General features: G+C 42.4%; 6 protein-coding genes and 1 non-coding gene across 20 annotated transcripts in view; 1 reads left to right on the top strand and 6 right to left on the bottom strand.

The window, feature by feature from the left end:
- Positions 1 to 559, bottom strand: part of cdca7a (cell division cycle associated 7a) — a 52,347-nt gene extending 51,788 nt beyond the window's left edge. Inside the window, exon 1 of one of the 2 annotated variants that reach the window (XM_041201377.1) lies at positions 456 to 559. In XM_041201377.1, the coding sequence (XP_041057311.1) occupies positions 456 to 476 (21 nt within the window). In that variant the 5' untranslated portion in view covers positions 477 to 559. The remainder of the gene's footprint in view (positions 1 to 455) is intronic. The other variant, XM_041201378.1, reaches the window with a different exon arrangement.
- A 40,393-nt stretch (positions 560 to 40,952) lies between these two features.
- On the bottom strand, positions 40,953 to 171,240 carry LOC121284838 (mitogen-activated protein kinase kinase kinase 20-like). 3 transcript variants are annotated; one of them, XM_041200622.1, is made up of 20 exons: positions 171,112 to 171,240; positions 169,972 to 170,152; positions 164,997 to 165,084; positions 147,225 to 147,326; positions 137,184 to 137,249; positions 135,006 to 135,034; positions 134,775 to 134,912; positions 130,692 to 130,778; positions 120,007 to 120,081; positions 116,437 to 116,543; positions 109,644 to 109,779; positions 99,470 to 99,514; positions 96,805 to 96,835; positions 96,574 to 96,713; positions 95,732 to 95,794; positions 79,499 to 79,591; positions 57,324 to 57,440; positions 51,523 to 51,597; positions 46,816 to 46,960; positions 40,953 to 41,973 (listed from the first exon to the last, which is right to left on the bottom strand). In XM_041200622.1, the coding sequence occupies exons 2-20, from the start codon at positions 170,128 to 170,130 to the stop codon at positions 41,117 to 41,119; spliced, it is 2,553 nt and encodes an 850-aa protein (XP_041056556.1). In that variant the 5' UTR covers positions 170,131 to 170,152; positions 171,112 to 171,240; the 3' UTR covers positions 40,953 to 41,116. The 3 variants fall into 3 exon arrangements, with proteins under 3 accessions (XP_041056556.1, XP_041056559.1, XP_041056560.1); XM_041200625.1 differs by lacking the exon at positions 171,112 to 171,240 and adding an exon at positions 170,365 to 170,679; XM_041200626.1 differs by lacking the exons at positions 40,953 to 41,973; positions 46,816 to 46,960; positions 51,523 to 51,597; ... (4 more) ...; positions 96,805 to 96,835; positions 99,470 to 99,514 and adding an exon at positions 107,742 to 108,530.
- A 39,096-nt stretch (positions 171,241 to 210,336) lies between these two features.
- On the bottom strand, positions 210,337 to 547,281 carry rapgef4a (Rap guanine nucleotide exchange factor 4a). Of its 2 annotated transcripts, XM_041201514.1 has the most exons (32): positions 547,170 to 547,281; positions 497,170 to 497,312; positions 485,817 to 485,905; positions 464,669 to 464,815; positions 374,632 to 374,704; positions 370,455 to 370,513; positions 341,309 to 341,362; positions 339,379 to 339,485; positions 331,657 to 331,778; positions 329,706 to 329,889; positions 328,898 to 328,982; positions 315,119 to 315,179; positions 314,467 to 314,543; positions 313,904 to 314,050; positions 312,102 to 312,217; positions 311,402 to 311,490; positions 307,515 to 307,556; positions 305,144 to 305,234; positions 304,277 to 304,427; positions 301,424 to 301,512; positions 279,077 to 279,113; positions 278,689 to 278,767; positions 266,642 to 266,788; positions 255,313 to 255,410; positions 244,626 to 244,751; positions 237,797 to 237,975; positions 229,726 to 229,816; positions 219,453 to 219,503; positions 217,747 to 217,834; positions 217,420 to 217,484; positions 213,639 to 213,693; positions 210,337 to 211,881 (listed from the first exon to the last, which is right to left on the bottom strand). In XM_041201514.1, exons 1-32 carry the CDS (start codon positions 547,250 to 547,252, stop codon positions 211,754 to 211,756), a joined length of 3,153 nt encoding a protein of 1,050 aa, XP_041057448.1. In that variant the 5' UTR covers positions 547,253 to 547,281; the 3' UTR covers positions 210,337 to 211,753. The 2 variants fall into 2 exon arrangements, with proteins under 2 accessions (XP_041057448.1, XP_041057449.1); XM_041201515.1 differs by lacking the exons at positions 464,669 to 464,815; positions 485,817 to 485,905; positions 497,170 to 497,312; positions 547,170 to 547,281 and adding an exon at positions 433,800 to 433,869.
- Positions 547,282 to 580,440: 33,159 nt separating this feature from the next.
- Positions 580,441 to 688,222, bottom strand: LOC121285103 (solute carrier family 40 member 1-like). Of its 6 annotated transcripts, XM_041201249.1 has the most exons (11): positions 688,189 to 688,207; positions 658,906 to 659,000; positions 657,552 to 657,755; positions 635,785 to 635,886; positions 635,635 to 635,702; positions 634,540 to 634,699; positions 634,290 to 634,405; positions 607,561 to 607,684; positions 604,447 to 604,674; positions 595,512 to 596,189; positions 580,441 to 581,603 (listed from the first exon to the last, which is right to left on the bottom strand). In XM_041201249.1, the coding sequence occupies exons 4-11, from the start codon at positions 635,867 to 635,869 to the stop codon at positions 581,278 to 581,280; spliced, it is 1,785 nt and encodes a 594-aa protein (XP_041057183.1). In that variant the 5' UTR covers positions 635,870 to 635,886; positions 657,552 to 657,755; positions 658,906 to 659,000; positions 688,189 to 688,207; the 3' UTR covers positions 580,441 to 581,277. The 6 variants fall into 6 exon arrangements, with proteins under 6 accessions (XP_041057183.1, XP_041057179.1, XP_041057181.1 ...); XM_041201245.1 differs by lacking the exon at positions 657,552 to 657,755 and having other exon boundaries at positions 688,189 to 688,222; XM_041201247.1 differs by lacking the exon at positions 688,189 to 688,207 and having other exon boundaries at positions 657,552 to 658,813; positions 658,906 to 659,005.
- An 81,675-nt stretch (positions 688,223 to 769,897) lies between these two features.
- On the top strand, positions 769,898 to 881,459 carry LOC121284984 (neurabin-1-like). 4 transcript variants are annotated; one of them, XM_041201029.1, is made up of 19 exons: positions 769,898 to 770,038; positions 771,124 to 772,924; positions 814,538 to 814,670; positions 818,578 to 818,698; positions 819,670 to 819,774; positions 826,647 to 826,785; positions 827,057 to 827,200; positions 832,632 to 832,685; positions 832,791 to 833,020; positions 834,219 to 834,315; positions 834,413 to 834,560; positions 843,482 to 843,532; positions 845,248 to 845,399; positions 851,051 to 851,402; positions 854,044 to 854,125; positions 855,550 to 855,621; positions 855,882 to 856,080; positions 869,245 to 869,430; positions 879,495 to 881,459. In XM_041201029.1, the coding sequence occupies exons 2-19, from the start codon at positions 771,323 to 771,325 to the stop codon at positions 879,663 to 879,665; spliced, it is 4,038 nt and encodes a 1,345-aa protein (XP_041056963.1). In that variant the 5' UTR covers positions 769,898 to 770,038; positions 771,124 to 771,322; the 3' UTR covers positions 879,666 to 881,459. The 4 variants fall into 4 exon arrangements, with proteins under 4 accessions (XP_041056963.1, XP_041056966.1, XP_041056964.1 ...); XM_041201030.1 differs by lacking the exon at positions 769,898 to 770,038 and adding an exon at positions 770,637 to 770,747; XM_041201031.1 differs by lacking the exon at positions 769,898 to 770,038 and adding an exon at positions 770,647 to 770,747 and having other exon boundaries at positions 771,107 to 772,924.
- A 46,984-nt stretch (positions 881,460 to 928,443) lies between these two features.
- Positions 928,444 to 1,057,675, bottom strand: LOC121284803 (integrin alpha-6-like). 2 transcript variants are annotated; one of them, XM_041200498.1, is made up of 26 exons: positions 1,057,381 to 1,057,674; positions 1,018,541 to 1,018,668; positions 1,009,390 to 1,009,469; positions 1,007,835 to 1,008,090; positions 1,006,572 to 1,006,694; positions 991,475 to 991,685; positions 978,022 to 978,215; positions 975,539 to 975,627; positions 970,574 to 970,701; positions 968,665 to 968,760; positions 966,770 to 966,831; positions 966,520 to 966,686; positions 958,759 to 958,899; positions 958,105 to 958,223; positions 953,983 to 954,172; positions 952,744 to 952,824; positions 952,484 to 952,563; positions 951,178 to 951,252; positions 950,969 to 951,071; positions 950,600 to 950,773; positions 948,492 to 948,602; positions 948,294 to 948,410; positions 948,089 to 948,187; positions 944,071 to 944,196; positions 937,108 to 937,245; positions 934,229 to 934,362 (listed from the first exon to the last, which is right to left on the bottom strand). In XM_041200498.1, the coding sequence occupies exons 1-25, from the start codon at positions 1,057,554 to 1,057,556 to the stop codon at positions 937,135 to 937,137; spliced, it is 3,237 nt and encodes a 1,078-aa protein (XP_041056432.1). In that variant the 5' UTR covers positions 1,057,557 to 1,057,674; the 3' UTR covers positions 934,229 to 934,362; positions 937,108 to 937,134. The 2 variants fall into 2 exon arrangements, with proteins under 2 accessions (XP_041056431.1, XP_041056432.1); XM_041200497.1 differs by lacking the exon at positions 937,108 to 937,245 and having other exon boundaries at positions 928,444 to 934,362; positions 1,057,381 to 1,057,675.
- A 46,917-nt stretch (positions 1,057,676 to 1,104,592) lies between these two features.
- trnak-uuu lies at positions 1,104,593 to 1,104,665 on the bottom strand. Its single transcript has one exon. It is a non-coding gene; the product is annotated as a tRNA-Lys (tRNA).
- Positions 1,104,666 to 1,153,433: the final 48,768 nt, after the last annotated feature.

Below are 1,153,433 nucleotides of genomic sequence, written 5' to 3'. Positions count from 1 at the left end.
GCTCCCGCACACCAGATCCATGCGCGCGCCCACACCAGCGCCGTGCGCGCGACCGCCAATCATCCTAGCTTTTCCCGCGTCGAGTCGGATCATGTGACCAGGCGCTGAGTTTAAACCCCGAGCCCAAAGCCAAAAGCAGAGATTTCAAACTAAAACGCAATTTTTTATAAAACAAAAATATATATTTAATAGTTACGGCTCCGACCTTCATAATGGGCAACAAAGCATAACTAAGAAAAATAAGTTAAGTTTTTTTTGACACTTAAAAGTCCGGGAAAGTAAACAAATCACAGTACTTAAAAAGTTTAATCACTGAAACAGGAATGACCGAGCGAAACAGCTTAAAGCACCAAAGACACTTAAAAAAACAGTGCGAGTGCAGCAAGAGCACTCCCACAGCAAAAGTCCTCTTTCCTCTTAACTGGAAACGGGTGAATGCAACACAAGGCGCTTACCCTGCCGCGTAATTTCTTCATTCTAGTTAATTTCCAGCCACAGCGAGTTGTTTGCTTGCGGGGCTGCTGCGGAATGCGGACTGTCTCTGGCTGCCGGTCTGGAGGCGGAGCTGCCTCTGAGTTTCGCGCGCTGCCGGATCCTGGCAGGTGCAAAGCGCGCGGGGAGCCCGCGCTGCAATGAATGGCCCGGCCGGCAGCACCGCCTCGGAGAGTAGGCATCTCACAGGGTGCAAACCAAATCAGAAACAAGGGCTTTTTTTTTATTCATTTAAGTATATCCCTCAATTACAGCATCGTTATAATGCACTAGTAAGAGTAGAGGCCGAGATGAATATTCATAACAAGAGGATGGTGGAAATCATTTTTAAAAACTTCCCACATCTGGATTCAATTCAAAGACCCAACCCACCATCCAAATACTCAACTTCATTCGGCTGCAATTTTTTTTTAAATTTACACCAACCGACTCTTGCCCTCTGCTCACTATTAATAAATATCCGCTTTTTAGTACATAGTGACTGAAACTAACATTTAAGCAGCACATTAGTAAAACGTCATTTTTTAGCGCTTTAGTAGCGTCCCAAGGAGTGTTATCAGGCAAATCTTCACAGTAAGCCACAGAAAAAGACATTTGGGTAAGTGACATAAAACTTGATCAAAAAAGATAGGTTTTAAGCATTGGCAAGAAGTAGAGAAGCGAAGAAGTTTAGGAAAGGAATTTCAGAGTTTAGAGCACAGGCATGAAACACCTTAAAGCATAGCTGCCAGTAACAAAGGAAATCGGGGATAAATCTGGATAGGGTTGCCAACTCTGACTAGACGAATTCCGGGAGACGTTGATGGAAGTGATGTCACGGAAAGTCAGTGGCATGGTCTGGGAACGCAATTTTTGTCATTTTAGCAAAGGAGGCTCCAACCCAAACCTCTTTTTACTAAAATAAAATCTACTGCTTTGAAATTCCAGCACTGGTTTTAGACTTGAAGTCGAAGTTGGATCACTAGTCAGTTGGAAGCTTAAACTCACCTTGTGTACAAGTGCTTTGAATCTCCAGTCACCACCTACAGTACCTGAAATCTCCCTGCCTGAAGAAGATAACACAAGAAGTGTACATCATTCTGATGGTAACCCCCACCCCTGGTTTTGCACTGTCCTTGGTAAAGGAGGATCCTACCTGTAAACTCCCAACTCCAGCTGCCCTGGATCATTTAAAAATCCCAGCCAGAGCTGCTGTAACCAGAGCTGCGGCATTACAATGGGCGGGTAAGATGGGCAGAGCAGTGACAAATGGAATTTAATCCTGAGAAGTGTGAGGTGATGCATTTTGGGAGGACTAACACAGCAAGGGAATACACAATGAATGGTAGGACCCTAGGAAATACAGAGGATCAGAGGGACCTTGGTGTACATGTCCATAGATCCCTGAAGACAGCAGCACAGGTAGATAAGGTGGCTAAGAAGGCATATGGAATACCTGCCTTTATTAGGTGAGGCATAGAATATAAGAGCAGGGAGGTTATGTTGAAGCTGTATAAAACACTAGTTGGGCCACAGCTGGAGTGGTGTGCACAGTTCTGGTCGCCACACGATAGGAAGAATGTGCACTGGAGAGGATGCAGAGGAGATTCACCAGGATGTTGCCTGGGCTGGAACATTTCAGCTACAAAGAGAAACTGGATAAGCTGGGGTTGTTTTCCTTAGACCAGAAAAGGCTGAGGGGGGTCTTGACAGAGGTATACAAAATTGAGGGGCATAGATAGGGTAGATAGGAAGAAACTTTTCCCCTTAGTGGAGGTGTCAATAACCAGTAGGCATAGATTTAAGGTAAAGAGCAGGAGGTTAAGAGGGGATTTGAGGAAAAATGTTTTCACCCAGAGAGTGGTTGGAATCTGAAACACACTGCCTGAAAGGATGGTAGAGGCAGGAACCCTCAGAACATTTAAGGAGTATTTAGATGAGCATTTGAAACACCATAGCATACAGGGCTGCAGGCAAAGTGCTGGAAAATGGGATTCGAATAGATAGGTGCTTGATGGCCAGCACAGACACGATGGGCTGAAGGGCCTGTTTCTGTGCTGTATTACCGTATAACTCTAATACTCCACTTTCCACTCAGAAGCAAAGCGCCTGTGCCCAGTCAGCGGTGAGCTGGAGTGTTTGAACATTCCATTGGGCTGAGATTGTTAACACTTAAGTACTGAGGGCACAGCTGCAGGCCCCGCACATGTGCACCTGCACTGTCAGCTACCTGAAGTAAAGATGGTGCATATCAAACAAATACAGATGAGAGAAAAAAAAACTCTGCTTTGGCAAAGTCCGGTCTGCGTGCCTGCTCCCTTTGCTACTGTTGTTGCAGTTTAAAATCGCCCGGAATGTTTTCTTCGGGAGATTAATGCCGGTTCCAGGAGAATTTGCAACTCTAGGCCAGGATTGGATGAGCACAAAGACCTCGGAGGATTGTAGTGTTGGAGAAGGGATAATGCAGAGTTGGAGGACTACAGCATAATTTTCAACTGGTAAAAACCCATAAGCCACAAACACAAATAATAAAAAAAACAAAGTTAACCAAGCAATAATATTTTAACGGCCAGATCCAAAACATCCCAGTCCTACTCAGGCCCTCTTCCTCAACTGTTTTTCCAGTACATTGGTGTCACTTCCTGCTCTTGCCCAGAACTAGAAAAATATCAATTTTGCTTCCAAATTCCACCCTTCTCTTATCTTCACATGGTCCATCTCCAACACTTTCCTTCCCTTCCTCAACTTCTCTGTCTCCATTTCTGTCTACTAATATTCATTATATGCCCACTGACTCCCACAGCTACTTTGACTACACTTCCTCACACCCTGCATCCTGCAAGGATGACGTTCCGTTCTCCCAGTTTCTCCATCTCTGTCACATATGCTCTGATGCTGCTACCTTCCACAACAGCACTTATGATGTTTCTTCCTTTTATCCACACTGTGGTTGACAGGGCTTTCAACTGTGTCTGACCAATTTCCCATACTACTGCTCTCAACCCTTTCCCTCCCTCCAAGAAATGCAATAGGGTTTTCCTTGTCCTCACTTTCCACCCCACCAGCTTCCACATTCAAAGGATCATCCCCCACCATTTCCGCCACCTCCAGTGCAATACCACCACCAAACACGTCTTCGGCCCTCCCCGTCAGTATTCCAAGAGGACCGTTCTCTCCATGACACCCTGGTCTACTCCTCTACCGCTCCCAACACCTCACCCCCTTGCCATGCAATTCAGGAAGTGTAACACCTGCCTTTTTACCTCCCCTCTCCTTACTGTCCAAGGCCCCAAATACTTCTCCCAGGAGAAGCAGTGATTTATTTCTTTCAATTTAGTATTCGCTGCTCACAATGCAGTCTCCTCTTCATTGGAGAGGCCAAACACAGACTGAGTGACCACTTCACTGAATATCGCCACTCGGTCCACAAGCATGCCACCAAACTTCCAGTTGCTTGCCATTTTAAATTACCATCTTCCTGCCATGTTCATATTTCTGTGTTTGGCCTGCTGCAATGTTCCAGTGAAGCTAGCACAAGCTTAATGAACAGCACCTCATCTTCCGATTACAACCTTCTGGATTCAACATTGAGTTCAACAACTTCAGACCATGAACTCTGTCCTCCATTTTGATTTTTTTTTAACTAAGTGCCAGTCTGCATCTTGTTTTCTTTTTTTTTTGCAATCAGACAGAACTGTTCATTATTCCACCATTAACACTTACTCTGGACCAGTGCTTTGTTTCTTTACTGCAGCCATTACCACTCCTTTTGCCTTTTGTTCCATGACCTCTTTGTTATTTAATCACTCCTGCCCTCTACCCTTTCCCAGATCTTCCCTTTTGTTTGACCACTCCTTCCCCCATTTCAACAATAAAGAACCCATCATGTTTCTACCTCCCTTCAGTTCCAAAGAGTCATATCCAACTCGAAACATTAACTCTGTTTCTCTCTCCACAGATGCTGCCAGGCATGCTCAGTTCTTCCAGCACTTGCTGTTTTTATTCCAAAACATTAAGTAAGATTTTTATTTAGATATTTTTGACTGGGTTTTCATTTGTAGCATTTTCTGGGTTTTTTTCAGATCTCAAATATCAATTATTTTTGTTATTACCTCTACTAGCTGTTAATGACATCTAGAAAAATTAAAAGTTAAATATTAATTTTAAAACTAACTAGTTATTTGCACTATAACCTAATAATATTGTAACACAATAAAGTAAATGTAACAGAATTAGAATGTTCAACAAGCCTAATACAGCAATGTTCACCATAATAAACCAATGTGCAACAAGAAAAGAATATCTCCGGGGGCAACAATAACAAACAACGTAATCAAACAACTGTGTATGATCTTGTCAGTTCTTGATAGACACATGCACACAAAACACACAAAATTAATTTAGATTATAGCTTGTTTTGGAGAAGTACACATTTAATCATTGTATTTGGCTTAATACTTAAGGCTTAGTAGTGACCATGGGGAATAATGGGATAGTGATAATATAAGACGTAGGAACAGAAGTAGACCATTTGGCCCATCGAGTCTGCTGTGCCATTCAATGAGATCATGACTGATCTGATAATTCTCAACTCTACTTCCCTGCCTTTTCCCCCATAACCATTGATTCCCTTATTGATTAAAAATCTGTCTATCTCAGCCTCGAATATAATTAACCACCCAATCTCTACAGCCCTCTGCAGTAAAGAATCCCACAGATTGACTACCTCTGAGAGAAGAAATTCTTCCTCATCTCTGTTTTAAATGGATATCCCCTTACTCTGAGATTATACCCTCTGGTCCTAGACTCTCCCACAAGGGGAAACAACCTCTCAGCATCTACCCCGTCAACCCCCTTAAGAATCTTATATGTTTTAATAAAAGTCGCCTTTCATTCTTCTAAATTCCAATGAGTACAGGCCCAACCTATTCAACCTCGCCTCATAAGAAAATCTCTCCATATCCGGGATCAACCTAGTGAACATTCTCTGGACTGGCTCCAACGCCAGTATATCTTTCCTTAGATAAGGGAACCAAAATTGTTCATAGAATTCTAGGTGTGGTCTAACTAGTGCCTTGTATAGTTTGAGCAAGACTTCCCTATTTTTATTCTCCATTCCCTTTGAAATAAAGGCCAGCATTCCATTTGCCTTCCATATTACCTGTTGAATTTGTATGTTAGCTTTTTGGGCTTCATGCACAAGGACTCCCAAATCCTTCTGTGCTGCAACCTTCTGCAGTATCTCTCCATTTAAATAATATTCAGCTCTTCTATTCTTTCTACCAAAGTGAATAACCTCACATTTTCCCACATTATATTCCATCTGCCAAGTTTTTACCAACTCACTTAAGCTGTCAATATCCCTCTGTAGACTCCTTGTGTCATCCTCACCACTTGTCTTCCCACCTATTTTTGTTTCATCCGCAAACTTGGCGATAATACATTCGTTTTCCTCATCTAATTCATCAATATATATTGTAAATAATTGAGGCCCCAGCACTGATCCCTGTGGCACTCCACTAGTTGCAGGTTTCCATCCTGAAAATGCCCCCTTATTTCAATTCTCTGTCTTCTGTTAGTTAGCTAATCCTCTATCCATGCTAATATACCAATCCCAATACCATGGGCTCTCATCTTATTAAGTAGCCTTATGTGCATTACCTTATCAAACACCTTTTGGAAATCTAAATATATTACATCTACTGGTTCCCCTTTATCAATTCTGCTTGTTACCTCCTCAAAGAATTCTAATAAATTTGTTAGGCATGATTTCCCATTCATGAAGCCATGCTGACTCTGCTTGATTAGATTACATATTTCTAAATGCTTTGCTATTACATCCTTTCTAATAGACTCCAACATTTTCCTAATGACAGATGTTAAGCTAACTGGCCTATAATTACCTGTTTTTTGTATCCCTCCCTTTTTGAATAAGGGTATTACATTGGCCTTCTCCAATCATCTGGGACTTTTCCAGAATCTAAGGATTCTTGGAAGGTTACTACCAGTGACTCTGCTTGATTAGATTACGTATTTCCAAATGCTCTGCTTTTACATCCTTTAAAATAGACTCCAACACTTTCAAAATGACAGACGTTAAGCTAACTGGCCTATAGTTACCTGTTTTTTTTTTGTCTCCCTCCCTTTTTGAATAAGGGTGTTAACATTGGCCATTCTCAATCATCTGGGACTTTTCCAGAATCTAAGGATTCTTGGAAGATTACTACCAATGCACACACTCTTACTGTAGCTACTTCCTTTAATATCCTAAGATGCAGCCCATCAGGTTCAGGGGATTTATTGGCCTTTAGTCCCATTAGTTTCCCTGGTACTTTTTCACTAGTGAGTTATTGTATTTATTTCCTCCTCCCACTTTCCCCCCTTGATTATTTGGTATTTTTGGAATGCTATTAGTATCTTCTACCGAATATTACCTAACAGAGACCTGGGCTAATGTTCTGGGGACAGTAGCTGCTGAAATTTAAATTCAATTAAATAATAACTCTTGAATAAAAAAAGCTAATCACCATCCAATAATGGTGACCACAAAACTATTAGATTGCCATAAAAACCCAACTGGTTCACTGATGTCCTTCAGGGAAGGAGATCTACCATTCTTAGCCGAACTGGCTTACATATGACTCCAGACCCATGGTAATGTGATTGACTCTTAACTACCCTCTGAAGTGAGACTCAGTTGTAGCAAAGCGCTAGGGAAAAGTCAAAAAGGAATAAAAGCAGATATCAACCTAGACACCAGAGACAACCAAGTCACACACTACCTAGTCGATCCTGCAAAGTCCTCTTTACTAACATCTGGGGGCTTGTACTAAAATTTGGAGAGCTGTACCTAAGACTATTAAAGCAACAACCTGACATATACATTCTCACCAAATCATGCTTTACAGCGAATGTCCCACACTCCTCCATCACCATACCTAGAAATGTCGTTTCTCGCCAGGACAGACCACCAAAGGGGGCAGTACAGTGGTATACAGTTGGGAGGGAGTTGGCCTGGGAGTGCTCAACATGGAATCTGGGTCCAATGAAGTCTCATGGAATCTAATCAAACATAGACAATTTCCTACCATGCAGATTAAAGCCTACAGCCTACCCTCAACTGATGAATCAATCCTCCTCAATGTTGAATGCCACAAATAAACATGGAGGACGACAAGGGCACAGAATGTATTTTGTGTGGAGGATTTCAATGTCCATCACCAAAAGAGACCCGGCAGCATGATTACTGATTGAGCCCTGAAATGTGTATCCGCTAGACTGGCCCTACAGCAGGTGGTGAGGAAATCAACAAGAGGGAAAAAACTACTTTACCTTGCCCTCACAAATCTACCTGTCGCAGATGCATCTGTCCATCTCAGCATTGATAGGAGTGGCCACAGCACAGTGCTTGTGAAGACGAAGTGACACTGAGGATACCATCCGTCATGTTGTGTGGCACTACCACTGTGATAAATAGGATAGATTCAGAAGATTTAGCAGCTGAAAACTGGGTATCCATGAGGTGCTGTGGGTCTCCAATGGCAGAATTATATTCAACCATAAACCATAGCCTGATAGCCCAGCATATCCCACACTTCACCATTATCGTCAAGCCATGGGATCAACCATGGTTCAATGGGGAGGTGCAACATCAGGCGTACCTAAAAATGAGGTGCCAACCTGCAGAAGAGACAACACAGGACTATGTGCATGCTAAACACCAGAAGCAGCATGCAATAGACAGAGCTAAGTGATCCCACAACCAATGGATCTGGACAAAGCTCTGCAGTCCTGTCACATCCTGTCATGAATAGTAGTGGATAATTAAATGGAGGAGAAGACTTCACAAATATTCCCACCCTTAATGATGGGAGAGCTCAGCATATCAGCAAAAAAGTCATTTGCAACCATTTGCAGCCAGAAGTGCAGAGTCGATAGTTCATCCTCCTGAGGTCCACAGAATCACAGGTGCCAGTCTTCAGCCAATTTGATTCACTCTATGTGATGTCAAGAAATGGCTGAAAGCACTAGAAACTCCGAAGGCTGTGGGCCCTTACAACATCCAGGCAGTATTACTGAAGACTTGTGCTCCAGAACTATTTGAGCCTCTAGGTAGGCTGTTACTTTCAGCTACAACACTGGCATCTACTCAGCAATGTGGAAAATTACCCAGGTATATCCTGTCCACAAAAAAAAGGACAAATCCAATCCAGTCAACTACCACACCTAGTCTACTCTCGATCATGAGCAAAGTCTTGGAAAGGGTTACCGAAAATGCTATCAAGCAATACTTGCTTAGCAATAACCTGCTCACTGATGCTCATTTCAAGTTCTGTCATGGCCACTTGACTCCTGACCTCATTACAGCCTTGATACAAACAAGGGCAAAAGAGCTGAACGCAAGAAGCGAGTGGAGAGTGATTACCCTTGATATCAAGGCAGCATTTGACCAGGTGTGGTATCGAGGAGTCCGAGTAAAATTCAAGTCAATGGGAATCGGGGAAAACTTTCCACTGGTAGGAGTCTTACCCAGCACACAGGAAGATGGTTGTGGCTGTTTGAGATCAGTCATCTCAGTTCCAGGACAGCACTGCAGGAGTTCTTCAGGGTAGTGTCCTAGGCCCAACCATCTTCAGTTGCTTCATCAATGACCTTCCCTCCAACCTAAGGACAATAGTGGGATGTTCACTAATGATTGCACAATGTTCAGTACCATTCATGACTCCTCAGGTAGTGAAGCAGTCCATATCCATGTGCAGCAAGACCTGGACAATATCCAGGCTTGGGCTGACAAGTGGCAAGTAACATTCACATAAATGCCAAGCAATGACCATCTCCAACAAGAGGGAATCCCCCTTTGACATTCAATGGCATTATCATCGCTGAATCCCCCACAAAAGCCTGGGGGTTACCATTGCCTAGAAACTAAACTGGACTGCCTGCAGGAGCAGGTCAGAGGCTAGGAATTCTGTGGCGAGTAACTCACCTCAGACATGCCCTTTAAGTTTATCTTCAGTTTATTGATTTGCATTTGACTTGACTTAAATGGAAATGTCAACCCTCAACAAACACAGCATCCTCTCCCCTCTCAACAATGTTCATACTCCTCCCTCAGCCTGACAGTGTTCATCCCCCCAACCCCAATAATCTCACCTTGCTCCCTCCCTCACCTTGACAGTGTTCACCCCTTCCTCACTCCCCCAAAAATGCTCATCTCCCTCCCTCATCCCCAACAGCATGTGTTCACTCACTCTGAACCCCCCAACAACACTCATCCACCTCCTTCACCACCGACAGCATGTGCTCACCCCCTCTACCCCCCAACAATGCTCACTCACCTCGCGCTCACATCAAACAATGCTCACCATTTCCCTCCCCTCTTTCTTCCAGCTCACCTTCCTATCCATTCATCCTGAACAATGCTTATTCATCCCTCCCTCTCACACTTGACATTGGCTGGATAGGATCCAAGGATTCTGGAAGATGAGTCAGGAGTGGGTGCAGGAGTGGGGTGAAATTGTCAGGAAACGGGGGGGGGGGGGGGGGTGGAGTTGAACGTTGCTGGGATGCGGTGGCGGTGAGCATGGTTAGAAAGCTGGGACGGTGAGCGCGGCCGGGAGGCGGGGGCCGTAAGCGCGGCCGGGAGGCGGGGGCGGTGAGCGCAGCCGGGAGGCAGGAGCGGTGAGCATTGCCAGGAAGCAATGTTGGTGAACATTGCCGGGAAGCAGGGATGGTGAACATTGCCGGGAAGCAGGGATGGTGAACATTGCCGGGAAGCGACGGGGGTGAACATTGCCGGGAAGCGACAGGGGTGAACATTGCCGGGAAGCGACGGGGGTGAACATTGCCGGGAAGCGACGGGGGTGAACATTGCCGGAAAGCGACGGGGGTGAACATTGCCGGAAAGCGACGGGGGTGAACATTGCCGGGAAGTGACGGGGGTGAACATTGCCGGGAAGTGATGGGGGTGAGGTGAACATTGCTGGGAAACGGCGGCCGGGGCGAAAGCACTGCCAGGAATCTGAGGCAATGCACCTTGGTGGAAAATGGGGGTGGTGAACTTTGGCGGGAAACTGGGGTGGTGAACATTGCCGGGAAGCGGGTTGGTCAACATTGCCGGGAAGCGGGTCGGTAAACATTGCCGGTAAGCAGGGTGGTCGACGTTGTCGGGAAGCGCGGATGGTCAACGTTGTCGGGAAGCGGGGATGGTCAACGTTGTCGGGAAGCAGGGATGGTCAACGTTGTCGGGAAGCAGTGTGGTCAACATGGCTGGGAAGTGGGTGTGGTCAACATTGGCAGAATAGGGTGCTCAAAATGATCAGAAGGGGGTGCACATTGTCAGGCATGCCATTGTGCTGAGGCTTTGACCCTGCAGCTGATTTACTGTGAGCTGTGCTCCTCAGCAAACTTTTAACCTGCTAGGAAAAGCTCTAAGTAAATCTGTGTAAAAACCAGGGCAAGCAGCCCAAGTCTTAATGGTTCTAGCCATCTGACCCCACTGTCATAGGGAATCATGCAGCAATGCAGGTGGGGTAAAACCAGCAGTCAGGAGTTTAAACTTCCTGCGCAAGTACTGTGCATGTATGCATTTTGAGACTTCCACAGAGTTCTAAGGCACATCAGCTGAGTCATTCGCCTAAGCCCAAAGATTCAGGACTTTGAATTCACTTTGTATTGTTTAATTAATCTATTGAAGGCTGTGTTTCTTTAATCTGATCATACTTGTCCTTGGTATATACTCATACTCCATGCTGAGCAGAATGTTCTTAAACTGTTTCAATTTAACCTCAACCCAAGAACTGAAGTGACCTTCTTCAATCACAAAGTTGACCCTTTTCAAGTTACAATCCTGAATATTGACTTTGTAGTACTGATTTATCCCAGATTACATCAAAATTAATTCTATTATGGTCATAATCACACAGCGATACCACAACTACTATGCTGCCTATGCAATCCATATTACTTGCCATTACCACTAATCTTTTTGTTTTACATTTTCTCTATTTTTTCACGGAATAAGCTTCCTTCTGTTTATTTTATTCAGTGATCCACACAGGGGCAGACCAGCTCTCCCTAAAAGTAGAGTGACCAGATTTTTAAAAGTGGAAACCAGGACTCCCTGAGGTAATGCGCCCTCACAACACAAACAGTTTCCCCTTTACAGCTCTTCAGGTGCAGCAACTTCTCCAGTTTTATCATTGTATGACCAGAAACAAGCAAAGTGGCCATAAATTGGTACCTATTCTTCTTTTCAAAGTCTATTCCCCGCCAAGTCCTGAGGAAGCTATGCTCTGTGGATGTAAATGACTTGGAAAAACATATTTCCTGATGCACATTTTCTTTCCACCTAACCTGGAAGTGCTTTCCACGTGTTATCTGGAAACGTAATGCCACTCTGCGGGGCAAAGCAGCACATTGCTCTGACTGTAGGGAAACATGACAGGTCTAGGACACATGCAGTAACTAAATTCAATTCAAAGTTGTTCTGCTCCTGCAGAATAAATGAGAAAACTGAAAGCAGGGATATTTGAAACGAATTGAGAAAATGGTCAGGACACCAGACATTTAATGAAAAACCGAGACTGTCCCGGTAAACCAGGATGTTTGGTTATCCTACCTAAAAGGCATGGGATTTGCTTTTTGATTCACATCTAAAACTGGTGCACTGAATATACAATGTTATGGAAATATTCACAGGCACTCAGGAAATCTCCCAATTTCCATTATGGTCAGTCTACCAACGGGCCTTTATCAAATTTCTACAATTATCTTTTCCCTTTTGCACTGCATACTTTTAAACCTTTGGCCTGAAAGCAGTACCCCAAGGAAAATTTATAATTTCCTGAAAATGTGAGAGAAATCTATAATTGTTTTAAGAATGTTTGAAAAGGACTTTTAAAAGTATGCATCGATTGTAAAGGAATTTTCTTGAATAATAAGTAGGACTGCTCCACGTGACCTGGTGACCCTTGACCCTGAAGCAGTACAGATAAGAAGGAATTTAATATTCAGAAACCGTGTGGACAGAGACAAAGAAGATCTGGGAAAGAACATTTACAAGGAGGTGTGTGTGGGAAATACAGTTAAAAAGGCCAGGGAACTGAAGACAAGGTTAGAGCAGAGATTGTGAATTGGACAATTCTACAGCAATGCTTCAGTTTTACCAAACACAACCAGGCCGTTTAACGAGGCTGTTTAACGAGGCTTATTAAAAGAATCAGATAAAGGAGTCTCTGGGGCATCTGTGCCATCAAGACTGTTGTAATCTTAGCTAAAGAGGTTCTGGAGTGTGCAGTTTGGGTGATGACTGTCTCTGGAGGACTTGGATGAAAGTGACTCGAGGATCAAATCCCTCAAGTGTGAAAAGTGAGAGGTCCTACATTCCAGAGTCCAAGTTGGAAAGACTGTGAGATTGCATGTGAAAACGTATTTTTGTGGGGAGTGATCCAAATGCTAGTAATCACATGTGATAGTCCTTGTTGTATCTACAATTCCACATGCAATTTGTAGTTCATACAGACCCTAATTTGCCTGTTGATTCATGTTTAATTTACGTAGATTCTGATTTGTGTTAAAGTAAAAGCTACAAAAACTGAAATCTTATTGGTATTTCCTTCATTTGGAGGTCAGATGGTAAAATGCACTGCAGAAATTCACCAAGGCTCCTTAGGCAGCACCTTCCAAACCCACAACCACAACCATTTAGGAGGACAAGGGAAGCAGATAGATGGGAGCATCACCACCTGGAAGTTCTCCTCCAAGTCACTCACCATCCTGACTTGGAAATATATTGCCGTTCCTTCATTGTCACTGGGTCAAAATCCTGGAACTCCCTTCCCAATGGCACTGTAGGTGTACCTACACCACATAGGCTGCAGTGGTTCAAGAAGGCAGCTCACCACCAACTTCTCAAGGGCAACTAGGCTTGGGCAATAAATGCTGGCCCAGCCAGCAAAGCCCACATCCCATGAATGAATAATTTTTTAAAAATTTGTTTTTTTATTTCTCCACGGGGATCGCAACAACATAATATTTTGTCAGAAAGTAAGTTAATACAATACTCTATGTATAAATCTACTTGCTTCATATCTTAGGTGATCCTGGCTTGTAGAACTACATCACCCCTTTTTATTTCTAGTCTGTCCTTCCTAAATACATGTATGTTGTATTGTTTCTTTTATGGAAGGCTGAACCTGTTTCTGAGCTCATCATTGTTCTCAAGTGCAACAATAAACTTGAGTTCATAAACACACACACACACACACACACAGACACACAGCCCCACCTTAATAAGCTAAGTCTAGACTCTAAAACATTCATATTCTGTTTGATCTCTGAGTTATTACTTCACTGTCTTTTTGCTTGGTTTCATACATCGCTCTCCATTCCTCCACTCCCACCCTGACAACTTTGCTAAATCCTTCCCCACAGGGCTAATAATCCTGTCCGCAATAATTTGTACCAATCTGGTTTAGATCCAGCCCACCCCATCTTAGCTGCTTCTCTCCAGTCCAAAAGTGTTATATCCACTTCTGTTGAAACAACAGCATAAAAACAAGCCATTTGTTCCAATTGGTCAATACGACATTTGTGCTCCAAGTTAGCCGCCTCCTCTCAGCCCTCTTCATCTAATCCTATCAACACATCCTTCTATTTCTTTCTCCCTCATGTGCTTATCTAGCATCCCCTTAAATGCATCTATTGCTATTTGCCTCAATTATTTATTGTGGTACTGTCTTCCATATTCTAACCACTCTAAGTAAAGAAGTTTCTCTTGAATTCCCTATTGGATTTAGTGATTATCTTATATTCTATTTTTGGACTCCCCACAAATGGAAACATTTCTTCAGAATACTCTGTCAAATCCTTTCATTATCTTTAAGGTCTCTATCAGGTCATGCCTCAGCCTCCTCTTTTCTAGAGAAAAGAACTCTTGTCTGTTCAGTCTTTCCTGATGAATATATTCTTTCAGCTCTGCTATCATCCTTGTAAATCTTTTTTTCCATCTTTGTCAAAGCATCTATATCCTAATTAAGATTAGACAGTATTCAGAATTACAAAATGATTCCCTCCATATCATTTAATTAATTGGCTGAATTGTGAGTTTTAGTTGTTCTAAATTCAAAACCATTCTTCTATGTTATTTCCCTAAACACATGCTAACATGTAAAATCTGCCTGTCTAGCCTAGGGCATGGTATCAGGAGTAATTCTGAGCTTATTGATCTCATGGCTTTGCACTTCAATCTCAAACCTAGCTGCTCAAATTTCCTTTGCAGGACTAAATCCTTCCTTCTGGCTAGTTTACCTTCCAGTCTGTACATTTTGCCAAATAATGGTGGTAGTTGTTTTCATATCTTTAAACTTTAAACCCTTGGAGAATATCTTTCCTTCTTCATCCTTTAGATATTCAGGCTAATTAAAACCCTGGCAGACCATCTGTGAATGCTCCTTATGTAACCATCTTTATATCAGCTATTGGGGTGTCTAGTGCTGGACAGCAGGAGGAATTTATGGGATCCTTAGACAGCACTTTCCAAACCCATAACCATTACCATCTAGAAGGACAAGGACAGCAGATAGATGGGAACACCACCACCTGGAAGATCCCCTTCAAGCCAATCACCATCCTGACTTGGAAATATTTTGCGATTCCTTCAGTGTCACTGGGTCAAAATCCTGGAACTCCCTAACAGCACTGTGGGTTTACCTACAATGCATGGACTGCAGCGGTTCAGGAAGGATGCTCACCACCACCTCCTCAAGGGCAATTAGGTATGGGCAATAAATGCTGGCTTAGCCAGCGATGTCCACATTGCATGAATGAATAAAAAAAACTTGCAGGAGAAGATGTTACCATGCATCTGCTGCTCTTGTCCTTCTAAGTGGTAGATGTCATGGATTTGGAAGGTGCTGTCGAACAAGCCTTGGTGAGTTGCTGCAGCGCAGTTTGTAGATAATACACACGCTGTCACTGTGCATCAGTGGTGGATATAGTCAATGTTTAAGGCGGTGGATGGGGTGCCAAACAAGCAGGCTGCTTTGTCCTGGATGATGTCAAGCTTCTTGAGTGTTGTTGGAGCTGCACCCATCCAAGCAAGTGGGGAGTATTCCATCACATTTCTGACTTGAGCCTTGTAGATGGTGGACAGGCTTTGGGGAGTCAGGAGGTGAGCTACTCTCCACAGAATTCCTAGCCTCTGACCTGCTGTTGTAGCTACGGGATTTACATGGCTAGTTGAGTTCAGTTTCTGGTCAATGGTAACCCCCAGGATGTTGCTAGAGGGGGATTTTGCGATGGTAATGTAATTGAATGTCAGTGAGTGTTGGTTAGATTCTCTCTTGTTGGAGATGGTCATTACCTGGCATTTGTGTGGCATGAATGTTTCTTGCCATTTATCAGCCCAAGCCTGAATGTTGTCCAGGTATTGCTGCATATGGACATGGACTGCTTCAGTATCTGAGGAGCCACGAATGGTACTGAATATTGTGCAATCATCAGCGAACAATCCCACTTCTGACCTTATGATGGAAGGATGAAGGAATGAAGCAGCTGTAAATGGTTGGGCCCAGGACACGACTGAGGAACTCCTGCGGCGATGTCCTGGGACGGAGATGAGTGACATCCAACAACCACAAGCACCCTCCTTCGTGTTTGATATGACTCTAACCAGTGGAGAGTTTCCCCCCCTGATGCCCATTGACTCCAGTTTTGCTAGGGCTCCTTGATGCTACACTCGGTCAACTGCTGCCTTGATGTCAAGGGCAGTCACTCTCACCTCATCTTGAGTTCAGCTTTTTTTTTTCAACGCTTGGACCAAGGCCAGAATGAGATCAAGAGCTGAACTATCCTAGCGAAACCCAAACTGAGAGTCAGACAGCAGGGTATTGTGGGAAAGTAAGCAGTTAAAATATGCTAGTTTTTGCTTTGTAAATGAAAACAGATTTATGGTATTGTACCTCTAATCATAATGTATTATTTCAGCATGAGGAAGAATTTCTATGAACAAGCTGTGAATTTATTTTCTGTGCTGAAACAATATACTATGATTACAGGTCAATCTGATCTATATAACCAAACCCCACTTATCATTATAAACAAATGTAACTATACAGATACTTATGGATTGTAGTTTTGGCAGGACAGATTGATCATTATCACTAAATAATCACAAAACTGAATGCTAATCAGAATACGTTCATGCATTTTGCTCCTATGGACAAATGTTGGCCTGTAGTAAAAATGCATCTCAACCATGCTAGCATTTTCATTATTTGTAATTCTAATTTGGCAGATCAATTTTAGTCCTGTCCCTCAATCCCAACTTCAGAAAGGCATTTCAAATTTTATAATATCACTCCTATATCTTCCATTGTGTTCTTTACTAGAAATAGAGTAGCTGGCAGATAACATGCTAAAGTGTTTTTTTTAATATTAGGATTGTTCAAACAGCAGTGAATACTGAAATGGGAAGTTTGGGTTGAGCTATGGTTGGTCAGATGATCATTTCTCAGTGTAGATTTCTTACTTCAGACTTCTAAAAAAAATGTTCTTCTAGAACATGCTACAAACAGAAGCCCTAACTGATCATTCCAACTCCTAGCCACTCAGGAATTGAAGCCGGAATCTTCCGAGTTTGTATGATTTAGTATTGCAACACATGATAATTTTATACACTAATGTTTTGTGAGCTTTCCAAAATGTCCCTTTTTTAAGGTACAATTCTTTTTTGTGAAACTCCTATGCCACATCTCATCCCTATTCCAGGCAATGAGTACCTGGGCCTGTCCTAGTGTCCTGCTATACTGCTCATGAGGAGCTGCATGGGAGTAGCCTATAGCTCTCTGTGACACTTGCCTGCAGGACACGCATGCTCTTTTCTTGCCACTTTCCATGATAACATGACTAAAATCATTAATTTAAAGGAGATTTAAATGGCATTCCACATTGTATACTATCACACAAAGCAGCAGCCCGAATATTCAGCATTTCTGTGCCAAAATACTGTCCCCTATTTCCCATTGTATATTTCTGAAACAACTGCTTGTAATCAGGAGCAGAGCAACTTCCATATTAGATATTATCCAAAGGAACCTTTCTTATCTCCAACAATTTGATAGCAAGCAATACAATAGGTCAATTTGATCTTCCTTTGAATTTTGAAGAGATTCTCAGAGATATTGTTCCCTTCATGGAGATTATCTGACAATGGCTGAGAGTAATTTGTGCCATTTTAGAGTTTAGATGAGGAATCTCCAGTCTTTGCATGACAACAAACTTGAAATTAACATCAGCAGGTGTGCATCAAAAATGTCAATTAAAATATGTTACCGCACGTGCTCCTATTGACAAATGACAGCGTGAGAAGGCAGTAAAATTGCATTTTTCTGGATCTCTTTATATGCTGGTATGCTAGCATTCCTGTTATGTCCAGTGATCTAAGAAAACACAAATGCAAAAACCAGGCTGTTCATTTAAGAAAATTGGCTCTATTTTTTAATGATGTGGTTTCTTCAGCGTATTTAAATAGCACAACTCAGTTTTTTAAATGATACAATATATTACTGTACTATAGTTTTCTACAATTTGGTTCACATACAGACTAAGCTTATTTCAAATCTAAATGATTCTACATTACTTGAGAAAAATAACAACTTGCATTTATGTTGTACCTTTAATGCAGTAACCTTCTCAACATACTTCACAGAGGAGCAAGAGATGTGAAAGTACTAGAAAAGTTGATTAAAATCATAGGGCAGAATCGCATCAGTTTTACACTAAGAACGGTAATGGGCGGGAAGAACAATGCTTTTCCCATGGGGCACATTGGCAGGTTTTTGCACCGTATCCTCCCAATCCCACCTCATTAATAATGCATTCCCAGAAAACACACCATTTCGATGGTGGGTGGGTTCTCATTTGCCCACCACACCGTCACCTCGCCGCTTCATCACACCAGGCGCCATATATAAAGTGCAGTCGTGCGCACACCTCTTAGTGCTTCCAGCCCAGGACTGCTGCACAGGAGACGTGGCCCCGAAAGCCAAGAAGACTGCAGCCCTCAATTCAGTGACGCGTCCTTTGTGCGCCTTTTGGACGCCATGGAGGCCCGCTGTGATGTGATGTCCTCCACCTCTGATCTGGCTGCAGGAAGGGCAGTAAAATCACCAATCCGGCTTGGGTGGCAGTGGCAGCGGTGGTCAGCGCCAATGGCCTACATAGAGCCACCCAGTGCCGAAAAAAAATAAATGATTTCCTCCATTCAGCCAACGTAAGTCACTTCTCATCACTCTCAACTCACATACTCATAAACCCATCACACATCCACCGGGATCACACACACTGCCAGTTCAAGGGACATCACCATTCACTCTCACACACAGCTCCATGGGACCACCCGCCACTCTCACATGCCTGGCATGCATCCTGCTTACACTCTCTCCATCTCTATTCATGGAAGACAAGCTGGCACACAAGAGGGAGAGGTCAAAGACTGGTGGAAGAATGCCTGAAATCAAGGTTCTCAAAGACTTTGAAAATAGAGGCATCCAGTTGGCCGATGAGGATCTGGGCTGTCCCTGTTGCTGACAGCGAGTTCAGTGGTGCTGTACCAAGTGAGGATCTAGCAGCACAATATCCTCAGACAACCATGCTGTTAGTCACTTCCCCTGTTCTGCTGTCCCCTGCCATGCACTAATTATCTCTCCTTCCTATCGCAGGCACACCTGGGGGAGAGCTGATGGAGTCCACAACCCAGGACCTCCAATCAAGCCCCAAAGAAACTTCTGAAGGGGAATCTGAAGAGGAATAGGAAGGCACCTTCATTGAGGACCCATCACAGCCTCACCCTCACCCTCCACCAGCGCAGAGACACACACCTTGGTGGGACCTAGCAATAGAATAGCCTCGGGACCACATCACACTATCTGATCCAGAGTAAACAGGGACAGGGCCTTCCCAGGTCGCTGGCACTCGGAGGACTGCTGGAGACCAGAAATCTGCTGATGCCATAGTTGGCCTCCAACAATGTGTATGCAAGAGGGTTGAGGGACAGCTCAATCTCACTCCAGCTTCCCCTTCTCCTCAAGGAGTCAGCCAGGGGCCCTCAGGCATCCAAAGGGAGGAGGACCAGCAGCTTGACACCCTGGGGCCATCCACCGAGATGACTCTGGGAATGCCCAGCCCATCTGAATCCCCTCTTCCTGTCACCCCAGCAGCTCCAGCTCCACAAGCCGAAGAGAGCGCCACTGTCACACAACAGGACCCTGAAAACAGGCTGGGGCCCTCCAGCTCTCGGCCCTCCAGAGGACGTCTGTCAAGGTCATCACTGAAAAAGCATAGCAGTCAGCAGGCTTCCTCCATCTCCACTATGGATGCCTGGGGAGCACCATGATGTAGCGGCAGGGTTAGAAACGTTAAGGAGAATTTGTTGCACAGCCTGGGCACAGTTGTTAATCACTTGTGCATACTGTTCACTATTGTCAATAAACTCACAAGTGTGTCTCCCTCACCATGGCTCCTTGTTCTGATGAACAGTGTTTGTGTCACTCAGATGTGAAACCTTGGTTCCTGCATGAGGTGAAGGCGGGTGTCTCAGACCAGGGCCTCTGCCCTATGCTTTGGGCAGCCTTCGGACCAAAGTGATGGTCCAGCTTCACACTCACTGGACACATTACTGATGCCTGCACCTCGATGGTGCTTGTCATTGCTGCCAGAATGTCGTGGGCAGGCATCACAGAGTTCCATCGTTCTCTGTGTGTGCTCTCAGCACCTTTAAGGTGGGGCTGGCCCCCATCTCTTCAGCACATGACCAGTGATGCTGTGCTCCTTAAGGGGTCAGGTGCTGAAGACAGACAAAGAATCAGGTGCATTTAAAATTTCATGGTTGTGTGTCCATGATATGACACTGATCACAAAGCACAAATGAGCTGCCATTGGCCAGACATTCTCAGAGGCAATGTGAATGTCTATGGAGTGTATTCACTGCATGTCATTATCATTCCCCTGGGATTGAGCGACTATTAGGGGACTCCGTTGCGTCTCCATGACAGGAGCCTTATTCGCAGAAGGCATGTGCACTGCCACCAGCCAGACAGGAGTCAAACATTCACAGATGACAAACTGAAGATCTATGGTGTCTCCTTACTACATGTTGTCATCATCCTCCACAAATCTAGCAGCTATCAGTGCCTCCCGAGCGTGCCTGCCTCTTCTAGCCAGTGCAATGGCCTCATTGCCTTCATCGTCGCCTTCCAGAACCTCGTCACCCTCATCCCCATCGACGTCCTCCTCATTGGAGGAGACGTGCAGCTCCTCTCCCCATTGCAGCGCCAGGTTGTAAAGGGTGCAGCAGGCGAAGATGATGCATGACACTCTCTGTGGACTATATTGCAGGGCTCCACCAGACTGGTCTAGACACTGGAACCTCATTTACTCCACCAAGTTGAGAGTTGCTGCCTGAGCCTCATTATACCTTCACTCTGCTGCAGTCTGAGGCTGCCGAACAGGTGTCATCAGCCACGGCCTCTGCGAGTAGCTCTTGTCCCCAAGGAGCCAACCCTGCAACTTCTGTGGGCCCTGGAAGACACCAGGGATCTGAAATCTGCTGAGAATATAGGAGATGTGGACACTCCCTGGAAACCATGCGCAGACCTGCCGGATGTGTTTGTGTTAGTTGCACACCAGCTGCACATTCAGCGAATGGAAACCCTTGTGGTTGATGTAGTTGACCACTTGTTGCCATGGGGATCTAAGCGTCATGTGAGTGCAGTTGATGGCACCCTGCACCTGTAGGAAACCCAAGATATGGGCAAATCCCAGTGGTCCTGCATCCTGGCTGTCCTGGTCCCAGGTGAAATGCACAAAGTTGTGTGCCCTCGCTAAGATGGCATCCATGACCTCATGAATACACTTGTGGGTGGAGGCTTGTGAGATCCCACAGAGGTCACCTGTGGAGCCCTGAAAGGAGCCACTGGCATAAAAATTGAGCACCATGGTCACTTTCACGGCCATGGGCAGTGGATGCCCTCCATGTCCCCGTGGTGACAAATCCTGCAGCAGCTGGCAGATGCAATCGACCATTTCCTGAGACATGTGCAGTCTTCGGCGACACAGGTACTTGGTCATCTGCAGGAATGAAAGGTGGCGTCAATAGACCCTGGGACTAGCTAGGTGCCAACCAGCGATGGCTCTCTGTGCCTCGTCAGCAGTAAGTGTGGGAGACACAGCCGCTGATTCTTCCTGAGTGTGCTCCTCCTCTGCCCAACCAGGTGCCTCTGTCACTCTCTTCTCCTTCATATCCGCTCTCTGTAAGCCACAAGGCATACAACTAGTTCACCAGGCTCCATCCTCCTGATGCACTCCTGCAGGATGAAAGAGGGAGCCAAATGGGTTAGCATGGATATACCAAGAACCTCTCTTGGTTAAGTCTGAAGGCCCCTTAATGCATGCCGGAGAGTGCTGGCCAGCACTTGGATGGCCAGAGTTTAGTGCACTGCATGGTTGCCCGAAACCACACCCATCTCTGCCCGACCGATTGGCCACAGCTTCACCCACTGGACCGCACACTGTGCTGTCAGCTCAGGTGCAGGCATTCTCCTAACCTGCACTGCAAGGCTGCACTGTTAGCTTGAACCATGGGGGAGACGGGTCCAAACCGGAATGATGACATTGCAAGGGGCTGTGAGCACCTCCACCAGTGACTGCTCCGTGGCCAGCTTTAGCGAGGAGGTTGTACAATGTGCCCAGTCGTCCAACTGTTCTGCAGTCCACTAAAATGCTCATTAGTTTGCAGTCTGCCCAAGGGCTGAGAAGTTCAGGGGCATTTGGTGGCAATTTCATGCCACTGTGCTGCTTGAGAGGGCAAATAGAGGCCCAACCTCAAGCATGTCAATGTGGCTGTTTCTGAACTGTCTCACCTGTGGAGGAATGGTCACTTTATACAAAGGTTCCCTAATGCGTGGCCGCTTCCCTCTCGCCCACCCAGCACATGCTTGTGCACTACCATCAATTGCAGTGCAGCTGTTACCCCCTCTCTCCAAGTCGCCTCGACTGCAGTGCAGTCCTTGCCCCCCCCAAGTTGCCTCAACCATTGTGCAGTACTTACCCCCCCCACCCCCCCAAGTCACCTCAACCTTGAAGTCCTATAGATGAGTGCTGTGGAACCTTACCTAGCACTAACCTCCGAGTTCCCCCCAAAGTGTTGCTCATAAGTGCACATCTCATAAATGCTGTTGTGAAACACATTAGTGTGCAATCACCTCTGATGTGCTCCAATGATCCAGTGTCGGGGGGATGATTCCAGCCAGCTGAGCTTATAATAATGTCGATGTATTAAAACGAGATTCCCGCCGTCTGATGGCATGAAAACATGGCCCGCTGTTGATTGGCAGATTGGACGATTGTAAACTAGTTTCATGATACTGTGAAACCAAATTTGGGCCTTCTCGTCATAGTGTCTGCTCATGCCGCTGAACACACCCGACGCCAGTAGTCAAGGAAAACTCCACACATAGTTAAAAAGATGGGTTTTGAGCAAGTCTTTAAATGTGGGGATAGCAGTAACGAAGTAGGGTTTAAGAAGCAATTCCTAAGGATAGAATTGGGATCGCTAAAAGCTCTGCCATCACTGGTGGGGTGATAATAGAGAACACACAGAAAGTGAGAGAAAGAGAAACAAAGGCGAAGACTAAACCATTGGGACAAGGAAGTTGCAAAAGAAGGTGGGATGAGACTGGAGATCACAGAATTTGAATTCAGTTAATGGGAGCCCATGGGAATCAGCAAGGACAAAGAAGATGGGGGAGTGAAACTTACTGCAGAACAGGTTTTGGGCACTGGAGTTTATGCAAGAGTATAGTCGGAAAGCAAGCGTTAGGGAAGATTCTGTCGACAGCAACAGCATGGATTAGAATAAAAGCAAAATACTGCGGATGTTGGAAATCTAGAACAAAAAAATACCTGGAAAAACTCAGCAGGTCTGACAGCATCTGTGGAGAGGGATACAGTTGACGCTTGGAGTCTGTATGACCCTTGATCAGAGCTGAAAAATATAGAAATGAGATGAAATATAAGCTGGTAGAGGGGGGTGGGACAGGAGGGGCTTGATTAGAGGGCCAGTGACAGGTGGAGGCCAGGAAGAGACTGCCAAAGATGTCATAGATAAAAAGACAAAGGGGTGTGAATTTCAGTAGTGGGGGGATCAGGAAATAGCAGAAGTGGGATATCTTGTGGACTTGGAAATAAGCAGTCTTGGTGATGAATAGGATATAAGGAATAATAATAATATTTGCACATTGTCCCCATTTTTGTTGTTACACCACCCAGGATCATATAAAAGAAACAAAGAGGTTGCATTTATATAGGATTTTTCACAACCTCAGAATATCCTAAAGCACTTCCCAGCCAATAAAGTAGAAATATTTTAGAGTTTTTAATCTGATCAGCCAATTCCTTTTCTTCCACTATTGCTTAGTAAATCTCATTTACATAATTTAGACGTGGCAAAGTCTATTATTATTACAATTTCCTTTATTTCTTGGTTTGGTTTGTGCTTCCTTCTCCAAGCTGCTGGACATTGGATTTCCACATTACTTCTCCACCTTGAATTCATTAGCAAATATGTAGAAAGTCGTTCCCACCCCGACCTGATGGCTCAGTCGATAAATATGCACATGTTGCAGTATTGAGTCATACAAGAAAAATGCCTGATTTAATCTTGATTTGTGATGACTAAGTAACTTTAGGCAATACAGAACTGGGGTCGAATAATTGGGCAGGGTGGGGTGCAGTGCAGGGGAGACTGTTATCACACCTGATCACAGTCCAGCAGTTCTTGCTGGAACTGGATGAGTGGAGGTCCATGCATGTGTTAGCTTGTAAAATCAGTTAGCTTGCTAACATTTTCCGTGGAGGCTCATACAAGAGGATTTACTTCTCGGATGCGTTACCAGAAGACCATTGCACTTTTCTGAATCTATAGTGCAACATTAGGTTAGCTCCCTTAAGCACTTTCAATGCCAAAGTCTCCGGCTGTAGTTTTGGGACAAATGGATGAAGCAAGTGCCATGCAAGCTTCACCCATGCGTATCATGTGCTGAATGACCTAACCAGTGATCTTTAAACAGACTTCACAAAAGGACTGCCTTTCTTCAATGTACTAGCTGAGAAACCTGCTAATGGGTCTTCTACTACAGTCTTTTTTTTCCTTTATTCTTTCATGGGATGTGGGCATACCTGGCAAGGCCAGCATTTGTTGCCCATCCCCAATTGCCTTTGAACTGAACATTTCAGAAGGCAGTTAAGAGTCAACTACATTGCTGTGGGTCTGGAGTCACATGTAGGTCAGACCAGGTAAGGACAGCAGATTTCCTTCCCGAAAGGACATTAGTGAACCAGATGGGTTTTTACAACAATCGATGGTAGTCTCATGGTTTCCTTCACTGAGACTAGCTTTCAATTCCAGATTTTATTAATTGAATTTAAATTCCACCAACTACCTTAGCAGGATTTGAACCTGTGTCCCCAGACCATTAGCCTGGGTCTCTGGAATACTAGTTCAGTGACACTACTACCATGCCACTACACCACCTTCTTTCTCTACCGCAATCCTATCTTCACTGGTCAATATACATGTTGGGATTCCTACAGCTCCATGTTCTATAAGATTGGTCTGATCAGTAACCTCATAAAATAGGGCCCGACCATTTACTCACTGTGCAAGCTTGATGCTGAAATAGGGCGTATCAAAGCTATTCAGTAGGATAATGGCTACCCCGATCAGATCAGTGCTTGCTGTGTATTGTGCAAACTCATGAATGGGGATAAGGCCACCTTTTTCGGTCCTGAAAAATGTTTGGTCTACCTCAGAATACTCTGGAAAGGTAAGGTGTCTCAAAAATCTGAGCAATTGGTGAAGTTAGCCATGGCACATTGCTACTAGGCAGCAACAATTCAAGTGATATTCTCCATTAACAGGATGCTGCCATCAAGCCAGAAAGATATTCTACCTAGCACATAGGTAATATAAATAGGCAATGTAGTATATCAATGTGGTGTGATGCCAGGTACGTAGGCCATACATCCCAACACCTGGTGGATTGTATTAAACAGCACATCCCTTCAGTTGCTCACAACAGGCAGTGTACTGACCATACTCAACCAGCCTGTGCCTGCAAAACTCAGAACATAATGCTCAACATTAGATGTGATTCTGTGATTGGACAACATTTACTAAACAATCCCAACTGTGCTAAGAATTACACTAACAACCAACCAATTTTAGAATTTAAGATTTTCAGTCAAGCTTGCAGTGTGGCTTACTTACGTGTGCCAGAAGATCCATGTATTCATACACAGGACTCCGTCCTTTGTAAGCAAAAAGAATATATACAAGCATTGCTACCTTTTCAACTGGACAATGGCTTTGGGGGAACAACTGTTTGCTGGCGCATTCCTCATGACAACATCTTGACCAGGGTGGACATGCCTAGTTTGAATTTAAACAAAAGCTTCGGGGATAACTGTTCCCTAGTGCATTCTCCATGGTAATGCCTCTACCAATCAGAGTCCACTTGCCAACCAATCAGCACCCTTTTCTCATGCAGCATAAATTGTTGTTCCCTTTAAAATCTGGTGTTCTTGCAATTCTGTCCTGATAAATGCAAGATGAAAAGCTACAACAGTACGTCTCTCTTTTTTAGCAAATGTTTTACTGGATTTGTTTATGGCATCTGGAGGACCAGAAGCACAGTGCTACTATTTATTAGGATCAGATTCCCCGCCATCCCTCAACTCAGCATACAGTCTAGTTGATTTCCTGGCTTCCCACAACCAGCAAGCTGCAGAGAAGCACATATTTAATAAAAAAATAAATAAAAGAAGCATAGGCACATTGATAGAGAAAAGCAGAGAAAGAAAGTAGTAGTAGTGGAGAGACTGTGCCATCGTGATAAATGCTTCACAGATGTTATTTACACTTATAAAGCACTCTCGCACCTACTAAAGAGCTTCACAGTGAAATAATTACTTGTGAAGCGTACTGATTACTGCTGCGCATGTGAATGAGGCAGCCAATTTTCATGCAGCAGTGCCCCACAAATAGCAATGAAATGGGACAACTTAACTGGGTTCTAATGAAACATCATTGACCTGAAACATTAACTATATATCTCGCCACAGAGGCTGCCAGATCTGCTGATTATTTCCAGCATTTTCTCTTATTTAAGTGACCGCATAATCTGTTTTCCTGGTGTTGATTGAGATAACTGTTGGCCAGGACAACCAAAGAGCACTCTGCCTTTGTGAATAGTTCCAGAAGCTTTACTCCACCTGAACAGGCAGGCAGGCAGGGTCTTGTTTCAAATACAGCATCTGTACCAAAGTGGCATCCTTTAGTACTAAATGTTTGCCAATAATATGTACTAGTCCAAACACATAAGCTTCACTAACATTTAGTCTTGACGTGGCGTGAATTTACCACTGGCTCATAGGCAAGAGCGTTACCAAAGGAGTCAAGTTTACAATTGAGCTATATCATATATATAAAAACAGTGTGTACATTTGTGTAGAGTAAAGGCTCATAGTGCAATAGTTAGAAAAGGAAAATACTGCAAATGCTGGAAACCTGAAATAAGAACAATAAATGCTGGAAGTACTCAGCAGGTCTGGCAGCATCTGTGGAGAGAGAAACAGCTAATATCTCAGATCAAGGCCTTTCTTCAGAAGGTCTCTGATTGGCCAGCAGCTCTAATGTTGGCAGGCGGAGGGAGGTGGGGAGGGGGGGGGGGATTTCTGCCCCGGTCCTAAATCTCAGGAAAAGCCTAATGTTGGCCAGTATAGTGCCTGACGGGCATTTAATTTCGTCAGGCTTGCCCCACAGAGGCGACACCAGGTTCCGACCAGTTCTCCAACATTCAGAATTAACATGAGGTAAATATGAATTAATAGGCAAACTGTGGTTGAATATACCTCACTGCAGATTCAATGGCAGATGTGACCAAGACAGATCCCACAGATTTCTCAGTCACCCAGTTGTCAGTGACCACTGAGAGTCATAAAATCATGTTAAAACTCTGTTGCCCTCACAAGGGTCTTCAACTCTTCCCTTTTAAAGATCTAGCATCTGAATTCCTTCAAAATCCACTCTGACTTGGACTGCCTCAACTGCTCACCTCCTGATGATTCAATCTCTTCTCCTGAGACTGTGTTCCATGGGTTTCACAAAGCTGCATTCCCGCCTCTAATTACCAGCACACTTCCAACTCTTTTGCAGACTGCTAGCTTCACTAAGCTGGCATTGCCCCAGCTTTCTTCAAACTCCAGTCTCCTGGCTGCACCAAGCTATAAATGGCTCCCAAGGCTTCTTTGAGTCCTAACTGTCTCAGCACAGAACCAGTGACCTTCTGGCAACTTCCTAGGTGAGCTCTAACTGCACCAAACAGCTCCCATGGATCTCTGAGCCCTAACTCCTTGGAGCCTAACAGCAGTACATTTTCAGTCGGGATTCTCTTCCCCTTCTGCAGAAAAACCAGATAAATTGAAACCAGAGAAGCTTTGCCCATCTCCATGATGATGTAGCCTGCTCTGCTCTATCCTCAAACTGACCTCCAAACCAATTATCCCTCCTTGACAATTTCTCCAGCCCACCTGCTGTTTGATGCCTCCATCTCTTCTATTCTGACTCTATTAAACAAACATGGGCCACCTTCTGAACCACCATTTTCTTTTAGGTGTTCTGGTAATCTCTAAAGCCCAGCATTTTAGTTACCATACCCTTTACAACATTAATCGTCCCAGAACTAATTATTACCTCTGAATTATTAACAGAAGCTCTTAACTAGATATTCGCAACAGAAATTTAAAAAGTAAAAGGAAATAGTTACCTCCAAAAATGTTCTCAAATTCAGGATCTAACTTGTTTTCAAATTATTTGGAAAAACAACACAAATAGCATGAGTTTCAGATACATTGAATCAAACTGATACAGACCAGGAGAATGTCCACACTGCAAATGTTCAAACTGCAGTGGGCTGGAACTTACAGGCACAGGTGGTTTAGGGAACTCTTTTTGCTGATGGCGTAATAGCTCTGGGTAGAATGATAACTTAAACACTAGCTTCTGAATGGGGCCAAGGCCTCAGTAAAAACATTAACAAAGGCTCTCAAAGATACATTTTTAGGCAATGTGAGAGGACTAAGACCCACTCCCTGGCTATTTCTAAAAAGTTAAAAAAACAGACCTTTAAAAAAATGGCTAAAGCTATGTCTTTCTGTGAATAAAAGGAGCTACCACGGCAGTGTCAAAGAAACATGCACCTCATTATCTCTGAAGAGACACTAACGACCTACTGTGGATTGCAGAGACCAAATTTAGAGAAAGCTGTACAAAGGCCATCTGCATTTCATAACCCAGGGTGGGCCAACTGGAGTCTACCCATCTGCTAAGACAAAGGGCCCTGCAACCTTCCTTTCAATCTTAATGGTTGGGACATTTAACCATCTCGAGGACTGAGATGATAAATACAGATCCCTTGTCAAAGACAATGGGTGGAATCGTCCCAGATTTGCACTAAGTACAGTAGTGGGCGGGAAAAGGAATGTTTTCCCGCCGGCCGCAATGGTGGCTTTTCACGCTGTATTACCCCAATCGTGCCTCATTGATCATGCATTCCTGGGAAACATGCTGTTTCGCTGGCGGGTGGCCTCCAATTTGCCCGCCACGTCGTCACCTCGCCACTTCCTCATGCTGGGCACCATACTTAAAGTGCACGCCTCTCAGTGCTTCAAGCCCAAGACTGCTGCGCAGAAGACACAGCCCTGAAAGGTAAGACGACTGCAGCGCCCCCCCCAATTTAGTGACATGTCCCTGGAATGCCTTTTGGACGCTGTGGAGGCCCACTGTGATGCCCTCTACCTCCACTCTGGCCGGAGGGGCAGCAATGTCACCAATCCAGCTTGGGAGGTGGTGGCAGTGGTGGTCAGTGCCAATGCTGCCCATAAGAGGTCAGCCATCCTGTGCAGAAAGAGGATGAACGATCTCATGCGTGCCACCAGGGTAAGACAGCCAACTCATCACTCTAAACTCTCACACTCACAATCCCATCACACACTCACTGGCATCTCACTCCGCCATCTCAAGGGAAATCAACGTGCACTCTTTCTCACACACCCTCACATCTCTATCCAGCCTCATCTCCTCAGGAGACCACCTCCTCACCCCGCTTATGGCTATATTCAGCACACACACACGGCATCCTTCTCATTTGGTCTGGCTTGCACCTTACTCACTCTTACTACTCACTTACTCTCTCCATCTCTGTCTTTATGCAGAACAAGATCATTCATAATAAAAGGGAGAGGTCCCAGACCAGGGTGGAGTGCTGGACATCAAGGTTCTCACTCTGTTCGAGAGTGGCCTGTTGGAGCTGGCTGGAGAGGATGTGGACCATTCCTGTGGCAGTGGCGAGGTAGGTGCCAAGCATCCAAGTGAGGATCATGCACCAGATCATCCATCTGGCAACTCAACCATGAGCCCACCATTCTGTGTATCACAGCGGCCAACAACTAATAATCTCAACTTTCTCTCATAGGTACATCTGCCACGTAGCCCTCAGGCAACCTTGGCCCCGACTCCAGCGCAGATATCACCTCGGCTGAGGATCCTGAGGACAACACACTTGAAGAACTGTAACAGTGCTCACCACACCGTCCAACAGCGAGTGACACACACCTCGGGGGGACCTACACGTACAGCAGGCCCGAGTTCACTATCTGGTGAGCACAGCACACAGTCTGTCCCACAGCAGGCAGAGGCAGGGACATCCGAGGCCACTGGCACTTGGCGGACTGCTGGAGGCAAGGGATCTGCTGAGTCCGAGTCAGATGATGAGCCTCTGGACTCGGTCCTCAATCAGTTGTTGGAGCTGCAGCGACAATCACGGGAACGTCAGGAAGGGATGTCTGCTGTACTCCACAGATTGCAAGGCACGATGAAGGAGTCCATCTGCCTTCAGTCTGAGGTTATCGCACCATCATATCAATGCACCAAGGTCAACATTGGCAGGATGACCAAGGCCACCATGAAGACCTTGGTCCAGGATTTCACTCCTGCACTGCTGTGCAGGCTGAACTCCATTGCTGATGCCACAGAGCCAACACGAGAAGGGGGTGGGGCACCTCGATCTCACTCCAGCCATCCCTTCACCTCAAGGAGTCAGCCAGGGGCCCTCAGGCACCCATAGGGAGAAGGATCAGCAGGTGCACATCCCGGTGTCAGCCACCCAAGTGACCATAGGAGTGTCCGGCCCATCCAAATCCCTTCTCGCTGTGACTCCAGCAGCTCCAGCTCCACGGGCCAAAGAGGGTGCCACTGCCACAATGCAGGACCCTGAAAGCAGGCTGGGGCCCACCAGCTCTCGGCCCTCCAAAGGACACCCACCAAGGTCATCACAGACAGGGTGCAGCTGTCAGGAGGCTGCCTCCAGCTCCACTGTAGATGTTGGGGGAAGCACCAAAATGTAGCGGCAGTGTTAGGACAGTTAAGAAGATGTAGTTGCACCCTGAGCACGGGGGTTAATCACTTGTACGTAACATTCACTTTGTTAATAAACTCCCAAGAATATCTCCTTGTCCTAAGGAGCAGTGTTCCTGTTGCTCACATGTGAAACCTTGGTCCCTGCACAAGAAAAAAGCTGGTGTTTCAGTCCAAGGCCTCTTCCCTGTGCTTTGTGCAACCTTCCCAGCACACTGATGGTGCGCCTTCACTGTCCCAGTTCACATCAGTCATGCCTGTACTTCAATGGGACTTATTGTTGCCAGAATGTCCTGGCCGGCAGCAGAGAGTTCCATCATTCTCTCTGTGTGCTCTCTGCACCTTTGAGGTGTGGCTTGCCCACCATCTCATCAGCATGTGTGTCCTGTGACAGTGTGCTCCTGAAGAGTTCAGGATTTCATAGGATCAAGAAAAGTTAAATTTTCCCTGCTGCAGCTCCATGACATGACCCTGTTCACAGAGTGCTAGCGATCTGCCATCAACCAGACAGGAATCAGACATTCACAGAGGCAATGTGAGGATCTATGGAGTGCCCTCACTGCATGTCGTCATCGTCCCCCAGGAATGTAGGGACTATGGCCATTCGCTGCTTCTCCAAGACAGGAGCCTTATCACGGAGGGTATGTGCACTGTCACCAGCCAGACAGGAGTCAAACATTCACAGATGCAATGCAAAGATCTGTACGGTCTCCTTTCTGCATGTCATCATCTTCCTCTGCAAATCTAGCAGCTATGGGGGCCTCCCAATTGCGCCTGCCTCATCTGGCCTGTGCAAGGGCCTCATCGCCATCATCCTTGCCTTCAAGGACCCCCTCACCTTCATCTTATGGACGTCGTTTTCATTGGAGGAGAGTACAGTTCCTCCATATCCACCTTAGCCAGCTTCTCCCCCTATTACAACGCAAGGTTGTAAAGGGCGCAGCAGGTGACAATGGTGCATGATGCCCTCTGTGGACTGTATTGTAGGGCTCCAATAGTCCGGGTACCGGAACCTCATTTTCAACATTCCGATGGTTTGCTCCACCAAAGTGCGAGTTGCAGCACAAGTCACAGCACAAGTCTCATTGTAACTTCTCTCTGCTGGAGTCTGAGGCTGCCAAAAGGGCGCCATCAGCCATGTCCCTCTGCAGGTAGCCTTTGTCCCCGAGAAGACAACCCGCAGCCTCTGTGGACCCTGGAAGATGTCAGGGATCTGAGCCCTACTGAGAAGGTAGGGAGCCCTTGTGGTTGACATAGTTGACTGTTTCTTGTCGCTGAGATCCGAGCGCAAACTTATTTCACAACATCGTGAAACCAATTTTTGGCCTTCCCGCTATATTGTCCACTCACGTCCACAATGACGCCCGATGCCAATAGGCTTGGAAAATTCCACCCAATGTGGAGAGGTGGAAGTCATGTGACATGGACCTCTAGCTTGTGTAACCAGTAACATTGCCTTGCTGTACTGAAAACTCAGTCTGCCATTTTACTATCTAATTAGCAGCATCACAAAGGGACTCTGCCTCGATTGAACACCAGGCCTCATCTACACTGTTTCGACTGGAACATCGCCTACAAGACTGAGTCATCTCTGTATGCTTATCTCATCGTGTGAATTCAACTTCACTGGAAAAGTGAATTATACAGCATTGGTTTTCAGCTTGCCAATCTTCCTGAAGGAATACCTCATTGGACTCTGGAATCCATATGAAACACCATTTCTTTCCCCTGAGCTCTCTGCACTGTAAATCTTTTTTTTCCTCTATCCCTCTTTTACTATATGAATGCAAAGGGGGTAACATTGCGACTCCCTCCCCCCACGTTTGAATGTATGAAAATAAACTAACCCTTTGAGTTCATCCTATCTTGAATTTGCTGTGGGGTTATTACTAGAAATTAGGTCACACCAAAACTGAGGGGTTGGGAAATACGCCACCACTTATAACAGGGGAAGCAAGTCAAAATACACCTGTTTATGGATGGTGGTGGTGCTGTTTAAATTAACCCCCCCCCCCCTCCTGTCCATAACAGTAAGTTCAATTCTATACAATTCATATTTGAAATCTTATTTTGATCACTGAATATTTAAAGCTGTGTGGAAGAAAAATGGAGATAAGGTTATTTTTGAGCAACTTATTGAGAGATTTAACTGATACAGTTTTTTTGGGTATCTTATCCTCATGCGAATAGTTAAGAGTTTGGACTTGTGGTTTAAATTTTGTATTTATAAATCTGGTGAAGATGTGACACCAATATAGACAGCAATACAGACGTATTGAAAAGCACAACTTCATATGTATCTTTCCAGTTTATTGACTAAACAGAGAAAAATATTTAACTGAAGTAAAGTGAATAACGTTGTATGTTGACACTGTAATATGGTGTGCCATGGACATAAAATATAGCAATGTGGAGATTCCCCATTTGGTGTTTCTCAATTTGACCTGAATTTGAATAATACATGATATTGAGCCATAGGTATATGAAAGAAAATTGCATGTTTGCCCTAAGGTTGAACAAGTTGGACAACTGTACCTGTTGTTATGATCCCTATTGAGACTAATAACTTTTAAAAGATTTTTAAAATTCCCAGTTACCTACAGGAAAAATGTGAATTTTGTTGCGATTCTAAGACATTTACTGTAACAAAGTCAACATAGACTAAAAATTACTTAGTAGGCAACTAATACACGAAGCTATAGAAAAACTATTTCCTAATCAACTAATTAACAAAGCCAAAAATTTTACATGCCACATTTATGTTACACCGCTCTCTCAGCAGATATGTAGCCTATTAGATAAAGCTCCAAGCTCCTCCTGGCTATTCAACAGGCTTTATTCTCTCTGCCACACCAGGGCAAGTCTTTCAGTGTACTTTGAAAATCCCTTCACTCAATTTCCTGAGTATCATCAAACCGACTTCCTGCAGCAAGGCACCCTCTAGCGACTCCTTACTCTTTAAATCTCTACAAATCCCATCTCTTCAAACAGGAAATCCATTCACAGCAGCATTCTGCCTGGTAGTTAACACAAAAACAGTCTTTCCCTCTGTTTGGCACAGCAACATCCATTTTCAACTTTACTCCCCAGATCTCTCTGTCTGTCTGAATTTGAGAGTTTGTGTCCAGCATGACTAGCTGCCCCTCTTGTGTGTCAAGGTGTGAAACTGGCACTGGAGTTTCTATGGCTTTCAACTTGGGCCTCTGTCCCCATGACAACCAAACCAAATGGACTTTGTCTCCAGGCAGAGTTCAGTAGGCTTTCACCCTCCCCATTCCAGGACATTCTGTTTTACCTTAATTTAAAGGAGACAGGTTAAAACATAAACACCTTATAAAGTCTTACATTCATTACAATGTATACAAAGGTAAATGACCTGTGTTAATTGTACAAGTCACATTGTTTTTATTACATAAATTTTGAGAATATTACTAGTGCTTTGGAGATCAAAGTCCACAATGTTTTTTAATTTTGCATGCATTTAGTAAATCATTACCCTTGCTTGGAAATAAGCCTTATTGTACCACAAACTTGGAAGCATTATGAACTGTGAGGTTAGTGTAGAACTTCAAAAGGACAGAGGCAGGTTGGTGGATTGGGCAAACAAAGTTGCAGATGAAATTTAATGCAGCAAAGTGTGAAGTGATTAATTTTGGTAGGAAGAATGCAAAGAGACAATATAAAATAAAGGGTACAATTCTATAGGGGGTGCAGGAGCAAAGTGACCTATGTGCGTAAATCAGTTAAGGTGCCAGGACAGGTTCAGAGAGTAGTTAATAAAGCAAACATCATCCTAGGCTTTACTAATAGGGGCATAGGGTACATAAGCAAGGAAGTTATATTAAACTTGTATGGGCCTAAGCTGGAGCATTGTGTTCAGTTCCGGGCACTGCACTTTAGGAAGTAGGTGAAGGAATTGGAGACTGCAGAAAACATTCATGAGAATAGTTTCAGGGATGAGAAATTTCAGTTATGAAGATAGATTGGAGAAGTTGGGTCTGTTTTCCTTGGAGAAGGGGAGGTTGAGAGGAGACTTAATAGAGGTTTTCAAAATTGTGTAAGGGCTGAACAAAGTAGATAGGGAGAAACTGTTCCTATTGATAGACAGATCAAGAACAAGGTGGCTCAGATTTAAGGTAATTGGCAAATTAAGCAATGGCAACATGAGGAAAAACTTTATCAGGCAGTGAGTGGTTAGGATCCGGAATGCACTGTCAGGGAGTGTAGTGGAGGCAGGCTCAATCGAGATATTCGGGAGGGAATTGGATTGTTATTTGAAAAGGAAGATTGTGCAGGGCTACAGGGAAAAGGCGAGAGAGTAGCACTAGCTGATTACTCCTTTGGAAAGCCAGCACAAGCACAAAGGGCTGAATGGCCTCCTTCTGTGCTGTAACCATATTGTTGTAACATTTATTTTCATAGTACAATTTAGGGTAAGCAATGAATCAGAAAAGACGATTTGGCACATTAAACTTGCTTCTTCTACATATCATATAAAATTCTCTTCAACAAGGAAAAATCATCCAATGTCTGGACAAAGGAACAGCACTTTTGTTACTTGATTCTATATACGGAAGTATAGTACTTGTAGCTGAATTTACAAGATACAATGTAATAACATGCCAAGGCCTCTTCGACTGCATTTCCCAAACCCCCAACCTCTACATAAAGAAATGCAGGAATGTAGGAAGATCACCACCTCCAAGTCACAAACCAGCCTGACTTGGAAATATATTGCTGTTTCCTCATTTTCACTGGGACAAAATCCTGGAATTTCCTGCTTAAAAACACTGTGAGAGTGTTCACCACATGGACTGTAACAGTTCAAGAAGGTGACTTACCACCACTTTCTCAAAGGCAATTAGAAATGGGCAACAAATTCTAGCCTTGTCAACAATGCCCATACCCTGTGAATAAATAAAATATATTTGATTAACCAGATTAATGCAAGAGCTGTTTAAGTGACCGTAACGGTCTGCGTTTTAAGCAGGCAGTCAGATACACAGTCTGTGTGTGGATGGAAGTTAGCAGACATTCAAACATTTTGAACAGAGATTGCAGCATGAGCCACTTTGGCTCAGTGTATTGTTCCCACTGCACTTCTGACTCTGCACCCACCACCATTTCAAGTTCCTATCGTTATGCTTCTGCTGTGTTGCTCAGGAACCAAAGATGGTGACTGGAAATATCTAGAGTAGACCGAAAATTTCTCATTATATGGATAGGTAGGTAACACTGTGGAGTTTGTGGGAATTTTTTTTTTGGGGGGGGGATCAATGGGGTTATCATGTCAGTTATATAGGCTTTTCAGCTGAGGGATTACTGTGCTATAATCACTGCTAATTTACAGTATGTTGTAATTCAGTAATTTATTGAGGATTACTATTGTTCATGGGTATGATTTAAATGCATTGTGACAATTTTTATATTATTATTTCAGTGTCTGACGCTAGTAAGAATGCAAACATTAGCTGAGTCTGATATTGACATTAACTATGTATGTGTTTAAATTTAGGACAAGTCTTTTAGTGCTAGTGCTAACACAATTGAAACTTGTGGTCCTTTATTTATTTATTTATTCATTTATTTGAAGGGCTGGTCTCCAGTGCTGTTTGTAATGGAATAAGTAAAGAACATAAGTTATAAAAAGAACAAAGGAGGCAAGAACTAACTATAATAAATACAGTTCACACTTATAAGAAATGTCATAAAGACAAATAAAGTAAAGGAAAGAAGCAAACTGAAAACTTCAGAAAACAAACTAGAACATAGAATTTGTTAGAAGCTAAAACTTCCAGCTGTTGTAGAAATGTTGCCACGTGGAGGGACAAAAGAACCCCTATTGTATTATTTTTATATTATAAAATAATCAAATTAGGGTTGGGATAATTCATTAATAATGGAGGCAATTAATATCCAGTGAAATGCAGAAAGACTTTCATCAGTGCTATAAAGAAAACCATTTGCTCTATCAAAACTCAGTTCTCTATCACATTAACACTGTCACCATAGAATGCCACCACATTCTAAACAAACCTATGATATGTCATCTAATTATCTTTTCCATGTCAGTTTGGTTGAGTGGTAGTACTCGCCTCTGAGTCAGTAGATTGTGTGTAAAAGCCCCATTCCAGAACTTGACTATATAGTGTAAGCTGACAGGTCTAAAAAATCAGTTAGGACTGTGCAACCAGTGCAAATGCATGGAGTTCCGAGTTGATCCAATAAAAGGACATCTACGCAATGCCTACACTAATCTAATCATTTTGTTAACTATTTTTATATACCACGACATTTTCACAATCAGACCTATGTAGATTTGACATCAGGTTAAGTAAGTAGTATTTTGTATCATTATTTAGTGTCATTAGTAGAGTAAAATGTAAATTGAACTTCTGCATAGAGTCCCTACAAGGCAAATACCACTGCTGTAGGGATACTGCATTGTCAGAGTTTCCATTTTTCGATGAAATCGTAAAGATTCCATGATGCTATTTGAGGTCGAATTCTAGGAAAAAGAGTTCTACCAGCTTGTTGGCTAAAGCAGCAACAGTTATATCCCTTAAGAGTTAAATTAAGCCTGTGGAATCCATTTTAACTGAAGTGAAATTCAAATAAAAGTGTATACGTACTATTGCTTATCAAACTAAATTAACCTTTTAAAACTTTGACCTTTATGGATCAATGTATAGATATATTTCCAACAGCTGCAGAACCTATAGGAATTATACTTATCTCTCTTGTACATTTCTGCATGTTGTGCCAAAGCATTAGTGTTGAGAATTTATTCAAAAACACATACTCAGCAGTACAGGAAATGCCTGCTAATTACTGTAACTGAGATATCTCCTACTCTTTGTAGGGAAGCATGGAATAGGCCAGGCCTTAATACACAATTGCCATCAATGCCAATCCATTTGAATAGTAGTGGCATGATCCAAGAGATGTAAATTATATAATGTCAGTTCTTCCTTTCCTTCACACAGAGATGGAACATTTAACAAATAGCAGCCCAATCAGAGCTTTCAAGATTCATCTAGCTAATGTTGGTAGATTCAAGGGCATAGGTGAAAATGCAACATCTAACACTGGGCCACCTATTTAAGGTATTATAAGAAGGAAAGATTGAAAAAGAACTTGCATTTATATAGTGCCTTTCATGTTTTCAAAACCTCCCAAAGTGTTTTGCAGCCAATAAATTACTTTTGTTGTGCTGTTATTGTTGTCATGTAGGCAAATATGGCAGTCAAATTGTTTACGGCATGGTTCCACAAGCACCAAATGGGCTAAGTGACCAGTTAGTCTTTTTAGTGGCATTAGTTGAGGGACAAATGCTGGCCAGAACACATGGGTCTCCCTGGTCTGCCCTGTATAACACCTTGTGGTCACTTACATCCATCTGCAGAAGCAGCTAAGATCTCAATTTAAACTAATGTCTTATGTGATGGACATTAAACAAAGGATTATGCTGTGGCATCAAGCACATAAACATTTAAATTTCTTTCACAACAAAAATTTGAAACTCTACCTGAAAAACAGTGGATAACCCAATGAGTATCAATGGTAAAAGCAACAACTGTGTAACCTTTGAGCTATATCCAAACTATATTTAATTGAAAATCAGTATTTCTGATTTGTAGGCATTCCGCTGGCATGTCTTATATTTCCTGCGATCTGCAGAAGATTGGAAGAGTTGTAAAACTGCTCGTGTGCAACACTACCTCAATTTCATATCTGTATCCTTCAGTATTACTTCCTCACTTTCAACTAGTTCTTAATAAATGCTACCACAAACAGGTAATTAACTGCTCAAAAACAGTTTCCAAGAGAAACAAGAGAATGAAGATATATAAGCAAAGAGGGAAAGGCAAATGCAGGATGGAGAGATCTAAAAAATATCACTGAAAGCAGGGGTGCTTATAAAAGTCTTCTGAGGAGCAATTAGAGCATATGTCCTCCAATTTGTTGCACTGAATCCATAAGGTAGAAACCCCCTTAGTGTTGCAGCAAATCAAGCATTAGGATGTAGATTGGCAACCACATTTTCCAACATAATTTAGTTCTTGTCTTGATTGTGAGAATGTAGGTTAACGGCTCCTTGATAGTTTTCAGTTAGGTCATGGGACTAGGAATCCTCTGCCTGTCCTGAAGGCTGCAACAGGTCAGGGGCCTAGTTTAATGCTAAGGATATATTTATTCATCTTAACTTCTTGGGGGTCTAATGTGTAACGCACATTTCTAAGAATATCCAGGATCTAAACTGAGTAAGTTTATGTGTCAAATAAAACATCATTATTTGGCCTGAAGTTTATTGCCAAATCATGATTTTAAAAAAATCAAAGGAATCAGCATGCAATGCATTTAGTATATAAACAGAATCCTATATCCATAAGATATGGACCCTCTGAATGCTACAGAAAATCTAGCAACCAAAAGTACATCGTCAAACAGATTTAAAAAATCAAATGGGATCAAACTTTCAAACATGATAAATAAGATATATGAACAGGAGTAGGCCATTTAGTCCCTTGAGCCTGTTCTGCCATTCAATAAGATCATGATTGACCTGTGACCTAACTCCATACACCTGCCTCTGCTACATATCCCTTAATATCTTTGGTTAATAAAAATCTATCAATTTCAGATTTAAAATCAATAATTGATCTAGCATCAACTGCTGTTTGCTGAAGAAAGTTCCAAACTTCTACCATCCTTTACATGAAGAAGTGATCCCTAATTTCACTCTTGAAATTCTACCTCAGGCTATAATTTTTAGACTATGCCTCCTAGTTCTAGACTCCACAACCAGTGGGAATTGTTTTTCTTTATCTACCTTTTCTGTTCCCCTTAATCCTGAAAACTTCAGTCAAATCATCCTTTAACATTCCAAATTCCAGGGAATACAAGCCTGGTTTGTGTAATCTCTCCCCATAATTTGATCCTTGAAGTCCAGATATAATTCTGGTAAACCTCCATTGGTTCTCTCCAATGTCCAAAGATCCTACCTAAGATGTGATGCCTAGAACTGCTCACAGTATTCCAGGTTTGGTCTAACCAGGTCTTTGTTTCGCTGAAGTGTAACTTCTACACACTTGTATTCTAGTCCTCTAGCTATAAAGGCCTGCATTCCATCAGCCTTTTACCATTATTTTCTGTATCTGTTCATGGCATTTCAATGATCTGTGCACATGGACCCACAAGTCTCTTTGGAGCAGCAGTTTTTTTTTTAATCACTCTGCCCTTTTTAGGAACACTTCATATTTACTTACATAGAAATCAGTTTGCCCAGAGTTTTGCCCATTCAATGTTTCTGTAATTTTCTGCTACATCTAAAATACCCACCATCTTCGCATCATCAGCAACCTTGGGTATGTGGCTTTCTATACCATCATCTGTGTCATTAATAAAATGGTGAATAATTGAGATCCCAATACAGATCCTTGCAGGTTACCACTGGTCACATCCTCCCCATTTTCCCTACTCTCTGTCTCATACCACTCAGGCAATTTTCTAACCAAGTCAATAATTTGACTTCAATTCCATGAGTTTCAAATAATTTGCCTTCAATTCTGTGGTTTGTGATTCCCCATACGTTGATTTAATCCATGGAAGGGGAAAGAAGAACAGTCAAGTTTGAGATGTTTATGTTTATAATCATACACTGTCAAAGCAGTGTGTGTATTCATGTGTATGGGAGTGTCCCATACCCATCCCTCTCACTGCACAACATTCAACTCACGTATACCCACCACACTTTACCTTACACACAGATTGCCCCTTCACACACTTTCTCTAATATACTCATATTGGTAAATTACCAGAGAATTGCAGTTATCCATTGAGACCTGTGCCAGCATAGAGATAAAGTTATGTGGGGTACAGTGTCCTACAAATTTACCCTGATTCCATTTGCTTAATACTGAGTTTAGACACAATAATATAAACTGGCTCAGTGAAAGGCTTATATTCTTTCAAACACTCCCAATTCTAATCTGTTGTGCTCTCCTTTAGCAGATTATATCCATCTGCTCGAAGTATTACAGATTAAAAAGATGTGCAAATAGAAATGGCATTTTCAGTTAACTCAAACAGAAATGATCTTGTGATGCTTTATCAGAATTGTCGGCCACGTCCTGCTCCTCGTCCTCTTCCCCTACCTCTAGATACCTTAAGAGAGTCATTTTTCGGAGATTTTCTGTGCCGTTCAACTTTAATCCAATCTCCCCCATTCTGTTTGCTTTGCCTCTCCTCACCTGTGTCTTCTGTACTGAAAGCACTAGCAGCTGACGCCTCTGATACTGCACTATTAGCTGTATCTAAATGTTGCTGAAATAGTTTTTGTGGGTTTCTGTCAAGGCCCCATGACTTAGCATGGTGAGAACGGTTGGACTGGGTAAATCTCTTTTCTGATGACTGACACCCAGAGTAACGTCTGAGAGGTGTGCTTTTGCTTCTCTCCCTGCCATAGTCCTTCTCCTTGTCCCCAATTCTACTACCACGCATGGATATTGGGTTAACTCCTTTTCTCCTAATGTGGCTTAATCCCTCAGAATGGGTTGTTTTATTAAACAAGACACCATTGGAATCATTACTCTGATAGCCACTGCTTTGTCTACTGGTAATATGGTCTCTTTCCAAAAAGCTGTTTGAGGTTGTGCTTGATAAGCTGCTTCCCTCAGAACTCAGATGTACAGTAGAAAGGCGGCTGCTTAACCCCGGTATTGTAGGTAATGGGCTGGAGCTTCGTCTGGATTGAGCCGTAGCAGTAGTTATGTGATATCTGTTAGGGCTCTGCACTCGTCTTACAACTGCAGCATAAGTATCTTGATTAGCAAATAATGTTAAAAACTGAGGTAGTGTCATGGAACTGGAAGTGCTATGGTTAGGAGGTAAAATTGTAGAATATTGTGGAGAGTCACTTGTAGATATTTTGCGCAACTTCAAAGCATTCAACCATTGTTGACGAATATCTGGAATACAAAAACATACAAAAGGTATTGTTAATTGTTAAGGGGATGTGAGGAAGAATTTTTTCACCCAGAGGGTGGTGGGAATCTGGAACTCACTGCCTGAAAGGGTGGTAGAGACAGGAACCCTAATAACATTTAAGAAATATTTGGATGTGCACTTGAGGTGCCATGGCATACAAGGCTATGGGCCTAGTGCTGGAAAATGGGATTATAATATAACAAATTAGGTATTTGTTTGACTGGTGCAGACTTGGTGGGCCGAAGGGCCTTCTTCTGTGCAGTAGATTTCTATGACTCTTAATTCAGCATGAGACATCAATAATTTTGAAGATAACATCTTTGCAAAGGAAAATATTTGCATTTATAATAATTTCCCTAGTTTTTCAAGCTTACTTGCTCAGAAAAGCAAACTTGCCTTCTAAAAGTCATGGTAAGATGATCAAGAAACAGCTAAACATGTATTTGGCTATATATTCACTTCTTATCCTTTTAATCCCTATCGTTGTCATTGTCATCTGCTCATTCAAAAACTCCTGATCATAGTAACCTGAACAAATGATCAATGGATGAACTAAGAAATATTGCTTATAAGCATGTTTAACATTACTTCATTAAAATATCACTGCTGAGGAGAATCTGTTTTGAATAGTATTATATAAATTGCCACTTTGTTTTTTTTGAAACAAAGATTAAACCATGGTTACTTCTGCCAATTTCTTCTCGCCTTTTTTATCAAGTTTAAAAAAAAATTCTAAATTTTGGACAACTGTATAAAATATACTAAACATCCTGAAACAATAATTTTTCATCACTAAACACAAGAATTAAAAAAACTGATTTGTACAAACATCATACTGTCGTAAGAGCATTAACAGGCTAGGTCTAAGAAAATTCATATAAATTCTGTAGAGATGGCATTACGTTAAAGACATTTGTCACTTTGGTAATGTTGTTTTGATTTCTGCCATAATATGTCAACATTATAATGAGCTGGCAAATAATTTTCACAACACCTTACTTAATATGATCATAAACCTATAATGTGCACTGAAGTCTAATCTCCAGGAATGATTCTTCATGAGAAAAAAAACTGAGTCATTTCATGTGAATATAAAAACTTCTGTAACTGATATAATAACTAGGATGCTGCATAAAGAATTGAAGTTAGGATAGCTGCACTACTGTCACATAGTGCTTAGTGGCAAATGGAAGTTAAAAAATTGTGACAAAACAATAAATATTTTAAATTATTCACAATAAAAGCTCATCCTTTAACTGGTTTTCTTTATTTCAAAATTCAATTGGCAGTTGACACCAGTTTAGATGCCAACATGCATTGATATTTGTGAATTACTGCGATCACCATTAGTCCAACAACTTCTGTTCAGGCTGTGCCAGAAACAATCAGCTACAGCAGCTTTTATATACACACAAACTTCATGCACTTTTCAAAATCAATTACCTCAATTTCCTTATCCTTCCTATCGTGAAGTTGACAACCAAGGCTGAGATGCTGTTCCATTGGTAGTAGCAGCCTTACCCCAGTGACTATTCTTTATGGCAGAGAATGGAACTGGCACAATTGAGCCCAATTGTAGTTTCACTTTCCATCCACACACACGCACAAGATTATGCAAAGTCATTGGATAGCTGTTACATGTTGAGGTCAATTAGTATCCTCAAACTAGGATTCAATGTGAAATCTTAAAGGACTGTATATTTTACTAGTTTTGTCAATTTACCAACTAAGCCTACACAATGCTATGCCATTGAGGAGCTCTCCTTTCCTGAAGGCACAGCCTGGGGTACAATTCCACAGCCTGTGGTGGCATTCCAGTAACTTACTCAAACAGCCAGTATCTTTGCATCATAGTGATTGCAGACAGGATTTTGGGAGGGTCTGTGATCAGGAGCAGAAATCCTGGTCATTCTTACTGCTACCATCCCCATGTCTCCAACCAATCCCTGAAACTTAAAGATTTTACAGCCCTTGGAAGGGTCCCACTACTTTGACAGAAATCAGCAAGCTCACGGTCTGGCAATCAAATCTGGGACCTTGCTAGTCTATATGGCTCTTGGTGGAGATTTTACCGGCAGGTCATCAGTTTACCTGTGCAAAGAACAAAGCTTTATTCTGTGCTGCTGATAGTACTAACTTAATTATCTTTAACATGTGTGAGGTAATTTTTATGAGCATATATAAATTACATACATGATAACTTAATTTTTGCTCCTCTTAAGCGCATTGGCTCTTTGTTGAGATATAGATCTCATGGGAATCAATAGCAGTGCCTCAACTAAACAACAATTCCTCTTATGGAAAACAAGAGAGTGGCTCAGGGAATTTCCTCAGGAATTTGGACAATCATTCAACACAACTTTTGCTTATTTAAGGAAGGTATACTTGCATTGGAGACAGTTCAGAGAAGGTTCACTAGGTTTTTTAAAAATTAATCCATTGGACATAAACTTTACTGGAGAGGTCAGCATTTATCACCCATTGCTAATTGCATTTGAGAAGGTGGTAAGCCTCTTTCTTGAACAAATGCAGTCCATCTGGTGTAAGTACATCCACAGGGTGGTACATGGCTTGGACAGGAACTTGCAGATGGTGGTGTTCCCATGTATTTACTTCTAGATGGCAGAAGTTTTGGGTTTGGAAGGTTCTACTGAAGGAAGCTTGGCATGTTGCTACAGTGCTCCTGCTTCTATATCTTACGTTCTTATGTAACTTCAGCAGATTGGCAGAAATTCATTTACAACAAAGGGTTCTGAGAGCCATGGAGAAGAATCAGGAGAATTCTTGAAGAACTTCCTAGCACGAGTGCCAGCATCAACTGTGGGAGCATCATAACTCAATGCATCCCTGACGTTCATGCAGGAACACTTTCCAGCATTGTTTAATTTATAAGACCATAAGACATAGGAGCAGAAATTAGGCCATTCGACCCATTGAGTCTGCTCCACCATTCAATCATGCCTGATAAGTTTCTCAACCCCATTCTCCTGCCTTCTCCCTATAACCTTTGATCCCCTTACCAATCAAGAACCTATCTATCTCGGTCTTAAATACACTCAATGACCTGGCCTCCACAGCCTTCTGTGGCAATGAATTCCATAGATTCACCACCTTCTGGCTAAAGAAGTTTCTCCTCATCTCTGTTCTAAAAGGTCTTCCCTTTACTCTGAGGCTGTGCCCTCAGGTCGTAGTCTCTCCTACTAATGGAAACATCTTCCCCACGTTCACTCTATCCAGGCCTTTCAGTATTCTGTAAGTTTCAATCAGATCTCCCCTCAAGCTTCTAAACTCCATCGAGTACACCAGAGTCCTCAAACGTTCCTCAAATGTTAAGCCTTTCATTGCTGGGATCATTCTCGTGAACCTTCTCTGGACCCTCTCCAGGGCCAGCACATCCTTCCTGAGATACGGGGCCCAAAATTGCTCACAATGTTCTAAATGTGGTCTGACCAGAACCTTATAAAGCCTCAGCAGCATATCCCTGCTTTTATATTCTAGCCCTCTCGAAATAAATGCCAACATTGCATTTGCCTTCATAACTACCGCATCAACCTGCAAGTTAACCTTAAGAGAATCCTGGACTAGGACTCCCAAGTCCCTTTGCACTCCAGATTTCTGAATTGTCTCCCCATTTAGAAAATAGTCTATGCCTCTATTCTTCCTACCAAAGTGCATGACCTCTGACTTCCCCACGTTGTATTCCATCTGCCACTTCTTTGCCCATTCTCCTAACCTGTCCAAATCCTTCTGCAGCCTCCCCGCCTCCTCAATACTACCTGTCCCTCCACCTATTTTGTATCATCTGCAAACTTAGCCAGGATGCCCTCAGTTCCTTCATCTAGATCATTAATGTATAAAGTGAAAAGTTGTGGTCCCAACACTGACCCCTGCGGAACTCCACTAGTCACCGGCCGCCATCCTGAGAAGGACCCCCTTATCCCCATTCTCTGTCTCCTGCCAGACAGCCAATCTTCTATCCATGCTAGTACCTTGCCTCTAACACCATGGGCTCTTAGCTTACTGAGCAGCCTCCTGTGCAGCACCTTGTCAAAGGCCTTCTGGAAGTCCAAGTAGATAACATCCATTGGCTCTCCTTTGTCTAACCTACTCATTACCTCCTCAAAGAATTCTAACAGATTTGTCAGGCATGACCTCCTCTTGATGAAGCCATGCTGACTTTGCCCTATTTTACCATGCACTTCCAAGTATTCTGAAATCTCATCCTTAATAATGGACTCTAAAATCTTACCAACGACCGAGGTCAGGCTAATCAGCCTGTAATTTCCCATCTTTTGCATCACTCCCTTCTTAAACAGGGGGGTTACATTAGTGATTTTCCAGTCCTCTGGGACCCTCCCTGACTCCAGTGATTCCTGAAAGATCACCACTAACACCTCCACTATCTCTTCAGCTATCTCCTTCAGAACTCTGGGGTGTAATCTACATCTGGTCCAGGTGATTTATCCACCTTCAGACCTTTCAGTTTTCCTAGCACCTTCTCCTTGGTAATGGCCACCATACTCACCTCTGCCTCCCGACTCTCTTGAACTTTGGGGATGTTACTCGTGTCTTCCACCATGAAGACTGACACAAAGTACCTATTCAGTTCCTCCACCATTTCTTTGTTCCGCACTACTACTTCTCCAGCGTCATTTTCCAGCAGCCCAATGTCTACTTTTGCCTCTCTCTTACCCTTTATATATCTAAAAAAACTCTTGCAATTTGATTTGGATTAGAATCAGCAAAAAGAATTGCATATAATATTGTTAGATTTCCTCCAATTATTAAAAAGTACAGTTTAATGGTTTCAATAAAGGACTTACTTGACTGGCATTTGCTCTGAAACTTGATTTCTGTGTTTGTTGACATGGTTTGGATGACTAGCACCACCTCCTTCACTTCAGTATTCAAAGTATTCAGTGTAACAGTATGGTGGTGCTTGGTTGTTTTCGGAGCTTTGACATCATTCTGTCGAATAATTTTCAATAGAAAGCTTTTTAGAGACATTTTTGGCACTCTATTTTAAAATTTGACATCTTTTCTAGGAGCTTAAGCCCAATGGGAAGCATTTCCTCTTCTCCCCTGAAGAAAATGCCTCATACTGAGGTACAGTTCCCACTGGTGCCAGTTATCTTCTAACACCTTGTCCAAGGAGATCGTCTTCATGCATAGAAATTGAAACTGGACTGGTTATCCAACTATGGGATCCTATCTTTGTCCAGTATTTGCATATGTGCATTTTCTAAATGCAGTAACTTGGCTGAAATAAACTACCGAGGTGAAATTTAGGAATCAAATTTAAGATCTTCCTGATTGTTGGCTCAGAACAGGATTACATACATGATGCACTGACCCTCTGCGCCGTTAGGGAACATTAATTTCTTCTGCTAAGTGATTATGTCTTCCTTTAGATTCACCAGGCTCAAATTAGATTTGTATATCCAGAAGGCAAAGTGACCCGACCAAAAGTTATTTGAAATCAAGTATTCAAGGAACTTCTGATGACATCATGACCTAGCCAATGTTAATCCAGGATTTTGAGACCTCATTGTTGATTTTTGCAAATTTATTTCCTTGCAGAACTGGGCAAAAAACAAGAAGAAAACAAACCACAAGTATTTCATACAATATCACAAGAAATGAGAAATATGACTTGAAAAAGAAAAGTAACTGCCCAGAAGACCCTCTCTCCTCCCCCTGTAAAGTGGAGCACCCACAAAATAAGTCTAGGTAACACGAGCCTCGCTATCTAAAATGCCAGCCCAATAACTACTTACATTTTTATGGTAGCTTTAGCATAGAATTTTGTTAACATTGGCATGTTCAGATAGATAAGGGCTGAGCCAAAGAAGGAGACATTAAGAAGTCAGAGAGATGAGTTTTACAAGTGTCTTAAAGGAGAAGAGGGCATTGAAGAGGCAGGAGTGTTTCGTGTGGGACCTCAATAGCAGAAGGTATGGCTGCCAATGGTGAGGGGAAAGGAGGGAGAATGTATAAAAGGCCAGAATCAGAAGAATGGAGAATTTGGGGGTTGGTGGTTGTGATTTGCAGTGGTGGAGAAGGATACAAAGATGAGGAGGAATGAGGCCATGAGGATTGATTTCAACATGAAAATCAGAGGGGAACTGAGAACCAATGGAAGTTAGTAAGCAAAGGAATGATAGGTGAGTAGTGCCTGGGCAACAGAATTTTGGATGATCTGAAGTTGATGGAGTTGTGCTGGATAGGAGGCCAACCAGAAAGGCATTGAAATAGCCAAATCTGAAGATGACAAAGGCATATCTGAGGGTTTCAGCGGATGTGTTGAGGTTATCAAAGCTGCAGAGGTGGAAATATATGGGACTGAGCTCAGCTGGGGGTTCAATAAGACATAGGAATTCACCAAGGCTCCTTTGACAGCACTTTCCAAACCCACGACCATTACCATCTAGGAGGACAAGGGCAACAGATAGATGGGAACACCACCACCTGGAAGATCCCCTCCAAGTCATTTGCCACCCTGACTTGGAAATATATCGCCATTTCTTCACTGTCGCTGGGTCAAAATCCTGGAACTCCCTTCCTAACAGCACTGTGGATGTACCTACACTACATGGACTGCAGCGGTTCAAGAAGGCAGCTCACCACCACTTTTTCAAGGGCAGCTAGGGATGGGCAATAAATGCTGGCCTAGGCAGCAAAGCCCACATCCCGTATATAAATAAAAAATTATGAACAGTAAAAGAAAAAGGTGAATATTACATCACTGCAGCACTAACACTTAGTGTAGCAGTTGTCAGAATTAGTTCAGCTTCTGACCTCAATACAGCATTAGTTCAAACCTGGATAAAAGAGCTGAACTCCAGAGGTGAGGTGAGAGTGACTACCCTTAACATCAAGGCCACATTTGACCGAATGTGGCATCAAGGAGCCTTAGCAAAACTGGAGTCAATGGGAATCAGGAGTAAAACTCTCCGCTAGCTCAAAGGAAGATGGTTGAGGTTTCTGGAGGTCAATCATCTCAGTTCCAGGACATCACTGCAGGGGTTCCTCAGGGTAGTGTCCTAACCATCACCCGCGGCATTCAATGGTATTACCATTGCTGAATCCCCAACAATCAACACCCTGGGAATTACCATTGACCAGGAACTGAACTGGACTAGTCATATAAGTACTGTGGCTACAAAAGCAGGCCAGAGTCTAGGAATCCTGCAGTGAGTAACCCACCTCCTGACTCCCCAGAGTCTGTGCTTCATCTATAAGGTAAAAGTCAGGAGCGTGATGGAATACTTTCCATTTTCCCAGATGAGTGCAGTTCCAACAACACTCAAGACGCTAGACATCAGCTAGGACAAAGCAGCCAGCTTGATTGGCACCACATCCACAAACATTCACTCTTTTCACCACTGGTGAACACTGGCAGCAATGTGTACCATCTACAAGATGCTCTGCAGAAACTCGCCAAAGTACCTAAGGCAGTACCTTCCAAACCCACGACCACTACTGTCGTGGACAAGGGCAGCAGATAGATGGGAATACCACCACCTGGAAGTTCCCCTCCAAGCCACTCACCATCCTGACTTGGAAGTATATTGCCATTCTTTAATTGTCACTGGGTCAAAATCCTGGAACTGCCTCCCTAACAGTATTGTGGGTGTACTTACACCTAATGATCTGCAGCGGTTCAAGTAGGTAGCTCAACATCAGCTTCTCAAGGGCAATTAAGGATGGGTGATAAATGCTGGCCTAGCCAGCAACGCCTACACCCCATAAATGAAAAAAAGTTGCTAAATTAGCTGATCGGCCAATTTGAGAGTACGCCCCTGACTCACACACAACCACCACCCCGCCCTCCACCCCCAACCACCCTGGCTGCTGTTCTTGTATGGGTTAAATGAAGGCATTCAGCAAAATGGCCTCCCAAAGTGCATTTAGTCTCCCTCTTGTAGGCAAAATATAGTATATTAAGTTCGAGGGCGCAATTAGAAATTGATGGCTTGCCCATAATACTGTATGGAGCTCTAAACACTCGTGTAGGAAGAGTTAATTGGCAGCTTGCATTGGAAGGTGCCATGGAATGAGATAGGGTGGTAGGGGTATTAGAAGAATGAACCAGGGTGTCACAGGAAGAGTCATACAGACTCAAAACGTTAACTCTGTTTCTCTCTCCACAGATGCTGTCAGGCTTGCTGAGTTTTTCCAGCATTTTCTATTTTTATTTCAGATTTTCAGCATCTGCAGTGTTTTGCTTTTGTCACAGGAAAGAATGGTTTCTCCAGAATGCAGAGTTGAGGGTAGGGAAGTATGTTCGATGAAAACATCATATTGCAAATGGTGAAAGATGTTATATTCATTGTGGAGATTGGTTGGATACTAGGTAAGTACATTTACAACTAAGGCAGGGAAGCGATTAGGACATAAGGATGGGAAATAGGACAGATCTGGTTGAAGGTTCTGTCTACCATGGTGCACAGGGTCCATGGATGGAAAAGGAAGGACATTTTATAAGCTCTGGTGTGGAGGTAGCAACCTTGGAGCTGATGCTGCATGACGTACTGAGTATTTCCAGTGTTCATGAGGGATAATAGTATTGGGGACTGGAACACATTTCATTGCAGGAATCCTGTATCAATATTGCAGGTCAGATATAGCAAGGGTTAGATGAAGATTGGAGATGCCAGTTAGCTAGACGATCAGCATGTGGATCAGATTAATGCCCACAGCATGGGATTCGATCCTCATTCCGGCAGAGTTGGGCCTGTAAGGCCTCCTTGCTCCACCTGCAGTAAAAATTCACGGTACTTTGCTAAGGTTCAGTGAATAATAGCCAAGGACCTGCCTTTGGGCAGAGAACTCAGGAGGAAGAAGAGATCCAGAGTAAAACTCTATCTAATCTGACCCAAAGACCATTCATAATTTAAAAGTGATCAGATTTGAATCAGAGAAAAGGAATAAGACACTGCTGAAATCTGACCGCAACAATTGGTGAGGACCTGAATTTGTATGAATAATGGCACAGGATTATTGTGGGATTAGAACGAAAGTGTAGCACATTGCACGTTATTCAGATGGAGGCAAATTTGGTTTTATGATTAAATAAACTATACATTTTAGTTACTGTTACTTTCACTCTAATATGGCCCTGCTATATATCTCATTTTTTTGTGTCTACTTGATATAAAAGTGAGGGCTTGCCTATGGGAGGGAGAGAAAATTGGAGAGCTCAACTTGAACTAGTTACATGCACCTCCCAGCAGTTAGTTTCAGAATTGCACTGGTAAATGCTTGGAATTGGTTTGTCAGCCACTTTGGCTGCAGAAAACTAATAACATGGGATAGGTGGGAGGGCTGGAATGGCCCAGGAGTCATTTTAAAGAATGGTGGCAGGGAGAATGAAATTATTTAAAGGTTGCCAAAGCCACATCAAAATTAATCTCTTCAGGCTTCTCAAACTACTCTCAAAGCACCATGTTTCAGTCTAAAACTTCACATGCAGTATATGTGGATCTTATAAGCACTTAAAATAAAAGTTGCTTGTTTTCAAGTCTCACCTCGTAAGTAACAATACATTCGACAATCTGGTTCTCACTAATTCCCATAATCCACTTCTCCATTAGATAGGGAGGCTGTGAAAATAGAATGTTTAGGCAAGACTAGAATTTTAAACATGTGAACTATTTTAAAACATGAAATTTCATTAAATATAAAATTTGCACATTTTAAGAAGTGGAAAGTTGTGGACTATTTATTGCATTAAAATGACGTCTACTTCTTCCACCTGTTTGCCTGAATATGATGGCTTAATGTTTGCACAGGTTTTCAATGCAGTGAGTGGTAAAATGGGCCATGATGTCCATTTCTGAACAATAACTACTAAAACAAAAGTTATTGTTTGACTTAGGATCTGTACATAATTCAAGTTTTCTAGAACATTTGCAACATTACTTTTATATTTTAAGAACAAGTAATAACACTGTCAGAAATGTGCTCAGAAATCAAGTGAATGCTTCTTGTGTGGCTCTATTTAACCTTAAAAATATATTTTGGGGAAAAAAATTTATTTTCACCACAAAATAATATATTATGCTGAATGTTTCATGGCATAAATGTATCTTATGTTAAATTCAGCTTCATTTTTAGATAATTTGTGATGCACTAAGCATGGAGGCAACATTAATGAAACTTAACAAAAGCAAATAAGAAATAGTCGAACATTTGGCTCATCGAGCCTGCTCCAGCAGTCAAAAAGACTACAGGTGATCTTCCATCAATTACATCAACACGTACTGAATTCCTAAGCATCCAAAAATCTGCCGATCTCTGACTTGATTATGCTCAACAACTGAGCATCCACAGCTCTCTGCAATGGAGAATTCCAAAGTCAACCTATTGATTGAAAACATTTTTCAACTCACTTTGAAATGGATGACCCCTTGAAATGTTACTAAACTTTAAGATAAATACTCATTTTTTTTTCTCTCAATAACTGAGCTGTATGGGCCACAAAAGTCTCAGCTGAGTTCACTATCTGAGCTAGCAGAGGGACTCTGCAAAAGCAAAATCCTGCAGATGCTAGAAATCTGAAATAAAAACAGAAAATGCTGGAAATACTCAGCAGGGCTGGCAGCTTCTGTGGTGAGAGAGAGTTAACATTTAAGTTCATGACCTTTCATCAGAACTGTTACTATAGGATTCTGCAAATGACCTCAGCACCCATGAGTTAGAGAGGGGAAATTTAGATGGGGGGGTTTAACACCTCTCTGTTGGCAGGTTTGAAGGCCAGTGGGGTTGGGGGAGGGGGTGTTTGGTCAAGGTGCACAATAAATCTGGCAGGCTCCTACCCACCTGCCCCTGCTCCCACCACAATTATAGCAGTGATGGGGTTGGCACCAGACAGCCTGTCCAGTCCTTAATGGGCAAAGTATGTCCACTTAAGGGCCCCATCCAACCGCCACTGGCATTTAGCTGGTTGACTGGTGGTGGGGTGGCGGGGGGTGGTGTCCTTCCTTAACTGGCCGCCTGAGCCCATTGGGGAGCTCCCCCAAGGTGTAATCCCCAGGTTGCCCTCGCCATGACTTCTCAAACCCCAGGCCCCCCCGCGCCAATCCTCAAGCACTTCTGATCCATCGCAGCTCACTTCTCCATTGCCTGAGTACTGTACCGGGAACTACTCCCACTGATGCTACCAGTACATAGGGAGCTGCCAACCTCTGACTGGCCAGCAGCTCTCTGAGCCAGGACTTCATGTCCCTGAGGCCTTTTGGTCATTAAGTAACTGCGGGACAGCCGTTCTTCTCCGGGTAACTTTTTAATTGGGGAGGGTGGAATCTGCCTGGGGATCACGGTATCCAGTAAAATTCAGCGCCCAGGGTCTCTGTTCTTGATCATTATCTAGAAACTACTGTTTGTAAGTACGTATGTGGATATTGGCTGAGGACAGAATCCACTTGCTTATGATGCCCCACCTGGCCCCATCCCACCCCCTACAATGGCTTATTGCCATTCACAGTCAAGGTGTAGACAAAGGCCACTTAAGCAAGATACTGGAGACAAATTGGCTGCCAAGCAAAGAATGAACTTTTTCAGTAGGTAAGTGATCAAAACCTGACAGAAATTGTTTTAAAAATAAACTTCAGATCATAATTTTTAAAAAGAAATTAAATTGAATCTTCTCAGTCTTGCGTTTCTTCATTTCTAGACTGGATGGAATTATTTGCAACCAAACTATTCCTCAAATTCCAGCTCCTCTGATCCTTTGTGCATCTGAATACTGTATGAGAATCTTGGATAGTTTTATGACAATTACATCCCCGCCAGACAGGCTAATTAACATTCCCATGGGTTCAATGTGAACTCGTACCTACATGGTCTAAAGCTATCATGTGTGATTTTCCATTTTCATGCTAAAGACAGAAAATCTCCAGTGTATGTACCTCAAGCCTCCTTCGGAAAGTGGATAGCTGATGATTATATTTTCTTGATACTAGTCATTATCACTATCTTCTCTACCCTTGGTCTTTTCATAATCTGTAACAATCACCACACCTTGGAACTCTTTTCCCTGTCAAAGTTAGTCATCTTCACCACTTCTCAACCCTCCTTGTTGAAATCTCTTTAATGAAGTTTTAGTTTTACCCTGGTCAGTCATGAATGATACCCTCTGTGATTAAGAATGCAGTGCATTGCTCTTCCTTGTCCTCTTCAACCTATCTGTAGTGTCCAGTGTGGTTAACCAGACCATCTTGGCACCATCATCTCTTGTCTGTTGTCCAGCTCCATGGAACAGCATTCATTTGATTTCACTCCCAGCTGCTAGATAGCTGTCTATCCCCAGCAATGACTTCATTTCCCATCGTTGTAGTCACCTACTGAGTCTCCCAGTGACTTATCCTTAGTCATCTCTTATAGCTGTCCCTCAGTGACATCATCAACAGGTATAGGATTATTGTCCATTTGTACTCTGATGATACCTTCCACCATTTCCCTCAACCCCAAGACAATGGGTGGAACTGTCCCAGAAATTAGCAAAGTCTGATATCGGGTGGGGAAATCGGTGTGTGATTTCAATGATGACAATGCTGAATTTTTCTGTTGTATTGAATGATCTCCTCCATACTGCCAGGGTAAGTTACTCTTCTCATCACTCAACACACACACACACACACATTCAAGGGATCTCACTCATTCTTAGCTCAAGGGACATTACCACCATTCACTTTCACACACACCTTCATCTGCCCTGTGGACCGTGACCTCAATCCATTCATGGCACCACTCAGCACTCACACATGCCAGGCATTCTTCTCATCTGGCCTGGCGGGCATCCTGCTTACACCTAAATTTCTATTTAATAACCACATCAAATACATCTACTCCATTAATAGCCTCTAAAATATCAATCAAAATGTGAACTCAGCCCCCCAATGAGATAAGTGCTTTTGTAGCTTTTGAAACTCAACCAAGCATTCATAATGACCCTCAGTTGTCATGACAGCCCTTGGGAAATGGAACGCTATTGAAATTGCAGGAACAGAGGGTAAATTTTTTTTAACCTACACCAAATGCCATCAATCAAAGCAGCCCAACAGCTGGTATTTTTTTTAAACTCTAACTGATAGCTTCAGCCTTTAATTTTTTGTGTTTAAAGGGGTGTAACTTAAAAAAAAACAGATCATGATGCTTGATCAGACCTTAACTACCATTCAAGATCGTTTATGTCTACTCTATAAATTTGCAACTCCCACATTGCAGATTAAGAAACAGTGAAAGTGGGATCTGTTTGAACTCAGCATCATTTTCAAATAGCCCTTCTAAGTTTTGGTTTCTCACCTGCGAGATTTACACCACTCCCCCTTCCTCCATCAACAAAAATGGGATCTGCTGGAAATGGTGGAGGGGCTTCTGATTCCAGGTCTTGCCTTCCATTTTTAAAGGTCTCCAGAGTCGGCCAGACTCAGCAAAAAATCCAGCCCAAGGAGTTGTATCAATTTTACCCAGTAATAACAACAATGAGCCAATGTGTTCACACCAAATATAATTTCAATAGTGGAAGCGTTTCTCAGATTACAACTCTTGCATATCTCAGTGATCCCGATTTTCTCAAAATGTTTAAAATTATGATCGGATGAGACACTGTAGATCAAAATATACCATTTTCCACAGTTGAGGTATCAAGGATAGTTGTATTTGTATATAGGGTTAAATATAAGGTATTTAGGAGGGAGATCACAAGAGACTAAAGTGTGGGAATCAGAAATTTATAGAGTAAATGTAAGTGTTTGTGGAATGCAGAGTTAATGATTGAATTAAAAACTGTGTGCTGGATTTTACACTACCCTGCCTGTGGGCTTGATGGTGGGAGTGAATTTAAAATCCAGCAGGTGGCCTTCCATCACGTATCCGCCCGCCCCCAACCTGTCTGAAATTTTGCATGGATGGGGAAGACACAAGGGCCTTGTCCCGCTGCTGCCGCTATTTTACCCATAGCAGGGTTGGCCTACGTCATGTGGGAAACCTGCTAGCTTTAGTTGGTGTCAGGCAAGGGGGTGTGGGACCTCTTTTTAGGCTCCCTGGGCCCACCCCACCTCCAAAGGTCATCCCACTCCAAAGGTTAACCCCCTCCCCTTGAATCCTCCCCCATGGCCTCTTCAACCTGGCCCCCTACCTGCCTGCACCCCACCACCACCCTTCCCAACCCCCCCCATTGCTGCGACCCTGGATTTACCTGGGCTTTTCGGTGCGGTGGGATTGCCTGTAGTCCCAGCAGCTACCAAAGCTCCTGATAGCGCTGGTGGGACCATAGAGCTGCCGGCCAATCTGATTGGCTGGCAGCTATTTAACAAGGGACTTCCTCCAGAAATAGGCACGGAAGACTCGTCTTCAGGCACTTAACGCTGCTCCCAGTGTTAAATCGCTGCAGGGCATCTGCAGGCATCGCAGGCTTGCTCCCACCCCTGACCTTTTAGCCAGGGGACAGTGTCCAGGACAGCCTGTAAAATCTAGCCCCATCTCAAATATTAAGAATCAGTTAAATAGTTAGTTGAAGGAAAGTGAAATAAAGGGATTTGGAAACAAGACAGCAACATGAAATTAAGACTGCCGCTGTCATGGAGATAATTACCAACATAAACACGTAGGGCCAATGTTGTAATTCTATGCAATTTCCACCATGATGCACAAGCGGAATAATGCTGCAATATTACAGTAAGAAAGTCTCGATTTACATCTCAGGATACCTCACTGCCAATTAATTATCCCCAGGTCACTGTTGTTTTGTAGGCAGTTAAGACAAATAAATTAGATGAATTTTATCTGTTCTTTGTGTTGCTTATTGAGGGCTAAATGTTGACCAGGACCCCAGGGGAGCTTGCCTGCGCTCCTTCGTATAAATCCATGGGATCTTCTACATTCCCTGGAACAGGCATAGGAGGTCTCAGATTACGTGCTGGAATGGGGCTTTCACCCACACTTCTCCAACTCAGACACTGGATTGCTACCCACTGAGACAATTAGATGCATGATAATGTAAAATAATATTTTGTGCAGCACAGTTAAGCAGATGAATCATTGCTCTGATAACACTAACACCTGGGAGCTGACATAACAAAAAGGAATAATGCAAACCGTATATTATTCCAATTTTTTTCTCCAGTAATAAGTTACAATTCTACCATCAAGCCGTACACATAATACAGAGAATATGGGTTGAAATAAATTGCAGGAAACTCTAATTCTTGCAAACGCAACTCTACTTTGTTGACAACATGACACCCATCTTAATGCACAAAAATGTTAAAACACATTTGCTTAAATGTTCAACATTAAATGAATTTACCAAAACGTGTGTACTTACCTTGGTTATTTTAATTACATCTGTACCTTGCCGATTAGCATTGAAAGTTACATCCTTGATGTAGGTCAATGCAACATCGTCACCATCCACTTCCACATACATTTTCCATTTAGAATCCTGACAAGAACAGAAACAAGTTTTAACAGGGTGTACATGAGTATGTCATCCTATCAAAGAGAAGCTTTACATCTATTTTACTGTCAGATTTTGACATATATAAATGCCAACTGTATTTTCTTTAAAAAGCCTGAAGACAAGCAACATTAGAACTGAAGCCAGGTAACAGATCTTGGTCAGAGGGAGTTAGCCTGGCATTCAATTCAAAAACATCACTTGTCATATTTGAATGTGCAAACATTTCCAAATTCAAACAATTATTTTTGCTTACCATTAAGTTAACCTCCCAAGTATTTCTAGATTTCAAAGTTCTTTTTGATCCAACCAAATTTATGTTGCTATATTTTACAAACAGAAATTTAGTTAGGAATTTTTTCTAGTTAATAAAATTGTGGTGCAATGGCTACACAGAAGTGCATGCATTAGTTTTTACATGTCTCTTACCTATAGGCATGGGCAAATATAATTTCACAATACCCTAAATTTCGAATTAATTTTTTAAGATATGGTTAAGGATGCATAAGGAGCAATACTTGAAATTATTCAAAATTTTTTAATTTACTGTAATTAATTTTGTACCAATGGAAATCGACAAAATGTTATTCAACATGGGAAAGGTGATTCAACAGCACAACCTAGAGGCTGCTATAGACAGGCAAGTATGTCATGATTAAAAAGACGACAACTCCAGGGATTAGCTCTTTACAGAGTGATATATAAATTGAGTTATTACATTGTCTAAATAAACATTCTAATAATTTCAAACATATTCCTCATATTAAATTGTCAAACAAGCATTACATCTTCTTCAAATACGTGAAGAAACTGTTTAGTACCTAAATCCGTCAATGTTAACAATATTGTTATACATTCTATCTGAACAGTAGAGCAGCTCAACAATTATTGCTGTACTTTTTAATAGATTGGTGATTTGTTTTCCCCACAGAAGCAAGAAAAGAGAAACAGTGTTTCAGAAACAGCCATCAGTTAAATCTATTGCAGAAATTGGCCTTTTTCTAAATGTTACAAAATTGAAATAAATATATTTTAGTGCCATTCAAAAACATATTTCAATATTTGGCTTGATTGTAGTAGCTGGTACATTTACTTAAAATGTTTTCCTTTCTCTGCAGACTGTAGTGGCTAGTGCTGAGATTTGGCTCTACTGATGCCATTAATCTTCTACCACAATCTCACCAAATTACTGTTTTTCACAAATGAACCCAGATACTGAATCTTGGTGGGTTATTTGGCTATGAGGGTGTTGTATCCTGGTTCAATCCTAATGGTCACAGATACACACCTTCCAGTAGGGAACAGTGGAAATGATCAGGAGTGGAAAGCCTGGCTAATTTTCTTTCCTCCAGAAATCAGCGGGCACTAAGGGCATATGTGAGACCCTGATGCCACTCTGAGTAGCAAATCTGCTCAGGCCAGGGATCAAAACTTGACTCTTCCTGATCTCTAAGGTTGAGCACCATAGCAGTTACTCATTAAGATGACCCTCTAACATGTTTTTGATAAACACTTTAGTTTCCTTACAAATGGTTATGTAACTAGCCAGTAATATGTATTATTTCATAGAGCTGACACAAACATGACTGGAAAAAGGGTTTCACCTGTGCTATAAGATTCCATGATTTGTATCTTTTGCAATTATTTCAATGACGAGTATTAACCAGCAACTGGGAAAATCTTCTCCATATCTATATTAGTTTTGTTAAAAACTATGCAAATTTATTTATTTTCTTGCACAAACATGAAATAAAAAAAAGTTGCTCTTTCCTACAAATCTAAGATGGCGTTCTAATGTTTTTGTTAGAAATAAGCCAGAAATAATTTTCATCCATGTGCCTTGACACATTCACAACATGAGCCCATACGAAGATATTTTCACTGTGTTTGCATGCTTAAGTTACAAATGCATTTGTGGACAGAAGGGGCACAAATCTTTCCTTTTCAATGCTTATTCATGATGTACAGAGGAATTGCATTATTTGTAAGAGAGGCATGACTAGGTGACAAGCTCTTTGTTAGCCCAGATGATTTCTGTTTGTTCACTGTTGGTAGTAGTGTGTGCACTGTGTAAGTGGAACTCTTGATTCTCCTCCCCCCTCCCCAGAAAAGTTGTTTAAATGTGTCTGACGACTTTCATCCTTGGTGGGAATAGACATTCCCCACAGGAGCAAGCTGAAGTGGAGTAGATTTTACACAGAATAAAATTTAATAACAATTATATGAAAGGTACGCCAACTCAAAAGAGAATATTTTTGTGCATCCATTTCTCTCAGTCAACCGTTTAAAACTCATTATATCAAAATGCACACACTTCACTAACTATAAAATTTGATACATAAATCACATCTTTGTGTATGTTTTTTGGTGGCATGTAAACCGTGCTTGCAATTTTTTAGTGCAAACAATGTTTCCCGGTTAACTACACTCCCAAAATTGCAACAATACACTGGATTTTATGCCACACAAGTAATGCCTTTCATGAATCCATCTTTTATTCTCTTCTTTTCATCTTCCAGTGCCTGATACGATTTTCTGCATTGATTTACATCAGTCTAATTTGCGAAAACTTTACTTCCAACTACATGCATATGCCTGCAGCCATAGAACATGGTCTTTTGTAGATTTGTGATATTGTTACTTTGTGCACAACGAAATGACACTAGGCTGCTAAAGAACAGTGAAGCGAGGGTCTGCCTTTACTTGCATGACACCCTACATAGTGAATTCCTGATGTCAATCAAAAAAAGAAAAGACTTGCATTCACATAGCTCTTTTCAAGGCCATGGGACGTCTCAAAATAGTTTACAGCCAATGAAGTACTTTTGAAATGTGGTCACTTTTGTAATGTAGGAAATGCAACCGCTAATTTGTGCACAGCACTCCCACAAGCAGCAATGTGATAGTAATCTTTTCTGATGTTGATTGAGGGACAGATTATTGACCTGGACACCGGAAATTACAACCCCCTGTTCTCTGAAATAGTGCCATGGGATCTTTTACATCCACCTGGCAGATGGGGCCTTGATTTAATGCCTGACCTGAAAAATGGCACCTCCAACTGTGCAGCAGTCGCTCAGTACTGCACTGGGCTTTCAGCATGGATTTGTTTTGTGCTCAAGACCTGGAGAGGGACTTGAACCCAGGACCTTATGATTTAGAGGTGAGAGTTGCTACCAACTGAGCCAGGGCTGACATGAGGCACAACCTGTCAATATCAGAAAGCACAAAAACAGGACCTTCAAGACACCAGCTGATGAACAACTCACTAACTCCATTGTTGTTCAAAATCTGCTATGTGGTTAAATTCTGCCCTACCTCACAAAGAACAATCGAAGCAACCAGTGACCTCTTTTGCCACTGAACTCACAGCCAAATCCTTCCACAGAAATATGGAAATACAGGAATAGGAGTAAGATATCCAGACTCTTGAGCTTGTCCCATCATTAAATTAGCTTACTGTTGATCTGTACCTCAATTCTATTTACCTGCTCTTCTTCTATGTCCTTTGATAACCTTACCTAACAAAAATACATCAATCTCAGTCTTGAAAATTTCAGCTAACAACACAGCCATTTTGGGGGAAGAGTCCCATTTTCCATCACCCTTTGTGTGAAAAAGAGCTTGCTGATTTTACTTTAAATGGTTTTGCTGTAATGTTTAAGATTTTCCCCCTTATTCTGGACTTCCCCACAAGATGAAACAAGTTTCTTTTGGATCTACCCTACAAATTTCTTAATCATTTTAAATACCTTGATTGGATCATCCGTCAACTTTCTAAAGTTACATTTATCCAATCTCTCCTCAGAATTGAGTGTCATTCTAGTGAATCTGTGCTGTACCTCCTCCAAAGCATTATATTTTTCCTGAGATTATCCACAGTGACTCTTATTTACTTCATGTCAATCAACATGAAACAGAAGCCCAGGAACAGGTATCTCTTGCCCAGTTCCTAATGAGAGAACAATGCTTGATATAGGGAAGGAAAAGATGTGTAGGGTAAAAAAGTTCAGCTGTTTCCACTTTATCTGTAACTTATCTGCCAGATACCAAATGTTACTCACATCACTATTCATATCTAAAGTTTATTGTTCGAAAATACTGCCATTATAAAAATATACTGTGATGCTTTTAATGTAGCAAATGTTTGTGCATGTATCTAAACCAAGGGATGCTTGAAACTGTTCACAATTACCAATTAAACTTTTTAATAAAGATTTTCATTTAGCATGCTAAAGGGCTGATGAAAGTTCTGAAATAAAACTTTAGAAACTGTCAGCATTAACTGACAATATACGACAAACATCTAAGACCAGCAACATTTCTACTCTGCATCATTATCTTGGTCTGCAGATCAGCAAATGTCATTGTGCTTGGTCTTAAGTGGAAATGAGGCCTGAGATCAGATAAGTATCTGTTAATCTGTGTTACTCCATTCTGTTTACAATGTCATTGCCTACTGTTCCAACATCCCTTGGGCCAATTGTAAATATAAAAAAGAATCTACAGGAAGCTGCTCACATAGAACTACACAAGTGGACCTCACTAGCATGTAGGGGTTACTACTAGGTCTTGAACAGAGGATTTTTTTTTAATCGCCTCAGGAGAAACAATGTCCCATAATGATGTACAGAACTATTACTGCACTAATGAAGAATCATACATAATTCAGCACCTTTCACTTGGCACCACTGTGATATACTCATTAGCACAGACACACAGTGGAAGTCAGATGGTGTCCATGCAATTGCAGGCATTATTTGCAGTGCAGCTGCTTTCATGACATTGCCAGTATATAAAAACATGACGCCAGTTTGTTTTATTTAGTGCTAAACCTTCTAGTTTGTAAAAACAAGCCTGACACCAACCTGACATGAGCAAGTGAAAATAATTAGCTCTCATTTTCTCAGCCTCCTATTTCCTCCTCCCTGCTGCGTTCTCTTCCCACTAAACCACCACATGTCATTGGAAATAGGAGGCAATTAGTGGGCTCATTTCAGCCCCACAACTGCAGCAAAAAGAAAGTATTTATGATGGCACAATGAACAGCTGAAAGATTAAATAACATTTGCCTTTTGAAAAGAAAATGACTTCTGACTAAATGGGGCATTTTTGATTATATTCAACCATCCTCAGCGCAGCAGTTTTAAATGGGGCCTGCCTATGTGATATAGGATCCTTAAAGAACACAAAATGAGTCATTTACAGCTAAAAGCATGAAAATAAAATGCAACTTGAGGTCGTAATTTGGAGTTTCACTGTATATCGAAGTGTAGAAATGCACAGAAAAATGTGTTTTAAAATTTAAACTAACATTTATAAAGCTGAAGAAATATTGTAAAAGCAAAAAACTGCAGATGCTGGAAATCCGAAACAAAAACAAAAATACCTGGAAAAACTCAGCAGGTCTGACAGCATCTGCAGAGGGGAACATGGTTAATGTTTCAAGTCCGTATGACTCTTCAACAGAACCAAGGAAAAATAGAAAAGAGGTGAAAAATAAGCTGGTTTAAGGGGATGGGGGGTGTGGTGGGGCAGGTAGAGCTGGATAGAGGGCCAGTGGAGATAGCCAAAAGATGTCATAGACAAAAGGACAAAGAGGCGTTGAAGGTGGTGATTTTAGCTAAGAACTGTGCTAAAGGTGACATTAAGGGTAGAAAGCAGGACAAGCAAGGGACAGATAGCCCTAGTGGAGGTGGAGTGGGGGAAAGGGATCGCAATAGGCTAAAAGATAGAGATAAAACAATGGATGGAAATACATTTAAAAATAATGGAAATAGGTGAGAAAAGAAAAATATATACCAATTATTGGAAAAGGGGGGATCGGAAAAGGGGTGGGGATGGTGGAGAGAGTTCATGATCTAAAGTTGTTGAACTCAATATTCAGTCCAGTAGGCTGTAAAGTGCCTAGTCGGAAGATGATGTGCTGTTCCTCCAGTTTGCGTTGAGCTTCACTGGAACATTGCAGCAGGCCAAGGATGGACATGTGGGCATGAGAGCAGGGTGGTGTGTTGAAATGGCAAGTGACAGGGAGGTCAGGGTCATGCTTGTGGACAGACCGAAGGTGTTCACAAAGCGGTCACCCAGTCTGCATTTGGTCTCTCCAATGTAGAGGAGACCGCGTTGGGAGCAGCGAATGCAGTAGACTATATTGAGGGAAGTGCATGTGAAATGCTGCTTCACCTGAAAGGAATGTTTGGGCCCTTGGACGGTGAGGAGAGGGGAAGTAAAGGGGCAGGTGTTGCACCTTCTGCGGTTGCATGGGAAGGTGCTGTAGGAGGGGGTTGAGGTGTAGGGGGTGATGGAGGAGTGGACCAGGGTGTCCCGGAGGGAACGATCCCTGCAGAATGCCGCCAGGCTGGGTGAGGGGAAGATGTGTTTGGTGGTGGCATCATGCTGGAGTTGGCGGAAATGGCGGAGGATGATCCTTTGAATGTGGAGGCTGGTGGGGTGATAAGTGAAGACAAGCGGGACCCTATCATGGTTCTGGGAGGGAGAGGAAGGTGTGAGGGCGGATGCGCGGGAGATGGGCCGGACACGGTTGAGGGTCCTGTCAACCACTGTGGGTGAAAAACCTGGGTTAAGGAAGAAGGAAGACATGTCAGAGGAACTGTTTTTGAAAGTGGCATCATCAGAACAGATGTGACGAAGGCGAAGGAACTGAGAGAATGGGATGGAGTCCTTACAGGAAGCGGGGTGTGAGGAGCTGTAGTCAAGGTAGCTGTGGGAGTCGGTAGTCTTGTAATGAATATTGGTGGACAATCTATCACCAGAAATTGAGACAGAGAGGTCAAGGAAGGGAAGTGTCAGAGATGGACCATGTGAAACTGATGGAGGGGTGGAAATTGGAAGCAAAGTTAATAAATTTCTCCAGGTCCAGACGAGAGCATGAAGCAGCACCGAAGCAGTTATCGATGTACCAGAGAAAGAGTTGTGGAAGGGGGCCGGAGTAGGACTGGAACAAGGAATGTTCCACATACCCCATAAAGAGACAGGCATAACTGGGGTCCATGTGGGTACCCATAGCCACACCTTTTACTTGGAGGAAGTGAGAGGAGTTTAAGGAGAAATTGTTCATTGAAAGAACAAGTTCAGCCAGACAGAGGAGGGTAGTGGTGGATGGGGATTGTTCGGGCCTTTGTTCGAGGAAGAAGCGGAGAGCCCTCAGACCATCCCGGTGGGGGATGGAGGTGTAGAGTGATTGGACGTGAAGAGGAGGCGGTTGGGGCCAGGGAACTGGAAATTGTCGATATGATGTAGGGTGTCAGAGGAATCACGGATGAAAGTGGGAAGAGACTGGACAAGGGGAGAGAGAATGGAGTCAAGATAGCAAGAAATGAGTTCCATGGGGCAAGAACAGGCTGACATGATCGGTCTGCTGGGACAATCCTGTTTGTGGATTTTGGGTAAGAGGTAGAAGCGGGCCATCCGAGGTTGGGAGACTATGAGGCTAGAAGCTGTGGAGGGAAGATCTCCAGAGGAGGTGAGGTCAGTGACAGTCTAGAAACAATGGCTTGATGTTCAGTGGTGGGGTGATGGTCCAGAGGGAGGTAGGGGGAACTGTCTGTGAGTTGACGCTCAGCCTCTGCGAGGTAGAGGTCAGTGCGCCAGACAACAACAGCACCACCCTTGTCAGTAGGTTTGATGACAATGTCAGGGTTGGACCTCAGAGAACGGAGTGCAGCAAGTTCAGAAAGAGATAGGTTAGAGTGGGTGAGAGGAGCAGAGAAATTGAGATGACTGATGTCACGCCAATGATGTCAGACATATTGTAACTTCCAAGATTACAATGTAATCTAAAGTCAAGATTTTTCCCACGCACAAAGGGCCATGTACTGCCCTTTAACTTTTAGCAACAGCAATGCAGGCGTAACAGAAGGAAGAGACAGAAAAATGGATTACTTATTGAAAATGTACTTAACGGTTTACAATCATAAATAGTGCTTGTTAATTCAGAAAATCAGACTCTACTGAACATAAAGTCACTGACCTCAAAGTAGTATGAAAGATCAGCCGTTAAACAAACCAAAAATCTTAGGATCTTCACAACATTGCACCTGTCTTAAAGTTTGTGATAATATTTTCTTTGATGGTGGATGACAATTTCAAGAGCAGTTTGAATTTATTTCCAAGTTACCAGGAATTGACAAAACAAAATACTTCTCAAACCGGCACAATTTAAGCAATGCCACTCAAATAGGCCACAAGAACAGAAGGTATGATTAAATTAAAATGCCATATTGGTGAAAGGTGGTACTTTGAGACCAGATCTGGAATACTTTTGGAAGATGTAGAGGGAGCTCTACACTGCATCAAATCTGGAGTAGATTTTAATCTAGTTGTGTAATAATATATGAAAAATGCTTAATTGTCCAATGCTAACTATCTTCATTTCAATATGTACAAAATACACAAATACTAGTAAAACAATATTCATAAAACTGAGTACATCTTAAAGTTGAGCTCTATCAAGTAGCATAAATGAGACTGAAAACACATGTAACAAATCTTCTTCATAATATCACCTCCGTGAAGCATGAAATACATCCTACATCAGATGTAAAGCCTCCAACAGCTTCCACAAAACCACAGACTGTGAACACTTAACAAACCACAGACTAGCAGTCACTACCAAACCACAGAATGCTTGGTAGCCTCCTCCAAATCACAGAACTAACATACTTCCTCCAAAGCACAGATCTAACAACCTCTACCAAACCACAGAAATAGCAGCATCCTTCTCCAAACTTAATGATCATTCAACCTCTGAAATATAGATCATGCAACGTCCAACATCAAATTACACAAGTTATCACCTCCATGAAAATATAGAACTCACAAACCCTTCTATTAAACTACTAAACACAGAGCATGCTTCACTAAATCATAGAATAACAAACTAATTTACCAAACTATAGAAAGTGCAGCCTCCATCAAAGGTAATCCATGTCCTTATTTTTGAAATAAGAGGGGAGATTTCCTGCCTTGGGTAGGAGGGGGAGGGAAATTTGATGCTGAGACAGAGCATTAGTAATGCACCAGTGGTATACTGCTTGCCATTTGGCAATGATGGAGGAGTGAGAAGCTTGCAATGCTGGCAAGTACGAGCACCATGAGATTATCAATATATGTGCAGCATTAAAGCTATGTGCTTATTGGTTTTACGATTGATTGAGAACATGCGTTCATGGTCTCCTTTGAGCACAATTATTTGATACAGAGTGCGCAATGTAGAAATGGGCCATTCAACCCAATTGGTTTTTGCCAGTGTTCATGTTTCATACAAGCCTCCTCCCACCCATCATCATCTAATTCTATTAGTATAATCTTTTATTTCTTTCTCCTTCATGTGCTTAACTATTCCTTGTGGTAGTGAGTTCCATATTCTAACAACACTCTGGGCAAAGAAGTTTTTCATGAATTCCCTGTTGAATTTATTTGTGACTATCTTATATTTATGACACTTACTTTTGGTATCCCCCACAAACGGAAATATCTTCTCTACATGTACTCTATCAACCCCTTTCTTGATCTTAGAGCTCTCTATCCGGTCACCTCCTGAGCCTTCTCTTTCTAGAGAAAAAAGCCCCAGGTTGTTCAGCCTCAACTGATAAGTAATTATCCCCCTCAGTTCTGGTATCATCCTAATAAATCCTCTTTTAAATCTTTTCCAGTGCCTCTATATCCCTTCTACAATGTAGAGACTGGAAGTGTTCACAGTACTCCAAATGTGGTCTAACCAAAGTTACATACAAATTTAATACCGCTCCCTTGCTTTTCAGTTCTATCCCTCTATGAATGAACCCCAGCACTTTGTTTGCTCTTTTATGATCTTATTACTCAGCACTTCAGCATTTAATGATTTGTGTATCTGTTCCCGTAAATCTGTCTGCTTTCCTTCTCTATACACTTATTTTCCAAGGAGTACATGGCATTTTTATTCTTCTGACCAAAATGTACTCCCACATTTTAATCTTTTTTTATTCATTTATGGGATGTGGGTGTCGCTGGCTAGGCCAGCATTTAATGTCCATCCCTAATTGCCCTTGAGAAGGTGGTGGTGAGCTGCCTCCTTGAACTGCTGCAGTCCATGTGGTGTAGGTACACACACAGTGCTATTAGGGAGGGACTTCCAGAATTTCGACCAAGCGACAGTGAAGGAACGGCGATATATTTCCAAGTCAGGATGGTGTGTGGCTTGGAGGGGAATTTCCAGGTGGTGGCATTCCCATGCGTTTGCTGCCCTTGTCCTTCTAGATGGTAGCGGTCGTGGATTTGGAAGGTGCTGCCTAGGGAGCTTTGGGGAGTTTCTGCAGTGCTTCTTGTAGATGATACATACTGCTGCCAATGTTTATCAGTAATGGAGGGAGCGAATGTTGTGGAAGGGGTGTCAGTCAAGCAGACTGCCTTGTCCTAGATGCTGTCAAGCTTCTTGAGTGTTGTGGGGGCTGCAGTCATCCAGGCAAGTGGAGAATATTCCATCACACTCATGGCTTGTGCCATGTAGATGGTGGATAGACTTTGGGGAGTCAGGAGGTAAGTTACTTGTCGCAGGATTCCAAGCCTCTGACCTGGTCTTGTAGCCACAGTATTTATATGGCTAGTCCAGTTCAGTTTCTTGTCAATAGTAAGCCGCAGAATGTTGATAGTGGAGGATTCAGTGATGTTAATGCCATTGAATGTCAAGGAGCAACGATTTGATTTTCTCTTGTTGGAGATAGTCATTGCCCGACACTTGTGTGGCACAAATGTTAATTGCCACTTGCCAGCCCAAGCCTGGATTCGTCCAGGTCTTGCCGCATTTGGACATGGACTGCCTCAGTATGCGAGGAGTTGTGAATGGTGCTGAATATTGTGCAATCACCAACGAACATCCCCATTTCTGATCTTATGATAGAAGGAAGGTCATTGATGAAGCAGCTGAAAATGGTTGGGCCAAGAACACTACCCTGAGGAACTCCTGCAGTGATATCCTGGAGCTGAGATGATTGGCCTTCAACAACCATAGCTATCTTTCTTTGCACTAGGTATGATTCTAACCAGTGGAGAGTTTTCTCCTAATTGCTATTGAGTCCAGTTTTGCTAGGGCTCCTTGATGCCATACTCAGTCAAATGTTGCCTTGATGTCAAGGGCAGTCACTCTCAACTCACCTCTGAAGATCAGCTCTTTTGTCCATGTTTGAACCAAGGCTGCAATGAGGTCAGAAGCTGAGTAACCCTGGCAGAACCCATACTGAGGTCAGTGAGGAGGTTATTGCTAAGCAAGTGCTGCTTGATAGCACTGTTGATGACCCCTTCCATCACTTTACTGAAGATTGAGGGTAGACTGATGGGGCGGTAATTGGCCGGGTTTGATTTATCCTACTCTTTGTGGACAGGAGATGCCTGGGAAATTTTCCACATTGCTGGGTAATTGCCAGTGTTGTAGCTGTACTGGAACAGCTTGGCTAGGAGTACAGCAAGTTCTGGAGCACAAGACTTCAGTACTATTGCCGGAATATTGTCAGGGCCCATAACCTTTGCAGTATCGAATGTCTTCAGCCATTTCTCGATATCACGTGGAGTGAATCGAATTGGCTGAAGACTGGCATCTGCGATGCTGGGCATCTCTGGAGGAAGCTGAGACGGATCATCCTTCTGGCTGAAGATTGTTGCAAATGCTTCAGCCTTATCTTTTGCACTGATGTGCTATGCTCCTCCATCTTTGAGAATGGGGATATTTGTGAAGCCTCCTTCTCCAGTGAGTTAATTGTCCACCACCATTCACAACTGGATGTGGCAGGACTGCAGAGCTCAGATCTGATCCATTGGTTGTGGAATCACTTATCTCTGTCTATCACGCAAGTAGTCCTGTGTTGTAGCTTCACCAGATTGACACCTCATTTTTAGGTATGCCAAGTGCTGCTCCTGGCATGCCCTCCTGCACTCTTCATTGAACCAGTGTTGATCCCCTAGCTTCATGGTAATGTTAGAGTGGGTGGTATGCTGGGCATGAGGTTACAGATTGTGGTTGAGTACAATTCTGCTGCTGCTGATGGCCCACAGTGCCTCATGGATACCCAGTCCTGGACAGCTAGAACTGTTCGAAATCTATCCCATTTAGCACAGTGGTAGTGTCACACAATACGATGGAGGGTATCCTCAATGTGAAGATGGGACTTCGTCCATATTGATGATCATTTGTCAACTGCATTCCTATTCTGCAAGCTCATTAATATCCTCCTGCATTTTGTCGCAGTATTTCTCTGCATTAACACCTCCCAATTTGGTGTTGTCCATAAATATTGAAACTGATGAGTAACTACCTTTAATAACTAATCTACGATTTCTGCTTGTAGCCAGGTTATCCATTGCTATCCATTCTGCTACTTGTCCCCTGACTCCATACATTCTGACAATAGTCATGAGTCTACTATACAGTGCTTTATTGAAGGTCATTTGGAAATTTAAATGTATCAGGTCCACTGCATTACCTTTATCCACCCATGTTACTCTTCAAAGAAGTTAATAAGGGTGGTCAACCATGATCTCTCCTTTTGAAATCCAAACCGACTACTCTTATGTTTGTAGTTTCTCAGTGTTTTTCTATTGCATCTTTGAGTAAGGAATCCATTATTTTTCCTACCACCAATGTTAAGCTAAGTGGTCTAAAGTTCCCTGGACTTGGTCTTTCTCCCTTTTTAACTATTGGAACTACATCAGCAATCCCCTAGTCTTCAAATGCTCTTCCCATTTCTAATGAGTTTACATATATATGTAATTCTGTCCCTGATATCTTTTCCCTAACTGTTTTTAATATGCATAGATGCAATCCATCTAGACCAGGGATTTTGTCCTCACTAAGTTTAATTAGTTTATCAATTATCTCCTCATTTAATCTTAAATGTTCTGATGTCTCTTTTTGACCTATTCTTCTAATGTCATGTCTACCATGTTGGTCTCTGTAAATACTAAGACAAAATAATTATTTACTATTTCTACCATTTTACAGAAATTACCTGTGACTTCATCATGAGTATCCTTTCATACTCCAAACCCCACTCTGATTTTTCTTTTGTTATTTATGCGCCTGTAGCTTATTATTTCTTTTAAAATTGGCTTGATAATTTAACTCTGCAGTTTCTCTTTGCCTTCCTAATTGTGATTTTTGACTTCTCTTGTAACCTTTTTGAATTCCTTTTTGTCAACCTCTCCTTTGTTGTCTTATGACAGAAGCTACTCTTAGCGTATGCCTTTTTCTTCATTCATCCATGATGTATCATTACTCGATAAATTGTTCTTGCTTTTTAGTGTGATATATTTCTCCTGGACTCAATCAATCACTGTTTTAAAATGTTTCTCATTGTTATTCCATTTCTTTCTTTGCCAGTAAATTTTCCGGTTTATTTTCTCAGTGTATTTTTTCATATTTAGTTTAATCTTGTTTTTTCTTTTTACTTCTTATCACCCACCATTTAGGGAGCTTTTACTGTGATTTGCGACAGGCTCTGCTGTTAGGATGGATATTTCTTTTGGAATTGACCTGAGACAGAGTCATAAAGTTATCAAGATACAGAAGGAGGGAGATCGGCCCATCAAGTAGATAAATCTCCAGGCCTGGATGAATGTATCCCAGGCTGTTGAGTGAGACAAGGGAATGGATAGCAGGGCCACTGGCAACAATTTTCAGTACCTCTCTGGCCACAGGAGAGGTGCCAGAGGACTGGAGGACAGCCAATGTGGTATCATTATTCAAGAAGGGAGGAAGGGATAAACCAGGGAACTACAGGCCAGTTCAGTCTAACCTCAGTGGTGGGGAAACTATTGGAAGCAATTCTGAGGGACAGAGTTAATCTACACTTGGAGAGGCAGAGATTAATCAAGGACAGTCAGCATGGTTTTGTTAAGGGGAGGTCATGTCTGACCAATTTAATTGAATTTTTCGAAGAGGTGACCAGGTGTGTAGATGAAGGCAATGCATTTGACATAGTTTACTTGGACTTCAGCAAGATTTTTGATCAGGTCCCGCATGGGAGACTGACAACGAAGATAAGAGCCCATGGGATCTAAGGTAATTTGGCAAATTAGATCCAGGATTGGCTGTGTGGCAGGAAGCAGAGGGTGATGATCGAGGGGTGTTTTTGTGACTGGATGCCTGCGTCCAGTGGGGTTCCACAGGGATCGGTGTTGGGTCCCTTGCTGTTTGTGGTATATATAAACGATTTGGGCTTGAATGTGGGAGGGTTGACCAGTAAGTTCGCAGATGACACAAAAATTGGTGCGGTGGTAAATAGTAAGGAGGATAACCTTAGATTACAGGAGGATATAGACGGGATGGTCAGATGGGCTGATCAGTGGCAAATGGAATTTAATCCGGATAAGTGTGAGGTGATGCACTGGGGCAGGACAAACAATGCTTGGGAATACATGATGAATGGTAGGACCCTGGGGAGTACCAAGGATCAGAGGGAACTTGGTGTGCATGTCCACCGGTCCCTGAAGGAGGCGGGACAGGTAGATAAGTTGGTTAAGAAGCCATATGGGATACTTGCCTTTGTTAGCCAAGGCATAGAATATAAGAGCAGGGAGGTTATGCTGGAACTGTATAAAACGCTGGTTAGGCCACAGCTAGAGTATTGCTTGCAGTTCTGGAATCCACATTATAGGAAGGATGTAATTGCACTAGAGAGAGTGCAGAGGAGATTTACCAGGATGCTGCCTGGGTTGGAGAGTTTTAGTTATGAGGAGAGATTGGATAGACTGGTGTTATTTTCCCTGGAGCAGAGGAGATTGAGGGGGGACATGATTGAGGTGTATAAAATGATGAGGGGCATAGATAAGGTAGACAAGAAGGAACTTATCCCCTTGGCGGAGGGATCAATAACCAGGGAGCATAGATTTAAGGTAAGGGGCAGGCGGTTTAGAGGGGACGTGAGGAAGAATTGTTTCACCCAAAAGGGTGGTGGGAATCTGGAACTCACTGCCTGCAAGGGTGGTAGAGACAGAAACCCTCATAACATTTAAGTATTTAGATGTGCACTTGCGATGCCATGGCATACAAGGCTATGGGCCTAGTGCTGGAAAATGGGGTTAGAATAGTTAGGTACTTATTTGACCAATGCAAACTTGATGGGCCGAAGGGCCTTTTTCTGCGTTGTAGACCTCTAAGTCCATGACAGCTTTCTGCACAGCAATTCAGTAAATCCCATTTCCTTGCTCTATCTCTGTGGCCCAATGGATTTATTTTGCTCAAGTGCTATCCAGTTTCCTTTTGAAAGCATTCATTGTCTCCACTTCCACTACCTTTATGAGCAGTGTTCCAGGTTATTATCCCTTACTACATGACTTAAGTTCTTCCTCTCTTCCCCAAAACCTTAAATCTGTGTTGCCTACTCCTTGTACCATCAGCTAATGGGAACAGCGCTTCTTTGTCTATCTTACCTAAACCTGCATTCTTATACAGCTCCAGCAAATTCCCCTCAATCTCCTTTGTTCTAAGAACAACTCCAGCTTCTCCAACCCAGCCTTGTAGCAAAAATCACTCATCCCTGGAACCATTCTGGAAAATCTCCTCTTCACTGTCTCAAAGACAACTAAAGGACAAGAAAGAATGCTAGAGAAATAATCAGCTGAAGGTTTGCCTGTACTTGAGACAGGTTGCACAGACTGGCTGTTACTTACCAGCACCAGAATACTTTGGGCATCATCAGAGGAGGCGTGCCTTAGTACCTTTCTCTAGGTTGTAACTCTGCCTTTGAGATGCAGCACATTGTTACATAAGCAGAAAGATAGGCCATAATTTTCTGGCCCCGTTGGCATCAGGTATCATGGTGGGTGGTGGTGTGTGGGGTGGGGGTGGGGGGGGTGGGTGTGTGTGTGTGAAAAATACGGCAGGAAGGCCAAAAATCGGTTTTATGCCATTGTGAAACCAGTTTGCGAACGTCCACTCCACCTGTCAACGGTGGGCCGCGTTTCCCATCGCTGCACAGGGGAACCTAATTCCAATACTTTAGCATCTCATTATCAGCCCTGATCACTGGAATCATCTCCCCATGTCAATTTACCACCCACATTGGTGTGACTTCAAAAAGGCATGCTTTACAACTGCCTTTGAAAGGCATGCACGTGGCGGCCTGAACTTTGAGGGGAACTGGGAGGTGAATGCACACAACCTGGCACAGCGCTCGTAAGCATCGCCTGTAGGACATCAAGGAAGAGGCGCTGTGCATTCGTGAGGGGCACAGGCAAGTCGCTTTCTCCAGGCTGGCTCTCAGTGTGGTGCCAAGGCAAGGACTCCAGTGCGGGTCAGACCGGGTGGGATTGGGGGTGGGGGCGATGGGGTGGGAGACAAGGCAGCACAGACCGAAGGAAGTACTCAAGCACATGCTGGGGGAAGGGAGGGGACGGGATAGCAGGGGTGAGGGAAGCGGCCAAGTGCTTGGAAAAGCTCGTCAAAAGTGAGCATTTTTCCACAGCTGAGATTGTTCAGCTGCAGTTCCATTGATGTGGAGTAGAGCCTCTGAAGCTTTTCTGCCCTTTCAAGCAACATAAAAGCATGAATGTTCCACCAAATGCTCCAGAACTTTTCATCCCTTGGGCACAGGCTGCAAGTTAATCTGTGTTTTAGGAGGCAGCAGAGCAATTGGATGACTGGGCAAGTTGAACAATCCCTTTGTGAAAGGTGGCCACGGCACAGTCAGTGGTGGAGGTGCTCAGAGCCCCTCGCAATGTCTTTATTAAGGTTTGGACCAGTATCCCTCATGGTTTAAGCTAACAATGCAACCTTGCAGTGTGGGTTAGGAGAATGCCTGCGCCTGAGCTGAGAGCACAGCATGCAGTTCAATGGGCCAAGCTGCTGTCAATCAGTCAGATGGAAAGGGCGGAGGTGGGTGGGGTTTTGGGCAGCCAATGAGTGCATTACACGCTGGCCGTCCAAGTGGTGGCCAGGACTCTCCTGCATGCATGAAGGGGCCTTCAGATTTAACCAAGAGAGGCTCTTAGGTCACCTATGCTAACCCACATTTCTCTCTCTTTGATCCTGCAGGAGGAGGACATTAGGATCATGGAGCCTGGTTACCTAGCGGTATTCCTCATTGTTCACAGGGAGCAGGGAAGAAGAAAAAGAGTGAGGCGGAGGCGCCTGGCTCCACAAAGGGAGGACCACTTTCCTCAAGGTGAAGGGGTGGCAGGGCATGCAGCTGAAGATCCACAGGAAGCAATCACTCGTAGACACCTCACCAGACCCAGGGTCTATAGAAGGCGCCTGTTGTTACAGCAGATGATTGAGAACAAGTGTTGCCCAAGACTGCGCATATCTAGAGAACTGGTCGGTCACATATGCCACCTGCTGCAGGATTTGGCACCATGGGGACATGGAGGGCATCCACTGCCAGTGGCCATGAAAGTGACTGCAGTGTTCAATTTTTACGCCAGTGGCTCCTTCCAGGGCTCCACAGGTGACCTGTGTGAGATCTTGCAAGCCTCCACACCCAAGTGTATCCATGAGGTCACGGATGCCATCTTTGCGAAGGCACACAACTTTGTGCATTCCGCCCAGGATCAGGAAAGCCAGGAAGCAAGGGCACTGGAATTTGTGCAGATCTCTGGTTTTCCACAGGTGCAGGGTGTTATCGACTGCACTCGCATGGCGCTTAGATCTCCATGGCAACAAGCAGTCAACTACGCCAACCTCAGGGGCTTCCACTTGCTGAATATTCAGCTGGTCTGCGACCACCACAAACACAGCTTATAGGTCTGTGCACGATTCCCAAGGAGCATACACGACTCCTACATCTTTAGCAGGTCTCAGATCCCTGACATCTTCCAGGGTCCACAGAGGCTGCAGGGTTGGTTCCTTGGGAACAAGTGTTACCCATAGAGGACGTGATGTGCCCATGTGATGGCCTCAGACGGCAGCAGACTGATGGTACAATGAGGCTCATGCCACAACCCAGACTTTGGTGGAGCAAACGATAGACATTTTGAAAATGAGGTTCGGTGTCTCGACAGGTCTGGTGGAGCACTGCAATACAGTCTGCAGAGGGTGTTGCAAATCATCATAGCTTGCTGTGTGCTGCACAATCTGGTGCTGCAATGGGGTCGGGGGGGTGGGACCTGGCTGAGAAGCAGATGGAAGAGGCTCCACGTCTCCTCTGATGAGGAGGACGTTGAAGAGTATTGCGATGATGAGGTCCTCAAGTACTGGCCAGATGAGGCAGATGTCCTTGGAAGGTCCTCATAGCCCCAGGTTTCATGGAGAATGATGACGAGATGCAGTGAGTGAATGCCTCTGTGAATGTTTGATTCCTAAGTGGCTGATGGCAGCGCACATACCCTCAGTGCTCAGGCTTATGTCATGGAGACGCAGCAGAGGCCCTAATAGTTGCTCGATTCCAGGAGGATGATGGTGACATGCAGTGAGGACACTCCTTAGATCTTCACAAACCCTCTGTGAATGCCTGACTCCTGTCTGGCTGAGGGCAGCTTATTTGTCCTCTGTAATCAGGGTCATATCATGGAGATGCAGCCATGAAACTTTAAATACATCTGATCCTTTGTCAGCCTTCATCATTTGAGCCTTTCAGGACTACACCATCACTGGACACAAGTGCTGAAGAGATGGGGGCCAGCCTCACCTTAAAGGTGCTGAGAGCACACAGAGAGAATGATGGAACTCTGAGACACCTGCCCACAACAGTCTAGCAGCAATGACAAGCACCATCAAGATGCAGGCATCAGTAATGTGTCCAGTGAACGTGAAGCCAGACCATTACTTTGCTCTGAAGGTTATATACTGCACAGGGAAGAGGCCCTGGATTGAGACACTTGGCTTTATCTTATGCCGGAAGCAAGGTTTCACATCTGAGAGACACGAGCACTGCTCATCAGAACAAGGAGCCATAGGCAAGGAGACATTCTTGGGAGTTTATTTACAACAGTGAACAGTATGTACAAATGATTAACACCCGTAACCTCCCTAACACTGCCTTTACATTTTGGTACTCCCCGGACATCCACAGTGAAGGTGGAGGCAGCCTGGTGACTGCTACGCCTGTCTGTGATGACTGTGATGGGCTTCTTCTGGAGGGCCAAGACTTGGAGAGCCCCAGCTTGCTTTCAGGGTGCTGCTGTGGCACCCTCCTCAGCCTGAGGAGTTGGAGCTGCTGGGCTGACAGGAAGAGGGGATTCAAATGGGCCAAATACTCACAAAGTCACCTGGGTGGATGACCCCAGGCTGTGCACCTGCTGATTCTCCTCCCTATGGGTACCCAAAGGCCCCAGGCTGACACCTTGAGGAGAAGGGGTAGCTGGAGTGAGATTGAGCTGCCCCACACCCTCTCATGTTGACACTGCTGGAGGCCAAATATTGCATCAGTGATGGAGTTTAGCCCACACAGCAGTGCAGGGGTGACGTCCTGGACCAAGGTCTCCATGGTGGCCACCATCCTACCAGTGTTGATCTCGGTGCATTGGAATGCCGGCGCTACTACCTCAGACTGAAGGCGGATGTACTCCTCCATTGTGTCTTGCAATCTGAGGAGTGCAGCAGACATCCCTTCCTGATGTTCCTAAGCTTGCCTTTGCAGTTCCAGCAACTGAGATATGATCGAGTCCAGAGCTCCTCATCGGACTTGGATTCAGCAGATTTCTGGCCCCCAGCTGAGTGCTGGAAACTTGGGAAGCCCCTGCTGTGGATCAGACAGTGCTATGTGCTCACCAGATTGTGACCCCGAGGCTACTCTAGAACTAACTCCCATTGAGGTGTGCCTCTCTGCGCTGGTGGAGGGTGTGGGTGAGCGCTGTAATGGGACTTCAGTGAGGGTGTCATCAGATTCTTCTTCCGTGATGTCTTCGGGGCTTGAGCCAAGGACCTGGTTCTTGGACCCTCTCGGCTGTTTCCTGGATGTGCCTGCAAAAGCAAGGAGAGATAATTAGTGCATGGCAGTGGCCTGTGAAACAGGACACATCACTCACAGCATGGTTATCTTATGGATGTTGCACTGCTGGACCCTCACTTGATACAGCACCACCGAACTCATTGTCAGCACAGGAATGGTACAGATTGTTGCCAGCCAGCTGGATGACTCTATTCTCAAAGTCTGTGATGACCTTGATTTCAGGCATTCCTCCACCAGTCTGTGATCTCTCCCTTTTGTTGTGTGCCAGCTTGTCCTGCATGAATACAGCTGGAGAGAGTGTAAGCAGGATTCTTGCCAGGCCAGATAATAAGGATGCCTGGCATGTGTGGGTGGTGTGTGGTCCCATGGATGGGATGAGGACACGATCCACAGGGTAGGTGAAAGTGTGTGTGAGAGAGAGTGAATGGTGATGTCCCTTGAACTGGCAGTGAGTGAGATGCCAGCGGATGTGTGATGGGTTTGTGAGTGTGAAAGTTGTGAGTGATGAGAAGAGTGACTTACCCTGGTGGAATGGAGGAGGCCATTCATCCTCTTTCAGCACTGGGTGGCTGTTCTTTTTTGCAGGGTGTTGGCGCTGACCACCACATCCACCACCTCCTATACTAGATTGCTGACCTTGCTTGCTGGTCTTCGCAAAGATCAGGAGTAGAGAACTACACGGCAGGCCTCCACTGCGTCCAGTAGGCACTTGAGGGAGGCATTGCTAAATTTGGAGGTAGCATGTTTCCTCCCTTTGGCAGCCATGACTTTGTAGTAGCTTCCAATCCCTAAGAGGGCACAAACTCTGTGCAGGGGCACCCTTTAAATATGGCACCCAAATTACTGAAGCCCTGAGGGAGGAGGGGCCGGCAAATCAGAGGCCACCCCGCCAGCAATCCAGAGTATTAATGCAGTGGGACGCACCAGGAACGGGACGATACGGCACAAAAAACCGTCATTGCGGCTGACAGGTAACTTTGTGCAAATCTGGGACCGATTCTGCCCATAGTCTCAAATAGCTGGAAATTAAAGAGGCACAAGCACAATAACAGATCTGTTAACAACCTAAGTATCAGTACATAGTTGCACATCATAAAGCTAGGTTCTTTTAGATGTTGTGAGTGAGACAATGTTTTCAGTTATACATAGCATCTCGTAGGCATGTGGCACTAAGATATCAATATATATGCAATGCAGTCTAAGAGCTTTAAAGTTAGCTGAGGGCTAGGCATGGATAAGTAACCAAGGAAAAGCCAAACAGGCTGGAAGATAATACTTTGTAGTATGGAATCCTGTTTTGGCTATGACATACATTGATAATTCTTCTGAGCCAGTTTCCTTTAAGTTTGCTGCTGTCCTGCGCATCTGTTTTCAGATGTTGTAGGTAGCATACACAGCATTAAGTCTGGTTACCATCTTCTGCAAGCAATGGTGCACTGCTGGCTGAGTTTTCAAATGGGGAAACGCTCCTTGTTCCCACTTCATGCAGCTGCAAGTATACTTAGTCAGCAAAACAGTGGTCGGCTGCTGCAAAAGTCCATTATTTGACCAAAGAATCTGCTCTGTGCTTTCACATTGGGTTCCCTTTCACATTATTTACGTCTTACGCTTCTCGCCTGTTCTATTCTTAGCCAAAGCTGCTAAACATCTAAAGTCAATTTTGAAGAAATACCGGTGGAGGTGATATTCATCCCCATATGCAGCTGCTTACTTTTAAATGCAGATGTTCTTTTAATTTGGATTTGCTAACCAAATTTTCCACTTCCCACATTAGGCTTGTTTACAAGGCCAAAAGTGCAAAAGCAACTATGAATAATTGTTCAAATCAACTGACAGCGGAAAACTAGGGGTGAGACAGTTTGCTGCACTGGTGGATAGATTTTCTGAAGCAATGCACCACAGATGCTTCAATTGCAACAGCAGGAAATCTCCCCCAACAAGGCTGTTAGGGTTTTTAAAAAAAATCTTGGACATCCAACAACTACTAAACTTTTGCCAGGAGTAAATCCTCTGCAGTATATTTCTCAATGAGTGTACTTCATATATTTCAGGAAAAAGATAGTAGGGTTGAAATCCCATCAAATGTTTCTAGACCTCATGCATAATGCAGAGCTAATACATGTACCAATGTACAGCAGCAGCAATGGCATTCCAAAACCAATTTACCTGAGATCCTCTCCCTGGTTTTAAATGATAGCCGAAAAGCAGATCCAGATTCACTATTTTTTCTCTGGCATCTTCTTCCTCAGAATCATCACCCTTCAAAAAAAAAGAGTAACAATTTATATTTGGCTTTCGTAACCAAGTCTTTTTAATTATAGCTGAGCAGGAGGGTTGCTACTCATGTAGAGCAGCACTGGTGAAGAAATTTACAAAGCAGAGCACCTGAAGTGTTTAAACTATTACAGAAAGTGAGGTAAAAATCTTGTTCTTGTTTTTTAAAAAAAAGCAAGGCTCAAAAGCAACTCCCTCAAGGGCTGAAAAAAAAGAGGGGAGTTAAGTCAGAAAGTAGTGAGCGGGTGACGCAAATGATTAATTTTCAAATTTTGGAGCAGTTAGGGGGAAAAAAGGAAAGAGAGAGGATAGGAATCGACAGGCTCTTTGGGAGCAGACGGAGGGTTAAAATTGGAGAAATCAACAGTGCGTTCAGAAGCTGTGTCTAATCCATTGACTTCTGCAATCAACTGCAGCGCATAAGGCTGTGAACACACAACTCCTTCTGGAGAGGCGGGTTGTCAATTTCAATATGTTAATCACCTAATTATAATATGAACATGGTTTTGAGGATCTGTGTGTTCCCATGCATTTCTGGAACTTGCCATTGAAAGCAAGGTGAGAACTCATGCAGCAGCAGTTGAGCAGGCTAAAGACATGATAGGGAAAAACAGCAGTAAGTGCTGAAAGCTAAAAGCTTTCAATCCACCTCTTTTCTCACCTGTCCCATTTCTCTCTCTTCACATACCCCATTCTTCCCAACACAAAATAATTTCACAAACAAACTCAAGCCATTGGGATGAGATAGGGTATTGGTGGGCAATTGGTGAAAAGTGGAAATATTTTGACCAGAGTCCCCACTTCCATGTCCCTTTTACCATCATCCCTCTTATGGCCCACTTGCACTTCCCTACTAGCAATGAGCTGGAGAACACTTTGCTGCAGATCAGTGGGGCAATGAGTGACTAAAGCTAGAGTATCATGTGTCCTATTCAAGGCTGCATTCTTTTTTTTGAATATATTTGTTCATGGTATGTGGCATCAGAAGCAAGGCCAGCTTTTGTTGCACATCTCTAATTGGCATTGAGAAACTGGTTGTGAGCCACTTTCTTGAACTGCTGTAGCCCATGTGATGTAGGAACTGCGACGTTAGCTCGGGAATTCCAGGTTTCGGAAAAACACTGATCAAGGCCTGGGCTGATGCCAAATGGCCTGTCCACTTGCATTCTTATACTTTTCTGCCATGGTTTAATACAACTCAGTGACTTGCTAGGCCATTTCAGCCACAGTGCTGTTGGTCCAGAGTCACTTGTAGGTCAGACCGGATAAGGATGGCAGATTTCCTTCCCTGAGGAATGATAGTGAACTAGATGAGTTTTTATAACAATTTGGTAGTTTCACGGTCACCATTACTGATATTAGTTTTTCACACTATTTTGTTTTACCCAAGGGTCTATGTTGGCACCCTTGTTTTTCCTGATATATGTTAGTGACCTAAGCCTTAGTGTACAGGACAATTTTAAAATTTGCGAATGATATGAAACTTGGAAGCATCGTGAACTATAAGGAGGATAGTGTAGAACTTCAAAAGAACAAGTTGATGGAACAGGCAGGCAAATCGCAGATGAAATTCAATGCAGAGAGGTATGAAGTGATTTATTTTGGTAGGAAAACAACATAAAATAAAGGGATTAATTCTAAAGGGTGTGCAAGAGCAGAAGGACCTGGGTGTATATGTGCATAAGTTATTGAAGGTTGCTGAACAGGTCGTGAATGTGGTTAATAAAGCATATATTATCCTAGGATTTATTAATAAGGGCATAGAGTACAAGAGTGTAGAGGTGTACTACCGAGAGGCTTCTTTAATTGAACAACAAACTTTATTTACAGAGCCGCTGGATTAACTGCAGGCCTCTAGCAAGGGTACAATAGACCCTCCACCCCCACCCCCACCCCCACCACCACCACAAGGCTAGGAAAACTCCACCCATTATAAGCTTCCCAATGCTCAGTGTTGATTGGCTGTTCTGACCGCATGATCCTTACTCAGTAAGGCTGGCCTTAAAGCAACAATCACCACATTCCTCCCCCTTTAATTCTTTGTTTTACATTCTTTATTTAGACAAATTACTTCATACAGCTGAATAAAAAACAATATCAAAAATCTTATAAGTAATAACACCGGCACTTTGTCATGAATTCAGGTTATACATTTATATACATAGGTCCACTAATTACAAATCCAGCTGTTCAGGGGATTTTCAGTTTCAGGTAGAGCGGCGTAATTCTATAGCCTGAAGCTCTCCCACAGGCTCAACACCATCAGGAACTGCGATAACGGGTACCTCTTTTGGCACAGGCAGTTCATCACTATTTGATTCAATGGAGACATCAGTTATGTCTGTAACAGGTTGATCAGGTGCTTTGGTGTTTACAGGTTTAATAATATTCCTTGGTGGCAACACTGACTGTGGAAGGGTCTCCAGGTGATCCACGTGTTTCCGACCTTCCATGTCTACTTGGTATGAAAGGGGTCCAGTCTCACAGACAATAATTCCTGGGATCCAACTTGGACTGCTACTGAAGTTTCTTATATATACAACTCCATCTACCACAAATTTCCAGGCTCTAAGATGCAAATCATGGCTTGTTTTCTGATTATCTTGGTTCTTCTCTACCCTCCCTGGCAAATTTGGAAATATGAGGCTCAGTCCCATTCTGAGATGACACTTCATAAGCAGTTCTGCTGGTGGAATTCCTGTTGTTGCATGCAGAGACGTGCGGTAGCTAAGAAGAAAGCGTAAGATTTTGGTTTCCAACATTCCTTCTGACAATTTTTTTAGTCTTGACTTGAAAGTTTGGACAGCCCTCTTGGTTAGTCTGTTTGATGCTGGGTAATAAGGTACAGCTCAGATGTGTTTAATGCCATTTAGACTGGTGAAGTTCTGAAATTCAACACTTGTAAATATGGCTCCATTGTCTAATACAATGACTTTGGGCAATCCGTGAGTGGAAAGACATTGGCGTAACCTTTTGATGGTAGCATGTGAAGTAGGTGATTTCACCTCAACAATCTCCATCTATTTTGAGTATACAATGATTATGAGCAAAAACATTGTGCATAGGAATAGACCCATGTAGCCTATATGGATTCGCACCATGGCCAGCCAGGCCATTGCCAAAGATGTAATGGGGCTGCAGCTGGCAACTTTTGTTGCAGTTGGCACTGTTGAAAGTGCTTGACTAACTTCTTGATATCTGCATCTATACCAGGCCACCACACATAACTCCTGGCAAGCATTTTCATTTTAGAAATGCTAAGATGAGTGCTGTGTAATTCAGTTAGGAGCAGCTCCCTGTCTGGTACAGGAATCACTACTTTTGCTCCCCCATAATATGATGCTGTCCTGACAACTCAATTCATATTTGTGGGTAAAAAATGGCTTCATTTCCTTGGAGATGGGCTCATTTAACCATCCTGTAAGTATCTGGTGTCTCACTTTGGACAGAAGCAGATCTCAGTTGGTCCAGTTCCTGATCTGCTTCACGCAGACAGGTGATTTGTCTAAAAACTTCAATTAAAGGACGATTTCTTGGGGTACAGAGTAAAGGAGATGCTTTCTTCAAGAGTAAGTGACTAAGGACATCCGTTTCCGCTATGTATCCAAAGGTCCGTGCTTGAAAGTGTATTCATCGCTGAATTCTTGCCGAGATTATCGGCGAGACAGCCTTGTCTTCTTCGAAAAGGCCCAAAAGCGGTTAATGATTGGAGACAATAGTAAAGTGCCTGCCATGTAAGTATTGGTGGAAATTTTTTTTAACTCCGAAGACTATTGACAGTCCTTCCTTCCCAAATTGCAAATAACCTTCTCCGGCCACTGAGAGGGTTCTTGGTAGAGAACCTATTAGCCTCTCAGAGCCATCGTCCATTTCATGGGACAATACTGCACCAATGCCAAATGGAGAGGGGTTGCAGGTCAATATCAATTCTTTAGATGGGTCGAAGTGCACTAACAAGGTTGAGGAGTGCAGCAGTTGTTTTACTCTGTTGAAGGCTTCCAACTCTGCAGCCTTCCAGGACCAACGATGGTGTTTTTTCAGCAGTATGTGCAAGGGGGTCAGTACTGTTGATAAGTTGGGTAAAATACTCCCATAGTAGTTTACCATCCTTAAAAATGATTTTAGTTTGGTGATATTTGTGGCAGAAGATGCCTCCTTTATCGCCTTAACCTTTCCTTCCACAGGGTGTAATCCTAGTGTCTCTACATGGTGCCCCAAATATGTAATCTTGGTGGCTTGCTAAGTGCATTTCTCCATTTTTAGGCAAGCTCCAGGTTCCAGAAATCTTTTTAATACCTCCTCTAAATTTGCTAAATGCTTAGCATCTGTCGATCCAGCTGAGGACTTCAAGGTATACTACAACCCATGTAATCGCTGTAGCAAACTCTCTATCATCCTTTGAAGTATTGCACATGCCGAGGACACACGAAAAGGTAGGCGTGTATACTGGAATAGGCCTTTGTGTGTACTTATTGTGACATACCAATGGGATGTGTTATCTAACTCGAGTTGCTGGTACATGTGGCTCCTATCCAACTTAGTGTAGGATTGACCTCCTACCAGCTTTGCGTGCAAGTCTTCAATTCTTGGAATTGGATATTTATCCAACTTGATGGCCTGATTAACTGTTAGCTTATAATCGCCGCAAACGTGGACAGTCTTATCCCAGTCTCAGTATGGGGATGATAGGTGCTGCCCGTTCTGAAAATTGAACCGTCTGTATGATGCCTAGCTCCTCCAACCTGTTTATCTCGGCATCCACTTTTTCTCTTAAAGCATATGGTACCAGCCTTGCCTTAAAAAATCACGGAGTTGCCTCTGTATCAACATAAATCTTGGTTTGCAAGCCTTTGATTTTTCCTAATTCACTGCAAAAGAGACTGTCGTTTTTTTTTGGACAATTCTAGCAGTCCTCCTGCCTGCACTTGAAAAATCTCAGATCAATTTAACTTGATTTTTTTTTTTAGCCAATCACAGCCCAGAAGGTTTGGTCCTTCCCCAGTCACTATTATTCCTGGGAGCTAGGCTGACAGCTGCCCATAGCTCACAGGTACCATGGTGGTGCCTTTTACTTTTATTGCTTCTCCCGTGTAGGTCTTCAACTGGGTAGAAGTTCTCTCCAGGCTTAAGTGTTGAGTACTTTCTTTCAGGTACTGTAATGTGCACTCACACATCATTGTGGCTGATGCCCCTGTATGTGCCTCCATAACTGGAGGCTTTCTGTTTACATGGAGAGTGACAGTAATAGGGTCAGCCTTGACTGCGTTAAGGTTAAAAAGAGAGTGAATGTCAGAATCAGTTATTTCAGTCTGTGTACTTCTAACATCTTTGCTGGCTGGTTACTTGGCAGCCAGGACTTAACTCTGTACTGCTTTATCAAATGTCCACTTTTGCAACAGTAATAGCACTCAGCCCTCTTAAATCTACATGTTTCAAGAATGTGGTTACCCCCACATCGATAACATTTCAACTTCAGGATCACGGTCTGATTGCCTCTGGTATGTTTTTTTGATTTCTGGGTGATTGGGAATGATTCTCGCCTTCTAGCTGCTTCTGTAATTTTAGTATTGCGTCTGGCTGCAGGTTCCTACCCTAACTGGTAAACGGTGCCATTTTGCAAGCTCTGTAGCTCCTGCAAATCTTTTTCAGCATTTTTCATGGCCAGTCCTATCTCCATTGCTCATTTAAAATTTATATCGACTTCTGCCAGCAATCGATGCTGAATGGTGTCATTGTGCACGCCACAAACTAACCAATCCCGCAGCATGTTGTCCAAGGTCATTCCGAAATCACAATTCTTTGACAATTGCTTCAACTTAGCAACATAAGACGCAATAGATTCGCATGGGGCATTCACCCTCATGTTAAATTTGAACCTTTGCATAATGACTGATGGTTTGGGCTGAAAATGGCTCTTCACTAAACCCCTGAACTCTGAACGATTTGGATTTGGGTGCTCTTGGGGCTGTGAGACTGCAAATAAGCTTGTAGGTTTGACTCCCACAGATGCTCAAAAGAATTGCTTTGGGCTTTGCCTCCTCTCCTATTTTGTTGGCCTGGAAAGAAAACCTGAGGCGCTCGATGTATCGAGTCCAGTCCTCCATGGAGGTGTCAAATGGGCTGATCACCCCAAAGAGAGGCATCCTGGTGAGCATATATTTTTTTCTTCCTTAAAATGAGATACTCAAAATTGTAGGGTGAGATGCAGCGCCAGGATCATTTATCCTTGTCACCAGATGTAGAGATGTACTACTGAGAGGCTTCTTTAGTTGAACAACGAAATTTATTTACAGAGCTGCTGGATTAGCTGCAGGCCTCTAACAAGGGTACAATGCACCCCACCGCCTCATGACCCTCAGAGAAAATATTTCTCCTCATTTCTGTCTTAAATGAGTGACTCCTTATTTTTAATCAGTAACCTCTAGTTCAAGATTCTCCCAAAAAAGGAAACATTCTACATTCTCTCCACATCCACCCTGTCAAGGCCCCTCAGGATCTTAAAGGTTTCAATCAAGTCACCCCTTCCTCTTCTAAACTCCAGTAGATACCAGCCTAGCCTGTCCAACCCTTCCTCACAAGACAACCTTCCCATTCCTGGTAATAGTCTTGTAAACCATCTCTGAGCTGCTTCTAATGCATTTACATTCTTCCTTAAATAAAGAGACCAACACTCTACGCAGGTGTGGTCTCACCAGTGTCCTGTACAAATGAAGCATAACCTCCCTACTTTTGTATTCAATTCCCCCTCACAATAAATGAGAACATTCTATTAGCTTTCCTAATTACTTGCTGTTCCTGCATACTAGCCTTTTGCGATTCATGCACTAGGACACCCAGATCCCTCTGAATCTCAAAGCTCTGCAATCTCTCACTATTTAGATAAAATGCTTTTTTATTAATCTTCCCGCCAAAATGGACAATTTCACATTTTCCCACATTATGCTCCATTTGCCAGATCTTTGTCCACTCACTTATACTATTTATGTCCCTTTGTAGCCTCCTTGTGAACTCTTCACATCTAACTATCCTACCCATCTTTGTGTCATCAGCAAATTTAGCAACCATACCTTTGGTCCCTTCATCCAAGTCATTTATATAAATTGTAGAAAGTTGAGGCTCCAGCTCTGATCCCTGTGGCACACCACTCGTTACAAATGAGCTTTTATTTTCGGCAATAGCCTTTGATGTGGCACCTTATCAAATGCCTTCTGGAAATCTAAGTACAGTACATCCACTGCTTCCCCTTTATTGACCACACATGTGACTCCTTCAAAGAACTCCAATAAATTGGTTAAACATGATTTCCCTTCCATAAAACTATGTTGACTCTGCCTGGTTACCTTGAATTTTTCTAAGTGCCCTGCTATAACATGTTTAATAATAGCTTCTAACATTTTCCCTAGGACAGTTATTAAACTAACTGGCCTGTAGTTTCCTGCTTTCTGACTCTCTCTCTCTTTTTGAATAAAGGAGTTCAATTTGCTATTTTCCAATCTAAGAAGTACCCTTTGTGTCAATGGTCCCTGAGGGACAGCACCTGCATTTCAGAGCTAGGAGCATCCTGTAGTCTCTGACTACTGTCCCTGTCTCCATCATTTGATCTTGTTCATTTGTGACCTGTGAGACCCAAGGTGAAAACCCAACTAAATGCCTTATTGATCCCACCAAAATGAGTATCTCAGCTGTGCATGACCTGCATGAGTCCTGTTATGGTGCACCCTCCGAGTGAGCGAGCTCCTCTGAGGAGCTCTCATGCCCTCCTACACCATCTCTTGTGGAATGTCAAGGTAAGAATGTCTCAAGTGATCATCGCGTAGATGATCTTATTTCACTTGCTGTTGTTTTAGTCAACATGAGTGAATGCTGTATGCCATGTCTGAGATTAAACTCTGTCAACAGGTAGCTGGCAGGCTGCATCTCTGGTAGTCAGTCATATCCAGTGCCTTCTCCTCAACAGTTGTCAGTTGAGAGGTGGCTGGCGGACCACATCTGGTCACTATAACCACTGAACCTTGCTAAATATTTTAATTTTGAAACTGAATGGGTGGAATCTTATCAACAGCACGGAGGTGACTTCGCAGACACAGAGAAGAAATTTGGAAAGCTGCATGCCGGGTCGGTTCCTTGACATGTTCCCGCCTCCACTGGGGGCCACCTGGAGGATCTGCACTGAGGCGCAGTGCTGGAACAGCAAAACATGTTAAAGTCAAGGTGCTGACATGCTGGGAGGGGAGCTTCCAGGTGGCTGCGGTTGGTGGGGGGGGGGTTGCGGAAACAGGCCTGGCATCTTTGTGTGAGTGTGTGGCAGCTGCGGGGTGAGGAGGCACTGGAGTCCTACAATGCCCCACTATGGTTGGGGTGGGATGGCAGCAAAGAAATTCCAGGTACAAGTGTCACTAATCAATGCTCTTCTCTCCTTTTCAGGAGAAGAATGCACATAATACAGCCGAGTGGGTGAGGACCAGCTCAGTTGGCAATCATTAGCAGGTTCAAGCAGGAGGCCCTCGATCTGGAAGGGTGCCATGCGCCAAGGTCCACTGGTGTTGGTGAGGCTGAGGTGCCACGGGCAGGTATGTTTGCCCAGCACTGAGGTCACCATTAGTGTCCCAGCAGCCATGGTAGTGCTGAATGTTCAGTGATTGAAGTTTGCAACATGGCTTGACCATTGCTTATGGAAGGATGAGTGCATAATGATCCGGGGGACAGGGATGCAGATTGACATCGTTGCCATGTTAACTAATCAAATGTCCTTGTTCTTCCTTTCAGCATCATCGGAGTAGGGCTGGGAGGATGCGGCACAAGAATCCCCTCTCACACCTGAGGGCCCTGAAGTCTCTGACCCACCAGCATCACACCATCAGGCACCAGCGCAGATACTAGCATCTCAGTGGGAATTAGATCATCAATTAGTGTCTCGGGGCACAGTGGTGAGGGCACTTCACAGTCACCGGAGGAGCTGGCAGAGACAGAGAGTACCCATGGTGCCAGCAGTCAGAAGACTGCTGGGGGCCAGGCACATGCTCGGTCGGAGGCTGATGATGTGCCTCTGGAGTCACCCATTGGGCAGCAAATGCTGGAAGCCCAGCAGGGTTTGCAGGAGCATCTGGTAGAGATACATGAGGCTATGCTTGGCTTTGTCTCTATTGTGGAGGAGTCCACGTGGACCATCGCTGATGCAATGAGCCTCATGGCCATACTTCCTCCATGGAGAGAGTGGCGACTCGCATGGAGAGGCTCCTCCAGGAGAACAATCAGGGCTTCCTGGGGATGCGCTCAGACCAGCAAGTGCTCACATAACACTGACCAGCTGAGGTCAGTGCCAGTGTGGGAGACGGTCTGGGCACCAGGTTTCCCAGCTCGGTGCCCATCCATCTACATTGTACAGGGAGGTCCAAACCAACCTCATATTGGCGCAGCAGCTGCCTGTCATCTCTGCGGGCTCCTCTAAGGGCGCTCCAGATGAGGGCAGCAACTCCTTCGCCCCTCTGCCAGTGATCATTGCATCCAATGAGGCTGCAGCAACTGGGGAGATGCCAGCTATGGAACTGGCCAGTCACTCCCATGCGGAGCCAGCACACAGACTCCACAGGCCAGAGGACGGCCACCAAGGTGATCAAGGCCAACAGGACAGCATAGTGAGCAGGCTATCTCAGATGCCAGTGCCAGCGAGGGGGGAGCACCTAGATGTAACCCCCGAAAGCCTAATTTTAAGGCACCTTAGGCACACCATGGATTTCTCACTGGTGCTTTTGTGTTGCCCACAGTGAGGTAATGATTAGTTGGTTTGATGTTGAAGACCGTTGTCATTTTGTTTCCTTAAGTTCATTTTGTTATATCATTAAATTTAGACATGTGACCATGGCTGAGGGTGACTCTTTTCCTCTGTAGGTGGATGGTTACCCATGATGTTATGAGTGAGTTGTGTCACACTGAGCTTTATTGACTAGGCCCTTAGTTAATGTTCCTATCCAGGCAGATTTAACACTCAGGCATCAAGTATGGAGCCTGCAGCACAGGCTTGTTGGAGGCCCATCTGTGGTGTGCTAGCTGAAGGTTCGTTGGATTAAAACCTCCTGGGTGTCCCTGCCTCCCTGGATTATGCACGGGTCAGGGTCTAACCCCCTCAGCATTTCCCTGTGCATGCTCATCCTCGGACTCACTGCTGGACTCATCATGTGCAACCACAGCAACTGTGTCCACAGCGTCCCCCCTCTTTCCAGCACAAGGTTGTGGAGAGAGCAGTATGCAACCACTATTGTCGAGACACGATCTGGGGGGTACTGGAGTGCATCCCCTGAACAGTCCAGGCATTGGAAGCGCATCTTGAGAAGACCGATGGTTCTCTCCATCACAGCCCTTGTGGGGGCGTGGCTCCTACTGCACCGCTGCTCAGCTTCTGTTCTTCGGTGGCGAAGAGGCGTCATGAGGGGATAGCCCTTGTCAGCCATCCATCCAGCCACACTGGAGCACTGAAGAGCCCCAGCACCTGGGAGTGTCTGAGGATGTAGGCGTCGTGGGAGCTGCCTGGGTACCTTGCACAGACTTGTAGAATCAGCATCCTGTGGTCACACACTATCTGCACGTTCATGGAGTGGAAGCCCTTCCTATTGACGAAAGCACTGGGCTCACCTGCTGGTGCCTTGATGGCCACATGTGTGCAGTCTATTGCACCCTGGACGCAGGGGAAGCCAGAAATGGCCGCGAAGCCTCTGGCTCACTGTGCCTGACTTGCCTGGTTGCAGCGGAAGTGGATGAAGGTCAATGCCCGTCTGAACAGAGCATCTGTAACCTGCTTGACACAAATGTGGACAGCTGATTGGGAGACACCGCAAAGATCACCCACCGAGCCCTGGAAGGAGCCAGAGGCATAGAAGTGGAGGGCAGCTGTGACCTTTAGAGCCACTGGCATGGGGTGTCCACCCATACAGTTCGGGGAGATCTCAGGGCCACTCATCTGACAGATATAGTTGACTGTCTCCCTTGAGACACGGAGTCTCCTTCGGCACAGCACCTCAGACATATTGAGGTAGCTGCTTCACTGGCAGCAGGATAGTGGCGTCTTCTGCGGTCCCTTCCACCTTGGACTTCATCTTATGCCTGCGCCTCTCATCCCAAAGATGGCTCCCCTGGAGGCTGAATGTGCACTTTTGGCCTTCCCCCCCCTTCTGGCCCTACCTTCCTCCTCAACAGAGGTGCCTCCAGTGGAGAGCACAACTCCTATTCCCAGGCTAAGGGAAGGCTTCATGAAACTTGCAGGCCCCAAAAAGGATCTTCACTGCAGAGTGCTGAACCGGAGGTTGAGAGTCCTGTCCAAGCAGCTGGTATGAGTTTTGAAGTATTTCTGCTCACACAGGCAAGTATCAACAACTTTCCAAATTAAATATCTGACTGAGCACATTCCCGATGCCACTGACCTCACTTATCCCGCCCGTGGATTAGGTTTATACAAACGTGCCCTACCCCGCTGTCCGTTGTGCCCATGTGATGGCCCGAAGATTGCACGGGTCCCGATAGATCACTGACAATTGCTGCCTCCAGGGCCTTAAGTGGCCTGTTAGTTAACAGCGGGTGCGCATCAGGGATCATCGCGCACCCACAGACCGAAATATCACGATGGCGCGCGGTGACGTCGGGACGCTTGCTCGACATCACCGCGCATCATTTTACACATCAGTGTACGGGGCCCGCCCCTGCTCGCCAACAAGAAAATTCTGCCCATTGTCTCAGATTGAAAAATTGCACGTCACTGCTTTTTTAAATTCATTCATGGGATGTGGTTGTCACTGGCTAGGCCAGCGTTTATTGCCCATCCCTAATTGGCCTTGAGAAAGTGGTGATGAGCTGCCTTCTTGAACCACCGCAGTCCATGTGGTGTGGGTACACCCAAAGTGCTGAGGGAGTTCTAGGATTTTGTCTCAGCTACAGTGAAGGAGCGGTGATATATTTCCAAGTCAGGGTGGTGTGTGCCTTGGATGGGAACTTCCAGATGGTGGTGTTCCCATTTACCTGCTACAGTGAAAGGACTATTCACCCAGAGGAGGCAGATAGCCTTTGGGCCAATTAAGGCCCAATAGGCTCTCCGCCCTTTGGGCCTTAATTGGCCCACTTTCATTTTAGGAAGGAGAGAGCAGGAAATCAGGGGGTTATTGACCAGTTAGCCTAACATCTGTTGTTGAGAAATTGCAAGAATCTGTAATAAAGGATAGGATGACTGAACACCCTTAAAACTTCAGCTAGTCATAGAAAGCCAGCAAGGATTTTATAAGGGCAGGTCGTGCCTACTAAACTGCTTGAATAGGTGACTAAATTAGCGAACAGGGGGATGTCTATGGATGTTATTCCTATGAACTTCCAAAAGGCATTCAATAAATTCCTTTATTTGAGACTGGTAGCCTTTGTTGAAGCTCATGGAATTGAATGCAAATCATTAACCTGGTAAGGAAATAAGGCAGAGTGGAAGGAGACAAGAGAGTCGGGATGATGCAAAGGTACTCGATATGGCAGGATGTGACTAGCAGTGTTCCATAAGCATCTGTGTTTGGCCTCAACTGTCTAAGATGGTGGGATAGAAAGCCACATATCCAAATGTCAATGACACAAAGATAGGCAGCACTGTAAAAGGTGTAGATGGAAGTGTAACATTACAAAGAGGTAGTGATGGATTAACTGAATGGGAAAAACGGTGACGAATGGATTTTAATATGGGCAAATGAGGTTATTCACTTTGGGCCTAAAAGGAATAGAACAGAATACTTTCTGGATGGTGAAAAGTTACAAACATTGCAAGTCCAAAGAAACTTGGAGGTCCAAGGGCATAGATCAGTAAAACGTCATGAACTGGTACAGAAAATTATCAAAAAGGCGAATGAAATGCTGGCCTTTATGTCTAGATGAATAGAATATATAGTGGGGGGAAGTTAGAAGTCATGCTTCAAAAGAATAAAGCCGTGTTTAGATCACATCTGGAGTGTCTGAGCAGTTCTGCGCCCCACACCCGAGGAAGGATATATTGACCTTGTAGGGAGTGCTCTGCAGATTTACCAGAATGAACCATGCTCTCCAAGGGTTAAATTACAAGGAGCAATTATTCAAGCTAGAAGCTTTGAAGAGTCATACGGACTCGAAACATTAACTCTGTTTTTCTCTCCACAGATGCTGTTAGACCTGCTGAGTTTTTCCAGCATTTTTTGTTTTTGTTTCAGATTTCCAGCACCCGCAGTATTTTGCTTTTATACTCAAACTAGAGTCTGTCTTCTCTGAAATTTAGACAGTTAAGGGTGATTTGATCAAAGTTTTCAAGATATTAAGGGGAACAGATGTTGATTTGTATCTCACAACTTCTTTGTTCTAATTTGTACCTAAGGTCTTAATACCATTTCTTTGATTATAATAGTTTAGTTTCTGTCAATTTATTCTCAAAGGAGTATTTTTTGACTTAATGCCCCCACCTCGTGCCTACAAGGATTGGCAATGGCTATTGCCAACAAAAGAGAATCTAACCACCTCCTCCTGACATTCAATAGCATTGTATTACCATTAGTAAATCCCCCACCATCAAAACCATGGGGGTCACCATTGGCCAGAAACTGAACTGCACTAGCCATATAAATATTGCAGCTACAAGAGCAGGTCAGAGGCTGGGAATTCAGCAGAGAGTAACTCACCTCCTGACTCCCCAAAGATGCTGCAGTATTTAAAAGCAAAAGTCAGGAGTACTTTCCACTTGTCTGCCTGAGTGAAGCTCCAACAACACTCAAGAAACTCAACACCATCCAGGGCAAAGCAGCCCTCTTGATCAGCACCATATCCATCACCTTAAACATTCACTCCCTCCATCACCACCATCAGAGGCAGTAGCGTATATCATCTAGAAGATACACGGCAGCAACTCATCAAGGCTCCTTCAACAGCACCTTCCAAATCCGTGACCTCTAGCACCTTGAAGGTCAAGGGCTACAATGCATGGGAACACCACCTGTTCCCCTCCAAATTACAACTGTCCTGACTTAGAACTGTAAATGTAACTCTGTTGTTGAGTCAAAATCCTGGAACTCCCTTCCTATTCCACAAGGGCTGTAGCAATTCAAGAAAGTGGCTCACCACCACCATCTCAGGGGCAATTAGGGATGGGTAATAAATGCTGGCCTAGCCAGTGTTGTCCATATCCAAAAAATGGATAAGTAAAAAATATGCTGGTCTTTTACATCAGAAATTTGATCAACATACTGCCCACGACTTTCTGACCATTGAAAATGATTTCTCCCCCAGTGCATCGAGGCCAAGCATAACAAATCTATTGCCATTCCACCTAACTCAGTTTTGAATGGGAATCAAATCTGAACCATGTCTGGTCTCTCCAGTCCAGTTACTGACAAGATAAACTTACTGAGTCATAGGCAGCTGACAAAACATAATATCAAACATTGAAATCGTTGTCTCAATGAGTGAAGCGCATTGCAGCAGGAGTGCAATGCATCATCATGAGACAATTTAAAGCCATTGTATCTGTTCCTTTCAGAATATGAACTCTAACACCGTAGTAATGGGGTCTGCCGATTTAATCTCCATTCCACCATGATTCCAATCTGATCTGAGCTGTTGTGGAGAGGTACTGAGCAGAAACCAGGTGGGTCCTCACAGAAAAGAAAGCAAATCTGAGGGCACAATATATCCAAACTTCACTATCGCCATTTGGTATCTGAGACAGCGCAGCACTGGCAACCCAGTCTCTGTCACGGCCATTTCAAAGCCCAGAAGACCAGAAGGATTTCACACCAAAGCTAAAACATCCAAAAAATAAGTATTTTTTTCTAGAAAGCTATTAGCTTAAATTTGATTTCCCTCTGATAAGCGGACTAATGTTACAAATGTCACGTACCCCGGCCAGAATTTTACATCCCGTTGGGAGGTGGGGGGGGCGGGGGGGAGAAACGTGCGGCCGACCGAAACGGACATGAAATTTTGCGAGATGACGTCGATCAAGTATCCCAACGTCATTGCACTCAGTGGAAGTGCACCCGCCGACAACTAAACGGGCAATTAAGTCCTTTAACGATGCAATCAAGGGCAATTTTATGGTTGCCCGTCCACAGTTATGATTGGTGGACAGGCCATTCTCCCACGTGCCATTCACATTTTAGCTCAAACCTCAACCCAGGGTGGGATGAAATCTCCGTGGGGAAATAAAATAAAGAGAGATATCTGGGGACTGGGTTTTTATGAGGTCTGCTTTCAGGCGCTTGATTGTGCTGCAGGGACATGTTTTGCAGCATTTTTGTCCTTTCCTTTATTCTGTGGAGGTCCGCAGCACCTTGGGCAGCCGTCTGCCTTCAGGGAGCTCTCTAGAAGCGCTCAACCGCATCCTCAGTTACATTGGCACCCGCCCTCTTCCTGCCCCCACCCCGGCAGCACTGAGCATTTCTCAGCACACGTTTCATGCCGGCTGGCCGTTAATTGGACAGCCAGCGTGAAATCGCGGTCGGGGGCCAATCGTGGCCTGAGGTCAATTTCCCGTCCGCTCCCGGGCCTGCTGATCATACGCACCCATAAACAAAAAAATTCAGGCCCATGACTGGGTCAGGGTACAGCTGATACAGGGAAAAATTGAACCACAGTAAAAAGACATTGCACAGCTGCCAGTTGTAGTCTATAATTTTATACCACAGAGCAGTATAATGAGCTTATTTCACTGCTTGCTGGTTTTGTGGTCAGGTTCATTGGGTGCTATACAAATCTTAAACTGTAGACAGTAGCTCTGTACTCTCTTATAGATCTGACCCACATGATCAAGTAATCAACATGACTCAGTACAAAATATAAAAATCTTCGCAGTTTGGAACTAATAATTCAAAATATATTTATAGGTTATCAGCAGGTGCTTAATAGATCTATGGTATGCATGTTGTGATAAGGTTTCTACAAATCTTCTGCATCTGACATTTGCTCATTAATATTTAAAAAGCTGGTCTGTATTATTTTCAAAGTAGATAAACAGGAGGGAAAGAATCACAAATGATCCAGGATGTATCAAGACGAACAAGGCTCCAAACCAGAAATTAATAAGGCCTCCACAAAAATACAGTGCATGTGTTGTGGTTGAAAATAACATTACTCTTTTTTGCCTACCTTGATTAAGGGAGGAAAGTGAAATAGATTCAAGTAGTCAAGGGTCAGTTTTTCAATTTCAGTCTGAAAAAGAGCACAGATGGGTCTGTTAACAGGAGGTAATCACTTCCATATTTTCAACAACTTCCACCTATATGTTAACAGTCAACACATCAATTTGCTAGAAAATATTTTAGATGTAGCTTAAACAGTTCAATTTTTTTTACTACTGTGTCTTATCCTTCAGGAATTGATATTCCTTTTGAAAATGTTTTTATAATTTTACTTTTGTGTAAAGATACATATGAACGAGATTAGGCCATTCAGCCATTTGAGCCTATCCTGTCATTCTGTCAGATAATGCATATATACCTGTCGCAAATCATTTAATTCACTATGCATCTTGATAAAGATACATTTCCTCTGAATCTCAAATCACAATGGATTGTCTCCTAACACATAGTTGGAAACCTATGAAGTCCTTGTTGAGAACAAGGAAGTTTTTTGCAGAGTGCAAACAAGGGTAAAACCAGAAGCTGAAACACCAATGTCCACTGTATTCAGGGAACAGTTCAAAATTCCTCACAGGAATGGAATATTTGCAGAATAATTAAATAAATTGAATTGATCAGAAAATTAAAAGACAAAGAAGTGTGAAATAAAAATGGAAAATACTGGAGTACTTGCTGTTGACATTAGATATCAAAAGGGGAAAGTTTTCCCTTTCTCAGCCTCCCTTCACCTTAGTGAGTGTAAATCCTCAATAACTTAAAACGTCTACAGTTGAAGTTTCTGAGCTGTCACCTTTACAGTTTTGTTTGCTATACTTATCATATAATCTCTGACATTTCTTATTTTCATACCTTTAAATGAATAATATGTCCTTTGGATTGTATTCCCATGTCGTTCATATCTTGTTCTGTTAGCAAAAGTAACCTTCGTCCAGTGATGTGATGATTTTTAAACAGTTCAGCATAACCTTTCATGCCACAACATATGTCACCTATGATCATAAAATTACAAAAATACATACTATTAGCAAAAAGTAACTGAAACTCCAATAAGCAATGCAAAGAACTAGAGGTCTTTATTACCTTTGTCTAATAGTTGGTCCATCCAAAAACACTGCACAAAAAGGGAACAGGATTAGAATATAGGACTTCAAATGTTAATGACTTCTATCCTGTATTTCCAAAGTACTGGTGATCCTAAATAAATTTTCAATTGCTGATGTCAATGAAAAAGATTAGTGATGGAAAAATATATTTATTGTAAGGTTGAGAAACATATAAATAAATATTAATTCACACCATTACTGATAAATGTAATCTTTCTGTGCAACTGTATCTAAAAAAAACAATAGTTTGGTTAAAGTGAATTAAATGTAGCCATTGCCTTTTACAAATGTTAGTCTACATTAGTGCACTGAATCATTATTAATCATGTGTAATTGACAAATACTGTGATTCTTTATCCAATTCTCTCCTCTTTCCAAGGTTATATATTGTGCTGCTGTACTGTCCATTAGCTGCAGCAACCCTCTAGCATTTGATTCACTTTAACCAAACTGTTGTTTTTTTTAGGTGCACCTGCACAGTAAGATTACATTTATCAGTAATGGTGTGAATTAACATTTATATATATGTTTCTCAGCCTTACAATGAATATTTCCTTCCATACAACCATAGAAAAGTTACAGCACAGAAGGATTCCATTCTGCCCATCTTGTCCATGCCAGCCCGAGTACATCCAGGTGCCCTTTCTAATCTCACCTTCCTGCACCCGGCCCATAGCCCTGCAGCTTACAGCACTTTACGTGCAGATCCAGGTACTTTTTAAAAGAGTTTAAAGTTTCTGCCTCTACCGCCAACTTGGGCAGCGAGTTCCAGACACCCACTACCCACTGCGTAAAAAAAATTCCTCATGTCTTCCTTACATCTTCTGCCATTTATCTTGAATCTATATCCCCTGGTTCTAGAATTCTCCATCAAGGGAAACAATTTTATCCTGTCCATTCTATCTATTCCCCTCATAATTTTGTCTACCTCAATCAAGTCACCTCTTAGCCTTCTTTGTTCTGAGGAAAATAACCCCAACCTATCCAATCTCTCCTCATAGCTATACTTTTCTAACCCTGACAACATTCTTGTAAACCTCCTCTGCACTCTCTCCAGGGCTATTACGTCCTTCCTGTAATGTGGTGACCAGAACTGCACGCAATACTCCAGTTGTGGCCTCACCAGTGTTTTATACAATTCCAACACTATATCTTTATTTTCATATTCTCTACCTCTGTAAGTGAAGGAGAGCATTCCATATGCCTTCTTTACAACCTTGTCTACTTTCCATCGCTATTCCAGCACCTTTTTTTAAAGGTTTGTGCCTTGCCAAAATGAATACTTTGGTCTGGATTTTCGGCATGATGGAGAGCCTTGCCATCGTGGCAAAAATAGTGGATGTGCCCAAAAATTGTACCAAACACGGCATTTCCCATTTTCGCGGAGGCGGGATTGGGGCAGTTCACATTTTGTGCATCTGCAGTTTACGGAGGCAGCTGACCATTAAATCATGAGTTGCCTCCATTGAAGTCCAATTTTGGTAGCCCAGGAGTGTGAAACCCAAAGTGCAGAGTAGACATGGTAGGAGCAGGTCTAAACTTTGTGCATATCTTTGGATAACCAGGGTACTCCTTTGGATCTGGTCCTGGGATACATTCAGGGGAATTCAGGTGCCCTGTGTAATTGTTAAAAGTAGGGATGAATGTGCACAAAAATGCATAAACTAACTAATTGTGAAGCTTATTGGAACAGTCAACAAACTGTCAAAATCAACTGTCCAAAGTGTCAAGAGGATCTGTAAAAAGTCTCAAGAGGACCTGTTTAAAACAGTTGTCAAGGCATTTAAAAGTCTTGCCCTTTAAATCTTTGAAAAAAATGTCTGGAGTATTGAAAAAATCATTGTTTGCTATTTTACCAGGTCTGTTGACCTAAGCCTGAGGGCTTCAATCACTGAATTACTGCTGCATGACTGATTTCACAAACATCCATTATCACAGCAGGTTGCCTGCCATTTCACGGTCTGATTGGCAGCTACAAGTGATTATGGACTCTTTGAAGTGGGACTATGAATTCCAATGCTTCTTGTTAGAAGTGATCGTGCACTTGAATGAAATGTTTGTTGTTATAAGGCTTTATGTAGTTAAAGGAATGTAAATTTAGTGAATGGGTTTTGATGAAGGAGTGTTTTTTTTCAATTTAGTGAAGTCTGCAATAGACACTTAGACCTTTTATTTTATCTCATCTCTGCATAGGTCCCAAGATCTGCCCATGGTGGATACTGGGTGAGTTGGCATGGTAGGTGAAATGACAAAGGATGAGGGGCTATGGAGCTGGAACAGGGCATGCGGAGTGTGTGAGGATGAGGGCTGTTTCATATTTTTTCTCCAAAAAAATTTTGGACACCGTGCTGTTCCCCAAGGTAGGCCTTCCGCCCAGCCTGCCTCCGCACCCAGCATCCTTCTACTTTGGGATTGCCCACCCTGGCTTCTAATAGTCCACACTGTCCCCACCCCTCCCCAACCACACACCCCACCCCAACCCCCCCAACCACCCCAGACCAGGTTCGCGGAACCAGGAATTCTCCCGACTCTTCCAAGCCTTTATCTCTTTTGAGATAAATTACATTCACATTTAATCATATTATTTAACTATTATTTCCAAGTTCAGAGCTTTAATTTTGAAGAGAGAATCATACACTTACCACGTCCTCCTCTGTCCAGGAATATATATCTAAGGATGGCAGCAACTGTACAACAAAAGTAAAATATAAATATTACAATGTAATCATGTAGGAACAGATAAAATGACTACAAATGAGGACTCATAGGTTAAACAAAAGCAGGGACATGATTTTTAAATAGCACCCTATAGAACATTAAACACCTTCTATCTAATATCTTTGTTAAAGATGTTGTGTCCTCTACATATTATTCTAAATGTGATCTTGGATTATTACTTGCCATAATAACCTTGTTGAAAACAATTCTATGGAGGCAGAGGAAAGAATTTGTGCAGAGATCTCAAACAAAACTTGCTGTTGTACCCTCATGTACCTTCCCCATCACCGTCATGTGTTTATCTTGTTAGTCAGCTTCCGGCATTCTAATTGAGAGGCATGTTAAGTTTTCTACATACATTCAGTAAAATCACTACAGCAGTTTGGAATTTTAATTTAGCCAGAGATGGAATTTTATGGCATATATGTTTATTTCACAGTTGGTAACCACTTTGTAAAGCATTCTAATGAAGATCACTTCTGTTTTTTGTCATCTTTGTACTTTTTCCCTTTTTTAGCTCTCTCCATTCCATACTATGCTCTTAACTGGCTGGCACTGTTTAGGTTTGAAATTCCACACAGCTGGTTTCAACATTGCTTTCTATTTGCCAATACAAGAGATGCATTGTAGACCATGACAGGCCAACATGATTCTTTTAAGAGTCTGAAGTGGAATGGACTGGCACAGAGAGACACTCACCAGAGTTGAGCTGAGAACTGGGTAACTGCACACATTAGGTAGCTAGGTGTGAATGTCAGTCAGTATTGGAATTCTAACTTGGATCCCAGGCACAGATCTAATGCTACATTAGAAGAGCTACCATGACACTTCAGAGAGTTACACTTTAACAATATTTTCCAAATGACAAATTTGCTCAATACTTATGAATAGAAATAGAAAATGCTAACTGGATTTTCATTTTACAGTACTTTTACCTCTGTAGAGGCCTGATCATATTAGTTAGCAATGACAGATAGCCATTCAAATTTCTGTTAATAGCTGAATAAAAGGTTTCACTTAAAATACGCACTGAAGCTTTTTGATTAGATAACTTCAATAAAACATCTGGAGCAGCGGTCTATCTTTCATAGTAACACTAGCATAAAATACATTATTTTGTTGCAGTGCATAGAGCCACATTTTGTTATTAGTTCTTATGTATTATTCAATGATTATAGTCTTCATATACTGCACTAACTTTAAAAAGTCACAATTTTTCTATTTTAACCCCATGGTATCCAATTGTCATTTACTGTTCTTCCCAGCATGGTGACATTATTTAGTGTTTAACTATATTTGTTGTTTTAGATTAAAGAAAATATGACAAAATAATTTCAAATTTTAATGAAACATAATAGCGTAGGTATAGTGTCTCAAAACCGGTAACCTCGAGATGGAGTCTGCGCTGGATTTCAATCTTGCCAGTTTTCAGAAAAAAAAATTGGAATCTTAATTCAATAGGAGACACAAGATCAACGGAATAAGTTTCTTTTTATTAAAGTTTGAGAAAAGAATACATAATAGTGAAGAAATGACATTTTTGAAAAATTAACTAATAAGTAAGGCTGACTCACAGGCTGTGCTGGATTCACGTGCCCGTGAAGCTATCAGAAAACCACAGCTTCCTGTATGTGTGCAAAGGCCACTTATCAGCTATTTCAAATAATTTCAGGCACAATGCACGGAGTAGATCTCACCAGCTAATAGTCTAGCTGAAAACCCTTGGCCTGGTTTATCTTCATTGTGTGTCAACTAAAACATCAATTAGGAAAAGTCTTTGGAATGCTCTTGGGAAGTCATTGTTTGGGGTGTAAACCATTTATTTTCTTTCTCTCCCATGGTACTTTAGGCCAATAACACTGAGGGCACGCAGTGTGAGAAACTGTACTATGAACCCAGTCCAGAGGATACTTCCTATACATTGGGGTCGGGATGGGCAGTTTTATGAGGGTTGGATGGTTCAGGCTGGGTCGGGCCAAGTCGAGTTGCGTGGGGTCAAGGGTTGCTCGGAGCGTGGGAAAAGACTGGCATGCAAAGGCGATAATTAGTTCGGCACGCCACTGCAGCACCTAGTCAAATTGTCTGGGGTAAGTTACTCATTTAATATCAATTAAAATTGATGCATGGCAGCTGATTAAAAATGTCCAGTTTTCAGACTAGTCTGATTCTTGGATAGCTGGATTTGAAACACTGTACTTGTAATTCTGTACAACAAATGCACATAATTGTACCACCAAAAAAATGCTGGCACTACAGTTAAATTCATAATTTAGCAATGCCTAGTACAATTTTTCTCCACATTAGAAGAATTACTTTTTAGAATGGATTACGATGTTGAAAAAGGTCATGCAGAAAAGGTCATATTCAGTGCTAACATTTAGAAACTTGCCTGAGCTAGTTTCATCAACTAGTTACTCTATTAGTATTTGAAAGTATATCTGCTTTCAATGCGCAGAACCTTTGAAGTGATTCATTACCATAGTCAAGGTCTTAAAAAAACATTAACAGCAGATAGTTAACAAATATAATCAGTATGGCACTTTGGTAATTTAACTTAATCCTCAATTAATCAACAGTTACATTGTCCATGAGAGAGAGCCATGAAAAATACCCACCTTAATAAACAATGGAGACTGGCCTGCTAACTCATGAGTGGCGAAACTGGGAAGTGACTTACATAGACCTTAAGACCATAAGACATAGGAGCAGAAATTAGGCCATTCGACCCATCGAGTCTGCTCCGCCACTCAATCATGCCTGATAAGTTTCTCAATCTCATTCTCCCACCTTCTCCCCGTAACCTTTGATCCCCTTATCAATCAAGAACCTATCTATCTCGATCTTAAATACACTCAATGACCTGGCCTCCACAGGCTTCTGTGGCAGTGAATTCCATAGATTCGCCACCTTCTGGCTAAAGAAGTTTCTCCTCATCTCTGTTCTAAAAGGTCTTCCCTTTACTCTGAGGCTGTGGCCTCGGGTCCTAGTCTCTCCTACTAAAGGAAACATCTTCCCCATGTCCACTCTATCCAGGCCTTTCAGTATTCTGTAAGTTTCAATCAGATCCCCCTCATCCTTCTAAACTCCATCCAGTATAGACCAAGAGTCCTCAGACATTTCTCATATGTTAAGCCTTTCATTCCTGGGATCATTCTCGTGAACCTCCTCTGGACCCTTTCCAGGGCCAGCACATCCTTCCTGAGATATGGGGCCCAAAATTGCTCACAATATTCTAAATGTGCTCTGACCAGAGCCTTATAAAGCCTTAGCAGCACATCCCTGCTTTTATATTCTAGCCCTCTCGAAATAAATGCCAACATTGCATTTGCCTTCATAACTACCGCATCAACCTGCAAGCTAACCTTAAGAGAATCCTGGACTAGGACTCCCAAGTCCCTTTGCACTCCAGATTTCTGAATTCTCTCCCCATTTAGAAAATAGTCTATGCCTCTATTCTTTCTACCAAAGTGCATGACCTCTGACTTCCCCACGTTGTATTCCATCTGCCACTTCTTTGCCCATTCTCCTAACCTGTCCAAATCCTTCTGCAGCCTCCCCAATACTACCTGTCCCTCCACCTTTGTATCATCTGCAAACTTAGCCAGGATGCCCTCAGTTCCTTCATCTAGATCATTAATGTATAAAGTGAAAAGTTGTGGTCCCAACATTGACCCCTGCGGAACTCCACTAGTCACCGGCCGCCATCCTTAGGCCAGCCTCACTTTTATGCCAGTGTCAAAAACCACCTTGCCACCAAGAAGGCTTGTACAATTTTCTTTATTCCTATGCAAATATTTTAGATATTTTGGAGAGAATTATTTTGTACTTGTGGAATGTTTTGAGATGAGAGATCTGCAGTAGGTGGTTTTAGTTTCCATGCTGAAAGCAGGGCAGGGAAATCAGAAAAATTACATGATCTAGTCTTGCTGAACCAAATATTTGAGGTAATAATTTCCTTCTTGTTAGGGTATTATAAATTTAATAGCAAGGCAGTTGAGGTTTTGTTGTTTGTATTCTTTTTTTAAAAAGGGACTTACAGAACATCTTTTTAGGCATTGATGTCCCACTCACTCAAGCAGGTGATGAAGACAAGTTAATGGTGTGAGGTTCAATCACAAAGCACAGGAGAATGCATAATGGTCACATTGCACTCATGGATACCATAAAGTGCAGAAGTCTTGCACTATAATAATATAGTGAATGTTTTCAATAAAGGACAAAACTGTTTAAGTCACAATACTTCACATGGTAAGCTAACTTTCATCTCACCACGAAGAATAACATTTTATCCTCATCTAAAATACCTAAACATCAGATATGTAAGTGCGTGCAGCATTTTTTCTTTAACCTATCACTTGTTACTTCACCAAAATATTTGCTTGTCTCAAGTATGCTATTTATCTTATTACAGATCCAGAAATGCTGAAAGTTACAGACGTGAACTAAAATCCACAGAAACATGTACAGGGAATGAAATGCTTTGTATTCTTGGGAAATTAGAACATTAAAAGATTAGAAATACGTGCTGTACTAACAATATCCATACAGCACATAAGGTGTAACATTTTCCCAAGAAATGACAATGATTTACCAGCTGCTCTGCCTGAATATGTCTTACAAAATCCAAATTTGGTTGAATAAGGAAATTAAGATCTGCCGAGCAGACTTTGTGCATTGCAGTGATCATTCGATTTGACAGTTTCTGTGAAAACTTCAGCAGGCAGCAGTCAGGTCAGCGTAAAAGTGTTCTTCCTCCTCCCCAATAATAAAATTCAAATGATCTTTCTTTGTAATCCATAGCTGAAACACTATACTCATCAGGGTGGAATTTAGTATGTAAACAAAAAACTGCAGCAACTCAGGCAGCACAGCTTATCATGAGAAATTAGGTTAATTTTTATATGGTTTCATCATATTTAGCAGTGCAGGAATAAAGGTAAGATTAGCTAATCGTGATAACAATCTTCTCCTGCTGGTGACACTACTGTCCCTAAGTCTTCACCCAGGTGATAGCTGCCTGGAAATAGGGAAGGGAATCTGGAAACAAGTGGTAATAGCAATAACGGGCAGTACAAGATAAAACTAGACTGAATGTGAAAAATGCACTTGGCCTCATTGTTCAAAATATTCCAAAAATTGAAAGGTAAAATATTTTGGACATGACTGCATAAGCCATAATTACCCATCCACTCTCTTAAAAAAATTTCATTTAGTGGGAACAAACAAGTTAGTGAAGGGTAAAATTCAATTATCAGTTTTCCCCAAGCCTTCACATTGTGGTATAGGTCCATGGGTTGACAGCAGTCATCCAGTTCTTTGCATAAGTGACTATTTTCAGGTGTCAACTTAGATGGACTGTGCTCCCTGCCTCTGTAACCTCCTTCAGCTTTACAACCTTCATTGATTGTGTTCCTCCAACTCTGGCCTCTTGTGCATCCCTCACCATTGATGGCCATGCCTTCAGCCATTTAGGCCTTAACCCCTGGCACTCCATTGCCAATTGTCATAAAAATCCAACTGGTTCACTAATGTCCTTTAGGGAAGGAAATCTGCTGTCCTTACCTGGTCTGGTCTACATGTGACTCCAGAGCCACAGCAATGTGGTTGACTCTTAAATGCCCTCTGAACAAGGGCAATTAAGGATGGGCAATAAATGCTGGCCAATGCAGCGATGCCCACATCCCATGAACGAATAAAAAAAATTCCCTCCTTCTCTCACTCTGCCTTTACGAGCCTCCTTAAAACCTACCCCTTTGACCAAATATTTAGATATCTCCTTCTTTGACTTAGTTCCAATTTTTGCTTGGTTGCTCTTCTGTGAAATGTCTAGAGATAATGTACAAAATTAAAGGTGCTGTATAGATACAAGTTGTTTTTGTTTTGCCACTGACTAGCAGTTAGGAGCTGGAACCCTTGTTGATTTTCCCTGTCTCACACCAGAGCACAGAGGCCAATTGGACTGTCAACTGGTAAAACGAATTCGGCAAAGGCCAGAAGGTGAATGTGGGGTGTTCTGCTCTGAATAGTTCAGTGTTACATTAGGTAATGCTCTTAACTAATGGGGGAGATAACATAAATTTAGATGAAATATGGAGAAATTGCATGTTTTCATACACTTGAGATAGATGTGTTAAATCCAGTAGGTGGCACTCACATCTATCAAGTATTCCACACTGACCACACATACAGGGGTCCAGATTTACTTAATTTCATTAATAGTAAGGTAACAAAACCAGCATATTCTTTTACATTTTACTTTGTTCATCAAACATGGAGTAATGTAGCAAAAAAAGTTGCAGCTAAAAATATTCTGTCAATATTATCTCAATTCCAGATAGAAACATCAAGGGATGTTTTAACAGATTAAAGGCACTATATAATTAAAGATGCTGATTGTTTTTTTTCTTGCTGCAATGTTTAATCCAAGCCCCATTATTTTAATGTAAGTATTTGATGACCAACAGAGACAACACCAATTACAGCCATTCAGCAAAACATATTCACTTGTTGGCTATGATGTGAGGATTTGTTTTGATACTATTTGGAACAGAGAAAGCAATTAATTAAATTCAATATTCTCTCATGAGGAGAAACTTTATAACAGTTCTATTGTTAGAATGGTTAACCGCTGTAAGACAAGGTTATGCGTGTAATGCTGTAAATAATCTATAGCAGACCTGAATATAAGACGACTTGTTTTTTTAAAAAGAAAAAAATGCCCTAAAATGAAGCCAGATTGTCTACTAATCAGTTGTTTGCTAAATTATTTGGAACTTAATTAATAAAACAATTGCATTAGTAGTTTATGAATCAGGGGATTCATGTCTATACACATCTGTTATAGATACCCTAATTTCTATTTCACTGGATTTATATTGGACCACAAATAATCAGTATCTTTAAAAACATTTCTACAGTTTTGCACTTGTAACAAGACATAGTAGAAGAGAGATTTGCACCCAGTGTTACTGAATCACCTGGAATTAGCAGATATCAGAAATTTGGGCAGGTTTCAGTACATAACGAAAATGAAACCGACCCCATTTTTCTTTGGTTAATTTAAATGAAAGATCTGTTCTAATATTCTAAGAAGTAAATTTAAGATATTAAAAGGTTAGTTCTGATTTTGACAATGGTTTTGATGAACCACATGTGCAGAAATCAATGAATGATCCTTAAATGACAAAGTAGAGAAGTCAGTGTTCACATTACTCATTTTTATTCCCTTATGATACTTTGTAGCTTCGTATTATGAACACTAATTGCTTAGTTAAAGCTCCAAGGTCATCCTGGCTTAACTTTCTCTTAAAATCACAAGTAGTACGGTAGCACAGAGGGCTTTTAGTTGCAGAATAAAGCTTGGCTTCAATGATATTTCCACTTGCTCTAGGGTCAACATCAGTAATTATAAAGTGCTCTGACCACAAGAATAAGTAACACCAGAGAAACCAAAGGAAGTGAAATAGTAAATGGAGTGAAATATATAATTAACTATTTGGGCCTTGTTCCCTTTAAGTTCAAGTTTAATTTGATTCAGTTAAAATTAGGTTTGTGGGTTACTGTTTTTCTCTAACTTGAGCCATTGATTGAGAGCAATATTCATTTCTTGGTTAATTGCTGTAAATGTAAGGTAAGCTCTAAGTCTCAGTACCCAGACCAGGATAGTAGCTTTCAACAAATATACATTAAAACATGGTGATCAAAACAGCAGTTATAAGACTGCTGAACATTTGACATTCAATTGCCAGGAATATGTGGGCAATGAACAATGTCCCAACTAAGTATATTGGCAAAATTTTCTATTCAATTAGCGGTCAGACACACAATTAAATGTAAAAGAATCACCAAGAGCATTTGAGATGTTTGCTTTACATCATTGTGCAGGGGACAGGTTTCAAAAATGTCTGAAACTCCAGCCTATTAACAATTTGGAGCCTTAGATACTGATTTACTCAGGAGTGGCAAAATGCAGAGATATCTCTCACCAACTGAGCTAGAAAGGTGACCAAATTCCTGTTAGAGCAGTATCTGTAACTAGGCATCCACTGTAAAAGTAGGGTTGATTAAAAGCATGGGTTTAATAGCTGAGTACTAAATAGCAGGGAAAATAGCACAAACAGTATTGCAAGGTAGGCAGACACCATAAGTTTTTCAAAATTACTACCCAGAAGGAAAGAGAACCCAGACAACAGTAAATAAGCTACTAAATTAAATTTATTGAAAAAAGGAAATAGAAAATAGGTAACACACAACACAGAAAAGAAGTCCACATCAAAACAGCCTTTGATAATGTTAATACTCTCAAATGTTGTATAAATAGGTTTCAGGTCTTATAAAAATTATTTTCAGTAATGAAAACTCAATGTTGAAATACTTTACTTACAATTATCTTTCCACTTTTGAAGTTTTAAATTTTAGAACATTTCTTTTCATAAATGGTTACGACACTTCAGTGTTTAGATTGATATTCTAACAAAGTAACAACGCTTCAATTTTTACCATGCATACAAATTCTGCCTAAAAAAGTACTGTAAGCTCACAGCATAAATAAGGCACTAGCCTTGAAATTTTAATATTTGTACTGCTTAGAATTGTTGTGGAAAACAAACAAACAATTCACTAGTTTAATACAATTTGTTGCTTTAATAATGTTCAAAAGCTCTATATGCTTAATCACCATCACCAGTGACCAAAATCCATCGTCATATTGATTTTTTTCCCCTTTCTCACAGAGGTGGATTTGGAAGTATTCTGTTTGGCTTGCATATCTATCTGAATCCCAGACCGCATGACAGGTCCTGCTAGGTTCATAGGCAGGATATTGCCAAAACCTCTCATCATTTCCTGCAGACTTTCATTCATGCCATCTACCTCCCCGTTACTGGTAGCTGTGATCTGACATGACATCTCTGTACTGTTTGACTCCTCTGTCTTAGACTCATAGAAAGACTCTTCAGAAAACTTTGCAGTAACAGGTAAGAAAGGCTAAGTAAAAAGAGGAGAGAGACCACAGATGAACACAAGAGCAAAAATGATTAAATATCAGCATTGGAGAATATTTAGGAAAATCATAACAATGATATGTTTTTCTATTTTGTGGTTACTCACCATATATGCACCAATTCTTAATCTTCCAATAAAGTTCTACTCCATGTATTATGGGTAATACTACCAGCCAGCCAATTTTATTGGGAGATTTTTTCATGACCACTGGCCCTGTAATAGCACATTGCTTTCTATTTAGGTGCCCTAGGCAATTCTTTCAGTTGTTTACTTCCAACAAAAGCTAACTTAGTAAATTTGCATTCAATCAGTTCTCCTATTTTCTTTTGGGTGTTTTTGATGAACACATTAATTTTATTAATTACATAACAGAACAGATTATATAAACAGACTTGGGCCATTTGTTTCCATCACTTGCATATGTGGGTAATACGTTTGGTCTCATCATTTCCTAATATAATAGTTTTAAGAGGTAATTCCATAAGTTACGATGGTAGTTAAAGTAGTATCCCTTGCATTTACTATGATCGTCCTTGGAAAATGTTGAAGAGCCAATATACATTATGACAACATTCTCTTTATTTATGACAGTCTGTGTTAAGGAAGGCCCTCCAGGAATATATATATATATATATATAAATGTTGAAACTAAGGTTTTGCACAGAAGGGCTTTTTCAATTGCCTAAACTTCTATAAAGCTAAAAATATTTTTGTCAAATGCTGTAGCCAGTGGGTGAATACAGACACAAATTAATTTTCTCTCTCTTGCAGGAATACCACATCACAAATGATAAAGAAAGAATAAAATTTGAGGAATTTGAAGTGGAAGCAATGTAAAGCACAGGAAGCAGAAGGCTTTCAGAGCTCAGGTGTCAATATGTTCTCTAAAAAGGCAGAGGACCTCAAACTTTGTTCCATATTTGCTGGTGAAGTAGATTATCCATCTTACATGCAGGAGAACAAAGGAAGCTATAATTTTATATTTTAGCTGTGTATTATGTGATTTTTTTTAATCACAGTAAAATAGTTCTAGCATTAAAAAATCATAGGTTGCAAAATCTGAACAATAAGGCGTACATATCTATGAACACTTACAGGAGCACTTGACTGTTCCACCAACTTTTGCTCCCACATTTTCAAACGCCTTTCTCGTTCCTTCAACTCCTGTTCTTTTGTGCTCAGATCTCGTTCAAGTTTCTTTAGTCTTTCCAAAGTGGCCTCTATTTCACATCTGTAGGAAACAATCACAGCGTTCATTAATGAGAACAAATTGTTTTAGATTCACCCTTGAATTCTAATTAAATTTCACTGACTTCCTAGGTAATCACATCCAGTACTGGATTAGTGCCACAACATTTTGAATTTACCACAATGTACTAAATATTTTATAAATTGTAAATATATAAACAAGAATGACTTTAAGGGTACCATGATTTTTATACTACTATGATTTATATTTAAAACACGTTAGGAACAGAATTTTTGCAGAGAACTTTTCCCAGAGTGGCATTGTAAGTGATTACCATAACTAGGACCAGTAGTCTATATGGGCCACAATCCCCATTCATGGCATGGGAGTAATATTATCATGAGAGCTCCACAAAAAATAATCTCGGGCTGTTTCTAAACAACAACTTTAAAGCAGAAAACTGTCAACAAGGCTAAAAAAGTCAACATACATTAAGAATAAATGGTAATTCATCAGAATACATATTCCTCTGTATAAACTAAAGTTATGCCCTCCAAAAACACATTTGTTTTTATAAATTTGGTGGGAAATTCATATTTTGCATCTAATTTCTTGATTTTGGTATCTCATCTCACCTGTTAATAAAATTCCTTTTTGCAAACACATTTTCTATGGTTGCACTTTATAAATACAGAAGGTTTTTTTTAACATAAGATGCCAAACAGCACATTTAGCAACACGCTCCCCAATACCTTCACGCTCCACCACTGCTATTCCCACTACTGCACTTCAAGTAAACGATCCCACCTCTACGACATCTCGCATAACCTCCCAGTGCTTTAGTCTAATACCTCTCTCGCGTTCTTTGAGTATGTACAACTTGTTTGAATAGCTGAGCAGTTGCGTAGCAGTAGAAAATTAAGGCTATAGAGGAAAGGATAATAAAACAAATTTTTAATTAAAATTTTGAAATTTTATAAAAATTTAACTAAAGTTCCCTAATGTCACTGCTCACTGCCAGAATACAGCAACTGGTTTTGACCTGCTGAGGCCATTTGGGAGCAATGCATGTGACGTTCATGTTGAGAAATAGATTGCCATCTCTCATAGCAGGCAGATGCTTCTGATTGGTTAGTATTGATGTAAAAATCTATAAATATTGGTGATGTCTTTTCATGTGGCCTTCCATGACTGTAATTTGAAACTATCTGCAATTGAACCGGTTTAATTCAGCTACTCAAATTTTAAGTTTTACAGTTTTCTATTGTTGGATTTGTTTTAATATTGCAGAGAGTTATATAGCATTTCCTCTTTTATGACAGCTGTATACCTTGAGTGTTAAATTTTAACGATCCCTTAACTAGAAATTAAAGTTGGCCCATTTCAAATACTGACTGTGTGGGCTGATTGTGGCTAATTGTAGCACCCCTGTAAGTTGTGCCAGCTGAGATCAGCTATCTCCACACAGATCAAGAATTGAAGTTGGGGGTTTCTTTATCTGCATGGTTCAGTACCATTCCAGGTAATATGTTACTTACTGAGTCATTGGGAGAACAGAGGCCTGCATGTTTTAAAGGTGAGTGAATTGTATATTTCCCAAGAATCTAAAGCGGAATTATTTATCTATATGTTGCTGGTGCCAAATCTGTTATTTGAAGTGGTGAAAGTCATCATAAAAGAAATGAATTAAAAATATATGCTGCTGGTATGCCAGTGATCACACTAGAATTAAATAATTGCTTTTCAGAACACACACATGATATGAGGTAACCGCAATTTGTCATCTAACCATTATGTTCTGCAGGCTACCACATTAATATCCAAATATCCCAAATTTCTTACAATTTGTCCTTTAATGATTAAAAAAGAATGATGTCAGACTTAAACAGCCTACAATTTTCACAGCTAAATGTCAAATTATCTCCTACAAACTTATGCCATACATGGGGATTACTGCAATGGTTTATCTTGCAGCCAGGGCTATTCTGTGCACTTCTCTCAGCCTGTAAAGAATTTCTCCCAATACCCAGCTAAAATAGTTAGTTTCTCGCTAGCCCATCACAAATTCTCACATTTGCTATTTGATGATCTCCCATACCTGTCATAGTCTCTAACTCTATTGCTCATCATTTCCATTATCAAGTTTAATCTATGCCCCCATCTATATTCTATAACTTGTTTTTCTCTAAAGAACTATTTTTCTTTATACTAGTTTCTCTTGACATAAATCTACCATAACATCTTAAGCCCACTGACCTCTAACTTCAATTTTCCACATTCACCATGCTCTCTATCCCTTCCTGTTTAGGAATCATACAGAAATGGAACCATGCTGTCCAGACTACTGCTTCACCGAATGTTATCAAGAGTAACTGTGCCTAGCTTATCTCTGCAAGGTTAAGCCTATGAAAACCACTCTGCCAAACAGGTAAAATGTAGATTGCCACCTGCCACAAGCAGGGGTTCCCTTCCTCAAGGATGTGATTGAGATAAAGTGTTGTGCAAGAAGGAAACAGCCTTGCTTTGTGCATCTTTTAATGATTCTGGGCTATTCTTGCACTAACACCCATCAGGGCAGGCAGGGTCTCAACATCCCTACTGGGGAGGGATAGAAAATGTTACATGGAAGACTGAGATGACAATGAATTAACTTGATAAGCAATTATTTGTGGGATAAATAGGTTAACACTTAACAATAAGACTTGATATAATATATATTGTACTTCCAGGTTTACTTTGATGGAATAAGTCAAATACTATTTTTATTACATATGATTTTCATCATTGTTTTTGGGATCATATTCCCTAGTTAGGAGCATTTTTCTGTGAAACCCATATGCCTGGTCAATAAGCCATTTACCAAACACTTTTTATTTAAAGAGGATTACATTTTACTAGTTATGACACCCATTTCATCCACCATCTTTGGACTCAACTGTTTCTGTTCCTGAAGAAATTTAGTTTAATATTTTAATCTTATTAAAGCTATGAATGGTTGGCCCAATCTAAAAAATATTTTCTGCATCTCAATACTGACCCAATCTTTAAAACAAATTAATATATATTAATCACAATAACAAATGGGACACTTTAGAAGGCATGACACAGATGTTATACAGTACACTGCTGCAATATGCAAACCTTGCAAAGCTCATTAGTCTCCGCTGAGTCACTGCCACTATGCTTTCAGCAGTGAGCAATGCTATTTATATGGTCTCATGTGACATATAAAAATAACTCTCCACCTCATGCTCATACTCAATTTTTCCATTCAGACTGTAAATGTTTGCTATAATTGATTTTCTTGATGTGACAATTTGCTTGCAAAACTTTCATGGAATGTATTACAACCCATTTGCGTTGTCCTACTTATAATTAAACATTTTCTTCTGCCAGGACTTTCTTTCTACTTTGACCATAGCTGCTGTCAGAACATAGTCCAGAATTAACCACTGCCTAGAATAATGCCAGTAACAACTTAATACAGACCTAGGCGAGAACCTTTAAGACCATAAGACCATAAGACATAGGGGCAGAAATTAGGCCATTCGGTCCATCAAGTCTGCTCTGCCATTCAATCATGGCTGATAAGTTTCTCAACCTCATTCTCCTCCCTTCTCCCCGTAACCTTTGATCCTCTTACCAATCAAGAATCTATCTATCTCGGTCTTAAATACACTCAATGACCTGGCCTCCACAGCCTTCTGTGGCAATGAATTCCATAGATTCACCACTCTCTGGCTAAAGAAGTTTCTCCTCATCTCTGTAACTCTGTGAACAACAATATGTATTTATTATAGAGCATATAACACACAGCTAGTTTCCCAGTCATCCACTTATATATGAAGCTGTCACATCAATGGATCCCAACAATATAATCTGAATTTTCATTAAACTTCCTGTCAATTAGACATTCCAAAAAATGTTAACATCCCACTTTGCCTGCATCTCATACATCTGTAAATCTTTTGCTGTAATTTTCCTTTACTATATTTTTTTCCCTCCTGATAATTTTCTACCCTCCTTTTCTGAAGACACTGGCTCTGGTTCCTTAAGTCACAATCACCCTCCAATATCTCAACCAAGTCACCACTTTTCAGCCATAAGCCCAAACAGTAAGTGCTGGCAAAATTTTCAACTTTATGGATACTTGGAAATTCATGTTAGTGCATAAATAATGGAAACATATAATGACCAACAGTATCAGCTAATGCCATATTGACATAGTTTTTACTGTGTTCATGATCAAAGACTTTCCAACATATACAATCCCTCAAAGGGGCCAAGAATGTGGTAATTAATTTTACCAGGCATCACTCAATTCTTTGGACTGGCTTAATCAATATTTTGTCTCAGTTTTCACAGTGGAGGACACTAGTACCATCCCAATAGTAACAGGTAGTGCAGAGGATATAGAGAAGGAGGAAATTCACTAGAGAAAAAGTACTGAGCAAACTATTGGGATTAAAGAGTGACAAGTTCCCAGGGCCTGATGGCCTATATCCCAAGATCATAAAGGAAGTGGCAGCAGAGATAGTGGATGCATGGCTATAATATTCCAAAATTCCCTGGATTCTGGAAAGGTTCCAGTGGATTGGAAAAATGCTAATATAACGCTCTTATTCAAAAAGGGGGGTGGAGGCAGAAAGTAGTGAACTATAGACCAGTTGGTTTAACGTCTGTCGTTGGGAAATTGTTGGAATCCATTATTAAGGAAGTAGTAATGGGGCATTTGGAAAGTCAAAATGCAATCCATCAGAGTCAGCATGGTTTTATGAAGAATAAATCCTGTTTGACTAATTTGCTAGAGTTCTTTGAAGATGTGACAAGCAAAGTGGATAATGGGGATCCTGTAGATGTAGTATATCTGGACTTCCAGAAGGCCTTTGAAAAGATGCCGCACAGAAGATTAATACACAAGATAAGATCACATGGAGTTAGGGGCAATATATTAGCTTGGATAGAGGATTGGCTAACCAACAGAATGCAGAGAGTTGGGATAAATGGGTCTTTTTCTGGATGGCAAACTGTAACTAGTGGGGTGCCACAGGGTTCGGTCCTTGGGCCCAACTATTTACAATTTATACTAATGACTTGGATTCAGGGATAGAAGGTACTATAGCTAAATTTGCAGATGACACCAAAATAGGTGGAAAAGTAAGTTGCAAGGAAGAAATAAGAAATTTACAAATGGGTATGGACAGGTTAGGTAAATGGGCCAAAATTTGGCAGATGGATAAGCGTGAGGTTATCCATTTTGGTCGGAAGAATAAAAAGGTGACTTATTATTTAAACGGAGAGAAACTTCAGAATGCTTCATTGCAGAGGGATCTGGGTGTCCTCGTGCATGAATCACTGAAAGCTAGTATGCAGGTACAGCAGGTAATAAGGAAGGTAAATGGAATTTTGGCATTTATTGCTAAAGGAATAGAGTGTAAAAATAGGGAAGTGTTGTTGCAACTGTATAAGGCATTGGTGAGACCGCACCTGGAGCACTGTTCACAGTTTTGGTCCCCTTACTTGAGGAAGGATGTAGTTGCATTGGAGGCGGCTCAGAGGAGGTTCACGACATTGATTCCAGGGATGCGAGGTTTGTCTTATGAGGAGAGATTGAGCAGTTTAGGCCTATATTCGCTAGAGCTCAGAAGGATGAGAGGAGATCTAATTGACATATATAAGATGCTAAAGGGGATAGACAAAGTAAACATGGGGCAGATGTTTCCCCTTGTGGGGCATTCTAGAACAAGAGGTCATAGTTTTAGGCTAAGGGGTGGTAGGTTTAAATCAGAGATGAGGAGGAATTACTTTTCTCAAAGGGTCTTGAATCTGTGGAATTCACTACCTCAGAGTGCAGTGGATGCTGAGACGCTGAATAAATTTAAGGAGGAGAGGGGCAGATTTTTAATTAGTAACGGGTTGAAAGGTTATGAGGAGAGGGCAGGAAATTGGAGTTGAGGCCAAAATGTGATCAGCCATGATCGTATTGAATGACGGGGCAGGCTCGAGGGGCTGAATGGCCTACTCCTGCTCCTAGTTCTTATGTTCTTATAGCTGAGTTAAAATCTGTAGCAGATTAAAAAAAATCAAAATCCATGACTCCTCCCACAGTCACAACAATGGTTTCACAATTCCAGTCAACCATCTTTTGTGTTTTTTATTTCATTTCAGTATTAAGATTGTCAAATATAATGACAAAGCTGAGAGATAATGAAGAATTGTGGGATGTTAAAAATAACATTGTGGGATTAAAGAATCAAGTTAATTTCAAAGCGATAATCTCCATTTAAGATGCCAAAAAGTCTCTAAACACAGGTTAAAGCTATCAGTGCTTAACCTATTTACAGACTTTTGATTTTGGAATTGCAGAATAAAGTTCCTGTATGGACAATGTGCTGTTGACAGTAGGTGTGCAGCACTCCAGCTGCAAATAGCACAACCTATCCAAAAGGAAGGCAAATTCACCTTTTATGGTGCATAAGAGACAGCATAAAATACAGGCTCTTATAGACCCTCAAGACACACAGTAAGATAGCTGCACTCACACGTCGCAGGTGTGTGTGTGTGTCACTTTTCTAGTACCATACCAATGATATAGAAACAATAGCCAAGTTTTGGTATATATTCCAATATATTCCAAAGCTTAAAGGCTTAATAGGTTAAACTAATCATCCTATAGGTTAAAAGGGGATACAAGCCTACCTCCACTGAGCCTTGTTGTGCAAGAAGGAATTGCACTGGTCCGGAAGTTTGCTGTCATGTGACATAATCTCAAGAATCCCTAAGATCTGCTTAAAATTTGGCCTTCTCTGTAGGAACCAACAACAAGAAAACATAAATGCAGCACTCAAATAATTTATGCCATACAGTGTCTCATATAAATTTAATGTAAATGGAAGATAAGGATGTTGATAGTTAGCAAAAACATATACATTGTACTAAAGCTGAGAAGTCCCATTACTGATTGACCATAGATTTGATGGCACAAAGATTGGTGCCGCAGTAAGTAGTATAATACGAGCATAAAATTACAAAGAGTCATTGACAGATTAAGACAGGATTTTTGTAGATGCCGTTAGGTATTAGTTCATCCCTATTGAACCAAAAAATGTTAGATCAAACTATCAATTAATAGTGAAGATCCAAAGAGATTTAGGGGTCCACATACATAGATCACTAAAATGTAATAAACACAAACAAATGTTAGCCTTCATAATTAGAGGGCAAGAATATAAAGGGGAGAAAGTTTCACCATAGCTATACAAAGTCCTGGCTGGATCACGTCTTGAGTATGGTGGATAATTAAGGGCACTGCAGCTCAGTAAGGAGATACTGGCCTTGGAAGCAAAGCAGTGCAGATTCATCAGAATGTGACTCAGGCTCCAAGGATTAGATTGTGAGGAGGGATGTAAACTAGGCTTTGTTACAAATATGATATTTAGAAGATTGCTGTGTTTCAAAACTGTATCTTTACTTTAGGATAAATGAAGGGGGTCATGTGACCTGTTCTGAAGTTTACCTAACAATAGGCCTGGGTGATGTGGCCATTAAGGATTAAAGGGAAACCCAGATTGTTTTGCTGGAAAGAAGGTGTTGACACTTGGAGACAATGGCAGCAGCATCTGTGTTTACAATGGTTAGTTCTGGGAAGGTGTTGAGACTGTGGGATTGTAAACAGTTATGCTTTAAGCTGTCCATTTACTACCAAGATAAAAGAGAATTGGGGTCTCAAGGATAGTTAATCAGCATTTCTACATGGATACAAGGCCCATATGATTCATGCTGCCACGGAGATGGGCTTTGAGATGGCAAGGTCTTCTAAGACATCCCTGTAAATTCACGAAAGCAGTTTCCCAGGATCCGGGAGAGAGGGAGCAGTTAGAGGCTGAAAGTCTGCAAGATTCACAATGCAGGAATGCAGATAGGAGCACATACTCAAACTGAAAAGATCAAGCTCGTGAGGATTTGAAATGAGGCTGGAAGATTTGCCTAGCTTGTGGTAAGGGGGGGAATCATCAGGAAAATCCCTCACTTTGAAAGACAGTTTTGGGGTTAAAAGTTATCAGGCTGAGAGAGGAGAAAAACAAAAGTAAATCATTGGCAGCCAGGAATCACTGTGGACCGGATATAGGAAAATAGAATGACCATTTAAGGGACAGTGTAAAGTATACCTGTGAAGTGGGTTGTTTGGTTGCGTTAAGGGTAAAAGGGGAAAAGTTTTGTTCTGTAGTTTATTGTATAAGTTGTTTACAAAAATAGTGTTTAGTCATTATGCTTTTAATCTGTTCGTTACAGTAAAAATCTTGAAATGTGAAATCTTGCTTCAGCCTTTCAGCTATCAGTTGGAAGTTTGAATTTCTCTTTTTATATAGTTATCGGTCTTTACGGTGCTCGTAACAGCTTGTATTGGAATGAAGAGGGTTAAAGGGGGTTTTGAAAGATAATGACAGGATACATGGAAAGTTTTAGCAGGTGAGGGAGTCTAGGGCAAGGAGAGACAACCATAAAATCAGAGCCAGGACCTTCGGGGAGAACCTAGAAAATAACCCTTCATGCAAAGGATGGTAGAAGTGTGGTAACCACTCCCACAAGCAGCAGTAGATATTATCTCAATTAAAACTTTTAAATCAGAGATTGATAGAATTTTGCTAGCCAAGGTTATTAAAAAGAATTTGGAACCAAGACAAGTGGATTTAAGATATAGATCAGCCATGATCTATCTCACTGAATGACGGAACAAGCTCATGGACTGATGGTCTATTCTTATGTTCTTTTTAAATCAAACAGTTGATTATTTACGGATAGTCATATCACTGAAATCTTTGACTTTCTTAACGCTGTTTACATCTTTTATGACTGAAATGATGTGTCAGAGCTAAAGCATCAACAGTGACCAATAGTGCAATGTCATTTAATCCTAAATAATTGCAAAACAAGCACAACAATGTGGTTACTGTGATTGACAGTACTACTATTTCTTTCCAAGGAAAGTGGGCATGTAAAGCACTGACTTCTAACAGCAACACAAACTTTAAAAGGAAATGCCAGAGGTACATTTTGCTTTAAATAGGCACATTCTGGATATGAAAGCTGCAAATGCAAAATATCAGAGTTTAAAATGATTTTGGTAAAGTCCACCAGATTCAAAAATTCTATCAGTCCTTTTATGTTAAGAGCACAGCTGATAGTGAACGTGCAGTTCTCCTGTTGGCAACTGCTCTCATAAATATGACCTCCATTACTGTGACAGCAGTAGACCACTGTTGTGTCCATCTTGAAAGCTACTTCCAGATTCACTGGCTCCACCTCTGGCCTATTAAATGTGAGTCATTACATCAATGTCAGCAGCTAGAATAGTGCATCCACGCGAAGTGGTGAAGATCTTGTCAGTAATTTTCTGTAAGAATAGTACTAGATTTTTCAGATAATTGATGCTGATTGTATTTATATGGGAGGGAAATGTGCAGTTTTAGTAATATTAGCTTCGAGAAGGCTTGTGGCAGTCCCAAGATGTGGCATACTGCTGATCATGGCAAACTGATCGTGGCAAGCTGCCCAATTAGAAACTGATGGAAAGAAAGAGCTAGAGTGATATCATTCTGCTGCAAGCATGCACAGGGAAGCAAGTCAGTATTCTCAAATCGACTTCCTTATGGAGTGCCACATTAAGCAAGTAACATAAATGGGAGTTGGGAGCCCATGGAGTTTAGTATAATGTAATACGATTACAAAATAAAAGCATCATTTCTGGGTCTTGCTGAGAACTACAGCTGTTTTATTCTTTACACTTTAAACATAGTACGTTGCTCTACCTCACAATCAGTACATTTTCAGAACATTGCATCAGGTGCTTCAGGCTGTGAGAAGGAACTATGATTACAAATGGTTACATTTGTCAAACCCATCAACATTTTTGTAGGTCGAAAACAAAAATACAGAGGTTTCAGTGTGTGCATTGTCAGGTACATTTGGAACATTGATAAACTTAGCATACTTTTACACAGGACATGAGGTCCCAAAAGATGGCTCACAAATGAGAGATCCTTCACCACCGAGACGTGGTCTCTACTATTTATCTCATTTAGAGAAAGTTACTTGGTGGCTGATGGCAGCTGTGGGGACCCATGAAAGTGCGGGTCTCCAAAGGCAGCAAATTTTGAACTAGATAATTCTGTAAGTAGCAGCGGGACCTCCCTAACAGTTCCCTCCCTGCACCAACTCTGTCATCAATAGCATTCCCTCAATGTAAAAAAAAAGTTTCTCAGTACTTACTTTGGGATCCATTTCCCAGCACTGGTGCAGTAGTTCTGCAAAACTGGCAGGGCAGCCCTTCGGAATGGTCAATCTCTATAATAAAAATAGCACAAGTTTACACAAAAGTAAACAAAAAAAGACACAAATAATTGAACCAACTAAGCTGGGGCTTCTTCAATTTCCTTCCCACCAAGAGACAGCAACATCCTACTGGAGCATAGTTTCAAGGGTATTCTGGTTATTTCATTCAAGTTTTTTAAAAAATTTGTTCAAAGGATGTGAGCATCACTGGCAAGGTCAGCATTTGTTTCCCAACCTTTATTGCCTGTGAGAAAGTGCAGGTGATTCTTGAACCACTGCAGTCCATGTAGTGTAGCATACACCCACAGTGCAATTAGGAAGGAAGTTTCAGATTTTTGACCCTGTGACAGTGAAAGAATAGCGATACAGTTCCAAGTCAGGATGGTGTGCGGCTTCGCAGGGAACTTCCAGGTGGTGGCGTTCCCATGCATCTTTTAGCTGGTACAGGTCGTGGGTTTGGAAGGTGCTGTCAAAGGACCCCTGGTGAGTTGCTGCAGTGCATCTTGTAGATGGTACACATCGTTGCTGCTGTGCTTTGGCAGTGGAGGGAGTAAAAGCTTAAGGTGATGGATTGGTGCTAATCAAGTGGGCTGCTTTGTCCTGGATGGTGTCGAACTTCTCCAGTGATGTGGGAGCTGCATTCATCCAGGCAAGTGGAGAGTATTCCATCACACTCCTGACTTGTGCCTTGTAGATATGATGCACAGGCTTTGGGGAGTCAGGAGATGAGTTACTCACCACAGAATTCAAAGCTTCTGACCTGCTCTTTTGGTCCCAGTATTTATGAGGCTGGTCTGGTTAAGTTTATGGTCAATGTTAAACCTCCCCAGGATGTAGATGGTGGGGGATTCAGCGATGATAATGCCACTGAATGGCATGGGAAGATGGTTAGATTCTCTCCTGTTGGAGATAATCATTACCTGGCACATCTGTGGAGCAAATGTAACTTGCCACTTATCAACCTGGGCAACATTCAGGCTTGGGCTTTGCTGCATTTGGACATGGACTGCTTCAGCATCTGAGGAGTCGCAAATGGTTCTGAACATGGTGCAATCATCAGCGGACATCCCCACTTCTGACCTTAAGAAGAAGGAAGATCATTGATGAAGCAGCTGAAGATGGTTGAGCCTAGGACACTAATAATCCTGAGGAACTCCTGCAGTGATATCCTGGGAGCTAAGATGATTGACCTCCAACAACCATAACTCTCTTCCTTTGGGCTAGGTATGATTCTAATCAGTGGAGAGTTTACTCGCTGATTCCCATTTTACTAAGGGTCCTTGATGCCACAATGAGTCAAATGCTACCTTGACGTCAAGGGCAGTCACTTTCAACTCACCTCTGGAGTTTAACTCTTTTGTCCATGTTTGGGCTGAGATTGTAATGAGGTTTATCTTCAGCGGTGAGCTTTCACTGAGTGGGTTGGTGAACTGTTTAACTTTGCAAAGCATTACCATTAAGTCCATGCTCTCACTTAACATCATGTGCAACTTACAGTGAGAATCGCAGATACCAATTAAAATATAGAGTGCTGGCAAAATTTCCCCATACTACCAAGAAACACTTCATCATCTCCACCATAAGTCACTAAAACCAATTTCATCACCTCCACATGTCAGTTAGCTCAGTACGGACTTGGATCATAGTTATGGTGTTACCACCCTATGTGGCTTATTAACGCACCCCATGATACATTTATGCAATAAGTTACTGGGTGAGCTGTCGAGCTAGACCTTCTAAAAATAAATGCGCCAGAAGCTTGGGAATGCAACCGTGTGTAGCTAGGAACATAAATTTATGACGCCAAGACACTTATACAACGAGTATTGACTCTCCACAATATCATTGTCTCAACGTTCAGGCTTTACAGTCGATATTTTCCTGGATTCTGTGTCACTAATTACTCCTATAAATGAACCTATTGTTCCCTACAATCAAAAATGCATTTTAACTACCAGATGAATGATAGTGTGATCTGGGGATCACAATGGAAAAGTCTATTCCACATAACAGCCACTGAGATGTCACATGTGCACTCTCCCATCTCTGGGAGAAAATAGGCTGAAAGAATTATATTGAGGCAAGCCACAACTACAAATCAAGAGACTGGCTTATTATATGTAACATACCTAAGTGAACAGTATACACTTTTCATCATGAAATGAATTACCTATGGTCTTCAGTTAATGAAAAAACAACAAAGGTGCAACTTAACTGATGCCCTGGGCACAAGCTCACTTCAAAGTTGTTGCAGAGTTAGCCACTTGTGAATTTATATTAAAGGCTGCCTGGACTCGGCCAAGCTTTGAGAGGGGGAGGAAGAGGCAGTAAGGGAGAGGGTAAGGGGAGAGAGGGAGGATGAGAGATTGAAATTAAGAATTGTAACAAATAATACAATCACTGTTTAAGTACATGATGTCTGGTTGCAATGTTTTATCAAATGGAACATGTTCGACTTGCGATCACTCCATGCACACCAAAAACTATTCCAACAGTTGATAAAGAACAAACATTTTTTATTGCACTATTTAGTATTTTGGAAGTAGTACCTAAATTATAAAATAATCCACTCAATTTTACTTCACTGCAAAATTTCAAGAGTTAGGTATGAATCTGTGAGACACTGGGCAAGGCATTAGTCAGAAGAAGAAAAATAATTAATCACAAATAATGAACACTTGAAATTAAAAAATGCTGGATATATACAGGTCAGTCATCAGTTGAAAAATATCAGTCAATATTTCAACAGGGATCCTTCCTCAAAATTGAGTTTGAACAAAGGGCCTTAATCCAAATGTGTATTTCTACTTTTATACAGATGATTAGTTCTTCTTTGGTATCTTCATGTAAGTAGCATTACTGTACATTTACATTTTGCTAATGGATCTCCTGCAAGACGGTTTATGGAGTTTAAGGATGGACAATAAAGCAGTATTGCAGGTTCTGAGCACTGGAGAACCTATAAGTAACATTGACCCAGGAACAAAATGCAGTGAAGCCAGGTCCACTGCTGGCAGTGCAACCGAACAGCAAAAATGTATAGGTAGCAGAGTTGCCACAGCAAACATTCAAATAGAGATACCAATGTAGAAATAAGATCTATTTATTGTGTTCACTTTATTCATTTAAATATAACAACAAAATATTATTAAATAAGACTTGCATTTACATAGCATTTATCACAACCTCAGGGCATTTCAGATTGCTTTATAATCAGTAAAACACTTTGAAATGAAATCACAGATACTCTGTTTCTGTTTAGCAGAAGCTGAGATGCAGGAAACTCTAAGGGCCAAATATGGAGAAACTGCAGAGGAGCTGCTACATCATCGCATTGGGAGACTTACGTATCCCAAACTGGAAGGGGAGAAAAGCACTGGAGCTTGGAACAGAACAAACAGCTGGACCCTCACTATGCAAGGAAACAGATTTTAAAAAAATTCATGGAATGTGGACTTTGCTAGCTGGGCCAGCATTTATTGCCCATCCCTCGTTACCCTTGATAAGGTGGTAGTGAGCTGCCTTCTTGAATTGCTGGAGTCCATGTGGTGTAGGTACATCCAGTGCTGTTAGAGGGAGTTCCAGGGCTTTAACCCAGCGACAATGAAGGATGATTTCCAAGTCAGGATGGTAAGTGGCTTGGAGGGAAACTTCCAGGTAGTGGTGTTCCCACCTATCTGCTGCCCTTGTCCTTCTAGATAGTAGTAGTCATGGGTTTAGAAGGGAATGGCACTGGGCAAAAGTAGAATGGGAGGAGTATATGGCATATAATTGAAATAAAATCCAAATGCATGGTTAGTACTTTATTTTGTAGTTATTTAATGGGATTTATAAAATGCAATACATTCTATTGGTGACAATTTATTTTTCTGTATCATTACAATTTATCAATGCTCTGTAATTCTTTAATTTAATAGGCTGTATTTTTTTTATAATAGCTCAGCTGTTGCAATTTATTTTTCATTTCCTACATCTACCCTGGTTCATACAAGAGCCCACTGTGGTCACAGTACCTGCTGCAATTGCAGCTACCTGCCTGTAAGGAGCTCTAGGCATCATGACTGAAGGCAGCAGTTCCTTTGCTCTTATTTTCTCGGTCACGCATTGGACTTAAGAGTTCCTATTTTCCACTGAGTCTGGAAGAACTGGGGATGGAGGCTGGTCACATGGATAAGAATTCAGATGTCATTCAAAGTACATGCTTAATTCCCCCTCTAAAATAAGGTGAATAACTGAAAGTTGAATTGACTGTGTCATTAGAACTCCAAAACTATTTCATCATCTAGGGCCAGACTGGCTACTGCATGTGCCACAGCCTCCTAAACATCAGCTCTGCCAGAGAGTGGCAGCTATAAAGTCTATTCTGGGAACTGTAATCCAGCAGCTGCTTGTGCCTCCACTCTTTTAAAACTTACAGCATAAAGCACTTTATTTATATCATCTAAGGTAAACAAACAAATCTGCTCATCCAATTTTTGCATGAAGTTCACCCATTTTAAATACCAATCTAGCCCTACAAGCTAACCATTGGCAAATAGCTCAGCAGAGCATTTTGTAAAATCCAGAAATTTTGAAATAAGATCATCCTTGATTTGTGCTTAGACGCAATAAAGCAAAAGTAATGTGTACATTTACATAATTGCATTATTTGGCACTATAGTCTGAAGTGACCATTGACCCTATATCTGTCTATGACTTGGGATCATGTGGTATTACTTCAGGAACCCAATAGTATATCCTGGAGAATGTCTTTTGTGGCTGATTTCTTCTCTGTACGCTGTAGGGTCTATTAACATCTTCAAGCTCAATCATTACAGTGCTTTTAGATTGCTCTGACTTCCCTATGCTTGCTGAAATTCTTTCCCATTGTGGGTAGAGGACACAGTTAATATCACACTCACAATCACTGTGCCTTTCAAACATAGGCCTGGATTTTACAGCCCTGCCACGATGTGTCTCCCCCCAGCGGATGCGGAGAGCCATTTAAATCCCCATTCAGTTCAGCGGGGCGGTAATATCCCATAAAGGGGCCGTAAAATCGTGGCCATAACCTGAGGAATAGTGATGTGGTGAACAGGGGGCTGAGGGCATCAATATGGATAATCCTGCTATTCAACATTGTATTAACATTGGAAATTTGAGGGTATTTGCCTCCAGAGCGAAGGCGTTTGTTGATTAGTCTAACCACTCTCCTCTTGGATGAGTAGGAAGCAATCAGCGTTTCTCCAATTTCTCAAAGATACTGAACAGCTGCTGGATTAAGTGTTGGCAAAAGTGCTTTCTTCCACACTGCAGAGAATCCTCTTCCCAACATAGTGAGATCTCTCTTAGTTTCAGTTGTGGAAGGTGTGATTATTTTGTTTATTTTATTTTAAACAGGATAATTTAAATAATAAAATATTTTACTTGTATTTGGTGGGTTGGGTGTTTTGGCTGCCAAATATAATTTGAAATTTCTTTTGAGTGAGCGAATAGTTGATTTTGCGAGGGTTGCTGGATATTCATTGGTAATTTTTGTCAGGTATTCATCAAATCAGAAATTGAAACATTTAGTAATTTTGGTTTGACAAGAATAAACTGAGCATGGCTCTTAGCATTGCCCAAGCCTTATGGACATTTCCTGTACGTCTCCCAATATCTTTGAATAACTCTACATGCCTCCTATTATTGATATACTAAATCACTACTTTGCACTTTTGGAGGGGTGCAGGCTGTGTAGAAGCTAATGCAATATGTGCAGAAAAGAGAATTTTTTAAAAATTAATTCACGGGATATGGCTGTTGGTATTTATTGTTCAATCCTCATTGCCCTTGAGAAGATGGTGGTGAGTTACCTTCTTGAATATAACTGAGTGGCTTGCTAGGCCATTTCAGAGGGCAGTCAAGAGTCAAACACATTGCTGAGTTGAGAGATGAAAGACTGGACGAGGATGGCAGATTTCCTTCTTTAAAAAGGACATTAGTGAACCAGATGGGATTTATGATAATCCGGTAGTTTCATGGTCACTATTATTGATCATGGCTTTCTATTCCATATTTTCTTTAATTGAATTTAAATTCCCCAGCTTCTGTGGTGGGATTTAAAGTTATGTCAGCATTATTAGACAGGGCCTCCAACTTATTAACCCAGTAACATAACCACCGTAACCAGTAAAAACAACAGTGTACAGGGACTTGACCTTAAGATTAAAAGATACTTTACTATAATAAAACCACACAGTACTGGAAAAAAAAACTCAACAGGTCTGCCAGCATCTGTGGAGAAACACAGTTAACATTTTGAGTCCAATATGACTCTTCTTCGATACTCTACTGCCTGAGTTATGTGGGCTCCAGGTTACTAGGCTGTTCACAGTGGCCCATGGGATGGAGTGAGAAAAGGCAGTAGAGGTTTGACACGTGTTTAGATTAAGGCTTAGGCAAGGATTTAAAATTTTTTTAAAAATAAGTGGCTTGGGCCTTGGCAGCACTTGATGTGTGGGGAACAAGATGGGATATACCACTAATAGTGGGAGGGAGTGAAAAACTGGGATCCGACATCACTTGGGGAAGGCGTGTTGACTTCTGCAAACATTGAGGAAGGCTGAGGAAAGATGGGACCTAACAGAGCAATGAAGTTTAGTACTACTTTGAGAGGATGCAACAGCCTGGTAAGATGTATGGGAGGGACACTGGAGCCTAGCCTCTCTTGGGTACTCATTAGGGCCTAGCAATGTTGCCAAGTAGAGAGGGGAATCTACCAGCATGTGGAATTGGGCAGCCATGCTTGAAACTGACAGCCATCTACCTGGGCAGGGGTTCTTTATACAACAGCTTAATCAGGGTCTGCACTTGTGACTTCAATTTTTTGTTGTATCATTTTTTACAAACCTGAATAAATTCCTTCCACAATTTCAGTGAGTTTCAGGTCATACCCTGAATTATAAGTCTTCAAACTAGGCTCCTTGGATACAGAAAGGCCATAAGGAGATTTTGCAAGGTTCTGTTGACTTATAAGCACAGCATTTCAATTGCTATACACTAACATTGAAATGATTGTACTATTTTTCCTTTGGGTGGCTGACAGACTGAATCTTGGAATTACATCAATATCTACTTGAATCCCTAAGATTGCATCAATATTTGCAGATGGCCTAGTAGGCTGAAGATTTAATTAACTTTATCTTACATGATGACCAAATGATTCCTCCCTGTTGAAACTTAAAAAAAAATCTTCATTGCTAAAGAGTTCCACTTTATGAAATAAACACTGCAGTTAGTTACTCTTAAATTGTATTTGTGCAATCCTACCTCTGATAGATATACAGCAAGTACATAAAACTGAAAACATGTTATTCATGTGTATAGGGAGATTTAATTCAATTAAAGAAACTTAGAAGTTAGCAAAACACACAAGACCAACATCAAACAGTCCAAATACATCCCAGTTCCACATTTCCAATGTAGTTTCAAATAGTGGGGACAATTACAATATATAGTTGGAGGTTCCTGAAGTATTACCTCAACTTCCTAATGTCAACGAAACTTGAATAGACAAATCAGTACTGCCTTCAGGGAAAGTTTCACAACAGTAATACTACTAGGAAAAATTGGCACCAAAGCAGTAAACATTTAAAAGAAAAATGAGAAAACCACATGGGAAAGTTGCATACAGAGAGTAGAGGCCTGAAAAATTATCTGGGCACATTTTACAGTTTCTTTTTTAAGCGAGATTTTCAAAATTCATGTCAAATGGGGGCTAAAACCTGATGTTGCTAGGATAACCTCTCTCCACAGAGAGATACTGTACACAAACAAAAACAGCTCCTTTATTATAATAAGTGTGGTGCCACCTTTGGGGTTTATGAACATCAGCAGGGAACATGTGAAATTTATCAGAGAACCCCTCTGAAATAGTACATCCAATTCAGAAGCAATCTTTCTGCTCATCATTAGTACTCAATTAATCCTTTGAATCCCAAAAGATCTCTTCATTTTTTAAAACATGCACACATCTACCATTGTGATTTTCCTTTAATGTTGTAATACTAACTAAAAAGCAGATTCAGGCACTTACAAATGCAATGCTCTATACAAAATAAAAGCCTTATTGCATTTTTAATGAAAAACAGAAAATGCTGGAAATCTTCAGCAGGTGTCAGCTATAAATATCAAGTAGAGGTGGTTAGACTCTCTTTTGTTGGAGATGGCACTTGTTCAGCAGAATTGTTACATGCCACTTGTCAGCCCAAGCCTGGATGTTGCTCTAAATCGGCATGTACTATTTAGTTATCTTAAGAGTTGTGAATGGAGCTGAACACTGTGTAATCATCAACCGAGAGCCTTATCTCTGACATTACGATGGACAGAAGGCATTGATGAAGCAACTAAAAATAGTTGAATGTAGCTATCATCAGGAACTCCGGCAATGATGTCCCAGGCTGAGGTGATTGGCCTATAATAACCATTACCATCTTTCTTTGAACCAAGTATGACTCCAGCCACTGGAGACTTTGCCTCTGATCTCAGTGGCTTCAGTTTTACTAGCTGTCTCTGGTGCCATACATGGTCAAAAGATGACTTGATGTCAAGGGAAATCACTTTCACCTCATCTCCACAATTCAGTTTTTGCGCTGAACCAAAGCTATAATGGGATACTAGTCCTGGCAGAATTCAAAACGCGCTTTGGCGACCAGGTTCTTGCTGAGTAAGTGCCACTGTTAATGGCTGATAGCACTGTTGATGACTCCTTCCATTCCTTTGCTGATGATCGACTGAGAGTAGGCTAATGGGATGGTAGTTGGCCAGAATGCATCTGTCCTGCTTATTGGCTTATAGTCTACTGAACACTTGGCTAGGAGCGCAGCTCCTTTGCTGAGCCAGTGGACCTTGCTGTGTTTCTTGATGTGAAGGGAATTGAATGACTGGAATAATATTTCTGATGGTGGGGACTTCAGGAGGGGATCCAGAAGGATCATCCATTTGGCTTTTATGACTGCAGATGGTTTAAAACACCCTGAACTCATGTGCTGGGCTCTTCCATTGTTGTGGATGGGTATGTTCATGGAGGCTCCTGATCCCATTAGTTGCGTAATATCCGCCACCATTCACAACTGATATGGCAGGACTGTAGAGCTTTGACCTGATTCATTGGTTGTGGGATTAATTATCTCTCTTTAATAACATGCTGTTTCTATTGTTTAGCATGCGTTTGTTGCAGCATCGACAGGCTGCCATCTCATTTTTAGGTCCAGCTGCATTGCATGTTAATCAAGGGTCAGTTCATCTGACATGACAATTTGATGGATATGCTAGGCTCAAGATTACAAATTGTGATGGAATACAATTCAACTGTTACTAATAGTCCAGCGTTCTGTGGATGCCTAGCTTTAAGTTGCTGGATGTCCTTAATCTCTTTCACTTAGCAAGATGGCAGTGATGCATGTCACAATGGGAGGGTGTCCTCAGTCTGAAGACAGGACTTCATCTCCACAAGGACTATTCAGTAGTGGCTCTTACCAATATTGTCACATGCACAACATATCCATTTTTCAGGACAAGGTGAAGTTGATTATTCCCCCACGTTGATCCTCTCTCTTTTTGCTGCAAATTCTTTCTAGCAGCTAAGTTCTTCACGACTCAGCCAACTTGATATCTGATGGTACTACTGAGCCACTCTTGCTGATAGACATGGAAGTCACTCACCCTGAGTACATTTTGTGTCCGTACATCCATCAATGCTTTTTTCAAGTGGTATTCAACATGGAGGAGTACAATTCATCCAGTGAGGGAGAGCAGTAGTTGATGATCAGCAAGTGGTATTCTTACTCATATTTGACCTGAAGCTACGAGGCTTCAGGGGATCATGAGGCAATATTGAGGACTCCCAGAGCCTCCCCTCCTATTTGCTGACTGTACACAGCTGTGCCACCACCTCTGTTGGGACTGTCTTGCAGTGGGAAAGGGGTGGTGGTGGAGAGTCTGGGACATTGTCAATAGGTATGATTCCGTGAGTATGCCTGTGCCAAGCTATTACTTAAACAATTGATGGGACAGTTCCCCCAGCATTGGCACCAGCCTCCAGATGTTAATGATGACGACTTTGTAGAATTATAAGGGCTGAGCGTGGCTTTGCCATGTTCAAATTCAATGCCTAGGTTGCATTCATGTAATCAGTCCAGTTTATTCTCATTACGCTTTGTAGCTGTTTGTTACCACTGAGTGGCTGATAGGCCACCTCATGATAGTTAACTGCTTTGGTGTGAAATTAAAGTGACAAACAAGCCAGACCTGACAAGGACCTAGGGTTTGTTCTCTACAGAACATCACTGAACCGGTTGGATTTTTACAGCAATCCAACAGTTTCATGGTCACTTTCATTGATAAAAGCTTTGTATTTCAATATTTTTAAAAAAACTGAATTCAAGTTCTAAAACTGCCATGTTCTTTTGATTATTAGTCCAGTAAATAATCACTATGGCATGATGTGGATGTCTGTGTGTGTGTAATGGAGTTTGAGACACGTTATCACGAAATTTTAAATCTACATATTGTTTCAATAGAAATGTCAAACACAAACATATAAAAACATACCTATAAAAATGAGCTTTTTCATACAGTATTAATTAAAATATACCAAGTACCTCATTTTTCTCCACTACTAGCCAGGCCACTTGTAAGCCTTCAAGGCCTTTAAATGGGACCTCTCTAGTCAGCATTTCCCAAAGAACCTGGAAAACAGAAGGTACCTTTCAACATTTATCCAATCCCACTGGCAAATTCTATAAAAAGCAGAACATTTCTACAGCTTTTTCAGATATCTACTAAGGAAGTCATTACTAATGAATGGCACAGAGATAGTGTGTCCAAGAAAGGTCAGCCTTAGCTGTCACCCACATACCCGCCGGAACCCTACTAAACACACCAGATGAAGAACATTGGTCATTTTTGCTTCAAAGGATAAACATGATGATCATCATTGGTACATTCAGAGAAAAACAGCTGACTTCCCCGGACATACAGACACTTACTTTACAAGGGACCACTACCATAACACATCACAGAAGTGAAATTCCCCATATATACCAGAAGACTGTATCAGTGTTTTGAGCTTACTGCACTCGGAATGGAACGCACTGCCTGTTAGGGTGGTGGAAACTAATTCAGTCATGGCTTTCAAAAGAGAATTGAATAATTACTTCAAGAATAAAAAAAAAACTGCATTTTTATGGGGAAAGAATAGGGGAAGTGAGACTAACTGGAATGCTTTTCAAAAGGCACAGACTCGATGGGACAAATGGCCATTTCCTGAGGGATTCTATAACTAGGAAGATGTTCAACACAGCCAGGTCAACATGGGGGTGTGGTAGGTGAAAAATCTCTCTTTACAGCTCAATAAGGTCATGGAATTCAATTCCAGGCTCAATGGTTAAGATAGAAATTAAACATCAACAAACTAAATTTCTTCACTGCCTCCATGAATACTTGAAGACAAAGATAGCAATTTACACAAATTTTAAAGGTCAAAATTTCAAAAATACTATCCTACAATGAAAGGACTGCATAGGAGTCAAACTAACTTGACCAATAAAATGTGTTTTCAACAATGCCAAGGATGATATCACAGAGCCATAGAAGTTACAATACAGTAATAGGTCATTTGACCCAACGAGTCTGATCAACATTTACCCTCCATATGAGCTAACAGTCGTATTCACATTTTCCCACCAGGCTATCTTTTCCCTTCACGCGCTATCCAACCAATCCTGAATGTTGACTTAGTTTCTAGCTTAACCACTGATCCTGGAATTAAATTCCATAGCTTCATGACTCTGTGTAAGGGGAGAATCTTCACCCATTCCCATCCACAGATACGACGTTAAAATGGCCTGATAATACTTTGAAACACATGAGCAAGTGTAGGTTATTTACACCTAGAACCTACTTTGCCATCTGATTAGATCATTGCATATCTGTAGCTCACCTCTATTTACCCACTTTGTTCCATATTCTGCTAAACTTACCGAACAAAAATCGATCAATCTATGTCTTGAAAGCTTCCACCATCCTGGAACCCACAGCACTTTAGGAGAAGAAAATTCCCAATTCCCACTACCCTTAGTGTGAAAACGTATTATTGTATTTCACTCCTAAGTCAACGAAGTCTAATTTTACAAATATGCTCTCTTGTTCTGGATTCTTCCACCAAAGGAATATTTCTCTGTATCTACCTTCTCGAATTGATTTATCACTTTAATGAGCTTGATTAGATCACCCCTCAAACTTTAAAAAAATCAGACAGATATAAGCCAAGTTTATACAATCTGTTCTCATAATTTAAACCTTTAAGCGCTGATACAATTCTTTGAATTCGTTTATTTACTTCAAAACCAATACACCCTGCTTGAGGTCCAGTGCCTAAAACTAAATGCAGTTCTCAAGATGCGGTCTGACCAAAGTTCTGCACAAATAAAATTTCCTCACTTTAAAATTCCAACCCTCAAGATAAAGGCAAACATTCTATCAACCTTCTTGATTACCTTTTACACTTGTGTACTAGATTTTAGTGATTTGAGAACAAGGAGACGTAAATCCCTTTGCTGCTCCATAATCCGGAGCTTCACGTTTATTCCGATTTGCATTCCTCAGATTCAGATCTGATGCTTCCATCTGTCTGAAGTTTGTCTTCACTTTGGGCTGCATTTTTTCAGCCTCCTGGGTGACAGAGCTGGAGGCTGGAGTTGGCCGGTTGAGGTGGGGGGGGGGGTCTTGCTGGAAAATGGGGGGATCCAAGTTGGGACATCTTCCCAATGCATTCCTGCACCCCCCCAACCCCCAGGAACATTCCTGGAGCCCATGGGAATCAGGATTGGCTGCATGCTCCATAAAGGCAGACAATTAAGGTGATGAAGACCCTGATTCGGGGTGATTTTGTGGTCCCATTGGCACTTTCCTGCTAGCAGAGTGAGCCCTCCTCCAAGTGCAGAGGTTGCCAGCTCAATGGGGGCAGAAGCCTCCCGATAGGAGATTAGGAGGTGGTGGTGGTGGTTGAGGGCGTCAGCCGAGCCAGAGCTTTATGCCCCATCAGCCGGGCTAGAGCTTGAAAGGATGTAATCACGGCTGAGCCCAATGCATGAGGGGTTTCCCCTTTACCCCATTAGACCTACCGGACTAGATCCTGTTTATTTACTCGTGCTTTGCAGGTCAAAGGCCTCATTTCCCAGTGGGGCTGCTGAGGCTCCGGAGCTGTGGGCCTTCTGATTGGGGTGGCACCATCAAGAACCCACCCGCCTTCTTGAGTGGAGGAAGCCAATTAGGAAACTGCCTCACCGAAGATTGTGCCACTGGGTGCGCTGCCAAAAGTGTAGGTTGATTACCCCCATTTTGTACTGACATCGGGTCTTAAAGGTGTTGGGAAAACCCAGTCCTTTATCTGCAATTAGCGACTCATGACAAGGAGACTGTTATGAAAGGCTATAGGATCATTGGCTTTATCAATAGAAGAATTGAATACAAAAGCAAGGAAGTTATGCTAAGGCATTACAAATCACTGGTTAGGCCTCAGCTGCAGTAGTGTGCTCAAATCTGAGCATTACAATTTAGGAAGGACTTCAAGGTCTTGGAAAGAGTACAGCAAAGATCTACAAGAATGGTACCAGGGATGAGGAACTTCAGTTACGTGGAGTGACTGGAGGACATGGAAGTGTTCTCCTTAGAGGAGGGAAAGTTAAGTGGAGACATGTCAGAGGTCATCAAAATCATGAATGGTTTTGACAGGTTAAAAAAGGAGAGACTGTTTCCAGTTACAGAAGGGTCAGTAGTGAGAGAGAATAATAAGTTTCTGTGACCTTTGGTGCTAGTTTAAAAAAATTCATTAGGAGTCAGCTCCGCACATAAAACTGGCCATACCCAGACTAAATTAATCACTGTTGCGAGTTTCTGCTAATTGCGCTTGTTTCTGGGTCTTCAAGAAAACTCTTAAAATTAGTCTTTTTTTTAAAGAAGAGGTACACTAAAAATCATATTTTAAAAGGTTTGAATATTTGCCTGCTAGACACCAACATAACTTGGTTCTTCATAAATGGTTCTTCATGTCTTTTTAAAATCATGCTCAGTGATTTAAAATAGGTGGTGGACTGGGCATTAATTAAAATGCTGATTTTGTTATAAACCCATTTTCAATCATATTATTAAAACTGCGTCAAGTGGCCACTCTTAAATATATCAAGGATTTTAATTTTTTTAAATTACATTCTGTAATGCTGCCAGATTGCACTGGTCATGACATATTTCACATTCAGCAACACTTCTTAAAATGTTGCTCAATTTTGAGTGTAATTTGTGACTGGATTGCCAATTGTGCGCAAAGTGAGAACTCCAGGCATTTAGTGATTCAGCTTTTCAACTTATACCCACATTCCCTTCTTTCCCAATTGGGGAAATGCGGTTTTTCCTCCTAAGTGTCAAAACGTATTTGAACACGTTAAAAACGCACAGTGAAACTGAGATATCATTGGCACGTCAAAAGTTTTTTTGTTACTAGTAACTAAATTGATGGCTGGGATTTTATAAGTTAAAAATTATAAATACAAAAGATTAATTTTTCTCTCTCAAAATTTTACTTATTCCAAAGGATAGCACAGATATGAAGCAATGTAATACTTTGAAGTGGAAACAGCTTTGATGGTTAAAATGTTGACTGAATTTTCTGTGCACGACATACTTACCACACCATAGGAGAATGTGTCACAGGTTTCAGACACTGGCAGGCTCTGTATGACTTCTGGTGCCATCCATGGGAAGGTTCCCACCAGGCTCATGTGTGTTGTATGGGAGTGAAACCTTGAGGCTCCAAAATCACAAATCTAGGGTAAAGCATACAACTTCTTTGTAAAGAATTCATGCTTTTAACCATAGTACTACAAAACAAGCTCAGATAGAAAATGGTGATAACTCACCTTTAATGCTCTGTCTGCAGCAATCACCACTAAATTAAATGGTAAAATAAAATGAGACAGATCAGATATTATTTCAGCTAGGGAGTTTCTCTCCTATGTCCAGAATAGAATCAAAACACAGCAAATATCTTTGAGTGGATTAATCTTACAGTCTTCAAGGTATGACTTCTGAGGGATGAAACACTTTGGCCCAGATTTTCAGCCCAGCATTGGGTTGACCAAGTTGGGTGATTTCCCGGCTCAGCAAAACCGACCCTTTAAAGTTGGCCATCCACAGGTGGGATTTTTGCTCGGGGGTGGGGTGGGTGGGCGGGGTGCACTAATAAACGAGTCGGGCGGGCAACCCCAGAACAAATCTGCAGGCTGCTGGGCGCAAGGTCTACCTCTTGTGCTCTGCCACTGTGTTTAAATAAATAAGAAATAATAAAATACAATCAATCCTCCAGCCCTCACTCCCACACACTCACTCTCCCTATGCCCTATCCATGCCAACTTATGACCTCCACCGACCCCACCATGGCCCTTCACACCCTTATGCCAATTTAGTGCCCCTCTACCCACCCCCATTGCCCCCATACTGCCTAAGTCAACTTAGTGCCAACTCATGCTAACCCATTCATGCCTACCACCCTTTGCCCTTACACCCCCCCACCATGCCAACTCACCTAATATCCTTAGACAGTTTCTAGCAACCTCATATAGTTCTGACACTGCCTAGATAGCTTTGACAGGTTTGACAGCTGGGCAACAACTTAACACTTCCTTGACAGCTGCAATGAGTTTGTGCGTAAAAAGTACATAATCATGTTCATTTTTATAACAATCCCAAAGAGTGCCTTACCTCTCCCAAAGGTGTCCCAAGACCCTGTTCAAAGGGCTATCCACAAGAATCCACCAAGTTCAGACCCCCTCTTACCTGTTCTAATCTGCACACCCTGGATTCCACACTCCTATTTTTACAAAATCCCACTGCAGTGGAGGCAGCTGGATTTAAATGGCCAGCTGCCTTTGCAAATCACACATGTGTGAACACCAGCCTGACTCCAGTCCCGCCGCAGTGAAGATGGGAGCGGGACTTAACACTTTCAGCGATTTCGGAGATTATCGCCATGATGGAGAGACTCTCCATCGTGGCAAAAATCCTGGCCTTTATCTTTACCAGCAAAACCATCTTAATCGAACAAATATTCAGTTTTTAGAGAATTATTCTTGACATTGCAGAATTTATTGTAGGATAAAGCTACATTATCAAAAGGAATAAATTAGAAATATGCCCAGCTTTGTAATTCTAAAATGCAATTACTTAAAGCTGATATGATTAACTTCATCTTTTCCTCATCTGTTTATCAACCTGCTCCAAACAAGCTACTGATTGGTGCAGAAGTTTGTCCTGTGAACAACTTTCATTGATTTTTCCCTCACTCGAAAAAGAACCAGGTTTCCACTCTGTGGCTTTACACAGTGCAGCCAAGTCTGGAAAACAGTAATGCGAGTGGCTTTCAGTTCATACATAAACTCCTTCAGATCCTATCAGTTAAACAAACCCTTCATAGCACTGCCCATGATTAAAAAACGGAAACTTTTAAAAATGTAATAATTAGTATAGTGATAGATCAATGCTTCTTTCTATTTGAATGCACAGGCCACTGATGAGAAGTACAGCTTAGTGGATTGAGCACAGAAACCATATGTTTCTGAAACTGAGATCTATCATAAAAATACCAAACTATTCCACAGTGTTTGTGATAGGAAGTCATTTTGAAACATATAGGCTTCTTCATCTTCTCCCTTATGTTCTACATAATTGTGAAACTTTTCTTATACCTGAAGGATGTCATTCTCTTTAAAGAATACACCAGGGAAAAGACTGATGATATTGTTCAGTTTGAATTCAAAACACACTAAAAATGCCTTAAAAGCTTAATTACAAATTTATAATTTTAAATTTTCAATTATGGGCATTGCAATTTTCAAGGTTGTGTGACAGGACATAACCTCCCCTGTACCTCAGCTGAAAAACAGCCCAAAGACACTTCTGGAAGCATGGTTTTTAACATGGCTTTTGCTGTTTAAACACAGTCCTCCCTGCAGAACTCTATTTATATACTAATGCATTTTTTGAACAAAAAAAATACAGAAAGGATGTAAAATTTTTAATTTAGTGCATAAATAGCTTACCATTTCGAGATTTGAGATCCCTGTGAATTACTTTCACCGGAGCATCCATATGTAAATAATGCATACCTGAGGAGAAAATTAAACAGACTTTCGGAAGATGCCATAACAAAATGAATTAAACTAAGTGCCACAAGCAAAATGCAAAGGCAAGTTGTTAGGACAGAGGAAGGCGAGGCAGCAGAAACCACAGGTGTTGAAATTTTAACAGTTTAACCTGTAGGCAAAGGTTGACTGTGGAAAGCATCCAAGAGGGGAGCGTGAAAAAATCATCAAGGTATGAAAATACAGAACAGCTAAACATAACTCATCAGATGTGAGTCTTGGTTTAAAAATTTCTGTCACCGTCACTCTTAACAAATATAGCTCCAAATGTTCAAATCAATGTGATTTCTCACTCCAGCTAATTGCAAGTATATTTCTAGGTACAACTTTTGAATTCTGCTAGGATAACTTGAGAGGGCAACTCTACTAAATTAGAAAACTCTATACATTCATATGAATATTTATATTCATACAAATGATTCAAAACTTTTTTCACCGGGAAAAAGATATTAATACATTTTTCCACTTGGTGCATGCGCAGGTGGGATCTACTGATGAGACAAAGATGTGAATAAGTTTCACTACCAACAGTCTGAGGAAGTGACTGAGATAGTGATGTTAATACATCAAAAACGAATGGCCTTGGCAATGGGCAGGGTGTGGAGTCTGAAGTTCAGTTCAGGGTCAAATTGGACAACTGGAGTCAAAGAATGCACAGTGTTAGGTTCAATCTGATTAAATTGATTGACCTGGATGGGTACAGCACTGGGAAAATGGTAAAGGGCAATGTGTTTTTGGCATGACAAGCAGGAGGTCAACAGCGAGAGGGCAGTGCCATGAAAGAAAGGCACTGGAGGTGAGTGAAGTAGTTGACCAGACTGATAACTGAAGAATTCGGTAGCTGGAGGGATTAAAGTGCTGTGATTTCAGTCAAAAATGGTGTTAGCAACTTTCACTAAAGTGGTTTCAGTGCTGTCTGCTTACATTTTCCAACAGAACTTCTGGATAGCAATCAGAGTAGAATATCACCAATTGTGAGCGGATTAACTGAAATAAGTTAACCTAACTGAGTTTAGGGTCAAATGCAAGATTTTCCTGGCCAATACTGTACCATGCAATGTATTTACTCAAAGCTTTTAGAAGAGCAGGTCATGTCCCTGCTAAAGCTAAGGTTGATTGGAAAACTATAGGAAAAGATATGACAGTAGACAACCACTTGGTAGCATTTAAAGAATTAAAACATAATTGGCAACAAACATTCATTCCTTTAACACACAAAAAACCCAACAGAAAAAGTGGTCCGACTGTGGCAAAGAGGAGTTAAAGATAGATTTCGATCAAAGGGAGAGGTTTATGATGCTGCCTAAAAGCCTGAGGTTTGGGAGGATTTAAGAATGCAGCAAAGGGGGACCTAGAAATTAATAGGGAAAGACAGAAAAGAATGGGATTAGACTAGCAAGAAGCATTAAAACAAACTGTAAATATTTCTATAGGTACCAAAATAGGAAGAGAGGAAAAGGGGACCCTAAGGTCAGTAGAAGGCAAAGTGTTAAAATTTTATTATTAAGGACATGGCAACAGAGCACTTAGAAAACTATAATATAATTAATCAGAGTCAACATAGATTTATGAAATGGAAATTGTTTGATAATTCTGTTATTGCAGGATTTTACCTTCGTTGGGCAGGTGTGCACCCGACAGGATCGGGTACAAAATCACGCATGATGACATTGGGCGAGCATCCCGAGGTCATTGCGCATTCTCGCTATCTTTCAGTCAGCTGGCATGTGCGAGAGTCAGCAGCGTGCCTGCCAATAATTAGGAAGCCTATGAAGGCCCTTAAGCAGGTAATTAATTTGCATTTCTCGCTGCCCGCTCAACCATTCGGTTGGTGAGTGGGCGAATAGGCCAGGTGGCCTTTGCATTTTTTACGACATCTCATCCACGGGCGGCTGAGGTTTCCAATGGCAAATAAAAAAGTGGAAAAATGTTTTCAACTTCATTCAAACATGTCTCTCTTCATGTGACTGAGTCACATGTGGGAACATGTTTATGACATCTTTAAAATTTTTATTTTTGTTTCTCTTATTCTTCAGCTCCCTGAGGCTCCGTGCCCTCTGGATGCTTTCAGCACATGCTCCCGCGCGCATACACAGATCCGCACTCGCTCTCCTCCTGCCCCTACCCCAGTAGCGTGAGCGTTGTAACGTGCGCTTCACGCTGGCTGTTAACTGGCCAGCCAGCGCGAATTCACGGTCAGAGGCCAATCGCGGGCAGCGGACCTTTTCCCGGTTGCTCCCAGGCCTACCCGCTGCGCCCACCCGACAAAAGTAAAATCCTATCCCTAAAGCTTTTTGAGGCTGCAACTAGGAGAATGGATAAGGGGAAACCAATGATGAAGTGTATTTAGACTTTCAAAAAGCATTCAATAAGATGCTACATAAGAGGTTATTACACAACATTAGGACTCAAGGGATTGATATTAATATATTAGCATGAATTGAGGATTGGTTAATAGACAGAAAACAGAGATCAGGAATAAACAAAGTATTTGCAGGTTTGCCAGGCTGTATGTAGCCGCAGTAAGGTGAAGATCAGTACTTCTGTCTCAGCTATTTATAACCTATATTAATGACTTAGACAAGAAAACTGAGTGTAGCATATCCAAGTTTACTGACGATACAAAGTTAGGTGAGAAAGTAAGCCATGAGGATGATGCAGAGACTGCAGAGATACACAGACAGATTGAGAGGGTGGATAAGAACATGGCAGACAGAATACGATGTGGTGAAGTGTGAAGTTATTCTGGTAGGAAAAATGAAAAAGCAGAATATTTTAAATGGTGAGAGACTGGGAAATGTTGGTATTCAAAGGAACCTGGGTGCCCTTGTACATGAATCACAGAAAGTTAACTTGCAGGTACAGCAAGCAATTAGGAAGGCAAATGGCATGTTAGCATTTATCACAAAAGGATTGCAGTACAAAAGGTGTCTTACTACAATTGTACAGGGTACTGGTGAGGCCGCACCTGGAGCAGTGTGTGCAGTTTTGGTCTCCTTATCCAATAAAGGACATACTTCAAGAATGGATACAGCACAGGAGGAGGCCATTTGACCTGTCATGCTCTCTGAACAGCAAATCAGCTGTTGCCACTTCTGCCCTTTCCCTGTGCCCTGCAATTTTTCTCTCTTCAGGTTTTTATCCAACTCCCTTTTGAAAGTTACAATTGTACTACCTCCACCACACTCTCAGGCAGTGCATTCCAGGTCCTACCTGCTTGCTTGTGAAATTTAAACCTTTAAAGCACCAGTAAAAATCCCAGAACATAATCTAACAAAAATGGACTGCAACTTATTCAATCATTGTACATTTTTGGTTTGGATGCCACGTTATGTATTAGATCACTGCCTCAGAATAAAGAGTTGGCCATTTAGGGCTGAGGTGACAAATTTCTATGCTCAAAGGGTTGTGAATCCCTGAAATTCTCCACCCAGAGAGCTGTGGATGTGTGATTGTCGAGTACATTCAAGACAGAAATGGACAGGTTTTAAGGTACTACGAGAATTAAGGGATATGGGGATAGTGCCTCCAACACAATCTCAGGCAGTGTATTCCAGATCGTAACCTCTCGTTGCATAAAGAAGTCTTTCCTCATGCTGCCGTTGATTCTTGCCCTCAATGGAGTGCAAAAAAGGTTCACTAGACTGGTTCCTGGGATGAGTGCTGATCCTATGAGGGGACAGAAGAAAAAACTAGGCCTACATACCCTGAAGCTTAGAAGAGAGAGAGGTGATCTAATTGAAACATACAAAATTCTGAAGGGGCTTGACAAGGTGGATGCTGTGAGGGTGTTTCCCCTGGCTGTGGAACCTAGAACATGAGCTCACAGTATCAGAATAAGGGACTTGCCATTTAGGACTGAGATGTGGAGAAATTTCTTTAAATGGTTGTGAATCTTTGGAACTCTCCACCATGAAAGCTGTGAATACTCATTTGTTGAGTATATTCAGAAGAGGTTGCAAGACTTTTGGGTACTTTATGAATTGAGGAATATGGGGATTGTGCAATAAAATGGAGTTGAGATGGAATATCAGCCATGATCTTGTTGAATGGTGGAGCAGGCTCAAAGGACCTGATTCCCTACTCCCACTCCCATTTCCTATGTTCTTATGTCCCTGAAAGGAAGAGCTGAACTTTTCCATTGTCAAGTCCAGATAGCTCCATGTGCCCACAAAATAACTTTCAACATCATCACTTAACATAAAAATCAGAGCTGATCAATTCCTTCTGGAAATAGAGAGATACCATAATACATACAGCCCACTAATAGGATTGCTATGAAATGCTGGAACAACAGTATATGATGGTTTAGAAACCTGGTTGCTACAGTATAAGCTGAATTTGTACTGTTCTTAGCCACTGACAGTTACATGACAAGCTGTGCACAGCTCAGCAAAGGTAAAATGAAACATTAAAATCAAATAAATAAATATGAACATAAATATGAACAAAAGGAAGTGTTCACAATAACCAAAAGAAATTCAAATAAATGGATGAAAAGTAATAGAATTGGCCATGACCTGGAAGCAATTACCACCCTCAGAGCCAGAAAATAATACATTGCGCACTGCAACGAGAGAGAAAAAAAGATCCTTACAAAATAGAGGATTGCAAAATCAAGCAAATGCCATAATACATGAGACCACGAATAGGATTTGCTATGAAATGCTGGAATAATAGTTTATGATGATTTATAAACCTGGCTGCTGCATACATACATCCTCTTGTTCTACATTATATCTAAGAAGATTAGAGTGAAGATTTTACCAGAAGAAACACAATACAGGAAATCACATCATGAAACAGAAATGTCAACATAAGGAGAAATAATTGGAATATAAAGTACTTTGGTAACAGTTTGTACATACAATGCTTTTCAGTATTCCCATCTCTCTCAGTGTCCCAGTTTCAAAGCAAACAGCTGTTCTACAGTCCCCAGATAACTCGAAATTAAGGTGATGATGTTAAGTAAAAGGATTGGCATAGAGGATATCTGCCGGGAAACAATAAGTTACAATGCCCTCCATGTTGTTGTTTCCAAGCAGCGCCAGCTGACTTTGTACTGTTCTTAACCACTGACAGTGCTACCTGGCAAGTTGTGCCCGGCCCCACAATATGAAAGACTGAAATCAGATAAATAGATATGAATAAACAGAAGTGTACATCATAACAAAAGCAAAATGATTCAACCAAACGAAAAGATAAAAGACTCTGTAGGGAGATTAAAAAGTGGGGCACAGCGGGATTAAAAAATGCAATCTCCTTGCCTCCTGTTGAAGGAACTGGATATAGTTTATAGGGATCAAGCACCCTTCTGTAACTTACCCAATTAGTCATTCTACATTTATGATCCCCGTAATAAGAAGTTACATCATGTATAATTCTAGTGTACATATCAGTGCAATTGCACTGGCATCTAAACTGTAAGTGAAATATAATCATTGCTCAAAATGGCTGGGATTCTCAAAGAATCTCAGTGGTAACTCTTGAAATCAAACACAGCTGTGTGATTGCAAACTAAAAGGTTTTTGCCAACTTCCGGCTTATATCTGCTTTTGTTTGGACTTACAGTTAAAAATAGGAATCTGTGCTGATATGGAAGACATACAGTCTGTAGCAATTCTGTACACTTTCTACCCATGACATCAGCACTGTTAAGAATTTCTTCCCCCACAATTCTGCTTTCCTCTCTCTCTCTCTGAGCACCATGAAACACCTTAGGAATGGTTGCCAACTGCCTTCTTGTATCTCAGCAACCTGGGCAGGCCATTTGTCCATGAGGCAGCAATGCTGCTGAGTCTGATTCAACCCTCACTTAATGCCGACATGTGCGTTAACTTTCTAACACGGACACTGGATCAGGAGATTTTTAAAAAATATACATTTTTATTCCCTGTCCTTAGCCAGGATCAAAGTTGGTGGTGGTGACTGAACTGTTGCCTTAGCTGAGATCAGCTAGCTCAACACAAACCAGTAATATCTGTAACCTTAGATAAAAACAAAAAAACTGCGGATGCTGGAAATCCAAAACAAAAACAGAATTACCTGGAAAAACTCAGCAGGTCTGGCAGCATCGGCGGAGAAGAAAAGAGTTGACGTTTCGAGTCCTCATGACCCTTCGACAGAACTTGAGTTCGAGTCCAGGAAAGAGCTGAAATATAAGCTGGTTTAAGGTGTGTGTGTGGGGGGCGGAGAGATAGAGAGACAGAGAGGTGGAGGGGGTTGGTGTGGTTGTAGCGACAAACAAGCAGTGATAGAAGCAGATCATCAAAAGATGTCAACAACAATAGTACAATAGAACACATAGGTGTTAAAGATAAAGTTGGTGATATTATCTAAACGAATGTGCTAATTAAGAATGGATGGTAGGGCACTCAAGGTATAGCTCTAGTGGGTTTTTTTTTTTTATTTTATATAATGGAAATAGGTGGGAAAAGGAAAATCTTTATAATTTATTGGGAAAAAAAAAAAAGAGAAGGGGGAAACAGAAAGGGGGTGGGGAGGGGGGAGGGGACTCACGACCTAAAGTTGTTGAATTCAATATTCAGTCCGGAAGGCTGTAAAGTCCCTAGTCGGAAGATGAGGTGTTGTTCCTCCAGTTTGCGTTGGGCTTCACTGGAACAATGCAGCAAGCCAAGGACAGACATGTGGGCAAGAGAGCAGGGTGGAGTGTTAAAATGGCAAGCGACAGGGAGGTTTGGGTCATTCTTGCGGACAGACCGCAGGTGTTCTGCAAAGCGGTCGCCCAGTTTACGTTTGGTCTCTCCAATGTAGAGGAGACCACATTGGGAGCAACGAATGCAGTAGACTAAGTTGGGGGAAATGCAAGTGAAATGCTGCTTCACTTGAAAGGAGTGTTTGGGTCCTTGGACGGTGAGGAGAGAGGAAGTGAAGGGGCAGGTGTTGCATCTTTTGCGTGGGCAAGGGGTTGTGCCATAGGAGGGGGTTGAGGAGTAGGGGGTGATGGAGGAGTGGACCAGGGTGTCCCGGAGGGAGCGATCCCTACGGAATGCCGATAAGGGGGGTGAAGGGAAGATGTGTTTGGTAGTGGCATCATGCTGGAGTTGCACTCCATTCTCTCAGGTCCAACCCTGACATTGTCATCAAACCAGCTGACAAGGGTGGTGCTGTTGTTGTCTGGCGCACTGACCTCTACCACGCGGAGGCTGAGCGTCAACTCGCAGACACTTCCTCCTACCTCTCCCTGGACCATGACCCCACCACTGAACATCAAGCCATTGTTTCCAGGACTGTCACTGACCTCATCTCCTCTGGGGATCTCCCTCCCACAGCTTCCAACCTGATAGTTGCCCAACCTCGGACGGCCCGCTTCTATCTCCTACCCAAAATCCACAAACAGAACTGCCCCGGTAGACCGATCGTCTCAGCTTGCTCCTGCCCCACAGAACTCATTTCTCGTTATCTTGACTCCCTTCTCTCTCCCCTTGTCCAGTCCCTTCCCACCTACATCCGTGATTCCTCTGACACCTTACGTCACATCAACAATTTCCAGTTCCCTGGCCCCTACCGCTTCCTCTTCACCATGGACGTCCAATCCCTCTACACCTCCATCCCCCACCAGGATGGTCTGAGGGCCCTTAGCTTCTTCCTCGAACAGAGGCCCGAACAATCCCCATCCACCACTACTCTCCTCCGTCTGGCTGAACTTGTTCTCACGCTGAACAATTTCTCCTTCAACTCCTCTCACTTCCTCCAAATAAAAGGTGTGGCTATGGGTACCCGCATGGGCCCCAGCTATGCCTGTCTCTTTATGGGGTATGTGGAACATTCCTTGTTGCAGTCCTACTCCGGCCCCCTTCCACAACTCTTTCTCCGGTACATCGATGATTATTTCGGTGCTGCTTCATGCTCTCGTCAGGACTTGGAAAAATTTATTAATTTTGCTTCCAATCTCCACCCCTCCATCATTTTCACGTGGTCCATCTCTGACACTTCCCTTCCCTTCCTTGACCTCTCTGTCTCAATCTCTGGTGATAGACTGTCCACCAATATCCATTACAAACCCACCGACACCCACAGCTATCTCGACTACAGCTCCTCACACCCCACTTCCTGTAAGGACTCCATCCCATTCTCTCAGTTCCTTCGCCTCCGTCGCATCTGTTCCGATGATGCTACATTCAAAAACAGTTCCTCTGACATGTCCTCCTTCTTCCTTAACCGAGGTTTTCCACCCACGGTCGTTGACAGGGCCCTCAACCGTGTCCGGCCCATCTCCCGCGCATCCGCCCTCACTCCTTCTCCTCCCTCCCAGAAACATGATAGGGTCCCCCTTGTCCTCACTTATCACCCCACCAGCCTCCGCATTCAAAGGATCATCCTCCGCCATTTCCGCCAACTCCAGCATGATGCCACTACCAAACACATCTTCCCTTCACCCCCCTTATCGGCATTCCGTAGGGATCGCTCCCTCCGGGACACCCTGGTCCACTCCTCCATCACCCCCTACTCCTCAACCCCCTCCTATGGCACAACCCCTTGCCCACGCAAAAGATGCAACACCTGCCCCTTCACTTCCTCTCTCCTCACCGTCCAAGGACCCAAACACTCCTTTCAAGTGAAGCAGCATTTCACTTGCATTTCCCCCAACTTAGTCTACTGCATTCGTTGCTCCCAATGTGGTCTCCTCTACATTGGAGAGACCAAACGTAAACTGGGCGACCGCTTTGCAGAACACCTGCGGTCTGTCCGCAAGAATGACCCAAACCTCCCTGTCGCTTGCCATTTTAACACTCCACCCTGCTCTCTTGCCCACATGTCTGTCCTTGGCTTGCTGCATTGTTCCAGTGAAGCCCAACGCAAACTGGAGGAACAACACCTCATCTTCCGACTAGGGACTTTACAGCCTTCCGGACTGAATATTGAATTCAACAACTTTAGGTCGTGAGTCCCCTCCCCCATCCCCACCCCCTTTCTGTTTCCCCCTTCTCTTTTTTTTTTTTCCCAATAAATTATAAAGATTTTCCTTTTCCCACCTATTTCCATTATATAAAATAAAAAAAAACCCACTAGAGCTATACCTTGAGTGCCCTACCATCCATTCTTAATTAGCACATTCGTTTAGATAATATCACCAACTTTATCTTTAACACCTATGTGTTCTATTGTACTATTGTTGTTGACATCTTTTGATGATCTGCTTCTATCACTGCTTGTTTGTCGCTACAACCACACCAACCCCCTCCACCTCTCTGTCTCTCTATCTCTCCGCCCCCCACACACACACCTTAAACCAGCTTATATTTCAGCTCTTTCCTGGACTCGAACTCAAGTTCTGTCGAAGGGTCATGAGGACTCGAAACGTCAACTCTTTTCTTCTCCGCCGATGCTGCCAGACCTGCTGAGTTTTTCCAGGTAATTCTATATCTGTAACCTTCCTGGTCTCCACAGCCACTGAGATCAGCTACTTCGTCACAAACCAGCAACACATCTATAACTTTCCTGATTTCCACAGTCACTGAGATCAACTACTTGGTCACAAACCAGCAATATATCTGTAACCTTCCTGATCTCCACAGTCACTGAACCACCAGATTCATTGTTTTCTACAGTATTAAACAATGACTACTCTTGAAAAATGCTCCATTGATTGTGAAGAACTTTGGGGCATCCTGAGGTCATGAAAGGCGCTACAAGTCTTCTTTCAATTCTCAGGATTAGGTAACTTTCAATATGCACATTCTACTATACATAGACATGTTTAAAAAATCAGAATGAGAGAAGGTGGGTCACCCATGAACAATGAATTTTTAAATTTTTATTAAATTATAAATAATCTGTATTTGAAGTATTCCAAAATGGTGGGTCTGCACAGAAAAGCAACGTCATACTGCAGAGAAGCTTAGCTCTCCATGTTTCTGAACACATGAATATATGCATGTATTTTTAAAAAGTTTGATCATTATGAAGTTTCATTACCTTTAGCAATATCTGTTGCCCAAGTCATAATTTGATCCATGTCCATTTCTTCGCCTTTAGCACTGGACAGATAATCGTACAGTGACCCTCCGGGAGCATATTCTATAAAGAATAAGGTAAAGAAAATCCATCAACATTACTTTTACAAATCACAATTAAAAATAATGCAACTACTCTAGCTTTTAAGTACAACATAGAATCTGTAACAAATGTTTCCCTATTGCAGAAAAAAGTAATAACAGTTCACAGACACTAATGAAAAAATTACTACTGTTGTAACACATTTTGCTTCTGTTTTTGAGTTACATATTTCATGAAAGTGACAATAAAAGTAGCAAAGTAGGTTAACAGTTGTAATACTAGCATCTCAAACAGATTATTGGACTTTGAATCCCAGAGCTGCAGTACATTCACAATATATCTGGAATGACTTCTTCTTTCACAACCTAATGACATTAAATTTCTGGGTTCAGACTTATGCAAAAATTATACCATCCAATCAGCTAACCTTACGACTTCCCTCCCTTCCTTCAGCCCACCTGACCAAACTTCTTCTAAGGTTCTCCCCTGCGCTACATAAACCTATATTTCGCCTGTATCTGTTCTATCTGCACTCATGCTCTCTCCGAGCTCATCTTATCAATGAGACCCGCCTCCTGTTCATTCAATTCTAATGCCACTAAACTGTTGGTCAGCCAACTTCTCTTCCCGGTTCCCATGTCAGCTCCCTCTCCTCAGGTACTGCCCCCTTCGGAGATCCCTGCCATCTTTCCTGGAACTTCCATGTTTTAATTCCTTGAATCAGGTTTATATGCCTATCACCGTATTAAAACGCCTCTTTATCAAAGTCACAAATGGCATCCTATACAATTGTCACAAAAGTAAATTGTTCTTATTTGACCTTCTCCACCTACCTGCAGCCTTTGACACAGCTGATCAACAACATTCTCCTCCCAACCCCTCTCTGCTGTCACTTAACTGAGTGGGACACACCTGGTTCCATCCTTTCTTAATCGCAGCCAGAGAATCAGCTGCAATGGCGCTCCTTCCTATTCCCATACTGTTACCTTTGATGTCCCCCAAAGACCTATCCATGCCCTCCCTTCTCACCTTATTGCTGCTTCTCAATGAAATCAACAAGAAAAAAAACAATCACTTTCCACATGTATGCCGCTGACACCAAGCTCTAACTCACTACCACCTCTAACCCTACACCACCACCACCCACCTTCCCACCCCGCCAACTAAATACTGGGAAGACTAAAGCCACTGTCTTCAGTTTCTGCTACAAACTCTGTTCGCTAACCGCTGACTCTAACCCTCTCCCCGGTATTTTTCGGAGGGTGAACCAAACAATTCACAACTTTCTCAACATCATATTCGATCCAGAGATGAGGCTCTGATCACATATCCACAATATCACAAAGACAACCTATTTGTACCTCTGTGACATCACCTGCCTCAGCTCACTGCTTTTTGTTACCTCCAGACTTAACTAACTATTCCATGTTTTCCTGGCCAGCCTCCCACGTTCTACCCTCTGTAAACATGAAACCATCCAGAATCTCAGATTCGTTACAGAACAGGAGGCGGTCATTTGGCCCATCATGTCTGCACTGACTCTCTGTAGGACACTAAGTGTCATTCTCGCAGTAAGCCTGCACATGTTTCCTTTCACGTAACAGTCCAATTCGTTTTTGAACGCCTCAACTGAACCCACCTCCATCACACACTCAGGGAGTGCATTCCAAATCATAATCATTCGCTGCGTGAAAAGGTTTTTTTCTCATATCACTCTTGCTTCTTTTGCTAGTTACTTTAAACCTGTGTCCTCTCATTCCTGAAACTTTAATAAGTTGGAAGTTTCTCCCTATCTACTCTGTCCAGACACCTCATGATCTTGAATTACTCTACCAAGCGTCCTCTCAGCTTTTTTTTTCCCCCCCAAGGAAAACAGCCCCAACTTCTCCAATCTATCTTCATAACTGAAGTTCCTCATCCCCAAAATTTCTCATAAACTTTTTCTGCACCCACTCCAATGCCTTTACATCCTGAAGGGCAGCACCCAGAACTGGATACAATACTCCAGCTGAGGCCAAACCAGTGCAAGTTCAACATAACCTCCTTGCTCTTATACTCCATGCTCCTGTTAATAAAGCCTGGGATACTGTATGCTTTATTAATCACTTCCTCAACTTTTCCTGCCACCTTCAATGACTTATGCACATATACACCCAGGACCCTCTGCTCCTGCACCACCTTTAGAGCTGTATACTTTATTTTATATTGTCTCTTAATGTTTTCCCCACCAAAATGAATTGTTTCACATTTTTCTGCACTGAACTTCAGGCCTGCTCTTCACCTCTTCAGCCAATTCACCAAGTTGTCTATGTCCTTTTGCACTTCTACGCTATCCTCCTCACAGTTTGCAATGCTTTCAAGTTTCGTATCATCTGCAAATTTTGAAATTGTGCCCTGTACACCAAGGGCTAGATCATTAACATATATCAGGAAAAGTAAGGGTCCCAACACTGATCCCTCAGGAAATCCACTACAAACCTTCCTCCAGCCTGAAAAATATCCATTAACCATACTCTGTTTCCTGTCACTCAGCCAATTTTGATTCCATGTTGCTAATGTCCCTCCTATTCCATGACCTATAACTTTGCTCACAAGTTGTTGTGTGGCACTGTATCAAATGCCTTTTGCAAATCCATTTGCACATCAACAGAACTACTCTCATCAACCCTCTCTGTTACCTCTTCAAAAACCTCCAGCAACTCAGTTGAACACAATTTTCCCTTAAGTAGCCAATATTTGTCCATGTGACTACTGATTTTGTCCTGAATTATTGGTTCTTGAGTTTCCCCACCGCTGGAGTTAAACTGACTGGCTTTCAGTTGTTAGGCTTATATTTACACCCTCTTTTGAACAAGGGTGTAATGACTGCAATTCTCCAGTCCTCTGGCACCACCCCTGAGTCTAAGGAAGACTGGAAAATTATGGCCAGTGCCTCTGCAATTTCCACTCTGACTTCCCTCAGTATAGCATCCAATCCTAGTGCCATACCTGTCTAATAAATATAGACAACCTATCTAATACCTCCTCATCAATTTTAAGCCTTTCTAGTGTCTGAATCACCTCCTCTTTCACCATGGCCTGGGTAACATCTCCTAACTTGAAGACATATGCAAAGTATTCATTTAATACCTCAGCTATACCTTCTGCCTCCATGGGTAAATTGCCTTCTTGGTTTCTAGTCAGCCCTATTGCTCCTTTTATCACCCTTTTACTATTTATATGCCACAGAAGACTTTGGAGTTCCCAATTACGTTGCCTGCCAGTATCTTTTCATACTCCCTCTTTACTTCTCTTTTTTGCTTTTTCACCTTTCCTCTGAACCTTCTATATTCAGCCTGGTTCTCAATTGTGTTTTCTATCTGATATCCGTCATAAGCATACTTCTTCTTCATCTTAATTTCTATCTCTTTTGGCATCCAGGGAGCTCTGACTTTGTTTACCCTAGCTTTCCCTTTTGACTGTGCCCAAACTCTCTCTTCTTTGAAGGTAGCCCATTGTTCAGCTATCACTTTTCTTGCCAACCTTTGACTCTAATTTATTTTGCCCAGATCTGTTCTTACCCTATTGAAGTTGGCTTTCCACCAGCTAAAATTATTCTTACACTGGATTGTTCTTTGTCCTTTTCCATAGTCAGCCTAAACCTTGTGACACAATGATCACTATCCCCTAAATGTTCCACTGACACTTGATCTAAAACTCTGCTGCCCATTCTAACTCTCACTATCATCTCCATGCCTGCTGACCCATGCTAGCCTCCAATTAAGCAACACCTCGACTGTAAAATTCACTTTCTTACTTTCAAATCCCTCCATTGCCTACCCCCACTATTGCTGTAATCTCCTCATGCCCCCAACTCTTTCAGATATCCACACTCCTCTAATTCTGGCATCTTGAGCACACCTGATTTTAATTACTCCACCATTGGTGTCCGTGCCTTTAGCTGCTTGGGCACTAAGCCCTGGAATTCCGTCCCTAAACCTCTCTGCCTCGCTTTACTCTTAAAGAGGGTCCTTAAAATCTACCTCTTCGACCAAGCTTTTGGTCATCTGCACTAATATGTGATTTGCAGAATTATTTTTGCTTTAAAATGCTCTTGTGAAGAAGCTTGGGGTGTTTTATTACATTAAAAGTATTATATAAATACATATCGTTGGTGCCGGTTTGCATGGCAGCCCTGCCAATGGGTATTTTTTGCAGAGCTTACAAAAGCAAAATACTGCAGATGCTGGAGATCTGAAATTGTTCAAAATGAGGTTTGGGAGTGGAAGGCAGGTGGCAGAATTCTCTCTCCCGAATTCATTTTAAAAATGCCTTTATTTAGACTGTTTCCAATGTTTTAACAACATTTTCATTTTCAGAGAGCTATGAGCCTTCAGGCTATCTAGTTTGGATGGACCTACATCCCTCCTGGGGGAAATAAAGGCGAAGGAGAACCAGCAGCTGGGTTTCAGGAAGTCAACGGAGGAAGATGCAGGGAAGTGAGAGAGGCATGGAGCGTCACCTATATAACTCCAGCTGATCAGTGCCAGGGAACAAAAAAAAAGTGATTTGACCAGGGCTGGAAAGGTAATACACTCAATCATGCTCCCTTTTCTTCTTTTCCCACACAGGATACCACACACTCCAAACTCTTGAAGCAGGACCATCACATCTGTCACTGCAAGCTTGCCCAACATCACTGCCATCACACAATCGTACAATACATGTGCCTATATAGCTCCCTAATCTCATATCAATTAATTAGCCTAACTCCCAAACATGCTACGCCAAAGTGGCACCTTCATACCTACACCTGTAGCATGCCACCTTTGCAACAACACTTTTAACACACTGATAAACTAGAACCCTGACTGTAATCTTTCATTGTTCATTCTCTTTTGTCTTTGCAAAGCAAATTGGCAGATAACGCCAAGCAAAGGAGCAGTGCTGGGGAGTTTGAGCCTAGTGCCGAAAAATTTGATTGCCCCACCAGAAATTGATAGCCTGCCATGCCACTCTGGCTTCAAAGTCAGTGGCATAATTCATAGAAAGCAGAGTGCCTAAGCCAGTTATCTCGCATGCTCTCAACAACAACTTATATTAATGTAGTGCCTTTAATATGATAAATACTGCAGTCTTTCATACCCAGTTCTGCCCTCCTTTGAGCCAGGTCTCTGTCATCACAACATCATATTTTCACATGGCTATCTGCGCCTGCAGCTCACTACCCTTATTTATCACTCTGTGCATTCACATACATCATTGTAAACCTAATTTAGCCCTCTTACTCTGATCCCAGCTAATAACTTACTCTTTCCTACTCTAGTGCTATCTGTCCGTCCTAATTCTCTGTGCACCCTGGTTTTCCCATCTAATGTGTGTCCTGGTTCTCACACTCATGCCAAGTTAGTTTGAAACCTTCCCAAAAGCACCAGCAAATTGTCCAAAAGGAAATTGTTCCCGGCTCTGCTCAGGTGCAACCCATCTGACCTGTACAGGTCCTATCTCTCCAGAACCGGCCACAATGTCCCAGGAATCTAAAACCCTCCCCGTCCTGCACCATCTCCCCAGCCACGCATTCATCTGCTCTATCTTCCTATTTCTATATTTCCTTGTGTGTGGTGCAGGGAGCAATCTGCAGATTACTACCTTTGTTAGTTTCATTCCTAGCTCCCTAAGCTCTGCTTGCAAGACCACATCTCCCTTTCTACTTATTTTGTTGGTATTGATATGGACCACCATTCTGGCTGCTTACACTCCCACCTCAAGTGTCCTGCAACCGCTCAGGCCCTGGAGCTAGTGAGGCAACACACCATCCTGGAGTCACATTGGTAGCTGCAGAAACACCTGTCTGTTCCCCCAATTATTGAATCCCCTATTGCTTTTCCAATCTTCCTCCTGCCCCCCGTGGTGCCATGGACTTGGCTCTGAATGGACTCACTAGGAACCATCACTCTCATCAGTACTTAGAACTGAATACCAGTTGGAGAATAAGATGCAACTGGGGTCTCCTGTACTATCTGCCTTGTGCTTCTTGATGGTGGGGGCATTCAGCCACTTTCTCTTTGCCTGTATATCCTTAAGATGTGGGGTGACCACATCTATAAACATACACTCCACAAAATTCACAACCTTGTGAATATTCCAGTAATGCCAGCTGCTGCTCAAGTTCAGAAACCCAGAGTTCAAGCTGCTGTAACTAACCATGCTTCCTGCACAAATGGTTATCTGCAACATGAGAAGCATCCTCAAGTTCCAACATGGAACAGGATGCATACTTCACAGGTCCGGGCTGCCCTGGCATCCCTCTAATGATTAAACTATTAAATTCGCTGCTTAAATAAATAAGCAATCACCAGCAGCTCACCAATAAGATGCTTCTGCTGTGCTGAGGTCACTATTATACAGGGAGGCTAATTGAAGTGTTTTTGATTTAACTCATTATCTAAAACCCTGGGATTATAATTTACTGAAAAATTCTGACTAGTTTTACTATCCCTTGTATTTTAATTTTAACTTTATTCCCTACATCTGCTTAACTAAGCACAGATTTTAATTATATGATAAATGATCAAATGAGCTTTAAGTGTTTAGTTTTTATACTAATTAATTGATCAAGTCTTATTGTATAGTTGATTAATTTGGATTAAATTAGAAGCTCACCAGTATACTTAGCCTGGCTGCTTTCTATTTCTCTGCACTCTCTGTTGATTGTGATGTAATTCTGACATCTCCCTTTTCCTGTGCTTGATTTGGCTCCCATTCCCTTCTATTCGGCCTCTGATCTCTTGACACGCACTGAATCTCTGTTCCTGCTCCCTTATATCCGGCCTCCCATCTCCTGGCATTCTTTGAATCTTTGCATTCCTCTTGTTTCTTTATATCCAGCCTCCTCTCTAATCACCTGGTGCCCTTTTTATTGTTTACAGTTAGAATTAGAGGCCAATTGTTTTTAATGATACCTTGAGGCCATTTAATATCAAAAGAAAACAACAGGAATGGACTGACTTTAGATATACGTATGTGATAAGTTTTTAAGAATGACATTTCAATCAGTTCAGTTGTCATGAGTGCATAGTCTAGTGCGCTCCACACTGTGAAATGAAAGAATTTCTACGATGATCAGAAAGATCGGAAGTTAATAGTTTGATTATAAGAAAATGATGGCTAACGGGCAGAAACTAGGGTGGGCAATCAGTATATACAGTTGATATAAGCAGGTTTTGCCCCACTGACTGATGCAAAGTCCTTGCTATTTGAAATTTGCAGAGGAGTCTGCAGCAGCAACAATGTAGTATCTGTGGCGAAAACAAAAATACCTGGAAAAACTCAGCAGGTCTGACAGCATAAAGCAGCACCGAAGCAGTCATCGATGTATCGGAGAAAGAGTTGTGGGAAAGGGCCTGAGTAGAACTGGAACAAGAATGTTCTACCTCGCAGAGGCCGAGCATCAACTCGCAGACACTTCCTCCTACCTCCCCCTGGACCATAACCCCACCACTGAACATCAAGCCATTGTTTCCAGGACTGTCACTGACCTCATCTCCTCTGGAGATCTTCCCTCCACAGCTTCCAACCTCAGTCTCCAAACCTCAGACGGCCCGCTTCTACCTCCTATCCAAAATCCACAAACAGGACTGTCCCGGCAGACCGATCGTGTCAGCCTGTTCCTGCCCCACGGAACTCATTTCTTGCTATCTTGACTCCATTCTCTCTCGCCTTGTCCAGCTCTTTCCACCTACATCCACGATTCCTCTCACGCCCTACATCATATCAACAATTTCCAGTTCCCTGGCCCCAACCACCGCCTCTTCACCATGGATGTCCAATCCCTCTAAACCTCCATCCCCCACCGGGATGGTCGAGGGCTTTCCACTTCTTCCTCGAACTGAGGCCCGAACAATCCCCATCCACCACTACTCTCCTCCATCTGGGTGAACTTGTTCTCTCACTGAACAATTTCTCTTTAAACTCCTCTCACTTCCTCCAAATAAAACGTGTGGCTATGGGTACCCACATGGGCCCCAGCTATGCCTGTCTCTTTATGGGGTATGTGGAACATTCCTTGTTCCAGTCCTACTCAGGCCCCTCCCACAACTCTTTCTCCGGTACATCGATGACTGCTTTGGTGCCGCTTCATGCTCTCGCCTGGATCTGGAAAAATTTATTAATTTTGCTTCCAATTTCCACCCCTCCATTATTTTCACGTGGTCCATCTCTGACACTTCCGTTCCCTTCCTTGGCCGCTCTGTCTCAATTTCTGGTGATAGACTGTCCACCAATATTCATTACAAGCCCACCGACTCCCACAGCTACCTTGACTACAGCTCTTCACACCCCGCTTCCTGTAAGGACTCCACCCCATTCTCTCAGTTCCTTCGCCTCCGTCACATCTGTTCTAATGATGCCACTTATGAGGGGTATAGACAGAGTAAATGCGAGTAGGCTCTTTCCACTTAGATTAGGAGAAATAAACACGAGAGGACATGGCTTTAGGGTGAAAGGGGAAAGGTTTAGGGGTAACATTGGAGGGAACTTCTTCACTCAGAGAGTGGTGAGAGTGTGGAACGAGCTACCATCTGACGTGGTAAATGCGGGCTCACTCTTAAGTTTTAAGAATAAATTAGATAGATACATGGATGGGAGAGGTCCGGAGGGTTATGGACTAGGTGCAGGTCAACGGGACCAGTGGAATATTATTTCGGCACAGACTAGAAGGGCCGAATGGCCTATTTTCTGTGCTGTAGTGTTCTATGGTTCTATAGTTCTTTGGTTCACTTTCAAAAACAGTTCCTCTGACATGTATTCCTTCTTCCTTAACTGAGGTTTTCCACCCACGGTGGTTGACAGGGCCCTCAACCGTGTCTGGCCCATCTCCCGTGCATCCGCCCTCACACCTTCCTCTCCCTCCCAGAATCATGATAAGGTCCCCCTTGTCTTCACTTATCAACCCACCAGCCTCCACATTCAAAGGATCATCCTTCGCCATTTCCGCCAACTCCAGCATGATGCCACCACCAAACACATCTTCCCTTCACCACCCCTGGTGGCATTTCACAGGAATCATTCCCTCCAGGACACCCTGAGCCACTCCTCCATTACCTCCTGCACCTCAACCTCCTCCCATGGCACCTTGCCATGTAACCACGGAAGGTGCAACACCTGTCCCTTTACTTCCCCTCTCCTCACTGTCCAAGGGCCCAAACACTCCTTTCAAGTGAAGCAGCATTTCACTTGCACTTCCCTCAATTTAGTCTACTGCATTTGTTGCTCCCAATGTAGTTTCCTCTACATTGGGGAGACCAAACGCAGACTGGGTGACTGCTTTGCGGAATACCTTCTGCCTATCCGCAAGTATTACCCAGACCTCCCTGTCACTTGCCATTTCAACACTGCACCCTGCTCTCATGCCCATTGTCCATCCTTGGTCTGCTGCAATGTTTCAGTGAAGCTCAACGCAAACTGGAGGAACAGCCCCTCATCTTCTGACTAGGCACTTTACAGCCTTCCGGACTGAACGTTGAGTTCAACAATTTACACCATGAACTCTCCCCTCCTTCCCCACCCCCTTTCCGATTCCCCGTTTCCCAATAATTTATATATATTTTTCTTTTCTCACCTATTTCCATCATTTTTAAATGTATTTCCATCCATTGTTTTATCTCTACCTTTTAGCCTATTTCGCTTTCCCCCCCACCCCACCACCACTAGGGCTATCTGTCCCTTGCTCGTCCTGCTTTCTACCCTTAATGTCCCCGTTAGCACATTTCTTATCTAATATCACCACCGTCAATACATCTTTGTCCTTTTGTCTATGACACCTTTTGGCAATCTCCACCTATCACCGGCCCTCTATCCAGCTCTACCTGTCCCAGCACCCCCTTAAACCAGCTTATATTCCACTTCTTTTCTATTTTCCATTAGTTCTGATGAAGAGTCATTCGGACTCGAAACGTTAACTGTGTTCCTCTCTGTCAGACCTGCTGAGTTTTTCCAGGTATTTTTGTTTTTGTTCTAGATTTTTAGCATCCACAGTATTTTGCTTTTATCTTAGCATCTGTGGTATTGGCACTGTACAAAATAAGACAGATACCTGTGAACTTAATCTGTGAATTGTCACCAACTGTTTACACATCTCCTCGAAAGACAATCTTTGCTCTTCTGGTGTATCAATTTGAAAGTTGGCCACAGTAATATCTATAGCTGTCAGACCATATTTGTAGGACTGTTCTCTGCATTACATCAGATATAAGTACATATGTGGATGTAACAATTTTAAAAACATTACATGGAGAATTCTACGCTGGTTTAGTAAGTGTGCCACTTGATATGCTAATTATTCCCATGCCCAGCTGACCCTCCCTCCTGTATCTTTTGAGCTCTGCCTCCCAGCTCTCCCTCCACCCCCAAGCTTCAACTCTCAATTTATCTCTAACTTAAGTGAAACAGCAACTACTGCACGAAATCCTCCTTTCATATTTAGTCTAGAAATAGTTCCAGTTTCCAACAAAACATTGGGTGCCCTGTTTCTGCATGCCCTGGGCATTACAAAAGGTAAAATATTACAAGGGAGTTAATTAGTAAAGCAGCAGTGAGCGTGAAACAGAAACTTGACAACGGTGGCAGGAAGACTGACAAGAATTCAGATATATGATGACAGCAATAAATTGAGAGAGGGATTATAAATGTCAATATGCAAGTTAAATTACTGAGAAATGCTATGTTGTTAGGTCTGCCTGAAAATTCAATACTGATAAAGGCTGATGTATATACAGTATTGCAAACAACTAAGGCAAGTACAAACTGTTTCAATTATTGTGAAAGAATGAGAGAGTTGGGACACAAGTGTGAGATATATACAGCTAGAGGAAGACTTAAAATCTGTTTGCAACCTGACAGATCAACTATCAAATTAAAATACTTAGCCAAGTGTAATACAGCCAAGTTACTGCATGTCCTTGCTCTCTCTCTCACACACACACAAGATAGCACATTACGCAAACAGTGCTATTATAAGCATTTACTTGCTTGATGGAAGAAGAAACATGGCTTTTACATATTGTGAAGTTAAACAAAAAATGATTGTGCCTTTCAACAATGAGTAGAAAAAAACATTTGATTTGCACGTCACTGTAACCATTAATTGTTTGAATTCAATTTTGGCAGCCAATCAAACCTGAAGTACCATGTGTGCACAACTAAAACAGCTTATACATGGCTTACAATTGTTATTTGCAAAACATTCATCAGCCTTTATCAGTATTGAGTTTTCAGGCAGATTCCTAGCAACATAACATTTCTCAGTAATTTAATTTTGATAGTGCAGGAAATAAGAGCAACTTAAGCTAACAAAGTATATTTCCCACTAGACAGAATTATGTATTTCAAATATGGTTACAGACATTCTTTTGAGGAAGGAACTTTATGAGCTATAACCAGCTCATCCTGGATACGCATTCTGATCAGCACTTGAAGCAATGTTCTAATGACAGGTCACCATATGAAGTAGAACTCTCTCTAATGAAGATTGTTGGTAACTCTGCTGCTGCCAGTATTACCCTCTGTTAAAAATTCTCAACTGGCAGGTCACTATGCTATTATATCCGGAACACTCTGCAGAGCTCAGCAAGAAGAAAACATAAATGTGTTGCTCAGAGGGTTACTCTATCATTCAAGCTCCCAACACAAAGATTCACATGCTTGGATTGCACAGCGGGAATTTAGATGCCGTCAGTGCACCCAGTAGTATCCCTGATAGTCATCTGAAGGAAGTAACCAGAGCCAGTATTTACTTGGAATAGATTTATTCAAAGTGAAACATTATAGGTATATATCTCCCAACTCCACACCACCCCATGTCAGTAAGTGTCTCTTTGTGTGTGTTCAAGTAACTATCCAGTCAATGTCCTCCACCTGTATATTCTTAACCTCAATTGATACAATAACACACCTCACAGGCCTCAGTGTCATTATCATTCATAAACACTGATCATCTGAATGGGACATTAGAGGAGTACAACTTCCTGTATATATTCATTGATCAGCTGTTTGGCGAGGAGATCCTATTCTTGGTTCTGCTGTTTAAGCTTGATTCATCAAATTTTGAGGTAGTCTTTATCTGATAAAATATTTGAAGAGAGACTGCATGCAGGTAAAATGTGTGTAACATAGATCTGGTATGCATTGGCAACAGTTGAGTGATTGCTATCATAGGAGGACCGAGTTCGAGTTGCAGTTAGAATAACAAATTAAGTACCAGTGGTAGCCAGAAAAAGAGAACGAAACACCAAGACAGCGTAACCAACAGTCACATTTCAGCTAAGTGGTGTTTTGTTCATAATGTCTCACTCCAGCCACAATTCCCTCAAGTGCCACTTCTGCCACTCTTAGAGACACAGAATTCTAGCAGTAGCTAATTTTTTTAAAAAAAGTTATGAAAAATGCAGTCAAAACTCAAAACGAATCATAGTACAGAAATTCTCAGCGAGTTACAAGGTATCTGTAATGATTTAATAACTCCACATAAAGTATTTTTTCTATTCCATCTTTTACATTTACCTAAATAAGAAACAATAATTATATTTTCAAAGTAATTCGCTGGCTCTGAAGCTTTTTGGAACATCCTGTATAAATCCAAACTCTTGGATATTTACTTTCTTCCTGCCTTCTCATTTTCACCATTATCATGTCTCTGTTGATGTAGGAAACATGTGTTGAAATACAATGACACAGACCTTCAGCTCATTGTTTTTAGGGAGTTCTTTTAAATGAAAAGTTATGTAAGTTTGTAAATGACACCAAGTTAGGAGACATAAGTTGTGTCGATGGAAGCGACATTGTGAATAAGCAAATCTAAGGCAAATGGATTTCAATGTGAGGAAATATGAGGTCTCAGGAAGACATGAGTTTTTTCTTAATGGTGAAAGACTGGAAGCTGTGGAGGAGCGAATAGGTTTAGGTGTTCATGTATACAAATCACTAAATGTTAGTCCACAGGTACAAAAAGTATATTTCAGAGAGTTTGAAATTCAAAGTGAGGAAGTGATGCTCCAATTGTTCAGGTCCCATTTGGAATATTGTGTTCAATTCTGGACACCGAAGCTCAGGAAAAATAAATTCAGCAGAATGCAGCTGCAGCTTAAAGCGTTAAATTACAATGAAAAGGAACACTGACGGAGTTGGCCGAGGCCTAAAGGACATAATTGCCAGACTAAGCATGTGGCAGGTGGTGAGGGAACCAATAAGGAAAAATGCAATTGACCTCATCCTCACCAATCCACCTGTTGCAAGTATATCTATCCATGACAGTACTGGTAGGAGTGACCACCCACAATCCTTGTAGAGATGAAGTCCCATCTTCACAATGAGGATGCCTTTGTGTTGTGTGGCACTACCACTGTGCTCAATGGAATGGATTCAGAACAGATCTAGCCACTCAAAACTAGGTATCCAAAAGTCATTGTGTTCCACCACAATCTGTAATCTCAAGACCTGACATATCCCTCAAGTCTACCATCAAGTCAGGGAACCAACAATGGTTCATGTAGGGGAGCAGGTGCAGCAGCAGACATAACTAAAATGAAGTGCTCAATCTGGTGAAACTACAACACTGGACTACAAGCATGCTAAACACCAGAAGCAACATACCATAGAAAGAACTAAGTGATCCCACAACCAACAGATCAGGTCAAAGGTCTGCAGCCCTGCTACAACCAGTCATGAATGGTGGTGGATAATAAAGAGGCTACACAAACAATTCCAACCTCTATGATGCCAGAGCCCAGCACGTAAGAGCAAAAGACAAGGCTGAAGTGTTTGCAGCCACCTTCAACCAGAAGTGCCAAGTTGATGACCCATCATGGCCTCCTCCCAAGGGCTCCAGCATCACAGATGTGATGCACTCTGCATGATATAAAGAACCAGAGTGTAATTAATACAGCAAAGATTATGGGTATCAACAACATCAGCAAATGGTGGAATTTGAATTCAATCAAACATTAACAACATCGCAGCTGTGCTCCAGAACTAGCCACACCCCTAAACAAGCTAGTCCAGTACAGCTCCAACACCGGCAACTTCTCAACAAAGTGGAAAATTGCCCAGGTACGTCATATCCACAAAAAGCAGGACAAATCCAATCTGGTCAATTACTGCCCCAGTTATCAGCAAAATTCTGGACAGTGTCGTCAACAGCGATCAAGCAACACTTCCTCAATGACGTGCAACTTGGTTTCAGCCAGGAACACTCAGCCCCAGACCTTAATGCAGCCTTGGTCCAAATATGAACAAAATAGCTGAATTCCAAAGGTGAAGTGAAAGTTACTATCCTTCACATCAAGAAAGCATTTGACTGAGCGTGACATCAAGGAGCCCTCATAAAACTAAAATAATTGGGAAAAGCTCACCACTGGCTGGAATCATGTAAAGCACAAAGGAAGACGGTTGTGGCTCCTGGAAGGTCAATCATCTCAGCCAAACAATGTCATTGCAGGATTTCCTCAGGATAGTGCTCTAAGCCAAGGCACCTTTAGTTGTTTCCTTAATGACCTTCCCTCCATCATATGGGCAGAAATGGGGATGTTTGCTGATAAATTATAGCATCTTGTTCCATGGCTTTCAAAACAGAATTGGATAAGCACTTGAAGAGAAAAAAATTGCAGGGCCACAGGGGAAGTGCTGGGGAGTGAGACAGACTGATTTGCTCTTCTAGAGAATGATGTGGACACAATGGGCTGATATCTCATTCTGTGCTGTAACCATTGTATGGATTCAACAATTCCAAACTCCTCAGATACTGAAGCAGTCCATGCCCACATGTAGCAAGACTTAGGCTTAGGCTGATCAATGGCAAGCAACATTCATTTCACACAAATGCCAAGCAACAACCATATCCAACAAGAGAGAACCTAATCACCACCCCTTTGAAATTCAACAGCATTATTGCTGAATCACCTACCACCACCATCATGAGGGTTACCATTAACCAGAGACTGAACTGGACCAGCCATATAAATAATATGGCTACAAGAACAGGTCAGAGGCTGGGAATTCTGTGGCAAGCCATTCACCTCCAGACTCCCCAAAGCCTGTCCACCATTACAAAACACCTGCCAGGGATGTGGTGGAATACTTGTCTGGATGAGTGAAGCTCCAACAACATTCAAAAAGCATGACACCATTCAGGACAAAGCAGCCCGCTTGTTTGGCACCCCATCCACCACTTAAAACATTCAGTCCCTCCACCACTAGTTCACAGCAGCAGCAGTGTGTATTACATACAATATGCATCGCAGCACCTTCCAAACACGTGACCTCTACTGCCTAGAAGTGCAAGGGCAGCAGATGCATGGGAACACCGCCACCTGCAAGCTCCCCACCCCCCTCCCCCCAGGCTACACACCATCCTGACTTGGGACGATATCGCCATTCCTTCACTGTCACTAGGTCAGCATCTTGGAATGTCCTCCGTAATGCACTGTGGGTGTACCGGCACCACATGGGCTGCAGCAGTTCAAGAAGGCAGCTCTCAATCGCCTTCTCAAAGGCAATTAGGGATGGACAATAAATGCTGGTCTAGTCAGTGATGCCCACGTCCCATGAATGAATCATGAAGGTAAATAAACTTGGCTTGTTTTCCCTCACGTTTACAAGGTTGTTGGGTAAACTCACTGAAGTCTTCAAAATGATAGTAGGATTTGATAGGATAGAGAAAAATTATTTGTTGGACTGGATGAATCCAGAACATGGGATCATAATCTTCAAATTAGAGCTAGGCTATTTAGGAGTGAAATCAGAAAAAAAATTAACACCAAGGGTAGCGGAAAACTGAAATACTCTCCCACAAAAGGCTGCATCACTTGAAAATTCCAAGACCAGAAACGTTAAGATTTTTATTCGGTTTCAAGGGATATGGAGCAAAGTCAAGGTTCAGGTCAACTATGAGTCAACTGAATGGTGGAACAGACTCAAGAGGGTGAATGACCTATTTCTTTCTTATTTCCATAAAACAAAATTCATATTTGTAGAGATAACACCACACTAACATTCTAATTACTGTGTTATTCTTCTTTTGAACGTGTGTGTTTGAAGGGAAATTCAAAGCCACTCTTGCACAGCTGAAAAATTAACCCTCACTTTGCTCCCAAATACACTGGAATCACAGCAGAAAAGAACATTAAACCATCTTTTTATCTAATTCATTTTTAATGCATGTATAAACAAGATACACTATGAAGAATTGCAAATCCTTTTTATATCCACCAGTGTCTCTAACCATAGTGCACAATTTCATCAATTATCAGCAAGCCGAGCACTTGGGAATTCTAAAATGAATCCCAGGACTCTTCTAATTAATCATCCAAAAAATCCCACTTAGAATTCCTGATGCAATTGAAAAATATACCATAAAATAACAAAAGTAAGATTTTACTTCATAATAGCCAGTATTTTAAACAAAAACTACTTTTAAGATAATGTAACACCTCCAACTTCTCTCATAAGCCTATTTGTAAATATGTATAATGCAACTGTATACAATAATGCTTTTACTTGAATGCATAAAATGTTAGAATGTCCTAAGCATACTGCCCTACTGCAAACTGTCCTGGGTTGTGAGAAAGAAACCACATGTAAGTTCATTAGATAAAGAGGCAGGAGTAGGCCATTCAGCCCAATGAATCTGCTCCACTATTCAATAAGATCATGGCTTATCTGATTGTGGCCTTAACTCCACTTTCCAACTGGGCCCTCATAACCCTTAATTTCCTTGTAGATCAAAAATCCGTCTATCTCAACCTTGAATATAGTCAATGACCCAGCCTCCACTGCTCTCTGGTGAAGAGGATTCCAAGGACTAATGACCCTGAGAGAAAAATTCCTTCTCATTTCCGTCTTAAATGCTCCCCCTCCCTGGTTGTATATTCCCCCACAAGAGAGAATACCATCCCAGCATCTAGCCCTGTTAAGCTTTAATTTTGTTTTATGTTTTCAGAGTGCAAACGTAAGCACTTGCACTTGAAATACTTAGAGGTTATTTAAATGTAAGTTTATAAAGTATTCATGGGCCCAAAGGGATCATGTGAATACTTTGTAAAGCCAGATGTTATACTTATACTTCATGCAATGTTAACGGTGAGAAATTGCCTCCTGCAGTTAAACAAATCTAACATTCATTGGCATAAATGCATACATACATGGAGAAAATGTGAACATGTAGAAAAATGGTACATATTATGTAAGCAGGAAAATGGAGTTAAGATCACAATCAGATCAACCATGATCTCATTGAATGGTGGAGCAGGCTCAAGAGGCTGGATGGTCTACTCCTACTTCATATGATTACTTAATTTTAGAAACCAATTCTAATGAGATTGTGAGGTAAAGTGGACCATGACTAGGTAGACCTGTTAAATACATACATTGACAAAAATGGAGATGAGTTAGGCCATCATTTATCGAAAGCAAGATGTGCATTCAATTTGTACAAAAGGAATTTCATCTAGTATATATTTAGACCATGTTTGCAATCACAAATGCATGCAAAAATAAAATCTACTATTTTGTTTTTTTCCAAATTGGAAAAGAAGTTGACAAGCAAACAAATACAAATGTGAATTTCTGGTTTATGACATGCAAGACGACTTAAGAATGCCATTGCACTAAACCACTGATCATTTTAAGTTCAATTGTGTGGAATATTATAAAAACACTTACCAGTTACTATGCCATAGTTGGGTGACTCTAGGACAGCTCCGTAGAACTGAATGATGTTTCTGTGGCTGAGAACACTCAAAATTTCAGCCTAAATCCGAAATCAGAATATACATAATTCAAACAAAAAATAACATGATATTTTAACACAAACAGCTGAAATACAGTAAGATGATATTATAATTTCACTACAGTACATTTGGCTGTCCAAAAGCTCCATATTTTAAAATCCTAAAATATTAGAGTTAAATGCATTATAATTGCTTCAAAAGCCCCACACTAATGGAAGAAATTTTAAAAAAGTTAAGAAAATCTGTGCATAAGAAACAGGAGCTGGCCATTCGGCCCTTCAAGCCTGCTCAGTCAGTCAGACAGATCAAGGCTGATCTTCCACCTCAAATCCACCTTTCCACATTATCCCCATACTTTTTAATTCCCTTAGTACCTAAAAATCTATGGATCTATTTTCTTGAATATATTCAATGACTGGGCTTCTACAACTCTCTGCAAAGGGAGTTTCAAAGTGAAGACATTTCTCCTCACCTCAATCTGAAATGGTTGATCCCTTATGCTGAGACTGTGACCCTGAGTTCCAGATTCCCTGCTCAGTGGAAACATCTTTTCTTAATTCATTCATGAGATGTGGGCGTCGCCAGCTAGGCTAGCATTTATTGCCCATCCCTAATTGTCATCGAGGTGGTGGTGAACTGCTGTCTTGAACTGCTGCAGTCCATGTGGTCCATTCACTAATAATCAGTGCTGTCAGGGAGAGAATTTCAGGATTTTGACCGAGTGACAGTGAAGGAATGGAGATATATTTCCAAGTCAGGATGGTGAGTGGCTTGGAGAGGAACTTTCAGGTGGTGGTGCTCTCTTGCGTCTGCTGCCCTTGTCCTTATAGGTGATAGTGGTTGTGGGTTTGGAAGGTGCTAAGGAGCCTTGGTGAATTCCAAGGGTGCATCTTGTTTGGTACACAACAATGGTGGAGGGAGTGAATGTTTGTGGATGGGGTGCCAATTAAGCAGGCTGCATTGTCCTGGATGGTGTCAAGCTTGAGGTTGCACCCATCCAAGCAAGTGGACAGTGCACTCCTAACTGTGCCTTGTAGATGGTGGACAGGCTTTGGGGAGTCAGGCAGTGAGTTACTCGCCACAGGATTCCTAGCATCTGATCTGCTCTTGTAGCCACAGTATTTACATGGCAAGTCCAGTCCAGTTCTGGTCCCAGCATCCACCCTGTCAAACCCCTTAAGAATCTTATATATTTCAAATAGACCATCTCTCATTCTTCTAGATTCCATGAAGGTGATCTACTTAATCGCCCCTCATAGAAAATCCTCTCATCCCATGAAATAGTCTTGTGAAGCTCCATTGTACTCCCTGTAAGGAAAGTTTATTATGGTTTCAGCAGGGCCTATATAATTGTGGTAGGACTTCTTTATTCTTTTACTCCAATTTCTTTACACTAAAGGCTAACATTCCATTTGTTTTCCCAATTCCCTGCCATACCTGCACACTAACTTTCTGTGATTCATGTAAAACACCCAGGTCTCCCAGTATACTAAGATTCCCCGGTCTCTCGTAATTAAAAAAAAATTGCTTTTCTATTATTTCAACCAATGTGGATAACTTCACTCTTTCCCACTCACTTAGCATTCCTTTGTAGCTTCTTTGCATCCTCCTATCAACTTACTTTCCCAACTTTTAGCTCCATTAACTTCTCCAGTGCTACTTCTTTATTAATATTAATTTCTTTAAGCCCCTCATTCAGCTAAACCCTTGGTTTCTCCACTAATTCCAAATTTCTTTTGTGTATTCTACCATGATTACAGATACGAAGTATTATCTCTGCCATTTCCTCATACCGCAAAACAAGTTTTCCTGTCTCTGTCTTCTAGGGACTCACATTTACATTCGCTAATAATCATTAGGCTTCCTACCCTTTTTGGAAACATCCAAAGGCTCTGCATTTAATCGAGTACTATCTTTAACTTCTCTAGTGTTACCCACAGTTGGACTACTTTTCTCGTGGGGGTTTTTAATTATTTTAGGGAATGTATATTTCCTTTTCATATGGCTGCTTCTTGTTTTTTGTTTATCAGCTTCTTTACTTTATTTGATCCTTATAAAATTCAGAACCCTTTAATGTGAGTCACCATTTAGTTAATTTGAATTTTATCCACTCGGTCTGCTTAATTATGTAAACATTAAACCTAACAATGATAAATTATACACGACTTTGTGTCCTTAATTTCAAAAGTTTTAAGTCATTTCCATAATAAATTGTACGAATAAAGTTATCACAACCTCAAACAGAAAGTAACCATCATTTAAGCTGAGTAAAATTGCAGTTTGCTCTATAAACTATCACTTATTTCAAGAATAAATTGTTTGTTCTGAATATTTAATTTGAAGAAAACATGAGTCATTCTAAATTTTTGGATATTTTGTCACCAGATTTTGTTGGACCATAAGAAACTTGACAGCAAATCTGCAGAAACGTGTGGCAAGATTATCTGTGGGCTTCACCAAGAACTAGTTTCCCTCTGATTCCCATCCTTTATTTATAAGAGCAAAGGAAAAGAGCAAGGACTATTTTTGTTTAGATCAAGGAAAGGACATTACTGAATTCTGTCCTAATCTCATACAAAATGTCTCAATTCAACAGTAATAGAAACAAAAACTGCAAGTGCTGGAAATCTCCTGCAAAACAAAAAACTAAAACTGCTGCTGATACAATCAGGCCATGTTAGCGTCCTGGCAACAGGCCAAAGTTTGGGGGGCAGCAGGTAGATGAGGTAGGAGATTTGTTGTCATAGAAAAAAGGCACTATTATGCCCTTGCAAGGAGTTGTGACTCAGCAATCCCAATGATTTGCAGGAGAGCAGAGTACAGGTGATCTATAGTGTAATTGAAGTTTCTAACAACACATTCCCCAAGCCTATAGAAGGTGCAGGAGTCCAGGACCAAATGGCACCAGTTTCACTATCCATCAAGGCCAAAAGAGCTCATGAAATGGACTTCTGTTATGTGCACTTGATTGCAGCATCCACAGAGCTGAGCACACTCTCCATGCTAGATTGCAGAGTTGACGCACCATGCCCAGCATTACACAAACTAGAAGCTGTCAGACATTGTGCAATAGCTCTGAGGCAGACTGTTCTTGAACAATATTTGGTGCAAGAGAAAGTAACTTTCTTCTGATTGCTGAGTCCCTAAAGTCAGCATCTCTTTAGCAGAGCTGGGAGCCAGGCTCGTCATTCAGTGAGCCTTCTCCTGGGCTGCTCTCCTCATCAGTGCAGAGCATTTCATGCCGGGGAGGACCCTCTAAAACACCATCTATCCCATCTGGGCTGCCTATTCCCTGCTGGTTTTAGGGATGGATATTGTGATTAATGACTACACACTGCTCGATCATTGTATTTTTTCAAGCAATTACCACATCAAAATCATATACATCACAATATCCTTAGTACATGAGCAATGGAGCTCCTTCGTGGTACTCAGCATCTACATTGCTCCAAAGGAATAATGTCAATACTAATTGTACTAAGCCACAAGTTCCAAGTCTTGTGTTAGGGCTGATTCAAATGCAGTTATCCCCAGGGTATAAACTAGAACACTCATCTCTCTCTCTAGATTAGCAGCTACATTAACCTTTCACTTTTTTAATTAATACAAGGATGACAAAGGCATTTCACCTCAGGATACAAACTGTACATTGCATTCCCATTTCAGCATCCAGCTATTTCTTAAGAGTCTGAACCATTCTTCCTAGAAGCTACTCAGCAGATTACCTTTATGTAAAGAATACTTCCGATTTAAGTTTGATAACCCTGACCCTGTAGCCTCCTGGTCCAGCATGCCAAAAGTATTTACTTCTTCTATCCCATTAAGTACAGTATCAGATTATTTATGTTGCCCATTGCTACCCACTATCTTGAAGCATATTACAAACAAATTTAATTTAGAAATGAATTTCTCTGCAGATTGTGAAAATATATCATCTATCAATGCATCTTTTATCACAGTCAAGTTTCATCTGTATAATCAAAACAGCTTCATCAAATCTATCTAACTGATTCTAGCAGCAACACTTAATACACTGATAGCATTGAAAGAGGCTGTAAGGATCAGGAGAGCTGGTAAATGTATTCTTTCATAACTTATGAGCTTGGCCCATCTATTTATGCTGTCATACGATGATTGTCAGGTGTTTGTCAATATAGACAGACAGCTGCTTAGATCCCCACATAAAAAGTTTCAATCTGCGGTTCAACATGTCTCTCTCCACAGCATTCCTTATCATCATGAGAAAACCAAAGTAGTCATGTATGCCAATCCAACTATATCAAGCCAGCACGGAAAACACATTCACTTCTCTTACTCCCCCAGGAATTACAGTGACTTGAGTCAAGCCCAGCAATGCTCAAAAGGAGACCAAGAAACTGGACACTAATATCATAAAAGCATCAAGCTTTCTTGCAGTAGAAAAAGTGGTCAAGTTAAATATGTCAAATAAACACAATCAGTTGTAGCAATTTCTATACGTGTTAATTATTGGAATAGCCTAGAAGTGAGGTAAATGTCCTGATTTTAACTAATCTTCAGAAACACTGAAACTACAAATCAAACACGTTTACATCATTGCTAATCAGAATTACCTTCAACTGTGATTAGTTTGTTTACAGGACTGTGAAAATGTGTGGTTGGGAAATTCAACAGTGTATGCCTTTAGTAGATGAACATCTAGATTAAAAAGTAATATTAGTCCTGTGGTCATGTTTGATGCACCCTTCAAGCTGAAGGGAGGTTGGGTATTAGAACAGCCACAAACCACAACCGAATTAGTGCAATGAAAGGGTTATGGTGTTCAAGAAATTAATCTGTACTTATTTATGTATTTTCCTTTGTTTAATAAAATGTGAAAATAGGATAATGGGAAGGGAAGCTATGAAATACAAATGACTAAACCTTACCTCTTTTTCTATTTTTAACAATTTCTTGACAGCCACCTCTTTGTCCTGAGACAACCATGTTGCTCGATAGACACTGCCGAAACTCCCTCCACCACAATTTTCATGGAATTGCAAATCATCAAACTTGATTTGCAAAAACGATGGACTGAAGGACAACATTGCATACTGACAATTTCAAAATCTGAAAAACATTAGAATAAGTGATCAGTTAAATAAAATGCCATTGAAATCAATATGCCTCTCACTGATCAGTGCCACATCTGAAAATTAAAACGCCAGCCGCAAAGAAACAGTAACTTGTGTAACTTTGTGAGGGGGCTGGGTAACAAAAAAACGTTTTTAAAGTATGATCAGGATGACAACCATAGATGGCTGTTAATATCCCATACTTTCCTTTATAAAGTTGTAGCCTTCCTATACTGCAACAGTGACGACTTCAAAAGTGCCTCATTGACTGCAAAGCGCTTTGGGACGTCCCGAAGCTGTGGAAGGCGCTATGTAAATACAAGTTCTTGCTTTTCCAATCGACCCCGCGTCTGTTGTACCGCCCCAGACACAAATCCTGATGGGTAAAGACCGTCAGCTTGGAGACTGGATCATGACTCTGGAATGTGAGGCACGCAAACTCTCGGCTCTGTGATCACTTCACACAGAATATCCGCAGACCCCCAGCCGAGTAACTGAGGACACAAGAGTGGGCACAGGATTGCCACAACCCTCTGCCCTTAAGATGGAGACAGTAATATCTTTTAAAAATATCACATGACAGCATAGACTTCCTAAAACGAATGACCCACTTGAGTGAAACTTTAGGCTATTCCCTGAAGTGTAAAAAAAAATTTCTGGGAAGTGGGAGGCGGTTTTGCCGAAAACCATCACGTGAGAGTCCTGTGTAATGTTGGGGATCCCAGTGAATGTGAAAAACCCCAACCCAGCAAAGCTCACAGGGCACATGGGCTCTCCATATGACACAAGTCATACGATTGCATAAGGCTGTGAAAAGAACAACCAGCAGCAACTTCAGACATATTTGCAGACACTAATCTTCCTTATTTATATTCCGTTTTTTAAAACATGATCATAACTGGGAGGGAAGGGAATTGACGAAACATCGACTTTCGGTTCGGGAACATTTCTTACCTCTGCTGCACTTATTCCGGCCTCCGACTGGGAATGAGGTAGAAGCGGAGCAGGGAGCGAAAATTGCAGCAAACAAGCTGACCAGGAGCCTCCCTACACCGAGAACCCGCCCCTTGCACCGGCAGCAGTGAGAGAGACAGCACCTCCTGCAGGCAAGCGGCAGCATCAGTCACTCCCACCCGGCTCAACTTCACGGGTGCTTGAAGCTGTTCTTTGGCTATTAATTTTCTGAGGTTAGCACATCTGATTATAAACTATTATATAGTCAAGGAGCTTTTGACGGCCACCAGATACGCTGGGAGATGGTACTATTTCCCCAAGGTTTGCAATATTTCCATCCACCGTGCAAAGAATGAGAAAAGGCTATGTATCTATTAAATAAAGTTCACTCTCCAATTCTCCCACCATGTAATGTATTTGCTTCTAACGCTTTCTTCCATAGATTGTTCATTTATTAAAATTTGAGTACAAGGTTTCCTGATATCTTTCTAAATTACCTTTCACTAATTTCAATTTATGTCCATGGCACACTTTGAAGTAATTGGGTCTACCTTGCCTAAGACTATAATTTCTACATTGGTAAAATACCCTTTACATTATCTATAACCACAAGAAAGAGCTCTGACAATTAGTACAAAACAAGCAATTTATTTAAATAGACAAATATTTTCCAGGAGGTGTATGCAATGGATACAGGGTCAATTGAAGAAAGATCAGACTATAGAAGTTATTTCTTGGCTTTGAATTTTTATATTTCTCAGCTTAATGCAACAACGTTCTCTATTGTGTGGCATTCCGAGCAACTCATTAAAGAAGACATTAGACTCATGTAATGAATAAAGTGAAAATTTGCTGGGATGATATTTAAGAAGAGAGGCATGAAATTGGAGCTTTTTCTTTCATTGTAACAGAACAGACTAAAGGGGAATCAAATAGTTGGTATTTGTGAGGATAAATAGTGAAAACTTATTTCCAAATCAGTAACAAGGGCTTACTCAGGATTATTCTACTAACTTTACTGATTTATTTGATGAAGTATTCAAGAGGGTTGATGTTACGTATATGGACTTGCTAAATAATAGCCTTGTTAAAATGGCATTAAGAAAGGACAAAGCTGTGTGGATATACAGAAAGCAGAAGGTAGTGGTGAGGGTTTGTTTTTCAGACTGTGCAGTGGTGTCCCCCAGGGACTGGAGTCAGGACCAGTACTCTTTTTGCTTTATGTAGTGACTTTAACTTGAGTATACTGTGAATAATTTCAAAGTTTGCAGATAATATACATCTTAGAAGTGCAGTAAACAGTGAAGAGGATAGTAACAGTCTTTAGGAGGACATAAACATGCTGGAGAATTAGGCAGACATGTGACAGATGAAATTTAAGGCAGAGAAGTGTGAAGTGATTCATTTTGGTAGAAAGTTGAGGGAAGGCAATATAAACTAAATGATGCTATTTTAGAGAGGGTATAGGAATTGAGATACTTGGGGACATATGTACATAAATCTTTGAAGGTGGCAGGACAAATTTAGGAGCCTGTTAAAAGGCTTATTCAATTCTTGACTTTATAAAGAGAGGCACAAAATTCAAAAACAAGTAAATTATCCTGAACCTTTATAAAAATACAGGTTAGGTCCTAGCTGGAATATTGTGGTCAATTCTGGGCACCACACTACAGGATGGATGTCAAGGCCTTAAGAGAGGATGTGGACAAGATTTACTAGGATGTTAAACAGGGATGAAAGACTTTAATTATGCGGAAAGACTAGAGAAACTGAGATTATTCTCCTTGGAGCAGTGAAGGTTAAGGGCAGAAATGATAGAGATGTTCAAGATCATGAAGGGGTTTTGAGAGAGAAATAAAGAGAAACTGTTCCCAGTGAGAAAGGTGTGAGAACCAGAGAACACAAAGATAATTTGCAAAGGAACCAGATGTGACATGAGGGAAAAAGATGCAGCGAGTTATGATGATCTGGAGTGCACTGCCTGAAAAGGCAGTGGAAGCAGAATCCATTACAAAAGTAAATTGGGTAAATACTTGAATGTGGGAAATTTACAAGGATATGGGGAAATAGTGCTATTGGACTAATTGGATAGTTGTTTCAAGGAGCCAGTATAGGCACAATGGGTTGAATGTTCTTCTGTGGTGTATCATTTGCTGATTCTGTGATTTAGCACAAGGACAAAGGAGCTAGGAAAATAATTACATAGAGAATGAAAATTATTTACATTATTTAAAAGGGAATTAAGTAAGGATTTGAAAAGAATATCAAAGGATACAGTAAAAGGATAAGTAAATGGGATTTGAGTAGATAACTCCAGTTGAAGAAAAAAAACTAGTAGTTGAAATTGACAATAGTCAACATATGATTGTACTTTCACAAATTTGTCTGGGCTTTGCTTTGGTTTGAGTAAAATGCAATCCTTACTCTCAGCTGATTCTATGACTTAATGGGTTTCCTTTTAAGCAATTGTATTCATTTTGCCTCAGCCACTATCAGTGGTAAATTTTGGAGATTCATTTGTAAACCATCCTCATCCCTGCTTTAAAATTTTCAGGTAAATTATTTATGTTACTTCCAAAATTTGAATCACTTCAGCAAATAAAATTGACAAGAATGAGAGGTTCAAATACCGTTTTAAATTATTCCATGGTCTGAATTTTACCTTCAGGGTGCACCAGGAGTCGGCCAATTAATGGCCAGCCAGCATGAAACGTGCCCGGAGAAAGGCTCAACATTGCCGGTGGGGGTGGGCAGGGGACGGGAAGAGGTCGGGCGCTGACGTCACCACAGGTGCTGGTGAGCGCTTCCACTGAGCTCCCTGAAGGCCTTAGGGAGCTGCAGACCTCCACAGAATAAAAGAAAGCACAAAAATGCTGCAAAAAAGGTCCATGTAGCACAAGCTAGCACCTGAAAGCACCCCTCATTAAAAAAAAGTCCCCAAATATTTATTTTAAATCCTAATGGAGATTTCATCCGGCCCTTGGATGAGATTTCATCAAAAATGTAAAGCCCGCCTGGCAGACTGGCCCATCCGCCAACCGTAAGGTTGGACGGGCCATGGAAAATCGCTTATAATTGGGCCTTTAGTGAGCTTAATTACCCGCTTAATTGTCAGCGGGCACTCTACAGACTTTTGTGTGCGCCCGCCAAGCAAAATATCGCGCAAGTGCATGATAACATTGGGATGCTCGCCCGACATCATCTCGCATGATTTTATGCCCACTCAGGTCGGGTGTGTGCCTGACCGTGGGATGTAAAATTGTGGCCCATGTCCTCCAGTCCAGGCTTATTGTTCCTTTATTTTTCTAAAAGAAAAACAATTATTTACAGACTGTGAGGAGAAAATATATCAAAACATCGGTTTTCTAATTTTGAACATTTCCTCTGCTTCAAATTGCTCAAAATTGTAATTAGAACATTTCATATCTAGATGATTAAAATTGAGGTAAATCAATGAAAATTTTGCTGGGGCCAGTGTCTTGGTAAATCGAACAACTAGGGCTGTAGAGAGGGCTTTAGATGAAATAGGGGGGAGACGGGTTCTGGAAAGGGGATACATAGGCTAACAAAGCAAAAGGATATGGCAGCATTGCAGGGCAGCTATTTAGATATTGATACCCAGTGTATGACAGGAAGGGACAGAGTGTACAAATGTTAAAAAAAGCAGCAAATAGGGTCATCGGGGGAAAAATGGTAAAAAGGCAAAATTAATGGCTCTTTACTTAAATGCACCTAGTAATTTGAACAAAATAAATGAATTAACAGCACAAATAGAGGTTAAAGGGTATGATCTTATAGTCATTATGGAAATGTAGTTACAAGGAGATCAAAGCTGGGAACAAAATATTCAGGAGTACGTGACTTTTCGAAAGGACAGGCAGGAAGGAAAGGGTGGTGGGGTAGCTTTGTTAGTAGGGGATGGAATAAGTATGATAGCAAGAAATGATCTTAGATGTAGAATCTATATGGGCGGAGGTAAGAAATAACAAGGGGAAGAAGACACTGGTGGAAGTAGCCTACAGATCCCCCAGTAGTAGCTATACAGTAGGACAGAGAATAAATCAAGGGATAATGAGGGCATGTAAAAAAGGCAGTACATTAATCATGGGTGACTTTAATCTTCATGTAGATTGGGAAAATCAAATTGGCAGAGGTAGCCACAAGCAAGAATTCATGGAGTGCATTCTGGACAGTTTCCTAGAACAAAATGTAATGGATCCAACCAGGGATCAGGCTATTTTGGATCTGGTAATGTGTATTGAGGCAGGTTTAATAAATGATTTTGGAGTAAAAGATCCCATAGGAAACAGTGACAATAACATGGTAGAACTTAGCATTCAGTTTGAGAGTGAGAAACTTGGGTTGGAAACAACTGTGCTAAACTTAAATAGGGGTAATTACAAAAGAATGAGGGCAGCATTGGCTAGAGTGGACTGGGAAAGGAGTTTAGCAGAGAAGACAGTTGATGAACAATGGCAGACATTTAAGAAAATTGTTCATGACTCACAACAAAGAAAAATCCCAGTGAGGAAGAAGGATTCTAGGAAGGGGATATATCAACCATGGTTAACCAAGGAAATTAAGGATAGTATCAAATTGAAAGAAAAAACATACAATATGACTAAGATTAGTGGTAAGACAGAGGATTGGGAAAGTTTTAAAAACCAACAAAAGATGACCAAAAATAATAAAGGGGGAGAAAATAAACTTTGAGGGTAAACTGGCAAGTAATATAAAAACACACAGTAAGAGCTTCTTTAAATATATAAAATTGATGAGAGAGGCCAAAGTGAACATAGGCCCCTTAGAGAATGAGGCCGGGGAAATAATAATGGGGAACCAGGAAATGGCAGGGGAATTGAATAAATACCTTGCATCAGCCTTCATGGTAGAAGACACTAATAGTATTCCAAAAATACTAAATAATCAAGGGGCAAAAGTGGGGCTGGAAATAAATACAATAGCTATCACTAGAGAAAAAAGTACAAGGGAAACTAATGGGGCTAAAAGCTGATAATTCCCCTGCACCTGATGGGTTGCTTCCTAGGATATTAAAGGAAATAGCGACACAAAAAGTGGATGCACTGGCAGTAATCTTCTAAGAATCCTTAGATTTTGGAAAAGTCCCAGAAGATTAGAAAAACTGCCAATGCAATGTCCTGATTCAAAAAGGGAGGGAGACAAAAAAAACAGGTACCTATTGGGCAGTTAATTTAACATCAGTCATTGGGAAAATGTTAGCATCTGTTATAGCAAAGCATTTAGAAATATATAATATAATCAAGCAGCGTTGGCATGGTTCCATGAAGGGGAAATCTTGCCTGCCAAATTTACTGGAATTTTTTGAGGAGATAACTAGTAGGATAGATAAAGGGGAACCAGTAGATAAGACCATAAGACATAGGAGCAGAAATTAGGCCATTCAGCCCATCGAGTCTGTTCCGCCACTCAATCATGGCTGATAAGTTTCTCAACCCCATTCTCCCACCTTCTCCCCGTAACCTTTGATCTCCTTACAAATCAAGCACCTATCTCGGTCTTAAATACCCTCAATGACCTGGCCTCCACAGCCCTCTGTGGCAATGAATTCCATAGATTCACCACTCTCTGGCTAAAGAAGTTTCTCCTCATCTCTGTTCTAAAAGTTCTTCCCTTTACTCTGAGGCTGTGCACCTCGGGTTCTAGTCTCTCCTACTAACAGAAACATCTTCCCCATGTCCATTCTATCCAGGCCTTTCAGTATTCTGTAAGCTTCAATCAGATCCCCCCTCATCCTTCTAAACTCCATCAGGTATAGACCAAGAGTCCTCAAACGTTCCTCATACGTTACGCCTTTCATTCCTGGGATCGTTCTCGTGAACCTCCTCTGGACCCTCTTCAGGGCCAGAACATCCTTCCTGAGATACGGGGCCCAAAATTGCTCACAATATTCTAAATGTGGTCTGACCAGAGCCTTATAAAGCCTCAGCAGCACATCCCTGCTTTTATATTCTAGTCCTCTCGAAATAAATGCCAACATTGCATTTGCCTTCCTAACTACCGACTCAACCAGCAAGTTAACCTGAAGAGGATCCTGGACTAGGACTCCCAAGTCCCTCTGCACTCCAGATTTCTGAATTCTCTCCCCATTTAGAAAATAGTCTATGCCTCTATTCTTCCTATCAAAGTGCATGACCTCTGACTTCCCCACGTTGTATTCTATCTGCCACTTCTTTGCCCATTCTCCTAACCTGTCCAAATCCTTCTGCAGCCTCCCCGCCTCCTCAATACTACCTGTCCCTCCACCTATCTTTGTACCATCTGCAAACTTAGCCAGGATGCCCTCAGTTCCTTCATCTAGATCATTAATGTATAAAGTGAAACGTTGTGGTCCCAACACTGACCCCTGCAGAACTCCACTAGTCACAGGCTGCCATCCTGAGATGGACCCCCTTATCCCCATTCTCTGCCTCCTGCCAGACAGCCAATCTTCTATCCATGCTAGTACCTTGCCTCTAACACCATGGGCTCTTATCTTACTGAGCAGCATCCTGTGCGGCACCTTGTCAAAGGCCTTCTGGAAGTCCAAGTAGATAACATCCATTGGCTCTCCTTTGTCTAACCTACTCATTACCTCCTCAAAGAATTCTAACAGATTTGTTAGGCATGACCTCCCCTTGATGAAACCATGCTGACTTTGCCCTACTTTGCCATGCACTTCCAAGTATTCTGAAATCTCATCCTTAATAATGGACTCTAAAATCTTACCAACGACCGAGGTCAGGCTAATTGGCCTGTAATTTCCTGTCTTTTACCTCACTCCCTTCTTAAACGGGGGGGTTACATTAGTGATTTTCCAGTCCTCTGGGACCCTCACTGACTCGAGTGATTCTTGAAAGATCATCACTAACGCCTCCATTATCTCTTCAGCTATCTCCTTCAGAACTCTGGGGTGTAATCCATCTGGTCCAGTTGATTTATCCACCATCAGACCTTTCAGTTTTCCTAGCACCTTCTCCTTGGTAATGGCCACCATACTCACCTCTGCCCCCTGACTCTCTTGAACTTTGGGGATGTCACTCGTGTCTTCCACTGTGAAGACTGACACAAAGTACCTATTCAGTTCCTCCACCATTTCTTTGTTCCGCACTACTACTCCTCCAGCATCATTTTGCAGCAGCCCAATGTCCACTTTTGCCTTTCTCTTACCCTTTATATATCTAAAAAACTCTTGCAATCTTCTTTTATATTACTGGCTAGTTTACCCTCATATTTAATCTTATCCCTCCTTATTTCTTTTTTTAGTTGTCCTCTGTTAGTCTTTGTAGGCTTCCCAATCCCCTGGTTTCCCACTGCTCTTTGCTGCATTGTATGCTTTCTCTTTAGCTTTTATGCTGTCCCTGACTTCCCTTGTCAGCCATGGTATGCTTCTTCTTCCTAGGGATGAATTTTTGCTGTGTCTCCCAAATTACTTCCAGAAATTCCTGCCATTGCTGTTCCACTTTCCTTCCTGTTAGGCTCATCTCCCAGTCAATTCTGGCCAGCTCCTCCCTCATGCCTCTGTAGTTGCCTTTATTCAATTGTAATACCGTTACATCTGATTCCAGCTTTTTCCTCTCAAATTGCAGGGTAAATTCTATCATATTATGGTCACTTCTACCTAAGGGTTCTTTCACCTTAAGTTCCCTTATCAAATCTGCCTCATTACACATCACTAAATCTAGAATTGCCTGTTCCCTAGTGGGATCCACCACAAGCTGCTCCAAAAAGCCATCTCGTAGACATTCCACAAATTCCTTTTCTTGGGATCCACTACCAACCTGATTTTCCCAGTCTACCTGCATATTGAAATCCCCCATGATCACTGTAACCTTGCCTTTCTTATACACCAGGAGATAGAAAAGGCGTAGCTTGTGCCCCACATCCTGACTACTGTTCGGAGGCCTGTACATAACTCCCATTATGGTTTTTTTACCTTTGCGGTTCCTCAACTCTACCCACACACGTTCTACATCATCTGACCCTACGTCATTTCTTGCTATCGATTTAATTTAATTTCTTACTAACAAAGCAACCCCACCCCCTCTGCCAACCTGCCTATCTTTTTGATAGGATGTATATCCTTGGATATTTAACTCCCAGTCCTGATCCCCTTGCAGCCATGTCTCCGTGATGCCCACCACATCATACCTGCCAATTTCAATCTGCGCCACAATCTCTTTTACCTTATTTCGTATACTGCATGCATTCAGATACAACGCCTTTAATCCTGTATTTCCTTTCCCCTTTCTCATTTTCATCCCTTTATCTGATGTGCTTGAAGTTAGATTCCTAGCCTTTTCCAAATACTCTGTCCTATTTTGTGTCCTGGGGACTTTAATAGCCTCTCCTGGGCTCTCCTTTCTTTTCAGTTTTTTCATAAGGTGAATCCACCACCCCCCGCCCCCCCCCCCCACCACCACACGCTAACCTGCTGCTTTGTTTCCCATTAGTCATACTTCTTGGAGTTTTACCCTTCCCTCCCAACCCCACTTTCTAGTTTAAAGTCCTGTTGACCACCCTATTTACCCTTTTCACTAGAACATTGGTCCCAGATCGGTTCAGATAGAGACCATCCCAACAGTACAGATGTAATATATTTGGATTTCCAAAAGGCATTTGTTAAGGTACCGCATAAAGCTACTTAATAAGATAAGAGCCCACGGTGTTGGGGGTAGAATATTAGCATGAATAGAGGATTGGCTAACTAATAGAAGACAGAGAGTTGGAATAAGGGGGGCATTTTTGGGATGGCAGCCTGTAACCAGTGGAATGCCACAGGGATTAGTGCTGGGGCCACAATTATTTACAATATATATTAATGACTTAGATGGGGGAAGTGAATGTACTATCGCCAAGTTTGTGGATGACATAAAAATGGAAGGGAAGGCAAGTGGTGAGGATGACACAAGGAGTCTACAGAGTGATATAGACAGGTTAAGTGTGTGGGCAAAAACTTGGCAGATGGAATATAGAGTGGGAAAATGTGAGGTTATGCATTTTGCAGGAAGAATAGAGAAGCTGAATATTATTTACATGGGGAAAGACTGCAGAAAGCTACAGCACAGAAGGATTTGGGAGTCCTCGTGCATGTATCCCAAAAAAGTTAACAAGCAAGTTCAGCAGGTAATAGGGAAGGCAAGTGGAATGTTGGCCATTATCTCAAAGGGAATGGAGTATAAAAATAGGGAAGTCTTGCTAAAACTATACAAGGCACTAGTTAGACCACATCTCGAATACTGTGAACGGTTTTGGTCCCCTTATCTAAGGGGAGATATACTGGCATTGGAAGCAGTCCGGACAAGGTTCACTAGGTTGATCCCAGGTATGGGGGGATTTTCTTATGAGGAGAGGTTGAGTAGGTTTGGCCTGTACTCATTGGAATTTAGAAGAATGAGTGAGGGGCGACCTTATTGAAACATATAAGATTCTTAGGTAACTTGACAGGCTAGATGCTGAGAGGTTGTTTCCCCTTGTGGGAGAGTCTAGGACCAGAGGGCATAATCTCAGAGTAAGGAATCACCCATTTAAGACAGGCGGAGGAATTTCTTCTCTCAGAGGATAGTGAAGCTATGGAATTTTCTACCCTAGAGGACAGTAGAGGCTGGGTCATTAAGTATATTCAAGGCTGAGATAAACAGATTTTTAATCAGTAAGGGAATCGAGGGTTATGAGGAAAAGGCAGGAAAGTGGAGTTGAGGATTATCAGATCAGCTATGATCTCAATGAACAGTAGAACAGACTCGATGGGCTGAATGGTCTACTTCTGCTCCTATGTCTTATGGTCTCATTCAGAGTAAAACTTTTTCAAAAAAATAGGGAAGTCTTGCTAAAACTGAGATATAGGCTGAGATATGCTCTCTCTTCATGGGGAAAGGAAGGGAAAAACAGGAAACTTGCACCTCAGTTCCAATCCAGCTTGTGTTAGGTTTTTATTTTAAATACATTCCTGTTGGATATCTGCAATGAATTTATTGTGGGTGGTTGCAGAGTTATAGTGGAGTGGGTTTGTGAAAGGTATGATGCTGGAGTAAACAGAGGTGAAAGGTGACCATGTGAGAGAAAGAGGAAGAACGAGCAAAGTAGGAACTTGGTGAGTAGAAAAGAAAATGAGAATAGGTGTACTTTGGGTCGAGAATGGCAACAAGTTCACACACAAATAAGGCGGGATTTTAAGGAGTGCAGTGGCTCCCCCCCATCCCCACACTGGCTAAATAGTTGGAGTGGGAGCTCATCCACGTTCCAGGCAGCTGCCCCACAGTGATTTAATGCTAGAAGCAGTGTTAATCACTTTATGGTGAGACTTCCACTCCTACCTCAGGAGGTAGTCCCTCCTTCGAGAAATGCCAGCCAACCAGATGGCTGGCAGCTCTGTAGGCTCAAAAGCGTCAGCTGGGAACAGTGGCCACTGCTGGGACTACAGGCAGTTGCACTCAGAAAGGTAATCAAACTTCTGGAAGTAAGAGAACCCTCATACATATTGACATGTGCTGATACAGGAACCTAGATTGGCGTATATGTACCTTATTATTAAGTGTGATGGGGTGTTTAACTGTGAAACACTATTATGTAGTTGTGCTCAGATCACATGCAGGAAAACAGTTCAAGTGAAATTTTCATTCTATAACGTAATGTATTGGGGCAATGTTGCACATATTGTTTCTTTTGTGAAAATTCATAACTATGCAAAACTGAAGCAAGTTAGCTTTTAAATTCCTATAACTGGGTTAATCATGCTGTGTGACTAAAGAAAACATATGTTAGCGCACCAATCTTTATGGAGGACAGAATGCAGAATCAACTTCTCCACACCAAAGAGTTCTAATCCTGGCTAGTTTGCAAAGTGATCTGTCAAGCAAAATAATTGGTGCATCTACATTCTATGCCATTAAAAGGAAAATACTTACGAAAACTCATACAGCGAGGTCCTGATCTTGAGCGTGCTATGGTTGAAGAAAAGGAAAGCCAAACAGATACTCAGTGTTTTTTGGAAGATAAGAAGTTAAAATTAATGGGCAAATCAACTCAGACATCCCTTGCATGTTGGCTGAAGAAAAACATTTGCAGAGGCCTGGAAAAACTCCTGATTACTTTGACCCCTCTCCAGGGACAATCATTTGCCACAGCACACAAGTTGTAAGGAGAAAAGAATAAAGGATTTTGAATTCGCACAATGTGAAGGGCAAAAACAGGAAACCACCTTTTGTAATCTGATATGTAATATGCCTTTAAGACAAGTATAGTAATGTAAGGCCACATGATCTTAATATCCAATAGCAGAGTAGCACAGGCTATTTCTATGTGCAGAGTCTTGAGTTAGTCACTGTTGAGTGAAGACAGAGTTTTATGTTGTGAGCACACAAATGTAGTTGCAGGGTTTAGTTTATAAATAAACAGAATGTGGTTATTCTAACTACGATCTCCGGATGTTCTCTGCCTCTGTACCAACCCAATACCCTGAAACAAGTGTGCAACCCAGATCCTTTAGCCCCTGCAAACCAAGGGCACTGGATTCAACAAACTGGCAACGAGAGTAAAAGCATGAAAAATCACGGAAAAAACGAAATAAAAAGTGATTAACAAACAAAGGAATCTAGAAGAACTGAAATCAGACTGTACCTCGCATGGTAACTGTAAGTAAAAAAAATTTCCTTCTAAGTGTCGAAGTGATCTCCTCAGAGCATGCTGCATGGAAGAGTGGTGCCTTTCGACCCAACCTTGGATGACTGGGTCTCACTATGTCGAACGGCTCACGTTCTTCTTCTAGGCGGACAACATTGCAGGGGAGAGAAGAGGCTTCTGACCACATGTGGGAGTAAAACGTATGGACTAATTTGGAATCTGCTGGCACCCAGTGCCCCAGACTCCAAAAGCTTTGCTGATTTAGTAAACCGCATAAAAAATCATTATCAGCCCAAGCTGTCGGTGTCGATGCAACCGTTTAAGTTTAGCTCAAGAAATAGAGCTGTGGGCGAGACAGGCAGTTGCTTGTTACGTGGCAAGTCTGAAGCAATTAACTGAATATTGCAAGTTTGGTACTTCTATTAATGGCATGCTTAGAGATCATTTGGTGTGCAGTATAAACGAAAACATGATTCAGAAGAGATTGTTTGTTGAATCAAATCTAGATTTTCAGAAGGCACTGGAAATTGCTCTTGCAATGGAATGTGCAGTGTGAGACTTAGAAGCCATTCGAGGAGCACAAAATGGCGCCGTCCTCCATGTTGGGCGGGGAGCTTCAACCAAAAGGAGCGCAAAGGTGGAGAGTTTTGTTCCAAATTTGGAAGCAGCCATTGCTAGCAGACAAATTAAAAGGGAAAACTTAGCAGAAACTGGCATAATAGTGACAGAGGTGGAAGCAGACAGTGCTATAATGAAACACCGTTTGAAAAGATTGAATGTTTCTCCTGTCATCGAAATGAACACCTCATGAGACATCGTAAAGATAAAATCAGGCAGGCTTTCAGACAAAAGCAAAAACTCAATGAGATTAGCAGTATTGAAAAGTCTGAAATAATAGATGCCAATATCTATTCACTGTATAATTTAAAGGTAGGAAGAACGGAGCCTATCAATGTAACCATGAGAGCGAATGAGAAGCCTCTCCGAATGGAAGTGGATACCAGAGCAGCCACTATGGTGATTGGTGAGCACACTTTCAAATACCTAAATCATGGAGAATGTAAGTTGAATTTAGGAGAAACTGATGAAAAATTAAAAACTTCCACAGGAGAAGACATACAGGTCAAGGGTGTAGGTAAAGCCAGAGTAAACTATGAAGGTCAAACAATGAGATTACCCTTGATGGTAGTAGCAGGCAAGGGACCTAGTCTCCTCGGATGAAACTGGCTGAAAGAAATTAAATTGGAGTAGACTGAAATCTTCCAACTGAGAATTAATAAGTTATCACAACTGCTACAAAAATATGCTTCAGTTTTCAGGAAGAACTTGGAAAATTTGAAGGGCTACAAGCAAAAATTCATGTAGATCCAGAGGCAACACCAAGATTCATGAAGGCAAGACCTTATGCAATGCAGGATAAGGTGGAAGCCGAACTGGACAGATTCAGAGTGGGCAGCTCCAATTGTACCTGTTCTCAAACCTGACCGAAGTATTAGAATATGTGGGGACTATAAATTAACAGTTTATAAAGTAGCAAAATTGGATAGACACCCCATACCTAAAATGGAAGATTTATACAGGAAACTGGCAGGTGGAAAGGTCTACACCAAGTTAGATATGAGTCATGCCTATCAGCAATTAGAATTAGAGAAGGCATCCTAGAAGTTTGTCACCATAAATACACATAAGGGATTGTACCAATACACCCATTTACCACTTGGCATATCTTCTGCTTGCACCATATTCCAATGAACTATGGAAAGTTTACTACAGGGATTGCCCCATGTTGTAGGTTATTTGGATCATATTCTCGTGACCGGACTCATTGAAAAGAAACATTTGATGAACTTGGAAGAAGTTCTAACATATTTTTCGAAGGTTGGAATGAGTTTGAAAAAGGAAAAGTGCGCATTCCAGGCAAAAGAGGTAACTTACCTAGGTCACAAGATAGAGTCACAAGACCTACATCCAGTTGAAGAAAAAGTGAAAGCCATTAAAGAAGCCCCAGCACCAAGGAATACATCTGAACTGAAATCCTTCTTGGGACAATCAATTACTATGGATGTTTCTTACCTAATTTGTCGACAGAACTGGCACCACTGTATTACTTGCTCAAGAGAAATGAGAGATGGTCATGACAAATACCACAAGAAGAAGCTTCCACAAAAATGAAACGGTTGCGAGTGTCTTCTACATGGCTAGTACATTTTGACTCAAAGAAAGAGTTGACATTAACGTGTGATGCATCACCTTATGGAGTGGGAGAAGTGCTTTCCCATCGAATGGATGATGGATCAGAATGGCCTATAGGATATGTGTTGAGAACACTTAGTACTGCTGAGAAAAAGTACCCACAAATTGAAAAAGAAGGCCTGGCAATCATTTGCGGCGTTAAGAAGTTTCATCAATATGTGCAAGGCCATCATTTTACTATCATAACGGACCACAAGCCATTATTAGGATTATTCAGTGAAGACAAGGCTATACCTCCTAAAGCCTCAGCAAGAGTACAAAGATGGGTGTTAATCTTAACAGTATATGGGTATACTTTTATTCACAGACCCGGAATTCAAATTGCAAATGCAGATGCATTCAGTCATTTACCCTTTCAAGTAACAGATGAAGATGTTCCAATTCCTCAGGAATACGTCTTGTTATTGAACTCCCTGGTCTCGTCACTGATATGTGCAAAACAAATTAAAAATTGGACAAACCGAGACCCAGTCTTATCCAAAGTGAGAAATCAAGTTCTTTATGGGTGGTCACAAACACAAGAGTCAGATGAAACAAAATCGTATTTCCAGGGAACATACCAGATAATCAGCCAACAAGGTATTTTATTGTGTGGAGCTCGAGTGATTGTTCCCCCAAAAGGACGAAAGCCATTGTTATCTGAACTTCACGGTGCACATCCTGGAATTTCCAAAATGAAGGCAGTAACACGTAGCTATATGCGGTGGCTGGGGATGGATAGAGAAATACTTAGTGAGAAGTTGTGTGCAAAGTCAACAAGTGCAAAAATTACCTGCAACAGCTCCATTATATCCGTGGGAGTGGCCAGGAAGGCCATGGGTAGGAGTACACATCGACTATGGGAACAATGTTTCTCTTTATAATAGACTTTCATTCAAAATGGATGGATATATATGAAATGAGGTCACCCACATCTTCAGTGATAATGCACAGGCTATAACAAAGCTTTGCTATAAGTGGATTACCTGAACAGCTAATATCAGATAATGGAACAGTATTCATAAGTGCTGAATTTAATCGATTTACAAGTCTCAATGGTATTGTTCATGTGAAAACATCTCCATAACCCATCTTCACACTGACTCACGGAGAGAGCAGTTCAGACATTCAAATCTGTTACGAAGAAATTATCTGGAGATTCGATAACGACTAAATTAGCATGATTTCTTTTCCATTATAGAACCACCCCTCATTCGACAACAAGTGTCACATCTGCATAATTGTTGAAGAAGCGCCATCTCTGGTCAAGACTGAGCCTAACCATGCCGAACTTTGGAGGGGGAAGGTATAAAGAAAGAAGGAAAGCCAGAAAATGGGACATGATTGTCACAGTCAGGACAGAACAGTTAACATAGGAGAGAAGGTATTTGTGAAAAATTTTAGAGAAGGACCAGCATGCTTGTTTGGTGAAATAAGTGCTGTAATGGGACCTCTTTCCTATCAAGTGAAAGTCAGAAATCGAATAGTAAGGAGACATGTTGATCACATACAAAGTGGAGAAACCAAATATCCAAAGTGATTTCACCAGTGCTTGAGACTGAATCAACATCTTCTGTTGAAAGAGCTCGACCGAGTACAAATGTAGGTCCGACTGTACCTGAAAGAGTCAAAGAAGCAAATTTACAGGTACCTGCTGTAGAACCAGATGCTCAGCCGACTTCAGTAAGGGAGATTTCCAAAGCAAACTTCAGAAGCTGTAGAGCTGAGACATTCTACACGCACAAGGAAACCCCCAGAGAGACTGACTTTGTAAATAATTGATCTGTGTAAATAACTTGATATATTTTTCAGTAAAGGGGAAGGGATGTAATAATTTGATATGTAATATGCCTTTAAGACAAGTATTGTATGGTAAGGTCACATGATCTTAATATCCAATAGCAGAGTAGCACAGGCTACCTCTATGTGAGAGAGTCTTGAGTTAGTCACTGATGAGTGAAGACAGAGTTTAAGCTGTGAGCACACAAATGTAGTTGCAGAGTTTATTTTGTAAATGAACAGCGTGTGGTTATTCTAACAATGATCTCCAGATGTTTCCTGTCTCTGTACCAACTTGGTCACCATAGCATGCAACCCAGATCCTTTAGCCTCTACAAACCAAGGGCACTGGATCCAACACCACCAAAAAACAGGATAACTTCAAAATAAGAAACTGAGACAGCTCAAAAAAGAGTGGGATGCACTTGCAGAGGCTGGCAAGCATGCAAATGTTGCTATTTCATAGAATCATAGAATACTTGTGTAAAGGAGGCCATTCAGCCTATTGAGTCTGCACTGGTCCTTTCAAGGAGCAATCGTATTTGTTCCACTCCCCTGTCTTTCCCCATTAAACCTGCAGTCTGTTCTCCTTCAAGTTTTACCCAATTCTTTTTTGAAGGTTACTATTGCAGTTGCATCCACACCCTGGCCCGAATCTTCAGGGGGACAGAAGGGGTCTGCACCTTAGCCAAAATGGTGCCAGAGCCCCAAATCCAGAAGGCACTTCCCCAAATCCGCACCCACCATTTTCAGCAGGGCCGGGGGGAGCAGGTCGTACTTTGGCCATGTGCAATTCACGGAGACAGCTGAACATTTAAAAGTGCAACTGTCTTCAGTTGGCTGCAATTTTCATCACCCAGGTTTCTGAAACATGACTCATGGGCTTTACACTAGTTCTTTGGAGATGCAGGGTACCTTTTTGCTTAGCTCAGGTACCCTTTTGGGCAGCTTCAAAAAGTTTAAGCAAGTGTCACAGAACTTGCACCAATTAAATCACAGATATGTGGCTGACACCTAAGGGAACTGGAGGGTGGGCCTGTGGCCTTGGCAGGACAGATATTTTTGCCCCTCAGACTCAGGCACACAGTGGCAGGTAGGACAGTGTGCGAGAGATTGGAGCAGTGCACTTTGTTGCAAAGGGGCTGCAAAATGGGGATGGCACTTCAAGCATTTGTGTTGTAGAGGAACATGGGTGTGACCAACCTGAGGCCAGAGGAAGGGGAGCACACCAGCTGTTAGAGGTGGCACAGTACTCACAAGGGAGGAGGATGAGGAGGAGGTAGACAGCCAGGTTTTACCCTAAGGTAAGTGTCCACCGACGACAGAGATCATATCTTGATATGACAGAGCCAATGCAGAAGCTCAGGTTAACCTGAGAATTTGTTGCCTATATATGTGCCACATTCCAGCAGCATCTCTAACCACAGTCAGTCAATCCTCATACTCTGCCAGTGGCTCTCAATGTCACCGTGGCTCTGAATATTTATGTGGTCAGCTCTTTGCAGGGCTCACCAGGAGATCTCTGCGGCAGATCAGTTAGCTGCACATAGCTGCATCAAAGGTGCCCTTTAAGGAGGTGGCTGATCACCTCCTTTCGGCGGTCACAAATGGAGCTTGAACGGAACTGTAGGAACAGCCATGTGTTGACCCACAGTACAATCAAGCAGGCTATTGGCATTCTCAATGCTCTACAGTATTCCCCTGCAAGGGTCTCCTGAATAGTAGTGGTGTGCTGCATGCTACATAAGTGGAAGGGCTTACGAATAGAGGGGGCAGAAGCTGGGCCCACAGCTACATGATCTGAGAAGGAGGATGATGAAGAGTAGGAGGAGGCAACCCCTGTTCAGGGTCATGGATCTGACTCAGAAGAGGGTAGCAATGGCTGATCAGCTGATGGGGCAGGCCCATGAAGCCACAGTGATTCTTTGCAAGAGAGGGTCATTGCCAGAAGCCTGTTAATCCAGAGTAGGTTCACTTAGGTCCTGAAAGCTCACAAATAACATTAGCTAGTCACTGGTGAGCAGCTTCCTCATAATGAACCTTTCACATGGAAGCCACACATCTTCAGGGAAATGCCCATTTCTAACAAGAGAGAAAATCAACAGCACATAGTAAAAGTCAATGCCATAAACATGGCTGAAACCATGACCTTGATAAACCTTGACCTCCACGTAATGCACAGACAGACCTTGAGAAGCCCTTCACAACCTAGACTCCTCACATACATATTAGTGGCTGCAAATGAGCCGGCAAAGTAGGCCCTACTCAAACCATGCTCACCATGCTGAGAGTGTCAGTGGGAAGCAGGACCTTACACCCAACATCTACAGCTAGGATTGCATGTGTTAACAATGCTGCAGCTAATGCACATTGTTCAGGGTGAGGCCACAACAGTGTTAGAACAACTCCTCTAATAACCTTCCACATTATCCTTCCGCCACCAGCATCCAGTTTCAGGATTGTGCGACATCTGCAACATGCACTGCTGCCAGAAACCTCTGCTCCCTTCGAAACCATAGCCTCTACCACATGGTAGAAGAAGGCTTCCAATGTTGTGGGGAGACCATACAAATATGCTTCCCTGGAGCATACATGTCACCTTGACATGCAAAGCATCCATTTAGGTGATTGTGTAATACTCAGGTGAGGATGACTGTCTTTGGCACAGCACTCATGCTGAAAGTGCACCTGACATGATCTGATCTTTCAGTATGAACATTAATCCTCCCTTAAAGTCAATAATTAGACAATAAATGCTGCAAGGAGCCTCTCAATCTGCAACCTTTGGTGCACTTCTACCTTATCTGAAGATCTGGAGAAGGAAACAGCCTTCCACTGCCATTCATGTATGGACACACCCTTGCTCTGATGCTCTCAATTTGACATGGACTTTGTGCAGTCATCAGTGCTACTGGTAGGGACCGCCTTCATTCTGTTCACATTCTCATTGAGAGTTTTATTGTACAAAGCAGAAACATTTTTCAGTGTAGTGATATGTATTTTAAAAAGTGCATAATTTTGACATGTGCAAAGTGATAGTGTCACCACAGTGAACCCATTCGTGATTGAGACAAGACAGAGCCCTGCACTTGCAAACACTCCCATGAAGTGGTCCCCCTCCCCACAAAACTCTGTGTTGCCTTGGAGTGGGTAGAGGAAAGCTGCTCACAATGTAACACCCTTATTCAAAAAGGGAGGAAGAGAAAAACAGATCACTATAGGCTAGTTAGCTTAATATGTTGTAGTGGAGCATGTTGTAGTCTATTATAAAGAATGTAATAGCAAAGCATTTTGAAATACATAACCTAAGTAAGCAGAGTCAGCATGGCTTCATGAAGGGAAAATCATGCCTAACAAATTTATTAGAATTCTTTGAGGAGCTAACAAGCAGGATGGATAAAGGGGAACCAGCAGACGTAATATATTTGGATTTCCAAAAGGCATTCAATAAGGTACCGCACATAAGGCTACTTAATAAGATAAGAGCCCATGGTGTTGGGGGTAGTATATTAGCATGGATAGAGGATTGGTTAACTAATAGAAGATAGAGAGTTAGGATAAGGGGGGCATTTTCGGGATGGCAGCCTGTAACTAGTGGAATGCCACAGGGATCAGTGCTGGAGCCACAATTATTTACAATATATATTAATGACTTAGATGAGGGAAGTGAATGTACTATCGCCAAGTGTGTGGATGACACAGAAACAGGTGAGAAGGTGACTGGTGAGGATGAGACAAGAAGTCTACAAAGGGATATAGACAGATTAAGTGAGTGGGCAAAAACTTGGCTTGGCAGATGGAATATAATATGGGAAAATGTGAGGTTATATGCTTTGGCAGGAAGAACAGAGGTGTAGAATATTATTTAAATGGAGAAAGACTGCAGAAAGCTGCAGTGCAGAGGGATTTGGGAGTCCTCATGCGTGAATCCCAAAATGTTAACATACAAGTTCAGCAGGTAATATGGAAGGCAAATGGAATGTTGGCCATCATTTCAAAGGGAATGGAGTATAAAAATAGGGAAGTCTTGCTAAAATTATACAAGGCACTAGTTAGACCACACCTGGAATACTGTCAACAGTTTTGGTCCCCTTATTTAAGGAAAGATATACTGGCAACGGAAGCAGTCCAGAGAAGGTTCACTAGGTTGATCCCAGGTATGGAGGGATTTTCTTATGAGGAGAGGTCGAATAGATTAGGCCTGTACTCATTGGAATTTAGAAGAATGAGGGGCAACCTTATTGAAACATATATTAGGGGGCTTGACAGGGTAGATGCTGAGAGGTTGTTTCCCCTTTGGGAGATTATAGGACCAGAGGGCACAATCTCAGAGTAAGCGGGCATCCATTTAAAACAGAGATGAGGAGGAATTTCTTCTCTCAAAGGGTAGTCAATCATCACTGTGGAATTCTTTACCACAGAGGACAGTAGAGGCTGGGACATTAAGTATATTCAAGGCTGAGATAGACAGATTTTTAATCAGTAAGGGAATCAAGGGTTATGGGGAAAAGGCAGGAAAGTGGAGTTGAGGATTGAGGAGTGGCGGGGGTAGTTAGCGAGTGGCACTGGGACCTGTGTGTGGGACAAAAGGAGCTAATGAGATCAAGCTCTTTACATTGTGGGAGCACACTCTGATCCGAGCCATTGCCTTTAACTATAATCATGCAATCCCACCTTCACACTCCCTCTCATGCCAACAACCCCTTATGCTCCATGAGCTGACAGCATCACCTCCACCATTATTACCATGTTACAAAGGACCTCTGCAACCACCTTTACTCTCTGCTACAGATGATTCTCCATCCCTGACAATCAACCAGACAGGCACCCTGGCTGCCACCATTGTTGTCTCCTCCACATTCCTATTCACCTGTAGTCTTGCAGCCCCACCCTCCCCGGTCCAGGCCAGATGGCCTGGCATTATGGGCCCTCTTGTCCCGTAAGTACAACATAAAGAATAATGTCAGCCTAATTTGTAGTGTTGCCAGGGAGAAATTTCTTGAATGTGTCACTGCATCATAGTGGATATTCACATATGTGTGCACCTACAGGAATGGCTTGGACATGTAAGCTTCCATGCTATAGGAGGACTATGTGCCAGGTCTCCCACCATAGGTGCAGCGTTCAGATATAAACCATCACCTGAACCTAGTGTGCTTGTGCCAAACAACTCACCTTGCTAGAGCGTAGCAGTTTATGGGACCTCCTCCTATACTGGATTCATATTCGTTGGTTCCCTGTTATGCTCATGGCAGGAGCAATCTTTTGCCATGCCCTCCTGGTTGCTGTGGGCAGGTTCTGGCAGCCACATGGATATGATAATGCATGCCGTGTCTGGGCTTCCTCCTCTAGAATCTGGAGGTCCTGGTTATCGTAGCATGACGATGGCCCTCCCACTCCCTCCCCACTCTATTTGAGCGAGACGTGCTGGCAGAGAGAAAGAAAAGGCATGTAAGACAAAAGCAAAATACTGCGGATGCTGGAAACCTGAAACAAAACAGAAAATGCTAGAAAAACTCAGCAGGCCTGGCAGCATTTGTGGAGAGAAAAATAGAGTTAATGTATTGAGTCCACATGCCCCTTCTTCAGAGCTCTGACGAAGGGTCATACTGATTCGAAACATTAACTCTGTTTCTCTCTCCACAGATGCTGCCAGGCATGTAAGGCATCCAGCTTTGAAGTGTCTCGCACACATCTGTGTGCTCATGTTCACGAATCATGTTGTCTGTCTCAACAATGACTAACATTGGGTATGGGGAATGGTTCGGGATAAATGCAGTGTAGCCTTGTATTTGTTCGTGTGATTCCCAGATGGCATGCTATGCTGCCAACCACTAACTACCCTGCTGGCTTGTTCCCTGAGTCACACTGTTGTACCACAAGATTGTGCAGATATGAGGGTCCTGGTCAAGGGTCAATCAAACAGCTGTATCCTGAGGATGGGTGGAAAGAGGGTAGGTGGAAGGGCAAATGTGGTAGGTATCAATCACCCCCTGAGACATTATAGTAACTTGAGTCAGTACAGAATATTGTGAACAGCTGATGGTGCCAAGGTGCTGCCATCTCCATGGCTGTGTCTTCTCATGCTTTTTCAGCCTTAAATTGGTTGAGTGACCTCTTTCATTATAATGTGAAGGGGCAGTAGCAATGATTATATTTTCCTATGGCAAGTCCATGATGAGCCATCTGTTCCAGTGTTAATAACCAGTTGGACAACTATTACACTTTGCATTCACCTGACTGCTCAATGACGTCTCCTCCAAGGGAAAACAGTACTTCCATCGACTTCCTACCTGACAGCAGGACCTTGTTAGCGGCCTGCCTTTTAAATGCAACCAAGTCACCCAACCCATGCTGAGTCTGCCTCCACTTCTACACTACTTCTGGGGGTGGGCAACCCGAGTCCCATTAGGCCCCACCCGCCACATCACCCCCACCCCATCCCGCCCCCGTCTCCCAGAGCAAAAATCACAATACTCAGGGAACTTTCTCCCAGGTTCAGTTTGCAAATTTGGGAATTTTCCCAACTCTGTGCTCCCGACTTGGGAGTTAATGCGACCCCTTTTCAGGCTTTTCATTACAAATTTTAACCATTCATTGTGTAAAAAAGATTTGCTTCACTTGCCAATCAGCTTAAACTTGTGTTCCCTTATTATCAACCCTTCAGTCATTGGATAAAAACAAAAAAACTGCGGATGCTGGAAATCCAAAACAAAAACAGAATTACCTGGAAAAACTCAGCAGGTCTGGCAGCATCGGCGGAGAAGAAAAGAGTTGACGTTTCGAGTCCTCATGACCCTTCGACAGAACTTGAGTTCGAGTCCAAGAAAGAGTTGAAATATAAGCTGATTTAAGGTGTGTGTGTGGGGGGCGGAGAGATAGAGAGAGAGAGAGAGGTGGGGGGGGGGGTGTGGTTGTAGGGACAAACAATCAGTGATAGAAGCAGATCATCAAAAGATGACAACAACAATAGTACAATAGAACACATAGGTGTTAAAGTTAAAGTTGGTGATATTATCTAAACGAATGTGCTAATTAAGAATGGATGGTAGGGCACTCAAGGTATAGCTCTAGTGGGGGTTTGTTTTTTTTTAATTTTTTTTATAATGGAAATAGGTGGGAAAAGGAAAATCTTTATAATTTATTGGAAAAAAAAGGAAGGGGGAAACAGAAAGGGGGTGGGGATGGGGGAGGGAGCTCACGACCTAAAGTTGTTGAATTCAATATTCAGTCCGGAAGGCTGTAAGGTCCCTAGTCGGAAGATGAGGTGTTGTTCCTCCAGTTTGCGTTGGGCTTCACTGGAACAATGCAGCAAGCCAAGGACAGACATGTGGGCAAGGGAGCAGGGTGGAGTGTTAAAATGGCAAGCGACAGGGAGGTTTGGGTCATTCTTGCGGACAGACCGCAGGTGTTCTGCAAAGCGGTCGCCCAGTTTACGTTTGGTCTCTCCAATGTAGAGGAGACCACATTGGGAACAATGAATGCAATAGACTAAGTTGGGGGAAATGTAAGTGAAATGCTGCTTCACTTGAAAGGAGTGTTTGGGTCCTTGGACGGTGAGGAGAGAGGAAGTGAAGGGGCAGGTGTTGCATCTTTTACGTGGGCATGGGGTGGTGCCATAGGAGGGGGTTGAGGAGTAGGGGGTGATGGAGGAGTGGACCAGGGTGTCCCAGAGGGAGCGATCCCTACGGAAAGCCGATAAGGGGGGTGAAGGGAAGATGTGTTTGGTGGTGGCATCATGCTGGAGTTGGCGGAAATGGCGGAGGATGATCCTTTGAATGCGGAGGCTGGTGGGATGATAAGTGAGGACAAGGGGGACCCTATCATGTTTCTGGGAGGGAGGAGAAGGCGTGAGGGCGGATGCGCGGGAGATGGGCCGGACATGGTTGAGGGCCCTGTCAACGACCGTGGGTGGAAAACCTCGGTTAAGGAAGAAGGAGGACATGTCAGAGGAACTGTTTTTGAATGTAGCATCATCGGAACAGATGCGACGGAGGCGAAGGAACTGAGAGAATGGGATGGCGTCCTTACAGGAAGCGGGGTGTGAGGAGCTGTAGTCGAGATAGCTGTGGGAGTCGGTGGGTTTGTAATGGATATTGGTGGACAGTCTATCACCAGAGATTGAGACAGAGAGGTCAAGGAAGAGAAGGGAAGTGTCAGAGATGGACCACGTGAAAATGATGGAGGGGTGGAGATTGGAAGCAAAATTAATAAATTTTTCCAAGTCCCGACGAGAGCATGAAGCGGCACCGAAGTAATCATCGATGTACCGGAGAAAGAGTTGTGGAAGGGGGCCAGAGTAGGACTGCAACAAGGAATGTTCCACATACCCCATAAAGAGACAGGCATAGCTGGGGCCCATGCGGGTACCCATAGCTACACCTTTTATTTGGAGGAAGTGAGAGGAGTTGAAGGAGAAATTGTTCAGCGTGAGAACAAGTTCAGCCAGACGATGCCACCACCAAACACATCTTCCCTTCACCCCCCTTATCGGCTTTCCGTAGGGATCGCTCCCTCCGGGACACCCTGGTCCACTCCTCCATCACCCCCTACTCCTCAACCCCCTCCTATGGCACCACCCCATGCCCACGCAAAAGATGCAACACCTGCCCCTTCACTTCCTCTAAGGACCCAAACACTCCTTTCAAGAGAAGCAGCATTTCACTTACATTTCCCCCAACTTAGTCTACTGCATTCGTTGCTCCCAATGTGGTCTCCTCTAGATTGGAGAGACCAAACGTAAACTGGGCGACCGCTTTGCAGAACACCTGCGGTCTGTCCGCAAGAATGACCCAAACCTCCCTGTCGCTTGCCATTTTAACACTCCACCCTGCTCTCTTGCCCACATGTCTGTCCTTGGCTTGCTGCATTGTTCCAGTGAAGCCCAACGCAAACTGGAGGAACAACACCTCATCTTCCGATTAGGGACTTTACAGCCTTCCGGACTGAACATTGAATTCAACAACTTTAGGTCGTGAGCTCCCTCCCCCATCCCCACCCCCTTTCTGTTTCCCCCTTCCTTTTTTTTCCAATAAATTATAAAGATTTTCCTTTTCCCACCTATTTCCATTATAAAAAAAAAACAAACCCCCACTAGAGCTATATCTTGAGTGCCCTACCATCCATTCTTAATTAGCACATTCGTTTAGATAATATCACCAACTTTAACTTTAACACCTATGTGTTCTATTGTACTATTGTCGTTGACATCTTTTGATGATCTGCTTCTATCACTGCTTGTTTGTCCCTACAACCACACCCCCCCCTCCTCCACCTCTCTCTCTCTCTCTCTATCTCTCCGCCCCCCACACACACACCTTAAACCAGCTTATATTTCAACTCTTTCTTGGACTCGAACTCAAGTTCTGTCGAAGGGTCATGAGGACTCGAAACGTCAACTCTTTTCTTCTCCGCCGATGCTGCCAGACCTGCTGAGTTTTTCCAGGTAATTCTGTTTTTGCTTCAGTCATTGGAAACAGTTTCTCTTTGTTTATTCTATTAAAACCTTTCCTAATTTCAAAACACCACTATCAAATCTCCCCTTAGCCTAAAACAAAAATGAAATACTGCAGATGTTGGAGATTTAAAATAAAAACAGGGGAACAAACCCCAGTTTCTCCAGTCTATCTATAGAACTGATTCCAGGAATGAGGGATTACGTTCTATTAAATCTTTTCTGTACCCTCTCCAAAGCCTTCATCTTCCTTAAGTATGGTGTCTAGAATTGGAGACAATACTCCAGCTGAGGCTGACCCAGTGTTTTATATAGGTTCAACATAACTTCCTGGCGTTTTTACTCTATGCCTTTATTGATAAAGCCCAGGATCCCACATTGCATTATTGGCTGCTTTGCTAACCTGTCCTGCCACCTTGAGATATTTGAGCACAAACACCGAGGTCTCTCTCTTCTTGCATCCTCTTTACAATTGTGCCATTTAACTTGCATCTTTCCTCATTCGTTCCACCAAAATGCATTAGCTCCCACGTTTCTACATTGGATTCATTCTTCCATGTGTCTGCCCATTTCACCAGCCTGCCTATGTCCTCTTGAAGCCTATTACTATCTTCCTCATGCTTATTACATTCATCCAAGTTTTGTGTCATCTATATATTTAAACTTGTGCCTTGTAATCTCAAGTCCACATCATTAATGTTCATCAAAAACAGCAGTGGTCTGAGCACTGAATCTTGAGGAACTCCAATATATACCCCACTCCAGTCAGAAAACAGACATTCACCACAACACTTTGGGCCTGAAATGGGTTACCCCATTCTAGAATGTGTTTCTTGAGTGTAGGTATTACAATTCTCAATTTTCCTGTGCTTGTTCAGATCAAGGTGTGAATAGTGCAAACTTCAAATATCCAGCTCATCTAAATGATTGTGGCATTGGCCCAAGCACTTCATGTTCTGCTGTTTTCCCCAAGTACTGTCAACGATGTGCACAGCAGAAGGGTCCAGCAGCGTTGTTTGCAGATCGTGTGATTCAACCGCCCTCCTCTTCTTAAAGCCAGGCTGTATCTTAAAGGGAAAAAGATGCACTCAGCAACATTGCTGCAATATAAACGCAAAATGCAATGCAAACTGAACATGAGGGCAGAGAGGATCACTTGAGCCCTATGGAAAAGATGGTTCGCTGGTCATGGGGCATATCTATCTCTTGAGAACAGTGAGGATAATGCAATATTCCCGTCTTCTGCCCCTTCTCAACATAGATAGAAAAAGGGATGAAATCCTACAGTCAGATTTTAGTGAGCTAGGAAAGAGACTAAGAGGCAAGATCTCAAAAGTAGTAACCTTTGGATTACTCCAGGTTCCATGTGCTAATGATCATAGAAATTAAGTGGATAGTGTAGATGAATGTACGAATAAAGAGATGGTGTAGGAGGGAGGTCTTTAAATTCCTGGAATATTGGCACCAGTTCTGGGGGAAGGTAGGACCTGAATAGACCAGATATGTTGCACCAACAGAGCTGGGACAAATGTACTTGTGGGACGGTTGCTAGTGTGATGGAGAGGGTTTGTACTAATTTGGCAAGGGAATAGGAATGAGGATTAGAAAGGAGAAACAAGGTACATAGAAGATTTGGAGAGACAGACAGCACAGGACTAAGAAACAGTAAGGTATTGTTACTAAGAGGGAATATGGTAAAATCAAAATTCTGGTTTATAATGTATGTATATAAACACATGAAATGTGGTAAATTTGGTTGGTGTGCTGCAGGTAGGAACATAAGAATATGATGTAGTGACAATAATGGACACTTGGCTCAAAAAAAAAGGCAGGACTGTTTATTAAATAATCCAAAATGCAAGACATTCCGGAAAGATAGGGAAGGAAGGAAATGAGTAGGGGTAACAGTATTGATTGAGGAGAATATTACAGTGCTAGAGAGAGGGGGGTGGGGTGGTCAAATTATAGAACTTATCTGATAGGCCACCTATTGGTGGAAAGGATATAGAGGAGCAAATTTGCAATGAATTTACAAAAGTGCAAGAATTATAGAGTAGTGATAATGGTGGGGAGGGTATCTAATTATCCTAATCTAGTCTGAAATAGTAAAGGTGTAACAAGCAGAGAGTGGGAAGAGTTTCTGAAATGTACTCAGGAGAATTTTCTTGACCAGTACATTTCCAGGCTAACAAGGAAGGAGGCAGTGCTGGATCTGTTTCAGGAATAAGTGTCAGTAGGGAAACATTTAAGGTTGAGTGATCATAGTATCATAAAGTTTAGATGAGCTATGTAAAAGAACATGGAACTATCCAGAATAAAATACTTAATTGAAGGAGGGCCAATTTCATTGGGTTGAGAACAGACCTGTCCCAAGTAAATTGGGATCAAAGATTGACAGGTAAAACTGTAAAGGAACAAAGGGCTGCTTTTAAAGAGGATATGGTTTGGGTACAATCAATGGGCATTTCCACGAGGGGGGAAGGCAGGGCATACAAAGGCAGAGCTTGCGTGTTAATGAAAGAACTAGAGAATAAGATGAAGCAGAACAAGATTGTGTATGACAGATGTCAGGTTGATAAAACAGGCTGGATTTTACCAGCTATTTAGGGATGAGTTGGAAGATGGGGGGGTGGGGGCTGTAAAATGGTGAGGGAAGGCAGGGGAGGGAGGGGGGTGGGTGTAGAGGCAGTGTTGGACTACCAATCATCTCCCACCACCATACAATTTTACCAGTGATGGATGGTGGAGGATGGCCCTCCTACCCAGAGGCCAACTGAACCATTTAAGTAGCCAATTAAGAGTCTTTCTTGCTGTTGCTGACATTTTACCATTTGCAGATGAATCCCCGCCACGTGGGAAGACCAGCTGGTAAAAGTGGGTTGCCTCCTCTCGTTGGGAGGATGGTCTGCTTCTATAGCGCCCTCTTCCAGGTGAAATGCCAGCAGTAGCCACAGCTTCCAGTGGTGCTGCTGAGCTGCCAGCCCTCTTGATCTGTTGGCAGCTCTTGGGCGCAGGCGTCTGTCCTTTAAAGAGATGGCAGCACCGATGGTAACTAACTAGTTGCCTGACCACCAAAAAATGTGGCCAGGGGGCCTGAAAAGTGCCGACGTGGGGTCACCCATGCCTCTCCCGCTCATCATCGGGAACTGTGCCACGATGACAAAATTCAGCCCCACAAGTGAGAACCGGGCTGAATGTAGAAAGTTCAGGGGGGAAGTGAAAAAGGAAATATGTGAGGCAAAGAGTTTAAGAAGAGACTGGCAGCTAATGAAAAGGAATTCAAAAGTCCTCTATAGGTATGTAAATAGTAAAAAGGTAGTGAGAGGAGAAGATGGGGCCAATTAGGGATCAAAAAAAGGGGTCCATGCATGGAGGCAGAAGGCACCGCTGAGGTGCGAAATGAGTACTTTTTATCTGTCTTTACCAAAGAAGATGTTACTGGAGTCCTAATGAAAGAGATAGCTGAGATGCTGGATGAGCTAACAATAAGGTGGGGGTATTGGAAAGGCTGACTGTACTCAAAGCTGATCAGTCACCAGGATCAGATGGGATGTAACCGAGGAAAGTGAGGAGGGGAGATTGCAAAGGTACTGACCATAACTTTCCATGCCTTCTTAGGGATGGGTACCAGAGGACTTGAGAATTGCAAATGTTACATTCTTACTCAAAGAAGGGGCCAAAGATAACCCAGCAACTATAGGTCAGTTAGTTTAACCTTTGTGGTAGGAAAGCTTCTAGAGAAATGATGATCCAGGATAAAGTTAAAAGTCACTTGGGTAAATGTAAATTAATTAAGGAAAGTCAGAATGGATTTGTTAATGGTAAATTGTGTTTAACCATCTTGAATGAGATTTTTGATGAGGTACCAGAGGGTTGATGGGGGAATGCATTGATGCAGTCTATATGTCTTCCAAAAGATGTTTGATAAAGTGCCACATAACAGGATTGTCAGCAAAATTGAGCTCATGGAATAAAAGGGACAATGCATGGATACAAAGTTGGTTGAGTGACAAGAAACAGAGAATAGAGGTGAACGGTTGTTTTGCCAGAAAGTATACAGTGGAGTTCCCAGTACAAGGACTATAGATTAGTGACTTAGATATGGACATAATTTCAAAATTTGCAGGCGACACACAACTTCACAACTATAGTGGATTATGAGGAGGATAATAAAAGACTTTACAAGGACATATGACACGTTGGCGGAACAGATGGACATGTAGCACATGAAATTTAATGCACAGAAGTGTGAAGTGATCCATTTTGGGGAAAAAAACAAAGAGACACAATATAAAATAAAGAGGATGCAGGAACAGAGTGACATGGGATAAGTGAACAAATCGTAGAAGTTGGCAGGGCAGGTTCAGAAAGTGATTAAATTGGCATATTAGATCCTGAGCTTTAGAAATAGAGACATAGGCCCAGATTTTTGCCACAATGGAGATCCTCTCCATCATGGTGGAAATTCCAGAAATAGCTGAAAATTCTAAGTCCCACCCCCAAATCCGGCATTTCCCATCTTCATGGGGCGGGACTGGAGTCAGGCCAGAGTTCGTGCATATACGATTCATAGAGGCAGCTGGCCATTTAAATCACCAACTGTCTCCAGTGCAGTGGGGTTTTGGAAGGACAGGAATATGGAATCTAGATTGTGCAGAATAGAACAGGTAAGAGGAGGTCTGAACTTGGTGGATGCTCCTGGATAGCCAGGAGTGGTATTGTACCCCTTTGGATAGAGTTCCGGGGCGCATTAGGGAGAGGTAAAGCCCACTTTGGGAGTGTGGGGGGATGAAGGGTGAGAACTGGAGGGGTGTTTTTATATTATTATTTTATTTAAACAGAATGCTGGGGCACAGAGGCAGGCCTTGCACCCAGCCCACCCCTGCAGCCAGCAGCCTGCACATTTGTTCCAAGATCGTCTGTCATTCTTCTGTTTCAGCCTGTAACCACCACTCTCCCCGCCTCACCACAACTGAAAATCTGACCTGCAGGCAGGCATTTTTAAAGGTTGGGTTCAGCGAGCTGGGAGATCTCCCAACTCAGCGAACCTGACCCTGGGACAAAAATCTGGGCTATGCTATAGTGTACAAAATCAAGGAAGTTGTGATGAACTTTTTTAGAACACTGGTTTGGCCTCAACTGGAGCATTGTATCTAATTCTGGACGCTGCAGTTTAGATGGGATCTGAAAGCTATGAGCGGGTGAAGGAAAGATTTATGAAGGGTCCAAGTGACGAGGGAATTCAGTCATGTGGAGAAGTTAGGGTTGTACTCCTTAAAGAAATGAATGTTGTGAAGAGATTTGATCGGTGGGTTCAAAATAATGAGGGGTCTGGACAGAATAGAGAGAGAGAGAGAAATTGTTCCCATTGGCAGAAGCGTTAAGATCCAGGGCTCACTGATAGAAGGAATGAACAAAAGAACCAACGACAACATGAGGAAAATCTTTTCTTTTTTACACAGTGAGTGGTGAGGATCTGCAGTGCACTGCCTGAGTTTGGTGGAGACAGATACAATCATTGCTTTTCACAAAGGAGTTGGATAGCAACTGAAGAGAAAGAATTTGTAGGGTCATGGGGAGTGGCGGGGGTGGGGGTGGCGGGGTGGTCAGGGGGATAGAACTAGCTGAGTGGATTGCAAAGAGCTGGCATGAACCTGAAGGGGCTAAATTGGATTGGGGGGACAATTCAGGGGCTTGAATTGGTCTCCTTCAGTGCTGTAATGATTCTATGTCTGTTACCCCAGCACCAGGGAGGCAACATACCTTATGGATCTCACATTGACAGTAGCAGAACTGTGTCTAACCTCCAACCATCAATTCCCCAATTAGTACTGCATTCCTACATTTTGTTCTAACCCCCATGTAGTCTTTTGCCTCCCAGTGCTAGGCTTGAGACAGTACTTCTTTGAGGTGGTGTCCCCCTCACCTATATCCAATGCTGAATTTGGTTTGAGAGTGCCACACTCCTGCAGTGCCTGCCTCCTCCAGCCTTCAGTGTGGCCTACCATCTGTTGTTTCAAACTCCATCTGTCTGTGGAGTGAATACCTTTTGGAACTTACAAGGAAACATTCAACCACCTGTGTGCACAGTAGCGAATGCGGCTGCTCCTTAAGCTAAGAAACCCTCAATGAATCTGAGCAGCTGGAGGCACTTCATGCAAACATGAGTCTTCAGGACACATGAAGCATCCTTAAGTTTCCATTTGGCACAGGGATTGCAAGCTACAGGTTGTTGATGTCACATTGAGCTAATTTGAAACTAAAATAAACTCCTTAGATACAATGTGAATATTTATATATTTGCTGTTAGCTGGATCTGAACCAAACTGCCATTTTTCAATTTGCTCCTCAAAGCAAACTAACTAAAGAGTAAATGTTTTACCTAGGCTTAACACAAACCACTAAGATACATAAGAATATAACATATGTAATAGGAACAGGAGTGGGCCATTCAGCCCTTCAAACCTGCTCCATCATTCAGTGAAATCATGGCTGATCATCTACTTTAACACTTTATCTGCACTATCCCCATAACCATTGATGTTTTTAATATGTAAAAATCTATCAATCTCAGTCTTGAACATACTCAATGACTGAGCCTCCACAGCCGTCTGGGGCAGAGATTTCCAAAGATTCACCCTATGAGTGAAGAAATTCCTCCTCATCTCAGTCCTCTACAGCCTGTCCCTTATTCTGAGACTGTGTCCCATGGTTCTAGAAACCCAAGACAGGGGAAACATCCTTCCAGCATCTACCCCCAGTCGAGCCCTGTATGAACTTTGTGTGTTTGAATAAGATCACTTCTCATTCTCTTAAACTCCAGAGAATAAAGGCGCAGTCTATTTAATCTTTCCTCATAGGACAATCCCTCCATCCTAGGAATTAGTTTGGTGAACCTTTGCTGCACTCCCTCAATGGCAAGTTTATCCCTCCTAAGGTAAGGAGGCTAAAACTGCACACAATATTCTAGGTGCAAAAACTGCACAGAATATTCTAGGCGCAGTCTCACCAAGTCTCTATATAATTGCACCAAGATATCGTTACTTGTACACTCAAATCTTCCTGTAATAAAGGCCAACATACCATTTGTCTTCCTAATTGCTTGCTGTACCTACATGTTAGCTTTCGGTGACTCGAACAATGATACCCAAGTCCCTTTGAATTTCAACACTTCCCAGTCTCACCATTTAAGAAACATTCTGTAGCTGTTTCTCCTACCAAATTGGATAACCTCACATTTCTCCATTGTATCCCACCTGCCAAATTTTTGCCCACTCCCTTAGCCTCTCCAAATCCTCTTTGCATCCTCCCCACAACTCACACTTACACCTAGTTTTGTGTCATCTGCAAACTTGTAAATATTACCTTTAATCCCCATATCCAAATCATTGATATAGATTGTGAATAGCTGGGGCCCAAGCACTGGTCCTGAAAATGACCCATTTATTCCTACTCTCTGTTCACTGTCCGTTAATCAGTTCTCAATCCATACCAGCATATTCCCCCCAAATTCTGTGTGTTCTTTGTTTTCTAACCTCTTGTGTTGGATCTTATCAAAAGCTTTCTGAAAATCTAAATATACCACATCCACCAGTTCCCCTTTATCTATTCTGATAGTTACATCCTCAAAAAACTCCAACGGGTTTGTTAAACATGATTTTCCTTTTATAAATCCACATTGACTCTGCCCAATCCTACCATTATTTTCTAAGTGTTCTGTTATCACATCCTTAATGAGAGAAGTAGAGAGGGCTTTAAACTAAATAAAGGAAGGGAGGGATCATGTAGGGGAAGATTGGGTAAATTAAAGGGAAATGACACAGCAATAAATCAAGGTCGAAATAAAGGTGATGATAATCAGAGTATGGCAGGAAGGGACAGTGATTGCAAACTTAAGAGTGTGCTAGCAGGCCTGTAGTTCCCCCGTTTTCTCTCTCTCCCTCCTTTCTTAAAGAGTGGGATTAAAATTGCCACCTTCCAATCTGCAGGAACCATTCCAAAGTGTATAAAATTTTGAAAGATGACCACCAATGCATCTATCTGTACAGCAACCCCTTTCAACATTCTGGGGTGTAGATCATCATGTTCAGGGGATTTATATACTTTTAAGTGCCATTAATTACTCTTGTACATTTTTAAAATTAATATTAATATCTTACAGTTCCTCATTTACACTAGTCCCTTGATTCTCCATTATTTCTGGGATGTTTTTTAGTATTCTCCTCCATGAAGACAGACACAAAGTATTTGTTTAGTTTCTCGGCCATTTCCTTATTTCCCATTATAAATTCTCTTGACTGTTTGTAATGGACCTGTATCCTTGATTTGTTTCATTAGCCACGAATGGGACTCTTTCCTTGCTGGGTTTTTGTGCATTAAAGGAATGTATATTTGTTGTAAACTATGGATTAGCTCTTTAAATGTTAGCCATTATCTGTCTATTGTCATGTCTTTTAACGTAGTTTCCCAAGCAACCATAGCCAATTTGCCCCACATACCCTCAGTTTCCTTTGTTTAGATTTAAGACCCCAGTTTCTGATCTAACTACATCACTTACAAACTTCATATAAAATTCTATCATTTTATGGTTACTCTTTCCTAAAGGCTCCAGTACTACAAAATTATTAATTAGCTCTTTCTCATTGTGTAATACAAGATCCAAAATAACCCATTCCCTAGTCGGTTCCTCAACATATTGCTCCAGAAAATCATGTTGCATATATTCCAAGAATTTGTCCTCTACAACATCAGTACTAATTATGTTTACCCAGTCTATGTGTAGATTGAAATCCCCCATGATAATTTTATTACCCTTGTTATACGCACTTCTAATTTCCTGATTTATACTGTGATTTACATTACCACTGGTGTTTGGTGGCCTATAAACAACTCCCATCTATGTTTTCTGCCCCTTGCTGTTTCTTAGTTCCACCCAAACTGATTCTATGTCCTGATCTTTAGATTAAAGTCATCTCTCACTATGTACAAATGTCCACTTTAATTAACAGAGCAACCACCACATTTTCCCAGCTTCTTGTCCTTCCTTAATATCGCATACCCTTGCATATTCAGGTCTCAGCTTTGGTTTCCTTGTAGCCAGGTCTCTGTAATGGCTATCAGGTCATACATATGAATTTTTATTTCAGCTGACAATTCATCCGTTTTATTGTGGATGCTGCCGGCATTCAAATACAGAGCCCTTAATTCCATTTTTTTTTACTGTTTTTGTAAACTCTGGCCCTATCTGCCAGCACACTTTTAAGCTTGCAGTCACTGTCTCTTCCTGCCATGCTCTGATTATCATCACCTTTATTGCTACCTTGATTTATTGCCTTGTCATTTCCCTTTAATTTACTCAATCTTCTCCTACGTGATCCCTCTCTCACTTTATTTAGTTTAAAGGCCTCTCTACTTCCCTCATTATACAACTTGCTAGAACACTGGCCCCATCATGGTTCAGGTGAAGTCCATCTCAATGGTACGGTGCCCACTTTCCCCAGTATTGGTGCCTGTGCCCCGCAAACTAGAACCTATTTCTCCCACACGAGTCTTTGAGCCATGCATTTATCTTTCTAATTCTATTTACCCAATACCAATTTGCACTTGGCTCAGGTAATAATCCAGAGCTGAGGTTCTGTTTTTTAAACTTAGTGCCTTGCTCCTCATTACTCTATACAGAACCACTTTCTTAGCTCTACCTATGTTGTTAGTGTCTACATGAACCACAACAACTGCATTCTCCCCCTCCCGCTAAGTTCCTCTCCAGCCCTGAGCAGACATCCTGAACCCTGGCACTGGGCAGACAATACAGCTTCTGGATTCTTGCTGTTAGCTGCAGAGAGCAGTGTCTATCCTCTTGACTATACTGTCCCCTACTACCACTGCATTTCTTTTAAATGGCTTCCAGTACCATAGTGCCATGGTCAGTCTGCTCATCCATACTGCAGGCCTCGCTTTTGTCCATACAAGCTGCAAGAACCTCAAACATTTTGCTCAATTGCATGGGCTCAGGTTCTGCCACTCTTATCTTCTTGATCCCTTACTTGCCTGTCTCACGCACATCTTCCTGTCCCTGACCACTGACCAAATCAGATGACACTACTTAGGGGGGTATGAATGCCTTCTGGAACAAAACGTCCAGGTAACTTTCTCCCTCCCCAATGCATCGCAAGGTCTGCAGCTCAGTCTCCAGCTCATTAATTCTGATCCAAAGCTCCTCAAGCCACAGATACTTACTTCAGATGTGGTTGCCATGAATTGCATTGGCATCCAGGAAATCCCACATGCTGCACCAATGACACATCACCCTTTCTGCCATATTTGTTGTGTTAATTAAGTTTATTTTTCTTAATTAACTTATAATTCCCCATTGCACCTAACTCCCTCATTCACCAAACTCCCAGCTTGACACTGTGCACAGAAGCAGCACTGATAAACCCCTCTATTTAGGCTTTCTGAAAAACAAATAAGTCAAGCTCTATCGAAGCTCAGAAACCCAATTAACTAGCTACAGCTGCTCGCAGAGAGCTTGTACATCCCTGTTTATGACTGGAATAAACTTAACTTACCTCTTAACTTAAACAGTAATTTTTAGTTAATTGCTAAATTAAAAAAAAAGCTAGACTTGAGAGAAATTAACTTGAAACTCCCTCACTCACCAAACTACTGATTTCACACACTGCAGACAAACAGCAGTACTGAGAAACCCCTCTGAAAAACAAATGAGCTAGGCTCTACTGAAGCTCTGAAACCAGCTTAAGCTAGCTACCTAATTAACTAGCTACAGCTGCTCTCAGCATACTAAACACAAAGGATGGAATCACTATAGAGAAGTGGAGTCAGGTTTAGGTGGTAATGGGGAGTTGCATCCCCTATAAGTGGTATTGCATCAGAATCCTGACACCATGGGTTTCACCTAGATGGCTTCAAAGGTGAGTGAAGAAACATTGTGCAGCTGTCAGGTTAGGAATTCAAATAGGTCATTAAGTTGTGTTTTACCAAGGATTCTTACTTGAACTGCCAGGCTTGGCCTAAATAGTCAAGTGGTTATGGTACTGGGTTTGTAACCCCAAGATCAAGAGTTCAAATCTCACAATGGTAAACTATGAAACAATGTAACCTCATCTGAATAGGAACAGATGGAAACAGGTTTGTACTCAAAAGAGTTACTTGAGCTGCCAGTGGTCCAATTTCCTGAGCTTGTCGGATTCTCATCATAATTACTGAGATGAGTGCACAGCAGGGAATGATTCTGCAGTGAAACTGACAGGCTGGGAAGCCTTTGATCAGTGACACTGAAGAGCTGCAGCCACAGTCAGGAAAAAGGCTGCTCCTCACAACACTCCTTCTCACAGGGTGCTTTCAGTACTTCTAGGAAATTGTTTCACCTGTCTTGCACATGACTCACTTTTAGCTGCATTTCCCTGTTGTTAGCTTTCACCATTGTATGGGAGCAGCTTGTGCAGCTACACTTTTCACTTCTGATGAAGAATAAGAGGAGCAGCAACATCAATATTAACAGCAGCAGCAACACTAGCACCAGCTGCTTTCTGTTCAGTCACATGCTGAAGGAATGGATACGTAGGGAAGAATTTAATGTAGCTGGTTGGGGGGGGGTCTCACCTGCCAGATGGAGAGCCAGTGAAAACCCCACATTGCCTCTTTTCAGAAGGCCTGCCACATTAAGTGCCAATCACCCAGAAGGAAAACCAGTAAAACTTGGAAATGACTGGTACTGGTCTGAATTGGTTTTGTACCTAATGGTACTCCAGTTCAGACCAGTACCAGTCATTTCCAAGTTTTCCTGGTTTCTCCTCTCAGGGTGTCTGCTTCTCTCTGAGGTTGTGCTCTTTCCTCTGTAAGGAGACAAATCAGAGTTATGAGTATTAGTATTGCTTGTTTGGAGGGGACTGGAGAACAACATTTGTAGAGGATGGCTGTGAGGAGGAAATAGGATGAGGTTGGTTGTTCCAATTGGGATGAGAGGAATGAGTGGAGCTGTTAGGTGTGTTGTTCTGAGGAGTGCTGTGCAGGAGAATGCTGGGGAAGTCTGTGCGGGGCTTGACACCTCAGTGTTGTGTGACTCACATGCCCTGCCCTCCTGATGTCCTGGGTCCACTTGGTGCACTGTCTCCAGGTCAGAAAAGCCACACTTGTTGACTTTCTCAATCACTTCCATGCATGCTTAGCTGTCCTCTTTCGTTCTTGGGACAGCTCACCTCAGCGCAGCCCCTCAGATCCCACAGCAAGACATCCAGGTAAGAGTGACAGACCCAGCGAGCAGCCTTCCCAGGTCTCCTCTCCAGTTTTGTGGTTGCTGCAGCCTCCAAAATCAGTGTGCAGGTGAGTCATTGTACCCATGTTTGCCCCCTTTAAATCAAAATCCTTCCTTTGACAGATCCAGCATGTGATGCTGCCCATCCTCTGACTGGTCAGGGAACTCAAAAGCGGGATGCTAATACCTTCAGTTAAGGAGTCATTGAAAAGCCCACTGGAGATTCCAACCGGGTTCCTGACCCACTAATGGTCCTGCCATTTGGCAGGGACTAAGCTGAGAAAATAATGCCAAAGCACCTAAATTGGGTATCTGGATACGTAACCTAGAATTCGGAGACTCCACCATTCTGTTCTCGGGTTCTGCACTCTTTTTGAGTTGGGCATGAGGATCTGCATTCTTTCTCTCCACATAAAACCTAGCCTCACCACATTAGCAGCTTCCACTCTGTTCATGATTCTCCAAGCTCTGTGCCAAACTATTTATTAGATTTAAATAAACAGTACAACTAACCTGAACACCAGGAATTTGCTGGTGAATGGCAGTTTTCAGCCCACATTCTAGAATAAGCAGGGCAGAGTTGAGTTTGGGAAAATCATTTCTTCTTGCAATTAGTTAAAAATTTAGATGATATGAAGCAGTCTAAATTGGTGGTTTTTTAGAAACCAGGGTCTGTTTTCATTCACTGATATAAATCATACCTAAACGGGTAAGAACTGGTACAATTTCCTGATACATTTTTAATTTTTAAATTAAATTTTAAATATGAGTCTATTTGCATAATTATTCACAAATCCAGGCAGGAGCACTTTTCAGCAGGAATGGGGGATTCTGTGTTAGTGAAATTTCGGGCAACAGTGACAATTAAAGTGATAAGGTGGGGGAATGGAGAACGAAAGAGAAAATATTCAGAAATGTCAAAAGGTGTTTTAGATCATTAGCACGTTTTGTCCTGAAGAGACTAGGATTAAGATGGCACAGGCCAAAGAGGAATATGAAACCCCATGAGCAGCCTTGAATCTGTGCACAAGTGATGGGACCCTGTTTGATGGCTAATGAACTAGTAATGATGTTGCAAGAAGTGGTTGTGAGGAGCATCTGCTCTATACCACTCTGCACTACCCCCATTACACTCTTTTAGCATGTCTGGATGGAAGTGGAGACAGGCTGAGGCCAGAGCTAACCAGTACTCAACGCTGCCAGGAGAAAGAAAAGGTTAGATAGGACCTTTAATAGTTTCAAAACAGTTGAAACAATCTTCTTTTTGGTACTTTAAACTTACTTCTGGTTACTACTCAAGACCAAGGATTTCAGGATGCTCATTTATATCAGCGCCCTTTGGAAATCAAATAGATCATTAAATCATAACATTGTCATTTTCATATCATAATGAAGCTTCCACTTCTTTCAGAGGTGGTAAATCTTTGGAATTCTCTACCCCAGAGGGCTGTGGAAGCTCAGTCATTGATGATGTTCAAAGCAGAGGTCGATAGATTAAGGGATACTGGGGTAGTGTGGGAAGATGGCGTTGAGGTAAAAGATCAACTTGATTTAGTTAAATGGTGGAGCAGGCTCGAGGGGCCGAATGGCCTACTCCTGTTCCTATGTTTCTGGTATGTTTGCCCTGCCAAAAATATGCAAAAGGGACAAAGACCCCACATTACAAGTCTTTGCCCCATTTTCCTCTGAAATAATGAAATAAAGTGAATTCAGGACAGGCAAATCAGTCCTATTGTCTACTAGATAATAGTATTTAATTGGACTAACATTTTAATCAATGTTGATAAATGGCAGAGCAACTGCTTATTACCAGTTTACAAGAAAACCAGACATAGCAGCTACATTTTGTAGAAACAGCTTAATTTTTATTTGATTTGGGCCAACATACCATACTGTGTACAATGCAACATTTGTTTTATTCGTGCTAACATTAGAGACATTTACTGTACATTTTATAACGTTATTTATAGACAATGAATACAAGGCAGTGAAAAATTGAACTCTATACCAAAAATGTAATTTAATGTAATAGTTTTGTAGACCAAACTTTAAACAGACATAAATTAAAATGTAATAAATAAAATAAGCAATACTTTTGGCACCGTATCAGTTATAGAACTGTCACTGACAAATGCATTAAGCAAGCTTTTTTTTTTACTATTTACACTTGCTTAATAGTGCTAAAACAAATAATCGGCATTCAGGGTTTCCCACAGATTTCCGAAAGTGTGTGCTGTCACAATAACGTAATGTTTAATAAAATTTTCAGCTGTCCGAGGACATGGTTCCGGGGGTGGTGGAGGTATTGGGATTGGGGAGAGTGATTGAAATTTCAGAAATTAAGTCTGGCGCATTCTGGACATATATCTTGCAACTTCTAAATTCAATTTTATGTATTTGAAATTCATTTTTAAGCAAAAGTTGAATAATAAAACTCTGGTGTCAATGGGGTGCCCAAGGTTTGTTAGTTGGGTGAAAGTTGGGTAGCGCTTAATTAAAATAATGTAATACTGATAAGAGCAGCAGGCTCCTGCACCATGCTGTTGAGGGTGCATGGAGCAACTAACATTCTGAAGAAAGCACCTTCCAAGCAAACATGAAATGCCTATGTTAGGTCACAATTAAACAATATATGGATGAAATGTCTAAAGCTTGCTGATAATTGAAAACAATGAAGTTACAAGAAATATTGGAATACTTCATCAATTTTATGTTGTGCAGATTGTGCTATTTTCCCAGTTTAAATATAATGTGGAAAGTTTAGAAACACCTTTTAAAAAGAAGCATCAATTGGTAAAAATATCAAATATTTTGTGCCATCATCTTAAAACAAAACAACCTGCTTAGAGGATCTGAATAAATGTAAACTGTTTAATAGATTGAAGGACCATCTCATCAGTGTGCTTAAATACATATAGGGCAATTCTTGGCACAAATTCTTCTGCATTGTAGATAAAAGAATCTGCAAAAAAGAAAACCCTACTTTCTCCTTTTAACTATCAATACATAATAAGACGTCGAGGATATTTTGGTCTTTGTGAAACACAGTATGTATTCCAAATCTTGGAAGAGGCAGGCATAATTGTTGTAACACGGGGCTAAAGTCAATTCCAATTCAGAAAGGTCTTCCTCTGAGTTGAAGGCAGTTACAATACTGCCCTTTTTCAATAATAATTATTCTTAACACTGCAAACCACCAAATGCCCATTGTGCTGAAATACAATAAATATTTTCTTTTATGGCAGTGCAATAGTGAAAAATTATTAGGATCGGCGTGGCTCCAACCTGTGAGACAACTGTGATAAAGTCCTCTGATTGTCGATTACATTAAGCTGTCGAACATATGCACGGACATCTTGATGGTTCTTGTTTGTAAGTGATGAATCTGGATCTGATGAAAGAAAAATATTGCTGGCTGAACAAGTTACAAAGCAAATTTAAATTTAGGCAGATAGTGTCAAGGAAGTCAATCAGAAGCAGTAAAGCTATTTGATGAAAGAAGTGATCGAGGGGTATAGGAGTACAATGATGATTTTAATCTTTGGGACTGGTTGGCTGGAGAACAAAAGACTTTGCCAGTCCTGTATATTCCTGTGCTCCTAAAGATTGAACTAAGAGTTTTGATCCATTTTAGTAAGCACTGAATAATACATATACTATTTGAAGCAAACAAACAGTATATTTGCTTCTCTCTGACTGACTGCTGCAGTGCCTCCATGCCATAATGAAGGAGATGAATACAGCAGAATACCAATGCTCAAATGAGGGAGATTTCAGCTGCCTCATGTCCCATTCAGAGTGAAAAACACAGCAGAAGGCAGAACATTTCTTAAAAAAAGGAACTACTCACTAGCTGCCTGAGGCCACACAACTCCATTTTGAAAGACCTTAAAACAGTCTGCCTAGCGCTCCCAATCGAAATAGGCTTATTATAGTATTTAAATTGGGGTCTTATACCTTTTCTTCCAATGCAGTTTTGTTTTTTCTACCTGTTACTGGTTGCTTTTACTGGTTCTCCCTCCCTTAAATGCTTACATTTGGCTTGGCTCAATGGAGGAGCGGGATCTCCCCCAACCTCCGATCAGCGGTGAGCTGCCCATCAGTACTTGTTGAACAAAAGCAGTTTGCTGAAAGCATCTAAATGAGATGCAGCCGCAAAAATGGTTTGGGATACTCACATAATTGGGCGACCGCTCTGAACGCTGTTCCCACCACTTGCCCGATGTGGATGTAAAATTAAAAATCGCCTCTTGAGTATTAGGGGTAACATTTTTGACAAGGCATTCAGAACCCCCTCAGAGACAAAACAGTGGAAGCAGAATGTTGCCATTCTTTAATTCCTCCACCAAAGGAAAAAGTCAATGGGCAGAAATTCAAAATGCTGTTGTGCGGGATTTTGTTTGTTTCTAAATTTTGTTCTGAATTATTGTACTGGTAGAAGCTCAGGAGAAACCAAAGTTATCCCATAAAATTTAATAGTGCATGAGGCCCATTCTCCAGTGCATCCTTGTCCACAGGAATACATCGAGCTGCATAAAAGAATATCAAAAAGCTTATAAATAAGCTGAAACTAACATTCATAAATGGGCCAAAGTGCATTTTATTTGGGATACTTAGAAAATTGGAGAAATACAGGCATCCCAACTTGGTAGAAATCATACTAGTCATTAGGTCATACTAAGAATATAGTGAAGGGGATAAAGCATTCATTTGCCCAATCATACATGAGAAATCATGACAGATAGCAAAATCAAGACATCCTTCATCAACAAGAAAATGATTTTTATGTATAGACTGGATTTTCGAGTTAACCCTTAGATCCAAGTAGAAAATATCCAAAGTTTGTTATGCTGATCCAGTTGGGTTCATTTGTTTTTTGCTCCCCATGTAAAGTCCTTCAGGAACAGAGCACCAGTAGCCTGTTCTCAAACTGCAGGATACTTTAATACAACTGGTGAGTTAAGTTTGTTGCTTGAGTGTAAAAAGTTTTCATAATATTTTATATATCATTAATATGTTTGTTACCAATTTGTGTCTATCAACATCTAGACTGCTGAGGGAATCCTCACATAGAAGTTTAAGTAGGAGTTCTAAGGGTAACCTCCGAATATCTGGCACTCAGTTCATATTCACATACTACTGACTTACTAAAAGGCTGACTTCTGCAGTGTCTGGCTGTCCGCACTGTGTTGCCAATCATATGCTGAAACAAAAATAAAAACATTAAATGTCAACCAAACTGAAGCATAAAAATCTTGTTAAAGCATCAATTTTACAAAGTCAATGGGCTTATTGATCCTCATCCCTTAGAATAAATGAAAATAAACTTGTTTTGGAATGGGGGAAAGTTTGACAGAACCAAAAACAAGCAAGGGATTGCGATGTGCAATTAACCTGCACACATTCTTTCCGACTTTTTCCGCTTCTGCTTTGTGCTACCTGCTGAAATGATAGTAGAGTGCATTCCAGAGCTAAATGCACAGTTCTCACTCCTCAACAGAAGGCCCAAGTTCATGCAAGGCAAACAACGCTAAAGCGAGCTTACACTACTTAAAACCTCTTAATGGGAAGGTGCATTCTGGCTGGAATAAGTGCTGGAAGTGACTGGGGAAAATATTTTGAGGAGGAACTCTGACTGCGGCACAACATTACACAAAGTGTACTCCCAGGTTTTCAGATGCAGTGCTGGAGGCCTTGGGGTGGACAGGAGGAGAGAGGTCCTCTATTTACATTGAGCCAGGAGGCTCTCTGGACAAATTCCCAGAAGGCAGTCACAGCAAATGGTTATCGGGGTCAATGTAAGCAGGGCAGCGCCAAGGACCTTGATGCAGTACCACAAATTTTATGACCTCACACAAGTGGTCAAGGTCCATGAATTCATTTTTCAAATTCCTATTCCTTACGGCTGAGCCACAAAGCTCTGACACTGCTCAACAGACCACCCCACCCCCATCAATTATCAACAATCTTTATCAAGCAGGACCATAGCTTTACCTAATCTCTCAAACTCTTACCACTGCTGCAAGCCTCATACCCACACCTCACAGCATGCACACACTGTAAGCTATTCAACCATGACAGGCACATCACCCAAACACGTTGCGCCACACTCACTGATACACCTCCCTCTCTCTTGTAGGATGAGGTGGTGTACGACTGGAGGGAGCAGCACCTAATTGATGGGAGAGAGGCACAACGACAATGTCCTTAGCCATGGAGGAGACAGCAGCCATCATCACTGGGGCAGCCACGACTGAGGGTGTGGCAATGGTGAGGATGAAATAATAAAAGATGACAGTATCCTCATACCTAATCTTCCTTCTCACATCCCACTTTCCCCTCATCACGTAACCTCTTCTGATTCTCACCATAACCCTAACCTTGTGCCCTTCCCCTTTCAGATACCCAAAAGCTGCAACCTGGCAAGGCAGTGCAGGAAGGGCAAGAGATGGAAGAGCAGGGAGCCAGTGATGTAGAAAAAGGAACATCATTTGCTCTCACACACACAGCCACCAGCTGATACTGACACCGTGCGTACTTTTGAAACATCAGTGTCATGAAGATGTGCTTTATGTCAAATAATGATTTTTAATCTGCTATCTGGAAACCTGAAATAAACTTTTAAAAAAACAGGTTTTTCAATAGCAATACAAGGCACTAAAAAAAAGAGGCAGGTGGGATCCCACTTAGGTCTTCTCCATGTGACAAGCCAACCCCATATTTTGCTGAGGAAACCAGTGTTTAGAACAAATACAGGGTTGGCTTGTCATATGGAGAAGACCTAAATGGGATTCCACCTGCCTCTTTTTTTCTCTAACCCAACGGGTAACCTTCGAGCCCTGTTTTCTGACTGCAATCATCCAGGGACACCCCACCGCTGACAGAGATTTCTTAAAAGAATCTAACCCAGCATTACTGTCTCCCGAAGAACAACAAAAATCAGCCATTTACTTCTTTAAATCAGAAGCATCGAGACCATCAAATTCAGCCTGAAGCCAGCCGAGTCACCAAACTATAGAGTATATACTCTCACTTTTTGTATGGGCTCTAATTTGGCAAATCTATCCTTCCCCATTCTGGTGTCACACTCGAGGGAGCGTGCGCGCTTGTGCAAGGCAGTGTGCGTGCCACGTGCGAGGTGTTGGGGGGAAGGAGTGTATGAGAGCGAGCGCACGTACTTCAAGTGCACGTATCTCATGCGTGTGTGTGTGTGCATGTACGTACTCTGAGCACGTGTGCACGGACGGTGCATATTTTACTTAGATTGGTTTAAGTATAATATCTTTCTTTGTTAAACTCAAGAAAACCTGTCCTATTGGTTCTTTTATGATCACAGTGCGAAAACAGTTAGGTTTTCGCTGCATTGGCAACTATACCTTTTCAAAAAAAAAAACCTGCTGAGGTCAAATAAGGAAAGGACAAAGAGGGGAGCCATTCGACCCCTCCTCACCTGGTCGTAACACTGGGCATGTGTGGCCTTCAACCAGGCCAGGGGGAAAGGGTAGCACAGGTGCCAGCTTGTCAGAGGATGAGGCTGCTCATGGGTTCTACTGCAGAGGACATAGATGAGGACATTGACAGGGCAGCCTCAGCAAAAGTCTGATGGGTATGCACAAAGTGATGCTTGATGCATTGGTAGGCCTGCCAGAAAGCCTGCTGTCACGCACCAGCATTGCATAGAGCTTTGCACAGGGCTTGGAGCCTATTTATTCCTGCGTAGGACAGGCGGTCAACTCCATGAGAACACTTGTGGACTCAATCATGGTGCAGCATCTGATGGCCATTGTCTCAGCTTCCATTAGAGCATAAGCAGAAACCATGCAAGATCTGGTGCTACAGTGGAAGCTCAGGTTGAAGCCATGCAAGCTCAGACTGCTGTCATCAGAGCTGTGGACAGCAGTGTGTTAAGGGGCTTCAGGTCTCACAACAGTTCACAATCTGTTCTCAGATGTATTGCTATTTTACTGTGGTGCTGCCCTGTGGAAGTGGCAGTGGCACTTGTACCATGCAGCATTCACCTGTGGTCCTCCCTCAGGATGCAACTGTTAGTACTCCATGAAGTTGCCTGTCAGCCAGCCAGTCCAGACTGTTAGCGCCCATGCTGATGTGCTGCAGTCCAAAGCCAGGCCTTTTTTTTAATCAAAACACAATCTTTCATCACACAGTTTAAGTCATGTAAAATGGATTGGTCTCAACTTTTAGATACTGCATCAATGAAACACCACAATTTCTCTCAGTTTCCCAGGGCTTTGGGCTGGGGTTGAGGTCAAAATTAGACAGAGCTCTTGTTTCTGATCACATAGTACTGCTGGTATCTTTGGAGCTGAAGTAAAAATGAGTCACTTGCCTTGAGAAGAATGTTGAGGGAGGAGGAAAAATCAACAGTTTTAAATAATGAATTTTATTTGCATTGTAAAATATGAACAATTCTCTGAAAATTGTTTGTGGGGTGCATAACAGTGAATTCAAAATAGATTTGTTTCTAATAGGCATTGCATATGTATATCTAACTTGATCAAATCTGGGAACTGAATTCTCACATAACTCGTTACGTAGAAACATCGATAATGGCCTGTTTCTGTGTTGTATATTTTGCCCAAGTAACCTATGCTGATATTTATGCCATACATGTCCACACAGGCCTCTGCCCATCCCTCTTCATCTAACCCGATGAGCATAACCTACTTTCAGCTGTCACAGGTGCTTGTAAAATTAAACAAATCTAGCAATTATTATAGCAGGTGCTATATTAGAAACTTTACAGTTTTGATGTTACCACTATGTTGTATAAATAATGTTAAAGCTGAAACACTGGAAACTGCAAAAAAATTAAATTTTAAAAAGGCTGAAAATAGATCAATAGCTTAAGTGAAAGTGCAAATTCCTATCTGTGCTTCCCCCGCTAAAAAACACACATTTTGAAGCTTACCATTTTTTCAAAATTGACAAGCTGATCACTGAATGTTTTGTTGCCTTCATGGGTAAATGTCATGTCTGTAAAGAAAGAGGCAATCAGCAAACAATTTCTTCCAATTGCAAAAGACCTCAAGCTGGCATTACATTCTTCACACATTCCTGAACTGATTAATTTAATTAGGTAACATGACTTAACCAGCTTTAGCTAAGTATTATAATTATTGCTTGTTCTTATTTAACTGTTTTGGATGAAGTTATTAAAGGAATAAAAACAATCCACGGTTAGCAGCTTGATAAATGACATTTGCAATGCAAAAGGAAGAAAGTATGATTGAATTACCTTTTATAAGTAAAGGCATGAAGGGAATGATTGGTGGCTCCAGTTTAGCTACTGTAAGTCTGTATGCCCTATGGTTCCTGGAAGGATCCTACAGGAAATTGTTTAGTATTTAATATTCATTGAATGATTAACTCACTGCAGCAGATATGCGAAGCAGGTTTGCGCTAAGCGGAATACACTGCGTGCATAACTATAAAGCAAACACTATAACTTTAAACAAAGGAAATTCCTTCAAAAATACCTTTACTTATGGAACAAATTAAATATGTACACTTATTTTTACTGTACAGATTTTTATGTGCCTGACTTAAAAGACCATTTGTGATAAAGTTACATGCACACTTAAGGATCATTAAGATAGGCTCAAAACCACCTCAAGCTCCCGAGGACATAATCTAGACTGCCATCTAATTGCAGGGCTGGTTCTTACATTATTATTCATAGAATTTTTGGAATAAGACAATAAACTAAGTCTCCATTGGCCTGTTCAGACGAATGCGAAAGATCCTAAAATACTATTTGAAAACGAACAGAAAGTACTGAGCCCCGCAAACATTCAGCTTTCAACTAACGCCACCAACGCAGATTATCTGGCCATTTGTCATGTGTTTGTGGTAAAGTGCTGCACCCAAGATTAGCTGCTGCATTTGCCTAAGAACACTTTAGGATTTCCAGCATCTGCAGTTTTTTGTTTTTAAAAATAACCCATTCATTGTGAAACACTGAGGTGTGCTGAGGATGTGAGAAGTGAAATACAGATATATGTTCTTTACTTCTTTCTTTCTTATTATTGGTTTAAGAACCTGGGTTTCTTTAAGAACCTAGGATGAATTCAATTCCATTTTTAGCTTCAGAAAGCAGGAAACGGACAAAAGAAAAAAATGGATTGCAAAACTAATAATAAATCAAGAAAATACTTGGATCTATTTTGGAACTTGACACACGGTACACCTGATAAAACAGCATGACCCAAAAAAGTTATATATACACTGATCAAACACTCACATGATAACACAATGCTGCAAGGTTTGGTTTAGATTGTGGGTTTCCTGAGATTCAGGAAACTCAGCAGACTAGTGTTAAATTTCAAATGCTGAATAAAAAGGAGGCATACAGCCTCATAATACTGAAAACACCAATCCACCCAAGTTGGTCACCCAGCCCCCATCTTGCCTCTGTTAAAACTGGAAAGAGGTGGGTTGAGGTCAGTATTCAGACCTTTAACAGTTTTATCACTCTACAACCAATCGCAACCACCCCCACCCCAACCCAGCCCCCCATTTCTTTGGGGTTAAAACTCCCTCCAATAAATACAGCAGATGCAACATGCATGATGATGTCATAATTATGATGTACACACCGCTTGGGATCAGATTTGTAAACAAAAATCAGTGTAAATTTGGGGTGACATTGGTCAGCATGGGGGCAAGGAGGATACGGCATGTGGGGGGAGGGGATGGCATGGGGGGCAGTATGGGAGGGATGGAATGGCAAGGAGAATGTCATAGAGATTATATGATAAGGATGAAAGGAATGAGATGGATATGGTATCAGAATAATGGCATAGGTTGGGGTTCAGTGAAGTACTTTTGCAATAAAGATACTAATTTCACGGCACATATTTGTCTCTGCTGGTACCTGAATATAATATTAGGTATCTTTATCAATGCTTTTAAAGTAACTGTAAAAGTTAAAAGCATACGCACCATCAAGCTTTCAAATTCTGAATAGATTTTCTTGAATTTACTAGGAAGTTTCTGTAAAGATAGGGAGGAGAATTTACTTTTTGTATTAAACATGCAGTTGTGTGAACATCAAGGATAAGTCATGGGCAACATAACTGGATAATTCCCAAATGCTTGCTTCACGAGTTAGGTTATTTATCTCAATCCATGAATAATTATGAAACATTTAATTACTGCAATTGAAGTTCATTATTACTTTAGCCTGACTATACAAATTTCCGAACCTGCCATCCATTCCTTGTGATAACCAATCCTACATGCCATGGAGCTGCCATGGTGCTTGGAGCTTCTCTCTTTACCATACCTGCTAATGAGCATGTTTCTTTGTTGGACATTTTCCTCAAGTTCAGCAACATGGTCATTCTGATCTGAGAATTCACTTTCTACAACTTGTAGAGCATTTTAACCTACCTCAGGGATTGAACAGAAACTCTCGTCACTGTACTTAGCTTATTGAATATGACATGACTTTGACCCAGCAATAATTAAGGAACACCGTACCATTGAGGATGAATGGAAAGTACTAGACTCAGTACCAACTTGCATTTATATGGGGACCGTAACATAGGAAATTGTTTCAAGCCACTTCACAGAAGCGTATCAAACAGAAAACTGTCACTAAGTTAAAGAAAAATTAGAAGGGACGATTAAAAGCTCAGTCCAAGGGGTAAGTTTTAACGGCAGCCCTAAATGATGAAACAAAGGCGGTACATGGAGAGGGTTAGGAGGGAATTCCAGAATTTGGGACATAGACAGCTGAATGCATGCCTGACAATGAGTGATGAGTTGAAGGCTGCAGGGGTTGGACAAGTGACTGGAATTGAAGGGATGCAGAGTTTTTTGGCGGGTTGCAGGAGCTGCCTAAAATCTTTGATCATGCATATGGTCATCTGTCTTAATGTTGCCTCCTTTGGCTCCATGTCAATTTGTCATGCAGCCCATTATAGCTCATTGCTGCAGAAAGATTATACAACACCCCACCCCTCAGAATCCAACTTTTTGAATAATTTAATGGCCCTACCCTAAAATCCATTCCATGTGTTGACCATTGTATGAAAAGGATTCTACAATCAGTCCTAATTTTACTGCCTCTGACTTGATGACCCCTTTTCCCTCCTGTCACAGTTTAGTCTGCGAGGTCTCAGATTTATCTCTTCCATGCAATCTTTCTCATAACTGTAATTCATTTGCCTTCTTCAAAGCCTCTCTGTCGCTCATTTCTCCTTTAAGATGCTCCTTAAAACATAAGGTTGGACTAAAATTGTATACAGTTTGCGAATGACTACCTCAGAATCGCACTCTCCTGTTCTGCTATATAGTTCAGCATTACATTTCCACTGTATTAGTTCAACTACCACAGTGATTGACATGTTGAGCATCAATTCTTCCAAATTCATGTCTGCAATTGTGAAAGAGTGCCAAATCAGTCTTAATCCTCTTGCTTCAGTTCTCATTTTCTGCTATTAACAAAGTATTATAGAGGCTGAAAAGGAAATCAGGAGCAGGGAGGAGGATAACCACACAACACAGAGAAGGGTGCATTAAAAGCACAATGAAGGTGACACTCCATTCTTGATGACTTTTGCAAACAAAACGTATGTGCATGGGAAGACTGTCATGCCTATTCAATTGCATTTGAAAGCAAAGTACCTCATTTGCAACATCTTGTGTATTTCAAACTGAATACTATCTCTGGCAGGAACCAACAACTGAAGTGACTGCTGGACAGCTGTATATATATAATATTTATTATACCCATAAATTTCATAGCCATATGATATTTAATTTGCTATGATTGTTTCATGCAAGATATACATGTACAGCAGCTCCTGTTGTGGACACATTTAATTTTTTTTTGACTTTTTAAAATGATTTTAGTTGAAAAGATACACTTGAATGTACCAACTGAATAAAATATGCATCATTAGGTAGATTTGACCAAAACATTCACAAGCAATATTGACTTTTTGATACATTTATTGTCGCATCTTTACAGAAAGAAAGCTTTTGCTAGTTTACTTTCACGAGCTTTTACCATCCACTATTACTATTCAGAGTCATTATGGTCTAGGACCAAACTGATTGAATTCCCCATAGTTTATGCAGTGGGTCTTCCCACTAACCATTAATATGTGCACAGTGATCACAGCATGATCAGCGATTGAAACAGCAAAGACCAATCTAGTGTAAAAATACTTAACTGGAGGAGGGCCAATTTTATTGGGTTGAGAAGGGACTTGTCCCAGGTGAATTGGATTGAAAGATTGGCAGGCAAAGCTGTAACAAAGCATGGAGATCTTCAAAGAGGAGATGGTTTGGGTGGAATCAAGGTTAATTATACAAGTGAGAACTCCAGGCCAAATATACAAAGTTCAGAGGGGAAGTGAAAAGGGAAATGAGAGAGGGAAAGCGAGATGAAAGTGACAGCTAAAATAAAAAGGAAATCCAAGGGTCTTCCGTTGGCATTTAAATAGTATAAAAATACTAAGAGGAGGGATAGAGCTAATTAGGGACCAAAAATGTGGATCTATGCATGAAGGCAGAGGGCATAGCTGAGGGAGTAAATTGATAGTTTGAATCTATCTTTACCAAAGAAGATGACTCTGTTGGTATTATACTGAAAGAGGAGGTGGTTGAGATACTGGATGGGCTAAAAATTGATAAAGAGGTATTAGAAACGTTGGCTATACTTAAAGTTGATAAGTTAACAGGACCAGATGGGACACATCCAAGGATGCTGACAGAAATAAGGGTGGAAATTGTTAAGGTACTGACCATAATCATCCAAACTTCCTTAGATGCAGGAGGGGAGGAGGGGTGGAGGGTGGTGGGGGGAGGGCGGTGGTGTTGCCAGAGAACTGGAGAATTGCAAATGTTACACTTTTGTTCAAAAAAATCAGTGTAGGGATAAACCCAAAAACTACAGGCCAGTCAGTTTAACATCAGTGAAAGGAAAGCTTTTATAAACAATAATCTGGGACAAAAGTGAAAGCCACTTGGAGAAGTGTGGATTAATTAAAGAAAGCCAACACCTATTTATTAAATGCAAACAGTGTTCAAAATAACTTGATTTCGTTTTTGGTGAAGAAACAATGGGATTGATTAAAGAAATGAGGTTTTTCTGTGATCAATGTGGACTTCTAAAAAGCATTTGATAAAGTGTCAAATAATAGGCTTGATTGAAGCCATGGTAATGAAAAAAGGTCAATGGCAGTTTGGATATGAAGTTGGCTGACTGATAGGAAACAAAGAGTAATGGTGAATGCTGGGCTCCCCAGAGATTGCTATTGGGACTACAGCTTTTATTAATATATATTAATTAATGACTTAGGATTTGGGTGTATAGGAAACAATTTCAAAATTTGCAGAAGTCACAAAGCTTGGACATTTTGTGAACTGTGAAGTGGATAGTGATAAACGTCAAGAGGACGTAGATAGGCTGGTGGAATGGGTGGCACGTGGCAGATGAAATTTAATGCAGAGATGTACCAAATGATACACTTTGGTAGGAAGAGCAAAAAGAGGCAACATAAAATAAAGGATATAATTCTAATGGGAGTGCAGAGCAGAGGGACATGGGGCTACATGTGCACAAATCATTGAAGGTGGTAGGGCAGGTTGAGAAAATTATTAACAAGTATACAGGATCTTTTAAAGCAAGAAAATTAAAGCGAACATTTATAAAATACTGGTTCAGCCTCAACTGGAGTATTGTCCAATTCTATCGTTAGGAAGGCTATGAAGGTTTTGAAGAAGATGCAGAAAAAATTTACAAGATTGGTTCCAGAGATGAGAGACTTCAATTATAGACTGGAGAAGCTGGGGTTGTTGTTCTTAGAAAAGAGAAGGTTAAAAGGAGGTTTGATAGAGGTGTTCTAAGTCACAAGGTCTAGAGAGAGTAGATAGGGAGAAATTGTTCCCAATGGCAAAAAGGTAAAGAATCAGAGGGCACAGATTTAAGGTGAATTTTAAGTGAGCCAAAGGTGACATGAGGTAAAATACAGATAGTGGAGGTAAATTCAATCATGGCTTTCAAAAAGGAATTGGATAAGCAACTGAAGAGAAAAAATTGCATGGCTATGAGGGCAGTGCAGCAGGCTAGCTAAACTGGCCCTTCAGAGAACAGCACAGGTTCGAATGGTGGAGTGGCATAATCTGTGCTGTAAACGTTCAACAATTTTCAGTCTGAAATCTAATCGTAAGTCCATATATTTCATTATTCACGTGTGAGTAAAAAGCATTAACAATATAGCCTGGTCATACACCAGTGCAGGCCTAGCCCCCAGCTGTGACTTCTTGAGAACTGGTTGGGGAAGGGTGGGTGGGGGGTGGTGGGGAGAAGGAGGGGAGCGGGGGAAGAAAATACTAGAGGCCTGCAGGACTAGTTACCAAGTGCAATTATTAAAGGACACACTTGCAAGAAAAAGGTGGCTGCTCACCTTTGGCCATTTCTCATCTTGCTGCCTGACCTCCCGCACACACACTGACTTGAAGGTGCCCAAATGCACGCTTCATCACCAATGGCTGCTCAGTAGGCCTTTCAGAAGAATGAGGCAGAGAGCCACTAATACCCTCTCCTGTTCATTTCTATAGCAGCACTTCACTTGCATCTAATGCAGGTGCAAATTTTCGTCTGTCCTTCACAAGAAGCCTGGAAATCGGGTGGCAACTTTCAAGGTGTGATGGCTTGATTTCCTTCTGATACAACTTTGCAGTTACTAATGATATAACCGTATTGTTCTAGATTAGTGACATTTTCCAAACAACATTATATTTGAATTGGGAGTCAACCATGGCTCAAGTAGTAGCAATCTCCCATCTGTCCCATAAGGTTACAGGCTCAAAGCCCACTCCAGAGACTTAAAACACTTAAGCTAGGCTGTCAGTTCAGTGCAGTATTAAGGGTGTGCTGCAATGTCAGAAGCCGTACTTTTCAGATGAGATGCTAAATTGAGAAAACATTTGTCCTGCCAGGTAGACGTAGAAGATACAACGCTCCTTGCTGTTCTCATCGCCTCCTGAGATCCACACTCAGTGCCATGCGCCGCCATATGAACACACTTGACCTCTCCCTCCAGCAGCACCGCAGCACCCTATCTCTAAGCTGCCCGTGCCCCCAGTTTCATTTTACTCTTCATCTGATCCGACGCCTCAACAAGAAACTTTGTCTCTTTCTTTCAGGTGCAAAGGAACGCAAGCTCCAACAGCCCATCGACACCAACACCCATCCAGGACCCCTGCCTGTCCCTCTGACCCCATCCCATCTTCCAATCCCAGCCCCGGCCGTGTATTCACCATACCCCCTGACCTTCCCCTCTCCGACGCTGAACATTCAGTGCTCAGCAAAGGATTTAGTTTCATACCCTTACGCCCTCATCTCAATGAATTTCGGGCTTGGCACGATGCTGAACTCTTCTTCCGCCGCCTTCATCTCCGTGCTCACTTCTTTGGGCAGGAGTCCTCTCCCCGTTCAACGGATCCTTTTACCCGCCTCCAATATTCTCCCTCCACCTGGACCCCTCCCTCTGGATTCTTACCTTCTCTTGATCTTTTCATTGAGAACTGTCGGCGTGACATCAGTCATCTCAATTTCTCTGCTCCTCTCACCCACTCTAACCTGTCTCTCTCTGAACTTGCTGCACTCCGTTCTCTCAGGTCCAACCCTGACAAGGGTGATGCTGTTGTTGTCTGGCGCACTGACCTCTACTTTGCAGAGGCTGAGCGTCAACTTGCAGACACTTCCTCCTACCTCCCCTTGGACCATGACCCACCACTGAACATCAAGCCATTGTTTCCAGGACTGTTACTGACCTCATCTCCTCTGGAGATCTTCCTTCCACAGCTTCCAACCTGATGGTCTCCCAACCGTGGATGGCCCGCTTCTACCTCCTACCCAAAATCCACAAACAGGACTGACCCGGCAGACCGATTGTGCCAGCCTGTTCCTGCCCCACGGAACTCATTTCTTGCTATCTTGACTCCATTCTCTTTCCCCTTGTCCAGTCTCTTCCCACGTACATCCGTGATTCCTCTGACACCCTACATCATATCAACAATTTCCAGTTCCCTGGCCCCAACCGCCTCCTCTTCACCATGGACGTCCAATCCCTCTACACCTCCATCCCCCACTGGGATGGTCTGATGGCCCTTAGCTTCTTCCTCAAACAGAGGCCCAAAGGAGCCCAAAGAAGCCCAGAGGATTCCCCTCCACCACTACTCTCCTCCGTCTGACTGAACTTGTTCTTTCACTGAACAATTTCTCCTTAAACTCCTCTCACTTCCCCCAAATAAAAAGTGTGGCTATGGGTACTCGCATGGGCCCCAGCTATGCCTATCTCTTTATGGGGTATGTGGAACATTCCTTGTTCCAGTCCTACTCCGGCCCCCTCCCACAACTCTTTCTCCAGTACATCGATGATTGCTTCGGTGCTGCTTCATGCTCTCGCCTGGACCTGGAAAAATTTATTAATTTTGCTTCCAATTTCCACCCATCCATCCTTTTCACATGGTCCATCTCTGACACTTCCCTTCCCTTCACTGACCTCTCTGTCTCAATTTCTGGTGATAGACTGTCCACCAATATTCATTACAAACCTACCGACTCCCACAGCTACCTCAACTGCAGCTCCTCACACCCCGCTTCCTATAAGGATTCCATTCCATTCTCTCAGTTCCTTTGCCTCTGTCGCATCTGTTCTGATGAGGCCACTTTCAAAAAGAGTTCCTCTGACATGTCTTCCTTCTTCCTTAACCCAGGTTTTCCACCCACGGTGGTTGACAGGGCCCTCAATCGTGTCCGGCCCATCTCCCATGCATCCACCCTCACACCTTCCTCTCCCTCCCAGAACGACGATAGGTTCCCCTTTGTCCTCACTTGTCACCCCATCAGCCACCGCATTCAAAGGATCATCCTCCGCCATTTCCACCAACTCCAGCATGATGCCACCACCAAACACATCTTCCCTTCACCCCCCGGTGGCATTCCAAAGGGATCGTTCCCTCCGGTACACCCTGGTCCACTCCTCCATCACTCCCTACACCTCAACCCCCTCCCGCGGCACCTTCCTATGCAAATGCAGAAGGTGCAACATCTGCCCTGTTACTTCCCCTTTCCTCACCGTCCAAGGGCCGAAACATTCCTTTCAAGTGAAGCAGCATTTGGCTTGCACTTCCCTCAATTTAGTCTACGCATTTGTTGCTCCCAATGTGGTTTCCTCTACGTTGAAGAGACCAAACGCAGACTGGGTGATAGTTTTGAGAATCACCTTCGGTCTGTCTGCAAACTTGACCCAGATCTCCCTGTCACTTGCCATTTCAACACACCACCCTGTTCTCATGCCCACATGTCCATCCTTGACCTGCTGCATTGTTCCAGTGAAGCTCAACGCAAACTGGAGGAACAGCACCTCATCTTCCGACTAGGCACTTTACAGCCTTCCGGGCTGAATATTGAGTTCAACAATTTTAGAACATGAACTCTCTCCTCCATCCCCACCACCATTCCGATCCCCCCTTTTTTCCAATAATTTATATTGATTTTTCTTTTCCCACCTATTTTCATTAATTTTAAATGTATTTCCATCCATTGTTTTATCTCTACCTTTTAGCCTATTTCGATCCCTTCCCCCCACCCCACCTCCACTAGGGCTATCTGTACCTTGCTCGTCCTGCTTTCTACTCTTAATGTCACCCATTAGCACATTCCTTAGATAATATCACCACCTTCAACATCTTTTTGTCCTTTTGTCTATGACATTTTTTGGCTATCTCTACCTATCACTGGCCCTCTATCCAGCGCTACCTGTCCCACCCCCCCTTAAACTAGCTTATATTTCACCTCTTTTCTATTTTTCCTTAGTTCTGTTGAAGAGTCATACAGAATCGGAATGTTAACTGTGTTCCTCTCCGCAGATGCTGTCAGACCTGCTGAATTTTTCCAGATAATTTTATTTTTGTTATATATAAAAGATCCCATGGTGCTTTCAAAGATAACGGGAAATTTCCTGGTGTCTGGCAAATATTTATGCCTCAATTAATGCCACTAAAAGCAGATTAATTGATTGCTTATTTCAGTACTATTGGTTGGATCTTGGGTATATGCAAATTGGTTGCTACAATCCCTAATTTACAACAGTGACTGTGTTTTGGAAGTACTTCCTTGGCTGCGAAGTGCTTTGGGGCACCCTGAGGTCACAAAAGGTGCTATATAAGTTCTTGCTTTCCTCGCCTTATCCCCATGTTCCAGTTTCGCTCTCTACTTGGCTTTTCTGCAAATGCAATCAAAAGTATCAACATTTAAAACTGCAATTAGCTTTTAGGAACAGCACCATCAGCAGTATCCATCATCCACCTCCTGAGTTCAGTTTCTATTTACTTTGAATAGGTGTAACTGTAAACATTTAACTATGCACACACGCATGCACACGCACCTGCAATCATGAAATAAACTAGCTGCGGATCATATTTCTGTGGATAGGAGACTCAGAATCCTATAGTACAGAAGGAGCCCATCCAGCCCTCCATGCCCATGCTGGCCTTTTGAAAGAACAATACAATTCCTGCTCCAAGGCTTGTTCTCCACAGAGAGTAAATCTTCCTCTTCAATATCCAATTCCCTTTTGAACGTGAGAATGGAATCTATTTCTATCACTCCTTCAAACAGCTCATTCTAGGTCTTAACAACATACCCCATGAAAACATTCTCATCTCCCAGAGGTTCATTTCTTTAAAAAGCTCCTTGATATAACTATCCCTCATTTAGTGCTCCTAATGTACTCCCAAGAAATGGCATGCTGAACAAAAATGTGCTAAGTCAAAATAATTTTTCCATAAGAAAACAGGTAATAAGGATGGGTTACCTTCCTGAACTGCAATTTTTACATTAAGCTGTGAGCTGGCTGACTCCGGGGTGCAGGCTGGTGACCCTGGCTGCTCCTCCTGTCTGACACGTGAATTTCTGTCTGTTTACTTGGTGGTGGAATGGGAAATGGCAAAGAAGTCTCAGCCTCTACCTCAGCTCCAGCAACTTACTGCTGTTGGGCGGAAACATGGAAACAGAAAAGGTGAGGAGTGAATGGCGGGCCTGTCCTGGCACATTTATTGGCTGTTAGCAGGTAGGTCCCTGGGAGGGTCACAAACCTAGCTCTAGCTGGAGTTACCGATGGGAGAGCCCGGAGTAGCCGCAGGCAAACAGCCTGTGCAGGGGACAGGTAGACAAGGTGGTCAAGAAAGCATATGGAATGATTTCCTTTGTTGGATGAGGTATTAAATACAAAAGCAGGGATATAATGATGGGACTGTATAAAATGCTGGTTAGGCCCCAGCTGGAATTTTGTATACAGTTCTGGTCACCACATCACAAGAAGGACATAATAGTTCTGGAGAGAGTACAGAGGAGATTTACAAGAATGTTGCCAGGGCTTGAAAATTGTAACTATGAGAGATTGGATAGGCTAGGGTTGTTTTTCTCAGAACAGAGGAGGCTAAGGGGTGACCTAATTGAGGTGTACAAAATTATGAGGGGCCTAGATTAGGTAGACAGGAAATACTTGTTTCCCCTAGATGAGGGGTCAATTTCCAGGGGGCATAGATTTAAGGTGATCGATAGAAGGGTTGGAGGGGACATGAGGAAAAACTTTTTCACCCAGAGAGAGGTGGGTGCCTGGAATTCACTGCCTAAATTAGTGGCTGAGGCTGAAATGCTCAACTCATTTAAAAAAGTACCTGGATCTGCATTTGAAGTGCTTTAACCTGCAAGGCCATGGACCAGGTGCTGGAAAGTGGCATTAAAAATGAGCAGCTAGTTTCTTTTTTCTCTCTTTTGGCCAGCGCATACACGATGGGTTGAATGGCCCCTTTCTGCAAAATAACTTTTCTACGTTTCTGTGGGAACAGGAACAGAAAGATCCTGTTCCACCGGGACAGGGTGGGTACCTGTCCCGCCAGGAGAGGCCAGGAATTGGCCCCTGTCCCATCAAGAGAGCTGCCTATTCAGTCCCTTGAAGCTTATCAACCACGCTAAACCCAAAATTGACGTTGTGGCTGGCAGCGCTATTTGAAAAAGTTCCCGAATATGAAAACCGCACTGAAATGAAAACGCACTATTATAAAGCGTTCTAAAACAGGGAATTCCGATATATGGAATTTTAAAAATTGTGTTAGTACTCAAATTGCTGTTTTCCTGATTATAACTGACATTATTGGATCAGAAAAATAGTTGACAAGAATGGCTTACCTCCCAGGTCTGAGAGAGGCGGCTCACAGCTACATTGCTCAGTCCCATTACCAGAGCAAAAAATGAGTTCAAATTTCTATATTCTTTGCAACTGGAAAGAAATAAAAAGATTCATTAGAATTATTATACAAATTAAGATTTTTCAATCTTTTGTGTGTGTTTGACACACTCAGACTAAAAGCAAATAGGTCAAATTGAGCTATTTACCATTATCACCAATTTGTCTCAAACCCAATGTATTTTACTGATTAGCAGCATTTTACAATCCAATGCTGTGAAAATTGCTTCAATAAAGGTCAACACTGGCCATCTCAACAATAAGCATGCTAAAGACACAATTATCGATTATATTATTTGCTTATGAATGCTTACTTTTAATGGCCTAATGTCCAGTTTAAAATAGCATAACATGCACAGATCTAAACTTGGGTGACAATGCTTTTTTGGATCCCTCCCCTCATGATCAACAAGAGCTTCCCACTCCCCGCTAACCCCCAACAATAAGGATTTAGGAAGAGATTGCTTGTAAAATTAGGGTGACTTTTCTAGTCAAATGAACTGCAGGATGGATCAGTATAGCTTAATAATATTGGCAGATGTGAGAGCAAGAGCTACTTACTGTTGGCCTGAGCGATGTGTACACAATCACACAACACAAATGAGATTTTGTTTGTGCAACAGCAATAATATCTAACAGTTATAATCTCACTATGGGAATTACAAGGACCGGGGACATGTGTTGAGTAACGTTATGGAATTCTCAAAATTAACCTAACTAGAGATTTGGGTGTCCTTAGCTCAGTGGTAGCACTATCACCCGAGTAAGAAGATTGTGGGTTCATGCCCCACTCCAGGACTTGAAAACATAATCTCAGCTGACATTTCAGTGCAGTACAGAGGGAACATGGACTGTTGGAAGTGTTGTTTTTGGCTGAGAAGTTGCATTGACATCCAGTCTTCCCTATGAAATGGGTGTAAAAGATCACATGGAAATATTCAGCCTCAGTGTAATTCTTCTGGCTTTGTCCCTAACTTCCCTTAATAAACACCACTAAACCAGTTTAATTGGCTACGTATCTGGTTGCTTTTGTGGAGCTTTGCTGTGAACAAATTGGTTGCCACATTTCCCCAAATTACAATTGGGACTGCAATTCAGAAGGTAATGCATTAGCTGTGAAGCACTTTGGAACATTGAGGCTGTGAAAAATGCTGTATAAATGCACGCTTTTTTTCCTATCTTATTCTTGATGCCCACCTGTAATCTTTCCCATGGACCCATGAGAATCTGCTTACGTAAAATATTGCCTAATGGGCAGAATCAATGTATCACACAGACCAAGCAAGGAAAATAACCAGTTCTAGCCTCTAAGGGTGTCAAATCCTTTTCTTCATATGCTGCACTGTCCTGGTATTAAAAAGCAGTGGAGGTTGAAATCATTCCATGGCTATCGATTAGTCTTTGGTAGTATTTTTCCTTTTTAATCTAATTTCCCTGCATAAAGACCAGTTTTCAGCTAATTTCTTACTCTGGGCATTTCTTCAAAGCAAAACAATAGACAAAATGGCACATTTTCTCCAATTAGCATTCTAAAAATGGTTATAAGTGCACAATATTTAGTGCTAATAAAGTGTAAGTTAAATTAGATAGTAAATTAGTTATTTGCTAGCAGCACTATGTGAAGTTATCCAAATTACACATACTAAAGTCAATTAATTTAATTAACAGATATGAATGCTAATCATAAATCAAAGGTGAGCTCGATAGTCAGGATGGAAGAGACCAAACAAGGTACCAGTTTTTTGATAACCAACAAAGGAAGAATCCCAGTTTAGAGAGGGAAACAGGGATGTTTGTGAAAATCTAGGCTCAGGTTTAATCCTTGCTTTCCAGATTATAACCGAGTTGTGGAGACTCTGTAGCTTATCCAAAATGCCACTGGGAACCCAGATCTGGAAGTCCCACCCCATTTCTGACACATGCTATATTTGCTGGTACGGAAACGTGACTCAAATGGAGCAAACCCGAACTCAGCAGGGCCACTTGAGCTCAGTGCTGAGTTCAAACAGTCCCCAATTTTGCTGGACCAAGAGCCTTATCCCACAGTGAGTGTGTTATAAATTTTTTTAGAGTAGATGTAAGTGCTTGTAAAGGGCAGATAAAGTCTGTTAAACTGTCAAGTTATTCAAACTGCCTGCTCTTTAAAAATTGAAGAAACTGCCTGCCTGTGCCCCATTTGAAAAAAATGTGCTTGCAGTTTCAATAGCTGTTTGTTGATATAATCCTAAGTGCTGTCATTATAGCATTATTACTACTTGACTGCTTCCACAGTCTGTCATTATCACAGTGGGGGGGGGGCGGGGGCGCTAAGTTCATAGCTTGATTGACAGCTCCAAGATGTTATTAAAGGATTTTTTATGTGGGGTTAGGAATACAAATGTTTGTTTTTAATAAAGAATTAAGTACTTGATGGGGACTAACATGAATTGAATGGGCTTTCATGAATGAGAGTGATTTTATTTAGTGAAGTCTGTAATAGATTTTGAATTTTATTCTATTTCATCTCAGTATTGGCAGAGGTTTTGGTGGAGCAATTAGGGAGTAACTGGTTCCCCTGTCAAGTAGGTCAGTCAATGTTATAGATTTAAAATAATTGGCAAAATTACTAAAGGGGAAATAAGGAGAAATAATTTCACATACAGGGTTGTTGTGATCTGGAAAGCACTACCTGAAAGGTTGGTGCAATCAGATTCCTGAGGTCCGCCCATGGTGGATACTGGGTGAGTTGGCAAGAATGATGTAATGGCAAAGGGTGGTGAGTGGGATGCATGGGCTGGTATGGGTTGGCACGAAGTTGGGATAAGAGCTAAAAGGGACCATGGGGTGGTTGGTATTCATAAGTTGGCACTAAGGCAGCATAGGGACTATAAGTTGACATGCGTTGGCACTAGGTTTGCATAGGGACTATAACAGGTCATGGGGATGGGTGGGGATCATAAGCTGGCATGAGTTGGCTTGGCATGGGGCAGTTGGGGGCATGTATTGGCATGGGGAGTGGGTGGGGGGGTTGTGGGAGGTAAGGGGCAAGGCCTAGAGGACCTAATATTTACCTCAGCAACTGGCAGCACCTGTGGCACCTCCAATTTGTGTCTGGGGTTGGCAGGCCCAAGCCTTTCTTGCACCCGTCCCCTGGAATGAAGGTCCTGCCATTTGGGCACTTTTTCCTGAAGTAGGTGTGGTTAGCCAGGAGATTTCCTGACTCTGCGCACCTGCCTCGAGAGCAAAATTCAGGCCCTGGTAATTATAGGCCAGTCAGTCTTATGTCAGTAGTGCAAAAACTACTAGAGACCATTGTCAAGGACAAAGTTTACTATGAATTGCGAAAGCATGGGTTATAAAGGCACAGCCAGCCTGTTTTTGGTGAAGGTAAATAACCTCTGCTTAACCCGATTCTGTTACTTCAATAAAGAACTCAGAGGGAAAAAGCGTTTGATAAAGTACTTCAAAACAGACATATTCAGAAAATAGAAACACATGGGCCAGGATTTTGCCCTCGTCGGGTGGGCTCGGTGGGGGTGGGCGGGAAGCCGACTGCTCCCTGCGATTGAGCCAATTAAAGCCTGCCCAGCGTGAAACACATGCTGCAGCGCTTATCACTGCCTGTGTGTGTGGGGGAGGGGGGCAAGCGGGGAACTTTGCGCATGTGCGCGGGTGCACACAGGAGAAGCTCCCCGAGGCACAGAGCTGCCTCAGAGGGATGAAGTGTTCTGATACTTAAAAATAAACTATTGTAAAATGTTAAGAAACATGTCCCATGAGCAGGGATATGTTAGACATTAGTATGAAAATTAAAAAATTTTTTTAATGACAGATCAAATCCTCATCCCGCTTGTGACAGGAAGGGGAATTAGGCAGATCCGTAAATGGTTGCGGCTTTGGCTTCAGGAATCAATTCCTCAAACAGTGGAACATCTAGAAACATAGAATAACAAAGCTTTTGGGTCATTCGGCCCATCCCGTTCGTGGATGAGGTTTCGCAAAAAATGCCAAGGCCTCTTGGCCTTTTTGCTTCCCCGCCAACCACAGCGAAAAATTTAATTCAGTTGAAGTGTTAATGGCCTTAATAGCCCTGTTAATTGTCAGCAGATGCACTGCCAACTCCCAAGTGCACCCGCCGACTGAAATATCACGTGAGTGCGCGATGATGTCAAGACGTTCGCCCCATGTCATCACACGTAATTTTACACTCATTTGGGTCAGGTGCACGCCCTCCCGATGAGCAGAAAATTCTGCCCACGGTATTAAAGCAACAGTAATTAGCTAAGGGTTAGGAGGCAGAGAGCAGTGGTTAATGAATGTTTTTCTGACTGAAGTGAAGTAAGCAATGGGGCCCCCGCTGATCAACAATGGGTGCATTATTTTTCTTATTAATTATAAACAACTCAGACCTGGGTACAGGGAGTACAATTTTCAAATTTGTGTATGAATAAAACTTGCAAATATAGTAAATAGAGAGCAGCATAGTAGCAGACTTCAGGAAGACATAGATTGGTGAATCAAACAAACACATTGCGAAACAGTATAAGGAGGACCCATTGGTAAGGCAGTTAAGAAAGAGTATGGAATTCAGCTTTGCAAATAAGGACATTGGTCAAATCAAGGAAGTCATGCTAAAGTTTTGGAAATCTTGGTTAGGTCTCAGCTGGAGTGTTGTGTACAATTCTGGGCACTATAGGAAATTTTAGGAAAAATGTCATGGTCTTGGAAACAAGGTCTACCAGGATGATATGAGAGACAAGGAACTTCAACTATTTGGAGAAGCTAGGATTGTTCTCCTCATAAGGGAGGAGGTTCAAGAGAAACCTGATAGAGGTATTCAAAATTATGAGAGGTTTAGATGGAGCAATTAGGGAGAAACTGTTTCCCCTGTCAAGTAGGAATGTAGATGTCAGATTTTAAATAATTGGCAAAAATACTAAACGGGAAATAAGGAGAAATTATTTCACACACAGGGTTGTTCTGATCTGGAAAGCACTACCTGAAAGGTTGGTGCAATCAGATTCCTAAGGAACTTTCAAAAAGTTGCAACTTGACATATATGTGAAAAGAACCAATTTGCAGAATTATTAGGGAAAAAACTGAGGTGTGAGGCTAAATTGGCCAGCTCTGTCAGAAAGCCAGCATAGATATGACAGGACAAATGGCCTCCTTCTGTGCCATAAGATCCTATGGAAGCAAAGCTTAACCAATGACCAACTTTCAACAAGTCCAAAAATAAGACAGAAGGTGCCACACTGGACCGGTAACTAGTTTAAGGAAAAGAACTAATACAACTGAATAAAAGAAATATCAGGATTGATTTGGTGATCTCCTATATCCACTAATGGATATAAAATGTACATAAACCACTCAAGGACAAAATGAACTGAGATCAGTTATGCCAGATTCCCACTCATTTAACAACCAATCCAATTTTTTGAAGTACTGCCAGAAACATTCATTAGTTTGCAGTTAATTACATTAATGGTAGCCCCTATTAGACTTGCATGCAAATTCCCATTTATACTGACAAAGCACTGAAATGATCTGTGTGTCTCTATAAGATGGGTAACGATGGCTGGTGGTTGTGCTGTTAGTGGAAGTTTATTTAAAACAGCTTTTTCAAGCAATTTATGAACCTTTATTTCAGCTAATTTTGTACTTTTCCTTCCCCCCCCCACCCCCAAACTCAGTCCAGGCTGGTAGCATTATTTGAAATGTTTTGTTCTTGAAATTATTTCTATGATATTGAGAGATTAAGTTTTCCAATGGGAATTCCTCTAACTTATATTTTTGAAGGAAAGGCAAAGGTGTTGATGGAAGCGTAGGAAACAGATTAGACGGAGCCCATTTTTATTCTCTCCCACTCTGCCCCTGCACAAGGTGAAGCAGGAGGCAGGGGGGCCAGAAAATTACGTGGGTTGGCATCGGGACTGATACCCAACATCTTCCCAACTCCACTGGAAGCAAGTTCTGGGCGGGAAGGTCCATGGTTGACTTTCCCATCCTGCCTCCACTTGAGAGCCCTAAGTGGCCAATTAACAACCACTTAAGGCCCTCTTCCCACCTCCGCTGCAATTTTCTCAGCTCCAGATGGGCCTGTGAACAAATATGTGGGCTATGTCAGCTGGAGGGTTGGTTGGTGGGGGGGGGGAAGAGAGGTGGTGGTGGGGTGGGGGGAAAGAGGGAGTCTTGATCTGCGTTAATCTGTTATGATCTGAGACCAGACCCACAAGTTTTGGTGAGATTTGGTTAGGGATCAATAACGTTGGTAAGTCACAAGATTCTAGAGGCTTTGAACAAATAAAAATAAAAACTTTACTATACAAGGTCAGAAAGATAAAACAATTTACAATATCCAACTTATAGTTAACTTTCAGGATAAATATGAGGCACATGTGAATTAACAGGCAAACTGTGATCAAACACACCACCCTGCACAATAAATGGCAGATGTGCCCAAATCAGGGACCATGGATTTCTCAACAACTCACCCAGATGTCAGTAACATTGTGAATCAACTAATTTCACTGAAACTCTTGTCTCTCAAGGGATTCCAGTCTTCACCTTCGAAGATCTAACCTGGAAATTCTCTCCAAAAGTCACTCCAACTCAGATGGCATCAATGTCAGCCTGCCCCACAATGTTTCAAGCTTCGTCTCCTGATATTCCATTCCCTTGGATCCCCAAGTATGCACTCAATTGCCATCTCAAGCACAACTTCATTCTGCTCCTGGTCTACACATGCGCGGAAACTCCAAGGTCTGTCAGGATTTGAAGTTCCCAACCTCTGCTCTCAATGAGAAGGCAAGTAGACTTTTGTAACACTGTGCATGATCAAGGCCAGGGACATGGACCGCTGACAGCCACAGGGCCTGCCCTTGCTGCCAGCCCCCATGGCCTCCCTCTCCCCACAGCCCCAACCCTGCGAGATCCCTCCCCAGTAGGTTATGGGGAAGGGGGGAGTTGTTCCAGCAACAGTCATAGTCTCCTCTGTGGTGCTGTCGTGTGCAAGAGCTGCTGACCCGGTTGGCTGGAAGTTTAGTCTCGTTGCTTTTTCAGGGGGCCTGCCAAAAATGGAAGATTCTTCCCATGATTACAAGTCGAGATGCAGCACTATGACAATGACCATGCAAAATGATGTACACAGATTCCACATAATAGACAGCAAGCTTTGCCATCTGCTGTAATAACAGCTAAAGTCAATTTGCACCATTAGACTAGTTTTGTCAGTGGAGTAACTGACAACTACAGCCTGAAGCACTCTTCGTTTGCCTCCTTCAGACATACTAATCTATGAGGAGAATGCCATCAAATGTCAAGCAGGGCCTCCCTCCTTGCTATGGATTCATTCTGTATCATTTCCACTGTGCAGCCACTAAACAGGGACTTGAAAAATTGTATTATTCAATCATTTGATCGCTTATATTTTGCCAAGTAGAAATATGCATTACAGACATTAAAAACAGTTGTAAAGGCTACCAACAACTTTATTCCCATGTGTGTCCACTTAAAAGTCAGATTTACCCATCTGCACAAAATAAAGGTGATCCTGTAAAATCAGGCAGGATAGCAGACTAGGGGCTAATAACACATTATTGATCGACCCAGTTTTTGTATTAGTTTCCACGTATATTTAAAGACATTTCCCTGGATCACAAAGGTTTTTAAATTATGCTTTTTCCCCCCTCTCTCCCTGCTGACATTTCTTAATTGTTTTTACAGCCTGTCCTGGCACTTTGCTTTTGAAGCTTTGTCAACTGTTGGAATGAGTTGAATCAGCCTGTGCTTGATATTTTACTGTACAATACTGAAGAAACAAAAATATCTGCCAAAAGAAAAAGAAGCAAAACTAGACAAGACGACACAAATCCAGACTTTTTCTGCCTGGAAAGAAAAATATTTTGCTTAATCCAGACAGGCAGCAACTACAACTGAAAATTTAATTAATTTATACCTTTCTTAGGACAGGTTAATGGAGTAGTAAATGATTAAATAACAATTGTATTCTACATAAATATTTTCTGCACTTACTGAGCTGCAATCTTGATAAACTTCTTCAAAAGCTGCACTCTCTTACTGAGCTGAGAACATAGGCAGATTTCTGTTACCACCCAGAACTGAATTTCATTGAATCGTCGCAGAAACAGGTCCAAGTTGGCAGTGGTTTTCTTGAAATTATGCCTTCCAAACGTGTGATAAATTAATTCCAGCTTGGGGAGAAAGATAATTAGGGAAATATGTTATTAACAATATTCAAAGGTAGCTATCGTATCTTTAATCTGAAGTCTACTTGCTGTACCTTTGCGACATTTTTGAAAATTCGATGTCGCAACAGCATAATTTGCCTGATGGCACAGTTATCAGAGCACAAGTGCACAGCATACGCCAAAGTCTTTCCCTCACAGTGAATGTGCATAAATCAAATAAATCAAGTTACCTTGTGCTGTTCTCATCCACCTCCTAATGGCTGGTACAGCACAAGATCTGCAGAGGCAATAAACCTTGCAGGTTGTTTTGTCCGACATCTTGATACAGAGGACCAAAACAACTTGAGAAAAAGCATGCTAAGGCTTTGAAACGACTTTGGAAGGTGGCTCTCAACTGTCCAGTGAACTTATTCAGTGGGTACTTGGATAACCTTTGGATGTTGTTGGTCGGGATATCACAGTGAGGCCCAAAAAGGTCTCAAACTCAATGCCCAGATTTACTGGATTAGTTAATCAAAATTGGCTTTAGGAAGAGAAAGTCAGCTCAAGCTGCCTTGAGTTCAACCTCTTGATCACTATCCAATATTCCCTGCTGGAAGTGCATGTATGGATATTTGCTGAGGCAAGTAATGGCAATTGACTATGATGCTGAGTACAAAGTGGTAGATGACACAAAGTGAAGGCTCACTCATGAATAATGTAATAGGCTTTTATGCACAGTAGCAGGAGTGAACTCCACAAGGAGATAGTGTGGAATACTGAAAGAGAAGAGAGACAAAGAGAAAACACAAAGAAAAACAAAAATATACTTTTCATCCTTTAAAAGCTATTACCCTAACCAGCCCATATAAATGCATTTAATAAACAAAGCAAGTTGGGCGGAGCAGCTGCATTAAACTCCAAAATTTCAGATACAGCTGTGATTAATAAGGAGTTATCAAATTTTGAGTCACAGGAATATTTTTCTCCCCAGGAATCTGGGAGAAGTGGTCAGTCACTTTAAATTTGTCATACTGCAACTGCCAGTTTGGCCAAATATAAAAACATCACTAGGATATTCGGAAGCTGGAATTCTTGTTAGGAAAACTTAAAAAGGTTGGCTGTAATTCAAATTAACCACCAAACAACATAATTGTTTACTTTGTTCAGAAATAATCAAAGCCATTGTTTAATAGCGGAGGTAAAAGCTCCATATCTTCCCAATGTGTTTCAAATAGGTTAATTTGATTGCAAAAGAGACAGGCCAGTCAACCTAATCAGCAAGCGTGCGGCCAAGGCCAGCAAATGTCTCTTGTGTAGAAAATCCTGTGGAAGCTGAACCACTTATGTAAGTGTGAAAGATATATATTGATACCCTTAGGCCTGGCTTTTAACCCAGTTACCGTGGAAGATTCTATAAATTGACCTCAGTGAAGGGGGATTAACAGCTCCATGCTCAAATCGATACAGATCTTGGGCCATCTCACTCAGATTATCAGATATCACTGCAGTCAGTGTGGAAGTGGTTTCTCGGAGCTATGCGGGTCAGTACAAATCCATAAGTAAAAGAGTTACAGTAGGAGTAATCCAGGGTTAACATCACCATTTGAGTTAGAAATCTATTGTTTTTTTTGTCTTTTTTAAATTAGGAGTAAGAGTTAAAAAGTTCAATAAATATGTTGTCTCTATCCAATGTTTTCTCATATCTGTTACCTGTAATAAACTTCTCCTGTAGTTTATAGTCTATAGTCTAGTAAGAGTGGTATTCTGCTATCTGAAATCCAGCAGATGAAATACATTGTTACTATCTTTAACTGGCTGGAATGACGCAATGACCCCAAAGGAGTAAAAATACTTTTTTATACAAAGAAGAGTTACAATATGAAAAAAGTGGAAGATTTAAGTAAAGCTGAGGAACCTTGACACTGTCATATGATTCCTGTGTGTTTGATGCATGGTTGTATGCACTTTAAAGGAAACTTTCTCCATTTTAATAGGAAAGAACATCTAAAAATAGAAACAGAAAGCAGTTGCATTCGTGGTCCTGGCAACAGACCAAGAATTTCTGTTTGAAACATACACCCATTTTGACGTGAAACACTACTCCTTTGTATTGTATAACAACATTTCTTAGCTGTTTAAGGTCATCTGTTTTGCTACACAGCCAAATTATTTTCTAGCTTTGTATGGCTTAGTTGCTTTCCGTAATTTAGCATTAAGTAAGTGGTTGAATTTTTGTTTCTCTGCAAGTTCCAAGAAAAGTTCAGAAAGATATCATCTTACATCTATGCTTCGATGTCTACAGGATTAAACACTGCACGATTCTGCAGCAGTGAGTTGAAGGCAGCAAGAATAAAATGTTACCAACTGTCACACTACACTGATTTCACATTGCAGAAGCATTTAAACAGTGACAATTCTAGTTTAATATAGAAAGAATAAATCAAACTACAACTGGAATATCATTTATTTGATCCCAGTTACGTTGAAATTTCTGTTGGTTTCTGTGCTGATGGTAACTTATGCCAACATCTCATTAGAACACGTAAACTAGCATAAAACAAGCAGATAAGACCATTAACACAGAATGTAAATTAATATTCGTTTAGAAGCATTTGATCAGGTGCCGCATAGGAGGTTTGGTGATCAAAGTTGTGGGACTATTGCAACATGGTTAGGAAGCTGGCTAATGGATGGAAAGCAGTGAGTTGTGGCAACTGGATATTTTGTTAACTGGAGGGATGTAAGCAATTATGTCTGAAATTTAATGCAGAGAAATGTGAGGTGATATCTTTTCAGAGGAAGCAGGAAAAATAAAATATATACAAAATGGTGAAAAATTGAAAGGAGCTGGTGAACAGGGAGGCTTGGCTCAAAGATGCAAATCTTTCAAAATGTGGAGTTCAGGTTGATAAAACTGTAAAAGTAGGATCTGGAATCTCAGGGTTTAACATTCTGGCAAAAAGTGCAAAAGTGTCAATTGGTAGAACCCTAGCCTCAGTAAGAAGATTATGGGTTCAAGTCCCATTCCAGGGATTTGAGCACTTAATCTAGACTGTGACTCCAGTGCAATACTGAGGGAGTGCTGCTTATTGAAGGTGCATCTTTTGGATGAAATGTTAAACTGAGACACCTTCTGCCCTCTCATGTGGTGTAAAAGATCTCCTAACATTACTTCAAAAGGGGGTTCTTGTGCCCTGACGAATATAAACCCTGAAATCAATGCATAAAAATAGATCACTTGGTTGTTATCATATTGCTGTGGGAGCTTGCTGTACACTAATTGGATCCATGTTTTCTACCTTACAACAGCGACAGCACTTCAAAAGTACATCATTGGTTGTAAAGCATTTTGAGATGTTCTGAGGTTGTGAAAGGCGATATATAAATGCAAGTTCCTTCATTCAAAAGGCAAAGACATAATGCTAAATCCATTGCAAAGAACTGCTTTGGCCCAGTTAGAACATCTGTGCCCAATCTAGATCTTCTATTTCAGGAAGGAAGTCAAGGCAATGTGGAGGATATAGAAGAGGGTAACTAAGATCATATGAGGAATGAGATACTTTATTTGGAGGACATACTAAAAAAACTGGGGCTCTTTTTACTGAAACAGAAAAGATTAAAATTTATGAGGGATTTTAATAAGTACATAGGGGGAAACTTTCCACTGGCTGCTGAGCTGGCAACAATGGGATATAAATTGAAGATTTCATGTCTCGCTTCGTATTAAAGAATGAAGTGAGAGGTCAAGAGAACATTTTTGATACAGGAGATCAGCATAGAAAGTTATAGCACATATGCTGATAGAAGCAGAATCCATAAGAGTTCTTAGAAAGGAAACAGATAAATATTTATTTTTTAAAAATTTGAAAGGGCACAGGGAAAAGACAGGGAAATGGGACAAAGTGGGTAGATGTTTCAAAGGTCTAGGTCATTTAATCGAATGAAAATAAATTTAAGCTTCTTTAAATTGAACAGGATGAATAAAATTTGGTAAAAACAAAAAACTGCGGATGCTGGAAATCCAAAACAAAAACAGAATTACCTGGAAAAACTCTGGCAGCATCGATGGAGAAGAAAAGAGTTGATGTTTTGAGTCTTCATGACCCTTCAACAGAACTGGGTGAATCCAAGGAGAGGGGTGAAATATAAGCTGGTTTAAGGTGGTGGTGGTGGTGGGCGGGGGGGGGGGGGGGGGGGGGGGGGGGCGTTGTTGGGTGGGGGAAGAGAAGTGGAGGGGGGTGGTGTGGTTGTAGGGACAAGCAAGCAGTGATAGGACAGATAATCAAAAGATATCACAGACAAAAGAACAAAAGAACACAGAGGTGTTGAAGTTGGTGATGTTATCTAAATGAATGTGCTAATTAAGAATGGATGGTAGGGCACTCAAGGTAAGCTCTAGTGGGGGTGGGGGGCATAAAAGATTTAAAAATAATGGAAATAGGTGGGAAAAGAAAAATCTATATAAATTATTGGAAAAAACAAAAGGAAGATGGAAGAAACAGAAAGAGGGTGGGGATGGAGGAGGGAGTTCAAGATCTAAAGTTGTTGAATTCAATATTCAGTCCAGAAGGCTGTAAAGAGCCTAGTCGGAAGATGAGGTGCTATTCCTCCAGTTTGCATTGGGCTTCACTGGAACAATGCAGCAAGCCAAGGACAGACATGTGGGCAAGAGAGCAGGGTGGAGTGTTAAAATGGCAAGCGACAGGGAGGTTTGGGTCATTCTTGCGGACAGACCGCAGGTGTTCTGTAAAGCGGTCGCCCAGTTTACGTCTGGTCTCTCCAATGTAGAGGAGACCACATTGGGAGCAACGAATAAGTAGACTAAGTTGGGGGAAATGCAAGTGAAATGCTGCTTCACTTGAGAGGAGTATTTGGGCCCTTGGACGGTGAGGAGAGAGGAAGTGAAGTGGCAGGTGTTGCATTTTTTGCGTGGGCATGGGGAGGTGCCATAGGTGGGGGTTGAGGAGTAGGGGCTAATGGAGGAGTGGACCAGGGTGTCCCGGAGGAAACGATCCCTATGGAATGCCGCTGGTGGGGGTGAAGGGAAGATGTGTTTGGTGGTGGCATCATGCTGGAGTTGGCGGAAATGGTGGAGGATGATCCTTTGAATGCGGAGGCTGGTGGGGTGATAAGTAAGGACAAGGGAGACCCTATCATGTTTCTGGGAGGGAGGAGAAGGCGTGAGGGCGGATGCGCGCGAGATGGGCTGGACACGGTTGAGGGCCCTGTCAACGACTGTGGGTGGAAAACCTCGGTTAAGGAAGAAGGAGGACATGTCAGAGCAACTGTTTTTGAAGGTAGCATCATCAGAACAGATGTGACGGAGGCGAAGGACCTGAGAGAATGGGATGGAGTCCTTACAGGAAGTGGGGTGCGAGGAGCTGTAGTTGAGGTAGCATGGGGAGTCGGTAGGCTTGTAATGGATATTGGTGGACAGTTTATCACCAGAGATTGAGACAGAGAGGTCAAGGAAGGGAAGTGTCAGAGATGGACCAGGTGAAAATGATGGAGGGGTGGAGACTGGAAGCAAAATTAATAAATTTTTCCAAGTCCTGACGAGAGCATGAAGCAGCACCGAAGTAATCATCGATGTACCGGAGAAAGAGTTGTGGAAGGGAGCCAGGGTAGGACTGGAACAAGGAATGTTCCACGTACCCCATAAAGAGACAGGCATAGCTGGGGCCCATGCGGGTACCCATAGCCACACCTTTTATTTGGAGGAAGTGAGAGGAGTTGAAGGAGAAATTGTTCAGTGTGAGTATAAGTTCAGCCAGACGGAGGAGAGTAGTGGTGGATGGGGATTGTTCGGGCCTCTGTTCGAGGAAGAAGCTAAGGACCCTCAGACCATCCTGCTGGGGGCTGGAGGTGTAGAGGGATTGGACGCCCATAGTGAAGAGGAAGAGGTTGAGGCCAGGGAACTGGAAATTGTTGATGTGACGTAAGATGTCAGAGGAATCATGGACGTAGGTGGGAAGGGACTGGACAAGGGGAGAGCGAAGGGAGTCAAGATAACGAGAAATGAGGTCCATGGGGCAGGAGCAAGTTGACACAATCGGTCTACCGGGACAGTTCTGTTTGTGGATTTTGGGTAGGAGGTAGAGGCGGGCCGTCCAAGGTTGGGCGACTATCAGGTTTGAAGCTGTGGGAGGAAGATCTCCAGAGGAGATGAGGTCAGTGACAGTCCTGGAAACAATGGCTTGATGTTCAGTGGTGGGGTCATGGTCCAGGGAGAGGTAGGAGGAAGTGTCTGCGAGTTGACGCTCAGCCTTCGCGAGGTAGTGGCCAGTCTACCAACTTCAACATCTCTGTGTTCTTTTGTTCTTTTGTCTGTGACACCCTTTGATTATCTGCTCCTATCACTGCTTGCTTGTCCCTACAACCACCCCCCCACCCCCAACCTTACACCAGCTTATATTTCACCCCTCTCCTTGGATTCACCCAGTTCTGTTGAAGGGTCATGAGGACTCAAAACGTCAACTCTTTTCTTCTCCACCGATGCTGCCTGACTTGCCGAGTTTTTCCAGGTAATTCTGTTTTTGTTTTGAATAAAATTTGGTATTGGTTCAGATTTTAAAATTGATCAATGACAGAGTAATGAATGTGTAAAATTGAAATTGTAGTTTTTAAAAATTGAATTAGTATGGAAAGTGACACTAAAGCTCGTACTGCACCTCATATACACAATTGAATAATTCCCAGTCATAAATCGTCATCTGGTAGGCTAAATCTTTGGAACTCATCAATTCAAAAGTTGCCATAGTTCCAGTAGATGGACCTTCCTGATCTGGCAGCGGCGTCTGAAAAGATCAAATGAAAACAGAAGTTAAATAGAAGATATTTTTTAGGTGCAATGTGGAATTTATGGCCCAGATCTTCTGGTCACTGGAGGAGTGGGATCGCATGCTGCTGACCCTATTTAAAACTGCACCTTTACTTTTTAACACTAGAGCCTTTAGACCTTCCTGTATTGGCTCCAGCACCGAGGTGAGTCAGGAGGCTTAGGGATGAAGTGTAATTCCAGCAAAGCCTTGCCCTCCTTTTCATCATGAACTGAAGGTCTGTCTTCAGTTCCCTGAATTTCACTGTCCTTAAATAGACCTGCCCCTGTTAGGCTCCCACATCCCTAACTCAGATCTCCCGACACTGCCAACTACTCCACCGCGCCCCCCGCCTCCCCCACAACCTCCATTGCTTCCCCCGACAATGCTCATCCCCCAACACCCTGGGCAACATGCTCACCCTCTCCTGCACACCCCGACAATGCTTACCACCACCACCACCACTGCTCCCCGCTCACCCCAACAGTGCTCACCACCTCTCTGTACCCCCGGCAATGCTCATCACCTCCAAACCGCCTGGCAATGCTCACCACCCCGCCCTGCGCACTCAAACAGCGCTCATATCTGACAATGCTCACCAAGCCTGCACTGCCCCTGACAATGCCACCTCCCACTTGCACTCTTTGGCAATGTTCACGTCTCTCCAACAACGCTAGAATGCTCCCATCCCACCCTCCAACAATGCTCATCAATCCCACCCACCCCAAAACAGAGCTGGGGCGATGGTGGGGTGGGGAGGGAAAGAGAAATTGTTGTTGGTGCGGAGGGGTCGATGGGTGCGAGCAGTGTCAAGGGTGCATGAGGGTGATTAATGTTGGGAGGGTGAGTGCGTGATGAGCATTATCAGGGAGAAGGGGGATTGTGAGCAGTGTCAGGGTTGCTATGGGTTCTGGAGCGCTTCGACATCCAATCTGGTTTACTTAAAGAGTTATGCTCCTGAGCAGGCTTTATGCCTGCCAGGAACAGTTCTAAGGTAAATCAGTATTAAAAAAACAGCATCAGTACTGGGCAAAGAACCCATGTTCACGTGTTGACATGTTCTGATGGGACCATCAGCAAGGGCTCCCACACAAGCATTTCTGGCATACCACTGATGCACAGTAGCAGCAGTGTGTACCATCTACAAGATGCACTGCAGGAATTCACCAAGGCTCCTTGACAGCACCTTCCAAACCTACGACCATTACCATCTAGAAGGACGAGGGCAGCAGATAGATGGGAACACCACCACCTAGAGGTTCCCCTCCAAGCCACTCACCATCCTGACTTGGAAATATATCGCTGTTCTTCCACTGTCGCTGGGTCAAAATCCTGGAACTCCCTTCCTAACAGCACGGTGAGTGTACCTACACCACATGAACTGCAGTGGTTCAAGGCGGCAGCTCACCACCAATATATATTTATATATTTACAATATAATTATATATATTATATATATATATATACACACACACACACACACACACACACACACAGCAAAAGATACTCCTTCCATCAATAAAACCTATGATGTACAAGGTATAATGCAGCATAAAAAGTTTGTAATCTAAAATTATGGTCAGAGAACTGGAACAGAAAATACCATTTATCTGACAAAAGTTTGTCTGAGATCATAATAACTCAAATCGTTAAGTGGGTTGTGGAAAATGTTTGATGTGGCCATGTGTCTACACCTAAAAGTAATTCCTCATTTCTACATGTCATGTCAGCACAGGCATGGAGATATTACAAATTGTCAAAAACTATATTCCTTTTAAAACAGACCCTGTCCAGCTGTTAACATGACTACCAAGAGAGTCAGGTGACCTTCTGCAAATTCAACAGACTAACAAGCTTCCAGAAAGTTCTGAATTGAATTATAATGAGCAAGGGTATCCTCCTTGAATGGTGGTGCCTAGACAGCACTCCTCTGTAGAATTTCACATTTGCTATTGTCAAAACATACGCAAACCTTAGAGACAACAGATTCCTAGACTCTATGACTCCAGGTTTGTGATGTTCTAAAGAAGTGTTATCAAGACCAATTATCCACAAGTGAAGTGCGAAAAACCACCATTTACCTTCTTTGGAATATTAATGCTTTTTGACCATGCGACTGAAACTAATTCATTACCACTGAAAGACCACCATTTGCCTTCTATTGTGTATCAATGGCCGTTAAACACGTGATTGAACCTGTTCTCTGATGCAGAAGATCTTCTATTCCTAAACCCAGAAGAGACTTGGGCAGTCTGCAGACTAAATCAACAGTACCACAGCAGCAGAAAAGACTGTGCCATCTTGCTTTTCAAGAACTGCAAGGCTTAAAAGTCTTTTAAAAAGCCTCCTCCAATCTGTTTCTGAAAAGTTCAGAGTTCACCTGTAAAGAAATCAGACCTCTGGTTACAATAGCCACCAAAGCCTATCTACATGACCTGCTGAACAGTCTTCCCTTCAAAGGAAGCCTCTATTTAAACCTAAACTTGGCCCCAACTGAACTACAATTCCGGAGTGGAAAAGCTTCCTCCTTCACTGGACTCTCAGACATGTGAACTAACTATTCTGTTTGGTTTTAATATTTGTAGAAGAGCACTACCTTCTTTAATTGCATCTTTCTTGGGGGTGTAATGGATGACTGACACAGCATTAGACTTTCCGGGGAGAATGAGGAATAAACAATCCTCCTTGTTTAAATCCATGAAAGTGTGCTGCTGGTGACTTTTAAATTGACTGCACACCAACAGGTTTTGGGAATACACACATTGGCCAGGATTTTTCCTATGGCGGGCAGGCTGGGCAGGAGTGGGCGCAGAGCCGATTGTAGGGCTGGAGGAAGCTAAAGGGATAGGGAGGGGTGAGGTTATTTAGGATTTAAACATGAAGGATGGGAATTTTAAATTCAAGTCTGGGGGAAATTGTCAGGGGGTGGGGACAGGACATGAGTGAGAAGGGCTTATAGCAGCAGAGTTCTGGATGTGCTGAAGTTTATGCAGAGAATGTGAAGGATGGGCGATTGGCCAGGAAAGAATTAGAACAGTCGGCCGGAAATGAGAAAGACATAGGTGAGAAATTCAGCAGCTGATGGACAGAAGTAGGGGTGGAGGCAAGCAATACTACAGAGATGGAAGTATGGAAGTATATATTCTTGTGATGAAGAGCACATGAAGTCTGAAGTTCAAATATTGCACAGTCTGACTCATCTTGTGACAGTCTCTGGGGAGGAAGATGGGAGCATGAGTACAACGTTTGAGGAGAATGCAGAATGCAGGATTCCTTCTTCCTAACTGGAGCAAATTGCAATTGCCCTGTTAGGGGGCTAGTTTTAACCATCCCCACCCAATGGGAAAGGAGCAACAGTGGTGTCACCCATTTCACTTTCCCTTGATTGTTCTTTCTATTGACTTCAATAGCAGGGTAGCTGATCGCTGATGAACCACCGTCCAGCCAGACAGGAGCAGTTAAAATTAATTCATGCATCTTGGTGAGGCACTCTTGACACCACTGAGACAGTGGAGAATAAATGCTCTGCATTAGTGTGCATGTGGAGGCTGACCTTGAAGAAGGGAGGTCAATGATAGATCCTTGTGTCACTCCCAATGTAATGGTATGGGTGAAGAAACATCATTGCTGGAGATGCTCTGGCTATAATTAGGTAAGCGTTGACAATCTGAGAGAAATCTCACTTAGTTCATCAACAGAGGAAAGGCATTAGACAAAGTTGGTGTGGTCCACTGAGCCAAAGGTTGCAGAGAGGTCGAGGAGGAGAACAGGGATCATGCTCCACAATCATAGATGATGTCTTTGATAAACGGCATTTACAATACATACTAATGAAGATAATCGTACAAGACACACTCTTGAAACGATGCTGATCCTTGCTGTAATATGTAAATTGCCTGTTTAAGGGACTACGTGCCCCCAGAGATTTGTCAATTAATACAGAACCAATGAGCATAGGTGATTTCAGTATTAAAGATACATTTAATTGCTTTTATGTAAAGGAATTGAACTTCCTCTTTTCCTGCATATGTTAAATCGCATTTATACTTCCGTTCTATGCAGCGTATAATACAATTTGTGGAGGATCTTCAGGTGAATCAACCTCATCCATATGTTATCAGATATTAAGCATGAACTGTTGACCTGTTAAAAATGTACAAATTGAAGTCATAGCTTGTTCTCCCAGAGCTTACAGATTCTCTAAGTAATGCAGCCTCACCCCTTACTGAATATCTTATCGACAAGGGCAATTGCCTGCATGGTTTCTTGCTGGACATGTGTGTAAGCAGCAAGTGTTTTGAAGGTTGTACATGCTGCCAGAAGTATCCCTTTAATAGCCCTCAAAGGCTCATTAAATTGGTTCTGGCCAATTTTGAATTGAAGGAACAATAAAGGAACTCTGGTTTATATTAAAATTTCTATGCAGCTGGTCCCTCAGTTGTGGAACAATATTGGCCTACAATATATAATAAAATGAGGATTTTCCATTAAGAGATAAGGATGCAGGAAGACCACTTTAAACCAGCAATCATAGGCAAGTCAATATTTACAAGATAAGCATATTATTTCATTTTCAGACTTCATGCCTATTGTAGGAATGCAAAAGGCTAGTTCGGGTGCTGTGCCCTTACAGTTTCAGCTATTCCACATCCTTTATCATGCAGCAAAGCCAATGTACAATGCATCAAAGTTTCATTGCCCAATCATTTAATTTGGATCCAGCATACCCTATCTGCCCTTCCGGATTTTGGCTAAACTTAACCTAGGGTTGATGGGGGGTTGTGGGGGTGGGGGGGGTGGTTTTAACTTGAAAAAACATTTAGGAACATCAGTGTAATCGTTAACAAGTGTACCTGCATCTCAAGGGGAATCACATTAAAAAAAAAATAAATCCAGGCCTTACATTCACCTTCCTTAGTAATATGAAGTAATCTTTTCACCTCTCAAAAGACTTTCCTTGTACTAGCCAAAAAGTTGGATGTGTTAACTTGCAGTGATGAATAAGTTTGGGACAATGAGAAAATCCAGCAGCTTTTGTGACCATTGTAGCTCACTAATTAAACTGTAGTAAATATGGTACCTTTAAGAATAATACTTAATGAAGATTACATGAACTGTAGTAACCAATAGGAGAGTAGCAGAGGCTACCTCAGCAGTGCAGAGATGGAGCTGCAGTTGAAAGCACACATATAGTTGCTGCTAAGTATATTGCAAATAACCTTAATGTTTCCACCCAAGAAGTGTCTGAAGATCAACTCTATCATTAATAAGAAAACTCAGACACTCTACAACAAACTGGTGACGAGGATAAAACAGGAATGAACGGAATAAATCAAATTAGGATGAAATCGGCACTGTACCTCATCCAGTGATTGTAAGCAGCAAGCTCTGTTAGAATTAAAGAAGTTATCTCCTCTCAAAATGCCACGATTTGGAAGAATTGATCCTTTTGAGCCAGCCACAGATGATTGCTCTCAATACATAGAGTGCCTCACATTCTTTTTTCAAGTGAACAAGATTACAGGGGAAGAGAAGAGGTGAGCGATCCTCAAATACTTGTGGGAGCAAAACCGATAGCTTGACTCGAAGTTTGACAGCATCCAGTGCTCAAGATTTGAAGAATTTCGATGAATTGGTGGAACTCGTGAAGGGTCACTTTCAACCCAAGCCCTCAGTCATGAAGCAGAGGTTCAGGTTTAATTCGCAAAAATGAGCCCTGGGTGAGACAATTGCATGCTACGTGGCAACTTTGAAGCACCTAATGGGACATTGTGAGTTCGGTACAACTCTGAATGACATATGGTGTGAAAGATGACACTATTCAGAAAAGATTATTATCTGAAGGAAATCTGGATTTCGAGAAGGCTCTGGAGATAGCGCTGGCCATGGAAAGCTCAGTAAGAGATTCACAAACAATACAGGGTATGCAAAATGACACCATCCTCCATACCGGGTGGGAAAACTCAACCAAAAGTGATGCAAAAAAGCTAGACTCCACCGGGAAGCGGGAAGCTAGCCAAAGACTAAAGAAAAATAACTTAGCAGCGACATTGAAAAATAATTTTAATAGAGGTGGAAACAATCAGTCTTTTAGCGATTGGCAATTTAAAAAAATTGAATGCTACTATTGTCATAAAAATGGACATATGAGGAGGCAATGCAAGGAAAGATTCAGGATTAATCAAGGACAGTCAGCATGGTTTTGTTAAGAGGAGGTCATGTCTGACCAATTTGATTGAATTTTTCGAAGAGGTGACCAGGTGTGTAGATGAGGGCAATGCATTTGACATTGTCTACTTGGACTTTAGCAAGGCTTTTGATAAGGTCGTGCATGGGAGACTGATAACAAAGGTAAGGACCCATGGGATCCAAGGCAATTTGGCAAATCGGATCCAGAATTGGCTGAGTGTCAGGAATCAGAGGGTGATGGTCGAGGGGTGTTTTTGTGACTGGATGCCTGTGTCCAGTGGGGTTCCACAGGGATTGATGTTGGGTCCCTTGCTGTTTGTGGTATATATAAACGATTTAGACTTGAATGTAGGAGGGTTGATCAGTAAGTTCACGGATGACACGAAAATTGGTAGAGTGGTAAATAGTGAGGAGGATAGCCTTAGATTACAGGAGGATATCGACTGGCTGGTCAGATGGGCTGATCAGTGGCAAATGGAATTTAATCTGATTAAGTGTGAGGTGATGCACTTGGACATGTCAAACAAGTTATGGGAATACACGATGAATGGTAGGCCCCTGGGAAGTACCGAGGATCAGAGGGACCTTGGTGTGCATGTCCACCGGCCCTTTAAGGTAGTGGGATAGGTAGATGAGATGTTTAAGAAGGCATATGGGATACTTGCCTTTATTAGCCGAGGCATAGAACACAAGAGCAGGGAGGTTATGCTGGAACTATATAAAACACTGGTTAGGCCACAGCTAGTGTATTGTGTGCAGTTCTGGAATCCGCATTATAGGAAGGATGTGAATGCACTAGAGAGAGGGCAGAGGAGATTTACCAGGGTATTGCCTGGGCTGGAGAGTTTTAGTTATGAGGAGAGGTTGGATGGACAGGGGTTATTTTCCAAGGAGCAGAGGAGATTGAGGGGGGACATGATTGAGGTGTATAAAATTATGAGGGGTATAGATAGGATAGACAGGAAGGAACTTTTCCCCTTGGTGGAAGGATCAATAACCAGGGGGCATAGATTTAAAGTAAGGGGCAGGAGGTTTAGCAGGGATATGAGGGAGAATTTTTTCACCCAGAGGGTGGTGGGAATCTGGAACTCATTGCTTGAAAGGGTGGTAGAGACAGAAACCCTCATAACATTTAAAAAGTATTTGGATGTGCTCTTGCAATGCCATGGCATACAAGGCTATGGGCCTAGAGCTGGAAAATGGGATTAGAATAGTTAGGTACTTGTTTGACTGGCGCAGACTCGATGGGCTGAAGGGCCTTTTTCTGTGCTGTAGACCTCTATGACTCTATTCAAGCAGGCTTGTAAACAAAAGAAGAAGCCCAATGAAATCTACAATGTAGAAGAGCCTGAAACAACAAATTCAGACATTTACTCATTGTTTAATCTTAAAGTTGTGAAGACAGCATCAATATTTGTCACAGTGAAAGTAAATGGCAAACCTGTTAGAATGGAAGTGGACATGGGAGCTTCCACTACAGTAATTGGGGAACATCCCTTCTGATATTTGAATAATGGTGAACATCAATTAAGTTTAGAAGAAATAGCTGCCAAATTAAAAACATATACGGGTGAAGACATTCAAGGCATAAGCAGAGTAACTATCCATTATGGAAGCCAATCGGCAAAGCTACCTTGATGGTGGGAGCAGGTTAAGGGCCAAGCCTCCTGGGGCAAAACTGGTTAAAGGAGATTAAGTTAGAATGAGCTGAAATTTTCCAGTTGAGAGCAAGTGGCTACCAGAGCTACTTAGAAAGCAAGCCACCATCTTCAAGGATCAACTGGGGAAAATCCAGGGCCTGCAGGCCAAGATTTATGTGGATCCGGAAGCATCCCCTCGCTTCATGAGGGTGAGACCAGTGCCATATGCCCTGCGAGAAAAAGTCGACATTGAACGAAACAAACTAGAGAAACTGGGTGTTATACAACCTGTTCAGTTCTCAGAATGGGCAGCACTCATAGTCCCCGTCCTTAAACCTGCCCAAAATGTCTAAATTTGTGGAGGCTACAAACTAACGGTTAATGAAGTAGCTAAGTTAGACTGGATAAGTCAGGACCCAGTCCTATCTCAAGTACGAGAACAAGTGCTACGTGGTTGGTCACAGCAGCCTGTATCTGATGAAATGAAACTGTACTTCAACAGGAGACACAAAATAACCAGTCAGGATGGTATCTTATTTTGGAGAGCATGAGTGATAGTTTCTCCAAAGGGAAGAGAGCCATTTTTAATTGAACTACACAGTGCCCATCCAGGAATTTCCCGAATGAAGACCACAGCACGCAGCTACCTATGGTGGCCTGGGATGGATGGCGAAATAGAAAGTTTAGAAAAGCACTGTGTGCAATGTCAGTAACTGCAAAAGTTGCCAGTGACAGCTCCATTACACCCAGAGTGGCCAGGTAGACCCTGGGTGCAGTTACACATTGTTCCCAGGAAAGGTCCAACATAGTCAATGTTTCTGCTCATTGTAGATGCCCATTCAAAAATGGTTGGGCATATATCAGGTGAAGTCACCAATGTCGGCCGCTGCAATTGCGAAGCTATGTCAGAGTTTTGCCTTTCACAGACTACCAGAAGTAATCATTTCCGATAACGGCATAGCATTTATGAGTGATGAGTTTCAACAGTTTATCAGCCTCAATGGTATCACTTGTGAAAACTGCACCGTATCACTCTTCCTCAAACGGACTGGCTGAAAAGGTGGTTCAAATGTTCAAGGCAGGCATGAAAAGGCTAACTGGCGATTCCTTGGCAACAAAGCTAGCATGCTTTCTTTTTTCATTACAGGACTACCCTTCATACAAGTACAAGTGTCACACCTGCGGAGTTATTGTTGAAACAGCGTCTCAGGACGAGGCTGAGCTTAATAATGCCAAATTTAGAGGGGAAGGTGGAAAGAAGTCAGGGAAGCCAGAAAACTAGAAATGACTGGCACAGTCGAGAGAGGAAATTTACAGTGGGAGAGCCGGTATAGGTGGAAAACTTCGGGAAAGGACCAAAGTGGTTACCAGGTGAAACAAATGCAATGACTGGACCTCTATCTTACCGCATGGAGGGGGGAAGGCTGGATCATCAGTAAACATGTGGACCATTTAAGGAAGAGAGTAGACTGATGGGGCCATAATTGGCTGGGTTGGATTTGTCCTGCTTTTTGTTTACAGGACATACCTGGACAATTTTCCATATTGCCAGGTAGATGCCAATGTTATAGCTGTACTGGAGCAGTTTGGCTAGGGGTGTGCCATATTCTGGAGCACATGCCTTCAGGACTTTTGTTGGAATATTGCCAAGGCCATAGCCTTTGCAGTATCCAGTGCCTTCAGCCATTTCTTGATATCATGCGGAGTGAATCAAATTGGCTGAAAACTGGCACCTGTGATACTGGGAACCTCTGGAGGAGGCCGAGATGGATCATCCACACAACATTTATGGCTGAAGATTGTTGTGAATGTTTCAGCCTTGTCTTTTGCACAGATGTGCTGGGCTCCTCCACCATTGAGCATGGGGATATTTGTGGAGCCTTCTCCTCCAGTGAGTTGTTTAATTGTCCACCACTATTTACGACTGGATGTGGCAGGACTGCAGAGGTTAGATCTGATCCATTGGTTGTGGAATCACTTAGCTCTATCACTTGCTGCTTACGCTGCTTGACATGCAAGTAATCCTGTGTTATAGCTTCACCAGGTTGACACCTCAATTTTAGGAATGCCAGGTGTTTTTCCTGGAATGCCCTCCTGTACCCTTCACTGAACCAGGAATGATTCCCCTGGCTTGGTGGTAATAGTAGAATGGGGATATGCCGGGCTATGAGCTTACAGATTGTGACTGAGTACAATTCTGCTGCTGCTGATGGCCCACAGTGCCTCAAGGTTGCCCAGTTGAGTAGCTAAATCTGTTCAAAATCTATCCCATTTAGCACGATGGTAGTGCCACAAAACATGATGGAGAGTATCCTCAATGTGAAGACGGGATTTTGTCTCCATCAGGACTGTACGGTGGTCACTCCTACCAATACTGTCATGGACAGATGCATCTGCGGCAGGCAGGTTGGTGAAGATGTGGTCAGGTACATTTTTCTCTCTTGTTGGTTCCCTCACCACCTGCCACAGACCCAGTCCAGCTGCTATGTTCTTTAGGACTCAGCCAGCTTGGTCAGTAGTGGAAGCCACTCTTGGTGATTGACACTGAAGTTCCTCACCAGAGCACACTCTGCAACCTTGTCACCCTCAGTGCTTCCTCCAAGTGGTATTCAACATGGAGGAATACTGATGTGCAAATACATTAAATAAAAATGTCAACCACATGCACCAAAATATGAAATAGCAGAAATATATAGGGAGGATTTACATACCAGAGAATCAAATTGTTCCCTTGGACAGACAAACAAGCGTCCATTTACATTTGGTATTGTAAAAACTGAAACTTCATTTGGCTTCAGCACCACTTTTTCTGAAATAAATGGGAAAAAATAAAAGTGAAATTCAGTGAATTCATTCCTAACTGCGTATTACAATCCTGCTTTGATTTAGAAATAGCCAGGTGCCACAGATATTGATGTTCTAACACATTTGCCGCAGACCTTTAGAATAAGGATCGATTGTTCTCAACTGCCTTATAGTATGTTGCTGCACTTTGTTACTCCCAACCTAGTGCAAGGTGGTAACAGAGAAAACAACTCCTCCATAAATTAGGTGAATGGGAAAGACAGACTAAAATTGATTGGATAAATTATCCAATCGGTATCATGCACTTCCTTGCAATCTGCTTGACAGCAGAATTGGCAGAGCCCTGACAAAAAGCTGCCTACCTGTCCTTTTGACTAAGTTGTATACCAATGAGGGGCCTAAGAGAGAGGCAAAAATAAATCCTTAAGGTGTGACAATATTGACAACTATTGAAAGGTGATTTGTATGAAGATTGCATCCCTATTAGCAACAGTATTATGTAATGCAAGGTTTTATATTAAGATTGTCACTTCTTTATAATACTCTGCCTAAAAGAATCACATCATTATTTAGTAGACTAGCTGAAAGTTTAATTACTGGACCATTCCCACCCCCAGTAACCCTTTAAGCACATGAGCAGCAATTGTGCATTAGATATATGGCAAAAGTAAACTGTTCCTTTTATTCAATAAATAAATAAGAACACATAAGAACACAAAAATTAGGAAGAGTAGGCCATTCGGCCTCTCGAGCCTGCTCCACCATTCTATAAAATCATGGTTAATCCGATTGTGGCCTCAACTCTACTTCCCTGTCAGCCCCTCATAACCCTTGACTCCTTTGTTGATCAAAAATATATCAAACTCAGCCTTGAACATATTCAATGACCCAACCTCCACTGCTTGCTGGAGAAGAGACTAACGAGCCTCAGAAAAAAATAACTCCCTTTATCTCAGTCTTAAATGGGAGACGCACAATTTTTAAACTGCCCCTTATTCTAGACTCCCCCACAAGGGGAAACATCGTCCCAGCATCCACCCTGTCAAGTCCCCTCAGGATCTTATATGTTTCAATAAGACCACCTCTCATTCTAACTACCAATGGGTATAAGCCCAACTAGTTCAACCTTTCCTCATAACATAACCCCTTCATCACAGGAATTAATCGCGTGAACCTTCTCCGAACTGCTTCTAATGCCGTTATATCCTAAGTAAGGAGGCCAACATTGTACACAGTACTCCAGATGTAGTCTCACTAAGGACTGTACAACTGCAGCAACACTTACCTACTTTTACATTCCATCCCCTTTGCAATAAACATCAACATTTAATTTGCCTTCCTAATCACTTGCTGTACCTGCATAGCAATACGTACGAGGACACCCAGATCCCTCTGTGCCTCAGGGTTCTGCAACCGTTCACTACTTAAATAATATACTGCTTTTCTATTCTTGCTGCCAAAGTGGACAAGTTTACATTTTCCCACGCTGCCAAATTTTTGCCCACTCACTTAACCTATCTAAATCTCTCAGTAGACTCTATGTCCCCTGTCCTCTCAGCAATTTATTTTCCTACTTATCTTTGTATCATTTGCAAATTTAGCAACCATACTTTCAGTCCCTCGGTCCCTTCATCCAAGTCATTGATATCGATTCTAAATTGTTGAGGCCCCAGCACTGACTCCTGTGACACTCCACTAGTAATAGCTTGCCAACTAGATGACCCATTTATCCCTACTCTCTGCTTCCTGTTCGTGAATCAATCATCTATCCATGCTAATATTTAATCTCTCTACACCATGAGCTTCATCATTACAAAATTTAACAGAACTGCCCTCAGATCAATTCAAATAAACATTATGACCTAGATGCCACCAGTCCAGAAAAGACAGTAAAACTTGAATTATACTCAAGAATTTTTATGGGAGTCAGTTTTACTTTTGCAACCAAAATACGATTAAGCGTAAGTTAATTTTTCAAAGAATCTGGGTCCTTAATCCAGTAGGATAACTGTTATTTAGTAGCTATTTGGATTTATCATCCAAGTAGCTCACATTTTCAGAGAACATCTAATTCATTAAAATGGAAAATATGCGTTTTACCTGCATGTGCTAGGAACTTAAACTGCATAGATGAAAAGTTTAAAAACTAACTAGGTCATACACGGTTTAGTTAAGTTAATTCCTATTATTCAATGAGAGTTCATCTCCATTAAGGCAACTGATCAATGTTTCCTTACTGTACGAAGCTAATGCTAACAGCAGAGACTTATCATCATTTTCAATTTTTGTGTCATTCACACTACAAGATTTTTTTTGTTGGGGAAAATGAAAAATTTATCAACCTGAAACATAATTCCCCTTACTAACCATGAAGGTCACCCAGTACTGATTTTGCTAAAGCAGCACTATTGGCCAGCTAAGAAACCAGATACAGAAAGAAAGAAAAATCAATTAAATGAGAAAAGCTCACTATTAGGTTCGGCAGAGACATCTGGAAATATAAAGATCAGATCATATTGAACAGAGTAAAAGAACTGTTTGGAGAAATGTCTTTGTGCACTGTGGCTTGCCATAGTACGTGACCTCTAATGTCACCTTTTGTAGTTAAGGGTTTACGGCAGTAGCCATTTTACCCTTCACATGGAACATGGTGTCAGGAGTCTGAAATTGAGTAGAGCTTCATAGCTGGAAGTGAGCCAGCTGCTGTAAGAAACAGCACAGAATAATTAAAACTTCAGTTTGCAACTTTGTACGGGACATTTATGGATGAGTGAATCAGTATGGCTTTGAATATTCCAGTAACTGCTTCTGTAGATTTGAAAGGGGATTCAAGACTGAATTAGAAATTCTTCCAGTCTCAGTGGCAGAATCATGAGATGGCCATAGAGTTAAACAAGAAACCTGAACAATAAGAGTAGCAATTCTAATATCAGTGCTGGGGAAACAGTGTTACAAGTTGTATTGCACCCAAGACCTCACTAAGGAGCAGAAAAAACAATCTTGTGAAATTTGAGGCTTTGAAGACTTATTTTGAGCCCCCTACTAATGTTATTTATGAACACTGCATGTTTAAAACGAGAACTCAAGAACAGGGAGAATATTGATCGGTATGTGACTGTATTGAAATGTCCAGCTGAATTTTGAGTTTGAGCAACTGAAGGATGATCTCAGAGATAGCTTGATTAGGGATCAGAAATCCCACCATGAGAGCATGTTTGCTGAGAGAAGAGAACCTTACTCTCAAGAAATCTTTTGACATGTGCTCGCAGGTGGTTAATTCATCAGATGAAGAGTATTGATGGGAGAACTGATGAGACCTTGCACTATGCCGAAAGGAAGTCCAGGTTTACCAAGCACAAGACAATGGAGAAAAGGAAGAACTATTTACAGAAGGGTCAGCAGAAAGATGAAAGCCCGAGTACCGGATGTCAATACTGCCGGAGGCATCACACAATAAAAAAAGGATGCCCAGCACGAGGAAAGTGGTGCTCTAACTGCAGGAAGCTGAGTCGCTTTGCACCCAAGTGTTATGCTGGAAAGAAGAAAAGCAATTCTTTAAAGATGGTTACTGGAGGGGTGTTAGAAGATGATTCTGATGAATCACTGTACACCCTAGAACAGATTTACACTGTCAAGTCTTGAGGCAAAAAATAGTTTGTGACTATTGGAATGATGCTGCGGAAGGAGAGCATTACGTTACTGTGAAGCGTCAGATAGACACAGGTGCAACGTGCAGCATCATGAGCTTTGCAGATCTTTGTGAATTTGCTCAAGATGGTGACCCAAAAATGAAGCCGAAGGTAAAGTTGAGGCCATTTGAAGGCATAATGCCTCCCCCAAGAGGACAAACTAAGCTGATTTCCAAAAACAACGGAAAGAAATAAGATCTTCAGTTCTAGATGGGAGGCACTAAGCAAAATCCCCTCATCTCAGCTGAAACAAGTCAAAAGCTAGGATTGGTAACCCTCCATGTACTAGATGAGATTTGCACTGTTTCGCATGGCACCAAGACATTGACTGCTGAACAGATCCTTACAAATTACAAAGACATTTTCACAAATCGTGGATGACTTCCTGGCGAGTATCATCTTGAAGTAGATGAGTGTGTGAGACCAGCTCAGCATCTTATGAAGAGATTTCTAGCTGCTCTCAAGTCCAGCCTAAAAAAGACAAGATAGAAGAGCTTGAAAATATGGGAATAATCAAAAAAGTGACAACTCCAACAGACTGGATTAGCAGCATGTTGGCAGTCAAAACAACTGGAAAGTTGAGCGTGTGCATAGATCCAGAGGGCCTCAATAAAGCTTTGAAGGGATCTCACAATCCCATTGAAGAAATTTTGCCACAACTTGCTAAGGCTTTACCATCCTCGATGTGAAAGATGGATACTGCTGAGTGAAGCTGAATGAAAGCAGCAGTTTCCTGGCTATGTTCTGGATGCCATCTGGGAGATACAGATGTTTGTGCATGCTATTTGGCATTTCCTCTGCTCTGGAAGAGTATCAAGTCAGACAGCATGAGATCGTCAATGATTTTCCAGGAGTGGAAGCAATTGTGGATGATCTGCTAGTCAATGGATGTGGCGATATGATGGAAGAAGCCATCGCAGGCCATGATCAGAATCTAGTGGGACTGCTAGAGAGAGCTCGTCAGATGAACCTGAAGCTGAACAAGTAAAAACAGCAACTGAAGATGACTAGAGTCAAGTTCATAGGTCATGTACTAACAGCAAAAGGACTTCGCCCTGATCCTGATAAGAGGCGGGCTATAGAAGAGAAGCAGCAACCAACTGATTCAATGATATGTAGGATTTGTGAACTACCTCGCCAAGTTCTTACCCAAGTTATCATTAGTGTGTGAATCTCTGTGCAAGTTCACTGCAAAGATGTTCAATGGTATTGGGGCACAGAACAAGAAGCAGTTCTCACTCATATCAAAAAACTAGTGACAACGTCAGTGCTGAGGTACGATGATGTCAATGATGAAGTCACTCTGCAGTGTGATGCCAGTGAAACATGACTTGGAGCAACCCTCATGCAGCAAGGACAACCAGTTGCATTTGCATCCATTAACACAAACTGAACAATGCACAGATTGATTGTATGTGTCTGGCTATTGTCTTTGCTTGTGAACATTTTAATCAGTATTTGGACTGGAGAGAGAAGGTGATTGTAGAGTCTGACCTCAACTACTTCAAAGCATCTTTCTCAAACCGCTTCTCTCTGCTCTGAAGCGTCTGCAAAAGGATGTTACTTTGTTTACAGAGATATTACTTGGAAGTGAAGTATAAGCAAAAGAAGCAAATGTAGATCCTGGACATGCTGTTGAGAGTCGCACTCCTTTTGAAGAAAGCTGCTGATGCTAGTACGGAGTGTGAAATCTTCCAGGTTCAACGCGAAACAACAGCACAACGTGCTCTGGAAGTCACCAACCCCGCAAAGACATTGAATCTAACAGCCAAGCATCTTGCTCAGATAAAGCAAGTTACCTAACAAGATGCAACTCTCCTGGTGGTGCAGGAAACAGTGATGAAAGGATGGCCTGAAACCATCAAGGACACACCTGTTGCAATAAGAGAGTATTGGGCAGACAGAGATGAAGTGATTGCCCAAGATGGCATCTTGTACAAAGGAACTAGAGTCATCATTCCTAAGGAGATGATAAAAGAGATGCTGAAGCACATCCATGCAAGCCATCAAGGAATCATTTAGCTGAAGACATGTGACTTTTCAGAAAAGGCAGTTTGCTCACAGCCCAAAGTGAATTTACAGCCATTTGAAAAAAACAGGTCACTCCCAAGAAAGTCTTCAAATATAATTCAATGTCCTTCCATTTTAAAAAAAAAAGTGCTTGGGGAAATGCAGCAGGATTTTCCCTTCGTCGGGTGGGATCAGTGGGTGGGTCCGGGAGCGTCCATGAAACGAACCGCTGCTGCCTGCGATCAGGCCTGACCACGATTTCAAGCTGGTGGCCCATTTAAGGCCTGCCCAGTGTGAAACGCGGCTCCGCACTGACCAGGAAGGACCAAGAGGGGACCTATTGGCTACCGGGTCTAATGGCGACCTGGCAGCTGGTTTAAAAGCAGCCCAGGCAGCCCCTGGAAGGCTGCCACGGAGGACTTCCCTTGAGCTGACACTATGGACCCGAATGCAGCTGGATACTGCATGCGGGAGGTCAGGTCGGGAGGATGCTCAGCCCCCTGCTTCTCTGATGAGTGCCTCGTCTTCCTCCTGGAGGAGGTGGCTGCCAGGAGGGACACCCTTGTTCCCAGGGATGGGAAGAGGAGGCCACCGCACCTCACTAAGAGGGCATGGGAGGAGGTGGCAGCGCTGGTTAGTAGCTGTGACGTGGTCTGGCGCTCCTGGTGCAGTGCCGGAAGCGATTCAATGACCCTGCTGCACTCAGGAAAGGTGAATACCATATTGGCATGGGACAGTGTGCAGATGTGCTAAGGTTTGGCTGTCCCCCCATGGATCTCAGGGGTGCCAGAGTCTGACCGTCAACTGTCAGTCACACCGGAGCTGGCAAAGGGGTTGAGCCCTGGATGCTTGGACTGGATGCCCAGCAGTTTGAGGGTCACGACTCAGATGTACCCTCCAGGTGCTCCTCAGCTAGGGTTGGCCAGGCTGCAGGTACAGAGTGGACTAATCAATGCTCCCCTGTTGTTTCAGGTGAAGATGGCCCACAACAATATAAAAAGGTCACAGGCCAGGGGAGGCCCCACTGGCTTTCTAATCCTCTCAAGATACAAGCAAAATAGCCTGGAGCTTGAGAGCCAGCACACCCCACGTGCAACTGGGAGTAGAGAGGTGGAGGTGCCAGGTGAAGGTAAGAGAAATGAGACTTTTGGCTTCTGCGACCATTCTAATGTAGTGTCTTCATTGATATAAGCCTCAAACCTAGAGTCCCCATTGATCATTGGAAGATGAGGGCACTGTGATGCAGATCTCTGTTGTCTCAATAGGGTGCCTGTCTTGCACAGTGACAGCGTGATGACTTTAACTAATGACATGTCCTTCTTCTCCCTTTTAGGTTCACCAGCAGTCATTCAACCTCCTGACTTCGAAGGGCCACCCCTGACACTGGAGAGCCATCGGGCATCATTTGCACCTGCATCACACCTGCTCTCTGAAGCAGGCACCAGCACTTCAGTGGGCATTAGATCGAAGGCTAGTATCTCCGTGCATATTGATGTGGGCACTTCACACTCACTTGAGGTACAGGCGGAGGCTGAGGGTGCCCAGGGAGCCGGCAGTTGGAGGGCTGCTGGGGAGAAGGATGATGCTCAGTCGAAGGCAGATGATGAGCCTCTGGAGCCATCCATTAGGCAGCAGATGCTGGATGTCCAGCAGGATGTGTGGGAGGCTCTGATGGAGATCCATGAGTGTATATGTGCCATGGTCTCTGTGATGGAGGAGTCCATGCAGAGCATAAACACTGTGTTGACCATCATGGCCAAGCACATTGCCTCCTCCATTGAGAGAGTGGCGACTCTCATGGAGAAGCAGCCAAAAGGAACAGAATGTGGGGTTGCAATCAGACCTGCAAGCCCTCACACATGCACTGACCTCAGGTGGTCAGTGTCAATGTGGGAGATGGGTGAGGCACCCAGTATCCCAGCTAGGTGCCTGTCCATCAATGGTGTGCAGGGAGGTCTACAGCAACCTCACGTTGGCGCACAAGCTGCCTGTCGTCTCTGCGGGCTCCTCTCAGGGCGCTCTGGATGATGGCAGCAGCACCTCTGCCCCTCTCCCAGTGACCGTGGCATCTGATGAGGCTGCGGCGACTTGGGAGATGCCAGCTGTGGCACTGGCTGCTCCCTCCCAGATGGGGCCAGCACAGGCTCCACTGGTCAAAGGACGACCGCCAAGGTCATCGAAGCCAATAAGACAACAGAGTCAGCAGACTGTCTCCAATGCCGGTGCCAGCGAGGGGGAGCACCTAGGTATAGCATCGCAAACGTAAGTTAAAGGCATCATGAGTACAAGAGGGACATGTCACAGGTGATTTTATGCTCATTTTTATTTATGTTATGTATGCGAGTCTGATGTTGAATGCCAGAAACGTTTCTGTTACTGAACTGTCAGAATGATATAAATTGTGTTTTTGTCGTCATGGCCCGAGTATGCTTCACCTTTTTATTTCATTGGTGTGGCGTATGCCAGTATGTAATGCTGGACACAGGTGGCTCTGAACTTTATTGCACAGGCACCGAATGCTCTTTGGATTCAAATGAAGGGGTCCTTTCAGACATCTGGGTTGGAGGAGGCAACCCCGGCATACGTTTGAAGCTGATCTTTGGTAGCCTAGCTGAAGGAGCGTTGGATCAAGGTGTCCCTGCCTCCCTGCAGCTGAGGTCTGGCTCCATGCCCTCAACATTCTCCTCACTGTGCTCCTCTTCTGACTCAATGCTGGACTCATCATCTGTGGCCTGTGGAGCTGTGTCAAGATCCTCTTCCTCTAGTGCGCCCCCAACCCCCCCCACCCTTCCCAATGCCAGATCATGGAGAACACAGCATCCAACCACCATCAGTGACACCCACGCTGGGGGAGGATTGTAGTGCTCTCCCTGAATGGTCCAGGCATCAAAAGCACACCTTGAGAAGACCAATAGTCCTCTCTACCACCTCAAGGGCGGCAGTAGAGTATTGAAACGCTTCTCTGCCTCTGTTCTTGGGTGACTGAGAGGCGTCATGAGCCACCCCTGCACTGGATAGCCCTGGTCACCCAGCAGCCATCCATCCAGTCAAGCCGGAGCACTGAAGAGCCTCGGCACCTGGGACTGTCCCAGGATGTACGCATCATGGGAGCTGCCTGGGTGCCGTGCAGAGACTTGCAGAATCTGCTCCTATTGTCACACACTATCTGCACGTTCATAGGGTGGAAGCCCTGCCTGTTGATGAAGGCACCCGGCTGACCAGCTGGCACCCTGATGGCCACATGTGTGCAGTCAATTGCACCCTGGACGCGGGGAGCCCAGCAATCGCTGCAAAGCCTCTGGCTCGCTCAGCCTGGCTGGCCTCGTCCATACAGTAAAGAATAAAGGTCAATACCTGCCTGAACAGAGCTTTTGTCACCAGCTTGATGCAACTGTGGACAGCTGATTGGGAGACTCCACACAGATGCCCTCACTGACCCCTGGAAAGAGCCAGAAGCATAGAAGTTGAGGGCCACTGTGACCTTCAGAACCACTGGCATGGGGTGTCCACCCACACAGTTGGAGCTGATCTCAGGCCCAATTATTTGACAAATGAAGGTCATGCTATCCCTTGAGAGGTGCAGCCTCCTTTGGCATTGCACCTCAGATTTGTTGATGTAGCTGCATCACTGCCTGTAAACCCTGGCAGCAGGATAGTGGCTTCTTCTGCGGCCCCTTCCGCCTTGGACTTCCTGCTGGCCCTGCGACCCTTGTGCCTGCACCTCTCCTCCCACAGGTCCCTCCCCTGGAAGCTGCATTGGGACACCTGGCCTCCTCTCTCTTCTGCCCTCTCTTCCTCAGAGGAGGAGGTGCCTCTAGTGGATACCACAATTCCCATTACTAGGGTAAGGGAAGGCTGTCTGATACCTGGAAGGGTCCACACGATCTGAATCTTCTGGGGGTCTGGCAGACAGCAATGAGTCCTGAAATGAGGCCTGGAAATGCTAAGAATGAAGCCCCAAACCGAGACGAAGCTGCCAAATACCGATAAGCAACCGGCTGCAAACTATCTCCAAAACTGCTCATTGCTTACACCGGCAATGCTGCTGACCATTTTTATCCCACCCTTGGATGGATGAGGTTTGTGAAAATGAGGGCTGGCTGTTTGCCCGTTTTGCCAGTGTGACAAGCAGAAAATCGTATGGTCAAGGAAAAATCAGTCAATTGAACTATTAAGGGCCTTAAGTTGCCGTTTAATTAATGGCGGGTGCTGCTCTGGCACCCACGCACGCCCACCGAGCGGAAGATCGCGCGAGTGTGCAATGACATCGGGACGCTCAGCTAACATCATCACACAATATTTTACTCCTGATTGAGTCGGGTGCACACCTGCCCGCAGTATGATAAGTTCTGCCCGTGTATTCATAACGGTACACGGTAAAGTGAACGACCAGATGTACTGTTGCAACGCAGAGACATATGTGCAACCAGAGAAGCTGCTCCTTCACCACAGACAACTGATGAGGAAGATTCGATTTCCCCCAACTAATCAAAGAATGGAACGACCATCAGTCCCAGAGGTCAACTGTTTGCCAACAAACACAACAGATCAGCAGCAACAATTACCACAGCAGCAATACTCACCACAGCAATGACATTCCCTGGAGAGGCAATGTCAACCGAGGAAGCAGCAGACACCCAACAAAACAGCCAACAACAATCCACACGTGTACCATTAGAAGACCTGAATGCTTTAAAGATTGTGTGTGCAATGCGTGTGAGGAGACAGATGAAAATGGGAGATTAGAATGGACAGCTTTCTGTTCAAGCATGATGACTTTCTTTATAAACCGTGTATATGGGTAACTTACAACTACAAATAATAGTACATGCAATTTTTTTTAATGGAAAAGGGGATATTTGCAGAAATGTTTGTACACTGGCTTGCGATAGTCATGTGACCTCTGATGTCATCTTTTGTAGATAAGGGTTTAAGGCTGTAGCCATTTTAACCATCATGTGGAACAAGACAACGTCTGCAAATCAGCAAATCCTTGAAACTAAAGCTAAAGAGAAATAGATCAACAAATATATACTGTAGGGAGGAAAACGTACACAAAAGTAAGAAACATGCAACAGTACAAAATACAAAAGACCTGCAGAGGAAAAAGAAAGTTTCCCCTGTGGTAGACTTTCAACTTACCAACCAGGTGTAAAACTGAATTAATAGAATTGGTTTCTATAGAGTGCATCCAATTAGTAACATCAGTTTTACACTCAGGCTGCAGTTGACAATCCAGCTCCATCCTTGTAGAACCGTACATGGCATGCATGTGTGGTGGGGAGGGGTGGTGGATGTGCATGTGCGTGAGAGTGAGAATGTTTCTGCTAGGCTGAAGGGAACACAAAAAAAAGAATGTGATCATTAAAAGTTAACATTTTTTTAGGTAAAGCTAAACCAGAATTTTATTGAAGTAAATGTTAAATTCCTTGCTTGATACAACAGAATGTAGAATGATCAGCATTTCATTTATATTTTTATATCATCAAAACAAATACAATTAGAAAGCTTTTAAAAGTGAGATAACAATGTGTACCTCCAGCTGAGCTCATTCTCACAAGAACTAGGTCTTCCGTTGATCCAAGCTTGTCTTTTACAGCACTGATGACCTCCTTTACTGAAGCTGCCACAAGGACTCGGATTGTGGTGTAAGTATGATCAATGCAGTAAACCTTAAAGAGAACTAGAAAGAAAATGTACAAAAGCTTTGTGTGATTGTGAAGAACATGTCAACCTAACAGCTCAAAACCCAATTTTCTTTTGTCTAGAAAGATCTGCGTTTTTGATGCAGATTATTCAAAGGATCAACATGGCAATCACTGTAGTTCATTAAATTTGAAAAAAAATTACTTCACCACTTTATTTGCTCTTTGTACCCTTCCGCTTTTGCAGCAGTGACTATGCTGGGGTATGTTTTCTCTGATACTTCGCATATTTTCTGCGCAAGTCCCAACAAAAGTACCACAGGCTATTTGACCATCCATTGAATCACCGCCAAACATGTTCACATTCTCTCTGTGGCACATTTCCAGCACAGAGCCCTGGATATCTGGATTGGGAAGTTTAGCAAAATTCTTCCCTCTCCAGGCAGGGGACATTGAAGCTATCATTCTAACATTGAGCTGGTTGAGAAACAATCCAAAACAATTCTGAGATCTTATTGGCCTCTAAGGTTCATCGTATTTTGACCCATTGAGCCATTTGAGAGCGAGTATAACAAAAAAAATTATGTAAAAGCCAAAAAATGCAAATAAAAACTAATCTCCAAGCATAAGGAAATTGAAACAAGTACAGAGCTTTTGCTTTGATACTATTTTAATGTAGTGATTGAACTAAATGTTAAAGTGACCAACGCAGCATGAAAAGCAATCTAGATCACATCACAACAAGCAACACATCTTTGTTTTCTCATTCACAATTTCTTTCAGTGAGATTGTGCTTTGTGATGACAGTTCAATGCGCAGTACCAAGAAACTGTTGGAATTAAAGTTCCCCACCAGTGGAGTCAGTGTCAATCATGGATTTTTAACTGATGTCAATTCCTCAAATTTTGACATTAAATATTTAATGTACAATTAGTAGGCTCACCACAGATACAAAAAGAGAGAGCAGCCTTTTGTTATTTTTACTGGAATAGAAAAATAATTTATACTTTCTAAGAAAAAGAGATTTACACCCAACTCAACAAGGAATGTTGAGTTAATTCCCTGAGGCTGATTCTACTTTGCCTGACATCCTATGGAGCTTAAGGCAAAGGAAATAGGACCAGAGTCTGTTGTTTGCTGTTGACTTTGCATCAAGTATCTTTTGAAAGACAATAAGGAGTTGTCTCTCACTGTGACCCCTGGAATTCTGTTCTACAGGCTAATCATTCTGTGAAAAAAATAAACCAACCTCACTTCCTGCTTTTTCAATTTAAAATGTTTTGTCTGGCCCCATGGATACCAACACCTGGTCCTTGGCACTCTCCCAGTTCTCACCTGTGGTGCCACATGATTGCATGTGCACAGCAACAGGCACACCCCAGTAACTGCTCAGTTTGCAGGCCAAACCAGGTGAGGATAGCATGTGGGCTGGTGTCCACATGTGAGGGAGGAAGCGTATCTCCAACCAACCCTTTACAAGTGCATAAAATAAAAGCTGCCTTGTCAGATTTAATAGAGGAAATGATATTCCCTTACTCCTACTGAAAGCATTGCAGCACAGTTGTGTGGATAGCTGTAAAGGTCATTGTTAAGGGCGCACAAAGTGTTGCAGATCATCCACTACTGTCAATCATATCTCCAGCAATCTTGATTTGTCAAGCCAGCAGGAACAAGATATACAAGACCGAGAGAGTGGGCCTGGCCAAGTGCAATTGTTTCTCATGTTCACATCTTACTGACTTCTTTGCACACCCTGTTGTGTCCCAAAATGCACTATTCATCCACACACTACAGTATATTGCAGGTGAGACAGAAAGAAATAGGAACTCTACTTAGCTTCTTGGAATGTATGAACTGTACTTGGATAAAGGCAACAGCTCTCAACCCCAGCACAGAACTGCTCTAGTTGGCAGAGAGCTTTAAATGAAACCTGCCTAGCAGAGGAGGGCCAGCTAACAGAGCTATCAGCAGGCTAGGATACACATTGTCCTGGATAAACAAACCAAAGAGTGAGAGGCAAGAGGCAGGCGTCACCTTTGCCATCAAGTCTGATATCACAAAAAGTTTAGATATTTCTGCTGAAGAGGAAAACAATTGTCCCATGACTCTATGCCTACCTCTTGTGAACAATTATGCGACAATAAACAGTACATAAGCTCCAACAATGACTAGTCCTGACGATGTCAAGGACAAAGTCATGAGGACCTGAACAGAGCGATTGCATTTACTCCCTGGAGGAGAAGCTCATTGTGATGGTGTCCTGGGGAATCAAGGAGCAGAATCTAGTGAAGCTCCTGGCAGCAGGAAACAAGTTGGGCGGAGTTCTTAATTGTAAAGGAGGGAGATGTCAGCTTCCTAACCGGATGGAAGTTGGGAAGTAAGTTGACAGTGGATTAGGGTGGATCATGATTCACAATGGCAAGCGGTGGGGGGGGGGTGTTAAATCTATTTTTAATGCATTAACATATCATGCATATTCATTAGAATGCATTTGCTAGATTAAATTATATCTTTACAATTAAGTCAGCAGCAAATGAGAAACACATGCCTTCAGGTTCATGAATGGTTCAAAGTGGCGTGCAGCAGGTGAGATAGTCTTCCTGATGGATTTAGAGTGAGGAGTTGCTGCTTTTCTTGTATGGGGAACTTTGCTGGACAAAGTGAGAGGAGATTGAGTCATTAGATTTACTTGTGTAGCGACTCTCAAGGGAGGTCAGGACACAGCTGTCCGATGGAGGGAGGTTGGGTGGTGGTGGCCATAAGAAGGGTGGAGCATATCTCTCAGAGGGAGGGAGGTCAGGTCAGATCATGGCAGCCCTAAGAAGGGTCTTGGGGGACAAAGGGAGGAAGCTGGACAACAGAGGGAAGGTCAAGCTCTGCTGAAGGCAGGATAAGCATGATGGAGAGGAGAACAAGAGTGATTGAGGGCAGGTCAATGGTGAGGCTAGGAGAGTCAAGGGTAACCGAAGGCAGGTCAAGGGTGAAGAGGAAGGGTCAAGGATGATTGTTGGCAGGTCCAGAATGCCGGGGAGCTCTAGGTTGCCAGGCAGTTGATTAAGGGTGATGGTGGGTAGCTTGAAGGTCATAGAATTCAGTTAAGATGATAGAGGGAAGGTCAAGGGTGATGGAGGGAAGGTCAAAGGTCATGAAGGGTGCAGGGTGATGGCTTGCAGCTCCAGGATCCAAGTGTGGCAGTTAGAGATGGGGTGGCAGGAGTTCCAAGTTCAAAACCGCTCTCTCAGACAGGCAGAATGCTGCTGTTGGATGCCTGGCCAGGTGCCATTTAATTATGGCGTCCAGTTTTTCAACCACCTTGAGGTAAAGGTGGGATTGGTAACTTCTTGCTCTCCACAAATTGGCTGGTCCCCTCAGCTGTGCATAGCTAACTGGCTAGCCACCACATGACTGCTTGTGGCCAGTTGTCCTGCTCTCTGAGTGGAAGTCCCACTCACTCCTGGTTCCACCGTTGGAATGCTCACCGCTGCCACAAGATTCCGTCCAAAGTGTGGGGAAATGCAACACCAATAGCATGCCTCTCCCGTGTCTTTGACATATTCAGCAGGTGCAATCACCAACACCATTTTTAGACAGAAGGCAAAGTACAAAAACACTTGGATGCACCCAAGATCTAAACCCCTTTCTGTTTCCCCCTTCCTTTTTTTTCCAATAAATTATATAGATTTTTCTTTTCCCACCTATTTCCATTATTTTTAAATATTTTAAAATCTTCTATGCTCTCCCCACCCCCACTAGAGCTATACCTTGAGTGCCCTACCATCCATTCTTAATTAGCACATTCGTTTAGATAATATCACCAACTTTAACACCTATGTGTTCTTTTGTTCTACTGTTGTTGACATCTTTTGATGATCTGCTTCTATCACTGCTTGTTTGTCCCTACAACCACACCTCCCCCTCCACTTCTCTCTGTCTCTCCGCGCCTCCCCCTCCCCCCCCAACACACGCCTTAAACTAGCTTATATTTCAACTCTTTCTTGGACTCGAACTCAAGTTCTGTCGAAGGGTCATGAGGACTCGAAACGTCAACTCTTTTCTTCTCCGCCGATGCTGCCAGACCTGCTGAGTTTTTCCAGGTAATTCTGTTTTTGTTTTGGATTTCCAGCATCCGCAGTTTTTTTGTTTTTGTCTAAACACTGGTATCAGATTGACTTTATCATCCAGAAGAGGAACACATAAAGTGTTATGATCGCCAGGGTATAAATAAAAGCAAATGGTGTAGGGGGTAACATATTGGTATGGATTAGAAATTGACTAGCTAACAGGAAGCAGGGAGTTGGCATAAATGAGTCTTTTTCTGGTTGGCAGGATGTAACGATCAGTGTGCCACAGGGATCAGTGCTCGGGCTTCTACTTTTTACAATTTATATAAATGACTTGGATGAAGGGACCGAAGGAATAATAGTTGCTAAGTTTGCTGACGACACAAAGATAGGTTGGAAAGTAAATTGTGAGGAGGACGTAAGGCTACAAAGGGCCATAGATAGGTTAAATAAGTGGCAAAGATCTGGCAGATGAAGTATAATGTGGGCAAATGTGAAATTGTTCATTGTGGCAGGAAGAATTAGAAAGCTTATTTTCTAAATGGTGAGAGATTTCAGAGTTCGGAGATTCAAAGGGATCTGGGTTCCTAGTGCATGAATCACAAAGGGTTAGTATACAGTTACAGCAGGTAATTAGGAAAGCTAATAGAATGTTATCATTTATCGTGAGGGGAATTGATTACAAAAGAAGGGAGGCTATACTTCAGTTGTTCAGGACACTGGTGAGACCACATCTGTAGCATTGTGTACAGTGTTGGTCTCCATATTTAAAGAAAGATGTAAATGCATTAAAAGCAGTTCAGAGAAGGTTTACTAGACTAATACCAGGAATGGGTGGGTTGTCTTATGATGAAAGATTGGACAGGTTAGGCTTGTATCCACTGGAATTTAGAAGAGTAAGGGGCAACTTGATTGAGACCTTTAAATACCTGAGGGTTCTTGACAGGGTGGATGTGGAGAGGATGTTTCCTATTGTGGGAGAATCTAGAACTAGGGTCACTTGTTTAAAAATAAGGGCATTTAAAACAAAGATGAGGAGAAATGTTTTCTCTTGGAGGGTTGAGTGTCTTTGGAACTCTCTTCCTCAAAAAGCAGTGGAAGCAGAGTCTTTGAATATTTTTAAGGCAGAGCTGGATAGATTCTTTATTAACAAGGGGGTGAAAGGTTATCGAGGATAGGCAGGAATGTGAGATTGAGGTTACATTCAGATCAGCCATGATCTTATTGAATGGCGGAGCAGGTTTGAGGGGCCGAGCAGCCTACCCCTGTTACTAATTCAAATGTTCGTATGCACAGCCCAAGGGTGTTAACCTCAGACTTTGGATTACTAGTCCAGTGACATTATCACTATGTCACCATCTCCCCTACTGGTTCGATGAAAATGATGATCAAATTAAGGAACGGCTACAGGAGAAGCAGTACTGCTGGGAAACAAAGATAAATCTGCTGCTAAGAAATCACTCCAGGAGAGAAAAAAGAACCTGCACTTTATGGACATGCTTAGCCAGCCATCCACCCTAAATGGGGTAGCTATAAACAAGCTTCCAGACTGGCCCAAGTGTGAAAACCTGGAGAGCGAACGCTCTGTTGTGGAGATTGACAAAGCCATCAGCTCCCTACCCTCAAGGAGAGCTCCCAGATCGGACAGGATTACCAATCTGGGGGACCCCAGCTACCAAATCACAGAATGTGGGATCAACAAACCATTGCTCAGGAGTTCAAGGATGCCATGATTGCTCACTTATACAAAGGAAAAGGACAAAAATCTGTGTGACAACCACCGAAGGATCTCACTGCCTGTGACAGCTGGTAAGATTCTAGCAAAAGTTCTGCTCAACAGACTGGTAAGCTACAGAGCAAAATGTGGACAGCCAAAAAGTCAAAGCAGATTCATGAAAGGTGGAGGCACTTGTGACATATTCGCAACATTTCTCTTGTATTTGCTGAAGGGTGAAGATCAACACGTGGGACTCTACTGTGCCTTTGTTGACCTGACAAAGCCCTTTGACACAGTAAAGAGAGAGAGGCCTTGTGGAAAATCTTAGCTAAATTTGGATGTCCCGATAGAGTTGTAAATCTGGGCAGAATTTTGCCGTTGGCATATGGGGGCGGGCCCTGCACGCTCACGTATAAAATGACGCCTGATGTCACCGCACGCCATTGCAATATTTGGGAAGGCCGGCACTATAAGTTTGGATGTGTGCCCGCCATCAATTAATGGGCCAGTTAAGGCCCTTGAGGCACAACTGATCTCAATTTTTCGCAGCCCGTGTGATCTTCATGACGTTGCACGGGCGCAATGGGCAGGCGGGTAGGATACATTTGTAAAAACCTCATCCGCGGGCAAGATAAGAGGGGTGAGTGGGGTCATGAATGTGATGTTTGAGGTATTTAAGTATGAAAGTTACTTATACTTGCCTGTGTGAGCAGGAAGACTTCAAAACTCATACCAGCTGCTAGCACAGGAGTAAAAACCTTGGTCAGGACTCTACAGTAAGATCATTTCTGAGGCCTGAGCAATCAGGAAGCCTTCACTTAGCCTGGGAATGGGAGTTGTGCTCTCCACTGGAAGCACCTCCTCTGGGGAGGAAGGGAGGGCCAGAAGGGGGAGGAGGCCAGGAGTCCACATTCAGCCTCCAGGGGAGCCACCTTTGGGAGGAGAGATGCAGGCACAAGGGGCACAGGGCTAAGAGGAAGTGCAAAGCGGAAGCGGCCGCAGAAGATGCCAGGGTTTACAGTCGGCGAAGCAGCTACCTCAATATGTCTGAGGTCCAGTGCCGAAGGAGGCTCCATCTCTCAAGAGAGACAGTCACCTCCATCTGTCAGATGATAGGCCCTGAGATCTGCGCCAACTGTGTGGGTGGGCACCCCATGCCAGTGGCTCTAAATGCCATAGCCGCCCTCAACTTCTATGCCTCTGGCTCCTTCCAGAGCTCGGTGGGTGATCTCTGCGGAGTCTCCCAATCAGCTGTCCACACTTGTGTCAAGCAGGTTACAGACGCCACATTCAGGCGTGCCTTAACTTTCATCCACCATGCTGGGATGAGGCCAGCCAGACGGAGCGAGCCAGAGGCTTCGCGGCCATTGCTGGCTTCCCCTGCGTCCAGGGTCCTATAGACTGTACACATGTGGGCATCAAGGCACCAGCAGGTGAACCCAGTGCCTTCGTCAACAGGAAGGGCTTCCACTCCATGAACGTGCAGATAGTGTGTGACCACAGGATGCTGATTCTACAAGTCTGTGCAAGGTACCCAGGCAGCTCCCACGACGCCTACATCCTCAGACACTCCGAGGTGCCGAGGCTCTTCAGTGCTCCAGCCCGGCTGGATGGATGGCTGCTGGGTGACAAGAGCTATCCCCTCAGAAGGTGGCTCATGACGCCTCTCCGCCATCCAAGAAAAGAAGCTGAGCAGCAGTACAATAGGAGCCAGAGCACCACAAGGGCCGTGAAGGATAGAACCATCGGTCTTCTCAAGATGCGCTTCCGATGCCTGGACTGCTCAGGGGGCGCATCCAGTAGCCCCCAGATTGTGTGTCGCTGATAGTGGTTGCATGCTGCACTCTCCACAATCTTGCGCTGGAAAGGAAGACGTGGACACAGTTGCTCCGGATGCACACGATGAGTCCAGCAGTGAGTCCGAGCATGAGCACGTGCAGGAGAATGCTGAGGGGGTAGACGTTGACCTGGGCATACTCCAGGGAGGCAGGGACACCTGGGAGGCTTTAATCCAAAGCACCTTCAGCTAGCACAACACAGATGAACCTTCAAATCACGCCAGGGCTGCAGGATCAATACTCGATACCTGAGTGCTAAATCAGCCTAGATGCTAACATTAACTAAGGCCCTAGTCAATAAAGCTTAATGTCAAAAAACTCACTCATAACATCATGGCTTTCTGTCCACTTGCAGAAGTAAGGAATCACCCTGAGGCTTGTCAACATATCAAAATTTATTGAATGAACAAATGTAACTTCACAAAGCGGAAAAAAGGTGTTGGACATCACACCAAGTCTTCCAGAAAATATTATGGGCCAACATAAAAGCACCAGCGAGAAACTCGTGGTGTGCCTAATGTGCCTTAAATCTATGCTTACGGGTGCTACGTCTAGGTACTGTCCCCTCGCTGGCACTGGCACCTGAGACAGCCTGCTCACTGTGCTGTCCTGTTGGCCTTGATGACCTTGGCGGATGTCCTCTGGAGCATTTGATGGCCCCGCCTGGAAGGGAGCGGACAGTTCCACAGTCGCCGCAGCCTCATCGGATGCCACGGTCACTGACAGAGGGGGGCAGAGGAGCTGCTGCCTTCAGCCGGAGCACCCTGAGAGGAGCCCGCAGAGATGACAGGCAGTTGCCGCGCTGACGTGAGCTTGCTTCAGACCTCCATGCTCACTATGGATGGATGGGCACCTAGCTGGAATACTTGGTGCCCAAACCGTCTCCCACACTGACATTGACCAGCTGAGGTCAATGCGGCTGTGAGGGCTTGCAGGTCCGAGCACAACCCCAGGAAGCCCTGATTGTTCCCCTGGAGGAGCCTCTCCAAGAGAGTCGCCACGGTCTCCATGGAGGAAGCATGGCGCTCGGCCATGAGGCTCATTGCATCGGTGATGCTCCAGGTGAACTCCTCCAGCAAGTGCACCATGCCACGCATTGCCTCATGTATCTCCGCCAGATCCTCCTGCACACCCTGCTGCACTTCCAGCGTTCACTGCCTCACAGTGCCTCCAAAGGCCCATTATCAGCCACCAACCGAGCATGTGCCTGGTCCCCAGCAGTCCTCCGACTTCCGGCGCCATAGGCACTCTCTGTCTCCAGCTGCACCTCAAGCGAGTGTGGAGTGCCCTCACGGCTGTGGCCCGGGCCACTAGCCGAATATCTAATTCCCACTGAGGTGCTAGTATCTGTGCTGGTGCCTGCCTGTCTGAGATGATGTGACACTGGTGAGTGTATTTGCTCTGGGGCTTCAGGGGTGAGAGGTGGTCCCTCTTCCTCCTCATCCCGGCCCTGCTCCGGTGACGCTGAAAGGAAGAAAAAGGATATTTGATTAGTTACAGTGCAGACAATTTCAACTTGCCTGATGCTCCCCCAGATCATTATGTGCTGCTCCTTCCATAATCAGTGTTGCAAACTTCAATCACTGAGCATTCAGCAGTGCTGTGGCTGCTGGGATACACATGGTGACCTGAGTGCCCACCAAACATACCTCCCCATGGCTCCCCAGCCTCACCGCCACTGGTGGACCTGGGGGCATGGTGCCTCTCCAGGTCCATGGCCTGCTGTTCAAAAGCCATTAGGATGGCCAACTGGTACTGCCCTCCGCCAGTCCACATTTATTCCGACGCATTGTGCGCAGTCTTTTCCTGAAAAGGAGGGGAGCATTGATTAGTCCAGCCTGCACCCTGGATTCCCATCACATCCCTGCCAACCCAGCCAGAGTGGGACATTGCAGGACTCCAGTTCTTCGTCACCTCACAGCTGCCATACACTCACCCAAACAAGCCAGGGCTGACCCCCCACCCCCCCCATTGCCCAAATGCTGCCTGCTTCACGTGTGGCATCACAAGGTGTCACTTTGCTGAGCAAGGAGGCACAAGCACATGGAGTATAAAGACCAGCAGATGGACAGGTGCCCTGCCAACTGGAAGCTCCCCTCCCAGCATCTTAGCATCCTGACTTTGACATGCTTCACAATTCCAGCACTCTGCCTAGGTGCTGATCCTTGACTTTCAACCCCATTCTATACTCTGGGTGTCAGTGTCACACATGCTGCGGAAGCAGAACACATCCTAGCTCAACCTTTTCAGGGTGAACTGGGCATGGGCAATATCTGCTGCCGCACCCATCGAGGGATAAATGCCGTGAAGGATTCAGTGCTGTTAGTGTACTCAGAGTTGCCAGGGGGGTGGGGGTGGGGGTGGGGGCTGGGGGGAAAGAGTGACAGCTGCATTAAGTGACTTGAGGCAACATGGTACTCACCCTCCCCGAGCGCAGGAGATTGTTGAATCTTTCTGCGGCACTGGACCCATGTGCGCTGCACCACATCATGGGAGCTGACACTCCCGGCCACCTCCTCCCACGCATGTTTGGTCAGGTGGGACGGCCTCCACCTCCTGTCCCTCAGAGGAAGGACCTCCCGCCGTGCTGCCACCTCCTTCAGGAGGGCAGCTAGGCACTCACCAGAAAATGAGGAGCACACTGCCCTGCTGCCCTACCCTCCAGACTTGCGTCACGCACATGCCCCTCTGCTAAGCCCTTCTCCTAGCCATTGTGAGTAGTCTTTCCAAGGCTGCCAGGCCTTCATTTATACAGGCCGCTGGGTCGCCATTGAACCCAGCGGTCTGAGCATGCCCGCCGCTGCCCGCCCACTCCCGCTATGCACGGGAGTCGTGAACATCACTGGGCGGTCCTTAATTGGCCCGCCTGCACAAAATGGCGGTGCAGACCTGATCGTGGGTGCCGATCGGGTTCGTGCCCACCCACGTACGACCCGCCCGACATGGGGAAAATTCTCCCCTCTGATTTAGCAACTTCATGACAGAATGATAGCCAGAGTCACTGACTGTGGTGAATGCACTGACCTCTTTGACATAACAAATGGTGTGAAGCAGGGGTGTATCATGGAACGTGTGCTCTTCAGTTCCTTTATTGCCATGCTTTCTGGGGCATTTGATGTAAATGTTGATGGAATATATATCCAATTCAGAACAGCTGGCAATCTCTTTAACCTGAAATCCACAACTAAAATATCAAAGATATTATACAGGAATTGCCATTTGTTGATGACTGTTCCCTCGTGTCATATTATGAGCATGGGCTTCAAAGGATCATGGGATGTTTTGCAAAAGGAACTGATGACTAAGGAAGCCAGAGATAATCCAACCACTATCAAATTCGGACTATACCCCAACAACTATAACTGTCAATGACACAAACTTGAAGGTTGTAGACAACTTCACCTATCTCTGAAATGTCTGCATTGACAGCAAGGTGGAAAATAGAATTCGCGGAGTAAGCTCAGCATTTGCACATTTAAGCGAGAGACTGGAGGAAATGAGGTATCAAACTTGCAACAAAACTTGCTGTGTCCAAAGCAATGGTAATACATACCCTCCCAGATGCCTGTGAGACATCAACTACCTACTGAAGACATATTAAGCAGTTGGATAGGTTCCACATAAGATGTGTTTGGAACATCATGGGCATCAAACGGGAGGGCAAAGTGCCCAACATTGAGGCACTTCAAAGAGCAGAAACGTCTGGAATTGAAGTACTCATCAGAACCCAGCTCAGATGGAGTAGACGTGTAGTACTTATGACTGACAATAAAATCCCTAAGACTGCCATGTTTTCATAACTTAAACTTGGACACAGCCTGTGAGATAGGCTGAGATTAAGTTTCAAGGATTCCTTGAAGGTGAACTTCAGGAAATGTGGCATGTGCAACACAGACTGGGAGAAAAATACACATGAAAAAATGACCTGCAGAGCAATCTCACGGAGTGTTGTCATTTACTTCAAACAGCAAAGAATGCAGGTAGCTAAGGACAAAAGGCAAGTTAGGAAGTCCAAGCAGTCCAAACAAGATTGGGCAACTCATTCTTGCTCACACTATGGAAAGCCATGTAGGGCTCAGCCACATTAGAATGCATGTTTCTACATGTGCAAGAAGTGACCATCTTCGATAACAAAGGGAAACCAATGACGTGAATGGCTTTAAGAGTAGAAGTATTCTTTTCCAATAAATCCAAAGACAAAGCACACAAGCCCCTATTTTAATCACACGCACCCCGTGTTTTGGTGAGGTCAGCTGTGCGGAGAGAAGGATGATTCAGCATCTTCATCAGTGCTATTGGAAACACTGATGCTTTAAACTTACTTTCATCCATACTTCTTATTGGTTGTCGCTTTTGGAGTCTATCCTCACCAACGCTAAACTGGCGCAAAATAACTTTGTGCTGTAGATTAAAAGAAAAAAATTGGCTTTATTTTTATTTGGTTTACATTTCAAATATCTACCAGTCTAACAATACACAATATTACTGACTGATATTCTGTTAATTTAGTCGCAGCTACACGTGTGAGGCATGTGCTAAGATACGTATACATTTAGTTAAGTTTTACAATTATAGTTAAGCCTTCAGAATAACTACCTTAATGTTAACAAATAAGCTACAATGGATCTTCAGTACATTGTAGAAACAATTTAATCAAATATTTTACACAGTAAAATAACTTCCAAATTTTGGACATTATATTGTTGGTACCTTTTTTTGTGAAGTCTTGCCATTTCCTTCTTCTGAGCTACACAATAAAAACAATGTTAATTGTTTCAACACAAAGGCGACAAAGAGGGAGATGGTTATTAATATTTGGGAGAAAACGTATATAAAATTTGATATTAATGTCACCATGTGTTTGTTACCAACACTTCATGCCTACTCCAGAAACACAGAGAGCAGGCCAAGTACTGCCCCCAAGAAGGGATGAGAAGTCAGTCACTCAAGCCAGCTCCAACACATCTCCCAGCAGTTGGTTACAAAGTAGCATCAGCCAACATTTGGAAACATATCATCCAGCCACAGACATTCAAAGATGGGAGAAAATAGTAGAGGCACCAGTATCTAGATATAAAAATTCAACAGGGAGGGGCTGAACTTTCAAAGGGCTGAGGAAGCAATTTCATGTTTTGACCAGTGAGCTTGTCTGCAGTCACATTCCTACCTCCAGCCTATTTTCAGCAAAGCTGCTTCTGGGACGGGGCGGGGTGGTGTTGATAGCTACCTGCCCACCGGTGCACATTTGGTAGCACTCTAGCCTCTCAGTCACAAGATTTCGGGTTCAATTCCCACTCCAGGGCTTCAGCACAAAAAAAATCAAGGCTGACTCTCCAGTGCAGTATTGCAGGAGTGCTGCATTGTTGGAGATACTGTCTTTAGGATGATTTGTTAAATTGAAGGCCCATCTGCCTGCTTAGGTGGATGCAAAAGATCCCATGGCACTATTTCAAAGAAGAGCAGGGGAGTTATCCCCAGTGCCTTGGCCAATATTTATCCCTCAATCAATCAGTATGACAAAAACAAATATCTGGCCATTATCACAAAGCTGTTTACAGGAGTTTGCTATTTGCAAACTGGCTGCTGCATTTCCTATATTACAACAGTTACTGCACTTCAAAATGCTTCATTGACTGTAAGGCACTTTGAAAATGTCTGGTAGTCATGAAGAGAACTACACAAATGCAAATCTTTCATTTTTCCTTTTCTTTCTATTGACAGGAATCATCAAGCACAGTCTAGAACTTTTCAGAGGGCATACAGGATCTCTGCTGAGGCTGAAGCCGAGTCAACGGATGGAGGTGGCCAGGGAGTTCATGATGCCTTATTTAATTCCCTCCTTCCCCCATCTCCTCCAGTAACAATTGCCAGAGGTGCCCTCTCATTCTCCCATTTAAATCGACAGTGGACAAGGCTCTCAGGGGCAGCCTCTTAATTGGCCACCTCCTCAAAAAAAGCTTCCTCGGTGTTGCACCAACGGCATTTCCAGGTTACTGACCCACATTTTCATCCTAACAGCAGGACCTGGGAATGTAATTGCAACCCCCAGAGACGAAGGATTATAATAAAAGTCAATCAGCATGAATTTCTAAAAGGTCAAGTTTAACCAAACGTATTGAATTCTTCAGCAGACAAGTGCAATGCAGGGGGTTGGCATGCATGGATGTTCAGAAAGTCCATGATAAGGTGCCACCTTACTGTAAGAGCATGTAGAATCAGAGGCCAGGTAAAAATGGATTAAAAGGGTAAGTACTGCACGATGTCCTCTTCAAACTTGGAGCTGAACTCCTTCATGCTGCTTGACAGTGACAGGTCAACTGTAGTATGTTGTAAGAGCTGAGCACTTTGTTATATACTGCCCTCTTGGTTGGGAAGGTGTAACAAAGTGTGTTGCAAAAGGGCTGATTGCATTGTGTTCACATAGTGATTCTTTTCTCAGTTTAGTACACAACAGAAAGATGGCAACAAGGTTAGAATGGATTTTTTTTTAAATTAGAGAAATTAAGATCTGAAGAACATTGCAACACATTTTTTGGAGTTGATTTTGAAGAAATGTAGTATTTTGAAAGATTACTCTGCGCATACGTTGTGTTCAGGAACAACTGCATGGTACGTAATTGAATGAAAAATATGGCACAAAAAAGGCATATTTGGGCCAATAGGGGAACTCAACCCCAACAAACAGGAGTGGTGTTATTATGAATGAAGGTTCCACATTTGGCTGAAAGTGAATAAAATAGGTGATGAGGATAAAGGAAATATCTTCCTCACTATGATGGGGCCAGGAGATTTTGGTGTAGTGACTAACCTGGTTTTTCCAAGACACACCAGCTAGTACTATGGAATATGCTGAAATTAATGAAATTCTGGACTCCCATTTTGGCAGAACTAAGAATGTAATTGCAATGAGTGTTGCATTCTGTCAAAGGAAATAGTTGCCTAGAGGGACTGGAGCAGACTACATCCTTGAATTTAAAAAAAAAACTCGCCACTGTGGGTATGGCATGAAATTAGAAATCAACCTTAGAAGGCCTGAAGGACAATAAAATCCTGGCCAAGCTTTTGTGTAAAGGAAATAAGCTGATGTGGAAGGAGGTCTGTGTTGAGGCCACAGCCCTGGAAATGGCAGAAAGAGATAGTTGCAAATTGCAAGGGAGTCCTTTTCCCAAGCTGGCAGGAAAGCTCTACCAGATTTCAGCAGGATCCAGCCATGTTCACAGCCTCGGAGTCAGAAGCTTAGATGTTACTCTTGCCACTGGGAGCTACCAACCACCTAAATGACTCCCATTTCCAGTGGAAGTGCTATGCCGTGAGAAAGTTGGTTATATCCAGATGGCATGCAGGCATGGTGGAAACAGAAATGGTCCAGGTTGCGGCTAAGCTCCAGGTCACAGCAATGCCCCAGGTCAAGGTTGTGAAAGATCTAAAGCTAGTTTATGAGTCTGAGAACCCTCAGATGCAAATATGATAACATCAACTACTGTTTCCACGTCTATCAAACAGCTGTACTAAGTCAGAGAGCAAGAAAAACAGCATATGGAAGATGAATGTAATAGGACGGAAGGTATAATTCAAATGCTCACAGTAGAAACCAAAGTCAGAGATTCACAATCATTGTTGATACAGCAGTGCCCATTATCTTGGAAGGAGTGGACAAGAAGTCCATAAGTCACATTCTGTTTCTCAAAATTGGTGTGAAACTGACTAGTTATTCAAATAACGGTATTCCAGTTAGTGTTAGGTGGAATATGATGATGCATTCTATTACTTGCTATTAGTTAGAGGAAAAAATGTCTCCCTGATGGGAAAGAATTGGCTTTAAGAAGATATGGTTAGCTGGGCCGAGCTGTTGAACCTGTTATTTACAGAAGGGATCAGTTGGAGTACATCTGACACTGAGGAAGTGCCAACAGAGCAAAGATGACCAAATGATCAAATTTGGCACCACAAGGCCAAAGTCAAGAAAAAGGATAATAGTTGGCCAATATTTTGCAAGGCTAGGCCAGTGCCTTATGCCCAATTAGGAGCAATAAGTGAAGAGCTGGATAGATTAGAAAGAACAGGAGCAATTAAGGTGAATGAGCTGCACCGACTGTGGTAGTTCAAAAAGTAGATGGGTCCATGCAGAATTGTGTGGATTAAAAGCAAACAATAAATAAGGTAATCGAGAATAAAACTTACCCACTTCCTATCAGTGAAGATTTATTTTCTAATTTAGCAAATGGAGAGGTGTTCAGTGAGATAGATTTGTCAAATGCATATTTGCAATTGGAATTAAATAACAAAAGCAAAGAATTGCTTACATGGGGTTGTACCAGTATGAAAGGTTAGTATTTGGAGTGTCTAGTGCTCTCACAGTGTTCTAGAGGACTAACTGGGATGAAGAGAGTGTTCTGCTTCTTAGATGACATTCTAATCAGCAGAAAGACAGAGAAAAAACACATTGAAAGGTTGAACAAAGTCCCAGAACAAAGAGCATGACACTAAAAGCTAAAAAGCACAAGTGTTGCTTCATGGTGTCAGGTGTAATAGACCTGGATCACCAAATGGATGGTGAAGGTGTCCCCACATTGCAGGAGATTGAGGGGATTTTGAAAGCAAAGGGACCAGAGAACAAAGAAGAACTTGGAATATGCATAGAAATTGTTGTGTATTGTTCTAAATTCATCCTGACTTAGCTAACACATTCACATCACTGTATCAATTGTTCAAAGGTGGAATATCTTGGGAATGGTCTGTGGAGCGTCAGAAAGCATTTGAGGAAGTGGAGGAACTGAAGAAAGTACTGGCTAGTGATGCTATTTTGACCTATTATGACTCCAAGAAACAACTGGTTTTAGCATGTGATGTCTCACCATAAGATGTAGGAGCAGAAGTAGGCCATTTGGCCCATCGATTCTGCTCTGCCATTCAATGAGATCATGGCTGATCCGAAAATCCTCAACTCCACTTTCCTGCCTTTTCCCCACAACCTTCGATTCCCTAACAGATTACCACAAGGGTTAGTTGTGTGTTACCTCACATAATGGAAGATGGTGTGGAGAAGCCTGTAGTGTATACTTCATGTGCTTCAAATACTTTAACATAGGGCAAAATCACTCAAGTTGAGAAAGGGACATTAGCAATCACATATAGTATTACAAAGCTTCACAAATACCTGTATGGCATGAAATTCAATTTATTAACTGACCACCAAATCCTTATGAATATATTTGGTTCAGAGGGAGTATCATTTCTAGTGGCAGCATGGCTTCAGAGATGGATGCTGATTTTGATGGCCCATCAGGATGATATTAAATATCGGTAGTCGGCAGACCATGCACATAGATAATCTTTCAAGATTTCCTGTGAAGATTGATTCATTCTTAGCCACTGAGTTATTTGTGAATTACCTTACATGCACATATGACATGTCTGCCAGAGAAGTTAATGAAGAAACTCACCAGGATGTGGTGCTCAGTGAAGTGCTTAACTGGCTGGCCTAAACAGTGTGATGATGAGCAACTACAGGAGTCTTTTATACATAGATTTACACTGAGTAAAGATCAAGGATGACTCCTCTGGGTTAAGAGTCATTATTCTGCCAAGGTTTAGTGGGAGATTGTTACAGGAACTACATCAAAAGCACACACAGATAGTCTATGAAAGCTGTAGCAAAAAGCTATTTTTCATATCTTAAAGTAGACAGAGATACTGAAGAATAGGTGCAAAGCTGTGAAGTGTGTTTCAGGATGAAAAATGATTCACCCAAAGTTCCTTTTATTCCATGGTCAAACACAAGAAAACCATGGGAAGGAGTGCAAGTTGATTTATTTAAAGTGGGAGAGAAAGAGTACCTGGTTTTGGTCAATATCTATAGCGAGTGGATAAATGTCGAGTTTATGCCCAATACCACAAGTGCCAAAACTATTGAGGTTTTGAGAAGTTGGTTTGCAATTTATGGGTTGCCAGAGGTGTTGGTGTCAGATAATGGTCCATAGTTTGTGCCAGAAGAGTTTGTAATATTTCTAAGAAGGAATGGAGTCAAACACAGTAATACCACCATATCACCCAGCATCGAATGGTGCTGCAGAAAGAAGTGTACAGATTGTGAAGAAGTCTTTGCAGAAGAAATTGCTAGGTGACAAGTAGGCAGTAATTCCCATGTTTGTTTTTGACACAGGCTAGACAATTTTCTGTTCTCTCACAGGATAACCCCTGTCACAACAGACTATTCAACTTACAGGTTAGTGTTTAAGCATGCTTCTTGGACAAGATTTAGTTTTCTTAAGCCTAACATAAATAGCAAAGTAAGAAAAACAAGGCAAAGAGACGATGAGTCATGACGCACAAGGCATGAAACTAAGAGTTCAATGCTGGCCAAAAGGTCATGATGAAAAACCTGTGAGGTGATAAGGAGATGTCTGTTACTGAAGTTGCAGTAAAGACAATAGGTGTATCCATGTATTTAGTGAAGATTGGAGAGAGACTTGGTCAATGTAATGTAGATCATTTGCTTGAAAGAGGAAATCTAATAAAGGGGCGGCATGAGACACCTCCCATAGTTCAAATTCCCCCTACAGTCCAAAGTGAAAGTCAGAAAGAAACCAAGTTTGCAAGCATCATAGAATCCATTGGTAGAGTAAAGTGAGTCAGGATCTTTGATCAAGACAAATAAATCAATGTCACAGCCCCAACCATTAAGTGAAGTTGGTAATCAAAGTTCAGATTTAACATGGTCAGTAATGTTGAGAGAGCAGAGTCAAACAAATGGAAAGGGAAGAGGTACGTGGATAGAAAAAGAAGAAAGTCAGATAGGTTAATTAAAACTATGTAGGGAAGAAGAAGAAAAAAGTTGTTCTTTTCATTATTTCTTGCCAAATGATGATTTTGTTTGTTAAGCACATGTTGGAGTTAAGGAAAATTTTTTTTTGTAACATGTAAATTATCCTGTTAATATCATACAGCAAGTCCTTGCTTTAAGTTGCACTGTTTTAAGTCATTTGCATTTAATATTGTGTCTTTAATGGGGCCATTATTCACATTTGGCATTATAGCTTTGCATTAGAAGAGTGTGGCTAGAGGATCTGGGAGCCAGGTGGGAAGAGATAGTGTAGGTGGGAGCAGGCTTGTGTGGAATATAAGCATCGACTTGGACCAGGTGGAATGAAGGACCTGTTTCTGAATGTAGATTCTATGCATATAATTATGTAGCTATCCTTTAAGAATGGAATTTGGAATGAGGAATGATACGGAAAGCTCGTAATCTTGAGGATGTGTAAACACACAATTGCAGAATGAATTCAACATTTTCAATGACTCTTCACTTTAACACGTCAGACCCAATGCTAGTCTTGGTTATGTGGTTAGTGAGAGGATAATTATTCTTTAGATGAGTCTGCAATACCTCGTATTAAAGACGAGCAAGTAAGTTTATATATCTACTTGTAATTATGCATTTAATCAATATCAGAAATATTGATAATGCTCACATATGGAAAGTAAACTGCACATATCAAGTTTCAGAACTTAGTTTGAAACTTTTGAACGTTTGGGAGAAACAAAGTTTAATAATGGAACTAATGAAAAGCCTTCAGTATGAAGGAACCACCTTCAACTAATCCTAATTTTTTCTGGAAATGGTAATGGATCTTAGATTATCTCTTAGTCAAATGGAATTGTGAACCTGACCCACAAATATAAAATTGACAAGTGCTTGGTTTCTAAGATCAGTATGAGGGAGACGTTGCTGCAACGGGAAACTTTTTCCAACATTTCTGTGTTGCTTCTCCAAAAAAAAGTAATAAATTAGCATCAGGGCAGCAGCTTTGTTCTCTGACACTCATTCTGGCTCCCAGCAGACATGAATTCAGAGAAAGGAGCCTGATTTTAAAAAAGGATCCAATGGTTAGAAGTCAGATCTTTAAGGAACAGTGCCATCTGGTGCCCTAAACATGTATTGATGGAGAAACAGCTCTATTAATACTCCCAAGCCCATTACAGAAATCCCTTGTTGACTTTACTCAAGACAGATAAATCTGCAGATATCTGCAATATTAAATCTTATGACATTTTAAAAATAAATTGGTAACTCGGAAACCTATTTGAAGGTGTTCTAGAATCACCGCTCTTCTACTTTCTCACCAATGTTTCCAGCATTTTGAACTGAAGGTGATGTGATTCACTATCCAGTATTTCAAATTAAATTCTTGGGGTCTAAATGCTATTACACATAGTCTGTGCATATGTAATACCTTGACTATATATCAATTAAATGTTGAAGACCAAAATTACGGAGCTCAACTTTTCCCAGTTGTTACAATCAATGAGAAGGAATGAACTGGCTCCCTCCCTGCTATTCAACCTCCACAGTTATAGAATCATAAACAAGTTAAGGCACAGAAAGATGCCATTCAGCCCATCACATCTGCATCAGCCATAAAAAGAAAAAAGCTAGCCACTCATTTTTAATCCCATTTTCCAGCACCTGGTCCGTAGCCTTGCAGGTTACAGCACTTCAGGTGCAGGTCTAGGTAACTTTTAAATAAGTTGAGCGCTTCAGCCTCAACCACCAATTTAGGCAGTGAATTCCAGATGCTCACCACCCTCTGGATGCTAAAGTTTTTCCTCATGTCCCTTCTAATCCTTCTACCAATCACCTTAAATCTGGTAACTGATGCCCAGATAGGGGAAACAAGTCTTTACTGTCTACCCTATCTAGGCCCCTCATAATTCTGTACACCTCAATTAGGTCACCCCTCAGCTTCCTCTGTTCAAAGGAAAACAGCCCTAGCCAATCCAATCTTTCTTCATTGCTGCAATTTTCAAGCCTTGGCAACATTCTTGTAAATCTCCTCTGTACTCTCTTCAGAGCAATTACGTCCTTCCTGTAATGTAGTGACCAGAACTGTGCACAAAATTCCAGCTGGGGCCTAACCAGTGTTTTATACCATTCCTGCATTACATCCCTGCTTTTGTACTCAATAACTAATCCAATAAATGCATTCCATTTGCTATCTTTACCACCTTATCTAACTGTCCTGCCAACTTCAGGGACCTGTGGACATGCATCCAGGGTCTCTCACTTCCTCAAACCTCTCAATATCCTCCCATTTATTGAGTATTCCCTTGCTTTGTTTGCCCTCTCCAAATGCATTACCTCACACTTCTCTGAATTGAATTCCATTTCCCACTTTTCTGCCCACTCACTCAAACCATTGATATAATTCTGGAGACAACAGCTATCCTCTTCACTATCAACTACACGGCCAATTTTTGTGTCATCTGCAAATTTCCCAATCATGCCTCCCATATTTAAGTCCAAATCATAAATATATACGACAGATGGCAAGGATCCCAACACTGAACCCTGTGGAAAGCCACTGGAAACTGCTTTCCACTCAAAAACATTGCTGTCACTGAGCTAATTTTGGATCCAACTCACCACCTTCCTCTGTATCCCATGGGATCTCACTTTACTGACCAGTCTGCCATCTGGGACCTTGTCAAATGTATTACTAAAATCCAGGTAGACAACATCCACTGCACTACCCTCATCAATCCTCCTTGCTACTCCCTCAAACAATTCTATTAAGTTAGTAAGACACAATCTTCCCCTAACAAAACCATGCTGACTATCCCTGATCAATCTGTGCCTTTCTAAGTGACAGTATATCCTGTCTCTAAGAATTGTTTCCAACGATTTGCTCACCACAGAAGTCAGACTGACCAGCCTATAATTTTCTGGCCTACCCCTTGCACCCTTTTTAAATATTGGTACAATATTTGCATACCTCCAATCCTCTGGTACCTCACCTGTATCTAGTGAGGATTGGAAAATAGTCCTCAGAACATCTGCTTTTTCCTCTCTGGTTTTCTTTAACAATCTGGGATACAATCCATCCGACCCTGGTGAATTATCTATCTTCAAGGGTGCCAGTCCCTCCAGTACTTGCTCTCTCATTATGCTTATTGTATCTAATATTTCACACTCTTCCCCTTTAATTAGAATGTCTGCATCATCCCTCTCCTTAGTGAAGAAAGAGACAAAGTGCTCATTGACAACCCTGCTCACATCTTCAGCATCAACACACAAGGTATCATGTACATTTCTGATTGGCCCTACCCTTTCCTTAGTTATCCTCTTAATGTACTAGTAAAACATCTTTGGGTTTTCTTTGATTTTTCCTGCCAAATTCTTTTCGTACCCTAGCTTTGCTTTCCTAATTGGTTGCAGAAGCATTTGTCCCTCATGCAGTCATTAGGACACACGCTCACTATCAGAAATAAGGGGAGTTAGACTCCAATAACAAAAGGTAAAATAATATAAAGTTAAGTGTCCTTTGATTGTCCTTGCAGTGTAGATTTTAAACATTGCGGCCGATTTAGGTTAGCTGGCTTCTTGGATGCGGTCAGTTGTAGAAGATGTTGCAATTATTACCTTGGCCACAGAAAAACAGAATTAACATTTCGAGTCAGTATGACTCTTCTTCAGCTCTGAAGAAGAGTCATACAAACTCGAAACATTAACTGTTTTTCTCTCCACAGATGCTGTTGGACTTGCTTAGTTTTGCCAGCATTTTCTGTTTTTGTTACAAAGGCTACATGTTGTGTGTACAGTCCTGCAAGTCCAAACCTTGACTGCATTCTCCATATCTTGATATAAAAGCATAACATAATTTTTAGCCTTATTTTCAGCAATCAGAACTGTACAATTTCCAACAGTGTTGTACTTTAATAACTCATTAACAGTCTGCATGAGAAGGTTGCATAATACCGATGAAGATTTTAATGAACCTCATTACCATTAAATTGTAATATACCAGGAAAATATGAGACTAGAAATGCAGTCTTACTGTTTAAACAAATAGATTTCAATCATTTTGCACAAATCAGTTAACCTCCAGGTTGCCTATTGACAACTTGCCCAGAACTGCTTCAGGAAGTGGTTTTGCTTCATTCAAATCAGATGATGGTTTCTATGGCATTAAGTCAGATCCACATTTAAATAATTAAACTGCACACTTTTTCGTACAAATACACGCTATATAGTCACTCTTAATGGCTTTTTCCTGGGGCTGCCAACCAGTGGCCAAGGGCAGTAGGGATCAAAACAATGCTATTGGCCCATAAAGGAGTGTTTGAACACTTAAGCCATTTAAATCACTCTGGCATAAAGCATGGCTGGCAATGGCAAATGTTTAGTGTCAAGAAATGTGAGTCAGCATAGTTTCTTTAGATGGAATGCACTTCTACTGACAAGGTACATCCGTGCATAAAGTAGGCATATGAATTTTCAGTAAAATTCATATTACATATTAGCCTAGGAAGTTACTGTTGCCAATATTAGATCAAAACTTAAATGTGGTGACTTGATATTCCTTGATCTGCTATTTGTTTATTTATTGGGTCTTGCTAAAGTGTTATTTCTAGATGTGGTATATATTATAAGGAGGGCAAATCTCAGATCTCCAATGCTGTAAATACTAATATTAACAAAGGAATGATAACCCAAAAAACGCCTGTGATAGTTGCGATGAATAAAATAAGCTCCCTCTGCATTTTGTAATTCAATATTCCAGTTGTATTGTAACTTTTTTCTGACAGTCAGGAACTACAATGAACCTGCTTTTCTTAAAAAAATGTATCAAGATATTGCTATCTACCCCAATTATGGTTTCAAACTGATCAAATTACACATAAGAAGTGCAAGTGCTCCAACCCAATGTCTTAATTGAGTTTAAAATGCTGTCATTATAATGATGACTGAAGGCCCAACTGACACAAAAAGTATTGATGCTCACTCTGCAGCTCTATGGTTCACACTTATTGGGTTTACGATAATTTTCAACAGTTGCTGAGCCAAAGCCTTTACAACAGATACCTTAATGATAAATGTCTCCATATGTCAAGAAAGCAAAACTGCTTCAGCCTGTAGAAAATATTCTTTTGGATGTTTAGCTCAGCATATGATTGGAACCACTATTTTCAGTTCACTCATGGCTTTCCTATTAAAGCTTTTGCAGTAAAAATAATGATGAGACTAACAGTGCTTGCTATTATTTTCGTGTAAATTGATCAACAATTTCCAGTGACTGTACAGATGCAATTAAATCTGGAAGTTGCTGAGATGCAACTTTCTTCCATGAGCTTCCTGACGCCTGATTCTTGGTTCAAATATATTGACCAGTGTGGAGCTCCTGTACTTGCCTTAAATACAGACAAAATTTACCTGACAAGTTTAGAGCTCATCTGTTCAAGCGTTAAGTACCCTTTCAACAACTTAATTATTGCCAAACAATCTCTCTGACACTGAAAATTAGCTTAAACAAGTGTGGTATCTTATTCTTTCAGCTTTTAATAACTGTTGGAGATTTTTAACAAAAATTGCTCTTCCTTAATACATATTTCTCTCCTCTCGACTATAATGGAGAAACTAATGGCATGAAAGACTGACAAATAACCAGGGCCAGATGGTTTCCATCTCTGGGTTTTAAAGGAAGTAGGTGAGAACATTATGGATACCCTAAATATAATCTTTCAAAGTTCTCTTGATTTAAGAATGGTTTCTTATTTTTTTATTTATGTTTATTAAGTTTTAACAACAATCATAATGAGTAACAGTACACAAAATAGCTTACAGTACAGCATAACTTAATACCCTAACACTTGGAAGAGAAAGAAAAGGAAAGGAAAAGATAAGTAGGAAGAAGAAGGAAAAAAGAAAAAATACACCCTCCCCAGCCCCCCCCAAAAATAAATAATAAGAAAATCAACAACAATCATAGGTCAGATATAGTTTCACATGATATAATTCATACAACCTAATTAGGGTCAGTTATATGAAAGTAGAGAGCTGTAGTTCCTCAAAGTAATCTAAGCAAGATTGCCAAGCTACATAAAATCCATCAGTGGAACCTTTTATAGTATACTTTATTTTCTCAAGTTTAAGATTCTGCATAAGATCACATATCCATTTAATAAAAGAAGGTGGGCTTGACTGTTTCCAATTTAATAGAATAATGCGTCTAGCCAATAATATTGAAAAGGCGAGTGCATCAGTCTGAATTTTTGTAAGAGGGATGCCATTTCATTGCACTCCAAAAAGTGTTGTAATAGGAGAAGGTTCAATGTTTCTACTAAAATTATGTGAGAATGATGTAAAAGTTTTTGTCCAAAACAAATCCCATTTAGGACACAACCAGTACATATGAATTAAAGGGGCTGGGGCAATGTGACATTTATCACAGGTTGGATCAAAATTTGAATAAGTCTTAGACAATTTAACTTTGGATAGATTGACACAATGTAAGATTTTAAATTGTAGCAACCTACGTCTTTGCACATTCAGATGAGGAATGTACATGAGAGAGAATAGACTTCCAGCTATCTTCTGATAAGTCTGAATCAAAATCTTGCTCCCAAAAAGTTTTTAATGTAGAAAGCAAAGGGCAGTGTGGTGAAAAAATTAGAGAACACAATTTGGAAATGAACTGCCTAACAAAAGGATTTAGTTGTAATATAATATCTATCAGTGACAGTTGGTGATTTGGGGGCACATAAAGGAAACTGAGCAATTTGTTTGCACACAAAATCTCTGATTTGTAAGTAGCGAGAGAAGTGTGTGTAGGGCAGATCATATTTCTGAGAGAGAGTCAAAAGAAGCAAAAATATTATCAATGTATAAGTTAGTAAGGGTTTTGATGCCTCTCGCGTGCCAGACTTGAAAGGCAGAATTTCCTAATGAAGGCAGAAATAAATGGTTTGCATCAACAGGGCTGCATAAAGCGAGAGATTGTAGCCCAGAGTGCGTTCTGAACTGGGTCAAAACCTTAAGTGACCGTCTAACAATAGGGTTTGAAGAAAAGTGACTCATTGAGAAAGGAATGGAGGAGCACAACAGAGCAGGCAGAGGTGTGGAATGACAGGAGGCTGCCTCCAATTACACCCACGCTAAACTAGCCAAGACCGAATGAAGCCAAAAAGAAATATTACAAATGTTAGCAGACCAATAATAAAAATGAGAGCTTGGCACTGCCAAACCACCTAAATGCTTTGGTCTTTGTAGAAAAATCTTATGAATTCTGGGTGTTTTCTTATTCCAAATAAAGGGTGAAATTAATTGGTCTATTATAACAAAAAAAAGCTTGGGTCTAAACAATGGAATGCACTGAAATAAGTATAGAAATTTTGGCAAAATTTTAATCTTTACAGAATTTATACAACCAATTAAAGAAAGGGGGAAGCTAGACCATCATGCTAAGTCCTGCTTCATACATTGCAACAAAGGGTCAAAGTTGAGCTTAAGATGGTCTCCAAGGGATCGAATAATTAAAATTCCTAAATATTTAAAACTGTTTACTGAGACCTTGAAGGGGAGGGAAGGGAGAAAATAACTTTTTGCAATAATAATATGAAAAATTGCGCTCCTTTGCAAATTAATTTTAAAACCTGAAATAAGGCCAAATTGCTCAAGAATAGGGAAAATGTGTGAGAGAGATGAGGCCGGATCAGAGATGTAAGGAAGCAGGTTATCAGAATATAGGGTGAGGTTCTGCACTACTTCACCCCATACAACACCCTGTATATCTTCACAGGTAAAATTGCCAGGGGCTCAATAGCAATCATTAAAAGTAGGGGGAAAGGGGCAGCCCCGCCTGGTACTTTGATGGGGGTTAAAGAGTTTAGCATGGATATTACTTGTATGCACTGAAGTAACTGGTGAGGAATACAATAGTTTTATCCATTTTATAAGAATGGGTCTGAATCCAAATTTTTGAAGAGTGAAGTCCCATTCCACTCTATCAAAAGCCTTTTCTGCATCCATAGTTTTAAGAACCTTGCAGAGAGGAGTAGTTGAATGCATATAAATAATATCGAAAAGGCGCCTTAAATTAGAGAAATATTGCATTCTGTCTAAAACCTGTCTGGTCAGGAGAGAAAATAGATGGAAGGTCAGGTTCAAGGTGGTGGGCTCAGGCTTTAGCTAGTATTTTGACATCTGCATTTAAAAGGGAAATTGGCTGATATGAACTGCAATGCAAAGGATTCTTATCCCGCTTTATCTATTTTTTTTTTTAGAGATGCCTTGCGCATCTTTAAAAGGAGGGAGCGTTTTAGAGAAAAAGAAAACAGAGACAATAGTAATGGGGAAAGTTGTGATGAGAAATTTTAAAATAAAATTCTGCTGTAAATCCATTCTGGTGCCTTATTACTTTGTATGGATTTAATTGCCTTTAGTGTTTCATTTTGGGAAAGAGGTACTTTTAACACATTCATTGAGTCAGATGTTAGAGATGGGATGCCAATATAATCAAAAAAATTGTGAAATAAACCAGGATCTAAAATGGAGTCTGAGGTATAGAGAATGGGATAAAAAGATTTGAATTGATCATTGGTCTCCTGATGATCGGTGGTGGTTGACCCTGTTGGAGCGGTGATTTCAGTAATAAGTTGAGAGGGAGCAGACTGGCGAAGCTGGTGAGCCAGGAGTCTACCAGTTCTTTCACCATGTTCATAAAATGTACCACCTGATCTAAGTATAAGCTTTTCTGTTTGTTTAATAGAAAGAAGATCAAATTCAGTCTGTAGAGCCGATGCTGTTTGTATAATATTGGGGTAGGTGCAATAGCATTCTGCTGGTCCACTAAGAGAATCTGGTCAATCAATTTAGGCAATTTTGAGGTATTGCGTTTGTTAATTTGAGCAGTACATGAAATTATTTGTCCACGTAGGTAAACCTTCATACTCTTCCAGATGGTAGCAAAGGAGATATCAGGAGCAATATTAAGTTCTATACAAGTAACTATTTGTGAGGGTATAAATTTAGTAAAACCCGGATCTGCCATAAGAAGAGAATCGAGATGCCGTGGTGGACGAGAAACAGGTTGGTCATGGAATTGTTTTGCTGAAACTAAGGGGGCATGATCAGCGATCACAAAACTATTGCACGTGAAAGACTGAATAAATGGGAATGGCCTCTTGTCAGGGAAAAAAGTCAATATGTGAGTAGGTGTGGTGAACAGGAGAGAAAAGGGAGTAATACCACCATGGGCAGGATTTTCGCTCAGTGTGCGGGCACGCGCCCGACATGCCTGAGTGTGAAATAAAACGCTTTGACATCAGCCAAGCATGCCGACGTCAACGCGCGCCCACTGACAATTAAAAGGCCTATTAAGGCCATTAAGTTAACGATTGTGCTGAATTTTTCACTGCCCGTTCAACCTAACAGTTGACGGTCAAGCGAAAAGGCCAAGCGGCTTTTGCATTTTTTGAAACCTCATCCACGAGCGGAATGAGGTTTCCAAAATCAAATACAAATAAATCAATAACTTTAATTTTTAATTTAAAACATGTCCCTGATCACATGAGTGGACATGTTTCATTAATTTTTTCTGCTGTTTATAACTTTTTCAATATATTGTTAATCTCCCTGAGGCATGGAGCTACCTCAGAGAGATTATTCAGCACTCTTTCATGCGCATGCACAGATTGTGGGCTTGCCCTGCTCCCCCCACTGGCACAGGCAGTGCTCAGCACTGCCGCTTGCGTAACACGCTGGGTAGGCCTTAATTGGCCACCCGCGTAAAATTGCGGTGCGCTGCTGATCGTGGGCTGCGATCGGCTTCCACACCGCCCCTGCCAGTCCCGCATGCCAAGGACAAAATTCTGCCCCATGAGTCTACCAATCCATGTGTATCCAGAAAAGACCTGATGGCTGAGGCTGATTTTGATATTGGAACATATTTTGTGGCTGAGTGATTTAAAGTTGGGTTAAGAACACAGTTAGAGTCTCCTCCAAGAACTAAGCAATATGAGCCTAAATCAGGTATGGAAAATAAGAAATTTGAAATGAAACAGTGATCATCCCAGATACATTAGCTAGCATCAATGGACAGTTAAAAAGTATGTCTTGTACTATAACTATAACAGTGCCCATTAGGGTCAGGCCTAACCTGAGAGTGAACAAAGGGAATGCCTTTATGGATTGGAATTGCCGCACCTCTAACTTTACTATGGAGAGAATTTTCTCCCTGTCGGGCAGGCTGTTTGGGAGTGGGAGCATAGCTGATCATTGCCATGATTGGCTGTGCGCCGTCATTTTGCGTGGGTGGGCCGATTAAGGCCCGGTCAGTGTGATGCGCACCCGGAAGCGCTCAGCGCTACCTGTGTGGGTGGGGGGGAGGAGGGAGAACCGGGCCCTGCGCTCTTTCACTCATGCACGCGATAGTGCACAGAAATCTCCCTGAGGCACAGAGTTGCCTCATGGAGATTACTTTGATTATGAAAAGTTGAATAAAAGAATAAAAAAAAATTCAGACACGTCTCCTCATGTGACAGTGTCACAAGAGCTGGGACATATCAATGAATTTTAATAAAAACTTTTATTAAACTTATAAACCCTTCATGAAACCGCATTCCGCCCGTGGATGAGGTTCCATGAAAAACATGAAGGCCGCCTGAGCTCTTCATCTGCCCCCAACCTTAAGGTTGGACGGCAGGCCAGACAAGTACCTCAATTAGTTTAATAATGGCCTTAATAGGCCTTTGACAGTTTGGTGGTCGTGCAGCCGACACTGCTGCGCGCCCACCGAACTGAGGATCGGAATGACATGCGGTGATGCCGGGACGCATGCCCGACGTCACCGTGCATCATTTTACATGTCAGTAAGCAGGGCCCACCCCCACTCGCCGACCAGAAGATTCAGGCCTATGACAATTAGAATGAAACATCTGCCCAACTAACCCTTCAGCATTCGAAAATGGTCAAATGTACGTGAGTGAGTTCCCTGCAGGAAGGCAATGTCCACTTTCAAATGATGTCAATGAGCGAGAACTTTATTTCTTTTAACTGGGTGATTTAGAACTTTCACATTCCAGGTGATAAAATGGATTGGTCAACTACCCTGTGAGGCCTTAATATTAGTGGACATTATGATAATAAAAGTGCATCAAAATATTTGGCCCCCATAGGTTAACCATTACAAATAAAAGATTAAATATTTTTGAACCAGAGCTATCCACCTGAAGAATGTTAAAAAATAACCAGGAGGAAAGTATATATGTATATTTGGAAAAGAACTAGAAAAAGACTTTAAAAAGGAGGAGGGAAGGGAGAAAAAATAGAGTGGGGGGGGGGGGGTAAGGGGTAAGAAGGAAAGAAAAGTTTACATCACTTCCCCACACAAGGCAAATGCTACCCCTCACAGCTAGTATACTATTCATACCTATCTTACCAACGTGTCTTGAAAAGACAGCCTACATTGAAGCAATATACAATCAAATATCCCAAACAAAAGAATTGCTAAACAAGCTGCAGAATCTGTCCAGAAGGAACAGTTTTGTAATGCAGTACTCAACAAGAGAGGGGGCTGAATTCTCCCATTGGCGAGTGGGAGTGGGGCCCGCTCACCCACGTGTAAAATGACATGCAGTGATGTCAGGTGTACGTCCCAATGTCACTGTGCATCATTTAGATTATCAGTTCGGCGGGCACGCATCCGCATCGGCCACGCGTCCACCAAACTGTCAAAGGCCTATTAAGGCCATTATTAAATGAATTAAAGTTGTTAAGAAAGCTGCCCGTCCAATCTTAAGGTTGGTGGGCAGGCAAAGAGCCCAGGCGGCCTTCGCATTTTTCATGAAACCTCATCCATGCGCAGGATGAGGTTTCATGAAGGGTTTGTTAATTAAATAAAAATTTTTGAAAAAATTAATGGACATGTCCCAGCTCATGTGACTGTTTCACATGAGGGGACATGTCCTTAAAATTTTTTTCTACCTTTATTAAACTTTCCACAGCTTAAACTAATCTCCCTGAGGCACCTCTGTGCCTCAGGGAGATTTCTGTGCTCTTTCATGCGCATGCTCAAAAGAGTGCAGGCCCCAACTCAGGGAATCCCCCTCACCACCCGCACAGGGAGTGCACAGCGCTTCCGGGCGCACGTCACACTGTGTGGGCATTAATTGGCTCACCCAAGTACAACGGCGGCGTCGATCAGTTTTGTGCTCGCTCCTGCCCACCCCTGCACAACACCCCCCCACCCCCCCCATTCTTCCCAGGGAGAATATAAAAAGATTCAATTCTCAAAGAACTCAATTGCACGTATTGTAAAAGGTAAAAAAAAAACACCCATAGAGTTTATGTAAAACTTCCCGCGATTAATGCAGTTTGGACATAAGATACAAAGAGACTGATATAACCAACAAAACTTATCATGTAACAAAACCATTGTGCATAGTTAAGCATTGAGTACCATTTTGTCCTGGGTGAAGTCACACTGACTTATTAAAGGAAGGTACAATTGTGCCCTTGAGAAAGGTTGAAGCTTCTTGCGGCATGTTGAAAATTTTATTCACGCCATTGAATGTTACACACAGGTGAGCAGAGTGGAGAAGCCCATATTTAAATCCAGCTTCACAGAGTTGGGCTTTAACAGACTTGTATTCTCCATGACACTGAGCTAGATCCACTCTGAGGTCAGGGTAGATGAATATTTTGCTTCTACAGAAGTATAGTTGACCCTTTTCTCTAGGCAGATGCATAATTTGTCCTTCACTTGATAGTGATGCAGTTTTAGTATTATTGGCCTTGGGGTGTCGCCATGCTGCGGTCACAACCCCAGACAGCAATGGGCTTGATCCACTGCCGGCAGAGAATCAAAACTCTCCTTGCCGAAAGCCTCCAAAAGAAGTGCCTCAGTAAAAGTTGTAGGGATTCCCTGTTCCGCACCCTCAGGCACCGACAGGATCCTTGAATTTAGTCTCCTGCTGCGATTCTCCAGGTCATCCACCTTCGTCAACAATTCAGTATTTTGGGCTTCCAGCTGGGTGAAGCGGGTCTCCAAAGCCGCAATTTTGTCACTCGAGTCAGGCGCTGATTGTTCAACATCCCACAGCCTTTGATTGAAGGAGGGGACGGAGGCTTGTACTGTAGCAACAGAGGAACGCAGTTCCGAGCGGAGTCCAGCAAATTCAGCGAGAATGGTGCTGTGTAAGTCAGCAAGTGTGCTGACAGAGTTGAATTCAGTGCGGGAAACCACCATGTTGTTACCAGCTGTAGTATCGGACAACACAGTTGACAAAGCCCCAGGCCCGGTTTCATTCTGATTGCGTTTGTATGTTGAGCATCAGAATAAACCCCAAAGCACTGATAGTTAAAAAGCTGAACCTTTTAACTAAATATCAGTCATTTTTATGGGGATAAATTACAGAAATCGTGGACGTTGTCTTCAACCACATCGCACTCCATTCCTGTAGAAACTGTTTCTTTAGACTGGAAAGCCGTGCATATAGCTCCACTATTTAAGAATGGTGACAGAGGGAAGTCGGGAATTATAGACCAGTTAGCCAAACATCTGTTTTCAGGAAGAGTGTATAAATAAAGATAGCACGAATGAACATCTTTAAAATTTTCAGCTGTTCAGGGAGAGCCAGCATGGATTTTTAAAGGCTAAGGCCTGGTGAATCTGATAGAATTTTTTGACTTGACTAGAGGACAGAGGAGTGTCAATCCATGTTATTTATGTGGAATTCCAGAAGGCATTTGATAAAGTCCATCATAAGAGGCTGTTAACCAAAGTTGAAACCCATGGAGTTGAAGGCAAATTATTGACTTGGTTGGGGAATCATCTGAGCAGAAAGAGAATAAGCAGAATAATGGACAGGTACTCTAATTGGTAGGATGTGACCTGTAACACCCTGCAAAGATTTGTATTGGGGCCTCAACTATTCACTGCATTCATTAAAAACTTAGTTGATGGGATAGAAAACCAATGTCCAAATTTGCTGATGACACAAAGATAGGCTGCATTGTAAACAATGTGGATGGAAGTGTAACATTACGAAGCAGTATTGATAGATCAAGTCAGTCAATGGACAGAACTGTGCCAAATGTAGGCAAATGCAAGGCCATCCACTTTGGATCTAAAAAGTATAGAGCAGAGTACTTTCAGATGGTGTAAAGCTAGAAACAGTGAAGGTTCAAAGAAACTTGGGGATGCAGGTACACAGATCATTAAAATGTTATGAACAGGTACAGAAAATAATCAAAAGAGCTAACTGAATGCTGATTTTCAGATAAGTTAAACCAAAGCCCCATCTGCCTTCTCAGCTGGATCTACGAGATTCCTTGGCAACAGCAGAATAGTTATCCCTGGTGTCCTAATCAATATTTATCCCTCTATCAACATCAGAAAAGCAGATTATCTGGTCATTACCACATTGCTGTTTGAGAGAGTTTGCTCTGCACAAACTGGCTGCTGTGTCCCCTACATTACAACAGTGACGACACTTCAAAGAAATAATAATTCATTTGCTGTAAAGTGCTTTGAGACATCCAGTGGTCATGAAAGGTTCTATATAAATAGAAGTCTTTCTTTTTTCATCTTTAAATCTAGAAGAATAAAGCGCAAGGGGGTCAAGGCCATGCTTCAGCAATACAAAATCGTGGCTACACCACATCTGCAGTACTGCAAACAGTTCTGGGCACCAGGTCTTAGGAAGGATATACTTGCAGCATAGATTTAATAGAATGATACTTAGACTCCAATGGTTAATCTATGGGGAGAGATTAAATAAACTAAGGTTGTATTTCTTGTAATTTAGAAGGTTACGTGATGATTTGATCAAGGTTTTCAAGATATTAAGTGGAAATTATAGTTTCTTGCAATTTACCATATTTCCCCTAGTTAGGAGTCTGGAACTAGGGGAAATAGACTAAAATTCAGGGCCATACCTTTCAGGAGTGAAATTAGGAAACATTTCTTCACACAAAAGGGCGGTAAAAGTTTGGAAGTTGCTCCCGCAATGGCAATTGATGCTAGATCAATTGTAAATTTTACAACGGAGGTTGATTGACTCTTATTGGAGTTGGGCTGAAAAATAGCTTTGGTCTCATTGAATGATTCATGGGAGGAAAAGCTCATGGGACTAAATGGTTTATCCCTGTTTCCAAATTGCCTTCTATACCTGATTTAACATTGTTCTAATTGACAGCTCCTGGTTTAGGCTCTGCATAGCTCATTAATGATTGTGTAATCCAATTCTTTGGTTTGTTCTCCCAGCTCAATACATTGGTTAGCTGACAAGAATTTGCTGTGCAAAAACCCAAAGGGCAGAATTCTCTCTTTTGGCGTGTGTCCCGAAGTCACCGCGTGTCATTCCGATCTTTCATTCGGCGGGTGCACACCAGAGTCGGCTGCGTGCCTGCTGAACTGGCAAAGGCCTGTTAAGGTCATTAATAAACCATTTGAAGTAATTGTCAGGGCTGCCCATCCAACCTTAAGGTTGGCAGGCAGGCGAAGAGTCCAGACGGCCTTTGCATTTTTCATGAAACCTCATCCACAGGCAGATGATGGACTTATTAAACTAATAAATATGTTTTAAACATTTGATAAGCATGTCCCAGCTCACGTGGTGCTGTCACATGAGGGGACATGTGTAAATGATTTTTAACTTTCTTTATTTTGAAGTTTCAAATTCAACTTAATTTCCCTGAGACAGCTTCGTGCCTCAGGGAAATTTCTGCGCTCATTCGCATGCATGCGTGAAAGAGCGCAGGCCCCGACTTGCCCTCCTCCCACCGCCTGCACAGGTAGTGCTAAGTGCTACCAGGTGCGCATCACACTGGGCGGGCCTTAATTGGCCCACCAATGTAAAATGGCGGCGCGCAGCCGCTCACGGGCAGCAATCAGCTCCACGCCCGCTCCCAACCAGCCCGCCCAACAGGGAGAAAATTCTCCCCATAGAAAATCTATGGACAAGAGCAAGCTGGTGCCATCCCTTCACATCTTAGAGCAAAATTCCACAGAATGTGTAAGAAAGAGAATGGCCAAGGTGGTTGGGGCAGAAAATCTGATGGAAAAATGCAGGCCTGGCAATGTTAATTTTGAAGTAAGTTAGTTGTTTTTTTCACAATTGCTTTTGGAAACCATAATCATTCTGTCAAAACTCAAATAAATAAAAAAGCTTCTATAAATATTTGTGTTTTTGAAGTTTAAAGTTCAAAAGTTTGAATTATTTCAAGTATATAAAACACAAGCTTTGCTAATTATGAATAATTGGAAAAAAAGTACTTACTTCTGTTTTACCAGTTTCTCTAATTCTGGGATCTGTTCCTTCAGAGCAGGAATCATTCTTGAGTCATCTGACACGGACACATAGAACTCCTGCAAAATCAGAGAATTGCTGTTAAAGTGTTAAACCTATAACTTTGTGTTTGTAATTTTCAGTAAGCATCATTGGAAAGTGAAGAGAAAGTAGATCTTATTCCATTCTTTTGGCAATAAGCACCATTTAGGTTATTGCAATGTCATTGTTCCACAATTTGACGGCAATATTATTTATTGAAATGCTCCAGCCACTAACCATGTTGTCTAATAGCTTAATTCAATATTCTGGAAGAAAGGATTGATTACTGTCCAAAATTATATTAATATAGTGCAGTGATTTTTTTATGTTGCTTATGGGAAGGTGGCTTCATTTTCTTCTAAATAGCATAAAATCATGAAATTAATGCAAAGATTATTCTAAAAAATGTTTCATTTTAACTATCTACTTTTATTTCAAGCAGATGAAAGAATATCTGACTTCAAAAATGTTCCTTTCACTACTTATTGCTCTCCAAAGTAAAGCATCGTACAAAAATGATGACTGTGTTCTATGAAAATGCACTGTGCTATTGTGAGGTGAGAATTTTACTTATGTCCAAGCTTTTATGTACCCTGTTTTACAAAAAGAAAGTAAATCATTGTTCATCAAATCACAAGAGAACATCACCCCTCATAAAATAACGTGTTTGGCATCTGCCATTTGTTGCCATCTGTCACAACATTACTTGCTGACAAAGAATAAATATTGTTACATATCATTCAGAACATATATTGGACTGTGCTCCAAAGTGGTAACTCTGATATGTTACTGACTTGTACAAATATGGAGTCTGCAGTGTAATTCAACGGGTACGTCTTTGTCTGCACCCTTGCTTTTAAAGAAGTCAAAGTTACAGATTGTAACTGGAGTAAGGTTTGTCCCACAGCTGACACACGTGCACCATCTAGTGTTAAACTGGTTAGTTTTCCTTGAACAGTATTTTCATTCCTTCAGATTGTTTTTAAAGGCAATGGCTAACCAGATTCTTTACAATTCAGTTAGCTATATTTTTACCCCCCTCCTCACTAAACATTGACACACACACAGTATCTGGGATTAATCTGGAAAACAAATCCAAATCCAACATATCACAGTTTATCTTGTAGGTACTATGACTAATTCACATACACTTCTACCATTACAGAATTCCAAGTTTATAGATAGAGAGAGAGAAAGAGAAAAGAAAGAATTTAAAACTCTGAAATAAAGATATTTATAGAATGTGCGGTTGGGTGTAAGGTCAGGAGGGTAGCTTATGGCTACCTTTGTGCCTCTGTTGATGTCAGCTGTTAGGGAGCATGAAAGTTGTCTAATAAAGACAAGAAAGTAGCCAAAAGATTCTTTAAAAACATGTATGTCTATGTAGAGACTTTCTGGGCTTTCCTTTAATAAACAACTTTAACTGCACACTTCTGCAATTATACTCTGAATTTTCACTCCCGAGTCAGGAGCGCAGAATCGGGAAAATTCCCAGCACTGCAAACCTGCCTTGGGAGAAAGCGCCCCAGGTGGTCCAATTTTATTCCAGGGACAGGGGTCAGATCCATTGCCCCTGGAACCAGCGCGGAGGTGAGCTGCCTAAATGGCCAGCCTTGGTGCTCCAGCACTTTGACCCAGCTGTGAATAAAGCACTAAAACAAAAAAAACTGCCTTCACCCCTCACACTCCCTCACATTTCCTGTGCCCACGTATACCAGCTCATGCCCCCCACCCACCCCCCCATGGCTTCTCACACCCATGCCACATTATGCCCCTCTATCCACCCCCATGGGCCTTCATAGCCCCAATGCCTTCTCATGCCAACCAAAGCCCCCCATCCATCATTCTTTGCCCATACACCCTCCATGCCAACTCACTCAGTATCTACCACCGGCAGACCTCTGGACCCATGCAGAGATGAAAAAAAATTCTAAGTGTCTATTGATGACTTCACTATATTAAAAAAAAGCTCTGATTAAAATCCCACTCACTACATTTATATTCCGTCAACAATTTAATCTCTTCCAAAAACAAGCATTTTTATTCATAGCCCCGACATCAAAGACTTTATAACCATTTGGAGCTGTCAAACTTCGATATGACAGGCACCCCGCTGTGATAATGATAGATTGTGAAATCAGTTATGCAGCATACAATAATGATAGCCCTCAGGCTTATGTCAATAGACAGAGTGAAACAGCAAGCACTGATTAATTTTTTTTAAAAGTCTGCATTTTAAAAACAAAGGCCAGGAGATTTAAATGCCTTGACAGTTCCAATGAGTTTATCCACTTTTTACACACATTCATATTTACTTTCAACAACTCCAAAGGGTACTTGACGTCTCTCAAAGGTGTTCCTGGACCTCTCCAAGAAGTACCCTACCTCTCTAAATAACTCCAGCAGCTTTCAACTTTCTCCTGAAAAGTGTAAACCCACAAATCACGTTTTAGACACATCACTAGGGAAAATTGGACCTGTTTGAAGGCATTTACACTTTTCAATGTGCAGCTACCTCAGTGTACCACAGATGTGTAAATTATAACCTTCCCTATCCCCCCTCCCCCCCCCCCCCAACCCTGGTGTAAATGATTGGTGCTGGATTTGTATGTAGAATTTAATATTGTTTCCCCAATTAATCAAAATACTGGAGACAAAATTATGAATGTTGTTAGCTATTGTGAAAGTCCTAATAAATAAAATTTTGCATCCAAGTTTATTCACTTTTCAATCAGAAATGGAATCTGGTACAATTATAATATGAATTTTGTGGCTGTATTTGTCTCAGGTTACAGCACTCACTTCAAGAAATGCTATTGCAATGTCTTCCTCTTGTAAGAGATCTGCATATACATTTGCCCAGTGTAAGACAAGGCGGATGACCCGTCTCTTGTTATTGAGAGCATAGTCCATTTTTTCCTGTTCTGTGCCTTGCATTGCTTCTGCATGGTAAGTACACATGTGTTAAGGAAAGTCACATAATCTGTAAAGAATGTTTGGAAAACCATCAACTTAGATCCAATAACATCTGACTGGGGCCAAAATCTCTGGTGAATTATCATTGTCATCATTGAACAGATTTTTAAAAAAGCATAAGAGATAACATTTGAATTCTGAGTATTATAAACATAAATGCATCTTACTTATTTGCCTTTCTTCCTAGAAGACAAAATAAAACAAAAAATAATCAGTCTTATGTTAAGAAAACTAGAATACATGGTGAGAAATAAGGAAAAATAATGACAATGCTCACCTGGTAGGAACTATATGTTCTTGATTGGTCACCAATCAGCAGGAAGAAACCTGCTCTTGGATTTCAAATAGATAACATAGAAAACAGATTCTCGAGACCTGAGTTGCTAAATAACTCTGGTGTGGAACTGGTTAACACTAACACTGAGGTCTATTTTTGGTGCTGCAATTATGTTGAGAGCTTGTACATAATTGTCAGAATCAAAGGCTCATACAGATATTTTGTGCACCTGTAATTCTTATTCTTTTCTGAAAATTTAATGTCTCAATCAACCATCTGAGTAATAACTATGACTGTTATCAATATTTTTTTTAAAATCCTGCAAAGTACTCTATTTTGAACAATTAGTGTTATAACTGTGGGAAGGGTACCTGAAGAATGAGGATGCATTTTGAAGGAACACAAGAAAAGGATATTGAGCCATTACAGCTGGGAAAAGCTGGCTGTGTGGCATAAAAATGCAGTGCATCAGAACAAAGTCATCAAGGCAAGGATCTGTCAAAAAAACTGAAAACAAGAAAGTGAAAAAAAAATCAGTATTAACATCCTTTTGAAAATTAAAGAAATTATGGGATCCTAACTGGAAAGCAACTCCACTGATTTTGAAAATGTAATTCATTAAAACAATTCAGCAACTCTTTGATTCTACAGTCTGTTGTGAAACCTTCTATACCTCGGTTTTAAATAATTTATCATCTCTTGCCCTCTAAAATCTGGCCATATCATAGTTGTCACATAAGGAGTCAAACTGATCAGTGAAGAATTATGCAACAGAACTGGATGTATTCAATTAACACTTTAGAATTGTGTCAAGCCTTTGTACTCCAAAAAAAAAATCAATTTTGTGCAGGTCTCAACAAACTGGAATCAGGTCCTTGGATTTTAAGAGGCTAGAAACAAAATTGAGCTGATTTATATGAATAATTTCAACACTTATTAAATCAGCTTGTGTGACACAGAAACCCAGGTAGTGTTGGAATGCTGTGGTATAACACCTTTGAAAGGTCCTCTGGTGAAAAATACAGACTAGGAAGAATATTAACTCTAATTGGCAGGAAAAGAGCAGGAGAATATTTAAAATAGAGCAACACCATTTCCCACTGCATTCCCACTAATTCCCCTATTTAGTACCATTAGTATTAGTGGCAAACTCTCATGGGAGCCTCATTAATGAATACAAATTGGAGTGCTATGACATATATGGTACCCTGAACTTGCATTTATATAGCACCCTAAAGTGACACAAAGCCAAAGGGGGAGACATTGGGCCAAATTTTGTTGTAATGGGGTAACTAAGGGCCTTTGCCATTAGTTAGATTTGCCCTTGCATATTTAACTTCATTTGCTTGGGTGTCAAGTTACTGTGGTTGCAATGATGAAAACCTTGTATCTGGGACCCAAGTAAACAGGGCAAGGGAACTATGTATATCTTAAAGATTGAAGGATTGTGAAACTAACAGTGCAAATGCTGAGAAGGAAGTATAAATTAGAGTGGGTGATTTCAATACTATATCAGGCACAGAAAGAGATTTAAAAAAGGGAAAATAGATTGGATTAAGAGGAAAAAAGAGACAGAAAGGAATTTTTTTTAAAAATTAAAAGTTTGACAATTGTTAAATTTCCAACAACAATTAAACCCTGAAGAAATGGGACTCCACACTTACAACAGTTAATTTTCAGAGCCAGAGAGGTTGTTTAACAATAATTAAGAATTAGCAAGTTGTTAAGAGTACTTAGATGGGAATAGTCAAGACTTAAATTTCTGTGACAATTTTAATTTGTACCTACCATGCAAATACAGCAATCTGATGCATTTCAACATTGAGCCCCTGTTGTTATTAAAATTTACCTGTTTGACTAAGCTATCCTGATATTTCCTTTTGTGGCTCTGTGTCAAATTTTGGTTAATAACGCTGCTGTGAAATGCCTTAGGGTGCATTACTATGTTAAAGACTCTGTAGTTAAAGTTGATAAGGTGGTTAATTTTAAAGGGACAGGTCCTTCAAGATGTGCGATTTACAGGATCATGGACAAAAAGCAGAATGTGGGACTAAGCACACTTGTGCTTTCAAAAGCTAACACAAGCACAATGGGCTATGTAATCATCTTCTGTGCTCTATGTTTTTATAATTTTACATACATGCAAATTGTTGTTGGAAAATTGTGACATTGTGGTTGAGATTTTAACTCACTAAAACCCATTCACTTGCACAGAGCTAAAATTGGGCCCAATGCTAGCCTGAAGAGTTAATAATCTGCAAGTGTAATTTCAAGACTATTGTTTTATGATATTTAATTTGATCCTTGACAATACAGAAGCAGTGTAATAAGTAGTAATTGGTTGCACAACAACACTGTCATTGTTTAATCTGAGGGATAAAGAAAGAACTGAATGGATTGAACCAGTAGTATGCTTGGTTACTGCTGATGATCAAACAGCGACTGAATTGATACATATAGATTGACTCGAGCCAATTTAAGCATCATTAAGGAATAAAAATGATTAAAAAGGTAAAAGAGCAATGGGTTTTAAGATGTGTTTTTACATGGGAAATAGTAATGCTTCAACATGCTCTATTACGAGTGAAAGGAAATAGATTCATGTTCACAATTTCCCTTGTCAGAATTCCCAGTAATAGCTGTGAAATTAGGAAACATCTCACACAGGAGAGGAAGTCCACATTAGAATAATGGAAACAAGCATGTCTTGCTGGGTAGCTCTAGAGCGCCTACTATTGGTTGGAATAATTTTGCATTGGCAGAAACTGGGAACAGATGTATGCTCACCCTCACCCTTCCTCTCAGTCAGTGACCATGGTGGAGGAACACCTGAAGGAAGGAAAAATATATAAACACTTCAAAAAAATGGCAGAAAATTAAAATACATTATCCATTCAAACCTCAATGATGAACAATTACATTTCATAGTTTTTGAAACATTTTATTTCTTTATATATCATATTTTGAAGACAAAATGCAATTGCATTTGTAACTGATTTTTATTTTCCCCTCTTCTATCAAATTTTCCCCATTAAGACTGAAGTGCAGTTCCTTGAATGCTGCTCTAAGTTCAGATATCCTTTGATTGAAATTACATAAGAATATAAGGACATAAGAACTAGGAGCAGGAGTAGGCAATTCAGCCCCTCGAGCCTGCCCCAACATTCAATATGATCATGGCTGATCTCATTTTGGCCTCAACTCCAATTTCCCGCCCTCTCCCCATAACCTTTCAACCCATTACTAATTAAAAATCTGTCTATCTCCTCCTTAAATTTATTCAGTGTCCTGGCATCCACTGCACTCTGAGGTAGTGAATTCCACAGATTCACAACCCTTTGAGAAAAGTAATTCCTCCTCATCTCTGATTTAAATCGACCATCCCTTAGCCTAAAACTATGGCCTCTCATTCTAGAATGCCCCACAAGGGGAAACATCTGCTCCATGTCTACTTTGTCTATCCCCTTTAGCTCTTTATATACCTCAATTAGATCTCCTCTAATTCCTCTAAACTCTAGTGAGTATTGGACTAAATTGCTTAATCTCTCCTCATATGACAAGCCCCGCATCTCTGGAATCAATCTAGTGAACCTCCCCTGAACCGCCTCCAATGCAACTACATCCTTCCTCAAGTAAGGGGACCAAAATTGTGCACAGTACTCCAGGTGCGGTCTCACCAATGCCTTGTACAGTTGCAACAACACTTCCCTATTTTTGTATTCTATTCCTTTAGCAATAAATGCCAAAATTCCATTTGCCTTCCTTATTACCTGCTGTATCTGCATACTAGCTTTCAGTGATTCATGCACAAGGACACCCAGATCCCTCTGCACTGAAGCATTCTGAAGTTTCTCTCCATTTGAATAATAAGTCACCATTTTATTCTTCCGACCAAAATGGATAACCTCACACTTATCCACATTAAACTTCATCCGCCAAATTTTCGCCCATTCACCTAACCAGTCCATATCCATTTGTAAATTTCTTATTTCTTCCTTGCAACTTACTTTCCCACCTATTTTGGTGTCATCTGCAAATTTAGCTATAGTACCTTCTGTCCCTGAATCCAAGTCATTAATATAGATTTTAAACAGTTGGGGCCCAAGGACCGAACCCTGTGGCAGCCCACTAGTTACAGCTTGCCATCCAGGAAAAAAAAACAATTTATCCCGATTCTCTGCTTTCTGTTAGTTAGCCAATCCTCTATCCAAAATAATATATTACCCCTAACTCCATGTGATGTTATGTATGAATTAAGTGGCCTTAATTCATGTGATTCCAGACAGAGGGACCTAGAAATTGGATTGTTCAACATATTAAAAGTAGCACTGAAAGGTAAAAATGGTATGTAGTGTGTGCGTGCTCATTGGCACTGGGAGAATGTCACTTGTCAAATAGGTTAGGGTATCCTGGAATCATGCAATGTGCATGCTTGAAACCAGCATTAGGCCCACTTCTTACATAGTTTGAATTATACAAAATTAATACATTATTTTTACAACAGAAAAGCACATCTTCTCATGTAACATTGAAGTAGACTGTCAAATACATATCTCATTATCTCTGAAGAAATGCTGACGGCCCCTGTGGCTGTAGAGATCAAATTCAAAGGGAATTATATGAAGGCCAGCTACATTTCCTAAGCTACCAGAATCTGCCAGTCTGCTGGGCCAAAGGACTCTCCAACCTCCTTTGAAATTCTTAATGGTTGGAACATTAACAATCTCAAGTATCCAGATAAAGGAATATACATCCTTTGTTAAAGCCAAAATGGAGAGGTAGGAGGCTTGTGACCTGACCCCCTAGTTGGAGGAACCTGTAATACTGCCTTGCTGTACTGCCAGTCAGTTCTGCCATCTTCCATCCAGCATGCAGCAGCTCAGGAAAAGGGCTCTGTCAGGTTTGAATAGCTGCCACCACCCGCGGCCCCCCCCCCCCCCCCCCCCCCCCCCCCCCCCCCCCCAACCACCCCACCACCCCATCTGCAGTGTTTCTACTTGAGCTTCTGTACCAGCGCCTATAAAACTAATTCATCTCAACATGCCTATCTCATAATGGAAGTTATCTTGACTGGAAAAGTGAATTATCCAGCATCTGTCTTCAGTCTGCTGACCTCTGTGAAGGAATACACCATTGGGCTTTGACTCTGGACTCACTTGAAACAATATTTTTTTATTCTGTGGTCTTTGCCATGTAAAATCTTTCTTTCTCTATCCCTCCTCTTTTATTGTACGAGTGAAAAGGAGGCTATGTTGCAACTCTCCTCTTGTGCAGAGTGTGTGCAAATAAACTAACCCCTCTTGGGTTTACCCTACCTTGATTTTGCTGTGGGGTTATTAATAGAAATTGGATCACACCAAAACTGAGGCGTTGTGAAATATCCCCTCACTTATAAAGGGGGAAATCAAAATCAAAACAGATTTCTGTTTATGGATTGGTGGTGAGAGGAGAAAACAGAGCTGTTTAAATTAATCCCCTTCCTGTCCTTAACAGACAAATAATACAGGGAAATGATTCCTCTATACATTAAAACAATCTGCCACATTGAATCAATTTTAAACTGCATAATTCAAGAATTATATGTAGCATTAGTCTTAGGAGTAGAAAAAAAAACTTCCTTTGTTTCCATTTTATGTCCAATTTCTGTTTGAGGCTAGGGTAGGTGATTTATTTCAATTGAGCCTTTTCTGCCTTTCAGTTAGATCAAGACTAATCTGTACCCCAACTCTCTTTACCTGCCTAGAGTGGGAGTTAGAGCCAAAACCTCATGACTCAGTTGAGGGAATTAACAATCAAGCCAAGCTTAAACTATTCTCAGATGATGTCGCTGAAAATTGCCATGCCAACTGTCTCATTCACAAAAAGTGGAAAGCAATATTCATTATAAATAGTCAAAAACAGTGCTCTCAGTACAGAACCAAAGTACAAGATAAATACACATTTTATGAATGATTTGCATTTAAACAGCACCTTATTACGTCAGTGCTTGACATTACTTTCAAATGTAATGATATCTCTGTCGGCATATGCAGCAGCCATTTTATACACAGTGATCACAAGAACCTCGATGAGACAAACAACTAATTGGCTTTCAGTGTTCTTGCTTAAGGAAGGAACACTGGCCTTGCTCCTCTTCTTTAGTGTTCATGCAAACATCCGCACAAGCAAATTAGACATTGATTTATTATCTCATCCAAAGGACAGATCACCGCACAATGCTGTGCAAATCTAATTTATGTCCCCAAGTCCTCAAGTAGGGCTCGAATCTTCAAACTTCTGCCTTAGAAGCAAGGGTATAACTAACTGAGCCAAGTTAATGTTGATACACAGAGCATCCATGGTACTTAATTTAGATTTGTAGAACATATCACTTAAGTAAAAGAGTCTATTACCTAGATGAAAGATCTGTTATAATAAATGAAAATAATTTGAGAATTCAGATAGGAAGAAAAAAAAAATCAGGAGATGATAGTTTTAGTGGCTTTTCAAAATAGACCAGAAAATTTCGATATAACAATGAACTTTAATTTATTTAATCATAAAACGTACCTCCCTGAAATTAGAGTACTAAGACAATCAGAAGACCTAATCATATTCTTACATTAAGGTGAGATTGAAAAGCAGCAACATGAAATCAGTTAAATTTATGTCTTTGTTGAGTTAAAAAATCAAACCTGTTGTTTCATTTGCAGGCAAATCAGGGCGTATAGTTTCCAGAAAGTGTTCTAATATTTTTTCAGGAGTTCCTGCCATCACAGTGTATCTGGAGAGATGAAAGAATGACTTGATTAATCACAGAAAATGTAGTTTAAATTACTGTGGACTTTCTAATTAACCTTCCGTTAAAAAGGACTAAACAGATTATCAAGATAATTAAAGAAAGGAATCATTAAAATCAAGATGTTGACTTAGACAGTAATTAACTGAATTTAATTTGTTCATACAGTATAAAACATGCTACTCCCATAAATGACTTCAAAAAAGGAGCTAATTCAAAATAATGATTAGGAAATCCTAGACTAGATTAAAAAAAGCAAGATGTCAAATTCTACACTAATTGATCATATCTTAATCACTTTTCATGGAATTAAATCCCCCTATTACACACTGACTGGGTATCCCACTAAAAAGGCCATAATCATTGTTATTTTAAGCTGTACAGCAAGTGCTTTGGAGGGACACAATAAGAAAATAGTCTCCTTTTATTCTACCTTCACTTCACCCTCACTGCACTGTTCCCCCTCCTTTCCCATGATGATGAAACTGAGACAGTGATGAATTGAAATAATCTCTCAGACCTTCACAGCAGCACACATTGATGCTTGGACAACTCCTCCCATATCAGATCCCAAGTGATACATATGGAATACCTACTTGTATTGTATCTGTGTGCTTCCCTGATTGGAGGTTTTGTTACCCATTGGGATCTTCTCCAAAACCAACACGTCTTTTCCATGCTCTTTAAGTCTTACTTTGTTAGCCTCAACATCCTAAAGTACATGGAGGGTGAAGCAGGGTGGGGGTGGGGGTTTGGTAGATGGGTGATGGAGGGAGAGGTGGTGGCGAACGGAGAAGGAAAAAAAACTGTTAAAATGAATCCTTTTTTTCCTCAGCTGAAAAATATCTGCTTACCTTATTGACCGATTTAAATGGTCATTTTCAGCCTTTTACTATTGATCACTTACTAGTAACTTGCTACTCTATTACAAGGCAAGCAAGAATAGAGGCAAAATTCTGCATTTACGAAGTAGTTTTAACTGATGCTTTCAATACAGTGCATTGATTTGTGTTTAAACTTAATGAAAAAGGTGATGCTACAGGTTAGCTGCTAAATGGTTAAATATGTTCTAAACTCATTCAAAGATTTTTACCAGTGGAAATTTTCAAGGTTTTTAATTTAGCTCACTTCATACTTTGAAAAAAATTGCTTTGGATTTATAACAGATAAAGAAAATTTATGAAGCAGACAATAATCCTGCTGCAGATAATGATCAGCATGAATCACTCTTCAGAGAGCTGCGGACTTGCCATTTATTTAATGTCAAATTAGAACATTTTAAAGCATCTCAAAACTGCAGCATAAAATGTGACTAATCCATTAATTTAATCCATGGTATTCACTGGTATAAACATAGGTGGAAAAGATTCCTAAATCCCTAAAGCCCCATACACAGCAAGTGCTCACACTCTTGGGAAGCACAGAGAGTAACGGAATAGCTGAGTCTATGTATGTTAGATTTGACAAGCCAAAGAGCACTAGAAAAATAAATGAGTGTTTATACACTTCAGAAACATTGTTTGCCACAATGCCAGTAAAATTTGTAATAGGCAAGGCCAAAGATAGAAACTTATGTTTGCTTAAATTGTAAGTTGTATATTTTAGGTTTGCAAGATAATAGAGTGGCCAATTCTGAGCTCTAAATACAATGGTAATAATTTACACCTTACTGCTGGAGTCTAAAGCTGGCAATGTGGCTTGAGTGCCCATTATTGGAAACCATCTAAATTTTCTTTGCCATTGAAATCATAAATGCCATCAATTTTTTTCTGCTTTTTGTTTAAGAATATTTGCACTAACTTAAAATTAATTATGGTGCAAGCTTCTCCACTGACAAATTCCTTTTTTCTTGTATACACTAAATATTTGAAAAACACATTACAGGTGCTTGATGCTGTAAAGTACATCCAGTCCTGCCTGAACATTTTGTTCATTTTTCAAAGGGTTAGTGAAAGTACTTTAAAAACAATGGATCAGTCTCTCCCCAATGTTGTCAGGATTCCAAACAGTTGTGCTATTATCCCATTATGTCTTCGAAACACAATAAACCTACAATTTTATTTTGAAATTTGTAAGATTTTTTTTGAGCAAAACATGAACCTTGTTGCTGTAAAATGCTCAGGGTAAACATCACAAAAATTTCTTCTGTTAGAAACTGTAAGCCAAAATTAAAACGCATGGCCCCTTGAAACCAGAAGTACAACATTCAGCAAAAAATCTTTTAATTAAAGTGAGGCAATCTATCCACAATTGTTTCAGCACTGAAACAATGGTTCTGAATCTTTCAGAACAGGTGATAGTATTTACCAAATACCACGAGACACTTGTTAATGGCATTACAAAAACAAATAAATTTTTAGTGATTCTGAATGCATGCTTATATCTGAATGCCTCTTACTCGAAGGATTCTGTTAAAATCTTCTTTATCGACCCGTAGAAAATGACAATTATCTTCACGAAGCACTATGGAGGCTGCTCTTGGAGCATTGTTCACCAGAGCCAACTTCCCAAAATCATCTCCTTCATGTAATGTACAGACTACTCCCTGCAATATTAGGTCAGATTAAAGTCATTTAAGCCAAGCAACTTAGAAACCTTTATAGTTATTGCCTACAATAAGAAATATATACTTCCTTCCTTTTATACTTAATGAAAAGGATAACTTAAATACCCAGTAAATCATGATGTTAAGTATGAGATTCATTTACATTTTAATTGCTGTAGGGAATTAAAATGATTATAAATCTACTACAGTTAATTACACACAAGATGGGCATGAACAAAACTGTATGCATTTTCTGTTTTAATAGATATAACATTCAAAATATAACATCCCAGAAACAATTTGTATGACCTTGATGCGTGTTCATTTAATCTTGTTTCAATATTCCTAGAATCATAATTGTGTAGGTCTGTGATTCCTCATAACCGCTATAAAAGTTGATGAATTGAAAGTTGTACCTTGCCATAGATAACAACATTCACTGTGCCCTTGAGGATAATATACCATGAAGTGCCCTCTTCTCCTTGATTAAACACTGTAAATATGAAAGCAACAATCATCCTATTTCAGCTGCACAAAACTGTCAAGGCAGTTGACTTTTAACATACTATACTGAAAATGCTAAGAATTGTATACTCATTCAGTCTGCTGATGAATCAGTATATGTCAATGCTTAATCACTTACGCATTTATCACCTCTATATGAATCTATTAATTAAATTTTGAAACATATGCAATATTAATGTTAGATTGATGTCATTTTTCAAACCTGTAAGGATTAAATGACAAAAGGTGATCAACCTTAAACATTAACTCTGTTTCTCACTCCATATATGCTGCCATATCTGCTATGCATTTCCAATTTTTTTTTTGTTTTTACTTACAATTAACTGACCATACATTTACATCACATCTTGCAGACTGGTATTCTCATGAACTCCTTCAAACAATGCATTTGGTTATTTTGGTCACCTTGGTTATTTTGCTTGCAAAACATTTTAAACTTAGCTAAGGTCAAGTAAAATGTCTTTTTTACTTTCCTTTCAGATACAGGTCTAACATTTACTCCCTTAAAGCTCTTTGAATTATTCGGACTAGTTCTATACTTACAAACTGTTCCCGCTTTGGCATGAGATTCAAATATCAAAACACCAGCAAGCTCTCGCTTTACCTAGAAATGAACCAAGTTAAAAAAAAACATAATTGAAAGACACAAACTCCAAACAGGTGCTAGTTTTATGAAGCTGATTTTTATAATAACATTCAACACTTCAATTTTAAAAATCTACAGTGAACGTTGTGTTATCCGCCAGTCTAACAACCGGAATTCTCTACTAACTGGAATTTCTGGTGTTCCCCTAATAAGATTCACCACTCTACCAGCTGTAAGTTATCTGGAACCCATACACTGTATTACCTGATAATTTAATTTATATTTAATGTACTGTTTAACATTAGAAGTAAAAAGAATACTGTTCTTTACTTCCTGAGTACTTGCATTTTAGTTCTTGCTACAAGTATTGCGCTGTATTCCATTGATAAATGGAACTCACTGTTAACTGGCATTTTTGATTATCCAGCACCTCCCATTCCCTGCACATGCTGGATATTAATAATATTTTACCATATTATGACACTTCAAAATTAAGTTGCGCAAACCTACACAACTTTGAAAGTGTTTTATTCATGGATACTCTTAACAGGCTTAAATTAGAGACATAAAAAATGTGATGATGATATTACTTGGACCTTGCTAAATTACAACGAACGGATGCCTTTGGCTTATATTTTAGTGGGTCGAAGGTTATGATATTGTTATGGGTGGAATACTTTGGTAGGCAGGGAAGTGATTAAAATTTGGAAGAGGGCTGGCAAGTGGGTGGGAGGACGACAGTGGGAGAACTGTGAGGAATTCAGGTGGACTGGGGTTCCGGGTACTATAGCTTCATTGGTATTATAAAATTGTTTTCATTTTCTTCTTGACTACCACTGCATAACTAAATTAGATTTTTTTTTACGGCAGGGACAGGTAGAGGCCTGCAAAAGACAAATTTCCAGTAAATGCAATATTTCAAGCCTTGATCCACTAGTTGAATTTGGACCATTTCACAACCTCAAAACGAAGTTTGAGGCATTCCCGATTTAAACATAATTATTTGGAAAAAACAGCTCACAGAAATCAGTAGGGAATGAAAGAGATAATCGAGTTGCTGACTGCCATGTAGAAATGTAGTGGGGTAACATGCACTTGGCATTTTGAGAAGAACTGCTCTTTATTTCATTCAGATAATACAGGGTCATCAGTTTCTGATGTAGGTCCTGACTGGTAGGGAAAAACAACATTGCTGGGAGCTGGTGGGAAAGCTGGGCCCTCTTCTGTTAGTAGTGCTCATCTCACTGAATATGTTGGTCTAGGAATCAGGAGATTCAAGGTGTGCTACCAGGCCTTGGTCTATTTAAAGGAACTGAAAACAGACCTTTAAAGGTTCACACCGAGCAGTTAAAGGACAACTATGCCAGTAGCTTTCCACAACAGATTATGGAGGAGAAGGAACAGGAGGGAATAGAAGATGAGAAAGAAAAAGAAAGCAGTTGGCAAAGGATAGAACTGGAACCAATCTTTACACCTTTATATTTAAAGAGGTACACATTACAAATGTACGCCTCCTAACACAACAACCTGTGTCTGTCGTCAGTCTGTGTCAATTTATAGGGGCTCAAGTGAATCACTAGTTAATGTCCACCACCAGCTTACAACTAAACATAATTAATTACAATTAACATTCTCTTCTCTCTCTTTAAAGTTAATACATACAACCAAAATTTCAATACAAATCAAATCAAAAACCGCCATACTCTGTGCAAGGCATTACATTGCAAGCGGCCTTCTTCCAGGGCCTCTAACAATTTTTGTACGTGTTTATATTTGTAAAACAATTGACAGCTGATGACTTGCATCCACCCATTTAATTATAGAGATTTCCTTTCTTTCCTGCATTTGTTTCAAGTCAGCAACGTCAATTAGTAACCTTTTCTCACTCACACTTCAAGTGTACATTATCCCACAATGAACGATTATCTACTAACATTCAATGGGTATATTATCTTCAATATGCCACTGTGCAGAATCTCACTGAAAATATTTGACACAGAATCCCATATGAGCTGCCTCCATAAGAGCCAATGTTTCACCAGCCCAAATACTTTTAACAATCTTTCTTTTTTTCTTTGCTTCCTAAGCTAAAAGAAAACATTTCCCATATTTGCCATAAGAAATATTATGGGATGGATTTTCACCAAGTCAGGATGACTCAGAGCTCTTTGAAAAATAGCAGGTGGGTCCTGATTCTGAAATTCCTGACCCCAATCCTGGGCAATTGGCTTTTCGTTCAAGATTCTTGTTTGTGATTGGAGCATGTCACTTTCAAAGTTAACATGGAATTCAATTGTATTATGATGACTATTTCTCAATGGATCTTTTACTATGAGATTACTAATTAGCCCTGCCTCATTGCACAATACTAGATCTAAAATAGCTTTATCCCTCGTTGGTTCCATAGCATACTGCTCCAGGAATCTCTCATGAAAGCATTCCACAAACTCATCTTCCAGACCGCATTTGTCGAGTTGATTGGTCCAGGCTATATGAAGATTAACATCCCCCACAATTATTGTCTTTGTTACAAGCTAATAATTTCTTGTTGAATTCTCTGTTCAATGGTATAACTACTGTCAGGGTGTGTGTCCAACAGGTCACTGTGATGCATCTAGTGTGTGGGTAGAGAATGAGCATGCTTTCTGCTTGTGTGCATGAGTTTGCTTATCATTTTCAGCCCAACCGCTGGCTAGCAGCAATGTAAAGAGAGCCAAATGTGTAAGTCTCTCCCTGTCAGCACACAACCTCTCCATTGGCAAGTCTTTAGCTGTGCCTCCTCGTGGTGACACATGGATACTGCATCCCTCACGGCCTCAGGATAAAGCTTCGTAAGTACTGAGGAGGCTTGACCCGAGACATGCAGTGTGCAGGCCCACTGGCATGTGAACACGCCCCGGCACTTATGAACCAAACTCCTAGCTACGGGTGAATAGCTCCATTACCTTGTAGACACATTGGGAGAGTTGAAGGCTATAAGACTAAACCCTGAAAATATCTGGTGTGGAGACCAAAGGCAGACTATTGTCTAAATACATCATCTTTTAAGCAGCTCTTACAACCAAGCGGTGCCAAATATAGTGCTTTGCCTTCCTTTGCATTCAACTAAGGAGGTAGAGAGGGGGATATTGATGTTTGGGTAGCTGAAGGCCCAAAGCTTAGCCCAGGCTTGTGCCCTGGAGGGGACCATCCAATTTCACTGCTGAGCATTAACACAACATGGGAGACAGCAATTACAAACAATAAGTCCAACTCGTTTGACATATGGAACGGGTGCTATGAGCCATCTCCGACAGTGTGAGGGACCATCATGTCCCACTGGTCAGCCACCACCTACTTCAAGTCAGGCAGCCCCCAGCTAGCAAGCTGTTGACCCACCACAGTACATATGCTTCAATGAGTGCTTGGAGCTTAGTGTCTGCTCAACAAGTGGACGGAATTCATCGCAATGAACAAAATAAACAAAAGGAAAGATGCTGCCAACTTTTTGATTGGCAAGCTGGAGCGTCATGTGCATAGGACTTACAGATGACTTGCAGCTGGTCATTAACACATGTAAGATAGCTGCAATCGACATGGAACTTGATAGGCTGAATATCGACATAGCATCCCAAAGAGAGAGCAGACTTGCCAAGAGCACATCACTGAAAAAAATACATTAGGCATTCATCCAGCAGGGGAAGAGTTCAGAGGAAATGCTTGCATAAGGTGTAGGCTTCATGGTAAGGAACTAGCTACTCTTGATGATAGACACCCCCAGCCCCCCAGCAAATGGTTCAGAACATGTTCTCTCCATCTGCCTCAACTCAAACAGAGCCAGTTAACCTCATAAATACCCAGGCTCCAATGTTCTGTACCATTACAGAGGCAAAAGACCAGCCCTGCTACCTGCAGAATCCCAGAGTTAGAACATCTTTAGCTACTGGGGGATTTCAACATAAAAGTGGACGTGGACCACGAGGCATGGCCTTCCTGCCTTGGACAACATGGCCTGGGAAAGATAAATGAGAACGGACAGGGATTGCTTGAGTTTTGCTGCTACCATGAGTTGTGTGTAACTAACAGCTTCTTTCAGAAGAAACCATGCCATATGCGGTCCTGGAGACATCCAAGATCAGGGCATTGGTACCAGCTGGATCTGACCATCACCAGATGTGACTCTCTGAACAGTATTCTCAATACACACAGCTATTGCGTGTCTATCAACACTGGTGTGCACCAGGGTGAGGATGCAACTCTTTAAGCTTTTTCATTCAAAGCAGAAATGCAGTCCTCTTATCAAGATCAGCTGTACTGCTTACCCAGACAAAAACCAACAGTTCCACAACTCAATGGAATAGGTGTCCTCTGGCATTCCCACACAGAGTACAAAAGCAAAACAGAACATACTTTGAGACACCATCTACAATACTGTACTGCACTCTCAACATATGGGAAGCAAGAACTGAAAAATGCTTGCTGGTTTGAGGCTGATGGAATCGGTCATAAATTAAAGCAGGCTGCTTGACTTCAATTACAAGAGATATCTGAACGAGAAAGCTCTGAATGCACTAAGAGCCACTAGAAGTAAAGCCAAACAGTTGTTAGGTGGTACGCCACTGATTACTGGTTACAACTTTTCCTGAGTATGCAGATGTCCTTCGGCACAGGGAATGTCAGGACCATGTATGAAGAGATCAGAAAGGCAACAAGCCCATCAGCAAAGAAAATGGTTCCACCGAACTGTAGTGAAGGTACAAGGTTACGGGGATAAGGCAGGGGAGTGGGACTAGGTGGAATGCTCTTTCAGAAAGCCAATGCAGACTTGATGGGCCAAATGTCCTTCTTCTGCACTATAAAGATACTGTGATACTGTGAATTGTGTATCTTCAAGTTCTGAAATCATCCTGGGATTCGGGGTAGTTGTGTTCAGCCAATTTCTGCAGTCTATCCTCAGCATTTCTTGGCAGAACGAGGTTTTGGCACATGCCATTTTATCAGGATACACTCATTGCAAAGCCAATGATGTCTACGTTGGCTTAGCCACATTCATTGGATGGATGGCGGTCATATATGAATTGGTTACTGGGTCAAGATTTCCTGGGTGATCATAACTCTGCTACAATCCTTCTATTATTTTATGCCTTATTTTTATTATTGTCTCTATCTATCTTATGAATTATGATCACTTGTTTTACTTGTATTGTCATCAAAATTTGGCACATGCCACCATGACGATTTTGAATAACCAGTCATCTATAAGGACACCTGCAAGCGAGATATGAATATAGGCATCGACACTGACAAAAGGCTGATGGCTGTAACCTCCCGAGACCGACTGTTTGGAAGCACATTGGAAGAGGTGAGCAGAAAAGAAAAACTCAGCTTGCTGAGAAGAGGAGCCATAAAAAATAAACACCTTGAAGCATCATAGATGCATTTGTTTAGTTTCCACATTTTGGCAGGGATTTTCTGGCCCTGTCACAGGCCGGACCTGCCGTGGGCAAGGTGGCGCCCCAGCCAGAAGTCCAATGACTTCCGGCAGGACCAGAGGATCCCGGAAGCGGGTGGGTGCAGAAAATCCCGCCATTTATGTTTTAGTTTCCGTCTGTATCTTTTCCAGAGACGGTTTCAGATATACCTCTCTCTGAAAAGGAGCTCCTGCAGAAACGTGGCTTTTATGTCGATTAATCTACAATCCCATGAATGTGTGGCAAACTCTAACACCTGTCTCACCCAGTCATTCTTGAGAACTCCTAGCAACTAGCCTCACTCTAGCCTTATAAATCCCATCTGCAAGGACTTTCTCAATACAAAGTCACCTATGCTACAAAGCTGCTTGTCGCTTATCTGGTGCCCATGAATAACTCCAAACTCTTTCCAACTTTCCAATTCCCTCGGTTTTGACTCTCTTACTTATTTGTCAAATTAATTGGCAGCCAAAATTTCGTAATCATGAGGACTTCTGCTTCTAATTCTATTTCAACATTGTTCTGTGGCCTTTGTTTCTTTGTGCAATCTACTCAAACTGTGGCCTCTACTTCCACTTTTATAGTCTGTTAGGACTACCACTGCGAGAACTGCCTCTTGTACCATCGGGGAATTTTTCCCTAGTGCGTGTTTACTTTCTGATGCAGGAGTCACTTCCAGACTTACTAACAATATTTGCACTGCGTTTTCTTACTTTCCACTCTTTCACCCCATTCTGCCAGTCTATGAATCTTGCTTCTTGGCCATACTGACAATTCAACCAATATTTAAACTTGTAACTATTCCTACATGTTCCACAAATGGTGCATCCCTCAGTTCACTAGATCCTTCTGGAATATATGTCATCCAAGTAGCCACTGTGGGCAAGTGGCCTTTGGAAATGATAGCTCTGTCCTGATAGACAGCAGGAGAGGCTATAACTTAAGTTACTACATTCCCTCCCCCTTTAGTTTTTGACAGTTTCTACTTAGAGAACACTTGAATTTCAGGTTCCCCCACAGGATCGACACAAATCAGGAACTGCAACTTGTGGCACATCATTAAAAAGTAGCAGTTCTGGGTTAGGCAACTCTACAGAGATATCAGGCATGTCGATTCTAAGTCAACCAGCCACCTCAGGGATTGATGGCTCGACATTAATCACAGGAATAGTTGATTGTTGAAATATCTCTCTATCACGAATATGGTCCACATGTTTTCGAATGGTTTGGTCTTCCACTTCCACCTGGATGGGTGAGGGACCAGTCTCTGAGACAATGGTTCCAGGAACCCAACAAGGTCCATTTCCAAAATTCTGCACAAATACTGTATCTCCTACAATTAACGTGCGAGTTGTCAAGATGGAATTTTGTTGTGGAGATCATGAGTTGTCATCCCTTCGCAACTGAGAGAACCACTCTTGACAGAGCTTCACAGTGCTCATCCAGGCATATCAAAGATGAAAGCACTTGCGTAAAGCTATGTTTGGTGGCCAGGCATATTGTGATTCAATTTTTGATTACACTGATTCCTCTCTCCACCTTCCCCTCCAAGTTTGGAAATACCAGATGTAACCTTGTATGTGGGCGGCATTTCAGCAAAATTCAGATGCTGTTGGAACCGTAGTCGAATGTGGGGTTGTACGATAATTGAAAAGAAAGCAGGAAAGTTGAGTTTCTAGAATACCTTCTGATAACATCTTCACTCCAGATTTGAAAGTTTGCACAGCTCTCTGAGCTAAACCATTTGATGAGGGATGGTATGGGGCTGCTTTAATATGCCTGATTCCATTTAAATTCATGAAGCTCTGAAACTCTGTACTGGTAAAGACTTTACCGTTATCAGAAACAACAATTTGCGACAAAATTGGATCTCTGTTTGTCCAATTTCTAATTTGCTTTACACACAGGGGGAGAATCTGAGAAATTCAGGTAATAGCACAACCTCTTGTGGCACTGGAGCGTGTACAATGCTATCTGGTAATGGGAGATGACGGAGTGCACCCGCATTTGCGATATTTAAGCCAGGACAGTACATAAAGGTATACTCATATGCAGATAATATCAAAGCCCAATGTTGTATTCTTGATGATGGTATTGGTGGGAATGGCCTTATCCTCACTGAATAAACCCATTAATGGTTTATGGTTTACTTGCGCCATCCAATACTCTTCATTCTAGCTCCTTGAGCTCTAGCGTCAGATTAGTCTTTGCTAATCTAATTTCTGTCTTTTTTTTTCTGTTTGCTGCAGAGTTTTGCCTTGTCCTTTATTTTGATTCACAGTCGCGCAAGTTTCTCTCTGGTGAACTCTTGACTTGATTCAGTTCGGTAGTTGAGTTACCCATGGCTTCATTATCCACTTGCATATTGGAAAGTTCTATGACTTTTCCTTTCAATGCCTTTTTGTTTCATTCAGCTGATTCTTTAGCTCTTCAGTCTCTTTCTTGTATCTTTTGGCTTCCTCCTGGAATATTGAACATTGTTGAGTCTTCTCTGCCAACTGTTTCTTCAGTTTATTCAGAGTGGCACTAAATTCATTTTGTTTCTCTTCATGATTTTCCAGTGGAACCAACTCTGACCTGAGGAATCCTTGCATCGCGTGAAGGTCCTTCAATTCTCTGAACTCATCTGGAAATACTCTGCCGTATTTCCTTGGCAGTTCAGGAACTCCTCCCGTTTTCAGAGCAGTCAAGCTCGATTTTCTGTTACTAGTCTCGGCCCAGAAGACTAGGTCCTTCTCCTGTCACTATTATCACTGGAAGCTGAGATGTCTGTTGCCTAAAAGACACTGGTACTGTGGCGATGCCCTTTACCCGAATAGATTCTCCAGTGTATGTCTTCAATTTAGCAGTTGTCTGCTCCAAATTCAGTGGCTGGGTACCTTCATTTAGGTATTTAAATGTGTGCTCTGCCACCACTGTGGTTGAGGCTCCCATATCCACCTCCATTATTAGTGGCTTCCCATTAACTTGGAGTGTGACAGTGATAGGTTCGGTTTTTACAGTGGTGATGTTATACAGGGAATAGATGTCGGTGTCGGCAGCTTCAGGCTCTGCTGTATTTTTTGATTCAATTATATTGGTTTGCTGCTTTACGGGCTGTTTAGACTTCGCCTTGCATTGCCGTACTTCGTAATCTTTCTTATGGCAGTTATGGCATTCTGCCTCCTTGAATCTGCAGGGGTCCGGTCCGTGGTCACCCCCAGATCCATAACAAATTAACCTTGGAATCGCTGCTGAATTATTTCTATGAGGCCTTTTCGTGTTTCTAACAGCGGACATTGATACTATGATGCTGTGTCTCTGGGTTTCGTGGCACACGGTTCCCGCCCCATATGAAGGACAACGCCATATTGTATGTGTTGTAAAGCCTGCGAGAGTCTCTCGCAGCACTTTCCATGGTGAGGCATATTTGCAGTGCGCACTTCAAATCGACGTCGACCTCTGCGAGTAAGCGGCACTGAACGGCATCATCATGAACTCTGCAAACTAATCAGTTCCACAGCATATCACTTAGCATGTCCTGAAGTCACAGTGTTCTATCAACAGGTTCGCTACATAGGTTGCGATGGACTCTCCCAGGGTCCTAACTAAACTTAAATTACTGCATTATTATGGAGGACTTCGATTGGAAATGTGGTTTCATGAGGTCCACTAATTCATTAAAGGACTTAGAATTGGACATGTTCGGGGCCATCAGGCTGTGAATGAGATTGTATGTCTTGCTACCACATACACTCAAAAGGATTCCTTTCTGCTTTTCCTCCGTGGTAATTTCGTTCACTAAGAAATAAAAACCAAAGCACTCTACACACTGGCTCCAGTCTTTCATAGTTATGTCAAAAGGATCAATTCTTCTGAAGAATGGCATGACTGGTGAGTATTCCTTTCTTTTTTCTTAAGACTCAACCTTATAAGGCGAGCTGCAATGTCGCATCCATTTTACCCTCTTCACCAAATGTAATGACTTGACAGACTGGACAGACTTCAACAAGAAACAGAGCTTTTCAGATTCTACATGCTTGATCAAGACTCTCATCAGGAAGCCCAGCGCTTAGGGCTCATTGGCTGGGACCTCCAAGAACATCACGTGACCCCTGATAGACAGCAGGAGAGGCTATACCTTCAGTTAATATAATATAAAATCTCCTGAATTAACTTTGGTATCAGATAATAATTTTTAATGATATCTCAGTGGTCTCTGAAATTTCTCAGAGACCTCAGTCTTGATGAAAGCCCTTTTCCCTGCATGTAAAACATGCAAATGTGCAGAAGGAATTGAAATAATTGTAGAAGCTTGTAGAGCAGGAAGATTATTGCATGGCATAGAAACCAATTTAGGATTTTGCACATAGGTTAATTGATAGGGACTATAACCCTCAAATCATCTGATGTGAATTATTTGTATGAACTGCCATGCCAGGAGTGAACTTGCAGTCTGGTTGATCAACTAAAGTTTTATGCAACATTTCGATCATGGAATGATTACTTTTACAGAGTAAATTGCTGAAAGGACTTTTAGCTGTGGTATTCACGACCATCATGTTCATGTTTTCACACATGTCTCTGAACTTGTCACCGACAAATTCCCTCTATTATTGGTCGGAAACTTCACTGGTGTTCAAGTCCAGTCCCTCTCCATTTCTCCATGTTTTTATCTATAATCATTTTGTCCTTACTACATATTATTGTAAAAGACTAAATCTGGTCACCAGATCTACAAGTGTAGAATGAAAATATTTCTTTGTCCCACACCTTTGGATCCATGGCAACTATCTTGTTAAAGTCACGTGTGAACGAAAGACTTACAATCAGATTTGGCAGCATCCTTCAACACTTTTTTACTGATTTCTCACTAATCTCTTCTATTAGCTTTGTATACTCTTCATCAACCACATCTGTATCTTTTAGCAGGATTTTTAACCTTTGACAGCTAAGTTGAGCAAATTGTCTGTGCAGCTTTAACAGTTTGCTAATTTCTTTGATTTTTATTACCTAATGCCATTAATATTTTTTTAAACTCTCTGATGGGAAACATCAGGTTTTGTTAAGAGGATACAACAATGTTCTGACTGGATAAATGACAGGTCCATAATTTTTCAAAAAAAATTGCCTTGTCATGCTCCATCTGAAGTTTCATTTATGCTTTTTTCATAGAAAGTTTATTCAAAAGCATAGGTATCATGATGTACAAAATGACTTTGCCTAGCTATCTTTCAAGGAAGTATAACTTTCTTTAGTGACCTCAATAGTAAGCGAATATAAATAATACTTTTAGATTCCTTAACCTTGCACTGATTTTCACTACTTAATGAATCAAGGTAACATTTTAACTACTCTAGACCACATACTGTCAAAGTGCAAGCACTGCACAGCTGAAGGAGTCCACGAGAACCGTATTCCTCACCGGACTAAACTTCCTTGTTATCGGTTTAGATTCATCATTATCTTCCTTCATCTCGTCATGTGCATTTCGAAAACCCTACCTCTCTGCTTGGGCATTTCACTGCATAACGATACTTTGAGTCACTCCTGAATAAACTATTAGCTGTTCCTTGGGTATTCCTGGAACACCCTAATATTGCTGTTCCAATTCTGTTTTCTGCTGTAATATCCGTTCTGTCTGGTTTGAATCCTTTCACTGTATTGGACCCTGTGCCCAAGATCTGAGCTGTTTCTAAATCTGGCAATTATTGGGTCCTATTCTTTGTGTCATTGTGCAGAGTTCTAATTGTTCCATGAAGTTTGAAGGAAATGACTGTCGTCCCAGGATTTCTTTCAAGGCCACAGAGATCTGATCCAACAGGTATCCCTGTCCGAGAACCAAACCAAGAGCCTACGAAACACCTTAACTTAATCCAGCTATTTAAATGCTAGTACAGATCTCAGGATTCCCAAATTAAATGGTCAATCTTTTATAAAATCAGTTGAAGTCCATGATATATTGTTCAGTTGAATTACCATCTGTTTTCCAAAATCTATCAAAGTACGGCCATGCCTCCGATTACGTTGCTTGTAGATTTTATTCAAGAGCCCTAATAGAAGGTACAAACCTTCCTCATTATACAACTGATAGGCACTCAGTTAACACAATACTTCTGATTTTACATCTAGCAGTAAGCGACAACACCAAGGTCATACCTTGGTAGGAATATAATTCATACTCACATACGGACTTCAATCTTTCACTGATCGTATGGTTCAGATTCCAAGAACATTGGAGAGTAATCATAACTTGACAATCTACACTTACCTTCTGTCATTTTCCACAATAGCTTCTAGAATTGTATATTTCGAGGGGCCAAGTGGCCAACCCCTGCTCCTAATTTGTATGTTTGTATGTAAATTTAGGCAACCATTCTCTGCTATGTGTTGTTATCCAGACAGCCAGTTAATGAAGGACAAAACTGGAGCCAATCTTTTCGTACTTTTATATTTATTTACAGAGCTACACATTACAAACATATACCTCCTAAACCAGCCACCCCAGTTTTAGTTGGTGCCTATTTATAGGAGCTCAGCGAATCCATATTTGATAATTAAACACAGTGAATATATAATTAATAGCAAGAAGGAAAGAGAAAGCAAGAATGGGGGAAAATTAGGAAAGTAGAAGGACAGAAAGGACACACAGGAAAGAGTGCAGTAAAATGATAATTTTTCAGGTGAGAGTGGATTTTGTAATGATCTCTCATGTACCCTCTCTCTGAGACACAGACACACACATAATTGCTAGTTGAAGCTGGTGTTTAATAATGATTCTGATGACCCAATGCCAGTTTCATGACTACTTGCAAGCTGTAACGCAAATCCAACCATGTAACACTTACAGAGTCATAGGAAGTTTTATATTTAAACTCACTATTTATTGTAAAGTCAGTATTGTTATAAATATTTAGTTCATTGTAATGTTTGAGGGGTAATTTTTAGTTCTGGGAAGATTAAAATTAACTGTAGAAAATGGGATAAATGCAACTCTAGCAGCTTGAAGACTAGTACACTTAAAACGTTGGGGCCATGTTGACTTAAGAGGTTAACAGCTAGAAAGGTAAGATCATAAAACAGCAGGTGGGCTTACTTAGTTGGAGAATTGGAGCCAAGGACTGGAATCTTCTAGACACTCCACAGTGGGGCCAGTGAGCCACTGAAATCTCCGTCCACATCAGTGGGATCGAAAGATCCTGCCAGTGTGAGGGGCTAGAACATTCCGGCCGTGGTGCCTCCTCTGCTTGCAAAGAAATCCAGCCCACAGTTGTTTTGTTTTGGAGGGTTAGAGCTACAATTAATTTAAAAGCATTCAGTGAGCCCTGGAAGGCTACATTATCATGGAGATGGCCGGAGCATAAGAATGTTGTAGGGTTTCAATGTATCTGTGTGTTTGCTTGGGGAGTGAATGCAGCAAGGGAAAAGGCCATGCTGGTAAAGATGCTATGGTTAGCAGGCTCCAGGCAGCAAAAGTGTTGATGTTAGTCAAATCTGTGTAGTTGGGGCTCAGGAGAGGTCCTGTAGCCGTTTGAAAGCTTTGTGCAGTTCTGGCTCAGAAGTCCAGGAGAGCTGAGAGGGTGTTAGGAGGTCACTGGCTCTGCACTGGAAAGGTTAGTGCTTAGAGAAGGCTGGAAGTTCTTATACCTTGGTGTAGCTGGGGAGATTGGATTTTGGTGAAACCCAGGGGCAGTGCCGGCTCTGTGAAGCTACCAATTATTAAAGAGCTGAAATTGAACCAGTAAGTAGAGGTTTGAGCACAGACTCGGTATTCTGAGGGATCGGAGTCTCGAGAGACGAGATTGGAACACTAGGATGTGTGTAGTCATTGAGGCAGTCTAATTTGGAGAGACTTTGAAAGAATTTAGAAGCTTGATCTTTGAAAGTGGAAAGTTTGGAGGGAGACAGAGTTTCAACGAGATTGGTGGACTCCGTGTTAACTGATGTCTAGATGGGTTGCTGAGAAATCTGTGGGATCTGTCTTGGTCACATTTGCTATTTATTGTACAGTGTGTTCTGTTCGACCACAAGTTGCCTGTTAATTCACATTTCATATTAACCCTGAATGTTAGAGTATAAGACAGATATTGTAAATTGTTTTATCTTTTTGACCTTGTATAGTGAAGTTGATTTTTGTTCATTCAAAGTCCATGGAATCTTGCAGCTTTATTCCCTTGGTAAATGCCTTGAATCTCAAACTTTATCTGCTTTAAACAAAACATTATTGGCCCCTTGCTGGATCTTACTAAAATCTTGGGTGTCTGGTCTAGGATCATAATAATGTGGAATCAGAGGAAAGAGGCTTACTGTGGTAGAAAGCCGAGACAAGGCATTAATATGTAACAACTCTTCATATATGATTTCTAAATCATCAACTGTCCTCTGGCCTGGCCTGTGAATTAGACAAAAAGAATACAAGTAATAGTAAATTTATTCAATAAACCATTCTTAGACCACGTGACAATGGAAACAATTTCCTACTGCTTTTGCCTCAAGAAAATTAAAAAGCCATTTGAAGCATCATGTGATTTCCATTACATCTCAATCTCAAAGCTTAATTTGGTTTAATTTATTAGCATGCATAAATTACTTTTTAAAAAAAATACAAACAGATCGACATGTATTTAACCATCAGGTTTAGTACTACTTGCAATGTATATTTTGAACATACCCTGCTTCTAAATTATTAAGACATTATTTAATTTATGTAACTGCAAAAAGTGGAAAGCTGAGAAGGGGAAATGGATGTAACATTTGTTAAATTGTGAACCTGGTAAAATTAGAAACTTTGTCCATCCATCTATGAGGGTCTAACATGGATAAAGTTGTAGAACAGTGGCTCCAGCAAAGCTTCCAAAGTAAACACATTTGATCTGTACTTAATTATTAAGTACTGTTATAACAAATGCAAGATTTTTCTGATGGAGAAATGGCTAAACTCAGTGAATTAGGAAATGAGATGATCATAAGAGAGTTGAATTACCATCTACAAACGAAATAACACTAAGATTGCAGTCAAACATCCACACACTGATGATATATTAAACAGTATATTCTCATTTTAAAATCTAACCTATCTATTAAGTGTTGGCATAATTTATTTCATTTTACTCACGGTTTTCGTAAAACCATTCTCATATGGGCATCTGGCCCAATCTGAGAAAGCAGAAGCATGGTTTCCTGTAGTTCCTCCTCATACTCTTTTTTCTCCTCATCTGTGGGTGCAAGGACTTCCTCCTGTTCATCATCCAGGAAACGATAAAACAGATACTTGTCCTGGAAATTGTGCTCATGGTCCACTAGAATAGCAATGGTTTAAAAAGTTAGTACATAAAATCTGTCTTCTAGCATCCATTATCTCTTCTTAAAAACTGAACATCTCAACAGAGTAAAAAAATGACTATTTGTTTTAAACAACCAGATTTTTGGTACCATCACAATGATCACCCAAGATAAATACAGATGAGCAACATCCTTCAGCACATCCAATTCATCCTTCAACAGAAAATTACAAACTCATCACAGTCACTAAGGCTCTCTTGAAAGACTAGAGATTATTCTGCCTCCACTGATTTACCCTGAAAATTGTTCCGGGTATTAATCACTCTTCACGTGAAGTCCTCCATATTAGTCCTGAAATGCCTGTTACCTGTTTGTATCCAGCTCCTTGATTTGCAGTCATTTTAAACGAAGTAAAGCTCTAATTTTGTATTTTGTATTCCATTTAGTATTGTATGTATCTCCATAAGATACCTTCTTCTCATTAGTTTTCTACTCTTTCTGCATAACTCAGCTCTTTGACACTGGAATGTCTCACTGACATTCTCTGATTGCCTCAAAGGTTTCTATGGCCAGAATCTTCGGGTGAGTAAGTGGGGGTGGGCCCCCCTTGTCGATGCGTAAAATGATGCATGGTGACGTCGGGCGTGTGTCCTGGCGTCACTCAGATTTTCAGTCTGGCGGGCGTGCACCAGTGTCGGTTGCGCGCCTGCCAAACTGTCAAAGGCCTATTAAGTTCATTTAAAAATTAATTAAAACAATCGATGGAGCTCAGGCAAAGAACCCAGGCCGCCTTCTCATTTATCATGAAACCTCACCCACGGGCGGGATGAGGTTTCATGAAGGATTTATAAATCCAATAAATTTTTTCATTAAAATTCATTGATATGTCCCAGCTCATGTGACTTGTCTGAAATTTTTTTTTTCTTTATTTAAATTTTGAAAAATGAAATTAAACTCTGAGCCTCAGGGAGATTTCTGTGCTCTTTTGCGCGCATGTACGAAAGAGCGCAGGCCTCGACTCAGCCTACTCCCCCCACCCGCACAGGGAGCGCTCAGTGTTTCCGAGGGAGCATCACGCTGGGCGGGCCTTAATTGGAAGTTTATGTACATCATAACTGACAGGAGTACCTGTGCCAATTATTGCAATGCTCTGCTGATTTGATCTTCAAGGCCAAAGTGATTCTGCTAGCTAATATTTACTACTTCCTTTCTTTTACTCACTCCTTATCCACCTTCATAATTCTTCCTCGTACATAAATGCCTCTTTTCACATTCACATGCTCCAATGAAATGAAAAAATAGATTTTGGGATCACCTGCGCCAGTTATCCAAGTGCAGGATGGGTACAAGGGAATCAGAAATTTTGAAGAGCAGGTCCTCAAGGCCCATTTTGCACCAGGTTTCCTCTGTCCACCATTTTCTGGTTGGCTGTACTTTGTGCTAGACTATTTGTACATGTCAAAGCTTCATTAACAAAGCACAAACATGTACCTAATTATCTGTCATTATTTTCCTGGTTTTGCACTAGGATTTCACTTATTCCTCTACAAGATCTATTTTGAATGAGTGCAATTAAAGTTTGTAAACATTTTTGTAATGTTTATTAATGAATTAATGGAATTATTTTGGGGCACAAATATTATTTACACATTAGAGTACATTTGATTTTAAACCTCCTCACAAAAGCCGATAAATCAACCAAGCGGAGTAACCAAATTAAATATGCTTATTCATTGACTGTACATTAATTATATAGTATTAATTAAAACAGATAATGGTGTTACCATGGTTCATGACTCCTTCCTCAAGCAGCACCTGCCACATGCCTACAGCCTGTGTGCGGGAATGGACACAAGGTGTCTGCTGTATCATCCAGTCCACTAATTCTGTGCCAACACAACATTGTCTAGATAAAGGAGAACATATTTTAAGAAATTATCCAAGATAAGACATTAATTAAAACTATATAAATTAAAATAGCCCTTAAACTTAAAATCAACACAGTCATTATGAGGACGTCTTTCTGGAGTATAGTTTCAGACAAACTAAGTCTAAAATATTGCCATGAGTGGAAACTACAAACAACATAACCTTTCATTTGCAATTATCCCATTTTTAAATTGGCATATTTCCAGTTTTTCCCTTTACCTTGGTGCTCTTGGCAATATAAACTGAGCTGGTTACTGAGGTTGATGGGCATGATGTCTGAGCACCTCCAGGTTGCCATTCTAATGCAATATCAATGGTTGCACAGATGAAGGCCAGGCAAATGCTGCCAGTAAGTGAGATTCCTCTCCAAGTCACTCCAGTGACCGATTATGACCTAAGGTTTTCTACAGCACAGAGCTCCAACTGTGCTTGAGTGACAAACTTTATTTTTCTGGCGCACTGTGCCAGATTCTGATGGAATGACAAAAATATGCAAATAAATTTAAATTTATTTCAAAATGGTAAGTTAGCATAGTTAACCTGCACTTAACAGCAAATAAAATAATTACTGCCGAGACAAAAACCATTAGTGAGATTCAGGTACTCTGCTGTTAATGGTGCTTAATGATAATGGCCACCTCAGCTAGGATGTATTCAATTCAGCAAAAGTACCAAAGGAGATTTCTTTAAAACCAAGTCAAATCCGTCAAATTAAATATTAGAAATGCTGATAGGAAGGCAGCTACGTTATACCACAAGAATATTTCTGTTAATAATCCAGAATTAAGAGAGAAGTTTACTGTTTCTGCTGATTTCTATCTTCTCCTCAATGTCCAGTTAGCTAAGAATCAACATCCAGGCCCAGCATTTAAATTAGTATTTTCGGAATAGATGGTGAACTAATATTCTTTGCAAGCAAAAATATTTTTATACAGGGATTCTTAAATCATATTTCTTTATTTTATTTTTTCTTTATTTTCTCCAACTGATTTCTACTTTTGTGTCAGTCTGTCCCTCTTCTGTATATCTTTGTCCTTCAAATTCCTTTCTCACTTCTTCCTTCATCTTGGTTCGTCATTTATATTTTCATTGTAATTTCTTGCTCTTTTCACCTCATATATGTTGTTAGATCTCTTTACTACTTGTTCTCCTGCTTTTTATCCTTTCTCTGAAGCACAGAAGGTATCTAGCAGGAACTAATTGATTGGTACTTTATTGGTACCAAAGAGAAATCCCAGCTCTGAATGAGTTTTAGTTAGCTTAGCTCTACCCACCAATTTAATATGATAGGAGTGTAGTAAGATTATCAATAGCCATAAAATTTGCAAGCAAGGTTTCAAGTTAAATTAAATCTTTGTAAGTCAGAAAACTTTTTATAAATGGAAATCTGTAAAGATCTTGGAGCTGGATTTTCCCAACCCAACGTGGACCAAACCCACGTCAAGCAGGCGGAACCCTCATGTGGAAGTCCCTCCCCATTCCCATCACTGGTAACTTTTAGTGGAACGGGAAAGGGACAGATCATGTGCCTGCACACAACAGTCCTGATGCTTCCAGCTCTATTGCAGGAGTCAGCATTTTAGACTCTTGCAAATTTTTATGGAGTCGGGCCAGCTTCTTAAGACAATGTGGTTCACATCAGCTCAGGAGGTGTTGTAAACCATGGGGAAACTCTAGTCTGGAGTCAAGAGCCTTTTGACAAGTAAGTTGAAAAGGTGTCAATAATTTCACATGTCATAATGAGATGCTGTATGATAAGTTTTTAATGCAATGATGGATGATAGGGCTTTGTTCTTAAAAGGTAAGTAACTGTTAAATTGACCAGCATTGTGAAAGTGGAAAAGTCTTCAAATGAATTAGAGTACATTATTGAATGGATGAAGTACTCTTCTGCATTGAACAATAGTGATAATCAGATTTTATTGTGTCAATTTTCCGCCCTGATTTAATCTTTACATTGAATGACAGCTCAGACATCCATTACCTTGCTTTGAAGCTTGAAAGATGGCTGAACTCTTTCAATGATATCAAAGGTTTCAATCAGCTCTGGAGATTTTGTTTATACAGCTATGCAATGGAATCCCATTATGTATGCCTGGCTGAGCTCTAAACCCCACTAATAGCTTCAGCTCAGTAGGGGTTGTTGATTCAGTCATTCATTAGAATCTCATTATACATGCTTGGTTGAGTCCCAAATTTTACTAATCGTTTCAGCTCAGTAGGTGTTATTGACACAGCTGTCAAGGGGACTGAGAGTTTGTTTATCTTGACAGTTTTATGAGTACCTCAAAGACTTTTCAATGTTATTCTGACTCAAGAGTTTTGTATATAGTGGATACTGGGTGAGTGGACAAGATTGGGTGCAGGGGGTGGCAGTGATGAGGGTGCATGGTGAGTGCTTGAGTGGGCACAGTGTGCGAGGATTAGAGGGCCTCCCATTTTTCCATAGGACTGAGTTGATAACCTGCCCACCTCAGTTTCTGCCTTGAAAAGCAGCAGCCCTGACTCCAGCCTGCCCCTGACTCTGCAGGATGGAAATATGGTGGGCAGGTATGACCACACAAGGGGTGGGGTTGTGACGTCATGAAATAGCCTGGCTCCAGACTCCCACCTCAAAGTGGAAAACCCGTCCCTTGATGTTGTACTTCAATACGTCTTGTTACAGGAATGTTTATTTCCTAATAATGAACTAAATGAAATGTTTAGCCTTTTTTATAAAAACAATAAATGACTTTTTTTAAAAATCCATATAAGTTTTTATTTGTTGGTGTGTCTGCTAAATGGCTTTGCAATGCTGACCACATGACACAGGCTAGTCAGATCATTGGAGATGAAAAAAGTCAACCTGTTCTTAGCCACTATGATAGCTTTTCCCCATATCCCTGTATTAACCCGCCACTCTGGCTGCTTTACCTACTCTACCAATCCTCAAATCCTTCCCAGACCAACTCCAAGAGTGGGACTTTGGTTCAGGACCCCCGAGGTCGGATGAAATGGGGTCCCAACCCTGCACTATGTGGGAAACAGTCACCCAGATGTGATTTTCCTCAAGTTAGCCAATTCGTAGCCACAGTGCATGCTCGCCATCCAATTAAGGATGGCAGGCAGGCTTTCGAAGCGGAAGAGCCAATCGCATGCTTTTCTTCAGCAACTTCAAAAAAAATAGAATTAAAATAAATGTATGCAGCTGCCAGGCCACCATTGTGGGTGGGGAACCCTTCTATAGGTTGGCCTGAACTTTACAGTTAATAAATAACTTTTTTAAGTGTAGTTAACTGTTATAATGTAGGAAAAGCAGCAGTCAATTTGTGCACAGTAAGCTCCTACAAACAAAAAAAGTGATAATAACCAGGTAATCAGTTTCAATGATGTTGGTGGAGGGATAAGTATTGGCTCAGACCATCAGGGAGAACTCCATGCTCTTCTTCAAAACAGTGCCTTGGGATCAATTACATCAGTTATGGCCTCAGTCTAATGTATCATCCAAAAGATAGCACCTCCAACAGTGTAGCAGTTCCTCACTGGAGCATCAGCATAGATTTTGTGCTAATGTCTCTGAAGAGGGACTTGAACCCACAACTTTCTGACTCAAGTGAGTGTACTACCAACTGAGCCACAGCAGACACTCATTGTCAGCTGTGCATGGATTCGAAGATGTCGTCTATTCAGGGTTGTGAGTTTCTACCATTGTTTTTCATGTGGCTGAACAGGTTGATTCTTGGGGCAGGATGTCCCATAAGGTACTGGGATGCAGAGTGCAGGATTTACTTCCTTTTGTTTTCTTCTCTGCCACCACTCTGCTCCACTACGACAGCATGATGAAGATTGAAGGACAAGTTGTTGCCATTCTGGATGATTGGCAGCAAACCCATCCCAGTCATTAACATCAACAGTGCCACACTTCAAGAGTGTCCGAAGTGTTTTCTTTGTCCTCTCCTGGAATGTTGGCTAATTGAGAGTTAAGAAAACAGGACCTGGCAGGAGACACGCTTTATGGAATCCAGGCAGTGTATAGTTGATTTTGCAGAATTTTTGCCTGAATGCTTGTGAACCTGACTTCAAGAAAGACATTAGCATTTGTTCGACAGTCCTCCCTTTGAATCCGGACTATGTGGCAGAAGCGTCACTGATGGAATTTCTCTAGTGCTCCTCTGTGTCGCTGATACACAGTCCAGGTCTCACTGCAGTACAGGAGTGTGGTGGTGATAACTGCTCTGTACATGTTGACTTGCTAAGGTATTTGCTGTCAAACACTCACTATCATTTATAGAAAGCTGAGCTAGTGAAGCTGATCTGGGCGGAGATGGAGCTCCTCATCAATGGTGGCCTTTTGAGAGAGATTACTGCCAAGGTATGGCAAGTGCTCAACATATTCCAGAGGCTCTCCTTCAACAGGGAGGACGACAGTGGCACCGTGGTAATATCACTAGACTAGTAATCCAGTGGCCTGGGCTCATGATCTAGGACATGGCTTAAAATCCCACCATGGCAGCAGATGGAATTTGAATTCAATCAATAAATCTAGAATATAAAGCTGGTCTCAGTAACGGTGACCATGGCAACCATCATCAATTGTTGTAAAAACCCATCTGGTTCACTATTGTCCATTAGGGAAGGAAATCTGTTGTTCTTACGTGTCTGGCCTACATGTTATTCCAGACGCACAGCCCTCTGCAATTAGGGATGGGCAAAAATGCTGCCCTTGCCAGTAATGCCCACATCTCATGGAAGAATAAAGAAAACAATATATATGGGAGGTGGAATATTTGTTTGACTGGTGTAGGGTGATGTACAAACTTTGTTTTAGCAACATTCAAGGATAGGCAGAGTTTCTTGTATGCAGAATTGAAGAGATTGAGTGTGGCTTGCGAGTCTGGTGCAGAGGAGGCAACAACATTATAGTCATCTGCAAACTATAGATTGTGTACGTCTATGGTGGCTAGTTTAGTTTTGGCACGGAGACGACTGGGGTTAAAGAGTTTTCTATCGAGGCAGTATTTAATACTGATGTCAGAGGGCAGTTATCTTTGATGAGGTGAATAGCCACTGTCAGGTATATTGTAAATGGTATGGGGGCTATCATACAGCACTGTTTAACCCGGGTTCGGATTTTGAAGGTGTCTGCTTCAGATCTCTCACGTGAGATAGTTGCAGTCATGTCATCATGAAGTAATTGTAGGATTGTGATGAAGTGTCTTGGACAATTCACAGAGCCTCGTAATTTACTGAGTCCAATACTTTGGTCAGATCAATGAATGCAATGAAGAATTCCTGCTGTTCTTGAAACTTTTCTTATATTTGTCCAGCAACAAAGGCCACACAGGAGGTTCCTCTGGAAGGTCTAAAGCCACACTGCATCTCTGGGAGGATTCCCTCAGCGACAGGAAGTAGGCGATTCAGGAGAGTGGGTGTCAGGATTTTCCCTGCTATGGACAAGAGGGAAATACCTTGACACTTTCCACAGCATAACTTATCTACCTACTTGAAGACAGTTACAATTACCATATTCCTGAAGTTGGGGAGAGTTCTTTTTCTTCCCAAATTCACAGGATGGGTCCACGGAGGCTTGATGCGCGCAAAAGCCCATCAGCTTTGAAGACTTCAGTTGGGATACAATCGTGGCCAATGCTTTGTTGTCTTTTAACCGTTTGGCTGCTTATTGCAGTTTTCCCATCAATGGTGGTTCACCCATGGATTCTATCACAGGGTGCTGGGGGATAGCCTGGAGAGTAGTCAGCTGCCACCATAGTCTCAGTTGAGGCGTAGTTGAAAATGTTCTTTCCAGTGTTCAAGGATGGCATTGTCATCCTTAAGAGAAACCCCACTCTGTGAATGAAGGAGATTTTGTCCATTTGACTTTGGTATATAGATGGCCCTTCAAAAGAAAAGCAAGCTTTGCATGTGATGGTGGTCAGCATATTGTTGGATTTCTCGGGGTCTTATCCCACCACATGTCCTTCATCTTCCATATTTGTCTTTGTATCATCTTTGCTCCCTAAGATGGGAGTACAGCAGAATGCTGTTGCAGATTAGCAGCCAAATTTTAAACCGTGGACAGGATTCCCTCACTAGCTGATCAACTAATTTGCCAAGGGAAAAAAATGGAGAAGCAGGAGGATCAGTGCTCAGGAATTCAACTGATCTATCATTCCTGATGATAACTTAGGCTGTTTATCCTCCTGAAATTGAAATCTTACTCTAGAATTACACCCTACGGTGCTCCTAATTCAGAGTACTCCACCAGTTGCTATGAAAGCTTACCATTAAGTCCTGCTCAACCTTTTCTGTAATTCAGCTTTGGCTGCAAGGACCCACTACAGTTCATTCCTACTGCTTTATGGCTCAAGCTCTATTACACTTCCTCCCTATTCCAATTTCAGACACAGGCCATGTACTCAGTTCTCTCTATGCTCTGCCACATCCTCAGACACTGCAGCTTTCCCAATCAGGGCCCCCCCCCACCCTCCCCAACTTCCTTACTCAGCTCATTCATTACAACAGTTCATAGAAATGCCAGGCTTCATCAAAGCCTCAATTTCACATCCACCGGGATATCAACAGGTACACCATATATAATTTTTAAAAATTCTTAGGATCTTTAAAAAAAAAACACGCCATAACCCTGCAAGCATGCTGGCCTTAAGACAAGTTACTTGAACTGGTGACATTAGGAGGGTGTGAGTGTGACCTCACCACTTATTCTCCTCACCAGTTTCTTCGCTCTGGGACAGGAAGTCCTGGCTGCAACCATGAAAAAAGATAAGGGCACACTTAACTGCAGTCAGTGATGACTGCATGCTGTAGCATTGCCACTGACTGGAAGATCTGAGCTATTAATTTAGATAATTTGCATGTTTTATTAAATTATGAAGTTCAAGATTATGGCTTTGGACGCACTGTTTAACATCAAGCCCAGTTAGCAGTCCCCACCATCTCCCTTCTCCCTTTCAGCCAGAGAGTCAAAGCCCAATATTTTGTACACCTCTACATGAGGATACCTAATAGGCTGAATAGCCCCCAAATGTGCATATTTGGTCATATAACTTTACTGCCACAGGAGATCAACTAGTATTGTATTAAAAGTATGAAAACTGAGTTCTCAAAAGGATAATGTGCAATTTGTTTTTCCTTTAATGTGTGATGTTCTTCCATTCCCTACTTCTTCCAACCAATTTGGCTGCCCATCCACCTTTCACAGCCAAGGCAACAGGTTGGCAGGTTGCCACTTCCAAATTTCAGCAATGCCACTTTTCAAACAGCAGGTCACAAACAAGGTTCCCATTAGATTTTCTCACCTCCTAGGGAGCTCCAGCCAGAGATCAGGTGCTCCCTGCGGCAATGTGACTGGAGGGAACAAAGAAGAGCATGGGGTGGGAAGGAGAAAAAATGAGATCAGGACTTGTATCCTTCTATTCTGACTGTTCTAACTGTTGTTGCTCCAGTACACCCCTACTCTGACACACATTTTGACATTAATTTAAATCAACTATTTCTATTGCTATTGCTTTAAGCTTTAAGCAGAAAGGCTTCAAAAATGAATGAAGATTTATTTCAAAAATCAGCAGCACGATACTCACTTATAGGTTTTCAAATGGTATTTCCGATCTCTTATCATGTGAGGTGCTTGAGACAGTATTGCATTGCGTAGAATCTTTCCAGCTCTAGGGATTATTTCAGATGGAACCTGGCACGGAACAAAATATAAAAGTCTCAAGGAAAGTGTCACTTCTAATATATGTTCGAATATTGCACATTTAATAGCTTGTAGATTTTAAAAATCAATTTTTTTTTTTACTCGTTCACAGGATGTGAACATTGCTGTCAAGGCCAATATTTATTGCCCATCCTAATTTCCCAAGGTGATAATGAGCTGCCTTCTTAAACCGCTGCAGTCCATGTGGTGTAGGTGAACCCAGAGTGCTGTTCGGGAGGGAGTTCTAGGGTTTTGACACATGACAGTGGAGGAATGGTGATATATTTCCAAGCCAAGATGTTGTGTGACTTGAAGAGAAACTTGCCGGTGGTGGCGTTCCCAGGCACCTATTGCTCTTGTGCTTCTAGGTGCTAGAGGTCACGGGTTTGGAAGTCGTTGTTGAAGGAGCCTTGAAAAATTGCTGCAATACATCCTCTAGATAGTACACACTTCTGTCACTGTGCGCTAGTGCTGCAATGGGGTGCCAATCAAGCAGGCTGCTTTGTCCTGGATGGGATTGAGGTTTGAGTGTTGTTGCAGCAGCACTCACCCAGGAATGTGGAGAGTATCCATTACATGCCTGACTTGTGCAGAGATGGACAGGCTTTGGGGAGTCAGGTGGTGAGTTACTCATTGCTGAATTCATAGTCTCTGGACCTGCTCTTGTAGCCACTGACTGTGTATGGCTTGTCCAGTGAAGTTTCTGGTCAATGGTAAACCCCAGGATGTTGATGATGGGGGATTCAGTGATGATAATGCCGTTGAATGGCAAGGGGAGATGGTCAGGTTATTGCTTATTGGAGATGGTCAATGCTTGGCATGCATGCAATGAAAGTTACTTGCCACCCAGCAGCCCAAGCCTGAATGTTATCCAATTCTTGCTGCACAGGGGCATGGGTTGCTTTATTATCTGAGGAGTTACGAATGGGACCGAACACTGTAATCATCACTGAACATCCCTCAAGGGGAAAGTAATTGATGTAGCAGCTGGAGGTGTTTGGGCCTAGGTCACTGCCCTGAGGAATTCCTGCTACGTTGTCTTGGGGCTAAGAGATTTTACTCCAACAACCACACCCATCTTCATTTGTGCTAGGCAGGACTCCACTCAGTGGAGAGCTTTCTCTCCAATTCCCATCGACTTCAATTTTGCTAGGACTCCTTGATGCCACACTTACTAGAACGCTGCCTTGCTGTCAAGGACAAATATAACTGATGTGACTAACAGCAAGAAGTTCATGTTCAGTGTCTTTAACTCCTGTGCTTTTGTAAGCCATAAGAATTCAGTTTTTAAGTTGCATCTTAACATGTCATCTTAAAGCAGATGTTAAATATGCTGACTCAAATCTTACGGTGCTTCCAGTGGGCGAGATTTTCCTTTCCCGCCGAAGTCGGTGGGCTTTTGAACGGCTCACCACATTTACGGCCCTGCCCTTGCTGCAAGGGGGCCACAAAATTCCACCCACTGTTTCTAAAACATCGAGATTGGATTATTTTTAGATAAATAAAATATCTGAAATTAAATTCAGAAAATTAAAATGTAAAAACCATGCGGTAACTTAATAATTGCACTTTTTGAAGTTAGAAACTTTGGTGACAGGAGGATTGCTCTACAGTTGGTTCCTTATGCGCCACAGTGAGATCCTATTTTAACACGTTAAACATTTGACTGCTCTTAGTGATTGTTGGGATTCTATTTTACTTTAGGAGTATGTTATACTCAGACATTTAAAAAAAGACCATGAGAAAAATTATAAGTCTACATAATTTCTATATAATCTTCCTCGTAAAGCAGTTCAGTTGTAAATTCCCATTACCTGGGTAATGGTTTTAACAGGATGCAGAGGGACACGATTTTCAATGACTGGTGTCTGAAAGATAAACATGGGAAAACTAAAAAAAAATGAAAACATCAATACAGTTGTGCATAAAAAAATCCATTAATAAAACAAAGAGTAATGCAGAAAAATTAATGAATAATGTAATTAAGCTAGAAACAGAAACAGGGTAGAGAGAAAAATGGTTGACGTTGAATATGGCTTCTTCAGAACTGCTGTATTTCCAGCACTTTGTTTTTATTTCAGCATCCGTAGTATTCTGCTTTTATAGAAACAGTAAGTGTTTATTTTATAATATTCCTATGAAATAGGAGTTACTTTTTTGGGTGTGGGGGGTGGGGGGGAGCAGATAGCTAGTCATATGCAGACTCATAGTAGACAAAGCAGAGGAAATAATCTAAATGCTTTAGAGCATACATCAGACATCAAAGAATATTGGCTTTAAACAAGTAAAACAATCAAGCAGAGGAATCCCAAAAATAGCATCTCATTACCAAAACTAAATTTATGAATTAAGATTTATTCAAACAAAATAATCAAGGCTCTAGTAATTTAAATACGAATGTAAGTGTCCTCATTTAGACGACTTGTCTTTCAGAGCTGTACATTAGTACCACCCACTCAACAGTATAAAAAGGGACGTATTTTGATTCAGTAGGCAGTGCTCCAGACCTGAGCCAGAGGCTCCAGCTTCAACTTCCATTCCAGGAGCATTCATAACACATTTCAACAGGCTGATCATCAGCTTGCTAATCCTTCCAGTAATTCCCAGCAATTCCACGAAAAGGAAAGGAAACTGATGATATGAAACAAACACTATAAAAGGACATAATCAGTAACTATCTAAAATGTGATGTCAAACTGTGTAAACAGTTATAGTTGACCTTACAAGAAACCAATAGATCCTATTTCTCATGGCTACAGGGGTAGTAAACATTCTGTGCAGTGACAGCATACACAGGGTTCCAAAATAGCAATGTTTCCAGAGAATCTATTTCAAGCATCTTAAAACTTTGAGTAGTTCTGTATTGTGTACTCATACATTTTGCTTTTACTCTGCCTAGTCATAAAACCAGGGTAAAAAGAAATCTAACACAAACAAATGCTACACAATGCTGAATTTTCTCTCTCTGGAACAAAACTTTAGGATTGAATGTCACAAGCAACAGTTTTCTCAAGTAATTCTGACCTGTCTGAGCAAGCAAACTTTAAAATCACATTAGATACAATGAATAGACAGGTCTAGTTCAACATAACACATCTCAACAATAATTTGAATTGATCTTCTTCAACAGCAAGATATTGAAGGTGGGCTCTGGATTCTGCCATTTTAATCTGAAGCTCCAATTTTAACGTAACCCATCCAGCATGAATGGAGCAGGTTGAGGGTAAACTCCACACTTACACCGTGCCTGGTTTTATGCTTCATTGAAGTTGTTACTAAAAATGGTTAGATGATGTGAATTGACAGGAGCAGAGTTCAAACATTGTAGTTGCATAATTGGGGTTTCAAGACCTTCAATGAGCCTAGTACATTCCAAATGCACAGGCCCTCAGCGACCCTCGCAACAGGTGGGTGCTATGGTATTTCAGGCCAATAATGTTCAATGTTCACTTTTTTTTCTTTCATGGGATGTGGGCATCGCTGGCTAGGCCAGCATTTATTGCCCATCCCTAATTGCCCTTGAAAAAGTGGTGATGAGCTGCCACCTTGAACCGCTGCAATCCATGTGGTGTAGATACACCCACAGTGCTGCTAGGGAGGGAGTTCCAGGATTTTGACCCAGCGACAGTGAAGGAACGGTGATATATTTCCCAAGTGAAAATGGTGCGTGGCTTGGAGGGGATTATAAGTGGTGTAGTTCCCATGTATCTGCTGCCCTTGTCCTTCTAGGTGGGAGAGGTTGTGGATTTGGAAGGTGCTATCGTCATCAACCATCATGTGAATGGCTTCAAAACGTGGAATAAAAGAATAGACTTTATCAATTTTGAGAGATTTATAAAAGATGCTGCTGACAACTAAGGAAACACTTTAGTTATGGACATTATGACTGAGAGATTTCTTAAGAAGGCCAAATCTGAATGGGCTGGGCATATAAAAGTGAAAAGCTTCAGCCTTTGTCAAGTTTAGGTTGGTAAAACAGGGAAGATTTCAAGAGTATACACAAAATATTATCTAAGGATGGATTAAATTGCCTTAGAGGGAGTGCAATCTGACTAGACTGATTCCGAGGAGGAGTGCATTGTCATAGTTGAAGAGGCCAAGCAGACTAGGCCTATATTAAAACAAAAGCAATGGTGACATGAGGAAACGGTTTTTTTTATGCAGAGGATGTTTAGAATTTGGATTGCACTGCTCGAGTGTGTGGTTGATTCAAAAAAGAACTGGATCATTATCTTAAGACAACAGATTTGCAGGGCTATAGGGATAAGGCAGGCCAAATGGCTTCCTTCTGTGTTGTAACCATTCTATTATTATATGATTCGATCTGCTTAGAATTTAGAAAAATGAGAGGCGAGCTTATTGAAATAAATAAAATTCTTAATAAGCTTGTGCAGGATGTTTGACCTTCTAGAACCAGTGCCAGAATAAAGGGATGGGTCACTTAGGACTATGATGAGGAGAAATTTCTTCATTCAAAGGGTTGTGAATCTTTGGAAGTCTCTATCCTACAAGCTGTGGATGCTCAGTCTTCGAGCATATTCAAGAGAGATCAACTGATTTTTAGATAGTCGGGGAATTAAGGGATATGGGGCAGTGGAGGACAGTGAATTTGAGATAGAAGATCAACCATGACCTTACTGAATGTCAGAGCAGGTTCAAGGGTTGAATAGTCTTATCCCAGTTCCTATGTTCCTATGGTCAAGATGAACTTTGCACTCCAGTAGGCTTTGCTCTGCCTTCTGCACGATGGTGGAGTTACAAATATTTGTGGATGTTTGACCCATACCCTTTTGGACATATGTAAACACAGATTTTCACAATCATTTCCCTGAAGAATTCCTCTCCTGCTGAAGAAACGGCAGCAGAAACATTAACTAGAAGGATGATAGGGGAGGGAGAGATGGGAAAAAAAAATCAGGTCTGGGAGAGGCGCCCGAGGTACAGTTGATTTTCATTTTAAAATTCCTTGTCAGTATAGAAGTCTCAAGGGACCAAAAGCAAGAACACAAGTTCTAAGTATTTACTAAGAAACCCATAACAGTGAGGTACAGTTGCATACTTTCTACATTGAGTTAAATGCACAATCTTCATATATCGTGAGTAACTCCAAATTATTTTAGTTTTGACATTCCTTACAAGGATAGCTACAATTAGTTGGTGGAAGGTAATTTGCTTTCATGTGTGTAATTAAAAAGGTATTTAAAATGTTATTACTGGTTATTTGAATATGTCTTTCAAATAAGAGATTTATTATTTATTTTGCTAACAGTTTAGTAACTGGAGATTTTAAATCGTGTGTCTACAATATTATAAAACTAGAATATCCAGTATATCTTTCTTGCATGTTATATTTCTCTGTATATTTTCAAGAGTCATACACAAATTTGCATGTCAGATTTTTAAAGAATCAAAGAAACTCTCCTGGAACATCAGTATTTCCCATGAAAATGACTTCTGCTTTTTGGCAGCTCTGAACTGTAAAATTAAGTAAAATAAACTTAAAGTAAAATTATCACCACAATTCTGTCCAATAAATGATCACCAATGTTTTCACTGACAAGATTTTGGAACACAGGAACATAATTAGGCATCTCGCCCCTTTGAACCTGTTCCATCAATCAATGAAATTTTGGCTGGTCTACCACCCAATTCCCAATTCCTCTAATATTGTTAGTTAATAACTGTAAAACTGAGGTTGATTCATTTTAAAAAATTGATCAAGAACCATTTAAGTGGCAAAGTGAGCGGCACAGCAATGTTCCTCAGGTGGACGTATCATTGAAGAGTCTGTTTTGGATTTTCTGCCTGATACTTTGCAGGAATATTTCCTGCACAGTGATTTTAGTTTGTTCTTGCACTGAAGCTCTCTTGCAGGTTTCGTGAGATAGTTAAATTCCAGACTGGAACTCTCCCGATACTCCAGTGCTTTGGAGAACTACAATAAGGAAAAGGCTAGATCATATGCTTTTATAGTGAGACAAAAGGTATTTGTTTCCTATTCACCAATGTCCACTTCATAGGGCTGTATCTTCTGGTCAGTGAGCGGGGGTGGGGCCTGCTCACCGACATGTAAAATGACACGGGGTGACATCAGGCAGGCGTCCAGACGTTACCCTGTGTCATTCAAATTTTCAGGTTAACGGGCACGCAGCCAACTTGGCTACACGCCCGCAGACCTGTCAATGGCCTATTAAGGCCATTAAAAAAGTAATTGAAGTAATTAATGGACCTGCCCGTCCAACCTTAAGGTAGGCAGGCAGGCCGAGAGCCCTGGCGGGCTTCTGAAAGAGCATGAAACCTGATCCATGGGCGGGATGAGGTTTCATGAGGGATTTTAAAATCTCAGAATATTTCAAAATAAAAGTTATGGACATGTCCCAATTCTTGTGACAGTATCACACGAGGGGACATGGCAGCGAAATTTTTTTCTCAGCTTTATTTAAAGTTTAAAATCTGAGCTGATCTCCCTGAGGCAGCACTTTGCCGTGGGGAGATCTGTGTGCCCTTTCGCGATCATGCGCAAAATAGCATATTCCCGGCTGAGGGAATCCGCCCCCCCCTGCTCTCGCACAGGGAGTGCATAGCGCTTCCTGGCAGACATCACGTGGGGTGGGCCTTAATTGGCCCGCTCATGTAAAAGCATGCCCTCAATTGGGGGCACCAATTGGGAACCCTCCCGCCTGTGCCCGCGCCTACACAACCCCCCGACAGCGCGGGGGAAAAAGGTTGCCCATGGCGTTTACAGGTCTAGAAGGGATTTAATCCATCTGTGAAAAGCTGAGGTGTAATATACCTTTAAGAGAATGTGAGCAGGTTGACCACGTGACTGTAAGACCCAATAACAGTGTAGCGCGGGCTACCATGTTAATGTTAGTCTAGAGTAGGGTCTGGTTGGGGAAGCACACATCGTATTAGCACTCTGTTGTCTATGTAAATAAACAGCATGTGCTTCATTTCCTATTGGTCTCTGCATCTGCAGTATATTGTAATTGATTCACCTGCTGGCAGATAAACGTGCAACCAGTTCACAAGCAAAACAATCCCGCAGTAGGACATAACAGCTGGTGACGAGGCAAAACATGACCAGTCAACGACACCAAGGAAAGTCATGAAAACTCAACTGTACTGAATCAGCCGTGCCTTGCACAGCCATCACCATAGTCATTGAAGTTATCTTCCTCCAGTATGCCGCAATTTGGCCGCATCAAACAGTTTGATCAGACCACCGATGACTGGTCACATTATATTGAATGCTTTGCATTTTTCATTTTGGCCAACAATATATCAGGGAGAAGAGGTGAGTGATCCTCTTATCGACATGTGGCAGTAAAACAAACGGCCTAATTCCTATCTAATGGCACCAAACACCCCAGATTCCAAGAGCTTTGATGGGTTGATGAATCTTGTGAAAAGCCACTTTCAGCCGAAACCCTCAGTAACAATGCAGTGTTTTAAATTCAGTTCAAGGTGTTGTGCCCCTGGAGAGACAGTCGCTTGCTACGTAACAGCCTTAAAACAACTAATAGAGCACAATGAGTTCGGGATGTTGATTAATGACTTAAGAAACTGATTAGTGTGTGGGATTAACAAAGATGCCATTCAAAAAAAGGTTGCTGTTAGAAACAAATTTAGACTTCAGCAAGGCGGGGTTGGCACTCGCAATGGAAAGCGCAGTCAGGGATTCCGAAGAAATCAAGGGAGCACAAAATGGCACCATTCGTCATGTCAGGAGGAGGAACCGGCTAGAAACGGCGCAGGGCTCCGTGGAAAGGCAGGAAACAGCCGCCATTAACAGACCAGCAAAAAGCAATGGTTTAATGGATAAAAACCACATTAATAATAGCAGAAATGGACAGCCTACAAATGAACGACAATTTAAAATAAGTGTTTCTACTGCCATCACAATGGGCACATTATGCGATATTGTAAAGAAAGGTTGAGGCAAAATTCCGAACAAAAAGGCAGAAGTCATGAAATTTATATAATGGAGGAACCAGAAGAAAAAGTCAGATATTTACTCGCTACACAACTTAAAAATGGGTAAAATAGCACCAATCTACAATCTAGAAGTGGGGAGGCAATGGCATAGTGGTATCGTCACTGGACTAGTATTCCAGAGACCCAGGTTCAAATCCCCGCAGATGGTGAAATTTGAATTCAATAAAAAATCTGGAATTAAAAAGTCTAATGATGACCATGAAACCATTGCCGATTGTTGTAAAAACCCAGGGAAAGAATCTACTGTCCTTACCTGTCTGGCCTACATGTGACTCTAGACCCACAGTAATGTGGTTGACTCTGGTTGAATCTTAAAAGCCCTCTGAACAAAGGCAGCTCGGGATGGGTAATAAATGCTGGCCTAGCCAGTGATGCCTACGTCCCATGAATGAATGAAAAGAACAGAAAACCCATTCAAATGGAGACTAATATTCCATCTCCAAACATCCACAACAGTAATGGGGGAACACATGTTTAAGCAGGCCACTCACTAAAGTTGGAAAACTCAGATGACATAAAGACTTGCAAATATACTGGCGAAAAGATTTGAAAAAAGGCATATGCAAGGTTCCAGTACAATACAAAAGAGGCTAAGGGTTATACCTGGGGGTTCTCCACTGTTGATCTCCCAGGAGCAGCCACACACTCAAGTGTGGACAATAATGCATTATTATATCTATCATTCCAATGTAGATATGGCATTCTGTTTAGTGCCTGTCAGGCAATCCAGATTGATGGTCATCAACAGAAGGTAGATTACAATTGTTCAGAACAGATTCTACAAGAGGAAGCTCACCTAACTACCAGCTCATCAGCTTTGAAAGTGTCTTCCATTTTAAAACCAGCCCAGTGAGATCTGTATTTTTTTTAAATTATTCGTTCATGGGATATGGACTTCAATGGCTAGGCCAGCATTTATTGCCCAAGCTCTGGTTCCTCATCTGAGGGGCAATTCAGGTTGCTCCGTTGAACAGTAGGTTTTTCCTCTGTCACCACCACTGCTCTCCTACTCCTGCTACTCACCTGTTTTATGCATCGCCCTCAACTATTGTTAAACAAATTGCCCCAAGGTAGTTACCTAACCTCAATAGCCAGAAAAGCACCTCTTCAAAACAACTGATTAGGAGGTTGGATAGGAGAATGGTCACACACGACCAAAGTCTGTTTTCAGCAGTTAAATACAACTTTCTGCTGCAAGGGAAGGCTCATAAGTAAACTCCTCATTGTTAAAGCAATACTTGCAAATAAGTAAGAAGTACTTTGCAGATAATAGTAGAGGTGAGGATGTGGACATGCATAATGTAGTTACATTGGTAAAGAAGCACTTCTGCGAGACCTCTGTCCTTCTGTTCACAGCAGTAAAGCCTTCCTAAGCTGCATCTCTGCAAGCAACACTTCCTAGCTAACCTTAGTTCCCTTGCCTGCCGCTCAGCTACTTAATGTCTAGTTGTAAGGTTAAACAAAGTTCACCTTCAAGGACAACATGACACACACACACACACACACACACACATACATGCACATGCAAATCACCATACATGACACACATTCTTAATCAGGCAGTATAAAAGTTTGAATGTGACCAGCCTCCAACCACACCAAGTGTGAAGATTGCAATGCTTTCTTCTGCCCATTCTATTCCTCAACTGGAAAACCTACATTATGAAAGATAGGTAACAATTCATTTGTGCTCTCCTTCCATTATTGAGAATTGTCTATCTGAAATCTAAAGTAAAAGTGCAATAGATTTTAGAAAATTACCACTTCAGAAAGTCAGTGCAAGATTGAATTGATATTCATGTACTCTACTCCTTGCATGTTACTATTAGACAAAATAACAAAAATGGGTGAACTCAGACAATGTAGGTATTAAAGAATGTAAAAGAAAGGTTTCCTGTTTGGTTATAATATTGTACAAATCCATTCAGGAGAACACATGGTCAATTTTAATTCTGACTGTTTCAGGAGGGAAATCCCTGTGCAAATGTCAGCCTGTTCCCCCTGGCCCACAAGCATTCCCTCAATAAAGTTACATTTTTACACTGATTCTGCCCCTGCTGCTGTCTTCCAATCAGGTCTTGCAATTGGATTTGGCCAAATGTGGGCTTCCCAAGATCTTTAGTTAAATGGCATTGTGCAACAATGACATCAGCTTGTGGCTACTCTATATAAAGTAGGACCCTGCGGTGGGTGATCCTTCCATGCCGGTTTTGAGTTAAGTAATTTTAAGATGGTTGGCAGTCAGGAATGTGATGCAACCCATCCCACTGCACTGTTCCCTGGGTGGCAGGTTTAAATTTGACCTTTAAGATTCTGATGCTCATGGATAAAGTATCCATCCATGCTCCATTCAAGGTTTCCAATAAACCAACCCCTAAAGTGCAACACATTGTACCCAATGCAGAACTAGAATAATAGAATAATACAGAATTCGCCAAATCAGGCAATGTTGCCCACCATCTCCCCTCTTATTCAATGTATTTCAAAAGTGATGTGTTGGAGGGCACCCTGAGTGATAGCCTCAGTATATGTGTCCTTCCTCAGTCCAATACTGAAAACCTAGATTATGTGCATAAATCCCTGGAGTGGGATTCCAACCCATGACCTTCTGACCCAAAAGTGAGAATCTTACCACACAACCAAGGCTGACAATTAGAGCAGGAGAATCAAAGAAAAGACTTGGAGCAGTACTCAGGAGGCTGGTAACAAAAGTAAGGGCATATGAAACTTGGAAGGAAAGTTGACAGTTGGTTTCAAAAGGTTATTGGCAACGAGCGACTAATGGTTTCAACAGGAACAAGATTTTTTTTAAAGCAGTACTGTTTACAATCTGAATAAATGTGACAGTCTACGTACGTGCCATTATTTTAAGCTAATGTGTTTACCTGGAAATTCCATAAATGAAAAAAGACAACATGGACTACATATTCCATTCTATCATAGTTAATACAGTGCCAAGTGTATCTGTTAAAAGCGACACAGATGTGATTTCAGAAATGCACAGAATGGGTGCATGGGGAGTCACTTAGGATGTCATCTAACACCACTGATGATTTTAGGGGAATTTAGCATAGACCTTCAACTCTTGCATTTTTTATTAAATCACATGAATAATAACCAACATTTTCTCTAATTCTAATAATTATTTTAGGCAATATGCTATGTCAAGCCCTGGCCTATTAATCCTGGAATAGTAGATCTTACTTCTTTTAAAAAATGTGTTATGATCCCAGACCAGAGCACCACCCCCACCCCCAAATTTTATTACAGTAACTTTCATTGTAAAGTAGACAAAAGTTGAATTCCCCAATAAGAGAATAAAGCCATTAGATTCCATGGTTTTTAAACAAAAAAAAAATTACTATACAAAAGTCAGCAACAGTCAACACTGTTTATCTTATACTCTAACATGCAGAATTAACATGAGGAAAACATGAGTTATCAAGCAAACTGGGCTCAAACGCACTGCAAATGCACCTTAAACAGCAGGCAAGACAGATGCCATGAATTTCTCAGTGACGCACCCAAACATCAGCAATCACTAAATGACAAAATCCTTTAAAACTCAGCCTTTCGCTTGAGGGAATTCAGCTCCTCCCTTTCGAGGATATAGGTTCTGATTTTCCTCAGCAACTGCCACAACTCAGACTGCGCCAACAACTGCTCGCCTCCCAGTTGTTCAATTAACCAAGACTGCATCCCACTGGATTCACAAGACTACTATCCCAGCGTCAAATCACCGGGATGATCCAAGCTTCCTAGCTGCTCTGAGAAGACCACTACTGCTCCTGGGCTTTCCTTTGGCACTGCCCCCAGGTCTCTGAGCTCCAGTCTCTCCAATTGCACCAAGTAAATATTTCTCCTGGGCTTCCCTGAGCCCCAAACTCTTAGCAGCACAGAACTAACAAAAAATTTGACTTCTGAGACCCAGCTGTTAGTATCTAATAGATTCTATTTGATGGATGTTAAATACCCAGTAGTTTAAAGGCAATATGGTAAACAAGTGTTGAGTATTGATTAGTTAATTATACTCAAATGTGTGTAAAGAAGAGTCATCTAGCACTGAATGCCTGGTGTTAAAGTAGGGAAGTAAGCACTGTGATGAGCAATAAACACAGTCTCTACCAAAGCATCCTAGTCTCAGTGTCTTCTTTACAACCAGGCTTGGGATATCTGACACCAGCCTTCTCAGCCAATGGAAGCACTTCGCTGTACGGAGCTGATCCACCTCTCTCTCTGCTCCCAACTCTAACGTGGGCTAACATTTCGCACCACACACGGTCCCGTGGTTGTTGTTTTCCACGCCACCTTTTGCACCTGTCAGCCTTGTGCTTCTGCTGCTCTCATGACCGTCAGATGAAAACTGGAAACCGCATGCCTGTCTCCCCACGCCACTCCATACTGCGGCCCAGGGCACACCAGGAAGCTGCAGTCCTCAACCCCGAAAACACAGCACAAACCCAAACAATACAGATTCCCTTCCTAACAGCACTGTGGGTGTTCCTACAACACATGGACTGCAGCAGTTCAAGAAGCGAACTCACCACCACCTTCTTAAGGGCAATTAGGGATGGGCAATAAATGCTGGCTGAGCCAGCGATGCCACATCCTATGAATGAATATAAAAAAATTGGGACTGCCATTATTGGCCAGTTCTCTAATCAGACCTCTGTCCATTATTGCACTATCAGCTTCCCATCAATCTTTTTTGATAACATCATTAAGTGTCAAGTAGATTGTTTGTTTTACTGTTTAGATATCTTAGATTTTGCCAAGTCATGAATCCGTACAAATAATTATTTTAGTACTTAGTAGTTAATGACAGAATTCACTGCACATAAAACAAAAAGGGATTAACCAAAATGCACCTGTTGCTTTTCAGTGACGCCAATGCTAGTAAACAGAGAATGTGATAACAGAACTTGCAGCAATTAAAAAAAAAATAGATTGTCAGTGCATTATAAAAAGGCATAATCTCAGCAGGTTAGCAACACTAAAAATTGTCTTTAAATTCTGCAACTAATAATTATGTAGAGTCAATTAGTGCTTCAATGTACAGTAGTTTCTCAGTCCGTCAGGAAAGCAGACAAAGCAGCACAGAGTAAATAATTTCCAGTACAGTAATGTTAGCAGGTGAGGATTAAAATAATATTTTTAGAAATTACATATTCATGTTTTCTACTACAGTATTATGTTGCTTACAAAGTTCTCTCTTTGAATTATAGATTGGTTACAGTTCAGAATGCACCCATTCAGCCCATCTTGTCTTTGCTGGCTCTCTGAAGGAACAATTCACCTAGAGCCACTCCCCTACCCGCACATTTTTCCTTTTGAGGTAATAATCCAATTTTCCCTCTTGAATGCCTCGATTGAGCCTGCCTCCATCACACTCAGGCAGTGCATTCCAGGTGCTAACCATTTGCTGCACAAAGAAGTTTTTCCTCAAGTCGCCATTGCTTCTTTTGCCAGTTATCTTAAATCTGTGCCCTCTTGTTCTTGATCCACCAAGAGGAATTGTTTCACTCTATCTACTCTGTCCAGGCCCACATGATTTTGAATACCTCTATCAAATCTCCTCCCAGCCTTATTTTCTCCAAGGAGAACAGTCGCAACCTCTCCAGTCTATCTTGGTAATGGAAGTATCTTCAAAGCTGTATACTTTGGCTACTGATTTCATTTAAAATGTGGAAAGTTTTCCATATTTTAAAAAAAAGTGATTAGAAAATGTAAGTGAAGTACTTTCACACACCCTGTAAGTTTGTTTACTTTCATATAATCCTCTGAACTGACGGAAAAGAACCACATCATTTGCCTATTTGTTTGATAAACCTAGCTTCTCTCTCTTAATAGCCAAAGCACTTCCATTCACGGTTTTACAGTAATAGCTAAACCAATGCAAACAAACATTGCAGTATTAAATCTTGCCTAACCCTAGATTCAAGTTCTTTAAAAACATCTATGACAAACAGCACTCAGTCTGCACTGAAAATGTAATCTATGTAAAGACCCCAGTGTAAGACCTTGGAACTTGACCTGTGAAAATCATACTATCGAACAATGTACTTAGTGGATTTCAGATACTGTTTCCCAGAGAGAGAGAGAGTGGGAGAGAGAGAGAGAGAGAAAAAGTCTAATGATATACATTTCTTAGTTGTTTGTTCATCTGCAAGTAACCGGCTACAAAGCATCACTTACAAAGGACACTTGCCTTCTCTCGCAGTAGGGGTGGTAGGAGTAAAAGGAGAGCCGGGGGTCGGGTGGGGGGGGCATCTTGATAAGCATAGTTGGGGTGCAGACTTACAGATGGACAGAAGTAACTTATTCATGGTCAACTTGCTTTTTTTGCCTTATATCTTGATGATATCTTTATATTAGTAGAACTTGTAAAATTTCTCCATTTTCTTCTCAGAAGATTTTTGTGACAAAATGTTTTTCCAATTTGAAAACACCTCATTGCCATTCATTTGTGTAGAAACAACATTTTGTAGACAATTTCCAGTTATTAACACATGAACAACATTGTGAAGGACAAAGACTCACTAAAAATGATTTACAGGAGAAGACAGCTGGTGACCAAGGTTATGGCTATTTCATGTAGACTACCCAAAATGAGTCTCCTACATAATGCATGTGGCCTAGAAATTTAAAAATCTGGATAAAGATCTGTTTCCATCCCTAAATCAAGCTGTTCTATCTATTTACTGCATTTTAATATCTGTAGAAATGTCAATTTTCATTGATACTTATAAATATAGTCCAAAACAGTGCTTCAGTTTTATAAATAAGGTAAATTCAATGGATCCTGGTTGAAGGGGATGAGAGTTGGAGATTAAAGTCGCAGCACTGTAACCCTATACCTGACCTATGACTCTGAGCTCAATTCCGGGACCATGAAAGCACCTGTATATGTTCTGTCATTAATTACTTGACAAAGCAAACAGTTCAAAAATAAAATAATCTATAATAAGCAACGGTATGGTAGTTACAATTCCATGACTCTAGCGTTGGAGTTTCAAAGTTATCCCCATAATTAAAGGAAATAGAGTCATTCACTAATAATAGCTCTTCTAGAGAGTGACACATTAGTAATGCTACAAGCTAAAATTAATGCCATATCTTTTGGTGTTATAAGGATTAATTTAGACACAAAAGTGAATCACAAACATATACGTCTCCATTGGAGTTTAATGTGAATTTACACTCCACAAATTATCAGCTTTTCTACATTTCACAATGACAGAATGCCAGGACAAAGTCATTCATTTCAAAAACAGGTACCTGCTCACCTCAGGGGGTCATCATCTTTGCCTAAAGGGAAACAGCAATACTTCTGTTGCAACTTTGTGATCATCTGTGCTGGGGCAGGGAACATTAACACTTTCCATTTGGACACCCAGGCCTAGGAATTCAACCACGATTGAAAACAGGCACCAAGAACTATGTGAAATTGGTGCTGGCAGCTTATAATAAGTCAGGCAGGCAGTCAACACTACCCATACTATTCGTTGGCTGCACACTTGTTTGTGAGGTAGGGAGAGGGATGCACTCTGGCAGCAGATAACAGGGAAACTTTCCAGATTGAAGAGAATGACTGGAAGAGATGCAGAGAGGATTTCTAGGCTCTCTGAAATTGTATTGATCCCTAATCGTGGGACAGGAGGTTCTGTTCCCAAAGGTAGAAAGCCCTCCAGACACTTCCACCTCCAGGGGGAAGAGTTGCAGATGAGGCTAATGCAAGGAACTTAACTCCGAGGGCACAGCTGCAAAGCCAAAAGAAGTTCAATGGCTTCAGTTGTCAAGGTGAGAAAATTGCTTTCTTAGGCTATGCACACAATTCCAGCCACAACACAGGTAATACACCCTTCACTTGCTTCCCTTTACTTCCTACAAACACTGCACCATACCACACTGCACTTCTCTCTCATATACACACACACACACACACACACACACAGACACACACACACCATTATTGCAACTGTCACTTTCCCACACTTCATACCTTACTGCATATGAACTATTTGACAATGGGTTTGCACATTCTCTAAATACCTCAAGGATATCACTAACTTACTCCCTTCAGGTCACACATAACTTGTATTTGGAGGCTGCCACCAGCGGAGGCCATGTCTGCCTGCACACCTCCACATCCATATTAGCAAACATGGGCAGGGGCTGTGACCAGTGACTATACTGACAGACATAATGCAAAGTTCCTTCATACTCTTATCATGTTTTCCTTTCTTATTTCTAGCTCTCCTTCCAAACAGTGCATCATAAACTCCAGCAGCTTCCACCAGCAACTTTTTGCTCTGTTTTCCCTTCACACTATAAGGAATGCCTTGTCAATCTCTATCATTTCAGATGCTGGAAAATCTCACTTTTCTGTCACTTTAGAAACAAAAAATCAAATTTTCTGAAGATGCATCATTTCTCAATCGGACTCCAGTTCTTCAGCAGCTCAGCAACTGGCAGCTCATGTACTTCAGAGGGTAGAATAGAAGAGAGATCTTTACGTGCTGCATTCAAGACAACAAGTGTGTAGGAGCTAGGTTAGGGGGAAAGAATGCTACAGGTACCAGCTCACCAGATTGATAAATTCACCTAGTGACACCGTTGTAGACTTTTGCGGAGCCATACTAAAGAAAGCTGATGGTATAAACTAGAAAGGGCTAAGTGCACTATGCAGCCCAACAGCTAGGCAATGCACAATAGTTGAGAGCACACAGCTAATTTTTTCCAGGCTGCATGCAGAGCATGGAGACAATAGCCAGCTTGGTGAACAGAAGGGTGGCCTCCTCTGATCAGCAATTGTCAGAGCTTCTTACAGAAGTTCTAACAGCTCACCCAGTTGCAATGGAAGAAGTTCTGTGGTTGCCATCTAAGTTCTGGGGCCAAGCGTTGATAAAAGTGATGTTTTAGAATGTCACATCACTCCTGTGCTCTGTTCTGGAGGGGAATCATTCATTACCTTTCATCAGAACTAATCCATTCTGTGAATTCTATCGTCAACCTGAAATGTTAACTCTGCTCTTTCCTCCACAGATGCTGCCTGACCTGCTAAGTATTTCCAACACTTTTTGATTCCATTTCAGATTTCCAGCATCCACAGTATTTTGCTTTCATGCCCTGCATCCGAGCTGGTGGTGAAACACACTATCCGCTGTCCCTGTGAGGCTGCATCTGCAGCGAAACAGAGGCTCTGCCCAGCTGTGGCAAAGAGGAAATCAGTGACCAACAAAGTGTGACGTGCAGCTGTTTGCAAGATGCCACCAAGATCCTGTAGTTGATCCTTGAAAAGCACCCGAATTGAAGAAGTTCAAGGTCAGTAATTTTGATGGCAGGGCATGGTGAGCAATGCTGCAAAGTGTGAGGGCCTTGGCGATGAGGAGTGACGACTCAGCCTTGGTCAACTCAAGGTAGCTCAGTATTCGACTGTAGATGTGTATGGGCTCAGTTGCTTTCCTGCTCCACATTCTTCTCCCATGCCCTCCTGCTATTCAAGGTTCCACTTTTCCTGCAGATGGAGTTGCCCCACCCCCTCACCCCCCACATCACATTAATCCCAAAGCTGACATTCATGCCTCCACTGCCAACTGCAGACTTTCTTCTGGGCATATGGCCATCCAATTGTCCTGGGTATCTCTCCCCTCTGCTCTTCTGTTCCTATGATGCCAGGGGTGTCAACCCCATTCATTGTCAGGCTGCTGAGTGCCCACGCTCCCAGCCAAGGACACCCCTTACCAAATGTCAAGTCCCTCTTTAGCCCATTGACCCTGATAGGGCAAGGGTGTTGCATTGGGGCAGCCACAACTGGCTGCCCACTCTTTACCCACCTCCGTTCAGCAGATTTGTTTCTGAAGGTGAGGGTGACCCATGTGCCCCTTTAAACATTCCAAGTTACATCCTTGGCAAGATCTTAATGAGTTTTTAAACCAGTTTTAATTGGTCTCAGTTGCAAGGAGAGCAGTTTTCAGGACCCCTCACCTCTGCTCCTGTCCAAGGAGGGAAGCCGAAACATCAGTCCAATGACTCTCGTGTCAGTTCCAGTGTTGTTAGACATATGAATATTGCTGGTCTCCATTGTGAATCAGCTGCATGAGTGTCCCATCGGTGTTTGCACAGATGGGCTACAGCAATTTGACCAGTGTACACATGAGATGCATGATATAAATGGGTGGGGGAAGGGTATGGTCTGGTAAACCAGAACAGCATGTTCACTGAGCACAAAACAGACCAGCAGCAGCTGGAAATAGAGTTGAAAAAGAGAGTCTTCCTGGCTCCAGATCATTTAAAGAAAAATCTGATGAGTCTGTGTTGCTACCAGCTGCATGGGATCCACCCACCGGTAGCCAATGGCACAACATTAACACAGCTTCCAGCCCCCTCCACCCCTTTCCAACACAATTTTCCAGATCCAACCTCAGAAGAGTACCCAGCACCGCATAACATTTTTAACAATTAGTGTCCCTATTAAGGCAGCTTTCAGCTGGCGACTGTCCAAACTCACTTTGCATAAAAATCTTTACAGTTAGCAGACAGACAGGAAAGGCTTTCATCCTCTCAGCCCAACCCAGATATCAGAAGTGAAAGGCAAGTGTCTCATTCACCCACCCCCTTTGTTCTTGCTTTCCATTCCATTTATGTAAACATTCAGAATTATTTGCACCTATTATCTTTAAAGCATTTGACCAAGCATGATGCAATTCCAAGGAGTTTATTTATATCCTATTCAACACAGCCACTTAAATATTTCTATCTGCCATCATACACAACAAATTACTTTTGAAGTATAATCATTATTAACCGTGAAATGTTTCAGGAAGTTTTGAGGATGTAAAAAGGTGATACATAAATTGAGAAGATCAACTTTGGAAGGTAATAATGACCAAGTTTTAATTTTCCATGATAATGCTCTGGATGGCATGACAAGGTAAGAGACTTCTCTCTCAATGTTTCTATAGTTACATATATTAATGAATTTATTCTTCTAATAGTCTTAGGGCAGAATTTTCTGCCTGTCGGGCAGGCTGGCTGGGAGCGGGCACGGGGTCGATCGCTGCCCACAATCGACTCTACACTGTCATTTTAGGTGGGTGGCCAATTAAGGCCCACTAAGTGTGATGCACGGCCGGTAGCACTCGCTACCTGTGCAGGCGGGGGAGAAGAGGGAGAGTCAGAGCCTGCGCTTTTCACGCATGTGTGCGAAAGAGCGCAGAAATCTCCCTGAAGCACGGAGCTGCCTCAGGGAGATTAAGTACATATTGAGATTTTTTAAATAAAAGAAACATAAAAATTATTTACACATGTCCCTGTCACATAAGCTGGGACATGTTTATGAAATGTGCAAAATTTATTTATTTATTTAATAAAATTTTCAGGAAACCTCATCCCGCCCATGGATGAGGTTTCCTGAAAAACGCGAAGGGGTTTTTTGCCTGCCCGCCAACCCTAAGGTTGGGAAGGCAGCGTTTTTAAGTGATTTAATTGGTTTTTTAATGGCCTTAACAGACCTTTGACAGGTTGGCCGGCGTGCGCCCGCCAAACGATAGATCTAAATGATGCGTGGTGACGTCAGGACACACGCCCGACATCACCGCGCATCATTTTATGTGTTGGCATGTCGGGCCCACCCCCACACGCCGACGTCAAAATTCTGGCCTTAGTTACTGCAGAATTTGTGTCGAGGGGGATTTTGCTTGCTAGTTTACATACAGGGTTTCCTGGTACAAAATAGCCCCTTACTAAATTTGGAAATCCACAGCAACAGTTGAATTTGTGTTTAGTTTAAAATGAACCTATAAAATTTTGTGGCTATGCACAGCATAATTTTTTAAAAAACAGAGCAAGGTAAAATTGAAAGATTAAACTTCTTGCAATAAGTCACTGGATAAACTGCAAATTTTAGTGGGAACACCAATTACATTTTTGAAAATCAAAGCTAAGAGGGAACAACAATGGACAATTAAGTTAAAATCTTCAACCTAACTCTTGGATACATTTTTAATCTTCCAAACAAAAATTGTCTATGTGGAGATTTCTTTAAAGCAGCAAGTGTCATTATTTGCAGAAAATTACACTGGTGTTAAATTATTTACCACTTTAGGATGAAATGGATGGAAATCACTTTATTGATTCGTGAATTGAACTGCAGTATTTGATCTAAGATATCAGGTTGCACTTAGTGCACAGCAATCAATCAAGAAAAAAATACAAATGATTCTCAGAATCACAAGTGGCAATTATGAACTCAAATGCTGAAAATAATACTCAAGCCTGGAGCTCAATATTCCGAGAAACCAGCATAGTCCAGCTCAGAATACAAAGCAAAATACTGCGGATGCTGGATATCTGAAATAGAAACAGAAAATGCTGGAAATACTCAGCAGGTCAGGCTGTATCTATGGAGAACGAAAAACAGAATTAATGGGCAGGGTCTTCCTACAGGCTTCAAGCCCTCAACATTGGTTTCAAAAGGAAGCCCTGAGCCTGCACTTGCCGGGACCCAGGCCGGTGGACCCATTTTCCTGGAGGTGGTCTCCAAATTGGCTACCTCCCTGTCTGATGTCCAATAAGGGTAGTGAGTAGGCTCGCAAGTCTGGAGGGCCATTAAGTGGCCATCCAACGCTGAAAAAAAAAGCTTGGCAGCCCAATCAGAGGTGGGTGCAATGAAGTATGTAGGGAGGTGACGGGATCCACTTCTAGTCAGCAGCCACAAATGGGGGATATAAGAGGAACCCAAAACATTAGGGCCGTCTGAGCCATTAGACAGGAGGGGGAGAGCCCAGGATCTGCTACAGTTGGGTCTGTTTATCAGCATGGTGCCTTCCCATTTGAATGGAGTCTCCATTTCTGATGGTAGCTCAGTCTGCCATGGGAGGCTCATCTCCCTTAAGCTGGTAGTCTCCACATGTGACGACGCACCACTCCACCACTGACCAAATGCCATTTACAAATGCATTGACTTCCTGACGGTATAGTGAAGGCAAAAAAATGCTGGATTTATTGAAAGAACAGGTAGATGTTGTGCCTTCCACACAGAGGACACTTTCATGTTAACGTGATTTGCCTGCTGGCATACATTTGCAAAACTCCCCCCCTAACTGGCGACTTAATGAAATTTGGACGCCTGCCTCCATAAAGCACAAACCACCATCACACCCCCCCCCCAACCCAAACCCCCACGCCCTGCCCCTGCAGGTTTGCTTGTGGCCGTGGATGCAGCCCTCCAATTCATGTTGCTCTAGGATGGGGGGAGATTTCAGAGGCATCGATGGTTCCCTGGCTGCCTCCAGATAACTGCCAGGCTTTGGCCTCAGCAGAGTGAGGCGGGGGGTAGAGGGGAGGCATCCAACAATGGAAGATACTGGTGGCATCTTGCACTCAATTAGACACCCAAGTGCTTTAAATAGCAACCTGCCACTAGATCCTTTGGAGTTGGGAACATGTCAGCGCTCAGGACCGATGCATGACTTTGGGAATTTGCTCCGGGTCCACCTTCAATCCCATCTCTGCAAAGCTGGGAAGATGCTGCGCATGGAATTCAAATTAGTAAAATGTTACTTGCAAAATAATAGACAAGTTCAGCTTTACATCAAGTGTGATTGACTTCCAGACGGTATAGTGAAGGCAAAAAAATGCTGGATTTATTGAAAGAACAGGTAGATGTTGTGCCTTCCACACAGAGGACACTTTCATGTTAACGTGATTTGCCTGCTGGCAGTAGTGGACCGAAAATCTCTGGTAACGTCCTCTAAGAGGGAAAAGCCCCAAATGGGAAAGATCAAAATCTCGTCCTATTGCATCTCCACGCCAGATAGTATTTAAACAGCACAAACGGTACGATCTTAATTCCGCTCAGCTAGTGGAACCACTTTAAATAAGAAAAATAAATCGGACAAGGGCAGAGTAGTTTCAAAGTTTCTGAACTGAAGTTGCTGCCTAGTGAAATGTTTTTCAGAAACTAACATACTAAGTGGGTGATTCAGAGGCATCAGGGGGAATCCTATCAGGCCCTTAGAGAACAGGCGTGGAGCAAAATTACGAAAAATTCTGGTTTGTTGGCATATTCCCGCCTCCAGCCACTTTTCCCAGGGCTGGGCTGAGCCCAATGTCAGCAGCCCTACCCAGCAGCAGCAGTAGCCAATGAGGTGGATAGTTGGGCAATTTCCACCAACATTGCAATTTCTCCAGTGTCGCACTAGCCACACGGTCTCAACACCTTAGCAACTCAGAAGAGGCAGCACAATGGGAGGTCGAAGTGGTTGAGAGCTCAAGGCTTTCTAATCTTTAACGGTAAAACCTGGCAAGGCTGATGCCTTTCAGTGGCTGAGATTTGCCATTGCATGAGGTGTTGGAGACTGTTATCTCCAATAGTGCTGGGGTGATGCAGTGGCAGCTGCATCCATTAGGCTGATCACGTCTCCGCTGCATCCCTCTCACCCCTGCAGGATTCCCCTCGCAGCACTCTCACTGCAGCCACCCTTGCTGAATTGACCTCTGCCTCCTCAAGCTGCCCACGTTCTCTAACTGGATGGTCACGCTGGATGCAGCTTCCAAATTGGCTGCTTTCCAGAAGCCTGAACCCGAAGACACATTGCTACTGCAAATGAGGTTGGGACCCAAAAATTTCTAGCTACTGGGATATTTAAGTCCAGAAGATTCTGCCCCTTAAACAACGCAGGAGGACAAATGGCAATGGATGGGGGCTAACAGAAGGTGACCCCCAGACAACTGCCAGAAATGCCCAATATAGCCAGTCTTTGTAACTAGCTGTGGTATTGCAAATGACTTGCACCATTTGGCCGATATACCATCCTGCTTATCTCAATCAGTGGGTATATGTGGCAGAGACTGTAACTGCTCTCTCTCTACTTCATTCCTGCAGCCAAGTTCCTACTTATGCTGTCATTTTTCTGTTACTATCAACTCAATTTAACTTCACAACAACATTCCTAAGCAAGATCTTAAAAATGCTTTTTTGAAAATCCATGTGCTCAGCATCCACTGAATTTGGTCTTTTAAAAACACACTCTAATATTAGAGTATTATTTCCTCAGTTATGAAATCTGTCAGATGCAAGTTTCCTTTTGCAAGTTCATTAATTGCCTTAATGAATTCATGTCTTTCTTAGTGAGTATTCATTTCATCTCCTATCATATTATAGGGGGAAATTCATTTGCATAGTGCTGCTTCAAGCAGCACTACACAGGCTGCATTAATTCCCTGTGCGGCATTCCTCAATGATATCAATATTACATTAATTTAAAGTCTGATCTGATACATCTGATGAGTACAGTGCTGAGGGAGTGTTGCACTAAGTGTCAGCTTAGATTTTTGTACTCAAGTCTCTGGAGTGGACCTTGAACCTACAACCCTCTGACTCAGAGGAGTGCTACTAATTGAGTATTAAGGTCAGAGGTAATGAGCAGTCTGAATGATGCACTTATTCCACATTAGATGCAGATGGTCTACAATATTTGCTGGTACCCTCAGAGAGTCAGGGTTTTCAAAATAACTGAGGCTATTTTAAGAAAAAAAATGTTGTCTGTAGTATAAAGAGTTAACAGATGGGGTATGTTAATGTATGATGTGGATGATGATTTATGACTGATATCATCAAGTAGTACTAATAAACAAGTGTTAAGCAGATAGAGTATGTCTATAGTCTGTCTACTAACCAAGTCCCATGTCTAGAGTCCAAAATAGAAGAATCATCCATAACATGGTGGCAGGGGTGGAGTTATTGAAGGAACCACACAGTAAATAAAACTTTGCTAGCACCTCTAAAAAATATCAGCAGGAGGAAGTGGCATGAGGAGAGAGGCAATGATGACCATACCTCGTGAGCAGTCCCTGCCCTTGCCCCACCCATTTCACTGCTTAGGGGGCAGAGAGGCCAGCAGTGAGGATTATGGAAATGCCATTTTCTCCAGTATCGAGCAGCATCAGGCCTTCATGAAATGGAGCAAAAGCTTCAAGTCAGTTCCTTTCTTTATGCGGTTGTTCCAGTAACAAGTTCGCTTAAGGCAAAGGGTGCAGGAGTCCACGAGTCCATCACAGACTTTGAGTTCAATCTTAAAACATTGTTTTAGCCTGAAGCAAAACTTAATAATTCAACAAGCACATTTTAACCAGTGGTCACAACAACTCGGGGTGAGGGTTGGGGGGTGGGGGGTGTCAGGCATGTGGTGGGAAAGAGGAAAAATAGACTGATTGAATTGTTTCTAACTGATGTATATCACCTATCTAATTCCCGCAGATACAGGGTGCTGAAGGATGAACTAATCTATGATCACAGTCATGGGTGTTTGGGATGAAAAAAACACTTTTCTACTTACTGCAGACGAAAGATGATCTTACTTTGAATCAAGTGGTCCAGTAGGTGAGACAGACCAGGCTTACAGTTTAAATAGGGCTATAATTTGGCACAACTCCACATGACCCCGTAGACTGGCTAGCTCATGGGCAGTGGCTCCTCCCATAAGAAAGCCCGCCAAGCCAGGCGAAAGGGTAGAAATATTCAACCGGCAGCCATTTTGAGATGCTTGAGTTGTGGTACAAAAACCCAGCATAGACACCAGAACTGCCAGCAGGAGGCGTGGAGTGCTTCCAGTGCAGTAAAACTGGACATTTCAAGTGTTTCTGCAAATCCAACAATTTTAATCGAAGTCGAAGACCAGAAAATATTTATGAAACACATTCCATCCAAGAAATGGAAAGTCCAGAAAAGTCCAAAATTACAGAGTAGCAAGGAGAAATTGATAGTCTTAGTCCAGTCTATTGGTCAGTTACAGTCCAAGTTCAAGGCTTTAATGCTACTTTACAAATTGATACTGGAGCTGCTGTAAACATATTAGCAGATTACCTCAACTGGCTTCAGCCAATGACCCTTCATCCAGACATCAAATTACAAGGTCCAGGCAGCATAGATCTTCCAATCAAAGGCAGGCCTATTGCTCCTCTTTGCTGCAATGGGCAACATTTGTCCATTGATTGGTGAAGAACAGAGCAAATTAACATCACTATTAAAGGGCATTCTCGGCATACTTCTAGGAATCCTAGACAAAACAGATGATGCCCATCAGTTGAATGACTCTCAGTTGTTCATGCAATTATCTTCAAGCTTTTATTTAGATGCAACAATCTTCAAGCTTTTATTCAGAAGCAGTGGAATTTCAGCCTTCAGAAGCTGAGTAAGCTCATACAGTCTGCAGGAAGTTCCTTTCTTTCAGAAGCACCATCCACTAGACCCCAGGTGGTGAAAAAGTTATGAATCTTTCAGTTCTTCGTGAAGTAAGGCTAGAGGTGGTGGAGTCAGAAGGCACTGCAGCAAACAGTGACTATCTGCATGAAGGCCTGCTGGACTTGAGTTGGCTCTTCCTAGGGAGTGAGGAGGAAGAATCCCTCACAGCACTGAGGTGATCTCTTGGAAATTGAGGTCCTAGAGGATGATTTGCCTTTCCAGTTGAAGGGCACACCATGTGAAGTCTCTACTGTCTTTTTAGAGGATTCAGCTGTGTTTTTAGTGGCTGACCAGCATTCAGATCTTAGTTCAACTGAACCTACCAATGTATTGCCTAGTTGATTTCCTGTTGTCCATGAAGAGTCTTCCACAGAGAATGCTTTGCCTGACTCCATGTCAGAGTCCATAGCGAATCACACTGCTAATGAGCTGGTACCTTCCAGGTGTGAAAGTCAATCGGCACCCATACTTCAGTCCCAGCTGAAAATCCTCTTCCCTCCAGAGCTGAAGGTCAGCACAGAAGCTGCAGCAGAATCTTTAACACTCCTGGAGCTGCAGAATCTGGTACAGCAATCTTGTCCAAGTGAATTGTCCACAGCAAATTCATCTCATTATAGCAGATGAGGCTGCCTTGTCTCCATATCCTCAGCAATTCTTCCCATTGTCCATAGTGAAGCAACTTCAGAGAGAAAAGTGGCTCTCTTATCATTGCCTAAAGAAAGTAGACAGTCCTCCTGAAGTATCATTGGAAAAATTATTTTTTCTTTTCCTGACAGCCTTACAGGAATTTGGTCATTTTTCACTTTGTCATCCAAATCCATTGAAATCCTGGATCTTCAATGCCTCTTCAGTCCTAGATACAGCAGTGGATGATACAGCTGTGACAGTCTTCCCTGGAGTTGAAGATTATTTCTCTTCTGAAGCTCTTTCCCAGTATGCTTCAAGGGAGCAACAAGTTCTTCAGTATGTCCAGAGTTCTCTCCAATCCCAGAGGCTCCAATGGTTGATGCTCTTCAGCCTTCTCTCTTGGATTAGTCTTGCATTGAAAACTCTTCGTTGTCCTTGCAGTTCAGTCATCCTGTAACCTACACTCTACTTCCCAGCAATGCTGACAGCAATGCTGCTAAATTGTTCTATTCTGCAGATGTTTATTCACACGTTCAAACCCAGGTAATTGGTGCAACGTCATACACACACAGGAGCACACAATAAGAAGATAGGAAAGATGAGTTTTACAACTATGAATAACTTAAAAAGCAAAAACACCACAGATATGGATATCAGTTCATGTCTTAAGTCAGGCTCCAGTGAGGGTTCCTTCACAGAGGTGCTACAGTTCAGCTAGCTGAAGCAGGATTTTGCATAATCCCTTTAAAGTTGATAGTGTTGCAGCGAGATGAGGTTAGTATACAGAGACAAAAACAGAAAATGCTGGAAAAACTCAGCAGGTCCAACAGCAGCTGTGGAGAGAAAAACAGAGTTAACATTTCGAGTCCGTCTGATTTCTTCAGAGCTGCTCTTCAGCACTCCTAGAGTCATAAGGACTCAAAAGTTAACTCTATCTTTCTTCCCACAGATGCTGTTAGATCTGCTGAGTTTTCCCAGCATTTTCTGTTTTTGTTTCAGATTTCCAGCATCCGCAGTATTTTGCTTTTATCTTAGTGAACAGAGACTTGGTCTGCTCGGCAGGCAATGGCAGGAATTTTCCAGCAAAACTTGGTTCATACGAACATACGAAATAGGAGCAGAAGATCATTTGGCCCCTCGAGCCTGCTATGCCATTCAGTAAGATCATGGTTGATCTGCTTGTGTTGAGTTCCACATTCCCATCTACCCCCGATAACGTTTGATTTCCTTGCCTAACAAGAATCTATCACTGCCTTAAAACTATTGAGTGGTCTCGGCTCCATCGCCTTCTGAGGCAGAGTGTTCCAAAGTTGCACAACCCTCAGAAAAATTCTCTCTTCACCTCTGTCCCAAAAGGGCAACCCCTAATTTTAAAATTGTGCCCCCTAGTTCTGGACTCACCCACAAGAGGAAATATCATTTCCACATCCACCTTGTCAAGACCATTCAGGATCTTATATACTTCAATCAAGTCACCCCTCACTCTAAACAAGCCCAGCTTGTCCAACCTATCTTCATAAGATAGCCTGCTCATTCCATGTATCAATCTAGTAAACCTCCTCTGAACCGCCTCCATTGCAATTACATCCTTCCTTAAATAAGGAGACCAAAACTGCACACAGCATTCGAGATGTGGCCTCACCAATGCCTTGTATGAATGAAGAATAACATCCTTACATTTATGTTCAATTCCTCTTGTAATAAAGGATAGCATTCCATTAATCTTCTTGATTACATGCTGTACCTGCATACTAACTTTTGTGACTCATGCACTAGAACACCTAAATCCCTTTGTACCTTGGAATTCTGCAGCCATTATCAATTTAAGTAATACTCTGCTTTTTCATTCTTCCTGCCAAAGTGAACAAATTTACATTTTCCCACATTATACTTTATCTGCCAGACTTTTGCGCACTCACTCAACCTATCCATATCTGTCTACGAAATCCTTATGTCTTCTTGACAACATACTTTCCTACCTATTTAAATTTAGCTACCATGTCTTCACTCCTCTCATCTAAGTCATTGATGTAAATTGTAAAATGTTGAGGCCCTGGCACAGACCCCTGCAGGACTCCACTCATATCCTGCCAATCATTATGCATAGTCTGCATTCCGCCAGCCAGCCAATCTTCTATCCAGGCTAATATGTTACCCCCTAAACTATGAGTTTTTATTTTCTGCAATAACCTTTGATGTGGCACCTTTTCAACAAAGCACGTGACTCCTTCAAAGAACTTCAATAAATTGATTAAACATGATTTCCCTTTCACAAAATCATGTTAACTCTTCCCGATTACCTTGTATTTTTCTAAGTACCCGGTTATAACCTCTTTAATAATTGACTCTAAAGTCTTCTCCACGACAGACGTCAAGCTAACTGGCCTATAGTTTCCTGTTTTCTGCCTCCCTCCCTTCTTGAATAGAGGGGTTATATTTGCTACTTTCCAGTGTAATGGAATCTTTCCAGAATCTTGGGAATATTGGAAAATTAACACAAACTCATCTACTACCTCATTAGCCACCTCCTTTAGGAACCTAGGATGAAGTCCACCTGGACCTACAGACTTGACAGCCCGCAGCTCCATCAGTTTGCTCAGTACTGCTTCCCTAGTGATTGTAATTGTACCAAGCTCCTCTCTCCCCTCCACCTTCCAACTTAAAGCTATTACTAGAATGTTTCTGTATCATCTATAGTAAAGCCAGAAACAAAAATATTTATTCATTTCATCAGCAATTTCCTTATTATCTACTATTAACTCCCCATTCTCACTCTCCAGAGGACCAACACTCACTTTACTTACTCTTTTCCTGTTTAAATACCTGTATGACTCTTGCTATTCATTTTTACATTTCTAGCTAGCTTCCTCTCGCACTCTAATTTCTTTCACCTGATTAACCTTTTAGTCATTCTCTGCCATTCTTTATATTCTGACCAATCATCTGACCTGCCACTCATCTTTATGCAGTTATATGCTTTTTCTCTTAAGTTTGATGCTTTCCCTATTTTCTTTAGTTAACCACAGATGGTGGGTCCTTGCTTTAGAATTTTTCTTTATAGTAGGAATATACTTATTCTGAATACTCTGAAATATCCCCTTAAATGTCTCCCACAGCTTCTCAATTGACCTAACTTCTGGCCTAGTATCCCAGTTCACTTCAGCTAGTTCAGCTTTCATGCCCAAATATTTGCCCTTATTTAAGTTTAAAATACTAGTCTTGGACCCACTCTTTTCCCTTTCAAACTGGATATAAAATTCAATCAATTGTGGCCACTGCTACCTATGGGTGCTTTCACCCTGAGGTCATTAATCAGTCCTGTCACATTACACAATACCAAGTCTAATATAACCTGCTCTCTGGTTTGTTCCAGAACATGGTGCTCTGAGAAACTAACTCCTCATCCAGGTTACTGCTGCCAATCTGATTTTTCCAGTTTATACGTAGATTAAAGTTACCCATGATTATTGCCTTCCCTTCATCACAAGCACCCAATATTTCTTCTTGTAAACTTTGTCCTACATTGCAGTTACTGTTAGAGGGCTCATAGACCACTCCCACTAGTGACTTATTTCCCCTACTATTCCTCATCTCCACTCAAGTTGATTCTACATCCTGATCTCCTGAACCAAGGTCATCTCTAACTATTGCACTAATACCATCCTTGATTAAAAGTGCTACCCCTCCACCTTTACCTAACTTCCTATTCTTCATCAATGTCATACACCCCTCAATATTCAGGACCCAATCCCCGTCATCCTGCAGCCGCAGCTCCGTACTGACTATCACATCATATTTCTTTACTTTAGTGTTCACTTTCATTTACCTTGTTATGAATGCTATGCGCAGATACAGAGCCTTTAGTTTAGTCTTTTTGTTATATTTGTAACATCTAGTCTTGATTCTTGGTGCATTCTTAGGTTGTGTGATCTTGCCCATTAAATGAGTGAGTTGCAGGCTAACAAGCAGTTTGTATGCCTATGGCCAAAATCCATTGCTCACCTTAAAAAATAGATGGTAGCTTTTAGTGCCTCTGCAGGTATAACAGGTTCAATGGCTTCCCTTTATTATAGCACCAGGCTAGAGAGGCAAGTAGTCTACTGGTCCATGATTTCATTGATTGTAATGTGTGCTCACAATCAGAGGTGTGAGATTCCACAAGGATAAGGGTTAAACTTTCATCCTGTAACTACTGTTGGAAATTTCCAGAAACTGTAGCCAACTTGTGAACCTTGTGACCTGTAGCAGCCATCTTTCAGTACTGCAAAGTCCACTTTTTAAATAAGCAAAAAGGTAAGGTTTGATTTAATAGTTTATGATCTTTTTCATATCTTTGGGACATGACAATAGTTAAAGATATAGTTTCATGTTGTTGTACAAAATAGGATAGTACACTTAGGAGGTACAGTATAAAGGGTTATCAGGTGGGAAATGCTCACGTATAACGTGGATATACCACTAACAGTCAGTCAGTCAGTCATGTGTTAGTCTCTCAAAAGAGTGCCTGCACGAGCACGAGAGGGAGCGCGAGAAAGAATGAGAGAAAGCAAGTGAAATAGTAAGATAAAGAGATAAAGACAGAGAGAGCAAGAGAACTAACAAACCAGTGTCAAGCAGATATCAGAATATATCTATAGTTTGTCTGGTAATCAAGTCCCATGCCTGGAGTCCAAGATAGAAGGACCAGTCCAGAAATGTCAAATAAATCACCAATTACATTATAAGTACTCTGTGAAATCATAGGTACAACTGTCAAGTAGTGCAGATCATTAACCTTTTGTGTCATTGTCTATGCTGTTATTTTCCATTATTCTGCTTGTTCCTTAAAGAAGATTGAAAACTTAAGCAGCCAGAGGCTTTGAATTTTAAAAATACTATAAGTCTTCCCATTATGTGCATGGGATCATATCCTTTACCCTGCATCTCCCTACAACCTATGTTTCTTTCACAAACTCTCTCTATATTCACTTACTAAATTGTGCAAATATTTCAAAAACATATTTAATCAAGAATTTTAAATCCTGATGTTGGCTTGTATATCAAGGGGCTAATGAGGATTCAATTCAGTCAGTAAACAAGTAATCACATACCTTGCTTTTTGACCCAGAACATAGTGCATTGTTGCTCATATTCTCCTTTTCAGGAATTCCTAGAAAAACACGAACAGTAAATTTTCAATATGAAGCATTTCACTTCAATGTTATCAAAAACTGCTTAACACAGCATAGTTATTTGTAGCTATTTTCATATGAAATACACCTCTTGTTTTAGGTCATCATGTATTCTATCGTTTAATGCTCTTCCAACAGACATGGCAGTCAGAACAATTGCATACACTGGATGTTTGCACTGCGGGTATGGGCTATGCGCAGGAATAGAAAGTTCCCAGTGAAGAATGTTACAGGGGACTTGCCAAACTGTTGTGAAGTGGAGTAGCCATCCTTTCTATAGAGCAGGAGGATAGTTGTGAAGTTCTGAACATGTATAGGAGGGAGGGGTGAATAGCTAGTGGGGCTAAAAAGTAGAGATGGAAAAACCTTGCATGCAGAGAGTGAAAATGAGCAACATAAAAAAGACCAGAGTTAGCAGTGTAATAAAGGAGAAGAATAATTCCTAGGCATTGTAGCAGAAGGCTGAGAAAGTGGACCCTGTGGAAACAAAATTTGCCAAAGGTACGGAAAGTATTTTCCAGCATTTCTTGCTTTTAATTTGGATTTCCAGCATCCACCATGCTTTGCTTTAGCTTGTATGGTAAAGTATAATGGGTGACAAATAATGGCAAAATATGGTGACTCCTGGAAGTCTGAAATATAAACAGAAAATGCTGAAAACACTCAGCAGGCCAGGCAGCATCTGTGGAGAGGAAAACACCCTTACACCTAACTAGAAAATGTTACATATATAAGACTTGATGCAAATACAAAAGAAGGGAATGGGCAGGGCCAAAGGGGAGGGTGAATGGGAAGAAAGGACAAAAAGGATGGTCTACATTAAAAGGTGGAGGACAGGAGTAATTTATGTTCAAAAGGAATGATGGTGCAAGGCAAAAGTGAGTGGTAACAGGTATAGAAATGAAGAGCTGCAAATGGCAACAGAAGAACCCTCACCAGCACTTGGTGTTTGAAAAAAAAATGTGCGAACAGAGCTTACAATCTGAAATTGTTGAGCCCAGAAGGTCGTGGTGAAGTACCCAATTGAAAGATGGGGTGCTAGACCTTGTGCTTCTATTTGGCATCGTTGGCACAGTGTAGCAGGGTAAGAACAGAGATGTCAGAGTTTGAGAGGGATGGTGAATTAAAATTGAACGTGATAGGAGCTCAGGGTCATGCTTGTGAACTGAATGGAAGTGTTCAAAATATTCACCCAATCTGCATTTGGGCTTCTCAATTTAGAGATCATATTGTGAGCAGCAAAAACAGTATAATAAGTTAATACTGTATAATAAAACAGTATAATAGTAATAATAAGTAGTAGAAATAAATGGCCATTTCACCATGAACAAATATATGGAACCCTGGGATGGCGCTGTGCTAAAGGGAGTGCAGCAAGGTGTGCCATGGATTCAACAATGGCATCGGAATACTAAAAGGAGAAGATATGTTTGGTGATGGCAGTGTGATGAAAACGAAGGGTGGGGGGGCGGGGTGGTGGAAGGTGAGGATAAAGGGAACCCTTTGCATGCTTTGTATTTTTAAGAATGATTGGATTTTCTATATGTTCAATATTCTATATGTGTTCTTTTCAAGCGCATATGTTGGGTTGGGTCGGGGAATGATACAGCTATTTATAGATAATTAGATGGTTATTGCGCCAAGTAGAAAGGCTTTTTATGCCACAGGCACAGTTAACATGTTACGTTCTTCACATGGCTTTTAAATATAACAAAGGTAGATAAGTGAGCTCTACTTCAGCACTGCCAGCCTGCAATTTTTCGATTTATTAAGATGAATGGATGGAAAATCATGGGTTGGAAAACTCAATAGTGAGAAATCTCGGTCAGGATCTTGTACAAAAAATAAATAAATGATCTTAGCAGTTAATTTTCATTTGGAAAAAAGAGTGAAAATCAGTATTCACGCATTTGGCTCTATGGTTTTGAATTTTTCATGAGCTAACATGGTGAACATAATGGCGATAATATACAACTCAGCATAAAAGAGTTGATTGCTCACCTGTTGTGGAACTACTAAGTTTTCATTTAAGGGATAAAAGCTAATGAGGGCTAAATTTTCTACCCAACTTCCTCCCTCCTGCATCAAAAACAGCCAGCAGCCACTGATGGCTCCTTGTCTCACCAAATCATTTACCCAAAAAAGTAAGCAAAGTAAAAGAGAAGCCAGAATGAAAGATAAAAGCCAACGCCAGAGAGTGCAACAGGGAAAACCAGAGATAGAGAAAGAGAGAAGCAGCAACAGAGTCAGCAGAAACAGGTATATTCTCTGACCCAACATGTTACAACCATGAGAGAGCAACAAGTTGTCAAAAATTATACTTCTGCCTGTAATTCCTGTCCACAAACTTTAGCATAAGTTTTTTTTAAATAAGAATTTACAGTAAAATGCTGTGGTCCACATTTCCAATTCAATTTTCTGACGTCAAATGACCCTGGTCACTATGTAGTTACAGGTTTTTTTGCCACTAAGCGGCATACTTTGAGAAAAATTTCAGCTCTCATTATTTACTCAGCAACTGTTAGTTTAGATTACCTTGTTAGTTTTGTATTTTTATTCTCAGAGTACAGGATAAGAACTAAATATGTGCAAAGATATTTAATAGATGGTATATTTCCTGGGGCGTGCTATAAAATGAAGAATGTAGTGGGAAAACCTCAGTATCATCTGACTTAACATGGTCTTAATTCAGTTGCCCTTATAATTTGTGTCCAGAGTGTGTTAACTCCAACATAGCTCTATAGCTGATGCTGTCTGCATCAGGATAGATTACTTTTGATTGCTACGAGAGGACAGAGCTGATTTACTAACTAACTGAAAGAGAGAGGAAAGGTGGAAGAGAGCGCATTAGAATGAAGAATGTTGAAAGAAAAATCTAGTCGAGGTGAAGACCGCAATATCAAAATGACAAAGTGATTTTGAGAATGTGGGCTTTAAGAATGATAAAAATTAAATTTAAGGAACTAGGCTTTTTTATTATTAACTACACAACAGTCAAAGAAGTGGAACTTTTGAGAATGAGGATTGCAAGAAACAGTGCTCTGCAAAGAATAGAACCACAGGAGGGCACTAGAAACAACTGATCGAGCTGTTTGTTCACTGGGAATTGGAGGGAACATTCATCTTCAAAATGTTCAATCTGTCTAATCTGTTGCACAACAGGTACAACATTAAGTCTGCACCTTTAATACCTAAAATGGAGAGTCTCAATATTTCTGCAGATTCACATGAATTATGTTCACTTGAGTTACACAAGTTCAGCTGTTTGCTGTGCAGCATGAGCTTCTCATTGGTGATCTCAAATCGATCAATCCGGGAAGTGTCATGGGCCTTTGACCTTGCTTCGCATCCCCTATAAAGCGAGTTGCAATTTTGGCGTGAAGTCAGCAAATTTAGTTCTTCTGAGCTTGTTATGGATTTGTAGCATAGAAACATTAATCATTTCTACAGTGTTATAGAATGTTTAAATGAAACTTGATCACACTTAATTCACGTGTGAACAGTTTTGGATTTCATAACAATTTTATCAAGTCATAAAATACAAAGATCTGGATTTTTCAGTTGAAACCCTGACTGTTACAAATATAACACATCATGGCCAGAAGAGAATAGATATCCTCTTGCATGGGCTGACTAACCTATTTCCAAACACCATGCCCATTATCCAGTCAAATACAGCACCACTGCTCGTGGTGACTCCCCTTTGATCTATCACAGAAAAGGGGACAATTAATTATTTCTACCTTAAAACTATGCAATTTTTAAATTCAGTAAAATGACACACCTCATTTCCATGTAGATCCCGAGAAACACTACTGGGAAGACAAGTCCAGAAACAGGATAAATAGCTCACAAATTAACTGATGCCTAAAAGGCCAGTTTGGAGTTCTGAAGGGTCCAAGCTGCAATTTTACACTAGACTTTCAGGTGCAGTTCATCCCTTCCTGGCAGAAGATAGTTTGTAATTTATGGACAAGATTAAGAAGTTAAATCAGTTGAGATGTTACAATGATTAAATTTAAAAATAAATTCTTATTATTCAGAAAAACTATTTCTGCCTCAGATTTTCTATGTATTGAAAAAGGCCTGTACTCACTGTCATTACTGGATGCGGTTTCCATAACACCATAGGGAGGGACCAAGTGCTCTGCCATATACTGTCGATGTTTCTGAAATAGAAACGTAGTATTAGAACAATACACATTTAGTGTATTAACTCAATAAATAGAAGACTCCTATTCAAGTAGATTTAAACCTGTTTGGATAGAAGGCTTATTTTTAAAAATGGACAAGGCTTAAATTAGCATAAATGAATTGCAGCACAGTGTAAAATAGCCCAATAAATTAAAATTAGAAAATTGGCCAGTGTAATAGAGTGAACAGAACTCAAAAATTAAAGTTTTGGAGGTTCCTGCAATGTCACTGACATCCCTAAAGTGGAGAATATCACAATTGTATACAACAGGACTATTTCACTTAATGAATACTGTTGATCAGTAATGTACAGAAGGCAGATTTGGTTTGTGTCCAGTTTTTTTTTGTATGTACCATTACTGCTCAAATCTCTGTTGCAGAACTCTACTTTAAATAATTATGCAGCTGATTCTCACAGCTGTTCCTGCTTTATCACTGCACCACTCGAGAACAATAAAAAGCAACTACACTATTAGTAAATTGACACAAAAGTGATCTCTGCACATTTAAATATTGATAGATGCAGAGATATTAAATGTACAATTTTTCAGGTTTTCCTCTTTACATGCCATCATTTAAATGTTTTCTAGTGTACAATATAGTTTTATTAGCTACTATATCCCAGGTCACTCTGACATCACTATCTCTTGTCTCCGTTCACAATGAGCTGGATTTTACAGACCGCCATGAGTGTCTGTGAAGGCGTTCCCACCCACCTCCAAACTGTCTCCCATGTTACTGTGAACAGGCAGCCCGCCCACCCTTATGCTTAGTGATGCCCTTAAGTGGCCAATTAATGGACAGTTAAGGGCCTCATTCTACCTCCACCGCTATTTTACACATGGCAAGAGAAGGTGGAGGCAAAGTGGGTAACCAAGCAGCTTTCACTGCATAGGCTGCTTTTCGACAGGAAGGGGACTCTTTTTGGGAGGGTGGGGAGGGGGACAAAGTTAATCTCTTTGGTGGGGGGGCAGGTTTGTTCCTATGCCCAGAGGTACCCACCCCACCAAGATCGTACCCTACTGCTGCTTTAATCCACACTACTGGCCTCTCAAACTCAGCTGCTCATACTCCCCTTTTCCTCGTTGGGGTCTGCCAGCCAGTCTCGTTCAAAACCCCTGACTTACCATTAAGCCGAGGCTTCATCAGTCTTCTTCCTCAGCAACTGCCTGTAGTCCCAGCACTGGTTGCCACTCAATCCTGGTGCTACTGGGACTATTGAGCTGCTGGCAAATCAGATTGGCCATCAACTCTCTAGGATGGGACTTCCTCAAAAATTGGGGTGGAAGTCCCATACTGTAATAATAAAGGCTGCTCCCCATGTGATACTGCTGCAGAGCAGGCAGGTTTCAGGTGGCTGGGCTGACAGTTGGGGCGGATGGGGGTGGAGTGGGGGGGGGGGGGTGGTGTGGTGAGGAGGTTTGGGGGTTGTGGTGCAGAACGCAGCACTTTTAAAATCCAGCCCAAAGTCTAAAACACCAGCAAGGCTGTCTCTGGTCACTTCCTTGTCATCTTCATCACGCACCTCTCCTATCTTCCTGCCCTAATCCCACTACCCTTACCCTCTGCCTATGGAAAAATCTCCCCATTCTCCCTCTCAATTTCACTTAGAGTGGTCAGCTGGTCTTCCATCCATCATGGCTGTGAATCTGCTGAACCGTTCCTTTACCTCAGTCGCTGCTGCCGTTGTTTCCTTAAAATCAATCACCATCATCCACTTCTGCCATTATTCTCCTCTTCTCCTCCAACTTCTTTCTCTTATCTCCTCCAGCCTCTTCTCCGATACCATGTTTAAAGAGCTCTTTGGCTTTGTCTTCCAACCACTCTTTGTTCTGATTCTCTGACATTCTGAATTTTCCACCCCATCTCCACCGGTGTCCACTTTTAGCCAACTGCTTCACAAGACTCTCCTCCTATTACCTTAATCCCTTCCCACTCAACTTATTAACATCGCCTCCCTAGCTCCCCAGCCAACTCAACTAGCGATAATTAGCAATGGCAGCACTTTCCTCGGGCTTTGTCCCTTCTCCTTTCAAAATCCCAACATGCCATCTGCCTTCTCCAACTCCAATTTCTAGCATCATTTTGCTCTTCATGGCTCTCAAAATGCTGTCTCCTCCCATCCCAGTATCAATTATACTCAAAAGTTCACTGCACCCAGCTGCAGCCTATTCAGAATAATTTTAATTTTTGGAAGATGTCATTCATCTTGTAATGCTCAAAAAAGCTTTCATTTAATTTATTTACTGGTAGCTTCTTCAATATAAAGATATGAATATAGTTGCCCTATTCTTCCTTGCAGAAGAATGCTGATTCAGTTTTCTTACACGTTCCTTAAACCAGAATGAGTTGTAGCTTCAACACCAAATCTTCTCAATATCAGAGCATTACTACTGGTTTTCAAAAAAGGTGCCGTTAAAAGTACTAAAATACAAATTGGGGTTGCCCTAAAAAGATTGTAGCTTGATAATGAGAAAAAAATTAAAGAAAAATAACAACTTAATATTAAAAAAAGATAAGCCACCAGACAATAAGTATTGGACAGAAGTTTCAAAGATTCCCTAATTCACTTTCTTCTGATCGGAGGTATGTTTACCTTGCTGCAGTAAAATGAAGGTCATCTAAGCTGATGATTTAACTGATTACTCAGGTCAGTGGTGTTTAAGTTAACATCAGTGAAAGACAATTGAAGTATGTGCTTTGGCAATAGACTGCTTTGCAATGACAGCATTAATGCCCCATTCATCAGGATTTCATTAGTGTCTCTAAATCTACAGTTTCTAAAAACAGCACAAGGCATTGGATTAACTAAGATTACGAATTGTTATCCTGATTCAGACATTATAAATCTGATGGATTTATACTGCTGATGGTAGAGTATTTTATTTTAGTTTAAAATGGTTAAGATTTAGATTGAACACCCCAAGTAATTTGGCATTTTAAACAGAGGCTCTATTTAGGAATGAATGAATTGACATGAAGTATTATGGAAAGCAAATCTGTTTCCACTGAAAAGTCACAATTACTTAGCACATAAAAAATGGCTTTAGCACTGTGGAATTTCTTCCATGCATGCTACTGGCATTTTCATGACATTAATTTGAGACAGTACAGGCTCAGTGCCTCGGAACATGGTACAGTTACACATCTTCCAGGCAGGCTCTAATTAAGTCTGAAACTTTGATCACTGCCCTCTAATTATACTGTGAAAAAGAAATAACCTCAAATTTGTCATCAGATGCCAAATCTTATTGAAGGCCACAACAAAATAAAACCACACCTGCCACATTTCATAATATATTTATATAGACCCCACCCCTCAGTTATTAATTTAAACTTTTTCCTTTTGGTCACACTCCACATGATTACTTTCCTCACCAAACTCCCGGCCATCAACAGGAGTGGCTCCCCCACTGTCACTTGTCTCCAAATCACTGTAAAGATAAAAAATTGTGACTTGGCTGCACAACTATTCTCCATCATATGCCCAATGACCTGAAAAAGCACTCTGAACAGCACCATGAGGATTCACCAGTATATAGAGGCCTAGATCTTTGGCTCAGTGGCTTTTACTGACCCAATGCTACTGCCCATTTCTTCCAGCGTTTCCCAATCCTGGCTGACATAGAAACGAACATCACAGAAACTCCCAGGTATGTCTAATGATTATGGTAGAATTGGTGGTGGGTGGGGAGTGGGGGGAGGGGGCATGGAGAAGGAGAGGACATGCCCCCTTTTTACAGCACTAGCTGCCTTCAGGTATGTTTTTAAAGGTCCAAGCTTTTTAAATAGGCCGGTGAGTGGGCGACCGGGTGAGAAGTCGGTTCAGGTCGAGGGGGTGGCATCAGGTGTGGAGTTACCAAGCTGTCAGACCAGGTTTACCCAGGAAATGTTAGACAGTTTAAGTACATAGCTAAGTCTCATGTATCTAGCCCAAGATAGCTCAGGGTCAGAGACATCCACGGGTCCCAGGCAGCAGGGAACCTGCCCATTTGAAGTTTCAACTTCCCAGGCAATTTCCGGGTATGTCCGCATGTCTGGACTTCCACAGGGTCCTGACACGCATTCCCAACATATGTCCCATCTCCAATGATCCAGAGGTGAAGATTTGGGTCAATAATTACAGTGCCTGAGGTCCCAAGTTATTATATCCAGTGAAATGTCATTTAGTCTCTGCTGTATAATTTTTCTGGGATCTAGATGGTCTCATGCTTCATTGATAATTTCATTGCATCAAACCACATGAGATAGTCACACAGCCCCAACCAATGGACATCATAAATAAGCCTGCTACCAAAACTGTTTTTAGCTGTCTAATATTAAGAGTCCTTCAGAAAAAACAAAAACTTCAACTCTGCCCTCTACTTCATGTCTCCATCCCAAGATTTAATGAAATAATTTCTCAGAAGATCATTCACCTGTGATCTTAAGCCTTAGAAAGATCTCTCTCCCCAGTTTTAATTTCATTCAAACCCCATTCACCCCATACCATAGACCTAGCGTTACTAGACCTAGTCCGACCCCAGTCTATTTTGCTCCCAATTACCAGTGCTAAGAACTTACGCCTGTTGCAATTCACCATACTCAACTCCTCAGTCCTGTAAAAAGATTGATCCTATATAAATGTATTCATGACCACTGGGCATCCTAAAGCTCCTTACAGCTAATGAAGTACTTTTGAAATGTCGTCACTGTTGCATTATAGGAAACACAGCAGCTATTTTGTCCAATGCAAACTCCCACAAATAGCACTGTGATGATGACTAGATAAGTTTTTTTATGAGGTTGGAGGGATAAATATTGACCAGGACAGGTGATACCATTGGAACCAGCACAGATTGACATCGCAGTATATGTGCTGATGCTAAGTAACCATATGTTACTTCACCACTTAGCTGCTATAGGACCCAGTCCAATATTTCCTTCTTCTCAGCTTGAATGCCAGGTAATCAAATAGCCTGTATCCTGACCAAGGAAGAAAGTGGCTCCATGGATGATCCCAATCCCATAAATAATTTGGAGAGTGGTTCCCTGCAGATAGAGAGAGGCTCAAAATGGTGATGAAATAGAACTGAAAAACTCTTTTATTAAAAAAGTAATTTAACATTGGGAGGAAGAAGTACTTTATGCAGAGTATTTTACTGCACACTTTTCTTCTCCATTTAGCAATTCAAATGACCAGTACTTCAAGTATCAGATCCAGCTAGTCCTTCATCTAGGCATCAAACCAAATGGTGGTTTGGGCAAGATTATGGGTCTGCATTTATTAGTGCAAAGTGGACTAAATAGCTTGGTCAAATTTAGTTCTTTTTTTTCCTCTTCAGAGAGGAAGAAGAGTTTAGATATTTAAATAGACGTCATTATCTTTCTACAAGGAAAAAAAAACTTACTATTCCCTACAACAGTAAATGCACTGACTAGGGTAGTACAAAGTCATGCACCAGAAGTTCCCAGGTTAACATCTGGTTTGTATTAAGTTAAATGACCTCTGATAATTTAGAGAGGTATTACAGTGTCCTGGACTGGGGCCAAAAAAGATGGTCTTCAATTCTCACTCCTTATCCAGTAATACTACTGGAAAGGATCAGACTCTCATGGGAATATCTCACTGCTTTTCCTACCTTCCTTCTTCCCCAGTAGTCAGATACTCTGATGATAAGAAATATGGGGACTTTGATCATATAGAGAGATCAGAGAAGCTAGCATTGTTCTCCAAAGCATTAAGAAGATTAAGAGGAGATTTGATAGCGCGAGGAAATTATGAATTTTTGATAGTTTATCCTTATTTATTCTATTTCCAGGCTCAGTAACCAGAGATTTGAGACAATAGAGAAAAGCAATAACATGAGGACTTTTTTTGTTTTAAATGCAGCGAGTTGTTGTGATCTGGAATATATTGCCTGAGAGGGTGCTGGAAGCAAGTTCGATTGTAACTTTCAGAAGGAAATTGTTTAAATACTTGAAGGGGGAAAAAATGACAGGGCTATGGAGATGGAGCCAGGGAGTGGAACCGATTGGATAGCCTTTTCAAAGGGCTGGTGCAGGTCCAATGGGCCGAATGACCTCCTTTAAAGCTGAATAGAGCTACCGTTCCATGATTCTAAATAGCTCATTGGGAGAGATGAGTTCTATTGCCTATGGAATACAGCCCACCATAAACTGTCATTTTCAGGAGAACAAATGAGCAAAAAGAGTGTGCAGTTACATTTTATTTTAGCGGTATGGGTATTTAATCATTCATAAAGAAAGTCTTGTTTGATATTTTATCCATGCATCCAAAGTTCAGACACCACTTCCTTCCACGCAACAAGGAACAGTCGGTGAAAAATCAGATTTTTTTCTTTTTTCTTTTAGTACTTAGAGCATCACAGTAATTTTTTGGAGCTTCTCTCTACCTGCACCCCACTATCTTCCTAGCTACATCGATCTTTCCCATCGATTTTGCCTCCACTCTGTTCCTACCCCAGGCAGCATACTTAAGACCACATGTTATCATGTGGAGAATGACTGGTCAGCAACTCCATGGGCATTACAGCACCAAGAGATTCTTGCAGTTTTATTTCAATAGCGCAGACTCTTTAAATACTTAAGGTGTCATGGCTTTAATTGAAATTAATATTTTAAATAATTTAGTCATTAATACTCAAAGAATCTTTTTTCCCCCCCCACCAAGTGTCATAATATGAAAACTCTGGAGGTTGGCAGGATTACTTCATCTCTATAGAAACAATCTTACCCTACTTACAAGCCATATTATATTCACCATTGATTCAGTCCTAGAAATAAATATGAACATTATATCAGAAGGACAAAACTGGATATAAATAAATCAGTCAGAATCATCTCTTGGGCAGGCCTGTGAAGGTGGATCTGGGGTCAGGAGTAGAGGGGTGGGGAGGGAAATCTCATTGGGCCGGCTCCAGGAAACATCCCCACGGTGACAAAATTCTGCAGGAGGCGTGATGCCTTGGTTTTTAGGGAAGTTGGCATTAATATTCCCATCATCAATAGCTGCTTCAGATGCAGCATCTGCATTTTCAGTCCAAAGATTTTGTTGTATTTATTTAAATACAACACAAAAACTTCCCAGTTCACTAAACTACTTGCAGAAATGATCCATACAATGTATTAGAATTACCTCTTAGTGCGTATTGATGTGACCAGTAAAAAAATAAATTTAACGAAACATACAAAAGTCTAATGTCTAGTGCCAGCATTGGAGTCGTTACAAGATAAAGTAGCTCCATTCAGTTGTGGAAGCAATTCTGCTGTTGACAAGAGCTGTGAAAGGGCTTTGACAAGGACCCGAGCAGTTTTATGTAGCACTTGGAAGCAGGTGATTAGATTATAGTGATGACATATGATTGCATAGTATTGTTGTGTCCCTTTAGGGAATCATCTGTCAGACACTTGTTCTGATATCTTTCAGGGCATGTTACAAGATATTTGAAATTGTTCATTCAAAACTATTTAATCTGACAACTTGCGAGCTGTGAGAGCCCATTAGAAAGAGTGGAATGAAAGCCAGGAATCAAAAGAAAATGCATGCAAATTACAGATTTCTATTTCCTCAAGAAAGGGCTGTTAGCATCAGCAAGTGTCAGAAGAGAAGTTTATGATTAAACAGACTGACACAACCACACATCCATGAAAAAAGCTAATGGTATGTTGGCCGTTATGTTAAGGGGGTTGGAATACAAAGAAAAGGGAATCATGTTATATAGAAAAGAAAACAGGATGCTGGAAAAACTCAGCAGGTCTGGCAGCATCTGTGGAGAGAGAAACAGATTTAACGTTTCGAGTACGAATGACTCTTCTTCAGAATGAAGAGTCATATGGACTCGAAACGTTAACTCTATTTCTCCCTCCACAGATGCTCCCAGACCTGCTGAGTGTTTCCAGCATTGTTTTTATTTCAGATTTCCAGTATCTGCAGTATTTTGCATCTATCGTCATGTTGTACAGGGCCTTGGTTAGACCCCATCTGGAGTGCTGCATTCAGTTTAGGCACTGAATCTCAAAAAATATATTGGTTTTGGAGGGGGACAAGAGATATTCCTTGAAGGGATGGCTATTCACTTCTTTATGAGACCTTAGGACAGAGCCAGCACAACAATCAAAGCCATTTGTTCTTAAAGACCACCATCAAGCAGGCCATCAGGCTCCTGAAGATGCAGTTCCCATTCCTGGACTCATTGGGTGTATGCCCTGTAGTACACACCTGGAAGAGTCCTTCAATGGTGTTGGTTTGTTATGCTTTCCATAACATGGCCTACCGAGACGTGTGGACTTTGAACATGGTGATGTGCGAGATCAACACAGCTCAGCAGAGGAATAGGAGTTGGAGAAGGAGAAGGAAGGGGAAGATGCAGAGCAGAAAGATGCTCTGGGTTATGAGGGGAGATAAAAATGACCAGGATTCCAATTCCTAGCTGCCAGTAACCAGGAACCGCAACTTGCTCAAATGAAGAAAACCAACTAACTTGTTCTAGGTTCTTCCCTCAGCTCTCTGTAGATTTCAGTACAAGTTTTTGATTTTCTTCTCTCCTTTTCACTCTATGCCACAGACACTTCTAACCTTTATAATCAAAATAGCAAGCTGAGCTAAACACAGCTTTTCCACATTGATCAAAACACCTCCACATTTCAAGATAGCTTCTTTCATTCCTTTTTCACATTTAAGTATTTTCTAATAAAGGTGTCTCTCACAGGAAACAATTTGCACAAATTTGGTCTTTGAGGCATGAATAAAATAGAGCAGGTGTCCACAATTAGTGGTAATGGCTTTGGCTACATTTCGGTGTGAAACAGTAGGAAACCAGAATAATGGTGGTATAATATTCCAGTTAGGGAACACTATCAGATGTAATACTTTCTTTGATTGAATAGCACGCTGGCACTGAATGTCTGGGCCCACATGAACAATAAGCGTTTGTGTAAGGTACTGAGCAATAACTGATGGTCACAAATATCCAGCAAATAATCAACATTTGCAGAAGAGAACAAACTAAATCTTGGATCTCAAGAGGTTAAGGATAAGCAGAAACCATAAACAGTTCTGTCATCAATCAGGCTGATGGAGTAGAGTGAGTATCAAAAATAACTTTAAATCAAAAAATACTTAATACCACAAAAAGGGAACAGAGCTATCAGAAAACAAATGGAATTGTGCTGGTGTTAAGCTTGTCATGGAAGAAGCAGGTTTGTGGGCTGTAAAAATCAGAAGAACCTATTGGTGCAATTATTGGGGAACATTTTAAAACAAACGTACTGAAATCTTAGCAGAAACCCAAGAGAAGAGAGCTGAGCATCAAATACCCCTCTGGATTTTATATTTCAGGTGAAGAAGATGGGGGTTCTGGTGAAAGTCAGCTCTTTACAATGGAAAAATGTTACTTCCTTTGCTTTCTCCCATCTGCTAATTACCAAAGTTGATATTCAGCTGAAGCCAAAAAGAAATATCTGATCTTGTCAGCTATGTTTACTGCTGCAGCTTCTTTTAAAAACAATTCTATTAATGCAGGACTCATACCTCACTCATATGCTTTATCTCACGCCTCCACTTAGCACTGCTTCAAGCCTCACACCAACACTGGAGCTTTCACATACTGCCAGCTAGTCAACCATGACAGCCCCATCACCCAAAGCCATTGCATGCCACTTCTCTCTCTCTTGCAGGATGGGGTGGGGCACAACAGGAGGAAGCAGCAGCTAACCAGAGGGGAGCTGGCTTACTGGGCATATCCTAAGTGGAGGAAATAGTGTTGGCTATTATTGGGACAGTGGTAGGGTTCATGGTATCCTAGTACCTAATTCTGATCCTCCTGGCCCATTGCACAGTCTTCAGATTCACAAGCTGATGGTGCAAGCATCCTGGTCAGTGCCTTTGCATGTTGGCCAGTCAATCCACATTGTTGTTGCCCATGTTGAGACAACGCAGTCTAAAGCCAGAACATTTAGACCCAGAGCTGCTCAAGGTTGTCCTCCAAGACTGGATTTCATTTATAAATTTGGTTTGGAATGTTTTGTTTTGTTGTGGCTTTGACTTTGGCATTGTGGCTAAGCGAACACTGATGGTCAATAACTGAGGGAAAGCAAGATGTGAGACTGTTGGAGAATGGGGAATTGGGGTTGCCGTTATTGGTATCACTCTCAGATAAATTCTTCACTGATAGCCCAGGCAGAAAGCAGCTGTCTAGGTTGACTCCCCCCTCCCTTAAAGGCAGTCTCCTCATGATGGCGATATTGTGCTGCATGCAGCAGACCACCATGAATTTTGACATCTGCTCTAAGTACTGCAGGGTCCCTCTAGAGCAGTCTAGGAAGTGAAAGAACTGCTTCAGCCTGCCAATGGTCTGCTCTTTCACATTTCATGTGGCTTTTATTGTATGCACACTATCTACATGTGTGGGTTGCACACCAGAGGCAGCAGTCATGAGGTTTGCAGATAGTCCTGGTTGGCCAATAGCTACACATTGGTTTGCCACAATGGCTTGAATGATGCTGCCTGGCACATTGGACTGCAGCAGAAAAAAGGCATCATGATTGCTGCCAAGCTACTGAGCATTGATCTGCATGATTCTCTGCCTATGGTCATACGTACACTGGACATTGAGGGAGCAGAATCACCATCAGTTTCAGTATAGGACTGGAGAATTACAAACATTATACCCTTGTTCAAAAAAGGGTGTAAAAGGTAAGCCTAGCAACTACAGGCCAGTCAATTTAACTTCAGTGGTGGGAAACTTCTAGAACCAATAATTTGGGACAAAATTAATAGTCACTTGGACAAATGTGGGTTAATTAAGGAAAGCCAGCCCAAACTTCTTAACAGAAAATCTTGTTTAATTTGCTGGAGTATTTTGAAGAGGTAACAGAGAGGGTTGATGAGACTAATGGTGTGGTGCACATGGACTTCCAAAAGGCGTTTGATACTTGTGAGCAAAGGTGTAGCTCATGGAATAAAAGGGGAAGTAGCAACATGGATACAAATTTGGCTGAGTGACAGGAAACAAAGTAATGGTTAAGGGATGTTTTTTGGGCTGGAGGAAGGTTTGTAGTGGAGTGCACCAGGGCCGGTGACCTAGATCATCGTGTTAAGGGCACAATTTCAAAAATTTGCAGATGATACGAAACTCAGAGGCATTGTAAACTGTGAGAAGGATACTGCAGAACTTCGAAAGGATGTGCACAAGTTGGTGGAATGGGCAGACAAAGTTCAATGCAGGGAAATGTGAGGTGATTCATTTTGGTAGGAAGAACTTGGAGGGACAATATAAAATAAAGGGTACAATTCTAAAAGGGGGTTCAGAAGCAGAGGGACCTGGGTGTATATGTGCATAAGTCATTGAAGGTGGCAGGACAGGTTGAGAGAGCAGTTAATAAAGAATACTGATTTTAGGATTTATTAATGGGGACACAGAGGATAAGAGGCAGGAAGTTATGTTAACCTTCTATGAAAGACTAATTTGGTCTCAGCTTTAGTATTGTGTTCAGTTCTGGGCACTGCATCTATGAAGGTATCGGAGAGTGGAGAAAAGATTCATTCACATGAATGGTTTCAAGGATGAGGGACGAGGAACTTCAGTTACATAGATAGATTGGATAAGTTAGGTTTGATTTCCTCGGAGGAGAAAGGGCAGAGAGAAGCTTTGATAGAGGTATTCAAAGTCATGGAGAGGTCTGGACAGAGTAGATGGGGAGAAATTGTTCCTATTTGTGAAGGGATTGAGAACGAGAGGTCACAGAATTTAAGCAATTGGCAAAAGAAGCAAAAAAACGACAAGGAGAAAAACTTTTTCACGCAGCAAGTGGTTGACATCTGGAATTCACTGCCCGAGAGAGTGTGGTGGAGGCAGGTTCAATCAAAGCATTCGAAAGGGAATTAGACTTAACTGAAAAGGAAGAATGTGCAGGGTTGCAGGGAGAAGGCAAGGGAATGGCACTTGGTGAATTGCTCATTTGGAGAGCCAGTACAGACACAATGGGCTGAATGGCTGCCATCTGCGCTGCAACAATTCTGTGATTCACTTTGTTTAAAAACTTTGTTATTCATTTCATCTCAGCAGTTTTTTTTTTTAATTAAAGGAAGAGAACTGACCTTGTATGTTTTTTCCTTCTTTGTACCAATCTTTAGAAGTTCATACTTGTTCAATTTAGGTATAATCATGCTCATTTTTTTAAAAGCACAAACTCACACCAATAGCTCAAGTCTTCCCAAGTTGCATTTTAAAAACCCACAATACAAAACCAGTTCAACCAGAAATACAATTTTAATGTTTTTCCCCCTATTTTTATAGCTGTGGCCATTTTTGACAGCAAGTGAATCAGTCACTCATAGGGTTCAGGTTTTAGATATTAGGCAAGATATTCTGCTCAGGTTACGCATCACTGACCACTTGTGCAAGTAGACTTCATTCATATTCCATATAATCCAACATGTATCTTTAACTGTACAATATCTTGGTAAATGACTTTGAAACCAATGAAAGAGGGGAATCTCATCATTCTACTCCAGGTTATTGGAACATACCACATGTTGTCATGTTACTTATCATATCTCCAGCAGGCAATCTCTGAGACTAACACTCAGTCTATAAGCCAGCAGTTAAGTTCATTGAAATAAAAAGCAGATAAAGAAACACTATTCAGCATAAAATAGTATAGGTTACAGGAATTTAAAACTTTATAATTCTCAATACATATTAAAAATAACGATTCCTCCTTAGAGAGTGGGGAAATTAGTGGTTCACCTCAGAAATGGTGATAAAGTGTCAAGGGACAGACCCTCTCCCGGCTGCAAACTGACATTGTATCTTTACAAACCCTTTGAAGGTTCAACAAAAACTCATTCACAAAACTACATGTTCCATAACTAAATTAAATCTAATCTAATTAGACTAAACCAAATAACAAATAGTTATTTGCCAATTACATCCTCCAACTTGAAATAGTCAAATACCCATTCAGTTAGAAACACTATCGCCTGCATTTAGTGGTCAATGGCAAAGCGATGGCAAATGACAAAGGATACTGCTAAATTTATTTTATAATTCAATAGTCCTATAGAAAGGTAAAATTCTGTCTTCAATAACATTTAGCTTCCTTCCAGTACTGAGCAAGTTCTACAGAAGAATTCCAGGTCTAATGAATAATGGGGTTTTGAGTTTAATATTTTTGAATCACAAGATAAAGCTTTCCACCGAGCCAACCAGATCCTCTAAATCCTGAATTTTAAATGGACTGGTACACAAGCAGGTAAATCCCCTTAGCCACATACTTGCAAGTGGAATCTAGAAAATTAGATTCAATCACTCCTTCCACAACTCAGGAACTGAATTCATACATTCCCCAGGAGGACCAGATTACAAGACAACCAAAGACAGTTTGTCAATTAATTTATTTCCCACCCTGCCACATTATAACAGTGAAGTGTCCAATGCAATTATATCCAACTGTCGGATGGACAATCATGGGAGATTTGGAATAAAGATTCAACTGACTTCAATAAAGAAAAGTGTCAGGCCACAAAATAACCTCAACACAATTGCTTTGCCTAAATGACACTGAATCTGACCCACCCCAATTAAAATATTGTTCTTAATCCTTGTTATCAATGATCTGAAAGTCTGGGTGAGTTCAGGTATGTGCACTATTGTATTACAACAATGGTGTTGTGTGGCACTACCACTGTGCTAACGGGGATATATTTCAAACAGATCTAACAACTCAAGGCTGGGCATTCATGAGATGCTGTGGGGCATCAGCAGCTGCAGAATTGTACTTGACCACAATCTGTAACGTCATGGCCCAGCATATCCCCCACTCTACCATTACCATCAAGCCAGGGGATCAACCCTGGTTCAATGAAGAGTGCAAGAGGACATGCCAGAAGCAAGACCAGGCATACCTAATAATGAGGTGTCAAACTGGTGAAGCTATAACACAGGACTACTTGCATGCTAAAAAGCATAAGCAGCAAGTGGCAGGCAAGTGATCCCACAACCAATGCATCAGATCTAAGCTCTGCAGTCCTGCCGCATCCAGTCATGAATAGTGGTGGACAATTAGAACTCATTGGAGAAGGAGGCTCCACAAATATCCCTATCCTCAATGATGGGGGAGACCAGCACATCGGTGCAAAAGATAAGACTGAAGGATTTGCAACAATCTTCAGCCAGAAGTCCTAAGTGGATGATCCATCTCAGCCTTCTCCAGAGGTCCCCAGTAGCACAGTTGCCAGTCTTCAGCCAATTTGATGCACTCCACCTGATATCAAAAAATGGCTGAAGGCACTGGATACTGCAAATGCTATGTAGCATCGCAATATTCTGGCAATTGTCCTGAAGACGTGTGCTCCAGAACTTGCTGTGCCCCTAGCCAAGTTGTTCCAGTACCGCTACAACACTAGCATCTACCTGGTAAAGGTGGAAAATTTCCCAGGTATATCCTGTCCACAGAAAGCAGGAGAACTCCAATCCAGCTAATTACCACCCCATCAATCTACTCTTTGTCATCAGTAAAGTAATGGAAGGGGTCATCAACAGCGCTATCAAACGGCACTTGCTTAGAACTAATCTGCTCACTGACGCACGGTTTGGGTTCCACCAGGATCACAGCTTTTGACCTCATTACAGCCTTGGTTCAAACATGGATAAAAGAACTGAATGCCAGGGGTGAATGCAAGGGCTGGCCCTTGACATCAAGGCAGCATTTGACTGAGTGTGGCAGCAAGAAGCCCTAGCAAAACTGGAATCAATGGGAATCAGGGAGACAACTCTTGGTTGGAGTCACACCTAGCACAAAAGGAAGATGGTTGTGGTAGTTGGACATCAATTATCTCAGTTCCAGTACATCATTGCAGCAGTTCCTCAGGGCAATGTCCTCAGTCCAGCCATCTTCAGCTGCTTCATCGAGGACCTTCCTTCCACCATAAAGGTAAGAAGTGGGGATGTTCACTGATGATTGCACAATGTCCAACACCATTTGCGACTCCTCAGATACTGAAGCAGTCCATGTCCAAATGCAGTAAGACCTGGACAATATCCAGACTTAAGCTGACAAGTGGCAAGTAACATTCCCACCACACAAATGCCAAGTAATGACCACCTCAAACAAGAGAGAGAATCTAACCATTGCCCCTTTACATTCAATGGCATGACCATCGCTGAATGCTCCACTATCAACACCCTGGGGGGTAACCATTAAACAGAAACAGAACTGGACTAGGCATATAAATACTGTGGCTACATGAGAAGGTCAGATGATAAGAATCCTGTGGCGAGTAACTCACCTCCTGGCTCCCCAAAGCTTGTGCACCATTTACAAGGCACAAGTCAGGAGTGGGATAGAATACTCTCCACTTGCCTTGATGAGTGCAGCTCCAACAACACACAAGGAGCTCAACACCATCCAGAACAAACCAGCCCGTATGATTGGCACCCCATCCACAAACATTCAATCCCTCCACTGCCAACCCACAGTGCCAGCAGTGTGCACCATCTACAAGATGCACTGCAGGAATTCACCAAGGCTCCTTAGACAACACCTTCCAAACCCACGACCACTACCATCTAGAAGGACAAGGGCAGCAGATGCATGGGAACACCACCGCCTGCAAGTTCCAAGCCACTCAACATCCTGACTTGGAAATATATCGCTGTTTCTTCACTGTCGCTGGGTCAACATCCTGGAACTCCCTTCCTAACAGCACTGTGGGTGCATCTACACCACAGAGACTGCAGCAGTTCAAGAAGACAGCTTGCCACCACCTTCTCAAGGGCAATTAGGAATGGGCAATAAATGCTGGCCCAGCCAGCGATGCCCACATCCCATGAATGAATTTAAAAAATCAAAAGAAATATCCAATTAATAAAATGATAAGATTTGTTGCATTGCTTTAATCACCCAAGGGCATTGAAAAACATGACAGTACAGGTTATGTAAACTGGAGCCAAAACCTAACAACATTCATCCAAGGGTAGTAACTAATTTATTATTCCTCATGCACCTATAATATTAAAATTTTAAGTTTTTCCTTGTGATATAGTCACACAATCAAGATCAACTTGCTATATTGAACATCCATTACATTCATTATATGAAGATGTTAGTTTAATGTGGAGCTGACTATATTTGGGTGTAGCTTCCTGTTTCTCCTTCACAGATAAATATTGAACTTTTGAAGCATTCATGCAGACTTAAATGCTGCATGTCACATCTGCTTACACAGTGGTCACAGCACTGGAAAAGTAATTTGCTCTATGTGAAGCACCGAATCATTTGAGCAACAATGTAAGTTATTCTGTAAATGCAAGTCCTTCCACTTTACACACCATTGCCAAGGGACTATTAAAGAGAGTACTGGTCAGAACTCATTTGGAGATAGGTTCTTAGCTTACAGAGTTCACATTGCTCTTGTAGGATGTCCAGCGAAAACTCACCAGAATGACACTTGGGTTAAAGGTAATGGGTTAGGGTGAGATGCTGAGTAAATTTCAGTTATATTCCTAGGGAATTATAAGGTTAAGCTGTGATCTCCTTGAGAGATTGAGAATCATGGAGATGGCAGGGTATTTTTGGGACTGTTAAATTCCTTTAGTAGGGAAGGCCAGAACAATGAGACATAATCTGGTTAAAAGGATTTCAGGGTGGTGGAGTGGGAGGGAGTGGCAGGGAAACGCTTTCATAAAAGGTTGTGAGAAAGGGAACACACTCCCCAGAAGGCTATAGATCCAAAGCCCATTGAGTTTACCCCCATGAAGCTCCTTGGTTAAGAACATAACCATTGGTTCAGTTCAGAGTGGCATTTTTTCCTCCTGTGGGGATAAATGCAACCTTCTTTCAAAAAGATTTCTTTTTAAAAGATATCTACCTTATGAGGTATTTAGTAGGGAAATATTGTTATATTAAAAGGATACTGAGAGAAAGCAGGGAATTGGAGATAGAGATATGGTAAGCAGAAGTGGCAAAATATTCTCAAAGGGCCATATTGCTTACACCGGTTTTTAATACTTCAGAAGAGGCATGTGAGTGTTTGATAGGGCAATAGACAAGTTTTTGTGCAAACACATAGACAGTGACATTTACAGGGAAGGAGCAGGGAGCCAGGAGACCCAGAAATATCAGCAAGGCACAGGCCCTGCCGCTTTTATGATGGGACTTAATAAGAATTTTAAAATTCCTTTTCCTGTATGGCAGATGGCCAGATTAAGAGACTGGTTGGTTCCCAGGCAGGAAAATCTGCAGTACAGGACTGAGGCCAGGGGCCACATGGGATGGTTCCCAGTAAAAATCGGGAAGATCAGGATGGTTGGAGGCTGGAGGTGGGGTCTTGAGCACAGAGGCAAGGGAAGGAGGAAAAAGAATGGTGTCAAGGAGAGTGGTGTGGTGAAAGGAGAGAAAGAGAGAGAGAGATCAAGGCAGCTGATTTTGTACAGCGTTCCTGGTCTTCAAGCAGTGCTGGAGAAGCACTTCCCTATTAGATCTGACAATTGCAGTCTCCCTTCAGCTGATAGGAACCTGGCCTGCAGGCATCAAATTCAAATGGCTGCCAAAATCTGAGCAACACAGCCTCATTTAAAAATTAAAAATCACAACCCCACATCTCGAGTGGATTATTCATCCAATCCCAAACTGTTACCATTAAACTATAAACGGGCTTGTTCACGGTGGGTTGGGGATAGGTTTCACATTTTTAACCCTTCTTCCCAAACCCCTCATCCACCTGTCATGAGGCAGGGGTGGTTTTAAAATTACTCCCATGAAAAGCTCCTTGGTTAAGAACATAATCAATTGATTCAGCTTAGAGTGGCATTCTTCCCTCCTGAGATAAATGCAACCCCTCATTCAAAATAACAGAACAGAAAACACGCAACATTAGTGGAGAAATGGAGCACAGCAGCAGAGGCCTTTTAACAATTACCAGAGTGGGTCACTGTATTTAACTTGGTGCATTTATTTGCTGACCATAAAATTTTGTCCTTCCGAGAGAGGGTATCCCTATTGCTGTTTGATTGTGAAATGAAAGGACAGCAGTTCGATATTATGTTTTTAACACCTCAGCTACTTTCCACTGCTTATTAACTGACTTGGTCACTAGTCATATTATTCTAAAGAATTAATACTTGGTCTTTCAGAAAAAGAACATACAATCATAAGCAGTGAGAGGATATATACATGATATATACATTTTTGTTGGACAAAAATCAAGGAAAAGTTATCACGGCCATTGATTTTTTGAATTTGTGCTGTTGACAAGAGCTTGTCTGCTGGCTATACATGTTGAAAAACAGTGGGTGTTTCATGATCCCAACTGATGTTAATGCTGGACAAGTTAGATCCCAGAGCAGAACCAGGTTTGATAGATCCCAACTTTTATATTTTTGTTTAGAATCTGTGGAGGGGCAGTTTTGGACACATTCACAGGAGTCTGCAAATGAACTTTTAACAAAAGAACAAAACATTTATTGAACAAGAAAAGATGAACTAAATTACACTATTCCTTCATCTCAACTATATCTTTACATATATATACAAATATGTACAAAGTTAACACAAATTACAAAATCTCTCTTATACTCCAATGCTCACATTAAGTATACATTAAGTATAATCTTAAGTAAACTAATAGGCAAACTGTGGTCAGACGCAGCAAACTCCAAAAACCAAGCGACAGATGCTACCCAAAGAGAATGCTATGGATTTCTCAACTACACCCACCAGGCGCTTTTACACCATAAGCCAACCGACCTCACTGAAACTCTTCTCTTTCTCAAGAGGATTTCCCATCTCCATGCCCTAAGAGCTCGCTTTGGAATTCTCTCCCAAACGTTGTCTTCTCTAGGACATCTTCAACAAGAATCCAACTCCAGGGTTTTAAGTTTTCCTTCCAATGTTCCTTCCCTTGGATCTCTTCAGGGATTCATATGCACTTTCTGATATTCAGCTGTGCCAAGGGGGAGGCAGTGGTATATGGTATTGTCACTGGACTAGTAATCCAGATACCCAGGGTAGTGTTCTGGGGACTGGGGTTCGAATCCCACCTTGGCAGATGGCAATTCAGTAATTGAAAAAAATCTGGAATTGAAAGTCTAATGGTGACCATGAAAACATTGTCGATTGTCGTAAAAACCCATCTGATTCCCTAATATCCTTTAAGGAAGGAAATCTGCTGTCCTTATCTGGTCTGGCCTACATGTGACTCCAGACCCACAGCAATGTGGTTGACTCTTAAATGCCCCTGAAATGGCCTAGCAAGTTACTCAATAAATAATGCTGGCCTAGCCAGCAATGCCCACATCCCATGAATGAATATAAAAAAGCAGAACAGCACTGCTCCAAAAGCCCATAAGGAGCCACTAATCTTTGGCTGTCTCCTCAGATCTTCTGACTTCCCACAAGCCCACCTTGCTCCAAGTCTGCTCCCTGCAGTTCTGCTCCTCACTCTCAACTTCACTTAACAGGGTCTGTTTCAGATTCCTGTCCTGGTCCCTTAACTTGAATATCTTCTTGTGACCTCTTTCTGTCCCACCACCTGGATTTGTTCCCTTCCTTCTTTGTTCTGGGACCTGCTCCCTGCAGCTTTGGTGTCCTGATTCTTTTTGCAGAATGGCACTCATCTTCAATTTATAGGTCACCTGACTTCCTTCTCACACTGTTTCACTTTCTCCCTTGCTTTCCCTTCCATGAAGGAAGAGTTTTCAGTTCAAAAATAGAAACAACAGCACATGTGCAGGGCTGTTCACTGGCCTGAAGACAAACATGCACCAATTGCACATGTGCGGCCATTCTCTGGCCGGAGCATACGACCTGAGGCCTATTGTTAAATGTAGCTCCAGATCCAGACCTCTGACTGCCAATTTAAACTTCGGGTAAGATTTTTTTCTTTGGAGTTCATTAGTGTGCTGCCCGCAATTTTCAATTTCAACCAGGTGGAAAGGCTTCAGCCAGAACTATATGTTTAAGAACTTGCGCATGTTAAATCATAAAAAATAAGTCCAACTCCCCTCAGTTGAAATCCGGGTTGCAGACCAGCTCCTCCACTAGAGGACATAGTGATATGTGGAGACGGAGAGAGAGAGGAACTTACTGACTACAGAGCCACAATCAAAAAATAACTTACTAGAAACAAAAATGAGACAGCAGCTGTGCCTTAACTTTGGGATTTCATTTACAAAAGAATGTTATGCTTTTGGGCAGTGGTAAAGTTATGGGACCAGTCATCCAGAGGCCTAGGCGAAGACTCTGGGATTACAGGTTAAAATCCCACCATAACAGCTGGAATTTAAATTAAGAAACCAGGAATGAAATCATAATGACCATGAAACTATCGGATTGCCTTAAAAATCCACCTGGTTCGCTCATGTCCTTTAGGGAAGGAAATCCGCCATCCTTACCTGGTCTGGCCAACATGTGACTCCAGACCGAACAACGTGGTTGACTCTTAAATGCCCTCTGAAATGGCCCAGCAAGTCACTCAGTTGTACCAAACCGCTACAAAAAGTAAAAAAAAGGAATAAAACTGGATGGATCATCTGGCAACAACCTATGCACAGGAAATGACAACGGCATACCAGCCCAGTAAACCCTTCAGAGTTTACTTACTAACAGCTAGGGACTTACGCCAGAGTTGGGAGAGACTAAAGCCTGACAGTCAGTCACAGAATCATAACTTATAGCAATCCCAGATACTTCCATTACCATTCTTCACTATGTCTGTCTGATTGGCAGGAGACCCACCAGAGGTAGTGGCAAAGTGCTGCATAGTCGGGAGTTGTCCTGAGAGTCCTCAACATCAACTCCAGAGCCCATGAAATCTCATGGCATTAGGTCAAACATGGACAAAGAAGCCTCCTGTTTATTACCACCTACCATCCCACCTCAGCTGAAGTTTCAGTGCTCCTCCATGTTGAACACCACTTGGAGGAAGCATGGAGGGTGGCAAGGGCATAGCATGTCCTGTGAGTGGGGGGACTTCAAATGGCCATCACCAAGGGTAGCTCAGTAGCACCACCACTGCTGACTGTGCTGGCTGAATCCTGAAGGATATAGCTGCCAGACTGGGCCTGCAGCAGGTGGTCAGGGAACCAACAAGGGGGAAAAACATACTAGATCTCATCTTCACCAATTTACCCATCACAAATGCAACTGCCCAAGACAATATTGGTAGGAATGACCACCGCACAGTCCTTGGTGACAAGGTCCCACCATCACACTGAGGATACCCCCATTGTGTTGTGTGGTACTACCAGGTGTGCTAAATTTGATCGATTGAGTGTAAACCTAGCAGCACAAAACTGAGCATCGATGACGCATTTTGGGCCATCAGCAGCAGAATTGTATTCAACCACAACTTGAAACCTTATGGCTCAGCACATCCCCCACTCATCATTACCTTCAAGCCAGGGAATCAACCCTACTTCAATGAGGAGTGGTGGGCATGCCAACAGCAGCACATGGCTTATCAAAAAAAGGAGGTGCCAACCTGGTGAAGTTACAATACAGAATTACATGCAAGATAAAGAGCAGAAGCAGCATCCTAAAGATAGAGCTAAGAGATCCCACAACCAATGGATCAGATCAAGGCTCTGCAGTCCTGCCACATCCAGTCATGAATAATAGTGGACAATTAAACAAAACCAACTGAAGGATGAGGCTCCACAATTATCCCTTTCCCCAATATTGGGGGAGCCCAGCATATCAGTTCAAAAGGCAAGGCTGAAGTATTTCTCCAGCCAGAAATGTTGAATGGATGATCCATCTCTGCCTCCTCCTAAGATCCTCAGCATCACAGATGCCAGTCACCAGCACATGTGATACCTAGCACAAAGGAAGATGGTTGTTGTTGTTGGAGGTCAGTCATCTCAGTCCCAGGGTAGTGTCCTCAGCCCAACCATCTTCAGTTGCTTCAGTGACTTTCCTTCCAACATAAGGTCAGAAGTGAGATGTCCACTGATGATTGCGCAATGCTCAACACCATTCACAAATCCCCAGACACTGAAACAGTCTGTGCCCATATGCAGCAAGACTGGACAATATCCAGGCTTGGACTGAAAAGTGGCAAGCAACATTCACATCACACAAGTGCCAGGCAATAACCACTTCCAACAAGAGAGAATCCAACCATCACCCCTTGATGTTCAATGGCATTACGATTGTTGAATCCCCCACTAACCAGCTCTTGGGGGTTATCATTGACCCGAAACTAAACTAGGCCAACCATATAAATACTGTGGCTATAAGAGTAGGTCAGAGGCTGGGAATTCTGCTGCAAGCACTGATCTCCCAACTCCACAAAACTTGTTCACCATCTACAAGGCACAAGTCAGGAATGTAATGGAGTACAATGATTACTCCACACTCGCTTGGATGAGTGCAACTCAACACTCTACAGGACAAAGCAGCCTGCTTGATTGGCACACCATTCACCACCTTTAACATCCACTCCCTCCACTGACACACAGTGGCAGCAGTGTCAGTGGCAACATCTACAAGATGCATTGCAGCAATTCACCAAGGCTCCTTTGTCAGACCTTGCACCCAGTAAGCTCTGCCACCTAGAAGGACAAAGGCAGCAGACACATGGGAACATTATCCTCTACAGATTCTTGCCCGAGTCACACACCATCCTGACATGGAACCATTCCTTCCCCTGTCAAAGTCAAAATCCTGGAACTCCCTTCCTATCAGCACTGCAGGTATACCCACACTAGATAGACTATAGCAGCTCAAGGCAGCAGTTCACCATCACCTTCTCAAGGACAATTATGGACGGGCAACAAATGCTGGTCTTGCCAGAGCACTCATATACTGCGAAAGAATTTTAAAAATACCAAAAAGCAGCTATATGTTAAAACTGCATATTAAGCACATACCCAATTGTTTGATTGAATTATGGGCAATAATTCTGGTGTAGACCACTGCAAGATTCAGGGATTGAATTAAACAACATGTACATCATGAGTTTGAACAACCAATTAGCCAGCAAGAGGTTTCCTTTATTTTTATCCACAATCTAAATGCACATAAATATGTGCCGCATGCATCCAATTAACTTTGGGTATGTGATCATGCATCTCATTTGAAATAAAATGGCTGTATTTTCTATAGTCTTCCCATGCGAGGCTGTTTCTAACTGTACCTTCCTTAAAAACATTGCAATTTCTGATCACTGAATGACAGTGTATTTTATATCCATGTTGCAGGTTTTAATCTCCTATGTGTCATTACTGGTAATTTACTACAGCATTTTATAAATCTTAGACTGAAAAGAATGGTGTGTAGGATTACAGTGAGAAGGCAGGGGAATGGTACTATGTGAGTTGCTCATTTGGAGAGCCAGTGCAGACACGATGGGCCAAATGGACTCCTCCTGAATTGACCAAGCCTTCAGGATTCCACCATTCTGAATTTTAGTGTGATCTGTTAAACAGGTAGCAAGGACACCCACACAAAAGTAAAAGTAAAAATGCTCCTCTGCACTCCACAATTAAAAATTGGACCCAGCATGCTGTGGAATGTCCTCCTTCCTGAATGAGAGCACCTTGCCGTCCATCTTCCTGGACCACACTATTTTCTCAGCCTTCCCACACATTCTGCATGGTCAGTGGTATTTAACTAAATCCTAGCCCAATAATAGCCCAAGCCTCATTTCAGGAACAGCAGGTGTGTTTCTATCTTCTTGCCTACGGGTAAAGTCAGGGCCTGAATTAGAAAGGCTGATCAATTTAAAAAAAAAACTGCAAAAAAAGTCATGCATTTCCTTTACAATGGAAAAGTAAATCTTAAAATATGCAGAAGGACATTTTATTGCATTGATAGGAAAAACTGAACAGTGAAAAGGGGCATTAGTGGAAAACAGCTTTACCATTTGATTCTTTTGGATTAGCAATCAATACTTATGCAATTTAAACTAATCGATTTGAACCAATGTAGGACTAAGCCATTACATTCATTATTGCACATATGTACACTGAGTACTAAACCGCAGTTCCATTTTAAAAGTTTATAAAATGTTAGCAATTTAGTCAGTCCAGTTTGCATTTAAAAGATTAATGAATTAATTCAAAATGTTAAGCTTAAAATGACTTGAGTATTACCATGATTTGGAAAACCTTTGGAATACAAATATTTCTGCCTCCAATATCACAGTAGCAAGAATATTCATCAAATTAAAAGAGGAAACACTCTAGTAACAGTGCTCATAACAAAACTGAAGGTTCAGTCGTAGCAAACTTATTCAGATTTTAAAATCAACATAAAATGACTAATTACAATTTAGTTTGGTTCAGAAAACCATGCAAATATAAACTGCATCAACTCAGACAGGTTTAAATATATACACGCACACACACACACAGGTGCACTGAATTACATTAGTTACATTCTATATTTATTTTACATTAAGTAGTTATAAGAAGAAATAAAGCAGTCTTACGTAAGCAGAATAAATCAGCCAAGTTCAGCAAATAACACCAGGCTACAAGAGAGTTTAAAATCATACTCTGTTCTTTGGAACACTGCGACTTTCCAGGCATGTGGCAGCTTTCTAAACAGGAGCGAGCAATTACCATTTCCCTCTGGATGGTCAAGACTAGCTGATTAATCTGGCTATCTGCAGAAGATTAGTATGTAAAACTTCTTTTCTTACAAGTCTTCTCCCTCCTGACCTATTCGCAGCGTACACCATCAGGAAGTAACACACAAATACATTTTACAGCAATTGACGGCTGAAAGAGTCACAAGGGATTTACTTTAGCTGTAAGCAATGCTGTCTCTCACAAAGATCTCCTCTTCACATCCCTGCTACACATTGGATGGGAGATATGCAAGGGAGACTGTGTCCCAACAGATGTGACTACACAAAAGATCCATTTATAATTCATGCTATTAAATAGAATTCATTCTGAAAAATCAGCACTGCTTGCTGTCCATATTGTATTTTTTTACAAAATGGTACAAAGAACTGACAGATAAAGAAAGGTAATTCTGATGAACTTAAGGTCTTTGCTCTTTGGTAATGCGAAATAGTAAAACTGTAAACAATGTACAAATTACAGAAAATTTGTCATCTTACTGATGTACAGCCTTTACTGTTTGCAGCTAATCCTTTACTTTGATGGATCCATTCCTCAATCTCAAGAAGGCTTCTAATAATTCACAACATTCATTCTTGGCATTGATTTATAAATGTCCCCTTAACCTCCAACCCTTTAAGGGCAGTGACTCATTCAGTCCCACAGGTTTTGGCAGTTGTCTGGCACCTCACCAAAGTACCCAATTAATATATTAGCTTAAGCAGTGAGTTTTGGCAAGCTATTCAACTGTAGGAGACATCACAGCTGAGGCAGATTCAATCCACAGCACCTTGTAAAGAAAATGAACTTCCCAGCAGGAGCTCATTAAAAACAATCAGGAATGGGTTCCCAGCTGATGTTTCTCCCAACCTAGCCTAGGAATACTGAGGCTACTTCAGTTATATCTTATTTTCCATGAAAAATAATGGTACACAAAAATCAAGGAGGCACATGAAATCTCAACTAACAACCGATATCATCCGCACCAAATATGCCAAACACTGGCTGATTACTGTAATTAAATAAAAATCTCCACTTTTGGTTCCTAACCTTTAATGGAGGCGTATAATGGGACATTCCTGATGTATAGGAGATTTAAAGTGGATTTGAGAACTTTAATCCACAGTGGCGTTTAAAGTTAAATCATGACAGCAAGGCAAGGGGACAGAGATACAAGCAGGTATAGCCTAGTTTAGGACTGATTATCGGGGAGCATTTCATAAAACAAAGGGTGACTAATATATGGAATGGTTCACCAGGTAGGAAAATGAAGGCAAAAACTCTGAAATTATTCAAGCAGTAGTTTCTTGCTTTGCTAGTGATACAGTAGGTTTCTAAGCAAAGATATGCACAGTGGGCAGAATGAACTCCCTCATTTCTACTTACCTTTGTGTGACCAATGCCAAAACAGCATATCTTGTGAATATGAAATCGTGCACCAAAATAAACAAGACAACTTCCTGTCCATTACAAATAAATGGCTGGATTTTCCACATATCAACTTATGAAAGCAGGGAAATTGTAAACACAGCAATTGGGTTCAATCCTATAGGAATGAGTAGAGAAGCTGTTCAAAACTAAGGCAGGTTTCACTTAGACTTATAAAGATATCTAGATAGCAACACAAATAATTCAGAATAATGATGTATTGCTGCTCTCCAAATTTTATTTGTAATATATGAAACATTTAAAAATAACAGGATATCTCAAATCCCTGTATGTGTTACTGCACAAAAGCCTCAAGGGGATGTGTAGAGCATCAGTCTGGCAGGATAGGTGGTACCACAGGTTTAGTGTTCACATGAATTGGGACTGGCAGTTCCTTGACCTTCTCCAAAAGCGGTGACCAGAGCCCAATGACTCAATCAAAATTTAGTCAAGCCCAAATTCTTGGAATGTATTCCAAGTGCTGCATTACGCAAATTTCCTGAAATTAGGCTGAAATAAACTAAGTGGCTCATGAGTCAGAGCCTGAAAGCAAGCCCATTTCTGATGAATCAGGCATTATGCTTCCTTGATCCACGGGATGTGCTTAAATGAGGGTGTTAATAGTGAACATATTCATTAGAGTGTACATTCATGAGAGCAGAAATACTATAAAATATATTTCTGAAGAGGAAGACAAAAATACTCTGATAGGATCTTCTGGGTTTTTTTTTTGGAAAGGTTCATTTTTAGTACTCTGGCTCAAGTTTTTCATCCCTTCCTTGTTTTATACACTATGCCACTGGCACAGTGTGAACAATCTGTTCTGAGAACTTGTAAATCTGAATCAGTTTGGTAAGAGGCGGTAAAGAGTTTATCTTCAGTCTTCTCGGCTGCTGAATCCTCCTACCTGACCCACGTATGTCACAGCTGAGACTGGATTTCAATGTGTGTAGGGGCAGAAATCAGACGATTGAACCCACATGCCCTGACTCAAATGAGACACAATGTTGGAGACAATCTCATTATGGGTAATGAGAGTTGGGAAACCTCCTGGATTGGTGCAACCACCTTGCGAGAAAGTGCCACAAAGGGGAGACTTTTGTTCTGGGGGCGGCAGGTGATAACAAGACTCAGATCCGCCGCCCCCAGAAAGAGTGCAAAGGCAGAAGGGGACTGCTTAAAAAGCCTGCCTTGGCGCTTTGGGGCTTCATCCCAGTTATAATAAAAACATTAAGGCCCTCTAAACCTTGACCTCGCACTCCCTCAGTCACTCTGTATGTCCATCTATGAGACCTCATGCCCTCCATCCACCCTCCCATGGTCCCTTATACCCTCCATGCCAAGCTAAGCCCCTGCACCCACTGCTGCCACCCCGCCTCCCCATGGCTCCTCCTACTCTCCATGCCAAGCTAAGGTAATGCAGCTATTTCAGCACTCTAATGGATGTCTGGGCTCTCAGCCAAGCCTCTTTATGCACTTTTGACTGAGAGCCCAGATATCCATTAGAGAGTTGAAACAGCTGTACCCCAAGGAAACTATTGCTCCATTGACAGCTCTTGCTCTGTAATCTCATTTCAATTTGACAAGGTTTATTTACACAAAATAGAGGTTTCAAGCGCTTGCGGTTTCTGCTATTGATACTTTAAAGGGTCTGGATGATTGACTACTTAAAAAAGTCATTCACTCACTTTCACTATAGCCCTATAAAATTTAACACATCCTATTGTCAGTATAAGGTTCAGTGTTTAATGGGCTAATAGACTTGGAAGTGCCACAGCTTGACATGGCGGGTATGAGTGGCCATGGGGGTTGGGTATAGGGGTGCCACTTGGCATGGGTAAGGCTTTTTGAACTTGCCTTTCAAAAGGTTCTCTCATCCAGACAACGGTTCATGAAAAGGTGCCATGGATCATGACGACTCTTGGAAAAGCTGGTCCAACTCCATGAAAATTGCAGCAGACTCTGACATACCCATATCCACAATGGTGCCGGCCAGGTCTGGAGTGCAGGCTCATGACCCACACTAACCTGCACCCTTAACAGTATTGCTGAAAACTGGAAACCCTGGAAATGGGTTTGGGAATCCTGGAATCAGGTCTCGGTTGCCACTTACACCTCTCCACAACATCTTCCCAACACCATGAAAATCCAGCCCAGCATTTAAATGAAAACGAGCTTATTATGCTCAGAGTTGGAGATCACTGTCAAATGTGTTAAAAGAAAATAAAACAGCCTCCAATTTTTAAGTACGATTTTTCTCCATTGTATTCAATATTACAAATGAATTGTGGTCATCCCCTTTCCAAATCAATCTGTGTGGATTCTGGTGTATTGTTGAAGAAACTGTTCTCAACATTTAGTGGACAGGATTTTACAGCCCCATCACAGTGGGGGCCGGGCTGGAAAACGTGGTGAGCTGCTCAAAATTCCATTGACTTCGGCGGTGGGAGGGGCTGTAAAATTCCACCCAATATCTTTATTTTGTCCAGTTGTCAGATTTATTGTAAAGTTATGGGTCACTCTCAACATTGTTAAAGACAAAGAGCTGCATGAGTAACAGCAAGCTTCAAGCTAGAGTAAAAGAAAGCTGAATTTAGGATTTTAATAACTACTAAAAATACAAACTCCTTCTCTGAACAGCTTGATAGTTTCATCACACAGAACATTTTCTTTAGACACTGATCTGTATTTCTTGAAATCTATAGATCCTAAACAGTATTTTATGTAAAATAAGCCTGCAAATCACTTCATAGAAAAGTTGATGTTATTCTATAATACTGTGCTATAACAGGGAAGGCGCAGTGGCAATTTGTAGACCTAATCTAATGCATCAGCTGTGGCTCAGTTGGTAGCAGAGTCAGAAGGTCAGTACTGAGGGAATGCTGCACTGTCAAAAGGTGCCATATTTCAGATGAGACATTAAACAGAGTCCCTCACTGCCCTCTCAGCAGAACATAATGGATGCCAAGGCACTATTTCAAAGAACAGGAAAGGTATCCCGGCCAATATTTATCACTGAATCATCACACTAAAAAAAAGCAAATCTGGCATTTATCACATTGTTGTTTTCAGCAGCTTGCCATGTACAATTTGGTTGCCACGTGTCATATGTTTTAATAGTAACTACACTTCAAAACTACCTCAGCAGCCAAGGTCATGAAAGGCAGCAAATAAATGCAAGCTTCTTTTTTTAAAGCCCCACTCTATTGACTATATTGTGAGCGTGAGCTACAGCAACTGAGGAAAGTCAAAGATACCTTCAAATTCCTATAACTACTAGTTCAGAACAACACTGTCAAAGGCGGCATTGCTACAGGCTTGGAAGTTGTCACAGGATCAGAGGTGGTGAAAATGGATAGCGCCCAACGTATGCAGGAATCACTATGCCCATTTAGCCTCTGCCTGTTGCAATGCAGCATGCCAACTTCATGCTCATTTGAAAGAGGGAGATTTAATAAGAAAGAATATGGCAATAGTGCAATACAGATAGTGATAACCAGAGTGTGACAAGAGGGGACAGGGGGTACAAACCAGAGTGCACCAGCAAATAGGATCAGAGTAGGGGGAAAAAAACAGAAAGAAAGGCTCTTTATCCGAATGTATGCAACATTTATAACAAGATGGATGAACTGATATCATAATCACTGATTTCAAATTATGCTATGATAGCCATTACAGACATGTCGTTGTATGGTGACCAAGGCTTAACTGAAATGTCAAACACCCTTGAATATTCAGAAAGATGGGGGGAAAGGAGAAAGGAGGTGGAGCAATTGTGTTAATAAAGAATGAAACCAATACAGTAGTAAGAAATGATCTTGTCTTAGAACATCAAGGTCTGGAATCAGTTTGGGGGAAATAAGAAGTAGCAAGGAAAAGAAGTCACTGGTTGAAGTAGTTTGTAGTTACTGTTAAGGGAGAGGTGGGTGGGTGGGGGGGCGGGGTGTTGCTATAATGTTCCAGTGAAGCCCAACGCAAGCTGGAGGAACAGTACTTCATCCTCTGATTAGACACTTTACAGCCTTTTGGACTCATTGAGCTCAGCTTCTGACCATGAACTCTGTCCTCCATTTTTAATTCCTCTCCCTCCAATTCTGTATCGTGCTCTCATGTTTTGGCTTTCAGAAAGCACTGAACTTTATTATTCTATTGACACCTACTCTGGACTAATCCTTAGTTCTAAAAAAACAATCATTACTACTCCCTTTGCCTTTTGTTCCATGACATCTGTCATCTCCCCTGCCCTCTAACCTATCTCTGACCTTCTGCTTTCATCCTATCTTGACTATTTCATCTCCCCTTGTCCAGCCTCTTCCCACCGGCATTCACAAATCTGCTGATACCCGATGTCATTTCAACTATTTCCAGCTTCCTGGCCTTAACCACTTCCTCTACACTTCCCATCTACCACCATGATGGCCTGAGGTCTGTTTCTTCCTTGAACGGCGGCCCGGAAAATCCTCATCCTTCACCACCCTCCTCTACCTAGCTGAACCTGTTCTCTCATTTAGAAGTAGAAATTGTTCACTACTTTCACTTTTTCCAAATAAAAGGTATGGCAATGGGTACCCATATGGACCCCAGTTATGCCTGTCTTTTTGTGGGATATGTGGAACATGCCCCCTCCCACAACTTTTCTTCCATTACATTGGTGACTGTATTGGTGCCACTTTGTGCTTTAGTCGGGAACTGGAAAGACACCATTTAAAAAATGGGTGCTAATGAGGTCAATTTTTCACCCATAAAAGCTTCCAGCATTAGAGGAGGCCATTTGGCCTATTGTGCCAGTGCTGGCTCTTTGAAAGAACATTGTGCTTCCTCCCACACTTCCATTTTTCTCTGTAATCCTGTACGTACCTCATTCAAGAACTGTCCACTCCACATAAAAATCGTTTATGGAATTAACTTCCACCACCTTTCCCAGGTGGAGAATCCTGCAACCTGACAACTCAATGAAAATAATTTCTCATCTCCCCTCTAGATCTTTTGCCAATGATTTTAAATTCATGAGCTTTGGTTACTGATACACTCAGGAGAAAACAACTATTCTCCACCTATTCAATCTAAACACCTCGCCACCTTGAAGACCTGGATTAGGTCATGCTTCATAATTTTGAATGCCTTTGTTAAATCCACCTTTGCTGGTCCAAGGAGAAAAGCTCTAAAAATTTCCAACCCTGGATCATAAACGAAGCCCCTCATCCCTGATAACATCCTACTAAACCTCCTCTGTACCCTAAGGCCTTTGTTTCCTAAAGTGGCCCAGAATTGTTCACCTTACTCCAGCCAAGGCTTAATCAGTGATTTACGAAGTTTAGCATGGCCTCTTTGCTTCTATATTCTATTCTTCTATTTATAAACCCAGCTAATCCGTATATGTTTTTAACCATCTTGTCAACTTCTTCTGTCGCCTTTAAAGATCTGTGTAATTAAACACCAAGCTCACTCTGCTTACCTAGACTTCTCCAAATTGTGCCATAGTATACTGTCTTTCCGTAATAGACCTCCCAAGTGCATCACTTCACACTTCCCCACATTAAACTCAAACTCAGTCTACCATGCATAAGCCCAATTCACCATCCTGAATTGGCAACCACCTATATCGCTATCTATTACATTGCAAGCTTCATATCTCCAAACCTTATAATTCTGTCCTCTCCACTCAGTAGGTCGTTCATAAAAACTTTCATGTAGAGTAATGGACTGGAAACTAATCCTGCAAACTTTCTCCCAGTTAAGAAGACATCCATCCACCGCCGATCTCTGCTTCTAACCGACCATTGAGCCAATTCTGTATTAATACTGCAATTTTGTCCTTAATTCCATGTGTTTCCATCTTCCAACATTCTTCTCATTTGCTGTGCACAAATCTTTGCCGCATCTCCCCATGCTGCAACAATTACCACATTTCAAAAATAGTTCAGACATGGATTTGTTTATTGCTATTATTAATTTATTTCATAGTTGCACCATAATCTGTAACAATGCTGTCAAATCTGGAGACAATAAAACCACAATGTAAAATCTGGCAGTGAGTTGCAAGAAATTCAATAGCATCATAAACCACAAGGATGAAGGGGAGGAGTGTGTGATAGTGTAATTTGGAGCCTTAATTACAGCCCATTACTGTGCTGCCAAAGCTCAAAGTTCCTTACCATCATGTAGCAGATAAATTTAGGGTTAATGGAGACTGCCAGACATGATGGCATAGGAACTGGAAGGGGGGAAAATTTCACTAGCTTTTTTGACAGCAGTGTTTATCTTATGCTGTGGATTAGGAGATTGTTTATTCTATGTCTAACATTGAAGTCAACACTGGAAGGCTAAAATAAAAAGATATATATATTTTCTAAGTAGGATAGGAAATTTTTTGTATTACTATATATTCCTAGCCTGTTGTACAAAAGTATATAATAAAAAAATCTTTGGGGGATCATTTCAGGCACCATAATCATACTAGTTCCCTACCAGGCAAGATGCTTGAAATGATACACTTTGATACAGTGATACAGGCTGCATACATTTATAGTCATCTAGGTTAAAGGACAAGTTTTTCATTTGCATTCAATCAACAGTTTTCTTTTTCTTTATTGGTTGTGTTTGAGTTCATATTTTTCGACTTTTGAATTTATTTTCTGTTTTCATTATTTGCCAAACAAATTCAGTTAAATAAACTATTTCCTAATCATATCCTGTCAAAATCAATTTTACCCCAATGTTACAGACAGGGGACGAATGATAAACTGAACCCTCAATTCTCTTCTCTTTCTGTCCGTGTGGGTTTTTTGGAAAAGGCAGATGTGGGTGTTTCTAAGCCTGCATTACTGTGTGATCAATTTAAAGAACCAGCAGCAGACTTTTGTGGTGTGTGTGTGTGTGTGTGTGTGTGTGTGTGGTGTGTGGGTGTGGTGTGTGTGTGTGTGTGTGTGTGTGTGTGTGTGTTTTAATTAAATTAGAGATGGATAGACTGTAAGGTTGAAATTATCAAATGAGTTAGGTGTAAAAGGGCATTTGAAATGCTAATGAGTGAACTTGAGTAAAGTCAGCAGATAGGGTGCAAATGAAATTTGCATTTTTCAAAGAGACATGGTAAGGCTTTTACAACTGGCAAGATAAATAGGGCAAGGTTATTACATTGATTTTTCCCCAAAAGTGCTGGCCATAATGATAATTTTTTTTTACATTATGAAAAAAGTAAATTCCAAAGACATGGGGAAACAATGGGATTTACAAATCAAAGGAGGAGGAATTTATTTAAAGGAAGGATGAAAGGCTGTGTGGGGTGTGGCTGTGTGAGATCTGAAAGGTATACCATGTGAAACAGACTTGGGGAAAAGCCTTGAGCCACTTTGTAGATGCTTGCTGTTCCAGTAACTAAAATTGTGTTAATAACCTTTGGAATTCCACTGTCGAGTGGGCGTTTGCAGTAACCTTGCTGGATCGTCTCTATAATTTTAAAATCTATTTTGGACTGTTGCCTTAAAGGGGGTGTGTAGTTGGGAATTAGGGGGAGGCAGTGGCATAGTGGGTATTAGCACTGAGCTAGTGTTCCAGAGACCCAGAATAATGCTCTGGGGACCTGTGTTGAATTCCCACCATGGCAGATGGTAAAATTTGAATTCAATAAAAATCTGAAATTAAGTCTAATGATATGTCATTGCCGATTGTCCTAAAATCCCATCTGGTTCATTAATGTCCTTTAGGGGAGGAAATCCATCATCCTTACCTGGTCTGGCCTACATGTGACTCCAGACCCACAGCAATGTGGTTGACTCTTAGGTGCCCTCTGACCAAGGGCAATTAAGGATGGGCAATAAATGCTAGTCTAGTCAGCCATACCCACATCCAATGAACAAATAAAAAAATATTCTGGTTAATTAGGAATTTTGGGAATTGTTATAATATTAAGTAACTGTAATCTTGTGTATATGTTTTATTCTTTTTCTTTTGTCAATAAATGTTTTAATTTAATTTGTAAAATCTCTAAAGGTGCTAGTGGACTCATTACTTCTGAAATCAGTGCACAAACCTTCTCGTAATTAAAAAAAATTGCAAAACTGTTGTAATAGTGTGGCCAAGTTTCCCTTGTGGATTTGGTCAGCCTAGTAAAAACCACCTGCTGTATGCAACATGGAATCAAGAAAAAGTTACAGTTAAAGAGAATACAGCACTTTTACAAGTTGGAAACAAAAGAAGAGTTCATCTGTCTAGTTCGTAGTAAGAAAACAGTGTTTGCAGGTTTGGTGAAGAAGGAAACCTGTTCCACTCTTAAATCATAGTTTAGAGGAGTTCAGGTAGCTGGAGTCAGATATCGGGATTATTGTAGGATACCCTTGAAAAGAGGAATGTTTATCAGGACATTAAGTTAGGCCCTTGTAGCTTTCATATCTGGAGGTCCAATTTCTTTACAGGTGGATTTGGATTTAGGAATCAGGTTGGGAGGCTTTTAAAGATTTACAATATCCAGCTTCCTAAAAGCCAAAGGTGGCACAGCCTTTTTATGCACCTGTTGGCTCTTCCGGTGTCGTGTGCAGACTGCCCAGCCTGTCTCTGGATCTTTTAAATAAAACTAGTTATCTCGAGCCAGTTTTGTTCACATGAACAATACTGGTATTGTACAACCAAAATAGTTTAAAAGTCCAAAGCCATCACTACACAATAGGAGATAGATGGTGGTCTTTCATGCTTAACTTGTGGATTACTAGTCTCATCAGCTCTCTTTTGTTAAATTGTGGAGATGGGGACGTAGGGTCTTGGAGTCCATCATTTGGTATTTGGAGTAAACTGCAAACAATGGCAGGTGTGAATTCCACAAGGGTGCTGTCTGGACATGTGCATTAGGAGGCCCCCACCAAGTATGATTCAATATGGAACTTTCCAGAAGCTTGAGATAGTCTGTGTTTGAGTTGCAAAGGTCGTTGACAGCCATCTTAACAGTTCCTCAATGTCCATCTTAAATATAAGACTGCTCTAGAAGCTTCATCAGGAACAGCCCATGTTTGAAATTATGAATAGAACATGTCTTCACTGGGCATGATACCAAATAAATTTGGAGATACCGTTGCCAGTATTCCTTCATACAGTACAGTAGAACCATTCCACCAATATGATACACCCTGCAGAGCCTTGGAATATCCTAGAGAATACAGATATCTTTCTCCTTTAATCTACAGCTAGCCAGACTTCAAGTTCCAAGCCTACATTGTAAAATAAAAATAAAATGCGCATGAAAGAAGGCAGGGGAGGAAGGAATGATGGAATGAAGTAGAGAGTAGGATGAAAGTGGGGGTACCTGTGTGTGGGGACAAAGGCAGAAGGCCTTTGAATAATAGCAGGCCCAGACAATAGAAACATTGTATTCACTGATTTGTTACAAATATACCTCGGGACATCCATTAGTATCAATTATTAATAATTTAATATCCAAATTAAATCAACCAAATCATACCATCTGACCCATTGAATATTCCCCATCTAAAATTAAAGCAAACAAATTAAAAAACTACGGGCAGGATTTTCTGGTCCCACCCACTGCAGGAAAATTTGATGGACCAGCAAAAGGCCTATTGACTTTGGGCGGGAATTTCCTGTCTCGTGACAGACGGGGCTGGAAAAATCATACCCGACATTTTTAAACCCGCAGTGCAAGAATTAGACTTTCAGGAGAACAGCTCCAGGTGGTATGCTACGCAGCACAGTTCAATTAAATTCTTAATGACATTGTGAGCTTAACTGTTAGTTAAATGGTGCCAGTGCTCTAGTAACAATTCACTCACTGAGGGATGTGTCCTGTATGGAGAAAAAGGTGCACAAAAAAATTGTGAAAGACAAGAAAGAATACAAGAGATATAGCACCTCAAGCCCATTCCACAAATCATGGCTGATTTTGGGCTTCAACTCCTCTTTCCTGCACACTCCCAATATCCCTCGATTCCCTGAGAGATCAAAAATCTGTTTATCTTTGCCTTAAATATAGTCAACAATGGAGCATAACAACTAGAATTCCAATGATTCACAACATTGAGTGAAGAAAGTTCTCTTCATCTTAGTCCTGAATTATCAACCCCTTATCCGGAGACTGGGCACCCATGTTCTAGATTCTGCAGCCAGGGAAGTAACCTCAGTGTCTACCCTTGCAAGCCTCTTTAGGATTGTGCATGTTTCAATGAGATCACCTCTCATTCTTCTAAACTCCAGTGAATATAGGCTCAATTTACTCAGCCTCATAAGACAATCTCATCCCAGGGACCAATCTAGTGAACCGTCACTGCACCGCCTCCAAAGCAAGTATATCCTTCCTTAAATATGGAGACCAAAACTACACACACTACTCCAGGTGTGGTCTTACCAAACCCCTGTACAATTGTAGCAAGCCTTCTTTATTCCTGTACTCCAATCCCTTTGCAATAAAGGCCAACATGTCATTTGCCTTCCTAATTGTTTCCTGTACCTGAATGCTATCTTTCAGAGTTACTTGTATGAGCACAAGTTTCTCAGGGCATAGAGACTTATAGGTTTCATGCCTTTTAAAAAGATAGTCTGCTTTTCTGTTCTTCCGACCAAAGTGAATAACCTCACATCATAATCCATCTTGCCCACTCGCGTAACCTCTCTATATCTCTTTGCAGCACTAGAGGTATTAGGTAGATTCAAAGAAAGAGGGAATGCACTGGGGTCTAATTTAGGTTTATAGTGCATTGCATGTTAACATTCAAAGTATGGTAAATAAGGTTGGTGAGCTGTTTGCACAGATAACTACTTGGAAATATGATGTTGTGACAATTACACAGACCTGGCTCAAAAAAGGCAAGACTGAGTTCTAAATATTTCCGGATACAAGGTGTTAAGAAGAGATAGGGAAGAAAAGAAAGGAGGATGGGTGATAGTACTTTAAGTAGAATACTACAGTACTGGAGATAAATGTTCTAGAGGGGTCAAGGACAAAATCTATTTGGTTAGAGTTAAGAAGCAATAGAGGTGCCATTACATTACAGCATTTATTCTACAGGTCACCAACCATTGGTAATTATATAGAAAAGAACATCTGCAGGGAAATTACAGAGAGCTGTAAAAACTACATAGAATAGTGTTAATGGGGGACTTCAATTATCCTAATGTAAACTGGGGTAGTAATAGTGTAAAGGACAGAAAGGGGGAAAATGTTTTTGTAGTGTGTTCAGGAGAATTTTCTTGATCAGTATGTTTCCAGCCCAATGAGGAAGGCAGATTTGCTGGATCCAACTCTGGGGATTGAGGTGGGTCAAATGGATCAGGTATCAAAAAGGAAACATTTACAGAACAGTGACCATTGTGTCAAGAGGTTTAGGTTAGCTATGGAAAGGGCAAGGATCAATATTGAGTAAAAATCATTAATTAATTGGGGAAGGACACATTTCAGTGGGGTTAGAATAAATCTGGCCCAAGTAAACTGGAATCAATGGAAGGCAAAACTGCAATGGACCAATGGGCTGCTTTTAAAGAGGAAATGGTTCGGGTACATTTGAGGGCAAAAGGTAGGGCAACCAAAACCAGAGCCCCCTGGATGACAGAAATGATAGACAGTAAGACAAAGCTAAAAAAGGGCGCATATGACAGATATTAGATTAATAATACAAAATGAGAACAAGGCTAAATATAGGAAGTTCAGAGCAGAAGTGAAAAAGGAAATGAGAGGCAAAGAAAGATGATCAGAAAAGACTGGCAACTAACTTGAAATGGAATCCAAAAGTCTTCAAAAGCATATAAATAGTAGAAATGTAGTAATGTGTGGTATGGGGCTGACTGAGGACCAAAAATAGGGTCTACACATGGTAGCAGAGGGCATGGCTGAGGTACCAAATGAATACTTTGTATCTCTCTTTACCAAGGAAGATGATGCTGCCAAGGTCATAGAGAAAGGAGGAGGTAGGCGAGATACTGGACATGCTAAAAGTTGATAAAGAGGAGGGAGGTATTAGAAAGACTGTCCATACTAAAGGTGATAAGTCACCAGCACTAGATGTGAAGCATCGGAGGGTGATGAGATAGCACATTGCTGAGGCAATGGTCAGAATCTCCAATCTCCCCTAAATACGGGGCAGTGCCAGGGACTGAAGAATTGCAAATATTACATCTTTGTTCAAAAAAACCCCAAGGTGTAGGTATAAACTCAGTAACTGTGGAGCAGTCAGTTTGATTTCAGCAGTGGAAAGCTTTTAGAAACGATAATTGGGACAAAATTGTCACTTGGACAAATGTGGATTAAGGAAAGCCAGCAATGACTTCTGAAAGGGAAATCTCATTTAACTAACTTGACTGAGTTATTAATGAGGTAATAGGAAGAATTTATGAAGATAATGGGAATGATGTGGGGTATAAGGACTTTCAAAAGGCCAGCAAATTTGAAAACCGTGAGATGAAAAGGGACGGTGGCAGCATGAACATGAAATTGGCTGACTGACAGGAAACAAACAGTAATGCTAAATAGTTGTTTTTCAGACAGGAAGAAGGTGTACAGTAGGGTTCCCACAGGGTTGGTACTCGGATCAATGCTTTCGCTGATCCATGTTAATGACCCAGTCTTAGGTACAGGGCACAACTTCAAAATTAGCAGATGTCAAAAAACTTGGAAGTATGTGAACTGTGAGGAGGATAGTGATTGATTTCAAGAGAACATTGATAGGCTGGTGGAATGGACAGTCACATGGTGGATGAAATTTTATGTGGTGAAGTGTGAAATGATACATCTTGGAAGGAACAATGAGGAGAGGCAATACAAAATAAAGGGTGCACGAACAGCGACCTGGGGTATTTGTGCACAAAATCAATGAATGCGGCAGGACAGGTTGAGAAAAAGTGTTAAAAAAGACAAATGGGATCCTGGGCTCTATAAGCACAGGCAGAGAGTACAAAAGCAAGGGAGTCATGATGATCTTTTGTAAAATGCTGGCTTGGTCTAAACTGGAGTATGGCATTCAATTCTTGGCACCACACTTTTGGAAGAATACGAAGGTTTTGCAAGGGTGCAGAAGGATCCAGGGATGAGGGACTTCAGTTTCATGGGTAGATTGGAGAAGGTGGCGTTATTCTCTTCAAAGAGAAGGTTAAGACATTTGAGAGAGAGATGTTCAAAATCATGAGGGCTCTAAATAGGGAGAAAGACTGTTCCCATTGGCAGAAGGGTCAAGAACCAGAGGACACTGATTTAAGGTGAATGGCAAAAGAAACAACAGGGACATGAGGAAAAACATCTTTTTAAAAACAGAGTGAGTAGAATACGCTGCCTGAGAATGTGGTGGAGGCAAATTCCATCCGATTCTAAAGGAAATTGGTCAATCATCTACGAATAAGTATTTGCAGGGCTCCAGAGAATGGGTGGGAGTGTGGTCAAACTGAGATACTAGCATGGACACAACAGGCCAAATAACTACTTTCTGCACCATAACCAATGACTCTAGCACTAATTAAGATTAGTTACAAGTAATCATTAGCAATGAGACCGTTATGATGCATTTTCCACCACCTTGGAAATCCTAACATAAAAAATAAGAAATTTAGAACTGAAAGAACGGCAACTGTCGAATTGGCTGAAAGATACCCATGGGGCTGCCATGATCTATGTGTGAGAGAGTGAGTGGTGATGTCCCTTGAGCTGGCAGTGAGTGAGATGCCAGTGAATGTGTGATGCCCTTGTGAGCATGAAAGGTTAGAGTGATAAGATGATTGCCTTAGCCTGGCGACACAGGTGAGATCATTCATCCATTTTCTGCACTGGATGGCCGGCCTCCTACAAGCAGCATTGGCACTGACCACCTCTGCCATTGCCTCCCAAGACAGAGTGGTGAGACTAATGGGCCTCTTTTGGCCAGAGTGGAGGTAGAGGACTTCGCAGCAGGCCTCCATGGCATCCAGTAGGCATCACAGGGATGCCATACTGAATCAGGGGGCTGCACTCTTCCTGGCTTTTCAGGCCATGTCTTCAAGCATTGAGAAGTGTGCGTGCGGCTACAGTTTAAATGAGGAAGCAGTGAGGAAACAGCATGGCGGGCAAATTAGAGGTCACCCCACCCCCCCAGCAAGATGGAGTGTTTCCTATGGCTGCAAAATTAATTAATGAGGTGGGAATGGGCAAAACGGAGCGAAAACCCACCATCGCTGCCAATGGGTAAAACTTTCTCCCCTCCCCCACCCCATGCTCACCCACTACCGGAATGTGTGCGAATGTAGGTTGATTCCTGCCAATGACATTATGCATGTGAAAAACAAAAGAGATGTACTGTGCTGCCCTGATGAATAGAGCAACACAGACCCAATAACATACCTACATACTGCAGCTCTAAGTGTCCAATGGACAAAAAAATGAAGAGATGACTTTGAGCATAAAGTAGCAAGAACAGTCCTCATCATAAATAGTGAAGCTTACAGGAAATCTCCTAGCAAGCTAGACAGATAAAAGATCCTCTTGATCCAGGAAACTGTATCTGTGGGCCCTTTTATACATTTTCAAGCACTTTTACACACCAATCCCACCAGGTTTTACTGGTGGGTTTGGAATGGTGCATGGATTTGATGACTTTGTTAAAGATAATTAATTGGGGGAAAGCCAACTTCGATGGGATGAGAGTTGTCATAAAAATATAATAATTTCCCTAATATTGTGATTTATTGTAAAAGTGGGTCAATGGAGAGGTTTGGATTAGTTTCTCTGTGTGGTGCGTGTGTGGAGGGGCAGGGGCAGGCAGGATTTAACTGAATTGGAGCCAGCTGGTCTGGAGACTTTGACTCATCAAAAGAAGCTAGGTTTGAAATGCTAAATATGTAAACATGGCTGAAGTTTTAGAATGCGAGGTGTGAGGAAAATTTGCATTTTCAGATAAATTAAAGTTTGAATTTCAAAGAGATGGTAAGATGTTACACTTAACTAGAAGCAGCTAAGCCAAACAGTGTCTTTATTTTTCTGAAAGGTTACTAATAATATAAATCTTGCTTGGTACTAATTTTTTGAGAAATATAAAGTTGCAAAGACATATTGGAACAATGGGATTCGCATTAAAAAGGAAGAAACATGTATAAAAGGAGATGAGATGAGATTTTGAGGCAGTGTAAGAGGAGAAAGAATTCTAAGATCTAACAAGTGAGAAAAGCCCATCAACTGGCTGTCTACAGGAACCAAAGCTGAGAAAACTCACTTGAATTCTTTTATCCAAGGTATTATGTTGCTTTGCCTGGGTCTGTTTAAATTTATTTGTTTTTAACTGTTGCCTTAATGCGGGTGTAAATGAAAGCCAGATTAATTACAGGTTTTAGGAGTTATTATAGTAGTAATTTGTAGATCTATGTATGTGCTTAAAATATTTTCTTTTGTAAATAAATGTTTAATTAAGATTTCTAAAAACCTCTGCAGGCACAGTAGTCTTATTACTTCTGAATTCAAGGCACACATCTTGAAATAAAATACAAATTGCAAAACAGCTGTGACTGTGAGATCAAGTTTCCCTCGTGGACTTGATCTGCCTGGCACACATCATCTGCCATGTCATAACAGAATGCATCTGAGCCAAGTGAGTTGGAATCAAATGTTGGCAGAGAAGACAGTGGCTGAACAATGAGCCACCTTTAAAGAAAAAAAGTGTTCCAGGCAATGTCAAGGTATATTCCCCTGAAGGGGAAAGGTAGGGCAAATAAATCCACAGCGCCCTGGATGACGAGAGCGATAGAGGTAAAGATGAAAAGTTAGAAGTGACAATACAACAGATGTCAGGTAGAATAGGCCGAATATAAAAGGACCAGAGGGGAACTGAAGAAACTAATAGGAAAAGCAAGGAGAGAGCATGAAAAAAGAGACTGGCAATGATCATCAAAGGGGATCCCAAGATCTTCTACAAGCATGTAAATAATAAAAGGGTGACAAAGGACTAGGGTTGATTAGGGACAAATAAAAGGGGACTTGCATGTGGTAGCTGGAGAAATAGCAGAGGTGTTGAACGAGTACTCTGCATCTGTCTTTACAAAGGAGGAACTTGCTACTCGGGTCAAGGTGAGAAAGGAGGTAACTGGTACACTAGAAGAACGTAATCAACTGGAAGGTGGTGTTGGAAAGGCTATCTTCAATTACAATAGATAAGGTAATAGGACCGGATGAGATGTATCCAAGGGTGCTGAGGGAAGTGAGTGGAAATTGCAGAGGCACTAGTGATAATCTTCCAGTCTTCCTTAGACAGAGGGGCGGTGGCAGAGGACTGGAGAAATATGAATGTTACACACTTGTTCAAAAAGGGGTGCAAGGATAAAGCCGGCAACTACAGACCAGTCAATTTGACCTCAGTGGTAGGGAAACTTCTGGAAACTATAGTATGGTATAAAAACAATAATCACTTAGACAAGTACAGGATAATTAAGGAAAGCCAGCATGGATTCACCAAGGGAAAATCAAGTTAAACTAACTTGGAGTTTTGAGGAGGCAACAGAGAAGGTTGATAAAGGAAACACTGTTGGTGGTGTATATGGATTTTCAAAAAGGCATTTGATACAATGCCGCACAGACCAGTGGACAAAACATTAGGTTATGGAATAAAAGGGAAAGTAGGTACTTAGATAATAAATTGGCCGAGTGACAGGAAACAGAGAGTAGAGTAGTGATAAATGGTTGTTTTTAAGATTGGAGGAAGGCTTGTAATGGAGGTCCCCAGTGGTCAGTGTTGGGACCCTTGCTCCTCTAGATTTAGACTGTGGTATGCAGGGTATGATCTCAAAACTTGCAGTTGATATGAAGATTAGAAATGTTGTCAACTGTGATGGGAATAGGTTTGCTCACGAACAGGGGAGAGATCTCATCCTGAGTGAGACACAGCCAGAGTGAGTGTGGCAATTTGGTGCATAGTGGGAATTCGATGCAGAGGGGAAGAGGTGCTCTTTGCATTTTTTCTTTGCTATCCAACTTCTTAAATCTTCAGAGAGTGGTCTTGCCCTGCTGCAGCAGTAGAGGCTACAAGGGAAAGGAGTGACTGGTAAGTAGTGGATAAGGTTGGGTAAGTATTTACTACTTTTATCACTTATAGTTTGAGGTCCTTTTGTGGTTTATAGTTTGTATATTCGGTAGTAACGAGGATCAGGAAAGAAGGGCCCTAGAGTAATTTAAAAGGTATAATTTAAAGGGATAAGTCATGGGAGGAGAGCTCAAAGTGCGGTGTGTTCCTCATGCTCCATGTGGGAAGTTGGGAACATTTCCAGTGCCCAGGACCAGCATGTGTGCAGGAAGTGTGTCCAGCTGCAGCTCCCGGAAGCTCGGGTTTCAGAGCTGGAACGGCGGCTGGGGACACTGTGGAGCATCCGCGAGTCTGAGAGCATTGTGGGTAGCACGTTTAGAGAGGTGGTCACACCGCAGCTGAAGGGACTTAAGGAAGGGAATGGGTGACCACCAGGCAGTCCAAGAGAAACAGGCAGGTAGTTCAGGAGTCCCCTGGGGTCCCGCTCGCAAATCGGTATTCCATTTTGGAAGCTGATGAGAGTGCTGGTTCCTCCAGGGAGTGCAGACAGAGCCAAGCTTCTGGTACCACAAGCAGCCTGTCTGTACAGGAGGGGAGGAAGAGAAATATTAATAGGGGATTCTACAGTCAGGGAAACAGATAGGTGCCACTGTGGCCGTCAATGTGACTCCAGGATGGTGTGTTGCCTCCCTGGTGCCCGGGTCCAGGATGTCACTGAACAGCTGCAGGGCATCCTGAAGGGGGAGGGTGATAAGGCAGAGGTCATGGTGCATGTTGGTACTAATGACATAGGTAGAAAGAGGAATGAGGTCTTGCATCAAGAATTCAGGGAGTTAGGCAATAGACTAAAAAACAAGACCTCTTGGGTTGTAATCTCTATTATACTCCCAGTGCTACATGCTAGCAAGCTCAGAAATATGAGAATAGCGCAGATGAATATGTGGCTTAAGAGTTGGTGCAGAAGGGAGGGTTTTAGATTCCTGGATCACTGGTACCATTTCTGGGGAAGGTGGGACCTGTACAAGCACGACAGTCTACATCTGTGGGCGGAATTGCTAGTGCTGTTGGGAGGAGTTTAAACGAATTCAGCAGGGGGAGGGGACACAGAATGTTAGCAGAATAGGGACACATCATAATATAGTAAAACAATCAAGTCAGAGGGAGCACAGCTGCATTAAGTTTCAAAGGAGTAAGGCAAGGTTGGATGGCCTTTAGTTTAATGCCAGGAGTATTACAGGTAAAACAGATGAGTTAAGGATGAGGATTGACAAGTGGAAATGTGATATAGTAGCCATCACAGAGATGTGGTTGAGGGAGGGGCAGGATTGGCAGCTCAACATTCCGGGATATAGCATCTTCAGGCAAGACAGGGGAGAGGGTAAAAGAGGCGGAGGCGTTATATTATTAGTTAAAGGAGTCAGTTACTGCAGTAAGGAGAGATGATATCTTGGAGGGAGCATCGAATAAAGCTTTGTGGGCAGAGCTTAGGAATAAAAAAGGGGCAGCCACATTATTGCATGTTTATTATAGACCCCCAGATAGTCAGCAGAAAATTGAGGAGCAAATATGCGCACAATTTGTGGAGGTGCGTAAAAACAATAACGGTAGGATAATTAGATTAGGTGATTTCAACTTTCCCAACATTAATTGGGATATTAAGGGCTTGGATAGAGTGGATTTCTTGAAATGTGTACAGGAGAACCTTTTAGGTCAATATGTAGAGGGTCCAACAACGGACGGCGCAGTGCTGGACCTAATTCTGGGGAATGAAGCCAGAGAGGTGGCTGAGGTGGTGGTGGGGGAGCATTTTAGGGATAGCGACCACAACATGGTACAATTTAAGTTTTTTATCGACAAAGAAATAGACAAGTTGCAAAAAAATGTTTCTGATTGGAGGACAGCAGATTTTAGTAAAATAAGGCAGGCTCTGGCCAAGGTAGACTGAGAACAGCTACTGTTGGGGAAATCTACAGAGGAGCAGTGTGGGGGGGGGGGGTGGCGTTCAAAAAGGAAATGGGGAGGGTACGGGCTCAACATGTTCCCACTAGGGTGATAGGAAGGAGTAACAAGCCCAAAGAACCATGGATGACCAGAGGTATTCAGGATACGATGAGAAGGAAAAGAGAGACTTTTAGCACGTACAAGGGAAGCAAATCAGCGGAGGCAATAGTGGAGTACAGAAAGTGCAGGGTGGCGCTTAAGAAAGCAATTAGGAGAGCAAAGAGAGGATATGATAAAGCTCTGGCTGGTAAAAGTAGAGAAAATCCCAAGATATTCTATAAATATATCAATGGGAAGAGAATAACCAGGGAAAGAGTAGGGCCCATTAGGGACCAAGGGGGCAATCTATGGGTGGAGCCTGAGGACATCGGTACAGTGCTGAATGAATACTTCGCATTCGTCTTCACCCAAGAGAATAAGGATGAAGGTTTTGAACTCAGGGAAAGAGATTGCGAGGTTCTTGAGCAAATTGATATAGGGAGTGACAAGTTATTGGAGGTGTTGACAGGCTTAAAAGTGGACAAATCTCCAGGTCCAGATGATTTGTGTCCCAGACTGCTGAGGGAGGTGAGGGAGGAAATCGCAGGGGCTCTGACCCAAATTTTTAATTCCTCTCTGGCCACGGGAAAGGTGCCAGGGGACTGCAGAACAGCTAATGTGGTTCCGCTGTTTAAGAAGGGTTGTAGAGATAAGCCAGGGAACTACAGGCCAGTGAGTCTCACATCAGTGGTAGGGAAACTATTGGACAAAATTCTGAAGGAGAGAATCTATCTCCACTCGGAGAGACAAGATTTAATCAGGGATAGTCAGCATAGCTTTATCCAAGGGAGGTCATGCCTAACAAATTTGATTGAATTTTTTGAGGAGGTGACCAGGTGTGTAGATGAGGGTAGTGCAATTGATGTAGTTTATATGGATTTCAGCAAAGCCTTTGACAAGGTCCCACATGGGAGACTTATAAAGAAGGCAAATGCACATGAGATGCAGGGTAATTTGATAAGGTGGATTCAAAATTGGCTTGGTTGTAGGAGTCAAAGGGCGATGCTAGAAGGATGCTTTAGTGACTAGAAGCCAGTGTCCAGTGGCGTACCACAAGGACCTGTGCTGGGTCCCCTATTATTTGTCATTTATATAAATTATATTGATGACTATGTGGGGGGTAGGATTAGTAAGTTTGCGGATGACACAAAGATTGGCTGGGTGGTTAACAGTAAGGTTGAGTGTCTTGGACTACAGGAAGATATAGACGGGATGGTCAGATGCGCAGATAAGTGGCAGATGGAGCTTAACCCTGAAAAGTGTGAGGTGATACATTTTGGAAGGAGCAATTTGACAAAGAAGTATTCAATGAATGGCATGACACTAGAAAGTACTGCGGAACAAAGGGGCCTTGGCGTGTGTGTCCATAGATCTCTGAAGGCGGAGAGGCATGTTAGTGGGGTGGTGAAAAAGGCCTATGGGACACTTGCCTTTATCAATCGAGGCATAGATTATAAAAGTAGGGAGGTCATGTTGGAGTTGTATAGAACCTTGGTGAGGCCACAGCTGGAGTACTGTGTGCAGTTCTGGTCACCACATTATAGGAAGGATGTGATTGCACTGGAGGGGGTGCAGAGGAGATTCACCAGGATGTTGCCTGGGATGAAACATTTAAGTTAGGAAGAGAGGTTGGATAGACTTGGGTTGTTTTCGTTGGAGCAGAGAAAACTGAGGGGTGACCTGATTGAGGTGTATAAGATTATGAGGGGCATGGACAGGGTGGACAGGGAGAAGCTGTTCCCCTTAGTTGAAGCGTCAGTCACAAGGGGACATAAGTTCAAGGTGAGGGGCAGGAGGTTTGGGGGGGATGTAAGGAAAAACATTTTTACCCAGAGGGTTGTGACAGTCTGGAATGCGCTGCTTGGGAGGGTGGTGGAGGCGGGTTGCCTTACATCCTTTAAAATTAAACCTGGATGAGCACTTGGCATGTCATAACACTTAAGGCTATGGGCCAAGTGCTGGTAAATGGGATTAGGTTGATAGGTCAGGTGTTTCTCATGTGTCAGTACAGACTTGATGGGCTGAAGGGCCTCTTCTGCACTGTGTGATTCTGTGACATAGACATGTTGGTGGATTGGGCAGACAAGTGACAGATGGAAGTTCAATGCAGAGAAGTGTGAAGTGATTCGTTTTGTCAAGAAAGATATGGTGAGACAGCATAAAATAAAGGGAGAGCCTATAAAGGAGGTACAGGAGCAGAGGGACCTCAGTTTATACGTATATAGGTCATTGAAGATGGAAGGCCATGTTGACAGAGCAGTTAGTAAAGCATATAGTATCTTAGGCTTTATTAATAGGGGCATTGAGTACAAGAGTAAGGAGCTCATGTTGAACTTGTATAAGACAGTCGTTAAGTCTCCATCAGGAGTATTGCTTCCAGTTGTGGGTGTCATACTTGAGGAAGGATGTGAAGGCATTGGAGAGGGTAGAGAGGAGATTCACAAGAACGATTCCTGGGATAAAGAACTGCAGCTATGAGGATAGACCGGAGAGGTTGGGACTGTTTTCCTGCAGAAAAGGCGGCTGAGAGGAGACTTGATAGAGGTATTCAAGATCCTGAGGGGTATGGACAGGGTAAATAGTGAGAAACTGTTCCCACTCAAGAGAACATCAAGAACTAGAGAACACAGATGCAAAATGACCGGCAAAAGGAGTAAATGTGATGCGAGGAAATATTTTTTCACCCAGAGGGTGATTGGAGTCTGGAACTAGCTACCTGAAAGGGTGGTGGAGGCAGGTTGGATCGAGGTATTCAAAAGGGAAGTGGATTTCTGCCTGAAAAGAGAAGGTGCAAGGTTACGGGGATAAGGCAGGGGAGTGGGACTAGGTGGAATGCTCTTTCAGAGAGCCAGTGCAGACTCGATAGTCTGAATGGCCTCCTTCTGCACTGTAAAGATACTGTGATACCAGATGTGAGAAATGTCTCCTATAGCACAGCCAGGAAAGAGCCTGAGGTAAATGAATTAAACAGAGGTGACTTTACCCACAACCAAGCAAGGCCACTCGACCCAGCAGGCAGTTGGTCTACTTGCAGGAGCCTCCCAAGATCGGACAGCCTTTCTGGAGAAGCAGAGCCTTCTCATTCACTGCCCTTCAGATAAATCCAGGAAATTTATTCTTGGAAGTCTGGTCTCCCAACAGGCCCAAGTGCAACATCCTGTGGCAGGACATCCTAATGTTGCTTCATCATCAAATGAGTAGCAAGAATAACACTCAACATAAGCTATGCACTGAGAATGTGCAAAATGGATAATGTAGAATAACAACAAAATATGAGGCAAACATGTGGAATTTTTTTTAAATGAAATAATGAACATGATCTGAGTACTTGCAAGTGAATGTCCCTTTACATATCACTTCCTAAAGACCCTTTGGACACCAATCTTGTTAGGTTTTATTTAGTGGATTCACTGCTAAATAGGACTTATAATCTTGCAATTTAAAAATCACATGGGGTCCTAACAACATCATCATGGAGGCTCCCACCTTCTTTGGCAGGTGCCTAAAAGAACTGCCCAGGATAGCATCCAGCAGGGACCAAGTATCAAGTCTCCTGATGTAATTTTAATTCCACCACCACCATTTCCTCTGCATGGGTGGAGTTAAAATCACCCCTTTAATTTTGGATTAATATAGGAAGAAACACATCATATAGCAGTGCATCAGAAAAAAAAAGGCAGCAGTGAACCAAGTGGATAGTAACAGCTGGGATTTATGTCCAAAACAAGACACATCAAGCTAGGCAAAGACTGCACTGTAACTAGAGGTGATGTTGCAAGCGAAACAAGAAAAACTGAACCATCAAGAGAACAAAATTAATCTGACCAGTTTATGCCAAGATGAAAAGCAAGAAGAATCTAAACTTACATGTGCCCGGCACAGAATAGAGCACCAAGTTGAAAATGGTTCAAACTAATATACCTTGAGAGAAAAAAAAATCTATTGCAAATGTCAAATCATTGAACTGAGTTCACTGTCATAATTTATTTACAGGCGGGAAAAATTCTGAGTTCAAATACAAACTACTCAAATTTGACTTTTACTTATGACCTCATCCAAACACTAACTGGACGACTGCCGTATAATGCACTTAGCCATATCAATTATTCTATTTAATACAAAGTTTTCATCTCACACAGTCCCTTAATTTTCCATTTTATGTAGCAAAAAGAACAGGCAGCCTTTTTTGGTTGATGGAATACAAGACATTTATCTGACGAAATATAACACATATTAAAGTCAGTGTTCAATAAAAAAATGATAAATATTTTGTCACTTTAGTTTTTTTTGTAACTGAACATACCTTTACTTATCAAAAGCAACGTTTGAGCTAGAACTAGTTTAAAAATACAAGATTAAAACATACCTTTAATATAGGTAAGGAGTTAGTCAGTGGGGCGAGAAATAGCACCCGTAATAGAGGAAGCATCTGATGCAGCAATGAGAATGATAAAAGAAGATTTGGAGAAAATAGATACGAACACTGGCAGTACTTGCAAGCCAGCATGCTGCTTTGTTTTTCAGCTCAAAGCTCAAATGCAATTCACCACATGCTACTTAGAGCTTGGAATTTTCCACCTCCAATTATAGTGCAATCACTGTGAAATATAGTACCATCATCATTCAACTAATTTTCCATATTGACACCTTCATGCTGGGTAAATACGGTTAATTCTTAGGGGATGTTGATGAGATTACCTAGTAAGCAGTTGGGGGTTTCTTATAGCTGCATTATACTAATCACAATACACCAGACAAAAAGGTATACGCATCAGTTCATTTAAGATTTAATTTACTTATGGAATCTGGTTCTCTGCCATTACTTCTTGGTTTATAAATGTATTACAGAGACAATGGAAACAATATTTGGGGTACCAGAGGCACTGCTGCCATTTTGTTTCTACTTCACATCAGCAAGAACGTCGAATATCTTCTATCGCACCCTATCAGTTGCTACTGCATACAGGGCAGGGCTGAAAAACACAAGTTACATGAAAAGACCCTTACGAGATAGAGACTTCCATATCCTTTCTGTCATCCAGTTTTTCTTTAAAATGTCTGTCTGCTTTGCATCCCACATCCAAAGAGGAAACCTCTGAATTTCCTGCTCCTTGTGAGGCCATTTCCTGCTTGTCATTCCATTGTAATTTGCTGCTACCACAGCACACCAGAAACTGTGTAATTGTGGATTCATTGAAATGTCTTAATGTGACAAACTTGTAATTAATGCCATTAAATAAAATTGAAGTTATTTGCAGAATCCATTATTGCTACAGTTAAATGAAAATAAAATGGAGCTTTCAGTGTTCCTACGGTACAGTTATTTACAAAGTAAAACCTTTGTTGTCTTTGTGCACTTGTCCAACCTAGCTGGTTTACCTTTCATTTTTAATATATATTTGCATACTTAATGCACATATGCAATTCTAATCAAAATGGTCATCTTTAAAATTTGTTCATAAACTAAAGATTTCCTTGCTGTGGTGAAAAGATAATTAAGTAGTTAAGAAATCTCAGCATTTATTAACCAAGATTAGCACATTCTGTTGCAAAAGCTCTATCCTAACATTGCTGTAGCTCAGTGCTTGAAAACACTGCCCCTTTAAAGGAAACGATAAACTAATGCTGTTCTTCAAGTCTCCTTCCATCAAGAGGGCACGTCTGGAGAAATTACTGGGTTCATGTTTCCATATTTCACAAAGGCAACCATTTAAAGAAAAAATAATATTGGAGGTTCTTTGAGAATGAAACCAAGGCCCAGGATACTGCAGCATTAACAGCTCCGTTATCCTTAGCCACTGTTGGGGCTTCGGTGGGCCACCTGCTCCAAATATTTAAATAATCCCTTCCTAGAAATTTAGTAAAGGAGTTAGCAGCGTGTGATTCGATGGTCTCGAGTTCTATTCAACTGCTTTGCCACCAGACACAACAGGACTTCAAGATTTCAAAGCTTAAATTGAAAAATTGTAAATTACTTAGACAAGAAATAGTATAGCAAGTGATGAAAGGATATGACTGCCTTTATACTGAAACTATTGCTTAAGAACAATAACTTGCACTTATATATCACCTTCAACGTAGTAAGATGTTCCAAGGCACATTACAGTATTATCAAACAAAATTTAATGCAAGCCACACATGACGACAAAGGTGGGTGACCAAAAGCATGGTCAAGCAAGTAGATTTTTATGAAGTGTCATGAAAGGAGAGAAAGTCAAAGAGGTTTAGGGAGAAAATTTCAGAGGTTAAGGTTCCCAGGCATCTGAAAAATTGGCTGCCAACAGTGCAACGATTCAAATGTGGGGTGTGCTAGAGGCTGGAATTGGAGGAGCACTGAGCTTGGAGGTGGTTATAGATAGGGAGGGGAGGGAAAGGGCAAGGTCATGGAGTGATTTGAAAACAGGGATAATTTGGAAGTATTGTAAGACCATGAGCCAAAATAGGTCATTGGAGGAGAGCAGTGATATGTGAATGAACTTGGTGAGCTCAATACAGGCAACAGAACTTTGGATGAGATCGAGTTTATGGAAGGTGGATCATGAGAAAAGTTGGGAGTGTATTGGAATAGTTAAGTCTAGAGGTAACAGTGGCATGGATAAAGTTTTCAGCAGTGGATGAATTGCGATGAGTTGAAGTTGGGCAATGTTATGAAGATGGAAGTAGGCAGTCTTGGTAGGACATGTTGAGATAGCAGTTAATAAAACATAGTATCTTAGGCTTTACTAATAGGGCATTGAGTACAAGAATAAGGAGGTCATGTTGAACTGGTATAAGACACTAGTTAGGCCTCATCTGGAGTACTGGGTCCAGTTCTGGGAAGGATGTGAAGGCATTGGAGAAAGTACAGAGGAGATTCACAGGAATGATTCTCAGGATGAAGAACTGTAGCAATGAGGATAGATTGGAGAGGTTGGGACTGTTTTCCTTGGAGAAAAGGTAACTGAGAGGAGATTTGATTGAGGTATTCAAGATGCTGAGGGGTATGGACAGGGTAAATAGTTGGAAACTATTCCCACTCAGGAGAACATCAAGATCTAGAGGGTACAGATTCAAAATAATTGGTAAAAGGAGTAAATGTGATGTGAGGAAATTTTTTTTCACCCAAGGGCAGCTGGAATCTGGAACAACCTTCCTGACGGTGGTGGAGGCAAGTTCAACTGAGGTATTCAAAAAGGAATTGGATTGCTATCTGAAAAGGAAGAGTGTGCAAGGTTACAGGGATTAGGCAGGGGAGTGGGACTAGATAGAATGCTCTTTCAGAGAGCCAGTGCAGACTTGATGGGCTGAATGGCCTCCTTCTGCACTGCAAAGATTCTGTGATTCTGTGGTGATGGCATGAATCTGTACTCGAAAGCTCAGCTCAGGGTCAAAAACAACACCAGGGTTGCAAACAGTCTGGTTTATCCTCAGTCATTTGCTAGGAAGAGCCATGGACTCAATGGATAGGGAACCGAGTTTGTGATGGAGGCTTAAGAAATTTCTTCCAACCTAGATGTTGGGAAGACTGAAGTCTTCCCAATATCTAGGTTGGAAGAAATTTCTGCTCATCCAGTACCAGGTGTCAGATAATCAAGAGGGGTGGCGAAGTAGAGCTGAATATTATCAGCATACATGTAGAACACAATGGTGTTTTCTGATGATATCGCTGAAAAACAGCATGTGGATGGGAAATAGGAAGGGCCCAAGGATTAATCCTTGGGGGATTTCAGAAGTACCAGTGTGGGAATGGGAAGAGAAACCATGGCAGGCAATTCTTCGGCTATGACAGATAAATGAGAATGGAATCAGGTGAATCACCAACCCAGCTGGATGACAGAGTGGAGGCATAATTCCGCCATTTGATAAGATCGTGGCTGATCAGTTTGTGTTCCGAATTCCACATTCCCATCTACCCTGATAAATTCTTGTTCGGCAGGAAATCGAAGGTTATCTACCTCCGCCTTAAAAAATATGCAATGACCCAACCTTCTGAGGTGGAGTGTTCCAATTTCACACAATCCTCAAAAAAATACTCCTTATCTGTCCTAAAAGGACAACCCCTAATTTTAAAACAGTGTCCCCTTGTTCTGGACTCACCCACAAGAGGAAACATCCTTTCCACGTCCACCTTGTCAAAACCATTCAGGATCTTATATAAAAGTCAGCCCTCACTCTTCTAAACTCCATTGGAAACAAGCCCAGTCCGTCTAACCTTTCCTCATAAGACAACCCGCTCATTCCAGGTATCAATCTAGTAAACCTCCTCTGAACCGCCTCCAAAGCATTTACATCCTTCCTTAAATAATAAGACCAAAACTGCACATAGCATTCAAGATGTGGTCTCATCAATGCTCTATATAACTGAAACATAACATCCTTACTTTTATGCTCAATTCCTCTTGTAATACAGAATAGCATTCCATTAGCTTTCTTAGTTATTTGCTGTACCAAAAGCATACTAACTTTTAGTGACACAAGCATGAGAACACCTAGATCCTCCACACCTCCGAATTCTACAGTCACTCTTTGTCTAAGTAATACTCTGCTTTTTTATTTTTCCTGCCAAAACGAACAATTCCATATTTTCCCACATTATATTCCATCTGCCAGATTTTGCCCACTCACTCAATGTATCTATATTCATCTGCAACCCCCTTATGTCTTCTTCACAACATACTTCTCTAACTATCATTGTGTCATCTGCAAATTTAAGTACTATGCCTTCACTCCTCTCATCTAAGTCATTGATATAAATTGTAAAGTGTTGAGTCCCCAGCACAGACCCCTGCGGGACTCTACTCATCACATCCTGCCAATCAGGCAGACACCCATTTATGCATACTCTATTTCCTGCCAATCAATCTTCTACACATGCTAACATGTTACCCTACACCATTAGTTTTTATTTACCACAATAACCTTTGATGTGGCACCTTACCAAATGCATTTTGGAAATCCAACTACAGCACATCTACAGGCTCCCCTTTATCCACAAAGCATGTGACTCCTTCAAAGAACTCCAATAAATTGGTTAAACATTTTTTCCCTTTCACAAAACCATGCTGAGTTTTCCCAATTACCTTGTGTTTCTCTAAATGCCCAGTTATAACTTCTAAATGATCGATTCTAACAATATCCCCACTACAGACATCATGTTAACTGGCCTATAGTTTCTAGCCTCTCTCCCTTCTTGAATAGAGGGGTTATATTTGTTACTTTCCAGTCTAATGGAACCTTTTCAGAATCTGGTGAATTTTGGAAAATTAAGACCAACACATCTACTATCGCATTAACCACCTCTTTCAAGACCCTGGGATGAAGTCCATCAGAATGCAGACAGGTCAAGAATGGATGGTGTACCATGATCATAGTCACATAGGATGTCAATTTTGACATTGATGGAGACCATTTCGGTCCTGTGGCAGGGGCCAGTAATCTTATTGGTGGGATTCAAACATGGAGTTCCAGAAAAGATGATCATGGATTTGGGAGGCAATAACATGTTTAAAGATTTGAGAAATAAGATTCAGCTATTTATGGTGCTATTTAAAAAACAATTTCAGTCTTTGTACGCTTAACTGTTGAACTTTGAAGAACACAATATAAATATTACCCAAATAATATTTTGAGCCTGCAGAACTTCAAATAAGATATTTCAAAACGATGTTGGCAGAAAATGTGGAAGCTGTTTCCATTATCCATTAAACTTGAAGACTGGATATCCTGATCCAGAACAGTCCTTATAGAGGACTGTGTGTTTAAAAAGATACAAATAGATTGTTAGTTTCCTGATTTAGTAGATTGTTAAAATAATTTTAGCTCCAAAGGCTCCAGTAGTGAGATCCCTTCCAAGAAATGTCACAGTGCTAAAATATTACATCCGATTGATAGGAAGACCTCAAATAAATCAGTTTCTGCCAAAGCAAAAGTCCAAGTATGCAATGCATACTGTCATTTATTCTTAAACTGAGGAAGTGACCAAGATCAAAATGCAACTGCACACAGAATTAATTACCAGCACAAGAGAGTCAGACTCACCCAAGTAAAATAGCAAATAAGAATATGGCTATGGTTATTGGATTTTGAACATACAAATTAGGAGAAGTAGACAGTTCGGCCCCTCAAGCCTGCTCCACCATTCAATAAGATCATGGCTGATCTGATTGCAGCCTTAGCTCCACATTCCACCTACCCCCGATAACCTTTGACTACTCTGTTAGTCAAGGATTTATCTACTTTTTTTTAAGAAACATTCATTGACCCTGCCTTCATCGCGCTCCGAGGAACAGAGTTCCAAGATTCTCAACACTCAAAATTTTTTTCTCATCCATGTCTTAAAGGGGAGACCCGTTGTGTCCCCTAGTTCTAATTTTGATGCACGACAGGTTCTATTAAAACAAGAGTAATAATCTGACGAGTTTGCAACTTCCCTCCAAAATATATGGTGGGGAAAAGATAAAATAGTGCAGCAGTGTTAAAGGACAAATTTCAAGACAAATCACTGCTAGTATTATTTTCCTCTAAAAAGATAAAAACTCAATTTCTGCTACAACTGAAAAGAAAACTAGGAAATATTCATGTATACTAGTTGATCTCAGTCTATTTTACAGCAACCAAGATCTCCATCGTTTGTTGCCTTATTTCTCATTCTTGCGGTTTCCCTCTGGTGCCCTTTGTATCCCATGCTTTCCCTATCATCTGTATCCCAGATGCTTTCCAACAGTTTGGGGAGTAAGACTCTCTCTTTCCCTTAGTGCCTTCATTCTACAAGTCTTCCTATTTGTCTCTCTCTCTTCTCTCAAGTCCTCTCCCTAGGAAGAAGGGGAGTGAAAGGAGAAAGAAAGAAAGAGTGCTATTGGTGCACTCATGAGCCACTGCATTATGTGCAGCTGAAAAGAAAAATACTCGTCCATAAGAATCAGAAATGAAGAGAAGTGTTTCCAGTGTTGGGTCCTAAGTGGGTTACCTAACTCATAGATAAAAACAAAAAACTGCGGAAGCTGGAAATCCAAAACAAAAACAGAATTACCTGGAAAAACTCAGCAGGTCTGGCAGCATTGGTGGATAAGAAAAGAGTTGATGTTTCGAGTCCTCATGACCCTTCAACAGAACTGAGTAATATTAGGAGAGGGGTGAAATATAAGCTGGTTTAAGGCGGGGTGGGTGGGGGGGTGGGGGGAGAGAAGTGGTGGGGGGTTTGTGGTTGTAGGGACAAGCAAGCAGTGATAGGAGCAGATAATCAAAAGATGTCACAGACAAAAGAACAAAGAGGTGTTGAAGGTGGTGATATTATCTAAATGAATGTGCTAATTAAGAATGGATGGCATGACACACAAGGTACAGCTCTAATGGGGGTGGGGTGGAAAGACTAACTTGGCATAAAAGGTATAGATTTAAAAATAATGGAAATAGGTGGGAAAAGAAAAATCTATATAAATTAATTCTCACTACAACACTCACTTGTGCCTTTTCTGCTATTTATCATATAAGCATATAAATAGAAGCAGTAGTGAGGCATTCTTCAAAAATTCAATCCTTCAGCTCTAGGTTTGTTGTAAAATTGAATTCAATGGCTGCCTCTTACATTTTTCAACATTACAGGTCAGGGGAATGGGGTAGTCAGATAAGAACTAAAAGACAGAAAAAATACAGGTCCAGTTTTCTTCTGGCTAGCAATTCAGAGTGGGAGAGTTAGCACAAATCTGTGAAATTTTTAAATATTAAAATTCTGCAATGTGATCTAACAGATTTTCAGCAAGATGAAAAATTACCAGAGGGTTTGCTAAGCAACCAATTCAGAGTTGGGTCAGCAAGGGCACAAAAGTCAACTGGCAAGGATGTTTCTGAGCAGGGATGGCTTTTCCTTCTGAGTTGCTGCAATAATGTTATATTCCTAGTTCAGATTAATGCTTTGTTCAGTAAAAGATAGAAGATCAATGATTACTGTCAATCATAATTTACAGCAATTAGCAGTTCATTTTCTTCAGCTTCCCACCACAGTCCAATTGATTTTCTGGCCCCTCCCATTGGCGGGATCTTCTGGTCCCACTGAAGTTAATGGACTTTTGGTTGTCTCACCACATCCGCTGCGCTGAGGCCAGAAAATCCTGGCCTGTATTTGAACTGTTACGTCAACCATTTTTGTCTCCAAGACACCTCAATAGCAATCAGACTAAAACATCAACATTTATTAGGTCAAAGACGAGTCTGGTGAGGATAATTGATTGGAACAGAGTTTCAGATAAATCAAGTCAAACATTTAGGCCTTCCTACTTCACAAATTACCACAGGATCACAGAACAGTAATTCTGACTAACATAGGAACAACAGTAAGCCATTTAAACCTCTAACTTGAATATTGAACAAATATTCAGAAGGTAACTGCGGCTATTGATGTCAGCAGGCACTTACAGCGGACTAGTAATACCAAAAAGGGACAGAATTGTATGTGCTTTTTAAATACTTACTATCAGCCACAATAAACAGCTTTGCAGACACAATGTGAATTTAAGCATACAAATGTAAGAGAAAATAACACTATTTAAATGTAAGTATGAGTTATTGGCCAGCAATACATTAAAATGTTCACTCACAAAATATGCACTAGGTCAAAAAGTTTTAATATTTGACTACTAATAGTTCAATAACTATACTACACAAAAAATCCTGTATCCTTAAGGAACAAGCACTTATTAGCACAGTGCTGGTATACTCTTCTCTGTATTTATAATGTTACCATTCTATGTTAAAACAGATAGGTTTGAGAGGCTTGAGTATTCAAGCCTTTCATCTTTTACGTAACTGCCAAAAATATTCATGATGGTAAGAGTAAAATGTGTTGAGGATGGGAAAGACAAAATTCATTACAATTTGCATTTATATATTGACATTAAACATATGTCCCAAAGTGCTCCACAAAAAGTGCAAATCAGACAAAAATAAACATCAAGTGAAAAGGGGAGATATTAGGAGGCCAAAGAGGTGGATTTTTGGGAGAATCTTAAGAAGGAGAGGGAGGTGAATGCAGAGACATTTAGGAAGGGAATTCCTGCTGTAGAACCTAGATGGCTGGAAGCCATCAATGATAGGCAAAGAGAGAGGCAAAGAGAATGGCCCATTCTCAATTGATTGTTTTAAAACAATTATTTTAGCCCTATTTTAGTGCAGGCTTAATTTTTGATCCATTATTCTGTTCAAGGGAAAACTGAAGGTACTGTCATAGAATCTGTTTAGTCTCTGACTAAATTTGAAGCAGAAATGAAGGTATCACAAGTGTCAATAAAAACAGGGAATTGTAGAGCAACAGTTCACTACTGAATCTAAATGATCAGGAACAGAGAAATATGCATCAAAATAAAAATAATTCTCATAAGCAAAAGTTGGAAAAGCACCCCGAAGGAGATGGTAAAGTTAAAGAGATATATATATTATTTGCTAGCTTGCATTAGGTTTATACCCATCTTTCTTAAGTCGAAGATTTAAACAAAATGCAGGTGCCTTTGTATCGACAGAGGAGCAATAGATCTTGAAACATAAACTTAACTCTCAAGTTCGAAAATCTATTTTATAATATGTCAATTTGATATCTATATTTTACGACAAAGCCAAAATGGTGACTTGAAGTTTAAATTTAGCTAAGCTATTAGTACACTATGTAATGGCAACTTCTTTCCCATAAGCTGCAAAAGTAACTTTGTCAGCTATGCTGTGGGTTGCAAATCAAAATATAAAGAAACCTGCAAGACAATCCAGTCTATAGCAAGATTGAGACCATTCTAATTCACACATCAAAAGCACTGCATAACATTTCCAGGGAGACCAGTGAGATTCAAATATTCTGTTTGGGATGTTTGTTTTGACAACTTTGAATAACAAAAGATCACAACATTTAAAAGTAACATGCTTTCTGTAAATGGAAATATTAATGGTTGGTAATTTTAAACTAAAGCAGTTGTAAGTACTTAGTGTAACTGTAGCTATTTCTTAACACTACTTATAACAAAAGTTATTAAAGCAATTACTACAATTTGGATAAGATTTCATTGTTACTATACTAATGCAATAATGAAACACTTAAAACTAACCGAAGAAATTTGCGTGTCTTAACACGATGTAGCAGCAGTAGCCCAAGAATGCATAGCTTCTTTATTCCATTATAACGGCAAACATCAGATTCCTTCTTCCTCTTGTTCTAACACCCTCTGAACCTACCTACTTTTAAAAAGTCTACATGAAAGGAAGTTTATTTTGGCAATTATTTCAGGAAATGAGTAGCTTTTTGTAGCATTAGGACTGCTAACAAAGTGTAACCTCCCAGTATTTTCACTCCCTTCCTGCCTGGATTTGAACAGTCTGGCATTACAATAGGATGTAAGCCTACAGCAGCAATGAGTTTTCATTAGCAGTGACCTGTGACCAATGTACTGACCAAGACATCCAAGAGCAACTCATCCTGTCTTGGCCAATAGAATTTAATATTGCAGCAAGCTTAATCATTTTGTTTGATTATTTAAAACATGTCCTTATATTTGAATGCAATCAGATCAGTGTTTATATTTTGTCACCATAGGCCAGATTTCTCCACTGTTCTCCTTTTCAATCTCCCATCCTCCACCTTACCTTATGATATGACAAACTTGGTTGCCTACATCCTATCCTTACTAAACCCTGTTCATCCACCACTCCTATCCTCGCTGACTTCAATAAAATTCTTGTTCTTGGATGGATTCCTCCATCGCATCACCCCACTGTCTCAGCAGCCCCTCCCCATACCCTTTGCATAGAATATTACAGCACAGAAATGTGTTGTTCAGCCCCACAGGCCTATGCTCCACACAAGTCACCCCCACCTTACTTCATCATGCCTGTAGTATAAGGGTACCTGGGATCGCAAGGGTTTATGTGGGACAGGGAAACAGTACCATCCACAGTGATGTAAAGAGACATTTGACCTGAGACTAGGGTCAGTTGTGAACTGGGCAGAGACCTGTGTAGAAGCAAACATGCATTAGTTCATAACTATGGTACATATGCAGGAATAGCCCAAGCTGTCTGTTATCAATAAACAGTTAATGTTCAGCCATACAAGACTTAGAATCTCTGAGACCTACTGAACACACATGGTGGAAGCTAATGGAAAAACCCAGAATCTCAGAGGAGACGGAGCAGAAATTCAAAAGCTGGAAAGTTAAAGGAACAGCATCCTGACCTGACTGAAAGCAGCTGAAGTGAAGACGCAGAGGGAGATCGTCTGAAAGGAGCTCCATTTCAGAACTGGAAGCAGAAAGGCAGAAGAATAAACTCCACTGTGCAGTTCTTGTGGAGGTCCATTATGAATGCCCACAGAGTGCTGAGTCAAAGAGCACAGCAGGGGTGAGCAAAAAATTCAGTTCTAAGCTGGGCCTAGTTTAAAAAGCTTCAGTGCTGTGAAGAAAAGGTCAGAGCAGCCCAGTTCCAAAATCACCACGGCCAGCCTGATCTCAGAACTGGTGCTTGCCACGTGCCGACCAGGCTTGCTGTAAAAACAGAAAAGTGAAGATTTAAAAACCTTAGCCAAGCCAGGAATCGATTGTAAAACACCCCAAAACCCTCCGATATCACAAGGGAGGCTCAAATCGTTGAGCTAAACTATCGCTGCGCAAAACTAAAGGCAAAGTGGCCAGGACCGCCATCGCCACAGGAGCCCACCAAAATGTGAAAAGACTCTTTGAAAAATGGTTACTGTACTACTGTACTCACCTGAACTGTAAAGCAACCATGGATAATAAATCAACCTTACCAGATTAATTTGGACTGATCCAAAGGTCAGACCAAACACAAAATTGAGGACTTTGGTGGAAAAGATTCTGAAATACATGATAGCTTCAGGACTAGATAAAAAGGCAGAAGCTGAACGAGTGAATACACGACCTTATTCAGGAGGTCCAATAGCCGATGATGTTACTGCAAGGCAAGGAATAAAGGAATCCTCAGATAAATTTAAAGTTCTAAAATCATTTGATACATATTTTAAAATCAAAGAAGCAACAAACATTGAAAGAAAGTGAAATTCAACAAACATGTCCAACAGTCTGGAGACTCTTATAAAATGAATTATACAGATTGGCTGAACACTGACTATGGTGACTTTAAATCAGAACTCATAAGAGACAGAATTGTTGTCAGAGTGGCTGACAATGCCCTTTCAGACAGTCTTAAATCTGTCAACTGCACCAATCCATTTTGAATGGTGAAAACAAGCCATGGTCCAGAGCAACCCCAATGGTCCAGCTAGTAAAGCAACAAAGGAGCAGAGAGACTCCAGGCCAAAGAAGGTAATATCCAAACTGACCACCATGTCCAGCGATCTCAGCTCAGTGTTTCAACTGCAACCACCCAGAACGCTTCAGAAAGTTATGCAAAGCGAAGACACTCAAGTGGGCAGAGGATCCCAAGACAATCCATGAGATGGAGATACCACACACCAGGAAGAGACCCAACCATGCTTCTTGGGTGAGGTCAAAGATTTTGGATTCTCTTTTTGGAATACAGACATCTCAGTAAACTGTCACCTCACCAACTTCAAATTGGACATGGGAGCCAGTGTTACGGTCCTCTTAGACAAGTAACAGTGGCTGAGAGACCGCTTGCTATGAATGACAGATACACCATTCTTCGGGCCTTGAGGAATCAGATTTCTGGTCATAGGCATGATCCTAGAGCCACTAAGGTAAGGTAAGAAACAACTTCTGCCATCAACTACACAGAACTGCAAGTTCCTGACAGACCCACTAATAAAAGGGACTCTCGACTGAGACTTCAGCTCTGAATTGTCTTCACTCTTCGCAGAGACAATTGTCCAATTTCTTTACAGGCAGCAGGCCAGCCAAATCTTCAGATAATTACTACTGTACTGAGTGGAAGACACACAGGAAAAATACCAGTAACAGAAGAATGAGCCCCAACCCCAGGCTCCAACGGTTGCTGTTACACTGCCTGTAAACTCCAAAGCACAGACTCTGCAACCTCCAGCCAACCTGAAAAATGCAAGACAATGTCAAAGCGAGGAATAGTGACCATCAACTCACCAGAGCACATCTTCGTGAAGCACGGAGACACACGGAAGAGAGTCACAATTAAAAGCCAAACTGCAAGCTGGGAAACATCCAAATGACAGAGACACACCTTCAGCTCCCACAAAGATCATGGCGGACCACATGGAGAAAAGATTTGCACCACAAAGGAACAGAGTGACCATTCTCTCTGAAGAGTACAGGACAAACCAGTGGTCTCCCAGCACAGTAGATGGGGAGTTGACAAAGTGATGTTAAACTCCCAAGGAGCAGAAAAAGAGTACCAGAAGACAACAACCAAGTGCCAGAAACAGTCCATAGCACAGTCTCTGAATCAACAAAGGTTGCCTAAATCAGAGTCAACTACTCCTCTGAATGTGACCAGAATGAGGTCTGGAAGAATTGTCAAGCATCCAGACCATCTGAGTTCATAAAGTCAGAGACTAGAGGGGATGGGGTGAAGAAAGGGAGCATGGTTGTAATGTAAATACATTGAGTAGAGACTTGGAGGGAAATGTAGTATAAAGGTATCAGGCATAGCAAGGGTTAATGTGGGACTGGGAAGTACTACTGCCCAGTGTGACGTAAAGAGAGACATGACCCAAGACTAGGGTCAGTTGTAGACCGGACAGAGACCAGTGTAGAAGCAAGCATGGAGTTAGCTCATAATTATGTACATATGTACAGGGTAAAGCCTAAGCTATGTGTTATCAATAAACACAATGTTCATGCAAGACTCAGAACTTCATGAGACCTACTGAACATATAACAGCACCTTATCAACATACCCTTCAATGATTATAAAAGCAAAAAACTGCGGATGCTGGAATTCCAAAACAAAAACAAAAATACCTGGAAAAACGCAGCAGGTCTGGCAGCATCTGCGAAGAGGAACACAGTTAACGTTTCGAGTCTGAATGACCCTTCTCGGACTCGAAACATTAACTGTGTTCCTCTCCGCAGATGCTGCTAGACCTGCTGAGTTTTTCCAGGTATTTTTGTTTTTGTTTTCCTTCAATGATTATAACACTTTTAAGTATCAACTCCTCCTATAAAGCGCAGGGGCATCAAACATCTTGGCTCTACTCTGCAATTCCCTCCCCAAACTCTACTGCCTCTTCATTTCTTTCTCGACCTTTAAAAACTATCAAAACTCATTTTGTGCCAACCTTTGATCAATCCTCCTCCTTCCATGATTTAATGCCCATTCACCTAATACATTTCCTTCTTTCTCTTCTTTCATCCACTACCCCACCCCAGCCTGCCAGCCAATAAAGCACCAAGACATTTTCTACATTAAATGGGACTTGATAAATGCAAGTTTTAGATGTTAATACAATGCCCTCTCCAGTCTTTAAATCCAAAATCCAGAAACCATCAGTTGTCTGGAACAATTTTTTTCAAGCAGGTCCTGCAACTGTGGTGCTGCAACCAAATCGGCAACCCACCATGGATTTGGGCAAGTGCAGTTTGATCATATTGAAGATGGGGGTCCCAGAGATAGCTTTTGGGGTCTCAAGTTCCGCTCCTCGGAGGCAGCAATGGTGACTGTGGAGAGGAGGCGACACGACTCAATCCAGAGGCTCTAGTGGGACAGTCCCGAACAGTCCTGGATTGATCCTGCCAAACAGCAAAGGGCAGACTTTGAGTCCAAAATGTTTAACGTTAGGAAACACTTATCACCGAATACCGAGCAGGCCCAGGACGTTTGTGCACCGGCTTGGCGCAGGCAGAGGCAGGCAAGTGAATAATTGATGTGTCCAGAGTGTGGGAAAAGCCAGGAGGTCATGTGATTGAGCTGAGGTGGCGAGTGACAACTTTTCTGTATTTCTGCTCCAGTGTACCTATTGCACAGGCTCCTTATCTCAAGCTGGTGCAGGCACTGCTAACTCAACCAAAAATGGGCAAGAGGGGTTGATTAATGTGGGAACATGTCATAACTCTAGTTTTGGGACATTTTATTTCTCAGGCACATATTTAAATCTGGTTCACACACGTGGTCAGACATTCTCACGTTATTCTATAATCCAGAAATGCCTTGGTCCCAAGTGCTCCAGAGAAGAGAGGTTACAGTGTATTTTGGCAAGCTCAGAATAGATTTGTAACCTGAAAACAAATGTCATGGTTGGATAAATAAATTATGCAATACTACATGGCATCAAGAATTGCAATGCACACTTAATTTAGATCTGATTTATTATAGATTAATGTTAAAAGATAATTAACCCTCAGCAGCTGACCAGCCACATCATAAATTGTTAGTGAATACAAAAAATTCTTGCTGAGAAGAAAATAAAATTCTGGGTACATTATTTTACTCTATTTTGATCAAATTTGCTTTGGCATTTGTACCATCTAATATTTGGCTAACTATTCCACCTAAAATATTTCTACTGACATTCAAATAATATAGGGGAATTTATTCTCACCACTCCACCCCAACCAACCTCCAAAAGTTTCTCCTCTCATGGAGGGAGGTCACGAAGGTTGAAGTATAACACCAATATATTTTAGGTTCCTGCCTTTTCCTCAGTTACAACTATTCTGTCAGGGAAGCTTAAAATTCTAGTAACAAAGATACAGAATTACTGCAGTACGAGATCAATAACCATTGCAATTGACCAATTAGGCTAACAAATCTGCAACAGAATGGTGTAACATTGACGCTTTCCTTCAATATGAAAAACAACATAGAAGCTCTTGGGACCAAGAGTTTTCTGGATTATAGAAATTCCTGTTGCGGGAGCGTGGGTGGAATTGAACAAGGACGGGTGCACAGGTTTGACTGCAGCTTGGGGTTAAGTCCTGGAAACACGAGTGCCTCAGGAAGCCAGCTCCATCACAGGGACTTCCCCATTTAACTCCAGTGCATTATGCTGTGCGCACACAACCTCCATGGCAGAAACAAATTGTCAATTTCAGTGTGTTAACCACTCAATAACAGCAATATTAACATGGCTTTTCCAATTTAACTGCAGATGTACAGGTTTCCTGGACATCTTGCTAGTTCCAAAAAGCAGGACAAGAACACTGCAACAACAGGAACTGAAGACATAACAGGGAAATATGCAAATAGGAGTTGCTACCCTCTCGGTGCTTCTTTCTTGCCTGCCTGTGTGAGAGGCTTTGTTTACAGTATTTGGGCTGAGAAGTTACTTCTACAATTCTGGATATGTCATCTATACCTGGTGTACACACTGATCTACAATATCAATCTATCAGGGCAACATGGCATAAACTGCACCCATGCCAATTTGGAACTCAGATGGGGGACCAAGTTGACCAATACCAGAAGAAGGATCAGTATCAGCAGGAATAACAACAGCTCTGCTACTCACAGACCTGCTGCTCCACAGGAGAGACACAGGATTGACAAGAGGTGCAGCATGCAGGAGGCCATACCAATAAACAGTCTACAGGTAAAGATAAGCATCCTCTGGAACACCAATAGGTTGTCATGTCAGGTAGGGCAGACATTTGCAACTTGCTGCAACAAGACATGTTACTAAGTGGACCTGGTTGCCATGCTTTCAGTACCTATCAAAGTCAACACCAACTTCAACACTTCTGGCTCCTTCCATCTGGACCTGCCAGAGACAAATGCAGGATTTTGTGGTTGGTTCAAGGTTGCTGACTGACAGCTTGTTTGCTACAGCCAGCAATTATGTCAACCTTTCCTGCAACCATCAGGACGAACAGGCACGGGTTTGTGATTCTGACTGGTTTCTCACAGGTGCAAGGTGTCATCACCTGCAAACATGTGGCAATTGAAACAATCCCAGGAGCACTCACCAACTGCAAGGCTTCCGCTCCATCGAAGTGCAGCTACAGCACAACCTGAAAAAGATGTTCAAGCAGGCATGCACAAGATTCCCAGGCAGCTGCCATGATGCTTTCGTCCTGCAGCAGTCAGCCCTCCTCAATTTCTCACATCTTCAGAGAAAATGGATACCCACTTAAAATATGGTTGATGGCGCCTGTGAGGAATGAAACAATGAGGCCGAGGAGTGATACATATGAAAAGCAGGTGTGCCATTGAACAAGTTATCGGCATGCTGAAGATGCTCTTCAGGTGCCTGGAAAGATATGGCGCTGCCCTTCACTACCCACCAGACAGGGGCTTCAGAGCACAGAGACTTTTCAGATGATTTGAGGTGGGAGGCGGTGGAATGTGATGCAGCCAATGCATCAGCACAAACATCACCAGTCCACCCACCTGACAAACACATGCAAAAGCTACCATCCCACCCTATTACAGTAACATAAAAGCCGTCCTGAAAGCAACCAAACATTTCTTTCACAGCCTCCTATTGCTCAGCATTAATTCATGACCATTTATCAGAAATGAAAAGTGCCAGGCATCAACCAAAAATGGTTAGGATGGGATAGTGGGAAGAAATAATATACATACAGCTCAAAATTAAACAAACTTACCAATCTAACTTTGTACAACATGCCCACATGCAACTTTTTTTTTCATTCATGGGATGTGTGCATCGCTGGCTCAGCCAGCATTTATTGCCCATCCTCAATTGCCCTTGTTCAGAGGGCATTTAAGAATCAACCACAGCACTATGAGTCTGGAGTCACACGTAGGCCAGACCAAGTAAGGATAGCAGATTTCCTTCCCTAATGAACATTAGTGAACTAGATGGGTTTTTATACCAATCAGCAAGTTTTATGGTCATCATTAAACTTATAGGGCAGAATTTTGCCCTTGTCGTGCGAGATCAGCAGGGGCAGGTGGGGGCAGTCAAGAGGCTGATCGCCGCCAGTGATCGACAATGCACCACGATTTCAATTAAGGCCCACCCAGCGTGGTAGATGAGTGGCAGGGCTGAGCGCTGCCTTTGCGGTCAGGGGGAGGACGGCAAGCAGACCTAACACGGAGCTGCCTCAGGGAGATGAAGAATATATTGAAAAAATTATTAAAGAATAGAAAAATTTAATGAAACATGTCCCCTCATGTGACTCTGTCACATGAGCAGGGACATGTTCATGTTTTTAATTAAAAATTAAAGTTTTTTATTTTATTTGTATTTGACTTTGGAAACTTCATCTCGCCCATGGATGAGGTTTCCAAAAAGATGCAAAGGCTGCTTGGCCTTTTCACCTGCCCATCAACCATTAGGTTGAACGGGCAGTGAAAAATTAAGCACAATTGATAACTTAATGACTTTAATAGGCCTTTTAATTGTTGGTGGGTGCGCTGCAAGCTCTGGTGCGTGCCTGCCAACTGACCTATCACACCACTGTGCATAGACAAGCTCGATCGGGTCTGGCGCGTGCCCACCCGCTGAGCTAAAAATCCTGCCCATAATTCCATATTTCTATTGGACTCAAATTCCACCATTAGCCATGGTGGGATTCGAACCCAGGTCCTCAGAGCATTGCCCCTGCGTTTCCAGATTATCAGTCCAATGACCAATGTTTATTCTTTCTCTTCTGAGCACTCCAAGTGGTGCAATCCCTGTAGTTTCAGCTGAGATAGAAGCATTCTGCTCACCTCCCCTCTGACCGCGGAGATGTTCTTAGCTGATGTCCTATGGGCTTTGGAGCCTTTGAAGGCATCAAAGGCTGGTCGACCTGTCCTGCGCAGGAGCAGATTCTGGCATCACTACACAAGGCAGCATATGTGGTACTGACTGAGGGAGGGAGGCAGTGAATAAGAAGTGTAATTGCTTTGAGTGGACTTCCTACTTCCCCTCACATATCCCTGTTAATAAGTTGAATATCAAGCATTCTGGGAGTTATCATTGACTAGAAACTGAACAAGCCATAAAAATAATGTGGCTTCAAGAGCTGGTCAGAGGCTGGGAATTCGGTGAAGAATAACTCACCTCCTGACTCCCCAAAAGCCTGTCTACCATCTACAAGGCACAAGTCAGGAGTGTGATGGGACTCCACTTACCTGGAGAACTATAGTTCCCAACATTCAAGAAGCTTGGCACTATCCAGGACAAAACAGCCACTTGATTGGCACCTCATTCACCACCTTCAACATTCATTTCCTCCACCACTGATGAACAGTGGCAGCAGTGTGTACCATCTACAAGAAGCACTGCAAAAACTCACCAGGGCTACTTTGACAGCACTTTCCAAACCCACAACCTCTACAAACCAGAAGGGCAAAGGCAACAGGTGCATGGGAACAGTACTACCTGCAAGTTCCCCTCCAGCCACACACCAGCTGACTTGGAAATATATCACTGCTTCTTCACTCTCTCTGGGTCAAAACCCTGGAACTTCCTCCCTAACAGCACTGTGGATGTACCTACATCACATGGACTGCAGCAGTTCAAGAAGGCAGCTCATCACCAACACCTTCAAGGGCAATTAGGGATGGGCAATAAATGCTGGCCTAGCCAGTGACACCCACATCCCATGAATGATTAATAAAAACAAGAAACACTTTGCTGCAGATCGGTAAGGCAACAAATGGCCAAGAAAATCACCCCACTAACCTGAAACATTAACTCTTTCTCTCCATAAATGCTGCCTGGCCTGAGTATTTCCAAATTTTTTTTGTTTTTCTTTAACATTCACCCTATTTGGTGGCATTCATCTTATGCAAGCCATTGGTAGAGACCTGCATACACTCATTTGATTTCCTTGTTTGATGCTCCTTGTAGGTGGTCACACTTCCCATGGACAAAAACATAAATCAAAGACTTATGATATATGCCATTCATGCCAGGAAGGGACAACTCCAAACTCTCTGCAAACATGCATAGCGAGACTGGAATGCCCACTAGTACATCACTCATTCTTTGCTTCAAAGCCAGAAATATCCTGCTCGTCAACAGCCCAAGGTACAACATCATATCTGCCCAACTGAGCAGAGCTTGGCGTGTCCTGCAGTCTCTGACAGGGACTCTCCACTGCTGTCCCTATCTACACCATCTTGTTTGCATGTAATGTTAGTCACCAGGTGCAAACCAACCAACTTCCATACTGAGCCCACAGAAGTTGGAGTCTCTGAGCTGATGGATGGTCTGCACAAGCCACTTAATGATGTACCCTTCACACATGATATTTCACTCACAGCTGACGTCAAGTCAACATGAGTAAGTGTTGTATGCTATTTTGCTGTCTAATATTTAATTCTGTCACCACATATCTGGGAGGCCCCCATCTTCGAAGACCAGTCATGCCAGAACTTCTTTGATGTCCAGCGCCTTCTCTCCAGTTGTCCTTTGAGAGAACTTGCAGTTCGCTGCCTCTCCCTCATGTTCTGTGCTCTCTTCTCCAGCAAAGACGGGAAGAAGAGGTCTTGGAGTGAAAGTCAAGTAATGGCATATGCTGAAGGCACAGATGGACACCATTTGTTGAAGGTGACTATGAACATGAGGCATGACTTTGCACAAGGATGGGGATGGATGTCAGTTGTGGATGGATTGATGGTGATGAGAGAAAATACACAGGCACTGAGTGTTCCTGCAAGTTAAGTTGGTGAGGGGAGTGATGCACTGGAGTTGGCTTGAGAAGACAGAGTTGGGGGTGGAGTTGGTTGAGGTGTTATCTAGGTGAATGTGTCCCTGTGTTCACCTTTCCCATCCTGCTTAGGTCATTAAACAATACCCTGCACTGAATCCATGAGTGTGTGGCACAATGCTCCTGCTGTTTACCTTATGGGCAACCTTCAGCCACACTGTTTCATCTGTAGGTACCTTCCTCCAAATAAGGAATAGTATCTCCCTGCAGCCCCTTATAGCTTCCAGCAGCACATCCAGGGAGATGTCACTAAAACATGGTGCAACATTTGAACATCTGTTCCTTCTGAACCAATTCCTTCTGTTCCACTCCGGACTCCAAACTCCCTCAAGTTACATGTTTGGACTGTCCCTTTAAATACTGGAGTTGAAATCAACTCACATAGGTTGTCATCACATGTGCTCAGACCAATTGGTCAGAAAATCCAGAAATGATGTGCTAATACAGTGGCCGAATGAGAAAGCCACCGAGTCAAGTTACACTTCCTTCCAGGTTTCCATGTGCTACCGGAATACCCCACTCCAAACACTGCTCCCAGCATGCTGCAAAATTAAAATGCAGCCCTTTAAATTCAGTAAAGACCAGATTCTTGCTCTTTCTCCAGCTTATGAAGGAATGGAAAAACGTTTCCCTTGACCTAATGATACTTTCTCCGTAATCACGTAAATAGTGAAGGCACTGCCAAGAGTCGAACAGGTCCTTGAAACAGAAATGCCAAGTTCAAACCAACAAAACAAATTGCCCTTCTGAATTTAAGAACAGCCCATTGGTGTGAACTATCTTTCGAGTTGGACACCATGTCCAATGAAATATTCTGCTATCTAAAGAAAAGCACAGTCAATACAGTCTGATTCTATCTTTGCTACTTGTTTTTGGGCAGTAGTGACAAGAAGTCACAGCTGGTTTCAGCCAGGAATGTTTTTTTTTCTAAATTTACTCCTTGTCTGAACTTTTTGGCTGCACACAATGCAAACAAGGGACAGAATCATTAGAGTCCTTAGTATTTTAAATCACCATGAGATAATGGAAAACTTCTGTTCATGTACAACTGAACCAGTGAGGAAAATTTAATATACTATGTTCAAGCAAAATAGAAAAGGTCTTAGAACATTAATTAAGCAATTTTTTCTTGCACCTACCTTAATATAATTTATTCTGGATTTCTTAAAATTGGATGGCAGCCCAGTGACAGCCACAAAAGTTGCAGAATTAGGCTCATGTACAATTCTCTCTACAGAAAGTTCTAAATCCAGCCTAGTTGTTTCCCACCTTCCTCCAAGGAAGGGGTGGGTCAGGACAGGAAACAGAACGTCAAGGAAAGGTGATACACTTTTCCACAAGGAAGCAGGAGAATAAAAAGAAAGTGAGTCAGACTAAACTACAATCACTTTCCAGATGCCTAATAAAAGCAGCAATGGTGAAGGGCTGAGAGTAAAGCAGCAAGTCTCCCTGTCAATTGAAAACAGCTTCATGGAGGCATGGTGAAGGGCAAAAAGAACAATTATCACAGCACAGTCATATTCCAACTTGGAATTTCTGTGCTGTCCAAATATAGTGATGACTAACTGAGGTGGCAGTGAAGTAGCATAGATAAGGGCAAAAAGTTGCAAAGGGACATTGATAGATGAAGTGAGCGGGCAAGACAGTGGAAGATGGAGTTCAAAACGTGAGGTCAACAATTTTCACTTATCAGAATATTTTCCAAAAGGCGAAAAGCTCGGAACTGCGGAGGAGCAGAAAGGTTTAGGGATCCATGCAGAAGGAATCCTTAAAAGCAAGTGGATAGGTACAAAAATAAGTTAAAAGGCTAATGGAATGTTTGCTTCTATCTCAAGGAGGATGGAATATAAAAGTGTGAATTGTATCCAACCCTGGTTATGCCATATCTGAAGCTTTGCAGTTTAGGCACTGCACCTCAGGAAGGATATATTGGTGTTGGAGGGGTGGAGTGCTTCTTCACCAAACTGATTCTGGGGCTAAAATTATAAGGGCAGATTGCACAGTACAGGATTATATTCCCCAGGGTATAGAAGACTAAAAGTGAAAAGTTTAAGGTGAATAAAAGCATTTGATAGTTTCTCTGAATCTATTTTCTCTGGTCAAGGAATCTAGACTAGGGGACATAATCTAAGAGCCAGGCTGCTCAGGGGCGATTATCTAGAAACAGTGGCCCAAATCTCCTGGTCTCTGGATTGTCTGGTATGACATATGACCCAACATCTACATCAGGGTCCCGCAGAATTCCTGACATACTGACTGTAGGTATTGTCCAGGAAGTTTGAAATTCTGATGGGTAATTCCCCTGCTGCCTAGGACCATCCGAGGAAGTCTTTAACTTTGAGTTAGAATCAGAGACTTTGGATGGTTTTGATTCACTTACCTGGATAGTAACTTAGGAAATATTAGACAGAAAAATCCTGGTCTAACTCCTGGGTAAGTATACAACTGACCCCCCTGCCCGCCAAACTGATTCCACCCCCCAACCCAACTAGCTGCAAACCCCAACTCCTCCCCCAAGTGACCTCACTAGCCCCACCCCCACCAATCCGTCCAGACAAACCCTCACAACCCAACCCAACAACCTCACTTACCAACATGCCGTCCCACCCACCTGCCCACTTACCTTGCATACCCTACCACCTTACCCACTCACCCATTCACATTGGACATTTCAACTTACCTCATGACAGATAATGCCATAAAAAAGGGGGCATGGCTTCTGCACAGATTCTCTTCACTGCTGTGTGAGGATTCCTGTGTTGAGGGAGTTCTTCTGCATCATGGCTCAGAGGTCAGGGTGTTCTCAGCATATGCAGATAAGTGCGTAGTTTCGTCTGATCAGCACAGACACAGGGGTTCCGACACTGATCGGAAGCTTGGGTCAATTATTCACATAACGGCTCAAGCAATTTGGAACTCTCTCTCCCAAAATGCTGCCGAGGCTAGGTCAATTGAAAAATTCAAAACTAAGATATGTTAATTGATTATGAGATATGGGGCAAAGACAAGTGAATAGAGTTAAGCACAGACGAACCATGATTGAATTGAATGGGGGAGCAGGCTCGAGGGGCCAAATGGCATACTCATGTTCCTATATATTTTTTAAAAATATCATATATTGTGATCAATTGCTGAAAAAAAATTAAAGGGCTCAAAATTCTGTTATCTTTTGGGGGCAAAAGTACTGATGTTCCAGTAAAGGGAAAAGAAGATTTAGGCTGCAAGTCTGATCAGAATTACACCCATTCTAAATACATGTAAAGCTTTAGTAGAATTGGTTGCTGCCAGATGCCTATCAAAGTGATGGCACCCTAAACTGGCACAATAATGTGGGCAAAAGCTGCTATCCCAGAAATTCCACCATTTAAACCAGAATCACACACAACTTGGTCAGTAGAAAAGGGATCAACTATCTAGATGTTTCACCTGTTGAAGTCTCAGGCTTTGGCTGCCCACAAACTCTGTTTACAATATCAATTTTGACTGGAGGAGTGTTTAGAAAAATCTTTTGGTTAGCTGTGCAACTAACAAAAGGATACAATTGATTAGTATTGTAGATATATGGTTTCAGAAAACTGACTAATTAAATAAAGACTTCCAAACAACTGCTGGTCTGTAAACAAAAGAATAGAAATATTTGCCAAAGTTATTTAATTTAACTGATGAAAATTTATCAGCTGGATAGGAAGAAAACCTAAAAATGACAGAAAAGCAGCAAGAGACAGTGAGAGTTCGGGGCCAGCCTATGGAGCTTGTCAGAGCCATGTTCAAAACAAAAAAAATCGAGGTGCGACATCACAGGAACATCGTAAATTGATTGGCTGGTGAATATTGCTGCTTAGGGACTGATTTTAAACAACTGGCAAATTAAAATAGTAGCTGGGGAGTCTTGTCTTATATTTCCAAGTAATGTTTATTACTGCCATTAAGACATGTTAAGTATTTGTAGGATTTTATCAGTATGAGTAAGGTTCATTAATAGTAGCGAGGTTTATTAATAACATTAAGGTTTATTAGTAGTGGCAAGGTTAACTAATAAAAGGGATGGCAGGGCTGCTCCAACCTCTAGAATGCACGTCCTGTGCTATGTGGGAGCTCCAGGATGGATACTTGACCTGGATAGCTACTTGTACAGGAAATTAATCGGTTGCAACAGCTTGAGCTCCAGGTTTTGGAACTTCAGCAACAGCTGATGTCACTGCAGTGCATCCATAAGGTTGAGAGCTTCGTGGATAGCATGTTTATAGCTGTGGTCATCCCAGAGGGGGGAAAAAAAAAGGTGAACAGCCAGTGGTTGTGGTACACATTCGTACAAATGACAAACAGAAAGAGGAATGTGGTCCTACTATCAGAAATTAGCAAGCAGGATCTCAAAAGTAGTCATCGCTGGATTAGTTCCTGTACCACACGCAAATGATTATAGAAATAGGAGAATAAGACAGATGAATGCGTGGCTGGAGAGATGGTGCAGAAGGGAGGGCTTTAGATTCTTGGGACATTGGGACTGGCTTTAAGGGTGGTGGGACATGTAGACAGGCTGGATACGTTGCATCTAAATAGAGCCAGGACTGAGTTTGTTGTGGATGTTTTGCTAGCGCTATTGGGGAAGGTTTCATCTAACTTGGTAGGGCTGTGAGAACCAAGACATGAGAGAAGAATACTGGGAGAGATAGACAACACTCGAGTAAGGAATAGAAGTTAATCGGTGGGGTCAGAGTAATGGAGAAAGTAATAAAAGCTAAATCAGGATAACTGTGCATGTATGTGAATGCAATGAGTGTGATAAATAAGATTGGTGAGTTACAGGCACAGATTGCCATGTGGAAATATGATGTTGTGGCGATAACAGAGACTGGACTCAAAAGGAGGGCAGGGGTGAGTGCCTGGATTCAAGATATTCAGGAAAGATAGGAAAGGAAGAACAGCGGGAGGGGTGGTGGTATTCATTAAGTGGAGCATTGCGGTGCTGGAAAGGGGATTTCTCAGACGGGGTCAAGGACAGAATCTATTTGGCTAGAGCAAAGGAGCAAAAAAAAAGGTGCATTACATTCCTCAGTATCATCTCTAGACCATCGACTAATAGGCATAATGCAGAGGAACAAATTTGCAAGGGAATGATAGAGAAGTGCGAAAATTACAGGGTAGTTATAACAGGGGAGTTTAATTATCTGACCATAGGCTGGGATAGTGGTCATGTAGAGAGCAGTGGGGGGCAAGGATTCCTTGTGTGTGTTCAGGAACATTTTCTGCAGCAGTATGTTTCCAGTTGAATGAGAAAGAAGGCACTGCTAGACCTGGTTCTTGGGAATGAGGAGGGCCAATTGGATCATGTGTCAGTAGAAGAACATTTAGGGGACAATGATCATTGTATAGTAAGATTAAGGAAGACTGTGGAAAAGGACAATGAATAATCCAGAGTAAGAATAATTAACTGGGGGAAAGTCAACTTCAGTGGGGTAGGAATGGATCTGGGCCAAATAAATTAGAGTCAAAGGTTGGCAGGAAAAATAGCGGCTGATCAATGGGCAACCTTCAAAGAAGAGATATTCAGGCAGTCAAGATATATTCTCTCAAAGTGGAAAGGTAGGGCAAACAAATCCAGAACTCCCTGGATGACAAAAGGGGAATTAAGATAAAGAAGAAAAAAAGTGTGCTTATGAGAGATGTCAGCTGGAAAATACAACTGAGAAGCAGGCTAAATATAGATGGTTCACAAGAGAGGTGAAAAAGCAAATAATAAAAAGAGACTGGAAGCCAACATAGAAAAAGGGAATCCCAAAGTCTTCTTTGGCATATAAATTGTAATAGGACTGATTAGGGACAAAACTGTAATTTAGGTCTGGAGACAGAGAGCATGGCTGAGGTCTTAAATGAATACTTTGCATGTCTTTACCAAGGAAAAAGATGCTACTCAGACCATGGTGAAAGAGGAGGTAATGCAGACAATAGAAGGGTTTAAAATTAATAAAGGACAAGCTATTGGATAGGCTGCCTGTATTTAAAGTTGATAAGGCACCAGGACTGGATGAGATACAGAAAGAATTAAGGGTAGAAATTGCAGAGACACTGGCCATAATTTTTCAGCCTTACTTAGACTTGGAGGTGATGCCAGATAGCTGGAGAATTGCAAATGTTACAACATTGTTAAAAAAAAGGGTGTTAAGATAAGTCCAGCAACTACGGGCCAGTCAGTTTAACTTTGGTGGTGGGAAACTTCTAGAAACAATAATTCGGGAAAAAAATTAATAGTCACATGAACAAAGGCAGGTTAATTAAGGAAAGCCAGCATGGATTAATTAAACATGATCTTCCCCTAAACTTGAAGTTTTTTGAAGAGGTAAAAGAGGGGTTTGACAAGGGCAACGGAGTTCCAAAAGGCATTCGATACAGTGTCCCACAGACTTGTGAGCAAAGGTATAGCTCATGGTATAAAAGGGACAGTAGCAACATGGATATAGAATTGTCTGAGTGACAGGAGACAGTAATGGTTAATGGATGTTTCTCAGGCTAGAGGAAGGTTTATAATGGAGTTGCCCAGGGGTCAGTATCGGAACCCTTGTTTTTCCTGATATATATTAATGACCTAGACCTTGGTGTACAGGGTACAGTAGCAAAATTTGCAGATCTTACAAACTTGAAAGCATTATGAACAATGAGGAGGATAGTGCAGAACATCAGAAGGACATAGAAAAGTTGATGGAATGAAAAGACAGGTAACAAATGAAGTTCAATGCAGAGAAATGTGAAGTGATTCATTTTAGTAGGAAGAACACGAAAAGACAATATTAAATAAAGGGCACAATTCTAATGGAGGTGCGGGAGCAGAAGGACCTGGGTGAATATGTGCGTAAGTCATTGAGGCAGCAGGACAGGTTAAGAGAGCAATTAATAAAGCACACAATATTCTAGACTTCATTAATAGAGGTAAAGAGTACAAGAACAAAGGAGATCATGTTGAACGTTCGGCCTCAGTTGGAGTACTGCGTCCAGTTCTGGGTGCCACACTTTAGGAAGGATGTGGAGGCATTGGACAGAGTGCAGGAAAAGATTCATGGGAATGGTTCCAGGAATGAGGAACTTCAGTTATGAAGATGGATTGGAGAAGTTAGGAATGTTTTGGAGAGAAGGCTCAGAGGAGATTTGATAGAGGTATCCAAAATCATGAGGGGTCTGGACAGGGTAGAGAGGGAGAAACCGTTCCCACTCACAAAAAGATAAAAAAAGAGAAGACACAGATTTAAAGTAATTGGTAAAAGAACCAAATTCATGAGGAAAATCTTTCCGCAAACAGCAAGTGGTCAGGTCTGGAATGCACTGCCTGAAGTGTGTGGTGGAAGCAGGTTCAATCAAGGCATTCAAAAGGCAATCGGATGGTTATCTGAAATGAATTGTGCAGGGTTATGGAAGAAAGCAGAAGAAAGGCACCAAGTGAATTCCTCATTCGGAGAGCCAGTGCAGATGTAATGGGCTGAATGGCCTCCTCCTGCTCTGTAACAATTGTGTGACTGTGATACTGGTCAAATCTAGTGTTTTTGTTCACTGACTGAAAGGCCAAAAATACATCTTGACAGCAGGGTGTAGGTGGCAGCAGAGAGCAAGGTTTCAGAGTGAAAGAGATACAACAAATTTTGCATGTGGAAATTTGATGCAAATTCCCATTTGCTAACAAAATAATAATTTTGTTCCACTTATTATACCTCCCAATACTGCAAACAGCCAGGTTTTGCTCCATGTAAATCTGAGTTGGCTTCATTTGAATAATTTTTTTCACAATATTTCAGTGCTGCGTTTTCATAGCCTTCACAGTTCCGAGATATAATTTATGGGATTTATAATGCATATTTTTTAAACAAGTGCATTATAATTTAGAGAAAGTATTCCAATTATTAAATCCAAGGTATTCTAAGCATTTTCCAGTTTGGGAATTTTATAAAAACTACAACCTTGCATGACCTAGTTCTACCTCCTTTCCAAGATTCATGAACATCCTTCACTCCAGCATGTTCTTGTCCCCATTTATCTTCCTGTCCCCATACGTCTTCTTATCCCATTTATTATTTCTCCCCTTGCACAGTCTCTTCAGAGTTACATTCATGGCTGTTCAAATGCTCTCTGCCACCTTCAAGTTTCTAGTTTCCTAGGCCCAACCATCTCCTTTCATCATGGAAACTGTTTCTCCACAACTCTATTCACTACCAGGATGTCCTGCGAGACCTCAGGTTCTTCCTTGAATGGAAACCCAACTCATCTCCATCCACCATCACCCTCCTCTCCCTAGCTGACCTGGTACGGAGACAAGCTTCTTCTTTGACGCCACTCACTCTCTCCAAATAAGAGGCATTGCTATTTAGGGGCATACATGGAGCATTTTCTTTCCAATTTTACTCTGGTTCCCTCCCTCACCTCTTTCTCTGGTACACATGGGCATATCTTTGCCACTTCCTGCTCTTGCCCTTGGAAATCAGGGATCCCATGTGTAAAGAACGTTCTAATAGTACACTTTCATTTTAGAATGGTTTGTAAGTAATGGAACTCACCCGAATAGCACTGCCTCTATTTTTGTTTTAGTGCCATTTCTGCTCACGTTCAATCTATATTTTTTTTAAATAAAGAACTCCACCACTGCACATGCTACCCCTTTCCGATCCCCTTGCTCCTCCTGCACACCTCTGCTGCTTCCCTGTCTCAACTCACTCACCATTCCTCTCCCTGTGAGCAAGTGCTTGGGGGGTGGGGGGGGGGGGAAAGCAGGAAGCAATAAGGGGTCAGGAGAGGGAAATGGCAATGAGGAAGTGACCGAGGGGGCCAGGAGAAGGACATGGCAAGCAGAAGGGAGTGAGTTGTGGCAAGAAGGGCAGCAAGCGGGAAACGGGAACCAGAGAGGAGATAAGTTAGTAAGAGTAATAAGGAGGAAAAGAGGATTTTTAGGCCAGTTAGGTTCAGGGCGATCAATAGGTTTTTAATGTAAAAATTACAGATCAGGAACTTAACCCACCCTTTGACATGCTTTCTTATGGAAAAGTGATTTTCATTTAGCATGCTTTTTTTTAAAAGGAAAAAAATTAGTATTGCTAAATGAGGGATAGCTGTATTTAAAAAAAAAACTTTTGCTTCCAATTTCCACACTTCCGTTGCTTTCACATGGTTCATCTTGAACTCTCCTTTCTCAGCTTGTCAAATCTCCATTTCTGGGGGTAGGCTGTCAAGCAATGTCTACTATAAGGCCAATGACTCCCACAGCCAACTTGATTACTTTTTCAACTACCCAGTTTTCAATAAGGCCTATTCCAATTTTCAAATTTTTCGTTGTGGCAGTTCCAGCGATGCCACTTTCCACCCAAGTGCTTCCAAAAGATCTTTCTCCTTCCTCAAAAGAGGATTCCCTTCCATCTTCATTGACAGGGGATTCAATCATGACCATCCCATTTCCCACACTTCCATGATCACCCCTCTCCATCCTCCCAGAAGGAAAATAGGTCCTTGGTGTCCTCACCTTCTAACCCAGCAGCCTTCATCTTCAACATTCCTGCCACCTCCTGTCTGCTGTCAAGGCCAAACCAGTCTTCCCTTCCTCAGCTCTTTCAGCATTCCAAAGGGCCCATTACTTCTATTACGCTCTACACCATGACACTAGTCCACCCAAGCACAAATGCAAATCTGCCCTTTTACCTTTTCTCCTCCCACCACCCAGGACCCCAACACTCTTTCCAGGTGAAACAATGGTTTATTTGCACATAAATTCATTGCTCACAGTACAGTCTCCTCTACACTGTGAAGACCAAACAGATTGGGCGACTGCTTTGCTGAACACTTCCATTCAGCCCACAAGTATGACCCTGAGTGCCAGTTAATTGCCATTTTAATCATCCTTCTCACTCTTAATTATCAGTCTATGCCCTCCTACATTCTTGCAATGAACAAAGAGACTTGAAGAACAGTGTCTAGTCTTTTGATTAGGCACTTTACAAATACAACTTTCAGTTCAATTATTTCAGATCATGCAACAGCTCCTATTTTTTCCCTTCACAGCAGATGCTAGAAATGGTTCTGCTATTGCTATTTACAACTCAACTAACGTAAATTTTTTTTTTTAAATGTACCATTACTACCTTTAAGTAGCAGACTTTTTTTTTCATTTTGAATAAAATGTGATGTTGGTGTCACTAGCTAGGCCAGTATTTATTGCCCATCCCTAATGGCCCTTGAGAAGGTGGTAGTGAGCTGCCTTCTTGAACTGCTACAGTCACTGTGGTATGAGAACACCCACAGTGCTGTTAGGGAGGGAATTCCAAGATTTTGACCCAGCGACAGTGAAGGAACGGTGATATATTTCCAAGTCAAGATGGTGAATGGCTTGGAGGGGCACTTCAGGGTGTTCCCATATATCTGCTGCCCTTGTCCTTCCAGGTGGTAGCGGTCGTGGATTTGAAAGGTGCTGCCTAAGGAGGCTTGGTGAGTTTCTGCAGTACATCTTGTAGATGGTACACACTGCTGCTATTGTTCAGTGGTGGAGGGAGTGAATGTTTATGGTGCCAATCAAGTGGGCTGCTTTGTTCTGGGTGGTATTGAGCCTCTTGTGTTGTTGGAGCTGCACTCATCCAGGCAAATGGAGAGTATTCCATCACAGTCCTGACTTGTGCCTTGTAGATGGTGGACAGGCTTTGGGGAATCACAAGGTGATTTACTCATCACAGGATTCCTAGCCTCTGACCTGCTCTTGTAACCACAGTATTTATATGGCTAGTCCAATTCAGTTTCTGGTCAATGGTAGCCCCCGGGATGTTGATAGTGGGAAATTCAGTAATGGTAATGCCATTGAATGTCAAGGGGTGATGGTTAGATTCTCTGAAGAAGAATCGATTGCTAGCAGCAGAGAATAGCGGGCACTAGTATGAAAATATGGAGGCAAAAAAAAAGAGAAGATTACAGGAAAATAATTGCATAAAACCAAATATTGCATTTTTTTCTTTGTCATCCTTTTGCCATCTAGTCACACTGCCTTCCATCCAATCACAGATCTTGCTATTTGTTCTTTCCTCTCCACCCCTTGTATTCTCACTCTGTACTCTTTTAAAAACTGTTAGGTCTCAAACTCTTTCCCATTTCTGACAAAAAGTCCTTGATCTGAAAACTCTTTTGTCTCCACAGATAAGCCTGACCCGCTGAATATTTCCAGCATTTTCTGTAATAAATACACTCCCCGCCTACACCAGCCACACTTACCACAGGCAGCTGTTTAAATTGGACAAATAACCCTCCTTAACAGTTTTCCAGTACTACGGAACTCGACTATAAATGCCACTTGTGACACGCAAAGTTCACTGGTTATTTTGGGCAGTTCAATAACTGTTTTATACCTCATTATCGTATTTGCTTTTAAATTCCTCTGGATCATTCTGTGTCTGTTTCGAGCTGACAATCTGAATTAACAATCACTGTTCTGAAAAGAACTGCAGCCATGGTTCAGTTGTCAGTAACTGTAGCAGCAAGTTAAGAAATCCTGATTGATAAGTTGTCAAAATTCAGGACAATCAGCAATTTGGAAACATCAAAAACTTTTGGTTTAAATCCTGCACAAACGATCTGTTGGTCTCTTTAAATTTTGTTAACGATAACCAGGAATGGAATTGGAATCGGAATCCAGCCAATTTGTTTTCCTTCTCTGTTCCCATTCTCTCTCTCTCTCTCTGTCCAATATTTATTTTGGGTTAAATCACATTAACACCAATATGCCCACCATAAACTAATAAGTGCAGACTGAACCACAAACAGTTAATTTGATCACTGGTTTTAACATATTGTAATTCCGATAGAAAATTAACTTTAAAATGTTTACACTATATATTGCACAGTATGTGTTCATTTCAGAAAACTAATGAGTTTCTTTTTCACCTGAAAAGGTTGAATAGTTGAAAAATGCTCAAGATTGAAAATGCCCCTAAAATATGTCACTAATGAGGATTATTATATTTTTATACTTTTCAACCAAACTAGAACAATGAAAAGTTTACAGGTCAACAAATAGAGTAAAGCCCCTGGAGCTTCACCACATACTCTGAAAGTCACGAATGCATGGCTGTGGTAAACTTTAAGTGAGGTGCCCAATTTGATTAGTTATAGAAACGCACACTGGAACGCTTGTAAATAAAAAGAATGAAAAATTCCACAGCCACGGTTTACACCAAATTGTATTACTCTTTGCTTTGACATCTTTCCTAGAGCAGATGTGGAAGTCCAGAAGGATTTAGTAACTAACAGGAGTAAGTATTGCGATAGGTGTTAAATATTATATTGGGTATCCTGAGGTTGTAAAAGGCTCTATATAAAAGGGGAGAGAAAAAAAAGTGCATTTATGGCCTCAGTGATATGAAACAGGTCGATTTATTAATTTTCCACACAGAATTCCAATATCAGCAGGGCCAATGTAGGAAGGCATCAACTGAATGTCAGTCACTTCCCCAGTAACAAGGGCAGAGAGCACAATCTGAACAAAACAGCAAATGATCACAACAGACAGGCACATCTAATCAAGAGTTCCGTTAAAAGCATTTCCTGCACTTACATCTGTCAGAATACATCAGAAAAGTTTGTTAGGTGTATATATGGCTTTCATAATTTCCAACTGGACAAGCATGTATGGAAAGGACGAGGTCATCCACTGGAGATTATAGTAATGATTTAGTGGGGGTGACTTTCATTTGCCAATGTTTATAAACTGACACAAATTGGACACTGGGGTCAGAAAAAGGGGCAGCAAACGTTCTTGCTGGATCTCTACCTCATAAGCACATGTCATCTCAGAGCAAGAAACTCCTGCCTGAATGATTATAGTACTTAAAATGATGTTGGAGTGATACTGTAAAGGCTCCCTCTAACACCACTACAGCACAGCTTCTAAATCATCTCACAATGAATGTCATACATAATGCATATTGAGAGCTATATATGAAAGATAGTTTAAAGTACCCAGTAAGAAGATCAATTCAAACAGTTTTAAGGCTATCTTTGCAGCATTTTTCTTCATTTTGCTGCTTTCTTTTCTACTGAAAAGTATGTTTTCACAAGCCTGTGTGTTAGTTCTTCCCTAGCACTGGCACCAAGAGGAATCCCCTTTGTTGACATATTTAGAAAATGAGGAAGGATGCATTAGACATGCTCTGTGTCCACCCACAAGTGCTCATAGATAGAAGTGATCAGACATCGCATTCTGAGTGATTAGTTTGTTTGGAGACTTCAACAACCCTTTCTAAAAGCTTTCAGAATTTTTGTTACCTCTGTGACATTTCCCTTTAATTGTCCACATCTCTTTAAATGTTGCTTGCACATAATTCTCCAATTCTTCTCCAAGCACCGATGCAAATCTGTAACTCAGTGAATAATTGTGAAATAGATGCACTCAAAAATTTGAGCGTAACGACTACATTAATGTTCAGGCGGGATATACGCAATCTCTTGACCATGCAGAACTGACTTTGACCATCACAATTTTACTATTAACAGTGCAACTTCCTTCAAATAAATGAGCATCATTTTCATGATTAAAAACTAATGCAAAATAACCACTTAATACTTTTGCCATCCTAGGGATTCTATTTGGGCCTGTTGGGGATCTTTCAGCAGCTCTACAAATGCTTAGCAGAACACTAACTTCTAGTGTGGCTTAAAAGAAGCCATTGTCACTTGTACCACAATTACAACACATCCAAATATGGTTCAGGCATGATCACCTAACTCAAGTACAGACCAGGGACTGAACATCGAGCTCGCCTGATCAGTGTACCTAATAAATTTTACCATAGGGGTTATCCACTGAATATTGAAGGAATTAAGAAGGATACTTATCACTATGGTGATATGTGAATTTTTAAGTATGTTTCTATAAGCATAAAAATATCATTGTCATCCAACATAAGGAAAACCTTTTTAATAAACCTATTTATAAAATTTATGGTCCAGCTCACTCAAGACAAAAGTAGCATCCTTTTCATTGTGTGACTATGGATTCTTAATAAATATTTCCACAGTTTTGTTTACTTATGATACACAAACTACAATAACAATATCGAACAACAATTGAAGTAGTAATTGGTAGAAATTATCAACCTTCAAAACAAGTTCATCTTGATTAGATCCATTTTCCATTACAGCAATCATAACATTATGAACATAAACCAGAAAAAAATTTATGCAAAAGTATGTCTGGCTTATCATAACTATCACACTGCATTCCAACGTAATAGTCAGAGAAACATTGCACATTGACCTGTCTCCATCTCATCAAACTTGTATTAGGTTGTTATGAAACCCAAGATGAGGATAGATGGACTAAACTACAAGACATTGATGAAGCTAACAGCATAGAAAGAAAGAACTGAATAATTCGTGAAGTAGACTACGTGCTTAATCAATACTTTTACATTTAAGTAGCTGTTTTAATATTATCCAATTCCACAATTATTAACCAATAAATTGAATGCTATTATTTACTTCCATACCCTCTTAAAGGAGCGCATCTGAAAATATTGGAGACAGAGAATCTTCTCACAAGCTAGAATTCCCTATAATTAGATTATGATCAATAGTTCTTGAAGGAGCCAGTGAATGTGAATACTTTCCTGAGACAAAGTATTCATTTGCTTCTTTCACATGGTATCAAATACACCCTACTATCACAGACTACTATATAGAGCCTGTGGAGAGGAACACAGTTAACGTTTCAAGTCCGTATGACTCTTTCAAGAGTCATAAGGACTCGAAACGTTAACTGTGTTCCTCTCCGCAGATGCTGTCAGACTTGCTGAGTTTTTCCAGGTATTTTTATTTTTGTTTTGGATTTCCAGCATCTGCAGTTTTTTGCTTTTATTATATAGAGCCTCTGTTTTTCCTGCTTTGATCTGTTGTGTCAAGTCCTGGAGGGTGTGTTATTGTGACTTATGGTTCACTTTCATGTATCAAGTGCCAGTTGGAGTTCATTCATTTAATTTACTATTTAGACAATGTGGTCTTTGCTTGAACAGATTTTGCATGCACACTTTTAAATTAGCATTCTGAATGCAGTCACATGCAAGCTATTTGCTCTATTAATTGCTTAACTTGAGAATTAGGGTTTAGAAATGTGTGTTGGCTATATTTTGGTTCTTTGGCGGGAGGGGGGAGGGGGGTGGATGCTAAGACAATTTTCCAATTATATTTCCATTCCTTTCAACTGAATTAACTACAACTAAGTTTACAAAAGTAAAGGCTATTGATAAATAAGTTTACATTTCTTTAAAACTCATCTATTGATTATGTTTGGGAATATTACAATGCCAATCCCTATGTCAGGCAAGCTAGAAACTAAAGTTTACATATGTGTAGTTTTAAACTTCTTTTCACAGGACGTGGGCATCGCTGGCTAGGTCAGCATTTTTATTGCCCATCTCTAATTGCCTTTGAGTTAGCAGCTACTAGTGTCCTTCTCTGAGGTGAGGATATAGAGCACTCGCAAATTTAGCTTTGCCCATCAATTGCTGCTCTGTACAAAACAATACATCAATGAGGACTTCCCTCTTTGTGATTTATTAAAACTAGTAATTGAATTCAAGCCAATGGAAAGCTTGCTAAAACCTCCAGCTGATTACCACCTATGGCCCTCTCCCCCCAGCTGGTAAATCTATGTTCCTCCATCTTCAACACCAATTGGAAGAAGCACTGAGGGTGGCAAGCGCATAAAACGTAATCTGGGTGGGGGATATCAATGTCCATAACCAAGAGTAGCTCGGTAGCACCACTACAAGCTGGCAAGTCCTAAAGAACATATAGTTGCTTGACTGGGTCTGCAGAAGATGGTGAGGGAACCAAAAAGAGAGAAAAACCTACTTGACCATGTCCTTACCAAACCACCTGTCACAGATGCATCTGTTCATGACAGTATTAGCAGGAATGATCACTGCACAATCCTTGTAGAGATGAAGTCCTTTCTTCACACTGAGGATACCCTCCAATGTGCTGGGTGGCACTACCCCCATCTAAATAGGATAGGTTTAGAACAGATCCAGCAACCCAAAACTGGGCATCCATGAGGCACTGTGGGACATCAGCAGCAGCAGAATTGTACTCAACCACAATCTGTAGCCTCATGGCCTGGCATATCCCCCACTCTAGCATTACTATCAAGTGAGGGTTCAATGAAGAGTGCAGGAGAGCATGGCAGGACCAGCACTAGACATACATGAAAATGAGGTGTCAACCTGGTGAATACAGGACTACTTGTGTGCCAAACAGCATAAGCAACATGCTATGGACAGAGCCAAGCCATCCCACAACCGACGGATCAGATGTAAGCTCTGCAGTCCTGCTACATCCAGTCATGAATGGTGGTGGACAATTAAACAACTAAGCAGAGGAGAAGGTTTCACAAATAGCACCATCCTCAATGATGTGGGAGCCCAGCACACCAGTGCAAAAGACAAGACTGAAGCATTTTTAACAATCTTCAGCCAGAAATGCTGAGTGGATGATCCAACTCGGCCTCCTCTTTAGGTCCCTAGGAACACAAATGCCAGTATTCAGCCAACCCGATTCACTCCATATGACATCAAGAAATGGCTGAAGGCACTGGATTCTGCAAAGGCTATGGGCCCTGACAATATTCCGGCAATAGTACTTTTGTTCCAGAACTAGCCATGGCCCTAGACGAGCTGATCCACTACAGCCACAACACTGACATCTACCAGACAATGTGCAAAATTGCCCAGTAATATCCTGTCCACAAAAAGCAGGAGAAACCCAACCTGGCCAATTATCGTCCCATCAGTCTATTCTTGATCATCAGCAATGTAATGGAAAGTGTTATTGACAGTGCGATCAAGCAGCACTTACTCAGCAATAACCTGCTCACTGATGCTCAGGTTGGGTTCTGCCAGGGCCACTCAGCTCCTGACTTCATTACACCCTTGGTTCAAACATGGACAAAAAAGCTGAACTCAAGAGGTGAGGTGAGAGTAACTGCTCTTGACATTAAGGCCACATTCGACCAAGTGTGGCATTAGGGAGGCATAGCAAAACTGAAGTCAATGGGAATCAGGAGAATTGGAGGACTCCACTGGTTGGAGTCATATCTAGCACAAAGGAAAATGGTTATGGTTGTGGTTGTTGGAGGTCAGTCATCTCAGTTCTAGGACATCACTGTAGGAGTTCCTCAGGGTAGTGTCCTAAGCCCAACCATCTTCAGCTGCTTCATCAATGACATTCCCTCCATCAGAAGGTCAGAAGTGGGCATGTTTGCTGATGATTGCAGTGTTCAATACCATTTGCCACTCCTCAGATACTGAAGCAGTCTGTATGCAGCAAGACCTGGTCAACACTTAAACTTGGGCTGATAGTGGCCAGTAACATTCGTGCCACACAAGCGCTAGGAACAACCATCTCTAACAAGAGGGAATCAAACCATCTCTCTTTGATATTCAATAGAATTAGCATAGCTGTATCCCCCACTATCAACATCCTGGGGGTTACCATTGACCAAAAACTGAACTAAACCAGTGATATAAGCACTGTGTCTACAAGAGCTGGTCAGAGTATGGGAATTCTGCAGACAGTAACTCACTTCCTAATTCCCCAAAGCCTGCCCACCATCTACAAAGCACAGGTCAGGAGTGTAATGGAATACTCTCCAATTGCCTGGATGAGTGCAGCTCCAACAACACTCAAGAAGCTCAACACTATCCAGGACAAAGGAACTGCTTGACTGGCACCCATGCACCAACTTTAACATTTACTCCATCTACCACTGATGCACCGTGGCAGTCGTGTCTACCATCTGCAAGATTCACTGCAGCAACTCACCAAGGCTCCTTTGACAGTACCTTCCAAATCCATGACCTCTACAACCTAGAAGAACAAGGGCAGCAAAAATATCAGAATGCCACCACCACCCTCCAAATTACGCACAATCCTGAATTGGAATTATGTTGCTGTTCCTTCATTGATGCTGGATCAAAATCCTGGAACTCCCTTCCGAACAGCACTGTGGGTCTAATGACACGACATGGATGCAGCGGTTCAAGGAGGCGTCTCACCACCACCTTCTCAAGGGCAATTAGGGTTGGGCAACAAATGCTGGCCTGGCCAGCGATGCCCACATCCTGTGAAAGAATAAAAAGAGATTCAAAATAAACAGTTTAGACATGTAAGATCCTGAGGGGTCTTGTCCAGGTGGATATGGAGAGGATGTTTCCTCTTGTGGGAGAATCTAGAACTAGGAGTCACTGTTTAAAAATAAGGGGTCATCCATTTAAAACAGAGATGAGGTGAAATTTTTTCTCTCAGAGGCTTGTGAATCTTTGGAACTCTCTTCCTGAAAAGGCGGTGGAAGCAGAGCCTTTGAATATTTTTAAGGTAGTGGTGGATAGATTCTTGGTAAGCAAGGGGGTGAGAGGTTATCGGGGGTAGGTGGGATGCAGATTTCAGGTTATTATCAGATCAGCCATGATCTTATTAAATGGCCGTGCATGCTCAAGGTGCTGAATGGTCTACTCCTGCTCCTTGTTCATATGTTCGCAGTTTGAATGTGATTTAAGTTTGGCATTAGTCAATACACTTGGCAAGTCCAGTGACAAGGATTACCAGTAACTTCAGATAGCAACTACAGCTCCTGACTTTTTCTTTGACATGAGAAGCTGGCAGTATTAGGTAGGTATATCAGCCTGTCAGTGATAGGCAGGTTTTTAGAGTTAGGATCGTCAGTCAGATTGTTGATGTAGACCTTCTTATTCTATTCTCTTAGGCTCCTGGAGCCTGCTCTGTTTTACCTGCTTCTATTTCTATCTACATCACCACCCACTGCCTCAGCTATTTATACTTTCTCTGTGACTCATAAATTAATTTCACAAATTATGCCTTTTTTCACATCCTGTTAATTTAACAATCTCCTGTTTTCCATTTAAACACTCTATAGGTCACTCAAGTTTATATCTATATGTTTTCTTTGTCCCCTTCCCTTTGTACTGTTCCTTTTTAATATGTTCTTAAAAGCATATTTTTAACCCCTTGTGGACTGATTCTATATTTATTGTTGTAAGTGTGCCACTTTCAGTGACTTGATAGGCTGGATGTCCCACTACAATCCCACTAAAGCAGAGGATGAATGAAAATTCAGGCAGTGAAGCCTACCACCACCTCACTGCCAAACCTGTATGTTATCCCTCTCATCCTTTTCAGAACTGTCACTGGCCCTTCCCTCCCCAACCCCTGCCTACAGGTGGCAGTGGAGATGGCACCTGCCCTTCCAGTGAATTTCCTATCCCTTCTGTCTGTGTTAGAATTTCCAAGGGATACTATCAGGAACTTTCTGGTAGGCCTGGGAAGTGGCCCTGAGGTCCCCTGAAGGAGGGAAAAAATCTGATCTCCTTCCCAATTTTTTTTCCACAGCACTTACATGATAAAGGTTCTGGTCTCACAGAATCATACAGCAGAGAGAAGGCATTCAATCCAATGTGCCTGGGCCAGCTTTTTAAAAAAAAGCAATCTAATTAGTTTCACTTTCTGGCTCTTCCCGTCTAGCTCTGTAAAATCTTCCTTTTGAAATAACTATCGAATTGCCTTTTGAAAGTTACTATTGAATGCTTTTCCATAGTGGTAGCATAGTGGTAATGTTCCAGGGGCCTGAAGTAGAGGTCTCGAGACACGAGTTCAAATCCCATCATGGCAGCTGAGGAAATTTAAATTCAATTAATCAAATAAAATCTGGAATAAAAAAGCTAGTATCAGTATTGATGATAATGAAGGTACCAGATTATCATTAAAAAAACCCATCTGGTTCATAAATGTCCTTTAGGGCAGGAAATCTTCTGTTCATATCTAGACTGGCCTACATGTGACTCCAGAACAATAGACATGAGGTTGACCCTTATCTGCCCTCTGACAATGGCATAGCAAGCTACTCAGGTGCATTCAAGAAGGTAGCTCACCACAACTTCTCAAGGACAATTAGGGATGGACAATAAATGCTAGTCTTACCAGCGATGCCCACATCCTGTGAATGAATAATAAAAACCTTTCAAGCATTCCAGATATAACAACTTGCTGTGCATTTTTTTTACCCATTCAAACTCTGGTTCTTTTGCCATTTTATCTTGAATCCATGTCCACTACTTACTGCAGCACCTCCAAAACAATAGAAATTATTTCATATCTTTTTACTCTATAAAAATCTGTGATAGCTAATTAATTAAAGGCGTGCATTTACATTGCTGATTCTCATTGAGCTGTATCCTCAGGCTTATAACAAAAGTGCATTTGCAAACAACAACACTTCAAGGAGATGCTATTGTTCATTGCAAATTATATTAAGCAGGTACTAAGTTTACCGTTCAAAACAACTGTATATCTTCTTTTTTACAAAAAGTACATGCTGTTTTCAGATTTACCTCCCAAAGTGTTTTGAAGTCTTTCTGTTCAATCCGAAGAAGCTCACTGTATTCTTTGGTAACAATTGTAGCATGGCGAGGAGTGTTGTCCAGAATTGATTCTCCAAAAGCTGTTCCAATTCCCAGAGTACAAAGCACAACAGCATCCTTTCAAAAATTATAAATCAAAAATGCAAAATGTTAAAACAAATGATAATGTTTTAAATAAGAAAATTATTTTGGACCATTTGTGTAATACACTTGCACATTATAAATAATCTAATTCTTCAAACATTTTCTCTATTATTCAGAAACTATCCTCTTTTGCAGTCTTATGAGGGAATAGAAATTTGGATATACCCATTTTTGGGTACAGAGGGGGGATTCCTGCAGTTGAGTGTTGAGAGCTGAGTGGGCACCCCCAATACTGGGCCTCAGGCCTAAATTACAATGCAGCCAGCACAATGCCGACAGCCAGTCAGCAGAGACCAAATGGCCACTGCTAGCAGGAAATAGAAGGCCGTCGAGCAGGATGAGGTCAGGGATCAAGACTTAGGAGGCCGGGTAGTGGCATTACAGACTGGGGAGCAGGAGGAAAATAATGGCAGAGGGGAGGATTGGCAACCTGCATTCCTTAGATGTGCAGTGGAAAGGGGAACACCTGACCCTCCTGGCTCCCAATTCAGTTAAGTAGCTTTAAAAACATACCATGTTGGGAGTAGGCACTGACACAATTGCTGCATCAGGGCAAACCAGTCAGGCCCACGTGCAACCATCGATGCCCTTATTTGCACATATAAGGGGCCCTAATGCCTGTTTCAGGCTTGGGCACTAGATGACAGCTTCTCTTCTTTCCCAACATGATGAGTGGTGACCTTCAGTCAGAAATGCAGGATATTACCTTGGGATCTGAGTGAAGCTTCACCTCTGCCTTGAACGTTTATAAACGGTTAGTGATGTGAGGATCACCATAAGTCAGGAAAGTTGATGTGAGACTCTAAGGTTTTAAGAGAACCCAGAGCTTTTGATATGAGGTTCATAGGGCAGAATTTTCCCCTCCAGCACATGGCAGGTTTCATAGCAGGCGGGATAGGAAAATTTGTTGAGAGGCCAAAAATCAGAAACCTGCCAGCGGGAAAACAGTTTGGAAATGTCCCCTTACCATTTTCATGGCGGGTGAATGGCAGGTTGAGTTTCCTGGTGATCCATGGCAGCAAACCTGTTTGCATACATTACCATGCTCATTAAAAACACGACTCGCCGGAGTAACGTAGCCCCTCCAAATCAAGCGCCATGTCAGAGGGAAATTAGACCGGTCTGATATACGTTTGGATATAAGTGACATGCAGCTGTTGACCCTCACTTTGCTTGTGACTTTGAGGTGAGTGCAACACTGAAAGCCTACCTGCAGCAGCGCCGCTCCGGGTTCTGACCAAAGCCAGTCAGACGCTACTCTGGTGGGGGTGTAGGCTTGCATTCTTCACTGCTTTTCTCCGTTGCTTGGGACGGTATTATCTGGGGGCTCAGGTAGGGCAGCAACGCAGGCAGAGAGCAGCTTTACAACTGGAGTGGGGCGAGGTGGGGTGGGGTGGGGTGGGGTGGGGTGGGGGAGTGGAATAGGAGGGAAGGAGGTACGTGGACAATGGGCAAATGTGGGGTTGTGGAAATGGAGAGGAAGGAGGGAAGGAGACCCAGGGGACAATGGACAAAGGCGGGGTTGGGGGAGGGGGGTTGGGAAATGATAGCAGGCAGAGGGGAGCCCAAGGGTTGGGAAGCTGAAGTTCAACATGAAAGACAGGAATGCAGACACAGTAGGGGTGGAATGGGAACAAAACTACAAAAATTGTAGGGGAAGCACACAGACTCAGGAATACGAGGTGGGGCACAAGAGGGTAATGCTCATACAAAGAATCATGGAAGTGAGGGAGGTGGAGGAGATGGAGGTGACTCATGGGGAGAAGGGAAAGGATTGCACATAAGGGAGGGGTTGCACAGACACTCATGGAAGGGGGTGGGGAGGAGGGACAACGTATTGTCAGCAGTCAGGAACGGGAGAGCAAAAAGAATGACAGTCATAGTCCCTGGTCTGGGGCCAAATGTTCAGGGTCCGAGAGTGAAGTCAGTCTTGGGGTTTAGAGCACCTAACAGCCAGAGTGAAGACAGTCTTGGGACTTAGGGAAACTAATAGTCAGCATGCCAGACTGAAGTCTGTCCTGGGGCTTTGCAGGCCATGCAACAGGGCCTTGCATGGCTCGCACATTGTAGTCCAGGGAGAGGCAAGGCTGTATGCTAAATTGGGATTATGTCACAGCTTGGTGTGCAGGGTGTGGTCATGGTCTTAACGTTGGTGGCCGTGGTTGTATCTGTCTTGGTACTGCGCAGTAGATGGCATGGTCAGGGTTAGGGGAGGCAACTGCAGCCTGTAAAGGGGGAATACATAACACAAAGGGGGCTATTCAAAACTTTCCTGGGGTGGGGGGGGTCCCCTCTGTATGTGTCTGTGCACACTGCCTTGAGATAGGGAGGGGTGAGTCCACAGTGCGCATTGGGACATCTTCAGTAACGGGTTCAGGTGAGAGGATTGGAATATCAGCCATAATGATAATGGGATCCAGAGTATTGGGGGAGCATGGAGAATAACAGGCAGCATCTCTATCTGCACACTGTGGGGTTCCAAGAAGATTGGAGGGACAGTAACAGACAGGGAGGGAGGGTCAAAGCTGGCCACGTAGTAGAATCTGAGCACCACTATCTTGTCAAGTCAAAGTTATGATGCAGTGAGAAATTGAAACTGGGAAAGAATCTGGACGGGAGGGTTTGGAGTCAGTGTGGGAGGAGCTCAGGGCTGCACTAGGGGCCCCATTTCATGGGGCAGCCTCAAGCTGCATGCACACAAAACACTGAAATTAAGTCAGAGCTGAGAGAGAAAAGTGGGAGATCTCCTTGAGAAGGTTCCATTGGAGTCATTGTCATTTTTAGCACTTTAAAGAGAGACTGCAGGAATCATTGACCTCACGAAACAGTCACTCCATTTCAGTATTAACACACAGGAATGTGAAAATTGGGAACGCAGGCAACCGTTAAGGAGGCACAGCTGCTGTATGTATGGCAGATTATCAATGAAAGCCTATAATGTGCATTCTCCAGTTGGCATCCACAATGGGCCAAAGGGCATCCAGTCATAACTGATGTGCAAATGACCTTTCCTCAGTACACTACATCTGAGATTGGAGGAGTGAGTTTGGTAAGGTTGGCGCATGTCATTAATGTGTCCAAACCTTTTCCAACCTCTGTGGGATTGAGATGTTAAATGTCAGGGTTGACATCTTATTCACCTTGTTCTGTGAGGTTGGGCCTCAGCTACAATGCTGTATCAGCGACAAAGCTAGTAGCACAAATGCAGCTTGATTCCATAACAGTGGTTAGTTGTTTGCAAGTGAGGGCTTCACTATATTTCCCCATGATTCATTAATCTGTCATATTTATCATTCCACAGAGAGAAGGGGAGGAAACAATAATGGACCCTGGGCTCAATGCTGCCTTCTTAATGGTGCTCATGAAATGGTGGAAGAGACGAAGGGCCCGGCACTGCTGAGTGAAGCTTAAGGAGGAGGCCCCGCCTTAGGCCCAGGGGAACCAGAAGATGAGGAGATTAGACCTGTACCACAGAGGCAACCCGCACAACCAAGGGTTTACTGAAGAAGGTTCTCCTACCTGCAGATGAGCGAGAGACAATGCCATGCACGTCTGCGCTTGTCCAGCAGTCTAGTGGATCACATCTGCCATATCCTGCAGGATCTAATACCCCATAGAGTGGGAGGACATCCCCTACCTGTGGTCCTGTAGGTCACCACCGCACTCAATTCTTTTGCCTGTGGCTTGTTCCAGGGATCCACAGGGGACCTGTACAGCATCTGGTAGACCGCCATACATAGATGCATCAAGGATGTGACAGATGCCCATCAATATGTGAGGTTTACACTCAATGAAGATAGCCAAGCTGCTTGATTTAATGGTTTTGCAGTCATCTCAGGCTTCCCTAGAGCACCAGGGTGGATTCAACTGCACAAATGTGTGGCCTCCATGGCATCAGCTCCTGATGGTCATCAACTGGAAAGGGTTCCACTCCATCAATGTTCAACTAGTGTGCAATCCTTGGAAGCACATCATGCATGTCTGTGCCAGGTACCCTGGGAGTTCCCATGACTCATACATCTTGAGTCACTCCCAGGTGCCTCACATATTCAAAGGCCCTGAACGTGTATTGGGATGGCTTCTTGAAGATAAGGGGTGCCCGCTCAAACGATGGCTCATGATGCCCCTGCATTGTCCTCAGTGTGCCACGGAGGCGAGGTACAATGAAACACATAGCTCCAAACGATCCATAATCGAGCAGACCATTGGCAAAATAAAGGTGCACTTTTGATGTTTGGACTGCTCAGATGGGGCTCTGCAGTACTCTCCTGACAGGGTCTTCCACAAAGTAGTGGTCCCTTCACAACCTGGCATTTCAAATGGGGGGAGCCCTTGCCAGATGGAGAAATGGAGGAGGCTGAGAGCTCCTCAGACGATGAAGAGCAGGAGAACCAGGAACATGAAGAGGGAGATGAGGGTCAGCTTCCATGTCATGATGTCATCAAAGAAGCACAATGTGGATGACGTGCCCATGACACATTGCTAGTCCCAAGATTCCAGGAGGAATAAGGGAGACGGCCACATTCCTCCTGTCCTTAGTACCATGCCATTGCACTGAAAAGGAGTTACAAGCAGTCACATCGACAGCAAGTTCCACATTCGAACTTGCACCTTCAAACCTCAAGGTTCACCAGGCCATGATCTTGGAAAAGGTCAGCGGTGAACCCTCTGAGAAGCGAAAGTCGACACAACAGCTGCATCAAAGAGCTTGACATAGTTGTTGCCACCTGAATGAGAAATTACAGTGGACAGTGAGATGAGCGCATGGTTGAAGATATCCCCATCTCCCCAGCTCTTGTGCTTTGGCACTACCACTTAGAAGAGACAACTGCAGCTATCCTTTCAGGTGCTGAGCAGCCCTTGCACAATGTTGTTTCACAAGCAGTAAGGGTTATAACTTCATTGAGCAGTCACTCCCAATAAAGATTTTAACACACATCCCTGACATCAGACAAGGGTCTGGTAACTACCTTGACTGAGGTTAACATCACATGAATGTGAAGCTCACAAAGGGAGGTGATCACTGAGTGAGATGATGGCTCACCCTCTCAATGAGAGGGAATATATACAAATATGCACGATGCCTTCAAATGACCAAATCTTTCTCAGTGACGTCAAATGTATTTATAAAAGTGCATGATTTTTACCGCGATTGAACATCTGTGACCCAGAAGTGGTGTTCATCGTTCTTAATTTTCCTAACCCACTGTTACGCCTGGGTGCAGCCCGACATCTGCAACAAAGGTGGAGGCAGCCTGCGGACTGCTACGCCCTGTTGTCCATGATGACCTTGGCGAACATCCTCTAGTAGCCCGGGGCCTGAAAGGTCTCATGCTCAGGGGCAGATGCACCCTCCTCGGCCTTTCCAGCTGGAGTTGAAGAGGTCACAGGCAGTGGGGATTCTGAACAGCTGGACACCCTTGGAGTGTCCTGTATGGAGGCCCCCAGGGTGTCCAGTTGACACTCATCCTCCCTGTGGGTGCCCAAGTGCCCCTTCCTGACTCTTTGAGGAGAAGGGTACCTGGAATGAAATCAAGGTGCCCCGCCCCCTCTCGCCCAGCCTCTGATGAATCCCACCCATGTCTGTAGCCATGGAGTGCAGTTCCAAGCGCAAATCCGGCCAAGCCTGCTGGACCAAGACCTCCAAGTTGGCTGCCATCCTTCCCACAGTGACCTTGAGGGGCCACAAGATCAGACAGAATGCAGACGGATCTTTCGGTCTAGTCTGCTGAGTGACTCTCGTATCTCTCCCTGATGTTCCACTTGCTGTCATTGCATCTCCAGCGTGTCTCGATTGCCATTCGCAGAGGTGCATCACCTGACTAGGACTCAACAGGTGCTTGATCTCCAGCAGTTCTCCGAGTTCGAGAGGCCTGGCCTGTTGCTGCCACCAGCCACTATGGAGGCGTGTCAGTGAAGCGTTCTCCAGAAAGTGACCCTGAGCCTAATCTAGAACCATGACTCACCCGGGTGTGTGTCTCCATCAAGGTGGAGCATGCAGGTGAACGCAATGACGGACCTTCCTTCAGCATCTTCCTCTGAAGTGGGCTGGGGGCTGGTATTTATGTTGGCCCTCCTCCTCTGCCTGGGTCTGCTGGTATGTGTAAGAGGGAGAAGACAAAGTTAGTTTAATGAGCAGGCAGAATACAAGATTGCCTGTCAATCACTGTGAATGTCAGGATGTGATCAACTCTGGTAGGTCTCATTCTTACTTGGTTGCTAGGAAAAGCTGACCTCACCTTCCCCACAGGAGTGATCCCTATCCTCCCCAGCCTGCTCAGTGGCATCCCACTCAAATTTGGTGAGCTCTGTTATGTTGGCCCTCCCTCCTCCCGTCTGGGATCTCTCCCTCCTGTTGTGAGCAAGCTTGGCTTGCATGAGATGAGGACAAAGGGATGGAATGTGATGAGAAGGAATGAAGCCAGAGATTGGGAAACATGCTTGTTTGTCTCCATTTCTATAGGTCTCCTCAAGATAGTTGAGCTGGAGAGAGTGAAATGTGTGTGTTCGGGTGGTGCTTAAATATGGCGCCCGGACCTTCGACTCCATTAGGTATCGATTGGGCGGACAAATCAGTTCCCGACCCGCCATGTGATTCAGACAGATACTCGCCTGTACATAATTAATGAGCTTTCGGGCATGATTTCCCACCACTCTGATTAGCTGGAAATGCGCTGCGGAACCCGCCTGCCACTGCACTTAGTTTCAAAAGTGGACAATTCCGTCCATAGTGTCTACTAAAGCAAGCAGCTGGTATTGTTCAGGGTCTGAAATATCCATTGGGTGGAATTTTCCACAAATGAGACTCAGTGCAGTGACAGGTGGTTTCAGCAGCACCCACCCCACTGGCTGGAATGGTGGGAACTCATGCCTGATTTTGCACTTGGAGCCTCATTAATTATGCAAAAGCTTGTATCGGTCTGAATCCCTGGCGGGTCGGAGGTTGATTCTTGCTCATTAATTGAAACTCTATTTTCTAGGCACTAGCAGAGGCCCTGAAGCCAGACCAGCATCAGTGCGAGCCCACAGACTTCATCTGAAGAGGAAGCTCTGGAAGAGCCGTCACAGCGCTCACACGTACCCTCCACTAGCTCAGACACACACACGTCGGTGAGGCACAGATGTAAATTAGGCTCAGGCTCACTTTCTGGAGAACACCTCACCGATACATCCCCACAGCAACCGGAGGCAGGGACAGCCCAAGTCTCCGGCACTCGGAGGGCTGCTGGAGACCAGCCACCCGATCGGTCCAAGTCAGATGATGAGCCTCTGGAAGCAGTCGCCAAATCAATGCTGGTGATGCAACGACAGGTGCCAGACCATCTGGCAGAGATTTTACAGTCACTCAGCAGTTTAGGGTGAACGATGGAGGGGTCTGTCTGCATTCTGTCTGATATTGTGGCTCCGACATGCGAGCGCCTCGAGGTCACCATGGGAAGGCTGGCAACCACCATGGAGACCCTGGTCCAGCAGGTTTTGCTGGATTTGTGCTCGGCCCTGCACTCCATGGCCATACACCCTGGTGGGCATAAGAACAAGGCATCCTGATCCCCCTCCAGGTGCACCCTCTCCTGCAGGAGTCAGGGCAGGGCCCTCGGGCACCTACAGGCAGGATGAACATCAGCCGGACACCCGAGGGGCCTCCTCTCAGGACACTACAAGGGTGTGCAGCCACTCATAGCCCCCCACTGCCCGTGGCCCCCATCCACTCCAGCTTCTCAGGCCACCGAGGGCACTTCAGCCTGTGAGCAGGTGACCCTTATCAGGCCGGGGCCCTCCATGCCACGGCCACCAGACAACATCTGCCAAGGTCATCACAGACAACAGGACGTAGCAGTCAGCAGGCTGCCTCCACCTCTGCTGCGGAGGTCGGGCTGCAGCCAGGCGTAGCGGTAGAGTTTGGAAAGTTAAGAGAAATTGATGTCACTTTTGGGTCATGGGTGTGCTAGACATGTAAATAAATTGCATTTTTGTTAATACATTTGGTGGTTATGTTTCTGTCAACTGAAGGTGTTGTGATTTTGTACTTTGGAATCCTCTTATTTCAAGGTTTAGCCTCCTTCTCACTCAGAGATAATGACTCACTGTGAGATCCATATTCCTGTGATGTCAACATCAGTTGAACTAGTATCTGCACACCTTGTATGATGTCAGAGAGATGTGTTTAAATCTTTATTTGAAGTGTTTGATGTAAGCCTTTCTAACCCTTCTTCCTCAAGGAACACCATTGAGCGAAGGCAGCTCATCCGCATTGATATTCTAGAGGCATTTGTGTCTCCTCAGTGGTAGTGACAGAAGAAAAGACATGCACGGGAGGAGGAGATCCCGAGGCATGTCCACATCTCAGTCGCAGCAGTGTTTGCATTATTAGATGGAGGTGAAGGCTTCAAGTCTTCTCTCGCATCGCTCTTGTTCCTAAGTGGGCTCTAAGTTCCTGGAGTGAGCTCACTCACAGGGTCCAATGGACCGAAGCAAAGATCATGGCCTGGCGATCTATGAGGGAATGTGGGACTCATTCTTGCTGCAAGTGGGTGGACATGCCCTGAGTTGAAAGAAGATGGCATTGAGGGCTGAGAGAGATGTGGCCATATTCCCTCACTTGACTTAACTCTTCCTGGAACCTGTCAGCATTTAATGTATCACGGCCCATGTCTTCCTTCCTCCATGGCGAGATCGCGCTCATACTGACCCTCAGCAGCCTCCTGAGGTTCCTGGGCCTCCGAATCTTCATCCTCCGATGAGCACTCATCCTGCTCCAAGTCATTCTCTGGCAGGGAGTCACCTCTTTGCATTGCCATTGCTTTGTGCAGGGGGCAACACACTGCAATGATGCGGGAAACCGTGTCCGGAGTGTGTTGTAGGGAGCCATCTGAGTGGTCCAAGCATTTGAAACGCATCTTCAGAAGCCCTATGATGTGGTCTATAAGGGAGCATGTGGAGCTGTGAGCAGTGTTGTACCTCTCCTCAGAGCGACTCTGAGGGCAATGCAATGGTGTCATCAGCCAGCGTTTCAGTGGTACCCCTTATCCCCAAGCAGCCATCCCTGCAGACGTAATGGCCCCTTGAAAATCTCAGCCCCTTGGGAGTGACTCAGGATGCAGTAGTCATGGCAAGTACCAGCTTACTGTGTACAAACATGCAATATGTGCTTCCGGCGATCACACACCCATTGTACATTGATGGAATGATAGCCTTTGCGGTTTAGAAACATTAGGGCCTGCTGCCATGGAGCCACATGGGTGCAGTCTATTGCACCCTGCACTCTTGGGAAGCCCGAGATGGTGGCAACGCTGGTAAATCTTGCAGCCTGGCTATCTTCGTCCACAGCAAACCTGGCATAATGATGGGTCTTCCTGTAAAGGGTATCTGTGATCTCCTTTGTGCATCGATGTGTTGCAGACTGAGTGATGCCACATAGGTTGCCTGTTGAAAGAACCAGAGGCCAAGAAATTGAGCACAGCGGTCACCTTCAAAGCCACCGGCAAGGGCTGCCCTCCAACTCCACATGGCGTCAGGTCTTCATGAAGGATGTGGCACGTAGTATACCAGCGCTTGGGACAAGCCCAGGCATACACAGCATTGCCTCTCACTCATTTTAAATAGGAGACTCTTGGACAATAAAACCTAGGTCTGGTGAATTGCCCCCATTGTCTGGGTCTCTCCTCCTGACCCTCCTCTTCATGCTCTGGCTCTGCTTGACCTTGTCCCTCCTGCTGGAGCTGCACACTGAGTCGTTTCTCCCTCTTTCGCCTCTTCCATTACATTAGGACCCTGATAAAGGCAGCATTGAGCCCTGGATCCATATCTGCTTTTGCCTTCTCTCTGAAAGGAAACATTGAAGACATTAATGATTCAAGGGGCAAGAAGGTGAAGCTCAAAAGATGACACATTTGGATACTGTAAGGGCCCATAGATTTTTCCTGCCCTACATGCATGCTGGCTGATGTCACCTTGTCCCTGAGACACTAGCACACACATTTAGGTGACCAAGATGTCATCGCAAATATGTAACATCTTGAGCCTGGTGTGAGATGCTAAAGTTTAGTGAGCCAACCTAGCTCTGTGCTCCATTCTCTGATGTGGCATATTAATCACCAATCATTTGCTCATGGTCAATGAGTGGATGCCCTTTGGCCCATTAGGAGTGTCAATTCTGGTGAACAAGTGACAGGCCTTCATTGTTGGAATGTCATATACGATACAGCTGTGCTTCCTTCACTATTACCTGCATTCCCAAATTCTAATTCCTAAGTATTATTCTTGTGATGCAGGGACTGTGATGTGCAGCCACTGAGTTCTAAGTAGCCTTTAATAGTCCTAATAAAGCCAGTGGCTTTCAGTGGCTTTCATCACAAGGAGGTATTCCACTTTTCTTTCTAAGCAGACGCTTGCTCACTCTTGTGGCAACAAGAGGTTAGAGGGCTACCCTAGCAAGGCCCCCATTGTGTTCACCCTTCCCTCTCACTCCCATTCCACTGCCTTCCCTCCCCGTTGCCCCCATCATATTCGCCCTTCCCTCTCACTGCCATTCCACCGCCTTCCCTCCCCATGTGTTCGTCAACCCAACCCTTGTCTCGCAGCCCACCCCAGTTGAGGCCAATGTAATCTCCACTGGCAAGACGCAAGATTGGAAGGCGTGGCAAGATTCTGGTGAGCTGCTGTTTTAATGAGCCATGACATACTAATGAATACAAATGGCACTTATGCCACCAGTCGCTGGGATAACCTACCTGCCATGAACACACCATCGGGAGAATTGTGACTTGTTTTTACGATGGCAGATTTGCGACTTTTTCCCACCCGCCCGCCACAAAACACACCTCGGGCGGGATGGGAAAATTCCGGCCATTGAGTTGTAAGCCTAGCTCCAAATACTGAAATGGGAACAGGAACCTTCTAACAGAGAACAGGAATGGTGAGATGGAGCATGGACTGTTGATCTAGTGTGTAAAGTGCAACTTTAGAAGGAAACCTCACTAGGGATGAGTTTGTGACCGAATTCTTTCAAACCAGGCAGAAGTAAACTTCTGAACCTAAAATAGTTCATTCATCCTGAAAAATCACGTTGCCACTATTGGTTTATTTGTCAATCAGAACATTTTCTTGTACCAAAATGCAGATTATTTCATTAAAAATCTGTAGTAATTTTTCTTTTTCATCCTAATTTATATTTTTGAATATTTCTTGTACATACTAAGTTCTAGGGTGATAGAACGGAGGAATGGAAACTTCTCGGAATTGAGCACCTAAAACTATGTGCGAAATCTTCAAAATGCTCTTCCCCAACTCTTGTCTTATCCCTAATCTCAAAAGAATACTGCTCTTGGAATAGACAAAACTCAACTTTGCTCTACTCTCCAGCTCTTTAATTTAAATTATACCAGTGAGCCAAGAATTTGCCAATTCAGAGATCAGCTAGAATGTCCCTCAGTATTAAGTGTGCGGAAAAGGGCAGGCGTGGGCATTTTAAAGCATGCTGCGGATTACAATTACACTGCAATTGAGGACAGAAGCTGACTGGGGACACTACGCTCAACAGTAATCATTTAATTTAACACAAGTCATGCCATACAAATCACCTGCCCTGTACATTTTTATTCCCATGGATAAATTGAAAATAATTAGAAATATTAATGTTCTGTCATATTTCACTCCCAGCGCCATTTCTGTTACATTAGATGGCATCATTTTTGCAAACTAATATTTTCCCATTAGCAGTGAAACTATGGCCTTCGCCACTAACCTCACAGAAAGTGCGCTTTACATTCAGATTTTGTGGTGGTAATGATGGTTAAACTGTCAGCATTCACCATCATCACCCTGTGAAACTGACAGCAACTGCTAGCGATTTTTGTGGCTTTGGTTTCACCTTCCCCATGTTAATTTTATCCTTGCGCCAATCATAGGGAATTTCCAGCATCTAGCAACAATGATGTTACTGGCAAACCAACCAATTGAAGGATTCTCACAGACAGCAAACATAGGAACATAGAATTTAGGAGCAGGAGTAGGCCACTCAGCTCTTCGAGCCTGCTTCACCGTTTCATAAGATCATGGCTGATCTGATTGTGGTCTGAACTCCTGCCTGCCCCCCCCATAACCCTTTACTCCCATGTCTATCAAAAATCCAACTCATCAGTTTTGAATAAATTCAATGACCCAGCCTCCACTGTTTTCTGTGGAAGAGAATTCCACAGATTAATGACCCTCAGAGAAAAAATCCTCCTCAACCCCATCCTAAAAGGGAGAACTCTTATTTTTAAACTGTTTCCCCTAGTTCTAGTCTCTTTCACAAGAGGAAACATCCTCCCAGTATCCAACCTATCAAGTTCCCTCAGGATTTTATATGTTTCAATAAGATCACCCCTCATTATTCTAAACTCCAATGGATATAGACCCAGCCTGTTCAACCTTTCTTCATAAAATAAGCCCTTCATCCCAGGAAGAAGTCAAGCGTACGTTCTTTGAACTGCTTCTTATGCAATAATATCCTTTTTCAAATAAGGAGGCAAAAATTACAGTACTCTGGATATGGTCCCACCAAGGTCCTGAACAGCTTCACTAAAACTTCTCTACTTTACATTCCATTCCCCTTTCAATAAATGCCAACATCCTTAATAATAGATTCTAGCAATTTCCCTATGACAGATGTTAGGCTAACTGGTTTCTTGCTTTCTGTCTCCCTCCTTTTTTGAATAAAGGTGTTACATTTGCTACTTTCCAATCCACTGGGACCTTTCTGAAATCTAAAGACATTTGGAAGATTATAACCAGTGTCTCTATTATCACTGCAGCCACTTCTTTTAAGACCTTATGATGCAAGCCATCAGATCCTGGGGACTTGTCAGTCTTTAGGTCTAACCTTTTTCCCAGTACCTTTTCCCTAGAGCTGGTGATTGTTTTATGTTCCTATCTTTCACTTCTTGATTTTCAAGTATCTTTGGGGAGTTTTCTAAGGCCAGGATTTTCCCATCGGCGAGTGCGGGGCGGGGTCCGCTCACTGACGCATAAAATGACGCACGGTGACGTCGGGCGGAACTCCCGACATCACCGCGCCCCATTTAAATTTTCAGGTAGGCGGGGGTTCAATAAATCAGCTGTATGGCTGCTGACCTGTCAATGGCCAATTGAGGCCATTGACAGAGTCATTAATGTAATTAATGGACCTGCCCATCCAACCCATCCAACCTCAAGGTTGGTGAGCTGGCCAGGAGCCCCGGCGGGAAGTGGAAAAAGCATGAAATCTCATCCACGGGTGGGATGAGGTTTCATGTAGATTTTTAAAAATTTAATTGAAGTGTTTTTAAAAGTTATGGACATGTCCCAACTCATGTGACAGTGTCACATGAAGACACATGTCAGGAAATTATTTTTTTTCTATTTTAAATATTTTTTAATGTACAGCCGATCTCCCAGAGGCAGCACTTCAGGGGGATGAGTGCACCCTTTCATGCACATGCGTGAAAGAGCGCACTCTCGGGTTTAGGGATACCCCCCCCACCTGCACAGGGAGCGCATAGCGCTTCTGTGCAGACGTCACGCTGGGCGGGCCTTAATTGGCCCGCCCATGTAAAATGGCGGTGCGCCCACTCTTCAACTTCTCCCCGACGGGGGTAAAACTCTGCCCTAAGCCTTTCACAGCAAAGGCAGAAACAAAGTGCCTGTTCAATACCTCTGCCATTTCCTTGTTTTCCATTAATAAATTCCAGATGCACTCTCTAGAGGACCGACACTCATTTTAATTACTCTTTTCCTATTTAAATACTTACAGAAACTCTTACTGTCAGTTATTATATTTCTAGCTAGCTTTCTCTCATACTCTAATTTCTCCCCTTTTATTTTCTTTAAAATCATTCTTTGCTGGTTCTTAAAATCGGTCCCATCTTCTGACCTAACATTAATCTTTGCAGATTTGTACACTGTTTCTCTCAATTTGATTCTATCCTTAACTTCCCTATCTAACCATTAATGATGCACCCTTCTCCTAGGGTCTTTCTTTCTCACTGGGATAAATCTTTGTTGAGAGTTATTAAATATTCCCTTAAAAGTCAGCCACTGCATCGTTACTGTCCTATCTTTTAACCTAGTTTCCCAGTCCACTTTAGCCATCTCTATCTTCATACCCTTATTACCTTTATTTAGATTTAAAACACTAGTCTTAGACCCACACTTCTCACGTTAAAATTAAACGTGAAATTCTATTATGTTATGAGGGCTGTTGCTGGAGGCTCCTTTCCCATGAGGTTATTGATTAATTCTGTCTCATTGCACATTGCTAATCTAGAATAGTGTGAGGCAAAATTTTTCATCCTGTGGGCGGGTGCACGCCCGAACGGAACAGGAGCGAAATAGTGCGCAATGATGACGGGCGAGCGTCCCAACGTCATCGCGCACTCTCACTATGTTTCGGTTGGCTGGTGCATGCAAAAGGTGGCAGCACACCCGCCAACAATTAAGAGACCTATTAAGGCCCTTAAGCAAGCAATTAAGTTGGCTTTTGTACCGCCCGCTCAACCATTCGGTTGGTGGGCAAGCGAATAAGCCATGTGGTCTTGGCATTTTTAACAAAACCTCATCCACGGGCGGATTGAGGTTGCCAACGGTTACTAAAACAAAACAAGAAAAAATTTTTAACATCATTTTTCAAATGTCCCTCTTTATGTGACTGAGTCCATGTGGGGACATGTTTATATCATTTGTGAAAAGTTTATTTTTGTACTTAAAAATCTTCAGCAATCTGAGGCAGCTCTGTGCCTTCGGGGAGCTTTCAGTGCGTGCTCCCCCGCATGTGTGCACAGTTCAGCACTAGCACTCCTCCCGCCCCCACCCCAGCAGCACCGAGGCTCTTAGCGTGCATTTGGCCAGCCAGCGTGAAATCATGGTCGGAGCACCATCACGGGCGGCAGTCAGTCTCATGCCGTTCCTTGGCCCACCCGCCGCACCCGCCCAATGAGGGGAAAATCTGGAAATCATGGAAAATCCATGATCTCTGGTTGGTGCTAGAATGTACTGTTCCAAGAACTTGTCCCGAATACACACTATGAACTAATTTTCCAGACTACCTTTGCCAATCTGATTCACCCAATCTACATGTAGATTAAAGTCACCCATTATTTTTGTGGTACCTTTCTTACACACCACATCTATTTTTTATTGTTTACGCTGTCCTATAGTGTAACAACTGTTGGGGGGTGGGGTGGTCTATAAACTACTTCCGTAAGAGATCGCTTGCCTTTTCTATTTCTTATCTCTACCCAAACTGATTCTACAAGCTAGGAGCTTAAAAAGTACCAGTTACCTTTAACTTTTTAAACAGTTTACAGAGAACACAATGGTTGGGTTATACACATAGGCTTAAGGTAGAAGCTGAAATATCATAAACAAACATTTTTTTTAACTCATGGAATTCTTTATCATAATGGAGAAATTTTACATTACACAAATATATTCGGGCAAGGTTCCATTAGATTGGAAAATAGTGAATGTTAACTCCTTTATTCAAAAAGGGAGGGAGAGAGAAAGCAGGAAACTACAGGTCAGTTAATTTAACATCTGTCTTAGGGAAAATGTTAGAAACTATTATTAAAGACGTTATAGCAGGACTAGTGAAAAAAATAATCAGGCAGGATCAACATGGTTTTGTGAGAGGGAAATCATATTTAACCAATTTACTGGAGTTCTTTGAAGAAGCAACATATGCTATGGATGAAGGGGAACCAGTACTAAGTACTAGTACTTAGATTTCCAGAAGGCATTTGATAAGGTGCCAAATCAATAGTTATTGCGAAAAATAAAAGCTCATGATGTAGGAGGCAACATATTGGCATGGATAGAAGATTGGCTAGCTAACAGGAAATAGAGGATAGAAATAAATGGGTGCTTTTCAGGTTGGCAAGATGTAATAAGTGGTGTGCCACAGGGATCAGTGCTGGACCCTCAACTTTTTACAATTTATATAAATTACTTGGATAAAGGACCAAAGGTATGGTTGCTAAATTTGCTGATGACAAGTAGGAAAGTAAGTTGTGAAAAGGACATTTGTAGGCTACAAAGGCAATATTGATAGGTTAAGTGAGTGGGCAAAGATCTGGCAAATGGAATGCAATGTAGGGGAATGTGAAATTGTCCATTTTGTCAGGAAAAATAAAAAAGAAGCATATTATCTAAATGGCAAGAGATTGCAGAGCTCGGAGATGCAGAGGGGTCTGGATGTCCTAGTACACGAATTACAGAAAGATTAGTATGCAGGTGCAGGTATGAAGGGTCTTGACAGGGTGGATGTGGAAAGAATATTTCCTCTTGTGGGAGAATCTAGAATTAGGAGGTTTTAAAATTAGGGGTCACCATTATAGAACAGAGATGAGCAGAAATTGTTTCTCTCAGGGGCTCTTGAGTCTTTGGAACTCCCTTCCTCAAAAACCTTATCAATGTGATCCACCATTCTTTCCAAATTGAAGTATATGTCTGAGATCTGAGTAAGAATAATTGCCTTTATTATTTATTATTGAAAGTCAGCTGAATTGTTTCAATTTTTTAAAAAAATATTTTAATGCAAGATATAAAAAGGAACTGTAAAGCAGAGAAGCTTAGGGGAGGAAAATAAGCAAGTTAACCAAAGTACAATGCTAACAACTTATCCCTAGCATCTGTGACCACAGAGTGATGTGGTGCCGTTCTTCCTCTGCTTCCAGCATTTGCTTAAGTTTTCCTCATTAGTTGATGATGTTGCTGTACCTGCACTGAATTCAATTCTCTATGTACTGGCAGGTGGTACAAAATGCAGAACACTACATTAATGCAGGAGAATCTCTCTGATGGATAATGTCAGAAATTCCCAGACCAATCCAGATACATAAACCTCTGTTTTGAGAGTTCTCTAGAATGCTCAGTTACCATACTCTGGTCCCATGGCTCTCGTATCAGTTCAGGCATGAGAAGGAATGTCATCAGCCATATTTGGAGAGTCCCCAGGCAGCCACCCTCTAACATTCCTGGAAGGATGGAATAGTGCAGGTTGAAGAGTTTGTGACAGCTCCCTGGACGCCTGGTACAGTCTTGGATGATCCTGTTGTGGTGATCACATGTAATCAAGTGAAATCCCTTCCTATTGCTGACCTTCAATTGGTCTTCTGATACTTTGATGGCTACACAAGTGCCAACTACAACTCTGTGCATGAGGAAAGCCAGCAACTGCTGCAAATCCCTGAACTCTATCAGTTTAACTGTTGATGTCCATAGGGAAGGTGATATTGATTGACCCTGGCAAATAAGGCATTAGTAATCTGATTGATGCCTTGTGTACTGCAGACTGGCAGATGTCCTCTGTAGCACCCTGATATGAGCCTGAGAATAAGCAATTAAAGGTGGTGGTGACTTTCACAGTCACTGAAAAATTACAGCCACTTGGACAAGCAAGACTTCTTACAGGAAGCTACCCAAATCTGTGACAGCCTGCCTGAAGAAGTACAGTCTACTCGTGCCAACTGCTTCTCAAACTGGCCTAGAAAATTCACTGTTGGACTTTTAAATCTGTGGATAGGGTATGATCTTCTATGGCCTCCTCACCTGCTTTTAACAGATCCAACTGCTATCTCCCAAGTTGTTAAGCCTATTGTTAATGTCGCTCCTCTTCCATCCTCCAAATCAATGCAGCAAGAAGGACCTGCATCATAAGCTCTGAGCACTTACTGAGACTAAGTATTCTCCTCTTTCATGTCTGGAGGAGGATGAAAGTTATCAATTTCCTTGTGGAAAGGAGGTACCAGTTAGATAGGGCACAGAATATTTCCAGGTTTCAGGTGTCAATTAGCTGGTAACTCCTCAGGCAAGGCTCCCTTAGACAAGGCTCCAGCAATAGCAGGTCCAGATGCATTTCATGACCCTGTACCGAGAAGGATAATATCACTTTTATCTCCATTTTCTCCCCTCACTGAAGCAGCACATGTGACAACGTAGTAAGATAGGCACTAAAATAAACATATCTTACAAAGTCACCAATGTACGCATAATGATGGAGACTAGAAATATTTTATTACATAAACCTAAAAATAGTTTGAGTGCTTAATTACTCTTTAGTGTAGACAGGTTTGTTGGGAAGGGCCATATTAAAATAATAGCTGACAGTAAGTGGTGTAAGATAGTGGTTCAGGTACAAGAGATGAAAAATGCATATTGTTTCTAGGAATATTGGGTAATGTTTAATTTGTCTGCAATATGTGTGCATGATCCAGATCAGGGAATTACTGGAAGCAGTTATTAATGACATATGTTGCACCAGTTTTCCAGGCCACATTGTAACTTTGTCCATTTCCTCATCCTTTTCCTCTGCTATAGGCCTCCTCTTCATTCTGCATGCATGTATACTCCTCTTTGTGTTGCAAAGTTATGCAATACTCAAGAGGCCATGATTCTTTTTGACAGTTCTGCTGGGCTATGGAGGAGCACCCTGCTTGAGCTGTCTGATCTTTGCTTCAACAGTAAATCTGGTTGAACCATGTGCCTTATTATATTTATGTTCTGCTACTATTTTGGATCCCCAACCACGGCTCTGGAAAATAAAACCCTGGTCTCTGGCAACCATTTTTTCAGTCTGTGGGAATTGTCTAACAATTTCGGCACTGTAGACAGCTACAAAATAAATATAATATAATATCTAATGGATGCATCCTGGATTTAGACATTCATTTACATTATGATGGTTATATAGGCAGAAACCATCTGAAAATTAATGGAAATCTTTTCGATTGATGTAAATCATGGGATTGATGTGAAGTGATCTGATGCTGATGCGAATGCTATTAACAATGCCCTGGACTCTTGGGCACCCTGAAACCTGAAAATATTCTGTGCCCTATCTAACTGGTACCTCCCTTTTGCAAGGAAATTGAAAATTTTCTTCCTCTTCCACACATGAAGAAGGAATTTTAACCTCCCCACCTGGCAGGAATGGGGTAGAATGAAGTTAAAATAGCCTAGGAGTTCTTCACATGCACCTGCCGCTCAACCCCTGACATTGCCATCTTAACCATGCAGCTTTTTTATGCAGTCAAAGCATCCACAAGAATCAGGCGGGTAACTTTTGAATGCATGCAAACAGGACCCCAATATAATTTTAACAGGAAATAATGGAAATGCCAAAGGTCACAGAATCACACAGTGCAGAAAAGGCACCGACACATGAGAAACACCTGACCTACCTACCTAATCCCATTTACCAGCACTTGGCCCATAGCCTTGAATGTTATGACATGCCAAGTGCTCATCCAGGTACTTTTTAAAGGATGTGAGGCAACCCGACTCCACCACCCTCGCAGGCAGCTCATTCCAGACCTTCACCACCCTCTGGGTAAAAAAAGCTTTTCCTCACATCCCCCCTAAACCTCCTGCCCGTCACCTTGAACTTATGTCCCCTTGTGACTGACCCTATCCACCCTGTCCATGCCCCTCATAATCTTGTACACTTCGATCAGGTCGTCCCTCAGTCTTCTCTGCTCCAATGAAAACAACCCAAGTCTATCCAACCTCTCTTCATAACTTAAATGTTTCATCCCAGGCAACATCCTGGTGAATCCCCTCTGCACCCCCTCTAGCTATCACATTTCTTGTGGCAGCATGGCTTTCATTGCATGCATGCTGCAGATATGCATGTGGCTTGTGCAGTGGAGTTATGAGCGATGTCATCAGCAGATAGCCCTGGTTACCCAGTAGCTACATTTTGGTTTGTCGTGGTGGCTCAAATGCAGGTGGCACAGCAGACTGCCACAGAATGAAGGCATCATGACTGCTGCCAGGGTACCAGGCATTGGCCTGCATGATTCACTGCATATGGTCATAAGGCCAGCTGCAGATTGAGCGAGTGGATTTCCTCGCAGTTGCAGAACCTCTTTGAATACATCTCAGAATTGTCATGCGGTGCCCGAAAAACATGTATGCAGTCAATGGCACCCTGAACCATAGGGAAGCCTGCAATCCCCACAAAGCCACGTGCTGGCTCCACTGTCTTCTCTCTGGCAAGAGGGAATGAAATGTAGTTTAGGTCTCTTGGAATACAAAGCCTCAGTTACCTCTCTTATGTAACAGTGAATGGCAATGTGGGAGATGTTGCAAATATCACCCATTTCAGGCTGGAAGGAGTTTGATGCATAAACGTTCATGGTCACCTTCACAGACACTGGCAATACCACCCTTGCCCTGCCTTGAGGCTGCAGTTGTGGTTGTAGCAGGTGGCTCATTTCAATAAGGATGCCCCTATTAAAGTGCAGATGTCTGACAAACTTCTCTTTGTTTATGTTCAGTGTAGGTGAATTGGTCCTTAAGCACCTTGGGCAAACATGGTCTCCCTGCTGAGAGTCCTTCTCCCAAATTTCCTCCTCCTTCTTCCAGAAACCTGTCCTGTTCTGTCTGCCCTTTACTCATTCTCCCTTTCATGCTGCAGTCGAAGGAGAATATACACTGCTGCACCCATGTGCAAAATCCCTGATGTCAGGACAAAGTCCTTCTGCATATGTCATATCATTCTCTGTAGACTTTAGCAACAGTACTCCAGAAACCACCAAACCCTTCTATAATCTCAGCAACAACCAATAGAAATCAATCAGTGGATAACCTATAGGTACTGAATTATCCCTTTAAATAACACTGTAAAGACTCTTTCTAGTTATGGAACATGAGTTCAGCTGTTTAAGAAACAGCATTAGCTGGAGTGTTGAACTCCAAGATAGCAGAGCTGAAGTCAGATCAGTGCTACACACTGATTGGTGTCACAATCTGCCGATTCTGCATACTTCCAGCAGATGGTCCTTGCACATGTGCTGCTGACTTCACCAAAATGGCATCTGGCATGACACATGCCAGAAGTCTACGGCACACTGCAGATACCATTTTGGAACCAAAATGGGACTCATAATGCTGAAAAGCTGGATGCTAAGGAGTCAAATTTCATGGCCAGTGCATTTAAACAAAACACTCCCTTTACCTGTTGGTTGGCTGTTTCTGACACTTTAACATCCAAAGATCCAGCAAGTACAGCATACCAACTTGTCCCAATGTCTCCTTGTCGAAACACTGTGAAGCAAAAATACAAGAAAAATGGTAAAACATGATACAAAATTGCTCTCACTAACACTTAACTACCAATTGACGCATACAGAAATATTTGTAAAACATTCCATGTGCCAATATTTTACTCCATGGTTCTGGGCGGTCTTTTTCCTGGTCTGGATAATTCATTGAAAAATAGAAATATGTAGCCTTTTATAGCACAAGAGGAGGCTGTTCTGCCATTGTGCTCAGCTAGTCTTTGCTACTGCAGTCCAAAAATAATCTCACTGCTCTGCATTCTCCCACACCCTGTATATACCTGTGTTTCAAATATTTATCAACACTTACTCTTCCCTTAAAAGATGAAAATCAAGAACAATTCTTATTTTGCGTGAATCCTTGCAGAATTTTCAAAAGCACTAAATAGATAAGAATTAGATAGATCCCCACCTCAGGAGGAACAGTATGTATAAGCAAAACCAGAAGCATACATGTTGTGCTTGAAAAGGAGAAGCTGACCGGTTTCAAAATATTGACACAGGATTTTTGTCCAGTGATGGAGGTGGGAATGGGGTCTGGAATGACAAGAAGTTAGAATTTTTTGTAGTAATTTTGGATTTGCAGTGTCTTTCTGACCCCACTCCATTTTTGTGTGGCCTTTTCATGGGTCGGGATGGCCTTGGCTTGATACCCTGCAAGCGCTTCTTCTGAGATCGGGTCAATATTGTGAGCCCAAAGGGAATTTTGAATTCCTCCCCCGCCCCCCCTTATTTTCATATGCTGATACAGGTTTTAAAAGCCCTAATTAAACTTGCCTTTTTGGAGAGTTTGTGACCACTGAAGGAAAACTGCTAAGAGGGTCACTCTGACAGGTTACTGTTAAAGATTTTGGTACTTCAAATGTCAATATTAGATGCTGTATTGTAATGTTGATGTGTTTCAACTGCAGTAATTCATCATAGAGCTCTGCCCTGAAATTGAAATACATTGACAGCGTTGTTTAAGTGGTGAGATGCGTTAAGACTAATTTTACCACAGAAAAAGAGAGTTTTCAGAGGGGCTTATTGTGAAACACAAAAGGTATGGTTATGACTGTGTGATATATGGACGGGATCCAAAGTGTATGATGGTGGTGGACTGGATAAGAACTATGGGAGTTCATAATCTACCACATGGGCCTGAACAGCCATTCTACAAGTTCTTGTCCAAGATGGTTAAGCAGATATGCTGCGCAAGAAAATCTGATTTGTAATGCATCACCACTGGAAATAGACCATGAAGAGGTTGGTCGCTACTTTCAGAATTTTCTGACACACACTACATTGCAAATGAGGAACTGCAGGTTCAGTATCCAGATGACATGGTGCTGACATCACAACTTGCGGAGAAGGTGTATGGCCACTCCTGAGTCATTCTTCAGGAAAGAGCGAAGCACCTCTATAAGCATTACATATTAACTGAACAGAATAGACCAAGTGAGTCTCATAAATACAGGTTTGGAAATATGCTGTAAGTACATTTCAATAAAATTCCATTATCATTCAATCATTTCAACAATACAAACAGGTTCACTTCTTACAATTTTCAGGAAAACCCACCAGCCCAGGTCTTCAGTTCACCTCAGCTATATATCCAGTTACCAGATGTAAATATATAAATAATAGTGCTTCCCATTAATACTATGTATTGTTCGCATTTAGACTCTTCCGCTACTGGAGGACATGCCATACAGTGGATCAAAACTGTAGAAAAATGTGCTTGTCATATTTTGGACTGAGAGTTAAATGTCTGGAGATCTTTCATTTTGAAAAATATGCCTCGCTATTGAAAGTTAAAAAGAAATTAACCGCCTGCTCTACTTCATTAATTGACAGGCAATCAGCTTGAAATGGAAAAGACACCCACCGATGTAGCTTAGAAAAAAAAAAGCCTTCTGTTTTTCAGTTTCAATAGACACCATTGTTTACATTTCCAAGGGTTTGTCTGATTGCTGGGGCAATTATGAATACTTGGCTGTGTTTCAAAAGCTCTAGAACCACCCTATTTCAGTTGGGGGCTGAGTTCTGTTGACTGTTTTAAGAGGTTATTAAAGGATTATCTGCCTTTGAAGTGGTAAGTGAATAAATGTTTGTGTCACGAGGCTGTTGTGCCGCTCTATTTTTTGAAAGTGTGACTTTCAACTTTCAACTAACTGGAAATTTTGCAATCTGAACTGAGACAGAGCAAACTGCTTAAAAATACAAGGTCATATTCCAAGGTGAAGGTGAGAAACAAACAAGTCGCTCTCAGGGGATTGTGAAGAGGGAGGCATTTCTTATAATCCAGACACCAATCAAAACTCATCACTCTCTAAGGAAGAGAGGTTAAAAATGCAAAATATTGGATATTAAAACAGCTGCTACAGACAGACACATCCAAAACCTCTTGGAAATGCACAATGGGTGAAGTATTTCAAGGCAAGGCCACTTGAGAGAGATTACAAGTGACAGAGGCAGTGTCAAAAATGTCTTCAGCAGAGGAAACAGGCTCAAGGCTGCTCTCTCTCCCTCTCTCTCTTTTAGAATAAGTGTGTCACTTGGTGTGAGAAACCACTTTATCAGGATCTTACCAGCAAACTAATGATGACCCCTTCCATCACTTTGGGTGTTGGTGAGGCTGCACCTGGAGTACTGTGCACAGTTTTGGTTCCCGTATTTAAGAAAGGATATACTGGCATTGGAGGCAGTTCAAAAAAGATTCACCATGCTGATTGGGGGTGGTAGAGGCAGGAACACTCACAACATTTAAGAAGTATTTAAATGAGCACTTGAAATGCCATAGCATACAGGGCTACGGGCCAAGCGCTGGAAAATGGGATTAACATATATAGGTGCTTGATGGCCGGCAAGGACACAATGGGCTGAAGGGCCTGTTTCTGTGCTGTATAACTCTATGGCCACAATACTGCCATTGGTGTGCAGGGGCGGGCCCAATACACCAACGTGCAAAATGACTCGCGATGATGTCGGGCAAGCGTCCCGACATCATTGCGCGTCATTTGGATATTTTGTTCGGCGGGCGCATGCTGGCCGAACTGTCAGAGGCCTTTAGGAAACTAATTAAGCTAATTAACAGCGCTAAAATAAATATAAAAACAAAAAACTGCGGATGCTGGAAATCCAAAACAAAAACAGAATTAAATGGAAAAACTCAGCAGGTCTGGCAGCATCGGCGGAGAAGAAAAGAGTTGACGTTTTGAGTCCTCATGACCTTTCGACAGAACTAGGTGAATCCAAGGAACGGGTGAAATATAAGCTGGTTTAAGGTTGGGGGGGGCGGTGAGTTGGGTGGTGTGGTTGTAGGGACAAACAAGCAGTGATAGAAGCAGATCAGCCTCCGCGAGGTAGAGGTCAGCCTTGCGGAGGCTGACCGTCAACTCGCAGACACTTCCACCTACCTCTCCCTGGACCATGACCCCACCACTGAACATCAAGCCATTGTTTCCAGGACTGTCACTGACCTCATCTCCTCTGGGGATCTTCCTCCCACAGCTTCCAACTTGATAGTCGCCCAACCTCAGACGGCCCGCTTCTACCTCCTACCCAAAATCCACAAACAGAACTGTCCCGGTAGACGGATCGTGTCAGCTTGCTCCTGCCCCACAGAACTCATCTCTCGTTATCTTGACTCCCTTCTCTCTCCCCTTGTCCAGTCCCTTCCGTGATTCCTCTGACACCTTACGTCACATCAACAATTTCCAGTTCCCTGGCCCCAACCGCTTCCTCTTCACCATGGACGTCCAATCCCTCTACACCTCCATCCCCCACCAGGATGGTCTGAGGGCCCTTAGCTTCTTCCTCAAACAGAGGCCCGAACAATCCCCATCCACCACTACTCTCCTCTGTCTGGCTGAGCTTGTTCTCACGCTGAACAATTTCTCCTTCAACTCCTCTCACTTCCTCCAAATAAAAGGTGTGGCTATGGGTACCCGCATGGGCCCCAGCTATGCCTGTCTCTTTATGGGGTATGTGGAACATTCCTTGTTCCAGTCCTACTCCGGCCCCCTTCCACAACTCCTTCTCCGGTACATCGATGATTACTTCGGTGCTGCTTCGTGCTCTCGTCGGGACTTGGAAAAATTTATTAATTTTGCTTCCAATCTTCACCCCTCCATCATTTTCACGTGGTCCAACTCTGACACTTCCCTTCCCTTCCTTGACCTCTCTGTCTCAACCTCTGATGATAAACTGTCCACCAACATTCATTACAAGCCTACCGACTCCCACAGCTACCTTGACTACAGCTCCTCACACCCCGCTTCCTGTAAAGACTCCATCCCATTCTCTCAGTTCCTTCGCCTCCATCGCATCTATTCCGATGATGCTACCTTCAAAAACAGTTCCTCTGACATGTCCTCCTTCTTCCTTAACCGAGGTTTTCCACCCACGGTCGTTGACAGGGCCCTCAACCATGTCCGGCCCATCTCCCGCGCATCCGCCCTTACGCCTTCTCCTCCCTCCCAGAAACATGATAGGGTCCCCCTTGTCCTCACTTATCACCCCACCAGCCTCAGCATTCAAAGGATCATCGTTCGCCATTTCCGCCAACTCCAGCATGATGCCACTACCAAACACATCTTCCCTTCACCCCCACTGTCGGCATTCCGTAGGGATTGTTCCTTCCGGGACACCCTGGTCCACTCCTCCATCACCCCCTACTCCTCAACCCCCACCTATGGCACCACCCCATGCCCACGCAAAAGGTGTAACACCTACCCCTTCACTTCCTCTCTCCTCACCATCCAAGGGCCCAAACACTCCTTTCAAGTGAAGCAACATTTCACTTGCATTTCCCCCAACTTAATCTACTGCATTCGTTGCTCCCAATGCGGTCTCCTCTACATTGGAGAGACCAAACATAAACTGGGCGACCGCTTTGCAGAACACCTGCGGTCTGTCCGCAATAATGACCCAAACCTCCCTGTCGCTTGCCATTTCAACACTCCACCCTGCTCTCTTGCCCACATGTCTGTCCTTGGCTTGCTGCATTTTTCCAGTGAAACCTAACGCAAACTGGAGGAACAACACCTCATCTTCCGACTAGGCACTTTACAGCCTTCCGGACTGAATACTGAATTCAACAACTTTAGGTCTTGAGCTCCCTCCTCCATCCCCACCCCCTTTCTGTTTCTTCCCCCTTCCTTTTGTTTTTTTCCAATAAATTATATAGATTTTTCTTTTTCCCACCTATTTCCATTATTTTTAAATATTTTTAAATCTTTTATGTTCCCCCCACCCCCACTAGAGTTATACCTTGAGTGCCCTACCATCCATTCTTAATTAGCACATTCGTTTAGATAATATCACCAACTTCGACACCTATGTGTTCTTTTGTTCTGTTGTCTGTGACATCTTTTGATGATGTGCTTCTATCACTGCTTGTTTGTCCCTACAACCACACCACGCCCTCAACTTCTCTCCCCCCACCCAACCCACACACACACCCCCACCCCACCTTAAACCAGCTTATATTTTACCCGTTCCTTGGATTCACCTAGTTCTGTCGAAGGGTCATGAGGACTCAAAACGTCAACTCTTTTCTTCTCCGCCGATGCTGCCAGACCTGCTGAGTTTTTCCAGGTAATTCTGTAATTAACAGCGCTGCCCATCCAACCTTAAGGTTGGTGGGCAGGCGAAGAGCCCAAGCAGCCTTCGTGCTTTTCAGGAAACCTCATCCATTGTAAATAAAATTTATGAGATGTACAAACATGTCCATGCTCATGTGACACTGTCACATGAGGGGACATGTTTAAATAAATTTTCAGATCATTTATTAAAAATTTGTGCTTTCAACTTAATCTCCCTGAGGGAGCTCCAGGCCTCAGGGAGATTCCTGCGCTCTTTCGTGTGCATGCATGAAAGAGTGCAGGCCCTGGCTCTCCCTCCTCCCCCCGGCCGCACAGGTAGCGCTGAGCACTTCTGGCCATGCGTCAAGCTGGGCAGGTCTTAATTGGCCCACCCACATTAAATGGCGGCACGCAGCCAATCACGGGTGGCGATCGGCTCCACACACGCTCCCGCCCAGCCCAGGTAAGTTTCTGGCCTATGACTCTATGACTTTATTGATGAGCATACACTGGTGGGAAGGAATTGGCCGGGTTGGATTTGTCCTGCTTTTCCACATAGCCGGGTAGATGCCAGTGTTGTAGCTGTACTGGGACAGCTTGATTAGGGGGCACGACAAGTTCTGGAGCACAAGTCTTCAGTACTAATGCCAGAATATTGTCAGAGCCCATAGCCTTTGCAATATCTAGTACCTTCCGCCATTTCTTGACATCACGTGGAGTGAAACGAATTGGCTGAAGACTGGTATCTGTGATGCTGGGGACCTCTGGAGAAGGCCAAGATGGATCATCCACTCGGCACTTCTGGCTGAGGATTGTTGCAAATGTTTCAACCTTATCTTTTGCACTGATGTGCATTTGTTTGTATATTAGAGTCAAATTGGCTAAGCTAAAAACCTTGAAGGATGTTATAAATCAAGAGGCTAGGTTCATGGAACTATGAACAGAAGACCCAGTAGGGTCCATGGGAAAGACAGACTGACACGTGTTGAACTTACGTACTGTGCCATGCCTCGACCAGCGAAATGTTAAGTATCAATCTTTATTGTCCAGAAATTTTTATTAGTTTGCATCCTAAATTAATGGTTATCCATTTTGCCAATAAGGTTCCTCGAAAAAAGATTTCTTACTCTGGGGTTTAGTATAGAGTCCAGATCCTTGCACCATTCATCCCCATTCAAAGGAGTCAACAAATTCTTCTGTCTAATATAGGCTCATTGCTTTGGATGAGCTTCAAGCTGTGATACTTGCTGGGAATATATTAGTTCTCACAGGGCTCTTGCTTATTTTTAACTGATGTATTAGAAGTCAACCTAATTAAACAACAGGAAAAATATATAATTTGTGTATTCTATTCAGGGGTGTCATGTTAGAGTGGGGCTTTAGGCATGACAGATAAACATATTGAAACTTGACATAACGACCATAGTAAGTTTTTGGTAGTCCCAATCCTCCTAAAAGTTAGAATCATTACTTTCAGTGCAGTATTTTCAAAAAAATCTCATAAGGAATTAGCACTGATTCACAGGTATCTAATATGTAACATTCTCACTAATTACCTTTTGAACAATTTTAAAATGCAAGTCACAATAGATGTTTGAAATTATTCAAAAATATAATAATTATGAAAATGATCGTAGATTGTATTGCTAATTGGCCTCGAGTCAGTTCTTGTTTCTCTGGCTGTCAGCTTCTTTTTTAAAATGATTACTTTCCATAACAATAGAGACCCTTCAGAATAATCTGCTATCAATACAGATCGCTAGGGGACAAGTGTTCCTAGATAATTATACCAATGTACCTTTCGATATGTGATGACAAAGGGATAATGAATCTGAAACGGAACCCTTAGATGTAACTTCTTTTGTAGCACAAGAGTGAACAAATACATAAAAAATCTGTGCAGTGATTTTGAAGCAATATGCTCATTCAGACATTGACCTGGATTTCCCTGAAAACTTGCACACCTATGACATACAACATTATTATTGTATAACTATTTTAGGAAATAGTGGGACAGACTTTTCTGGCCAAATAATGCCAAGTTTAATGTGAAGCTGTTATTAGTGTCTATACAATTCAGCAATTTGTGGCAAGGAAGAGATACCCCGTGAATTGTGAATTGTCACAAATTATTGTTGATTTGCACGGCTCTGCTGTTAGTTTCTCAAAAATAGCAGCTCACTTTCAACCTCAGGAGTTTCAAGAAATTGCTGAATTTGTACATTAATTACAAATTAAACTCAAGGCTGAAAGCTAGAGCTGATTCTTAACAGCATAAGGACCCTTTCAGGAATAATGGAAAATTAACTAAAGTCAGTTTGAAAAGGGCAAGGAGAGCGGCGGGGACTTCAGTTTAAAATGAATCACTGCACCTCACAGAGGTCTCCTGGGTTTTTCTTGCTGCTTCAAATGCCTTCTCTCCCCAGTGAGTCCATTCCTGTCACAGTCCCCATGCCCAACCTGATCCTGCCCACGCCAAGATCCATGTTAAACTTCTTATCCCCTCCAATGACTCCCCAGATGAGAACTACTCCCACCACACCCGGACTCTCACCCTCCCACCGGATCCCATTGCCTTCTTTCACAGTCACAGTGCTCTCCCACCACCAGCATCCTCCGTTTTCCCCCACCAAGTTTCTAGCATTGACACCACTGACCCCTCCTTCTGAACATTTCCCCACCCACACCTCCCTACCAGCAAAGCTTCTTGGTTCCCCTCTGCCCCGCACTCCCCTCCCAGCCGAGTGTATTCTGACCCTACCCACGTCTTCCAGCAGCCTCCCCTATGTCTTCCCGTACCATCCTACTGTCCCCATGTCTTCCAGCACACCCACCATCCCTTCCACCCTGGATTGTTTCCTTGCCATGTGCCATACCTGGTCTGATTTAAATAATGTTAAGAGTATGCAAATCCAGTTCCTGACCACCTTCAGCGGGAATAGCGATCCACCATGACAGTCAGGAAAGCAAGTTCCCGCCTTCACTTCTCGCCGTCGGGAAACCGATTATTTTCCCCCCTGCCACATTCTCAACCCCCACTGCCATGAACCCTGCCACTGGCAGGACGGGAAAATTCCAGCCATTATAACCAATGAGAGCAGTGTAATTGCGGTCCTGTATGCCTGCCACAGCCTGATGAGGACCATGATCCCTGAATGAGGGAATGGCTCTTTAAGAAGCTTCACCTTTAAGCAGAAGGATATGGCCTCTTTAAGAACCTCTACTTCAGAAGGTAATTGCAACTGGTGGTGGAGGGCGGGAGGGTGAGGGCACCGCCATTTTACATGGGTGGGCCAATTACGGCCTGCCCAGCATGACGTCCGTCAGGGAGTGCTCCCTGTGCAGGTGGGGGAGGGGGGAATTCCCTCAGCTAGGAGTGCACTCTTTCGCGCATGCACGCAAAAGAGCGCACAGACCTCCCTGAGGCTAAGTGCTGCCTCAGGGAGATCAGCTCCGATTTAAAAATTTTATTAAACATGTTTCAAAATTTTCCCTGCCACTGGCACATGAGTTGGGACCTGTCCATAAGTTTTATTGAAACCTTTCTTAAAAATGTAAATACCCTCATGAAACCTCATCCTGGATGTGGATGAGGTTTCATGCTTTTTCCAAAGCCTGCCAGGGCTCTGGCCTGCCCACCAACCTTAAGGGTCTATTAATGACCTTTCCTCAGACAGCTGAGCAGATAAGAGTGAAGTTCTCAAGAAGCAAGAAAAAGACCAAGAGTTGGAGGAGTCTTCCAGGAATAGTTTGTAGGAGAAAGGAAGCTTCAGATTGCAAGGGAGTTTGACACTATTTATTGTTTGGGAATGGCTATGGCCCTTGAGAAGTTGTTAATGAGTGAATAGAAGGGTAGGTGTGTGAAATATACATTCTTACTCATAGATTGTATCCCAAAACTATTTTCTCAAATAAATCTATCTAATGTGAATTTCACAGGGCAGGATCTTCCAGTTGCTAATGCGTAAAATGGAACTCCTGATGTCACCTTGCGTCATTTCCATTTTCAGGTCGGCGGCCTATTGAGGCCATTGAAAAACAAATTAAGGACATTCATAGACCTGCCCATCCAACCTTAAGGTCGGTGGGCAGGCCAGAACCCTGGCAGGCTTCGGAAAAAGCATGAAACCTCATCCACGGACAGGATGAGGTTTCATGAGGGTATTTACATTTTTAAGAAAGGTTTCAATAAAACTTATGGACAGGTCCCAACTCATGTGCCAGTGGCAGGGAAAATTTTTAAACATCTTTAATAAAATTTTTAAATCGGAGCTGATCTCCCTGAAGCAGCACTTAGCCTCGGGGAGGTCTGTGCGCTCTTTTGCGTGCATGCGCGAAAGAGTGCACTCCCAGCTGAGGGAATTCCCCACCCCGTCTGCACAAGGAGCGCTCCCTGGCGGAAGTCATGCTGGGCGGGCCGTAATTGGCCCACCCACGTGAAATGGCGGTGCGTCCCCAATTGGGAGTGGCAATCGGAGGCGCACCAGCCCGCACCCACTCCCACATACCCCCCCACCCTGACAGGGGGAAAATTTTTCTCATAGTGTCAAAGCAGACTTGCATCCTGAAAATTACTGCCTTTCCAATGCCAACAGGAGTGTGGATGGCAAGACTAGCACAAAAATACTGGAAGGGCAGATTAGAAAACACGAGAAACAATTCACTACCTGGTGTAGTGAGATTCCATTGTCTCATTTGTGCACCTCCTGCGCCCCCAGGCTGTGTTTGATGCAAGGACCAACAATCACATTGTTAACAGGTTCTTACGACTTACTACCAGACCTTAATTGCAAAGGCAGGATTAATTCACATTCACTGTGCAAGTCAGCAGTTTCAAGACATGCAATTTACTTCAATGGAAAGGCTCATGCCAAAATTGCAATGTTATTGGTTTGATGTGGCTATAAAGCAGGGTGGTGCAAATTGTCCAGAAATTTATGGAGAAGTGAAACTCTTCTTTGTGAAAAAACAAGCAATTTGTTACAAACTAATAATGGAAAGCACCATGGAAAAAATCTTATTCTTCCACAAATTTCTTGACCGTAAATTTCCTGACATCTTTGGCAAAACAAAGAACTTGAGTACATAGTGCAGATCAAAACTGATATTTTCTTAATATCTTGTATATCTGGCTACTAGGAAAGAGCAGTCTGTTCTTTTAATCTAGTTTATGATTTTTAATGAAAAGCAAATAAGGCTATAGTTTAGGAATGTGTCTTCCTAGCACAAGCTCTTTATCTGTCAGGTGCATATAGATGCAAATTGCTTATAGAGAACACATAAATTCCTGATCTATGCTCACGGTAGATGAAGTTCCTTGGCAGGAATATATAATTGTAAAGTTTACCCTTAAAACATCTTGGAGAGCAAAATAAAATGTAAAAGATATCACAAATAAAGCAAAACAAAACCCTGTAAAATTAAGAAATATAAATGTTCTAAATGAAAAATCAAAATCATTAAAATAAAACAATTTCACACAGACATTAATTGGCACCCAATGTCTTTCTCTTGCCATTGGATGGAATATACTTTTAGTTGACCTTTGAAACTGGTTCAGTGTATATCTTGAATGGAAAACAATAGCTCACATAACCTCCAACTATGGCAATTTAAAAAATAACTTGGGAAAGTCCATTTTTAAGCAAAATATAGCCATAATAATATCCGTGAATTAACTTACATGTCACACCTTTCTCCAGGTTTTCATAGTACCCACACAAGCAGATCTGGTACAAGAGGTTGGGATGAAATTTCTCAAATGCCTTCACTTCTTTTAACCGCGTAAATATAATATCAACATCTTCACTAGAACGTTCAGCAGGTCTAGGAAAAAGAAATCATTTGTACCGTTTGACAGTCTTCACTTGGAGAGCTGATCAGTGAATAACAGAAATATAAAAGGAGTTTCTATCAACAGCTATTTTTCAAAGAACCTGATAAAGGTTTTCGTAAATTCTGATTGGTAATCAACAGTGTATGTCTTTCCATTCAATTGCATAAAGCACAAATGACTATTTGTGTACTGCATATTATAAAATCTTTTATTGTTTTCGTCTCTGGCCACAGTACTAATATTAAATCCAAAATTAATAAATATGAAATTTAATGCCATTTTGTTTCAAAGTAATTTTATATGTAATTTTGAATTTTACTAACAAGCCAGAGTTTTTCATGGCATAGGTAAGGACTAATATTTAAGAGTATTATTTTTCCAATTAGTACCTCTGCAGGCAATATTTGATTACCTATCAGTACTGTGCAAGGGATGTAGAAAGATTTATGCTCAGCAATTCTGGGGGCTTCTAATCACATCTCTGTTCCATACAGCCTGACCTCTCAACTATCAAATTATAAACAACTATGAATATAAGCCTAAGACATATGAAAACAAGTAATCAAGCTTAAAGTAAAATGTGACACAGCTTTGTTGGTTAAGCTGTAGGGTATATCCACTGGCCACAAATTCCAGAGTGCCCAATTTTGAGGCTGCGAGGTATGATTTTTATGCTCAAATGCAGAGGTCTGGAGAACCCTTGATACTGGGTCTCAGACCTTATTAACATAAGCCAGTGCACACCCGGCAAACACAAACAAGTTTGGGCAATGGCTCATGCTGCAGAGACCCTCAGGTAAATGATGGGTGGGGCTGGGCTCGGACAGAAATCTAACACAAGGCAGAGATTGCTGGCCTCAGGCGGAGCAATCAGTAGATAGATGAGGTTATTGTGGGATTATCAGCAGTAATCAGCACGGAGGAATAGTGCTGCCAACTGCTGAGACGGATCCGCATTTTCTCCACATGGGTGAACACTGAATTCAGAATTGGGGCCTTCCTGCCGGTTAGCAGCACATTGTGCTGTGCAAATTCAGCGTGGTGGTAAGTTTTAATCTGGAATTAAACACTAACTTCAGTAATGGTGACCAGGAAACTATCAGATTGTCATAAGAACCCATCTGGATCAACAATATCCTTTAAGGAAAGAAATCCGCCATCTTACATGTGATTCCAGACCCACACAGTGTGATTGACTTTTAGCTGCCCTCTGAAATGGCCTCGTACCCACTCAGTTGCACCAAACCGCTGCAGAAAAGTTGAAAAGCAATAAAATCGACCAAAATCGATCTAGGCACTGGAAACGACAATAGCAGACCCTATCCAGTCAACCCTGCAAAGTCCTCTTTTCTAACATCTGGTGACTTGTGTGAAAATTGATAGAGCTCTTCCACAGACGAGTCAAACATCAGCCCGATATAACAATTCTAACCAAATCTTACCTTACAGCCAATGTCCCTGACACCTCCATCTCCATTCTCTGGTTATGCCCTGTCCTATCAGCAGGACAGACCCACCAGAGGTAGTGGCACAGTGTTTTTTATCAGAAAGGAGTTGCCTTGGCATTGACTCCCAACCCCATGAAGTCTCATGGCACAGGTCAAACATGGGCAAGGAAATCTCCTGCTGGTTACCACCTACTGTCTCCCCTCAGCTAATGAATCAGTACTCCTCCATGTTGAACACCACTTGGGAGAATCAATGAATTAGAAAAAGCACAGAATGTCAGAATGTACTCTGCATGGGGGACTTCAATGCCCATCACTGAGTGGCTTGGTAGCACCATTACTGACCAAGCTGGTCAAGTCCTGAAGGACATATCTGCCAGACTGGGCCCGGTGAGGGAAAAACCTACATGGCCGCGTCTTCACCAACCTACCCGTCACAGATGCAATTGTCTGTAAGAGTCCTTGTGGAAACAAAATGAGCATACCATCCATTGTGTTGTGTGACACTGTGACTGTGCTAAATGGGATAGATTCAGAAGATGTACAGCAGCTCAAGCAGTGAAACGACGTGGACCATCAACAACAGCAGGACTGTAGACAATCACAATCTGTAAACCCACGGCCTGGCATATCTCTCACTTCACCATTATCATCAAGCCAGGGGATCAATCCTGGTTCAGTGAGGAATGCAGGAGAGCCTGCCAACAGCAGCATCAGGCATACCTAAAAATGAGGTGCCAACTTAGTGAAGTTACAACACAGGACTACATGCTTGCTAAACAGCAGCATGTAATAGATAGAGCTAAACAATCCCACAACCATCAAATCAGATCAAAATTCTGCAGTCCTGCTACATCCAGTTGTGAATTGTGGTGGGCAATTAAGCAACTAATAGGGGGAGGAGGCTCCGCAAATATTCCTATCCTTAATGATGTGGGAGCCCAGCTTGAGTACAAAAGACAAGACTGAAGCATTTGAGCCATCTTCGGTCAGAGATGTCGAGTGGATGATCTGTCCCGGCCTTCCTTTGAGGTCTTCAACATCTCAGATGCCAGTCTTCAGCAAATTCGATTCACTCCATGTGATATCAAGAAATGGCTGAAGGCATTAAATACATGGGCCCTGATAATATCTCAGCTGTAGGACTGAAGGCTTGTTCTCTAGAACTAGCCACACTCCTAGCCAGGCTGTTCCAGTACAGATAAAATGCTGCCTGACAATTAGGATATTGCCCAGCTATGTTCTGTTCACAAAGTGCAGGACAATTCTAATATGGCCAATTACTGCCCCATCAGTCTACTCTTGATCATCAGCAAAGTGATGGAAGGCGTCGTCAACAGTGCTATCAAGCAGCACTTACTCAGCAATAACCTGCTCACTGATGCTCAGGTTGGGCTCCGCCAGGGCCACTCCACTTCTGACCTCATTACAGCCTTCATCCAAACATGGACAAAAGAGCTGAACTCAAGAGGTGAGGTGAAAATGACTGCTCTTGACCTCAAGCCTGGATTTGACTGTGGCATTAGGGAGCCCTAGCAATGGGAGTCAGGGAGCAAACTCTCCACTGGTTGGTGTCATACCCAGCACAAAGGAAGATGGTTGTGGTTGCTGGAGGCCATTCATCTCATCTACCACCTTTCAACGTTCACTCCTTCCACTATTAGCACCAAGTGGCAGCAATGTGTACAAGATGCACTGCAGCAACTCACCAAGTGTCCTTTGAAAATAACTTCCAACCTGCAACTTCTACCACCTAGAGGGACAAGGCAGCAGATGCATGGGAATACCACAACCTGGAAGTTCCCCTCCAAGCCCACACATTATTCTGACTTGGAACTACATCACCATTCCTTTACTGTTGCTGGGTCGAAATCCTGAGCTCCATTCCCAACAGCACTGTGGGTGTAACTACAATACATGCAGAACAGCAGTTCAAGAAGGCAGCTCACCATCACTTTCTCTAGAGCAATTAGGGATGGGCAATAATTGTTGATCTTTCCAGTGATGCTCACACTCCTTGAAAGAAGTAAAAAAAAGTTCTGCAGTGGTCAGAAATTGGAAACAAGTTTTGCAAGAAGTACAAGACCCTAATTTATATAAATTATTCTATAGTTAAACTGTTCCCAAATCCACCTCTTCCAATATGCCAGTGACACACTGACCTGAATTTTTGCAGGGACGGAAAGGATCTCCAGCTTAGCTAAAATGGCACCAGAGCACCAATTCCCAAGTTCTGCCCCCAAACGGCACCCACCATTTTCGCCAGGGGAGGAAACGGGGGGATAGGTTGAGGAAAAGTTTTAAAGCTGGAGTTATTTGGAGAGTTAGGACACCCTTTTGGAAAGGTCCAGGTACCACTTTGGGAGAGATAAGGTGCCCTTTCCAAAAGGTATGGTGCCCTTTGCGAGAGATAGGAATAGACATAAATGTAGGTAAAAAGTTAATAAGCTCTGTGGAACTGTCATACTTTCAAGCCTTTTAATTCTCCTGCCCTTTGAATATTTCTTTAAATTCTAAAAAATCAGTTCTTGCAATTTCACAGTGGGATGCCTGTCAGTTCACAGTTTGACTGACAGCTCCAAGTAGTTATAAATTCTTTGATGTGGAGCTACAAATACGAATGTGTGTTTTTATTAGTGATTAAGTAATTGAATGAATTGTTTGCTTTTATATGGGATTAAGTAGTTGGAGGAATTTAAATATATTGAATGGGTTTATATGAATGAGAGTTTTTTTCAATAAAGTATGCAATAGACACTTAGAACTTTATTTCATTTCTATTTAGAATGGCTCCTGAGGTCTGCCCATGGCAGATACTGGGTGAGTTGGTATGGAGGGTGTAAGGGCAAAGAGGGGCATGGCTTGGCATGGCTTGGCACTAAGGTTGCATAGGGGTATAAATGGCCATGGGGGTAGGAACAGGGTCATAGATTGGCATGCAGGGTATGAGTGGTGGGGTCATAGGCTGGCATGAGTTGACATGGACAGGGCATGCGGAGTATGTGGGGGAGTGACAGGGTGTGAGGTGGGTTGGCTAGAGGGCTGTTTTTGTTTTATTTTTTTACTTACAAGTCATGGAGCACCAACGTGGGCCTTTCACACAGTCCACCTCAACACCCTGCAGCACCTGTGGCTGTCTCCAAACTCCTTCTGGAGGCTGTGGGCCCAACTCCCGATAACACTCCACCAGCCCCGCGCCCCCCCCAACTGAAAATTAGAACGCTTGGGGAATTTCCCCGATTCTGCGCTCCCAACTCAAGAGCAAAAGTTCGGCCCACTCTGACTGCAAATATACATATGGATCCTGCCTCCCATATCAAAGGCTGTTTTGCAACTATAAAATGTATCCTGCATGTTTGAAGTTCTAGGCCAATATTCCCTCAATTTCATCAGGAGAAAAATAGAAACAGATGAAAGCCTGAACAGGGAGAGAAGTGGCAAAGGTACAAGATTTATTTTCAAAATGGGGACACACCCAATGCCCCAAAATATTATACTCAGACACTATATTGCATTTCCAGTATTATGAAAGCTACAGTGAATATGGTCATTTTTTTCTACTTTTACATTTTTTTCAACACAATTTTATTTAAAATATTCTATTGATCATATTCTTCTTTAAACCCTTCCAGTTCATGCTGTCACATTTCTTGATCTTAATTCATCACTCTTCTGCCATGTTCAGAGTGGCACATTTGTTCCAACCCTAGATCATGCTGTTCTTTCCTTCCTTTCTGCCCCAACCCCCAAATTAATTCTGACATGTTCATTTAGCCCTCTCATAGTTAACACTGGCAATTTCCTCCCTGAAGCATCACGCCTTGCTTCTACCTCCCAAAATGCTGCTCCCAACCTCTCCCTTCTTTTCTCACAAAAATACTGCTTTTGGTTTCTTTATTATTTATTCAATCACAGGATATGGACATTGCAGCAAGATCAGCATTGACTGCCTATCTCTTCACTCTCTCTCTGCCCTCTCCACAGAACTGCTCCCTTCCTTCCCCTCGAAAGCTATCTCCTATCACCCTGCTCTAGGTGATTGATGCTGCCACACAGTTGCTGACATTCTAAATCTCACTAGAAAAGCTACGCATGGTGTAGCAGCATCAGGAGATAGAAACCCATGCTTGGAGGAGACCTTTGATTTGACTTTTGCCTGTGTTTGCGGGCAGTACCTCAAAACACTGACTAACTACATAAAGTGCAATTAGTTCAAAACTTCCATCACTGCAAACTGTAAGATAGGACGCCCTAGTTACCCATGTCTACAAATCCTTAGAAACCGTGCAATCTCCACGAGCTCTATGTTTCCCTTAATGCACTTCAGTCTTTCAACTCTGCCTTGTGTGTACCTTCTTCCATCCCCTCTATTTCTCCAGTGGCATCACAGCCTTCAGCAGTCTTAGGCCAGATCTCTGGAACTCACTCCCTAAACCCCTACTTCTCTCCTTGCCTTCTAAAGCTTCCTTAAGATCTGTAATTTTGACCTTGTTTTCTGTCACCCTTCTTAACTATTGAAATCTTCTCTTCCAGCTCAAACAGCACGAACATTGCAAAGGTAGGAGGGACGTGGTCATTGAGGGGCCTGTAAATGAGAAAGAGAATTTTGAGTTTGATAGGTCATGTGTCAGGATACAGCAAATGTTTCTAAGGATTTGTGGTCATGATCAACTGGGGCTTAGGAAGGGCACCGTGTGCAATGATAGAGTTTTGAACCAATTGAATGTTATGCAGTTGCAGCAAGTGTTTTAAGGCACTGTCCACAAATGCAGCCAAAAATCAACAGCATGATTTCCATCTGCTGATGCTTCAAGAGTCAGAAGAATTACAACAGCAATTACAACAGAAAGGCAGCAAATAATTTGTGGAAAACATCTCAGTTGGCTGAGTTATAATTTAGAGTAACTTACTGAAAGTCTTCTCCAAAAAGAGACATGAGTTGAGCTAGGAGCACCCAGGAGTTGGAAAACAGATAGTATAAAGATTAGAATTGGAGATAAGGAATGATCTTTACTGAGATCTGCATTGGCTGATTGATGAGTTGTTTCAAGTCATGTAGGATAATAAAGGACTGAGCTTTACTGCTAGCCTATTAATAATGTTGAATGACATGCAATAAATTCAGAAATCATTCTCGCCTTTGCTGATCACATATTTACCATTTTCGCTGATAAATAATTAATCTATTCTTTTAAATTCATAAGATAAGGTATTCCAATGCTTTTGTGTTGCATAGAAAACATTTACTTAAATAGACATCTGAACTTCTCCATGAAGTGCATTAGTGCTGAACAAGAACTAATTTTAATAATGTCTGTGGTCCCTAGGGAAGTATAAACAAGATTCAGAAAATAAACATCATAACCCAGTGTGCACTTTCTATCCCCCAGATTGCTTCTTCTAGTCTGTGCGCATTTCTATGAAATTTCCTATCCATCTTTTTTATTTTATTTCATATTTTTCCCCTTTCTGCTTCATATCTCCTTTTTAATTTTATTTTTTCCCAAGGCGCAGATTGTTGGGTGGTTGTTATCCTATCCTGCTCTTCATATTAGAGACAGAGAAAAAACATAAGGCGAGGAAATCCTGAGCCAGCAACTCATCCAAAATTCAGTCGTCTGTGATATCCTACCCTTGCAGGCACAGATCGGCCTTGGCAGTCATTTAGAACCCTACTAAACACCCCAGATGGTGAACATAGTCACCTTCGCTTTGAAGGATGAACAAGTGACAATATGGTTGATCTATGTAATCCTTTCATGTTTTCAGTGATTAGACTTCCATTAACCTGACCACATGCATACTGTAAAAGAGCAAAGTGCTGATTTTTAAGTACACTGATGTTTAAGTACAATCTTAAGCAACAGCAAGTATTTGTTGACCAATTTTTGTTTGATAATGCTCCTGTGAAGTCCCATGGATGTTCCAATACATAAAATATTCTGTATAAATATAAACTGTTGGTGTCATCAGGTGAACAAAGTGGGTGCCTCACAGAAACAGAAAAAAATTAATATCTCAAAAAGTAATTTATTACGTAAACAGAACAGCACATCAATCCATTTGCGATGCTGCATTTATACAAACATGGGCTTATTTGTCTATTTTCTTAATGCTAATTCTGGTCATTAGTTCATCCAATGAAATAACTATGTCAAGTACCCCCAACAAATTATTATGCAGCAACTTATATTTCAACAACTGTTTGCAAACTTGCAAAGATTAACCAAAATATCCAGAATCTGAACATATTTGACTGCAATTTACTAATCACATCTGTTGCAAGAACAATGATTTTAAGATAATAGTAGGGGTGCGAGGGTGGAGGTTGTGGGGAGGTCAAGTTTTAAATTCAGTAAAGGAAAAATCAGCACTTTGCTCTTTAACAGTATGCATGTGGCCAGGTTAATGGAAGTCTAATCACTGAAAACATGAAAGGATTACATAGATCAACCATATTGTCACTTGCTCATCCTTCAAAGTGAAGGTGACCATGTTCACCATCTGGGGTGTTTAGTAGGGTTCTAAATAGCTGCCAAGGCCGATCTGTGCCTGAAAGGATAGGATATCACAGACAACTGAATTTTGGATGAGTTGCTGGCTCAAGATTTCCTCGCCTTATGTCTTTCCTCTGTCTCTAATATGCGCTTGCTTTCGAAGAAGGCCACATCATTTTTAATTTGGTTGCGCCAGGTGTAGTGATTCTGGGTGCTCCCTGGATGATATCATAACTCCTAAGTGAAGCCTTCAGAGTGTCCTTGTACTGGCTACTTTGACCGCCATGAGAGTGCACCCCAGACTTAAGCTCTCCAATGAAGATTCACTTTGGTGAGCAAGTGTCAGACATTCTGGCTACATAACTAGCTCAACTCAGTTGTGACTTTCTCAATATGATGTGGATGCTTGGCATGCCAATTCGAGTGAGAGCCTCAGTGTTTGCTATTTTGTCCTGTCATCTCATCTTCGAAGCTTCTGAAGGCAGCTCAAGTAAAAATGGTTAAGCTTCTTGGCATGAAGGTGGTATACAGCCGAAATCTCACATGCATAGAGCAGAGTGGGCAGGACTATTGCCCTATAGGCTTTCAGTTCGGTAGGTAGACTTACTCTTCTTCATTCCCAGACTGATGATCAAAGTCCACCAAAGGCTACAATTGCATGTGTCTCATTGCCAATGTACAGACAGCTCAAGTGTGCTGATGAGATAAGTGTACTTTTCCACTGCAGACAAGGTTCTGGTCACGCTCTGAAATCTTGGGCTTGAGCCAGGGGTTTCCTGGAGCAGACTGGTACATTACTTTAATTTTTCTTTGTGCTGCTCATAAGATGAAAGTTGTCGCACGCATTGGAGGATAAGTCCATGCCACATTGCTTGTCCAGCTCTAAACAGGTAGTGAATGCACAGCTATCAGAAAACAGGAAATTGTGAAGTATGTCCTTAGTCTTTACCTGGAGTTTCTCAGATTGAGCAGCTTCCCTCCATGTAATATCTGACTTCGATGCCAGGATCACCATCATGGAAGACACTGGATAACATGGGTGAGAAAGTCATGCTGAAGAGGGTTGGAGCGAGCATGTAGCCCTCTTTAATTCCATTAGTGACTTGGGGTGGGTCAGAAGACTCACCATCATCTAGGACATGAGTGGGCATGCTGTCATAGAACTGTTGAACCATTGTGATGAATTTCTCAGGGCAGTCGAATTTCTCCATTACCTTCCAAAGGCCCTCAAAGCTGACTGAGTCAAAGGCCTTGATCAGGTCAACAAATGTGGTGCAGAGGCCCATGCTCTATTGGCATTTTCTCCTGGAGCTGTCTGAAAGCAAGCACCAGATGAGTGGTTCCTTGACTTTTTCTGAAACTGCACTGACTTTCTAGCAGTAAACCTGGTCAAGGTGTTGCAGAAGCAGTTCAGAAGGATTCAGATGTTTCTAGTGATCGAGAGGGGTGAGATTTCTCTATGATTATTGTAAGTTTGGTAAGCTCCTTTCTGTTTGTACAGGTGGACAATGGAGGTATCTTTGTATTCTTGCTCCTACATAGACCGAAAGAGTTCAGTGAGCTGCTTAACCTGAGAGACCTGAGGTCTCAGCCCTATAGACCTCAACTGGATAACAGCAGTTCCTGGAGCTTTGCAGCTAGATAGGAATTTGATTGAGTTCATTGTTTCTAACGGCGTGGGAGGATAATAAAGAGAGCAATTGTTGGTAACCTATGGCAGCTTTTTGATTGCTTCTTCATTGATGGGTGAAGGCCAACTGAAGATGTGGTTAAAGTGCTCTGCCCATCTTTCTAGAATTTTGGCCTTTTCTGTGAGCAGTGTTGGCTCAACAGCACTGAGGATTGGTGATGAACTGATAGACTGGGGCCGCTAGACAGATTTCAGAGCATCGTAGAACGTCTTCCGGTCTTTGTGGTCTGCAAATGACTGAAGTTCACCTGCTTTCTGATTTAGCCAAGTGTCTTGCATCTCTCAGACCTTGCATCAGACAGTGCTATGGATGTTTCAGTAGGCATCGTGCTTGAATAGTGATGACATACCCCATTGAGGTAAACCCTGTAGCAATATTTCTCGTCCAGCAGTTTCTGGATTATCTCACTGTTTTCATCAAACCAGCCTTGATGTTTGAGAGAGGTAAGGCCAAGGACTTCTACAACAATGGGGTACGCTAAATCCCTGCAGGTCACCCAGTCATCCTCAAAGTAGTGAATGTCTATTTTTGCTGTACAGAGGTGACTCTCAAGTTTCTCTGAGAGAGATTCCTTCGTGACTGCCTGTTTGAACCTTGAGACACTGAGACGCTTCTGGGCCTTCATGCCGTGGGGACGTCTAGGGGGAATAGTTGTTAATGTTTAACTTTGAAATGCTAAGACAGTGGTCAGTTCAGTGTTCCCTCTGCCTGATGATGACGTAGTTGATTAGATACCAATGCACAGAACAGGGATGCACCCAAGATGTCTTGTTGTGATTAGGGAGGTGGAAAGCTCTGCTGGTGATTATGAGCTCATGCTCAGCACACAGCTTCAGCAAGAGGAAATCAGTGCTGTTATAACTGCCAGCCACATTTTTTTCGATGTCCCCTTCCCATACCTGATGATCTGCACCAACTCTCATGCTGAAGTCACCAAGAATGATCATCATGTCTGACTCTGGCACAGTAACAATGATGTGGAGGTCATCAGAGAATTTATCCTTGACTTCTTCAGGTCCACAGTCGGGGCATATAGACTGATAAAAGTTGCTTGCCTGTTACCATGTAGGGGAACTTTAAGCACTATCAGACAATCATTAACACCCTTGGGAAGGCAAGTCAATTCACTGATAAGATGGTTCATGAGCCTAAGCCAGCTTTGCATCGTTCTTCTTTTCCACAGCCATTCCAAAAGAATATGCAACCTGCGCCAATTTTTCTGAGCTGACCCTCCTCAGGTAGATGAGTCTCACTAAGGGCGGCAATCTGGACATTGTACCTGGCCAGCTCTCTATCAACAAGAGCAGTTTTTCCCTCAGGTCGTTTGACTATGGTGTTGTCCATGAGTGCGTGCATGTTCTGTGTGCCACTGGTGACCAGTGTCACCTTTACTTTCTTTTTTGAGACTGACATGCGACCACATTGATGGGATCCTTGCCAGCTACAGTCTAATGGCCAGGAACGTGAAGCAGTCAATGTTTAGGGCACCTTTTCTAGCTCCTTCTTCATTCTAGGAAGGTGAGCAATGTGGTCCTGAAAAGGGCTGCTCAGTTGCTCAGTGGGCTGCCGAGTTCCATTGCTGCTTCCTTCCAATGAAAACCAACACTATGGCCTGAGCCATCTACATTCAGGTTTAGCGCTACAGCTCCCAGCTGCTGCTACATTGATTGCTCATCACCACAGGACTTGTGACAAATAGATGATGAATGACAGATGATAGAAAGATTATGAACATGGCTTGTGCATGAATTGGATTACAGTGAGGAAGAGTTGTACATTGTCAGCCACACTCTCTCGTCCTGAACTATCTTACTCCAGTTAAGAATGTTTGAAAAGGGCTTCTAAGAATTTGCATCAATTGTAAAGGAACCAATTGTAATTTTCTTGCATGATAAGAAATATTGCTCCACGAGACCTAGTGACTCTATTGCTGGAAGCAGTACTAACAGGAAAGAAGTTAACATACGAAGGCAAATGTGGCTGGAAGACACAAAGGAGAGCTGAAGGGAAAAGGCGACCTACACACAGACACATGAACTCTTGGAAGTAATACACAAGCAGGCTAAAAAGATCTAAAACCTGGAAGCTGTGTGATTAGCTTGGAGACGCTAAAGAGCTGGGTGTTTTACCAGAAGTGGCCAAAGTATAAAGCAGGGTGTTATTGGTTGAAAAGGAACTCTGGAAAGTTACAACATCAGGGCTGTCCTGAGCCAAGGGAGTTTAGGGCACCTTTTCTAGCTCAAGCAGTTTGTTGAATTAAATGGGAACTTCACCAAATTAAGCCCTATCTTCAAGGTTAAGTAGGTGGTGCACAGGAAACTCATGCTTCCTGTTTCCTGACAACTTAAAAGTTCTATGCGTCAGGCGAAGTTGTTTAATCTTTAGATCTGAGGTGATGCTTTGTTCTTATCTAACTCAGTAGCACAGTGGAGGGAGCAGGAGATTATGGACAGTCTGGCAGGGGCAAAGAGGCAAAGAGGGGGGAGGGAAGGAGAGGGGGAAGAGGATGCTGGTGGACAGATCCTCAAACAGCACAACAACTGGGCTGGCAACTGGGCTGGCGGGCGGTGGTGGTTGGACCCTCAAATGGCAGCACATCAAGGCACTGGCATAAGTGGGGCAGGAAGGGGAGAAGATGTGCAAAGGGAGTCAGGCTTCAGCCCACAGGGTGGGGTCCGTCACTGCAGTGGATTCATCCTGTCTGTCCAAGGGAGGCAACTGTACCACACATGGTAGGTCAACAGCCAGGGAAGGGGTATATAGTTTAAAGCAGGGCAGGCCCAGCTGGTAGGGCAGGTCAATGGTCTCTGAGGGAGGCTAGAAGGATACCAAAGGCAGGTCAAGGATGATGGAGGGAGGCTCCAGGATGATAGCAGAAAGTTCAAGGGTGAGGGTAGGGGGTCAAGGGCAGAGATGGAAGCTCAAGGGTCACTGGCTCTGGTTCAAGGGTGATGGTTGGAGGCTCCAGGATGATTGGGGAAAGGAGCAGGGTGATGTTGGGATGGACAAGGGAGATGCAAGGAAGCTCGAGGGTGACAAGGGCGGGTGGAGGTGGATAAGCTGCAAATGCAGAATCACAGTATGCATGTCCATCAACATGGCAGGCAGAAAGTTTTGAGTTCATAGGGGATCGGGTTATTGTGGGAGGAAGCCACTGTGGGATGGGAGGAGCTTTGGATGTGGCCCATTCCAGAAAGAAAAAATAATTCAGACCTGTGTGTAAAATTTCCCAGTTTTTGTTGTTTTTTTCCTTCTGGGATGGTAGGATCATGCATTCTCATTGGTCAAGCGCAGCTGCGGAAGGAGTAAAGGTCATGTAAACAAAGGTGCTGATATCATTGTCTGCCTTCTTCACATGGTTCACTTTGTGGTTTCATTATGGGTCTCAGACACTAATAGTTTTGCAACCTCTGGCGGTGGGAGGAGAGGATTCACCAGAGGGAGGCTGTGGTCAGACAACAACATCGGCCAGCTGAGGAGCAGGGAGGCCAAGCTGTCATCATCGCCAAAGAGCACTGGTGGGACAGTGGAAGAACTCAAGGGTCACTGACTCTTGTTCGAGGATGATAGTTGAAGGCTCCAGGATGATTGAGGAAAGGAGCAGGGTAATGCTGGGAGAGTCAAGGGAGATGGGAAGAAGCTCGACGATAAGAGGGAGGATGCCAGTGGATGGACTGCAGCTGCAGAATTACAGTGTGCATGTCCATCAACATGGCTGCCAAGAAAGTTTTGAGCTCGCAGGAGATTAGGTTGCTGTGGGAGGAGGTCACTGTGGGATGAGAGGAATTCTAGGTGCAATGCAATGCAGTGTTACAATGCTGCACATAGATCATTAGGGCAATCATGGAGCAGACCATCGGATTGCTGAAAATTAGTGTCCAATGCCTTAACCGCTCCAATGGGGCATTGCAATGTGCGTCACAGAGGGTGTCCAGAATTGTTGTAATCTGTTGTGCATTGCACTATTTGGAATTGCAAAGAGGAAAAGAATTGTCAATTAAGGAGATGGAGGAGCTGCTAAACTCCTCAGATGACAATGACAGAGAAAAATATGAGGGAGAGAGCAAAGATGTTGCTGCAACTCTCCAAAATGCCAGGATAATGGAGAGACATGCCAGGGCTGTCAGAGACAACCTCATCTTCAATTGTTTTTCCCAGGAATGAGGCACCTACATGGCCACCAGTATCTTGCCTGTAAATCTTTGCCTGTCTGAATGTGCCAACCTCTGCCAGCCTGCATCCAGACCCAACTCACCACCTATGTCTTCTATCCCCTAGAATGCCTAGAGGACCAGATCTTTATACAGAGGATGAAGAGAGATGATTGCCCTCGAAGATACTGGTACATAAATCGCTGAAGCTATTTTAGCCATCTTTCTGTTCCTTGCCCACAGTGACAGGGTGATGAGTGCACGAGGAATACATCATTTCTCACACTCGTTTGTAATCTTGGCCAATTTCCTTGGCACATCATTTATCCAATGGTGAGCAGATGCTACATATTCAGCCATGTTGCATTGCCTTGAGAATACAAAGTATGTCACACACATTACCATCCAATAAAGACTGACCTCTAACACACCCCTACATTGTTGCCTACAGAAATGAGATCTCACTTGGTACTCTCCATTCAGCAACATTTGCCAAAGGTTCCGTCTGTTCCGTCATCCTCTTCTCTTTGAACAGTTAAGCATCTTTCAGCAGCATCCTGCCTGGTTGCTAACGCAAAAATGGTCTTTTCCTGCTCTTTATGCATTAGCTGCTTTTGTCTCTCTCTCTCTCTCTAAGGGTAGAATTTTATGGCCCTGTCACAGTGGAGGTGGGGCTGTAAAATGCAGCAAGCCATTCAAAAGTCCATTGACTTTGGCTGGACTGTAAAATCCCGTCGGCATAAAATTCCGCCCCACGTCTCTATGTCTGTTTCCAAAAAGCAATGGGCCCTTTTTCTGTGTCAAGCTATGAAAACTGTCACTTGCTTTTCAATAGGTTCTGGTTTGTGCTTCTTTCCCCATGACAACCAGACCACATAAGCCTGTCTTTTAATAGAGGTTTAGTTTGACTATCCAAAATATTTTGTTTCACCTTAAGTCAAAAGAAACGTTTTAAAACATAACTGTCTTGTAAAGTCCCGCATTCGTAACAGTAACCATGGAGGAGTTTTGTAGCTTCCCATAGACAGTTTCAAAGTATGTTACGAATATGTAGTTTCAAGATTCATATGTTTTAGGAATCTAAATTTTAATTTAGAGTTTGAGATTTTTAAATGTAAGATAACTTCAAATTCCTAGTTTGAAAAGCTGATACCCAAACCTGGGGCGGAATTGTCCCCGAATTGCACTAAGTGCAGTAGCGGGTGTGGAAATTGGCGCTTTTCCTGCCAGCCGCAATGGAAGGTTTTCACTCCGTGTCATCCCCATCTTGCCTCATAAATTATGCATCCCTGTGAAACCCGCCAGGTCCCTGGTGGGTGACCCCATTGCTTCCTCACTCTGGGTGTCATATTTAAACAGCCACAGCTCGCACAGTTCTCAACACTTGCGGTCCAGGACAGCTCCATTGAGGAGATGGTCCCAAAACCTAAGCAGAATTCTGCCCCAGATTTAGTGATGCCTCACTTGAGTGCCTACTAGACACCATGGAGGCCAGATATGATATTATCTACCCCACCGCTCTGGCCACAGAAGGGGCAGCAAGATCACCAATCCAGTTTGGGAGGCAGTGGCAGCAGTGGTCAGTGCAAACACTGCCCAGAAGAGGTTGGCCGTCCAGTGCAAAAAGAGGCTGAATGATCTTATCCGTTTGCCAGGGTAAATCAACCATCTAATCACTCTCAACTCACACACTCACCAAGCCATCACGCATCCACAGGGATCTCACTCACTGCCAGCTCAATAGACATCACCACTCACTCTCTCATACAGCTTCACATCTCCTTATAGCCTCATCCCCTCTGCTGATTTTATCCTCATTCCGTCCATGGCTTCACAAACTACCCACAAATGCCAGCCATCCTTCTTAACTGCCCTTCCATGCATATTGCTTATGCCCTTTCCATTGGTCTTTACGAAGGGCAAGATCGCGCATAATATAAGGGAGAGATCCCAGACTGGGGGTGGTGTGCCAGAACTCAAGGTCCTCAGTGACTTCAAGAACAGAGCCATTGCATTGGCCAGAGATGATGCTGACCCTTTCTGTGGCGACAGTGAAGTCGGATACAAGAACCCACATGAGGATCCTGCATCAGATCATCCCTCTGCCAACGTTACTGTGAGTGCACTGTTCTGCGTGTCACTCGGCTGCCATGCACTAATAATCTCTACTTTCTCTCCTAGACACATCTGCCACATGCCCAACACCCTCGGGCAACCAAGGCCTCAGTTCCAGTCCCAAGAGCACCTTGGATGAGGACCCTGAACACAGCAGCTTAGAAGAGCCATTACAGTGCTCACTCACACCCTCCTCTATCGCAGATACACACACCTCGGTGGGACCTACCTTGATCTGCAGTCGGCTCGGGATCACAATCTGGTGAACACAGCACACAATCTGGTCCACAGGAGGCGGAGGCAGGGACATCTGAGATCACTGCACTTGGAGGACTGCTGGAGGCCACGATTCTGCTGAGTCCGAGTCAGATGATGACCCTCTGGACTCGGTCCTCAATCAGTTGCTGGAGCTGCAGCTACAATCACAGGAACAGCAGGAGGGGATGTCAGCTGCACTCCTCAGATTGCAAAGGACGATGGAGGAGCCTGTCCGCCTTCAGTCTAAGGTGACCGCGCCATCATGCCAATGTGCTGAGGTCAACATTGGCAGAATAGCGGCTGCCATGAAGAGCTTGGTCCAGGAGATTACTCCTGATCTGCTGCGTGGGTTGAGTTCCATCACTGAAGCCATAGCTGGCCTCCAACAGTGTCAATGCAAGAGGGGTGTGGGGCAGCTCGATCTCACTCCAGCTTCTCCTTCTCCTCAAGGAGTCAGCCAGAGTCCCTTGGGCACCAGTAGGGAGGAGGACCAGCAGCTGAACACCCCGTGGCCATCCACTCACTTGAATCCAGGTGTGTCCCACCGATCCAACTCCCCTCTTCCTGTGACCCCATCAGCTCCAGCTCCACAGGCTGAGGAGGGTGCACCCAGCCCACAGCAAGCCACCCAAAGCCTTTGTGGACCCTGCCTCCAAATCTCTTTTGCGAGTACCGTTTTCCCCCCCCCCCGAGGGGCTATCCCTGGGTCCTGTATGGTCCCTTGAAGATCTCCGTGATCTGCGATCTACTCAGGATATATGAGTCGTGGACGCTTCCTGGATATCTGGCGCAAGCCTGCAGGGTTTGTTTGTTATGGTTGCATACCAGCTGTACATTGAGTGAGTAGAAGCCTTTCCACCAGGGAGCTTTGATAGCCAGATAAGTGCAGTCAATAGCACCCTCCATCTGTGGAAAACTGGAAATCTCTGCGAAGGCCAGTGGTCTGGCGTCCTGGCATGTTTGATCTCTGTTGAAGTTGATGTAATTGTGGGCCTTGGCAAAAAGAGCGTCTGTGACCTCATGTATACATTTGTGTGCCTGAGAGATCCCACAGAGGTCCCCAGTCGAGCCCTGAAAGGAGCCAGTGGCGTTGAAGTTGAGTGCAGCTGTTACTTTCACAGCCACTGGCAATGGATGTCCTCCAAGTCCACATGTCACCAATTTGTGGACAATGTGGCAAATGAGTTACCAGGTCCCTGGATATGCAGCGGCATCAGCAACACTGGTTCTCAGTCATCTGCAGGGAAGACAGGTGACGTCTGTAAACCCTGGCTCTAGCAAGGCATCTTCGCACGACGTTTTTGCTCCCTACGTCCTCTGCGTTTGGAGGGGGCACTGCTGGGCCTTGTTTTTGAGTGCTTTGCTGCTCCCTTTGGCAAGCCAGCCTCCTCCTTGCAATCTTCTATTTCTTCTCTCACTCCTGTCTGCAATTATGCAAGCAGCAATGAATCCAGGCTCCATCTTGCTGGTGGCCTCCTCCTTGCAGTATCACTGAAAAACAGGCAAAAGTCAGGATTCATCTGTCAATGACTTTGAGCGATTGTGGGTTCATGGCCCTGGTTCCCATGTTGCCAACTACTCACCACCACAATGGATCTACGATGCGGGGTCCGTACCAAGGTGCTACTCCTGCCCCTAATCATTAGCAACTGCTTTGAGATTGCTTTGGCCAGGTGCCTGGCTGTGCTGCTTTCAGCCCAGGCGCTGGCAATCCCCTACACAACACTGTAATACTACAGTGTTTGGAATATACATGAGCGTCAATTTTTAAACAGGCTAAGCAACATGTTGAGGGTGGCCTGAGGCTTGTCTTCTGGGGACACGCTTCAATAGCTTATCTAGGTGCCCAGTTGCACTTAACTTCATCATCGCTTTGGGGAAATGTCACACTACGAACAAGGGGTTATACCCAAGAGATTGATTACTGCCACTTTGCGTGATTAGTGTCACATGACTGAGCATCATTGCATCACTTTGATGATTTCCTGCAATGTCATTAAAAGACCACTAACATCTCTCAGCTGTGCCTGTCTGCTCATGTAGGAATGCGCAGTTCAGTTGGGTTGCCCTTTAATCGTGCCCCCCCCGCCCCACCAGTGCAGTCAGATGGTGTCCAAGGTGCCTGCAGAGCCTCCAGCAGCAGGGTTGGTTCTCATTATACTTTTTAATTGTGTAATTGCAGCCAGTAGGAAGATGGTGGTGGTGATGAGCTCTCACTGCCAGACCAGCTTGGGCCCTCCCTGTGCAAGTATGAAAATCCCCCTCACTTCATCACTGAGGAAGTGAACGTTAAGATTACCCTCCCTCACAGACCTCTCAGTCCTCCCCCTGTATCTCTTGATTCCATTGTTCTTGTGGTGCATATCCATTAGTTAACCTATGGACATTGTGAGGTGGAGATGCCTATGCTCTATGTCCACCTCAGCCTTCAACATTGTGAGGCCACTTGCACTGTTAAACATGTACCCCCACGCATACCCTGGGATTCCCCCACTTCACCAAGCAAGACCTCGCCTTGCAGCTTTAAAATTTGCCAGATGCCACTTCTCCTCTTTGCCAAGCAAGCCCTTGCCCTGTAGCTGTTGAAAAGACACCCCCGCCTTACGATTGGTCCGGTGGGTTGAGACTTTTGTGTTAGCCTCCCCAAAACCAATGTGGTGCTAACATGAGTGCTACTCAAAACAAGGTAGGCAAATAGTCCTTGAATTGAGGAGCGAAGTGCTGGTCGCCAGGTGCACATCACTTATATACCGTTGTGAAACACATTGGTGTAATCCAGCGTGGGGGGCTGATTCCGGCGAGCCGGGGTTATAATTACATGCAAATCTATAGAAATGACATTCTCGACGTTCAGCAGTGGGAAACGCAACCCAACATTGACAAGAGAAGCGGACGATCGCAAACTGGTTTTACCATGATGTAAATCCGAGGTTTTCTGCTCCCACACACCATGATGCCCACCACAAATGGGAAAGGAAAATCCTGGCCGTAGAGTAATTGCAATTCAAAGGGTGCCAATGTTTATCTAATGAGGTCAGAGTTAGAAGTGGGAAAATCCAAAACAATAGTTGATCTCTCTTTGAGCAACTTGGTGGAGACAGGATGACTACAGCTATCTCAATAAGGGATTTAAGCTATTCATATGGCTTCCCAGAACAAAGGGAAGGTTTAGGAGTTGGAGATAATTAGTTTCAATTTCTGTCTGGAGCATCCCAGATGCGCCACATTGCTCTGGAAATATGTTATGCAGGGAGGTACCCTTTTGTTTTGGGTTCTCCTCTGTGATTTCTCAAAGAAGGATTCACCTGGTGCTTAGTTACTGCTGGAACCAGTAGCAGGGATCTATCAGGAGCAAGGGTGTTTTCTGATTTTGGAGTCACTAAACAAGAATGCAGTGAGGCCCATGCTTGAGCTGCGGAGACCAGAGTTATGAGGTGTTGAAGAAGAGTTGGAGGGTTCGTCTAGACAGATGCTAGCAGAAAGACCCCAAGAAATCTCATATTTCAGAGAATAGCAGAACACTGAGAAGAATCAAAGTGAATTCCTGACAGCTGTGGCACATCTTGGTTTGGCCCCAGGAAAAGTCAAGATCCTGTAAAGTATGGGAAACTCTTGGGTGTAAATAAAAGTAGACAACATAAATAAAAGTAACAAATCTCTGTTGTTAAGTCAGTAGTACTTGCTTTGTTTAACTCTTGTACAGTAAAGGTTTTTGTTTAAAACATGGGACCTTGTGGCAAAATTCTTTCAATTAATAACTGGGAGTTTGAATTTTTTTTTTAAAGATACTGGTCTCTACTGAGATCATAAGAAATTACATTAGTGAAATGAGGCCTGGGAGTCGGGCATCAACTCATTCTTTGGATTAGGAATGCTACGTGAAATAGGGGGACCCAAGCAAAGATGACAGAAAACAATTCCTTAGAAAACAGGAAACCTCAAATTCAAAAATAAACATTCCATAATGCTAAGTGTGAACAACTAATTTATCCATAAAGTTACAAAAATCTGCAAAGTAGCGCATTACAAAATGCTAACACACAGTTACAGCATTTGCGTTCCCTGACTAAAAAGAGTGCTTTTCATTGATTAGTAAGAACTAACTGATTGGACTTCGATATTCTGTTTTTGCTTATTAAACAGCCCTGGTTAACTTTATGAATTAAAAAAGTCTATCACAAGTAAGCATCATCTAATATACTTTCTTTACTGTTGAAACAATTATAGTTGTGTAATTGTAGGGAAGACACTTTGCAAGGTTACTAATTCAAACTGACCTCTAGCTCCACCAGTCCAGTCCAGTCCAGGATTACTGTACCACTACTTGCAAAACAACCCATTTTCCAGCTAATAAATATAGATGAAACAGAGCAAGACAACAGGACCCTGCAAAATGATAATTTTTAAAAGTCCTTCTTTCCATTTACAAAAAGAGCTGATGCTGCCAGCACAATTGACCAACATAAATGGACATAAAAATCTGAAGGTACAAATCATTAGTAAAAGCTAAAAGCTCAAAAGCCCATATCATTGTTGAGCTGAACAGCATCAAAATAGCATCAAAAGTAGTTATGAAATAGTACAGAAAATGGCAAGCCTAAGGGTAATGCAATTCAAACAATAAATAATTCAGTGGATTACGGTATATTTTGATTTGCAGAGCATATGCCATTACCTCCATCTATGCCTGTTATTTTGCTTTCAGCAGAATTAATCAAATGACAAAACATTGATCTATGCTACCATTATTGTCAACCCTGGTGCTCAACTGCACTCAAGAAAATCCATACACTATAAAGTGAACTGCATTAGCATCTAAACCATAGAGCACACAACATTTGGTTTTTCAGGTTAGGCTTCAATCGCCTGTTCAAATTGCAGCCTGTGTGATTCTACACCATTGGTTCCCTGAATTTATTTTGTGGTATACAAATTTACCACAGTTGTTGCTTTTGAAGCTGCACGCAGAATTGCCTGGGTAGATCATCTCCAAATCTAATGGCTGGCATGCCCACCCTCTTCTTCATTGCAAACATGAGACTGCCTCTTGGCAATCCTGTTTCTGATTCTCAGAATTTCTTACTGTGGTCTCTCACAGGCCCTTAATGGCAAATCCAGCTCTGTCCAGGTGCAGGGCAAAAAGTTCCCTTAAAAACTCTGCTCTAACACTACTCAGGCTTCATGCTCCAAAGTGCTTCCACCAGTATTAGCTGTTGTCAATCACCCTTTGTGCAATGACATTGCAAGTCATACATTCTGGTGCTTAAATACCAGTTATCCTTATTTTTTAATGAAACATTTCAACAGTATCGACAAAATGCAGATATGAAGATTCCCAAATCACAGTGAAAGCTACAGCACCACTTTGGGCCAGAAATCCAATGGAAAATGGTTCTACAAAAAAAATGCCTACAAAATTACCAAGATGCTGCTTTTAAGCCTCAAATTCACCAAAACGATGTTGATTTGGGCCAAATAGGATGCTATATAAATGCAGATCTCTGTTTCTTTACTGGGAGCATGTCAGTAAAACCTGCAGATTATATAATACACCACTGGCATAGTAAGTTTTAACTTCCTAGAGCCAACAGACCACTTTCTCGAAAACTTACCAACTACAGTCAGTATAGAAGTACTGCCATTTTAAGGATATTGCGATTTTCTTTTTAACCAGAATTCGCCTTAACATGAAATGAAACAGGAGTGAATGATTTCTAGAAGTTTACAAGTGAACATTTTGACGATTCTATTGCAGCATATCCTGAATACATAATTGTAAATTGCAATAAAATATGAATGATAACATGTACTTATCAGCCATTACTCTATAAGTCTGAAGATTGACTGCTGAAAATCTTAATAATTATTTTAAATTCAAAAGCTGAGTCATGCTGTAAGTTACTGTATTATGATTTCTCAAAATATTAAATAGGACATAAATCTAGGTTGAAATAACAGTGCACAAGCTAAAGGTCTACATATGTTTAAATAGAGTACAGGTGTATGCACTGCATACGCTGTATAAAGACTAACTCACTTTTGGGATTAAGGTGGCACAGTGTGTTGATACTGCTGACCACTAAGAGATGGATCATTCCCAGAATTTTTCACAGCTCTGATTTCTACTGTGATACCAGGGAGATAAAAAGCAGAGACCAGCCACTGCCCCAAGATGGTAGAAATAAACAGTGGTCAAATCATATTGCTTTATTATACTTCTCACTGTGCAGGTACAGAGAAGATTTGAGATAAATTTAACAAGTTAGTTAAATGAATGGTCCTCAAACTTTTTTTGTTAAAGAACATCTTTTCAAATGGATTAGTAATCATGGATTCTCCATATAAATTACAATAATACAAAATACTCAATATAAAAGTGCTGCACATGAAGAGTGTTTTAATAATGCTTTTAGGAAAACAGATGCTTTTGCTTACAGGTATCAGTGAGATGGGTCATCTTGCTTCTGACTGCAAAATCCATCTAGCCTTGATGTGATGTATGACAGTGACACCCGTAAATCATTCTCCACCTCCATAACTTATGAAGCTACCAACTACCACAAAGTCCTGGCTAAGGGCCTCCAGTGGAAGATTAATTGACCTTCCTTTTACAGATGGCCAACAGTAGCTGGGTCTTTTTTCACGGTAAAGACCCCGGTGCATGACATCAACTGAAACTCAAAGCATGCAGTATAACTCCAGGCTAGTCCAAATACACTGGTTGGTTGCTTCTAACACATTATAATTCGCAGTAGATTTTTTTCCTACCATTTCAGTGCAGCTTCCAAATCCTTTTATTTTCTTTTGTTGCCTCTCATAGGAAACATTTTGTAGTAAAAAGAACTTTCAAGAGGTAAACCACTAACTGTTTATTGGTCCGCTGACAAGAAATCATCCAGCGATTGGATGAGGATCACGTCAGTTATGAGCAGCATGATTGTGAGCTTTTGAAATATATCCCCATGACTATGGTAAACAACTGCAGGCAAGGAGGTGCTTGTAGGAACTTTAGGCAGTCACTGGCTTGCTCATAATTATCAGTAAACTCCCACAGGCTTGCAAACATGCTGCTAATGACTGACATGATCTTTATCCAGTTGTTGCACAAGGTCTCTGGCCACCACTCACTTGCTTATTTTGTGGATCTTTGGAAAGTCTCAACCCTACAAGGGTCCAGAGACCCCAGTTTGGGAACCATTGGGTTAAATGACTGCCTAGCCTAGGAATGGTGTCTGCCATGGGGTGACCTAAAGAGCAATAGAGCATTGTTAAAGCCTTTCATGAAAAATAGGAGAATAGAAGCAAGTATGCAACAAAGTGTAAAAGAAAATAAACAGAAAAAGAGAAACAGAAAGTGAGTACGTCAGAATGAAGGAACCAAAAGTAGAAGGAACAAATTAAACAAAAAAACAGACTGAAATAAAGGAAGAGAATAGCAAAAATAGAGAGAGCAGTAAGACAGCAACTGGTATAAAGATTGACTGTAAAATTTGATTCCATTGTGTTTTTTTGGCACTAGGGGTGCCATTTCTTTGTACAAAATGGTGCCCACATGATGCACACACTTTTGGTGCAGGCCACTGGGTGCCATTTTGATAAGGGCATCAGGTACCATATGCCAGAAATGTGCAGAGTTGGCAGATAGTGATTTCAGTGTGTAGCACTGAATTGACTGTAGTACTGTCATTTTCAACCTCAATGCTCTAGCTAAAACCCTCATAACTTTGCAAGGCTGAACATACATTAAGCAGTGGGAAGGCCACACCACCAGCACTATTTAAAGGCAACATCAACTACTTTCAGGTTCATTGCTGCTTGATTGTGACTGGCTGTTTCTTAGTTAGTACAAGTGCTTTATAGTTTGTACTCTTATTTAAAGTTGAAGTCTGCAGAGGGTGGCATTGCATGAGGTGAAGGCCTTGGTTCTCACTAAGGTTTCTGCTCACAATATTTGCTCCCAGTTATGGGTGTTGTAGTTTCAATCCCTCTTGGCCTGGAGCATGACAGGGAGAATAAGCAGAGGCAACACAGAGGACGACAAGCTGTTCAAAGAGTGAGGAGCAGGAAGAGAGGAAGCGCTTTCAGCGAGAGTATCCACCCTGGATTTTCAGGGAGCAATTCTCTCGCCTCAACCTCAGCGTGAAACAGTGTGTGTGAGATGTCTCTGGTTTACAAGGGGTGGAATTTAGTTCTTGTGACTGGGGTTCCACTCTCCGCACCCCCCCCAACTGCACCCCCCAACCACCCGCACCCCCACTAGCTGGGGAACCAATGGGAGATACACGTTGCTTCTATCTTGGAGGCCTGATGCTATTTAAGTGCAGTCAGGCACTTAACTGACCAGCGATAGGTCTCACATGTGATCATGGACCCAGAAGGGCATAAATCCTGCCTCCGAGAGCTGCTGGCAGAGTCAATGAGAGTGGTGAGTGCTACCGGTAACACTGAGGCCTTCACCAGGGGCCATCGTTGGATCCCTGGAGACAAGTTAGTGTATCTGGATGGCAATCGCAGGGAGGGGTTTGCTGGCGAGGGGGTAGACAGGGAGGTTGAATGCAAGGGCCTAACCAAATCTGTACCTTCTTGTTCTCGATCCTTCCATCAATGAGAACAGTTTCTCCCTATCTACTCTGTCCAAACCCCTCACGATTTTGAATACCTTGAACAAATCTCCTTTCAACCTTCTCATCTCCAAGAAGAACAGTCCAATCTGTCTACGTAACTGAAGTTCCTCATCCATCGAACCATCCTTGTGAAATTTATCTGTACCCTCTCTGTCTTCACATCCTTTTTAAAGTGCGTCTGGTTGTTTTCCACCTTTTCCTGCAAAAGGGAAGTGTGTCAGTCAGTGCGGTGCAACTTGCTTGGGTAATGTGATTATCATGGTTGAATATCTGGCAGTTTGTTCAATTTATGAAATTTGAGTGTAAGGCTTGCAGCAGTGCTGATTGTGTGAGGGTGAAGTGTAAAATATGAATGTTAGATATAAGGCCTGATATGGAGATCTGCACTTGATGAGTCATTGGTCACGAGTAGAGGTTGTTGGTAGGTGAGTGAAGGGGTCCTGATGAATTAGCAGTGTCGGTGACTAATTGGTAGGATATGGCATTTGAAGGTGCATTCACTAACCTTGGCCATTTGTTTAAGGTCATTGAACTTCTTGCAAAACTACATTCAGGTCCTTGGATACTGCTGGTATTCTCCTGCTTGGCTATCTGCACCCATTGTCTTCTCAGTGTTTGTTTGGCCTTCTGTCCCACTGTGGATAGAGACGATCTCTCCTCCTGTCAATCTCCGGCATCAATGCCTCCAGTGCTATGGTGAGAACATTGAAGCCTATCCTCTGCCATGCTGACTCAATCCTCTGTCTTTTCCAAGTCAAAATCACTTGTGCAATTAATTCCTGCTTCCATCAAAATGCACCTCCTCTTTAAGAGGTGCAGACTTGTTTTAAGTAGCATAGACTTTTATGATTTTGTGTTCTCTGCTCAGACATGTTGCCACTGAACAGCATGCTTAGTGCTGGGTGCACACTGCAGTCATATAAATTAGCAAGCAGCATGGAGTTTGCATGCTGCCTGCATTGGAAGGAATGGGGGTGGATTAATACTGCATTGCGAACTCAGCACCCATTTTTGGGCCTTATCCAATTTTCCTCCTTTAAATTTAACTTTGAATTAGTATTATTTCTGAATCCACATAGCTGTGAACACATTGAAAAAGCATGTGGTTTTCTAAGTGGATCATTTCCAGTTTTGTATTTAACACTCGGTGTGTAACCCAGTCAGTTTCAGGGAGTACAAAGTCTGACAGCTTGGAAATATTTATCTTTCTGCAACTAATGATGTTGAGCAAACAGAATGACAAATACAAACTGAGCCTGTGATGAAATAAAGATCAGCAGTCCAAATCAACCTGCTTATTTATTCTGAAACTAAAAAAAACTGATTTCCTGAAGGAGTTATTCAGGAACATCAAACTTAACTCTTAAATATATAAACCGAGAGGTGAGTTTTTGACTCCTACCTGACAATGTTTTGACATCCTAATCACATATAGCTGGTGTATATTGGTCCTTGGCTTCAGTAGCTAAGCAACAGATCAAACTTGTGTTTAAAAACAAAACTAATAACCTGCCTCTTTTCATGACTAGCATGCTTAACTGCAACAGCTCTCCCACGGCTGAAGCCTGCTCTCCTATGACCGGTCACTATTCTTCTACTATTCCATTGCTAGCCTCTGCCATACTGCCCAAGCTTGGTCCTGGTGCTGTTATCCTTTTCTACACATAAGCCTGATCCTGTTTCTCTTTCCTCATGTTGCCCATGGCCTTTATTGGCCTGTAGCTGATCTTGTTCCCTCTTTGCAATTTGTAGCCTGGCTCTCGTTCCATCTCCAATTACAGGCTGGTCCTGATGCTAGTCTTTCCACAGTTATTTGTAAGAGAATAATGGCTGGGATGCAATGTCTCACTTTACTCCTACTTCTTGGTTTTTAGTCAATTCCACTGTCACTGTAAATCCAGTCCTATCATCTTTCTGAATTTTATCAGCATGCTAATCTTACCTCATGAGGAAATAATTGAGTGGCATGATTATGGGGAACTATCAAAGCATAGTTGAAAAGGGAGTTAAGTACCTAACACACAGTATAATATCAAAGAATATATATAAAAAAGGCATGACTCAACAGCCTCTGGTGGAACCATTAGACAGCCTAAAGTAGGTGTAATTGCTCTATGAACATAGGAACAGGAGGAGGCCATTCAACCGCTTGAGCCTGTTCCACCATTCAATGAACTCACAACTGATTTTTGCTCTATATCTTTTGATACGCTTGGCTTGTAAAAATCTACCTCTCACATATTTAAATTATTAATTGAGTTAGCACCTAATACTTTTTGTGGAAGAATGTTTCACAACTACCTGCTGTGGTTGGTGAAGGAGGAAAGAGATGTCAATCTTTACACAGTCTTAGATTTATTCACAAAGTGAAACATCACAAATGTATAGCTCCTAACCCTACAATAACCCACCACCAGCGTCAATGAGTGTCTCCTTTTCTGTGCACAAGTTATTTTTTTTAATTCTTCCATGGTATTTGGGCATCACTGGCAATATTTGTTGCCCACCTCTAATTGCCCTTGAGAAGGTGATGGTGAGCCACCTTCTTGAACTGCTGCAGTCCATCTGGTGGGAATACTCCAACAGTGCTGTCAGGAGGGAGTTGCAAGATTTTGATCCAGCAACAGTGAAGTAAAAGCATTATAGTTCCAAGTCAGGGTGGTGTGTGGCTTGGGGGGAAACTTGCAGGTGGTGGTATTCCAATTGCTCTGCTGCCTTTGTCCTTCTACCTGGTTCGAGGCTGCTGGTATGGAAGGTGCCTCAAAAGAGCCTTGGCGATTTGCTGCATTGCACCTTGTATATAATACACACTGCTGGCATTGGTGGTGGAGGGAGTGAATGTTTAACAATGTTAAAGACAGCAATCAAGGCTTCAACATAATCGAAGTTTCAGTCTGTAAAGTGTTCTAGCTTCCACTTCACAATTAAGACATTATCCAATCCCTTAATGAGTGTTGTAATATATTCCCGTTCATTATTTATTTTCCATACAATGCGCTGTAGCAAGTGTTCAGTTGGGACCAGCAACTTGCAACCGATTAGGAATCAAAATAATAAACATGAATTAGAGGTTTCTCTTTTCTCAAAAACAGAATTATCACTTATCCATCATGATAAGTCACCTGCTAAGAAAATTATGGGCAAGTACATCTTTAAAGCATGCATTTCCTAAGAATGAAATTTGTTCACAATAACATAAAACAAGTAATCAATAATTATCCTTTGATGCCTCTCAAACAGCTAATGAACCACTCAACATCTATGAATACCTGGAAGTTTATTGCTACCGCTGTGGAATGCACGTTTTTGTTGAAAATAATATAACAGCAAGTGAGAAAATGCTGATTTAGTAACAAGGCTTGCACATACTAGTAACCTCTGTTAGGAACAAAAATCAGGATGTTTTTGATGAAAGATGACAGCTCACAAATATACTAAAGAGATGCTAATCATGGCAATACGTTACTTCAAATGTAAGCATGGTCTCAGTGTCAACCATGGCAATATGTCACTTAACATGCAAACTCGGTCACAAGGATTCAGAGGGCTTGGCTGGAGGTCTTGAAAAAGTTGCATGACTTAAGTAGCACAAAAACGGTGTAAATATATCATTGTAAAGAAAGAGCAGAGAACATAAACAAAGGTTTCAGTTGTTAAAAACATTTTTAAAAACTTGTGACAGAGGACGTGGCAAGTCAAATACCCAACAATATGCATTTTTTCTTTTATTATTTGTTCATGGGATGTGGGCATCATTGACTTGGCCAGCACTTATTGCCCATCCCTAATTTACTCTTGTTCAGAGGGCATTTGAGAGTCAATGACATTGCTATGGGCCTGGAGTCACGTGTAGGCCAAATAAGGTAAGGGCAGCAGAGTTCCTTCCCTAAAAGACATTAGTGAACCAGATGGGTTTTTAACAACAATCAGCAATGGTTTCATGGTCATCATCAGACTTTTTTAATTTAAGATTTTTATTGAATTCAAATTTCACCATCTGCCATGGTGGGATTTGAACCTGGGTCCCCAGAGTTATACCCTGGGTCTCTGGTATATTAGTCCAGTGATAATACAACTATGCTGCCGCTTTGATAGTGACAAAGTATATTATAGGAATGCATTTCCATGGGCCAACTCACCCATCTCAATCTTCAGTGCCCTTTATGCTTACATACAAAACTGCACCATAACAGATTGATACAATATGGAAGAGGAGATGCACCTCATGATATTAAATGCCTCATTCCCATGTTCAAGAGACATTGGCCAGGATTTTTAGGATGGCAGTGTTTCCTTTCCCACCATCTGAAGAGTCAGCGGGGAAAACATCCCCGCCAACTGCCCCACAGCAATTTCACGCTGTTATGATCTCAGCTGATGTTACTACTGGAGAAGTCAGACCCCATAGAGTTACAGACCTTAATATGTCTCCTTGGATCTTCTGGATTCTCGCAAACCTATTTTGCTTCAAGTCTGCAGATTCTTCCTTTAAGTTTGGAGCCTTTCTCTGCTCCTCTCTCTTAACTTCACTTAACAGGATCTTTCCCAGTTTCCTGTCCTTGTCCTTTGACTTAACTTAAAGGGCTTCTTGGGCCTTTCTCTTTTTCCTTTAGGACCTGCTCTCTGCAGTTCCCTCTCCCAGTAGACTGCTGACAACTTGGTATCTCCCTTGAGATCCAGAATTCATTTGACATTCACTGTTACTTTAACTTTAGAGTAACTCATCTAAGATTCTTAGAATTATTCTCCTCAGCAGTTTGCTAGTTTGTCAGCTAGAGAAAGACTTAAACTGCCCCCTTCACCTTAGAGCAGAATGACCGACTGAACTCAAACTGCTTTCGGTTTCTTTGTGTCTGTGTGGAGCCTCTCACTCTGGACCCCTGTTCCTAGGCACAGCATAGCTTTCTCTATTTTATGTTTGTTTTAACTCCCCTTCAAGAGTCATAAACCTCATTAAAATACAGGCACCTTTTAAAGTGAAACTAAAACTCAAGTTCTCCCTTTCTTAACACACAAATACAGAAACACAAATCAAACTTAAACTTAAAGCTAAAATTCACTCCTTACACCCACAAATACAAACATAACTTACTTAAACTCTAGTTCCTAACAATGCTCCAAAAAGCATTAATTGGCTGGAGATGGGAGACTTCTGCCTGTCACTCAGGAGGAAGTCCCACCTTAGAGAGCTGCCAGCCAATCTGATTGACCGGCAGCTCTCTAGTCCATGCACAGCCCGAAGCTGCAGTGGCCAGGACTGGGGTTGCAAGCAGTCCCCAAAGCCTAAGTCCCAGGATTCCAGGAACAGGTAAGTTTTGGGGCTCTTAAGGAGGGAGGGATGGTCAGAGGGGGGATTGGGATGGCGGTGGAGTGGCTGGGTGGGGAGGGAGGTCCTGCAGTTACCGGACCTTAAGCGGGGGTGCCCGAGGTTAAAAGGAGGCCACTGATGGAGGTGCACCCCTGTACCCTGCCCCCCACCACAGTTCCCACCCGAAGCCTGAACCCGATTTATTTTGGCTTCTCCCATACCTAGGAACTGCTCTTGCCAGACTGAAAATTGAGGCTGGGCAGGGAACAGCCCTTAGGTGGTCAATAATCGGTCACTTATGAGCCCGACTGGGGCAAGGGTGGGCAGCTCGGCCGAGGCCTTGCCTGCCCCAGCGTAAAATTGCAGACAGGTCTGGGCAGGGGGGAAACCAGCAGAAAGTCCATCCAAGGAATTTTATCCTCATCCCCCACCTACAAACCTGCTGGCTGGGGACTGTAAAATTATGCCCATTGTTTAGCAAGAGTTGTGCTTGTATGGAACTCGCAAGATGTACAACGATCACATATTCAATGGGCGGAACTTTCCCGTCTCCCCCCACCTCCACACTCACCGTAGCGAGTTTAATGGTGGGGGTGGGGTGGGAACAATGCGACGGAAGCTGAAAATTTGGTTTCCCTTCAGCGTAAAATGGCAGCGGGATCTTCTGCTCCCATCCACCATGGTGGGTCTTAATTCCTGCCAGAGGCTGACGTGAAACTGATTTGCATCCTGCTAATGGATGCAGATAAAGGCCCGATTATAATCACCCCCTCACCAGAACGTCCATGCCATGGTGGGAAATCATGCCAGTCTAGACCATGTCTGGACCAACATGGCACGTAGATATCAGACCTACCTGAAGAAGGCCTGGGACAGCTGGCGGATATCCGAGGAGAAGGTGGAGGCCTCCAGCGGCCGGATCCTGGAGCACCATGTGCAGCGGGGGGTCACTGGAGCATCTAGATCGTGCATCTTCCATCTTCAGGATTTTCAGGGTGGTGGATCTTCTAAGTTCAACAGTGGGTCAGCTGATGCCCAGGTGCATTTTAAAAATGATGCCCGGATATGATGATGGGATGCACGCCGTCTAACCACAAAACACTGGGAAACCCCCGACTGCATAATTAATGAGACCAGGGTGGCGCAATACTGCGCAAATTCCCGGCGGCTTCCCCAGCAGGAAACACTCCCCGTCTCCTCCCCCACCACAGCAGTTAGCCCCGCAAGAGAAAATTCCACCCAATGTATTGCATATATAATTGTGTGAACAATCATGCTTAGTGTTGGTATGGCTCAGTAGTTAACACTCTCACCTCTGAGTTAGTAAAGCTGTGGGTTCAAGACCCATTCCAGCGATTTGAGTGCAAAGGCTAGGATGTCATCTGGATGATGTACTGTTGAAGGTGCTGTCTTATAGATGACATGTTAAACAACACCCTGTCTGCTCTCTTGTTTGGACATAAAAGATCCCATAGTACTATTTCAAAGAAGCATAATGGAATTCTCTCTGCTATCCCTCAACCAACATCACAAAAACGAGCCATTATTGTATTGCTATTTTTGGGACCTTCTGTGCAAATTGGCTGCTGCATTTCCTACATTATAAAAGTGACAACATATCAAGAGTATTTCAATGGCTGTAATGTGCTTTGAGCAGAGGCTATTAGTAGCTGAGCAGCACATTTAAACAGCATGTGAGAATTAGCAGCAGCAGTAGCTATTGGGAGAAAAGTGGCAGGTTTAAACAGCACTCGACAATCAGCAACAGGGACTATGGGAAGCAGAGTGGCAGGCTCCAGAAAAACTGAGTGAAAGACTCAAAAAGTGACTTATCAACCAGCAGAGATTGTGAATCAGCGCAGCTAAATTACAGTTAAGTATTTAAGTTAATTGATTTGTGCTTTTAGTGGTTAGTGTTTGTGATTTGATGTTAACTAATACAAAAGCTAAAAATAAATCTATGAGTCTATATAGATTAAGAGATAAGGGAATCTGAGTATCAAGCAGAGAGGAAAAAAAATCTGAACATCAAGGAAAGGACCTGATTGGTGAGTAGCTGGTGAGTTTTTTTTGTTCAGATGAGGGACCAGTCTTAAGATTATTTCTGTTATTTTTAGATAGTCGTGTATAGAAAAGAGGCATTGCAGAGCACCTCAGTTACATTTAATGTGTTTTACTGTATCATGTGGGGACTCTAGCACACTTCTCGTGTCCACATGGACAACTACATATGCAGGAAGTGTCGTCAGCTGGAGGAGTTCAGGCTCCGACTGGCATCACTACAGTACATCCATGAGACTGAGAGTTATGAAGATAGCACATTCAAAAGATGGTTACCCCACACCTTAAGAGTTTGTAGGCAGAGAGGGAATGAGTGACTGCCAGGAGGACGAGGCAAAAAGTAGAAGAGGCACTAGGAGACCCCTGAGTGCACCTTGCTCTCTAACCAGTTCCTAAAACAAGTGAGGATGATTGATCCTCTAGGAAATACAGCCAGAGCAGCCACACAGCACCATGGGTGGCTCAGCTGCACAGGGGGACGGTGGGGGGGGGGGGGGGGGGGGGTGTGTCGCTGGCGGTGTGTTGTGGGGAGGGTACAGGAAGAAAATTAGAAAAGCAATAGTGATAAGAGATTCAATAGTCAGGAATGGACAGGCATTTCTACAGCCATAGAGGTGAATCCAGGATGAGATGTTGCCTCCCTGGTGCTAGAGTCAAGGATGTCACTGGGCAGCTACAGAGGTACTGAGGGGGGAGGCTAAACGGCCAAAGGTCATGGTCCAATTCAGTACCAGTGACATTGGTAGAAAGATGGGTAAGATCCTGCAGCTAGATTTTTGGAAGCTAGGAAAGAAATTACTAAGCAGGAGCTCAAAGGTTGCAATCTTCAGATTACTCCCACTGTCACATGCTGGTGAGAACAGAAATAGGAGGATAGTGTGAATTAATGCATGGCTAGAGGACTGGTGCAGAAGGGAGGGCTTTACATGCCTGATGACATCAGGACTGGTGGGGTCTGTACAAGCCTGATGGTTTGTACATCAGCAAGGCCGGGGCTAGCATCATCATGGGGTGGTTTGCTAACACTGTGGAAGAGTTTAAACAAACTTGGCAGGTGATGGAAACATGACCGTAGATTCAGAACGGAGAGAAGCAAAGCTGGAAATGGAGGGTGGAAATTAATAAGTAAATGCTGAAGCAGGATAAACAAAGGCTAGGAATTAGACAACAAAAGAGTTTGGTAGTGCTTAATGGTATACATTTCAATGTAAGGAGTCTAGTGAATACAGCAGATGAGCTGAGTGCATAGGTAGACACTTGCAAATACTAGAGAGTACTAGAGAGAGTATTAGAGGGAGTACCAGAGAGCGTACAGGAAGATATAGGAGATGTAGAAAACTTATAGCTATCAGTAAAGATTGGATAGGGTTGCTTTCTTTAAAACAGAGAAGGCCAAGGGGAGCTTTAATTGAAGTGTATAAAATTATAAGATGGCTAGATAGACTGGATAGGAGGGACTTATTACACATAGTAAAGAGGTCAGTAATCAGGCACATAGATTTAAAGTAATTGGTAGAAGATTAGAGAGGAATTGAGGGGAATTTTTTTCACCCAAAGGGTGGTGGGGGTCTCGAACTCACTACCTGAGAGAGTGGTATAGGTAGAAATTGTCATTGCATTTAAAAAGCACTTGCATGTGCACTTCTTGTGCCACAATCTACAAGGCTATGGACTAGAAACTGCAAAATGGGATTAGGCTAGATAACTCTTCTTGACTTGCACAGATAAAATGGGTTGAATGGCCTCCTCTTATGCAGTAAATTTCTGTAATTCTATGATTAAGAAGTCCTAACGTTGTGACGTCCAAGCGCTTTATAAATGCAAATATTTGTTTATAAATAATGCACTGTTATTTCTGGCACCCTACCCAGATCTACAAACACTATCATCTAAGATGCTTAATGAGCTTCAGCCTGCTGTGGCCTGGTGCTAGGAACTTTTACAATGCCCAGGTTTACAATGTGCCACCATAGATCAGAGAGGAAAGGATGTAACATTTTTGCGTTGATGTGTTTTTTATCTTTTGAAGTATGATCTGTCAAGACAAAATGTAATCTGAGGTGATTTGAACCACTTTGATACTGCAGGAGATCAAATGAGTCTTTTAACTTGAAATGACTGTTTACTAACACCAGTGCAGTAATAGGCTATAAGCAATAATCAAAAGCAATCATATGGAGAAAAAGGCAAGTGATGGAAATATGACAAAAGAACATCTGTAAAATATGAGTCACAACCTGCTCCTGGGCAACAGGAAGATCAAAGCCATCGTATTCAGTCTCCATTATAAAATCTACACCATTGCCAATTACTCCACTTTCCTGTCTCGCTACTCACTCAGGCTGCAAAGACCATGCAACACTTTAGCATCCTATTGGATCAAAATCTAAACTACAAACCCCAAACCCTACATATCACTAAGACCATTTATTCCCACCTTCATAATATCACCCTGTCCCTCTCCTACCTCAGTTCCTCCTCTTAACCATTATCTTGTTGCCTCTAGATTTGATTTAACCAATGTCCGTAATTCTGGCCTCCCATCCAGAGACATTAGCTTGTTCAAAATGCAGCTATCCCAAATTAGATGAAGAATATTCAACCTTATCTTCAAATCCCTCAATGATCTTGCCTCACCATGTCTCTGGAACACCATCCAGCTTTATATCTTCTTACCTCAGTTTTTGTGTATCCCCCACTGTATCCCACCACGGGTGACAGAGCTTTCAGCCACCTTGGGCCCTCAGTGTGGAATTCCTTTCCTAAACCCCTATGCCAACCGTTTCTTGTCCTCCTTTAAAAATCTTAAAAACATAGTTTCAACCAAACTTTTGGACGCTCCTCCAAGGTTCAGGATCTGTTGTCATGACTTTGACCATTTGTATAGCACCTAGGGATGATTCTGTTACATCAGAACATCCATTGTTATTGCTGTTAAAAAGAGTTCATTATTTTGTAATTGGAAGGAAAAAACAGAACTGTTACTACAGTCAGTTTAGAAGTTAGAGAACAGTTGATCCAGACAGCCACATGTTCCATGTACCTCCCCTTTACCCCTAGCCCACTCTCTCTCACATACACATATGCTATTATTATCTCACTGGATATAGTGTTCAGCAGTAAAGTGGCAAATCACAAGATTGCAGAAACTAATCAATCTATAACATGGCATATGACCCTTTCTTGTGACTTGCTTCTTAGTAATTAAGCTGTATCTATGATGATTTGCTTCAAATGTGAAATTGATATTGCTTCAATGAGAGAGTGGACAATTTCTCCATTCTCAACAAATCTATGATTCCAAAGGTTTTGCCATTTAGCTCAAGCCTACCATCTTTCTGCCTCCTCAAATGTCTTTAAGCTTCCATGTTACTTGAAAATTACCTATACTTGGTCTGTGTGCCAGCTATTTCTCATGTTGTGTTCCAAGCTTCCACATCTGTGTGAGAAACCCAAAGTCAGGGACAGTCATCAATGGTGAATAAACTGTCAGATAATCCTTAGGAATAACTGATGATTTTTAGTAACTATACATAGGAGTAGGTCATTCAACCCCGAAGCCTGCTCTGCCACTCAGTTAGATCACAGATGATCTCTATCCCAACTCCATTCTCCTACCTTTGCTTCATATCCCCTGTTACCCTTACTGAGCCAAAATCTATCATAGGAACATAGGAGCAAGAGTATTGGCCCATTTAGCCCTTTGAGGCTGCACCTTCGAGGCTAGATCATGGCCGATCTAGTTGTGGATCAGCTCCACTTGACTATCTGCCCCCAAATTCCTTGACTCCCTTGACTAACAAAAATCTGTCTAACTCTGCCTTGAATAAATTCAATGGCACAGCCGCCACTACTTTCTGGGGAAAAGAATTCCACACACCAATGACCTTTTGGGAGAAAAAATTTCTCCTCATCTCTGTCTTCAAAGGGAGACCTCTTATTTTTAAACTATGTCCCCTAGTTTTAGTCTTCCCCCAAAAGAGAAAACATCCTGCGAGTATCCACCGTATCAATTCCCCTCAGGATCTTATATGTTTCAATAAGATCACCACTCATTCTTCTAAACTCCAATATGCCTAACCTGTTCAACTTTCTCCATAAGACAACCCTTCATCCCAGGAATGAGTCCAGTGAACCTTCTCTGAACTATTGATCTTAGTCTTGAAAGGTTTAGTTGTCCCAGCATCCGGGAAGAGAGTTCCAGATTTTTGCTGCCTTTTCTATGATTTTGAGATTATATCCCTTCACTCTTGATTCCCTACCAGAGAAAAGTTTCTCTTTATCAACCCTATCAAATCCTTCAAACATTTTAAACATCTCAGTCAAATCATGATGGGGCTGGTTTGCTCAGTTGGCTAAATGGCTAATGTGTAATTCAGATTAATGTCAACAACTTGGGTTCAATTCCCATTCTGGCTGAGGTAGACCTGGGACTTGCTTCCATGCTCTGCTTCTGAGAGTGGAAGGCAATGGCAAACCACCACTGACAAAAACTGCCAAGGTAAACGGTTCAGGATGAAGCACCAACAGACAATGAACCAAGGGCCTGCCTTCAGGCACAGCATCAATGGAATGGAATGGAAAATTAGATCACCCCTCAATCTTCCAAACTCAAGGGAACACAATACTAATTTGTGCAACCTGTCTTCATAATTTAACCCTCCAAGACTAGTATCATTCTGCTGAATGTGTGCTGTACCCCCTCCAAGACCAATATATCCTTCCTATGATGCTGTGCCCAAAGAAGGTATTCCTCTATCATAGAAATAAGCCTAATCATGTCACAGACTTTTCATTAACTGTTCTGGAAATCTAATCTTCCAACCAGCCCATCTGAAAGTGTCAAGAAATATGTATTTCTTTGTTACTTGCAAGATTAGATGATCAATTGTAATACAATGTTATATTTGCTTGTTGATGACAAGTAGTATTTAAATGCAACAAGACCACTTTCTTTCATCTGTTTAGAGAAGATTGTGACTCAGGAAATGTCGGATAGTTAAAACGTGTTGCACGGAAAGTTAATGGGTGAAAATTTGGTTCACTAGCACCTTTGGTAGTGGCACAACAGAAGCCTTACACAACGTTCTGAAAACAGGCCGCACCGCCAGCTGTGCAATCCGTGCCACATAAGGGCAGACTAAGGGTGCATGTAGGCGTGCCAGAACAGCTTGAACCAACACTATCTTGACTTCACACAGCCAAACGGGCTTGTGCAATGCCAGGATGGAAACTTTGTGAATGAAAACCCAGCCCACGTGTCCATACTTCTCCTTTGGCAGAGTGGGTGCAAGCTCTATGCTGGCTTCCTGGAGGTGTTCTCTACCAGTTTAGGATTACAGCCATAGAGGAAAGATGACTACTTGACCCATTTACAGAGGTAGTTCTTTCTTTGCCTCTTAGTCTATAACATGCCCAGGAAATGGAACAGAGAGGGCAGAGAGGGTAAGTTCTGCAAGGAGGAACAGAGGAGGAGGAACAGGAGGATGCAGGGGGAAACATCCTGGATCCCACCTAACTGGATGGAATGTCAGACAATGAATTGTGGGCTCCAATTCCACTTCAAACAATTTCCCCATCCCAACCTGGATTCATCACTCACCAATCTCACCTCCATTTCACACTCCCATCACAATGTGCTCTTGCCCAACATTCAGCAATAGAGGGCCTTCAAAAATTATCTTTATACAACAACACATCCAGTTATACAAATAACAATGAACTAATCACTCTTGTGCAATCCCTTAGTGCCTGTTTTCCAAGCGCCTTTGCCTGGTCGAGTGCTCCTACACAGTGCTACCCAGTGGTTGCAGCATTGCAGGTGGAAGGCTGCTGACTTTCAGTGTGGGAGACTGGCGATGGCCTTGCAGGGTAACCTCAAATAGCTCAGTGCCTTGAGGACCTGGGTTCAGACAGCATCATCTCTGCATGGGTGGCAGCTGTCTGGGCTGGCTAAGAGGCAACAGCAAGGGATCTGGTGGAGTGACAATCATTGGAGCACAAATGCTGTCTTCCTGAAGGAGGGCAGCAGGTTCGTATTCCATGGAGCGGCCGCATTCCTCTGGGGCAGCACCTAAGCAATTCTTGTAATCTGCTCGAGCAGATTGTTTGACTGCTCTGAGATCCTGGTAGCCCCTGAGAGCACTGAGATCTTTACCGATGTGGCAGCAGTCTGAGCCTTTTTGGCAGCAAACATGACCTCCATTTGAAGTTCCACAGTAGCGCTGAGACATCAGTGGGACTGCAGTGGAAGGTGAAACAGCGGCCACCCAGCATTCCACCATGAGTCATGGAGTTGGCCATCATTTCCATACTAGAAATGCGTCATCCTCTTGGCCAGCTAAGGACAAGACTTCTCCATGATCCTTGACAGTGACAGGAGGATGTTGGGCGGGACAGCCAATGTACCCAGTAAGGCAGCGTTCACATTTATCGGTGCTCTCCTGTATATTGCCCCACTGAGGTCTTTATCTGAGTCCACTGCAGCAGCACTCATCTGCCACCTCCACCTCTGTTGAGCTGGCAGACGAACTATTCTTTACCTTGGCAGGCCAAACTTGCCCGGATAACTCACCACGTAGTGACTTCAACCTTATACTAGCCACCAAGGTACATGTAGTGGCTGCGAGTTTCATATCAAGTGATAGGATCTTTTCATCAGTGCTGTGCTGTTCCTCTCTTTCCTCCTCCTAATGTGTCAGTGGCTGGGAAAGCAGTAGTTTTCAGATATCTAAAAGTAGGAATTCAGAAAGGGAAGTTTGGTGTGAGGAAAGGGGGAATGGGTTGGGAAGTAAGAAGTCCATGAAGAGGGTGTTCTAAGTGTTGCCATCATCCTCAATATTGTGCATAATATCAGATGCCACAGGATCTGTCGCAGCTAGCCCTATGCTGCAGACAACTATCTCCTCTATAGGGCTCAGGTGATTCAGGTGTCTTTGTCTCCTGCCAGTATTGGTGTGTTTCTTTTTATTCTGTGCCACCATCTGCAAAAGAGAGGGAAGAATGTTAGCGATTGTGTCGCACTGTATTTGGGTGATGTGCCTGCCAAACTGAATAGCTGGAGGTACATGGAGGTAGCAAAAGGCAATGTGAGGCTGACAGCATTGGTAGGGTGAGGTGGAGTACCCAGATGTTAGGCATGAGTGCTGAATGTCAGGGACTGGTGCTAGCTGAGTGATGTGGGTATAGTGCATTGAGCAACATGAGACCAACCTGATGTTGTGGTGAGTAGGAGATGTCAAGTGAAGATGCATTTACTGACTTTGCCCAGCCATCTAAGGTCAATAGACTTCTTATGGCACTGCTATATAATCGTCAGGTCTAGACTCCAGGAGTTGACCTTCCTGGCCTTCTGCCCCTAATCTGTTCTGAGGATGGCCCTTGAAGACCTTCAGCACTCACCACCCCCGCCCCCTTGCAGAAACATGGCATCTCTACTCCTGCCAACCTGCACCATAATGCCTCCAGTGTTGTATCTGTTATTTTGGAACCTTCTGTCTGCCTTGGTGTTCATTCTGTAATAATTCATATTGCAGCAATATTTTTGTGCAGCTTCCATTAAGGAAGACTGGCTGTCCAACACAATTGGCAAACAACGCTGTCAGGGCCCACTACTGTGCACAGAGGCCACAGGCAGCTTGGAGAAGCAGGAGAAGCAACAGAAGAACCACAGGAACAATGTTACAATTACGCAGATAAAGTGCGCACATGAGAATTGCATGGTCCTCACCTTGACAAATGGTAGCAAATTGTGACCTAGACCCAAAGTCCAGGGCACCACAATTTTTAGCTCCAAATCTGTTGTGGGGAAAGTCTCTGAAATAATCTTGACCAAACCAGTGGGTGAACTTAACTTGTTAAAAAATAGCTCTGAAAATCTGTGCGGTGGTGCTTTCTGGTAGAAATGCTAACATGCACCTGTCTAGGGCTTTCATTATTAAAATAGCCAAATTTTTGGGAATCCAAAGGAATTCCCTTTACTTACATGACAATAATGGGCACCTGCACCACAAAAGGTGTATCTAGGGTACCTGTCCAACGAAGAAGACAGAAAATCCAGCAGTAAAGTGGGATTGGGAGTAGTGCTGGGTCACCACTGCCTGCAACAGCATTAAGCTGCCCCCAGTCAGGGACACAAACCGGCGTATTTCTCATTGCAAAACCTGAGGTTTCACTTTGGAGCTCTGAGTTATGTACAAAAGAACAGAACTGATCTAGTGAGGCTCCTGGATTAATAAGATGCATTATTCAACCACTGGAAATATTGATGAAATAAACTGGTGAACATTTTTCAGTAATTGAAGTGCAATAGTTGGCTGGCCACATTCATTGCTGGAAGTCATATGTGAATTCAAGTTCTGGAGGAAGCTGTTCATTAGATATCGAGTGCATGGACAGCATTGATACACAGACAATTGCAAATAGCTTACCCACTGCCCTGGATGCAACTGAAGATGAAATTCAACTGTCTTCAAGCTTGGTCCATCAACTATCACCATCCTGGAATTCCTTCCATTTTTTCTGACCTCTTGGACCACTGGATGACTTTTTAAGACTTGATCAATATCAATGATAAATTATGCTCAAGTTATCCAGGTTGCTTATGCAAGTCACAATTATTTCTCTCGGCTTAGTACTAGCATTCTTGGCAGCTGCCCAAGACCTAAGCTCTCAGTCTTCTTTTTTCTTACTGGCTGTCTTCCCTTCCTAACTAGCACCTCTGCCTCTCTTACCCCAACCCCCACCCCCACCTCCTATTTCCTTGGATCTTGTCATTAACCGTCTCCCATTTCTCAATCCTACTGTTTTATGACCCATCCCATTACCGATCCTCTGCTGACCTCCTCGCCTACACCGATCCCAGGACTGTCTCACTCTTAAATGAGTCCTTCTGTTACAATGCAAGTGGTCCTTCCAAAGTAGCAAACCACATTATCTTTGCAAGGGTCCTCCTCAAGAACAAAGTTCTCTAATCTCCTACAGTTCCCATAGCCTCTCATCTGACCATTTCCTCATGTCCATTATTACTACATTACCATTAAAAATGATCCCTTGCAAATAAGTCTCTGATCACCCATGACTTTATGGGATGGCTGTTATCACAAAGTTCCATCTCACTTATCCCATTACTTCACCTCTTCAATATCTGAATGCCCATCAGCTACAAATCCTCCCATTTATCATTCAAATTCTTTCCTATCCACCACCCCCCAAGTCCTCTGAAAACCCCTAGGCATCATAGGATGAGGAACCATGGTGCACAAGCTGAATGAGTTGAGGATAGATTGAATGGGAGATTAAGTGCAATAGTCTGTGGAGTTTAGAAAAATGAGAGATGATCTCACTGAAATATATAAAATTCTTTGGGAGCTCGATAGGGTAGATGCTGAGAGGTTCTTTCACTTGGTGGGAGAGTCTAGAACTAGGTCACAGTATTAGGATAGGGGGTGAGCCATTTAGGACTGAGATGAGAAATTTCTTCACTCAAAGAGTTGTGCCGCAGAGGATTGTGCTGCTAAGTTGTTGAGTATATTCAAGACTGAAATCAACAGATTCTTGGGCACTAAGAGAACCAAGGCATGTGGAGATAGGACAGGAATGTTGAGTTGATGCTGAAGTTCAACCATGATTTATTGAATGGTGCAGCGTGCTCGAGATGTATGTTCTACTCCTGCATGTATTTCTTATGCTCCTATGTTCATTTCGACCTTCATTTAAATTTCCCTTGTGCCAACTTCAATAATATTGTTGCACTTCTGCACTTAGTCAATCTTACAATCCATGTAAACTCCCCCGAAAATACATAGAGTCACTTCTTTAAATTGTCATTTTGAGATGCCTTGCCAACCAACTTCAGGGTTTTTATTTTTGACAAAACTATTCTCAATCATTTCCTTTAACATCCACATTGCCCCATCTGTTTCAGCCCTTCCAAAATCATTCTCCACCACGGAAGACATTAGCCCTCAGTTCCTTGTCCAACATATTTTCAAATCCCTAGGCCTGAATCTTCCGTTCTGTGTTGGAACTGCTATTTATGATCCTGATCAAATAAAAAAATACACACTTAACTTCCTCCAATTTTGCAGGGCAATTTTCCAATGGATGATCCAGCAGAACTCTGTCAGTGCAGGAAACCTTAGAGAGAGCAGCAGAGAGAATTCATGCAGAAACACCCCCTTTTTACAGCATTACTGGTAAGTAAGACTTAAAATGTCCAAAAGGTTCTTTGAAAAGCGACAAATAGAAGGTACATGGGTAAGGGGGTAGGATGGGTAAGGATATAAGGTGGGCAAGGGAATAGGGTGGGTAAGGGAGGTGAAAGGCTAGGGTGGGTGAGGTAGTGGGTAAGGGGGTAGGGTGACAGATTGCTAGAGAAGTGAGATTGGGTCAGGTCGGGTCAGGTCGAGTTGAGGGAGTCGGGTGGTGGGGGGTAGTCATGTCGGGTCAGAGTGGAGGCAGACTTTTGGGGTAGTCAAGTGGTGGGGACTAATCAGGTCAGGTCAGGTTGCTGGGGGAGTTGGGGGGCCATCAGAGAGATTGGGAGAGTCAGGTGGTGGGGACTAGTCAGGTTGGGCTGGGGGTAGTCGGCGGGTTGGGGGACTCAAGGGTCACGGTAGATCTGGGGCTCCAAGAAGGCCAGTGTGAGTGATCGGGGGGTCAGCTCTACAGTTACCCAGGTGCTAGATTAGGTTTTAATCCATCTAACATTCCCTGGGTGAGTATCCAGGTAAGTAGGTTGGAAATGTCCAACATCTCTGACTCTAACTCAGAGTTAGAGACTTTTTCAAGGGTCTGGGGAGCAGGGAATTGCCCATTGGAAGTTCAAACGTCCCAGGCAATTCCCACGGAGTCAGTGCACTGGGACTTGTGAGGGATCCCGTTGTGTTTCTTGGAAGCTATATCAGGTCTCCGACTATCCAGAGACTGGAAAATCTGGCCCTAATTTCTTCACTTTTCTGACCCTCACTTGCCTCAATACAGCTGCTACACTCAACCTACTCAATAGCTCCCCTGTTTCAACTTGTAATATCCCTGACCCCTCCAAATACTTCATGGTCTCCCAATCTCATTCTTTACTGCCAGATCTTGTTCAATCACCCAAAGCAATAATGTGTCTCCCATTGCTAGTTCAAATCCTCCAATTGCTTCAGGTTGCCTGACTGGGTATCAATTGCTTAATACATTGGTCTGCCTGCTTCTTGATGAAGCAAACAGTGGTTTTTAATATGCAACTTAAGCTTGAATGGAGAGACATTGTGGATGTAATGTTTTATGGTATCTGTGATGGATGGCTAGACAATGAGTTAACTGCCAACCATCACAGTTGTTCAATGTACCAGCCCAGATATTGAAACAGGTTAGTTAGACGTTCTTTATCATAGGAGGAGGTAGTGGTGTAGTGGTATTGTCACTGGACTAGTATTCCAGAGACCCAGGGTAATGCCCTGGGGACCTGGGTTTGAATGCCACCATGGTAGATGGTGAAATTTGAATTCAATAAAAACCTGGAATTAAAAGTCTGATGCTGATTGTTGTAAAAACCCATTTGGTTCACAAATGTCCTTTAGGGAATGAAATCTACTGGTCTGGCCTACATATGACTCCTGGCCCACAGCAATGTAGTTGACTCTTAAGTGCCAAGGGCATTTCGGGATGTGCAATAAATGCTGGCCTAGCCAGCAAAGCCCATGAACAAAATCCTTGGGGTAGCTTTGATTGACAGTTATGTGACCAGAAACTTTCAGTTGGGAATTCATCTGCAGTTCCATCTGCTGAGAAGTTCACACTCTGTAACCAGCAGAGAAACTGGGCAGGAAATGCTGGAAAAACTTGTTTCTGTGCCTCCATTTGTTTCCTTTCCGTTGCATATTTTGAATTTTCTCTTATATTTGCTTTCAGGCAGCAGCACTAGTTTCTTTGTTTCTTTTCTTGTCCCATCCTCATTCCCTAGGACTAACTCTTTCGTCATTCAATCTCTGCTGTCTTCCACCCTATCACAGAACTTCCTTTGTCCTTATCCCACCCACCCCTTACTCAAAATCTGTTATATATCTAACTTTTCCCAGTTCTGATGAAAGGTCATCAACCTGAAATGTTAACTCTGTTTCTCTCTCCACAGATGTTGCCTGACCTGCTGAGTATTTCCAGCATTTTCTGTTTTTACTCAGGTTTCCAGCATTTGCTTTTCAAGAAACTGGGATAGTTTGATTCCAAGGTAGTTTGCTGTATAGGTGAAGATTCATTTCCAAGGTTCATAGTATATTGAGAAATAGTCCAGGGGAATCAAGCTTATCTATTGAGGAAAATGATAAAGTTTATAATTACTGTAGCATCTATCATTTACAATGAATACAGTACATTTATGTATTCTATGTTGAATAAATTTGTTCGATGGTTTATAGTCGGATTCCTAGTCTGACAGAATATATATTAAATGCACACACTGGAGATGAGGGGCATCACATTGAAGAATGTGACATATTCCAGTAAACTGTCAGTTAATGGCACAAGTTTTCTATTCAGTCCCTGAGTCCAGACTTGGGGACCAGGCTACATTGTTCCCTTGGGGGTCACAGCATTCTTATGGTAGTTGGAGACTGGGAACCAGATTTTATTATTTCTATGTCATTTAATGTGGCAGACCATTATCAGTCAATGTGTCAAAGTTTGTTGTAAAAACATCTAGGTGAGAATCATAAGCAAAGTTATTGTCGCTGAACTAACAATCCTTTGCGCAATAGTAAATATGGGGAAATCTGCTAACAGATTTATTTACTGTTTTATTCACTTTGTGTTTTTCAAAGAGCCCGCTCTAATGAAACTGTGATTTTCTGCAGAGGAGGAGAGGGAGAAAATTGACAGACCTACAAATGTTTTGGAAGCAACTGTTACATTCAAGTCATCAGCTTCAAAGTGTCAAACTGTTAGCAGTGTTAAACAGAAGAAAGACACTTCTTTTTCTAAGCTGTAAATTTACATGCATTTAGCAATCTGAAAACTCCCCATACCAAGCAGCAAGTAAATTCAGGACAACCTCTCCACAGTGTGTATCTAAGCAATGATCTTACAGGATAGATAGGTCAAGGCAGCACCCAAACATTATAACCATGCCCCAGGCCCGGGAGAACACATGGGAAAACAGAAAAGATCATAGCTTTGATCATCTGCACAGACTTGAATTAGTTACTAAAGAAAGTCAAGAATGATACTAATTAAGGTGTTAACCATGTATTGCAGGTTCATTTGTCAACCAGTCACCCAGCAGTCAACACTATTTGCAGAAATCTCTTACTTTGCCTTAAATTGGTAAAACTAAATGAGGTGTAGCTGCTATTACACTGTCCAGCATTCATACCCATGACATTCTTCGAATTAGGTCATTGACCAGAAGGCTCTCCTATTATTATACATATGTACCTACTCAGCTATTGGACAGATTAATATCTATGTATAATTAATTGAAATCAATGCAGTAATAGCATAGAACTCCTTTCTGCTTCTGCTGGCCCACAGATATACTGATGCTTTCTCTTGTGTAAAGTAGCAATAACTGGAGAAATTAGTCTACAAGATCCCAGTAACTCTTAAGTTGAGTGCAGAAGTCACTTTTACCAACAGCATCAGCACATAATCAGTGTACTGTCAATCCTTTCGAAAATAATCACAAAAATCCTTCATTAATGTTTAATCAATCTAGATCTCCAACGCCAAAGTCTCTCAGGTCAATAAATAAAACTAATGCATCTTCTGCATCACCTAACATGAATGTACAGCCAATATCCAACAGCCATTTTGGAGTGTTCAATAAAGATTATCTCAGAAAGCTTTAAATTCGTTGTTAAAATTACTATGATTTAAGTTGAAATATTTCATTTACATAGATTATAATAAGTGACTGCTAAAATGGTATAGAACAGGGATTTTTCTAGCAGCAGCAAAATGCCTCTAAATATTGAGTGGAAAATAAAACAAATAATCAGACAACATACTTTCTTTGTGGAAGGGAATGTTAATTCTGCAAAATGTTCTTTAGCATGCATTTTCCTATATTTTTGGGTCTCTCTATCCCCATGACAATGAAGGGTTCTAGAGCGTGGGAAAAACCCAACAGATTCACTAATGTCTTTCAGGTAGGGAATCTGCCATCCTTCCCTATCTGGCTGACTTTTAATACTCTCAGGACAATGAAGAATTAACAATAAATACGGCCTTACCAGTATCTCTCAAATCCCAATAACAAAAATTCTGTATATATGCAGGTTGACTTCCAATAACTTTTGCTCTTATAAATGTAATAGTCAAACTACCTTTTTAAAGTTAAAAACAAAAAACTGCGGAAGCTGGAAATCCAAAGCAAAAACAGAATTACCTGGAAAAACTCAGCAGGTCTGGCAGCATCGGCGGAGAAGAAAAGAGTTGACATTCTGTTGAAGGGTCATGAGGACTCGAAACGTCAACTCTTTTCTTCTCCGCCTATGCTGCCAGACCTGCTGAGTTTTTCCAGGTAATTCTGTTTTTGTTTTACCTTTTTAAAGTGGTCAGGTGACAGATTTTGGATTCTAAATTTTGTAAACTTCACATACAAGCTCAAGTTCAAGAAGATTTGCAAATATGAACAGGTGAGGATAACCAGGGTGTGTAACACTGATTGCTGATTTACTTTGACATATCTTATAACAGGACTTTGTGTACCTTCTTCCATGACTGAAATGTATCATTGTGCATATGGAGCTATATATTCAGCTTATGTTTGAAAAAGCATAATTTAAATCATTAATATTTATTGATTTAAGAAATGAACTACCTTCCAACATCAAAATTCAGTATTGGGCTCTTAGCTTCTGGAGAGATAACCAGAGGCTGTGGAGTGTTTGTCATACTATTACATTTATATAGCACCTTTCCCAACCTTGGGATGTCCCAGTGTGCTTTATAACTAATTAAGTAATTTTCAAATGTAGGAAACACAGTTGCCAATTTGCACACAGCAAGATCTCACAAGGAGGAATGTGATAATGAGCAGATTATATTTTTTAGTGATGTTGCTTGAGGGATAAATATTGGTCAGGACTCTAGGTAGATCCTCTCTGGTCTTCTTTGAAATAGTGCCATGGGATTTTTTACATCCACTTAAGAGGGCAGAAGGTCTTTCACATTAATGTCCCATCTGAAAGACTACACGTCTGACAGTGCAACGCTCACTCAGTACTGTACTGGAGCATCATGTTAAATTAAACACTTAAATGGGACTTGCAGGCACAACTTAGAGGTGAGAGTGCTACCACTGAGCCAGAGCTGATACCATGGTCAGCAATGGAAGCAGGGATCACTACCACACTCTATGGCATTTCATTGTTTAATGGTGACTAAGCCTCGGTGGCATTCTCTCTCTATCTCCAAATGCACTGTGTTTTGAATAAGTATCTCACAAATGAAGAATACAAAACAACATACCATGCAGCATAAATATTTAATGATATTTTGTTATGCTGTTTCTGTTCAAAGTACAAATCCATCCACATGTGCATAGCTTATTAACATGGCCTCAGAATATTGTAAAGTGTTTCGTAACGAAGAAAGTACTTTTTTTTAAATCCGTTTTTGGTGATGTTGGTGAGGGAAAAATTTTGGCCTGGACACCATAAGAATTCCCTCCTCTTCTTTACATAGTTCCATGGAATATTTTACCTCCATCAGACCTGCTAAACGGGGCCATGGTTTAACATCTCATTCAAAAGGAAGTATCTCCAGTAAGGTAGCTTTCCCTCAGTACTGCATTAAAGTATCAGCCTAGGTTATGTGCTCCACTCCTAGACTGGACTACCTAGCAACTTGGAGATAAAAAGCCACATCTTCCTCTGGGCTCAGGAAAACCTGACCTCCGCACTTGCACAGCTCGCAAACTGCACACCCTACCCATTGTGTAACTTCACATGCCATTATTGTCTTTTCACACTAGGATCGGGTTCGCAATGCAATTTACAAGCTGTGCTGGAGTGCGGCAAGTGTGTGTGTGTGTGCACACGTGGACAAGTGCCACTTCATTTACCATATCTCAGTGGGGACGGGGGTGGGGTGGGGGGGGGGGGGGGTGGATGGAATGCATTTTGCACACTTGGCATTCCCAACCCACAGAAAGGGCAGAGGAAAATGGCACTGGGTCGGGAATGCAGAGGAAAATTGGATGTCCTCCAAAAAAGCTAAGTGTGCCCATGCATGTACCAAAGCAAGGCTCTGCACCCAGACAAAAAATTGTCCCAATAGGAGATACCAACAGAGGTAAGCTGACACTGAAAGGTAAAAGTTTTCAGTATCTACAAAAAGTAAACAATGGCACCAATTGAAGTCAATTACTGGGAGCAGATCTAGCATCAGCAAGTAAAGCCAAAATTCTCTTTTCTGGCACAGTAACACTGACTTATTTAGCTCAAGTCTGAAGTGAGCTTTTATGCTTCTTGTTACCTTACATGAATGTTTACATATTTTGTCTTCAGTGCTATTAATTTCTTGTTAGATATACAAATTTTGTGCATTATCAACTACAGTATAACCTAATGTCTGATGCCGAGCTTAACTATCATTTTAACATGTGAGCTTATATTACTGCCTTGGAATTACTTGTTCATATACTAATTCAATTTCATGTGAATTTTAACTCAATTTTAGTCAATCCACATTATGTCAATGAATGATATACACACTAGAGCATAACAAAGATTGCAGGTGCATCTGTAAATTTTCTGTTTGATTTTTGGGAATTACTGCTATACAGATATGCACGTACACATTGAAAAACGCGAATCTACAGTTCTAAATCAAACGCATTTTAACAAGTTACTAATGTAATGAAGATTACATTTCACGTTTGCACATCAAGAGCAAGCTTCAGCCATCAAGTAATCATTTTACTGAAAATGCAGTTCAGAGGAGTCGGATGTAACTTTAAGAACAAAATATTGGGTTTGGATTTCAAGAACACATTTAGAGGCAGCTGAAATCTTTCATTACCCAAGAATACATACAGCAGCATTATTTATTTATATTATACACGCTATATACCATCGCTTTGATATACAATAAGGTGGGCCTACATTTCCACTTTGTCTTGCTTTTTCACCACTGCTCTTATTAAATGAACTGCTGGAAACGGGCACCAAACTCATTACGCCCTATTCCCACTGATACATGTGGTTCAGAAATGAACATACTCAAAATAAAATCCTAAAAAAAATCAAAGTATGTAACATTTCTCTGCAAAAATTACCGGTATCGCTTTTTAAAAATAAGTATTTAAATAGAGCTTTGATACATGTGGTATTTAAATGATTACGGGTATAAATATATAAACTAACAATATTCTCCTATCGCGGCACTTGTGCGTTTCAAATAAGCAGCTAACCGCGTCTGATTAAGAAATAAGGAAAATCGCTTGCATTGTATTATATAAAATATTGATATTATTCAGAGTTCGGGGGATAAAATCTGTAGCAATCGCTGAGTCGCGTAACCGTCTCCCAACCCATCTGCCTGTTATTGTGGGCTAGTCCAAAGTCATTAAAACGTCTTTGTTATGATCTTGCTTGATTTCATTTTCTAGGGAGGAAAAAGAGAACTCATCCTGAGAGATCCCTGTCGCACGCAGTATTTCCAACCCCTTGCCTGTGTTGAGGGCTCCCAGCTGACATTTCCTACCTTTTATCCAGGCATGCGATCCATTCTGTAGATGCTGAGGATTGGGACGAGGTATGGACAGCTACCATAGCTGGGGAGATCATGGGCTCAGCAGCTGCAAACACTTCTCAGCAAATAAGAGGGTGATCGAGTCAATGGGAGGTGGTTGCTGGCTCGGTCGGGGATGGTAAAACCATTTCCGCACACTCCAGTCCTACAAAGATGGGAGCAAAAAATAGAGGCTTGACGTCAGAGTGCCGAAGCAAGAGAGAAGCTGTTGTGCTTGATAAAGAGAAAGTGCAGTGTGCAATCGAGTGGCCACGGCAGCTGTCTATATCATAGAGAGGGGATGAACAAGAGGACGAAAGCTGCTGCAGGGCGCTGACAGCAGGGGGCGGTGGTAGATACTGATGTATTGCCGAATTATCATTAACCAGGCCGTCTTTCGGGATTTGTGCAACAAGTGCAAAATTAAACATTCCGCAATGAAATCTCGGCAGCATCCCGGTGTGAGTTTTGTTGCTCCAGTACTTTACTACACAAGCAGTACTAACATCCCGCAATAAATCTTGCTTGAGCTGCCATCTGGGATCAGTGCACGCTTTGAACAATTGCACTGCAGTACTGAGTATTTAGCTGAAGACATTTAAACTCAATTTGAAAGTATTCGCATTGCATAATACCCGCATTAAAATGGAGTGTAACTATTTTAACGTTTACCATTTAAGACAAATTAGATACTTTGCGATAATGAGGTTGAGGTCATGACAATTTACAGGACCAACAAAACGAAGAGGATTTCATTTTCTTTTACGACTTACAGTATTAATCATTGATTTGCCACTGCGGTGCACATTGCTTCTGACGCATTGCCTTCCTAACAGGATTATTAATACTGGGACACTGAAAACTTTTCCACTTATTAGGCTCCCTGTTCCAAACAATGTTTTACCCAACTTCAGAAGAGCATGAAAACAAGGGGCTCCACCCAGAACATCAATGCCCGATGCCTGACATGCTGAGTGTTTCTAACGTTGCTAATTTCTTTTCAGATTTCCAGTACTTGCAGGTGTTTTTGCTTTTTGGAAGAGCGCTGAATCAGTGTATAATTTGAATTTACCATCACAATCCTGAATCATTCCTATAGCCACTAACTCTGCACGGGGAAGGTAAGAAATGCTGAATCAATGCAATACCATACGGAAGGCAGTGGGCAGAGAAATATACTATTTTCAGTGCTGAAGTTATTACTTCAATACTTATGTTCATAAAGATTGACGGTGCTAATCTCTACTGTATAAAATTCCAGTTATCTCTTCAGTTATAAATTTAGGGCACAAAAGCAATTAGGCCCATAGCAACTCTCCAAAATACCTATTAACTTAGCCCCACTCCATTGTCCTTGACCATACTATAGTTTTCCACAAATAGCACGGTCTGATGTGAATTGGGGGTGGGGAGGGTGGGCGCAAGTCAGTATGTTCTGATGGTAATGCACAAGCACCTGCGGGGTGGACGAGAGGGAATCGGCTGCGCATTAGGCAAACCTTATATAAAGTGACCATTCCTCTGCAGCTGAGACAGATCAGGCACAGCCACATTGACCTGCTTAGAGTTCAGCTTAACTGCCCACTTAAGCAACGCAGAGGCATCAAAGTGCCACCAAATGCTCCAGAGCTTTTCACCCCTTGGACACAGACTGCAAACTAATGAGTGTTTTAGTAGACTGCAGAACGATTGGATGGCTGGCCATGGAGCACTTACAGCTGGAGGCGCTCACAGACCCTTGTAATGTCACCATCCCGGTTTAGACCAGTGCCATGGTTCAAGCTAACAGCGTTGCCTTGCAGTGTGTGTTAGGAGAATGACTGTGCCTGAGCTGAGAGCACAGCATGCAGTCCAGTGGGCAAAGCTGCAGCCAATCAGCCGGATGGATTGGGGTGGAGGAGGGTGGGGTCTCGGACAGCCATGCAGCGCACTAAACTCTGGCCATCCAAGTGGTGGCCAGCACTCTCTGGGATGCAGTTAAGGGGCCTTCAGACTTAACCAAGTGGGGTTCTTAGTACACCCATGCTAACCCATACATCTCTCTCTTTCATCCTGCAGCAGGAATACATCAGGAGCATGGAGCCTGGTGGCCTAGCTGTATGCCTCATGGCTTACAGAGAGCAGAGACAAAGGAGAAGAGAACAACGGAGATGCCTGGCTGTGCAGAGGGAGGAGCATCACCCTCTGGAAGAAGGGGTTACTGGGGCTCCTGTGCATGCCACTGAAGAGCCACAGCGAGCTGTCACTGATCAACACCTAGCTAGATCCAAGATCTACAGAAAGCACTTGCTATTCATGCAGATGACCAAGAACCAGTGTCGCCGAAGACTGCGCACGTCCAGAGAGCTGGTCGGTCATATCTGCCACCTGATGCAGGATTTGGCACCACAGCGACACAGAAGGCAGCCACTGCCAGTGTCCATGAAAGTGACTGCACTGTTCAGTTTTTATGCCAGAGCTCCACAGGTGACCTCTGTGGGATCTTGCAAACCTCCACACACAAGTGCACCCAGGAGGTAACAGATGCCATATTCACGAAGGCACACAGCTTTGTGCATTTTGCTGGGCTCGGGAAAGGCGGGAAGCAAGACCGCTGGGATTTGCGCAGATCTCAGGTTTCCCACAGGTGCAGAATGCCATCAACTGCACTCACGTGGCACTCAGATCTTCATGGCAACAAGCAGTCAACTGTAAGGGCATCCACTTGCTGAATGTTCAGCTGGTGTGCACCCATCACAAACGCACCCTAGAGATCTGTGCACAGTTGCCAGGGCGTGTCCACAACTCCTACATTCTCAGTAGCTCTCAGATCCATCTTCCAGGGTCCACAGAAACTTCAGGGTTGGCCCCTTGGGGACAAGGGCTGCCTGCAGAGGATGTGGCTGATGACCCCTGTGCGATGGCCTCAGACTGCAGCAGAGCAAATAATGAGGCTCAAGCTGCAACTCGCAACTTGGTGGAGCAAACCATCGGGATGCTGAAAATGAGGTTCCGGTGCCTGGACTGGTGGAGCTCTGCAATATAGTCCACAGAAGGTGTCATGCATCATCGTCGCATGCTGTGCCCTTTTCAACCTGGCGCTGTATTGGGGGGAGGTGCTGGCTGAGGAGGAGATGGAGGAACTGCATGTCTCCTCTGATGAGGAGGACATCGACAAGAATGTGAGTGAGGAGGTCATCGAAGGCGAGGATGCCGGCGATGAGGTCATCGCACTCGCCAGATGAGGCAGGTGTGCTCAGGAGGCCCTCATAGCTGCTAGATTCATGGAGGATGATGACAACATGTCGTGAGGAGACACCATAGATCCTTGCATTGCACCTTTGAATGTTTGACTCCAGTCTGGCTAATGGCAGCACACGACCCTCTGTGATAAGGCTCCTGTCATGGTGATGCAGCAGATGCCTATAGTGCCTCCATTCCTGGAGAATGATGACAACATGCAGTAGGGACACTCTGTAGATCCTCGTTAGCTAATGTGAATGTCTGACTCCTGTCTGCCTGATGGCACCTGGCTTGCGCTGTGTGAACAGGGTCATATCATGGAGATGCAGCGGGGAAACTTTAACTTCTCCTGGTCCTATGGCACCCTTCGTCAGCTGAACCCTTCAGGACCTCACTGTCACCGAACACAGATGTTGCTGAGGCGGGAGCCAGCCACACCTCAAAGATGCTGAGAGCACACAGAGAGAATGATGGAACTCTGTGCCACTGGCCCAGGACATTCAGGCAGCAATAATAAGCCCCATTGAGGTGCATGCATGACTGATGTGACCAGTGACAGTGAAGGCGCAACACCAGTGTGCTGAGAAGGTTGTGCAAAACACAGGGAAGAGGTCTTGGACTGAAACACCTCTCTTTGTTTTGTGGAGGGACCAAGGTTTCACATCTGAATGACTCGAACTCTGCTCATCAGAGCAAGGAGCCATAGGCAAGGAGGCATTCTTGTAAGTTTATTTACAATAGTGAACATTATGTACAAGTGATTAACACCCGTGCTCAGGCTGTGCAACTACATCTTCTCATTTTCCTCTTCCACGGCTACGTTCGCGGCCGGGTGTCCCTGGAGAAGGAGCACGCGGTGTCTGCCGGCACTCTCGAGGCCTTCCATGCTCGGTGGGCGCCGCGGGGACTGGAGTGCTTTATTGACCCCCTTAATCACATTTTGGTTTAAAGTTGTAAGTTTCCTTTAAATTTTGTCTTTAGTTTTACAGCTGACCTGAATTAGGGGCTGTGCTTGATTTGTCCTTCACTTTGTTAATTTAGTTTAATTGTTTAGCTCCAAAAAGAGTTACATCTTCTCATTTCCCTCTTCTGCGGCTACGTTCGCGGCCGGGTGTCCTTGGAGAGGGAGCACACGGTGTCTGCCGGCACTCTCGAGGCCTTCCATGCTCGGTGGGCACCGTGGAGACTGGGGTGCTTTATTGACCCCCTTAATCACATTTTGGTTTAAAGTTTGTAAGTTTCCTTTAAACTTTGTCCTTAGTTTTACAGCTGACCTGAATTAGGGGCTGTGCTTGATTTATCCTAATTTTGTTAATTTAGTTTAATTGTTTTGACTCAAAAGAGTTACATCTTCTCATTGCTCAGGAATCCGCCCCTCCGTCCTTTTCAATGGTTGGAGGAGAGGAGGGCTGTGGCTGCAGGGATGACCAGGATCGGAGATGTGCTGGGTGGCATAGGACTGGGCTGGATGCTCCCACAGGAGTTGGCGCGTCGCGCGTTTGTGAGTGTCCAAGTCGCAGCCGATGCCGTCCAAGACCTGAGAACGGTCGTGCTCGGACCCGATGTTATTTTGGGTCTTGAGGTGGCCCAGGTGCGCGGTGGTCTTCTGTCTGAGCGTTCCCCTGTTCGGACAGGATTCCACATTGGCCCCAAGCTCCGAACCCTCTCTCGGGTGCTGGTGCCCCGCAATATGAGCCGCCTCGGGGACATGCCCTCTGTGCCTTTTGGCACGGCAAAGAGGAGCTTTTTGTACGGACTGCTGCTGCACACCTTCCATTTTCTCGCCCTTGTCCGCCGCCCGGACATGCCCTGGCGTGCCTTGTTGCCGTCCGGCGGTGGAGGCCCCCAATGGGAGGCCCTCTACGGAGGTGTTCTCCCCCTTTCTATCGGAGACCTGGGTTGGAGGGTGTTGCATGCAGCAGTCCCTTATAATCGTAGAATGCATAGGTTCACGAACTCTCAGGACCCATGCCCTTTTTGCGGTCTTGTGGACTCCGTGGACCATGCATATATAGGGTGTTGTAGGCTGCACTCCCTTTTTAGTTACTTGAAAAACCTTTTACTGATGTTCTTTTTGCACTTCACCCCACGCTCCTGATCTATGGACACCCAGAGTGGAAGGGGGTCGGGAAGGAGGAGGACCTCCTTGTGAACCTGCTCCTGGGCCTGGCCAAGTTGGCTATTAACAGGTCCAGGCAGCGGGCGATCGACGGGGAAGTCCCGCCCGATAGTTTATCCCTCTTCCGCGGCTACGTTCGCGGCCGGATGTCCCTGGAGAGGGAGCACATGGTGTCTGCTGGCACTCTCGAGGCCTTCCGTGCCCGGTGGGCACCGCAGGGTCTAGGGTGCTTTATTGACCCCCTTAATCACATTTTGGTTTAAAGTTGTAAGTTCCCTTTAAATTTTGTCTTTAGTTTTACAGCTGACCTGAATTAGGGGCTGTGCTTGATTTGTCCTTCACTTTGTTAATTTAGTTTAATTGTTTAACTCCAAAAAGAGTTACATCTTCTCATTTCCCTCTTCTGTGGCTACGTTCGCGGCCGGGTGTCCTTGGAGAGGGAGCACGCGGTGTCTGCCAGCACTCTCGAGGCCTTCCGTGCTTGGCGAGCACCGCAGGGACTTGGATGTTTTATTGACACCCTTAATCACATTTTGGTTTAAAGTTTGTAAGTTTCCTTTAAATTTTGTCCTTAGTTTTACAGCTGACCTGAATTAGGGGCTGTGCTTGATTTATCCTAATTTTGTTAATTTAGTTTAATTGTTTTGACTCAAAAGAATTACATCTTCTCATTGCTCAGGAATCAGCCCCTCCGTCCTTTTCAATGGTTGGCGGAGAGGAGGGCTGCGGCTGCAGCGGTGACCAGGATCGGAGATGTGCTGGGTGGCGGAGGACTGGGCTGGATGCTCCCACAGGAGTTGGCGTGTCGCGCGTCTGTGAGTGTCCAAGTCGCAGCCGATGCCATCCAAGACCTGAGAACGGTCGTGCTCGGACCCGATGTTATTTTGGGTCTTGAGGTGGCCCAGGTGCGCGGTGGTTTTCTGTCTGAGCGTTCCCCTGTTCGGACAGAATTCCACATTGGACCCAAGCTCCGAACCCTCCCTCGGGTGCTGGTGCCCCGCAATATGAGCCGCCTCGGGGACATGCCTTCTGTGCCATTTGGCATGGCGCAGAGGAGCTTTCTGTACGGACTGCTGCTGCACACCTTCCATTTTCTCGCCCTTGACCGCCGCCCGGACACGCCCTGGCATGCCTTGTTGCCGTCCGGCGGCGGAGACCCCTGATGGGAGGCCCTCTACGGAGGTGTCCTCCCCCTTTCTATCGGGGACCTGGGTTGGAGGGTGTTGCATGCAGCAGTCCCTTATAATCGTAGAATGCATAGGTTCACGAGCTCTCAGGACACATGCCCTTTTTGCGGTCTTGTGGAGTCCGTGGATCATGCATATATAGGGTGTGGTAAGCTGCACTCCCTTTTTAGTTATCTGAAAAACCTATTATTAATGTTTTGTTTGCACTTCAGCCCTACGCTCCTGATCTATGGACACCCGGTGTGGAAGGGGGTCGGGAAGGAGGAGGACCTCCTTGTGAACCTGCTCCTGGGCCTGGCCAAGTTGGCTATTAACAGGTCCAGGCAGCGGGCGATCGACGGGGCAGTCCCGCCCGATTGTTTGTCCCTCTTCCGCGCTTACGTTCGCAGCTGGGTGTCCCTGGAGAGGGAGCATGCGGTGTCTGCCGGCACTCTCGAAGCCTTCTGTGCTTGGTTGGCACCGCGGGGACTGGGGTGTTTTATTGACCCCCTTAATCACATTTTGGTTTAAAGTTTGTAAGTTTCCTTTAAACTTTGTCCTTAGTTTTATAGCTGACCTGAATTAGGGGATGTGCTTGATTTGTCCTTCATTTTGTTAATTTAGTTTAATTGTTTTAACTCCAAAAGAGTTACATCTTCTCATTGGAGGCATGGGATGAAGGGTGTCGCGTGCAGCAGTCCCATACAATCGTAGGATGTGTCAGTTCATGGACGTCTAAGATGCCTGCATCTTTTGCGGCCTTGAGGAGTGCATGGATCACACATATGTTGGTTGCTGTAGGCTGCACCCCCTTTTTAGTTTCTTGAAAAACCTTTTACTGTTGTTTTGTTTGCACTTCAGCCCCACGTTCCTGATCTACAGGCACCTGGTGCGGAGGGGGGCCAGGAGGAGGAGGACCTCCCCGTGAACCTGCTGCTGGGCCTGGCCAAGTTGGCTATTAAAAAGTCCAGGCAGTGGGCGATCGAGGGGGTCAATCAACCCGACTGTCTGCCCCTCTTCCACAGCTATGTTCACGGCCGGGTGTCCCTGGAGAGGGAGCACATGGTGTCCGTCAGCACCATCGAGACCTTCCATGCTTGGTAGGCACCACAGGGACTGGGCTGTTTTATTGACCCCTTTAATCACATTTTGATTTAATGTTGGTAAGTTTATTTTAAATTTTGTCCTTTGTTTTTGCAGCTTCCCTTTAAGGGGCTGCTTTTACTTTGTCCCTTGATTTGTTAATTTATTTTATTTGCTTCATAACAAAAAGAGTTACATCTTCTCATTGGGGCCTGGGATGGAGGGTGTTGCATGCAGCAGTCCCATACAACCGTAAGATGTGTCGGTTCACAGACCCCAAAATGCTTGCGTCTTTTGCGGATTTGTGGAATCCGTGGACCATGCATATGATAATTGTTGTAGGCTGCACCCCCTTTTTATTTCTTTGAAGAACCTTATATTGTTATTTTGTTTGGATTTCAGCCCCACGTTCCTGATCTACGGGCACCCGGTGCAGAGGGGAGCCGCGAGAGAGGAGGACCTCCTTGTGAACCTGCTCCTGGGCTTGGCCATTAACAGGTCCAGGCAGCTAGCAATTGAGGGGGTCGTCTGATCCAACTGTCTGCCCTCTTCCGCGGCTATGTTCACGGCCGATTGTCCCTGGAGAGGGAGCACACGGTGTCTGTTGGCATCATCGAGGCCTTCTGTGCCTGGTGGGCACCACGGGGACTGGGGTGTTTATCGACCCCTTTAATCACATTTTGTATGTTGTAATTAATGTTTGTAAGATTCCTTTAAATTTTGTCTTTTGTTTTTGCAGTTTCCCTTTAAGATTATTTTATTTTGTTATAATTGTATAATTATAAATTATGTTAATTTAGTTTATTTGTTTTGACTTGGAAGAGTTACATCTTCTTTATCTTCCTAACCCTGCCGCTACAACTTCGTGTTCCCCGACATTCATAGCAGAGGTGGAGGCAGCCTGCTGACTGCTATGCCCTGTCTATGATGACCTTGATGGGCATCCTCTGGAGGGCCGAGACCTGGAGGGCCCAACCTGCTTTTGAGATCCTGCTGTGGGCCAGTGGCCCTCCTTAGACTGTGGAGCTGAAGCTGTGGGCTCACAGGAAGAGGGTATGCGGATGAGTTGCACGCTTCCAGACTCACCTGGGTGGATGGCCCCAGGCTGTGCACCTGCTGATCCTCCTCCCTCTGGGTGCCTGAGGGCCCCGGGATGACTCCTTGAGGAGAAGGGGAAGCTGGAATGAGATGGAGCTGCTCTGCACCCCTCTCGCATACACACTGTTGGAGGCCAACTGAAGTGTCAGCGATGGAGTTTAGCCCACGCAGCAGTGCAGGACAGATATCCTGGACCAAGGTCTCCATGGCGGCAGCCATCCTACCAGAGGTGACCTTGGTGCGTTGGCATGCTGGTGCAATCACCTCAGACTGAAAGCGGGCAGAATCCTCCATCATGCTTTGCAATCTAAGGAGTGCAGCGGACATCCCTTCCTGATGTTCCCAAGCTTGCTTTTGGAGCTCCAGCAACTGAGGTATGACCTAGTCCAGAAGCTCGTCATTTGACTCAAGCTCAGCAGATTTCTGGTCTCCAGCAGTCCTCTGAATTCTGGACACCTTGGAAATCCCTGCCACTGCCTGCTGAGGATCAGACAGTACGATGTGCTCATCAAATTGTGACCCTGAAGCTACTCTAGAGCTAGGTCCTACTGTGGTCACTTTGACAAACAGACCACAGGAGTCTCAGGTACAGGTCATGATCATTTATTTGAGCAATTACAAGAGGAGAACCATCTCAATGGAGCTTGAGATAGCACTCTGCTAAATTACAAGGGTTCAACGTATTTATACATTATTGGTCACGTACAAGAACAGTTTCCAGATTCCGATCTCATCAACATATAAGTTTACATTAAACAGACATCTCTGGTAACAGGTACATGCATCGTATGTTCCTATTTTTCACCCAGGCAGAGACCTTCCCTCCTATCTAAGCTGGGACCATCTGCTCTTCCCCTATCTGTTGAAGAGCACACTTAATCTTAGTTGTTATTGCCAATGCTTTGACTGCAGTCCGGCTCTCAAGGCCTTTCTATTGTTTGCAGGCCCTAAGCTGTGCAAGGTTCATCTGGTAACCTTTAACTGCCAATGTGCTTGGTAGCCCTGGTCGCCTGGAGATTTTAAGTAATTCATTCCTTTCCAATAAATTCTCCCTTACTATAAATTCTTACTTACTTCCTTCCCCCTAACACCACCAAGGTGTGTGTCTCTGCACTGGTGGAGTGTGGGTGAGCGCTGTGACGGGTCTTCAATGAGGGTGTCATCAGATCCTTCTTCTGAGGTTTCTTCGGGGCTTGAGTTGCGTAGCTGGGTCATGGACCCCCTTGACTGTTTCCCAGATGTGCCTGTGAAAGCATGGAGAGATAAGTGCATGGCAGGGGACTGCAGAGCAGGGGAACTCATTCACAGCGTGGTTGTCTGATGGACGTTGCACTGCTGGATCCTCACTTAATTGTGCACCACCGACCTCATAGCTGGTGGGGTAGAAAGTGAGGATAAGGGGAATCCTATCACAGTTCTAGGAGGGAGGGGAGATTTGAGAGCACAAGTGCGGGAAATGGGTCAGATACTGTTGAGGGCCTTGTCAATCACAGTGAGGGGAGTCTTTGGTTGAGAAGAAGAAAGGCGTGGAAGGTTGCATCATTAGAATAGATGCAACGGAGACAGGGAAACTGGGAAGATGGAATGGAATCCTTACAGGAAGCAAGTTGTGAGGAAATGTAGTTGAGGTAGCTGTGGGAGTTAATGGGCTTACAATGAATATTACCAATCAGCCTATCCCCAGAAATGTAGACAGAGAAGTCATGAAAAGGAAGGGAAGTGTTGAAGATAGACCATATGAATGTGAGAGAAGGGTTGCAATTGGAAGCAAAATTGATGAATTTTTCCAGTTCCAGGTGAAAGCAGGAAGCAGCTCCAATACAATTATCAATGTACCAGAGGAAGAGTTGGGGGAGGGGACCTGGGTAGGACTGGAACTAGGAATGTTCCACATACCCCACAAAAAGACAGGCATAACTAGGACTCATGCAAGTAACATAGCCACACCTTTTATTTGGAAGAAGTGAGTGAAGTTAAAAGGATAAATTGTTGAATGAGACAACAAGTTCATCCAGGTGGAAGAGAGTCATGGTGGTGGATGGAGACTGGCTGGGTCCCTGTTCAAGGAAGCAGCAGAGAGTCCTCAGGCCATCCTGGTGGAAGTGTAGAGAGACTGGATGTCCATAGTGAAGAGGAGGTGGTTAGGGCCAGGAAACTAGAAATTTTTGAAATGACCTAGGGCAACAGAAGAGTCACGGATGTAGGCGGGAAGAGACTGGACAAGGGGATAAAAAATAGAGTCGAGACAGGAAGAAATAAGTTGAGTGAGGCCGGGCCAGACTGAAACAATTGGTTTACCAGGTCAGTCCTGTTTATGGATTTTGGACAGGAAGAAGAAGCAGGCTGTTCTGCTTTGGGGGATTATGAGGTGGGAAGTTTTGGAGGGAAGATCTCGAGAGGAGATGAGGTCAGTGGCAGTCCTGGATGTTCGGGGGGGATCATGGGCATGGTCATGGTCCAGGAGGATGTAGGAGAAGTGTCTGAGAGTTGGCAATCAGCCTCAGCAAGGTAGAGGTTGTTATGCCAGACAACAACAGTACCATCCTTGTCAGTACGTTTGATAACAATGCTGGGGCTAGAACTGAGAGAACACGAGTGTAGCATTGATTTTACATTTAAAATTAGGGTCCTGCACTTGAATACAGGCCCATTCACTACAATTGGCCTGTGATTTTCTGGGTCTTAACCTTGACCAGGAAGTTTTTGCCTGATAAAGGACCTTGATGAAGTAAACTTTATTTTGCATTTGGTCTTGCTATACTTCATCATATAAGGACAAAACCCATAAAGTTGGACTGTATGAGGTCATTCATATGGTAGTTCCAAGCACTGGATCAGGTGGATAGAGACCATGAGTGCATTGGACAAGGGAAGGTAGATTCATGAGAGTTTCTTCACTGGCTCCTTGGAGAACCAAATGCACTGCTCTGTAAAGCTGAGCTGGCAAACTGATGCATGAACATCCTCACGCGTGAGGTCAGGAAGCTTTTGCCTTAATAGTTGGGAAGCATGCTGCAGAAATGGATCTTTGAAGGGATACAGATCTCCATTATGGTAAGTTACTGGACTTGATAGGCAACTGGAGAATGTTTTAGCAAATTCTGACAGTATTTTTGGCTATCTGGCTGACCCAAACTCTGACAGGGAATTTTGAGAGGATCTGCACTCTTCGGTCTGTCTTTGGGTCTGCAACATGAGGAGGGCAGCAGGAGCAAGAAAGCCAGTAGAGAGCTGCACAAGTTGTTATAAGTGGATGAAGGAGGAGGTGTCACACGTAAGGATGTTCATGAAGCAGTTTGTCACCTCAGCCTTACAGAGCAGTGCATTTGGTTCTCCAAGGAGCCAGTGAAGAAACTGGCTTCATGAATCTACCTTCCCTTGCCCAATGCACTCATGGTCCCTATCCACCTGATCCAGTCCTTGGAACTACCATATGAATGACCTCATACAGTCTAACTTTCTGGGTTTTGTCCTTATATGACAAAGTATAGCAAGGCCAAATACAAAGAAAAGTTTACTTCACCAAGGTCCTTCATCACTCTTCATTTGACGATTATTTATACTGAATATTGAGTATGAAAAGTTATCCTTGTGCAAAGCCCTATGGAGCTAAACTCAGATTGGAAATATCCATTGTTTGAGCCTTACAGATGCCATTTGCTGTCCAAAATATCATCTGCAGTGTGTGGACCTTTTCAGCAAAGTTATGCTAGCCACCATATTGGGGAGGGCATTAGCGCAAGTATACAGTGAACAGCCACCAGAAGTACGCAGAGCAGGCAAATTGTGACATGAAGTAGCAGGCATAACTGATTTAATACCAGTGGTATCAGTTTGGTGCTCACCACTCCAGCTAAAGCATTTCTTTAACTTTGCACAGTTGAACACATGTTCACCAGCTTTATTTAAATGGATCATCATCTACTTATAGGTTAGTTGCTGGTTGATTTCATCTGGTGGTGCTTCGATTCTACAAATGCTTTCTCTAGTTGTTTCAAATTGCCATGGTCTGCAGGGAGTGTGTGGCAGGTGTCAAGGAGGTTTTTCTGACTTTGAGGCTTCTGCATAAACAAGTTGCTTTCAAATATGTGTGCACTAGTAAGTATTCCCCTTGGAATAGATAATAACTTGGAGAATGAACAGAGACTACACAGAACAAACTGCTGGAAGAGGGAGGGAGGAAGATGAGGGGAAGAAGGGTTCTTAGCATGAGACTGTATCTGGCCAGAGTGTTCAGGGTGCAATTCTCCTACTTAAACCCCAGCAAGGAACAATGTGTGTGATGTTTGGGTTTCAGTAGGGATGTCCTCGCAGAAATCAACCACATACTACAGCCATAGGTGCAACCTCACAACAGGGCCAGGCCACGTTAACAGTGGCAATGAGTATGAGCATGGCAATGAACATTTATGTGCCTGGGTCCTTCCAGGCCAGAGTTGAGGTACTTGCAAAATCTCAAAGTACTCCATCCACTACTAAATGAGGGAAGGCACTGAGGCACGCTATTCATTAAACGGTAATAATATTTAATTCCCTCTTGCCAGAGAGAAGCTATTGGAGTGTGCACACAACTCCAAGATTGGAGCCTTCTCCATGTCCAGCATTTCATTGATTGCATGTCCATTGGTTTGTGGGTGCCACCTGCTAACTTTCCCCCTATATTGCAACCGAAAGGAATTCTACTGCCTCAAAGTCCAGCTAATGCTTGACCAAGCACAGAGAATCATGCAGGTCAATGCCCGGTATCCTGGCAGCAGTCATGATGCTTTCACTCTGCATTTGAGCAACCAGGGCAAACCAAAGGATGGTCACTGGATGACAAAGGCTGACCATGTGGCTGATGACTCTGGTGTGCAAGCCAAAGACTCATGTATACAGCATGCATACAATGAGAGCCATGCTGCCACATAAAATGTGATAGAGCAGACCATTGGCTGAAACAATGCCTCCCCCACCTGGACAGGCTGAGAAAAGCCTCAAATACTCAGCAGAGTAGGTGTCAAAGTTCATCATGGTCTGTTGCATGCTGCACACTTCACCCTCGTGGGGGGCCAGCCCTTGCCACTAACTAAACAGGTAAGTAGCTTAAAATCAGGAACATGAAGAGGAGGAGCAGCAGGTGGAGCAAGTGGAGAAAAAGGAGTAGGAGGAGGAGAAGAGGCAACCTAGGCAGCCCAATTCTGGCTGTGCTATCCATGAAGAACTCAGAGTGTGTTATTAGTAACTCAACCCTAATTCCCCATTCACCATCAGTTCCACATTTTAAATAAAAACAGAAAATGCGGTTTCATCAAATGTTGGTCATTGACCTGAAATGTTAACTCTCTCTCTCCTCAGATGCTGCCAGACCTGCTGAGTATTTCTGGCATTTTCTGTTTTTATTTCAGATTTCCAGCATCCACAGCATTTTGCTATTGTATTAAATTTCACATCTTACCTTAACTTTATTACTGACCATCATGGTGTCCACTTGGCCATAATGCAAAGTAAAAGCCACTACAAAATAAACACAGTAAACCAAATTTATAAATCGATTCATTCCATGTTGCATACAAAAGTCAACTAATCAGCCTTGTGCATTCCCTTAGTGAGTGTCTTCTGTGTGCCTTTGCCTGTCCTCGTGCTCCTACATCGTACTACCCATGGCTGCAGTATGGTTGGTGGAAGACTGCTGACCTTCAGTGGAGGTGACTGCAGATGGCCTTTGCAGATGACTTCAGGCATCTTTGGGCTGGGAGAGGTCTGGCTGTGGACAGCATCACCTCAGCATGGGCAGCAGCAGTCTGGGCTGCCTGGCTGATAGACGACTCCTGCCCATTAGTGTTGCACCATGTGCAAATCCCACCTCTGTGCTATCCCCTGAGTCATGGGTTCTCAGCCGGAAGTCCTTGGCCCCCCCACTAGGGTCCACAAGTAGCGTTCAAGGGATCGGCCAAAAAATAGTTAAGACAAATTAAAGCAGTTGCTTCGCATAAGTGATTGGACCCAGAATGGTGCTGCCACAAAGTGACTCCTGTGGGAACTGCAGCTATAAAGATCTCACAATAAAGCATCATTTTCAGTTCTGGTTTATTCACTTTAACAGAACCCCAAAATGTTCCTCAACCTGATCAGTACAGGGGTAGAGACCAAACTTTGGATAATTCCCCTTCAATTGTTGGCCAACTTGATTGGGTCTGGTGAACAGGGAGAACTAGATTAAAATGCCAGCTATGGCTATGGGCCAGTTGCTAGTTTACTTGCCTTTGCATGAGAAGGTTGTGGATTCAAATCTCATTCCTGAGACTTGAAACAAAAATCTAAGCTAATTCTCCAGAGTAGCACAAAGGGAGTGCTACACAGTTGGAGATGCTGTCCTGTGGATGAGGTGTAAAACTGAGGCTCTATCTGCCCGCTCAGGTAAATGTCAAAGACCCTGTAGCACTATTTCAAAGAAGAATAGGGGAACTATCAGTGGTGTTCTGGCCAATATTTATCCCTCAATCAACAACAAAAAAAAACAGTATCTGGTGATTTTCACATTGCTGTTTGTGGTAACTTGCTGTGCTGTTAGCTGCTGCAGTTCCTAAATTACAACAGTAACTATACTTCAAAAGCACTTAATTGATTACAAAGGGCTTTGAGCTATCCTATGGCTTGAAACATATTAAATAAATGGAAGTCAGTCTTTATTAATTTTCCTTTGTGTGTCCAACAAGTCAATGTGATGCGTCTAGTGTGTGGGTGAAGACGGCTAACGTACTTTTTGTTTTTGTGTGCTAATTTGCTTCTAATTTTCAGCCCTCATCATTGGCTAGCAGCAATGGGGAAAAAGAGAGCCGACTGTGTAAGTCTCTCCATCGGCAAGTCCTCAGCTGTGCCTCCATGTGGCAACATACAGAAAATGTACTGCCTCATAGCCCCAGGATAAAGCTTCTGTTACAGACAGAAGGGGGCTTAATTTAAACAGCCCTGATTTCTCCTCTTGCCACCCATCCATAAACAGAGAGGTGTTTTTGATTTGCTTCCTCCTTTATAAGCCATGGCCTATTTCCCAACCCCTTGTTTTCAGTATGAACCAACTTCTACTGATAACCCCACAGCAAACTCATGATAGGATGAACTCAGGGGGTTAGTTTATTTGCATGCAAACATTGGTGGACGGTAGCAACTTTGCCTCCTTTTCACTCATTCAATAAAAGAGGGGGGTAGAGAAAGAAAGATTTACAGTGCAAAGACCACAGAGAAAATAATTATTGTTTCATGTCTGTCCAGACTCCAGAATCAAAGTCCAGCAATGTATTCCTTCATTGAGGTCATCAGGCTGACCTGATGCTGGATAATTCACTTTTCCAGGAGAGATAACTTCCACAATGAGATAGGGGTGTAGAGATGAATCAGTCTTGTAGATGATGGTACAAAAGATGTAGTGGTTCTATTAGATGGGGCCAGGCTTCAAACCTGGAAAGAGCCTCCTTTATGTGCTGCTGCTTGGTAAATGGAAGATGGTAGACTGAGCTTTACAGCTCCACAAGACAATATTACTGGCTCCACCAGCTCGGGGGGTCATGTCACACAACTCCCAACTCTCCACTTTGGCTTTGACAAAGGGTATATATCCCTTTGGGTTCCTGAGTTTGTTAATGTTCCAACCATTAAATCATTAAGTCTTAATGATTTGTGTGCTAATTTGCTTCTCATTTTCAGCCCTCACCATTGGCTAGCAGCAATGGAGAAAAAGAGAGCTGAATGTGTAAGTCTCTCCTCGGCAAGTCCTCAGCTGTGCCTCCACATGGCAACATACAGAAACTGTACTGCCTCATAGCCCCAGGATAAAGCTTCTGTTACAGAAGCTTCTGTCCTAGCAGGAGAATCGACTTCCGCTAGCCAGGTGGTCTTATGAAGGAAGAATAGGAAGTAAAGGAGTATGCATGCATTCCCTCATCCACACTGGCCCATCAGACACATAGCTAGCAGGGCAATGGCAGTTCTCTGCTGCATTTTCTTTTTTGAGGTTTAAACCTGGGTTAGTTCATCAGCAAAGATATTGTCCACTGTCTCTGACATATCCTTGGCATCTCTTGGCGAGATATGGTCACCAACTCAGAGGTCCTGGAGTGTGCTAATCCCATCAACAGACACTCATTGGCCGGGATTTTTCACATCCTCCTGTGGCCGGCATCATGGCGGACGTGATGGCAGGCAGGAGCAGAAAGTATTGCAAGAGGCCAAAAATAGGTTTTACGTTGTCGTAAAACCAGTTTGCAATCATCCCCTCCAGCCTTCAATGGTGGGCCGCGGCCTGTCGGTAATGTCATTTTAATACATTTGCATATCACCATAAAGGCTGCTTGCTGGAATCATCCCCCCACCCACCCCCACCCCAGCTGGATCAACAGGGCATGTAGGCATCCAATTAGACCAATGTATTTCACAATGGTACATAAGTGATGTGCACCTGGCAACCTGCACTTCTCTTGTGACTTTCCGTTTGCCTACCTTGCATTGTGCAACACTCGCAGCAACTCAGACACAGCGTCAGGCTTTGCAGTTAGCACCACATCGCTTTCAGAGGGGTGTCACAGGCTTGTCTCTACCTACCAGACCAGTGGTAAGGTAGGGGCGGCTTTTAGTGTGCTGCAGGGCAAGGGCTCCACTGGGGATGGGGGGAATCTGGCCAGAGGCAGGGGAAGGGGCTGCATGGCAAGGCCTCTGCTAGGGAAGGGGGAACTCTAGCTAGGGGCAGGGGAAAGGGGTGCAGGGCAAGGGCTCCACTGGGAAAGGGGGGAATCTGGCCAGAGGCAGGGGAAGGGGCTGCATGGCAAGGCCTCTGCTGGGGAAGGGGGGAGTCTAGCTAGGGGCAGGGGAAGAGGGTGCAGGGCAAGGGCTCCACTGTTGGTGGGATGGGGAAGAGTGAGGAAGGTTGAACTCAGACACATGAGTGGCAAGTGGGTGCAGCGGGCAAGTGTCCTCTGTGACAGGATAGGGAGAGAGTATGTTATAGAATGACATAAGCGAACTGGGGCCAGGATGGGAGGAGTGCTGAGTGAAGAAGTGCTTCAGTTTACATTGTTGAGCTTGCAAAGACCGTCCTTGTCCTAGTCCAGGGAGTGGAAGGGCATGTCAGGTCCAGTCTCAGCCGTGCCCAGCATGTTGTGTGCAGGGCGTGGTCGTAACATCTTGTGCATCGGTCCAGAGGGTTTCTGGCATCATACTGGGCTGCAGGTGACACACTCAGTCAGTGGAGGCATCTGCAGCCTAAAGATGGGAAAAGGTACTGTGGGGGCTTTCAAAGGTGCCAGGGGATGTGTATATATTTCACTGTGTGTGCGGCCTCAAGGTGGGAAGGGGTGAGATCTGGATAGGGCATAGGTACAGCTACCTCAAAATATTCAGGGTGTAACAAAGGAATATCCACCACAATCACGATGGGATCAAGGAATGCAGGGGGAGGATTGAGAGGTCTTGGAGAGAGGGACATTAAGGAACATTATGAACAAGGAGTTAATACAAGGAGATTGATTAGTGCCAACTTTTGGGATTAATCTCACATTAAGCTGAACATTAAGTTCCTTCTGGATAATGGGAGCGATTTCCACACTCAGACAGAGAGTGTCCAAGCCAGTCTGGTAATGAGACCTTAGCATCCCCATCTTGCAACCTGCAGCGATGGCGCAGTACAAAATTAAAATGAGGAGATACTCTGCTGGTGAGGGCTCCGAGGGCCAAAGAGAGGACTGGTGCACTGCACTGGGGGCGGAGTAATGGGGCACCCATTGAACTGTGCATTCCCAAATGAAGAGAGATGCATAGCTGAGAACATGTAAGGAGCCTTTCAATGGCAATGCAGGGAACCAGGAGAGTGAAGCTACAAAGCGTATTCATGCGAGACTAATCCCAAAAAGTGGCACTAATCATTCTTTCTGTATTAACCCCTTGCTCACAGCATGGAAATTCCCCAGAGCGATAAAGAAGTCCCGAGCAATTGGGCGACTGGACAAGTTTCAGGTCTGTGTTAGAATCTTGGCGCTGGCAGGTTCACAGAAGAGAAGCCTCAGGCCACAGAAGAGAAGCTGCAATCCTCAAGTCTCAGGATTTCACGGGTGAATAGTTGCCGACATTGGATCCAAACCCTTGAATCCGCATTCACTGCCAAGTCATCGACAGAAATAAAACCTTTGGAGGCTGATGCTGACTCATGTCTGTTTCTCATTGGTGTTGCACAGAGGACACTATCAGGAAGATGAAGCCTGGATTTATTGCTGCCTGCTTAATTGCATACAGGCAGGAGAGAAGGAGGAGAAGATTGCAATGGAGGCACCAGGCATGCCAAAAGGAGCAGCTTCACCCTGATGAGCAATGGGCAGCAGGACCCCCTCCTGATGAAACTTACAGAAACATTGTGCATGGCGGCTCACAAGACCAAGGGCATACAGAACACACATGTCTTTTCTGAAGATGAGGGAGAGACAGCATCGCCAATGCCTCGACATGTCCAGGAATCTAGTGGTGCACATCTGCCGCATTCTGCAGGAGTTGACGCCACGGGGGCTGGGAGGATATCCATTGCCAGTTGCTCTGAAAATCACTGCCACTCTTAACTTCCACATGAGTGGCTCTTTCCAGGGCTCCACTGGGGAACCCTGGGGGATCTTGCAAGCTTCCATGCACAAGCACATACAGGAGGTGACAGACCCCCCTTTTCCAAGGCCCACAATTACATGAACTTCGACAGAGATCAAGCAATGTCTGTGTTAAAGACATTAGCATGCCAGAGCACTGGGCTTTGCAGTGGTTTCTAGATTCCCACAGGTGCAGGGTGCCATTGGCTGCACTCACATGGCTATAAAAGCTTCCTGTCAACAGGCACTCCAATACATCAACAGGAAAGTCTTCCACTTGCTCATTGTGCAACTGGCCTGTGACCATGATAAATAAATCCTGCAGGTTTGTACCAGCTTCCCAGGAAGCTGCCACGACTCATGCATCTTGAATAGATCGCCGATCCCAGACATCTTTGAGGGATCACACAGCATCCAGGGTTGGTTCCTCAGTGACAAAATGTACACTCAAAGGGCATGGTTGATGACGCCCGTGTGGTGGCCACAGAATCCTGCTGCTACTGAACACTGGTGGAGCCTACCATAGGCATCTTAAAGGTGTGATTCCATTGCCTGGAGATCTGGCGAAACACTCCAGAACATAGCCCAGAGGGTCTCACGGATCATGGTGGCTTGCTGCACGCTTCACAACCTGGCACTGCAAATGGGGGAGGACTTGCCAGAGGCTAACATGGCAGAGCTGCACATCTCCTCTGATGAAGAGTACATCGAAGGGGTTGAGGTTGAGGAAGCTGAGGCTGCAGGGGAATTGGCCATAGGGTGGGACAGACAAAGCAGGCGTTCACGTGAGGCCCTCATAGCCACCAGATTCCATAAGGAGGATGACGAGTTGTGGTGGGTTTCCTCTTGGACAATTGCCCTCCATCATTGGCTAACACGAATACCAGCATTGCTATTCCTCTCATTTCAACCATCCACTTCAAAATGAGAGTGAATAGTTACACATCAAGCACACATTGTCCTGATCCCTTGAAGGATGGTGAAGCCTCTGGAGCATGTGTCCTCGTTGAGATGAGGTGCTAATTGGAGGTGGGAGTCCCGGCATCCGAGGTCAGAAGGTGCTGCCTCTTCAAGCGTCTCTCCAACATCCCAGTCACAACGGCAGCCTACAAGAGGCAGGAGCTGTTCCACTATCCTCAGTGGGCTCGTAGTTGTATGCCTTCAATTTGACAAAGCGCCTCAAGGAGATCCATCTCCAGCAATGGGACAATACATTCTGTGTATGCTCGATGGTGATACTGATAGGTGACACTTGGGCTAAGGCAGCCGAGGATGTTTCGCAGGTATCAATCCATTTAGAGATGACTCAGTGCTCTGTGTCATCTTCTTCTCAATCACATTGACATTTGGCACCCGCAGTTAGGGATGCTGGCCTGCATTTATCCTCACCTTTCTAAGGATGTGGACTAACTGAGGATGACATCATTGAAACACTTGCCTGCCAGACATTAAAATGCCTCCTCTTTAACAGAGGCACTGGCCATTGCGAACTCTAAAATGCTCAGATACTGTGAAGCCCTCAAAGTCACACATCATTGCTAATAAAGAGCACACTTCAGCTTCAGTACATCCTTGCTCCTATCCCTTTGCTCCCCTCAACATTGACTAAAGCTACCATGTGGGCAAAGGCTCCATTGACCGTCAACAATCACCATTTGCAATTAGCATCACTGACCTCGGTGAGTGTCTAGATGAGGAGACACAGAGCACTACATCCCTACTTGTGACCACAGCAAGGTTGTAGGTACGAGCACCAGGACAATAATGTGGCTGAGAGGGGCAGAGCTTTGGCACATTGAGGTGGCAAGGTATTTTATTGGTGAGCTCAGCAGATGCACACTTGGAAAGTCAGAAACACGCTTCACAGACAGGAGCGCACACGAGCTCTGAGTATGGGCTACTAGCATGAAAACACTGCCAGATGACAGAGAGCACCTAGAGTTCTAGGATATGTGCCCCATCGTCACATGTTTAAGACACCTCTCCTTTAAACTACACCTTCACTTTTCAATAATGCAGATGAGATGGATGAGCATCTCAGCCTCAATCTTACACAGCCAAGAATGAACATGACATGACCTGCAAAATATGTAAACAAGGTTCCTTCCACAAGCACACTTTACATTAAAGATGAGGTATCTCTGATGTTGGGAATGATCTAAGAACAGGCACATACTGAGGTGAAATGGAAGCAGACTACATGGACGAGAGGCCCATGATAGCAACAACAGCGAGAAGTCAGGGAAGGGACGATGGTGTCGCACCTGATTGACAACAACACAGTTCATCATTAAAAGGAGGCATACACAAGAGAATTTGTGAAAAGGGTGCAATTCTATTTATAATTGTGAGCATGATATACATGTGATGAACACCCATGACACCATTGCGCTCCTGATATTTTTTAACTTTCCTAACCTACCACTACATCTGGGTGCATCCCCGACATCCACAGCAGAGGTGGAGGCAGCCTGCTGACTGCTATGCACTGTTCTCGGTCATGACTTTGTCAGGCGTCCTCTGCAGGGCTGTGACCTAGAGGGCCCCACCCTGTTTTGGGTGCCCTGCTGGGTGTCCTGCTGTGAGCCAGGTATAGTCTCCTCAGCCTATGGAGTTAGAGGTAATGGGGTCAAGGGAAAATTGCCCAGGACAAATCCAGCCAATTACCACCCCATCAGTCTACTCTCGATCATCAGTAATGAGATGGAAGGAGTCATCAACAGTGCTATCAAGCGGCACTTGCTTAGCAATAACCTGCTCACTGATGCTCATTTTGGGTTCTGCCACAGTCACATAGCTCCTGACCTCATTACAGCCTAGGTTCAAACATGGACAAAAGAGCTGAACTCTGGAGGTGAGGTGAGGTGCACTTGACATCAAGGTAGCATTTGACCGAGTGTGGCATCAAGGAACTCTAGCAGAGCTGGAGTCAATGGGAATCAGGGGGAAATTCTCGACAGGTTGGAGTCATAATCTAGTGCAAAGGAAGCTGGTTGTGGTTGTTGGAGGTCAATTATCTCAGTCCCAGGACATCACTGCAGGTGTTCCTCAGGGTAGTGTCCTATGCACAACCATCTTCTGCTGCTTCATCAATGGCATTCACTCCATCATAAGGTCACAAGTGGGGATGTTAGCTGATAATTGCACAATATTCAGCACTATTTGTGACTACTCAGATACAGAACCAGTCCTTGGTAGATGCAGCAAGACCCAGACAATATTTGAGCTTGGGCTGATAAGTGGCAAGTAACATTTGTGCTACACAAGTGCCAGGCAATGACCATTTAAACAAGAGAGAATCTAACTATCTCCTCTTGACATTCAATGGTGTTACCATTGCTGAATCTCCCACTTTCAATATTCTTGGGGGTTACCATTGACCAGAAACTGAACTGGACTAGCCATATAAGTACTATGGCGACAAGAGCAGGTCAGAGGCTAGGAATTCTACAGTGAGTAACTCACCTCCTGACTCCCCAAAGCCGGTCTAGTGTCTACCAGGCACAAATCAGGAGTGTGATGGAATATTCTTCACTTGCCAGGATGAGTTCAGTTCCAACAACACTCAAGAAGATCAACACCATTCGGGACAAAGTTGTCTGCTTGACTGGCACCCCATCCACCACCATAAACATTCACTCCCTCCACCATTGATGCAGAGCAACAATAGTGTGTACCATCTGCAAGATGCACTGGAGAAACTCACCAAGGCTCCTTTGACAGCGCCTTCCAAACCTGTGACCACTACCACCTAGAAGGGCAAGAGCAGCAGATGCATGGGAACACCACCACCTGGATGTTCCCCTCCAAGTCACACACTATCCTAACTTGGAACTATATCGCTGTTCCTTTACTGTTGCTGGGTCAAAATTATGCAACTCCCTTCCTTACAGCACTGTGGGTGTACCTACACCACATAGTCTGCAGCCATTCAAGAATGCAGCTCACCATCACCTTCACAAGGGTAATTAGGGACAATAAATTCTGGCCTAGCCAGTGACGCCCACATCCTGTGAACAAAATAAAAAGGAAACTTGCAGATGGCAAAAAAATTGGCAGTGTGGTTGACAGTGAGGAAGATATCAATGGGAAGAATGGTCAGATGGGAGAAAAATGGCAACTGGAATTCAATCTGAAGAAGTGTGAAGTAATGCATTTGGGGATGCCACAAAAGGCAAGGGAGAGCATAATAAACGGTCAGATACCAATAAATGTAAAGAAACAGACAGACATTGGAGTACATGTCTACAGATCCCTGGAAGTATCAGGACTGATAGATAAGATGGTCAAGGAGGCATATAGGGTATTTTCCTTCTTTAACCGAGGCACAGAAAATTAGTACAGGGAAGTTATGCAAGAACTGCATAAAACAATAGTTAGGCCACAGCTAAAGTACTGTGTACACTTCTGGTCACCACATTACAGGAAGGATGCTATCGCACTATAGATGGCTCAGAGGAGATTTAAGAGAACATTGCCAGGAGTGTAGATTTTTAGCTATGATGAAAGACTGGATGGTCTGGGATTGTTTTCTTTGAACCAGAGGAGGTTGAGGGGAGATTTAATTGTATAAAGTGATGAGGGACCTAGATAGACTGGATAGGAAGGGCTATTTCTCTTAGCAGAGAAGTCAACAGCCAGGGTCATAGATTTAAAGTAATTGGTGAAAGAATTAAAGGAGAATTAAGGAGAAATCATTTTTCATCCAGAGTGATGGGGGGTCTGGAACTCACTGCCTGAAATGGTGGTAGAAACAGAAAACCTCATTGTACTTAAATATGCACTTACAGGTCACGAACCAAGAGCTGGAAAGTAGAATTAGGCTAAATAACTCTCTAGGCTAGCACAGACTTGATGGGCCAAAGACCTTCAATGTCATAAATTTTCAATTTTGCTATGATTCTCAACAATTATTTTAATATCAATATAGCAGTGTGTATTTCTCCAATACACTTTGCCCTGGTGACTATACTTGGAGATCCTCTTAAGCCTAATTTAATGCTTTATCTAAGTGCCAGATTAGTGGCAGGGTTCAAAGTTTTTGGCTGCTGTGTGTTAATAGGAGTGTCAAGATTGAAGAAAGCATTGTAGGAGGAATTAGATTGTAATGTATGGCATCTCTATTAGGGGGAAGGATGTTATGTGTAATACTATTTGACTCTGAACTCATTTATAGAAACTACACAGCCAGTAGCATACAGGATTATAATGCAGCATAGCAAATATTTAACATGAAAGGTTGCAAGAACTCGATACGCTGAACATCTTATTAGCAACTACTTTATTTTGCACTTTTTTAAATTGCAGGCAGAATTACAGACGTAATTACACAAATAGCTTTGATATCAGTGATCACATGAACATAGTTTCACGACCACGGAACACGCTAAAACACTTGATACACAATTAAGACTTTGAAATATAGTCACTATTATAATTTATAAATCGATAAGAATCAAAATTATCATAAGCATAAAAGTAAATTTGATTTTAATTAATGTAACATTACAGCATTAGTTGAATTTAACCCAACACTATAACAGTAAAATTTAATTTCCATGGTTACAAAATATACCTGACTGAATTCAAATTAATAATAGAATACTTGTTATTTAATCTTGATTTTTAATCACAAAAGTTAAGATCAGTTGGAGTGTTCAACAGTTCAACACTTTAGCTAGTTTAAACACTGCCTCAGCTTCAAATATTCTAGCTTTAATTTTACAGGCATGACCTGGGTCCCAAGCCCACGCAGGCAAACAGTGGAACCGTGGAGAGGATTTTACCGCTAAAGGCCAATTAAAAGGCAGCTGCCTAGACTGCCGCCAAATTCAAGATGGTAGCCTGCTGGGCCAGAGTGCTGGAGCTCTGCACTCGGCACTGCCACCGATAGAGGAGTCCATTGCTGAGGCTGCGAGGAGAGGATGTTTCTGTGTTGAAGTGCCCTTGAAAGGTCAGTGAGAATTCTTTTTAAATGCACCAGTGCCAGGCACGCATGCCCTGGCAATTGGAGGGGTTAACCCTCCAGTGGTGGTGTCAATGCCACCAGGGAAGACATTGATGTTGGGGGATTCAAGGAAGACCCACCAGGAATTCGCCTCAATGTGCCTGGCAGTCTCCTCACAAAGTGGGGCTCAGTTTGTTGCTGACAAAATGCCGGTGGCGGCATAAGATGGCCATTAATTACCTTAATTGGCTCTCTTCCCCCATCAGTGGCTGGCTGAACCATTGTGGTTCCTCTTTTTCAACATTTCCCATGGTAGTGGTAAGACATTGGACTTTCCGCCCAACAGCTTCCACTGCCATTTTACCAGTCCCCCTATCTCCCAGACCCACTCTAGAAGGCTGGTAAAATCCTGGCTTCTGTCTTTGTAGTAGTCCGGTCACCTCTCAGTGACTTTCAACTTCTTTATTTTTAAAACACTGCCACTCCAAAACCAACTCAAACACCTTCCAATTTAGGTAAACAATGTTTAATCTAAAATACTTTCAGCTGCACCACTGAACATTATCTTAGGCAATTTGACCAGTCATATATGAAAAGAAAATTTTCATGAGTCATTAATTCAGTTGGAAAAATGGCCCAGAAAATGTAGCTTAGAAGTTGAAAGCTTCATCATTGCAGCTTCATACATCAGAATATTAGTGGAATGGCTTTTCTCAGGCATGTTAGTGCTTGCAGGACCCCACCACAATAGTTCGATATCAGAAGCAGAATTTTCCTGATGGCGTGCGGGGGTGGGCCCCATACGCACGTGGGTAAAATGGCGCGCGGTGATGTCAGGCAAGCGTCCCAACGTCACCGCGATATTTAATTGGATGGGCATGCGATGATCTCCAATGCGTGCCCGCCATTAATTAACGGGCTACTTAAGGCCCTTGAGGCGCCAATTGACCGAGATTTTTCAGCGCCTCAAGGGCCTTAAGTAGCCCGTTAATCTTCAGGTCGGCGCACGGGCGCACTGGGCGGGCAGGTAGTACACACTTGTATAAGCTTCATCCACGGGCGGGATAAGAGGGTTCAGTGGGGTCATGAGTGTGCTCTGTCAAATATTAATGTTTGAAAGTTACTGATACTTGCCTGTGTGATCTGCAATACTTCAAAAGGCATTCCAGCTGCTTGGTCTGGACTCACAACCTTCAGGTCAGCACTCTGCAGTGAGGAATCTTTTTTGGGCCTGCGTGTTTCAGGAAGCCTTCCCTTAGTTTGGAAAAGGGAGCTGAACTCTCCAGGGGGGGAACTCTTCTGAGGAGGAAGGAAGGGCTAGAAGTGGGGGGAAGCCAGGAGTGCACAATCAGCCTCCAGGGGAGCCACTTGTGGGAGGTCAGGCGCAAGCACTAGGGGCGCAGGGCCAAGAGGTAGTCCAAGACGGAAGGGGCTGCAGAAGACGCCACTATCCTGCTGCCAGGTTATACAGGTGGTGAAGCAGCTACCTCAATATGTCTGAGGTGCAGTGCCGAAGGAGGCTGCGTCTCTCAAGGGAGTCAACTATATCTGTCAGATGATTGGGCCTGAGATCTCCGTGAACTGTGTAGGTGGACACCCCCATGCCAGTGGCTCTAAAGGTCACAGCTGCCCTCAACGTCTATGCCTCTGGCTCCTTCCAGGGGTTGGTGGGTGATCTCTGCAGTGTCTCACAATCAGTAGTCCACATTTGTGTCAAACAGGTTACAGACGCTCTGTTCAGGCGTGCATTGACCTTCATCCTCTACTGTTGGGACCAGGCAAGTCAGACACAGTGAGCCAGAGGCTTCGCGGCCATTGCTGTCTTCCCCCGTGTCCAGGGTACAATAGACTCTACACGTGTGGCCATCAAGGCACCAGCAGGTGGGGGCCCGGTGCCTTCGTCAACAGGAAGGGCTTCCACTCCATGAACGTGCAGATAGTGTGTGATCACAGGATGCAGATTCTACAAGTCTGTGCAAAGTATCCAGGCAGGTCCCACGACACCTACGTCCTCAGACACTCCCAGCTGACGGGGCATTTCAGTGCTCCAGCCCGGCTGGATGGATGGCTGCTGGATGACAAGGGCTATCCCCTCAGAAGGTGGCTCATGACGCACCTCCACCATCCAAGAACAGAAGCTGAGCAGCGGTACAATAAGAGCCACACCTCCACAAAGGGTGTGGTGGAAAGAGTCATTGGTCTTCTCAAGATGTTCTTCCGTTGCCTGGGCCACTCAGGCGGTGCACTCCAGTACTCCCCCAGATCGTGTGTCGCTGACAGTGGTCACATGCTGCGTTCTCCACATTCTTGCGCTGGAAAGGGAGGGCACTATGGACGATGATGATGTAGACACATTGGCTGCAGCTACACATGATGAGTCCAGCAGTGAGTCCGGGGATGAGCATGCACAGGGAAATGCTGAGGGGGTAGACGCTAACCCGGGCATACTCCAGGGAGGCAGGGACACCGGGAAGCTTTAATCCAATGAACGTTCAGCTAGCACAACACATATGGACCTCCGGGACAAGTCTGGGCTGCATGCTCCATATTCAAGACCAAAGTGCAAAATCTGCCGGGTTAGGAACATTAATTAAGGTCCTTGTTAATAAAGCTGAATGTCCCACAAAACACTCATTACATTATTGGAAAACATCCACCTGCAGAATAAAAGAGGCAACCTCAGCCATGGTAACATGTCTGAATTTAATATTGCAACCAAACAAACTTAATGAAACAAAATGAATAAGGTATTAAAAATCACACCAACTCATGAAGACCTCATTGCAGGCCAACACAAAAGCACCAGTGATAAACCCGTGGTGTATCTAGGGTGCCTTATGTTTTCGGGTGCTACGTCTTGGTGCTGACCCCTCTCTGGGAGTGCATCTGAGACAGCCTGCTGACTCTGCTGTCCTGTTGGCCTCGATAACCTTGGCAGTCATCCTCTGTGCTGGCCCCACCTGGGAAGGAGCTGCCAGTTCCACAGCTGGCATCTCCCAGTCATCGCAGACTCACTGGATGCAACGATAACTGGCAAAGGGGCGGAGGAGCTACTGCCCTCATCCAGAGTGCCCTGAGAGGAGCCCGCAGAGATGACAGGCAGCTGCTGCGCCAACGTGAGATCACTTCGGACTTCCCTGCTCACATGGATGCATGGGTACTGAGCTGGGAAACTTGGTGCCCAGGCCATCTCCCAAACTGGCACAGACCAGCTGGTCCGAGCGCACCCCAAGAAGCCCTGATGGGTCTCCTGGAGGAGCCTCTCCATGAGAGGACACATGGTGCTCGGACATGAGGCTCATTGCTTCAACGATATTCCACATAGACTCTTCCACCATGGACTCCAAGCCAAGCATAGCCTCATGTATCTCCCCAGATGCTCCTGCACAACCAGCCGCATTTCCTGCACTTGCCGTGGCACGGACGACTCCAGAGGCACATCACCAGGCACCTCTGACTGCTGGTGCCATGGGCACTCTCTATCTCTGCCAGCTCCTCCAGCGACTGTGAAGTGCCCTCACTGCTGTGCCTCGGGACAGTAGCCGATGTTCTAATTCCCACCGAGGTGCTAGTATCTGCGCTGATGCCTGCCTGACAGATGGTGTGACGCTGTGGTGAGGCTTTGGGGCCTTCAGGTGTGAGAGGAGGCCTCTGCTGCTCCTCCTCCAGCCCTGCTCCACTGATGCTGAAAGGAAGAAGAAGGATATTGGATCAGTTAACATGGAGACAATGTCAATGTGCATCCCTTCCCCCGGATCATTATGCACTCTTCCTTCCATAAGCAATGATCAAGCCACGTTGTAAACTTCAATCACTGAACATTCAGCACTGCCATGGCTGTTGGGAAAACAATGGTGACCTCACTGCTGGGCAAACATTCCCACCTGTGGCACCCCAGCCTCACCGACACAGGTGGACCTGGGCGCATGGCGCCTCTCCAAATCTACAGCCTCCTGCTCGAAGCGGCTGAGAATTGCTAACTGTGCCAGTCTGCCACCAGTCCTCACCCGCTGGGCTGCATTATGTGCATTCTTCTCCTGAAAAGGAGAGAAGAGCATTGATTAGTGCTAATTGTACCTGGACTCTCTTCACGGACGGCCCACCCCAACCAGAGAGGGACACTGCAGGGCTCCAGTGTCTTCCACCCCGCTGCTGCCAAGCACTCACACAAAGATGCTAGACCTGTCCCCCCCACCAAGCCCCTTGGCCAAATGCTGCCTACATCACATTAGTCACCACACGGTCTAACCGTCCATAGCAAGGAGACGCAAGGACGTGGAGCGCAGAGGACAGAAAATCGATCAGTGCCATGCCACCTTGAAGCTCCCCTCCCAGCATGTCATCGCCCTGACTTTGACATGTCCTGGAGTTCCAGCACTGCGCCTAGGTGCAGCTCTTCCAGGTTGCCCCCAAAACAGTAATGTGGGTCTCTCAGTGTACTACATGCTGCAAGGGCAGAACCCATCTCTTCACCACCCTCTCAGAGCGACCTTGGCATGGGCAATATCTGCTGGACCACACAGTGAAGGACACATGCCATCAATGATTCAATGCAGTCACTACACTCAGACTTGGGGGCGGAGGCGGAGGGGGGGGGGGGGGGGTGCGAGGCAGGAAAGCAGGTTAAGTGACCAATGCCAACATGGTACTTACCCTTCCTGAACGCAACAGGTCATTGAAGTGCTTGCGACACTGGACCCAGGTGCACTGCACCATGTCGCGGGAGCTCACCACCTCTGCCACATCCTCCCAGACACATTTGGTCATGTGGGGGGGGCCTCCTCCTCCTGTCCTGGGGTACAAGGACCTCCTGCCATGCTGCCACCTCCTCAAGGAGGGCAGCAAGGCAATCATCAGAAAAACGAAGGGCACAGTGCCCCCCCTGCCCTACCCTCCTGCCCTGCCTGCTCACCAGCAGCGCTCTGGGGAGCCCTTCCACCGACCATGATTCGCAGCAGCAACCTTACAAAACAGGCCGCCGGGTTGCCATTGGGCCCGGCAGTCATTGCAGTCCCGCCGCCGTCCACCCACTCCCGTGTTCTTGGGAGCCGTGATTCAGTGGGCGGGGCTTAATTTGCCCACCTGTATAAAATGGCGGCGTGGACCTGATCGTGGGCAGCAATCGGGTCCGCACCCAATCCGCCCTCCCCCCCACCACCAGCCAGAAAATTCTGCCCCAGGTCACTGTATTTTATTAAACAATGGTACTAAAAACTGCCTATTTGATCTATTGTCAAATCCTCACAATTATGATTGTGAAAAGAAATGTATGAAATAGGTCAAGCAAAAATAATTCACAAGGTCTTAAGGGATGGATAATATGAGTAAACTACATCAATTGATTAGAAAAGGTCTTAAAAATTTACATAATTTCAATATTTAAGCTGACAACTCAGAAACTAGTTTTTTGTCCTATAGTTTTGGCAAAGCTTTGTACAATATTTCAGTAGCCAAGCTTCTGACAAATCTGAAATTTACAGGAGATCTCTGCCAGGCCATTTAGATGCTCTGGTGAGATAGTTAGCCATGAATACTTCTGCATCATTTTCAGTCAGGAAAAGCTTCTTCGCCTGATGCGACTTTCACAGGCACCATCAACAGCAAGATTGCAAAAGGATAAAGATCTATGGGGCTAACTTTGTAAATATATTCCAGTAAATCAAGTGGTGTTGAAGCTGTGGTTATAGCTTATACGACAGCAAAAACAAACTTTCCAGCTCAGAGAGGGTGTGAATGAGCAAGGAAATGAAAGGCCAAGTTCATAAAGTGTTTAAAAGATCAAAGTAAAAAGGAAATAGAAATCATATCATGGGGGTTTTCAGTAGAGCCTCCATTCTCCAATTATTTCTCGCTATTTGCACTGCACTGTCAATCCACCAAATAACCCTTCAAAGGCAGCAATAAACCATACTAATTGAATGAAAAATAACTACTTCATTTTTTAAAGTTTTATTCTGAGATCCTCATTATTAAGAATCTACAATTAGACTGACTCAATGGCAGCATTTTTGTTTGAGTACATGTTTTGTTGGTCTGGTTGGCTGGACAAACTGTTTAGATTGTTGCTGCTATGCTTATCATAATCGATAAATTTGAGATCAATTCACATGAGGAAAATCTGAAAATCTTAAACTTTTCATTGGATCTGCTTGAGACCCTGAATTGGCTCAAGGTCTCATGCAATTGAATGATTAAATGATTCTAGTAGCTCAAAGGTTTTTCTGCACAATGTTATTGGCCACAATTAAGACCATGGAAGGTAAATAGTTTTAGCAAATGTTTCTTCATTTAGATAGGCATATCAAAAATTTAACTGTCAAATAATTTTTACCTGCATAAAGTCTTGTGTCCATATATTTTTAAGGAAACAACCACGAGACCAGAGAATGAAATATGTGCAGTCGGGTAAGGAAAATAAAACTTTAGGCACTTGGCACCAAAATGTTCCAGTTACCCGTTTGTGAATCTGCCATTCAGTGAGCGTCACCGTAGGTATAATACAAGCTGACCTATGACAACTGTTCTAAACCATGAGTTAAGTAAACATTCATATTTTTAATTTACATATTTAAACAATCTACTTCCTTTTTATCTCCTTTCATCCTCCCTGCACTTGAAAATCCACAAAAGTAAATCATCCTTCTATTCCCTCTCCCTTTCATTCTCTTGGGAATGGAATCAACTTGAACATCATCTCGTACATCTTTAAATTTTGAAGTTAAATATTGCTATTGTTTATGGTTAAAGTCAAAATAATGAAGATGGTCAGTACACATAAATTGGGTCAAAAACAAAAATAGCTGGAAAATCTCAGGTCTGACAGCATCTGCGGAGTGGAACACAGTTAACGTTTCAAAACAAAAACAAAAATACCTGGAAAAACTCAGCAGGTCTGGCAGCATCTGCGGAGAGGAACACAGTTAACGTTTCGAGTCCAAATGACCCTTCAACAGAACTAAGTAAAAATAGAAGAGAGGTGAAATATAAGCTGGTTTAAGGTGGGGGGGGGAACAAGTAGAGCTGGAAAGAGGGCCAGTGATAGGTGGAGATAGCTCTACTTGTCCCACCCCCGCCCCCCCCCCCCCCCCCCCCACACCCCCGCCTTAAACCAGCTTATATTTCTCCTCTCTTCTATTTTTACTTAGTTCTGTTGAAGGGTCATTTGGACTTGTAACGTTAACTGTGTTCCTCTCCGCAGATGCTGCCAGACCTGCTGAGTTTTTTCAGGTATTTTTGTTTTTGTTTTGGATTTCCAGCATCGGCAGTTTTTTGCTTTTTACAGTTAACGTTTCAAATCCAGATGACTCTTCATCAGAACTCATTGGGAGAACTATAAATTGGGTGCTTGGGGGCAGGTTGTACTTGCACATCTGTGGTTCACGGAGGCAGCTACACACGTAAAGCTGCATGTCCTTTCAAACAGATCCAATTGTTGTTACTGGGATTTCCAAAATGTGACTCATAGGTTTTAGACATGAGGAAAAGGTCTAAAGCTGCAAGAGTTATCTGGAGAGGTGAGGTACCCTTTTGGAGAGGTAAGGTACACCTTTTGGAGTGGTAAGTTCTCCTTGAGAGAGGTCAGGTGCACCTTTTGGAGTGGTAAGGTGACCTTTGGGAAAGATCAGATATCCCTTTGGAATTGTTAAGATTAGACATGAATGTGTGTAAAAAGTGGATAAGCTCTGTGGAACTGTCAAGCCATAAAGTCATTTAAAACCCCAAGCCCTTTAAATTAAAGAAGTCCAAACTGCAGTTAAAAAATCAGTGCTTGCTATTTCATTGTTTATTGACATAAGGATTAGGGCTGCTTGATTGCTTCCACAACCTATCATTATCACATTGGGAGATCTGTAAGTTCAGTTTGTTTGACAGCTCCAAGTGGTTATGAAGTGATAGCTGTCTTTGATGTGAGGCTATGAATGTAAATGTATATTTTCATTGGGATTAAGTACTAGAAGGAAATGCTCATTTTATAAGGATTATGTACACGAAGGAAAGTAAATGTTATCAGAGTTTTGTTTTAATATAATGTGAAGTCTGCAATAGACACTTACAATTTTATTTTATTTCAACTCACCATGGCTCCTGAGGTCTGTCATGAAGTCCCACCCCTAAACCCGGCACCCACCTTTTACACAGGGGGTGGGGGTGGGGGAGAGGGCCAGGGCAGGTTGTACTCCCACATCTTTGGTTCAAGGAGGGAGCTGCACACCTAAAAGTGCAGGTGTCTTCAAAGAGATCCAATTTTCGTTACTGGGATTTCTGGATGAGTTGGCACGGAGGGTGTAAGGACACTAAGTTGCAAAGGGGCTATAATGGACCATGAAGATGATGGCTGATGTAGGCTGTCATGGAAATACAAGGGGCCATAGGGGGTGGGTAGATGGGCATAGGTGGCAGAGAGGATATGAGAGATCATGGGGCACCATGGAGGGGGTGGGGGTGCATGTGGTGATATGAGTTGGCGTGGATAGGGCATGTGTATTGTGTGAGGGGTGAGTGGGTGTGAAAGGTAAGGGCTAGAGGGCTGTTTTTTGTTCTGTTGTTTTTATTGTAACTGGCATGAGGTCCCAGAGCACCAAAGTGAGTCTTTTAAACAGCCCACTTTGGCACCTGGCAGCTGTGCTGTTGCCTCCAAACTCTTTCTGGGGACAGTGGGCCTGACTCCTGTTAGCACCTGCAAACACCCCATCCCAGAACGAAATCCAAAGATTCGGGGCACTTTCTTTCACGTCGGGTTTACTGAGTCAGGAATTCTCCCGACTCTGTGCTCCCGACTTGGCAGCAAAAATTCTGCCCTTTATGTCAGATCTCCTGAGCTAACACAAAAATCCATGACAGACCATCAAAGGATAGATTCTGCCACAACCTTTGCATCTTTGTTATTCTCAGAGTGTTTTTCCTTCATAGAAACACACTTGAACAGATCCTTTCCCAAAGTCTTTCTTGCAAAGCAAAAGAAAAGCAACCCACCTGTTGAAACAAAGATTACAGATAGGATAATAAGAATACCAAAATGTTCTGGTGCTGGCATGATGATGACTATGACAAAGCGGAGGAGGTCCATAATGCTATTCATGGACCCCTGAACACCATTTACAATTCCTCTTTTTGATTCAGAAACCATTTCTTGGATAAGCTGCGTTACAGTAAGGTCAAAGCTCCACAAACCTAGAAAATAAAATATTTTTAGGTCAGTATGTGATTCAGGTTGAAGATCTCACCTGTCCCCACCCAGTGATCTCCAATTGCAGGAAGGTGACCAAAATATGGCAGAAAGTTAGTGGGATAGCTCTACCAAAACCAGGCACGACCGACTCCATCCCAGATATCTAACTTTCTATATCACTTCGGAGTTGTGCTTACAAACTTCTGGAGCTACTAATTCTGCTCACAATAGGGCAGGTCTCTGAAACTTGAAGAAGGCAATGTAGAACTTCGAAAGAACATAGAGAGGTTGGTGGAATGTAAGGATACAATTCTAAAGTGGGGTGCAGCAGCAGAGGGATCTGGATGTATGTGGACACAAATCACTGATGATGGCAGTACAGGTTGAGACTGTGATTATTAAAACGTACAGCATAGCATCTGAGGCTTTATTAATAGGGGCATACAGTATAAAGCAAGGAATTTATCTTAAATTTGTGTAGAACGTTGGTTTGGCCTCAACTGGAGTATTCAGGCCAGTTCTGGGCACAACACTTAGCACTGTGGATGTACTGACATCATATGGGCTGTAACAGTTCTAAGAGGTAGCTCACCACCACCTTCTTAAGCATAATTAGGTATAAACACTGGCCTATCCAGTGATGGCCACATCCTGTGAAAGAATAGTAAAACAAGTAGGATGTGATGGAATTAGAGAGTGCAAAAAAGATTCACGAGAAAGTTTCACAGATGAGGAATTTCAGTTACGTAGGTGGATTGGAGAAGCTGGGGCTGCTTTCCTTGAAGAGAAGGTTGAGAAGAAATTTGATGGAGGTATTCAAAATTGTGAAGGGTCTGGACAGAGCAAATATGAAAAAAACTGTTCCACTGGAGAACAAAAGGGTGCACAGATTTAATGAAATCAGCAAAAGAAGCAAAGATGACATGAGGAAAAACCTTTTCATACAGCAAGTGGTTTGGATCTGGAATGCACTGCCTGTGAATATGTCAGAGAAAGAGGCAGGTTCAATCGAGACATTTAAGAAGAATTTAGATTGTTATCTGGAAAGAAAAATGTGCGGGGCCAGAGGGAGAAGGCAGGGAAATTATACTAGGTGAATTGTTCCTTTGGAGAGCCAACAGAGACATGACGGGCTGAATGGCCTCCTTCTGTGCTGCAACCATTCTGTAATTTTGTGAACAGGAAGGCTTCAGCCCAAATAACAGCACTTGTGACCAAGTTCTTGCTTATATCACCTATATAGAAACCAACAGAAGGAGAAGGCAGAGACTGTGCTTCTGAGGCTTGACATGATAGAGTCTGGCACACAAGCCTACTGATGAAGATGTTAACATCAATGGGTTACATTGGCTATAAAGATTATGTTTTTAAAAGGCATATTCCAGATAATGCTAAAATGCTAACATATGAAGGATAGAGAAGTATGTGTTGTTGCTCCAAATGATTGGCAAATGATCTGCCTCCAACAATCTCCAGACCATTCAAGTATGCAGATGAAATTTGCTTGACTTCATGAGGCAAAGACTTTAAAAACTTGAGCCAAGACATGGCAGCTGTACTGACTAATCCAAAAACAGGAAGGTGAAGCCCAGTGTGTTGAAGATATTCTCCTTATGCTTCCACTATAACCATGCCAAGGCTTTACAAGAAATCATCCTAGATGGAGAACTTCAGATTACACACTTACTTACCCACCAACATAACTTTGTGTATTCACTCATGAAATGTGGGTGTCAATAACAAGGCCATTGCTGATATATTGCTGATCTCTAATTGTCCTTGAGATGATAATGAGCTGCCTTCTTGAACCACTGAAGTGCCCTCACAATGCTGTTAGCAAGGAAGTTCCAGGATTTTGACCCAATGACAATGAGTGATCGGCAGTATATTGCCAAGTCGGGATGGACTATGTTGTGGAGGGAACTTGCAGGTGGTGGTGCTTCCATGTGTCACCTGCTCATGTCCTTCTAGGAGGTAACAGTCATGGGTTTGGAAGGTGCATTCGAAGGGGAACACAGAAGAACACAAGGAATAAGAACAGTAGACCATATGGCTCATTGAGCCTGCTCCGCCATTTAATGCAATCATGGCGGATCTTAAGAATTCCAAAAATTCATAACCCTTTGAATGGAGTAATTTCTCCTCATCTTAGACCTAAATGATCAGCCCCTTATCCTGAGATTTCCCAACTAGTGGAAACAATCTCTCAGCATCTACCCTATCAAGCCCTTTCAGATGCTTGTATGTTTCAATGAGATCGTCTCTCATTCTTCTATAGAATATAGGCCCAAGTTACTCATCTTCTCATCATAGGCAAATCCCCTCATTCCAGGGACCAATTTAGTGAATATTGTACCGCCTCCAATGCTTCCTTAAATATGGAGACCATAACTGCACATATGGAACCTTGGCAAGTTGCTGCAGTATGTGCCTCTTTTAGATGTTACATAATGCAACCACATGAAGTGGTAGTGGAGGGAGTAAATATTTAAGTTGATGGATGGAGCATCAATCAATCGGGCTGCTTTGTCCTGGACGGTGTCGAGTTTCTTGAGGGTTGTTGAAGATGTACTCATTCAGATAAGTAGCGAATATTCAGACACACTCCTCATTTGGTATATGGCGGACAGAGTTTGGAGAGTCAGGAGGTGAGTTACTTTCTGCTGAATTCCCAGCCTCTGACCTGCTTTTGTAGCCACAGTATTTATATGGCTGATCCAGCTCAGTTTCTGGTCAATGGTAACCCCCAGGGTGTTGATAGTGGGGGATTCATCGCTGGTAATGCCATTAAATGTCAAGGGAAGATGGTGAGGTTCTCTCTTGAAGCAGATAGTAATTGCCTGCACTTGTGTAGCATGAATGTTACTCGCCACTTATCAGACAAGCCTCAATGTTAACCAGATCTTGCTGCATGTGGGCATGCACTGCTTCATTATTCTAAGAGTTGCAAATGGAACTGAACACTATGCAAGCAGCAACAAACATCCCTACTTTTGACCTTATGATGAAGGGAAAGTCATTGGTGAAGCAGCTGAAGATGGTTGGGCCTTGGACACCACTCTGAGAAACTCCTGCAGTGATGTCCTGCAACTGAGATGATTGTGCTCCAACAACCACCACCATCTTCCTTTGTGCTAGGTATGACTCCAACCAGTGGAGAGTTTTCCCCTGATTCCCATTGACTTCAATTTTGTCAAGGCTCTTGATGCCACACTTGGCCAAATCTTGCCTTGATGACATGGGCAGTCATTCTCACCTCACCTCTGGAATTCAGTTCTTTTGTCCATGTTTGGACCAAGGCTGCAATGAGATCTGGAACCAAATGGTTCTTGCGGAACCCAAATTGAACATCAATGGGCAGCTTATTGGTGAGTAATTGCCAGCTGAAAGCACTGTTGATGCCACATTTCATCACTTTGCTTGTGATTGAGAGTTGAATGATGAGGCATTAATTGGCCAGATTGGATTTGTCCTGCTTTTAATGGGCAGGACATATCTGGGCAATTAATCACACTTTTGGGTAGATACCAGTGCAATTCTGTATTCAAAACTAGGGGTTTTGACTCGGGATGTGGCTAATTCTGGAGCACAGGTCTTCAGCACTACATTCAGGATACTGTCAGGACCCATAGCCTTTGCTGAATCCAGTGCACTGGGCTGCTTCTTGATATCACGTGCAGTGAACTTAAGTGAAGATTGGCATTTGTGATGCTGGAGACCTCAGGAGGAGACTGAGATGGATAATCCACTCAGCACATCTGGCTGAAGATGGTTGCAACTGTTACAGCATTGCACTGACGTGCTGGAGTCCTCCATCATTGAGGATGGGATTGATGAGAGTCTGATCAATTAAGTTTTTCCCTTGTATTGGTTCTCTCACCACTTGCTGCAGGCCCAGCCTGAAATATTTGTCCTTTAGGACTTGGCTAGCTTGGTCAGTAGTGGTGCTAACAAGTCACTTGGAGCACTGAAGTCTCCCACACAGAGTATATTCTGTGCCCTTGCTACCTTCAATGCTTCTTCCAAGTTCTGTTCAACATGGAGCAATACTGATACATCAATTGAGGGAGGGTATTAGGTAGTAATCAGCAGGAGGTTTGCTGTAAGGACTTGAAATCTAGGAGCAGGGGTAGGCCATTTGGCCCATCGAGCCTGCTCCGCCATTCAGTAAAATCATAGCTGTTCGAGTCATGGCCTGAACTTCATTTGCTGCCTGTCCTCTCATCCCCCACCAATAAACTTTGACTCAACTCCCTTCTAGATCAAAAATCTGTCTAACTCAGCCTTAAATATATTCAACAACCTAGCCTCCACTGATCTTTGGAGTGGATCCAAAGATCAATGACCCTCTGATAGAACAAATTTCTCCTAATTTCTGTGGGACATTTTACTATGTTAAATGTTCTATACAAAGGCATCTTATTAGTGTTATTGAAGAGTTGGGGGGAGTGTCCAAGCCTGGGAGGACAGTGGAGAGAGAGGTAATGGGGTTTACAAATATCAAGTCGGAGAGAGCTAGAAGAATGTAGATTGACCTCCCCATGACCATTTGGGTTCTGAATTATCCCTGAGCAGTGTTGCCATGAAGAACATTCTCTTCCTTCCCATTATCCTGAGAAGCAACTCTCTCATTATAGTTAGTAAACAATGTAAAACTGGAGTAAAATCTTCAAACAATGTAAGACAATTCTCGCTCACACTAGAAGATCAGCAGTAGGGCTGAAGGAGTTTAGTGGGTAGGATTGCAGTAAAGCACCACTGATACATGGGATTGAGGTTTGCCTGAAAAGTGCTAAGAAAATTCTGATGGTCTTATGGGAAATAGGGAGGATGGGAGCTAATGCTTGGAAAGCAGCTGTGGCATGTACTGTATGGGAGTCAGAGCTTGGGTAAGAAACACCTGTGGAGCTTTAAAAAATTATTCATTGGGAGAAATGTTTGAAGGGTTAGGCCCAGTAGAAATACAATTGGGAATCATTCAGATTGGAAGAACAAGCCAATCAGAAGTAAATAAAATAAATCTGCTAAATGTGTGGATAGACATGGAGTGTTACAAGGAGGCGTTACACAAAGCTTAGGATCATACAATGGTTACAGCACAGAAGGAAGCCATTTAGCCCATTGTAGCCCAGCAATTTTTTCTCCTCAGGTGTTTATCCAATTCCATTTGAAAGCCACAATTAATTCTGCCTCCACCACACTCTCAGGCAGTGCATTCCACATCCTAACCACTTGCTATGTAATAATACTTTTCCTCATGTCAATATTGGCTCTTTTGTCAATCATCTTAAATCGCTGTCCTCAGGCTCTTGACCCTTCTGCCTACAGGAACAGTTTCTCTTTATAAGTTCAGACCTCTCATGATTCTGAACAACTGCATCAAATCTCCTCTCGACCTCCTCTAAAGAGAACAAACCGTGCTTCTCCAAGCTATCCATGGGCAATAAATGCTGGCCTTGCCAGTGGTGCTCACATCCCTGAACGGTAAGAAAAAATATAACGGAAGTCCTTCATTCCTGGAACCATTTGTGTAAATCTTTCCTATGCTCTCTCTAACGTCTTCACATTCTTCCTAAAGTTGGATACCCAGAATTGAACACAATACTCCAGTTGATTAATAACAATAATAAGCAGTGGTGGCTGGGTCAATGAATTTATTCGAGGTTGAGTTAGATAGATTTTTGACAGGCAAGGGAGTCATGGGTGGTGGTAAACAGAAAGAAACTTTGATTTTCCTATGTTCCATTTCCTATGGGGCCCAACCAATGTTTTGTAAAGCTTCTTAATGTTCCTTGCTTTTGTATTCTATGCCACTATTTATAAAGTCCAAGATCCTACATTCCTTTTTAACACCTCTCTCAATCTGTCCTGCGACCTTGAAAAATTTGTGCACATACACTCCTAGGCTGTGCTGTTCAGGCACTTCAGAATTGTATCCTTTAAATTATATTGTCCCTCCTCTTCCTATCTGTATGAATGACTTCACAAATTTCTGCATTAAATTTCATCTGCCATATGTCCACCTATTCAACCAACCTGTTTTGATCCTCTTGAAGTCCATTACTATCTTCCCCATGGTTCACAATACTCACAGGTTTTGAGTTATTTGAAATTATCCCTGTACACCCAAGCCTAGATCATTAATATAGATCAAGAAAAGCAGTGGTGCTAGTACTGACCTCCGGGGAACCCCAATATATATCTTCCTCCCGTCTGAAAAACATTCACCACTCATCTGTTTCCTGTTACTCAGCCAATTTCATATCCATGCTGCCACTGTCCTTTTTATTCCATGGGCTTCAACTTTACTGAAAAACCAATTATGTGGCATGTTATCAAAAGCCTTTTGGAAGTCTATGTAACACCACGTCAACCACTTGAAATTGTTCTTTTGCTTTAACATCTCTGTGGTTTGCTGCAATTCTTGAGAAAGTGAATGTCAGGGCTGGGAGTCAATCAAGTGGAAAGAATGCCCCAAGAAGTGTGATAACATATATCTGTCTATAATAGGAGAAGGTTGGGTTGCTTAAAAGTCAATTTCACTATGATTAAAAGTTGCAGATGGTGTTACAGAAAAAGGAGGACAATTACAAGGCATTGCTGACCTTTGTATCCCTCTGCTTACCACATTTTTTTCTAACTGCCTCTCTTAAATCTCTTATTCCCAAGTGCTGTTTTCTCTTTGGCAGCTGAGAAATTTAAATTCAATTAATTGAATAAAATCTAGAATTTAAAAAAAAATCTAGCATCAGTCATGGTAACTATGAAACTATCAGATTGTCATAAAAAGCCATCTGGTTGACTAATGTCCTTTATGAATTTAACTTTGCCATCCTTACCCTGTCTAGCTTATATGTGACTCCAGGTACACAGTATTGTGATTGACTCTTAACTGTTGTCTGAAATGCCTTGCAAACCTCTCAGTTGTACTAAAAAGGGCGGGCTCACCACCACATTCTCAAGGCCAATTATGGGTGGGTAATAAATGCTGGACTTGCCAGCAACACACCATCTTGTGAATGAATAAAAAGCTTCTCTGCCCTCATCTGTCTGTTTCTATTGCCATGTCTCTTTCTTTATGTCGATTGGTAGAGACAAATAACGGCTACAACAGAAATAGTAGGCACAGACATGAATACGAAGGTCTAAAAAATGGTAGGAGGAGGTCCCCATGTAGAGGAGAAGCAAGGACTGTGAGCATCTGTGCAGGAGTGTGAAGAAGAGTTAGGAGATGGAGTAGGATGCTATTTTCCTTAGTGTTACAATTTGTGCACAGCAAACTCCCACAAACAGCAATGTGATTATGACCAGATAATAAAATTTTGTATATCGATTGAGGGATAAATATTGACCAGGACACCAGGGATTACTCCCATTCTCTTTTTCAAAATAATGCCACACGATTTATAAAATTCAACAGAGAGAGCAGATGGTGCCTTGGTTTAACATTTCAGCCAAAGACATCTCCAATAATGCAGCACTCCCTCAGTACTGCACTGGAGTGTCAGCCTAGATTTTGGTGCTAAGTCCTGAAGGAGGATTTGAACCCACAACATTTTGACTCAGAGGCAAGAGTGCCTCCCACTGGCCCACAGGTGACACACAAGCAGGGGGGGAAGAACAATAAAGCTGAAGGAGAGAACAATGCCAGAAAATAGTGGAAACCAAAGGGCTCAGAAAAGCAATGAGTAACATCTTTTTAGGAGGGAGAGAAAGAGGATGGAGCAAAGCTGAAAACTTCATAGTAGGACCGTAGAATTTTTTTACATGGATCTAGAGTAGGGCAAATGGGTGAAAAATAACCTAGCGGGGCTGATGGTGGGGCCACTCACATTCTATATAAAATGTAAAAGCAGCTGAAATGGTAGGAGTGGATGTCTAAGACATGCCAGCAGGGAGAAGCAGGCTGAGGTGAGCCTCATATAGCCTCTAAGGTGCTGCTTTTTATATATTTTTTAATTTATTCATGGGATGTGGGCATCACTGGCAAGGCCAGCATTTATTGTCCATCCTTAATTGCTCTTGTGATGTTAGTGGTGAGCCATCTTCTTAAACCATTATAGTCCGTATATTCTAGGTACACCCACAGTGCTGTTAGGGGGGAGTTCTAGGATTATGATACAGTTACATGGAAGAAACAGTGATATAGTTCCAAGTCAAGATGATGTATGACTTGGAGGGAAACTTGTAGGTGCTGGTGTTTCCACGAGTCTGCTGCCCTTGTTCTTCTAGGGGACAGTGGTCTTGTGGAGAGCAAGGTGCTGTCAAAGGAGACTTGGTGAATTGCTGCAGTGCATCTTGTAGATTGTAGATTGTGGCATCAGTGTGTGCTATGCATGGTGGTGGAGGGAGTGAATGTTTAAGATGGTGGATGGGATACCAGTCAATTGGTTGCTTTGTCTTGAATGATGTCAAACTGCTTGAGTGTTGTTGGAGCTGCACTCATCCAGGCAAGCAGGGTGTATTCCATCACATTCCTGATCTGTGCCTTGTAGATGATGGGCAGGCTTTGGGGACTCAGAAGGTGAGTTAATTGTTGCAGAATTCCTAACCTCTGACCTGCTCTTGTAACCATTGTATTGATGTGGCTGGTCCAGTTAAGGTTCAGGACAATGGTGACACCCACCAGGATGTTGATGATGGAGGATTCAGCAATAGAAGTACTATTGAATGTCAATATAAGAAGATAAGAAATAAGAACAGGAGTAGACCACAAGGCCTGTTGAGCCTGCCCCACCATTCTATACAGTTGTGGTTGATCATCAGCCTTAATACAACCCACTTTCCCATTCACTCTTCATATTCTTTGATTCCCTGAAAGACCAAAGATTTGTCTATCCCAGCCTAAAAGATATTCAATTAAGGAGTAGGGTTGATCTGGGGTAGATGGCTCTGGGATAGGGAATTCCAAAGATCACAACCCTTTGAATGAATAAATTTCTCCTCAAGTGAGTCCTAAATGATCGGCCCCTTTTCCTGAGACTGTGCCCCCATATTCTAGATTCCCCAGCCAGCGGAAACCTCTCAGTGTCTACTCTGTCAAGCCCCTTCAGAATCTTCTGTTCCAATTAGATCACCTCTCATTCTTGTAAACTCCAGAAAGTATAGGCCCAATTTACTAACCTCTCTAGTGAACCTTCATTGTACTGCCTCCAGGGCAAGTATATCCTTCCTTAAATATGGAGACCAAAACTGCACTCTGTACTCCAGGTGTGGTCTGTACAATTTTTAAAAATTATTTTATGGGATGTGAGCATCACTGGCTAGACCAACATTTACTGCCCATCCCTAACTGCCCTTGAGAAGGTGGTAATGAGCTGCCTTCTTGAACCGTTGCAGTCCATGTGGTGTATATACACCCACAGTGCTGTTAGGGAGGGAGTTCCAGGATTTTGACTCAGTGACAGTGAAGGAACGGCGATATATTTCCAAGTCAGGGTGGTGAGTGGCTTGGAGGGCAACTTTCAGGTTGTGATGTTCCCATGTACCTGCTGCCCTTGTCCTTCTAGATGGCGGTGTTTGTGGGTTTGGAAGGTGCTGCCAAAGGAGCCTTGGTGAGTTCCCGCAGTGCATCTTGTAGATGGTACACACTGCTGCCAATGTTCGTCGGTGGTGGAGGGACTGAATGTTTGTGGAAGGGGTGCCAGTCAAGCGGGCTGCTTTCTCCTGGATGATGTCATGCTTCTTGAGGGTTGTTAGAGTTGCACTCGTCCAGGCAAGTGGAAAGTACTCCATCATACTCCTAACTTGTGCCTTGTAGATGTTGGGCAGGCTTTGGAAAGTCAGGAGGTGAGTTACTTGCCACAGGATTCCTAGCCTCTGACCTGCTCTTGTAGCCACAATATTTTTATGGCTAGTCCAGTTTAGTTTTGGGTCAATGGTAAGCCCCAGGGTGTTGATAGTGGGGGAATTCAGCGATGGTTATGCCATTGAATGTTAAGAGGTGATTGTTTGATTCTCTGTTGTTGGAGATGGTCATTGCCTGGCACTTGTGAGCCATGCACGTAACTTGCCACTTGTTAGCCCAAGCCTGGGTATTGTCCAGGTCTTGCTGCATTTGGAGATGGACTGCTTGTAGCAAGACTTCCTTACTCTTGTGCTCCAATCCTCTTACAATAAAGGACAAATGCCATTTGCCTTCATAATTGCTTGCTGTGCCTGCATGCTAACTTTCTATGTTCTTTGTAAGAGTACACCTAAGTCCCGTTGAATATCACCATTAACAAGTTTCATGCCTTTTAAAAAAAATTTACTTTTCTATTCTTACTACCAAAGTGAGTAACCTCACACTTCCCCACATTAGACTCCATCTGCCATCTTGTTGCCACTTAACCTCTCTATATCTCTTTGCAGCCTGAGTCCTCTTCAGAACTTGTATTCGCACCTAGTTTTGTAACATCAGCAAACTTAGATACATTATTCTGTCTCTTTGTCTAAATCATTAATATAGATGGTAAATAGCTGAGGTGCCAGCACTGATCCTTGCAGGTCTACACTTGTCACAGCCTGCCAACTTGAAAATGCTCATTTATACCTACTCTCTGCTTCCTGTCAGTTAACCAATTCTCTATCCATGCTAATATATTACCCCAACAATATTAGCTCTTATCTGGTGTGTGAACCTTTTCTGTAGAGTCTTTTGGAAATCCGAGTGTGCTACATCTACTGATTCCTCTTTATCTCCTCAAAAAACTAATAAATTTGTCAAACATAATTTTCCTTTTGTAAAACGATGTCGACTTTGTCTGATCATACAATGATTTTCTAAGTGTATTTTTAATACTTTCTTAATAATAGATTCCAGCACTTTCCTTAATGGCTGATGCCAAGCTATCTGGCCTTAGTTTCCTGTATTTCTCTCTCCCTCCTTTCTTGAATACTGGAGATAGTTAAAGTCTCTCTTGAAAGAGAGAGTGCACGTGACTTGCATGTTATTTGCTGATTATTAGCCCAAGCCAGAATGTTGTGCACGGCATAGGCTGCTTTAGTATCTCAGGAGTTGGGAATAGAATTGGACACTGTGCAGTCATCAGTTAACATTCCCATTTCTGGCCTTGTGATGGAGCAGCCTTAGATGCTTGGGCCTAGGATGCTGTCATGAGGAACTCCTAAAGCTTGTGTCCTGCAGATATCCTGGGAGTGAGATGGATGATCTCCAGTGGACCCAGCTTGCCTGTGTTAGCTATGACTCCATCCAGTGGGAGGTTTCCCCCAATTCTCACCAAATTCATTATACTCAGTCACTCTCATCTCACCTCTGGTATCAGCTCTTTCGCTGCAATGAGGTCTGGAGCTAATTGCTCCTATCGGAACCCAGGCTAAGCAGGTTATTGGTGAGTAAGTGCTGCACGAAAGCATTGTTGATGATACTTTCCATCATTTTGCTGATAATTGAAAGTAGGCTGATTGTGCGCTAATTGGCTGGATTCAATTTGTCCTGCCTTTGGTGGCTCATCCACTTAACACTTCCCGCTGAAGATTGTTGCAAATGGTTCAGCCATGTCTTTTACACTTCATGCTGGGCTCTTCCATCATTGATTATTTAATTGTCCGTCACCATTTATCACTGGATGTGACAGACTTACAGAGCTTTGATTTGATCTGTTTACTTTGGAATCACTGAGCTCTATAGCTTGCTACTTCTGCTGTTTAGCATGCATTTAGTCCTGTATTATAGTGTCACCAGGTTGGCACCTCATTCCAAGGTATGCTTGGTGCTGTTATGGCATGCTTGCCTACACTCATTGAACCCTGGTTTGTTAATAATGCTAAAGTGAAGGATATACCAGGTCAAGAGGTTATAAATTGTGGCTGAATATAATTCTGCTGTTGCTGATGGCAGTGCCTCATGGATGCTCAAGTTTGAGCTGCTAGATCTGTTTTGAATCTATCCTATTTTGCACAGTGTTATTGACACACAACATAATGGAGGGTTTTGTTAGTGTGAAGACTGAAATTTGGCTCCACAAGAACTGTGCAGTGGTGACTCCTAATACTGTCATGGACAGATGCATCTGTGACAGGTAGATTGGTAAGGATGTGGCCAAGTAAGTTTTTCTCTTTTGTTTTCTCTTTTCTCTTATCGCCTGCTGTGGGGTCCAGTCTGTCAGATATATCCTTCAGGACTTGGTTAGCTTGGTCAATAGTGATGTTACCAAGTCACTGTTGGTGATGGATATTGAAATCTCCCACATGGAGTATGTTCTGTGCCCTTGCTACCTTCAGTGTTTCTTTCAAGTGGTGTTCAAAAATGGAGGAGTACTGATTCATCAACTAAGAGGGGAATAGATGGTGATCAGCAGGTTTCCATGCCCATATTTGACCCGATATCTTAAGACTTCATGTGGTCTGGAGTCTGTGTTGTGGATTCCTAAGGTCTTCCCTTTCAACTGTATGCCACTGTGCATCTAGTGGGCCTGACTTGCCAATGGGACAGGACATGGTTTTGGAGGAGTCTGGGACATTAGTTGTAAGGTATGATTCTGTGAATATGACTATGTCAGCCTGTTACTTGACTAGTCTGTTAGAGAAAAAGCCTAACATAGGAAAAAATGGAAAATCACAATGTTAAACAACTGCAAGATTAAAACATATGATTGATATCATGGAATAAAAGATAAAAAATGGAAAAAAAAACAGAAAAGAAGATGCAAGGAATCAAGGGCAAAGCCATATCCTCTTACCTACTCTGGGCAGCGATGAGGGATTTACTATATGCTACAAAACACAATTGATTTTAAACTTATGTAACAATTTTCTTGACACTGCTGATCAAATAGACCTACACCTTAAGTATAATCTACTGGACAATTACACCTGCAAAAATATGACAACCCAAGTTTGTGACCAGCTTTAAAAAAACTCATGCTACTGCAAGTTAAAGTCCTTTGCCTTATTCTATGGTTAGAAGTTCAATTAATTTCTGATGGTAGCTGTTTAAATTGCAAATATCAAAATAGATAACAGATTTGCTAGATGCATATGTTCTTGTAAATGTACACAGTCATTATTTTCTGATTTTACTGAGATAAACAGATTGAAATAAACAAATATTGTAAAGTACTGTGCATTAATACTATATATTGTTTCTGGAAATGTTTTCTTGTTATGTTAAAGTGGTTTTGTAATGCTGTTACTTCTAGTCATTTGGTAGTACAGAACTTGAGTATTGCTGAAAAAAGACATTTTGTCATAAAACTTTTTGTCTTGCACTCATCAGGACAATTGCAGGAATACCAATGTCAGGGGAGCAACAACTTTACACTACATGAGAAGAGGGTGCTGATTGGTTGGCAAGTGGACTCTGATTGGTAGAGGTGTTGCCACTGAGAAAGCACCCGTTAAGGGTGACTGACAGTTAACTGCCAAGCATTGTTTGAAATTTAAATCGGGCAACTTGACTCTGATTGGTCAAGGCATTGCCCTGAGGAATGAACCAATGAATGGCTTTCACTCATTTTGTTTAGCTTAAATAGGCGCAATGTGTGTACATGTCCTTTGCAGACAGAAAGAACACATTGCACCTATTTCAGCTAAACAAAATGAGGGATAGCCATTCGCTTGTTCATTCCTCAGGGCAATGCCTTGACCAATCAGAGTCAAGATGCCTTGTTTAAATTTCAAACAATGCTTGGCAGTTAACTGTCAGTCACCATTAACTGGTGCATTCTCCATGGCAACACTTCTACCAATCAGAGTCCACTTGCTAACCAATCAGCACTCTCTTCTCATACATTCCCCGACATTGGTATTCTTGTGATCGTCCTGAAGGGTGCAAGACGAAAAGCTTCAACAAAATGTCATTTTTCAGCAATACTGTTAGTTCTCATGATTTATCACTACATTGTAAATCCTTGATGTGTTGATATGCAAATAAAGCTTTAATAAGCTACTTTCTTAATATCACCTACCAACTCTTGCCGAAACAGCACCAGCAAAATATAGTGCTATAGAAATATATTCCTTTATTTCTGTGGTGTTTGTCAGGTTGCTTGGCAGTTGTGAAGTCACATCATATCGAACAGAGGATGGTTTGGTGACAGATGCATTAGAAACATCAGCAGGATAAACACCAGTTGTATAGGTTTCTAGCTGATCTGATGCACTTGAATAAAAGGGTACATTCAAATCAAGTGGGCTTCCAGGAGCAAACACAGATGCAATGCAGAGTGTAAGGCAAGTAATCTGCATAATACTTGAGAAACATCCAGTGTGAATAAGGCCACAATATTTTCTCAATATGGTAAAAAACATAGTTCCTATTAGTCCCGTGAGAGCAGACAATGCTACCATGATGCTAAGCACAGAACTGCTTATTCCTTGTGCATAGGCATATCCTGTAGTAATTCCATCAAATCCTAGTACTGTCATGTAAAGAAATGAAAGGCCCAATGCAGCAAGAAACATTGGTTGTCTATAATAGATAATCCAGCCGTCTCGGAATGTCCTAATTCCAGGAACCAGAATGCCTTTAATACAGCCAGTTTCCTTGTGATTGTGATTTGTAGAGTTGTTATTAATTAGTTCACTCTCAACCGAAACTGTAGCAGAAGTATTTTTTTGGTCTTTAAAAGCAGTCTCATTTCCTTCTGAAATAGCACAAAGGACAAGATGCAGGCAAAAAGTTAAGTTTTTAAAGATTGAGGGAGTGCAAAAATAATGTTTTTTTTATAACTTGAAAAGTGTTAAACTTTAAACAGTTGAGACTAAAGTAATCACAGTGCAATAATATTCAAATGTTCAAAGCATAGAACAGTTGGCTATGCATTCATTTACACCCACAATTTTTCAATGTAGTTTCCCATTCTTAGTCATAACACTTCAGGGAGACATCAGTGGAATCTGTATTTCCTCTCATGGGGGAAATCTAGCACAAATTCAAGCCCAACCATTCAGGACTGAAGTCAGGAATCGCTTCTTCACAAAAAGGATAGCGGAAATCTGGAACTATCTCCTGGAAAGGATGTGGGTGCTGGGTCAGCTTACAAGGTAGGTAGACTTTTTTGTTAGGTAAGGTAATAAGAACGTAAGAACATAAGAAATAGGAACAGGGGTAGATCATTCGGACCCCCCCGCCATTCAATAAGATCTTGGCTGATCTTATTGTGTTTCCATTTCCACATTCCCATCTACCCCTGGTAACCTTTGATTCCCTTGAATAACAAGAATCCATCTACCTCTGCCTTAGAAATATTCAATGGCCCCACTTCCACCACCTTCTGAGGCAGAGAGTTCCAAAGACGCATAACCCTCTGAGAGAAAAAATTTCTCCTCATCTCTGTCCTAAAAGGGCAACCCCTAATTTTAAAATAGTGCCCCTTAGTTCTGGACTCACCCACAAGAGGAAACATCCTTTCGACATCCAGCTTGTCAAGGCCATTCAGGATCTTGTACATTTCAATCAAATCACCCCTCACTCTTCTAAACTCCAGTGGAAACAAGCCCAGTCTGTCCAATCTATCCTCTTAAGACAACCCGTTCATTCCAGGAATCAATCTAGTAAACCTCTTTTGAACCACCTCCAATGCATTTACATCTTCCTTAAATAAGGAGATCAAAACTGCACACAGTATTCGAAGTCTCACCAATGCCCTGTATAACTGAAGCATCACATCCTTACTTTTATGTTCAATCCCTCTCGTAATAAAGAATAGCATTCCATTAGCCTTCTTAATAACTCGCTGTACCTGCATACTAAATTTTTTGACTCGTACTATAATACTATCCCTCTGCACCTCAGAATTATGCAGCTGTTCTCCTTTTAAGTAATACTCTGTTTTTCTGTTCTTCCTGCCAAAGTGAACAACTTCACATTTTCCCACACTAAACTCCATTTGCCAGATCTTTGCCCACTCATTCAACCTATCCATATACGTCTGCAACCTCCTCATGTCCTCTTCATAATATACTTTCCTACCTTTCTTTGTGTCATCTGTAAACTTAGCTACCATGTCTTCACCCCTTCATCTAAGTCACTGATGTAAATTATAAAAAGTTGAGGTCCCAGTACAGACCTCTGTGGGACTCCACTTCCACTTGTCACATCCTGCAATCCAAAAAAGACACATTTATGCATACTCTCTGTTTTCTGCCAGCCAGCCAATCTTCTATCCGTGTTAATATGTTACCCCCTACACCATGCGCTTTTATTTTCCGTAATAAACTTTGATGTGGCACCTTATCAAATGCCTTTTGGAAATCTAAGTACAGTATGTCTACAGGCTCCCCTTTATCCACTACGCATGTTACTCCTGCAAAAAACTCCAATAAGTTGGTTAAACATTATTTTCCTTTCACAAAACCATGCTGACTCTTCCCGATTGCCTTGAACTCTTCTAAGTGCCCAGCTATAACCTCCTTAATGATCGATTCTAATAACTTCTCCGGGACAGACGTCAAGCTAACTGGCCTATAGTTTCCTGTTTTCTGCCTCCCTCCCTTCTTGAATAGTGGGATTATATTTGTTACTTTCCAATCTGATGAAACCTTTCCAGAACCTAGCGAATTTTGGAAAATTAACACCAGTGCTTCGACTACCTCATTAGCCACCTCTTTAAAGACCCTAGGATGTAGTCCATTGGGACCCGGAGACTTGCCAGCTCCATCAACTTGTTCAGTACCATTTTCTTAGCGATTTCAATTTCACCAAGTTCCTTTCTCCCATTCACCTCCTGATTTGCAACTATTACTGGAATGGGATATGGGCCAAAGGCGTATTAATGGGGTTGAGTTAAAGGTCAGTCATGATCTTAATGAATGGTGGAACAGGCTTAAGGGGAAGAATGGCCTACTCTGCTCCCGTGTACTTAGGACGTAGTGCTGGTGCAAATTACACAGTGTGGAGAAAGGCCATGGAGGAATTCACAGACAAAGATTTTGAAGCTAACGCTCTGGGGACTGGGACAAGGTAAATCAGCATGAACTGGAGTTATAGACAAGCAGGATTTAGTGTAGGACATAATACATGAACAGTTTTGGACAAGCTGAAGATCATGGAGGATGGACTTGCAGAAGGACAGAAGCAAACAATTTGATGGTCTTGGTGATAAATTTAACATGGGGTTTAAAGCTCAGTTCAGAATTAAACACGATTTCTAGATGAAAGAGAGTCTGGTTCAACTTTGGGAGCAATCTGAGAGGGGCATGAATACATGGTAAAGGAGTTGTGTTTGTGATAAGGACGGAAGACAATGGTATCAGCCTTCTCAAAGTTGAGTTGAAGAATGCTGAGACTATTTCAAGACTTAGGCTGGATTTTACATCTTTGGACAGATGAAGTAGAGGGCGCATTTTCCGTTCCCGCCCAGTCCCATGGCCCTGCAGCTACTGAACATCCATCAGGACGTTAATTACCTAGAGACGAGACTTCTATCCCATCTCGGGAGGGAGTCCTGCCTCCAAGAACTGCCAGCCAACCAGATGGCTGGCAGCTCTCTGGTCCCAGCAACGCCACCAAGAGCAGTGGCCTCTACTGGGGCTGCATGCAGTCCACAACAACATTAGTCACTGGAGCCGGATGCAAGGCAAGTGGGGGAGGGTTGCAATCACCTGAGCCTGCCAGATCAGGGGCTCAGGTAGACAGACCAGGGGGAAGAAGGGAAATGCTGGGTTTTTGGAGCTTAGTTGGGCCTCCAATTGATACAGGGGGTGCATAAAGGAGACACTTCCCCTTTCCTGCTAAAGCCTGAGCAGTGCTACCTGCCAGTTTCCAACCTGTCACCAGCCTCAACCTGCTGCTCATGAAATAACAGCGGAGGTGGGAAGTGGCTCTTCAATGGCCATTAATTTGCAGGCTGCCTGACATTTCTCCCACCACTCATAAAATTGCTAAAGGGGCAAGAACGGGTGGGTAGGCACCAGAAAAGGTGCTCATGGCATTTTATAGCCCTCTGCCTGCAAACCTGTTCACATGGAAGTGTATAATTCTGCCCTGAGTGTTGAACTGGCTGTCTAACAGCACCAATTCAGTGAGAGAAGTGGTGAAGAAAATAGGAACATGGGACTTAGGAGCAGGAGTAAGTCAGGGACAGTACAAATGAAAACTGACCCACACTGTGGAAGATATCACTGAGAGGGAGCATGTAGATTACAGAAAGGCCCCACAATTAAACCCTGTTGCCTTCTCAGGTTATGCAAAGAGAAAGGAACAAAAGCCATTTATGGAGCATTGACAGCTCTATGTTAGGCAAGCAGGGAGGTGCACAGCAGAAATCCTGTGGATCTAAAGGATGGAAAACAGGCATGAATAATGATGGCATGGTAAACCTCCGGGACATACAACAGTCCTCGGACTGCTGTTCTCGTCACTTCCTAAGATCCACACTCAGTACCGTGTGCCATGATATGAACACACTCGACCTCTCCCTCCAGCAGCACCGACTCACCCTATCTCTAAGCTGTCCTTGCCCCCAGTTTCATTTTATTCTTCGTCTCATCCGATGCCTTAACATGAAGCTTTGTCTCTTTCTTTCAGATGCAAAGGAATGCAAGTTCCAATAACTCATTGACACCAACACCCATCCAGGACCCTCCACCCCTGCCTGTCCCTCTGACCCCATCCTGTCTTCTAATCCCAGCCCCGGCTGTGTGTTCACCATATCCCCTGACCTTCCCCTCTCTGAAGCTGAACGTTCAGTGCTCAGCAAAGGACTCAGTTTCATACCCTTACGCCCTCCCTCAATGAATTCCGGGCTTGGCACGATGCTGAATTCTTCTTCCGCTGCCCTCGTCTCCGTGCTCACTACTTTGAGCAGGAGTCCTCCCCCTGTTCTACAGATCCTTTGACCCACCTCCAATATTCTCCCTCCACCTAGACCCCTCCCTTTGGATTCTTACCTGCTCTTGATCTTTTCATTGAGAACTGTCAGCGTGACATCAGTCAGCTCAATTTCTCTGCTCCTCTCACCCACTCTAATCTGTCTCTTTCTGAACTTGCCACACTCCGTTCTCTCAGGTCCAACCCTGACTTTTTCATCAAACCTGCTGACAAAGGTGGTACTGTTGTTGTCTGGCGTACTGACCTCTACCTCGCAGAGGCTGAGCGCCAACTCGCAGACACTTCCTCCTACCTCCCTCTGGACCATGACCCCACCACTGAACATCAAACCATTGTTTTCAGGACTGTCACTGACCTCATCTCCTCTGGAGATCTTCCTTCCACAGCTTCCAACCTCATAGTCTCCCATTCTCGGACGGCCCGCTTCTACTACCTACCCAAAATCCACAAACAGGACTGTCCCAGTAGACCGATTGTGTCAGCCTGTTTCTGCCCCATGGAACTCATTTCTTGTTATCTTGACTCCATTCTCTCTCCCCTTGTCCAGTCCCTTCCCACCTACATCCGTGATTCCTCTGAGCCCTACATCATATTGACAATTTCCAGTTCCCTGGCCCCAACTGCCTTCTCTTCACCATGGACGTCCAATCCCTCTACACCTCCATCCCCCGCCGGGATGGTCTGAGGGCTCTCTGCTTCTTCCTCGAACAGAGGCCCGAACAATCCCCATCCACCACCACTCTCCTCCATCTGGCTGAACTTGTTCTCTCACTGAGCAACCTCTCCTTAAACTCGTCTCACTTCCTCCAAATAAAAGGTGTGGCCATGGGTACCCGCATGGGCCCCAGTTATGCCTGTCTCTTTATGGGGTATGTGGAACATTCCTTGTTCCAGTCCTACTCAGGCCCCCTCCAACAACTCTTTCTCTGGCACATCGATGACTGCTTTGGTGCCACTTCATGCTCTCATCTGGACCTGGAAAAATTTATTAACATGGCTTCCAATTTCCACCCCTCCATCATTTTCACATGGTCCTTCCTTGACCTCTCTGTCTCAATTTCTGATGATAGACTATCCACCAATATTCATTACAAGCCTACCGACTGCCACAGCTACCTCGACTACCTCACACCCCGCTTCCTGTAAGGACTCCGTCCCATTCTCTCAGTTCCTTTGCCTCCGTCGCATCTGTTCTGATAATGAATGCCACTTTCCAAAACAGTTCTTCTGACATGTCTTCCTTCTTTCTTAACCGAGGTTTTCCACCCATGGTGGTTGACAGGGCCCTCAACCGTGTCCGGCCTATCTCCCGCACATCCGCCCTCACACCTTCTTCTCCCTCCCAGAACCATGATAGGAACCCCCTTGTCCTCACTTATCACCCCACCAGCCTCCGCATTCAAAGGATCATCCTCCGCCATTTCCGCCAACTCCAGCATGATGCCACCACTAAACATATCTTTCCTTCACCCCCCCTGTCAGCATTCCATTGGGACCGTTCCCTCCGGGACACCCTGGTCCACTCCCCCATCACCCCCTACACCTCAACCCCTCCCACGGCATCTTCCGAGGCATCCGCAGAAGGTGCAACACCTGCCTCTTTACCTCCCCCTCCTCATTGTCCAAGGGCCCAAACATTCCTTTCAAGTGAAGCAGCACTTCACTTGCATTTCCCTCGATTTAGTCTACTGTATTCGCTGCTCCCAAAGTGGTCTCCTCTCCATGGAGAGACCAAATGCAGACTGGGTGACCGCTTTGCTGAACACCTTCGGTCTCTCTGCAAACATGACCCAGACCTCCATGTCGCTTGCCATTTCAACACACCATCCTGCTCTCATGCCCACATGTCTGTCCTTGGCCTGGTGCAATGTTCCAGTGAAGCTCAATGTAAACTGGAGGAACAGCACCTCATCTTCCGATTAGACACTTTACAGCCTTCCGGACTTAACATTGAGTTCAACAACTTCAGACCATGAACTCTCTCCTCCATCTTCACTCTCTTTTTTCTAATAATTATTATATTTTTAAAATATTTTTCTTTCTTTTCCCACCTATTTCTATTATTATTTTAAAAATTTATTTCCATCCATTGTTTTACCTCCACCTTTTAGCCTGTTTCGATCCCCTCCCCCCACCCCACCCCCACTAGGGCCATCTGTCACTTGCTCATCCTGCTTTTACCCTTAACGTCACCATTAGCACATCCTTTAGCTAATGTCACTACCGTCAACACCCCTTTGTCCTTTTGTTAATGACATCTTTGGCAATCTCTCCTTTGCCTCCACCTATCACTGGCCCTCTATCCAGCTCCACCTGTCCCACCCCCTTAAACAGCTTATATTTCACCACATTTCTTATTCCTCTTTCGAATAAGTCCATACGGACTCGAAACTTTAACTCGGTCTTCCTTTCCACAGATGCTGTCAGACCTGCTGAGTTTTTCCAGCAATTTTTGTTTTTGTTTCAGATTTCCAGCATCCGCAGTATTTTGCTTTTAGCATGGTAAACCATCTTGAATGCAAAATGGTGAAGGAGGGACAGTGAAGCACAGTCATAGACATTGTCATTTTAAACTTTGGCTCGAGTACTTCAATGTTGGGAATGGTGGAAGTTCGACTGAAAGATTCAAATAGAGATTTTGGTAGGGACAGGCACAGATCTAGTGGTCAATTAAATGTTCAGGACCTCAGAGAGTGAACAAGGGTTGTAAATGGAATTGTAATTGGAGAATTGGAGATCAGGGCCAGGCTGTTTTGACGTAGGGGGTAATAAAAGTGGTTTTGAAAGTATAGGATAATTCCTGAGGAAAGGGTTCCATTAACAATAGCAAACAGCATGGGAGCCAGAAAACGAATTTAGGTAGCGAGTGGATCCAGGGAGCAGCAGGTGGGTCTCAGGGTACAGAGGATCTTCATGAGGGCAGAGAGGAAGTAGGTGACGTACTTTCTCTCCCATGCATTTAACTAGCTTACCCCTAAATGCACTATACCAAACCCTCAACTACTCCATGTAGTTCCATATTTTGACCAGCATTTCTCCCAAATTCCTTAATGGATTTATTAGTGACTATCTTATATCTTACAGCTCCTAGTTTCGGACTCCCTTCAAAATGGAAAGATCTTCTCTATGTCTACCTTATTAAATCCCTTCATAATATTAAAGACCTCTATCAGCTCCTCTCTTAGCCCTTTATTTTCTGGAAAAAAATAGCCCCAACTTGTTCAGTTTTTCCTGCTGGTTGTATCCTCTCAGTTATGATAACATCCTTACAATTTTTTTTGCACTTTTTCTAAAGCATCCATATGCTTTTGATTATATGGTGACCAATAAGATGGGTACAGGAGTTCCAGGACACAACTGGTCATGGACTAAATGAACCTGAGGTATCCCTGCCCTCCAAAAGATAATTCTGAAGTAACAGGTGATTTTGGCAAAGGGGAGAATACAGTACGGAACTGATATATATGCAATTACTGCATGCATACCAACCATATTTGGAAATAGACAACAAAAACTGAAGAAATGTGTATAGAGCTTCTGGGTGGCTTTTCTGACATAAAATCAGCATAACTCCCGCAGAAATGGCTAAAAATAGATTTCTAGCCATTGGTCCCCAAAGTAATGGCAAGAGTTTGGGAGCCCACGAATATTCAGTTCCAGAACAGGTAACTAGTTCCTATTCCTGATTTGGAACTGGCAACCATCTTGGTTAAGAATACAGTGCAGGAATACTGAAAATATAATACAAACACAAAAGTGTTGTCAAAAACCACAACTCAATTGCAATGCTGGCATTGATTCTTTCTGTGTCATAATGACAAAACAGGTGTATGTTTTTACAATCACAGGTCTGTAACTCAACTGACTAAGCAATCAGTCCTAGACAACACATAAGTTTTTCAATATACTGTTCTTACTTAAACAATTCAGTACCTGATTTTAAAATAACACCATTATTTTCTGATTAAATTTAGTATTTTTAGTGCAGTGAATCCAATATAAAATGCGTGCAAATACAATTAATTATAGAACCATTTTAGTTACAACCAACTTTAAGTAGTATGTCATACCTGAAACTTCCTCCTCCTTGGTCTGGTTATCACCTTTTCTTGCTAGCGCTGGAATCATTTTATAAATTTTCCGCAGCAACAAATATTCAAAACACACAGAGAACAAATTCCAACCAACTATAAAGCCACAACCAACCACAGAGGAGCTGAAAGTCATAATCTGACCCACGGCCATTGGTGAAAGCAATTTGCTGAGAAGATCAATTTGCCTCATTGTAGCATTCATGTCTATAAAAGCAAAAGCATTGTCTTGGTTTCAATGATCTTTGGTATGTATAGTATTTCATACCTCAGTTATATTAATAAGCAACAAAATTCAGAGTTCAGGCTTCCTACAAATGTTAAATGATAGCTAGGACCATACTCTTGCCCTTCAATTATTTTCCTATCAAAGTAGAATGGAACAATTTTTTCCTAGTCCATGACAGCACTGGGCTATTACAAGAATTGCTATTAAATCTATTTGAAATATTTGTAAAAAATTGCTTTACCAGTAATATTTCCTTGAACATACAAGGATGAGTACACGACTGAAATGCCACAACCTGTGATTTTACAGATGCTAACTGATCTGCTATAAATAGACAACATTTTCTGGGTTTTTTTAGATTTCCAATATTTGCAGTTTTTCCTTTTTATTTTGCTCAGTATTAAACTCTGTACTTTGAAAGACTTATAACATAAAATGTTTTAAATGGTGACAAACACAATGGGCTGGATTCATGGGAGTGGGGGAAGCGCATTGCTTGCCCCTCTGTTGCAAGAGTCAGCTGGCAGCCAATGCACCTAGAGGCTTGCCGCACAGCTATAACACGTTGTTGGCGGACTAAACAAGCCCAAGATTGGGACTTCTACAGCTCAGTGGGAAGAGGTCCCACCTTTGAGAGAGTTTGGCTGGAAGCTCTAGCAGCCCCAGCAGCACCAAAACTGAGTAGCAGACACTGCTGGGGCTGTAAGCAGGCCCATGCAGAATGCAGCCATGGCATTTGGACCCAGGTAAGTTGGGGGTGTTGGACGGGGGTGGGTGGACAGCCTAGGGAGGAAGTGGAGGAGAGTGGGAGGGTGAGTTTTGGTGGCCAGTCCGGGAGGAACAAAGGGGTGGTAACAACTTGGGGGGATGCCCCCAATGCACAAAGGGCAACCCCCTGAATGCTGTCCACCCACACTTCTCACATTGTTCCCGCTGTTACAAAGATTACTTTAAAAAAATGGCCTGTCCACTCCCGCCCACCAACCCATGTTTAACGGTGTGGGCAGTGTATTATCTGGGTCAACTGGTTTGTTAACAAGCTTGATTGACACATAATTATTTATTTTAAAAAGGCAGACGGGCAGCTGATTTCAGCATCTGCTCACCTACCATTTTATGGGGTCAGCTCGGGGATGGGCAGGAAGGTGGTGGGCTTGTCACCCTTTGTATTTTACGTGCATCCATCCCCCCGCCAAAAACAGGCCCAGCGGTGGGGGGAGGGGCGGCATAAAATCCAGCAATATATATTTGATGTGTTAATTTAGGGTATATCTAAAAGCAAACAAAAATATTACTTAAGACAATGATGAGACAACTTAAGACAACAGTCATCATACCTAGAATATAAAGACCAGATTCCAATTTATCTAAAATTTGTTTAATGATGACTAGAAAACAATTCCAAAAATACAATCTACATTTTTGGAATGGAAAAATAGTGCCTAGTATTGACATTGCCTAAAAAGAGAAAAGACAGAATAATGTTTTGGTTGGTGATCCTCTGTCAATTCCAACAAAAAGTCTCAGCTTAAAACAGTATTCCACCTTTATGGATGCTGATGGGTTTTTGGTGCATTTCCAATACTTTAAGTTTGTACTACCATTTTTTCTTTAATTTCCCTGATAATAACCTCTCTGAAAGGAAAGCATATTACACTTTCATCAATAAAATATACCCAGGTTTTCAAAGCAAAAAATATGTAAGTGACATTGTTTTATGAAATTGGCATTGATGAGGTTTCGGACCTGGCATAGACACGTGAATCTTTTCCTTAAGCCATCATTTAGCAATTCTTTATTCAGGAGAAGCAACATAATGCACAGTGAAGCAGCATTATCAACATAGTTTCAACCATACCAATAAGAAAAATAACAGAGCGGTCAGCATCTGTAAAATAACAGATTATGGCATAGGCTGTTTAAGCAAATTTTACCAGTAAAGTGACTTATACAAATATTTCAAATAGATTTAATATCAATACTTTTAGTAGCTCAAATCTGTCATGGATGTGGAAAATCTTGTCTCATTCTGCTTTGATGTAAAACGAGGTTAAAGGCAAGAATATGGTCCTAGATATCATTTAATATTTCTGGGAAATCTGAAATTCCATCCAAAGTGGATATTGCTCAATGGAATAAATACCTGAAATGTTGAAAAATAAACACAGAATCTTTATTTGTGGTATACTTTACATAATGCTCTTGAAACTAACCAACATGGCTGATGGAGAAATGCCATCAGGAAATTTATAATAAAATTTATAGTAAGAACTATCCTGATTGGTTGTTGGCAAATTTTGTACATTCTATATCAAGGAGAGAACGAAAGAGAGAACATTACAGATAATAAGGATATGCAGATGAGCAATGGCACAGAGAAAAAAAATGCATGAGAAAAATGAGAGCATGCATGTCAAAACCGTGGTGGACAGGTGAAGCACATGGTAGACAGGTGGAGGGAGATAGAGAAGACTACTGGGCATGCGGGCAAGGGGAAAATATGCTGCATACGAGAAAACATACATAACAGGAAAAGGTGAGAATGCATAGGATAATGGAAGTGTGCAGCAGGTAGTGGGTGTAGAATATAGGCCAGGGACTGATGATGGAAGTGGGATAGCGTAGGTGCAGTACATGTACATGGAGGAATGAAGTGAAGTTAAAGAGTGCATGCAAGAATTTTTATCCACACTTACTGAAAGACAAAATCAATATTGAAAGCTGGATAATTTTATGGAAATGTTAAATCACAAGGATATTTGCAAACTTTTCTGCAATTAGTATCAAGGCCATCAAGGTGGGAAAAGAAAACTAATATCATCAGCCAAGAAATTGTATTTTTCCAAAACAGGTATGACAGTTACTTGATAGTTTGTCACTGTCTCCAGCAATCACTATAATCCAGTCCCGTTGGATTGCAATTGACATAGCTGTACTAGCCAGGTCTGCAATCACACCAATGACAATCACCAACGTGTAACAAACAATCTGTTAAACAAGAAGTAAATTGATTAAAATTGAGCCAAGAAAACTGACCTTATAATATCTACAACAATGTCTCATGCTCATATATAACCACACAATATTTTGAAAATAGGCAATTTATGCAAGGCCAATTTGTTAAATGAAATTACCTCCGCAGAAGGAAAAATGGTGTGTCCTTCATACTGAAGATAGCCATTCACTTAGGATGTGCAACCACCTAGATACTTGAGCTCCTTTTAATAATGTGTAATTTGCTACCCCTGCAGAATAAACAGTCTGAAAAAGCCAGTAGTGTAACCTGGTGTCATGGAATACAAGAAGGCCAAACCATTTGCTATCTGCCATAACAGAATCATTATCCCAGAAAACAAACCTGACCATTGGCTAACAACAGAATTCCTACTTACATCAAGGTGAACAGAGGCATTTTGAGTAACAAAACTTGCCTAAGATCTTATTACAACATATAAAATTCTTAAGGAGCTTGATATGGTAGCTACTGGGAGAATGTTTCCCCTAGCTGGGGAATCTAGAACTAGGGTGCACAGTGTCAGAATAAGGGGCCAGCCATTTAGGACTGAGATAGGGAGACATTTTTTTCACTCAAAGGTTTGCAGATCTTCGGGATTTTCTACCTCAGAGAGAGTGGAAGCTCAGTCGTTGAATATATTCAAGACCATTTGGACCATTTTAGATCATTTGATACCAAGAAAATTAAGAGATATGGGAATACTGAGGGAAGGGAGTTGAGATGGAAGATCAGCCACGATTGTATTGAATGGCAGAGCAGGCTCGTGGGGCCAAATGCTCTATTGCAGCTCCTATTTCTTATAATCTCTGCCACTGTCTGTCTGTTTGTGAATAATATGTCTCAAAAACAAATGGGCAGGTTTCAACGAAACTCAATACACAGATAGGGTATTGCCCGAGAAAGAACTGATTAGTTTTGGTGAAGATGCATATCTGGATTCTAGAATTTTTCAAAGATCTGCTAATATTGTGGATTCAGGTGAATTGACTATTTATTTAGAATGTTGTTGGCTGTGTTTTAATTAGAATGTTGTTTTAAAATTTTGCGAATTGTCTCAATTGCTGTGGTGAAATTAGTCACAGCTGTCAAAATGTGAGCAGAATTTTCAGAGCAGGTTGTTGGATGTGGATTGGCCTTAAGTCTCCTTAGTGAGATGGAAGGTCTTAATAAAAAAATGTCTTTCATTAGCTCTGTAGTTTTGTGGCTTGCCCAGGAATTTGCAGAAATAATCAAAAAACATTTATAGTTCATCTCTGGCATTAGCCAGCTTTTAAATTGTCATCCTGAATATTTTAAGATAGTGTTGTATTGCAGAAATAACATTTATTGTAGAAATCTTAGCAATTTTTAATCATAAGCCAAATGCTAAAAATGGTGCAAATTTTCTACTTTGATCTTATAAAAACTGAAGTTTTCTTTCATAATTCTTTGTGCATTTAAGACATACAAGTTTATGTTACAACAAAATACAGATAAACTTGGAACTAAAGGTGTAACACTGCTACCATCATCAATCCAAACTAATCCCCAATAAACAACACCGGGGGCTTTGGTAGTGTTTCCACCTCCTCACTCCCAACCCATCCCCATCCCATTGACCAGGAAATTCACCTTCAACAGAAATAGAGCACAATGCCGTAGAACAATCCTCAGCTGAGGAACACTCCAGCCTCTCTAAGCTCACCCTACTAAACAAAACTTTTGACTCTGCCCCACAAAATTTAGCCTTTTTCCCACTACAACATCTTGCACCTTCCAATGATGCAAATTCTGTTCTATTCATCTCCATCCTACTGAGCGCTATTTTTATATTCTTCCCGTTCCCTTCCAGTTCTTCTTTCCCTCCAGTCTCCTATCATCTACTGCTCCTTTGCCATTTACTCCCATCTTTCTCTCCTTCTCCTCCTCTCCGCTTTCCCTTTCTCTTCTCTATCGCTCATCCCATTCTCCTTCTCTTTCCAACCACTGTGTTCTCTTCCTCTACCCATCCCTCTGTCAAGACTTCTCCCCTCCCTTCTGCCGAGTTGCAAACACTGCAACACATCAGGGAATGGGAAAGTTACCTGGGTACTTTGTTCCAGGAAGCGGTCACACCCCTTAAGGTAGGGTATTCTGATTTGGTTCATGGTCAGGAACAGAAGGGTGTGACTGCAAGTGAGGTGAAAATGGGGAGCATGAATGTAGAAGTGGAGGGGCCTCAGCCCTCGCAATTGTCTAACGGATTCGAGGTTCTTTTAGCCTGTACGGGTGAAAGCGCAGGTTGTAGGGTGTATGAATGAACTGACCATGGCACCGTGGTACAGGAAGCCATTCAAACCAGGGGAGCCAATAGGAATGTAATCGTAGTATGGGACCGTAAAGACAGAGGGTTGGACACAGTTCTCTGCAGCTGAGAGCAAGAATCCAGAAGACTGTATTGCCTGCCCGGTGCCAGGGTTCGCGACATCTGCTCTGGGCTGCAGAGGAACTTGCAGAGGGAGGGAGAGGATCCAGTTGTGGTAGTCCACATATGTACTATACAGAAAGATAGGACTAGGAAAGAGTTTCTGCTTAGAGAGTATGAGCAGCTAGGGGCTAAATTAAAAAGCAGAACCACAAAGGTAATGATCCCTGGATTATTAGCACAGTCACCACCAAATTGGAGTAGCATAAATAAGCTTAGACAGTTAAATGTGTGACTCAAAGATTGGTGTGGGAGAAATGGGTTTTAATTCAGAGGGCACTGGCACCAATACTGGAGAAAGTGGGAGCTGTACTGTTGGGACGGTCTTTACCCAGCTGTGCTGGGACCGGTAGACTCACAGACTAGACTCATAAATGTTTACAGCACAGAAGGAGGCCATTCAGGCCATCGTGTCTATGCCAATCAACAAAGATCTGACTACACTAATCCCATTTTCCAGCGCTTGGCCCATAGCCCTGGAGGCTATGGCAACACAAGTGGATATCTAAATACATCTTAAATGTTACAAGAGTTTCTGACTCAACCACTCTTTCAGGCAGTGAGTTCCAGACTCCCACCACCCTCTGAGTGAAAACATTTCTCCTCAACTCCCCTCTTAGTTTTCTACCTCTTACCTTAAATCTATGCCCCCTGGTTATTGACACCTCCACTGATGGAAAAAGTGCCTTCCTATCCACCCTATCCATGCCCCTCATATCTTATACACCTCAACCTTCACAAAAAAACCCCAGCCTATCCAATCTTTCTTCATAACTCAGACCCTCCAGCCCAAGCAACATCCTGGTAGATTTCCTCTGCACCCTCTCCAGTGCAATCACATCCTTCCTATAATATAGTGACCAGAACTGCACGAAGTACTCCAGTTGTGGCTTAACCAGTGTTTTATACAGTTCCAGCTTAACCTCCCTGCTCTTGTATTCTATGCCTAGGTTGATAAAGGCAAGTGTCCCGTTTATCTTCTTAACCACCTTATCGCAGGGTGCGATTGACTGCATGCATGTGGCACTCAGGTCTCCATCGCGACACTCAGTGGACTTCATCAACCGCAAGGGCTTCCACTCACTGAATGTGCAGCTGGTATGCTGCACCAGAAACGCATCCTGCAGGTATGCGCGTGATTTCCAGGAAAGTGTGCACGACGCCTATATCCTGAGTCGCTCGCAGATCCAGGGTCCACAGACACTGCAGGGTTGGCTCCTTGGGGACAAAGGCTTCCTGCAGAGGCCGTGGCTGATGACACCCATGCAGCGGTCTCAGACTGCAGCAGAACAACACTAAAATGAGGCTCATGCAGCAGCTTGCAACTTTTATCTACCTGCCCTACTGCCTTCAGGGATCTGTGGATATGTACGCCGAGGTCCCGCCGATCTTCAGTACTTTCCAGGGTCCTACCATTTATAGTGTAATCCCTTGCCTCGTTAGCCCTCCCCAAGTGCATTACCTCACACTTTTCCGGTTTGAATTCAATTTGCCACTGCTCTGCCCATCTGACCAGTCCATTGATATCTTCCTGCAATTTATGGCTATCCTCCTCACTATTTACCACTCTACCAATTTTCGTATCATCCGCAAACATCTTGATCATACCCCCTACATTTAAGTCCAGATCATCTATGTACACCACAAACAGCAAGGGCCCCAGCACTGAGCCCTGTAGAACCTCACTGGAAACAGACTTCCAGTCACAGAAACATCCCTCTACCATCACCCTCTGCTTCGTGCCTCTCAGCCAATTTTGGATCCAACATGCCACTTTGGCTTGGATCCCATGGGTGCTTACTTACTTGACCAGTCTGCCATGAGGGACCTTATGAAAAGCCTTGCTAAAGTCCATGTAGACCACATGAAATGCATTACCTTCATCAACACTCCTGGTTACCTCATCAAAAAATTTGATCAAATTTGTCAAACAGTACCTTCCCTTAACAAATCCATGCTGACTATCCCTAGTTAATCCTGTATCTCCAAGTGCAGATACATTCTCTCCCTCAGAATTCTTTCTAGTGACTTCCCCACCACCGAGGTTAGACTGACTGGCCTGTAATTTCCTGGTCCATTCCTTCCTCCCTTTCTTAATAATGGGACAGCGTTAGCAGTCCTCCAGTCCTCTGGGACCTCACCTGTGGCCAGAGAGGATTTGAAAATTACTGCCAAGGCCTCTGATATCTCTTCCTTATATATGTCAAAACAATAAATTTTAAAAAAAGAGTAATTAATAAAAATGCCCATTAAAATGTGTCAAGCAGCAGAGTTCACCAATAAAACCTTTTTTTTGCCTTTTCGCTTCAGAAGCAAAACTAGAGAGAGACAGGCTAGGCCCCAGAACCACCAGGAAAAGGGTGGGGACCAGGCCTGAGCTAAGGAGTTGAGTTTAACTAACAAAGACCATGCATTTACCTCTGGTGGCACACATTCCATGTGGGTCTTGGCGGAATTCATTTGAAAGCAAGGGTCGGAAGAGAGTTGCCTTTCAGCCTGGACCTTCCTCCTTTCCCGACCTGCTTTGTGGATAGGTTTTTCAGGAGGGCGGTTGAGGAGGATAGGGTCTGTGTTTCTGGCTCACATTCTCATACAAAATCACCCAGAGTCACACACACACATGGGTCAGGATTTTCAGGTCGTTGGGCAGGCGCGGTAGGCAGGTCCGAAAGTGGCTGGGAAATGGGCCGCTGCCTGAGATCAGCCCCTGACCGCGATTTCACACATGGCTGGCCAATTAACAGCTAGCCAGTGCGAAAGGCACGCTGAAAAGTTCAGCACTGCCGGGGTGGGGGCAGGAAGAGGTCGAGCGCTGATGTCAGCGTGGATGCGGGGAGTGCGCAGTGAAAGCTCCCTGAAGGTAGCGAGCTGCCTCAGGGAACTGAAGAATTTTAAATACAAAAATAAACAGCATGAAATTCCAAAAAAAACATGTCCCCACATAGGATTCACTCACCTGAACATGTAGATAATAAAAATTCTGCCCAAACATTTTCATTTTTTCTAAATTAATATCGGAAACCTCATCCCACACTTGGATGAGGTTTCCTCAAAAATGAAAAGGCCACCTGGCCAATTCGCCTGCCCGCCAACTGTAATGTTGGATGGGCAGTGAAAATTCCACATTAATTGAAACTTTAATGGCCTTAATTGTAAGCAGGCGCATGGCCAACTCTTGCACGTGCCCCCCGACCGATATATCGCGCGAGTGCATGATGACGTCAGGGCACTCACACAACATCGTGCTATTTTACGCCCGATCGGGTCGGGTGCATGCCCGTCCATGGGATATAAAATTCTACCCATGCTCTCTCTCACACACACACACACACACACACACACACACACACACACACACACACACACACACACACACACACACACAAACACACACACACACACACACGTTCTCTCTCTCACACACATACACAAGCTCCCTCTCTCTCTCACACACACACAAACACACACACAGGCTCTCATGCACAGACACACACACACACAAGTTCTCCCTCTCAGCATAGACACACACACACACACACACACACACACACATACACACACGGGCTCTCTCTCTCTCTCTTACACACACACAGACTCACTCCCCACGAAGTTTGGACACTATTTCAGGAGGACTTGATCAGGAGGTGGCAGCTATTTCTCTTCTCATTTGGTGGGCCTACCCGACCTCCATCGCCCTTAGAGCTACCCGACCTCCAGCCGCTCCTGGACCTACCCGACCTCCAGCCTGACCCCGGACCTACCTGACCTCCAGCCACTCCTGGACCTACCCAACTTCCAGCCCGCCCCCAGACCTACCCGACCTCCAGCTTGCCCCTGGACCTACCCGACCTCCAGCCTGACCCCGGACCTATCCGACCTCCAGGTTGCCCCCGGACCTACCCGACCTCCAGCCTGCCCCCGGGCCTACCCAACCTCCAGCCGCTCCTGGACCTATCCGACTTCCAGCCCGCCCCTGGACCTACCCGACCTCCAGCCTGCCCCTGGGCCTACCCGATCTCCAGCCACCCCCGGGCCTACCCAACGTTCAGCTACCCCCAGGCCTACCCGACCTGCAGTTGCTCCTGGGCCAGCACTACCTCCAGCCACTCCTGGGCCTTCCTGACCTTCTCCTGATTGCTGGACACTTATTGCTTCCTGCTTGCCACCCTGCTTACAGCTCATCTCCTGAGCCCTTGCTTGCTTCCCTTGCACTCTGTGTTTCCTCGTGGTCTCCCGCTTGCTCCCCTGTACTGGCCCTGTGCTCATTCAGAGGCCAGCGCCTGCTCAGAGGGGCAAGAGAGAGCCCATGCTCTGAAAACAAAGGAGCAATCACCTCCACAATACTCACTGCTCATCCAATTAGAGACTGATTATCTCCCAAATTTGTTGTGCAGAAGAGAATCAGTCTCTGATTGCATGAGCAAATCCTTACAGATCTTTCTTTCAACTTACCCGTAATTTGAAGAGGGTCAGGTTGTGGCCCATGGGTTGGGTTGGACAAGCTTGAGGTAAATGAATTGACAGCACAAATGGAAGTAAACAGGTATGATGTAATTGTCATTACAGAGACATGGCTGCAAGCTGAACAAGACGGGAACTGAATGTTCAAGGGTATTCAACATTTAGGAAGGATAGACAAAAAAGAAAAAGGTGGGGTAGCACTGTTAAGAAAGGATAAGATCAGTACATTCGTGAGAGGTGATCTTAGATTGGAAGAACAAAATGTAGAATCAGTTTGGGTGGAATTAAGACACAGCAAGGGACAGCAAACATTAGTAGCAGTTGTTTATAGGCCACCAAACAGTAGTGGTAGTGTAGAGCACGGTATAAATCAGGAAATTAGAGGTGAATGTAACAAGGGTAATGCAGTAATCATGGGAGACTTCAATCCACATGTAGGCTGCATAAATCTAATTAGCAATAATGCTGTGGAGGATGAATTCCTGGAACGTATACAAGATGGTTTTCTGGAACAGTATGTTGAGGAACCAACCAGAGATTGGTTATTTTAGATCAGCTATTGTGCAATGAGAAAGGGCTAATTAATAATCTCATTGTAAAGGAGCCTTTCTTCATTCAAGTCATTAATATAGGTTGTAAGTAGCCAGGGCTCCAGCACTGCTCCTTGAGCTTGGCCTAAATAGCCAAGTGGTTATGGTACTGGGTTTGTAACACCAAGATCAAGAGTTCAAATCTCACAATGGCAAATTATGAAACAATGTAACTTCATCTGAAACAGATTGGACAGTGCAGCACTCTCTCAAGTACTGAACTGGAATGTCAGCTTTGATTTAAAAGATTATCAAGAGTTCAAATCTCACAATGGCAAACTATGAAACAATGTAACTCCAGCACTGCTCCTTGTGGTACTCCACTTTTCACTGCCTTCCAACTTGTAAAATTTATGAAAGGGAAATCATGTTTGACAAACCTGTTAAGAGTTTTTTGAGGATGTAACTAGCAGATGAGTTGTTAGATGCTATTCTGTGCAACCCCTTCAGAAGCTAGATTCAGACAGCATAAATGCAAGCCATCTACAGTGCTGCTTTTGTCTGCACTGGAGTGCTGCTTTGGGCTGCATTTGAGTGCTTCAGTTGGATTTTGGTGAATGAGGGAGTTTTAAGGGTTAATTTAATTTAAGGGCTAATTTCTATCCACAGTCTAGTGTTTCTTTAATTAAGCAATTAACTAAAAGTTGCTCTTTGGGTTTGGAGAAGGTAAGTTTTAGTCCAGCTTTAAAACATGGCTCATTCAGGTTCTGCTTGCAGCTAGTTAATTAGTTAACTGGCTTAAACAGGTTTTCATAAGCTAGATTCAGACAGCATAAAGCAAGACATCTACAGTGCTGCTTTTGTCTGCATTTGAGTGCTTCAGTTGGAGTTTGGTGAGTGAGGGAGTTCGGTCAAGGGGGAAAGAGGTGATCCTTTCATTTTCTACCTTTCCTCAGAAAGAAGAGCAGCGGCCTTGGTAAGTCCGACTTGGTGAGTATTTCTACTGTCCTTAACATCTTCTAAAGGAAGTAAAATTAAAGGGAGTAATTTAAGGGTAAGTCATGGCAGGGCAGCTCAGTCAGGTGTAATGCTTCTTCTGTGCATTGTGGGAAATCAGGGACACTTCCAATGTCCATGGTGGCCACATGTGCAGGAAGTATCTCAGCTGAAAAATGCGTTTCAGATCTGGAGCAACGGCAGGAGTCACTGTAGAGCATCCACAGAGCTGAGATCTTCGTGGACAGCACATGCAGTGAGGTGGTCACACTACAGCCAAAGAGTGCTCAGGCAGAAAGAGAATGGGGGACTGCCAGACAGCATAAAGGCACTAGGCAGGTCGTGCAGGAGTCCCCTGGGTCCATCTCCCTCTGTAACAGATTTTCCATTTTTGGGGGAGATGGTTTCCCCTCGGTGGGGGGGGCAGTAAAAAAGAGTGGGAGAGCAATAGTGATAGGGGATTCTATTGTAAGGGGAACAGATAGACGTTTCTGAAGCCGCAGGAGTGACACCAGGATGGTACGCTGCCTTCAAGGTTCCAGGGACAAGGATGTCACTGAGCAGCTGCAGAACATTCTTAAAGGGGAGGGCGAATAGCCAGAGGTTGTGGTCCATATCAGTACCAATGACATAGGTAAAAAGGGGAATGAGGTCCTGTAAGCAGAATAAAGGGAGCAAGGAAATAAATTAAAAAGCAGGGCCTCAAAGGTAGTAATCTCAGGATTATGCCCAGTGCCACATGTTGGTGAGATCAGGAATAGGAGAATAAAACGGAAGAATGTGTGGCTGGAGAGATGGTGTGCGGGGGAGGGATTAAGACTCCTGAGGCAGTGGGAATGATTCTGGGGAAAATGAGACCTGTACAAGCTGGACGGGGTGCACCCCAGCAGGACCGGGGCTGATATCCTCACAGGGATATTCACTAGTACTATCAGGGAGGGTTTAAACTAGAGTGGCAAGGGGATGGGAACCTGAATGGGGAGACGCAAGAGAGGGAAATAAAGATAGAAATGAAAGACAGGAAAGTAAAAAGCAAAAGTGGAAGGCAGAGGAAACGGGGGCTAACAGCAAATGGGGCCATAGAACAAAAAAAGATGTGTAAAAAGACAAGTCTAAAGGCACTGTGTCTGAATGCACAGAGCATTCACGATAAGGCAGACAAATTAACAGTGCAAAAAGAAGTAAATGGGTACGATATGATTATGATTACAGAGACATGGCTGCAGGGTGACCAAGGCTGGGAACTGAATATCCAAGGGTATTCAATATTTAGGGAGGACAAGCAAATTGGAAAAGGAGATGGTGTGCAATTGTTAGCTAAGGATGAAATCAGTGCAATAGTGAAAGAGGATATTGGCTCAGAAAATCTAGATGTAGAATCAGTCTGGGTGGAGCTAAGAAGCAACAAGGGGTAGAAAACATTTGTGGGAGGTGTATATAGGCCTCCAAACAGCAGTAGTAAGGTAGGGGATGGTATTAAACAGGAAATTAGAGATACATGTAACAAGGGTGCTACAGTAATCATGGGTGACATTAATCTACATATAGACTTGGCAAACCAAATTAGCAATGATACTGTAGTGGGTGAATTCCTGGAGTGTGTATGAGATGGTTCTTTAGACCAGTACGTCGAGGAACCAACTAGGGAACAGGCTATCCTGGATTTGGTTTTGTGCAATGAGGAGGGGTTAATTAATTTGTTGTGTGGGGTCCTTTAGGGAACAGTGATGATATAATGATAGAATTCTCCCTTAGGTTGGAAAGTGAAATAATCCAATCCGAAACTAGAGTCCTAAATCTAAATAAAGGAAAGGACAAAGGTATGAGGCATAAGTTCGCTAAGATAGATTGGGGAACTTAATTAAAAGGCATGACAGTGGATAGGCAATGGTGAATATTTAAGGAACAAATGCATGCATTGAAAATTATATATTCCTTTCTGGTGCAAAAACACAACAGGAAAAGTAGCCCAACCATGGCTAACAAAAGAAATTAAGGATAGTATTAGCTCCAGAGAGGAGTCATATAAAGTTGCTAGAAAAAGTAGCAAGCCTGAGGATTGGGAACCGTTTAGAATTGAACAAAGGAGGACCAAGAGATTATTTAAGAGAGGAAAAACAGTATGAGAGTAAACTTGCAAGGAACACAAAAGAGGACTGTAAAAGCTTCTATAAGTATGTAAGAAGTAAAAGATTAGTGAACACAAATATAGGTCCTTTACAGTGAAACAGGAGAATTTATAATAGAAAACAAGGGTATGGCAGAGCAATTAAACAACTACTTTAGTTCTGTGTTCACAGGGAAAGACACAAATAGCTTCCCAGAAATACTAGGGAACCAAAGGTCTACTGAGAAGGAGGAATTGAAGGAAATTATTATTATTAAAAAAACAGGGCTGGAGAAATTAATGGGACTGAAAGCCGATAAATCCCCAGGACCTGATAATCCACATCCCTGGGTACTAAAAGGAGATGGCCATGGAAATCGTGGATGTGTTGTCATCTTCCAAAATTCTGTAGATTCTGGAACAGTTCTGGCAGATTGGAGGGTGGCAAATGTAACCACACTATTTAAAAAAGGAGGGAGATAAAAACAGGGAATTACAGACCGGTTAGCCTAACATCAGTAGTAGGGAAAATGCTAGAGTCTATTAGAAAGGATGTGATAACAGGAACACTTGGAAAATATCAATGGGAAATATCAATGGAATTAGACAAAGTCAACATGGATTTACGAAAGGGAAATAGTGTTTGACAAATCTACTGGAGTTCTTTGAGCAAGGATGTCTTACTGCAGCTATACAGGGCTTTGATGAGACCGCACTCTGGAGTATTGTGTGTAGTTTTGGTCTCCATACGTAAGAAAAGATGTAGTTTCCATAGAGGGAGTGCAGCAGAAGTTCACCAGACTGATTCCTGGGATGGCACAATTGTCGTATGACGAGAGATTGGGCCGACTAGGCCTGTATTCACTGGATTTTAGAGGAATGAGGGGAACTCAGTGAAGCATATAAATCTCTGACTGAATGCAGGGATGATGTTTCCTCTGGCTGAGGGGTCTAGAACAAGGGGTCACAATATTAGGATCGAGGTAGGCCATTTAGGACTCAGATGAGGAGAAACTTCTTCACTCAGAGAGTGGTGAGCCTGTGGAATTCTTTACCACAGAGGGTTGTGGAGGCCAAGTCGCTGAATATATTTAATAAGGAAATAGATAGATTTCTGGACTCTAAAGGCATCAAGAGGTATGGGGAGAGAGTGGGAGTATGATATTGAGGTAGAGGATCAGCCATGATCATACGGAATGGCGGAGTAGGCTCGAAGGGCCGAATGACCTACTCCTGCTTCTAATTTTTCTATGTTTCTATTTCTATGTTCCCAAAGTATTTAGAAAAGACCAAGATATGACCGTCAGCAAGGTGTAAACCAAAAAACTGACCTCGAGCGGGGTGACGCACAGGAGGTGGTAACCACCCTGACGTTTTGAGTACCTGTCCTGTATCCATTTGTCAGAATAGTTAGATCGATGATTGACACTGAGTAAGCTACCAGCCCCAAAAAAGGTATATAGTTTGGTGTCATACTGGTGGTAGTGCGCTGAGGTACTGTTGAGGTACCGATGAGGGCTGAGATGCTGGTAAGTTGGCAGTGCTCGTTGGGCAGTTGCCTTCTTCAGATGGAAGATGGACCAGAGGAGGAGGAAGAAGATCAAGAGACTGAAGGAACAGTTTCCAAACACTTCGACTAGAAAGCAGAATGCTGTTATCACAAGCTGTTATGTGTCTTATATTTATTTTTTCTGTCTAATTAGTTAATGTATCATATCTAAACTGTTGTTTCTTAAGCAACTTAATAAACCATCTTAAAATTACTTACGACTGGTCGACTGCCTATTTAGGGATCTGTAGTCCCGAATCCAAAAATCTACAATTGGTGTCAGAAGTGGGATCCACAGTAGTCGAATTTGAGAAACAACAGTGTTATATTGTAGTTAAATGTGTGGTTAGTTACTAAGTGAAGCCAGGAGTCACAATGACATTCGCTATGGAATGATGGATTGGGAGTTTGAATGTCAAAACAAGCAAGCCTGCAGTGAGATGTTACAAGTGGATTTTTGATAAGCTTTCTAAAAATGTTCAGAAAGGAAATATTGAATTGAAAAAGTTCCAGAATAAATTGGTGTACGTGTGTTTGCCTTACAGCAGAATAAAAAGCATAAGGAGTTAAGGGAACAAGTCAATAAATTACAAAAGGGATTGATATGTTCAATGAGTTCTGCTGCGGACAGGAGACACTCGACAGAGTACATTATACAAGGTGAAAAATGAGACCAAATACTGGAACCCCTGAGAGTTGAAGTGGCTCCGGAGGAGCCACGTGAGTCTTTCTTTTCAGAGTTAAACAGGGACCACGGAGCTTCCAAAGCAGAGTTAGCTAGCTCATCCTAGCTGCAGGCTCCTGAGAATGAAAACAAAAGATGGACTGGGACTCTCACAAGGTCCTAGTTGGCATCAAACAGGTCCCCACTGAAGGTCCGAGCATATTAATGTCAGTGGACTCTGACTTCTCCACCTTTATCAACCACGATCCTTACTCCGACACTATGAAGTTGGCAGCAATTTGCCCAGCTGTGAGTATACCATACATTTGAATTAAGGCATTGCTAATGTAAATTGTTCACAAACATCAAAGATTCAAAAAAATTGGGTTCGAGGAAGAAGCTAAAATGTTTAAAATTCAAATGATGTGTTTTACTGACTTTAATTAAACTCAGGTTCTGTTTAGGAAAAAAGATACAATCTGTACTGGTATACAACACTGAAGGCCAGGCTGTTCCCAAAATATGAAGGTAATCCTGCCAGTTGGCAGCAATCCAATTTGAGCTTTTCAAAATCATGAGTTAAGTGAATTGCTAAAATTCAAACTAAACATACTTATTGCTGACTATTCCTTTCAAATTTGATTAAGTGGCAAACATCAAAAATTGAAATTTGTTTTAAAGGGGAAAAAGGATAAGCAAAAGAGATGGGAAAGATTCAGTTCCTTTTTGAGAGTCTGTGAGGCGACAGTGTTGTCTTTTTTTTAAGAAGCTGGTGTCTCTTAAAAATCGCTAAAAAGGTTTTGAAATAATTGGAATTTAACCTAAATTCTGGGGGAAGTTGGGGACAACAAAAGAATTTAAAAAAACAAGTCTAAAATGGAGTTTGGGTTCTAATCGGGGAAGTTTTATTAAATTACGTAAAGTGACGCAATTGCTTGCCAAGTTTTCTCTGTTCCCCGGCAACCCCCCTAAACATGCCACAGAGTTAACTCTATCTGCTGACAACTGTTTATTTTTAAATTCATCACACAATCTTCAGATTACTGATGTATATTAGGCATTATTAGATTTTAAGTTTCTAAATTTATGATTGGACATATTAAGCCATTGGGCTCCTGATCAGAGCCACAATGGATTGTTGGTGTTTTTTTAAACAGGTAATGATGGTTTCCAGCTCTGAGTGAACCCAAGCAGTTTTGAAAATTAAGGCACAGCATAAAGACTTTACCTTTCTGAGACTTGGCCTTCACCATTCAGGCCATGTGTCACTATTTATTATATTTCGGGACAAAATGTTTGCGTGTGGGAGACATGGAAATCACCTCTAGACTGATTGCAAATGCTTTCGTCTGTGATGTAACACCACCATTTAAAACCACCAAGCCTGCTTCTGTAACAAAAACAAAAATAGCTGGAGAACTCAGCAGGTCTGACAACATCTGCGGAGAGGAATACAATTAACGTTTCGAATTCGTATGACTCTTCATCAGAACTAAGGAAATATAGAAATGAGGTGAAATATAAGCTGGTAGAGGGGGGTGGGATAGGTAGAGCTGAATAGAGGGCCAGTGATAGGTGGAGGCAAAGAAGAGATTGCCAAAGATGTGATAGACAGAAGGACAAAGGGGTGTTGACAGTGGTGATATTAGCCAAGTAATGTGCTAATGGTGACATTAAGAGTAGAAATTGGAATTGATAGATGTATTGTCATTTCAAGCATTCAAAGGGAAATTTGCCTGATGTTTATGGGGATAAACAAATTCTAATTTTTCCATAAAAGAGCTAATGGACAAACAGTCTGGGTGGTTTCTCAGTATCAAAAAAAAAGTTTGTCTTTGGGAGAAACAAAACCTGTCAGCCCAACAACACTGCTATTTGAATTTGGGATAACTTTAAAATAAAATAAATCAGATCCAATCTAGTGCAGGCTTGTCCAATCTTTTCGCTGGTAAGGTTGGGGGTCGGGGGGGGCACATTATAATTTTTGGGAAGAAAAGGAAACAGGCTCAGGGGAATGGAAATATGCCCTTGTTTTTGTCTGCCACAAGGATTCAATGTAGTGCCATGGTGCATTCCAGACCCCAGATGCCTCATCTGTCAGCCCGTGAAGAGTCCTCCCTCACCCCCCAAAATGCTGTATCAGGCTCATGCCACATCCACCTCTCAGGCCAGCCCTTAGACAGGCTTAATGTAGTGGGTTACTTTTGAGAAAATAAATTGTTGTTTAAGTGAAAGAACAAATAAGCAAAGTACCTGAAATCAAGCGGGAATATTTAATTTCTGCTTTAAAGAAATTATGAAAACATGTTATTGGAATATATAACGTACATCCTAGTGAAAGGGAAGCATAGATGAGATGAATAAGGTGACAGCTTTCTCTTAGAGATACTTGTGTCTTTGCCCATGAACTTTTTAAAAGAACTGAATTTGATAATCTGGCCACCACCACTGGGGCCATACAGAGGGAGATGAGCAATGATCTTGAGACAGAGAACAGAGACCACCTTTGGTCTTTTGAGAAGATTACTGGGATGTCAGGAAGAATTATCAAATGATGCATCCTTTTAAAGACAATGAAAATCCCAGATGATGAAATTGATTGAAAAAATACACAGAATGAACCCTATAGACCTGATAATCCTCTACAAATGCAAAACAAGAATTAATGGAAGAGGCAGAGAAATTACCACCAAGCATGATGAAGTGACGTGTAGCGGAATGGACACTGCCTGAAAATTTGTAAAAAAGAGAATCCCTAGAGACCACATCCAATAGATAGGGAAATGTGTGAAGGTGACTTACGAATGTGAAATTCCAACAGAGGATTAAGAAGGAATTGGAACACCAGTGTGAGTATGCAGAAGTGATTTGTAATTTGTGAACTAACTGACATGGGAGTTGTACTGAAGAAGGGGTCCCAGGCTTGCTCAGCCACTTGACAAACAGCGTGACATGAAATGGTTAATATGGCCTGAAGAGTAAGAAAATATTTTTAAATGATCAAGGCATTGACACATACTCCATAGAGATACTGACTTTAAGACAATTAATTTTACTCCCTCTGACCATTACCATCATAGAGTCAAATTAAAGTAAATGTAAAAGGAATTTTTGACTGGGACGAATGAAGGCAAGGGAGAAATAATATTTAGTAAGAATAATCCATCAAATGGATACAGGTGAAGGGAGAACTGGAGAATCTTTTAAGTCCATGCATAATCTGTTGATTTAATTATATGTACTTAGTTGCTAGTAGGTTTAGAATTAGCAACACTCCCGCAAAAGGATAAGGCCGGGATTTTGCAATCCCACATGGCGGGCCAGCCAAAAGTCCACTGACTTTCAGTGGGACCGAGCGATCCCAGCTGTGGACAAAGCCAGAGAATTCTGCCCTAAGGCTATTTCCCTCTCAAAGGGGGGAACTATAAGATCTGCAGGTGCAGAGTGTCAAGACAAGAATTCAGGTAATTCTAGTAGCTCTAGTATGTTTTTTAAAAATTCATTCATGGAATGTGGACTTCACTGGTTGGGCCAGCATTTAATGCCTATGAGCTGCCTTTTTGAACCCTGAAGTCCATGTGGTGTAGGTACACCCACAGTGCTGTTAGGGAGGGAGTTCCAGGATTTTGACCCAGCGACAATGAGGGAACAGCAATATATTTCCAACTCATAATGTTGAGTGACTTGGAGGGGAACTTCCAGGTGGTGGTGTTCCCATCTATCTGCTCTCCTTGTCCTTCGAGATGGTAGTGGTCATGGGTTTGGAAGGTGCTGTCAAAAGAACTTTGGTGAATTTCTGCAGTGCATCTTGTAGATGCCGCAAATGTTACTTGCCACTTGTCAGCCCAAGCTTGGATATTGTCCAGGTATTGCTGCATTTAGATATGGACTGCTTCAGTATCTGAGGAGTTGTGAATGGTGCTGAACATTTGTGCAATCATCAACTAAGATCCCCACTTCTGACCTTATGATGGAAGGAAGGCCATTGATGAAGCAGCTGAAGATGGCTAGGCCAAGGAGACAACCCTGAGGAATTCCTGCAGTGATGTCCTGGAGCTGAGATGACTGATCTCCAACAACCATTTTCCTTTGTGCAGAGTTTTCCCCTGATTCCCATTGACTCATTTTGCTAGGGCCCCTTGATGCCACACTTGGTCAAATGCTGCTTTGATGTCAAGGGAAGTGACTCTCACCTCACCTTTGGAAGTGAGGTGAGAGTGACTTTGTTCAGCTCATGTTTGAACTAAGGCTGTAATGATGTCAGGAGCTGAGTGGTCCTAACGGAACCCAAACTGTGGGTCCGTTTGCAAGTGCCGCTTGATAGCACTGTTGATGACCCATTCCATTACTTTAGTGATGATTGAGAGTAGACTGATGGGGCAATAATCGGCCAGCTTGGATTTGTCCTCCTTTTTGTGTACAGGACATACCTGGACAATTTTCCACATAACCAGGTAGAAGCCAGTGTTGTAGCTGTACTGTAACAGCTCGGCTAGGGGCGCAGCAAGTTCTGAAGCACAAGTCTTTTGTCAGGGCCCATAGCCTTTGCAGTATTCAGTGCATTCAGCTGTTTCTTAATATTACATGGAGTGAATCGAATTGGCTGAAGACTGGGATGTGTGATGCTGGGGATCTACAGCAGGAGGAGGCCGAGATGGATCATCCACTCGTCTTCTGGCTGAAGATTGTAGCAAATGCCTTGTCTTATCTTTTGCACTCATTTGCTGGGCTTCTCCATCATTGATGATGGGGATATTTGTGGAGCCTCCTCCTCCTCCAGTGAGTTGCTTAATTGGCCGCTACTATTCATAATTGATTGTGGCAGGACTGCAGAGCTTCGATCTGATCCATTGGTTGTGGGATCGCTTAGCCCTGTCTACCTTGCTAACTTATGTTGTTTGGCATGCAAGTAGTCCTGTGTTATAGATTCACCAGATAGGCACCTAATTTTTAGGTATGCCTGATGCTGCTCCTGGCATGCCCTCCTGCACTCTTCATTCTTGCTTAATAGTAATGGTAGAGTGGGGAATATGCCAGGTCATGAGGTTACAGATTGTGTTCGAGTACAATTCTGCTGCTGCTGATGCTGCTGATGACCACAGCACCCAGCGACTGGATGCCCAGTCTTGAGTTGCTAGATCTGTTTGAAATCTATCCCATTTAGCATGGTGGTAGTGCCACACAACACAACACAACACAGAGTATCCTCGATGTGAGAGTCAACCACATTGCTGTGTGGTCTGGAATCACATGTAGGCCAAACCAGGTAAGGACATTAGTGAACCAGTTGGGTTTTTACAACAATCGTCAATGGTTCCATAGTCATCAAGAGACTTTTAATTCCAGATTTTTTTTTATATGCCATGGTGGGATTCAAGCCCAGGTCCCCAGAGTATTACCCTGGATTTCTGGATTACTAGTCCACCAACAATATCACTGTGCCATCGCCTCCTCTTATGTTATCTATATGTAATCAAGAAATTAGGGAAATAGCTTGTATGTTAGAAATAACGCTGTTATCTAAAAATTCGTTGTGAGAAGTCAATAAGGGTTATTCCTTCTCAAAGAGGGGAGCTGTAAGAAATTGGGGTCTTTAATAAGTGGGTATCTTCTGCATTTTATAGGATTTTCTAAGCAACATTGATTGCCTTTTTGTCTAAACACTTTGTCCTCTGAACAGTCTTCAGAAACAGCAACGTCACTTAGTTCAGGCTGCCTTTTTCAGATTCCCGAGTTGTTACATTCCCTCCTGTGCACCTCCTTATCTCCCAAGTGTTCAGAAAAGACCAAGATGTGACCCTCAGCAAGATATAAACCAAAAATCTGACCTCAAGCAGGGTGATGTACCAGGGGGGAGAGGGGGGGTGGGGTGTGGTTGACTAGTCGACTGCCTAATTAGGTATCTGTGGTCCCAAATCCAGAAACCTTACAGCTTTCTTCCTTCAAATTCAAAGGGTCACAGGTTTAAACTCCCTGGAGGACACAGTTAAGGTTGACACTCCTGTGCAGTTCAGGATTATTAGGTGCCAACCTTCAGCTAAAATGTTAAATCATAGTTTGATTTATAACTGCAGGTGCATTCTAAAAGCACTATGGTACTATTCAAAAAAGAGTAGAAAAATCTCCACAAGCCAACATTTTCTAAGCGACATCATGAGTAACAGGTTAAGTGTCATTCATACTTGTGAGGTGTGGGGTGCTGCATACTTCAAAATATCTCAATTTGTGAAATTCTTTGGGATGTTTGAGACATGATAAGGTGCTGTATATATTCACTGTTTTGTTTCATGTAGCATAATATTTTAAACACAAAATCCAAGTGAGATTATTTGTTTCTCCAAATGCATTCCTTATTGCACCATAATTTCTATTTTAGTTTAAAAGTATTATTTTAATGGCTAAGAGTAATTTTTATATTAATAACTTGCATTTATCTAGAATTTTTGACATAGTAAATATTTCAAGGCACTTCACAGGAGTGTTACCAATTAAAAAGTGGCATAGAGCCACATAAGGAGATATTAGGGCAAATGATCAAAAGCCTGGGTAAGCAGGTAAGTTTTTAAGATTGTCTGAAAGGAAGGGTGCAGGAGACGGAGAGGGAGAGAGAGAGAGATGAAGATGGAGAGGTTCAGGGAGGGAATTCCAGAGTTTAGGGACTAGGCAACAATAGATATGGTCCAATGGTGGAGGGATTAAAATCAGAAATGTGCAAGAGGTCAGAATTAGAGGAGCACAAAGATCTTGGCGGTTGTGGGGCTGGAGGAGGTCAGACAGAGGGAGGAGTGAGGCCATGGAGGGATCTGAAACAAGCTTGAGAATTTTAAAATCAAGACATTGCAGGACTGAGAGCTAATGCAGAGGTGTTAATTGCTGTGCAAACCAAATCCCAGAGGGAAACTTGATTTATGGGCCATAACCTTTTTTTTGCATTCTGAAAACAAGACGACAATGTACCGACCTCAGCAGGAAGAGGCCCAGTAATACTTTTGGGATTTAAAAAATTAAAAGTAAAGGTTTTATTAACAAAAATAAAAGAAAACTTAAGCACACAAGATTACAGTTACACAATTAAGGTTAGTTTTACAAAACATTCCCCCAAAAACTCTTTACTTAGTCAAACCCACAAGTAAACATCTTCCAAGCAACACTCCCTTATAGATGTCTACTATGAAATTCAGTAATATTACACAAGGCAAACTGCTTCAATAAAGGCATACCTTATGACCTTTACCCTCTTCCACTCTGCAATGGAATCCACTTCAGAATAAAACTGCTTGTTGCAGCCCAAGACTTTTCTGGCTTGACTAGATGGCTGATTCAAAGGGCATCCTCTCCTAGCCCAGAGCTTCAGCTAAAGCTCAACAGCTTAAACAACTCCAGCTGTCTCCAACTCAACAGTAACTTTATTTTTTTTCTCTTTTCATCTCAGGTTTTATTGTTTTCACACCTCTTTGAAACTCAAACCCTTCCAAATCTAAAATCTTTCATATTTAACTCTTGTCTTTGCTTTTGGGTCAATAAAATATAATATCCCCACTGCTATTTACCTATCGAACTCCTGAAAGATGCAAACATGTTTCTTTCTACCTCTGACTCCCCTTTGATATTCAAACAAACACTCAACTTATCTAAAAATGCAAATGTTAGATCTAACCTATTTACTTGTCTCTCAGACATCTCTATCCTTATCATGTTTCCAACTCCCAAACAACCTGACTCCTATCAATCTCTTGCCCAGCTTAATTAAATCACACACACGGGCACACAGCCTTCTTTACAGGATAACACAATATTCCCCAAAATATCTTTATAAAAGTCCATTCTCACAAGGGGGGGTCAACGAGCACAGAAGTGATGGGTGTGTGCAACAGAGCTTTGGATGAGTTTATGTAGGATGGAAAATCAGAGGCTGGCCAAGAGACAATGGAATAGTCAAGTCTAGAGGTAACAAAGGCATGGATGAGAGTGGAGGAACAGTTGAGGGGTGTTACATAGGTACAAATAGGCACTACGTAATGGGCCAGATATGTGGTTGGATGCTCATCTCGGGGTCCAATATGGCACCAAGGTATTGCAAACTGTGGTTCAGCCTCAGGCAGTTGCTAGGGAGAGAGCTTGGGTCCATGGCAAGGGAACTGAAGATAATGGCTTTCATTTTCCCAATTTCTGGTTGGAGAAAATTTCTGCTCATACACTACAGGATGTCGGCAAACAGTCTGACAAATTAGAGACAGTGGAAGGGTCAAGAAAGGTTGCGGTGAGGTAGAGCTGGGTGTCATCAGTGTACATATTGAACCTGACATTGTGTTTTCAGATGATCCTTGCGAGTCTTTCAATGTAATGGTTCTGAAGAGGGAAGGGAAGGCATTACATGTAATTCTCTGGCTACAACTGGATAGATAACAATAGAATCAGGCAAAGGCAGTTCTCGTCCAGCTGGACGATGAAAAGGCATTGGAGGAGGTTGGTATGGGCAACCATGCTAAAGGCTACAGGCAAGTTGATAAGGATGAGGAGGAACATAGTTTGCCACAGTCAGAAAGGGTGTCATTTGTGACTTCAATAAGAGCTGTTTTAGTGCTGAAGCACAGTACTTTGGAGAAGAAAGGGAGCTTGGAGTTGGGACAGTGCAAGGGTTTGCAAGGTCAGAGAAGCCAAGGGTAGGTTTTTTCAGTAAAGGGGTAGGGAGAGAGACTGAAAAGGGAGGGGTACAGTACCAGAGTAGAGGGAACTGTTGTTAATGTCAGGTAATATGGGAACCAGGAAGTTGGGTGGTCAGCAATGTTCCCGAAAGCAGGGTTTATGTAGGTTCACGCAAGTCACAAGTTACCACACAGGCCATGCACAAGGCATCCCCTTTAAGATACTGCATGTATGCAACTGTGCAAAGAAATGTGAAGGTGTCACACACTCAAATGAATAGGCCACAGACATCAAAAAAATTAGAAGGGACATTGGTGATCAGCAGTTTGCTGGAAATAGGATTGAAGGACCAGGCAGTGGATCTCATGGAACAAGATGAACTTTGAGATGGCATGAGGCATAGGAGAGAAACTGGACTAAAATAAAAGTTCAGGGCAATGGTGGGTGGGAACCTTAGGGGAAGTTTGACCTGGTGGGCTAGGGGAAGGGAGCGAAGTAACAGCTGAATGGGTGTTTTCAAGCTTAGTGAGACGTTGTTCATGAATTCTTTGTATTTAGCGTTAGAGATGAGGGTGAGGCAGGGAGAGAGAAGTTTCAGATGGCTTGTAGTGAAGAGAAGCCATGGGTATCTTTACAATTTAGTTTTATGTTCATTTAAACCTTTGCTCCTTCCCACCATCCCGTTTGCTGCTAGCTTCTCTCTTTGGTGCAACACCTGGCCCCTGCAATTTTGGCTTTCACCTTAGCATTTCTTCTTCTCACAATCATTTGGTGATCAACATTTCACTATCCCCAGAAGTGTTCTACTCCTTAGTCCACTGCCCCAGGTCTGCTGCTGTTCTTCCTTTGCTCCTGTCCCCATCTGTTGGCTTCTCCAACCAGCAGATCAGTGGAAAGAAACCACAAAGCCCCAGTGGGATGATGGGATGGCAAAGAATATTGAATCTATTGGATTTAGGATAAAAATACTGGTCAGCAAGGACTGAGGAAGGTGGTTAGAAACAGGGGCAACAGAGAGAAAGGAGCCAATGGAAAAGAGACAGGTAGAGAAGAGGAAGCAGTGACAAGAGGGAGAGCACAGGATGTTTCCAAAGGTCAGATACTATAGAGTTTGCAGGAGTGGGACGCAACCACATGTGATACATGGCACTATATCAGCAGTTACATTGTCTTGTTGACTGGCAAATACGTTGTATAGCAATTACATTGTTAAGACAATTGCATTGTTAAAACAGGTGATGGGCATTGGCTCACCCATACATGGGTACAGCTGTAACACTCCAGGATGGAAAGGAACTGGGAGTCTGTCACTCTGTTGAGTTAGCTAAAGAACAAACCTGCTTGAGCTGAAAGACCAGCTTCAGGCTCATTCTTCCCTTATGTACAACTATTGCAGTTAATAATATGCGTTGCTGAAAGAAGAGTACATGTAGCAAAGTGCAAGAGAGGACATAGGTTGCGGGTCTGCAGGTGAAGACATCATAAAATGGAGCTGAAACGCTTTGTTTCTGCTCTATGTCACCTGGCATTACATCAACCAATCCAAAGCCAGCCTTTGGGTTTCATGGTGTAATGCTGCTTTGTGCAATCCAAAATCTACTCTCATCCCTATCTGAATCCCTTACCCCACTTCTACCCATATCTCCCACTATAACAACTGTGTACTTCCCATCAATAGAACAATAAAAAAAAGAAGCAAAGAGCAAAAAAAAAAACAAAATAGAAAAAAGAGCAGCACAGATTAAAATGGAGATTAATCTTCAATGCCTGGAGACAATGGCCAGGACACTGGGATAATTCCACTGCTCTTCTTTGAACAAGCCATAAGAATAAGAAAGAGTCAGAAGGTTCTGGGCTCAAGCCCACTTCAGAGATTTGAGCACAAAATCTATGTAATTTTCAGTACAGGACTGAGTGAATTCTACACAGTGAGAGGTTCCCATCTTTCAAATGAAACATTAAACCAAGGCCCCACCTGCCCTTTCTGATGGGTGTAAAAGAATCCATCGCACTATTTCAAAAAGTAGAGCAGCCCCTCCTTGGTGCGTCCCAGCCAATATTTATCCCTCAACCAACATCAGCTAAAAGACAGATTGGCTGACCGTTATCAAATTGTTGTTTGGGAGAGTTTGCTGTGTGCAAATTGGCTGCTCAATTTCCTACTTTACAACAGTGACTAATCTCAAAAGTACTTCATTGGATGTAAACTGCTTTGTATGTTCCGAGATCATGAAAAGTGCTATATAAGGTTTTGAGATTTTGGAGGCTGGGTGGTGCCTGGAAAACATCTCAAACCTCTAAACCCCCAGACTGAGCAATTCCTGTACACTTAAAAATGTACAAATATTTAATGTAACTTCAAATAACACCTCCCAACTCCATCTCCAAGGCAAGTGGCATTGTGTTCAGATCTACAAAAAAACCAAGTCTGATGCTCAATAGTTTCCCCTACTTGCTCTCCTTTGTCATATGATTTTTTTTTCATTGCCCCAAGATGACCTTTTTATAACCCTAGTTAATCTGTGCTACTGCGAGACACTGACAGTCCTTTCCTCCCAAACACCCAGTTATTTTACTCCAACACTGCCCCCTACTGACAGTCCTTTCCTGCCTTCCCTATAGCTCTTTTATTCCACCACAGGGAAAAAGTTGCATTCCCTGCCACAACTAAAAACAGACTTTAGCTTAAATGCTTTCTGCATCTTGACTGCTTTTTGACCTTTAAAGAACAGATGGTTCCCTATTTTGGTGCTGAGAAAGCCCTTATCTTTTTTAAGTGAGGAAGGAAAATTAATGGCTCACAGATTTCCTTCTCTATCACCACCATCCCCTCCACCAACCCATGTTTGCTCCTTCCTCTTTCTATCACTTCTTGCTGCTTCCAACCTGCCCCAAATGTTTATGGCTTCTCCCTTCATTGGTCCATTAAGAACTGAAACCATAAATCTGACCTTGACTAAGAACTAAGATCTTTAAAGTGCTGACGAAACTTAGCAAATGCTTACTCAGTACTTTAAAAATAACTTACAGCCAGTTCCCAGGCCATGTATAAGTAACAGACGCCACACAAATACAGCTATAGCACTTTTCTCAATACCAGTCCACAACCCTCTGCTCACTGTTGCCACAACACCCTCATTATGAGATTATGTCCACAACATGAAATTGTAAATTAATGGCTTTTGTTCTTATCAGTACATAATGAATTTTATTTTTTTTTAAATGTGCAGGACGCAAAGGAAGATGTTGTAGATAGGTAGGAGACATGGAGAAGTATTGAAGAAGGGTGGGATAATATGTTTGTAGCAGTGTTGGGTGGATTCTCTATAGCAACAAGGGCCAGAATCTTCCGTACTGGAGTCCAAGTTCTGTGGCAGGCGTGAAATGGGGAGTGATTCTGCTGAGGGCGGGACAGCTGACCACTTGTGATCTTGCATTGTTCAGCTCATCAAATATGCATCCATGAGGAGCTCACCAATTCTCACGGTGGGTGGGGGTGTGGAGGGTGGGGGGGTTGGTGGTAGGCAGGAGGTCACCATCCCCACTGTTACCTCATGGGGTCAAAAGTTTGGGCACCATATTTAAAGGGCACCTGGGCATCCTGCACTATCCCTTCAACCCTTTCCCACTAACTCTCCATCTCTTCCTTGGTCATCCTTCATGCACCTTGCACTGCCACCACCCAGTCTCAAGCATAGGCTGGCATATACAGACGTTCCTCAAAGAGGACAATGCAGTGGCAACTCATCGTTAATCATGGAAGAAGCTTCCCTCACCGGGTGCACACCTTTTATATGCAGCTGCAAAGGTGGACATTCTAATTTCTTGCTGGTGGGAAATTTAATTGGGGGGGGGACTTAATTCCAGCGGACTGGCCTTTTAATGAGGATGCATGACATGCTAATGCATGCAAAAGGACTTCCCAATATTGCTTGCTGGGATGCTGAACCTGTCTTTAACCTGTTTTAAAGTCCCAAGAACATAATTGTTAAAATTCATCCAGCCATCAGGAAACTGATTTTTGGCCTCATGCCAAATTAAGTTCCCCTGCCTGCCAAGCTTCCCGCTGCTGGTGAGATGAGAAGATTCCTCCCAAGGAGTGGGAACAGTTGAATGGTGGCATGGTGTTGGGCTGTTGATGAGGGATGTGCTTGGGTGTTACTGTAGTGTGATATGGGATCCTGGGTCTTGGAGAACTAAGGATATTCTAGTATGCTCACACCCAGTCATCACTTATCCCAAGACCATCCTCCCACTATTTCAACTCTCTCAACACAATACCGTAAGTTCTCCTAGACCCAGGATCCTTTCTCACAAACTAACACCCAAGGACTTCCCTCATCAATGGCCCAACATTATATTGCCACTTGGCTGTTCCCATCCCTTACTGCTGTACAGAATGCACTCAGTACTACCAAAAACATATTACCCCACACTTCCTCAGTAATTCTCTGTTTCCTACCTACCTGCAACATCTTCCTCTGTGCCCTGGACATAATAAATTTTACATCTTTTTTTTTAATGTGCCTATACATAATAACAAAAACCACTGATTTACAATTTCATGTTGAGAACATAATCCAATAATTTGAAACCAAAACTACAATTGACAGATGCATCATACTTTGCGTCAAAATGGGATTTCTGGGACTTTGGTTGCTCAATCCCTTTAATGCCAAAATGGTGTCTTTGCAAAATCATGGACACTTCTGATTTTTGCCAAAAAAAAGTCTTCTTTTCTAAAACTGTAAGTTTATTTCTTAAACTTTCAACATTAAATAAAGTAAAATTCACATTCAAAGATGTACCAAATACCAGCAGAATGGTGTAAATGTGATGATTTCTGGAGAACAGTGGGCTTAATGATCATCTACATTTGTTAGTTAGCAATCCTGACTGCCAAAGCCAATTACAAAGTTGATTTACACAATTAAATAGAACTAGATGGATTGTAACTTTGCATTGTTTAAGCAAAAGTAATTTACTTAGATAAAAATAAATCCTAGGCAAATTTGCAATGCATCTAAAGTTTGCCATCATGTTATGCGTGGTTTTAGTAAACTTTGACAAAATAACATTAATAATAATTACAAACATAACTGAATAAGATATATGATCTTGTAACAAAAAATATTAAGCTTTGCTTGACAACCAAAATTCACATTATTAAGTCATATTTACCTTCATCCAACCATTCCATAGGATAGTGATCTGAGTCTTATAAACAAATAACAACATAAGTGCTACAGCACATAAGGTCACTGAAAGATTCTGGATAACAAGAGCAACTTGTACAACTGAAATTCAAAAAAGAAAATATTAGTAAATGTTTCAAATGGCAACATGTAGGGTTGTTGTAGTTAGCTTTTACTACAGGATGATGTAAGGTTCACCATGGAACTATATTTTTCTGTGTAATAAACCACCATACCTTTCATTCTAGTATTGTTGTCAACCCAGTTTCCAACTAAGGCACCAAACAGAATAAGTGATGAAGAAACAGCCAAACCAAATACAGCTGGAAGCAGCAAGCTATTTTCATACAGTTCTACCAGGAAAAGTGAGACAGCGAAATGCCACATGCGGTCGCCCTGAGGAACAAAGTGCAAGTGCATTGTAACATTCTTAGATTTTTAAATAGATATATACATTCTTGGTGAGTAGGAAGAGAGAAAAAGGGTCTCAGCTGGCCCTTCTTGATTTCCCTGTACCAGAAAAGAAAAAACGACCTGTTCCCATCCTTTAGCTAACACTGCTCCATCTGAAAGTGGCTGCAGGGAGGTACAGCCACCAAGTCATGGTGGCACATTGTGGGCATGAATGTTTATCTCATTCTATGGCAAAGAATGTTTATGCTGAGGCTGATAAAGCTGCAAGATAAAGCCAAGCATTCTATGATGAGTAACTTTTATATTGAAGCATTTTAAGATCTTTCAAACCCATTTTCAGAGTAAGCATAGTGTCAAGTTGCACTGAAGCATTATAGCATTCAATGAGATTTGATAAGATTTCCTTATCTAAGCAGTTGAGCATTTCCTTTAAAACTGCATTTTACTGAATGACAAACATTTGCCTTTCTCGGTGGTGTATTAAGGTGAAAGTTGCTCTTGTAATTAGTTGTGAATTGTACAAATAGGTAGACATTTTAGACTACATTTGAACATGTGTAGTTTCTTGCACTTGAATAGCATGTTTACAAATTGAAGGCTTCAGCAAGTCAAATAATAACTGGTGTTGATATTTTACTTCAAAACATTTGATTAGGAGATAATTTAAAGATCAGAAAATCAGTTTTACTGACAATTCATTCCATGGAATAATAACACAACCATATTAAGGACAACTACAATCCCCTTAAAACCATAACAAAGGAGCAGCACAGACTTGGCAAAAAAATTTAATTAGTTCTTATATTTTAATTAATGTTTGAAAATTATAGTTTAACAATAAATCCATTGCAGTAAGTAAAATAAAAAAATCTCTACAAGGTTGTAAGTGTACAATGGAGCCAAATAATGTAACTCACCCACGTAGATAATAAATGAGTCAGATAGATAAAAAAGTGAGCTGACTGCAAGAACTTCCAGGTAGAATCTATATATTTTTAAAAAAATAATTATTAATAAAATAAAATATATTTTCAATTCTATTGTGCAGAAATAATGAACTGTTTTACCTAGTCCCTTCATGTATCCTCCTTTTTTATTACTGCTGTTATGTAGGCTTGTGCTAACAGAGGGGTCTTCTATTTCAAAATCCATGGATAGCTGACAAGCACCTTAAACAAAAAAGGACCAAAAATAATCAACTGTACAATATGTATTTATAATATAAAGTTGCTTGTTTTCCTTGCAACAAACCAGTCCCAGAAGTAAATAAAATGAACACTGCTATTAACTACAAAAACAGAATTACCTGGAAAAACTCAGCAGGTCTGGCAGCATCGGCGGAGAAGAAAAGAGTTGACGTTTCGAGTCCTCATGACCCTTCGACAGAACTTGAGTTCGAGTCCAGGAAAGAGCTGAAATATAAGCTGGTTTAAGGTGTGTGTGTGGGGGGGCGGAGAGATAGAGAGACAGAGAGGTCAGGGGGGGGTGTGGTTGTAGGGACAAACAAGCAGTGATAGAAGCAGATCATCAAAAGATGTCAACGACAATAGTACAATAGAACACATAGGTGTTAAAGTTAAAGTTGGTGATATTATCTAAACGAATGTGCTAATTAAGAATGGATGGTAGGGCACTCAAGGTATAGCTCTAGTGGGGTTTTTTTTAATAATGGAAATAGGTGGGAAAAGGAAAATCTTTATAATTTATTGGAAAAAAAAAGGAAGGGGGAAACAGAAAGGGGGTGGGGATGGGGGAGGGAGCTCACGACCTAAAGTTGTTGAATTCAATATTCAGTCCGGAAGGCTGTTAAGTCCCTAGTCGGAAGATGAGGTGTTGTTCCTCCAGTTTGCGTTGGGCTTCACTGGAACAATGCAGCAAGCCAAGGACAGACATATGGGCAAGAGAGCAGGGTGGAGTGTTAAAATGGCAAGTGACAGGGAGGTTTGGGTCATTCTTGCAGACAGACCGCAGGTGTTCTGCAAAGCGGTCGCCCAGTTTACGTTTGGTCTCTCCAATGTAGAGGAGACCACATTGGGAGCAACGAATGCAGTAGACTAAGTTGGGGGAAATGCAAGTGAAATGCTGCTTCACTTGATTAACTATTGGAAATAGTAAACATAAATGCTGGGTCAAAATCCTGGCACTCCCTCCCCAACTACAACATATGGATTGCAGCAGTTCATTAAGGCATCTCACTACCACCCTTTCAAGGACAATTAGGGCAGCAGTGTTCACATCACATGAACAAATACAAAAAAAGGGGCAATTCATTCACAGTTTCCAGAAGTCAATTTTATTTTATGGCCCACTACTCAATTATACTTATCCATTAGTACGTCACATCATTATTCTATTGTGGCACTTAGATTGTAATTGACTGCATGTTTGGCCTAATTCCTGTTTGGTTTTGTTAGCCCTGGGATAGTCTATTAAGCTACCCCCTGTAACATTACAGATTTGTGAACAAATATGGCACCATTGAACATCATAGCCTAGAAATTGTTGTAAGTTCATTATGGATAAGTAGTCCATAAATTACTAATAGTGGCACAAAAAAGTAATGAAAAAGGCTAATGGAATGCAGGCCTTTATCTCAAGGAATTGATAAGTGAGGAAGTGATGCTTCACAAAGGGAAAATATCACAGATGCTGGAATTGTGCAAAGCCTTGGTTACACCCAATTCAGAGTACTGGATTCAGTTTCGAACACCGAGCCTTGGGAAATGTAAACTTGGCTTGCATTCCTGTGATTTTAGACATTTGAGGGCCGGTCTAATTAAGGTGTTTAAAATGATAAAAGGTTTGATATGATAGATATAGAGATACCATTTCCTCTGATGGGAGAATCCAGAAGAAGAGCATATAATTTAAAAATTAGAGCTAAGCCATTTAGAAGTGAAATCAGGAAGCACTATTTTTACACATGAGGTTGTGAAATCTGGAACTCTCCCCAAAAAGGCTATTTTTTGTTAAATTGAGTTTTTTTATGGCTGACATTGATAAATTTTAGTTTGGTAGTCGTATCAAGAGATATGGAATAAAGGTGTGTAAATGGAGTTGAGCCACCAGTTAAGTTGAGTGCATTACCAACAATGGTGGTAGGATTGGAACTGATGTTTGAAAAGGAATAGTAAGTGGTTAGTTGAAGCACTCCTTAGTGAGCTGATACTGGAGACAATTATTAGGGTACTTGTCCTCACAAAGAATACAAATAGAATGTTTGATAAATCATTAGGAGGCTAATAAAATACCTTAAGGGAGTACAGATAGGTGGCAGATGCAATTTAATACAGCACAGTATGAGGTAATATATCTTGAGAGGAAAGACAGGGAGCATACACTCAGTGAAAGACACTTAAGGCTGTGGATGCACAGAGGTGTGAGTTCTAATACATAATTTCTTGTATATAAGTCTATAAAAAAAAAAGCTAATGACATTTTGGGTTTTATAGCTAGCAGCACTGTACAAAAAAGAGGTAAAGATAAATTTATACAAAACGGATTGGCCATGCTTAGACTACTGTGTGTGGTTTCGGGTGTTCTATTACAGAAAGGATATAGAAAATATTCAGTATACCTTCACCAGGACAATACCAGGAATGAAAAGGATTAGAACCAACAGTTAGGAGGAGAGATTTGATACATTGAAACGGTTTTCACTGGAGCAGGTGAAGACTAAGAAGATGGGGCGGGGATGGGGGGGGGGGGGGGGGGGGGGGGGGGGTGCTTTTAATGCAGGCTTTGAACATTATGAGAGATATTGATAGGGTGAGTAAGGAAAGTCATGAAAGTTCAGTTGGGAAGTCAAAGACCAGAGTTCATCATTTTAAAATCATCACAGAGAGCAAAAACAAATTTCTTTACAGAGAACTCCTTCTAAGGTAAAGGTTGAAACAGAGGAATATATTGACCTCTACTGAGAGTAGTGCACTGGGATGAGTACTAGATTGCTCTACAAAGTGCCAACATTAACAACTGAGCCAAATAATCGCATTCTGCTCTATGAATTTTCATAGTTCCCTTAGATATTGGCATAACATTTCAATGCACAACATTCTGACTCAGAGACAGGTGAATACTCTTCCTCAGAAAAAGGAAATGATATACACCTAAATTATTAATCTATCTTTTCTAGTTTACAGATTTTGGCAGATTTGTTCTATATTTCACATAATTCTAACTTCTAAAAGGGCTTAATAATGAATGACTACTAATTAAATTAAAATTCAGGATAGGATATAATACTGCAGAATCAGCAAAGGGATAGTGGACCTGCTAAATGGACTATTGCAGAACTCAGTGCTTAGAACATCGATATCCCTTTTGAACAAAAGACTTAGATACAGAAATCAGTGGTCAGTTTGCTCAATCTGGCAAAACTAAACTAATATAAAAACAAAAAACTGCGGATGCTAGAAATCCAAAACAAAAACAGAAATACCCGGAAAAACTCTAGCAGCATCGGTGGAGAAGAACAAAGTTGACGTTTTGAGTCCTCATGACCCTTCAACAGAACTAAGTAAAAATAGGAGAGGGGTGAAATATAAGCTGGTTTAAGGTGGTGGGGGGGGGAAACTAAACTAAGAACTGCAACTGGGATGCTTGTAAAAAATTAGATCTACTCTGAAAATGGTGCATAACTGTCAAATTTCATTTTAACCTGCAAAGTATTATGTTTGGAAGAAAGAATAAGCATCACATATCTAAAATGAAGGATAAAGAATTGTTAAAAAATTGTTGGAATACATAGCTTGAACAGTGGTATATATTCTTAAGTGCTTGGAGAATGGATGTGTAAATGGCAAAGTAATGTCAACATGGCTAAATGTGATGCCATGCATTTTGGCTATAGAAATGCAGAGGCTATACACTCCTTGGGAAGTATGAGCCACAGTGTGGTAGAGAAGCCAAGAGATCTGGGGGTACAGATTCACAAATCACTAAAAGTAACAACACAGGTAATCAAGGCCATGTAAAATGCAAAAAATAACAGGGAGTCATTGCTTTTCAATTGCAATCCTTTAGAAGAGAAATTATGTTAAACTTCATTAGACCATGCAGAGTACTGTGTACAGTTTTAGTACTCATATTACAAAAAAGAGTAGAGAGCTGCAGGAGAAAGGGCAAAAAAGATTTACAAGGACGATGCCAGAACTAACAGATTGTAGCTATCAGGAAAAGCTGAACATGCTGGGGCTCTCTTCTCAAGAAAAGAGAAAGCTAAAGGATGACCTAACTGAGCTCCTATAGGTTAAGACTGGAGTAGATGCAGAAAAAGTGTTTCTACTTGTAGAGGTGTCCAAAACTAGGGGTCATAAATTTAAAATAGTCACTAACAAATCAAATAAGGAATTCAAGAGAAACTCCTTTACCCAGACAGTGGCTAGAATGTGGAAATTTGGTCACATAGAGGTGAATGACATGGATGCATTTATGGGGAAACTAGGTGAAAGAGAAAGGAATAGGTTATGCTGATAAGGGTTAGATGAAGTAGGGTGAGAGGTCATTTGTGTGGAGCATAAACATCTTCACAGGCCAGTTGGGCCAAGAAGCCTGTTTCTATGCTGTAGGTTCAATGTAATTCCATGCAAAAAGGTTAGAGAGGCAATGCTGAGGCTTTACAATATACTGTAAAAGTTCACTTTGAATACAGTGTACTAATCAGCTCCACACACTTCACTGGAATGATTCTGGTATGAGAAGGGAGCAAAGAGCAAAAATGTCCTCAAGTAGATGAGGATGTACTATGAATAAAGTTTGGGCTCGTTTGAACACTGAGTTGTAGAGAGCTGCCTCTCAGGTGAAAACTAAATGGCACAGATAAGACAAACTCAGAATATTACCTTTAAGCTTGGTCAGATCAAACAATTAGAAAAAGTGATAGATTTAAATGAGTACACATAAAGCAGATTGGGGTGCATGCATGACCTTATTAATCATTCTGGTATCTACTCGGTCAAACCCAGTCTTAACTCTTAGGACCTCTGTTAGGTCACCCTTCAGCCTTCTCTTTTCTAAAGAGAGGTCCAGAATGTTCAGTCCGTCTTTCCTGATAGCTGTAATTTGTCAGTTCTGGCATCATCCTTGTCCTTTTTGTCCCTTCTCCTGCACCTCTCTACTCTTTTTCGTGATACCGCAAATGGCCCTGTGCGCAATACTCTGCATGGTCTAACCAAGCTTATAATATTTTTGTATGGATTTTTAGCAAAGGCAATACATTTTACATGCAAATCCTTGAGCTGCATTCTGAAAGGAATTCCCATATCTCAGAGCCTGGGAGTAAAGCAATGTGCAAGACTCAGAAGAATAGCTGCCAGGTTTTGTTTTGCAGGGGCGGAGGGTTAGCTAACCATTGTTTATATTATTCTCATTAAAGACAACCTAATCAGGTCAAAACTGTCCTGTTAGTACCTCCAGTCTGTGAGAAACTAATATGGGCAAGTTTGCCACTCTGAGAAGAAACAAAGCTTATGGCCTGTTGATTGCTGTAAGAATCCAGTGCCAGGTCAGACAGAAATTCCAAAAGACTTTGTTTCAGGTGTGACCTAGTATACATTGCCTCCGACACTGATGGAGTTATAATAATTCTAATGCCAAGTGTGCTGAAAAAGGACCAGGACCTTTCTTCAAAGAAATTGGTTACCACTTCAAAAGGAACTGAAGGGTATGTCTTTAATTTATTTAACCATTTACAGTATTTATCAGGTCACAGTGATAGCGCAGAACTCCGTGGACTCAGTTAAAGAACTATAAAAATTCAAGCACTGTTTCTTTAGTTTAAAGTATGGACACAAACATAAGTATTTGTTGCACCTTTGCTGGTTAATTTTCTTGAGTAAGTTTATTTTTTGTGATAAATTTATTTTGTTTAAGTTGGGCTTATTACATAGCCTGGCAAGTCAAGTGCACAAAGATGTTTCCGTACGGAATAAATCTGTTTGCAAGTTATTATTACTTGTTTCCATCTATACTTTGAAACGAGATTTACTTTGCTCTTCTCTGTAGCCTTCCTGTCCAAATACAATGCAACATATGCCATTGCCTTTTGAAGGTTAAGCGTATGGACTTAAGAACTGGTAAGAAAACATTTGAGGACGAAAATTGTCAAGTGAAGGATACAAGCAGAATATTCGGTTTAGAAACATCGCTGTGCACTTGACTTGCCAGACTATATGGTAAAATGATGGTCTTGGGCTGTGGGAGGCAGCACATACCCATCAAAATCAATAGCGGCAGAAATACAAAGCAGAATCCAGTTGGAGGCGCCTTCACAGGCTGATCGCCAGAAGCTCTCGCAGCCACGTTCCTGAGAACGGAGCAGCCAAGTGCTTCCTCATTCTTGCTGGGCTGTAAGAACTTTCTCTAACAAATACTTTACTTTCTGATGTTGTGTAAACGTCGTCAACTGTAAACATTGCTCAACCTGACCGGCAGTTCAGATAACCCCGCGAGTAGGTAAAGCAGAAAGAATTTACATGATACCAAAAGCTAGATTTTTCTGTCAATAATTACCAGCCGGGCAGCCTCACTACTCACTGCACAAGCTCTCCGCCGGTTATAGGCTCCGAGGCCGCCGCACAAGCAACACCACAGCGCTTTTATCGCAGCTCAAAAATTCAGACTGCCATCGACTAGCTTGCACTATTTTTCTTCGAAAGCATATTGGCATTTGATTTTTGTCACTTTCTGGACAGAGTTTTGAGCAATCCACGCCTCAGAACCCATCGATCTTCGCCAGCTCTTCCGGAAAAATAGTCGCATGACCGTTTATTGTCACCATATGACAATTCAGGCAGACGACGAGTGAAACATTGAGTACAGTGCCTAGTAACTTATTTCTGGGCAGGCTATAGGCTCAGAACTATGAAAACTACCCAAGCATATCGCCAGGGGTCTAGTGAAGTTTAGGTTATTTGGGCTAAAATTGAATTTCAAAAAAGTGCATGTGATATGCAAGTCTTAGGCCTTAAGGTATAGAGGAGATTCAGCAGGTGTTACCACAGGTGAAGGACTTCAGTTGTCAGATGTTGGAACAGTTAGCAATGTTCTCTTTGGAACAGAGGTTAAGAGGTACCTGTAGCACTTTTGAAGATGTTGAAAGTAGGTAAAGGCGATGGCAGCTGTGTTGAACCTAGAGGATGAGAAAGTTATAAGGTTGGGGACAAAAAGTGAGAGTGGGGCTAAACACAACTGCTCCATCAAACAGCAGGGGCAAATTTGAAAAGCTGAATGGCCTACTGTGCTGTAAGTTTCTATGATTCATCTATGGAGTCTCACTTATTTTCAGTCTTTAGAAAAATTATGAAGTTTGATAGGGTTGCTGTAGACAAAATGGTTATGCTTGTGGGGAGTCCAAAACTATGGGTCATAGGTATACTCAACTAAATCCATTAGGCAGAATTTTATATTTCTCTGCTGACGGGTTTGTAGGCTGGGGCTGGCCGTAAAATGTTTCGGATGGCCTTCCCACTGGGTTCCCACCTACTCTGATGTCTCTGCAAATTTACACTGGGACAGCCGACTAGACCAGCCCGCCTGCCCTTGCCCCAGCTGAGGCCAATTAATGACCACTTAAGGACTGTTTCCCACCCAGCCTCAATTTTCAGGCTGGTGGTAGGAGTTCAGGAACAGGGGGAAGCCCTAAAAGTAACCCTGTTCAGGCCTCAGGCAGGAGGAGAGGAGGGGGTGCGCCTCCATCAGCAGCCTCATTTTAAAATCTGGAGTGCCACCTTCCCCAGCCCTCATCTATCCCTCTCCAAAAAGGTCTGCCCTCTCTGGGGGCTCCCTCCCCCTCTGGCTTTTCAACCAACATCCCCAACCCCTCTGCTGTCCAGCCCCCTGGGCCTGAGATCCCCACTCTTACATGGTCCGGGACTCTGGGGACTGCTTGCAGCCACAGTCTTGTCAACTGTAGGGACTAGGGAGCTGCCAGCCAATAAGACAGTCCACTAGCTCTCTGCAGCAGGACTTCCTCCCAAGTGAGGGGCAGAAGTCCCGCCTTCAGCCAATTAACACTTTTTGGAGTGTTAAATGGCTGTGGGGCAGGCGGTATTGGCAGGGAGGTGTTCGCCACCAACTCCTCGGATGGCTGCAAGGGAAACCCTGCAATCCTAAAAATCCTAGCCAATAGGGAATTCAGGGGAAGCTTCTTTAATCTGAGAGGCAAGAACGTCGAACAAGGAATATTGAGGCAAATAGCTTAGATGCATTCAAGGTGAAGCTAGATAAGCACGAGAGCAAAAGGAATAGAAGGATGTGCTGATTGGGTTAGATGTAGTAAACTGGGAGGTAACTCCTATACAGCATAAATGTCAGCATAGATCAGTTGAACCGACTAGCCATTTTTGTGCTATGCACTCAATGTCACGATGGGTTGAAATCACCCCACATTAGTAATAACCTGTTGCTTTAACAGAGGTATTGACTCATTTATTTGGCTTGATTAATGGCTTAATTAAGCAAGACAACAGAAGATTTTCATGTGCCTCTTTGCACTGAAGGATGTGAGTTCAAATCTCACTCAAGTCTTGAGAACAAAAACTATTCTGACACTCCATTGCAGTTCTGAGCGAGTGCTGTACTGTTAGACGTTCTGTCTTTTGCATATGTTAAATTGAGGCCTCATTTGCCCTTGAGGGAAATGAAAAATCACATTTTTGCTGGATACCAGTGTTTTGTTGGGTTGTTGCTACCCATATTGTACTGCTTAGACACCATTAAGAAGTCTTGTAGAAGTTACCAAAAAGTCTTTATTAACATTATTGAACTATGTACATATTTACAGCAGAGAGTACAGGTATGGAGAGGACTCCATGGTATTTCTCTCCATGGTATTTCCCTACATGTTGCTACCTAGTTCTAACTGCTGACCTAGATTTTAGGTCAGGTGCTATCTCACATCACCAGTGAGCAGTACTGTACTCTGTCCAAGGTTAACTCTTAATGATCCTGGTCCTTCTACTATACCGCCCCCCCCTTCCAAGTCTTTATCCCCTGGATATAGTTTGACCACAGTCACTTACAGTTTGATTCAAGTCTTGTGTTGTCATAAGGCTTGTGTACTTAACTTCAGTTTTGCAACTATAACTACTCTTACTCTGAACTACTTCGTGATTAATATTACAACATTAACAGCATGCACTAACAGAGTTTGTACTACCCCATCTGCCCGTCCCCTTCGAGTCTTTGAAATCAGGGTTTGGACCCTGCCACGTCTCATTTACCATCCGGTTGGGAGAGGTGTAGGATCTAGCAGCTGTTATTCTTGGTGAAGGATCATTGGTTGGAGCCAGGTGCAGGTTTTTTCCCTTGGTGAGTGTTGCACCTTGCCTGGTTGGTTGGGTTGCTGCAGCTGTGGTTTGATACTGTGAGAGGTGGTCGTTTCTTTCTGGGAGAACAGGAGTACTATCCAGCTGGCTGTTGGCTGTGTCCCTTCTTCTTCTTCTGCCTTTTCTGGCGTCTGTAAGCCTTCTGGGGTTAAGGGAGAGCCATCTCCTATGGATGGAAGAAGAGTGTAGAGGTGGATCACCTTTGTTAAGTAGTGTTTGCGTTGGCGGTAAACATTGTAGTTTCATCACACTGGCTAGTAGTTGCTAGGGCCGTGTGTAGGTCGCCATCTCAACTGATTGCACTGTGGTAGGTGGTGGAGGCAGAGGCTTTTCCGGAAGTTGTTCTGGCTCTGGCATCACCTCCACTGGGGGTGCTGTGGTAACCTCCTGAGCTGTGGTTGGTCTGGCCCTTGGTTCAGTTCAGGGACCTGAAAAAGAGAACAGACTTGCTCCATGATCATGGAAGAGAGGTCATAAACAAAGACAGCATTGAGTTGCTGCTTTGTACTTGGACTTTCGGGAGGATGCATGGGGTCCATGGTTGCCTTCGTATCTTCTGCTGGGTAAAGCAGGTCGAGAACAATGCAAGCATCTCTACTGAGGAATGAAAAGGGCTGATTTCGCACGACATACATAACTTCTGTGACGCATGCTGCAGATCGGGTCCGGGTTGGGAGGGCAAAAATCTTGCTGGCTGGGAGGGTGGAAATTTTACGAGACACTTGAACTTTTGTTTAAATGGGGGTTTCTGTGTGTTTGATGGGGTTTTATTGTTGCACTATGGAGGGGGTGCCAAGTTGGAGGTCCGGCTAGCAACGAACGTGCAACTGAGTTTTCTGCCTATCTGATTTTTAAAAGAAATAGTTCACAGGGCTAGCTTCCCCGGAACTTTAAAAAGGTTGTATCTCACCCTGCAGTCTGCTGGCTGCTTCCACAGGGATCCCTTGGCGACTTCAGCTTGAGCTTAACTTCTGCCTTTTTTTTCTGTTGCCAGGATCTTCTTTCTCTAGAGTTTTTCAGGTGAGTTTCCTCAGCTTCTTGCTTCTTGAGTGAAGTTTTAATGGAGTAGAAATTCATTGCTGGTGGCCCTTTCTCAACTTCTTCAGTCTTTTTATAGGGAATGTGCATTTTGATCTCCAGTTGCCATGTTTTGTTGGGCTGTCGCCACCCATGAGGTGTACTGGTTAGATACCATTAAAGCAGCCTTGTAGAAGTTACCAAGAAGTCTTTATTGACATTATTGAACTATGTATATATTTACAGTAGAGGGTACAAGTATGGAAAGGACTCCATGGCATGTCTCTTTATGTTGCTACCTAGCTCTACACTGTTAAGCTAAGCTCTAGATTAGGTGCCTTTTTACATCACCGCTGGATGGTACCATACTCAGTCTCAGGTTAACCTTTAACCTACTGGATCCTTCTACTACAACCACTATTTTGCAGAAAAGCTGGGGAGTTCTCCCCAGTGTTCTGGCCAATACATATCCCTCAACCAACATTGCTAAAGAAACAGATGATTTGATCATTATTGCATTGCTGTTTGTGGGACCATACTTTATGCAAATTCTCTGCCATTGTTACCTACAATACAACAGTGACTATACTGCAAAAATATTTCATTGGCTGTAATGTGTAATCAGCAAACAGCACACCAAAGGCCTTTTGAAAATCCAGATAAATTACTTCTGCTGCATTACCATTGTCTCCTCTCTCTCTCTCTCTGTTACTTGCTCTAGAAATTCAATAAGGTTGGGCCAGCAAGATTTTCCCTATTTTAAAATCCATGCTGACAATATTATATTTCTCATTTCTAGATGCTTTTCTATTCTCTCCTTTAGTAAGGATTCCATTATTTTTCCTACCAATGATGTTAAACTGACTGGTCAATAATTCCCTGGACATGTTCTGTCCCCCTTCTTAAATATAGGAATTACATTAGCTATCTGCCAGTCCTCTGACACTATACATCCGGACCAGGAGCTTTATCCTCTTTAAGAATGTTTAGTTTATTTAATAAACCCCCTTTTTATTTTAAATGCATTTATCTCATAACCCATTTCATCATTCAATGTCATGCCTACCTAGTCTATCTTCCTGGTAAATACCAAAGCAATGCCTTCTCTCTATCATTACTTGCAGTATTATCCTGTCTATTCCTTAATAGTCGTATTCCCATCACAGCCTTCCTTTTTTATTGACGTGCCTGTGAAATATCTTACTATTTTGTTTCATGTTCCTTGATAATTTAATTTCATTGTTCTTCTTTGCCTTCCTAATTGTTGTTTTTTTTAACTTTTCTCTTAATCTCTTCATTTTCTTTTCATCTTGCACTCGTCTGCTATCAACGTTTACAATGTATGCCTCCCCCTTAATCCTCAGCTGTTTGCTTATATCTTTAATCATCCATTTGAAACATATAACGAGATAAAAGTTAAATTAGGTAAACTGAAACAGTTTGCGTTTAGGTTGCTGTCTTTTGTCTCTGTGACCTCAGGTTTGATTCCTCGAGAAAATTGAAACCTCCACTTGAGTATGAAGAGCTTCTTCATCTGCCATTATCCAATCTCAAGTAAGGAGACAGAATCACCGACCGTAGACAAGAAGTAGAGAGCATGTGTCTTACCAAGCTAGGTATTAGGCAAATCCTTCTTCTATCTGAAGAATTCATATGAAAGTGTTCCTAAAATGGCTTATATTTATTATGCCAGTCTTAATGAGGTTCAGAATGATAACCGGAAAAACATTCTAACTTTAATAAGAGAGACCAGCAAGAACTCTACATTAAAATATCATGAAAGATGGGCAAAAATAATCCAAAACACTACAGAGAAACTTCATCTTAACAAAAATATTAAATTTCCATTGCTCAAGCAAAATGTTTTGAATCATATGCTGTCACACTGTCCAGAAATCCATCCTGTAACACTGGGCAGAATTTTTAGTTTGACGGGCAGGTGCAAGTGGTGGGCCCGGGAGTGGCCACTTAAGTTGCCGCCATCTGTGATCGGCCCCGGCCATGATTTCACGCTGCCCCGCCGAGCATGAACGGCGGCTCCAGCGGGCAGGGTAGGGGGCCTGTTGGCCGCCGGGTTCAATGGCGATCTTGCGGCCAGTTTAAAACCAGCACAGTCAGGCCCTGGAAGACTCACAGCGATGAAGACATATTCGGTGTTGTTAACAGGAGATTACAAATTATGGATTCAAATGCGGCTGCAGGCGCAAGGTGGGAGGGCAGGTCAGGAGGGCACTCGGCTCCCCAGTTTTCTGATGAGTGCCTCACGGTCCTCCTGGAGGAGGTGGCTGCCGGGAAGGACATCTTTGTCTCCAGGGAAGGAAGGAGGGGGCCACAGCATCTTAAAAAAGAGCTTGGGAGGAGGTGGTAGTGCTGGTCAGCAGCTATAATGTTGTGCAGCACGCTTGGGTCCAATCCCGTAAGAGGTATAACCACCTGTGCTCAGGAAGGGTGAGTACCATGTTGATGTGTTAAGGGGTGGCCATCCCCCTGTGGAGCTCAGGGGTGTTAAGAGTCTGAGTGCCAACTGTCAATGACTCCAGAGCTGACCAAGGTGGTGACCCTGGAGACCAGGACGATGCTGAGTTGAAGGCAGGTGGTGAGCCTCTGGAGTCGTCCATTAGGCGGCTGATGCTGAATGTCCAGCAAGATGTGCAGGAGGATCTGGTGGAGATCCATGAGAGTATGCGTGCCATGGTCTTCGTTATGGAGGAGTCCGTGCGGAGCATCAGCACTGCAGTGACACTCATGGCCGAGCATGTTGCCTCCTCCATTGAGAGAGTGGCGACTCTCATGGAGAGGCAGCTCCAGGGACAGAATGAAGGATTCCTGTGGTTGCACACACATCTGCAAGCCCTCACACAGACAATGACCTCAGGTGATCAGTATCCATGTGGGAGATGGATGAGGCACCCTGTATCCCAGCTAGGTGCCTGTCCATTAATGGTGAGCAGGGAGGTCCAGAGCAACCTCACGTTGGTGCACAAGCTGCCTGTCCTCTCTGCAGGCTCCTCTCAGTGCGCTTTGGATGACGGCAGCAGCTCCTCCGCCCCTCTACCAGTGACTGTGGCATCTGATGAGGCTGTGATGACTGGGGAGATGCCAGCCGTGGAACTGGCTGCTCCCTCCCTGTCGGCCAGCACAGGCTCCACTGGCCAGAGGGCTACTGCCAAGGTCATCAAGGCCATCAGGACAGCAGAGTCAGCAAGCTGCTTCCAATGCCGATGCCAGCGAGGAGGGAGCACCAAGACGTAGCACTCGCAAACGTAAGTTTAAGACACCATGAGCACGAGCACAAGGCCATGCGTGATCTTCTGTTCTGCAATGTTTTGTTTATGTTTACTAGTCTGGGGTTGAAGACCAGGGAAGGGTCTGTTAATTTGTTTTGACTGTCAACATGGGGAATTTTCTTTCGTTCATAATGGCCTGAATATGCTTTACCTTTTTTATTTAATGTGGTGCAGGATATGCCAGTACGTAATGCTGGATGTGGGTGGCTTGGAGCTTTATTGCACAGGCACTGAGTGGACTTTGGGGTCAAAGGAAAAGGTCATCGCAGATATACAGGATGGAGGCAGCAACCCTGGCATGAGGTGGGAGCGGTTATTTGGCAGCCTAGCTGAAGGAGTGTTGGATCAAAGCATCCCTGGTGTCCCTGCCTGGAGATTAGAGGTCTGCCTCCACACCCTCAGTGTGCTCCTCTTCTGACTCACCGCTGGATTCATCATCTGTGGCCTTTGGAGCTGCCTCTTCCTACAGTGGGTCCCCCCTTGGCTGTGCCAGATTGTGGATAGCACAGCATGCAACCACTATCAGTGACACCCGCTCTGGGGGTATTGTAGTGCTCCCCCTGAATGGTCCAGGCATCGGAAGTGAATCTTCAGAAGACCAATGGTTCCCTCGCTTGTGGAGGCATGGCTCCTGTTATACCGCTGCTCTGCCTCTGTTCTTGGGTGGCAGAGAGGCGTCATTAGCCACCTTTTCAAGGGATAGCCCTTGTCACCCAGCAGCCATTCATCCAGTCGGGCTGGAGTACTGAAGAGCCTTGGCACCTGGCACTGTCTCAGGCTTTACACATCATGAGAGCTGCCGGGTATCTTGCAGAGACTTGTAGAACATGCATCCTATGGTCACACACTATCTGCATGTTCATGGAGTGGAATCCCTTCCTGTTGACGAAGGCATCCAGCTGAACCGCTGGCGCCTTGATGGCCACTTGTGTGCAGTCGATTGCACCCTGGATGCGGGGGAACCAAGCAATCGCTACAAAGCCTCTGGCTCACTCAGCCCGGCTGGCCTCATCCATACGGAAATGAATGAAAGTCAATACCTGCCGAAACAGAGCTTATGTCACCAGCTTGACGCAACAATGTACAGCTGATTGGGAGATTCCACACAGATCCCTCACTGACCCTGGAACGAGCCAGATGCATAGAAGTTAAGGGCCACTATGACCCTCAGAGCCACTGGCATGGGGTATTCACCCACCCAGCCGGAGGTGATCTCAGGCCAAATCACCTGACAGAGTCACCCTCTCCCTTGAGAGGCAGAGCCTCCTTCGGCATTGCACCTCGGACATATTGAGGAAGCTGCATCGCTGCCTGTAAATCCTGGCGGCATGATAGTGGCATCTTCTGTGGCCCCTAACGCCTTGGACTGCCAGCTGGCCCTGCGCCCCTTTTGCTTGCGCCTCTACTTCCACAGGTCGCTTCCCTGGAAGGTGCGCTGAGACACCTGGCCTCCTCTCCCTTCTCCCCCTCTCTTCCTCCTCAGAGGAGGTGCCACCAGTGGAGACCACAATCCCCATTACCAGGGTACCAGAAGGCTGTTAAATACCTGGAAGGGTCCACACGGTCTGAATTCTCCAGGGTCCTTGGAGACACCAAGGAGTCCTGAAATGAAGCATGGAAATGTTAACAATGAAACCCCAAACAGAGATGAAGCTGCTATATACCAGTAAGTCACCAGCAGCAAACCATCTACCAAAACTCCTCACTACTCACACTGGCAATGCTACTGACCCTTTTTATCCCGCCTGTGGATGAGGTTTTTGAAATTGTCAGCTGGCCGCCTGCCCGTTTTGCCTGTGCGATGAACAGAAAATCGCAAAGGCTACAAAAAAATTGGCATCAATTGCCTTTTCAATGGCCTTAACTGGCCTCTTAGTTAATGGCAGATGCAGCTCCGGCACCCGCGCAGGTCTGCCAACAACTGCACGATGACATTGAGATGCTCATCCAATGTCTTTGCACGGTGTTTTACGCTCGAGCAGGTCAGCCGCGCATCCACCCAAACAGCAAAAAATTCTGCGCACTAAATTTGTTACCCCTCGATGCCTTTCTTTAATGCAACACATTCTGGAAAGGATATCATTACTGCAGCTGTTTTCTATAACTTCAGAGCACTACAGAACACTTCACAGACTATGGGCACACAAAATATCTTTTATTTTTCAGTCAAATTTTCTGGACAGTTTTACAGTAAAACTACAAAGTACAAAATGGTGACAATCACATCAACCTACCCAGAATATACGACAATAGAGATCCAATTGATCATGAGTTAAAAAGAAAATCATACCAACTGGATATATTCACAATCCAACTGGTATTGTATTTTCCTTCTCAGACAGTTGTATGATATTTGGCATCCATGAAATTCCATTTGGAGCTCTCGCTGAGGCTGCTCTAAATGATGGATTTAATTGAGCAGCTCCCTCCTGAAAGTCAAACCTCAAAATAGTGGTTCTCACATAGAGGGAAAAGTCCAATGAAAATAGGAATGTCTACTTTGAAGCAGCTAAATCCCATAGTAACAAATTAAGTTTATCTATATGGTAAGTATTGAAAGTACAGTCCATACATGTTATTTTTTACAGAATGAAGTACTTGGACTTTTTGAATGGTTCAGTGAGTTTATCCAGTAAATAGCTGAGCACAACAAAGTCTGCCTTCAAACAATTAATATTATGTAGACTGTGATTTTTTTTTCTTCTTTCACAGGATGTGGGCATCACTGACAAGGCCAACATTTATTGCCCATCCCCAATTGCCCTTGAGAAGGTGGTGAGCTGCCTCATGAACTGCTGCAGTTTATATGAACAAAGACATATGAACTGATGAATCAGGTGCAGGATTAGGCCATTTGGCCCCTTGAGCCTGCTCCGCCATTTAATAAGATCATGGCTCATCTTATTGTGGCCTCAACTCTACTTTCCTGCCTACCCCCTATAATCTTTGACTCCCTTGTCAATCACAAATCTATCTAACTCAACCTTAAAAAATTTTCAATGGCCCAGCCTTCACTGCTCTCTGAAGAAGAAAGTTCCACAGGCTCTCGATCCCCTAAGAGAATTTCTCCTTATCTTAGTCTTAAAAGGGACTTTCCTTATTTTTAAACTGTGACCCCTAGTTCTAGTCTCTTCCACAAGAGGAAACATCCTTTCAGCATCCATCCTGTCAAGTCCTCTCAGGATCTTACATGTTTTAATAAGATTACCCCTCATTCTTCTAAACTCCAGTGGATACTGGCCCAACGTTTTCTCATAGGATAACCCCCTCATCCCAAGAACCAGTCAAGTGAACTTTCTCTGAACTGGTTCCAATACAATTATGTCCTTTCTTAAATAAGGAGACCAAAACTGTACACAGTAATCTAGTTGTTCTCTCACCAATACTCTATACAATTGTAGCAAAATGCTTTTATATTCCATTCCCCTTGCAATAAATGACAACATTCCATTTGCCTTCCTAATCACTTGCTGAACCTGCATACTAAGTGGATGTGACTCAGATACCAGGACACCCAGATCCCTTTGTACCTGAGTTCGACAAACTCTCTCCGTTTAGATAATATGCTGCTTTTTTTTCTGCCCAAGTGCACGAATCCACATTTTCCCACTGTATACTGCATCTGCCAAATTTTTGCCCACTCACTTAACCTATCTATATCCCTTTTCAGACTCTTTATGTCCTCTTCACAACTTAGTTTCCTACCTATCTTTGTGTCATCAGTAAACTTAGCAACCATACATTCGGTCCAATCATCCAAGTCATTGATATAAATTGTAAATAGCTGAGGCCCCAGCACTGATCCCTGTGGCACTTCACTCGTTACATCTTGCCAACCTGAAAATGATCCATTTATGCCTACTCTCTGTTTCCTGTTAGCTAAGCAATCCTCTATCCACGCTAATCTGTTACCTCTACACCATGAGCTCTTATTTTGTGTAGTAACATTTGATGTGGCAACTTGTCAAATAACTTCTGGAAATCTAAGTATACCAGATTCCCCTTTATTCTTGTTGCTTGTGACTTCCTCAAAGAACTCTAATAAATTAGTCAAACACAATTTTATAGTCATAGAGGTCCACAGCACAGAAAAAGGCCCTTCGGCCCATCGAGTCTGCACCGGTCAAACAAGTACCTAACTATTCCAAACCCATTTTCCAGCACTAGGCCCATAGCCTTGTATGCCATGGCATCGCAAGTGCACATCCAAATACTTCTTAAATGTTATGAGGGTTTCTGCCTCTACCTCCTTTCAGGCAATGAGTTCTGGATTCCCACCACCCTCTTGGTGAAAAAATTCTTCCTCACATCCCCTCTAAACCTCCTGCCCCTTACCTTAAATCTATGCCCCCTGGTTGTTGATCCCTCCACCAAGAGGAAAAGTTCCTTCCTGTCTATCCTATCTATGCCCCTCATCATTTTATACACCTTAATCATGTCCCCCCTCAATTTCATCTGCTCCAGGGAAAATAACCCCAGTCTATCCAATCTCTCCTCATAACTGAAACTCTCCAGCCCAGGCAACATCCTGGTAAATCTCCTCTGCACTCTCTCTAGTGCAATCACATCCTTCCTATGATGCAGATTCCAGAACTGCAAGTAACACTCTAACTGTGGCCTAAACAGCGTTTTATACAGTTCCAGCATTACCTCCCTGCTCTTACATTCTATGCCTCGGCTAATAAAGGCAAGTATCCCATATGCCTTCTTAACCATCTTATCTACCTATCCCGCTACCTTAAGGGACCAGTGGACATGTACACCAAGGTCCCTCTGATCCTCGGTACTTCCCAGGGGCCTACCATTCATCGTGTATTCCCATGCCTTGTTTGTCCTGCCCAAGTGCGTTACCTCACACTTATCAGGATTAAATTCCATTTGCCACTGATCAACCCATCTGACCAGCCCATCTACACTCTCCTGTAATCTAAGGCTATCTTTCTCACTATTTACCACCCCACCAATTTTCGTGTCATCCGCAAACTTACTGATCAATCCTCCTACATTCAAGTCTAAATTGTTTATATATACCACAAACAGCAAGGGACCCAACACCGATTCCTGTGGAGCCCCACTCGACACAGGCATCCAGTCACAAAAACAACCCTCGAACATCACCCTCTGCTTCCTGCCACTCAGCCAATTCTGGATCCAATTTGCCAAATTGCCTTGGATCCCAAAGGCTCCTACCTTCGTTATCAGTCTCCCATGTGGGACCTTATCAAAAACCTTGCTTAAGTCCAAGTAGACTACGTCAAATGCATTGCCCTCATCTACACACCTGGTCACCTCTTCGAAAAATTCAATCAAATTGGTCAGACACGACATCCCCTTAACAAAACCATGCTGACTGTCCTTGATTAATCCCTGCCTCTCCAAGCGTAGATTAATTCTGTCCCTCGGAATTGCTTCCAATAGTTTCCCCACCACAGAGGTTAGACTGACTGCCTATAATTCTCTGGTTTATCCCTTCCTCCCTTCTTGAATAATAGTATCACATTCGCTAACCTGCAGTCTTCTGGCACCTCTCCTGTGGCCAGAGAGGTATTGAAAATTATTGCCAGCGCCCCTGCTATCTCCTTCCTTGCCTCACTCAACAGCCTCAGATACATTTCATCTGGGCCTGGAGATTTATCTACTTTTAAGCCTGCCAGACCACATAGAACCTCCTCCCTTTATGTGCTAATTTCTTTAATTATATCACAGTCCTTCTGCCTGACTTCCATACCCACGTCGTCCCTCTCACTTGTGAACATCGACACAAAGTAGAACCCTACCTATGTCTTCCGGCTCCACACACAAATTACCACTATGGTACTTAATGGGCCCTACTCTTTCCCTAGTTATCCTCTCACTCTTAATGTACTTTTAAAAAAACTTTGGATTTTCCTTTATTTTATCAGCCAATATTTTTTCATGCCTCCTTTTTGCTCTCCTAATTTCCTTTTAAGTTCCCCCCTACACATTCTATACTCCCCTAGGGTTCTGCTGTTTTGAGTCCTCGGTATCTGCCATAAGCCTCCCCTTTTCTCTTTATCAATCCTGTATATCCCTCAATGTCCAGGGTTCCCTGGATTTGTTGGTCCCATCCTTTGTCTTTACTGGAATATGTTGGTCCTGTACTCTCCCTGTTTCCTTCTTGAATGAGTCCCACTGCTCTGACGCAGATTTACCTAAAAGTAGCTGTTCCCATTCCACTCTGGCCAAATCATATCTGATCTTATTAAAATCGGCTTTCCCCCAATTTAGAACTCTGATTTCTGGCCCATCCTTGTCCTCCTCCATAACAACCTTGAATCTAACAGAGTTATGATCACTATCTGCAAAATGTTCCCCTACTGATACCTCTACCACTTGCCTGGCTACATTCCCTAAAATTGAATTCAGGACTGCCCCCTCTCTTGTACGACCTTCTACATAATGGCTTAAAAAGCTCTCCTGGATGCATTTTAAGAATTCTGCTCCCTCTAAACCTATCACACTATAACTAACCCAGTTAATGTTGGGGAAGTTGAAATCCCCCATTATTACTACCCTATTATTTTTGCATTTCTCTGAAATTTGGCAATATATCTGCTCTTCTATTTCTTGCTGATTGTTTGGGGGCCTGTAGTACACTCCCAGCAATGTGATTGCTCCTTTTTTGTTTTTCAGTTCTACCCATATGACTTCATTTGAGGAGCCTTCTAAGATGTCATCCCTCCTTACTGCTGCAATTGATTCTTTGATCAATATTGCGATACACCCTCCCTTTTTACCTCCTTCCCTGTCTCACCTGAAGACTCTATATCCTGGAATATTGAGCTGCCAATCTTGCCCCTCTCTCAATGATGTCTTGTGACAGCAATGACATCATACTTCCATGTGTTAATTTGTGCCCTCAACTTATCTCCCTTATTTGTCAGGCTCCTTGCATTAAAATAAATACCATCCAACCTTGCCAAACTCCCTTGTGCCTTAAGTGGCCTATAATTTCTCTGCCTTCCAGACTCACTTGGTCTCTCTTCTAATTTTGGCTGTGCGCCTCCCCCTGAACCTCCTCTCAGGATCCCATCCCCCTGCCAAGTTAGTTTGAACCCTCCCCACCAGCATTAGCAAACCTCCCCGCATGGATGTTGGCCCCATTCCAGTTCAGGTGCAAACCATCTGTCTTGTACAGGTCCCACCGCCCCCAGAAACAGTCCCAGTGTCCCAGAAATCTAAAGCCCTCCCTCCTGCACCATCTTTCCAGCCATGCATTCATCTGGACTAACCTCCTATTTCTATACTCACTAGCACGTGGCACCAGAAGTAATCCAGAGATTACTACCTTTGAGGTCCTGTTTTTCAGTCTGTTTCCTAGCTCCCTAAATTCTGCTTGCAGGACCTCATCCCTCTTTCTACATATGACGTTGGTACCAACATGTACCACAATCTCTGTCTGTTTGCCCTCCCCCTTTAGAATGCCTTGCAGCCATTCAGTGACATCCTTGACCCTGGCATCAGGGAGGAAACATACCATCCTGGAGTCATGTCTACGGCTGCAGAAACGCCTGTCTGTTCCCCTGACTATCGAGTCTCCTACCACTATTGCTCTTCCCCTCTTTTCCCTCCCACCACTATTGCTCTTCCCCTCTTTTCCCTCCCCCTCTGTGCAGCTGAGCCACTCATAGTGCCATGAGCGTGGCTGCACTCCCCAGAGGAACTGTCACTCTCACTGTTTTCCAGCACAGGAAAATGGTTCTGGAGCGTGATGCACCTTGGGGATTTCCTGACTACCTGCCTGACACCTTTCTTCTGACTGATGGTCACCCATTACCTCTCTGTCTGCACTTCCGCAAGATGTGGGGTGGCCACATCTAAAAACGTGCTATCCATGAAACTCTCAGCCTCGCGGATGCACCTCAGTGCCTCCAGCTGCCGCTCAAGCTCCGAAACTCAGAGCTCAAGTAGCTGCAGCTGGTGGCACTTCCTGCACACGTGGTCGGTCAGAGCGCAGAGTGTCTTGGACTTCCCACATGTTGCAGGCGGTACATAACACAGGACTGAGCTGCCCTGCCATGTCTCTAGTTGAAAAAAAACCCTTTCTTCAAGTTAAGTACAGTAAAAAAATGTTAATTTATTTATGTATTTTTCATAAAAAACTAGAACCCTTACCTTTCCTTAGCTTAATCTGTTTTAAACTGGAGAAAAACACTTACCCACTCACCAATCAGCTCTCACCTGTGTGCTGAAGTTACTTTTTGAAGTGACCGATTCGCTGCGATGCTGAATGCAGGACGCTCTTCCCAGACTGTTTCACCGTAATGCTGACTGCGAGACACTCTTCCCAGATTGTATCACCATGATGCTGACTGCAGGACACTCTTCCCAGACTGCTTCACAACGATGCTGACTGCAGAACACTCTTGCCAGGCTCCAATTTTCCTTTCAAAAAAACAGGTTGACTCTGTCTGATTGCATTGAGATTTTCTAAGTATCCGACTGTATCTACCTTAATAATAGATCCCAGAATTTCCCCCATGATAGATGTTAAGCTAACTGGCCTGTAGTTTCCTGCTTTCTGTAACACCCCCTATCTTGAATAGAGGATTTATATTCACTATTTTCCAATATGATGGGACATTTCCAGAGTCTTGGGAATTTTGAAAAATTAAAACCAATGCATCTACTAACTCAGCAGCTACTTCTTTTTAAGTTCTGGATTTGGCGTTGGTTTTAATATTTGTAGTGAAATGATAGCAAGAACCATAAAGCCAGTCTGAAGGAAAGCAACTGGCTGATCATTGTAAGGATGGAAATGCTAAACTTTTCAGGACTGTTGTAGTTAGGATGGGCAGGGTCGTCCAGTTGAAGCACTCGTGGATTAGCAATTCTTGAAGAGCTCTCATAGCCAGGAGCACTGGTGGGGTTAATGCTGCTCAAGTTCTTCCTCCTCTTCTTCCTTCCACTCCCCTCCTGCACATTTTGTAACTAAAGTCGTGTAATGGCTGGTCCCTCATGATGGCAACGTTATGCAGCAAATAACAACAAATTTTGTACAGGAGCCATGTGGGAAAGTTCCTCCTGAAGAGTCTAGATAGTGGATGTGTTGATTGAGGATGTTGACTGTCTGCTCAGTTACATTTTTGTGGTGTAAAACCTCTAGATGTAGGCCAGGTCTGAAACAAAAAGCCTGGCTTTTTGACTGGAGTTATGAGCTATGTCTGATGGGGACCACCGTTGTTGTCCAGCAACCAGCATGTGACCTGGCGGTCTGGTTACAATAGGAGGAGCATAGAGGATGAATGTAATTTGTAACTGCTGTTGGAAAATCAGGTACAAACCTCCGTGACATGCTGCTGTGGTCATAAATAAGCTGGAGATGCCAGGATGTTGACAGTGAGGCCACAAGGCAATGTGGGTACAGTCTATACTGACTTGCTGGCTGGAAAAGCCGTCAATGCGGATGAAGCCTCATACTATCTCGTCCTCCTTTTCTCCGTCTATTGGAAAAGATGCTTTTAATCCACCTGACATCGAGAGCCTCGGAGATCTCTCTGACAGAACATGTAACCTTGTGTAAAGAATGGCATACCTTGTTTGAAATGCAATTTTGCAGAGGAGACATGGGTTATGCAACACATATGTAATTGCAGATCTGGCAGAATGATATCCAAGATGTCTTGCAAGCTGAGGATGAAAGAAAAGGAAATGCCTTATGTACTCAGTTTTATCTATGTATAGGAATAATTAGCTCAGAATCATAAGGAAGCCATTCAGCCCTTGTCTGCACCAGCTCTTCGAAGGAGCAATTTATTTAGTGCCATTCTCCCATTTTCTCCTTGTAACCCTGAACATTCTTCCTTTTTTAGAACACTGTCTAATTCCCTTTTGAATGCTTCAACTGAACCTGCCTCCACCACACTCAAGACAATACAATCCAAATCCCAACCACTCACTGCGTGAAATTTTTTTCATGTCACTTTTGCTTCTTTTACCAATTATGTTAAATCTGTGCCCTCTTATTCCAGATCCTTTCACAAGTGGGAACCGTTTCTCCCTATCTACTCTGTCCAGACCCCTCATGAATTTGAATAAGTATATCAAATCTCCTCTCAGCCTTCTCTTCTCCAAGGAAATCAGTCCCAATTTCTCCAATCTATCTTCATAATGGAAGTTCCTCATCCCTGGAACTTATGCACTCTCTCCAATGCCTTCACATTCTTCCTAAAGTGCAGCACTGGACACAATGCTGTAGCTGAGGTCATTCTAGTGTCCTACTCAACATAATCTCCAGGCTCTTGTGCTCCATGCCCCTATTTAAAAAATACTGTATACTTTATTAACTGCACTGTCAACCTGTCCTGCCACCTTCAGTGACTTATGCACTTAAGCCCTTCTGCTCCTGCACCCCCTTTAAAAGTTGTACCCTTTATTTTATATTGTTTCTCCATGTTTTTCCCACAAAAATTAACCGCTTCACACTTCTCTGAATTGAACTTCATCTGCCACCTGTCTGCACATTCCGCCACTTTGTCTATGTCCTATTGAAGTTCGACACTATCCTCCTCACCGTTCAGAATGCTTCCAAGTTTCATATCATTACAAACTCTGAAATTATGCCCTGTACACCAAGGTCTAGGTCATCAATATATATCAGAAAGAGCAAGAGTCCTAACACCAACCCCAGGGAAACTCCACTACAAACCTTCCTCCAGCCCGTGAAACATACATTAATCACTACTCTTCTGTTTCCTGTCACTCAGCCAATCCCGTATCCATGTTACTACTGTCCCTTTTATTCCATGAGCCATAACTTTTGTTGGGAAATAGAGACAGTTTAAGTAAGTTTTATATTTGTATTTGCGGGTGTTAGGAATGAGTTTTAGCTTGAGTGTTTAAGTTTGATTTGTATTTCTGTATCTGTGTTAAGAAAGGTTAAATTGAATTTTATTTTCACTTTAAAAGGAGCTTGCATTTCTAATGAGAATTTTACGAATGTTGCAGCTAAGTTAAACAAACAAGTGTAGAAAAAAAGTGCTGTTGCCGAGCAACAGGGGTCCAGAAAGACAGGTCCTTTCCACAGACACACACACAACTAGAAAAGCAGTTTGAATTCAGTTTTTGAAGACAGCTGCCAGGCAGAAGGAGATATCTAGATACCTAGAAGGGGCAGCTAGCCAGTTCCAAGCTAAAGTTGGTTGAAAGTAGCTGCCAAGGAGAGACTGCAGTGATAGGGACAGATAGCCAGTCCCAAGCTGAAGAAGAATGTCCCCAAGAATCCAGGAGAGTGGAACAGGGGAAAGTCTCAAGCAGACCTTCTAGTCAAGGGAAGGACACGAACCTGGAAAAGGTCCTGCTAATGAAGTTAAGAGTGAAGGGCAAAGAGAAAGGCTGCAAGCTTCAGATTTAAAGGGACAAAAGCTGCAGAAAGCAGATTTAAAGTGAGAACAGCTTGCTAGAGGCAAGAAGGTCAGGAGAGACAGCTGAAGGTCTGTAACTCTTTGCTATGGACATGTGAAACAGTTGTGTACAGTTGATGGCTGAGTCAGTGAGAGGGAGTGCATGGAAGAAAGCTTGATTGCATGTGGTAACACAGGGAAGAGGCACATCAGAAGGAGAGTTCAAAACCCTGGAGGTGAACCTTTGCAGAAGGCATTGAAAGAAAGCATAGGTTTGGGAGAAGATTCCAAGGCGAGTTCTTGGAAAGTGGAGACTGGAAACCCTCGTGTGAAAGACGGAGTTCAGTGAGACCGGTTGGCTCATGGTGTGACATGTGTCTGGGGGAGTTAATGAGAGATCCATAGCATCTGTCTGGGGTGCCATCTGTCACTTCGTTTCAATGTGAGGTGTGACTGATGACCGGTCACCAGTTGGTTTCCATGGGCTGTGCTTACTGTTAACATTAGAGAATAAGATAGCTTTTGTAACATGTGTTATCCTTATGAATCTGTATATATCTGTAAAGGTATGGTTGTGGGTGAAGGAATATTGTAATATAGTTAATCTTGTTTAATAAATGTTTTATGCTTTTATTAGAAGTTCATTAGCTATTGAAAGTTCATTAGCTGACTTTGGTGACTCTGTTCAGTAGCCCTTCTCCACGTACCTAAACAAACAAATTAAAAGTTAGGATTTATCAAGCTGGATTCCACTCTGGGATCAGGCTTGTCCAGGGGTAACCTCAGCTGGGATCATAACACTGCTCATAAATCTGTTGTGTGGCACTGTATCAAATGCCTTTTGAGAGTTCATTTATACCACACTAACTGAACTGCCTTATCAACCCTCTCTTGTCATATCTTCAAAAAACTCCAGCAAGTTAGTTAAAAATGATTTTCCCTTAATAAGTCCATGCTGGCTTTCTATAATTAACCTGCATTTGCCCATTTGACTATTCATTTTATTGCGACTTGTTGTTTCTAGAAGTTTCCTCACCAGCGAAGTTAAACTGACTGGCCTATAGTTGCTGGGCTGCAATTCTCCAGCCCGCAGGCACCAGCCCCCCGAGTCTAAGGAAAACTGAGAAATTATGGCCAGTGCCTCCACAATTTTCAATCTCACTTCCTTCAGTATCCTTGGATGTATCTCATCTGGTCCTGGTGCCTTATTCACTTTAAGTGGATGATAAGTATTCATAGAAACAGAAAATAGGAGCAGGAGTAAGCCATTCGGCCCTTCCTGCCTGCTTCACTATTCATTATGATCATGGATGATCATCCAACTCAACAGCCTGGTCCCACTTTCTCTCCATATCTTTTCATCCCTTTCACCCCAAGAGCTATATCTAACTCCTTCTTGAAAACATACAATGTTTTGGCCTCAACTACTTTCTGTGGTAGTGAATCCCACAGGCTCACCACTCTCTGGGTGAAGAAATTTCGTCTCATCTCAGTCCTAAATGGTCTACCCCGTTTCCTCAGACTGTGACCCCTGGTTCTGGACTCCCCCGCCATCGGGAACATCCTTCCTGCATCTACCCTGTCTAGTCATGTTAGAATTTCTGTGAGATTCCCCCCTCATCCTTCTGAACTCCAGTGAATATAATCCTAACCGACTCAATCTCTCCATCCCAGGAATGTCAGTCCCGCCATCCCAGGAATCAATCTGATAAACCCTTGCTGCACTCCCTCTTTAGCAAGAACATCCTTCCTCAGATAAGAAGACCAAAACTGCACATAATATTCCAAGTATGGTCTCGCCAAGGCCCTGTATAATTGCAGCAAGACATCCCTGCTCCTGTACTCGAATGCTCTCGCTATGAAGGCCAACATACCATTTGCCTTCTTTACTGCCTGCTGCACCTGTATGCTTACCTTCAATGACTGGTGTACGAGGACACCCAGGTCCCGTTGCACATTCCCCTCTCTCAATTTATAGCCATTCAGATTTTGCTACCAAAGTGGATAACCTCACATTTATCCATCTGGCATGCATTTGCCCACTCACTCAGCTTGTCCAAATCACCCTGAAGCATCTCTGCATCCTCCTCACAGCTCACCTTCCCTCCCAGCTTTGTGTCATCTGCAAATTTGGAGATAGTACATTTAGCTCCCTCATCTAAATCATTAATATATAATGTGAATAGCTGGGGTGTCAGCACCGATCCCTGTGGTACCCCACTAGTTACTGCCTGCCATTCGGAAAAAGACCCGTTTATTCCTACTCTTGGTTTCCTGTCTGCCAACCAGTTTTCTATCCATCTCAATACACTAGCCCCGATCCCATGTGCTTTAATTTTACATGCTAATCTCTTATGTGGGACTTAGTCGTAAGCCTTCTGAAAGTCCAAATAAACCACATCCACTGGCTCCCCCTCATCAACTCTACTAGTTACATTCTCGAAAAATTCCAGCAGATTTGTCAAGCATGTTTTCCTTTTCGTAAATCCATACTGACTCTGTCCGATTCTGCCACTGTTTTCCACGTGTTCAGCTATTAAATCTTTTATACTGGACTCTAGAATTTTCCCCATTACCGACGTCGGGCTGACTGGTCTAAAATTCCCCGTTTTCTCTCTACCTCCCTTTTTAAATAGTGGGATTACATTAGCTACCCTCCAATCTGTAGGAACTGTTCCAGAGTCTATAGAATCTTGGAAGATGACCACCAATGCATCCACTATTCCTAGGGCCACTTCCTTAAGTACTCCGGGATGTAGATTATCAGGTCCTGGGGATTTATCAGCCTTCAATCCCAATAATTTCTCCAACAGCATTTCCCTACCAATACTGATTTCTTTCAGTTCCTCCCTCTCACTAAACCCTGTGTTCCCCAACATTTCTGGTATGTTATTTGTGTCCTCCTTTGTGAAGACAAAACCATAGTATGTATTTAGTTGGTTAGCCATTTCTTTGTTCCCCATTATAAATTCCCCTGTTTCAGACTGTAAGGGACCTACATTTGTCTTCACCAATCTTTTTCTCTTCACATACCTATAGAAACTTTTAGTCAGTTTTTATGTTCCCCACAAGCTTACTCTTGTATTCCATTTTCCCGTTCTTAATCGATCCCTTGGTCCTCCTTTGCTGAATTCTAAAGTGCTACCGATCCTCAGGTCTGTTGGTTTTTCTGGCCAATTTGTATGCTTCTTCCTTGGATCTAATACTATCTCTAATTTCCCTTGTAAGCCATGGTTTGGCCACCTTTCCTATTTTACTTTTGCGCCAGACAGGAATAAACAATTGTTGCAGTTCACCCATGTGCTGTTTGAACGTTTGCCTTTGTCTATCCACCGTCATCCCTTTAAGTAACGTTTCCCAATCCATCATAGCCAACATGCGCCTCATACCATCGTAGTTTCCTTTATTAAGATTCAGGACTCTAGTCTCAGAATCAACTATGTCACTCTCCATCTTGATGAAGAATTCTATCATATTCTAGTCGCTCATCCCCAAAGGGCCTCGCACAACTAGATTGCCAATTATTCCTTTCTCCTTACACAATACCCAGTCTAGGATGGCCTGTTCTCTAGTGGGTTCCTCAACATATTGGTCCAGAAAACCATCCCGCATACACTCCAGGAATTCCTCCTCTATGGTATTGTTACTAATTTGATTTGCCCAAGCTGTATGCAGATTAAAGTCACCCATAATTATTGATGTTCCTTTACTGCGTGCCTCTTTGATTTCCTGTTTAATGCCATTCCCAACATCACCACTATAGTTTGGGGGTCTATATACAACCCCCACTAACGTTTTTTGCCCCTTAGTGTTTCTCAGCTCTACCCATACAGATTCCACATCATCGGAGCTAATATCTTTCCTCACAATTGCATTAATTTCCCCTTTAACCAGCAATGCAACTCCACCACCATTTCCTTTTTGTCTGTCCTTCCGAAATACTGAACACCCCTGGATGTTCAGTTCCCTTCCCTGGTCACCCTGCTCTCATGTCTCCATAATGCCGACTATATCATACCTGTTTACCTATTTGTGCGGTTAATTCATCCACTTTATTGCAAATGTTCCTTGCATTAAGATGCAAAGCCTTAAGGTTTGTCTTTTTAACATTACTTATCCTGTTCTCACTATTTTTCACTGAGGCCCTGTTTGATTCTTGCCCTTGATTTCTCTGCCTCACTTTTCTTATTCCCCTTTCTGTCTTTTGTTCTTGTCCTAGATTCCTTGAATGTCCTTGATTCTTGATTCATTTAATATCGTAAGCTATGCGTTCTGCCTCCATGCATAAATGTCCTTATTGGTCCTTAATCAGCTCTTTTTTTGATTGTATTCATTCATTGGATGTGAGTATCGCTGGCAAGGCCAGCATTTATTGCTCATCCCTGACTTTGAGAAGGTGGTGCTGAGCTGCCTTCTTGAACTGCTGTAGTCCATGTGATGTAGGTACATCCAGTATTTTGACCCAGCGACAGTGAAGGAATGACGAAATGGTTCCATGTCAGGGTGTTGGGGAACTTGCAGATTGTGGTGTTTCCATGCATCTGCTGCCCTTGTACTTCTAGGTGATAGAGGTGACAGATTGGAATGTACTGTTGCAGGAGCCTTGGTGAGTTGCTGCAGTGCATCTTGTAGATGGTACGCACTGCTGCCACTATGTATTGGTCATGGATGGAGTGAATGTTCAAGATGGTGGATGGGATGCCAGTCAAGCGGCTGCTTTGTCCAGGATGGGGTTGAGCTTCTTGAGTGTTGTTAGAACTGCACTCATCCAGGTAAGTGGAGAGTATTCAATCACACTTGTGCTTGTGCTTTGTAGATGGTGGAGAGTCAGAAGGTGAGTTACTCCCCTCAGAATTCCCAGCCTCTGACCTGCTCTTGTAGCCACAGTATTTATATGGCTGGTCCAGTTCGATTTCCGGTCAATGTTGATAGTGGGGGATTCAGCAATGGTAATGCCATTGAGTATCATGGGCAGATGGCTGGATTCTCTCTTGTTAACAAAATGGAAAAGGTAAGCCCAGAATATTATTTTAATTAAATTATAGTAAAATAAAGAGAGGCTTTATAAGATGGTAATTTTGGGACTGATATCAGGAAATTGTTCTTCACATAATATGGTCCATGTATGAAACAGACAAAGCAAGTGAAAACCTGAAATTATTTCAGAAACAATTGGAAACTACAATAATTTAGTACAGAGGGATCAATAAGGATGGGTCAAATGCCCTTCCTCATCCATGTTGGAGATGGTCATTGCCTGGCATTTGTTGGCATGAATGTTACTCCTCCTCCTTTTGCCATTAAATGACTAGAAAGACTTTGGGGATTCCCTTTCATGTTGGCTGCCAGTCTCTTTTCATACTCCCTCTTTGCTTCTCTTATTTGCTTTTTCAGCTCCCCTCTGTTCTATCTTCAGCCTGGTTCTCAATTGTATTTTCTACCTGATATCTGTCATAAACACACTTTTTCTTCTTTATCTTAATTTCTATCTCTTTTGTCATCCAGGGAGCTCTGGCTTTGTTTGCTTTACCTTTCCCTTTTGAGGGAATATATCTTGACTGTGCCCGAACTATCTCTTCTTTGAAGGTAGCCCATTGTTCAGCTACCATTTTACTGCCAACCTTTGATTCCAAATTATTCGGCCATACCCAATCCGTTCTTACCCCACTGAAATTGGTTTTCCCCCAGTTAATTATTCTTACTCTGGATATTCTTTGCCCTTCCCTTCTGCTGATCAATTGCTACTCAAGTCCAGAATCTATCACACATTGTGTGACTAATGTCTACCTTCATGATGCCATCTTCTAGCTTATGACATCTTGTTACTTTTCCAGCGAGCCCCTCATCTACCTGTTCAAATTGGTGTCAGACTACAAGACGAGACTGCTCCTGCACCTGAAGAGTCATCCCAAAACTTAAAAGCTCCCTAGAGTCCCAAAAGACTCGTGATACCCCAGTACCACTGGCCTCTCCATCCTTCAAAGTAGCAGGACAGAGACTGCATAGTTATTGACAAGGGAAAACAGTGATAAAATAGAATAGTCTGGGCACAGTGAAACCACTTTATGATATTAAGTCCAGAGTATATCAGGCAATTCACATGACCATTTTCTCTTAACACTAATTCAGCCCCAACGAAGGAGATTTCAAAGTCTTCCCTCACTAGATGTATTTCCTGTTCCAGAGCACACATTGTCTGCCAATCCCTTTTGCCCTGAATCCACCACTGACTGCAATTTCCTCCCGCTGGTTACTCTACCGCACAATTTCCCCTTTTACAGTAAACACCTGATTGCAATTCCCATCTGCAACATTGCCCTCCCACTGGATGATATGTCCATGATTAATCCACGTACCACTATCCATTTACATTCCCCATCCCAACACTCCCTTTCAGCTTCTTCCCACTCCATCTTTATTTTCCCCTTTCCCTTCCTGCTTCTTCTCTTCTACTTTCTTTGCATCCTTTTCCTTTCTCCTCTTTTTTCCATACCTTCCCCCCATTATCCCTTGCCCTCTAACCTAGCTTGATTGCAGAAACAGACTTGGGCTCCTGATTACAATAAAAGAATAACTTGCATTTACATACACCTTTAACATAGTGCAAAGTGCTTCACAGGAACGTAATCAGACAAAATTTGACACCCGTATGCAACACTGGGAGATTGACTAGTATAAAATTAAAGATTTTGTGAATGGCTTCTTGTAAAACAAACATTTATAATGGAAGCCCTATCAAAAAAAATTGTAATGGGAAGGCATATGTATACATTTCACTGACAAAGTTTCTTGATGAGGCAACTGAATCATTCACTGAGGGAGACAGAGAAAGGGAAGACACATTCAGAAAGATGCACTTTCAGGAACCAATCAGAAACATCACATTTACTGCTTGTGCAGATCTCTTAGAATGCTACAAACCAGTACTGCCTGGTGTGGGATTCCTCAACTCACTTGGTGCTGTTGGGCCCGCTTTCTAATAGGCAATAGATAGGTGTAATCATGTTGTTATGAATGCTGCATATTTTATTTCGTTTTAATCCTTATTTTGGTTATTAGTAAAAGGAACAATAGGAACAAGAGTTTAGCCACTCCAGCCTGCTCTGTTAGTCAATTAAATCAAAGCTGATCTACATCTCAACCTCATTTACCTGCCTTTTGCTCCATATCCCATCATAGCCTTACTTAACAAAATTTCTATTACTAAGAAGAAAATGGTCACTGTAAAGAATACAACCAATGCATCCATTATCTCTACTACCACTTTTTAAAAATATCATAGGATGCACACCATTAGATCCAGGGTACTTATCAGCTTTTATTTCCATTAGTTTTCTCATTACTTTTTCTCCAGTAAGTGTGATTAATTTAAGTTCCTCCCTCCCTTATGCCTCTTGATTTTCTACTATTCTTGGGAATAGTATCTTTTTGTATCTTCTACTATGAAGACGGATACAAAATACTTGTTCAAAGGCTGTACCTAATCCTCATTTCCCATGAATAATTCCGCAGTTCACCCTCGAAGAGACCAATGCTCACTTTAATTACTCGCTTCCTTTTTTTGTTATTCATTCATGGGATGTGGACTTCGCTGGCTGGGCCAGCATTTATTGCCCATCCTTAGTTGCCCTTGAGAAGGTGGTGGTGGTGAGCTGCCTTCTTGAACTGCTGCAGTTCATGTGGTGTGGTTACGCCCACAGTGCTGTTAGGAAGGAAGTTCCAGGATTTTGACACAGCGACAGTGAAGGAACAACAATATATTTCCAAGTCAGGATGGTGAGTGACTTGGAGGGGAACTTCTAGGTAGCGGTGTTCCCATCTATCTGCTGCCCTTGTCCTTCTAGATGGTAGTGATTGTGGGTTTGGAAGGTGCTGTTGAAGGAGCCTTGGTGAATTCCTGCAGTGCATCTTGTAGATGGTACACACTGCTGCTACTGCACATCAGTGGTGGAGGGAGTGAATGTTTGTGGATGTAGTGCCAATCAAACGGGCTGCTTTGTCCTGGACGGTATCAAGTTTCTTGAGTGTTGTGGGAGCTGCACCTATTCAGGCAAGTATTCCAACACACCCCTGACTTGTGCCTTGTAGATGATGTACAGGTTTTGGGGAGGCAGGAGGTGGGTTACTCGTCACAATATTCCTAGCCTCTGACCTGCTCTTGTAGCTACAGTATTAATATGGCTAATCCAGTTCAATTTCTAGTCAATGGTAACCCCCAGGATGTTGACAGTGGGAGATTCAGTGATGGTAATGCCAATGAATATCAAGGGGTGATGGTTGGATTCTCTCTTGTTGGAGATGGTCATTGCCTGACACTTGAGTGACTTGAACGTTACTTGCCACTTGTCAGCCCAAGCCTGGATACTGTCCTGGTCTTGCTGCATTTGGATATGGACTGCTTCAGTATCTGAGGAGTCGCGAATGGTGCTGAACATTGTGTAATCATCAGCGAACATCCCCACTTCAGACATTATGATGAAACGAAGGCCATTGATGAAGCAGCTGAAGATGGCTGGGCCGAGTACACTACCCTGAGGAATTCCTGCAGTGAAGTCCTGGAGCTGAGATGACTGACCTCCAACAACTGCAATCATTTTCCTTTGTGCAGAGTTTTTCCCTGATTCCCATTGCCTCCAGTTTTGCTAGGCTTCCTTGATGCCACACTCGGTCAAATGCTGCCGTGATGTCAAGGGCAATCACTATCACCTCACCTCGGGACTTCAGCTCTTTTGTCCATGTTTGAACCAAGGCTGTAATGAGGTCAGGAGCTGAGTGGCCCTGGCAGAACCCAAATTGGGCGTCAGTGAGCAGATTATTGCTAAGCAAGTGCCGCTTGATAGCACTGTTGATGACCCCTTCCATTACTTTACTTCCAATGGAGAGCAGACTGATGGGGCGATAATTGACTGGGTTGGATTTGTCCTGCTTTCTGTGTACAGGACATACCTGAGCAATTTTCCACACAGCCGGGTAGATGCGAGTGTTGTAGCTGTACTGGAACAGCTTGGCTAGGGGCGCGGCAAGCTCTGGAGCACAAGTCTGGAATATTGTCAGGGCCCATAGCCTTTGCATTATCCAGTGCCTTCAGCCATTTCTTGATATCACGTGGAGCGAATTAAATTGGCTGAAGACTGGCATTTGTGATGCTGGGGACCTCTGGAGGAGGCTGAGATGGATCATCCACTCGGCATTTCTGGCTGAAGATTGTGGCCTTATCTTTTGCACTGATGTGCTGGGCTCCTCCATCATTGAGGATGGGATATTTGTGGAGCCTCCTCCTCCAGTGAGTTGTTTAATTGTCCACCACCATCCACGACTGGATGTGGCAGGACTGCAGAGCTTAGATCTGATCCATTGGTTGTGGGCTCGCTTAGCCCTGTCTATCACTTGCTGCTTATGCTGTTTGGCACACAAGTAGTCCTGTTTTATGCCTTTACCAGGTTGACATCTCATTTTTAGGTATGCCTAGTGCTGCTCCTGGCATGCCCTTCTGCACTCTTCATTGAACCAGGGTTAATCCCCTGGCTTGATGGTAATGGGCAAATGCTGGGCCATGAGGTTACAGATTGTGTTCAAGTATAATTCTGCTGTTGCTGTTGGCCCACAGTGCCTCATGGATGCCCAAATCTGTTCAAAATCTATTCCATTTAGCACAGTGGTAGTGCCACACATGATGGAAGCCTCAATATGAAGCCAGGACACAACGACTGTGCAGTGGTCACTCCTACCAATACTGTCATCTGCGGCAGGTACGATAGGATGAGGTCAAGTATGTTCCCTCACCCGCTGCCACAGACCCAATCTAGCAGCTATGTCCTTTAGGACTTGGCCGGCTCGGTCAGTAGTGCTTGACGTGATGTCATGAGATTTCCGGAGTCGACGTTGAGGACTCCTAAGGCAACTCCCTCCCAACTGTATACCTCCTCTGCCAATGGGATGGTGATGGTGGTGTCTTGGACATTATCTGTAAGCTATGATTCCGTAAGGGTGATTATGTCAGACTGTTGAGACAGCTCTCCCAATTTTGGCACTATCACCCCCCTTTGCAGGGTCGAGGACTTTCTGGTGACTTGGTTGGTGCCAGGTGGTCCGTCTGGTTTCATTCCTTTTTTGTGACTTTGTAGTGGTTTGTAGCATTTCAAAGGGCATTTCAGAATCAACCATATTGCTGTGGATCTGAAGGCAAGTGTAGGCCAGACACTTAGACTCTTAATTCCAGATTTTTATTGCATTCAGATGTGGTGGGATTCGAACCCAGGTCTAGCAACAATACCACCACGCCATTGCCTCCCTCCTCTACTTGTAGAAGTTTTTACTGTCTGTTTTTTACTTCTTGCTAGTTTTCTCTCAGACTCTAATTTCTCACTCTTCATTTTTTTTTAGTCATCCTTTGCTGGTTTCTAAAACGTACCCAATCTTCTGGGTTTCCACTAATCTTCACAGCATTGTACACCTTTTCTTTCAATTTGATACCACTCTTAACATTAGTTAGCCACAGATAGTGCATCCTTCTGGTAGAGTCTTTTTTCCTCAATGGAATACTTCTTTGTTGAGAATTATGAAATATCTCTTTCAATATCTGCCCTGCTTCTCTACCCTTTGAGCCTATTTGCCCAGTCCACTTTAGCTAACTCTGTCTTCATGCCTTTGTAATTGCCTTAATTTAAGTTTAAGACACTGGTCATGTACCCACATTTCTCACTCTCAAATTAAATGTGAAATTCTATCATGGTATGACCACTGTTGCTGAAAGGATCCTTTACTATGAGGTCTTTAATTAATCCTGTCTCATTTCACATCACCAGATTCAATATAAGCTGTTTCCTGGTAGGTTCCAGAACATATTGTTCTAAGAAACTGTCCTGAATGCACTCTATGAACGCATCCTACAGGCAATCTTGACAATTTGATTTGTCCAATTGATGTGATGATTAAAGTTACTCATGACTATTGCAGTACCTTTTCTTGCATGCGTCCATTATTTCTTGATGTATACTCTATCCTATTGTGTAGCTACTTTTAGGGGGCCTATAAACTATTCGCACCATTGACCTCTTTCCTTTGCTATTTCTTATCTCCACCGAAACTGATTCTAGATCTTCATCGTCTGAACAAAGAACATTTCTCAGTATTGTATTGATTTCATCCTTTGTTAACAGAGCTACCCCACTTCCTTTACTTTCCTTCGCCCTTCCGAAATGGCAAACACCCTTGAGTATTCAGGTCCCAGCCTTGGTTATCATGCAACCATATCTCTGTAATGGCTATCATATCATACTCATTTATTTCTATTTGTGCTTTCAAACCATCCATCCAGTTACAGATGCTGCAATCATTCAGATAAAGAGCCTTTATTTCTGTCTTTTTACCATCTTTGCCTACTCTGATCTTATTTGCTGATGCACTCATGTTTGAATGCTCTGGCCCTTCCTATAACATTCTGATTATCATTGCCTATATCATTACCTGGTTAATTTTCAAAGGGTATGCAATGGCGGTTGTCTGTACGGATTTTAAGAAAAACAAAGTATCACTTGAAAGGCTGGTTAACAAAATTGAGGCTCATGGAATAGTAGGGTCAGTGTCAGCTTAGATGAAAAATTGACTTAAGGATAGAAAACAGCAAGTCATCCTAAATGGCTGTTTTTCAGATTGGATGATGGTAGACAGTGCTCCCCAAGGGTCAGTGCCAGGAATACTGCTTTTTTTCCCCTAAATATATTTATCACTTGAATATTGGAATGCAGAGTAAAATTTTAAAATTTGCCAGTGATACCAAAGCTGGCAGTGTGGCAAAAAATGAGACTGATACCAATCGAATACAACAGGTCATAGGCTAGCAGAACAGGCAGACAGATGGCAGATGCAGTTTAATACAGAAGTGATGCATTTTGGCAGAAGGGATAGCATGAACTATATAGAATAAATGGGACAGTTCTGAAAAAGTACAAGGACAGAGGTGGGAGGGTTGATGGTTCATGCACATAGATCTTTGAAGGTGCCAGGACATATTGAGAGAATGGTTAACAAAGTACATGGGATCTTGCTGGGGTTATTCTCCTTTGAGCAAAGGAGATAGAGAGGAGATTTGATAAAGGTGTACAAGATGATGGCATGATTATATAGGGTAGACAAAGAAAATTTATTCCCATTAGGTACAAGGACTAAGGGACACAGATTTTGGGCTTTTTTACACAGCAAATGTGAATGCCCTGGTACTTGTTGCCTGCAAGGGTGATGTAACCAGAGGTGATCAGTGATTACTAAAGGAAATTGGATGAGCACTTGAAGGAAATGAACTTTCAGGCCTACAGTGATAAAATGGGGGAATGGGACTGACTGGATTGCTCTACAGAAAGCCAGCATGGACTCAATGGGCTGAATGACTTATTTCTGTTTCTGTGTCGTTATAACTCCATGACAGAGTTAAGAGGAAAATGAAAGGTCTAGTCAACATTTGTCATTTTCATGCAATTCTAACTGACTAACTCAGTGGCAATGACCAAGATCTGGATGTAGTTCCCCAAGGTGTAATCATGTTCTGCCCACTCTATCATTGTGCTTTAGAACACTGTGTCACTCTTTTGCTTGAACGGTCTGCATTTCTAGTCACTATTCATGTCGGTCTGGAAATCAGTTCATTCTGGGGCACAATGAAACTCATAATTTGAAACTTTACATTGCTTGTGATTATTGGCATCAGCATGTTGATGACTTTTTTATATCAGTTTACAATACGTTCTGGGGGCATTTCAGAATAAAACATGGATTGGAGAAAAAACTCAGCAGGTTATGAGGCAAGCTGTACAGAAATCAGCATGAATATTAGCTTTCGTTTATCCTAGTTTGCCAGAGCACGGAGTGAGTGTATAGCAGTTACGCCACACCTCAAGAACTCAAATTCAGTTAATTTGGAGTTGCCACAGTTCTACGGGAGTATACCTCACTTGTAATCAGACAGTTAATTGGTCATTGAATGAAAAATAATTCCTTCCATTAATATTGCATTTTGTTACTTAAAAATGTCTTAAAGTGCTTCACACAATTAAATACTTTCGGACAGTAGTTATGTAGGCAAACTAATTAAATATTATTATCTATATATTATTAAATTTTATGCTTTTGTAATGGAGATTAGGGAAATAATTTACTCTAATGTGTATTCTACCTATAATAGATACAAAAAATGCTGGAAATGCACAGCAGGTCTGCCAACATCTGAGGATTGGCAAATGCTCCAAAATACCGGCCAAAATGAAAATACCTTTAAATGCTTCAGGAAATTTTTTTTTCACCATCGCAGCTAAGTTCCTCCTTCAAAACATTTAAATCTACTGCTTCAAAATGTGCAGCTTTATGTAGTTTCATTATTTCTATACAATGTAATAATAAGCATTATTGCAGCTTAAGTCATGACACGTTCATGTCCCACAGTAATCCCGTTGAAACTACAGTACTTCTTGTTGGTCATGAGGTATTGGGTTTCAGGTTTCACAGAAAAAGAAAGTGCAGAACTGCAGAATGCAATCCCCAAACAATAATAAGAATCCAATCTAACATAAAAAGAATTCAGTTTATTCAGTTACTTTGATGTAGTGGGCCTGGTCACATGTCTTTATTCAGCATGGTTTTTCAGTGGAACATAGTTTTTTAACATAGAAACATCAGTATAAGAGTAGATCATTTAACCCTTCGAATCTAATGAGATTACTGCTAATCTGAGACATCAGAGAATCACAGAACTGTTACTGTGCAGGAGGCCATTTGGCCCATCATGTCTACACCGGCTCTCCAAATGAGCATCATGACTTAGTGCCATTCTCCTGCTTTTCCCCCCATACCCTTGCACGTTGTTTCTATTCAAATAATCATCTTTTGCGCTCTTGAATGCCTCGAATGAACCTGCTGCCAACACACTTCCAGGCAGTGCATTCCAGACTCGAATCACTCGCTGTGTGAAAAAGGTTTTAACTCCATATACCCTTCTTTGCCTCTTATCCCTTAATATCTTTGGATAACAAAAATATATCAACCTCAGATTTAAAATTTACAACTGATTTGGCATCAATTACTATTTGGGGAAGAGAGTTCCAAAGTTTTACCACCCTTTATAAGTAGAAATCTTTCCCAGTTACACTCCTGAAAGCTCTGGCTGTGATTTTTAGATGATTCCTCCTTGTCCTTCAGTTTTTGTGGGGCTGTGCCAAATTTTTGGAACTCAGCCTTTCCAAATTGTGTAGTTTGACGTTATGTTTAAATTATGTTGTTTAATATTTGTCACTTATTAACTTTGGTCCACAGCATTTCAGTCTACTGATTCATGCAGAATATTCTCAGTCAGTGCTTCTAGCTTATTGTTTATTTAAGTGTTGCACCTAGGTTTTATTACAACTAATAGGTAACTATAACTATATCATCTTAAACTAATATGAAGGTCAATCTTTAGCGAAAGAACTGAGTTTTTAACAGAAAACTGAATCAATTTCGTAGCCTAAAGTTCAACCACTTATCTAGCAGACACTGAATGTTGGGATACTCTACTTATTAAGATTCCACTAAATTATTATTCTTCTTATTTCATGCTACAGTTTAGTCATCCCTTCATCTGGTTGATCATTATCCGGATGTCCAACAGTCAAACTTGTAATCAGTTCAAGTATTGTGGTCAAATTGGATATGCATCCAAGCCCTATGAAATCCGAATGAAACAATCCTCAGGAAAGGAAAGCTCAACGATTGTATAATTTCTAATTGTCTCTGTGAAAACAGCAAACATGGCTCTTTATCTTCTATATATCCCTTTACCAATGCATTTAATTCCTATTGATTCTAACTTTTTTATAAGTTCAGAATATACAAGGTGGTATGCAAGACATACCAGTTGGAGGTAGGTATCCAAGATTTCCACAAGGTTCTTCTGATCTTAGCTTCAGCGGAAACCTTGGAAAAATGGCGATGCTGACCATTTGTGCCATTTCTCCAGCATTTCAGTTGATCTGCCACTAATGTCATGGCAGGAAATCAGCCAAACCCCTGCAAAATTCTACTTGCTTGTATTTAGCAGTACTGGGGAAGAAGATGGGGTATAATTGCACTGGAAGGCACTGTGGAAAGTCATGGGCTTTGCTAACACTTAGTCGGGGGGGCGGGGGGGGGATCATGTGGGTAATCGGGGGTGGGGGGGGGGTTCCATGGTCGGACGAGGGGGTTATCAGGAGGGCGGTCGGGGGGTCCTGTAGGAGAGTCAGGGAGTCCCGTGAGTGTTCAGTTTGTGGGGGTATACTCTGGCGGGTGGATAGTCGGGATCCTGTGGGTGGTTGGGAAGATCAGGAGGTACTCAGTGAAGGGTGGGGCAGGTGGGGGGTTGGGGGGTAGTCCCATGGTTTGTGTGGAGTCGTGGGGGTGGGCAGAGCCCGGTGGGGGATTGGTGTGGGTCAGTGCCATAGTTATCCAGAAGCTAGAAGTGGTTTTAATTCTTCTAACTTTTTCTGGGTAACTATTACTGTAAGACAGTTGGAACAATCCAAACAAAGTTTGCAATTTAAATCACATCATTGGATGGTTCCCAGAGCAGGGCAATTGCCTGTCGGAAGTCTGAACTTCCTGGGCAATTACTGTGCAATCCTTACCTGGGAATGCTTGGGGGAAGGGAGATTCTCCAGCGCATCTTTACGGTGCCCCCCCGCGATACACTGACTCGGAGCTCAGAAGTTACGGGTCAATGCTCCTGCGGTTTGGCACAACTGGCAATCCTGAGGCAATATTTAATGGAGGTGATGGGAGTCTCACCAGCTGGCAAGAGCCTATTTTAGGGGAAACCCACCATATTAAGTGCCATTCCAGGATGAAGAATGCCAATGGCGGAGGTCTAGTCTGCCAAGAACTGCCAGCCAATCAGAGGCCAGCAGCTCTATTCAATGCAATGCCACCAGGGAGGTGGTGGCTGCTGCCGAAAAGACACCCACCTAAGACCTAGTATCATCATTGAACCCCAGGTAAGTGATGGCAGAAGGGGAATCATGGAGTGGGGGGGGGTGTTGGCAGCAAGGATGGGGGGTGACTTTCAGTGCCCCTGACCTGACCGCCCCCCTCCCCCACTGCGTCCCTCAATTAGGCACTGAGTGCCTTTGAACAAGCACCACCACCAACCCCCCCCAAACCCAGGGGGCCCACAAGCAACCCTGCATGGGTTGCTTGTCACATTCCAGACATGGCAAGTCCCCCGCCCATCACTGGGTTAATACCAGTGTCACCAAGATGAGACCCTTAAGTGGGCATTAATTTAAGAGCCTCAATAGGCCGCAGGGTGGGAAGGCTATCCATGGGCCCTCCCACCACAGAATTGATCAGGGTGGAGACCAGAAGGGGGCAGGGTGTCCACCTGCCACCCTCCCCTAATTAAGTGCCTCTCCCACCACAAAACTTTCCTGGGGGCGGGCATTAAATTCCACCTGTGAAATTTGACAGCAACAGGCAGATCATTTAAGCTGTATCACAACGGAGGAGAAACCTGAGATTTGGCAGAACCAGGGGATGAAATGTGCAGTTTGGATCTTGATGAATTCTTGTCCTTCAACTGTGATGGAAGGGGGAGGGCCCCAAGTCTGAAGCATTGCTGTGGGGAGGAGAGCCCCAAGTTAGGCAGCAGTGGCTTATAAGATTTTGTTAAAAAGATATCAGCAAACACTAAATTTATTGTTTTCTGTTAGGGTTCTACATGTGAGGTTCTTTGTCTCTGTATCATACAAATAAATAAAAGTTACAACATGGAAACAGGTCATTCACCCAACTTGTGTTGGTGTTTACCCTCTATGTGAACATATACTTATAATCATGTTTACCCACGCTGCCCCATATCACTTTATCACATAATCTTTCATTATCTTTTCAATTTAATCTTGAATTTTGGCACAGTTTCTGCCTAAACTCTGTATACTGCTGAAAAAAGAAACATGTTGCTGAAGCTTTTAGTCTTGCATTCATCAAGACAAATGCAAAATTTCAAATAATCAAAATATTTTCACTACAGGAGAAAAGACTGCTGATTGGTTGACAATACCCTTTCTCCTGTTGTATTGTGATCATTTGAAATTTGGCATTTATGTGTTTGTCCTGACAAGTGCAAGACAAAAGGTTTGGCAATAAGTCTTTCTTCAGCAATCCTGTATACTTTTCAGACAATATCATGTCTTCTCCATCACCATGCCTGCATTTTGTCCCCAGTCGTCACCCAAACGGCACACTCCTGCAGAACCTCCTTGGGTAGGTTCATGACAGCTTAAGGCACAGATTCCTCAGAGACTCTTTTATCCAACTCTTCCAATAAATCCCATTAAATAGTCTGGTCAATTCTAGCAAAACTGAAGCATAGCCTTTGAATTGTACAATTCACAATCTCTGCTCTAACCCTCTCTTCAGCTTTCTGTGCTTTTTGACTGTATAACAGAAACAGCTCCTTCTTATGTGCCTTCTGTTTATCCCTCTGGTGCAGCTCTTCTTTTGTCTGCAGCTCTCATTGTTTTGGCCACATGGCTTCTGTCTGTTAACTTTCTTTCTATCGCTATTTCTTCCAGATCGAAGGTCACTAGGTCACATGGACCAGTATTTATCATCCAAGAAACTTACAATTGATTCCTTCACAATTGAAACACTCTTAAAAACCCTTTTCAAATATTTTTAAACAACTACTGATTCTGCAGACATTTTAACTGAATTACAAATTTTCCTTACTGTACTGCTTTCAGATCAAAGGTTGTCAGAATATGGCCTGTCCTATCAGCAGAACAGACCCACAAGAGGTGGCAGCATAGTGATATACAGTTGGAAGGGAGTTGCCCTGGGGGTCCCAAGGCACCAGGTCAAACATCGGCAAGGAAAACTTCTGATTACTATCTATTGTCTTCCCACAGCTGATGTTGAACACAACTTGGAAGAACCACTGAATGCAGCAAAGACACAGAATTAACTCTTGGGCGGGGGGGCAACTCCAATGTCCATGACCAAAAGTAACTCCATTGCACTACTGACTGAGCAGGTCGAGTCCTAAAGGACATAACTGCCAGATTGGACCTGCGGCAGGTGGTTAGTGAACCAACATGAGGGAAAAACCTACTTGCCTTATCTTCCCTAATCTATCTGTTGCAGGTGCATCTGTCCATGGCAATATTGGTAAGAGTGACCACAGTATAGTCCTTGTGGAGACAAAATCCTGTCTTCAAGCCTGAGGACATCCTCCATCATGTTATGTGGTGCTACCGTTGTGCTAAATAGGACAGATTCAGAACAGACTTTCGCTGCTCAAAACTGGGCATCCATGAGGTGTTTTGGTCCATCAGCAGCATCAGAACTTGTAACCTCGTGGCCTGGCATGATGGCCTCACCATCAAGTGAGGGAATCAACTCTGATTCAATAAAGAGTGCAGGAAAGCATGGCAGAAGCAGCACCAGACATATCTAAAAATAAGATGCCAATATGGAGAGGCTCCAACCAGGACTAAATGCAAGCTAAACACCAGAACCACATTCTATAGATAGAGATAAACAATCTAAAAAAAAAACAGATCAGATCAAAGCCATGTACTGTTACCACACCCAGTCACGAATCATGGTGGACAATTAAACAATGGTTGGAAGAAGCTCCATAAACATCCACATCCTCAACAATTGCGGAATCCAGCGTACGATTACAAAAGAGAAAGCAGAAGCGTTTGCAATAATCTTCAGCCAAGAGTGTCATGTGGATGATCTAACTCAACCTACATCTGAGGTTTACTAGCAAAGATATAAAGAGACTGTAAGAGCATCTACAAGTATGTAAAAAGAGAACAGCGAAAGTAAACGTGTAGGCTGAGATAAAAGAAATTATAATGGGGAACAAGGAAATTGCAGATGAACAAATATTTTACCAGTATATCTGTCTTCACAATAGAAGACACAGAAAAAACCATTAAGTAGGGAACCATGAGAGTAAGAAACTTAAAGTAATTATTATTAAAGAAAAAGGACTGGATAAATTAATGGCACTGAAAGACAACAAATCCCCTTTATGAACAATATCCTGGAGTTGTAAAAGAGGTGCCTGCAGAGCTGGTGGATGTATTGATTGTGGTTTTGCAAAATTCCCTGGATTCTAGAACAGTCCTAGTGGACTGGAAGGTAGAAAATGTATTACCATTATTCAAAAAAAGGAAAGAGAGGAAACAGGGAACTACAGGCCAGTTAGCCTGACACCAGTTATTGGAAAAATGCTAGAATTTGTTATTTAAAAAATAGGCATTTAGAAAATCATAATATGATTGGGCAGGCTCTACATGATTTAATAAAAGGACACTTCTGTTTGACAAACTTCTGAGAGTTTTTTGAGGATGTATCTAGCCATGTAGATAAAGGGGAACCTATGATGTAGAATATTTGTTTTTCAAAAGGTGCCCACAAAAGGTTGTTACACAAGATAAGAACTCATGGGATTGGTAGATAGCAGATTGGTTAAAGGGCAGAAAACAGAGTGGAAATAGCAGGGGCATTTTTAGGTTGGCAAGCTGTTACCAGAGGAGTGCTGCAAGGCTCAGTGGTGGAACATCAGTTATTTACTAAGTACATTAATGACTTAGATGAAGGCACCATGTGAAATGTATCCAAGTTTGCTGACAATGCAAGGCTAGGTTGGGAAAAAAGCTGTGAGGAGGACATAAAGTGTCTGCAAAGGAATATAGATATGTTAAGTGAGCGGACAAGAAGGTGCCAAACAGAGTACACTGTGGGGAAATGTGAAGTTGTTCGCTTTGGTAGGAAGAATAGAGGAACAATATTTTTTTAATGACAACTATTAAAAGTTGTTGTTCTGAGAGAATTGGTTGCCCTTGTACTTTTTATTCTTTCTCAGATGTGAATGATGTTGCCAATCCTTAACTGCCCTTGAGGAAGTGGTGGTCAGCCGTCCTCTTAAACCACTGCAGTCCATTTGGTGTAGGTACATCATAGTGCTGTTGGGAAGGGAGTTTCAGGATTTTGAGCCAGAGACAGTGAAGGGACAGCAATATAGTTCCAAGTCAGGATGGTGGGTGGCTTGGAGGGGAACTTACAAGTGGTGGTGTTCCTATGCACCTCCTGCCCCTGTCCTTCTAATAGAAGTTGCGGGTTTGGAAGAAGGCTTGGTGAGTTGCAGCAGTGCATCTTGTATATGGTATACACTGCTGCCACCTCCTCCTGTCTGTGGGGGAGGGAGTGAATGCTTAAAGTGGTGGATGAGGTGACCATCAAGCGGGCTGCTTTGTCCTGGATGGTGTCAAGTTTCTTGGGTGCTGTTGGAGCTGCACTTATCCAAGTAATTGGAGAGTACTCCTGATTTATGCTTTGTAGATGGTGGAAAGGCTTTGACGAGTCAGGAGGTGAGGTACTTGCCTCAAAGTTCCCAGCCTCTAGCCTGCTCTTGTAGCCACGGTATTTATATGGCTGGTGCAGTTAGCTCCTCCTTGCCAACAAGCAATGCTGTCAGGACACTTACCTAATGAATCCAGCTTCTTTACCTGACAAGTTTCCCAGGAAGCCGTGCAACAAGCTAAAAATAGAACCCTTGTTAATTTAATGATTGACCCCTTCCTGGGAGTTGATTGGTTGGCCACCTCCCATAAGACAGGAGATGGGAAGGTTTAAGGCAGCATGGGTTTAGGTTTGAAATGTTTTAAGTTTTCACATCCCACTGACCCAAACCCAATGCTTTTAGGTGTTAAAATTATCCCCATGGTTTCTTTGTCTGTTCCCTTTGCTGCTCTGTTTTTATCTCTCCCTTACTCCTGCTTGCTAGTCCTCAGTCATTAACAGTTATTATCGATTTTGCTTCTGTGCCCCTTTTCTTTGTGTCTTTCTCTACTTTCCTTTTGGGTAAGGAGATAGTGTGGCATGAAGACAGAACCAAAACACTGGGAAAGGCTGAGCCTTTAGGCAAGTAGTTTCAGAAGCCTGTCCATCTTTTTTTAAATTGCAGGAAGCAAGGAAAAGCGCGATGACAATGGAACAAGTTTTGGAAATAATTTATTTATTCAAGAAGCTCACAGCAGAAAACTATTTGTAAGCATCAAAATGTAACATCAAAAATGAGACAGGAATAATTTTTTCACGAACAAAATTTAACATGACGACAGTAGTAAGCAGCCAGAACCAGAAGCTATGTAAAATGCAATGCCCTGAGGCTGACAAAATCAGGATTGAGGAGTGAAAGCATAGCAGAGCGACAAGCAGGAAAAACAACAGACTAGAAGCAGGAAAGGCAGCAGCAGGAGGCCATGGATCAGTCAACCAGGGGCATGCAGAGCCGGGAACAGAGGACTAGAGCTTTATCAGTAGCAGCCATGATCAAGGGAAAGAGAAGGCGAACAGAGATAAAGCTGGAAGCACAGCAGAGCAATGAGTTGGCCAATGTGAAAGAACAGTGAGGTCTGTAAGTGGACCACTTTCTGTAGTTTGTCATGGGAGAATTAGGATGGGTTAGGTGAAGGAAGATCTTGCGGGATGAGCAAGCCTGGACCAAGGGGAATGATGCATAAAGAAATATTCCTTGAGAGCATGAAGCAGCCCTTATTGCAGAAGAGGCAGAGGCAGAGGCAGAAAATAGGAAGCAGCAAGACACAGCCCAATAGTGGAGCATCATAAGAGTGCAGGCACAGGCAGCCAGTTAACCAGAAAAGGAACTGGAGAGCTAGAAGAGGCAAAAAAATAAAGTTTAAAAATTAAAATATGACCATTAAAGCATTTCAACTATATAGAAAGCTAAATGCTTTACATAAAAATCTATATTACTTAATTTTGGTTTTTGCATTTCAATTAAGACATAAAAAAACATAAGTGTTCTCAATTATAAATTATTACCCTAGACAGTTTCAATGTTAAACATTAACACAAAAGAAATTGTGACAACTGAGAGTGATTTAATAGGTCAGGAACTATGTACAGATTTTGAGTTAAATATACATACAATGAGTAGCATATAAAACATGGCTTATGATTGTTTAGATTTTGTTTGGCTAGTGAAAGATACTGGTTAAGCAATCTTTAATTGGTAACGTGCTTAGACTTGGTGAGTGCTGCACCCATACATTCCTTCCACATGTAATGTAAATTCATTAATTTCTGGTCTGTACTTGCAGAATTGTGTTAAGCACATCGTATTTCCATTTGCTGTAATAGCTTTCTGAGATCTATTATAATATAAGGCAAGTCGGCTTAGGTTGGAGTTATATTGCCACTTCTGAACTGATGAAAAGAAATTTTAAATGCAAATCAACCTGAAACTGCCAGTCTAACTCAGGAAGCAGGTTTCAATTTTAATCAGATAGCACTGTAGCCAAATTATTTCTGGGAAGCCACTGCATACTTTTCTTCTATCCTTTCATGAGATGTGGGTGTTACTGGCAAGGTCACATTTGTTGCCCATCCCTAATTGCCCTTGAGAAGGTTGTGGTGTTACAGGGGAGAGATGGTAGAATGGTTCCGCTTCTTTTTCCAGTTCTCGACTGACCAGAGACAGAGGTGTTTTAAAGAAAAACAAGTGTTTTAACCCTTTCAATGTTGTAACTCTCAAGAACACAAAAAAGACAGGTTTTCCCATAAGTTTAAAGAAAGGAGGATATGTGTTTATTTCTCAATGCCCGAATGTATTTGCAACAGCATCCACTTACACACACACAGAGACACACATGAAAGGCTGATTGCAAAAGAGGTAGCATGCACTTAGGTCTTAAGAGTCCTGAATTTCATTGTCATCCTGGATTCCCTCGTGATGCAGTCTTGAAGTATTGCAGGCTTGTGATTTCCTTTTGGTTCACTGAATAAATGAAGGTTGGAGGTTTCTGACAATGGATTCGGCTCACTGCTTGCAGTAGCAGATTACTGGTTTCACTCCAGTCAGGGTGCAGTTGAACCCCTGTAGTGAAAACTTGGTAGGTAAAGGCAAGCCCCAATTCTCTGCCTGCTGATGGTTTCTCGGCAGGGTCCTTCTTTTGCTGGTCTGGACCTGTTCCTTCTCTCTTGCTCTCTATCTCCCTGTTCTCAAAATGTACCTTAATAAACGCTCCTTATCAAAACCAGGTTTGTCAGGTGACCATAGTATCTGTTTTCCATTGTCTACATAAGTGGTCTCTGACAACTTGGAGATTGACACAGAATAGTGTTTCAGTTTCACCATCTTGAATATCCTTGCAATAGAATGAGTTTCTCTTCACACCCATTCTGTGGAATTCCATTCCAGAGTCAAGAAGTCTGCAAGTCCATTGTAAACTAGCTTCAACAGTCACTTGGACAGTAGCAGCCATTAATCCACTGGAAGGGTTTGTTAAATTTTAATGCCTTCTCAATGAAATGTCCCAAAAGGTCAATTGCATTTTAATGTCCTGTTCAGACAAGCCAGCTAACTTTTGGCCTTGTGTAGTTCCATGTATGTTGACAGAAAAGAGGTCACATGACCTCTTAGCTCCATTTTGTTTCAATGCTGAGTATCCATTCTCCATTTTGTTCTCAAATTAAAGTGTTAGTTTTCTAAATCTATAAGTATAATTGCATGAGCCTGACAGTGGTGAGGTGCCTTCTTGAATCTTTGCAGTCCATCGGGTGTAGGCACACCCATAAGTGCTGTTAGGGAGTTCCAAGATTTTAATCTAGTGACAGTGAAGGAATGGCGATACAGTTCCAAGTCAGGATAATACTTGGCTTGGAAGGGAACTTGCAGTGTTCCCATACATCTGCTGCCCTGTCCTTCTAGGTGGCGGATTTGGAAGGTTGAACGAGGCTTGACGACTTCCTGGAGTGCATCTTGCATATGGTACTTATTGCTGCCACTATGTGCCAACGGTGGAATGAGTGAATCTTTAAGATGATGGATGGGATGCCAATCAAGCAGGCATCTACTTCCTGGATGATGTGAAGCTTCTTCAGTATTGTTGGAACCGCACTTATTCAGGTAAGTGAAGAGTATTCCATCACACTCCTGATTCGTGCCTTGCAGATGGTTGATAGGCTTTGGGGAGTCAGGAGATGAATTACTTACTGCAGAATTCCCAGCCTCTGCTTGCTCATGTAGCCGCACTATTTATATGACTGCTCCAGTTAAGTTCCTGGTCAATAGTAACCCCCAGGATCCTGATGGTGGGGGATTCAGCAATGGTAGCGCCATTGAATGTCAAGGGAAGGTGGTTAGATTTTCTCTTGCTTGAGATGGTCATTGCTTGGCACTTGTATAGCACACGTTATTTGCCATTTATCAGCCCAAGCCTGAATATTGACCAGTCTTGCTGCATATCCACAAAGACTGCTTCAATATCTGAGGAGTCGGTATTGATGACTGTTCAATCATTAGCGAACATTCCCACTTCTGAATTTATGGTGGGAAGATTATTGATAAAGCAGTTGAAGATGGTTGGGCCTAGGACACTCCCCTAACGAACTCCTGCAGTGATGTCCTGGGCTGAGATGATTCACCTCCCAACAACCATAACCATCTTCCTTTGTGCTGGGTATGACTCCAACTTATGGAAAGTTCTCCCAATTCCCATTTACCTCAGCTTTGCTAAGGCTCCTTGATGCCACACTCAGTCAAATGCTATCTTAATGCCAAGGCCAGTCATCCTGATCTCATCTCCTGAATTCAGCTCTTTTGTCCATGTTTGGAGTAAGACTGCAATGACATTAGGAGCCAAGCAGCCCTAGCAGAACACAAACTGAGCATTAGTGAGCAGATTATTGCTGTGTAAGTGCCATTTAATAGTAATGTTGACGACACCTTTCATCACTTTGCTGATGATGAAAGTAGACTGATGGGGTGGTCATTGTTCGGATTAAATTTGTCCTGCTTTTTGCAGACAGGACACACTTGGACAATTTGCCACATCATAGGGTAGATGCCAGTTTTGTATTTCTAATGGAACAGCTTGGCTAGGGGCATGGCTAGTTCTGGACCACAAGTCTTCAGTACTACTGCTGGGGTGTTGTCTGGAACTGTATTCAGTGCCTTCATCAGTTTCTTGATGTGAAGTGAATCAAATTGGCTAAAGTGGCATCTGTGATGTTGGAGACATCAAGAGCTCAAAATAGATCATCCACTAGACACTCCTCATTGAAGATGGATGTAAATGCTTCAGCCTTGACTTTTGCACTGATATGCTGATCTCTCCCATCATTGAGGATGTAGATGCTTGTGGAGCCTCCTCCTCCAGTTTGTTGTGTTATGTCAATAAGACATGAAAATAAATCAAAACTGTACGCAACAAAACTTTATTCCTTTTTTCTATTTTAAAATGGACATCTGCTGAACCACAAAATGGCTCCTACAGGTCACATGACTCAAGATTGGCCATCTGTTGTAGAAGGTTCCAATAGAGACTACAAGAGCAAAAGAGTTCCACTCCCATCCTTGTGAAATCTCACACCCCAATGTAAGGCCAGATTATGATCACGAAAATAGACGACTAACAGATGAACTGACTCCCTCCGCTGGGATGATAACAAAGACAGGGACATCGAAACTCGTTATACCTGAAGAATGTTAACAGCCACCATTTCACTCCTAAGGGAAACAATGGATTTTGGCCAGGAGGACAAAAACCGCTTGTGAGGCTACAATTAACTCATTAATGGGCCATGTCACATGATCCCCATGCATTTGGATAATATTACATTTCTAGCCTCTCAGCTGCTTTAACACCAACCAGAAAGAGCTCCAGCAGCTCTCGGTTGATAAAACTACCAGCCACCATCTCTCAACTCCTCTGGCCTGTTTGATTTCATCTGCTAAGCAGTCTAAGCACAGAAAGCCCATTGTGTTGCAGTGTAATTCATTTCAAGGAGTTTCCTGATGCTGTCTCCTAACTCATCTGGACTGAACTCCACCACGAATGAAACACCCAAAGGACTTTGACTTCTTGGACTTTAGAAATCACGTGAACTAATGTTCATTTCTGTGGTTCTTATACTGTCATTGCCCTTCCTTTCTATCCCAAGGTTACGAACACCCCCCCCACCCCACCCACCCCCCCCCCCCCGCCCCCCCCGAGGGTTTGAATGTGAATAAACTAACTTTCTGAGTTAATCATAATGCAAGTTTGCTGCGAGTTATTATTAAATTGGGTCACACAAACTGATGGTTTGGGGAAATACACAACAGCCTACTTTAAAAATAATTCAAAAACATGAGAGAAGGGGAAAGGATACAGGAGTTCAATTCCTCTCCCTCCTGTCCATAGCAATTGGTTAATTGTTTACCACAATTCACAACTGGATGTGGCAGGACTGCAGAGCTTAGTTCTGATCCACTGGTTGTGGGATTGCTTGGAGCTGGCAACAGATAGAGTATAACATCAATTAAATGTAAAAACAGGTTTAAAAGCTTACAGGGCATTTCATAATTGTAGTGCTGAGTCTTTTTAACGTTTCTAGAAAGTTGAATCTGTTGTCTATACAAATATCTAAGTCAAAAAATGGACATGTTACAGTAAGTCTTTGCTTTTATGTGTCGGCACACGTGTAGAATACAATCATAGAATGGTTATAGCACAGAAGGAAACCAATTGGTGCATCATGTCCATACCAGCCCCTGCAAGAGCAACTCAGCCAGTCCCAATCCCCAGCCCTTCCCCCTTATCTCTGCAAAGTTTTTCTTTTCAGGTGCTTATCCTGTTCCCTTTCAAAGTTTGAATCTGCATTCCAGATCTTAACCACCCACTGCATTAAAAGTTTTCCTCAAGTTGCCCTTGACTCTTTGGCTAATCGCCTTAAATTGGTGTCCTCTGGTTCTCAATTCTCTGCCAATGGGAAGTTTCTCACTATCTACTCTGTCTAGACGTGGTGGGGGGAATGTGAAATATAACTCCCGTCTCTCCTGGTGCTGACCAAACGCCTGAAACTCTTGCTCCTGCACAGCTGCTGCCCGCCAGACCTGCTGAGTGTTTCCAGCATCTTGTTTTAACTCCTGGTTTGCTGGCTGGTGTTTGTCCAGCTTGATAGTCTAGTTTAACACGGTGTAACCTCCCTTTCTTCAGGTTAAAGACACAGGATTAACTCAAGGGGAGCAGGGCGGGGGTGGAGGATGGTTTAAGTCTCGAATACTATGCCGGGTTGGGGTAACATTCCGAGTCAACAGTTCGTTGTAGGAGCTGAAGTAATGGGCCAGGGAGCAGGATCAGGGAACAGGCCCAGCCGGTCTCCCCCAGCGAAGCCGCCCGGGGGAACCAGGGCTGCAAGACGCTGGGATTCAGGCCCCCCGAGAGTGGGAATGACCGGGGACACAAGGAGGAAGGGAGCCGAGAAAAATTAAAATAAGTAAGTTCACCGATAAATAACGTGTCATCGGGACGAGAAGACACCGGCCGAGGCGGCTGAAAAGTAAATTTTGAGAACATATATAAAACGGAAGAAAGTAACGTCAAAGGTTTAGCGGCTTCTACAAGACGATCAATAAAACGTTAAAAATTTTCCACCGTGACGAAACTCACCTCAGCTCCTGTCCAACATGGCGCCGGTGCTTACTGCGCCGCCCAGCGGCGGGAGCCGGTAACTGCAGCAGCTGCCTGACAGGCAGAGGACCCTCCACCCCCAGACCCCAACCTCGACCCCAACATCACCCTTACCCGCAGACTGAAACCTTGACCCCAGCCTCAACCCGACCCGACCCCTACCTAGACACTGGCACTAACTGCCCCACTCTCAAAACCCTACCCCCTCATGCCCCACCCTCACCCCACTCTCCAAACCACCCCGCCCCCCCCCGAGTTCACCCTCATCTCTCAGCCCTTGGACCCCATATTCACTCCCAACCCCATGTTCACCTCCCCAGCACTAGACTCAACCCTCAGCCCCTAACCCCATCCCCTCACCCCAACTCTCACCACCACAGTCCCTGGACCCCACACTCACACCCACCCTCACCTGCACCCACCACCCCAACCCTGCTCACCCTCATTACCCCCACACTTTGACTCACCTTAACCCCTACAACCCCCACCCTCATCCTTATAACCCCTACCCCCACCCCCTACAATCTCATCCTACAAAACTCTCACCCCCATAACTCCCTCACCATTGCCTCCCACGACACCCACCCCTACCTGTCAACATTCTTTCACCACCCCCCTTCCCCACTCTCACCCTAGCATGGGCAGCTGTCACTTATTTTATGTGATTGTCTTGCATTTGAGGCCACTGGCCTGTGCCCCAAATTGCATGCATTCAGGGGGCTGTTTTCCTCATAATTTGGACCTTTAAATCTCTCGCACGTGCAATACCCTCAATCCTCCCTTGTGCCCCTTCATAGCTCTGGCTGCAGACTCAGACCCACACCCACACCCACACCCCCACCGCACGGCTCTCACAGCTATCCCACGCTACACCTGCTGTCAGAGCTCTTTCACCCTAACCCACCGCCCACCACCGCCCCCCCCCCCCCCCCCCCCCCCCCGCAACTCTCATAGCCCTGGTACCAATCACAACTTCCCCTGCTCTAAAGGACCCACATGCCAGACTGTTCCTTAATTTACTCCACGAGAGTTCGTCACCCTGCTTCACATTTCCCAACGCCCCCCTCCACCTCTGCCTCTACAACCCCCAACATGGTTTGGTTTGTCACTTTGCAGAACACCCCTGTTCACACCACAACTATGAGCCTGAATTTACAGTCACCTGTCATTTTACTTCTCCACCTTGATCTCATGCTGACCTCTCTGTCCTCAGCCTCTTGCACAGTTCCAATGAAGCTCAAGGAATAGCACCTCACCTTTCCATCAGTCAATTTACAGCCTTCTGGACTCAACATTGAGTTCAACAATTTCAGTCCATAATCTCTCCCTCATTTGTTTCCCTTTGTGGATTTCAGTTTTGCTCTAATTTTTTCTTGTTTTTGCTTTTAGACGACAGCTGTTTGTCATCATACCGTTCACACCTCCTTTAGACATATCTTTTGTTTCTTTACCTGTCCCATTATCATTCCCTTTGACCCTGCAACACCAACTCTTTTGTCACTTAATCTTTCCTGTCTTCCACCCCATCACAGACCTTCCCCTTTGTTCTTTTCCACTCTCACCCCTCGCTTGCTTAAAACCTGTAACATTTCTAACTTTTCCCAGTCCTGATGAAAGGTCACAGACCTGAAGCGTTAACCCTATTTCTCTCTCCACAGATACGAACTTAAAAAATTGGAGCAGGAGTAGACCTCGAGCCTGCTTTGCCATTCAATTCGATCATGGCTGATCATCAGCCTTAACTCCACTTTCCTGCCCATATCCCTGAGACACCAAAAACCTATCCATCTCAACCTTAAATATATTCAATGATGGAATATCCATAACCTTTGGGGCAGAGAATTCCAAAGATTCAAAACACTATGAGTGAAGAAATCTCCCCTCATCTCAATCCTAAATGATCAGTCCCTCACAAACTAAGGCTACGCCCCCATGTTCTAGATTCCCCAGCCAGCGAAACAATCTCTTGTGTCAATCTCTCCTGCCCTCTAACCTATCCTTGACTATCTACTTTGCTTCACCTGCCCCCTCCCCTTTTCCAACAGCATAAAACCCATCACATTTCTAACTCTCTTCAGTTCCAAAGAACAGTCATACAGACTCGAAACGTTAACTCTGTTTGTCTCTTCACAGATGCTGCCAGAGCTGCTGAGTTTTTCCAGCATTTCCTGTTTTTATTTCAGATTTTCAGCATCCACAGTATTTTCCTTTTATTTGAGTGTTTAATTCACTGCCATTTCTCTTCTAGGAATGCCTACCTTGATGGGATTTCCATTTGTCTCTTTTACCTTGTTTGCCTTCATTGCTTTCCATTTCCCTCCTGGTGTTTGATAAGGTGTTTACCAAAAATTACTTTCACAGCCATGTTTCCTTCCTCAGTGACTATCTGCAGCTGCAACTTGCCGCAAGTGGATTTCAACTGAAGTTCCATTCTTCATGTTTCAAATCCACCAGGCATTACAAGTACCTCATGACATACAGGTATCTCTGTTCCTCGGGCTGTCATTCTTGCTGCATCCTGAGATCCACACTCAGTGTCATGTGCCACTAGATGTACACACTCAACTTCTCTTCCCAGCAGCACCGACTCACCCTATCTCAAAGCTGTCCTTGTCCCAGTTCTATTCCATCCTTCATCTCATCTGACGCCTTAACAAGAAACATTTTCTCTTCCTTTCAGGTTAAGGCTCCAACAAATTATTGGTACTGACATCCCTCCAGATCCTTCCTCCCCCTCTTTTCCCTCTGACCCCATCCCTTCAACTAATCCCAGCTCTTGCCATGTATTTACTATAGACCTTCCCTCTCTGATGCTGAAAAATCTGTGTTCAGCAAGGGACTGTTTTATCCCTTATGCCCTCATCTCAATGAATTTCAGGCTCAGCACGATGTTGAACTCTTCTTCCGTCACCTCAATGCTCACTTCTTTAGACAGGAGTCCTCCCCCCACTCAACAGACCTTTTCGCCTCCAGTATTCTCCCTTTAGCTGGACCCCTCCCTCTGATTGCTTACCTGCTCTTGATCTTTTTATTGAGAACTGTCGGAATGACATCGGCCAAGTTAGTTTCTCTGCTCCTCTCACCCACTTTAACCTGTCTCCCTCTGAACTTGCTGCACTCTATTCTCTCAAGTCCAACCCTGAGAAACCTGCTGACAAGGGTGGTGCTGTTCTTGTCTGACCTACCAACCTCTACCTTGTAGAGGCTGAGCACCAACTCTCAGGCACTTCTTCCTACCTCAGCCTGGACTATGACCCCACCACTGAACATCAAGCCATTATTTCAAAGGCTGTCATTAACCTCCTGTCCTCTGGAAATCTTCCCTCCACAACCTCCAACCTCATAGTCCCCCAACCTCACACAGCCCACTTCTACCTCCTTCCCAAATTCCACAAACAGGACTGTGCTGGTAGACCCATCATTTTAGCCTGTTCCTGCCCCATTGAACTCATTTCTTTCTATCTTGACTCTATTTTTTCTCCCTTTGTCCAGTCTCTTCCTGCCTACATTGGTGATTCTTCTGATGCCCTGTGACATTTCAACAATTCCAGTTTCCTGGCCCTAACTGTCTCTTCTTCACTATGGACATCCAATCCCTCTACACCTCCACCCCCACCAGGATGGTCTGAGGGCTCTCCACTTCTTCCTTGAATGGAGGCTCAAAAAATGCCCATCCACCACCACCCTCTTCCACCTGGCTGAACTTGTTCTTTCGATTGAATAAATTCTTGTTTAACTTGTCTCACTTCCTCCAAATAAAAGGTGTGGCTATGGGTGCCCACATGTGCCCTAGTTGTGCCTGTCTTTTTGTGGCATATGAGGAACATTCCTCGTTCTAGCCCTCCTCAGGCCCTCTTGCACAACTCTTTTTCCAATACATCGATAGCTGTAATGGTGCCGCTTCATATTCTTGTCTGGAACTGGAAAAATTAATGTATTCTGCATCCAATTTCCACTCCACCCTCGCCTTCATATGGTCCATCCCTGACACATCCCCTCCCTTCCTTGACTTCACTGTTGCCATTTCTGGGAATAGACTGTCTACTAATATTCATTGCAAGCTCACCGGCTCCCACAGCTACCTCAACTACACCTCCTGACACCCTGCTTCCTGTAAGGACTCCATTCCATTCTCCCAGTTTTTCCATCTCCATTGCATCAATTCTGATGATGCTGTCTTCTACAATGGCACTTTAAATACGTCTTAATTTTTCCTCAGTCAAGGATTTCCCCCTTCTATGGTTGACAGGGCTCTCACTGTGTCCGACACAAATCCTGCACTTCTGATCTCATCCCTTCCCTTCCCTCCCAGAATCACGATAGGGTTCCCCTTGTCCTCACTTTCCACCCCATCAGCCTCCGTATTCAAAGGGTCATCATCTGCCACTTCCGCCAAATCCAGCATAATGCCACCACCAAACACATCTTCCCCTCATCTGTCCTGTCAGCATTCCGAAGGGAGCATTCCCTGGTCCACTCCTCAATCACCCCCAACACTTCACCCCTTCCCATGGCACCTTCCAATGTAATCATAGAAAGTGTAACACCTGTCACTAAACTGCTTCCTTCCTCACTGTCCATGGCCCCAAACACTCCTTCCAGATGAAGCAATGCACTTCTTAATTTAGTCTGCTTTATTCACTGCTCAAAATGTAGTCTCTTCTACATTGGGGAAACTAAAAATAGACTGGATGACTGCTTTGTAAAAACCTTTGCTCAGTCCACAAGTATGACCTCGACCTTCCTGTCGCTTGCCATTTCAATTCATCATTGTGCTCTCATGCTCACGTTTCTCTCCTTGGTCTGCTACAATGTTTCAGTGAAGCCCAATGCAAACTGGAGGAACAGCACCTCATCTTCCAATTAGGCACTTCATAGCCTTCCGGACTCAACATTGAGTTCAACAATTTCAGACCATGAACTCTCTCCTCTATTTTGATTTTTCTTTTCCTTCAAGTGCCAGTCTGTATCTTGTTCTCATGATTTTGCTTTCAGCAGTGCTAACCTTTATTCTGCTATTAACAGTTATTCCGGACCTAAGCTTTATTCTTTAATACTATCATTACCACTCCCTTTGTCTTATTTTCCATTACGGCTTTGTTGTTTAATCTCTACTGCCCTCTAACCTATACCTGACCTTCTGTTTTCCTCCACCTCCCCAACAACATGGGGATGCGGTGGCGTAGTGGTATTGTCACTGGACTAGTAATCTAGAGACCCAGGTAATGTCCTGAGTTTGAATCCCACCATGGCAGATAGTGGGAAATCTGCTCTCCTTACCTGGTCTGGCCTACATGTGACTCCAGATCCACAGCAGTAATGTAGTTCACTCTTAAATGCCCTTTGAAATGGCCTAGCAAACATCTCAGTTGTATCCAACCACTAAAAAGTTAATAAAAATGAATGAAACCAGATGGACCACCCAGCATCAACCTAGGCACTGGAAATGACAATGACAAACCCAGCTCTGTCAATCCTGAAAAGTCCTCCTCACTAACATCTGAGAGCCAAAATTGATAGATGTCTCAGACTAGTCAAGCAACAGCCTGACATAATCATACCCATGGAATCATACCTTACAGTTAATGTCCCAGGCACCATCCCTGGGTATGTCCTGTCCCATTCTCAGGGCAAACCCAGCAGAGGTGGTGGCACAATAGTATACAGCCAGGAGGAAATTGCCCTGGGAATCCTCAACATTGATTCCAGTCCCCATGAAATCTCATGGCATGAGGTCAAACATGGGAAAGGAAACCTCCTGCTGATTACCACATACTGCCCCCTGCTGCCCAACCTCAGCTGATGAATCAGTGCTCCTCCATGTTGAATGCCATTGAGGGTGGCAAGGGTGCAGAATGTACTCTGGGTGGGGGACTTAGATGTCCATCACCAAGAAAGGCTCGGTAGCACCAGTACAGACCGAGCTGGCCATGTCACTTGGACAAATGTCCCTCGGACATATACCTAAGTCCCTAAAGGACATAGCTGCTACATTGGGTCTGCGACAGGTGGTGGGGGAATCAACAAGAGGGAAAAATATACTTAACCTCATTGTCACCAATCTGCCTGCCACAGATGCATCTGTCCATGACTTTATTGTTGCAACTCCACTGCACAGCCTTTGTGGAGTTGAAGTCCCATCTTCACATTGAGGATATCCTCCATCGTGTTGTGTGACACTACCACCGTGCTAAATGGAATAGAGTTCGAACAGATTTAGCAACTCAAAATTGGGTAACCATGAGGTGCTATGAGCCAGCAACAGAATTGTACTCAACCACAATCAGTCAATTCATGGCTCGGCATATCCCCACTCTACCATTACCACCAAGCCAGGGGATCAACACTGATTCAATGAAGAGTGCAGGAGGGCATGCCAGGAGCAGCACCAGGCATACCTAAAAATACGGTGTCAACCTGGTGAAGCTACAACACAGGGCTACTTGCATGCCAAGCAGCGTAAGCAGCAAGTGATTGACAGGGCTAAGCAATTCCACAACCAACGGATCAGATCTAAGCTCTGCAGTCTTGTCATATCCAGTCATGAATAGTGGTGGACGATTAAACAACTCACTGGAGGAGGTGGCTCCACAAATATTCCCATCCTCAATGATGGGGGAGCTCAGCACATCAGTGCAAAAGATAAGGCTGAAGCATTCGCAACAATTTTGAGCCAGAGGTGCCAAGTAGATAATCCATCTTGGCCTCCTCTGGAGATCTCCAGCATCACAGATGCCTGTCTTCAGCCAATTCAATTAACTCCACGTGATATCAAGAAGTGACTTATGGCATTGGATATTGCAAAGGCTATAGGCCCTGACAATATTCTGGCAATTGTACTGAAGACTTGTGCTGCGCCCTTAGCAAAGCTGTTCCAGCACAGCTACAATACTGGCATCTACCTGGTAATGTGGAAAATTGCCCAGGTATGTTCTGTACACAAAAGGCAGGACAAATCCAACCCGGAAAATTCTGCCTCATCAGTAAAGTGATGCCTGGGGTCATTGACAGTTCCAATAATTGGCACTTACTTAGCAATAACCTGCTCACTGATGCTCAGTTTGGGTTCCGCCAGGGCCACTCAGCTCCCGACGTCATTACAGCCTTGGTCCAAACATGGACAAAAGAGCTGAACTCCAGAGGTGAGGTGAGAGTGACCACCCTTGACATCAAGGCAGCATTTGACCAAGTGGGGTATCAAGGAGCCCTAGCCAAACTGGAGTCAATGGGAATCAGAGGGAAAACTCTCCATTGGTTGGAGTCATACCCAGCAGAAAAGAAGATGGTTGTGATGGTTGGAGGTCAAACATCTCACTTCCAGGAGTTCCTCAGGGTAGTGTCCTTGGCCCAACTATCTTCAGCTGCTTCATCAATGACCTTCCTTCCATCATAAGGTCAGAAGTGGGGATGTTTGTTGATGATTGCACAGTGTTCAGAACCATTCGTGACTCCTCAGATACTGAAGCATCCCATGTCCAATTGCAGCAAGACCTGGACAATATCCAGGCTTGGGCTGACAAGTGGCAAGTAACATTTGCACCACACAAGTGCCAGGCAATGACCATCTCCAACAAGAGGGAATCAAACCATTGCCCCTTGATGTTCAATGGCATTACCATCAATGAATCCCCACTATCAACATCCTGGGGGTTACCATTAACCAGAAACTGAACTGGACTAGCCATTTAAATACAGTGGCTACAAGAGCAGGTCAGAGGTTAGGAATTCTGCAATGAGTAACTCACCTCCTGCCTCCCCAAAGCCTGTTTACCATTTACAAGGCACAAGTCAGGAGTGTGATGAAATACTCCCCACTTGCCTGGATGACTGCAGACCAACAACACTCAAAAAGCTTGACACCATTCGGGATAATGCAGCCCACTTGCTTGGCACCTGTTCCACAAACATTTACTCCCTCCACCACTGACAAACAGCGGTAGCAGTGTGTACCATCTACAACATGGACTGCAGGAACTCACCAAAGCTCCTTAGGCAGCACCTTCCAAACCCATGACTGCTACCATCTGGAAAGACAAGGGCAACAGACACATGGGAACACCACCACCTGGAAGTTCCCCTCACCATCCTAAATTGGGAATATATCGCCATTCCTTCACTCTAGCTGGTCAAAATTTTGAAACTCCCTCCCTAACTGTACTGGGGATGTACCTACACCACAGGGACTGCAGCAGTTCAAGAAGGCAGCTCACCGCCACCTTCTCAAGGGCATTTAGGGATGGGTAGTAAATGCTGACCTAGCCAGTGATGCCCATATCCCGTAATGCAATTTAAAAAAACCCATCACATTTCTACATATCTCCAGTTCTGAAGAAGAGACATATTGGACTAGAAACATTAACTCTGTTTCTCTCTTCACAGATGCTGCCAGACCTGCTGAGTTTTTCCAGCATTTATTTCAGATTTCCAGCATCTGCAGTATTTTGCTTTTATTCTCTCAGTATCTACCCTGACAGACACCATCAGTTTTTCTTTCTCCTTCTCTTTCTTCTAAATTCCAGAGTATAGACCCAATTTACTAAGCAACTCATTATTGGACAACCCTCTCATCCCTAGAACCAATGCAATGCTTCCTATGTAAGTATATCCTTCCTTATACATGGAGACTAAAACTGCACACATTATTCTAGTTGATGTCTCATCAAAGCCGTGAACAATTGTGACAAGTCTTATTCTTGTACTAAAAACCTCTTTCAATAAAGGCCAACATGGCATTTGCCTTCCTAATTGCTTGCTGTACCTGCATACTATCTGTGTTCTTTGTATAAGTACAACCAAGTCCTTCTGAACATCAATATTTACAAGTTTCACACCTTTTAAAAGATTTCTATTCTTACTGCCAAAGTGAATAAACTTACAATTCCCACATCATACCCTGCACTAGTTGTCCACTCACTTAACCTATCTATATCTCTTTGCAGCCTCTTTGTGTCCTCCTCGCAGCTTACATTCCCACTTAGCTTTGTAGTATCAGCAAATTTGGATACATTACCGTTGGTACCTTCATCTAAGTCATTAATAAAATCGTAAATAACTGAGGTCCCAGCACTGATCCTAGTGGCACTCTAGTCACAGCCTGACAACTTGAAAATGTCCTTGCCCCGGGATGTTATGCATGGGGGCAGAATTACCGCCACCAATGTAAAATGCAGCCCATATATTTCTAGCTGCAATGTATTCAAAGAAGATAGGGAAGAGAAAGAAAAACAAATTGGCAGTGCTGATCAAATAATATAGCACTTAGAAAGGTTTGGTATAGTTGATGGGTCAAAGAAAGAGTTTATTGGTTAGAATTAAGGAACAATAGAGGAGTTATTATGCTGATGGGTGTATACTGTAGGCCACCAAATATTGGGAAACTGGTAAAGGAGCAAATTATTGGAAGATGCAAGAACTTTAAAGTAATTATAATGAGGGACTTGCATTATTCTAATATTAACTGGGATAGTGAATGTGAAGGGTGAAGAGTGGGAAGAATTCCTGAAACATAGACAAGAGAACTTCCTTGAGCAATGTGTTTCCAGCCGAAGGAGGAAAGGAGCAATACTGGATCTAGTACTTGGGAATTAATTGGGGCTAATGAAGCCGGTTTCAGTGAGTGAGCATTTTGGGTATGGTGTTCATAACATTATTAGGTTTAGCATAGGAATGAAATAAGACAAGGAACAAATAAATGTAAAAATACTTAACTGAAGATGGCTAATTACAATGAGTTGAAAAGAGTCCAGGTAAATAGGAATCAAAAATTTATAAGCAAAACAGTAATTGAAGAATGGGAGTCCTTCAAAGAGATAGTTTAGGTACGGAATAAAGTCATTCCCACTAAGGGTAAAGGAAGTACATGCAAAGCTTGAGCTCCCTGGATAATGAAAGATATAGAGATCAAAAATGAAGCATAACAAGGAGATATATGACAAATGGTAAGTTGGTAATGTAGTAGAGCCCAAACTGAACAAGAAAGTACAGAAGAGATATAAGAAAGAGAATAAGGGGCAAAGTGAGAATGAGTGGATTTGCTGCTAACATGAAAGGAAACTCAAAAGTTTTCAACACACGCCCACAAGTAGTAAAAGGGTAGTTGGGGAGCAATTGTGGACCAAAAAGATGATCTTCTTGTGGAGGCAGAGGGCATGGCTGAGGTACTAAATGAGTACTTTTCATCTGACTGCACTAGAGCAGAGGATGCTGCCGATGCAACAGTAAAGGTGGAGTCAGTAACTGTATTGGATGGAATAAAAATAAAGAGGAGGTACTTAAAAGGTTTTCAGTGTTAAAGTAAAACAAGTCACTCTGTTCAGGTGGAATGCATTCTAGGCCACTGTGGGAAGCTCGGATGGAAATTCCAGAGGCTCTGCCCACAATGGTCCTTCAATATTGGAGTGGTGCCAGAGTACTGGAGGCAAAAATGTTACATCTCTGCTCAAAAACGTAACAATAAGTCCAGCAATTACAAGCCGAGTAATCTCGGTGTTGGGGAGATTTTTAGAGACAATAATCCAGGAAAAAAATCATTAACACTGATAAAGCGTGGGCTAATTAATGAAAGTAAGCATAGATTTGTTACAGGTGAATAATGTTTGACTAACTTTATTGAGGTCCATGTAATGGACTTGTTAGCAAAATAAAAACTCAAGGAATTAAAGGCACAGTGGCGAAATGGATTAGAATATTGGCTAAAGAACAGAAAGCAAAGAGAAATGTAAATAGTTGTTTTTTCAGACTAGACGGTAGTATACAGTGGTGCTCCTTAAGAGTTGATTTCAGGATCACTGCTCCTTTTTGTACATATCAATGATCTAGACTTAGGAATAAAAGCCTTAGTTTCAAAGTTTGCAGATAACGTGCAACTTGGAAGTGCGGTAAACAGTGATGATGATAGTTCCTGATTTTAATAGGACAAAGGCATGCTGGAAAAATGGGAAGAAACATGGCAGATGAAATTAATGCAGAGGAGGGTGAAGTAACATATTTTTGTAGCAAGAACAAGGAGAGATAGTATAAATTAAAAGATACACTAATGGTACAATTTTAATGGGGTACAGATCAGAGACCTTGCATTGTATCTACATAAATCTTTGAAGGTAACAGTACAAATTGAGAAGGAGGTTAAGAAAGCAAATGGGATCCTTGTTTTTATTAATAGAGACATAGAATACAAAAACAAGCAAGTTATAGTAAACCTTTACAGAACATTGGTTAGGCCTTAGCTGGAGTATTGCATTCAGTTCTGGGCACCACACATGAGGAAGGATGTTGAGGGAATAGAAAGGGTGCAAGAGATTTATGAGAATAATACTAGGGATGAATGGGTTAACTTATGTGGAGAGACTGGGAAGCTAGGGTTGTTTTCCTTAGAGCAGGGAAGGTTAAGAGGGGATACAATGGAACTATTCAGAAACATGTAGTTTTGATAGAATAAATATATTCAATTGTAACTTTCAAAAAAGAATTGGATAAAAACTTGAAGAGAAATAAATTACAGAGCTATGAGGAAAGAACAGCTGAGTGGGACCAATTGGATAGCTCTAGTGAAGCGTGGCACAGGCACAATAGGCCAAATGGCCTCCTTTGTTAGATTATTCTACGATTCTACGTAACTGGGGGTGAGAAGCTTTGTTTATTAGCAGGAAACTGAGAAGTAGGCCTCTTTTCATTGGAAAAACATTTGAAAAATAACATGTTCAAAACGATGAGGGATTTGATAAGATAAGTTGGGATAAATTAATAAACTCTTCAGTGAGTAGATAAATGTAGGACATAAACTTATTATCACTATGACAAGAATGAATAGAATGGTTAGGAGGATTGCCTTCATGTAGAGGATTGTTAGAACATGGAATGTCCTCCTTGAAAGTGTGGAAGCTGAATGCGTAAAGCTTTTAAATAGTAAGTGGATAAGTAATTGAAAAATAAATATTTGAAAAAGTTTGGGGAAAGGTCTGGATAATGTGATTTGAGTGGATAGTTTTTTTAGAGAGCTGGTGCATACCTGAAGACCTGAATGACTGCCATGCTGTAAAATTCTTTGATTCTAGTTCAATTTAGTATCCCAAATTATGAGCAGAATTGTCTTCCTCAAGGGCACGAACAACGTCTAGTTTATTTTACTGCTGTGAGTGTGAATAATGTTCCAACATTGACTGGAATTTTGAAACGTTGGTCAGGATCTTAGGCCACCATAGATGCAAGTACAGTGATGGGCAGGCATGAAAATTTACATTGGCCACTGTGTTTGACATAGCTGTTCTGACTGCTGTCGATTTTGTTCAGATGGTGAAGGGCAGGACCCAGAAAACCATCTGATTTGGGTAATATGCCACTTGATCTTGTTAACAAGCTTGTTGTCAGCTCATCAAGCTTTTTTTTAAATTTTGGTGAGGACATGGGTTACATGATGTATCAAGAACAGTCTAGGTGGAAGGGGGCAGCAAAACAGTGGTGAGCCAGACATGAGCTTTCTATGCAATTAGTTGGGCCCATAATAGGCTGCACAGCTGAGAAGGACACTTAGCCATTGGCACACGGGTGCCATCAGGTGAACAGAGTTAACAGAGTAGGTGTTCGGTGTGATCTAAGACAGTTGATGGGGTCATGACCACCTGTGATCACGGGGTTTGGCGAGTAAGCATTTTGAGTGCAGCTAACTGCAATCAAGGCATTAGCTAGACATGGAATTAAGCTACTCAGTGATAGGAACATGTAGCAATGAGGATAAACATCCTAGGGAGCAGATGCAGAGTCCTGGGCATGAGGAGGGCAGAGGGGAGGAATGAGGAGCAGGAAGGCAATGGAGTCCATACCCAATTATAGTACCAATGAAGAAGCTAACTGGACAGGTCGGAGAATAACTGCCACAGGAGACTGTGCCTATCCAGGCAGATGGTCACCGATATTTATGCCCTTATTGAGAAAGACCTCGGACCTTGCTGTACTGCTTTCCACTAGGTTCCTTGCAAGGATCAGCAGTGGACCTTGCTGGAATCTCTCAAGTGGCTGCACACCATTGAATCCTACAGGTCATTGCTGCCTTATTTGCGAGAGCTGGGAAATACATAGGATTTCAAATAGATAGGGCCTCGCGGACACAACAGACATTGGGATTCACCTCCATCACTGGATTCCCACAGGTCCAGGGCATCATCAATTGCACCCACGTGGTCATCGAAGCACCAAGATTCATCAATAGGAAGTGCTTCCACTCTCTCAATATTCAGCTGGCCTGTGACCACAAGAGCTTTAATGCATGTGTGTGCTTGCTATCCTGGCAGCTGTCATGACTCATTCATTCTCTGGCAGTCCAAGATGCCGCAGTTCTTCATGTCACAACAAAAACTCTGTGAATGGATTCTAGGGGACAAGGTATATCCCTTGGAGATAAAGGGATACTCACTATTATGTCACCCCAAATCAGAGGCACAAAGGCATGACAACCAAAGCCAACTGCTCTCAAGGACCAGCATCAAGCTGGCTATCAGTCTTCTTAAGATGCAATTCCACTGCCTGGACCATTCAGGTGATGCCCTGCAATACATTCTTGCCATGTCTCGCACATTGCAAAGACAAAGGAGAGAGAGATAAGGCACTGCTGGCCTAGCTCTGACCAAAACCAGTGAAACATTTCCATAAGCTGCATGTATCAGTGCTGCCAGGCCATCAACATCACTTGGTCTCTGAGTCTTGCTGGCAGGTTAGTAAGTGATCACCCAAGTGGTTACACATTTCTCCAATATTCATGTGCCTTTAAGCTGCTTGGCTATTGTGCTTGATGGAGGCTGCCGAGCTGGAGGCCTGTGATCTGGGTGTCGCATTATTCTCACTTTTCCAGAATGAAGATCACTAAACTTCTTGTCACAGTCTGCTGTTCACAATTTCTGTGACTTCCAGCCAGCCCTGTTCTGTTTGTCTGGTGGCCTTCTCCTGCCCTCCTCTGGAAACAAGATTTCCCTCTTTCCTCACACAGCCTGCAGCAGTACCTGTAGGGCTGCATCAGTGAAGCTGCCATAATAAATCAAAACATCTGCTGCAGTAATGGTTGCCACAATGCCTTTTCAAGTCAGACCATACTTCACAAATTCCAGTTCCATCTCACAGCTGCTGCCACTACTTGGCCACTAAACCCACCCTCCAATCAATGAGCAGCAGATGAGGGAAAATTGCAGGCAGAAAAGGGTGCTGATTAGTTAGCAGGTCAACTCTGATTAGCTGAGGCTTTGCCATAGACAAAGCAATGGAGAACTAAAGCACCCCCCCCACCCACCCCCCCCCACCACCACCACCCCCCGCCACCCCCCCCAAGCTCCTGGGCAATTCAGAAAAGGCGCAAAGCTTGAATATATTCCTATTGTTTGCAGGGAAATCAGTTCCTGTGTATGAAACAAAGACAGAAAATGCTGGAAAAGCTCAGCAGGTCTAGCAGCATCTGTGGAGAGAGAAACAGAGTCAATGTTTTGAGTCTGTTAGACCCTTCTTCAGACCCTGTTACAGATTTCTAGCATCTGCAGTATTTCACTTTTACCCTGTGCATGAATGTTGGTCAATTCTAGCAAGTATCAATGAGCCAAATTACAAACTCAGCTGATTACCTAAAATTGGCTGTTAGTGTAGTTATTAGCGCACCTCAGTAAGTACTGCCCAATCATGGTATCACATCTAACAGATGTTTTGTGTATTGCAAGCCCAGTCTAGTTGAGTACAGTCTATACTCTGCCTATTAAGAACAACCAAAGGAACATGCTGTTTGATTCGATCAGCCAATTACTGGAACATACGGTCAATGTACCTAACATCGCACCGGCACTGAAATTCATACACAACATCAATTGTGGGGTAGGCAGCATATTGTTAGTGGAAAGTACCACTTGTGTCGCCACTGCATAGAAGCAGCATGAAACGGCTTGCTTAACCTGCTTTTCAAATTTACCAAACAAATTTTCAAGCCTTGCACCTTTTTTGAATTACCCTGGAGCTCGGGGAGTCTTGGTTGCTTTCTCCATGCCAATACCTGGGCCTATCAGAGTTGACTTGCTAACCAATCAACACCCTTTTCTCTTGTAGTATAAATTGTTGTTGTTATTTGAAATTTGGCATTCTAGTGTTTGCTCTGATGAGTACAGGATGAAAAGTTTTGACAACATGTCTCTCTTTTCAGCAATATTCAAGTTCTGTACTACCAAGCAACTCTTGAATATTTCTTTGGCAATATCATTATTCTATACTTACTACAAAACCAGAAAAATTGCACACATTTCTCACTGGGCATTATCTAAACAGATGTAGAAAATTCTTATGCAGCCGAGCCAAAGTCACAAATTTCAGGTGTGACTGTTCCATGTGGTATTTATCCACACACAATTATTTATCTTAAAAAATGTATGGATAGAGTGGGTTATTTGCATTGTCTTCCTGATAAAAAATATACTGTATCACTGTGCCCATTCTGGAGGTGAGTCATAACTCTAGTGCAAGTGACTCAAACATTTCACTGGGGAATCCAAATATATTTTTAGTTCTGTCTCTGTCATTTGAAGGATGTATTTCCCAAGGACAGAAAAAATATTCTGTTTGTGATATCTGTTTGTTTCAGATCCCTGTGACTCAAACTGGTACACATACTTCAGTGAGAATAATCTATATGCAATAACTACTTTGAAAGTTTCTTTATGTGCTATGCATTTTTGTATGCTTCCATTGTTCACAAACTAATTTCTCTTTCACTGCTGTTACCTTACACAGGCAGCAGTTGTTGAATGCTTAGAGCTTCTCTCCAGCACGTTGACTCCAAGGCCAAAGAACACTTTCAACTATAAAATTTCACATTTATCTTAGTTCCTATAGTCTAACTGCTCCCCAAAAAATTGTTTTCTGATAATTAGCTTCAACTTTTCAGGAATGAGTTTCATTTAATACATTTATATTGACATTTAACAGCATTGATTATAAAGAGATAATTATGACATTTGGGTAATCTGCTGTAATGGAAAATTAACTTTGTAGACAAACCTCCATTGTTATATTGTGTAATTTAGTTATTCAACACTCAATCAAGTGAAAGTTGAATTTAGGAAAATATGGTTGCTTTAAAAATTTATATAGTCAATTTTGCAACTGTTCTACAATAGAAAAGTGGTTTTTAAGAACTTCAGTCTTTAAAGTTATTGATGTAATTTTTTATCCAATTCTTCCCAAAATATAAATCTTATGCAATTATTACAAACTTTGATTCCTAATGTTTACAAGCAGGCACCTATTGTATCCTCTAGTTTTCACTTCAATCCTGCAAACATTCTGCTTTATTGCATTGAAAAGCTTAAATTTTTTTATGAATCGCATAACATAAGTATAAAATAGGATTATATAGGATATACAAGGGTAGCAGGGTCATTTGAGACCTCAGGGGTTGATCATCCCTGCCCTTTCACGGATCACCCCAGGCCCAAGAGAGAAATGACAAACAGTGGAACCAGCAAATTTCTGGCGGTGATGGTGGACAAGCAAGAACCTTGAGGGGCAGGGGCTGCTTACAGGAGGAGGATCCTTCAAGAAGAGGACTTGTGTTTCCTTTAAGCATATGAGAAAAGCAATGGGAAACCATTTCATGTATCTTTTCCCTTATCATATTTCTCATTGAAGTTGAAGATGAGCAAAGGAAGAGGAAAATGCAGGGCAGATCATAACTATGTATTACATAGGATATGGAGCATAGAAACAGACCATTTGGTCCAACCAGTCCATGCCAGTGTTTATGCTCCACTCGAGCCTCCTAGCATATTACCTTATCCAAATCTTTCATTATAACCTCCTATCCCCTTCTTGGTCATATGTTTGTTTAGCTTCTCCTTAAATGCATCAATATAATTCGATTCAACTATTCTCTGTGATGATGAGTTCAACATTCTCATCACTCTTTGAGTGAAGAAGTTTCTTCTGATTTCTTGGTGATTATGTAATATTAATGGTCTCTAGTTATGTTCATCCCCAAGATAAAATATTCCCTCTATGTTCACTCTACCAAATTTAATAAATATTATAATTTTATAATTTCATAATTTTAAAAAGTCCTATTAGATCACCCCTCACCTTTTTTCAAGAGCAAACAAACTCAGCCTTTCAATCCTTCCCTGATATGTATACCCATGCATTTCTGATATCATCCTTGTAGATCTTCTCTGCACCCTCTCCAGTGCCTCTATATCATAATATGGTGACCAGAACTGCCATAACCCAATGTTTGATACAGGTTTAGCATAACATCCCTGCTTTTCAATTCTATCTCTCTAGAAATAAAGCCTAGGTTTGCTTCTTTTTATGGCCTTTTAGTGATTGGTGCATTTGTACCCTGAAATCCCTTTGCCCCTGTATTCCATCAATTCTTCCCATCAAAATGCACTACCTCCCATTTATCTATATTGAATTTTATTTGTCAATTATTGGCACTTTCTGCAAGAGTGTTTATGTCCTTCTGTGATTTGTTGCAGTTCTCATATTGACTGTCCCTTTCAGCAGTTTGATCATCTGCAACTTTAGAAAATGTGTTTTTGATACCAAAGTCCAAATCATTAATGTAATTTAATGGTCCTAGCACTTGTGATCCTTGTGGAACACCATTTCCCACTTTCTGCCAATCTGAAAAACTACCCTTTATTCCCACTCTCTGCTTCCTTTTCATTTATTTCATTGGATATGGGCATAGTTGGCTAGGTCAGCATTTATTGCCCATTCCTAATTGCCCTTGAGAAAGTGGTGGTGAGTCGCCTTCTTGAACAGCTGAGTCCATGTATTGTAGGAACACCCACGGTGCTGTTAGGAAGAAGTTCCAGGATTTTGTCCCAGTGACAGTAAGGCACGGCAATATTGTTTCAGTTCAAGATGTTGTGTGATTTGGAGGGGAAGTTGCAAGAGGCGGTGTTCCCATGCATCTGCTGCCCTTGTCCTTCTAGGTAGAGGTCTCAGCTTTGAAAGGTGCTGTCTAAGAAGCCTTGCTGAATTATTGCAATGCATCTTGTAGATGGTACACACTGCTGTCACTGAGTTGGTGGTGGAGGGAGTGAATGTTTAATGTGATGGATGGGTTGCCATTCAAACAGGCTGCTTTGTCCTGGATGGTGTCAAACTTCTGAGTGTTTTTGGAGCTACACTCATCCAGGCAAGTGGAGTATTCCATCACACACCTGACTTGTGTCTTGTAAATGTTGTACAGTCTTGAGGAGTCAGGAGGTGAGTTACTCTCCACAGAATTCCTAGCCTCTGACCTGTTCTTGTAGCCACAGCATTTATATGGCCGGTTCAGTTTCTGGTCAATAGGAAGAAACCCCCAGGATGTTGATAGTGGGGTATTCAGCATTGATAATGCCATTAAATGTCAAGGAGAGATGATTGGATGCTCTCTTGTTCGAAATGGTCATTGCCTGACACTTGTGTGGCATGAATATTACTTACGACTTATCAGCTCAAGCCTTAATGTGGTCCTGGTCTTGCTGCATTTTGACATGGACTACTTCAGTATCTGAGAAGTCAAAAATGTTTGTTGAACATTGTGCAATCACCAGCAAAAATCTTCACTTCTGACCCTATGATGGAGGGAATGTCATTGATGAAGCAACTGGAGATGGTTGTGCCTCGGACACTCCCCTGAGGAACTCCTGCAGCGATGTCCTGGGACTGAGATGATTGACTTCCACCAAGCACACCATCTTCCTTTGTGCTAGGTATGACCCCCAACCAGTGGAGACTTTTTCCCCTCATTCCCATTGGCTCCAGTTTTGCTGGGCTCCTTGATGCCACACTCAGTCAAATGCTGTCTTGATGTAAAGGGCAGTCACTCTCATCTAACCTCTGGAGTTCAGTTCTTTTGTCCATGTTTGGACCAAGGCTATAATGAGGTCAGGAGCTGAATGGTCCTGGCAGAACCCAAACTGAGTGTCAGTGAGCAGGTTAATGCTAAGTAATTGCTACTTGCTGGCACTGTCGATGACAACATCCAACGTTTTTCTGATGGTCAAGAGTAGATTGATGGGACAGTACTTGGCATGGTTAGATTTTTCCTGCTTTTTGTGAATAGGACATAGATGAAATTTTTCTATATTGTTGGGTAGATGCCAGTGTTGTAACTGTAGTGGAACAGCTTGGCTAAGGGCGCAACTAGTTCTGGAGCACAAGTCTTCGGTACTATTGCCAAAATGTAGTCAGGACCCTTAGCCTTTGCAGTATCCAGTGCTTTCAGCCATTTCTTGATATCACATGGGATGAATCAAATTTGCTGAAGACTGGCATCCGTGATGCTGCTGACCTCAGGATCCACCTCAGAAATGAGGTGGATCATCTGCTCGGCACTTCTGGCTGAAGATTTTTGCAAAGGCTTCTGCCTTGTCTTTTGCAGTGATTGGCTGGATGCCCCATCATTGAGGATGTGGATATTTGTGGAGCCTCCTCCTCCAGTGGGTTGTTTAATTGTCCACCACCATTCACGACTGGATGTGGCAGGACTGCAGAGCTTTGATCTGATCCATAGGTTTTGGGATCGCTTAGCTCTCATGCTGTTTGGCATGCAAGTAGTCCTGTGCTGTAGCTTCACCAGGTTGACCATTTTTAAGTATGCCTGGTGCTGTTTCTGCCATGCCCTCCTGCACTCTTCATTGAACTAGGGTTGATCCCCCACCTTGATGGTAATGGTAGAATGGGCGATACCAAGCCATGAGGTTACAGATTTTGATCGTAACAGTTCCGATGCTGCTGATCACCTAATGGATGTCCAGTTTTGAGTTGCTAGATCTGTTCAAAATCTATCCCATTTAGCACGGGTAGTGCCACACAACACAATGGAGTGTATCCTCAATGTGAAGATGGAACTTAGTTTCCAAAAGGCCTGTGCGGTGGTCACTCCTACCAATGCTGTCATGGACAGATGCATCTGCAACAGGTAGATTGATGAGGACGATTTCAAGTAAGTTTTTCCCTCTTGTTGGTTCACTCAGCACCTGCCACAGACCCAGTCTATTTTCTTTATTTACTCTTTCATGGGATGTGGGTATCACTGGTGAGGCCAGCATTTGTTGCCCATCCCTAACTGCTCTTGAACTAAGTGGCTTATTAGGCCATTTCAGAGTGCATTTAAGAGTAAACCACAGTGCTGTGGGTCTGGAGTCACATGTAGACCAGACTGGGTAAGGATGCAGATTTCCTTCCCTGTAGGAAATTAGTGAACCAGACTTAGCCACTCAAGTGTAGCAGCAAGGAGCCCTAGCAAAACTGAAGTCAATGGGAACCTGTGTGGATGGAGAACTCTCGCTGGTTGAAGTTATACTAGCAGAAAGGAAGATGGCTGTGATTGTTGGAGGTCAATCATCTCAGTCCCAGGACATCACTGCAATTGTTCCTCAGGGTAGTGTCATAGGCCCAATTATCTTCAGATGCTTCATCAATGACCTTCCTTCAATCTTAAGGTCAGAAGCGGGGATAATCACTGATGATTGCACAATGTTCGGCACCATTTGTGACTTCTCAGATACTGAAGCAGTCCATGTCCAAATGCAGCAAGACTTGGACAATATTCAGGCTTGGGCTTACAAGTGGCACATAACATTCACACCACACAAGCACCAGACAATGACCATCTCCAATAAGAGAGAATCTAACTATAGCCCCTTGACATTCAATGACACTACTAACATCCTGGGGGTTACCATTGACCAGAAACTGAACTGAACTGGCCATATAAATACTATGGCTACAAGAGCAGGTCAGAGGCTAGGAACCCTGTGGCAAGTAACTCACCTCTTGACTCCCCAAAGCTTGCCCACCATCTACAGGGCACAAGTCAGGAGTGTGATGGAATACTCTCCACATTCCTAGATGACTGCAGCTCCAAGAAAACTGAAGAAGCTTGATACCATCCAGGACAAAGCAGCCCACTTGAAAGGGACCCCATCTACAAACATTCACTCCCTCGACAACTGACGCACAGTGGCAGCAGTATGTACCATCTACAAGATGCATTGCAGGAACTCACCAAGGCTCCTGAGACAACACCTTCCAAACCCACAACAACTATCATCTGGAAGGACAAAGGAAGCAGATAGATGGGAACTCCGCCACCTGGAAGTTCCCCTCCAGGTCACAGACCATCCTGACTTGGAAATATATCCCCGCTTCTTCACTGTCGCTGGGTCAAAATCCTGGAATTTCATCCCTAGCAGCACTGTGGGTGTACCTACACCACATGGACTACAGCAGTTCAAGAAGGCAGTTTCTCCCCCCCACCTTCTCAAGGGCACTTAGGGATGGGCAATAAATGCTGGCCTAGCCACATCCCATGAAAGAAAAAAAAACTCACAAGGCCATCTCACATTTACTGGAATCTCACTCAAGGGACATCACCACTCACACTCTCACACACACCCTCACATCTCCATCTGGCCTCTGGAGAATTCCTCTTCAGCCTTCACCATCTTGAGTCCACTTGCACAGATCAACATACGTCTCCACACACACCCTGAGATACTCCCCTTCCCCTAGCTAGCCCTAGCCCTGCAGCTGTTGAAAAGCCACCCCTGCCTTACCACTGGTCTGGTAGTTAGAGAACTGCCTGTGAGGCTCCCTAAAAGTGATGTGATGCTGTCTGTGAAGCCTGGCGCTGATGGCCGTGAGTGCTGCTTGAAGCAAGGTACCCAAATGAACCTCAAAGTCCTAAGCAAAGTGCAGGTCGCTAGGTGCACATCATTTATGTACCATTGTGAGCTCATGATCCAGCGTGGGGATTTGATTCTGGTTAGCAAGGCTTATAATAAGATGCTAAAGTATTGAAATTAGGTTCCCGATGTGCATCGTTGGGAAACGCGGCCCGCCATTGATGGGTGGAGTGGACGATCACAAAATAGTTTTACCGTGACATGAAACTGATTTTTGTGATCTCCCACTATTTTCTGCTCCTGCCCACTATGACACCCACTGTAAACAGAAGCTGAAAATCACAGCTATGGTGACTGGTGAGATTACCCTCTGCTGCAGTATCTTTTCAATTTCACCCTTGATTTTGTCCAAGAGTGAGTGACGGACTTTACTCAGTATAAAGTGGTAAATTGGTTTAGCATCAGCTCATAGGGTGATATGGTACTTGGTCTTTAGCTTTACTAGTCCTGTAAACAATTTTGGAAATTAATTTCAAAATCCGTTTGAGCCATTTGACTTCATCTGATAAAACAGAAACCCTTGCTTCTCTGTCTAGTTTTAAACTCTGTGGGGTATCCAACCACTTTGAGCTTAATGCGCCAATGCTTATTTTCAGTATCATTTACCTCCCTCAGGAAGGTTAGTTCCTTTCCTTGCGGTTTTCCATTTCTTGTATGTGGCTCTGTTTTAAAATTTTCTCTCTCTTTTTACAGGTTGTCAGCATTTTTGAGTGACATACAATTTTGAAATGAAACAAAAACAGAAAATGCTGGAAAAACTCGGTAGGTCTAACAAATGATAGATCTGCTGAGTTTTTCCAGCATTTTCTGTTTTTGTTTCAGATTTCCAGCATCTGCAGTATTTTGCTTTTATCTTAGTTTTGAAACGACATTTTTTTCCACAATTGTGGCACATTGCCACGCCTATTGGACATTCTTCTCGTTTGTGTGGTTTGTCCCTGTCACACCAGAGACATTTCAAATTGTTGGTTGACGCACTTTCCCCATTTTGGCAGGCTTATTCTTTGGCACACTCTCTCTCCTTTGGCCTGCAAGCTGAATAGTCTCACTTAATTTTCTCTATGGGACATTGCCTTCCCCACCCGATTCTGGTTCCTGAGCTCTGTTTGTCTCTCAATCTACCCTGTTTTTACTCATGTTAAATCCTCTCTCATCTGTGACAGATCTGATAATGCTTCTTCTTGGACCCCAACTAGGATTCTGTTATGAATCAACTCATCCTTTAAGATTCCATAATTGCGGTTTCCTGCCAGAGATCATTGATGAATGAGTACATGCTTTCTCCTGGTCTTTGTTTTCTTTTATTAAATTTAGTCCTCTCTGTTATTAAATTCTGATGGATGCTGAAATAAGAGCTGAAAGCTGGCAGAACCTCTTTGTAAGAAGTTGAGGTCTCATCAACCCCCTGCCTTGCTATCATATCATTAGAGATCCTACTGCAAAAAGACTGACCGGTCTTTTTGATGTTTTTATGTAATCCTGAAGCAGTTCTGTATCTTTTGAAACCCCTTCTCCAATTGTCCCAGTTCTAGGCCTGTTGCAAGCCTTCAGCACTCTGAAATGGTTCTGAAAGTGGCAGTACGGATTCTATGCTTCTGCTGTACCTTGGAATTTTCTTACTTCTGTGCTACAGCAGGCCTGTGCTCACTGCTGTCCGGTCTCCGGGTCTGTGTCCCAGCTTTTATCTGTTGCTCCTGCGATGTTCTGACATCTTGGCAAGCCTTTTTTTGCCCTTCCTTTTGGATCTCTTTTCTTTCCAGCCTGTATCTTCTCTTAAAGATTCACTGGGTCTTTTACTCACTGCCACCATGTTTCGTTATGTGGTTGGAGTCTAGACGGAGGTTTTAGGGATTGCCTATTCTCCCAAAGTATGCTATTCAAGCCTCTGGTTTCTCAAAACTGTTAGTTTATTTACAGCAAGTATTTACACACTTGGACCTCTCCATGAAGTTGAAGCTTCTCCTCGTTCAAGATCTCTCTTACTTCTGATTCATGTGATCTAACATCATTATTACATCCGCAGCATGTATGTTTCTGATCTTAACAGTAAGCAGCAGGAATTTTCCTTGCCCATGTTTGACCTGATGCCATGTGTTATGACCACATGAGGAGGGTTAAAATGACTCCCCTATACTACTACTCCAAGTCTGACCATAACAAAGTTTTTTTGTGAATGTAGAGAGGATGAAGGTAATTAGTCAATGTCTGTGTATAACCATTTATGTGCTGATTTAAAAGAAATCGGTCTGGCAGGCTTTCTTGAATTTAAAAAGGGTTAGTTTTTATTGAGTTAAATACCTACCCAGATAAAGATATAAAAATACTCAAAAAGGTAAACCCACACCTGACCTTCACAACACACACACATACACAAGCTAAAAAGATAAAAAAAAATAGACAGTTCACTGACTATGAATCCTTCACTGGTATCTGTGGCTGAAGCAGAAATTTTTCACTGTGGTCTTGAAATTTCAGTGGAGCTGAAACCCATGTAAACTGCAATTTCTGGAGACAGTCTTTTTTAAAAATATAATCTGGCTTTTCCAAAGCTTTATGTTCCTTTCGATGGGTTTCGAACTGTAAAAGAGATAGGGTCTTGAAATTGGGAGAAAGGAAAAAAGGATCGTTACTGCTCCATTAGCAGCTCTCCTCCAGACTTCTGCTTAAGAGCTTGTGTGTTGTAATAAAAAATATTCAGAAATGGTTACTCCAGTCACATGACTTCTCTCCCCACAATGATTTCAGATGGACAGACTGTGGCTATAATCCCATGGCCTAGGTGATTATATTCTTTAAAGTCCCTGCCATTAACTCCTGAATGATCCATCCCTGATCATGATGAGATAGGAAAAACTCCTTTCATATAGCTATTGTCCCAGTAGACTTTCTATCTTTGCTTGAGAAGTAGCTTAATAGAAATGCAAAGTGAGGTCTAATACAGTTTCAGTAAATCTTTTGAAGTAGTTTTTGACATCAGCAGTTGTGGAATTCCATAGGAGGATGCCTAGGTGTGTCTTATTTGTATTCCACATTGCAACCTTCCAGAAAACTGGTCAGGTTGTAATACCAGACATCAGGTGACTTCTGGCAGCCATCTTAAGTCATTACCTTTGCTTGCTTTTTAAAACAGCTTGATATATGTTTGATCAGCCAATGAATTAAAGGTTAATATCACTCATACACAAGTCACAACATCATGACACATGGGATTTTGTGAGTCCAGAGTCAATGTTGAAGAATCTCAGGACAATTCCCTCCTGACTGTATACAACTATGCCACCACCTCTGGTGATGAGATGGGGATGGTGGTGTATGGGAAATTGTCTGTAAGGTATGATTCAGTGAGTATAACTATATCAGGCTATTGCTTGACTTGTCTGTGGGACAGCTCTCCCAACTTTGGCACAAAACCCCCAATGTGGATAAAGGGGAGCCTGCAGACATGCCGTACTTGCATTTCCAGAAGGCACTTGATAAGGTGCCACATTAAAGGTTATTGTGAAAAATAAAAGCTCATGATGTAGGGGGTGATATATTAACATGGATAGAAGATTGGCTGGCTGGCAGAATACAGAGAGTAGGCATAAATGGGTCTTTTTCTGATTGGCAGGATGTGGTGACTGAAGTCCTGCAGGAGTCTGTGCTGGGGCCTCAACTTTTTACAATTTATATCAATGACTTAGATGAGGGGAGTGAAGGCATGGTAGCTAAATTTGTAGATGATGCAAAGATAGGTAGGAAAGTTTGTTGTGATGTTGTGAAGAGGACATAAGGCGGTTGAAACCGGAGTTTGACTTTCAGTTTAAAAAATGCCTGCATTTTAATGAGATTTTATGACTCTTGAAGGGGAGTTAAAACAAACAGGGTAGAAAAAAATGATGCTGTTGCCTAGCAACAGGGATCCAGAGATAGAAGCCACACACACACACACACACACACACACATACACAGAAACCGAAATCGAAAACAGTTTGAGTTCAGTTAGTCAGTGTGTTCTAAAATTGAAAGGAGTTGCCAGCAGAAGCAGCATAGGAGGAGGGTCAGATAGCAAGTCCAGAACTAAAGTTGGAAGCAAGTGCCAGGAGAGGCTGGACATAACAGGGAGAACTGCAGAGGAAGCAGGTTTGCCCAAAGAACAGAAGAAGGAAGGTCCCAAGTCAAAGGGAGCAAACAGGAATCTGGAAGAGGTCCTGTTAAGTGAAGGTAAGAGTGAGAAGCAGAGAAAGGCTCCAAGCTTAAAGGGAGAAGCTGCAGGACACAGATTTAAAGCAATATATGCTTGTGAGAAGCCAGAAGATCCAAGGAGACAACCAAAGGTCTGTAACTCTTTACAATGGGTATGTGAAGCAGTGGTGTTCTGTTGGTATGGATGAGCATGTGGGAGGCAGTGCGTGGAAAAAAGCTTGAATGCACGTGACAATCCAGGGGAGAGTAAATCAGAAGCAAAGTTGGAAACCCTGGAGGTGGACCCTTGTGGAAGGCATCTGAGAGAAAGTGTTGGTTTGGTAGAAGATTCCAAAGGGATTGGAAACTCTCGTGTGAAAGGTGGAGTTCAGTGAGACTGGTTGGCTCATGGTGTGACAAGCACCTGGGGAGAGTTGATGAGAAATCCATAGCATTTTTTTTGGGGTGGCATCTCTCACTTGGTTTCAGAATGCAGTTTGCCTGACCACAGGTGTCTATTAGTTTACATGGACTATGTACTTACTGTGAACATTAGAGTATAAGATAGCTTTTGTAAGTTGTGTTATCCTTACAAATCTGTATACATCTGTAAAGGTATAGTTGTGGGTAAAGGAGTGTTGTAATATAGCTCATCTTTTCCTGTCTAATAAATGTTTTATTCTTCTGTTAAAAGTTCATCAGCTGGCTCCTGTGACTCTGTTTCATGTATCTAAACAAAAAAAATAAAAGTTAGGATCGATCAAGCCGGGTTCCACCCTGGGATCTGGCTTGTCCAGGGGTAACATCAGCTGGGATCACAACAAATTCAAGACACAAACAGATGAACCATGATCTTATTGAATAGTAGAGCAGGCCCAAGGGGCCAAATAGCCTATTTCTGCCCCTAATTAAGGACTTTGCAAGGCCAACGGGGCTGGGTGTGGCATTGTCGCTTTCAGTGCCTAGGTCGATGCCAGGTGGTCTGTCCAGTTTCATTTCTTTTAGATTTTGTATTGGTTTGATACAACTGAGTGAATTGCATTTCAGAGTGCATTTAAGAATCAACCACATTTGCTACAGGTTTGGAGTCGCTTGTAGGCCAGAACAGGTAAGGATGGCAGATTTCCTTCTCTAAAGGGACGTTGGTGAACCAGATGGGTTTTTACAACAATTGACAATGGTTTCATGGTCAACATTAGGCTAGCTTTTAATTCCAGATTTATTAATTGAATTCAAATTCTACCAGCTGCCATGGTGGGATTTAAACCCATGTCCCCAGAACATTAGCCTGGGCCTCTGAATTGCAATGACATTACCACTATGTTGCAATGACATTACCACTATGCCACTGCTCCCTTTACTGACTTGAAATCAGCTAGAAATCAATTCTGCCACTTGTCACCTGACTTCACATTCTCTGACCTTATTCATTAGTCTATTATGAGGCACCTTATCGAAAGCCTTTTGAAAAGCTTGGATTTAATTTCTTTGCGCTAAAAGGGGTCAAGAAGCATTGAAGGTGCTTGCTATCTATGTATAAAATGGAGACATCTTTAAATGTTATTACACAAGCAAAAGAGACATGGGCCAGGATTTTATGGCTCCTCCTGTGCGGCAGGATATTACAGTCCCACCAAACTGAATGGAGATTTAAATGTCTCGCCGCATCCACTGGGGGGAGACACGCAACAGCGGGGCCATAAAATCCTGGCCGTGATGTGTATTTCTGAATAATCCTGATCACAATGATCCTTTCACTTATACCATTCCCAACGTATAAAAACAACAGAATATATTAAAGCCAATAAAGTTCCTTTCACATCAAGGAGTACTTGCTTAACACTCCGAGCAACAATAAGGCAGGCATGGGTGTGAAACAAAAGGCCTTTTTATTGCGCAAATAAAACAAACTTAAACCTTAAATCTTCAGCATTAAATATTAAACTCATCTGACCTGGACCTTTGCAAACCTGAAATCTTCACCGACTGGTGGCCTAATGAACCACAGAAATGTGAGCTATAGGGAAAGTAATGAATGACCCACATGCCCTGCGCTAACTCCACAGTGATCATCGCATATTTGTGAATAGTTGTGGCATGTAAACAATGTGATGCATGCCTTTCCTTATCCTGAAGGGAAAGCCATACTTAAAAAAACTATGCTTTGTGTTTACCTGAAGGGCAGGCATGCATAAAACCAAAAGGCATATGGGTGTATTACAGTTGAATTTAGCAGAGACAAAGAGCACTACGGCAACTCTACCCTCGGTGCTTGAAAGATCGCATGTTGATGTTCTAAACTTAATTAAGAATGGCTTTTATGTTTATTTTTATACGTGTACAACTGTAGCTATTGCAGTTATACATGACATGAACCATGAAACTTAAAGCGTTTATTCTTTTCTACTCTTAAAGGTGAGGGATGCTAGTACTTGGAAAAGGCATGCCCTCCTACTTTAGTCACCTATTTTCTCCATTACCTAATTTCCCTAAAAAAGTAAATGCAAGTGCAAAGTGGGCAACATTACTTTATAATAACTACTTTCAATTAAATTTAGCAAAGTAAAATATATCCTCCAATGTAACAATCAAGAAAGGTCCAGTATAATGTTTGCCAGATATAGTGTGAAAATATACCTCAAGCAAATCCAACCTCAGAAAAGCACAAAACAAAAACAGAATTACCTGGAAAAACTCAGCAGGTCTGGCAGCATCGGCGGAGAAGAAAAGATTGACGTTTCGAGTCCTCATGACCCTTCGACAGAACTTGAGTTCGAGTCCAAGAAAGAGTTGAAATATAAGCTGGTTTAAGGTGTGTGTGTGGGGGGGCGGAGAGATAGAGAGAGAGAGAGAGAGAGAGAGTTTGTTCACTATTCACACAGTCTAAATGTGTGAGTGAAATTTCCAGTTGTACTGAATTGTTTAGTGTTGCAGAGGCTTATACACCATAAACTAAGTTGAGAGTTCCTGAATTCATTTAATATAGGACTTTTACATTGCTTCCTTAAGTTTGAAAGGTGTCCTTCTGTGCTACAAAACTACTGAAATTGCTCACTAGCCATTCATTACAGCCACATCTGTTATGTTTAAGAAGTGCTTCGTGATCGTAGGTGCCAAAATATTTATGACATCAGTGTTTACATTCTTGATCTTAATATGAATACATAATTTATCTGAAACATTCATAGTTTTGATAATAACTGAATAGTTCAACCATTTGCTCTTCTTCCAGCTGGTGCTAGGCATGGAAATTATATGCCATTACTCAATTTGGCCACGTGCTTTTGAATAATTTTGCCCTTGAAAAAAAGTGGTCCATTCTAGTCCTGATATCCATTCAAGTCTTCAGGGCCCCTTATAAGGAAAAGTATGATATGCCTAAGTGTTGCAACATGATTTATAAAATGATGTTCACAGGCTGCAGTCATTCGTTATGCTAATAAATAAACTGCAAATTTTCTTTTATCAGACAGATGATGGTTTTAAATTGTTGACATAAGTTTAACAATGTATCATAATTATCATGATGGTTTGTAATTTTCCTGATTTTTCTGTTCCTGATATAGGGCAAGGCACAAAATCATGGTTGATTATGATACTTTTAATATGTGCACTATCGATGACCTGTCACAATCTGATTAGTATTTATTCATTTCAGTTTGATGTAGAATACCATTAATAAAAAAAGTGAGAAATAAAATCTTTCCTTAAAAAAATAAATAATGCAGTAAAACCAGAAAATTATTTTTCAGGATAAAAATATTTTTCGATAATATTTAGATAAATAAGTAATTTATTTCTAAATAACTTTCACCAAGTGGAATATGGCCAAAATTTTCACATATAACTAGCAAAGTCCCTGGAAGTTACTCACAGTGAATCAGAAATTATACTGTTATAAGCGCATTTCTCTGTCTTACCTAAAATAGCAGTGTATGGTAAAACAAATTATTTTATTCAGCCAAAGAGGTGGGTTAGTTGAGATCAGGTCATCACCCTTATCTACAATATCAAATTTGTGAGAAATCACAGGAATTGATAAGATATTAAATTCACTACATGAAGATGTGTGTTTCATTGAACTCCATTATAAGTACCTGTTAGTCCTGTAGGTGGTGATGTAAAAGCCCTTTTTTCAGCATAAGGGTATCATGCTGTGTGACATACAATAGTTGCTATTTAATAGGGTGAGTATACACCTTGTGATTCCACAATCTGCTACCGTGTTCCCACAATCATTCAAAATATGTTTCTGAATGTTTTTTCACCTGTCTTTTTTTCTCCTTTTCCTCCCCTCTCCCTAACTCTTTAATTTTCTCCAGTTCTACAAGTCCCAGTCCATCCTAGCTTTCTATTCCAGAGTTGGACTTTATGTGAATGCCATCCCCGCCCCATCCCACCCAGCTACCCCCTTCATTGGTGGCTGTGCCTTCAACTGTCCGATCACATGTTTTGGAATTCCCTCCAGCTCTATCTATTTCTTCAAGATCATCTTAAAAATGCATCTTTGACCAAGTTTTTGGTCATCCCTCCTTATTACTTCCTTCTTTGTTCAATGTCAATTTTTGTCTGATTACATCTCTGTGATGTGTCTTAGGTTGATTTTGTATTTTAAGGTTGCCATTTAAACGTAACTTTCTGTTGTTAAAGCCAATGCCACCTGCCTGTTACCATTGTATAATTTGTTGTAGACAGGACATTTTTTGCTTTGCTATGGATCTGATATGTTTATTGAAAGTGAATGTCTTCTTTACTTTCTGTATATAAGATAGGTCAATCTAATACTCATTTTGATACCTGATTGAAATGGAGTACTTGATACCATTGAAAAGGAGCAAAGGCAGCTTATTGATGCTCAACAGAAGCAGTTGAAATTTATTAAAAAATGTGAACCGCACATTATTTTGCTGACTATTCAACTCCACCTTGCTGAGCATCTTATTAATTATATCAGGCTTGTTTCAGTAGAATATATTTTGAAACTATTAAGCAAGGTAATTTGCATGAAAAATCTGTTTCATGCAATTCAGATGCTGCAAGCATACTCCTTTGTCTCAAAAGCTACACACTGTAAATTTTATGTTGCTATACGCATTGAGGGGGATAGTAGCATATTAGTAATGCTACTGGACTAATGATCCAGAGGCCTGGACTAATGCCCTGGGGACATGAGTTGAAATTGTTTTCAATGCTAGCTGCGTAGCCTATCTTATCTTTAGTAACTGTGGTCTGACTCAGGTGGTTACTTCAAACTGGTTTATTTACACTATATGCACTATATACGTGATGAGGTACTCAGTAGGCATATCTCTCTTGAGTACAGACTGTTCTACCTGCTGTGCAAAGTCTCTAGCATATGACTGCTGATGTTGCTGTTACATCATGATCTACATCACTAACTCATTATCATAACTATTCGATTAACCCGCTATATTATACCTTCCCCCAAGTATATTATCGACTTCTTTAATAATGATGTTAAACTATTTACATTGCATTTGCCCTACCACCTCCTTCCCGTAAAGTCCACTGGTCATGGGTTAGGTCTTTACAACTCTTCCTGCTCACATTGTTGTGACTACTGAGTGGGAGTGGTGGTCTTAAACCAGGCCATTGGATGAGTCAGCATTCAGCAAGCTGTTTAATGTATCCTTGGGACCTTCATCCCAAATTGTGTGGTAACTGAAGACATGAGCTTGCATTGAACTTCACTGGAGCACTTTAGCAGGCCATGGACAAAAGGTCAGCATGAGAGCAAGTTGGAGAATTAAAATGACAAACACCCAAAAGCTTGGGATCATGCTTGCAGACTGAATGGAGGTATTCCACAAAGCAGTTACCCAGTCTACATTTGGTCTCCCTAGTGTAGAGGAGCCCATATCGTAAGCATCAAATACAGTATATTAAATTTAAAGAAACATATGTGAATTGTTGTTTCATTTGGAAGGAATGTTTGAGGCCTTGGATAATGGGAGTGAAGGAGGTGAAAGGGCAGGTGTTGCATCTCCTATGCTTGCATGGAAATGTGCAATTTTATGAAGTTTAAGCAATTTGAAATATTGCTCCTGTGCACATCGTATTCAGGTACACAGTGAGTCAGCATGGTATATAACTGAAAAAATGGCACGAAGGCATATTTGGGACAATGGGGGAATTCAACCCTAACAAAGAGGACTGGTGTAGTTATGAATGAAGGTTACACATTTGGCTGAAAACCAATAAAATAGGAGCTAGGATAAAGTAAATGTTTTTCACACCATGATGAGGTCTGATGCTTTTGAGCTGGCGTCTAACCAATGTTACCCATGACACCCCCCCTTTAAATGGACAATTATGAAACTAATTAGATTCTGGACTCATATTATGAGAGTGAGATTGCACTGAGAGTTGCATTCTGTGAAAGAAAGTAGTTGCCAAGTGAGACTGGTGCACATTACATTCTCAAATTAAAGAAAATCTCTCTTCACTGTGGGTATGGCGCAAAGTTAGAAATCAACCTCAGAGACATATTTGTAGGAGGACTAAAGAACAATCAAATCCAGGCCACACTTTTGAGCAAAGACAATAAGTTGATGCGAAGGTCTGTGATGAGCCCACAGCCATAGAAATGGTGGAAAAAGATAGTTGCAAATTTTCCTGAGCCAGCAGGGGAAATCCACCAGATTTCAGTGTGATCTTTTCTGTTGAAGAGTCATACGGACTCGAAATGTTAACTGTGTTCCTCTCCACAAATGCTGCCAGACCTGCTGAGTTTATCCAGCTAATTTTATTTTTGTTTTGGACTTCCAGCATCCGCAGTTTTTTGCTTTTATCTATAGTAATGCTCCAGGTCCTGGTAAATCTCCAGGTCGCAGTCATGTACCAGGTAGAGGTCATGATTGATCTAAAGTTAGTTTAAGAGTCTGGAAATGCACTTAGGATAGATATGGAAACAGAAGTTGATGTTATCAAGCAGGCAGATTAAAAGTTGTACTAAGTCAGTGAGCAAGATTTAGTAGTAGGGCTGAAGATGTAATTCCAGCACTCACAGCAAAATTGAAAGTCAGAGATTCCCAACTTACTTTCATCGTTGATACAGCTGCAGCGGTGTCTGTTATCCAAGAGGTCCCTAAATCACATTTCCTTGCAAAAACCATGCAAAACTAGGTGTGAAGCTGACTAGTTATTCCAAAAACAGGATTCCAGTGTTGGATGAAGTTAATGCTAGAGTGTATTATGATGATGCATCCTATTACTTGCCATTGGTATTAGTAGGAAGGAACAAAGTATCCTTAACGGGAAGAAATTGGCTTGAGATGATATGGTTAAACTGGGCCGAGTTATTTACAGTAGGGATCAGTAAAAGTACATCTGACATTGAGAAAATGTGAAGAGAGCACAAAATGGTCTTTAAGCAAGGAGGACCAAATAATAAAATTAGCCATCAGTACAGTATTATGTATTGTAAGTAAGCAGATTGTGCAAATGCTGATGCTCTTTTGAGATTTGCTGTGAAGACTGATTCATTTCTAGCCACTGAGTTACCTGTGAATTACTTTGCATACACAAATGACATGCCAGTGTCTGCCAGAGACGTTGGTGAAGAAACTTGCAAGAAACTGAGCACTGCTCAGTAAAGTATTCAATTATGTAATTAATGACTGGACTAAGGAGTGTGATAATGAGAAATTGCAGGAGTATTTCACATGTAGAAATGAACTGAGTGTTGATCAAGGCTGCCTCGTGAGTCATTATTCTGCCAAGGTTTAGAGAGAGAACACAGCGATAGTCCCTATGAAGGCAGTAGCAAGAAGCTATTTTTAATATCCAAAGGTAGATTTGGATATTGAAGAATTTGTGAAAAATTGTGAAGTGTGTCTCAGAATTAGAATTGATCCAAACAAGGCTCCCTTCATTCTATGGTCAAACACAAGAAAACCATGGGAATGAGTACATGTTGATTCCTTTGAAGTGGAAGAGAAAGTGTACCTGGTTTTGGTCAATAGTTATAAGTGGATAAATGTTGAGCCAATGCCCAATACTACAAGTGCCAAAACTTTTGGGCTTTTGACAAGTTGATTTGCAATTTATAGGTTGCCAAAGGTGTTTGTGTGAGATTATGGTTCATGATTTATGTCAGAAGAATTTGAAATATTTCTGAGTATGAATGGAGTCAAACACACTCTAATACCAACATATCACCCAGCATTGAATGGTGCTACATCAAGAAGTGTACAGATTGTGAAGTCTTTGTAGAAGTATTTGCTAGATGACAAGCTAGGCAGTAATTCCCATGTTTCTTTTGACACAGGCGAGACAATTTTCTGTTCTCTTACAGAATAACCCCATAGTCAATACCAGGCTGCTCGCTTTATGAGTTAGTGTTTAAAAACGCTCCTTGGGCAAGGTTTAATTTGCTTATGCTCAGTAGCAAGGTAAGAGAAAAGCAAGACAAAGTGAAGATGAATCATGATACTTGAGGCATGAAACTTAAAGAGTTCAGTGCTGGTCAGAAGGTCATGATGAAAAACCACTGAGGTGATAAGGACAAGTAAATGATTGGAATTGTTGTGACGGTGCATTCACATGTCCAGTGAAAACTGGAGAGAGACTCGCTCAGTGTCATGTAAATTATTTGCTTGAAAGAGGAAATCTAATAAAGAGAGAGCATGAGAAACTTTCTATAATCCAAATTCCTTCTAGAGTCCAAAATGAAAGTCAGAAATAAAGTGAAAGTCACAAAGAAACTGAAATTTGCTAGTATTACAGAATCCACCGGATTCAGCAAAATGATTTGGGGTCTTTGATTAAGACAAATCAATCAATGTCACAGCCCCAACCATTACATGAAGTTGATAGTCAAAGTCAAAGTTCAGGTTTGACAAAGTCAGAGATGTTGAGGGAACAGAGTCAAGTTAGTGGAAATGGAAGTAGATACCCAGATAATCCAGTAGATAATCCAGATAGGTTCATTGAAAGTATGTGGGAAGGAAGAAGAAAAACGTTGTTCTTTTCATTAGTTCTTGTCAATTGATGATATTTTTGTTCAACACATAGGACAGAATTTTACGAGTCGGCGAGCGGGGGTGGGGCCCACTCGCCGACGCGTAAAATGACACACGGTGACGTCGGGGGGAACTCGCGATGTCACCGTGCCTGATTTAAATTTTCAGGAAGGCGGGAGCACAGTAAAATCAGCTGCGTGCCCACCGACCTGTCAATGGCCAATTGAGGCCGTTGACAGGATCAATTAAGTAATTAAAGGACTTGCCGTCCAACCTTAAGGTTAGTGGGCAGGCCAGGAGCCCCAGCGGGAAATAGAGAAAACATGAAACCTCATTCACGGGCAGGATGAGGTGTCATGTAGGCTTTAAAAAATGTTAGTAAAAGATTTTGTAAAAATTATGCACATGTCCCAACTCATGTGACATTGTCACATCATGGGACATGTAAGGGAAATTTTATTTTTCTATTTTTGTCTTTTTTACATGTGCAGCCGATCTCCCTGAGGCTGCACTGAGCGCATGCACGAAAGAGTGCACTCTTGATTTTGAGATTCCTTCCCCGCATGCACAGGGAGCGCATAGCATTTCTGTGCGGACGTCATGCTGGGTGGGCCTTAATTGGCCCACCCACGTAAAATGGCGCCGTGCCTCCAATCGGGGGCGCTGATCAGAAGCGCACCCGTACGCGCCCACCCATCAACTTCCCCCCATAATGGGGGGAAAATTCAGCCCATACTGGTGTTGAGGAAAAATGATTTTTTTAAACCACATTGGCCACATTGGTCATATATGTTTTGGTTGTGATTACAGTAGAAACAAATATGCAAACCAATCTGTCAAATTTTGGGTATTAGTGATGTTGGTTTAATCATATTGTATTTTGGGAAATTATATACATGTACCATTTTATATTTTAATGTATAAGCTGTTTCTTTGGGCTGAATCTTCTGGCTGACGTGCGGGTGGCGGAACCCGCATCAGTGCTTAAAATGTCATGTGCGCGTCCTGACGTCAACGCGCAGCATTGCAATGTTTCGGTCGGCGGGCACGCTATGCAGCGCTATGCATGCCCACCATTAATTAAAGGCCTCGTTAAGGCTGTTAAGTGACCAATCAACCAGGATTTTGAGGGGCCCGTGCGAACTTCAGGTTGGCGCACGGGCCCACAAGGCAGGCGGATAAGTGATTTTTCACAAACCTCATCCAGTGGCGTGATGAGGTTTGATTTTGGTTTTAAAAAAGTTTACTAAAGTGTTTGTGTATTTCATTAACAAGTCCCATCTCGTGTGACATTTTCACATGAGGGGGACATGTTAATGATTTTTTTATTTTCCTATTTTTAATGTCTCACAGACTTTCAGCGATCTCCCGTCAGGTAACCCGCCCATGTAAAATGGCGGCGGGACCCATTTCGGCGGCAGCAATTGGCTGCCCGCCCGCTGCCGAGTCGGTCGGGTCTGCCCGCCCATCAAAAGCAAAATTCTGCCCTTTAAGTGGGGAGGGAGTGTAGAATATTGCTAGTTCTGAGCATTTTGTTATATTGCTATCTCTTCTACCTCTCTGTTGTTAAGGTGTAAATAAGATTAGTTCAATAATGGCAGTTTGCCATGAATCCACATGGTAAGTTTGTCTCAGTGCGATGCGCAACATGGGAGGCGTAGTCTTTTCATGTGAGACCCAGAAGACAATGTCTGTTCCTCCTGTATAAGAAGAAAAAATTCTTATAAAAGTTTTTAAAAGTGTCTTTTTGTGCATGTTCTAGGCCTGACCTCTTTGCTGCTGAGTTTGCCTCGTGGGAAGCTCCCTGTTCAGGTGCCTGAGTTAAGGTTGCAGTCAGATTCTAGCATGCATGTGTTAAAAGTGACCCAACTGAAAATAACTTTGCTGTCTGCTAAGAAGAGAAGGTAAAAATTCGAATTGGTCTGCTCCAAGGGCTCAATTTAGGCAAATAATTTGTGTGATTTTAACTGAATACTCACACTATTTCCAAGGCTGAAATCTTCTGTTCTGGAGCCTACATTATTGCCAAGCGCAGAAGTGGGAGTGTTTTTTGCTAGGGAGAGGATGTGGAGGTGGTGGGGTTTGGGGGGGAGTGGGGGGGGATGGCGGGGGGTGTGGATGAGATGGCTAACCATGTGTGACCTTGCGTGGTTCGGCTCATTAAATGTATCTGTGAGGAACTCACCGTTTCTCGCAGCGAGGGCAGGCAGGAAGTTCTCGTTGAAGATTCAGGTGCCATATTTAAAGCCTGCACTACCCCTGCCACCTTTGCCCAGCCACTGCTCTATCTTTCCCTGCTAATCCTTCCTCCCTTCCTTAGTCATCCTCCACACAACCTGCACTGCCACCACCTGGTCTCAAGCATAAGCTGACACTTACAGATGCTCCCCAAAGAGGAGGACAATGCAGCCTCTACTCACTGTTAATCATGGAGAAGTCAAGCTCGCCAGGTACACGCCACTTATGTGCAGTTGCAAAAATGAATGTTCCAATTTCTCACTGATGGGGAACTTAATTTGGAGGGGGAGCTTAATTCTGGCAAGGTGGTCTTTTAATGAGTGTGCATGACTTGCTAATGCATGCAAAAGGGCTTCCCAACACTGTTCATTGGGAAGATTGACCTGTCTTTAACTACGCCCCCCACCCCCTTTAAAATCCCAAGAACTTAATTCTTAAAGTTCATCCTGCTGTTGGACAATTGATTTTTGGCCTCACACCAAATTAAGCTCCCCCACCCATCAAACTTCCTGCTGCTGGCAGGACCGGAAGATTCTGTCCCATGAGTGGGTTGGATTAAAATTGTCCCCAGGATCCTTTTTACTTCAAATTTAAATCTGCTTCTAAGTAATGCCACAAAAGTGGGTACCTCCACCTTTCCTTCTGTACCAGAATTTTTGCTATGGCATTTTTGGTGCCTGCTTACAAATATCCTCTAATAATGGCAAAATTAGAACAGAGACAAACCAGCCTCACAAGAATCTGCTGCTCAAACTGAGCTACCATTTAGCTGATATCTGTCTTAAATGGCAGGCTGGTATTTGCAAGAAAGGCTTGAATAAACAATAGTTTTGCTACTTCTGTACTTATGCAAAATACCATGGTCTTTTACATTTTTTAGGAAATTGAGGTTGTTTAAGTAAGTTATATTTGTATTTTGTGGGTGTTCGGAATGAGTTTTAGCTTTAAGGTTTAAATTTGATTTGGAAGCTGTTTGAGTTCAGTTGTTTTGAAAGTAGCTGCCAGGAGAGAATGGAGCAAAGGGGACAGATAGAAACTCTCAGGCTAAAGAAAATACCCCAAAATCAGTGACATGGAACAAGAGAAAGTCCCAAGAAGACCTTCTAGTCAACGGAAAGGACAAGAATCTGGAAAAGATCCTGTTAAGTGAAATTAAGAGTGAGGCGCAGAAAGAAAGGCTCCAAGCTTCAGGTTTAAAGAGACAAAAGTTGTAGAAAGCAGATTTAAAGTGAGAACAGCTTGCAAGAGGCAAAAAGGTCCAAAGAGACAGCTGAGGGTCTGAAATCCTTTGCTCTGGGCATGTGAAACTGTGGTATACTGTTGACAACTGAGTCAGTGTGAGACAACATGTGGAAGACAGCTTGAATGTATGTGGTGACCTGGGGAGAGTAACATCTGAAGGAAGGTTCGAAACCCTGAACGTGAATCCTTGCAGGAGGCATCTGAGAGAAAGCATGGGTTTGGGAGAAGATTCCGAGGTGAGTTTTTGGAGAGTGTAGATTGGAAACCCTGGTATGAAAGATGGAATTCAGTGAGACTGGTTGGTTCACAGTGTGAAAAGCATCTGCGGGGGAGATGACGAGAGATCCATTGCATCTGGTTGAGATGGCATCTGTCATATAGTTTACATGGACGGTGTACTTACTGTGAACCTTAGGGTATAAGGTAGTTTTTGTAACTTGTGTTATTCTTACAAACCTGTGTATATCTGCAAAGGTATAGTTGTGGTTGAAGGATTATTGCAATATAGTTAATCTTTTCCTGTTTAACAAAAGTTTTATTCTTTTGTTAAAAGTTCACTAGCTGACTCTGGTGACTATTCAGTGGCCACTCTCCATGCATCTAAACAAACAAATTAAAAGTTAGGATCTATCAAGCTGGGTTCCACTCTGGGATCAGGCTTGTCCAGGGATAACCTCAGCTGGGATCATATCACATTTTTGATGGAGGCAATGTTTAGTATTACAATATGGTTTATTTGGAGATGGTGAGGGGAAAGAACCACAAATTCCTTTGGCAGCTGCTTAAGTTATCTACCTGATCCTCTCCTGAACCACAAGCAATTGTTTGCTGACACACCGCAAAGCATTCTCCTTTGTCTCATTTACATCATTCTACCTGTAATAAAAAGAGGAGTATCATAATCAGACAAGTACCTCCTCCTAGTTCTGCACCATCATTCTTCACATCTGCACTTGTTTCCCTATTCTTCACTATTGCCTGACATTTCAGCACTCTCCCTTTACTAACTGTCTCCACAGCAGATTTGGGGTTAACCAGAGTTCTTCTTTGGGTGCTACTGTCAATATAGTCATTGCACAGCAGCACAAAACTATCCACAGGGTTGTGTAAATTAAAGCAGACCAGAACAAAGCAGAAACCTTCAAAGTTTTGTTTCTTACTGGCATAATAGGTTACAACTCTCAGTTATTAAAACACACTTGCCACGATAAAATAATCTTCAGTAAAGAGTTTAAAAATAGCAGATAGATCTATTTCTTGCATTTCATATAAGGGGCAGGTTAGCTCAGTTGGCTAGATGGCTAAGTGTGGATTAAAATAACACCAACACTACAGGTTTGTTTCCTTTTGCGGCTGAGTTGTACTTGGGACCTGTCTCCTCGCCCTGCTCCTGAGAGTGGAAGGCAATGGCAAACTACCGCTGACAAAAACTTCCAATAAAACAACACAGGATGAAACATCAGCAAGCAATGAGCCAAGGACCTGCCTTTAACAGAGCATATGTACCATACCAAACATCTTTTACTGCATTTGAACTTTAATGGTTAGTGCCTTGAAGGGCCCAGACTCCTCTTCTTTTCTAGCTCTGCACCTTCACATATATCCAGTGACTATAAATTCTTATTTAAATTAGCCCTGACAAGAAAGGCAGGTGCAAGCGCAGTGCCCAGATTGCTTCCGGATAACAGCAGAGGAATAATGGCTCTAAGTTAAATGGAAGTGGTCTTTTATTCATGTTCTTATTACAGAAACACTACAGTTTAATTAAGGTATACAATGAAGCAATTTTATGATATATCTTCTAACTTCTTTTGCTCTTCCAGCACAATTTCCCTTTATTAAAAGCTGAACTTTTTAAAAAAAAATGGGATGTTGTCATGATTGTGAAAATTTATTGTTCAATTCATTGTATTATATTGACCTCGAATTTAAACTTAGAGCAGAAATTAACTCAATTTGCATTATACTGTCTGCTAGTTAAAACATAAATTTCACTAAATAGTATCAAATTTCTTTATAAATATGCTAGCATAAATTAATGTAACTCTGCCAAAAGGCATTTCAGAACCTATGTTATCATACTAGTGTATAATATATAAATGATATATTTATAGCATATACACTTATTACCTTTGGGTGTGGCTTTGAGAAATTTGCTTTTTTTGCTTTTCCATATAAATGTGACCTACATTGAGTAGAGCACTGGGAATTTTTTGAAGCAGACTCTTTTCTCTGTAATAAATCACATTGAAGTGATGTTGCCTTGCTTTGTATAATTTTCCAGCTGTAGACTGTGAAGAGATGCTGCATGGTGCACTGTAACCTATTTTCACTTTCCAGTGATTTGTATGTCTTTCATTAACAGACTTGATGAGCGCTTGATGGATATTTTAATAAAGTAGATAATATTGTCATTCAGTCAGTGCATTAAAGTGATTCAATTTGGAAAAATTAAACTTATATATCAATATACTTGAAAAGAGTATTTTTGAAAAATCGTTAGAAAAATTTATGTTAAAAACCAATACAATAGCATTCAAATTTAAATTATTTTTTTTTGATTCTCCTAATTCTCCGAATCAACTATTGATTTTTATCTAATAAATATGGGGGTAGATTTACAAGTTACTTGCTGGGCAGAAAACTGGCTTTTTGGATTGTTCTTTCATTACTGATTTAAATAGAAATGTAAATCAGGAGATATTTTAAGGAGTGGTTGATACATAAGGCCAGCTTTAAACTTAGGTGGTAAATTGCAAATCTATGCTGTGCTTGTGTGGGTTATTGTCACACATTGCAGCTCTCCATATTACTGTTGCCATTAGCTGGAAACCTAGACGGATTACAACTGGTATTAGTACAATGTCATGTCATGTGAGCTCTGCACAAGCCATTGCTCATTGTTGACTTATGCTTTGTCCTATGCCATTTTCTTGGCATTTTTTGCCAGCACTGGTTTGCCCTCCGCTCTCAGGGACAGGGCGAGGAGGCAGGTCCCAAGTCTACCTCAGCAGGAATGGGAATCAAAGCTGTCCTGTTGGCATTATTTCTGAACCACACGCTAGCCATCTAGCCAACTGAACTAACCAGCCCCCAGTCGGTACAATATTAAAACAAATATAACAGCAAAATCCTGCGCATGCTGGAAAGCTGAATTAATGACAGAAAATGCTAGAAATACTCAGAAGGTCTGGCAGCATCTGTGAAGAGAGAAGCAATTAACGTTTCAAGTCAATGGCCTATTTCCAGTCTTTCCTCTCTTGGTAATAAATGTGTTTGAAAATGTTACCCTATAAATAAGCAAAGCCAGGGTTGAAAAAGGACATTCAACCCAAGAAAGCTTACCATTGAATATATTAACTATCCCATCATTTTTTAAAAACATATTAATTCATGGGATGTGGGTGTCGCTGGCTAGGCCAGCATTTATTGCCCATCCCTAGTTGCCCTTCAGAAGGTGGCAGTGAACTGCCTTCTTGAACCACTGTAGTCCATGTGGTGTAGTCCATGTGGTGTAGGTCCACCCAGAGTGCTGTTAGGGAGGGAGTTCCAAGATTCTGACCCAGCCACAGTGAAGGAAAGGTGATATATTTCCAAGCCAGGATGGTGTGTGGCTTGGAGGGGAACTTGCAGGTAGTGGTGTTTCCATGCATCTGCTGCCCTTGTCCTTCTAGGTGGTAGAGGTCTCGGGTTTGGAAGGTAATGTCAAAGGAACCTTGGTGCATGGCTGCAGTGCATCCTGTAGATAGTACACACTCCTGCCTGTGAAGGGAGTGAATGCTGAAGGTGGTGGATTGGGTGCCAATCAAGCAGGCTGCTTTGTCATGGATGGCATCAAGCTTGAGTGTTGATGGAGCTGCATTCACCCAGGCAAGTGGAGAGTATTCCATCACACTTCTCACTTGTGCCTTGTAGATGGTGGAGGGATATTGGGGAGTCAGGAAGTGAGTTACTCGCCACAGAATTCCCAGCCTCTGACCAACTCTTGTAGCCATAGTATTTATATGGCTAGTCCAGTTCAGTTTCTGGTCAATGGTAACCCCCCAGGATGTTGATAGTAGGGGATTCAGTGATGGTAATGCCATTGGATGTCAAAGGGAAATTGTTAGATTCTCTCTTGTTAGAGGTAGCCATTTCCTGGCACTTCTGTGGCACAAATGTTACATTCCACTTATCAGCCCAAGTCTGGATATTATTACGGTCTTGCAGCACATGGACATGGGCTTCAATATCTGAGCAGTCGCGAATGGTGCTGCACATTGTATAATCATTGCGAACATCTCCACTTCTGACCTTATGATGGTGGGAAGGTCATTGATGAAGCAGTTGAAGATGGTTGAGCCTAGGACACTACCCTGAGGATCTCCTGCATTGATGACCTGGGGCTGAGATGATTAGAAATCCTTAAATCTACAGACTGCGAAGTGTAAAGAGCCAAGACCCTGATGGATGTTAAATTTTAGGGAACAGGTGTTTATTATTCATTTGTATGATTTGAACATTGATGACAAGGCCAGCATTTACTGACCATCCTTAATTGCTTTTGAGACAGTGATGGTGAGTCACCTTCTTGAACCATTGCAGCCCGTGTGGTGTAAGTACATTCAGACAGATGTTAGGGAGGGAGTTCCAGCATTTTGACTCAGTAACAGTAAACGAGTGGCGATATATTTCCAGTGGTGTTCCAATGCACCTGATATCCTTATTCTTCTAGGTGGTAGAGGTCGTGGGTTTAGAAGGTACTATTGAAGGAAGCTTGGCAAATTTCTGCAGTGCAACTTGTAGATGATGCACACAACTGCTACTGTACATTGGTGGTGGAGCGAGTGAACGTTTATGGTGGAGTGGATGGTATCCCAAGCTAGTGGGCTGCTTTGTTTTGGATGGTATTGTGCTTCTTGAGTGTTGTTAGAGCTGCACGCATTCAGGCAAGTGGCACCTGTGTGACACAAATGTTACTTGCCACACAAGCCCTGGTCATACTCTGAACTGTCATTTCTCCAAGGAGTAAAGCATCAAAGCCAGGCATTGTGGAGACCACTTGATATTCCATCCATGATTTTCTATCCATTGAAAATAGGGAATGAAAAACTGGATATGCTCCAATACCAGCGTGCAATTCTCCCTGTCCAATTTCTCCATATGCACTCCATCTAGTTGATTATTTAACACCCAAGTTCAAAAGAGGGAAATCTGTCTTGATTGTCTGGCATGTATTAATGTCAGTTCAATATGGAATCATTTGGCTGAGTTAGTTTTGAAGCAAAGTTTCTTACTAACTACCATAATAGGTTTCATGTGAGTCAATTGGGACTTGCCACAGCATGTGCATGTTATTCAGAACACCACTGAACCTAATGTTTTCAATGGACCTTGATGCTTAATTACACAGTACTTGTATATTCAAAGGCTTTAGAACTAATCCTTCCCATAGTTTCCCATTGTTCTACACCATGGGCCTTGGCCCCTCACTTAGGTTTTACAACAGAAATCCCAATATTTCGATTTTCCTCTTGCTTTTTTGCCATGATGACTTCTGATGACATACTAAACATGATTTCATCCAGGTAAATTGTAATCTGTCATGAATAAGGATTGAAGATATGTACATTGGGGTGAATAATAGACTCACATTCCCCGGCCCCGCCGATGTATTATCACTTGTGATAACTTCAGGTTGGGTTCCCGACATCATTACACCAGTTCATATAATATGGCAGGAGATTAGACTTAAAAATCGGGAGGCTGCCCATGTTATTCAAATTTGATTTAAGGAGTTATTTAGGGTTGTTAACAACCTAACTGACTACAATAATACTTTGTGTCAGCAATAATACGCTTCCAGAGTCTGTTTGACATTATGTAGGATTCCGTTTTTTATGAAGAAGTTTGTTAAGGCGGGTTTAAAATATTCAGCTGAGCCCTGAGTCTCATCTTAGCAGTTTGGAGTTCTGTAACAGCTGGGAGTGCTTCATTCAAGGAGCAGAATTTCCATTTAAAACTTATATCAAATTGAGACCTTTTATCACCCTACTGTGTGCTCTACTGAGTGCTCTATTAGGTCCTTGACCACCACCCCAGGCTTTAAAATAGCTGAGAGAAATGGATATTGTGCTAAGAAACGCAAGCTCCAACAACTCATCGACACCAACACCCATCTAGGACCCTCCAACCCTGCCTGTCCCTCCGTCTCCACCCCATCTTCCAATCCCAGCCCCAGCCGTGTATTCACTATACCCCCTGACCTACCCCTCTCCGATGCTGAACGTTCAGTGCTCAGCAAAGGACTTAGTTTCATACCCCTACGCCCTCACCTTAATGAATTTCGGGCTCGGGACGATGCTGAACTCTTCTTCCACCGTCTTTGTCTCTGGGCTCACTTCTTTGGGCAGGAGTCCTCTCCCCGTTCAACGGATCCTTTCACCCACCTCCAATATTCCCCCTCCACCTGGACCCCTCCCTCTGGATTCTTACCTTCTCTTGATCTTTTCATTGAGAACTGTCGGCGCGACATTAGTCGTCTCAATTTTTCTGCTCCTCTCACCCATTCTAATCTCTCTCTCTCTGAACTTACTGCACTCCATTCTCTGACGTCCAACCCTGACATCGTCATCAAACCCGCTGACAAGGGTGGTGCTGTTATTGTCTGGCGCACTGACCTCTACCTCGCGGAGGCTGAGCGTCAACTTGCAGACACTTCCTCCTACCTCTCCCTGGACCATGACCCCACCACTGAACATCAAGCCATTGTTTCCAGGACTGTCACTGACCTCATCTCCTCTGGGGATCTTCCTCCCACAGCTTCCAACCTGATAGTCGCCCAACCTTGGACGGCCCGCCTCTACCTCCTACCCAAAATCCACAAACAGAACTGTCCCGGTAGACCGATTGTGTCAGCTTTCTCCTGCCCCACAGAACTCATTTCTCGTTATCATAACTCCCTTCTCTGTCCCCTTGTCCAGTCCCTTCCCACCTACATCCGTGATACCTCTGACACCTTACGTCACATCAACAATTTCCAGTTCCCTGGCTCCGACCGCTTCCTCTTCACCATGGACGTCCAATCCCTCTACACCTCCATCCCCCACCAGGATGGTCTGAGGGCCCTTAGCTTCTTACTCGAACAGAGGCCCGAACAATCCCCATCCACCACTACTCTCCTCCGTCTGGCTGAACTTGTTCTCAAGCTGAACAATTTCTCCTTCAACTCCTCTCACTTCCTCCAAATAAAAGGTGTGGCTATGGGTACCCGCATGGGCCCCAGCTATGCCTGTCTCTTTATGGGGTATGTGGAACATTCCTTGTTGCAGTCCTACTCCGGCCCCCTTCCACAACTCTTTCTCTGGTACATCGATGATTACTTCGGTGCTGCTTCATGCTCTCGTTGGGACTTGGAAAAATTTATTAATTTTGCTTCCAATCTCCACCCCTCCATCATTTTCATGTGGTCCATCTCTGACACTTCCCTTCCCTTCCTTGACCTCGCTGTCTCAATCTCTGGTGATAGACTGTCCACCAATATCCATTACAAGCCTACCGACTCCCACAGCTACCTTGACTACAGCTCCTCACACCCCGCTTCCTGTAAGGACTCCATCCCATTCTCTCAGTTCCTTCGCATCCGTCGCATCTGTTCTGATGATGCTACCTTCAAAAACAGTTCCTCTGACATGTCTTCCTTCTACCTTAACCGAGGTTTTCCACCCACGGTCGTTGACAGGGCCCTCAACCGTGTCCGGTCCATCTTGCGCGCATCTGCCTTCACGCCTTCTTCTCCCTCCCAGAAACATGATAGGGTCCCCCTTGTCCTCACTTATCACCCCACCAGCCTCCGCATTCAAAGGATCATCCTCCGCCATTTCCGCCAACTCCAGCATGATGCCACTACCAAACACATCTTCCCTTCATCCCCCCTGTCAGCATTCCGTAGGGATTGTTCCCTCCGGGACACCCTGGTCCACTCCTCCATCACCCCCTACACCTCAACCCCCACCTATGGCACCACCCCATGCCCACGCAAAAGATGTAACACCTGCCCCTTCACTTCCTCTCTCCTCACCGTCCAAGGGCCCAAACACTCCTTTCAAGTGAAGCAACATTTCACTTGTATTTCCCCCAACTTAGTCTACTGCATTCGTTGCTCCCAATGCGGTCTCCTCTACATTTGAGAGACCAAACGTAAACTGGGCGACCGCTTTGCAGAACACCTGCGGTCTGTCCGCAAGAATGACCCAAACCTCCCTGTCGCTTGCTATTTCAACACTCCACCCTGCTCTCTTGCCCACATGTCTGTCCTTGGCTTGCTGCATTGTTCCAATGAAGCCCAACACAAACAGGAGGAACAACACCTCATCTTCCGACTAGGCACTTTACAGCCTTCCGGACTGAATATTGAATTCAACAACTTTAGGTCCTGAACTCCCTCCTCCATCCCCACCCCCTTTCTGTTTCTTCCCCCTTCCTTTTGTTTTTTTCCAATAAATTATATAGATTTTTCTTTTCCCACCTATTTCCATTATTTTTAAATATTTTTAAATCTTTTATGCTCCCCCCACCCCCACTAGAGCTATAACTTGAGTGCCCTACCATCCATTCTTAATTAGCACATTTGTTTAGATATATATCACCAACTTCAACACCTATGTGTTCTTTTGTTCTGTTGTCTGTGACATCTTTTGATGATCTGCTTCTATCACTGCTTGCTTGTCCCTACAACCACACCCCCCCTCCATTTCTACTTAGTTCTGTTGAAAGGTCATGAGGACTCGAAACGTCAACTCTTTTCTTCTCCGCCGATGCTGCCAGACCTGCTGAGTTTTTCCAGGTAATTCTGTTTTTGTTTTGATTTCCAGCATCCGCAGTTTTTTGTTTTTATATATATGGGTATTGTGGTGTTGGTGGGAGACACAACCTTCAGTGAAGAAGAGAGGAGGATGAGGAGGAGGAGAGTAAGAGGAAGAAGGGCAGAGCAGAAAGTCCAGAATGTGCTGGTGGTGCTTGAAAGGTCCAGAGCTGCGCCAGACCCAGAGGGTAATGAAGGCCTCATACATTCTCAGTGGAGGCGTAGAAGGTTTTATACAGCCCCTCAAGTATACCGGCAGAGACTGAGCGATCTGCAGATATCAGAGACTCAATGTAAAGAAAAGGCTCAGTCTATCAAGAGCTACAGTCACATAACACGGTGACATGCTCCCAGGGGAGATCTCCTCCAGGGGGGTACCCGATGCCTGTAGCTCTGAAGGTCACTGTTGTGCTCAACTTCTTTGCAACAGAGATTTCAGGCAGCATGTGGAGACCTCAATGGCATTGTACATTCTGCTGCACACCATTGCATCAAGGTCTTCACTGATACTATGTTTCGAAGGACAGGAAATTACATCTACATTGCACTGGACAACCAAAGTCAACTGGATAGAGCCAGAGGGTTCGTAGCAATTGCAGGGTGCAGGGAGCCATTGATTTTACTCATGTCACCATAAAGGCTCTTACTGGATAGCCTTGCATCTTCATCGACAGGAAGGGCCTTCACTCATTGAACGTCCAGCTGGTCTGTGATCATCAATCACCTGATCATGCAGGTATGTGTCAGGTACCCGAACAGCAGCCACAACTCCTTCCTTCTTCTAAACTCACATGTGTCAGACCCTGTCATGTCAGCAGCCCTGAAGCCCTGGATGGATGGTTTATAGGTGACAAAGCACACCCATTAAAGAGATGGCTAATGACACCTGGGAGGATGCCCAGAACAGAAATGGAGTGAAGGTAGAATACCGGCCATGGAAGCAACAGGGCCATCATCGAGCAGACTATCAGTCTCTTGAAAATGAAATTCAGATGCCTTGACAGATCTGGAAGAGCATTGCAATATGCTCCCTCACGTGTGTCCCTGATGGTCATGTTGTGCTGCATCCTCGGTATCCAATGATGGGATACCCTGGAGGATGAAGGCACTGTAGATAGGGGTCAGTCCTCAGAAGATGAGGGTCAAGATGAAGTGAAGGAACACAGCAACATTCAAGTCAAAGCCCCCGACAGTGATTGCATAGATGATCATGACACCAGGGATGCCTCAATAAGGCAGATGTTTCAATAGTCCCAAAAGTCCCAGCATCAGAGATGTGTGGATGCTATGTGTCCAAACCATTGTCCATGTGCATTGTGGATTTGCTTCTTCTGAAATTGTCACTGGCACTGACAGCTTATTTGATGGCATGCCGCCGACGCAATATTAGCGACATGCTTAGCAGCCTATATACTGTGCACATCCTTCATCTGCACAGTCTACCAACGTCACATCCTCCAACTGGACTGAAGCTATAAGTACACACTGACCTCATCGCTGACAGCAATGTCTTTGCTGTATCATGCTGCCTTGGAGCTCCAGGCAAACTCACATTACTCCTGTATTTGCAACGGCACCCTGTAGCACACTGGCATAAGATTACACATACTGAGAACTTACTCACCCTGGCCATCCTCTTAAGGTCATTGAGTTCTTCTGGCATTGAGACCAGGTTCTCCTCACCAGCCAACGCTGCTGACTTCCCTGCCTACCTCCTCCCAGGCAGCATGTGTTTTGGTCGGGTTTCTCCTCTTCCCACCAGATGGCATCAGCTGCTCACATTGGTTCATAATTGCACAGAGGAGGGCTCTGAGGGAGTCATCAGTAAATTGAGGGGCTGATTTGGCCCTTCTCAACTGCCTTTCCCCTTGTTCCAATGGCCCTGACAGCTCTGGAGGAGAACATGCAACAATTAAATAACTCCTCTATGCAAGGATGTGGAAAATGTGTTCAGATTCAAAACTGAAGCCTCCTCTGCTTAGTGGCAAAGTTTGGACACAGTGGAGCTCAAAAAAATGCACAATCACCTAAAAAGCCTGAAAATCACTGAAGCCCCAATGAGCTTCCAAACTCTGAACAATGCTGGCATTTGCTGGGTCCCTGCACCGTGCCATAGGGCCCTTTAAATTACTGGCCGTGACCTCGCTCCGGATCATGGCCAACAACCTCAGAGGCCCTTATCCCACCCTTCAGCACTGATGGGGTGAGATGAGGGCCTCAAACCTGCCCTGTGATTTCAAGTGCCCCAATTAGCACTTTATCAGACTATTTCGATGGTGGGCCCAGAAGGCTGCCAACTTCCAGATTGGGGACCCAACCCCCACGCTGTAGCGTATTATTCAGCCCATCATTTCTATCTATTTATCCATCTAGCTATCCAAAGTTTTGCAACTGTGTACATGAGCAGCTGAGGAAAAATATCTGTTGCGAAAAAAATCCCCCAGTCAAAAACCACTATCTGTGGAAAAGAAAAATACATTTTTTTAATAAAAATGTCCTTTCATTATTGAAAGGCTACCAATGAGTCCTAAATGTTAATTGTTGCCAGTTGTTCTGGTTATACTGTGTACTGATGAGTAAAAAACAAATAATGAGAAAAAATAGAAATCAGTAAAATATATACAAATTTTAAAAATTATTTATAAAGTTTCATTCATCAACAAAGAATTACAATGAATAACTACCACAAAGCAAAAAGAATCTCTCAAAAAAAAATCAATGTTAAGTTTTCTGTACTGTGTGCCCTTTCTGTAGCTCTAACATCTTGTAATTTTTTATTGATTCTATTTCCATCATGCTATTTCTGTCATACTATTAGCTTTCTTTATTTCTGACTGAAACCTTCACATTTAGTCTCCAAGATAATGAATACTGTTGCCTCCTTAACTTGGAGATTTGCTAGATGTGTTTGGAGCCTAGGTGGCAATGTCGTGATTGGCCTCTTTTATAACCTTCAGGCAATTTTTAAAAATCTTATATTTGAAAAAATGTTAACTAATAAATGATCTATTTTTCAACAGGGCCGCTGTCTGTTCTGAGTACCAATGGAGTCAATCCCAACTTACACTATTCCACATTAACCCCAAAGAACCTCCCAATCCAACCAGCTTTCTCTATGCTTTACTAGTTCCCACTGATTAGCATCACCCTTATTTCATCCTTTCAGGCCAATGCAATTTAAGCACAACAGGTATTTTAAACTACAAAGAGCTGACTTAGTATTGAGAAACAGACTTTGGATTGATGGTTGGTGGAGAAGAGATAGTGAAATCATGGGTGAGAGGAAAAGGGCAACAGAAGAGGACAAATAGGAGGAGAGGTGGGAAGCTGACAGTGGTTACAGTGAGATATGAATAACTTGAGACGTGACATTTGGTAAGGGTAGGGATCTTGGGAAGAACAGGTGACTTTGGACCAAGGGTTACGAACACGCAAATATTAGCACAGAGGAAAAGACCCATCAAGCCTAATCAGCATGTCCCACATAACAGCAATCCCCTAATCTGAAAACCACGTATTATCCTGGCAAAGACAATATAAGATTTTTAAAAACCAGGTCAATTGGTTGGGGGCATTAAAATTATGATGTTTATAAGATTGTTATGTTTTAGAATGTTGTCTTTAATGGGGGGGGGGTGGGGGCACACATGACCTGCTATGAAGTCAGCTTGACAACAGGCCGGGTGCAGTTAGAAACCAAAGGGAGGCCCAGATTATGTTTCTGGGGTGTTCACTTTTGGAGACAATGACAGCTGTTTCTGAATTCACAATGGGTAGACTTAGAGTCTCCCGAAGTCCCAGAAAGATGTTGAAATCTACGGGTTGTAAAAAGTTGTAAACTGTCCTGTTACTTCTGAGATGAAACAGAGTTGGGGTCAAGAATAGCTAATCAGCACTTCTACCTAGATGCAAGGCTAATGTATTTCACGTTGCCATGGGATGAATGCAGAGGAAGCCATTTGTGAGATCAGGTTACAGGCTTCTCTACAAATCAATTAATATTACAGGCAGACAGCAGTTTTGCGTGATCACCAGAGTGTAGAGGCTGCTTGGCTTTGCAAACTACCACAATTAGATGTGGGAAGGAAACTGTCTCCAGTTGAAGAGACACATTTGGCAGCCTTCCAACGATTCTGAGAGATTTGTCCTGGTGTGGTCAGAGGGAAGAATCAACAGGACAGGCTTTCTGCTGGTAGTGGATTTAGGAAATTCTCTGAAAACCAAGGGAAGCGCCAAGATGCAGTGACTCGAAATTACTACTCAGCGAAACAGGGAAATGCGAACCTGTTGGAAGCTGAGAGCAACTGTGGGCTGTTTGCCTTAAGAACTGTAATTCCATGGAGAGTTTGATGTGTGATAAGTATAAAAGAGGAACATCCCTTTCTGTAGTATAATGTATAAGTTGCCTACAAAACAAATAGAGTTTTTAATCAATTGTGCTTTTTTTAATTTGTTACAGTAAAAGTTTTAAAACTGAAATCTTGTGTCATTCTTTCAGCTATTAACTGGAAGTTTGAACCTTTTTAAAAGTTATTAGTTTCTATGGAAATCATAATGGGGGCAGGGGGCAATCCGGAAAATTCTGCTTTGACCCCTTTAGGCAATCAAAATTAGTCTAGGAGACTATGGTAGCCCTGATTAATCTCATACAGTACCTATATTTTGTGCAAGGTGATCTTCAACCTAACTAAGAACAGGACCAACTCTCACTTGAAGGAATTCAGTGAATTGCCATTTACCACCTGAACTGGCACCCTGTTCTACAGGTTCACTTGTTCTCTGGGAAAAATAAAACACTTCCTAACACTTAACCTGGTTCCAGCCTTACATAACTTGAATTTGTTACCCCTGGTCCTTGTTAACCTTTAAGTTCACATAGCTTTCCACCACTGAGGTATTCCTTGTGTCTTGTCTGAGTCTGTTGTAAACTGATTGATAGAGATTGATAGCTGTGATTAGTCACCAACTCCATTATCATTGCATTATTTGATTATCAATTTGGACCACGGTCTTTCCTGGCCTTGTAGTTCCCTAGTTCCTGATTGCTTATCACCCATAGATAACTATTCTATTGAAGTTCAGTTAACTTTGTTTACATTTGTGCTCCATCTGATATTAGCAGGTATGCACATTAATGCTATAAGCCTTGTCCATCTTGCCCACTATTACCTTGCTGTGGTATATTCTTAGAAAAACTTTTGCTTGTGGCAGAAGAAGGAGATAACTTCTTACAGAAGGAGATGGAGAACCATTACCATGTCCTTTTTTATGCATGCCTCACTTTGTATGACTGTGAATATATTAAAGATTTGTATTCATCCCCAGTCCTGTTACTCAAATTGACGTGTACATTTTTCCTTCGGCAGTCTACAGGACCAAGAACCACATCTTGTCAGTAGCAGCCTATCAAGGATGCCTGCCTGCCCTCAGGAGCTGCTAATCAATGGGAGGGTTGGCAGCTCAGCCATCTCAGCAGTCCCACCAGGAACAATGGCCACTGATAGGACTGCATCTGAAAGAAGAGGAGGCTATGGAAGGGTGGCGCCCTCCCAACCAGCTAATTGAGATCTAGAGGCACCAGGGCCAGACAGGTATGCCCCGGTGAGGCAGAGTTATTGGTGATGGCAGGTGGTGCCATTGCTGTGGAGGTGGCCATTGCTGCTACATGGCCCCTCCCTGGGCCAAAGAGTGCCCGAGCCACCAAGCTTGCTGGGAGGCCACCAGGGTTCACCTATTGCTCTCCCCAGACCATGGAGGGCTCACTGCCCATCGCTGTTAAAATGTCAATGACAGCAAGAAGTGGCTCTTAATTAGCCTCTGGGTGTGAGGGCCATGTGCCACCTTCCCACCACTAGCAAGATAGAATAGTGGAGTCAAGATGATGGGCATGCTACTCCCATCTTTCCTGCCCCATTTTACACTCCTCTCCCCAACCCCCTCACCCCCACCCCATCACAACCTCCTCTACTGTCCCCAGAAGGCTGGTAAAATCCAGCCCTTTTCTTTTTCACACAAAACAGAAAATGCTGGAAAACCTCAGCAGGTCTAACAGCATCTGTGGAGAGAAAAACAGAGTTAACATTGCGAGTCTCGAAATGTTAACTCTGTTTTTCTCCCCGCAGATGCTGTTAGATCTGCTGAGATTTTCCAGCATTTTTTGTTTTTGTTTCAGATTTCCAGCATCTGCAGTATTTTGCTTTTATCCATTTTTTTTCAGTGGTTTTGCTTGAGGGCTAAATGTCCACCTGCAAAACAGAGACAACTCTCAGACTCTTCTTCAAATAGTGCTATCAGATCTTTAATGTCCACTTGCATGGGCAGTCAAGGCCACAGTTTAATACCTCTTCCCAAAATCAGCACTTTATCATTACTCTGGAGTGCCAGTCTAGATTTTGTGATTAACTTTCTGGCATGGGACTCGAACCCACAACTTTCTGACTCACAGGAAAGAGTGCAACCATTGAGTCATGACTGATACCAAAAAGGACTCCTGGTTTCCCAGAAACTACACAGAAACATTCTTTTCTTAGCTAATACTTAATGATTCACAAATCTTGGATGTGCTAGTTTCTTCTGTCTCTCAAGAGAACTAGGAGCAATTTCTTTTTATACAAGAAATACTCAAATCTTTAATGGATGCGCATGTAATATTTCATGAAAGTATTAATTCTTAAAGTGTTGAAGAGATGGCTGTACTGTTCTGTGCTTTCTGATTATATGTTTTTTAAATTTTTGTTTCTCTGATAGGAAGTATATATTTACACGTACTTGTGTTCTTAAAAATCACAAGGTCAGCTGAGGTGTCATCTGACAATAGCCATTTTAATCAGGCATCTGTACTGCCAGGGGGCTAATACCTCACTCTGCATATGTATATATATATTTTTTTTAAACTGGACAAAGATTTTAAAATGACTGAACCCATGGCTGGCTATGACTCAAACAAAAGGAACATTCTGGCATTTAGAGAAGCTGACACCTCATTATCTCTAAAGAAACATTACTGACCTCAGTGATTGCAGAGATCAAATTCAAAGGGAATAATACAAGGACCATGTACATTTCCTAGGCTAGGCATACTCAATGGAGATGACCATTCTGCTAGCACAAAGGACCCTGAAATCTCTTTTGAAATTTTTAATGGTTGAAACATTAACGATCTCAAGAATCCAGACTAAGGAATACACATCATTTGTCCAAGCCAAAGTGGAGAAGTGAGAGTCATGTTAAATGACTCTCCCCCCGTCCAACCACCCACCCCCCCCCCCCCCCACCCCCCAATCACCCAGCTGGGGGAGCAAGTTAACCTGTCTTGCTGTACTGCCAAACAGTTGGCTGTTAATCCTCCTCCTGCCTGTAACAGTGCACTGGGTGTTTTCAATGACTGAAACAACTGCTAATCCTTTGCTGTGTTCCTCATTCTTGAACCATTTTTAGACACAGCAGTGTTGTCAAATTTCTGTATGCTGTATCCACAGGATTATATAAGTTACATTAATAAAAATAAAAATGATCAGTGAAACAAAAGCATTCATTGATGGAGTGCTTTAGAATCATAGAATCTTACAGCACAGAAGGCCTCAGCTTTCTTCCCACAATGGTGCAAATTACTTCTCTTTAAAATACATGCCAAATTACCTTTTAAATGTTCCTATGGAATCTGATTCCACTACCCTTTCAGTCAGTGTGAAAAGCTCTTGGTTTTTGATCAGGTATGTATCAGTTATTCTGTCCATTATATGTAAGCCATAACTCATTGGTAGCACTTTTGCCTTTGAGTCAGAAGGTTTACAACCCACTCCCATCTATGTATACCTTGCATGCTCATTAACCTCAGGGATTCCCGACACATACTTGAAGTAACTGTTGAAAAAAGAGAATCTTTTCTACATAGCAGTATCTTTACAGTGCAGAAGGAGGCCATTCCACCCATCGAGTCTGCACTGGCTCTCTGAAAGACCATTCCACTTAGTCCCACTCACTTGCTTTATGCTAAACTTGAAACTTCTTAATTCTAATTGTTTATTAATTCAAATTCAAATTGTGCAAAAGGAGCTCTGGTGCAGTTTTATTTAATAGTTTATTAAAGTTAATGGATCATTTGAATTTTTTGTGTAAGGAGGTAATTTGAATAGACAGGAATACTGCATTATTTTACAGTTTATTTTTTTAATTCAAATTTGCTTAATTCAAATTAATTGTTTTTTAGTGCAATAAATGACTTCAAATTATTGAGAACTGTTTCAGAAGAATGAATACTATGAAGAATGATATGCAAAACAATCGCCAATGGTTACTTAGTATTTACAGCATAAAAACACATTTGGTCTGACAGTTCCATGCAGGTGTTTATGTCCCATGAATCTCCTTGCATCCTTCAACAAACCTCATTCATGTATTCTTCTATTCCTTTCTCTCATGATTGTTTACTTAGTTTCCCTTTAAATGAATCCCACAATGCAAATTAGACAACTACTTGGCATCTCCTCGATTAAACTCTTAGCATGCTCATTGTAACCATCTATTAGTCTCAAGCTACTTTTTCTATTAAACTTGAAAAATATTTCAATCTGGATCTATATCACAAAATCCAATCAACTCCAGTGTTTTCTTGAAAATAAGGAGATCAAAGAGCTTCCTGCCATGGCACGTTCCCTGGCTTCATGATATTCCTGACCAGTCCCCTCTCTCCATGTTGCCCCACTGTTATAGAGTCATACAGTCATAGAGTTATATAGCACAGAAACAGGCCCTGCGGCCTATTATGTTTATGCCAGCCATCAAGCACCTAACTATTCTAATCCCATTTCCCAGCACTTGACCTGTAGCCCTGTATGCTATGGCATTTCAAGTGCTCATCTAAATACTTCTTAAATGTTGTGAGGGTTCCTGCCTCTACCACCTCCTCAGGCAGTGTGTTCCAGATTCAAACCACCCTCTAAACCTCCTGTCCCTTACCTTAAATCTATGCCCCCTGGTTATTGACACCTCCACTAAGGGAAAAAGTTTCTTCCTAACTACCCTATCTATGCCCCTCATAATTTTGTATATCTCTATCAGGACCCCCCTCAGTCTTCTCTGCTCTAAGGAAAACAACCCTATCCAGTCTCTCTTCACAGCTGAAATGCACCTTATCCAGTGCAATCACACCCTTCCAGAAGTGCACACAGTACTCCAGCTGTGGCCTAACTAGCATTTTTTACAGCTCGAACATAACCTCCCTGCTCTTATATTCTATGACTTGGCTAATAAAGGCAAGTATCTCATATGCCTTCTTAAACCTTATGTACCTGTGCTGCTGCCTTCAGGGATCTATGGACATGTACACCAAGGTCTTTCTGATCCTCTGTACTTCCTAAGGTCCTACCATTCATTGTATATTCCCTTGCCGTGTTAGTCCTTCCAAAATGCATCACCTCACACTTCTCAGGATTAAGTTCAATGTTCTGCTGCTCTGCCCATCCTACCACCCCATCTATAATCGTCCTGTAATCTAAGGCTCTCCTTCTCACTAGTTACGACACCACCAATTTTTGTGTCATCTGTGAACTTACTATATTCACATCTAAATCATTAATGTACTCTACAAACAGCAAGGGTCCCAGCACTGATCCCTGCAGCACACCACTCATCACAGGCTTCCAATCACAAAAACAACCTTCGACCATCACCCTCTGCCTCCTGCCACTAAGCCAATTTTGGATCCAATTTGTCAAATTGCCCTGAATCCCATGGGATCTTACCTTCTTGACCATTCTCCCATGCGGGACCTTGTCAAAAGCCTTACTGAAGGCCATGTAGACTACATCAACTGCATTACCCTCATCTACACAACTAGTCACCTCCTTGAAAAATTCAATCAAATTTGTTAGACATGATCTCCCCCTGACAAAGCTATGCTGACTATCCCTGATTAACCCCTGCCTCTCCAAGTGGAGATTAATCCTGTCCCTCATAATTTTTACCAATAGCTCCCCACCACTGATGTTAGACTTACTGGCCTGTAATTATCTGATTAATCCCTACTACCCTTCTTGAATAATAGTACCACATTCGCTGTCCTCCAGTCCTCTGGCACCTTTCCTGTGGCCAGAGTGGATTTGAAAATTAGTGTCAGAGCCCCTGCAATCTCCTCCCTTGCCTCACATGGCAGCCTGCGATACATATCATCTGGGCCTGGGGATTTATCAACCTTCAAGCCCACTAAAACCGCTAATACCTCCTCCCTTTCAATGCTAATTTGTTCAAGTATATCACAGTCCCCCTCCCTGATTTGTACACCTACATCATCCTTCTCCATCGTGAACACAGATGAAAAGTAATCATTCAAAACCTCACCTATGTCCTTCTGACTCCATGTACAGATTGCCACTTTGGTCCCTAATGGGCCCTACTCTTTTCCTGGTTATTCTCTTGCCCTTAATATATTACCTTCACATACATGCACATATAGTGCAAGTACTAACATGCCTTCTGAGGAATTTAAATTCAGTTCATTAAATAAATCTGGAATCAAGATCTAGTATCAATAATGATAACCATCAAACTACTAAATTATCACTTTAAAAATCTGGTTCACTTATACCCTTTAGAGAAGGAAGTGAGCTGTCCTTACCCCACCTGATGCATATGTGACTCCAGACAAACAGAAGTATGTTGACTATTAACTGCCCTCTGAAATAGCTTAGCAAGCTACTCAGTTGTACCAAATAACTACAACAAAGCGTAATAAAAATAAAACTAGACAGATCACCTGGTATTGACCTAGGCACTGGAAATGACAATGCCCACCCTGCCCAGTCGATTATCTGAGGATTTCTGCCAAAATTGGGTATGCTGTCCCACAGGTTAGTCAAACAACAGCCTGACATAGTCATAGTCACAGAATCATACCTTTCGGCCAACATCCTAGGCTTCTCCATCATCATCCCTGGGTATGTCCTATTCCATTGGCAGGACAGACCCAACAGAGGTAGCGGCACAGTGGTGCTGTTGGGAGGAAGTGGCCTTGGAAGTGTTCAACATTGACTTTGGACCCCATGAGGTCTCAGGGCATCAGGTCAAAATAAAGCAAGGAACCTCCTATTGATTACCATATACCACCCTCCCTCAGCTGATGAATCAGTACTTCTTCAGGTTGAACACCCTTTGGAGGGAGCTTAAGGTCCCCAATGATCATAGAGTCTAGTTGGTCAGTGCAAAAGATAAGGCTGAAGTATTTTCAAACATCTTTAGCCATAAGTGTCAAAAGGTGATCCATCTCAGTCCCCTTCTGAGGTCCCCACCATCATAGAAATCAGTCTTTAGCAAATTCAATTCACTCCATGTGATAGCAAGAGATAGTGGAGCGCATTGGATGCAGCAAAGGTTGTGATCCCTGACAATATCCTGACTGCAATGCAGACTCTCCATTGGCTGAAGTCATATCTAGCGCTAAGGAAAGTGGTTGTGGTTGTTGGTGGCCATTCAAATTAGCCCCAGGACATCGCTACAGGAGTTCCTCAGAGCATTGTCCCAGTCCAAGCATCTTCATCTGTTTCCTGAAGAATTGAGGATGTTTGTTCACTATCACAGAGTGTTCAGTTCCATTCACAACTCCTCAGATAATGTAGCAGTCCTGCATGCAGCAAGACCTGGACAGCATTCAGGCTTCAGCTGAAAAGTGGCAAATAAGAGCCTCACGCATGTCAAGCAATGACTATCTCCAACAAGAGAGAATCTAACCACTCCCCCTTAACATAGAAAGAATAAATGAATGGAAGTAGCCCCTTGAGCATGTTCTGCCATTCAATGAGATCATGGCAGATGTTTATCCTAACTCCATGTACCTTCCTTTACCTCATATACCTTGCTGCCTTTGGCTAACAAAAAGCTATCAGTTTAAAGTTAACAAATAATTCAGCATCAATTGTCGTTTGCAGAAAAGAGTTCCAAAATTCTACCATCCTTTACATGGAGATGAGTTTCCTAATTTCACTCTTGAAAGTCTAGCTCTAATTTTTAGACAATGCCTCCAGTCCTAGATTCACCAGCTGGGAGAAATAGTTTCTTCGATTCTATCCTATCTGTTCCCCTTTATATCTTGAAAGCTTCAACCAAATGACCTTGCAAACTTCTATATTCTAGGGAATATAACCCTAGTTTGTGTAATCTCTCCTCATAGCTTAACCCTTGGAGTCCAGGTATCTAGTAAATTTGTGCTGTACTCTCTCTGTGCCCAATGTACCCCACTGAAGGTGTGCTGCTCAGGACTGCTCACAACACTTCAGGCGTGGTCTAACCAGGGCTTTGTATAGCTGACATATGACTTATATTCCCTTGTATTCTATTCCTTTTGATCTGAAGGCCAGCATTTCATTAGCTTTTCTCATTATTTTCTTTCCTGTTCTTGATTTATGTGCATGGACCCCAACTCTCTTTGGACATCCACTATGTCTAACCTTTCACCACTGAGAAAGTATCTTGTTTCATCCTTTCTAGGTCCAGAGTGGATGATCTCATGTTAGCATATATTGAAATCCATTCATCATAATTTTTGCCATTCAATTAATTTATCAATCTCTCTTTATAATTTTACCCTTCCATCTGCACTGCTTACAATACTGCCTATTTTCATGTCATTCGGCAAATTTGGATCTGTAGCTTTCTATCCCATCATCAAAGTTGTTAATGAATGCAGTGAACAGTTGATGCCTCAACACAGGAGCTTGTTTAATATCGCTAGTTACATCCTGCCAATTAGAGTACCTTCCCATTATTCCTACTCTGTGTTTTCTTCCGCTCAGTCGATTTCCTAATCAGGTTATTGACATTCAATTATATTACCGTCAACATCTGGAGAGTCCCAATTGACTAAAAGCTTAATTGTACCAGCCAGTTAAGAATCTGGGTATTCTGTGGTAAGTGAGTTATCTCCTGACTGCCCAAAGCCTGTCCACCTTCTACAAGGCACAATTCAAGAGTTTGATCAAATACCCTCCAATTGTTTGTATAAGTACATCTCCAATAACACTTGAGAAGCTCTACACCATCCAGGACAATGCAGTCTGTTTGATTGACACCCAATCCTCCACCTTAAACATTCTATCCCTCCACCACTGGTGAACAGTAGCGGCAGTGTGCACCATCTACAAGATGCACCACAGCAATTTGCTAAGGTTTCTTCAACAGAGCTTCATAATCCACGACCTCTACCACCTAGAAAGACAATTGCAGTCGATGCATGGAGACATTTCCACCTGCAAGTTGCCCTCCAAGTTACACACTATCGTGACTTGGAAAATGATCACCATTCTTTCATCACTTTTTTGTGAAAATCCTGAATTTCCGTTCCTAACAACACCATGGGACTACTTTCACCACAAGGATGACAGCAGTTGAAGAAGGCAATTAGGGATGGGCAATAAATGTTGACCTTGCTAGCAATGTGCATAACCTGAGGCTGAGTAAAAAATAAAGCATTGCAGCTATTATTCGTGACTTTAGGTCAGTAAGCAAAACATTCCATTTTTCTTCAAACTTCTATCACTTATTGTAAATAATATTGTATCAACTTGCAACATGTCCACCATGTCCCCGTGGCGCCAAATCCTGCAGTCGTGGCAGAAGTGACCAACCAGTTCCCTAGACATGCGCAGTCTTCGGTGATACTGGTTCTCAGTCATCTGCAGGAATGAAAGTCGGCGTCTATAGACCCCGGGTGTTGCTAAGCGCCGACCAGCGATGGCTCACTGTGACTCTTCAGTGGCGTGTGCGGGAGCCCCAGCTGCTCCTTCTTCAAGAAGGTGCTGCTCCTCCCTCCTCGCAGCCAGGAGCCTCAATCACTCTCTCCTCCGTCGTCCTCACTCTCTGTAGGCCGTCAGCCATACAGCTAATTCACCAGGTTCCATGTTCCTTATGTACTCCACCTGCAGGATAAAAGACAGAGACATATGGGTTAGCATTGGTTTACTAAGAACCTGTCCTGGTGAAGTATGAAGGCACCTTATCGCTTCTTGCGGAGTGCTGGTGTCACTTGGATGGCCAGAGATTAGTGCACTGCATGGCTGCCCAAGACCCACCCACCTCCGCCTCAATCTACATGACCAATTGGCAGCAGCTTTGCCCAATGGACTGTATGCTGTGCTGTCAGCTCAGGAGCAGGCATTCTTCTAACTCGCACTGTAAGGCTGCCCTGTTAGCTTGAACCAAGGGGGGAGGCTGGTCCAAACCGGATGCTAACATTGCAAGGGGCTGTGAGCACCTCCATCAATGACTGCTGTATGGCTAGCTTTAGCAAGGAGATTGTACAATGTGTGCAGTTGTCCAACTGTTCTGCAGTCCACTAAAATTCTCACTACTTTGCAGCCTGCACTCGAGGGGTGAAAAGCTCTGAAGCACTTGGTGGCACTTGATGCCTCTGCATTGCTTGAGTGAGCAAATAAGCTAGAAGCCCAGCTCCAATCATATCAATGGCCGTGCCTGAACTGTCTCAGTTACAGAGGAATGGTCACTTTATATAAGGTGTCCCTAATGTGTGGCCGCTTCCCTTGTCTACCCTACCCCCCACCCAGATGCTTGTGCGCTATATTTAACCGTAAAGCAGCCCTTGTGCCCCACGCCCACCCCCCACTCACCCTCCACCCACAAGTCGCCTCAATGGCAGGGCTGGTCATAATCTCCTCACACAAGTCGCCTCAACCACAAGGCAGCCATTGACCACACCCCGCAATGCGCCAAGCTTGAAGTCCAACAGGTGACCCTGGTGAGCGTTGCACATACTCATCTCAGAGTTGCCCTTAAAGTGCAGGCCGCCAAGTGCACGCCTTTTATGTGCTATTGTGAAACACATCGGCATGCTTTCCCACTGTTGTGGGTGGACGATCCAGTGGCGGGGGGGTGATTCTAGCGGGCTGGCCTAATAATTATATGTAGATACATGACAATGACATTCCTGATGTCCAATGGCGGGAAACACAGCCCCACCATCAGTGGGCTGAGCGGACGATTGCAAACTGGATTTATGCCTTCATGAAACCGATCGCGTCATATTGTCCGCACACGCCACCGAACACACCTGACACCAGCAGGCACGGAGTAGGATTAAATGCTAATTACAAGTTTTATAAACCATTAAAATTGTTTTAAAACATGTTTACATCTCAGCTTGCTTCTTGCACATTAATGCTTTCATCTACTAGAAAAGAACATTACAATAAGCCCTTATGCATTTTTGAATCACAGCGAACACTATCGTTAACAAGCATCTTTTCAGTAGTTAGTTCTGTAAACAACATTTCACTAAGACATCATACAAAATATTCCAGATTTCGTTACCATCACTTTATCCCTGATTAGCTCTTTTCAACCTCCCATAATACCTGCTCACTTCACATCACCTCTTTTTAATCTGGAAAGTCAGATGGTCAAGTCACTTCTTTATAACTATCATTAATGCCACCTCATATATACTCAAAAGGAGATGGACTACAATGGAGAAAACTAACCATATAATTTTTATTTTACAGTTCCTCAAGACAGATCATCATGTAGCATAGCATTCTAGATATCAAAGGTTCTGAGACTGACAGAACCCATTTATAATAGTAGCAAGTTACAAGCAATCCTGGAACTCAAAATATTTACCAGCTGGTATAGAAATAGGTGCTGTGTTGTCCATGCCACTGGGATACCGAATGTCCTGTATTTTGTATAAAAATATATTTTGTGAAAACATATTATGATAGTTGAAATAGAGAATTAGCACTGAACTTAAACTGCACTGAAAAATAATGTATTAATGCCTCCATGGATGACAAGATATTGGCCCAGATCTCTGGTCTCCGGATGGTCGGAAACCAGGTGTACCCTGGAAGATGCCCTAGAGGACTCCTTGGAAGTCCCAATACTAAGGCTCTACAGGAATTACTCAGGAAGTTACAACTTCTGATGGGCGATTCCCCAGCTCACCAGGACCCGCCTAAAAAGTCTTCAACTCTGAGTTAGAGTAGGAGACTTTGGATGGTTCCGATTCACCTATCTGAATAGTTATCCAGGAAATGTTAGATTGAAAAGGACCACGTCTAACACCTGGGTAATTATACAACTGACCCCCTGACTACACCCGACCTCTGACATCTCCCAATGCTCTGACTCGAACTCCCCCCGACCCTGCAACTCACCCCCTGATCCTGACTGCCTTCAACTCTCCAACATCCTCTGACCCAACCTCACCACAAAACACACCCTGTCACCTACTATCCTGCCACCCTAGCTACCCTGCCCCTCACTACCCACTTGCTTCACTTACACTCATTCACTAACACACTGAAAAGCTATTTAAATGTTCCAAAGCATTTGGCAGCTAGTGATGTAAAAACTGAGTGTGGCTTGGCTTCCCCTGACGATCCTACACTATGTGGAAGGACTCCCAGAACAGCTCCAATCTCTGAAGAGACCTGGTTTGGAAGTTGGGGCCAGAAATGTGGAGCTCCAGCATTGTTAAGGAAATAGGAGCTGAATGGTAATCCAGCGATGATTGCCACTCCTTGGAAGATTGGGCCCATGATTTCAACTGTAGCATGTGTTCCAGTGAGGATCCAGTATTTTTTTGGTCTTTGTCCAGCAGAAGCGTATTGTAACTACCCAAGCTTTGTGATTAAGAACTTCAGAGCAGGTAATCTAATTAATTTAAAAAACTGTTGTTTTTGGTTGCCTGGAGCACGAGGTTTCTGTATGCTGTTTATATCACACAATAGATGGATACAAGTTAATACAGAAATTTCATGGGTTATCATAGAGTTCCTAAGTAAGGCTGAGGCACTTTCCAAAGGGAAAACCGAAAGGCAAGTCATTCAATGCCCATTTCCTAGTGAATATTATAGAATTAAATTGTCAATGCCCTGTGAACAAATCACTTTCTCATTGATTCCCTTTCATGAATACATATCATTTAACATCAGATGTGGTCTCATTTAACTCATGTTCTTCATCTGAAATGTCTTTGTTGAAATCGGATTAAATGCTTACGAATGTTGTTTTCAATGCTTTGAAGAATGACACATTGTGTCAGTTTTGTGAACTGCACTTAGCTGTGCATTGATTCTCTTGTTCCGATGTTTTCCGATGATGCAACTTTCCAAAACAATGCTTCTGACATGTCTTCCTTCTTCTTTAATCGAGGCTTTCCCACCCATTGTGGTTGACAGGGCCCTCAACCATGCCCGACCCATCTCCCGCGCCTCTGCCCTCACACCTTCCTCTCCCTCCTGGATCCATGATAGAGACCCCTTTGTCCTCACTTTTCATCCCACCAGCCTCCGCATTCAAAAGATCATCCTCCGCCATTTCCGCCAACTCCAGCATGATGCCACCACCAAATACATCTTCCCTTCACACCCCCCTCCCCCCCTTGTCGGCATTTCATAAGGACCATTCCCTCCAGGACACCCGGTCCACTCCTCCATCACCACCAACACCTCATCCCCCTCCCACAGTACCTTCCTATGCAATCACAGAAGGTGCAACACCTGCCCCTTTACCTCCTCCCCCTCACTGTCCAAGGGCCCAAACACTCCTTTCAGGTGAAGCAGCGCTTCACTTGCACTTCCCTCAATTTGGTCTACTGCATTTGCTGCTCCCAATGTGGTCTCCTCTACATTGGAGAGACCAAATGCAGACTGGGTGACTGCTTTGTGGAATACCTACGGTCTGTCCACAAGCATGACCCAGATCTTTCTGTCGCTTGCTATTTCAACACACCACCCTGCTCTCATGCCCACATGTCCATCCTTGGCCTGCTGCAATGTTCCAGTGAAGCTTAAGGCAAACTGGAGGAACAGCACCTCATCTTCCGACTAGGCGCTTTACAGCCTGGTGGACTTAACATTGAGTTCAACAACTTCAGACCATGAACTCTCTCCTCCATCCTCACCCCCTTTTGTATCCCCTTTTTTCAATATTCATTTTCATTTTTTAATATTTATTTTTTCACTTTTTAATTTGAATTTTTCATCTACTTATTTTTATTTTTTTATTTTCATTTTTATTCATTGTTTTATCCCTGCCTATCCTTTCCAATCTTTTTTTCCCGCCAATGTCCCCTCCCCCCACCCCCACTAGGGCCATATGTCACTTGTTCATGTTGTTCTTTCCAGAGTGCTTACCCTTGTCCTGCTATTATTACATTCTGTTTTCTGACCTTAATGCCACCATCAGCACCTCCTTTAGCCCTTACGACTACCATTAACATCCCTTTGCCCTTTTGTTCATGATATCTCTGGAAATCTCTCCTTTGCCTCCACCTATCATTGCCCTTCTATTCAGCTTCACCTGCCCCACCTCCCTTAAACAGTATAAATTTCATCAAATTTTTACTTCTCTTTAGCTCTGAAGTTGTACGGACTCAAAACGTTAACTCTGTTTTTTTTCTCTCCACATATGCTGTTGGACCTGCTGAGTTTTTCCAGCATTTTCTGTTTTTGTTTCAGATTTTCCAGCATCTGCAGTATTTTGCTTTTATATCATATTGATTCTCTTGTGTTGGTCACAACAAATGGTTGGATATCATAAAGAGTTGTTTGCTTTGCAACATGACGATCATATTTCACAAGCACTTTATCCCCTGGCTTTAATGGTGTAGCTCTGAATTTCATGTTTAGCTCTGCATTTATTCTCATTCCATTCTTCTGTTCTCAATTGTGTTCCTTACATGCTGATCAGTAACTGTGCAGGGTAGCTCAGGAAGATGTGTGCACATAGGAAGTGCAAAGATGCGTGTAGCTGGTGGCTTTTCAGTAGTCAAGTGAGGAGTCGCTCTGTAATTGTGAAGAAAGTGATACAGCTCTTGCTTGCATGATGTGCTCTCAGCTGTAGCTATACGCGTCATGTTTTTAAAGGTACACATAAATTTCTCTCCTTCTCCACAAGCTCTTGACCAATGGAGTGTGATTTTTCGATGAGTGAAACCTAGATAGTTTGCTAATTTACTGATCTCTTTGCTGTTGAATGGGGGATCCATTGTCACTTCTCACCGTTTGAGAGATTCCAAACAAGGTGAAAGTCTGTTCAAACTTTAGGATGACCTCTTTCATTAAAGTTGATATCTATTTCCATGACTGGGAATCTATTGTAGTCATCAATGATAACAAGAAGGTGTTTACCAGTGGGAAAATCTGTGGAATCAACGCTACCTTCAATCCATGGTCCTGGAGGTAGTTCAGACATCATGAGAGAATCACAGTGATTTAACATTGTGGTTTCTTGACATGGCAAATACTGGTTGATTTTGTGCTCTACCATATGGTCAATTCCTGAGAACCATAACTTTTTTCTAAGTTGTTGTCTAGTTTTGACAATTCCCTGGTGACCTTCATGTGCTATATTGACAATACATTCCCTCAATGATTGTGGGATAACAATGTAGTTGCTGCGTAACATGAGAACAGATGTAGTTGTAACGGTGAGTTCATTTGCTCAAATTGTGAAGGCTGTGTAGTATGTGAACAATTTCATTTCTAGATGCTCTCTCGATCATGTCTTTCCAGTTTTGTGATTCCATTGTAATCATTCACTGTTAGAACACCTCATCTTGTTTTGTTGCTGCTTTGATGTCAACTACTTTTAGCAACGTTGGCACCACATTTAGGTTTATGTAGTTAAGATTTTGTTCAGAAGTAAGGAGTAACTTAGTAAGGGTTGTTGTGAAAGATGGTCCGCTGGGTTGAGCTTGCCTGGCTGATACTCAACATGGAATTTGTACTCTTGTAGCTTGAGTATCTAATGCCCTATTTGAATAGGCAGTAGCTATGTGAATTGCTGAACAATCTTATTCGTGGTTTATGATCAGTTATTACTTCAAACTTGCTTCCATGCAAGTAGAAATGAAAATGTAAGATACTCCATGTCATCAAGAGTGCTTCTCTCTCTATTGGCAAATAACGTTGCTCTACGGGTATTAGCAATCGGCTTGCCATCACGATAGTTGATGGGTTCTCTGCCTTTTTTTTTGCATGAAAATGCACCTAAGCCAACTGTGCTTGCATCCAAGACTGGCTGAGTGTTTTTTTCAGGGTCAAAATAGGCATTTGTGCATCTTGCTGACAACTGCTGTTTGGTCTAGTGTACACCTTGTTTGTGTGATGTAGTCCACTCCCAATTGGTTGTCTGTTTTGTTAGATCGTGTAGGGGATCAGTTAACGTAGTGAGGTCAGGAATGAATTGATTACCGTACGTGATGGGTCCTAGCAGATTCCAGATTTTCTGCATGTTTGTAGAATGTGCAGCATTTGCAATGGCTTCAACTTTCTGTGGATCGGGTGATATCCCTTCACCGCTAAATACATGACCGAAGAATTTGATTCTGCTTTCATTGAATAAGCATTTGTCTTTTTTAAAGGTGAGGTTACATTATCTAAGACATTGTAAGCATGCATGTGGGTGTGTCTCAAGTTCACTTTCAATGTGACTGTAGATGAAAATGTCATCACTGATGTCCAGCATGCCTTCAGGTCCCTGTTGTGCAGACTGAATCATGTGCTGGAATACCTCAGCTGCTGTGTCCACTTCAAAGTTAAGTCTCTTGTATCGAAAAAGTCCGAAGTGAGTAGAGAATACTGTGAGACACCTTGATTCTTCTGCGAGCTCGATTTGATGATATCCTGCATTGAGTCAAGTTTAGTGAAGTATTTAGCACCATGCACTTTTTCTATGATGGTATCGATTGTCGGTGTCAAGTGTCTTTCTCGTTGTATGGCTTGGCTTGGTGACCACACATCAACACAGATTCTGGTTCTTGCTCTTGGGTTTCTTGACAACTTGTATGGGTGAGACCCAAGATGTAGGCTCACCCCCAACTTTCTCAATAACGTCAAGATCAAGTAGATGCAGAAGTTACTTCTCAGTCTGCTTCCTAACATGAAATGGTATTTACTTCTGTTGATGCATTATTTGGCATACATTGGAGTCTACATGCAACTGGCATGTGACACCTTTCAGTTTGCCAATACCAGCGAAAGATCAGAATACAATTCAAGCATGTTGTTGGTATGCGTAGGAAGTGTGTATGTGATAGCAATCATGCATAGATCTGTTGCAGTGTGGAAATTGATAAGCGTATCACACTCTCCAGATATGACATAAAGTATAGCCTTTGTTCTGGTGTCTTTGAATGTGATTGGTGTTTTAAATGTCCTCAGACTTTTCAGTGGGTTTTTCACTGCTGTAAGGGAAAATTTTAATATTCCCTGCTTTGCAGAGAATGGGGCAATGCCGAAGTTTTGTCTCCCATGACATTGACAAATGCTCCTGTATCCATGAGAGCATCTACGTCCAAGCAACCAATGTTCACTGTCACAATGTTTGCTGTGTCTAAAAGAGAGCACAAAAGTATGTTCAGGGTCATCTGCTCTACACTGGCTACATTCTCTCACTCTTTTGCTGTGGTAAGTATACGTGGCATCCTTTTGTTGGTATTGGTCTTAGTAGTTCATTTTGCTGATGAGCGACAAACACAAGCAAAGCGCTTAGCTTTTCCACATGCTTTGCACTGTTTACCAGCAGCAGGACATTGTCTGGTGTGTGTAAGCACCAACACAGTGAAAATATTGTTTGGACAGGTCTCAACTCTGTGAGACTTCTGTTGTTGCTTTGCACGTGGTTTCCTGGCACTTGAGTGATGAACAGTGTTCACATGAGCTGAACTTGGGCTATGGTTTTCAGCAGCTTGAACATCCATAGCTCTGGACTTGGAAAATGATAGAGTCCTTGCTAGGTTCAACATCTCTGAGAGCTTTGTCTCTCTCAAGTGTTTTCTGACATAGTTGGCTGGAGCGATAATCTTCAACGATTTGTGTTTAATTTCCCTTTAGACTGTTCAACTTCACGAAAGTCAAATTTGGCTGCTAGTTGCCTCAGCTGTGTGCAATGCTGATCAATTGTCTTACTGATTTCTTGCTTTGTGTGCCTGAATGTGATTGTTTCATATATTGTTTTTCTCTTAGACATAAAATAGGATGTTAGTGTCTTTGTAGCTGACTTGCAATCATTTTGCTCAGGTGCAAGTGTTTCAAAAATGTCTTCTAATTCTTCACCGCTGTAGTGGAGAAGTAAGGCCTTTTTCTTTTTGTTCTCTGTGATGCCAAAACCTGCCATAGCACCTTCAAAGCATTGCAGCCACTTTTGCCAATGTGGAGGTACAAGAGGATCGTTCCATATGTACTTCAAAAGGTGGTAGATTGGGCATAGATAATGCCATTTTCATCAGCAATAGTGGTGAAACTTGTCTGTAAAGCTTTCCTGCCTGTTTGATCTGAGCTTGTGTGCATTTGAATATGTCTCTAGGCTGCAATTTAAAATGCTGTTTGCAACTTAAAAATAGTCTTCACTGTAGAAAGTAGGCAAAACCCTCCAAAAAGATTCATACCTAGTTCTGCTTATTTTTCATCAACCTTGTTGCTGGTGAGAGATTCTTGGAATTAGAAACAGTCAGAGACCAGAATTAAAAGTGCATGAGTAACATGTGTCCTTTTATTAAAACAGCTTCTTCAGACTCCCTGCTTCTGCTTACAGTCTCCCTCTGCTGGTACAATTCTGTATAGTATCTTCAAGTGAGCAAAATATACATTGCACTTTTCAAAACACTGATGCACTACATAGATGGTTCTTGAAACATGTTGAACCAAGTTTCAGTGCTTTCCTCCAGGTTGGCTGCAGTGTTTTCCTAAGAGAGTTAATCTGCAATGCAGAAGTTTGGAGGCAGTTTATTAAGGTGTCCTTACATCATTTGTAATGATCACTTTGATGCTGTTTGCCCTGAAACAGTTCACCTTAATAGATGTGTTTGGGGATTCTGTAGTCATCCATGTGAGAGACGTGGTCTGCCTATCTAAGTTGACTTGTCTGGAGGGTGATCTCCTTAGTGGTGGTCTGTGAGCCCAGCACAATGAAGGAACTCATTGTTTGTGATTTTGTCTTATTTCGGATTCTCATGATGGACCTCAGGTGTCTTTGGTGGAAGCATTCCAGAGCTTTTATGTGGCACTTGTAACAGAACTATGGATCTGCACCATACAGCAGGGTGAGAAGGAAAATGGCCTGGTAGAGTTTAATTTTGTCTTTAGTTTAATGCCATGCTCCTCTCAGGCATGATCATGGAGTAGGCTGTAAGAAGAACTTACTTTTTGGATGTGTGCATGGCTATCTCCATCAATAATGCCTTCCTCGAAGAGCACACTACCAAAGTATGAGAATTTTTCTACAATTTTGAGACTGGTGCCATCAATGGTTATGTCTGATGCTTCGTAAAGAATTTGTCTATTGCCGGCTGAAACATAACATCGGTCCTGAAAACACTGATTTGGAGACAAAGGTTTTTGGCAGCTCTTGAGAATTTGTTTGCCATAGTCCCCAGATGCCTTCCTTGTTGTGGGTAGCTAGGGCAGTGATCTGTATATAAAAGTTCTCTGATTACAACCTCTTTGAATTTGGTGGAGGCGCACATTCTGGAGAGATTGAGAGGTTTCCATGAACAGAACTTAATGTTGATGCCTGCAGGCATGCCTCTGGTGGTGCCCTTAAGTATTGCAATAAAGAAGAGATTAAAGAGTTGGTGAGCTACAATGCATCCTTGCCCTATGCCACTACTTACTGCAAAGACATCGGAAATCTCACCACAGGCACAGACATGTCCAATCAGGCCATCATGTAGTGGACACAGGATTTTGACAAACTTGTTCGGATATCCTGTCTTGGCAAGCAAGTGCCGTAGACCAGGTCGGCTTGCACTGTCATAAGTCTTAATTAGATCAGTGAACGGCATATTTAGGATCTGATGTTGCTCTCTGCACTTTTCTGGTAGTTGTCTTGGTCCTAAAACCACACTGTGATTCTGGAAGGGCATCATCTGGCCAGTCATTGATATCTTCCTGTAGGTTACAGCTTTCTTCCTCAATATCAACCACCTAGGTAATTTTGGTATCATCTGAAAACTTCTTAACTATGCCTCCTACATTTAAACCAAAATACTGCTATATATCACAAACAGCATGGGACTGAGTACTGAGCCATGTGGAACCCCACTGGACAGTCTTGTTGACTTTTGCTTCCCGCAACTGAACCAATTTTGGATCAAACTTACCATTTTCCCTTGGATCCCATGAACATCCAATCTTCTGACCAATCTGCCTTGTGGGACCTCATCAAAAACCTTGATAAAATCCATGTGGACTATATCAAATATGCCACAGTCATCAACCCTCATTGTTATCTCCACAAAAATGTCTTCCTTTTTTCCTTTCACCTCTGGGAAGTGCATTTTGATGTTTATTTATTTGTTAATGGGGCAATTTAAATGCAAATTGTTGCATTTTCCTATTTGTTTTCAATTAAAGTGCTAAATGAAAGTCCCATGAAAAGAAAGGACTTGCATTTATAGAATACCTTTCATGACCACTGGACGCCTCAAAGTGCTTTACAGCCAATGTAATACATTTTGAAGTGTAGTCAGTGTTGTAATGTAGGAAAAGCAGCAGCTAATTTGCACTCAGCAAACTCCCACAACAGCAATGTGAAAATGACCAAATAATCTGTTTCTGGTGATGATGGTTGAGGGCTAAATATTGGCAAAAACATTGAAGATAATTCCCCTGCTGTTCTTCAAAATAGTACCTTTAGATCTTTTACATCCACCTGAGCAGGCAGATGGCACCTTGGTTTAACATCTCATCTGAAAGATAGCACCTCCAACACTGTAATCCTCTCTCAGTACTGCACTGGAGTGTCAGCCTTGATTTTTGTACTCGAGCCCTGAAGTGCAATTTGAATACAGAACCTTGTGGTTTAGAGGTGAGTATACTACCAGTTGAGCCATGGCTGACACTCCACTTTAGGAACACTTTAAGATATTTGTTATTTGATAATGTGTCTTGAGGGAGGTCTTGTGGTACAGTGGTAGTGTTCCTGCTTCTGAGCCAGAAACTCTGGGTTCAAGTCCCAGAATGGGACTTGAAGGCCAAGGAAGGTGCATTCATAAGGTTACCAGATAGGTTGAATATCAACCTGTAAATCCTTCCAACATATGCCAATGGTAGATGGGAGAGATTCCTGGTCAGCCATGTGTTGGAAAAAAAAATTCTCTACTATCACTATCCATAGCTCTGGACTACAACATGCCAGTTGGCTGGACAGCCAGTGTGCAGTGGATTTGTGATAACAGCACGGGGTTAGATCCCTGTTCCAGCTGGGGTGGACTTGGGGCCTGCCTCATTGTCCTACCTGTTGTGACTCTGCCCTTCAGGCAGAGGACTGAAGAAGAGGAAGCGTGCTTTTTAATCATGTCTATAAACAAAGCAATGACTATAGGAAGATATATTGACTTTGAAGTGGTATAGCGCAGATTCACCAGAGGGATACCAAGGATTGAAGAGTTAAATTATATCCTCACTGTATACACCAAAGTCTGATTGTACACTCACTGTGCACACCAGTCTCTGCCTGTATAAACTAACAACTGTTCTGAGTCTTCACACCAATCAGACTGTACTTCGATGTTGTGAAGAGATATTAATGTCTATAATTTTATTGGAAATTATTTTTAAATTAGACTTGTAGTAGGGTCTGTGTCTATGTGTTTGTTTATGAGTGTGTCTTAACTGTCTTAACATGTACATGTCTTAACTGGATTAAAGCCAGCTGACTGGGTGCTTTGATGTATAATAGTTTGAGATGTTACTTAGATAAATGTAAGGAGTAAAAGGTAAAGTGCAATTTCCATTTGTTGAATAAACCATTCAAAAGAATGGGTAAAATCATGCACCTAGCTGGATGACGCCAAGCAATGTGTTTATATTACTAATAAAATTGGTGGAATGAAAGGATTATTATTAGGAGAGGTAAAATTTTAAAACCTAGTAATACAATGGAAAATTTACATTCAAAGAGGAAGCTAGGTATAAACTGAAAGGAGTTTGTGTGTGTGAGAGTCAGAGGCATGTAAGATCTAACAAGCCTGTAAGTCTATAACAGTGCAAAGGAACCAAATTGAAAGGAACCTCATTTTGAATTTGTACGGTCAAATGTGCTTTGCCTGGTGTCTGTTTAAAGTCTATGAATTACTGTTGCCTTGGTGAAGATGTACCTGGGAGTGATTAATTTGGGGATTTGTTTGAAAGTTATTATGGCAGTAATTTGTAGACATGTGTATGTGTTTAATTTGTTGTTGAATTAATAAATGTTTAATTTAGTTTTATATAAAAACCTCTTGAGGCTTGGTGATTTTATTCCTGAATTCAGAGCTGCATCTCAAACATACCAGTTGAAAATATAGGTTATGACAATTGTTCAAGTTTCCCTCTGGGATTTAAACAATTCAGCCTTTACCAACTGCTATGTCATAACATTCGACTTCACACAATACTTAGCAGCCTCTGCATCTGATTCTGTATATGCTGGGTCTGCGTTTGCACCCTCTATATATATATATATTTGTCTCTATAAGATCCTAACTCTATATCAATCAGTCTATGTTTCTATACCTTGTTTATGTATAGTCCAGCCTCTATCGCTTTAACTTCTTCTCACCTGTGTCCACTTTTCAATCACTTACCTCTGTGTGACTTGCTTCAAGTCTTCCCAGTGTCGCACCTCTGAGAATCTCTGAGTCCACCTTCAGTTTAAAAGGTTCAAGGGTGACCCAATTGTGGAATTTGATATCATTAAGGGATTCAATAGGGTGAATACAAAGAAATGTTACTCTTGATGGGAAAATCCAGAAGGAGGGCACAAATGTAAAATTAGAGCATGGCCATTTAGGAATGAAATCAGGCCGTGCTTTTTCACGTAAGTGTAGTGAAAATCCGGAACTTCCTCCCCAAAAGGCTGTGGTTGCTGGGTAAATTGAAATTTAAGACTGACAGCAACAGTTATTGTTAGGCAAGGGTATCAAGGGATATGAAACAAAGGTAGGTAAATGGAGTTAAAGTACAGTTCAACCATGTTCTGCTAGAATGGCAGAATGAGGGGCTGAATGATCTACATTCCTATATTAAAGTATATAGCACATTTCAGTACAGTGTACTTTATGTAGGGCAGAATCGTCCTAGATTTGAACTAAGTGTTGTAGTGGGCGGGTAAAACAGTGTTTTACCTGCCGACCACAATGGCGGCTTTTCACGCCGTATCGTCCAAAACCCGCTGCATTAATTATGCATTCCGGGGAAACATGCTATTTCCATGGTAAGTGGGCTCTGATTTGCCCACCATGCCATCACCTCGCAGCTTCATTATGCCGGGCGCCATATTTAAAGTCCTCCGTGCATACACATCAGTGCTTCCAGCCCAGGACTACTGTAGGGAAAATGTCCACAAAAGGCAAGGAGACTGCAGCCGCAGGTTTAATGATGTATCATTAGAACACCTTTTGGGCATTGTGGAGGTCCGCCGCGATGTCCTCTACCTCCACTCTGGCCACAGGATGGGCAGGGCCATGACCAACCCGGCTTGGGAGATGATGGCAGTGGTGGGCAGCGCCAACGCTCTTCAAAAGAGAACAACCACCCAGTGCCGCAAGAGGGTGAATGGTCTTGTCCATTCTGCCAGGGTAAGTCACTCTTCTCACCACTCTCAACTCTCACACTCACAAACCCATCACACACATCCACAGGGCACCTCACTCACTGCCAGTTCAAGGGACGTCGCCATTTACAGTCTCACACACCTTCATTGTCCTCATCCCATCCATATGACAACTCACCACCCACACAGGCCAGGCATACTTATCATCTGACCTGGCAGAAATCCTGCTTACACTCTCCCCATCTCTATTCATGCAGGACCAGCTGGCACATAACAAGAGGGAGAGGCCGCAGGGCAGTGCAAGAATGCCTGAAATCAAGGTCCCCACAGACCTTGAAAACAGAGCCATCCAGCTGGTCAGCGACAGTATGGACCACTGCTATGCTGATGGTGAGGTCGGCAGTAACCTACCAAGTGAGGATCCAGCAATGCAACATTCACCAGACAACCATGCTCTGAGTGACGTGTCCTGTTTCACAGACCACTGCCATGCACGAATTATCTGCCCTTGCTTCCTCAGGCACATCTGGGAAACAGCCGACAGAGTCCACAACCCAGGGCCTCCAATCAAGCCTGAAGAAACTTCTGAAGAGGAATCTGGAGGCACCCTCCTTTAAGTCCCATCTCAGCGCTCACCCACACCCACCTCCAGCGGAGACACACACACCTTGGTGGGACCTAGCTTTACAGGCAGCCTCGGGATCACAATCTGGTGAGCACATCACAATGTCTGATCCACAGCAGGCAGTGGCAGGGACTTCCCAGGTGTCCGGCACTCAGAGTGCTGCTGGAGGCCAGAAATTTACTGAGTTCGAGTCAGATGATGAGCCTCTGGACTCGGTCATGTCACAGTTGCTGGAGCTGCAAAGGCAAGCTAGGGACCATCAGTAATGGGATGTCCGCTGCACTCTTCAGATTGTGAGGCACGATAGAAGAGTCCGTCTGCCTTCAGGCTGAGCTGTTAGCGCTGGCATACCAATGCACCAAGGTCAACACTGGTAGGATGGCAGTCACCATGGAGATCTCAGTCAAGGATGTTGCTCCTGCACGGGCTCAACTCCATCACTGACGCCATAGTCGGCCTCTAACAGTGTGTACGTGAGAGGTGTGCGTGGCCGTTAAATCTCACTCCAGCTACCACTTCTCCTCAAGGAGTCAGTCAGGGACCCTTGGGCACCCATAAGGAGGAAGATCAGCAGGTGTAGCCCCGGGGCCATCCATCCAGGTGATTCCACGAGTGTCCAGCCCATCCAAATTCCCTTTTCCTGTGACCTCAGCAGCTCCAGCCCCACAGGCTGTGGAGGGTGCCATTGCCACACAGCAGGTCTCTGAAAGGAGGCCAGGGCCCTCCAAGCCTCAGCCCTCCAGAGGACGCTCGTAAAGGTAATCACAGATAAGGCGTTGCAGTCAGCCGGCTGCCTCCACCACCTGAGGTGGATAGCCGGGGAACACCAAGTAAGGGTTAGGAAATTTATGAAGATGTAACTCTTATAGAGTTAAACAATCAAACTAGTTATGAAGATGTAGTTGCACAGCCTGGGCACGGGTTCTAATCACTTGTACATACTGTTCACTATTGTCAATAAGCTCCCAAGAATGTTGCCCTGCCTATGACACCTTGTTCTGATGACCAGTGTTCATGTAACTCAGATGTGAAACATTTCTGCACAAGATAAAGGAAGGTGACTCAGTCCAGGGTCACTTCCCTGTGTTCTATGCAGCCTCTGGACCAAAGTGATGGTCTGGCCTCACACTCCCTGGACACATTACTGATGCCTGCATCTTGATGGTGTTTGTCATTGCTGCCACAGGTAGTGTACAGGGGTCCAAGAGTTCCGTCATTCTCTCTGTGTGCTTCAGCATCAGTGATCAGTGATGCTATGCATCTCTATGATATGACCCTGATCACAGAGTGCAAGTGAGCTGATCTTGGCCAGACAGGAATCAGACATTCTCTGAAGCTATGTGAAGATCCATGGAGTGTCCTCATGTTCCTCCTGCAATTGAGCGACCATTAGGGCCTCCACTGCATTTCCATAAGCCAGACTAGAGTCAAACGTTCATAGATGCAACATGAGAATCTGTGGGGTCTCCTCACTGCATGTCGTCATCATCTTCCACAAATCTAGCAGCCACCAGGGCCTCTTGAGCACACCTGCAAGTGCAAGGGCCTTATCCTCATCAAAGTCACCTCAGAGGACCTCCTCACCCTCATCCCTGTTGGAGTCCTCTGCATCGCAGGAGACCTCCATCTCCTCCTCAGCCAGCTCCTCTCCCTGTTGCAGTGCCAGGTTGTGAAGGGTGAAGCAGGTGATGATGATGCGTGAAACCCTCTGTGGACTATATTGCAGTGTTCCACCAGACCAGCCCAGGCACCAGAACCGCATTTTCAGCATCCCGATGGTCTGCTCCACCAAGTTGCGAGATGCAGCATGTGCCTCATTTTACCATCGCTCTGCTGCAGTCTGAGGCCACCACATGGGTGTCATCAGTCTCGTTGTCTGCGGGTAGCCCTTGACCTGAGGAGCCAACCCTGCATTTTCTGTGGACCCTGGAAGACTGCAGTGATGGAATGAGAATGTAGGAGCCATGGACACTACCCAGAAACCGTACGCAGAGCTGCAGGATGTACTTCTGGTGTTTGCACGCCAGCTGCACATTCAGCGGATGGAATGCCTTGCGGGTGACATAGTTGACCGTGTGTTGCGACTGAGATCTGAGCACCTCATGAGTGCAGTCAATGGCACCCTGCACCTGTCGGAAACCTGAGATCTGGGCAAATCCAATTGCTCTTGCATTCTGGCTGTCCTGGTCCTGGGCGAAATGCACAAGATTTGTGCCTTTGTGAAGATGACATCTGTGATCTCATGGATGCATTTGTGGGTGGAGGCTTGTGAGATCCCACAGAGGTCACCTTTGGAGCCCTGAAAGGAGCCACTAACATAGAAATTGAGTGCCGTGGTCACTTTCATGACCACTGGCAATGGATGCTCTCCAAGTTCCTGTGGCACCAAATCCTGCAGTAGCTGTCAGATATGACCGACCAGTTACCTAGACATGCGCAGTCTTCAGTGGCACTGGTTCTCGGTCCACTGCAGGAGCATCTATACACCCTGAATGTCGCTAGGCACTGACCAGCGATGGCTCACTGTGACTCCTTAGTGGTGTATGCGGGAGCCCCAGCTGCCCCTTCGAGAGAGAGTGCTGTTCCTCCCTCTGCACAGCCAGGTGCCTCAGTCACTCTCTTTGCATTGTCTTCGCTCTCTGTAGGCCATCAGGCATACAGCTAGTTCACCAGGCTCCATGCTCCTGATGTGCTCCTCCTGTAGGATGAAAGAGAGAGATATATATGTTAGCACGGGTGCACTAGGAACGTTGATTAAGTCTGAAGGTCCCTTAATGCACCCTGGAGAGTGCTGGCCACCACTTGGACGGCCAGAGATTAGTGCGCTGCATGGCTGCCCAAAATCCACCTGCGCCCCACTCCACCCACTGGATTGCATACTGTGCTCTCAGCTCAGGAGCCGGCATTCTCCTAACCTGCACTGCAAGGCTGCACTGTTAGCTTGAACCATGGGGGAGACTGGTCCAAACCAGGATGCTAACATTGCAGGGGGCTGTGAGCATCTGCAAGCAGTGACTGCTCCGTGGCCAACTTTAGTAAGGAGATTGTACAATGTGCCCAGTCATCCAACTGTTCCACAGTCCACTAAAACACTCATTACTTCGCAGTCTGTGCTCGAGGAGAGAAAACCTCTGAAGCACTTGGTGGCACTTTGATGCCTCTGTGTTGCTTGAGTGGGCAGAGAAGCTAAAGGCCCAACTCCAATCACATCAATGTGGCTGCGCCTGAAGTGTCTCAGCTGCAGAGGAATGGTCACTTTATACAAGGGGTCCCTAATGTGTGGCCGCTTCCCTTGCCCACCAGCCCCCCCCCAACCCCGCACGTGCCTGCGCGCTACTTCAACCACAGGGTAGCCCTTGTCCACACCACCACCCCCCCCCCCACACCCCAAGTTGCCTCAACTGCAGGGCAGTCTTTGCCCCCCGCACCCCCCACCAAAGAGCCTCAATATTGAAGGCGACCCGCGCGAGTGCTGCACAATGTTACTGTGTACTCACCTCCGGGTTCCTATCAAGGTGCAGCCTGCCAAGTGCATGTTTTTTATGTGCTGTTCTGAAATATGTCAGCATGCAATCACGCTTACGTGGGCGGACTTCCAGCGAGGTGGGGGGGCGGTGGGGGCGGGAGACACTTCCAGTGGGCTGGCCTTATAATGATAGGCTGATGTATTACAATGAGGTTCCCGACTGATGATGTAAAACACAGCCCGCCAATGGCAGGCGGAATGGACTTTTGCAAAATGGCTTCACAATGTTGTGAAACTGATTTTTTGCCTTCTCACTGTATTGTCCTCTCACGCCACCAATCACACCCGACACCAGCAGGCATGGAAAATCTTGCCCATTGTGCCTGCAATGCCTGTTAATGTACACCCATAATCAATAATCAGACATATCAGTTAAGTTTTCAGAGCTGAACCTGCCAGACATTGAACCAGATCAAAAGATTCACCAAATAGCAACATCTAATTAAAGTAATGTACAAAATAAGTTATATGTACAAGAGAGAACTTTTCAGGCTAATATGTGCTGTATGTACTGCCTTTCAGTTTAATTATGATTGTACTGACAAAGCAAATAAATTACTAAGGCTAAGCATCCATAATTTGAAATTCTTCTTTGTTCTTCCATCTTGCTCAGATAGGAGACTACATGGTAATTGTAAAAATGAAGAACTCTTGAAGATGATAGTCAACCTTGAGCATTTATTCCAAAACTGATTAATGGAAGAAACATACAATTATGAATAACTTGTACAACTTTCCCTGAATTTCATTAAAATTATCCATTACATTTCCAAAAGCCTTAAGTAAAACAAGTTTGGTATATAGTACATTTCATAGGAACTGCAATCATGTGCGTGTAACAGACTCACATAGCACTTGTGAAAACCACAGATTTTTTACTCAGAATGTCAGATTCAAACTTTTCATTCTCTTGTTATTTGACTTCTGCTTCAACATTCTGCCCTATTGTTGCTATAGCTAAGGCTGTGCTTATGCAGTCTTCTTAGTCTCAGACTGGTTACTCTGGAATTGATTTTCAGTCAGCAATACCTAATTTATTTTATCTGTCTGGAATCTCAATCTTGCAGCGAGGGAAGAGCCAGTTCCAGCTGAGAAAGTTTGAATATTTTGAGTAAGAATGGGAATGTGGGCCTTTCTGACAATATTCTCAAAACTCTGCTAATGGTTGAAAAATGCACAAGCTTGACTGTATATTGTGGTTAAACTCCATGCTACATCAAGTCCAAGGTAGGTTTCACAAAATTGGATTTTGTCAACTTCTGTGAATTTAAGTCTCTAAGCAGTGACACAAAAGTGGCAATATACTTGAAGCCTATCAATCTCTAGATATCTTAAGTTACTATATAACTTTGCATTTTAAGATTAAGAACAGTACATAGGAATTAATACACATCTATTGGGTTTATCATGCCAGGCTCTTTTAGCACTTAGCTTCATCTGATCCCAGAACAATTATAATTAAAGTCAAATCTGTCTAATTATAGTCTCTCTCTGATGAACAAGACACATAAGAACAAGAACTGGGATGATGGATTTTATTTTTGTGAAATTAGTAGTGACCCAGTTAGTATCATTTGCAATTATATTTGACTATTCTTTGCATTTCTGGCAATTGCTCTACATTCATTGCTGATTTTGTGTACATTAAAAGCACTTTTTATTATTTAGCAGGCTGGGGCCAGATTGCCATTGAAGTCTGAGAAAAGATTCAAGTACCAGAAGTGCCTTTTCTCTCCACAGATACTCCTTAACCCGCTGAGTGTTTCCAGCATTTTGAGCCTTTAAAAATATCCTAGCCTTTACAATTAGGTCAACACACAAGGGAGGACATAGAAAATCCAATGGCAGATCTATCGAATCAGATCCGTCTGATCCAAATCTTACGGAAATGTTATGCAATGGGCACAAACTGCACAGATTTCAAGTGTGACTTATCTCGTCATTATAATGGCCAAACCTGTTACGATTATTGTAAAATCAACCAAAAACAGTTATTTCAGCACCCAATGTGTCTGCATGTCAACGTTTACGGTAAGCAAATAGTTATTTTAACTATCTTAGACAAATGCTTTCAATATATCTATGCAAGCGAGCGGTCATCTTCCTGATTAAATCTATCACTGTGGTATGGTTACTTTATCATTAACCACAAGAGGAAGCACTGTAAATTCAAGGAAATTGTTAACGGAGAAATGCGGCATTGAACAACATGCTAGTGTATTCATTGGCCATCTACAGTGCGAAATGTCTGTTAGATATACCTTACAGCAATTAACATGACAGATCCAAAAGGTGTTACTATAATCATCGTTGTTTTTGAGAATGCGTTAGTTTAGCTTCCCCTCCACCTTCATGCGTAATAACCCTTAAAGAATGAACTACGATAGTTGGCAATGTTCCTTCTTTAAACAGACACGTTTTAAAATGCCCAAGATTGAGAAAAGAAAACAACGATTTTTTTTTTCATCAAATTTCCTCCTATTATGTTGCTTTTTTAATGAGGAGTTTTGACTATGGGAGTCTCAATGCACTACTTACTTTACATGGAACCCTGGGCAGTATTTTAATGTCACTGCCCCTTCCACCTACACTGTGGAAAACCTGTACAATTTCATTGGTGCTTTTAACAGGTTACGTCTTTGGCTCCGACTACATTTTAAGGATTGGAGCGATATGCTACAAACAAAATTAGAAAAACAAAGGTCCCTCGTAACATTATAACCAAGTTTTAATTTGGTTGCAAAAAATGATAAATTCATACCTAACCTAACTAACTGGAAAAGAAATTATTTTGAATCAATATTTTCCTGAAAGAAATCAGTAATATACTTGAGGGGGTGGGGCTTGGTCTTTAAGGAACTATGGACAAAAAAACTTATCCAAGAAGACACCATGAATAGTGAAGGCGGCAAACCCCAGCACAGTTCCGTCTTCAGAAGTTCGTGCGTGGGAGTTTTAATGGTTTGTTATTTCTCTGCAAAGCAAATATGAGCTCCGCGTCCCGGGTGTGGAGCTCCGTGTCCGGGGCCCCTGTCAGTTACCGAGCTCCGCGTCCCGGGTGTGGAGCTCCGTGTCCGGGGCCCCTGTCAGTTACCGAACTCCGCGTCCCGGGTGTGGAGCTCCGTGTCTGGGGCCCCTGTCAGTTACCGAGCTCTGCGTCCCGGGTGTGGAGCTCCGTGTCCGGGGCCCCTGTCAGTTACCGAGCTCCGTGTCTGGGGCCCCTGTCAGTTACCGAGCTCCGTGTCCGGGGCCCCTGTCAGTTACCGAGCTCCGTGTCCGGGGCCCCTGTCAGTTACCGAGCTCCGTGTCTGGGGCCCCTGTCAGTTACAGAGCTCCGCGTCCCGGGTGTGGAGCTCCACGTCCGGGGCCCCTGTCAGTTACCGAGCTCCGCGTCCCGGGTGTGGAGCTCCGTGTCTGGGGCCCCTGTCAGTTACCGAGCTCCGCATCCCGGGTGTGGAGCTCCGTGTCTGGGGCCCCTGTCAGTTACCGAGCTCCGTGTCCCAGGCGCGTGGCCGTGGCTGGCGCGCGTGCGCGCGGCTCGGGCCGGGCTCGAGAGGGAGAGAGAGAGAGAGAGCGGGGAGAGGAGGAGGAGGAAGCGGTAATGGCGATGGTCCGGAGTTAGAGTCTACAAAGCAGCGGCCCTGGCACGGAAAGTGCAGATTAACTGCCGGTACTGATACCTATTGATCGCGCTGAGGATCGAGGGAGGGGAGGTTATAGTTTTTTTGCCCCTTAAAGTTGTTGGAAGAGACTTTTGCTCTTTTTTTCTGAAGCCCTGACGGGAGTTGGGCTTCTGGACAAAGTAAACTCTGGGGACAAACCCGTCCCGGTCCCGGCAGTGGCCCTCCCCTGAGGACGGGGGCGGTGGGGGAGCTGGCAGTCCGGGCACAGCCCTATCGCTGGGCTCGGCTGGGCGGGGAGGCGCTGTCTCCCGGCGGGACAGGGCACCGCTGAGTTTGGGGAATGTCTACATGGATTCGGGCCGCCCTGCCCTCAACTTCCCAGTCTTTATTTGTTAATCCTTCCCAGCTTTTCCCTTTCTGCAGATGGAGAGTTTGGAGTCGCTGAAGTAACCGCCGAGGCTCGAGCCGTCGGAGCGGCTTCTCGCCCAGAAGCCGCCTCTCCTCTTCACGCTTTGTTTTGCGGTGAAGGAACCGATGGTAACCTCCGGGGAGCGGGCACATAAACTTTGCCAATAATTTCCATCATATCGCAGTCGCCTAATGGTCGGGGATCTGGTCTAACATGATGAAAGCTGAAGGTAAAGGTGAGAGGACGTTCAGGAGCGCTTCGCCCCATAGGAATGCGTACAAGGCGGATTTTCAGGCTCTGAGGTGCACTTTTGATGGAAGCAAACAGGAAAACATTCCTAAAATGGGTGCCCAAAAAACGAATAGAGAAACTGGACACAGGGAAGAGATGAGAGGAAGGCATTTCGGTAATCGTGTACATAAAATAAAAAATATGTTGTTACAAATGGGCAACACACCCGATGAAATTAATGAAACTAACAAGCCTGATTTACATCCAGTTTCTCAACAGAGTGGAGTTGCCTATAATAATGCCCATAAGTCATATCCAAAAGCATCCAGTTCAGATAAAACGAATAGTGAAGATGGGGATTTGGACAAAACTAGCATGGCTGAAAAATTCTCCGAAACGAGAAAACTTTTTGAGCGTCAAATTGAAGAAAAGGTGTCAGATAAAGTCCCTCATAAAAACGAGAACAAAGTTTCACTTAGTGTTTCATCTGAGAGTAGAAGGAGCGGCTCATCGTCTTCAGAAAGTGGAGGAAGAAAAGTTAAGAGCGACTTAAGTCCCACCACTGATCTGTCCAACAACGATTTGAGAGATCGAAGTAATCTGAAAGCTGCTAGCGATTTAAAACAAAACCAACCTCGCTCATCTCTAAATGCAGGCCCAATTTCTAGACGATTAGAAAACTTTCTAGCGGATAGTGACAGCGATGAAACAAACAAAGACAACAAAACAAAGACCCCTGCAACTGAGTATCGGATTTCTGCAGGGCACCAAATGCCGCCCGGCACTTCATTTATCAGTAAAAGCACGTCCCCTGCAGGAGATGATGAGAAATTGTCTCGTTCGATTTCAGTGAATACACCTAAACAGAAAAGTGAAGATCAGAAAGAAACAGGAATACAGATCTGTAGCAACAATTTTAGGACACGTGAAAGTCACCTTTTGGAAGCAGAAAAATGTCAAAAAGATTCCTTTGGTTTCTCTGAACCACCATCTGCTCATAAAACGGTTCCTTTTAGCAGCAGTGCCTTCAACAGTGAATCAGACAGTCATGTTCCAAATGTGGGTGCAAGCAAAATAGGAGTAGTTCGGGCAGAATTGGTGGAAGTTCAGAATGAATCTTCAGAGAGTGAAATTGAATTGGATGATGTTTTTGTTGAGAGGGAGGTAGAGAAATCAGTGGAACCACTAGCTCAGAACATTAGCCGTGTGGCAGGACAGACACGTGAAACATCCAACATCAAAGAAGACAATGATCAGACGTTTGAAGAGATAATGAGCAAATCAGATGACAGTGTAGGAGAGGAGGAAGATGAGGATATTGAGAACATTGAAGAGGAAGATGGAGATAGTGGAAAGTTGTTTTTAGGCTCAGAGGTTTGTGGGATAGAGAATGCTGCATTTGTAGATGATAAAGACACTGAAGAATCTTTCCAAGAAGAAAATGAAAGCAAGTGTGATGATGAGTACTTGGCTGAAGAGATTAACTATACCCTTGATGATGATTATGAGGAAATATCTGGCCTTTCTGAGGAAGAAGAGCCAAATTCACACAGACAGGTTCATTTCTCTACAGCTCCAATCAAGGTAAGTGTCTTGATTTTCTTCAGTTAAAAAATATTGAAAGAGAAAGAGAGCCTGAATAATTGCAGGAATAAAAAAAATCCCTCTTTTTATCCCAGAATTGCAGACTAGACAGAGATTAGTTTGGAGACCCTTTCTGAAATAAATATCTTCTCTTCTAATTCCCATTTAAATTGAAAACCTATTACTACAAGAAGTTACGAGAGAGTTTAGCAAAGTGTATAGAAATTTTCCAACATCTAGATAAAAGGAATAGAGGTCTATCTTTGGTGCCAGATCTGACATGTAGTTGCTCCATCTCTACACAGGATTCATAGAGCAACCTGACCTCCGCTAGTTTCATGTTTTAATTTCTCACAACCTGACTTTTCTGAGCTTTCCATTTTATTATCTACAATTGTGTATCTTGGACTTGCATTCACTTACAACTAGGCTGAGACCAATCAACTCTATTTCTATCTGGATCCTTCTTGTCAGCAGATTGGGTTTGATATCCTCCCCAGAAATAGAATAATATAACGCTGTGCCATTCTGTTTCTTGAGGTAGTCAAATTTCCACCTGGGGAGGAAAGCCTTCCATCAGCAACTTAATTATAAAAACAGAATATAAGCCGTTATATAACGAACTGAAAATGTAATTTTAAAAAAATCTAATTCTATATCTGATTAAAACATTTTCTGTTTTTGCCCTGTAACCTCATTTCACTTGCAAACTACATTTTATCATGTCTTCCCATGTAAAATGCCATTTAAGATTGTTTAGAATAAAATAAATTTGTTCAGCTCCAGGCTTTCTGAATAGTTAACTATGTGTTAAAGGTTGTTACTGTTGTTAAAGTTGCAGCTGTTGTGTCCAAACTGAGTAAGTAGTTCGGTCTTTTCTCCTGCCTAGCATATGGTGTCCAGTTCTGACTAGTGTAGAGGAGAGCACTGAGGACAAAAGCTTAGTAAACTCGCAGTTTGTTGTTCTCCACCAGGTTGCTGTTGTTCCACACTGCAAGAATTACTTCTATTGGTCACTTCACAGGCAGTCTGTCTTGTGAGATGATGATTTATACCTTGGTGGTCAATGCTTTGTGAAACGTTACTTGGTTGGGCTCAGGAGCCCCACTCTGGCATGGCAGTTTCTGCCAATCTTGCTACAGATGAATGCAGTGGCTGAAAAGATGCAGGATTCACTATTTTCTGTTTTCTCATCCAGCAGAACAGTGTTTCTCTCCACCCCCACTCTTTTCTGATGTTCCATGCACAGTCAGCCTCCAGAAGCCCTGGCCATTGGCGACTGGCTCCCAGTTATCTGTGTCTATGCCTGCTATCTTCATATCTCGCTTGCGGGTGTCCTTGTAGCAGGGGTAAGCATGTCCTGCAGGTGGTGACCCAATGGCCAGTTCACTGTACAGAAGGTCTTTGGGTATACAACTGTCATCCATCCGATAAACATGACCAAGCCATCCCAGACGCTGTTGGCTTTGTAATGAGTATATGCTGATAGAATTAGCATATTCCAGGACCTCTCAGCTGGTGACCTTTTCCCACTAAGAGATACCGAGGATATGTCTGAGACAATGAAGATGGAAACTGTTCAGTCTTTTCTTCTGCCCAGCGTATGGTGTCCAGATCTGACTAGTGTAGAGGAGAGCACTGAGGACAAAAGCTTAGTAAACTTGCAGTTTGTTGTTCTCCATCAGGTTGCTGTTGTTCCGCACTCTTCTTACTCAGTTTGGACACAACAGCTGCAATTTTTGCAATGTGCATGTTGATGTCAGCTTGTGTCATTGCTGGTGACTGTGAAGCCTAGATACGTGAAGCCTTCAACAACCTCCAGTGCCGCATCAATACTGATTGCCAATGCCTTGACCCACGGCATTTGTCGTCTTGATGCCCATGATCAAACCAGTCCTTCACAGGTGTGAGCACCTGTCCATTTTCCGCTGAAGATGTTCCTTGGAATGACATCATTGGTACAGAGCAGTTCTCTGTCTTTGATTTTGTCATCTGCTATCAGTTTATCTACAGATGTCTAATTGCACATAAGAAATGATGGAAAGCTATTCAGATCCAAGACAAAACTCTGCTGTGTCTCTTGGTCAAATGATCATTATGTTACTTGTGGTCGATGTGTTTTGAAACAATTCAACCACCAGGATTGAATATGGCTTCATACCATCAAACTCCCAGTGAATTTTGACGGGAATAGATTTGTGAATTTTGTAGATCGATTTTGAAATTTGTCAAATGAGCTGTATGGTCTTGTTTCTGTGAAACCTTTTTCAGCAATTTTTTAATCAACTGGTTGTGATCTAATATTTGAGATGACTTGGCAGCATATTCACTGTTCAAGCATGTTAATTTAATTTTAATTTTAAAAATAGTTTACTTATCAAAAAACCTTACTACTTTGAAAGTACCACAAGACAGACTAAAATCCAGTTCTGACCATCATTCTTGTTTTTCCTTCCACATCTCAAATTCTTAGAAGAATGAAAACCTATGTAGTTCATCCTTTCCTATTGTATCTGACTGCATATTTTAGAAAGGTTATTAGATACATGTAAAATAATTATTGTACAAAATACAAAGGAAAATAATTAAAAACTACTCAATTTAAACTTCAGCAGCAAAGCTCCTATAAAATTGTGCAGCCATTTGAAAATATTTTCCCACAATTGACATGTGCCAGGCATGTTTTGTAAACAAATGGAGTGAAGGCATTTAAGGTTCATTCAGTGGTTCACCTTGAGACCAAAATGACAGCTGATAAAAAAGGTTGGCATACATAAATAAGGTGGGACTTAGCCCTCAAATTTTTGTTGAGCAATGTTTATGATCCTTTAAAATGTTAGTACTTTTGGGTAATGCATTAGACTTTTTGATTGAAATGTGACACCTTGCAAACTAAAAGTTGTAGATTGAAAATTGTACTTTTCCAAGTAGTTTGTGGAGGTAAATCAATGAGCAGCTCACTGTGTATGTACATGTGTGTATGTACAGATGACATTGGAGAAGTGCCACCAAAATTATTCAGGCCACCTGCAACCAGCGAGCACTTCAGGACATGAACTGTATTGTTAATCATGACAACGAGATTGTGATATGGTTTTAATTTGAACTGTTGTCAGTTTGAGTGAACCATAAGGGTGTTTTAATTAGTGATGCCTTCCTCAGATTGAGGGGTACTTGGATGCTGACATCTATCCTGATGACTGGGTACCCATTGCTACCTTTTTCAGTTTAGTTCTGTCTCAAAAGTCTAGGCTCGAGACTGGATTTTTTTCCCCCCTAACACTTGGGCGCTTCCAGTCAGATCTGTGCATTTTGAGCATTTGTAGTTTGCAGAAATCCCCAGAATCCATTTGTAGTTTTGACTAGAAGCAAAGAGTGTGTCCCCTTGCTCCTTAAATATTTATTTTTTAACAACTTTTCTCAATTACTTGAAAAGAAGTCCATTGAATTATTGAGGCTTTATTTCAAACCATATCAGGTGAAAATATTACCTGCTCTAATTTTATTCTGAGCTGCTTACTTCAGCAACACTTGTAATGACGACACATGATTAGCAACAATGATTGCTTTGATAGCGAAACACAACTGTTTATTTAGAATATTTTCAGTCAAAAGATTTAGAAACTCAAAACATTTTTCTTTTCTGAACTGTTTTGGGGCTCAGGCATGATTTAGTGTATAACCCCCTCCTTAGGACTCTTGCAGCTCTACCTCTCCGCAGTGTTCATAAGCAGACTGCTCCTTGCTCCTAGACTTTTGGATTTTACTCCCCAGTGTGACAAGTTTCCAGGGCCTGGACTTGGAGTTGACATTTTTGCTAGAGTTCTGACTCTGTTAGATGATGGAAGATGCTGTAGTCTAAATATGTGCTCGGTTTCCCGAGATACATCAGTGGAATTTAGTTAATTCCAGTGTTGGAAAGTTTCTGTTAGGCTTTCAGCAATTTTTGTTTTGTTGTGTTTTCGGATTATTGAAAAGAGAAGCCCATGGACAAATTTTAATAGTTGTATTAAGATGAAGTTTTTTTTTAATAGACAATGTGTATGACAGGAAGAGGGAAAACCTCTGAATTATTTACTTTTCAATGAAAAATCAAATTGCCTTCGTCCATTATAGTTTGTGCTTTTTGCAAATTATTTGATTATTTTTGTTCGTTCTTGGGATATGAGTGTTGCTGCAAAGCCAACATTTATTGCCCATCCCTAATTGCCCTTAATCGCTGCAGTCCATGTAATGTAGGTATACCCAGAGTGCTGTTAGGAAAGGATTCCAGGATTTTGACCCAATGACAGTGAAGGAACAGCGATATATTTCAGAGGGAAGCTTGCATGTGATGGTGTTCCCATGCATTTCCTGTCCCTTGTCCTTTTTAGGTAGTAGATGTCATGTGTTTGGACAGTGCTGTTGAAGGAACCTTGACGAATTGCTGCAGTGCATTTTGTAGATACAAACTGGATGATGAATTTGAGTAGGTTTCCAATTAACTTCTATCTCAAACATTCTTTACTTCAGAAAGGATTTATGCTCAGTGACATATATGGGCTGCATCTGCAGCTGTAAAAATAGCACAAAATGCAGTTTTAATGTGTAATTAAGTGACAAATTCAGGGAATTAAGTATGCCTTGAGTTGCAAATCTCCAGAAGTTGTTGGCTGATTTAAGCCGCTCAGTTTACTTCACACAAACGACATTTTGCCCTTAGCCCAGCAAGTTCTTAAAAACAACAGGGAGGCTAACACATTAATTGCCCATTAAATGTGCCACAGAAATGTAAGTCTGGCAATTAGAGCACAAGCACCCTTTTAACAATATGGTAACTGTTAATGGCAACTAATTCATCTCTCTGGCTCAGAATTTGAACAATCTAAATGCTTCAATCTAATTTCTACATGTCAATGATTGGAGACTTTAAAAATGTCATTGTTAAATTTTAGGTTTTTTTTCCTTTCTGTCTCACCTCTCTATCTTAATGCAGTTGTTTCATTCTTTATTTCACTTTCTTTACTTGATTTGACTCTAGTTCACTCTCGTCCTCTGTTGTTCTGTTCTTTCTCAATCCTTAATTTCATTAGTTAAGGAGATATTCTGCTGCTGTTGTTCACTTAAGGTCCCAGATGCCCTGTTGCCCTTAGCACACCATATCAGGCCACATTTCTAGCAAATTACAAAAACGTTTTTGAGCTGAAGGGTGTAGGGAAGAAGTAGTCTCGGCCAAAGGTGCACGAGATGCCCCTTTCCAGTAAGATCTAGCCTAATCTTTTCTCTCCTATCAATTTTTTCTTCACAAATGAGTTGCATTTTGAAAATGTCTTTGGGAAATAGGCTATGAGTAGCTTTAATAAAACAGAAAATGCTGGAAATATTCATTAGGTTTGGTAGCATCTTTGGTGAGAGAAACAGAGTTAACATTTCAGGCTGATTATCTTTTGTTAGATTATCGATCACAATGCTAAATTAATATCTGCAAAATAGGAACACAAGCTAATGTGATTTCTCAGTTACACCCCCCCCAAAAACTCTCACTAAACTGCGTGACTACATGTATAACATCAATATTGCTTCTCATTAGAAGCAGCATCCTTAAAAGAATATGACCTAAAACCCTAGAAAATATCTAGCATAAAATCCTAAAATGTGAAGATTCTCCTGACTCTTGTAAGTTTAATGATGATATCCCTTATGCTTGCTGCTATGATTATCAAAGCCTCGAGGAATTTCAGATCCATATAGCGAGGTATGAGGCTGAATATCAGAATTGTTTGTAATGAAGTTAAGCCATAGCTACAGTTATGTTCTGTCTTTTCTTTACCCCCTTGTTAAGGAAAATATATATTATGTTAATTTGATTATTATGTTAATATTCCATTGTTAGGCCTGTTTATCAGTTGAAAGGATAGATATGTCTATGCTGCAGTATCAGCCGTTAAGAGGGGTGCAAGGATTATGAAGGAATGTTCCATGTGGTGATGGTTTCAAATACAAAGAACACAAATTTATAAATGAGAAGGGAAATCAGGTGGCACTTTGTTTTACACAAACAGTAATAATAAACTTAAAGCATTTAAAATGCTTCAATCTAATTTGATACAAATTGATTCAATAAAGTGTGTTTCAAAAGAGAGAAGTGGTGATGAGTCACGCACATTGTATAGGATCTGTTGAAAAAAGACTGGCTTTTTGAGCTTGGTGACTTTTCCCTATTTTTAAAATTAATGAAATGCCTTTTCCTTTGCTTTTTTCATGTGGAAAAGGCACCTGTTTTTTATTCCCAGTTTGCGTGTGCATTTCATCTACTGCATTTATGACCTACCGTAGGTTGCAGCATATAAGCGAAGCCCGTTTTTTCCAGCCCAAAAAATCCATGTTTTTGCACATTATCATTGTTTAAGTTGACTCCCCTACTTCCTCCCCATCCTCCCTTTTCTCAGCCGTGACTTGCTATGTTTACATTAGCAGTCAGCCATAAATTTTCACTCCACAAATGCATGAAATGGGTGTTCCAACAAAACGGATGAAGTATGAAGCTGGTTTCAAGCTCAAAGTCATAACATTTGCTGATGCATCAAATAACTGTCCTGCAGCGAGGGAATTCGGTGTTGGTGAGAAATTGATGTAAGAATGCAAGAAGAGGGAATCTGCCTGGAAGAAGCTGCTAAAGACACAATGTGCCATGAGAACAGGGCCTGTAAGGCACTGGCCTGATCTTGAGAAGCATGCATCAGAATGGGTCCTCAAAAATTGTCATAATGGTTACATTGTCACCAGAAATGCAATGCATATACATGCATTTAAATGGGCCAAATCAGACCCCGAGGTCAGCAAAGATTTCTGAGCAATACCTAGTTGGGGTAACTGCTTTATAGAATGAAAATATCTAGTGTTCGGCAGAAATCCAAGCTTGCTCAGACTACCAAAAGATCTTTGCCAAACTTACCAGTTTCCAGCAATTCTTCATCAGATATGAACGTAAACATAGGTACCTGTTATGCCACATCGGTAACATGGATGAAATGCTCATGAATTTCGATCTGCCCAGCTACCAAACTGTGGAATGGAAATGTTCGAAAACAGTTCTTGTGAAGACCACCGGACGTGAGAAGTCAAGATTCACAGTTGTGCTATCCTGAACAGCTGATGGAGTGAATTTAAAGCCTATGGTAATTTTCAAATGTAAAACCATGCTGAAAATCAAGTTTCCTGAAGGAGTTTTTGTGCATGCCCATGACTACAAATGGATAAGGATGGAGTGAAATAATGGATTGATAATGTGTGGAACAGGCCATCCAAAGATTGCAGCTTATTGCTGTGGGACATATTCAGATCCCATATAACCAATGAGCTCAAAAGGTGCCTGCGAAGAAAAAACACCTAAATTGCAGTTATGCCAGTGCTCTAACATCTGTAGTTCAACCTTTGATTGTGTGCCGCAACAAACCATTTAAGATGAAGTTGGAGCTGAATGGAATAGGTGGATGGTTGATGTAGGAAAAAACCTTTACAAAGAGTGGAAATATGCGCACCGGCCTGCCTGACATTTTGTGTGGTTTCATCATCAAATTGTAAGATGCTATTAGTGTACAAGTGTCATCAGTTTGTTCACAAATGCAGAGTATCCAATTCGACGTCTGTAGAGGAAACTGATTTGTTGAAGATGGAATGATTATGAAACTGAAAGCGCCACATCTGATCCAGAGTGGGATCCTTATGCTGATGCCATAGCCAAAGTGACTCAGAATGAATTTGATTAATTCTTTGCATTGGATGCCGAAGACAATGAATTTGGTGGGTTTTAAAATGCTTAATTATGGCTAAACCATGCAACATTAATTTATTGCTTTTTTTTCACATTTCAAAATGATGACCACCCACACCAGCGGTTCAGATTTAAACTCAGCTTGTTAGTTGATCCCCATTTTTGTAAGGACTTTCGGAGGTTTCATAGGTCAACTTATACGCTGATCTACGGTACCAAGTTGCAGTGCCAATTGTGGTGTCCTGCTGATTTGGTTTTGTCTGGTATTCCAGTGAGGCCTGGGAAATTTGAATTGTTACAGAAGTTTCAAATTAGTTTTTTCATATCACGAATTGCTGTGTGATTTTAAACCTTTTCCAGTCACATCATGACAGTATTGTTGAGAGTCAGTTGCTTTAGCAGTGAAGCATGCCTTAAGGCTTGCTGTTAAACTTAGGCATGGTCAGCTAATAACAGTTTGAGCTGTAAAATAAAATCTGTACTCTAGGCTAGAAAAGTGCAGGAATAGCACCTGTTCTTTGAGACATTTGGTGGGCCAAATGGTCCGTCATGCATTACAATCTTAGAATAGATCAATTTTTCTTCTACAAGAAGGGGTAAAGAAATAAGAAAAGAATAGAATCATAGAAAGATAGAGTACAGAAAGAGACATTTGATCCATCATGCCTCTGTTAGCTCTTCGAAAGAACTGTCCAATTCATCCAATTCTCCTGACTTATTCAGATAGTCCTGCAAATTTGAGTGTTATCTATTTCAGATTATTTGCTTATTTCAAAAGTAAGCTTAGTGTTTAACCTTCTGAAGAGTTTAGCCAAACATGTTTTTGGCTCCCTGTCCTGTTTTCCTCATTCTCTCCCTTCAAATAACTTGCCCTATCCATTCATGGACATCACCTTGACCTTACTATTTCATGTGATCCTAAATGATTGACCCCTTCCTAATATCCCAAGCAACCCCATTTCCTTTTGCATCCGCTCCTGAAATAAATGTTTCCTCCTTGTTGCTTGCAGCTGCACTTTCAAACACTCTTCTGCCCACCATTTGGCACTCCATTTGACACAACAACTCTACAGCTACTCCCTCACCTTTTCCACAGCTATGTCTCCAATAAACTTTGTTTCCCATACTAGTCATCCCACTAACATCCCTTTTCCCGTGGCATCCAGCTTTTCTGGCAGGTCCGAGGATATGAGGCTTCAGTGTATCTTGTGCACAAACTGGCTTAATCATCTGTCATCAGACCTGACTGGATCACAATAAAGTTTAGTGGGCCTCATTCTTCTCTGGCAAAACTGCCCTCCACTTTGAATTAAAGATAAAAGAACAAATCCATTCCTTTGTTCTCTCCAGACTTTACTATTTCAATTCAATGTTCCCTCTAAGCTATGCAGCAACCTGAAAGTTCCCACACCAGCTGAGCACAAGTCGGCCCCTTTAAGATCCACGTGTGTCCGCCCACTCAAAGGCCCCACGCACTTGAATGAATAGGCTGCGCACAACAAAAAACATATTTAGAGGGAAATGTTGTTCTAATGCTCTCCTGACTGACCTCCCATCTTGCTTTCCCCCAGAAAGTTTAGTTTATTTAAAATTGAACCCACACCATGTCATGCTGTACCCTCACTGAACTAAATTGATGGTCAGTTCCACATTGCTTAAAATTTATAACTTTACTTGTTTTAACTCTTTCCATTGCTTTAGCCCTCCTTCCCTCTGAAATCTCTGTCAATGATATAACCTCTTATCCCCAAGTTCTCTATTTCTCTGACTCTGCCACATTCCCACAGTTCCTTGCACCATTGGCAGCGTTTCTGCAATTTCCTCCCTAAACCTCTACCTTTCCACTTTTATTTTTTAAAGACCTTTCTTAAAATCCACCTCTTTGGCACCCGCCAAATATATCCCTCTTTGCCTCACTGTTCATTTTGCCCTTGCACTTTTGAGATATCTTGATTTTTTTTCTACATTTAAATAATGTTTTTGTAATTGTTCTTTCTGGTATGGCAGTAATGAGTTTACTATTTTGGACCTTTGTTCTGCTTTAAAATAAGCATTTGATTTCAATAATTATTTATCAGTAGATAATAAAGATGGAGAGTTCATTTTTTGAAGTTTCTACTCTTTATTGGTGTTGCATAAACTTGATTTGATCTCCATTTTTCTAGGATCTTTCAAGTTGTAAAAATATGGTCCAACACAAGTTTTAAAAATAAAGTTTGTCTGAGAAGTAATCCCTCTTCTGCCTCCAGCATTTTTTTGTATGTGCGTGTGCATCTGTCTTGAACCTCTACTTCATTAATATTTTTGCGACCTATCTCCCCTCATTGCTAGTATGCTGCAAAATACCATTTCTATTTTTCAATGTGTTGAAATCATGGCTGAAATTTGGAGAGGCAAAACTTAAACTGCTCGCCTCCCCTCTTTTTAAAACTTTTTTCATGATCTTTACGCTTTCAAAACATGGGCTTGGAATCAACTATTTACCTCATCTGCACTTTATTCAAAACTGGTGATTTGCGTGACAGACTGGGTCCTGTAGCTTGGTGTCACTTTTTTAAAAATTGGCATCTTTTATTTTTCAACTCTGATTGCTTACTGCATTCTTATGTTGCCTTTTTAAACATGTTTGGCTTTGCTTTTTTTGTTTTTATTATGATATCCTGCTTTAATCTTTTTTTATTATTTTGTCTTGTGAATGCTGCTTGTGCACTGTAGAGAATTATAATGTGATCAGTCTTAAAAGGTAGTGTAATTTACTCAGTATAAAAGCTGGAACAAGGCAGAACTACAAAGTATACTATCCAGAATGATCTTTGCTTAACAATGGCAAGCAGTAGGCTGCTTTTTGAACCCTTGGGCGTGCAAATTTCTATAATGTTTTTGGAAAGAATACTTCAGAAGTATTTTCCTCTTAACATGCAAACTGATGGAGGTGAGGTATGGAGCAGGAGTACGGTTTCCCTGGACTTAATCATGTTGCATTAGATGCTGCAGGAAAATTGGGCAATAGATGAATCAGTGTGTAGGGTGGTGAATACACAAACCAATATATGCAACTGGCCACTTAAAGACCATGTTGGGCCACCAAGTTGTTTGGTACTGTGGGACATAAAATAAAATGTTAATTTCTACGCACAATAAAAGCAAATATAAATCAAGTTCATAGTTCAGTATATAAATTATTTTAGACGTATAGGGGTTTGTCATTTTCATTTTTTGAGATATCATTTTCAACTGTAATGGACCTGTATTTCATATACAAGGCACGGTTGTCCTTCCAAACCTGAGTTTGAATGAAGCTGGGCTTTCCATTGTAAATAGTACTTGCACCTTTTGCATTTTGGATATAAAAGGCTATTGTTCAAATTAAGTCTCCATGGTAACTTTCTTAAGAATGCTGAAAGGACTTTATATCTGGGCCACACAAGCTCTATTACTGCATGCAAATCATTGAAAATGCTTGATTTTGCTGTGTGCTATTACAGTAATTTCTAGCATACTGTACAAAGATGTACGTACAATGTGTCCTATGTACTGTAGCCCTTGGAAGGAGTTTACATTTTGTTTACTTTTGTTTAAATAGCTTAAGCTTACTAATCATTCATAATGCATTTATTTTTTAACTGCAAAACGTTGTCAATTGTTTAACCAAATCTAAGAAAGTATTTAAGATCTGGTTATGAAAGAAAATATTAATTTCTAGTGTTATTACAAACCGGCAAGGATCAATTTAATAGATTTAATAATTGGTGTGAATTTTGCTGAAGTTTTTTATTTCATGCATGAGAAAAAGATTGCCCACAGAATTGTTCAGTTTGCACCAGCCAGCAATTTGATGTTTGCCTGAAACAACGGGATCAAGAATTTTCCAATAGTTAATACGGGTTCATGATAAATTAAAACTTCTGATTTAATATATAATGTTGGGAATCGCACACCAAGGTTTGTATGTAGAGAGAGGGGTTTTGTCTGTGGATGATAGCTAACTTGAGGAAGATAAATATAAACTTATGTGGGGTGGGGAGAGGGATGGTGTGCAGAGGGACCTGAAATTAAAGCAGAAAATGTTGAAAATGCAAAGCAGGTTGTTCAGCATCTTTAGGCCTGGACGATGAAAGAACAGCACTTGCCATTCACCTTGTTAACAGCTGCCCACAAAGTTTTGATGGGCTTTAGAGCACAGACTTCCTGTCATCAGATGTCTGTTTCAGCACAGTGCCATCTTCAGGGGATTTGTAGCATTTAGAAATAGGGTAAGAATCAACAGGGCTCTTGAAGAATCTTTACTTGAGACATGTAGAGTCCAAACCAGGAAGTATAAAGGGAGAAATATAAATGACATTTAAAAATGTAAAGAAAGTGAAGTGTTGTAAAATACAGATGGGATTAAGGGAGATCGAGAAAGGAGAAAAACAGTTTTTTTTAAAAGAAACTTCGTAGATATAATTTTCTTCTAAGGGAATGAGGCTTCATATTAATAGTCACCAAAAGGAGCTCATGGATTGAATGACTTTGAAGCTGCTTTAACAGAGCAGCAGGAACTTATTAAATTATGAGAACATCTCAGGAACAAAATAACATGCAAATAGTTTAATAATGAAATTATGATGAAAACACAGGAAAGATATGAAAAAAGTAGTCATTTGGTAGTACGGAGTTTGAGTATTGCTGAAGAAAGAGACACGCTGTGTCAGCTTTTTGTTTTGCACTCATCAGGGCACATCGCAAGATTACCAGCAGTAAAGGGAACAACAGTTTATACTGAATGAGAACAGTGTGTCGATTGGTTGGCAAGTGGACTCTGATAGAGGTGTTGCCATGGAGAATGCAGCAGGGTTAGCTGCCAAGCTTTTGTTCACATTCAAATCAGGCAGGTCGACTCGGGTCAAGGCATTGCCATGGGGAATGAGTCAGGGAATGGCTGTCCCCCAGGCTCTTGTTTAGTTGAAAAAGGTGCAATGGTTGGGCATGTCTCTTCAAAGGACAGGGTCCTGTGAATGTATGTAGCTTCTAACATGTGTAAGTGAGCCACACTGGGCCTGACAGATGATCTTAAGTTGGTTTTCAGTATCGTTCTTAGCACAATCAGGATTGTTTAGCAAGTATTGTTCACTCACGGAATCACATCTAATGTTGGGCACTGTTTTGAGTTTTGCGAACTCAGGCTGGTTGGATACGGTCAGTACTTTGCCTGTTGTGAATAGCCAAAGGTACATGCTGTTTGATATGATCTACCAGTCATTAGGATGTATGGCCTACATTACTGGCATCACACTGACACTGAAATTCATATATCACATTCCTCATTTGTGTGATAAATTGAACATCTTTTTGGCTTGACAGCAGCATCCTTTTGGTGGAGATCATTGTTAGCCACATATTGCGCAAACTTGTGAATGGGCCTAAGGCTACCACTTTTGGTCCTGAAAAGTACTCAGTCTACCTCAGATTACACTGGAAGGCTAAGCGCTCTCGAAAATTTGAGCAACAGGTAAAGCTAGCTGTTTCACACTCTTACTATACAGTAGCAACACGTGTGGTACTCTCCACTAACAGGATGCTGCCTTCAAGCCAAAAAGATGTTCTACCTATCTCACAAATGAGTCGTGGTGTATGAATGGGGCCCTGTTCTTCACCGACAGAAGGAGCATGTCCACTCATTGCACTTGTTTCAACAAAATAAAAGCTTGGAGAACAGCCATTTCCTGGTTCATTCCCCATGGCAATGCCTTGAGCAATCAGAGGCGACCTACCTGGTTTGATTTTGAGCAAAAGCTTGGCACTTAACTGTTCCCTGCTGCATTCTCCATGGCAATGCCTCTACCAATCAGAGTCCACTTGTCAACCAATCAGCACAGTCTTCTCATGCAGTATAAGTTGTTCCCTGTACTGTTGGCAATCTTGTGGTCTATACTGATGAATGAAAGACAAAAAGCTTAGCAAGTTTCTTTTTTCAGCAAAATACAAAAACAATAAATTATTAGAAGTACATAATCGGTCAGTTAGACCTGAAAAGAAAAAACTGACTATCTGTGGTGTTGAACGCCTGCTGAAGCTGTATTTTGTAGTGTCCACACCCAAATGTGCATCCCCAGAAGTCTCAGTTGAAAAGAAATGGGTGCAGTTAAGGTGTAAAGTTACTAAAAATAGAACTTGCATTTATATAACATCTTTCACAGCTTCAGGCTATTCCAAAAGTGTTTGAGAGCCAATTTGGTACTTTTGAAATATACCAGGTATTGTTATGTAGGGAAATAGAGCACCCAATTTGTGACAGCAAGGGTAGCAATGAGATAAATTGGTGGTATTGATTTTAAAGTTAGCTAAGATATTGGGAGAATGTTCCCCTGTTGTTCAAATAGTGCCATGGGATCTTCACCCATCTGAGAGAATAAATAGGTCATGTTTTATCCAAAAGTCACACCCCTTCTGAAGTCCTGCATACAGTTTTGGGACAAGGCAGGAAGGGTGTATTGGTCTTAGGGTACTGTGCATATTCACATAATGTAACCTTTTAGGCACCTGTATTGTTATGGAATCAGGCTGCATAAACATGGTTTGGATTCCCTATAGTTTAGAAGGCATGGAGCGATCTAATCAAGGTGTTTTAAAACGTTAAAAGGATTCAATAGGATAGGTCCAGAGGAATTATTTCCTCCGGTGGGGGAATCCAAAACAAGGGAACATTATGTTAAAATTAGAGCTAAACAAGTTAGGAGTCAAACTGAGAAATACTTTTATGCAAAGGACATGGAAATCTGGAACACTGTCTCCCAAAGGTTTGTGGATATTGTTCAATTGAAACATGAGATTAATGCATTTTTGGTAGGTACAGTTAACAAGGGATTTGGAATAAAGGTGGCTGAATAGAGTTGAGGTACTGATTAACTATGATCTGACTGAATGGTTGCACAGGTGAGAGAGGCTGAATGACCTGTTGCTGTGTTCCTATGTTCTTTTGAGAATGCTACCAAATGAGTCAAGGCTGACTGATAAGCTTGTGCTAATCCTATAGTGCATAGAAGAAAGGTAAGGTTCTGTTCCTGATGATTGTGTTGAGTTTGGTTGGAGGATAGAGAGTTGGGATTGTGAATGAAAGAAGAGCCAAAAGGACTTTAGGACAGAACAGAGGTAGTGAATCAATTTCCATTTGATAGTTTAGAAGAAATACACTGATCAGTAATATGGCATTCAACATTGGAGGAAGTACTCTTACACTGCTGTGTCACATGGAGTGTTTGGGTCCAGGATAATGCAGATCACTGAGCCCATGAATAATTTGAGTGTTTGAAATATCTGTTTCACTTTTCTGTCTCTCTTTAACAGTGTTTCATCTCTGAAGAAGGATCTCATAATAAAATGTTTTGTCTTCATCTATCTTTTGTCTTAGCATTTTCAGTTTTTACTCTTTAAATCATTGTGATTTTCTTTCAAAATCCAATATTATCTTCTAGCCTAGCAACGCATCTGTTCAGTTGGAAAGGTGTATGATCCAATCATGCCTCTTTATACCCTACCAAGGAACGCGCTTGATCAATCTGAGAAGACTTTTGGACCATCTATCTACCACTTGACCAGGTTAAGATTGGTGAATCTCTCACCTAATCTGCATGGCTGCCAATAGTAAGCCTTTAGTTTTGGTTTTCTAGATGGACATGTACTTTAGGTCTGTAGTTGCTGGCATTCCAAACATTGGTCATTCAACTATTAGTTGTCTTTTTTTGGAAAACCTTTGCAGAACAATGCAATTTATCATTGGCACTCCTCAATTTGATTGCTAATGTGCAAAATGTGCTGGTGAAAGGGTATTACTTTCTGATTTATATTAAGCTATAGTAAAGCACTGTAGGAAATTTAGAAACCAGGAAAGACCAGTTTGGTCCAGTATATTTTAGTTGACTTCTGCCTCCCTATCACAAGCCATTATATCTTATTTTCTTAATTTGAAGTTGTTCAGTACACGTCTCTTGATATTTCATATTTTGGGTTCTAAATTCTGCTTTGCTGTATTATTTATGTTGCTTACTTCAAATTAGTGGACTTCTTTACTACTATTAATGATTTCAAATTATTAGGAGTAGATAGATTAATAAGTTATGCCACTTAATTCTGAATCTGCCATAAGTCTGAAAACTTTGAAATTATTTTTAATCCCTTCCATAATTTTGGGGGAGAAGATGGTTGGATCACCAAACTCCATATAAATTTGCCAAAATTGTACAGATTTACTAGGAGCTTGTTGGTAGCTGCACTGACTAGTTTTACTTTTGAACAATGGACTGGAACTTTCGTTCTAGTTTTGATTCAAACTGTCCAACATTGTAAAGTGCACTTGTATTATATTGTTCCTCTAATTTCTCCCCTGCATCCTGCTCTCTAATTTGCCCTAAACTTAGTTTTATTACAAAGGAAAATCAATTGTCAGTTTAGAAACTTGCATAAATGGCAACACACAAAAAGGATATTATTGAAAGTGACAAATAACATGAATGGTAAAACATACAAGAATTGCACTGAAGCCATGGATACTTGCAAATTGCGAGCTATGGACAATTCTCGATGTACCAAAACCTTTTGCAGCTTAAAATCCTGCTGCTGTATCTGGCACTTTTGGGTGGTGTTCTTCTTGCAGTTTGCTTCCTGTTGTGCCACCAAATTCTTGAAGTCAGTGTACTTAGACCAGTGTGAGGCGGTGGCAGATTTTGTGGAATGGGAACTTCTTTATCCAACATACATTAAGATAGAGAAACTGCTCTGTCTCAGGAGTTGAATGTTTTCATGGCTCTCTCCCAGAGACCGAGCGTATTCTTTGCCACTATGAATACTGACTAGTACATAAAATGCCCATTTTGAAAATAAGAACCGGTATCTGTAATTTATAGCTGTCACTGCACTTTTCCAGGTAAATTCTTTCTCGCCTCCTTCCCCTTTCCCCTTCTGCCCATAACATCTGTTCCATGACTCCTTTAAGAGAAAATATACCCCACTGGTATAATTACAAAAGCAGCTGAGGGTGACCACTTGTTTGGTCTCCTGACCATCTAAGAACTTTTTGGAAGATATATCTGGCACGCTGATGGATTAAAAAAAGTAACAGAATTTACTTTATAATTCAATATCTGCCTACTTCTGATAATTTCCATTTATTTTTAGCATAAAATTGAGTTACCTTTAATTTGAAATAATCATTGTAAATAATACAGTAAATTGGGAATTTAGAGTTCAAAAATCATGGATATCAGATTTGAGCTAAGCAATTTCAAATTGATAAAAGTACGCTCAAGATGGCTGCTAGTCATCAAATCAGAGATTGACGTTTCATCTGGATTCTAATCACAGAGCTTGAATTCAGTTCAAAGCTTCAGTACAAATTGGGCCTGGATCTTGGCTGATTGGATCTGAGGTAGCTGAAACATTTCCTTTCAGATAGTAGATATTTATTGGAGAGTCTCAGATGAGACATTAAACCGAGGTCCTTTCTGCCTGTTCAAGTGGACATAAAAGTTCCCATGGCATTATTTCAAAGAGCAGGGGAGTTATCACCGGTTTCCTGGCCAATGTTTATCTCTCAATCAACATCAGGAAAAAGCAAGATTATTTGGTATTACCACATTGTTAACCGCATTCATAAAATTTTGGCAGAATACAGATGTTAGCCTGTGATGACAACACAACTAAAACAGAGGCAGGAACAATTTATACCCCATCCTCTAGATTTCTTTGCTTTTCTTCCTTGTATGAGTCTTTAACTTGTGATCTGGTTCACATTGTGGATTCCATAACTTGCAATACCGAATGCTTTTACTAGTTTGTATTTTCTGCCACTAATTTTTTTAATGTGTCTTTTGAGCAGTTGCTGTTTACTTAGTGGATAATCTGTTCCTAAGATTTGCTTTCAAGAAAGGGGGAACCACATTCCAAATGCCTTAAGCCATAGTGGCTAATTTCCAATTTTAATAATGAGCGTAATAGTCTGACTAATGAGGAAATTCTCACCGCTGCAATTATCCAAATACTGAATTATGCAGGAATAATGTAAGATTGAGCATTTTAAACTACATGTGCATTGAGTGTTGCAAATTTGTTTTTGAATTATTTTTAAAACCAGGGATAATTTGCATTTATTCTGATGGCAATCATACAAAACACACACCGCTCCGTAGAAAAATAAAAGTCCTTCTCTCCTAATTGTTCTTGGTCCATAATTTCCACAAAGCCATCATGTAATTGCATTGTGTTGTAAATGCTTTATATTTTAGATCATGCAGCATTCTTCCAGAGTCGGTTAATCCCTGCAAAGTACAGTCATTGTTGGCTTAGTAACATTAAAAGAGAAACTAAAATTGTTAAATGTGTTATATAAATAAGATAAGCTGAGAGATAACTGCCTAGATTTATTTGGTGTGTTGTAATGCATTGGGTTCTATCATGCATCCTCTATAAATATACCTAAGATCTAAGAAGAACCTTGTGGTCCTAAGAATTTTTATTTCTGTTTGCTGTAGTAAAATATGCATTTCATATTTTTCCCCACCAATAAACATCATTAGTTAAGGATACTCTAAAACTGTCATGGTATACTGCAAAATATGTATTGGCTTTTAACAAAAGCTTGTGAAAATGGCAAACGTGAAAAAGTGAGGTATTTTATCCTCTAGTGAATGGTGATCTATTCCTACATCCGCAAGATGCTATCAGCTAGCTGAACTGTCATTGAGAGGATGATTGGTCAGGGTCTGCACCTGAACTAGTGGCACCCTTTGGTCAGACGTTATGAAATATGCGACAGCAATCTGGCAAGGCTATGATTGATTTTTCTCTTATTCCAGAGGAAGGTGCAATGCCGTCCACCTTTCATTTCTCTGTGTGGTGAGGTTCAAATTGGAAGCAGAATGGCTTCAGATTTAATCTGTATTTTCCCATTTGCTGTGTCACTACATGTTGATATTCAATCATGCTGGTGGGATTGCCTTCAATTGAAATGCACATAGAGTGGCTATGTAAAGCAATAATTCTGATGCCACTATATTGATAACTATACAGTACCTACTGGCGGGAGTATAGAATTTTGTCTGTAACTACATTAAAGTTAAATCTTTAACTATGAAGTAGGAGTAGGCCATACAGCTTCTTAAGCCTGCTCTGACATTCAATAAGATTGTGGCTGATCTTTAACCTCAAGTTCACTTTGCTCTGCTCCTTGTTTCCCTTGATTTCCCTAGAGACCAAAAATCTATCTGCTTTACCCTCAAATGTACTCAACAACTGAGCATCCTCAGCCTGCTGGGATAGAGCATTTCAAAGATTCACAATTTTCTGTGTGAAGAAATTCTTCATCACTGCAGTTTTACATGATCAACCCTTTATTTTGAGACTCTGTCCCTAATTTTAGACTCTTCAGCCAGGGTAAATAAGCTCTCGGGATCTACCTCATAAAACCCCCTCAGAATCTTAAGTTTCAATGAGATCACATCTCCTCTTAACTCCAGAGAATATAGGCCCATTCTACTCAACCTCTCATAGGACAACCCTCTCTTCCCAGGAATCAACCTAGTGAAGCTTTGCAGCACCACCTCGTAGGTAAGTATTTCCTTCCTTTAGATAAGGAACCCAAACCACACACAGTACTCCAGGTCTGGTCTTGCCAAAGCCCTGTATAATTGCAGCAAGGCTTCCTTAATCTTACACTCCAATCCCAATGCAATGAAGGCCAACATTTACTTTCATAATTTACTTGCTCTATCAATATGTTAACTTTGTTTCTTATGAGTGCACACATATCACTATGAACATTAACATATTAAGAAGTTTCTCACCATTTAAAAAATATTCCGCTTTTCTATTTTTTCCCTACTTCACATTATCGATGTTATACATTTCTCACCTTACTGCCCACTCATTTAACCTGTCTACTTCCCGTAGCAGCCTCTTTGTTTCTTTCTAACAACTTACTGTCCCACCTAGTTTTGCGCCGTCAGCAAACTTGGATACATTACCCTCGGTACCTCATCTAAATCAGTAATATAGATTGTAAATAACAGAGGCCCCAGCATGAATCCTTGCAGCACCCCACTGGGTTGCAGTCAGCCAACTTTAAAATGCCCATTCATCCCTACTCTTTGCCTTTTATCTGTTAACTAAACCTCTACCCATGTGAATATGTTTCCGTCCAACCCCCTGGCCTTTATCTTGTGTAATAACCCTTTTTATGGCACTGTTTTGAGACAGCCTTTGGTAAAGCTGTTATTTAAAAATCCCAGAGGGAAACTTTAAACAGTTGTCATAGCCTATATTTTTAAGTGGTATGTTTGAGATGCAACTCTAAATTCAAGAATCAGACCACCAGTTCCGGAGAGGTTTTATGTTAAACTAAATGAAACATTTTATTAATTTACACAAGTTAAATATATACACATGGCTACAAGTTACTACTATCATAACTTTTAACAAATTCCCAAACTAATCTCCATTAATGCAACAGCAACCCATAGACTTAACCAGATACCAGGCAATGCATTTTCACCTTATGAATTCAAAATGAGGCTCTTTTCACTTTGGTTCCTGTGGAGACAGTTGTAGGCTTACAGCTACTTTGATCTTACATTGCCTCTGCCTGCATACACGAAAACTGCTGAAGTTACACCTAGCACAGCTCATTGAATGTAAATTCTCATTGTATCACTAGCTTCTTCTAACAATAAAACCCCTTTCATAGTACCAATTGTATTAGTAATATAAACATATTACTTGGTCTCTGCTAGCTAGATGCCAGATTTCACTCAATGTCCTTGAATGCTCTATTCAAAAAATGCAAATGCACTCTACCTCTCTGTTTACATCTCAAAATTAGTGCACATCAAAACACCCAGACTAGCTGTAATCCAATTAAGACACACCCAACAGACTAAACCTCTATTTTAAAAGAAAAATATTTTCCAATAATATATACATTAATAGCTTCATGACATCGCCTTTTCGAAAAGTGAACCGTCATAATTCTAAAAGACGGCTTCATTTTAATAACCCATCTCACACTACTTCTTATACTTATTACACTATTACATTAACAGATTCATGCATTAACATAATATATATATATACACAAGTCCTTGGTATCAACAGAAATCACTCCAGTTCATTGCCTAGGTTTTTTTAAAAGATGTCCCATTTTCCTTTACGCTTCACTTCTTAATAACGCATCTGCGAACAGATTTTCTCTTCCAGCAGTATGTATAATCCATAGATTAAATGGTTGTACTAATAGACTCCATCTGAACAGCCTTGCACTTTTGTCTTGAAATTTATCCAAAAACTTCTAAGGATTGTGGTCTGTATAAACAATAGTTTCTGAATTGTTTGCAGCATAAATTTCAAAATGCTGCAATGCTAACACCAAACTCAAAGTCTCTTTTTCAATTGTTGAATATCTTCCCTGTTGTACATTCAACATCCGTGAAAAATACTCTATCGGTTGTTCAATTCCAGTGTCATCATCTTGTAACAGTACAGCCCCAATGCCTATCTTGCATGTGTCAATGGCCAACTTGAATTGCTTGGCATAATTGGGTACTGCCAAAACTGGTTTAGTAGTTAATACAGTTTTCAAACTATCGAATGACTTCTGACAGTCCAGTGTCCACTGAAACTCCTTGTTCCCTTTCAGTAGTTCAGCCATTAGAGCAACCATTTGGCTAAAATTTGGTACAAATTTCCAAAAATCTCAAAACTTGTTTTGTTGTAGGCACTGGGAAATCCACGATAGCCTTGACCTTCACATCTCTCAGAGCCACCTTACCATGTCCAATGGTATGCCCTAGAGACGTAACTTGCACTTTTGCAAATTCATTTCTGTCCAGGTTCATCACCAAATTAGCTTCTTATAGTCTGGGTGCTGTAAATGCTCCTCCCACATCTGACAACACAATTAAATCATCAATATAAACCGCACAATTGCTTAAACCTGCAATTACTTTTTGTTAGCCTTTGAAATGTCGCAGGTGCATTCTTCACACTAAATGGCATGACTTTAAACTGATATAGTCCACTTGGCGTTACAAAAGCTGATATCTTCTTTGCTCTCTCCGGCAATGGTACCTGCCAATATCCTTTTAGCAAGTCAATCTTTGTGATAAATTTTGATTGTCCCACTTTCTCAATGCAATCTTCCAACTGTGGTATGGGCTACGAATCCGCTTTTGTCACCGCATTCACCTTTCGATAGTCCACACACATACTCTTTGTGTTCCATCAGGTTTCGGTACCAGTATAATAGGCGAACTCCACTTACTGCAAGTAGATTCAATTATATCATTTTGAAGCATGAAATCAATTTCTTTTTGTACTTGTGATAACTTTGCCGGGTTTAATCTCTCAGGATGTTACCTTATTGAAGATAATATTTCTATACATGCATCATGCATAGCTAAATTTGTCCTTCCCAGCTTATTTCCACAAATAGGTTTGTGTGACTGCAATAGCTTTTCCAAATCACTTTGACACTTGCTTGGAAGGTAATTCAATGTTTCATTTCAATTTTCAAGCACCCCCTATTATCCAATCGAAAATCAATTGCAGAGCCCTGCACTACTACTTTCTCATCACCCACCATCATTAATACCTCATTTTGTTCCTCTTCCCTGTCAAAGTGCTTTTTAAGCATATTTACATGACACACCCTCTGCTTTTTTCTTCTATCTGGAGTATTCATTAAATAATTTACTTCACTCGGTTTCTTTTCAATCCTGTAAGGCTCACTAAATCTTGCATTTAATGAATCATGTGGTAGTGGTAACAAAACTAGTACTTTCTCCACAGAAACAAAACTGCGAGTTTTAGCATTCTTACCTGCTTTCACTTTCATCACTTGCTGTGATATCTTTAAACGTTCCCTAACCAGTTCACATGCTCTGTTCAATCTTTCCCTGAAATTTGATACGTAATCCAGGAGAATTGTTTCTGAATTTTGATCCATCAATTTCTCATGAATCAATTTCAGTGGTCCCTTCACTTCATGAAAATAAGCTAGTTCAAAAGTGCTAAAACCAGTCGATGCATTAGGAGTGTCTCTAATAGCAGATAACAAAAAAGGAATTCCTGTATCCCAATCCTGTGCATAATCCTAACAATATGCTCTTATCATAGTTTTAAAGTTTGATGCCATGTTTCTAAAGCTCCTTGCGATTCCGGATGATAAGCTGTTGACTTGTTGTTTTATCCCCAAACTGTTCATTACTTCCTTAAACAGCTGTGACATGAAATTTGACCCCTGATCTGATTGTATTTCCTTAGGTAAATCATACCTTGTAAAAAAATTTATTTAGCTCCTCCACCATCTTCTTAGTTGTAATATTTCTTAAAGGTATCGCTTCAGGAAACCTGGTAGATGCATCCATTATTGTCAATAAATACTGATTTCAACTATTAGTCTTAGGGAGGGGTTCTACATAATCAATCATGACCCTGTTCTTCAAATGGTTCTTCAAATACTGGTTTTGGGATTAAAAGTGCCAGCTTAATCACTGCTTGTACTTTTCCTATCGTTTGACATGTATAACAGGTTCTACAGAATTTGACTACACCCCTATGCAATCCTGGCCAAAAAAACCTCTAACTTTTCCTGTGTTTTCCTAATTCCTAAATGTCCCCCCATTGGAATTTCATGAGCAATCCTCAGAATCTCAATTCTATATCCTAATGGGATAACAATCTGATGCACCTCCCTCCAGCTTTCGTTTGCTGAGACATGATCCGACTGCCACTTCCTCATCAAAATACCTTCCCAAAGATAATAACATACTGGAATACATTTTGCTTTGGTTTCTAAATAAGCTTTCTGATTTAACTGTTTTAATTGCAAATCATTTTTCTGTAACTCCACCAACCTCCTTGAGTTAAACACTTCAACTGAACTATCCTGCATTCCTTCCTCTTGAACAATGTTATCAAATACAGTATTACCTGGAAAAACTCAGCAGGTCTGGCAGCATCGGCGGAGAAGAAAAGAGTTGACGTTTCAAACCAGTTCTGTGGAAGGGTCATGAGGACTCAAAACGTCAACTCTTTTCTTCTCCGCCGATGCTGCCAGACCTGCTGAGTTTTTCCAGGTAATTCTGTTTTTGTTTTGGATTTCCAGCATTCGCAGTTTTTTGTTTTTATCAAATACAGTGCCAGTTAATTGGATTTCAACACCCTCTTCTTGCCTTTGAACTGCCTGTTTGCTTATCTTGTTCTTTCCATTGAGCCTTTGATCTCATTACAACACAATTGGGAAACAATCCAAGATGTTCCTCTGTTGAAAACGCTTCTACAGGCTGCTCAACTACCATAGCCATCACCCACTTTTGCGATCCAGCTATATCATTACCCAGAATAAATTGAACCCCTGTAATGGGCAATTTTTCCACCACTCTATAACTTCACCAGTCTTCCACTTGCTCTTTAAATTTACCTTCCACAATGGAATAGACTTAGCATCTCCATGAACCCCTTTTATTATTACCTTCTCCTGCAATACACCCTTTGAGCAAATATCACTATCCCATAACATTAAGGTTTGACTAGCCCTTGTGTCTCTTAAAATTTTAACATCATTACCTACTTCACCCTGTACACCCTTCACACACAAAGTCTTTAAACATTTCTATAACCTGCTCCTCAGAATTCACTTGAGTAAACTGTGAACACATTCCCACTTCTTTACCTTTCACTGATTCTCCCTGTCTCACCTGGACACAAACCACTGGTTTCTCCTGTGCCTGAACCTCAGAACCCAAGGTACTTTTACTTCCAGAGCTTTTCTGTACCCCAACAATTCCAACAGATTTTTCTGAAATCTCCAACACACTGACTTTGTGTGCCCAACTTTATTACAACGAAATCACCTCAATTTTCAAATGTCACTTCTACCTTCAGCACCTTCCTTTTTATTCTGAGAAAAAAAACTTCCTGATAACTTCCAGCTACTCCTCTTCCCTGACTGCCTACCTTCCTTTCACCTTTCCACTTTTTATCCTTTTCCAATTTGAAAGAATGACAAAAAAAAGATTTAGCTCTATGAACTAACTCATAATCATCAGCTGTCTCTGCTGCTTGTCTTACAGAATCAACCCTCTGTTCCTCAACATGAGTTCTCACTGCCAAAGGGATTGAGTCTTTAAATTCTTTGAAAAGAATTACTTCCCTAAGAGCTGCATAGATTGTTTCTATTTTTAACGCCCGCATCCACCGGTCAAAATTACTTGGTTTTACACTTTCAGACTCAGTATAAGTTTGCCCAGGCTGTTTTCTCATATTCCTAAATTTCTGCCTGAATGCTTCAGGAACCAACTCATGTGCAATCAAAATAGCTTTTCTTCACCACATCATAATTCACCGACATTTTTCTGATAGTGAAGCATATAACTCAAGCGCCCTACCAAACAACTTAGACTGTAATAATAATGTCCAGTTTTCCTATGGCCATTTCATCTGTTTAGCTAGCTTCTCAAATTAAATAAAGAATGCTTCAATATCTTTTTCCTCAAACTTTGGAAGAGCTTGTACAAATTTAAACATCTCCCTAATGGATTCTACTCTAGAGTTAAATCCTTCCTCACCTACTGGCATCTTTTTTAACTGCCAACCTTTTCAGTTGGGATTCATTTTCTCTCTCTTTCTCTCTCTCTTTCCTCCTCCTCTATCTTCACAATTTCTAATTCCCTTTTAAAAGCCATTTTTTTGCCCTTTGCTTCTAATTCAAGCTTTTTCATTTGCAACTGAAGTCTCACTACCTCTAGCTATGACTCTCTAGTGTCAAGTTTCATTTCCAACTGTAGATGCTGTGTTATACTTTTAATTATAGATGATTTCCTAGCCCCCGCAGGTAACCCCAATTTTACCTTATCTGCCAACTCTGTTAACTTTTGGTTATTTTTCCCAACTCACTCAGAGTTAGCTCTTCTGCTGCCAGACAAGTCTTAGCAATTGCCAAAGCCATCTTGCGGTCTTACCACTTCTAAAATACCCCACCAACTCCTGAATTCAAAGTGCTTATCATATTCGTACCCTTAAGATTGACCAATTCCAAACCAATCAAGGAATTAGAAATATTTTGATCCTGGCAAGAGCTCCCAATTGTTATGAGAGAGCCTTTCAGTAAAGCTGAGTTCTATAAAAATCCCAGAGGGAAACTTTGAACAGTTGGCATAGTCTATATTTTTAAGTGGTATGTTTGACATGCAACCCTAACTTCAAGAATCAGACCACCAGTTCCCGAGAGGTTTTATGTTAAACTAAACATTTTACTAATTTATACAAGTTAATATATACACATGGCTACAAGTTACTACTATCATAATTTTTAACAAATTCCCAAACTAATCTCCATTAAGGCAACCCATAGACTTAACCAGACACCAGACAAAGCATTTTCACCTTATGAGTTCAAAATGAGGCTCTTTTCACTTTGGTTCCTATGGAGACAGTTGTAGGCTTACAGCTACTTTGATCTTACTTTGTCTCTGCCCTACACACTCCTTATACCTAGTACAGCTCATTGAATGTAAATTCTCATTGTATCACCCGCTCTTCTAACAGTAGAACTCCTTTCATAGTACCAATTTCATTAGTAATATAAACATAAAAAGAAGGGAGGTGGTGGCATAGTGGTATTATCACTGGACTAGTACTCCAGATACCCAGGGTAATTCTCTGGGGACCTGGGTTTGAATCCCACCATGGCAGATGATGAAATTTGAATTAATTGAAAAATCTGGAATTAAAAGTCTAATGGTGTCCATAAAACCATTGTCGGTTGTTGTAAAAACCCATCTGGTTCACCAATGTCCTTTAGGGAAGGAAATCTGCTATCTTTACCTGGTCTGGCCTACATGTGACTTCAGACCTGCAATAATGTGGTTGACTCTGAAATGGCCTAGCAAGCCATTCAGTTCTCAAGGGCAATTAGGGATGGGCAAAACATGCTGGCCCAGCCGGTGACACCCACATCCCATGAACAAATATAAAATAAAATATTGCTTGGTCTCTGCTAGCTAGGTGCCAGATTTCACTTGCCTTCTTGGATGCTTTATTCAAAAAATGCAAATGCACTCTACCTCTCTGTTTACATCTCAAAACTAGTACACATCAAAGCACCCAGACTAGCTGGCTGTAATCCAATTGAGACATCCTCACAGACTAAAACTCTTTTAAAAGAAAAATATGTTCCAATAATATTACATACATTAATAGCTTCATGACAGGCACTTTGTCAAATGCCTTTTAAAATCCAAAGAAACTATATTTCACTGATTCCCCTCTATATACCCTTTGGTTCCATCTTCATTAAACTCTAATCAGTTTGCCAGACACAATTTCCCTTTGTAAACCATGTTAACTCTGCTAATCATATTATGATTTTCGAAGGGCTTGCTTAAAAATCATTACGGCATTTCCCTGATGACTTGTTATCAGGTTAACTGGCCTGTAGCTTCCTATTTTCTCTTTTCTTTTCTTGAATAACAGTGTTAAATTTTCTACCTTGCAATCAGTTGGGACTGGTTGGAATCCAGGGAATTTTGGTAGATCAAACCTGGTGCATCCAATATATTTAGCCACCTGTTTTAGAACACTAGGATGTAGACCATCAGATCCGGGGGGAGGAGGCAGGCAGTTTGTAGGCTTTTAGTCCCATTAGTTTCTTTAGTACTTTTCCTCTGTTGATATTAATACTTTTAAGTTCCTTACTCTAATCAGCACATTTAAGTATGTTTTCTGTGAAGACAGATACAAAAAAATTGTTTGATGATTCTGGTATTTCAATATTCCCCATCATAATTTCTTCTGTTTCAACCTCTAAGGCAATTTCTTCATACATACATGTAGAAACTCTTACAACTTGTGTTTATCTTTCTTGCTAATTTACTCTCATTCTATTTTTTACCTCCATTACTTTTTTGGTCATCCTTTGCTGATTTGTAAAACTTCGAATCCTCAGACTTTCTTTTCTTTGTTACATTATAAGCCTCCTCTTTGAAACATACACTATTTTTAACTTTTTTAGTCAGCTATGGATGGATCACTTGTCCTGTGGAATTTTTGCATTTCAATGGAATTCTTTTTCTTTGGGAATTCTGAATTATTTCCTTTAAATGTTTGCCACTGCTCATCAATCTACATACCTTTTGATCTATTTTTAAAGTAAACCTTGGCCAACTCCCTCTCATACCTATGTATTTGGCTTTATTTAAATTTAAGACCCTTGTTTTGGAATTGAATGTGTCATTCAAACTTGATTGAAATTATATTATGATCGCCCTTCCAGTAGGATCCTTTACTATGGGATTGCTAATTAATTATTTTGATTACTGAGATTACAAAATTACTTAACACATAATAAGGATGGCAGAGCAGGTGATGTGTTGCAGCTGCACCATTTGGGAACTGATGGATGCCAGTGTAATCCAAGGCAGCCACATCAAGCCACTCAGTAAATGTTTGTGGCTTGAGGAACTTCGCTCAGGGTTAGTGAGTTGGAGGCCGAGCTACAGACACTGCGATGCATCAGGGAGGGGGAAAGTTACCTCGACACTTTGTTCCAGAAGGCAGTCACACCCCTTACAATAGAGTCCCCTGATTTGGTCAGTGGCCAGGGGCAGGAGAGTGTGACTGCGATTGAGGCAGGTAAGGAGATTGAGAAGGTAGAAGTGGAGAAGCCTCAGCCCTTGCAATTGTCCAATAGGTTTGAGGTTCCTGCAGCTTGTATGAATGGGAGCGGGGGCTGCAAGGTGGATGAGCAAACTGACTGTGACACTGTGGTGCAGGAAACCATTCAAGTGAGGGGAGTAAATAGGAATGTTGTGATAGGAGACAGTACTGTCAGGGGGATAGGCACAGTTCTCTGCAGGCAAAAACAAGAGTCTAGAAGTCTGTGTTGCCTGCACGGTACCAGGGTTTGGGACATCTGCTTGTGAGTAGAGAGGAACTTGTAGTGAGCAGGAGCGGATCCAATTGTCGTGGTCCACGTGGGTACAATGACAAATATAGGACTAGAAAAAAGGTTCTCAGGTATAAAAATAGTCATTTGGTAGTATAGAACTTGAGGTTTGCTGATAAAAGAGATATGTTGAAGCTTTTCACCTTGCTCTCATCAGGACAGCTCACAAGAATACCAATAGTAAAAGGAATGACAGTTTATACTGTATGAGAAGAGAGTGCTGATTGGTTGGCAAGCGGGCTCTGGTAGAGGTGTTGCCATGGAGAATGCAGCAAGGAACAGTTAACTGCCAAGCTTTTGGTCAAATTCAAACCAGGCAGATTGGTCAACGATTGCCATGGGGAATGAACCAGGGAATGGTTGTCCCCCAAGCTTTTTTTTTAGCTGAAAAAGGCGCAGTGTGTGGACATGCCCCTTCTATCTGCAAAGGACAAGGCCTAATGTGTGAATATACATACAGCTTCAAGCATGCGTAAGTGGGCCACACTGCAAGCCTGATGATCTTAAATTGGTTTTCAGTGTAATTCTTAATGCGGTCACGATTGTTTATCAAGTGTTGTCCAATTGTGGAATCACATCTAATGTTGGACACGTTTGAGTTTTGCAAGCTCGGGTTGGTTAAATACGATCTGTATTTAGCCTGTTGTGAATAGCCAAAGGGACGTGCTGTTTGATACGACCTGCTGGTCATTGGGATGTGTGGCTTACATACCTGACATCACACCGGCATTGAAATTCGTATACCATATTATTCATTTGTGTGAAATGCAGAATGTCTTTTTGGCTTGACAGCAGCACCTTGTTAGTGGAGAATATCAATCGCTGCATAATAACAGCATGAAATGGCTAGCTTCACCTGTTGCTTAAATTTTTGAGACACCTTAATCTTCCAGGGTAGACTGGGCATTTTTCAGGACCGAAAGTCCTGAAAGCCTTAGGCCCATTCATGAGTTTGCTGACACACAATGAGCAATGATGTGATGTGATCAGGGTAACCCGCAGGATGGCTTTGATACACCCTATTTCAGCACCAGTACTGGGAAATTGGGAGCTGCACTGTTGGGACTGTCTTCACCTGAATCATGCTGGGATCAGCGTTCTGGTGAGATGTATATCTAGAGCGGTAGGAAACCTAGGAAAATTGGACTTGGGAGCAAGAATAGGCCATTCCGATTTTCGAGCCTGCTCTGCCATTCAATAAGATCATGTCTGATCTGGCTGTGGTCTCAATTCCATTGTCTGCCCCCTGTAACCCTTGAATCCCTTGTCTGTCAAAAATCTGCCTTAACTCTGCTTTGATTAAATTCGGTGGCCCAGCCTCTACTGCTTCCTGGGGAAGAGAATGCCACATACTAACCACAATTTGAGAGGGGAAAAAAATCTCTTTATCTTAGTCTTAAATGGTAGACCTCTGATTCTTAAACTGTGTCCCCTAGTTCTAGTCTCTCCCAAAAGTGGAAACATACTCCTGGTATCTACCTTATCAAGTCCCCCGAGGATCTTATATGTTTCAATAAGATCATCTCTCATTCTTCTAAACACCAATGGATATAGGCCCAACCTGTTCAACCTTTCTTCGTGGAATAAGTCCTTCATTCCAGGAATGAACCCATTGAAACTTCTCTGAACAGCTCCTAATACAATTTTCAAATAAGGAGACCAAAACTATACACAGTACTCCAGCTACAGTAAAACTTCCCTACTTTTATATTCCATTCCCTTTGCAATACACACCAGCAGGCTATTTACCTTCCTAAACATTTGTCCCTGCGTACAAACATTTTGTGATTCATGTACCAGGATACCCAGATCCCTCTGTCCAACCAGGTGTGCAATCTTTACATTTAAATAGTGCACTGCTTTCTGACTCTTCCTACCAAAGTGCACATTTTCCCACATTATACCCCATCTCCCAAATTTTTGCCCACTCACTTAACCTATCCATATCCTTTTGTGTGGACTCTTTAATTGCTGTTGACAGCTGACTGTTTTATCTACCTTGGTGTCATCGGCAAATTTAGCTACCATATATTCAGTCCCTTATGCAGTTCATTGATACAGATGTTAAATAGTTGAGGCCCCAGTACTGATTCCTATGGCACTTCATTAGTTGCGGCTTGCCAACCCAGAAAGACCCATTTATCCCTACTCTGCTTCTTGCTAGTTAACCAGCCCTCTATCCATGTAATACATTACCCCTTATATCTTGTGTAGTAACCTTTGATGAGGCACCTTATCAAATGCCTGTTGGAATTCTAAGTACACCACATCTACAATGTTCCCCTTTATCCACTTTGCTTGTTACTTCCTCAAAAAACTGTAATAAATTAGTTAAATAATGATTTCTCTTTCACAAAATCATGTTGACTCTGCCTGATCCCATTATGACTTTCTAAATATCCTGCTTTAACATCCGTAATAATGGATTCTAGCAATTCTTTATGACAGATGTTAGGCTAACTGGCCTATAGTTTCCTGTTTTCTGTCCCTCCTTTCTTGAATGGAGGTACTACATTTGCTATTTTACAATCTGCTGGGACCCTTCCAGAATCTAAGGAATTTTGGAGTATTATAACCAATTCCTCTACTATCTGTGCAGCCTCATTTTTTAAGATCCTAGGATGTAGGTCATCTTGTCCTGGGATCTTGCCTGCTTTTAGGTCTAATAGATTTCCCAGCACCTTTTCCCTGGTGATGGTGATTGTTTGTTTTAAGGCCGTCCCTCCCTTTCACCCCTTTTCAAGTATCTTTGGGAAGTTTTCTAAGTCTTCTATAGTGAAGACAGATGCAAAATACCTGTTCAATGCCTCCACCATTTCCTTGTTTTCCATATCAATTCTCAGACTTGCTCTCTAGAGGACCAACACTAGCTTTCGTTACACTTTTCCTATGTAAATACTTGTAGAAACTCCTGCTATCAGTTTTTATATTACAAGATAGCTTTCTCTCATACTCTACTTTCTCCCTTTTTTGGGGGTCAGATTTTAAGAACCAGCAAAGAATGACTAATGTTTGCAGATTTGTAGACTTTTAACTTGATACTATCCTTGTCTTCCTTACTTAGCCCATATGATGCATCCCTCTAAAGAGTTTCTTTCTCACTGGGATAAATCTTTGCTGAGAGTTATTAAATATCTCCTTAGAAGTCTGCCACTGCATCTCTACTGATCTACCTTTTAACCTAGTTTCCTGGCTCCCTTTTGTGAGCTCTGCTCTCATACCCTTATTCAGGTTTAACACCCTGGTCTTAGACTGACACTTCTCCCCTTCAAACTGAACATGAAATTCTATCCTGTTATGATTGCTGTCATCTAGAGGCTCCTTTACCATGAGGTTATTTGATTAGTCCTGTCTTATTGCTCATCACCAGGTCTAGAATAGCATGCTCCCTGTTTGGCTCTCAAATGTGCTGCTTTAAGAAATTGTCCTGCAAACACTATATGAACTCATTTTCCAGGCTACCTTTGCTAATGGGATTTACCCAATCTACATGTAGATTGAAGTCACCTATGGTTATTGTAGCATGTTTCTTACACGCCTTGTTTTATTTCTTCTTGTATAATCTGTCCTACAGTATAACTGCTGTTAGGAGGCCTATAAACTACTCCCACAAGTGATCTCTTGCCTTTTCTATTTCTTATCCCAACCCAAACTATTTCTACACCTTGTCCTTTCGAGCTAGAGTCACCTCTTTACTATTGAACTAATAACATCCTTAATTAACAAAGCTACTCCACCTCCTTTTCCTAGCTTCCTGTCTTTACAAAATGTCTAATGCCTTTCAATATTAATTCCCAGCCTTGGTCACTTCGCAGCCATGTCTCCCTAATGGCTATCAGGTCATGCACATTTACTTTTATCTCTACTAACAACTTGAACATATGAACAAGGAGCAGTAGTAGGCCATTCAGCTGTTTGAGCCTGCTCTGCCATTTAATAAGATCATGGTTGATCTGACAGTAACCTGCATCCCACCTACCCCTGATAATCTTTCACTTCCTTGCTTACCAAGAATCTATCCACCTCTGACTTAAAAATATTCAAAGACTCTGCTTCCACCACCTTTTCATGAAGAGAGTTCCAAAGACTCTCAACCCTCTAAGTCAAAAAATGTCACCTCATCTGTGTTTTAAATGGGCGACCCCTTATTTTTAAACAGTGACCCCTAGTTCTAGATTTTTCCACAAGAGGAAACATCCTCTCCACATCCACCCTGTCAAGACCCCTCAGGATCTTATATGTTTGAATCAAGCCTTCTCTTACTCTTCTAAAATCCAGCGGATACAAACCTAGCCTTTCTAACCTTTCCTCATAAGACAACCCACCCATTCTAGGTATTAGTCTGGCAAACCTTCTCTGAACTGCTTCCAACACATTTACATCCTTCCTTAAATAAATTGACCAATACTATACATTGTACTCCTGATGTGGTCTCACTAGTGCCCTGTACAACTAAAGCATAACCTCCCTACTTTTGTATTCAATTCCCATTCATCTATTTTGTTATGAATGCTGCACATAGGGACTTTGTTAAGGGGAGGAACTGGAAAAGCACTAGAGTGGAGAAGATTGAAAGATTTTTTTTCAATGGTTCTGATAGAATAAATAAGTGGAAGGAGGACCAAAAAGCAGAGAACACAGACTTAAGGTGACAGGCAATAGAACCAGAGGTGCCATGAGGAAAAACTTTTTTTAAGCAACCAGTGGTTAGGATTTGTGAATAGTCGAATAGAATAGTAGAAACAGATTCAATGGTAGCCTTCAAAAGGAAATTGGACAAATACTTGAGAAAAATTGCAGGGATATGGGTAAAGAGCGAGAGAGTGGAACTAATTGGATTCCTCTTTGAAAGAGCTGACGCAGACTCTGAAACGATGGCCTCCTCACGTGCTGAATTATTCTATGATAAAACTTAAAGAAATCGCGTACAGTTTTTTGATTACAAAGAATTGATTATGTATGGATAATACAATATGTATTTCCATTTATACTTGATCTATGGCTTTTCACCTCAAATTTAATTGAACTTTGCTTATCCATATACTGTAAGGTTAAAACCTCTGTAGCTCATAGTTAAAAGAGCAAAGCAGGAAATTCAAATCAGGGTGGTATAGATAGATGGCTGTTGTTCAAATGCTGCCATTTTCTATGGATGAAGGTTGAGAACACATTTAAATATCAATGACTCATGAAATCAGTCTGGCCATCTTTGATGTAAACTGTTTGCAATCCCTACCAGGGTGTTCAATATAGATGATGTAGACTTTTTATAAATGTAGTCAAAATTTTATACTGTATTTGATTATAATGTAACAGTTTGACTGAATTTATGCAGTTTGTGTGTATGCCAAGATCTGTAACTTTCCTTCTATTCAGGCCAATTACTGTCTTTTGAGAAAACCAAGCAGAACAGTAAGCTTATTGTAATAAATGGACAGTGTAATATAAGGAGTAACAATGCTAGATCTGGTAATGGCAGTCATGTGATGTTCAGTTTTGACTGATATAAAAATGAAACAAAATGAGAAAAATGGCATTTTCAAGTACAAACATTTTGAATGCTCACAACAGTCTTCCTTCAGGCCTTTCAATTAAAAAGTTAAATAAACTTGAACTGAACCTTTGAGCACTTTCAGCAAAATTATTAAGTTAAACACTTCAGTAGAAACTAATCAGTATGATAATCTGCAAATCTGTTTCTTGGCTTCCTTCGGCTGAGGCAATGAGTAGCTGGGACATGCAGACTACGAAGGTCCCAGGTTTCATTCTGGCTTTTGTCGAGTTAGTTGAACTCTGCCAGGGCAGTGCTAGAGGCATGACTTCAATGCCCCGGGATTAAGGATAGTGAAAGTGAGTAGCAATCCTACTTTTGATTTGCTATCCAATGATCCTGCCTGGGAGTACTTTTGTGGATGTCAGGTCAGGAAAAGATTGGTTTATATTGTGATGCTCCCTGAGATTGAATAGTTAATTCAACTAATGGCCAGTTGAATGATGTTTTGGAGAGCTCCCAGAATCCACAGAACTGCATTCCAGCATAATTATTGATAGCTTCAGACTTGGAATAAAGAAGCAAAATCGAGAAAATTGGGTGGAAATTAGAATGGAGGAACCAAAACTAAACAGTTGAATTGCACACGAAGTAAAACAACAACATTTTCAAACTAACATTGGATGTGTTCCAGCATTATTTCAAAAACTATCATCCAGCCACAGTTAAAGGTATGGCAAGGTTTTCTCCGCCATTCTCGTTGTATAGATGAACCATTTGTTTTCATTTTACTGCAAACCAATACCTTTTCTGCTACTATCCCTGCTACTGATGAGTTCAAAGTCTTGTCATCAGTTTGTTTTTAAAATGACTATCCTGCTTTATTGTAATTCATTTATCTCAGTTTAAATTTATTCTGTTTTTTTTTGTTTAATTCAGTACATTAGTTAAGACCAAATGTATTTCTTTTACTTTGTGCTTTTCCTCTAGTTTCTTGTAAGATCCAAAACATTATGTTTTGGGGCAATAATCTTGAGAGTATAATGAAATATTTTTGTGCTTGCACTCCTCTCAATAAAAAAGTAACAAACTATTTGCCATCTAACAAAATCGGAGTACTACTGGTTGAACAATACCAACAAGTTCAAGAAATACAGAATTACAACAGTAGGGTATTTGTGGCAGCTATTTAAAGGAGTCAACATAAAAATGATTATGGATAATGTGACCATGATAAAAAGCGCAATACTAGTTGCAAACGCAAGTGTAAAACCTGCCCAAAGACACACTGACCTGGATTTTTCCATAGAAATAACAGTAACATTGCTCACTTTTTGAGGAGTAAATTAGGCAGCAATCTCTGGCATCTGCACTTGTGCAGTTAATTGTTGAAATCAAAGTTGCTGTGAGTTCCCCTGCTCCTCCAAAAGTTTTGCTGCACTGGTACCTCACTGAGAAGCTCTGCATTCAAATAAAGGCAATTGCCAGAAAAAGATAGGGCTTATCCATTTAAGTGTAAGTAAATTTTTAATGACTTCATGAATCTGAATTGCTGCTAAGCAAACTCTGGCAGGGAAAGTATACTTTTACAAGCGTGGAGCGCTATTCTTGCAAGTTTTAATTATTGGAGATTTTAACCAGTTAAAATAATTAAATTTTTACTGTGCCTCTTCCCTCATAATTTTACTTTTTCTTTCTTGTTGCTTTCTTGGCAGTGAATTAATTGCTTTAACAGTGCTTTCTGGTTTCAGTAACAATTTCTCATTCTGGTTAAGGGGGGACACACCATTGCTTGCCCTATTTACACAGGTCCCAGATCCCTGTCTCCCTTGCCATTCACCACAACTCTGTTTTCTATCCCTTAGCCAAGTCTCTATTCATGCTGCTGAAGTCCTTTCTGTTTATGGGCTTAAATTTTTGCTAATATGCCAAATATGATGTACTTTATTACATACGTTTTGAAATTTCACATCCACAACATCAAATGCATTGCCCTCATCCGCCTTCTTTGTTACTTCACTAAAAAACTTAATCAAGTTAGGCAAACACATTTTGCCCTTATCAAATCTCTGTTTAAGTCTGCTTTTCCATGTAGCTGTTGATTATCTTCCAGATTATTGTTTCTGAAATCTCCCCACCCCACGATGTTAAATTAACTGGCTTGTACTTATCAGTTTTATCTTTCTCCCCTTTCTTGAAGCAAGGGTATGCCATTTGTAATCCTCCAGTCCTTTGGCACCACCCTGTATTTAAGTAGGATTGGAAGATTGTGCCCAATACGTCTGCAAATTCTGCTCTGTTTTCCTCAGTTGCACCCCTAGGATGCACCCCATCTGCACTGGGCGACTTAATTATAATTACTGAAAGCCTTTCTGTCTTTTTATTTCACCTAGTATCCCAGCCACCTCCTGGCTTTCCATAACTTTTGCAAATACCTCTTCATAAAGACTTATTTTGTTACCTCGTCCATGCCTTTTGCCTTCACCAATAGATCTCTGTTTTGGTTCCTAATTGTTACTACCACTCCTCTGACTACTCTTTTACTGCTAATATGTCTGCAGAACACCTTCAGATTTCCCTTTTTATGTAAGCTGCCAATCTTTCACTTTTCCTTTCTTTCCTTTTTTAATTGTCCTCTGTGCATTTTTATATTCAGCCTGATTTCTCCTATATGTTATCAAGCTGACATCTGTCATATGGCCCCTTATTCTACATCCCGCTCTCTAATTCTTTAATCCAGGGAGCCCTGGCTTTGGTCGTCCTCCTTTTCCTCCCTGTGAGAATTTGCCTAGACCGTACTTGAATCATCGCTGCCCATTGCTCCATTACATTCCTCCCTGTCGGTCTTTGACCTTACCTGGGCCAGATTCTTCCTCGATTCACTGAAATTATCCCTCCCCCAGTTAAGTAGTTTTATTCTAGATTGCTCATTGTCCTTCTCCTGGCCAATCTAAATCTTACAATAATATGATCACTATTCCTAAGATGCTTCCTGACCATGACATTCTCCACTTGACACAGGAATTGATTCAGGAAATATACTGTCAAATATTAAAAGGCAAAATCTTGAGAACCTGAATCCCCAAATCCCTCTGTTTCACCACATTAACCAGCCTTCCCCATTAAAAATAAATCACTCCAGACCACCACTGCATCAAACTTAAATTCCTCATCCTTATGTTAACGTTCCCTCCATGACCAGCCCCCACCAGCGCTTCCCTGCCCATCCTGCAATATCTCTAGGTTCGTACAGCTCCGCGTTCCTCCAACTCTGGCCCCTTGTGCATTCTCCCACACCTTTCAACCCACCATTGGCAACTGGGTCGGTCATCTAAGCCTTAATCTTTGGAATTTCCTTCCCTAAACATCTCCACATCTCTCTCCTTTTAAGACCTTTCTTAAAATCCATCTTTTTTAGCCTTTGCATTGAATATCTTTGTATGGCTCAATTTCAATCTTTTCTGATTATGCTCTTTTAAAGTACCTTGGGACATATTCCTACATAAAGGGGCAATATGAATACAAGCTATTCCTTGCCCTAACATCTGGAAGACAGCAAAGGAGTGTGTTCTCAACTTCAAAAGATAACATCCTTACTTCTTGATTATCATGTAATGGTTAAGCACTGAAAATATCACAGTGTATGTTGTAAAAGCTAAAATAGGAAAGAAATCCTCAAGTCCAAGAAAATGCTGTTAATGCTAAAGGATTAATAAGATCACACACGGGTTATTGTATTCAGCTATGGTTATGAAAGAAAGGATGTATATTTTGGCAACAAAAATTTTTTTGTGAAGGATAACAAAAATGATTTCAGAAAAGGCTGAAAATAGTAAGCAGGTCAGGCAGTGTCTGTGGAGAGAAGAAGGTAAGCTTAACGTTTCAAGTCTATGACAGTTCAGTAGATCTTGGAAAAGATGATTCAAAGTTTTGCTAAATCTGTTGGAAGCCAGAAAGAGGAGTAAATAAGCTGAGGACAGGAACTCATTTAAAATACTTTTATAGCAATATATAAATTATAAAACAAATGATTAAGATAAGTTGGAAGAAAAAAAATGTGCTTGTTTTTGTATTACACTACGTATTGTCACTGCATCCCAAAGTGCTTCACTACATTAAATTACTTAAGTGTAGTCCCTGTTGAATGGCAAGCACAGCATTCAAAATGTATACAGCGTAGTCCCACAAATAGCAAATGAGATCAATGACTAGTTAGTCTCTTTTTGATGGTGTCACTTCAAAAAATGTTGGCCAGGAAATCGCCCGAGCTCCTCGTTGTTCCTTGTATAGTGGCATGGAATGTTCTGCATCCATCAAAATAAGCTGGTGGTCCTTGGTTGAACAGATTGCACTGTTGAGAATGGGGTACTCCCTTGATACTGCACTGAAGCATAAGTCTAGGTCATGTATGAAAGTCCTTGATCAGAACTTGAACCTATGATTTTATGAATGAAACACCATCACTATCCTTGGTTTTGTCCTGTCCTGCCGGCAGACAGACCCAGCAGAGGTGGCGACACAGTGGTATACAGTTAGGAGGGAGTTGCCCTGGGAGTCCTCAACATCGACTCCGGACGCCATGAAGTCTCATGGGATCAGGTCAAACATGGGCAAGGAAACCTCCTGCTGATTACCAAGTAGCCCCCCCACCTCCTTCAGCTGATGAATCAGTACTCCTCCATGTTGAACTTTACTTGGAGGAAGCACTGAAGGTGGCAAGGGCGCAGAGTGTACTCTGGGTGGGGGATTTCAATGTCCATTACCAAGAGTGGCTTGGTAGCACCACAGCTCACCGAGCTGGCTAAGTCCTAAAGGATATAGCTGCTAGACTGGGTCTGTGGCAGGTGGTGAGGGAACCAACAAGAGGGAAAATCATACTTAACCTCATCCTCAGCAATCTGCCTGCTGCAGATGTAGATGACAGTATTGGTAGGACTGACCACCGCGCAGTCGTTGTGGAGACGAAGTCCTGCCTTCACATTGAGGATACCCTCCATCATGTTGTGTGGCACTACCACCGTGCTAAATGGGATAGATTTCAAAAGATTCTAGCAACTTGATACTGGGCCTCCATGAAGCGCTGTGGGCCATCAGCAGTAACAGAATTTTATTCAAACACAATTTTTAACCTCATGGCCCAGCATATCCCCATTCTACCATTACCATCAAGCCAGGGGATCAACCCTGGTTCAATGAAGAGTGCAGGACGGCATGCCAGGAGCAGCACCAGGCATACCTAAAAATGAGGTGTCAACCTGGTGAAGCTATAACACAGGACTATTTGCCTGCCAAACAGCATAAGTAGCAATGATAGAGCTGAGCGATCCCACAACCTAAGCTCTGCAGTCCTGTCACATCCAGTCGTGAATGGCGGTGGACAATTAAACAACTCACTGGAGGAGGAGGCTCCACAAATATCTGATTCCTCAATGACAGAGGACCCAGCACATCAGTGCAAAAGATAAGGCTGAAGCATTTTCTACAACCTTCAGCCAGAAATGCCAAGTGGATGATCCATCTTGGCTTCCTCTGGAGGTCCCCAGCATCACAGATGCCAGTCTTCAGCCAATTCGATTCGCTCCACTTGATATTGCAAAAGCTTTGGGTACTGACAATAGTCCGGCAATTGTACTGAAAATTTGTGCTCCAGAACTTGTTCCGCCCCTAACCAAGCTGTTCCAGTACAGCTACAATACTGGCACCTACCCTGCTATGTGGAAAGTTGCCCACATGTGTCCTATACACAAAGAGCAGGACAAATCCAACGTAGCCAAATACCGCCCCACCGGTTTACTCTCCATCATCAGTAAAGTAATGGAAGGGATCATCAACAAGGCTATCAAGCGGCACTTGCTTAGCAATAACCTGCTCACTGATGCCCAGTTTGGGTTCCATCAGGGCCACTCAACTCCTGACCTCATTGCAGTCTTAGTTCAAACATGAACAAAAGAGCTGAACTCCCTAGATGAGGTGAGAATGACTGCCCTTGACACCAAAGCCGTATTTGACAGTGTGGCATCAAGGAGCCCTAGCAAAATTAGAGTAAATGGGAATCGGGGAAAACGCTCCTCTGGTTGGAGTGACAACAGCACAAAGGAAGATGGTTGTGGTTGCTGGAGGTCAGTCATCTCAGCTCCAGGACATCACTGCAGGAGTTCCTCAGGGTAGTGTCCTTGGCCCAATCACCTTCAACTGCTTCATCAATGATCTTCCTTCCATCCTAAGGTCAGAAGTGAGGATGTTCGCTGATGATCGCACGATGTTCAGCACCATTCACGACTCCTCAGATACCGAAGCAGTCCATGTCCAAATGCAGCAAGACGTGGATAATATCCAGGCTTGGGTTGACAAGAGGCAAGAAAAATTCACGTCACACAAGTGTCAGGCAACAAGAGAAAATTAACCACCGCCCTTTGACATTCAATGACATTGCCATCACTGAATCCCCCACTATCAACATCCTGGGGTTTACCATTGACCAGAAACTGGACTGGACAAGCCACATAAATACTGTGGTTACAAGAGCAGGTCAGAAGTTAGGAATCGTGCAGCAAGTAACTTAGCTCCTGACACCCCCAAAGCCTGTCCACCATCTACAAAGCACAAGTCAGGAGTGCGATAGAATACTCCCCACTTGCCTGGGTGAGTGCAGCTCCCACAACACTCAAGAAGCTTGACACTGTCCAGGACAAAGCAGCCTGCTTGATTGGCACCACATCCACAAATGTTCACTTCCCCCACCACCGATGCACAGTAACAGCAGTGTGTACCATCTTCAAGAAGCACTGCAGAAATTCACCAAGTCTCCTACAACAGCACCTTCCAAACCCACGACCACCACCATCAAAAGGGCAAGGGCAGCAGATAGACGGGAACACCACCACCTGGAAGTTCCTTTCTTAGTCACTCACCATCCTGACTTGGAAATATATCGCTGTTCCTTCACTGTCGCTGGGTCAAAACCCTGGAACTCCCTTCCTAGCAGCACTGTGGGTACACCACATGAACTGCAGCAGTTCAAGAAGGCAGCTCACTGCCACCTTCTCAAGGGCAACTAGGGATGGGCAATAAATGGCCCAGCCAGTGAAGCCCACACCCCTGAATGAATTTTTTGAAAAGCTGACACTTAATATTCATGGTTGAAACAGGCAAGTAGAGAAAATAATTTTAAGTGCCTTGTACTGTATATTTATATAAATAATGGAGGTTATTCTAAAGAAAGCAATTGATTGTGGGGTAGTGTCAAAGCATTTTTCGTCGCTATCATCCTGGTAATTGTAAAGCTGCTTGGTGTAATTACAATAAGAAAGCATTGGAGGAGATCTGAAATTAGTTAATTTGATATGAAATGACCCTGTGGAACACACTTGCAATGTCGCTCTACTTCCTCTTTTTCAGGTTTATAGCACCTACTCAAATGATGACTATGATAGGCGTAATGAGGAAGTTGACCCTGTGGCAGCCTCAGCAGAATATGAGTTGGAGAAAAGAGTGGAAAAAATGGATGTTTTTCCAGTTGAAATTGAGAAGGGTGGGTATTTAAGTAGCTGTGTTGTTGTTTGATGCTTTTCTGTATCTGGGTGAAGTTTCAATTTTTATTATTTAAAAGAAACAAACTTTGTATAAAAAAAATTCTTGTCAATCTGTATTCTAAGTATGCCAATTAATAGTTGCAATTGGAAAGATATTTAAATCATTTTCAATACCTTTATTGGATACTATCTATCTAAAACAAGACTGTTTGTTTATTTTCTCACTCATTCAATGTTCACGTTCTTAGACAATGTACCCCAATCTTTAGCGGAGAAAGCAACCTGCATCATTGCACAAAGTTGTGATGGTGTTCTTTTAAGTGACGTGAAGATTTATTTAAGTATGTAGGTTATATTCTATTTAAAGAATAAGGATGTCTTAAATTTTGATTGGGAATTAAAAAGCTCTATTTGTTTCATTATTTTCTCTACATCAGTAAGTTCCGAGGAGAAAATAAATGAATATAAAATACACTGCCTGCCAATGGGGATCGAGGTTTGAGTAGCTTTTATGTGGCCAGTCCTACGCTCAATGTTTCAAATCTGCAACCAAAATCTTAAGGCTCAGCACTATAAATCAAGTTTTCTTAAAATACTAAGCACAGTGCTTCTATTATTAATAACTTTCTATCTACACAATGCAGCCTGTTCCTTATCCAACCAAAAATCTGTGTGCTAAACTCACAACTGAACCTTACTTCATAGCCTTAAAAGATGGCGTCACAACTTTAATCTCCTTCTTCTAGAATTAACTTTTTAACCCATCTGCCTTCCCACATCTGTCCTCATCCTCAGATTTTCCTTAAAATCTATTTAAAGATAAAATCACTTCAATTATGAGAGAAGATGTTATGAGAGGTAGGCAGGCACTGGAGACTTTGAGTAGAATTAAGAAATAGAAAAGGATTTAAGACTGATGTAGAAGTTGTATATAGGACCCTTGACAATAGCTGTCAAATTGTAGTTGCTACAAATGCTGAGGTTAGGCAAGCATGTAGTAAAGACTTGAATGGAGTATCTTTACCTTGATATAGATTGCAAAACAGACTAGTAAATGTCAGATACGTAGTGAATTTTTTGAATGAGTGTGGGATAGTTTTCTGCAACAATATGCCCTAGAACTAACAGGGGGTGGTGCGTGCCATATTAAATTTAGTAATGAGACAGATTTATTTAACAGCCTAATGATGTGTAGATAGTTATCTAATATCAATAATATGATTTAGTTCATCATAGTGTTTGAAAGGAGGAAATGCGGAACAGTCAAGTAAGGCTGACTTTAATGGGATGAGATAGAGACTGTCTACAGCAAACTGAGTAAACCTATTAATGACTGAAGAGCTGTTTAAAGAAAGAATTTAATGTGATACAGAATTGGTTTAATCCGCAAAAGGGCAAGAGCTATATTTGCTAAATAACACTGCCATAGACAACTAAAGGGGTAAGAGGCAAAATAAAAGAAAAAACATGCAAAAATGCGAAAAAGTAGCATGATCCTCACAAATGAGATAGATGCAAAGGACTGTTAAGGGTGACAAAGTAATTGTAAGAGCTACAAAAAGGGAGTAGGAAAAGAAACTTGCAAAGGATATTAAAATTAACAAACTTTTACAACTGCATTAAGAAAAAGAGGGTGATCAGAAACAATGTGGGCCCCGTAAACTGATCGTGGTGGTGACGTCAGTGAAAATAAGGAAATGGCAGCCATGCTGAATAATTACTTTGCATCAGTGTCTACAGTAGGGGAAGAGGTCAGCATGTAGAGCATCCCATGGAAACTATTATTGAATCAGGATCAAGGGCCCAACAAAATTAACAAAAGCAAGATAACAATAATGGAGAAATTAATGACACTAAAGAGCAGCAAATCCCCAGGAACAAATGGTTTCCACCCAAGGTTTTAAAAGAAGGAGGTGAGAACATTGCAGACACCCTAACTATAAACTATATAGTTTTCTCGATTTGGGAACTGTTCCTTTAGATTCAAAAATTGTGCATGCCATTCTGCTATTTAAGAAAAATAACAGAGGGAAACCAGGGAATTGTAGATTGGATAGCCTAACGTGTTGTCAGGAAATTGCTGGACCCTATAATTAAGAATAGGGTAAAAATTTGCAGTTGACCAGAAACAGCCAGCATGGATTGTAAATGGTAGGTCATGCCTGATGAATCTGTTTGAATTTTTTGGAGAAGTGACTAATGTAATGGACAAAGAAATGTCAACGGCTGTTATTTATATGGATTTCCAGAAGGCATTTGATAAAGCCCCTCATAAGAGACTATTAAAATTGAAGCTCATCGAATTGGAGGCAAATTATTGAACTGATTAGGAAATTGGTTAAACAGCAGGAGACAGAGAATAGGGATAATGGGCAGGCACTCTAATTAGTGGGATGTGACTAGTGGTCTCCTGAAGGATCTATGTTAGGCCTCAGCTATTCACTGCATTCATTAATGACTTTGATGACTCAAGCGCATGCGGTATTTCAAGCAGTGTAGATGGAAGGGCAAAATTACCAAGCGACTGATAGATTATGTGAATGGGCAAAACACTGGCAAGCGGCTCTGAATGTAGGCAAATGTGAGTTTGTCTTCTTTGAACCTAAAAGAGATAGAATAGAGTACTTTGTAAATAGTAAAAAGCTAGAAACAAAGAGACTTGGGGTCTGGGTGAACAGATCATTAAAATACCATGAACAGGTACAGGAAATATTTTCAAAGGCTGTTGGACTGCCTTACTTTTATATCTAGGGGACTAGTATACAAATCATACTTCAGCTTTACAAAGCCCTGGTTAGTCCTTACTTGGAGTAACATCAGCTGTTCTGAAAAATCACACCTTGAGAAGGATGTACTTGACTTGAAGGAAGTACAGCATAGATTTACTAGATATGACCTGGAACCCAAAAGTTAATCTAGAAGGAGGGCTTAATCAAACCAGAGTTGTATTCTCTGATGTTTTAGAAGGTTAAGGAATGATTTGATTGAAGTTTCCAAGATATCAAGGGGAATAGAAAATGTAGACTGGGAGAAGGAAAATATTTCTGCAAGATGGGAAGTCTTAAGACCAGAGGCCGTTGTCTAAAAATTGGAGCCAGTCCCTCAAGTTAGGATACATTTGCTCATGCAAAGGCTGGTAAAAATTTGGAAAAATTCTTCTGTAAACAGCAATTAATGCTAGGTCGGGGGAGGCGATGGTGTAGTGGCATTGTTGCTGGACTAGTAATCTAGAGACCCAGGGGATTGCTCTGGGGACACAGGTTTGAATCCCACCATGGCAGATGGTGGAATTTGAATTCAATAAAAATCTGGAATTAAAACGTCTAATGATGACCATGAAACCATTGTCAATTGTTGTAAAGACCCATCTGGTTCACTAATGTCCTTTAGGGAAGGAAATCTGCTGTCCTTACCTGGTCTGGCCTACGTGTGACTCCAGACCCACAGCGATGTGGTTGACTCTTAAATGCCCTCTGAACTAGGGCAACTCGGGATAGGTAATAAACGCTAGCCAGGTCAGTGACGCCTATATCCCATGAACAAATAATTTCTAAAAATAATTAATTTTGTGACTGTGATTGATAATACCTTTCACAAAAATCTAGGGATATGAGGCAAAGCTGAGTAAATGGAGTTAGGTCCCAGATCAGCCATGATCTCATTGAATGGTGGAATAAGCTCAAGAGTCTAAATGGCCGACGCTGGTTCCTATACTCCTATTTCTCTGATATTGGCTTAAGCACTATTACCTAACACCCTCCCCCCACTGCACCCTGATTTCTTGACTGTCACCCACCCCTTTGAAGCACATTGGGATACTTTACTACTTAAAAGATGCTAAATACAAGCACATTAGCATTGACTTACAACATATCAATGCTGTTTATAAAATCATCTGAATTTTAGGCGAAGGTGGTCTTGGAATTAGCATTATTGGAATGGGCGTTGGAGCAGATCAAGGACTTGAAAAGCTGGGGATTTTTGTGAAGACTATCACTGAAGGTGGAGCAGCATATAGAGATAAACGGTAAGATGTTAACCAGTTAATTTATTGCACTTTTTTTGTGGTTGCTACATTTGAATTTATAAGAATATAAAGTCCATAGATGTTACAGCATCTGTGAAACAATATTAAGAAATTAAGAATAAAACATGCACATTCTTTACAATTGATGCAGAAGTTCAATTTTTATGTCAAATATGTTATACCTTTTCATTGACTTATTCTGTCCTGCTTTCTAGTTCTTCCATAAAGTATTATGATTTTGTTTACCTTAAGTTTGCATATCATTTTCTGAAATAAGACTAGTAAATTAGTATATCCCTGTGTAAATTTGTATAGGAGGTATCTACTTTCAAGATATTAATACTTGAAAGAGCAAAAATCATTGCAGCAATTGTTAATTTCAATCCAGCTTCATTCAACTGTTATAAACCTTTCGTTTAAAAGTATATTTTTCTCATTCCAACAGAAGTTCAATTAAAGCTAAGAAAGGGATTCCAATTTTAATATTACCTTGGAAAATAATCTAAGTATATACTATTTTTGCTGTATTGTATTGCTATAGTGCATTCCAATGTCTTTCATTGATGCTTCTTAATTATAATTGCTATTAAAGTTTGATTCCTTCAGTGTATCCACTTTAATTTCCACGCTACAGATGTCATTTACTTCCTTCCATCTTTGTTTTAGATATTTTCATAATTGCTAAACATGTTTATAATTTTCTTGTGACTCAGATTGGAGGGTAATGCACTTCAATACAGCAATGTATGAGTGTCAAAACCTGCAGGATTAGTTATTAAAAGAGATGACTGAAGTGAAAGCAGCCTCCTTTTCATGCAGTTTGATTAGCCTAAAATATTTGAGGAAATCTACCTCATTGCAGAGAATCATTACCTGTAGCTTACTTATTAAAGCTGCTTGAAATTTACATGCAAGTTGAAATATATTGTATCTTAGAACATATGTACATGTGTTCTTGTTTTTAATTACAGAATCCAAGTAAATGATCAGATAGTTGAAGTAGATGGTGTTAGCTTGGTTGGCGTTACACAAATCTTTGCCGCTACTGTATTGAAGAACACTAAAGGCATTGTTAGGTAAGTGGGCATAATAAGTGAAATTAAGCACTGGTCGTACACCAACACTGATTCCTTTTCATTTAGGATTTAATATAGATATAATAGTATGATACAAGTGCCTGGATAAAATTGGAGAGTGGATGTCACTCAGTATTTTCATGGAAGTACCATTTAATTTTCCTTTTACTATATTTATTTAATTACCCCTCTGTTACATTATTGCATTTGTTTTCTCCCACTATAAACAAAAGTCATGAGATAAAACTGGAATAACTTATTATGTGAGCCAAACCTTGTAAGTGACTAAAGAATGCTTTATAAAACTTAAACAACAAAAACTGTAACTGGACTTCCTTTCACTAGACACTGCGTTTCTTTCTTTCAAAAATAGACATGCTGTGGGAAATGTAGCACGTCAATAAGTACTAACATCTTGTTCATCCTTTTGTAGTGAAGATGACCACGTTCATCATCTGAGGTATTTGTTAGCTTCCAGTAAGTATGTAGGTGATTGCTAAGGCCGACCTGCGACCGGAAGTTCTGCTGCAGGATAGGATACCGCAGATGATTGCATTTTGGACAAGTTGCTAGCTCGGAATTTACTCTCCTTGCATTTTCTCCCTGCCTGTAATTTGTGCTTTATTTTGGAGGAGGCTGCACCCTTTTTTATTTGTACCATGATCCTGGGTGAGTTTCTCACAGAACTTGAAGTTTCTATCAAAACACCTAAGTAAAGCCTTCAGAGTGTCCTTGAAGCGCTTCCTTTGACTGTCATGAGAGCGCACTCCAGACTGGAGCTCTGCATAGAATATTTGCTTTGGTAAGCGGGTATTAGGCATTCTGGCTACATGACCAGCCAAATCAGTTGTGACTATCTCAATATGGTGTGGGTGCTTGGCATACCAACTTGAATGAGCACTTCATTGCTGGTATTTTGTCCTTCCGTATTATTTTCAGGAGCTTTAAAGGCCGTTCGTATGAAAATGGTTGAGCTTCTTCCCATGACACTAGTACACAGTCCTAGACTTGCATGTGTAGAGCAGAGTGTGCAGGACTATTGCTCTAAAGATTTTCAGTTTGGTAGGCAGACTAACTCTTCATTTACAGATTGTAAACAATTCTAGTGTGTCTCGTCATCAATAGAGACAGCTTGAGAGAGTGTGCTGCCAAGAAAAGCGGGTTTATCTACTGCCTCCAGGTTCTGGTCATGGACTGAAACCTTGGGTTTGGGATAGAGCTTTCCTGGAGCAGGTTGCTACATTACTTCAGCTTTCTTCACACTGTTCATAAGGCTGAAGTTGTCATATGCATTGGAGAACGAGTCTGTGTCACTTTGCATGTCCAGCTCTGAACTGGTCGCTAGTGCACAGCCATCAGCAAACAGGAAATTGTGAAGCATGTCCTTGGGGATCTTGGTCTTTGCCTGGTGTTTCTCAGATTGAGCAGCTTCCCTCCTTGTAATATGTGATTTTGATGTCAGGATCACATGGAAGGCATTGGAGAACATGTTGGAGAAAAACATGCTGAAGAAAATTGGTGCCGGTACACAGCCCTGTTTAATTCCATCAATGGGAATGGGTCAGAAGACTCACCATCATCCAGCACACGTGCAAGCATGTTGTCATGGAACTGTTGAACCGTTGAGATTAATTTCTCAGAGCAGGTGAATTTCCCCATTCCATTCGAAAGACATCCATGGCTGATTGTGCCAAAGGTCTTGGTCAGGTCAAACGTGGTCCAGAAGTTCATGTTCTGTTCCTGGCATTTCTCCCGGAGCTGCCTAAGTGCAAACACCACACCAGTGGGTTCTTGACCTTTTCTGAAACCACACTAGTTCCTTGGCAGCAGACCCTGGTCAAAGTGTTGCGCTAAGTGGTTCAGAAAGATCCTGGTGAAGGTTTTGCCAAGGAGATAGAGAAGAGTGAAGCCTCTTTAATTGTCTCCAAGATTGGCAAGTTCCTTTCTACTTGTACAGGTGGACATTGGAGGCATCGTTGGATTCTTATGGGATGCTTCCTTGCTGCTACATAGACTGAAAGAGTTCATTGAGCTTTTTGACCAGGCATTGATCCCCAACCTTGTGTACCTTAGCTAGGATAGCATCAGTTCCTGGAGCTTTGCCACTAGACAGGTGTTTGATTGCATTATTCATTTCTAAAAGCTGGGAGAGGTCATTAAGACAGCAGTGTATGGCAGCCAGTGACAGCCTGTTGATTGCTTCATCATTGATGGGTGAAGGCCATTTGGGGACATGGTTAATGTACTCTGCCCATCTTTCCAGAATTTGGGATTTTTTTTGTGCATTGTTGACCCATCAGCACTGAGGACTGGTGATGAACTGATAGACTGGGGACTGTAGAGTGATTTCAGAGCATCGTAGAATCTCTTCTAGTCTTTGTGGTCTGCATATGACTGAAGTTTGTCTGCTTTCTGATTTAGCTAAGTGTCTTGCATCTCTCTGAGCTTGCATCAGAGAGTTCTGCAGGTGTTTTGGTAGGCTTGGATGATATATCATTGAGGTAAACCCTGTAGAGATGATGTTCCCTCTCCAAAAGTTTCCAGATTATCTCATGGTTTGATGGAAATAAATCTTGATGCTTACAAGAGATGGAGCCAAGGGCCTCTAGAGCAGTAGAGTACACTATATCCCTAAAGGTCACCCAGTCATCCTCAATGCAGTGAGTGTCCATTTTCTGTATATAGAGGTGACTCTCGTTTCTGTGAAAGAGATTCCTTAATGACTGCCCGTTTGAACCTTGAGACATTGAGATGCTTTTTTATCCTCTCACAGACTGTGGCACTGCTGGCTAAGCCAGTATTTGTTGACCATCCCTAATTTCCCTTGAGAATGCTCAAGGAGTCAGGGGAATGTTAGGGAGTCAGGGGAATAGATCTTGATGCGAGCTTTGAAATGATAAGATGGTGGTCAGTCCAGCAGTCAGCTTTTGTTACATGCAAATCCTGCCTGTTCCTCTGCCTGGTGATCACACAATTGATTAGAGGCCAATGCATAGAACAGGGGTGCATCCAAGATGTCTTGTGATTAGGAAGATGAAAAACTATGTTCGTGGTTATGAGTTCATGCTCAGCACATCTTCAGCGTGGAGAGACCATTGCTGTTATAACTGCCAACCGCACCTTTTCTGATGACCCCTTCCCACTTCAGATGATCTGCACCAACTCTTGTGCTGAAAGCACCAAGCATGATTATCCTGTCTGACTTTGGCACAGTAGCAATTGAGTGGAGGTCATCTAGAATTTATCCTTGATGACTTCAGAGTTGGTCATGGTAGAAGTGTGTACATTGGTGAGAGTGCTTGGCTGTTGCCGTGCAGGGAGAGTTTAAGCACTGTCAAATGATCATTAACACCCTTGGGAAGGCAAGTCAATTTACTGATGAGATAGTTCATGACAAGCAAAGTCCATGCTAGCTTTGCTCTGTTCTTCTTTTCCATGCCCACTCCAAAAGAGTGTGCAGCCTGCACCAATTTTCTTGAGCTGACTCTCCTCAGTAGACAAATCTCGCTGAGGGTGGCAATCTGAACGTTGTACCTAGTCAGTCTCAATTGATGTGAGCAGTTCCTCACTTGGGTCTGTCAACTGTGGCCAGTGTCACCTTTTTTGTGATTGACTTAGGACCACATTGATGGGATCCCTGCCAGCTGTGGCTTGCTGGCCAGGGAGGTGAGCAGTGTGATCCTGAAAAGGGCTGCCAAGTAGCTCGGGCCTGCTGAGTTCCAACACTGCTTCCTTCTAGTGAAAAAGAACCCTATGGCCTGAGACATCTGTGTCCAGCTTTGTGGCTACAGTACACAGTGAATCCACAACTTCTACTACGTCACTCACCCATTGCCACAGGACTTGTGACAGATAGATGAATGGATGACAGATAATAGATGATGAACATGACTTGCATGTGAATTAGATTATAGTGAGGGAGAGCTGTTGTATGCTAACAGCTGCTTGATAGCACAAATGAGAGCTAGATGAAAGTGAGGGCCAAGACAGGATGAGCCACTCCAAAGTGTTTGGCAAGTCTGCCTGTGAAAGGTGCTAACCCTCCCTCACATCCCACATACTAATGTGCTGTGCTACAGAGTGGTTGAATATTCTGAGATCTTGTATAGAATGGTAATGGCACAGTAGGGGGCCATTAGGCCCATTGAGTCGATGCCAGCTCTCTGCAAGACCAATTTTGCAAGTCTTCTCCTGTTACCCTGCAATTTTTTCTCTTCAGGTCATTATCCATTTCCATTTTGAAAGCCATGATTGAATCTGTCTGTCACCATTTTGGACAGTGTGTTCCTGAAAGTACCATTCGTTGCATACCGCAGTTTTTCCTCACACCACCCTTAGCTCTTTTGTCAATTAGTTGAAATCTGTCTCCTCTGGTTCTCAGCCTTTCTGCTAAAGGGAACATTTTCCTTCTACCTACGTCTAGACCCCTCATGAATTTGAATGCTTCCATTAAATCTCCTCTCAACCCCCCTCTACTCTTAGGAGAACAGCCCTAGCTTCTTTATTCTATCCACATAGTTGAAGTCCCTCAATCCTGGAATCATTCTTGTAAAACTTTTCTATACCCTCTTTAAAACCTTCACATTCTTCCTAAAGTGAGACACCCAGAATTGGTCACAATACTTCGATTGAGACTGAACTAGTGTTTTAAAAGGTTCATCATGATCTCCTTGCTTTTGTACTCTATGCTTCTATTTGTAAAACTCAGGCTTCCATGTTTTGTGAAAGGGAAATCATGTTTAATCAACTTATTGGAGTTCTTTGTAGGAGTCACATGTGCGGACAAAAGGGAAACGGTGGATGTACTGTACTTAGATTTCCAGAAGGCATTTGATAAGGTACCACATCAAAGGTTATTGTGGAAAATAAAAGCACATGGTGTAGGGGGTAACATATTGGTATGGATAGAAGATTGGCTAGCTAACAGGAAACAGGGAAGCCATAAATGGGTCTTTGTCTGTTTGGTGGGACGTAACAAGTGGTGTGCCACAGGGATCAGTGCTGGGGTCACAACTTTTTACAATTTATGTACATGACTTGGATGAAGGGACAGAGGTATGGTTGCTAAATTTGCTGACGACACAAATTAGGACATGAGGAGACTGGCTACAAGTTGACATAGGTTAAGTGAGCAGGCAAAGATCTGGCAAATGGAGTATAATATGGGCAAGTGTGAAATTGTCCATTTTAGCAGGAAGAATAAAAGAGAAGCATATTATCTAAATGGTGAGAGATTGCCGAGCTCTGAAATTCAGAGGAATGGTATGCAGGTACAGCAAGTAATTAGGAAAGCTAATAAAATGTTATCATTTATTGTGAAGGGAACTGAGTACAAAAGTAGGGAGGTTGTCCTGACACCTTCAGCGTTGTACAGGGCACTGTTGAGACCACATCTGGAGTATTGTGTACAGTATTGGACTCCTTATTTAATTAAAGATGTAAATGCGTTAGAAGTAGTTCAGAGAACGTTTACTAGACTAATACCAGGAATGGATGGGTTGACTTATGAGGAAATGTTGGACAGGTTAAGCTTGTACCTACAGGAATTTAGAAGAGTAAGAGGCAACTTGATTGAAACGTATAAGATCTTGAGAGGTTTTGACAGAGTGGATGTGAAGAGGATGTTTCCTCTTCTGGGAGAATCTAGAACTAGGGATCATGGTTTAAAAATAAGGCATTGCTCATTTAAGACCAATGAGGGGAAATATCTTCTTTGAGGGTTCTGAGTCTTTGGAACACTCTTCTTCAAAAGACAGTGGAAGCAGAGTTCTTGAATATTTTTGAGGCAGAGCTCGATAGTTTCTTGATAAGCAAGGGGGTGAAAGGTTATTGGGGGTAGGCAGGAGGTTACAATCAGATCAGACGTGATCTTATTGAATGGGGGAGCAGACTTGAGGGGCTGAGTGGCCTACTCCTGTTCCATGTTTGTATGTGCCTTTTTAACCACTTTTTCAACTTGTTTTGCCACCTTCAACATTTTATGCACATACATACCTTGGTTTCTCTGTTCCTGTATCCCCTTTAGAATAGTATCCATTAACTTCTTTCCCCCTCTTCATTCTTCCTACCAAAAAGAATCATTTTGCACTTCTCTGCATTAGATTTCACCTGCTACATGTCGGTCCATTCCACCAACCTGCCTGTGTCCTCTTGAAGTCTGTACTTCTTACTGCCATCCTCCTTACTGTTCACTACTTCCAAATTTTGTGTCACCTTCAGATTTTGAAATTGTGCCCTGTACAGCCATGTCTGAGTCTTAATATATATCAAGAAAAAGCAGTGGTTTTAGCACTGACCCCTGAGGGACCCCACAGCATACCTTCCACCAGTCTGAAAATCAACTGTTTACCACTATTCTTTTTCCTGTCACTCAGCCAACTTTGTATCCATGCTGCCACTGTCCGTTTTACTTCATGAACTTTGCTGACAAGCCTGTTATGTAGCACTTTATCAAACACCTTAGAAATCCATAGCCAGCATATCAACCACATAACCCTCACAAACCTCTGTTACCTCATCAAAAAAGTCAACCATGTTAATTAAACATGATTTACCTTTAACAAATTTGTGCTGACTTTCCTTAATTAATGCACACGTCCAAGCGACTCTTAATTTTATCCTGGATTATTGTTTCTAAAAGCTTCCTCACCACTGAGATTAAACTGATTGTGTTGTAGTTGTTACATTTGCCCTTACACCTTTTTTTGAACTAGGCTGTAACATTTGTGATTCCCTAGTTCCCTGGAACCACACTCATCTAAAGAGGATTACATATATATTACTAATGCATCAGGGAGGAGAAAAGCAAATGTATTATGAAATATGTGAAAAATCAAAGGTATAAGCAAAGAACTGTGAAAATGTTTATGCAGATTCCGAATTGGTCGGGAAAAACCTGGACAACAGAGTGAAGTTGCCCGGCTTATCAGTGAAACATTAGAACAGGAAAGATGCCAGGAGGCACTTTTGGAGCAGCACTGTACTCGGTATAGTACAAGTGATAATGAGCAGGTAAGCTGATTCATCTTCTCATTGGTGTACATGTGATACTGAGTTTTAGTTCCTTGCTGCTGTTCATTTAACGTTACTTTACCAGAATTATCAGCATGGACTTAAACCACAATGTATTTTAGTTTGGAGGATTTTAGCCAAGATGAAACTCCCATGCAAACAGTTAACAGTTGATAGAAAAGGCAGCACTTAACATGACCACTTACCTAGTTAGAAGTGGTCATGTGAAATTGCTTGGCATTTTATGTTTATCCCTTTGATTTTTTTAAAGTCTGAAGAGTTTCCTGAAGATGAAAGTATGACTGCAAATGAAGATGGAGCTGGGGGGACAGTTGAAGTTTCTCAACTACCTGAAAATGAAAATCTAGATTTACCATCAGACATGGATTCACTACTTGCTCTTAAACTGAAAGAGGTAAAGAAATTGCATTTAGCCTTGTGTATTTCACGTTTTCCGTTACTCTGAAGCATTAGGGTCCAGATCTTTTGCACCATTACACTGCTTATGCTTGGTGATTCATCAACATGATGTTATACTATATACGCATTTATTATGGGCATTTTGATTTTTTGTTTTGAGCAGATGAAATACATGTATCTGTAATGCCTATTTCACAAAAACATGATTAAATTCATACGTTGAATTATCCTTTGTGCCATTTAGCACCTTTTAGTTTTTACCTTAAAGTTAGCTCCTTAAAGTTTTTATTTTAAGGCCTTGGCCTCTCCCAAAAACCTGCAGCCGAGAGTTGAATTTCAATTGTGTAGGCTTAATGAGTGAACCATACCTAAGTTCCCAAGGGATTTCTGTACTCACCATCAGTTGTACTGAGGCATGTTTTTCCCTGAGGTTCTAGTAGTTTCTACTGAAGTATTTCAAAATTATTTGAAGAAAAACTGGAAGAAAAAATTCAAAAACTTTACTGAGGTAAAAGTTATATGCAGTGTCAATTTGAAAAACAGGATATGTACTTCTGAATACGTGAGAGTTTTAGTTTGTGTACTTAAATTTTAGAAAGCGAAGGAGAAAGATGAATCATAAGAGACTGACGGTTAAGGTGAGAAAGTGTGTCCTGTAATGCTGCTTCAATTAAAAAAACACACAGTTGAAACCATGTTTTGCTAATTGAATAGGCAATGGCTTACACCTCAGACTCTAATTTTTATAATGCATGAGAGAGAATGTAAAAGTTAGAAAGAAAGGCAGATTTTTTCATTCTAATTTAATTTTTAAAGCAAAACAAAAAAGCAAACCGACCTCTTTAAGGAAACAAAGCAGGACTGTGGGCAACTTGATTGAGGTGGATGGGCCTCTCACCACCCACCCTTGGAGGTAATAAGTGGGAGTGGAATGAGTGTCAAGAGTGAGGTGAATTACAGCAGAGGATAAGTTCAGAGGGTGAGGTAGGAGTAATGATGGGGTAGGAAGGGGTTTGTGATACAATGAGGGGGAGCAGCTGAGGCAAAATACAGCTGACTGAGGGAGATGATGGGAAAAGAGCTGCTGGGGATCACATTTTTCCTGCAACCTCCACTCCAAATGCAGTTTATAGCCATTGGTGGCTCCTTTACCTGCCGTGGCACTCACCACCTCCCATTTGAAAGGAAAGAATAATAAACCAAAGAGAAGCAAATAGATCAAATTAAGGGAGAGAAATAGACAGAAGTCAAAGTGCAGAGGTAAGATAAAGAACTGCAAAAAAAACGCAGGTAAGAGAGTGACTATATTCACTGACTTACAATTTGTAATGCCGTTAAACATTGACTTATGTTTAAATATCGGAGCATCAAAAAGTAACAGTTTCTGATAATATAAATTATATTAAAATTTTGCATTTGGATGTGCTTTTCTGTTGTCACATTTGTGTCAATTTGTTCCATTTATAATGAAGTTGCCTATTTAAAATTATTATTACAGCCTCCCACCAGTAATGACAATATTGTCTGTTTTTCCATCTAGCTGCTCGACATTTAATGTAGATAATTTCCTATGCTCCAACCAACTTTGATTTACTGCTTCCTAAATTTTTATACAGGACAGTAGTGGCACCAAAATTGCATATAGAATAGAAAAGCTGGCCTACTGCTGAATTCCCATCCATCCTAATTTTTGTGTGGACCTGATCCAGGTGACTGGAACTCTCATCTGAAACATGTGTATGCTAATTGGGGTTGATTGATTCAGTTAGGCTCTCCAATGCTGTTTTTACACCTGCCCAGTTGTAATTACCATTTGTTGATTTTGATCCACAAACACGGATGAGTCCAAGTCAGGTGGCAGTCTTTTCCAGTGATATTTACAGGGCTGTTCAGCTGTTTTTCAGTAAAGCTATAGAAAGTTTTGATAGACATTTTGTTAGCTTTAGCCAATTTCTAAGTGCTTGTAGTTACTGTAAAACGTTCTGAACTGTTTCAGGAGCTTCTGGCATTGCACTTATTTCTTTGTGGCATCTAGTGGCTCATTGAAGAGTGTTTTGGCTGAACATTTTTTGAATGTTATGTATGTACCACCTGTACTAAATTTATTGGTCTTGAGTCTGTCAGTGACCTCCATGCAAGTGATGTCAGTTATTAAATTTGGTTGTAAAACCTCCCTTGATACATGGAAAGCTAATAATGTCTTCTCTAGGGAATGTTTCCATAAAGTAATTACTTAGTATGGTAACTATTTTGAATTGATTCTCAGTCATGACCTTTGCAGCCTTAAGGTACGTTACAATGTTCCATTGATAAACTTTTTGTTATAATAATGGAACAGTATGTTGCCTTTGGCTTCTTCACTTCTACTTGTTTTTAGTATCTTCTTTGCATTTGGATAACTTTTTAACATTTTTCACAAGTTTCTTTATTCTTAGTTGTGTCTTTTCCCTTTTTCGCGACTGGCTATAGGTTTTCAAACTGGAGTAGTTAGACTCTAGTTAATTTCTCTCTATTAATCATTAGATTGTTGGGCTAGCATGCTATTTAAGTTCCTTTTATGATTAAATGTGCTCTGCAGCATTAGCTATTTTCTTTATGTAGCTAGCACTATTTCAGATTTCAGAATAGAAACATTCTTTTCCTCTTGAGTGCATTTTTATTTCAGGGCATCCCTCGACAAAAATAAAAACGCTGGTTTGGACTGTTCTAAGCAATAGTTGAATATTACATGAGATGAAGGTGATAGAACCACAATTATATCCAGAATATAAAAAGTACTTCAAAACTACACAAAGTTGTAGTTCTCACAATTTCTCCATATTTCTCACAAAAAATTAAAGTAATTGTTTTAAAATCCCATATTTCAAGAGTTGGGTTTACCATGATCTATTATATTAGACTTTTCAATATAGTGTTTTTAGTGACATTTTTGGCCTGGACTTTGCAGTGGTAATGATGTTGATAACTGTCAGAGTTTGCCAATATTATCTTGTGAAACAGATTTCAATTTTGTGCCTGTTAAACTTGGAAACCCAGATGCTACTGTCAGTGATTCCCTGCTCTTCCACAGGATGCATTGTCAAAGACTCTGCAAATGGCAATCTTTAGAACTTGTTGAACTGACCAGAACTTCCTTTTTTGTACTCCAATATCCCTGAATAGTTACACCTTGTTTATAAGGTGTGATTGGACTTTTAATAGTGCACTAAGTCATAACTATTGTTGAGCAATCTCTCTGACTCTGGAAAGCTAATTTTATATTTGTGGAATGTCAGTTTTGCATTATGATAGTTCCATAGTTTAATATAGAAAAACTTTTAAAGTTTTGTTTTTAATATTTCAATTTTAAAATGCCTATGTCCTAATCTTAATTTTTTTCTCTGAAAAATGTCTAAAAAGTTGAAGGATAATCAATGGATATTATTTCCTGATTTGCTGTCTGTAAGAATTCTTCAATGTGGTTGGCTGTTTTACCCTGCATGAGGACATCACTGTTGTTGGACACCTGGAGGCTGCCTTGTTTTGCACCAGATTCAAATTTACATTGGGAAAAGTGAAATCCACATCAGAGATTTCTAGACAGTATTCTTCGAGATCAGCGAGTGCTGTTATTACACCACTGAATGCAAAATTTGATCCATTGTGTGCAGCAGGATCATGGGATTTACAAGCGCTGAGTTTTTTTTAAAGAGTTGGAGAGCCAGAAGCCTTCCATTCCATTAACTAGGACATCCCATTGCACTAATTCGTCTGTTTTGACAGGAAGAAGAGAGGTTTGTGTTCATACTTTTTTAAAAAGGAACTTATTGCCAGATTAGTACCAGCTTCATAAGTGCACTCTGTTTTAGAAACCAGGTTTTTTTTGGAACTTTGTGTATTTCATTAGTTGGATTTAAAGGTAAAATGTACCTTTAGTAACTTAAAACAACACTATGGTAAAACTTTATTCAAAGTCATCCCATTTTACTTTGAGTACTTGAGTAAAAGGGAAAGTAGCAACATGGATGCAAAATTAGCTGAGTGACAGGAAACAGAGTAGAGTTTAATGGATGTTTTTTGGGCTGGAGGAAGGTTTATAGTGAAGTTCCTCAGGGGTCAGTGTTGGCACCCTTGTTCTTCCTGATATATATCAATGACCTAGATCTTGGTGTACAGGGCACACCAGGGCAAATTTCAAAATTTGTGGATGATATAAAACTTGGAAGTTCTGTGACCTGTGAGGAGGATAGTATAGAACTTCAGTACGACACAGGCAAGTTGGTGGAGTATGCAGACAAGTGGCAGATGAAGTTCAATGCAGAGAAATGTGAGATGATTCATTTTGGTAGGAAGACAATGGTGAGACAATATAAAATGAAGGGTACAATTCTGAAGCGAGTGGAGGAACAGAAGAACCTGGGTGTATTTGTGCATAAGTCACTGAAGGTGACAGGACAGGAGCACAGTTAATAAAGCCTACAGTATCCTAAGCTTTATTAATTGGGGCATGGGATATAAGAGCAAGGAGGCTACGTTGTAGAAGACACTAGTTCAGCCTCAGCTGGAGTATTGCGTCCAGTTCTGTGTGCCGCACCTTAAGAAAGATTTGAATGCATTGGAGAGAGTGCAGAAACGATTCATGAGAGTGGTTCCAGGGATGAGGAACTTCAGTTATGAAAATAGATTGGAGAAGTTGAGACTGTTTTCCTTGGAGAAGAGAAGGCTAAGAGGAGATTTAATAGAGGTATTCAAAATCATGAAGGGTCTGGACAGAGTAGATAGGGAGAAACTGTACCCATTCATGAAAAGATCAAGAGTGCGAGGGTATGGATTTAATGTAATTGGCAAAAGAAGCAAAAGCAACATGAAAATCTTTTCCATGCAGCTAGTAGTTGGGGCCTGGAATGCACTGCCTGAATGTGTGGTTGAGGCAGGTTCAATTAAGGCATTCAAAGGGGAAATACTGTTACCTGTGAATGAAGAATGTGCGGGGTTACAGGGAGAGGACAGGGGGAATGGCACTAGGTGCACTGCTCACTTGGAGGCCCAGTGCAAATACAATAGGCCGAATGGCCGTCTACTGCGCTGTAACAATTCTGTGATTCTGAGCATCATGTAATCTAACCATTGAAAGGAAATGTACCTTTAAGTTCCCGACTACATAGACTGATAAATCTTTGTCTTGGTGCTACCTGAAGGTATCCTTGTATTTGTCATATACCAATTCATCGCAAACTGTTTTTTTTATAAAAAGAGGTTCAACTAGACACCTGAGTAAGCAGAACTGTTTCGGCCAGTCCTCCTCCTGTGTAGCAATGGAGTATTTCATAGTGTCAGTTAACTGGGAAAAGTCATTGGTCCATACCTGTGCATCAGCTTCAATTTACCTATGCAGTACTTAACAGCATCAGTCTAATTGTATTTTCAATTTGTATATTTACCTTCAGCTTCAAACTAAGAACACCATTAGTGCAGCAGAAATCAGTGAAGTGACAGAAAGGGTGTGTAGAATTTTCTACTCGATTTATTAAAAATAAATGTTGCTTTTTAGAAAACTGCACACATGGACAGCTCTAATACTTAAAGATGTTCTTTATTTACAATAGCTGAAAGTTGCCGAAGCAGAGAAGATTAAATGGGAAACCACAAAGATGCAGCTTCAACAAAGTGTTGAAGAGAATAAAGAGAAAATGCAAAAGGTGGAACGATACTGGTTAGAAGCACAAAATCTTTGCAAAATGGTAAATGAGCACTTGAAAGAGACCCAATCTCAGTATGATGTTTTGGAGAAAAAATATAACAAGGCTAAGAAACTTATAAAGGAATACCAACAAAAGTAAGCTTTTTTTATGCACTGAACAATAATATGGTGATGTTTGTGAACTGTTGTATTTAATATGTTGTAGAATAACATTATGCTTCGTTCGTTGTGTTTTGCTTTTAAAGCCGACTATCCTCTACCATTGGTATTTCACCACTGAGATAATAAAAAGAAAATATTTACTGCCTTTCACTATCTCAGGACACCAGCATGCTTTACAGCCAATAAAGTACTTTTGAAGTGTAGTCACTGTTGTAGAAAACGCAGTAGCCAATTTGTGTAAAGCAAACTCTCGCAAACAGCAATATGATAATGACCAGATAATCTGTTTTTGTGATCTTGATTGAGGAATAAATGTTGGCCAGGACACTGGTGATGAGGCCCCTGCTCTTCCTTGAAACAGTGCCTTGGGACCTTTTATGTCCCTCTCGGAGAGCTGACAGGCCTCAGTTTAGCATCCCATCCAAGGGATGACATCTCTGACAATGCATTTTCCCCTCACTACTGCACTGGAGTGATAGCCTAGTTTTTTGTGCTCAAGCCTCTGGACTGGGACTTGAACCCACAACCTTCTGACTAAAAGGTGAGAATGCTAGCAACTGAGCCACAGCTGGCACACATTCTAGGAATTGATTAGTATGTACCATATAATGGAATTTAGAGCAGTCCTACAGCCCAAGCCTCAGAGTGCCCAAAGAACATTACATGGGGTGATCGAGTGTTCACACACTAATGGAGAGTGAAACACATTTAAAAAAAAGATTCCAGTGATACCAAGCAAAATGCCCAGGTGTTATTGCAGGTTGGTACATGGAAGGTTGATAGCAATGAAAGGTACCTGGAGAGAAAAGTTGACATGGATCAGGCACCTAGTAAAAGCAATGCATTATGTATTGATTCTGATATTTTCTTAAAAAAGTGTCAATCACTTTGAGCAGGATTGAGGATCATCAACATAAGTACAGTTATATATTAAATGCTCTGTGGAACATGAACATTAAGCTGTTGGACATGTAGAAATCTTATGCCAAGAAAGCCAGTGATGAAAAATCTACGGTTAGATAAATATTCTGCATTTGGAGTTTTCCCTTTTTGGGGCTAAGGAAACAAATCCTTGTGCAACAAAACGACAAAAACCAAAGAATTATTTTTTGTGTTGGTTATAAAATTAAAATTGTGATAAAATAATCTCAGAATCTACTTTTTACTTTAGAGAAATTGAATTTATTAAGAAAGAAGAGGATCATAGAAAAATTCTGGAGGATCAAGAAAAAGAACATGCAAAACAGCTGAAAGCATTACATGATCAGGTTAAAACTGCAATTAAAATTCAGTTGCCCTTTGTGTACAGAGTACATTAGTATATGAAAGAAATAATAGCTGAGCATAAACACATGTATTCTTCAGATACTAGAACTGAAAAATGAACTGCATTCCACTGGAGAGGTGCCTCCATCGCAAAACAACAATGAACTGCACAAAGCGAAACTGATGTTTGAGAATCGAGAGCAGTGTGAAGATATTTACAGTAAAGAGGAAGATGAGACAAGCCAAAGTAAGTCATAATATGTAAAAGGGGTAAAGATCTTTTGTAGAGTAGCTTTAATTCCATGAGGAAGAACTCCACAGACCACTGGAATAGGATATGTTTTTGTTGTGCTAAAATTGCATCAATGGCAGCCTTATTTTTACCTCTTACATGACATGCCCCTGTGTGACTCTTTATGTTTCGATGCTTGTAATGGACCCTTCCTGATGTATATTTTCAGCTCATTTTCATCCAAGATATCTCAAAACATAAATTAGCTATACTGTACCTTCTGCAAGATATAAAAGAATAGCTGGTTAGGACAGCATAGTGTGTGGATTGAGATAGAATACCCTGCAAGCTGCATAATTTTTCTGTTTTCTGTATATCACATTCTCCATACATTGCTAAAGATAGTAAAATGTAGGATGTGAAGGAAAGTGACCCTTGTAATATAGAAGAGAAACATGGAATTGTTACAGCACAGAAGCTGACATCATATTCTCTGCTGGCTCTCAGCAAGAACAACTCACCTGGTGCCACTCGCTCGCCCCATGGAAATGAGCTCCAGTAATGATGACAGATTTGCCAAATTTTGTGTCTTCCATGTTAATGTTCAATAAAAGTATGTAGATCATTCAGATAATTCAGCATTAGATAAGAACATAAATAAGAGCAAGAGTAAACCATAGGGCCCCTCACCGCTATTCAAGAAAGGAGAAAGTGAGAAAACAGAACTGCAGGCCAGTTAGCCTGACAGCAGTTGTTGGGAAAATATTGGAATCTGTTATTAAGGAAATAAGTCTTAACAATGCACTTAGAAAATCATAGTATAATCGGACAATGTCAACACGGTTTTACGGAAAGAACGATCATGTTTGACAAATCAAGTTTTTGTGGATTTTTTTGTTTGTTCATGGGATGTGGACATCGCATATATTGCCTATCCCTAATTGCCCTTGAGGGCATTTAAGAGTCATTGTTGTGGGTCTGGAATCACATTAGGCCAAATCAGATAGGTATAGCAGATTTCCTTCCCTAAAGGACCAGATAGATTTTTACAACAACTAGCAACGGCTTCATGGTCATCATCAAACTTTTAATTCCAGATTTTTATTGAATTCAGATTTCACTATCTGCCATGGTGGGATTTGAACCCAGATCCCCAGAGCATTACCCTGGGTCTCTAGATTACCAGTCCAGTAACAATATCACTATGCCACCGCCTCCTCCAGATGTAACTAGTAGGGTTGATAAAGGGGAACCAGTAGTTGCAGTATATTTGGATTTCCAAAAGACATTCGATAAGGTTCACACAAAAGGTTATGCACAAGTTAGGGGCTCATAGAGTTAGAGTACTATATTAGCATGGATAGAAGATTGGTTGACAGGAAGTAAAGAGTAGGGATAAAAGAGGCTTTTTTAAATTGGCAGACTGTAATTAGTGGAGTGCCGCAATGATTGGTGATGGGCCTCAGCTATATCAATGACTTAGAGAAAGAGACTGAAAATAATGTATCTAGGTTTGCAAATGTTGCAAATCTAGGTGGGAATGTAAACTCAGAACACAGAGGCTATGAAGTGATAGATACAGTTAAACAAGTGGACAACAAGGTGGTGGATGAAATATGATGTGGAAAATGTAAGGTTACTCACTTTGGTAGTAAGACTAGAAAAGCAGAATATTTTTTTAAGAGGCGTGCAACTTGCAAATGTTGATGTTCAAAGGGACTCTGATGTACTTGTACAAGGAACACAAAGTTAGCATGTAGGTACAGCATGTAATTAGGAAGTCAAATGGCATGTTGGTCTTTATTCTAAGGGACTGGAGTGCAAGAATAAGGAAACCTTGCATTGAGAGGTTGTTCCCCCTGGCTGGGGAATCTAGAACGTGAGGGCACAGTCTCGGATAAGGGGTTGATCAATTAGAATGGAGATGAGAAATTCTTCACTAGTGGGTGTTATTTTTAGAATTCTTTATCCCAGAGGGTTTTGGAGGCTCCAAAATTGAAAATATCCTGGAGGGGGGATGGGGTGGGGTGGGATTCCATTGACCAGAAATTGAACTGGATCAGCCATGTAATACAAAAACAGAATTACCTGGAAAAACTCAGGTCTGGCAGCATCGGCGGAGAAGAAAAGAGTTGACGTTTTTCCAGGTAATTCTGTTTTTGTTTTGGATTTCCAGCATCCGCAGTTTTTTTGTTTTTATAGCCATGTAATTACTGTGGCTACAAGAACAGGTTGGAGGCTAGGAATCCTGCGGTGAGTAATTCACCTCCTGACTCCCCAAAGCCTGTTCACCATCTACAGAGCACAAGTCAGGAGTGTGATGGAAAATGCTCCACTTGCCTGGATGAGTGCAACTCTCAGGAAACTTGGCACCATCAATTATGTGGCACCATTCGAGTAAATATCTTGTGTACCCTCTCAAAGGCCTTGACATCCTTCCACAAGTGTGCTGCCCAAAATTGAATGCACTACCCCAGTTCAGACCTAACAAGCGTTTTACAAAGCTTTAGCAGATTTTCCTTCCTCTATTCATAAAGCCAATTTTTTTTTAAAACAGTCCCCAAGTTGTCCTGCTGATTCATCATGTACGCTGAAACTGGAGTTATGATTGTGCAGTGCCAAACCAAATCCTGGAATATTAAGATAGAGCTAGGGCCACCAAGGGATGCACAAGGACAGTTGGGATGGGAAAAAAGTGCCAGCAATGCCCATAGCTCATGAATGAATAAGAAAACAAGCTAAGTTTACAGGCAATCATGTGAAATGGCAGAAATGTTTAACAGTTACTTTGCTTGAATTTTTAACAATGAAAAAAACATGGTAGATGCAACATCAGGAGAGGAGATCAAAAGAACATGTTGATGGATAATTCATAAACTTGACAAGCTAAATGCATAAAAATCCCAGGGCCAGATGGATTGTTATTTATCTGTCTATAGAATACTAGCTACAGTGTCATATGACAAATCTCTATGAGCATCCCCACAAGAAAAAAGGTTTTTGAGCTCCAATTGGTGAGAAGCTGGGGTTGTTCTTCTCTGGTTAAGAGGAGATTTTGTAGAAGTGTTCAAAATCATGAACAACTTTGATGGAGTAGATAAGGAGAAACTGTTTCCAGTGACAGATGGGTTGGTAACCAGAGGACATAGTTTTAGTGTGACTGGCAAAAGAACCAGAAATAACATGCAAATGTTCTTTTACATAGTGAGTTGTGATCTGGGATGCACTACCAGAAAGACTAAGGGAAGCAGGTTCAGTAGAAATACGCAAAAGACAATTGAATAAATTCTTGAAGGGAAAGGATTTTCAGGACTATTGAAAAATCCAGGTGATGGACTGTTTGGGTATGTCTACCTAAGAGCCAACTTGGCATGAGGACCTTCCAGGCTATCATGCCCTCCTGTGCTGAATCATTCTATAATTAGATGATTTTAACATACATGCCCATGAAAAAAGTGAACTTTCCAACTTCATTCATACTGACGTATTCATCAGTATAGATACGGGAATTATTGATTGACATCTAGGCAGGACAGAGACTGGGTATTCTGTGGTGAGTAACCCCTTCTGACTCCCCAAGCCTGCCCACTAACTACAAGGTGTAAGACAGGAGTGTAATGGAATACTCCCCACTTGCTTGGATGAGTGCAGCTCCAAAAATACTTGAAGTTTGACACCATATGATGACCAGCGGCCTCTACCATCTGGAAAGACAAGAGCAGTAGATGCATGGTAGCACTATACCACCTGCAAGTTCCAAGCCAGGATGGTGTGTAGTTTGGAGGGGAACTTGCAGGTGGTGATGACCCCATGAACCTGGTGTCGGTCCCTTGCAACTGATGCCCTTGTGCTTCTAGGTGGTATAAGTTATGTATTTGGTACGTGCTGTTGAAGGGTCCTTGGTGAGTTCCTGTAGTGCATCTTGGAGATGGAACACACTGTTGCCACTGTACATTGGTGGTGGAGGGAGTGAATGTTGAAAGTGGTGGATGGGGTGCCAATCAAGGAGGCTGCTTTGTCCTGGATGGTGCTGAGCTTCTTGAGTAGTGTTAAAGCTGTAATCATCCAGGCAAGTGGAGAGCAGTCCATCACACCTCTGACTTGTATCTTGTTGATGGTAGATAGGCTTTGGGGAATCAGGAGGTGAGTTACCCTCCACAGAATTCCTAGCCTCTGACCTGCTCCTGTAGCCACAGTATTTATATCGCTGGTCCAGTTCAGTTTCTTGTCAATGATAGCTCCCGGGATGATGTTAGTGGGGGATTCAGCGATGGTAATGTCATGGGGAGATGGCTGGATTCTGTTTTATTGGAGATGGTCATTGCCTAGCACTTGTGTGGTTCAAAAGTTACTTGCCTCTTAGCAGGCCAAGCCTGAATATTGTACAGGTCTTGCTGCATATGGGCATGGTCTGCTTCAGTATTTGAGTTGTGAATGGTGCTGAGCATTGTACAATCTGCAGCAAACGTCCCCAATTCTGCCCATGTGATGGAGAGCAGGTCATTGATGAGCAGCTGAAGATGGTTAGGCATAGGAGACTAGCCCACTAGCCTGAGGAACTCCTGCAGTGATGTGCCAGGACTGAGATGATTGACCTCCCCAACAACCACAACCACCTTCCTTTGTGCTATGTATGATTCCAGCCAGTGGAGTTTCTCCCTAATTCCCAATAACTCCAGTTTCGCTTGGGCTTCTTGATGCCACACTTGGTCAAATGTTGCCTTGATGTCAAGGGTAGACATTCTCACCTCGCCTCCTGTGTTCAGCTGTTTCATCAATGTTTGGACTAATGAGGCCAGGAGCTGAGTTGCCCTGGTGGAAGCCAAAGTGAACATCAGTGAGCAGGTTATTGCTGAGTAAGTGCTGCTTGATAGTTGTTGACGACACTTTCAATCACTTTGCTGATGATCAAGAGTAAATGACAAGATAGATTAGCCCTGCTTTTTGTGAACAGGACAATCCTTTGCAGTTTTCCACATTGCCTGGTAGATGTCAATATTATAGCTGTACTGGAATGGCTTGGCTAAGGGGCCAGCTAGTTCTGGAACATGGATCTTCAGAACTATTGCTGGAATGTTGTCAGGGCCCATAGCCTTTGCAGTATGCAGTGTCTTCAGCTGTTCTTGATGTAACGTGGAGTAAATCAAATTGGCTGAAGACTGGCAACTGTGATGCTGGGAACCTTGGGAGGAGGCTGAGATGGATCGTCCACTCGGCACTTCTAGCTGAAGATTGTTGCAAATGTTTCAGCCTTGTCTTTTGTGCTGGGCTCCCCCATCAATGAGGAGGGAGTATTTGTGTGAGTATTGCTCCAAATATCCCTATTCAATCAGCTGAATTGTCTATCCTAGCCACATTTTGCAAGCATGTCACCAGTGATATGGTCAACAAGGAACATTCTGTATAATTCCGTGATAGAAAAAACAAGATTGGCTTCTACCCTATTTGTCATTATTTCATTAGAGTGAAAATGTCTGATGATGAGATGTATTCTTTGTTCAATATTGATATGTGAGTAGACTCACTCATTATCCAATATCCCCAAAGCTATTCTGTAGATGTGCCACTCCCCACCATCTTTGCTTGGTGGCATTCATCACTATTTGAGTAGCTGGTTGTTATAGTCATATTCCCAGAATGTTTTTTGCCCTGGGATTACCGGAGCTGATTGGTCAACTCAGTTATTACACAGGAAACCATCGGCAAAGAAAAGTTCAACTCCAGTGATCCCATAAACCTTCATGGTTTCTAAATGGTAATGATAACTGTTACAAAGTCATGCTTCATAAAAAATTACTATGAATTTACTATCAGGGAACCACTGATTAATTTACTGAAGCCACATTCCAGTGACTTGAAAATGACGCTCCTGAGATGGCTGCAAATTTGCATCACTGATCAATTCTAAAGCCATTAAGTGGAGCCAACTATCTAGAAAACCTCAACAGAGACAATTATCTTGAAGGAGTGTGAAAGGGATTATCTTATAACCCATTCTCAGAACATCCTGACAATCACATGGTTGGGTAATACGCATTAGATGTAATTACCTCGGCCAATGAACACTAGCTGAAAAGGAATCCACCCCAGCCATAATCTAATCAAGTCAAAACTATCCACCTGGAATACACTAGCCATAACAATATTTGGGTAACTGTCAATTGGAGAGAGGATCATGTGACTAGCCAGCTGCCTCTTTTTATGTTTAAGGGAACTGTTTTCTCCAGACCAGTGGCTGAAAGAGAAAAGACATCAAAGTGGCAAGACCCCTGTGTGGGTCTTGCCAGATGGGGAGAGAGAGAGGACAAGTTTGAACCCTGTCTGCTCTTTGACTATCCATGTACTGTAGACAGAGATTTTAGAAAGAACTCAACCAAGCAGTTGCTATTTTCAGAAGAATGGGTAATTCATCCTGCTACATCATTAAACTGCCTAGAAGCCAGGACGAGCAGGACCACTCTCCCCCACTCGTTGTTTGACTACAACAGGTTTATTTTAAAGAGGATGTGTTTGTTAATTCAGTGAACGTTTAACTGTTTAGGATCCACCCAAGTCATCAACCTGCAAGAGCTGTATCACTTAAATCTTTATTGGACTTTTAAGTATCACTTAATCTATCCTCCCACTGCCTAACTTGTCTGTGTGTGTGTGTGTGTGTGTGTGTGTGTGTGTGTGTGTGTGTGTGTGTGTGTGTGTGTGTGTGTGTGTGTGTGTGTGTGTGTGTGTGTGTGTGTGTGTGTGTGTGTGTGTGTGTGTGTGTGTGTGTGTGTGTGTGTGTGTGTGTGTGTGTGTGTGTGTGTGTGTGTGTGTGTGTGTGTGTGTGTGTGTGTGTGTGTGTGCACGAATGTTGGAATATTTTGATTATTTTTCTTAGACCGGGTTAAGTAAAATAAATACAATCTTTTCAACAAGCTCAAAATCTGTCTGTGTCTTTGTAGTCACAGCACCTAAACAGTTAAACATTCACTGAATTAACAAACACATCCTCTTTATAATAAACCCGTTGTAGTCAAACAACGAGTGGGGGAGAGGGGAGCCATTTGACCCCTCACCTGATTGTACCATCACCACCAAGCCATGATAATGTTGTGGTCTTCGGCTATGGAGAGAATACACAAGGCTGAATGACTACAAGTTGTTATGGGAAAGGCAGGAATGTTATGTTCTAGTTTAAACTATTCATCTTTTATAAAACCATACTTTGTAATGTGGTCTGTATTTGCTGCATTGCCATGTGAGCAATCACTTGGCAGAAAATTCAAGAATCTTAAGTAGCAAACATCCTGAAATCACTCTGTTGCTAAATCGAAATTTAATGATTTAATGAAGACCCTGGAATTTGAGGAAAACCCAAAGAGGGACACATGCACTCGTAGTTGAACCTGCAATGAGGCGGCTGATTGATTCTTGAAAACCTTGTATCCTTAAAGCTTGTTGTGGCCACCCAGCCTCAGGGAGACTTGAGATAATGACCATTATCTTAAACTTTTTCTTGTGGAGTGATCTGCTCAATTCTCTGAGATCGAAGATGGAATAAAATTAGTTTAAAACTCTCTTTCCTGATCAGATGAACTCCCTTGATTGTCAGAAATTGTAATCTCGCATGCCAGAAGACCAAGCTGCTGTATTTTGGACATCAACTTTAAGTGGCTGCTACGTTGAGGGATTCTGTGAAAAGCCCTCAACTAGACCTTTGTAGCCTTAGTCACTGATTTTTCAAATACCTGCTGACAAATTGTGTGTGAGCATGTACCACTTCTTGTGCAAAACACGAACACTCTTGCAGGGTTAGCCATGGCTCAGTAGGTAACACTCTTGCCTAGAAGTCAGGAGGGTTATGGGTTCAAGTTCCATTCCAGCACAGAAATCTAGGCTGACACTGTAGTGTAGTACTGAGGGAGTGTTGCACTGTCAGTGTTGTCTTCCAGAGGAGGCAATTAAACAAGGCCATGTTAGCTCTCAGGTGGATGTATAAGACCCCATGGCATTGTTCTGAAGAGCAGGGGAGTTATCCATCCGGCTGATATTTATCCCTCAATCAGCATCACTAAAAGCAGATTATCAGGTGTAATCACATTCCTGTTTGGGGGACCTTGCTATGTGCAAATATCATTGTTTCCAGCATTGCAACAGTGACTATACTGCAAAAATATTTCACTAGCTGTAAAGCACTTTGGCCATCCTGAGGTCATGAAGTGTACTATTGTAAATACAAGTCTTTCTTTAGCCTACCTGCGAATCCAGCTTCTTGGACTTGTGACTGAGGAGTGAAACTAGTTTACTTGAATGCTGGAAAGAACAAATTGATGCTGCAGGGTGTAGAAAGTCCTTGTATATTACATGCAATGTCTGCAAAATGCCTTTATTTTATTTTTACCCATGCACAGAAAAGTGTGAAGAAGCAAATTTCTAAACTCATCCTTTTTAAATTGTATGCTTTTTGTTGACTGCTTGTTGAGGACAAGCTAATGACAAGGACTTGTACACAACAAGCAGCGAATACCAGTACTGGGAATGGAAAACCTTTTTTAACTTTTGGCATCAAGGGTTTGCATCTGGTATTCCTAATCAAGCACAACACAACCAAATGCTGGGTAATCTGCCACAACAATACGTATTTCAATTCTTCTTTCGGGTTTGTTAACCAAATTTTGAGGTGGTTTTTGTTATGGAAGATATGTTTAGGCACTTGATTGAGACCACTCGAACTTAATTTAACAAAGGACCTTTTGAGCTGGCAGGGAATGGTTCTTTTCTTGTCATCAGTTTGAATAAACCCCAGATTAAGAGCTCACAGATGAACAGAAAATGTGTTAATTTCTTGTTCCAATCCACTCCAAATGATTATATTTTCTATAACTAAACATTTTAATCAGTGGTGCTTCTAATCATTAAACATGTAGCCATTGAAATATATTTTTCTGTTTTTTGCAAAGCTTCCAAAACTGCTGGGGAATGGGAATGTAGCAACACTTTCAAAACCTGTGGTAAGTTGGTACACTAAGTTAAATTATTAAATAAATTAAAAGGATTCTCATAAATTAAAATAATTTAAGTTTGAGAGCGAAGAACAGAAGTTAAATACAAATTTGTATGTCCGCATGATAAAGGAAGTTTAAACTGTATTGGTGGACATTTGAAGTGTTTAATATGTTTAACCACTGATTAGCCCCTCTCAGTACCCATGATATACTGGAATTTTCTTTTTGACCTTAGTGAGAGTTAAAGCTATTCCAGCTAATAGATGAATTTCTCACCATGAAAGCTGCTAGATTAGTTTCGGTCTTTCTCCCAGTGCTCAATCCAAAAGAAACTGAAAGGAAGATTTATTTGTTATCAGTATCCTTCAGGCAAGGCTTTGATTTTGCCTGTGAGATAAATGTAACTAATTATTAGCTAATGTAGGAGCACCAGATGGTAGGGTTTTTTCCAAGGAACGTTGGGTGAAGGGGGTGAGAAGGCAGGGAGTTAATGGTACCAAAGATTGTTGTGATATTGGACAATGTGCCTTGTGGTCACTTTGGGCTGTTTTGTTTTACCCAGGGATATATACTTTGTTGCATTGCCATTTTAGGACCACACAGCTTAATGAAGGGGGCCTCCTGCAGCAGTCCAGAGGGCCATCAGAACCAGAGGCTCCACTCCCCAAGAAGGTCAACCCTTGGCTCCAGTGATCCAAATGGAGGGGTTTCCCTGCACTCAGAGGGACCTACTGCCTTCCCCACCCCCTGAAATATTTATTTTTATGCCTCCAAGCATCTCCTCACGATCTCCTACCTGCCTTAGCAACACCCATCTCTTCCAATGAGGTTGTCAAGGCTCTAGAGCTGTGGCCTTTGATTAAGCTAGCAGAATTAGTAGGTAGCCTCTGGGGACATCACTGAACCATTCTTATTACTGACAAGTCTAGCCTCGGGAGCTGCATTTGGCCCTGGCATCAAGGTCCCGAAGTCCATGGCAAAATCAAACCGTAACTTTACAGTCGTGCAGAGTGAGATAATTAAACAAAGCAGGAGAGGCAGTTGGCAGAGTGAGGGGAGGGGGAGGGGGAATGGGACTTGAGCGAGGAAGGAAGAGTGAGGGGCTAAGGGAGAGCAGGGACTAATGGGAGTCGATATTTGCGTCTGGAGAAGAGAGCCATCAAGGGTATTTTCAGTCGTGGAGGGTGGCAGGAGTAGATGTGGGTAATCGCATTTGTGTGGGGGTGGTTGAGGTTGTGTTTGTATGTGTGTTGGTGGTGGTGGTGCAGAATAGAGTACCAGAGTACTTCATGTGCAACGTTCTATTTTGAACTGCAGTGATTACTGTTAATGAAGGACAAGTTAGTTTGGCTATGTCGGTTGAGATGGTATATTGCTTCTCCAAATGTTGCCATGGGGTCTTTTACATTCACTTGAACCACTGGAGGAAGCAGATTGTGTCTCTTTTTATTGTCACTTTCAAAAGTTTATATTTCCACCAATGCAGCATTCTTGTACTTCACTAGAGTTTTGATTATCTGTGCAGGTTCTGAAATTGGGGTTGAAATCAAAAGCCAAACTCTAATTGCAAGAGTGCTTCTATCTAGTCATATTGAGAAAATTAGCTAGATTAAGTTTTTTTCCCACCTTGGGTTTAAGTCTAAAACGTCTTGTCTGAAAATTAAGTGTTTTACTGACTTTTTAAATTGCAAATGTCTTCGCAAACTCTTTTAATATTTCAGATTTTGATGAGGCTGTTCCCGAAACCAAGCGATTAGACACGAGTTCACACAAAGCAAAAGCCCTGCTTGCTTTAAAAGTTAAAAGACAGCCTCCATCTAGGTTCAAACTAAAGGAATCTTTTGGAGCTGGTGATAATTATGAATATATACAGGTAAAGACAGTATAAATTGATATATTTTTGACAAATCATTTCTAATACAACCTGTTTAATCATTTTTGCACTGAATTAATTAGAATTAAACAAAGTAGATAATAAAACAACTTAGGAATTTAGTATGGGTCGAGTATCCTTTATCTGTAAATATTAAAACCAAACGCATCTAAAAGCTGCACTATTTTTTAAAACCTCATCAACTTTTAGCACAGGAAGCCTATGACCCATGACCCGTGTATTTATTATTCAGTGGCACGTCTTACTTTTCTAGCCATTTTATTCACTTTAGACTATAACTAGCCTAGGCTTTGGCCATTGTAATGTAAGTAGGCCTATGTGCAGTATCCAAAAACAGAAATTATCTGAAATCTGAAACGCAATTGGTTTCGGAAAAAGGATACCTGACCCTTACTCAAAATGAATTATCAGATAATTTACAATCTTAGAAGTTTGCCATGTAGCAAAAGGTCATTTGGATTATTATACTTGAGAATATTTTGCTATGGTGATCTTAGAGCCCTGATCTTGCCCCATTGCCTTGTATTTTCCTCTGCTTCAAACATCTATCCAGTTTTGCTTTAGAAAATTGGATGGTTTCTGCCTCTACCACTCACTGTAGCAAGATATTCCATATTCTAACAATACTCTGTATAAAGAAATTTATCCTAACCTATTCCGTCTCTATTCCCTCTTGAATTTTTAAATTGACGGCCTCTCATTACTGCTCCTCCAAACAGAGGAAATGGCCCTTCCCTATGCATTTGATCAAAATTCTTCATAACTTTAAAAACTTTCATTAAATCTCATCAGCATTCTCTGCTGCGCTGAAAATATCCTAGTGCCTGAAGCGTCTCATCATAACTATATTTTCCCCTCCTTAGTATTATCCAGGTGAATTAATGTCCATCCTATATTTGGCACTAAAACTTGACACTTAACTATAGCCTAAACATTTCTTTGTCAATTCACAATTATTATTTTACTGTTGTACTCTATGCCCCAGTATTAAAGTATTGGTCTAAGAATGTATTTATCTACTAATTCTTTCATGGAATTGTATATTTGAACAAAAAAAGGTGTCTATGTTTGTCCACATTCTCTAAAGTCTTCCCATTAAGTAGCTCCTCTCATTTCTTTTTTATTTTCTTCCCAAAATGCATTGCATCACTTAATCTACATTAAATTGCACCTGCTAGTTGTCTTGCTATTTTGAAAAATTTTCTGTCTTCCTAAATCGTTCATAGTGTCAATTCTCCATTCCCAAAGATATATTTATTCCATGTCAAGTTCAGTGTTCAGTGATTCCAGTTACACCACAGGTTAAATGTTCTCCAGTATTTCCTGTTTGCCAAACCTCTTGGTGCTATCAATTTTTGAGATTTTTTTCCTCTATATCCATTCCAAATTGTCTACATACACAGAGAACAAAAGTGGATCTTATACTGACCTTTTGGGCATATTGCATTTCCAGGCCTTTGCTATTTTGGACAACATCCATTTACACTAACAGTGTGTTTCCTATCTGTCAACCAGCTTTTTGTCCATGTTATTACATTTCTTCTTATAAGCCTGAACTTCTAATCAAAGGAGGGAACTATAAACAATTTTGCCGAATACAATGGATCATTGATAAGAGTGCAGTTTGTAAATAATTGAAGCCCCAGCATTTGGTCCCAGCCTGGCACTTTAACCCCAAATCAAGTTGATACAGCAATCCTTTAGGATATTGGCCTTGACTCTGAGGCGCAATTCATTTGTCCTGTCTCTTCTCCCCCAGAACCAGTCTCAGATGTCCCAGGAATCTAATGCCCTCCTTCCTGCAACATCTCTCCAGCCACACATACATCTGTCTGCCCTCACATTTTTCTGCTCAATAGCATGTAGCACTAGGAAGAATCCAGAGATTGCTACCTTTTTGAAGTCTTTCTTGCTAGTTTCCTTTCAAGCTCCATGCATTCCATGAACTTGTCCCCCAAACCACTTTTGTCAATGTGATTAACCAAGTCAACATGGGAAAGATAGAGGATCAAATATGTAATCAAATTTCAGAAAAGTGTAAGAATAATAGGGCAGTAATAGTACGGGATTTTAATTGCCCAAACATTAACTGGGATAGTTTTAGTGTGCAAGATAGGGAAGGAGCAAAATTCTTAAGCTGCAACCAGGAGAACGTTTTTTTAGCCAGTGCATAGCCCAACAAGGGAGAGGGGCAGTTCTGGACTTAATATTCGGAAATGAGCCCAGGCTGGTGGAAGGCATATCAGTAGGGGAGCATTTTGGAGATAGTGACCATAACTCAGTTAGATTTTGGATAGTTATGGATAAGGATAAGGTTGGGCTGGGAATAAAAGTTCTAAACTGGGGAAAGACTAATTTTTGTAAGATGAGATGCGATTTGGCCCAAGTAGACTAGGAGCAGCTACTTGCAGACAAAACTGTGTCAGAGCAGTGGGAGGCATTGAAGGAGGAAATAGCAAGAGTACAGGGCAAATATGTTTCCGTAAAGACAAAGGGCGGGACCAATTCCGGAGAACCCTGGATGTCAAGGGACACAAAGGTTAGGATTAAGAAAAAAAGAGAAGCTTATGGTAGATACTGAGGGCTCAATATGGCAGAGTCCTTAGAGGAGTATAAAATGTGCAGAGGAGATCTTAAAAAGGAAATTAGGAAAGCTAAAAGAGTGCATGAGAGAAAGCATTGGTGGGTAGAAAAAAGGAAAATCCAAAGGAGTTTTTTAAATATATAAAGAGCAAGAGAATAGCTAGGGAAAGAGTAGGGCTAATTAGGGACCATAGAGGTAACCTGTGTGTGGACCCGGAAGACGTGGGTGCAGTCCTCAATGAATACTTTGCATCAGTCTTCACAATGGAAAATGATGATGCAGATATAGACATTGAGGTGGAGGACTGTGAAATATTAGAGGAAATTAACATAGAGAGAGAGAAGGTACTAGCGGGTTTAGCGGCCTTAAAAGTGGATAAGTCCGCAGGCCCGGATAAGATGTATCCCAGGCTGTTGAGGGAGGCAAGGGAGGAGACACAAGGGGCTCTGGCAGACATTTTCAAATCCTCCCTGGCCACAGGTGAGGTGCCAGAGGACTGGAGAACTGCTAACATTGCCCCATTATTAAAAAATGGAGGATTGGATAGATCAGGAAATTACAGGCCAGTCAGTCTAACCTCAGTGATGGGGAAGTTACTAGAAGGAATTCTGAGGGACAGAATATACCTGCACTTGGACTGACGGGGATTAATCAGGGATAGTCAGCATGGATTTGTTAAAGGAAGGTCGTGTTTGATCAATTTCAGTGAATTTTTGAGGAGTGTTGATGAAGGTAATGCATTTGATGTGGTCTACACGCACTCTAGCAAGGCTTTTGATAAGGTCCCTCATGGCAGACTGGTCAAGAAAGTACGAGCCCATGGGATCCAAGCCAAAGTGGCACGTTGGATGCAAAATTGGCTGAGAGGCAGGAAGCAGAGGGTGATGGTAGAGGGATGTTTCTGTGACTGGAAGTCTGTTTCCATTGGGGTTCTGCAGGGCTCGGTGCTGGGCCCTTGCTGTTTGTGGTGTACATAAATGATTTGGACTTAAATGTAGGGGGTATGACCAAGATGTTCGCGGATGACATGAAAATTGGTAGAGCGGTGAATAAGTGAGGAGGATAACCGTAAACTGCAGGAGGATGTCAATGGACTGGTCAGGTGGGCAGAGCAGTGGCAAATGGAATTCAACACAGAAAAGTGAGAGGTAATGCCCTTGGGCTAATAAGGCAAGAGATTGCACTATGAATGGTAGGACCCTGGAAAGGATTGAAGATCAGAGGGACCTTGGTGTGCACATTCGTAGATCCTTGAAGGTAGCAGTGCAGGTGGATAAGGTGGTTAAGAAGGCAGACGGGATACTTGCCTTTATTAGACTAGGCATCGAATACAAGAGCAGTGAGGTTATGCTGGAACTGTATAAAACGCTGGTTAGGTCACAACTCGAGTACTGCGTGCAGTTCTGGTTACCACAGCATAGGAAGGATGTGATTGCACTGGAGAGTGTGCAGTGGAGATTTACCAGGATGCTGCCTGGGCTGGAGGGTCTGAGCTATGAGGAAAGATTGGATAGGTTGGAGTTGTTTTCCCTAGAGCAGCAAAGGTTGAGAGGGGACCCGATAGAGGTGTATAAGATTGAGGGGCATAGATAGGGTGGATAGGAAGGCACTTTTACCATTAGTAGAGGTGTCAATAACCAGGGGGCAGAGATTTAAGATAAATAGATAGAAGGCTAAGAGAGGAGTTGAGGAGAAATCTTTTCACCCAGAGAGTGGTGGGAGTCTGGAACTCACTGCCTGAAAGGGTAGCAGAATCAGAAACTCTCGTAACATTTAAGAAGTATTTAGATATTCATTTGTGTTGCCATAGCCTCCAGGGATATGGGCCAAGCGTTGGAAAATGGAATTAGTGTATTCAGATCTTTGTCAACTAACGTGGAAATGATGGGCTGAATGGCCTCCTGTGTTGTAGACATCTATGAATATCAAGATTAAAGATTTTCCATGATTATTTAATTGTTCTTGTTACAAGCTCCTCTTATTTCTTGATTAATTCTCTGCGCACTAATATAGCTACCAATTGAGGGCCTATAAACTGCTCTCACCTGTGTTTTCCATCCCTTGTTATTTCTTACCTCCACCCATATGATTCTACTTCTTGCTCTTCCCAGCCAAGATCCTTCCTCAGGTTTGGTCCTTATGCAATCCTTTGTTATGAGGGCTACCACCCTCTTCTTCCATTTTGTGTCTTTTCAAAACGTTAAGTATCCTGGAATACTTAGCTGTCAGCCTTGGGCACCGTGAAATCACATCTCTGTAATGGCTATGAGATTAAATGCATTTACCTGTTTATGTCATTCATTCATCCATGTTATAAATGTTTGCATTCAGTTAAAGCCCTTTCAATTTTAACTTATCCCAATTTTCCTTGAGTTGACCTTATTCACTGATGCACTATTATCATTAAACACTCTTGTCCCTTCCTGTTGCACCCTGCTTTACCCAAATCACCACACTGCTCTATGGCTTTGACTTTCTTATTTATGTTTATAAATTTCCACTCACTTGGACATCCCCTGTCCCCATTTCTTTAATTTAAAGCCCTCTGTATAGCCCTCGTTATTAGGTATGTTCAGAATTTTGGTATTTCTCAGCTGAGGAGAACTTGTTGTGATATCGGGTTATTGGACATCATCGTGAATTCAATGCAAAGCAGATATTATTTTAGAACACCAATGTTGTAAGATGGTATCAGAGCACTGGGCATTGTATTATGACTCCAGTTTGGAGAAGCTATTGCTTGAAATTTTCAAAGTTCAATACCATCCATTTTTCAAATTAAAATTTTCAAAATGTAAGAAAGGAAATTAGTGTTTTATATCAGCATTCTAAGTACCTCAAGAAAAGTTTACTCTTGATCTCTGGACAGAATCATCTATTTTTCCTTAAGTTACTTGATCTCCCTTTTGAAATGGCTATCTGGAGAAACTGAATTTGAGTGACCATTGCTAAATTTTCTATGACCATTTTACTTTTACGTGGTTACTTATTTTTAAAACACAAATATGTACATATTAGCTAACCAGTTAATATTTTTTCTTTTCAGAATAATGAGGAAATTTATGAGGAGAATGACGAAGTCCAGCAAGCAGAAGTTTCATGTGTCCTGAGTAGCTTGGATTCTTTGCAAGCTATTGAAGATATGTCTGTCCCTGGGCCAGATGCATCAATGAAAGATGAAGCTTTAGATGAAAAGCATGAAGTGGAGAGCACAACCAGCTTGCATGATCGAAGCTCATCTGCATCCCCTTGCTCCTCTCCAGTTCACAAGATAGATGAGAGTAGCACAAGCTCAAAACACTCTCTTTCTAGAGTCACAGCACCTTCAAGTTCTCCTACATCATTTCTTACAAAGATAAAGAAACGAGAATCAAAAGGCAAAGGGAAAGAGACCAATGGTAAACCAATGTAATGATCTCTGATCATTGTATACAACTGAAATGTCCATGTAGAGACTTCATTGGCTGCTTTTATGAGCATGTCCAGTAATTCTGAGAGATGGTTGTGTCGTAATTGAAATAAATTGCTGTCAAAGTTAGAATATACAGTGTATTTTAAGGGTGTGCATTAAGATATTCATTTCAGACTATTCATTTTTCATCATTTATTTAGCACAGGGCTCACTTAAGGTTTTGCTTCCTATGGTTTCAATCAAAATACCCTTTTTATTTGAGAGAAATTTTGTAATGGACAGTAATGCACTTTTACTTTGAGCTTTGGTGAGAGTGAAGGAGCAGAGGAAAGAAGATGTGAAAATCTTCCACTTCTAAGACACATCCAATACTGAGGAAATTATCCATACTGGAATGATTTTAACTCCTAAATCTTTACTTTATAAATAATCTTTGTTTTGATTTGAGACAAAATTCCATTGAATTTTTCCTGCTGAGCCCTTGGTGGATGTAAAATTTGAATATATCCTGCTATAGAAGATCGATGGGTTGTGATGTATATTCTGCGCTACCTTTTATATCAGCATTGGATTTTGGCTTTATTCTTGGTAAACTAATATTAGTTCCTTTTGAGCATGCATTGTTGTGATCTCTGGACTTTTACTTTCAGAACCATGGCCATGGTGTTTGCTAGCTGCAGACAACCTTACATGAAGTCACATGAGTTAATATTTGCACTTTTCCCAAATATTGGATTTGCACCCAAAATAGACCATGTCGAGAGGTTAATAGGCAGCAGCGTTATCTGTGGCTCATTAGATAGCGCACTCGCTTCTGAATCGAAAGGCTGGAGGTACAGTTCAACTCCAGAGAGGTGAACACACAATTTAGCCACATGGCAGTGCAGCATGGAGGGAGCGCTGCACTACCGAAGGTGCTTTCTTTCAAATGAGAGGGTGTACCAAGGCCCCATCTGCTCCCGCAGGTGGACAGATGATTCCATGTATTATTTTGAAAAAGAACAGGGAGTTCTCCCTCACTTTAGTCGACTGCATTCACTGCTCCCAATACGGTCTCCTCTACATTGGAGAGACCAAACGCAGACTGTGTGACCGCTTTGCGGAACACCTTTGGTCTGTTCGCAAATGTGACCCAGACCTTCCTGTCGCTTGCCATTTCAACACACCACCCTGCTCTCATGCCCACATGTCCATCCTTGGCCTGCTGCATTGTTCCAGTGAAGCTCAACGCAAACTGGAGGAACAGCACCTCATCTTCCGACTAGGCACTTCACAGCCTTCCGGACTGAATATTGAGTTCAACAACTTCAGATCATGAACCCCATCCTCCATCGTCACCCTCTTTTTGATCCAGTTTTTTCTAATAATTATATATTTTTTATAGATATATTCTTTTCCCACCTATTTCTATTATTATTTTTTAAATTTATTTCCATCCGTTATTTTATCTCCACCTTTCAGCCTATTTCGCTTCCTTCCCCCCACCCCACCCCCACGAGGGCCATCTGTCACTTGTTCATCCTGCTTTCTACCCTTAATGTCACCATTAGCACATCCTTTAGCTAATATCACCACCGTCAACACCGCTTTGTTCTTTTGTTTATGACATCTTTGGCAATCTCTCTTTGCCTCTACCTATCACTGGCCCTCTATCCAGCTCTACCTGTCCCATCCCCCTTTAACAGTTTATATTTCACCATATTTCTATTCCTGTTTAGTTCTGATGAAGAGTCATACGGACTCAAAACGTTAACTCAGTCTTCCTCTCCACAGATGCTGTCAGACCTGCTGAGCTTTTCCAGCAATTTTTGTTTTTGTTAGGGAGTTCTCTCTGATGTTTTGGCCAATATTTATCACTCAATCAATATTAATAAATCAGATTATCTGGTTGTTGTAACTTTGTATTTAAGACCTTAATGTGCACAAACTGATTGCCATGCTCCTAGCAGTACAGCAATGACTGCACTTCTAGCAGTACTTCGTTGATTGTAAAGCGCACCGGAATGGCCTGAGGCTGTGAAAGACAATTGCTTTCAATACTTCAGGGCTAGTGAGAGGAAAATAAGAGCCATTTTTTTGATTGCTATCCAATGATGCTTGTTGGAAAGTACATGGATGTTAGAAATGTTTGGCTATGATGCTTTGCATGACTCAGTAACCTGTCAGCAATTCATTGTCTAGGTTCATCCACTAGCTACTTGGGTTGGGAATGGAGGTGATTGGTGCTAGTGGAATTATTATTCAGCATGCATGATAAACTTCAAGAGAAAGCAAAAATTATACAATTGTGCATGCAATGAACCGTATTGGTCTTTGCACTGGATCCCAATCAGATCTCTTTTCTTCCTAAAGTGTTGGTGCAAGATGAAAAACACAGAGAGGCATCTCCTGTGGTTGTCCCGCAACCTGCTCTGGTTGGCATGTTTGCTTTAGCGATCATTAGTTATGTTAACTGCACTTGTAATTTTTAGCATATAAATCAGAATATATTTTGAAGCATTTTGAAATTGTGCATTTTTTGATTGCTATACACCACTATGCCTTGTACACTTACTTGATTATTGATAACTTTTAAAAACAATTATTAATTGGGGAAAAAAATTAGCTCAATTATTTTATCTTGACAGAAGGCAAGAAAAATGAAGAAGAAACATCCTTTGGGAATGAAAATACATCAGGAAAGCTTAAAAGAAGATTTGCTGATTTTGGGTATGATTTCCATTGCCTATGAGAGATCTTTTTTGTGTGATTGTCATTGTAATCATTTAATAATAGATACTATTAATAATACCTTTCTCTTGCATGATATTTCAAACACAGTCGGGAAGTATTGAATCTTGGGTTGCTTGATTCTGAGCTTAAGTTTCCCTCTCCAAGTTCATTCTATGACTAAATTCAGTTTCTTTCATCTAAGTAGCATTGTTGTTTCTGTCCCATGTACTACTTCCTGTACAGGAAACTTTAGTTCATGTCCTTATTACTTCTCCAGCACTTTTCTTGCTGTCCACTGCTAATGATCTCTCCATAAACTATAGTTTATCCTGGATGCTACCTCTTTCATTCTCATCACCCATCTTATCCAAGCATCCCTTATCCCAGCTAACAATTTTAAGCTTTTGTTTTTTTTTTCAACTTTAAGGAGTTGATGATCAGCCACAGATCCCATTCCTGAACCCTTTCCAGAACTCCTGTTGAAAGTCTGTGTGTGTGTGTGCCTGAAAACATATTCAGTATTGGTTATGTTCAACCCTGCAATTAAATAATTGAATAGTCTGCCAGTATTCATAGTTGGCTCTCATCATGGGTATCATTTGATCTCTGTAGTCTAATTTTTTTTAAAAAATTTGTTAAAGTCTGGCTTCCAATATTAAATTAATACATTGAAGTTAGCAAATTCAATTCAGATAAAAGATGTAAGCTGCATACTCATAGCTTGGTATTAGATCTTAACCTACATATCTTGAATCTTAAAACGGATCAAAACCTGCTGAACTATCAGAGGTATTGTGTATTTGAAAAACTATGGCACTGATGAGTCACCTGGGCCACTTTCATGAAGAGTTGACATAGAAACACAAAATAGAAGCAGTAGTAGGTCATTCAGCCCTTCAAACGTGCTCCGCCATTCAATATGTTCATGGCTGATCCCCCATCTCAACACCATCCCGCTCTCTCCCCATACCCCTTGACGCCTTTAGAGTAGTACTGCTGGAGACATGAGGGCAAGTACCTGCTCACAGTGGATGAGGAGGATGTTGTCACTTGGTAAATTAGGATTGTGGGGGCCACTGTTTGTGTGCTGGGTCCCTATGATTTACACTGCTAAATCTTAACTTCTCTCTGCAACAGAATCATAGATCCACTTTTCCTCCTGTGATCCAAGCTAAACCTATAAGAATGTGAAAACACCTTCTATTAGAATATGGTTTTAGGCACGGGGAGAACAAAAATCAAGGCAACATTTGGGGAAGTAAAGCTACTTTAAGAATTCAGAACATCAAATTCAGAACATAATTTGGGTTTATTATTAGTAGGCAATATCCACTGATTAGCAGTACTTGTGAATACATACAATGATTTCTCATGGTATAACATTTTTTTCTCCTCTCTTACCCCTTTTTCTGCATAAAAAGTGGATTAAGAAAATCTGGTGGAAAAGGCAAGAAATTAGATAAAGAAGATCGTAGAACTTCTCTTGATAGCAGGTAATCTGCTATAATTACACAGTTGTAATCTTTAACTGCCTCAAGTATTCAGATTTTAAATGTTCAAATATTTGTGAAAACTGTGTAACCCGATGGTTCCCTAAATCATTGCCAGTGGAGTTTGCTTGCATTTTGCGTTTATAAAATTAATAATTTTGGTAGGGTTAGGCATTGCATGTAGTTTTCTCAGCCTGTTGATTAATTCATGTGACTTACATGTAAAGAATAATCTCATACTTTTTTACTTTTGTGTATGACAGGGGATCTAAAGAAATGCTTGAGTGCTCAGGTGGTAACCTTTCTGCTGCAGAATCAGTCACATCCATACCAACTTGCATGCCTTTTTCTTGGTTTGGGGATAGTCGTAAGGAAGCTGTCTCTTCCAACAGCAGTCTTCATTCACCTTCAAATTCACATGACATCTTTTGTGAACAGGACAAGGAGAAGCCTAGAAGTAAAGTGAGTTGAAAATAATTGCTACTTGTTCCTTTCTTACAATTCAGGTGCTTTCATGACCAGGTAGTCTCTTGATGTAAATTTGTTTTTGAATAATTAACAGAATATTGGTACTGATTGGTTTCATTGCTGTATTGTAGCACTGGAAGGAATATTTAGGGGACTGAAAGATGCTAGTTATGTGTCTTCACTTACTTTGCAGAAATAAGTTATGTATATAAATGTGACATGGTGCCAATTGTACTCCTATAGTAGGTTATAGACATAACTGTCCTGATTGGGTTTTGAGTAACACAAAGATAGTGTGCAGGAAACAATGCTGTTCCTATTCTTTGAATTATTTTATTTAGAGTTCACCTTATATTTGTATTTTAAATAAAGGCTATACTTAGAAAAATACAGCTTTGTTCTTAAATCCCTCCAGAGCTTCACCCCCACCCTCCACCTGTAATCTCCTCCAGCCCCCCAACCCCCTCCAAGGTACCTGTGCTCCCCGACTGCTTGTGGCAGCTTGAGCATCCCCGATTTTTAATCGCTCCACCATTGGTGGCTACGCTCACCTTCAGTTTCCTAGGACTAAAGCTCTCTTATGGCAGAGAAACCTCAATACTAAGGTGGTTTTTGCTTTTGAGTTGTCCAGATCCAAGGTCTGAACATTAAACATTGCATATCTCTCTCCTATAGAGAATAATGTGTGACAGGGATTGCGTGAAAATAATCTGAGACATTCTGACAATTTCAATGGCAAGACTTTGTAATCCCTTGCTTTAAAATATTGTCTTCAGTGATTAAAAGTGTAAGTTTGGCTTACTGCAAATGCATGTTGCAGTCCTGTTTTCTACTTTATCTCATCTATCTGTAGTTAAGAAAACTCTCCTTTATGGAAGCAGAAGATGGTAAATTGGTAGGGCACTACATTTCCGCGGATGAGCATGCTTCTCCACAACAAAATAATGTAGTAATGTTTTGGACAGGAGTACCTTATTACTTTATCTAGCCAACTTTACTGAATCACCTACCAGTTTCTTTACTTTGATTCTGGAACTAATAGTTCTATACCTGCTTTCCTTATAGTTTATCATATGGCTCTTTTTCAAAATCTGCCATTGCTTTTTGCTGCATTAATCACACAAGTAATCTGTTCTGCACTTATTTTACTGCCTTACTAAAAACAGTATTGCCCAAATTTTGTATTTTCTTTGACACGCCTAACTTAATGCTATGATCCCTAGTCTTCAAGTCCACTTCCCATCAGAAGAACCTACCTCATTCCAAGTCCTCTATTAAGTGTTCTCTCATTGCCCTTTTGTCTAGAGAATAAAGTTCCAAGGCAAACTGTAATTTTTCGCCCCTGTGTTCCTTTCCTGGATTCATTCCAATCATGCAACTTTCTCCTTGTATTATGGAAACTAAAACTGATCAGGGCTGTCAAGATATAGTAGACCAAGACCAAATACAACTTCCAAATCACCACCTTAGGTTTTATGTCACACCTTCAAACTATACATCCAAACATTTTACTACTTTTCCACCAACTATGAACCTTTGCTCGAAATTGTATCTCATTTAGAAAAAACAGATTATCATTAGTTAACATCATTAAATGCTGCAGTTAGGTACCATCTGTAAATGTTGGCACTTTATATGATGTATAAAAGTTATTAACAACAATAGCTTAACAGTAACCTATAGTGTTCCAGTGGTCCAGCACTTCTGTCACATAACATTAGACTTTGTTGTCTTTGATGTATTATTGAAACAGATTCTTTGTCCCACCTCCTCCAAATCCACCCCCCCCCCCACCCCACTAATCTATTCAATGCTTACATATCTCATGAATTAGTCTATTGTGTGAATCTGGGTCAATCTTGAGGATGCTTAATTGCTTAGAAGTAGCAAATCAGGTGGTTAAATGGTAACCACCTGTTGGAGAGTAGTGTGCTTAGAGGATGCTGGGTTCGGAGAAGTGGAGCAATGACAAAAAATGCAATACTTTTGTCCTTGTTTCTATTACAGGCCAGAATAATCGCAGAAGGTTAAAGTCAGTTATTGCTAGTTATTTTTAGATTTACGCAAGTCATTTAAAGCTCATATTAGCAGTCTACTTATATTCACATGTCAGGGCATGGAAGAGATTTGCGTTATTTGGAAGGACCTTGCCATACATAGTTTGATCATATTATACCTGGCCTGGGATCCATCAAGCAGATAATTCAAAGTACAGATCAATAAACCAAATCATCTCATTCAATTTCAAACTTCCAAAGTGATTGACATCCTGGGCTTAATGGTTTTGGTTAATATCTGTGCCTTGGTGGAGATGTTGTTTGGATCTACGTGAGGGAGCAGTCAAAGATTCTTTGTTGTCCCTGTTATAAACAGCTCGGTGGCCAGGGGCTTTCAATTGTTGACTTGTATTTGGCTACGTTAGCTTAGTGAATCGGTTTAAAGCCAATACATAGATTAAACTAGATTGCTTGTTTTATTTCTCCACATTAACCAAAAATGAGCAACTGTGTTTCAAAGATCAAGTTTAATCTGAAAGAAACCAGAAGCAAAGTGTATTTTATGGTTTGGGCATTTCAAGAAGAAGAATAATGGTTGTAACCATTGTAAATGTTTGTACTAAATGTTCATTTACTGTTAAATACATTTGTTGCTTTTAAGATGAACTTCCGTCTGATGGAATGTATATTTAATTTTTTGAAGTTGAGCAAGTTGTATGGTAATAAATCTATTCCAGTAAGCCAGAATGCAGGAACAAGCATTCACTATTTAATCCGAGTATTACTATATTTACCTAGATACTGAGGAGATAAAAATGCTGTCTGGTTTGTATTGACTGCAAGGTCACATTTACATTGAATCCAAGTGGAATATCTAACAGACCCAAAAATATAAAACAAAATGTCCAATTTCTTCTGGGCAACACTTATACGCATGTAATAGGAGAACTATGTAACTATTTAGGTATTTTTCAGGTCTAATGGGGAAACTAAATCAATATTCGGAGGTTTCATTCTCAATCTTCAAAATGGGACACAATGAAGTCCAAGCTTTCTAGCTTGGTATATTTAATTGGCAAGATTTCCTTGAAGAAAATATCATGACAACCTGTTAATATGGACTGTCTTTTTTGCTTTGATTTAATAACTATAATGTTCCCTTTGATTAGCAATTCTCATAAATTAGGGATGTTCAAACTAAATACTGTCCATAAGCATACACAGAGCATCACTTCTGTTCCTGGCCTTATTTCTTTGGCACTGCTACCAGTTGCTGCCACCTGCTGTTCCAAGTGACTGCAAACCAAGAACAAGAATTTATTCCAATATCATGGATTCCCACCCACAGTGTAAAACAGTGTTTAGTTGCTTCAAGTGGCTGGAGATACAATACAATGGCACAGAGGGGAATGAGCTTGGAGATGCATAGGGTAGGAAATTGGCTGTGTGAAACTGGGGCAAAAGTGCAAGCATGAAGTGGGTAGGAAGACGACAAAGCGTGGATGAATGCTGAAGAGCATATGGGAGAAGAAGAGTGCAGAATGATATCAAAGGTGATGGCTGAAAAGCAGTAACAACATGAAATTGAAAGAACGCCAAGAAAGCAATAGCAACAGGGGTAAGAGTGCCATCTTGAATTTTGAGGAGTTGGGCAGGAAAAAGATTGACAATGTAAAGTGGGGAGAGGGAAGGAAAATGCCAGGTATTAGTATTTTTTTTTAAAAATTGCAAGAAACGGGAGCTATCCCTGGCTACTGGTACTAATGCTTCCTGTATGCAACCCGAGGGCTTGAGTAGCGCACAGAGGAAGAATGTTTGGGTAGCACTGTCTAAAATTGGCTTCTGTATACAATGCTACTTTGGAATGAAAAACAATTTTATTAGTTAAGTAGGTTGAAGTATAATTTGCCATCTGTTCAAAAATGGTTTTATGATTACATAACCAGTGTCAGATGTGCAATTTCTCCTATATTAGAAACAGCTGCTTTTAAATTAAATTTAAGCTTGGACTCATTGGTACTGGAATAACTAATTTACACAGCTGTTACAAGACAGCCTTTTAAATTCCAGAGGGAAACTTTAAACAGCTGTCGTAACCTATATTTTTAAGTGGTATGTTTGAGATGCAACTCCAAATTCAGGAATCAGACCACCAGTTCTTGAGAGGTTTTATATTAAACTAAATGAAACAATTTACTAATTTATACAAGTTAAATATATACACATGGCTACAAGTTACTACTATCATAACTTTAAACAAATTCCCAGACTAATTTCCATTAAGGCAACAGCAACCCATAGACTTAATCAGAGACCAGGCAAAGCATTTTCATCTTATGAATTCAAAATGAGGCTCTTTTCACTGGTTACTGTTGGGACAGTTGTAGGCTTACAGCTACTATGACCTCACATTGCCTCTGCCCCTCACATGGAAACTGATGAAGTAATACCTAACTCAGCTCATTGAATGGAAATTCTCATTGTATCACCAGCCTCTTCTAACAATAAAACCTCTTTCATAGTACCAATTGTATTAGTAATATAAACATATTGCTTGATCTTTGCTAACTAGGTGCCAGATTTCACTCACCTTTTTGAATGCTCTATTCAAAAAATGCAAATACACTCTACCTTTCTTACATCTCAAAACTATACACATCAAAGCACCTAGACTAGCTCGCTTTAATCCAATTAAGACACATCCATATACTAAACTTTTAGTTTAAAAGAAAAATACTTTCCAATAATATATACATTAATAGCTTCATGACACAACTAAATCAGGTACTTTATAAAATCAAAAATGTATTACTGGAAAATTAAAGTGCTGTTAGAACATTGCAGTATAAATGTTATATTTTTCTTGAATTTTTATACTTATTAAAATGAGGGATATTGAAAGCAATGGAACATGTTTCTGCTTCTGTCAACCAGTATCAGCATTTAACAGTCCCAGAATCAAGTTCCCTCTTCTCTGCCCCAAACCTGGTAAGAACAATTTTTGGCCAGTTTTATCCATTCACAATTCCATTAATAATGGAAACTGGGCTCTGAATTTCTGACACTGTAATTATAGTCTTCCCTCACCCAGTGACGATCCTGCCACCACTACTGTCAGTGCGGTGAAATAGTAATCATGGGCTGTCAGGTTTGATGGAACGTAGAACAGGGGCTGGATGATCTAGGAATACTTAAAGATAAAAAGAATAAGAGCAAGGCTCTGAGGGTGAAAAAAAACCCTAAGTAACCCAAGTTAACATAATAGTATAACAATTAATATACCTGATGTAAATAAAACAGAATGTTGAAAAATAAAAAGTGTGATAAGTTTTAAAAACTGGAAAAATCCTCCATGTTTTTATGGATTCTATTAACCAAATCAGATTTCTCGACACACATGCACATAGCACAAGAAGACAAGCAAATTAGAAGGACAGATTCAGCTCAAATGGTACAACACAGTAGCCAGGAGGATCCTGGCTCTATGCTAGGCATGAATGGAAGCTTCATTTAGACATGTTGGAACAACTGATGTGGAAGGGAACATTATCAGAACAGATGCAAAAGAAGCAGAGAAACTGGGAGCAAGGAGTAGACCCCTTACAGGAAGTAGAGTGACAGGAAGCATAATCACGGAGACTGTAGGAGTGTAAAGTAGAAAAGTAGATACTGATGAAAAACCATTACCTGTGAGAGGTTAAGGAAGAGAAGAGATAAGTCAGAGATGGACCATATGAAGGTGAGGGAAGGATGAAAATAAGAAAAAAGTTGATTAAATTTTCCAGGTTGGGGTGAAAGCAGGAAGTAGTTATTTAGTCCTCCTCCTGATTTGTTTTTTCAAAAGTTCATACATCTTGAAGCCTCCCAAGATTCTCCTCCTCCGTACTTTAAAATATAATACTTTTGACTTTCCACTCTATCTTTTCTTCATCATGCTCTTCATTATAACTGTCATGGCAACCTCTTTCCAAGCTGCCTCTGTTGTTCCTGCTGATCACCTAATTTTCTCAAACATTTCAACACTGCCCCTGCTGGACCAACTAGAAACTTATGGACTTTCACTCTGCAGGCACTGATCCCCAAGGGCTTCCTGAGTAGCAGCCGTAACACAAGAGCGCTGATGGACATCTGTGTGACCCACAGCAACCACATCTGCAGCAAATGTCTGCAACTTGAGGAACTTCGGCTCCGAGTTGACGAGCTGGAGTCTGTGGTTCGGACCCTATGATTCAGGGAGTGGGGAGGTTACATAGGTAATTTGTTCCAGGAAGTAGTCACACCTCTTAGGCTAGATATTTCAAATTTGGTGTGTGGCAAGGGACAGAAGGGTGTGACTGTGAGTGAGACAGGTAAGGGGATCCAGAAGGTAGTGCTGGAGAAACCTCAGCCTTTGCAATTGTCCAACAGGTTCCAGGCTTTTGCAGCTTGCCTGGATGAGAGCAGAGACTGCAAGGAGGATGAGAAAATTGATAAGGGTAAGGGTATCAGTGACATAGGTAGGACTAAGAAAGTGGTTCTGTTAAGGGAATATGAGCAGGCAGGGGCTAAATTAAAAAGCAGAACTGCAAAAGTAGTAATGTCTGGATTACTATCTGAGCCACGAGCAAATTGGCATAGGGTAAATAAAATCATAGAGTTGAATGTGTGGCTCAAAGATTGGCGTGGAATTTGATTCGTGGGGCGTTTATACCAGTATTGAGGAAAACAGGGAGCTGTACTATTGGGACAGCGTTCACCTGAATCATACTAGGGCCAGTGTCCGATTATAGAATTATATAACCAGAGCTGTAGAGAGAACTTTAAAATAAATGGGGGATGGTGGGCAGGGGATTGGCGAAGGTGGTAAGGGAGATTTCAAAAGTTAAAAACGACAAGACAATAGTGCAGGGTAATGATGCAGGCAATGATAACTAGAGTGTGACAGGACTGGACAGGGTGTACAAACATATGAGTGCACCAGCAAGTGAGGTCAGAGTGAGGGAAAAATGATAAAAAGACAGAATTAAGGGCTCTTTATCTGAATGGTCACAGCATTAATAATGAGATGGATGAATTGATAGCACAAATAGAAATAAATGAGTAGGATATGATGGCCATTACAAGACAAGCTTGCAATTTGACTATGGACCTCAAGGGTATTTGCCATTTTGAAAGGACAGGAGGAAAGGAAAAGGAGGTGGTGTGGCTCTAATAATAAAGGATGAGATCATTATAATAGTGAAAAATGATCTTAGTTCAGAACATCAAGATGTAAAATCAGTTTGGGTGGAGATGAGAAATAGCAAAGGAAGTGGGAGTAATTTATAGGCCGCCTAACAGTAGCTGCGTAGTAAGACAGAGTATGCATCAAGAAATAATGGGGGCCTGCAAGAAAGGCACTGCAATAATCGTGTGACTTTAATCTTCACATTGATTGAACAAATCAAATGGGCAAAGGCAGCCTGTCAGATGAGTTCACAGTGTATTCAGGACAGTTTCTTAGAACACTGTTCTAGAACCTACCAGTGATCAGGCTATTTTGGACCTGGTAATTTGTAAAGGGGCAGGATTAATTAAAGACATTACAGCAAAGGATCCTCTAGACAAGAGTGATCATAATATGATAGAATTTCACATTCAATTTGAAGGTAAGAACTAGTCCATAGCTAGTGTCTTTTTAAATAAAGTCAATTATCAGGGTATGAAGACAGAGTTGGCTGAAGTGGACAGGGTAAATAAGTTAAAAGGTAAGATGGTAGAGAAGTGTCAGGCATTTAAGGAGATATTTCATTGCTCCCAGCGAAGATATATTCCATTGAGGATGAAAGATCTGATCAGAAAGATGCACTATTCGCAGCTAACTAAGCAAGTTAGGGATGGTATCAAATTGAAAGAAAAGGCATAGAATAATTAATGATAGGCCAGAAGATTTGGAAAGTTTTAGCAAAAGATGACTTAAAAAAAATGAAGAGTGAGAAATTGGAGTGAGAGAAAATTAGCAAATACAACACAGACAGTAAAAGCTTTTACAAGTATATAAAAAGGAAAAAAGTAGCTAAAATGAGCATTAGTCCCTTGGAGGGTGAGACTGGGGAATTAATAATTGAAAACAATGAAATGGCAAAGGTGTTGAACAAGATTTTGTACCTGTCTTCACAGTCGAAGACACCCAAAACATCTCAAGAATAGTAGAAAATCAAAAGGCAAAAGGGAGGGAGGAACTTAAATTAATCACGATCACTGGAGAAAGAGTCATGGGAATACTAATGGAACTTAAGGCTGAGCTGACAAAGTCCCCTGGATCTGATTGCCTGCATCCTAGGGTCTTAAAGGAAGTGGCTGCCAAGATAGTGGATGCATTAGTTGTAATCTTGCAAAACTCCTTAGATTCTGGAAAGATCCAAGCAGATTGGAAACTAGCAAATGTAACACCTGTTTTCAAGAAAAGAGGGACAAAAAAGCAGGAAACTATAGGCCAGTTAGCCCTGTCATTGGGAAAGTACTAGAATCCACTATTAAAGAGATATTAGCAGGGCATTTAGAAAATCATTAAGCCATCAGGCAGAGTCAACATGGTTTTGTGAAAGAGAAAAAGTGTTTGATAAATTTATTCTTTAAAAATGTGACAAGCAGGATGGGTAAAGGGGAACCAGTAGATGTCATGTCATGTATTTGGATTTCCGAAAAGCATTCAATGAGTGCCACGTAAAAGATAAGATAGCTTTAGACCTCATGGTGTTGGGGTGATGTATAGGCATGGATAGAGGACTGGTTAACTAGCAGGAAACAGAAAGCCAAGATAAATGGATCATTTTCAGGATGGCAACTATAACTGGTGGAGTGCCACAGGAATCGGTGCTGGCACCTCAGCAACATCAATGGCTTGTATGAAGGGACCGACTGTATTGTAGCCACATTTGCTAACTGTGGCGATAGGGAAGCAAGTTGTGAGGAGGATAAAGAGAGTCTGCAAAGGGATATAAATATGTTGAGTGGGCAATGTGGGAAAATGTGAGGGTGTCCACTTTGGTAGGGAGAATCAAGAAGCAGAATATTATTTAAAAGGAGAGAGACTGCTGAATGCTGCGGTACAGAGGGATGTGGTTGGCCTTTTTTTATTCATTCATGGGCTAGGGTAACATTTGTTGAACATCCCTAACTGCCCTTGTTCAGAGAGCATTTAAGAGTCAACCACATTACTGTGGGTCTGGAGCCACATGTAGGCCAGACCAGGTAAGGACAGCAAATTTCCCTCCTTAAAGGACATTAGTGAATCAGATGGGTTTTTACAACAAATGGTTATCATTACACTTTTAATTCCAGGTTTTTAGTCAAATTTATTGAAATTCCACCATCTGCCGTGGTGGGATTCAAACCTGGATCCTCAGAATACTAGTCCAGTGACAATACCACCATGGCACCGCCTCCCCTTGAAGCTAGCATGCAGGTACAGCAAGTAATTAGGAAGGCAAATGGAATGTTGGCCTTTATTGCAAAAGGGCTGGAGCATAAAGGTAGGGAAGTCTTGCTACAACTATAATAGGACATTGGTAAGACCACATCCAGATGTTTGCCCACCTTATTTTTAAGGAGGGACATACTTGCATTGGAAGCAGTCCAGAGAAAGTTCACTAGGCTAGGATTCTTGGGATGAAAAGGTTGCCTTATGAGGAAAGGTTGAGCAGGTTGGGTCTATGCTTATTGGAGTTAAGAAGAATGAGAGGTGACCTTATTGAAACCTATACAATTCTGAAGGAGCTTGACAGGGTAGGTGCTGAGAGGATGTTTCCCTTTGTAGGGAATCTAGAATGAGAGCCCATGGTTTCAAAGTAAGGGATCTCCAATTTAAGATGAAAATGAGGAATTTCTTCTCTAAGGGGTCATTAGTGTTTGAAATTCTCTCCCCCAGTGAGCGCTGGAGTTGGATCATTGAATATATTCTGGGCTAAGTTGGACAGATTTTTGATTGACAAGGGAGTTGAAAGTTATGGGAGTAGGCAGGAAAGTGGTGTTAAGGCCACAATCAGATCAACCATGATCATGTTGAATGATGGAGCAAGTTTGAGAGGCCAAATGGCCTACTCCTATTTATGTTCTGAGTTCATTCAACTAGTTTATTGAGCGGCGTAGTTAAAATAGAGTGAAGGGAATGAGCAATTTCAGTTTGCAGAGGTTGAAGATGCTGTGTAGGATTTAACTGAAAAGCACATATTTTGCATTGAACAATAGTGGAAGAACGAAGAAATGGTTTGAGCATGGAGTAATCCAATTTAGCTGTTGTATTGTCCCTTAATTGAAATCATAGATACCAGTTTCACTTGTTTTCAACCCAGTAATGACTTTATAGCCAGAAGCTTTTTATAGGCAAGTGGAGGGAGGTTTTGGTGCATGTGGTAATTAAATCCCCTAAACGTGATGTTGGATTGGGGTCCTGGCCTCATTGCCTCCCCGCTTCTTCTGGGTTTCCACCCAGGTGGATTTCAAAATGAGCATGGGAGCCAGTGTGCAGCTGTCGGGTAAGATATTTAATTATTCAAATAGGTCGTTATGTTCTGCTTTAACCAAGGATTCTGGATTTAACGCCAATGGACCAATTTCCCGAATTGTCAGCGTCTCACCAGGGTCACTGAGGTGAGTGCAGAGAGAGGAGTGCTTCTTTCGAAAGACATACAGGTTGGGTAGCTAATGAAACTGAAGAGCTATAGCCATGGCCAGGTAGGAGGTTGCTGCCGATTCTCTGTCAAGCTTGACAGATGATTGCCAAATTCTTGGAAGTCACTTCACCTGACTTGCATTTCATTTACCTTCAGTTGCACTTCCCTGCTGCCAGCTTTCACCATGGTATGGGAGCATCTCCTGCAGCCCTATCTTGCACATCTAATGAAGAACAAGAGGAGCAGCAGGAACAACGCCAGTACTGACTCCAGCTGCCTTCTCTTCACCAATGTGTTGCTTCACCAGACAGAGGGTGGTCATAGATCCAGCTCCAAGGCTGTGAGATCCCCATCACATAGTTTACATGGAAGGAAAGAAAGTGGAGAGTTATAACTATTAATAATGGCTTTTATGAATAGGATGGAAGGAGAACATTTGTGGAGAGAGTTAGTGAGGCATGGGTGCTAGAGTGCAGTAGGATGAGGGTGGGTGTGTGCATGTTGGCTGCTTAAATGGGGATGTGAAAGAGGAATGAGTGCAGTTGCATGTTGTGTTGCTCTGAGGAGTGCTGTGCACGAAAATGCTGGAGAGATCAGTGTGGATATTGTTGCTTGAAATGCTATGCCATCGCATTAACTGGCCTCCTGAGATCCTGGATCATCTTGGTACTGTTTCACAGTGGGAGGGGTGATACTTCTGCTGCTGAATTCTTTGGCCACTTCCGTTCACACCTGTATGCTTAGAGAGGTTGTTCCCCCACAGATCTATCCTTGTTCCTCTCATCAACATGCTGCCCCTTAACGACATCATCTGAAAAAACATCAGTTTCCAGTACGCTGATGATGCCCAGGTTTACCTCACAGCCATCTCTCTTGGCTCTTCCACAATCTCTGAATTGCCAGGTTGTTTATGTGACATCCTGAATAAAGAGCCATTTCCTACATTGGTAAAGTTGAAGCCATTGCCTTTGGTCCCTGCCACAAACTCTACTCCTTCACCATCAACTTCATTAATATCCCTGGTGGCTGCCTGAGGCTGAATCAGACTGTTTGCAACCTTGGTGTCATATCTGACCCCAAGATGAGCCTTCAGCCACATACACACCTCAATGACCGTCTATTTCCACCTCCATTACAGTACCCGACTCCGCCCATGCCTTAGCTCCTCTGCTAAAATCCACAACCCCTGCGTTTGTTACCTTCAGCTTTGACTGTTGTAGTGCTTCCTGGCCAGCCTCCCACATTCTATCTTCAGGAAATTTGAGGTCATCCCAAAATGTCACCTCTGTCCAAATTTGCACTAAATCCCATTCACCCATCACCCTTATGTTTGCTGACTTACACTGGCTCCTAGTTAAGTAATGCCTCCATTTTTAAATTTTTCATCCTTGTTTTCAAATTACTCCATTGCCTGGCTCATCTCTACCTCTGTAACCTCCTGCTGCCCTACAATCCTCCAAGATAGTCTGCACTTGTCTAATTCTGGCCTCTTGATTTTAATTGTCCCCCCATTGGTGGCCATGTCTTCAGCTGCCTAAGCTCTGGGATTCCCTCCCTAAATAAATCTCTCAGTCCTTTGCTCCTTTAAAACCTCTTAAAACCTACTTCTGGTCAAGCATTTGACCAACTGCCATATTATCTCCTTATATGGCTGGATATCATATTTTGTTTTATAATGTCTCTGTGAAATGCCTTGAGACAATTTATTGAGTTAAAGGTGCTATATAAATGCAAGTTATTGTTTTAAATGACCCTATTTGACTGAAGAAAATTAGTCAGCCCTTCCTAGTGCCTTGTAAACGTTCTTCAACTAAAGCTTCCTCAGCTTTACATTCTTTTTAATGTCATCTTGCTGTGTTTAAAAATGCCGGCCACAACTGCCTGCATAAATTGATGTACTTCAAAGTAATTAATTGAAATATAAAATACTTTGAATTGTTTAGACGTGATAAGGCACTACATAAATAGGGACTTATCTTTCCCTGCGTGTATCTGGTAGTTTAGGATTGCAAGTGCTTTGGCATTTATTGTTTCTGAACCGAATGTGAAAATATTCTGCATCCCAGCACCTGTGCCAACAATATATTGATAGGCTCCTATTTCTTTGATATGTTGCATCAATGAGAGAGCTGTAGATAAATGGTATAGTGCTTTCCACCAGCTCATACTTTAAACTTTTTATTTTATTTTGAATACAGTCATATATGGTGGCAAATGGCGTATGGTCTTAACATTGGTGGATACATAAAAGGGATACACCATAAAAGTATTGTAATTTGTAGCCATATATGTTTTGTAACAATTTTTGTCATTGTTAGTGGTATTGACATAAGAGAAGGCAGATGACAAATGATCTGGCTCTGAGTGCTCATAATGAAAAGTATTCCATTCCCCAATATTGACATAGCTTTAATTTTAACCACCCAACCCTTTAAGTGAAGAACTTAAGATTTTCATTGTACCTCATTTACAGGATGAAAAGACTATATACTTTACCCATGACTTATTTGTTTACTTTGGCAAAACAGGTACTTGATGATCAAGCAACAGCAGGAAAACAAAACCAATGGCAAAATCGAGCTGTTTCTGAATGGACAACCCAACAAGTCTGTCATTGGCTGATGGGAATGAATTTAGAGCAATACACTACAGAATTTGTTTCTAAAAACATTGATGGAGAACATCTAATGCAACTAGATAGCAGTAGACTTAAGGTATGATATCACAAGTTGTTCCACAATGCCTGCCAAATTTTGTTGGATTCATTAAAAACATACTGTGTTGCAGTTGCAGAGCTACTGGATGTACCTTAAATATTACATTAGAGGAAGCATGAAGTGTGGTTGTATGGACCAGAATGCTCATAGGAATTCTTCCATCATAAGGACAGGGAGTAAAAATGGCTATTTTTTTCCTACTGCTATCTCTTCATTGATTCATGCTAGAAAATGCTTATGCATGGACATCAGTAGGCTTGATTGTGATGCCCCAAAGTCTGATAGGCTTCCATATAAAATATATTTTCTTGGGTAAGATTCTTGGTATGTTTGGAAGTGTACCCCAGGGCACCTCACTGCCTTCAGAAAAAAAAAGGCGTATAAGTTGCATCTTTTTTTTCCTGTCAGCTACGTATTTGACATTTGGAATTTCATCACCCTAGTTTCAGAAGCAAGCCACTGAGAATACTAGAATACAAGTTCCTATATGGAAAGTATTCAAAATATACCTTTACAGCCGCTTCTGCTTGTTGCAGAGTAGCAGCAGGTTGCTGCATCCTGCCAGTGTGTGTGAAAAGCCTGAAGAATGTGGAGTTTACTTCTTTGCTTGAGCATGTTCAATATTGAGGTGCAGTTGCTGCAAGCAGAATTTTATTATCGAGCCTTTGTATTAGTGATTGTTTAGTTTAAGTGTATTTACGTTTTTGTTATACATATAGAGATGGCAGGGCAAGGAAACCTCATGACGTGTGCACCACAATTTGTAATTCTTTGGCATATCCAGGGGCTGTACTTTTGTACTAATTGTTGAAAAAAATGACCCTCTGGAACAGCAAACCTCTGTGGTAGTCTGTACTTCCTGGAATACAGTCATCAGTGAGGCACTAATCAACTGTTCAGGATGTGAACTGTATAGAAAAGATGTAGGTGTTTTGCTGAGACAGCAGAGGGAGACAAGACTCGGAAGCTCCTGAGATATTAGTACTGTCCAAGAGATATAGAATGTTAAATATGAGGTGAGGACAGTGTTAGTGACTCCGAAGAGTTTGTCCCTCTGAGAACACTGTAGAACAAGAGAGATGTATGGAGATGATATGCAGGCAAACAATAAGAATAGTAGATTTTATAGTTGGGGCTTTAGACAGCCATTTTTGTGGTCTCAACAAAGCGTTTGTAATGGTATATTGTGTCGTTGGCCTGTGGGTGAAGGATGTCATGGTATCCATGGGAAAACTTCTGTAAAAGCACAGAGAGCAGCAAAAAGCCATGGTCCATGTTGGAATCGATGGCGTAGATTTAATTGGACATAATTAATCTGTAATAAAAATGTGAAATATACCTAAAATATACTGATTACCAATGGGCCAAACAGAAACAAATCTTAAATTTACACCTGGAAATTTGAGGTTTAAATTCAGTTCATTTAGGCGGAAAAATCAAACTAATCTGAGCTAATGCAGACAACTCAAAACTGCCACAGATTTAGCCACAATTTTACAATCACTGATGTTTACACCTTGTGTCCCTTATGAAGCGTGGATATAGCAAGCTATAACGGAAAGGTTGACACAACAAGATGGTACAAGGAAATCTAGTGGCACTGGCAGTCCATGCAGATGTTCAAGTTTGTAATATAGTAGGAGGGAGAGATCTGACTTAGCTTTGTACAGGATTGAGAACTTAATGTTCCAGGTTACATTTTCAAGAGAAGTGGCAGGTGGATGGGGGTGAGGTTTGTGGGGTAGTGAAGGGTGAAGCTGGCAGTATAAAGAATTTGAGTAGTGCTAAAATGTAAGGATGATGTGGTGGTTGCATTAAAAGGGAACACATATGGATAGAATTCAGAAATAAATGCACTATGGAGGCTGACAGACTGATGAGTAAGAGAAAAATTGGAAATAGCAAACACAATATAGTTAAGTTCAATGTAAGAATAAAAAGGATAATGAAGAATCAAAGTGTGCTGAATGAGAAAAAAATGAAGCTTAATCAGATAAAGGAACTATTCTAATTAACTGGGCAAGAAATTTAACAAACAGTTGATGGATCAATGGGAATTTGTTAACTATGAAATTGATAGAGTGCAAGATAAATAAAACTTGAAAGGATTTGTCAAAGAACAGAATTTTGTTGCTAAAGAGATTAAAGTTACACTCACTTTAAAGGGCATTTGGTAAAATTAGGACTAACAGTGCTAAAGATAATCATGAATAAACAAAGTCTGGTATGTGAAAGAGGCTACTAATGGAGTGTTAAAGGAGATGTTCTTATGTAAGAGTTTTGCATTAGTGTTTACAAATGATGGTGTAACCTTATATATTGTTAGGGGTAACTGTAAAAGGTTCGGTTCCTTGATAAATGGGGGAGGCGGTGGCATTGTGGTATTGTCGCTGGACTAGTAATCCAGAGACCCAGAGTAATACTCTGGGGACCTGTGTTCAAATCCTGCCACAGCAGAATTTGAATTCCATAAAAATCTGGAATTAAAAGTCTAATGATGACCATGAAACCATTGTCGATTGTTATAATGTCACTAATATCCTTTAAGGAAGGAAATATGTCCTTACCTGGCCTACATGTGACTCCAGACTCACAGCAGTGCTCTTAAATGCCCTCTGAACAAGGGATGGGTAATAAATGTTGGCTTAGCCAGTGACACTCACATGAATAAAAAAATGAATAGAACAGAGTAAGCCACAGATTGAATTGTTAGTTGTTAGTCTAACATCATTTGTGCGCAAATTCTTAAGGTTGATAATTTCAAATATAGTTAGAAAGCATTTAGAAATATTTGGGTTAATGAAGGACAGCCAGCATAGTTGACTTCTTAATGGCTCCTTTGGAAAAAATATAGGATAAATAATGGGAATAGTAGATCTAGCATATATGGATTTTCAAAAGATATCTTAGAAGAATATTGTTAGAAAAATTCAGGGGTGTGATCTTAGACTGAAGACATATCTGAATGCATAGAAAATTGGCTGAGAGACAGGGACTGGTAAGGCTTCTTGGACTGAACAAGGATTAGAAATAATATTTTTCAGGGATCAGAACATTTTTCATGGTATTTATAGAAGATTTTGGTATAGAGAACACAATTTCAAAATTTGGAGAACAACTAAAATGCTTTAGGAAAACAATGATGAGATTTATAACAATGTTGCCAGAAATGGAGACTTTTAGCTATGAGGCAATATTGGAGCAGAGGAGATTGAGGAGAGGTTTAATTGAGGTGCACAAAATATGAGGGGCCTAGATAAAGTTGATGAGGAGGACCTATTTCCCTTAGCAGAGAGGTCAATTACTGGGGACATTGATTTAAAACAATTGGAAGAATTTTTAGAGGCAAGTTGACACTTCTTTCTGCACAAAGTTTCGTGGTGGTCTGAAGACTGCCTGAAAGGGTGGTAGAGGCAATAATCCTAAGTGTATTTTTTAAAAAAGAATGCATGGCTACGCATTGTTGTAACCTATAAAGCTAAGGATCTAGAGCTGGAAAATGGGATTAGGATGAACACAGACATGATGGGCCAAAGGCCTCCTACTGTGCCATAAATGTTCTATGTTCTTACATGAGCAGATGGCAGAATGTATGCAAAATCATATATTTTGAGAACGAAAACAAGGATTTTTAGTATGTAATTAATGGAACGATGCTGTAGACAGTGATGAACAGACACTCCTGAGGGTTCTTCTGTAATTCCATGAGTGCAAGTTTGGTAAATAAGGCTTGAAAATAGGGCCAATAGTACTTTTGATCTAAATAAGGGAATGTGAAAAAATAGGAGTGCAATATATGTTTTGACCACACTCGGCGACCCGGGGGTAAATTGGACCTGCTTTGAAACGTGCCCATTCGCCACTACCTTGTTTTCTGCTCAAACTGAGCTGCATATTGTCGGATGCAAAATCTGCCATAAAACACCACAATTGGACAGCATTTGGAAACAAAGTTTTTTAAAGACAATTTTAATTTTAAAAAGCATTCCTTGATAAATTTAGGAGTGATAACTTGGCGAAGTTTGATTAGTACAACTGAAATGGTTTTATCATGATGTCCTAGGCCCAACCATCTTCAGCTGCTTCATCAGTGACCTTCTTTCCATCATAAGGTCAGAAGTGAGGATATTCGCTGATGAGTGCACAATGTCCAACACCATTCGCAACTTCTCAGACACTGAAGCAGTCCATGTCCAAATGCAGCAAGACTGGACAATATCCAGGCTTGGGCTGACAAGTGGCAAGTAACATTCGTGCCACACAAGTGCCAGGTAATAACATTTCCATCAAGAAAGAATCTAACCTTTGCCCCTCGACATTCAATGGCATTACCATTGCTGAATCTCCCACAATCAACATCCAGAAACCGAACTGGACTAGCTATATAAATACTGTGTCTACAAGAGTTGGTCAGAGGCTAGGAATCCTGTGGTGAATACCTCACCTCCTGACTCCCCAAAGCCTGTCCACCATCTACAAGGCACAAGTCAGGAGTGTGATGGAATACTCTCCACTTGCCTGGCTGTGTGCAGGTCTAGCAACACTCGAGAAGCTCAACGCCATCCAGAACAAAGTAGCCCGCTTGATTGGCACTCTATCCACAAACATTCACTCTCTCCACCACCGATGCACAGTGGCAGAAAGATGCACTGCAGGAACTTACCAAGGCTCCTTAAACAGCACCTTCCAAACCCACGACAGCTACCATCTAGAAGAACAAGAGCAGCAGATGAGTGGGAACACCACCACCTGGAAGTTCCCCTCCAAACCACTCAACATTCTGACTTGAAAATATATCGCCGTTCCTTCACTGTCGCTGGGTCAAAATCCTGGAACACCCTCCCTAATAGCACTGTGGGTGTACCGACACCACATGGACTGCATCGGTTCAAGAAGGCAGCTCACCACCACCTTCTCAAGGGCAATTAGGTATAGACAATAAATTCTGGCCTAGCCAGCAAAGCCCATATCCCATGAATGAATTTTAAAAAATTTTTTTTAAAGCATTTTTAGTCAGTGTCAGTACTCCATTGTGAATAACCTGATTTTCAAATTACTGAAAATTTCTTTTTAGGCAAATAATGTACAAAACTATTTTCTTATGTTAGAGTACCCTAGTCAGTTTCCTGGTAAATTTAAAAAAATACGTCCAGAATCTTTTAAAATGTGACAATTGATATTCTTGTATTCAAAAGGTCCAACTTAACTTTTAGAGCCTCCTTGAAGGCCTTCAGATGGGCACAATTAGCCAGTACTCCCATTGGTGATTAATTCATCCTGGAGAAGTGGTCAATTTTGTGGGCAGACCTAATGCAATGTTATTAAAACAAGTGCAAAAGATGATGGAAATTCAGTTTGCTTTGAATACAATTTGTTTCTTTTCCGCTGGTTATTTTGATTTTGGCCAAATTACAACAGAAAAAAACACAATTGAGCAGAAACTCCTGTTCATAATCTGTGTAAAACATCATTCAGGCTACAGTTAAAATACTAGCATTTTATGCACACCATTATAGAAAGGTCATTAAAAGTCATAGAGCATTCAGTGTAAATTCAGCAGGATGATAGCAGGAATGGGAAAGCTTAGTTACGAATATTGAAATACTCAGATTATTTCTATGGCAACAAGCCTGAGGATATTTTTATTAATTGAAAAAGTTTTTTAAATTATGAATAGTTTTGATAGGATGAATGGAGAAAGATGATTTCCTCTGATTGGAAAGCCAGTGACAACAGGTTATCAATTTAAAACGGTCACAAAATGAGGAGAGTGATCACAAGAAACCTCTTTAGGTAGCGAGTCATTGGAGCATGATTTACCAAGGAATGATTGAGGCAGACAATATTGTATCTTTTAAGAAAAGAATGGATAAATATTTGTAGTGGAGGAAGAAGTTGTGGAATTATTTTTTCAGTGCCCAAGCAAAGAGCAGGCACAGACATGGAGTCCTTTTCTATTGTAAACCTCTGTGCTTCTATGTACCATATCGAAGGCCTTTTTTTCACCTCCTTGCAGTAGCCTCAACAACAGCTTTCATTTGCATAACATCCCTAACATAAACTATCCAACATTGCTAAATAACCTGAAGCTGAAAAATAGAGGGAGAACAATTAAGGTGTTGATCGAAGACAAGGATTTTGAGGGCATTGAAGGGAAAAGACTGCCAGGCAGAGATACTTAGCAAGCATTCAGCATAAAGCTGAAAGTAGAATGGTTGGTGGGGGGGGGTGGGGGGTGGCGGAGGTGGTGTGTGTGCAAAGAATGGCAGAATTGGGAGTAAACTGTGTGTACTAGAACAGATAGCACTGATAGGCAGACTCAAGGTCAGAAAGAGTTATTGATGAGGACAGAGACGGGGAGTATTGCTGAAGTGCAAAATGTCGGCCTTTGTTATGGCACAGCGGATGTTAAATGCTGAGCTGTTCAAATCCTAGAGGGGAACTTGAAACAGCTGCCTCAACTGTTTTTGCAATTTGTGTTTTTATTTCAAGATGCATGCCTTGAATTTAATAGTAATAAGACCACTGAGTCTTATAGGTTTTTTTACAAAAGCAAATTGAACATTTATTAATAGAAGAAAAGATTTTAAGCACATACATAGGTTTACGGATTACTACTGTGATAACTCCCAGCTCCCCTAATTAACCTGACTCTCAGTTACACTTCCATTAAGGCAACAGTAAAAACAAAATAGATTTTAATAGACCCAGGCAAAACACATGAAACCCTGAACAGGGATATTCATAGTGAATTCTCTTAGCTTTATTTCCTATAGGTAGCAGCTTGGTACATAGAGGCTAGAGGCTTTTCACACTTGTTAGATCTTAAAATGTCTCCTTCCCTTACACACATAACCTCATCACCTTTATTCACGTTTCTCCCTTTTTAATGTAAATTCTATTGTTCCAATATGTCTTTGGTCTTTACCTTTCTAATAATAAAAATCTTTCATGGTACCAATTTTATCAATAAGCTTTGAGGAAAAATAAACACACTGTTTGTCTTAGCCTCTGTTGGCTAGGTGTAACAACACCTTACTACCTCTTTGAAATTCACGACTCTGGTTTATCTAACAATGCAAATGTTCTTCACACCTCACATTCTAAAACTTCAGCTATGTTTACTTATTTAGCATTTCAAAATTATTTAGAATTCTGATACATCAAAGCCTTCAGATCAGCTGTCTTTAATTCCGTTAAGTGCCACACATACACACACACAGACACAGAGAAATTATCCAGACTCCACGATTCCTACTTTACAATAAATCCCAATAACATTATGAAAATTATAATATTTTAATGACAGCCTTAATGTTGGCAAGGCTGGCAGTTTAGGTTCTCACAGGCATATTGCAAACTGTCTGACTTAATTGGAGAGAATTGCTGGAGAGAGTGCATTGGTTGCTAAGGTGAGGAGTTCTGGACAGGAGCTAAAGAGGTAAGAGCCTTTTGTCTTGCTAATGTTGAGTTGAAGGAAGTCATTGCTAAACCAGCACTTTATGTCAACGAAGTACACTAGTGGTTGAATCAAGAAGGGTAGCAGATGAGTAAAGCTAGATTTTGTCAGCACACTTCTGAAAGCTGATGGCATGTATTAAACTGATGTCAGCAAGGGGCAGCATGTAGACTTGCAAATGATGGAGGCTATGTATAGAGACTTGGGGCACATGATGCTGCTATAATGAAATTTTGAAATATCATTACAGGAGATGTGATAATTGTGCAGGGGCAAGTAGAAGTTGAATTAAGTTAGAGCATTGCCATGGAGGTGATCCACAGGAGGATCCACTGGATGAGTGCAGCTGTAACAACTTGACACCACCCAGGACAAAGCAGCCCTGCTTAATTGGCATCCCATCCACAAACATTCACTTTCTCTACCACTGATGCACAGTAGCAGCAGTGTGTACCATCTACTAGATGCACTGCAGGAATTAACCAAGGCTCCTTAGGCAGCACCTTCCAAACCCATGACCACTACCATTTAGAAGGACAAGGGCAGCAGATAGATGGGAGCACCACCTGGAAGTTCCCCTCCAAGTCACTCACCATCCTGACTTGGAAATGTATCGCCATTTCTTTACTGTTGCTGGGTCAAAATCCTGGAACTCCCTTCCTAACAGCACTGTGGATATACCTACACCACATGGATTGCAGCGGTTCAAGAAGACAGCTCACAACTGCCTTCTCCAGGGCAATTAGAGATAGGCAATAAATGCTGGCCCAGCCAGCGAAGCCCACATCCCATGAATGAATTTTTAGTTGGTGGAATGATCCTGCCTAGGGATATATGATTGCCAGATACTAGCTTGTTTTCTGTTACTTCAGTTGCAGAGACCAAGGAATTATCTGCCATTAAGTTTCCCTTATCAACAGCTATGAAAGTCCAGTCCAGTCATGTTTTGTAGTTGAGTGCCTTGGTTTGATCACCTGTAGCAGAGGTGTCATTAACCAATGCAACTTGACTATCGTCCTTCGCCATAAGTACACTCTTCATTTTCTTGTGAAAGTAGTCCTTTTAAAATACCTAGCCACTGACTGATAACCAAGTTTCCACTAGTTTCAAACACATACTTGGAAAGCAAAGGACCTTTATGGGCAAGTTTAAGCCTTGGTTATATAACATGTTTTGACGCAAAGGGAATGTGCTTAAGTTTGTGTGTTTATTTTAATCGTTATTAATCGTAAAGAAACTAATAAGTGCATAGATGTAACCTCAAATTTTACAGAAGTTGTTGATAAATATAGTTTGTTTAACTTGGAGTACTAATTTCCCTAGGTGGAGCATTTAATAAATGTATAATATATCATGCTTGGCCAGGTCACTGCATTCCATTTTTAAAAAACATATAAACAGAAGTTGATTTTTCTTTCAACAGCAACCAAATTGTGAACAAACTCTCCTTCACTGCCAGAAAAGTTAATTATTTTTGGATGAATGAAAGTCTTTTTGAAGCGCAGTCTTATTCTTCTCTGAATTTCTAACCTTTCTTCAGGGCCATGGTTGCTTTCCATTTGTCTGGTCTGAGTTGGTAGCAGAATTGTATAGAGTGGTTTCATTTTTTGACAATGTTGGTCGACATTGCTGGTCTGCACCATTGCGAGAGACTAGTACGGTTATGTATGTTGCACCCGATTAATTTATATTGCCGGGCATTCCCCTGTTGCAGAATGTGCTACTTATTTCTTCCACACCTCTGGAGTGAAAGCATATTACTCGGATAAGCAAATGTAACGCTGCAGATCATATTTCGAGCGTTAAGCATGTTGTATCCTGCAAGTCTCAATTCCCTGTCCTCCCTCCACCTCCCACCACCACGACAGATAAAGTTTGGTTTCCTATTGAAAGCCCAAGCCACATGTCTATGGAGTGAGTTTATCACTATGGTATCCCTGCTGAGTGAGATTAGCAGGTTGTTTCCCAGGCCCCCATCCTCTGCTGATTGAGATTGCCTGTCCAAACATTTTTTTTGAACTGAACCAGGAATTTTAGTTGTATGCCAATTTTAGGAAGACAGACAAGAGGAAGCAAAACAGCCCTTTTGCAGTGGTTAAGTGGTTTCCTATACTTTTGTCTTCCCCACAACAATGCTAAGAGAGTTTTCTGGCTCAGCCACATCCCCATTCGAGTCCACCCCTAGCTAAAAAAGCCTACCAGCCTGCTTCACTGTGTTTGACAGCCAAGGTCAAAAGTAGGCTGCCCTGCATGGTAATGACTTCTAGATTACTTCACATTGTTGCCTCAGTAGGACCAATTTTAAACTATCCTGCATTGTGGATATTGATTCATGTAAAATGGCCTATTCCCTTTTCTGGATAATGTTGCATCACAAATAGATAGCAGTTGATGTATACACCTGAAAGATTTTGCATTCAGCAGAAGCAGAGTATGCTATCCTTGCTTTTGTATATTAAGAACCTACTTTTCCCACTTGCACCACCAACCCTGTCAGCGTAAAAGTAGAACATTCAATTTGTAAAGGCTTTAATATAACACAGATTTTGCATGTTGTAAGCTTCAAGTGAGATTACAATTTTGTTATACTTTGATTTTTCAGGCTTTAGGTGTTGCCAGTCAAAATGATCGTGCCACCATAAAGAAAAAGCTTAAAGAGATTAAGAAAGCACAAGAGAAAGTAGAAAAACAAAGAGAGAAGATTCAAAAGAAAGAAAAAGAACAACAGAAGAAAGCTGGTAAACAGGCCACCTCTGTAGAAACAATCTGTTAAATGGGACTAGAAGTGTGATTGAGATCACTTTAGGTAGTTATGCTATCAGTGTTATAGTATATTATATACTTCACAAAATAAGTGATTCAAATATACAAAAAAACTCAAATGTATGTTAGTTTGACATTTTTATTAGATAAATTTATGGTACATTTTCATGTTTGGAGTAGGTAAATTTCTGTATATATTGTTAATACATTTTTGTAGGTTTCTAATTCTATGCAGTTTTAACTAGCTCTGGCCTTATAATGGTAATAAATGAAATTAATATTTTAATAAAACCTAGTGTATCATTAAAAATTTCATAAAATACTTTGATAAAGGGTATTGAAAAGTATCTTGAATTTCTGAATGTGATGAGAGCTTACATGGAAGAAAAATTACACTACAAAGTCATTTATGTACAAAGTTTTAGAGAATATAGTGCAACAGTAAAGCACATATGCCTGTGGGATAAATGGCTTCAGGGTTTAATGCGCATTTCACAAAAGGTGATAGATTTTTGTACTTACAGGGAAAACTGTACATTATTACATTTTTATAATTCTGTACCTTATAAATCCATTGCATGTAAGGGCCAACACTTTTTTGTATATTTTCTTTAATCCTCTCCATCGAGTTAATATGAACAATTTAATTTTTTTCCAAAGAATAATGTGTGATTGGGGAGTGATTACAAGAACATACATTGAGAGTTCTAATGTTGTATACCACAAAGGCCAAGCTTTGAGGGGGTTGTTATCCTTTGAATCCAGGAGGAGATTACTTTAATTCCCATCTCTCCTGTTGATAAATTTTTATAATGTTTAAGGCTGTATTACTTTTATGGTTCTTTGATTTCAGTTTCTACATTTTCCTGATCTTGACCACTCAAACATTGAATACCCTCAACATCTGCTATTACCTGAAATTTTATTATTTTTGTATATGTCATTAGATGTTGTTGTGCACCTCTTGCAGTTGCATATCAAGGTATCATCTAGTATACTGTGTAGTACTTTTACCCATTTCGTCTCCAATATACTATCAAAATATAAGTCACAGTGGGTAATTATTTACTTGCATCACTCTGCTGCCTCTTTGGTCAGCGTCACCTTTCTTTCCCACTTAAATTTCTGGTTTCTACATGTTGTCTCTGTGTCTCAACTGCATTCTCCTCTGTTCTGTATCCAGCTAGCAAAAAGCACTAGCTGATCTAATTCAAAGCTGGTATTCTGAAGCTGCCCGAGTTCCCTTGACTGACTTCAGATTTTTAAATGATTCCAGAAAACTAAATAAAATAAAATATTTGTTACATTATTTTGTTTCCCCCCACCCCCCAATTTTCTTAAATATTTAAATAAAATTTGGGGGAAAAAATTTAAAAACACTAACTGGAAGGAGACTATGCAAATAAGCTTGCAGTTATTTTTACAAAGATTTGGTAGCGTTGAATTTCCACCTGAAAAATATATCATTCATTTTTTTTAATGACATTCACTTGAATTTAAACTTCTGAAGTAAAAACTGTAAGCAAAGAGCCGTTGAGTACTATTATTTAAAATCAAGTTTGACATGCTATACGAAAGCGTTTTTTTGCCACTGGGTCTTATTGCCAGTGACCAGGAAGCTGCTTTCAGTAGTATAATTACTGCAAAATGTAATTTTGTATCATGAAACTTGTATTTGTATTCTTCTGAAAAGTTGGGTTTTCCACTATTGTTGCTAAACAAAAAAAGTTGTGACAAAAAGGAAAGAAAAATGGTTTGTTCTTAACTGTTTATCCACTGAATAAAAAATAAATAATTATCCAAATAAGGATTTGTAAGATACTGTTTCTTAAGACTCTTACTCTCACCAGTCATGTGCTTTGCTGCCTTCTCTTCCTCCTACCCAGTTACTGCATACAAGACTTTGCAGCTCTGCTATGTCATGTATTCTGCTATTGCACAGTAGAATAAGAGTCAATTTGTCACTTATCAGCTATTTTTCCACAATTCTTCATGTTGATATTTAATAGATTTTTACTCTTTTATATGCCTTTTTAAAATAGATTTTACTTTCAGTTTTTCTTTGTTTTAGGAATCTTTTGTTTCACTAATATCTGCATGGAAGCACATTTATTCAGTACTGTTCAGAATGAAATCTGATTTCACTTTCTTAATGCCCGGAGCATGTTTAAGTTGTGAAGGAGGAAATACATTTTGTATGCAGAGTATCGTCTAAATAAGGATTTGTAGGACACTATCCCTTTGTAAGACCTTTCATCCACACACTAGCCCAGTGTTCTCCTATCCTTCCCAGAAATTAACAAGTTGTATTTCATGCTCAGTTCCTTTGTGTAAATGCTGGAGAATGGTGCTGGAAGTAAGGATGATATCATTGTATCGCCTTTGAATGATCAATAAAATCTTATATGAAGAAAGCGAAATACTGTGGATGCTGGAAATCTAACATAAATACAGTAAGTGCTGGAAAACTTAGGTCTGGCAGCATCTGTAGAGAGAGAAACAGAGTTAAGGTTTTGAGTCCATATGACTCTTCAGAGCTAAATAGAATAGAAATGTATTGGATTTTATACTGTTTAGGAAGGGGTGGAGCCGATGGAACAAGATAGAAGGTCAGGGATATGTGGGAGCTAAGGAGAGATTGACAAAGATGTCATGGACACGTGACAAAGGGATTGTTAATGGTTGTGGTAAAGACAAATGAAGGTGCTGATTGTGACATAAAGGTAAGAACAGAATGTGTTAATAGTTGTCAATCTCGCCTTAGCTCCCGCCTATCCCTGACCCTCTATCTTGTTCCATCTGCTCCACTGGGGTAGACCATTTAGGACTGAGATGAGGAGAAATTTCTTCACCCAGAGAGTGGTGAGCCTGTGGAATTCGTTACCACAGAAAGTAGCTGAGACCAAAACATCAAGAAGGAGTTAGATATAGCTCTTGGGACGAAAGGGATCAAAGGGTATGGGGAGAAAGTGGGAGCAGGCTATTGAGTTGGATGATCAGCAATGATCATGAATGGCGGAGCAGGCTCGAAGGGCCGAATGGCCTACTCCTCCTAGTTTCTATGTTTCTACCCCCTCCTAAACAGTATAAAATCCATCACATTTCTACTCTTTATCTTTGAAGAAGAGTCATATTGACTTGAAACGTTAACTCTTGTTTCTCTTTCCACAGACGCTGCCAGACCTGAGTTTTTCCAGCATTTTTTGTTTTTATTATATAATAAAACCTTAAAGTCCAGCTTGCATTAGTATAACAACAAATGTTGCTCTATGGAGCTTTGGACTTCCTACAAGGGTAAAATTGGGAAAATCTGGTCTTATGTTTTGTCATTTGTGAACAAATCTTAAGGAATGCTCACTGCCAAGTATTGAGTTTCTGAATGGGTAGTGGAATATGCTTCTTTATGTTGCATTTCAGATTCTCAAGATCCTCCAGGCAAGGTGAAGGCTTATTCTACTTAGGGTGTGAATGCATCATGTCCAATGTGCAGCATATTTATCTTGACATAATGTGCGTAGTAATGTAGAATAATATACATATTTTTGCAAAAAAAATGACTGTATTTTGCTGAATGTTTGTAATGACAAGTAATTTATAATTTCTGTACTGATAAATTCCCCTAATTTTGGTGTGGCTATCCTCATTTATGTAATTCATCCAACCCATATAAAACTCCCTCCTTTACTTCCCTAATCTGTAGTGTTTTGAGCTTTGTTACATAGCATGGTGTGTGCATAAGTATCTTGCTGCCTCCTTCATCAAAGAGTCCAGGTGAAAATCAGAATAAACTTTTGTAAACAATACAAATGACTTATGCGCAACTGCTTGTTTTCAAACAATCTCTCTTGATTCACCATCTTAGAGGATAAACTACTGTCAAAGAATGAGAAAACATTGGACTTAAGGGCAGGAGTAGGCCATTCAGCCCTTCGAACCTGCTCTGCTATTCAATAAGATCAAGGCTGATCTGTTCCCAACTCCATTTTGCCATCTGCTCCCCATAACCCTTAACTCCCTTGTCTATCAAGTATCTGTCTAACTCTGGAATAAATTTGATGACCCAGCCTCCACCACCTTCTGGAAATCTCATCCTTTGAGAGAAAAAAATTCTCCTCACCTCCATCTTAAATGGTAGATCTCTGATTCTTAAACTGTGTCCCCTAGTTTGAGCTTCTCCCACAAGTTGAAACATCCTTCTGATAACTACCCTATCAAATCCCCTCAAGATCTGGTATGTTTCAATAAACTCCAATTGGTTAAGGCCCAACCTATTCAACCTTTCTTCATAAGATAAGCCCCTCATCCCAGGAATGAGTCGAATGGGCCTTCTCTGAACTGCTAACACAGTTATATCATTTTTTCAAATGGGAACAAAACTGTACACTATTCCAGATGTGATCTCACCAATGCCCTATACAGCTGCAGTAAAACTTGCGTACTTTTATATTAATTCCCCTTGCAATAAATGCCAACATTCTATTTGACTCCCTAATCACTTACTGTACTTGCATACTAACTTATTGTGATCCAGGACACACACATCCTGTTGAAGACTATTCATTTGAGGATTAGCAACAATTTGTGTGTACTGGATTGCTATTTAAATGATTGTGTTGATGATTATTTTAACCTTCATTCACATTTCTTTAGACCTGCTTTTGTTTTGAGCAGTACCATGTTCTAGAATAGTTTCTAGTAATTATAGAGATCTTAATACTTGTAAAAAGTTATTTATTTTGTCATATTGAAATGCAACTAACTAATGTCCAAACAGCTTATCCTTTTAGAATTAAAATGAGATATTATACATAGTAAATTCTATTAAACCAGTTTCTTTTTAGTAATTAAAATAGAGATGATGCAGTCTTAATAATTTTTTTGGGAAAGTGTCACGAGCAAGACTAACATAAAACAAATTAAACAGATTTAAAAATGCATTGACTATAATCTCTCATTGTACATGAGAATGAATAGTTAAACGTTCTGTCAAAAATAATGAACTGGGGGAATGTACATTAAAATTGATAACCTGGCAAACAAAAAACCTGTAAAACCAAACTAAGGGCAGAATTCAATACCCCTCCCCTGTGGTGAGCCCCCCCAAACCCCCCTGCCCTTGGTGACGAACCCCTTTCCTGCCTTCACTCAACTGTTCCTGGGTGCTTCAGCGATCCTGGGTCTCAGGTGGGAGTAGTACCATAGCAGCCATCACCTCCCTGGTGGCCATGCTGAACAACGTTGCTGGCCTCTGATTGGCCAGGCAGTGGGATTTCTGCCCCCGGTGTCCTTGATCCTGGGGAAGGCCTGCTGCTGCCCGGATAAATGCCTGATTGGCACTTAATGCAGCGGGCCTTCCCAAAAAGAGGCAATACGGCTCTTGCCAGCTTTCCAGCTGAGGGGTGAGACCCCTTGTCAACTGCATTGAAAAGCACTTGGCATGGAATTTAATGTAAAATACGGAATTTCTGTATATATCTGTTGAGTTTCGTGCACAGACGTGCATTAAAGGCATCTACAGCAAGAAAATGTATTTTTGGCTATTTTATAAATTTCCTTGTAGAATACAGTGGTTCATAAAATTACTTTAAAACAGGACTGATAATTACATTTTTATGTAGCGCCTTGAACATAATGAAACATTCTAAGGTACTTCATTGGAACATTATTAACCAAAGTATGACATTTGGCTGTATAAGGAGATAATAGGTCAAAGCCTGATCAGAGAGGTAGGTTTTAGGGAGTGTCTTAAAATAGGAATGCTCAGTAGAGAGACACAGAAGTGTAGGGATGGTATTCCAGAGCTTGGGGCCGAGGCAACTGAAGGCATGGCTACTAATGGTGGGGCAATTAAAATTGAGGGTGTACTTGAGGCCAGAATTATGGGGGTGCAGATATCTGAGTGTTATGAATGTGGAGGAGACTAGCGATAGGGAGGGGTGAAGTCATGGAGGGATTTGAAAATGGATGAGAATTTTAAAATCAAGACATTGCTTGACTAGGTGCCAATGTAGATCAGCGAAGACGGGTGATAGCGGAACAGGACTTTGAGTTAGAACAACCAGGCAGCAGAATTTTGGATGACCTAACTTTACAGAGGGTAGAACATGGGTGACCAGTCAAGAGTGCATTAGAATAGTCGAGTCTAGAGGTAGGGAAGGCATGATAGGTTAGAATTTATCGGAGAGCACAACTTAGGGTAGTAAGGTAATCTTGCTAACTCTACTTCCACACTTAAATAAATTATTCTGTTCTTGGTATTCAGGGTTTAAAGGCAAATACTTATTTAATGCACTGGTCAGTGTAGTACTAAGTCATACAGACCTAAATGTTCCAGTTTCAAATCACGGTTTGTGCTAAATTTAATTATCCCTGTGGAGAAGCAGTTCTGCAGCAGCAATTGCCCACAACAGTTGGTCACAATTGCCTGGGCTACAGGAAAAAAACAGTCTCATGACAATCCAGTGATTGTGTGAAAGTAATATGAAAACCATAACTGGCCATATATATTTGAATAGAATGTTGGTATTCAAACCATACTCAACTATGAAGAATGTCCACTTAGGCAAGATGCCTACTGCTGTTAATGCTCAGGACCAATGTTAAAACAACAACTTGCACTTATGTAGTGCCTTTAGTATAGCAAAAGGTTCCCAGTTGCTTCAAGGGCATATTATCAAACAAAATTTGATATCGTACCACATAAGATATTAGGAGGGTGACCTAAAACTTAGTCAAGAGTAGATTTTATGGAGTGTCTTAAAGAAGGCTAGAGACGGTTGGAGATTGAATTTCACCATTTAGGGTCCAGCAGCTGAAGGCATAGCTCCAATGTTAGAGCAATAAAAATTGCAGATGTGCAAAAGCCAAAATTAAAGGAATGCAGTTGGGAGGATTGTACAGGCTGGAGGAGGTTACAGAGATGGCAGAGGGGCTATGTCATGGAGGGATTTGAAAATGAGCATTTAAAATGGAGGTGTTACCAGACTGGGGGTGCCAATGTAGGTCACTGAGCATGGGCGATGGGTGAACGGTATGGTGCAAGTTAGGATGCAGACAAAAGAGTTTTGGATGAGCTCAAGTTTATAGAAGGTGCAAAGTGAGAGGCTGGCCAGGAGAGCATTGGAATAGTCAAGTCTAAAGGTAACAAAGGCATAAATGTGAGTTTCAGCAACAGATGAGCGGAGGTCGGGATAGAGATGGGTGATGTTTTGAGAATTAGAGATTAGGTGGTCTTGGTGATGGGAGAGAATATGGGGTTGGAAATCAGCTCAAGGCCTATTGCAACACAAATGTTGTGCATGATCTGGTATGGCCTCTCAATTGTCAGGGACAGAGATGGAGTTGGGGCTAGGGAATTGAGTTTGCAATGGGGGTCCAAAGACAATGGTTCTGGTGTTCCCAATATTTAGTTGGAGGTAGTATCTACTCTAGCACTGGATGTCTGACAATTCAGAGACAGTGGAGAGGTCAAGAGTGTTAATGTGGTTCAGTAAAGCCAGGTGTCATTGGTGTATATGGAACCTCGTGTTTTTGGATGAAGTCTCTGAGGGCAGCACCTAGGTCTTCAGTAATATTTGACTGTGATGTTAGCTCTGCATTTTGTTGGTGCTATGTATTAATATATATATATATTATATAATAAATGTTCAGTTTGCAGTCGATCTGGCAAATGATTTTAAAGAAAATTTTCCCCAGTGAGCTTGAACGATGCTACCTTCAAAAACAGTTCCTCTGACATGTCCTCCTTCTTCATTAACCGAGGTTTTCCACCCACGGTCGTTGACAGGGCCCTCAACCGTGTCCGGCCCATCTCCCGCGCATCCGCCCTTACGCCTTCTCCTCCCTCCCAGAAACATGATAGGGTCCCCCATGTCCTCACTTATCACCCCACCAGCCTCCGCATTCAAAGGATCATCCTCCGCCATTTCCGCCAACTCCAGCATGATGCCACAACCAAACACATCTTCCCTTCACCCCCCTATCGGCATTCCGTAGGGATTGTTCCCTCCGGGACACCCTGGTCCACTCCTCCATCACCCCCTACTCCTCAACCCCCTCCTATGGCACCACCCCATGCCCACACAAAAGATGCAACATCTGCCCCTTCACTTCCTCTCTCCTCACCGTCCAAGGGCCCAAACACTCCTTTCAAGTGAAGCAGCATTTCACTTGCATTTCCCCCAAATTAGTCTACTGCATTCGTTGCTCCCAATGTGGTCTCCTCTACGTTGGAGAGACCAAACGTAAACTGGGCGACCGCTTTGCAGAACACCTGCGATCTGTCCGCAAGAATGACCCAAACCTCCCTGTCGCTTGCCATTTTAACACTCCATCCTGCTCTCTTGCCCACATGTCTGTCCTTGGCTTGCTGCTTTGTTCCAGTGAATCCCAACGCAAACTGGAGGAACAACACCTCATCTTCCGACTAGGCACTTTACAGCCTTCTGGACTGAATATTGAATTCAACAACTTTAGGTCTTGAGCTCCCTCCTCCATCCCCACCCCCTTTCTGTTTCCCCCTTCCTTTTGTTTTTCCAATAAATTATATAGAATTTTCTTTTTCCACCTATTTCCATTATTTTTAAATATTTTTAAATCTTTTATGCTCCCCCACCCCCACTAGAGCTATACCTTGAGTGCCCTACCATCCATTCTTAATTAGCACATTCGTTTAGATAATATCACCAACTTTAACACCTATGTGTTCTTTTGTTCTGTTGTCTGTGACATCTTTTGATGATCTGCTTCTATCACTGCTTGTTTGTCCCTACAACCACACCAACCCCCTCCACTTCTCTCTCCCCGCTCCCCCCCAAACACACACACCTTAAACCAGCTTATATTTCATCCCTTTCTTGGATTCACTCAAGTTCTGTCGAAGGGTCATGAGGACTCGAAACGTCAACTCTTCTTCTCCGCCGATGCTGCCGGACCTGAGTTTTTCCAAGTAATTCTGTTTTTGTTTTGGATTTCCAGCATCCGCAGTTTTTTGTTTTTATATTTGATAATTTCCCATACTTATTTGCAGAATTCCAAGGTTGCAAACATCCTTTTCTCCTGAAGATACCATTGTCCCAGAGGGATAAATGTCTACATGGAATATCATTCAGGAATACAAGTTTAAGTAAAAGAGGCTTTCATCAGAGCCACAAAAACCTGATATGGATCCCAGATAGCTGCATAATTACAAGATTGATGAGCAAATTGAATAACTGACAAATATTAAACCTTATTTTGAAATAAGTGAAGACATTTTAATTTAACTTTTTGTGGTAACTTCACTAATGCAATTTTACAAGAACAGTTAATTTATCTGTTCAAACTTGAAAACTAATTATAAATAAAATGTGAATAGAGAGTCAATACTTTCATTTTCTTGGATTGATTGTTTATTTTCTGAACTTCTGGCTTTTTACTGTTTAGATTTTTTTCTCGTTTCTTTTTGCCTTTTTTGACAAATGAGATCCTGTGATGCAGTTTATAGTGGTATGCCTGATTCCAAGCTATGGGTATACAGAAACTGCAGTAGTGCTGCATACTGCCATCCAGTGGCTGTACTTGAGTTTATAATATATAGACCCATCCAGTGATGGTGGTGTGTTATAGATCACTGAATCTGAGCTGCTGTGGCAGCATGTGTTTTTACATGCATGCTGTAGACTGGAGCTTTGGATAGTGATGGTAGAGGCTCCAACTTTCTTTCCATCATAAGGCTGACCAGGAACCTCTCCTGTTCTTACAACTGACATTGGGGGGTTGGAAGGATTTTCAGACTGATAAATATAAATGAGGCCACATACTGATATTAGAGAGGAATGAACAGACCAGATATTGGGTCTGCTGTGCTCAGGATTCTTTGGGGACCAGCAATGTTTTCTTTTTAAACAAAGTAAACATCATTGCCATGGAGCCAGGAGGTGCAGGAGCACATTTCCATCACAACAGTGCTTCCAAACAGCCCCTTACCCCTTTGTTGTTTCACTCCTCTCTGTGGACTTACCATCAGTCTACTGCTACTGGAGCGAATAGTCATATATTCAATTTCTTAAAATGGGAGATCTACCTGTGGAGGAACAACAATTACCAGCCACTCACCAACATAACAATGATTAAGGTCTGAGGCCTGATTTTGCACTGCCTTTTGGTCTCCTGGTTGAGGCAGATGCTCTATAAATAGCCATTTCAGGGCCAAAAACAGACTTGAAAGTAATTTCCACCCCAGAACTGAGTTTTGTAGATTCTTGCTGTGCCAACTTAGAGAGTAGGAGATAATAAGTCAAGGGAACATAGCTGTAATTTATTTCCCATTTTAAAGCTTTTTATTCTAACCCTACTTTTGTATAATAATTTTTCTTCAATAGAATAACAAAATCTATAGCAATTTAGGAAGCACAAGTAGTGGCTGGGAACAGGGGAGTATTTCTGCAGCAGAGGCTGAGATGAATACTGGGATGTGGCAACATCGATAAGAGCTGGAGGGGATCATTGCAACATGGCAAGTTTGCTTGGACAAATCTATTATAAATGTTAACTTGGGCGTTAGTAATGAAAAGATACATAAAATATAACACGGTTTTATACAAGGAGTGTGCATAGATCAGTGACTTTTAATCTCGATTATTTCGCAAAGCAATTATGAACTCTGCTATTTTCTATCTGGGAAATTCATTATACTTAATTGCTATAAAATTGTTTCTTCATTTTTTCATGGGATATGAGCGTAGGTGGCAAGGCCACCATTTGTTTCCCATCTCTAATTACCCTTGAGAAAATGATGGTAAGCTGTCTTCCTGAATCACTGCAGTCCGTATGGTGAAGGCAGTTCCAGGTTTTTAACCCAGTGACAGTGAAGAAATGGCAATATAGTTGCAAGTCAGGATGGTATGTGGCTTGGAGGAACACTTCGAGGTGGTCGTGCTCCCATGCGTTTGCTGCCCTTGTTCTTTTAGGTGGTAGAGATCATGGGTTTTGGAAGATGCAATTGAAGAAAACTTGTTAGGCCTCTGCAATGCATCTTGTGGATGGTACACACTGTAGCCACTTTGTGCTGGTAATAAGAACATAATAACATAAGAAATAGGAGCAGGAGTAGGCCATTCAGCCCCACTATTCAATAAGATCATGGCTGAGCTGCCCCAGGTCTCAGCTCTTTCATGCCAGCTCCTCACAGCCCTCAACTCTCTGATATTTCAAAAATCTATCCACCTCCTCTTTAAATACGTTCAGTGATCTAGCCTCCACAACTCTGGGATAGAGAATCCCAGACATTCACTACCCTCTGAGAGAAGAAATTCCTTCACATCTCAGTTTTAAATGAGTGTCCCCTTATTTTTTAACAACATCTCCTAGTTCGAGATTCCCCCACTAGTGGAAACATCTTCTCAACAGCTACCCTGTCAAGCCTCCTCGGAATCTTGTAAGCTTCGATAAGATCACCCCTCATTCTTCTAAACTCTAATAAATAAAGGCTTAACCTGTTTAGCCGTTCTTGATAAGTCAATCCCTTCATCCCAGGAATCAGCCTGGTGAATATCTTTTGAACTGCTTCCAATGCCAGTATATCCTTTCTTAAATACAGGGACCAAAACTGTACACAGTACTCCATGTGCGGCCTCACCAACACCCTGTACAGATGTGACAAGACTTGTCTATTTTTAAACTCCAACCCCCTAGCAATACAGGTCAAAATTCCATTTGCTTTCTTAATTACTTGCTGCACCTGCATGCTAACTTTTTGTGCTTAATGCACAAAAACATCCAGATCTCTCTGTGCTGCACTTTTTTGGAGTCTCTCTCCATTTAAATAATAGTCTGCCTTTTGATTTTTCTTACCAAAGTGCATGACCTCACACTTTCCTACATTAAACTCCATCTGCCAGGTTTTTGCCCACCCACTCAACCTACCTATATCCTCTTGCAGATTCCTTATGTCCTCATCACAACATGCCCTCCCACCTATTTTTGTATCGTCAGCAAATTTGGATACATTACACTCTGCCCCCTCCTCCAAGTCATTAATATAGATAGTAAATAATTAAGGCTCTAGGACTGATCCTTGTGGCACTCCACTAGTCACACCTTTCCAACATGAAAAAGACCATTAATCCCTACTCTCTGTCTTCTGTGTTAACCAATCCTCAATCCATGCTAATATATTATCCCCAAAGCTATGAGCTCCCACCTTGTGCAATAAGCTTTTATGTGGCAACTTATCAAATGTCTTTTGGAAATCCAAATGCACTACGTCTACCGGCTCCCCTTTATCAACTCTGCTTGTTATATCCTCAAAGAGCTCTAGCAAATTTGTCAAACATGATTTCCCTTTCACAAAACCATGTTGACTCTGTTTGATTGCGGTAAGCTTTTCTCAATGTCCTGCTATTTCTTCCTTTATAATGGACTCTACCATTTTCCCAGTGACAGATGTTGGGCTGACTGGCTTTTCTGCTTTTTGTCTCCTTCCCTTCTTGAACAGGGGCATCACATTAGTGGTTTTCCAATCCACTGGGATCCTCCCAGAATCCAGTGAGTTCTGTAATATTTCGACCAATGCCTCCACTATATCTGCAGCCACTTCCTTTAAAACCCTTGGATGAAGGCCATCAGGTCCTGGTGACTTGTCTGCCTTTAGTCCCATTAGTTTGTCAAATACTTTGTCCCTCATGATAGAGATTGTTACAAGATCTTTCCTCCCATTAGCTCGTTGCTTATCTGATATCTTTGGAATGTTTATAGTGTCCTCCACTGTGAAGACCGATTCAAAATATTGGTTTAAATTATCTGCCATTTCCCTGTTCCCTGTTATCAATTCTCCAGTCACATCCTCCAAGGATCCAACGCTCACTGGAGGAACAACACCTCATCTTCCGACTAGGCACTTTACAGCCTTCCAGACTGAATATTGAATTCAACAACTTTAGGTCTTGAACTCCCTCCTCCATCCCCACCCCCTTTCTGCTTCCCCCTTCCTTTTGTTTTTTCCAATAAATTATATAGATTTTTCTTTTCCAACCTATTTCCATTATTTTTAAATATTTTTAAATCTTTTACGCTCCCCCCACCCCCACTAGAGCTATACCTTGAGTGCCCTACCATCCATTCTTAATTAGCACATTCGTTTAGATAATATCACCAACTTTAACACCTATGTGTTCTTTTGTTCTGTTGTCTGTGACATCTTTTGATGATCTGCTTCTATCACTGCTTGTTTGTCCCTACAACCACACCAACCCCCTCCACTTCTCTCTCCCCCCCCCCACCCCCTCCCCCCCAAACACACACACCTTAAACCAGCTTATATTTCACCCCTTTCTTGGATTCACTCAAGTTCTGTCGAAGGGTCATGAGGACTCGAAACGTCAACTCTTTTCTTCTCCACCGATGCTGCCAGACCTGCTGAGTTTTTCCAGGTAATTCTGTTTTTGTTTTGGATTTCCAGCATCTGCAGTTTTTTTGTTTTTAGCTCATTTTAGCCACTCTTTTTATATACGTGTAGAAGCTCTTGCTGGTTGTTTTTATATTTCTTGCAAATTTACTTTCATAATTGATTTTCTCCCTCTTTATTAGCTTTTTAGTCATCTGCTGCTGGTTCCTAAAAAAAATTCCCAATCCTCTGGCCTACTACTAGCTTTCACTACTTTATATGCCTTAGTTTTTGATTGGATAGTCTCCTTGACCGCCTTTGTTAACCATAGGTGGGTCATCCTTCTCATTGACTCCTTTTTTGACCGGGATAAATTTTGCTGAGCGTTATGAAATATCTACTTAAATGTCTGCCACTGCTCATCCACTGACCTTCTGCTTAGTCTATTTCCCAGCCCACTTTAGACAACTCTTTCTTCATACCTCTGTAATTGCCCTTATTTAAGTTTAGGACACTGGTTTGAGACCCGAGTTGCTCCCCCTCAAACTGAATTTGAAATTCTACCATTTTTTGATCACTACCCCCTGGATCCTTAACTATGATATCTCTTATTAATCCCACCTCATTTCACATTACTAGAACAAAAATAGCCTGTTCCCAGGTAGGTTCTGCAATGTATTGCTCGAAGAAACAATGCCTGATACACTCTACAAATTCATCTTCTATGTTACCTCTGCCAACTTGATTTGTCCCAGTTAATATGCAGATTATTTCCCGACTTATACTTTGCCCTACAGTGAGGCAAACTCTTCCGGGGCCTATAGATGACCCCCACCCATGACTTCTTCCCCTTGGTATTCCTTACTTCCACCCAAACTGATTCCACATCATGATCTATTGCACCTATATCACTACTCATTACCGTACTGATACCTTCTTTTATTAACAAAGCTACCCCACCTCCTTTTCCTTTTTGCCTATTTTTCTGAACATTGAATATTATTGAGTTCCCACAGTCTTGGTTGCCCTGCAACCACATCTCTGTAATAGCTATCAAGTCATATTCATTTATTTCTATTTGTGCTGTCAACTCAACTATCTTGTTACAAATGCTGCATAGATTCAGATGAAGAGCCTTAACCTTTGACTTTTTATCATTATTTCTCATTCTGGTTCAGATTTCTGCTGCACTCTTCTGCTTATATTTTCTGCCCCTTCCTATCACACCGTCATTATCGTTCACTTCTTCACTACCCTGCATTTCTGCCCTCTCTCTTCTTTTTGATTTTTTTAAACTTCCCTTCAGTTGAACCCTCCCCCTCACTAACATGATTTGCCAGGACACAGGTCCCAGCATGGTTCAAATTAAGCCTATGCCAATGGAATAGCTCTCTCCTTCAGTACTGGCACTAGTGCCCCATGAATCGAAACCCATTTCTCCCACACCAATCTTTGAGCCAAGCATTTAGCTCTCTAATTGTATTTACTGTCATAAGGCTATTAATGTATTATAATATTTTGGAAAATATTTTTCTTTTAAAATAAAAGTTTAGTCTGCAGGTATGTCTCAATTGGATTAAAGCCAGCTAGCCTGGGTGCTTTGATATATATTAGTTTTGATATGTAAGAGAGAGATAGTGTGCATTTGCAATTTTTGAATAGAGCATTCAAGAAATGGGGTGAAAACTGATGCCTATCTAGCAGAGACCAAGGAATATGTTTATATTAATAATAAAATTGGTACGATGAAAGGGGTTTCATCTTTAAAAGGTGAAGTTCAAAGAGGCTGTTGATACAACGAGAATGGGGCTGGTCAGTATAGCTTCAGTAGTTTTTGGGTGTGCAGGCAGAGGCAATGTAAGCTCAAAAGGCAGCTGCAAGCCTCCAACTGGCTCCACAGTGAAAGAAACTTCATTTTGAACTTGTAAGGTGAAAATGCTTTGCCTGGTGTCTGGTTAAGTCTATGGGTTGCTTTTGCCTTAATGGAGATTAGTTTGGGAACTTGTTAAAAACTATGATAGTAGTAATTTGTAGCCACCTGTGTAAATTAATAAAATATTTCATTTAGTTTAATGTAAAACCTCGAGAACTAGTGGTCTGATTCCTGAGTTTAGAATTGCATCACAAACATACCATTTAAAAATTATTGGTTATGACAGTTGTTTAAAGTTTCCCTTTGGGATTTTTTTAATAACTCCGCTTTACCAACTGCATCAGTCATAACATTTACCCTATGCCAATTTGCACGAGGCTCATGTAGTAATCCGAAGATTATTACCTTGTGGTTCTGCTTTATAATGTAGCCCCGAGCTGCACATCTTTCATAGTCCTACCAAGTCATTGCTACCAACGTGGACCATGACAACTGGATCCTTCCTCTCCCACTCCAAGTTCTTCTCCACCCCAGAAGAGATATCCTTAACCTTGGCACCAGATAGGCAACACAGCCTTCAGGACTTTGTCTTTGCTGCAGAGAACAGTATCTATTTCCCTAACTATGCTATCCCCTATTACTACTACATTCCTCTTTTCTACCCCTACTTGAATGGTACTCTGTACCCCAGTGCTGTGGTTAGTTCATTCATCTTCCCTGCCGCCTGTGCCCTTGTCATCATTGGGAGCAAGAACCTTAAACCTATTGGACAAGGGCACTGATTGAGGCTCCTTCAAGGTTACATTTTGAATCCTGCCTCACATGCAGTCACACCCTCCTGTCCCTGACCATGTTCCAGATTTGATGTAGTTAATCTAAGGGTTGTGACTGACTCCTGAAACACAGTGTCCAGGTAACTCTCCCCCTCCCTGATGCGTTGCAGTGTCCGCAGCTCGGAATCCAGCTCACCAACTCTGAGCCGAAGTTCCTTGAGCAGCAACACTTGCTGCAGATGTGGTCATCTCCCACATACTATTTCTGCAACACAACCTGCCCAGCCATCTCTATTCTATTTAATTAATTATTTTGGATATTAAATATTTTAAAAGTGAATTTCTTAATTGTACTTTTCAGCTGTAATAACGTCTCCTGATTTAAACCACTTGGCTAATCAAAAGAGACAATCACCTACATATTTTCCTTTGATGTTATACTTTAGTTCTAGCAGGCAGAAACACTCTCATACTCATACTCTCCTTTAGGTGCTGCTGACTGTCTATCCTAGTGTCCTCCTCTCGCACTCTCCTCTAGGTGCTGCTGACTGCCTGTCCCAGGGTCCTCCTTTCACGTTCTCCTCTGGAGGGTGTGAATGTTTAAGGTGGTTGATAAGATGCTGATCACGTGGGCTAATTTGTCCTGGATAATGTTGAGCTTTTTGAGTGCTGCTGGAGCTGCACTCATCCAGGCAAATGGGGAGTATTCTATCATAGTTTTGACTTGTGCCTTGTAGATGATGGGCAGTTTTGAGGAGTCAGGAGGTGTGTTATTTGCCACACAATTCCCAGCCTCTGACCTGACATTGCAGCCACAGTATGGCTGGTCAAGTTAAGTTTTTGGTCAATAGTTACCCTCTGGATGTTGATGTGAGGATTCATCAGTTCAAGGGCAATTGGGGATGGGCAACAAATGCTGGTCTTTCCAGCAGTACTCACACCCTATTAAAGAATAAAGGAAAAATATAGGCAATGTGGTAATGCCATTGAATGTCAATGGGGGAGGTGGTTAGATCATCTCTTATCAAATATGGTCAATAAATGCTGGCCTTGCCAGCAGCACCACAACCCATCAATAAATGCTAATGTTATCAGATAGTTGAGGAGTAAGGAAATTAAACCTGAGACCATAATGACCTGGTCAGTAAGACAAAAGGGCACAAGTACAATCTGTGAAAACTTTATTTGGGAGCTGTGGGGGGGTACTTCTTTAGCCAGAGGTCAATCATTAATTGGCATAAATCCCCAGAAAAGTGGTGGCTGAGATCAGGGCACTGGACTTATTTAGGAAACACTTAGACAGTATAATGGGGAGGATATAGGGTTGATATTGGAAGGATGTGATCAAATGACCAAAATGCCACCTTCATTTGAACATGTCATGTAACAAGTAACTGCCTTCAGGAGAGTAGGGATAAAGAAAGTCAGGGAAAATTTAGTTCTTCATGATCTGATGATTGCCATTGGATGGGTTAGCTCTCTAATCAGTGGAGAAACAGAACGAGGGCCAAGTGGGATAATACGGTGAACATCTCTCACCACAGCAGCACATTGCAACCTCCAGCTGGTCCTCTCAACAGCATACCAACAAATAAATGAAAGACTTCACAACCACTGGATGTGTCAAAGTATTTTACAGCCAGTGAAGTATTTTTGAAGTGTGGTTGTTATAATGGAGGGAACAGGGCATCCAATTTGCACACAGCAAAAAGTAATCTGATAATGACCAGATAATCTGTTTTTGTGATGTTGATTGAAGGTTAAATATTGGCCAGGATATCAGAGCTAACTCCTCTACTTTTCAATATCCAAATGCAGCAAGATCTGGACAATATCCAGACTTGGGCTGACAAGTGACAAGTAATATGTGTAGCAATGACCATCTCCAACAAAAGAGAATCTAACCATCGCCCCTTGACATTCAATGACATTACCATTGCTGAACCCTCCACTATCAACATCCCGGGCATTACTGTTGACCAGAAACTGAACTGGACTAGCTACATAAATACTGTGTCTACAAGAGCAGGTCAGAGGCGAGAAATCCTGTAGTGAGTAACTCACCTCCTGGATCCCGAAAACCTGTCTACAAGGCACAGGTCAGGAGTGTGGTGGAATACTCCCCACTTGCCTGGATGAGTGCAGCTCCAACAACACTCGAGAAGCTTGACACCATCTAGGACAAAACAGCCCACTTGATTGGCATCACGTCCACAAACATTCACTGCCTCCACCACCAACGAACAGTAGATGCACTGCAGGAGCTCACCAAGGCTCCTTCAACAGCACCTTCCAAACCAACGACAACTACCATCTAGAAGGACAAGGGCAGCAGATACGTGGGAACACAACCACCTGTAAGTTCCCCTTCAAGCCACTCAGCTTCCTGACTTGGAAATATATCGCCGTTCCTTCACTGTCGCTGGGTCAAAATCCTGGAACTCCCTCTCTAACAGCACTGTGGGTGTACCTATACCACATGGAGAGCAGCGGTTCAAGAAGGCAGCTCACCACCACCTTCTCGAGGGCAATTAGGGATGGGCAATAACTGCTGGCCCAGCCAGTGACACCCACATACCATCAATGAATAATAAAAAAAGATATAGTGCTATGCCCATGTGCGAGGGCAGACCAGGCTTTGGTTTAACATTTCATCTGAAAGGTGACACCTCCAGCAGTGCAGCACTTCTTTAGTACTGGACTGAAGTGTTTACCTGGATTTTTTTGTACTCAGGTACTGGATTGGGACTTAAACCAGTAGCATGGTGAAACATCCCAAGGCACTTCACAGGAGCATTATCAAACAAAATTTGACACTGAGTCATATAAGGACACATTAGGGGAAGGGGCCAAAAGCCTTGTCAAAGAATTGTTTTAAGAAGCATCTTAAAAAGGAAAGACAGGAGCAGGCGGGTTTAGTGAGGGATTTGGCAGTTGAAGGCATAGCTGTCAGTGGGGAAGTGATTAAAATCAGGGAAGCTTGAGCCGAGAATTAGAGCAGCACAGATATCTTGAAGTGTTGTGGAGCTGGAAGAACGGGGCCATGGAAGCATTTGAAAGCAAGGATGAGAATTTTAAAATTGAGGCATTGCTCAACCATGAGCCAGTGTTGGTCAACGAACACACTGGTGATGGGTGAATGGGAATAAATGTGAGTTAGGACACTGGCAGCAGAACTTTGGATGTCCAAGTTTGCAGAGAGGACGACGTTGGAGAAGTGCATTGAAATAGTCAAATCTAAAAGCAACAAAGACACAGATGACATTTCATTAGCAAGATGGTCTGAGGGCTCTCCAATTTTTCCTTGAACAGAGGCCCGAACAATCCCCATCCACCATCACTCTCCTCCATCTGGCTGAACTTGTTCTCACACTGAACAATTGCTCCTTAAACTTGTCTCATTTCCTCCAAATAAAATGTGTAGCTATGGGTATCTGCATGGGCATGGGCCCCAGTTATGTCTGTCTCCTTATGCAGGATGTGGAACATTCCTTGTTCCAGTCCTACACAGGCCCCCTCCCACAACTCTTTTTTCAGTACATTGATGACTGTTTCGGTGCTGCTTTATGCTCTCATCTGGACCTGGAAAGATATAACAATTTTGTTTCCAATTTCCACCCCTCCATCACCTTCACATGGTCCATCTCTGACACTTCTCTTCCCGTCCTTGATCTCTCTGTCTCAATTTCTGGTGATAGACTGTCCACCAATATTCATTACAAGCCCACCAACTCCTGCAGCTACCTTGACTATAGCTCATCAGACCCTGCTTCCTGTAAGGACTCCATCCCATTCTCTCAGTTCCTTTGCCTCCGTTGCATCTGTTCCAATGATGCCACATTCCAAAACAATGCTTCTGACATGTCTTTTTTCTTCCTTAACCAAGTTTTCCCACCCACTATGATTGATAGGGCCCTCAGCCATGTCCGACCCATCTCCTGCACCTCTGCCCTCACACCTTCCTCTCCTTCCCAGATCATGATAGGGTCCCCCCTTCTCCCCCTTGTCCTCACTTTTCACCCCACCAGCCTCCACATTCAAAGGATCATCCTCCGCCAATTCCGCCAACTCTAGCATGATGCCACAACCAAACACACCTTCCCTTCACCCCCAACTGTCAGCATTCCGTAGGGACCATTCCCTCCGGAGCACCTTGGTCCACTCCTCCATCACCCCCAACACATCATCGCCCTCCCACAGCTCCTTCCCATGCAATCGCAGTAGGTGCAACACCAGTCCCTTTACCTCCTCCATCCTTACCATCCAAGGGCCCAAAGAACTCCTTTCAGGTGAAGCAGTGCTTCACTTGCACCTCCTTCAGTTTGGTCTACTGCATTCACTGCACCCAATGCAGTCTCCTCTACATTGGAGAGACCAAACGCAGACTGGATGATCACTTTGCAGAACATCTTCGGTCTGTCAGCAAGCATGACCCAGACCTTCCTGTCGCTTGCCATTTCAACACACCATCCTGCTCTCATGCTCACATGTCCGTCCTTGGCTTGCTGCAATGTTCCAGTGAAGCCCAACACAAGCTGGAGGAACAACATCTCATCTTCTAATTAGGCACTTTACAGCCTTCCAGACTTAACATTGAGTTCAACAACTTCAGACCATGAACTCTCTCCTCCATCCTCACCCCCTTTTTTATCCCCTTTGTACAATATTCATTTTCATTTTTATTTTTTATCCACATTTTTATTTATTTATTTTCATTTTTATTGATTGTTTTATCCCCACCTTTTATCCTATTTTCAATCTTTTTTCCCCCCCACCCCACCCCACCCCCACAAGGGCCATTTGTCACTTGTTCATGTTGTTCCTTCCAGAGTGCTTACCCTTGTCCTACTATTATCACATTCTGCTTTCTGACCTTAATGCCACCATCAGCACCTCCTTTAGCCAGTACCACAATCATTAACACCCGTTTGTCCTTTCGATCATGACATCTTTGTCAATCTCTCCTTTGTCTCCATCTATTGGTGACCTTCTATCCAGCTTCATCACATTTTTACTTCTCTTTAGCACTGAAGAAGAGTCATACGGACTCGAAACGTTAACTCTGTCTTTCTCTCCACAGATGCTGTTAGACCTGTTGAGTTTTTCCAGCATTTGCCGTTTTTTATTCAGGCTACAACTGTACATTGATTAAGGCAGGCAAGGCTTTTGCCCCTCTTAAAGCCCAGAACAAAAGGTACCTGAATTTTGCACAGAAAAAAACAAACAGCGTGGAAATAAATAGAAAGAACTTGCATTTTTTTAAGCTTTTATGTCCTCAGGGTATTCCTAAATACATTACGACTAATTAAACTAAGTTACTGTCTTGTAGGCAACTGTCACAGTAATGAGGTAAGAACCAGTTAATCTGAAGCTGCAAGTTGAGAGATGAATGTTGGCCAGGTCACCAGGAGAACTCTCCCCTTGAATAGTATCATGGATAGTTTTACATCTATCTGAACAGACACACAGGTCTGGTCTAAAGTCTTTCGGTGCAAGTTGAACACAGACATTTCTGACTCAGAGGCTTGATGATGTCCCAACAGAGCTAAATCCTTCCCACTTAGGCTATGACATCATTGCTAACCAACAGTATCAGAACAGAACAGAACAGAACAAAACAGTCCAGTCACTGGAGCTAGTAATTTATTTAAAACATAAATTTACTTCAGTTCGTCTATAGGAGGGTTCGACAGATGAGAGAAATTAGTTTCTTCCTACTGGATTTATGCAAAAGTTAAGCATGGGGAGGCGGGGTGGGCAGTGGAAAGCAGCCGTTTTTGTTGCTGAGTGATTTTGCTACATGTTAATCACATAGATTCCATCTGGAGAGTGGGCTACTCTTTATTCTTCTGCTTCTCCAGATTCAGTCTGACAAATAGCTGCTCCTTAGAAGTGCCAGGTTTCTGTGCCAGTATGTTTCTGGAATGCAAAGTTGGCAATGTCCACTAAATTTGTGCCAAAAGTGCAACTACAGAATTGGCAGTGTACAAAATTTAACTTTGTAATCAGAAAAGATTTGAACACAATGAAACCACTGCATTATCGCAAAGCTTGGTCTCAGGATTCCAGATTCTAAGCTTGGTTCATCTATGTCTTAATAAGGAGTGTTAGCAATTATTTAAGAATTAAGTTACATTTTTGCACAGTGCTTTATACAGAGCCTATTTAGAATGCTGAAAGCTTTTCTCAGACTCCTAGGTAAGAAAATATTTTATAAATGCATTCCTCCTGAAGCAGAACAGATAAAATATTTCTCTAATTTTATTGAACTGACCATTCAAGATAAATTACAAAAGCTGTTAGGGCCAGATCCAGCTGAAGCATTAATGATTTCAATCAGTAGTTAGTTAGAAGTTAGAAATATTTGCAATGAGATGAATTTCTTCAGAGGATGTTGCCTCCAATTTTCTGCCCTGAAGGTGCTGACATATACAGGGATATAGTTTTACATCTCAGGAGCCTGACAGTAGCTTAATTGAAACAGAATTACCTGGAAAAACTCAGCAGGTCTGGCAGCATCTGCAGAGAAAAAAAAAATTGATGTTTCGAGTCCTCATGACCCTTCAACAGAACTAAGTAGAAATAGGAGAGGGGTGAAATATAAGCTGGTTTAAGGTGGGTGTGGGGGTGGGGTGGGGGGGGGGGGGTGGGGGCGGGCAGAGAGAGGAGTTGGGGGGGGTGTTGTAGAGACAAGCAAGCAGTGATAGGAGCAGATAATCAAAAGATGTCACAGATAAAAGAACAAGGAGGTGTTGAAGGTGATAATATTATCTAAATGAATGTGCTAATTAAGAATGGATGGCAGGACACACAAGGTACAGCTCTAGTGGGGCTGGGGTGGAATAAGACTAACCAGGCATAAAAGATATAGATTTAAAAATAATGGAAATAGGTGGGGAAAAAAAATCTATATAAATTATTGGAAAAAACAAAAGGGAGGGGAAGAAAGGGAAAGGGGATGGAGCAGAGAGTTCAAGATCTAAAATTGTTGAATTCAATATTCAGTCCGGAAGGTTGTAAAGTGCCTAGTCGGAAGATGAGGTCCTGTTCCTCCAGTTTGCGTTGGGCTTCACTGGAACAATGCAGCAAGCCAAGGACAGACATGTGGGCAAGAGAGCAGGGTGGGGTGTTAAAATGGCAAGCGACAGGGAGGTTTGGGTCTTTCTTGCAGACAGACCGCAGGTGTTCTGCAAAGCAGTCGCCCAGTTTACGTTTGGTCTCTCCAATGTAGAGGAGATCACATTGGGAGCAACAAATGCAGTAGACTAAGTTGGGGGAAATGCAAGTGAGAGGCTGCTTCACCTGAAAGGAGTGTTTGGGCCCTTGGACGGTGAGGAGAGAGGAAGTGAAGGGGCAGGTGTTGCATCTTTTGCGTTTGCATGGGGAGGTGACATAGGTGGGGGTTGAGGAGCAGGGGGTGATGGAAGAGTGGACCAGGGTGTCCCGGAGGGAACAATCCCTATGGAATGCTGATAGGGGGGGTGAAGGGAAGATGTGTTTGATGGTGGCATCATGCTGGAGTTGGCGGAAATGGCGGAGGATGATCCTTTGAATGTGGAGGCTGGTGGAGTGATAAGTGAGGACAAGGGGGACCCTATCATGTTTCTGGGAGGGAGGAGAAGGCGTGAGGGTGGGTGGGCCGGACACAGTTGAGGGCCCTGTCAACGACCGTGGGTGGAAAACCTCGGTTAAGGAAGAAGGAGGACATGTCAGAGGAACTGTTTTTGAAGGTAGCATCATCAGAACAGATGCGACGGAGGCGAAGGAACTGAGAGAATGGGATGGAGTCCTTACAGGAAGCGGGGTGTGAGAAGCTGTAGTCGAGGTAGCATGGGGAGTTGGTAGGCTTGTAATGGATATTGGTGGACAGTCTATCACCAGAAATTGAGACAGAGAGGTCAAGGAAGGGAAGGGAAGTGTCAGAGATGGACCATGTGAAAATGATGGAGGGGTGGAGATTGGAAGCAAAATTAATAAATTTTTCCAGGTCTCGACGAGAGCATGAAGCAGCACCAAAGTAATCATCGATGTACCGGAGAAAGAGTTGGGGGAGGGGGCTGGAGTAGGACTGGAACAAGGAATGTTCTACATGCCCCATAAAGAGACAGGAATAGCTGGGGCTCATGTGAGTACCCATAGCCACACCTTTTATTTGGAGGAAGTGAGAGGAGTTAAAGGAGAAACTGTTAAGTGTGAGAACAAGTTCAGCCAGATGGAGGAGAGTAGTGGTGGATGGGGATTGTTCGAGGAAGAAGCTAAGGGCCCTCAGACCATCCTGGTGGGGGATGGAGGTGTAGAGGGATTGGACGTCCATGGTGAAGAGGAAGCGGTTGGGGCCAGGGAACTCGAAATTGTTGATGTGACATAAGGTGTCAGAGGAATCACAGATGTAGGTGGGAAGGGACTGGACAAGGGGAGAGATAAGGAAGTCAAGATAATGAGAAATGAGTTCCATGGGGCAGGAACAGGCTGATACGATCGGTCTGCCAGGACAGTCCTGTATGTGGATTTTGGGTAGGAGGTAGAAGGGGGCCGTCTGAGGTTGGGCGACTATCAGGTTGGAAGCTGTGGGAGGAATATCTCCAGAGGAGATGAGGTCAGTGACAGTCCTGGAAACAATGGCTTGATGTTCAGTGGTGGCGTCATGGTCCAGGGAGAGGTAGGAGGAAGTGTCTGCGAGTTGACGCTAAGCCTCCGCAAGGTAGAGGTCAGTGCGCCAGACAACAACAGCACCACCCTTGTCAGCGAGTTTGATGACAATGTCAGGGTTGGACCTGAGAGAAAGGAGTGCAGTAAGTTCAGAGAGAGAGATTAGAATGGGCGAGAGGAGCAGAGAAATTGAGATGACTAATGTCACGCCGACAGTTCTCAATGAAAAGATCAAGAGAAGGTAAGAATCCAGAGGGAGGGGTCCAGGTGGAGGGAGAATATTGGAGGTGGGTAAAAGGATCCGTTGAACAGGGAGAGGACTCCTGCCCAAAGAAGTGTGCCCGGAGACGAAGACGGTGGAAGAAGAGTTCAGCATCGTGCCGAGCCCGAAATTCATTGAGATGAGGGGGTAGGGGTATGAAACTTAGTCCTTTGCTGAGCTCTGAACATTCAGCGTCGGAGAGGGGAAGATCAGGGGGTATAGTGAATACACGGCCGGGGCTGGGCTTGGAAGATGGGGTGGGGGCGGAGGGACAGGCAGGGGTGGAGGGTCCTAGATGGGTGTTGGTGTCGATGAGTTGTTGGAGCTTGCGTTCCTTAGCACTTGAGAGAAAGAGAAAAAGTTTCTTGTTGAGGCGTCGGATGAGACGAAGAATAAATAAGAAGAATATTTTCTTTTCCCACCTATTTCCATTATTTTTAAATCTATACCTTTTATGCCTGGTTAGTCTTATTCCACCCCAGCCCCACTAGAGCTGTACCTTGTGTGTCCTGCCATCCATTCTTAATTAGCACATTCGTTTAGATAATATCACCACCTTCAACACCTCTTTGTTCTTTTGTCTGTGACATCTTTTGATTATCTGCTCCTATCACTGCTTGCTTGTCCCGACAACCACACCCCCCCCTTTTCTTCCCCCCCCCCTCCACCTTAAACCAGCTTATATTTCACCCCTCTCCTATTTTTACTCAGTTCTGTCGAAGGGTCGTGAGGACTTGAAATGTCAACTTTTTTCTTCTCCGCCGATGCTGCCAAACCTGCTGAGTTTTTCCAGGTAATTTTGTTTTTGTTTTGGATTTCCAGCATTTGCAGTTTTTTGTTTTTATATTAGTAGCTTAATTGAAGTAATATTTTGTCATGACTATCTGGCAGGAGATAATTGAGGTGAATTCTACAAATTACTGCATGTTAACAGTCAACTTATACCAATTGAGAAGACAAGTTGGCTAACTGATATGTTGTTTAAGATCATCCAGTGTGGCAAAGAGCTCTTATTGCTGGCTTGATCAGTAGCAGAGGGGAAGCAAAGGCCAGTGCTGATATTTTTGTTCCCCTGATACCAGTGTTCACTCAAGCTCATAAGGTAATTATGAATGAAGAAGGCCATTTGTCCACCTTAGTTCGTCTAACCAGGAAGAGCCTATAGTTTCACATTTACAGCATCTAATTAATTTTAAATGCTAATAGAGTTTCAGCCTAGTACGCTAGCTAGAAGTCTTTTCTTTGTTTTTTCATGAATGTGGGCATTGCTGGCAAGGCCAGCATTTGCTGCCCATCCATAATTACCCTTGAGAAGGTGGTGGTGAGCCACCTTCTTGAACCACTGCAATTCATGTGGTGCAGGTACACTCACAGTGCTGTTGAGAAGGGAGTTTCAGGTTTTTATCAGAGAAGGACTAACACTATATTTCCAAGCCAGGATGGTGTGTGGCTTGGAGGGCTACTTGAAGCTCGTAGTGTTCCCATGTGTCCACTGCTCTTGTCCTTCAGGTGGTAGTGGTTGCAGGTTTGGAAGGTGCTGTCAAAGGAGCCATGGTGATTTGCCGGAATGCATCTTGTAGATAGTTATTATTGCAAATACGAAGTTTATAAGATAGTTATGTTTTGGTACTGTCTCTTTAAGATTTAATGGAGGAATGAAGGGGGAAACATGACCTGCTCTGAATTTTGCCTGAAACAAGCCTGGGTAGCTTAGTTGCTATGGGGACAAGGGGGGCCCAAGTCAAGAGACTTGCTGAGAAAGTGCAAAATGTTCAAAACAGACAATGGTAAGAACATCTGTGCTGATTGTGAGTAGACTGTCAGCCTCCAAGTCTCACAGAGGGAATGTCAGGTTTCATAAATTGTTATACTTTGAACTGTCTTTTTAATTCCATGATAAAATGAAGTTGGAGGTCTAAGGAATAGCTAATTAGCATTTCTATCTGGATACAAGGCCCATGTGGTTCATGTTGCCAAGGAGATGGGCTTAGGAAAGAGAAGAGTCTATAGCAAGCCATTGTAGTATTGAGTTACAGGGTACCTAAGATATCACTGAATCTCACAGACATGAGTTAATCTATTGTCATCTGAGAGATAGAAGGTGGGATGATAGAGGCAACTGGTCCTGTATCTGAAGCAGAGAAAATGCTGACCCTATTGTTCACCATGCAGAATGCAGGAGGAAGCTCTCACTCAGATTGAAGAGACTGAATTTGTGAGGAGTTAAAGGAGACTGGAAGATTATCCAAGCTTGGGCTAGAGGGAAGGAATTTCCAGGGTAATTCTCACCATGAAAGTCAGTTCTGGGATTAGAAGTTACCCAGCTGGGAAAGGAAAAAGCAAGTAGACCATTGGGAGAGCAGAATAACTAGTTCCAGGAGAATAAAATGTCCATTTAAGGAATAGTGTGAAGTAAAACAACGGTGGGGAGAATTTTTGGTTATTTTAAAAGTCAAATTTCTGTGAGTTAGAGTATCAGTTGCCAATAAAAATAATAATTATTCAGTGTTGTTTTTAGTTTGCTTATTACAGTCAAAGTCTTAAAACTTGAAATCTTGTCAAGTTATTAGTCAGTCACTGGCTCAACGCAAACTGGAGGAACAGCACCTCATTTTCCGACTTGGCACTTTACAGCCTTCTGGACTGAATATTGAGTTCAACAATTTTAGATCATGAACTCTCTCCTCCATCCCCACCCCCTTTCCGATCCCCCCCTTTTTTTCCCAATAATTTATATAGATTTTTATTTTCCCACCTATTTCCATTATTTTTAAATGTATTTCCATTTCCATCCATTGTTTTATCTCTACCTTTTGCCTATTTCGATCCCTTCCCTTCACTCCACCCCACCCCCACTAGGGCTACCTGTACCTTGCTTTTCCTGCTTTCTACCCTTGATTAGCACATTCCTTAGATAATATCACCACCTTCAACACCTCTTTGTCCTTTTGACTATGACATCTTTTGGCTATCGCCACCTATCACTGGCCCTCTATCCAGCTCTACCCACCCACCCCCTTTAATCAGCTTATATTTCACCTCTCTTTTCTATTTTTACTTAGTTCTGTTGAAGAGTCATACGGACTTGAAACGTTAACTGTGCTCCCCTCCGCAGATGCTGCCAGACCTACTGAGTTTTTCCAGGTATTTTTATTATTGCACTGGAATTCAAATACTTCTTTAAAAGTTATCAGTCTCTACGAAGATCATACCAAATTGTGTGCTCTTTGTGGGATTTGAATCCACAGGCTGAAAAAGAGTATACTTGGATTTGCCAGTTTAAATAAACAAAATTTCACAGTGACTTTTGCTGTATTTATTGAAAGGTTAACACGGCTTTGTCTTTTGCTGAAGCATTCCTTGAGAGAGAGGATCTGTCTGTTAGTGCCTTGCAACTGTTAACAAAGGTTAATTTGAAGGCAACAGCAGAGAAGTCGGAAATAGATTTAAAGGAGGCAATAAAAAGGCAGAAATTATTGAAATATTGGTTCAATATCTGAATCTTAAGGAAGAAAAGAGTAATACAGATAAAATGCAGATTGAGTTAGCTAGGATTCAGTTGCAAATGAAATCAATGGAATTTGAGAAAGAAAGGGAAATGGAAAAAATTGAATTCAAAAGAGAGGAAAAGGAAAGAGAAACGTGAAAACATGAACTTGAGTTTCAAAAAGAAAGAGAAAAGAAAAAAATTAGAAAGGGAAGATCTTAAATTCCAGAGAGAAAAGGAATCTAGAAAATTTGAACTGGATAGATAAAGGCTTTGATTACACAACCAGATAGTAGCAGGGAGACATGACAATGAGTCAGCTTTAATTCCCGGTTTTAATTTGGCAAATAATATTCAACTAGTTGTTTGGTAGTTCAGAACTTAAGTGTTGCTTAAAAAAGAGACATGTCTTAACATTTATTAATACACAGGGCCCTGTTTTTTGTAGACAGAAAGAACATGTATACACATGGTGCCTGTTTCAGCTAAACAAAATAAGTGACAGCCATTCATTGACTCATTCCTCAGGGCAATGCCTTGACCAATCAGGGTCAAGCTACCTGGTTTAAATTTCAAACAATGCTTGACAGTTAACTGTCAGTCACCATCACTGGTGCATTCTGCATGGCAATTCCATTTGCCAATCAATCAGCACTCTCTTCACATACAGTATAAATTGTTGTTTTCCCCTTAGATTAATAGTCTTGTGAAGTGTCCTGATGAATACAAGATGAAAAGCTTAGATATATCCCTTTTTCAGCAATAGAATATTTACCTCTTGCCTAAATTCAGTGAGGATGGAGTTGAAATGTATTTTGTATTATGTTACACACAGGAAGGGGGGGGTTAATTTAAACAGCACTGATTTCTCCTCTCACCACCCATCCATAAACAGAAAGGTGTTTGGATTTGTTTCCCTCTTTATAAGCGATGGCGTATTTCCCCAACACCTCAGTTTTTGTGCAATCCAGGTTTCTGTTAATAACCCCACAGCAAACTTGAGATAGGATGAACTCAAAGGGCAGAATTTTGCCCTCGGTTGGCAGGCAGGCCCCACCAGCTCGGCGGTGGGCGGGCAGCCGAACTCCGCCGCTGAAGCGGGCCCTGCTGCCATTTTAAGTGGGCGGGCCAATTAAGGCCTGCCCGACGGGAAGCACTACGCGCTTCCTGTGCGGCGGGGGGGGGGGGGGGGGGCGGCTCCCCATCTGTCAAAGTGCGCATGTGTGCAAAAGAGCGTACTGCTCCCCGAGACTAAGTGCTGTCTCAGGGAGATTAGTGAAAGTTTTACAAAGTTAAAAAATAGAAAAATAAAAAAATTATTAACATGTCCCCCTCATGTGACAATGTCACACAAGATGGGACATGTTAATAAATATCACATAAAATTTATTAAAGTTTTTAAAAGCGGACATGAAACCTCATCCCACTAGTGGATGAGGTTTCATGTTTTTTCAGAAGCCCGCTGGGGCTCCTGGCCTGCCCGCCAGCCTTAAGGTTCGACGGGCAGGGTCTTTAATTATCTTAATTACCCTGTCAATGGCCTCAATTGGCCATTGATAGGTCGGTGGGCGAACAGCTGATTTCGCTGTCCACCCGCCTTCCTAAAGATTTTAATGGACCGGGATGATGTTGGGGGTTCCTCCCGATGTCATCCCGCATCATTTTCCCTTCAGTGAGCGGGCCCCGCCCTCAAATCACCGACGGGAAAATTCATGCTAAAGGGTTAGTTTATTTGCACACACAAAATGATCTCAAGTGCTCACAACATCACCCCCACACTCAGGCAGTAAAGAGAGGGATAGAAAAAAGATGGTTTTACAGAATAGGGACCACATATATATATATAACCAATATTTATTTTCTATATGGTCTATTTATATATATATATATATATGTATATATATAAAATAAATAATAATAAAGATGTACAGTGTGAGCTCTTAGTCCATCAATTGTTTGAGAAAATTGCTACAAAGTTACAATGGCCAAAAGAAATTTGGACAGTTTTAACAAAAATTGTTTTGGTAGGGAAAGAATTGGCGATTTATTTAACGCTTTCAGATGAATGGTTTGCAAATCATAATACAGGTAAGACTGCTATGTTTTATGCCAAATGAGATAGTCCCAGAGGCTTACAGACAAAAAATTAGAAATCTGAGGACGAGACAGAATTTATGTAATTTGCAAGAGATAAGGAAATGGGAGTTGTTAGATGGTATAGAGCTATGGCACTTGAGCAAGATTGTGAAACTCTTAATGAAGTGTTTTTAATGGAATAATTTAAAAACAGTGATAAAAACAAAAAAACTGCGGATGCTGGAAATCCAAAACAAAAACAGAATTACCTGGAAAAACTCAGCAGGTCTGGCAGCATCGGCGGAGAAGAAAAGAGTTGACGTTTCGAGTCCTCATGACCCTTCGACAGAACTTGAGTTTGAGTCCAAGAAAGAGTTGAAATCTTAGCTGGTTTAAGGTGTGTGTTTGGGGGGCGGAGAGATAAAGAGAGAGAGAGGTGGGGGTGTGGTTGTAGGGACAAACAAGCAGTGATAGAAGCAGATCATCAAAAGATGTCAACGACAATAGTACAATAGAACACATAGGTGTTAAAGTTAAAGTTGGTGATATTATCTAAACGAATGTGCTAATTAAGAATGGATGGTAGGGCACTCAAGGTATAGCTCTAGTGGGGTTTTTTTTTATATAATGGAAATAGGTGGGAAAAGGAAAATCTTTATAATTTATTGGAAAAAAAAGGAAGGGGGAACCAGAAAGGGGGTGGGGATGGGGGAGGGAGCTCACGACCTAAAGTTGTTGAATTCAGTATTCAGTCCGGAAGGCTGTAAAGTGCCTAGTCGGAAGATGAGGTGTTGTTCCTCCAGTTTGCGTTGGGCTTCACTGGAACAAAGCAGCAAGCCAAGGACAGACATGTGGGCAAGAGAGCAGGGTGGAGTGTTAAAATGGCAAGCGACAGGGAGGTTTGGGTCATTCTTGCGGACAGATCGCAGGTGTTCTGCAAAGCGGTCACCCAGTTTACGTTTGGTCTCTCCAATGTAGAGGAGACCACATTGGGAGCAACGAATGCAGTAGACTAAGTTGGGGGAAATGCAAGTGAAATGCTGCTTCACTTGAAAGGAGTGTTTGGATCCTTGGACAGTGAGGAGAGAGGAAGTGAAGGGGCAGGTGTTGCATCTTTTGCGTGAGCATGGGGTGGTGCCATAGGAGGGGGTTGAGGAGTAGGGGGTGATGGAGGAGTGGACCAGGGTGTCCCGGAGGGAGCGATCCCTACGGAATGCCGATAAGGGGGGTGAAGGGAAGATGTGTTTGGTGGTGGCATCATGCTGGAGTTGGCGGAAATGGCGGAGGATGATCCTTTGAATGCGGAGGCTGGTGGGGTGATAAGTGAGGACAAGGGGGACCCTATCATGTTTCTGGGAGGGAGGAGAAGGCGTGAGGGCGGATGCGCGGGAGATGGGCCGGACACGGTTGAGGGCCCTGTCAACGACCGTGGGTGGAAAACCTCGGTTAAGGAAGAAGGAGTACATGTCAGAGGAACTGTTTTTGAATGTAGCATCATCGGAACAGATGCGACGGAGGCGAAGGAACTGAGAGAATGGGATGGAGTCCTTACAGGAAGCGGGGTGTGAGGAGATGTAGTCGAGATAGCTGTGGGAGTCGGTGGGTTTGTAATGGATATTGGTGGACAGTCTATCACCAGAGATTGAGACAGAGAGGTCAAGGAAGGGAAGGGAAGTGTCAGAGATGGACCACGTGAAAATGATGGAGGGGTGGAGATTGCAAGCAAAATTAATAAATTTTTCCAAGTCCCGACGAGAGCATGAAGTGGCACCGAAGTAATCATCGATGTACCGGAGAAAGAGTTGTGGAAGGGGGCCGGAGTAGGACTGCAACAAGGAATGTTCCACGTACCCCATAAAGAGACAGGCATAGCTGGGGCCCATGCGGGTACCCATAGCCACACCACAAAGTGTTTCTTTCAGAATAAGGTCACTCAGAAGACTATAAAGTTTCTAAGATAAGAAAGGTTGCTGTTATGGCTGATTGTTATGAACTATCCTACAAATATATAGATGGCAGCAAATCTCTGTAAACCCATACAGAAGCTGGCGAGATAAGAGAACTGATAATGAACAGAACACTAGTTACACTGAAGGGGAATGGAGGAAATGAAAAAAAACAGAATCTCCTCAAAGTAGTAAAAAAGACAGTGTGGGAGATAAGTATGATTTGAAGGGACCAACCAGTTACTTTTGCCATAAGAGAGATTATGTGAAGGTAGACTGCAGAAAATTGAAAGCTAAACCAATGACATTTTTAGGAATGACTAATGTTTCTCCAGAAAATACTGTACCAGAGAGTGAAGCTTGTGACAAACCAATACCATCTAATGTATTTACAGTGGGTGCAATTACTGAACATAAGAGTATGGGAGTTTTATATTTGAGGCTGAAGCAACTCCATTTATGCCTGATAAAGGAGCCAAAAAATGATCATAACTCAGAGCAACGGGGTCGGAACAAGTCCTGATGTTAGCAAAATATGTGGATTTCTCTCCCGAGAGTTCGCTAAATAAAAGTGTATTGATACAGGGCAGTGAAGGATATTGTTTACTTGTTCCATTGAGTAGAGAAGTCCACTGGAGTTGTTACAGTTAAGGATGTATCAGAAAGATCAAATGACTTAGAAAAACATATCTGCTTTTGAATCTGTTGTTAAAAAATAAACAATAGTTTGACTCAGGAGGTGTCCACAAAATCAGTTTTATGAACTGATAAGACTGAACTGTAAGTTGAAGATGAATTGACATTGTATGAACTAAAAATGCTCTTGTACTCATAGTATTTATATGGTTGGCTCAGTTAAATTTCTGGTCAATGGTATCACGCAGTATGTTGATGATAGGTAATCTAGTGGTCATAATACCATTCAATGTCAGGGAGAAATGGTTAGATTCTCTCTTGTTGGAGATGGTCACTATCTGGCACTTGTGTGGCACAAATGTTACTTGACATTTATCAGCCCAAGCCCAAACGTTATCCAGGTCTTGATGCATGTGGACACAGTCTGCTTCAGTAGTTGAGGAACTGCTAATGGTGCTGAATACATCAGTGAATTTTCCCACTTCAACCTTATGATCATTTTCTGTAAAGAAGAATTTCATAATTTCAATCTTAAATTTACTTTGACTTTACATCCCAAATTCATCCAGGATCCTGGAGCTGGCTAGCACCATGGCAGAAGTCAAGGAGTTGCATATCATCCCCTGACATCTGCAGCTTGCTGTCCACATGATGACATGCTTAATAATCCAGAAAGAGAGGCTTGCAGTAATTGTAAGAGCTCTAGAGGTCCTGTTCTAAATTTTTTTCACTCTATCTTGTATCTTTGGCTCTTGTTCTTGACCCTCAGCTTGCAGACATGCGCAATCAGTGGAAACTCATAACGATGATTAATTTGATCGGGGATCCAGTTTTGTGGGTGACTTCTAGCGCCATGTTTTTTAAACCAGCACAGATGATTGTGGAAACTTGATTTGCACCTGATGTAATTTGTGCTCGAAATTCCTCTTTTCTTTTGCTGGTTTGGTTGATATTGGACAGATTCCAGTGAAGCAACCAAAGGAACCTGCCAGAAACCCTTATCCTAGATCTAGACTTGTATCATCTGCAGATTTCAATAACACCCTCCAGACTTGTATATAAATTGATGCAAAGTGAACAGACCTTGATCCCAGAAATTAACCTTGAGGGGATACTATTACATACATCCAACCACTCTGGAAAAACGGCCTATAACACCTACTCTCTTTTCTCCCTGTTATGACCCAGCAGTTGGTAAAGCTGAGTTATTTAAAAATCCCAAAGGGAACTTTTAAACAACTATCATAACTTATATTTTATTTTTTGTATGTTTGAGATGCAACTCTAAATTCAGGAATCAGACCACCAGTTCTCAAGAGGTTTTATATTAAACTAAATGAAACATTAAACAGATACATATGGCTACAAGTTACTACTATCATAACTTTTAACAAATTCCCAAACTAATCTCCATTAAGGCAACAGCAATCCAAAGGGTAGAATCACCTGCCCATCTGGCGGGCCAGTCGGGAGCGGGCGTGAAGCTGATTGCTGCCCGCGATTGGCTGTGCACCACTATTTTACATGGGCAGGCCAATTAAGGCCCACCCAGCGTGACGTGAGCCCGGTAGTGCTCAGTGCTACCTGTGTGGGCAGGAGGGTGGGTGTAGCGGAGGAGGAAAAGTTGGGGCCTGCACTCAGAAATCTCCCTGAGGCATGGAGCTGCCTCAGGGAAATAAAATTCACTTTTAAAGTTTGTAAAAAAGGAAAGATAAAAATTATTCAGACATGTCCCCTCATGGGACATGTTTATGAAGTGTCAAAATTTTTTTATTCATTTAATAAAACCTTCTTGAAACCTTATACTGCCTGTGGTTGAGGTTTCACACAAAACGCGAGGGCCGCTTGGGCTCTTCGTCTGCCCGCCAACCTTAAGGTTGGGAGGGCAGCCCTGTCAATTTAGCTAATTAGTTTATTAATGGCCATAATAGGCCTTTGACAGTTCGGGGAGGGGCGCAGCCGACTCCAATGTGTGCCCACTGAATGGAAGATTCGAATGACGTGCGGTGATGTCGGAACGCATGCCCGATGTCACCGCGCATCATTTTGTGCATTGGCGTGTGGGGCCCACCCCCGCATGCTGACAAGAAAATTCTGCCCATAGATTTCAGCAGACACCAGGCAAAGCATTTTCACTGTACACATTCTAAATGAGGTTCCTTTCACTTTGGTTCCTGTGGAGACTGTTATAGGCTTACAGCTGCTTTGATCTTACATTGCGTTGGCCCTGCACACACAAAACTGCTATCTGTCATACCCAACGCAGCTCATTGAATGTAAATTCTTATTGTATTACCAGCCACTTTAAACTCCACCTCTTCTAACAATAAAACCCCTTTCATAGTACTAGTTTTATTAATTATATAAACATTGCTTGGTCCCTGCTCGCTAGGTGTCAGAATTCACTCCACTTTTTGAATGTGTTTTTTAAAAAATGCAAATGCACTGTACCTTTCTCATATCTCAAAACTAGTACAAGTTAAAGCACCCAGGCTAACTGAGTTTAATTCAATTAAAACATGTCCAGAGACTAAACCTCCATTATAAAGGAAAAATAATTTCCAATAATATATACATTAATAGCTTCATGACACTCCCTTCTAACCAGTTTTTAATCCAGATTGTTAAAATGATTAAGGGCATGGAAGAATGTTAACCTTCCACATGCTACCTTGTCAAAGGTGTTCTTAAAGTCCATTTACATTACATGCACTGTCTTTCCCCATCTGCCATGTCTTTCAAACCTCAAAGAATTCTTTGAGAAGTCATCACATAGAGTTAATTCTTTTGAAATCCATGCTGGCTACATTTTAACTTTTTAAAAAATTTAAGTACTGTTATGATCTCAAACAGATCAGTAACCTTTTCTTTATAAAAATCAAAGAAATATGAAATCCCAGTTGTTTATTAATACAATGAAGCAACAAGATTCCACGTTGAAAAACAGATTTTTTATACTATTCAAGGATCAGCAAAGCAAACATTCAACACTATCTATCCTATGCTGAAACATCTAGAATTAACATGAGTTAAACGTGAAGGAATATGCAAATTATGGTTGAATATAAACTAGGAATTGCACATTAAATGGCCGATGCAATTAAATCAGATCTAACAAATTATCGCCGCAGTCCACAGATTTTAGTGATCACGCTCAGCCATAAAGTCCTTTAAACTCTGCCTTCTCAAAAGGAATTTAAGCTCATCTCCTTCTAGGAGCTAATTTGAACCGCTGATAACAGCATAGTTAACCAAATTTCCATGGGCACTGTCTTTACTGCAAATGTCTGCAGAACCTACTCATATCTGTCTAGATGGGGTAGATCCACTAATGTTATCTTCAAGTAACGGAAATGGCTGCAGTGACTATGGCCATAATTTTCTGCTCCAGTTGGCCGTGGACATCATGGTGGGCGTCAGCAGACATTATGGTGAGAAGGCCAAAAATCAGTTTTATGCCATTGTGAAACCAGTTTGCAATTGTTGCTCCACCCGTCAATGACGGGCCACATTTCCTGCCGCTGCACATTGAGAACCTAAATTCAATACATCTCATTATAAGCCTTACTCACCGGAATCATCACTCCACGCTGGATCATCCAGGCACGTTGGTGTGTGTTTCACAACTGTGCACCTGGCAAGCTGTTCTTTGCTTCAAGTTTTGTTTGCCTACCTTGATTCAGGCAGCACTCACGGTCACCAGTAGCAGGCTTCGCAGGCAGCACCACAACCCTTAAGGAGGGCTCATGGGCAGGTCTCTACTTACCACACCTGTCAGGTAAAACATCTTTTTTCATACCTGCTACAGCAGTTAATGCAAACCTGGGATGATTCCGCCCTATATCTTTACTTATTCTCAGCTTCTGGGTCTAGCCTCTTGTCTTCAGTCTTCTTCAACTTGCTTGTGCTGCACCAGTGGATTCATCAACTGCTACTGCTTGACTTGGACTGATCAGTGTCCTTTCATATATTTTAAACAGGGTCAACTTGCCCAGAGGTTTTAGTTTCCAAACCTCTGTTTGTTTGTTTCCTTAGAAACTGGGAGGGTCAGTTTCATTTCTATGTTTACCTGTTCTTTTTCTCTTTCTGTTCCCTTTTCGGTTCTGTTTCTCTTTTAGTTAGGGTCTACCACAAAAACTACAAATTAAATTTAAAAATACAGATTCCCTCAAAACAACTGGTATTTTATTCTTTAAAGACTACAAAAAAAAGAAATCCCTACCAAAACTGTTGAGCTAACTGGATTGCAATTACTCAGATTATCTCTGGTGTCTCTTTGTTCCCCTTTCTCTCAGGGAGATATCTGTATACTGACTGGTATTTCTCAGTCCCTCTCTCTGAGAGGGATACCTCTTTTTAAATATGGTTAAAATGTTGGACACTGTCCAGTTCTCCTGCATATATTCACGGTCAACAGAGCCCTGAAATATAAATTCCACAATTTCTTACCCTATCCCTCAGGATCCTAGAATGTATCTTACCATCCCTTAGCTTAAACAATTTACCAAAAAAATGACCTTTTATCCCTCATAATGTCACTCATCCAACTATCAATCACTTCATGATTCATCTCCACGTCCACTTCAAGACACATTTTGTTAAAGAAAAACAGAATGTAACCTATTAAAACCTTGTTTTACTTTTGATTATCCTCTACAAATTGGCAATCCTCTACACTCAAGGGCCCTAATCCAGTTCACAGTTATATTTGTCAATTATCTTTCAGTTTCTTTTGAAAAGATTTCTTATTTTTCCCTCCGCTTAATCACTTATTTTCTCATACTGATTTTTAGTTCTTTCATTATTCTTCTTACAGATCTCAACAGCTCCCTTCTTCAATTTTAATTGGTTTCTGATTGCTTTATTTAGTTACCCATAGCATCCTAGAGAACTACTTGCAATTTTTAAAAAATTGAATTTGCCATTGTAATCTCTTTTCTACAAACATCGCAACATTGCTCTACAGTCCTTGTGCTAGTTTCTCTTTCCACCTCAACTCAGCTAGTCTGTTCCTCGTCTTTATGCCCTTAACCAATCTGAATTTTTGTACTGATTTTTTTCCCTTTTGAGCTAGATCTTCAACATGATTGGAACATAGGAGCAGGAATAGGCCATTCAGCTCTACCATTCAATAAGATCATGGCTGACCTGGTTGTCATCTCAATTCCACTTTCCTGTCTGCACCCCACCCCCCCCCATAACCCTGGAATCCCAAGTCCATCAAAAATCTGTCTAACTCTGCCTTGAATAAATTCAAAGACCCAAACTTCACTGCTCTCTGGAGAAGAGAATTCCACATACTAACAACCCTTAAGAGAAAAAAAATTTCCTCATCTCAGTCTTAAAGGTAGGGCAAAAACCCTTATTCTTAAACAGTGTCAGCTGGTTCTAGTCTCTCTCACAAGTGGAAACATCCTCCCGGTATCTACCCTATCAAGTCCCCCCAGGATCTTATACGTTTCATTAAGGTCACCTTTCATTCTCCCAAACTCTAATGGGTATAGGCCCAGCCTATTCAACCTTTCATCATAAGATAAGCTCTTCATCCCAGGAATGTCAAGTGAACTTTCTTCATACTGTTTCTAACACAAGTGTTTTTATTTTCAAATAAGAAGACCAATGCTGTACACATCATTCCAGATGTGGTCTTGCCAGTGCCCTGTACAGCTGCAGTAAAACTTACCTTTTATATTCCATTGCCCTTGCAATAAATGCCAACATTCCATTTGCCTTCCTAATTACTTGCTGTACCTGCATACCAACCTTTTGTGACTCATGTACCAGGACACCCAGATCCCTCTGTACCACTGAGTTCTGCAATCTCTCATCATCTAAATAGTGTACTGCATTCTATTATTCTCCCTGCCAAGTGGACATGTTCACATTTTCCCACATTATACTCCATCTGCCAAATTTTTGTCCACTCATTTAACCTGTCTTTATCCCTTTGCAGAATCTCTACCTCCTCTAGACAACTTACTATCCTACCTATCTTAGTGCCATGGGCAATCCTATAAACTTGGTCCCTCATCCAAATCATTGATGTAGATTGTAAATAGTTGAGGCCCCGCCACTGATTGCTGTGGCACTCCACTAGTTACAGCTTACCAACTAAAAGGCCATTATCCCTACTCATTGCTTCCTGTTAGCTAACCAATCCTTTATCTATGCTAATATGTTATCCCCTACACCATGTTCTCCTATCTTGTATAGTAACCTTTGATATGGCACTTTATCAAATTTCCTTTGAAGATCCAATTACATTACATCTGCAGGTTCCCCTTTATCCACCTGTTTTGTTACTTCCTCAACAAATTCTAAAAACTTAGATAAACATGATTTTCCATGTTGACTCTGACTGACCACCATATGATTTCCTAAGTATTCTCCATAATAATGGATTCTTCCAATTTCCCCATGACAGATGTTAGGCTAACTGGCCTGTAGCTTTCTCTGATATTGTGGTCACTCATTCCAATGTGCTCAACCACATCTTAACATTCTATGAGGGATAACATTATTCCTGAGGATTTATTCACTTTCATGCCTTTTAGCCTACCAAATATATGTGTGACAAAACCCTTTGCAGAGTATTTTTGACTAGGGCGAAAGCTTTAAAATGGATTGTAAAATAGCTACATAATAGAAGTCTAAAGATCAATCCCCTTCTGGTCCCGTGGTAAATGCACCAAATGTCAAGGTACTGTTTACAAATGTCAAAGTTTGATAATTAGCCTGTGTAAGTTGGTTGATCTCAACTGAATTGGTTTCAGTACCATCGGACAAAGGAGAAAAAGCTACAATTCCTGTTCCTGATGGTTATTCAGGATAGAGACCACCCATTCAGCTGCTTGGTTGCTTGCCCCACCCTCTTGCCCAAAAGGCCAAACCTCCCATTCAGGTTCCCTCTTTACTAGTCCTTAGCCCATGTCTCTAATTTTCTCCCTCATCTCGTTCATGAATCCCACTACCTATTCCATTGACCCCATTCCAACCCAGAGGTTGACAACTTTGGCCCCATGCTAGCAGACATTGTAAGTGATTCTCTTCAGGATCTGTCCCTCTTCCATATAAAACAATATCATAATTTCCTCAAAATGAATTCACCCTTAACCCTTTTGCCCTTGCAAATGACCATTTTCAACCTTTCTCACCTCTAGAGATTCTCGAATCAGTGCCTCTCTTTCCCCCAACTGTTTATTTGAAAGTCTCCTATTACATTTCTACTTTTGCCACAACAGTGAAACCGCCCTCAGCAAAATCACAAATGAATCATCTGTAACACTCATCATGGTGCATTATTTCTTTTCATCTTTCTAAGTTGCTTTGCTACCTCTGACACAAATCTAATAAAATATCCTCAAATGCCTCTCCTCCATTGCCTGCCCCTTAGTTGGTTCCATTCTTACTTATTGGACCATAGCCAGAGTATCTCCAGTGAGGTTGTCTCTTCCAGCACCAGCACTGTTACATCGGAACCCTGCAAGGATTGATTCTTGGTCATCTTTTCCCCCTCTATATTCTGTATCTCGGTGATACTATTTGCAGATGTGGGGTCAGCTTGCATATGTACCTTGATAACACTGAGCTCGATCCCTCACTACCTCTACTGCTTCTGTATTGCCAGATTGCTTGTCTGGTATCCAGTCTTGGATGAACTTCTTCAGTTAAGCACTAGAAAAATGAAACCATCACTTTTGAGCTCTTCTACAAACTCCATACTCTTGATCTATTTCCCTCTATAGCCACAGTGAACCACATTATTCACAACACTGGTATCCCTTTTGACCCCTAAGCTGAGTTTCTGACCCCATATTCTCTCCATCACCAGATTTCCTATTTCCACCTCCATAACGTTGCCTGTCTCCACCCTTACCTCAGCCCAACAGCTGCTGAAACCCTCACCCATTTCTTTATCACTCAGCTGTTCTATTGCTTTCCTTGCCAGCCTTACATCTTCCAACCTCCTTTAAATTTCAGCTCATCCAATGTCCTGCTGCCTGTATCCTATCCTCTACCAAGTCCTTCCAACCCACCATCCATGACTCTGTCTAGACTGGCTATAGGCCTCTGGAATCCCACTTATCTTTGCCAATATCCCTTGCCACAATCACACAAAAGTAAATGTGAAATGTGTCATGGAATTAAGGAGAAGAGACACAATTCCACAAATAAAGGTATAGAACTAATAGACTACAAGAGAGCCCAATTCCCTACTTAATAAAACTCATGAACAGTATGTAAATGATTGAGAAGTTAATGAGCTCAACCTGACAACATAGGACCTATAGACTTTTAACACTAAGTGCAGACTGCAATATACTTTTCATCTCTATTCCGCAAATTAAAGAGACCTGGATTTTGCAACATATTGTAATTATTTGTATGCTGAAATTATCATAATTACGCAATCCTTTTATTATTTTATACTTAATTTTATTTTTATTTGAATGATTTTCTATAACTAAGTCATGAATTATAATTACTTGTTTTATTTGTATTGTCATCAAAATTCAGCACCTGCTAAATTTTCACTAAACTACTTACCTATCTCGGTCCTTGCTGGCCTACAATGGCTTTTTATCTCCTGCCCCCATAAATTTAAAACACTCATCCTTGTTTTAGATTCATCCATGTTTCCACATTTCTCTGCTTCTCCAGCTTTATAGCTATGATATTCTAGCTATTCATAGCTAATCTAGCTAGAAATACTGAAACACATAAAACTGTTAATTTGCAGACGCTTTAGAGTTTGATTTTTCAAGGTGCAATTGTAGCTGTGCTGTAATTTAATTGTTTGCTGCAACTACAGGATTGTGTATTTTTGGGTTTCATTAAGAAACAGTCAGCCAAGGTGGTTTTGAGATAAGGAGAGGGAACAATGAAAACAGGATTAAAATAAGCTGGCATCTTTTGTTTTGTGGGAAATACATTTTTTTAAGGGGTGTTGTTCGCAATAACACTGTGGCATGCTCCAATCAACTAGTAATAGCTATGTTTTGTGAGAAGCAGACTATAATAGCTTGTTGGCAAGTTCTGTCGAAGGGTCATGAGGACTCGAAACGTCAACTCTTTTCTTCTCCGCCGATGCTGCCAGACCTGCTGAGTTTTTCCAGGTAATTCTGTTTTTGTTTTGGATTTCCAGCATCCGCAGTTTTTTTGTTTTTATAATAGCTTAAGTTTTTCTTTGGGGAGAATTTCCTCCCCATCAGGGGGGCCAATCGGGAGCAGGCGCCCGCCCGTGATTGGCTCCGCGCCATTTTACGCGGGCCAATTAAGGTCCACCTAGTGTGAAGAGCGGCTCCCAAGGACAGCGGGAGTGGGCGGTCAGCAGAGGGACTGAAATGACTGCTGGGTTCAATGGCGACTCGGCAGCCTGTTCAAATGGAGTGTAGGCAGCCTTGCAAAGGCTGTTCATCATGGCCAGTGGAAGGGCTCGCTGCTGGAGAGCAAGCTAAGCAGGAGGGTAGGGTAACAGGGCAGTGCGCCCTCGGTTTTCTGACGAATGCCAAGCTGCCCTCCTGGAGGAGGTGGCAGCACAGTGGGAGGTCCTCGTTCTGAGGGATGGGAGGCAGAGGGCCCCCCACCTGACCAAACGTGCCTGGGAGGAGGTGTCAGAGATAGTCAGCTCCCGTGACATGGTGCAACGCAGATGGGTCCAGTGCCGCAAACGATTCAACGACCTCTTGCGCTCGGGAAGTGTACCATGTTGGCAGAGGTCACTTAACACAGCAGGTTAGCTTTTCCCCCCAAGCACCACCCCCATACCCCCCAACCAACTCTGAATGCAGTTACAGCATTGAATCCTTCACGGCATGCTTCCCTCGATAGGTGGGCAAGCAGATATTGCCCATGCCTAGGTCACCCTGAGAGGGTTGTGCTGAGATTGGGTCTGCACTCGCAGCATGTGTGACACTGACACCCAGAGTATAGATTTGAGGGCAAACTCAAGGATCTGCACCCAGGCAGAGAGCTTTAACTGCGAATCATGTCAAAGTCAGGGTGCTGACATGCTGGGAGGGGAGCTTCCAGGTGGTGGGGCATCAATCCATCTGCTTCCCTTGGCGTTCCACGTACTAGTGCCTCCTTGCTTTGCAAGGTTAGACCGTGTGGTGCCAAATGTGATGGAGGCAGCGTGTGGGCAAGGGAGGGTCAGCCCTGGCTTCTTGGGGCATGAATATGCAGCAGCTGCAGGGTGATGAAGCGCTGGAGCCCTGCAATGTCCCACTCTGGCTAGGTTGACAGGGATGTGATGGGAATCCAGGTTCAGACTGGACTAATCAATGCTTTTCTCTCCTTTTCAGGAGAAGATTGCACACAATTCCACCAAGCAGCTGCAGACTGGCGGAGGCCAGGCCCAGTTGGCCATCATGACCAGATACGAGCAGGAGGTGCTGGATGCGGAGAGGCGCCATGCGCCCAGGTCCACCAGTGGCGGTGAGGCTGGGGTGCCACAGGGAGGTTGTTTGCTGGGCACTGAGGTCACCATATGTGTCCCAGCAGCCATGGCAGTGCTGAATGCTCAGTGATTGAAGTTTGCAACATGGGTTGACCATTGATTATGGAAGGGTGAGTGCATAATGATCCGGGGGACAGGCATGTACATTGAGATTGTCTCCACTTTAACTAATCAAATGGCCTTATTCTTCCTTTCAGCAACACTGGAGCAGGGCCAGGAGGAGGAGGCAGAGGGGCCTCCTCTCATACCTGAGAGTCCTGAACAATTGGACTCACCAGTGTCACACCATCTCTGCCAGGCAGGTACCAGCACAGATACTAGCACCTCAATGGGAATTAGATCATCGACTAATGTCCTGGGGCACAGGGGTGAGGGCACTTCACACTCACCTGAGGTGCAGGTGGAAACAGAGAGTGCCCATGGCACCGGCAGTTGGGGGACTGCTGGGGACCAGGCATATGCTCGGTCGGTGGCTGATGATGTGCCTCTGGAGTCGTTCGTGAAGCAGCCAACGCTGGAAGTGCAGCAGAGTGTGCGGGAGGATCTGGCGGAGATATATGAGGCAATGCGTGGCATGGTGCCCGTGCTGGAGGAGTCCACGCGGAGCATCACCGATGCAATGAGCCTCATGGCCATGGAGAGAGTGGTGACTCTCGTGGAGAGGCTCTGCCAGGAGAACAATCAGGTCCTCCTGGGGTTGCGCTCAGACCTGCAAGCCCTCACAGTGGTATTGACCTCAGCTGGTTAGTGTCAGTGTGGGAGATGGTTTGGGCACTGAGTAACCCATCAACAGTGAGCAAGGAGGTACAAAGCGACCTCATGTTGGCGCAGCAGGTGCCTGTCACCTCTATGGGCTCCTTGCAGGATGCTCTAGATGAGGGCAGCAGCTTCTCTGCCCCTCTGCCAGTGACCATGAGATCGATGAGGTCTGGTGACTGGGGAGATGCCAGCTGTAGAACTGGCCGCTCCACCCCAGGCAGGGCCCAAAGGCTCCTTGGCCAGAGGAACCCCGCCAAGGTCATTGAGGCGAACAGGACAGCACAGTGAGCAGGCTGTCTCAGATGCCAGTGCCAGCGAGGGGGGAGCACTTAGACGTAGCAGCCGCAAACATAAACTTAAGGCACCTTAGGTACATCACAGCTTTCTCTCTGGTGGTTTTGTGTTGCCCCGCTATTAGTTTATGACCACTCGGTCTGATGTGCAACACCTTTTAATTTTTTTTGTACTTCATTTTGTTAAATCATTAAATTTTGATATGTCAGGGTGATTCCTTACTTCTGCAGGTAGACGGGAACTCATGATGTTATGAGTGAGTTGTTTGACATTGAGCTTTATTGACAAGGGCCTTAATTAATGTTCCTACCCAGGCAGATTTAGCCCTCAGATATCGAGTATGGAGCCTGCAGCCCTGGCTTGTGTTGGAGGTCTATTTGTGGTGGGCTAGCTGAAGGTTCATTGAATTAAAGCCTCCCAGGTGTCCCTACCTCCCTGGAGGTTGCCCAGGTCAGCGTCTACCCCCTCAACATTCTCCTGTGTGTGCTCATTCTCAGACTCACCGCTGGACTCATCGTGTGCAGCCACAGCAACTGTGTCTACATCTTCTTTGTCACCACTTTCCAGCGCCAGATTGTGGAGAGTGCAGCATGCAACCACTATCAGCGACACACGATCTGGGGGGGTTTTGGAGTGCACCCCTGAACAGTCCAGGCATCGGAAGTGCATCTTGAGAAGACCTATGGTTCTCTCCACCTTAGCCCTTGTGGAGACATGGCTCCTATTGTACCGCTGCTCAGCCTCTGTTCTTGGATGGCAGAGAGGCGTCATGAGCTACCTTCTGAGGGGATAGCCCTTTTCACCCAGCAGCCATCCATCCAGCCGGGCTGGAGCACTGAAGAACCCCAGCACCTGGGAGTGTCTGAGGATGTAGGCATCATGGGGGCTGCCTGGGTACCTTGCACAAACTTGTAGAATCTGCATCTTGTGATCACACACTGCACGTTTACGGAGTGGAAGCTCTTCCTGTTGGTGAAGGCACTTGTCTCACCCACTGGCGCCTTGATGGCCATGTGTGTGCAGTCAATTGTGCCCTGGATGCGGGGGAAGCCAGCAAGAACTGCAAAGTCTCTGGCTTGCTCAGTCTGGCTAGCCTCGTCCCAGCGGTAGTGGATGAAAGTCAATGCACACCTGAACAGAGCGTCTATCACCTGCTTAACACAAGTGTGGACAGCTGATTGTGAGACTCCGCAAAGATCACCCACCAACTCCTGGAAAGAGCTGGAGGCAGAAGTTGAGGGCAGCCATGAGCTTCAGCGACATTGCATGGTGTGCCCACCCACACAGTTGGCGCAGATCTCAGTGCCTATCATCTGACAGATGGAGGTGACTCCCACAGCTACCTCGACTACAGCTCCTCACACCCCGCTTCCTGTAAGGAATCCATCCCATTCTTTCAGTTCCTCTGCCCCCATCACATCTGTTCTGATGATGCTACCTTCAAAAACAGTTCCTCTGACATGTCTTCCTTAATCGAGGTTTCCCACCCATGGTGGTTGACAGGGCCCTCAACTGTGTCCGGCCCATCTCTCGTGCATCCGCCCACACACCTTCCTCTCCCTCCCAGAACCAGGATAGAGTCCCCTTGTCCTCACTTAACACACCACCAGCCTCCGCATTCAAAGGATCATCCTCTGCCAACTCCAGCATGATGCCACCACCAAACACATCTTCCCTTCACCCTACCCCCCCGCCCCCCACCCCCCCGGTGGCATTCCGCAGGGATCGTTCCCTCTGGGACACCCTGGGCCACTCCTCCATCACCCGGTACACCTCAACCCCCTCCCATGGCACCTTCCCATGCAACTGCAGAAGGTGCAACACCTGCCCCTTTACTTCCCCTCTCCTCACCGTCCAAGCACCCAAACACTACTTTCAAGTGAAGCAGCATTTCACTTGCACTTCCTTCAATTTAGTCTACTGCATTCGCTGCTCCCAATGTGGTTTCCTCTACATTGGAGAGACCAAACGCAGACTGGGTGACCGCTTTGCGGAACACCTTCGGTCTGTAAACAAGCATGACCCAGACTTCCCTGTCACTTGCCATTTCAACACACCACCCTGTTCTCATGCCCACATGTCCGTCCTTGGCCTGCTCCAATGTTCCAGTGAAGCTCAACGCAAACTGGAGGAACAGTACCTCATTTTCTGACTAGGCACTTTAGAGCCTTCTGGATTGAATATTGAGTTCAACAATTTTAGATCATGAACTCTCTCTGCCATCCTCACCCCCTTTCCGATCCCCCTTTTTTCCAATACTTTATACAGATTTTTCTTTTCCCACCTATTTCCATTATTTTTAAATGTATTTCCATCTATTGTTTTATCTCTACCTTTTAGCCTATTTCGGTCCCTTCCCACTACGACTCCCCCACTAGGGCTATCTGTACCTTGCTCATCCTGCTTTCTACCTTTAATGCACATTCCTTAGATAATATCACCACTTTCAACACCTCTTTGTCCTTTTGTCTATGACATCTTTTGGCTATCTCCACCTATCCACATATCACTGGCCCTCTATCCAGTTCTACTTGTCCCACCCCCCAACTTTAAACCAGCTTATATTTCACCTCTCTTCTATGTTTCCTTAGTTCTGTTGAAGAGTCGTACGGACTCGAAACATTAATGGTGCTCCTCTCCGGAGATGCTGTCAGACCTGCTGAGTTTTTCCAGGTATTTTTATTTTTGAGATGGAGGTGACTGTTTCTCTTGAAAGGTGCAGCCTCCTTCGACACTGCACCTTAGGCATATTGAGGTAGCTGCTTCGCCGACTGTATACCCTGGCAGCAGGATAGTGGCATCTTTTGCGGTACTTTCCACCTTTCCTCTTGGCCCTGCACCCCTTGTGCTTGCGCCTGTCCTCCCAAAAGTGGCTCCCCTGGAGGCTGAATGTGGACTCCTGGCCCCCTCACCCTTCTGGCCCTCCCTTTCCCAGGTTAAGGGAAGGCTTCTTGAAACCATCAAAGTCCCAGAAATGATCTTTGCTGTAGACTCCTGACCTGAAAGGTGCTACTCCTGTCCAAGCAGTTGTGAAGAGTTTTAAAGTATTCCTGCTCATGCAGGCAAGTATCAGTAACTGTAAGCATTAAATGTCTGACAAATAACACTCATGACCCTACTTATCCCTCCTATCCTGCCCGTGGATGAGGTTTATACAAACGTGGCCGACCCACCTGCCCGTTTCGACAACCTGAAGATCGCACAAGGCCCAAAAAATCCTGACAATTGCTGCCTCAAGGGCCTTCGGTGGCTCGTTAATTAATGGCAGGTGTGCATCAGAGATCATTACCTGACCGCCCACCTGCATATCACAATGGTGCATGGTGAGGTCGGGACACTCGCTTGCCGTCACCGCACATCATTTTACGCATTGGAGTGCGGGACTCGCCCCCTCAGAGATCTCTGGACCCACCTGCTTTTCCTTGATATTCATGGTGTACATGCCTTCATTTACCTAAGCCCTTCTCTGGACCCGCCTGCTTTTCCTTGATATTCATGGTGTACATGCCTTCATTTATCTAAGCCCTAAACTCAAATTTCCTCCCTGTACCTCTTCACCTCTCTCCCCTTTTAAGATGTGCCTTAGAACCTACTTCTTTGACCAAGCTTTTGTTCATCTGTCTTAATATCTTAAGCAGCTGGAGGTTAAATTTTGTTTTACAATGCTCCAGTGAAGCAAATTTTAAATTTATATATAGCTTCTTTAATGTAGTAAGTCATTGTTGAGGAAGCAAAAATTGATCATTAACCATGGAAAAACATTCAGTAAGAGTCAGAACCTTCAAGGCTTGACACTTGGATCTTGTTGGAGACAGTAAATTTACCATGAAGTAACTTGACTGCATGGATGTGGTCCAAAATTATCCAACACATATGGTTTCTTAGCAAAAATGGTTGTGTCTAGAAAGCAATATTACACACATAGGGATGAATTTTAAACCTCATTGGACTGGAAGGGGGAAAAAAAAGCAAACAGGGGAATATAGCCCAAACTACTCTTTGTACCAACATTCGACTAAGTTCCCAATCTTTGATCAACAGAAATGTTCACATAGAAATGATAATTGACTTGTAAAATGGTAAAATATTAATCATTTACACAGTTTCTAAGTTTGAATGCAAACAATTCTTATATGTCATGAAAACGGTTCTTTATCTCTTAGATGAAGAAAAGTAACTTGAGGGAAGAGTTTGCCAAGACACACAGCAGCCAGGGTTCAAATTTATTTGCCAGTTACATGTAAATCACTTGAACAAACAAACCAAAATATTATTCAACTTTCGATAATTAGGGAAACATTCTTGATAAATAATCTTTATTTTTTACTGTCAATTTCTAGAAAAACCCTACAGATTCTTTTAATCACAGGTGTATAACATTTAAGCAGTTTATAATAGCAAAGAGAGCATTTAATATTTAAACATGAAACTTGTCAGAAATAAAGTTTGAGCAAATATTTGTAATTAGAAAACTTCATATTTAATTAGTAAAACAATTTTAGAATGAAGAAAATGCATTGCCATGCACCATTAGTTGCATTTTTAGTACCTCATCCATCATGAAACTATCTGTACTTGACATAGGCAAGTGACAGTATATTCTAGGGAACAGGAAAAATGAAGTGGGTACCCATACCAGCCAGGTAGATAATTAAACGTACTAAAATTAACATTTCCAGGTTTTACTAGGTTAAACCCAATTTTGAAATGTTTCTTAAATTTAATTATCCAGATTAACCCTAAAAGATGACGAAGTCTGGACTGTGGATAGGTAATGATGTTTGAAAAGTATTCTCAAACAAAGTCATCTAGGATATCACGTAATGTTAGTAGATATATTTCATTAGAGTGGGCTTGAGTATCTGAGGTTGGAACACAGTGCTCTGAAAAACTTCTTAAAGACTGCTGTCGGTTCCCATGCAGCTAAACAGAAGCTGCTTTTGGCAAGTGGTTTTTCTTTATGATATTTGCCAAACTCACAGGCAATCCTGAATATAAAGAAATCCTTTCAAAGGCTTTTTCAAAAGCCACAGTATAGTAGTTGTGCTTTCTTTCACATAAACACACACAATGAGGTACTCTCAATAAAACCTCACTGCAGAGGGAACTAATAGAGGTGATTCAAGTTATTCAAAAATTCCACAATTTTGTAACAAGTATGGACTTGTCAGCATCACTGAAAAAATTAGGGGCATTTGTTAACAGTGAGATTTCTTAGAACAGGAGCCACCTGTTTAAACTTCCCATCTGTATCATCTTTTCCTCACAAATCACTCAATGTGCTCTGAATTTTTTATCTGCCTTTTTAAAATTACTAAGGATACAAACAAAAATGCAAAACAAATATGCATGTTTTACATTGACATGATTAAACTTATTCATTCAATTGTCTTTTAAGGCCTTCGTTGAAGTCTTTGCTTGAAGGCCTCAAATTAATCTCAACAGCAGAGGCATTTGCTCAAAGTAGTGGGTATTGTGAGTTAAGTTTAGGTTGCTGTCTGAGAATGCACAATGTAGCTGATTTCCCAAGGGTGTATCAATGCCATCAAATCAGATGTACTAGTGGAATATCTTTCTACTGTTTCTAGCAAAATTATTTGAAAATCTAGAGGATTTATTTAAAAGGTTTTATCAGGTAAAGTTTATATAGAGCACATTTTTTTGAAGAAAGAGATATTGTGTATTTGAATTTCCATGTGAAGCATTTTTGATAATTTACAATTTATGAGAAGAATCCATTCTAATTTGTTTTTAAAACTCTCTAATGACCTGCAAAAGAATATTCGGGTCATTGCAGCAGCAGCAGATGGTAATCACCTATACACAGAGTAATCCCTTGTCTGCTTTACATTCTTTTCAAATAACAAACTGCTAAAATCATGTTCTCATTACACAAACACATAAAGTCTGGCTATTCGGACAGCTCATAATATCTTGAGGATTTCTTCAGAAACAAAGTTAGTCATTTCTAAAGAAAGTGCCACATCATTAACTTTTAGCTAATAACTAGATGGCAATTCATTGACAATTTCAATGTTATTCAAAACATTTAAATCATTTCACACTGCAGCTGGAACTCTTTCTAGATTGCCAGAAATTCAAATTATGAAGAGGTTGCTCTAACAGGCAGTAACTCCAAATGTTTTTAAACAAGGAAAAAGTTATCTGGTCATGTTATGGTTCTGTAACAGGAGATGAAGTGTTCAGATTGGAGCAAACTGCAAGAATGAAAGAGTGTTTCAACCAAGACCGGTTACTGATTTGAAGCACTTCTGCTATATTTTCTTTTTATTTATGCTTTGCATACTAATTTACTTACTAAGTTCACCTCTTTTCACTTCAAAAGTGTTCTTGCTCAGTAGTAGCAAACCCATCTCCAAATCAGAAAGCTGTGGAATCATAGCTCCACTCCAGAGTATGGGGCAGGAGATCCAGCCTATCACTTCCATACAGAAATGAGGAAGCAATGCATTATCAGAGACAGGGCCTGGGATAGTCAGGTGCACAAGTGGAAAACACCAGGCCTAAGCTCTGGTGGGGGAGCCAAGCTCTCTGCCAGAATAGCAGCAATCATTGGCCGAATAGCCTGTCTGGTCTATGCACCAGATTGCTACTGTTCTGGCAGTGTCCAGGGCAGCCAATCACTGGCCAAGTAGGATGCGCCACATTTCCCAGTCCGCCCTTTCTTGCTTGCCTTGTGTGAGGACTGTTATATTTCTGTTGGGCACTGTGGCAGTGGGTGCTTTTTCATACCTGGCTGAGGCACAAGGTAAATGGTCTACCTCTACATTAAAGTTTAACCCCACATCCTGCATTGCTGCCTCAACTGTCTGCAATTTGCACTCCTTGGCAGGTGAGAATAGGCCAGGCTGAGCTGTGCCTTCCTGTTTCCCCACTCTAACACCCACCCACCACCCCCCCCATTCCCAATTTAATGGTTACCAAATTAGATTCTATGAGAAATGCCCAATTCGGCAACGTATTTCAGGGGAGGTGACTGACAATGGTGGAATCTCACTGTGGCAACAGGCAGCACCATAAAGACAGGAGAAAACCAAAAGAAAAACAAATTAACTTGCATTGTGTAATGACGTACAATATTAAAATCACAAATAAAATTTCTTATAAACTCGTGTATTTTAAAAGCGGATCTATGAAATTACATGATACACGTGCACGAAATTAAAGTACTTGACATCTGCACCTAAAAATTATATAATGTTCCTTTAAACATAAATCAGAGCCATAACCAACTTTTAAAATATTACCCTTTGTCAAGAAGTCCCAGTGCTGAACCAAATCAGTGTCAGCTTATCATATGGGGCTATATCTTGCTCTGCATCACAGAAACAAAATATCCATATTTAACTGAAATCAACAACCAGTAATTAAATTATAGAAAGGCATGGATTAGAAACAGAGGATTCTGGAGAACTCTGTGAAATTTTGGAGTGTCGGGGGAGGATATCTATAAGTCAAACAATTGTTATAAATGCTAAAAAGTTCATTTTTAATAAACTGCTCCAAATGTGCTGGTAACCAGTGCAGTGCAGAAATGGATGCAGATTTCTGGCGGGAGAGATTGCCTCTCAGCTATGTAAAATGAGACAGCAGAGAAGGCTATATGTCATGGAAAAAAAATGTAGTGCCATGTTGCAAACTTATTAAAATCAAAAGGCATGAATATTGCAGCAAAGTATGAAGGCAAAACATTTGCACACAAGGAATGCAACTGATATCAAAAATATACTCAAAAAACACTACCACCACAGAGACACATTAATACAGGTACTGGAATATTTAGGACAATACTTATTTGCACAGCAGTTTGCAGCTTGCCATTTGGCACATGACACAGCAGTGATACCTGCATTGGTAACGGCAGTTAGGCAGGATATACCTGGCTACAGTGGTACAGTCACAAAAAGGATCATTCATGAATATTTACACCATTGCTATGAAAGCATTGGGATCCAAAGTCCAAGGCGCATTCATGGTTAGCTTTAATTCCTTGCAGAAGACTTACAGGTAATTAAGTGAGAAATCCCCAGACTCCATAATTTCCCACTGCTCATACAAAACCGTGCTCATCATGAAACACCTTCCAGCAGTGGCACATATGGAACACTCAAGTCATTAACAGCTGTGTCATCATGTAGCCCTGCATAAAGGATTGTGTTGTAATAGCCCCATTGCCTGCTATAGGTTAGCATCAATAAACACACAATAAAATGAGATGCCCAGTTCTGGTGCAAAACTACCAGTGCTAGCCACAGATATGGATAATAGTTCTTTTGTATTTTGTGCAGCTCAGCAGTTGGCTTTGTAGGCTCCCAGCTGTGCTAAACTATCAGCTACAGGAGACCTTTGCAGTGGTGCAAGTGTTCATGCAAGTTGAAGAAGTTCAAGTTCAAGAGAAAAACAGATTATAGAAGTAGTGAAAACCTCAAAACTAATAATTCACTTTAAGCGGTTCTGCAGCATGTGATAGTTTGAGTGGAGAAAAAGAAGCATCAGTTGTCTGAATGACAAAATATGGCTGACTTCTACATTGTGGAGGTCCTTGTGGTATAAAAGTGGAGTGGTGGTCCTCAGTCCTCTGCTACTAACAGAGCCTGACAGATAGTTAACAATTCACTGAGCTCTTTATCTCAAAGATGTGTCCCTTGCCCCCGCCACCCTGGTGAGCCTTTGTTTTCTCATGCACTGTTTCTCCGTAATACACAGACAGCTGATTATTACAGTTGACCCACTACCTTGTTAGTATCTACAGCTAGTTGGGCACATTCTCTGTTCCCTGCACTCCCATGCCATCCTCTCTTCTTCCTCCAATGTGGTTTATTTAGTACATTCATGCTCTCAGGCAGAGAGCACCACTATAGTATTCACTTCTTTCTCTGCTCTGGTGATGCTTCAAATTGTCTCTTTCCTCAAGCTTACTAAGCTTACTAACTCAGGGTATTACTTTCCTCTGCATGTAAAATTGAAGATAAATATAATTTAGCCACAGAATTTCTCCTTTAATTTTACAGGCAGAGGAATACTTGTGCTCAGGTCAGGTAAGAAACAAATTACTCGTTTTTTGATTTGACCATACAGCTACTGAATGCTGCTCCAGGCCGATTTTAACAAGCTTGACAAGCTCATTAAAGTATTATTTTCTTCTTCCCTTTTCAGTATCATATGGATGCAAAGCTAACTCAGAGTAAAACTAAGCAAAGGCGAAGTCAGATAGCACTTTCTCCAGACATTAAACCATTCTCAGTCAAGTCTACATCTTCATAAAAAAATTAAACCAGAGCAAAATGTAGTCCATTTTTACATTCAGAACATTTGTTTCCCCTGTAGGGAAACTTAGCCATCTGTGGCCATACTAATGGTTACTAAAAGGACACAATTTATGACAAAATAAATACCAGGACAGTCTAAAATATATAACTATTTACAAAAATGTACAACTTTTTTTCAATCCCAGTTCGAAATGTTGACTATTTTTTGAACACACAACTGGGTCCTGGCAATACTGAAACACATTCATCAATTGAAAAATCAATAGTCAGTTGCACAGTTGACTATTGCACATTACTTCAGGTTAAAAATGACAAAGACCAACATGTTACTGAATGGAATTAGAAGTTTTTTTTCACATCTATATTCTGGAGCAGATGGTAATTCAATCCCATGCTGCTGGGCACTTGGCTTACAAGGCAAATCTTATGCACCAAAACTTGTCAAGCATGAATGGTCTAAAAACATACACTCCACAAGGCAATCTGGGTGTACTTAAAGATAAGAAGGGCAGCCACTGAGGTATGTGCTGCACAATACAGAAAATCTCTGCATAACTAAGGGGCATCCTCAGACAGTTGAAGGGAAATCAATGCACAGTAATGCAATACCAAAATAGTATAGGTTACCTTAGTGTTCTAAATTCAATAATTTTAAGAATACAAAGATAATGGTTCTTAAGAGTAGCTCTCATTTTCCTGCCACGTTGTCATCCATTGTTTCTTGTCACATTTCTTCTTCAATTTTCCATCCTCAAAGGTTTGTCGCTCTTCTTTCCGGATTCGGACTGCATGGTAGCGTGGAACACTGTCATCATAACGGGAACGTTTAAAAAATCCACACTGTAAACAGGGGGAAAGTGGGAATTAGAAGGATCAGTTGTTTATAATAATGTAACCTCTGAAAAGGAAACACACCGATTCTCTAGAGACCTATTCTATTTGAGAAGCACACCACTCAGGAATGAAATAGTGTGTGTCAGACACTTACCATTATGAAGAATAATGGAATAGATTAGTTCAAATAATTATTACCAACAATTTCTTCTTTAACAGTTATTTTTAAGAAGTAAGTTTAGTAATAAACAATACAAAGAAGAGGGTCTCAGGTTCCACTCTTAGCCTGTGCCGAGTTAACTAAGCTCAGCCAGAGTGGCAATTCGAGGGTTACAACTGACGACTTCCCCCAGGATAAAGCAAAAAACCTTCCGGTTCTTGGTCACTGATTAGTGACTTCTATTAGAAATGCATAACTATAGATGCTGGGTGAGGACAACATCAGGTTCAAGACCTCTGTGGGCAAATAGCCTGCCAACACACTGGTGAAGTTTTGTACACAATTAATGTCTAGCTGGATGAGGCAGTGCAAGGCCAACACTGCCCATTAACCCCTAGTCCTGCAAGACTCAGCAGAGAAGGAAAGAAAATTGGCCAAAAAAAACACAAAACAAACTTATAGTTTTCATGTAGACACTTTAACATGATAAAAGAAAATCACTGTTAGAGTCCTAGGTCAGTCTGTAATTGGTCAGGTACTGTTTGAACAGATTTATCAGCAGGAATTTGTGTTCACAGGTGTAAAAATAAAAACACTTATCTAATCGAATCGGAATATACTTTATGTAACCATGTAGATATATCAAATTTAAGGATGAACTGTTCCCTCGTTAAATTTATCTAACTCCATCAAATACTACGGGAGGAATTTAACAAAGCCTGCTGCAGCAGGCACGGTGGCAGGAGGGGCTGGGAGAATCGGGCGGGAGGACCTTTGTCTGATTCCTGGCATCGGGAAAACTGTCCCCAACTTAGTGGGAGGCAGGGAGGGAATCCAACACGGGACTTCCACCCACTGGGGGTGAGATGTCAATTAGGTTCATTAATTAGCCACCTAAAGCAATTAACCCTGAGCCCACCAGAATGTAATGATGGTTCAGAGCTTTAAAGCGACTTACACGGTCTCCAGTAGCTCCCGACGGCTGCTGACAGCCACCTCCATTGCAGGGACTAAAATCCGGCCTATATTTGTGACAGAACATCCTGAAAAGTCATGCTCTCCCAAACTGGGAAGATTTTACTGCATCACTGACTCCAGAAAATTAGTTTAATTTAAAAAAAAGGCAATATTTCCTCTGTGCTTTTCAGGATCCCTGCTGTCTTAGTAAAATGGTAGTCAGAAGCCCTAATAATATGGGGCACCGTTATCTGGCTGTGACTTTCTTCCCGAATTGGCCAATTAATGGCAGAGGGCAGGGTTGCTGTCCCATTAAGGACATTGGGCAGGCTCTCAAGGCTGGAGGACCAATAGTAGGCCCTCCAGCACGGAAGCTGTGACAGGTTGCTTTCTCAGGTAAACAAGGGAGAGATCACCCAAGAGAGAGGCACCCATTCTCCAATTTTCTTAACCCTTAATTAAAGAAATGTCCTCAGGAGACGGATCACAGCCTGTGGCTGCAGCTGAAGACAGGGAGGCTGGGAGGGCTCTGGGCTTGCCTGGAGTAATGGCCAACCCCAGTTTGCTGCTATGTAGCCACCTCCAGACAGCTATATTTTTCCCCCAAGGCCTCTGACAATGGACCTACCTGCCACTTGTGGGTGCGTAGTCCTGCAACCTCCCAACCTCCCTCCTGGTAAATGGACCAGGGGTGGGATGGAGTTGGCAAGCTGGCACACCAGCCAGCAGTGCAAATTTATGCACCCGCCCACCTCTGTGCTCGCCCATACTGGGGCCTAACAGATTCAGCTCTATATTTTGCCTCACAAAAGGAAAAGAAATACAGACTATAAATCTAAAACCAGTAATATAATTAAATAAATAGATATCAAACAGTAATTCAAGGTGCTTCAAACAGTGCTTCAATAACACCCACCATAAAAAGAACAACATGAACATGCAGCAAATTTATCAGCTCTATACACAGCATTTTAAACAGCAGAGTGAAACTATAGAAAGATCTTTCAGATATCAACTTTGAAAGCCGGAACCAGCAAAAGATCTGAAGAGTGAAAGTTCCCATTTCCAGTAGCCTGAAAAGTAAGCACCATTTCCCACGCAAGAAGTTTACATGCGAGCATCATAAAAGGCTGCAGTAAATGCTGGCCCAGCCAGCAAAGCCCACATCCCGTGAATGAATTTTAAAAAGTCAACGTGTAAGAGTACCGTAAGTTCCAATTAATCCAATAGCAGCTTTGTGTTACATATCTGGTGTGTAACAGAGAGATGCTATTTAAATTTGGCCATTCTTCTTAGTGAAGAATGATATTATATTTTCAGGTAATTGTCAATGATGGCATGTTAAAATCAGATTCTAAACTAACTGAATAAACGTACAACTTTGAATAGAATAAGTGGTGTTAACTCATCTGTTCAAAATTGCTTTCTCATTTATTTTAACATCAGAACAACTCGATATGGTCTCCTCCACTGAATCCCAAAATAAAGCAACTAAATGATCAAAAAGGGGATTTAGTTAGATGTTAATGCTGTGCAATTGTGTCCTCCTTTGAGTAAGCGAGGGGGTAAAATGATGCCAAGCTCCACACACCATGCCCTCCAAGCCATGAACTGGAGACCAATGTACTATTTACCAATCAATGGAGGGAAGTGAGTCAACATTATGCATCAGAAGTAAGTCTTTCTTTGTCAGATGGCTGAACGGAGATCTCAGCCTTGGGATACCAGGCATCATAGTGAGGATCTTTTCTGTTTTTCCTGAAGAAACCAAACTACAAGGAAACAAGTTGTGTAATAATCAAGATCTTTTATAAAGTCAGTTATCAGTACACACTATGGCTAAAAGTTGCACAATTAATGGTAATGTGGGTGCAATTTTACAGAACATATGTTGATTCAATATACCTTCATCGGATGTTTTTAAAATGCACTTTTTAAAAAATGAGAATAAAGGAAATGCCCACTTGCCACTAACATAAATATTTACAAGGTCATTATACTCTGACTAATTACAGTTTATTAAATGATTACAATATCCAGACCATCCTTGAGGCACCCAACTGTGTTACCTGAGAAGTTGGTAGTTTTTCTACTGTGGTATTTTTTCTGGAACAGTAACTAAGTCCAATCAATTGCCATAATAATGTCTTAGTACCATGCACCATTAAGGAAAGGTTCACAACAGAACTCAATGAGGTATGTAAAATGTAAATCTGCACACACACACACACCACCCCCCTCACCATATCCTAATGAGCAAAGGCATCGCTCAGGAATTATAAACTGAAATGTCTGACTCAAATTAGCTGAACTCGGTGCAATGTGGAAGGAGCAGCAGACCAAAGGGAACAAAGGTCGTAATGGAGGGTAAGTATTGAGACAAAGATTTAAGATCTAAATAAGGGACTAGTACAATTAAACTGGGTTAAAATTAGTGAGGTCTTAAGTTTCAAATCTTAAGGTTTTTTTTCAAAAAGTAATGTTTTATTTCTGTCAAGTTTAATTAGTAGTCTAACAAATAGATGTATGGCAGATGAGTCTTGTCAGATGCACAACCTGTTCCACATGGGAATTCTTGGAGGCTTTTCATGTCCTGGACAACCACATGTGCTGGAGGTGTCACCTGGGGGAACTTAAGCATTGGGTTTCAGAGCTTGAGCAGCAACTGGCACTGCAGTGCACCCTTGAGGCTGAGGGCTAAGTGAATAGCACATTTCTGATGCGGTCACCCCAGTGCTTAACAATGTGCAGGACAAGAGAAAATGGATGACTGGCAGATTACCAAGGAGGACCAGGCAGGTATTGCAGGGGTCCCTTGAGCACATCTCACTCTCCAGTTGATATTCAGTTCTTGTGAGATTGATGGTTCCTCTGGGTAGTGCAGTCAGAAACAAATCCATGGCACCATGGGTGGCTTCAGCTATATGGAGGTGTGGTGGGGGTGGTGGTGGTGGGGGAGTGGGGGGGGGGGGGGGGGGGGGGGGGTTGATGTGAGAGTTGCGGGAAGCAGGCAGATTGGGAAAACAATACTAATAGGTGATTCAATTGTTAGTGGGAAAGACAGGTTTGTGAATCCAGAGCTGTCGCCTGCCTAGTGTTAGGGTCAAGAAGGTCACAGAGACTGCAGTGTGCTCCAAGAGGGGAGGGTGAACAGCCAGCAGTAGTGGTCCATATCAGTACCAATGACATGGGTAGAAAGAGGGATGAGGTATTCCAGGCAGAGTTTAGGGAGCTAGGAAAGAGATTAATAAGCAAGATCCCAAAGTTAGCAATCTGGATTGCTCCCACTGCCACATGTAACATCAAGAGATAGTGAAGGAGGGAGGGCTTTAAATTCCTGGGACATTGAGCCAGGTTTGGGGGAATGTTGGACCTGTATAGGCCAGAGGTGCTGCACTTCAAGAGAGCCAAGACTATTGTCCTCATAGAGCACTAAGAGGGAATATAATAAAGTCTACATTTGCTTTACAGTGAATGTATGTGAATGCACAGAGCATGGTAAATAAGGTTTGGTAAGCTGCAGGCACAGACAACCACCTGGATTATGATGTTGTGGTGATAATGAAGACCTAGCTCAAAAAAAGGACAGGACTGTATACCAAATATTCTAGGATACAAGGTGTTCAGGAAAGACAGCAGGAGGAGGTAACAATAATGTTCAAGGAGAATATTGGAGCAGAGGACGGCTCCAAGCTTGATGGGGGAAAGCTGCAAGATGCAGACTTAAAGCAAAATAGGCTTGTGAGAAACCAGAAGATCCAAGGAGACAGTTGGAGTTCTGTAACTCTTTACTACGGGCATGTGAAGCAGTGATGAGTCAGAGAATGAGTGGAAGAGAACTTGAATACACGTGGCAATCCAGGGAGAGGAGCATTGGAAGGAGAATTCAAAACCTTGGAAGTGGACCATTGTGGAAGGTGACCGAGAGAAAGCATCATTTGGGAGAAGATTCCAAAGCGGGTTCTTCGAGAATGTAGACTGGAAACCCTCATGTGAAAGACAGAGTCCAGTGAGACCAGGTTGGCTCACAATATGACGAGCATCTGGGGGAAGTTGATCAGAAATCCATAGCATTTGTTTGGGGTGGCATCTGTCACTTGGTTTCAGAGTGTGCTGTGCCTGACCACAGGATGCCTATTGGTTTACATGGACTGTGTACTTACTGTGATCATGAGAGTATAAGATAACTTTTGTAACTTGTGTTATCCTTACAAATCTGTATATATCCGTAAAGGTATAGCTGTGGGTGAAGGAGTATTGTAATTATAGTTCACCTTTTCTTGTCTCTTAAATGTTTAATTCTTTTGTTAAAAAATCATCAGCTGACTCCAGTGGCTCTACTCAGTAGCCACTCTACATGTACCTAATCAAAAAATTAAAGTTAGAATCTATCAAGCCAGGCTCCACCCTGGGATCTGGTTTGTCCTGGAATATCATCAGCTGTGATCATAACACTTGCCATAGAGGAAGTGCAGCAAAAGTTTGCCAGACTGATTCCTGGAATGGCAGGATTGTCGTATGAGGAGAGATTGGGTCGACTAGGCCTGTATTCATTGGAGTTTAGAAGAATGAGCCAGGGTCGCATTGAAATGTATAAAATTCTGACAGGGCTGGACAGACTGGATGTAGGGATGATGTTTGCTCTGGCTGGGGGTCGAGAACAAGGGGTCAGTCTCAGGATACAGGGTAGGCCATTTAGGACTAAGGTGAGGAGAAACTTCTTCATTCAGAGGGTGGTGAACCTGTGGATTTCTCTACCACTGAGGGCTGTTGAGGTCAAGTCACTGAATATATTTAAAAAGGAAATAGATTTCTGGACTCTAAAACCATCAAGAGGTAAGGGGAGAGAGTGGGAGTATGCTGTTGAGATAAAGGATCAACCATGATCATATTGAATGATGCAGCAGGCTCGAAGGGCCAAATGAACTACACTTGTTCTTATTTTCTACGATTCTCAGTCTTTGATTTTTGGAGTTAGAAGATTTGATAAATACTTGTATGGTCGTGGTTTCACGATTGACACTGATCATAAGCCACTGGCAGCTAATTTGAATCCAAAGTTTCCAGTACCTACTTTATCTGCAGCCCGAATGCAGAGATAGGCTTTGATTTTATAAGTACAACATTAAGTACAGATGAGCGGAAGATCATTGTAATCCCGATGTGATGCCTAGATTACCAGCCCTATCTGAGGTAGAGCCAAACACGATGTATTTTTTTTTGCACAGCTAGATGAGTTGACAGTTACAGCAGATGACATTGCTACAACAATTCATAGGGATCTTGTATTGGCAAGGTTGTACAAATACATTGCAACTGGGTGGCCAAGACAGATACTAGATGTCAACGTCAAGTCATTTTGTGTGTTTAAAAATGAGTTGTCAGTTGATAAAGTTTGTGTTATGAGGGGAGCCAGGGTCATAATCCCTGAAAGGTACAGGGTGCAGTTGCTATGTGATCTTCATGATCAACATTTAAGGATGAGCTTAACAAAGTCTAGCAAGAAGCTATCTTTGGTGGCCAGCGTTAGATAAGGACATAGAAAACACAGTGAAACAGTATGGGGTGTGTCAAACAGTAGAGCAAAAGCTCTTCACTGTGATTGATAGCTATTTGTAGTGGATTGAGGGATTCCTGATGAATCAAACAACAACTAGCAAAACTCTAGATATTTTGATAATTTGTTTGCTGCTTATGGGCTCCCAGAGGAAATTGTGTTCAACAATGGACATCAGTTTTGTTGAGAAGAATCATAATATTCATGAGAATGAACAGGGTAAAAAAGAGACTATCATCCAGCTTTAAATCGAGCAGCAAAGTGCACAGTACAAATTGTTAAGCCTGCTCTTGTTAAGCAAATGCTAGATTCAAATTGGAAGAAACATCAGTTGTCATTGAATCACAAGCTGGCAATTTTTTTGTTTAATTATCATATCACAACTCACACTACTATTGGCAGAATTCCAGCTGAATTGTTGCTTAGAAGACAACTCATGGCAAGGTTTTCATTGCTGAAACCACATTTAGCACAGTCAGTGCAAGAGAAACAATCCAGGCAGAAAGAGAGTCATGAAAGGGGTAGAGAGAGAGAAAGAAGTTTGAAGTTGAGCCAGAAGGTTAAGGTGAAAAGACATCATCACAAATAGTTGAAGTGGCTGCCAGGGAGAGTCGTGAAAATATGTGGTCCTCACACATATTTGATCAAGATTTTTGGTAACGGAAAGGTTTGTAGATTTGTACATATTGTTCATGTTTTACCTTCAGGAGGTTCACGAAGAAGGAGGAAGTTGGGAAGAATCAAATGAGTCTGATGAATTGGATAACTGGGATACAAGTAGAATACCACAGTTACTCCAACACAAGTTGTGCCTGAAACCAGTTTGGATTGGAGTCAGAGTCAAACAGACATGTCTAATAAAAGGGAAAATTTAACTGAAGGTCAAGGGCAAAATCATTCTTTGTTGGAGACTTAGGCCTAGATGGGTCAAGGCCCTTCCTCAAGTTCTGAAAGTTTAGATCACAAAAGAAGGTTCCTCTAATAAATAGGAAACCAGTGGTTAAGTAAGAGTTATAAACAAGAAATGTATAAATTGTATGGAATTTGGATTTTCATGTAACTTTTCCAGTAAAGAGAGAGGAGTGAGGAGTGTAATAGTATCCTCTTGTGATCATTTATATATGCATGCACATAAGCAAACCAGAATAAACCAGTTTCATTTGGGTACTTGACTTCCATGTGGCACACTCTCTTTTGTCCTGCAAAAATATCACACCATTGCTTTTCCTGATCCATATAAATGACTTAGACTTGGTTCTACAGGGCACAATTTCAAAATCTTCAGATGATACAAACTTTGAAATATAGCGAACTGTAAGGAGGATAGTGATGAACTTCAAATGGATATACAGGAGGCTGGTGAAATGGACAGTCACAAGGCAAATGAAATTTAATGCAGAGAAGTGGAAAGTGATACATTTTAGACGGAAGAAAAAGGAGAGGCAAAATAAACTAGAGGATACAATTCTAAAGGGGATACAGGAATAGAGACACCTGGATGTATATATGTACAGATCGTCGATGGCAGCAGAGCAGGTCAAGAAAGTGGTTAAAATGGCATTTGGATCCAAGACTTTATAAAGAGAGATACTGAGTACAAAAGCAAGGGCGGTATGATGAACCTTTAAAAAATACTGGTTCCACCTCAGCTGAAGTAATGTGTCCAATTCTGGGCACTGCACTTTAGAAATAATGCAATGGTTTTAGAGAGGCTACAGAAAAAGGATTTGTGAAATGGCTCGTGGGATGAGGGACTGGCTTGAGAGGTGAGGGCTTCAGTTATGTGGATAAGTTAGAGAAGCTGGGAATGATCTTCTTAGAGAAGGTTGGGAGTAAATTTCATGAGGAGTTATGAGGGGTCAAGACAGAGCAGATCAAGAGAAACATTGGTGGAAGGGTCGAGAAACAGGGAACAATGATATTTGATGAGTGGTAAAAGGACCAAAAGGAGAGAAGGAGATAAACCTTTTTTAAATGCAGCAAGTGTCAGATCTGGAATGCACCACCTGAGAGTATAGTGGAGGCAGATTTGATTGTGGCTTTTAAAAAGCAATTGGATAATTATCTGAAGGAAAAAAAATTGCAAGGCTATGAGGAATGGAATGCTGAATTACTCTTGCAGAGTGCCAGCATGGACTTGATGACCCATCTGGCCTCCTCCTGTGCTACAACCATTAAAAAAATGAGCTGATGCAATTTATATAAAACTTCTACAATGGGAAACAGCCAAGGATCCTACTGGATTGGATTCCAATGACTTCTGCTGGAATTTGCATTTGTGGGTGTAGGGCAAGGGTAGGACTGGGCTCAGCTAAGATTCCTTCCACAGTTGAACTGTCTGCTGATAAACACTCTCTGGGCCCACAATGAAGAATGTCTTTTAAGTGAGTGACCAGAGAGCTGCCAGCATTCTTGGAACTACACTCCAGTGAATAGTCAGCACCTTGAGGTAGGAGAAGCGCAGGAAATGTTAACGCATCAACTTATGCCATAAGCACCTGTGCAAAGATAGCTTTTGTCCGTCACAGTAACTGGTCATGGGTCTCCTGGGCTGGGATGAAGAAAACAAAGCCATGGTTCATGCTTCCAACTGCCATCTAGCGATCTCATTGGGAAAGTGCATGTTCAGGGAAGTTTGAGTGAGTACAGAATCAAGCTCAGCTGGGATGGTTCTCATGAATGAGTGTAATGCTTGCTCACCATCAGGCCTCACACATGAATAATAACCCAAATGGGTGAGAGTAGCAGAAGGCTACCAGCATCTACAAAACAAGATTGCAGTAAGAATCAAGGAAGGTTGGGGAGGAAAGGGATGGAAACCTGGGATGAAATAAAACTATGCCCTGTTGTGTACCCTTCATATACAAATACAATCTATTTAACCAGAAGTACGGTATGTTGAAACCTTTTTTATACTTTATAAGTTCAAGTTGTACCTCATCCCTACCACCACATGTGATTCGTTCAATGAGGAACAGGTTGTAGATATTCTAATTTCTCTGAATTTATCTCCACTTAAATCATCCACAGTGCCACTCACCTTCCATAACAAAAATACTAGAAGAGCCAGCATCAAAATTCCAGCCAGGATAGCAACAAAAATGATCCACCAAGGAACTCCAAAGTAATGACTCTCAGTTTTTTCAGGGAACACTGTGACTTGTACCTGAAGGAATATTTTACAAAGTTGTTTATCAGTGGAAAAAATGCTTCTTTTTTTGCACATAGTTGGCCACCTTTAATGGCATAAATCAAACACATTGGAACAACAGCAAAGCATTAAAACATGTTGAAGACAGATCATTGATAAACATGAAAGAACCAACAGATTCCTGATGAGACATGTATAACTGCGCTGGTAAGACCACTTTCAGTTTCAAATTACAACTTCAATTCACAAATATTTAGGCCAGAATTTTTACCTTGTCGGGGGGCGCGCGCCCAACCCAAACAAGTATAAAATGACGCGCGATGATGTCGGGCAAGTGCCCTGACATCATCACGCACTTGCGCGATATTTCAGTCAGCGGGTGCGCACAAGAGTCGGCAGCGCACCTGCCAACAATTAACAGGCCAATTAAGGCCATTAAAGTACCAATTAAATGTAAATTTTTGCTGGCCATCCAACCTTGCGGTTGGCGGGCAGGCGCAAAGGCCATGCGGCTATTGCACTTTTAAGGAAACCTCATCCACAGTCACATGAGGAGGCATGTTTTTTTTTTTAAACATTTTTAAATTCTTTATTTTTGATTTTTTATATCTTCAGCTCCCTAAGGCAGCTCTGTGCCTCAGGGAGCTTTTCCTGCGCACGCACCCGCGCACATGTACGAAGTTCCCTGCTCGCCTCCCTCCCCCGCCCCCCAACACAGGCAATGCTGAAATCGTGGTCGCAGCCCAATCGCGGGTGGTGGTCAGCTTCCCGACTACTCCTGCTGAGCCCGCCTGACGAGGGCAAAATTCTGCCCATACAAATTATACAAGACACTCCTTTTGCTGTCAGTGTCCATTTGAATTAGTACTCATGTTTAAAATCATCAAAATCTTGGGCCATGGACCTTTAGCTGAAAGCCTCAGAGGGAATTATTTTTTTAGTAAGCTTCTTGCCTGCATTTCAATGCTGTACTGACCAAGTAGAGGCCAGAAGTTTGTTTTTAGCTATTCTAGTAAGTTTAAAAATTAATTTAAATCCATTTAAAATTTATTACGGTCCTTCTTATGGATATTTATGAAGAATCACAAAACATCAGTTCAGAACATTCTGAAGATTTTTAACTTAAGAATGAGCTTCTAATGTTAGATATGGTCTTCAAAATAGTTCAATGTTAAATGTAATAAATTAGAAGTATGAAGTTTTGCTGTTTAGTATTACTGTAATAATCATTTAACAGCATTTAATAACATATGAAAAGGAAACAGAAAATTACAATCAGTATTACAGTTAAAGTCTGCATTTAAATCTGCAATGTCACATAGAAATTGAAACATAGGAAGGGGCTACCAGCCACATAATCTTGTTCATATACAAGCTCATCAACCAGAGCTATGTTTGTAAATTTCCCTGCCTTTTCCACAAAGACACTTGTGTACTGTTTTTTCAATTATTTATGCCAGGGGTCAACAACCTTACAGAAGTGGTGTGCTAAGTCTTCATTTATTCACTCTAATTTAAGGTATTGTGTGCCAGTAATACATTTAATGTTTTTATATATAATTACCTCCCAACCTTCCCTCCAAACTCCTCCTAATACCCCTTCCCCACCTCTCCCCCACTCCCCAAGCCCCCCACTTCCATCGCCACCTCCCCCCCTCCCCCCCCCATACACACACACACACACACACACACACACAGCATCCAGTTGGTTCTAATATTGCAGGGATTTCACCTGCCATTTTTCAATCAAGAGCTCTCTGCTGACAGTTGCCATGCTGCTGCTGCTGACCTTTGGGCAGCTTTGGCTTTTTGGCAAGTTTTAAATGTGGGAAAATGAGAGGTTGTCCACTTTGGCAGGAAGAGTAGAAAAACAGAATATTATTTAAATGGAGAGGGACTACAGAGTGCTGCAGTACAGGGGGATCTGGGTGTCCTTGTACATGAATTACAAAATGTCGGCATGCAGGTACAGCAAGTAATTAGGAAAGCAAATGGAATGTAAGTCTTTGTTGCATGGGGATGGAGAACAAAAGTAGGGAAATCTTGCTACAACTGTACAGGGCATTAGTGAGACCACATCCTGAGTACTATGTACAGTTTTGGTTCCCTTACTTAAGGAGGGACATACTCACATTAGAAGCAGTTCAGAGAAGGTTCACTAGGCTGATTCATGAGATGTGGGGCTTGTTTTATGAGGAAAGGTTGAGTAGGTTAGGTCTATACTCAAAGTATAGAAGAATGAGAGGTGATCTTACTTAAACATAAAATTCTGAGGGGGCTTGATAAGGTAAATGCTGAGAGGATGTTTCTTTCATGTGGGAAATCTAGAACTAGGGGGCACTGTTTAAAAATAAGGGGTCTCCCATTTAAGGCAGAGATGAGGAGAAACTTCTTCCCTCAGATAGGTCCATTAGTCTTTGGAATTCTCTTCCCCAATGAACACTAGAGACCGGGTCATTTAATATATTCAAAGCTGCGTTATACAGATTTGATTGACAAGGGAGTCAAGGGTTATGGGGGAGGGCAGACAGGAAAGTGGAGTTAAGGCCACAATCAGATTAACCATGACCATATTGATGTCCTTTCAATGATCTGGAAGGATCTTGTTGTTTAGTAGCTTAATGCCACAGTGACCATTAAAGCTGTAGCCAGACCTTCCCAGTACTTGAAATTGTCTTTAAATGCATTATTATTCCAACTTCCCCCTTAATTCTTCTAATCCATGTCCCCTTGTCATCAATTATTTGCCAACTACTCGTGAAAGATCGTTATTATTTACTTCTTCAAAATCTTCCATAATCTTGAAAACTATTTGATCATCCTGGAAATTTCTCTATCAATGTGAAAAAAACCCAATATCTGTGCTTTCTTTCTGAACTACCGTTATTCTGGCCCATCTTCTTTGTACCTTTCCATGGCTTTAATGTCACCACTATACTGGAGGGCTCAGAACTGCACACCATACTCCAACTGTAGTCTATCCAATATCTTATAAAATTCAACTCCGCCTCCCAGTTTTTATATTCAACATTCACATGTCTAAAGAATAGAATCAAATTCTGATCCTCCACTTGTATAAATCTCACTTTTTAAGAACATATTTTTCTTAAAAAAACATGACTTCACCCTTCCATGCCATTGAACTGCATCTGTCACCTAGCTGCCCACTCTGCCATGCTTCATGTCCTGACCTACATTCTGTAAAATTCCAAAACAACTACAGCTTGCATTTATTTGGCACATTTAATATAGGAAAACATCACAAGATGCTTCACAGAAGCGTTATCAAACAAAACATGACACAAAATCACAAAAAGATTTTGCAGTAGGTGACCACAAGTTAAAGACATAGATTGTAAGGAGCACTTAAGTGAGGAGAGAGTTGGGGAGCAGAGCTTAGGGCCCAGGACTCTGACTCTTTGCACCTACACTTTGCTGTTTATATCCTAGCCAGCTCTCTATCCATATGGTTATAGTCACTCAATACCTCTACCTTAATTTATGTAATATTCATTTTATTGAACTTTATATATACACACATAGAAACAGACAGGCACACAGACAAAACATTTACTCATTTATTACCCATACTCGCCTCTACTTTCCTCAAAAATTTAGTCAAGTGTTTTTCTGCCCTTTACCAATCCATGTTAACTATCCCTGTTGGCCCATTAATTTTAACAGTTAATAATTTCAGCCTGTGATATGCATTCTGGAAGTTTACCCACACAAAAGATTTGAAAAATTATGATTAAAATGTCCATTGTCCACTTAGCATCATTCTTTAGTGTTTTAATATGCTTAATAAGCCTGGTGACACCTTTTATACAGCTCTTCAATACAAGTAGATATCAATAAGTAATTACATATTAATGATATTTTTAAATTGCTACAAGAAGTAAATTACCTTAGTTTCAGCATTGTTAATCACAATGTTTTTTGCCTCAGGTGCAACAGTTATCTTGGCTTTAACAATGATATCAAGATAGTTCAGTTTGGAAAATTCCTGCAAAACAACACAAGACATATTTTAAAACAAGATTGCATTAAAAACAATTTTAAAAGCTCACATTTACAAAAGATTAGGAAACACAATTCAGATTCATATTTACCTCAAGGAAAGTGGTGTTCCATAGCCGTGAACGTAAAATCAGGAATGCATTGCTATCAAGTCCTTGAAGAGGACACTTTATATTAACACATTTAGTAGTCTTGGTCTGGTCACAATCCTGCAGAATGTTTAATTTCACAGTCAGTTTTGAAACAAAAGGATTTTGAAACAATATTTTTGAATCAACATCTGCACTTACCAGAGTTGCATATTTCCTTTTATCAGAGAAATGGGAGGAAATTACTCCTGGATTCTTCTTCGATTCATTGCCCTCAAGCTCCCTTCTTTTCCTTGTTTGACTAGGAACTTCCTGAAATAAAATAACTGCATGTAGCTTATGAAGATCACAAAATAGTTCAAAGATTATGTCTGTAAATAGATCATGAATGTCAACAGAAACTTTTATCTGTGACTTAAACAGGCCACAAAAATTGAAGTTTGGTTCCCAAATTGTGCCAAGTTAACTGATCTTAGCAGTGTAGCATTTGGGGTATTATAACTGATTTTACCTACACTCCAGCTGGGAAATAGGAAGAAAAATACACCCTGGGTTCCTGACCCTAATTACTATCTGGTGAGGATCATTGTTAGAAAATGCATGTATGAGTCTCAGAAAGAATAGCTACTTGAACGAGATACTGGAGGACCACTCAACTTTGTGAAAGAGAAATGAAATGGAAAGGAAATCATGTTTAACTATTAGAGGTTTCTAAAGAAGTAATAAGCAAGATGTGGTGTACTTAGATTTCCAAAAGGCATTTGATAAGATGCCACATCAAATGTTACTACACAAAATAAGGTTACATGGTGTAAAGGGAAACATATTAGCATAGATAAAGGATTGGTTAGCTAACAGGAAGCAGAGAGTAGGGATAAATGGATCGTTTTCAGGTTGGCAAGCTGTAACTAGTGGAGTACTACAGGGATCAGTGCTGGGGGCTCAACTATTTACAATCTACATTAATGATTTGGGCGAAGGGGTCAGATGTATGGTAGCTAAATTTGCCGATGACACCAAGATAGGTAGGAAAGTAAGACGTCTAGAGAAGTTAGAAAGTTTGCAAAGGGATATAGACAGGTTAAGTGAGGGCGCAAAAATTTGGCAGGTGGAGTATAATGTAGGAAAATGTGAACTTGACCACTATGGCAAGAAGAATAGAAAAGTAGGAGACTATTTAAAATGGAGAGAGATTGCAGAACTCCAAGGTACTGAGGGATCTGGGTGGCCTGGTCCATGAATCACAAAAAGTTAGAATGCAGGTACAGCAAGTGATAGGGACAGCAAATGGAATGTTGGTGTTTATTGCAAGGAGAATGGAATATAAAAGTAGGGAAGTTTTACTGCAGTTTTACAGGGTTTTGGTGAGACCACATCTGAAATGTGTATACAGTTTTGGTCTCCTTATTTGATATAATTGTATTAGAAACATTTCAGAGGAGGTTCACTTGATTCATCCCTGGGATGAAGGGCTTATCTTATGAAGGAAGGTTGAACCGGTTGAGCCTATACCCATTGGAGTTTAGCAGAATGAGAAATGCTCTTAGTAAAAAATACAAGATCCTGAGGGGACTTTATACCAGGAGGATGTTTCCACTGTGGGGGAGACTAAAATTAGGGAGCACAGTTTAAGAAAGTCTCCCTTTTAAGACGGAGAGAAGGAATTTTTTCTCTGAGGGTCCTTGGTTGTAATTCTTTGCCCCAGAAAACAGTGGAGGCTGGGTCATTGAATTTATTCAATGCAGAGTTAGACAGGTATTTGATAGACAAGGGAGTCAAGCGTTATGAGGTGGGCAAACAGAAAAAAGTGGAGTTGAGACCACAACCAGATTAGCCATGATCTTATAGAATGGCGGAGCAGGCTCAGGGGGCTGAATGGCCTACTCCTGCTGTTAAGTCCTATGTTCCTATTTCCTTATTTACCTCTGCCAACGCCTTCAGGAAGGTGAGACTAAATGGTTGGGTGAAGGAAAACACATACACACACTCCACAGCCAATATGCCAAAATACTCGTTTCTCATACTTCCCATCTGCTATTAAGATGTGGTTTTAAAAAGCACAAATATTGTAGCATAATATTGAAATCATTTTTAAACAAGGAAGAGTTAAATGCTGGCTGCTGTAAAAAAATCAGGTTACTTGCTTAAAAATAACCAAATACACACTTAAGGCTGTTTCTATGAGAAACACACAACTTAAATGTCCATGATAGCACAATTCATTTGTAGCAATGCTTTACTACACCACAAGATGTAATAACCTTGTAAGTCAATCGCAGCTATGAGTAATAAGTTAATAATTAATATACCTTTAATGTTAGATTGTTAATTTCATTACTGGGCTTGCATTGTACGTTATCGATGCCTTTTGAATCAATTTTCACTAAATAGAGGAGCCATTTTCCATTGGATATTTCCTTTGGCCACTTGATTTGTAGCCAAGTAGTGTTCAGAGTTTTAAGTGATGTGCCCAGATTAATTATCTGTGAGGAAACAAAAGATTTTGAAGTATAAATCAATACAATGCCCTTCATTGTTTAATAATTGTCACTCTCATTATGAATAGGTAATGTAGGCAAGGTTTTAAACTAACAGCACTTCACGTTATTTTAAATTGCTTAAAATAGGAAGCAAGGTTCATCAGTAATTTTTTTTAAAAAAGATGTTGCCACACTTACCCTGAACTCATACTGAATCAAACTCCCCACATCTTCTTCTGTCTTCATAGCACTCTCACCTACCTTGGAACCTCCAAAATACACCTGAGATGGTTTAGCAGCACTGTTCAAAAGTAATAATATTACTTATGTTTCTATTTTTATACCCACCACTACAATATTGACAATACATTCACATCAGAAAGGACAAAGTAAGAATTCTTACTCACCCAACTATTGACAAAAGTAGTTCAATCATAACTCGAGCAGTAGCGATAGTTGGCCGATTAACCTGTTCGCTGGTCCTTTAAATGGAAATTAAAGCCTCAATCACAAAATAATTGGATTAATCAAAATATTAATGTTGGGCTCTGAAAGCTCAGCTGATCAAGGCATTAAGTAACCAAGCCAGACAGACCAGGGAGATCACACGTTTAGTTTTAAGTTAGTTGATGATCGCTAGAGTTATCGGGCCATGGCATTTGATCTTTGTGACTGCCGCTGGGTTCCCACTTCTGATCACTATTCAGTAATCACTTTTGGAAGTACATTTACATCGACATAAGGTACGGGCATGAAGTATTGAGCAAGACAGGGAATTGATGTTGGTCTTCCTTTAAATGAAATATACTGGAAATAAAAGCAACCAATTCAATTTCAAAGGCACTGCTTATTTTATTAATTCATTAACAGGGGTTATCTTGTGGATAAAATGTTTTCAATATCTAAATGTAAAAGTTCAGAATATGGAATAGCATTTTGGTAGATGTTGAGAAATAAAAGATCTGACCCTCATTGCCTCTCCAGTTGAAGTAATTTTCATGAACATATGAACATGGAGCAGGAATAGGCCACATGGTCCTTCAAGCTTGCTCCACCATTCAATAATATCATGGCTGATCTGATTGTAACCTCCCGCCTCCCCCCGATAGTCTTGTTTATCAAGAATCTATCTAACTCTGCCTTAAAAATATTCAAAGACCCTGCTTCCACTGTCTTTTGAGGAAGAGAGTTCTAAAGATTCATGACCCTCAGAAAAAATGTCTCTCATCTGTGTCTTAAATGAGCGACCCCTTATTTTTAAACCACAATTAAGGATGGGCAATAAATGCTGCCCTAGCCAGCAATGCTCAAATCCCATAAATGAATAAAAAAAGACCCCTAGTTCTAGATTCTCCCACAAGAGAAATTATCCTCTCCACATCCACTCTGTCAAGGCCCCTGAGGATCTTAAAGGTTTCAATTAAGTCACCTCTTACTCTTCTAAACTCCAGTGGATTCAAACCTAACCTGTCCAATCTTTCCTCATAGGACAACCCGCCCATTCCACTAGGTATTAGCCTAGTAAATCTTCTCTGAACTGCATCTAATGCATTTACTTTCTTCCTTAAATAAGGAAACCAATACTGTACACAGTATTCCAGATGTGGTCTCACCAGTGCCCTGTACAACTGAAGCATAACCTCCCTACTTTTGTATTCAATAAGCTAATTTTACTTAAAGTAAACTAAAATAGAAATGTTAAGTCGGCCTTACGTTTCCAGCTGTAGATTGATATTAAGGTTTGTGGTGTCCAGTGTAATTCCAGTAGTACTCATGATTAAGTAGAAAGTAACCTAAAACAAAAATAGTAATTGTATTAAAATTTATGTTTTGCACAAATCAGAGCCATGTGCAAATTAAACTTACTTAATTCAGAAAACAGACCAATATTAATCATTAGATTTTACACTGAGGAAGTAAAAGCAAGTGAAGTATACATATTTGAATGAAAGTAGAAGTGAAGAACAGCATACCTCTGATCCTCTCTTTAAGGGATTTCCCAGTTCACAGTCTGCTTGAGACCCATTCTGATTTGCTGTACATGATATTTTGTCCTAATTTATAAACAGAACATCATAGATCAAGATAAATTGCATGTGCATATGACAATGAGTAATCGATCAATCAGAAGAAATAGGTAATGAAAGCAGACATCAAAAAAAATTAAGAATTCAGCTCTCCCATTGGGTTACTGGACAAAAGTACTGTTCTGTGTAATAATGACTGATTAAAAACAAGAATGCCTCAAGACCAATTCCAAGGTTGTGGTGAGCCAGCTGCTTTCACTTGGAGCATTATAATTTGCTGGGATTCTTTTATGATGGTAGAAGTAGAGAGAGATTAATTCAGGGTTTCCACTCTGGATGCAATCTAGCATCTCTTGTGAGTCTTCTATGCCAAAACAAAGAAAGCAGCATGTGTTGAAAAGAGCAAAATGATCCCACAATCAACAGATCATATCTGAGCTCTGCAGTCCTGCTACACCGAGTCGTGAATGGTGGTGGACAATTAAACAACTAACAGGAAGAGGCAGCTCCACAAATATCCCCATCTGCAATGATGCCCAACACATCAGTACAAAAGACAAGGCTGAAGCATTTACAAACATCTTCAATCAGGAGTGTTGAGTGGATGATCCATCTCTGCCTCCACTGGAGGTCCCCAGCATCACATATTGGTCTTCAGCCAATTCAATTCACTCCATGATATCAAGAAACAGCTGAAGGCACTGGATACTGCAAAGGCTATGGGCTCCGACAATAGTACTGAAGACTTGTAGTCCAGAACTAGCTGTGCCCCTAGCCAAGCTATTCAAGTACAGCTACAACACTGGCATCTCCCCAGCAATGTGGAAAATTGCCCAGGTTTGTCCTGTCCACAAAAAGCAGGACAAATCCAACTTGGCCAATTACCATTCCATCAGTCTACTCTTGCTGAAAGAGAGACATGTCTAAGCTTTTCATCTTGCATTCATCAGGACACTCGCAAGTATAAGGGGAAACACCAATTTATACTGGTAAAGAGAGTGCTGATTGGTTGGCAAAGTGACATTACCATGGAGAATGCACCAGTGATGGTAACTGACAATTGGCTGCCAAGCATTGTTTGAAATGTAAACCAGGCAGCTTGCCCGGATTGTCCTGAGGAATGCCTTGACCAATCGGTCAGGAATGAGAAAAGGGAGAGACTGAAGAAAATAACTAAATGCTTACCTGAATGGATGCCAGGGGTCGATACGTAGAGTAGGTTAAAGTGTCTGGAAATGTTGCAATCAGGTGAGCTTCATGTGCATCATCCCCATTTCGTTCTGGTCTTTTTGGGTCTGACGGCTTGTTAGTAACAGTTATTTTCAGTATTATGTCCTTCTGGTCACTTAATTTAAATACTGGAAAATTATTCATCCTGAAGAAATAAAGTGTACAAAAAATTTATTGGATGGATTTAAATCCACCCAATCAGGTTTCAGCCCTAGCCACTGTTTCAAAATAGCTTTTATCAAAGTCACAAATAACATCCTTTGCGACTGTGACAAAGGTAAACTACCCCGTTTTGTTATTCTTGCCTTATGTACAGCCTTTGGCATGGTTGACCACACTATCAACATCCAATGCTTCTCCAGTGTCAGCCAGCAGGGTGGGACTGCTTTAACATGGTTCCATTCTTATCTAATAGCCAGTGTATCATTTCCAATGGCTTCTCATCCTGCACCTGCACAGTTCCTCTGTTGTCTCCCAAGGATCTATACTTGGTTTCCTCTTACTTCTCATCTACATGCTGCCCCTCCACCACATCCAAAAACACGTTAGTTTTCACATGTACACTGATACCAGCTCCACTTCACCAACTCTTGACTCCTCCATTGTCTTTAAATCAGACATCCAGGTGAGCAAATATTTCCTCCCCATTAAATATTGGGAAGACAAAAAAATATTCATTCAGGGAATATGGGCATGGTTAACAATGTGAGCATTTATTGCTAATCCCCAATTGCCCTTGAAAATGAGATGGTGACATGCCTTCCTGAACTGCTGCAGTCCATGTGGTGTAGGTATACTCAGGGCTGTTAAGGAAGGAATTCCAGGATTTTGAGCCAGCAACAGGGAAGGAAAGGCGATATATTTCCAAGTCAAGATGCATGTGGCTTGGAGGAGAACATGCAAGTGGTGGTGTTCCAATCATCTGCCGCCCTTGTTCTTTTGAATTATAGAGGTCGTGGGTTTGGTTGGTACTATTGAAAAATCCCTGGTGAGATCTGCAGTATCTCTTGTGAATGGTACACACTGCAGTCACTATGCACTGGTGGAAGGAGTACAGATTTAAGGTGGTAGATGGGGAGCCAATCAAGCAGGCTGTTTTGTTCTGGATGGCATCAAGTTTCTTGAATGTTGCTGCATTCACCCAGTAGGTGGAGTGTATACTATCACACTTCTGTTTTGTGCCTAATTTCTCCTGCTTTTTTGTGAACAGGACACTCTGTGGACAATTTTCCACATTCAGGTTGAAGCCAATGGTGCACTTGTACTGGAACACCTTGGCTAGGGGCGTGGTTGGTTCTGAAGTACAAGACTTCTAATACTGTCAGGATTTTTGCAGGCTTCATAGCCTTTGATGTGCCTGGCATGCTCAGCTATTTCCTGACATCACAAATTGGATTGAACTGACTGAAGATTGGCATCTATGATGATGGAACCTTGGAAGGAGGCAGAGATGGATCATCCACTCGGCAATTCCAGCTGAAGGTGGTTGCAAAATGCTTCAGCTTTGTCTTTTGCATTCATGTGCTGGGCCTGATTATTGAGGATAGGGATATTTATGGAGCTTCTTTCGCCAGTTTGTTGTTTAACTGTCCACCACCATTCACAACTATGTGGCAGGACCGCAGAGCTTTGATCTGATCCATTGGTTGTGGGAATCACTTCTATTGGTTGGCAGGTTGCTCTGAAAATAGGATGCTGTTTCTGCTTATTTATAGTCCTGTGTTCTAGCTTCACCAGTTTGGCATCTCATTTTAGGTATGCCTGGGGCATCTCATGCCATGCTCTTCTGCACTCTTCATTGAACCTGGATTGGTCCCCAAGCTTGAAGGTAGTGGTAGAGTGGGGGGATATAGCAGACCATGAGGTTACAGATTGTGGTTGAATACAATTCTGTTGCTGATGACACAGTTTTGAGATGATAGATCTGTTATAAATTTACCCCATCTAGTATAGTGGTTGCACTACATAATACAATGGACCATATCCTCAGTGTGAAGGCAGGTCTTTGTTTCCACAAGGAATATACAATGGTCACTCATACCTATGCTGTCATAGACAGGTGCATCTGCGACAGGTGGGTTGGTGAGAAAAGGGTTAGGTAGGTTTTTTGTTCTTGTTGGTTTACTCACCACCTGTTGCAGGCCCAGCTTCAGATAGTTCCTTCAGGATTTGGCCAGTTGAGTCAGTAGAGATGCAGCAGAGCCACTCTTGATAATGGACATTGAAGTTCCCCACCCAGTGTACAGTCTGTGTCCTTGCTACCCATCTACTTCTTACAAGTGGTAATCAATAGACGAGAATTGATTCATCAGATTAGTGGGGGGGGGGGCAGTAGGTGGAATTAGTAGGAGATTTCTTTGTCCATGTTTGAGTTGATGATGAGACTTCAAGGAGTCAATATGAAGGACTCCCAGGGCTACCCTCTCCTGACTGTATACCATTGCTAAGATCTGGAGTCACATGTCAGCCAGACAAAAGTAAGGACAGTGGATTTCCTTCCCAAAAGAACATGAGTCCATATGGTGTAGGTATACCCACAGTGCTGTTAAGGGGGGAGTTCCACGATTTTGACTCAATTACAGTGAAGGAATGGCGATATATTTCAAAACAGGATGGTGAGTGGCTTAGAGGGGACCTTACTGGTGGTGGTGTTCCCACGTGTCTGTTGCCCTTGTCCTTCTAGATAGTAGCGGTTGTGGGTTTGGAAGGTGCTAGGGAACCTTGCTGAGTGGGAACCTGCAGTGCATCTTGTAGATGGTACACACTACTGCTGCCATGAATGTTTGTGGATGGGTTGCCAATCAATTAGGCTGCTTTGTCCTGGATGGTGTCAAGCTTTTTCAGTGTTGTGGGAGCTGCACCCATCCAAGCAAGTGGAGAGTATTCCATCACACTCTTGACTTGTGCCTTGTAAATGGACGACAGGTTTTTGGGGGGTCAGGAGGTGAGTTACTCTCCGCAGAATTCCTAGCCTCTGACCTGTTTCTGTAGCTACAGTATTGATATGGATAGTCCAGTTCAGTTTCTGCTCAATGGTAACCCCCAGGATGTTGATAGTGGGGGATTCAGTAATGGTAATGCCATTGAATGTCAAGTGGAGATGGTTGTATTCCACCTTGTTGGAGACGGTCATTACCTGGCGCTTGTGTGGTGTGAATGTTACTTGCCACTTGTCAGCCCATGCTGGATATTGCCCAAGTCTTGCTGCATTTGGACACAGACTGCTGTCTAAGGAGCCTTGGTGAGTTCAGCAATCATCAGCAAACATCCCCACTTCTGACCTTATGATGGAAGGAAGGCCATTGATGAAGCAGCTGAAGATGGTTGGGCCTAGGGCACTAACCTGACGAACTCCTGCAATGATGTCCTGGAACTGAGATGATTGGCCTCCAGCAACCATAACCATCCCCCTTTGTGCTAGGTATGACTCCAATCAGTGGAGAGTTTCCTCTTGATTCCTCCATTGATTTGTTTTGCTAGGGTCCCTTCATACTACACTCAGTCAAATTCTGTCCTGTGCCAAGGGCAGTCACTCTCACCTCACCTCTGGTCTTCAGCTCTTTTGTCCATGTTTGAACCAAGGCTGTAATGAGGTCAGGAGTTGAGTGACCCTGGTGGAACCCAAACAGAGCGTCAGTGAGCAGGTGATTGCCAAGCAAGTGCTGCTTGATAGCACTGTTGATGATCCCTTCCATCGCTTTACTGATGATCAAGAGTATGCTAATGGGGCGGTAATTGGCTGGGTTGGATTTGTCCTGCTTTTTGTGTACAGGACATACCTGGGCAATTTTCCACATTGCCAGGTAGATGCCAGCATTGTAGCTGTACTGGAACAGCTTGGCTAGGGACGCAGGTAGTTCTGGAGCACAAGTCCTCAGTACTATTGCCAGAATATTGTCATATACCCCAATACAGCATTCTATATCTAACCATACAGGTCTATTGGCAGCATCTGTACAAAGAGAAACAAGGCTAATGTTTCAAGTCCGATATGACTCTTCTTTGGAACCCTATTGACTATTGTGCTACTCTGCTGAATGTTGAATAAAAAGCAACTGGTCAAATAAAAAGACTTACTTAGGTAAAGGTTTAAATTTGTCCTGCTGGTTTTGATTCCTGGAACAGAATTCATATTCTAATTCAAGATTACTCTGGCAAATGCCATCAGCACCGCAACCTTCCTTCAAAAATTCGACCTGTATCAAAATATTAATAAGAGAGTCCATGACTGCATAATCCTGTACTGTTTACATTAAATGAGATTACTGAAGCTATTTAGTGAGCACCCAGAGATCTCAGCCTAGTACATGGCTGATTGGGAAGCTGACAGTAATGGTGTTCAAATATGAACATTGCTTGCAGCCAAAACAAAATGAACACAGAAGAATGCCAAAGTATTTTGCCTGTACAGCTGGTATTTGCAGTCCAATTTATAGGGATTATCACACCTAACTAATTTATGTATATTTTATTTGCACACACATTATTGGGAATAAACTTCAATTGAGGAATATATTGTCAAGGCATTGTAACATATTTTTTTGTTTAGAATATGAGAAGATTCACATGGAAGACAAGTCTTCTTGATTCCTTCTTTTTCTCTGAGTGCTGGTTACACAGGCAAAATAAATTTGATTGTTGTTCAAATTCACAACGCAGAGTGAGTACATTGAGGGAAACCAGAAACCCACATGCTATATAAACAAAACAAACAACAGATCAAACCCTAACCATTGTATACTGAGGTTCACTCTCATCGAGGACAGGAAGCAAGTCGATTAAGTTAGGATACTGTCTTTTCTTGCGTCTAGACTGCTTGAGCTCTACTCCAACCGATATGGGAATGGGGCGCAGCTTATCTTGGATAAATTCCTGAAAATCCAAAATGAAACAAATTAATTTGCATTTTTGATCCTTATCACCACCTTTCTATTAATATATAGAACACAGTTTAGTGCTGGAAAGTGACCCAGACTGACTGACAGCTGTTGTGCATGTGGAAGGAGTTGGTTGGTTTATTGTATAAACCAGTGTGCCAATCAATCTGCAGACTACTGACACATTATATTTTGAAGACTGGTATAAGGACCATTACATTTCACCGTGTGACTGATTATACTGTAGAGAGACTGTAGAGGGATTTTGAATGAAGTAACATCAAAAATTTTCCCCCCGTTAGGGGGGAGGGTTGAAAGAGTGGAAGCGGGCTCATGCCGCCATTTTACGTGGGCAGGCCAATTAAGGTCCGCCCAGCGTGACGTCCACCAGGATGCGCTCCATGAGCGGGCGGGGTGGGGAGGGGGGAATTCCCTCAGCCGGGAGAGCGTTATTTCGCACATGCACATGAAAGAGTGCACAGGTCTCCCTGAGGCTAGGTGCTGCCTCAGGGAGATTGGCTCAGAATTAAAATTTTTAATAGAAATGATAAAAAAAATTTCCCTGACATGTCCCCTCATGTGATACTGTCATGTGAGTTGGGACATGTCCATAACTTTTACTGAAAGATTTGATTAAAATTTAAATACCCTCATGAACCTCAACCTGCCCGTGGATGAGGTTTCATGCTTTTTCCAATGCCTGCCAGGGCTCTCGGCCTACCCACCAACTAATTACCTTAATTCGTTTCTCAATGACCTCAATAGGCAGTTGATAGGTCAGCGGGCAAGCAGCTGACTTGGCTGCACCACCGCCGGCCTGAAAATGGAAATGACTCGGGCTGACATCAGGAGTTCCACCCAGCGTCATCCCGCGTCAGTGAGAGGGCCTCACCTCCACTCACTGACTGGAAGATCCTGTCCCATGGCTAAAATGTAAACTCTAGAGATTTCTACCTCAATAACACAAATACTAATTCCCCAGAGGATGATAACTGTTGCACAATGAAGGGAAACAAGTGGATGTGGCAAAGGGGAATAACTGTTTGAATGTCAGTCATTGGGCTGGGCCACCCAGCACTGAAAGGTCTGTTAAGGTAGAATTCTCTCAAAGTCTACAATCTAGCCAGGGTCCTCAGGATTGAGCAACTACCGAAGAATAAGGAAACACTGACAGACACCGTGTTGTCAGAGACATTAAAGATATTGCAGGGACATTACATCATTGCTGATTGAGGGGTCTGGGTCACAAACATCCAAATAGGCCACACACTGAACAGCACCCTGTTACTCCGCCCACTCAGAAGTATTTCAAAACACTCTTAGTCAGTGTTTCCCAGACTATCTTGCAATGTGACTCCATTTTAACATCTCAAAGTTGACATGACCCCAGATGCCAGCAAAAACGAACAGCAATAAAGCGGCATACTCACATTCAGTATACAATTATTAAAGTTTGCATATTATAGACTGACATACAGTAATGCATCATATAATATGAAAATCTGTGTTTTTAAAATAAATTGTCAAATATTATTTTATGAACTCATGTAGGTTTCAGCCAAGTTTGCCACATTTCCTGAAGATTCAGTGAAGCCCCACTACCCCCCAGTCCCACAGACAATTTGTAATCAGTCCCTCACCCCCCACCACATGCACACACACAGCAGCCCTTCTTCCCAACCCTATCCCCCCACTTCCCAACCCTATCGCCTCATTCACTCACTAGTACCCTACCTCACTTTTCCCCCTTTCGGTCTAGTTGCTGGTGCCTGCAAAGCAGAGTCATTATCCTGAGGTAAGAAGCCTGTACAACAGGCAGATAGAGGCAGAAACACAGGGCTGGATTTTAAGCTCCCCTGCCCGCATGTTTGAAGGCAGGAGGGACTTGCAGCACATGGCCTGCCCGCCGATTGCCCCTCTACTTTCGAATTGTCTCCTATTTTATGAGAAGCTATGGAGGCACTCGGTATTCTGCCCTCCTTTGGGCAGTTAAGTGCCTCATATCACTCCCACTATTTTACTAGCGGCAGGGAAAGGCCCAAGCCTGGTGGGAAGGCTGGCAACTTTTACTGGGAGAGCTGGTATCGACCAAGAGGCAGGGGGCTGCCTTTGGGGTCCACTGTGCCCAATGGAGCCCCTCCCAACCCCTAAGTCATATCTGCAACCCCCCGACCCTGCAATTAACCCTTCCCCAGCTCTCAAACCCAGCTTCCAATCCCCCAACTCACTGGGGTCTGCCAGCCAGGCTCCATTGTCAAAACCTGAAGTTCAGCTTACATAATCTCCTCTTATTTGTGGACTGGCTGTAGTCTCAGCAGTGACCACTGTTCAAACCTGGTGCTGCTGGGACTATAAAGCAGCCTCTAAAGCAGGTCTTCCTTTCCCGACCGGAGCGGATGTCTCATCCTGAACCAATCAATGCCTCGCCGACCGCAAAATGGCTATGGGGTAGCCGGCTTTCTGATGGGGTGACTCCTGATTGATATTTTGGTTGCGGAATACAGCATCCCATAAAATCCAGCCAATTGTATAGTTACAAGCCACCACTCATTTTCCTGGTTGAGGCATATGACCTCCCAGTTTTTCGTCCACTCAATCATTGCATTACACTTGCTAGCCTTTGCCTGTGTCAGGCTGATGCAGGAACATCCCAGGCCCACTCAAACTCGTGCCACAAGTGTTTTCTGAAGTTAAAGAGCATTTTCGGTTCACTGTCCACCCCGTGCTGTTTAGTGTAATTGATCCAGTGGGTCCAGGGCTGTCCCACCAGAGCATCTAAATTGGGTCGTCTGCTCTCCACAGTCACCACTGTTACCCCCGAGGAGGGACAGCTCGCAACTCCAAATGTGACCTTTGTGATCCCATTAAGGTCGCAACCCACAGTTTGGGAACTCCTGCTCTTAGGGCTGGAACAAACATATCTAAATGCTGTCACCCAGCAGAAGCTTAGGACTTAAAGCACATGTTCACCAATACCAGCTCTAAATAAATATGGTTCTTTTATATCTCCTTGTATGGACAGGGTTATGGAGGAACCTGAAAAATGGAAGTGCAGTTTGAGTGGAGGGTACATGTTGTAAGCTCTTTGAATTGTACATAAATAGAAATTCATGCAGAAAACCAAAAGCTGGTCAACAACAGAAATATGAAATACTGTAGGTAGTCAAAATGCACTTCACCTCTTTGCTAAGTCATCATTTTCATTGCGCCCCCCCAACTTTATTGCACATCCAGTCCACTTTGCCTGACAAAATCATACAGTGGTCAGCAGTGGACATTTTTGGCTGAACTATGGCATAATACCCCACCTGAATGTCCCAAGTAACATAATTTTTGCTACAGCTTCCAAGTGTGTTCCAGATAGTAGCAAAGGCCTTAATGTACCTGCTGTTGGTGTGTGGGGATTTTGGATTGAAGTCATCACCTATCTGTTTATTCTCTACAGGCCAGTAAAAATTGCAGGCATGGTGGTCAGTTATATCATGAATGTTTGCTGCCTGGGCAATGGTCCATCAGCAAACAGAATCATATTTCTGCAGGGTACGAAAGTAGTGTTTCTGCAGTGACATCCCTTCTAGCTGATTCATGCTTTGGTTAATTTCTGAAGCTCTGGTGGCAACATGGCTTCCAATTATAATGTCCCAGATACTCAGGAAGCTTCTTGGGCAATAAAAGTTCTGTCCTGTTGCCAGTTATTTTCTCCATTCCACTGGGAAGTGCTAAAGGCGTTTTCTGCTGGACAGCATGGCATCAGTTACTGATGTTATATAGGAATGATCAGTAGACTGGCTTATCTGACAGATACCCCTGCAATTCTGGAAGGATCTTATTGTTTAATTGCTTAATGGCACAGTGACCCTCAAACCTCTAGCAGGAACCATGCCTGTCCTTGAATTTGCCTTTGAATCAGCTGCATCAGTTATAGCTGCCTCAGTGAAATGGAAATAGGTCTCTTACAAAGACATACATACTTTACATAAACACAGGCCTTTGGATATTGCATTGGTGTGTCCATGCTGTCATACATGTTGACCGAGCCAAGTTGTCCATTTCTGAAATGATCCTTTTTGTGCGATTTATGCAGTGCTATGGAACAGCCAAAGAGGATTCCCACCCTCCCAACTTTGTTAGCTACAACACATATTGTAGCAGTAATTCCCAAGAGAAATGTCCACCACCAAGAGTGACTCTGTAGTGCCGTCATTGATTTTCAAAATTATTGAGTGGATGATCCTACTGTGCCTCATCTGGTGGTCCCAACCATCACAAACGCCAGCGTCAGCTAATTTAGTTCACTCCCAGTGATAGTAAAAAGCAACTGAACACATTGGGTTGTGGGATCTAACAATTTCCCAGCTAAAATGTTAAAGATCGGCACGTGTGTACTAGGAACTCCCTAGCTGAACTATTCCAGTATAACCAGGACACTGCAACAATGTGAAAATTGCTCAGATTTCTAACTCGGCAAATTCCCACCATTTCAACTTCCTCTTGATCATCAGTGAAATGTGATTGAAGGAATCATCTATAGTGCCATCATGCAACATCTACTTACTGATGCTGGAACTATTCAACTTCTAACCTTACCACAACTTTGAACCAGACATGCAAACAAAAAATGAATGTCAATGAAAGGGTGAAAATAACTGCCTTCAACATTAAGTCAACTTTTGACTGAGCATGGCATCAAAGAATCCTCGCAAAACTAAAGTCAATGTATAGGGGATGAGCACAAAGCAAAAACTCTCCAGTGGCTGCAGTCATAATTGATATAAAGGAAGATGGTTGTGGTTGTTGAAGGTCAGTCATCACATTCACAGGGTATCACTGCAGAAGGTCCTCCAGGAAGCATCATCAGCCCAACCGTCTTCAGCTGCGTTCAACTCTATTCACAGCTCCTCAGATTATGAAGCTGCCTGTGGCAACTACAGCATGACATGATCAATATTCAAGTTCGGGCTAACTGGCAGGTAACATTCACACATCAGCACCAGGTGATGACCATCAATACAAGAAAAAGCCCAGCTATCTCCCTGTGAACTTCAAAAGAGCCATCACCATCATCCTGTTGGGGTGGGGCGCAGTTGTGCAGCATTGGGTCAGCCATATCATTACTGTGGCTAGGAAAAGCAGGGCAGTACTCATGCACTCTGATAAGTAGCTCATCTCCTGATCCTTCAAAACTGCTCCATCTGCAATATTTACCATTCACCCAGATAGTGAAGCCAAAACACTCAAACCTTGCACTATCCAGCACAGCTGAATGCTACTTAAATAGCCCCTGCAATATTGAAGGCAGTAATAAACCACCACCATCGCTATAAATATAACATGTAATTTATACAGGCTGCATTGCAGCAACTGACCATGGTTAATATGGCAGCACTTGCCCCTACACAACCTCTACCTCTGATAAAGAAATACAGCAGAATATTGTGGGAACATCATCTCCAAGTCAGGTACCACTCTGAATTGTACATGCATTACTGTTTCTTCAGCATTGCTGGGTCAATATCTTGAAATTCCCCTACCCAAAACCACTGTGACAGCATCATCACCACAAGAGCTTGTAGCTTAAAGTGAAGGTTCAACACAATGTATTCAGGACAATAAGTACCAATCACCAATGTTGTCTCTAAACTGCACAGCAACCCAGAAGTTCCCTGTGCAGCTGAGCTTAAGTCAGCACATTTAATTTACTATGGCCCAGATCTTCTGGTCTCCTGCTAGTTGGAAACTGGAGGTACCCTGAAAGATACCCTGAAAGACGTCCCAACATAAGCATATTCCCAGTACTTATGCGGGAAGTTTAAACTTCCAATTGCCAATCTTACCCTGTCCAGATTGCTCTGTGATATACCAGAACCATGCAAACTTGGGCTGTTTGCCCTATACCTACCCTGGTTTTTACATTGATTTACTTAGAGTTTCGCTGGTTTTTTACCTGCTATGAAAAGCTCTGAGTAAATCTGTGTCAAAGCACTCCAGAACCCGCATAGATGTTCACCCCCGAGACAGTGCTCACTTCCCAACTACCCCCTAACCACCAGCCTCTGACTGACCACATGAAGCTCCCACCCATCGAATACCCCCTCCCAGCACCTGACCTCATCCCACCCATCCCGACCACCCAGCCTCAGCATAGGCCCCCACCCTGCACCCCACTGACCACCTGACCATCTGGCACCCCCTCCACCCTGAGCACGCTGACCACCCAACCCCCATCACCACCCTCTTACCATCCCATCCCCTCCACCCCCACCCCCAAGCCTTTGACTACCCATGAAACCCTCAAATCCCGAATGACCAGCCCTGCTTGATCATCCAGCCCTATCCCGCACCTCCAATCAACCAGCCTAACCCTTCATCCACTTACCTTCTCTCCTGTCAAAGTGGCCGGGCCCTTTAAACTTACCAGTTTACAGCAGCTAATGATGTAAAAAGGGGGGTTGGCTTCACTTGCCATGACGCTGCTCCCCTGCACAGAAGGGACTGCTGAAGCTGCTATGCTGCACCTTCCTCAACAGTCCGGTTGAGAAACGTGTAGCTCTAAACTAAGGTCTGGAGAAGCACAGTTGCAATCCGACAGTGATTGCCACTCCATGGGAAATCTGGCCTCGTCACACAGAAAAGTTTAAAAGGGCCCATGCACTTAAATGAATAGGTCACGTGCAACAAAAAGAAAAGGATGTTGCCACCCACGTCCAATAAGTTTTTTTTTTAAAAAAGGAAGACAGGAGTTTTCGTTAAAATGCACTGCAAAACTTGTTTCCTGGTTATGGGCCAGTTCTATAAAAGGAAATTACATGCAGGGATGGAGTCTCACAAAAGGTGTGAAATTCAATTTTCAATCTCATGTCCTTAGAAATTCCATGTTATAGTTCTTAGGTGGAATTTTACTGCCCCGACACGGCAGGACTGGGCTATAAAATGTGGTGAGCCATTCTAAACTGCATTGACTTTGGCAGGAACATAAAATCCTGCTGCTGTAAAATTCCACCCATTGCCTGTGTGTAGCAGAGCCTCAGCTTCTCCCAAAAATATGCATGGGAAGATTAGACTGTGAATCAAGTTTACAAGTTTCAATTGCATGACCCATGCCCACAATCAGGAAGGGTCCATGATGCCAGCAGGGCCTCAGGAAATGAAGGCCTTCCAGCATTAAAAACAGATCATGTACATCATAGGCCAGGGAAAAACTGTTATTCCCTCTGCTTTCCCCATAACATCATCCTCAACCTCAGAAGAGCTCCCACTAATGCACCAGTGCTGATTCCTATAACAGCCATCTTTGAAATCAAGTTGTCGGAATTGAATAATTTGGGTGTATAGACGCATATGCATTTGCTATTGAGTTAACATTGTCTAAATTCAATTCAAATAGATCCCCTACTGCTGAAAAATAGGTCAAAGAAATTTGTTCAGTACATCTCACACTCCAGTATTTGTAGTCCTTCATTAACTGATGGTCTGAAAAACTTAATTGAATGTGCTCCATGTTTTAATACATTTAAACAAATGAAGATGATATCAAGATTATATTTCCTTATGGGTATAGCCACAATCACCAAATGTAAAAAGACTGACTGAATGTTTAATATTAAAAAGTTCTTACGCGAAGCTGCATTGTTTCAGTGATACACTTCTCCTCGTTCTGTGCGTCTAATACGATACTGCCAGAGAGTTTGTAATCAGGAGTTTCACCATGTCTAATGAATTTGACTCTTGACTGCAGACCCATTTTATTTCTTTCAGTGTCAGCTTCAAGTAGATAGCCTACAGCTAAATGGGGAATTAATCATTAATAACTTGATAGCTAAAAGGAAAAATACAAAAATAGTGGGAGAGATTTTTCTTTCACTTACTTATCCTGGCGTTGAAATCATTAGGGTGAGCTGTGTATTTAAAGCATGCATTGACAACCATACTGAAAAGAAAAAACAAATATAAGAAACAAACCAAGAAATCTTGGAACAACCTATCTGTCAGTTGCTACAGGAATGAGTAGTTAAACACAATGAATTAGAAACAAAAAAGACTCTGGAGTCACAGTTTGGATGTAACTTTCTATTTGGCAAAATAGGGAACAGATGGGAAGAAAGAAGCTTTTCTTTTAGACTGTTAAGATGAATAATATTCTGTTGGTTTGGTGCTGTTACTGATATAATTATACTTGATTTCAACCCATGTGTCAAATATGAATCTCTTTATAGAAGCTTTTGTTCGTAAATTCTGCAACATAGTTATACTGCAGTTAGCTTTGAATATGTAGCTTTCCTGATCACTCCATGTTAACCATACAACATCAGGGAACATTCAGGTCCTCAGAAGAACATTTTGAACAGCCATTTTAGGTTTTCTAATATATTCATTATTTTTAAGCAATTTTCTCCAAGTTTAATTGTTTTCTTCAATCCACACAATCTCTCTGCTCTCCCTAACCTGAATTGTGCTTTGAAGAGTGGCTTCATCTTGAGATTCAGATTTGCCAAGTTTTTGTCTGTTGCGGTTTCTCTGAAACCCAGTTTGTTAGGCCAATCTGGCCATTACCATGCAACAACTGTTGTCAGTAACTCTCCCTACTATTACTCTGAGTTTCCGACCAAACTTTCAATTTTGTTCCTCATATAATGTTCACAATTCACAACTGTTCAAGTGCCAGGGAGTGAGTTTCTGCTGTGAGTATTCCCTGGTTTGACAGGTGAAGTCAACAATCGATTCATGAAGGGCCTAGAACAGAAACTCAAAACATATACTTGAGTTTAGGGAAGAGGGTTGCTCAAGTTAAGAGCAATCTCTCTTCAGTTACCACATAAATATGCTTAATTTTTTTTTAAAAATGGAGATGGAATATGTTATGATGGATTGAAGATCTGTCTTCTTTCAAATATATTTTTAAATATTTCCTTAGAAAACATTAGTGGTTGACTACTTTGTGGCCACTTTAATTTTAGGAACGTAGCCTGCCAGTATGTGAAATAAATACCTAAATTGCATGTCTACAAAACTTCAGAAACAGATGAATCACCTCTAATCCTTTAATGTAAGATTTACTGAAATATATTAGAAACAGGAAGTATTGGCCATCAGGCCATGCACTTCCGTTCATGACCTCTGCAACTATCCTATCAAAAGGCACTGTAAGTAAGGCTCTCGGAGTCTGGCTAGCTATACCTTAAAGATTATGGTTTTACATGGTTGAATTTTGTCAGGTAGTCTGTATATCTTTGAAATCGGCAGTTGTAATTAATCATGGAAACAGTCTTTTGATGCTCCTTTTTTTCAGTTCAAACTTCAAGGTATGTAATTACTGCCTAGTGTCAAGCTGCTTCAGCTGTGATTCTGGGAACACTCCAGCCTAAAATTTGGTTGACGCTATGCCCATTTTTCAGGGCACCAATTCTTCCAATATGGTAGGTAGCATCCATCTGCACATTGCAGGTCAGAAATTAGCCAACCACCATGTTGGAGAAGGCAGGGAAAGAAGCAACTAGGGCTATATTTGATGTTAAACCAAGATTTCATACTCAGTGCATCTACCAGACAACAGCTGCAGCCTGAATGACATCTGTAAGCCAGCTGTCTGCAGCTCTGGACAAATCCTTGCCCCAACAACTAATCCCCAATTCCTTCATCTGCACCTATCTGCAGTTTCTGCTTCTCAACTTGATTCTGAAGCTTTACTATACTGGTGAGAAACACAACAGGCAACCTTAAATAATTATAGACGGGTAGAGACTTTTTGTTTTTAATTACTTACCAAAATCCTTGGTGATCAAGACAATTGTAATTCTTGATATCAATATTCTTAGGTGAAGTAGTGACCCTCTTTGTGATTTTGATAACAGGTCGAGCCCTAAGAGAGAGGTTAAGAACAAATAAAATGCCTGGCAAAAATCAAAGCTTCTGTATAAGAAAGACAGAAATGCCATATAGTTGAAAAGGCTCTAAAATAAATCACCAGTCATACATGGTATTCATCCCAGAGTGCTGACAGCAACTAGGGAAGAGATTGATGCAGCACTGATGATCATTTTGATTGAGTCAAGAGTCACTGAGTCTGAGGCATACTCAGAGGTATGAGTAGATTGGAAGCAGGCTAACATGGTGCTATTATTCAGAAAAGGTGTGACAAAACAGATTCTTACCCATTATGCTCACTTCACTTCTATGTAAAATAATGGGATGGATGGAATGCAAGGATTATTTGTACAATAATAATTCAGTAAACAGCAATCAACATGGATTCAAAAGAGGAAAACCCTGCCAGAAGCATCCTGAACCGCTTTGAAGTAGTAACATTCCACATCAACTGTGAAAAGTCCAATCTCAATTTCCAATAAACTGATGAATAAGTTTCCACATGAAAGACTATTAGTTAAAATAAAAGTAGTGGGAATTCAAGGTAAACATTGCAAATGGATAAGAAATTAACTGAAAGATAGAAAATAACTACTTGTTAAAGATGTTGGCTGTTCCTTCACTGTTAGTGAGTCAAACGCCCTGCTCATCAGCACTGTTGGTGTACTCGCCAACAGCTTCTCAAAGACAATCAGGAATGGCCATTAAATGTTGGCTTTGCCAGCAATTCCACATCCCCTTGAATGATTAAAAAGGTTTCTAATCTGCATAAATGACCTGGGTTCAGAACCTCTCTACAAAAATAGTCAAATTTGCAGATGGTACAAAATTAGGAGCAGCATTCAAAGTGGAAGAGGCACCCAAAAGTCACAGAATAAAAGTGCTGCACATAGGAAGGGAAAGTAAGTGAAATAAGTAGTCTGTGACTACTGTTGAATTGGCTAAGGATGAACCAAAAGAGAGTGGATAGTGTTCATAACCCCCAGTGCTCAAGATATCCAACTACATGCAGAACTGCAATCAACACAATTAGCAGAATATTGAAATGCATTGCCAAAATTGTAGAATATGAAAGTCAGAAGAGGTCATGATGAGACTTTATAATACTGCGGCAGACTGTACCTTGAATACTGTGTCCTGGTCACTGAGGCAGAAGGGAGACATTCAAGGTCTGGTTACAACTCAGCCAAGAGCTATGAGGCGGATCCCAAGGGTTGAATTACCCACCCATTGGCAGGTTTGCAGTCAAGTATGAGTAACTCCCACCTGCATGATTTCGTTGCTAACTCAGTACAATTCTCAACCCCCATTATGTATAAAGGGAAGGTTAGGGCAGGGTTGGAACAGTAATAGATGTCTTGATAGGTTTATTGGCAACCAACAGGCATGGGCAAAATTCAGTCATATAGCACGTAAAACACTGCAACCATTTAAAGGGGCATATTTGTTCCCAGAGAGCTGGACATAGGCTATCACTGGTCATCAATCAACATAGCTGTTATGAGGGCCTGTACAGTGGATTGTTGTATAAATAAGGAATCATGTCAGCTTTCTGCTCATCTGGCATTCATGTGCAGAATAGGGCAATTGGCATTGCAAACCAGCTCAACACGAATAGAATGAAAGTCCTTAATGTCATGAGTGGTTTTGGGGTGGACAGCAGTTTTACATGCTGCAGGTCCAACTGGAATTGCCTGTAGAGGATCTTCTGAGCAGAAGCTTGGCACTTCCAGGTCCTGCCCAAATTTCCACCCGTTGGCTGATATCTTGGCAATGCTATTGAGTGGTATTTTTGCAAAACATCTCACCTGTACATAAAGACTACATCACTGAGTGATCCAACAGCCAGATCAGGATACTTGTTTTTATCTAGATCCATGTTGCCTGCAAGAGAGTAGCCAAAAAGAGAGGCCCCAAATTTCTTCCCATCGAGAACCTGGAGAAAAGGAAAGGAGACAGGGATGGGAAGTAGGAAAGGAGGGAGTAAAACTATTAGGATTTATTTGGATTGATTCCATTTTACGTTTAGATTGTCAACTAACAGATAAAACTATATATCTGGAAGAGCAATAACAGGCAAATCTCAGAAAATACTGAGAGCTAGATGCCTAAAGCTGAGTATTACTCTATATAGAACAGTCCAAATCCAAATGTTAGCAAATGCAGCATGTAAACCTTCACCACATGGACTACAGCAGTTCAAGGAGGCAGCTCACCACCACCTTCTCAAGGGTAATTAGGGATGGGCAACAAATGCTGACCTTGCCAGCGATGCTCACATACCCTGAACTAATTAAAAAAATAGCCTCCACCATTGCTCACTTTGCCACCCCCCACCACTCATGTACCAACAATCTCTACCAATCAGGATTCATCTGTAACATTCATATGCTTCATCTCATCCTCACACAGTTAGCACTGCTGCAAACCTCACACAAACAAACCTTACAACTGGCAAACACTGCCAGCTATTCAACTACGACAGCCACATCAGTTAAACAGATTGAATCACGCACTCTAACACCATATTCTCTTTTGCAGAGCAAGGTGCGGCTCAATTGGAAGCAGCAGATCCTAACCATATAGGGGATAGGCAAGGCTGCACATCCTGACCCCATCGGTGAGATGATGTTGACCACTGCTGCAACAAGCATTACTGAGACCTAGGGCTGTGATGGGCTGGGAAAATAGAGGTTGAGGGTATCCTCATATCCAATCCTACTTCTCAAATTGTACTTCCCCTCATCCTACATTCTCTCATAACCGCCTGCACCGGATGGTGTAAGTATGTACCACTTACTTGCTCTCTCTCCCTGCACCACAAATCTACCCTTTCAGGTACCCAAAAGGTCCAACTTGACCAGGCATTTGAGAATCATGAAGGAGTGAGTGATGACCAAGACACAGAACCATCACCTGCTTTCGCACTCACATCCACCAGCTCAGATACTGCGTGTATCTTGGAGGACAGTTTGAGGCACAATCTGACAGGGTGAGCCAAGGCAGGTATCAAGGATAGCACAAGCATCAGCTCACTGGAGGGTGAGGTCAAACATAGGTGAATGCCGTTGGGTACGCAATTAACAAAATGCTTGATGCATTAGGAAACCTTCTCTAGAAAGCATGTGGTCAATGTTGAGGAACATGGAGTCCAATAACAACTTGACACAGGGCTTTGTGCACAGCCTGATGCCCAACCCCTCCAGTTTGCTTCTGCATTTCATCACTGGAAAATAGTCATTTGAACAAACAATTCTTGACAAGAAAGAATGCATAGAAATACTATCCTACAATTAACTACAGTGTTTACAAATAATCTTTTAGTGCATTGTATATGCTCAAACTATTGTCATATTGTTAACATCATGGTTGTGGATTAAAGTGTGCAAAAGGGCCTTGCAGCTCTCAGTCAGCAATCTCTCTTCCCTGGGGAAATGACAGTGGCTCCACAGAGCACAAACCTGCTGTCCTCCCTCAGAAGGCAACACTCATTCGTCCTCCAAAGCCTGCCACTCTGCCTGTGTCCTTGCTATTACCTGCCAGCCAGATAGCCCAAATGGCTGCAACCATGGTGAAATGGTACAGTTTGAAGGTGGGTTAGGCGCAGAGCTGCTCAATGTCATCCTGCACCATCAACTATGATTTCCTTCAACAACTATGTTGTAGTTCCTGGGGTAGCACTGCTTAAGAGCACTAGACCAGTTAATGGCACATGGAAGATGGACACTAAGGAAATGTACAAGGGTGATGAGCTGACTTTTTATGCAGCATTGCATGATTTCATTTATAAATTTGGTTTGGAACATTTACATTGTGGTGGCTTTTATTTTTGTATCATGGCAAAGTGAATGCTGTGATGGCCTATGAGGGGGAAAGTGAGGTGTGAGACTGTTGATGAATGAGGAACTGGAGTTGTTGACATTATTGATAAGCTTTTTAAGCCAGAAAGGGGTTGTCTAGGTTGATGCCCAAGTTCCTCTTCCTTCTCCTGTTAACTGATCATATTGCCAGTGGATAGTGAAATTGTGCTAAATGCAGCAGACCACCACAAATCCTGGCACCCACTTTGTCAAGTACCACAGGGATCCTCCAGAACAACCCAGGCAGCGAGAGTGCTGCTTCAGTGCACCTGTGGTCTGCTCTATCACATTTCATACAAAAGCATGACTTTGATTGTATGCGAGTTGCTCATGTGTGCATGGAGTAATCAGCCATGTTGTCAGCAGATCCCCCAATAGCCACCATGTGTTTCATCATGGAGGCTCAAATGCAGACTGCCGCAGCATGAAGGCATCATGACTGCTGCCAGCACACCAGGAATTGACCTGCATTATTCGCTATCTATGGTCACATGTCAACTGGATGTTCAGGGAGAGAAATCACTTTTGGTTTTGGTGTAAGGTAGAATTGGCATGTGGCACCCACAAATCGATGCGAGCGCAGTCAGTGGCACCCTGCACCACAGGGAAGCCTGCAATTCTTGCAAAGCCATGAACTTACTTCACCTGCTTTTCTTAGGAAAGAGAGAATGAAATGTAATTAGCTCTCTTCGAATTGGGAACTAACCTGTAAATGGTTGATCATGCTTTTAACAAGTACCATGCACATTCAAACGTGCAAGGTTAAGAAAGACAATGGTTGGAGCTTTGAGCTCCAAAATGGCATTGCTGACATCAAATCCACATTGCTTGTCAATTGACACAATGATCTGCCTTCGCTGTGTACTTCCAGTGCTTGCTCACGGCAAAAGCTAAAGCCTGCACCAATATGATGTCTGGCACGCAAATGCAATTTTGGAGCTCTATGGGCGTAAAGCCCCAAAAGACAGATGATGAGGAGCCTAATTTTTTTCCTCTAGGATATATTTGTCACATTTTTGGACAATTACACTACTTTCTTTTTGCATTCAACATCATCAGTCACTCCTGCAAGCAAACTTTGTGTCCCCTATGATCTAGAGTGCAGCTTTTGCTGCCCACTTTCAATTCCCACAGAGATCCAGGGGTCATCATAAAATCTGCACTCTGTACAATAGCTCCTGGAAGGTATCGCATGAACCACAAATCACTCTCCCCACCACCCCTTGGAAAGTGGACAACATAGATTCTGACCACAGACTTTAGGGCCCTGCTGCCAGGGCCAAATACAGATCCTGAGCCCACACTTGTTGGCAGTGAAACAGGCACAGGGATATTCCCAGAGGGGACTTCCTAATCAGCCGCCTCCAAGTTTGTAGTCCAATTAAAGACAGCAAGCAGACTTCTAATGTTGCTGGCCCAGCTCTGAAATCTCAGCAGCCCCATCAGAAGAATTGGACACTGCTGATGCAAGTCTACATCATGAGGATGCCTCACCAAGGAGAGGTACATTTAAGTAAAATTCCAGAGAAGCCAAGTAGGCAGGCCCTCAGGTCGGAGGGGAAAACCCTGCCCATGGCCCCTTCTTTGGAGATGGAGCCTTTGACACCAATGGTGCTGGATATGCAGCAGGGAGGCTGCCTCCATTAATATGGAGGCCTCCACATGCAGCAGGGTCCATTCCACTGCTGTTGAGCTGGTAAAATTGCCCCTATTTGGAGCTTCATGCATGCAAATTAGTTAACCACCTCTGTTCAGTGGGCAGCTGAGCTGTCTCCCAACCCACTGCTGCAAAGCTATCCTGACATGGCTCCCTGATATTTTCTGGCCCTGCCTTCAAGGCCCCAGGGCCATGAAAATTCTGCCCTCAGATTTTGAGCCAATAATTGTTTTATTTACATAAGACAGATGATGAAGAGTAAAAAAAATGCAAACATTACTTGAAACAAAAATAATAAATCCACCATTCTAGTTCTCTCTAAATATTGGAAGTAACTTGGACCTTGTTTTATAGCAAAAGCAATAGAGATAACAAAAATTGGGAGATAGAAAATAGGCTGCCAATTTGCTCACTGCCAATTTACTATATTATACAGTCAAAATTATCCCTGCTGACTTAAAAATACTGGCTTACTTCTTCTCATGTAGAATAAGCTTCCATTTGAAATGTAGTGCAACTATTTCTGCTGATTGCCCTGAAACTTTAGAACCCAGGCAACCCTTAGGCTGCTGACTATTCTCTGTTGGCTGACTCATGACACCCAATATAATTCTCTACTAGGAGGCTTCTGACCACCAAGCGATGTATCAAATATGACTAGAGTCAATAAATGAGCCTGCTCCCTGTCTTAAAGCTCTCAGATATAGTTGTCAACCAAATCTATGATCCCAGGCTGATACCTGAACCATTGTTCTACATCAAGATGGTATAGGAACACCTCTGCAGCTTTACTGAAAGAGATTGGGCAACAGTTACATCTCAGAGTTACACTAGATTAAACAGCTATTCTTGCATAATCAGAAGGATAGTCAATCTTTGACAATGTAAAGACTCATGCAATGGTATGTAATTCTCTGGTCAATTGAAAATTAACGCCTCAAACAATAACCTGTTACATTGGCTGGAGGACCTCACTCATTATGAAGTTTTTGCAGCCAAACAGCCTGTACTTAGCTATTGGCTTTGCTGTTGTAAAAAGCTTTGCATGACCTTGTATTTTGTACTGCTAGAAATGGCACATGAAAGTGTTATCACACAAGTGAAGAACAGTTCAACAAATTAGAAATACATGTTTGTCACGATTTTGTAGTACAATTTCATAAACCAGATTTCAAAAAGATTTTCCTACTGGTAACAATACATTACATACATACTACAAAACATCTGCAAATGTGAAACTTTGTTGCTAGTTCTACCTGAGAAGGTTTTGTATTTATTCCAGAACTAGATCCATGGTAGATGAAAACCTTGCCTTTGTCATCATAAGGTGCTCCAATGGCAATATCTAAAGGTGGATACAAAGTTGGTAACTACTTTACAAATACAGATCAGTAATAACTCCTAGCAGATATTCATTACCACAGCTCATGAAGAATTGAAGAATATACTGTTCTACAAGAATAATTATGTTTATATGCAGTGAATAACATCGGGACACTGATTTACAAGTTCAATTTTTACTGGTGCTTTGAAATCTGTGATGGTTTATTATTTTATGAAAACTAGCATTGATTAGTCTTTACCATATCAATGTAAAACTGATGAGGGATAAATGATGGAATTAATAAATATGGCTCTACATTTTCATGCATCATCTAGTGTATTCCTCCTGTAAAGTTGGGAAATAGTATAGCAGAAGACCCAGGAAATAGTCTGGGACCAAAAACACTAAGCCCAAGGCCCTGCTGTCAGTTTCCAGAGGTCCAGTTTGGGACAGAAACTCTGTCCACCCCAATTAAACTTGTCTGTATCAGGGCATGGAAACTACATAGCTGGGAGGTTCCTTCATCCCAGCCTAAGACTGTAACCTCAGGTAAGAAGAAATGTGCGAGGGTACAGGCATGAGATTAACTCTGGGCCTCTCAAGATTTTGAAGATATTTAAATTTTTTGTCCATTTATAAAGCTGGTCAACTGCAATTCTCTTTGGCTCCTTGTGGACTGAGTTTGCTGGCAAGACCTGGAGGCTTCTTACCAGAGCCAAATGTTCATTTCATTCCATTCCATTTTTTCCAGCAGACTTAGATGCATTCTTTTTTCCAGCTGGGAATATTTGAAATTGACAAACCTTCCCTGACCCTGCAAACTCTGGTGGGTCAGCAGCAAAAGTTCATAGTGGGCACTTGTAGCAGGAAGTTAGTCCTGTGGATTTTAAGCCTTCTGCCATTTAGCAGGATTGAATACCATTGTGCGGTTTAGCTGCATTTGGGGCAATCCCACGTTTTGGTAGCTTTGTCTTCCAGCACTAGAGTGGATTTTCATCTTTATCAAATGGACAGTAATCTGACTTATGGACTATATGGCCCTTTAGCGAATCCACCTAATTATCATTCCATTCAAATTAATGGAATGAAAATTAGGGCATGCGGTGCAATTGGCCAGATCACTGCCCAGAAAATGGGCAGAATTCTCCCATCTGGGGCTAAGACCTGTGGAGGGGGCAGGGACAGGGGCTGGGATGGGGAGTGTTTCCTGCTTCGGAGGCTGCCAGGAATTCAAGCCATACCGTGCGAGCCCAGCCTCATTAAATATGTATTGGAGGGATTTCGTGACGTTTCATGTGGGCAGGGGAGCCTGGATGGCTCGTGCCCCACCATCATATCCGGTGCCATTTTCAAAAGGTGTCTCGACATCACTGACTCACCGTTGAAGAAAGAAGATGGCCTGTCTGAAGAAAGATGGCTTGCTTGAAGAAAGAAGATGGACCTCCAGGAACACTCTGAAGCTGGGAGATGGACCTCCTTGAAGATACTGAAGCTGGAAGTTCCATCAGATAGATGCTCCCTCCACCCATAGCTGTGTGTTCGAGGGTCCACGGTCGTTGGATGCCTTTATCCCGAACTCTGGAGGCAGCCCCAGGCCTTCTTCAGGTAAGTGCCAATATGTAAACACCACGTTGGTGCAGACGCGTTCTGGAGCAGTGCAATTTCCCGCTGGCGGTGTGGATGATCAGGTGGGAGTGCGCAGGTGATTCCATTGGGCCATCTGCATTCCATTAGCGGGATGGAAATTGGTTTCACGCTGGCCTCTGGCGGGAATTGCAACCTGCCATGGCGGGCGGGAGTGGAAGATCCCGCTGTCATTTTACGATAGCGTAATTCTTGCTGCACTGTTCCTCCCCCTGCTCACCACTAAACCCACCGTGGGGAGAACAAGAGAATTCCACCCAACGACTCTCACAAAGTGATATGCCTTCTGAAGTTTATACAGAATTTAGAATAGAGAGTATTTAGAATTTGAACATTACTGACTACACATGTCAGTAAGTTGTTCATTCCCCAACCCGACTCCACCACAATAAATATATATGATTTTTTATTTACGAAAATACTCAGTCCAATATTGAATTGAATAATGCTTTTGAAATTTGCCCTCTAGTTTTTTTCAAAATAATATTCAAAAGCTAAATAGGTTTGAGAGAACATGAAATAGAAACATTCTATCATTTTGTTTACCATAAATGCTAATAATGCAACTTGAGAAATTGTTCATATTACAAGGTCTAATTTCTGGGCAAAACTATCAAGTCAAAGCCCAGGTTTTTAGGAAAGGTTTCAAGTTTTATATCGGTAATCAGGTTTCCTATATTTGTTTACCTCAATATGGAAAGCAAATAAGTTAATGAGAATTTTTGTAAGCACAAACTATTTCTTTAGATTGTACAACAATTATAATCTTACCTGCGTACCCATCCTGGTTAATGTCACCTATACTCTCAACAGTTAGTCCAAACATGGAGTCCTTGGTCCCATTTAAACGAATGGGCTTCGCTTTATTCCAGTTCCCTTCTTGATTAATGTAAACATATGCAGCACCACCAATTTCTGCTTCTTTGTCAAAGAATTGAGGGGCTCCAACCACCAGATCAAACCAGCTAGAAAATAAGATTCTCATTTAAAGTGCAGAAACAAAATGTAGACTTTTTTTTAAACAATTAATCTAGCAAATCATCCACCTCAATAGTAATGTACACATTTATATAACTGTATTTAACTCTTTCAGCTTCACAGATCCTGTTACATTTTCCAGCCTCTGCCATTGTTGCAGTTAGTTGTTATCATGGAGCATGCCTTAAATAAAACAGTGGAGACAACTGCATGATGGAGGGATGAATATTCAGAATTTATGCTGACACCTAAATTAGAAATACCCAATTTTAAATTTGCATTCCAGAGTTATACTTAAGACAATAAATAATATGAAAATGCAAATCAGGAGACAAAGAAGGAGTAAGCCAAGAGAAGAGAGTAAAAATTCAAAACGTGACTTAACGGGAAAGCAGGTAAGAAAGGTATTTCTTTTTTTTTTCTCTCTCTAAACTAGGGCATTTACTTAAACTAGGAGCTGAGATATTAATAATTTCACTCAGGGCACTTCTAATAGTAAGTAGCTTAAGAGTATTAGCAGAGAGCAGGTATAGCGGCATTAGTTAAAATTGATAGTTGAAACAGGTTACTAACTAGATTCTAAAAGAAGAAATGGAGTTTTTTTCCAACCACAGCTGGGCAGCTGATACCTGTTGCTTGCAATTTCTGCACTACACGAGAACTTCAGGATATTGGAGGAACCATCTGTGTAAAAAGCACCTCCAGCTGCTTGAGCTTGAGCTCAGAATTTCTGAGCTTGAGGGCAGCTAGAGTTACTGTGGAGCAGCAGGGTGCATCAGTTTCCTGGATCATAAATTCCAGGAGGTGGTCACCCCACAGGCAATGAGAGTTCAGGATAGTACAATGAGCGGACATCCAGGAGAGTAAGAAGAGCAAGAGGTACAGGAGTGTAGTCCAGACCATACCCCCAGTCGGCCAAAGACTTCACAAGAGGGAACAGCAAAGAGTGGAAATGCACTCGTTGTAGGAGATTTTATAGTAAAGGTGACAGACTGACATTTCTATAACTGTCACTGAGTTCTGCATGGTGTGCTCCCTCCCTGGTGTCAGGGTAAAGGACATCACTGAGGTGATATGGCATATTCTGCAGGGCGAAGGAAGTGCTGTAGAAATTGTAGTATGTGCCAGTACCAATACCACAAAGAGGATAGGCATTTAGGTCCTACAGTCAGACTTTCAGGAGTTAGGGAGGAAGTTAAAAAGTACGGCCTTGAAGATAGTAATCTCTGTATCACTCCCAGTGCCAGGTTCTAGAGTGTTTAGAAATAGGAAGATAGTGAGGATCAACATATGGCTTGACACATGGTACAAGAGAGAGGGCTTCAGATCCTTAGGACATTGGTACCAGTTCTGGGGCAGATGGCACCTATTCAAAAAGCATGAGTCACACCTCAAAAAGACTGGGAGCAATGTCCTTGCAGGGAGGTTCACTGGTGTGGTTGGGGAGGGCTCAAACTAAATTGGCAGTGGAATGGGCAGCAGCAGACTCAATCTGAAAAGAGGAATAAGGTGCATAAAGGAATGAAAGTGTTGGATTTTATTAAAGGAGGCAGTATCAAACTAAGAAGGACTACAAGGAATAAAAGGGCAGGTTTAGAATGCGTGAATGTAAATGCACAAAGTATGGTGAATAAGGTTCATGAGCTACAAGTACAAATAGCTATGTGAACTATGATGTAGTGACAATAACAGAAACGTGACTTAAAATGGTGAGGATTGGGTACTTAATATTTAGAGATACAAAATGTTCAGAAAAGATAGGGAAAGAATAAAGGGGGTGGGGTAGCAGTACTGATTAGGGAAGAAATTGTATTGTCAGAAAGAGAGAATGTCCTTGAAGGGCAAGAATAGATTCCATTGAGGTGGAGAGTTGAGAAGAAAAAAGGGGGTGATCACACTACTGGGCGTATTCCATAGCCCTCCAAATAGTGAAAGAGATATAGAGGAGCAAATCTGCAGGAAAATCACAGAGATGTGCAAGAATTATAGAGAGTGGTGATATTGAGGGACTTTTATTACCCAAATATCGATTGGGATAATAATTGAGCAAAGGGAAAGGAAGGGGAGAAATTTCTGAAATATGTTCAGGAGAAATTCCTTAACACATATTCTCTGTCCAACTAAGGGGCTATGGCTGGATCAGGTGCTGAGAAATGAGGTGGGCCAAGCGTCTGTGGGGAAACACTTAGGTAAGAGATCACTGTTCAGATGCCATTCCTTAGAAGGGCCTGTGCATGGTGTAGAGTGGGAGGCCTGTTGTACAGCAGGCCCCACACAGTCTTGGTGGGCATTGCCTGGCTGCAATGAGCAGGCAAACCTGTGTAACTGAGGTGATCTGCTGTGACCTTTCGCTTGTCTTCAGAGCTATCAGCTGATACACCACTGAAGGATTTTGTTATGGTAGGACTTACTGAATTGCACTCTTGCTCACCATGTCACAGGATGCTGTAAAGTAGATTTATGGGGGTTTTGAATGATGCAGAGGCAGCAAACTGTACCTCACCCCAACCCTACCACAGTGCTCCATGATTGTTCATCAGGAGAGGTCCTGCTTACGTTGCACCTAGCCTCCATATCATGGTGAAAGGTTGGAAAATGTCCCTTACTTCCCATATCGTGGAAACTATTAATCCCTAAAGGCTGACATTGGATTTGTGTGCCTCTTCACCAATGTGCCAACTCAGCACAGCTGGAAAATAACGGGCTCAAATTTTCCAGAATCTTGATACCAGACCCGACACTAAACATGTCTATTGAGCAATGGTACTCCCCGGCTTCTCTACAGTGCTGAAGCTTGAACAACTTATAAATGTCATATCAAGGCCCTAGAACATTATCATCAATGCTACCTTAGAAGGATCTTGTGAATCAAGTGGGAGGAAAAAGAACAAACACGAACATCCTCCAAAACACAGGTATGCCAAGCATACAGGCAGTGGTAACTTCGCATCAGCTGAGGTGGATAAGACATGTCATCAGAATGCTCGATTCAAGACTGCCCAAAAAAAGGGGTTCTACTCAAAGCCTCTCATAGCTTCCATGAAGTTCTGCTCTATTAACAACACCACAATCGCTACCAAAGTGGCGATTCATCATCAGAAATGGTATCAAGGCCTTCCAATCAACAAAAGCAGCCAGAGAGAGAATGGCAAGGGAAAAGGGAAAAGGAAAAAGAGGGCAGCTGCTTGAGTCAACAATCACCATTATTTTTTAACTAGCCGACAACAGATGTCTTAATTATGTAGGCATGTTCAAGGCTAAGATAGGGCTCAAAAGCCTTCTGCGAATGCACATCCAAAATTGACATCTCATTGACAACCAGCCATCTGGACAAAAGAATCATTCCCCAATATAAGGGATTTCTGATAGACAGAATTCTGCTGATGCAACCTTCTATACCAGCACTTATAATATGTCTTCCTTTTTTCTCAACTGCAGATTCCCCACCATTATGGTTGACAGGACCCTTGACTGTGCCCATCTAACTTCGCACACTTCTGTTCTCACTTCAACTCCCTCCCAGAACCACAATAGGGTTCACCTTGTCCTCATCTTCCATCCAAACAGCTTCTGTATATGATAGATCATCCTCCGTCAATTCAGCCACCTCCGGTGTGACGCCACAACCAAACGCACCTCCCTTAACCCACCCCCTTCAGCATTCTGAGAGGATCATCCCCCTCAGTGATAACCTGTTCCCCTTCCCACAGCACTTTTCCATGCAACACCTGTTCTTTTACCTCCTCCTTTCTCATTGTCCAAGACCCCAAACACTCCTTCCGAATGAAACAGCAATTTACTTGTACTTCTTTCAATTTAGGATAATGTATTCGCTGCTCAGGATGCCATCTCGTTTACACTGGGGAGACCAAATGCGACTTGATGATTGCCTTGTGGAATATGTCTGTTCAGACTGCAAACATGACCCTGAACTTCCAATCGCGTGTCATTTTAATTCTCAATCTTGCTCCCACTCCGTCCTCTGTCCTTGGCCTCTTGCTGTATTCCAATGAAGCTCAAGGAACAGCACCTCAGCCTCTGGTCTCAACATCCCTAATTGCCCTTGTTCAGAGGGCATTTAAGAGTCAACCACATTGCTGGAGGTCAGGAGTCACATGTAGGCCAGACCAGGTAAGGATAGATCTCCTTCCATAAAGTACATTAGTGAACCAGATGGGTTTTCATGACAATTGACAATGGTTTCATGGTCATCAGACTTTGAATTCCAGATTTTTATTGAATTCAAATTTCACCAGCTGCCATGGTGGGATTCCAACCCAGGTCCCAAGAGCATTACCCTGGGTCTCTGGAATACTAGTCAGTGACAATACCACTATGCCACCACCTCCCCACCAGTTCAACAATTATATATCGTAACCTCTGCCCCTATTTTGTTTCCATTGCTGATTTGGTTTTCTCCTCTCTTGGTTTCCCCTTCTTTCTTTCGCTTGCAGATGGCGGTTACTTGTGGTTCTGCCATTCACACCTCCTCCAGACACAGCTTTTGTTTCTTTACTTAACCCATCACCACTCCCTTTGGCCTTGCACCATGATTCTTTTGTCATTTAATCTCTCCTTTCCGCCACCCTATCACTTTTCTTTTGCCTACCCTCCTCACTTTTCCAAAACCTATCACATTTTTAACTTTTCCAAATTCAGATAAAAATTCACAGACCTGAAATGTTAAGCCTGTTTTCTCTCTCCACAGATGCTGCTGAGAATTTCCAGCATTTTCTGAATTTATTACAAATGATGGTTAGGTCAGAAAATTTCACCTCACAATTCTTCAAAAACATGTGTCTGGACCTGTCTAGTTTCTTTCACTACAACAATGACTGCACTTCAAAAGTACTCTATGGATTGTAAAGCATCTTGGGATGCCCTGAATTGCAAAGGCACTATATAAACGACATTAGTTATTTCTTTGCCTGTCTGCTATGGCAAATGCTTTCTAAAATATCAACATTTATCTGCAGTAGGGGATGTTTTTGTGGATGGTGCTGTAATTAATATAAATAATGTTAGAAGGCCAATCTGGTAATATCACCTCCACACATCATACTGGAATGTATTTTCCTGTTTAAAATCAGCATCTGTGTCAACACACAATTCCAAATCATTGACACTAGGTGGCACTTCAGCATGGTATCTCAAATTGAAGATATAGGCAACTGGGTAAATTGTATTTATTGACTTCTTCCATTAAACTAAATACAATTTGCACACTTTTATTTTTCAAATGCTTATTCTTCACACTTCATAGAATGGCTACAGCACAGAAAATAAAATAAAAGCAAAATATTGCAGATATTGGAAATCCGAAATAAAAATCTCCCTGGCTCTGAAGAAGTCATACGGATTTGAAACATTAACTCTGTTTCTCTCTCCACAGATGCTGCCAAACCTGCTGAGTTTTTCCAGCATTTTAGATTTTTATTACAGGAGATGACCATTTGGCTTGCCATGTCCAAATAGGATCTCTTCAGGAACAACACTGGCAAACTATTTTTGCCTGCCCTGGCAAACTATTTTCCTTCAGATAACCGTCCAGCTCTCTTTTGAAACCCATGATAACTCTGCCTTCAACACGTTCTTGGCTGGGCATTCCAGACCTAACCACAAGCTATGTGAAAATGTTTTTCCTCATGTCACCTTTGCTTCTTTTGCTGTTTACCTTAAATTGACTCTTATGCCAATGGGAACAGTTTTTCCCTACTCTGTCCAGACCCCTCATGATTTTGGACACCTCTATCAAATCTCCTCTCAACCTTCTTTTCTCCAAGAACAGCTCCAGCTTTTCTAATCCATTCAACATGGCTGAAACCCCATATTCTTGGAACTATTCTCCTAAATCTTTTCTGCACCCTCTCTAATGCCTTCACATCCTTCCTAAAGTTCAATGTCCAGAATTGGACACAATATTCCAATTGAAGCTGAACAGGTATGCTTTACAAAAGGTTCTTCATAACTTGCTTGCTTTTGTACTCTATGCATCTATTTATAAAGCCCAGGATCCCGTATGCCTTTTTAACCACTTTCTCAATCTGCGCTGCCATCTTCAACGATTTGTGCATTTTTTACCCCCAGGTGGGAGGCTCCAGCAGCCCCTGTAGAATTGTATCCTTTATTTTATAATGCCTTTCTTTGTTCTTCCTACCAAAACTTCACACTTCTTTGCATTAAATAATATCTGTCCATTGCACCACTGTGTCTATATCCTTTTGGACATCTATCACTGTCCTCCTCTCTGTTCATTATACTTACAAGTTTTGTATCATTTGAATGGCGAGACAGGCTCGAGGGGCTGAATTGCCTACTCCTGCTCCTAGCTCTTATGTTCTTCTGTTCTTATTTGCAAATTTTAAAATTGTGTCCTATACACCCAAAATCTAGGTCATTAACACAGATATAGAAAAACACCACTATATATCTTCCTCCAGAGTGAAAAACAACCATTCACCACTATAGATAAAAACAAAAAAACTGCGGATGCTGGAAGTTCAAAACAAAAACAGAATTACCTGGAAAAAGTCAGCAGGTCTGGCAGCATCGGCGGAGAAGAAAAGAGTTGACGTTTCGAGTCCTCATGACCCTTTGACAGAACTTGAGTTTGAGTCCAAGAAAGATTTGAAATATAAGCTGGTTTAAGGTGGGGGGGGAGGGGGGGGCGGTGGGGCGGAGAGAGAGAAGTGGAGGGGGTTGGTGTGGTTGTAGGGACAAACAAGCAGTGATAGAAGCAGATCATCAAAAGATGTCAACAACAATAGAACAAAAGAACACATAGGTGTTAAAGTTGATGATATTATCTAAACGAATGTGTTAATTAAGAATGGATGGTAGGGCACTCAAGGTATAGCTCTAGTGGGGGTGGGGAGAGCATAAAAGATTTTAAAATATTTAAAAATAATGGAAGTAGGTGGGAAAAGAAAAATCTATTTAATTTATTGGAAAAAAAAGGAAGGGGGAAACAGAAAGGGGGTGGGGATGGGGGAGGGAGCTCAAGACCTAAAGTTGTTGAATTCAATATTCAGTCCGGAAGGCTGTAAAGTGCCTAGTCGGAAGATGAGGTGTTGTTCCTCCAGTTTGCGTTGGGCTTCACTGGAACAATGCAGCAAGCCAAGGACAGACATGTGGGCAAGAGAGCAGGGTGGAGTGTTAAAATGGCAAGCGACAGGGAGGTTTGGGTCATTCTTGCGGACAGACCGCAGGTGTTCTGCAAAGCGGTCGCCCAGTTTACGTTTGGTCTCTCCAATGTAGAGGAGACCACATTGGGAGCAACGAATGCAGTAGACTAAGTTGGGGGAAATGCAAGTGAAATGCTGCTTCACTTGAAAGGAGTGTTTGGGCCCTTGGACAGTGAGGAGAGAGGAAGTGAAGGGGCAGGTGTTGCATCTTTTGCGTGGGCATGGGGTGGTGCCATAGGAGGGGGTTGAGGAGTAGGGGGTGATGGAGGAGTGGACCAGGGTGTCCCGGAGGGAGCGATCCCTACGGAATGCCGATAGGGGGGGGTGAAGGGAAGATGTGTTTGGTGGTGGCATCATGCTGGAGTTGGCGGAAATGGCGGAGGATGATCCTTTGAATGCGGAGGCTGGTGGGGTGATGGGTGAGGACAAGGGGGACCCTATCATGTTTCTGGGAGGGAGGAGAAGGCGTGAGGGCGGATGCGCGGGAGATGGGCCGGACACAGTTGAGGGCCCTGTCAACGACCGTGGGTGGAAAACCTCGGTTAAGGAAAAAGGAGGACATGTCAGAGGAACTGTTTTTGAAGGTAGCATCATTGGAACAGATGCGACGGAGGCGAAGGAACTGAGAGAATGGGATGGAGTCCTTACAGGAAGCGGGGTGTGAGGAGCTGTAGTGGAGGTAGCTGTGGGAGTCGGTGGGTTTGTAATGGATATTGGTGGACAGTCTATCACCAGAAATTGAGACAGAGAGGTCAAGGAAGGGAAGTGTCAGAGATGGACCACGTGAAAATGATGAAGGGGAGGAGATTGGAAGCAAAATTAATAAATTTTTCTAAGTCCCAATGAGAGCATGAAGCAGCACCGAAGTAACCATCGATGTACCGGAGAAAGAGTTGTGGAAGGGGGCCGGAGTAGGACTGGAACAAGGAATGTTCCACATAACCCATAAAGAGACAGGCATAGCTGGGGCCCATGCGGGTACCCATAACCACACCTTTTATTTGGAGGAAGTGAGGGGAGTTGAAGGAGAAATTGTTCAGCGTGAGAACAAGTTCAGCCAGACGGAGGAGAGTAGTGGTGGATGGGGATTGTTCGGGCCTCTGTTTGAGGAAGTAGCTAAGGGCCCTCAGACCATCCTGGTGGGGGATGGAGGTGTAGAGGGATTGGACGTCCATGGTGAAGAGGAAGCGGTTGGGGCCAGGGAACTGGAAATTGTTGATGTGACGTAAGGTGTCGGAGGAATCACGCGTGTAGGTGGGAAGGGACTGGACAAGGGGAGAGAGAAGGGAGTCAAGATAACGAGAAATGAGTTCTGTGGGGCAGGAGCAAGCTGAGACGATCGGTCTACCGGGGCAGTTCTGTTTGTGGATTTTGGGTAGGAGATAGAAGCGGGCAGTCTGAGGTTGGGCGACTATCAGGTTGGAAGCTGTGGGAGGAAGATCCCCAGAGGAGATGAGGTCAGTGACAGTCCTGGAAACAATGGCTTGATGTTCAGTGGTAGGGTCATGGTCCAGGGAGAGGTAGGAGGAAGTGTCTGCGAGTTGACGCTCAGCCTCCGCGAGGTAGAGGTCAGTGCGCCAGACAACAACAGCACCACCCTTGTCAGCGGGTTTGATGACAATGTCAGGATTGGACCTGAGAGAATGGAGTGCAGTAAGTTCAGAGAGAGACAGGTTTCCAGGACTGTCACTGACCTCATCTCCTCTGGGGATCTTCCTCCCACAGCTTCCAACCTGATAGTCGCCCAAGCTCGGATGGCCCGCTTCTATCTCCTACCCAAAATCCACAAACAGAACTGCCCTGGTAGACCGATCGTCTCAGCTTGCTCCTGCCCCACAGAACTCATTTCTCGTTATCTTGACTCCCTTCTCTCTCCCCTTGTCCAGTCCCTTCCCACCTACATCCGTGATTCCTCTGACACTTTGTGTCACATCAACAATTTCCAGTTCCCTGGCCCCAACCGCTTCCTCTTCACCATGGACGTCCAATCCCTCTACACCTCCATCCCCCACCAGGATGGTCTGAGGGCCCTTAGCTTCTTACTCGAACAGAGGCCCGAACAATCCCCATCCACCACTACTCTCCTCCATCTGGCTGAACTTGTTCTCACGCTGAACAATTTCTCCTTCAACTCCTCTCACTTCCTCCAAATAAAAGGTGTGGTTATGGGTATCCGCATGGGCCCCAGCAATGCCTGTCTCTTTATGGGGATGTGGAACATTCCTTGTTCCAGTCCTACTCCGGCCCCCTTCCACAACTCTTTCTCCGGTACATCGATGATTACTTCGGTGCTGCTTCATGCTCTCGTTGGGACTTAGAAAAATTTATTAATTTTGCTTCCAATCTCCACCCCTTCATCATTTTCACGTGGTCCATCTCTGACACTTCCCTTCCCTTCCTTGACCTCTTTGTCTCAATCTCTGGTGATAGACTGTCCACCAATATCCATTACAAACCCACCGACTCCCACAGCTACCTCCACTACAGCTCCTCACACCCCGCTTCCTGTAAGGACTCCATCCCATTCTCTCAGTTCTTTCGCCTCCGTCGCATCTGTTCCGATGATGCTACCTTCAAAAACAGTTCCTCTGACATGTCCTCCTTCTTCCTTAACCGAGGTTTTCCACCCACGGTCGTTGACAGGGCCCTCAACTGTGTCCGGCCCATCTCCCGCGCATCCGCCCTCACGCCTTCTCCTCCCTCCCAGAAACATGATAGGGTCCCCCTTGTCCTCACTCATCACCCCACCAGCCTCCGCATTCAAAGGATCATCCTCCGCCATTTCCGCCAATTCCTGCATGATGCCACCACCAAACACATCTTCCCTTCACCCCCCCCTATCGGCATTCCGTAGGGATCGCTCCCTCCGGGACACCCTGGTCCACTCCTCCATCACCCCCTACTCCTCAACCCCCTCCTATGGCACCACCCCATGCCCACGCAAAAGACGCAACACCTGCCCCTTCACTTCCTCTCTCCTCACTGTCCAAGGGCCCAAACACTCCTTTCAAGTGAAGCAGCATTCCACTTGCATTTCCCCCAACTTAGTCTACTGCATTCGTTGCTCCCAATGTGGTCTCCTCTACATTGGAGAGACCAAATGTAAACTGGGCGACCGCTTTGCAGAACACCTGCGGTCTGTCCGCAAGAATGACCCAAACCTCCCTGTCGCTTGCCATTTTAACACTCCACCCTGCTCTCTTGCCCACATGTCTGTCCTTGGCTTGCTGCATTGTTCCAGTGAAGCCCAACGCAAACTGGAGGAACAACACCTCATCTTCCGACTAGGCACTTTACAGCCTTCCGGACTAAATATTGAATTCAACAACTTTAGGTCTTGAGCTCCCTCCCCCATCCCCACCCCCTTTCTGTTTCCCCCTTCCTTTTTTTTCCAATAAATTATATAGATTTTTCTTTTCCCACCTATTTCCATTATTTTTAAATATTTTAAAATCTTTTATGCTCTCCCCACCCCCACTAGAGCTATACCTTGAGTGCCCTACCATCCATTCTTAATTAACACATTCGTTTAGATAATATCACCAACTTTAACACCTATGTGTTCTTTTGTTCTATTGTTGTTGACATCTTTTGATGACCTGCTTCTATCACTGCTTGTTTGTCCCTACAACCACACCAACCCCCTCCACTTCTCTCTCACTCTCTCTCTCCGCCCCCCGCACACACCTAAAACCAGCTTATATTTCAACTCTTTCTTGGACTCAAACTCAAGTTCTGTCGAAGGGTCATGAGGACTCGAAACGTCAACTCTTTTCTTCTCCGCCGATGCTGCCAGACCTGCTGAGTTTTTCCAGGTAATTCCATTCACCACTATATTTGTTTCCTGTCACCCACCCAGCCTTATAACCATGTCTTTTTCATTCCATGGGCTTCAACTTTGCTGACAGCCCTGTTATGTGGCACTTTATCAAATGTCTTTTGGAAGTCCATATACACCACATCAATGACATTGCGCTCATCAACCCTTTCAGTTACCCTTATTGAAAAATTCAATCAAGTTAGTTAAACGCAATTTGCCTTTAACAAATCCATGCTGGCTTTCCTTAATTGATCACTGGATGACCAAGTGACTATTCATTTTATCCTAGATTATCATTTCTAAAAGCTTTCCCACCACCAAGGTTAAGCTGATTAGCGTGTAGTTATTGGGTTTATCCTTGCAATGTCATGAAGGGGTATTATTGGAAATTATTGTTAAATTGGAATTGTAGTAGGGACTGTGTCCATGTCTGTGTCTTAATGGATTAAATCCAGCTAGTCTGGGTACTTTGATATATAAGTAGTTTGAGACATTAATTAGATAAACATAAGGAGAAAAACGTAAGTAGAAGGTGGTAAAGTGTAAATTTGCATTTGTTGAATAAACCAATCAAAAGAATGAGTAAAATCTTGCACCTAGCTAGGAGACACCAAACAATGTATTTATATTACGAATAAAATTGGTAGAGTGGAAGGATTATTGTTAGGAGAGGTAAAAATAAAACCTAGTAATATAATGGAAAACCTACATTCAAAGGGGAAGCTAGGTATAAAACAGAAAGGAGTTTGTGAGAGTGAGAAGCATTTAAGACCTAACCAGCCTGTAAGCCTACTACTGTGTCTGCAAAGGACCTCATTTTGAATCCTAAGGTCAAATGTGCTTTGCCTGGTGTCTGTTTAAAGTCTGTGGTTTATTGTTGCCTTGGTGAAGATTTACCTGGGAGTGATTAACTTAGGGATTTGTTTAAAAGTTGTTATGGTAGTAATGTGCGTATGTTTAATTTGTTGTTAAATCAATAAATGTTTAATTTAGTTTTATATAAAAAAAACCTTTGAGGCTTGGTGATCATATTCCTGAATTCAGTGCTGCAACCCAAACGTACCAACTGAAAACAAAAATAAAAATACCTGGAAAAACTCAGCAGGTTTGACAGCATCTGCAGAGAGGAATACAGTTAACGTTTTGAGTCCGAATGACTCTTCAACAGAGTCATACGGACTCGAAACTTTAACTGTGTTCCTCTCCGCAGATGCTGTCGGACCTGCGGAGTTCTTCCAGGTATTTTTATTTTTGTTTTGGATTTCCAGCATCTGCAGTTTTTTGCTTTTACACGAATTGAAAATATAGGTGATGACAGTTGTTCAAGTTTCCCTCTGGGATTTAAACAACTCAGCCTTTGCCAACTGCTGTGTCATAACACAATCTTTTCTGAAAAGGGTGTAACATTTTCAGTTCTCTGGCACCCACCCTGTATGTAGGGGGATTGGAAGATTATGGCCAGTGCCTCTGCAACTCCCATCCTTGCCTCCCTCAGTGTTCTCTGGTGCACCTCAGCCAGTCCTGGTGACTTGTCAACTTTTAAGCACAGCCAGCTTTTCTAATACCTCGGGCTGGATTTTGGTTACCAAGTTGGGTAGCTCAAGTCAGGAAATCTCCCGATTTGGCAGTCCCACCTCGGTAAAAAGTACCGCAAAACATGTAATTTTCACTGCAGACAGTGGTGGGGCTGCAACATACAGTCGAGCTCACTGTCCCCAGAAGCAGAGCGTAGGCAGCAGAGACAGGTGAATGCCAAGGCTCGATGGTCAGAGGGCAGCCTTGGTTCTCTGGGAATTTGTTCTAGTTGTTTTAGAAGTTGTAAGACCCTCTAGCCCTTACCCCTCACACCCACTCTAACCCCCACCCACCATCCCTCAAGTCCTCCATGCCAACTCATGCCCACACCCAACCCGCCATCGCCGCTCATATGCTCCTTGTCACCTCCATTGCCACAATGGAGATGGAGAGAAGGAACATCACAGTAGCCCCATTTCCTTCTCCTGCAATAGAAAGCAGAGGTTCATTCCAAGCCCTATGTACATTTAAGAAACTTTTTGAACACCATTGCCCATTTAACATTGACTGCTTCTCTATTATCCCATCTAGCTTTGTAGCCCCACTGAATATTTCACCAATTGAAAAAATTAAATCAAGAGCAGAAGGAAGATTTGAAAGATTGGAGGTATGCAATCCGCAGGATAAATCTCGTACTCTGTACATCCCAAATTAGTACTTGCCTCACCTGTCTTGGTTAAGATCCACCACAGCAACATCATACCCAAAAGACGATGCCAGCCCTTCACCTTTCAGGACATGTTCAGTCATTAGGTTTCTCGTATGTTTTTCGATCTTTAGGAAAACAACAGCTCCTGCATGATTGGCTCTTGGTGCACCAGCTACAAAGGTCAGTGTGTCCTTTGATGTGATTCCTTTGCCCGAGTCCAGAGAAAAGCCTAACACAAAACAATAGGATCAACTTGCATATCCTAATCAACAAAACAGCCATGGGCAAACTAATAAACAAAGGCATTACAGCAAGGATCTGCATTAGATCTCCCATTGAACCAATACAAAGGAATTTCAGACCTTAGTATTTGATTCCCAATGTCAGTTGAGTAGACACTGGGAAAGAAATTGGGCTCGACATCCATATTTTGGGCACACGCTTGTGACGCAAAGCATGTTGGATGCCATCTTCATACGGGCATAGATGGCATGCAGTGAACATCTGACGGTAGTATGCAGTGCACATAGAACATCAATTTTGATAGCAGAACTACAATTTTTCAGCTCAATGGTTCAGCTGATGTTCTCTTTTAACCTCACACAGCTGAACACACCTGAAGCAGCAGGAAAGGACTCCTCATGCAGCATTATTTTAAAGGGATCATCAATTACTTTCAGGTTTTTGCTGGCTGATTTCATCATGAACACTGAACTTTGCATGGTGATGATGTTTTAAACTGTCCCTCAAATGAGAAGTAAAATAGGTAGTTCAGAAAGAAGGGGGGAGGTGCGGGGGATGAATTCCTGGTTAACACTTGAGTTTGGAGAAATGCCCATGTGACTTCAGGTTGCCATGCAAATGAGAATTGAGAAGGGAAAGAAAGTCAAATAGAAACCTATGGTGGCGTATGGAACAGTGGCAGTTTTAGCACCTTTCACAGAAACTCAGAACAGGAGAAAGTTCCTGCTTAAAAGCAGGCAGAAGAGAACTGGAACTCTCCCAGGAACAGGTCTTCTCTGTTCTGTAGGACATGGGGAGCAGAAGTAAAAATCTTTGGGAAAAATAGTTTTACCAGAGCAGATTAAACTGTTTACAGGGCTTGGATACCGAAATCTCTGGAAATCTGGATTGTTAGGATTGTCACGACCTGAGGGATAAGGGGAGTTCATCAAGTGGTGCCTTACTGGTGATAATCAGATATTTGGAAGACTCGGTAGGAGTGTAGCAGTTGACTATGGATACTGGAAGATTTGCCTCAACATGGCAAGAAGTGATTGAGCTCAACTGGAGAGCTGGGAGAAGCTTTTGGACTGACCTCTGATTCTACGTGTGCCCAAAGCATGGTGTAAAGTTAAAGAAATTTACCTTTTTTTAAAAAATTGATGTACCGTTTGCCTGTTGGTTGATGTTTTAGTTATTTTGATTTTAGTTTGTTACAGTAAGCCTTAAAGAGTGACAGTAAGCCTTAAAGAGTGAAATCTTATCTTTGGCTATTTTCATTGGGTTGTTTGGAAATTCATCTCCTCCAAGAAGTTATTGATTTCTACGGGAAGCGTAACAGTTTCATCTGGCTGTTCTACAATTCTACATATTTTGGTGCTCTTTATAGTTGTTTCATGTTTCAATAATCTACAGGAATTGGTGTGGCAGATGCTGAAGGACTTGTTGCTGACTTCAAGGTTTCTGCAACAACTAGTTGCTCCCAGCCATGGAAGCATTTGTGCATTAGTAGGCCTCCCTCTTGCAATAGAGCATGACTGAAAGCATGAGCAGAGGCCATGGTGATGACCCATGTACTTGGGAAAAGCATGCACTTTCTTTTTGTGCAATGTCAAGACTAAGGTTGACCACGTGTGCAGGAAGTGTCTTAAGCTGCAGCTACTTGAAATCTACATTTCGGAGCTGGAGCTTCGGCTGGAGTCAGGCTGAGATCTTCGTGGATAACACGTAGTTAGATGGTCACACCACAGGTAAAGAGTGCGCCAGCAGAAAAGGAATAGGTGACCGCCAGAGTAAGGGCACTAGGCAGGTAGTGCAGGAGTCCCTTGAGTCCACCTCCATCTCTAACAGGTTTTGGATACTGCTGACGGAAATGGTTTCTCAGGGGAATGCAGTGAGAGCTAAGTCTGTGGCACCATGAGTGGTTCGGCTGCACAGGGTGGGGGTGATGGGAAGAATGGGACAGCAACAGTGATAGGGGATTCTATTGCAAGAGGAACAGATAGACAGCCAGAGAAGTGACACCAGGATGGGATGTTGCCTCCCTGGTGCCAGAGTGAAGGATGTCACTGAGCAGCTGCGGGACATTCTGAACAGGGAGGGTGAACAGCCAGAGATTGTGGCCCATATCTGTACCAACGACATAGGTAAAAAGAGGGACGAGGTCCTGAAATCAAAATATAAGGAGCTAAGTTAAAAAGCAGGACCTCAAAGCTGGTGATCTCAAATTATTCCCAGTGCCATGTGACAGTTAGATCAGGAATAGGAGAATAGACCAGATGATTGCATGGCTGCAGAGATGGTGTAGGAGAAAGGGATTTAGGTTCCTGAGGCATTGGGACTGATTCTGGGGAAGATGGGACCTATATAAGCTGGATGGGTTACACTCCAGCAGGGCAGGGACCAATATCCTCGCAGGGGTATTTGCGAGTACTGTGAGGAATGGTTTAAACTCGAGCAGCAGGGGGATGGGAACATGAGCGAAGAGACACAATAGAGGGAAACAAAGATAGAAATGAATGACAGAAAAGTAGAAAGCAAAAGTGGAAGGCAGAGGAAACAAAGGTCAGCTGCAAATAGGGCCATAATACAAAAAAAGTGTAACAATTTTTAAAATACAAGTCTGAAGGCACTGTATCTGAAGGTATGGAACATTTGCAATAAAGATAGATGACTTAACAGTGCAAATGGATGTAAACAGGTGCGACACAATTGCAATTACAGAGACATAGCTGCATGGTAACCAAGGCTGGGAACTGAATATCCAAGGGTATTCGATATTTAGGAAGGACAGGCAAAAGGGAAAAGGAGGCATTGTAAGTTAAGGTGCAGACTCAAGGGGTCGAAGGGCTTCTTCTGCAATGAGAGATTCTGTGAAATCAGTGCAATAGTGAGGAAGGCTATTGGCTCATAAAATCTAAATGTAGAATCAGTCTGGGTGGAGCTAAGAAGCAACGAGGAGCAGAAAACAGTAGTCAGGGTTGACTACAGGCCTCGACAGTAGTGGCAAGGTAGGGGAAGGCATTAAACAGAAAATTAGAGATGTATGTATCAAGACTGCTACAGTAATCATGGGTGACTTTAATCTACATATAGACTAGGCAAACTAAATTAGCAATAATACTGTGGCGGATGAATTCCTGGGGTGTGCATGAGATTTTTTTTAGACCAGTACCTCGAAGAACCAACTAGGGAAGAAACTACCCTAGATTTGGTATTGTGCAATGAGAAGGGGTTAATTAATAATCTTGGTGTGTGGGTCCTTTAGGGAAGAGTGAACATAACATGATTTAATTCTTCATTAGGATGGAAAGTGAAGTAGTCCAATCTGAAACTAGGGTCCCAAATCTAAACAAAGGAAATTACAAAGGTATGAGGGGTGAGTTGGCTATGACAGATTGGGTAACTTCATTGAAAGGCATGAAGGTGGATAGACAGTAGATAAATTTAAAGGAACAAATGCATCCATTGCAACAGTTATACATTCTTTTCTGGTGCAAAAACAACAGGAAAAGTGTCCCAACCATGGCCAATGAAAGAAATTAAGGATAGTCTTAGATCCAAAGAAGAGTCAGATAAAGTTGCTAGAAAAAATAGCAAGCCTGAGGATTCTCTTTACTGTCACCTGCTTAACTTGCAGGGGAGAACCATGTTCGATGTGATCTGCTACATGATTCACAAAAGCCATGACGAAGAGCCAACTGTCCTTCTGGAATGTGATGCCACATACCTGATGCTGTTCAGAAGCATTTAAAAAGTTTATAACATTAGAAGGAAAGTGGGCATTTTTCTTTGTCCAGATCTTTCCTTGTGGACAATACTCCCATTTGAACAGTCAACCAAAACTGGCAGTGCTTTAGAAGTAAATGCAAAGAAGGTGGTGGTGTTTAGAATTCAGCAAAGAACGACTAAGAGATTGATTAAGAGGGGAAAAATTGAGTACTAGAGTAAAGTTGCAAGGAACATAAAAGCAGACAGTGAAAGTTTCTGTAAGTATGTAAAAAGAAAAATAATTAGTGAAGACAATTGTAGGTCCCTTACAGCCCAAACCAGGAGAACTTAACAGAGAACAAGGAAATGGCAGAGCAATTAAACAACTACTTTAGTTCTGTCTTCATGGAAAAGACACAAATAACTTCCCAGAAATGCTAGGAAACCAAGGATCCAGTGAGGAGGAATTGAAAGAAATTAATATTACTAAAAAAATGGTACTGGAGAAATTAATGCAGCTGAAAGCTGATAAATCCCCAGGGCCCGATAATCTACATCCCAGGGTATTAAAAGGAGGTGGCCATGGAAATAGTGGACGTGTTGGTTATCATCTTCCAAAATTTTGTAGATTCTGGAACAGTCCCGTCAGATTGGAGGGTGGCAAATGTAATCCCACTATTTAAAAAAAGGAGGGAGAGAAAACAGCAAATTACAGACCAGTTAGCCGAACATCAGCAGTAGGGAAAATGCTAGAGTATATTATAAAGGATGTGATAACAGGACATTTAGAAAATGTCAACAGGATTAGACAAAGTTAACATGGATTTATGAAAGGGAAGTCATGTTTGACAAACCAACTGGAGTTTTTGAGGATGTAACTAACAGAATAGATAAGGGAGAACCAGTGGATGTGGGCATATTTGGATTTTAAGAAAGCTTTTGATGAAGTCCCACGTAAGAGATTAGTGTGTAAAATTAAAGCACATGGGAATTGGGATAATGTGTTAACATGAATTGAGAATTGGTTAACAGACAGGAAACAAGAGTAGGAATAAATGGGTCTTTATTGGAGCGGCAGGCGGTGACTAGTGGGGTACCACAGGGATCAGTGCTTGGGCCCCAGCTATTCACAACATATATCAGTGATTTGGATGAGGGAACCAAATGTAATATTTCCAAGTCTGCTGATGACACAAAACCAGGTGGGAATAAGAGTGGTGAGGAGGATGTAAAGAGGCTTCAAGGCAATTTGGACAAGTTGAGCGGGTGGGCAAATACATGAAAAATGCAGTATAACATGCATAAGTGTGAAGTTATTCACTTTGGTCGGAAAAACAGAATGGAAAAGTATTATTTAAATGGTGATAGATTGGGAAATGTTGATGTACAAAAGGACTTAGGTGTCTGTGTATCCCAGTTACTGAAAGCAAGCATGCTGGTGCAGCAAGCAGTTAGGAAAGCAAATGGTATATTGGCCTTCATTGCAAGAGGATTTAAGTAGAGGAGCAAGGATGTCTTACTGAGCTGTACAGGGCCTTGGTGAGACCACACCTGGAGTAGTGTGTGCAATGTTGGTCTCTTTATCCAAGAAAGGATATACTTGCCATAGGGGGAGTGCAGCAAAGGTTCACCAGTCTGATTCCTGGGATGGCAGGGTTGTTTATGAGGAGAGATTGGGTCAACTAGGCCTGTATTTACTGGAGTTAAGAAGAATGAGAGGCGGTCTCATTGAAACATATAAAATCTGAAAGGGCTGGACAGATTAGATGCAGGGATGATGTTTCCTCTGGCTGGGGGGTCTAGAAAAAAGTGTCACAATCTAAGGGTACAGCGGTGGGCCATTTAAGACTGAGATAAGAAGAAACTTCTTCACTCAAAGGGCGGTGAACCTGTGGAATTCTCTTATTCCAGGTGGTTTTGGAGGCCAAGTCACTGAATATATTTAAGTAGTAGATAGATTTCTAGACTCTAAAGGCATCAAGAGGTGTGGTGAGAAAGTGGAAGTATGGTGTTGTGGCAGAGGATCAGCCACGATCATATCGAATGGTGGAGCAGGCACGAAGGCCTGAATGATCCTGCTCTAGTTTCTATGTCTCTATGAAGGGACAGGTAATGCCTCCAGCTATCAGGCAAAATACTGAGGAAGAGGAAGGAGGAGGAAGAGGAAGGCAGGTGGAAACATGGCACAACCCCTTTCCAATGGGCTGTACATTAAGAACTAATTTGATTGAGATACTAGCAACCATAATCTCAAAGACCCATTCATCACAGCCCATCAGCTTCCCTCTTTCACTAAGTATCACATCATCCTCTTTACCACGGTGCAAAAATATAAGCCACCGCAAATTCATAATTGATAACACGCCATACAGCATAGAAATATAAACTATTTTTAAAAAATGAGTTTATATATTGCTTGCAAGGCCAGTGTCAATTGCCCATCCCTAACTGCCCTCAGACGTGATTGGGGTGAGCGTCTTACTTGAACTTCTGCAGTCTAAGTGATGTAGGTATGCCTGTAGTGCTGTTATGAAGGGAGTTCTAGGTTTTGGGCCATGCAACAATGAAGGAACAGCAGTATATTTCTAAGTCAAGATTGCATCTGACTTGGAAGGAAAATTGCAGATGGTGGCATTCCCTTGTGTCAACTGCCTGTGTTCTGCATATTGTGGGTACGGAAGGTGCAACTGAAGATGTCTTGGTGAGTTGCTGCACTGCGTTTTGTAGATGGTGGACACTGTGCCATTGTGTGTGTCATGGAAGGAATGATTGTTTAAAGTGGTGTATTGGGTGTGAATCAAGAGCACTGCTTTGTCCTGGATGGTGTTGAGCTTTGAGTTTTATTGGAGCTGCACTTATTCAAGAAAGTAGAGAATACTCCAGCAGACATCTGATGTGTGCCTTCTAGGTGCTGGACAGGCTTTGGAGAGTCAAGTGGTGAGTTACTTGCTGCAGACTAGCTAACCTCCGGCCTACTCTTGTAGTCAGTGCACTAAAATGGCTGGTCCAGTTCAGGTTCTGGTCAATGACGACCCCCAGGATGTTGATAGTGGGGGATTCAGCAATCGTGATGCCATTAAATGTCATGGGGAGATGGTTAGATTTTCTCTTGTTGGAGATGGTCATTTCCTAACAATTACATGGTGTGAATGTTACTTGTCAATTATCAGCCCAAACCTAAATGTTGTCCAGGTTTTGCTGCAGGAAGGCATAGGCTGCTTCAATATCTGAGGAGTTATGAATAGAACTGAGCACTGCAATCAAGAGCAAACATCACCATTTCTGACTTTATGAAGGAAAGCTCACTGATGATGCAGCTTAAGATGTCTGGGCCTGGGAGACTATCCTGGGTGACTCCTGCAGCGATGTGCTGAGGCTGAGATGATTGGCCTCCAATAACCAAGACCATTTTCCTTTGTGCTAGTATGACTCCAGCCACTGGAGAATCTTCCCCTAATTTCCACGGATTTCAATTTTACTAGAGCTCTTTGATGCCATACTCAACCTTTATACCAAGGGCAGTCACCTCACCTCAGGCATTTAGCTCTTTTGTTCATGTTTGGACCAAGGCTGTAATGAAATATGGAGCCAAGTGGTCCTGGCAGAACCCAAACTGCATATCGATTATCAGGTTGTTTGTGAGTAGGTGTTGCTTGATAGCACTGTTGAGGTCACATTCAATCACTTAGTTGATGATTGAGAATAGACTGAAGGGGATGTAAATGGCCTAATTGGATGCATCCTGCTTGTTTTGGACAGGATACACTTTGGCAATTTTCCACATTAATCATGTAGATGCCACTGTACTAGAACAGCTTAGCTAGAGGTGTGGCTATTCTGGAGCACAAATCTTCAGTACAACTGCTCGGATGTTTATCACAGCCATAAACTTCCTATATCCAGTTCTTGGTAATACATGAAGTGAATTGAATTGACAGACTGGTATCTATAAAAGGTAGACACCTCAGGAGGAAACTGAAATGGATCATCCATTTGGCACCTCTGGTTGAAGATGGTTATAACTGCTTCAGTCAGGACTTTGGAATGATGGGGATCGGCTCCCCTTCATTGAAAATGGGGATGTTCATCAAGCTCCTCCTTCTGTTAGTTGTTTAATTGTCCACTTCATTCACAAGAGGATGTGGTAGCATTCCAGAGCTTTGATCTGATCCATTGGTTATGAGATCACTTAGCTCTGTCTTTAACATGCATGTAATGTTGTGTTGTAGCTTCATCAGGTTGACACCTCATTTTAGGTATGCAGTGTGCTGCTCCTTGCATGATCTTCTATACTCCTCACTGAACCAGAGTTGGTCCCCTGGCTTGATAGTAATGGTGGAGAGGGGGATATGCTGGGCCCAAGAGTTTACAGATTGTGGTAAAATACAATTCTGCTGCTGCTGTTGGCCCATGGGATCTCATGGATATCCAGTTTTAAGCAGCTAGATCTGTTCTGAATCCATCCTGTTTAGCACGGTGGCAGTGCTACACAAAAATGCATGATGTCCTCAGTGCGAAGATGGGACTTTGTCTCCACAAGGACTGTGTGGTGGTCATTCTTACCAACACTGTCATGGACAGATGCATCCACAATAGATAGATTTGCGAGGATGAGGTCAGGCAGGATTTTCCTCTTGTTGGTTCTCTTAACACTGGCCACAGGCCCAGTCCTGTAGATATGTAGCTAGCTCAGTTAGTAGTGATGTTAACCAGTCACTTTTGGCAATGGACATTGAAGTCCCTCATCCAGAGTTACTCTCAGTGCTTCTGCCAAGTGGCATTCAACATGGAGAAGTACAAATTGATCAGCTGAGTGAGAGCAGTAGGTGGTAATAACCAGGAGGTTTCCTTGCCCATGTTTGACCTGATGCCATTAGACCCTTGTGCATTACCTGAGTGCCCATCTTGCTTGTGCCTCGTGTCCTAGTGCTCTTATGTAGTCTACTACAATGGCTGCAGCATGGTTGGTGCAAGGCTGCTGAATTTCATCTTTGGGCCTACAAGGTCTAGCTTCAGGCTGCATCACCTTAGCTAGCTTACAGGTGACAGCAAGGGCACTGGCAGAGTGGCAGGGTGGGAGGATGAATGCTGTCATTCAGAGAGTGCAGTAGGCTTGTGTTCTATGGAGCCACTGACACTGTCCTGGGGAAGCACCTCAGCAATAGAATGTGTTAGAGGGCAAGATTGCTGTTCTGCTGCGATATGACGCAAGGCCCTTTGAACACTGATATCCGTGGCCATTATGGCAGCAATTTAACCTTTCATGACAGAAAGCTGACTTTGCATGAATTCAGCCTGAGCTTTTAACTGTAGCACTCAGTCTTTTGGTGGACTTGTGCTACAATGGAAAGTGAGGCATTGGCCAAACGCCTCAGTATGGTTGGGTCCACAACTGCCCCTGGAGTTGGCCACCACTTCCATGCTAGAAATGTTGGGCACGAAACCCTATGCCAATTTGGTGCTGGACTCCTCCATGCTCCTTGACATAGACTGCAGGCTTGCTAGCATCAAACATTTTACTGTGCATACCCAACTGCCTATTTCTATGGCTTTCCCTTGTTAAAGTTTTCATCTGAATCCACTGCAGCAGAACAAGTGTGTGACCTTGTCCTCCAATGAGCTGGCACCTATGCTATCCTTGTCCTCTGCTCTGGCTGCAGCACTTGTGTCCAGTGTCTCAGCACATGCAGGTGTTGCTTCTTAACTATCCTCTAAGATATGCACTGTTTCAGTATCTTAGCTGATGGCTGCAAATTTGAAGGCAAGTGATGGATGTCTTCACCATTCTCTTCTTAGGCTTCCTCCATGGCCTCACCAGGGTGCACTTCTTGGGTATCTGAAAGGACAAAGGACACTAGGTTGTATTGAGGGTAGGCGAGAGCAAATCATGAGGTGCATGCTTGCGCCATTTGAAGCTTGTAAATTAGAAGAGATTGCATGGGTGAGAAAGAAGTGAGATGTGAGAAGGATGATTAGGTATGAGGATAGCATTACCTTCAATGATTTCAGCCCCACTTCTGATCCCAGTTTCAATGTCTGTTCCAGTGATAGCCAGCACTGTCTTCTCTGTGATTAGTGTGTGCAGGCACACCGCTCCCTCTTCAGTTAGTCCAGTTGCCTTTGGCTGTGTGCCACCTTATTCTGGAAGAGCAAGGGCAGTGTGTCAGTGAATGTCGTCAAATCTGTTTGGATGTGGCTATCATAGTTGAATATAGGCAACGTGTGCAAGTTGCGAGTAGTGAATATGTAGCTTGCAGCAGTGCTAAGTGTGTGAAGATGAGGTGAACCACACGCATGTTAGGTATCAGTCCTGACTGATACAGATTGTTGACAGGGTAATGATGAGGGTATGCTGAATTGAGCAGTGGTTGAGACTAGTGGTGCAGCTTGTATCATTTGGCATTTGAAGATGCATTCACTGACCTTAACCATTCTTGAAGCACTGCTGTAAGGAACATATCTTTTTATTTCTGTTGGACTGTGGACTAGAATTACAATGACTGCAGGTTGAAAGATATGTCCACTGGAACAGGGTGAGAGATATTTACAATATTGCAGCCCTGGAACAGAGTGTGCCATGAAAGGCAAGATGGTGCCGGAAAGGAGTCCTGGACCATGGGAGCTGCCTCACAACAGCATTTTAATTGGCTCCTGACCAGGTGACCAAGGTTTAGTGTGACAAGCAGAGCAACAAAAAACTCCTGGCCTGCAAAGAGAAAACATTTTAAATCTTTTTTCCTCGTATCTCTATAACCTGCTCTCTTCCTGAGGAAACTCCTGTAAAAAGGAAAAGGGGAAAACCACTGTTAGAGACATTGAAAAGCAGGTTCTCAACCAGCGAGCCAAATACTGAAAGTGTTGGAAGACCACCCTGTGTCATCAACAAGAACTGAAAGGAATTTGGAAGACATCAATCAAAAGCAACCCATCAAATCCTGTAGTCCAGATTGGTGCTATTGAACTGTTTTATCCCACCCTTAAAATCCATGTTTTGTGTGTCTTATGTATCTTGTGCATGTATGTATAGGGATTTAAGGGGGTAGAGTTTACATTAGAGTGTTGGAAGTTAGCAGTTCATATTTCTTTCTTTTGCCACTTGTTAAAGACAATTTCTTCAATAAACAGTTATTAAGTTTACAAACCTGGTGCTCATATTCTATTAACCTAAATTAAAGAGTTAGATAGAATTGGGGCAATCTGGTGGTTTGGTCAAAGTTTTTACAGTTGTCTCAGCTCAGAGAACAGTAGGGCTTGATATTACAGTGCACTGGAGTGCAAAGGGACTTGGGAGTCCTAGTCCAGGATGCTCTTAAGGTTAACTTGTAGGTTGAGTCAGTAGTTAGGAAGGCAAATGCAATGTTGGCATTTATTTCGAGAGGACTAGAATATAAAAGCAGGGATGTGCTGCTGAGGCTTTATAAGGCTCTGGTCAGACCACATTTAGAATATTGTGCGCAATTTTGGGCCCTGTATCTCAGGAAGGATGTGCTGGCCCTGGAGAGGGTCCAGAGGAGGTTAACGAGAATGATTCCAGGAATGAAAGACTTAACATATGAGGAACGTTTGAGGACTCTGGGTCTATACTCGATGGAGTTTAGAAGGATGAGGGGGGATCTGATTGAAACTTACAGAATACTGAAAGGCCTGGATAGAGTGGACATGGGGAAGATGTTTCCATTAGTAGGAGAGACCAGGACCCAAGGGCACAGCCTCAGAGTAAAGGGAAGACATTTTAGAACAGAGACGAGGAGAAACTTCTTTAACCAGAGAGTGGTGAATCTATGGAATTCATTGCCACAGAAGGCTGTGGAGGCCAGGTCATTGAGTGTATTTAAGACCAAGATAGATAAGTTCTTGATTGGTAAGGGGATCAAAGATTACGAGGAGAAGGCGGGAGAATGGGGTTGAGAAACTTATCAGCCATGATTGAATGGCGGAGCAGACTCGATGGGCTGAATGGCCTAATTTCTGCTCCTTTGTCTTATGGTCTTACTATTCCCATTCCCTATGACATTGCATCCAGGTCCTCAGGATGAGGCACCTGGCATCGATCTCGGGGGAAGCAGATAGTCACAAGTCTTTTCACCATGCATCTGGGAGGGTCTCCTGGGCATCTGCAGATACAGGACAGCTCAGCTCATTCCCACCACCTCCACCAATATCTGCAGTGCGGCAGAAGAAAACCTGTTCTGCCACTTTTCTGCCTTTCTCAGATTGGATTCAGTTTACAGAGGATTCCTGGCACCTGCTTCAGCCACAATACACCAACAGGTGTAGGCTAACTTTAACACTGCTGGCAAGTACCAATTTTGCATCCTCCCCCTCACCCCCAACTGATATGTGCAATCAACAGTGCAGTTATATGTAAAAATCATGTAAATCAACAGGCATCACAAAGAGGGGCATGTTAGTGGGGTGGTGAAAAAGGCATATGGGACACTTGCCTTTATCGATCGAGGCATAGATTACAAAAGTAGGGAGGTCATGTTGGAGTTGTGTAGAACCTTGGGTGAGGCCACAGCTGGAGTACTGTGTGCAGTTCTGGTCGCCACATTATAGGAAGGATGTGATTGCACTGGAGGGGGCGTAGAGGAGATTCACCAGGATGTTGCTTGGGATGAAACATTTAAGTTATGAAGAGAGGTTGGATAGACTTGGGTTGTTTTCATTGAAGCAGAGAAGACTGAGGGATGACCTGATCGAGGTGTACAAGATTATGAGGGGCATGGACAGGATGGATAGGGAGCAGCTGCTACCCTTAGTTAAAGGGTCAGTCACGTGGAGACATAATTTCAAGGTGAGGGGCAGGAGGTTTAGGGGGATGAGAAGAAAAACTTTTTTTACCCAGAGGGTGGTGACGGTCTGGAATGCACTGCCTGGGAGAGTGGTGGAGGTGGGTTGCCTCACATCCTTTAAATGTAAGTACCTCGATGAGCATTTGGCACATCATGACATTCAAGGCTATGGGCCAAGTACTGGTAAATGGGATTAGGTAGGTAGGTCAGGTGTTTCTCATGTGCCGAAGGGCCTCTTCTGCACTGTGAGATTCTGTGATGTTGTGCTGCCTGCATTGCATCAATTGAGCATGGTTAATCAGGCATCGCTTTTACAGGAATCCAATTTAAACCCTTAAAAAAGTGTGTATAAATTTTATACACTTCAGTTAGGTCTACCCTCAGCCTCTCCTGTTCCAAAGAAAACAACCCTGGCTTATCCAATCTTTCCTCACATCTACAATTTTCCAGTCCAGGCAACATCCTCTTAAATCTCCTCAGTGCCTTCTCTATCCTGTAGTGCACTGACCAAAGCCGCACATATTACTCCATCGGTGGTCTGGTGTTTTATGCAGTTCCAGCAAAGTCTTCCTGCTCTCATATTCTATGCTAGTGTAGGCCACTGAGCCACGGGGATGATAGGCGAAAGGGATGTGGAGAAAGGACAGAGTCTTGGATGACCTCAAGTTTACAGGGGGTAGAATGTGGGAGACCAGCCAGGTAGCAGATATAAATCGGATAAATTTGTAACAGTGGAGGAGTCAATAAAGGTGGTGGTGAAGTAAAGTTGGGTGTCATCAGCATACACATGAAAACTAATGCTATCCTTTCAGACATTGCCAAGGGCAACAAATAGTTGAGAAACTGGAAGGGGCCAAGGACAGATCCTTGGGGAATAATGGCCAATGAGGTACAAACTGGATGTGAGCAACATCTTTTGGACTGCATTATAACAATCACACAGGTTCCAAAATTCCTGAAGCCAAAGAGGATGGAAAACAAGATTTCTGCCTTGATGGGCAGAAACTGGTTCTGCCCCACTTGTAGTGTTCCTTTCAATTTCAGTTTGATGTGGGGTCGTGGTGAGTTGAGAGCCGGCATTAGTCCCACTGACATCTTAACTCTCTGCTTGACTAAGGCAATCTATTCCAGAGATTAATTATCTCAGTCTGAAAGGACAAAGTGGAAACAAAGTCTCTCTTTTTTGGAAATTTGTTTTTTTTTCTTGGCTCAGACACAAATGGGTGCACATCACGCAGAACAGCCATGAGCTGTTCTGTCTTCTGGTATGCATATTGGAATGGGCACAGGTGAAATACCCTCCCCAGTTTTACAAATTACCCCAACCCCAGGAATTGGGATGAGGTCTACATTTTCAGGCGAGTGTGGACAAAATTTTATGCCATTGCACCAAGGCAGGAATTTCAGAGCCCAGGTACACAAGGCACTATTAACAGAACAGGTTATTTTTGTTTAAATACTCTGTTTATGTCTAGCATTGCTCACATTAAGAAAATCCCATTGGTTAATCCTTCTGTATTTATAATACACCATGGATTAAACCAAAATGAAGGATATCACAGACAAAAAAAAGCTGCCAGTCTTTCATTCCAACAACCACTTTTCAAGCAGATGTTTCTTCCCTTATGTTTTCAGAATGACGCTGAAGAATGCCTCACCCAAGGTATGGTCCAAACAAACTTCTCAAAGGGCTCTCTGGAAGGAAGTAATGTGGTTATCTCAGCTTCCTTCAAAATATCATTACTATTTTATTGAATTATTGACCCTTTATTTTAATGTTTCGTCTACTTGTATGTATGAAAGCTCCATGTTGCTCTCTATTCTGAGATGTGTCTTTCATCATGAAGAAATGCCCAGAACCTGATTGCATGGCAGGAGAAGAGGCAGCTTTTTCCTCAAGTGACCATACATACAACCATCACCACCCCCCACCCCTTTAGCAGGCATATTGAGCAAATGCCAGACAGAAGGTAGTCTATAACAGCCATTACTTGCCAGACATGGCTCTAGCTGTACGAGTGCCATTGTGTAATCCTTTACCCAGAAATTCAAGCACACAGATACACATGCCCACCTCTATCACTTCAGTACACTGGTAACTCTAGCCTGCCACACATTTGCTTTTTGAACGCAGATTCTAACCTAATGTTTAAGTCTAATCAAAGCATGAGATTTGCAACATATACTGTCACCAAGGGAAAAATTAATGGTAGACTATAAAAACACCTGTAATGTGAATCACTGATACGTTAAATATTATAGCACAGGAGACCATTCAGTCCAATATCACTAAATGAGCTACTAATGCCATGCATCTTGCCAGACCCTTTAAAGTATTTATTTTTCAAGTATCTATTCCTTTCTCTTTTAAAAGTCATTATACCTACCTAAATAGCTGTTAGCAGGAACGGGTATCAATTTTTCATCCCTAGTGTTTTCATCACCAACTTCATAGGGTCCATCATCAAAGATAATCTCCTCAATATTTCTGGATTCTACATGTACAATTCCTGAGGGAACAAACGTTTAAGCGTAAGCATGAGCATCTCTACCAGCAGCATTGGGAGCAGGTTACCTCACAGTGGACTTGTTCCCAAGGTATGTATACCATAAAATAAATTAGAACAAGAACTCCTACTCTATCACAGTTAAAATTATTTTGGACATATGATTAAATGAGGTTTGAAATATCTGTAAAATTATTTGTGTGGCTTAAATAGCTTTTCAAATCCCAAGATGAAAATAAATTGTATTCTATCAATACAAGCATTTTACAGTGTAATTACACTGTATAATCCAACTCTTTCATTATTGCAACTAAAAGACCATGTAAACTTTTACTTCTAGATGCTAGTATTGATTGATAAATGGACAAGGTCTATATTTTTCATCTGCTTTGACAATGCTGTTAGAAGTTTTATCTCGGCACGTCAGTATTCAGCAACTTTTAGCAAAAAGTACACCGTCTAAGATAAGGAATAAATTTGGTTGCCAGAGCCCATGCCTCAAACAGATGTTCTGTCCCTAACTTGTATATGCAAAGTACCAAATGCCCATTCGAGCTCCCATTTCAAGATTGGTTTGTCCATATCTCCATTAGCTGCATTCTGTAAAACTAGACCTGGAGGCAAGTTTTTCATATTTAACTATCTGAATGTGGAACCCAGGGGAACAGGTGCTCCTCCTGACAACGCATTTAATTAAAGCTATGCAGATGTTCAAACTGCCAGTAAATGATGGTCTCAACTTTCAGCTCGTCTGATCGACTTGCCTGATACAGGAAAGATTTGATAAGGTATCTAGTTGTATTATAGAATCATAGGGCAGGGTCTTTTCAGATGTTCCCTCTGGCTCTTTTGTCAATCACCTGAATGTAGAATTATTATCTACCAGAGATGAAGGGCTTGCCCTGTACCATGAGCCCAGTTTTCCTTTAGGTTCACATCTGTGATATGAAACACTTGGACCTTACCAGCAGGGCAAGTTTGATATACACAGTTGAGACAAGTGGAATCTTAATGCAACCTATAAGTGGCTCTAGCAACTCCATCCACAGCTGCTAATGGCTAATTCTCCACATACATCATCATTTTAAAATAAAGTGAAAGAAAACTTAAAATATTATATATTTTTTTAAAATTACAAGTTACCTTTCCAGTTGTAGGCACCTGGAGCCCCATACATGGAATAATTACTATCTCTGGTGAAAGCACTAGCTACACCTTGCTGACAAATACCAAATTTTTCATGACCCTGAGGTCGTCCAGCACAAAGTTTCACATTAGTATCAGTTTCATAATCCCGGAAAGCTAGGTCCTGGCTCAAAATATAGCACTGTCCAGTTACATCACGGGACTCCTCTGGTTTATCCACATGTCGCCTTTGCTCATATCGATGTGCGCAAACCTGAAATTACAAAATATTTTATATTTTTAACCCTAAATGTTAGCTAATAATAACAGCAATCTTCCATTGGTTTTTCTATTTAGTCCATCATTAAATAGCATCCTGCTCCGCTCTTCTAAGCTATTCAAAGATTAATTTTCCTGTTCTAATGTTCTTACATGACAACATCAGAACTGAAATCCTTCACAAGGATGACGTATGGAAAAAATAATAATTTTATAGAAGACATCAGTGCTGAGCTTATTCCTGCCCTTGCCTAACAGACATACGCGTACTTTCCCAGCAGGGGTCAAGGATAATATGATCAGTGAAACCCCAATAGCTAATCTATATTGCGCAACGGCTAAGTCAGCACAAATCAGCAGACAAACTTGGAGCCTTCCCACATTCTAAACCAACAGAAGGAAAGAGTATACACTGATTAACACTTTCGCTATGTTTTCACCAATGTCATACTTTCAATTTTGTTAAATTTATACAAGGGAAAAAAATAATTCATTAACAATTTTAGTAACAAAACCTGCAAAGGAATGCAAGTGGTGGTTAGATATGGGGAAGCCAGTGGAGGAGAAGGGAAGCAAAAACTATTACACAGTCCGCCCCTCCACTAGCAACACAGGGTGTGCGCCTTCTATGACTCAATCATTATCTTTCACACAGTGCCAGTCAGTAAAGATCACCAGATATTTTTGCCTGAATCTTCCGACATGGGGAGCCGCAACTGACTTAAGATGCTGATGCACCTCCAGACCCTGAGGAAGTTTTGATGCATGCCCATGCACGGTACTTATGGAGGAAGTTTAAACTTCTGATTATCAGATTTACCTTGCCTGGGCTGTTGCAGGTTTCCATATGACAGTTAGCTCAGATGGCTAGAACCACAGAGACATGGGCTGTTTGCCCTACACCTACCTTGGTTCTTACAGATTTACTCAGAGGGGATGGGGGTGAGCATTGTCAATGAGGGAGGGCTGGACGGTGTCAGGGGCGGCAACTTGATTTATAACAGTGTATTTCAACGAATTGAAGACAGATCTTAAGGGATGTGTCTTCAGTTCATGTTGAACAAAGGAGTGTGACTTCGTTGGAATTACATTCGTCACTTGGCCTCTGACTCTGCTCATCACAGCATCCCTGCTAGAGCCAGCATAGGAAGGTGCAAAGGCTCCAGTGCAAAGTGGTAAGTAGGCAGAGTAAATCGCTGTCAGCAGTGAGTGCACCCTCTCCACCTCTAACCAGGAGATCTAGGCCTTTATATTAAAAAAAGGGAGTACCATATGGAATGAGTTCAAAACTTACCATGACCTTCCCTCCTGGTCCCTGACTTTCCACCGATACACCCATCCATTGATTTTCTTTACTTTCCACTGCCGGGTCAGCTATAAAAAGGGTGAAAATAAAATGTTCAGACAGATACATTAAATATTTTGCATTAGCCATTTTTTAATATGACATGAAGCAGCTCAATATGATTCCGCATTTAGCTCGCTCAGAGTCTCTTATAGAAAGCACAAGTTAGGGAATTGCAGATTCTGTGAATGCCACTCCCCACTGGAATCACACAAAGGCCCCTAATGATGTGGTTGACCACATCACCTTCCAACAGCTCACCACAATCATCCATCTGGGTGGGACTGCACTCACCTGGTTTCCATTCTTATCTAATCATAGCCAGAATATCACTTGCAATGGGTTCTCTTCCCAATCTCACAAAGTTAACTGTGGTGTCCCCCAAGGATCTATCCTTAGACCTCTACTATTTCTCATCTACATGATGCCTTTTGGCAACATCAACATGTATGCTGAGTACGCCCAGCTTTACCTCGCCACCATCTCTCTCAAATCCTCCATTGTTTCTAAAGTTTCAGACTGCTTATCTGACACCAAGTGCTGGATGAGCAGAAATTTCCTCCAACTTAATGTTAGGAAGACCAAAACAAATTTTGTCAGTCCTTGCTACAAACACCAGTCCCTGACTACCAACTCAATCTCTCTCCTTGAGGCTGAATCAGGCTGTTTGGACCTTGGTGTTTTATTTGACCACGAGATGAGCTTTTGACCACATATATACACTTTATCACTAAGACCGCCTATTTTCACCTATGTCACGATAACCCAATTCTGCCCCTATCTCACTCATCTGCTGCTGAAACCCTTATCCATGCCTTTGTTACCTTGAGACTGGACTATTTCAGTATATGCCTTGTCAGTCTCCCTTCTTCCACCCTCATCCAAAACTTTGCCATCCTGGCCATCCCCAATTTTAATCACTCCACCTTTGTTGGTTGTGTCTTCGGTTCCCTGGACCCAAGCTCTGAAATACCCTCCCTAAACCTTTCCATCTCTCTTTGCTCATTTAAGGTCGGTCCTTAAAACCTACCTCTTTAACCAAGCTTTTGGCCATCCGCCCTAATATCACCTTAAATAACTGTATCCAATTTTGCTTCCTGTGTCCAATAATGCTCTTGTGTAGTGCCTTGGGATATTTTATCATGTTAGGAACTATATAAATAAAAGATGTTGTTTTAAACATGGTGATACAACTCTGACATAATAGTCCTGTTCCTCAAACCAAACTGAGGATCGATTTGATCTTCCTACATGGAGGTATGAAGGGCAGTAACTGAGAAAGAAAAAAAAGACTTGCATTTCTATAGTACTTTCCATGGCCACTTTATGACTCCAAGCACTTTACAGCCAATGAAGTCTTTGAAGTGTAGTCATTGTTATAATGTAGGAGGAAATGAGCCTATGGTGTAACTTAATCTGTGGGTCTATCCCCTAGGCTCTTCAAAGAAGCATAGACACAGTGGATTTCCTTTATGGGTCCACAATCTAGCACTTGCAATAAAATGCAATAGGTGAAAACTGCACCTTAAATATCATGCAGCCAAGTTTTAATATCCAAAGAATACACTCTATGGAATATGCCTAAGTTATTACAGACTTCCACTTCAAAGTGTAAGCTATTAAGGTGAAATCTGCGCTTTACATTCTTAACCGTAGAATCATAAAGCATAATAGGATAGAAGGCACTTTGGCCCATCGTGCCTGCTCCAGCTCTTTGAAAGAGGTATTCAATTTAGTACTACTCCCCAGCTTCTCGTAACCCTGCAAATCAGTTCTCTCCACCTGTTCGCAACAAGGATTTAGAGCACTAAAGTACCTGGACATAAAGTGAAAGTATGCATGCTGCCATTAGCAGTCACTCACACTGCTCACAATCATATTAAAATTAGATACCTAACAACTTTGAGCAAAACCATCTTCCACAAATTTTATGCTTGACTGAAAGCACAAGATGTTGAGGAAAATCTGCATTGCAGATTTCCGTCAGTACTCCCAGTCCAAACAATGGTGCTGGCATGATGCATTGGGAAATTCTGACTGCAAAAGAGCTTCTGTTTTGGCCGGAGAAAGAAACGATCACAATGAGAGCTATCTATTAGTTTTGCACTGAGCTGTGAAGCAAATAATTACTGTTGTCCTTGCTTAACATGGCAAAGGATCTGATGCATCAAACCAAAATGCAATTTCTGTATTTACATGTACAGATATTCTTGTACATTTCTATGTCAGATTGTTAGGAGTTTATCTAACTGGCCAACATGATTGTTTTTAGGGATGAGGTCTCAATCTAGTAAGCAGAATCTTCCGATGGCAACAGCAATGAATGTTGAGACATGCTACTGTTGCATGCCGACACCCAGCAAGGGTCCTGACCCATGCATACATGTGATATTTACCCAGGAAGTTTAAACTTCCATTGGACAGAATTATGCTTCCCAAGCCATACTAGAATGCCTCCAATGCTGACCTTAGCAGAGACTTGGGCCCGATGCCCTATACTTGCATAGACATTTACCCAATCCTTCTCCTTTATAATCTCAGATGTAAGACAGTGATTAACAGCAGGAGCTATGTGGCTTAAAAGCTTAAAAATACTCCCCCTGTACTTCCAACAATGGTTGCTCAGCCCTCGCCCCAACAATGCTCACCTCCCCTCACCTAGAAATCCAGGATTATTCCTTTTTATTTTGAGAACAACATAATATTTTTTTTTAAAAACAACTCCATGGGGAGAGGGCAGGGGAAAGAGGCAGTCAGTTTTACTGACACCATTAATTTAATCTCCAGTGATTAGCCAGTAAAGGAACAGCCCTCCAGATGCTGATAACAGAGAAAACGGCAACCGGAAGGTCGCTCAGCTAGCTTTGAGGAGAACGTCCACCCACTTGAAACCCAGACCAAGTCACAATTAGAAGGCCAATGAGGAAAAGCTAATGAAGCCTGAGAATAGAGTTAGTAAAGATTTATCTTATTCTATTAGTTTTTTTTATTCATTCAAGGGATGTGGGCTTTGCTGGCTGTGCCAGCATTTATTGCCCATCCCTAATTGTCCTTGAGAAGTGGTGGTGAGCAGCCTTCTTGAACTGCTACAGTCCACGTGGTGTAGGTACACCACAGTGCTGTTCGGGAGGGAGTTCCAGGATTTTGACTCAGCAACAGTGAAGGAATGGTGATATACTTCCAAGGTCAGGATGGTGAGTGACTTGCAGGGGAACTTCCAGGTGGTGATGTTCCCATCTATCTACTGCCCTTGTCCTTCTGGACGGTGGTGGTTGAGAGTTTGGAAGGTGCTGTCTAAGGAGCCTTGGTAAGTTTCTGCAGTGCAACTTGTAGATGGTACACAATGCTGCAACTGTGTCGGTGGTGGAGGGGATGAATGTTTGTGGATGTCGTGCCAAGCAAGTGGGGTGCTTTGTCCTGGATGGTGTCAAGCTTCTTGAGTGTTGGAGCTGCACTCATCCAGGCAAGTGGAGAGTATTCCATCACACTCCTGACTTGTGCCTTGTAGATGGTTGACAGGCTTTGGGGAGTCAAGAGGTGAGTTATTCGTTGCATGATTCCTTGCCTTTGACCTACTCTTGTAACCATAGTATTTATATGGCTAGTCCAGTTCAATTTCTGGTCAATGGTAACCCCCCAGGATGTTGATAGTGGGGAATTCAGTGATGGTAATACCATAGAACATCAAGAGGCAATGGTTAGGTTCTCTCTTGTTGGAGATGGTTATTGCCTAGCACTTGTGTGGCGTGAATATTTCTTGCCACTTGAACGGCCTAAGCCTGGATATTGTCTGGGTCTTGCTGCATTTGGACATGGACTGCTTCAGTGTCTGAGAAGTAGTGAATGGTGCTGAACATTGTGCAATCATCAGCAAATATCCCCACTTCTGACCTTATGATGGAAGGAAGGTCATTGATGAAGCAGCTGAAGATGGTTAGGCCAAGGACACTACTCTGGGGAACTCCGGCAGTGATGTCCCGGAGCTGAGGTGATTGACCTCCAACAACTACAACCACCTTCCTTTGTGCTAGGTATGACTCCAGCCAGGGGAGAGATTTCCCCCAGGTTCCCATTGACTCCAGCTTTTCTAGGGTTCATTGATGCCACACTCAGTCAAATGCTGCTTGATGTCAAGGGCAGTCACTCTCCCTTCACGTCAGGAGCTCAGCTCTTTTATCCATGTTTGAACCAAGGCTGTAATGAGGTCAGGGGCTGAGTGACCCTGGTGGAACCCAAACTGGGCATCAGTGAGCAGGTTATTGCTAAGTATGTGCCGCTTGATAGCACTTTTGGTGATCCCTTCCATTACTTTACTATGATCGTGAGTAGACTGATGGGGCAGTAATTGGATCTGTCCTACTTTTTGGTGTATAGGACATACCTGGGCAAATTTTCCATATAGCTGGGTAGATGCCAGTGCTGTAGCTGTACTGGAACAGCTTGGCTAGGAACAAATTCTTTTACGAAAGAGTGGTATGCCCACTGTAAGAATGCCCGGTCCAGAAGGGCCAGGTTCCAATTCCCCATTCTTCTCTAGGGGAGCTGATTATTTATAAACAGCCTTTTCTCTTTTGGGTATCAAGCAACAATGCCTAGATGATCCACATAACTGTCAATTGTTAGGGAAGTATGTAGCTGGTCTGGCAAGGCATATCTTCCCCAATACTATGTCTGATCACAGTGAATGCCCAGGATTCAGAAAAAAAGATTAGTCAGCTCCATATTGATCGCTATGTTTTGGGCTAGGCAGGTACTCCACCCCAGAAGGTTACCCTGGAAAGTTCAAGAAAGGCTAGGAACCAGTATATCTGGTCCCAGGCAATGTTCCCCTTAAGGTGCACGGCCACACACAAGTTTGCCTCTAAGCTACCATGTGCGCACAACCATGCAAAAAAAAAAATTAAAGCAGCCATGCACTTAAATAAATTGCCTGTCCCCTCCAAAAAGAAAAAAAGAGGGCATGTTTCTTCCAGGCCTATTTCCTAGCCCCTTCAGCAAATTTCCACCTGAGGTACAGCACCAAAGTATTACACTGAAAGTTTCACCAATTTTCTGGGCCAACGCCTTTTGTGTTCAAAAGATTACAGTTGTTTTATGCACAAACATGACTAACGAGCTTCGGTTTTAGCCTGGCTAGAACAAGGAGGTTTAGAACACCTGTTTTAAAGCAGACTTCAAATGGAGATAACGAAATGCTGGTGTGGAGGTTTATGATATCCACATCCTTCCTAGTTGGAACACTTCCAGAACACAAGAAACAAGTCGAGATATTCCTTGGGTCACACCCCAGTGATAGAAACATAGTCACGCTACTTGCTGATTTAACCCGGAAGATAAAGTCTAATTAAATGTTCAGGTCCAGAGGTTGAAAGCATTCTTGAAAATTGCGTCTGCAATCCACAAGCTAGTCAGTCCTAATTAGCTTTCAGAGTCCACTGTGATACATCAGATAACGCTATCAATGCTGTACTAAGCCATGTAGAATGATCTACATGGAAATTACAATACAAAAAACACTGCTTTGCCCGAACTTGTCCATGTTGATATTTACCCTCTATTCAAACTGTAATCCTATACACATGCCCCGTCCTTTTCTATATTCTTTTATTCCCCTTTCCATTTACTACCTATCTAATCTATTTTAAAAACATATGCTTCAATCACTAACTTTGGTGATGCATTCCACAGCCTCACAACCATCTAGGTAAAGAATTTCTGTTTGCTCAGCCTCCCAAATCTCTTATGTTTAACGTTATGTTTGCGCCCCTTTCATTATAAACTTCTCAGCAATGTTCCCTCTAACCACGTGCAACTCAGAAGTTCCCACACAGCCCGTGCATAAGTCAGCCCCTTTAATTTACCTCGTGTGCCTGGCTACGGAAAAAATTTACAAGTTCCAGGCTAAAACAAATGAATTGTGCACAACAAAAATTAATTAGATTCACAGAATCACACAATTGTTACAGCACAGGTCATGCAGCCTGCGCCAGCAGGCTGAGCAATTCACCTGGTGCTATTCCCCTACCTTTTCCCTGTAACATTTTCTCTTTTTAAATAACAGTCCAATTCCCTTTTGAATGCCTCAATTGAACCTGCCTTCACCACACTCTCAGGCAGTGCATTCCAGATCCTAACCACTCACTGTGTGGAAGATTTTCCCCATGTCGCTTTTGCTTCTTTTGCCAATTACTTTAAAACTGAGCCCTCTCAATCCTTTCACGAGTGGGAACAGCTTTTCCTGATCTACTCAGCTCAGATTGTGAATACCTCTATTGGATCGCCTCTCAGCTTTCTCTTCTCAAAGAGAAAATAGTCCTAACTTCTCCAACCTATCTTCGTAACTGAAGTTCCTCATCCCTTGAGCCATTCTTGTGAATCTTTTCTGCACCCTCTTTATATGCCTTCACATCATTCCTAAAGTGCAGTGTTCAGAACTGGGCACAATACTCCAGTTGAGGCCGGACCAGTCTTTTATAGGAGGTTAACATAACCTCCTTACTCCTATACTCTATGGATAGAATTGTCCCAGATTTGCACTAAGTGAGGTAGCGGGCAGGTAAAACGATGCTTTACCCGCAGGCTGCAACGGCGGCTTTTCACACTATCGTCCCAAACCCGTCGCATTAATTATGTATTCCCGAGAAACACTGTTTCCATGGTGGGCGGGCTCTCGTTTGACCGCCATGCCATCACCTCATTGATCATCACGCCGGGTGCCATATTTAAAGTCCAGCTGCACACACGCCTCTCAGTGCTTCGAGCCCACAACTCCTGTAAAGAAGACATGGGCCCCTGAAAGACAAAAAGACTGCAGCCCCCAGGTTCAATGACGCGTCCCTCGAGCACTTTTTGGACGCAGCGAGGCTCGTCATGATGTTTTCTACGCCCGCTGTGGCTGCAGGACGAGCAGCAACCTCACTAATCTGGCTTGGGAGGCAGTGGTGGCAGTGGTCAGCGCCAATGCCCTGCAAAAGAAGACAGCCACCCAACACCGCTACAGGGCAAGTGGTCTCATTCATTCCGCCAAGGTAATTTACTCTTCTCAACATTCTGAACTCACACACTCACAAACCCATGACACATCCAGAGGGATCTCACATGTCAAGGGACTTCACCACTAACTCTTTCACACATGCTCACATCTCCATCAGGCTCATACCCTCTCAAGCGTATGTCCTCATCCTGTCCATGGCTCTGCTCACCACACAAACAGTCCACCCAGCGCCATGCCTCCTGCTCACACACTCTCCATCCATTTTCATGCAGGAAAAGCCTGCTCACATCGGCAGGAAGAGGTCCCAAGCTAGGGGTGGAGTGACTCACATTAGACCCCTCTCACTTTGAGGAGTGTGCTGCCGCACTGACTGGTGAGGACATGGACCATGCCTGCGGTGACGGTGAGGTTGGCAGCGAACACCCTCATGAGGATCCTGCAACACATCATCCCTCTCTGTGCGAGTGCTCTCTTTCCTGCTTTTGACTCTGCTGCCATGCACTACTTATCTCTACTTTGGTCCACAGGGAGCTTTGCTAAGCGACCAACACACTCAGCCAGCCAGTCCCTCAGCTCCATCCACGTCCTCACCTCCAGCCAAGAGGCCACCTCCTCCATTGAAGAGCTGGTAATAAACAGCCTGGAAGACCCATCACAGCGCTTACCCACACCCTGCACCAGTTTAGAGATACACATCTCGGGGGGACCTGGATCTAGAGCGGGCTCAGGTTCACAATCTGGTGGTCACCACAGCAACAAGAAGCAGATTCAGCTGAGCTCCCTGGCACTTGGAGGGCTGCTGTGGATCAGGCATCTGTGAGGTCCAAGTCAGATGTCAAGCCTCTAGATTTGGCCTTCCAACTCATCCTGGAGACTCAGCAAGAAGCGTGGGAACATCACGCTGAGCTACTGGAAACCCTCACCAGAGTGTCACGCGAGTCAGAGGTGTGCGTCCACCTGCTCTGATGAAATGGTGCCCACACGTGTGTATGGAGTTCTCCATAGAGAGGATGGCGGATGTCATGGAGACCCTGGTCCAGCAGAACACGGAGATGTGTACAGACCTGCACTCCATCGCGGGAGCCATGGGTGAGCTCCTGCAGTGGCAACGCGAGAGGGAAACGGGGCACCTCAACGTCCCTCCAGGTGCTCCTTCCCCTCAAGTCATCAGGCCGGGGCTCCCTGACATCTGAAGGGAGAAGAAGCAGAGGCTGGACACCCCTGGGATCTCAGGCGCTGTCCTGTCCCTCTGAGTCCCCTTTGCCTGTGAGCCCCTCAATCACGTCCTCTGTCACCACAGAGGGAGCAAGCTGGCCAATGAGTGATTCTGGAGGGAGAAATATGTGTGTGGCAGGGCCTTTCGGAGCCTCGTGCAAGCATTCTCCCACGTACGTAGATCTTTCATGTATCACACTCACCTCACTGTCCTGAGCATTTTGAATGCTGCCTGCTGGGGTTCGTTTTCAGATGTCCATCTGAGCTGACTTGCATCTCCGCCCACCCACTGATCACACTCCCATACAGCAACTGATCTTGCCCATCACGACTGTCGTTTCATTTTCAATTTGGACAGCATGGTCTTGATTCACTTTTTCATCAGCTCCCCAATCTTTTCCCCTCCCCTGCCCATTTCCTTTTCCCCATCACAGTTGCCACCCCCCAATTGTGCAAGATGTTACTTGGAATTGCAGCATGCCCAATAAACTGAATTCACAATCTCCAATCAATGGGGGCAATTTAAACTTCGGAAAATTCAGAAGCATTTTAAAAGGACCCTTGAATCATATAAATGGTCACTGAGAAAGCCGATTGCATAGGCAAAACTTCAGCAGTTGGCAATTATGATTTTGTTCATCACTGAAGCATGGGATGGGTCTGTGGGTTGCTGTACAGTTTTCCAAAGTTTGGTTAATTAAAAAAAGGGCAATTAATTGTTAATTTACATATGGTGTTTGTTACAATACAGGGGAAATTATGAAATGCTTTTCAGGACTCCTTGAAGTTAAAAAAAATGCTTACAAACCAGCAGCATTTTCTATTTAACTGGGTCTGCCCATATCATTGGTTATCTTGATAGTGAACTTGCTTTAGCAATATAATACTCACCCTCATCATCAAAAATGGCACGCACACAGTCATTTTCTTTGGATGTGATGGGGCATTTGTATAATCCTCCTGTTATTTTAGCTTTTTGATTTGGAAGTCCTTTTGCTTTTGGAGCACCAACCAATAACCTGTTCAGAAGAAATTTTTTTAAAAAAAGGTTAGAGGTGAAAGAATACAACAGATTAACCCAAGTAAACTAGCACATATAGCACAAACCAAGGCAGAGAACTTCCCTAGGAATAAAAGAAAAATATAGTTTTGTGCCTCCACACCTTTTGAGAGGTTAGAGTTGGAAATCTTCTACTCTTGATATCAAGTTTAGGATCGATTCCGCACAAGTAGCTGTGCTGAAAGAATAAAAACATGCTAGCGTTCTACCAAATTTCTTCACTCAAAAGAAATGAGGTCAGCACTTCCTGCCATTTCATTTCAGATCTTGTCTTGTGCTTGCCACAAGTGTAACTGAAAGCTGATTTCTGAATAAGCAGAGGTGTAATGCAAACACTTATCATTCACTGGACATTAAAGAGCTTGTGTTTGCAGAGCACACTTGATTAACCTACATATTGCTATAAAACTTGACTCTTTTGTGAGGGGATTAAATATTTTTTTCAAAATAATTGAAGCATGCAGGTCAGGAACGGCAAGGGTTATTTGCAAAGTAAAAAGATCATTTTAATCTGCTTTGAGCATTCGGTTTCACCAATCTTCAGAAGGGCATTCAGTGAGAGACAAGGCCCAATTAAGAGTTACCACATAACAATGTGACGGCTAGTTGGCTGGAGTCCTATGCAACACATTTTTGCTAATTATGATGCCTTAAGGATAATATTAATTCTTATACATTTTATAATATAGCAGAAGTTAAGCTTGAATTCAGTGCAACAGAACTCCCTTCTCCATCCCCATTCACTCTCTCTCCGGAGATGTTCCCTGGACTGATTTTCCAGCCTCAGAGTCATTTGAAAGATTTTAGTGGCCCAAAGCCACCACCGAAGATTCGGCCTGGAATGGGCTGAACGACAGAAAAAGAAATCCTCAGAATTCTGTCACAGCTACTGCAAAATTTTAGAAGTATTATAACTTATTGAACATTTTGCACAGTCTACCTAGAATTAAATAAAATTAATCCATCAATTACTATCAGCACATTGCATTCAGCATTACTGTGGCAAAACTGATAGGAAACAAAATGGTTGACATTGTCCTTGAATTTTCATATGTTTACAATAAACCAGCACATAAATGCAGCCGAACACGTTCCTGATCCAATTTGTGTTTGCTGCTGTGGAACAACAGTCAGCAGAAGGGGAAGGGATATTCCATCCTACATTTCCCAATGTAATCCCAAACTCCAAAATGATTGACAGTGTGTCACTTTTAAAAATGGAACATGGTGACCCTCCTACTACTTCTATTAAGTTATACATTTTTTAAAAATTTGGCAACTTTAACTGTACTGTAATGCTGCTACATATTAAAATATTTCCTTGCTAATGTGCTACCAGTGATATACAGATTATTTTTGTGAGTGGTTGTATTGAGATTAATAACGGACAACCAGATGCTAATGTTTCTTGCAAAATGAAATTGAACATTGAACAAGTGCAAAGGAGAAAAAAAAAATGGATTCTGACTGGATCACTTATGTGTGGACAGTTACTCAGCCAGATTCTTTAAATGCCAACTTCAGCAACGACATCAACATTTTGCAAGAATGCCTTCCCTTCCCCTGTATCTTTTCAAGAACACAATTACTTGCTTTCATTTCATGAAATTAAGCATGGTGTCAAACAGCAGTAGCCACAGGGCATTAATAAATGTGCATGACGCTTCTGAAACCATCAGTCATGAACTTGAACAAAGGATAAAAGATTGATGGGAAGCTTGAAAACTTCTGAAAAGGAGAAGCACAAAAGAACCTTTCAGCAGCTAAAACAGGAGGGTTAGCAAAACTGCACAACAATAGCAAGGCAAATAAAAGCTCCCCAACTCAAATTTGAACTTCTCTTAAATGCATTTCTATTTCCCTCCCAGTGTAGTTTTATAATCATGAATCAGTTTTAGAATGAAAAAGAATCACAAAGATAATAAAAGTCATAGATCTGTCATACAATTCTCAGACATGCTTTCTATATTCTGATCTTGAACTAGATTTATCTATACTTAGAATATAACAAATGAGTACAAGGCTCAAATGGCTTTTCGGCCATCTGGACAGTGTCCAGTCCATCAAAATTGATTTTGCAGGAGTTTTGCCAAATACTTGTGGAGCTCGCTTCAAGAAGGACCCTAGCATTTGTTCACTGATCCTCCCAGTGAATCTAGAGGTTGTGGTGGAGGTATTGCTGATGGTATTTCTCTAGCGCTTGTGTGTTGTTGTTAAGAGGCAAGATAAGTCCTCAACGGTAGAACAGGTGAAGGAAGACTGTCTTTGCAGCCTGTGAGATGCACAGAAGGAGGCTACAGTGGCACGGTGGTCCCAGTCATCGTGGTTCCACATGTCACCAAAATATGACCACAACCCGTCAAGGTCGTATTGACAATGACGGTGGCCCATGGTCCCACGTGAAACAAAGTGATGTGCAGGCTTCTACCAGGGTCCATTTGCCAAGTCTTGTGGTGATAGAAAATTGGTGATGGGGGGTCCCTAGTCAAGAATATGTATAGAGGCAACAGATGAAGGTCATAGGACACCTGTGTTGGGACAGTGTCATCTTTGGGCAACACCATCTATGACTAAGCAGTCGTCTTCAGGATACCTTCTGTTCACTGTGCCAGGGTACATGAGGTAGAAAATCACTGCAGAATCTCTTTCTTGGATTTGACCCTTGTATATATCATTATCATCCTCATAATTCACAATGAAGGAGTTCCACCTCTCCTCTACAACATCACATTCCTATCATCTTCATCCTACAGCGCCTCTTGATATGGAAAGGAGGTTACAAGCAAAGAATAGGTAAGCATTACTCCCTTAGGATTAAAGAGTTAGAGAAGGAGATGGAGGCTTGTGGTCTCTCATGGGGATGTTGCAGTTGCATTAATGTCCAATCACCACTAAGCCTCCAACCTTGCAATCTCTCAGAACAAGAACCTACCCAGTCTCATTGCCTGCTCTTCATTGAGAATGACATCATTAAAGTCAGGTTGCCCTTTCTACGAGCCAGCTTCTTACGGGCATTCTGCAGCAATCTCTACTACAACAAGATTAAATGAAGTAGGCGAAGACTATTGCTTAGGGGGAAATATGTATTCCATACTGTAAAATTCCAAGTTTGTATCCCATTAACCAGAATGCAATATGACATAAAAAACATTTTTTGGAGGCTTTCTCCTACGAGTCTCTTTTCATTGTTCTATTACATTAACAAGGCCCAACTCATTGCAAGTTGCAGGCTCTTCCTTGGGCCTATCCTTTTCACTTCTTTGGTTGTCTCTGCCAGCTGCTCCTCTGGTGGACACTCTTGTAAAGTGCCACAAAAATAATCACAAGACATCCAGCCTAACCTCTTGATGTGAACCAATCACTTTGGCATTTATCTGCTGCTCTAATCTTCAGTTGTACTCACACTAATCAGCACGGGCAACCCATGTCTCATTAACACAATTGGAGTGCAACTTGCTGTGTGGAATTTCAGGGACACAGATACTATGAGCAAGTTAATACTTAATTCTAAGCCTCAGATGATGTATGGCATAGAGGCACGAGGAAGGAAAAGAAAGCCACAGAACAAAACGGACTAGGACTGCAAAATTAGGCTCATAACGGCATTAGCGCTGGCACTTCAGAAGGTCCAAGAAGGGAAATAATGGTGATGGAATGTTTCTAGCCACCTCTGCTGCAAATGCCCTGACCAAAAAAAGGGTAGGGGGTGGGGTGCAGCATGGCTGTATAGCAAAAGCTTGCAGAGCAGGTGAATCATCCTCCAATGCTGATTTAACCCACAATCTCCCAATTAGGAATGTGAAGGACAAGTTAATGCTGTCTCAGTATCACTCCAAGCTGAACACGCATTCAGCTGCACAAGGGACAGCCCCCACTCCCAATAGACACTATTTAAAAATAACCACCATCTAAATACCAGTCAAGGTGATTTTGACTTATTTTTGTTAGTGCAGAGCTTGTTGTTCTATTGGAGAAGTTTTGGACCCACAGAGCCACATGCATGGAGTTGATATCACTCTGCACCATTGGTAATGCTGCCAGCCTGGTAAATCCACCTTCTCTCTCCTACTACTTTTCTCTTGTCAGTGAGAATTGGATGATGAAATTCCCCCTCCTTCAATACAGATCCCCTGTCACCTTATTGAATCAATAATGGATGGTGCACTGTATGAAGTTGCCTGCTCCTGTCTGAAAGGATCCAATGGTGTAGAAATTGAGTGTGATGGTAATCTTTGATCACTGCCATCCTTGCCCCATTGTGTGGCTGCAGGTTGGAATGCAGGAACTGGCACCATTCAGTGGCCATGACCTTATTGAAACACAGATGCCTCACTCTCTGCTCCTGGCAGAGCTGAAGGTGGGCAAAGTGCTACCTAAAGATCCTTGGTGAGTAGGGCCTTCTATAACAGCCTTCTATAAAGTATATAGATTTTCAAATGATCCTGACCAGGTGGTCAGAGGAGCTCTCTACCCTGCCAGGAGAAAGTCTGCTTCAATATTGGCAGCTATAGTTGCAGTGATCTCTTGGGCTACTGAATGATATGGAAATGGAGCTCAGGCTGCAGGGAGGGGAAAATCAGTTCTCAGAGGGATGAGCAGAAAGGCTCTTATAGAAGGCCCTACTCACCCAGGATCTTTAGGTAGCACTTTGCCCACCTTCAGCTCTGCCAAGAGCAGAGAGTGAGGCATCTGTGTTTCAATAAGGTCATGGTCACTGAATGGTGCCAGTTCCTGCATTCCAACCTGCAGCCACACAATGGGGCAAGGACGGCAATGGTCAAAGATTACCATCACACTCAATTTCTACACCATTGGACATTCAGCAACAGGAGCAGGCAACATCATACAGTGCACCATCCATTATTGATTCAGTAAGGTGACTGGGAATCTGTATTGAAGGAGAGGGAATTTCATCCAATTCTCACTGGCAAGAGAAAAAAGTAGGAGAGAGAAAGTGGATTTACGAGGCTGGCAGCATTCCCAATGGTGCAGAGTGCAATCAACTGCATGCATGTAACTCTGTGGGTCTCCACATATTAAAGGAAGAAACGTCTTGTGACTGCAAGAGTTATCACTCCGTCAACATCAGTTGTCATGCAACCATGATCAGAAGATACTCTCGGTGAATGCCTGCTTTCCAAGCACCAGCCATGGTATTTTCATCCTATGACTATGACTGTCAGCTGTAAGCACCATTTTTGGGCCACCACAAAGAACCAGAGGCTGGCTGCTGCTGCATGACATGCAAGCAAGTCATTGCAGTGGGATTTCCAAGGGGTCCCATAGCGTATCCGGTGGGGATGGGTCCGGTTCCTGACTATCCGGAGACTGGAAGAGCTGTGTCAATGTTTCTGCAGGGGCCAGGAGGCCCTTGAGACACACACCCCAAGATGGAATGGGAGCAGATGGCAGGGAAGTCAATTCCTGGAGTCTGGCCCCAAGGACCTGGCAAGAGTGCTGCAAGATATTCAGTGAGCTCGCACTGATGGTCTATGCAAGTAGCGAATGATTCCCTTTCTCAATGTGATGCACTGAACAGATGAGAGATTGGTGGAATGGTGGGTAGGAGATGTTATGTGAAGACGCATTCATTGACCTAAACATCAGTGCAAGGTCACTGAATTTCTCGGAGCACTCCTGCCAGGTCCTCGGGGCCAGACTCCAGTAATTGACTTCCCTGCCATCTGCTCCCATTCCATCTCAGGCTGTGTCTCAAGGGCCTCCAGCTCTTCTGGTCTCCAGATCATCAAGAACTGAACCTACCCTCACCAGATACACTATGGGATCCTTTGGATCGCATTGCAATGACTCCATGGGAATTACCCAGGAAGTCTAGACTTCCAATGGGCAATTCCCCAGCTCCCTAGGACCCCTTCAAAAAAATCTCCAACTATGAGTTAGAGTTGGAAGCTTCAGACAGTTCCAACTTACTTGTCTGGTAAGTTACCCAGAAAAATTTAGACAGATTAAAACCTGGTCTACCCTTGGTAACTATACAATTGCCCCCCCGTCCCCCCCGCCAAATCACTCTCAATAACCATCCGCCCATGACTCCCCGCCCTCCTACAACCCAACTAGTCCACCTCACCCTGGACTCTCCTCCGACCAGTACAGCCCCCACCACCCAACTACCCCCTCCCCCCGACCCAACCTGACCTCATCACCCTATCCAGCTGCCACCCTACGCTCTTACCCACACTAGGTCTTTTACCTCCCTTCACTCTGTAGCTTTTCAAAGAAAGTTTGAAACATTTAAACTCTACATACAGCAACCGTAAAAAAATAGGGCATGAGCCCAGTTACTTAAATTTACAGTTAGTCCCTTCATTGTCTTTGGAAGTATAAGGTTTAAAATTGTATATAACAAGTGCTAAAATTTATAAAATGTCCTTTATTCTCCTCCTTCTGCTTCAGTGTGGTTACAAGCACTTGGCTTTTACAGCCAAGGAATCTTGGCTATTTGACAGTTGGCTCTTCACAGAAATAAAAAAACGAATGACCGAACTGGAATCTGGGCATCATTTTAGAATTAGCTAGCCTGAGTTTCAAATCTAAAGTGATTGAGTATTTAAATAATAAATTAAATTTATATCCTATTTATTACAGAAATGCTTCCATGGAAATGCTAGAATGAAGAATGAAAAGGTCAAGCAAATAGACAAATTTTGTTACCTAGAAAGTATGTTAACATCAGAGGGAAAGTGTGACCAAGAAATAAGGTGAAGGGTTGGAATGGCCAAAAATGCATTTCAAAAATTGAAAAAGATTATGATCAACTCAAAATTAAACATGAAAACAAAGCTAAGAATCCTCACATCAATTGTAACAAATAGAAATGAGTGTTAACAATCGCTGAAGCAATACAGAGAAGAATTGAGGCTACGAAGTTGTGGTTCTTGAGGCAAATAACCAAGATATCTTGGATAAGTCACACTACTAATGAAGAGGTGCTGGCAAAATCTGAGACCAGAAGAACTTTGCTGACCAAGATCAGGAAGAAGTTGGAAGTTCTTGGGCATGTGACAAGAAATCGTGATTTAGAAAGTCTGATGCTGACGGGAAAGGTCGATGGTAAAAGAGATCGGGGTAGACGAAGAATGATCGTTCTGAAGAGCCTCGCAAACTAGATGAATGTACCACCAGTGAAGATAATCCATGCCTCCAGAGCAAGAGTAACATGGAGGTCCATGGTCACCAACACCCTCTCAGGGCATGGTACCTGAAGAGAGAGAAAGACTGAAGCATAATCTACATCTTTGCACTATGAGTGCAATCTCTATAATTGAAAATCAGATTCAAGTTTCTCCAAAGTTGAAAATAAGGATGAAATGTGGCTGACAGGCATGATATAGCTTTAAAAATAATTGCGGAAGGTGAAGCTCATACATGGACATTTAATACAAAGTCCCACTGTTGATTTTGACAGTTTCCATTCCCCACTGTTGAAAGTATGGACCCTTACAGCCCAGCTGACTGCTGCTGATGTCTGTGCAACAGGATTCTATGGCATCTCACCTTGGTCACTTTAGAATTGTGAATATGGACAGGGGTGGGGGGGTGGGGTAGTGCGCGCACGCAGGGTGAGACCATGGCCAAACCCAATCTTCTCTTCACATATCTACATGTCTCTTTTCAGCTGAGCTGGAGGTACATTGCTGGAGCTAAGATGCAAATAAGTTGATGAAATAAATAATCTCTTCTAAAAAGCACAGCACATTACCCATTTTTTTCACAGCACATTACCCATTAATTAGTTACAGCTGCCAATAAAACAGCAATGACACATCCTCCCTTCCTTTATCACCCTAATACAAACAACATGCATCCACTTTCCCAAACAGAAAATAGCACAAGAGCAACACCTGACCAAGGCGAGAGAAAAGAACTAACATTTCGATAGCATCTTTTATTATTTCAGAATATCCCGAAGTCCTTCACAGCTAATAACGTACTTTTAGAAGTGTAGTCACTGTTGCAACGTATAGAAACCATGGCAACCAGAACACCACAGAATGGCCTCATAAATAGTAATGAGAAAAATGCCTAGTTAATCAATTTCAGTCATATTGATTGAGGAATAAAGTATTGGTCAGGACAGAGAGAGAAGTTCCTTACTCTTCCTCGAGTACCCCATGAGGTCATTTCAATCCATTTGAGGGTTCAACATCTCACCTTAAAAGCAGTTGCTGACATGCTGTGAATTGCACTAGGATTTGTCTATTGCACTGAACTGCCAGCCTAGATTATTTACTAAAGTTTCTGGAGTGACATTTGAACACAACCTTCTCATTCAGAAGCAAAAAAACGCTATTCCTAACTGACATTGTAATGAAGGATTTAGTGAAGCACAAAGGCGGGTTTTGCAAATGGATAAAGTTTAATTCAACACAATGGTTAAAGTTCAAAATAAACTTCAAGAACAATATAACTCATCTCTCTGCCAGGCATCCTGCAACCCTTTGGTCTAAATAATTTTAGACTTCAGCAATAACCTCATTGTCAAATCCATTTCAACTCACATCTGATACCCAGTTTTGCTTCGATTTTTTAAAAATGTCTTAATAATATTCATTATTTGACTGAGATTATCTATTACATCATTCCACTTCTAATCCCTCTCCGATTTTGTCTTTTTCATATATTACTTGTGTGTGTGTGTGTGTGTGTGTGTTTGGCTGCACAGTGGTTTTTCTCCCTCCAGCTTCCCTTCTTTTCTGATTATGTTAATATGCTCGTCACTTATTTCTCAGTTGAGAAGGATGACCAAACCTGAAAAGTTGAAACAAAAACAAAAATACTTGGAAAAACTCAGCAGGTTTGACAGCATCTGTGGAGAGGAATACAGTTGACGCTTTTAGTCTGAATGACTGTTCATCAGATCTAAGGAAATAGAGAAATGAGGTGAAATATAAGCTGGTAGAGGGGGGTGGGACAGGTGGAGCTGGATAGGGGGCCAGTGATAGGCGGATGCAAGGAAGAGACTGCCAAAGATGTCATAGACAAAAGGACAAAGGGGTGTTGACAGTCGTGATATTATTTAAGTAATGTGCTAATGGGGACATTAAGGGTAGCAAGCAGGACAAACTAGTGGCAGAAGTTGACTTCTTTGTTCTCTCTGCATAACTTGACTGACCTGTTGTATGCTTCCAGCTTTGGTTTTGTTTCAGAACTCTCACAGCAATGCTCATGTTGAAGGATTGCTGTGGTATAAAACAGGGCTATTGTTAAGAAAGCACAACGGGAACAAGGTTGCAGGAGGTGGGGGTCATACTAGTCTATGACTTTATTATCAATGGTCGAAAATAAAAAAAAGTTTAATTTCTTCATATAAAAATTAATACAACTCTTAATTGTCGAGTAGCCATTAAAGAATAGCAGATTGCATGTTTGTTCTCGTCTGTCCTTGGTTAGCTAATCTTATCCAGAAACAGGGCTTCATTAATCTCTTCCAGTTATATGTCTATGTCTTCACACAAACCTACAAAAAAGGACAAGAAAAGAGTAACTGGTCCATTAGGCCTCCACCATCCTGACAAAGTGTAAATTCTGCACTTCATCACTTCCAACCCCTCCCCACAAAGAGCTATGCATCCCCTCCCCACAAAGAGTCATGCAATCTCCTGGGAGAGGAAACTAGAACAAAAGTTGAAAAAAGGTGCTTGGGAACTCTTTTCCCAATCCCCAACAGTGATCAAACAATCAGCAGGACACACTGATATTAAGTAGAAGTAACGTCAAAATAACCCACCCATCTTTGCAAGACTCTTAACCAGGGAGGAATCTTACTAACCTCTAATGTCCTCACCTTGTATTTGGTATCGACACAAAAACTATGGATACAATTTGTGGAAAGCCTTTATTAACCCACTAAGCAATAGTATATACTTACAACACCAGGTGCTTAGTAAGACCCCCATGCTGGTGCTCATTCCCAGGTGGTCAGTCCACTGAACAAATTCCTCCACATAACTGATCAAATCACACATCACTATGTCCTTGGGAGCTCTGGCCTTTCTGACCCTGGTCTCTCAGCATATAGGGTAATGTCTTAAATCGAGTCATCTGATTGGATTATCAATCCCACCCTGGCCATGCAAAGACACCCTGCATGTGGTAATTTCCTGTTCTCAGCAGAGGGTGTCTCCAGGTACCTGACAGCAATGGATACAAGGATGTTGCCTGGGCTGGAGAGACTAGATAAGCCAGGGTTGTTTTACTTAGAGCAGAGAAGGCTGAGGGGGTGCTAAATTATCAGACTATTTATCCATCAGCTAGTGCTGAATAAGCAGATATTTCCCCTAGTTAAATATTGGAAAGACATTGATTTTGGTCCTCACTCCAAACTTCATTCCCTAGCTACTGACTCCATCCCTCTCCCTGGCAACAGTCTGACAGCATCTGTGGAGAGGAATACAGTTGACGTTGAGTACGTATGACCCTTCATCAGAACTAAGAAAATACAGAAATGTGGTGAACTATAAGCTGGTTGAGGGGGATAGGACAGGTACAGCTCGATAGGGGGCCAGTGATAGGTGAAGACAAAGAAAAGATTGCCAAAGATGTAATAGACAAAAGGGTGATGACGGTGGTGATATTATCTAAGGAATGTGCTAATGGAGACATTAAGGGTAACAAGCAGGACAAGCTAGTGGCAGATGGCCCTGGGGGGGTTTTGGGGGGGGGTGGGGGGGGGGGGGGGGGGGGGGGAGAAAGGGATCGAAATGGGCTAAAAGGTGGAGATAAAATAATAGATCGAAATAAATGTTAAAATTATGTAAAAAAATATTTCTGTAAAGTCTGCTAAACCAGTCTGCTCTCAACCTTGGTGTCATATCTTACACCAAGGGGAGTTTCCAACCACCTATTTGTGCCATCACTAAGTTATAAATACATACCTGCAAGAACTATATGGTTTTTTTTAAATTGGAAGGACTTTGAGTTATTTGGACACTTTCTTGGGAACTGACCTGGGTGTTTTTTTTAAGAAAGGTTATAAGCTCACTTTGACTGAGCGCAAACTGGCTTTTCCAAGATCACATGACTTCAGCTAAATGACCAGTATGGCATCTAACAAGATAAGAACTATTTGCTTATTTGACCTTCAATTTCTGGAGGAAGAAACTACTGTTTTCAGACTGAGGCACTCCTGATTTTCTGGAAACCACCTGACTGAGATGAGTTTTCTGTTTTGAACTTGATTTTTGGACTCAGTTTTTGGGAACAAACCAAAAAGGTTACCCAACTCACTCTCTCCCTGTCTCGACTGAAATTCTGCGTAGCTATCAGTATCCAGCTAGAGATTTTCATCTCAGTATTACTCACCTGTATTTGGAAACCCAAGGCGAGAGAAAGATCCCAAGGACATTGATTCCACTCTGCTCTCCTCCACACTGAAGGTCCTTCGGAAAGAACTTGCAGACAACTACTGTGACCAGCAGTCTGTCTTTGCACACAGGAATACCAGATTGACAACATCAAATGTTATTCTTTCTCAAAGTTATCCCATTGATAAGAAGGTTTTTCTCCTTTAAATGCCAACCTCTGCAGAAACCCTGTTTGTTTTGTCCTGTGTGCATGTGCGTGTGTTGGGACTTAAAGGGTATATAGTTACACTTTTGGATTACAAACTGTCCTTTAACCAGTTTTCTGCAACGTGTTTGTTGTTTTAAAAAAAATGTTTCATAATAAATCAATCACTGAGTTTATTGAAAGAAGCCTTGTTAATGTTTATTTTATTCTGGGTTTAAGAACAGCAAAAGTAAACAACTGGCCATTTTGGTGATTATTGAATTAAACACTTACTTAAACTTATGGTGCGACCTTTGGAGTGGCGGGGCTAGAGAAACTGCACAATCCTTATGTCCTGGTCCTTACTCTAAAACCGTAACGTCATTCAACTCTGTCCCCATCTCAGCTCATCTGCTGCTGAAATCCTCATTCATCCTTTTGCTATCTCTAAACTTAATTATTCCAACACACACCTGTGACTGGTCTTCCATATTTTACTCTCCACAAACTGAGGTAATCGAAAACTCTGTGCAAGTTAAGGCATGGGCAGCAGGGTCCTATTCACCAAACACAACTGTGCTCACTGACCTAAAATGGCTCCCTGTCAAGCAACATCTTCATTTTAAATTCTCATTCTTGTTTTCAAAGCTCTCAATGGCCTTGACTCCTCCTACCTCTATAATCTCCACCAGGCCCAGAGTATCCCCAATATTAATGGCTTCACATTTGGTGGCCATGCCTTCAGCTGCCTAAGTCCTAAGCTCTGAAATTCCCTCCTTACCTGCTCCGCTTCTGTACTTCATTTTATCCTTTAAAGGCACTCCTTAAAACCTACCCTCATTGAATTAGCTTTTGGTCATCTGACCTAATATCACTTTATGTAGCTCAGTGCCACATTTTGTTATACAATGCTCCTCTGAAATGTCTTGGGTTGTTTTGTCTTTTATCAATAGTTGAAGTGAATCCATGCTCACTGAAACGATTTGCCATGTATTCCAGAGATTGCCAAGTCTTTACGAAAATGCACACCTCCTACTTTACAATCTAGTTCTGTGATTTCAAAGGTTGTATTTGAATTCCATGGTCCTCCCTAACCTATCAACTCAGCCAACTGATCCTCTTGAACTACAGTCTAATACTTTCCTTATTTTAAAGGGTTTCAAATCAATTCTCTTCAAAGTCTACATTTTTCTAAAATGAACATCTTCAGGTCTCTTGGTCTGCTAACTGGCTATCAATCTTCGAACCCTTTCCAAGGCCTTGATAGCCCCACATCATAAGATAACAAAAATGGACAGTGTTCTACATTTGACCTCATACAAAGAATACTACTTCAACTCTCATAAAAGCAAAGTACTGCAAATCTGAAATAAAATCTTTTTGCCATGTACCTGTCCGAATCTTGTTTTTCATGTTTTTGCTTTGGACAGAGTTGTTCATCATTCTGCCATTCATGCTCACTCTGAACAAATGCTTTTTGTTTCTTTCCTACAGTCATTACCACTCCTTTTGCCTTTTGTTCCATGACAGCTTTGCCATTTAGTCTCTCCCAACCTCTATCCTATCCCAGACCTCCTCTTTTGTTCTTCCTCCACTCCCCCTTTCAACAGTATAAAACACATCATATTTCTACCTACCTTCAGTTCTGATTTGGCTCAAAACTCTGTTTCTCTCTCCACAGATGTTGCCAGACCTGTTGCGTATTTCCAGCACTTTGTTTTTACTATACTACTTCAGCTATTCATATTTCCTGGCAATACATCCTAAAACACAAATTGCTTTTACAGTAGCCTTGCAGGACTAGTCATGGACCTCCATTGACATGTGTACTAAAAACCTCAGGTCCTTTTCCCAATCGCAAGAAAACTTGCATGGTGTCTTGTGTTCTTTCAGCACTGAACTGACTGCTCTTTTGTTCCTCTATTTCTAGCTGATGATCAACTCACCAATTATGGAAAGCAGGATAGCGGGTAGCAAGACTTTTAAAGCAAGCATGTCTCTTCAATAGTGCTGTTTGGAAAGTCTGTTCTTCCCAAGGAGAATGACTACTCTGTTTTCGTAATACTGCAATGGAGATGCAAGTAGAGCAGTCAGGGTCATGAGCAGGTCTTCTGCCCATCAGATGACAAATGGGCACCCAGACAATTCAGCCAACAGGCCTGGAAAGGGATGGTTAAGCACAAGAATAACAACAGCATAATTTCAAGGACTTGGCTAAAATGCTAAATGTTTTAAAAAAATCAATGCCAAGAGCATAGGGTCATTGTCTGAATGAAGCCTCGCAACATATAGCTTGGGATTCCTTCGCTCTGCTGCTGCACATGCTGCTCCTTCACATCACAATATGACATTGTAAGTGGGAGAAGGTGTGGCACAAAAACTATCAGTACCAAGAACCCAAAGAGCGTTATCAAACAAAATTTGACAGCAAGCTACACAAGAGGAGCTGTGAAGCCATCATTCAAGCCTTTTTCACTCCAATTAAAAAAGTATCATGAACATAACAGGTAAAGGGAGGACGTGCAGCAGAAAAAGTAGTTGTGGGCCAAGTCGAATGTTTGAATGTTTCTCCCATTTCAAAAACACACAACATAGCAACCTAATGCATCAATACATTGCTACTCATCTGCTACTGCTTACTCATGTCAGTCTTTTTTCCTAGGTCAGATTACTCAGGCCTTGCAAGCATGCAAGCTGAGGAAAACTCTCCTGAAGATGCACCGTCTCAGAAGCAGATACCCTGTATGGTTAAGATAATGAGTTAGGGGAGTCTGGACAAGTTGGTTAACTGAGCAGAAGCAGCAGCTCAGGAAACAGCCCGCTAGACAGCCTGCTCAGGTGTTAGCTCTGCTGCAGAAGTCAAGAGTTGCAGACTTTAGTTGCCTAGCCTTTGAAAGAAAATGTATTTTGTGCACAAACACTTGCTAAATGTATTGGACTGCATATTGGAGTTTCTGCAACATGGAGTCCACAATCAAATTGTATGGTGTTCTGACAGGTGACAATGACATTCTACTTGAACAATCCATGCAGTCACCTTGATGGACACTACTGCTGGGCCCTCATAAGCATCTCAGCAATTAAAAATAGAAACTCTTATGGATTCCCACAGTGGAGCCATGCAGGCTCTGCACTCAGCCTAACCAAGGTTGAGGGAATGGCAGGGGGCCTGCATAGTTTCAGGCTGCTCTCCCACTCATCATCCCGCACCTCCCCGTTACCCTTTCCCAGAGTGACAGCCCATCAGATCTCATCACCCCATAACCAATATTTGTTCTGTCACAAAACCAGCTGGACTAGGCTGTCTTGGCAACAAACAAAATTTTGTCGTCCAACCTCCTAAAAATCACTGACCATGAGCACAACATCTCATCTGACCTCAGCAACCTTCCACTTTCCAAAATAAGCCACTGAGGGACCATCTCTTACAAGTACTAGAGTTTCTAAAATTATTTAAAGTTGCTACTATGAGTTAACACCTGGGTGAGAATTTTGTTAAGGCATTACCATAAGCCACTGAAATGTGATATAATTTAGAATCATTCATCTACAGAATGTTTCAGTAGGAGCTGTGTTGCAATGTTAGGTGACAAATACATGAATGTTTGGAAGTATTTTATTGGGAAGTAGAAGAACTGCAAGAGATGTTATTTAGAACTATTGATCTGGGGGTGTGGTAGGAATAGTTCAGGTGAAACATTGGTCAATCAACTGTTGACAAAGAGCTTTGGCTCTAGGCTGGTGTTGATGTCCTCCCATTTCTGTGCCATCTTTTTGGTTATTGGGATCTTCTTTGTCAAGTGACAGGAGGTGCTGGTTGCATCCAGTTTCCCCATTGCACAGTAAATTGATGCATAGCACAACAGACGATCATGATTAGGGGCACATTCTTCAGCTTAATTGCAGAAAAGTCCTAGACCTATACAGCAAAATCTTTGCTTTAGCACTGCAACAATTTTCTCAATGACACCTCTTGTTGACCTCTGGCTGTAGTTATGGTTATTACATTTCAACCAACATGTGAGAGTTTTATACAGGTATCACCAGCCAGATGTCAAGGAGATGGTACTGGTCAGTACTAGTCACCAAAGTCAACCACTGACATGCTGTGCTGGGTTAAAGGACAATGGAAGATGGGATGGAGACCATCTGGAGGACTCACTCAAAATTATTAAGGCAGCTTCCTGGAAAGCAACACAGACCTACATGATCTGATCCTGATGGTGATCACACAACAGCTGAGCTTTACAGAAGTGAAAGCCTTTATGGTTCATGAAGATTGCCGTCTTACTGGGAGCTCTGATAGCTATATTAGTCCAGTCAATGATACCCTGTACTGTACTTTGAAGAAACCCACAAAATGTGTAAAGCCCAGGTCCATTTTCTGCGGGTTTCCAAATGACTGGCTTTAGCAAATAGGACATCAACCATCTTGATCCAGGCATAGGCTGCAGATTGATTAATTGTACGGGCATTCCCTGTTGCAGACTGGATGAAGCCCGAGGCCAAAAAATTGAGTGTTTTTGTCAATTCCACAGCCATAGACAATGCAGAACCTCTAAAAGCGGAAACAATTTTCTTGTTTTTTAAATTGCTAATTTACAGATTACCATCCCAAACTTGACCTGATAAATAATAACATGACTAAATTAATTGAGACCACTACATCCCTCATGAGGCCACTAGTGGTGCTTTTGAATAATGCCTGAGAAATTCAGCATGTCAGTGAAGAGCATCATTAATATTTACATGCAAGACTTCAGGCTGTGTTACTATTCCCAAAGACAATGTAAAAAGAAGCTCAATTATTAAAAACAAGCATTATTTAATTTTGAAATCGCCCAGCTCAGGTTTAATCCAATAATAAAGGATTAGCTCAATTGAGATTTACTAGAATATTTTATTTAGTGATTAGATACCATCTACAACTTTTCTCAAAAGTGCCATTTCAATATGTTCACATAGCTATAATAGTCTATTTCTAGTCAGCAGTGCGGTTCTCTCATGAAAGACATCCTGTATTGATGTCTGCCTTCCAGTTACTGCACTTAACTGATTATTTTGAGTTCCTGCGGTAGCCTCAACTTACTTGCTGCAACAGATAATATCAACACCTTATAGCAGTGCATTTAATAATACCTAAAAATCATTGCAAACATTAGTGGCAAAATTGACAGCATTTCAGAAACTTTTGAAGCCACCTGTATTTTTAAAACTTTTGAAGCAACCAGAGAGATCTTAGGTTTGATCAGTAGCCTGTTATCCCTATTGGAGGTACACATTTAACACAAAGAAATTACGGGAGAAATTCCTCCCCCCTCCCCTCCCCACCCCCCCGTTTGGGGGGGCACGCCTCCGATCAGTGCCCCAAATCGGGGGCATGCCGCCACTTTACGTGGGGGGATGCCAATTAAGGTTATGCACTATCAGTGTGGTGGGGGTAGGGATTCCCTCAGCCAGGAGTGTGCTCTTTTGCGTATGTGCACGAAAGAGCACACAACTCTCCCTGAGGCTAAGTGCTGCCTCAGAGAGATTGGCTCAGGTTTAAAATTTGTAATACAAATGATAAAAAAAAATTCCCTGACATGGCCCCTCATATGACACTGTCACGAGTGGGGGCATGTCCATAACTTTTAATGAAACCTTTAATAAAAATTTAAATACCCTCATGAAACCTCATCCCACCCGTGGATGAGGTTTCATGCTTTTTCCAAAGCCCGCCAGGGCTCTCGGGCTGCCCACCAACCTTAAGGTGGGACGAGCAAATCCATTCATGACTTTAATTACTTTTTCAATGGCCTCAATAGGCCGTTAACAGGTCGGCGGGCGCACAACTGACTCAGCTGCGCCCCCACCGATCTGAAAATGGAAATGACACAGGGTGACATCAGGAGTTCTACCCGATGTCATCCCGTGTCGGCAAATGGGCCCCGCCCCCACTCGAGAACCAGAAGATCCTGCCCTACATTATCTAGATATGCCAATCGATCCAATAAGCCTTTTTGACATTTACTCTCCAAATCACATTTAATCTGCCTGTCACTATAGCTCTCCAACTCCTTTTCCTTCACCCATTTATCCAATTTAACCTTGAATGTTGACAGTTTATTTCTCAGAAGTGAATTCCACAGTCTCACAACTGTGTAGAAGTTCCTTCTGCCCTTTGTTCTAAAAGCGCTTACCCTTATATCTATGGCCTATCATTCTAAAATCCTCAATTATTAGTCAATTTAATGGGATTCCAACAATGCACACAGTGCTCCAGCTAAGGTTTTAAAGTTTTATATAGGGTCAATATTATCTCATGGCTTTTTTTAATCTATACCCCTGGAGATAAAAGGCAGAACTCTATTATTTTTATTACAGCCTTAATCAATCTGAGGTGCTCCCCTTGTGGTGCTGTGAACCTGTACCTCTAACTCTCCCTGCTCAACATCACCAATTTCTATTCAAAGTATAATTACCATGATTATGTTTTCACCAAATTGCATTAAATTACACTAACCATCTAAAGAACTCAATTTTATTTGGGCTCTGCATCCCCGTGCACCCAATGCTGGATGTCTTATCAATGCAGCCCAAGAACTTGGTCAGCACAGACTGCAGACTATGGTATAATGCAGCAGTGACCATGGTATTAATACAGCCTGAGACTTGGGTCGCCACCAAGCTGCCACAGACTGCCAGCTACAGTATTAATGCAGCAGTGGCTGTCGTATTAATACATCATTAGGGACTTGTGCCAGGTAACATTACTCTGAATTAAAATTTTAATTCTTTTATGTTGCGAAGGACCATATCCTAACGATTGAATGTTCTGTGGCTTTACAAATTCAACAGGTTATGTTTAAACTAATACACAATCAGATGGTTGAAGTGTTTGTGGAATTCATTGCAAGCTGATAAAATAATAGAACATTCTTTCACATTAATACAGCTTACAATTTATATTAGAAAAAATTATAGTTTAGTTCCTCTACACTAGAATTAATATTAAGCAGAATGTTCCACTGGTATCAGTTATATCCATACTGTTGTCTTAACAGTTCACCTCCAACCTCCAAAACATCATCCCCACCCCAGACTTTAGATACAATTCAATAGTACAAATTAGATTGAAATAACAACTCGCATCTGTTCCTTCACACCACTAACCACCAGAAGTTCATTTATTCACAGTTCAGCAACAACTGCCTGATGCCCTTGTTTTGTACTAGAGAGTGATGCTCAAGATTAAAATTATCTGCCAGTTTGAGAAAAAAAACTATAAACCTGATACATGACCTTGCGTTCAAAAGCTTTTTATTTTCAGGGAGAAAATAACCCTTAGACAATTTCATAACAAAAATAAAACATAACAGGTCATGCAATTGTCAATCACTTCTTGAAAATGCTAAAATGAGAATGTGAATGTTTTTGTACATTCATGTTTTCTCTTGGGCTAGGAAAAAAGCAGCAACTACATTCTTAAAGAGACAACTACAATTCAAGAGAGTTCTACAATTCCTACCCGATTGATTTACAATTCCATGTTGTGCAGCTAGTTCACCTCAAAACTGGAATAGATAACACTGTCATCTTATAGCTACAGTGGAAGTGTGATGGCAACCCCAAGGAGAATTCTAAAATGTTCTCATCAAGAACATTAATAGTGTTGAATAATTTCAGCATTGAATTAAATAATAAAGCATTTCAAGAGTCAGTAAAACACATACCTCATTACGACCCAGTTTACTTTTAAAACAGGACATGCAGGTAATTTACATCAACTTACTTCTTAGTTGTTGGGATACTTTATAGAGGCCGTCTCAAAAACTATAATTTAATAGGTTCCTCAAGGAAACCAAGTACAAATCCAAGCCTTCAGTAATTTCAGCCAAGAGATGTTAGAACAACAATGTCTTCTGGTGAAGATATATGCACAGGTCACAATGATAAAGGAACAACAAACAGACAAGGGTGAATTTTTGTCTCGAACAATCAGGAATCCAACACTCCAGACTACCCAGTGGTTCAGTGAGCATGTGCCATGTAGTACAGTACTGAAGTATAACAATATACGAAACTGGAATAGGAGTAGGCCATTTGGCTCCTGGATGCTACTCTGCCATTCAATAGGATCACGGCTGATCTGATTGCACCCTTAACTCCACTTTCGTGACTGGCCCCCATAATTCTTGACCCCTTGAAAATCGAAAATCGGTTACCTTAGTCTTAATATATTCAATGACCCAGTCTCCACTGGTCTCCAGGGTAGCGAAACCCAAAGATGGTCAACCCTCAAAAGAAATTCTCCTCCTGGTCTTGAATGGGAGGCCTCTTAATTTGAAACTGTGCCCCCTGGTTTAGATTTCCCAACAAGAGGAAAACATCCTGGGAACTTGTGCCAAAATTCAGAGAGCTGTCTCACAGACTACTCAAGCAACAGCCCAACAGACATACTCACGGAATCATACCATACAGATCATATCCCAGCTGCCACCATCACCATCCCTGGGTATGTCCTGCCCAACCTGCAGGGCAGACCCAGCAGAGGTGGCGACACAGTGATATACAGTCAGGAGGAAGTTTCCCTGGAAGTCCTCAACATCAGCTCAGGGCCCCAAGAAGTTTCATAGCTTCAGATGAAACATGGGCAAGGATACCTCCTGCTGATTACCACATACCCACCCACCCCCACAAGCCCACTGCCCCTTCAGCTGACGAATCAGTACTCCATGTTGGACACTTGGAGGAAGCACTGAGAGTGGCACGAGCGCAGAACATATTCTGGATGGAGGTCTTCAATGTCCATCACCAAAAGTGTCTTGGTAGCACCACCACAGGCCGAGCTGGCCGAGTTCTGAAGGACATAGCTGCTAGACTGGGCCTGCGGCAAATGATGAGGGAACCAATAAGAGGGGGGAAACATACTTGACCGCATCCCCACCAACCTGCCTGCCACTGATGCATCTGTCCATGACAGTATTGTTAAGAGTGACCACCACACAGTCCTTGTAGAGATGAAGTAATGTCTTCACATTGTAGATAGCCACACAACACAATGGAGGTTAAATGCAATAGACTTCGAACAGGTCTAGCAGCTCAAACCTGGGTATCCATGAGACACTGTGGGCCATCAGCAGCAGCAGAATTCTACTCAGCTACAATCTGTAACCTTATGGATCGGCAATTCCTTCACTCTACCATTATCTCCAAGCCAGGGAATCAACCCTGGTTCAAATGGAGAGTGCAGGAGGGCATGCCAGGAGCCACACCAGGCATACCTAAAATTAAGGTGTCAACCTGGTGAAGCTACAAAGCAGGGCGACTTGTGTGCCAAACAGCATAAGCAGCAAGTGATAAACAGAGTCAAGTGATTCCACAACCAAATAGATCAGAGCTAAGCTCTGCAGTCTTGCCACAGCCAGTCATGAATGGTGATGGACAATTAAACAACTCACAGGAGGAGGAGGCTCCACAAATATCCACATCCTCAATGAATAGGGAGCTCAGCACATCAGTTCAAAAGCTAAGCCTGAAAGCATTTGCCAAAAATCTTCAGCCAGAAATGCCGAATAGATGATCCAATTCAGCCTCCTCTAGGAGGTCCCCAGTATCACAAATGACTGACATCAGCCAATTTAATTCACTCCACGTGATATCAAGAAATGGATGATGGCACTAGATACTGCAAAGGCTATGGGCCCTGACAATATTCCAGCAATTGTATTGAAGACTTGTGCTCCAGAACTTGGTGCGTCCATGCCAAGCTGCTCTAGTGCAGCTACAACACTGGCATCTAGCCATCAATGTGGAAAATTACCCAGGTATATCCTGTACACAAAAAGCAGAACAAATCCAACCCAGCCAATAACCACCCCATCAGTCCACTTTCGATCATCAATAAAAGTGATGGAAGGGGTCATCAACAGTGTTTTCAAGTGGCACTTCCTTAGCAATAGCCTGCTCACTGACATTCAGTTTGGGTCCCGCCAGGGTCACTCTGCTTCTGGCCTCATTACAGCCTTGGTTCAACGTGGTCAAAAAAAGAGCTGAACTCCTGAGTTGAGGCGAGAGCATCTGCCTTTGACATCAAGGCAGCATTTGACCGAGTGTGGCATCAAGGAGCCCTAGCAAAGCTGGAGTGAATGGGAATCAGGGGGAAAACTCTTCACCGGTTGGAGTCATGCCTAGCGCAAAGAAAGATGGTTGTGATTGCTGGAGGTCAGTCATCTCAGGTGCAGGACATCACTGCAAGAGTTCCTCAGGCTAGCATTCTAGGCCCAAACATCTTCAGCTGCTTCACCAATGACCTTCCTTTCAGCATAAGGACAGGAGTGGCAATGTTTGCACAATGTTCAGCACCATTCGCGACTCCTCAGATACTGAAGCAGGCCATTGCCAAACCTGGATAATATCCAGGCTTGGGCTGATAAGTGGCAAGTAACATTCTCGCCAAACAAGTGTCTGGCAATGACCATATCCTACAAGAGAGAATCCAATCATCTCCACTTGACATTCAATGGCATTACTATCACTGAATCTCCCACTATCAACATCTTGGGGGTTACCATTGACCAGAAACTGAACTAGTCATAAACACTGTGACTATAAGAGCAGGTCAGAGGCTAGGAATCGTGCGGCAAGTAACTCACCTCCTGGCTCCCCAAATCCTGCCCACCATCTACAAGGCACAAATCAGGAGTGTGATGGAATACTCTCCACTTGCCTGGATGAGTGCAGCTCCAACAACACTCAAGAAGCTTGACACCATCCAGGACAAAGCAGCCCACTTGATTGGCACCCCATCCACAAACGTTCACTCCTTCCACCATCAATGCAGAGTAGCAGCAGTGTGCATCATCTACAAGATGCACTGCAGGAACTCACCAAGGCTCTTTAGGCAGCACCTTCCAAACCCACAACCGCTACTATCTAGAAGAACAAGGGCAGCAGATACATGGGAATGCCACCACCTGGAGATTCCCCTCCAAGTCATTCACCATTCTGACTTGGAGATATATCACTGTTCCTTCACTGTTGCTGGGTCAAAGTCCTGGAACTCCCTCCCAAACAGTACTGTGGGTGTACCTAAAACAAAGGGACTGCATCAGTTCAAGAAGGCAGCTCACCATCATCTTCTCAAGGGCAATTAGGGATGGGCAATAAATGCTGGACTAGCCAGCGATGTCCACATTCCATAAATGAATACAAAAAAAATCCTCTCAACAAACTCCCTGTCAAAGCCCCTCAGAATTTTGTCTGTTTCAATAAGATCACCTCTCATGCTTGTAACTCCAATAAGTATAGGCCTATTCTGCTCAACCTTTCTCATAAGACACATCTGTTCAGGAAGCTGATTCCTGAACATTCTTGGAATCATACCCAATGCAAGAATGTCATATTTTAAATAAGAATATCAAAACTGCACAACACTCTAGGTGTAGTCCTACCAACGCCCTAAGGAGACTCTTTATTGAACTGTTTGGACCTCAGCAGTTGGAGCATATATGCTGAGTTCAAGAGTGCAGTGTGTCGGATGAGGAGCCCAAAGGAGGGGGCCTGCGCACCAGGGAGAAGGGGCAGGGGGGCTGGGCCCAGGGACCTGCAGTGGGGAGGAGAGCCCACACTGGGTCAAACATTGCCACCTGAACGTGTGGAGCTGAGACAGGGCCTGAGCTCTGCTCCCAGCTGGGGTTATTTCCCCTTTGGCAATGTAAATAAAAGGACTCGGCACCAGTGGCTGCCTGCCTCCACAAAGCTAGCATGGATTTGTTAAGGCCAAATCATGTTTAACTAACTTGATTGAGTGTTTTGATGAGGTAACAGAAGGTTGTTGAGGGCAGTGCTGTTGGTATGGGGTGCATGAACTTCCAAAAGGCATTTGACACAGTGCTGCACAAGAAGTGTGAAATAAAAGGGACAGTAGCAACATGGATATGAAACTGGCTGGATGACAGGAAACAGGGTAGTGGTTAATGAATGCTTTTTGGGCTGGCGGAAAGTTTATAGTGGAGTTCCCCAAGGATCAGTGTTGGAACCCCTGCTCTTCCTGATATATATGAATGACCTAGACCTTGGTGTACTTGGTATAATTTTTAAATTTTGCAGACTCTACAAAACTTGGGAGGATTGTGAACTGTGAGGGAGATACTGTAGAACATCAAAAGGAGATAGAGAAGTTGGTAGAATGGGAACAGTTGCAGATAAAATTTAATGCATACAAGAATGAAGTGATTAATTTTGATAGAACAGATACAGAGAGATAATATAAAAGTATAGGGGACAATACTCAAGGGGGTGCAGGAGCAAAAGGGACCAGGGTGCACTCTTGAGTATACCAATAAAATAAACTAACAAACAAATTAGCCAATGAACTGCCCCTTACAGGAGCACTGTAACAAAAACAAAACTTAAAAGAAACTTTACAAATTAAAATAACATTTGGGGGTAGATAATACACTCCAGCCCCTGCACTGTCCACTGGTTGTGGGGAGCCTCAAACATACTTCGGACACCTTGTGCTTCCTCTCCAGCACCCAGGGATGAATGTAGCCACAGAAGAGAGCCAGATAGACAGGTCAAATGACCAACCAACCACACCCCAGCCCCCCTCCCCCCCTCCCATCCGCCCACTGCCTGGACTTGTTAATGGCCATCTTTGCTAGGTTCAGGAACAGGCTAATGAGGAAATCCTCCACCCTGCTTTCCTCGTCTGCATTAGGTGTCAAAGATCAGGAGCATGGGCCTTAAATACAAACAAAGCTTGAGGAACAGCCCCCTCAAGTAGTGGAACAGGGACTGCAACCTCAGACAACCTGCATACACGTGGAACATGGACTCGTCAAGGCTGTAGAAATTACCGTGAACAATCTTAATTTTTTGTTGCATGGGACTGCTGTGTGCAATACCCTCCACACCAAATGGAAAAGGGGAGGGCTCTTTGTAGAAGGCCCCATGGCCTCAACATCAGGACGGACGCCATGGCGTGTCCAAGCGACCAGTGAGGAACTGGAGGGTTTGCAGCAGCAGCCCATACAGGAAAACCCTCTGTGCAGAGTGAAGTGGTATGAATGGGATTTCTGCAAATTGTGGGGTTGAAGTTCCCGAGGGAGGTTCTAAGGCCTATGTGAAATTCTGTCCAAACAGGGTCAGACGGGAGTCCACCATGTGCTAGAGTTGCCTCGACACTAAGAGTACAGCCAGGGCCAAGGACCATATTTTTAAGGCTCTGGATGACTTTGGCCACAAACTGGACATTGACAGACACACGATGCGCAAGTTCTTGTGGCATCATCCAGCATGCTCCTCTGGCATCCAACACACCCCCAATTCTGGTCACCCCAGCAGCCGGAGTTCTCTTCTGCCAGCCACAAGAACGGCTATTGGTGGAGATGCAAACTCCTGAGCAGCAGTTTTCGGACAATAGCCACTACTCCTGAAGGGAGAGAGCTCTGGCGTGACGCAATTATGTTCCAGGCATACCTGGGTGTATATGTGCATAAATCATTTAAGGTGGCAGAACAGGTTGAGAGAGCAGTTAATAAAGCATACAGCATCTTGGACATTATAAGTGGGACATGGAGTACAAAAGCAAGGAAGTTATGTTAAACCTGTATAAAGCATTGGTTCGGTCTCAACTGGAGTGTTGCATTCAGTTGTCTTATGAGGAAAGGTTGGACTGGGTTTGTTTCCAATGGAGTTTAGAAGAGTGAGGGGTGATTTGATTGAAGTATACAAGATCCTGAACAGCTTTGACAAGGTTGACGTCAAAAGAATGTTTCCTCTTGTGAGTGAGTCCAGAACTAGGGGGCACTGTTTTAAGATTATGGGTCACCCTGTTCAGACAGAGATGTGGGCAAATTTTTTCCCTGAGGGTTGTGCGACTTTGGAACTCTCTGCCTCAGAAGGTGGTGTAGGCAGGGTCATTGAATATTTTTAAGGCAGAGGTAGATTGATTCCCTTGCCTAACAAGAATCTCAGGTTATCAGGGTTGGATGGGAATGTGGAAATCGAAACAAGACGATTAGCCATGATTTATTGAATGGTGGATCAGGCTTTAGGGCTGAATAGTTTACTCCTGTTCCTATTTCTTATGTTCTTATATACAGCAAGGTTTCCCTACTTTGATACTCCAACCAACTTGCAATAAAGGCCAACATTCCATTTGCCTTCCTAATTATTTGCTGCATCTGCATACTGACCTTTTGTGATTCATGTATAAGAGCACCCAAAACCCTCTGCACTGCAGCATTCTTCAGTCTCTCTCCATTTAAATATGTTGCTTTTCTATTCTTCCTGCCAAAGTGGATAACCTCACACATTCCCCACATTGCGTGCCATCTGTCAAATTTTTGCCTACTCACTTAACCTATGATGCCTATGCAGACTCTTGTGTTCTCCACACAGCTTGCTTTCTTACCTATGTTTATACTTGTATGTCCAAAGTCCCTGAACAGTGTATTTTTTTCAAATAAGAGCAGGATCAAGTTCAGCTGCAGTTATCCTCCCCTCACCAACCTGAATGAATAGCCTTTCAACACTCATTGGCCCATAACTTCAGTGGAGAGGCAATTGGGTCAGATTGCCACTCCGCTCCTAGTTTCTTTCCCTAAAATGAAGCCGCTCCTGTCTCACCTGACCTTCAGATTTGGAGTGGGCGAGATCACTCCAGTGCAGCATGTTTCAACAGCCTACTGTCAAGTCCAGGAGTGTCGATGGCAAGTAAGCCATGCCATTTTTATACAACACCAGCTGCCGTAATCCAGGTAAGTTTAAAAGGTCCAGCCACTTTGACAAGCCAGAGAGAAGGTAAGTGTACAAGGTTAGTGGAGGCTTGGCCTAAATAGCCAAGTGGTTATGGTACTGGGCTTGTAACCCCAAGATCAAGAGTTCAAATCTCACCATGGCAAACCATGAAACAATGTAACTTCATCTGAATAGGAACAGATGGAAACGTGTTTGTACTCGAAAGAGTTACAAGGTTAGTGGATGGGTAGGATTTGAGTAGGTGTTAGAAAAGAGACACAGGCCAGGCCATCGGGAGGTAGTCAGGGTAGGTCAGTACTTTGGTTATCCAGAAGCGGTTTTAATTCTTCTAACTTTTTTTGGGTGACTATTGCTGTACGACATTCAGAACCAATCCAAAGTATGCAATTTAAATCGCATTATTGGATGGTTCTCAGGGCAGGGCAATTGCCCAAAGGAAATTTGAACTTCCCAGGCAATTGCCATACAATCCTTATCTGGGAACTTCCTGGAGCTTGGAAGTTACAGTCCAATATGTAAGCTCATGGAAAGAAGAGCATTGGCGAAGTGCTTTGCTTTATTCTTCCTAGGAAATTCCACCTTATAGTCATATTCATCAGCTGCATGCCCAGGAACTCTAATGGAGAGGAAAGTAGGAAAATAATAAATCAGATGATTTTTGTAAAATGAGTGGGAAATGACATATCTAGTCCAAACCAAAATCAATTGCCCGAAGTATATAGATGAGCAAACATTTATATTCCCTACAAGTATGTTGCCCGGGCAGCAGGTGAAGAGAAAGAATATGTAGTTGTAAATGCTTATAACTGGCTTAGATCATTGATATTTTGCCAATCTGAATATTATCTTCTACCTCTTGAAACCACATTGTTGCATCAAAAATATAAATTTCTAGAGAGGAAAGTTCTCCCAAATTAATTTGGCCTACATTTATAAACTTTCAAATAGACTCTTGCAGCACAATCAGGAAGCTTTTACAAATTCTATAGAACATGGTAATTGCACTGATGTTATGCAATGATCAAGTTTGAGAGGCGAGGCTCTTGGCACAGGCTATATAAACTGATACCGCAGTCAGTGCTCTGTACTGCAACATTTCAAGCAGAAGCACGCGTTACAATAAAAACCTCATTTTCAGAAAAATAAATCTTTCATGGCCCTTTATGCACTTATCGCCATTACATTTGTATTACAGAGGAGAATAAAGGGAATTTTGTGTAAAAGGAGGGGAGGAGCCAGGCAAGCCAACAATGAGTGCAGCCAATGGGGAAAGCAATTGCATATTTCTGCAGTAGGCTGCAATTGAGGACAGAATGAAAAGCATCCAATGTTTTTGTCAGCTTATAGTAACTTAATAAGATTTGTGTCTTCATTTACAAAAAGCAAAATATGAATAAAATTTACTAAATGAAGTAGTTACCATTCTTAATCCAAATATTTGCTAAGTAACAATTGTTTTTCTTTCCCCGACAGGAGAAAGAGCAGGTAACCACAGTATGGCCAGCAGCCGGTTCTGCTCCATTTACAGTTTGTCTACCAGGTGTGGTACTCTTCTCCAGCAAAAGCTTCAACCACTACACCCCACCTTGCCTAAGGCAGTCTCTAGAAGTCCTTTTATACTTGCAGCAGTGGGGTCCAAAACTTAAAATTTCCTTATGCTGTTTTTCTGGTTCATTTATCAAGAGCTGCTGCTTTCAAGGAAGACCCATTGGAAGATGCAAGTTGTTGATTCTGTGGCTTACTTCCATGCTGAAAGAGAGATCCAGCAGCAGCTCACAAGACTCTCGTGAAAAAAACTCTCCAATGCCACTGGGACAACAAAATGTCCAATGGCAAGTGACTGAGTTTGCTCACAGCTGCACTAACCTAAATGCACATACCTGGCAAAGATCATCTTCAAAATCATTTAAAGCAGGAATACTTGCACAATTTACAATGTTATTAATATAATACTTTGTTCTCAGTGTGTATTCCTTCAACAAGTGTGCTCAACGAGGACATGCCTAATGAACTGCATTAATGCACTTCAGAAAAATGCAAGTGTTGCAATCACCAGCTGCTGTTTCAATGTTTGATTAATGAAATGATCATTATTTACTTAAAGAAATGAACCCTACAGCTGAGGCCTATGCTTGGCCTAACTAGCCAAGTGGTTATGGTACTGGGTTTGTAACCCCAGGAGCAGGAGTTCAAATCTCACAATGGCAAACTATGAAACAATGTAACTTCATCTGAAACAGATGGAAACAGGTTTACTCAAAAGAGTATCAGGAGTTCAAATCTCACAATGGCAAACTATGGAACAATGTGACTTCATCTGAAACAGATGGAAACAGGTTTGTACTCGAAAGAGTATCAGGAGTTCAAATCTCACAATGGCAAACTATGAAACAATGTAACTTCATCTGAAACAGATGGAAACAGGTTTACTCAAAAGAGTATCAAGAGTTCATTTAGGGCTTGGCCTAAGTAGCCAAGTGGTTATGGTACTGGGTTTGTAACCCCAAGATCAAGAGTTCAAATCTCACAATGGCAAACTATGAAACAATGTAACTTCATCTGAAACAGATGGAAACAGGTTTACTCAAAAAGAGTATCAAGAGTTCAAATCTCACAATGGCAAACTATGAAACAATGTAACTTCATCTGAAACAGATGGAAACAGGTTTACTCAAAAAAAAGAGTATCAGGAGTTCAAATCTCACAATGGCAAACGATGAAGTTGTTGTGCTATTTGCAATACATTGAATGGGTGAGGGGTAACTGTGCATCCTGATACTTACACTGATTTGAGCTTGGCCTACATAGCCAAGTGGTTATGGTACTGAGCTTGTAACCCCAAGATCAAGAGTTCAAATCTCACAATAGCAAACTATGAAACAATGTAACTTCACCAGTGTATCCTAACAATATAATATCAAGAGTTCAAATCTCACAATGGCAAATTATGAAACAATGTAACTTCATCTGAAACAGATGGAAACAGGTTTGTACTCGAAAGAGTTACAGCTGAGGCCTATATATATATATATATAAAAAAAAATCACTGGTGCTTTTTTATATAAAACACATGACAAACATCTTAATACCTCCATCACAGATGATGTAGCTATATTTGCAAAATAGCTTTAGAAAACATTGCCAAAACAAGCAGATGGCATATGCAGAGCAGATTTCATATCAATCTTTTTTAAAAGAATTGCATTTGTAGCTGTTTCTAGCTGCCATACCTTCACCAATTCACTGCTGTTCTCAAGTGGAATTTGCCAAATTTGCCAGGCACAATGCTACACACTTACGATGGTGATGCTGCCGACAAGGGGCATCCATAAAGAATGGCACAGTAAAAGGCTTTTGTGAAGTTATGAATTATGCTTTTGTCAAGTTTTACATTGAACCTAAAAATGTCACTTAAAAAATTTAAATATAAAACAATACAAACAAAAAAATGGTACCCACCTACAACACTTCTGAGCAGCTTATTCAATTCTAGACAGATGCATGGATTAAACAGTTAAATCACTATCTATTAGTGATACACATACCCTACAGAAAAAAAAATCTCTATGAATGTGCCAGATTACATTTCAGAAGTGTAATGTCAGCATTGTGCTTACAAGAATAACAGTTCACTCAATATGTACAATTGGAGTTTTGTAACCAGCAATTTTACAGTTGGCTAGTTATGAAAGTTAATTGCTTAGCTAACTAGTCTCTGCACTATTAGAGCAACAGTAAACTTTTGAGATCTGAGAAGGGGAAAACAACAATAAAATATTTAAGTTGCTGTTAGTTGTCAAGCATGGTTAGGCTACAGACATGACATCAAGAATACTGCTTTGCCTAAGTTAAAATTCACCAAAGCCAATCAAGAGACCCTGACCTTCCAGTAAAAGGCTTGTTTTGAATCAGAAGTATGTAGATGGAGCATGAGGGGGGAGGGGAGGGTTTGATTATACTGGTGAGAGTATCGAATTCAAATTCACTCAAGGTTAAGAAATTTGCAGGACTAATTTCTAAGCACAGGCATTAGAAATTGATATCATGAATGGACTACAGACAACCACTCAACAAAAGCTGATCATTCATCATATCCTGAAGGGGGAGGATGACAATGCAGAGGTCATGGTACATGTTGGTACCAATGACATAGGTAGAAAGAGGGATGAGGTCTTGCGACAAGAATTCAGGGAGTTAGGCAGTAGACTAAAAAGCAGACCTCTTGGGTTGTAATCTCTGGATTACTCCCAGTGCCACGTACTAGCGAGCTCAGAAATAGGAGAATAGCGCAGATGAATATGTGGCTTAAGAGTTGGTGCAGGAGGGAGGATTTTAGATTCCTGGATCACTGGGACCATTTCTGGGGAAGGTGGGACCTGTACAAGCAGGACGGTTACATCTGAACCAGAGTGGGATTAACATCCTTGCGGGTGAGTTTGCTAGTGCTGTTGGGAGGAGTTTAAACTAATTCGGCAGGGGGAGAAGACACAGAATGTTAGCAGAATAGGGACACATCATAATACAGAAAAACAATCAAGTCAGAGGGAGTACTGCTGCAATAAGCTTTAAGGGAGTGAGGCAAAGCTGGATGGCTTCTACTTTAATGCCAGGAGTATTACAAGTAAAACAGACGAGTTAAGGGTGAGGATTGACATATGAAATTGTGATACAGTAGCCATCACTGAGATGTGGTTGAGGGAAGGGCAGGATTAGCAGCTCAACATTCCAGGATAAAGAATCTTCAGGCGAGACAGGGGAGAGGGTAAAAGAGGAGGAGGCGTTGCATTATTAGTTAAGAAGTCAGTTACTGCAGTAAGGAGAGATGATATCTTGAAGGGGGCATCGAATGAAGCTTTGTGGGTAGAACTTAGGAATAAAAAAGCGGCAACCACATTATTAGGTGTTTATTATAGACCCCCAGATACTCAGTGGGAAAGTAAGGAGCAAATATGTGCACAATTTGTGGAGGTGTGTAAAAAAAAATTAGGTGATTTCAACTTTCCCAACCTTAATTTGAATAGACATAGTGTTAAGGGCTTAGATAGAGTGGATTTCTTGAGATGTGTACAGGAGAACTTTTTAGGTCAATATGTAGAGGGTTCAACAAGGGACGGTGCATTGCTGGACCTAATTCTGGAGAATGAAGCCAGACAGGTGGCTGAGGTGGTGGTGGGCAAGCATTTTAGTGATAGCGACCACAACATGGTACAGTTTAAGTTTGTTATGGAAAAAGAAATCGACAAGTTGCAAAAAAATGTTTTGGATTGGGGGAAAGAGTGGATTTTAGTAAAATAAGGCAGGGTCTGGTCAACGTAGACTGGAAACAGTTACTTGTGGGGAAATCAACAGAGGAATAGTGGGGGATGTTCAAAAAGGAAATGGGTAGGGTACAGGCTCAACATGTTCCCTCTAGGCTGATAGGAAGGAGTAACAAGCCCAAAGAACCATGGATAACCAGAGATATTCAGGTTATGATGAGAAGGAAAAGAGAGGCTTTGAGCAGGTACAAGGGAAGCAAATCAGCAGAGACATTAGTGGAGTACAGACAGTGCAGGGTGGAGCTTAAGAAAGCAATTAGGAGAACAAAGAGGGGATATGAGAAAGCTCTGGCTGGTAAAAGTAGAGAAAATCCCAAGATATTCTATAAGTATATCAATGGGAAGAGGATAACCAGGGAAAGAGTAGGGCCCATAAGGAACCAAGGGGGCAATCTATGGGTGGAGCCAGAGGACATCATTAGAGTGTTGAACGAATACTTCACATCCGTCTTCACCCAAGAGAATGAGAATGAAAGTATCGAACTCGGGGAGAGAGACTACGAGGTTCTTAAGCAAATTGATATAGGGTGTGACAAGGTATTGGAGGTGTTGGCAGGCTTAAAAGTGGACAAATTTCCAGGTCCGGATGATTTGTGTCCCAGGCTGCTGAGGGAGGCAAGGGAGGAGATTGCAGGGGCTCTGACCCAAATTTTTAATTCCTCTCTGGCCACAGGGGAGGTGCCAGAGGACTGGAGAACAACTAATGTGATTCTGTTAATTAAGAAGGGTTGTAGAGACAAGCCAGGGAACTACAGGCCAGTGAGTCTCACGTTAGTGGTAGGGAAACTATTGGAGAAATTTCTGAAGGAAAGTATCTATCTCCACTTGGAAAGGCAAGGTTTGATCAGGGTTGGTCAGCATAATTTTGTCAGAGGGAGGTCATGCGTAACAAATTTGACTGAATTTTTTTGAGTAGGTGATCAGGTGTGTAGATGAGGGTAGTGCAGTTGATGTAGTTTATATGGATTTCAGCAAAGCCTTTGACAAGGTCCCACATGGGAGACTTATAAAGAAGGCAAAGGCACATGGGATACAGGATAATTTGATGAGGTGGATTCAAAATTGGCTTAATTGTAGGAGGCAGAGGGTTATGACAGAAGGATGCTTTAGTGACTGGAAGCCAGTGTCCAGTAGCGTACCACTGGGATCTGTGCTCGATCCCTTATTATTTGTCATTTATATAAACGACATGGATGACTATTTGGGGGGTAGGATTAGCAAATTAGCAGATGACACAAAGATTGGCCGGGTGGTTAACAGTGAGGTTGAGTGTCTTGGGCTACAGGAAGATATAGACGGGATGGTCAAATGGGCAGATGGAATTTAACCCTGAAAAGTGTGAGGTGATAAACTTTGGAAGGAGTAATTTGACAAGGAAGTATTCAATGAATGGCATGGCACTAGGAAGTTCTGAGGAACAAAGGGACCTTGGCATGTGTGTCCATAGATCTCTGAAGGTGGAGGGGCATGTTAGTGGGGTGGTGAAAAGGGCATATGGGACACTTGCCTTTATCAATCGAGGCATAGATTACAAAAGTAGGGAGGTCATGTTGGAGTTATATAGAACCTTGGTGAGGTCACAGTTGGAGTACTGTGTGCAGTTCTGGTCGCCACATTATAGGAAGGATGTGATTGCACTGGAGGGGGTGCAGAGGAGATTCACCAGGATGTTGCCTGGGATGAAATATTTAAGTTACGAAGGGAGGTTGGATAGACTTGGGTTGTTTTCATTGGAGCAGAGAAGACTGAGGGGCGACCTGATCGAGGTGTACAAGATTATGAGGGGGATAGACAGGGTGGATAGGGAGCAGCTGTTCCCTTTAGTTGAAGGGTCAGTCACAAGGGGGCATAAGTTCAAAGTGAGGGGCAGGAGGTTTAGGGGGATGTGAGGAAAAACTTTTTTACCCAGAGGGTGTTGACGGTCTGGAATGCGCTGTCTGGGAGGGTGGTGGAGCCGGATTGCCTCACATCCATTAAAAAGTACCTGGATGAGCACTTGGCACGTCATAACATTCAAAGATATGGGCCAAGTGCTGGGAAATAGGATTAGGTAGGTAGGTCAGGTGTTTCTCACATGTCGGTGCAGACTCAATGGGCCGAAGGGCCTCTTCTGCACTGTGATTCTGTGATATTTGATAAATCAAATACAGCATGACTGCTAACTTCACAAAAACATGTGTTCCATGTTGAGGAGACAAGTTCCATATCAAAGGAGCCAAGTCACTATTTATAATACCTATTTTTGAGCTCGACCTATAAAATATTTTGCTTTCCTTTCCACTCAGCAGACCTCGCTCAATGATCATTATGTAATGTTTCTAATAATTTACACATCCTACAATTTGGAGATGGGGTGGAGGAGATGGTGGCACATCTTAATGTCACAGGACTAGTAATTGAGAGGCCCAGGCTAATGCTCTGGGGACATAGGTCTAAAACCCACCAAGGAGCTGCTGGAATTCAAATTCAAATAAATCTGGAATATAAAGCTAGTCTCAGTAATGGTGACCATGCCAGCCATTATCAACTATTGTAAAAACCCACCTGGTTCACTAGTGCCCTCAAGGGAAGGTAGTCTGCCATCCCTATCCAGTCTTGTCACCATGACTCCAGACCCACAGCAATGTGGTTGACTTTTAACTGCCCTCTGAAATGGCCTCGCAAGCCACTCTGTTCAAGGGCAATTAGGGATGGCAACAAATGCTGGCCTTGCCAGAAATGACCACATCAAAGGTTACGGGGAGAAGGCGGAAGGCGGAAGAACGGGGTTGAGAAACTTATCAGCCATGATTGAATGGCGGAGCAGACTCGATGGGCTGAATGGCCTAATTTCTGCTCATATGTCTTATGGTCTTATCCCAAAAAAAAATTAAACATCTTAGCCAAAAGCAACCATTTCCAGTGTAACGAAGCAAAAATGCTATGTTGCCCAAGCCTCAACCTAGGATATTTTTCAATTAATGAAATGTGGGTGGCCTGGCAAGGCCAGTATTTATTATCCATCCCTAATTGCCCTCAAGGAGGTGGTGGTGAGCCTCCTTTTGAATCTCTGCAGTGCACACAGTACAGGTACATCCACAGTACTGTTATGGAGGGAGTTCCAGGGTTTGACCCAGCAATGAAGAAACAGCAATATATTTCCAAGTCAGAACTCTGGAGGGACACTTGCAAGTGGTAGCATCTCCATGCGTCTGCTGCTCTTGTCCTTCTACATGGACGAGGTCACTGGTTTGGGAGGTGCTGTTGGAGAAGGCTTGACAAGTTGCTGTAATGCATCTTGCAAATGGTATACTCAGCTGGCACAGTGCTCCGATGATGGAGGAGCGAATGTTTAAGCTGGTGGAATAATGCCAATCAAGTTAGTTGCTTTGCTCTGGAAGGTGTCAAGCTTGTTGAGTGTTGTTAAAATAGCACTCATCCAGGCAAGTGGAGGGAATTATGTCACACTCCAGACTTGTGCCTTGCACATAGTGGAAAGGCTTTGGGAATTCAGGTGAATGAAGAGATATTGCCTGAGATTACTGTTGGAGGAACATTTGGCGGTTAATTTTCACTTTTGGTACTTCTGGTGTAGAGTTTCACACACTCAATAACTTAGATTTATATAATGTCTTTAACAGAGTAAAACACCCCAAGGTACTTCACAGGAATATTACCAAACAAAATTTGGTGCAGCCAATGAGAATATACTTGGGCAGATGATCTAAAGCTTGATCAAAGAGGGAGATTTGAAGGATTATCAGGAAAGGAGGGGAAAAAGAGGTTGATGGACAGAGGTTTAGGGAGGGAATTCCCAAGCTTAGAGCCTTGGCAGCTGAAGGCACGGCTGCTAATTGTACAGCGTTAAAATCTGGATTGTTCAGAGGCAGGAAAGATAAAAATGTACCACTTGGTTTCAAATTTAAAAATATACATTAAATCTCTGTTTCTCTCTCGACAGATGCTGTCAGCTCTGTTGAGTTTTTCCAGCATTTTCTGTTTTTAATTAAAATCTCTCTTTTACAAAGTAACACAATTTCTACAATAGATTTAAGGGCAAGAGCAATATTTTGCTTTTCAAGAACAACTGTTTAACAATATATTCTCAGCTGCAAAATATTCAATGAGTTCCTGCAACCTTACTTCCCAAAGATAAAGAGTATTTCCTCACTTATTTCAACCACCTCCTCTCCCAGCACTGACCTTCTCCAGGCCTTTTCCATAAATCCAGCCTTTTTCCATAAGCCCATCAAGTCTGCTCCGCCATTCAATCATGGCTGATAAGCTTCTCAACCCCATTCTCCCACCTTCTCCCCATAACCTTTGATCCCCTTACCAATGAAGAACCTATCTACCTCGGTCTTAAATACACTCAGTGACCTGGCCTCCACAGCCTTCTGTGGCAATGAATTCCATAGATTTACCACTCTCTGGCTAAAGAAGTTTCTCCTCATCTCTGTTCTAAAAGGTCTTCCCTTTACTCTGAGGCTGTGCCCTCGGATCCTAGTCTCTCCTACTAATGGAAACATCCTCCCCACATCCACTCTATCCAGGCCTTTCAGTATTCTAAGTTTCAATCAGATCCCCCCTCATCCTTCTAAACTCCATCGAGTATAGACCCAGAGTCCTCAAATGTTCCTCATATGTTAAGCCTTTCATTCCTGGAATCGTTCTCGTGAACCTCCTCTGGACCCTCTCCAGGGCCAGCACATACTTCCTGAGATACGGGGCCCAAAATTGCTCACAATTGCTTTCATATCCTGCTTCCAACCTCTCATCACCCTGTAACTTATCTCTCATCAAGTGTATCTCCTCTAGGAGGCCTATCTGTACCACAAACCCTTCTTGACCTGGCTCCTTACCAACTACCTCTTCTTGGCCTAATGCTTTCTCACATCATTAACAACTCCCTTCCTGCAGACTATTCCTCTACCAATCAACACCACCATTACCCCATTTCTCAAACTTCTCCAATTATCACCCTATCTCTAATCTTCCTTACCTCCCTCATGTCATCCAGCTCTGTGACTTTTTTTCATGAATGTCTTAATTTTGGTTTTGTTCTGCACCCTGAACCAAGACCATCCTGGTCAGTCAACAAAGGCATCATTTTGACAGCAACCATAATGTATCAACCCCCTATCTTCCTAAACATCTGTGGTATTCAGCAGTTAATCACACTATCCTCAATTATCTTTCCTCTGCAGTCCATTACTATGCTTCCAATTCTAAATATCCCCAAATCAAGAGATCTTCTTCATTCACTTCATATCCCACCCTGAGATACCTTGGAAGTGTCAAGCAAGGCTATTTCCACAATTAAACATTTGCCCTTCTTCCTTCCCCTCCACTGCCACTGAAACTCACCCCACTGCTCTCTTCACAGCCTGCTACATGCCATCCTATATAAAATTAGAATCAGAACCTTTAATTCTATCCCACACTAACTCCCCAGTCCAATCGCCCCTGTCCTCATCATCTTCTACTGAATTCAAAACCTTCACCCTCATTTAAGTCCTTCCAGAACTTCAATATTCCTCACTTCTGAAATCTCCTCCAACTTTACATGCAGGCACACATCGTTCACTCTTCAGACTCTGGTCTGCATGTATTCCCTCTACCTTAGTTTGTTCTTCCTAAACCCTAACACCCCTGCCTTGTTACATCCTAGCCCACTTTCAAAAGCCTCCTTTTAAGATCATTTTTGACCCTCCGTACGGTCACCTCCTCTAATTCTTCGACTGTTGCTTGAAGTCTGTTTTTACCTTTGAACCACCTGAGGGTACCTTCTCATGTTAAAAAGGTGATATATGAATGCAACCTGCTGACCTTGTGAAAATGAATCAACTCAATCACATCACAAACATGACGAAGCCTATTTATGGCTCCACATCTAAAATATAGTCAATTATGATAAAAACGAAACAATTTCCAAATCATCCTTCATGTGAAATGAAGAATACTTGCTCATGACAATATGAGAAATCGGACGTTCCAAAAACATGCAATTTGTCAGAATCCAGAGGAAAGAAAAAAAGCATTCAGCAGTTTTTCGTTTTAGAAGAACTTCGTTTGCCTCTCCCCCACCCCCCAGTGTAGCCTCTGCACCACTTGAATGAGGCTCCGGGATTTCTGTGGAGTCACCACATGAAAACCAACACACCATAGCAACCAGACACCGTCACCCGGCGTCTGAGGGAGCACCCCCCGCCCCGACCCGACCCCACCCCATTCCCAAAGTTTGTAGATTTATCGTGCTGCATGTTGAAGAAACTTGCTATCACAAAACAGTCGTTGTGCTGAGTTGGGAAAGACGTCCAAATCACGAGAGATTTTGCAACAATAGTAACTTAAAAAAGGCCACCACCAGGTTTGTTCGGAGAACAACCTGCTTCGACGCTTCTTCGGTTAAAGGACAACAGTTGAATGGTAATAAGGCTTTTCGGCTGAAGGCTCCGACCCTTTCACTGGAGACAATTGGGATCAGCTCGAGCTACAACCGAACTCTGGCAGACCGTGTGATCAGGTTCCTGGGGGAGGGAGCGGAGTCGGCGACACTCAGCACTGCCCTGAATACCAATGATCATTCCCCCCCCCCGCCGCCCCCAACCTATCACTGGCTGCTCCCCGCAACGGAACTGCTGCCCTTTTCAATCCAAACAACCCCTTACAGTAGAATACCCTATTTAGAATAAGACTTCATGCGTTGCAGTCAATGCTAAAAAAAAACACGCCCAGCATAAATCAGTGGGAATTTCAGAACAATAAAGTTAAATATTGGCAGCATCTGCATGGGTTTAACCCCCGAATGACTGTTCGGGTATAAAACGTTGTCGGGTGGGGACATGACCTTTGGGCACCAGCCAGTTGCTAGTGAAGTTCACCCTGAACAGGTGGGGCAGACGGAAACTTGTTGCTCCAGGGAGTTAGTGAACATTTCACACAATCATGAAAAGTTCGATAAAGCTGTTCGGATGAAGTCACTTGAACTGAAGTGTGCAGTTATACCGGGTTAAACCACAACACACAAGGGAACGTGCTTTTTCTTGCATTCCTCCACAGTTTGATAATACTGTCTGCTACATTTAAGACAAATTAAATGGACAAGAACTTACATTATTTCGTCCGATGGCTTTAGCTGATGATGCAAAGCAAGAGAAAATCCAAACAAACTGGACGGGTCTCCTGTTTTTCTAATGAAATGTTCCGTATCCAAGTTAAAAGCTAAAGTCCATTTCTCGAGGGAAAACAAAGACAGGTAGATAAGAAACCACTGCTCCGGGGCCGCCATATCGGAAATGCTTCCTGATCTCTCTGAAAATGCCGCCTAATGTTATGCCTCCTCTCCGGCTGTTATTCTGAGTAACCGCCTTGTGTGTTGAAGATGAGATTATAAAGTGACGGTGACGCCTCGCCCCGCTCCGCCTCTCTCTGCCACCATCAATGCCTCACCAATTCGCCGCTGGTAACCTGACCCAAGTCTAGATAGTTAGCCTCTCTACCCCACCCCGGCCCTACCTCAGACTCTCCCATCTACTGCAGACGCCGCTCAAACTTGTCTCACTTCAACAAAACAAGAGCCTAATGTACAGGTATTTCAAACAAGAATCAGCAGCCCGGTCACTCAGCTAATCATAGAGAATAAAACCCCTAGAGGCGTTAATTGTTTTACTTTGCAATTTTATAGAAGCAACTAATTGTAAATATGTTTTGTGAAAATCATTGGATTATTGTTTACTAGTAATGATAATGTATAAAATTATATGGCCAACTTCTCTAATTGTTTCATGTCCTTAGAGTACAGAGTCACTCATGCACACAGGAATGAAGACTGATTCGATTTTTTCAACTCAAGTAACAATAGAGGGGAGGATAGTGGAACTGATGTGGGGGAGGGGGAGAAGGTAAGAAACTGAAAGACTTGCATTAATGTAATGGCTTTCACAACCTCTACAGACCTACAGCTACTTTACATTGAACTGTAGTCCTTGTAGGAAATGTATAAGCTAATTTGTGTACAGCAAGCTCCCACTGACAGTGATGCAATAATGACCAGATAATCTTTTTGGGATGTTGTTTGAAGGATAATTGTTAGCCAGGAAAACTGGGGTGAATACCCTGCTCTTCCTCAAAATACTTTCATGGGATCTTTTACACCCACCTGAGAAAGCTGACAGGGTTTTGTTTTAATGTCTCAACCAAAAGGCAGAACCTCAAACAATCAACAGTGCAGAACTCTCTCATTACTGCACTGGAGTATCAGCCTAGCCTCGGTCCCTTTGTTTCAGAACATATAAATCCAAAACAAAAACAGAATTACCTGGAAAAACTCAGCAGGTCTGGCAGCATCCAGACATTCGCAGTGCGACCAGCACTGGAGCGTGACCCCAGTGAAGTGTGAAAGTTTGGTGAGCTGAGGGAGTTCAGTCAGGAAGGGAGGGAGGCACTCCTTTGCTTCTTCTAACTTTTCCACCCTGTAGAAATTGGTTCTTGCTCGACTACAGGGAAGAATGTAGCTATTTGGTGAGTAACCAATATGTGATTAAGGCCTACTCTATTTCTAAGACTCAACTAGAACAGGAATTTGAAGTAAGATTTCCAGAAGGTATTTGATAAGGTGCCACAGGGATCAGTGCTGGGGCCTCAACTTTCTACAATTTATATAAATGAATTGGATGAAGGGACTGAAGGTATGGTTGCTAAATTTGATGACAACACAAAGATAGGTAGGAAAGTAATTTGTGAAGAGGATGTAAGGAGGCTACAAAGTGGCATAGATAGGTTAAGTGAGTGGGCAAAGATCTGGAAAATGGAGTATAATGTGAGCAAATGTGAAATTGTAAATTTTGGCAGGAAGAATAAAAAAGAAGCATATTATCTAAATGGTGAGAGGTTGCCAAACTCTCAGATTCAGAGGGATCTGGGTATCCTGGTGCATGAGTCACAAAAGGCTACTACACAGGTGCAGCAAGTAATTAGGAAAACTAGAACAAAAACAAAAATACCTGGAAAAATTCAGCAGGTCAGACAACATCTGCTGAGTGGGATACAGTTGACGTTTCAAGTCCGAATCACCCTTCATCAGAACTAAGGAATATAGAAATGAGATGAAATATAAGCTGGTAGAGGGGAGTGGGACAGGTAGAACTCGATAGGGGGTCCAGTGATAGGTGGAGGCCAAGAAGAGACTGCCAAAGATGTCATAGACAAAAGGACAAAGGGGTGTTGACGGTGTTGATATTATCTAAAGGATGTGCTAATGGGGACATTAAGGGTAGAAAGCAGGACAAGCTAGTGGCAGATGGCCCTAATGGGAGTGGGGTGGGTGGAAGGGATCAAAAGGGGCTAAAAGGTGGAGATGAAACAATAGATCGAAATAAATTTAAAAATAGGTGGGAAAAGAAAATATATATTTGTAAAAAAAAATAATAAATTATTGGAGAAAGGGGGATTGGAAAGGGATGGGGATGGAGGAGAGAGTTCATGATCTGAAATTGTTGAACTTAATGTTAAGTCCAGAAGGCTGTATAATGCCTAGTCGGAAGATGGAGGTGCTGTTCCTCCAGTTTGCATTGATCTTCACTGGAACATTGCAGCAATGGACATGTGAGCATGAGAGCAGGGTGGTGTGTTGAAATGGCAAGCGAGAGGGAGGTCTGGGTCATGCTTCTGGACAGACCGAAGGTGTTCCGCAAAGCGGTCACCCAGTCTGCGTTTGGTCTCTCCAGTGTAGAGGAGACTGCATTGGGAGCAGCAAATGCAGTAGACTAAATTGAGGGAAGTGCAAGTGAACGCTGCTTCACTTGAAAGGAGTGTTTGGGCCCTTGGACGGTGAGGAGGGGGGAAGTAAAGGGGCAGGTGTTGCACCTTCTGCGGTTGCATGGGAAGGTGCCGTGGGAAGGGGTTGAGATGTAGTGGGTGATGGAGGAGTGGACCAGGGTGTCCCAGAGGGAACGGGTGAAGGGAAGATGTGCTTGGTGGTGGCATCATGCTGGAGTTGGCAGAAATAGCAGAAGATGATCCTTTGAACGTGGAGGCTGTTGGGGTAATAAATGAGGACAAGGGGGACCCTATCATGGTTCTGGGAGGGAGGGGAAGGTGTGAGGGTGGATGCGTGGGAGATGGGCCAGACACGGTTGAGGGCCCTGTCAACCACCATGGGTGGAAAACCTTGGTTAAGGAAGAAGGAAGACATGTCAGAAGAACTGTTTTGGAAAATGGCATTCATTATCAGAACAGATGCGACGGGGGCAAAGGAACTGAGAGAATGGGATGAAGTCCTTACAGGAAACGGGGTGTGAGGAGCTGTAGTCAAGGTAGCACCCATATTCCAGCATTCGCAGTATTTTGCTTTTAATTAGGAAAGCTAATTGAATGTTAATGTTTATTGTGAGGGGAATTGATTACAAAAGTAGGGAGGGTATGTTTCAGTTATACAGGGCACTGGTGAGACCACATCTGGAGTACTGTGTACAGTATTGGTCCTCTTATTTAAGGAAGGATATAAATGCGTTAGAAGCAGTCCAGAGAAGGTTTACTAAACTAATACTAGGAGTGGGAGGTTGTCTTATGAGCAAAGATTGGATAGGTTAGGCTTGTATCCACTGGAGTTTAGAAGAGTAAGAGGTGACTGGATTGAAACCTTTAAGATCCTGAGGTGTCTTGACAGAGTGGATTTGGAGAGGATGTTTCCTCTTGTCGGAAAATCTAGAACCAGGGATCTCAGTTTAAAAAATTGGAATTCACTCATTTAAAATAGATATGAGATGGATCTTTTTTCTCTCAGAGGGTCGTGAGCCTTTGGAACTCTCTTCCTCAAAAGGCAGTAGGAGCAGAGTCTTTGAAAATTGAAAGATGGAGCTGGGTAGATTCTTGATAAACAAGGGGGTGATAGGTTATTGGGTTAAGCTGGAAGGTGGAGTGGAGATTACAATCATGACCTTATTTAATGGTGGAGCAGGCTTGAAGGGCCAAGTGGCCTACTCCTGCTCCTAATTCGTATGTTCGTATGTATGTTTGTATTTTGCACAAGTCTCCTGAGAGGGAACTGAAACCACAATCTTGTGACTCAGGCCAAATATTCATCCATCTACAGTCATCCATAATGGATTGGGCTGTGTATGGGTTCTGGACTTGAGCCGTGAGCCATTTTGATTAGATAGCCATTGTCGCTCAGGAACCAGTCTTTGAGTTGCCGTGGTGTCAAATACAGGTAGCACAGAAGACTGCTGCAGAGTGAAGGAGTTGTGTCTACTGCCAGGGTAACAGTCATTCACCTGCACAATTAGTTCAGTGGTTGTTCACCTGCTGAAAATAATGGAGTTCATATGAGACTCAAGCAAGGCAATATGCATGTAGTCAATGACACCCTGCAACTTGGGGAAGCCTAGAATGCATGTAAACACTTGTGCTCACTTTTCCTTACTCTGACCAGAGAGATTGAGATGAAGCTATGTTTCCCTATCTATATGAGGGCCTTAGTGGCCTCTCTTCAGCAGCAGTGTATTGCCAACTGCAAACTGTTGCTCATATCTGAAGCAGCTCCCTGAAGGGAGCAGGACACACAAAAGTTAAGTGTCATGTTCATTTTGACAGTCACAGGCGATACTATACTTGCCCTACTTTGAGGTTACAGCTGTGGTTTTAAAAAATGGCAATTTTTAGTCATAACCACTTTTGTGAAGTGCAGACACCTCAAACATTGGTTCTTGCTGACTGTTATGGACAGGGGAGAGAGGCAAAGCTTAACATCTTTATTTTCTCGCTGTCTGTCGATAAGCAGAGGTGTTTTGATTTTTGAAATAGGTTGTGGCGTGTATGCCCAAACCCTCGGTCTGTTAGGTCAATTTTTAAAGTGACTCGCAGCAAACTCTGTTTAGAATTAAATCAGAAGTATTGTTTATTCATTCGTTCAAACCCTGTGGATGGTTGCAACTTTGTACACACACACACACAAATACACAATAAGAAGATGGGAAAGAAAAGTTTGTAAAACTATGAATAACCTAAAAGAAAAAGGACAACAGATATGTATATCAGTTCATGTGATTACCAGAGTCCAGAAAATCACAATCCTCTGAGGTTTCCTTCATAGAGGAGTTACAATTGAGGTGGGTTCAGCTAGCTGAAACAGGAGTTGCCACATTCCTTAAAGTTGATGGTGATACAATTAGTATGATGAGATGAGGTTGGTACAGAGACTTGGTGTCTGTTTAGAAGCCTATAGCAGGAATCCTCCAACAGAACAGGCTTCAAGGAGGTTTAGACTTCACACAGGCTGCTAGTCAGTCTGGAGTCGTGCTGTGGTGTTTGCAGACGAGGTGCGAGTCTAGAAATGTAATATTAAAATTTTACAAAGCCAGAAGCTTAGGTCATGTGATGTTGCCCATTAATAAGTTATTTGCGGGCTAACGAGCAGTTTCTGTGCCTGTGGTCAAAATCCATTTTTCACCTTAGGAGATAGATGCTGGCTATTAGTGCCTCTGCAGGTATAACAAGTTTTGATGGTTCTCTTTTTGTTAAAGGACCAGGCTGGGGAGATAGGTTGTCTGTTGGTCCCTGGTTTTGTTGCAATGAGAGATGTGAGCTTCCACAAGAATGAGGGTTGAGCTTTTGTCCTTTAACTGCTGTTGAAAATTTCAGAAGCTGTAGCCAACTTGTGAATCAAGTGACCTATAGCAGCCATCTTTTGGTTCAACAAAGTCTACCTTTTTAAATAAGCAATAAAGTTTTATTTAAAGAGTTCATGACCCCTTTCATGTCTTAGGGACATGATACCAACGTTGAGGTAAAAGAATTGTTATCTAAATAAACTCAGCAGCTATAGCGTTCTGCTGAGAGCCCTACTTCCCCTCCACTTTCCCTCCCGCTTCTAACCTCTCTTCATTTTTCCCAGTCAAGCTTAATGCAGCTGAGCGCACAGCTATGAGTGCCAACAATACCCAGCTATAGTGCTGAAGACTTACGTTCCACAACAAGCTGCACTTCTAGCCAAGATTTTCCAGTACAGCTGCAACACCGGCATCTATTCAACAAAGTGGACAATTGTCCAGATATGTCTTGTCCACAAAAAAGCAGAACAAATCCAATCTAACCAATTACTGCCTCATCAGCCAACTCTCAATCATTAGCAAAATAATGGAAGCTGTCGTCAGCGGTGCTATCAAGTGGTACGTACTCAGCAATAACCTGCTTATCCATGTTCAATTTGGATTCCATCAAGACCACTCAGCTCCAGACCTTATTATAGCCTTGGTCCAAACATGGATGAAAGAGCTAAATTCCAGAGGTGACATGAGAGTGACTGCCCTTGAAATCAAGATAGTATCATTGAGGAACCCTAGTAAAATTGAAATAATTGGAAATCAGGGGAAAACTCTCCTGGAGTCATACAAAACACAAAGGAAGAAAGTTATCATTGTTGCAGGCCAATCATTGTCAGTCTTAGGACATCGCCGCAGGGGTTCTTCAGGGCTGTGTCCTAGGCCCAGCCATTTCAGCTGCTTCATCAATGACCTTCCTTCCAACATAAGGTCAGAAATGGGAACGTTTGCTGATGATTGCACAAAGTTCAGTCACATTCACAATTCTTAAATAATGAAGGTGTCTGTGCCCATATGCAGCCAAGACCTGGACAGCATTCAGACTTGGGCTGATAAGTGGCAAGTAAAAGTCGTGCCACACAGGGCAAGGTAATGACCATATCCAACAAGGGAGAATCTAACCAACTCCCTTTGCCATTCAACAGCATTACTATCACTGAATCCTCCACCATTAACATTAACCATTGAATATTAACTGAATGAGCCACATAAATACTGAAAATAGGTCAGAGGCTAGATATTCCACAGCAAGTAATTCATGTCCTGACTCCCCAAAGTCTTTCCACCATCTACAAGGCCCAAGTCAGGAGTGTGATGGAATGCTCTCCAATTGCCTGCATGAGTGCAGTTCCAAAACACACAAGAAGCTCAACACGATCCAAGGCAAAGCAGCCACTTGACTGGCATCCAATCCACCACTTTATACATTCACTCCCTCCACACCGGTGTACCATGTCTTGCACTGTGTACCATCTGCAGGATGCAGTGCAGCAACACTTCTTTGACAGCACATTTCAAACCCACAATCTTGACCGCACAGAAAAACAAGGTGGATGAAACATAGAAAATAGGGGCAGCAGGAGGCCATCAGGCCCCTCAAGCCTGCTCTGCCATTCCATATGATCATGACTGATCCTCTATCTCAATGCCACACTCCCACTCTCTCCCCATATCCCTTGACGCTCTTAGTGTCTAGAAATCTATCTATTTCCTTCTTAAATATATTCAGTGACTTAACTTGCTAGAGAATTCCACAGGTTGATCACTCTGAATGAAGAAATTTCTCCTCATCTCAGTCCTATATGGCTTACCCCTTGTTCTGGACCCCCCAGCCAAGGGAAACATCATTCCTGCATCCAGCCTGTCCAGCCCTGTCAGAATTCTATGTTTCAATAAGATCCCCTTTCATTCTTCTAAACTCCAGTGAATATAGAACTAGTTGACCTATTCTCTCTTCTTATGACAATCCTGCCATCACAGGAATCAGCCTGATGAACCTTCGCTGCACTCTCCCTATGGCAAGTATATCCTTTCTTAGATAAGGAGACCAAAACTGCAAACAATACTCCAGGTGCAGTCTCACCAAGGCCCTATACAGCTGCAGTAAGACGTCCTTGCTTCTGTACTCAAATCCTCTTGCAAAGAAGGCCAACATACCATTTGCCTTCCTAACTGCTTACTTGCTTTCATTCACTGATGTAGGAGGACACCTAGGTCCTTTTGTACATCAGCATTTCCCGATCTATTACCGTTTTTCCTACCAAAGTTGATAACCGCACTTATCCATGTTATATTGCATCAGCCATGTATTTGCCACTCACTCAACTTGTCTAAATCGCCTTGAAGCCTTTTTACATCCTCCTCACCATTCGCATTCTCACCTAGTTTTGTGTCGTCAGCAAACTTGGAAATATTATATTTGGTTCCCTCATCCAAAACATTGATATATATTGTGAATAGCTGGGGCCAAAGCACTGATCCCTATTGTACTCTACTAGTCACCGCTTGCCACTCTGAAAAAGACCCATTTATTCTTACTCTCTGTTTCCTGTCTGCTAACTAATTCTCAGTCCATGCCAATGTATTACTCCCAAACCCATGTATTTTAATTTTACACACTAACCTCTTATGTGGGACTTTATCAAAAGCTTTCTGAAAATCCAAACACACCACATCCACTGGTTCTCCCTTATCTATTCTGCTAGTTACCCCCTCAAGGAACTCTGGTAGGTTTGTCAAACATGATTTCCATTTCATAAATCCATGTTGGATTTGTCTAATTCTGTTGATATTTTCTAAGTGTCCTGTTATCACATCCTTTATAATAGACTCTAGCATTTCCCCTACTTCCACTATCACCTGTCAGTTCCCTCTTGAGTCAAACACCATCCTCATTGGGAAATATATCACCATTCTTTCATTGTCATGGGTCAAAATTCTTGAACTCCCTCTCTAACAGCACTGTATGTGTACCTACACCAAATGGGCTGCAAAGATTTAAGAAGGCAGCTGACCTTCTCTAGGGTAATTAGGGATGGGCAGTAAATGCTGACTTTGTCAGTGTGTACTTGGCACCAATCCCTGCACCCTCTCTGCCTCAGGTTGAACACAGACCTTCACTTCCATTCCTTATTCCACCCTTCCTCCTTTCACTTGCTTAAAACTTATTGCATCTCAAACTTATCCTGGTTCTGATGAAGGCCATCAACCTGAAACATTAACTCTGTTTCTCTCCACAGGTATGACCAGACCTGCTGAGTATTCCAGCATGTTCTGTTTTTAGATCATGTCGTCACACTGATTTGATGTCAGAGCTACTAACTTGGAGCTTAACACTCCTGCTAATGCCATCTCTTAAACATATGCAGCAAAATATGCAGTCAGCAGCAGAAAGGACCCCTTTCTAGTGCTATTTAAAGAGACCATCACCTCTTACGTTATTTGCTGACTGATTTCTACTGGCTATTGCAGTGATTGTAGAAGTGTTTGTGTTAATTGTAGATCAATTGTGTTTAATTATATGTAGGTGGAGGCCATTAATTTGGCTTTCACATTTTTTAATGCGTTCATGGGATGTGGGCATTGCTGGCTAGGCCAACATTTACTTCCCACCCCTAATTGCCCTTGAGAAAGTGGCAGTGAGCTGCTGCCTTAAACCGCTACAATCCATGTGTTGTAAGAACACCCACAGTGCTGCTGGGAAGGGAGTTCCAAGATCTTTACCAAGCAACAGTGAAGGAATGGTGATATAGTTCCAAGTCAGGATGGTGAGTAACTTGGAAGGGGACTTGCAAGTGGTTCTTACAGTTGCTAAAATCTACAGGGAGTCATGTGGCACATACTGAAGGATGTTGTCCTGACTTCAAGGATTCTGCACAAATCACTTGCTCCCAGGCATGGGTGCAGTAGCATGCATTCCTCTTGGCCTACCGCATTTCAGGGTGAATGAGCAAAAGGGAGATGGTTGCTGATGGCCGTGACCTCTGCAGGAAGACTGTTTGGAAAAGCGTTGGAAGAGATGAGCAGCAACAAAAGCTCAACTGGCTGAGAAGAGAGCCTAGAGAAAAAAAAGAGGCCAGCAAATTGTGCACCTTCTCAGACCACTGTCTTCCTCTGTAGCAAATGCAGCAAAGACTGCCATGCCAGAGTGGGGCTCCTGAGCCATACCAGGTGATGCTTAACACAGAGTTGACCACCATGGCTCAAACCATCATCTTAAGAGCTGGAAGGCTGCCACCACCACCTGAGCAACTGTGTCAGATATGGCTCGGTTGGTAGCACTCTCACCCCTGAATCACAAGATCCCAGGTTCAAGTCACACTCCAGGGCTTGAATACATAAAAAATAAAGGCTGACACTCCATTACAGTACTGAGGGAGCACTGCATTGTTGGACATTCCGTCTTTCAAATGAGACTTTAAACCAAGGCCCCATCCACCTTTTCAGGTGGATGTAAAAGATCCCATGGCATTATTTCAAAGAAGAGCAATGGAGTTGTCCCTGTTTTCCTGGCCAATATTTATCCCTCAATCAACATCACAAAACAAAATCTGGTCATAATCATACTGTTAATCTTTTATTAAAAAAGTGTTGGCGGAATACAAACGTCTGTGATGCTGACACTACTGAATCAGAGCAAAGGTGACACAGAGCAAGAGAAGCTACTGGAACAGTGAGGAAGAGGAGAGGGAGAAGGGCTCTCAGCAGGAGACCATATCTGCCCAGGGTGTTCAGGGAACAATTCTCCTACATGAACCTTAGTGAGGACACCTGTGCTTCAGTAAGGAAGTCCTCACTGAAATCTGCCAACTGTTGCAGGCTTCTCTTTGGTGTAGGATGCCATTCACTGCACAGAAGTCATTTTGCAAATGCCGCATGTCAACTCCGGGATGTACTGCAACCGGATTCCACTCCCTTCGAGCTAGTGTGCAGTCGTATCCCCAGCATATGATGCAGATCAAAACCCGACATCCAGGCAGTAGTCATGATGCCTTGATTCTGCGGGAGTTCACCGTGCCATCTGCATTTCAGCCAGCATGACAAACCAGAGATGGCTACTGGTGAAATGGGCTTTTTAAAAATCCTTTCATGAGATATGGGTGTCGTTGTGAAGGCCAGCATTTCTTGCCCATTCCTAATCGCCCTTGAACTGAGTGACTTGCTAGTCCATTTCAGAGGGCAGTTAGGAGTCAACCATATTCCTGTGGGTCTGGACTTACATGTAGGCCAGACCAGGTAAGGATGGCAGATTTCCTTCTCTAAAGGGCATTAGTGAACCAGATGGGTTTTTACAACAATAAACAACAGTTTCCAAGGTCACTATTACTAAGACTAGCTTTTAATTACAGATTTTTAAAATTAATTGAATTTAAATTACACCGGTTGTCATGGTGGGATTTGAACCCATGTCCCCAGAACATTAGTCTGGGCCTCTGGATTATTAATCCAGTGACATTATCATTATGCCACCATCTCCTCTGCCATCCATTGATGACATGGATAATGACTCTGGTGCACAATTCACACGTGGGCAGTATGCAGAAAATGAAAGCCGTATTGTAACATTAAATGTGATAGAGCAAACTATAGGCATGCTGAGACAAAGCTTCCATTGCATGGAGCAGTCTGAAGGAACCCTGCAGCACTCACCACAGTGGCTGTCAAGGCTTGTGGTTGTCCGTTGCATGCAGCACAGCATTCTTTTCTTGCAAAAATATACTTCATTCATAAAATATCTGACGAGCATTACAAAACATTTCAAAATGGCCATCACAAGAAGTGCAATCATATTCAAGTTTTCTACATACATCGTGTTGCACCTTGAGGTACTTCACTACAATCAAGGAACATTACAGACGTTATGGTCCTAATAGACAGTCAGGCAGTGCAATAGTATTTAAGTTATCTACATAGATCATGTTGCACTCTGAGGTGCTTCAATATAATTGTAATACATGTAATATTCACTGCATACATTCAATGTGAGTGGTACAGTCCAAGGAGTCTATACAATTCGCAGTCTCTCGGTGCACTATGGCTGAAAGTTCTTAGACAGTGACCTTTCCCCTTTGCGCCTTTGTGGTGTCTGCCCCAAGCTTTAGTGTATCCCTCAGCACGAAGTCCTGTACCTTGCAATGTGCCAGTCTGCAACACTCAGTCAGGGACAACTGTTTGCGCTGGAAGACCAACAAGTTTTGGGCAGACCAAAGAGCGTATTTCACCCAGTTGATGATCCTCCAACTGCAGTTGATGTTTTTCTCAATGTGTATCCCTGGGAACAGCCCGTAGAGCACAGAGTCCTGCATCACGGAGCTGCTCAGGGTGAACCTCGACATAAACCACTGCATCTCTCTCCAGATCGTCTTTGCAAAGGCACATTCCACAAGGAGGTGTGCAATGGTCTCATTCCCACCACAGCCACCTCGAGGGCAACCTGAGGAGGAGTTGAGAATCCTGGCGTGTAGGAAGGATCTGAAGGGGAGGGCCTTTCTCACCACCAGCCAAGCTACATCTTGGTGCTTGTTGGAAATTCTGGCGATGAGGCATTCTGCCAAGTACTTTAACAATCTGCTCAGGGAACTTTCCGACAGGATCCACCATCTCCTTTTCCCACAGGGCCTCTTGGATGTTATGTGCCGACCATGGCCTGATAGACTTATGGACAAAGGTGTTTCTCTGCATAAGCTTTTCCACAAGGGACAGGCTGTATGGCACAGTGCAACTACTTGGAGCGTTCCACAGCAGCATGGCCAGACCCATCCTTCGCAATACCAGGGACAGGTAGAACCTGAGCACGTAGTGACACTTGGTGTTTGCACTACGTGCATGCAGCACAACAAGATGAGAGTACAGTCCTTTGCCACCAGGAAAATGGTGAGCAACTAAGGAGGAGAAGAGGATTAGGCAGCCATTTTCTGGTCAGCTTGTCCATAAATGACAAATCCAATTGCAATAGTAGAAAATGGGACCCCAATTCCCCATTAATCAACAGTCCCACAATTTACCTCCCTTCTGGTACTGATCACCACAGTATCTTGCTACAATACAGAAATAAAATCCAACACAAGATAAACATTCTGAATCAAGCCTCATCTATTTGCATACAGATGTTAACTAATAACCCTTGTGCATTGTCTTAATAATAGGAAAATAAAACATTACAGATGCTGAAAATCTGAAATAAAAACAAAGTTCTGGAAAAACTCAGCAGGTCTGGCAGCATCTCTGGGGAGAGAAACAGAGTTAACGTTTCGATTTGAATGACTTCTTCAGAAGTGAAGGAAGGTAGAAATGTAATGGGTTTTATGCTGTTGAAAGGGCGAGGTGGGAGGTAGAATAAAGGGGAAGTCTGGGATGGGTTAGAAGGCAGGATAGATTAGATAACAAAGATGGCATAGAACAAAAGACAAAGGGAGTGGTAATGATTGTAGTAAAGAACCAAAACAGTGGTCCAGAGTGATTATTAATGACAGGATAATGAACAGTTCCATCTGAAAAAACCTGAAGAGTGGCACTTGAAAAAAACAAAATCAAAATGGAGGACAGAGTTCATAGTCTGAAGTTGGTGAACTCAATGTTGAGTCCAGAAGGCTTTAAAGTGCCTAATCAAAAGATGAAGTGCTGCTCTTCAAGATTCTGTAGAGCTTCACTGGAGCATTGCAGCAGACCAAGGATAGAAATGTGAGCATGAGAGCAACATGGTGAATTAAAATAGAAAGCAACTGGAAGGTTGGAGTCATGCTTGCAGACTGAGTGGAGGGGTTCAACAAGTTCACCCAGTCTACCTTTGGTCTTCCCGCTGTAGTGGAGACTGCATTGTGACCAATGAATACAGTAGACTAAATTGAAAGAAGTACAAGTAAATTGCTGCTTCACCTGGAAGGAGGAGTGATTGGGGCCTTGAATGTTGAGGGGAGGAAGTACACATCCTCTGATTGCAAGGAAAGGTGTCATAGGAAGGGGACGAGGTGTTGGAGGTGATAGAGGAGTGGACCAGGGTGTCATGGAGGGAACAGTCCCTTTGGAATGCTGACAGGTGAGAGGAGGGGAAGATGTGTTTGGTGGTGGCATCATGCTGGAGGTAGCAGAAATGGTGAGGGTGATCCTTTGAATGTGAAGATTGGTGGGGTTCTGGGAGGGAGGGGAAGGCATAAGAGCAGAAGTGTGAGAAATGGGTCAGACATGTTAGTTGAGAGTCCTGATAACTATAGTGGTGGGAATCCTTGATTGAGGAAAAAGGAAGACTTGGAACAAAAGGCTGTTCATTATCCTGTCATTAACACTCTCTCTGGACCAATGCTTTGTTTCTTTACTACAACATTGCCACTCCTTTGCCTCTTGTTCCATGACACCTTTGTTATTTAAACTCTCCCACTGGTGGTGATGTGGTTTTGTCACAGGACCAATCATCCAGAGACCCAGAGTAATGTTGTGGTGACCCAAGTTTGAATCCTGCCAGAGCAGATGGTGAAATTTGAATTCAATTTTTAAAAAATCTGGAATTAAGTTAATGATGACGTGAGACCATTGTCAACTGTCGTAAAAACCCATCTAGTTCACTAATGTCCTTTAGGGAAGGAAATCTGCAGTCCTTACCTGGTCTGGCCTACATGTGACTCCAGACCGACAGCAATGTGGTTGACTATTAAATGCCCTCTGAAATAGCCCAGCAAGCCATTCAGTTCTCAAGGGCAATTAGGGATGGTCAATAAATGCTGGCCTAGCCAGCAACACCCCCATTCCACTGAAAGAATAAAAAAAGCCTAACCCGGACCTTCTCTTTGTTTTACCTCACCCTCCCTCCTTTCAACAACACAAAATCCATCACATTTCTACCTCCCTTCAGTTCTGAAGAAGAGTCATATTGACGCAAAACGTTAACTCTGTTTCTCTCTGCACAGATGCTGTCAGACCTGTTGAGTTTTTCCAGCATGTTCTTTTTGCATTCTCTCAGTGCCAATCTTTCATGTGTGCCTTTCCTTGTCCTAGTGCTTCTACACAGTACTAACCCAGTGCTGCAGCATGGCTGATGGAAGGCTGCTGACTTTCAGTGTGAGATACTGCAGATGGTCCTGCAGGACGATCTTGAGGCCCTAGAAAGCCCGATGTTGGACCATCATCTTATGACTCGGAAGGCTGCCACCACCACCACCTGAGCGGCTGTGACTCGGTTGGTAACACTCTGGCTTCTGAATCACAAGATCTCTGGTTCAAGTCCCACTCCAGGGCTTGAATACATAATAAAACTAAGGCTGATACTCCATTACAGTACTGAAGGAGCCATTTTGGTGTGGATGGCAACAATCTGAGCTGGCTGACAGCCAACAGCAAGGGCACTGGCAGACTGTTAGTGTTGGGAGGATGAAAGTTGTCATCCTAGAGAGAGGACAGCAGGTTAGTGCTCCATAGAGCTACTGCCATTATGTCTTGCAAGCTCCTTTGAACACTGATTTCCAGAGCCTTGATTGCAGCTGTCTGAGCTAGCCTGGAAGCAAACTCAGCTTGCATGAACACAATCTGAGTTTCCATGGCAGCAAGGTGGCCTTGTATTATAGAAGAATGAGCTTTTATTGCAGTATCCAGACATAGGGTGACTTCTGCTTGTAGAGCATTAGAAAGCATTTGCCATTAAATGCTGTATCATGGTTGGGTCTGCAAGTGTGTTGATACAGTTGGTTATCTCTACTATGTTGGAAATAATGGCCTCCAAGCTCTGCAAAGCCCTGTGCCAAGTTGGAGCTGGACTCCTCCAGGCTCTTTGACATTGCATGCTGACTTTCTGGCAATGTACCAAGTGTTCCATTATGCATATCCACCTGCATCCTTCTGTACAAAAGCAAAATACTACAGACGCTGGAACTCTGAAATAAAAAAAAGAAAATGCTTGAAATACTCAGCAGGTCAGGCAGCATCTGTGGAGAGAAAAACAAGTTAACATTTTAGGTCGATGACCTCTTATCAAAACCAGGAAAAGATTGAGATGCAGTAGGTACCATTGTGTGTGCACACGTTGCATGGAGAGTGGTGGCTATGCACTCAAGGCTGTACGTTGGGGGGAGGAGGTCTTTACCCTCCTGGCACTGCAGGGGCACAAGAAAAGGGAACAACATTTCCAGACATTATTGGGAGGCCACCTAGATGCAAAGAAAGATGCAGCTGGCAATGGGAGCAGCATCCTCAGCAGGAAGGGTAGAGTCCTGGGCATGAGGAGGGCAACCAAGAGGATAAGGGCAGGAAAGCCATGGAGGCCATACCCTCAGCATAGGAACTACTGGCAAAGAAGTAGCTACTTTGAGAAGTCAACCAGTGCTACAGGAGATTGCAGCTCTCTAGATCGAACATCACAGAGATTTGTGCCCTTGTAGTGAAAGACTTCACACCTCACAGCATTACTGCCCATACCGTGAGTAACCATGGAAGTCACTATGACGTTGAACTTCTTGACCTCTGGTGCCTTCCAAAGATCAACTGCGGACCTTGGTGATGTGTCACTATCGGCTGCACACCACTGCATCTTGCAGGTCACTAATGCCCTGTTTGTGAGAGCAAGACAACACATTCAATTCCAGGCAGATAGGGTCTCGTAACCACAAAGGGCAGTGGGGTTCACCCCCAATGCTGGATCTTCCAGGCACAGGGCATCATTGATAACATCCAAGCAGTCATCAAGGCACCAAATGAGTGGCCAGTGAAATTCAGCAACAGAACAGGCTTCTGCTCCCTCAACAGTCAGCTAGTCTGCGACCCCAACAAGAGCTACCTGCATGTGTGCGCTTGCTTTCCTGTCAGCTATCATGATGCCTTCATCCTCCGCCAGTTCTGAACCAGGTGACCCAGCTCGTCATTCCACCACCCCCCCAAACCATCCGGATTGATTCTAAGACAAGAGTTAACCTTTGTAGAGATGACTACTTGCCCCTTTATGTGACCCCAAGATAGAGGCATAGAGGCGCTAGTCATCTGTTCGCAAGGACCACCGCTAAGACATAAGTGGTTCTTATGCCTGGACTCATTGGGTGCTGCCCCTCAGTATACTCCTGCAAAGGTCTTGTACATATTGGTCTGCTGCACTCTCTGGAATATGGCCCTTCAAAGAGGAGTGGACCAAGAAAAGGATAAAACACTGGATGGACACAGCCTATTGGAGGAAGAGAAGGACTAGTTGGTGGAAGAGAAAGAGGTGATGGAGGAGGAAGAAGAGGAGGAGGAAGAGAAGGTGATGGAGGAGAGAGGAGGAGGAGAGAGTAGGAGGAGGAGGCAGAAGAGGAGGAGAAGGTGACAGAGGTGGAGGAAGAGGGGGAGGAAGATGCAGAATACAGGAGCCTCAGACACATGCCTCAGGGTTTCTCAGAATGTCATCAACATCAGGGATCATCTAATCCAGGCACGTTTCAGCTGGACCCTTCTAACCCAGGAGGACGGCATCATCTGGAACTCGCTTTGTGCTGCATTAAAGACACAGCCTGGAATAGATCCACACCTACCACCAGTGAAGGGTGCACATTATCCAGAGGTTTCACATCCCCCTTCAAGGACTCTGGCTTCACTTCACCACTTCATGTCTCTTTCCCTGTCTCATCATTAAAGAATGGGAGCTCACAACCTCCATTACGGTGCCCTGCTGCACAGATTCCCCTTCAATTAGATGGGCCAAGGAGGCCGATGATGATGATGATGGCACTTCATGAGGTGTGGCACCCTCATCCTCCTCGGTGACTGTCTCAGCCCTTGGCTGCGCTTCAGATGGCTGGAGGGGAGGACCAGTTGGATCACAACTGGCACCCCCTCCAATCATCCCTACGCCACTGGTCAATGCTACAGACTGTGACATGCATTCTGTGAACACTAGTGCATAGTTCCTGCATCCACTCCAAGTGCTGCATCATATACCTCTCCATGAGCTTTGTCACTCTCCCTCTGGAGGAGCTCATATGTTCAAATCCTGAGCCATGGTAGAGCACGTGATCTGAAGGACTCCTCCATTCTCAGTCCATGACATCAGATTACCTCAGGGAGCTCCGACATTCAGGAACACATTCGTTGCTGGTGGCCAAAGATCTGTGCCTAACTGAGCAGGGCAGTGTCTATCCTCCATCCTCTGAGCAGGACTGCCCACAGCTACCTCTCTTACCTCCTTCTGCTCACTTGTGATGTGTTCATCACCCAATGCTACTCTATCTAAGCGGGTGTGAGGACTAACTGAGGTAGCTGTATCTGCACTGCTAGAGAGTGCGTTTATAAGATATGATGGTGCTTACGCTGAAGTCTCTGCTGGCAGAAATTGTCCTCCCATAAAAATACAGGAATCTGTCCTTCCCCCTCATTGTTTGGGAGACACAAGAAACCATGAGAAGTAGCCATGGAGAGAAGAAGCTCTGCAGCGTTGAGGCTTCTCAGCGCAACTGAATTTTTGAATGTGCTGCCATACAGGGTCGAGCCCATTGCACCCCTTTCATCTAAGTATTGCAGTTTCCATTCACCCTCTCTGCCAGAGATGCCCATCTCACCTTCCCTAACTTGGTCATGGGCCATGTCCCTGGAAAACTCCATTGTTTTGTTCAAATAGGAGGGGTGTTAATTTAAACAGTACAAACTCCTCTTCTCACCACCCATCCATAAACAGAAATGATTTGATTTCCTCTTCATTAGTGGTGGCGTATTTACCCAACCCCTTGATTTTTGAGAGATCCAGTTTTCTAGTAATAACTCCACAGCAAACTCAAGATAGGATAACCTCAAAGGATTAGTTTATTTGCAAATACTCAAAATGCGGGAGGAAGGTTGCAACATCGCCTCCACACTTGGACAGCAAGGAGAGAGATAGAGAAAAGAAGGATTTACAGTACAGAGGGAAACAAAATATTCATTCACATGGGTTCCAGGGTCCAGAATTAAAGCCCAATGAGGTATTCCTTCATGGAGGTCAGTGGGCTCAAAACCAATGCTGTATAATTCACTTTCCCAGTGGTACTGACTTCACACGATGAGATAGGCATGTAGAGATGAATCAGTCTTGTAGGTGATGGTACAAAACTTCCAGCAGAAGCAGGATAAATGGGGCCAGGTGTCCAACCTGGACCAGAACTCCTTTTCTGTGAGGCTGCCAGTTGGAAGGTAAACAGCAGACTCAGCTATTCAGCCCAGCAAGGCAATATTACTTGTTCAACAAGCCAGAGGCCTGGGTCATGTGACTCCCACCTCTTCACTTTGCCTTTGACAAAGGGTGTGTATCCCCCATTTGGTCCTCAAGATTGTTAAATGCCTCAACTGTTAAGAATTGAAAGGAAGGTTGTGGGGTCCTTCATTTTACCGGGCGAGCAAAATCCTGTTGGCCAGCCTGGGTTATGAAATGCAGATGGCCTTTGTATAGCTCTCTTTGAATTTGGCGTGTGCAGCCCACAGAAAGCTGTTAGTGGCTCCCCAGAGATAATGATGTGCAAGTTTTCTTGATACTACCAGGTAGCTTCTTTTGTTTAGGGGTCACAAACAAACAGATTCAGCCATTTTGTGTCCAGTTTTTAAAATTGTAGAAATAGCAATGAGCATATCACTATATATTTCATGAAAATATACTACCTCCACCACAAAGTTAGGCAATGCATTCCACATTCTAACCATACACTGCATTAAAAACGATTTCCTCGTGTTACCTTTTGTTCTTTTGGCAGTCACTTAAATCAGTGTCCCTGGTCCTTGATCATTCGGCCAATGTGAACAGTTTCCCCCTATCTACTCTGTCTCATGATTTTGAATACCTCTATCAAATCTCCTCTCAAACTTCTCTAAGAGAACAACTCCAGCTTCTCCAATCTATCTGTGGTGCCTGGAATTGGACACAGTATTCCAGTGAGGCTGCACCATTGTTTTATAAAGGTTCACCATAACTTACTTGCTTTTGTACTCTATGCCTCCATTTATAAAACCCAGGGCTCCAATATGCCTTATTAACCTGCCCTACAACCTTCAACGATTTGTGTACATATGCCCCAGGTCCGTCTGCTCCTGCACTGCCTTTAGAATTATATATGAGCTTACGAACATGCAAACAAGGAGCGGGAGTAGGCCATTCATCCCCTCAAGCCTGCTCTGCCATTTAATAAGATCATGGTTGATCTGATAGTAACCTGAAATCTGCATCCCACCTACCCCTAATAACCTATCACCCTCTTGCTTACCAAGAATCTATCCACCTCTGCCTTAAAAATATTCAAAGGCTCTGCTTCCACCACCTTTTCAGGAGGAGAGTTCCAAAGACTCACAACCCTCAGTGAAAAAATTTAACCTCACCTCGGTTTTAAATGAGCACCCCCTTATTTTTAAACAGTGACCCCTAGTTCTAGATTTTTCCACAAGAGGAAAAATCGTCTCCACATCCACCCTGTCAAGACCCCTCAGGATCTTATGTGTTTCAATCAAGTCGCCTCTTACTCTTCTAAATTCCAGCGGATATAAGCCTAGTTTGTCCAACCTTTCCTCATAAGACAACCCACCCATTCCAGGTATTAGTTTAGTAAACCTTTATTTTATTTTGCCTCTTCTCATTCTTTCTACCAAAATGAATCCCTTCACATTTCCCTGCATTAAATTTGATCTGTCACATGTCTGACCATTCCACAGCCTGTCTATGCCCTCTTGAAGTCCATCACTATCTTTGTCACAATTCACAATACTTCCAAGTTTTCTGTCATCTGCAAATTCTGAAATTGTGCCCTTAACACTCAAGTCTAGGTCATTAATAAAGATCAGAAAACAGTGGCCCTAGTACTGGCCACTGTGGAATCCCATTGTATATTTTCCTCCAGTGTGAAAAAGAACTGTTCGCCACTACTTTCTGTCTACTATCACAAAATCACAGAGTGCAAAGAGGCCCTTCGGCCCATTGAGTCTGCACTGACACATGAGAAAAACCTGACATACCTACCTAATCCCATTTATCAGCACCTGGCCAATAGCCTTGAATGTTATGACATGCCAAGTGCTCATCCAGGTTCTTTTTAAAGGATGTGAGGCAATCCGGCTCCACCACCCTCCCAGGCAGTGCATTCCAGACCGTCACCACCCTCTGGGTAAAAAGGTTTTTCCTCACATCCCCCCCTAAACCATCTGCCCCTCATCTTGAACTAATGTCCCCTCGTGACTGACCCTTCAACTAAGGGGAACAGCTGCTCCCTATCCACCCTGTCTATGCCCCTCATAATCTTGTACACCTCGATCAGGTCACCCCTCAGTCTTCTCTGCTCCAACGAAAACAACCCAGGTCTATCTAACCTCTCTTCATAACTTAAATGTTTCATCCCAGGCAACATCCTGGTGAATCTCCTCTATGCCCCCTCCAGTGCAATCACATCCTTCCTATAATGTGGCGACCAGAACTGCATACAGTACTCCAGCTGTGGCCTCACCAAGGGTCTATACAACATGACCTCCCTACTTTTGTAATCTATGCCTCGATTGATAAAGGCAAGTGTCCCATATGCCTTTTTCACCACCCTACTAACATGCCCCTCCGCCTTCAGAGATCTATGGAACACACATGCCAAGGTCCCTTTGTTCCTCAGAACTTCCTAGTGTCATTGAATATTTCCTTGTCAAACTACTCCTTCCAAAGTGTACCACCTCACACTTTTCAGGGTTAAATTCCATCTGCCACTTATCTGCCCATTTGACCATCCAGTCTATATCTTCCTGTAGCCCAAGACACTCAACCTCACTGTTAACCACCCGGCCAATCTTTGTGTCATCTGCAAACTTACTAATCCTACCCCCTACATAGTAATCAATGTCATTTATATCAATGACGAATAATAGGGGACCCAGTACAGATCCCTGTGGTACACCACTGGACACTGGCTTCCAGTCACTAAAGCAGCCTTCTGTCATCACCCTCTGTCACCTACAACTAAGCCAAATTTGAATCCACCTTATCAAATTACCCTGTATCCCATGTGCATTTGCCTTCTTTACAAGTCTCCCATGTGGGACCTTGTCAAAGGCTTTGCTGAAATTCATATAAACTACATCAACTGCACTACTCTCATCTACACACCTGGTCACCTCCTCAAAAATTCACTCAAATTTGTTACGCATGACCTCCCTCTGACAAAGCTATGCTGACTATCCCTGATCAAACCTTGCCTCTCCAACTGGAGATAGATTCTCTCCTTAAGAATTTTCTCCAATAGGTTCCCTACCACTGACGTGAGACTCACTAGTCTGCAGTCACTCAGCCAACTTTGCATCTATGCTTTCACTACCCCTTCTTATTCCATGATTTTTGATCTTGCTAACAAGCCTGTTGTGTGGCACTTTGTAAAACACTTTTTGGAAGTCCAGGTGCATCACATCCACCAAATTGCCCTAATCAACCCTCTGTTATCTCATCAAAAATTCAATCAAGTTAGTTAAACACAATTTGGTTTTAACAAATCTATGCTGGATTTCTTTAATCCACATTTGTCCAAGTGATTTATAATTTTGTCCCAGATTATCATTTCTAATAGCTTTCCCACCACCAAGATAAAACTGACTGGCCTATATACACTGGGTTTATTCCTTAACCTTTTTGTGAACATGGGTGTAATATTTACAATTCTCTGGTCCTCTGGCATCACCAACATATCAATAGATGAAGACACACAAGTTGCCTAACAACCCAAAGGAATCCCTCCCATTAGAAGCCAGTGAAACATGATCTACTTGGCTATGTCTCAATCACCTCAGGACTGGTGTTAACCATTGCAAGGCCCTTTTGTGAAAGTGGGATACACCAAACAAATTCTGCTGACCTTAACTATGGAGAGGCATCCCAAACAATGAAACAACTCCTAGCAATCCCTCCACTACCCTAGAGAAACAGACCTGAAGATATGAAAATCTTAATTCTTGAGCCAGAGCTTTTGTAGAATTGTGGTGAGGGAACGTGTAGCAACATGACCAGAAGAAAAAGTGTCCCTAAAGCAAATCAGGGGAAAAACACAGGCAAAGTTTCTGCTGTTGGTTATTATCTAATGATTACTAATGGAAGGAGCTAATGTTGATGTTGAAGAGAACAGGATCAAGGTAAGTTGTAACGGCCTTGTGTTGGAATAATCTTGTGAAACATACATTTACATAGGAAGAATATCCATGATAAGATGGTTGCCCCTATTGATTCAGACACAGGAAGAACGATCACGTTCAGTAGGTGAGAGAAAATAAACTCTGCATGGGCTGCCAAACCAAAACTTAAGCAGACTCTAACACACGGCACAAAACAGTAACTTGCAGGCTCACATTTAGATGCAGGGTCAGTAAAATTTTATAACCTAAGGTGATTAAATTGTGTCCTATCTGTCACTGCAGGAAATTACACCACCATGGGAGAAACATGCCAACGCCCAAATCTGCCTCACCAAATCTGTCTGTGCATGTAGAAAGGAAAGTGACTGTGCGTTACCTTGTGTTACTTACAATGGCCTCAAGTTATATTTTGTAGTTACTAACGAAACAAGTCTATGTAGTTGTCAGAGATGTTTTCCTGTATTCTGGGAATTTTTAAATACCCACACAGCAATGGGATCCTTGCCTTATCTGTTATTGTAGTATATTTAACCACTTTAATTAAAAATTATTGGCAGAGCAAATTAATGATGCAATGTCGGACATTGGAGCATTAACTCATATTTGGGTGGTCATCCATTTGCTCAAACATTCCCACAAATTACATGGAATCTTCTGAGAACCAAATATGTTGCCAAAGATTTAAGAGCAATAAAATAATTTTTACTATCTTCAGAAATACTAAGCCCTCTGCGTTAAATAAATGAGAGTCATCAAAATATCTCAAAATTAAACACAGTGTGTTTGATAACTGGTCTGTGATCCTCTCTGATGCCCATTAAAGATTATTCACTTGCCTGGAGAATTAAAGGTTAGATCTTCAAAGAAGTTCTTACTGGAAACCTGCAGTACCTTAAATAGTACATTGATAACCTCAAAATATCCAAAACCACTTCACAGTCAAAAGTGTGGTCACTATTGCAACACAGGCAAACACAGCAGACAATTTGCAGATGGCAAATTCCTGTAAACAGCAGCGAACTAAATGACCAGATAATCTGTTTTAGTGAAATTGGTTGAGGGTAAGTATTAAATAGGACTCTAAAAAGACTGCATAAGTAGAAAGAATTTCCACTGCATGAATGTGTAGCAGATCATTTATAATGTATATAGGATTATGCACATGACTCTCCATTACCATGCTGGCTATCCTTTATTTTAAAGGAATCATTGCGACCATCATCATTTCAAAGGCCTGGAAGACTGACCAAATGACTAGTGGGCTGGACCTCTGGTCCATAATGTTTTGGAGGCACATAGAGAAAGACACATATGATAATGAAGACCTGTGGCACTGTAGTCCTGAATTTCCAAGCTTGCAATCCCCTAGGGCTGCATTAGAATGAAAAATAAAAAGGCACAGCTGCTGACATAATCATGGAAGACTTTTGGGAGTCAAAAGCTTGAGTCTGAGAAGTCTGCAAAGTTTAAGCAGCAATTTCTGCAGCAGAGAACAACCTTTTGGAGCATTTCATTCTGTACGTTTGGTCTACACTGCCTTGTATGAACTATTTCTACTTCTTGGATTCTCGGGTCATTGGGAAATTTTTACCCCTCACACCACCATACCCACACACCGCCCCCCCCCCCCCCCCCCCCCACCCCCACCCCGCCATCCATCTTAGTGAGGGCTACTCAGGAGAATATAATGGAGAAGGTGAAGGAGCAGTAGTAGCAGTGGAAAGGAGACTGAGGTAGCAGCTAAATAGGATGCTCCATACGCGAAATAACTCTTCCACCAAAAATATGCAGGTAACTCAAGACCATTAAAGTCTGATGTGTATTAAAAGACTGTGATTCAACAAAGAGGCAAAATGGGAGCTTTACCACCTACTTCATAAGGATCTGCAGCCTTAACCTGAACTGCTCTTGTCTGCGGCTATGAAGATTACTGAAATACAATGGCACAGCATAATGTCAGGCAGTACCAAGGGAACTCAGTAATATCAACCAGGGTACCACACAGGCATATATTTGTCAGATGACTGAAACTGTACTGGAGAGCTAGGGATTTATCAACTTTGGCAACACACCAAGGCAGAAGATGAGTTGCTGAGTTGAGATTCCCTCTGCCTGCGTTTTCTCTCTGCCTGATATGCACTTGCTTTCGAAGGAGCCCACACCATATTTTGTTTGGTTGTAACAGGGATAACAATCCAGGGTGAACTTCTCAGGACTCAAAGTCAATATCAAAACTTCAAAGTGAAACCTTCAGAATGTCCTCACTGCATTACAGGAAGAAACAGCATTCAAACACTGGGATCCTACCATTAGCCCTGTACTCTCATGTAAATGAATTAATTAATGACCAAGTGAGAATGCACATCACATTAGTTTGCAAAACTTTGATTATCTCCCACCTCCCCCTCTGTCCCTCCAATAATTATTAACCTTGTTGCTGTTGAAGCCTTTTCATCCATTTCTGCTCATTGTATCTTGTCCTTTAAATATTGTCTGCAGTTTTTACCATGTTAAGTATACTTTAATGGCTTAGCTTTTTAGTTGTGGTCTAACAGAGGGTCCCTTTAAGGACTATTTGTGAGGTTGCATGTAGACCTCAGCTTTTCCTTCACTTGGTGGGGGCCTCAACCAAGTGTTAGGTTCCTTATTTGCATCTGTGATTGCCTGTAATGACTGTACAAAACATGAGTATTGCTGAAAAAACAGATATGCTGTCAAAGCTTTTTGTCTTGCACACATCAGGACATTCGCAAGAATGCTAGATTTCAAAGGGAACAACAATTTATACTGCATGAGAAAAGGGTGCTGATTGTTTGGCAATTGGATTCTGATTTGTCGAGGCATTGCCATGGAGAATGCACCAGGGAACAGTCATCCCCCCAGCTTTTAATTTTTTAGGTTATCAGTTGGGCTTGCAATGTGGCTCACTTATGCTTGCTAGAACTACACATAGTCATGCACAGAGCCATGTCCTGTGCAAACAGTGTGTGTCCAGGCATTGTGCCTTTTGCAATTAAATAAAAGCCTGTGAGACAACTGTTCCCTGGTGCATTCCCCATGGCAATTCCTTGACTAATCAGAGTCGACTTGCCTTTTTACAAAAATGAAACAAAAGCTTGGGGAAAAAATTGTTCCCTGTTGTATTCTCCATGGCTATGCCTCGACCACTTACCAACCAATTAGCACCCTTTTCATTTCTCACGCAGTATAAATTGTTGCTTCCTTTGAAATTTGGTATTCTTGAATCTGTCCTGATGAGTGCATGATGAAAAGCTTTAACAGCATGTCTCTTTTTTAAGCAATGTAATGATTGTTTTAGATGCACGCAATGCAAGCCTGGACAATAAATGAAGATCTATGGAAGCAAATAGAAGCCTTTGAAATATGGATGCTAAGACTTAAGCTTAAAATTCCATGTACAGTCCATAAGACAAATGAAAAGGTGCTTGAAGTTGCAAGAGCAAAAATAACTCTTTAAAAAGTGCCATCCAGAAAAGAAAATGAGAGTATTTCGGTCATTTGATCAGAACTGAAAAGAGATCTCTTCCAGAGGGAAAAGTGGAGGGCAGCAGAAAGGGGCGTTGACCTAGGCACAACTGGATAACAGACATCGTAGAGTGTTTGCAGACGAGCCACAGTGGATGTGTGAGAATGGCACAAGACAGACATACCATGACAGCAGATCACCTGGTAGGAGTAGTTAAAAACAGGAGGAGCAGCAAGATTGTAAGCCGATATTTTAGCAATGTGGTGGCAACACATGGCTGCCTCATAATGACCATGCACTTCATGTCTTGTAAGCTTAGGAGGGCATTTAGTGCCTGAAAAAAATGGGCACTATGCAGAGGAATTTCTAGGCCTATGTGTCAATCAGATCCTATTCTTCCACCACCCTGTTTTGGGTCAACATGACATCCAATTAAAAAATCTAGTCTGAGGGTCTCACTCTGTTACAGTACATACCATTTTAAGTGCAGCTGAGAATCAACAAAAGTCAAATCCATGCTGTCAAGGAGAAGGATGTTTTGTAACTTCAAAGAGTCAAACCTAGAATCAATGAGCTGTGACAGAAGTGCTTCTCTGAATTACAGCTCACTAACTTTCAATTACAAAAATTCCAGTGTTTTCAGTTAATAGTCTATATTTTCCTTTCACTTAATGGAGCAAGCATTCTCATTCATACATGCACTTATTACATCTCCTGTCTATAAAGACTTAACATGGAATGTAACATTTAACATTCATTGCTTTACAATAAACTCTCAGCAATTAGATTCCTTTGATTAATTTATTGCTTCAAAAGTTTTCATTCATGTCAAATGAGAAAGAAATTATAATTAAAAGTATCAATTTGTGCATTTATGTGATTTGACTGACTTGAACTTAAAGCCTGGGCCACACCATGAATTGGTAGTGAGTAGATTGTGGTTTCAGATATGCATAGTACCTGCATAGGGGAGAATGGTTATAGTTCAAAAGATGAAGAAATGGAAATCTCCAAGATCAGAATGCAGAGAAGAAATATGAAAGGCTTAAATAATTAGCATTGTTTACAATGTGAACATACTCAAGCCAGGGTCTTTGCTCCCATCACGGGTAGCGCGAGTTATGAAATTTCCTGGCTCGCCACACCCATCTCGGGAGAAACACCCCAATTGATATAATCTTCGTACTAGGGGGCCAGGTGTGGGATAGAGTTGGGCCTGCTGCTGCCAGATGCAGATAGAGGCGGCCACAGGGGCTGGTGAGTCCCAAAGGAGGCTGTTCAAAAGGCCCCCTCGGTTCTCTGGGACTTCATTCCAGTTTTGTTAAATTTTAGTTTCTCTAGCCCCCAGCCCTTCCATCCCAAACCACCCCCCCCCTACACACACTCCCTATGCCACCTCAATGCCCCTTATAACCCCCATGCCAACTTAATGCCACCCATACCCCCCACCCATCCCCATGGCCCCTTATAGCACCCATGTCAACCTAACCACCCTTGGCCCTTACACCCTCCATGCCAACTTACACATTATCCACTGTGGGCAGACCTCAAGAGCCATGTTGGGATGAAATAAAATAAAGATTTAAAAATCTATTACACCCTTCCCTATATTAAAAAAGAACACTCCCATTCATGAAAGCCCATTCAAAACATTTAAATCTCCTCAAGTGCGTAACCCCTTATAAAAACAAACTTCTATTCTTAACCCCACATCAAATACAGCTAATCCTTTAATAACCACTTTGAGCTGTCAATCAAACTGTGAACTTAGGACCTCCTGCTGAGATGATTATAGCTGTGGAAAGCAGCCAAGCATTCATAATGACCTAATGATAGCCCTTGGGGAAATGTCAAGAAACAGCTATCGTATCTGCTAGAATGGATTTTTTTCAACTCTCATTGACATGGGAGCCTTTTTTTTTCATTTTTAAAGATGTGAAATAACTTTATATCATAGTTTTACAGACTTTATCCACCCTTCAGGAGTATTTATTGCTACTCTAAAAATTTGTGACCCCACACTCTAGGTTAAAGTCCTTGCGACAACAAAAATGGGGTCTGCTTGAACTCAGCACCGAGTTCAAATGGCCCTGCTGAGTTTTGGTTTCCTTAATGTGTGAGTCATGCCCGCTCCCTTTCCCCTACGGTCCCGCCCGTCATTTTTAAAAGTCCACAGAATCTCCTCAGTTCCGCTAAAATCCAGGCCTCATTGTCTGTACTTTGCTGTGAATCCATTTTAGAAATTACTAAACAAGTGATCTGGAAATATTAATTAGCTCTGTAACTAACTATAAAACTTTCTTCTTTGAAATCACAAAAACCCAGTTTTAGCTCCTAAGGCTAAGATTTGCTTTAATTATCCTACCCTAAATCAGATAGACTAATCTAAGAAATATTGGGAAAAATCAGGGTGTGAGGTGTGCCATCACCTCCCCTTCCTGACCTTGATTTCCTTCCTTCTACCCCTGCCTGAAGAATTGCTCACTACTACTTCTCTGCCTGCTATATGTAAATGCTATTGGGGACCCTAAGTCCTAGCCTTTTCCCTCTCATCCATCCTCTATTTAGCACCCCGTAGGATCAGTAGGTAAAGCTTGATAGCCCTTAGACTATCAAAAGGAAGGTCCTGAAGACCCCTGTTGAAGGGATATGGCTTTGTCACCCTCTATTTTAGCATTCTTGGCTGACGCTTTCAGTAAATTGTTAAAATTTTCTAAATAGGATATAGGCTAGACTGGCAAGGCCACATTTATTGCCATCCCATATTCCCCTGAGAATGTGGTGTTGGGCCTCCTCCTTGTACAACTGCAGTTTTGTGACCAACACAGAATCACTTTAGTCCCTAGCCCTGATCCCACAAAGAATGTGAGGAACCAGAAACCATATCCAGAGGCTCCTAGTCATTAGTGCAACATCGTATTGTCAAGGGTGCAGCGTCCAATCTCAGCAGACTTGATCCACTTGACTCAATAGTAACAAACAAGATCAGAAGTGAGATCATGGCTATCAATAATGTTGATCTCTTTAGTAGTCTATCAACCCCTGTGAGTCTACCAGCCTCACAGTGATACTTTACTTACATCACACTGACAGTTTACGATCCTTAGTGACAGTCTACTAACTTCACAGTGACAGTCTAACAACCTCTGACAGGCAACCAACCTTAATAGTACTTTACCAATTATCCAGTGACAGTTTAACAAGTTCAGTAGCATACTAATGACCACAGTTTACAACCACAAAGTAAAAATCTACCAATCCATTCATGACAGTCTATCAACCACACAGTGACAGTTTACCCAATCTCAGTGATAGCCTACCAACTTCACAGTGACAGTCTACTGACCTTGGGAACGGTCCACTAACTTAAGCAAAACTGACCCAGGATGAACATTGAGCATGACACCCGTATGTGCTTGCTGAAGATATCTTCACATCTTGACAGAATAGTTAGTCAGCACTGCAATAAGTTTCACATTAGGAAAACCAAAAATAACAAATATATATATTTAATTGTATAACTAATTTTGATAAAGTAAATATACTTGCATTGTGTTAAAGATAATGGATTTTTTATGACACAGGAGATGGTCCTTAGAAGCAAAAAAGTTGAGAGCCCTAATGTAAGGTAATGCATTCCAGGATATTGATCCAACCAAAGGCCATGACCAAGTCAGAATAGTATGCGCATTGGAGGAGAACTTGGCACTGATGGTGTTCCTACTGATTCTTATGCTTCTTGATGGGATAGATCACAGGACAGGGAGGAACTGTCAAGGTAACCTTGATGATTTTCACCTGTTGATCGTATGTACTACAGCCATGGTGTGTGAGAGATGAAGAAGCTGGATATTGAGTCCAGTGCCAGGGGTGCCAGTAAAACAAATATTCTGCAATATATCAAGCTTCTTGCATGTTCTTGTGGCTCTCCCTTCCAGGCAAGTAATGAGTATTCTGCCACACTCCTGATATTGGTCTTCCAAATAGTGGATAGGCTCAGCTCTAGTCTTAATGCCAAGATGTCAAAATGACTAGTTCATTTTAGCTTCTTTTCAATGGTGATCTCCAAGATGTTGATAGAGGGGACTCAGTGATGATGGTGCCTTTGAAAGTCAAGGGGAAATGGCTGGGATTTCTATTGTTCATGGTGGTCATAATGTGCCAAAGTAGTATTGGTTCAGGAAGTAAGTGTAGACCTGCAACCCCTAAAATGCTTTACAGGTGTGCCTTGAAGTATCGAAAAAGCCTGCCCTGCAGGATTATTGGTAAACCCTGAGCACAAGTGAATATTTTGGAAGCAGATTAAGCTTTAGTCAAGTTGATGTTAGAAAATAACCTGGAATGCTTCTATAAATCTTTTTGTGTCAAAAAGGATGATGAAGGAAAAACAGTGTCAAACATTTTGTATAGAATGTCACATAAGAGCAGTGGCAGACAGAGCATTTTTAGAGGAGGCTAAGGCCATTGAAGGAAGCAACATTGTGCTAAGAATATAGATGAATGGTAGAATTGTCCATGCCCGGTGGCATCGGGCGTGTTTGGCAGCGTCAGCGGACAATATGGTGGCAAGGCTAAAAATTGGTTTCACGACGTCATGAAACCAGTTTGCAGTCTGCTCTGCCCGTGAACGGAGGGCTGCGTTTCTCGCCATCGGACCTCGGGAACTTCATTGTAATACATCTGCATATCGTTATAAGCCCAGCTCGCTGGAATCATACCCCCATGCTGGATCATCCAAGCACATCAAGCTGACGTGTTTCACAACATCATACACAAGGTGTATAAGTGCAGCTGGCGAGCTGCACTTTGGGGGAACTCGGAGGTGAGTGCACAGTAATGTTTCCCAGCGCTCACAAGGGTCGCATATTGGACTTCAAAGTTGAGGCGCTACGCCTTCAGGCAAAGGCACAGGCAAGTCACATTTTCCCAGCTGCCTGACAGTGCAGTGCTGGGGTAAGGGCTGTCCTGCGTTTAAGGCAAGTTGGGGGAGTGGGGGCAAGGGCAGCATTGCGTTTCAGGCTATTTGGGTGGGGGCGGCAAGGGCTGCACTGCAGTTGAGACAACTTGGGGAGGGACGGGTGCTAGGGCTGCACTCGGGTTGAGGCAACTTGGGGGCGGCAAGGGCTGCACTGTGGTTGATGGTAGTGCACAACCAATGTGCGGGGTGGAGGGGGGGGAAGCAGCTACACATTAGGGAAACCTTGTATGAAGTGACCATTCCTCTGCAGCTGAGACAGATCAGGCACAGCCACATTGACATGCTTGGAGTCCAACCTGCAGCTTATCTGCCCACTCAAGCAACGTAGAGACATGAAAGTGCCACCAAGTGTTCCAAAGCTTTTCACCCCACAGGCAATTACTGCAAACTAATGAGCATTTTAGTGGACTGCAGAACAGTGAGATCAACTGCACACGTTGTACAGTCTCCTTGCTAAAGCTGGCCATGGAGCAGTCACTGGTAGAGGCTCACAGCCCCTTGCAATGTCATCATTCTGGCTTGGACCAGTGTCCCCCCTGGTTCAAGCTAACAGTGCAACTTTGCAGTGCAAGCTAGGAGAATGCCTGCGCCTGAGCTGAGAGCACACTAGCGGCAAAGCTGCAGCCAATCAGTCAGATGGAGTGGAGCAGTGTTGGGTGGGGTCTCGGGCAGCCATGCAGTGCACTAAACTCCGGCCACCCAAGTGGCTGCCAGCACTCCCTGGCATGTGTTAAGGGGCCTTCAGACTTAACTAAGAGAGGTTCTTGGAACACCCAAGCTAACACATACGTCTGTCTTTCATCCCACAGGAGGAGTATATCAGGAGCATGGAGCTGGTGACTTAGCTGTATGCCTCATGGCTTACAGAGAGTGGAGACGAAGGAAAAGAGAGCGACAGAGGCGCCTGACTGGGCAGAGGGAGGAGCAGCAGCCTCGGGAAGAAGGGGTGGCTGGAGCTCCCGCACATGCTGCTGAAAAGCCACAGAGAGCCGTCGCTGGTCAACGCCTAGTGACACCCAGGGTCTATAGACGTTGCCTTTCATTCCTGCTGATGACCGTGAACCAGTGTCACCAAAGACTGCGCATGTCCAGCGAACTGGTTGTTCACATCTGCCACCGCTGCAGGGTTTGGCGCTACGGGGACATGGAGAGCATCCACTGCCAGTGGCCGTGAAAGTGACTGCGGCGCTCAATTTTTTTCGCCAGTGGCTCCTTTCGGGCTACACAGGTGACCTCTGTGGGATATCACAAGCCGCCACCCGCAAATGCATCCCTAAGGTCACAAACCCCATATTCATGAAGACACACAACTTTGTGCATTTCGCCCGGGACCAGGAAAGCCAGGATACAAGAGCGCTGGGATTTGCTCAGATCTCAGGTTTTCCACAGGTGCAGGGTGCCATTGACTGCACTTATGTGGCACTCAGATCTCCGTGGCAACAAGAGGTCAACTGTATCAATTGCAAGGGCTCCCACTTGCTGAATGTGCAGCTCTTGAGCAACCACTACAAACGCATCCTGCAGGTCTGCGCACTTCCCAGGGAGTGTTCATAATTTCTGTATTTTCAGACAGTCTCAGATCCCTGACATCTTCCAGGGTCCACAGAAACTGCAGGGATGGCTTCTCAGGACAAGGGCTACCCGCAGAGGATGTGGCTGATAACATCTGTGCAGCAGCCTCAGACTGCAGCAGAGCAATGGTATAATGAGGCTCGTGCTGCAACTCGCACCTTGGTGGAGCAAACCATTGGGATGCTGAAAATGAGGTTCCGGTACCTGGACCAGTCTGGTAGAGCCCTGTAATATAGTCCACAAAGTCTGTCACACATCATCATCACCTGCTGTGCCTTTTACAACCTGGCGCTGCAACGGGGAGATGAACTGGCTGAGGAGGAGATGGAGATCTCCTCCGATGAGGAGGACGTCGACAGGAATGAGGGTGAGGAGGTCCTCGAAGACAAGGATGCTGGCCATCGCACTGAGTTTAGTGCACTGCATGGCCATCGCACTGAGTTTAGTGCACTGCATGGACAATCGCACTGAGTTTAGTGCACTGCATGGCCATCGCACTGACCAGACGAGGTAGGTGTGCTCAAGAGGCTCTCATAGCTGCTAGATTCATGGAGGATGATGACAACATGCAGTGAGGAGACACCATAGATTCTCACATTGCATCTGAATGTTTGACTCCAGTCTGGCTGATGGCAGCACACATACCCTCTAAGCTCAGGTTCCTGTCATGGAGATGCAGCAGAGTCTCTTCATTCCAGGAGGATGACGACATGCAGTGAGGACACTCCATAGATCTTCACATAGCCTCTGAGAATGTCTGGCTCCTGTCTGGCCGAGCACAGTTCGCTTGTGCTCTGTGATCAGGGTCATATCATGGAGATGCAGCCATGAAACTTTAAATACACCTGATCCTTTGTCAGCCTTCAGTACCTGACCCCTTCAGGAGCACAGTGTCACTGGTCACAGATGCTGACAAAATGGGGGCCAGCCCCACCTTAAAGGTGCTGAGAGCACACAGAGAGAATGACGGAATTCTATGATGCCTGCCCACGACATACTGGCAGCAATGACCAGCACCATCGAGGTGCAGGCATCAGTAATGTGTCCAGTGAGTGTGAGGCTGGACCATCACTTTGGTCTGAAGGCTGCACAAAGCACAGGGAAAAGGCTCTGAACTGAAACACCTACCTTCACTTTGTGCAGGAACCAGGGTTTCACACCTGAGTGATATGAACGCTGCTCATCAGAACAAGGAACCATAGGCAGGGAGACATCCTTGGGAGTTTATTTACAATAGTAAATGTTATGTACGAGTGATTTACACCCATGCCCAGGTTGTGCAACTACATCTTCTTAACTGCTGAGGTTCTGTGTCTCCCGCTTAGGGAGGGTGGTCAGGCGCTAGTGTGCCTACGCACACAGGTGGCGACTTTACGCCTTCAGACCCTGCAGCGATACCTCTACATCGAGCCTCCTCCTAGATGGTGTGCCCTGACGATGTATTTCTTCCGTCAGGTGCACGGCCTGAATTATGACGTGCAGCTCCTGTTTATAGAACAGAGGGGCCTCGGTGGCTCCTTGCAGGCGTTGCCCGTCTTTTACCAGGACCTGATCAAAGTCTGGAACATGGTCGCCTCGCGACGCAGCTCTCCCCTGTCAGGAGTAGCGGCTATCGTCAGAGAGCCGCTGCTCAGGAATCCGCCCCTCCATCCCTTTCAGTGGTTGGCGGAGAGGAGGGCTGTGGCCGCAGGGGTGACCAGGATCGGGGACGTGCTGGGTGGCGGAGGACTGGGCTGGATGCTCCCGCAGGAGTTGGTGCGACGCGCGTCTGTGAGTGTCCAGGTCGCAGCCGATGCCATCCAAGACCTGAGAACGGTCGTGCTCGGACCCGATGTAATTTTAGGTCTTGAGGTGGCCCAGGTGCGCGGTGGTCTTCCATCTGAGCGTTCCCCTGTTCGGACGGAATTCCACATTGGCCCCAAGCCCCGAACCCTCCCTCGGGTGCTGGTGCCCCGCAATATGAGCCGCCTCGGGGACATGCCCTCTGTGCCTTTTGGCACGGCAAAGAGGAGCTTTTTGTACGGACTGCTGCTGCACACCTTCCATTTTCTCGCCCTTGTCCGTCGACCGGACACGCCCTGGCGTGCCTTGTTGCCGTTTGGCGGCGGAGGCCCCCGATGGGAGGCCCTCTACGGAGGTATCCTCCCCCTTTCTATCGGGGACCTGGGTTGGATGCAGCAGTCCCCTATAATAGGAGAATGCATAGGTTCACGGACTCTCAGGACACATGCCCTTTTTGCGGTCTTGTGGAGTCCGTGGACCATGCATATATAGGGTGTGGTAGGCTGCACTCCCTTTTTAGTTATTTGAAAAACCTTTTATTGATGTTTTGTTTGCACTTCAGCCCCACGCTCCTGATCTATGGGCACCCGGTGCGGAAGGGGGTCGGGAAGGAGGAGGACCTCCTCGTGAACCTGCTCCTGGACCTGGCCAAGTTGGCAATTAACAGGTCCAGGCAGCGGGCGATCGACGGGGGAGTCCCGCCCGATTGTTTGTCCCTCTTCCACAGCTACGTTCGCGGCCGGATGTCCCTGGAGAGGGAGCACGCGGTGTCTGCTGGCACTCTCGAGGCCTTCCGTGCCCGGTGGGCACCACGGGGACTGGGGTGTTTTGTTGACCCCTTTAATCACATTTTGATTTAAAGTTAGTAAGTTTCCTTTAAACTTTGTTCTTGGTTTTACAGCTGACCTGAATTAGGGGCTGTGCCTGATTTATCCCAAATTTGTTAATTTGATTTTATTGGTTTTAACTCAAAAGAGTTACATCTTCTTAACTGCTGAGGTTCTGAGTCTCCCGCTTAGGGAGGGTGGTCAGGCGCTAGTGTGCCTACGCACACAGGTGGCGACTTTGCGCCTTCAGACCCTGCAGCGATACCTCTACGTTGAGCCTCCTCCTAGATGGTGTGCTCTGACTAAGTATTTTTTCCGTCAGGTGCACGGCCTGAATTATGACGTGCAGCTCCTGTTTATAGAACAGAGGGGCCTCGGTGGCTCCTTGCAGGCGTTGCCCGTCTTTTACCAGGACCTGATCAAAGTCTGGAACATGGTCGCCTCGCGACGCAGCTCTCCCCCGTCAGGAGTAGCGGCTATCGTCAGAGAGCCGCTGCTCAGGAATCCGCCCCTCCGTCTCTTTCAGTGGTTGGCGGAGAGGAGGGCTGTGGCCGCAGGGGTGACCAGGATCGGGGACGTGCTGGGTGGCGGAGGACTGGGCGCGTCGCGCGTCTGTGAGTGTCCAGTTCACAGCCGATGCCATCCAAGACCTGAGAATGGTCGTGCTTGGACCCGATGTAATTTTAGGTCTTGAGGTGGCCCAGGTGCGCGGTGGTCTTCCGTCTGAGCGTTCCCTTGTTCGAACGGAATTCCACATTGGTCCCAAGCCCCGAATTCTCCCTCAGGTGCTGGTGCCCCGCAATATGAGCCACCTCGGGGACATGCCCTCTGTGCCTTTTGGCACGGCAAAGAGGAGCTTTTTGTACGGACTGCTGCTGCACACCTTCCATTTTCTCGCCCTTGCCCGATGCCCGGACACGCCCTGGCGTGCCTTGTTGCCGTTTGGCGGCAGAGGCCCCCGATGGGAGGCCCTCTATGGAGGTATCCTCCCCCTTTCTATCAGGGACCTGGGTTGGAGGGTGTTGCATGCAGCAGTCCCCTATGATAGGAGAATGCATAGGTTCGCGGACTCTCAGGACACATGCCCTTTTTGCGGTCTTGTGGAGTCCGTGGACCATGCATAGTGTGGTAGGCTGCACTGCCTTTTTAGTTATTTGAAAAAACTTTTATTGATGTTTTGTTTGCACTTCAGCCCCACGCTCCTGATCTATGGGCACCCGGTGCGGAAGGGGGTCGGGAAGGAGGAGGACCTCCTCGTGAACCTGCTCCTGGACCTGGCCAAGTTGGCCATTAACAGGTCCAGGCAACGGGCGATCGACGGGGGAGTCCCGCCCGATTGTTTGTCCCTCTTCCGCGGCTACGTTCGCAGCCGGATGTCCCTGGAGAGGGAGCACGCGGTGTCTGCTGGCACTCTCGAGGCCTTCCGTGCCCGGTGGGCACCACGGGGACTGGGGTGTTTTGTTGACCCCTTTAATCACATTTTGATTTAAAGTTTGTAAGTTTCCTTTAAACTTTGTTCTTGGTTTTACAGCTGACCTGAATTAGGGGCTGTGCCTGATTTATCCCAATTTTGTTGATTTGGTTTTCATTTAAAAGATTATCAAGAGTTCAAATCTCACAATGGCAAACTATGAAACAATGTAACTTCATCTGAAACAGATGGAAACAAGTTTGTACTCGAAAGAGTTACATCTTCTTAAGTTTCTGACCCTGCCGCTACGTCTTGCTGCTCCCCCGACATCTACAGCGGAGGTGGAGGTAGTCTGCTGATTGCTACGCCCTGCCAATGATGAACTTGACAGGTGTCCTCTGGAGGCCCGAGACCTGGAGGGCTCCGGCCTGCTTTCAGGATCCTGCTGTGTGGTGGTGGCACCCTCCTTTGCCTGTGGAACTGGAGCTGCTGGATGGGCCAGACACTCCCAGAGTCACCTGGGTAGACGTCCCCGGGTTATGTACTTGCTGATCCTCCTCTCTATGGGTGTCTGAGGGCTCCTGGCTGACTCCTTGAGGAGAAGAGGTAGCTGGAGTAAGATCGAGCTGCCCTGCACCCCTCTTGTGTTGACACTGCTGGAAGCCAACTATGGCATCAGCAGTAGGGTCCAGCCCACATAGCAGTGCAGGACTGATGTCCTGGATCAAGGTTTCCATGTTGACTTCGTTGTGTTGCCATGCCAGTGCTATCTTCTCAGCCTGAAGGCAGACGGACACTTCCGTTGTGCTTTGCGATCTGAGGAGTGCAGCAGCCATCCCTTCTTGATGTTCCCAGCTTGACTTTGCAGCTCCAGCAACTGAGGTATGACCGAGTTCAGAGGCTGGTCATCTGACTTGGACTCAGCAGATTTCTGGCCTTCAGCAGTCTTCCAAATGCCGGAAACCTGGGAAGTCTCTTCTGTTGCCTGCTGTGAATTAGACTGTGTGATCACCAGATTGTGATCCCAAGGCTACTCTAGAACCAGGTCCCACCTAGGTGTGTGTCTTTGCGCTGGTGGAGTGTGTGGGTGAGCGCTGTGATGGGACTTCAAGGAGGGTGCCTCCAGATTCTTCTTCTGATCTGTCTTTGTTTGGAGGCCCTGGGTCGTGGACTCCCTCGGCTGTTTCCTGCGAAAGCAAGGGGAGATAATTAGTGCATGGCAGTGGCCTGTGAAACAGGACACACCACTCACAGCATGGTTGTCTGATGGATGTTGCACTGCTGGACCCTCACTTGGCAGAGCACCGCCAACCTCACCATCAGCACAGGAATGGTCCAGAGCTTCGCTGGCCAGCTATATGACCCTGTTTTCAAAGTCCATGAGGACCTTGATTTCAGGCATTCCTCCGCCAGTCTGCCACTGTTGTTGTGTGCCAGCTTGTCCTGCATGAATAGAGATGGAGAGTGTAAGCAGGATGCCTGCCAGGCCAGATGATAAGTATGCCTGGCCTGTGCGGGTGGCAAGTGGTCCCATGGACAGATTGAGGACAATGAAGGTGTGTGTGAGAGAATGAATGGTGATGTCCCTTGAACTGGCAGTAAGATCCCTATGAACTATGATGGGTTTGTGAGTGATGAGAAGAGTGACCTACCCTGGCGGAACAGAGGAGATCATTCATCCTCTTTCAGCTCTGGCTGTCCTCTTTTGTAGGGCGTTGGCATTGATCACTGCAATCCATGCTGGATTGGTGATGTTGTTGCCTCTCTTGCAGTCAGAGCGGGAGTGGAGGACATCACGGCAGTCCTCCAAGGCATCCAAAAGGTGCTCGAGGGACGTGTCACTAAACCAGAAGGGTGCAGGCTTCTTGCCTTCCAGGGCTATTTCTTATTTGTAGCAGCCCTGGGCTGGAAGCACTGAGAGATGTGTGCGCAGCTGCACTTTAAATATGGTGCCTGGCATGAGGAAGCAGCGAGGTGACTGCCTGGCATACCGGAGCCCGCCTGGCATTGAAATGGCGGGATTGGGACAGAGCAGCGTGAAAAGCCACATCGAGGCTGGCAGGCAAAACGTTCTTTTTCCCACCTATTGCCGCACTTAGTGTAAATCTGGGACAATTCCACCTGTAGTGCCAAAGAAAGTTTAATTAGTTCACCAGGAGGGAGAATGTAAATGTGAATCTTTACGCATGTGTAAAATTTTTTCTTTGCTCCATAGCTACACCCTGGTATTTCCTGAGACTCATTATTGGTTGCTTAGCAATATATCATTGCATAACGTGGCACAATCTGTTGCCTATCCAGGAAACATCCCTTAATCATAAACCACGGGGAAGCGCATTGAAGTCAAAGCAAGGATATAATGTGTAAAAATTCAGCAATGTAGCACCATGCTTCACCATCGCCACCAACCATACTTAATATCAGGGGAAAAGAATGCACAAAAGTTGAGATAGTGAAGTGAGCTGGGCATATCTGACTGAGAGCTCCTTTCCTATCACAATCCTGTTCAACTGCCTTCTCCAGGTGACAGGTTCTCTCTCTAAACCATAAAAACATTGGGCTGCATTTACTGGTGGTGACAGGGACTGCACTCCTCGGGTTGAAAGCAGGGGGGTGGTAGCACCCAGGGCTGTATCTTGACAGAGGCAGCCAATATGGCTGCCTGTCTCCATGAGCTGCTGTCCAATTGGCGGGTAGGCATCTTAGCTGGGCGTGGTCACCATTGCTTAGGCTACACCTGTATGAGCAGGGCACAGTGATGGCTGTGCATCCTCACACGCTGGTGTGGTCTGGGGTGAAGGCAGGTGGTATCATTGCCATGGGGGCAACCATTGCCACCAGGGAGCTCCTCCATAGACTAACAAGTACTAGAAAATGTGGGACTGCCACCCTGAAGCCCAAGAGGAGGGTTTATTTGGCACAATTTCCACCACCTACCCCCTGCCCACCATTGCTGATAAAATGCTGGCAAAGGTGTGAAGAGGCCCTTAATTGGCCACTTTAAGGTGGCATAGTGTGAGAAGATGGTGTGCACACCATCTGCCACCTTCTTGCACCATCGTGCTAGCCTTCCCACTTCCCAGCCCATGTCCAAAGGGCTGGTAAAATCCATCCCATTGTGTAAGTTGCCATGCAATCTTGCATTCACTGCATAATCTTGTGCCAAAGATCAAACATTATCTGCATACTGAAACAGTAATAACCTTTATGAATCATGTAAGGTGCAATTACGTCTGTTGGAGCTTCAAGAGCTACATAGGTACCACCCCAAGCCCATGACAACCCAAGTAGACAAGAAAAATCAAAACCACATGCTTCTTGCTCCTGCTAAACTGTGAAGGTGAGGTTGTGCAGGATATAGCCCACCATGCATCTGGAGAGTACTCCAGAGCTTCTGCAGTCTAGGCAGCAGAAGTGATACTTTACCATCATAATAGTTTGCTGGATGACATTTTATGTGACAGCATGATTCTTATTATATGCATGTTGCCCATCTGCATACAACACAGTCATAAGCTAGGTGGTCAGCAAATAGCCTTTGTTCTCCCAGGGGTCATCTCTGGTTTCATATGATGGTTCAACTGCTGATGATTCAGTGAACAGGCACAGATTAAAGCCATCATGACTACTCTCAGGTTGGCAGCAGTCTGATTGTGCATGTCAAGAAGCTGAGCTTGCATGCCTTTAGTCTGAGCTTCCACTACAGCACTCAGGCATTGGGTTGCTTCTGCTTGTGCTGCAATGAAGGCTAAAACATTAGCAATCAGATGCGGCATCACAACTGGGTCCATATGCAACCTCACCCTCTGGAAAGCTGGAAATTGAGAGTCTGGACACTGGGTGAGAACAAATTTGGTCTCTGCTACAGTGTCCCTTATGTTTGAATGGTTTGCTGATACACATGAGGATTCACACAGAAAGAATGACCAACTGAATAAGGTACTGGAGTGCTGTTATTACAATAGAGTCATATTACAGCAAGAAGTTAGTACCTTCAAGAGAGGAGAGGAAATCAATGGAGAAGAAATAGTGTAGGAGTACAGTAGACATACTAGTTACTATGAGTTTGCTTAACTTTAATTTAAAAGGAATATTTTTATGTGACCAATTTATTCATCAAGCTAAAAATTTCAGTGAAGATGGTTATTGCAATTTCTGTTGCACCATTTTGACAAGCTGGTGCTAATTACGGTAATTAATTTTTATGTTCTTGCATGATATTTTTTTTACCTTCATTTGTATTGTTTATCCTCTTCAGGTTACCCCCATCCCCCACCACACTGCCAGGATTTGTAGCATTCAGTGATTTGTATTGAGCACACTGTCATCTCTGCAATCAAATATTAGGAGATACAACATTCCTTCTTTGTCTGTGGGAAAGTGCCAGCTCAGAATGGTGTTTGGCAGATCTTCTGTGGACAATAGTTCTCCCATATTGGGTATCATGGTAGGATGAAATCCATGTGGCTCTGTTTTCTTTGTAGTGCAGTACATTAATACTTCAAGCTTGTAGAATGAAATCATCTGAAAGATAGTCATTTTGGATTGCAATGTCATAAGATACTGACCTAAGTACATAAACCCTCTGCTAGCAACCAATTTATACATTAATATAAACACATAAGGAATGGATTTCCTCTTCTCCTTCTCCCGCTCTGCATATTCTTTGCATGTTGTAGTGACATCCATTGATATATTAAGATCAGCTTGAATATATTTTCAAAGGAATGCATTTTATCAAATTTAACCTAGAATTCAGAGAAAACAATTAAAAATGTAAAATTATTTGCACCATCCAGTTGTTTTAGTATAAAATAAACTGTATTTCTGAAAAAAATGTTGCTGGTGAACAGATAATTTGTATCTATAGGTTGTCATAGAAAAATAGAGGTTTTAACATAGATTCTTCATTGTTTTGTCAGCTCTGTACCAGATCCTACCATCTTTCTCCATTTTGTCTAGTTTGACATTTAATTTCTCTTGTAAATGAATGCTGCACTTACATGGTGGATCAATTCACAGACTTGCTCTCCCCTGCAAGTATAATGTTGCAACTCCCTTGAAACTGTCAACTTTGTCATAACATTCTGGATATTTCAACGTTAGGTCATGAACCATGGTGATAGGAGTAGTTTCTGAGGTTGATCTGCCGTATAATGTCTGATTGATTCCATAGATTGTCACTACTGCGAGGTCACAGCATGTCAGTAGACCAGCAATCGCCGGGCCTTTAGTTTACACAATGTTGAATATCTGTGAAACCCAAGAGGAGCATTGTACTTATATTCCAGAAGTATGGAACTTGCACGTGGAATTAGTGAACTGTTGTACGCTGTAAATTGCAAAGTAGTAGGTTCCGCCATGGCCTTCCATGTCTGTGGATACATGTCATTTAGAATTTGCAGTGGTATTATGTTGGCAAAAGCAAAATACTGCTTCTGATGAAGCGTCATAGGGACTCGAAACGTCAACTGTATCCCTCTCCGCAGATGCTGTCAGACCTATTATGTTGGCACTTGTTCCTGTGTCAATCTTGACTAATAACAACTAGTTACCAATTTTCTTAGGGCAGATAATTCAAATCTTGGCAAACACTTCAGACGGTGTGATGGTGTCTGTGTTTTCCATGAGATTGACAGTGTGAAACATGTATTCACTGCTCTTCATCTTGTTGTACACATCATAGTCACATTTTGGTTTGTCAATCACCTCATGTACATGTTTGTGACGGGATACCAGATGGTCGTTCTTACTATTTGAAGGTACCCATTTTATATGGTCTGTTTGGATCAGTGCACGGCTCTTTGTAGCTGCATCAGCATTTTCTCCAGTGCACTGCTGCTTTCAATGGCCACATGCCTTACAAAATTGCTGGAAATCTGGGCTTTTCCTTGTTGCATTCCACAGGTCTTGCTAAGTTTGGGTGCTCTAGTAAGGGCGTGAAAAATTGGAGTTGTACTTAAGACATATAAGCTTTGTTGACCTGCGAGAATCACTTTGCACTTCCGTCCATCTTTCAGTAGCTCTTCGATGCTATGTTTTGGGCTTATCTAGCAGATTTTTCTGGAACGTTCCCATTGGTGTGGATATGATCACTGACTCGACAATTCTGTCTGCTGGTTCTGCATTTGAAAAATCACAGTACTTTCTCTGCATGTGCTGATGAAGTGTTCTATGGATTGTACAGGTTGTTGTCAAAATGACATGAACGCTAGTCGATGAATACGGTCGTTTAACCTGATTCTGTACCAATATTCCAATGTAATCCATATCTTTTGGGGATTCTTTAGCTCTTCTATTAATTAATCCTGATGCGTCCAGCCTGTATAGACCTTCATTCCCAATTGTTAGGCAAATTTTTATGGCTTGCTTGTCTGTTCAGACATTCCTGAATCAAGAAATTATAGCTGCATCGCAATTCAAATTGTGGAATTTTGTGGATGTTTTGACCATATCCCTTTGACCTTCCTCCTTGGCCTGCTGCAATGTTCCAGTGAAGCCCAACAAAACCGAAGGAACAGCACCTCCTCTTCCGATTAGGCACTTTACAGCCATCTAGACTTCGCATTGAGTTCAAGAACTTCAGACCATGAACTGTCTCCTCCATCTTTACCCCTTTTTTAATCCAATTATTTTTTATTTTAATTAATTAATTTATATGTTTTTTATTATCCTTTCTTTCTAACCCACCACCACTCCCCCCACCACACAGGATCATCTGTCACTTGTTTTTATGTTTTGCTTTCACAGAACACTGACTCTTGTTCTGCTATTAACACATTCTAGCTTACCTTTGTGCCACTATGAGCACCTTCTTTAGTCTTTAACACTACCATTAACATTCCCTTTGTCCTGTGTCCATGACATCTTTGTCAAATTCTTCCTTAGCTTCCACCTATCCCTGTTCTTCTATTTTGCTCCACCTGCTCCACCCACTTTTGAATAGTAGAAAATCCATCACATTTCTACTTCTCTTTAGTTCTGCAGAAGAGTCATATGGACTCAAAATGTTAATTCTGTTTCTCTCTTCACAGATGCTGCCAGATCTGCTGAGTTTTCCAGCATTTTCTTTTTTTATTATTATTAAAAGACATTAGTTTAGCAGAAAAGCTTTTAATGGTTGGGTGAAAGAAATATTTCACTCACTGCCTAGGATAGTCCAATGTAGAAGCTTCTGCTTTAATTGCAAACAGTTCACATCCAGTAATTTCAGTAAAGGCTTGCAGTTGACTGTGGTCTTTTCTTATTAATACTTTCACTACGTTGTGTAATTCCAAGGTGTGCCCGAACATCACATTCTGAACACTCACTCATCACTCAATCATGTTATGCATTCATTTCAGTTTGCACTCGTTTATGCTTGCTTTGTAAAAGTTCCCTACACGAATACTGAACTTAGCTCATGGACTTAATTGTCATGCATAAACATGAGCTAGATTCTCAAAGAATGAGATTTTATTGCAGTAAATGCTGAAGAAGCAACTATCATATATTGCTGAGTAGGTTGTATGCTTAGGGATTTCTTCTAAATGTAGTCACTTGATTGAACCCAGAGAACTATGCTCTCTTTTAATGCGGTCCTTTGTTGCAAAGTACAGCTGGAGAAAGATCACATTAAGTATATCACAAGTGGACAAAAGGGAAAAAATTGACTTTCTTTGATTTAACTGCTCAGAAAGCCATTAATGTTATTTCACGTTAAGTCTGACAATTAGGTAATTTTAAGTGACACAACACAACAAAAACAAAAATAAAAATACCTGGAAAAACTCAGCAGGTTTGACAGCATCTGCGGAGAGGAACACAGTTAACGTTTCGAGTCCGTATGACTCTTCAACAGAACTAAAGAAAAATAGAAGAGAGGTGCAATATAAACTGGTTTAAGGGGTGGGTGGGACAAGTACAGCTGGATAGAGGGCCAGTGATAGATGGAGATAGCCAAAAGATGTCATAGACAAAAGGACAAAGAGGTGTTGATGGTGGTGATATTAAATTTAAGTGATACCATCAGGCACAATTTTATTTACAGATTTTTGTGAATTATTGTACAAACTGAGTTGTCCAAATTGTTTAGTAATAGCATAGGAACTTAAGAAATAAGAACAGGAGTAGACCAATAAGCCCCACGAACCTGTTTCACCATTCACTCATGGCTGATCTTCTGCCTCAACTCCACTTTCCTGCTTGATCCCCATAATCCTTTGATTCCTTGAGAGATCAATATATATGAAACATCTACCATCCTCTTGGGTAGAGAATTACAAAGATTCACAACCGTTTGATTTAAGAAATTTCTCCTTATCTCAGGTCCAAATGATCAACCCCTTATCCTGAGACTATGTCCCCATATTCTAGATTCCCCAGTCTGGAGAAACAATCTCTCTTTATCTACACAGTCAAGCCCCTTCAAATTTGTTGAAGAGTAATTGTTATTATTTAATTGTATATAGATGAGTATGCAAAGCCATCAGAGAAATTATTTTGCTTAACGTTAACTAAAAGTTGAATTATTTGTTCCTGGGTGATTTTCCAGCCCCACCGCGGGCGAGGTAGCACCCCAGCCAGAAGTCCATTGACTTGTGGCAGGACTGGAAGATCCCAGCAGTGGGCAGGTGCGGAAAATCCCACCCTATGGTATTGTTCAAATATATATAAAAAATTAAGATTGACAATTCTCTTTTTATGGAAAAAGGAGAATTTTTTGTCTGTATTTAAGAATCCATAATTGAGGACATCCATCCACCTCAGGAGACGATGGACTATACCCAGGATATATGTCACTTCCGTACTGAACATTGTCTGTTGTGGCTGTAGAGGCTGATTCATGAGTGGCAGTCCTTGCCACAGCTGGCACAGATGAATGGCATTGGCTGGTGATCAACTGATGTTTTCTCCTTCCATCAGACTCTCTTTTTCATCATCCGGTAATTTCTTTTGTCCTCTGCTTTTTCCACGCCCTTCCTGACTGCTTGTCTCCAGGCCAACTCTAGTCAACAGTGAGGACTTCCCACGCAGCGACTCCAACCTGAGGTCTCGCTTGCAGACATCCTTGTATCGCAGACATGTTGGTCTTGTGCTGATAGCAAGCTTGCCATAGAGCATGAATTTTGGGATATGGCAATCATCCATTTGGTTCACATGAACCAGCCAAAGGAGGTACCACTGGCTCAAGAGGGCAAACAGGCTTAATGGAATTGAATTATCATAAAAGAAAGACTTGCGTTTATATAGTGCCACCTCTCAAACATCCCAAAATCTTTCACACACAATGAATTACTCAGAAACATGTAGGCTGTTGGTAGGTTGCCAGTTGCAGCAACTTTGTATGCACTTAACCATTAACAAAATGACTGGTTACTCTGTTTTTGCTTCCATTTTGGAAGGAATATCAGTCAGGACACCAGAACACTCCACTATTTGAATAGTGCCATGTGATCTTTAGCACCCAGCTAATCAACAACAATCTACTTGTGTTGTGTCTTTAATATAGACTCTTCAATTAGAGAAGTTCAGATAAGCATTCCTCCTTCAAGCAACTCCACCAAAAACATATTAACTGACTGTCAGACCTGCTGAGTTTTTCCAGCTATTTTTGTTTTTGTTTCAGATTTCCAGCATCCGCAGCATTTTGCTTTTAACTGGTTGTTCATTGATTTGCTATTTATAGGGTCTTGCTGGATATAAAATTCACCTATAGAACAACGGTAACTGCACTTCAAAAGCAAAATGCTACAGATGCTAGAAACGTGTAATAAAAACAGAAAACTGTAGAAATATTCAGCAGGTCTGGCAGCATCTGTGAAGACAGAAACAGAGTTAATATTTCAGATCAATGACCTTTTGTCTAAACTGTAAAAAGTTAGAGATAGAACAGCTTTTAAGCAAGTACAGAGGCAGGGAGAGGGAGCAGCAGGGAAAAGAATACAAGGAAAAGTCTGTAATGGGGTGAAAGGCATGGTAGATTACAAAACAAAAGGGATGATGGCTTAAGGTAAAAGGAAATGGTAATGGAACAAGACACAAAAAAATGGATCTAAAAAAGGTATAATTGGGAATATCAGAGTCATCACCAACAGCTGCTGTTGGGGACAGAGGTTTTGATCTGCAATTGTTGATTCAATTATGAGTCCACAAGGCTGTAAAGTACCTAATCAAAAGACAAGTTGCTGTAACTCATTCTAGTACAAACCCGTTTCCATCTGTTTCAGATGAAGTTACATTGTTTCATAGTTTGCCATTGTGAGAATTGAACTCTTGATACTCTTTTGAGTAAACCTGTTTCCATCTGTTTCAGATGAAGTTACATTGTTTCATAGTTTGCCATTGTGAGATTTGAACTCTTGATCTGGGGGTTACAAACCCAGTACCATAACCACTTGGCTATTTAGGCCAAGCCAAAATGAGGTGGGATGGTGTCGGGTGGAACTCCCAACGTCACTCTTTTGAGTACAAACCCGTTTCCATCTGTTTATTCAGATGAAGTTACATTGTTTCATAGTTTGCCGTTGTGAGATTTGAACTCTTGATCTTGAGTTTACAAACCCAGTACCATAACCACTTGACTATTTAGGCCAAGCGTAAATTTCTGCCTTTCAAGTGAGATAGAGTACCGCCTGAACAGGGACTTGAACCCTGGACCCTCAGGTTAAAAGTCTGATGCTCTACCAACTGAGCTATCCAGGCTTCATGACAAGTTGCTGTAACTTGAGTCTAGATTTAGTGTCATTGAAATAGCTAGTGTAGGAGGCTGAGGACAGAGGTCAGTGGAGCAGAGAATGAAAATGACAGCAATCAGAAGTACAGAGTCACACTTGTTCTGCAAAGTGGTCACCCAAACTACATTTGGCCTCCCTATTGTAGAAGAAAATGCATTGTGAGCACCAGTACAAAATACTAAATTAAAAGAAGTACAAGTAAATTGCAATTTCACTCGGAAGAAGTGTTTATGGCCCTGAATGCTGGGAAGGGAGAAGGTAAAAGGACAGGTGTTGTATCTTTTCATTGAACCAGGTTGATTACCTGGTTTGATGATGATGCTAGAGTGAAGTATATACCGGTCCATGAGATTACAGGTTATGGTAGAATACAATTCCACTGTTTCATCTGGAAGGAGAGTTTGGGGCCCTTGATGGTGAGAGGGAGAAGGTAAAATGGCAAGTGTTGCATTTCCTGCACTTGGATGAGAAGGGAAGTGGTATTGTGGGTGATGAGGAGTGACAGTGGTTCCCAATCCTTGACTAGAGGACCAGCTACTATCAGCATTCCACCTAGCTAACACTGAACATGCTTTTTCCTAATGCTCACAGCAGCTGTTACTTCCCTGTCTCCCTCCCACTTTTTCTCTGTTCAAAGTCTCTGGGACAGAAAGTCTGTGATAACAAGACTGCTTCTGGCTTTGTTTTCAGGTGTTCAGCTTGGCATGTGCCTTTCAAAATAGCATTCAACCTAGACCCCCTAGTCTCCATGGTAACCAAGCCACATAAGTTTGTTGTCAGGCAGAACTCATAACAGACCACGTGACTATCTTCATTATTCCATTTTACCTTAAATTAAAGAAACCGTTTAAAGCTTAACCCTCTTATAAAACTTCACATTTGTAACAACATGATTGAGGGCTGTGTTAATCACAGGTCAGGAAGAATTCCTTAGTTGAGGGAAAAGGAAGACAGAAGTGTTAATATGTAAGGTTGCATCTTCTGAACATTGCATCTGACGTGACGAAGAGAGAGAAACTGAGAGAATGGAATAGAGTTCTTACAGGAAACAGGGTGTGTGGAAGTGTAGGGCCGTAACTCCCTACTTCTGTCGTAAAGTGATTGCCCACCCCAAAACCAACCAAAAAAACGTATATCCTGCCCTGCAAATCTACGCTGACCATTCCAATCCCGTGAGGTGCTTGGGGCCTGCATCAGAGGAGTTCTTGCAGGCCTCAGCGAAATGCAACTTGGGCAAAGCCATGCCCCTCAATGATGCAAGCAGAGCAGGGGCAGAGGGCAGCATTTGACAGAAGAGTTTTAAAGAGATAAGGTGAAGATCCAAGGATTCTCCATAATTTTAAAGATATTTCCCAGCTTTTCTTTTGTTATTTATTTTAAACAGTTACTGCTGTTGTTATTGATTCATTCTAAGTGTATTATTTTAATGATTGAATATAAATTTAGTCAAGATTTATAAGTTAACTTACTTTTTTTATTTATTTTAAATTTGTATGTTGTTAAATGACTTTAAGTTATGCTGCTTAAAAGTATTCACAATCTTTGCATTTAGAAAATGCAAATGTGATAACGTGGTGAAGGAGAGGAGTCAGAACTTCACAGATAAGGAATTGAATATTCTTTTAAACGAGGTGGAAGAAAGGTACATGTACATTCTAGGACGTCGAAAATCTAAATCTCTGAGGAAACTTCATAACATGGCTTGGAAAAAGGTTGCAGCAGTTCTTAATGCCAACAGAATTGTGCCCAGGATGGTAGATCAATGCCATAAGAAACTGAATGATTTAATGCATCCGGCCATGGTATCTGGATACGTAAAGTAATTTCTGAAACTTAAAACCCGAGTTTGTGACTTTAAAAATTAAGAAAGGTCAGAAATTTTGTTCTGTCTACTGAGTTTGAGGTGTCAAAAATGTAGTTGCCATGGAAATAATTTGAACCAGTTATATCCAATCTTAATGAGACAATTCAGAGGTGTAAAGAATACAGTTGCCTTGGAGATGCAATGAACTAGTTCCATCCAATCTTGATAAGGTAATATAGTTTTTTTGATAACTTTGAGAGGTGTCATAAAATGCAGTTCCTTGCAGATGGCTCTGACTTTGCCGTAAGTGTTATGATGGAAAAACAAGTCCCCCAGGGTACAAGCTTTCATCTGTCTCCATAAGTCATAAAATGTATCACAGGACGGGACTGTCAGTTTTTTAACAAAAAATTTCATTTCTTTCTATAGACAAAGTTGGTCCATAATGCCTGGGAGCACTCACTGGATGGATGGGGCGTTGCTGTACATTAAGGACCTAACCGAACAGGAGGAGCACGTATGGCGGCTGATGGGTCTCTCCAACCCCATGATAAACAGTGGTGCATCAGATGTGAGGGTAAAAAAAGGTAAAAAATGCTGACTGCTCACACCATCAAGAAGACAGTTAATTTGTAACAAAAATAATTGTGCTTTTTTTGCTCTCACATATGCCATAGTTGATCAGATGCCAATGCAGGTGAATCTGGTACAGCAGTAGAGATACCTGAATGGGGACAGGATGTGACGGAGGTGAGTTCATGCAGCAATGTAGCTGCAGCGGAGGCGAGAGAGGCCTTGCTGGAGGGTGAGATTTAAGACTTTGAAAGTGATGCTGTGGAAAGTCATGTGTTGACGCTAAATTTAATGGCGGTTGGGTAGGGGGAGGCCTGTGATGATATGGCTGCTGTGTTGGAGGGAGGACACTCAGAACCTTCAGAAGGTGAGGAGCCTGTGGCATTGGCAGCTGAAGATCCCCCACCTCCACAACCACACAGGCAATTTGTGGCCCATGAAGGTGATGGTGAAGATGTTGAGTTAATCCTTGACCGCCTGTATCAGGATCTGGCACAGAGAGAGGGATGAAAGTTGTGAGGCCAATTCGCAACTGTAATACAGGCCTTAACAGATGTTTGCCAGCATCTGCAGAGATTAACTGAGGTCAATACTCAGCATATGCAGACTTCTCAGGAGCAGAATGAGTTTATGAGACAGGACAATGAGTCTCTTTGTCAGATTCTAATTAAAATTGTAACACCTGCAGCTGCACTTTCTGGCCGGGAGCTGCTTAGTTCACAGATAGTTGCTGCTGGTTATGTTGCAACGCCTGCACCTTCTGCCCAACAGCTGCCCAGTTTAGAGCAACCAGCTGCTGGGCATGCATCTGTGACACAGGAGGTTACGTCACGGGGATGGGGGCAATGCGGAAGGCATTAGGGACCCTCCCCTCTCCCTCCAACACTGCGTCTTCTACTTCACCCACGCCTGTTTTTTTCATGATGGATATTTTCTTTTTTTTCATTGTTTTGTGCTCCTTATTTATTACAATTTTGACCACTGACTTGGCTGTAAACTGTAAGATAAAAGCAAAAAACTGTGGATGCTGGAAATCCAAAACAAAAAAAAAATACCTGGAAAAACTCAGCAGGTTTGACAGCATCTGTGGAGAGGAGCACAGTTAACGTTTCGAGTCCAAATGACCCTTCAACAGAACTAAGTAAAAATAGAAGAGAGGTGAAATATAAGCTGGTTTAAGGGGGATGGGGCAAGTAGAGCTGGATAGAAGGCCAGTGATAGGTGGAGATAACCAAAAGATGTCACAGACAAAAGGACAAAGAGGTGTTGAAGGTGATGATATTATCTAAGGAATGTGCTAATTAAGGGTAGAAACCAGGTCAAGCAAGGTACAGATAGCCCTAGTGGGGTTGGGGTTGGGTGAAGGATTCAAAAAAGGCTAAAAGGTAGAGATAAAACAATGGATGGAAATACATTTAAAAATAATGGAACTAGGGGGGAAAACAAAAATCTATATAAATTATTGGGGAAAAAAAGGGGGAATCAGAAAGGGGGTGGGGATGGAGGAGAGAGTTCATGATCATTTCCGCCAACTGCAGCATGATGCCACATCTTCCCTTCACCGCACCTCCCCACCCCCCCCCCCCCACCCCCCCTGCCGGCGGCATTCCAGAGGGATCATTCCTTCACCCCACCCCATCCCCACTAGGGCTATCTGTACCTTGCTTGTCCTGCTTTCTACCCTTAATTAGCACATTCCTTAGATAATATCACCACCTTCAACACCTCTTTGTCCTTTTGTCTGTGACATCTTTTGGTTATCTCCACCTATCACTGGCCCTCTATCCAGCTCTACTTGTCCCCCCCACTCCTTAAACCAGCTTATATTTCACCTCTTTTCTATTTTTACTAAGTTCTGTTGAAAGGTCATTCGGACTCGAAACATTAACTGTGCTCCTCTCTGCAGATGCTGCCAAACCTGCTGAGTTTTTCCAGGTATTTTTGTTTTTGTTTTGGCTGTAAACTGTGTTTTGTTACATTTGACAGATTTTTTTGGTTTGAGTTGTTTATTAGTATATTTATGCTTTCACTTTAAAATGTTCCAGTTCAGATTTGATGTTTCTTTGAGCTATGTTATTCAGTTATCGTTATAGCATACAAAGTCTTAAATTTTTGACAACATAGAACTTTTAACTTAAGCAGCTGCAGTATGACATTTTGAATAATAACCATCTCAACGTTTTTACATTTTTACAAATAAAATGAAACTTTTTTTAAACTTTACCACAAGTTCTCTTGTCTTATTTTAGAATGGAGGTAGGGAGGGAGGGAGGGACACATGAGCAGAGCAGCAATTGTGATGTACCAGGTGTTGAACATGACTGCAGATCAAGTTTGAAACCTGCAGTGGATTCTGGAATACCTTTGGGGGGAGATAGTTCACATCAGCTTACAGAAGGCTTGCATATGTCCTTTTAAGCATTACACTTTTCTAAAACATTTGAAAAAGTCAATTTACGTACCTATAACAGTGAATGCAGAATCCTTTTCACATATATCAACTATTAAAGAGACTTCTAAGGATCAACATTGCATTAAACGGACTCTTAAAAATGGAATACACCACACTGGATTAAAATGCATCATAAACACATGTTTTACAAATTAACTATGGCTGAAATTTGTTACAGACACTTCTATGAGTCAAACCTACATCGTTAAATATGAAAGGATTTTTTAATGGAATAAAGAACAGAATCGCATGAAAAGGTTGTGAAAAGAATAAAATTTCTACCTTTCTTACATTTTCTGCATACTACTTATTCTTTTAACATCTTTTAAACATATATAAAGAAATTCATCCACCTAAAGAATCTCTCCGGAATGTCTGCTGCCTCTCTTCACTGCAATTAGACCAAGAATGGAAGTATGTAAAGAAGTCCACGTAAATACTTGCCTATCATCGGGGCATCTAGGTGAAGTTAGTGGTGGGGCATCTATTTAAATAGAAGCCCTTCAGCATAACATACTCAGCTATGCAGTTAAAAATTCCGAGTTGGAAGTTCAAATGTAGCGTGCTTTTAGCACGTGTGGGCGTGCATTGGGTCTTATGCGTGACTTCCAGGCTATGCTACCGGAGTGCCGGTAAGTAATGAGGAGGTTAAGGGCCATAATCTTGGCAACTGTGAGAGTCAGTGGGTTTATGGTGGATATTGTACTATCCCCAGAAATGGAGACAGCTAGCAATGAAGGAAGTGAAGGGAAAAGTGTCAGCGATAGAATATGTGAAGACTAAAGGTGGGAATTGGAAACAAAGTTTTTTTTATTCGTTCATGGGACATGGGTATCGCTGGCTAGGCCAGCATTTAATACCCATCCCTAATTGCCTTTGTTCAGAGGGCATTTTAAAAGTCAAACGCACTGCTGTGGGTCTGGAGTCACATGTAGGCCAGGCCAGGTAAGGACAGCAGATTTCCTTCCCCAAAGGACATTAGTGAACCAGATGGTTTTGCAATGATTTCATGGTCACCATTAGATTTTTAGTTCCAGATTTTTTTTATTGAATTCAAATTCCACTATCTGCTAAGGTGGGATTCAAACCTGGGTCCCCAGAGCATTCCCTGGGTCTTTGGATTACCAGACCAGTGTCAATACCACTACTCCACTGCCTCCCTGGAAAATAGCATTTTCCAGTTTGGGGTGAAAGCAGGAAACTACACACATGCATTCATCAATGTACTAGAAAAAGCTCATAACCTCTTTCCCCATTTTACTCTTTTTGTGCATTTTGGATTTGGACAGTAGTTGTTGGTGATGGTTCTTATATTTACACCTCCTCTAAATACGCCTTTTTTACTTTGCCTGTACCATTATCAGCCCCCATTATCTTGTACATCATCCCTTTTGTCTTTTAAATGCTCTTCTCCATTCCATTCTATCGGAGACCTTCCCTTTTGCTCTTTGTTCCCTCCTCTACTTTCCCTGTCCCTATTAAAGCTTAAAATCTGTTGGTATCTCTAACTTTGTCAAAAGTTTGTAAACGTTTAACAAAAGGTCGGTGACCTGAAATGTTAACTCTGTTTCTCCGTCCATAGATGCTGCCAGACCTGCTGAGTATTTTGAGCATTTCTGTTTTTAAATTGCAATTCAAAAGTTGGATGTAAAGTGCTTTGGAATGTCCAGAGCGCATGATTCTGGGCTATCTGAATGCAAGTTCTTTCAGATATCAATATTCTTCCAAAATCACCTTGAAATTCCACAAGCCTCTCCACTCCTGTTTACCTTCACCTTCGCCTCAGTCCAAATTCTGTGAACAGAGCCATTTGAATAAAAGGAGCAGATCCTAGCACCAATAGTGATAGGTTAGGTAAAAACAAGAAATATTCTGCTTTCTTTTTTAAAAGACCAATTTCATCATGAGGAATTAATTTTCATTTTCCCATATCAGTAGCTGGCTACACATTTTCTGCTATTTGCCCCAGTTCCCAGATTCCAAATACACATACAATTGATGCATTGTGAGAAAACATGCAGCCAGCTATATCCAGTAGCTATGCAGCACATTAAACTGTGAACAATACAGTGAGACCCAGTCTATGTGCCTACTATGTGCTCATTCTGAGCTACTTCATCAGTCTGAAATGTGGTATTGTGCTGTTCATTCTCAAGAGTTGCCAAAAAATTCCAAGAGTCAATGTATGAACTTTTTGAAGTTCTGCCTTTTGTTGTATTTGGTTTGAAGATTACTTGGTTCTTAAAGGAAGAGTTATTTTTCTCATTTGTTCAATTTGAAATTCATTTTTTAAAGATTGGTTTAACTGATATGTAAATTAGTTACAAGGAGGTGGTGGTGTAGTGGTAATGTTACTGGACTAATAAGGCCCAGGGACATGGGTTCAAATCCTACCATAACAGCTGGTGGAATTTAAATTCAATGAATAAATCTGGAATGTAAAGCTGATCTCAGTGATGTTGACCATGATAGCTATTATAAATTGTTCATAAATGCCCCTTTAGGGAAAGAAATCTACTATCCTGTGACTCCAGGCCCACAGCCTCTCTTAACTGCCCTTTGACATGGCCAGAAAGCCACTCAGTTCAAGGGCGATTGGGGGTGGGCAGTAAATGCTGACCTTCTCAGTGCTACCCATGAAAGAATAAAGAAAAATTCCCATCTATTTATGCTAATAGCAAATAACACCTAATAGCAAAATCTAGGCAAGTGGTTGTGATGACAAGGCATTATAGAAGCAATAAAATAATTAAAATTGCAATACATCACAGATGCAAATAGTTTTAAGGTTTGGAATTAAAGCTGTATTTCTTTTTGACTTTCAGCTTTCTCACCAGCTTACTTGAAGATATTGCCTCACGTTAAGATGTGAGTCCATGAGCGCCATCCATCCACAATCTCATTCACATACTATTTTCCATGTGGGATTTTAGGCAATAACTGCTTTTATACTGGGTTTGGTGGGATGCTGTCACAGTCAGCAATAACCTCAGAGTAAGCTTGATAGCTTCAATAAAAAATTAATCTTTCTGGCAACCAGCCTTAGCAAATTGGGCATGTTTACCTCAGGGTTGCAACAAACTGTGCAAGACCCATGAGCTGGCAGCCAAAACTACTGAATCCAATGTAAAAATAATGAATGAGAGTTAGCAATCTTGTCTGTGTAGGGACCAGAACCAGGCTTTCCGATGTCCTCGCCAGTCTTCAACCAACATACTCTTTCCATCAGCAGTCATTGAAGAACTATCAGGAATGATTATTTCCCCTCCTTAGAGAGGAACATACAGAGCAAAAATAATACCCTAGCTGATGACATGCTTGAGATCAACCTACTCAACAAAGTCCAAGAAGCAAGTGTGGGATATTCTGGTTTCATTAAAATATAAGGAATACAATCAGCCACAAAAAACAGGCAGCCTTTTTCCATTCTGATTTGGCTAATCAATAGGGAGTTGAAATACCCAGAGCCTTTCTTCGCTGCTGGAGGCATGGCAGGACACGACTTGCATCCACCTTTCTGTTTGCCTTGAGCCAATCCCACATTCTATGTCTGGGGGTCAGGGTCTTTTGAATAGGAGGGGTGAGAACCCAGTTCTGATGCTAATGGGGCATCTGCTCCACTTAACTAAATGAGGTTTCAGAGCAGTGCCTAGCTGTTCTAGTGGCGGGGTGGGGGAGGCGGGGGGGTGGTGGGAGGTGGAAGGGTAGGAAAGGGTTTTCTCACTTTAGTGACCCTACTGTCTCATTATGAATGTAGGTATTCCTGTAATAAAGTGTCACATTCCTAATGCCAGAGAGTCTGGAGACAAGTAATTTCTTTCATTCAGGGGTACTTGCCACTAATGTATGACAGGTAGAACTTGTGGGACAGCTGAGAAAAATTAACATCTTGCCAAACCTGTGTGCAAAAGCGACATTGAAGAATGAGGAGTGGGCAGGAGGAGAGCCTATCTCCCTGTAGCAGAATTTATCATTTGGGTCAGAAAGTGGGGAAATAGTTTCTTCCCCAAATTCCTTCCCCTCATTTCACTAACTTCATGCTAAGTTTCAAGGCTTCTATTTTGCAAAGCCACTGTTTTAAAGCTCTTGCAAAAAAAGAACAGAATCATGGAAATTAAGCTTCAAAACAATGTTTAAAAAATAAAAAAAAAACATGAAACAGAATTTTATTATTCAGTCACTGCAAACCAGTGACCATAAGACATAGGAACAGAAGTAGGCCATTTGGCCCACTGAGTGTACTCCACCATTCAATGAGATCATGACTGATCTGATAACCCTCAACTCCACTTTCCTGCCTTATCCCCATGACCCTTGTCTATCTCAGCTTTGAATATACTTAACGATCCAGCCTCTACATCCCTCTGCGGTAAAGAATTCTGCAGACTGACTACCCTCTGAGAGAAGAAATTCTTCCTCACCTCTGTTTTAAGTGGGCAACCCCTTACTCTGAGGTTATGCCCTCTGGTCCTAGACTCTCCCACAAGGTGAAATAACCTCTCAGCATCTACCCTGTCAAGCCCCTAAGAATCTTATATGTTTCAATAAAGTTGCCTCTCATCCTTCTAAACTCCAATAGGTACAAGCCCAACCTACTCAACCTTTACTCATAAGAAAATCCCTCCATCCCTGGGATCAACCTAGTGAACCTTCTCTGGTCTGCCTCCAATGCCAGTAAATCTTTCCTTAGATAAGGGGACCAAAACTGTTCACAGTATTCTAGGTATGGCCTAACTAGTACCTTGTAGTTTGAGCAAGAATTCCCTATTTTTATACTCCATTCTCTTTGAAATAAAGGCCAACATTCCAATTGCCTTACCTATTACCCGCTGAACTTGTATGCTAGCTTTTTGGGATTCATGCACGAGGACTCCCAAATCCCTCTGTGCTGCAGCTTTCTTCAGTCTTTCTTCATTTAAATAATATTCAGCTCCTCTATTCTTCCTGCCAAAGTGCATAACCTCACATTTTCCCACATTATATTACATATGCCACATTTTTGCCCACTCACTCAATCTGTCTATACCCCTCTGTAGACTCCTTGTGTCATCCTCACCACTTGCCTTCCCACCTATTTTTGTGTCAACCACAAACTTGGCGATAGTACATTCATTTCCCTCAACCAAGTCATTAATGTATATTGTAATAATCGTGGCTCCAACACTGATCTCTGTGGCACTCCATTAATTAAAGGTTGCAATCCTGAAAAAGCACCGCCCCCCACCCCCCATCCCAACGTATACCAACTCTCTGTCTTCTATTAGTTAGCCAGTCCTCTATCCATGCGAATGTACTACCCCCAACACCATGGGCTCTTACCTTATTAAGTAGCCTTATGTGTGGTACCTTATCGAACGCCTTTTGGAAATCCAAATATATTACATTTACTGGCTAGCCTTTATCTATCCTGCTTGTTACCTCCTCAAAGAATTCTAATGAATTTGTCAGGCATGATGTCCCCTTCGTGAAGCCATGCTGACTCTGCTTGATTAGATTATGCATTTCTAAATGCTCTGCTATTACATCCTTTATAATAGACTCCAACATTTTCCCACTGACAGATGTTAAGCTTACTGGCCTATAGTTACCTGTTTTTTTGTCTCCCTCCCTTTTTGAATAAGGGTGTTACATTGGCAGTTTTCCAATCCTCTGGGAATTTTCCAGATTCTAAGGACTCTTGGAAGATTATTACCAGTATATTTTGACCACCTGAATATTTTGAATTAATTGAAATCTAAATTAATTATAGCTTCAATGACTCATTTAGCAAATTTCAAGAACAAAAAAAGACAAAATCCCACAAATTTTAAATCTAGCCAGTCGGTGACTACATTTATATGAATGTACTAAGAAAGAAATTTTTAATGTTTTTTATTCATTGATGGGATGTGAGCGTTGCTAGCTAGGCCAGCATTTATTGCCCAAACCTAATTGCCCTTGTGAAGGTGGTGGTGAGCTGCCTTCTTGAAACGCTGCAGTCTATGTGGTGTAGGTACTGCGCTGTTAGGGAGGGAGTTCCAGGATTTTGACCCAGCGACAGTGAAGGAATGGTGATATATTTCCAAGTCAGGATGGTGAGTGGCTTGGAGAGGAATTTCCAGGTGGTGGTGTTCCCTTGTGTCTGCTGCCCTTGTCCTTTTAGATGGTGGTAGTCGTGGGTTTGGAAGGTGCTGTCTAAGGAACCTTGGTGAATTCCTGCAGTACATCTTGTAGATGGTACACACTGCGGCCACTGTGCGTTGGTGAATGTTTGTGGTAGGGGTGCCAATCAAGTGGGCTGCTTTGTCCTAGATCATGTCAAGCTTCTTGAGTGTTGTTGGAGCTGCACTCATCCAAGCAGGTGGGGAGTATTCATCACACTCTTGGCTGGTGTGTTGCAGATGGTGGACAGGCTTTGGGGAGTCAGGAAGTGAGTTACTCGCTGCAGGACCCCTAGCCTCTGACTTGCTCCTGTAGCTAGTATTTATGTGGCTAGTCCAGGCACACAGACAAGATTGTGGTAGTCCAAGGCACAGAGACAAGATTGCCAACTCTCATTCATTGTTTTTACATTGGATTCAGTAGTTTTTGCTGCCAGCACATATTTTGCACAAGATCACAAAATAGGTCATAAAGCCCACCTTCCCTGAACTTTGACATACTTTGCTGCCACTTATCTTCTTGAAATGGGGATTGTAATCTACCTTGGTGTTATACAGGATACTTTTATCTTAAAGTCATAAAGGAAGCTTACAAAATCATGTTTTTTTAAGATAACTCCTTAAGATTTCGGACTGAATATTGTGTTCAACAACTTTAGATCATGAACTCTCTCTTCCATCCCCACCCCCTTTCCGCTCCCCCTTTTTCCAATAATTTATATATTTTTTTCTTTTCCCACCTATTTCCATTATTTTTAAATGTATTTCCATCCATTTTTTTTAGCTCTATCTTTTAGCCTATTTCGATCCCCCCACCCCACCCCCACTAGGGCTATCTGTCCCTTGCTCATCCTGCTTTCCACCCTTACTGTCCCCATTAGCACATTTCTTAGCTAATATCACCACCGTCAACACCTCTTTATCCTTTTGTCTATGACATCTTTTGGCAATCTCCACCTATCACTGGCCCTCTATCCAGCTCTAGCTGTCCCCCACCTCCTTAAACCAGCTTATATTTCACTTCTTTTCTATTTTTCCTTAGTTCTGATGAAGAGACATACGGACTCGAAACATTAACTGTATCCCTTTCCGCAGATGCTGTCAGACCTGCTGAGTTTTTCCAGGTCTTTTTGTTTTTGTTCTAGATTTCCAGCATCCACAGTATTTTGCTTTTACCTTAAGATTTACAGATTGTCAGAAGTAATCACTAAGAGCTAAGAATCTTTTGGCTCATAAAGAATAAAATATCACAAAATGAGAGAATTAATGAGAAATAATTTAACAAAATAAGGGGCATAGATTTGTGCAACAAACTAACGTGGGGGGAGGGCACGTGGGTGAGAATACATTCCTGGTTTGTTCTGAGTGTTACTTTAGCCACAGTGACCCCAAGAGAAAGGTCTGCTCACATTCTCATTCCATATTGCTATCCAAGACCCATTCTGGAAGTGCAGATGTGTGAACATCAGACAGAATTAGCTTGGTTGTAATGCCCCATGTTACAGCTAAAACATAAAGAATACCCTCTTGGTTGAGACAGTGGAAAGTTCCTGGCACTTGTGGAACCTTACCAGAATAAGTCAACACTATAACAGCTGGGAAGAAATTGAGAAACAAAAGAAACAGAAGTGCCTTGAATGTCAAAATTATTATTTGTAAGAAACAAGAGTGTTGCAGAATATATGGTGAGATATAATGGCATCACGGTAAGAAATGTCAGCCTGACAGTGAGTTTCTGCAGAAGCAAAAGCATGAAACACATGAACATAACAAAGAATGGGAAAATCATGGGAGGTCTCTCAGTTACAACTGTGTTGCAGCAACTATTGAGAATACAAGAATATTGTGACTAATTGTTGCTTAAAACTAATGTTATTGCTCACACTGTGGTATCTTAGCAAATCCACCCATAAAATTTGAATGTAAGGAAATGATAAATTAGAAAGTTTCAGTTATTCATTTCAAATCTCAGTGTGAAGCATAGGGCAGAATTTTTCCGTCAGCGAGCTGGGGGTGGGGCCCGCTCGCCGACGGGAAAATGACACGGGATGATGTCAGGGGGAACCCCCAATGTCATCCCGCCCCATTTAAATATTCAGGAAGGCGAGGGGACAGCGCGATCAGCTGTCCACATGCCGACCTGTCAATGGCCAATTGAGGCCATTGACAGGGTAATTAAATCAAGTAATGGCCCTGCCCATCCAACCTTAAGGCTGGCGGGCAGGCCAGGAGCCCCAGCAGGCTTCTGATAATACATGAAACCTCATCCACTGGCGGGATGAGGTCTCATGTCAGTTTTAAAAAACTTTAATATTTAAAGTTTCTGTGATATTTATTAACAAGTCCCATATTATGTGACATTGTCACATGAGGGGAACATGTTAATAATTTTTTTATTTTTCTATTTTTAAAGTTGCAAACACTGTCAGTGATCTCCCTGAGGCAGCACGTAGTCTCAGGGAGATGTGCGCTCTTTCGCACACATGTGTGAAAAAGCGCACTCTGACACTTGGGGAATCCCTCCCCCCCTGCACAGGAAATGCATAGCACTTCCTGTTGGGCGGCCTGCTGGCGGGCCTTAATTGGCACACCCACTTAAAATGGCGGCGGGCCAGTTTCGGCGAAGTGATCGGCTGCCCGCCCACCACCAAGCCAGTGGGGCCCACCTGCCCACCAAGGGCAAAATTCTGCCCATAATCTTATTTCCTTTGATATTTTTTACTCAAATCTCTTGCTTTCATACCTTGCTGAAAGTTTCAGGTGAGTTTTCAATTGTCAATGTGACTGCCACATGAATAAAATAACCCAAACCTTCAGCACTCCTAGCTATGGGAGCAGGAACCCCAGCTAGGGTTCCCATTGCTACTCAGTACCCAATGAAACCTGCTGAAAAATATAGAAAACGTCTTAAAAACCATTTGTATAGACTTTCTAGTTTGGACACCAGAGACTGATACTCATGAACTGGATTTGTGCATTTATACAGCCAAGTCAGGTTCCCTTGTTCCAGTGGAAAAATTGTACACCCAGGTTTTTGTGGTCCTAAAGAATCAAGGAATGAAATTTAGCAGACTAAATGCTGGGAATTGATTCAAGGTCTCAGAATCAGAATAAGATGCGCCAGTATAAAAGTAGACTTGCTGTTGATGTTTACACATGATAGTACCAGAGAACAGCTGGCACCAATGGCAAAGTAGGTCATGGCATTTTAAAAATCAAAACATCCGTTTGAGTCACAAAAATGGTAGTGGGAGACAAGACAGAATCATTGCAAAAAAATGGAAGGGAGCATTGCAGCAAAAAAATTAGACTAATTATTAATGCAGTATGAGGCAATGCTGTGGGAAATTACATAGTTGCAGCAAATTCTTATAGGAAATGAGAATTGCACAGCAAAATCCTGGAGGAAATGAAACTGGTACAGAAAATCCATGTGGGAATTTGGACTGTACAGGAAAAGCCTTGGGACAGAAAAAAAAATCATTAGGAATTTCTGTGAGGAACAAAAATATCATGGTGAGTGGGATTCTAGTACATCTCTGCATTGATACATAAGTTGAAAGTAAATAATTTTAAGAAAGTTTTTTTGAATGGTTTATAAATAATAAGGAGCAAAGAGTTACAAATAAATGAAGAAACTAAGTCAAGCTTGACTTCAAACCTTTGATACAGTTAAGAGAGTGATATTGTTTCAAGAGAGGTTCGCTGATAACAAGGAGATGCTTGATTGTTTAATTTGTCCACATGTTACTCAATATTGTAAATCATCCTCCCTGTTCAGGTGCTGTCCCTCTCTCCTTAAAATCTGCTGTCATCATCCCTCTCCTCAAAAAACCTACCCTTGACCCCACCATTCTTTCAAACAGCTCCCTCTTCTCCAATCTCCCTTTCCTCTCCAAAATGCTTGAATGTGTTATTGCCTTCCAAATCCATTCCTGCCTTTCCTAGAACTGCTTGTTTGAATCCCTCTAATCAGACTTCCGGCCCTGCCACAATCTGGAAACAACCCTTATCAAAGTCATAGGTGACATCCTATGTGACTGTGGAAAGGTAAACTTTCCCTCCTTGTCCTTCAGGATCTGTCTGCAAACTTTGACACAGTCCAACACACCATCCTCCTCCAAAGCCTCTCCACTGTCATCCAGCTGGGTGGGACTGTTCTCACCTGGTTTCCATTCTTACCTAGCTAATCGCAGCTGGGGAATCACTTACAATGCTTCTTTTTCTGTTCCAGCACCACTACCTCTGGTATTCCTCAAGGATCTATCCTTGTCTCCCTCCTATTTCTCATGGACATGTTGCCCTTCAGTGACATTATCTGGAAGCACAGCATTGGTTTTCACATGCACGCTGATGACACTCAGTGCTACCTCACCAAAACTTCCTTCGACTTCTCCACTATTGCTAAATTATCAGACTGCTCATCTGATATCCAGCACTGGATTAGCAGAAATTACCTCCAAGTAAATATTGGGAAAATTGAAGCTATTGTTTTCAGTGCCCGCTCCAAATTCCTCTCCCTAGCTACTGACTCTATCCTTCCTCCTGGCAACAGTCTGAGAGTAAGCCAGTCTGTTAGCAACATTAGTGTCACACTTGATTCTAAGATGAACTTCCGACCTTATTCATATTCATGCCATGACTAAGATCGCCTATTTCCACCTCTGTAACATCACCTGACTTTGTCCCCTCTCTCAGTTCCCCTGCTGATGAAACCCTCATTTATATTTTTATTACCTCCAGACTTGACTATTCCAACACACTCCTGGCTGGTCTACCACATTCTACCTTCCATTAACTTGAGGTCGTCCAAAGCTCTGTTTCCTGTGTCTCAACATGCAGCAAGTCCTGTTCACCTATCACCCCTGTACTTGCTGACCTACATTGACCCTCGGTCAAGCAATGCCTTGATTTTAAAATCCTCATCCTTGTTTTCAAATCCCTCCATGGCCTCATCCTTGCCCATCTCTATAACCGCCTCCAATTCCACAACCATTGAAGATATCTGCACTCCTCTAATTTGGGCCTCTCGCCCATCCCCAACTTTAATTGCTGCACCATTGGTGGCCAGGACTTCAGTTGACAAGGTCAAAAGCTCTGGACTTCCCTCCCTGCATCTCTCCACCTCTCTACCTCATTTTCCTCCTTTAAGACACTCCCATTTTTTTAACCAAGCTTTTGATTATCTGACCTAATATCTCCTTATGTGGCTTGGTGTCATATTTTGTTTCATAAGGCTTCTGTGAAGCGCCTTGGGATGTTTCATTACATTAGAGGCAGTATATAAATATAAGTTGTTGTTGTTCCCCACTGGAGCCTTTGTGAAAACCTCAAAAAGTACCATGTTTGAAACATGATCGTAGATGTTAGGCGTTAAATTTGATCTCTACACTCATTAGTTTAATTTCAGCTATAGGTGAGATGAGTGAAGGGATCATAGAGATGCTCTGTATGATCGCCTGGATGGAGGAGAAGTTATCAGAAGCACTCAAAGTAGTTTAGAGAAACAGTCATGCCTTACAAATTTGATAATATTTGTTGAGAAGTTACACGTTACCCAGCCATACAAGGCATGAGTGCAAAATCTGACCACAGCCTGATCTCTAAATAGGCACTCTTACTTCATCCAGGGCTTTTGAAAACAATTGAAGGTGCCTGGCTCAGAACATGTAACAGCACAGTTCAAGGAACAAACAGGAAGTTATGTGGCTCACAACCATTCTAGGTAGTGTCTTTATACATTGCACCAAACAGGGCAGTATTGATCTGTCTGAACTCTGATATTATAAAGATTGTTTATAATTTTTTTATCAATGGAAAAATTGTAGTTTTCTACTCCAGCATGTTTCTCACATGGATCTGACAGACAGCATTCTGCCTGAATGTCAACTTCAGTTTTGCAAGTAGTTTACTGTAAAGAAACCTCTCAAACTCGCCTAAGTGATTTCTTGCGGCTTGGATTCAAGCATTTGTCCAAATGCAAGTTTACTACCCAGACACCAATAGTGTAATAACTACTACAGTTACACAAAAGATTCATATAACTTGGTTTCCTGCAGACCCAAGGTGTTCTGATGAAAGGTCATCGACCTGAAACATTGGCCTGGATTTTCACTGAGTCGGGATAATTCAGGAGCCCTTTAAAAAGGGCAGGTGGGTCTTGATTCTGGGATACCGGATCCCATTCCAGGGGTTTGCGATTTTCAGGAGTGCCTCTTAAGGGTGTGGGCTGGTTCAGGTCAAAAGCCCGTGCCTGGCACTCCCAACCTAGCCAGCTCCAATGGGGAGATAGGCTCTCCTATTGCTCTGCAATTTTCATAGAGTCAGGCCAGGTTTTAAAGAGTTGTGTTTCATGGCACCTCAGAGGTGGACCTTTTAAAAGGTGAGTTCAAAAGTTCATCCTCATACCCGCATGCCAAGCTATGGCACTCCACCCACCCCCATGGTTCCTCATTCCCCCATGCCAAAGTATGCCCCTATCCACCCCGCAATGGCCCCATATGCCCCCTATGCCAAGCCATGGCCATCCTCCCTCTCCCCCATGGCCTCTCATGACCCTTATGCCAAGCTACGGCATTTCCATGCTCATTGACCAACCATAAACTGTGTAGAACCAATGAACCCTATCGTGACAATAGGATGTGTAAAAATAAGCTTTAAAAAATGGTCATTTTTTCATTCATTACTTTCCACTACGTGAAAAATGTCCTTTTACCACAGTGCAACAAAAGTGTCAATCATCTAAACCCTTTATCAATAATAGAAACTTCAGGCACTTGAAACCTCTAAACCCTATAAAATTAACATTGTAAAATTACAGCAGAGATGAATGAGAGCTGTGAATTAAGCAATGTTTTCTCTGGGGCTCAGTGCATCATCAGAGTAATGGATGTCTAGGCTCTCAGCTAAGAATACATAATGCTCATTTTTGTTATTGGTATTTTAAAGGGCCTAGATGATTGAAACTTTTATTGGGCTGTAGTGAAAGTCCTTGTTTTTAATGCAGTGTAAAGAATGTGTTTTAAAACCTTTATTTCACACATCTGATTGTCACTATAGGGTTCATTGGTTCTATGTTTAGTGAATGAATGGGCATGGAGGTGCCATAGCATCACATAGGGCCATGAGGAGCCCTTGCGGTGGGGGGGGTGGTTTGAGAGGCATAGCTTGGCATGGGGCATGATGGGCCATGGGGGTGAAGAAGGGGCAGAGCTTGGCATGGGGGCATAGGGTGTCTGGGGTGGGCATAAAAAATTGGTGGCTCAACGAGTTCACTGGAACTTTCATCATTTAAACAAACAAGGTGTCATATTTTCTTTAGCTATATTTTATTGGGAAATCACCAGGGGTATCTTTGAGGCTCAAGCCTTTGTTTAGAGAAAGGATCTGACTCTCAGTGACTTGAAATAGTTAAGATAAGCCAATTTATAGGCCAGATCATAGCACATGGTGATTAACGTGAGATCAGGAGCCAAGAGGGATGGGATCCATGAAGAAATGGCCAGGCACCTGGGGACTTAAGGAAGAAATAGCTGGTTCCATTAGTGATTGAGTACAACTGGCCAAAATTGAAAAAGAAATAGAATTAATAAAGATTGACTTAGAAAGACAAAAAATAGCAAAAGATGAAAAAGATAGGGAAAGAGAAGAAAGAAATAAAGAGGGAGAACAAGGGATGAAAAAACTCGAAATGGAGTATAAGTTCTGATAATGTGAACTTGACTTGATGCGAAGGAGACTGACTCAGAGAGAGAACACCTCTTAATTTTGATTTGGTAAGGAATTTTCACTTAGTACCTATTGTAATGGAGCTAAGACCTCACACTACATTTTTATGAAATATATATTATTTACATATCTATATACATATCAACAAGGCTACATGCTAAAATTTAATAAAAAAACTGCACAGACTTTAAAAAGGTTGATGCTATATCTGAACAAAGGGAACTTTCTTGCAATATCAGAGAAGCTGACACCTTGTTATCTTTGAAGAGATGAGACCTATGTGGCTACAGAGATCAAACTCAAAGGGAATCATACAAAGGTCATCTACTTTCCTTAGCTAAGCCTGGCCAACAGAGACCACTAGTCTGCTAGGACAAAAGACCCCTGCAGCCTCCTTTCAAATCCTTAATGGGTGAAATATTAACAATCTCAAGAATCTAGACAAATTAATATACATCCTTTGTCAAAGCCAAAGTGGAGAAGTGGGAGTCATGTCATATGACAACCCCCTAGCTGGGAGAACCGTCATGCTGTACTGCCACTCAGTCTGCCATTTTCCATCTAGCAAGCAGCAACTAAGAACAAGGGCTTGGTCCAGGTGAAGACCTGCCCCCACCCATATCTTCACTGTTTCTACTGGAACTTCTGTACCAGCCCCTACAAAACTAATTCATCACTACACGCCTATCCCATTGTGGAAGTCATCTCTACTGGAAGAGTGAATTATCCAGCATCAACCTTTAGCCTGCTGACCTCTGAGAAATAATGCACCATTAGACTTTGATTCTGGACTCTGGACTCACATGAAATAATAATTTTTTATTCTGTGGTCTTTGCCCTGTAAACCTTTCTTTCTCTATCCCTCTTTTATTGTATGAATGCCCCAAGGGGCTATGTAGCAACACACCGCCTCTCGCCTTTTGTGTATGTACGAATAAACTGCCCTCTGAACTCACCTCACCCTTTCTCGAGTTTCCTGTGAGGTTATTTAATAGAAATTGGATCACACCAAAACTGAGGGGTTGGTAAATACACCATCACTTATAAAGGGGGAAATCAAAATCAAAACCTTTCTGTTTATGGACGGGTGATGAGAGGAGAAATCAGAACTGTTCAAATTACACCCCCTCTTGTCCATAACACTATATTTGGTGAGAAGGGAGTGAAGATGCTCTTCATATCATTTAAGAAAATTACAATGCATTTGGATTGGCTGAAAGAACAGTGGACTATGCTCCTACAAAGTGTTTTGGCACGGAAGGCTTTGGAGGTGTACTCACCTCTTTCAGCACAGCACTTGTGTGATTATGAGACAGTAAAGGCTGCTGTACTCAATGCTTATGCGTTGATGCCAGAGGCCTACAGACAGAAATTTAGAAATTTGAGAAAGTGAACAGGTCAGATCTATGTAAATTTTGCCAGGGTAAAGGAAATGATGTTCAATAGGTGGTGTGGGTTGATGAAAGTAGAACAAAACTTTGATAACCTTAAGGGGATGATGTTGGTGGAGGAATTCAAAAATAGTGTCCCTTTGGGGTTAAGGTCAAATTCATAACATGAGGGAAACCTTGGCAATGGCAGGCTATTATGAATTAACTCATATGCTGATTAGTAACAGGCCCCACTATGGTACCTTCCAAGGACACTGGAATGAGGAAGGTTATGATGAGAAGAGGTCAGGCCCTGAGAAGTGAAGGAAAATGGAGATCAGGAGTTAGAACCTGATCAAACTGGTTCAGAGACTTTTAAAAAGTGAAAACCCTGATGATGATTTAATGCCTGGCTTTCAAGAAGAACAAAGGAGATTGCTGAATCCAGAGGGTTATAAACAATATGAAATATGATTTCCCCTTGGATTCCAGTTCACAGTGACTGGAATCCAAAAGCCAGATGGACTACCAACAATCAGCAGTGTTGATCCTGACAAAGTTAACCAGGTCAAAGAAATTGTAAAATCTTTGGGCCCATCGCATCTACTCCTCCAAGGTCCACACTGTATACAATCAGATTTTGAAAAGCAATATGAAGAATAAAGAAACAGGGTACAATCTTTTAAGCAAGGATATGGAAACACTGTAAAGGTTACAAAATGGAAAAGGAGATATTTTGTGGAGGCTGAAAGAGAGTGAATTGAACAGTATAAACTCTTAAACAAAAACAGAATTACCTGGAAAAACTCAGCAGGTCTGGCAGCATCGGCGGAGAAGAAAAGAGTTGACGTTTCGAGTCCTCATGACCCTTCGACAGAACTTGAGTTCGAGTCCAGGAAAGAGCTGAAATATAAGCTGGTTTAAGGTGTGTGTGTGGGGGGCGGAGAGATAGAGAGACAGAGAGGTGGGTGGGGGGGTGGTTGGTGTGTGTGGTTGTAGGGACAAACAAGCAGTGATAGAAGCAGATCATCAAAAGATGTCAACGACAATAGTATAAACTCTTGTTTGCAAGGGAGCTGGGACTCAAAGAACTCAGGCAAGCTGGACTTTAAATCTTAAAGGCAGCCCCCCAGTTTGGTGACGCCTCTCTGTGAGACTCACTGGACGCAGCGGAAAGCCACTGCAACGTCCTCTACTCCTACTCTGGCCACAGGAGGTCCACCAGAGTCATCAATCCAGCCTGGGAGGTGGTGACAGACATGGTCAGCACCACTGGAGCACAGAGGAGGTCAGCCATCCTGTGCAGGAAGAGGATGAATGCTGTCATCTGTTTTGTCTGTGTAAGTCAACCATCTCATCACTCTCAACTCACATACTCATAAACCCAATGCACATCCAGGGATCTCACAACTCAAGGGACAGCACCAGTAACTCTCACACACAGCCTCACATCTCTATCAGGCTCATATCCTCTGGACCTCATGTCCTCATCCCGTCCATGGCTCTGCTCACCACAGCAAAATTCCACGCAGTGCCATGCGTCCGGTGCACATTCTCTCCATCTGTTTTCATGCAGGAGAAGCTGGCACACAACAGCAGGGAGAGGTTCCAGACCTGGGGTGGAGTAGCCCCTCACTCACTTTGAGGAGTGTGCTATTGCGCTGACTGGTAAGGACGTAGACCGTGCCTGTGGTGATGGTGAGGTCAGCAGCAAACACCCTCATGAGGATCCTGTACCACATCATCCCTCTCTCAACGCAACTGTGAATGCTCTCTCTCCTGCTTTTGACTCTGCTGCCATGCACTAATCATCTTTACTTTGGTTCACAGGGAGCTCTGCCAAGTGACTGATGCTCTCAACCAGCCAGTCCCTCAGCTGCATTCATATTCTCACCTCCAGCAAGGAGGACATCTCCGCCCTTGAAGAGCTGGAAATAAGCAGCCTGGAAGACCCATCATAGCGCTTACCCACACCCTCCACCAGCACAGAGACACATACCTCGGTAACACCTAGATCTAGAGCAGGCTTGGATTCACAGTCTGGTGGTCACAGCACGGGCAGGTGTCTGCAGCAGGAGGAGGCAGGATCAGCATAGCTCCCCAGCACTTGGAGAACTGCCGAGGAAGAGGCATCTGTGAGGTCCGAGTCAGATGATGAGCTTCTTCCAACTCATCGTGGAGAGTTATCAGAAGGCAGAGGAACATCACGCAGAACTGTTGGAAGCTCTCAACAAAATGGCACATGATTTGGAGCAGTGCATCCACCTGCTCACTGTTGAAGTGGTGCCCACCTGTGCTCATATGGAGGTATCCATGGAAAGGATGGCAGGACGCCCTGGTCCAGCAGAACATGGAGATGTGCACAGACCTGCACTCCATTGTGGTAGCCATGGGTGAGTTCCTGCAGTGGTAACACAAGAAGGAAACAGATCACCTCAATGTCCCTCCAGGTGCTCCTTCCCCTCAAGGAGTCAGGCCAGAGCCCACGGGCACCCGAAGGGAGGAGGAGCGGCAGCTGGGCACCCCTGGACCATCCACTCAGGAATCTGAGAGGTTGTCTGCTCGCTCCAAGTCCCCTTTGCTTGTGACCCCTTCAACCTCGCCCTCTGTCACCGCAGAGAGCGCAGCTGGCCCACAGGAGGCCTTGGCAAACTGAAGTCATCAGAGGCAACAGGGCCCACCATTGCACAGGCTGTCTCCACACCTGCTGTGGATATCAAGGCAGCACCTAGAAGGAGTGGCAGGCCTAGAAAAGTTAAGAAATTCTGATCACAAGTGGTTGCACAGGTGAACACATTTTGTTACTTTATAATCTGAAAATATATTCACTTTCACTGAATAATGTTGTCTTACAACTTCATTGACAGGCTTAGCGGGTCTTCCATTTGCATTCCAGGTGCATCCCCTCCAGGAGTTCAGCTGCATGCAGCCAGACCACGAGTGATTCTGGAGGGAGAAGTGTGTGTGTGGTAGGGCCTTTCGGGGCCTCGTGCAAATATTCTCCCACACACGCAGAGCCTTCATCCATCACACTCATCTTACTGTCCCAAGCATTTTCAATGCTGTCTGTTGGAGTTCTCCAGGAAGCCCACCAGGCTCATCTCACCGGCCTGGGAGGCAGTTACAAGCGAGGTCAACTTGTTGAGCACCCACCCGAGAAATGCCATCCAGAGTAGGAGGAGGATAAAGGATCTCATCCAGGAGGGCTCAGCACACACAACAGGCATGCATGCTTCCCAACCTCTCCTCCATCTCTTCCCATCACATTCCATCCATTTTCCTTCATGCAAGCTCGCCTGTAACCGGAGGGTGATATCCCGACTGCAGAAGGGATGGCAGATGTCCAGGAGCTGTCTCAGTTTGAGGAGGATGCCGATGAGCTAGCAGACAAAGACAAAGATCCCTCCTGTGGGGAATAAAATGCTGCCCTCTCCCAGGAAGCCCTCGATGAATTGATCATGTCCTGATAATCACAGTGAGTGACATGCAATGTTGTATTCTTCCTGCTTATGAACTAAATCTATCTTCTCTCTCTTACAGGCATCAACAGTCCCAGACAGAGTTCCAGACCAACCATAAGCCCCTGCCCGCAGGATACCTCAGAGATGGATGCTGAGGATGTATCAGATGAAGAACCTTCACTGCATTCACCTGCGCCCTCCACCAGCACAGAAACACATACTCCGGCGGATCATAGATCTAGATTTGGCCCAAGGTCACATTCTGGGAAACACCTCACTGACACATCTCTATAGCAGTCAGCAACAGTGACAGCCCAAGTCTCTGGCACTCCAAGGACTGCTGGAGATCCGGCACCCGCTGAGACTGTGTCAGATGAAGAGCTTCTGCAAGCAGCCGATTTTAACATGCTGGAGATGCAACAACAAGCAGCGGAAAATCGGGTAGGATGCGAGAGGCCAGAACAGACCAGAGTGAAGGATGGAGGAGTCTGTCCGTGTTCTGTCTGATGTTGTGGCTCCAACATGCACGTGCCTCAAGGTCTCCATGGGAAGGGCGGCAGCCACCTTGGAGAGCTTGGTCTAGCAGAGATAAAAACAAAAAATTGCGGATGCTGGAAATCCAAAACAAAAACAGAATTACCTGGAAAAACTCAGCAGTTCTGGCAACATCGGCGGAGATCTTGCTAGATTGGCGCTCAGATCTGCAGTCCTTCACTGTAGGCATTGATAGGATCCATCAGAGGGGGCAGGGCACTTTCATTTCCATTCAAGAACCTCTTTTCCTCAGGGAGTCAGGCTGGGCCCCTCGGGCACTCATATGGAGGAGGACCAGGAGCTGAAGACCCTGGGACCATCCACCCAGGTGACTCTGAGAGTGTCCAGCCGATCCCAATCCCCTCTGCCTGTGACCCCATCACCTCCAGGCTGAGAAGGGTACACCTGCCCCACAGCAAGAGACCCAAAGCAGGCTGGCACCCTCCAGGTCTAGGCCCTCTAAAGGACGCCCGTCAAAGTTATCAAAGACAATAGGGTGTAGCAGTCAGCAGGCTGCATCCATCTCTTCTGCAGATGTTGGGGATGCACCAAGACATTGCGGCTGGGTTAGAAAAATTATGAAACTTTGACATCACTTCTGGGTCACAAGTGTTCAATCCCTGTATACATCATGCACCTTTGTAAATACATTTGCTGTTCATGAGAATGATCACGTCATTTAAGAGTGTCGTGCATATGCATTTTTGTGCCCTCTTATTGCAACGGTGAGCCATGCTCTCACTCAGTGAATGTCTCCCTTAATGAGCTTCACATTCATGTGATGTGTAACTGAGTCATGATAGTTACTTGACCCTTGTATTATATCAGGGAGATGTGTCAAACCCTTTACTGTAAGTGTTTGCAAAATCCATTAAGTAACCTTTACTCCTCACAAGGCAGCACGGAGTTGGGCATGCTCAATGGCCTTGGAGGATTAGCTCTAATTGTTTCTCAAAATGAGATGGCTGTTTTCATTGGTAGCACCAAAGCACAGGACTTGCAGCTGTAATGGTCTCTCCAACCATGCATGCACCTTAGTGTTCACTAAAGGTTTCTCATTAAGGTGGCGGTGACTGCATCAAGTCCTTTGATGCAGCATTTACACTGTTGTGCTGACTTTCACTTCCCAGAGCACACGGATACAGGGTTCGCCGCTGTCGTTTCCAGAGATTAGGGCCTGGTGAATCACGAGTGTTGAAGATGCAAGTCTGAATGCTGAACTTGGTCTCAATGTTACTGGTTGTAAAGGCTTTTCATTACAATGGAATGGCACTAAGGGACAGGAGGAATGTGGCTGTGTCCCATTGCCTGCACCTTACTCCTCCTGGAATCTTGTGGTTATCAGTGTGGCATGGGCATGTCTTCCATGTCGCACTTCTTCAATGGCATCCTCATATGGAAGCTGACACTCATCCCCCTCCGCAGGTCCCTGCCCTTACTGCTCTTCCTGCTCTTCATTTTCCAAGGAGCTCTCAGCCTCCTCTATGCCTACCTCTGGCCAAGGCAACACCCTTTGAAGTGCCAGGTTGTGAGGGGCACAACAGACCACGATTATGCAGGACGCTCTCTGTAAAGAGTACTGCAGAGACACAGCAGAGTGGTCCAGACATCGGGAGTGCATCTTCAGGATGCCAGTGGTCTGCTTGATGATGGATTGTATCTCAATACTATGCACTGCACAGTCACCCTGTAATCACTAAGGCTCTTCGAGTATTTGAGGCACCTGGGAGTGACTCAGGATGTATGAGTCATGGGAACTCCCAGGATACCTGGAACAAATATGCATGATGTGCTTCTGATGATCGCACACCAGTTGAATGTTCAGGGAGTGGAGCCCTTTCCTGTTAATGAACATCAGGGGCTGCTGCCATAAAGCTCTCAAAGCAACATGTGTGCAATTATTTGCACCCTGTACTCTAGGGAAGCTGGAGATAGCTGCAAAACCCAGTAATCAAGCAGCCTAGCTAGCTTCATCGAGTGTGAACTTCCCATAATGATCAGCCTTACTTAGAGGGCATCTGTCACATCCTTGATAAATTTATGTGTTTAGGACTGTGAGATGCTGCATAGGTCCTTTGTGGATACCTGGAATATCCGCAGGCAGAACAATTAAGTGCAGAGGTGCCCTTCAGGGGCACTGGCAGGGGATGTCCTCCCAGACCATGGGGTGATAGATCCTCCCACAGAATATGGCTGATATGATCCACCATCTCTTCACAAACACAGACATATGAGGCGTTATCTGTCACTCATCTCCAGCTAGGAAAGTCTTCTTCAGTAGACTCTTGGTTGTGCGAGTCACCTCCGTAGAATGGGTCTAACTTCCCCATCCTTTGGGTGTTGCTGGGGCTCCCCTGAACCATGAACCTTAGGCCAGGCCTCCTCTTGAAGCTGTGCTAGGTGGCACTGGGGCCTTCTCCTCCTCAATCGGATCACTGCCATCAAGAGGGCAGCTTTGAGCGAGGGTTCCATTATTCAATCATCCTTCTCCCTGTGGACCAATAGATGCAACAGATTAATGAATATTGGGAAAATATAGTAGACCTCCCACTCACTAAAAGAAAGTCACTGTGTTGCCCTAGAGTTGTTTCTGCACTAGTAGCTTTTCACTGATACATCTTGTAACTGAGGCACAAACTCATAGATCTAGGTGACCAAGATACCAACCCTGCTGCTTGACATCTCAATCCCACAGAGGCTGGAAGAGGTTTGGATGCATTCATTAAATGTGCCACCTTACCAAATGCACTTCTGTAATCTCTGATCTGGGATACTGATTACGCGCAACGTGCACCTCAACAATGACTGGATGCCCTTTGTTTTATAATGGTATTCATGCCAATTGGAGACAGCGCATTCGAGGCTTCATTGATGATCTGGCTGATATACAGTAGTTGCACTTCCATAATAATTTCCTGCATTTTTGATGTGTTAATGCTCAAATGGAGTGGCTGTATTGTGAAGCCAATGACTCCGCAGTCTCTTGTTAAAAAGTGTTCCAAAAGGCAGAAGTCTTCCTCTTTTCTCCCAGCTCTGACTCTATTTTTGAGGGTGCCCCCGGAAAGGGCCCCTTAGTCCAGCCGTGGGCTCCTCCCAAATGGCCTCAGACCCCTCTCATGTAGATGCTTTCCAGTTTCGAATTTAAACTGTGTAATAACTTCGGGGTTTCAAGATGGTGGCGCTGCATTTCTACTTTGAGACCAGCTTTGACCCTCCCCATGTCAATGTTTGGGTCCCTCCAATCTTCTTGGAATCTCACGATGTACAAGTAGACCTCCCTCCCGCTATCCTCTAGCCTCCACCAGTAACCCTGGATCCCATTGTCATTGTGGTGAACATTCTAGCCCTTCCCCCCGAACCCATCACTGGTGATGTATCCCATGTCCCATGTGGACCTCACCCCTTGCCACCTTGAGGCTGTGTGCATGATTATGTTCAGAGGAGAACATCCCACCACTCCCACCCAGGAGAGCTTTGAGTATTCCCTCCATTACGTTTTCCCCAATTACAGGTTGCAGATGCCTTCCCTAACTATGACCATCCCATCTGCAACCCAGTACCGAGTCAGACAAACCCATCACCACTGACTGTAAGACAACAAACATGCTCTGCACACCAAGCTGTGCCTTATCCCAATTGAGCACACAGGCCTTGGCCCACCCTAGACCAAGACTGTGATATGTGTGCCATTCATTGCTCTGAGATGGGGCAGGCCCGCAAAGCCCCAGGACTGCTTTTAATCTTGCACTCCAACCTCTTGGCTCCAGCTCAGAGATTATGACTGTCTTTCAATGAGCTCTCCCATTCCTTCTTGACTAATCAGAATAGAGTCTCCCTCCCCCACCCATCCATGAGACTCTGTGCTACCCATCCCTCTTGTGCCACACTAACACAATCACCCCCTGCCACTCCTATTCTGAAGTTTGCGGCACCCCCTCCCAATCATACAGTTTGATTCCCATCCACCCCTTTCTGTGTCTGCATTCTAGTCTTCCATGTTGGGCTCCAGCTTCCCCTCCCATTGTCTCCCCGCTGCTTGCCAAAGCCCCCCCCAGCCTCCAATGCCACCACACCCCATGTCTCTGTCATCCTTCCCCCATCCCTCACCACCAGCCCCCACCTCCCCCGCAGGTCACAATGCTGATCTCTGCTTCAGAGTGCAGCCCTTGCCTGAGACCCGCTGCACACACTGAGTGCTGTCCTCCCAGTTTACGGAGGCACCCACTGTGAGCAGACCAACCCTGTACCCCCACCAGTGTGGCATAACACTGGCATTGCTAAGAAACCAGACCACTGTTGCAGGTAGGCTCTGAGTGTTGCGCTCACCTTGAAGTCACAGGCACAGCTGCACGCCTCTTATATCTGGTTGTGATTTAGGTTGGTCTAATTGCCCGCTGATGTGGCGCTAGATTGGGAGGGGGGCCGTGATTCTGATGAATAGCATTTTTAATGAGTATTCATGACATAGTAATGCTGAAAATGGTGTTCCCGCCATGGTTCAGTGGGAAACTCGACCTGCCTTCAGTCCGTTATGAAAATGTGATGGGAAAATTCCAAATTGATTTCCTGCCAGCGGGATTCCGACTTCTGGCCTCTCTGAGTTTTCTGCTCCCACCCGCCATGAAATCCGTTGCTGACAGGACCAGAAAATTCCACCCTGCTTGTTTGTAACAGAGCTTTTTTTGTAAATACTGTGTTTCATTGTTGTTACCTGCGTAATATGTAATACTCTGTTTGTTAAAGTGTTATGATGTTAAGAACTTGCTATAGTTCTGTTATGTTCCTTCTCTGTCAGGTCGCTTTGCTCAGCTAACAAGGTTGCATGCCTATCTACTGGTGATTGAGTTGGTAAACAAGATACTGCAGATGCAGAGACCAATGAAAGGTGAAGCACATGCTGTTTATTAACACAAATAACAGAGTATTAACACGTGTGTGCTTCTCCAACCAGACCCGATTCTAAACTACTGATTAACATTGTAGCCCGTGCTACACAACAATTGGATAATACAGTCACGTGGTCAATCTGCTCGCATTCTCTTAAAGGTGTATTGCACCTCAGATTACCACAAGTTCAAACACTGTTATAAAGGAAACTTTTAACATGGCAATGCTTTCCTTTTTGTCCAAGGGGGTTGGAGACGAAGTGTGAGAGCCTTTGCCCTGGAAGCAATAACAGTAAGGAAAATTTGTGATTACTTTAAAATTTGGGGAGAATCTGTAATTGTTTTCAAAAATGTTAGAAAATGACTTTTAAAAGTTTGTAGTAATTGTAAAGGGATCAATTATAGTTTGTATTGAGTATGATTTGCCCGTTAATTTACATTTAAGTTGATTGTTTTGGTTTATGGATACTGCACAGGGTGGTAAGAAACCTCTCCCCGCCACCAACGCCCCCACCCGCCCCTTCTCCCCCGACTCCCATCCTCCCTGATAATTATTCTCTCTTGGTGTTTCTCTGTGGGATTTCTTATGGTTTTGGACAGCAGTTTTTGGAGATGATTCAGCTTTTCCCTTTTACGCTTCCTCTTTTGGTCATTGAATTGTCCTACTACCATCTCCTCTTACCTGCACCATTATCCTTTTTGCCATTGAATCTCTCCTGTCTTCCATCCGATCACAGACCTTCCTTTTGGTTTTTTCCTCCTCCTCCCTGCCTTTCCCTGCCATGTTAAAAAAACTGTTAGATCTTGAAGTACCTCCAGTTCTGATGTAGGGTCATCAGCATGAAATGTAACTCTGTTCTTCTCTCTCTCTCAAAAGATGCTGCTAGACCTTTTGAGTATTTCCAGAATTTTCAGTTTTTATACCAAAGTCTTACCTGATGACATCATTGGTGCCATGATGTAAATATAATAATAAATGAAGGAGCGACCCAACCTTTGGGATTCCCAATCTGAAGTATGAGTTGCTGACTACGCAAGTTAGATGGCTCTCTTAGCACTCCATATGGGCCTGAAGGAGAGGTGCACTACCCCAGGCCCCTCATAAAATGGCTTGGTTTCCCATAGCTCTGACTTCCAGCTTCCCCATCTCCACCCTCCTTCCCCCAAACACCCCTTCCGATTTCTAAATTCCTCCCTCCAGCCCTCCCAATTGTCACTGGACTGACGGTCCCTTCTCAGTGCTGGGAACCGTCCCCAAGTGTCCTTGGCTGTAGCCTGCTGCCATAGGTTTCCCTCCTCTCTATGACAAGGCTGCCCATTTGACATGCTGCTTGGCGAGGGGCAACCCTATAATATGCCAATGAGGGTCTTCCATTAGGATAAGCAAGGCCTCCACACCCTTTGCCAGGTCCTTCGGTCAATTTGGCCTCCCCAGTACCTTCCCAATCTCCCCATTCATATTTGGACCGAAATCTTCACTTCCTTTTTGTAGCCCAGGGATTTTCGAATGACCCACCAAAGGAAGGGATATAGAACAGGAGCTTGGAGTAGGCAAAAAATATAGCGATGTTTTTTAAATGAGGCTGGCAACCCAGAAGAAACTGAGGGTTGCCCTTCTATCTAGCTCCCTTCAGATCGTAAGACCTGAAGGGAGCAAGGAATATGGCCATGGCTGCAGACAAAGGTAAGGATAGATTGGGAGTAACCCAGTGACCCAGTAGTAAGAGCATGCCTCCCAACAGGAGGAGGAGTTAGGCTAACACTTGAGTCATGGCTTCTCAGGTCAAGGACACCCAGTGCCAATGGACTTTTACCCCAGTGAGGAGTTAACACCTGTGAGGAAGGTCCTTGTACATGAATTGCAAAAAGTTAGTATGCAGGTGCAACACGTAATTAGGAAGGCAAGTGGAATATGGGCCTTTATTGCAAAGGAGATGGAGTATAAATGTAGGGAACTCTTGTTACAACTATACACTGACTTGTGATGGGTCGGTACTTGTAATATATTTGCATGCCATTAATACTCTAATGTGAAACAGTTTTAAATAAAGTCCTACCTTCAATATAACATCAGTGGCACACGAGAATCTCATGGCACTGGCTTCATGATCGTGCACCAGTCGGCTCTTCAGTTGGGTGTAAGGTCAGCGGTTTCCTTGTTTAGCTCTACAGCATGAGGGAGATGAGCAGGAGAGTGGCAGCTTGCAAGGAGGCTCAGGACCAGCAAGGGTGAGTCAGTGATGAGGGGGCCTGTGGAGAGGATCATGGGCATTAAGAAGTGGAAGAGAAGTCCGGGGGAGGACAGAGGGTGGGGTCAGGTGCATAGAGGAGTGAAATGGGAAGGGCCTGGTGTCCTAGGCGTGGTGAGATGGTGGTGGGAACAGTCAGTGAAGCTAAGAAAGCGAGAGCCTAAAGGGCCTGTTTGGTTTTATTATCGGAACACATGGGAAATGGCAAAAAGAAAGTGGAGCTAGTGTACAGTTCGAGTTACAACATTGGGAATGGCACACTGATGACAAAATCCAGCCACAGCAGACCCAAGAAACAGTTTCATCCAACTAATCCTTAAGGAATACAAATTAATATAGAAAATAGTTTAACATTTACTCCAAGCAAAACACAACTTAAGACATAGAGATAAAAACAAAAAACTGCGGATGCTGGAAATCCAAAACAAAAACAGAATTACCTGGAAAAACTGTTCTGTTGAAGGGTCATGAGGACTTGAAACGTCAACAACTTAAAACATTCCTTTCGCTTTAAAATGTTCCACTTTGCAAGATTTACCTAAATACGGGGAGTCCTTCTTTCCCAATATCACATCTGCTAATTTTCTTTTCACACCAATCTCATAGTTACAAAATCAACTCTGATTACATTTTAATACCTGTTACTTTATTCGGTCCTTGTGAAATACTAAAAAAGGTGAGATATTTTACAATAAGAATCAGATACTGACATACCTTGTGCCATACATGTAAAATAAATGTTGAAGAATTAGGCACTCCTTGATCACTGCAGGTGCTGAACAGGATCTCAATATGATGTTCTATTTTAGGCAAATATTTACAGATATGCGCACTGAACTATTACATTAGGTTCCAATAAACAACTGTGTAAACCAATTAAAATGCGGAGAAAAATCTTCCAAACCCATTCATAATCATTAGTATACAGGAGGCCTTTGGCAATGAATAAACACTGAGTTTTGCAACATATTGGTAGGAAATTTGGCCATACTCATGCCTGTACACTTGGCAGGTTTCCAATCTTGATCAGACAATCACTGACTGTAGACTGGTGACTTTTTTGGTATTGTCTTGGAAGGCATCCAAGGCAAAAAAGTTCAAAGCACTGTCACTTTCAATGTTACTGGTTGCTTGTCCTGGAGTAAGACTGAAAGGCCTCCTGCAACATATTAGACAACTCTAGCATTGTTTCCTTGATGAACTATGCTGGCGAGTTAATTTCCATTCTCCCATAGCAGAAAGAGGCCTGAACAATTTTAATGGCTGAGCATCAATTAAATCTGACTGGTGGGAAGCAGTGGAAAATTGCAGCAAGGAGGCACCCAGGCAACACCAGGATGATGACGGATTGGCTGGGACTGTGATAGGGGTTTTGTGATTATGATCAGGAGTGGGTGAGTGAATCCATGCCAGGGAGGCCTAAATTTTCCTTGTGAGAACCAGAGAAACAGCACTTTTGCTCCTTATGGCTAAAAAACATATCTGTTTGGGCATCTTCCAGCCCCAATCAGGCCATCCAGTTAAAATTGCAGTAGGGTCCCAATGACATCATCAGGATCCATCATGCTTATGGAATAAAAGGACTCTGCTGGCTTTGGGCCAGTGTCACTGTGACCTGGAAAAACTCAGCAGGTCTGGCAGCATCAGCGGAGAAGAAAAGAGTTGACGTTTCGAGTCCTCATGACCCTTCTGTTGAAGGGTCATGAGGACTCGAAACGTCAACTCTTTTCTTCTCCGCTGATGCTGCCAGACCTGCTGAGTTTTTCCAGGTAATTCTGTTTTTGTTTTGGATTTCCAGCATCTGCAGTTTTTTGTTTTTGTCCCTGTGACCTGTTGCCCTCATCTGTGCAGGCTAAATTTGGGAACGTTCAACTCCTGTTGTTCTGAGGTGGTCAAGTAACCTGGTTGATTTTAAATGCACACTCATCCAATTTCTACTGGTGCGGTTCAAACTGCCCTCTTTGTTTTGCAGTCAGGTTCAGCTAGTTGCTTTAGGGCTGACTTATTCTGTATTTTGAGTAGATCTCTCCTCTCATGAAATAAAACGCTGGAAAAGCTCAGCAGGTCTGGCAGCATCTGTGAAGAGAGAAACAGAGTTAACATTTCAAGTCTGTTTAACTTCTTCAGAGTATACGATTCTCCTCTTATGAAGTTGCCTTTGAGCTTATCCTCCTCTTCTTCCCCCAAGTAACACAAATACAATGGGAAGCTATGTGCCTTGTGCCACCCCTAAGTGTGCAATGGACAATTGAGAAACGGACAGCAAAACTCTTTACATTCCCCAAATGGACAAAATAATTACCCCAGATGCTTCCGAAATTATCCATAACCTATTGCAGTTAAAGTATTTTTCCATCCTTCTCCTTTATTAGCATTTTTACATAAAGCCTTTGTTATTTTAATAAGATTGAAATGGTTTTTTTCTCAATTTCCTCCTTAGCTTTCTACAGCTGTTCTCAGTCCAGTTCCCCTGTCTGGATTTCTCCTGTGGGTTGGGGAATGACAGGTTGAGGCAGTGATGGGTTATTGTTAATTATTAAAATTGGGCATTCTCCTGCATGAAAATATCCAGTCTTCCCAACTGTTTCCTTTACTGACTGGATTTCTTATATTTAAAGTGCCCATGAGATTGAATATTTAAGTGGAATGTTATGAATTAATCCAAGAAAATATAAATATATTTGTTCACGCTGATTTCTGTATAAAGAAGTTACATTTATGTTTTTCTGTGAGTTTTCTCCTTACCTTTCTAAAGGTGTTGACTCTTTGCTGGGGTAGAGTTCCGGGGATCCATCAGAAAAGTGGCCATTACTCATCTGTGCGTTTGGCCATCAGTATTGGCAGGCTATTTGACAGTGGAGCGAAAGATCATGTTCAGGTTCATTTCAGCCTGGCATCTTGACCTTTCAGCAGGGTTCACATGATAGCACTCAGGAGCTTCCCTTCTATTATCCAAAGATAATTACCAATTGTGTTGTCTTCACACCATGACTCAGATAAGCTAACTCAGCAGAAACAGAAATGAGTCTTCATGTTCTGTATTGTCCAACCACTGCCTGAATAAAAACAAAAAACTGCGGATGCTGGAAATCCAAAACAAAAACAGAATTACCTGGAAAAACTCAGCAGGTCTGGCAGCATCGGCGGAGAAGAAAAGAGTTGACGTTTCAAATCCTCATGACCCTTCCACAGAACTGGTTCGAAACGTCAACTCTTTTCTTCTCCGCCGATGCTGCCAGACCTGCTGAGTTTTTCCAGGTAATTCTGTTTTTGCACTGCCTGAATAAATTCAATGAACTGTTAGAGGAGACCCAACACAAACTTGTGGAGTTAAAATCAATGTTAGAATACACTAAAGCCTAGATGATTAGAAAGTTTTACAGTGCTACAATGTCTCTATTGGTCTGATTGATTCAGAAAAAGATTGCGATTAATGACTTCCATTTGACGTCACAGAGTGCATGAGCTCTGGACAAATAATTGCAATGGCATCAATTGTTAAACAACAGTGTCCAGATTTTGTTTTATACAATGGGATACAGTATGCTCCTGATATTCTGAATGCCTTTTTGTACCAAGAAAATTTGAATTATGCAGAAATTTGAATTAAACAACAGCAAAGTGAGAAGTTACTGTTTAAATAATTGAACGATCAGATCATTTTAATTAAGTTACTTTAAATTAAGATGAATAGACGACATGAAGGGATATCAGGAAGGGATGAAAGAAAGTCAGTGTTCAAGAGTATGTCTCTATTAAATAACCCTGTATTTTGAATAGATATATATTGACAACTGTGAGCTGTCATTTATGGGAGCAATAAAAATATTGCTTCATAATAGAGTACACAAGTAAATATATTGCAGTTGAATTAAGGAAATGAGTTATTTCTATATATACATTTATAACAGGATGTATAGGGCAGCCTTTGATAACAACAGTGACAACTTGAATTTATGCATTTTACTGATTTTATGTTCCCTAATTGGGCTTGCTGCCCCTCCCAGCACTGATGAAATAATCGGCATGGTGATGTTGGATCTTAAGCACAGCATCGTAATGCAAGACTCCAATAATATGGAAGGTGCGTGGGCACCAAAATCAGCAGGCTGCTTATTTTGTTCTTCGTCTCATCCAACGCCTCAGCAAGAAACTTTGTCTCTTTCTTTCAGATGCAAAGGAACGCAACTCATCGACACCAAAACCCATCCAGGACCCCCCACCCCTGCTTGTCCCTCTGTCCCCATCCCGTCTTCCAATCCCAGACCTGGCCGTGTATTCACCATACACCCTGACCTTCCTTTCTCCAATGCTGAATGTTCAGTGCTCAGCAAAGGACTTAGTTTCATACCTTTGCACTCTCATCTCAATGAATTTCGGGCTCGGCATGATGCTGAACACTTCTTCTGCCGCCTTCATCTCCATGCTCACTTCTTTGGGCAGGAGTCCTCTGCCCGTTCAACGGATCCTTTTACCCGCCTCCAATATTCTCCCTCCTTCTGGACCCGTCCCTCTGGATTCTTACCTTCTCTTGATCTTTTCATTGAGAACTGTCGGCGGGACATTAGTCATCTCAATTTTTCTGCTCCTCTCACCCACTCTAACCTGTCTCTCTCTGAAGTTGCTACACTCAGTTCTCTCAGGTCCAACCCTGACATTGTCATCAAACCTGCTAACAAGGGTGGTGCTGTTGTTGCCTGGCGCACTGACCTCTACTTCGCAGAGGTTGAGCATCAACTCACAGACACTTCCTCCTACCTCCCCTTGGACCATGACCCCACCACTGAACATCAAGCCATTGTTTCCAGGACTGTTACTGACCTCATCTCCTCTGGAGACCTTCCTTCCACAGCTTCCAACCTGATAGTCTCCCAACCTCGGATGGCCCACTTCTACCTCCTACCCAAAATCCACAAACAGGACTGTCCGGGCAGATCGATCATGTCAGCCTGTTCCTGCCCCATGGAACTCATTTCTCGTTATCTTGACTCCATTCTCTCTCCCCTTGTCCAGTCCCATCCCACCTACATCTGTGATTCCTCTCACACCCTACATCAGATCAACAATTTCCAGTTCCCTAGCCCCAACCGCCTCCTCTCCTCCGTGGACGTCCAATCCCTCTACACCTCCATCCCCCACCAGGATGGTCTGATGGCTCTCCGCTTCTTCCTCAAACAGAGGCCTGAACAATCCCCATCCACCACTACTCCGTCTGACTGAACTTGTTCTCACACTGAACAATTTCTCCTTAAACTCCTCTCACTTCCTCTAAATAAAAGGTGTGGCTTTGGGTAACCGCATGGGCCCCAGTTATGCCTGTCTCTTTATGGGGTATGTGGATCATTCCTTGTTTCAGTCCTAGTTCGGCCCCCTCCCACAACTCTTTCTCCGGTACATCAATGATTGCTTCGGTGCTGCTTCATGCTCTCGTCTGGACCTGGCAAAATTTATTAATTTTGCTTCCAATTTCTGCCCCTACATCATTTTCACATAGTCCATCTCTGACACTTCCCTTCCCTTCCTTGACCTCTCTGTCTCAATTTCTGGTGACAGACTGATATTCATTGCAAGCCTACCGACTCCCACAGCTAGCTCATCTACAGCTCCTCACACCCCGCTTCCTGTAAGGACTCCATCCCATTCTCTCAGTTCCTTTGTCTCCGTTGCATCTGTTCTGATGATGTCACTTTCAAAAACAATTCCTCTGACGTGTCTTCCTTCTTCCTTAATCGAGGTTTTCCACCCACGGTCGTTGACAGGGCCCTCAACCGTGTCCGGCCCATCTCCCGCACATCTGCTCTCACACCTTCCTCTCCCTCCCAGAATCATGATAGGGTCCCCCTTGTCCTCGCTTATCACCCCACCAGCCTCCGCATTCAAAGGATCATCCTCTGCCATTTCCGCCAACTCCAGCATGATGCCACCGCCAAACACATCTTCCCTTCACCCCCCCCCCCGGCGGCGTTCTGCAGGGATTGTTTCCTCCAGGACACCCTGGTCCACTCCTCCATCACCCCCTACACCTCAACCCCCTCCCATGCAACCGCAGAAGGTGCAACAGCTGCCTCTTTACTTCCCCTCTCCTCACCGTCTAAGGGCCCAAACACTCCTTTCAAGTGAAGCAGCATTTCACTTGCACTTCCCTTAATTTAGTCTACTGCATTCGTTGCTCCCAATGCGGTTTCCTCTACATTGGAGAGACCAAACGCAGACTGGGTGTCCGCTTTGTGGAACACCTTCGGTCTGTCTGTAAGCATTACCCAGACCTCCCTGTCGCTTGCCATTTCAACACTCCACTCTGCTCTCATGCCCACATGTCTGTCCTTGGCCTGCTGCATTGTTCCAGTGAATCTCAACGCAAACTGGAGGAACAGCACCTCATCTTCCGACTAGGCACTTTACAGCCTTCCAGACTGAATATTGAGTTCAACAATTTTAGATCATGAACTCTCTCCTCCATCCCCAGCCCCTTTCCGATCCCCCCTTTTTTACTAATAATTTATATAGATTTTTCTTTTCCCACCTATTTCCATTATTTTAAAATGTATTTCCATCCATTGTTTTATCTCTACCTTTTAGACTATTTCGATCCCTTCCCTTCACCCCACCCCCACTAGGGTTATCTGTACCTTGCTTAATAAAAACAAAAAACTGCGGATGCTGGAAATCCAAAACAAAAACAGAATTACCTGGAAAAACTCAGCAGGTCTGGCAGCATCAGCGGAGAAGAAAAGAGTTGACGTTTCGAGTCCTCATGACCCTTCAACAGAACAGTTCTGTTGAAGGGTCATGAGGACTCGAAACGTCAACTCTTTTCTTCTCCGCTGATGCTGCCAGACCTGCTGAGTTTTTCCAGGTAATTCTGTTTTTGTTTTGTACCTTGCTTGTCCTGCTTTCTACCCTTAATTAGCACATTCCTTTAGATAATATCACCACCTTCAACACTTCTTTGTCCCTTTGTCTATGACATCTTTTGGCTATCTCCACCTATCACTGGCCCTCTATCCAGCTCTACCTGTCCCACCTCTCCCCTTAAACCTCTTTTCTATTTTTACTTAGTTCTGTTGAAGAGTTATACGGACTCGAAACGTTAACTGTGTTCCTCTCCACTGATGCTGCCAGACCTGCTGAGGTTTTCCAGGTATTTTTATTTTTGTTCAGCAGTCTGCTTGCCATTTTGAAATCATTAATTAACAAGCTATTAAGCCCAACTGTTCGCAATCTTTCATTGCCTGCTACTTTTTTCGGGTATCAGACATAAAAAAAGCTCGGGATTTTTATGCCAGCTATACCGAGGCAGCACAAGGGCAGTGGAAGAGACCTGCCACCAGGCCGAATGTACCAGCAGATTCTGTGGGGAAGGTGACTGCCTCTACATGATTTTTAATTAAATTTTAATGTCTTTTTTTCACCTTCAATGAATAATAAAGACTGATTCTGAGAGCAGGCGGCTTTTACAATTCTAGCTGTGGCCGGAGGTTACACCTCAGCCACATGTTGTCTCAGCCTACAGTGTTAATTCTCAGAACTCACAAGGTATGTATTCACACCAAGGTATCATTCATTTGCCACTGTGAAAGTAGCTGCAACAAAAAATCTTCACTATATTATTTTTATATTAACTCAACGTCACAAGAGCTGACAATATTATGGCACCCACAAACAGGCATGAAAATCTGGCCCTGATAAGAACTGCAAAGTGGGAAGGGAGGAAGAGGAAGGGCTTGTGGTCAGGAAGCAGACCTCCTATGCACCTATACTTGGCCTCCTTCCCACTGGATGGCCACTAATTAGCCAGCTGATGCTTTATTGGATGTGCAGCAGCAGCAGGGGTGGGAGTAAGCAGACCCTTCAGTTTCTGTTCTGCCTCCTTCACCCCACTGAGAAACGTAAAATCCAGCCCAATATCTTTAATGTAGAATGAATGTCCACAGAGACTACACGAGCAAAAATGGACACCAAACAAGAGGTGATATTGGGAGGGATAATCAAGAGGTTGGTCAAAGAGGTGGGTTTTAAGGAGGGACTAAAAGGAAATGGGGGAGTAATCAAAGGTTAAATAAAGAGCATTGAGGGTTACCGGCAACATACAGCAAAACTAGCTCACTCTGGCCACCATATAATTACTGTACTATCAACAGAAAGATAACTTTTCCAATTGACCTGAAATAATCCATTACCTTTGACATTGTATTGACTTTCTATAAGCCCCTCTAATTCTGCTTCATGACAGCAATCACTTCAGTGAGGGCCAAGGCTTCTGTTTTCATAGAAATCTTTCTTTGCATCAACAGGGCAGAAACCGAGAAGAAAAATTCAGGAAAACTTTCATTTATAAATGTATAGATAGTCATAATTTCTGCATCTGGAACATTTCCAGAAACCCAGTTCTGAAAGGTTAAACTTCCTTGTTGCTAAGGAATTAAGTGCAAAACTGGCAATAGAACTGTATATTTCAGAGAAACCCTTTGCATAGCTTCAGAAGAGCAATGTTTGAGTTCCTCATTATATCTCGTTTTATTTTGTATAGTATTTTATGAACTAGTAGTAATAATTTATATCTACTTTCATTGGAAACATTATTATACATTTTGTAAGAAAACATATTTAGACATCAGTGCTACACTTTTGAAGCAATACGTACCATGAAATTATGCCAAAGGTTGTAGGACCTCTTTTGATATGGTGGTCTGCAAAAGCTGATCTGGTGTGATAATAGCATGTGTGAAGATTGTACATGTACTGCTGTGATTGGGCTTGGCTTAAATAGTGAAGTGGTTATGGTACTGGGTTTGTAACCCCAAGATCAAGAGTTCAAATCTCATAATGGCAAACTATGAAACAATGTAAGTTCATCTGAAACAGATGGAAACAGCTTTGTACTCAAAAGAGTTATTTCTGAGATGGGTCCAATTAACATTTTCTGGATAATCCCCAAGCATGAATGATGTTTCTCATTGGAAATACGCCTTTTAGTCAGTGGGAGTATGTAAAGGGGCTTAACATTTTTGTAAGCATTTGGGGAAATGATACTGGCTTGTTACAATATAGTTGTAGGAGCAGAAACAGTTCAGCCCCTCAAGCCAATCCTGCCATTCCAATGAATCATGAATGATCTGTATCTCAGCTCCACTCACCTACCTTCTCTCTGTAAACTTACCTTAAATGTAAGTCTTTCATGAAAACAGGACAAAAGTGAGTTCTGATGAAGGGTCACAAACTTGAAACATTAGGCTGAATATTCATTGCGGGGTCAGGAACCTGACGCCCGATCATTTCTGAGTCCTGATCCTGCGCCGCGTCAGGATGCGATCAAGTGTAAAATCAACTAACTAGGCTGGAAGTGAGTGTGGCGTCCAATCCATGAAGATGGGACCAGTATGGAGCTGGAAAGTGGTTCCAGCCATGAAATGTTGAAAGACAGATGTTAGCCATGACAGGGCTCGCCATTGCCTTGCTGAATGGTGCAGGCAGTGAACCAGAGAGTCAGCAGCATCATGGTGCAAACAAGTGGCAGAATAGCTAACAGGAAGGTACGTGAAGCTTTCTGTTTCAATAATCCTATTTTTCCATTACTTTGAATCATTATTCAGACCAAACAATGTTCAACCGCATTGCTTCCGTCAGCTAATCACTTACATGCACTCGCTCCTCCCAGTGTCCAATTTGAAAGTTCCCTTCTGGCCCTCCCCAGCCCATTAACAAACTCCACATGAACTTAACAGGCAGTTAATGGAGGCAAACATGTTGTTGGCTTCCCCCATCCCCTGCCCTCTCTTTGAAAATTGTAGTGTGTTCCGGAGGCATTGAGATGCAATAGATATTTTCCGAGAAGATGACCTTTAATCCCCACCAGCACCCGTGAGCGTCCCCAAAACGCTTTGAAAATCCAGCCCGTTTCTCCTCAGACAGATGCTAGCAGACCTGCTGAGCATTTCAACAACAGCAAACATTATACAAAACTTATATTTTTATAGTGCCTTTAATGTAATAAAATGTCCCAAGGTGCTTAATTTCTAGTTTTTAATTTCAGAATCCACATTATTTTCCTTTTGTAAAACGTATGGCCTCTTGTTCTGGATTCCCTGACAAATGAATTGGTTTCCCTGTATCTATTGAATCCCTTAATCAGTTTAAAAATCTCAATTAGATTAACCCCAATCCTTCTAAACACAAGGGAATCTAAACCTGCCTACCTAAATTAAATCTTTAAACCCCAATTTTAATCTGTCGAATCTCCACACCAAGAAATATCTATCTTTCCTGAGGTACACAGCTCAAAATTGTATACAGTTGCCAACCAAGGCATTGTACAATTGAAGCATCACTTCCTCACTTTCAAATTCCAATCCACTTGAAATAAAGGCCAGTATTTACACCAAAATCCTTTTGCTCTTCTACATTTTCTGGCTAAGAATTAAGAAAATATTCCGATTTGTTTTTCTGGATGGATGACCTCACACTTCCCTACATTATAACTATCTGCTATAAATTTCCCTGTTTGCTTAGTCTGTCGAAGTCACGTTCCAACTTCCCAACTACACAACTATAATGCCTTCTGGACTTTCAAAAGACACTCAATAAGGTGCCACACAGGATCATGGTGTTGGGGTAGTACACTAGCATGGATAGAGGTTTGGTTAAAGGACAGAAAACAGATAGGAATAAACAAGTCATTTTCAGCTTGGCAGACTGTAACTAGTGAAATGCTACAAGGATCAGTACTGGGGAATCTGCTATTTCCAATTTATAACAATAAGTTAGATGTTTGCTGAGATACGAAGTTCAGGAATGTAAGCTATAAGGAGGACAGAAAGGCTGTGAAATTGGGCTCTGTAGTGCCTCTGGTACTCTGGCTAAAGACATCCTGGATGCAGAAAATGGTGTAGGCTGTGCTTGAAGCAGCAGGAGAGGTCCGATTGTGACTTTGAACGGCTGATTTGATGCAGGTTTTGATAACTTTTACTGTGCAGGCCCAATGAACGCTTGTGCTAATCATTCACTGTTGAACTCTTGATCTTGGGGTTACAAACCCAGTACCATAACCACTTGGCTATTTAGGCCAAGCCCCACTCACTGTTGAACATGCACAAGGGACCCTCCACTGCTGATATTTAAAGGGGCAGGTATCTAATTTGCAGCGTGGGTGTTTTTGACTTATTTCTTCTGAAGAAGCTTGTGGAAATGCTGTGGCTTGTATTTGGAGGTCTTTTGATGAGTTGGTGCATCAATTCAGGGAGGGGTGAGGATTTGATCACCTCTACACAGCACCTCTGCAAGAGGTAATGGGAGCTGTCGTGACAGTGCTTCTGGCTCTGTAACATGACCAATAAATAGAGCAGAGGCTATAGAAAGGGGAAAATCTGTGAAGAACGAGGGGGCTGGCTCTCGCCAGAAGGCCCAACCCACCATAGATTTTCAGCAGGCAGTTCTTATACCCCCACTTCACCCAGGAACAATGCCCAAGGAGAGTCAGATACAATAAGGAGGTGGTCACTGAACTGTGCCACCTCCTTCAAGAGAAGCTGCAACACACACCAGAGCGAGGATAGTGCAACCAGTGACCTTATAGGCTACAGTCACATTAAACTTCTACATGATCATCTCATTCCAGGTGGGAGAGGGTAACATATCAAATAGCTCAAGTACCAAATATTGCCCTCCAGCACTGTATTTGGGAGGTGACAGAAGCCCTATATGTGAAGAGAGGGGTTTACATTGTGCAAGGAGAAGCAGGATGGGAAGGATGTGTCTTTATCAGGAGAGTGAATTCCCAGTGGTGCAAGGATCCAGTGCACGCAGGTGGTAAAAAAGATAAGCTACAGAGCCATTAATATCTTGTCAAGGTGATGTTGGCCATGAAATATTGCAGGAATTCTCCCAGTGGTCTGGCATGAAACTGGGCAGAACATTCAGAGAATGAAGGTGAATGGCCATTTTCAGACATTTGTGTTGTTATTTTGAGAGTGTCACCAGTTTCCCGACAGGGTAACAGCAGCAGACTAGGAGGCTCCCCAGCAAAATATCAAGGGCATATGTAGAAACACAGCTGCAGTATCTTGCTTTTTAATTGGTTTTCTGTTTCAATTTGGTGTACTTATGGGTTGAAATTGCAAGAATACTTGGAATTACATTTAGCTGCAGGTATGATTTTTGTATATTTGGACAATGGCATGTATTTTGAGGATCATTATATTCAGTTGGCTTTAGGGGGATATTGATCAGGCGAATGCATTTGGGATCTTCCTGCCTTGGTTTGAGTGATTTGTTGGATTCTTATATTTTTGTTCAAAGGTGCTATTTCTGGCTAATTTACCACACGCATCTTTTAATGAAGGGGAGGAATATTGTGGTATTTGTGTAGGCCTTACAAGATGAAGCCCTTTTTACTGTGACTGGAAAATATCTCAGAGACATCTGACCATACATTTACTATGAAGTGAGTGATTGCTGGGTGTGTCAGCAGAAAGGTAATGAGAACTATGCTCTCATGTCCTCAGTCCAACAGGCACTGGCACAGACAGACGAATGCATTTAGTGAAGTTATAAGGGGGTCACAATATTTATGGCTTCACAGGCAACTGTTGAAAGTAGCTGTAATCATGAACATGATTGATAGATAAGTTTGAGAATTCTATCTGCACTTAACTTTGCCAGCATTGTTTTGCCTATTGCCTGGGAGAGATGGATAATTGAATGTGTAGGATAGAATTGGCAGATAAATTAGAGTTCACTATACTGTACATATTTCTGTTGTGTACGTGCATGAAGAAGGTATCTCCCTACAAATAAGAAGTTGACTGGCAATCACAAACAAATTTTATTGTTGTAACAGTCTATCACTATCAGATGATCAGCAGTTTATTCAGAACACTACACAGGATGTTCTTAGACATGCCCACTTCCTGCATCAAATTAGGAGATGGCAAAGACACATCCATCCTCTGCCCATCTCAAAGTGCTTTACAGCCAATGAAGTATTTCTGCAGTATAGTTTGTTGTAATGTGCGAAACACAACAGCCAATTTGTACATGCTGAGCTTCCAAAACAGCAACGTGATAATAACTAGATCATTTTTAAAAAATTTTGATTGTGGAATAAATATTGGCCAGGACACCAGAGATGATTCCCCTGATCTTCTTTGAAATCTTTTACATTTATCTTGGAGTAAATGTGGCCTTGTTTAACATCTCAGCCAAAGATGCACCTCTAACAGTGCAGCACTCTCTCAGTGCTGCACTGCAGTGTCAGCCTAGATTTTGTGCTTAAGTTTCTGGAGTGGCACTTGAACCCACCATCTTCTGCCTCCTAGGCAAAAGTACTGCCACTGAACCACAGCTGACAGCACAGAACAGCAACATGCTGGTCTGACATCTTGCCAGCCCTGCAGAGTGGGTGCCCCTGTGGCATTACTTCTGGGCCTGGTGCCTGTCTTAAGATTTGGATCAATGTCAAAGACATCACCTAGACTTCTATGTTTTTTTCTTTAACTTTACAAATGAAATAAAATAGACTTAATCAGTTTCAAAGCTGGAGTGTCCCTCTGCAGTGCTTCCCCATGTCAGCCAAATTATGTTTTATTTACCAAAGAGCGAAACAAGTATTTTGTTGTATGTTACCCTTTGATGCCCTGTCATAGGAAGGTGTGAAGACTCTTCTGAAGGTGCAAATAGGTAAAGATTATCAGGGTAAAACCAGTAAGGACAGGTCTGAAATAAAAACAGAAAATGTTGGAAAAACTCAGCAGATCTGGCAGCATCTGTGGAGAGAGAAAGAGAGTTAATGTTTTGAGTGTATATGAAACTTCAGAGCTCGGACTTGTTTCTTTCTCCACAGACGCTGCCAGACCTGCTGAGTGTTTCCAGCGTTTTCTGTTGTTATTTCACAATCCCAGCATCTACAGTATGTTGCTTTTAAATCAGTAAGGAGAGGTCATTCTGACCACCAGTCATATCAACTCTCAACACATTTGCTTTCGGGTTGCAGCTGGCTGCATAAGGTTTTCCTTAATAATTCAAAATGAGGTTCTTTTCACTGTGGAGCCAGTTGGAGGCTTACAGCTGCCTTTTGATCTTACATTGCACACCCAAAAACTACTGAAGTTATACCTACAAGCCCCATTGAATTAAAATTCTCATTGTCTCACTAGTCTCTTTGAACTTCACCTATTAACAATGAAACCCCATTCATTGTGCCAATTTAATTAATAATATAAACATATTACTTGGTAGCTGTTAGAAACACATCAAGTTTTCACCCCACTTCTTGGATGCTCTATTCAAAAAATGCAAATGCACGCTATCTTCCTTACATATCAAAACTAGTACATATCAAAGCACCCAAACTAGCTGGCTTTAATCCACTTAAGACACCCCCCAGGGTAAACCTCTATTTTAAAAGAAAAATATTTTCCAAAATATTATATACATTAATAGCTTCATGACATCCCCCTCCTTATCAGAAAATGAACCATCATAATTCTAAAAGACGGCTTCATTTTAATAACCCATCTCACACTATCTCCTATACTTATTACACTATTACATTACTGGTTGCATGCATTAACATAATTATAAAGATATGTATATATATATATATATACATATATATATATGAAGGTGTATATATATATATATATATATACACAAGTCCTTGGTATTCAACAGAAATCACTCCAGTTCAATGTCCAGGTTTTTTTTAAATGTCCCAATTTCCTTTAAGCTTCAAACTCTTGATAATGCATCTGCGAACAGATTTTCTCTTCGAGCAATATGTAAAATATGTAGATTAAATGGTTATCACAATAGACTCCATCTAAAAAGCCTTGCACTATTGTCTCGAAATTTGTCCAAAAACTTCAAAGTGTTATGATCTGTATAAATGATTGTTTCTGATGAATTGCTTGCAACGTAAATTTCAAAAAGCTGCAATGCTAACACCAAAATTTTTCAATCGTTGAATATCTTCTCTGTTGTACATTCAACTTTCGCGAAAAATATCCTATCGATTTTTTCAATTCCACTGTCATCTTCTCATATCAGTACATCCCCAATGCCTATATTGCTTGCATCAACGGCCAACTTGAATTGCTTGGCATAATTGGGTACTGCCAATACTAGTATCGTAGTTAAAACAATTTTCAAGCTATCGAATGACTTCTGACACTTGAGTGTCCGTTGGAACTTCTTGTTTTTTAATTGTTCAGTCGGTGGAGCAGCCACTCTGCTAAAATATGGTTCAAATTTCCAGTAAAACACACTCATGCCCAGAAATCTCAAAACTTCTTGTTTTGTTGTAGGTACTGGGAAATCCACGATAGTCTTGACTTTCGCATCTCTCGGAGCCACCTTACCATGTCCAATGGTATGGCCTAGATACATAACTTGTGTTTTTGCTAATTCATTTTTAGCCAAGTTCATCACCAAATTAGTTTTTTGTAGCCGAGTAAATAATTCTTCCAGATGCTGTAAATGCTCCTCCCATGTCTGATTGAAAAAGATTAGATCATCAATATAAAAAGCACAATTGCTTAGACCCGCAATTCCTTTGTTTGTCAGTCTTTGAAATGTCACAGGTGCATTCTTCATACCAACTGGCCTGACTTTAAACTGATATAGTCCACTTGGTGTTACAAAAGCAGATATCTCCTTTTTCCTCTCCAACAATGGTACCTGCCAATATCCTTTTGGCAAGCCAATCTTTGTGATAAATTTCGATTGTCCTACCTTCTCAATGCAATCCTCCAACCGTGGTATGGGATGTGAATCTGCTTTTGTCACCGCATTCACCTGTCGATAGTCCACACACAGTCTTTGTATTTCATCAGGTTTCAGTACCAATACAACAGGCAAACTCCAATTACTACAACTAGCCTTAATTATATCATTTTGAAACGTGCAATCAATTTCTTTTTGTACTTGTGATACCTTTGCCGGATTTAATCTATAGGGTTGTTGCCTCACTGAAGATGACATTTCTATTCATACATCATATAAAGCTAAATGTGTCTTTCCCAACTTATTTCCACAAATAGGTTTGTGTGACTCCAATAGCTTTTCCAAATCAAGTGGACACTTGCTTGAAAGGTAACTCAATATTGCATTTAAATTTTCAAGCACCCCTACATTATCCAGTTTGATTAGAGGAAAATCAATTTCAAGAGTCCTGCACTTTCACCTTTTTCTCATCATCCATCACCACTAACACCTCTTTTTGTTCCTCTTCCCTGTCAAAGTACTTTTTAAGCATGTTTACATGACACATTCTCTACTTCTAAATAACTTACTTCACTCGATTTCTTTTCAATCCTATAAGGTCCACTAAATCTTGCATTTAATGAATCCTCTAGTACTGGTAACAAAACTAATACTTTCTCTCCAGAAACAAAACTGAATTTTAGCCTTCTAATCTGCTTTCACTTCCATCACTTGCTGTGAAATGAAATTTGACCCCTGATCTGATTGTACTTCCTTAGGTAAACCATATCTTGTAAAAAAATTTAATTAACTCCTCCACAATCTTCTTAGTTGTAATAGTTCTTAAAGGTATCGCTTCAGAAAACCAAGTAGACACGGCCTTTATCGTTAATAAATACAGATTTCCACTTTTAGTCTTAGGGAGGGGTCCTATATAATCAATCATGACCCTGGTAAAAGGTTCTTCAAATGCTGGTATTGAAATGAAAGGCGTAAGCTTAATCACTGCTTGTACTTTTCCTGTTACTTGACATATATGACAGGTTCTACAGAATTTGACGACATCCCTATGCAATCCTAGCCAAAAAAATAACCTCTATCTTTTCCTGTGTTTTCCCAATTCCTAAATGTCCCCCCCATTGGAATTTCATGAGCAATCCTCAGAATCTCATTTCTATACTCTAATGGGATAGCAATCTGATGCACCTCCCTCCAGCATTCATTTGCTGAGACATAATCCAACTGCCACATTCTCATAAATATATTCCCTCGAAGATAACATACTGGAATACATTTTGCTTCGGTTTCTGAAATTTGACAGGATCTTTAGGTCGGTGAGCAGGGGGCGGGGCCCGCTCGCCGACGAGTAAAATGATGCGGGATGATGTCGGGTGGAACTCCCGACGTCATCCTGCGTCATTTCCATTTTCAGGTCGGCTCCTATTGAGGCCATTGATAAAACAATTTAGGTAATTGACAGGGCTGCCCGTCCAACCTCAGGGTTGGCGGGCAGGCCGGGAGCCCTGGCAGGCTTAAGAAAAAGCATGAAACCTCATCCATGGGCAGGATGAGGTTTCAAGAGCGTTTTTAAATATTTAAAAAAGGTTTGAGTTAAAGTGATGGACATGTCCCAACTTATGTGACAGTGTCACATGAGGGGACATGTCAGGGAAATTTTTTAAATACTTACCTTAAAAGTCTTAATTCCGAGCTGATCTCCCTGAGGCAGCACTTAGTCTCAGGAAGATCAGTGCACTCTTTTGTGTGCATGCGCGAAAGAGCGCACTATCTGCTGAGGGAATCCCGCTCCCCCCTCACAGGGAGCGGGATCCCGCCCACTTAA

This window comes from Carcharodon carcharias, chromosome 12 (genome assembly GCF_017639515.1).
Source record: "Carcharodon carcharias isolate sCarCar2 chromosome 12, sCarCar2.pri, whole genome shotgun sequence".
NCBI lineage: Eukaryota > Metazoa > Chordata > Chondrichthyes > Lamniformes > Lamnidae > Carcharodon > Carcharodon carcharias.
This window is presented reverse-complemented; position numbering and strand designations above follow the sequence as displayed.

Bases quoted from the DNA above. Each gene is read 5' to 3' on its own strand.
- LOC121284984 (XM_041201029.1), top strand. From the start codon at position 771,323: ATGATGAAAGCTGAAGGTAAAGGTGAGAGGACGTTCAGGAGCGCTTCG. The intron at 819,775-826,646 runs GTAAGTGGGCAT...ATGTTTATGCAG, and splicing joins AACACTAAAGGCATTGTTAG to ATTCCGAATTGGTCGGGAAA. The intron at 833,021-834,218 runs GTAAGCTTTTTT...TTTTTACTTTAG, and splicing joins ATAAAGGAATACCAACAAAA to AGAAATTGAATTTATTAAGA.
- LOC121284803 (XM_041200497.1), bottom strand. From the start codon at position 1,057,556: ATGGCGGCCCCGGAGCAGTGGTTTCTTATCTACCTGTCTTTGTTTTCC. The intron at 1,018,669-1,057,380 runs GTAAGTTCTTGT...TCTTCTGAACAG, and splicing joins AAGCCATCGGACGAAATAAT to GTTATTGGTTGGTGCTCCAA. The intron at 1,006,695-1,007,834 runs GTAACTTGTAAT...TTGTTCCCTCAG, and splicing joins AGGTGCCTACAACTGGAAAG to GAATTGTACATGTAGAATCC.
- LOC121284838 (XM_041200622.1), bottom strand. From the start codon at position 170,130: ATGTTGTCCTTCAGTCCATCGTTTTTGCAAATCAAGTTTGATGATTTG. The intron at 147,327-164,996 runs GTAAGTGTTTTT...TATTCTTTATAG, and splicing joins CAACTATGGCATAGTAACTG to AATATGCTCCCGGAGGGTCA. The intron at 137,250-147,224 runs GTAATGAAACTT...TTTTCTCCTCAG, and splicing joins GGCAACAGATATTGCTAAAG to GTATGCATTATTTACATATG.
- LOC121285103 (XM_041201245.1), bottom strand. From the start codon at position 658,954: ATGTGTTGCATAACCCATGTCTCCTCTGCAAAATTGCATTTCAAACAA. The intron at 607,685-634,289 runs GTAAATATGACT...CTTGTTTAACAG, and splicing joins TATGGAATGGTTGGATGAAG to ATTGTTTGTTACACGTTGGT. The intron at 604,675-607,560 runs GTAACTGTCATA...TTGCTTTTATAG, and splicing joins AGACAGTGACAAACTATCAA to ACATGAATGCTACAATGAGG.
- rapgef4a (XM_041201514.1), bottom strand. From the start codon at position 547,252: ATGATCTCCCCAGCTATGGTAGCTGTCCATACCTCGTCCCAATCCTCA. The intron at 219,504-229,725 runs GTAAGCCATTCT...CTATCTTTACAG, and splicing joins GCCTCTCTCAGACCTGGGAG to AAACTTCCTAGTAAATTCAA. The intron at 213,694-217,419 runs GTAAGCTTCAAA...TTTTTGTTTCAG, and splicing joins TTGTCAATTTTGAAAAAATG to CATATGATTGGCAACACAGT.